Raw genomic sequence first — 1,128,192 nt, 5'->3', positions numbered from 1 at the left:
ACCCGATTTTAGACCAAATCAAAAAAAAGATGAATACATTTAATTTTGCTTCTAAGGGATGCACTATCAGGAAACCATTCAGTTATTGTGTGCTAAGCTTCCTTAAATGCTAAGGTAGGATGGTCTCATAATTATATCACTATACAGGTAACCAAGTTAAGAGAACAATAAAAGAAGCCAAAAAACTTTATAGTAGCATAAATGCTACTTAAAATATAAAAAGATGGCTTTGAATAAGATTCATAAGGTAAGGACTAGCCTGTCCACAATTTTTCACAACAGTGTTAACTTCCTGAACACATTAAATGTGCTTTATTGAAAACAGACTCACTAGCATTTTCCTAGTTATTCATAAGAAAGCATGCAAAACAGGCACCATGTTCAGAGTAATTAAAGAACAATCTCATTCTAGATTTTCAAGCAAAGACTTAAACATTATATATAGAAATATTCCACTTTAACTCAACCTCACTCATCATCCTTTCCAAATTGGTTCCAGGCTCTTAGGCCAGGCTTAAACTCAGCTTTGCCTTCAAAGAGCAACAAGCCATTATTAAGTTATTCTCCCATGTCTCCAGTCAATGTAGTCATTTCCTTCAACACATACTTCTTGAATGCCTATGTGCCGAGCTCCATTCTGGGCACTTCAGATACATCAAGTGGTCAAGCGGACCCCAAAAAAGGCTCTGCTTTCATAAAACTTACCCTCCAGTAGGAGAAGACAAGCAATAATAATATAATAACTAAATGCACTAGAAAGTGGAAATGGAAAAAAAAATAAAACAGGGTAAGTAAGCTTGGAAGAGGTGGGTGTATCCTAACTAGGATAAAATTTAAAATGTGTTGAATGGGGAGCCCCTCAGGTGACTTCTGAGCAAAGCCTTGCAGAGGATAAGAGAATTAGCCATGTACTATTTAGGGAAATCATGTTCCAAGTAGAGGTGTAGCACTACAGTTGAAGGAAGTCCAAAGAATGAACAAGATAGAGTATATATAGGTCAGAGGAGATAACAGAGGAGAATATGGAGATCAGGCCATTGTAAATAAAGGCTTTAGCTTTCTACTCTGGGTGAAATGGGGCATCACTGCAAAGTCTGGAGTAGAGATATGATACATTTAGAAGGATCATTTTGGCTGATACGCTGAACAGTTTGGAGGGAAGCAAGTTGGAAGCAGAAGATCAGGTGGGATGACCGCTCACACCAGAGTGGCTGCCATAGGAGGTGACGAGAAATGGTCAGATCTAGCATATATTTTGAAGGGAAAGCCAACGTGATTTTCTGACAAATGGAAATGTGGGATGTGTGAAAGAGAATTTTTAAATGCCTCCAAAGCTTCTGGCTGAGCAACTAGTAGAATAGATTTGCCGATAGTTGAGGCATCAAAAACTGTGGGTAAAGACTGTTTGGGAGAGAAAATAAGAGGTTTAAGTTTTAAAACATGAAATATGTCAAGTAAGCAATGGCTATAAAAGTAGGAGAAGGGTATGGGCTGGAGATATAAATTTGGGAGTTATTAGCATAAATACATGAGCTTTGTTATCACCAAAGTATGAGCATAATTAAAGAGAAGAGGACAAAGGTTGGAGCCCTGTTATGAGGTGGGAAAGAAGACCGTAAAGTATACTCAAGCATGACCAGTGAGGTGGGAGGAAAATGAAGAGCATGTGTTGTCCTAGAAGTCAATAAACAAAAATGTACTAAGGAGGCAGAAGGTCAACTGCACCAAACGCTAAGTTAAATAAGGTGAAAACTGAGAACTGGCCAATGGATTTGAATTATGGAGGTCAATTAGGAGATGACCCTAAGAGTAGTTTTGATGGGGAGATGTGGGCCTGATTGGAGTGAATTGGAAAGAATGGTAGGAGAATAGTAGACAGCAAGCATAGTTTTGCTGCAAAGAAGAGCAGATAAATGGAGCAGTAGCTAGAGAGAAAGTAAGATCAAGTTTTTGGGGTTTTTTTTTTAAGACAAAAAATTTTTTAAGAAAAAAATAATTTAAAAAAAAATTTTAAGGGCTTCCCTGGTGGCGCAGTGGTTGAGAATCCGCCTGCTGATGCAAGGCACACAGGTTCGTGCCCCCGTCCGGGAAGATCCCACATGCCACGGAGCGGCTGGGCCCGTGAGCCATGGCCGCTGAGCCTGCGTGTCCGGAGCCTGTGCTCCGCAACGGGAGAGGCCACAACAGTGAGAGGCCCGCGTACCACAAAAAAAAAAAAAAAAAAAATTAAGAAAAAAATAACAGCATGCTTGTATGACATGGGATAGATCCAGGAGAGAAGGAAAACTAACGATATAGAAACATGGAGAACTACTGGAGTGATGAATGTGCAGGGTCTGATTTTTGGACAGGAACATAAATGTTTCATCTAAAGTAAAGGAAAGCATATGGGTACACTGATAAGCAGGTAGATATAGTGTTGGGAGTCAGCCTAAGTGCCCTTCTAATGTCTTCAATTTATCAGTAAATTAGGAAGCAAAATCTTTGAGAATGAAGATGACGGAAGAAATACAGGATTTTAGAAGCAGGGGGAAAAAAAAGGTATCCTATGTTATCCAGGGCTGCCTGTCACTGCTCTAAAATGCAAGAACTTTCCAAAGCCTGTACATGATGGGGCCAGCCACTAATTGTTGCACTAATTGTTAATAATAATTTATATTTGCTAAGGATTTGCCATTTGCCAGGCAGAGTGCTTCAAATGCACTATCACATTTAATTCTCTTAATGGACCTGAACTAAGTACTACTGTCATCAATATTTACCAAAGAAAAAACAGAGCTAGCCTCAAGACATCCCAACCAGCAATGTCCAAGGCAGCCAAAAAATTAGCTCTCATTCATTCCAAAGATTTGCTGGAATTCCTATTTTGTGTCAGGTACTGTGCTACTGCTGAGGATACAATGTGATCCCCAAACTAGACAATATCCCCGCCTTCCTGAATCTTACAGTCTATTAGTGGAAAGGCATTAAATCAAATCACTGATACGTAAAGGTACAAGTGTGATAAGTGCAAGAGAGAGAGGTATATGGTGCTGAGACTATAACAAAGGGCAGCTGTCTTAATCTGGGTAGTGGGGTGAGGACAGGGTCAGGGGGAATATGGACAAGAAAGATTTCCCTGAGGAAGTGACTTTTCAACAGATGTAATGAATGTGTAAGAATTAACCTATCAATCTGCGGAGAAAGGTAGCCAGGGTTGAATAACAAGCACAGCAAAAATGTGCCAAACATTGTGCTCGCTACTTTGCAAACATTATCTTATTTAATCCTCTCAACAACTATATGAAATAAAAGGCTTTCACCCCCATTTTACATATGTACAAACTGAGGCACAGAAACGTCAAGTAACTTACCCAGGGTTATCAGGTAGTAAGTGGCTAAATGAGATGGGAACAGGATCTAGTTCCATAGCCTGGTGCTCCTAACCACTTTTCTGTTCTGCCTCTCAGAAACGTAGCATATACAAAGCATTTAGGTGACAGGGAGCTCAGGGAATCAGGCTGCTTGAGTTCTTACCCCACTTTCACTACTCAATGGCTGCATCAACTTGGACAACTTACCCAATGTCTTGTTTTGTCATCCGTAAAACAAGGACAATAACATCTACCTAAAGGGTTTTTTTTTTTAGAAGATTAAACCAACAAATGAGTAAAAAGCAACTAGGACAAAATCCAACACGTAACTGTATGAGGCAGCGCTGTCCAGCAGAAATATAATGCGAACAAGACATGTCGATTTTTAATTTTCTAGGTGCCACATTTTAAAAAAAAGTAAATACTGGCGAAACTCACTTTAACAATACGTTATTTAACCCAATACATCCAAAAGATGATCATTTCAACATGTAGTCATTATAAAGATTATTAATGAGGTTACTTTTTGGTGTAGTCTTCGGATTGCCAAATGGGGCTATATTGGCTGTCGTACTGGACAGCGCAGATCTAGTGTTTGTTATCCTCCGGAGGCCCAGGCAGCGGACCCGGCTTTCCGTATCTACGCAGAATCCTCGGGAGCGTTGAAGCGGCCCAACGGAATATTGAGACCGGCTCGGAACCTGGTTTATAAGAACTGAGTTCCGCCGAAGAAGCTGTTCCAGCTGAAAGCCTGGGCGGAGACCCAGGCCCCCAGTTTCCTTAGGCCCTGCTCTCCCCTCCCCAGTAGTCCTCTCCATGCCGCTCCCCAGCTTCCCTCTTCACACGCACTTCCATCCAGGTACCTTGCCCCTACCTCTCTCCTCACCCCTTCCCCTGCTGCTGCAGCTCGCCGCGCTCAGATTCTCGACGTTAACGCCACCGCACCGCAGACACCGGCCCATTCACTCAGCAAGCTCTCGGTTAAGCGCCAGGGCTTTTTGAATGTAGTTCCCGCGAGAACTCACATGTCTCGCGAGACTTTCCGCCCTGACGGCGCGTAAAGGCAAAAAAGGGAGGAAGGTCCGAGACTGCCACGCCCTACCTACAGCGACTGCGCAGGTGCAAGTAGAGCGCCTCGGGCTTGGCGCAGACGTGGTTCTGTGGCTCGTTAGTCTTATTCAGGGTTGGTCCTCTAGGTGTTTGTTTGTTTGTTTGTTTGTTTTCGTAACGACAGTAGCTTCTGGAGGGACTGTGTCGCTAGAAGACGAGGCGGTGGGGGAATTCCATAGTGTGCTGGCCTAACAGCGCGTTGGCCAATGTGCGTTCTGAAAGCTCTGCCCTGTGACCTCCAGGAATTTAAATCAGTGTGACAGTGCTGAAAAATGTTATAGACAGAATCACAGTTACGCTTATAGGACAGAATGACAGTTATTATAGTGGCCTTAAACACTTGAACCTTCACCACGCGCGAGTACAGTGCTAAATTTTACACGGATTATCTCATTTAAGCCCGCCAACAGCCTTATGAGGTAGGTATTATTGTCTTTTTCTGCAAAGGAAAACAAAGCCCCTAGAAGAAAGATATCTTGGCCAAGTGGTAGAACCAGAATTTGAACTAATGCAGTCTGCTGCTGAAGTCCAAGCTCTTGCGTGTGTCTTTAAATATGATTTTATATTTTGTAAACCTGATGCCTATTCATTATTCAAAATTTTAGGCGATAAGAAATAATAATAGCCAACATTTAGTGAGCACTTCTGAGTCCTAGCAACTGTCGTATGGATCATGTTGTGCTTTTGAGGCCATGTTTTCTTGCCTACTTGGAGATTTGGCCATAGGTGCTCTGTTTTTCACGTCAGTTTTTTCTTCCCTTTGAACAAATAAGCATGTTATAAGGACTTCCATCTCAAAAAATAACTCTAACCTCCCTTGACCTCAAATCAGCTACCACATCATTTATTTTCTTCCCTTGATAACAAAATTCCTGAAAAACAAAAAAAATTCAGGCTCATTATTTCATTTTCTTACTTTTTATTCTAACTTTTTTCCCCACTTCAGGTTTTGGTCCCATCACTCCAGTGAATGGCTCTTCTCAACGTCACCAGTGAGTTCTATCTTGCAAAATCCGTTATTCAGTCCTCATTTCTCTTAACAATTGATAGAGTTGATCGTCCTCCTTGAGTCTCCTTAGGTCTTGGTATGCCACACCCTCCCTGCTTTTCTCTTCTTAATTTCTTTTGCAGACTTCTATTTCTAACTGAGGTAGGCCATACTAAATAAAGGATTGTTCTGGCTTTGAAGACTGAAAACAATGATGTCTTCATGTTGTTCACAGTGTACCCTAGCAGGTGCATTTGGGGTCTGAATGAGTCAGATGTTCCTTCATTTGTCACCACTCCCATGTTCTTGAATAAATGAAATCTGATTTTCCCTTTCATTTGACAAAGATTCTTCAACTCAGGAGTCAGGAAGATACCCATTCTAGCTTAGGCCAATCATGACTGGCCGAAATTAGGTAACCTATAATGTATCTGAACTTCATTTTTCTCCTTTGTTACGTGAGAATGTAAACCTACATTTCACTGATGTTTCTTTCATATCTAATATTTTTAAAATATTTTAAACTTGTAGCTGAGTGACCACAGTGTGCTAGGCATAATGCAAAGAATTCAGAAGGTGGTAATTGCCACTTGACTCTGGAAGATGCTCACAGCATAGTAGGGGATTAAATAAAAGCAAATATAAATAACCACAGGGATGTGTATAAATGTCACATGAATGGTGTATACCCTACACTAAAGGAGATGTGTGATGGGAGAGGTCAGGTTTGTCATGGTGTTTCTTTAACGTTCCACAGTGCAGGAGGCACTTGAGCAGGGCCTTGAAGGTGACTGAGCTAAGCAAGGAGGAATGCATTCAAGGAGAGGAGACAGTATTAGTAAAATCATAGAAGCTACCCGTTTCAAAATTAAAGTCAGTCTTTAGGAACTGTCTGGATAGGGTGCTGCCTATACCACCACTGGACAGTAGATGTCACAAGTGAAATGAATTCTAGAGAGTCCCTGCTTTTTTTGGATAACTTGCTTAAGATTCACAGTTACAAATGCAGTTCCACATACTGAGATGAGGTCCACATACCATGTGCTAAATGCCAAGGGTCAGGAAAATAATGCATCTGTCATTTTCAGTTTATATAATAAGAGATTTGATTTTGCCTCCTCGTACAGAGTAGTGGATTCCTCAAGCATAGCAAAGGAACTTGGATGCTGGGAATACAGTTCCTAATATTATTGCTATAATATTACTTCTAATAATAATAATATTTCTAATTGTATAATTCATAATATTATAGCTGTTCAAAACTTGGATAGACTGCTGTAGTAAACTGGCCATCATTCCTTCACTATGACTGTTCTAGTGGAAAAGAGAGGACTGGTTATCAAAAATGGTGTAGAAGGGAGTGGTTGCATTGCACTGAAAGCTGTGTGTATTTTGACATGCACTTATTGAATGATTAAGGTTTTTTTGGTACCACAGGTGAATAGTCTCTGTCCTCAAGGAACTTAGAATTTAGTGGAAGGGGCATTTACCAAACAATAAACCGTTACTCAGAGTACGACTTAGACTTTCTTGTTCCTTCATAATATTAAGGAAAGCTCTAAGCTAGGGGCCAAAGAAGAACAAGCCCAGAACCCTGAGACACAGAGTTTGCAAATAAGAACTGGATTAATTTACAAAGTTCCATGATTCATAGGATGGACCAGGAGATGAAGTTTTGGAAGTTATACTCAAGGTTGTGGTAATTAAAACATGGAGATTGGCTGAGGTCAAGAAAGAGGCTTAGAGAGAGAGAAGAGAGGGCTGTGTGCAGGACTTTGGTCATTGTCCTAATCTTTGGAACAGGAGGAGAATAAGGATCCAACAAAATAAACAGAAGAGCCATTTGAGAAGAGATCAGGAAATTGAATTGTCACAGCTCCTTCTGTGATGATTTGATACCAAAATGAATAATTGTACCAGGTGGTGGGTTTGACAATTTAGTAGTAATAATGACCATGCCAGCCTAGTCTGCAGTCTCTCCTGGGTCGGCTATGTATAGCAGCAGCTTCAACTCTTCGTAAGCCCTACTGCTATATTCCTTTTCCCCCTGAATATGTGCAGTCCTCATTCAGAGCAAAGGTGCATTATCCCAATGTTGTGGACATTTATTGGTTAACTTTTCAGCATCAGTTCCCTCCTGCTTTTCCTTCCCAAAGCATTCTGATTATTCTTTGGGTAAGTCATTTTTCCCTCCATTTTCAGCCATGTGGATTGTTTAAAATTGATCCTACCCTTCAACTCTAGAGTCACTCTGATTGTAGTCATTGGTTCAGGGATGTGCATGTGACTAAATCCAAGTGGGTGAAATACAATGAGATACTCACTGGGACTGCTGGAAAAATGGATTTTGTTAACCCCTTCTGTACTTAGACTTTGCAGCCCAGAGCTGCCAGCTGCCATCTTAGGTCCATGAAGCTTAAGTCAGCTTGAAATAGAATCAAAAGCAGAGCTGATAAATAGGTAAAAAGAGTCTTGGCCATGCTATTTGGGCCCTACATCAAGCTCCTCTTGAAGCTAGAGATATCCCTGAACTGTTTAGTTTTTGCTCAAATATCAATAGCTTCAATTTGAGTTTTATGTTATTTGAAATGTAAATAATTTTAACCAATACACTCAATAATACTTATGTCTGAGCGTGAATGGACTAATTAACCTGTCAGCTTCCCATTCTGCATTTAGGAGTTTATGAGGCTAAAACTGAAAGTTGCTAACTTCCAGGGATAAAATCTAGTGATGGCTCCTCTGAGAAAAATGTCTTGGTTGAACCCAAGGGACGGTTTACCCTAAACGAAGGGGCCTAGTCTACAGTGGAGGAAAATAAGGATCCAAACAGCTTGTATGTAATCCCTTTCTTGGCACCACTTCACATTACCATTACATCCCCGTTAAGCTTACTTCTTCAGATGATTTTAGCACCTAAGCCAGTTAGAATTAAGATGCAGTGTTTATACCAGTTATGGTTTTTACTTGCCAAGAATAGTACCCACTCTAGTTAGTTCAATATATATATGTACATAAAAAATTCTAGAGTCCTGATTTTTGCAACTATTCACAAAACTGTAGTTACTACTTATGACTTCCTGTCTTCCAGTATCCACTACATATTCCTTTTATTTTATGACAGTACCTCAACTAGTTGGGGCCCTTTATCCAGTACTGTGACCCTGGATAAATCTACACTGCTGAATAAAACATATTCACTGGTTATGATATATATATATTACTCACTGTACTGTTGGCCCATATTTATTTGGTCTGACTCGAAGTGGGATGGCATAAAATTTAGAGTCCTGTTCTTTCTCTGCGAGCTTGGAACTGTCACACTGCTTTTCTATATGGAAAGAAGTGGTGACTGTCTCAGTGTTGTAATGCTTAGTTTAATGCATTCTATTCTTAGGAAAAACAACTTGGGAATGCACACAAAATACATGAATACCCCAGTTCAGTAATACTCGCCTATGAGCTACCTCTTGCCTATTGCCACTAGGTGACAGTCTTTGCAAATATTTTATCTGACATGACCGTCTTTCTGTTACAAACATTAAATTCTGTTGGTGGATATGGTTACCATTCTAGTTTCAGGCAGAAGATAAGCCAAATGCACGTATTTATTAGCACCTATACTCTCAGTCTTTTGAGATCATAGTTATTCCTCATCTGGATCATTCTTCTCCTCCTACTTAGTTTACTCCGTGCTATAGAGTGAATTGTGTCCCCTACAAATTCATATGTTGAAGTCCTAACCCTCAGTATGACTGTATTTGGAGATAGGGTCTTTAGGAGGTAATTATGATTAAATGAGGTCATAGGAGTGGGGCCCTAATCCCATAGAATTGGTGGCCTCTTATGAGGAGAGGAAGAGAAAGAGATGTCTCTTTCACTCTCTTTGTACCACAGAAAAAGGGCCATGTGAGAGAAGCATCTACAGGCCAAGAAGAGAGCCCTCACCAGGAAATGAGTGGGCCAGCACCTTGATCTTATACTTCCTAGCCTCCAGATCTGTGAAAAATAAATTCTCTGTTGTTTAAGTATTTCATTATTGCAACCCAAGCAGACTAATAAACACCATCTCATCCTTTTCACTAGAGAAGCCCTATGAGTAATAGTTAAGAATACAATACATGTTCTAGACTCAGCATCTGGGTTCAACTGCAGGCTCTGTTACTTCCTCTGGTTGCCTTTAACAAACTACTTAGCCTCTCTAAGCCTCAGTTTCCTGGAGTACAAAATGGGATAATCAAAGTATCTAATTCAGTAGTTTGTTGTATGGTTTAAGTGAGCTAATACTTTTTAAACCTTTAGCATAATGTCAGTAAATAGTAGCTGTTATTATTAAGAGCATTGTCTCAGCTCAAATGTGACTCCCTCTGGGACCCCTTTTCTGAATCCTTAGCCTAGGGCGTGTCCTCTGTGTACAGTCATATCAACTTGTGCTTATCCTTTGGAACAATTATAATAGTTTGTGGAAATTTGTGTAATTTATGTCTGCTTCCCTCACTAAAACTTAAGCTCTTTAGGATGGAAAAGGCCAATGTATGTTTTGCTCACTGTGGTTTCTCCCAGCAAGTGCTTGGGACATGCTAGATGCTAAAGTCAAGTTTGATGAATGAATGAAAAATGCAATTCATTGATTTAAATGGGGAATCTATAAACTCTCTTTGAAACATCAAAGTCAAGTAACTTGTAGAAAAAAATACTATTCTTAATCCTCAATGAAAAATGCTAAAAATTGATTAATCAGTTTACATGAAACAAATTACATGTCACAGAGACAGTACACTGAATAAATAGTTTAGGGTACTTGATACCCTCTGAGATTTTTATTGCTTCATTCACCTGTGATGATTTGTGTCCCTCATTTGAACCAATATTTCTTCATTCAGAATTTATGTATTGATATAATTTCTGTAATTCAAGCATTTTAAATTGTACTAGGGAACTTGGTATATAAAATAACCCTATTGGAGAGGCCTGCAAAGCAAAGACTCCTTGGCTAAAGTAAATGTTCACTTTTGTGTAAATACAGACTTCATGTAGTAAGTTCTCTTAAAGGAAGAGTCACCCTCGATGAGCTTAAAGTTTTAAAACTCATGTTTTCCTAATATTTTATTATGTCTTCGACAGGTTTATCTATTTCCTGCAAAACAAATCTGGCACATGTCATCCTATTAATTTTCCAAAAATAGAAAATATTAAAAAGAGTGGACATTTCCAGTAATCCTTAAAGTCCTTTGATTATGTAATAATCAGCTATGTAAGAACACTCAAAAGCACAGTAATAAGAAATGTTAGTTATGTGTATTTTAAAGATAATTTTATGTTTTCAAATTTCTCTCAAAATATGAGACATGAGAAAGTGTTTTGCAGGCTTTATATACCTTATGCAGACAGTAAAAGCTCCCTTTTTTCCTATCATGGTGATAAAACTTTAGGCAACTCTGATATTAGATGTGATCCTTTCTTTGTATTAATCATTGTTTTACCATTTACTTGCCTCTTGTTATCAGGCAGGATGCTCAGACTCTGGCTTCATCACAAGTGAACCCCATCTACTCCCCCATGATGCACTGCATGCTGGCAGTATTTGGCTACTTTTGATAAATTGGTTAGTCTTGTGAAATACTTCCTTAAGCTCGAGTTCTGGAACTCATCAGGTGTCCTCTCTGACAGTCATGTCTTCCCTTGGCTCTCAGATTACCCCACCAGCTGGGGTAAGGCCCATATCCTCCCACAAAGCATGCTTCTTTGGAATTCAGGTCTGTTGGCTTTTGGCGCTAAAAAGCAATGCTCTTGCACTTTCTGTCAGATCAGGGCTGAATAATCTCTTGGGGGTGAGTAACCTTTTAAATGTTGGAAGACTAACAGTTTCAGGGATCAGTGTGAGCTTAGCAATTTGTAAGAAAGATCAGAGGAGTACATGTCCCTTTTGACCATATTTGAATATAGCAAGACCCAGATTATTTTTTTTCCTTTTTGCAAATTAGTCTGGAGGTTGGCATCACACACTTCCCTCCATGCCAATCCATCAGTTTGTGCATAGAGCAAATCTTTATGTACAGAAGAAGTATGGCTTCTGAATCACACTGGCACTTAATCGTTATTATTTATATGACTGAAGCCAGGGAGTTACGAAAGGGTCTTGGGCGACTGTCCTCCTTCCACCTATAAAACTCCTGGCAAAGGGATTAATAGGCATCCTATAAACAGGCAGAGTTAAGCTCTTGAAAACAGCATACTCTTCGTAGGGTTTAACTCTCCCAGCCAACATGGGAAAAATAGGTCGAAAAAGTAACATCTAATTTATTCTTAAATATGGTTGGAAGGTTTGATTTCATTCCTACTCCCACAAAAGTAATTAGTACTGCTTCCATCCTAAGATATAGAGGTATATAAGTTTCAAAGAGTGGTCTCCAAACTTTGTTGTACATTAAAACAACTGAGAAGCTTTTATAACTCCTGATGCCTAGTCTGTACCCAACACTAATGGAATTGAAGTGCCTAGGAGTGGCTGTTGGGCATCAGTGGTTTTTAAAGATCCCCAGGGAGAATGCAATATGCAGTAAAGTTTGGGAACCTGGGTTAAAACAGTCACACTCCCTGCCATACTTCAGCTTTTCTCCATTGCCTCTTTAGCTCAATCGTTCTCAATCTGACTCTCATTAGAATCACGAGACATCTTAAAATATTCCACTCTGATCCATTTGGTCTAGGGCAGGGTGTAAACATGAGAAATGTTTAGCTGTTCCCCCAGTGACTAATGTACAGCCATGGTGGAGAATCACTGGGCTAGCTGATCATATAAAAAGGTAGGGTAAAGTGGGTCCTTTAGCCTTTTTCTTTCAGTTAAGAGATTTCTACGTTTTAAAATTCCTATTCACTAGCTTTGTTGAATGAATATTCTTCTTCAATTCACCAGGCTCTAAAGTCCAACCATTTTCCTGAATCCGTTGGTAGTAGATTACCCGATAAAATACAGGATAGACAGTTAAATTTTATTTCAGCTAAACAGTGAATAATTTTTTTGTACAAGTATGTTCATATGGTATTTGGGATGTATAATAAAAGAGATTTACTGTCTTCTGAAATTCTAATTTAACTGGTATCCTGTATTTTTATTTGCTACATCTAGCAGTGTTAATTGGTGGGAGAGCATGGCTAATTCTTGGAAAAATTAGCAGCTGAATTTGGGGAGAGTTCCATCATTTTAATCTTCAAGGCTTATGGCCTTTTAGCTCTTATCCCTTCTAGTTGCAGAAGTGGTAGATAAAAAGGCATGAGCAATTTGGGAATTAAAAACTATTTAAGATCCCCCACTGAGCCAGGAAGACCCACATTTCCCTTTTACTTAGAATGTCCTTGGGTGGTCAGCAGGGGAGGAGTATAGGAGAGGTGGGGGTGTTATTGTGCAAGAAGATAGAATATAGAAAGAGGTGAGGACCTGAATATTGAGTATATGCTTTGGTTGAAGGAACCTAGTTCACTCTCAAAAGGATTGCCATTTTGAGCCTTTTCTGTGACTTTCAAGTACTTCAGACTTGCTTTTTTTCTTTTTCTTTTTTTTTTTGCATCTTATTTCTTTTTAATCTACCTGAATATCAGATGCTTGCTGCTTTGGCTGGAGTTGAGATAGTTTCCTGGTGAAACTCTTCTCCTAGCTTACTGAGTCTGAACTGATGGAAAGTTCAGAAGTCCCTGGCAATCTTGCAAGAACCCCGTAATCTCAAGAGGCTTCCCAAGCAGTCTGGATGCCTTTCAGCGTCATCCTCTAGGACCGTTCACCACTAGCTGATTTCTGAAATTTCCTTCCTCCCCACCATCCCCAAATAGGCCTTGAACTGTAAATAAAAGTCATGGGTGTGTGTATTTCTTGGCCAATAGCAGACTCTGTACAAAGTGAGGAGTGAGATTTCATGAGAATTCCCAGAAAGCAGGTGTTATAATGACTTTACCAAATTTGAGCCTGACATTTTGATGAACAACTCTTGAGCACCCCTCATAATTTCCTCTGTGGAGGAGATAGGCCAACAAGTAATATGTCAAATCCTCCTTTGCGGGTCCAAGTTTACTAATGGAAGGAGGTGAAACAGGTGAAACACATTAACTTTTAACCTGTTAACAATGATTTTTTTCACTAAGCATTAGATGTTTAAAAGGGAAATGCTCGCTGGCAGAAAGGAGACAAAAGACAAAGGGTGATAGGAAGGGGCTGAAAGCTGGCCTGCATCATGGAAACATATTTGCAAGCCAGCTGGGCCCACTTTGCGCAGATGTTTTATAGGAATGAGAGGGAGGAGCAAGTGTTCTAACGTTAGACACATCAGCAAAGCAGTGGAATATTTCTTTGCATAATGCCCCTTTCTTGTGGTTGGAGGTAAGGGAGGGAGTGGGGTTCGGAGGCTTTGGGATAATTTTATTGTTCAAATTGAATTCAAGTAAATTGCATACATTGATCATAAGACTTTTTCCCAAGTTCATTTAAAAGGGATTAATTTACATTTTAGGATACTAACTCTGTTAAACTAAAAAGCTGAAAACCAAAGAGCTGTATGTCCAGTCATCATCAGCTATTTTATTCATACGTGAGAAAACACATAGCTGTTTGGAGGAAATACTTCCAAAATGGATCTCCTTGGGTTTAAATGTTGAGCATCTTTTAGGGCAATGCAGATGAAGCTCTCTCTTCCCCAGATGGTTGGCTTGGTCTTCCACTTTTTGCCTGAATGCTTCAGTAGCATGTCTATGCAGCATGCATTCCAGAATATGGAGGGAGTCAAGTTTTCTATACACGCTGGAGGTTTGCAAATTGGTGGCCCACAGTTGTACTGTTTGGCCCACATAGTTCAGGGGAAAAAAACCCAAAAAACAAAAAGCAACTTTGAGCCAAAATTAGAAACTTGGAAATTTACACACACACACACACACACACACACACACACACACACACACACATCTACATCTGGATTGCTAGCTTTTCTTGAAAAATCAGAAGATTTGGCTATGCTGTGCTCACATTCCTCCTGCCAACAATCTGGTGGATCTTTGTCTTTTTCTGGGCACACATTTTCCAATTCTCCACGGCCCCTGTCACTCTATCATTGGGTTTATTCATTCAGTGAAATGGGACAGATATAAGGAGACATTTATACTACCTATTTGTATGGTTCCTATATGCATTTGAGTTTGCCATCCATGATACGAGGCAAGACTAGATTATACCATTGCTCCAGTGTCCTCCAAGCTTATTCTGTGATTCTTCTCTTCTCTACAAATGGAGTTCTTAATATTGTTACAGATTAACCGATACTTTGCTTGAGGAAAGAACTGGACTGTACTGCAGTTTTTCTTTTTGTTTTTTAACATCTTTATTGGAGTATAATTGCTTTACAATGGTGTGTTAGATTCTGCTGTATAACGAAGTGATTTATCTATATGTATACATATATCCCCATATCCTGTCCTCTTAGGTCTCCCTCCCACCCTCCCTATCCTACCCCTCTAGGTGGTCACAAAGCACCGAGCTGATCTCCCTGTGCTATGCAGCTGCTTCCCACTAGCTATCTATTTTACATTTGGTAGTGTATGTATGTCAGTGACACTCACTTCTTCCCAGCTTATCCTTCCCTCTCCCTGTGTCCTCAAGTCCTTTCTCTACGTCTGTGTCTTTATTCCTGTCCTGCCCCTAGGTTCTTCAGAACCATTTTTTTTTTAGATTCCATATATATGTGTTAGCATACGGTATTTGTTTTTCTCTTTCTGACTTACTTCACTCTGCAGGACAGACTCTAGGTCCATCCACCTCACTACAAATAACTCACTTTCGTTTCTTTTAATGGCTAATATTCCATTGTATATATGTGCCACATCTTCTTTACTCATTCATCTGTTGATGGACACTTAGGTTGCTTCCATGTCCTGGCTATTGTAAATAGAGCTGCAATGAACATTGTGGTACATGACTTATTTTGAATTATGGTTTTCTCAGGGTTTATGCCCAGTAGTGGGATTGCTGGGTCATACGATAGTTCTATTTTTAGTTTTTTAAGAAACCTCCATACTGTTCTCCATAGTGGCTGTATCAATTTACATTCCCACCAACAGTGCAAGAGGGTTCCCTTTTCTCCACACTCTCTCCAGCATTTATTGTCTGTAGACGTTTTGATGATGACCATTCTGGCCGGTGTGAGGTGATCTCTCATTGTAGTTTTGATTTGCATTTCTCTAATGATTAGTGATGTTGAGCATCCTTTCATGTGTTTGTTGGCAATCTGTATATCTTCTCTGGAGAAAAGTCTATTTAGGTCTTCTGTCCATTTTTGGATTGGGTTGTTTGTTTTGTTGTTATTAAGCTGCATGAGCTGTTTGTATATTTTGGAGATTAATCCTTTGTCCATTGTTTCATTTGTAAATATTTTCTCCCATTCTGAGGGTTGTCTTTTCGTCTTGTTTATGGTTTCTGTGCAAGAGCTTTTATTTTTTAATAAATATTAAAATATTAAATAACTTATTTTAAAAATAAGTTTATTTTTGTTTTTATTTCCATTTCTCTAGGAGGTGGGTCAAAAAGGATCTTGCTGTGATTTATGTCAAAGAATGTTCTTCCTATGTTTTCCTCTAAGATTTTGATACTGTCTGGCCTTACATTTAGGTCTTTAATCCATTTTGAGTTTATTTTTGTGTACGGTGTTAGAGAGTGTTCTAATTTCATTCTTTTCCATGTAGCTGTCCAGTTTTCCTAGCACCACTTATTGAACAGGCTATCTTTTCTCCATTGTATATTCTTGCCTTCTTTATCAAAGATAAGGTGACCATATGTGCATGAGTTTATCTCTGGGCTTTCTCTCCTGTTCCATTGACCTATATTTCTGTTTTTTGTGCCAGTACCATACTGCCTTGATTACTGTAGCTTTGTAGTATAGTCTGAAGTCCGGGAGCCTGATTTCTCCAGCTCTGTTTTTCTTTCTCAGGATTGCTTTGGCTATTCAGGGTCTTTTGTGTTTCCATACAAATTGTGAAATTTTTTGTTCTAGTTCTGTGAAAACTGCCATTGGTAGTTTGATAGGGGTTGCATTGAATCTGTAGATTGCTTTGGGTAGTATAGTCATTTTCACAATGTTGATTCTTCCAATCCAAGAACATGGTATATCTCTCCATCTGTTTGTATCATCTTTAATTTCTTTCATTAGTGTATTATAGTTTTCTGCGTACGGGTCTTTTGTCTCCTAGGGTAGGTTTATTCCTAGGTATTTTATTCTTTTTGTTGCAGTGGTAAATCGGAGTGTTTCCTTAATTTCTCTTTCAAATTTTTCATCATTAGTGTATAGGAATGCAAGAGATTTCTGTGCATTAATTTTGTATCCTGCTACTTTACCAAATTCATTGATTAGCTCTAGTAGTTCTCTGGTAGCATCTTTAGGATTCTCTATGTATAGTATCATGTCATCTGCAAACAGTGACAACTTTACTTCTTCTTTTCCAATTTGGATTTCTTTTATTTCTTTTTCTTCTCTGATTGCTGTGGCTAAAACTTCCAAAACTATGTTGAATAATAGTGGTGAGAGTGGGCAACCTTGTCTTGTTCCTGATCTTAGTGGAAACGGTTTCAGTTTTTCACCATTGAGAATGATGTTGGCTGTGGGATTGTCATATATGGCCTTTATTATGTTGAAGTAAGTTGCCTCTGTGCCTGCTTTCTGGAGGGTTTTTATCATAAATGGATGTTGAATTTTGTTGAAATCTTTTTCTGCATCTATTCAGATGATCATATGTTTTTTATCCTTCAATTTGTTAGTATGGTGTATCACATTGATTGAGTTGCATATATTGAAGAATCCTTGCATTCCTGGGATAAACCCCACTTGATCATGGCTTATGATCCCTTTAATGTGCTGCTGGATTCTGTTTGCTAGTATTCTGTTGAGGAATTTCGCAACTATGTTCATCAGTGATATTGGCCTGTAGTTTTCTTTTTTGTGACATCTTTGTCTGGTTTTGGTGTCAGGGTGATGGTGGCCTTATAGAATGAGTTTGGGAGTGTTTTGTCTTCTGCTATATTTTGGAAGAGTTTGAGAGGGATAGGTGTTAGCTCTTCTCTAAATGTTTGATAGAATTCGCCTGTGAAGCCATCTGGTTCTGAGCTCTTGTTTGTAGGAAGGTTTTGAACGCAGTTTCAATTTCAATGCTTGTGATAGACTGTTTATATTTTCTATTTCTTCCTGGTTCAGTCTCGAAAGGTTGTGCTTTTCTAAGAATTTGTCCATTTCTTTCAGGTTGTTCATTTTATTGTAATATATTGCTTGTAGTAGTCTCTCATAATCCTTTGTATTTCTGCAGTGTCAGTTGTTACTTCTCCTTTTTCATTTCTAATTCTGTTGATTTGTGTCTTCACCCTTTTGTTCTTGATGAGTCAGGCTAATGGTATATCAATTTTGTTTATCTTCTCAAAGAACCAGCTTTTAGTTTTATTAATCTTTGCTATCATTTCCTTCATTTCTTTTTCATTTATTTCTGATCTCATCTTTATGATTTCTTTCCTTCTGCTAACTTTGGGGTTTTTTTGTTCTTCTTTCTCTAATTGCTTTAGATGTAAGTTTAGGTTGTTTATTTGAGATTTTTCTTGTTTGTTGAGGTAGGATTGTATTGCTATAAACTTCCCTCTTAGAACTGCTTTTGCTGCATCCCAGAGGTTTTGGGCTGTTGTGTTTTCATTGTCATTTGTTTCTAGGTATTTTTTGATTTCTTCAGTTATCTCTTGGCTATTTCATAGTGTATTGTTTAGCCTCCAAGTGTTTGTATTTTTTACAGTTTTTTTCCTGTAACTGAAATCTAGTCTTATAGTGCTGTGGTCAGAAATGATACTTGACACAATTTCAATTCTCTTAAATTTACCAAAGCTTGATTTGTGACCCAAGATGTGACCTATCCTGGAGAGTGTTCCATGAGCATTTGAAGAGAAAGTGTATTCTGCTGTTTTTGGATGATATGTCCTATAAATATCAATTAAATTCATCTTGTTTAATGTGTCATTTAAAGCTTGTGTTGTCTTACTTATTTTCATTTTGGTTGATCTTTCCATTGGTGAAAGTCAGGTGTTAAAGTCCCCTACTATGATTGTGTTACTGTCGATTTCCTCTTTTATGGCTGTTTGCATTTGCCTTATGTATTGAGTTGCTCCTGTGTTGAGTACATAAATATTTACAATTGTTATATCTTCTTCTTGGATTGACCCCTTGATCATTATGTACTGTCCTTCTTTGTCTCTTGTAATAGTCTTTGTTTTAAAGTCTCTTTTGTCTGATATGAGAATTGCTACTCCAGCTTTCTTTTGACTTCCATTTGCATGGAATATCTTTCTCCATCTCCTCACTTTCAGTCTCTAGGTCTGAGACTTTCAGTGTCTGAGTGTCTGACACTTTCAGTGTCTGAGACTTTCAGTCTCTCACTTTCAGTGTCCCTAGGTCTGAAGTGGGTCTCTTGTAGACAGCATATATATGGGTCTTTTTTTTGTAACCATTCAGCCAGTCTTTGTCTTCTGGTTGAAGCATTTAATCCATTTACATTTAAGGTAATTATCGATATGTATGTTCCTATTACCGTTTTCTTAATTGTTTTGGGTTTGTTATTGTAGGTCTTTTCTTTCTCTTGTGTTTCCTGCCTAGAGAAGTTCCTTTAGCATTTGTTGTAAAGCTGGCTTGGTGGTGCTGAATTATCTTAACTTTTGCTTGTCTGTAAAGGTTTTACTTTCTCCATCAAATCTGAATGAGATCCTTGCTGGGTAGAATCTTCTTGGTTGTAGGTTTTTCCCTTTCATCAATTTAAATATGTCCTGCCACTCCCTTCTGGCTTGCAGAGTTTCTGCTGAAAAATCAGCTGCTAATCTTATGGAGATTCCCTTGTATGTTATTTGTTGCTTTTCCCTTGCTGCTTTTAATATTTTTTCTTTGTATTTAATTTTTGATAGTTTGATTAATATGTGCCTTGGCGTGATTCTCCTTGGATTTATCATGTATGAGACTCTGTGCTTCCTGGACTTGATTGATTATTTCCTTTCCCATATTAGGGAAGTTTTCAACTATAATCCCTTCAAATATTTTCTCAGTCCCTTTCTTTTTCTCTTCTTCTTCTGGGACCCCTATAATTCAAATATTGGTGTGTTTAATGTTGTTGTAGAGGTCTCTGAGACTGTCCTCAATTCTTTTCATTCTTTTTTCTTTATTCTGCTCTGTGGTAGTTATTTCCACTATTTTACCTTACAGGTCACTTATCCGTTCTTCTGCCTCAGTTATTCTGGTATTGATTCCTTGTTGAGAATTTTTGATTTCATTTATTGTGTTGTTTGTCATTGTTTGTTTGCTCTTCAGTCCTTATAGGTCCTTGTTAAACGTTTCTTGTATTTTCTCCATTCTATTTCCAAGATTCTGGATCATCTTTACTATCATTACTCTGAATTCTTTTTCAGGTAGACTGCCTATTTCCTCTTCATTTGGTCTGGTGGGTTTTTACCTGCTCCTTCATCTGCTGCATATTTCTGTCTTCTCATTTTGCTTAACTTACTGTTTTGGGGGTCTCCTTTTTGCAGGCTGCATGTTCGTAGTTCCCATTGTTTTTGGTGTCTGCCCCCAGTGGCTAAGGTTTGTTCAGTGGGCTGTGTAGGCTTCCTGGTGGAGGGGACTGGTGCCTGTGTTCTGGTGCATGAGGCTCCATCTTGTCTTTCTGGTGGGCAGGACCTCATCTAGTGGTGTGTTTTGGGGTGTCTGTGAACTTATTATGATTTTAGGCAACCTCTGTGCCAATGGGTGGGCTTGTGTTCCTGTCTTGCTGGCTGTTTGGCATGGGGTGTCGAGCACTGGAGCTTGCTGGTCATTGAGTGGAGCTGAGTCTTAGCGTTGAGATGGAGATCTCTGGGGGCGCCTTGCCGTTTTATATTACATGGGACCAGGAGGTCTCTGGTGGACTAGTGTCCTGAACTTGGCTCTCCCACCTCAGAGGCTCAGGCCTGACATCTGGCCAGAGCACCAAGACCATGTCAGCCACACAGGTCTCACCAGACAGATTCCTGGAGTCTTCCTGTCTGAAGTGTTCAGAAGGGCTACTGAAGGAGGCTGGGGTGACAGGAAGCTGGGGCAGCTTCCTCTGCTCAGGTATTCCTCCAGCAAGGCTGCTGCCAGCCACCATGCCTTTCTACTCTGTTTCTCCAAATATGAGATTACCCAGCTGAGAGGAAAAAAGGCTGTACTATAGTTTTAAACGTCATTTCTGCCCTATATCAATTTAGTCTTCTTGGAGCGTGAATGAATTTGTGACTAACAGAATAACTCTTAAGTTGATTTTCTTCTTTGGCTGTGTTTTCACTGATGGAGAATTAAAGTGATCATCTGGATGAACTCATCTATGAATAGAAAACAGAAATTAGTAATTTGCGTATCAGAGGTGGTTGCTTGCACAGGTCAAATCTAGCAAAGAAATGCTCAACTGTTGATTCTAATCACCTAATTCAGAAAACTTTAACACAAGAAAGGACTTTAGGGATAAAGTTCAACCCCTTTATTTTACAGATAAAAAACTGAACTTAAGAGAGGTTAAGCAACCTATTCTTTTTTGTGGGGGAGGGTGAGCCTCTGTTTCTTCTCAAGAGTTTTGAATCACCCCTTCCCACTCCCCTCTACGCACTCCCTGGTGCATTTGAGACTAACATCTGATCCCTAGAGTGTGGGTGGTAGTGAAGAGAAGCACTCCTATTTGTCCTGTGCACCTCTTTCTTGCTTTTTCATTTAGCTAAGACCTAGCTGGAATTCTTGATGAGACAAATCTGCTATGAGCCTTTTTCTCAAAGAGCCCCTTTTGTGCACTAGGCTCTCACTGTCTTCTATTTAGGGAAGAAGAGTAAAGTGGTCCCTTATATCAACAATACAAAATCTCAGCTGGGTAATTACAGGAAATACTCAGAGTCTCCAAGTAGAGTTACCACAGGTTTGGCTTAAAGCAACCTATTCTTAATCACACTATATGCTGGCAGAGCTGAGACCCAAACCCATTTCTTTTGATTTTAATCAAGGCCAGTGTAATTTATATTATCCTTAATTGACTCTAGAATTATATAGATAGTTTCAGGTTTATTTGTCAATTTTCATTGTTGCTTACTGTTTACTGCAATAAGCATTATTTACAACAAAAATTATAAGAACATTGCCATAACTGTGTATATAACGATCAGAGTCATGTATGATGCAATGATAACTCATTTCACAGGTACTTATCTTAAAAATATGAAGATAACCTTTAATAATGAAAAATTTATAATTCATATTTTAATTAAAAGGCTTCCAAACAGCAGGAAATGCTACCAGTCATTGTCTTTGCATGACTTTAGATGGCTTCTCCCATTTCTTTTCTTCCTTATCTGTGTTCCAAATTTTCCATACTGAATCTGTATTACTTTTATAATTGTTAGAATTTTTAAACAGTTACATAAAAGTAACAAAAATAAATCCACTCTGATAAAGACATGAAGCATTTATGTGAAATTAAAATGTTCTCACACCTCATTCATTCCTATGAGTGGAATGTAAAGACCGTTTCCTGTGACTCAAATACGTACCCAAAGAGAAAGGATTTGACACTTTCCCACAGTGAAAGAAAAATGTCTGGTGGCTGTGATTGCAAGGGACATGTGCTGAGGACTGCAACCTAGGGCGCATTCCGGGCTGATTAACACTGACGTTGAAATTAAAAATCCAGCAGTTCCATCTCCTTCATTATGATCCCCTCACAGTATCTGACTAAGCGACTTAGGCCAGTCTTCTGGGATGGACTTTTATTTTCTCAGAAATTATGAAAGCTGAGAAGAATTTGAATTTTGATTTACCTTTGTCTAGTGTTAGGTAACTTAAAGGATAGCACCCGACCCCTCTCCCAAAGGCTACTGTAGCAGCTGCATGGTTACCAGGGGAAGAGTTTACTTGGAAGGAGAGAGAATATACTTCTTTACAAGTAATCTGTTTTTACTACTCCTGTTTCTGGGAAACCTGATACATACAATGCACTATGAGTATTGGAGGTCAAGTTCCGACTGTGTTTTCATTAAATATTTGACTGTGTTATGTGTTACTGTAATTGACTGAGTTTGCGACCTGGGTGATTAAGGAGCCTATCTGTAAGGAGCTTACCTCTCTGTCTCTCTTCTCTGCCATCCTCTCTATTTTGAAAATACTAAGTTTTAAAATATGGTTCACTCTACTTTCTCATCCCCTTAATCTCAGTATTTCGTTTTCTTAAGAAGGTGAAGCATCAGAGAACATTGCATAGCTCAGTGTCGATGAATCAGTTAATGCCCTCAGTCCTTTAATGTCCTTTCTGCAAAGCTGGGGTGCTTGGGGGAATACTGTTGACAAGTAGATCCAATGTTTTGTGTCTGTGAGTCAAGCACTATTTTACTTACTTTCCCTTCATTTTGGAAGGGACACAAGCCCATTTACAGAAAGATATTTTAGGAACCCAGAGAAACAATTTTAATTCTGAATCTCAATAAAATATTCCATAAACTTTTTGTATCAGCAGTTCACTCTTAGAGGGACCACTGTCTTTTTTAAATTTTGGTATGTTTCTAGATAAGTCATGACCTCTTTTAACTTCTAAATCATCATGAAAACATGTACACACACACACACACACACACACACACACACACACACACACACACACACACACACACACACACACCCTACCTCTCCTTAATCTGCATCTATATACTTTCCTGTTACAGCTGGGATGTGGCACTCCTGCTGCTGATGGAGTTGGAAGATCCCTTCAGGCAAGGCCCAGTGACATTTCACATGGCATAGGTATGAAATCCCCTCCCTCCTGTTTCCCCACTAATTATTTTGGTAAATTATACTTTCTCACTTCCTCAGAGCCGGGAGTAATAAACCATGGCTTCAGGCTGAGTAGCTGAGGCTCTGACACACAGACAGGGGAGTGCTTAAAAGTGACAAAGAGCACCTCAATTTAGAAGGAAGAGTAATTCAAAAATCCCAGGCTGCTCCCTGCACTTATCAGGTCATTCCTGGAAACAAACTTTCATAGTCAAAATCCCCCTCACTCATGAGTCTTTTTGCTTCTCACCCTGCGATGGTGCAGGTGTAAACTAAAGGACATTTACAGTTGAGGATGTTGGTGAGGAAAATTCCAAAGGGGAACTTTACCACAAGTTTTGGCTTCTTTTGAAAGTCTTTAAAAATAACTTTCAAATAGTCGTTGGTTTAAAATGCCAGTTATAGTTTAAAGCACTTAAGGTACATTATATTTCTTAGTAGAAGATATAGAAAACCCAGTGGGAAATAGGCTGTGCAATTTAGTCATATCCCTGACTGAGTATGGGGTGTTAATTGTTAATATAATGTGCAAATTTAGGAGGAAAAAACTTGGACAGGCAATGGACTGAAAGAACATGACTAGGGAAGCACCCAGCTCCAGAAGTCCCAGCCTGCCACCGTGGAATGGGTAAGTCCTGCCACTAGAGAAAGGCAAACCTTGATTCTAACCTCAGCTTTACTTCTTTGTTAGTGAGTGGTCTAAGAGTGGAGGCTTTGTGTGAAGAGGCTTTGTGTGTGTGGATGAAGGCTCCACACTTCATGGATCCATATTCTGCTTTCTCTGCTTATTCTGTGACATTGGGCAACCTCTTGGTGGTTCTCATCTCAGAATGGAGATAATAATATCACCTGGTGCATAGTGTTTGATGATTAAGGGGATATGATATGCAATGTGATTGGACAGGTGCTGCCATGTTGTATGCCTTTAATAAATATTAGCCATCATTGCTAAATGTGTCACCTTTGCAAAGGCCAGTCATGTGACTGGTCCCTATCTCAATGTCCCCGTATATGAGTGAAGAAGAGAATTATTATGAGGATTAATTGAGAGCATGTGTTTTGTTAATTTAATTTTAACCTTTTTATTTGAAAAATTTTAAACACACAAAAATAGAGACTACTGTGACTTCAGTTTCCAGTTGCAAATGTAAGGAGCTTAGAAGTCGCACTCTATCCTAACAACAAATAAAAAGCTGAACAAACTGAAAAATTAGCAACTCTTCTTGGATCTGTAAAAGAGGGTAAGCCATAGGAAAAACTGTTGCCTCCAAGATTGGAGAGACAGACAGGTGAATACATGGAGGCACGGCGTTTTGGAGCAGAGACTCACAAGCAGGTCTGTAACTGATGAATTGCTGGAGGCTCAGTGTGGACAAGTCTGAGAGTTAAAAATTCCCAGGGGACCCAGGAACGGGGGGCGGGGAACCAAAATATTTTGAGATTTATCACCAGGAGCTCAACCAGGTTCCCATAGTAAATATCAGCGAAAAATCCCCTCATGCTTCCAGCAGCAGGGGAGAGAGGAACCATTTTGAAATATGCCAGAGTACTGTTCTTCAACAAGGCCTGCCCTCAGGAGAAACTAGTTAACCAGAGCCTAACCAGCACCTAACCTGCTGGGGTATTATCAGAGCCTAACTAACCTGGAGATGAGAAACACTCAACTCCAGCCTACTCTAGCCACTTTGTCCCACCTAAGTGGGGAGAAAAAAATGCAGAAACATTTGTCAAGTTTACAGTGCAGAGATATAGGCTCACTAAAAGACTGAAACCTGATCACAGGACCATAGTGCATTTCCCCTCCCCTCGCACCTCACCACCATATTACAGAAGGCCTATTTACAGCAGTATCCTTTACCTGGTATATCATGTCTGGCTATCAGGAAAAAGTTACAAGGCATACTAAAAGTAAAAGAAACAAAAAAACACACCTAACAATTTGAAGAGACAGAGCAAGCATCAGAATCAGACATGGTAGGGATGTTGGAATTATCAGACTGGGAATTTAATACAACTATCATTAATATGCTAAGGGCTTTCATGGATAAAGTAGATGGCATGCAAGAACAGATGGCTAATGTGAGATGGAAATCCAAAGAAAGAAACAAAAAGAAATTTTAGACTAGTGTAAATACAGTGGACCGTTGAACAACATGGGTTTGAACTGTGAGGATTCACTTATACATGGAATCTTTTTAATAAATACATGCTATAGTACTACATGATCTGAGGTTGGTTGAATCCAAGGATGTGGAACTGTGGATATAGAAGGCCGACTGTAAAGTTTTACACAGATTTTCGACTGCACTAGGGGTGGGTGCCCCAAGCCCCGCATTGTTCACGCGTCAATTGTAACCCCACATGCCCATCATCAAATTAAAAAAAAAAATTTTATTTTATTTATTTATTTTTGGCTTTGTTGGGTCTTCGTTGCTGCACGTAGGCTTTCTCTAGTTGTGGCGAGCGGCGGGTACTCTTCGTTGTGGTGCGTGGGCTTCTCATTGCGGTGGCTTCTCTTGTTTCAGAGCACGGGCTCTAGGCATGCGAGCTTCAGTAGTTGTGGCTTGTGGGCTCTAGAGCGCAGGCTCAGTAGTTGTGGTGCACGGGCTTAGTTGCTCCACGACATGTGGGATCTTCCTGGACCAGGGATCAAACCTGTGTCCCCTGCATTGGCAGGCAGATTCTCATCCACTGCACCACTAGTGAACCCCCATTATCAAGTTTTAACAATGATTATTTTTTGTTTCAACTATTGCCCCATCAATTTTTTCTAAGACTTTTTGACAAATTACAGACATGATATTATTTTAACCGTAAGTTCTTCAGCATGCAGGTGCAGTAGATTGTTTGAAAGATGGGTGGGTGCAATAATTGTGTGTGCAACCTCTTTGTAAGGTGACATTGCGGCTCCTCCCATTAGGAGGTGGAGGCTGTTTCTGGTTTTGTGACATGCCTTGACTAATGAATGTGGCAAAATTGATGTTTTGTGGGATTCCAAACCCACACCTTGTAATTCCTAGATAAAAGAATTGTTCAGATGAGCCCAGTCCAAGTTGCTGACCTTATAAAATTTTAAGTAAATAACACTACTAAGTTTGGGGTGGTTTATTATGCAGCTATAGATACCTAACACAATGACATGTTTTTTAAATTGCCTAACACAGGTCTTCATACATAACAAACAGATTGATTTTACCATCCTGATCAGGAGACTGAACTTACAAGGCATGAAACATTTTATAACTCTGAGGAAGAGTGTCAGTGTGTTAGGGTCAGTGTGGAAATGGTATTTCATGATATTCATTTGAACTATGAGCCTTCTGTGGCTGAATTGGATATTCCAGCTTAAGATCCAAGGAATGTTGATCCTTGATCCAAGCTTTATTGGTTCATGGTCTCTTTTGAGAGTCTGATAGAACTTTTCCATAGGAAAAAAATGTGTGGGTACACAGCCCTCCCCTCTGCTACACACACACACACACACACACATACACACACACACACACACACACACACACCGCCCCCCCCCACACACAAGTAAAAGTTTGTTTACATCAGTCAATGTATGGATACAGTTGAGAAACTCTGACCTTGGGTGAGCAGATCCAGTCCCCGGGCTGCATAGTTAACTCTAACTGCCAAAGAATCTGTGTATGACTATTGGCCAGGTATTTGTTTCCATTGCTATTGCTGTTGCAGCTACTGATGAATGAAGAGGAACTGTTGGTATGGGTTTCAGGCTATATTTCAGGTTTAGAGTATGAAAACTTCTTGACCAGTGCTTGGTTTAAACAGATTTGTTTCAAAGCCTTTCAAAGCTTTAAGAACATTCTTCCTACTCCCAGCCCAGACCTTCCTTTAGCCTGAGCTCTGTCGGACAGAATGTTCTAGAACTTGACAGCTCCTCAGCAGCTGCCCTTTAGCATGCTGTTGGCACTGTACAATGTGCCGGATGCTTCCACATGACTTGGCTCTGTGTGTGTGTGTGTGTGTGTGTGTGTGTGTGTGTGTGTGTGTGTGTGTGTGTAAGAATCCCCTAGGGAGGGCTTTTAAAAGATTCAGCTATTCAGTCTTTATCTTTAGAGACTCTCATCATTAGTATGGAAATTGAACTCTAGAATCAAGTCTCTAAGCTCTCCAAATGATGCTGAGGCAAGTGGCCCTAGGAAAGGGTTTTGAAAAAGCTGCCCTAAGTGACTTATATTCCCTCTAAAGATGTACAACAGGAACACTTAGTAGAACACTTAGTAAAACAGTAGAGTTTCATCCTTTGTCTCTGGCAATTTGGGACAAATCAAAATATAATCAAAATTTTAAAAATAATCCAATAGAGGAACTTCTCTGGTGGTGCAGTGGATAAGACTCTGCGCTCCCGATGCAGGGGACCTGGGTTCGATCCCTGGTCAGGGAACTAGATCCCACATGTATTCTGCAACTAAGAGTTCGCATGCCGCAACTAAGAGTCTGCATGCCACAACTAAGGAGCCGGCGAGCCGCCACTAAGGAGCCCGTGAGCCACAGCTAAGGAGCCCGCCTGCTGCAACTAAGACCCAGCACAACCAAATAAGTAAATATTAAAAAAAAAAAATCCAGTAGATAATTTAATAACTCATTCTCATTCAAAATAATTTTCTTCCTGTTTTTGTTCCCCATCTTTTACTATGTCCCTTTTTATAGGTTTTTCTGAGATACACATCTCACAAAGGCTGAAAATTTCTTTTGACTAGATATTGCTTTCAAACTGAGAAAATTTTGGTAGCATTCATTGAGAATGTAAAAAGAAATGTTTGGAGAATTGTCAGACTCACTTTCTCCACTGGAGTCTTTTAATTTAAAGAGCATATAGGCCAACCAACACCTGCAACAAAAAATCAGTTAAGCCTTGAAGGATACAATCAAGTAATTCATTAAACAAACAAACAAAAGGAACATGAATGGTTAAAAATATTTATCAGTTTTAAACTTCTTTACTGATCAAAGAAATACGTATTTAAAGAGTAATGAGATTTTTCCCTGACCAGTTTGGCAAAAATTAATATTCGGTGTTGGAAATGGTATGGAAAAACAGGCAGTTTTGTGCACAGAAAACAGGCACTGCTACATGGCCTGGAACAAGTTTTCAGAAGGGCAGCTTGGTATCCAAATGTGGATACCATTTAGCCCAGCAGTTATATTTGATGGAATGTACCCTTAGAAAATTATTGGACATGTGTCCAAAGATGTATTTCAAGGATATTAATGGATGGGCCATTTATAAAATCAAATATTTTAAAACAATGTATCTACAAATTCAGGATGATGAAATTAGTTGACACATTTCCATACATTAAAAATAACTGACATTTACTGAGCACTTACTATTTGCCTAACACTGTGCTAAGTTCATTATAGGCATTAACTCATTTAATTTTCACAACAATCCTCTGTGTAGATAGTATTATTGTCTCATTTTAAAGATGAGGAAAGTGAGGCACAAAGAGGTCGAGTTACTTGCACGAGGTTATGCAGCTGGTAAATGGTAGAGTTGGGGGTGACACCCAGGCAGTCTGGCCTGAGTCTGTACTCTTAACCCCTGCATGTGGAAAGTAACACAACAAATATGTGGAAAGAAGACAAGGATATATTCAGTAGAGGAAAGTAGATTTCAGAAGAAGCTGGCATAGTAACAGAAAGAATGGAGTAAGGAAGGAAGAATATATGTAGAATGCTTAGAAAAATGTTTGAAAGGGCGTATACCAAATTTATTATATCAGGGGTCACTTTTAGGTGACTTTCACTTTCTCTTTTATAATGCCTTACAATCTGAGATTCTTGTTCAATTAGCTTGTATTTCTTTTACAGTTAGAAAAGGCAGTTTTAAAAAATTGACCAACTTTTAGCCATAATTTGTTTTGATAAATGTTGAGGCATTCCTGTTTGACTCAAATGGTATCGGTTTTCCCGGCTAATGTTTTCTACAAGCCAGTCCCTTCTAAATTTCAATTATTCAATAGTTTGATGTTCGTTCCATACCTATATTTTAGCGGAACCCTTGTTATTACTATCCTGGGAGCTGTAATTAAGGAGATATGTAGGGAAATGAAGGTGTTATATTGAAATAATTATAATAGACATGGGCACTTGGCTGTCCCAAAAGCCATTGAAGGGGTTTCCACCCTGCAGGCTGGAGATGCTGGATACTCACTTTTGCAGACACCTTTGCACCTAGATTTGGCCGTGTGACACATGAGACCAGTGGGGCTGGCTGCTGCATGAGCTTCTGTCAAAAGCTTTGTTTTCCTGGTAGAAAGATCCAACCTAACTGGCACTGCTCCCCTCTCTCCCGAGCTGTTCAGCCAGTTGTGAGGGTCTGTTTTTTGCAGTTGTAGCAGCCATTTTGTGAACTTGAGGATACCAGTGAGGGAAAGATCAAGAGAGAGTCTTACCCTAACAGATGGTGCTGGTGAACCAAACCCAGCGGAAGCCTACCTCCAGACTTCTTGCTTTGTGGGAAAAAGAACACCTTATTTGTTTAAGCCACTGTTAACTCTTGTTTTAGTTGCACCAAGCATATTCCCAAGGGACACAGTGCTCAGAATGCTCAGGTATTATTCTTTCTTGCATTTAAAAAATGTTTTCTATCTTACCTTGCATAAAAATATTTTTGAATCATTTTAGTGGAATCCTGAAAGATGAAAATTAGAACTAAAATTAGAACCTACTTAGAATTAGAGATCATCTGGTTAAATTTCTTCTTTTTACATAGAAAAAATTAATTTTTTAAATTGTTTTTAGAACTTTGCATGGTGACGCTTTCTGATGGCTGTTTCTGTTGACTGTTAAGTCATAAGTCATAAGGTATATGAAGTACAAGATGATAGACTATGACCATCCTACAGCATCTCAATAGATAAACTGCCTGACAAGAACTATGTCTGCTTTTTACCCTGAGCTTGGGAACTGCTGGCTGATGAATTCACAGAAGATATGAATGGAAGAATGCTTGCCTAGTGTGTTAGTAGCTGTTCTTCATCATAGGCACTTAAATAGTCATTTTGTTGGATGATTTTGGTCACTGATAGAGGCTGAGATGTGCAAGCCTATGGCAGCCAGCACAGCAATGAACTCATTATTTTTGTCAGAAAGGTCAGCACAGCCTCTGCTGGAACATCTTTTTGGGATTTCTGTATCACTCACAGCTAATGGGTCTGGACTTGCCACTTGTATTTCCAAAGTGGATTCCAGTCGTATAGTATCATTTTAGACTGAAGCTTAAAAAGGGAGAAGGTGGACACTGAGGTCATAATATAGAACCCTATCCACAAGATGTTTATTCTAATAACTGCATTTGAATGTGTACGAAGGAGATCTTTTCCTCCTGGCCAAGCCATAAAATGACCCTAAAAAATCAGAAGACCGAGCTATATCCTAAACACTTGTGACTCAGCTCTGAGCCCAAAAGTCACCTCCAGTGAAACATTCCCCGATCCCTCAATCTGAGGCAGACCCACAGCCTCTCTAAGGTATCTCACTCCATTTTAGTTTCTTCTAGGCACTTATCACCATCTGACCGTTATTTTGTTAATTTTGTTCCTTGTTCAGTGTCTCTCTCCCCTTTCTATTTTTTCCACATCTTTATTGGAGTATAATTGCTTTACAATGTTGTGTTAGTTTCTGCTGTACAACAGAGTGAATCAGCTATAGGTATGCATATATCCCCATATCCCCTCCCTCTTGCATCCCCCTCCCACCCTCCCTATCCCATCCCTCTAGGTCGTCACAAAGCATCGAGTTGATCTCCTTGTGCTATGCAGCAGCTTCCACTAGCCATCCATTTTACATTTGGTAGTGTACCAAATTTGGTACACTACACTGACCACTGACTACACTCTCACTTCGTCCCAGCTTCCCCTTCCGCCCTGTGTTCTCAAATCCGTTCTCTATGTCTGTGTCTTTATTCCTGCCCTGCCACTAGGTTCATCAGTACCACTTTTTAAATTTCCATATATATGCATTAGCATACAGTATTTGTTTTTCTTTTTCTGACTTACTTCACCTTGTATGACAGACTCTAGGTCCAACCACCTCACTGCAAATAACTCAATTTCGTTCCTTTTTATGGCTGAGTAATATTCCATTGTATATATGTGCCACATCTTCTTTATCCATTCATCTGTTGATAGACATTTAGGTTGCCCTCTCCCCTTTCTAACTAGCATGTTAGATTAGAGGCAGCAGGACCCACTGTGTCTTGTTCACCATGGCATACTCAGCAAAGATGCCAGGTTCCAGAGTAGGAGTTCGATAAATATTTGTGGAATGAATGATGCTCTCTCTAACTACTCTGGCTGCTTAGTCAAGTCAATAAATTGTATTTTAAGAGTGAGATGGAAGATGATTCTCTCTTTTCAATTTTGGTGATGGTATTGATTTATGTGTTAGCCAAGCACTTGTGCACCTCAGTCCAAAGAGTCAATGTAAATATGTGGAAAGAAATAATTGGAGCAATTAGAACTAGCGCATGCCTTAGTCACAATAAAATGCATATTTGTGTGTGTGTGTGCATGTATACACATATAGGTCAGGTTTATATAATTTGGTTTTGCCTGAGTGGCCAATGCTCTGGGTTAGTGAGGAAAAGATAAAATTTTTTTAATTGTGCCAGAATTATACAGATCTTTTCACATTTCACTACCTAATATCTTACACAGATATTTTCACAACCTTCAACTGATCCTGTGCTCTAGGCATACATACACATTGTTCTGAGACCCCAATATAAAAAGCATTGAAACCAGACCAGCACTAGCCTTGCTCAGAAAACCTGCAGGGAAACCTAGGCATCTGCAAGCACTACATAACAAGAGCAAGAGCTTGACACTGTGCCTAAGAAAGAAGAGCCTGTAGAGAGCCCTGAAGCGCCCCACCCACCCTCGGGATGGAAAGTGTGTGGGATGTGGTGTAGCAAGGGTATTATTCAACTCCGAAGAGCAGCTGAGCTGCCAGCAGACTGAGTTTTCAGAGTAAGATAAACGTTAATTGCAGATGTCAAGATCAGAGTTTGCTTTTTCTGCAAATTCCATGGGGTCTCTAAGCAACTTGATCTTTGAATTCCCAAGGTACTAAAATCCGCAGAGAAGAGATTATTATCTTAATGTCGCAAGAATCCCCACCTTGAGTGCTGCCAAGTAAAAATCTAGCTTAATGACACAGACTACAAGGAATATTTCTGGGTTTTTTTTTTTTAGAGGGCTGACATTTAAAACACAATTTAAGTTGATAATTGTAACTATAAACTCTTCCAGAATTCGATGAGTATACAAAGTGCCTTGCCTGAGCTTAGAGAAACAACTGTGATCACTAAAATCAGATTTTGATTTTAGAAAGCTTTTCCACATGCTACTTTTTCTAAAAATTAATTTATTTACTTTTGCTGTGTTGGGTCTTCGTTTCTGTGAGAGGGCCTTCTCCAGTTGTGGCAAGCAGGGCCTACTCTTCATCGCGGTGCGCGGGCCTCTCACTATCGCGGTCTCTCTTGTTGGGGAGCACAGGCTCCAGACGCACAGGCTCAGTAGTTGTGGCTCACGGGCCTAGTTGCTCCACGGCATGTGGGATCCTTCCAGACCAGGGCTCGAACCCGTGTCCCCTGCATTAGCAGGCAGATTCTCAACCACTGCACCACCAGGGAAGTCCCCACATGCTACTTTTAAAAAGTATTTGTCACTTTAAAAGTGTTTGTCATTTTAACAGAGAAGCACTTCCCCGAAGAGGAATTGGCTGCTGGAAGGCAAAAAGCCGAGTCCTCATATCTGATATTCATAAATGTGAAGTCACCTTCTGTTCTCTTCTTGCCCCAGTCCGTTAATAGTGATTGCAGAGGATCCTTGGGAAGAGAAACCAGATTAAATGAGCAGTGTCCAAGGTTTGGAATAAGTCAGGAACATCCAGGCAGTATCTGTTTGTTATGCTGCTGTTGTGGGTGTATAGAATCTCAGGTCACAGAAACACAGGTGTAGAAGAAATGTAACACTGCTTTTTTTTTTTTAAGCACTGACCCTCACCTCAGTGTTAAGCCCCCATTAAACTGAGCGACGTAAAACATAAAATTAGTCATTTGTATGTAAACTCAGTCTTTCCAGGTTTAAAATCAGTAAGTTAAGAGTTTCTTTCTCCATCCTTCTTCTTGGAGTGGCAGATAGCATTTGGCATCAGGGAGATGAGCCCACTGCTGCCGATTTACAGATCCCTCTGAAGCACTAGAAATGATGCAAAGCTTAGCTGCTCTGCTCTGCCTTAGGTAACATGGTTAGCTGTCTTAAGCCCTCTTTACCTTATTCCTCCAAGCAAGTCTACTACCTCCCAGGGATCCAGGTGGGAAGTGGGGTACAGGTTCCCTATGTTATCACATCTGAGCATTGTATCATTTTCCCTTTTGCAACAAACACCCCTTTGCTGAGAGCCCCTGATCAGCATCTCACTATTTTGCTCTGCTTTCTGATTCCATCTCTTTTCTCCCATCTCACCTCAACCTTCAGGAAAGTTGTAAGACTAATATGATGAATATCTGTGCACATTTTATCTAGACACATCAACGGTTACCTTTTTGTCTCATTTTGCTTTCTCTCTCTCTCTCTCTCTCTCTCTCTCTCTCCTCTCTCTTTCTCTCTCTCACACACACTTTTTCCCCCTGAATCAATGAAGCGTTAGTTGCCTGCATGGTGCCATTTAACCCTGAATTACCATGTATCTCCCAAGAACAGGCATTGTTCTACCTTATCACGTTTGGAAATTTGATATTGACACAATGCTTTTACTTATATTTCTAATACACATCTATATCTCAAAATTTCCAGTCATCACAGCAGTGTCTTTTATAGATGCTTTTCCCTCTCTAATTCAGGATCCAATTCAGGATCACTAACTGCATTTAGTCATCATGGATCTTTACTCTCCTTTGATTGAGAATATCAGCTCAGAGAATTGTTATCTCATTTGAGTACATGGAGAGAGAGGAGGTGAAAGTAGGGAGGGAAAATCTCACTTTGTTCTTTAGGCATAGACCTTGGTTTTGTTTTGTTTTTTAACATCTTTATTGGAGTATAATTGCTTTACAATCGTGTGTTAGTTTCTGCTTTATAACAAAGTGAATCAGCCATACATATACATATATCCCCATATCTCTTCCCTCTTGTGTCTCCCTCCCTCCCACCCTCCCTATAGACCTTGATTTTGAAAGTTCAAAAGCCAAGAGATCATTTCTTTTGTCACTATTTGCATTTTTGCTCATGGATGCCTATCCTGTGGGCAGCGAGTGCCAGCAAAGAAGGCTGGAGGGAGGATGATAAACCATGCTAGTTAATATTACACTTCACATTATTATCTTGCCTCAGCATTATGACAGAAAAATGGATTTTTGTCTCCCATTAAAGTGCATTTTTTCCTTGAGAATTTTTGATAGTCCCCCCAGTGTCATCTTGTTCTCCCATATGGAACTCAGTCTTAGAGGATGATGTTCTTCCCTCTCACCTCTCTCTCTCTCTCTCTTTCACTCTGTCTCCCCTGATTCCTTTCTACTGTTGTATTATTGCAGTTGATGCCACAGAGCAAATATTTAGGAGGGTCATTTTGGACACTGACTACATTTTGAAGGACAATCATGTGGATCAGGTATGAAATCAGTGATGTTGCAGATGAACATTTGCAGGACCCTGTAACAAAGTGAATTGTTTTCACACAGGCTTCCTGAATAGCTAAAAGCGTCAGTAGCAGCCTCAAGTTTAGTGTAGCAGGTTGACTGTCTTTGCATTCTGATTGTCTCTGAAACTGTCTTTTGGAGGATGAGCTCAGTTTATTCATTAGAGCTGATAACTCGTGAACTTTAAATCAGTTGCAGATTTTTAACATGACAACCTTGCTACTTCTGAGAGGCTGACATCATAAAGCCAACAACTTTATGACAGTGAACTCAGGGCCTTTTGTGCTGTTCTAGGCAGTATTTTATTTGACATCAGGGAGATGTTGTATAAATACTTCACTGATGGAAACGCAGAAGAGTAGTTATTCTTGTTCAAATAATAGCGTAAACAATTGAGCTCAGGTTCTGGGATTTACGCAACTAACCCTCAAAACATGCTTTGCTGCTGCTGGGATGTGCAGGAAAAAGAAAAAGAAAAGAACCTTTCTTTGAAAGATACGTCACAGACTGGGAAAAAAATTCACTATGCATCTACAATATATGATAAAGGAGTTGTACCAGAATATGTAAAGAACTCTTATACTTCAATAATAAGAAGGCAAACAGTCCAATTTAAAATGGGCAAAAGATGCAGACACTTTGGCTAATAAGCAGACAAAAAAAAGGTGCTCAATAACATCAGTCATTAGTGAAATGTAAACTATAATGAGATACCACTTCACAACCACTAGAATGAATAAAGTTAAAAAGACTGCTATACCAAGTGTTAACAAACCAAATGTCTATAAACATGCCAATACATTAGTATGTCTGTATAACGGGATACTACTCATAAAAACAGTAAAAAGTAATGAATTATACTGAGTGAAAAAGACAGGCAGAGAAGAGTGTACATATTGTACGATTCCTTTCATATAACACTTTTGAAAATGCAAAGTTACCTGTAGAGACAGAAAGCATAACAGTAGATTCCTGAAGATGGGGCTGTATGTGGGGTCATGGACTACACAGGGACATGAAGGAACTTTGGGGATGAGGCATGTGTTCAGTATCTTGATTGTGGTTATGGTTTCACAGGTGTATAGATATGTCAAAACTCATCAAATAGTACACATTAAATACATGCAGTTTATTGTATGTCACTTATACCTCAATAAAACTGATTTTTAGAAAAGAAAGCACAGATTGGGAGAAAATATTTGCAATATGTAAAACTAAAAAAGGACTAATATCCAAAATATTAAAAATAAAAAAGTTTTCACCAATCAATAAGGAAAAAAAAAAGGCAACCCAATAGGAAAATGGGCAAATATCTCTAATGGGATATATATATCTGACCACAGTAGCGCAAAAGTAATAAGGCAGGATGAAAGTAAATGGTTTTACAATGTTCTAACATCCTTGAGTTTCTTGGGATGTGGCAAAAGTACTCATTTATATTAGATTTAAATACAGTAAGAATGAAAATTGTAATTTTCAGGAAAACCACTGTAACATAAAAATATATGACTAACAAGATAATAGAAAAGGGAAATGTAATAAATACCTTTTTTTATGCTTCCCAGCCTAAAAGGTCTGAGTTTAAATCTTTCCTATCCCTCTATCCCTGGTTCACTGTTGAAAAAGGACCAATTTGTGGATTGTTCAGATTTCTTACTTTTTGGTTTTTCTTTTTTCTAGTTTGGGGTAAGAATTGTCTGTGTATGTGTATATAATATTTTGGTTTTTTATTTTTGCTGCTGCTGTTTACTACTATTGCTGTTTCTGTTGTTATTACTATGACCAATTATTTGCCCTGTGCTAGAGGGAAAATAATGAAGAAAAATTTAATCTGCTACTTACCCAAAGCCCATGTAAAATACTTAGCCGAGGAGTTTGAAACTCATAATTTAAATGCATGATGCATGTTTCCTGTAGTTTTATCTGTGCTGTCACAGTGTCCTTTTCAAGTAGATAACTGAGAGTTGCTCTATTTTGCTTTCAAATTTGTTACAGGGACAAAGATAGATTCCCATCCCACTTAGATGCTTTAGCTACTTAATGCAGGCTCCTGCCCTTTAGCCCCATGCTCATTAGTTTACCTAGTCCTTTTCCTTCTCAGTCAGACCTGGGGAATGCCAGAGAGTCAGGTGAGAGATTTAAGTTTGTAGACGTAAATCTACAGTATTTCCACAAAGTAAATTATTACTGTTTTATCAAGTTAATATTTATATATATTTATTCACATATTTGCTTTTGCTATTTATTACTTCCTGGATCTCTGGTGCTTCAATCTGGGATCATTTTCCTTCCACTTGAATAACTTACTTTATTATTTCTTTTATGGTGAGTCTGCTGCTGACAAATTCCCTCAATATTTGTTTATATGAAAATGTCTTTACTTTGCCTTCATTTTTTTTTTTTTTTTGGCGGTATGTGGACCTCTCACTACTGGGGCCCCTCCCGCTGCAGAGCACAGGCTCTGGACGCACAGGCCCAGCGGCCATGGCCCAGGGGCCCAGCCGCTCTGCGGCATGTGGGATCTTCCCGGACCGGGGGCACGAACCTGCGTCCCCTGCATCGGCAGGTGGACTCTCAACCACTGCGCCACCAGGGAAGCCCTGCCTTCATTTTTAAAGAATGTTTTTTGTTGGGCATTGAATTATAAATTAACAGTTATTTTCTTTCAGTGTTTTCCAGATATACTTCCATTGTCTTCTGACTTCCATCATTTCTATCGTCAGCATCATTTTTGTCTCCTTTGTTACTAATGCATCTTTTTTCTTTATCTACTTTTCTCTTCTTTTTATTTTGAAAAAATTCAAAACAATAGAAAATTTGAAAACATAATACAGTGAAACCTATATTTTACCAATAGAGACCAATTTTCCACATTTATTTTCTCTCTCTGCCCATATATTTAGAGAGAGAAAGATAAAACACACACAACACTCATACACACACATATGTATGTGTATGACTGTGTGTTAGATCTTTAGGAATATATTGCAGATGACTCCATTGTTGAAGTTTAGATTTGTAGGTTGGGTTTCCCGGAAAGCTGACTCTGAGGACTCTGAGACAGAATTTGTTATATGGGGTGCTTATTATAGGGTTCCCTTGTAATCAAGACCTGTGAAAGAGAGGGGAAAGAAGCAGGAGTAGGAAGAATGATGGCCTGAAACACACTATTTTGCCAATACTGGATGTGTAAATCAAAACTTTCTGAGGCTAGGGAAGGAGTCCCTAGCTTTAACTGTGGGGAAGGAGTCTTTATTTTCCAAGTGTCCCTTGCCTTACAGTTACAGAGTTGCTTAGGGAAGCAAAAATTATCATAGAATTAAAATATTCAGTGTAATATTCAGTAATGAGCTGACCATTTATAATATTTGTCTTCACTCAAAAATCTATTCCTCTTGGGACCTAATGAAACTTGAAAGCTTTTGAACAGCAAAGGAGACCATAAACAAGACGAAAAGATAACTCTCAGAATGGGAGAAAATATTTGCAAATGAATCAACACACAAAGGATTAATCTCCAAAATATACAAACAGCTCATGCAGCTCAATATCAGAAAAACGAACAACCCAATCCAAAAGTGGGCAGAAGACCTAAACAGACATTTCTCCAGAGAAGACATACAGATGGCCAAAAGGCACATGAAAAGATGCTCAACATCACTAACCATTAGAGAAATGCAAATCAAAGCTACAATGAGGTATCACCTCACACCGGTGAGAATGGGCATCATCAGAAAATCTAGAAACAATAAATGCTGGAGAGGGTGTGGAGAAAAGGGAACCCTCTTGCACTGTTGGTGGGAATGTAGATTGATACAGCCACTATGGAGAACAGTATGTAGGCTCCTTAAAAAACTAAAAATAGAATTACCATATGACCCAGCAATCCCACTACTGGGCATATACCCAGAGAAAACCATAATTCAGAAAGACTCATGCACCCCAATGTTCATTGCAGCGCTATTTACAATAGCCAGGTCATGGAAGCAACCTAAATGTCCATCGACAGATGAATGGATAAAGATATGGTACATATATGCAATGGAATATTACTCAGCCATAAAAAGGAATGAAATTGGGTCATTTGTAGAGATGTGGATGGACCTAGAGACTGTCATACAGATTGAAGTAAGTCAGAAAGAAAAACAATATTGTATATTAACACATATTTGTGGAATCTAGAAAAATGGTATAGATGAATCGGTTTTCAAGATAGAAATAGAGACACAGATGTAGAGAACAAACATATGGACACCAAGGGAGGAAAGGGGATTGGGATGAATTGGGAGATTGGGATTAACATATATACACTAATATGTATAAAATAGATAACTAATGAGAACCTGCTGTGTAGCACAAGGAACTCGACTTCACTTCGCTGTACAGTAGAAACTAACACAATATTGTAAAACAATTATACCCCAATAAAAAAAATTTTAAATTAAAAAAATCTATTCTTCTTAAAAGAAGAATCTGTGTACCCTAATCCATTTTACCAGCCGCTCTGTCAGTTTCTTTGGATTGAGAGATTCTAATGTTAGGCAGGAGTCCTAACATGGGTTTCCACTCAGGGTCTCATGAGTCTGAAATTACAGTGTTAGCTGAGGCCGTGATCTCATCTGAGGCTTGGAGTCTTCTTTCAAACTCACTCGCTGGCAGGATTATTTCTTGTAATTATAGGATTATAATCTGCATTTATATAATCCCTATAGGATAATTCCTACTTTCTTGCTCGTTGTCAGCAGGGACAGGTCTCAGCTCCTAGAGGGTACTCTCAGGTACTGCCCCCTCCTTAGGCAGTTCACAAGTGGCTGGTTGCTTCTTCAAGGCCAACAGGAGAATCTCACTCCAGTCTGCTATGACAGAGTCTCATATAACATAAATACAGGAGTGACTATCCCACCATAGTTACAGTCCCAGCAGCCAGGAATCTTAGGGTCTGTCTTAGAATTCTGTCTACTGCAGCAAGGTTTAATGACATTGATGAAAATGATGTTTGGAGAATTGCTTGATTCCCACATCACTGATAAATGAGTAGACCTGTTAACAAGTGAAAACAAAACAGACAAAAATGGTAGTATTTCAAAAGGGTATGATTTGGCTATCAGGGAATTAAGAGATGTCCTTGGAAAAAGTTGTTAAATACCCTAGATATTTTTATTAAAAAAAAAAAAAACAGCTCAGATAATCAGCCTTGAAATAAAGGGTATTATATTAGCTTCCTAAAATTTGTTAGAGAAATTTTGTGTCTCTAAACATAATGAGAAGGTGATTCATTCTTTGTCCTAATAATTAGAAGATACTTATAACTTAAATTTTGTAAGTTATAAAAATAAAAATGAAGGCAATTTCATTTTAAAATTTTAATTTTGTAAGGTAAATCCCTAATCACATTTATTCCTCACTATTTACTATGAAATATTGTTCCCCATTTTTAGTTGATTTACTTTTTGTGGCCTTTTTCTGGGCTCAACTTCCCTTGGATAATGAAGGCCTGCACTTGAAAAATACATCACGGTTGGGGAGATGATGAAGTTTGGTTTATGACCTTAAGGGTATTATGCTAAGTGAAATAAATCAGAAGGAGAAATACAAATACCATATAATTTCACTCATATGTGGAATCTAAAAAATACCATTGCCATCTAATGGTTAGGTGTCACTCAAAGATGCTATGCAGGGATTCCCTGGTGGCGCAGTGGTTGAGAGTCTGCCTGCCAATGCAGGGGACATGGGTTCGTGCCCCGGTCTGGGAAGATCCCACATGCCGCGGAGCGGCTGGGCCCGTGAGCCATGGCCGCTGAGCCTGCGCGTCCAGTGCTCCGCAGCAGGAGGGGCCACAGTAGTGAGAGGCCCACATACCGCAAAAAAACAAAAAGAAGAAGAAGATGCTATTCAGTTAAGAGGACTAAACTATCATTTTTAATATCTACAGATATTAGCTCAGCTAGTTAGACTGCCTTTGAAACTATTCATTGAGCCATGGTCTTAGTTTTGTCCAGGGATGATATTCAGGATTATTTACAAACAAGGAGGCATGGGTGCTGACCAGTCAGAATGAATGTCTTCCATAGATGAATGGTAGGGCCATACTGGGGCATTTCAAGCAAATAATCAAATACAACCCTGTTTTGGATATTTCATTTCACTCTGGGTCAGTTGTCATACTGCATTTCTAACCCAACTTACTTTATAAATGATTATGCTGATATCACACTAGCCAAAGGAAGAGGATGAATTCCTGTCAAACTATTTGAGAATGTAAAGCTTAGTACTCAAGCATTTAAAAAGACTCATGAAAACAACGTCTTTCTCTCCCCTCACAAACTTCTCTCTGTCTCTCTTTTTTATTTATTTTATTTTATTTTATATTTTTTGGTCAGGACAACATTCCCGAAGGGAAGAGTGAGTAGCTAGGAAGAGGTTGGGACTTTTGTTCAGTCTGCATTCTGGGAGACTGTACTTGGGATACATTAGACTTAAACTCCAGATGTTAAAAATCAATGGTTTAAAATCAATCAAGTTATTATTATTTTTTTCTTTAAAATGGGGGTGGAGAGAGAAAGAAGTCTATACTGTGTAGTCCAAGACACTGGCTTTGTATAGTACAGGCTGCTAAGAAGCAGGCACTTTGACTTTGAGGATGTTTTCAGTGTAATGTAAGACTAAGGCCAGGCCTAAGGATTATGCAAGTAATGGCCCTAAAAGTGAATGCCTCCTTCAGTTGTTTGCACTAGCCACCTACTTGTCTTATTCTAGTCCTGTCCTTGTGCTAGAGCAGTTCCCTTTTCCTTGGAAATTCAGATTGTTAAAACACTGCAAACATTCACTTGTTCAAAATCGTTTTCACTATTCTTGTTGCTCCTTTACTTATTTGTCTACTTATTATATTTTCAAAAGTATATATATTTAGAAGTACATAAGTATTACATAAATTTGTGTTTTTAAAACAACTCCTCAAGTGCAGAATTCAGAGGAAGAAAGTGAAGATCTCCTTTCAGGTCCTTTTTTTTTTTTACGTGCTTTAGAAATTCTATTTATTATTTTTAGTGATATACAATTTCAAAATATGATTAAACATTTACATGTCAGAGAATTCAAAATGACATTTCATTGCCTAGTAATATCTCAAGCACCATATTTCTCATAAACTTTAATATATATATAAAACATTTAATATATTTATATGTATACATTTATATAGTTGCTGGGGGAATCCTTTATTTTTACTTATTTTTTTAATTTTTATTGGAATGTAGTTACTTTACAATGTTGTGATAGTTTCTGCTGTACAGCAAAGTGGATCAACTATACGTATACACGTATCCCCTCCTTTTTTGGATTTCCTTCCCATTTAGGTCACCACAGAGCATTAAGTCGAGTTCCCTGTGCTATACAGTAGGTTCTCATTAGTTATCTATTTTATTCATAGTATCAATAGTGTATATATGTCAATCCATCCAATCTGATTCCTTCTCTAGAGATAATTGTTTTTATTGTCTGGTCCTTTCATGCTTTCTTCTATGCATTTATATACACACAGATATGCATTTGCCTATATACACTAAAAAAATTAATAGAATCATCCTTTACATATTGTTCTGTAACCTTTTTTTCATCTCACAGTGTACTTTGCAGAGTTTTCTATGGCAGGAGCTAAAGCTGGATTCTATTCTTTTTATTTTTTTGTCTATTATTTTTTATTATATAAATTTCAAGTGTACAATATTATAGCTCAACATACAGAGTGATCACCACACAAGTCTGGTTACCATCCATCACCATACAGTTGACCTCTTTCACCCTTTTCACCCACCCCCTATCCCTCTTCCCCTCTGGTAACCACTAATCTGTTCTCTGTATCTATGAGTTTGTTTTTATTTTATTTTGTTTGTTGCTTGGTTTTGTTGTTGAGATATTTTTTAGATTCCACATATGAGTGAAATTATATGGTATTTGTATTTCTCCTTCTGACTTATTTCAGTTAGCATGATACTCTTAAGGTTTATTCATCTTGTCACAGATGGCAGGGTTTTATTCATTTTATGGCTGAGTAGTATTCCACTACGTATGTATACTACATTTTCTTTATCCATTTATCCATTGATGGATACTTAGGTTGTTTCCATATTTTGGCTATTGTAAGTAATGCTGCAATGAACATAGGAGTGCATATATCTTTTAGACTTGGCATTTTTGTGTTCTTTGGGTAAATGCCCAGAAGTGGAATAGCTAGGTCATATGGTAGCGCTAGTCTTGATTTTTTGAGGAATCTCCATACTGTTTTCCATAGTGGCTGCACCAATTTACAGTCCCACTAACAGTGTTAGGAGGGTTCCCTTTTCTCCATATCCTTTGCAACATTTTTTATTCCTTATCTTTTCAATAATAGCCATTCTAACAGGTATAAGGTGATAGCACATTGAGGTTTTGATTTGCTTTTCCCTGATAGTTAGTGATGTTGGACATCTTTTCATGTGCCTGTTGGCCATCTGTATGTCTTCTTTGGAAAAATGTTTATTCAGATCCTCTGCCCATTTTTGAATTGTTGTTTTATTTTTCTGTTGCTGTTGTTGAGTTGTGTAAGTTTTTTCTATATTTGGGGTATTAACCCCTTATTGGATATGTGACATGCAAATATCTTCCTCCCATTCAATAGGTTACCTTTTCATTTTGATGATGGTTTCCTTTATTGTGCAGAAGCTTTTTAGTTTGTAGTAGTCCTGTTTGTTTATTTTTGCTTTTGTTTTCCTTGCCTATGGAGTTAGATCCACAAAAACATCACTAAGGCCAATGTCAGTGAGATTATCACTTTTTTTAAGGAATTTTATGGCTTTTGGTCTTACATTCAAGTCTTTAATCCATTTTGAGTTAATTTTTTGTATCGTGTGAAATTGTGCTCTAGTTTCATTCTTTCGTATGCGGCTGTCCAGTTTTCGTATCACCACTTATTGAAGAGGCTGTCCTTGCTCTCCATTGTATGTTTTTTGTTCCTTTGTCATAGATTAATTGTCCATATATGTGTGGGTTTATTTCTGGTCTCTCAATTTTGTTCCATTGATCTGTGTTTGTTTTTCTATCAGTACCATACTTTTTTGATTACTATAGCTTTGTAATGTAATTTGAAATCAGGGTATGTGATACCTCCAGCTTTGTTCTTTTCGATCCTATTATTTTTAAATGCTACATAATGACGTGTTCAAAATAAGAATCAGGCTAACATGAATTGAGTACGTGCTATGTGCCAGATAATGTTCTGGCTCTTTAAAGTGGTATCACACTTAATTCTTACAATAGCCCTACAAAGATGGAAATTTTCATCTTCTTTTTACCATTGGGGTTACTGAGTCACTGATAAGCTAAGCAATTTGGCCAACGTCACATAGCTGGTAAGCAGTGGAGCTAACCCAAGTACTCTGGTTCTGGAGACCATGTTCCAATCATTACACTTTGCTCCTAGTATAAATATATCATACTTTGATGAAAAATCAGAAAGTGAAATTAAGGAAACACTCCCATTTACCATTGCAACAAAAAGAATAAAATACCTAGGAATAAACCTACCTACGGAGACAAAAGACTTGTATGCAGAAAACTATAAGACACTGATGAAAGAAATTAAATATGATACAAATAGATGAAGAGATATACCATGTTCTTGGATTGGAAGAATCAACATTGTGAAAACGACTATACTACCCAAAGCAATCTACAGATTCAATGCAACCCGTATCAAACTACCAATGGCAGTTTCCACAGAACTAGAACAAAAAATTTCACAATTTGTATGGAAACACAAAAGACCCTGAATAGCCAAAGCAATCTTGAGAAAGAAAAACAGAGCTGGAGAAATCAGGCTCCCAGACTTCAGACTATACTACAAAGCTACAGTAATCAAGACAGTATGGTACTGGCACAAAAACAGAAAGATAGATCAATGGAACAGGATAGAAAGCCCAAAGATAAACCCACGTACATATGGTCACCTTATTTTTGATAAAGAAGGCAAGAATATACAATGGAGAAAAGACAGCCTCTTCAATAAGTGGTGCTGGGAAAACTGGACAGCTATAAGGAAAAGAATGAAATTAGAACACTACCTAACACCATACACAAAAATAAGCTCAAAATGGATTAAAGACCTAAATGTAAGGCCAGACACTAGCAAACTCTTAGAGGAAAACATAAGCAGAACACAGTATGACATAAATCACAGCAAGATCCTTTTTGACCCACCTCCTAGAGAAATGGAAATAAAAACAAAAATAAACAAATGGGACCTAATGAAACTTAAAAGCTCTTGCACAGCAAAGGAAACCATAAACAAAACGAAAAGACAACCCTCAGAATGGGAGAAAATCTTTTCAAATGAAGCAACGGACAAAGGATTAATCTCCAAAATTTACAAGCAGGTCATGCAGCTCAGTATCAAAAAAACAAACAACCCAATCCACAAATGGGCAGAAGACCTAGATAGAAATTTCTCCAAAGGAGATATACAGATTGCCAACAAACACATGAAAGAATGCTCAGCATCATTAATCATTAGAGAAATGCAAATCAAAACTACAATGAGATATCATCTCACACCAGTCAGGATGGCCATCATCAAAAAATCTACAAACAGTAAATGCTGGAGAGGGTGTGGAGAAAAGGGAACCCTCTTGCACTGTTTGTAGGAATGTAAATTGATACAGCCACTATGGATAACAGTATGCAGGGTCCTTAAAAAACTAAAAACAGAACTACCATACGACCCAGCAATCCCACTACTGGGCATATACCCTGAGAAAACCATAATTCAAAAAGAGTCATGTACCAGTTTTCATTGCAGCTCTATTTACAATAGCCAGGACACGGAAGCAACCTAAGTGTCCATCGACAGATGAATGGATAAAGAAGATGTGGCACATATATACAATGGAATATTAACAGCCATAAAAAGAAACGAAATTGAGTTATTTGTAGTGAGGTGGATGGACCTAGAGTCTGTTCTACAGAGTGAAGTAAGTCAGAAAGAGAAAAACAAATACCGTATGCTAACACATATATATGGAATCTAAATAAATAAATAAATAAATAAGGTTATGAAGGACCTAGGGGCAGAACGGGAATAAAGACGCAGACCTACTAGAGAATGGACTTGAGACACGGGGAGGGGGAAGGGTAAGCTGGGACAAAGTGAGAGAGTGGCATGGACATATATACACTACCAAATGTAAAACCTATAGCTAGTGGGAAGCAGCCGCATAGCACAGGGAGATCAGCTAGGTGCTTTGTGACCACCTAGAGGGGTGGGAATGGGAGGGTGGGAGGGAGGGAGTTGCAAGAGGGAAGAGATGTGGGGATATATGTATATGTATAGCTGATTCACTTTGTTATGCAGCAGAAACTAACACACCATTATAAAACAATTATACTCCAATAAAGATGTTTAAAAAAATTAAATAAATACATATATCATACTTTGTTATGATTAACATTGCCCTACTCATGGACATTTAGGATGCTCCAATATTAGATTATTACAAATGACATTGCATTCAAAAATCCCTGTTTAGATGTCATTGTGTGCCCGTGCAAATGTGTCTGTGGCATAGAGCTCTAAAATTATATACTCTCTGGGTCAAAAGCCATGCACATTATAAAGTATGATAGTTCAGGTAAGAGGAGACTACTGTATTTGGTTAATTATTGACCCTGATTGTGATCAAATTCAGAGTAAGTTATGACAGGTAAGTCTGCAGGATTTGAGAAATGTCTGAGCTCTCAAGCCCAGTTTATCCTTTTATACCATGATCTCATCCTTCGCTTCACAGACCCTCCAAAACTCCTCTGCTTATCTGTCTCAAGGAGAAGTTGCCTAGTCCTCATCTGCCTCAAATTCCAGTTTAGTTCATTTGCATTTGACTTGTCTCATAATGATGCAATCAGCATGCAGAGGAGGTCCAATTGCCTAGGGGACTGTAAGTGGAGATCAGAGTTCCATGTCATTGGGATCTCCTCAGGTCTTTTTTTGTTGTTTTGGACTCTAACAGTGCTCTTGGTTATGCATATTCTTCTGGTCACAAAAATATAAACATTTTCTCTGCCTTTTTAAATTTAAAGGTCTCATCAGCCTATATTCTTTTTTTTCTCTAAATTTTCTAATTCACCTTTTACTTTTCTTTACTAATCTTGTTATCTTTCTCACCTCCACTATTATAACAGATTCACTTTCTTTTTTTTTTTTTTTTTTTTTTTTGCGGTACACAGGCCTCTCACTGCTGTGGCCTCTCCCGTTGCGGAGCACAGGCTCCAGACACGCAGGCTCAGTGGCCATGACTCACGGGCCCAGCCGCTCCGCGGCATGTGGGATCTTCCCAGACCGGGGCACGAACCCACGTCCCCTGCATCGGCAGGCGGACTCTCAACCACTGCGCCACCGGGGAAGCCCAACACATTCACTTTCTGAACAATATTGAACACTCAACACAGATGTCATTTGTTCAAGGTCACATGTTTATGTTAAGTGTCTCATTTAGACGGGTGCCTTAACTGGGTCCAGAGAGCTGGAATTTCTAAGTAGTCAGGTATCTTTGCCTTGATTTACTGGAAATGCAAGCAAGGGTTCACTTCTGAGTACCCTTGAGCATAGAGTGAGCAGAGGATATGATACAGAGAGTATAGGATCATATTTAATGTGAACGCTTCTTTCTCTTGGGAACTACATGAGAGGTCCACACGCGGATGAGCAAAGAAGGACATTTTTATAAGTGCTCTACTCTGTGATTATTTTCAGAGAAGACAGTATCTGAGATTATAGGTTGTATTTTTTGGTAGAATTGTATGCTGCTTTCCTGACAAATACTCTTTCTGCTTATACCTCAACACAATCTGTGCTCTATTAGGATTTCAATAAATAGTAGATATTGCATTTTATTCCTTGTACCTCAGGTAAACTGATGGTAGAAAGTCTAAATATTGTGTTTAAGAGAATTCAGTTATAAGCCTCCCTTTTTTTTTAATGTACACTATACAACTCCCTCAGTCAGATACACACTTCTTTAAAAATTTTATTTCTCCATTGCCTGTTTATGTAATGACCTTTCTCATTCTCTATGAAGACAGACATTAATACAAAAGTCTTATCTCTGAGTTAAAGTCAATTCCTGAAAGATAACTCTGACCTCTTTCCAGATTCTTGTGAGACTCTCCCTTGAAATTCTTCCCCATCCATGTGATCTGGGGGACCAGGAGGGCAGGTCTTCCCCCATGAAGGGGGAGTCTGCTAGTGAGCTGTTTAGTAAAGTGAGCAGCAGTCAAACGTGAGCCTCGGTGGAGATGGAGCTAATGGAATTGAGGGGTCTCCTGAAAACAGTGCCTTCTGTTATCACCAGATCTGCCAAAGCAGAATAAGCCACAAAAGCATTTCGAGTTCTGGAGACTTTCCCAGATTTACTCCATCTCACGTGGTCTTTTTTTTTTGGTACGAGAATGCCCAAGGTTAAATAAACAAACACAGAGGCAGACTTGCTATGGACAATAAACTAGAGAGGGTAATTGAACATTTTTCCATTTATTGATTATTAGATTTGAGATGTACAATCTGTTTCCTATTAAAATCTAATGTTCTAGAAAACGTTTTTTGAAAAAAAACACTAGACAAAACACTAATAAATAAGTTTCTATCTTCATTGAATTATCTACCTTTTACTCTCTTGGCCAAGCAGCCACTGTTAGGCCAGATTAATTGAAAAATGTGAATTATGTACATCCCCTAGTTTCCTATTTAAGTTTCAGACTTGGTCCTTTTTCTCTGATAATTAAAACATTATCATTAAGAGGCTGGACTTGAAATTATTTCCATCTGATTGCTGAGAGCTCCCATTTTCCACAGGAATGAGAAAGTATCCTGATAAAAGGTAAAATCATGATTATCATCATCCTCTTTGTCATCATGACAGTGCATTCTCACTGAGGAAAAGACCATTTTGAGGTTGTAAGCATCTATGAATTTTCATAGCTCTGCCTTTCAGTTTCCATATATATATATTTTAAATGCATGGGAGTTTCCATAGGAGAGGTTAACTCTGCTTATCCTTTTGATGTGATAGGTAAGCTTTGTGGGAACAGATTTCTTTTATACTCCATAGTCATAAAAATATCATATCCCCATTTCTCTGTGGGATATGATTACATAGAAGGAAGCCACAACAAATCTCTTACCATATATTGACATTGTGAGCTATACTAATCATATTCATGACTCACTATTAGTATCCTGCTGCCACGTCAAGCTGAATCAAAGAGATGTCAGAATAATTCTAACTACAGCTACCACTGAGATTTCCTTTGAACTCACTGCTGCATATTTATGAGTAAATACATTGTTTTTGTTGGGTTACCTCTGGGAAATATTATTAAATAGGGAAGGAGCTTGTGTCGGCCAAATTCCTTCAAGCAGGAGAACATATTCAATGACTGTGAATTCTGAATTGGTAGTATTTTTCAGGCAAAAATCCATCTAAACAGAGATGAAAAGATTTCTATTCCTATTTTTATGATGGAGTTATTGAAAAAGGAGAAATTAAAGCATATATGGAGTTTCTGCTTTTCTTTCCTTTTTTTTTGATTGTCTATACTAGAATGAGATTGACTTCCCAAGCCACAAATAAAAGTCACCTTCAGCTTTCTGCAGCATGTCACTGAGAATGGAGCACCATTCTGATCTTGAGGCAGCTCAGTTGCTGCCCTGACATTTTGCTGATCCCAGGCTCCCTAAAGCAACTGCTGGCTGGGACTCCTCCTTGAGTAGCCTAATCCCCTGGGCCCACAACTGAAGAGCCTGCCCAGCTCTAAATATTGCCTCTGCCTGGAACCCTGTTCAGACAATCTTTACTGCCCTCCTGGATACCTGTAGATATTAATTCAACCTGGATCTAGGCTGAGTTTTCCATACCCTTTGGAGCCCCAAATATTGAACTTCTGGCCTTGGGAATCAGGTATAGAACTGCTCAATGTTTAATACCCCCAGTCCCAGTCCTTTTTGTTCCCAGTTTCCTTCTCGGCCCATCCATCAGCTCAGGCCTTTAGCAGATAGCACCAGAATTGTGACAGACATGTGCTCAGGAAAGGAAAATTGCAAACAAACTTGAATCTGTGGTCTCGACAACTAGGTAGGCAAATCTACTTCTAAAATCTATCAAAATAAATCTAAAGGTTTTAAGTTTCATTTTCTGTTTACAGTTTTATATATTTTATATATTATGCACCTTTCTATTTACATTGATAATTGAGAACCGATTAGATTTCCAGATGCATTATAGTATGTGATTAAGTTATAAGCCACTGGGTGTCACTCTTAAACTGTGCAAATGTGGCTGCAGAAGAGAGTTTTTCGATAGTGAATTGGATGTGGAGAGTTAGAGATCTCACCAGGGATAGAAACCATTTGAACTGTTTGCATAGGTACATTTACAATGTCAGTGAACTACGGCAGAGTTTGCCCTTAGGTTCCTGTATATTTTCTCTAGACTCATTTTTCAGTGGCAGTTAAACAAGACTAATTATTGGAGAAAATCCTCTCAGCACTAAAAGGACAAAAAGACGTTCATGTATCCATTCAATATGTACATTGATCACACACTAAAAGTAAGATATTGGGCTAATGAACTGTGGGATTACAAGAAAAAGTGAATTTGCATCATGCATACATTTAACTTATTGGAATGCAACTGAGATAAAAGAAAATGAAAGAAAATTCTTCCTGTTACTCCACTCAATGAATTTGTGCCTCAGATTAATTTTTCCTACTGCCTATCAACCTTAAGCCCAGGCTTTTACCTTCTGCTCTAAGACACTGGGGCTGGGACTATGCAAACTGCATTCTCCAGACTTCTTTGCTGGCTGGCTTCTGGTTAGGTTCTGCTGACTGGAGGCATTGGCAGGAGATTAGAAGTTCATAAGAAAGCAGGAGGAATATTCTTGTTTTCAGTTCTATTCAGCTTCCCTTCATTGGTAGCATTCATGTAGGACTGCAGCCTCCAGCTTATCTCAGCATATCTAGCATCAGTTCTACTGCGGCCCCTTCAGAGGTGCCAGTAGCAACTGTGCCATACTTCCTCTTTGAACTCCTATCAGAGGCCAAGTAGCAATCATGTGTTGTCCCCATCAGAGGTCCCAGCACCAGCTGAGCAGTGACATCTGGGGGGTCTGAGCATCTGCTCTGTGGAGACACTCCCTGCAAGCTCCCAGGTTCCGGTAACACCATTTCTGCTCTTTTATACCTCCAGCCCTAAGAGTGGTAGGTGCTTCGCAAACTACTAATACCAGGGTAACCTTAGCAACCTTTCCCGCTCTTTCTGCCTTCTGATCCTGTGTAACTGATCCCCTGTATTAAGTCATCTCTCTCTGAAACACCTAGCATGGCTTCTGTTTTCCTGATAGAGTCCAGACTACAGTGACCATGAGATGAGAGACATGAATGTTCTCTTTCTTCATTCAGTATCAGATTTTGTGTGCTTCTCATGGTTGAGAAATCTTGTAACACTGAATGAGAGTCTAGTGTTTATATTTCTCAAATAATATGGGTCCTAATTACAAGCCAACTGGTGGTCAACCAAAAAACAGTAGAATGTAAGGCTTCATGCAAATAAAGGATGTAGTGATACACTCCAAAACCAGAGGAAACTTGGCCATGTTGTACTTAATGAAAAATGATCTCCAAGTTGCCCTTTTCTAAGAGATTTCCAAGGATGGTTTGACTATATAGTATTTTTGCCTTTCATGTTGACTTTAAAACCGGAACCTCTCATAACACGTGTCTCCATAGTTGAGTAGGACAACTGTTCTTGCCTTAAGGAGAAGGAGCTTACAAACTAGTAGAAGAAATAGGCATGTAAAAACAGAGAAAACCATAATTCAAAAAGATACATGCACCCCAATGTTCATTGCAGCACTGTTTACAATAGCCAGGACATGGAAGCATGTCCAACAACAGAGGAATGGATAAAGAAGATGTGGTACATATATACAATGGAATATTACTCAGCCATAAAAAAGAACAAAATAATGCCATTTGCAGCAACATGGATGGACCTAGAGATTGTCATACTGAGTGAAGTCAGACAGAAAGACAAGTATCATATGATGTTGCTTATATGTGGAATCTAAAAAAAAGAGGGTACAAATGAACTTATCTACAAAACAGAAATAGAGTTACAGATGTAGAAAACAAACTTATGGTTACCAGGGGATAAAGCGGTGCGGGGGAAGGATAAATTGGGAGATTGGGATTGACATATACACACTACTGCATATAAAATAGATAACTAATAAGGACCTACTATATAGCACAGGGAACTCTACTTAATACTTTGTAATGGCCTATATGGCAAAAGAATCTTAAAAAGAGTGGATATATGTATATGGATAACTGAATCACTTTGCTATATACCTGAAACTAATATATTGTAAATCAACTATACTCCAATAAAAATTTAAAAAAGAGACAATACATGGCAATGTTTGATAGGAGCAACACAGAAGGACATACCCATTTGTCACCTGTTAGACTTCATGAAATAGGTTGGAAGAGTAGAGGGAGAACAGGGAACATGATGCACAGATTCTTCTAGAAATTTCATTCACTCCCTTGCTTAGAGCAAGAAATTATTATGGTTATTGTTATTACTATTTCAGTTTTAAAGACCTATTGGAAGAAGATGCTTACCCCGTCATGGAGTTTTGCTTAGTATATTACCTTTTCTTTTCCTGATATATTTCAGTGCTCTTTTATTTGATTTTTCTCAGTGACAGTGGAGAACATCTGACTCCTTATTCAAGGCCCCTCCGTTATACACTTTTTTAAGGTTTAATAGACCACTGTTAATTCTTTGTTTTATGCCATTAGAGTTTCTTTTTCAGTTTGTTTCTCTGATTTTTTTTTCCCTAGAAAACACATGATTATATTTTCTGGTTCCAATTTCTATTAGCCCCCATCGTTCATGTCTCACTTCTGGAGCTGATGAAATAATCATTGCCCTTTCAGCACAGAATACCAGGTTTAGAAAGACAAGAAAAGAAATCTTCCAGCTATAGTGCTGGGACCATCAGTCCACGGGAGCTTTTGAACCTCAATACGTTTCATCCTCTTACCAGGTCATTTATCTTTGAAAGTGGTGACATACTAGGGCGAGAGATGACCTAATGATGAGGGACATCTTCACAAGTTATCATTTGAAGAAGTGGTTTTTGAAGAATAAGGAGGAGATGTGGGAGGGGGATTAGCAGTGAACTCTTTTCTTCAACTACTAAATCTTTTGGGATTCAGCACTTTTTCAAAATATATTTGCCTAAAAGTCTTTAGGGATTCATTTAAAGGAGAGAAGCAAGAGGAAAAGAGAGGGGTTTGAAGCTGAAAAGAGAATATTTGTTGCTTTTTTTCCCTCACATTATGAGCTTATTTGAACAGTTTTTGTCCTGCCAAGTGACTTAGTTTGAGGGATTTTTCCCTAGCTTTGAATAATCATGGGAGTGTAGCACAAATTTTCCCTGAAAATGCCCCTCCTGTTTCTTTGAACTATATCAAAGCACACTCCATGCATAATTCTGTGCATTTATTTCCTCTTTTTATGGCAACTCATTCCAGATGAATGTGACAACCTGAGAGGTACTAATACAATGGAAGTAATAAACTTATTTAAAACGGGTTTTACTTTACCTTAAAACAAAATATCTGTGTAACTATAACTTCCTGAGTAGAATGTAAAGCTTTTTACAAACGAAGGCCCTAATGAGATACTGATATGTTTTGAATATTGGTCCATGAGATTGTTTGAAGAGCTTGGCAACCTTACGACATTACGTTATAGACAAACTTCTGCATGGAGTAATACAGTTCATATACACCTTAATGGGAACCTCCTGGCTCTGACTCACAGCAAGAAATGAAGCCAAACACTCCAGTCTGTAGTACTTGTTCAAGTTCCTGGATTTAAATCTGGAGTCATACTTACTTTGTATTTATTTTCTGAAGTGAACAATATCAGAGTGGCCAGGATTCCAGGTAAGAAATACTAATGGATAGTTAGGAGGCACTTACCTTTCAAAAAATTAATGTCAAATATTTTCAGAAGATTAAGACAGAATAGACTTTATTTTCAAACAGAAAAAACATAGGCAAGAGCCCACAGAGAGAAAGCGAGTGGAGGAATTTAGCTTTATCTAGAAGTCATCCAAACAGGATATTTGAAGAGGAATAAAGCTAAGTTCCAGATAGGAAAAAATAATTAATGGAGCTAAATCTTAGCCTGTATCTAAAAGAATTTCAAACTTGCAGTCAATTAAATAAAAATGTCAAACCAACTGTTATTATCATTTGTGTTAGACAACTGGTTGATTGACTCGTCATTTTGCTATCTTATGAAATGAAATTGGGAATAAGTATAATGTTAGTCATATCTGTGTAGCATGATTAAATTGCTTCAGGACAATCAAATTAATGTGTTTTACTGTCCCCACAACTGCTTATGTTAAAAGTAATTTGATTCACAGTGATGAAGCAAAATTCTGTTTTTGAGATGGGCCTCCATGGCTGGTTCAACTAAGGTTATTTTAGTTGTGAAAACACAGTCTCAGTCTCCATGAGCTAAGCAATACAGGTGGTTGGGGCAATTCTCCAAGTACTCTAATTCAGAGAAAACATTGGCTTTTCTGGAAATTACCTGGCTCATTTGACATGTATTTTGCTTGAACTAGTTCAATAATTTTTCCAAACATCTACTTTGCTTTTGCCAGAGAGAGACAACCCTGCAATGTCTGTAAACAAAATACAAGCTAGAGATGGAGGATTTTCTTTGCTATAGGGCTTAAATAGGGGTTTTCTGACCTGCAGTCTCATCTAAAATTAGGAAAAAGATTGTTGATCTAGGTCTATGTTGCACTGGAAGTGTGTGGAGTGAAATAACAGAGATCTGTAGATGTTCTAGGTTAGGAACCAGAATGCCACAACACTTAGCTTTACAATTAGACTTACAGATACAGGTTTCTTCACACCAATGTTTTTCAAAATATTTATTAATCATTCTTTCCAATAATCAGGATTCTGCTAACTGAGAAAAAGGTCAATATTATATAAAGAAAGAAATCTGTAAGATTATAGTAGGAAATTACAAACTTACATGCCAGGACAAGATGGCTAAGTTAAATGACTGAGCATGAGATGGTATGGAGTGGTGGGGACTGTGGCAAATTGGAGCATTCATACCCCATCTAAAGGTGGCATCCATTCCTCAGCTTCAGCCAGTGCATACAATGTGCAGTATGGTCCCAGTCTTGCCAGACCTTCCATTTTTCAACAAAAGTCAGAAACCTAGATCTTTATATGAAATTTCCCCACGTTTATATGTTGGCAACCTCTTGGAGTTTGTGGGGCCCAATTAATAACACCCCCTCCTCTTGAATTCACTGCCAGTTGAGAAATGACACAGGGTTAAGACAGCCAGAGATCAAGATGTCGACATTATTACTGATAAAGTTGATGGAAGAACAAGGCTAAAATCTGTAACCTGTATTTTCTAATTACCACTCTCCTCAGAAGAAAACTTGGGTATGCAGAACTGCCTTGTCATGGGAGAAAGGGTGAAAAAAAGAGGGATGATAGTGCTCTCAGATTGTTAATAGAGTAACTCTACCCAATTAAGAAATGAGGACCAATGACTGTCAGGCCAAACCTCCTACCCATCAGGGAGAGAGCTCAGAGACAACTAGAGTGGAAGTCCCCCCTGCTGCCACCGTCACACACACATGAAAATATAAGGTACAAGGCCAGGGAATGGAAGTTCCACCATGGTAACAATTCGTTCATTTTCGAAAATTCTGTGCAAGGCAAACACAACTAGACAGCCCACAGATACCCAATTTGCAACCTCTGGTTTGTACTTACTCTGTTTTTAAATTTGTCAGTTAGTTGCAAGTTTTAGGACTAAAATTTTGCAGTAATATTACTGTAGGCATAAATACTAAAAATAAAATTTTCTTCACTTTTATGGAAATTCGGCATATCAGAATACTTTTTGATGGTTCTATGCAATAATTTAGTATTTGTGTCTTCTTCCATAGACCAGATTTTTCCAAAAATGTGTGTCGGGAAATAGATTTCAGTTGATGTCCAGCCCTGTACTCTTTATTTATGTAACCCCACAAAGAAAGCCAGGATTCAAGGTTCACAGCCCCAGTTCTGACTTCACGTTTCTCTCCAACTTCCGCTTTAATTTCATATCTGCTAAGACTGTTACTTACCTTCCAATTTCTGTCCTTGACTCACCCTTCTATTTTAACATCTGAAGTCATTTTCCTGGTGACTGTTTTGACTTCCCCATGATTCTGGTTCCTCCTCCCCTACCCATTTCCAGCCATGCTCCCTCGAGGTGCTTTGAGTAAACACTCCACTAGTTCCAACACCAGAGATCCCCGACACTGTGTGGTTCTCCCATTAGGCTTGCTCCAGACCCTTCAACAGGAAATAGCATTCATAGTTTTTCCATTCTTGGTGGTTCTGGAAATGTTTATTAAATATATTTTGAAATGAGTGGACCATTGGCTGGGGCAACAATATTTGTCATAACAGGTTCGCTCTTGTTATAATGGTTTGGCATTGTAAATGGGTATCTTATTGAGCAGAGTAAGAAAACAAAGTCATCCTTGTTGGAAATATCTTAAGAAAAGATATTTCCTGATTGTGACCGAGTCTCAAGAAGTGTTTTTAAAATCTAGCCTCCATTTTTGTAAAATTCCTTTTTCTTAGAGTCATAACTGACTTTAAAAAGTCTTCAATTTCATTGTAGCGGTGGTCTGGGCATTTTGGATATGTAGACCTAACTTACTGCTTACGCTTTGGTGTGTTTTTGATTATTCAAGAGCTGCTTTTTTAGGCAAATGACACCCACATATCAAAAGATGACCCTTTCTTTGCATACTATTCCTGGAATTTCCTCATCTGGAGCTTTTTCCCACTAGTGTTCAAGGGAGGTCTAGAGGGTCAGAGTGCTTTGAAGGGGGTGCTAAACAGGATGCTGGAATCCATGCCTGGTGTTGTCCTTTTTTGTTCTAAGATGACCCTGTTGGATAGATTTACTATCTATGTGTGAGGGCATGGGGAAAAATCTTAGCTCTGGCGTCTCAGTCTGTTCAGCTATGGGCCTTGAACTTCTGCTCTGCCAGCACAACCCAGCAGGGAAGTTAATCTCCACCAAGGCAGTCAAATGGCCAGAAGACTTGGCCCTGCCAGCCATGAGCTATGCATGAGTCAGACTGGAAGCCATAGGTTCTAACTGGAGTGAACCCTAGGCATGCAGCATCACCAAATTGCGGTTACCAAATGACTTCCATTTATTAAGTACCTACCATGGTTTTGCAACTGCACTACATGTTTTTCATATATTCTCTCTTAATTTAATCCTTGACACATCCATGAGATAGGGACCCTCACAGATGAAGAAACTCAGGCTCAGTATGGTTAAAGACCATACACAAGGTCACACAGCTGGTTAGTAGCAGAGCTAGGATTGTAATCTGGGTATCTGATCCAGTGCCCGTCAAACACTGCCCATTGGTCTGAACCTACAATTTTGCTTTTACCTAGTCATTCTGTTCAGCATTCTAGTTCTCCATGTGGTGGGGAACCATGGCATTCACCTAGCTTTTAATAAACTCTCCCCAGGTAGATTTAGTGCTGCCATCTATGGGGTGTCCCTGAATATATCTTTACCCTGAACTCTTAGAGACTGTCTTAGTTTGCTAGGATTGTCATAACAAAATACCACAGAAGGGGTGGCTTAAACAACAGAAATTTATATTTCCCACAGTTCTGGAGGCTAGAAGGCCAAGATCAAGGTGTTGCAGGTTTGGTTTCTTCTGAGGCCTCTCTCCTTGGCTTGCAGATGGCTGTCTTCTTGCTGTGTTCTCTCACATGGTCCTTTTTCTCTGTGTGCGTGTCCTTGGTGTCTCTCTGTGTGTCCTAATCTCCTCTTCTAATTAGGACACTCATCAAATTGGATTCGAGCCCACGCTACCAGTTTCATTTTAACTTAATTACCATTTTAAAGGTCCTGTCTCCAAATGCAGGTACTTTCTGAAGTACTGGGCGTTAGGGCTTCAACACAGGAATTTGGAAGGTGACACAATTCAGCCCATAACAAGGATTGAGAGCCTGCTGTCCATGAACTGATTACTGAGGTCCTTAGTAGTATATCTGACTTCTCTTGGCTCTCACCCCTGGCCCTGCTGGAACACACAGCCACAGGAAGGGACCCCTTAGAATGTGAAGCTGACTAGAACTTGAAACCTTAGTTTTTGTACCCCATTGCCCCATATCCTGATTTCTGCCCCTTCCCCACTGGCCATTCCACAGAGAGAGAGAGAGAGAGAGAGAGAGAGAGAGAGAGAGAGAGATACCTCAAAACACCTGTTGCTGGGCCCATGACTGAAAAGACTGATGCTTAAGGCCATTCTCTTAACATGGAAATTGTTCTGTGGGCTCCAGTTATACTGCAGATTAAATATATATATATTATATATATCTTTATTTGAGGCTCTTCATATTTACCTTAAGGCCACTTTTTGACTTTACACCATAAAATGACCCTGATCTCTCAAGCAGATGCCTTTATAGGTGATGAGCATTGAAAGTATGTTTTGGGAGATCCTTGCAGTAGAATGTAGCAGTTATGCACACAAGCTCTGGGTTCAGATTGCCCAGGTTAGTATTTGAGCCCCATCTTACTACTAAGTGACCTTGGGCAGGTTTCTTGACCTCTTTGTGTCACATTTTCCATATGTAAAAGGGCAAAAATAATAACACCCACTTAATGGATTTGTTGTTAGAATTAAATGAGTTAAACATATAATGAAGTTGTAATAATGTCTGGCCTATAGTAGGTACTCAAACATTTTAGATCTAATTTTTATTACTAGTGTGTGGGTTTTTAGAATTATCTTTATCCTTTAGTGTTATTTTATCCTGGTTAATTTTTATGAAATGCACATATGTGTATCATTTATGGCATTTTTTAAGTCTACAAAAGATAAAAATTCAACCCAAACTGGCTTACACATGGAAAAGAATTTATTGGCTCTTGTAAATCAAGTAATTCAAAGACATACCAGCCTCAGATATGACTTGATCCAGGGCTCAAATGATGTCTCCAGAATTTACTTTTTCTCTGTACATTTCTCAGCTATGTTGCCTTAATGTTGTCTCCATTCTTGGTGGCTTCCGTCTCATGCTTGAAAAATGACTGTCATCAGCTCTTGGAACTGCATGCTTCAACACTGAAATCCAGTGAAAAAGAGTGAGCGTCTTTATCCTAGCATTTCCAAAAAACATTCTGGGGTCCACTCTGATGGGACTGTATCAGCCCGTGTGCTCATCTTTTTTTTTTTTTTTAATTTCTTTATTTTTGGTTGCGTTGGGTCTTTGTTGCTGTGCGGTATGTGGGCTTCTCACTGCGGTGGCTTCTCTTGTTGTGGAGCACGGGCTCTAGACGCTCGGCCTTAAGTAGTTGTGGCACACAGGCTTACTTGCTCCGCGGCATGTGGGATCTTCCCGGACCAGGGCTCGAACCCGTGTACCCTGCATTGTCAGGCGGATTCTTAACCACTGCACCACCAGGGAAGCCCCCATGTGCTCATCTTTGATTGGATTATTGGTACCATCAGGATGCAGGACTTTGGCCAGGTCTGGGTCATTCATCCCATTCTTGAGTTAAAGGTAGAGTCAACGCCACGAGAAGCACATGGATTGAAGGTGGGGAAATTAGGATATAGCTACCAGAAGAAAGATAAAAAGATGACAGACCGCAAAATAATAGATGTTCATAGCATGAATGCTTTTAAATAAATTTGGAGGACTTTGAGTGTAACTATGGGGACTCTAGTACAAATCACAATTCAGTTCAAACTCATTACATTGGATGACTAATTATGTCTAGCATTATATAAAAGACCACACTAATGCAATTGAGATAAAGGATCTCCTAAATGAGCCAAGTAGACATATGTTAACATACGCAATGCTGGGGTATGAAAAATTTTCACATTTTGGTTTCTAAGAATGGAGAAGAGCTCTTTGACTCCTCTTTTTCATGATAGCCACTTTCCTCCACCTGCAAAAAGGGGCCACTTTGGGTGGAGTCACTACGTGATTTAAAAATTCATCTCTTCTCCTTTGGGGTGGTATATTGGCCTGGTACTGCTACACTGCATGAAAGTCCAGACATCTCTCTTTGGATGCTTCTTTACCACTAGATCCTAAGAATTCCCAGTTCAGGCTTAGGCACTGAAAACTTTGCAAAGATAAGCACTCAAATTTGTCGGGCTTTGTTGAGACAGAATAATAGCCTTTCTACTTGCTTCTAGTCCATTTAAACCTGCCTCACATGGCTACAGGAGCTCTCTATGGATTTGAGCCCAGGGTGCTTGAATTCTGCTTTGGTGTTTGGGGGTCAAAGCCCCTGTATTTTGCCTCCTTTGTTTAGTATCTCCCTTGGAAACATTATAAAAGAAATAGTGGTGTACCTAAGGCAAGAATTCAAGTAGTGCTAGGGCCCCTGACTAAAATGCCATCATGATATCTTTACACCACCACTTAATTGCACCTAATTTTACATTGCAAACAAAACTTTTGATAACATTTAGATATAATATCATTGTCTCTAAACTCCAGAATTAAAGTTCCAAAGAATGAATAAAAGGGAAATCAAAGGCTCATTATATTGCTCACTCGCTTGAAGAATATAGATCAGTAGTCTGAGCTGGGCTGTCAAAACCCCTTGTTAAGAACAAAGGAATCTGGCTCAGAGAACCAAACTTGAGTAAAACATCTTAATGGAACCAACTGTTTACTAATATGATTTCCATGGGAGGAATCTGGCCCTAACTCAAATTTTTTTTTTTAATACAAACTAATCTACTAAGGGGATTTGTTTTCTTAACCCAAAGCCTGAAAATCATTTCTGTGAATTACACCACTGTATACAGGGTGACTGTTGTGCATTCCCCCTTGTTAGGAGAAAGAATGGAAAATATCAAATCTTGTCAAATGAAGCAAAGGAAAAAAATTAGTCTTTCATTTGTAGGAGAGAAAATAACACTCTAGAGATTCAAGTGCCTGCTTTGTATTACTACGCAGTCTCTAATTGAGCCCTCCTTCAAAAATCCAACTTCACAACTTATGTCTTAGAAGTTCCCCCTAATTTAAAGTACTCAGCAATTTAGCATCTGAGAATGTCCCCTTCTGAGCTGGAAGGACTAATGATCAAAAAGAAACATGTGAGATATAGAGATATTTAACTTCTCTCATGCGAGATCAGTGATTTAGAAGGGATTGATATGCCAGTTTTTCCTTATTTTAATGACCGTTCCCACATGTGGCCTCCCCGATTCCTGTAATAACACTTTGTTTATACAGATAATTTTCTCTCCAGCAGGAGCTCTTACATGCTTTAATAACCTTTTCTCATAAATCAACTCAGTACACTGTGAAGTTTGATGAGGTACAGGAGCTAGGAAGGGTTCTCTCAAGCCTGCCAACTGGGTCTCTGATTGCTCCACTGCCCCCTCCTGCATCTCCAAGTGGGCTGATATTGGTGTAGGGGACCTGGGGGCAGGGCTTGATTGGGCTGGAAGGTCACCCCATAGTAGCCCAGGAGTGAGTGCAAACTCTGTGAGAAACAAGAGTGTTTGAGAAGGTCCCATGCGAAGAAACCAAAATCTGAATTTTTATCCAGATGGAGTAAGGCTTGGGTCAGAGATTCTTGGGTTGGGCTTTGGTTATCTCTTAGGAATCCCGTACCTTTTATTGACCCAAGCCTCCATTTAGAAATGAAAAAATATCTCCACTGGATGATTCAGTTGAAGTAGATGGTATCCATTTGGTAGCATGAGACAGAAACAGCTCAAATTGGCATAGATACAAAAGAAAAAATAATGGATGATGTTATTGAGATTACCCAAAGAAGGGCTTCAGGAACAGTCTGATCCAGGTTATCAAATGATGTTAAGCAGCTCTTTCTTTTTCTAATCTCTTGGCTTTGGTTCCCACTAGACATTCTCAGCCAAGGTTTTTACACATAGTGAGAAAAATGGCATTTAGTAACCTCCTAATCTTATCTTAATAACTTAGGATCCAAAGGAAGAGAGAGAACTCCTTTCTCTTGGTATGTCTGTATCAAACTTCAAGGAGTATACTGACACTGGGATTGACAATCCCAACAGAAACACATGGAATGTGTATGTGGATGGATTTTCCTAAGGTGTCAGAGAAGGGAAATGCAAAAATCTGCTGGATTGACCTATCTCTGTCAGCTCTACACTTCTCTTTCCTGTAACCTGCCCGCCCGCCCCATACATATACACACATGCATGTACGCACACACAAACACACATACAGAATGTTGTTACAGGCTTGGCTAAAATATTCTGGAAGGATACTTCATATAGTAAAAATAAAAATACATAAATATGGCATAACCAACAAATTACAGTTCGTGAAGGTTTCATTGTAATACAACAAACAATTCCCAAATGCCGCCACTTACCATGTCTTTTTTATTTCACAACACTATTATTTTTTTCTAACATCTTTATTGGAGTATAATTGCTTTACATTGTTGTGTTAGTTGCTGCTGTATAACAAAGTGAATCAGCTATACGTATACATATATCCCCATATCCCCTCCCTCTTGCGTCTCCCTCCCACCCTCCCTATCCCAGCCCTCTAGGTGGTCACACAGCACTGACCTGATCTCCCTGTGCTATGCAACTGCTTCCGACTAGCTGTCTATTTTACATTTGGTAGTGTATGTATGTCAGTGACACTCACTTCTTCCCAGCTTATCCTTCCCTATCCCTGTGTCCTCAAGTCCATTCTCTATGTCTGTGTCTTTATTCCTGTCCTGCCCCTAGGTTCTTCAGAACCATTTTTATTTTTTAGATTCCATATATATGTGTTAGCATATGGTATTTGTTTTTCTCTTTCTGACTTACTTCACTCTGTAGGACAGACTCTGGGTCCATCCACCTCACTACAAATAAATCACTTTCGTTTCTTTTTATGGCTGAGTAATATTCCATTGTGTATATGTGCCACATCTTCTTTATCTATTCTGTCAATGAACACTTAGGTTGCTTCCATGTCCTGGCTATTGTAAATAGTGCTGGCAGGCAGATTCTGAACCACTGCACCACCAGGGAAGTCCCCAGAGATTATTTCTTAAGGGAGGCCCTCCTCAACCCCCATCAGTCTCTTCCCTGCTGACCTAGACTCCCACAGCCTTACGTAACTGCTCCTTCGTAGCACCATACGTGGTTTTAATTTCACACATATTTGTAAGTTCCCTTTCTATAACCCTCTGTTCTATTGAACCTTTCCCTCCTGCCTCATCATTTTATCTCTAGTGCCTACCAGTGCTTGGCATATCTTAGGGGCTCAGTAAGTGTCTGTTGAATAAATAATTGGAGACAGAGGACAAGGCTTAGGAGGGAAGATCAAGGCTTTGTTTTCTACATGTTGAGTAGAAGATGCCCTTAAGACATCAGAGTGGGGTTGTGTTTTGAGCAGTTGGTGTGAGGTTGGGATGCCTTTGGAGATGATCATGGCCAATATTTTAAACCATGGGAGTGAATAAATTTGTGAGGGAGGATGTGTTAGATTAGAAGGGAAGAGGGCCCACGACTAAGGAGCAGCCTCAACATGTGAGGGGAGGAGGTGAAACCAGCAAAAGAGACTGAAAAGCAGGGGTAGAGAGAAAAACTGGGAGAGTGTGCAGTCGACGAACCCAGGGAGGAGAGAGATCAAGGAAGAGGGGAGGCTCAACCATGCCATGTGCTGCTAGCAAAACAAGATTGAGGACAGGTCAGTGTCTCGTAGATTGAGCAACTTCGAGGTAATTGGTGACTTTAATCAGAGCAGTTTGGGGAGGGTGGCAGAGGGGGAGGCCAGGCCGGAGTAGGCTGAGAAGTAAAAAGTTAGTACCTCTGAGAAGAACATCCTGGGCAAGCTTTGTGGTTTTTAGACAGGACCTTGTTTGCTTAGAATAAATAAATTTACAGTTATCTCTGGGACATGGGATTTTGATTTTCTTCATTTTACTCCTGTTGCTCTACCTTCAGAATATTTTTAGAATGTGACCACTTCTCACCACCTCCCCTACTATCTCTCCGTCCTGAGCCACCATCAGCTCTGACATCGGTGACTGGAGAGCCTTCTAACTGACCTGCCTGTGTCTACCGTGGCCCCCACAGTCTGTTTTTCATACAGCAGTCACCGTGATCATGGGGAATGTGATCAGTCACGCCACTCCTCTCCTTAAAACCCTTCACTGGCTCCTATCGTGAAGAGCTAACAAAGACCGCAGAGCGTCCTACAAGGCCATTCAGGGTCTGACCACTGTGTCCTATCTGCTTACTGCTCTCCATCCACTGTGTATCTGACTTCCATTACTCTCTTCTCCGTTCTGTGCTGCAACCACAGTGGCCTCCTTCCTGTTCTTCTAACACACCAGACAAGCTCCTGCCCCAGGGTCTTTGCACTGGCCCTTTCCTCTCCTGGGCACTCTTCCACTAGATACCAACTTGGCTAACTCAAATCTCTGCTCAGATGTCATCTTCTCATTGAAGCTTATCTGGGCTTCTCTATTTAAAATTTTAACCTATGGGGATGAGGTTGGGGGGAAATGGGTGAAGGTGGTCATAGGATACAAACTTCCAGTTACAAGACAAATACATTCTGGAATGTAACGTACAGCATGGCAACTATGGTTAACAATACTGTATTGTATCTCTTTTCTTTTTAAATTTTATTTATTTATTTATTTGTTTATTTTTGGCTGTGTTGGGTCTTCGTTGCTGCACACGGGCTTTCTCTAGTTGCGGTGAGCGGGGGCTCCTCTTCGTTGCGGTGCGCAGGCTTCTCATTGTGGTGGCTTCTCCTGTTGCAGAGCACCGGCTCTAGGCACCCGGGCTTCAGTAGTTGCGGCACGTGGGCTCAGTAGTTGTGGCGTACGGGCTTAGTTGCTCCATGGCATGTTGGATCTTCCCAGACCAGGGCTCGAACCCGTGTCCCCTGCATTGGCAGGTGGATTCTTAACCACTGCGCCCCCAGGGAAGCCCTACCTCTCATGATTAACTCAATGTATTTACTCGATTTGGGATATAATTAGTGCAGTTGCTATTATCATTGATGAACTGGGGGGAGATGGGGTGGTTGTCGAAGTAGCCTGAACCGATTAGAGAGGAAGTCCCTGAGGAACAGGGAAGGAGGTGTCTAGCCATTGGAGGTCCATGGCCCATTAAGTAGCCTGAGATTCTGGGCTCTGTCCAAATAGGTGCAAAGATCATTTGTGATCTAGGCATGTTCTCTTCTTGGGCATGTGAACCAGAATTCCCTGAAAGATCCCCAGGTGGTACTCAGCGGGTCAGGATGTGGATTGAGGTGAGCTACACAGAGGGAACCGAGTAAGGTCCACCCTCCCACAGCCAGAGCCACCCACTGTCTTCTTCCAGTGCTGAGCCAAGCCACCTGGGTTTCCTCAGGCCACTGCCAACAGGTCTTCCTTGAGTATCTGGTGTCTAAACTGCAGAGTCCCCCACCAAACCCCAGTATTGGGAGCCTGCACCACAGACCCCACCACGGAGAAGGACACTCGTGCTGATTCCATTTCTAAAACATTTATTTTCAGGAAATGTTTGTGCTCGCATGCAAGGAAACTTTGTGGGGTATCTGTGGCTGCCAAAGTGACATCTGGCAGGATTAACTGGATCACCAGAGCCAAACAATGAGGACTGGGAAGGCAGCAATAACTGTGGGGCCTGGGCCCATGTGGGGGCAAGATTTTGAGAATGACCACTTAGGTGACAAAATGGGATTCCCACAAACCACAGCTCTGGTTAGTTTCTGGTCTGGAGCCAGATCCTCTCTCTGATGCAGATGTGGGAGGACGGAGAGGCAAGAGCTGCCCAGCTGCTCATCTGGGAACTCATCCTCCAAGGGACTCTGTCCCTCGTTCTCCTCCTGTACCAGGAGGCGGCAGTCAGCGGGCAGCACCTCTCACAGCACCCCCACGTACACCTGCTCGGACCACCTGCTCAGAGCTACTCTTTTGCCCAGCCCAGCATACCTGTTCCACCTGTCTGAAGACCCACCGCACGTTTCCTCAAAGCACACCCCAGAGCTCTTCCTCACTCCAGCCACGCCCCAACAACTCCTCTATCAGTACCGGGTATATGGACATGTCCTCCAGTCCCTGTGGGAACCTGTGTGGCTGCCAGCCAGCCAGCTGTTGGGCCTCAGACCTGTCCCCTGGTCCTGAGTCAGAACCAAAGCCCTATGTGTCCAGGGTCCACTGAACCGCAGCCCTGGTCAGATATGGAAAATGGAGACTTGGAGAGAGTAGGTGATTCACTCCTGCTCTTCATCCTTCAGAGGAAGGCCCCCAAAGCGCCTCGACTATTCACCAAAAGTCATCAAATTGTACTGTTAAGATCTATGCCTTTCACTGAATGCAATTTTTGCCTCCATTTAAAGAGAAGAAAAGCTTTTTAAGAACTGGGTTGACCCCCCTGCATGCACAGGCCCAACTGCAGGCAGAGAAGATGGTCAGCCCAGCCCAGACCTTGCTAAGAGTCTGCTCAGAGGCCGTGGGTCTGCTGGCACTGGATGGGCACAGATGCTGGGCAGATGAGCTCTGTGTGGTGTTTTAGACAAATATGATGACCTAGAGTAGGGCCAAACAGACAGGAGAGCCCAGGTAGCAGACCCTGGGAGAGGGGAGATACCAGTTGGACCAGCACACCTGAGGCTATGGTCAAGGCCATGAGGACCACAGTGTGGTGGGCACGGTGGCTGTGAAAGCCCCATTGCTGCCCAGCCAGCCCGAGACAAGCCACGGGGAAGCACTCACCGGCCAGCCCCATCATAATCTCCACCAATCCCGATGAACTTGCATCCAACGACTGCCCTGATGTGGTCGAAGTGATCTGAAGAATGGAAAGTCAGCAGTGTGGGGCTTCCAGGGCAGGGGTGGGGGTGATGACTGGCCTCTGTTGATTCCCCTTTTTTCAGCCTGTAGGTCAAACAGGCCAGTTCCTTCATGGCCTGGCACCGAGATACCAACTAGAGGGCCCTGAGGTCTGAAGTGATCCCAGCTGGCTCTAGACTGGACTTCAGATTTGGAGTGGACCCCAGAGCACCCTGTTTGGGCCATTTCCCACCCAAGATTCACCCTGCCTCCCAGTCTCCTTGAGAACCTGTGGGGGCTCCTTTCCTCGGGTGTGGAGGATGAGAGAGGAACAAGAGTACAACTGAAGAAGACCCCAGAGACCTAAGGAGCTGTCCAGTTCCTTGGCCAGAGGTAGGGGCAGTGCGCTTTAGGAGCCCCTGTAGAGGCACAGATGGGCAGCACCCGGGCTCTGTGTCTGACAGCCTCCCTGATACCCATCAGTATCACAGTTTTGATTCCGTGGCTCCAGTTCCACATGGCACCAAGGTGCTGTGTACCGTCCATTATTGGGTTTTGGGGAGCTGTACCTATTGCCAATAGGTGGGTCAAACCCCTGGGGCTCTTCTGAAGTCCTCCCCAAATTTGGACCCAGCTTCAGCTCCAAATCAGTTTTCAGAGAGCCCAGGGTGAGGCTCACCTGCCACAATAGACACGTTGGCTAACGGGTTGCACTGCAGCACCCGCACGGACAAGGACACCATCACGATGCCACCATTCTTCTTCTGCAGGGGCAGACTGGTGGACAGTCACCTTGGCCCCCAGCACAGCCACCTGCCTGTTCACTCTCTCGGCCCCTGTGAGGAAGGTGTTCAGCCCTGGCTTTGAGGTCAGAGTCGTCTCCTCTCTGGGTTTGTGTGAATGGAGGAGCCGCAGCCCTGGTCTGGGTGGTGTCTTGGCCCTGGGTTTCCGGGTTTGGAGGAGTATCTTACCGCCTAGACCCCCACCTAGGGTGCAAGAGTTCAGGGGCTGTGGATCGTGGTTTTGGGGGCAGAAGATATTTAACCTGGGGTTTGAGGAAATTGAGGGAGAAGAGGCTCAGGTTCAAGGGCTCCTGGTTTGAACCTCTTGCTTTAGGTTTGAGGGCCAGGGCAGTCTCACCAGAAGCTGCCGGATATCATCAGGAACATTCCAAGTGTTCTTGCACATACCCCGGGCAGCTGAGTTGGAGAAGATGACAGGTGCCTGTGACATTTCTAGGGCTCGCCATGCCACAGCATCCGAGACATGGGACAAGTCCACCATCATGCCCAGGCGGTTCATTTCTGCCACCACCTTCTGCAGGGACAGGATGGGGAGAGAGGGCATCAGGGCTGCATTCATCTTGTGTGCATTTATCTGTAGGGAACAGGCGGGGCTGTACATTCATGTGGGGCAGGGTATGGAACCCGGGTCCTTACCTCGCCAAAGCCGGTCAGCCGACTGACATTGCTGTAGAAGGGGTGGATACCCTTTGCTGAGCTCTGTGCCCTGCAGGATGGCCAGGAGGCAGTCTGACTGGTGGCCATGGCTTGGCTACAAGAGCCTAGAAAGAGGTTCTGTCAAACCATCTACACCTGCAACTGGTGCAAGAGGAGGGACCCAAACTGGGCTGTGCCTGGCAGTAGGAGGGCCCTTCTGGGGATTCAGTCTTGTTCTGCAAACCTCCATTCCCCTCCCCACCCCAGGTTCAGGGCCGGATCCCAGGGGTAAACTTGCTTTGGGCCCCAGCGTGATCTTGGGCAGATCCCCGCCTCACTGGGCCCTCACCATCTGCACTGTGCTCACCAGGGCGTGTTGCAGGTGTGGGTGAGTGTCACGTAGCTCACACCCAGCGCACAGAAGGTATGCAAGCTGGAGAGCCTATTGTCCAGTGAGTGGCCACCTCCACACCAATGAGGCAAGCCCACTTCCGGGTATTGTTGAGAGCTGGGGGCAGGTAGGTCAGATGATCATTTTCAAGGCAGGGGTAGCTTACTGAAGTCCCTAACACCTATCACCACCAGTCTGTTTACCTTTTTTTTTTTTTTGGCCGTGCCACGCAGCTTGAGGGCTCTTAGTTCCCCCACCGGGGATCAAACCCGAGTCCCCTGCAGTGGAAGCGTGGAGTCTTAACCTCTGGACTACCAGGGAAGTGCCCCATCTACCTTTAACTGAGGTCACAAGCTCTAGCTCAGAATAGGAGGCACACATGAGGTGGATGAGGTCAGTTTGCTCCAGGGTGAGGCGCACAGCATCCCGTTCGTGGGTCTGGCATGGGACGTAGGCTGACCAGAACTGAGGGAAGGCCAGGGCTTAGTTTGGGCTTTGGAACTCCTTGGGGCTCAGCTGGCACAGCACTCACTGTGCCCGGAAGTCACATGTAATGCGTTGCTTTCTCTGTGGTACTTGAATGCCCGTCATGCTGGCTCACTGTGACCCCTGTAGCCCCCAGCATCCATGGCATGGCACTTTCTAGGTCACTATGGTAACTTAATTCCAATGTGACTAACCTGTGGTCTCTGAGGCCCCCAAAGGGCCCCACATTCCCCAGCAGCCATGGTGGCACCTTGTGTGTCCCTTTGGTACCTGGGCACCCACGAGACCGTCTTTCAGCCTGTCCAAGCTGGTCTGGCCATGGCTAAAATTGTGCAGATTAACATCCTGTAGCCCATTGTGGTAAAACTGCCTCAGGACCAGGGGCATGTCCTTGTGACTGGAGGGAAGTCAAGGCAAATGGGTGGGCTCCTTAGGTCTTGAGATCAGGCAGGACACAATGCCTGGCCTGGGCCAGCCTGGGGGTCCCCACCTCACACTGTCACACAGACTATACTAGGAGCAGCTGCGGCCTGGGCTGAGGGGTTCCCACCAGGGAGGGGATGACAGAGAAGGGGAAGGGCATCTGTAGATGATGGAGAGGACATCCAGGGGTGGTGTGAGGGAGCCTCCCCACTAGCTCTGCATGCTCCGGACCTCCTCCCCTGCCCAGGGCCAGGCTAGGCCCCCACCGGCCCCCAGCAGCCCGCACATACTGCAGCCACCCGTCCACAAGTGGGAAGTCCCGCATCAGGGCCTGTGTGCGCTCCCGCGGACTTGGGGTGCTGGAGGTGCCTGGCGTGGTCTGCACGGGTTACCGGCCGCAGCAGCAGACCCAGTAGGAGCAGCAGACACAGCAGAGGCCGCTGGCTGAGTGCACGAGGACCTTCGAGGCCCCCAGGCCGCAAGCTGCACAGGGCCAGGCAGGCGGGCAGAGGCGGGTCTGAGAGGGGCGGGCGATGGGGTTCTGCCCGTCGACACAGACCACCCAGCGGCGCAGCCTCGCGAGGGGACGGGGTGAAGGAGGGGATACAGTGTCACAGGACCCTGTGACCCGTGTGCGGAGAGCCGCGATCCGCGAAGCCCAGCAGCCACAGGGCGGCACTGCCCTCCTGCGCCCTGCTCAGAGGCAGCTCCCGCGGGCTAAACTGGCCTCTGCTGAGAGCCCACTCGCCTCCCATCATGGGTTCCCTCCGCCCCCTCCCCTCTTCCCACTCCCACTGCTCCGAGGGGGCGCCCTAGGTTGCTCTCCCCACCTCTAACCTTCCTGTCCAAGCTGGGGTGCTTCTCTCAGAGGGCCACCTTCAGCCTGAGGCCTCCCGGGAGCACACCTCGTCCCCATCTGCCTGCAGCCAGCCCCGTCCACCCCGAGGGCTGCGTGCGAGTTGTCTCTGTGGCCACAAGTGCTCTGGGCTCCCGGTTTCCCGGTACTGGACCATGGGGGCTGGTGTGGGGGAAGAGATGGTTTCTGGAAATTTCGTGGGGGGGGTAACCTTGTGAGCTCTGGATTCAGGAAGAGGCCCTCTGCCCCCGACCTTCTCTCTCCACCTACTTGACACCCCAACCTGCATGACCATTCTCTGGGGACTTGAACCAGCACCTGGGAACTATCAGGAACCTCCCCCACTTCTGTCAGCCAGCCTCAGGAAAGAGCACCCTCAGGAGTTGCTACACCTCCCCAGGGCCTGAATAGAGGGACTTTTGGGATGTGAACTGAACAACCTTCTGGGGAGAGTCAGCAACCCTTTTACTCAACAGAGCAGGAACCCAGTCAGTAGGCTATTTGAGTGGAAGGAAATGAAGTCGTTTCCATGGCAGCAGAGCCCCCACCGCGGCAAACTTCCTCCCAGAGCTGCTGGCTGACCTTCTGGCCAGGATCCCTCCTACCTGAGCATGGAAGGCCTGGCCTTGTGGAGAAGTATAGGTTCTGAGGAAAGACCTGGCACCTGGGTTCTGCTGCTACGCTTGCCTTATCTCGTGGCCCTTGTGGCTCTAGCTTTCCCAGAAACCTCAAGGGCTAAGTGCCTGTGCTTGCTCAGAGGCCGCACGCCATTCCCCATTTCCAGCCTCAGGCCCTCCCCCAGCTGCCTCCTCTAGGGACCCCTCCCCCCAACACACACACACACACACACACACGCACACACACACACACACACGCACACACACACACACTGGGGATGTGCCTTCTCACAGAAGATGAGAAGCAACCACTGAGATGCTTTAGGGACTGTGCCCAAACTCCTTCATCCCCAGCCTCTCAAGTTTTTGCTCTGATCCCCCCGGGTGGCAGGAGTGCCTAGCACAGGAGTAGTGACCTAAGTCTGAGCACTGGCGACCCTAGAAATATGTTACAGAAAAAACATTTTATTGAGCAGTAAGGGACCCCACTGGGGACAGAAAGGGCTGGGAATAAAGGAGCATGTGAACCTCGGGGCAGGGTGCGTGCTGCTTGACTCTCCATCCTGTTCTTGCTTCAGGGAGCGGGTCTTCCTGGGTCTCTCTATCCTGCCTCCTGAGACGCCATGCAGGAGGCTCTTTGGGAAGCCACAGATTTCTGCTTACAGTTTCAAAAAGCCCAGCTCCCCCCTGGTTTGTGGTGGTGGCCGCTGACAATGGCTCAGGGCAGGAGCCCATGTGGTAGACTGCCAAGGCTTCTCTGCACCCTGTCTCTGCTCCTGCATCCTCCTCAGCTCGCAGAGTGCAGACTTGACTTTCTTCAGCTCACAAAGGGGCCCCTGAGGATTGAGCAGAGGAACGTCAGGTTTTCTTCCAGGCCAGCTTCAGCCCTGGGATGTTCAGGGCAGACTCATTTCAAACCTCAGTTTCTGAGGCTCCTTGCTTATGGCCATTTAGTGTGGAAGGAGGCTCCTGGCTGAGGAAGGCTCAGGCAGAATGACTCAGGTTCTAATCTGTGGCAGTGGGCAGTAGCGGGGCAGAGGTGGGGGGTCACTGCAGGAAGAGGCATTCGCTGCCTTAGGCAGTTAAACCATTGCCCTCTCTTCAGAATGGCTCACCTGCAAGATTCTGTGGGGTCCGCCTCCTGGCACCATGCTACAATCGCCAGATTTGGGGTCTGGAGCAACTGAGATCTTCGTCCAACTCTTCCGGAGCGTGCTTTCTCTTGGGAGCACATCTGGGGACTGACTTCTCTGCTTCCACCTTTGCTGGCGTGGCCAAAGGAACATCCCCGTAGACCCAGTAGCCACCAACCAGGCAGGATGTCTCCCCATGCTGGCCCAACTGCGTTTCTCCACACCCTCAGTTGAGGACATGGTAGTGACCAGGTGTAGGAGGAGAAACGGGAGCCACTGCTGCTGCAAAGAAAATCAGAACTGGTCAGTCACTTCTGCTGTGCACAGTCTCCTGCCAGAATTTCCCTCTCTCGTGTCTCTCCCAGTTTCTGGCTGAACACCTTTAATCTACTTGACATCCAAAACACAGCCTTGGCCCATCACCTCTATGAGTCCCTAGAGAAGGGACACTGGCTGCAAAAGCAATCCCTAGAGCCTATGGCTGCAGCAGATGAGGAAGTCTCTTCACCGTTTCCAAGGAAAACAGTAGAACCCGAAAGTAATTGCAATCATGATCCTCTCCACCTCTCCCTTCCACAACAGAGAAAACATTTCTTGCAGTCTGTCACTTCTGAGGCTTTAATGGAAGTGCCTTTCAAGGTTTGGAAAAGAATAATCTAATAGAAATTGGTTAAGAACCCCACCCACCTTGGCAACCCCTCTTGGGCCCCATTTATACTGCCTGTTTCAACCACACTGAACTCTAGCCCTCTGATACTTTTATCTAGATTAGAACAAGGCCAAATCCTGAGGCAGAGTGATCAGGAGACTCAGAACCGGGTTCCGGGTACCAAGTCTAGGCTCACATCCACCCAGCCTCCTGGGACACCATCTCCTCAGCCCTCCAGTCTCACTAGCACTTCATCACCCCCCTTGGTTCTTCCGGTCTTCCCATCAATGTGGCAACACCCTCTCCCCTAGTACTCAGCAGCTCAGTATGGGATGTGTCTGAGGGGACCGATATAGACTCCTACATGACAGCACAGAGGTGCCGGGGCTTGAAGGTGCGGTTCAAGAGTGGCCCTTTTCCTCAAACTGCTCCATTTACCATTTGCCAGCAAAAATGCACTTGCCTTTTGCCAAGAGGCCAATCAGGAAAAGGTCTGAATGGAAGCATCCTGTAGCCCAAAGGGGAAGGCTACATTTATAAAGATCAGAACCTTCCTGCACACTTGTCCAGGGATGACCTTTCACTTGTCCTCAGCAGTGAGCACTGTGGGTCCCTGAAGGTGTCCCAGGTCACTGCTATTACTTACAGCTGGGAAAGTGCTTAGGTGTGTGTGGTGGGCAAGCCCCACAGGAACATGTGGCAGCCAGGTGAGGTTGTGAGTACAGCGTGCCTTCTGTACCGATGCCTGGTCTCAAGTGTACCTGCTGCACTGCCCACCCAGGGAACAGAGGACAGGTTGGAGTAAATATAGAAGATCTGGTCAGACATTCTCTCTCAGACAACCAAAGAGATTGGTGTCTGGTGGAGAACTGGTAGGGAAGTTTCTCTGAGGGCAGCACGTTTGCATGGTTACCCTGCCATGGAAACTGTGAGAAGGCCTGTGAGGTCATCACTACCCAGTGAGGTCATATAAGGAACCTGTGACTTGAGGCGCAGCCTTCAGGAGGAGGGGCAGTTTTGTGGAGGAGAGCAGGGTGCAGGCAGAGGTACTCTGCCTGGCCCCTCACACCTGGGCCTCCCCACCCATGCCCTAGCCTAGTAGACACCCCATGTGGGGCGTGCCGGTGGGCTGGCACAGCCCCAGGGGCCACAGGAGGGCAAGAGAGACCCACATTCTGAGATTGGCTTGAGAGGCAAGATTAACGTAAGAGACAGCTAGGTTGTATGGCACTGACCCTAAGAGGCAGAGATTTGTGTGGACTGGGGAATCAGGGAAGGCTCCTTGGCAGTGGGCCTGAAGGACAAGTGAGATTTGGACCCATGGGGAAGAGAGGGAAGACATTCCAGTTTGGAAGAATAAAAGCAAAGACACTCTTCTCGACCTTGTCCTGCCCCAAATATAAATTCATAGCACCCTCACATTTTTACACCTGAGGACTTAAAAAAACCAAGAGGTTAAGGGGCCTACCCAGTGTTACACAGGTAGTGGAGGGTATTCTGCTCAATGGTTAGGTTCAGGTTGGGGCTCTGGATTTACAACTGATAGGAATGTGAGGACAAGCTCGTGCCATTTCAAACATTTCCAAGTGATACTGAGAGAGATGTTAAAGGTGCAAAATGAGGGTGCTGAATGACCTCACAAAGTGGGAATGGTGAGCCCATTTTAACATGAAATTCAAAACAAATTCATGACAAAAGGACATAATACAAAATGACAACATAATCATTACATTCCCCTCTCCCCTAGAAGTAAAAATCAGTATAATCCTCTCTCTCTCCACCATGAAAGGATGAGATAAAGGCTCAGCAGCAGCCTCCGTGAAAAACATGGTCAACACTGAAGAGGTGTTACTAAGACGATTTGGTCCGACTCAGAGAAGGAAAGAGACAACTCTGCCCTTAGCCTGATCAGGCCCACAGGAAGGAATCGCATTTGGGGCAGCCTTTGATAGTGTGGCAATGAGAGGGAACCTTCTTTAGGAGGGGACTCCCTGTTGCTGACCTTGAAAAGCAAAGATGAGACGTTCGTTTACTGGGGCTGTTGCAGAGGCGATGTGCCCAGGAGGTAGAGACCGCTTGCACTACTATTTTAGAGGTTGGGCCACCCTGGTTGAGAGCACCTTGTATTCCTAAACTGCTTGAATCAGCGGGTGCACGTTAGGACAGACGAAGTCAGGCCCCATTGGAGCAGACTGCCTTTGGGAGTTGTAGAAGGTAAACTGTGAAGGGGAATGCTCTGGAGGAGGTTTGTCATGGCAGGTGGGGCAGCACGAGACCATTCAGATTCTCCAAGGCTCCAGAGATTACTTGGCTGGGAGAATCCCTCTGATGTGGTGCAGGGACTCCTACCTTAACAGGACCTGGCTGGGCATCTGGGGGAGGCAGAATAAATGGTTTATTAAGTTAAGAGAGCGAGAGACTCACCTGGGGGGTTCCACAAAACCACTTAAAAAGACTTGTACGTGGATTCTTGAGCCAACCCTCAGAAAACGTATCTAGATCTGGAGTAGGGCTCAGGAAGCTGCACTTTTTTTTTTTTTTTTTGCAGTACGCGGGCCTCTCACTGTTGTGGCCTCTCCCATTGCGGAGCACAGGCTCCGGACGCACAGGCTCAGCGGCCATGGCTCACGGGCCCAGCTGCTCCGCGGCACGTGGGATCTTCCCGGACCGGGGCACGAACCCACATCCCCTGCATCGGCAGGCGGACCCTCAACCACTGCACCACCAGGGAAGCCCAGGAAGCTGCACTTTTAATAAGCTTCCTGGGCAGTCCCACCACAGTGGTCCATGGATAGAGTGACCAAATTATTGTGTGTTCTTGGTTGCTTTGGGGAGTCAAAGTGGGCAATATTAAAAACTGCAGCAGGCATACGTATAAACAGGGAATATTCAAGGCAAACAGAGGTGTATAGTTATTCTATGCATGAATCAGATTTGAGAAAAGCTAGCCTGGTGGTTAAAGAACACAACCCTTAGGACAGACAGACCAGATTCTGTCCTACTTACCTGTGTGATTTTGACCAAGTTCTTTTATCCTTCTGACTGTTTCTTCATATGGAAAAGAGCTATGACTGTACATTTAGCACAGTATTCTCTTTTGGCAAAGGTTGCTCTGGGTCCATTTGTGTTCTCTGCAGCTTAATCCTTTCCAGTGTGCAACCATTTTTAAGTTGTTTGGTGAAGTACTATATTTGACTTTCAACTGTTCATTACTTTGGGCAAAGCTTATATAATGCTGCAGAGACTAGAACCTATGCAGAGATAGTGAGAGGATGTTATAAGCTTATTCTGCCGGTTTATAAAAAAGTTTAACCTTTTCTCCTCTTCCTTCACCTGCCACCAAGAGATGAGAAAGAAGGCAGAGCCTGGAAATGCACACCAAGCAATACTTCTGTGTCAGTTTGTCTTTTATTCCTCTGCCAGTACTTCCCAGAGAGATTTCACCAAAAGTGCCTAAGCTTGCCATGGCCATTGTTGTGAAGAAAATTTCTCTATATTGCTAGTCACATTGCTAGTCACCCCCTTTTCCTTCTCCTGGGGGTTTAATGGATGTTTGGGGGCAGGAAATAAAATTTAAACTAAAACATCAATTGAAAGAGCCTTTGTCCCAAGTGTGGTAGTTTGGAGTGTGAATCTTCTCAGAATCTAGTGAATTCTGCCCCCGTGGAAACTGTATGGTGTTAGGGAGTGTTCTAATTTCATTCTTTTCCATGTAGCTGTTCAGTTTTCCCAGCATCACTTATTGAACAAGCTGTCTTTTCTCCATTATATATTCTTGCCTCCTTTATCAAAGATAAGGTAACCATCTTTTTCTTTTTTTTTAACATCTTTATTGGAGTATAGTTGCTTGACAATGGTGTGTTAGTTTCTGCTTTATAACAAGGTGAATCAGTTATACATATACATATGTCCCCATATCTCCTCCTTCTTGCATCTCCCTCCCACCCTCCCTATCCCACCTGTCTAGGTGGTCACAAAGCACTGACCTGATCTCCCTGTGCTATGCGGCTGCTTCCCACTAGCTATCTGTTTTACATTTGGTAGTGTATACATGTCCATGCCACTGTCTCACTTTGTCCCAGCTTACCCTTCCCACCCCCCGTATCCTCAAGTCCATTCTCTTGTAGGTCTGTGTCTTCATTCCCATCTTGCCCCTAGGTTCTTCATGACCACTTTTTTTTTTTTGATTCCATATATATGTGTTAGCGTACGGTATTTGTTTTTCTCTTTCTGACTTCGCTCTGTATGACAGACTCTAGGTCCATCCACCTCACTACAAATAACTCAATTTCGTTTCTTTTTATGGCTGAGTAATATTCCATTGTATATATGTGCCACATCTTCTTTATCCATTCATCTGTCGATGGACACTTAGGTTGCTTCCATGTCCTGGCTACTGTAAATAGAGCTGCAATGAACATTGTGATACATGACTCTTTTGAATGATGGTTTTCTCAGGGTATATGCCCAGTGGTGGGATTGCTGGGCCGTATGGTAGTTCTATTTTTAGTTTTTTAAGGAACCTGCATACTGTTCTCCATAGTGGCTGTTTCAATTTACATTCCCACCAAAAGTGCAACAGGTTCCCTTTTCTCCACACCCTCTGAGCATTTATTGTTTGTGGATTTTTTTATCATGGCCATTCTAAATGGTGTGAGATATCTCATTGTAGTTTTGATTTGCATTTCTCTAATGATTAATGATGTTGAGCATTCTTTCATGTGTTTGTTGGCAATCTGTATGTCTTCTTTGGCGAAATGTCTGTTTAGGTCTTATACCCATTTTTGGATTGGGTTGTTTGTTTTTTTTTATATTGAGCTGTATGAGCTGCTTGTAAATTTTGGAGATTAATCCTTTGTCAGTTGCTTCATTTGCAAATATATTCTCCCATTCTGAGGGCTGTCTTTTTGTCTTGTTTACGGTTTCCTTTGCTGTGCAAAAGCTTTTAAGTTTCATTAGGTCCCATTTATTTATTTATTTATTTTTGCGGTACGCGGGCCTCTCACTGTTCTGGCCTCTCCCGTTGCGGAGCACAGGCTCCGGATGCGCAGGCTTAGCAGCCATGGCTCACGGGCCCAGCTGCTCCGCGGCATGTGGGATCTTCCCGGACCGGGGCACAAACCCGTGTCCCCTGCATCGGCAGGCGGACTCTCAACCACTGCGCCACCAAGGAAGCCCCCATTTATTTATTTTTGTTTTATTTCCATTTGTCTAGGAGGTGGGTCAAAAAGGATCTTGCTGTGATTTATGTCATAGAGTGTTCTGCCTATGTTTTCTTCTAAGAGTTTGATAGTTTCTGGCCTTACATTTAGGTCTTTAATCCATTTTGAGTTTATTTTTGTGTATGGTGTTAGGGATTTTTCTAATTTCATTCTTTTACATGTAGATGTCCTGTTTTCCCAACACCACTTAGAAGAGAATGTCTTTTCTCCATTGTATATCCTTGCCTCCTTCTTCATAGACTAGTTGACCTAAGGTGCATGGGTTTATCTCTGGGCTTTCTATCCTGTTCCATTGATCTATATTTCTGTTTTTGTGCCAGTATCATACTGTCTTGATTACTGTAGCTTTGTACTATAGTCTGAAGTCCAGGAGCCTGATTCCTCCAGCTCCATTTTTCTTTCTCAAGATTGCTTTGACTATTCAGGGTCTTTTGTGTTTCCATACAAATTGTGAATTTTTTTTTCTAGTTCTATGAAAAATGCCATTGGTAGTTTGATAGGGATTGCACTGAATCTGTAGATTGCTTTGGGTAGTATAGTCATTTTTACAGTGTTGATTCTTCCAAACCAAGAACATGGTATATCTCTCCATCTATTTGTATCATCTTTAATTTCTTTCATCAGTGTGTTATAGTTTTCTGCATACAAGTCTTTTGTTTCCTTAGATAGGTTATTCCTAGATATTTTATTCTTTTTGTTGAAATGGTCAATGGGAGTGTTTTCTTAATTTCACTTTCAGATTTTTCATCATTAGTGTGTAGGAATGCAAGAGATTTCTGTGTATTAATTTTGTATCCTGCTACTTTACCAAATTCATTGCTTAGCTCTAGTAGTTTTCTAGTAGCATCTTTAGGATTCTCTATGTATAGTATCATGTCATCTGCAAACAGTGACATCTTTACTTCTTCTTTTCCAATTTGGATTCCTTTTATTTCTTTTTCTTCTCTGATTGCTATGGCTAAAACTTCCAAAATTATGTTGAATAATAGTGGTGAGAGTGGGCAACCTTGTATTGTCCCTGATCCTAGTGGAAATGGTTTCAGTTTTTCACCATTGAAGATGATGTTGGCTGTGGGTTTGCCATATATGGCCTTCATTATGTTGAGGAAAGTTCCCTCTATGCCCACTTTCTGGAGAGTTTTTATCATAAATGGGTGTTGAATTTTGTCAAAAGCTTTCTCTGCATCTATTGAGATGATCATGTGGTTTTTCTCTTTTAATTTGTTAATATGGTGTATCACATCGATTGATTTGCATATATTGAAGAATGCTTGCATTCCTGGGATACACCCCACTTGATCATGGTGTATGATCCTTTTAATGTGCTGTTGGATTCTGTTTGCTAGTACTTTGTTGAGGATTTTTGCATCTATGTTCATCAGTGATATTAGCCTGTAGATTTCTTTCTTTGTGACATCTTTGTCTGGTTTTAGTATCAGGGTGATGGCGGCCTCATAGAATGAATTTGGGAGTGATCCTCCCTCTGCTATATTTTGGAAGAGTTTGAGAAGGATAGGTGTTAGCTCTTCTCTAAATGTTTGATAGAATTCACCTGTGAAGCCATCTGGTCCTGGGCTTCTGTTTGTTGGAAGATTTTTAAGCACAGCTTCGATTTCAGTGCTTGTGATTGGTCTGTTCATATTTTCTATTTCTTCCTGGTTCCATCTCGGAAGGTTGTGCATTTCTAAGAATTTATCCATTTCTTCCAGCTTGTCCATTTTAGTGACATATAGTTGCTTGTAATAATCTCTCATGATCCTTTGTATTTCTGCAGTGTCTGTTGTTATGTGTCCTTTTTCATTTCTAATTCTATTGATTTGAGTCTTCTCCCTTTTTTCTTCATGAGTCTGGCTAATGGTGTATCAATTTTGTTTATCTTCTCAAAGAACCAGCTTTTAGTTTTATTGATCTTTGCTATCGTTTCCTTCATTTCTTTTTCATTTAATTCTGATCTGATCTTTATGAGTTCTTTCCTTCTGCTAACTCTGGGGTTTTTTATTTGTTTTTCTTTCTCTAATTGCTTTAGGTATAAGGTTAGGTTGCTTATTTGAGATGTTTCTTATTTCTTAAGGTAGGATTGTATTGCTATAAACTTCCCTCTTAGAACTGCTTTTGCTGTTTTGGTGTATAGTGTTTTGGGTCATAGTGTTTTCCTTGTCATTTGTTTCTAGGTATTTTTTGATTTCCTCTTTGATTTCTTCAGTGATCTCCTGGTTATTAAATAGTGTATTGTTTAGCCTCCATGTGTTTATATTTTTTACAGATTTTTTCCTGTAATTGATATCTAGTCTCATAGTGTTGTGGTCAGAAAAGATACTTGATACAATTTCAGTTTTCTTAAATTTACCAAGGCTTGATTTGTGATGCAAGACATGATCTATCCTGGAGAATGTTCCATGAGCACTTGAGAAGAATGTGTATTCTGTTGTTTTTGGATAGAATGTCCTATAAATATCAATTAAGTTCATCTTGTTTAATGTATCATTTAAAGCTTGTGTTTCCTTATTTATTTTCATTTTGGATGATCTGTCCATTGGTGAAAGTGGGGTGTTAAAGTCCCCTACTATGATTGTGTTACTGTCGATTTCCCCTTTTATTTCCCCTTGCCTTATGTATTAAGATTCTCCTATGTTGGGTGCATACATATTTACAATTGTTATATCTTCTTCTTGGATCGATCCCTTGATAATTATGTAGTGTCCTTCTTTGTCTCTTGCAATAGTGTTTGTTTTAAAGTCTATTTTGTCTGATATGAGAATTGCTACTGCAGCTTTCTTTTGATTTCCATTTGCATGGAATATCTTTTTCCATCCCCTCACTTTCAGTCTGTATGTGTCCCTAAGTCTGAAGTGGGTCTCTTGTAGACAGCATATATATGGGTCTTGTTTTTGTATCCATTCAGCCAGTCTTTGTCTTCTGGTTGAAGCATTTAATCCATTTACATTTAAGGTCATTATCAATATGTATGTTTCTATTACCATTTTCTTAATTGTTTTGGGTTTGTTATTGTAGGTCTTTTCCTTCTCTTGTGTTTCCTGCCTAGAGAAGTTCCTTTAGCATTTGTTGTAAAGCTGGTTTGGTGGTGCTGAATTCTCTTAGCTTTTGCTTGTCTGTAAATGTTTTAATTTCTCCATCAAATTTGAATGAGATCCATGCTGGGTAGAGTAATATTGGTTGTAGGTTTTTCTCCTTCATCACTTTAAATATGTCCTGCCACTCCCTTCTGGCTTGCAGAGTTTCTGCTGAACGATCAGTTGTTAACCTCACGGGGATTCCCTATGTGTTATTTGTTGTTTTTCCCTTGCTGCTTTTAATGTTTTTTCCTTCTATTTAATTTTTGATAGTTTGATTAATATGTGTCTTGGTGTGTTTCTCCTTGGATTTATGCTGTATGGGACTCTCTCTGCTTCCTGTACTTGATTAACTATTTCCTTTCCCATATTAGGGAAGTTTTCAACTATAATCTCTTCAAATATTTTCTCAGTCCCTTTCTTTTTCTCTTCTTCTTCTGGGACCCCTATTATTCGAATGTTGGTGCATTTAATGTTGTCCCAGAGGTCTCTGAGACTGTCCTCAATTCTTTTCATTCTTTTTTCTTTATTCTGCTCTGCGGTAGTTATTTCCTCTATTTTATCTTCCTGGTCGCTTATCCATTCTTCTGCCTCAGTTATTCTGCTATTGATTCCTTCTAGAGAATTTTTCATTTCATTTATTGTGTTGTTCATCATTGTTTGTTTGCTCTTTAGTTCTTCTATGTCCTTGTTAAACATTTCTTGTATTTTCTCCATTCTATTTCCAAGATTCTGGATCATCTTTACTATCATTACTCTGAATTCTTTTTCAGGTAGACTGCCTGTTTCCTCTTCATTTGTTTGGTCCGGTGGGTTTTTACCTTGCTCCTTCATCTGCTGCATGTTTCTCTGTCTTCTTAGTTTACTTAACTTACTTTGGGATCTCCTGTTCACTGGCTGCAGGTTCATAGTTCCCATTGTTTTTGGTGTCTGCCCCCAGTGGGTAAGGTTGTTTCCCTGGGTTGTGTAGGCTTCCTCATTGAGGGGACTGGTGCCTGTGTTCTGGTGGATGAGACTGGATCTTGTCTTTCTGGTGGCAGTACCACATCCGGTGGTGTGTTTTGGGGTGTCTGTGAACTTAGTATGATTTTAGGCAGCCTCTTTGCTAATGGGTCGTATTGTATTCCTGTCTTGCTAGTTGTTTGGCATGAGGTGTCCAGCACTGGAACTTGCTGGTCGTTAAGTGGAGCTAGGTGTTAGCATTGAGACAGAGATCTCTGGGAGAGCTCTCGCTGATTGTTATTATGTGGGGCCAGGAGGCCTCTGGTGGAGCAATGTCCTGAACTCGGCTCTCCCACCTCAGAGGCTCATGCCTGAAACCTGGCCAGAGCACCAAGACCCTGTCAGCCGTATGGCCAAGAACACTTCATCCATATCCCAGGTCTTTCCCATGGAATCCTCTCAGAATACCGCTGGACACACAGCCTGAGGCCTCGGACATCCTTGCCGGACGGGAGCTGGGCAATATCCTCCCCACAACACTATTTTATCTGACAAAAATATGTACTAGATGCTATTCTGAGTATTTTACAAATATTAACTAACTTAATCCTTATAAGAACCCTTTGAGGTGCGTACTATTGTTTGTCCAATTTTAGGGACTTCCAGATTAGTAAACTGAGGCACAGAGTGACTGAGGCATTTATACAAAGGTAGTAGGAGTCACAGGCAAGGTTTGTGTCCAGGTCAGTCTGGAAAAGGTTCCTTGGGAAAGAATCTATATATATTAAATGCACTATTGCCTGCTTATTAGCCTTTGTCCTATTGAAGCTACTCCGTTAATGTCTGCTATGTCCTTTTCTTGAACCAGAATTCAAGCAGGCACCTGTCTTATGCTTTCCATTGCTGACCCATCTCCTCACTTAGTACATATAGCAGAGTTGGCATTGCTCTTGCCCCAGACAGATCACAGATACACCATGCAAAGAATCTGACACATAGTGGACTTTCAATATGGGTTCGCTTCTTCCACCTTTTCTCTAGTTTTGTTTCAGCTAATATTTACTGGGCTATTTTCTTTCTTTTTTTTCATTTTCAGTTTTATTCTTGGAAAGTGACATCATTGTATCCCATTTGAGAGAGCTAACATCCTGAATTATGGGATGAGTCTGGAATAGTTTTGTATGCATGACCCATTGTATCGGTGACCACTTATTCAGACAGATAATCCAGCAATTGAAGTCTCATTCCAGCCCTGGAGTCCTACCAACCCCCAACCCTACCACAAAAGACTAAACCATACTGGGTTGAATATGATTCCCCCAAAATTGATATCTGCCTGGACTCTCAGAATGTGACCTTCTTTGAAAATAGGGTCTTTGCCAATGTAATTAGTTAAGATGAGTTCATACTGGATTAGAGGGGGCCCTCAATCCATGTCCTTATAAGAGAGCCTTGTGAGTATATAGACACATGGAGGAAAGACAGCCATGTGAAACCAGAGGAAGATATTGGAGCGATGCAGATATAACCAAACAAATATGCCAAGAATCACCAGCAGCTACCAGAAACTAGAAGAGACAAGGAAGGGTTCTTCTCCAGAGTGCCCACATGCTCAGCACCCCCCATTATCAACATCCCCCACCAGAGGAGTACATTTGTTATATTGATGAACCTACATTGACACATCATTATCACCCAAAGTCCATAGTTTACATTAGGGTTCACTCTCAGTGTTGTATATTCTGTGGGTTTGAACCATTGCATAATGACATGTATCCACCTTTATAGTATCATACAGAACACTTTCACTCTCCTAAACATCCTCTATACTCCATTTATTCATCCCTCCACCCTCTCTCCACCTCTTGCCACTGATATTTCACTGTCTTCATAGTTTTGCCTTTTCCAATATGTCATATAATTGGAATCATAGGGTATGCAGCCTTTTCAGATTGGCTTCTTTCACTTAGTAACATGCATTTAAGTTTCCTCCATGTCTTTTCATGGCTTGATAGCTCATTTCTTTTAGCCCTGAATAATATTACATTGTCTGAATGTACAACAGTTTATGTATCCGTTCACCAACTAAGGGACATCTTGGTTGCTTCCAAGTTTGGGCAATTACGAATAAATCTGCTATAAACATCTGTGTGCAAGTTTTCATGTGGACTTAAGTTTTCAACTTCTTTGGGCAAATACCAAGGAATGCCAAAGGTATTTTTTTTTAACATGAGGAGATATCCAGGGGCTGGCTGTTCCTGTTGGTTAATTCCATGGTTCAAGGCTACGGCATCTTAACTGGCGCACAGGCATTTTCTACCCACTTGGTGAACTGGTGATGTGAGCCATCATGGCCATGGGATGGCTGCAGCAATTCCAGAGGTCACATGAAGAGATGAGGATATGTAATGAGGAAAAGTAAGATGATTCCTCCTGCATACCTTTTATTAGGGAGTAAAACCTTCATAGAATCCCAACAGATTCCCCTTAGGTCTTACGGACCAGAATTAGGGTACACAAAAACGCTTTAGCTGGGAGAGTGGTTGAAAGTGAGCACCTAATATCCGTAGCCTCTCACAGCAAGAGTAGTCACTACCAGCTACCCTCACCTGACAAGCCTTCTCCAATCTGAGCCTCAGTTTCCTCATGTTTCCTCCCTGTTAAGTAGGGATAGTAACAAGTATTCCTGCAGGAGTTTTGCAACAACTAAATGAGGTAGGAGGTAAAAGATGCCCAGCATGATGTGAGGCACTTACTGCACATTCTGTAAAAGCAGACTTTCCCTCCTGTTACCTGGCTGCTTGTTCAAGGGGACTGCCTACTCTTGGTTGACTGAGATGTGTCTAAGTCAGAGCTCCAAACTCCTGCTCTAGCTCATGTATGATCCATTTACATGGCCCCTTTTGGGGAGCACTGTCACTTGTGGTATATTATTTAGTCACAAAACCTCTGTGAAGAAGCCATTTTCACCTTTTTCCAAATGCGGGAATTGAAGCACTGAGAAGGAAAGATTTGGGAATCCCTGGCTCCAAAGAGTTTATCAAGATGGCTTTTAAGTCCAGAGCTGTGGGAACCATTCCTCCTTTTAGAATGAATCTACATATCCACACAGATCTTGCCAGGAATAATGTAGACACCCATTCTGTGGTAACAAGGCTTCCTGCTCAAGTCTCATCCAGTGAATTTTTCTTGAAGGTTCCTGGAAGAAATGTTTCTGCAGACAGTTGCAAATGTATTCATCTGCAGCCTAAGAACATCATATTTCTATCTCTGCATTTTGATTTTGATATCTATTCCCCAGCCTTTTTCATCCACACAGAGGACCAGCTTTGAATCCCTTTTGCTTCTGCTTAATTCACTAGCACATTGGGAGCATGGAGGAGAAAATGACGCTGCTGGATCTGAGGCAATGAGTGATGCAGGATGTGTGCTGAGATACAGCCCAGAGCAGCCCCCAGGACAGGCTTCTCAGCTTGTTTCTAGGGCCATCTGGACATGTTTGTGCTATAGCCAGCCTAGTGGGGCGTTGGGAGAATTTCTCTTCTGAAGAACTAGGGATAGCAGCCTTCTCTTTTCCTTTATTTTACCCTGTGTGTGATGCATATATCCCTCTTGGAATGGGCTGTTCACATACTTCTTTACCGTAGTGTATCAGAATACAAAGAAGATTCATATTGGTTAAGTGAGAGGTAAATTACCAATTTGCCTTGGCTTCAAAGCATCCCTCTGAATGTTTCAGTTCTCTAAGGCACTAGTTTCCTCTCCCTCCCTTTCCCATGATAGTGTAGCCTTGCCTTTTGGGAAATATTGTCTTTTCCTCTTAACCATAGAGACTGTTGTAATGCAGTGTTTCTCAAACCTGAGTAAAGATACTAACATCTTGAAGAACTTTTTAGGTGCAGTCTCTCTGTGTGTGTTTGTGGGTGCGTGTGTATACACACACGTGTGATGAGTTAGAAGGTAGGTAACTATCTTCTCTAGGACAATGAGAATTTCTCATTTATTTGCAAAAAGCTAAAGTCCTTAGAGTGTGAGCAGAAGCATTCTCTTGCCATTTTTTTATGGAGCCCCCCCAAGTGCCTCTCTGCAGTTAGTGCCTAAAAGACTGCTACAATCTCTGGCTATGCTTGGAAGGGGACAGAGAGGGCTAGAGGTGGAGGGGCCCAAGTTTGTGAAAAGCTTCCCATGTCTACTCTGTGGAACTTGGAGCCCAGCCAGCTGCCTATAGCATCTGCAGGAAGTGTTATCAGGAAGGTAGCTATTGACAAGTGAAGATCAAACTGGTATTAAGGGTGGTAATTGGTATTCTCCTTGTACACAGCATGGTGGGGTTATCTGGTGAGCTGTCAGGCCCACCCCTTCATTTGATGAAAATGCAAACAATGTCACACAAGAAGTCAAATCAAGAAGGGCTCTCAAAGCATTTTGAGAAACAGTGGAGACAAAACTGCAAATAAAAACAAAGCATTTCCTTTTCAGATAACTTTATATGAAAACTGCTGGAAAAGCAGGAAACATCCTGACTAGGAATAAAGATTTTCCTCAGGACTGGGTCCTGGTCCCTACCCTGATACTCACCCAAAGATCATGGGCAGGTCACTTAACCTCACTTAACAGAGTTAACTTTTTTGGTGGAATTACAGGATTGACTACAGGGACATCTTGCTGTATGTGCTGGGGCAAGCTGGGACTGGGGAAGGGTGGGAACGAGCTTTGTAGTTTGTTTTGCAAGTTGGAAGATCTTTTCTACTCTAACACTTGATACGTTTGCACATGTATGTATCTCTGTGTTGCATTTTAACCACAGAGTAGTCACTCCAAAGAAGCAGCTGATTTTGGAATTCTGGGCTTATGTGGCTCACTTTAAAGAATCTGAAAAGAATTATTCTTCTTTACAAAATAATCATTTGTGGGGGAAGGTCAAACCTCAAATTTCTCTCAGTTCTTCTTCCAAGGAAGAGACCCTTCAAAGTTGAACATGAATTCAAATTTTCTATACTTCTAAATAGGTAATAAGTGCCAAAAATTTAATCTAATCATTTCTCAGACTCAACAAACATGGTTCTCTGCACAGGAGATAAACTTTGATGCTCAGTAGATGGAGATGGGGTGGGGTTGGGAAAGGGTGGTGATCAGGGCTCTGAAACCTATAAACTCTGCATTTCCCCTCAATCTGCCTCTGCCATCACCTCTCCCACCCGCTCCAACCTATGACAAATGACTGCAGAGACCTTACTATGAAATTATGATGACATCAACCCCATTGACTTCTAAGAGTTAGAAATTAGCGTTTAAAAAATGTTTAACCTAAATATGTGATACAATCACAAAAGCCATACTTTAGCCTAGAACTAATCCAAATTGCTTTGCTATTAATGACACAGGTAAAACCACTTTTTCCTGTCTTTTCCGACAGCAAATAATATGTTGCCTAGTTCAGAAATAGAGTGTATGAATAATCCCCAAGATCAAAAATACTTCACCCCCAGTATTTGCTGTTATGAGCAATGCTACTATGAACATTCTTGCATGTGTCTTCTGGTGCAAGTGTGCAAGAGAGAGGAATTGGCTTAAAGAGGAATTGCTGGGAAGTAGTACATGCATTTGTTCAACCTTATAAAATAGTGTCCAATTGTTTTCCAAAGTGCTTATAATAATTTACACTACTACTAACAGTTCAGGTTGCTCCAAATCCTCACTGATATTTGATATTATCAGACCAATCAGTCTTTGTCAAACACCCATCTACCTGTTGAAGCAATAATATGGTGAAAAAAGTCACAAAAGATGACATCAGGTATACATTTATATAAAGTTCATAAAAAAGACAACATTAAACAATGTATTGTTTAGGAACACATGCAGAAAATATTTTTTTATAGAGTGAATGATCAGTCTAAAACTCATAATGGGTACTTTAGGGAGTGGAGGGAAGGTGGGGGATAGGATTGGACTGGAGTACATGGGTTTTGGTAATGTTCTAGCTTTACTTTTACGGTTTGTAACTTACATATGTTTCACATATATTCTTTTGTGTATAATCACTATTTCATAATAATATAAAAATTGAAAAGACTTTCCCCCAAACTGGAGTTGGGACACCGGAAATGACTCAGAGGTTTAACAATGCAACTAAGAAAAGGTTCAGAGGCAGAAAATGAAGGAGCAGAGAAACAGCACTGAAAAGACATGTGAGACAACTCACATTGGACATAAGCACTTCTGAATTTGAGTCTTGACTCTGCCACATATTGAGAGTGTGGCTTTGGGAAAGTGATTTAACCACTCAGTATTCCTTTCTCCCTCTGTAAAATAGGGCTAATGAAGAACGTGCATTTCTTAAGTTGCTGGGAGGACCAAATAAGAGAAAGTGCAAGTGAAGCCCTTCCTCTAGAGCCGAAACCTTTTAATATTTTAGTATTTGTTTTCATAGAAACTCTTGTTGGAGCTTGGAGCTTTAGAGAAAAGGATGAGTAAATTTGCATTTGGAGCTTAAGCACATTTAGAAGGGAAGCATTTGAAATTCTTTTTCCCAGACACCCAAAAGCATTGAAATCCATCCAGATGGGTTGGAGTTGGTCTTTGCCAAGTTCCTGGGGCAGGAATGCATCATTATACCCTGAAATAAAAGCATTCTGGTGGTACATTGAGATGGCACCAATGGGCTGGTGGTCAGAAGGATCTGTGAGGTGACACACACATCTTGGTGTCAGGCCACAGTCCTAGAACACAGTTGGTGGGCATGAGTGTAAATAGGCCAGAATTAGACCACCACTATTACCTTGTGTCAGTGATTTGCAACAGCTACCATTGCAGCAAAGCAACCAGGAGACTCAGCCCCAGCCACATTTCTTCACACTGCTGGCATTCCCTTGAATGTTGACCTGGGCCCTGGGTTTGGTGTGCACAGCAGCAACAAGTAGGGCCTGGAGACATTCCCAACTCTGTGGCCCTTTTGAGGTACCTTTGTTCTACTTGCTTAATTTTTTAAAAAGGAACAAAGTATTATAAATGAATCAACCTTAACTTCTTTTTGCTTAACCATTCCAGCCCACTTTTTTCTTGTTCTTCCTACCCCTTAGAGGCAGCTAATATCTCAGTTTTAGGGGCATCTTCCTCCTGTATGTTTTGATACCTTTACCATACTTGATATATCTATGGACAATATATAGGTTGTGTTCTTTGTTTTTTAATCAACATAAATTGCATCATCTGTACATATTTTTCTGAAATTTCCTTTCACACATTTTATTTTTGAGATCTATCTATGTGGATGCATATAGAGCTAGATAATGCAGTACCATTGTGGCATAATAGGAATTCCACAATATAAATATCCCATAATACAACTATACAATGTTTTATTTGTCTGTTCTTCTACCAGTGGATATTTAGATTTTTTAAAATATTCACAATTATAAACAAGGCTGTAATGAACATCCTCTTAAAGGATATTCTTAGCATGTTTTACCAGCTAGACCTTCCTACTTTACAGGAGTACATGGGTCATTGTAGCATTAACATTAAAATCAAGGGCAACCAGCTGCTTCTGTGATCACACTGTGATTTGTTGGGGCCAGCTTGTTTTGTTTTGCAAAAGGCAATTGTTAAAATTTCATGAATTTTGTGAGGCAGTTGTTAAAAAACAGTCATTATAAAATTCTATAAATTTACAATAAAATAAAATTATGTTTTAAGATAATAAATACTCAAAACTCATCACTTCCTAATTATTTTAATACACCTTATGATTATCAATGCTCTTGAGATTATCTATGTATATTATTTCTTTGTGGTGGAAATACTATAAGGGTACGTGACTGTACATCTCTCAACTCTGCACTGTATTGTTAGCTTGAAATCAGCCACAGAAGGCGTATTTGCACTACAGAAATCAGCAATGCTACAAAATCAAAGCGTGATTTATTGTTTTGTTGACTATACAGGCCAAGAGTTGGCAAACTTTCTATACAGACCCAGATAGTAAATATTTTAGGCTTTGTTGCTTCTCTTCTTCCTCCCCCTTTTTCTCCTCCTCCTTTACTTCCTCTTTATTTTCTTCCTCTTCTTCCCCCTCCTCTCCCTCCTTCTCCTTCTTCCTTATGGCTCTTTAAAAATGGGGGGAAAAAAACAAAGAGTTAATGAGCTTTACAAAAATAGGAGCCCATGAGCTGTAGTTTGCTAATCCCTGGTCTAGTTGTAAGAAAGTGATAGGGAAAATGTTAATAATGCAGATTTAACTTAAGAGTGTATTGTGTATGTAGTTCTTTTTACATTGTGAATAGCAGAAGAAAATTGATGAAATAATCTTCCAGTGTTTGAAAACTATTCTCTGAGTTAACAAAAAAGTTACTCACATCCTTTACAGACAAATGAAGTTTTGACATATTTCTCATTATTTATTTCACTTTCATCTTACTCATTAATGTAAGTGAAAATATCAACCAACATTCATCAGGGACTACACCTGGAAATCTAGTTGTTAAAGATTCATCAACACCCACCACTGGATCACACCCATTAAATTATGAAGAAAAGAAGCACTCATTCATCTAATTCAGACAACTTATTACACTTAATTGCCTCTTCTCTCTTACACATGTACATACCCACCCTACTCATATAGTTGACACACTTCTTCTTTCTTATGTATTGCCTTCCAATTTTTCACTTAAAACTATTTAAATTACTAGTATTATTAATATTATTAATATTGTCATCACTACTTTACATTCTGACTCCCTACAAGTCTGTGAACTACTCAAGGGCAGGGACCCTGTTGCAGTTATTCTCTCTGTGCCTCAGTGTTCTCGTCTGAGAAATAAGCTTAGTAATAATAACTACCTCCTAGGGTTGCTATAAGGATTAAACAAGATAATATATGTGAAGCACTTCAAGTGGTGCTTGTCCGACCATAAACAGTTAATAACTTTTAGCTATGATAACCATTGTTCGTATTGGTGTTAGTTTTATCCTCATCATCCACAATACCATGGCAGCTTCAAATCCCAGAACAGCTCCTAGCCCATGGCAGGCACACTGCAAATGTGACATTCATGAATGTGACCTCTTTTTAGCAATAAAAAAACAATAAAATTATTTAATTTGCTTCTAATGTATCTAGGACAAGATGCTGGATGATGTGTAATATTACACATCTTAATATTAAGATGTGTAGAAGACATAAACATAATTCCCTTCTTTAAAGAGTTAACAATCTAATCGGGGAGACTGACCACCCTAAACAGTACAGGGAGGGCTTCCCTGGTGGCGCAGTGGTTGAGAGTCCGCCTGCCGATGCAGGGGACACGGGTTCGTGCCCCAGTTCGGGAAGATCCCACGTGCCGCGGAGCGGCTGGGCCCGTGAGCCATGGCTGCTGAGCCTGCGCGTCCGGAGCCTGTGCTCCACAACGGGAGAGGCCACAACAGTGAGAGGCCCGCGTACCATAAAAAAAACAAACAAAAACAGACAAACAAACAAAAAACAGTACAGGGAAAGTGCCAGTAGAATGGAACAGGCTCTGAGTGCCAGAGGAGTAAAAGGTCAGGGAATCCATTATTTTCTGCGATGATCAGGCAAGGCTTAGGGGTGAGGTGGGTCATGGGCTGAGCTGTTTCTGAGGGGCAGAATTTCCTTTTTATGGGCTACCTAATGCCACAAATTAATGTAGATCCTTAAAAAAGAATATCTCTGCCTCTTTTTTTTTTTTAAATCATTTTCTTCTTTCTATGAAATGTCCTCAGTCTCTCTGTCTCTAAAAAAGCATTTCACATCTGGAACAATAAAAGCAAACTTCTGTATGAACAGCTCTGTGCATCCTTGCAGACAATGGATGGTTTCCATACCCAAAAGCATTTGCAAATTCCTAACAACCAAAAACAGTATTCCCACATCCCATGAATTGCTGCGGCAAACCACTTTTGTGTTAAAATTCTCAGTATCTGACAGGGACATCTGCTGCGAGAGGGCCTGACCTCCATCTTTTTTTTTTTTTTTTAACATCTTTTTTGGAATATAATTGCTTTACAATGGTGTGTTAGTTTCTGTTGTATAATAAAGTGAATCAGCTATACGTATACATATATCCCTATATCCCCTCCCTCTTGCATCTCCCTCTCACCCTCCCTATTCCACCCCTCTAAGGTGCTGACCTCCATCTTGATGGGGCTCACCCATAAAGCCGTCCTATGGCGAGCCAGGCTCCCTCTGAAATGACCTCACCTGGCTCCACAGGTCTTCTCTCTCCATGTCTCTTGTGATGTTTCTGATTACTAGGTGCTATAGGGCTCTTATTACAAGCTTAGAAAGAGTTTGAAGAGGAAGCATGACACCAAGAGTGGTCTTGCAACATTTGTTAGCCTGCCAAAAAAGGCTACATGTTCTAACAGTTACGATTCTAGTACTGCAAAGGCGAGCTGGTCTCATGCAGTATCTTTCTTTCTCTTTTCCTATTGGGTTTTCTGACGGGGTAATTAAATTCACTCTTCTGCCCTCTGAGTTCTAAGCCTTTAGAGAAATAGATATCCAAGTTATATAGGGCTCAAAATATCCATATCATAATTGGCAAAGTTGTAAAAGAATGTGACTTGACAGTGTCTAGTGAGTGTTCTGTTTTTTACCCCCAAATCTTTACCTTGGGATGAACTTGGAGAAAGTGGATCTGACCAGCAGACACTCCTCCAGCCAGCCATGTGGATGGATATGGCCATCCTCACATCCTGCTGAGGTCAAAGGACTGAAAGGGAGGCACGGAGAATGGACCCAGGCGAACAGAGACTTCAAGTCATTACCCTGCCCAATAGCTACTGGCAGACACTCGATGCCAGAGTCTAATCACCTCATCAAGCAGCTAAATCACTCCTCCTCACAGGGGAGAACCAGAAAGAAGTAGAGAGGAGGGCAGAAGTCTCTCACTCTTCCCCACATCCAGTACTTCTGAGAAGGGAATATTCCTATCTGGGGGGCAAGATGTTGGGGAGAGGAAAAGATGGCTTTACTGTATGACACACGGAGAGGAACACCTCACTTACCAAATAAACTGCTGACCAATCACTGTGCAGCTCCATATAGTGGCAAATTGTCAGTGGCTTAGCAGAAAGCTCTCTCCTCTCCCCTCCCCTCCCCTCCCCTCCCCTCCTCTTCTCCCTCCCCTTTTTCTTTTCTTTTCTCTTTCCTTCCCGTGCTTTATCCATTTCCCCCTTTCATTTTTCCTTTCTATTTTTCTTTCAAGAAGTATTTATTGAGTGCTTAGTGTATGCTGGTGATAGAATGATGAACAAGACCAATATAACCCTTACTTTCAAGGAACTTACATTCCAGTGGGCAAGGCTGTTAAAAAAATAAGTACCTAAGCAAATAGTAATTATAAGTCATGGTAAATGATATGAAGGAATCAAATAAATATCTGAGATAGAGAATAATGGGAGGCACTTAGGCATTTATTAAATTGCTTATTAGGTCTCTGTGGGAAGGTCTCCTTGGAGACATGCATTTAAACTGAGTCCTGAGGGTAAGAAGTCAGATCTGAGAAGGGAGTGGAAAGCATGGGAGAAAAGGGTGGTGAAGACCTTTTCCTAGGCTACTTATAGGTTTGGTGTTTTGTGGAGGCCAGAGAAAGCAGCCTGCACCAAAGAGCTGGTCTGTTGGTTTCCTGTCTGTGGTTGGTAGTGGCTTCCTGGAGTGTTGTGTTGGAAAGGATTTTGAGGTTCTTAAGGGCTCAGTAGTAAAGAGGACCATGGAAAATTGGTTGTATCTATCATGGGAGTAGGAGGGGGCCCCAGGGCCATATTTATTCTTCCTATTATAGAGGGTTTTTCCAGTGGTCTAATGTCTAAGAGGTGAGCTGGGAAGACTATGGGATGATGTACTTCCCCATTACTTCCCCTAAAACCGACTTTTCCATTCCAAGCCTTTTGCAGCAAAAGGTTCAATAACTCATTCAGAAACCATGTAGCCAATGAGCTGCAGGGTTGAAGTTATCTGACCCCACCTTAATTTATCTTTTCAAAATTATTCTGTAGCTCTCCCATATGTCACTTGCAGCAGTTGAACAAACTCCTAGCGAGAAGAAAGACGAGGAGTGGACCCCCCACCATCCTGTTTTCCCATTTTAGAATTTTCTTGTGACCCTCCCATACAGAAAGTTAGATGGACTGTTTCTGTGAGGCTGGAGAGATACAGAGAATTGATTTGGAATTGTAGGAACTACTATATCTTAAATGGGATTTGCCTCATTCAATAAATACCCATAAAACCTCAACTCACATGGAATACATGCAAACCCACACACTCAACAAGCCATTTGAATTTGTGTTTCCCAGAGTGTGATATGCCTACCAATGGTAGGATGTGAGAAAATATTAGGTGGTGCAAGGACTTTTTAATCTTAATAATAGTTTTAATGTGTATTAGAAAAACATTGGCTTATTGTTTATATAAGAGATGAAATTACCTCTTACAATAAATCTATTTTGGTAAGCCAAGTTGATTTTTAAATATTAAGGGGGTAATTGTATAGATGGTATGTGAATATAGCCAAGGTCTTATGATGTTACGTACACAAGTAGGTGAAATTTGGGAAACACCGATTTAGAGTTTGTCATAGGTTCAGTTGTGTTCCCCTCAAATTCATATGTTGAAGTCTTAACACCTCATACCTCAGAGTGTAACCCTATTTGGAGATAGGGTCTTTTACTAAGTGTGGGTCCTAATCCAGTATGACTGATGTTTTTACAAAATGGAAACATTTGGACACAGAGACAGACATACATGGAGGGAAGACCGTGTGAAGAGACATAGAAGACAGCTATCTACTAACAAGGAGAGAGGCCTAAAACAGATCCTTCCCGCACAGCCCTCAGAAAGAACCAGCACTACCCAGATAACACCTTGATTTTGAACTTCTCTAGCCTCCAGATCTATGAGATAATAAATTTCTATTGTTTAGGGCATCCAGTTTATGGTACTTTGTTACAGTAGCCCTTGCAAAGTAACACAGAGTTTATTTTCATATGCTTGAAACTAATTTCCTCCTGGATAATTGTTGACATCTTAGAAATATAGGCTTCTAAAGAGTGGGAGCCTTTAAGTGCCTGTAATGCCCACTGGCAGATGCAGAAGATGGATTAATAAATTCTATTTTCACAGACTTTGTTAAGTGTGAGGAAAAGGCAAGATATTTATCAATATTCAAGTCATCTAGTGGAAATAGTACTGGTCTTAGAGTCCAAAGACCTAGACTCAAGTTCTTATTCTGCCACAGACTGAGGGACTTTGAACAAGTTCCTTCACTAGTGGGATCCTATGGTCCTCATTCAGTTTTTCCATTTTCTCACTTCAAGACTACATGTTTAGAAATTATACATCTCTAAGAGTTCCAAAATGTCAGTCATCTCCACAGCTGGAGAAAGGAAGAGTCAGGGCAGGGCTCATGGGACATGTGAAGCAGTTTGACTAGCTGTCTAGACAGACAACCTCAATGTTTAAACTTGACTGAACATCTGTTAATCATCTAAGATGCTCCTGATGCTACGCCAGGCTGCAGGTGGTCACCTGGGGCCTGACCACCAAAGACACTGTGATCGTGGCAACTGAGGGACTATAAGACTGTGAATTAGTGAATGGTAAAGAATCTATCTATAGTCTACCTAGAATCTAGATCCTAAATGATACTGGGAATTTGATTAGGGTACTAGCTCTGTTCTACCATGAATAAAACTCAATTTTCCTTCTAACTGGCAGGATTCCAGATCCAAAAACCCTCATCACCAACTGTTTAGTCTGGCTATAAGAAAGTGGTTAGGGCTTCCCTGGTGGCGCAGTGGTTGAGAGTCCGCCTGCCGATGCAGGGGACACGGGTTCGTGCCCCGGTCTGGGAAGATCCCACATGCCACGGAGTGGCTGGGCCCTGAGCCATGGCTGCTGAGCCTGCGCGTCCGGAGCCTGTGCTCTGCAACGGGAGAGGCCACAACAGTGAGAGGCCTGTGTACCACAAAAAAAAAAAGAAAAAAAGAAAGTGGTTAAATTTTCTTCTCAAAACGTAAGTTATCTAAATTGGAAAAAGCATCTTCTTTTAGTCTTAACTCCCAGTAGAGGCCCCTTCTCCAGCCACTCCCAACCAAGTAAGGGCACTTATTCTGACATTGAAGCTTCTCTCTTAGTATGTCGTCATTCTCTCTCCCTTGAATTTCGGAGAACTTGGAGTGAAAATAAGAAGGGAATTTGAAGATCAATCCAATGAAATGAAATTAATCAATCAAATCATATCAATCAAATAAAGGCAGTGTGTAGCATGCTGCCTTGTTGGCCCTGTCTTGGGGAACAAGACTCAGACCAAGACTTCAGCTGGGCTGGTTTAGGTTAGCTTCCACCTTCCTATACAGTGATGGTTCTTGAAGCAGCAGGGGAAAACTGAATCTTTAGATGGGAAATACATTGCTTATCCTCAGCAATGTTAGCTGGCTTCAAATGAGAGGGAAGGTGCTCTGGGGAGGATGAAGAGGGTACTAACGTTTCTTCCAGTCACTTCTCCAATACCACAATGTCAACAACAACAATAAATATTTTCTGAGACTGTGTTAGGCTTTGGGGATCTACCAATTAGCAGATGCAGCCATGGCCCCTGCCCTCTTGGAACCTACCATCTAGTGGGACAGGAGGGGAGCCTCATGTTTTCAGAGCACTAGATATGCTAGTACTTTACATGGATTATCTCATTAAATACTCCCCAACCCTCTTGTTGCTATTATGATATCTGTTCTGCTCGTCGGAAACCTGAGGGTGTAAACGGTTTAGCTTTGTCTACGGTCATGTGTCTTAGAGGTGGTGATGGTGGCATTTGATTTCAGGCACTCGGGTGGAAGACAGTCCACCTATCCGTCCTGCTCCCTCACTTCCAAATGCAGCCCCATAAACAAAGTTATAGATCTTACCTCCAGCCTGTTTACTTGTGCATTGGCGCCCTGGGAACCAGAATACGGCCCTGGCTGGGCTTTGGCTTACTCACCCATATCTCACTCTCCCCTTAGGCCCTGGAGTTCAGTTCGGCATTCTTATTTGTAACTGAGCTCTGTTTCTCCCAAAGCTTAATTGCAGAATGTTACTTCAGTTCTGCAATCCATTTTGCTTCCATCTCTCTTCTGACCCCTTCATTCCTTCATTCTCATAGTAACAAACATTTGATTTGGAGGTTATACCTGATCCTGGGGGCCGGTATTTCTTCCAGATTTTGGTTCTGTATTTGAGGTTTGGGGATGCCAATTATACTTTTTTTTTTTCCAACCAGTGACAAACAGATAGAAGGAACTTGAGGAAGATCAAATTCCAGGATCAGCTTATGAACTCCCAATTTGGGGCTGCTGGAACTCTGTACTGGAATATACAGGTTGATCTTGATGTTATAATGGAGCATCACACTCCTTCCTCTTCCCCATACCCCACGTTTAAACTCTAGGGTCTGCACAGCTGACGTTTAGCCAGCCAGTTACCTGGAGGGCTGTAGGTGGTAACTGGCGAGATAGAGCACTGAGGAGGGAGCTGCGTCTCTAGGTTTTCCCTTGGAGGCAGAGCCACAGCCTGACCAGACATGCTTTCTGCCTGAGAGGGAGCACGAAGTGCAGCTCAGCCCACTTGCTGGCAAGTGGGCTGCAGTGAGAGTGGGTGGAGCTTGTTTTCCACCTTTGTAGCAGAGTATCTCCATGCACTAGATCCAGTACATGACCTTCCCGGGAATTCACTGGACAGAGAGGTGGTGACCACATTAGTGGGTGGAGAGAAGAGCAGAATTGTTGGTGGGAGTCCCCCCTTTTCTGAAAGAATGAAGGTAAGAGGAATAAGCACTTCTTTCAGACATGTGATACATGATTTCTCCAGGTAGTAGACTACAGAATTCTTCTTTCTGGGTAGAAAAAAGAGCCAGAGAAACACTTAGTGCTGGAAGAGGCAAACTCTTTCATGTTGTAGATGAGAAAACTGAGAACCTCGGTGACTTGCCCAAGGGTACACATCTGCTCAGGACCTCTATTTAGGGAACCCAGAAGGCCTGACTCTCAGCCCAGTGCCCGTCTGTTCATTGTTCATTGATTCAGGCTGGAATTTCAAGGCTTCTCCCTGAGAATATCCACAAACCCGCAAACGGTTTTCAGCTCGCTCTCAATAGTGTCATATAATAGTTGAGGTCTCTTTGTTCAAGAGCTTTGATCAAGTGTCCTTAGGCAGTACATGGCTTATCCCATTCCAGATTCAATCGGCTTTATCTGTTGACTGTCACCCTCTTGCCAGCAGCGTCTGTTCTACACCAGGAACCTTGAGGGCAAGCTCAGAAAATCAGTCATTCTAGTAGGTGCCCTGTCACTCTAGATCAGATGGGACCAGGGAGAGATGTTTCATAAACCATCTTCCTTATCCTCACCCCCTTTGGGAATTTTTATTTGAATTTCTACTTATTACACAAATAATAATATGGGAACTATAAGGAGAAGATGGTTCTTTCATCCAGAGAGGAACATGGATGGAGCGCAGGCTTTGGAGTGAAAGAGGCCTGTATACAAATTCTAGCTCTGCCACTCTATCGACTTGACACTAAACAACTGACTTAATAACTCTTAACCACAGTTTCCCCATCTATAAGTGGAACTAATGAAAGCTTCCCGTGTGTGTGTGTGTGTGTGTGTGTGTGTATGTGTGTGTGTTTGTATTAAAAGAATAATGTATATAAGGTCCCACATATGTAAGTTTAATAAGTTTTAATTCTCTCCCACTCTCCTTCCTCAGTATAACCATTTTTAATTTGTTGTGCTTCTTTCAAGTTCTTGTCCAAATTCAGGTATACGTTCACATACTGTAGATGTACTTTTGCTTTATACATTTTTTAGCTACCATTATATCAACATCTGTCTTTCTCTGTTACTCTTAGTTTGGATCACATGAAAGTGCTGATATTCAACTATTTTGAGCTAGATAGAGCAATTTCATGTATCCCATGTAATACGGAGTTTTCAGAATCATCATTGTAATAGAATGAATGATATTCTATTGAGTTGATATGCCATGATTTATATAAGGACTCCCCATTGTTGACCATTTTTGTTTTTTCTTATTTTTTCCTATTAAAAAGTTTTATAATAAAAATCTTCATGTATATACATTATTTTCCTTTTTAGACTTATCTTCTTGGGATAAATTTACAGAGGTAGCTCCAGTTTTATTTTGAGGCCCAATGAACTGTATAAATTTTGCCCATATTTGTCACTTCTATGATCTGTTCCTTAGGTGTGGCTAGGATTGAAATGTGTTGGCAGAACCAACTCAGAAAACAATGAGAATTCTAGAAACCAGCACCTGGTATTTGTCAGGGCTGAGAAAGAGGGGCAAAGAACAATGATACAGCAGGAATTTTTCTCTGGAGGCCTGGTCAATCTCAGCAAGAAATGAAAAAAAAAAAAAATTCATTTTGAGCTGTCAAGGAAGTCAGAAAAAAAAATGCACAAAATGGAGAACCTTGGAAGCCACTTCAATGTCCATCAATAGGACAATAGGAGGACGAATAAGTAAAATGTAACATGGTTCTTTGATGAACTATCATCAGCAGTTAAAAATGAACTAAATCTGTGTATAGCTGTATGAAAAATTCTCAAAAAAGAGTTAATGAAGAAAAGCAAAGTATAGTACTGAATAGTATACCATTTATGTCAACTTTAAAATCATGCGTGACAGTGCTTTGCATTTTTATGGATACTAACATATGCATTTAAAATTATTAAAAACGGGTGGGGGAGCAGAGTCAGGATGGCAGTGTGGGAAGATGCGGAGTTCACGTCTCCCCACAACTAGGACGCCTGCCCAATGCTGGTGGGGGACCTCGACACCCGAGAAGTGGGAGGAACCCCCAAGCAACCGGGTAGGACATTGGGGGATTGAGGGGTGGGGAGAAGTGGAGGCCGGACAGGACCAGCGCCACTGAGGGGAGACTGGGAGCGGGGAGGGGTTCCCATGCCTGGAGGGACCCTTGGGGGCTTGGATCAAGGGAGATCATGCCTACCGTTTCCCTCACCCAGTCAGCCGGGGAAGCCTGCCTGGCTCTCCTGCCGGGTCCTACGCCCTCAGAGGCCCCCTCCAGCCTGCATAGGTCCTGGGGGTGTAGGAGGGAGGCCAGGGGAAAATAGGAGAGGCAGGCAGGAGGGGCTCTCCAGGACCGGAGGAGCAGGGGAGGAGCAGAGGGCATTTTCCCCGCCCACTCGGGCCCACAAAGCCTGCTGGGCTCCCAGGCCTGGTCCCCTGCCCTCTGAGACCAGAGGCATGCCTGGGCCCCTTCTGTTGAGTTGAGCCTAAGCCCCACCCCTCAACTCCCCAGGACCTTTTCCAGCCCTGTGGGTCCTAAGCATAGGCCCTGCCCACTGCCTAACCCCCACCCCTGCTTAAGCCCCACCCCCCATAGCCAAGGCCTTTTCCGCCTTTTTTTTTTTTTTTTTTACTACTGTGGTTCTGTTTTACCTTCCAGCTGTTGTTTCATCTATATTGTTATTTTTATATTCTTTCTAACGTACCTGTTAGTTTCCTAGTCTAATTTTATTTTTTACTCTTTGTTATTGTTCTGCTCCTTTTTTTCTTTTTTTTTCCTTTTTTTTCTTTTATGCCACCCCATGTGGCTTGCAGGATCTTGGTTCAAGAGCCAGGGGTCAGGCCAAAGCTCCTATAGTAGGAGCTCCGAGTCCAAACCACTGTATTAATAGAGAACCTCAGACCCCAGGGAATATTCAGTGGAGTGAGGTCTCCCGGAGGCCCTCATCTCAGCACCAAGACCAAGCTCTGCCCAAAAGCCTACAAAGTCCAGTGTTGGAAGCCTCTGGCCAAACAACCAGTAAGACAAAAACAATCCCACCCATCAAAAAAAAAAAAAAAAAAAAAAGCCAAAAAATATGTCACAGATGAAGAAGCAAGGTAAAAACCTACAAGACCAAATAAATGAAGAGTAAAGAGGCAGTCTACCTGAAAAAGAATTCAGAGTAATGATAGTAAAGATGATCCAGAATCTTGGAAGTAGAATGGAGGCACAGACTGAGGAAATACAAGAAATGTTTAACAAAGTTCTAGAAGAGCTAAAGAACAAACAAACAGAGATGAACAACACAATAACTGAAATGAAAAATACACTAGAAGGAATCAATAACAGAATAACTGAGGCAGAAAAACTGATAAGTGACCTGGAAGACAGAATGGTGGAAATAACTGCCAACAAGCAGAATAAAGAAAAAAGAATGAAAAGAATTGAGGACAGTCTCAGAGACCTCTGGGACAACACTAAATGCACCAACATTTGAATTATAGGGGTACCAGAAGACAGAGAGAAAAAGAAAGAGTCTGAGAAAATATTTGAAGAGATTATAGTTGAAAACTTCCTTAACATGGGAAAGGAAATAGTCACCCAAGTCCAGGAAGCACAGAGAGTCCCATAGGAGATAAACCCTGGGAGAAACACACCAAGACACATATTAATCAAACTAACAAAAATTAAATTCAAAGAAAAAATATTGAAAGCAGCAAGGGAAAAGCAAAAAATAACATACATAGGAATCCCCATAAGGTTATCAGCTGAGTTTTCAGCAGAAACTCTGCAGGCCAGCAAGGATCTCATTCAGATTCGATGGAGAAATCAAAAGCTTTTCAGACAAGCAAACGCTAAGAGAATTCAGCGCCACAAAAACAGCTTTACAACAAATGCTAAAGGAACTCTAGGCGGGAAACACAAGAGAAGAGAAAGACCCACAAAAACAAACCCAAAACAATTAAGAAAATGGTAGTAGGAACATACATATCGATAATAAACTTGAATGTAAATGGATTAAATGCCCCAACCAAAAGACACAGACTGGCTGAATGGATACAAAAACAAGACCCATATATATGCTGTCTAAAAGAGACCCACTTCAGACCTAGGGACACATACAGACTGAAAGTGAAGGGATGGAAAAAGATATTCCATGCAAGTGGAAATTTAAAAAGCTGGAAATCTCTGGTATTCCTATACACTAACAATGAAAAATCAGAAAGAGAAATTAAGGAAACAATCCCATTTACCACTGCAACAAAAAGAATAAAATACCTAGGAATGAACCTACCTAAGGAGGGGAAAAACTTGTAGTCAGAAAACTGTAAAACACTGATGAAAGAAATCAAAGATGACATAAACAGATGGAGAAATAGACCATGTTCTTGGATTGGAACAATCAGTATTGTGAAAATGACTGTACCGCCCAAAGCAATCTACAGATTCAGTGCAATCCCTATCAAACTACCAATGGCATTCTTCACAGAATTAGAACAAATAATTTCACAATTTATATGGAAACACAAAAGACCCCGAATAGCCAAAGCAATCTTGAGAAAGAAAAATGGAGCTGGAGGAATCAGGCTCCTGGAATTCAAACTATACTACAGAGCTACAGTAATCAAGACAGTATGGTACTGGCACAAAAACAGATATATAGATCAGTGGTACAGGATAGAAAGCCCAGAGATAAACCCATGCACATAGGGTCATCTAATTTACAACAAAGGAGGCAAGGATATACAGTGGAGAAAAGACAGCCTCTTCATTAAGTGGTGCTGGGAAAACTGGACAGCTACATGTAAAAGAATGAAATTAGGACACTCCCTAACACCATACAAAAAAATAAACTCCACATGGATTAAAGACCTAAATGTAAGACTAGACACTATAAAACTCTTAGAGGAAAACATAGGAAAAACACTCTGTGACATAAACCACAGCAAGATCTTTTTTGACCCACCTCCTAGAGTAATGAAAATAAAAACAAAAGTAAACAAATGGGACCTAATTAAACTTAAAAGCTCTTGCAAAGCAAAGGAAACCATATATAAGATGAAAAGACAACTCTCAGAATGGGAGAAAATATTTGCAAATGAAACAACGGACAAAGGATTAATCTCCAAAATATACAGACAGCTCATGGAGCTCAATATAAAAAAAAAAAAACAACCCAATTAAAAACAGGTGGAAGACCTAAATAAACATTTCACTGAAGAGGACATACAGTTGGCCAAGAGGCACATGAAACGATGCTCAACATCACTAATTATTAGAGAAATGCAAATCAAAACTACAATGAGGTATCACCTCACACCAGTCAGAATGGCCATCGTCAAAAAATGTATAAACAATAAATGCTGGAGAGAGTGTGGAGAAAAGGAAATCCTCTTGCATTGTTGGTGGGAATGTATATTGGTACAGCCACTATGGAGAAGAGTATGGAGATTCCTTAAAAAACTAAAAAGAGAACTTCCATATGACCCAGCAATCCCACTATTGGGCATATACCCTGAGAAAACCGTAATTCAAAAAGAAGCATGTACCACAATGTTCATTGCAGCCCTAGTTACAATAGCCAGAACATGGAAGCAACCTAAACGTCCACTGACAGATGAATGGATAAAGAAGATGTGGCACATATATACAATGGAATGTTACTCAGCCACAAAGAGAAACGAAATTGAGTTATTTGTAGTGAGGTGGATGGACCTAGAGTCTGTCATACAGAGTGAAGTAAGTCAGAAAGAGAAAAACAAATACCGTACGCTAACACACATATATGGAATCTAAAGAAAATGGTACTGATGAACCTAGTGCCAGGGCAGGAATAAATACGAAAACATAGAGAATGGACTTGAGGACAAGGGGGTGGGGAGGGGATGCTGGAGCAAAGTGAGAGTAACATTCACATATATACACTACCGAATGTAGAATAGATAGCTAGTAGGAAGCAGCAGCATAGCACAGGGAGATCAGCTCGGTGCTTTGCGACGACCTAGAGGCGTGGGATAGGGAGGGTGGGAGGGAAGCTCAAGAAGGAGGGGATATGGGGATATATGTATGCATATGACTGATTCAGTTTGTTGCACCACAGAAACTAACACAGCATTGTGAAGCAGTTATACGCCAATAAAGATGTATAAAAAATAAAATAATTAGAAATGAACTAGAAAGATGCACATTAAATATCATGACTTTGACTATGGAAAGTAGCAAAAGACACAATTTGAATTATACCTATAATTTTTTTTAATTAAAAAAAAAACAGAAGAAAATATAGGAAAAAGTTAACAATAGTGAATTCTGGGAAGGGGACACCTAAATGTTTGTTTCATTATTCTTGGTTCTTTTCTGTATTTGTTAAATTTCTCATATCATCACCATCATTATCATCAAAAACAAAAGTTGTAGATATGAGAAGTGGCAGTGTCAGGGGTGATGGACTGGGGGAAGGGCCACCCAAGTGAAAACCCTCAGCTCTTCAAGGTGGTCGTGAATCAGCAGATTAGTTCAGACTGTCTCCTTGCTACCCTTTGCTAAGTCAGTTTTCCTCAGCTAGGACAAGCTCTACCTTGTTGTTGGCTTTGTGACATTTCCAAGTGTTTGGTCACCTGGTATTTCCGGGAAAGGCTGAAACTTCAAGGCTGTCCTGTCAGTTTCGGCTAGAATGGCTCCAATGAAAGCTGAATCTCCAGAGAGGCCCTTCACTTGAGATTCTAGAAAATGTCTTGTGGAACAGTTACTTACTTAATTCCAGAGCAAGTGCTGATGATTTGGACACTGATTAGTTCTGGTCCAGTAAATAAACAGTTTTGGATTGTTTCTTTCTGATAAGTGGAGCAAGAAACTGCAAGGAAGAGAGGACTTATAAAGGACTAGATTTTTGATCTACAAATGAACATGCTTAAAGTCAGGTCAGGCATGTAGGGCATAATAGCCAGAGAACAGAATAATCCCAGGCGGAGCTGAGTGTGAAGCACAGAGGCTGAAATGAGGTCAACAGCTTATGCTGTCCTGTTACCTAACACAGTGGTGAATACTGTGGTATACCACCAGAGTCTGCCTTTAGGACCAAGCCAAGGAGTGTTGGCTCCTGACAGCTCACAGCTGCAGCCCTCCCCAGGAATTGCCAAAAACAGTTCCCTTGCTCAAAGTTATTACCCTTCCCCAGGTCCAGTACACATTCAAACAATGGTCTAAGTGAATGTACAAAGACCTGGCCCCTTTGCTTCAACTGGGATAATTTAAGCCATCCCAGTTCCAGAGCTCTCCATGAAATTGACTGAAGATTCTCTTACAGGTACAGCACAGTTCAAACTCTTACTTCTTCCTCTGCGCAATCCTCATCCTTCGCCTCTTGCTCCTCATACCCCAGAGGTGTTAATCCCAAGAGTAGTAACTTCCTGAGTACAAATCTCAGGGTCTCAAAACAAAAGCAAAACAACAACAATAAAAACCTCAGCATGGGGCTTCCCTGGTGGCGCAGTGGTTGAGAGTCCGCCTGCCGCTGCAGGGGACGCGGGTTCGTGCCCCGGTTCGGGAGGATCCCACATTCCGTGGAGCGGCTGGACCCGTGAGCCATGGCCTCTGAGCCTGCGCGTCCAGAGCCTGTGCTCCGCAACGGGAGAGGCCACGACAGTGAGAGGCCTGAGTACCGCAAAAAAAAAAAACAACAACAAAAAAAAAAACCTCAGCATCTCATGGTTTATTTTCCAGGGAACCTTATCTATAACCTACCGACCTTGAAATCTACCTTTTTTCTTATGCTTTACTTGTCTTCATTTGGGTAGTTTAATAAATTAGTCTTGTAAATTGACCTTTCTGATTCCTGTCATCCCTAGTAGTTAATCAACTACTGTGCTTGCAAGAAGAGTCAGATATAAATCCTGATGTGGAGGAACTTACTGTCCAGGTTGAAAACTAAGATCTCAATTAAAAAGTTAGCTAACCTCCCTCCAGTTGAAATAACAATATAAAATTCTAGCTGAAGGAATACTGCAGATTTACTTGCTTGGTGAATGGAACACATGTGTTCTGTGAGCACAAGAGAGAAAATGTGGTGGTTAAGGAAGTTAGTGAAGACACTGGAAAGTTAGCAAAAAATTTAACAGAATTAGAAAATTGACAAAGAACCAGAAAGTTCACAGATAAATTATACACAAATACAATAATTATTAGATGGTTAAGGAGAGAATGGAGGTAAATTTATATTGGAGTTTAGATTGATAGAAGCATGAAAGAAAGGCCTAGCTGGAAGAATTATGAGAAAAAGAAGGGGAAAAGTATACAGTTGACCCTTGAACAACTCTGGGCTTAGAGGCAGTGGCCCTCTCTGTGCAGTCAGAAATCTGCATATAACTTATAGTTGGCCTTCTGTATATGCAGTTCCTCTGTACCCACAGTTCTGCATTCTTGGATTCAACCAACCCTGGATTGTGTAGTACTGTTGAAAAAATCCAAATATTGAGTGGACCCACACAGTTCAGACTATACTGGGAGATGACTAGGCTGGAAGACACAACCAAACGCAATTTAGAGTCAGATTGTGAAGAGCGTTGAGTATCGGGCTAAGAAGCTTGGTTTTACCCTGAAAACAATGGGTTGGAGTTGAGGTTGAGGTGGACACTGAGGCTCAGGAAAAGGGTAGAGACAAGAAGGCGGTAGTGTTGAAAGCAAGTTGAGCTCGTGTAGATTGTGTAAGATCTGCTAGAAAGGAAAAACTCAGAGGCAGCCTGAGGCTTGTGCAGAGTTCTACCTTTAAGCTATAAGGCAGAGAATAAGGATGATGGCAATCCCACTTCCTGGACTGATCACTGAAAAATAATGCAGATGTTCAGTGCAGCTTTTGTCACAGTAGTTCCCACCTCTCTGATTTTGATGCTGTTCCGTTAGTAACCTCCTTCTCCATCTGCTCGTCCACATCCTGCTGTTCAGCATGGCCCAGGGTAAGTCATGCCTCCTCAGTGAAATCTTGTCTGGCCCCTTCAGTCCACAGTGACCTCTCATTTCTTTGAACTACTACCATCTTTCACACCAAACTATTTCATTATTTGTCCTAAGTTTAGCCTAAGTTAGCACTATCTTACAAGTTACTGTTGAAGCTTATAATAATTATATCTACACAAGTGCTAGGAACCAACTGTGTACCACTGTTAACTGATTTCCTGATTCTTAAGTAGTTGGTGGATTTCTCTTCTTCGCCATCATCCCTACAATGTTATTTTCATCTACCTTTTCCTCTTCTGATTAAAGACCAGTGTTTAGCACTATAATAGTGATAATTAAAATTCATTACTATATGCCAAACGCTATTCTAAGTGTTTTGCATTTATAACTCTCTAACCCTCACAGCAATCCTGAGAGGTAAGTCTTGTCAATATCCCCATTTTACAGATAGGGAAATTGAGGCACAAGAGGTTAAATAACTTGCTCAGATTTGCACAGCTACGGAGCAGGAGAGTCACAGAGTTCTAAACTAGGCAACCTGACTCTACCACCCACCCACTTAATCCGTACCATATTCAGTAAGGAACCCAAAGAAGGGGTTGGTCAATGTATGAGTGAATGAAGAGTGGATTGGGCAAATGATATACTCAGGTCTCGTAATACAGTCAGAGATTAGGTCCTTACGGAAGGTATTCTCTGAATATTTCCAAGGGAAGAAACTTTGCTACTGATCTCAGGTATTCCCACAGTGAATTTAATGTGTGTATAGGATGTTACTGACCTCTGAGGTTCTGCCCAATTCTTAAACATTAAGAGACTGTAAAACCCTCTTTCTAGGGCTTCCCTGGTGGCACAGTGGTTAAGAATCCGCCTGCCAATGCAGGGGACACGGGTTTGAGCCCTGGTCTGGGAAGATCCCACATGCCGCAGAGCAACTAAGCCCATGCACCACAACTACTGAGCCTGTGCTCTAGAGCCCGCAAGCCACAACTACTGAGCCCACGTGCCACAACTACTGAAGCCCGCGTGCCTAGAGCCCATGCTCCACAATAAGAGAAGCCATCACAATGAGAAGCCTGCACACTGCAACGACCAATGCAGCCAAAAGTAAATAAATAAATTAATTAATTAATTAATTAAAAAACCCTCTTTCACAAAGTGTATTAAGACTTTAGGAATTTCTACAAAGCATGTTTGATTTACTTAGAGGAATATTTAAAATAAAGGTGCTAAACAAGTCACAAACCCTTTTAAGTATAGTTCATCTTAATCTGTAGCTTCAAATGCTCATAAACCTCTCCAGATATCAGATAGACCTGCAGAGTTTGGGATTCCTCTGGGGTTCAGTTAACTGAAAAAGACCGAAGAAAATGCACAGCCTGGGGTATTTATCATCAACACTCATCATTGTTTCCCACTTTCCTCTTCCTTATCAGAAGTCAAAGGCGGCAGGAAAGATATGTGGCTATTGGGGTTATCACTTGTTGCCAAGTGAAAAAGCACAGCTGAGTTAGGTTTAGCATGATGGCCCCTCTGTTGAAATTCAGGATCTCTTATCTTTGCTTCCACTTCTCCTGTCTAGACACTTGACAATGATTTGCAGGAAATTGAGGCACTTACCCTAGTGAGAAATCAGGGCTAAAACATTTCTAAATATAATGTGTGTGTGTGTGTGTGTGTGTGTGTGTGTGTGTGTGTGATGAAAGTTAATGTTAATTCAAAAGGAAAACATCAGTGTTTTTTTCTGTCTCTGGGAATGGGATTAGCTGACCATTACTTAGGCAGAGCTATGTGACTTTACACATTTTAGTTTTCTGGGCTGGTAAGCTTGTCCTATTATGTAGGGCACAAAACACCAGCCTTTCTTCTCTGACACAAGGAAATTGGAGAATCTAAGATTCTTGTATTCAACATTTTCTTTTATTTGCTTTCTTTTTATTTTCTTTTTCTTATAAACATAGGATAATAATTTTATTCTCTCAACAGCTAGTATCAGAACTTTTTATGATGAAACACTGGCTGTTGTTGAGAAAATGCACTGATAAATTTACTTCAGAGTCTCAGGGCCTTGGTATTATCATCTAGCATCCAGGTTCTTCGAGGAGGAGAGAAAGATTTTGCTGCTAAATAGGGGAGAGGGAATTTGGGATTTGGCTTTCCTGGGGGCATCCAGAGTGGGTGAACCTTTATCGTGAATGCTGTTAGGGAAGCAAAAGAGAGCTGACTTCCAAAGTCATCAATTCTAGTAAAAAATGTGAGGGAGAATAAAAAGGGCTAAAGACAAGTTTTAAGATATTCTCTACAGAATAATTAAGGTAAACTACTTCCCACCTCACCCCTCATCTCTCCCATGAAATCTTCTAATTTCTTTGGGGGAAGAGGAGGTAAGTTGTATGTCCACATTGGTGACCAAAATGTTTTCATGGATTCAAGAGTCAGAGCTTAGGAGGAAAGATATTGTCTGGGTCACATTTTAGGGCTATTTAAATTATTAATTTTTACACAACACTCCCAATTGGCTGAAGAGTTGATCTGATTCAGTTAAGATAGCTAACCCAGTCAAAAGGCTATTACTCAACTACATTATCTTTCATTCAGCAATATATTTAGGAGGAAAGAATTAAGGAAGAGCCAGCCATTTGTAAGAAGCCAACCACATATGGTACGTTCCTTATAAGCTTTTATCTTCTACAGATTGGTAGGTGTGTTAGTTTGCTAGGGCTGCCATGACAAATACCATAGACTGAATGGCTTAAACAATAGAAATTTATTTTCTCACAGTTCTGTAGGCTAGTCCGATATCAAGGTGTCGGCAAGGGTGATTTCACTCTGAGGTTTCTCTCCTTGGCTTGTAGATGGATGCCTTCTCCCTCTTCTTCACAGAGTCTTTTCTCAATCAGTGCTTCTGTGTTCCAACCTCCTCTTCTTATAAGGAGACCAGCCCTGTTGGATTAGAGCCCACTCATATGGCCTCATTTTATCTTAATTACCTCTTTAAGGGCCTATCTCTAGATACAGTCACATTCTGAGGTACTGGGGGTTAGGGCTTGAACATATGAATTTTGAGGGCATACAGTTCAGCCAACAGTAAGGCCCCTGCAGTTTGTGGAAATTTCTACACACATGTAAACACATTTACCCACATACCCCCTATCTCTGAAGATGCACGTTTTTAGCAGCTACACAAAAACACACATGCATCTTAGTGAAATTTGAGGGAGTTCTGCCATTGCTGGAAGCATGGTGGTAGGGATATGCAGTAAATTCTACCTAATACAGAATTATGTTGCCCACCAGGAATGTTTCCTGCTCTGCAACACTCTTTACAATCACACTGGGGCTTCTTTCCCCACGTCTGTAAACTCCAAATGGTTTTACTTTAAGTCATGATGTAGTTGTGAAACTCAGACCTTGACTTTGTCTCCTGAAAGCCAATGCTTTTTAGTTTGTGAAAACTCAGATCCTGGCTTTCTTTAGCACTTCTACAATTGCTCAAGCAGAACACTTCTTCTAGTATTTACCAAGGAACAGGAGCTCTAAATATCTCCAGTGTGCCCACCTTTTCTGAGAAACCCATCAGCTTTGAATGTGTCTAAGGATGTTCCCTATCCAGCTGGGGATGAAGAAGTTAGCTATAGGGTCAGAGTCCAGCTTTCATTCGGGTGTCACCTCCCTTGGTGGCCATGTGTTTGAAGAAATGAGGGTGCCTCCACTCCAGAGGAGCTTTTGTGAGTCATGATTTGTATAAGATAATTGTGATAATTTCTATTCCTCTTGCCGGTGATTAGTTTGAGCATGGAACCTTGGAGAAAGTCTGCTCAGTGGCTTCTGGGAAGAAGAGTATATGGGAGACAGCACCCTTCTTTATTACTGGTTGTCATTTTGTCCACTTTGATATTTGGCATTGTTGCAGCTATCTTATGTCCATGAAGGGTCTTTATCTATCTCAATACACTGGTATCTTATCTTATAGAAGTGTTGAGATAATCAACCGAGTTGAAATGCTTGTAAAACATTTAGAACTGTCTAGAACATGATAGGCATTCAACAAGTATTATAAATGTGAGGAGCATATTATCAGCCATGCTGAAGATAGCAGAGTCCCTACTATGATGATATTGCTGAGATGCTGAACTACTCTAACCCTAACTCTGCTACCTACCACTGGGCGTCTTACTTAGTGAGATAGTCCATACACTCCTTATTGAGGATACTTCTGGTTGGGACTTAGATTACTTGCAACAAAAATCATCCTTACTGAATACAGATCAATACACTCTTCTGAGTGAAGGCATGGCACACATCACCAGAAGCTTCTGTTGTTTCCATTGCTACTAAATGTGCTTGGGAAATTAGTCATTTGTTAAAGGGTTAACTATGCTTCATAATCAAAGGCAATACTTTTCATCTTCCAAGTTATTCATGTCAGGTACTCAGGGATTTCAAAAACAATAGACCTTGTATTCCTTGGAGGCAGTAATATTGTAACAAAAAGGGCTTAGAATGTGTAGTTCAAATACTTGAGCTTGAAAGTAACTAATGTGCCACTTACTGGTTCTGTGACTCTGGGCGATTTGCTTAATATGTATGTGTTTGAGTTTTTTTTTATCTGTAGGGTGGAAATAAATAATCTTCATGTCATGGTTACAGAGAGCAGTGGATAAAATTACACATGCAGTAATAATACTGAAGTTTTCCTCTGTGCCACCATGCACTGTGTTAAAACATAGACATGTTTTCTCCCATTCAGGAATCTATGTAAAACTGTATTAAACAATTCATCAAAGCAGAGTGTCATTTTGCTCACAGATATTTAAACTACACTGAATGAAGATCTTGACACTAGGGCTCTTGAGCATTGGAGTGATACTAGTTATAGATGAGCATCTTCATAGGTTTTGCCATTTGTGACACATTTGAAAATGGACATTTGATTTTCAATAATGTGCTGAGAGAAATGATGAAAATTTCCTGTGACTTGACACAAAAACCTTAAAATGTTCTCTCTCATTTCACTTTACCAGAAAAGCACTTACTTGATTTCAGTGTCCTTGAGAATGTTCCCAACCCAAATGCTATGGATCAGAACAATTTGCATTGAATAGAGCCCTAAACGGCTAAAGGAATGCTTGCCAAACACAACTCATCTGGGAAAAATGTGTGTCAAGGCAGGCTCTCTGTCGGATACCCAAGTAACTGGTGTGTTCTGCATTCAGATGAAGTGAGTGAAGATGTTTTCATGATGTTGGTCATTATTCCTCAAGATACTTATAAAAAGAGTCCTGATTTCATGTTCTCTTTAGGCAGAGAACAGCATGCTTCTTTTATATGCTCATAATGATGTTTACTTTTTATGACTTAATTGCCAGAAATCCCAGAGTCAAATTTTGTGTTTAATAGCAGTAAGTAGCTTTGGGCAAGGGTTCTGGTCAAATTATATTCCCCTTCTCCACCATTATAAGGTTCTTGATCCAGTGTCTTTCTTAAAATAGTCAGCATATACTTTATAGTATGGTAGGTTCAAATCTTCTTCTGGAAGTAAATATCATCTGTTCATTGATTAGTCACACAACAATGCAACAGATATTTATGGGTGTTCATTACATACTAGGCACTGTGCTATTTGCAGAGAAATCAGAGGCAGATAAGTCCCTTTGCCTCTGTTCCCATGATTCTCATAACCCATTGGGAATGATAGATATTAAATAATTTTACCACTGATTTTTTTTTTTTTTCGTACGCGGGCCTCTCACTGTTGTGGCCTCTTCCGTTGTGGAGCACAGGCTCTGGACGCGCAGGCTCAGCAGCCATGGCTCACGGGCCCAGCCCCTCCGCGGCATGTGGGATCTTCCCGGACCGGGGCACGAACCCGTGTCCCCTGCATCGGCAGGCGGACTCTCAACCACTGCGCCACCAGGGAAGCCCTGTGATTTTTTTTTAATTACTAAAATGGAGAACAAATGGTCCTATGAGAACATGAAATGGAAAGTGCAGGAATACATGGTCCTCACATGCATATTCTGTGAAAAAGCTTCTTAACACTTCATGAATCTGAGTTGCAGATATCACAGGCTTTTTGGCTGATCTGTATAGATAGACTGAAGGAGATGCTTTAGACATGAAGAATTGGGTCTTTATTATTATTTGTCATTTAAAAAAATCCATCCATGTTTAGCTCATGATTATCATCAACAAATACAATCTTCAAAATCCCAAAGCCATAATATATACTCTAAAAGAATTTACTTGGCGTACATTTTCTCAGCATCTGGGTTCTGTTGTCATTATCACTTTTCCCTCTATCTCTGCTGATAACAGAGAGTGAACTGTAAGTTCCCAGAGGAGGGTTCTACGTCTTTCTGCATTGTTTTGCAACATCTAATGCACCCAGTATGCAAGCCTGTTTTAAATAGACATTTTGATTATTTTATTTTGAGATAATTTTTCTTGGCCACTACATCTTTGGAAATTTTGTGGGCAGAATTCACAGCCAAGTGTGTATATTGACAGATGCATATGGAAAGTGTCCAAGAATTTAGAACTGTAAAATATCAGAGTTGGAAGGACTGAAGACATTATCGAGGCCTACTCGTTTCCCTATTTGTAGATGGGGAAACTGTGACCAGACAGCAGAAGTGATATACTTAAGTGGTATATCTCTGAAGACACTTCTTATATATCTTATTCATGGTAGGTTCATCATCACTTGTGATAATTTTTACTCTAATTGCTAAACCGACAAAGGGGCAGCTGGGAGTTGGGAAATGGAATGAGGGGCAAAGGCATTCGAATAATATTAGGCTATCTAAGAAACTTACATTTGACTGCAATATTTAACTTCTTTTCAGAGTAGTTTCTTTCTTGTATCCACATGTAAACAAGCATGCAGTAGATTGAGTACAAATGTGAAAACTGGAGGTTTGTACCAGGAAATATGTATCTAGGAAAAGCCCAAGAAATCACTTTATTCATGTTTTGGTTTCATCTGGATACACATGGTTAGAGCACAATTTATGTGGAGAAAATAAAATGTGACATTGTTCATTTTGAGGAAGGATGTGCCCTCCAAATCCAAGGCAGTGAACTGATTATTTCTTTTTCAAACAAAACCTATTTAGTCCAACTGAGGAAACCGCTATGTCTCCCTACCCTTTCTAAAATTGCTGTTTAAATGTAACCTAATGGGAAATTTTATTGTCTTGTATGAAGAACTTCTGTGGCCTTTTTGCAAACAGGAAGTCAAGGTCATGAAGCATTTGCATCTTTCAGAACCTTCTCTAAAATAACTTAAGCTTCTGAAGCACAGTGGCTCTCTAAGATGTCCTTACAGGTAGTTTTGTTATTTTTTAATTGCAAGGAAAAAAATATAGGCCACCATGATATGAAATTTGCTCCAGGCTGTTTGTTTTGATAGATGCTTTAGAGCAGTGATTCTCAGTGCTGGCTGAGTATTCGAATAATGTGGGGAGCCTTAAAAATAATAGAAGTTTACAGGCATTCTGATTTATTTAGTCATGAGTAGGGTTAGAATTACAGTGCACGTCTTGTGCCCGTCTTAGCTTCTCTTAATCTCCTCCAACTGTCTGAAGGCTCTTGCCTCTCTGACCATGTTCCACTACTTTATCTTTGCTAGACCCTTGCTGAACACCCCTCTACCCCCACCACCTCCATCTCTTCAACTCCCACCTTCCCTGCCCTGGATGGAGCTCAAGGTAAAACCCCAACGGGCAAGAATCTCATGACCCACATGCTGAGCTCCAGCTATTCCAAGTCTTCTCTCTTTTTATGTAGATGTGGTTAAAATGCCACACCTCAGGGCATAGGATATGATTTCTTGAGAGTAGCCATGGGCTGGATGATGCAGGGGATGATGCAGGAGAGGCAGCTCACCATGAGGCAAATCTTGGCTAATGAGAAATCAGAAACAGGAGGGATCTGGGTCCCCCTCTTTCTCTCTTCTGTGGACTGCTCTGAGGTGTGGCTGCTCCTTACATATCTGGAGAAGTCCTGTTGAGTAATTGCTCTTTCTGGTCAGTACTTTTTGTGAAGTGTGGGCATCACAGGAATACTGCATAACATTACTTTGCATCTCTTTGCCCACTTTTCTTATCTCTTCACCTTCACTGTCCTGTGCTTGCCTCACCCAAATAAAGTGTCAGCATTTTAATCCTTGCCTCAGACTCTGCTTCCTACAGAGCCTGAGTTGAGACAAATTTGTTTTTTAATTCTCCAAGTAATTCTACCACATAGCCAGAACTGAAAAACACTTCCTCTGAGAAAGACCTGAACTCTCGTCTCTTTAAGAGATTATGTACAAAGGAATATAGTTTTTCTTAATGTTCCTTTTTATTAAATTTCAAAACAAGTGTAGAATAAAATTTAAAACTCTCTCTTTGTCATCCCTTTTTCTCACTATTCCCTATCCACTCACTTTCTCAGAGTCCCAGCACTAATAATGTAAACAGTTTGATGTGCTGCCTTGCAGAAGTGTATTTCATATATAGACATAGAGTTCCAAGGTTCTTTTAGTTTTTGCATGAACATGATTATCTATCCATATTGTAATCGTTTTTGTCATTTAACAGTATCTCTCAGAGATTGTCATAATACAAAAAGATTCTTTATTCTTTTGAGTTGTGGTATAGTATTTCTTTCTTTTTAATTTTTATTTTTTTATTTTTGACTGCGTTGGGTCTTTGTTGCTGTGCATGGGCTTTCTTTAGTTGCGGTGAGCGAGAGCTACTCTTCATCACAGTGCGCAAGCTTCTCATTGCAGTGGCTTCTCTTGTTGCAGAGCACGGGCTCTAGGTACACGGGCTTCAGTAGTTGTGGCTTGTGGGCTTCAGTAGTTGTGGCTCGCGGGCTCTAGAGCACAGGCTCAGTAGTTGTGGCGCACGGGCTTAGTTGCTCTGCGGCATGTGGGATCTTCCCGGACCAGGGCTCAAACCCGTGTCCCCTGCATTGACAGGCAGATTCTTAACCACTGAGCCACCAGAGAAGCCCATGGTATAGTATTTCATGATGTGGGTATATGGAATAATTTTCCCTTACCTTTACTAATAAGGATTAAGATTATCTGTAACTTTTTGACATTAAAAAATAATGCTGAATTGAGCATCCTTGAGTGTGTATCTTTGTGCACATGTGAATGTAATTCTCAAGAACAGATAACTAGAACTGGAATTGCTGGGTTGAAAAGCATAGTTACAGTAAATTTTGATAGATACTTCCAAAATGCCCTTTAAAAATTTTTACCAAGAGTACATGAGAATTACTGTTTTTTCATACTTTTGTCAACACTGGCTATTATCAGTTTTAAAAAAATTGTTAATTTAGGCAATTAATGATATCCCATGTTTGTATTAATTTATTAAACATCATGTTTTAATCTTTATTTTAAGCCTCTTTTGGCCATCCTTCCCCAGTTTGGAGATTTTTATTAAATTTTATTAGAACAGAATGTGAGTAAAGTGTGATTGCTGAGAAGTTGGACTGTTCTTTATAACAATAGTCTTCTAAGGCAGGTCGAATTACTTCACACTGTCTGTAACGCTGGGTCTTGGAACTTGGAGGGCTGAGCCATCCCAGCTTCCGGTCTGAGAGGAACCAGACCTGGGCACCAGACAAGATGATTGAAAAAGCTTCCTATTATTTGGGTTGCTGGAACAGGGCTTCACACCTGCCTGGCCTACTCTCCAAATCCCCTGTTAAGTTTAACTCCACCCAGCCAGTTTGAACAGCGGCAGAGTGAGCTGAGAACTTCCCCAAAGGCAGAAAAACATGCCGGGGAGTCTGCATCCAGAGAAGCTGTGCCAAGATTTCCCTGGCAAACAAGCTTTAGGCAAAGCTGAAGTTGGTTTACCGATGTGAAATAGCTTGGCTTCTCAGTATGATTGGACCATGGCTGTAGCATGGGTAGAAAATGTGTGGTGAAAATGAGGCTATGATCAGATGTGGGCTGCAGACCCCAAACTAGTCCTGTATCTTTACTTTTTGTATAGATAACCAATATTTTGGGGGAAATTTAGGGGGAAAAAGAGTCATGGTCCCTATTACTGAGATGCACCTATTGTGATAAAGAGGCATGCTCCTTGTTCTTAAAATCTCCCAAAGCTCCTGAGAAAATAGGTGTTGTTATGTCTAGTTGAAATTTATAATATGATTGACAAGATGAAACATCTTCACATAAAGTGACTCAAGAACACTTAAAAAAGCAATGTATAATGAATTTGGTATAAGTACTTTAGCACAGAAGGGAGCAATATAAGTAGTTAATTTGGACACAGTTTTAAGAGGCAATCTTTAGCATTTTGGAGCCTAGAAAGTTGGCTTCCTTCCATTCTGTCCACTTAATTTTCCATGCTTGCTTATCCCAGGTATCTACTTCACAGTGACAAGAGATGGAAAGTCAGCCAGTACCCCAGACTGGCTCTGCTTCCCAATCCGTTGTTTCAGAGAGAAGGACCAGGTCCTGTTCAGCATGATAGCTTTTAGCTTAGACTATTTATCTTCCCTGCCTCTGACAGATCCCCTTATCTGTGGGATTCAATTTAATTCAGCCTCTTTATTGAGAAGCTCTTTAGTGTCAAGGAGCTATATATGATGAATGCTACAGGGAGATTTAAATACTAGTTGATAGGAGCATGTAGGAGGGGCTATTCATTTTGTATATGTTGAGTTCATGCAACTTATGGGACATCTAGAAAAAGATAACCAGTAAGCCATTGGGTAGATAGATCTAGAAATTAAGAGAATGGACTGAGATGATGACGGTAAACTTGGGATTCAGCAACATGTGGTTTACTTGAAACTTTGGGATGAGATCCCCCAGAGAGAGAAGGATGAGGGTGAAGAACAATTGTATGGAAAATATCCAGTTTTAAAGAGAGAATAGCAGCAAAGCTAGTGAAAAACCGAGGAAGCACAACCTTATCAAAATGTTATAATCAAGGACTTCCATGTTTACTTAATGTAGAGTAAAAGTGACCAGATTCACCCTTCCACCTGAAAAAAACCCATCACCAACAACAAAACAGAAAAATATTGTAAAACAACAGTTTTCAAGATACTGGACATAAAGCAGAAAAAAAAACAGTGATGCACATGGGATAGGAATAAATGAGGTAAGCCCTAAAATTGCTCCAGCTACTGTTCTGAGAGAATTTCTAGGTTGCAGCACAGAGGCACCACTTCCAGTGCCTGGGACTCTGTGAGGTGAAGAGATGAAGTAGAGAGTCTTGGGAGACCAAGGTAGCTAGGCTTCACAGGAAAGAACACTGGAATGAGAGAACTGCACAGAAGGAGAACTTCAGAAATCTGCAGATGGTGCTCCTCAAGTATTCAGGTGAGTACTGATTAGTGCATGCATGTGAGAAGACTATCCAAAAACCAAGGAAAGAATCACCTGAAATTAATAAAGGAACACTCCCTAAGACATATATACGGGGCAAGGATTAATGCTTCTTCTTGCCAGCTAGAGTGGAAAAATCTTAATATCTTAATTGGATATCAGGAAGAATACTTGAAAGGGTTCTACTTTAGTAGCATGGTAAAATTAACCCTAGAGTAAATTCACCTAACAAAACTTAAAGCCAAGACCAAAAGGATCAAACTCTCTTCAAGTAACTTAACATGTCACAGAACAAAGCTCAAGAATATTTATAGGAATACAAAAATATCCAATGGCCAACAATGTAAGATACACAACATCTTATATTCAACCAAAATTACCAGCTAATCAGTTGAAACTGTTTCAGAAATAAAACAGATGATAACAATAGGAGACAAAGATATTAAAACACTGTTATAACTCTATTCCATATACTCACAAATCTAGAGGGAAGATTGAAAATATGAATTAGTCATGAAAGATGTAAAAACAGAGCCAACTCAAACGTTTAGAGATAAAAACTACAGTGTTTGAGATGAAAATACACTGAATGGGATTAATACCAGATTAGATATTGCAAAAGAAAATACTGGTGAACTTGACTACATAGAAATGATCCAAAATGAAACACAGCAAAGAATTAAAAATATATATGTATATATCAGTGAGTTATAGGAAAAATACAATCAGCCTAACATACATGTACTTTAAGTCCCTAAGAGAGGTGGAGAGAACATTTTATATATTTTTTTAATTAATTTATTTTATTTTTATTTTTTGGCTGCGTTGGGTCTTTGTTGCTGTGCGCAGGATTTCTCTAGTTGCGGTGAGTGGGGGGCTACTCTTCATTGCAGTGAGCGGGCTTCTCATTGTGGTGGCTTCTCTTGTTGTGGAGCACAGGCTCTAGGCACACGGGCTTCAGCAGTTATGGCTTGGGGGCTCTAGAGTGCAGGCTCAGTAGTTGTGGCACACAGGCTTAGTTGCTCCGCGGCATGTGGGATCTTCCTGGACCAGGGCTTGAACCCATGTCCTCTGCATTGGCAGGCAGATTCTTAACCACTGAACCACCAGGGAAGCCCCAACATTTTTTAAAAGAATTAAAATTTTTTCCAATTTTGATAAAAATTTTCCAATTTTGATAAAAACTACAAACCCACAGATCACAAACCTTAATTAACACCAAGCACAAAAAAGATTCAGAAAACTGCATTATGGCACTTCGTAATTAAATTGCTCAAAACTAATGATAAAATACCAAAAGTAGATAGAGAAACAAAAGCACATACATACAAAGAAACAAAGATATGGATGGCAGCAGATTTCTCATTAGAAGCAGTTTAAAAATGAAGGCAGTGGAACAACATCTCTAAGTACTGAGAGAACACCAAAAAAAAAAACTATAAAGACAGAATTGTATACCCAGTGAAAATATCTTTCAAACTAAAGATGAAATAAAGGCATTTTCATATATACAAAAACTGAGTGAACTCATCACCAGAACACTTGCACCACAAAAAAAGTTAAATTAATGTCAAAGGAAATCCTTTACACAGAATGAAAATGATTCTAGATGGAAATTTCTACACAAAGGCATGAAGAGCACCAGACATAGTAACTATATGGGTGCATGTATACAATTTTTCTTATTAAGTAAATGTTTCTAAAAGAAAGTTGATTGCTTAAACAATGATAATATTAATGTAGTCTGGGCTTTATTTCATAGGTATAGGTAAAATGTATGACAGAAATAGCAAGAAGCCTGAAAGGACAGAAATGAAGTATAGTATTATAAGGTCTTACACAAAAAGTGTTATAACATCACTTGAAGCTAGAGTTTAATAAGTTACACTGTATATTATAAACCTCAAGCAACCAATAAAATAAAAAAGAGTTATAGCTAATAAGCCAATAAAGAAGATAAAATGAAATCATAAAAATAATTAATGCAAAACAACACAGAAAAAGAGGTAAAGGAGAATGATGAGAAAAGGAGACAGACATAAAACAAGTAGCAAGCTGATAGACTTAAGCCTAACCAGATCAAAAATCACATTAAATGTAAATAGTCTAAACACCCCATTTAAAAGTCAGAGATTTTCAGGTTCAATAAAAAACAACTAGATGTTGTCTACAAAAAACACAGTTTAAATATAAAGACAAAAATAGATTAAAGGTTAAAGGTTGGGAAAGATATGCTAACTCTAATCAAAAGCTACTTGAGTGAGTATATTCATCTCAGACAAAGTAGCATTCAGAGAAAACAGTTTCACCAGAGATAAAAAGGTTATTTTATGGTGATAAAGGGCCCAATTTACTGAGAGGACATAAAAATCCTAAATAAATAAAGCCCCTAATAACAGAACTTTAAAATACATGAAGAAAAACTGATAGAACTACAAAGAGAAATAGAAAAAAAAAATTATGCCGAGAGAAATAACTCCATCTCAGTGATTGGTAGAACAAGCAGAGAGAAAGCCAAAGAGTATGTAGTAGACTTGGACAATCCTATTAACAAACTTGTCCTGACATTTGTAAAACACTCCTCCCAACAACAGTAAAATGCACATGCTTTTCAAGTGTACACAGAACATTTATCAAGATAGACCATTTTCTAAGCCATAAAACAAGTTTCAGTAAATTTAAAAGGATTAAAGTCATACAGAGTATGTTCTCTGACCACAGTGAAATTAAATTAGAAATCAATCATGGAAAGATGTATAGAAAATCCCCAAATATTTAGAAACTAAATAGTACTCTTCTAAAAAAACCTCTGAGACAAAGAAGAAATAAAAAGAGAAATTAGAAAGTATTTTGAACTGTATGAAAATGAAAACACACCATATCAGCATTTGTGGAATGTTGCTAGGGAGATACTTAGGAGAAATGCTATAGCAAGAGATGACTGTTGTAGAAAAGAAAAAAGGTCTCAAATCAATGCATTCATCTTCTTCCATAAGAAACTTGAAAAAGAAGAGCAAATTAAAACCAAACTCAGTATAGAAAGGAAATAATAAAGACTAAAGCAGAAATCAATGAGATATAAAACAAACAAACAAAGAGAAAATCAATGAAATAACACTGTTTCTTTGAGATGATTAAAATTGATCAAGTGTATCCAGACTGCTGAGGGAAAAAGAGAGAACACACACATTACCAAAATAAGGAACCACTGGGGTAATATCACTACAGATTCTACAGATATTAAAAGAATAATAAGGGAGATGTTATGAACAACTTTATGCCTATAAATTGAACAACTTAGATATATTGCATGAATTTTCTTGAAAGCTACAAGCTACCAAAGCTCATTCAAGAAGAAATAGATAAGCTGAATACCTTAAGTCTCTTTAAGAAATTGAATTTATAATTAAAAAATCTTTCCACAAAGAAACCATCAGACCCAGATGGTTTCACTGGTGAATTCCACCTAACATTTGAGGAGGAAATAATACCAATTCTACATAAACTCTTCAAGAAAAATGAAGAGGAGGAAATACTTTCCTACTTATTCTTCGGTGCCAGCATTACCCCGATCCCAAAGTAAGACATTATAAGAAAAGAAAGCTACTACTTGATAAATTTGACTTCATCAACATTAAAAAACGTCTGCTTTTTGAAAGATGCTGCTAGGAGAATGAAAAGACAAGGCACAAATTAGTAGAAAATATTTTCAAAGCATATGTTTGATGAACTACATGTATTCAGAATTTATAAAGAGCTCTCATAACTCAATTATAAGAAAACAATCAACCCAATCACAAAATGGGTAAAGATTTGAAATGACATCATCAAGGAAGGTACTCAATTTGCAAGTAAGCACATGAAAATATGCTCAATATTATTAGTAATTAAAGAAATGCAAATTAAACCCATAATTATATACCATTAAATACTTATTAGAAAGATGGAAATTAATAAGGGTGACTTTACTAAGTGCTGGTGAGGATGTGGAGGAACTGGAACTCTCACACACTCTTGTTAGATGTGTAAAATGTTACAGTCACTTCAGAAAAACGTGGGGTATGTTGTTAAAACATTAAACATGAACCTAGCATATTATCCAGTCACTCAATTCTTAGGTTTTTACCAAAGAGAAAAGGAAGTATATGTCCATTTAAAGTTTTGTACATGAATGTTCATAGCAGAGTTATTTGTAATAGCCCCAAACTGGAAATAAACCAAAAGTTAATCAACAGGTGAATGGATAAACAAATTGTGATATATACATGCAATGGAATACTACTTAGAAATAAATGGGAATAAACTGTTGATGCCAGCAACAATGTGGATATATTTCAGAATAATTATGCTGAGTAAAAGAAGCAAAACCAAATCTAAAGTAGTTTGTATGTTTCCATTTATATAATATTCCTGAAAATGCAAACTAATCTGTAATAATGGAAAGCAGATCAGTGGTTGCAGGGGGTGGGGGTGGGATCAGGAGGGCAAGAAGGCAGGATTGCAGTGGAACATGAAGAAATATTTGGGGGTGATAGATATACTTACTCTTTTGATTGAGGTGAGAGTTTCATGGGTGAAAACATCAGATTGTAAGTGTATACTTTATTAATTATGTTTAGTTTGTTGTACATCAATTAAACCTCAATAAAGCAGTTTTTTAAAAATCCTGTAATCATTTTCTTTATTGCCATAGATGAAATTCATGTCACAGCTGTAATATTGAATGAAGAAACCATTAAGGGGCATTACAATTCTACGTGCTTGTTGTCTCACCACTGCCACAAACCAAAATACCCAAGTCATCTTTACTGTAATGTCTGAAATATCTTCAAGGGGTAAGAATGCCAGTACACCAACCTAGATAAGGCATACAGTATCCAGGGATAATTTGTGATTCCCCATCAGATCTGCTACGTGGGGTGTGCCTCTTTTCTGTGTGTGGTGGAGGTAGCTTGAATATAAAATAGTGAGCAAGGTGGGGCACGGATTCCCAGCCTGCCTCCAGCCGGCTGCCACAAAAACCCGGAACAGCTGCGTGTGCTCCTGGAAAGTCCTCCTAGGGCAAAGCCAGGCAGCTGGGCATGCTCAGTAGCTGGGGGAGATTTGTGTGGAGAATTGAAAGCTTTGACTTAGACTCCCACCCCCTCCCGCTGACCCCCACGCCCCTTGCCCCTACCCTGCCCATAGTAGTTGCCAGGCATGTGCCCAGTGAGACGTGGAACATGACGCTCCGAACGATGTAGCAGCCAAGGAGGACAAGGGGATGAGGCACTGCCGCTGCACTGACAGCCAGCAACCAGAGCATTACAAAGCTTCGAGCTAACTGAAAGAAAGGGTGCTTACAACCCACTGAAGCAACCTTAGCTACTGGGGGCAGACACAAAAAACAAAGAATTATAAACCTGCAGCCTGCGGAAAGGAGATCCCAAACACAGTAAATTAAGCGAAATGAGAAGACAGAGAAATATACAGCACATGAAGGAGCAAGGTAGAAAGCCACCAGACCAAAAAAAAGAAGAGGAAACAGGCAGTCTACCTGCAAAAGAATTCAGAGTAATGATAGTAAAGATGATCCAAAATCTTGGAACTAGACTGGAGACAATACAAGAAAAGTTTAACAAGGACCTAGAAAAACGAAAGAGCAAACGAACCATGTTAACACCATCTATTGTGAACACCACAATAAATGAAATGAAAAATTCTCTAGAAGGAGTCAAGAGCAGAATAACTGAGGCAGAAAAACTGATAAGTGACCTGGAAGACAGAATGGTGGAAATAACTACTGCAGAGCAGAATAAACAAAAAAGAATGAAAAGAATTGAGGACAGCCTCAGAGACCTCTGGGACAACATTAAATGCACCAACATTCGAATTATAGGGGTCCCAGAAGAAGAAGAGAAACAGAAAGGGACTGAGAAAATATTTGAAGAGATTATAGTTGAAAACTTCCCTAATATGGGAAAGGAAATAGTCAATCAAGTCCAGGAAGCGTAAAGAGTCCCAGAAAGGATAAATCCAAGGAGACACATGCCAAGGCACATATTAATAAACTATCAAAATTTAAATACAAAGAAAAATACATTAAAAGCAGCAAGGGAAAAGCAACAAATAACATATAAGGTAATCCCCATAAGGTTAACAGCTGATCTTTCAGCAGAAACTCTGCAAGCCAGAAGGGAGTGGCAGGACATATTTAAAGTGGTGAAAGGGAAAAACCTAAACCAAGATTACTCTACCCAGCAAGGACCTCATTCACATTTGACGGAGAAATCAAAACCTTTACAGACAAGCAAAAGCTAAGAGAATTCAGCACCACCAAACCAGTTTTACAACAAACACTAAAGGAACTTCTCTAGGCAGGAAACACAAGAGAAGGAGAAGAGCTACAATAACAAACCCAAAACAATTAAGAAAATAGTAATAGGAAAATACATATCGATAACTATCTTAAATGTAAATGGATTAAATGCTCCCACCAAAAGACATAGACTGGCTGAATGAATACAAAAACAAGACCCATATATATACTGTCTACAAGAGACCCACTTCAGACCTAGGGACACATACAGACTGAAAGTGAGGGGATGGAAAAAGATATTCCATGAAAATGGAAATCAAAAGAAAGCTGGAGTAGCAATTCTCATATCAGACAAAATAGACTTTAAAATAAAGACTATTACAAGGGACAAAGAAGGACACTACATAATGATCAAGAGATGAATCCAAGAAGAAGATATAACAATTGTAAATATTTATGCACCCAACATAGGAGCACCTCAATACATAAGGCAAATGCTAACAGCCATAAAAGGGGAAATTGACAGTAAGACAATGATAGTAGGGGACTTTAACACCTGACTTTCACCAGTGGACAGATCATCCAAAATGAAAATAAATAAGGAAACACAAGCTTTAAATGATACATTAAACAAGATGGACTTCATTGATACTTATAGGACATTCCATCCCAAAACAACAGAATACACTTTTTTCTCATGTGCTCATGGAACATTTTCCAGGATAGATCATATCTTGGGTCACAAATCAAGCCTTGATAAATTTAAGAAAATTGAAATCATATCAAGTATCTTTTCCAACCACAACACTCTAAGACTAGATATCAATTACAGGAAAATATCTGTAAAAAATACAAACACAAGGATGTTAAACAATACACTACTAAATAACCAAGAGATCTCTGAAGAAATCAAAAATACCTAGAAACAAATGACAATGAAAACACAACAACCAAAAATCTATGGGATGCAGCAAAAGCAGTTCCAAGAGGGAAGTTTATAACAATACAATCCTACCTCAACAAACAAGAAAAATCTCAAATAAACAACGTAACCTTACACTTAAAGCAATTAGGGAAAGAAGAACAAAAAACCCCCAAAGTTAACAGGTGGAAAGAAATCATAAAGATCAGATCAGAATTAAATGAAAAAGAAATGAAGGAAACAGTAGCAAACACAATAAAACTAAAAGATGGTTTTTTGAGAAGATAAACAAAATTAATAAACCATTAGCCAGACTCATCAAGAAAAAAAGGGAGAAGATTCGAATCAGTAGAATTAGAAATGAAAAAGAAGTAACAACTGACACTGCAGAAATACAAAGGATCCTGAGAGATTACTACAAGCAACTATATGCCACTAAAATGGACAAGCTGGACGAAATGGACAAATTCTTAGAAAAGCACAACCTTCCGAGACTGAACCAGGAAAAAATAGAAAATATAAACAGACTAATCACAAGCACTGAAATAGAGACTGATTAAAAATCTTCCAACAAACAAAAGCTCAGGACCAGATGGCTTCACATGTGACTTCTATGAAACATTTAAAGAAGAGCTAACACCTATCCTTCTCAAACTCCTCCAAAATATAGCAGGAGGAACACTCCCAAACTCATTCTAGGAGGCCACCATCACCCTGATACCAAAACCAGACAAAGATGTCACAAAGAAAGAAAACTACAGGCCAATATCACTGATGAACATAGATGCAAAACTCCTCAACAGAATACTAGCAGACAGAATCCAACAGCACATTAAAGGGATCATGCACCATGATCAAGTTGGGTTTATCCCAGGAATGCAAGGATTCTTCAGTATACGCAAGTCAATCAATGTGATACACCATATTAACAAGGAGAAGGAGAAAAACCATATCATTATCTCAATAGCTGCAGAAAAAGCTTTCGACAAAATTCAACACCAATTTATGATAAAAACCCTCCAGAAAGTAGACATAGAGGGAACTTACCTCAACATAATAAAGGCCATATATGACAAACCCACAGCCAACATTGTTCTCAGTGGTGAAAAACTGAAACTATTTCCTCTAAGATCAGGAAAAAGACAAGGTTGTCTACTCTCACCACTATTATTCAACATAATTTTGGAAGTTTAACCACAGCAATCACAGAAGAAGAAGAAATAAAAGGAATCCAAATCGGAAAAGAAGAAGTAAAGCTGTCACTGTTAGCAGATGGCACGATACTATACATAGAGAATCCTAAAGATGCTACCAGAAAACTACTAGAGCTAATCAAGGAATTTGGTAAAGTTGCAGGATACAAAATTAATGCACAGAAATCTCTTGCATTCCTATACACTAATGATGAAACCTCTGAAAGGGAAATTAAGGAAACACTCCCATTTACAACTGCAACAAAAAGAATACAATACCTAGGAATAAACCTACCTAAGGAGACAAAAGACCTGTACTCAGAAAACTATAAGACACTGATGAAAGAAATTAAAGAATGCTACAAACAGATGGAGAAATATACCATGTTCTTGGATTGGAAGAATCAATATTGTGAAAATGACTGTACTACACAAAGCAATCTACAGATTCAGTGCAATCCCTATCAAACTACCAATGGCATTTTTTACAGAACTAGAACAAACAATCTTAAAATTAGTATGGAGATACCAAAGACCCCAAATAGCCAAAGCAGTCTTGAGGGAAAAAAACGCAGCTGGAGGAATCAGACTCCCTGACTTCAGACTGTACTATAGAGCTACAGTAATCAAGACAGTATGGTACTGGCACAGAAACAGAAATATAGATCAATGGAACAGGATAGAAAGCCCAGAGGGAAACCCACGTACATATGGTCACCTTATCTTTGATAAAGGAGACAAGAATATACAATGGAGAAAAGACAGCCTCTTCAATAAGTGGTGCTGGGAAAACTGGACAGGTACATGTAAAGGTATGAGATTAGATCACTCCCTAACACCATACACAAAAATAAACTCAAAATGGATTAAAGACCTAAATGTAAGGCCAGATACTAGCAAACTCTTAGAGGAAAACATAGGCAGAACACTCTATGACATAAATCACAGCAAGATCCTTTTTGACCCACCTCCTAGAGAAATGGAAATAAAAACAAAACTAAATAAATGGGACCTAATGAAATTTAGAAGCTCTTGCACAGCAAAGGACACCATAAACAAGACGAAAAGACAACCCTCAGAATGGGAGAAAATATTTGCAAATGAAGCAACTGACAAAAGATTAATCTCCAAAATTTACAAGCAGCTCATGCAGCTCAATATCAAAAAAAGAAGCAGCCCAATCCAAAAATGGGCAGAAGACCTAAATAGACATTTCTCCAAGGAAGATATACATGTTGCCAACAAACACATGAAAGGATGTTCACCATCACTAATCATTAGAGAAATGCACATCAAAACTACAATGAGGTATTACCTCACATCAGTCAGAATGGCCATCATCAAAAAATCTACAAACAATAAATGCTGGAGAGGGTGTGGAGAAAAGGGAACCCTCTTGCACTGTTGGTGGGAATGTAAATTGATACAGCCACTATGGAGAACAGTATGCAGGGTCCTTAAAACACTAAAAACAGAACTACCATATGACCCAGCAATCCCACTCCTGGGCATATACCCTGAGAAAACTATAATTCAAAAAGAGTCATGTACCACAATGTTCATTGCAGCACTATTTACTATAGCCAGGACATGGAAGCAACCTAAGTGTCCATCGACAGATGAGTGGATAAAGAAGATGTGGCACAGATATACAATGGAATATTACTCAGCCATAAAAAGAAATGAAATTGAGTTATTTGCAATGAGGTGGATGGACCTAGAGTCTGTTATACAGAGTGAAGTAAGTCAGAAAGAGAAAAACAAATACTGTCTGCTAACACATATATACAGAATCTAAAAAAAAGAAAAGGTTCTGAAGAACTTAGGGGCAGGACAGGAATAAAGATGCAGACGTAGAGAATGGACTTGAGGACATGGGGAGGGGGAAGGGTAAGCTGGGACAAAGTGAGAGAGTAGCATGGACATATATACACTACCAAATGTAAAATAGATAGCTAGTGGGAAGCAGCTGCATAGCACAGGGAGATCAGTTTGATGCTTTGTGACCACCTAGAGGGGTGGGATGCGGGGGTGGGAGGGAGATGCAAGAGTGGGGAGATATGGTGATACATGTATATGTATAGCTGATTCACTTTATTATAAAGCAGAAACTAACACACCATTGTAAACAATTATACTCCAGTTAAAATGTTTAAAAAGGTTCCCAGCTTTGCCATTAAGTAGCTGTGTGACTTCAGACAAATCACTTTCCCTCTCTGTTCGTTTATTCAGTTTTAAAATAAAGTTCTAGAGGGCTCTATCTAGCTCCAAGATTAGGTTTTTAACATGCCCTACCATCATACAGAGATTTCTTGATACTGTTTCCAACATGTGGAGGACTAATTTCATCAGTTATCTTTCTATAACATGGTTCAACATTTAGGTGGTTTAACTGCTTGCTATAGCCACCTCCTGGAGCATTGCAGTGTACATTAGCAAGGGCTCTGGGGTGTCCTGCAGAGAAAAAAATGAATTTAATTTTGTTTTTGCTCTGTTTTCCTATGTTTTGACCACAGAATGATATGTTTGACTGAACACCTGATAAATAGCTCATGATTTGGGGAGTGTTGATGTCACAGATTGTCTTCTAAAGAGCAAGAATTAATGGGGAGAGGATGCTCTTAGAGAAGTGCTGTACTAACCCTCTGAGACCCGGAAATGGAGAAGTTGGAAGTGCATGAGAGTGACCAAGGATATGGAAAGGAGCAGCTGGAGGGTGATGAAAATGAGTAGTCTAGGGCTTCCCTGGTGGCGCAGTGGTTGAGAGTCTGCCTGCCGATGCACGGGACACGGGTTCGTGCCCCAGTCCGGGAAGATCCCACATGCCGCGGAGTGGCTGGGCCCGTGAGCCATGGCCACTGAGCCTGTGCGTCCGGAGCCTGTGCTCCACAATGGGAGAGACCACAACAGTGAAAGGCCCGCGTACCGCAAAAAAAAAAAATGAGTAGTCATTTTGGAGTGGGCTAAAGAGGAAGGAGGGGCAAGTGACTTCCTTTGGAATGTATATTCTAAGACCCTCAGAGTTGCCTGCATACTCTCCCTACCTTCCCCAGCTCCTTGTGGAGCCACTGCAAAGTAGATTTCTGCACAGCCATCAGTCTGCGTATTCTGCTTGGCTTTGGATATCTCTAATTGGATTATTAGCAGTTGGGAGTCTTTCTATTGCCTTGGATTAGTATCTCCTATTGTGTACAGAGAAGGAGGTTTGATGGGGGAGTTTCCGTAGGTACAAAGTTCCTTCGAGGCTGGACCTCCCCGTTCAGGGCCCAGTTTTATGATATTTGAGAGAGTTCAGGTCATTGCGATCATTTTCACTAGCAAAGCTAGCTTTGTTGCTTTTTTCTGTACATAAATTTACAAATACTTCAAAAGATAAGACACTACATAAAAATTTGAAGAAAAAAGTAAAGAGAACTGACGTTTACTGCCTGTGATAACCACTGTCAATTTGATAACCACCTACAGTTTGTCATTTTATATATATATATATATATACACATATGCATCCACAATTGCATAAATGGGATCATAATTTTTTGTAGGCAGTGCCCTCAAAGATATCCACATCCTAATCCCCAGAACCTGTGAAGATGTTACATTACATGGCAAATGGAAATGAAAATAGCAGATAGAACTAAGGTGGTTGATCAGCTGACCTTAAAATAGGAAGATTATCTTGGATTATTTAAGTGGGCCCAACATAGTCACAAGGGTCCTTCAACATGGACAGTGGGGGCAGAAGAGTCAGTGTCAACGCGATGTGTTGTGAGAAGGACTCCACCAAGTCATTGCTGGCTTTGGAGATGGAGAAAGGGGCCACCAGCCATGGCCCCTAAAGACTGGAAAAGCATGTAAAACTAATACATGCTGTAAATACTGTTATTATGAAAGATACTTCTCCCAAGTTTCTCAACCCTCCTTTCCTTGTCTCTACATCCCCATCACACAAAACAGTTTTAATGACAGTATTAGATTGGCCAAAATGTTCATTGGTTTTTTTCTGTAAGATGGCTCTAGTAGCTCTTAGTTGTCTTTAATTCATTTGAAACAATTTTGTTAGATTGTATGTGACAGCTGTCATGTCAGTGTGCTTTTTAAAAAAAGACATCAAAATTGGTGAATTTTTGTATAGCCATTTTAATATTGAAGATTGAAGAAAAAAGCAAGATTTTCGCATATTATGCTTTATTATTTCACGAAAAGTTAAAATGCAACTGAAATGCAAAAAAAAGATTTGTGCAGTGTATGGAGAAGGTGCTGTGACTGATTGAACGTGTCAAAAGTGGTTAGCGAAGTTTCATGCTGGAGATTTCTCGCTGGACGATGCTCCATGGTTGCGTAGACCAGTTGAAGGTGATAGAGATCAAATTGAGACACTAATTGAGAATAACCAACATTATACCACGCGGGAGATAGCCGACATACTCAAAATATCCAAGTCAAGCGTTGAAAATCATTTGCACCAGCTTGGTTATGTTCATCACTTTGATGTTTGGGTTCCACATAAGTTAAGTAAATAAAATCTTCTTGACCATATTTCCGCATGCAATTCTCTACATAAACGTAATGAAAACATTCCGTTTTTAAAACAAATTTTAACGGGCGATGAAAAGTGGGTACTGTACAATAATATGGAATGGAAGAGTTCATGGGGCAAGTGAAATGAACCACCACCAATCACACCAAATAAAGGTCTTCATCCAAAGAAAGTGATGTGTATATGGTGGGATTGGAAGGGAGTCCTCTATTATGAGCTCCTCTGGAAAACCAAACGATTAATTCCAACAAATACTCCCAATTAGACCAACTGAAAGCAGCACTCGACGAAAAGCGTCCAGAATTAGTCAACAGAAAATGCATAATCTTCCATCAGGATAATGCAAGACTGTATGTTTCTTTGATGACCAGGCAAAAACTGTTACAGCGTGGCTGGGAAGTTCTGATTCATTCACCACATTCACCAGACATTGCACCTTCAGATTTCCATTTATTTAGGTCTTTACAAAATTCTCTTAATGGAAAAAATTTCAATTCCCTGGAAGACTTTAAAAGGCACCTGGAACAGTTCTTTGCTCAAAAAGTTTTGGGAAGATGGAATTATGAAGTTGCCTGAAAAAATAGCAGAAGGTAGTGGAACAAAAAGGTGAATACGTTGTTCAATAAAGTTCTTTGTGAAAATGAAAAATGCGTCTTTTATTTTTACTTAAAAACCGAAAGCACTTTTTGGCCCAGTACCTTTTCATGCACTTTCATGCTTATACAGTCACACACACACACACACACACTCACACAGATGATTTTGAAATTATTTTATAAAAATGGAAGCACAATTCCTATTTGCATCACACTTAAACTTTTCAGATTGTTTTTACAATTAAATATGGCTACAGGTGATAAAGTTGGGACCGGAGTCAGACTGCCTTACTAGGATTTTCTTGGTTGTCTGAATGGAGCCTACGGATAAAGCTGACATCGTAGAAAGTAGAAAGGAGAGATGCAGAGAGTCCAAGCTACTGGAGAGAGTGTTTGAGCCCTTGCATCAAGCATTGCTGTCTGTACTTGAGAGCCACTTCTGGACTTCTCAGCTTCATGGGTCAATACGTTCCCTTTATATTTAAGCCATTTTGAAGAGAATTTTTTTTTTGGTAACATAGCAACACATTGTCCTAACTGAGATATAAACTCTAAAAAGTCTGTTCCTCTTTAGCTACTATTACAAGGTTTGGGAGGCTAGATGGCTTATCAGCTCCTTCCCTTACCCTACCACCTTTCAAACCCTGCCTACTATTTTAGTCAAAAGACAGAAACCCAGTGAAACAGCCTGGCACATACCAAAAACAAAACAAAACAAAACAAATAAAAAGGGTTTATAAGCTCATGAAACCAGGAGGTAGAGAACCAGGAAACACCACAGAAGCTGCCCTCTCAGCTTAATTATCTTTCCATTTTCTCTGAGCAGCTCTCTTCAGTGGACTGGAACTGTGACTGCAGGCAGTGCTCAGCTCATGTCCTCAAAGTATTGCAAGCAAATAAGAAGGAGCACTTCTCAGTCGCAACTTTGGTTTGGAAAATCTAGGGCAAGAATTCTGATTGGCTGGCTTGGGTCATGTGCTCACCCCTTGGACTAATCTCTGTGCACAGGTGATGAGAAGCTACGATTGGCCCAGCCTGGTCACTGATCCACCTCCATGGCCACAGCACAGACATTTCCACAGGATTATCATGAGTGCATTATAGACAAAGTTGACAGTTGATAGAGGAGACTGAATCCAAGAAAAGTAAATCAGAGAGCTCTTGGATTTTCAGTCTTCCCCTGTTGGGTTTCTGAGGTTTCTTACTAAAATACCAGTGAAATTTAGGACAAAGTGAGGTCCTTATGATGTACCATTAAGTGAGGAAAAACGAGATACAGACAAGTAACATGAGATGCATGATTTGTCTCAGACATTTAACTTTTAATATAGGTTGAGGCCAGAGGCTAAGACTGAAGACTCTTCTTGCCCCATGGCATGCTCCCTGATAGGCTGGTAATTTTTAGAGGTTGCAGGCCCACCTCTGGGCATAAATGCCTTGCAGATGCTCATGTTCCTAGAGTTCTCCTGGGACGATGGTTCTGGCTGTTGTCTTTTCTGTCCCTTCCTGCTGGACGAGTCCTAGTCCTCCGCCTGGCATAAGACTGGATGGCATTTTGAGTCAAGCTGTCTCTTGGAAGCTGAAGCTGTTATGAGAGGCTGGGTAGGGAGGGTGGGACAACTGGCATTCAGCTGAGTGGGAAGATGAGGAACAGCTGCTCAAGAGAGTGTTTGCAAAGTATATGAAAGATAAAAGAAAAATCGTGAAAAGTGTGTGTGTATGTGTGTTTGTGTAACTGAGTGTGTCCGTATAACATTCAGTTTATTTATTTATTTAATTTAATTAATTTATTTATTTTTGGCTGCATTGGGTCTTCGTTGCCACACGCGGGCTCTCTCTAGTTGTGGCGAGTGGGGGCTACTCTTTGTTGTGGTGCGCAAGCTTCTCATTATGGTGGCTTCTCTTGCTGCGGAGCACTGGCTCTAGGCACGTGGGCTTCAGTAGTTGTGGCACGTGAACTCAGTAGTTGTGGCTCGCGGGCTGTAGAGCGCAGGCTCAGTAGTTGTAACACATGGGCTTAGTTGCTCCGCGACATGTAGGATCTTCCCGGACCACGGCTTGAACGCGTGTCCCCTGCATTGGCAGGCGGATTCTTAACTACTGCGCCACCAGGGAAGCCCCAGTTTATTTATTTAAAATGCTTTGTTCTTTAACAACCAGACTCTTCTGTCTTCTGAATGTTTCTAGAGCCCATGCTCTCTTCCTTGAGATCATCCTCCTATACAAGCCTAGAGAAGAGACTAAAGGCCTGGGAGCCCCAAACCTTCCACAGATGATGGGTGGCTTCTCTCTCTCTGAGGCCTCCATCATGCCATTTAAAACGTGTCAATGCTTACAGTACCTCTGTGTCCATGAAGTAGTCCTTGCCTCTTTCTCATTTATGCACCTTAGGTGGGTAATTTAAGCTGTTTTGTAGGTAGGTCCCAGTGACTTGCTCATTTCGGGTTTATTTCAGCTACCAGTCCTAGTGATGAAACAGACACTGCTTCTGAGCTCCTATTATGTGTGTAGACTGTGGAGTCAGACACCTTGACTTCAAATACTGGTCCTTCCAGCTGCTAACTTGGAGGTGTCTCTTAAATGCTTTGGGCTTCAGATTTCTCACCTGGAGAATGGAGCTAAAAAGTGGTACCCAATACCATAGAGATTTTCAGAGGAGTCGGTGTAGATAATAAATGGAAAGGGTGTAAAATGGCACCTAACATGCAGCAAACACTCAACAAATGTTAGCTATTGATACTAATCCTCATAACCTTCTTGAGAACGGTATATTATCTGCATTTTAGAAATGAGGAAACAGTTTCAGGGAACAAAATAATAACTGGCTCTGGATCACAGATATTCTGAGAAATGGAGCCAGAACTCATACTCTTCCCTTCAAATGGCAAAGCTACATCATGTTAAAGGGACGCCTCCTTACGAAGTTCATGAGTATTTGGTAAGGCAAATTCCTGCCTGTAAGACAGCAAATTATGTAATGCCTCAGAAGCTGTTTCCTCATCTGTGTGAAGTGAACAATACTATACTTGCATAACAGCTATTATGATGGTTAAATGAGATAATATAGTGGAAGTAGTAAATATTCATTTCTTTTTAGCCTCCTTTCTTTTAATTGGAAGCAGAACACAACAGGATGGAAAAGGTAGATTTCCTACCTAAGAACATGTTCTCAAATGATAAATTCTTTTTGGTTTATTTCATGTTGTAGATCGTCTGCATTCCCATCTCTTCATGATGTTGGAGAATCAGCAGCCGATGATTCAACTTTGTTTTTACCCAAACTGTCTCTTTCCTTGTTTGGAAGGACATGAGATGTGTGTGCAGCAGTAGATGGTATGGGTCAGTGACAAGCATTGGACAGGGATTCAGAACATTGGCACCCCAGCCCGGCTGTGCTGTCACCCACTGTATGTGACCTTGTCAATTGCTGAATGTTATTGGGATCCCATTTCCTCACTTTAAAATGTAGGCAATGATGTGTCATTTGATATCCTCACATGATTATTGTTAAGGACACATGAAAGATGAAGGAAAAAATAAAATCAAGATGAATAACATGCTTATAAAAACCCAGGGAGGGCTTCCCTGGTGGGACAGTGGTTGAGAGTCCGCCTGTCGATGCAGGGAACGCGGGTTCATGCCCCAGTCCGGGAGGATCCCACATGCCGCGGAGCGGCTGGGCCTGTGAGCCATGGCCGCTGAGCCTGCACGTCCGGAGCCTGTGCTCCTCAATGAGAGAGGCCACAACAGTGAGAGGCCCGCGTACCACAAAAAAAAAAAAAAAAAAAAAAACCCAGGGATTTTTACTGATGTCAGACCCAACTTGGTCGCTCTTCTTGGGTACTTCCCTGCTTGTTACTAGCAAGGCACAATGGAGGGCTGAACTTGGCATCTACATGCCACAGTTCAAAACTTAGCTCTAGGACCTTGGCAAGTCATATCTCTTTTCTGGACTTACATTTCCTTCTCTGTGAAACTGGAACAATTACCCCTGCCCTCCCTACCTAAAAATTTGTCATGAAAATCAGGTGAAATCATGGATGTGAAAGAGTCTTACCAACTGTGTGATGTCATGTAAACTACTGTCCAGTACCCAGAACAAGGAGTCATCCTATGCATTTATATGAACTAGAAAGCCTCTGGTTTTCCTTCTTACCCTGAGAACTTTACAGACCCTGTCCCATTCCCTGGTCTCTTAGTTTCTCCATCACTTCCATCCCCAGCTTCGAGATAGCACACCATTCCTCTAGCTTTGTTTGTCTTGAGTGAATGGCCAAAGGCAAGTTGACTGGTGACATTCAGACTGACCTGGTGACTGGTGGTCTCAGACTATTAGATGCTCAGCCAGGGACAGTCAGAGGTGAACAAAGCAAGGAAAGCTTGGGATAATGGCAGCCTGATTCCAAGACTGTGGGATAGGGAGTTCTGTCCAGAAATGATAGTCAAAATATTTAACAACCTGTAGGCAGGAAAATCGAGCCATGCCACCTTGGTAACGGAGCAGGTCCCAAGAGCCCCCTGCAGTATCAGGTGATACCCTTTGGTTGCTGGGTGGTGTGGAGGTCTTGGTCACAGGAAGTGTGATGGTGGAGCACGCAGGAGACTGGGAGCAATGGATATTAACCAAGCAGTTTGCAAGTCTTTCAGTATTTTCAGTGTAATATAGCTATTTCAGTGCTGCCTTAGCTGAGACTATAAGCTTCTTCCCCAGGTATAACAAGCATGAACCTTATATTTAGAATCTCTAAAGAGTTGGGTAATGTGTCTGGAGCTGCTTCCTCCTTTTCCTCCTCCTTCACTTTTCTCCCTCTCCCCTCCCTATTCATCTCCATCTCCTCCTCTACCTCTCTCCCTCCTCCCCTTCTTCATAGCTACTTTTAACACAATATGAAAGAAAAACCAAAGCATATGGAAAAAAGATGAATGCATTCCTGCACATTTGGAATCCTGGTCAGATTTTGGCCCTCTCCCTTCTCAGTCATTATATTAAACCAATTTAATTCTCTCTTTAGCCTTTAAAAAAAAAAAAAAAACCTGTTTATAATTCAGCCACAGGGTTAAGTAAACAATTGATTCAAACAGGAACAAGACCCCTCCTTTTCTCCCCCAGCCTTCCTCTTAGCGCAAGACTTGAAGGTTTTCTTTCTAGAAAGGGATTTGTAGCTGCCACAAAGAATAATGGGGGACCCAAAGAGATGATTAATTAGCTCTGGTGTCCAGACCAGGATGCAATAAAGAACATTCCTGGAAAAAATTCAAGCACTTTTACATGAAAAAAGTTGAATTTAAACTATTTTTGTAAAACAAGCTGTTTGTTGTTGTTGTTTTTCCCAAGACGAGAGTATCTGATTTGAGATTTAAAAGGCCACCTAAAGAAATTCCAGGGAGTGTGGCACCTGGACCAGTCTGTTTGAATCCCTGCTCTACCACTTACTAGCTGTGTGAACTTGGCAAATAACTTAATCCCTACTCCTCAGTTTTCTCATGTGAAAAATGTGAAAGAGGAAATAGTTCCTATGTCCAGGCTGGTGTGAAGGTTAAATGAGATCATTCATTAGCGTGCTTAGAGCATTGGATTAACATGTAGTAATTGCTCAATAAATATTTGTATTAGTCAAGGTTCTCCAGGGAAATAAAACAAAAAGGATGTGTGTGTGTGTGTGTGTGTGTGTGTGGTGAGAGAGAGATATTATGGAGGCTGAGAAGTCCCATGATCTGCCATCTGCAAGCTGGAGACCCAGAAAACCAGTGGTGTAATTCCAGTCTGTGTCTGAAGCCCTAAGAACCAGGAGAGCTGATGGTGTAAATCCCAGTCCAAGGACAGGAGAAGACTACCGTCCCAGCTATCACATGGTGTCACTTCCACTGCATTGTATTCATCAAACTAGCCATAAAGTCTTGCCCAATTTCAAGGGGAGGGAAAATAGATTCCACTTCTTAATAGGGAGTGACAAAGTTCTGGAAGAGCATGTGGGACCTGAGATATTGCTGTAGCCATTTTTTTCAAGTCATGACCGTCTATGGTTTATAAGCTCTTAAGTTCCCGGGATGGGAGAGACCATCACATACTTGCAACTTCTAGATTAACTGCTAATTGAAGTGGCTCTGGGGCCTCCTGAGTTGATACTCTGAGTGTGGCCCTGTCCTTTTAAGGTTTCTCCCAATTGTTTTTCTCTGGCAAGAAAGTTAAGACCTACAGCAGAGAATCCTTTCACATGCTCCCTGTCTTGCTTCAGGCTACAAACCTTCCACAATAAATTCTGCCCTTAAAAATTAAAAGATTCAACTAAGCACATCTTCTGCCTTTTTGATTAAAGTGTATTGATCCCCCCCACTCCCAACTTTTGGATCCCAAGGTCCTGCCAAGTTGATGACATGGAGCAACATGTTTCCTTAGGACTTCTTACAGGAAAGCAGATCAGACTGGGGACCTGAATTAATATCCCAAGTAAGAAAAGCAGCTGACCTTCGTGCAGGAGAGTCGCTTGTAAGGAACATTCATCTCTACCCATTTATGTGCTCAGGTCTCTACCCAGAGACATTCCACATAAATATTTTAACCTGGTGATGGTGATGACATGTTCTATTTTTCTCTGCCACAAGAGTAAAAGATCCTGTCGTAGGGGTCAGTTGATGTATTTTACTGTCTTTGGTACTCAAACTACTAAAGATTGGGAACTAAAATTATTTTGTAGTAGATTTGAATGAGATATTTCACTCTTTCTTTCCTGTTCTTAGATCAGCTTCCTCTAGTTTCACTCCATCTGCAGAGAAGTCAGGAAATTTTTTTTTTTTTTTAATTTTTATTTATTTATTTTTGGCTGTGCTGGGTCCTCGCTTCTGTGCGAGGGCTCTCTCCAGTTGCGGCGAGCGGGGGCCACTCTTCATCGCGGTGCGCGGGCCTCTCACCGTCGCGGCCTCTCTTGTTGCGGAGCACAGGCTCCAGACGCGCAGGCTCAGCAGTTGTGGCTCACGGGCCCAGCCGCTCCGCGGCATGCGGGATCCTCCCAGACCAGGGCTCGAACCCGTGTCCCCTGCATTGGCAGGCGGACTCTCAACCACTGCGCCACCAGGGAAGCCCAGGAAATTTTAATGTAGTCATGACTGTGGTGGTGGTGGCAGGTCATGGGGGCGAGTTGGGATGAAGAGGATACTTTCCTCTTCTCAGGGTTGTACATCTTGTCTAGAGTATTGGGTTGTGGCTTCCTGTCTTCAGTCCATTGTTATTGCCATTGATATGCTCACTGTCCAGGCTGAAGGACCAACAATTACTCAAGGGAAGCTCTTCCCAAGACAAGAGCAGGAGTATAAGGTTGAGTGGAAACCCAAGAGGTCTCTTAAGGCCTTAGATCAGAGATTTGCACTCTCCCTTTCACGGAATTCTTTTATTCAAGCAATTCTCATTTCCAAGCCCAGATTCAAGGGCAGGGAGGTATACTTTTCCCGCAGGGAGGCATGGCATGGGTGTGAATGTAGAAAGGGGTGAATAACAGAGGCCAACAATTCAGTCAATCACAGTTCCCCTTCCCTTCTTTTTTTTTCCCCTCCGTATAGTTCATTTGTTGAAGAAACCAAATAATTTGTCCTGTGGAATTTCCCACATTCTGGATTTTTCTGATTGCATACCCATAGTAGCATTTGACATATTTCTCTGTTCTTTGCATTTCCTTAAATTGGTAGTTAGATCTAGAGGCTTGATCTGATGTGACTTTTTACAAGGATCCTTTATAGGTAGTGATGTGTACTTTTATCAGGACGAACAAACATCCCTCTGTCTCTCTTTTTGTGTTGTTAGTGGCCACCATTGATCATTGCCTGGATTCATTATTTAGGTAGGGATTTGCCAAAGGATTTCTTTCTTTCTTTCTTCATTTATTACTGGGAATCCTTCTATAAAGAAAAACTTGCCTTCATCAACTGTTTGTCATCTGAGGTACAGGTCCTACAGGAAATCAGGCTAATTGCTTGATTCTTTCCTTTATTTACCAGTTTTCAGAGTATATTGTGTTTTCCCAGCAAGCTCCAAAGATGACATTGAGTATTGTCTTTAGTGTCTTACAAACTCATGGAATTTAATAAATTTGAAGCATTTAATTCCTTGGTATAGTATTATTCACCTCAAGCCTCATATTGCCCCATTTTAGCCAATAGAAGCCTCTTTGAGCTGATTCTTGACCTTCTGATTTGCTCTGACAGTGTCCTTGCTTCCAGGTGTGATAAGACTGTTGTTATTCTCTAGGTCCCCAAGTTACTCAGCTGCATTTGGGTGCTAAATTGAAGATAGGCATCAAACTGTTTGGAATAGTGCTTATGCTAATCTATTAAGAGGAGGGCAGAGGGATTGAATGAGGAAATGGGCATTTGATGGATAAGATTGTGTTTGTTGACTAGGCTCCAACAAAGAAAGTGGGAGGTCCATATTGAGAGTAGTTTTGGGATTTCAGGACTCTGACATTCCTGTTTACCCCTTTGTTGGTCTGATTCCCCACAGATCTATGACCCAGCATTCTCTAGGAGCCTTTGGCCGGGCCATTAAATTCATGTAACAGTAACTAATGAGCATAATGGATTCATCTCAGGACAAGGCTTTCTCTGGACAACAAAACATAGCCTTTGGGACCTGGGGCACAGCTTCATTTTGTAGCTGTCTGCCTGCTTGTTCAGATAACCATTTACAGATCAGCCCCTCAGTCTTAGGTTTTGAACAGCTGGTAGCAATTTTCCCGCACTAAATGACTGCTAATTATCCTATACACCACACTTAATTCATGCCTTGTTGGCTGAGTTGTGAGTTCACCTACTCGTTGTAATTACTGCTTATCCTCATCCTTTTCTACCACCCCCTTCTCTCTTATCCCACTTTGCATTTCCAACACCACAATACAGAGAGGTAGATCCAGCTGAACAGAAGTTTCATAGTACTAGCAAGTTTCAGTTGATCAGGAAATGAACTCTGGTTCTCTGCAACAGACAGAGAAAATGCTGAGAAATGAAAGCTCCAAGGAGGAATTGTCATCCCAGCATCATATTGAGCTAGAAAGCATCACAACCGGGAGGCTGACACCCTGAGATCTACTGGTAGTACTTTCACTGTCAGGCCATGTGCCTTTGATTATATCATTTAATTTAATATCTCAGTCTCAGTTTTTTTCACCTTTAGAATGGGGATAGTAGTTCTTTCCCTGGCCACCTCACAGGCTAAAGTGGAATATATATATTAGTGGTATTGACCTATTAAGTATTAAAGCTGACAATTTAGGTTTCATGAAGTATTACTGCATCCTCACAGTAAATGGTAAGAGGAAGAAACTCTTCCAGGCATGCGAATAATAATCTGTAATTTTAGAGACTTTTCCCACACATTATCCTACTGAGTCATCATAACGAATGTTGAGATGGTTTAGACAACTGGAATTATCCCCGTTATGGGTTGAATTGTGTCCCTCCAAGAGATATGTTGAAGTCCTAGCCCACAGCACCTCAGAGTGTGAGCTTCTTTGGAAATAGGGTTGTTGCAGATGTAATTAGTTAAGGTGAACTCATACTGTAGTGGGTGGATACTTAATCCAACGTGACTGTTGTCCTTATAAGAAGAGGAAAAAGAAGCACACAGGGAGAATGCCTTGTGCCAGCACAGTCAGAGACTGGAGTGATGCAGCTACAGGCCAAGGAGTACCAAGGGCTGACAGCCACCACCAGAAGCTAGGAAGAGGCAAGGAAGAATTTTCCCCTACAGACTTCAGATGGAACATGGACCTGCTATCGTCCTGATATTGGACTTCTATCCTCCAGAGTTGAGAGAGAATACATTTCTGTCATTTTGAGCCACCTAGTTTGTGATACTTTCTTATGGAAGCCTTAGGAAACTAATACCAGCCCCATATTTCTGACCAGTATGCTGAGATTCAAAAAAAATCTAAACAGCATATATTTGCCAAGTGCCTACTAAGCACCAGGTAGTCTTTTAGATCCTGGTTGTATAGCTCTAAACAAAACAAAGTTAAAATTATGCTCTAGGGTGCATAGCTTGTTAAAGACAAATACTGTGATGAGACCCAGTTTTCCAGGTTTCCAGATCAGCATTTCTGTTTTGGTTTATTTCAATTACATCCTCCCAAGTAAAGAGTGACTCTAATACTGGCAGTGCTTGTACTGCCCGTGAATGTGCTTGGATTTTTTTCCTATTCTCTAGGGAGCACAGGAGCTTACCTCTTTACTAGCAAACTTACATTATACTTCCTAAAGACACATTACATGTACTATTGTAATCCCCTCTAGCCCTGAGGATGCATACTCTTCTTTTTTTCCTTGGCCCTGAATTTGGAATAAAATAATCTGATGCAAGAATAGCTGCTTACGATAGAGTATTTCTGAAGAGAGGAGGGAAAGGGGAATTCCAGATTGCCACAACATTTCTAGTTGAGGAATTGAGTTTTTAAAATGCTGTGAAGGGTTGAGAGTCACTGGTTAAGGGACTTGTGCAGAAAAGTTGCTCCGGAGCACCTGAACTCATTCCTCCATATATAGGGAAAAACAGAAGAGGGTAGAGTGGACCTGACTATAGCCCTGCCATGGAAAGAAAAAATTCAGCTCCTCAGCTCCCTGGTGATGGGGCTGAGGGACTTGGTGCTTTCACCACTTAAGGAAAAGAAAAGGTGAAATAAGTGTGTACAGGAACCTTACTCCATACATAAAACCAACCATGGCGATAGCCTTGAAAGACTTATTTCAAGACCTCGTTTCCCTCCCACCTTGACATTTTAATGGGGTCGGCAGCTTGAGCTTCATTGTAATGGAAACCAGAAGACAATCTCCAAAAGTGAAAGGCTACAATGGAGGCTGGGCAGACTTTGTGTCTAAATGTATCAGCTCTGTCCTCAGCAAATGGCAATGTTGCCTGACAGGCAATTAGCGCTGTTCCTAATTGCTTCCATCAAACCTGGCTGTTTGAAATACCTAGAGCCCCATACTAAGCCATGCCACGCCTCGGCCAACACTGTTTTCTTGGCTTTGGTTAATGCTTTATTTGGCACGCTGGTTTCTGTCTGGCCATCAAGTTCATTCTGACCTGTTAAACTTTCTGAAGACCCTCTCTGATCAAAGCCAGGAGACAACTAGGTTCTGTCTTAAGTGGAAGGCTGGCAAAGCAGTGTATCTCCTGTTCAACTTGTCAGTTCAAGGGCAGAAGATGAAAGCTCTACTTAGGACGCTGCCCACAGATATACAGTCCATGGTAGACCTGCCTGACAGTGGCATTTTCTTGAACATGTAGAAATGAATATCTGTGTGGGGAGCTCTGAGCACCCATGAGAAAGGATGAATAGCTTTACATTTTAAAGTAAGTTCTGATAGCTTGCTATATAGGAAGCATAATTTTTTCTTACCCTAAAATGTTTCCAACGTGATTAAGTTAGAATTCTTGATATTTCCCTCCACCAGTATCCCCAGCTCAGTAAAGGCCACAACTACACAGAGAACTAGGAGTCATTTTTTGGGTTTTCCATGTTCCTCATTCCCCTATTACTTTTCTTCATCCCCTTTTCCTTTCTTCATCACACTCCTGGACATCTAGCTGGAGAAAACTGTAATTAAAAAAAAAAAAATATATATATATATATATATATATATATATAATATATATATGTGTGTGTGTATATATATATATACATATATACATATATATATGAATCACTTTGCTGTACACCTGAAGCTAACACAACTTTGTACATCAACTATACTTCAATAAAAAATAAAGAGTAGATTTTATTGTGTGTGAATATGCCACAATAAATCTGAATTTTTAAAATATGTCCAAAAAAATGTAAAAAATGCTCCAACCTTAGTGATTGTCTGTATTTGGCTGATGCAGACCTCTGGTCTTTGTGAACAGCTGTATCGCTAGGGAATTTGTTAAAAACAGTCAATGGCAATTGTTTAACATCACAGTTGCCTGTGGTGGCGATATCAGTTGAAGCTAACAAGGGACTGACAGCCAAAAATCTTTAAAGGAAAAATTGTGGAATGAGCTGTCCATAGGGGAATTTTAAAAGCTATGACGGGGACTTCCCTCGTGGCACAGTGGTTAAGAATCCGCCTGCCAATGCAGGGAACACGGGTTCAATCTCTGGTCCAGGAAGATCCCACATGCCATGGAGCAACTAAGCCCGTGTGCCACCACAGCTACTGAGCCTGTGCTCTAGAGCCCGCGAGCCACAATACTGAGCCCGTGTGCCACACTGCTAAAGGCCGCATGCCTAGAGCCTGTGCTCCGCAACAAGAGAAGCCACCGCAATGAGAAGCCTGTGCACCATAACTAAGAGTAGCCCCTGCTCACCACAACTAGAGAAAGCCTGCGCACAGCAATGAAATCCCAATGCAGCCAATAAATAAATAATAAATTTATTTAAAAAAAAAAAAAAAAGCTATGACATATTCCTGGGAATCTAGAAGGCCATGCATATGTGAAGGGCAGTACACATGCCCAGGAAAGACATGAGAAGACCCCAATCACACATCTATCTGACCCTGATGATCTGCACAATCAGTAAGTGAAGGCTAAGGCAGAGTTGTCAACTGCCTGTTGGAGTGTTGACAGAATGCCCCAACAAACACACAGAACCTCTGGTGAAGGCTGAGAGACATATTATTTCAAGGCATTTAAGGAAATCTCTGTCCAGTCATTAGTTGAACACTAAGCTAACCAAATAGAGACTTCAGCGGCCCCACACAACAAAGAATACAGACTTCACAGAATTAATTCTGAAATGTCACTAAGTGAACAGCAACAATGAGAAACTCTGGGAGGAGAGTAGTATCTGATTTCCAGAGTTGTTACATATCTTATTTTAAATGTTCAGTTTTCCAGAAAATTATAATATATGCAAAGAAACAGGAAAGTACAGCTCATATACAAGAAAAAAAGAAGTTAATACAGACTGTCCCTGAGGAATCTCAGACGTGGGGCTTACTGGATAAATACCTTAAAGCAGCTACTATAAAAAGTTCAAAGAAATAAAAGAAGCTGTGTAAAAAGTAAAGTATAAAAGTGATATTTCCAAAATAAAGAATATCCATATAGAGGTAGAAATTAATTTAAAAAATAAAAATTCTGGAGTTGAAAAATAAAATAAATGAATAATTCACTAGAGGAGCTCAAGAGCATATTTCAGCCAGCAAAACAAATAATCAGCAAACCTGAAGATACATCAATTGAGATTAACTATTTTGAGGAACAGAAAGGAAAAAGAATGAAGAAAAATGAACAGAGCCTCAGAATCTTGTAGGAAACATCAAACCTACCAAAATGGGAATCCTAGAAGGAGAGGAGAAAGAGAAAGGGGAAGGAAGAATATTTGAATAAACAATAGCCAAAATCTCAAATTTGGTGAAAACCATTAATCTACATATTCAAGATGCTCAACGAATCCAAGCAGGAAAACCTCAAAGAGATATACACCTAAATATATCGTAGTGAAACTGTTGAAAGACAAAGAGAAAATTTTGAAAGTAGCAAGAGAAAAACAACCAATCATGTTCTAGGGATCTTCAGTAATAATTAAAACTGATTTCTCTTCAGAATTTTGGAGGCCAGAAAGCAGTGAGACGACATATTCAAAGTGCCAGAACAAAGACCATCTACTAGGAATTCTATAACCAGAAAATTATCCTTCAGTAACAAAGGAGAAATTAAGTAATTCTCAGAAAAATAAAAACAGAGAATGTATTACTAGCAGACCTGCCCTACAAGAAATACTAAAAGAAGTCCTTCAGGCTGAAATAAAAGGACACTAGAGAGTAAACTGAATTCACAAGATTTAGAGAGCACCAGTAATGGTAACTACATAGTTACCATTTACATAGATAAATATTATATAAAAGAAAGTATAAATGTATTTTTGTTTGTAACTCTTTTTTTCTATTATCTGATTTTAAAAACTGCATAAAGCAATAATTATAAAACTATTGATGCACTTATAATGTGTAAACATGTAACTTGTATGGCAATAATAGCATGAAGAAGGGGGAAGGAATTTCATTTATTTGAGCGTTTTTTCACATACTATTGAAAATTAGTTGGTATTAATCTGAACTAAATTGTTTTAAGTTAAGATGCCAGGGCAGGGCTTCCCTGGTGGCGCAGTGGTTGAGAATCTGCCTGCCAATGCAGGGGACACGGGTTCGTGCCCTGGTCTGGGAAGATCCCACATGCCGCGGAGCAACTAGGCCCATGAGCCACTACTGAGCCAGCACGTCTGGAGCCTGTGCTCCGCAACGGGAGAGGCCGCGACAGTGAGAGGCCCACGCACCGCAACGAAGAGTGGCCCCTGCTCGCCACAACTAGAGAAAGCCCTTGCACAGAAACGAAGACCCAACACAGCCAAAAATAAATTAATTAATCAATCAGTTAATTAATTAATTAATTAAAAAAATAAGATGCCAGGGCAACCACTAAGACTAACTTAAAAAAAATAAGGATGAAATCGGCCGCCCGGTGAAGATGCCACTGGTCCTGTCAGAGGAGCAAAAGGAGCACCTGGCCTTCCTGCCTCAAGTGGACAGCACGGTGGTCTCTGAGTTTGGGCGAATTGTGGTGGAGTTCCCGAGGTGAGGCTCGAACCCCAAGATCTACAAAGGCGCTGCGAGAAAGCTCAGTGTGAGTAGTGACACTGTCCAACATGGTGTGGAAGTATTAATATACCTCCTCACTGAAAGTTCAAAGCTTATGATTTCTGAACTGGATTTCCAAGACTGTTTTTGTTCTGTGATTCTCTGAAGAATTGAACAAACTGTTACTTCAGCTTTTTCTGGACAACAGAAAGGAGATCAGAACTATCCTGAGTGAATCAGCACCAGACCTCCCCAGTTACCACAGCCCTTGAATGGCGACTAGATGTACAGCTTGCAAGCAGAAGCCTCAGGCAACAGATTAAACCAACAGTGACTATAAAGCTACACCTTAATAGAATGGAGGTCATAACACCCAAGTTCTGCAGACACACCCAGCCACACTGCTCCATTTGGTTCAGCAATTGGAGCAAGCCTTGAAGGAGATGAAAACAGACCACCGTAGGAGAGCTGTGCGCAATATCAAGGAGTCCCAGTTTTAAGGTTTTCTTCCCTTTGAATCGCTTGTGAATTGATGATATATAGCAGTTACTTTTCAAAATTCTTTTGATAGTGATAAATACATAGAGATTTCATAAAATTTCTTTTCCTATGTCAAGAAATTGAGGTCATGATCAAAGGCTAAGTAAAGTTCCTTTCCTGGTGCTAAATGTCTTCAGCTTCTTGACAATTAAGATGTATTTTGGGGATCCCCTGGTGACCCAGTGGTTAGGACTCAGCACTTTCACTGCGATGGCTGGGGTTCAGTCCCTGGTTGGGGAACCGAGATCCTGCAAGCCTCGCAGGCTGGCCAAAAAAAAAAAAGATGTATTTTCTATTTTAAATGTGTAAATAGGATTGAATCAACTGGAAGTGAATATGTACTGTTCAAATCCTCTGTATATATAAATGTCCTTTTTTAGATACTTCTTTTGACTACTTAACTTTATTATTTTCCTTCTTATTGACCTAAATTTGAAAATAAAATTCACAATGTAATACTATTACTATTCAGAATATGTCTAGACAGCTTATTGTTTTTGACCTTTAAAGGCACCACATGATGTTAATAGCCACAGAATAGTTGGAAGTGAATGTTAATTTTTTTAATGCTATATCGTTTAGGCAGTTCATGCATTTTTCCTTGCATGTGAATATAGTAAGTACTTACTATGTTGCTTAAGTTTAAGTTGCCATGGCTAATAAACTTAAATAGTACACAAATTTGTGTGAAAATATTGCATTTTATCAAGGACTGCTTTTTTTCCTGTTAACCAAAGCATCTGAGAGATACACAGTAGAAATTCCCTGGCGGTCCAGTGGTTAGGACGTGGCACTTTCACTGCCAGGGCCCAGGTTCAATCCCTGGTTGGGGAACTATGATCCCACAAGCTGCATGACACAGCTAAAAAAAAAAAAAGTGACACACTGTTATTTACATTTATAAACAATGGATGCAGACATAATGTAATAAATTCTTAATTATCTGGTTATAAATTATTATTTTAATAATTTTGTTTGAATAAAGTACAAAGAGGGCAAAGAGAGACCATTCCAAATGAATATCCCTTCTTCCTTATAAAGTTGAAAAAATATATATATATACAAATATATATTGTAGTTTCTCAAATGGCAGTTTGGGCTATTGATTTAAGATCTTTTTTAATATAAGGAGTTAACAGGTAAAATTTCTATCTGAGTACTGCTTTCACTTCATCCTGTAAATTTTGGGATGCTGTGTTTTCATTTTCATTAATCTCAAAGTCTTGTGTGTGTGTGTATGCGTGTGTGTGTGTGTGTGTGTGTGTGTGTGTGTGTGTGTGTGTGTGTATCTCAAGGGAATTAAAATGGTATACTAGCAAATATCTATTTTACACAAAAGAAGGAAATAACAGAGGACTAGAGGAACAAAAAAGATATAAAACATATAGAAAACAAATAGCAAAATGAACTAAACACTCTAATCAAGAGGCAGAGATTGGCAAATGGATTTTATAAAACATTGTCCAACTGTATTCTGTCTAAAAGAGACATATTTAGCTTCAAATACATAAATAGATTGAAAAAATGTTATAAAAAGAAATATCATGCAAAGAATAACCAAAGATAACTGGGGATGGGGATGGGGGGACGACTATCCTAAAATAGACTTTAAGACAAGAAGTGTCATAGAAACAGAGGAGATTTTGTAATGACAAAGGTGTCAATCCATGAGGAAAAAGACACAAAACTTACAAACTTATCACCTAACAACAGAGCTGAAAATACATGAAGCAAAAACTGACAGAAGTGCAAGGAGAAATAGACAATAATAATTGGAGACTTCAATACCCTACATTCAACAATAGCTAGAACAACCATATAGAAAATCAAAGGAAATAGAAGATTTGAATAACACTATAAGCCAACTAGACACTTAACATATTTATAGAACACTCAATAGCTGTAGAACAGACATTCTTCTCAAGCACACATGAAGCATCCTCTAGGATAAACCATACTTTAAGCCACAAAACAAGCCAAAAAAAATGTTAGAAGGATTTAAAACATACAAAGTATGTTCTCCCATGATAGATTGAAATTAAAAATTAATAACAGAAGGAAATTTGGAGAATTCACAAATATGTGGAAATTATACAACATGCTCTTAAAATAGACAATGGGTCAGAGAAGAAATCACAAGAGAAATAAGAAAAGACTTTGAGATTAATGAAAATGAAAACAGAGCATTCTAAAACTTATGGGATAAAGCAAAAGTAGTGCTTAGATAGAAATTTTACGTGTAACTTCTTCTATTAAAAAAGATCTTAGGGCTTCCTTGGTGGCGCAGTGGTTGAGAGTCCGCCTGCCGATGCAGGGAACACGAGTACGTGCCGCGGTCCGTGAAGATCCCACATGCCGCGGAGCGGCTGGACCCGTGAGCCATGGCCGCTGAGCCTGCGCGTCCAGAGCCTGTGCTCCGCAACGGCAGAGGCCACAACAGTGAGAGGCCTGCATACCGCAAAAAAAAAAAAAAAAAAAAAAAGATCTTAAATCAATAGCCTAAACTGCCACTTTGAGAAACTACAAAAATACAAAAAACTAAACCCAAAGCTAGCAGAAGGAAGAAAATAATTCAGATGAGTGTGGAAGGTAGTGAAAAAAATATTAGAAAACAATAGAAAAAAACTCCATGAAACCAAAAGTTGATTCTTTGAAAAATCAATAAAATTGACAAACTTTTAGCCAGACTGAACAAGAAAAAAAAAAAAGAAGAACTCAAATTACTCAACTCAGGAGAGAAAGAGAGGACATCACTACTGAACTTACAGAAATAAAAAGTATTATAAGGGAATAGTATGAACTATTGTATGCTAACAAAATAGATAACACAGAAAAAATGGACAAATTCCTAGAAAGACACAAACTACCAAAACTGACTCAAGAAGAAATAGACAATCGGAACAGACCTATAATAAGTAAATAGAATGAATTAGTAATAAAAAAAAAAAAAAAGCTCTCACAAAGAGAAACCCAGGCCCAGATGGCTTCACTATTGAAATCTACCAGATGTCTAAAAAAGAATACTAATCCTTTGCAAACTCTTAGAAAATAATAGAACAAGAGGGAACACTGCCTAATATATTCTATGAAACCAGTATTACTCTGATACCAAAACCAGACAAAGGCATCACAAGAAAACCACAGACCAATATTCCTTATGAATATAAATGCAAAAATCCTTAACAAAATACTAGCAAGCTGAATCTAGCAACATATTTAAAGGATTATACAACCATGACCAAGTGAGACTTGTCCCAAGAATGCAAATACAAAATTGAATCAACACAGTAAAGTCAATGTAATGCATCATATTAAGGGGATAAATAACAAAAAACATATGGTAATACTACTGATTCCAAAAAGCCATTGACAAAATACTATATACCCTTTTATGATAAAAATACCTAACAAAGTAGCAATCAAAGGTAATTCCTTCAACTTGATAAAGGACCTCTGTAAAATACACACTTCTAAATCATACCTAATAGTGAGAGACTTAAAACTTTACCCCTAAGGTAATACACAAGAGAAATATGCCACTCTTTCCACTTCTATTCAACACTGTTATAGGAATTCTAGCCAAGGCAATTAGGCAAAAAAAACCAAAACAAAACAAAAAAAACACACACACTATAGAACTAGTAAATGAGTTCAGCAAGGTTGTAGGTATGAGATCAGTATATGAAAATCAATTGTATTTCTATACACAAATGAACAATCCAAAATGAAATGTTTAAAATTCCATTTCCAATAGCATCAAAAGGAGTAAAATAGTTAAGAATAATCTTAACAAAAGACGTGCAAAACATGCATACTGAAAAGCACAAAACATTGTCGAAAGAAATGGAAGAAGACATAAATAAAAGGGAAATCATCCTATTTTCTTGGTTTGAAAGACTTAACGATGGCAGTACTCCCCAAATTAATCTTCAGATTCAACACTATTTCTATCAAAATTTCGGTTGGCCTCCTTTCAGAAATTGAAAAGCTGAGCCTAAAATTCTTGTGGAAGTATAAGAGAACCAGGATAACCAAAACTATCTTGAAAAGAAGAACGAAACTGGGAGACACACACTTCTCAATTTCAAAACTTACTACAAATCTATAGTAATCTAGACCATGTGGTACTGGCATAAGATTGACATATAGGTAATGGAACTGAATTGAGAATCGATAAATAAACTCTCACATTTATTGTCAACTGATTTTTGATAAGGGTGCCAAGACCATTCAGTGGGAAAAGAATAATCTTTTCAACAAATGGTGTTGGGGCAACTAGATAACTTTATGCAAAAGATGAAGTGGGACCTTTTTCTCACACAACATACAGAAATTAATTCAAGTGGATCATAGGCCTAAATGTAAGAGCTAAAACAATAAAACTCTTACAAGAAAATACAGGAGTAAATCTTTGTGACCTTAGGTTAGACAAAGCCTTACTAGATATAACACCAAAAGCACAAGGGACAAAAGAAAAAATAGGACTTCATCAAAATTAAAATCTTTTGTGCTTCAAAGGATACCATCAAGAAAGTGAAAAGACAACTTCCAGAATGAGGAGAAATATTTGCAAATTATATATCCAATAAAAGATTTGTATCTAGAAAATATAAAGAACTCTTCCAACTCAAAAATAAAAAGACAGATAACCCAATTAAAAATGGGCAAAAAGTTTGAATGGGCATTTTTTCAAAGGAGATGTAAAAATGTCCAAGAAGTACTTGGAAAGATGCTCAAATCATTAGTCATTATGAAAATGCAAATCAAAATCACGAGATACTCCTCTATTCCACTCAGATGGCTAAAAAAGACAAACAATGACAGGTGTTGGCAAGGACGTGGAGGTGAACCATATATTGCTGGTGGGATTGTAAAATTGTTTATTCATTTTGGAAAAATGGTCCAGCAATTTCTTGAAAAGTTAAGCATAGAGTTACCACAGGACTCAATAATTCCATTCTTAGTCATATGCCCAAGAGAAATGACAATAATGTCCACACAAAAACTTTTATATGAAGCGTTTATAGTAGCACTTTTCATAATAGACAAAAAGTGAAAACAACCCAAGTGTCCATCAACAGATGAATGGATAAATAAAAGTAGTATATCCATAGAATGCAGTATTATTCAGCCATAAAAAGAAACAAGGTACTGATACATGCTACAACATACATGAACACTGAAAACTTTATGCTAAGTGAAAGAAGCCAGACACAAAAGGCCACATATTATATGTTTTCATTTATGTGAAATATATAGAATAGGCAAATCCACAGAGAAGGTAGATCAGTAGTTGCCAGTGTCTGGGGGTAAGAGAGAATGGGGAGTGAGGTTTCTTTCTGAGGTAATGAAAATATTCTAAAATTAGATAGTGGTGATGGCTGCACAACTCCGTGAACACACTGAAAACTACTAAACAGTACACTTTAAAAAGGATGAATTTTATAGTACATGGATTATATCTCAATAAAGCTATTATTTTTTAAATGTAAATTGTGTAATTCAAATCTATTTTCTTTTTTTTTAAAATAAATTTATTTATTAATTTTATTTTTGGCTGCATTGGGTCTTTGCTGCTGTGCGCGGGCTTTCTCTAGTTGCAGCGAGCGGGGGCTACTCTTCGTCTCTGTGCGCGGGCTTCTCATTGCGGTGGCTTCTTTTGTTGCGGAGCATGGGCTGTGGGCGTGCGGGCTTCAGTAGTTCTGGCTCGTGGGCTGTGGAGCCCAGGCTCAGTAGTTGCGGCACACGGGCTCAGTTGCTCCACGGCATGTGGGATCTTCCCGGACCAGGGCTCGAACCCTGCACTGGCAGGCAGATTCTTAACCACTGTGCTACCAGGGAAGTCCCCAAATCTATTACCTAAGCTATTCAACACCTTCTTCTCATTCTTAAAGTCCAAAACTTGCCCATGGTCTACACTGTCCTGCCCATGCTTCTGAGCTGTCTTGTTCCACATGTCCCTCTCAGTGTGCTCCAGTCACCCTGACCTGCAATCTGTTATTTGAACACATCTAGCTCTTTTCTGTTGCAGAGTCCTGGCATTTGTTCTTTCTTCTGCCTGGAATGCCCTTCCCTGTTTTGCTCATGGCTTTCTCCACCTCATTCTTTCTCTATCTAAAAGTAATTGTTTCCCATTCTCTACTCTTTATCATATAATGTTGTTTATTTTCTTTATACACTTACAATCCCAAGTTGAGATTATCTTGTTTATCTATGTATTTATTTGTGTATTTGTTTATTGACACCTCAGGCACATCCCCCTAGCATTAGGATATAGCTTTTTCAGGGAGTACCTTTTCTGGCTTGTTCTTCACACATCTCTAATTTGGAGGGAAAAAATGTTTGTCCAGTAGTTGGTGCTCAGTATGTTTCTTGAACGAATGAATAAATTCTCAACTATAATGACAGGTCTGACTCCAAACTTCTTCTCACAAACAGTCCATTCGACACAAGGGCTCTCTAATAGGCAAACTTCAGAAATGGTTCCTGAGCAATCAGATGGGCAGTCATGCTTTTCTTCTTAGTGGGATCAGGGAACTCAGAGGTTCTGGCCTCTTGCCTTGATTAGGCATTTCATCCATTGAGCCCTACATTCAGATACTCTTTCAGACAGTACGAATACAAAGGTGTGGAGGCTGCCCTTGAGGAGCTCAGGTTCTAGGGAAGGGAACAGACCCAAACAATTGTAAAATAATGCAATAAATGCTACTAGAATGTCACAGAGTGCTAGGGAAATACAGAGTTGAAGGGGTTGATTTTGGGTTGTAGGAAGATAGTGTTAGGGGAAGACTTCACTGAAAAGGTTGAATTTGTGTTTGGCTCCACTGAGATAAGGGCTCTAGACTAGTGATTTTCAAATTGGGGATGGAGGTGGGATGGTAGGGAAGGTGATTTTGCCCCACAGGTCATATTTGGCAATATCTAGAGACGTTTTTATTGTCACAGCTGGAGGCAGGGAGAGATACTATTGGCATCTAGCAGGCAGAGACTAGGGATGCTGCTATACATCCTACAGTGCACAGGGCAGCACCAACAAAGAATTATCTTGCCCAAAATGACAGTAGTGCTGAGGGCAAGAAACCCTCATCATGACGATAGTTATCAATGGCTGCTAAAACTGTTAGGTGAGAGGCTGATAGGTAATTTTAGAATGGATGGATCAGGCTGACTACACTGATCATTCTTACCACAGAAAGAGAGAGGTAACCAGTCTTTCTATGTACCCCCTTGTAGTATATGAAATATTCTCACTGAAAGATCAAGTCTGAACCTGACCAAGCCTCTAGAGCAGCACTGGCTATGTGAACTATGTAAGCGACATATGTAATTCAAATTTTTCTAGTTGCCACATTAATAAATAAAAAGGAACAGGTAGAAATTAATTTAATAATATATTTTAGGGACTTCCCTGGTGGCGCAGTGGTTGAGAGTCCGCCTGCCGATGCAGGGGACATGGGTTCGTGCCCCGGTCTGGGAGGATCCCACATGCTGCGGGGCGACTGGGCCCATGAGCCATGGCCGCTGAGCCTGCGCGTCTGGAGCCTGTGCTACGCAGCAGGAGAGGCCACACCAGTGAGAGGCCCGCGTAACGCAAAATAATAATAATAATAATATATTTTATTCAGCCCCAATATAAACAAGGTGCTGTTATTTCAACATATAATCAATATAAAGATTATTAATGAAATATTTTACTCTTTTGTACTGTTTTTGGAATCTGGTGTGTATTTTACACTTACAGAACATCTCCATTCAGACTAACCACATTTCAGGTGCTCAACAGGCACGTGGTGAGTGGCTGCTGTTTTGGACACAGCAGCTGTAGAGTTAAACACCAATTTGTAGGACAACTGGAGAACAGAGGACTATGTTACGCACAGTCCAAGGATGCAACCACAAAAGGTCCAGAATACGGGAAATTCTTTAGGACAATGTTCTGGTTTCTTTCACTAAAAAAAGTTGCAAGAAAAAGGCAAGGGGAAGTTGGGTGGGGGGACGTGTTATTGATTTAAAATGACTTATGAAATATACCAATCAGATGGAGTATGTGGATCTTGTTTGGATCCTGATTTGAACAAAACAACTGTAAAAAAATATGTTTTGAACACTAGCCATTTTATGATATTTAAAGAATTATTAATTTTGGTAAGTGTGATACTAGTATTGTGATTATAGTATTGTGGTTGTAGTCAAAATCAGACTATTGTGATTATGGTCGAAACCAGACTTCTTTTAAAGGCACATACTGAAATATTTACAGATAAAATAAAACAATGTCTGTGACTTGCCTTACAGTAATCCACTGGGGAGGAAGCAATGGGTGTGAGCATAGAGGAAACAAGGTTGGCCGTGAGTTGATAATTCTTGAAAGTGGGTGATGGGTGCATGAGTGGTCACTATACTATTCTCTTTACTTATCTAAATATTTTTTTAAATAAAGATTTAAGTAATGATTTTTAAGATGAGCTTGGTTTTGGCAAATATTGCCTGTGGATACGTTGTGCTCTGCTGGGTCCACGCATGTGCCTCTGCCACTTGATAGGGCTTTCCAGAAGGGATGCCTGTCTTCTCCCAGACAGACAGGATGGCTGTCTTCTTCTACAGCCACCACCTATGGGTGGCACTTTCCAAGAGAGTTGGTGGTTGTGTTACTTATTCTCATTTAGGAATCCTATGTTTTTGAGAAATAAGGCATTCTGGAGATTTTGTATATTCTATCATTGGGATAAGAGCAGCAATTGAAAGTTGGCATACATGTTTATGTCAGGAACGAAAATAAAAGGTAGAAACAGAGAGAGAATGCTTATATCCGTAACCTTCTGAGACACCATGCCCCTGTTGGACACAGGAGTGGTTTTTTTCCCCTAAAAATTTTACCCATAGGGTATGATTTTAGGTGGTACAAATGTCAGAACTCTTAAACTTTAAAAATATAATTATTTTATATGTAATAAAATAAAAAATTAGCACATCAAACTGGTAATTTTATGAACGTCATCGATTGGGGCAGGAGGAAAAAGTATAAAACAGTAAGTCAGCTTAAACAAAAATATTAAGTAGAAAATAGTAAAGATGGGACACGGATATGGCATGAGCTCCAAAGATGACTCACAAATTGGTGAATTTTGGGAAATGCTGGAAATAGAGATTTTCTTCTCCTAAAAAAAAAAAAAGACATATGGAGAAACAAGCACATAAAACATCTCAGGCTGAGAGATCGTTTTAATCAAGTGAATTTCATTATGTGAGTGACATATTAATTAATATTACTCTGTCTTGTGCCAAGACATATTTTCCCATATCCTATGTCTCCTAGGGCACATATCTGGTGGGAAAATATAATGAGAGAAAGGATGGTGGCTTTTGTTTTAGGGACTACATGTGTTAGGTAAAAAATTCTGAGTCTGGGGGAGAGACCTGTACTATATGACAGACACTCAGTCAGTCCCTTTACTCTTCTTGCCTCATCACCATTCCCAGGCCTGGCATGTGGAAGGAGCTTGGCAAATATTTGTTGAATGAATACATGAATTAGATAAGCTGGGTTTTGGACTAGATCATCTCTGAGGGTCTCCTTCCAGCTATGAAGTACTATGATTTTCAGGATCCATCACAAAAAGCATTTATGTTTCCAACGGAGAGCTTTTCTCCACAAATCGGCCAAGATAGGATTTCCCAGGGCTTAACTGAAATGGTGGGTAAGCAAGCCGAGTGAAACAGATGCCTTTCAGGTGCCGACATATCGTCCTCTGAGTTTAACAACAAAGCAAAGAGCAATCATCATAATCAGTAAGGAGGTGGATGAGACAGTAACTAGGTCTTTTGCCAAATTGCCTTTGTGGATGTCAGAGCCAGCTTCTCTGAAAACAGCCCTTTATTTAAAACATTACTCCAAGCAGAGCTTGCCCCCCACGCCACCCCCTTTTCTCTTACTTGGGCTCTCCTATTTGTCACATATGTTTTCAGTTGCTCTCTTAACATCAGTTTGGGTAACCCTGATGCCAGGGAGATATGAGAGTCAGCCATTAGGTGTGTGAATGTCTGATGAAAGTAACATTAACACATCACCATTTGCCTTCGCAGGAGCTCGGGCCAAGAGCAAAAGTCCTCTTCATGTGTCAAATTATAGATAAACACAAGTTAGAAAAACATTTGTGATATAACTCCAAATAAACGCTGGTAACTGGCAGGGTGCTCCGTTTACAAATAGTTCCCGTCAACCAAACAGTAAGAGGATAAACTTGAATGCAATTGACTTCCCAAACATTTGAAAGCACTTTACTAGCAAGGCTCTGAGGCTGCAAGTATAAAACAGAATAATAATTAAGGCTTAAAATGCCATCCAGCCAACAGCTAAGCTGCACAGGGCTATGCCTTGGGATCTGGGGTTTATCATGATGACTCAGCGTCTGATTCCTTGGGCCCCATCCATCTTTTGAAGACTCTGAGTTGTCCACACCCCTGCTTTTGGTTTGGGTTGGCTTGTCCTCTTCAGGTCCCCAGTCTGAGACGCATGACCCTGGGAACTGACTGGAACAGTTGATACTTAAGAAGAAGGGGTGGTGCATTTCTTCCCTAGTAGGGAGCTTCAGGCCTTGATAAAGCAGCTGTGTCTTGCAGGGGCAAAGTCAACAGAGACACTTGCCTGTGTGTGAGGCTGTTTTGGTGATGGTGATAATGGTAGGAGGAGAAGTGGGGTATACCTCCTTCTGCTCATTGGCCACTATGAGCTTTCATCCATCCATCCATCCATCCACCTATCCACGAGTTAAGAAATATGCATTGAGTTCTTCTGACATGCCAAGAACTGTACCAGACACCGGAATACATTGGTAAGACAAACTTTGGTGCTGGTCTCTGATCTCTATGATACAGTAAAGCTCTGAAAAGGGAAGCCGGAGGTTTGAGTTCAGGTCTACATTGACACTCTGTTGTGTGCTGTCTCAGGAGCTTCCAATCCACCGCTTGATCAGGCAGTAAATGGATGAATCAGGCAGAGCCAGGACCATGTCACTCTGGAAATTTCATGCCCCACGCACAATGGATGGTGAGCCCCAGCTCTGGTGAAGTGTTGTTCTGCTGGAAGACAGCACAGTTTCTCAGATTTTCAAGACAAGCAGGAAATCCTGACCTTTAAGATGCAAAATCCCCCCATTTTAAATACTAGTGACTTGGTGTTATGAACCACTGGTCAGGGCAAAAATAAACAAAATCCAGTTTGCAGCCTCTTAGGGAGTGTCCTTCTCAGTTTGTTCATCAGTAAGAGAGAAGTCCTAAATCTGTGGAATCTGATGGTCTATGTGGTGACTTACAGGCTGCTGTTGGAGCAGGAGGGAGGCTGTCCTGGCAGGGCGCTGGTCCCCAACCAATTCCAGCCAGTGGAGTGCTGTTTCTACTGGCATTCCCAGATGTCATTTGAGTTTTCCTTGTCCCCTTAGATCCAGGTTAAATTGCCTAAAATCCACCAATTCCAAGGTACAAACCCTGCCCAAGCTTCGGTGAGTTCTTGGAAGCGGGGGCCTCCTCTATCTCCCAGGCTGCTGCATCACCCCCTTGAAATTGTACTGTGCCCAGTCATGGAACTTGACTCTTTCTTTGAATTCCATCAGAAGCTAACTCAATCGCCCAAAGTATTTATAGACTTTACAGAAGACATTTTTGGTTAGGGGTGTGGGTGGGGTTCAGGAAACAGAAAAAGTTTTATTTTGCAAAAAGGCAAATTAACTTCATGTGGAAGAGCAGACATTATTATTTTTAAGATGCCATTTCACCTATTCCCTGCCTGCTCATGTTTGCTAGTTGTAGGACCTGGGTAAATTACCTAGCCTTTCTGTGTTCAGTTTCTCATATGTAAAATGAGGACTATAGTAATATCTACTCACAAGATTAGTTTGAGGATGAAATGAGTTAATATAACTACAGTGATTACAACAGGGCCAAGTACAATCGATAGATAGATAGATACATAGATAGATACATAGATACATAGTTAGAGGGAGAGAAAAGGAAGAAAGGAAGGGAGGGAGGGAGGAAGGAAGGAAGGAGAAGGGAAGGGAAGGGAAGGAAGGAAGAAAGGGAAAGAAAATTAAGGTATTATTATTTTAATTTCTGGGTCCTCTCACTCCCTTCTCCATTCTTTTTGCTCCTCACTTACTGCTCCTCCTCCCATTCAGGAACAGAAACAAAAGCTTGCATATGACCCTCCTCTATCCTCAACCAGAATAGTTTGTCTTCTTCCTCCTCTGAGGTCCTGGCTCCTGCTGATGTTATATCCCAAGTACGTTTACCAAGGTGTTTTCCAAACAATAATAGTTTCTTCCCTAATAGAGATTAGGGTGTCAAATGTCAAGACAATATTTTTTCAACTTGTTATGTTTATATTTACACACAAAGGGTTCCATAGCTTAAAAATAAGTGTTAAAAATACTGGCCAGGTCTTCAGGGTGTTTTCAGCCTCTTAAATTCTGTGATTCTGGGGAAATAAAGTTTCTTGGCAGTGTGAGATGCCTTAGTCCATGTCTTCTAGTGATAGATCAGGGGAGAGTACATATTGGGACACCCAGCCTAGCCAGGTCTGCTCCAGGCACATTCCCAGGAGCTTGGAGATACCGTTGGCCCTTTTCTAAGGAATCAAGGGGACTGAAGTGCCAGAAGACTAGAACCTATAGCGCAATATTCAGATAACATGCTTTCCCCTCAGAGAAAATCATTTTATCCCATAGCTCTCAGAATATTTCTAGCCTCTTCACCCCACCCCATCTCAGGAAAATTCAGTCATACAGATGATATAGATGGAGGAGACCTTTCTCTCAATGAAGAGAAAGTATTATTATAGAGTTTCTCCATCTTACTTTATGTATTAGTGTTGGCTTATAGCTACACAAGAAATAAAAAATCCCCAAAGGTCATTATCTTCTCATCCTCCCATAAAGCCAGTAATCATATGTGTGTGTGTGTGTGTGTGTGTGTGTGTGTGTGTGTATGCTTTATAATTTTTAAAAAATAAATTTATTTATTTATTTATTTTTGGCTGCGTTGGGTCTTTGTTGCTGCATGCGGGCTTTCTCTAGTTGCAGCGAGCGGGGGCTACTCTTTGTTACGGTCACGGGCTTCTCATTGCGGTGGCTTCTCTTATTGTGGAGCATGGGCTCTAGGCGCGCAGGCTTCAGTTGTGGCACTCGGACTCTAGAGCCCAGGCTCAGTAGTTGTGGCGCACGAGTTTAGTTGCTCCGTGGCGTGCGGGATCTTCCTGGACCAGGGCTCCAACCCGTGTCCCCTGCATTGGCAGGCAGATTCTTAACCACTGCGCCACCAGGGAAGCCTCTGTATGCTTTATGATTTTTATGAACCGTATTTATATTAGTATATTCATAGAAAATAACACTAAAAATAAAAACCTCCAAATTCTATCTTGGTTTCAAATCTGCCCTATGAGTCCTTCTCTCCTTGCCACTCTTGCCTAGATAAGAGACTGGGAATCTGATTTTTAAGCTATTGGTTGCTGTCCTTGGCATTTGTCAGAGTGAGAAGTTGATTTTGGAAGCATTATAATAGAAATGGTAGGTTCAGGAAATAGATACTGACAACATTAGAGGAACAGGAAAGGCGTGTTCTACAATCCATTTCACACAGGTGTGTCATGGAAAGAACATAGCCGACTTGGCTTTGAGTTTCAACTCTGACACTCACTGGCTTTGTGATCTTGGTCAAATAAAATTAACCTGTCTGAGCCTAGATTCTTCATCTGTAATATGGAGTGATAGCATGGGGGCACTGAGCTACAGATGTGACTAGAAATGGCAACGTGGCCACATTTATACCCACAACATAGCAAGAACATCTAGAATACCAGTTATGGATGTAGACTGCTTAACCTACAATAAGTTTCGAATACGTTTTAAATCCCTTCATCTCTTTCCCATTTATTTGGGTGCCAGAGCCCATATATCTTGTTTAGAACTAATCATCTTTGCTTTGATGATTGAATTTTATTGAAGAGTTCATAGAGTTTAATAGTTGAAAGAGACTTTAAATGGTCAGGTGACCCAACTCTTCCAGTGGGATTAAAGAAGCTTGCAGATTCAATCAGTATAAAATAAACCATTTGAGGAAAAAAGAAAACTGACACATCTGACTCGAAAGGAGTTGATGTCTTCAGGCACCTGATCGGGGCTAATTATAACACTTGGGTAATACATTTTTGGCACGAGCTTCCTGGCAGTGAAGGCAAAGTGGAAACATGTTGGGTTATTTACTTTTGGTTTTGTGACAATGGAAAGCATACACATTTTTTCTGTGCAAACTTTTTCCTGGAACCAAACTTAGGCATTTATCACATGAATCATTGTATAAAGGACACTGTGGGACAGAATGGACAGTACATCCCTCCATGGGTTCTTACAGAATGTATAGTTTTTCATCTGAATGTTCTAATCTTGAACATTTATGAAGTAAACGTTGCATAGTAACTAGGAACCCCCTTTCCGATACACTGAGAGAGTCTGAAATAAACCAAAAAAGGAATCACTTATGCTGCCCTCCTCACCCCTAATCTCTGGAGAAAAATTTTGGAGGCAATTATATTTAGATATTATCTAAAGGCAATCATCATCATTATCATTTAACTACATTTTGTCAAGCACAAGTACATTTCATAAGTATAAGCAAGTTAATTAAGACTTAGTAAGATTAAATAACTCTTCCAAGCTCACACATATCATCCTGGTTTCTAACTACATTTGTTGATTGTGTTTCCTCGAAGCACTGGGTTGAGGAGGATTCTGAGGCCACATTGGATAGCAGTAGGAACAAGTGCCATGACCAGTTCATGATGTTTGTGTGTGCTAGGACAGTGAAACTCACCAGCCATGCATTTGCCATCATCGTGGGATTACATTTACCTGCTAGCAAAGCAAATTTCATGGCAGTAATTAGCAGATAAATGTGTTGCCTGTAATTCCTCTACACTTTTTAGTGGACACATCCCAGAATGACTATTTTTCATTACATACCACTTGGAACTTCAGGATTCCAAGCAGCTGATATATGCACGTAAGAGCAAAACCAACCAAGTGAAAATTCCAATCTCACCCACCCCGCTAAGGAAACCCAAGACTATAATGCAAATTAGAGTTTTTAATATGAATTAAATGTCTACATAAGTCAATTTACAAATACATTAACTGTTTTAAAAATCTTACTTGTAGCTAATGACTGGGTTTTGTTGTTGTTATATTTAACTAAGTAATATAATCGATTCAGAGTTACAAATTTTGAGGCTCTCTGTGTGGCACTTTGAATGATTCAGCAATTGCAGACTGTATGTAGTGAGTCTGTATCCTGAAGGGCTGTGGTCCCTCAAGATTAAACCTTTATTCCAAGGATGTATGAGACAATGGATCGCCTCAGTGGGCTGCTGCTGCTTTTGCCTGCCCAGCCTCTCTACATCTGGTAATAGAAGCATCTCTTCCTCCATCTCAGAGCATGAGGTTCTGGTAGAGCTGACTCCACCTCCTGCGGTAGGCATGTATCCGTGCTGGCACCACGTTCCCCAAACTAGTGATTGATGCAGATGCAGGTACATGTTACCAAGTCAGACCAATTAAGCCCTACTTAGGACTTTGACAGGAGCAAGAAGGTAAAGACGCTCACTGTCGTTGAGTTTCTAGGCTAGTAGAATAAACACCAATAGCTGTAGGTGGACATACTCCCTGAGAATTAATCTAGCCCCCAAGAAAGTACTAGTGGTGAATGGAGAAAGAGGGATTCAGAGCTTGTTCAGAGTTTGTTCACAGAGTTGTGCATCCATCACCACAGTCAATTTTAGAACATTTTTATTACCTAAAAAAGACATCCCGGGCTTCCCTGGTGGCGCAGTGGTTGAGGGTCCGCCTGCCGATGCAGGGGACGCGGGTTCGTGCCCCGGTCCGGGAAGATCCCACGTGCCGCGGAGCGGCTGGGCCCGTGAGCCATGGCCGCTGAGCCTGCGCGTCCGGAGCCTGTGCTCCGCGACGGGAGAGGCCACACAGGGAGAGGCCCGCGTACCGCAAAAAAAAAAAAAAAGAAAAAGACATCCCACTCCCCTTAGCCAGCATCCGGAACCCCTTCAGGTGCTTCCCCCACAGGCCTAGGCAGCCACTAGTATACTTTTTCTCTCTGTCCATATTTGCCTATTCTGGACATTTCGTATCAATGGAATCACACAGCATGTGGTCCTTAGTTCTCCTTTAGTTAACTTTCGTAACTCCCTCTACTTCTTGCAGCCCTTATTAGAATTAAAAAAATTAATGTGTGTAATCATTTGTTTAATGTCTGTCTCTCCATTAGACTGTACATTTCACCAAAGCGTGTACTTCATGTATTTTATTCACCCTTGTACCCTCAGTATCTACCTCAATGCCTGTGTGCCACAGAATAGACACAATAATATTTACTCAGTGAAAGAATGGATTGATGAATGGATGGTTGAGTGAATAAATTAGATACCTACCCTGCTGTCATCATCAAAATTCATTCAGAAATACTAGTCTACTTAACACAGTGAAAGAAGTTGATCTGGTTAACTTCAATACCAGTTCCCCATGTTGGGAAGAAAGAGAAACAAATACCTATTTAGCAAGAGAGAGTGTGGTTACACATGCAGATGTGTAATATTTGTAAATGAGAAGTGGATTGTTTATGTATAGGAGTGGAGAAGGGAGAGACTTGGTAAGCTGGAGCTAAGTTAAAGTAAACTATTTATTGCGCTAACTAAGCCACAGCATGGCCACTGCCAACTGGTCACAACTGCTGTTCCTTTTTATTTTCTTAAAGGCCTCAGTATCTGCAAGATACGCTCTGAGTAATAGGAATGAAAGTCCTAATGCTCAGAATTTGCTCATGGCATCCTTGACTGTTTAGGGCCTTATTCCATGAGTGTTTAGGTCTGGTTGTTTCCTGTCTGTGCCTGAACCACACAGGGAAAGAATGGGATGGGAGAGAAGTCAGACTCATGCCTTGTCACTTGGGCAAGCAGCTTGTGGAGTGGGAAACACACGTCCCCGCTTGGATGGCTTCTGTACTCTGGGACTTGGCAAAGCTGTTGCTGAAAACACTGAACAAAATAAACTACAGAAGATAGAAGGAATGCAGGAAAAGTCATGAAAAAACAAATTAGTGATTCAGAGAGATTACAGTCTAATGGCTACAAGATTTTCCTGGCTTTGATTTGGACTTTTTCAAGAAACCAGTGGCAGTAGAGGCTCCCTTGGTGGTTGGACGTGAGAGGGGATTTTCTAGAAATAATGAGTTTCTGTTTGCAGTGTTTGTTTTATTTTTAATAAAGCAAATATTGTTTTTATTCCCTTACTTCTCCACTGAAGAAATAAAATCTGTAAGTAATCCCAGCTTCTGGATTCCGACGGCATAAAGAATACACACAAACAGATTATTTCAGAGATGGGGCCTTTTTTTTTGTCATTCATGAGCATTTCAAAAATTACATAAGGGTTGGCTAATGCAAAATGTGGCATCAGCTAGTACAGAGAGATGTGTGTGTGTGTGTATTTATTTGCTTCCTCTCTCATGCCTAGCAAATGCTTGATTAGAAATGCAGTGAGATTAATTTATTGAATGAATGTCTCTATCTATGATGATCCACAAGATTATAATTGATTTTTTTAAAAAGATCCAAGTTTCAAACAACGAACTAACCAGGGCTACTTTGGATAAATTCTCACCAGTAGGATATTTAATAATATATTGTTTGGAGTATGTACTCCAAGAATTACTATACAAAGGTCAATGTCCAGCCCAACTTTGCCCAGCAAAGGGACATACACACACCTATCTAGTGTGATAAATAGAGGAGCCTTGCAGTGTTTCACTTCACCTGCCTGTCCCCCAACCAAATATCTCCCACTTGTTTAACTTTTGCTGTTAAATTCACCATTCATTCCTTATTTCTCTAGATAATTCAATACCTTCTAAATTCTTCTGATGGTAAAAATCACCTGGGATGCTTGTTAAAATCACAGATTCTAGGTCCCACCAAAGGAAACAGACTCTTAAGACGAATCTCTCTTTTTAATAAATGCCCTAGGTGATTCTATTTTTTTTTGAATTTTATTTATTTTTTTATACAGCAGGATCTTATTAGTTATCCATTTTATACATATTAGTGTATATATGTCAATCCCAATCTCCCAATTCATCACACCACCACCCCCCGCCACTTTCCCCCCTTGATGTCCACACGTTTGTTCTCTATATCGGTGTCTCAATTTCTGCCCTACAAACTGGTTCATCTATACCATTTTTCTAGGTTCCACCTATATGCATTACTGTACGATATTTGTTTTTCTCTTTCAGACTTACTTCACTCTGTATGACAGTCTCTAGATCCATCCACCTCTCTACAAATGACCCAATTTCATTCCTTTTATGACTGAGTAATATTCCATCATATATATGTGCCACATCTTCTTTATCCAGTCATCTGTCAATGGACATTTAGGTTGCTTCCATGACCTGGCTATTGTAAATAGGGCTGCAATGAACACTGGGGTACATGTGTCTTTTTAAATTATGGTTTTCTCAGGGTATATGCCCAGTAGTGGGATTGCTGGGTCATATGGTAATTCTATTCTTACGTTCTAAGGAACCCCCATACTGTTCTCCATAGTGGCTGTATCAATTTACATTCCCACCAACACTGCAAGAGGGTTCCCTTTTCTCCACACCCTCTCCAGCATTTGTTGTTTGTAGATTTTCTAATGATGCCCATTCTAACCGGTGTGAGGTGATACCTCATTGTAGTTTTGATTTGCATTCCTCTAATAATTAATGATGTTGAGCAGCTTTTCATGTGCTTCTTGGCCATTTGTATGTCTTTTTTGGAGAAATGTCTATTTAGGTCTTCTGCCCATTTTTGGATTGGGTTGTTTTTTTAATATTGAGCTTCATGAGCTGTTTATATATTTTGGAGATTAATCGTTTGTCCATTGATTTGTTTGCAAGTATTTTCTCCCATTCTGAGGGTTGTCTTTTCGTCTTGTTTGTAGTTCCCTTTGCTTTGCAAAAGCTTTTAAGTTTCATTAGGTCCCATTTGTTTATTTTTGTTTTTCTTTCCTTTACTCTAGGAGGTGGATCAAAAAAGATCTTGCTGTGATTTATGTCAAAGAGTGTTCTTCCTATGTTTTCCTCTAAGAGTTTTATAGTGTCCAGTCTTACATTTAGGTCTCTAATCCATTTTGAGTTTATTTTCGTGTACGGTGTTAGGGAGTGTTCTAATTTCATTGTTTTACATGTAGCTGTCCAGTTTTCCCAGCACAACTTATTGAAGAGACTGTCTTTTCTCCATTTTATATCCTTGCCTCCTTTGTCATAGATTAGTTGACCATAGGTGCATGGGTTTGTCTTTGGGCTTTCTATCCTGTTCCATTGATCTATATTTCTGTTTTAGTGCCAGTACCATACTGTCTTGATTACTGTAGCTTTCTAGTATAGTCTGAAGTCAGGCAGTCTGATTCCTCCAGCTGCGTTTTTTTTCCTCAAGACTGCTTTGGCTATTCGGGGTCTTTGGTGTCTGCATACAAATTTTCAGATTTTTTGTTCTAGTTCTGTAAAAAATGCCATTGGTAATTTGATAGGGATTGCATTGAATCTGTAGATTGTTTTAGGTGGTATAATCATTTTCACAATATTGATTCTTCCTTTCCAAGAACATGGTATATCTCTCCATCTGTTTGTATCATCTTTAATTTCTTTCATCAGTGTCTTATAGTTTTCTGCATACAGGTCTTTTGTCTCTGTAGGTAGGTTTATTCCTAGGTATTTTATTCTTTTTGTTGCAATGATAAATGGGAGTGCTTCCTTAATTTCTCTTTCAGATTTTTCATCATTAGTGTATAGGAATGAAACAGATTTCTGTGCCTTTATTTTGTATCCTGCTACTTTACCAAATTCATTGATTAGCTCTAGTAGTTTTCTGGTGGCATCTTTAGGATTCTCTATGTATAGTATCATGTCATCTGCAAACAGCGATAGTTTTACTTCTTTTTTTCCAATTTGTGTTCCTTTTATTTCTTTTTCTTCTCTGATTGTCATGGCTAGAACTTCCAAAATTATGTTGAATAACAGTGACGAGAGTGGACATCCTTGTCTTGTTCCTTATCTTAGAGGAAATGCTTTCAATTTTTCACCATTGAGAATGATGTTTGCTCTGGGTTTGTCATATATAGCCTTTATTATGTTGAGGTAGGTTCCCTCTATGCCCTCTTTCTGGAGAGTTTTTTCATAAATGGGCATTGAATTTCTCAAAATCTTTTTCTGCATCTATTGAGATGATCATATGGTTTTTCTTTCTTCAGTTGCTAATATAATGTATCATATTGAGTGATTTGTGTATATTGAAGAATCCTTGCATCCCTGGCATAAATCTCACTTGATCATGGTGTAGTGCTCACTTCAGCAGCACATATACTAAAATTGATCATGGTGTATGATCCTTTTAATGTGTTGTTGGATTCTGTTTGCTAGTATTTTGTTGAGGGTTTTTGCATCTATATTCATCAGTGATATAGGTCTGTAATTTTCTTTTTTTGTAGTATCTTTGTCTGGTTTTGGTATCAGGGTGATGGTGACCTCATAGAATGAGTTTGAGAGTGTTCCTTCCTCTGCAATTTATTGGAAGAGTTTGAGAAGGTTAGGTGTTAGCTCTTCTCTAAATGTTTGATAGAATTCACCTGTGAAGCCATCTGGTCCTGGACTTTTTCTGGTGGAAGATTTTTAATCCCAGTTTCAATTTCATTACTTGTGATTTGTCTGTTAGTATTTTCTATTTCTTCCTGGTTCAGTCTTGGAGGGTTATCCCTTTCTAAGAATTTGTCCATTTCTTCCAGGTTGTCCATTTTATTGGCATAGAGTTGCTTGTAGTAGTCTCTTAGGATGCTTTGCATTTCTGTGCTGTCTGTTGTAACTTCTCCTTTTTCATTTCTAATTTTATTGGTTTGAGTCCTCTCCTTCTTTTTCTTGATGAATCTGGCTAATGGTTTCTTGATTTTGTTTATCTTCTCAAAGAACCAGCTTTTAGGTTTACTGATATTTGCTGTTGTTTTCTTTGTTTCTATTTCATTTATTTCTGCTCTGATCTTTATGATTTCTTTCCTCCTACTAACTTCGGGTTTGTTTGTTCTTCTTTCTGTAGTTCCTTTAGGTGTAAGGTTAGATTGTTTATTTGAGATTCTTCTTGTTTCTTGAGGTAGGCTTGTATAGCTATAAACTTCACTCTTAGAACTGCCTTTGCTGCATCCCATAGGTTTTGGATCATTGTGATTTTGTTGTCATTTGTCTCTAATTTTTTGATTTCCTCTTTGATCTCTTGATTATTTAGTAACATATTTTTTAGCCTCCATGTCTTTTTGTTTTTTACATTTTTTCCCTGTAATTGATTTCTAATCTCATGGCGTTGTGGTCAGAAAAGATGCCTGATATGATTTCAATTTTCTTAAATTTACTGAGGCTTGATTTGTGACCCAAGATGTGATCTATCCTGGAGAATGTTCCTTGCACACTTGAGAAGAAAGTGTAATCTGCTGGTTTTGGATGAAATGTCCTATAAATGTCAGTTAAATCTATCTGGTCTATTGTGTCACTTAAAGCTTGTGTTTTCTTATTAATTTTCTGTTTGGATGATCTATCCATTGGTGTAAATGAGGTGTTACAAGTCCCCACTATTATTGTGTTACTGTCGATTTCCTCTTTTATAGTTGCTAGCAGTTGCCTTATGTATTGAGGTGCTCCTATGTTGGGTGCATATATATTTATAACTGTTATATCTTCTTCGTGGATTGATCCCTTAATCATTATGTAGTGTCCTTCCTTGTCTCTTGTAACATTCTTTATTTTAAAGTCTATTTTATCTGATATGAGTATTGCTGCTCCAGCTTTCTTTTGATTTCCATTTGCATGGAATATCTTTTTCCATCCCCTCCCTTTCAATCTATATGTGTCCCTAGCTCTGAAGTGTGTCTCTTCTAGACATTGCATATATGGGTCTTGTTTTTGTATCCATTCAGCGAGTCTGTGTCTTTTGGTTGAAGCATTTAATCCATTCACATTTAAGGTAATTATCAATATGTATATTCCTATTACCATTTTCTTAATTGTTATGGGTTTGTTTTTGTAGGTCCTTTTCTTCCCTTGTGTCTCCCACTTAGAGAAGTTCCTTTAGCATTTGTTGTAGAGTTTGGTTTGGTGCTGCTGAATTCTCTTAGCTTTTGCTTGTCTGTAAAGCTTTTGATTTCTCCGTCAAATCTGAATGATATCCTTGCTGGGTAGAGTAATCTTGGTTGTAGGTTCTTCCCTTTCATCACTTTAAATATGTCATGCCACTCCCTTCTGGCTTGTAGAGTTTCTGCTGAGAAATTAGCTGTTAACCTTATGGGAGTTCCCTTGTATGTTATTTGTCATTTTTCCCTTGTTGCTTTCAATAATTTTTCTTTGTCTTTAATTTTTGCCAATTTGATTACTATGTGTCTCAGCGTGTTTCTTCTTGGGTATATCCTGCCTGGGACTCTCTGCGCTTCCTAGACTTGGATGGCTATTTCCTTTCCCATGATAGGCAAGTTTTCTACTATAATCTCTTCAAATATTTTCTCGGGTCCTTTCTCTCTCTCATCTTCTTCTGGGACCCCTACAATGCAAATGTTGTTGCATTTAATGTTGTCCCAGAGGTCTCTTAGGCTGTCTTCATTTCTTTTCATTCTTTTTTCTTTATTCCGTTCCGCAGTAGTGAATTCCACCATTTTGTCTTCCAGGTCACTTATCCATTCTTCTGCCTCAGTTATTCTGCTACTTATTCCTTCTAGTGTATTTTTCATTTCAGTTATTGTATTGTTCATCTCTGTTTGTTTGTTCTTTAATTCTTCTAGGTGTTTGTTCTTTAATTCTTCTAGGTCTTTGTTAAATATTTCTTGCATCTTTTCGATCTTTGCCTCCATTCTTTTTCTGAGGTCCTGGATCATCTTCACTATCATTATTCTGAATTCTTTTTCTGGAAGGTTGCCTATCTCCACTTCATTTAGTTGTTTTTCTGGGGTTTTATCAAATTCCTTCATCTAGTACATAGCCCTCTGCATTTTCATCTTGTCTATCTTTCTGTGAATGTGGTTTTTGTTCCACAGGCTGCAAGATTGTAGTTCTTCTTGCTTCTGGTGTCTGCCCTCTCAGTATATTCTTAATATGTTATGCATGTAGGCAGTGTTGTTCCTCAGTACAAGTACTGCTGTTTGGAGTCATTGCAGGAAACTTCTTTAATCAATAAGTGTCTGCTAGTGTTTGAGGGTCTCCTGCAGAGGCAGGGGGTGGTTGTGACTCACCACAGGGACAAGGACACTGGCAGCAGAAGTTCTGGGAAGTACTCCTCGCCATGAGCCCTCCTGGAGTCCACCTTTAGCTCCACCAAAGAGCTGGGTAGGGTCCAGTTCTGCCCTAGGTGATTCCTGTGGTCAGAGAAATTTAGGAAAAATGGGGCTAATGATAATTTTTCAGTTTCACGTTATGATAATAAAGCACTTTCATGAAACCCTTTCATGAGATCCTCATCATGAGTGTGTGACAAAAATATTATTATTCCCACTTTACATAAAAGGAAACTGAGCCTCTAAAAGGTAAAGTAGACTGACTAAGGTCATTTGGGGCAAGACCTTGACTTCAGACCATATGGCTTTTAATCCAGGTCCTCCCCACCAAGACCAACTGCCTTCTAGGAGCTGGTAGTAATGATAATGGCATTGGTACCAAGACAGTCTTGTTTGAACAAAAAAAGGACAGAAGGGAATTATGTAGGGGTTCTGAGAGCACCCAAAGGGCCTTGAAGAAAGAGAAATTCTTTAATAGTTGAGGATGAGAGAAGAGAGTAGGTGAATAAAGTCATGGAAATATGAGTATCAGTCTATTGTTGATTAATGAGAAGCTATTGAAAATACCTAGAGCCTAAGGGTTTTGTAAAGTCTCTTCCATGGGACATGGTTCTGTAAGATACTCCATGGAAAGTGAAACAGGAGGGAGGGAGGTAGGGCACAACCTTTAAAAGAATGACATAGCCATAGGACCTGACATGAACTAATTAGAACGCAATAGGTCCAAGATGGTGGACGAGTCAACGTCCACTAGACCTTGAGCCTCAGTATACGCTCATTGTAACACATCAGAAAGCTAAATGACATACCCACAGGTGCCAAGACAGTTCCAAGGCCAACCATAAAGGTCAAAAAGTGGACAGTGGCCCAATTTCTGGAAATCCCCTCCCCTTCCCCAAAATAGCTGGAATACTCCTCCCACTCAGCCTATGAAATTACCCACTCCTATAAAAACTGACAACCCTATACCCCGGTGCCACTGTTGCCTTCTGAGATGGCCCACACTCTGTCTGTGGAATGTTTCTCTCTAAATAAATCCACTTCTTACCTTTCATTTTGTCTCTCAGTGAATTCTTTCTGTGATGAGACATTAAGAACCCGAGCTTCATTAAGTCCTGAGACCAGGTGTGTGATCTCAGTTAAAAGACCATGGGTTCAAGTCCCCATCTAGGTTTTGGCTCGGTTTGAGTCCCGGTGCGTGGGTTCAAGTCCCAGTCCAAGTTACATGGTTTCAAGAGGGGGTTCTTTACTCAAATAAATTTGGAAAATGTGGTGAACTTTACTCTGGTGAATAGATTCCCAAAGCATATCTGTATATTAAAGGCTCTGAGAAGTTCTGCTGCAAAGAAATTTAATTAAAACTTTAAACATGCAATAGCCAAACTTATTTGACCATGGAATTCTTCCCCCATTTTTCTATAAACATCTGTCTGAACACACTTTGGAAAATGCTGGCCTAGGACATAGATTTAGAGTTGAGACTGTATCAATGGGGGTGTTTAATACTGAAGTTACACCCAAATAATAGATTCTGTTTTTTTCTTTTTATTTCCTTTCTTTGTTTTTTTTTCTATTGTGTCTTTGTTTATTTGAGAGAGAGAGAGCGAGAGAAATAGACAGATACTACCCATAAAATAAGCAACTGAGTATTCCTTGCACTGAAGTTTGTTGATTCTGTCTTGTTACTAACACAAAGCAAGTGTGTGGCAAGAGAACCAAGTGGGAGCTGAGCAATCCCTGGAAGGTGGAAACCCGGTCTGCCTGGAGCCCCTGGCTCTTTGCAGGCATCTGGATTGGAGGCCCAGCTTGTCTTCTTTTCTGCCCTGACTAATCTGCCTTTCTGGGGATGAGACAGTCAAAAGATGTTGCCTCACTGACATGCTTCCTGCTCTTGTGTGTTTAACCAGGTTGATTCAGAGGGACTCTTCATTCCAGGGCCATCTTGGGCCCCACGACTGTCCAAAACAAGGTCCAGGTGGCCTCCAGTCAGAGAGAATAGCAGCAGAAGCATAACTAGGCAGGCTCACCAACCGCATCAGTCTTCCCAAGACGAACAGCACTCTGGCAAGAATGGGAGTGCTATCTGCTTATGGTTATGATTCTGTTTGTTGGGGCCTGACGGCACCCAGAGATGCCTCCTCAGCTTGAATGGGTAGTTGGGTGGAGATGGGTGTGGTATACAATAGTCCATATGGTTGGATGAGACTCAAAAAGAGGGTGTGGGGTTAGGGAGGAATGATCCTCCTTCTTGGTTCTTTTTTAACTTAGTCTTTGAGCAGGGAGATAACTTATTTCAGTTGCTGTGTTTAGCTGCTTCAGAGGGGATTGATTTCTCAATAGTGTGAATTTTGCTGTTATTGTTCAAATGGGCCCTGACCTTGACCAGTCCTAGGTCTGACACAGCAAAGTGGCAATTGGAGGAGGGTGGGTTGAAGAAGTTTTGTTTGGAAGGACAGTGTTTACAAGGAATTTGTATGCATTCTCAAAGAAAGGTTTATCACCATCTCAGTGTCTCCAGTGGTTTGCTGATGAACATTTAATGACCATCTCTCCAAAAATTATTAAGGTGTGCATATGTATGTGTATATACACACAAAAATTTGTTATACGTTTTACTGATATAAAGGATGTGTAACGTAAAACTTATAAATGATAATGTTATACAATATTCTTTATTATCAACTTCATATACCAGTTGATTCTCACAGGATTGTTTCATTGATTTTTATCAAACTGTCTTACCCGTAGCCAACCTATGGTTACAACTGACAAACAAGTGTAGCTCCAAATGAATATTTGTTGATATTTTTGTTTATTTTAACATGTAAGATGAAAGTGAAACAATGAAGATACATGTCTAGGGTTGCCAGATTTAACAAATAAAAATATGGAAGGCTCAGTTAAATTTGAATTTTAGATAAACAAATACAATTTTAGTATAAGTATGTTCTGAACAATATTTCAGATATACTTATGCTAAAAATATTCTTGTTGATTTGAAATTCAAATTTAACTGGACATCCTGTATTTTGTCTAGCATTGAAAAACTTCACTTGTTCTTCAGTGACATGAGTGATTTCTTTGCTGAATCACATACTAGGTTTTGAATACTAGAAGACTGTTTCCTCAATTTTTTGTGCTGTTCGCTATGTAACAGTTGTAAACATATCACAATTTCGTTTTATCATCATGAATGACATTTCTGCCATCATTTTCTTCAGTCTAGAAAATCAACAAAACAATAAACCGAGCCCTGATTTGTAGCATTTGCTAATTTGTGTATTGTCTAAACTCCCACCATAGCCAATTTCAATCTGCCAACTTGACATCACTGAATGAAAAATTGGGAAGAGATATACAGGAACACACAGTGTAGCATTTCCATGATACAGAAACAATAGTCACAAACAACCTCAAAAGCATAAGTAAGAGCACCATTTAGTAAAATAATTAGGAAGTGATGACTTTTGAGTGTGTATTACCTCTGTTTTTAATGTAATTTATGTAGTGGTAAGTTGATAAAAGCTTTGTTTAACCTGGCTCGTAAAAGTCCTGACAGTATAACAACTGGCTCTTGCAAGCTGGTAACACCACTTCCAGCACATTATTGAAACTGTCAGTATCATCCTACACCCAGCTTATTTTATTTATTTACAAAATCTGCTTGACTCCTAGAAGTGTTTGAGTTTGTGACCTTTGTTAAGTTTTTGGGGAGATTTGAAAGGAAAAAAATGATGCAGCCCTTCTCTAGGGAGCTGTAAGCTGCTCAAAAGGAGTATGAACATTTATTGAGCATCTTCTCTATTTGAGACACTGCTGTCTTCTACAGATTTAAAATTACAACTTTATAAGACCCTATGCTATATGAAAGCCAGAAAAGTAGAGGGGATGTGCACTCTAAACATAGAAATGTCACTGACATTGAAAGGCAGAAAATTAAGAGATGAAATCAAAATTCCTACCATGGTTGCAATATTGTTGATGATCTATACCCATAATTAAGGATTGGAAGGGATTGTGTGTAAATAATTGCTCCTTTAGGGCAGTGGTCTTAAGGGGTGATGCATTTTCTTCTATATTGTCCTTTGATGTTTTTGTGAAGATTTTCTGGAAGATAAGCACTAAAGTCTACAATTCAGACAACAAATGCATTAAATTCATCAAAGGGGCTTTCCTCTGTGCTGGGACAGCTTTTATGGCACACGTGGAGCATAAGCTAGGCCTTGAAGAATGGGAGAGATTTAGATAAGTAGGGAAAGCATTCCAGGCAGGGCAAATGGCATAAGTAAAGGGTTAGAGATAGGTATTTTGAAGGAACAATAAATAAAATAGTCTGGCTGGAGAAGGTTCGTTCGGATTTAAATGTATATGTGAAAACTGTATAAAACCGGGCCCTGCAAAGTCTACTCTTGGCATGGAATCAAATTCGAAGAACTAATAGTTGGAAAAATTGAAACTAATTTAAATCTTTACTACAGCTTCTTAAGAAAACACAAAAGCTGGAGGACTTCTGCCCGTCATCACTAATTTTCCCCTCTTCTTAAGTTCTCATCTCTTCTGGTAAATTATTCTCTACCTTCTTCAGCATTTCTCTACTCCACTGATTACTTCGATCTTCCCATTGAGTCTCAGGACAGGGTTGAGTGGCAACCAAAATTTTCCTTAGCAGTGGAGGAGGGGAATAGGCTATGTACTAATGCAAAGGTATTAACAATAATATGGGTACAAACCTATACATAACAATTGCATCAGTAAGTAATTTCTCTACACTTCTTCTTTCCAACTCTGCAATATTAAATTGTGTTCATTTCTTGATTTCTGTGTGTGTTCTCTCTTATGTTAGGTCTTTATGCTTGATTGTCTATCTTCATATAATATTTATTCCCTCTATCTTTTACCTACCCAATTTTTGTTAATCCTGAAAGATTCAGTTGAGAAGTGACTTTATCCAGAAGCCTTCCTTGAGCACACAAACTGGGTTAGTCGCATCTCCCCCCCATGAACCCACAGTACTGGGTACTTCCTCCTGTTTTAGCACTTACTACACTTACCTGTCTTGTCCCCACTGGACTGGGAAAAATTTGAAGACAAGCTCTAGATCTTATTTGGTGTGTGGTACATACATTTATATATGTGTATTTGTATATATATGTTTACATGTTTACATATGTATATGTTTTATATATGATTTTATATATAATATTATATTGAGAAATATATTTCTTATGTGTGTATATTCATACATATTTATTTAGTTATTGTTCTTTTATTTATTTTGGATAAATTAATCCATTTACTGACAACTTCTATGTGACAGGTACTGTATTAAGCAATTTGCAAACGTATCTCTTTTCCTGCTCTGACCAACCATATAAAGTAGGAGTTACCTTTAATTCTCAAATGAGAAATCTAGGACTCAAGGAGGTGTAATGGTTGCCCAAGGACATACCACCAGGAAATGGCAGCAACAAAATTTGAACCCAAGGCTGTGTGTATGACATAGGCCCATGTGTATGCCAAGGCATAAAAAAATCCATTAGGGAGTCTGCTTTCAGTGGGGTGAATGGAGAGGACGTGTCGCCAGACAGGAAGGTAGAGACCAGTTGGGATTGTCAGCCAGGCCCTTGGTTGGCCATAGGGAGAGGAGTCTGTGCCAGCTAACTGCTGCTGATTGAAATAAATAGTGAGAAGAGGAGAGTGGAGAACGGATACAAGCACACATTCGTCATCTGTAGTTAAGGGACTCTTGTTTATAGATTCCTTTGCTTCCTTATAAGACGTTTGATTATAAACAGCATTTCTTTTCAGTAATGATCTCCTGACCTCCTTCAAAGGACCATGAATGAGCCTGTGTGGTGGTCCTCCTAGGTGACAAGCACATGTTCTCTTTTGAAACTTACAACAGTCATATAAAGTTGTATGAGTTTCCTTTAGCTGCTGTAACAAAGTACCACAAATGTAGTGGTTTAAAAAAACACAAATTTATCTTTACGTCCGTAGGTCAGAAGTCCAACAGGGTCTCACGGGACTGAAATCAAGAGGTCGACAGGGAGGCACTCCTTTCTGGAGGCTCTAGGAGAGAATCTGCTGCATTGTCTTTTCTGCTTTCTAGTGACAGCCTACATTCCTCGGTTTATAAAGACCCTACTGCACCTTCAAAGCCAGCCATAGTGGTTCAAGTCCTCATGCTGCTATCTCTGGCATGCTTCCATTGCCACACTGTCTCAGACAACAGCCAAGAAAATTTCTCTGCTTTTAGGGATTCATATGATTAGATTGACCCTCCCCCTCCAACACCCCCCACCCCCACCGATAATGCAGGATAATCTCTTCCTCTCAAGGTCTTTAACTTAATCACATCTGCCAAGTCCCTTTTGTCACGTAAGGTAACATATTCACAGGTTCTGGGGACTGAAGCGTTGGACATATTTGGGGGTCATTAAAATGCTCACTACAGTATACACAAGTAACCCTATTCTACAGACGAGGAAACTAAGACTCAGAGAAGTGAAGTGACCTTCCCAAGTCCCACATCTAGTAAGTGACAGGTCTAGGATTTAGACTTGGGTCTCTTTGACTCAGAAGTGCTCATTCTTTCTGGGACAGCAAGCTGCCTTCTCAAACATTTTTGTGCAGGTCATAAAACTGGGCAGCAGTGTTGGATAGGTGGCAATTTGTAGAATGTAATGAATGGATGCCTTTCTAACTTGGAGCTGGGAAACATCCTTGAATTATGAGAAAATAGAGACCCCTTAATGATCAAAAGGGTACTGTTGCATTTTATCCCAGGTGTCTTTTTATATTTTCCCAACACAAGTTACACTGGGTATAATCACTACCACACATTAGATGGTGGGTTAGGGCACATGTATTAGTCTACTTGGGCTGCCATAACAAGATGCCACAGACTGGGTGGCATAAACATCAGACTTACTTTCTCGTATTTCTGGAGGCTTGATGTCTAAGATCAAGGTGTTGCCAGGACTGGTTTCTGGCGAGGCCTCTCTTCATGGCTTGTAGGTGGCTTCCTTCTTGCTATGTCCTCAAGTGGCCTTTCCTCTGTGTGTGGAGAGGGAGAGCATGCTCTAGTGTCTCTTCCTCTTCTTATAAGGACACCAGTCCTATTGGATTAGGGTTCCATCCTTATGACCTCATTTAACCTTATTACCTCTTTAATAGCCCTATTTTCAAATACAGTCACACTGGGGTTAGGGCTTCAACATATAAATTTGGGGGGAATGACACAATTCAGTCCATAATAGCACATAAGAGGCGCTCAGTAAATATTAGCTAAATGAATAATTGAATTAATTTATGAATGAATCCCTTTTGTTGAATAAATATTATATACCAGATTTTTACTAGAACTTCAACATGTGTTGTTCTTTTTTTTAATTATTGCCCACGTTTATTATTTATTTATTTTTAACATCTTTATTGGAGTATAATTGCTTTACAATGGTGTGTTAGTTTCTGCTGTATAACAAAGTGAATCAGCTATACATATACCTATATCCCCGTATCTCCTCCCTCTTGCGTCTCCCTCCCACCCTCCCTATCCCCCCCCCCCAGATGGTCACAAAGCACTGACCTGATCTCCCTGTGCTATGCAGCTGCTTCCCACTAGCTATCTATTTTACATTTGGTAGTGTGTATATGTCCATGCCACTCTCTCACTTTGTCCCAGCTTACCCTTCCCCCTCCCCATGTCCTCAAGTACATTCTCTACATCTGCATCTTTATTCCTGTCCTGCCCCTAGGTTCTTCAGAACCTTTTTTTTTAAATTCCATATTTATGTGTTAGCAGATGGTATTTGTTTTTCTCTTTCTGACTTACTTCACTCTGTATGACAGTCTCTAAGTCCATCCACCTCACTACAAATAACTCAATTTCATTTCTTTTTATGGCTGTTAATATTCCATTGTATATATGTGCCACATCTTCTTTATCCATTCATCTGTCATTGGACACGTAGGTTGCTTCCATGTCCTGGCTATTGTAAATAGAGCTGCAACGAACATTGTGATACATGACTCTTTTTGAATTATAGTTTTCTCAGGGTATATGCCCAGTAGTGGGATTGCTGGGTCGTATGGTAGTTCTGTTTTTAGTTTTTTAAGGACCCTGCATACTGTTCTCCATAGTGGCTGTATCAATTTACATTCCCACCAACAGTGCAAAAGGGTTCCCTTTTCTGCACACCCTCTCTAGTATTTATTGTTTGTAGATTTTTTGATGATGGCCATTCGGACCAGTGTGAGGTGATGCCTCACTGTAGTTGTGATTTGCATTTCTCTCATGACTAGTGATCTTGAGCATCCTTTCATGTGTTTGTTGGCAATCTGTATATCTTCTTTGTGTGTTGTTCTTTTAATCCTTAGAACAATTCTGTGGTATAAGTATTATTATCTCTACTTCTCTAGACCCTGGTATGTTGATCTGTAATCCAAGATAGTCTCTTAGTTTCCTTTCAACTTGAAGAGTCTGTGATCCTATTAATGGCCTGCTGTGGGCTGTTCAAGGCCCTTGTCTTCTGACACCTCAGACCAGAGGTCATTACTGTCAAGAGTCTTGGCTTCTATTAATCAAACTTGCAGGTTATTTCCCTTAATCCTGTGTGTAGATAAGCCTTCTGTGAGAGGTATAATAATAGTCCCTGAGTCAGCATTTTCATTGGTTTAGAGGTCAGTAGAAGGGCTGGGAATATTCCTCTGGATCACATTACCCAAAGAGCTTGTGATGGAGCAGGCCTGTTTGAGCAGAGAAGTGCACCATATGTGCCCCTACAGAGCACCAGCCCCCTCAAGTGCTTGCTCTGCATTGACTCCATCTATTATGTGCCAGATGCCAGACTATAGCGATTACCTTTAAGGTGTTTCTGTTCCAGCCAGGTAGACATACATGTAAATCAGCAAGTACATCCAGTATGCCAAATGCTATATTAAAGCGAAGGGCAAGGGCTATAAGAGTAAAAAAAAAAGGAGACATCTAAATGGTGGGAGAGTGGGAGGCTTCCTGGGGATGAGTATGCAATGATGAGAAATATTCAGTCCAGGAAAGAAAGTAGAGGAAGGAAGAAAGGGTGCTTGAATTATAGCTGTGCCATTCCTGTGCATGTACATTCATAACAAGAAAGAGGGCAATATGTATCAAGGTTCTTCAAAATGAATATAACTCTTGATCCAATAATTCCACTTCTAAGAATTTATCCTAAGGAAGTTACCAGACATGCACATAAAGATATATGTGCACAGATGTTCATTGCTGCATGATTTATAATAATAAAAGAATTAGAAATAACCTAAATGTTTATAGTGAATTGGATAAATGAATCCATAGGATGATATAATGTAGCCATTAAAAGCCATATTTAATGAGGGGAACGCGCTCAAACTGTATTAAGTGGGGAAAAAGTAGTTTAAAATATGATCCCAATATTGTTAGAATTGGATATAGAATAGTACAAAATGCATATTAGGTATATAAGTTCTGCATGAAGAAAAAGATTGGAATGAAATACATCAGAATGGTCACTGGATAGTAGAAATATTGATTAAAATTTTTTTCTTTTTGTTTGTATTCTTCCAAATTTCTATAGAAGCATTCATTATGTTTATAATTTTGGTGCCAATTTAACCCCTCAAAATGGCAAAGTGTTGTTTTTGCCACTCACACATCCTTTAGCACCCTGTCAGTGCTATATCCTCCTTGTGCTGGCGCCTGCATTTCTGTGTCTGTCTCTACCAGAGTCAGTGCACCTGTCTACAAGAGAACCAGGAGTGCAAGTTACATGATGGCATTTCAGTTTCAATGCTTCAAGTTTTCTTCTTCTGTGTCCTTTCTCACCCTCTTCCCTGTCCCTTTTCCGCAGCAGGGTCCCATTCTGCCTAAGTGCCCCTCCTGATCAAAGCCTACTCCTAGGGAATAAAATACGTACATTTATTGAGCACTACGTGCCAGGCACTGTTTTTCCCGTTTTACAGGGATTGACCTGATTAAACCCCACAACACTCTGTGAGGTAGATATTACTGTAACTTCCATTTACTGATGGGAACACTGAGGCCCTTCAAGGGAGGTTCAAGAACAGGCCAAGTTCACATCATTAGTAAGTGCTGCAACCTGGATTTGAGTGCAAGCAGTCTCTGTACACACGACAGACTCCCAAAGAAAAGCTGATACAGAACCAGGAGCAGAACCTTTCCCAGAAAGATGTGCATTTTAGCAGAAGACCACATTCTCAGCTGGCTTAGGACAATGCAATGGCACTGCGGTGGAGAAGTTAATGTTTAGGGGGTGTTGGGCCTCCCATTCCAGTGAGATTCTCAGGATCTTCTATAGACCTGTTGACATGTGGATCTTATGTTCCTGTTTCTTTGAAGTTTACTCTGGGCAAAAAGCCCTGGGAACAGTGAAGAATTAAGGGGGCTCCTGCGTGGAGAGGAGGGGGTGTGCCTGTAGAAAGGGCAAAGAGAGCTGTGTTCCATGATTCTGCAATTTCAGGAACCCCCTTTATTGTTTTAACTCATGTCAGGAGGGTAAAACAAAATCTGTAAATGGTTATATGCAGAAAAAAGTTAGCTTGCAAAAGGGCTTGGCCAGAGCTTTTAGCAGGTTGAGAACCCTGGATGGACAGGTTCCTGTGTGAACAGTTCTGAAGGGGTCCCTCAGTGAGCCAAACCCTTTCAACTTGGGTCAGCGTGGGCCGCAGAGGCAGAGGTGTGGGCCTGATGGTGAAGTTAGCTGTCTGACATGCATAAGCTGAGGTTTCAGGGAGCTCCAGCTCATTGGTATTCACCAGGTTGGCCCAGTCCAAGGTGACCTTTTGCGTTTGTGCCAGTGTGTTCCATCCGGCCCAAAGTGCTTGGTGGTTTATGCAGCCTTCCAAGGGAATTCTTTGGCCTGCCTGAAAAGGAAATCAATTGTTAGAGGCCCAGGCTTCCGGCCAGGAGATTTCTTTCAAGCTTTTATATAGGTAGACTAAAGACGAGCTAATAGCTGCAGTAATATTAATAACACCCAGTTCACTTTCACATGTATTCACCCAGGGGCCAAAAAGAAGCATTTTAAAGCCTACACTGAGGTGCTTGGCCTTTTGTCTTTGTCACAGGGACACATTGCTTTATCAATCATCTTGGTTTCCTCTCCATGTTTGCTCTGCACCTTGAGTCAGTAGGACAAGATGAGTATGACCCAGAAGCCTTGTCCTGTTCCTGACAGAAGGCATGAGTCATCCACTGTAGAACCCTCCACCCTGTTCCTGACAGAAGGCATGAGTCATCCACTGTAGTACCAAAAAACAGAGGCCACAAACCCATTCTAACAATTTTCAAAAGGGGAAACAAACGGATGATTCTAGTGAATACTTATGGATCTATCTTCCCACCTATGACTAGAAAAAAAGGCAGTCAGGTTGAGGAAAAAGGAGGGAGACCCAACCGTGTGAGACTGATGAATACAGCAGACTCCATTCACCAGCAGATCCAAATGACAGCTAAGAGTACCCACTTACCTTCGTCACTGACAACCAGTGGGGATGACCAACCATCAGCCAGATGGTCCCTAATAATCAAGTCATGATTGTGTGGGCTTAAGACTGTGCTCAGCCCCCAACCAACCACCCCATGCAGACAGCCCTCATTTAAGTTCTCATGCATCCTTGAGTGGCCTCTGCATTCCCAGAGGCCATGGATTGGCATGAGAGGGAAGCTCCTGCATTTCACCAAGGTGGAACTAGATATAACCAAACCTAGAATTCTTTTTTTTCCAGTTTTATTGAGAAATAATGGATATACATCACTGTATAAGTTTAAGGTATACAGCATGATGGTTTGGTTACATATGTTATGAAATCATTACAACAATAGGTTTAGTTAACATCCATCAGCTCATGTAGATACAATAGAAAAGAAAAAATTTCTCCTTGTGATGAGAACTCTTAGGATCTACTTTCTTTCTACAGCTTTCCTATATATGTCATGTAGTAATGTTAACTATAGTCACCATGTTGTACATTACATCCCTAGTACTTATTTATCTTATAACTGGAAGTTTCTCCCTTTTGACCACCTTCCTCCTTCCCCCAGCCCCCATTCCACCACTTACAAGTCTGATCTCTTTTTCTATAACTTTGGTGGGTTTTTTTAATTCGACATGTAAGTGAGATTATACAGTATTTGTCTTTCTCTGTCTGACTTATTTCACTTAGTATGATATCTTCAGGGTCCATCCATGTTGTCACAGATGTTAGGATTTCCTCACTTTTTATGGCTGAATAATATTCCATTGTATATGTATATACCACAACTTCTGTATCCATTCACCCATTGATGTATACCTAGGTTGTTTCCATGTCTTGGCTATTATAAATAATGCTGCTGTGAACATGGAGGTGCATATATCTTTCTAAGTTCGTGTTTTTGTTTCCTTTGGATATATTCCCCAAAGTAGAACTGTTGGATATTATGGTAGCTCTATTTTTAATTTTTTGTGGAACTTCCATACTGTTTTCCACAGTAGCTGCACCAATTTACAATCCCACCAACAGTGCAAAAATGTTCTCTTTTCTCCACATCCATGCCAGCATGTGTTATCTCTTATCTTTTTTATGATGGCCATTCTAACAGGCATGATATCTAACTGTAGTTTTAATTTGCATTTCCCTAATGTCTAGTGATGTTGAGCATCTTTTCATATACCCATTGGCCATTTGTATATCTTCTTTGGAGAAATCTCTATTCCAAATTTGGAATTCTTATTGAATTTGGGACAGAAAAGAAACTCACAGTCAGGTGTGTGTGTGTCCCTTCTGTTATCTTTCCTGTCTCAGTTACAAGGAGTAGTTGGAAGAGTTCCAAGCAGGGTATAGAAACCACAGATTGGGTGCTGACTTACAAGCAACCTTGGGGTAAGTTCTTCCAGCGCCCTCTCTGGGTATCAGCTGCTTCAAGTAAAAATATCAGGCCAAGTGATTTCTATCAGGTCTGAAGTTAAATCACCTGCTATCCCACTTCCTAGCATATGGCCTTGGGCAGACTGACCTTTGCCTCTTTGAAACTCAGTTCCTCATCTATACATTGGGGATTGAAATACTTCAGAGAATAAAATAACACATACATAAAACAGTCATTTTCAACATTGGTTATGTATTGGTATCATCTGGGGAGCTTTAAGAAACACTGAATGCCTTGGTCCCACCTCCAAAACTATAAGTTAACTGGTCTGCCGTGTTGTTTCCAGGTTATTCTAATGTGCAGCCAAAACTGAGAACACCTAATATAAAAGGGATAGCACTTTTTCTGGCCCCCAAATATGCATTCGATAAGTGGAAGTTCTTAAATAATGCCTTCCCAAGAAGGTTCCTCATGGTGGAAACTTCAGGCTAGGTGAAGAGATCTTTGGTTTTTTGTAGCAACTATTTTTTTTCAGGGCAAATATAGCCAAATTTGTCCATGGTAGAGGGGCTCAGATGTAATCTTATCTTTTCAAATCCTTTAAAAAATAAGCAACACTTTTTTTCAATGTGGAAAATTTGGAAACCACAGAAAATTATCAAGAATTCCGTCATTGGGGCTTCCCTGGTGGCGCAGTGGTTGGGGGTCCGCCTGCCGATGCAGAGGATGTGGGTTCGTGCCCCGGTCGGGGAGGATCCCACATGCCGCGGAGCGGCTGGGCCCGTGAGCCATGGCCACTGAGCCTGCGCGTCCGGAACCTGTGCTCCGCAACGGGAGGGGCCACAGCAGTGAGAGACCCGCGTACCAAAAAAAAAAAAAAAAAGAATTCCATCATTGAAGGCCAACAGCCATTAATGATAATGTTCCTTCTAGCTTTTTTTTTTCTGCATCATGCTTAAATTCAACAGTTAACTTAATCAACAGGTATTTGTTACTGTTTATTACATATCTGTGATGTACCAAGCATTGTTTTGGGTGCTACACTAGTTTATCACAGTGAACAAGACAAACTAGAATATAATTTTGCATTGTACTTTTCCCGTCTGACGTTTTATTTTGAGTGTATTTTCCCACCATTTAAAATATTCTTCGAAATCCGTGGTTTTTAGAGACAAGATCATAATCGATTTCATGTTCATACCATGATATGACTGCTGTTGGACATTTAGATTATTTCTTATAACTGTGCAGATCTTGAATATAAATTTTAAGATTTTGAAATGCAGAAATTTTAAAACATTATTCCTGCACCTCAGCTGGCTGTCTACTTCTATCTTCTGCTGAAGTAGGTGTAAAATTCAGCCACTTCTACAAAGCATGCTCTCCCCAGTATCCACATGGCTCCCTCCCTGTTGCCTTCAGATCTTCACTCAGGTTTCACCCTTGGAGTGAGGCCTCTCTCTGGCACTCCCTATCCATATCTCTGCTTTATTTAACTCCATAGCACTTGTGTCATACTGGATATCTTATTTTTTGAATTTTGATTATTACTGGTGCTTGTCTACTTGAACATCAACTCCACACGAGCAGAGATCGTTTTTCAGTTCTGTTTCCCAGGATTGGAGATTTGCTGCATACGTAGCATTTGTCACAGACCATCCCCAGCAGAGATGGGGTGGAGGGAACATATGCTGCTGGAGGTACTGGGAGAAGAAGGCCTGTGTGGCAGAAGCCTACAGAGCCATAGTGTCCAAGCTCAGAAGAAGGTAAGAGCAAACTCTTCTACATCTCACCACGCTTGTCCTGGGACATAGAATTAGAAGAAGCCATTCTCCAATGCCTTGCTTTGGGAAGCTGAGAGCTAAATTTTCTCTATCAGCATTGGGGCCTCTCTTCAGAGTGTTTGACCCTGAGATTGTCCACAGTGATTGATCCAGCTCAATATCCATGGTTATAAGTAACTCCCAAGAATTAAACAGACCTGGGCAGACACAAAGGCCTGGGCTCAAGATGTCAGCTCTTTGCAGGAAATGTTCACTATCGGCTAAATAAAGGCCTTTGTATTTTTAGCAGATGGGTCCCTGGGAAGGGTGCAAGATGCCTGTAGCCCAGGTGAAAGGATGACTTGTGTTTCCTGTGCCTGAGTCAAGCCTCCTCGGGGGACCCTCTGTTATTCATGCTCAGAATGGCAGACAGATCAATGAAATCCATTCTCAATCCCTAAGCCTTGTTAAGCTATAGCTGTGGCTCAACCTAGGACTGAGTCACTGAGTGAAATGGTCTAAGGACAGAAAAAGGGCAGGGAAGGTAACCAGTAGTTATGATGTGTCTGCCAGAGCCAGGATCTGATTTATTTGTTTATTATTTGTTTGTAAAATATAACTCAAGGTAAATAATATACTCACATGGTTTTAAAAAATCAAATAATGTAAAGGACTTAGAGTTGAAAGTCTCCCTTCCATGGCTATAAATCAGCACTCCAGTCTCCTAGCTTCCACCACCAAAAGGTAACCACTCTTACTAGTTTTTTGTGCATTCTTTTCAGAAATGTGTATGTGTGTGTGTGCATGTTTATACAAATGGCAGTGTACTATATCTGATTTTCTGCACCTTGCTTTTTTTCTTAATTTATATTAGCAAATGTTCCATGACAGATCAAATATATCTTAATTTTTAAGTGTTTCATCATAATCTATTATTTGACTGAACTATAATTCCTTTAACCAACTCCCTATTGGTGGAGTTTAGATGTTTTCAATTTCTACTATTACAGAAATTGCCATGGATTCTATATGTTAATAATCTTTTTTCCTGATTACTAAGAAATATTTGCTTATCTGTATAGAGAACTAAAGAAATAGAGAAAAACAAAGAATACAATAACATTCACCTAGAGATAGCCATCATTAATACTTCACTGTGCTTCCTTTGTCTTTCTTCTTTGTACCTTAATTTTATATTAAGTTGTACAGTACAATTTTTTATCCTTCACTTAACTTTTCCTTGATATGTGCCTGTTCCCATGTCATTAAACACTCTTCAAAAAGCAACATTTTAAAGCATTAGAGAATTAGCCATCATATGATACTTTGATTCATTTAACCATTACCCTGCTGTTGGATAATCTGGTTATTTGGTTTTTTGTTTATATATACAGTGAGTGCGTCAACATACACTTTTGTTCATAATCTTTGTCTAAGTTTCTACTTCCTAAGAGAAGGTTACATGAAGAAGAGAATGAACTTTCTTTTAGAGCCTTAACGCACATTTTCACAACTTGCTTTCTAGAGAATCTGTGCTGATTTACACTGCTACCAGGATGCCTGCAAGTGTCCATCTCACCTAACTCTTGCCAGTGTTGCGTGGTAGTTACTAGGGCTCCTAACAAATAGGTCCATTCTCCTCCTTCCAGGCATAACGTCAAATTGCACTTCCCTACTGCCTTAAAGTTAGAAGCGGCCGTGTGACTTGCTCTGGTCACTGACATGCAAATAGAATTGACATGTGTCACTTCCAGATGGATGCTTACAAGGCAGTGAGTGTGAAATCACTGGTTTTTCCCCCTGCCACTGCAACATTCTGATGGTGGAGGTACAAATATCTGCCTGGGTCTCTGAGAGACGAGATGCGGAGCAAAGCTCCCAGGCAGCCCTCACTGGATATAGCACATGAATGAGAAATAAACCTTTGTTTTTAAAGATGATTGTTTTTATAGGGTTCATCAGAAGAAATAAGCCTTAATGTCCTAAGACATCTGTTGTATGTAATGAATCATCTTGTCTCCTATACATCTAAACGGTACTAGTTAAGTACCATCCAAGAGAATTGAGAAAACTGTCACTCTGTCAGAGCAATCCCACCTACCCTTGTTGCTATAGAAATTGTTTCTGGCAACCTAGCTCTAAGCCAGTCATCGTGTGGTGTTATCTTGTACATAGGAATTGATTCAAGAATGGGCAAATGACTCAGTTTGGGCTCGTGAAATGTGCTAAGTTTGCTGGGTGCATCTGGAAAAGAGCATTCTTTTCTGACTGAGATACCAGAAGCTAACTCTTCTTTCTTCGAAATACTGTCATGTCTGGCTGTAAGTCCCAAGACTGCTGCAGCCTTCGCATGATAGGCCAGCATGTGGAGGAAGGCGGGACCCAGAGCCACAGATCTGCCCAGGCCTCACTTGATCACTGCCATACCTTTGGACTTGTTTGGTTACACTAGTGAGCTTTCAGTTACTTGCAGCTTAACATGTGCTAAGTGATATTTTTAAAAACATCGCTTTAGGTGTGGCTTCTCCCAGTCACCCCTTTTCCTACTTACCCACCCTCTTCCATCCAAGGTGGCAATAAGATCAGGGCAGCCTGCTTCCTGCCTCTCCCCTGCCTTCCTCTTCTCACTTGCTCCATCCTCTTTTGGCAAACCTCCTATTCCAGTGACCTGTATAGAAGAGGAATCTTAAGTAATAGTTTAGACTCACTGTGAATTTAGCTCTGCACACAGCCCAGCCCTTCCCTGGGGAAGCCAGTGTAGATGCCCTAGCCTGTTCCAGAAAATTGCTCTTTGGGTACTTGTTCTTGGTTTACCTGACAAGTCCAGAGTAGTGAGCATTTTCGAGTAGAATACAGAGAGCTCCACTGGAATATTTGCCACTAAAATGCAGAGATTGAGAAAGTGGGCTGATACATACTCAATGGGAAGAAGTAGAGGACAACCGTGTCTTCCTTCAGATATACTGACCCGTGCTCTGCTCTTTTCTACCCTTGCTTGGGCCTGGGAGACTGACCTCTGTGCACCGCACCACACAGGCCCTCTTGCCTTCTGGCTTCCAGATTGGTTTGGCCAATGGGAGGCAAGGAAACTGAAGAGAGGCTATGAGGTATGGGTATTCTTCTGTCCTTCCTCCCTTCCTCGCTGAAGTTCTGGCAAGGCTGGTATTCCTTTAGGACCATAGCTCCTACCAAGTGTCCTTCTTCCACAGGCTTTCAGTGGGATCTGGTAACTCTTTTTATTTCTTTGCTCCTGCAGGCCAGGGGTGGTAATGGCTCCCCGATATTGATATTTCTACTCTGGGTGCTTTGTCAGACCTTATGCATTTTTCCCTAAACCATGTCTATGCCTCTATAAATAGAATAATTAAACTTCTTCAGTTAAAACATTTGAATATGTATCTGTTTCCTGCCGTGACCCTGACAGTTATAATAATTGACATTTATTGTGCTCTTACTATGTACCAGACATGGGTGCTACACACCTTATCATTTATTGCTTAGTGTACCCTTTCCATGGTTTTATTCCTGTTCTACATATGGTGAAATTGAGACTAGAGGAGGTTAAGTAACCTGACTTTAAAAAGTAACCCTACAACACTGGCAGTAAATGGTGAAGCTGGTTTGAGACCGTGTCATTCTGACTCCAAGTTTCGTAGTTGATCTACTTCATTCCTCAATTCTCACTAATCCCATTGGATGTCAAGGGCAGGAGTCACACGCAGATGTCTTTCAGACGGAACCTGACAGATGACTTTAGTTTGATTTTTCCAGGTTTGAAAAACTGGAGAATTTCACAGAAATCTAGACTCCTGGCTTCTACTGACAAACCAGATCTGGAAGCAATGAAATTGCATTGTTGTGTGGAAATAATTGTCTGAAATCAAATATCAGCTTCTTCCTTTAGATAGTGTATGAGACCTCTGGTCTCCACAGTCCCCACCCCCTAGTGTCTTGCCACTAGATCACTCTGCTCATGTCTGTTACCCATCCAGCTTCTAGAGGAGTTGGGTTTGTGCACCCTGATCTGTAATCTCAATGTGGTATTATGCCTTAGCCAGACAAAGAATGCCTCACTAGAATGTAAGCTCCTCAAAGGCAGGGACTGTTGTCTTTTTTCTTAAATGTTTCTCTAGGACTTAGAACAATGTCTAGAGATTTCTAGACTTGCAATAAATATTTGTGAATGAATGAATGATGTCTTTGTGTGGCTCAGGTGTGGCTTGCTGGTGGCTTGCTGAAAATGTTGGGTGGATCTGCAATCCAGTAGGGGGTTCTCAGTAGCAACAATAGCCAAGAAAATTCCTCTGATTGAGAAATATATGCAGAATCATCTCATACTGAATCTTTTTCCTTGTCTAGTTTCACACTACACAGGTTCCAGCTCTCCCCCTTGCTGAACTTGGGCTTAGGGATAGATGCCCTAAATGTTGCAGACTCCACTTCTCTTACCTTCCATTTCCTACCCACTGGAACATTCTACCCCATTACCCTGAGACACCTGTGAGTATAAATAAGCCCATAAGGTGTCTGGATCAGAGACAATTTTCGATGTCTCTTAAGAGCTCTTTCTTCTCTCTTTCCTTAGTGATATTCTACGATCCAAGATACCTGCTTTACATTCAGCGCTCCAGATGTTTTGGGTGGGTTCTTGGCAAAGAAAGGGCATTTGGGCGTAGATGAAAGGTGTTAGGAATAACTGGGCTTGGAAATTATTGGGCTGCTGCATTAGTGGAGATAGGGTTTGTTGGATCCAGAGAAAGGGACGGAGGAGATCTTGGAGACTTTCTCCTCCTCTACTTGGATCCATGTGGAGCCTAGAAGAGGTGAATGTCATCCTCCTGGCTCTGCTGTGACTCCACCATGGGGAGGGGGAGTCAGACACATTGGAGCAGTGGATCCACTGAGTGGATCCTCAGTGTGACTTGCACAAAACATTTTCCTTGACCAGAAGTAGGGGTGCTCATTCCTCAGCAACTGCTGGTGGAAGTAAGTTTTGCTGTAATATAATGGAAACTTTCTGTCAATAATCCATAGCCTTGCTTGGGAGGAAGTGAGCCCCCAGTCACTGGAGGTTCTCAGAGCTGCATACTGATGAATGGAGTCAGAGTTTGCCAGGAGAATAACAGCTCTCCACAGGCACATGCTGCATATCTGTTTTCTCTTTTCATCCTGACCCTGTTTTATAGAGAAGCTGAGGCTCAGAGAGTTTCAATGACTTGCCTAAAGACATAGAAACTCTAAGTAGGGGAGTCAGAATTTGAACCCAGAACTCCAAAATTCCCTGCTCTTGGTGACAGTATTTGCTATAGAGAAGGTGGAAACGTCCTCTGGGAAGAGAAGCAGTGTGCTCAGGACAATGCTCAGGACAAAGGTGTGAAAGGATAGAACATTGAGGCAAGTGTGGAGATTCAGCTGGAGACCAGATTGCAAATGGCACCAGGGATACCTGTCATGGGGAGAGGGGCCAGCTTTTTATTTTTAGACAACATTTATTATATTTTTAGAAATGTGAGGAACAAATATATAAGCTGTTCTTGGGTATTGCAGTAAAGAAGCAGAAAGATTTTCAGATCTAGACAATGAATAAGGAGCTTGTGTTCACTTAACATTTTCACCACTTAATCTTTCAATCTTCCCTTGCTCGCTCACACTCTGCAGCCAGGACCAAAGAGGCCTTGGCTTCTCTTACCCAGAAACTGGAGCCACTTCTGTGGTGAGCCACAGCTCCCTGGAGCCTGGCCTCTGATGAGGGTTAGTGACGTCATCTTCGGCAGGCGTTTCAGATGGAGAATTCCCCGAGGACCTCACCATCAATGTGTCTCTTGCCCCAGTCTCCTTCCCAGCCAGGAAATATATCCATTCCCCGAATTTTATGTGCTGCTCTAATAGTTCAGCTTGCCACCAAGCTTGACATCCCTTCTTACTCTCATCTACCCCCTACCTCTCACCCCATTTCATCAAAGCCCAGCTCAAGTATGGTGAATTTCAGATCATTTCAGCAATAGAAATGCCCAAAGTTGGGACAGTCATTTTCCATTTGTCCTCTTTGGCTTCTTCAGTAATTGAGAAAGAGAGATGGGGGTTCCAGAGTAAACCCCCTCTACCCACCTCTTTTTAGGGATAGCAGATGCTCTTTTATATGTGTTAGATTTTGAGCTTCTGCATGTTAAGTATTTTCAAACTGGGACTGAAAGAGTTCAAAACCGACCTCCTTACAGAACATCTCCACAGAGGTGGTAGCAGTGCTTGGGAAACTGTCTGATTGTACCACATTTCTGCATCTTCATTTCCCCCCTGTTCTTCCTCTCCTGGGCAAAGCTGTATAAGACCCATCTGGCAGGGCGAACAGGAGCCGTAATGTGAGCTCACAGAAGGAGCATGAATAATGGTCACTTCTTGGCCCCACTTTCATTCCTGAAAAGGTGGATGGAGGCGAATTGTCATGCATATCATTATATCAGCATTTTATTTCCTCCCTGCTCCCAGCTACCCTTCCAGCTTTGATCTCTCTGCCTCGGGCACAAAGCTGGACAGGTGACTTTTGCGATGCAAATCAAGACCACCTGGCTCTCTGTCCAGGCTTTGACCTCCTACCTAAGGAGGAGGCTGGTAGGGAATGCCATCACCCTGGTCCCTGCTCACCTGCTGCTTCTCTGTAACCTTGGGCAAGGTGGAGTCTGTGGAAGGGCTTCTGTTTTCAGTGTGTAGAAAAGTAACATGACTCGTAGTGATAATCATTAAACTATCTGAATTACAATAATTTACACTAGACAGAGCATTAAAGGGGCTAGGGAGGAAAGGGCACCTTGTTGAGAAGATTTTATCTATTTACTTATTTTTACTCAAATATAGGGTTAGTAGCTGAGTTAAAGCAAGACCAAGGGCATTGAGAAATAATAGATTGTCCCACCTGTCTTATATTGGTGGCTTCTTTTATTGAATCTGATAAAAGCTATGCACCCTCCCTCATTCCCTAAATGTTTTTATTTCTGATGGCCCCTCTCATACTATCTGCCGTTGATGCTTAGCCATGAGTCTGAGATAGGGAAGAAGGACATGACATAGAGGAGGTGGGAGGTCTGGAACCATCTTTCCCTAAGGGAAGGGCAGTTTGATCAAGAAGGGAAGGTAAAAGTAATTCCCAACCTTTTCAGTCCTGGGGCGTGTGGGGAGAAACAGAGACTGAAGGAGGAGAGCAAAGGCAAGACATGCATGTTGCCATCTCTTGATGATCAAGAATTTGATGATTAATGTTTGGGTGGTGGGGATTCAATTCTATCCTACTTCACATTTCAGATTCTGTGAGTAGATCTATTTGCGTTTATTAACTTGAATAAATTTAGGTTAACAAACAAAAATTGCTACATTGTCTTTATATTTCTCATTATATTGAAGAGTTGTGAAAACCTTGTTAGCACAAGTATTTATCCATGGACTAGCTTCTGGAAGTCTCTGTACTAAACTCTCACTAGGCATCTATTTTAGTCTCTTTCCAGTTGGATTGTAGTTTGTTTGTTTGATTAGATTATAAGGAAAACAGATCTCAAGCTGCTTCAGATAAAAAAAAAAAAACAAATGTTATTTTGGAGGTAAATGTGGCTCTGCTGAGGACGAGAAATCTTCGACACCGAGGCAGCCCTGGGAGCCACTACCTCTATTGGAGACTGTACTTACAGTCGTCCATCTGTCTTTTCCCTATGGACCTTCTGGTTATCTATTGCTGTAGAGCAAACCACTCCAAAACTTAGTGGCTCAAAATGACAATTATCATTATATGTCATAGTTCTGTGAGTTGACCATACTCTCAATTCTCACCTGAGATATTTCATGTAGTTTCAGTCATATGACAACTGGAGCTAGAATGACCTAAATGCTCAACTGGGCTGGACTTCCAAAATGCCTCACTCACGTGGGTGGTGCTTGATGCTGGCTGCTGACACTAGCAGTTCAGCTGAGGCTGTGGACTAGAGTAACTATATGTGGCCTCCCCATGTGCCTGGAATTTCTTTTTTCATGGCATCTGGGTTTTCTAACAACATCTCAAGAGCCGGCATTCCAAGAGACCCAGGTGGAAGCTTCAAGGCTTTAAATGGCCTATCCTTAGAAACCACACTCTGTCACGTCTACCATATTTGGTTGCAGGGTCAGGCTAGATTCAAGGGAAGAAGAGTACAAAAGAGCATGAATACCAAGGTGACTGGTTGCCTGAGAGGGCCATATTTGGAGACCAGGTACCATAGGATCATTCATTTGCTTACCCAGAGTATGCTTCCTCATAACTTTAGTTTGCTTATGATCCATCCTGACTGCTGCTTCTAGCCTCTCTAGAGCTTTTTCCAAGACAACTATTTTAGTTCCTGTCCCCAGTCCTACTGGCTTAATCATCCAGTTCACAAATTTCGAATTCTTGGTGGAGCACTCTGTCTGGCCTATAGTTTTACTGGACAGCCTACGGATTGCTTGTTCAGCTCCTGTACTATCAGTTAAGGCCAGATTTGGGTGGATGCCAGTGGCACTAAACATAGCAACCCAGGCTTGCCTTCTCATTAGGGTTACGTGTGTGACAGTCACTCTAGAAGGCATGACTTGTACAAATTGTTTTTGCCTTGCCTTTTCCCATGGAATTTAATAATTAAGTAGTACCACTATAAAGGGACCAATAATCTGGAGAGGTCAGTTCCAGAGCCTTTGTCTTATGTCTGACATCCAGTTTGGAGCTCTTAAATTCTGCCACATAATTCTATTAGGACAGCCTATATGAATCCAAGGCATTTAACCTTGGCCTTTGTTGTCTGTGACTCAGAGAATACACCTGTGTCTTAGCACTTGAAAAGAACATGTGGCCCTCACTAATTCAATGGTTAGGTCATTAGATGAAAAAATCAATAAAGAAAGATTGGCCTTAAATGACACATTACTCCAATGGACTTAATAGATATATATAACATTCCATCCAAAAGCAGCAGAATACACATTCTTCTCAAGTGCACATAGAACATTCTCCAGGATAGATTATATGCTAAGTCACAAAACAAGTCTCAAAAAATTAAGAAGGTTGAAATCATATCAAGCAACTTTTCCAGCCACAATGATATGAAGCTAGAAAGAAAACTGGAAAAATAACAAATATGTGGAGATTAAACAACATGCTACTGGACAACCAATGGGTCAACAAAGAAATCAAGAGAAATTTTAAAATACCTTGAGACAAATGAAAATGGAAATACAACATACCAAAATTTATAAGATGCAGCAGAAGCAGTTTTAAGAGGGAAGTTTATAGACATACCGGCCTACTTCAAGAAACCAGAAAACTCAAATAAACAATCTAACTTTACACCTAAAGGAACTAGAAAAAGGAGAACAAATGAGATCCAAAGGTAGTTGAAGGAAGGAAATTATAAAGATCACAGTGGAAATAAATGAAATAGGACTAAAAGACAATAGATCAATGAAACTAATAGCTGGTTCTTTGAAAAGAGAAACAAAATTGATAAACCTTTAGCTAGACTCACTAAGAGAAAAAGAGAGGGCTCAAATAAAAAATGAATGAGGAGAAATTACAACTGATACCAATTAATAAACAGGATAATAAGAGATTACTATGAACAATTATATACCAACAAATTGGACAGCCTAGAAGAAATGGATACATTTCTAGAAACGTACAATCTTATAAGACTAAATCAGTGAAGAAATAGAAACTGAATAAATTGATCACTAGTAAGGAGATTGAATCAGTAATTTAAAAAACTCCCAACAAAGAAAAGTCCAGGACCAGATGGCTTCACTGGTGAATTCTACTAAACATTCGAAGATTTAATACCTGTCCTTCTCAAACCCTTCCAAATAATTGAAGAGGAGAGAACATTCCCAAACTCATTTTTGTGAGCCCAGCATTACCCTCATACCAAAACCAGACAAGGTCACCACACAAAAAGAAAATTATAGGTCAATATCCCTAATGAACATAGATGGAAAAATCCTCAACAAAATATTAGCAAACTGAATTCAACAATGCATTAAATGGATCATACACTATGATCAAGTGGGATTTACTCCAGTGATGGAAGGATGGTTCAATATCTGCAAATCAATCAACATGATACACCATGTTAACAAAATGAAGGCTATAAATTATATGATCATTTTAATAGATGCATGTCAATCATACTTCAATTTAAAAAAAAAGAAAAAGAGCATGTGGTCATGAATTCAGAACCCCTCATTTTAGAGATGAGGAAATGGAGACTTCAAAGTGTTTTGTTGATTAAAAACAAGTACATAAAGGCAGAGACAGACGAAACTCACTTCCCAAGACCCCAAATTCAGCACTCCCCACTGCGCCATGATGCTTCCCTGGGAGGAAAAGGCAACTCAAGAGGCCAGCAAAAGTGAACACACAGAACACAAAAGATAACAGGAGGGGCCATTTTGACACCACCAAGGTGTCAGTGCCATTCAGACAGAAAACACTGCTCACTTTCTCACACTTAGCAACTAGGTTTCTACTCCTTGGTTAGCTGCTGGCATTTTCAGGTTCAGCTGACTTTCACTCTAAACTGATACGCTGGTTCTGCTCAGCATGAATCTCTACCCATCCAAGTGACCAGCACTGGCTCAGAATCTCCCATTCCCACCCTTGCTTTTCAAAGGGAAAGGGTCAGCATCTTGGCACATCTCTTTAAAGCCATTTTCATATGGTTCTGTGGGGTCCCTGGGGAGCTTGATAATATTCTGGGCTCAGTGACTTCAGCCCATATAAACTCATGGAGTATTTACTTATATGGGATTTTTCAACCCCACTCTCCAATCTGGGCTGACAAATTAGGCAAAATGCCTTGAATTTATCCTGAGAAAAATGAAATGGATTCTGCAGAGTGGTATTGGTTAAAAAACAGTTCTCTATATGGAAAGTAGAAAAGTGCTGGAGAACCACCATCCTTGAAAGTTTTTAAGATAAAAACAACAGTTCTTACAGTTTAGAGACAAATTGGGTGACGGGAGGAGCAAGATTTCTCAGGGTTCTTTCCAGGTGCAGCTCTTAGGAAGTAGTATTTTTTTTAACACAATAAAGAAAAGGAAGATACTATATTTCCTAACCTGGGATTTTTTTTTTAGGTCCTTGAGGTAGAGCTGTGACATTAAAGTGAATCTGCTTCTGGGTCTACTTAGACAAAGCTGTGAATTCAACTAATCTACTCCATCGTTGCTTTAGGCACATTTTCACTCCCATTAAGGAAACTCTTCTCGCCCTTCAAGTGGAATACCATCCCTTTACTCTGTTATCAAAACCTGCTAAATGTCAAGCATAACCTAATGTATGTTGAGTGATGTTCATTGTCTAATATAGTAATTAACCTAAGAGAGGGACTTCTCTGGTATTTCCAAAATTATTATTACAGGTAGAAGGTCTTCTCTTCCACTTTATTTATACATTGACCCTGGACCTCTTTGCTTAGAATAGTATTGTGGAGATAGCACAGTCTTTGGAACCAGACAGACCCTGGGTGACCTTGACAGTTATTGCTTCTTGAGCCTCGGTTTTCTCCTTCACAAAACAATAGCTATTAGAGTGACCTCTGTGAAATTGTCATTTTAGTATCTCTACCTAATATCTCTCAGGGTTGTCATGAGTTTTAAATGAGATAGTGTGTGCAAAGTGTGCAGCACATGGCTGGTCGCATGTCAGATGCTCCTCCAGTGTTAGTTCATTCCTCTTGCTTATTTTGTCTATTTCAGTGCCATGACAATGGTATTACATTTTGTTTCTAAAAATGAGGAACAGGCCCCACCCATTTTCCAGGGGAAATCCTTGTATCTTTCACTTGTTTGTGGTTCTCATGTTGAAACATCACTCATCTAAGTAACAGAGAGCTACTGAGCTGATAGGGTTTCCTTATATCTAGAACTTTCTTATGGAAACTTCTGCTACCCACCCCCTCCCACCTTTTTAAAATGTATTTTTCCTCCAGACTATGCTCTGCCCCAGAAACAGGCTATTTCCGCTACGTATGTTCCAGAAATCCCTAGTAATGAACCATACAAATCTATTTGTCCTGCTGCTACTATAATTGCCTATATCTTATTATAACTTAATATGTAACAGATTTTTTGGGTGAGGCCAGAAGCAACTGAGCATTCATGAAAGTGCAGATGCTGAAGGTTGTTGAGGAGCCAGTGAACCCACTAACTGGATAAACGGAGGGTGGTGTGGGAATTTAATTAAACTGGCATTTGCTCTAGCTGCTGAAAATATTAATCAGAAAATGAATTACACACAAAAAAGTAAAGGCTGGGGGAGGGCGACATCATGAAAAATGCCATCGGTGCCATTCTTTCTGGCACTGATGAGAAAGTGATTCTTCTTTATCCACAAGGTGTGGGTCATCTGTCCAGTGAGCTCTGCCTACAGCTTGTTTGGGCAGAGATCACAAAGAAAGGCGCTTAGAAAGCTGTGAGTTGGGAGGAGGAGTGTGAGATTCTTGATTTGAGGACCAGATGCATCTCTTGGCAGTTCTTGATACAAACATAAAGATAAAATATGTGTCTGAAAAAAAAGAAAGAAGAAAAAAGCCAATTTTCCCCCTTCTTCTAAAGAAACACTCCCCCCAACAAGAGATGAGCTGAACATCTGTATCCATTCAAGCAATAATGCTTAAACAATTGTCAGATTTGAGAGGGGTGAATGAGGGTTCTGAACCAGGCATTTAAATACATTCCATAACCCAGGAGCCATAGGGAAGGCATTGCCCTCCCTAGGCTTGCAAACGAGAGTGGAGGAGGGCAAACACAGACGGGGGCTCTTGCGTTTGGTTTAAGAACTGCTCTCGTAGGTTTGTGTAACTGCTTTGAGTGGCCTGGACAGTTGTTCTCCTAGAGACCATTGCCCCATTGACAGTGGGGACAGCTGGGTCTTGCAGGAAACTCTGGGTTAATGGACTTAACTGAAGAGCCTGGAAGGCAGAGGAATCTCATTCTTTACTCAGGAGGTGAAAGGCCTCGGAGTTTTCTCCTCAGTCTTAGCCATTTGGGTTTTGGCTTCCAGAGAGCCTTTCTGGTCAATGGGATGCTTCAGTTCAAGGGTAACCTTGCTTCAAGACAACCTATTACATGAAAATGAGAACATACAGATGAGCAACATTCTTGCTATTTTGTCCTGGTTGCTTTTTAATTTTTTTTATCAGTTGTGAAAACTCTGATGACCAGTGCTCATCTGTGACATGTGTGCTGCCCCACACAAGCCACAGCTGAATGGGGCACACTTTCCGATAGCCTGTGATGTCCAGATCTTTGGCCCCCTCCCCTGATCTTTCCTTACCCATGTAGAAAGAAAGCAGAGCCAGGACCTAGGATGAGAGAAGCCGCTTTCCTTGGCTTCTTTCAGTTCACCCAGAATAGTCTCTGTTAGTTTCCTAGGGCTGCTGTAACAAAGTACCACAGAGTGGGTGGCTTAATAGAAAATTATTGTCTCACAGTTCTCGAGGCCAAAAGTCCAAAATTAAGCTGTTGACAGGACCATACTCCCTCTGAAGCCTTTGGGGAAAAACCCTTCCTTTCCTCTTCCTAGCTTCTGGTGGTTCCTGGCAATCCTTGGCATTCCTTGGCTTGCCTCCATCTTCACATGGCCATCTTCCCTCTGTGTTTTTCTCTGTGTCTCTCCTTTCTCCTATAAAGATACCAATCACTGGACTAGGGACCACCCTAATCCAGTATGACCTCATCTTAACTTGATTACATCTGCAAAACTATTTCCAGTTAAGGTTACATTCACAGGTACTGGGAGTTGAGACTTCAGCATATCTCTTTGGGGGACACAATTCAACCTACCACAGTCTTTATTGAAAGAAATGGTATTATTAGGTATATTGTTTCCATTTGCATTTATATACTTATATCAACCTGGATTTTAGACAACATCCATGACAGAAGCAAAAATTGAATGTTTGAGCTCTAATTTGTGTCCCGCTGGTGAATGTATATTCCTAACTTGACCACACTTGTACCAAAATAAATTACATGCAGAATAACACCATAAATTAAAATGTATCATACAATTTTTCAACATTTAAAAGAGTTTAAAATGTCTATTTAAAAATCAGTACACTACTGCCAACTGTTTCTTAATTCATTGTGAGATTGTAGCTTTCTTACATTTTGGTGTTCAAATGTACCTCCTATTATGAAGTAATGATGATGCTAAATTGTGTTTATTTTAAAGTTTTAAATCATATCCTAACTTGGCACACTAAAATGTTGACAATCCTGTCAATACCTAAATATTCTAGGCCATTCCAAAAGTATGGGCATCACTGTAATAGGAGATGCCTATTTTCATCCCTTGTGCCTAAAGGGTTTCCTTTATGAAAATAATCTCTTATATAGAGGCCACCACTAGTTCTATAAAATTGGGGGTTTTATTGTTATTGTTGTTGTCCATAAAATTTACTATTCATCTAGGGATGGGGTGGGAATTTGGAGATAAACCCAAGACTGACCACAGTGAATCAGAAATTGAAAATCTTTAAAATGTGGTTGACAATATATATGGAAAGTTAATTCTGGTTTACAAAACTTCTCACATTCCTGGCTTTTCAGAGGCCCGTCTCCTATATCAAACACAGTGTCATTTTCAAATTGTGGTGCTGATGCCTGAAAGCATGGCAGTGATTCAGTATCTGTCTGCAAAAACCCAAATGCTACAAGGTCCAGCTAAGTGATTGGAGCATCTCTCTCTATTGGTCATGAGTTTGGAAGGCCCAGCTTTGTCATAGTCTTAAGTGGTTCAACAAATTAGCAGGTCATACGTAAGATAGCACAGTGAATCATTAGTTTAAAACATGGATTTCTAGATATTTTTATGTGAGAAACTAGTTCAGACATACACATTTCAGAAGCAGGAATAGCTTCTCATAATGTGAAGGAGGCAAGCATTAGACCTGATAATTAGGCAAGATTGACTCTGGATATCGTCACTTAACCTTATCAAAGCTCTTCAGAGCTCTCAAGAGAAGTTGATTAATTATTGATAGTTATGATATGAGGAAATCCCACTGGATTATGGTTACTTAGTGACAGAAATAAAAGCTGAGGAATGACTTAATAAAGTCTGTCCTAGGATCTGTAGAGAGGAAATGGATTCCCATTGCCTTGGGGGGACAACTGGAAGAACTTCCTGTCAGGAACTTGGAGGAGGAGTTTTCAAGTGCGATTGTGATGTCATTTCCCCAGAGATCTTTTGGGTACAGATGAAGTGACACATGTCTGAGATAGGTAGACAAGTTCTCCCCTGAAGGGGCAGGGGAGTATCTCCAAGCTGTATCCTATTGTAATGGCAGGCTCAGAGTTCCTCTTTCTGTCTTCTTCCCTGGTCCCCATTATGTGTTTCTGTGAGTACAAGGAATGAGGACTTGTCTCTCTCACCAGGATTCTCTCTCTCAAGCTGTGTTCACAGACAGAGTAGGAACACTTATGTGTAGATATATCCTTCCTCGCCTGTACACAACCCAGGGTCACTTTTAACTTTGGTGAATGATCCTTTCTAGAATAGCTTATTCTTAAATGGAGTAGGCTTGTTTGGGGCATCCAAAACTGAGGAAAGGCCCTTGAATGGGGAAGGGAATTTCACTCCTCTCCTTTCACGATTCTGCTTAAGTCCAGAGGGGAAGAAACTATCTCTCTCCCAGTCTCCATATACATACTATATCCTTCCCAAGGCAGTGCTGCTAACTCAATTGGTTGAACAAAGAACATTCACTGGGCCAGCTACTAGTGGGTGAGTTACTGTATCGGGTCCCAGGCATGGTCTTCCTTCTGTTTCTGCCTCCTTATGCTACTCTCAGAGGGTTTTGCTCTTTTTAGGCAGGCTGGTCATCCCTGGCTACACATATTGTGGGATTGATACATTCAGGGTCTGCTCTGCTGACCTAGCCATATCTGTTAAAGGATGAAGTAGACTAAGCCACATTTTCCGGCATCATTTACCAGATTTGTCCCAAATCAAAGGAGAGAAAGGGAATGGAAAATGAGAAGGAGGTGGCTTGGGAGTACTTCCCTACACTCCACCCACAGCTCTGCAGTTAGCTCCTTTGTAAATAAATCATCCTCAGTGAGTGTGGCCCTGGGGCCCTAACTGATGGAATAACCCTTGTATAAAAGTCAGTGTTAGAAGAAGACTGATTTTTGTACATTATATTACTGATTACTTTTCAAAGGAGATCTGCCTTGAAATTTGACTTTTCTTGCATTAGAAGCTCCAGAATTCCTCACATTTCTCCCAGTCATCTCCTTGGATTATTGAATGATGGACACATTAGTTCCTTGAGTGGGAATGTTGGTATTCTAGAAAAGCTGTTCTTCAGTCTCCCCACTTAACTTTGGAAATAGATACAGCGGGCATAGAGGAATCAAGATTTCAACTGTATTGCCTATTGAGAATGGGCTTCCCCCTTTCTACCTAAAATTAGATTTATGTGTCCACTCACATGCAAGGAGGCCAAGCCCCGTGCAGGTGAGTTTACCTTCCCAGGACTTCGGGAGGAGCAGTGAATGCTCATGCTCTGTGGGCAGGTCCCAGAGAGTCAACCCAGCAGAGGCCTAGCCCTACAAGTTCCGTTCTGGTTTGAACAGAACAGTTCTGTTCTGTTCATCACACAAGTCAATCCATTACTTCCTCCTTGGCAACGTGTAGAGAGGGACCTAAAAGGAAGGGAAGCTGTTGTCTTTCAAATATTTTGGAAAAGGGAGAAGTTTCTATTTTATGGAAAAGGGGAAGATTTACAAAGAGGATTTCTTCTACACAGAAACAATCTTCTAGAATCAAAACCTTCATCTGGGTTGACTGTAGATTGGCAAGATTGGCAATTGTGTGACTTTTCTGGTGTTTTAAAATGAAAGCTTTCTCCCCAGTCCAGTCCGCGTATGGTGGGGGAGAGAAGGAGGGCATATCCTGCCCTGGGTTGCTGTCACATTCCTATTCCTTGGACATTTCTTGAATAAATTTAGTATTATTATCTCTCACTAAGAATGAGTGAATGAATGAAGTCCTCTTTAATTCAACAAACTTTATTGAGGCACAGGGTTATTAAGCAGCTTGTCCAAGGTAACACGGTAAATAGCAGAGCTGGGATTTGAACTCAAGCAGTTTGACTAATGGCCTGAGCTGCTGATTGATACAAACATACTATAATAGAGGTAAGCAAGGGTAACCCTGGTATGCAGAGGAAGCGTTCCCAACCAAGGCCATGGAGGTTCATGAGATTCTTTCAGGGGAGCTCAGGGGTCATAACCTGTTTCTACGGTCTTTGGAGTCAGCAGGAGAAGGTTACCATGGAGAGCAGAACTTTCCATTCATCTCAGTGCAAGGTCCTGGGAAGTTGGGGTCTTCTCTGAGACCCACTTGGCCTTGTCTTCACTCTCTTCCCTTCTGGAGATGGGCCCAGGGACAGAGCCAGAGGAACCAAGCTCCTCTACCTTCAAAACATCCCCAGAGGCTAAGTCAATGTCCCTCTGTTAGGAATCCATAAAGGGATCCTCTTTTTTTGTCAGCCTTTATCACAAAGAATGATTTCATAAGTGATTCTAGCCGCTTCCTGCCTAATGACAAACTTGCGGCCATCTCCCTGCTGCAGTCAAGTGTGGGCTTTGTCTGATTCGGTCAGCTCATACACTTGTAAGATCTCAGGCATGCAGAGCACTCTGAGAGTCTCCCGTTGTTCCAAGATGCTTTGGAAATGGGCTGGGAATCCTATGAGGAATTTCATTCAAATTACCCCATGGGCGGCAGAGTAAATGCTCTCAGTGCTGACACCCACAAAGTGACAGATGTGGTTAGCATCTTTGTAGCATCTCTGTTGGCTCCCAGCTCAGCTTCCTGGAATCCCTGCAGGCCAAGTCTGTTGATTATCTCCAGGACACACTTCTGTTCTCACACTTTCCCTTAACACTGAGGTGAAAAGAGTAAGATTCAAAGTCTGGGAGCGCAGGACTTGAGCCATCTTGTCTCTACTTATATTGACTGTGGGACCTTGTAAAACAACCCATAGGATTGGTGGCAGCGTCAGTCAATGAGCTAAGGCAGGCTTTCCTCAGTTTCCCCATATTGTTGGCTCCCATTAAGCAATAGCTACTATTATCACTCTTCTTGTTATGGTTATTAACAAGAAAGTGTGTATAAATATCCTAAATTGAAGAGACAGTTTTATTTTATGGAATTCACTGAAGTCTGCCTTCCCCACTCTCATTCCTTCGTGGCTGTAAGACAAGCATGTATGTTACCAGGCTACTGGGGGCCCAGGTAGAAATGGGTGTTTGTGGTGTCAGCTCTATATCCCCCCAATATATATATATTTTTTTATTCAGGAATTTAGTAAGTCATTTTCGGGACTATTTCTAGTTATTTTCAAAGGCTAAAGAAGATTCTTGTCTGCTTTGTAAAGCAGCTCATCTGCCACTGATCTGACCACTTGAGGTCTAGTTTTCTAGGATTGCATAATCCTATCTCTGTTCACTCTATTCACGCCCAGCGTGACTTTGCACACCTGTCTTTGGTTCATTTCTACAAGGAAGAATTGCTTCACAAGTACAGATCCCCATTTGAAGAGCCATTCGCACATCTCTCTTCTAATATCTTTGGTGTCCTATGAGAAGCAGAAAGACTCTTCAGGTTGGGTTACCTCTATTTTCAGCTAGAATGCCGACATCCTGAAGGACAGTGTAACCTCTTGGCCAAATGTGTGCTTCACTATCCAGGTTTTCTCAAACACCGGCAGTATGAATTCTCCAACCACAGGCCCTTATCTGTAAATGGGAATGATAATAATAATTTCTACTTTGTAAGATTTTTATAGGATTTAAATGAAGCAATTACAGTAAAGAGCTTGGTGCAGCACCTAACTCATAGTAAATCTCAGTAAATGGAATATGAGTATTAGGCTTAACAGCTGGAATTGGGATTAGAATTAGGATAAATATTATTAGTAGTACTCCATGTCTTTGCATATTCCATGCCTCTGTCTGATTGGCCCTTCCCCTGTCTTCTTTGTAGCTACTAAATCATTCTTCAAAATCCAGTTCAAATACCATCTCTTCTAGGATACCTCCCCTGGTCTCCCAAGTCGAATTTATCCATCCTCCTAGCATCTTTTAATCTTTCTCCATTGTAATACAGATCCCTCTAAATGGCATTCGTGTATTAATGTGGCTATCTCTCCTGCTAGACTGCTTCCTGAGAGTGGGCACTGATTCTGGGTCCCATCTGCACCAACTGTCAGGTCTGCAGAACCTGACAGAGCTGGCCCTTCTTAAATAATTTGAAAAGAACTGCAGAGGCTGTTTTAAGAGATGAGCAGACCCAGACATGCCCAGGGGTCTGATGACTAAAAGTAATTCAAGATGTAACCCTCCAACCCACCTGCATTGTGCAACTTCTAGACAGTGTTTCTTTTCGCAGGAGCTAGGCCAACTGTGCTCAGTTCGGGGCACATTGAGGAAGCTTCTGAAAATTACACCATGTCTTTGTCTGCCCAGAAAGACAGGAACTAGTGAGTGATTCTGGCTTGTCGTGCTGTCAGATGCAGTGAAGACACTGCGGCACGTGACAGGCAGTGTGGAAAGGAGGCATGTCACTTTTAAGTTGTTGGCATTGCTTTATTTATTTACTTTATAGGAAGGAGAGTTGAGTGCTTCATGTCAGTCCTGCTTCTCCCCTTTTATTCATGAAGGGCTCCTTTCTTCTTGGTATTTATTGCTATGAGTCACTTCTCTGTGCACCAGATGGAAGCTGCAGAAGCTTCTGGCTCCTGTGAAGAAACGTGATTTAGGGTGGGAGATCAGGCTGAGAGCGGGGAGGGGGAAGGAAGCTGGGCTGGGGACATGCAGATTTGTTTTCATTGCATTAAGCTCCCAGTCTCTTCCCTCTAGTCCCACAAGGTTTGATCAGTTCTCTAGAGATAGTTGCTCTCATGTGTTTTCCCTCTTGCTCTTTGAGCCCATCTGCACGTTTGTAGGAGAAACTTAATTCCTACGGGCTCATTCATTAAACTCATTAAGCTGTTTTTTAATGAGAACAATTTTATAACTGGGAATCCTTCAAAATTTACTCCTGACAGCTATGATTTCCTGTTTGTGAACTTGGGCACTCAGGTCTGAGATGGTTGTTCTTCAAGCCTCTTGTTCCAAAACTGTGACCTACCTTCATTCCAGAGAGGGCCAGAGAGGCTGTGTCTCCCGATTACCAGAGGCAGCACTGGCACCATATCTGTCCTTCTAGGTTAGGATGACCACATTCATCTAGGCCTGGAGGCTTTCAGAATCCCCAAAACCATGGTCTTTTGGAGTTAGTACAGGTTATGTCACTTCCATGAAGCTTGTTCCAGTAGTTGGGCTGGACATTATCTCTTCCTTGGTTTGATTCTCTTTCTACCTCCTTATGCCACTGTTTTTATTTTATTTTATTTGTATTACAGATATAACTGCTGTCCTTTACTATATGATGACTAACTTGTAGATAGTGCTTGACAGCCCAAGTTTTGGGGTCAAGGACACCAGGGATGTCTTGAGTTGATAGGCATCCCACCTTGGAAAGCTCAAAATCTCTGCACCTTGATTTCCTGTCTTCATTTAAAACCTCGTTTAAAACTGAGTATTTGTGAAGCAGCCAGAGAAAATGTATAAACCATAAATATACAGTTTAATGAATTTTTATAAAGTAGATGCCCCCAGGTCATACCAATCAGGGCACAATATAGAACTTTATCAGGACCTTAGAAGTCTTCTCTGTGCCCTTTTCTCATAAGAGTTTATTCCTCTCGCCTAAATATAGCTACAATTATATGGTGATGTAGCGATTAATCATATGATGAATTATATGATGATAACTTCTTTGCATTTCTTTAGATTTACCATGTAAATATCCTGGTTTGAATGTTGTTAAAATGGAAATCTGTAGTATGTATTCTTTTCTGCATGACCTCTTTTCCTCAATATTGGTTATACTTAGCTGTAATTCACTCATGTTTGTTATTGTCTAATATTCCATGGTGTGACTATACTACAGCTTATATAGCCAGTCTACTTGTGATGGACATTTGGATACCCAGTTTGGGGCCATGACTGCATTGCTGCTGTGAATCTTCTTATCCATGTCTTGTGGAGCATATATGCATGCATCACAGAACTGCTGGACCACAGGCATGCATTATCTTCAAATTTAGTGGATAATACAAAGTGTTTCCAAAGTGTTCCAATTTATATTTTCCATCACTTTCCATCTTCACCAACACTTGATATTGTCCATCTTTTTAGTTTTAGCCATTTGGCTAGGTGTGTGATAATATTTTATCTTGGTTTTAATTTGCCTTTTCTTGCTTATTGATAGGTTGTATACCTTTCCATATGTTTATGGACTATTTGGATTGTCTCTTTTGCAAAGGACCTGTTAGAGTCTCCTTTATTTTCCTTTTCTTTTTAACTTTTCTTTCCTTGCCTGTTTTTCTGCTGGGTTGCCTGTCTTATTTTTATCCATTTATGAGAATTTTTTGTATGTCCTGGATATGAGCCCCTTGTGAGTTATATGTTTTGCTAATATCTATTCACACTCTGTGTGGAAATACCTTTTCATTTGCTTAATGGTACATTTTGAGGAAATGAAGTTCTTAGTATTAATGTGGTCAAATTTATCAACCTAGTACTTTTTATGTCACATTTAAGAATTTTTATCTCAAACCAGTTATAAAGATAATCTCCTCTATTATAATCTAAAATATTATTGTTTGCTTTTTATATTTAGGTCTATAATCCACATAGAATTGATTTTTTTGTTGATGGTGTTGAGTCAAATTCATTTTTCCCTATATGCATACCTAATTATCCCAGCAATATTTATTGAAAAGCCATCCTTTCCCTACTTCTCTGCAATGACATTTTTATCATGAATCAAATGTCCATTTATTGTGTAGATCTGCTTCTGAGTCATCAGCCTATTTGTCTAACTTGGTACTATTAAACATTGCCTTAATTACTATAACTTTATAATAAATCTTAATATCCAGTCGAGCAAGTCTTTCCACCTGACTTTCCTTTTTTAATTTGTCTTTTCTATTCTTGTACATTTGTATTTCTATTTATATTTTTAAATCATATTGAAAAATTCCACAGAAGAGATTTTGGGAATTTTTTAAGGCAAAAATCAATCTGGAGAGAATTGAACACTTCTGTGATAATGAGTGTTCTAATTCATGATCAATATATCTCCATCTATTTTGTACTTAAAATTTTTTAAAAATTATATTTTGTAGTATTCTTTGAGGAGGTTTTGCAGATTTTGTGGGATTCATTCCTAGGAATTTGATTTTTTGACCCTATTATAAAATAGATAAAATTTGTTTTCCAACTGTCACTTGAATTTAGAAATGCAATTTATTTTTATATATCAACCTTGTTCATTTTACTTTGCTTAATCATTTCATTTAGATTATTCCTATGTTTACCATTTTAATTGTTCCTTGTTTCTTCCTGTACCTCATTTTTTTTCTGTCTGAGGAGCATTCTTTAGTATTTTTCTTAGTGCAGATCCACTGGCAGCAAATTCTATCAGTTTTTCTTGGTCTGAAAATGACTGCATTTAATATTCATTTTTTTCCAGTTTGTTTGAATCAGGACCCTAATAAAGTCTATACATGGTAATTACTTAATAAGATTTTAAATTATTGTAACCTGTAGTTTTCTCTCCATCTCTTCTTTTTTCTTACAACTTATTTTTTGAAGCTACCATCATTTGTCCATAAACTTAGTTTTGCTGATAGCATCTCTGGAGTGTCACTTAACATGTTCCTCTCTCCCTGTATTTTCACAAATTGGTAGTTAAGGGACTTATTAGTCATTAAATTGCAGGTTCAATTATTTGGCAAGATTATTCAGACATGGTATTGAGTCCTTTCATCAGGAGACACATAATATCTGTTTGCTTCTTTTTTTCTGATGACAAAAGTTATTGATCAACTCTAATCATATTAAGTCAATAACACATATTACCTCAGATAACTTATCTCGGTTGTCTGAAGCCTCTCATCTAGTACTTTCTTTGAAAAGTACTAATGAAAATAATATTCTTACATGTTCATGGTTTGTTTGTGTTTTTATCCTTGAAAGATAGTTTGACTGAATAAATAATCAACTTACAGTCCCCTCCATGGGAATTTTAAATATGTTACAGCATTGTCTTCTGGCATAAAGTATAGCTATTGCTAAGTCAGATGATGATAATAATTTTTTTCTTTGTAAGTAACTGGTAATTTTGTTTGGATATCCAAAGGAATTTTTCTATTTCTATAAAGTTCTATTGTTTTTCTAGAATATATTTGGTATTGGTTGTTCTGGTTTGATTTATTAAGCTAAGCAGTATGTCCTTTCAATATATACTTTGATGTCTTATTTTTTTCAGTTTCCACAAAGTTTTCTTGAATTATAGTTAAACATTTTCTTCCTATCGCTTTGATTTACTTTTTTTTAAAGAAATTCTGACTATACATTCATGGAATTTTGTCTATTTTCTCTCAAATAATGTTAGTCTTTTCATTTCAGTTTTATTTTTATTTTTTCTCCTTTTCACTTTCTAGTTTTCTTAAGGCATTATTTGTTTTATTTACTTTTGTGTTCCTTTTAGTTTAATCTTCATTTCTGAAATTAATTTGCCTTCCTTTTCTTTCTCATTCTTTCCTAAATTCCATCACTTCATTTCTGAGTTTTAAAATTTCTGTTGTATGCTGTTCTTTTATATCTTTGTTGATTTTCTTAAAATCTTCTAGCTTCATTTGATGTATTAGGTTACAATCTTTATCTGTGCACATGTCTTTCTGGTGTAATTTCAGCTCCTAGAGGGATGTTATTCTGCTCTTCATTTTCTTTTTTTCTCATCATAACTTCAAATGGGTAATGATCAAGGTTCTTTTTGGTTTCTTTTATTTACATGTGAAATTAGTGTTTTTGAACTTTTAGGAAGGAAGGTGAATAGTTTTTCTAGCTTTGCTCCTCCTTCCTTGTTTTGGTAAAGTGTTAAAAAAAAAATAGGGACTTGTATTTTATGAGACCTCCTGACTCTTTCCCCTTCTCCACATTTATCTGGCTTTCTTTTTCCCCCTACTGATTATGTCCTACTCAATTTAAATTCTGTTTCCAACCATTACACTCCATTTGTGGGTTTTCATGCAGGAAGGAAACTTGAGCTGGTTAGTTTTGAGAATTTGTAGGGTCCTGGCTGCTCTAGTCATTCAAATGTTACCACAGATCCTTTGCCCTCAATTATAAATTGTAATATGAAAAATTCCTCTCAATTTCAGCTCCCCAGTCTCACATTTTTTTAGAGAATAACCGTCGAGGATTTTGTGGTTCTCATTTTAGGACAATCAAATGCCCTGTTGTTTCCCTCTGCTCTTTCTCACATACTTGCTGACGTCACACTTGCCTAGTAGCTCTTCATCTGAATCATTTATGTTTGGGTAGGTGGGGATACTTTAATCTCTATTTTTGTTGCAGATATTGTTTTTGGTCTCTTAGTTTTTCAAACTTAGTTACTCTGTGTATTTTTTATGGGGTGAGTCAAGACTGTAAAACAACCATTTCCACCACAACAGCTATCTTCCCAGAATTCCTGTCTCAGTTATATTCTTGAAGAATATTTTTGTTGGATATAATTTCTATGATGACAATTGCTTTCTTAAAGCAAATAAAAGGCTGCCATTCCACTCTCTGCTGGCTTCCACTGTTGCTACTGAACGTCATCTGTCACTCTTATTATTACTCCTTTGAAGGTTATTTGTGTTTTCCTTTGGCTACTTTATAGAATGCTTCCTTTTTAAAATTTTCAATATGATGTGTTTAGGTGTGGATTTATTTTTATATTATGCTTGGAATTTTTTAGGTTATCCCAAATCTGTGGATCAGTATTTTCATCAATTTTGGACCATTCTCAGCCATTATCCCTTCTTTTCTATTTTTTCTTTTCTCCTTCCAATTCCTCTGGCTCTCCAGTTACAGGTATGTTAGACTTCCTTGTTATGTCCTCTGGGATCCTACTTACTCTACTCTGTGTTGTATATATTTTTCTCCCCATGATATTTTCTGAATAGTTTCTTCTGACCTCTCTTTCAGTTTACCTATCCTCTCTTCAACTCTGTTAATAAGCTATTGAATCCAACCAGCTAGTACCTTTATAAATTCTAGAATTTCTACTTATTTTCTAAATCTGCAAAGTTAGCTTTAATACTTTCCAGTTCTTTGCTGAAAATATTAAGTTCAACTTTTCTATTTATGAAAATAGTAAGCTAATTGTTTTCTCAATCTATGCTTAGAATTTCCACTATTTGGAGCACTTGTAGTCTAAGTTGTTTATAATGATTTTCTTTTATGTTGTCTTGTCTTCTCTTGTCCTGGTTACTGTTGACTGTGTGCTGGCTACTGTATGTGAAAATAAATTTGCAAAAATAATATGATGACTATCATGCTATTATCTTTCTCCAGAGAAGATTCTCATTTCCTTTTTGCAGGTGTCTGGGGTTGCTAGCAACATAGGATCATCTGAATCTAATTTTAGGGGTTGAAATTTTTCTGGGCCACCCAGATGAATTAAAACTATTCCGTGTGAATGTGATTTCATCATTATTTCTGGGGTCTAGTCCTTCCAGGTTCCAGTCCTTAGTGTAGCATGTTTTCTTAGGACCCCTAAGTTTGGCAAGCCAAATTGAATTTCAATTTTTGTCTGCCTAAACCTGTATAATGCTGTAAAAAGTGCTGCTTAGCTTTTCATCCACTTCAGCTGCATTAGTAAATGTCCTCTGGGCTAAAGGGGAACCAAACGCAGTCTCACTTTTCTGAATATCTGTTTTCTCTCAGATTTTTGCCTAGTAATTCCACTCTAACTTGATTGTTGTGTGATGCTTTTAGGGGAAGATGCTTTACATATTTCTTCTAGAATTTTAAAATTTGTCCTCATCAGGAAGATCAGTCTGAACTACCTAATCCACCATTACCCAAGACTTTATTGTTTCACCTATAGCGTCCATAAACACTGATCATATGGTATTGTTGTGAGACCCAAATGATATATGAATAAATTATTTAGCAAAATATATAAACTCTCAATTAAAATAGCTATTATTTTTATTATGTTATTGGTAAGGACTATGTCTTACTAATTGTTACAGCTGTATAGCAACTATTGAATCTCTCTGGCAGGAGGGGAAATAATCATATAATTCGCATGCCATTGAGAACTTCAAGGTATGTAAAGGAAAAGAAAATATTTTTCCAGTCAAGGCTTACCTCTGTGGCTAAGATAATCAGAAGAGGGTGGGCAGAAATCGTTAAAAGAATGATTAGAACCCATTCCTGCTTCTTAAATGGTTCAAGCAATTATCCATTGATTATGGAAAGGATATCGGTTAGTATTTTTTATCTTGTTTGTGGTTTATCTTCCGTATCTTGCTGGAAAATGAGCCCCATTGGCTTTTCTAGTCTTTATCCACTTAATACTCTTTAAGATTATGTGATCTGTAGGAGAGGCAACACAGTGCATTAATTTCTTAAAAGATGGAATGAACAAAAGTTCATGAAGTGGGCTTCCCTGGTGGCGCAGTGGTTGAGAGTCCACCTGCCGATGCAGGGGACATGGGTTCGTGCCCCGGTCCGGGAAGATCCCACATGCCGCGGAGCGGCTAGGCCCGTGAGCCATGGCCGCTGAGCCTGTGCGTCCGGAGCCTGTGCTGTGCAACGGGAGAGGCCACAACAGTGAGAGGCCCGCGTACCACAAAAAAAACAAAAAAAAAATTCATGAAGCCTGTGGGGTAATTTAATTTCCTCCTCTGATATCTTTTTGCTGAGAGTTCACTATTGGCAGAAGTGACTGTAAAGTTTACTGATACTTGAAATGAACTGATATCAATTTGAAGATTCAGTTTCCTGTCCTCTCATATCCCATGGCTCTAATGGCTTTTGTTTTCCTGTTCAAGAGAAATAAAGGGCACCAAGCTCCCTTCACTGCTCATCTTGCCCCACTCTATGTGAGGCCAAGGCATTCTGAAAGTAGCAGACCTGTGTTCCACTTTCAGATCCACTAATGAAAGCTGTGCAATGACTGTAATAAAATTGTTATTATAACCACTGACATGAATTGCTAAGCACTTTGCACGTTTTAACTCACTGTGATCCTCACAAGAACTCTAAGCATTAAATATTATTACTACACTCATGAAGAATGGATGCAAGGAGAGTTTAATGAATCATCCATAGTCATATATTGAATAAGTTCTCACTAACCTTTCTGACTTTGTATTTTTCACGTGTAATTAGCCTTGGTGGTTTGATTGGGTAAGGCAATTAATGTAACATGCCTGGCATATGGTAGGCACTCAATATTGTTAGTTGCTTATATAGGCAGACACATTTCCTAGAACTGTAGAATCCATTGAATTGTTTTTTCCTTGGATGGGTTATCTTGATCATTATTGTATCTCAGTACCTAACACAGTGCCAGGTACAGTATTGGCGCCCAATAAGTATTGTTAAAATGTAAGTATGCAAATCTTAGAGTTAAAAAAGGACTTTAGAAGTCACCTAATTCAACCTGACTCATTAAAGGAATCCTTTTTTAGGGAACCTCCAAAGAAGGAAGGCAACTAATTCACCATTTTAACCAGGCCATCCTCTCTATTGTTGAAAAGGTCTTATTCTTAGGAATCTTTTCCTTTATATTAAGGCAAATGATCTATAAATTTAGGGTATTAACTCTGATTCTGCCCTCTGGAAGTGCACGGAATACCTTTGTTTTTGTTTTTGTTTTATTTTGCTTGAGTCCTCCTTCAGATATTGCACTACAGCTCAGAGATCCACTTGGTACCTTCCATTTCAAGCCAGATAGGCCTAGTAACTTCCATCATTCCTCATATAAACCAGATGTCAATTCAGGACAGTCTGTCCTTTGAGATTTAAATAAAATTGGCTAGAGCCTCCCATCCCACATCCTGTGGGAAATCTGAGGCCCAACCCAAGGTTTCTGTGAATTCCTGGGGATTTATGTTCTTAAGGTGACCTCTGGCTTTGAGTTCTTAATTCCACAGCACTCTGTCTCATTTATGTTTCTTTGCCTTGGATTTCCTCAATTCTGTACCCGACCATGATCCTGACATGAATTCATCCTCTTGAACCCCTAAACTACATACATGTAGCATTTGGGTGCATGACAGAGTTTATTGATGGTGATAATAGAGGCAGTTTCCCCTGCCAAACATAATCAATTTGCAAATAAATATTTGACAATATATTTTTCAAATCTCTTATCCATTATGCCACCAGGAATTTATTATTTGCCCCCCTTTTCCTTGAACTGTGTCTTCTAGTATATTGCCGTTGCTCCCCTCTCTTCATTACTTTCCCCACTTCTGACTCTTTTTTTCTAACAATATTCAGATTCCTGCACATTACTTATACAGAGCTCTCTCCTTCCAAGTTATGCCCATAGGGTCTTATCTGCCACACCAAAAAATTTAACAAAAAATGTTTCTAAACAACAAAATTATCTTCCCAAAAGCGTCCCTGCTACATACTTATGACACAATTTCAACTCTTCTTCTGTCTCCTAGATATCCTCATTAAACGAGTTTTACTTGTTAATATCTCTCCTGGAATAGAGCTCCCCGATGGAACATGATGAGGTCTGAGAAAATAGCTTTAGTAATGTAAAAACTGTATCTGATAGAATTTCAGAATGGTGTCTAGTAGGGCCTGCATGTAATATAAATGCCAGACGTGAATAACATGGTGTCTGTTATTTCTTCTCCCTCAAGGTGTTTCAACCAGCTAAAGATTTAATTTACTTATGTTTGCACCAGTAGAATCCTTAGCCGTTACTCCAGCAAATGTTCTGCACCAGGGATGGGATGCAGACACCCTGGCACATGACTCCTATTCTGAATGATGAACGTGTTTTTTTTAATCTGCATGTACCTGGGGATAGTTCTATTAATGTCGCATGCGTACTTTTTAATCTACATTTGATTGCTTATGGAGGTCAGGATGTGACTTGGACTTTTTAAAGCATAAGAAAGCAATCAGAGTGATCCAGAGTGATAATAACAACTTGGGAAAGCCCCGATTTTGGTCCACCAGTCATTATTTCTGTAAACAGTTTAGGAGTTCCCTAGAATGCTAAGTTGAAGTTGCATTCATAATTGACGTCTTGAAGGGCAGAGGAACCTGGGATTCTTTCAGTTATAATAGTGTCTATTTCCTAAGTACTTACTTTGGGCCAGGTACTATGCTAAATGCATTGTATCTATTATCTCATTTCCTCCTCCCTAAAACCCTAGACTATAGGTAACTTTATTCTCCCCATTTTATTGATGAGGAAACTAAGGTATAGAGAGACAAAGCAGTGCGCTCAAGGAGGCACAGCTAAGGAGCAGGAGAGTGAGTTGCCAACTCAGTTTGGCTGGAAAGCCAGTGTCTATAACCACTACACTATCCTCCCACCTCTCCTACACAGAGAAGCTGGAGAAAAGAGACCAGCTGGAATATTCTTCTTTTTAATTTTTTTTTTTTTTTTTTACAGGGTGCCTCAATAGCCTCCTTTTCATTGTCTAACATACCATTATTGGCAAATCTAAACTAGGTGGATGGTCAATTTTTTTAAAAGGGATCCTAGAGAAATTGCTTCCTTTTCCTTTGTGGGAGCCAGAGCTGCACAAGAAGTAATGGGAGAGTTCACTAAATTTTAAAGAGGAGAGAGGCAATGGCTCAGATGGGGCATGAAGAGGTTACCAGGGAGATGCAGGGGGTGACAGCTATCAGAGATGAACTGGCGCAATCATGGTCTCTGTAGAAATGTCAGTCCCTTTCAGAGAGGATTATTTTGCATCAGAACTAAAGTGTCTCAGGAGATGAACCTCATTAAATAGAACCAATGGGTTGAAAGCATGTAATTAAACTAAACCATTTTTGTTCTTCTTAATGCCTTAAATACCTGTTTATGTGGAAGCCTGAACATCATATAGCTTCCTCAGGCAAAAGACAGTGGGAGCCATGGAGTTAGAGTAGTAAGAATTCTCTGGACGAAGGCTGAGCTTGCCTTCCAGAAATTTCTACTCCTACTTCACAGAAAACAGACACACACAGAGTCTAGAATATCAGAATCAGAGACACTTCTTAGGTCACCTACTTCATTGATTCACTTGATTGATTGATGGATTCATCCAACATTTATGAAGTGCCTACTGTGTATCAGGCACTAGGAACATGGGAGTGAACAAGGCATATTCCTGGCCTCAAGGAACCTACACTCTAGTAGGAAACACAGCAAGCTTCTTTTAGTGTTCTACAGGGATCCATTCTGGGTCCCTTTTCTTTCCTTTTGTTTCCACTGTATAGTCTCACCTAGGTGAGCTTGGCCATTCTCATAAATTCACACCATTTCTATGAAGGTGATTCTCAAACATACATCACCTGACCAGTTCTCTTTTTGGAGTTTCACACCGTTATACCTAACTATCTGTGCGTTTTCTCAACTTAAATGAAACATGAGTCTCAAAATTCATATGACCATAACCTAACTTTCAACTATCCTCCAAAATCCTCCTCCAGCCTCTCCCATCTTGGTAGTAAGTAGACCCATATTCCACCCAGAAGCCCATATCAGAAACCTGGGAGTCACAGAGAGCTCCCCATTCCTCTTACCTCCCATGTCCAATGAATCCATAAGCCAGCTCCCTGCTACTTTCAAAACTCATCTCAGACGATGTCTCTACACTCTTCTTCCACTTCCTTACTCTGAACATCCATCATCTTTCACAGAAACTACTACAGTAGCCTCCTAACTAATCCCCTTGCTTCCATCCTTATCTACCCCCAACCTATTCTTCACACAGCAGCCAGAGTGGTCTTGTTAAAGTATAAACGAGACTGTCCATATTCAGCATAAATTAGCATAATGGTCACAATAATTACAATGTTCTACCAAGCTTCTCAGTTGTAGTCACTGCCTTCCCCCAACCTCTTCCTAGAAATCTCATCTCCTACAGGTCTGGTTTGGCTTGATATTAGGTTGCAGTGGGGTAGAATATGCAAGCAATTCTGAACTCCTTATAATAATAGCTACCAAGTGCCCAGCCCTGTACTAAATGGTTTACTTAGAGAATTTATAATCCCAAACATACTCTCCTGCAAGAGAGACATTAATATACCCATTTTACGGATGAAGAGATCTAGATGCAACCTGGGCTCCAAGAAGTTTTAAAAGGTACCTCAAGCGATTCTAACTTGCAGTCAGGATTGAGAAACTGTCATAGTTTGGTTGGAAGGAGGCTACCTTGTTCAAGCTGAGATGATTCTCTTGGACTGTTTCTCCCTTCATAAGTCCACTGGCCAGGCCAGGTAACCTCAGCACCTGGTTGACTGGAGTCTGATGGGGAGGCCATGTTGCTCCCTGGATGGTGTTCTTGGACAAGAGAGTACTTTGAGAGGCGAACATGATAAAGAGGGTTTCTAGAGGCTGTTTGGTTACACAGGATCATGTGAATGACAGTTTCAGATCCCCTCCAAAAATTCATTTCATGCTGAGCAGCCTCTAAGGAAATGTAATCCACATCTCTCTTCCTGAAATCCTGAGGCAATTTCTTTTCGAGTAGGAGATGAATGGTTCCTGAAGGTCGAGTATCCATCCATCTCTAGGGGCTTCAGTGGCAGCAACTTTGCAAGCCTGCTTAAGTTCTTCAGGGCGTTTGGGGATAGGATGAGGTGTTAAAGATAGGGGTTGCCTGGGGGAAGGACATATTAATAAGTTCTCTGGCTTTCCTCTATGAGAAAAGGAAACCTTTCCTTTCCTCAACTGAGCTGCCCCTTGTGCAAATTTCAGATGATCCTTCAGAAGGTTAAACTGGCAGTTAAAACATACTACTTATAGTTGGGCTTCCCTGGTGGTGCAGTGGTTGAGAGTCGGCCTGCCGATGCAGGGGACACGGGTTCGTACCTCAGTCTGGGAAGATCTCACATGCCACGGAGTGGCTGGGCCCGTGAGCCATGGCCGCTGAGCCTGCGCGTCCGGAGCCTGTGCTCCGCAACGGGAGAGGCCACAACAGTGAGAGGCCCGTGTACCGCAAAAAAAAACATACTACTTTTCATTAAAAAAATAAGAATAGTAGTCATTGTTTACAGTCTGCTAGTCTTAGTCTGTAGTGTAAAGGTTACCTTGACAACGGGTACCTTCCTCCTCCTTAGCATCATCACATCATCACTGAGTACTGTTACCAGCATCAAAATAATTGTACTCCCAGTTTACTCTCTTCATAATGGTAGATTTATATGATTAGGAGCCTGAACTCTGGAGCTTGATTCTCTGGCTCCTGAGAGTCTGCCCCTTATTGATGGAATACTTCAGGCAAGTTACTTTGCCTCAATTTCTTTATTTATGAAATGGGCACCTTAATTCACCTCACTCTAATTTTTTTTAACATCTTTATTGGAGTATAATTGCTTTACAATGGTGTGTTAGTTGCTGCTGTATAACAAAGTGAGTCAGCTATACGTATACATATATCCCCATATCCCCTCCCTCTTGCATCTCCCTCCCACCCTCCCTATCCCACCCCTCTAGGTGGACACAAAGCACCGAGCTGATCTCCCCGTGGGATGCAGCTGCTTCCCACTAGCTATGTATTTTACATTTGGTAGTGTATATATGTCCATGCCACTCTCTCACTTCATCCCAGCTTCCCCTTCCCCTTCCCCGTGTCCTCAAGTCCATTCTCTACATCTCCGTCTTTATTCCTCTCCTGCCTCTAGGTTCATAATAACCATTTATTTTTTTGATTCCATATATACGTGTTAGCACATGGTATTTGTTTTTCTCTTTCTGACTTACTTCACTCTGTATGACAGACTCTAGGTCCATCCACCTCACTACAAATAACTCAATTTTGCTTCTTTTAATGGCTGAGTAGTATTCCATTGTATATATGTGCCACATCTTCTTTATCCATTCATCTGTCCATGGACACTTAGGTTGCTTCCAAGTCCAGGCTATTGTAAATAGAGCTGCAATGAACATTGTGGTACATGACTCTTTTTGAATTATGGTTTTCCCAGAGTATATGCACAATAGTGGGATTGCTGGGTTGTATGGTAGCTCTATATTTAGTCTTTTAAGGAACCTCCACACTGTTCTCCATAATGGCTGTATCAATTTACATTCCCACCAACAGTGCAAAAGGTTTCCCTTTTTTCCACACCCTCTTCAGCGTTTATCGTTTGTAGATTTTTTGATGATGGCCATCCTGACTGGTGTGAGATGATACCTCATTGTAGTTTTGATTTGCATTTCCCTAATGATTAATGATGCTGAGCATTCTTTCATATGTTTGTTGGCAATCTGTATACCTCCTTTGGAGAAATGTCTATTTAGGTCTTCTTCCCATTGTTGATTGGGTTGTTTGTTTGTTTGTTTGTTTTTTGATATTGCATCTCACTCTAATTTATTGGGATTTAAATAATAATATGTGTGAGGGGCTTCCCTGGTGGCGCAGTGGTTGAGAGTCCGCCTGCCGATGCAGGGGACGCGGGTTTATGCCCTGGTCCGGGAAGATCCTACATGCCGCGGAGCGGCTGGGCCCGTGAGCCATGGCCGCTGAGCCTGCGCGTCCGGAACCTGTGCTCCGCAACGGGAGAGGCCACAACAGTGAGAGGCCCGTGTATCGCAAAAAAAAAAAAAGAATATGTGTGAATTACATTAGTTCCCAACACTTAATAAATATTGTATATCTGTTTTAAAATATAAAATACAGCCCAAAACCAAGGAGATTAACTGCCAGCTTGTCGAACTCCCATGAAGAGAACAGGAGAATGTTCAGTCTTTGAGTTTGGTGGTATTTCCCATCTTATACACATCCTATTATGAGGTAGAGAGTAGAGAAGACTTCTCTGTGGTATTCTTTCCATCTTTCAGCTCATCGAGGCCTGGGGTACTAGCTATAGGGTCATGGGGCTCTCCATGTAGCAACCCCCAGTGTCAGCAGAGACACCTCACGTCCCTTCTTGGATGCTTCATCTCTTTGCTCTCACACTTTCTTAATCCTTTCAGATCCTTTCTTTTCACCATACTCCACTCCTTACCCCCCACCAAGGCACTACCTAATCATTTGCTCAGACCAGCACAATTTATCATTTATCCACCTCTCTTCCTTCCAACACTGCTTAAAGGTAGGAGGTTAGATCTTGAGAATGGTGGTAGGATGGCAAGAAGGTGCCCTCATTGTGGTTTGGCCACAGATTGAGTCTCTTAATGCTAATCAGACCTTTCGTTCTATCAATATTAAATCCTTAACTGCTGTATTTTATTATTTGGTATGGTGCTAAAAGTCCTTCTCTGTCATTTATTTTCTTGGCTTATTATGTGCCAGCTTCCATGGCAGTATATTTGTCTCACTACAAAATTGTAAGTAATCACTGCTATTTGTGGAGCACTAACTATACCATGTGCCGGACACTATCTATATTGACACTGTGTATACTAAGACCCCTCAAAAGTAGACAGGTGTTACTATTACAGTTTAGAGTCAAAGACATTAAGGATGGAGGGATTCCTTCCTCCATGTGATGCTGCTTTTCAAGACATTAAAAGGTGAGTCACTCCAAGAACCACAGGCACCAAAATGATTAAAGACTGCTTTAACCACATTTTTACCTTTATTCTTTGAAACATCACAGTGAAGCATTTATTATCTTTCCCATTTTGCAAATAGGGAAACCAAATTTCAGAGGATTTAAAGGGCATGCCCTAGGTAACACAGCTACTACAAAAGTAGGACCAAAAGCCAAGGTTCCTGACTTGAATCCCACATCCTGCCCACAGTACCAGTCATTGTCATTACTTGGTGGCTTTCCTTAGTACAAAATTGGAGTCTGGCCTGCAGTAGGTGATCATCATATATTTGTTGAATGGATGAATGAAAAAGTGAAGGCTGTCTTTAGTCCTTTCTGCATCTCTTTTCTGTGTACCCTCTAGATGGCTAATCTTGGTTGATACTAAGGAATTTCCTATCCTGAAGCCCCCAGGCAGTTTCCTGTTCCCCAAGTCCATAAAAACTTAGCCGTCTTTTATCCCATTATTTCTAGGTTATTAAGACCATAACTTATAAAACCAGTTAACATTTATTAAGTATGTACTATGCATTAAGTACTTAATTATCATATTAAATACTTATAGCAAAATTAAGGGTTTAGGATTATTATCTCCATTTACATATGAAAAAAACAAGACCTTAAAAATGACATAATTTACAGAACTAGAAAACGTGGGATCTGGTATTCTGTCCCAGATTTATCTGACTTCTAAAGTTGAAGGTCATACTTGCTGAACTCTCCTGCCTCCATGCAGTGCTGGCAATGACTGCCAAGAGTTTGTTTTTCTACCCAACCCTCCCAAGTGACACTGCATCTTAATAAGGTCTTTCAATGCTTCAGCCCAACAGTTCTCAAAGTGAAGTCCATGGGCCTCTGGGGTCCCTAAGAGCCTTTCAGCAGGTCTGCAAAGTCAAACTATGTTCATAATAATACTAAGATGTTATCTGCCATTGTCACGGAGTTAATATTTGCATTGATGGTGCAAAAGCAACTGTGGACGTAACTGCTGGCCCTTTAGAACAAATTGAGGCAGTGATGCCCAACTGTCATTGCCTTCTTCAACACCACACACTCACAGGAAAAACAAAAAGGCAGTTTTTTTAAGAATATTTATGATGGGGACTTCCCTGGTAGCATAGTGGTTAAGAATCCGCCTGACAATGAAGGGGACACAGGTTTGAGCCCTGGTCCAGGAAGATCCCACATGCCACGGAGCAACTAAGCCCATGCACCACAACTGCTGAGCCCACATGCCACAACTACTGAGCCCGCGCACCACAACTACTGAAGACTGTGCGCCTAGAGCCCATGCTCTGCAACAAGAGAAGCCACTGCAATGAGAAGCCTGCCCACCACAATGAAGAGTAGCCCCTGCTCGCTGCAACTAGAGAAAGCCCCTGCACAGCAACGAAGACCCAATGCAGCCAAAAATAAATAAATAAATTTTAGAAAAAAGAAAAAATAAAAAGAATATTTTGATGAAGCAGTATTATTACTTTTATTAAAATCTCAGCTGTTGAGTACACGTATTTTTAGTATTTCCTGTGACGAAATGGGAAGCACCCATAAAACACTTTTGCTGCGTACCAAATTCTCAAGTAAAGGCACTCCTGTGATTGTTTGAGCTGTGAACTGAACTAGCCACTTTTTCCATGGAACACCATTTTTTCTTGAAAAAATGACTGAGAGGCAAACTGGTTATTCAGACTTGAGTATTTGGCAGACATTTTCTCAAAACTGAGCAAAGTGAGTCTGTCACTTCAAGGAAAACGACTGACACTGCCCGACGTCAATGATAAAATTTGAGCTTTCATGTGAAAATTAGAATTCTGAAAAATTTTGATTTACCACCATGGGCTTGACAGGTTCCCAATACTTCAAGATTTTTCTGATAAGATCAGTGGAGATATTAATAGATGTGGGAATTCTTTTATATTGTCTAATGAAATGTATCAACGTTTGGAAGATCTGTATAACTCAGTGAATCCGTGTTTTCTAAGTGATTAATGTATGATATTACAAAACCATGCATGGGTAAAAGATGTAGTCAAAGTGCAGGACAGATCAGTGGATTTTAATGTAATAGAGTATGAAAGGTTCATTGATATGGAGTCAGGTTCTACACTGCAACTAACCTGTTTTGGTGTGGTAAAAAAGGAATCACTACAGTTATCTAAAAGGGCTGTTGAAATACTCCTCTCTTTCCCAATTACATACTGTGTGAGGTGGGATTTTCTTCATAACCTTCAACCCAAACAACATATCACAACAGATTGAAAGCAGAAGCAGATCTTAGAATACAGCTGCCTTCTATTAAGCCAGACATTAAAGAGATTTTCAAAAATGTAAAGCAGTGACATTCTTCTCACAAAATATTTTTGTTTTGGAAAATATTTTTTAAAGAAAAAAATTGCGTTGACACATAATAGTTTATTGTGTTTTTTCTAATGAATTAAGTTCATGAATTAATTAATTATTTTAAAATTTCTCAGTTAATTCCAATATGATAAATTTTGAAAGGTGTAAATCACATAAGCAAAAGTTCTTTGGGACCCTAACTTATTTTTAAGAGTGTAAATGGGACTTGAGACCAAAATGTTTGAGAACCTCTGCTTTAACTCAGGGGTGTTTCTGATAAACTAGTGGGGTAGAAATTGAGGAAGAGGACTTTCTATCTTCCCTCCAAAAACCGAGTGGATAATCTATGCATGTTCTTCTGAGAACATTTCGTCCCAGGGAACCCCCAGTCAAGACTTGGGTTACATACTCTCCCTATAATACCATTTCACAGCACCAGTTAAAACTGTGCTCAGACATAAGCTCAGTGTGGCATGCATTCAATTCAGATTTTTTCGTGGATCATGACCTTTAAACTATAGGAGTTGGCAAGGGAAGGGAATTTCTACAAAGTACCACTGGGAGGGTATCTTTCACCCCCAAAGTGAATCTTAGTCCGAGAACACTTCTTGGCTGGATCTGAGAGTCTGTATTCAATTAATCACCTCTTCAGACACTCGAGTGGACAGCCCTTGAGGCAGGAAGGGAGAGGCCTGGGAGGCAGAGCAGAATAAACATCTTAATCCAAATCAAGACTAAGGTCAGCTGTCCAGGCTGTTCTTGTGGCCACAGCTCCCAGGGCTGCTGCCCACGGCTGCCCCTACTTTATTCCGCTGCCCCCTTGAAGGTGCCTCCTTCCCTCTCCTTCCCACGCAAGCAGCCAGTCCAGTGCATGAATTTGTGGGTTGGACTCTAATTGCTAGCTATGCTTGGAAGCCCTCCTGTCTCTAATTCAGCCTTGACACAAATAGCTAGAAAGTTCACTTGCAAAGCCACAACTCCCACAGCAATGCACTGAGGGGTCCCCTTCCTGAGAGCAGACTTCTATTCCATTCAAATCAACAGCTACTTACCAGCACCTATTTAGTGTTTAGCACACCCCGTGAAGAATTAATCTGAAAAGCAAATTTGGTAGAATCATAAAGGCTTGGATTATCCAGGCATCTCAGTCTACGGGTCTACCCTCACACAGGGACCACCAGCCTCTCCTTGGACCACTTCATTAATGAAGAGCTGACTGCCTCTTGAAGCATTTGTGGAGAGCTTTCGTTGGTAGAAAATTCTTTGGACTTCTCTGAGAGAGGCAGCATAGCACAGTGGTTAGGGTTAGGGTTAGGTTCTAATCCCATCTCTGTCACTTATGATCTTGAGCAAGTTACTTTAATCTATCTATGCCTCAGTTTCCTTATCTGTAACAAGGCAGTAACAATAACCATTGCAAACCATTATTTTATGAAAATAAATTGTGCTTGTAAAATGTATTGCCCAGGTCCCAGCACAAAATAAGTGCTTATTAAGCCAGTTCCACCATGTAATCACCTTTGGTCTTTAGTAAATTCGGTATCTTCGGGTTCTCTTGTAACTGAAGTAATACCTACAACATAAAGTTGTGAGGATGCATCCCTGCTTAAGAACTTACTAGTTTTAGGACCTTGGGCAAGTTATTTGCATTTTTCTAAACTTGAATTTTTTTAATCTGTAAAATAGAGGTAGTAGTGCTTGCTACTTAAAGGGCTTTTGTGAGAAATAAAGTATATAAGATACATATTAGCTCTGTGCTAGGTAAATGGTACACTTCATTATCATTCACTTCCATTCATTTGCCTTCAGAGGTGTCTGCCTTTCAAGGTCTTTGGCTCACTTTTTGGATCTACACAAAGTCAAATCTTTCTTCCATTTATATTCTTCATTATAATGTCTCCCATAGGTTTTCTTTCCCCTAGTGTAAACAGACTTTCCCAGTATCTCCAAAGCATTTCTTGAATAAGGTTTTGAACACCTTTCAACATCCTTGGAATGCTTTCCAACTTGCCTTCCATTTGTCAAGTTTCTTTTCAAAATATGATGTTCAAATTTAAAAGTGCAACTCCACGTGCAAGTTGACCATCCCAAAACACTTTGAGACCATCATCCTCATTGTGTGTGATAAGTTCCTTTGAATGCAGCAAAAGATTAAGTGGTAGACTGGCCATATTGTTGATTCATACCAAGCTTGTAATCAACTTAAATCATGAAGTTGTTTTCACATTTGCTGCTGTTAAGCCATGTTTCTCCAATTCCATACTGATGAAATTTAATTTTTTGATTATAAATATAGGATTCTTTTCTTGATCTCTGGTAAAATTTGTCTTATTATTTTGACCCATTCCTTTTATCTATTTCCTTTTATCTATTTCAGTAAATTTCAATTTATATATCCAGCATATTAACTGCTTGTTACAGAAATTACAGATTTAATCAGAATGCCCTTTATTTAAGTTAATTAAATTGTTGAAGAGAATAGGTCAAACCAGAGCTCTGTGAGGTAAAAAACAGCCGACCCCCATCCAGGTAGATTTTGATCAACATTATGGAGGTCTGTCAATCAAATGGCTGTAAACACTCCACACTAATGCCATCTAGCTCATAGTTTTTTTGCCATTTCACATAGTCTGTGCCTTAAAAATGAGGAAATTAGAAGGTTATCTCACTCCCCATGCCATATAGGAGAAAGAGTATAGCAAAGAAGAGGGATCAAACCTTTGTCTTTAACACACTTGTTGGGTGTCTCGTAGAAAATCACTTAAACCTACTTTCGATTCTCTCACATGCAAAAAAGACAACACTGTGTTCCTCAGTGTTTACTGAGAGAATTAAGAATGGTGATAATTGGAATAAATTCTCTATAAAATGCAGATATTGTTGTATTTCACTAACTGGACTGGGACACAGATTGCCTTTTATTCTTATACATATTTAAAGATACTATAGAGATGAAGAAGAAAGGCTCAGAGAAGTAGCACCAAGATTCAAACTCGTATCTGCCTTGCTAGAAAATCCATCATCTTTCCACAATGCCATGGTACTTCATCGAGATAACATATGAAAAGTGCTTTGTATTATAAAACCCTGGGTTGATATGAATTGTTATTATGATTTAGTTTACCAGTTAGAAATTCTACTGGAAAAAAAATAGGTTCATTTGGCATAATTTGTCCTCAGGGAACTCAAATGGCTTCTAGGTGATTATAAATTCACCTTTTTATGTATACAGTACTCACAAATCACCCTTGAACTTTTCTTTTTGCTAGTTTCTTAAATTTTAGGGACAGTAGGTTCATAAATTCTAGAATCATCCTTTCTTTCTTAAAAAATGCAAAACATTTATCCTTCTCCAGGTTTCTGGCACTTCTCCCATTGAGAAACATGTCATATTTTTTGTGAGGCTTTTTTGCCTACAGAATGCTACATGAAACTGAAAGAAACTAGACAATAGGTAACATATTACACAAAATGTAGTCAGATATTAAAATGAATGACAGACAAAGAGAAATGTCCTACGTGGTCAAGAAGTGATTAGTGTGGGCTGCGGGTAATCAGCAAAAGCCCCCTGGTAAGGATGTAACCCTAAACTCCAAAAGACTGGTCCTTGACTTTGGAATTTTCCATAATCAAGCAAGGGGACATTCACTGTGCTCCTTGGAGATTCCAAGAGTCTGTTCTCACTCTCCTTTGCCTGCCTGGTCTTCTTCTGTCTGCACTGGTACCCAGCAGCAGTGTGGACTCTCAGAGCTGTCTGGTTCATGCCTGCTGGGCTTTGGTCCATGAACTGCAATGCACTGAGCTAAGAGAATCTATCCAAGGAGCCTGTGGGGACTCCTATGGTGACTGAGGTTCAGGGGCGTAGTCATTGCCCAGAATGTCTGAAGAATGGAGCTGCGACAAGCCAAGGCACTTTTGCCTAAAGACTTAATTACAGGTTTTCAATTTATTTATATTACGAATGTATACTGAACACTTCCTCTGTGCTGGAGATGAAAAGTCAAGCTAAACATGTACCCTGGGATGTTTCTCACAGAAGGTGAAAAGTCAACTTCTTAATTCAGTCTTGAGGAGCCACTAGCTATTAGGTGGATGAAAAAGGTGAAAGGACACCAGATAGTGGAAACAGCTGAGGGAAAGCAAGCAGAGACGCATGAAATAACTTGTCAAATTTGGGAAACTGCAAATGCTGCTGGATGACTAGACAATACATTGACTGTGAGGGAATGATGGGGACAAAGCTGGAGAAGTGGCCAGGAGCCAGATGGTGACAGACTTCGTTGCTGAGATAGGGAGTTTGAACTCTTTACCCCGAAAGCTACAGTGGCCTACTGAAGGAATTTAATCAGCAAAGGGAAATGATTATAACTGTGTTTTAGAAAGATGGCTCTTATGAGAGGTGTGGAAGATAAATGGGGAAAAAACCATCTGAAACCCAGAGAGCCCAGTTAGGAGGCTAAGGCAGTAATCAAGGTGAGAAGCGATGGACAGTGACTAAAGCAGTGCCCATTAGTGGGGACAAATGCAAATCATATTAAAGGAGGCTGAATTAGAGTCCTTGGTGACTAGATGAATGAGATGGAAAGAAAGGGATTTAGTACAGGGAAGAGTCTAGGGAAATTCACACATTTTTTATATGGTTCACTGCGTTCATTATGGTTCCTTTCATGGAGGTAGGGCAAGTTTGGGGGGTAAGATGATGAATTCAGTCTTTGACATGTTAAGATTTGGGATTTCTAAGGGGATATTTTAGTTGGTAGATTTATATGAGTCTGAAGTTCATTTGATGGAAGGGAGGAGAGGGAGATTCATCAATGTATAAAAATGGTGGTTTGAGGTCATGGGTAGACATGGGAGGAGGAGATACCAATAGCCAATATTTTGGAATATACACCCATACACTTCTCTAAGAACCCTCCTTCACCTGACCCACAGGTGGACATGTTTGTACCGTGTGAATCTGCCATACTGTCCTAATGGTCATAGCTAATTGGCCCAAACTGGACTAATCAGAAGATATCAGCCAAGAAATCTGACATTGAAACATCCTTGCACAGTAGCTCTGTAAATTGTTTGGCTGTAGAAATGTCAAGTCGAGGCCATCTGTGAAAAACCCACAATTAATATGATACTTAGTTGTGAAAGGATCAATGCTTTCCCTATAAGACTAAGAACAAGAGCAGAATGTCTGCTTTTGTCACTTCTATTCAAATTGTACTAGAAGTTCTAGCTAGCATGATTAGGCAAGAAAATTAAATAAAAGACATTTAAACTATAAAGGAAGAAATAAAACTATTTGCAGATGATATGATCTTCTGTATAGAATATCCTACAGGATTCCCTAAAAACCTATTAGAATAATAAACAAGTTCAGTAAGGGTGTAGGACGCATGATCAATATATAAAAATCAATTGTATTTCTGCACACGAGCAATGAACAATCTGAAAATGAAATCAAGAAAACAATTCCATTTATATTAGCATCAAAAAGAATAAAATACTTAAGAATTTAACCAAAAATATAAAACTTACAGTCTGAAAACTATACAACATTGATGAAAGAAATTAAAGACTCAGATAAATGGAAAGAGATACCACGTTCATGAGTCAAAAGGTTTAGTTAATAATTGTTGACAGCAATATGCCCCAAATTGAATGACACATTCAATGCAATCACTATTAAAATCCCAGTTTTCATCTTTTCAGAAATTGACAATCTGATTCTAAAACTCACGTGGAAGTGCAAGAGAATAAGAATAACCAGAACAATCTTGAAAAAGAACAATGTTAGTGGACTCACACTTTCCCATTTAAAAACTTAGTACAAAGCTACGTTAATCAGGCTTCCCTGGTGGCGCAGAGGTTGAGAGTCCGCCTGCCGATGCAGGGGACACGGGTTCGTGCCCTGGTCCGGGAAGATCCCACATGCCGCGGAGCAGCTGGGCCCATGAACCATGGCCACTGAGCCTGCGCTTCCGGAGCCTGTGATCTGCAACGGGAGAGGCCACAACAGTGAGAGGCCCGCATACCAACAACAACAACAAAAAAGGTACATTAATCAAGATATTGAGGTACCAGAATAAGGACAGAGATATAACTCAGTGGAATACAATTGAGAGTCACAAGATAAAGTCTCACATTTATGGTCAATTGATTTTCAGCGAGGGCTTTGGAATTTAGATGATAAAGAAAAATCTTTACCTCCTGATTCCACTATACAAAACTGACTGAAAGAATGGAGCGGCTTCTGTTTTTGTTTCTTTGGACAGGGAGGGTGGTGGGGAATGTGTGGGTAAGATGAAGCTGAAGGGGGCCAGCTGGACCCACTTAATTTTCACAGCTTTAATATAGCCCATTCTAGAAAAGACTTAAAGTCTTGCCCACATGTAAAACAGTCCATGAAAATTAGAACACACAGTAATAAGAGAAAGAGGAAAGAAGACACTAATTACAACTACAATAATGATGGCAATAGCCAACATTTATATAATATTTACTAAATGCTGGGCATATTTCTAAATGTTTTAAAATTTATTAATTCATTTAGTACGCAACATACACAAAAATCATAAGTATCATTATTATTCTCATTATACAGATGAGAAAACTGAAGTACCATGAGTTTATATAAACCTAAAATCAGAGAGTTAGAAGTGTTAAGACAGAGGTTCTTAATGCTGATTGCACTTAAGAATCATCTCAAGGGCTTGTAAAACATTCAGTGCTCAGCCCATACCTCAGACCAATTAAATCAGACTCTACAGTGGGTTTTTAAATTTCCCCCGGTGATTCCAATGTTCAGACAAGGATAAGAACCATTGTATTAGGGTGCAGTTTTTACTCAATGACCATGGTAAGAGGCCTGCTCACCTAATCATACAGCATCTTCTGAGTTTAAAGACAGTGATTTTCAGAAGGAAGTCTCCAGAAGCATCACATGAGAACTTAAAAGTGAAAATTCTCAGGCCCGGGTCCAGACCTTGGATCAGACAGAAACTCTTGGATGGGACCCAGCCATCTGTGTTTTAACCACTCTACAAGATAATTCTGATGCCTGCATGAGTTTGAGAACACTAATACAAAGATTAGGACATGTTTCTCTTCTTCCCTTGTACCATGGCTTAGGAGTCTGGAGGTCTGGATTTAGTGCAAAGCTTTGTAAATGTTTATCCACTGGCAAGTATTTGTGCCCATGAAATCTTCAGATTCTTCATTTGTTAAGTGAGGGGAAAGACAAGAAAATCTCTAAGGTGTCTTCTAGTGTTAAATCTCTGCATTTTCATAATCCTTTCCTAATTTTCAGAACTGATTCAAGTTCCGTGATGGAAGGAGATTTTCCTAAACCATAAACAAAGACATTCTAATTTCCACATATGAGAAGTCAATAAAGCAAAGTGATTAAAAGCATGGACTCCTGGTTGTATCTATGTTTGATTCCCATAAATTGATAGAGCCGCTCTGGAGAACAGTATGGATGACCCTTAAAAAATTAAAAACGGAACAACCATATGACCCAGCAATCCCACTACTGGGCATATACCCTGAGAAAAGCATATTTTTTAAAAACATCTTTATTGGAGTATAATTACTTTAAAATTATGTGTTAGTTTCTGCTTTATAACAAAGTGAATCAGCTATACATATATATATATATATACATATCTCGTCCCTCTAGCATCTCCCTCCCACCCTCCCTATCCCACCCTTCTAGGTGGTCACAAAGCACTGAGCTGATTTCCCTGTGCTAGGCAGCTCCTTCCTACTAGCTATCTATTTTATATTTGGTAGTATATATATGTCCATGACACTTTCTCACTTCATCCCAGCTTACGCTTCCCCCTCACCATGTCCTCAAGTCCATTCTCTACATCTGCGTCTTTATTCCTGTCCTGCCGCTAGGTTCTTCATAACTTTTTTTTTTCTGGATTCCATATACATGTGTTAGCATACGGTATTTGTTTTTCTCTTTCTGACTTACTTCACTCTATATGACAGACTCTAGGTCCATCCACCTCACGACAAATAACTCAATTTTGTTTCTTTTAATGGCTGAGTAATATTCCATTGTATATATGTGCCACATCTTCTTTCTCCATTCATCTGTCGATAGACACTTAGGTTGCTTCCATGTCCAGGCTATTGTAAATAGTGCTCCAAAGAACATTGTGGTACATGACTCTTTGAATTATGGTTTCCTCAGGGTATATGACCAGTAGTGGGATTGCTGGATCATACGGTAGTTCTGTTTTTAGTGTTTTTTTTTTATTTATGCATTTTACATCTTTATTGGAGTATAATTGCTTTACAATGGTGTGTTAGTTTCTGCTTTATAACAAAGTGAATCAGTTATACATATATATATGTTCCCATATCTCTTCCCTCTTGTGTCTCCCTCCCTCCCAGCCTCCCTATCCCACCCCTCCAGGTGGTCACAAAGCACCGAGCTGATCTCCCTGTGCTATGTGGCTGCTTCCCACTAGCTATCTACCTTACGTTTGGTAGTGTATATATGTCCATGCCTCTCTCTCACTTTGTCACATCTTACCCTTCCCCCTCCCCATATCCACAAGTCCATTCTCTAGTAGGTCTGTGTCTTTATTCCTATCTTACCCCTAGGTTCTTCATGACATTTTTTTTTCTTAAATTCCATATATATGTGTTAGCATACGGTATTTGTCTTTTTCCTTCTGACTTACTTCACTCTATATGACAGACTCTAAGTCTATCCACCTCATTACAAATAGCTCAATTTCGTTTCTTTTTATGGCTGAGTAATATTCCATTGTATATATGTGCCACATCTTCTTTATCCATTCATCCGATGATGGACACTTAGGTTGTTGCCATCTCCAGGCTATTGTAAATAGAGCTGCAATGAACATTTTGGTACATGACTCTTTTTGAATTATGGTTTTATCAGGGTATATGCTCAGTAGAGGGATTGCTGAGTCATATGGTAGTCCTATTTGTAGTTTTTTAAGGAACCTACATACTGTTCTCCATAGTGTCTGTACAAATTCACATTCCCACCAGCAGTGCAAGAGTGTACCCTTTTCTCCACACCCTCTCCAGCACTTATTGTTTCTAAATTTTTTGATGATGGCCATTCTGACTGGTGTGAGATGATATCTCATTGTAGTTTTGATTTGCATTTCTCTAATGATTAATGATGTTGAGCATTCTTTCATGTGTTTGTTGGCAGTCTGTATATCTTCTTTGGAGAAATGTCTATTTAGGTCTTCTGCCCATTTTTGGATTGGGTTGTTTGTTTTTTTGTTATTGAGCCGCATGAGCTGCTTATAAATTTTGGAGATTAATCCTTTGTCAGTTGCTTCATTTGCAAATATTTTTCCCATTCTGAGGGTTGTCTTTTGGTCTTGTTTATGGTTTCCTTTGCTGTGCAAAAGCTTTCAAGTTTCATTAGGTCCCTTTTGTTTTTATTTCCATTTCTCTAGGAGGTGGGTCAAAAAGGATCTTGCTGTGATTTATGTCATAGAGTGTTCTGCCTGTGTTTTCCTCTAAGAGTTTGATAGTTTCTGGCCTTACATTTAGGTTTTTAATCCATTTTGAGCTTATTTTTGTGTATGGTGTTAGGGAGTGATCTAATCTCATACTTTTGAATGTACCTGTCCAGTTTTCCCAGCACCACTTATTGAAGAGGCTGTCCTTTCTCCACTGTACATTCCTGCCTCCTTTATCAAAGATAAGGTGACCATATGTGCATGGGTTTTTCTTTGGGCTTTCTACCCTGTTTCATTGATCTATCTTTCTGTTTTTGTGCCAGTACCATGCTGTCTTGATTACTGTAGTTTTGTAATATAGTCTGAAGTGAGGGAGCCTGATTCCTCCAGCTCCGTTTTTGGTTCTCAAGATGGCTTTGGCTATTCAGGGTCTTTTGTGTTTCCATACAAATTGTGAAATTTTTTGTTCTAGTTCTGTGAAAAATGCCAGTGGTAGTTTGATAGGGATTGCATTGAATCTGTAGATTGCTTTGGGTAGTATAGTCATTTACACAATGTTGAGTCTTCCAATCCAAGAACATGGTATATCTCTCCATTTATTTGTACCATCTTTAATTTCTTTCATCAGTGTCTTATAATTTTCTGCATACAGGTCTTTTGTCTCCTTAGGTAGGTTTATTCCTAGATATTTTATTCTTTTTGTTGCAATGGTAAATAGGAGTGTTTTCTTTATTTCACTTTCAGATTTTTCATCATTAGTGTATAGGAATGCCAGAGATTTCTGTGCATTACTTTTGTATCCTGCTACTTTACCAAATTCATTGATTAGCTCTAGTAGTTTTCTGGTAGCATCTTTAGGATTCTCTATGTATAGTATCATGTCATCTGCAAACAGCGATAGTTTTACTTCTTCTTTTCCAATTTGGATTCCTTTTATTTCCTTTTCTTTTCTGATTGCTGTGGCTAAAACTTCCAAAACTATGTTGAATAAGATTGGTGAGAGTGGGCAACCTTGTCTTGTTCCAGATCTTAGTGGAAATGCTTTCAGTTTTTCACCATTGAGGACGATGTTGGCTGTGGGTTTGTCATAAGTGGCCTTTATTATGTTGAGGAAAGTTCCCTCTATGCCTACTTTCTGCAGGGTTTTTATCATAAATGGGTTTGGAATTTTGTTGAAAGCTTTCTCTGCATCTACTGAGATGGTCATATGGTTTTTCTCCTTCAATTTGTTAATATGGTTTATCACATTGATAGATTTGCGTATATTGAAGAATCCTTTCATTCCTGGAATAAACCCCACTTGATCATGGTGTATGATCATTTTCATGTGCTGTTGGATTCTGTTTGCTAGTATTTTGTTGCGGATTTTTGCATCTATGTTCAACAGTGATATTGGCCTATAGTTTTCTTTGTGACATCCTTGTCTGATTTTGGTATCAAGGTGATGGTGGCCTTGTAGAATGAGTTTGGGAGTGTTCCTCCCTCTGCTATATTTTGGAAGAGTTTGAGAAGGATAGGTGTTAGCTCTTCTCTAAATGTTTGATAGAATTCGCCTGTGAAGTCATCTGGTCCTGGGCTTTTGTTTGTTGGAAGATTTCTAATCACAGTTTCAATTTCAGTGCTTGTGATTGGTCTGTTCATATTTTCTGTTTCTTCCTGATTCAGTCTTGGCAGGTTGTGCATTTCTAAGAATTTGTCCATTTCTTCCAGGTTGTCCATTTTATTGGCATAGAGTTGCTTGTAGTAATGTCTCATGATCTTTTGTATTTCTGCAGTGTCAGTTGTTACTTCTCTTTTTTCATTTCTAATTCTATTGATTTGAATCTTCTCCCTTTTTTTCTTGATGAGTCTGGCTAATGGTTTATCAATTTTGTTTATCTTCTCAAAGAATTAGCTTTTAGTTTTATTGATCTTTGCTATCGTTTCCTTCATTACTTTTTCATTTATTTCTGATCTGATTTTTATGATTTCTTTCCTTCTGCTAACTTTGGGGTTTTTTTGTTCTTCTTTCTCTAGTTGCTTTAGGTGCAAGGTTAGGTTGTTTATTTGAGATGTTTCCTGTTTCTTAAGGTAGGATTGTATTGCTATAAACTTCCCTCTTAGAACTGCTTTTGCTGCATCCCATAGGTTTTGGGTCGTCATGTCTCCATTGTCATTTGTTTCTAGGTATTTTTTTAATTTCCTCTTTGATTTCTTCAGTGATCACTTCGTTATTAAGTAGTGTATTGTTTAGCCTCCTTGTGCTTGTATTTTTTATAGATCTTTTCCTGTAATTGATATCTAGTCTCATAGTGTTGTGGTTGGAAAAGATACTTGATAAAATTTCAATTTTCTTAAATTTACCAAGGCTTGATTTGTGATCCAAGATATGATCTATCCTGGAGAATGTTCCATGAGCACTTGAGAAAAATGTGTATTCTGTTGTTTTTGGATGGAATGTCCTATAAATATCAATTAAGTGCATCTTGTTTAATGTATCATTTAAAGCTTGTGTTTCCTTATTTATTTTCATTTTGGATGATCTGTCCATTGGTGAAAGTGGCGTGTTAAAGTCCACTATTATGAATGTGTTACTGTCGATTTCCCCTTTTATAGCTGTTAGTATTTGCCTTATGTATTGAGGTGCTCCTATGTTGGGAGCATAAATATTTACAATTGTTATATCTTCTTCTTGGATCAATCCCTTGATCATTATGTTGTGTCCTTTGTGTCTTCTAATAGTCTTTATTTTAAAGTCTATTTTGTCTGATATGAGAATTGCCACTCCAGCTTTCTTTTGGTTTCCATTTGCATGGAATATCTTTTTCCATCCCCTTACTTTCAGTCTGTATGTGTCTCTAGGTCTGAAGTGGGTCTCTTGTAGACAGCATATGTATGAGTCTTATTTTTGTATCCATTCAGCCAATCTGTGTCTTTTTGTGGGAGCATTTAGTCCATTTACATTTAAGGTAATTATTGATATGTATGTTCCTATTCCCATTTTCTTAATTGTTTTGGGTCCGTTATTGTAGGTCTTTTCCTTTTCTTGTTTTTCTTGCCAGAGAAGTTCCTTTAGCATTTGTTGTAAAGCTGGTTTGGTGGTGCTGAACTCTCTCAGGTTTTGCTTGTCTATAAAGGTTTTAATTTCTCCATCAAGTCTGAATGAGATCCTTGCTGGGTAGAGTAATCTTGGTTGTATGTTTTTCTCCTTCATCACTATAAATATGTCCTGCCAATCCCTTTTGGCTTGCAGAGTTTCTGCTGAAAGATCAGCTGTTAAACATATGGGGATTCCCTTGTGTGTTATTTGTTGTTTTTCCCTTGCTGCTTTTAATAACATATTAAAAGCATATTAAAATACATATTCTTTGTATTTAAATATTGATAATTTGATTAATATGTGTCTTGGTGTATTTCTCCTTGGATTTATGCTGTATGGGACTCTCTCTGCTTCCTGTACTTGATTAACTATTTCCTTTCCCATATTAGGGAAGTTTTCAACTATAATCTCTTCAAATATTTTCTCAGTCCCTTTCTTTTTCTCTTCTCCTTCTGGAACCCCTATAATTTGAATGTTGGTGCGTTTAATGTTGTCCCAGTGGTCTCTGAGACTGTCCTCAGTTCTTTTCATTCTTTTTTCTTTATTTTGCTCTGCAGTAGTTATTTGCACTATTTTATCTTCCATCTTCTGCCTCAGTTATTCTGCTATTGATCCCATCTAGAGTATTTTTAATTTCATTTATTGTGTTGTTCATTGTCGTTTGTTTCATCTTTAGTTCTTCTAGGTCCTTGTTAAATGTTTCTTGCATTTTGTCTATTCTATTTCCAAGATTTTGGATCATCTTTACTATCATTATTCTGAATTCTTTTTCAGGTAGACTGCCTATTTCCTCTTCATTTGTTAGATCTGGTGGGTTTTTATCTTGCTCCTTCATCTGCTGTGTGTTTTCTGTCTTCTCATTTTACTTATCTTACTGTGTTTGGGGTCTCCTTTTTGCAGGCTGCAGGTTCGTAGTTCCTGTTGTTTTTGGTGTCTGTCCCCAGTGGTTCAGTGGGTTGTGTAGGCTTCCTGGTGGAGGGGACTAGTGCCTGTGTTCTGGTGGATGAGGCTGGATCTTGTCTTTCTGGTGGGCAGGTCCACGTCTGGTGGTGTGTTTTGGGGTGTCTGTTGACTTATTATGATTTTAGGCAGCCTCTCTGCTAATGGGTGGGGTTGTTTTCCTGTTTTGCTAGTTGTTTGGCATAGGGTGTCCAGCACTGTAGCTCGCTGGTCATTGAGTGAAGCTGGGTGCTGGTTTTGAGATGGAGATCTCTGGGAAATTTTCGCCATTTGATATTATGGGGAGCTGGGAGGTCTCTTGTTGACCAGTGTCCTGAAGTTGGCTCTCCCACCTCAGAGGCACAGCACTGACTCCTGGCTGCAGCACCAAGAGCCTTTCATCCACACGGCTCAGAATAAAAGGGAGAAAAAGTAGAAAGAAAGAATTAGTAAAAGAAAGAAAGAAAGAAAGAAAGGAAAGAAAGAAAGAAAGAAAGAAAGAAAGAAAGAAAGAAAGAAAGAGAGAGAGAGAAAGAAAGAAAGAAAGAAAGGAAGGAAGGAAGGAAGGAAGGAAGGAAGGAAGGAGGGAGGGAGGGAGGAGGGAAGGAAGGAAAAAAGAAAGAAGATAAAATAAAATAAGATAAAATATAATAAAGTTATTAAAATAAAAAATAATTATTAAGAAAAAAAATTAAAACAAACAAACAAAAAAAACGGACAGATAGAACCCTAGGACAAATGGTGGTAGCAAAGCTATACAGAGAAAATCTCACACAGAAGCATACACATACAGACTCACAAAAAGAGGAAAAGGGAAAAAAATCATAAATCTTGCTCTCAAAGTCCACCTCCTCAATTTGGGATGATTCGTTGTCTATGCATGTATTCCACAGATGCAGGGTACATCAAGTTGATTGTGGAGCTTTAATCCGCTGCTTCTGAGGCTGCTGGGAGAGATTTCCCTTTCTCTTCTTTATTCTCACAGCTCCCAGGGGCTCAGCTTTGGATTTGGCCCTGCCTCTGCGTGTAGGTCACCGAAGGGCGTCTGTTCTTCGCTCAGACAGGACGGGGTTAAAGGAGCAGCTGCTTCAGGGACTCTGGCTCACTCAGGCCAGGGGGAGGGAGGGGCACGGAGTGCGGTGCGAGCCTGTGACAGCAGAGGCCGGCGTGACGTTGCACCAGCCTGAGGCGCGCCGTGCGTTCTCTCGGGTAAGTTGTCCCTGGATCACGGGACCCTGGCAGTGGCGGGCTGCACAGACTCCCCGGAAGGGGGTTGTGGAGAGTGACCGGTGCTTGCGCACAGGCTTCTTGGTGGCGGCAGCAGCATCCTTAGCGTCTCATGCCCGTCTCTGGGGTCCGTGCTTTTAGCCGTGGCTCGCACCAGTCTCTGGAGCTCCTTTAAGCAGTGCTCTTAATCCCCTCTCCTCGCGCACCAGGAAACAAAGAGGGAAGAAAAAGTCTCTTGCCTTTTCAGCAGGTCCAGACTTTTCCCCGGACTCCCTCCCGTCTAGCCGTGGTGCACTAACCCCCTGCAGGCTGTGTTCACGCCGCCAACCCTAGTCCTCTCCCTGCGCTCCGACCCAAGCCTGAACCTCAGCTCCCAGCCCGCCCGCCCCGGCAGGTGAGCAGACTAGCCTCTCCGGTTGGTGAGTGCCGGTCAGCACCGATCCTCTGTGCAGGAATCTCTCCGCTTTGCCCTCCGCACCCGTTGCTGTGCTCTCCTCCGCAGCTCCGAAGCTTTCCCCCTCCTCCACCTGCAGTCTCCGCCCGCGAAGGGGCTTCCTAGTGTGTGGAAGCCTTTCCTCCTTCACAGCTCCCTCCCACTGGTGCAGGTCCCGTCCCTATCCTTTTGTCTCTGTTTATTCTTTTTCTTTTGCCCTACCCAGGTACGTGGGGAGTTTCCTGCCTTTTGAGAGGTCTGAGGTCTTCTGCCAGCGTTCAGTAGGTGTTCTGTAGGAGTTGTTCCACGTGTAGATGTATTTCTGGTGTATGGGTGGGGAGGAAGGTGATCTCCGCATCTTACTCTTCCGCCATCATCCCCCACCAGGAATGTTTTTAGTGTTTTAAAGAACCTCCATACTGCTCTCCATAATGACTGTATCAATCTACATTCCCACCAGCAGTGCATGAGGGTTCCTTTTTCTCCACAACCTCTCCAGCATTTATTGTTTGTAGGTTTTTTGATGATGGCCATTGTGACTGGTGTGAGGTGATACCTCATTGTAGTTTTGATTTGCATTTCTCTAATGATTAGTGATGTTGAGCATCTTTTCATGTGTTTGTTGGCACTCTGTATATCTCCTTTGGAGAAATGTCTATTTAGATCTTTGGCTCATTTTTGGATTGAGGTGTGTGTTTTTTTTTGATTTTGAGCTGTATGAACTGCTTGTATATTTTGGAGATTAATCCTTTGTCAGTTCCTTCATTTTCAAATATTTTCTCCCATTCTGAGGGTTGTCTTTTCGTCTTGTTTATGTTTTCCTTTGCTGTGCAAAAGCTTTTAAGTTTCATTAGTTTCCATTTGTTTATGTTTGTTTTTATTTCCATTTCTCTAGGAGGTGGATCAAAAAGGATCTTGCTGTGATTTATGTCATAGAGTGTTCTGCCTATGTTTTCCTCTAAGAGATTTATAGTGTCTGGCCTTACATTTAGGTCTTTAATCCATTTTGAGTTTATTTTGCTGTATGGTGTTAGGGAGTGTTCTAAGTTCATTCTTTTCCATGTAGCTGTCCAGTTTTCCCAGCCTTTTATTGAAGAGGCTGTCTTTTCTCCATTGTATATTCTTGCCTCCTTTATCAAAAATAAGGTGACCATAGGTGTGTGGGTTTATCTCTGGACTTGCTATCCTGTTCCATTGATCTGATTTCTGTTTTTGTGCCAATACCATACTGTCTTGATTACTGTAGCTTTGTAGTATAGTCTGAAGTCAGGGAGCCTGATTCCTCCAGCTCTGTTTTTCTTTCTCAAGATTGCTTTGGCTCCTCGGGGTCTTTTGTGTTTCCATACAAATTGTGAAATTTTTTGTTCTAGTTCTGTGAAAACTGCCATTGGTAGTTTGATAGGGGTTGCATTTAATCTGTAGATTGCTTTGGGTAGTATAGTCATTTTCACAATGTTGAGTCTTCCAATCCAAGAATATGGTATGTCTCTCCATCTGTTAGTATCATCTTTAATTTCTTTCATCAGTGTCTTGTAGTTTTCTGAGTACAGGTCTTTTGTCTCCTTAGGTAGGTTTATTCCTAGGTATTTTATTCTTTTTGTTGCTGTGGTAAATGGGAGTGTTTCCTTAATTTCTCTTTCAGAGTTTTTGTCTTCATTGTATAGGAATGCAAGAGATTTCTGTGCATTAATTTTGTATCCTGCTACTTTACCAAATTCATTGATTAGCTCTAGTAGTTTTCTGGTAGCATCTTTAGGATTCTCTATGTATAGTATCATGTCATCTGCTAAGAGTGACAGTTTTACTTCTTCTTTTCCGATTTGGATTCCTTTTATTTCTATTTCATCTCTGACTGCTGGGGCTAAAATTTCCAAAGCTATGTTGAATAATAGTGGTGAGAGTGGACAACCTTGTCTTGTTCGTGATCTTAGGGGAAATGGTTTCAGCTTTTCACATTGAGAACGATGTTGGCTATGGGTTTGTCATATGTGGCCTTTATTATGTCGAGGTAAGTTCCCTCTATACCTACTTTCTGCAGGGTTTTTATCATAAATGGGTGTTGAATTTTGTTGAAAGCTTTTTCTGCATCTATTGAGATGATCATATGGATTTTCTCCTTCAATTTGTTAATATGGTGTATCACATTGATTGATTTGCATATATTGAACAATCCTTGCATTCTTAGGATAAACACCACTAGGTCATGGTGTATGATCCTTTTAATGTGCTGCTAGATTCTGTTTACTAGTATTTTGTTGAGGATTTTTGTCTCTATTTCATCCTTGATATTGGCCTGTAGTTTTCTTTCTTTGTGATATGTTCATCTGGTTTTGGTATCAGGGTGATGGTGGCCTGGTAGAATGAGTTTGGGAGTGTTCCTCCCTCTGCTATATTTTGGAAGAGTTTGAGGAGGATAGGTGTTAGCTCTTCTCTAAATGTTTGATAGAATTCACCTGTGAACCCATCTGGTCCTGGCCTTTTTTTGTTGGAAGATTTTTAATCACAGTCTCAATTTCAGTGCTTGTGATTGGTCTGTTTATATTTTCTATTTCTTCCTGTTTCAGGCTTGGCAGGTTGTGCATTTCTAAGAATTTGTCCATTTCTTCCAGCTTGTGCATTTTCTTGGCATATAGTGGCTTGTAGTAATCTCTAATGATCCTTTGTATTTCTACAGTGTCGGTTGCTACTTCTCCTTTTTCATTTCTAATTCTATTGATTTGAGTCTTCTCCCTTTTTTTCTTGATGAGTCTGGCTAATGGTTTATCAATTTTATCTTCTCAAAGAATTAGCTTTTAGTTTTATTGATCTTTGCTACTGTTTCCTTCGTTTCTTTTTCATTTAATTCTGATCTGATCTTTATGATTTCTTTCCTTCTGCTAACTCTGGGTTTTTTTTTTTTTTTTTTTTCTTTCTCTAATTGCTTTAGGTGTAAGGTTAGGTTGTTTATTTGAGATGTTTCTTGTTTCTTTTTCTTTTTTTTTTTTTTTGAGATGTTTCTTATTTCTTCAAGTAGGATTGTATTGCTATAAACTTCCCTCTTAGAACTGCTTTTGCTGCATCCCATAGGTTTTGGGCTGTCGTGTTTTCATTGTCATTTGTTTCTAGGTACTTTTTGATTTCCTCTTTGATTTCTTCAGTGATCTCTTGGTTATTTAGTAGTGTATTGTTTAGCCTCCTTGTGTTTGTATTTTTTACAGATTTTTTCCTGTAATTGGTATCTAGTCTTACAGCGTTGTGGTCAGAAAAGATACTTGATATGATTTCAATTTTCTTAAATTTACCAAGGCTTGATTTGTGACCCAAGATGTGATCTATCCTGGAAAATGTTCCATGAGCACTTGAGAAGAAAGTGTGTTCTGTTGTTTTTGGATGGAATATCCTCTAAATATCAATTAAGTCCATCTTGTTTAATGTATTATTTAAAGCTTATGTTTCCTTATTTTCATTTTGGATGATCTGTCCTTTGGTAAAGTGGGGTGTTAAAGTTCCCTACTAGGATTGTGTTACTGTCAATTTCCCCTTTTATGGCTGTTAGCATTTGCCTTATGTATTGAGGTGCTCCTATGTTGGATGCATAAATATTTACAATTGTTATATCTTCTTCTGGGATTGATCCCTTGATCATTATGTAGTGGCCTTCTTTTTCTCTTGTAATAGTCTTTATTTTAAAGTCTAATTTATCTGATATGAGAATTGCTACTCCAGCTTTTTTTGATTTCCATTTTCATGGAATATCTTTTTCCATCCCCTCACTTTCAGTCTGTATGTGTCCCTAGGTCTGAAGTAGGCCTTTGTAGACAGCATATATACAGGTCTTGTTTTTGTATCCATTCAGCCAGTCTATGTCTTTTCGTTGGAGCATATAATCCATTTACATTTAAGTTAGTTATCAATATGTATGTTCCTATTATCATTTTCTTAATTGTTTTGGGTTTGTTATTGTAGGTCTTTTCCTTCTCTTGTGTTTCCTGCCTATAGAAGTTCCCTTAGCATTTGTTGTACAGCTGGTTTGGTGATGCTGAATTCTCTTAGCTTTTGCTTGTCTGCAAAGGTTTTAATTTCTCCATCGAATCTGAATGAGATCCTTGCTGAGTAGAGGCATCTTGGTTGTATGTTTTTCCCTTTCATCACTTTAAATATGTCCTGCCACTCCCTTCTGGCTTGCAGAGTTTCCGCTGAAAAATCAGCTGTTAACCTTACGCGGATTCCCTTGTATGTTATTTGTTGTTTTTCCCTTGCTGCTTTTTTGTTTTGTTTTGTTTTTTGTTTTTTTTTGTGGTACGTAGGCCTCTCACTGTTGTAGCCTCTCCCGTTGTGGAGCACAGGCTCCGGATGTACAGGTTCAGTGGCCATGGCTCATGGGCCTAGCCGTTCCATGGCATGTTGGATCTTCCTGGACCAGGGCACAAACCCGTGTCCCCTGCATCGGCAGGTGGACTCTCAACCACTGCCCCACCAGGGAAGCCCTCCCTTGCTGCTTTTAATATTTTTTCTTTGTGTTTAATTTTTGATAGTTTGATTAATATGTGTCTTGGCATGTTTCTCCTTGGATTTATGCTGTGTGGGACTCTCTATGTTTCCTGGAGTTGATTAACTATTTCCTTTCCCATATTAGGGAAGTTTTCAACTATAATCTCTTCAAATATTTTCTCAGTCCCTTTCTGTTTCTCTTCTTCTTCTGGGACCCCTGTAATTCGAATGTTGGTGCATTTAATATTGTCCCAGAGGTCTCTGAGACTGTCCTCAATTCTTTTCATTCTTTTTTCTTTATTCTGCTCTGCGGTAGTTATTTCCACTATTTTATCTTCCAGGTCACTTATCTGTTCTTCTGCCTCAGTTATTCTGCTATTGATCCCTTCTAGAGAATATTTCATTTCATTTATTGTGTTCATCATTGTTGGCTTGCTCTTTAGTTCTTCTAGGTCCTTTTTAAACGTTCTTGTATTTTCTCCATTGTATTTCTAAGATTTTGGATATCTTTACTATCATTACTCTGAATTCTTTTTCAGGTAGACTGCCTGTTTCCTCTTCATTTGTTTGGTCTGTTGGGTTTTTACCTTGCTCCTTCATCTGCTGTATGTTTCTCTGTCTTCTCATTTTGCTTAACTTACTGTGTTTGGGGTCTCCTTTTCTCAGGCTGCAAGCTCGTGGTTCCCATTGTTTTTGGTGTCTGCCCCCAGTGGCTAAGGTTGATTCAGTGGGTTGTGTAGGCTCCTGGTGGCAGGAACTGGTGCCTGTATTTTGGTGAATGAGGCTGGATTTTGTCTTTCTGGTGGGTGGGACCACGTCCGGTGGTGTGTTTTGGGGTGTCTGTGACCTTATTATGATTTTAGGAAGACTCTCTGCTAATGTGCTAATGGGTTGGGTTGTGTTCCTGCCTTGCTAGTTGTTTGGCACATGGTGTCCAGCACTGTAGTTTGCTGGTCGTTGAGTGGAGCTGGGTCTTAGCGTTGAGATGGAGATCTCTGGGACACCTTTCGCCATTTGATATTCCAAGGAGCCAGGAGGTCTCTGGTGGATCAATGTCCTGAACTCAGCTCTCCCACCTCAGAGGCACAGGCCTGACACCCAGCCAGAGCACGAAGACCCTGTCAGCCACACGGCTCAGAAGGAAAGGGAGAAAAAATGAAAGAAAGACGGAGAAAAAATGAAATAAAACAGAAAAAAAGGAAAGAAAAGAAAAGAAAGTTATTAAAATAAAAAATTTTGGGGATTCCCTGGTGGCGCAGTGGTTGAGAGTCCGCCTGCCGATGCAGGGGACGTGGGTTCGTGCCCCAGTCCGGGAGGATCCCACGTGCCGCAGAGCGGCTGGGCCCGTGAGCCATGACTTCTGAGCCTGCGCGTCCGGAGCCTGTGCTCCGCAATGGGAGAGGCCACAGCAGTGAGAGGCCCGCATACCGTAAAAAATATAAATAAATAAAAATTAAAAAAAATTAAAGTTATTAAAAATTTAAAAGTATAAAAAGAAAGAAAGAAAGAAGAGCACACCCAAACCAAAAAACCAATCCACCAATGATAACAAGCGCTAAAAACTATACTGAAAAACAAAACGAGACAAAACAAAAATGGACAGACAGAACCCTAGGACAAATGGTAAAAGCAAAGCTCTACAGACAAAATCACACAAAGAAGCATACACATACACACTCACAAAAAGCGAAAAAGGAAAAAATATATATATATATAAAACAAAAGGAGGAGAGCAACCAAATCAATAAACAAATCTACCAATGATAAAAAAAAACTCTAATTACTAAACTAAGATAAACATAAAACCAGAAACAAATTAGATGCAGGAAGCAAACCCCAAGTCTCCAGTTGCTCTCAAAGTCCACCGCCTCAATTTTGGTATGATTCGTTGTCTATTCAGGTATTCCAGAGATTCAGGTACATCAAGTTGATTGTGGAGATTTAATCTGCTGCTCCTGAGGCTGCTGGGAGAGATTTCCCTTTCTCTTCTTTGTTGGCACAGCTCCCGGGGTTCAGCTTTGGATTTGGCCCTGCTTCTGCGTGTAGGCCGCCTGAGGGCATCTGTTCTTCGCTGAGACAGGACAGGATTAAAATAGCAGCTGATTAGGGGGCTCTGGCTCACTCAGGCTTGGGGGAGGGAGCGATATGGTATGTGGGGCGAGCCTGCAGTGGCAGAGGCCGACGTGAAGTTGCAACAGCTGGAGGCGCGCTGTTTGTTCTCCCAGGGAAGTTGTCCCTGGATCACAGGACCCTGTCAGAGGTGGGCTGCACAGGGTCTTGGGAGGGGAGGTGTGGATAGTGGCCTGTGCTTGTGCACAGGCTTCTTGGTGGCTGCAGCAGCAGCTTTAGCATTTCACGCCTGTCTCTGGTGTCCTCGCTGATAGCTGTGGCTTGCACCCATCTCGAGGTCATTTGGGCAGTGCTCTGAATCCCCTCTCCTTGCGCACCCCAAAACAATGGTCTCTTGCCTCTTAGGCAGTTCCAGACTTTTTCCCGGACTCCCTCCCAGCTAGCTGTGGCGCACTAGCCCCTTTAGGCTGTGTTCACACCGCCAACCCCAGTCCTCTCCCTGGGATCTAAGCTCTGAAGAAGCCCAAGCCTCAGCTCCCAGCCCCCACCTGCCCCAGCAGGTGAGCAGACAAGCCTCTCGGGCTGGTGATTGCCAGTCGGCACTGATCCTCTGTGTGGGAATCTCTCCGCTTTGCACTCCGCACTCCTGTTGCTGCACTCTCCTCTGTGGCTCTGAAGTTTCCCCCCTGCCACTCCCCGTCTCCACCAGTGAAGGGGCTTCCTAGTGTGTGGAAACTTTTCCTCCTTCACAGCTCCCTCCCACAGGTGCTGGTCCTGTCCCTATTCTTTTGTCTCTGTTTTTTTCTTTTTTCTTTTGCCCTACCCAGGCACGTGGGGAGTTTCTTGCCTTTGGGGAAGTCTGAGGTCTTCTGCCAGTGTTCAGTAGGTGTTCTGTAGGAGTTGTTCCACATGTAGATGTATTTCTGATGTATCTATGGGGAGGAAGGTGATCTCCACATCTTACTCCTCCACTATCTTGAAGGTCTCTCGAGAAAACCATAATTTAAAAAGAGACATGTACCACAATGTTCATTGCAGCACTATTTACAATAGCCAGGACATGGAAGCAACCTCAGTGTCCTTCGACAGATGAATGGATAAAAAAGATGTTGCACATATATATAATGGAATATTACTCAGCCATAAAAAGAAACGAAATTGAGTTATTTGTTGTGAGGTGGATGGACCTAGAGTCTGTCATACAGAGTGAAGTAAGGCAGAAAGAGAAAAACAGATACCATATGCTAACACATATATATGGAATCTAAAAAAAAAATGGTCTGATGAACCTAGGCACAGGACAGGAATAGAGATGCAGATGTAGAGAATGGACTTGAGGACACGGGGGAGGGGAGAAGGGTGAGCTGGGATGAAGTGAGGGAGTAGCATTGAGGTATATACACTACCAAATTTAAAATAGATAGCTAGTGGGAAGCAGCTGCATACCAAAGGGAGATCAGCTCAGTGCTTTGTGTCTACCTAGAGGGGTGAGATAGGGAGGGTGGGAGTGAGGTGCAAGAGGGAGGGTTTATGGGGATATACGTATACATATAGATGATTCACTTTGTTATACAGCAGAAACTAATACAACATTGTGAAGCAATTATATTCCAATAAAGATGTTAAAAAAAATTTAAAAAATAAGTTTGATTCCCACTTCTATCTCTTCCTATCTGATCTTAGAAAAGTATTTTTAATCTATGCGGGCCTCAGTCTTCATTATAAAATTGGACTTATATTCATACCTACTTGATTGGCTTATAGGGATGTTTAAAAAACATGCTTATAAAACAGAACATCAACTCAGGCATACAGTAAGCTCTCAAGAAATGAAAGCTCTAATAATAATTATTAGTAGTATTCTACACTGGATATTGCGTGAAATTTGAATTTCAATATTGCCCCCATTTCCAGGCACACCTCAAGGGCAGGTATGAAAAGAGAAAGCTTGGGAAAGTAGGAGAGAAAATGGCTATAGAGGACAAGGGGCTGTGAGTGAAGATCACATAACAAGAATGAAGTCCTAGCATCACTACCTCTTAAAGCTGGTAGAGACAGGGACCTTGACTTCTAGGTCAACCCTCCATCCCTGTGGAGGTGGGGAAAGGGGCCAGGTTGGGGCAGAGTCTTGGCCTTGGGGCAGCAATTTATTAAACATTAATGGATGGGGTCCTGTGAATGGTTGGGACTGGGGTTGGGCCCCCCAGAGGGCTTCAACTTTCAGACAGACTGTCTCTGTTGATTCAGAGGGGAAAGAAATGCCAGTGTAGGAGGGCAGATTTTGGATGGAGGAAGTCTGACTTCTCAGCCATCACAACCAAATGTTAGATGTCCTCTCAGCTCACCAGGATGGCTCCTGAAAGTAACATGTCTTGCGCACTGTCAAGTGTTTCACCCACTGGAAATTTATATGTCAGGTACCGACAAAATTCTTCACCTCTGCTACAAAATTCCTCATCCCTTTCCTGTGCCAAATACTAATTTTTAAAACACACATGAGATGAAGGCAAAGTAGAGAGGAGGATGCAGAATGGAATTAAGGTTGAGAAAGTAATACTTGCAGGGCTGCAGGGAGCCTGGAGTATTCTTGGCTACGAGAAGGCAGAATGGGGTGCTGGTACCTGAGGCCAGAGGCATGAGAAGGAATTGTCAGGTGTGGAAAGCAGATGTGGGAGAGTGTTGAGAACAGATTTTACTCTCTTAATTTCATGTATTGCTACCCCCTGGTCTGTGATCATCTGCTACTCTCTCAGAAGCAGAGGAGGATGGGAAGTGAAAGACATTACATCACAGGAGTAATACAATTCTGTAGTAGTTTTCTGGGGCTGCAGAAACAAAATTTGGAAGCCAGAAATCCAAAATCAAGGTGTTAGCAGGGTTGGTACCTTCCAAGGGCTGAGGGAGAATTGGTTCCGTGTCTTTCCTAGCTTCTGGCAGCCTCAGGCATTCCTTGGCTTGGAGAAGACGTTCCCCCTGTGTCTTTCCATCACTTCCTTCTGCACATGTCTGTCTCCATGTCCAAATATTCTGTTTTCATAAAGACTCAGCCATATTGGATTAGGGCCCACCGTAATGACCTCATCTTAACTTGATCCTCTGAAAGAGCCTATTTCCAAATAAGGTCACATCCACAGATATTGGAGGTTAGGACTTTATCTTTGCAGGGGACCACATTCCAATCCCAAACACAGTCCATGCTTTGCTCCCATCTCTGGTTAACATGGGACCTACAGAAAGTTTCCTTGGTCACTAGGCATCTCGAGCCTTCAGTTTTCTGTCTCTAATCAGGGCTGTGTGGCTTCTAGGCACTTTCCCTGCTGCCTTTCACCTGGGGAAGTGTAGGGGGTCCTATAGCTCACTGCCAGGCCCTCTTTCCAGCAGAGGAAAGCCTCAAAGTCCCTGGCAGAAAGAAGATGTGGATCTGGGAGGAACCTCGGGGATCACATAATCATTTTACAGAGGAGCGTACTGGGACCCAAGAAGTCATGGCAGAACCAGTTGCAGACTTAGTTTCTCATTTGAAGTCTGGCACTCTCCCCACACTACTTATGACCAACTCAGTATTGTATTAGGCATTATAAGAGAGTCAAAGGAAGTATAGTATTTCATAAAGTAAAAGATGTACATTATTTCACATTTTAAATCTTCAGAATAGAGATGCTGTTTTTAATTACTGGCATGTTTTCTCTTTTTTAGTGGAATGCAGTGGTGAACATACATCTTATTTGGGTGTCTTAAATTCAATAAAATATGGTTTAAGAAATGGCCCCATCCTTCCAGGTGTCTCTGCTCTAGCTGGGGAGATGATATTTTATTACTTGATGTTACAGTAAGCAGTACGAGACAGAATATAATTGAGAAGTTCACACTAACAGCCTTGGCTATAGAAAAAAAATTGAATTGACTGAAAATTCAAAACTCACCATTTCCCTACCACTCCTTTTCTAAACCCTTCCAATGGCTTTCTCTAGCTTTTAGGATAAAGGCAAAATTCCTTTCACGGGCCCCAAGGCTTAGCATGTCCTAAGTTTCCATCCTCACCTTTCACCACACTGCTTCACTCTCTCCCCAGTGGTCCTTTTATTCCATCATATTGCCAAGCCCTTTCCCAGCACTGGAATTGTCCCCATGCTGTTTCCTCTTCCTGGAGTGCCTTCCTTCCATTCTTCAACCAGGTAACTCTTACTCCCTCCTCTGATTTCCTTAAAGGGTCACTTCTTTGGAGAAACCTTCCCTAATTTCCTTATCAGGTCAAATTGGTTCCTTATATGCCCTCAAAGCAACAAGTATATTTCCCTGTAGCCCATGCCATAGACACAGAAATTTATACATTCGTTTCATCATTTGAGTAATACCAGTTTTCCCCACTAAACTTGAAGCTCCTCAAAGATGGATTCTTGTCTGTTTTTCTCATGATTGTATCCCAGGACCTAGCATAGATCCTGATACAAAGATGATGCTAATAAATATTTGTTGATGGATGAATGAATGAATGATGAATCTGTACGTGTTTATAGAAGATGTATTTAATGGTGACTGTATGACTTGACCTTCATCTTGAAAACTGGCGGGCAGTAAGCTTAGAGAATAGCACAGTCGTTGGGTCACACAAACATAAACTCCCAGTTCTACCTTCAATGGAATTATTGAGATCATTAAATTAAATAATATATAAAGCACTTGTTCAGTGTCTGTAATTGTAGATAACAATAAATCGTAGCCATTATTGTTGGTATTTATGCTTATCTCTAGTGGGCTGTTTGGGGTAAGGGTCATGCCTGATTCAGTATTTTTGTACATTCTCAATGCCTTCTACTTGCCATGTGTCCATAAATGTCCATTGACTGGATGCACTCATTAAAGTTAAAGAAATGTTTCTGAGGGCAAGTACAGGTATGATTGAGTTTGCTTGGTACCCAGATCCACATCTAAATGATAACTGTAAAAGTTGCCTTCACGTTTTTCAAGAAATTGTCTATGAACGGTAGGGAATTATTCAGAATGTTAGGGAACATTAATCTTCCTCTCAGAGCAAATGCAGCATCTGTGCAGCATCCCTTCCCTCATGCAGCAAACCTTCCCTCATGCAGCATCTGTGATTCAGCAGCATTTGCAGGTTTGTCACCAGTCCATGGCTTTAAGGGGGAATGGAATCCCTAAAACAAGTCATGGAGAGAGGGGCTCATCAATGCCACTGGCTTGCGAGTTTCCTCTGTTGTCCCCAGAGCTGTTTACAAATTCTTGGTTCCTAGCTACTTCATCTGGCTTTCATTTTCGGTTACAATTATCATAATATAGAAAGTTTGACACGTGTTTAAGAATCAATCTCTTTTCTTTCATTATGTCTAGATTTTGGTGAGTCTTTTAAATCTGTGAAAATCAGTATTTTTTTCAGCATAAAACATTTTAATCTATTTTTACCTTTGATCATTGCTTCTAGTTCCCTTCTATAACACTATTTGTTTATTGGGTATCTAGTCTGTTATTTCTAATTCTCCTATTATGTGTTTATAGCTTTGATCTTTTTTTTTTAATTAACTTTTTATTTTGAGCTCATCGTAGGTCCAGATACATTGTAGCCTCCTTGTAAGAAATAATACAGAGATATCCCATGTACTTTTATTTTTTGCGGTACGCGGGCCTCTCACTGCTGTGACCTCTCCCGTTGCGGAGCACAGGCTCCGGACGCACAGGCTCAGCGGCCGTGGCTCGCGGGCCCAGCCGCTTCGCGGCATGTGGGATCTTCCCAGACCGGGGCACGAACCCGTGTCCCCTGCATCGGCAGGCGGACTCTCAACCACTGCGCCACCAGGGAAGCCCCCCATGTATTTTTTATTCAGTTTTCTCCCACGGTAATATCTTGCAAAAATATCGTATAGTGTCATAAACAGGATATTGACATTTATACATCACCAGTCTTATTCAGATTTCCCCAGATTTACTTGTACTCATTTGTGTGTGTGTGTGTGTGTGTGTGTGTGCACTTAATTTTATGGTGATTTATTACATGTGTTGGTTTATTTTCCACCATCACAGTCAAAACACAAAATAGGTCCATCACAACAAAGATCCCTCATGTTGCCCTTCCTGCCCCACTTCTTTCTTTGTTCTTTTTCTCTGCATTAATTTTACATTTGTCTACCACATTACTGATTTGATTTTCTGTAATATTAATCCTGTCCTGTACTGCCTCCAGTATAAATGGTAATTCAACAGTCATACTTTGTTTCCTCAAAATCCATTTTAAAAAATCTTATCAGGGCTTCCCTGGTGGCACAGTGGTTGAGAGTCTGCCTGCCGATGCAGGGGACACGGGTTCGTGCCCCGGTCTGGGAAGATCCCACATGCTGCAAAGCGGCTGGGCCCGTGAGCCATGGCTGCTGAGCCTGCGCGTCCGGAGCCTATGCTCTGCAATGAGAGAGGCCGCAACAGTGAGAGGCCCGCGTACCGCAAAAAAAAAAAAAAAAAAAAAAAATCTTATCCATATCTCTTGCTTTGTTATTCTCTTTTCTCCTTGTAGCTGTTTTCACATGCACATAAAATTGTATAGGAGCCTAGAGAATCATCTAATCCAGGGAGGCAAATTCTTGGCCAATATGTTGACACACCTTCTCTCCAATGGCAGACAGTGCTGGTCAAATACTGCTAATGGCTTGCAGTACTCCAGGCAAAACCAATGAATCAATTGGATATGCCCTACGAAAACAAATCTGTTTGCCATTTTCCAATCCTTCATTTTACAGATAGAAAAACCAAGGACAAATAGAAGTCTGTATCAAATTGTACAGGTAGGTTAGTGGTAGAATTGGGAATAGATCCATGTCTAAAAACAATGAAAGGAAAACCAATGTCATTTGCATTCTCATAGTTCCAAGTCTTTTCTTGGTCTCAGGGGTGTTTTGCGTCTATGCTGGATGTTTGGTACTTTTAGAAGGAAAAGACCTTTTGGAAGGATCTGCTGATAAGCTATTTTTCAAAAGAGTTTTCTGCCTGAAGATTCTCCTGCCTAAAGTAGAGAGGAGAAGGAAGGACAGAGGGTCCCACCTCTCAAGCATTATTTATGTTATTTGAGACTCTTCCCTCCACATTTCTCTTCAGCTAGTCAAATCATGCTTTAAAAGCAAGTAGGATTCAGTCTGGCTGTATGTGACTGAAAATACAAAATAGCACTTTTAAGAATGGATAACGGAGGACAATTTTCAATCTCAAACACAAAGCACACTACTGTGTATTGTAGACCTCACTTCAGAAGAGAGGCAGTGTTACCTAGTAGTTAGGGCCATAGATGCTGGGTCTAGCTTCTGAAGCTTATATCCAGCACTTATTAGTTGGGTGACCTTGAGCAAGTTACTTAACCTATTTGTGCCTTAGCTTCTTCATCTGTAAAATGGGGTTTATAACATAAGTTCCTACTTTATAGCACTGTAGTAAAAATTAAATAAGTCAACATGTACAGAGTACTTGGAAGGGTTCCTGGCATATGGCAAGTGATATATAAGTGTATGCAATGGTCATTTCCACCATGTCCAGACATAATGTACATACTGATCTACTCAGTACATACTGAGGTAGATATTATTTTTCCCATGAAGGAAACAAAAACTCAGGAAGTTACATAACAAAAACAAATAAGTACTAATTTTGAATAGAGAAGGGAAGGCTAATATTTCCAGCCTGGGGACATCACGGAATGCTTCTTGTAAGAGCAGGCAGATGAATACAGATGGAGGGAAGGAAAGCATTAAAACATAAATAGATGGAAGAAAGAGCCAAACATACCATATCCTGGGTGTCAGATTTCCTGAAGGAAGATACCAAGTGCACAAGACCTAGACCAGCAATGCTATTCCATTCCTTACCCATTTATTGGGCATCAGTTAAATACAAACCATGATGTAATTATGATGAGAAACAATAAGACAATAAAAATATATAACCCGAGCCTCAAATGTGAATACCGTGAATCTGCCAGGAGAGAAGTGGGAGGTGGAGATTGGTCATCTTTGTGCCCTTTTATTGTATTATTTTCTAAAAAATTCCTGAGCCTTGAGCAGGTGAAATTTTCCAGAGATAATATTTTCAGGTCCATTCCTCTGTTGCTGAAAATGTCATCAGAGCTTGTCCTCTCAGTGATAGCTTCAGAATAGGGGTTGCAAACTCAAATTTCCAGAGGGGCCAAAAAGGTATAGTAAACCAACGAAGCGTTCTGAGCGTGAGTGCAGAGGCACCAGAATGTAAATGTTAGGGTGAGGACCATGGAAACCTGAGGAGCACACAGCCCGTATAAAGGGCACCCACTCTCCACTTGTAGTGGGTTATTGCAGATCTTTCAAATCACTGAGAGAATCCAGAAATCCAGAATTTACTGTGAAATCTCCTTATTTTTTAATATTTCATCAAATATTGTAAACAAAACTAGGTATGCCAAACAAAACATGTTTGAGTGTCATTTTTGGCTCTTGGCAACCAGCTGGATCTCAAGCAATGACAAACAGTGGGTGCCATTGTCTTTCCAGCTCTCTGAAAACACCCAAAGTTCCTGCTTCAAACCCCTGCCCCCCACATACCCCTGCTCTATCCCTTCACTTCCACTGGCTCCCAGACAACAAACTGGACAATTTGAACCAAGAGTCTCACTGCCAAGGTATTGCTGCTGAGGTTTTCAAGTTTCAAGTCCCTGGTTTGGAGTGAGTCATCTCAAATTCAATTAGTGGAGAGTTCCTCTGAGTTCTGCCACGATTGGCAGAGGGGGAAATGACTCAGACAGTGGAGCATGCAGTGCCTAATGGGTCCAGCATGTGAGGGCTTTTGAGATTGCTGGGTATGGCGCTCATGGTGCCCAAGGGGAGCACAGAGGAGGGCTAGAGGTTGCAACACGCGCTCAGCTAAATTCACTGCTGGCTCTTTTGGACTAAAATCAATTTGAGATGTGTGCATCTGACCTCAAACAAAGTAGGCCTGGCACCTTAAAGAGATGTGTTATTACAGGCTCTGGACTCCTTCCCCAGCCTGTTTTCTTCTGCTCCTCAAACTGTGCACTTTGCACTCTGGCATCGCCAAACTCTCTGCAGTGCCTTCAACCCCCTTTCTTGCTTCTGTGCCTTTGTTTCCCTGGAATGCCTTTTACCTTTATGTGCCTCTGGCACACTCCTAGTTGTGCCTTAAAACCCAAATCAGACATCATTTATTTGGGGAAATTACCACTAATCCTCCTCCTCTGGAGTTAACCTCTTGCTTTTTCTTTGTGCGTCTATAACTTGAACTTACTGGGGCTGGGGCACTTTTCATACTGTACGAAAATTATTGGCTTATCTACCTGTCTGCCTGATTAAGGAGATGCCCTTGAAGTCAGGAATTTATAATATTCCTTGTTATATTTCACAGTGCCTTGTACATGGACAGGCAGTCAGTAAGGGTTTACAGAACTGTATTGAATTGAAATATCACACATTTCTGAAGTGACCACAACATGACCTACCTCAATCCTACAGACCAGACCTAAAGCATCATTAACCCAGGCTCTGCCACCTGAGCCCTTCTGAGTTATCTGTGGGCATGAGTGGAGTGGTTAGGGCAGGAAAAGCAGGAACACACAGATAATCGAAAAGTCAATGATTTCATGCTAGCACTATCATTCCCTCAAATTCAGTAAACGTTCACTGAGTAAATACTCTGCCAGGCACTGTTCTAGGCACTTGGGATATAACAATCAGTAAGAGGAACTTGTTCCCTGCTATTCTAAAGCTTATATTGTATGTGGTAGGGGAGGAGAAATAAATTAGTAAATATAAACAAGAGAATACCAGATAATGTGAAGTACAGTGAAGAAAATCACACAGGATGATGTAACAGAGATGGATGAGGTGGGTGGGATTTCAGATAGAGTGGCAGGATTGGTCCTTCTAGGAAAAGAGTATTCACGCTGAGATCTAAATGATGAGGAGTCAACAACAATAAGATATGAGGAAGGAAACAGCACTCCCATGGAGGAAACAATGACTGGAAATGCTCAGAGCCAGCAAAGAACTTGGTGTGTTCCAGAAAGAAAGAAGTCCAGAGTGGCTGGAGAAGAAAGAGCAAGAAATAAAATGTAAGATGTAGTCAGGTGCCAGACCATTAAGGGCCTTGTAAGACCACTATAAGGAATCTGATTTTTGTTTTTAATGTGATGGGAAACCGATAGAGGAACTTATCCAACTTTCATGCTGTGACTTTCCTCCAGTTGAGATGGATTGTCCCATAGAAAAGGGGGAGAAATTATAGAATGGAGTAACTGAGGCTGAGATTGAGCACTAGTTGGCCCTTCATTTAAGGACCCAACTTCAGATGGAAAGACCTTTTATTAGTAGTATTGAGGTCAAGGCCTTGGTAGTACTATTAGGATCTCATAGACTCAATAAGGTGCAGTATTGTTGAAAATATTAAACAAACTCAATGAGAAATGTCCTTCCTGATGAATAAAGGAATTGTTGTGGGACTACATACCTCTTTTGCCTGTACAATCTAGTAGAACATTGCTTCTCAAATCTTAACATGCATGCAGAACACCTGTAGATCATGTTAAAATGCAGGTTCTGATTTGGTAGATTTGGGTTGCTGCATTTCCAATAATCTCCAAGGTAACATGGAAGCATCATGTAGTCAAGTCATGTAGCCTAAAGGCTACGTTTTGAGAAGCCAGAACTAAGGCCCCTTTGAGCAGGATGCAGCCAAGATCCCTCAGCTGCCTTCAGCTCACCTGTTCAGATTCAATCCCCTTGATTCCAGAGCTGGAGGGACCTCATATAAAGAGAAATAGAAGATAAAAGGGGACCAGGAACAATGTGACACCCTACCGAGGCTCATGGAACCCTGAATTAAGCAGATGGACCATGTCAATCAAAGTTCTATATATGTTAAGTGGTCACTCCAGACACCCCCCTGAGGCCACCAGAGCTGTTTGTTCCAGAATCTCTTGGAAGACAGAAGGCAATTTGATATCAAACCCGAGCCCTGAGCACCCAGGGCTGGCCAGTGGGGCAAGCTGACCCTGAGAGAATGGCAGTCCATTTCTGTCTCTTAGAAACACCAGGCTCCCCTAGCCTGCTTCTTTAAGGAAGGCTCTCTCTTTGCATTGCTTCAAAGTCTTGCACAGGATATTAGCTACTTCCTTCTCTGTAATTCATCCTTCCACTTTGCCATCTGGAATATTTCTCTTTTACAAGTGCCTAAATTGTTACAGTTTGAGGCAGTTGAATCCTAAATTTGCCATTTGGAATAATTTATTGTTTTTAATGCTTTCTTCCCAAAATTCAGATTCTGTGGTTTGAAACAGACTGCAGCCAGGATTTCTGCTTCCTAGTTGGACATCTGGTGGTCTGCCCTTTCCAGGTCTTTCTTCTCTGGGTTTATTTTTCAGCCTTCTGCGAGTCACTGTCAGAGAGCTTCTTCAGATCTCTATGTGCACCGCATTCCTTAGTTTTCCCCATCACATCACTGTCCTGAATGCCTTGGTAGGACCCCTTATGGTGGGAACTAAGACAGAGTTAGCGGGGACTACTAGGCTGTAATTTCATTTGCAACACAAAGGTCTTGCTGTCCCTAAAACATCTTCCTACTAATACCCCAAATTCTACCTTTAAAAATCCTTTGGATTACTGGTCACATCAACAATAGAGGTGGAAATAAGCACAGGTAAACAATGAAATAGGGGGCAAGGGACCTCTCAATTGTTTAGCATGTAGTGTGTGTCAAATCCTAAACGGAGAGAGTAGGTTATATCCTCCCTACTCTACAGATGAAGAAACCAAGACACAGAATATCTTTCTCAAGGTATCCTGAGTTATAGAGTAGTGTGGTCAAGACTTGAACAAGATCTGACTCAAAGCCCATGTGCTTGTCATTATTTGATACTATCAGGTTAGTACTGGAATGGTAGATGAGGAATAGGACACCAGATGGAGGATGAAAACCAGGTTCTGGGGGTATTCAAGGGTGGGATAATTGAGCACAATGAAGCCAGGAGGCAGAATGGGCACAGAATTTCCAGAACAGGGCACCACCTACTAGACAGAAGCTCTGTGTTAAATTCACCTTGGCATTAATGCAAGGTTTTATGAGCTTATTTATGGCAAGAGCCCACTTCCCATTTGGCTACCTTGAAGCTTGCAAGTAAAAGTGAATGGCAATAAACTGCTTTATGGAAATTCTGGGTAGGAGTGAGGCAAGATTAGTTCATCCCTGGAACCTCATCCATGATTCTCTTTGAAGAGGTGCTTTTAGGTAACAATACCCTTGTGGTTCTCAACCCGTGGGAGCTGTGGAATAGTTAGTCTACTTGGGTGCTATCCAAGACCAACTGAGTTGGGCTTCTAGCTGTGGGGCCCTGGCATCTATGCTCCCTGAAGCTATCCAGGTCTGATGAGCAGCCAGGGTTGAAACCACCGCCCCAGGATATATGAGCTAAATATTTTTCCTTGCCCTGAGAAGGAGGACAGAGATATGGATAAAACCCTGCCCAATTCTAGAGGGCAGAGGAGGTGGGAAAAGATTTCTGGTGCTGAAGTTTGGAAAACTGAATTTTTCTCATTTGGAAGGAGGAAAAGACAAGTTTTAGCTACTTCACAGTTTTGCCAAAGGCCCCAGAGATTCCCTTTATTCCATGTTTTGGTGAATCTAACTTCCGGTGTCTAACCTTCATGGAGTCAAGGTCAGGATTGACATTGGTAGTATCTGACACCCACTTTATTATTGTTTTTGATTTTTTTTAATTAATTTTTTTAGTTGGAGTATAGTTGATTTATAATGTTGTGTTAGTTTCTACTGTACCGCCAAGTACATCAGCCATACACATACATATACCCACTCTCTTCTAGACTCCATTCCCATATAGGTCATTACAGAGCACCAAATAGAGTTCCCTGTGCTATACAGTAGGTTCTTATTAGTTATCTTTTATATATAGTAGTGTTTGTATGTCAATCCCAATCTCTCAGTTTATCCCCCCATTCCCCTTTGTAACCATAAGTTTGTTTTCTACATCTGTGACTCAATTTCTGTTTTGTAAATAGGTTCACTTGTACCACTTTTTTAGATTCACGTATAAGTGATACCATATGATATTTGTCTTTGTCTGACTTACTTCACCCGGTATGACAACCTCTAAGTCCATCCATGTTACTGCAAATGGAATTATTTCATTCTTTTTTATGGCTGAGTAATATTCCAGTATATATATGTACCACCACTTCTTTATCCATTCCTCCATTGATGGACATTTAGGTTGCTTCCATGTCCTGGCTATTGTAAGTAGTGCTACAATGAACATTGGGGTGCATGTATCCTTTCAAACATGATTTTCTCCAGATACATGCCCAGGAGTGGGATTGCTGGCTCATATGGTAGATCTATTTTTAGTTTTTTAAGAAATCTCCATACTGTTCTCCATAGTGGCTCTATTTACATTCCCACCAACAGTATAGGAGGGCTCCCTTTTCTCCACACCCTCTCCAGCATTTATTGTTTGTAGATTTTTTGATGATGGCCATTCTAACTGGTGTGAGGTGATACCTCATTGTAGTTTTGATTTACATTTATCTAATAATTAGTGATGTTGAACATGTTTTCATGTGCTTCTTGGCCATCTGTATGTCTTCTTTGAGAAATGTCTATTAAGATCTTCAGCCCATTTTTTGATTGGGTTATTTGTTTTTTTTAATATTGAGCTGCATGAGCTGTTTGTATATTTTGGAGATTAATCCGTTGTTGGTCGTTTCGTTTGCAAATATTCTCTCCCATTCTATGGGTTTTCTTTTCGTTTTGTTGATGGTTTCCTTTGCTGTGCAAAAGCTTTTAAGTTTAATTAGGTCCCATTTGTTTACTTTTGTTTTTATTTCCATTACTCTAGGAGGTTGGTCAAAAAAGATCTTACTGCGCTTTATGTCAGAGATGTTCTGCCTATGTTTTCCTCCAAGCATTTTATAGTATCTGGTCTTACGTTTAGGTCTTTCATCCATTTTGAGTTTATTTTTGTGTATGGTGTTAGAGAATGTTCTGATTTCATTCTTTTACATGTAGCTGTCCAGTTTTCCCAGCACCAGTTATTGAAGAGACTGTCTTTTCTCCATTGTATATTCTTGTCCCCTTTGTCATAGATTAGGTGGCCATAGGTGCATGGGTTTATCTCTGGACTTTCTATCCTGTTCACTTGATTTATATTTCTGTTTTTGTGCCTGTGCCATACTGTTTTGATGACTGTAGCTTTGTAGTATAGTCTGAAATCAGGGAGCCTCATTCCTCCAGGTCCGTTTTTCTTTCTCAAGATTGCCTTGGCTATTCGGGTTCTTTTGTGTTTCTATACAAATTGTAAAAATTTGTGTTCTAATTCTGTGAAAAACGCTACTGGTAATTTGATAGGGATTGCATTGAGTCTGTAGATTACTTTGGGTAGTATAGTCATTTTCACAATATTGATTCTTCCAATCCAAGAACATGGTATATCTCTCCACCTGTTGGCATCATTTATGATTTCTTTCATCAGTATCTTATAGTTTTCTGAGTACAGGTCTTTTGCCTCCTTAGGTAGGTTTATTCCTAGGTATTTTATTCTTTTTGATGTGATGGTAAATGGGGTTGTTTCCTTAATTTCTCTTTCTGATCTTTTGTTGTTAGTGTATAGGAATGCAAGAGATTTCTGCTGACACCCACCTTAAAAGCTCAGCTTTAAAACTCACTGCACCACACAGGGTCTGCTATTTGTCTGAAGTACTGGCAACCAGGGAAAATGGTGCTTTCTTGATTTTAGACCCAGGGAATCTAAAAGATAGGGTGGTTATTTGTCCTTACCAAGGTGGCTTACTAGGTCATTGGGGAGCCAGAGCTAGGTTTCTGTCCTGCCAGAGCTGTCTTCTTTAACTGGAGCAGCATTTAAGATGCTTCTGGAATGTTATGAGAAATATAGTCATCCCTATATAAAATTAACAACAGGGGACGTTGAAGGGGGACAGTCTGTGTGCCCACCTCAATCTAGCCTCATAATGGCTGCCAGCAGATCCATAGGGCATCATGGTTACCGTTCCAACTTTTTAAGCAAGTATCTCTCATCCTGGAATTGCTGCATGACCGTAGGAAAATGAACTGTGTTCTACTGAATCAGAAATAAACTGTAAAAGATGATGGAAACTTCAGAGAAAGATGATCCCAGCTAGCATTTACCCTTTCCTGACTTGTCATGGGTCTATTTCTTGGGATTTATTACAACTCAGAAGAGAAGAAATGGACTAGACCTGCTATATCTAAATAAGCCCTTTGCCTAGGAGAAGGTATGGCCATGAGACAAAACATAAAAGCCCCACAGAGTTGAGCTAGGTTTTTAGAAAGACATTGGGCAGGAAATGAAAATATCTTTCCCATCTCACATGAGTATATCTAATTGGTAGGATATAATCCAAAAGTAGAACCCTAGCTGCAAAGAAGTCTGAGAAGTGTAGTTTTTGTTCCCAACCTTTCTAAATAGAAGGATATTAAAAGGAGGTTTAGAGAACCAAAGTATTGACCACAACAAGAATTTCCCAATTTTTATACCATAGAATAGCAAGATGTAGCTAGATTTTGGGTTTATTTTAAGAGATTTTGTTCTCAAATGAATTTGAATCACGTTGGCAAAACAAAGTTAAACATGATTCTTCCCTGCATTATATCTCAGAGTTGTTAATATCCAAACATGCACCCCAGTTCTTCATATTTTGAGGACCATGAATTGGGTAAACACTTATCTAAGTGCATTTTGCAGATGAAGAAACTGGGGTCCAGAGAGATTAAATAAGATGCCTAATGTTGAATAGCCAGCTATTAGCAAAGTCTGAACCCAGAATCCATGCCTCCTGAATAGTTGGGAGTGTTCTTTCTGCTAAGAGGGAATGAAAGGTGGGTAATGGAGGCAGGTAAGCAAGAAAGTAGAAAGATGAAACTGACAGGAAGGTGAGAAGGGCTAGAAATGCAGAGGAGGGCTATGCATCTATGTCTCCCCCAGTTATTGAGAGTAGAAAATACAAAAACACTCTGCATGTGTCTTGACCCAGAGACAAAATGAATTCATTAAAGAGCTTGAAACCCTGAACCCACATCTCAGTCCCTTTCCACATGTGCCTGGAATATGTTGGCTCTTTGGCCTCGAGGAAAAACTGGTTCTGTGGGACATGTCTTCTTTATAAATAGAACCAGAGTCCAGTGGTTTCTAAACAGTCAGGAGACAGTCTGTCTTCTGGTGTCAGCTATTTATTTGTATTTCCGTTTCATATAATGCATCTTCTCTGGTTCTAGGCTTTGCCCCATTAGACGGCTGCCCCACACATGTTGCACAGATTCCTCGGCCTCTTGATTCAAACCCCTGGGAATGGGGACAGTGGGCACTTTCCCCTCTGGTCCCTGCCAAGGTTGGCACTGTGGCGAGGATGTTTATGTTTGTTGAGGAGTTAGAAGGACTTTGGACTTTGATAATAATTCCTCCTTTCGATGGTGCATGTAGGGGCAAGAGGAAAAAGAAAAATACCTTTCTCAGCTGCTATGTCTCAGTGGCCACATCACTTTCTCTCAACCAACCTGCATACTTGTTCATTCTTTCTAACAAAATTTTTGATGTGTCCATTCTCTCTGGTTTAGGTCATTCTTGTCGCTCATCCAAAATGCAGAAAGAAAATAGTAATTCTGAAGTGACACCTTAGGCTACACATACCAAGCCTTTATGGAAAGCCTGCTGGGCAATCTGGTTGACATTATGGGTGTGGGTTCTCTGTGTCCACTCCTGCCTTTCTTTCTTTCACACACATTCTCTGCTTCAGGTAACAGACACAAATTGCAATCAGCAATCAGCAAGGCTGAAAAGGGCTTAAGGGTCCCCAGTAATATAGCATTTCCTTTTCTGATAGACTTATCTTGATTTTTACATGAACCATGTTGGAAATGGGGAACTCAGTACTTTTTGGAGCAACTCTTAATATAGATAGCTGTTTATCTCTATTAGTCAAGCCATGTTTGGTTGCAACTAATAGAAAAACCGACTCAAACTGGCTTAAACCCCACCTCATCACCCCCCAGAAAAGGTAATTTAATGATCACCCAAAGAACAGATAAGGAATAGACCCATTTATTATTATTGCTGGATCCAGGAGCTAAAACAATATCATCAGGACACAATTTCTCTCTCTCCACCTCTCAGTCCTTCTTCTACGCAGCTTCACCCTCTGGCAGATTTCTCTCAACCAAGATGCCCCCAGATTCCCCAGACTGACATCCTCACAGCTCCAGGTCAGCAGAGAGATTCTATCTTCCCACTGCTCAACCAAGTCCTAAGATGAGTCTCACTGGCCCAAGTTCAACCATGTCCACACTCCTGAACCATTCACTGGCCAGAACCTGTTCATTAACTAATTCCCAAAGCCTGGTTCATGGGTACGTTTCTGGAGCAAGGAATAAGATGCTATTACCAGAATGAAGGGCAATAGATGCTGATCAGGACAAAATACTCTCAGTTACGTTCTGTTTATTCATCTTCATTTATTCATTCATTCATTTTGCAGAGTCATATTGAGGACTTGTTGTGAGCTAGAAACTAGGGATAAAATCCTGGACAACTTCAAGTTGTCCTTTATGATGCAGCCCGGGAGTCATCAATCCTACGATGAATTCCTTCACTGCCACCCCCTCGGCAGAGTTAGGTATCCCTCCTGACGCTTCTGCTCTTCTCAGTAAATACCTTGACTATACCATACACAATTCAGGGCTATACTGATGTCTCCTCATCTTTCGCCCTAATTTTTTTTGAGCTCCTGTGGGACAGGTATTGTGTCTTACTTATCTTGGCCTCCCCAGATACCAATAGCAGGCACAGACAAAGCACTCAAAAGCCTTTGCTGAATAAATATATGAGGGATAGGTTATTTATTTATTTAGTGAATTAACACACGTGTTCCTAGTCCTTGGGGATTTTGCAAACTATCAGGGGGAAATAAATCCGTAAGTAACTAATTGGAATGCAATGTGATTCATGGGACAGCAGCCATATGAGCAAAGGACTGGGAAGCACGATGGAAGGTGATTTGTAACAGAATCATTGAAATTGAAATTATTGTTCCTCCTGTAGACGTTTTCCCAACAGGTCTTTTGCACGTCTAATCCCATCTTGGCGTCTGCTGCTTTCAGGACCAGGAGTAACACACTTGTGACCTTGAGACTGCGCACAGGCCACATGCAGCAGGGAGTCTTCTCCAACCCCAACAATTGGTGAGCACTTTCTTGCTTCAGGTGCAGAAGAGTTGACCAGTGAATCAAAGAAATATCCATTGGAGCAGGAGGGCTTGGATCTACCTAATGGAGCTGAGAAAGATCTACACAAGGAGCACCTCGTCTTTCTCAAAACCCCAAGGTCAAATAGAAGATGACCTGCTCCTCCCCATTTCCTGACTTATATTTCAGGCAGTTTCTTGTTTTGTTTTTGCTTTATTTTTACATTAAAGTAACTTCGAGGATTTATATTGATCTGATCTTACATGGAAATAAATGGGAGTAGAAAGAAAAGTTTTCCAGCGCAATTTCTCTGAGTTTCTGCCCCTTCACCTCCCATCAACACCCTCGTCAGACTGAGACATGGACATGTCAGGTGAGTAATTTGGGGCCTTTTAACACTACTAATCTTTACATGTCTGTTCGATATTTAGTAGGAATGGAAAAATAATAAAAATTAAATGCTTTTTTAATGTTGAAAATAAAGATTTATATTCCATGTACATATTGCATGTGATTTTCTGAACTAGACAGTTTCTTGAGAGGCATATTAAACCCTTTAAATGAAGACATGCTAATAAATCACCTCCGGGAAAGAGCACATGCAACATCGTGAATTTTTCAGTTTCAGAATTTCAACAGGCTGGGTTTTTACAGGGAACTGTCAGGGGGCCAGTCTCAAAGTTAGTGGTGAGGCCTCATATATACCATGTAAATTGCACACACTCGCCACAAAAATATCAACAGATAGGCTGGCAGCAGTACCCAGTATTTAATTGCAACCAAACTAATTTATGTCTCACCAGCTTTGTCAGCCATTATGTGTGGAGACCTGAGTTAACTAGCTCCCTACTGTAGTTCTATTGCAGTGACATTTCAGTGTCCCCTATTGATTGGTGCTCTGGACAGCTGCCTAGTGGCTCACCCATTAATCTGGCCTGTGTCATCCTCAGCCTGGGGTATGGAATGGACTCAGCCTGCAGTACCACATTATGTCTATGAAATGCCCTCCAGAGAGCTTGAGGGCCGTCTGGCCAGGGGAAGACCAGGGAGAGGGGAGTGTTGGGGAGGTAGATGAGCGATGCTGTGCTGGTCACGCGCAAGACGGTGAAGGACAGCTGTGGCGGGAAGGCACCATGTTTTCTCCCATCTGAGAGGAAAATCTTCAGAGCAGAGAAGGAAGGGAGGGGTAATGGTTTTCAACCAGGGGCAGCTTTGCCATTCCCCCAGCCCCACCCCCAGAACAGCTGGCAATGTCTAGAGACATTTTCGGTTGTCACAGCCTGGGAGGGGGTGTGGGTGCATGCTACTGGCATCTGGTGGGTGGAGGCCGGAGCTGCTGCTAAACATCCTATAATGCACAGAACAGACCCCACAGTGGAGAATTATCTAGTCCAAAATGTCAATAGTGCTGAAGTTGAGAAACCTCGTTAGAGCCAGGCTTAAATCTAGTCTTGGGCTAGGATAACGTATGGGTTGGTTTTTTTTTTTTCCTTTCTAGGATGAAGTCTTTCCGGCAAGGTCCCCATTATGTTCTCCTTCACCCTCGGTTTGCATCCTTCTCATCTGAGTCCAGCAGCTCCCGGAGTCTGTTCCACACCCTCATTCCATGTTGGTGGAGGACCTGCATGGCCATAATCTGGGAGGGAATGGAAGGCAGAGAGCTGTGATCCCAGACACTCCCCATCTTCCCTGGCTGGGTGTCTCACTTGTACACTGAGGCATTCACAGGTAGGGAAACCCCTACAGACTAAGAGGGAGGCTGGGTTCAAGAACTGGTGGGACCAGATTTTGGCAGAGGAGGGAAAGCATCCAGGAAAGGGGCTCCTCATTAACAGCTGCATGGGAGAGGGAATTCTTGTGGTATGCCTATGTTCCATTTGTCGAAATAGTGTTTCCATGAGGCCAGAGACCTTACCCTTTGTGCTGACTATCCATCAATGCCTAACAAACCACCCCTAAATTAAGTGGCCTCAAGCAATTTATTAGTATCTCTCGTAGTTCTTCAGTTGCCTGGGCTCATCTGGGTGGCTCTCACTTGGACTTTTCACACATGGTTATAGTCAGATGGTGGCTGGGGCTACAGTCATCTGAAGCCTTGACTGGCCTTGATGTCCAAGACAGCTCACTCACCTGGGTTGATTTATTTCTGGCTCTCTGCTTATAGCTCACCTGTGGCTGCACCTGGAGCGTGTACGCCTGGCCTCTCCACGTGGCTTGGACTTCTTAAAGCATGGCAGTGGGCTCCTTAGAGGGAGCATCTGAAGAGAAAGCTGCAAAGCCTATTGTGATACAGCTGCAGAAACTCCAGATTTCAGTTGGTTAAAGCAAATGCACTGAGGCCAGCCCAGATTCAAGGTGAGGGACATTGCGTGACTCCTCTTGATGTGAAGAGAGGTGTGTCTCTCTCTACACACAGAGAGAACAGGACTGAAGGTTGCTGTCTTTGACTGTTTACCACTCCCTACTCTTTGATGCCTTGAACTCTTATCTCCCAACCCCAATACTCCACACAAGAGAGCCTGGCAGAATGCTATGCCAAGTAGGTGAGAGGCAGTAGGGGGTAGTGGTTAGGACCCTAGATGCTTAGGAGTGGGGAGACCTGCGTTTGAATCTGGGCTCTTCCATTTACCAGCTGTGGATCTTGGGCAAGCGGTTTAATCTGTGTGAGGCTCGGTTGGCTCATTTATAAAAAATGATTTTATACACACACACACACACACACACACACACACACACACACACACACACACACACACACACACACACACACTTCCATGTGTGGCTGTGGGACTTCAGTGTTGCCCAGCATAGATTAAGAATTCAATCATTGTTCAGTCTTAGAAATAAAGGTGAAAAGAAGCCATGCTTTGCTTCTCCAGCACCACTTGTTTATTCTGACCCAGCCATCGAAGTGGGCTGAGCTCTGCAGCTCTACAGTGCCGCTGATGTTCAGGTCTCCCCAGCAAGAAGGCCATGGAGTCGAGAAACTACAGTCAGGAAGGTAGGTAAAGGTGGGAGTGTAAAGGTGGGAGTGGAAGGTAAAGGTAGGTAAGGTAAAGGTGGAAGTAAAGGTGGGAGGTAAAGGTAAAGGTGGGAGTGGGAGTGGGTATTGCCACAGTGACCCTTAGGGGCCTTAGAGAAGACAGGAATTTGTCCTGGAGAATAAAAGTGAAGGGTGAGGGTCCGATCCAGGCAGAGTGTGTTGACAGAGGCAGTGCGGTGGAGGGGCTGGGGGAAAACTCTGCCTCTGGCTCAGGTTCCTTCTATTTTCTGAGCCTCAGTTACCTCACAGCAATGGATGGGTGTGATCTGAAGACCGCAGAGTTCCTTCTAGTCTTGGCCAAGCCCTTCCATGTTAGGAATCTCTAAGTGTGTCCACTCCTCCCCATCAACTCGGTTACCACTCTGGCTTAGGCTACTGTTATTATTTATGGATGCCTCTTTGCAGGTCCTCCCACTCTTAACTTTTGCCCACTGGTCCTCTACAGAGCAATCAGAATAATCTGTTTTGTAACACAAATATGATCATGTCACTCACAGGCTAAAAGCCTGCAGGACTGGTTATTCTCCATTTTTCCCTCTCTTGCTTTTTTATACCTGGTTGTGAGGGGAGGCTGATCTCAATGGATTTCTTTGGCTTTCTGTCTTCTGTGGGCGTGCAGCCAGTGAAGGATCCAGCAGGAGACTGGAGGGCAAGAGGCAGGACCATTTGAAGTATGTCTTCCCACTGGAGTGCTACGGTTCTCTTGTTGTCTGTGACTTTCCATGACCACAGCTCCTGCAGGGCAGCTCTCCTTCCCTGCTCCAGCTCTCACTGTTTCCTCCCCTTGCCTCTTCAGGCCTAGAAGTGATCATGGCTTCTCCATGTTGCTTTGCTTGGCTGCCTCAGCATCCTTCCATGGTTCCTTTAACTCCACCCAAACCCATTTAAATAATTCCTTCTGTAAGTTATCCCCAACATTTCACTTAAGTGTGGCTCAAGAAAACCAGCAGTTTCCTCCTGAGGCCCCAATGGCTGTAGCTTCCAATGGCTTCCTATGAATCTCAGGATAGAGCCCAAGCTCCTCTTCACATGGCCCTCAAAGCCGTGCTAGATTTGAACCCCGTTCGCCTCTCAGCCCCACTGTGCTGTTTGTCTCCCTCTCTGCATCCAGTGCCCAGGCTTTAACTTGGTTCTTACAATGCTCATCCCACCTGTAGCCTTGGAATGTGCCTTTATGTCTTCTTGGAAACCTCGTCCTCATTCCCCCTCTTCCCTTGCAGAGTTAACTCCACTTTACCTTCAGCTCAAATGCTGCTTTCTTAGGAAAATTGCCATGAATCATTAGATTAGGCATTTTGTTAGTTCTTTAAATTTCCTTCATACCTGGGATCACAATTTATGCAATAATTTGATCAGCCTGTCTCCCCTACTAGACTATAAGAGGCAGGGGATCGAACTCATAGACACAGAAAGTAGAAAAGTGGTTGCCAGGGCTTGGTGGAGGAAATAGAGTTGGTAAACGGGTACAAACTTTTAGCTATAAGATAAATAAGACCTGCAGAGCTAATGTATAATGTGACAATAGTTGATAACACCATATTGTATCATTTGAAATTTGCTAAGAGAGTAGAACTGAATGTTCTCACACCCCCCTCCAAAAAGATGGGGGATAAATATGTGAGGTGATGGATGTGTTAATTTAATTAATTAATTAAATCCCCCCCATGGTGGGAATCCTTTCTCAAGGTATATGTATATCAAATCATCACATTGTAGATTTTAAATATCTTACAATTTTATTTGTTCATTATACCTCAGTAAAGCTAGGGGAGGGGGAAAGAGGCAGGGGAGCAGGCACCATGTCAATTTTGGTTCACCTGTATATACTCAGTATCTAGCGTGGTGCCCTAGTACATTGCAGATCCTCCATAAAGCATTTTTGAATCAATGCATATAATCCAAAATCCCAAATCTTATTGCTGGAGGTTAGGAAAAATGGGTTGGTATTTCCAAGGTCATTTTAAGAAATTAGAGGCTGTAATAAGGGTTTGAGTCACCAGATTTCATACAACTTAAATTGCCCCTCTGCACCTTCAATTCCTTTTGGGTATTTTTAGAAACCCTGTGCCCAAACAAGGAAAATTTATACCCACCCCCAACACCACCACATGTGTGGTATGCCACAGAGCAGGAAAACAATCAGAAATGCACTTGATGAAGGAGAAAGCAGCTGAACGTGAGTCCCTGGGCAACGCATCTTGGAGCGGCTAGCCCAACAGCTGTTTGCATTAAAAGTGATTGCTTTATATTTATGGCAGACAGGCAACAATAAGCAGTTTATCGCCTACAATCTAACACAAATGACTCGGGAAAATATTCCTAATAGATAGTTCAGCTGAGTGTCCCATGGTGTTAGGAAAGCCAGCAGGGAACACTCAGAATTGGCCTTCGTTGATCTGACAAATCTTCACTGGCTGCCTGCATGTTAAAGCATTTCTCCGCACAATGTTATATTCTTCCACTTAAGGAGATGCTGCAAAAGCCTCACCAGACTCCGAGCACAGACCCCACCAGATACACAGCCCCCAGAGTTCCCACTGGCTTCTTAGAAACAAAGCCCTCCTCCCTGGGCTGCCAGGGAGAATGAAGCGTGACCTTGTAAAATACCAGTTTCTGGCTTTTTTTCCCCTCTAATTGTGGGATGTTATCATGGCAGTAGAAAAATATCGTTTTCCACACTCTATTCTGGAAAACGATATCCATCTGTGGGAATGCTGAGCAGGCATGATTGCTGTGGCCAGGCATGGTATTAGACTGGCAGGCTGGGCAAGAGTTTGGTTTCTGTTAGGGGTCAGCTGCAAGAAAGGAAGTAGGTTCTAGGGGAATTCGTGTTCTCCGTGCCCTTTCCTCTGGCCCTGTTTCCAATGCCTGGGGCCTTCTTGCTGCTCAGTGATGCCCACTTGAGCCTGGAACACCATTTTAGGTTCCTTTGTTGTTCACATGTATCCCTAACCAGACTGCATGCTTCTCAAGATCAAGTCTGTGCCTCAGACCTCTTTTGTCTCTCCTGGACCTCATTAGGACAATTCTTTCTAGTAGAAAGCATCTACTTCCTGCTAGAAAGTAGTAGTTTCTTCAACTAGAAAGAACACCACCGCCCACCCGACCACAGGTAATGTCATGTGTTACTACTTTCACCAGTCCCCAACCCGTGTTAAATTGTTCTGACGTTTGCCCCCATCTCTCTTTCCCCTTAATAGTTAAGAACTTAAGGTCCACCATCAGGGAATTAGGGGCCAGCGTTCTGGCTCTCTCACAGTGGTGTGATCTTTGGGGAGTTATTTAACCCCTCGGAGCCTCAGTTTTCCTATCTGCAGAACATGGGTATCAATGACACCTACTTCGCAGGGATGTGGTAAAGACTGAGCATGATGTGTGTAAGTGCATTCGTGTTTGCACAGTGCCTGCATATAGTCAGCACTCAATCAATGTTAGCTTCTTGTAACATTTGAATGTTTGTGTCCCCTCAAAATTCGTATGTTGAAATCCTAATGCCCAATGTGTGGTATTAGGAGGTGGGGCCTTTATGAGGACCTTATCATGGATGGGATTAATGCTACTGTAAAAGAGGTTTCACAGAGTTCCCTTGCCCTATTCACCATGTGAGGACACAGCGAGAAAGTGACAGCTATGAACCAGGAAGAGGGCCCTGACCAGGACGTAACCATGCTGGTGCCTTGAACTTGGATGTCCAAGCCTCTAGAACTGTGAGAGAAAACTTCTGTTTATATGCTACCCAGTCTGTGGTACTTTGTTACAGCAGCAGAATGGACTTAGACCTTTTCTTCCTTCTCCCCCCTTCCTCCTTTTTCTTCTTTTTATGAGGGTGACCTCACCTTGGTTTACAAATACTCATAGAATGTAAAAAATGTAGATGCTTTCTACTAGAAAGGATAGTCCTGATGAGGTTTAAGAGAGACAGAGAGGTCTGAGACGTGGACCTAACCTTGAGGAACACGCAGTCCAGTTAATGATAAATGTGTCCAATTGAGGAACCAACAATAAAAGACAGTAAGCTCTAAGGTCAGGCTCCATGGGCTTGGGAAATCTTTTCTGAGAATCAGGGCCTTCAAGCTCTCAGAAAAGTTAGCAGGAAGAGGATAAGTATGCTGACTTGGAAAATGACTTGACATCAGTAAAGATCTTCAGGTAAGAAATAGAATAGCAAGTGCAAAGGACAACAAACAGACTATATGACTGAAGCATCCTGTATGTGTTTGGAGAGTAATGGAACATATGGCTAGAAGAAACCTTTGCTCCAGGAGCCATAGCCCCATGGGTGTTTTTACACATGAACTAGGGTCTATTCAAAGTCACAGGATAAACATATCTCCTCCTAGAGCTTCAACATACTTGAAAACTAAATTTCAAATGCATCATTTGTTCATTAAAATAAATCCAGATAAAATGTGGAGTAGACTGAAAAATTCACACCAAAACTTGTGATAAGGAATGAGAATTGCGTTTTAGTAGGCTGCTTAGAGCTGTGATGCAGACATTATGGAAAACCTTCCGTTAGAGCATTTGGTGGCCAAAGTTTGAGATTCACAATTAAACTAGAGAAGTGTTCCTGGTGATAGAAATTGCATGGGACCAAGAAGGTCAGAAGCAAAGAAAATGGTAAAATGTTAGATACCAAATCCCTTTTTCTAATTTTGTCTATAGAGAGAATGAGTTTTCAAGAGAAGGCAGCCCTTGCCTGGGGATGCACAGCTAAGGCTCTCCAGCGCTCTTTAAATAACAACCAAGAGACAGCTCATATGTGGGGTGGCTCTAATACAAATTGTTCCCCTGCTTGTGTGATGCTCTCTCAAAATTAAATGTTACACCTTGTGGTAGAAACCTTGTGCAACGGTTCTGATAGCTTATACGTTTTTCATGTCAGATAAAAAGCTTCCTATCCAGTGATCCTGACTCTTAGCACCATTTCTAGCCTGTGGAAGGCTTGTAGGAAGTCTTTCCCTGGCTGCTAGTGAGTTGTTGCCCAAATTATGATTTTCGTTAGGTCTCCAGCCTTTTAAGCTCTCACTCTGGTGGCATCAGGTGAAATGGCTCCAGGAGTCTAGGGTGACCAGTGTACCCTGCGTCCTACTGGCAGCCAGGAGTCCCACAGACACAGTCGGTGAGAAAAATCAATTCAGCTTCAGGAGCAGTGTCTACATGGGTCCCAGGGAACATGGAAATGTCACCTACTCATATGGTGTCCACGACACACTGCAGGAAGGCGGAAAAGTATGAACAAGACATGTTAGCATACAGACTCCAGAAATCTCAACCAAGTAAGGTTTTCTTAGGACTCTAAGGAAGGTTTCCAAGCCACAGACTGGAAGAAAACACTTACAATTCACAGAGCTGACAAAGGATTATATCCAGAAAATATAAAACTTCCTCATAAATCAATAGAGGAAAGACGAAATCACAGTAGAAAAATGAGTACTCATTGAAAAATGAGTACAGTAGAAAAATGAGTACCTGAAAAGCCAATAGTTGTGAAAAAAAGGTCAACCTCATGATAATCTTGTAACTGCAAATTAAAACTGCAATGAGATAACATTTTACATCTATCATATGGAAAAAAATTAAAAGATCTAGCAAAACCAAGTTTTGACTTAGATATTGAAAAGCCAACATCATGTTTTCTATCAAAATGCTTATGACTATAAATTGGCATAACCATTTAGGAGAGTAATTTATCAATACTTAATAGAGTTAAAGATATCCAAATCCTATGGCCCAATAATTCCATAACAGATATATAGCCCAAATACACTTCCATGAAAATGTACAAAGAATATTCATGCAGCAATAATTTATAAATAGGGAAGAATTGGAAACAACCTGAATTTTTTTCATAATAGAAAAATGGAAAACTGTTTGAGTTTTTGAGGTTTTGTTTAAAGTGGAATACTGCACAACAATTAAAATGAATGAACTTGACCTTTACGTTTACTGAGAAAAAACAAGTTGCAGTGAATAACCACGATATGATGCCATTACTATAAATTTTAAACCACAGGTCAATACTATAGACTATTTTTAGACACACAGTAAAAGGGAAGGATACAAGCCATCTTCAGAATACCAGTTACCTCTGGGGAAGAGAGTTGGGAAATGAGATTGGGAAGGGAACGAGAAAGGCTTTAACTGAATGTTCTGTGGCTCAGAGCAGTCAGAAATTTCCCTTGAGAGGTAAAATCCCCAAGCCTTTGCTTGGGTGAGTGTGAGTCTAAATTTACACTACTTTCATGATGTAAAAATCTCCAACTGAGAAACTGATGTTTAAAACAAGCAGTCTTGGACTGATGAATCCCCTGCAGCACTTGGCAGAAATGCTTTCATGACTTGGGGCACACATGACTGACTGCCACATTCATAAATCCCTACTGCTGATCAGCTCACAAACAACAATTACAAAATACACAAGAAAGTAGTCCATCATGAAGGAGAGTCAGCAGACACCACTAACTGGAGAATGAGGCTTCCAAAGACTGGATATTATAGAACATTCCTAAGGAAGCTAAATAATAAGAAGCTCCCATTCCCATTGAAGTGGGCCCTCACAACATCTACACAGTGCCATTTCAGACCAATGACTGACGGCCATCTCCCTTTCCCCCCTTTCTGAATGGATGTGTTCACTGAAATTATCCTGCTGGTATTCTACCACTGTGCTGGAAAAGGGGAAGATATTTATCCTTTTGGTTCACAGGCCTCAAGACAAAGAGGAACCATGTCTGGATCTGATGGGGTTTGAACTGGATGAAATGACCGAGTGGGCCTTTGAGTTGCTTCCCTTGGGGAAGGGGAGGGCTTGAATATGTTCTACAACTGGGAATAAGGGAGAAAAATAATATATGGTGATTAAAAAGCAGAAACATTAATGCTTACCAAATATTCATATGCTCCCTTACAATTTCCAGGCCACTTGCAGTTAGGCAGGACCAATGGACTATGTCTAGGCAATGGACTCTAAGTGGAAGTGACACGGGTCACACCTGGCCTGAAGCATGCAAGAAAAGGCATGAGATGTCCTGCTCTTTCTTTTCGTTCCTCGGTGACAGTGGCAGCCACATCTTGAGATAGTTTAGCCACTAGATGAAAACAGCTGGATTGCTAGATCACTGCTTGGAAGGCAGCTGCAGACTTTGCATGAGAGAAAAAAGCTTTATATGTTAAGCCAAAACTCATGTTGTGTGTGACTTTTATACACAAATAGACACACACAGCTCATTGAAAAGAAGATCTCATACAAAAATTAAAACTACACAGGGAAGCAATCCACTATGAGGGGAATGGCAGACATAACCCAGGAAGTATTGGCCCAAAAGTTTGAAATAATGGAACTATATGATAGAGCCAATATTAAAAAGTACATTTTGAATATTTGAAGAGCCATTTACAGAAATATAGGGTACCATTTGGGAAACTTTTTTAAACTATTTAAAAAGAAATGAGCAGGTCTTTTAAAAATGAGAAGCATTACTTTTCAAATTGAAAAATCAATAAAAGACACACACACCTCACACATATTTACTCATTTAATGACAAAGGTGAAACTGAAATGCAGTGGGAAGTGAAGTGTTTTTTTCAACAAATTGACTTTTATCAATTGGATGTCCATATGAGAAAACTGAATTTTGATTTATACCTCACATTATAGAAGAATTCCAGATGTATTATAAATATAAATATGAAAATATAGTTTCTAAATGAAAACATTGAAAAATATTTTTAGGCACAGATTTCTTAAATGGAATAACCATAAAATACTAGCAATAGAAGACAGTTGGACTATGTTAGAATTAAGAACTTATGTTTGTCAAAAGACACCACTATGAAAATGAAAAAGGCAAGCCATAGAGTGGGAAAACATATTTACAGTATATATATCTGACAAAGGATTGCTATCCATAATATCTGAAGAACTCTTACAGATTAGCAATAAAGACATGAACCCAATAGAAAGATAGGCAAAAGACACAAGTAAGCACTTCAGAAAAGAAGCTATCCAAAAGCCAGTTAGAACTGGAAAACGATGCTCAACATTATTAGCCATTAGGGAAATACAAATTGAAACTTAAGTGAAATACCAACACAATACCACCAAAATGAATAAAATGAAAAAACAATGTGGTGGCAATGATATCAAGCAACTAGAACTTTCCTCCACTGCTGTGGGAGTGTAAATTAATAGCCACTTTGGAAAACTTATATAGTAAAATAAAACTGGACATATGCATACCCTAAGTGGTAGGCAAAGTACGGCTCCCCAAAGACGTCCATGTCCTAATCTCAAGAACTTGTAAATATGTTATGTTACGGGGCAAAGAGGAATTAAATTTGTAGATGGAATTAAGGTTACAAATCACCTCACCTTAAAATAGGGAGATTATCTGGGTGCACCCAATGTAATCACAAGGGTCCTTAAGATTGGAAGAGGAAATCATAAGAGAGAACCAGATGAAAGAGTGAGAAGGATTTGGATCAAAGTTACTGGAGGAAGGCACTTGAGCCAAAGGAAGCAGGTGGCCTCTAGAAGCTAGAAAAGGCAAGGAAATGGATTATCTCCCAGAACCTCCAGAAAGAAAGGCAGCCCTGCCAATCTGTCAATGAGATTCATGTTGGATTTCTGATATACAGAACTGTAAGTTATTAAATTTCTATTGTCTTAAGCCACTAAGTTTGTGGCAGTTTGTCGCAACATCAAGAGAAAACTAATCTATCCTATGACTCAGCAATTCTACTCCTAGATATATACCCAATAGAAAGGCAGAGATATGCACAAGAATGTTCATACTGTCTTTTTCATATTGTCTCAAGCAGGAAACTACCCACATGTACATAAATAGATCACGTGTAATGTCTTAATACAATGGGATACTAAACCACAGTTGTTGTGGTTTTTTTGCCACACCACACGGCATGTGGGATCTTAGTTCCCTGACCAGGGATGGAAACCATGTCCCCTGCAGTGACAGCACAGAGTCTTAACCACTGGACCACCAGGGAAGTCCTAAACCACAATGATAAATGAATGCTGCACACAACAACATGATGGGTCTCAGAAACATAATGTTGAGTAAAAGAAGCCAAAAGATTTCAGATTGAAAATTCCATCTATAGTAAGTTCAAGATGAGTAAAACTAATCTACTATGGTGTTAGAATCAGAATTATGGTTGCCTTGGCAGGGAATCTGGTGACTGAGAAGCGATGCAAAGGGGGTCTGCGGGGTGCTGGCAATACTTAATTTCTTGATCTGGGTGGTGTTTTCACAGTGTGTTTGGTTTGTGAAAATTATTTGAGTTGACATTTATGATTTATGCATATTTGTATGTGTATGCTATATTACAATAAATCATTTAACTTTAGAAGGCAGTGGATTGGTTAAAAACCAGATCAGACACAACTGAGGTGAGAATTGAAAATTGGGAAGAAAACCTGAAGAAATTCTCCAGAATGCCACTAGAAGATAATAAGATGAAAAACATAAAAAAGAATGTGAGAATGAGAAGGGTCAAATTTATCTATAATAGATGCTACATAAAGAGAGAATATAGAGAATAGGAGATGAAACATTCAAAGAGATAATGCTGAAAAATTTCCAGACCTAATAAAAGATATGACTCCTCAGATTTAGAAAGCAGGATAAATAAAAATGAAAATAAATACATCTCGATATAGTGTAGTTAAGCTAAGAAATACTATTATCATAACAACAATAAAGGATAAAAGGCAGTGGAATAATAATTTCAAAGTGCTGAAGAAGAAACAGCAGTCAGCCTAGATTTTTCTTTTTTACTTAGGTGTATGAAGTATGGTTTACATCAGGCAAAATTCTCTTTTTACTCTATGGTTTTATGAGATTTGACAAATGTATACAGTCATGCAATCTCTACTATGGTCAAGATATAGAATGGTTCCATCACACAAAAAATTCCCTCATGCCCCATTGTGGTCAAGCCTGCTCCCACCCCAGTCCATGGCAACCACTGATCTGCTTTCTGTCCCTATAATTTTTATTTTCCAGAATATCATATAAATGGAATCATAGAGAATGTAGCCTTTTCAAACAGACTAACTTCGCTCAGTATAATGTATTTGAGATTCATCTAAGCTGTTGTATGTATCTATAGTTCATTTATTATTGCTAAGTAGTATTCCATTGAATAAATGCAATACAATTAATTTTCCTAACCACCAGTAGAAGGGCATTTGGGTTGTTTTCAGTGTTTGGCATTTATGAATAAAGTTGCTATAAACATCTGCATACAAAGTTTTGTGTAAACAGATCCTTTCATTTCTTTGAGGTAAATACCTAGGAATGGGACTGCTGGATCATATATGGCAAGTGTATATTTAACTGTATGAGGAAATTAATGGTTTTCTAAAGTGGCTGTACCATTTTGCATCAATACTAGCAACGTGTGAGAGTTCTAGTTGCTCCACACCCTCACCAGCACTTTGTAATATCCCTTTTTTTCCCTTCTAATCTGTGTGTAATGATATTTTGTTGCCATTTTAATTTGTATCCTTCCATGTGCTTATTTTCCATTGATATAATTCTTTGGTTAAATGTTTAAATCTTTGTCCTTTTAGTTGGGTTTTTGGTTTTCTATTTTAATTGTTTTAACTGTATTTTGAAGAACAGAAATTTTTATTTAGGTGAAACTAATTCATGATTTTCTTCTTTTATACATAATGTGCTTGGTGTCATACCTAAGAAATATTTGCCTAATCTGAGATCAAAAACTTTTTTCTTATGTTTTCTTCTAGGAGTGCATATCCTAAAGGTTTGCATTTAGGTCCATATGCATTTTGAATTCATTGTTGTCTCTGGTACAAGTTATGGGCTCAGGGTTTTGGGTTTTGATTTTTTTTATAGGTTATCCAAAATTATTCCGCTGCAGGGCGTTGAAAAGACCATCTTTCTGTATTGCATTGCCTTCACACCTTTGTTGAAACCAATTGACTAAATGTGTATGGATCTATTTCTGGACACTCTATTCTATACCATTGATCTGTGTGTCCATTTTTTCACCACATTGTCTTAAGTACTATAGCTTACTATTACTATAGTAATAATTATTATAGCTTATTACTAAGTTTTGAAATCAGGTAGTGTAAGTTCTCCAACTTTGTTGTTATTTTTTCAAAAATTTTTGACTATTTTAGTTTCTTTGCCTTTACATTTAAATTTTAGATGCAACTTGTCAATTTCTATGAGAATGTGGTTGAAATTATGTTAAGTCTATATGTCAGTTTTGGGAAGGATTGCTGTCTTTGAATATTGCGTCTATCAATGTATAACTCTAATGTATCCATTTATTTTAAGTCTTTTAAAATTGTTTTTGCAATATTTTGTTGTTTTAGCATACATATATTGCACAGATTTTGTTAGATGTATACTATTTATTTCATGCTTTTTGGTGATATTGTAAATTACACTATTGTTTAAAATTCCATTTTTTCATTGCTAGTATATAGAAAGATAATAGATTTTTAGATCCTTTATCCTGCAACATGTTACTGCTAGTAGATTTTTGGAGATTCTTTGAGATTTTGTATACAAAAATCATGTTATCTGTGAATATAGACAGTTTTATTTCTTCTTTTAATATGAAAGCTTTTTTTCTTGCTTTATTTCACTGGCTAGGACCTCTAATAGGATGTTAAATAGGAGTCATGAGAATGAATAGCCTCACTTGTTCTTGAGAAAGTGTTCATTCTTTTAGTAATAATACATTTTAAAAACTACAACTAACATCATATTTTTTGGCAAAAGACAAATATTAGCAGTATAAACCAGCATCTCAGCATCTATTGGGTGTACTATGTAAATGGCACTGCACTAAGCCCTTTGCCTGCATCACAGAATTTAATTTTTTTACAACAGCCTTATGTAACAGATACTACCAGTATCCTTTTTTTATGGATAAGGAAAATGAAACTCCCTTTCATTAAGTAACTTTCTCTAGGTCACACAGCTAGCAAATGGAAAGGCTGGGCCTCTGATCCAAGTCTGATTGATTCTGAGGCCACGCTATGAGGGGCTACCCTGCTTGCTTCCCTGAGTTCAAGGCTCTTCTCACTAAGGTTAAGCACAGTCTCATGGGTTTAAAATGTTTTCAGTCTCTCATTCTAGTCACCATAAGATATTTTATTGCTTACACCCACTCCATGGACAACCTTCTCACATACCTATGTTCAGAGATTAATGGACAATATTGGTGGAATAAGCTCTTTCCTGTGTACATGATATAGCTTCAAGGATCTACCTTCAAGAATCACAAAGCCTAAATCCAGAGTTAAAAATGTGAAGATACTTCCCCAAGGCACATTTGGGAAGAGAACAGAGGTTTCTAAGAGTCCTTTGAAATACAACATGTCTATTATTCTTTTTATAGATTTATTTCAATAAATGATTTCCTTCAAGCATATGAGTAACTTATATTAGCACAGGCTTAGTGGAAAAGCTTGGGTTTTGGAATCAGACAGACCCACTTCTATAACCTACCTTGTGAACTTAGGCAATTTGCTTATCAGTTCACTCATTCAATGACACTGTTTTGAACACCTCCTACATGTCAGGCTCTGTTCTTAGCCCTGGGTTACATAACTAATCAAAATAAAGGGCCCTCTCTTCAGGAAGCTCACATTCTAGCACAGGAGATAGTCAATAAATTATAAACATGAAAAACAAATGACTTATATGGTACAAAAATACATAAGTGCTCAGCAAAAAAGGAAAAATAGAGCAGGGTAAGGATGAGTCAGGAGAAGATGTTGGAGGCGGAGGTAGAGATTGCTGTATTAAGTAACATGGTCAGTGCAGGACTCATTGGTCAGTCAGATATGAGCATCAGCGTGTGTATCTGCTTCTCTCTCAGGCCCTCAATTATCTAACAATAAGCATCATGTGGTACTTTTTTCTTTGTATGCTGCCTAGAAAAGTATGAACTCAATTTGATATCTTAATTTTTTTAATCATAAGAAATTAGAACAAAAAATTACAAATAGAGAAAGGAAATAAATCATTCATCATTCTACCAGTTCTCCTTGGTGTTTTACTTTTTCATGCTGACTTTTATTCCAATCTCAGAATTAGATATCACATATACAGCCAATATTACATATTGTTTTTTTTCATTTAACATTATGTATTAAGCATTTTCCATAATGTTAATCTTCAAAGCCATCATTTCAATGGGTGCATATTTTTTCATGTGTCCATTCATGTAAATGAATGTATTATATTTTACACAATAATTTTAATTGGATGTTTAAATTGCTTTAAATATGTTATTAAAATTTACTGTTATGAATGTCTTTGGGTGTATTTGAGCATAATTGATGCATTCATAATAAAGCTATCTACCATTTAATGACTGATTACTGACTACCAGTTATGGAGCTCTGTGCTAATGATTTTTCATACATCTCATTTGATCTTAACGGCAGAAAAAGTAATTTTTATATTTATATACTTTAGCATATATAAAAGTTTTAAAATGATATAAAAACAACACTCTTGAGCTGACTCATCATCCTTGCTAGATCTTAATATATAGCCATATTTGTTTCAGAATTTTCTAAAGAAATAAAATATCACAGATGAGTTGAAGCTCCTTATCCCATTGCCTTCCCTTCTTCCCCAAAGGTGAGTAATATCCAGAAGTTAGTGTTTACATAGCTATTGATTTTCTAATTAATTTGTTCACATGAATTTGTCCATGAGGAACATATGACATTTGAGTTGCAGTACTGACTTTGCTTGTTTCAAGTTTTATGTAAATGACATAATACTTCATATATTTTTGAGCTTCATTTTCCACGTGTGTTTTAAAAGTATATTTATGTTGATATGTAATGATTTCATTGATTTAAATAGCTGCATATTTTCCACTGTATATATAATCACAATTTATTATCCACTATTTTGGTAGACACTTAGGGTTTCCCAATAATTTGCACTTCCAAGCAATGCTCTAATTAGCGTCTTTTCCCATGTATGCCCTTAGATTTAGAATTGCTGTGTTCTTTAGCATGTGTATCTAGATGTGAAATTAATTAGTCTAGAATGGTGTTTGGGAATCCGTATCGTTTAAAGGCTCCCCAGGGCTTTTGGTGTGTAGCTGGGGCTGAGAACTGCTGCTCTAGATTTTATCCTTTTCACGTACAGTTAAATTATCACCCGCCTCTTCACTTTATAAATGTTGAACTAGATGCGTAAAATCCTGATTACTGAGGGTGCTGCCTCGGTGTTCTAGGGCTGAGAGATCTCAAGAGCGGCTGTGGATATCTATGGATATGGTCTCTCAGAAGAGAGATCTCAAGGCAGACTGGTCACTAGATGACACCTTTGCAATTCATCTGCCACTTCTGTCTATGCTTTTACCTGCGGAAGGGAAGAATCAAAACACAAGACAAACAAGCTCAGCTAGGACTGGGAAGGCAAATGATTCTTAACTTACCTGTCAGTGGTAATCAGTTGCTGAAAGCTGCCTCAGCAGAACAATGGGAATGATTGTAAAGCCACCCAAGGCCACTGTGGTGAGACTGCTATGACTGATTAGTGATGTCTGCCATGGGTTGGCTGTAAGTAAGTGGTCAAACAGGTGAGGTGCCTAATTACCAACCTGGCACCAGGATTTGCCTATCAGCAGTCATCCAGGAAAAGCAGCTGTCTGGTGAGTAACCCTGTTGTAATTAAAGAGAAGATCTGAAGGTTGTCAGTGGCTTGATTAAGAGGAAAATTTTGCCAAGTATTTCCTTTTGAGGTCTCATTTCTTTCACTCTTTTCAAAAATTTGACCTAAATTAATCCCTGTGCCAGTATGTCCTGGCTGATAGGCCAGGTGAGCTCTTGAGCCTTGTCAGCCAGGGAAAGAATGTGGGGTTTGGAGTCAGACCTGTGCTGGAGCCCAGATGTGCCATTCATAGGCAATATGGCCAGCGCAGAGCCATTGAGATGCTCTGTGCCTCAATTCCTCATTGTAAAATGGGGACCATACCTGTGTCACTGAGAGATGTGAGGATTAGTTATAAGTATCTAGCACTGACCTGGGCCCAATTGCTAATTAATGGTAATGTTGCTACATTATTAGCATTATTATTATTGTTGTTATGATTATTATTAAAAAGCAAAATAATGATAATGGTGGTGCAGTCTGCAGACAGGTCTGGTTTAGAAAATTCAGCTCTAGGTAGGTTTAGAGAATATGTCCCCAATTGAAATACAAGACTAGAAATTGGTTTCCATAGGGTTGTCTACATCAGGACAGTGGAGGAGAAAGTTTGTGAAGGCAGTAGACACTAAGGGTGAGCAACGAGAATTACTGTTAGAGTTGTAATAGGAGGTAAACACAGGCTGAGTTCTGAGGCCAAGTGAAGGGGTTACCCCACTTCCACAAGAAACAAAGGGGAAGAAACCCAAAATGGATCCAGTTACTCTGAATGTAATTATGTCAGCTATGAAAATACATTTACAAGTCCCACTGCTCTATGTCAGAACCCTGATACCCCCTAGGCTCTGAGAAATAACTAGCACCATTTTTGAGAATTCTTCCCATTGCAAACTGAGAAAAGAGGACAGGGTGTGAATTCGAAAAGCAAATTTTTCTCATCAAGGTCTGGAGTCGGTAGTGTATGCTTGGAACCTGAAAAAATGGACTCTTTCTTCCTCTTTTATTAAATGTCATATACTTTAAGTATTGCACAAGTTATCAGTACATATGGAGCATGATAGTAGATGCTCGTCATGAATGTATTTCGCCTTTGTTTACCAGTGATATAAAATGGCAAATGATAATCAAAGGAATGGCTTAGAAATCAGGGCCAGAATAATATTTCCATGGAAAAGGATCATTTTTAAGGAAAAAAATAACAGTGGCCATAATTTTATAGATGAAGGAACTGAGGCTTAAGCGAAATTTGGGGGAGGGTGTCAGATTTATTGAGATATTTATAGATGATAAAATTTTACCTTTCTAAGAGTGTAGTATGATGAGTTTTGACAAATGTATATAGTTTTGTAACCAAAACCATAATTAAGATGTAGAACATTTCCAGCACTGCAAAAAGTTTCCTTGTGTCCTTTTGTAGTCAGTTATCTTCCCCCACAGCCAGTCCCTAGAAACCAATGATCGATCTGGTTTTGGATCTGCTCTCTGCCTTTTCATATAAAATGTCACATAAGTGTAATTATATGTAGAGTATGCAGGTTTGGTAACTTCTTTCACTAATAGAATGCTTCTAAAATTCATCCATTTTGTTGCCTGTATCGATGCTTTATTTTATTACTAAGTTGTATGTCATTCCATTAATATACCACAAACTGGTTATCCATTCAAGCAGTTGATAAACATCTGAGTTGCTTCTATTTTTTGATTGTTATAAATAAAGCTTCCATAAACATCTGTAAACAGGTTTTTGTGGACATAGGTTTTTACTTTTCTTGGTTAAAATACCAAGAGTGGGGTTTATGGGTCACGTAGTAAGTGAATGTGTAGCATTACTAGAAACTGCCAAAGACCTGACCATTGAACATTCCCATCACTAATGTGTACGAGGCCTCCAGGTGCCCCACATTCTCAATGGCACTTTTTAATTTTAGTCATTCTAATGAGTGTGTAGTGGTTTCTCACTATGATTTTAATTTGCAGTTTCCCTGATGACTAATGATGTTTAGTTTCTTTTCACGTGTTTATTGCCATCTATATGTCTTCTTTGGTAAAGTGTCTATTCAAGCTTTTACCTGTTTTTTTAATTAGTTTCCTTGTCTTAGTGAATTTTGAGAGTTTTTTTTTTTTTTATTCTGGACACAAAGCCATGATCAGATATATGTCACTTGTCTTTAATTTTCTTAACAATATCTTTCAAAGAACAGATGCTTTGAATTTTGATTTAGTTCAACTTATCAATTTGTTCTCTTATGGTCTGTGCTTTCTGTGACTTATCTGAGAAATCTTTGCCTAACTCAAGATGAAAAAGATTTTCTCCTACATCTTCTAGAAGTTTTTACACATGTAACACTGACATTTAGATACAGACCATTTCAAGTTAATTTTGTATATGGTGCAGAAAAAAGGTCAAGGTTATTTACTTATTTTAGCATATAAATGGCCAATTGTTCCAGCACCATTGCTGAAAAGATTATCTTTTATCCATTGACTTACCCTGGCACTTTGGTTGAAAATCAATAACCGTATATATGTGGGTCTGTTTCTGAACTCTTGATTCTATTCCCTTGATCTACTATGTCTCTCTTTTAGTCAATACCACACAAACTTGATTACTGTATCTTTATAGTAAGTCTTCAAACGGGTAATGCGAATCCTCCAACTTTGCTATTCTTATTCAAAATTACCTATTTTGGTGATTTTAGTTCCTTTGCTTTTCTATATAAATTTTAGAACTTCCCTGTCAATTTCTACCCCAAAAAATCATGCTGGGATTTTGATTGGGATTGCACTGAATGTATAAATCAATTGGAGGTGAATTGACATCTTAGTAGTTAATTTTCCAACCTATGGGCCCAGTTATATCTATCCATTTATAAGGCCCTCTTGGTTTCTTTCATCAACATTTTGTCATTGTGAGAATTTACATCTTTTGCCTCTAAGCATTTCATGTTTCTAATGATATTGTAAATGGTACCATTTTCGTTATTTCGATTTCCAGTTATTCTTTTCCAGTATCTAAGAAAACAATTGATTTTCATATATTGACCATATATCCTGCAACCATATTAAACATACTTATTGGTAGATTCTTTGGGATTGCCTATCTAGACAGTCATGTTGTCTATGAATAGAGGTTTATTTTTTCCTTTCAAGTCTCCATGCCTTTTTTACTTTTTCTCATATAATTAATTGGCTAGGACCTCCAGTGTGGTGTTGGAATGAGCAGTGAGATCAAATATCATTGCCTAGTTCATAATTTTAAGAGAAAGCATTTATTCTTTTATCATTCTTTCTATATATAAATATATTAGCTGTAAAGATTTTTGTAGATGTCCTTTATCAAGTTGAGGATGTTTCCTTTGTCCCCTAGTTTTTTGAGAATTTTTATCATGAATAGACGTGAAATTTTGTCCAATGCTTTTTCTGCATCTGTCAGATGATCATTTGCTTTTTCTTTTTTACTGTTACTTTAGTAAATGACATCGCTTAATCTTCAAGTGTTGAACTAACTTTCCATATTTGGGATAGACTCCTCTTGGTCATGATGTATTATCCTTTCTGTTTATTATGGAATTTCATTTTCTAATATTTTGTTAAAGCTTTTTGAGTTAATTTTTATGAGGGAAATTGGTATATAATTTTTATTTTTTTTATAATGTCTTTGGCTTTGGTACCGGGGTAATTCTGATCTCATTAATGGTTGGAAAGTGTTCTCGCCTTTTCTGTTTTCTGGAAGAGTTTGTGTAGAATTGGTCATACTTGCCAGTGAAATCATCTAAACTGGATTCTTTTTGTGGGAAAGTTTTTAAACTATGAATTTAATTTTTTAATAGATGTAGGGTTAGTTAGGTTATTTATTTCTTCTTGAGTGAGCTTTTGTAGTTTTTGTCTTCCAAGGAATTTGTCCATTCCATCTAAGTTATCAAAAGTTTGGCATAAAGTTTCCCATAATATTCTTTTATTATACTTTTCATGATAGCTGGCTTTATAGGGGTAAATTAAACAGGGTGTTCCCTATTTACTTCCGAATATTGATCATTTATGTCTTCTCTCTTTCTTTATTATTCTGGCTAGAATTTTTTAAAATTTATTTATCTTTTCAAAGAAGCAATATTGATTTCATTGCTTGTCTCTATTGCATTCTTGTTTCAGTTTTAGTGATTTCTATTCTTCAGTATTTCCTTCCTTCTGTTTACTTTGGATTTGAAATGCTCTTTTTTATCTAATTTATTAAGGTGGAAGCTTAGGTTATTGTTTTCAACCCTCCTTCTCTTCTAATATGTGTGTTTAATGCCAAAATATCCCCTCTGAGCACTGCTTTAGCTTCATTTCATAAATGTTTATATATATATATATATATATATATATTTTTTTTTGTGTGTGTGTGTGGTACGCGGGCCTCTCACTGTTGTGAGAGGAGGAGCACAGGCTCCGGACCCGCAGGCCCAGTGGCCATGGCTCACAGGCCCAGCCGCTCTGCGGCATGTGGGATCTTCCCAGACCGGGGCATGAACCCATGTCCTCTGCCTCAGCAGGCGGACTCTCAACCACTGCGCCACCAGGGAAGCCCTGTTTATATGTTTTGTTTTCATTTTCATTCAGTTAAAATATTTTCTAATTTCTCTTGTGATTTCTTCTTTGACATGATTTACTTAGAAGAGTGATGTTTAGTTCTCAAATTTTTTGATTTTTCACATATCCTTCTGTCTTTGATATTTAGTTTAATTCTATTGTGATCAAGAATATTTTTATGTCATTTGAATCCTTTTAAAATTATTGAACCTTGCTTTATGGTCCAGACTGTGATTTATCTTGGTGAATGTTCCAAGTTGAAAATAATATTCTGCTATTGTTGTGTGGAGAATTCTCTAAACGTCAATTAAGCTTATTTGGTTGCTAGTGTTTTTCATGACTCTAATACACATATCCTTAAGTGATTTCTTAGATAGGAGTCTGCTTGTTTTAGCACAACTGTGATAGGAGTGTTAATACTTACAACTATAGTTATGGATTGGTCTATTTCTTCTTTTAGTTCAACTAGTTTCCATTTTTATGTATTTTGAAACTCTGTTGTTAGGTGCATCCACATTTAGGATTGTTATGTCCTTTGATGAACTGACCCATTTTTCAAGATAAAACTTTGCCTCTGTATCCAGGGAAATAATGATTAGATTAAAATCTACTTTATCTGATATTAATATAGTCACTCTAACTTTCTTTGACCAGTATATTCATGCTGTATTCTTTTCAATTCTTTTAATTTTAACCTCTTTGTATTTAAAGTGGATTTCCTATAGACAGCGTCCAGTTGGGTCTTACATTTTTTAATCCAATCTGACAAATCTCTGGCTTTAATTGGATTGTTTAGACCATTTATATGTAATGTAATTACTGCTATATGGGATTAAATCTACCAACTTGCTATTTGTTCTCTATTTGTCCCATCTATTCTTTCTTTGCTTTTTTCCTATTTTCTTACCTTATTTTAGATGCAGTGGGAATTATTTTTTATGATTTCATTTTATTTCCCCTATTGGCTTTTAGCTCTATGTTTTTGTTTTACTTCTTGATGGTTTCCCTAGGGTTTAAAACATGTATTTTTAATTTATCTTAGTCTATCTTCAAATAATAAGATACCACTCTACCTATAACCTTTGAACAGTATACTTTTATTATCTTCCTCCTGTCCTTTGTGCTATTATTTTCATATACTTTATTTCTACATATGTTATAAACCCCTTGGTACATTGTTATTATTTTACTTTAAGCAATTTTCATTTTTAGCTGCTTTATTGAGGCATAATTTACATACAATAAAAATCACCCATTTTAAATCCAGTTTGAAGAGTTTCAATAAATTTACAGTCGTGTACCTATTACCACAATCCAGCCTTAGAACACTTCCATCACCTCAAAAATTCCCTGTTAGCCATCAATTCCCACTGCCCATCCCACCCCACCCCCAGCCTCAGGAAACCACTGGTCTGCTTTCTGTATCTATGGTTTTTGTTTTCCTTATATTTAATGTAAATGGAATCATACAATGTGTAGTCTTGTCTTTGTGTCTTGCTGCCTACACTTAACGTGTTTTTGAGTTTTGTATACATCATTGCATATATCAGGAGATTGTTTGAATTTATTTTAATTGATGAGTAGGATTCCATTGTATGGATATATTATTTTTAGTTTTTTATCCAATCATCAGTTGATAGACATATAGATGGTTTCAATTTTGGGTGGTTATGGATAATGCTGCTATACAGGTTTTTCTGTAGACACATGTTTTCCTTTTTCTTTGGTAGGCATTTAGGAGTAAAATTACTCGGTCATATGATAAGTATATGTTTAATGTTTAAGAAACTGCCAAACTGTTTTCCAAAGCAGTTGTAGCATTTTTACTCCTACTATCAATGAATTGGGATCCCAGTTCCTCCATATCCTCATCAATGCTTAGTAATTTCACTCCTTTTGATATTGGCCATTCTAGTGGCTGTATAGTGGTAGCTTGTGATTTTAATTTGCATTTCTTTATGACTAATGATGTTTAGCATCTTTCGATGTGTCTACTTGTTATTTGTATCTCTTTCTACATTTTGATGAAATGTGTCTTAAGGTCTTTTGCTTAGTTTTAATTTGGCTGTTTGTCTTTTAATTATAAAGTTGTAAGACTTAAAACAACCCTAGATGCAAGACCTTTTGCTGGATCTTACCTGCTGTTAATCCCTTCCAGTGCATTTTCATTTTAGATATTGTATTTTACAGTTCTACAAGTTCTATTTGACTCTTTCTATATCTTCTATTTTTCCCTACCTCCTAAATACACCAAGTATGTTTATAAGGGCTATTTTAACATCATTGTCTGTTAATTATATCATCTCTACCATGTCCGGGTCTGTTTCTATTGATTTTATTTTTTTCTCTTTTATAAATCATATTTTCAGGCTTCTTTGTGTTCCTGGTGACTTTTTATTTGATGGCGGTCTTTATGAAATTTACATTGTTGGGTGCTCATGTTGTATATGTTTCTTTAAGAGTATGGAACTTTGTTCTATCTCACAATTAAGTTATATGGCATCAGTTGAATCCTTTTGAGATTTGTTTTTAAGCTTTTCTTAGGTACACCCACTTTGTAGTGTCTTTGGCTCTACTACAAAGGCAATACTCTTCTGAGGTTTCTTCCCAATGACCTATGTACTATGAGGGACTTTCACTGTGGCTGGTGGAAACCCTTAATTTCCAGTCCTGTGTGAACTCTGGAAATTAGGGTCATTCTACTGCTCTCTGGTGGTTCTTTCCCCAGCCTCATGTAGTTTTCTTTCACAAACACTCAGTCAGAGACTCAGAGGAACCTCTCTGTAGGTTTTAGAATCTGGAACTCTCTTTTGTTCAGCTCCCACTTCTCAGGTATGCAGTCTCACAACTCTAGACTCATTGGCCTCTCCAATCTCTGTCTCTTCAACTTAGAATGCTGTGCTTCAGCCTGGAAATTATCTTTAGGCTGTCTGGACTTGAAGGAAAAATAAACAGGATTTGCTGATTGTTTGGATGTTGAATATAAAAGGAAGACAGAAGTGAAGGATGAATTTTGGCTTAAGTAACCAGAAGAATGGGGAGGTCAGTTTCAGTAGAACATTGGGAAGAAATTCTGAAAGGGGTGGATTGAAGAAAGAATGGCAAAAGAGGATTCCGACACAATGAAGATAGAAAGCTCTCTCAAGGAGTTTAGACAATCACATGCCATCTCTCAAGGGACTCCCAATCTAGTTGGGGAAGAATGGAGAAGTATAAAGAGATACTTACATTGGTGTAAGGTGTGCAATAATAGATTTCTACAGCCACAGGTCAAATGAAGAAATCTCTAATATAGTGAGGTGTTTAAAAAGGAAGTATGAAATGTTTCACAGAGGTGGTGATACTTGAGCTGCATGGTGAAGGACTAGGAAAATTTCCCCAGAGGGAGGAGGTGGGCAAGGGCATTGCAGAAAGAGGGAAGAGCATGGGATACTGTGACAGATGGCAAACACCTCAACACATTCAGGAAACATTAATTCTCCATGGCTCAGCCTAAGGTGGAAATGGGGATTTGTGAAGAAATGAAGCAAGAGTTTCATGAAGAAATGAAGCAAAACGTTAGCTGATAAAGACCCTTCTTTACCATGTATACATTTTAGACTTTATTCTGTAAATAAGGGAAATGCTTCTAAGCTCTGGAATGTGGCTGGAGGAGTTGAACAGGAAAGCCGATTAAAGGGCCTGGGTAAGAAGCTATCGAGGCTGAACAAAGCCAAGGAGATGGAGCATTGGTGGGTAGGATCTCACAAGGTTTTAAGTTGAGAAATCAAGAGGTCTTGGTGAGCTGATGGATGGAGTGGGTTAAGAGGTAGAAAAGGGAGGAGTTACAGATGGCATTTAGCTTTTTGGCCTGGCCATCTGAGGAGATGGTGATGCCATTAGCTAAACTTGGGAAAATAGAAATTTGTACAATAAAATATTTTACATGCCCTCCCCGGGACTGAATATTCACTCTGTGAGGTGGTGGTACCAAGGGTAGGTTAGAAGGGCTTTAATCTCCTACTCTGATGGTCCTTATCAAGTCTCCTCCCACCTACCAGCTGCATCGAAAAACTTGAAAGCTGTAGGAAAATATCATGCTGCCTATACAAGATAGCTTTAATACAATTCCCTTAACTAGTTTGCCTTTTATCAGCCCCCTATATACAAATACCTCTGGAACTGCAATAGATTCTATGTCAAGGCAAAAGTTTCGGCTTCTCTTCATATGATTTACAAATGATAGGGGTAATACCACTCATTGCTGTGCTTTGCACAGACGGGGGTCAATGCAATGGTGAGGGAGAAATAATTCTGACCTTCCCAGAACAGGTCTCCCTCATGCTCTAAGATCTAGCCATAGTGCCCTTCTTTACGTTCCTTTAACTGGTCAAGCCATATTGTAGGGCCTTTACACGTGCTGTTTTGTCTCTTGGAATATGATCTACCCCACTCCATACTTTATTATATCATAGCTTGATTCTTCTTTTCTTTTGAGTCTCCTTCCCTAACCACTTTTTGGAAACTTTGTTAGCCTCAATTGGTCTTTATCATATCACCCTATTAATTCCCTTCCCAACACCTTGTAATTTGTAATTATCTATTTCCTTGTTTAATGGATTGTTTTGCATCTGTTGCCCATACAAGACTTTATGAGAGTGGCGATCATGTTTACTTTGTCTTCACTCTAACATGTATAATATTACCTGTACCTAGAAAGAACTCCGTAAAGATATGTTAAGTGAATAAGAAATAAAGAGCAGATAATGAAGGTTACTATTAAAAAGCATTTCATCAATGAACCAATAGGAGAAAGTATTATTTTAGGATGGGAGGAATTCCCTGTTGTCTCTGAAATCATAACACACAGGTAGTAGCTTTCCCTAAGATTGGTCCTGTGTGATTGCACAAACATAATTGCCAAGATTGCACTGATGTATCAGCCTGGGTAATTAATGCTAATGGATATAATAAACAACCCCAAAATCTCAGGGGGGGCTTAGGTTTTTCTCATGTTACAGACTAGACTGTTTGACCACTGCCTTCTAGGTGATAATTCAGGCATTCCAGTGTCTTTTTGTGGCTCTACTACTCTCTCAGTGACACTTCGGGATCCTTCACTGGATCCCCTCTATCCAGCCAACATTCAAAGAGGGAAGTCTTGCCTGGTTATGTAAGAGATTTCAAAGACCAAGTCTGGAAGTGGTATGCGTCACTTCTGCACACACTCTGTTGGTCAGAATGAGGCACATGGCCCCCATGTAACTGCAAAGGAAGCTGGGAAATTAAGTTTTCCTGTGTGCCCAGGAAAAGAAACTGGATCTGTGAGCATGGAGCCAGCCTCTACTACAACAGGGGACTTCAACTGGTTACCATGAGGATTATAGAGTTAATGTATGCAAAATACTCAGAATAGTACCCAGCACATCAGGGACACCCGTTATTCCAGGGAAATTGCGAGAGGGGTTTCTCTGAGTTTGCACTAATTACTGCTTGCTAAACGAGGCTGATATTCTAAAAGTTTCTGTCAAAACCAACAGCTGGCTGGAGAGTTTTGTGAGCCCCAGTGCCCGAGAAGGCCAGCCAAAGATGCAGATACCACCACCAAGTCTGTGTGGCACATCCTCGTGCTTTGCTTAATTTGGTTCCCTGGGTGGGAGAAGTTTTATAAGCAGGTGTTCTGGTTAATTAGGTGATTAATACTCCTCAAATTAGAGAGCCATTTCCCCAGTGACAGTTCTTGTTTTGCTCAAATATGAGACAAATCTTCATTGTGTAGTTTGGAGAGGCACGTGACTGCATTCACCTGTCTGCCAGGCTTCTCAGGTCATCACTCTGGCTGACCCCACATCTGGCTACATCGCCATCTAGATGGACCAGTTTAGGGAAACAAAAGCGCCCCAGATCATCTGGCCTCCTCTCAGACCAGGGCAAAGTTGATCTGGTGGTACATTCATGGTTCCCTTCTGGGGATTTCAAACTGTATCATCTCTCAAGGTCAGAGTCATTGTCTCTACACAGAGCCCTCCAACTTCCATGGCAAGGTGATCAAGCCACCTCCAAGGGCAAATCAGGCATCAAAGCTCTTTCTCTCAAATTCGCTCTCAGATCAGTAGAAATCTGCCCCCAAACTCTCATATACCACATTCGCAAAGCCCTCTCCCTAAACCCATACACCATTCATTCTATTCCTGCCTCCTTGCCTTTGCTTCCCTCAATGCAAAGACCCTTTTCCCTCCCATTGATTTCATCAAATCTATGCATCCTTCAAAAGCCGAATGGTATTCCTCAGCCCTTCTAATTCAGCTTGAAGTGATTTCTTTCACTGTAGAATTTTCATAGCAATTACTATATGACCCACGTCAATTAGCATTTAATTATATGCCATGTCTTTTCTCTTCTTTCATGTATCCTAATTTTGTCTTCCTAATTGGATTGTTGGCAGCTGTGAGCTGTTTTCTCCTGGGCATATATGAAAGTCCCAATAAGTGGTTGTTTGATTGCTTCAGTTAAGCTAGATGCCACTCTTACACTTCGGGAAAATGGTTCAAATCTATTCCATTGTAGCGGCTGGAGCCACACAGCTGAAAATATGACCACTCACTCATGTTCCTCACATGTTCCAGCTTTATAATCACAGAGGGACTGGATCTCTTTCTCCAGTTCCAGTTAGAAAAATCCTAGGGAAGACTCTGATTTGCTCATTTAAGTCATGTGCTGAACCCCTAAAAAAATCAGTCTTGAGGGGAATAAGATTATATGAGAACAAGAAAGTTCTGAACCACAATCACAATGGTTGGAGTAAAGAGTGACAGTTGTCCACTACAGGTGTACCTGGATTTTGGAAGATTCTGTTTCTTCATCTTCTCCAAGATAGATTTTTTTTTTTTGCGGTATGCGGGCCTCTCACTGCCGTGGCCTCTCCCGTTCCGGAGCACCGGCTCCGGACGTGCAGGCTCAGCGGCCATGGCTCACGGGCCTAGCTGCTCTGCGGCATGTGGGATCTTCCCGGACCGGGACACGAACCCGTGTCCCCTGCATCGGCAGGCGGACTCTCAACCACTGCGCCACCAGGGAAGCCCCCAAAATAGATTATTTTTAAATTAGATCTTCATTCATCAAATCTTTATCTAGTCAGAGTGGATCCTGCTCCTTGGGGAGGCTCAATAGATTAACTGTCAGTAAACCTTTATTGTTCTTTCTTTCTCAGAGGAGAGAGAAAGAAGACTTTGCATTGAAAAACATGGTCTGATTGATGGTACCTTTCCCTTAAACCTGTTCTCCAGAAAGGACCTAAAATTCACATACATGCATTGTTCTCTCTCCCAGGAGCATTTAATAGGGATCACAGCCTTAATCTCAAATTGGAGTTTTCATCGTCTCTCCCTCCCCTCCCTTTTCAACTACTCCTCAGAGATCTGCTTTACTGGCTCAGTGAGTAGTGTGTTAGTTTCAGGGTCCCTGGTTGGAAATGGATGACACAACTCGAAGGAGTAACTGCAGAAAGTTTAATAAGGGGACTATTTAGAAAGATGAGGCAAAGGTTAAGGAATCAACAAGGGATGGGGACTGCCAGGTTTACCATAACAGGAAGCTGTTCTTACTCCTACCCCCAAAGAGGCAAGGGGATGGGACTAGGAGGTCTAGAGGACATGAATTATGACCTTCAGTCAAGGAAGGCAGCCACTGCCAGACTGAAGCCCTTGTGGAGGAAGCCCTGGCCTCCCTCCTCCAGCTCTCAGATATCCTGCTAGTTCCCCACATGACCAGACCCAAGGAAGTGCAGGTGATACAGTCCATTAAGGTCAGCCTCCTTGGGAATAGAACCGGGTGACAGTGGGCAGAGAGTGATCTGGGCAATCCATTAGAGAATGACCAGCATAAATGCTAAGTTTCAGTAGGGTAGGAGAAAAGATATCATAAAGAGAGAGTGTATATAGTTAGCAAAAAACCCTCCCAGAAATTCTGAAAGAATGTAACCTCTTTCTCCCCCAAAGATCAAGCAATGTTGATCAAAGTAAGTAAAACTACAACAAAAGACTATCACATATGCTAGCTGATTGGGAAGATCATTCATTCATGGATTTGTTCATTTATTCATTCATCAAATGTCAAAGATTTATTTGTACCTCTAGGCATCAAGCATGCAAAAATGGATTAGATGTCTCTGAATGTTTGAAAAATTTTATAATAAAATGTTGTAACAAATGGATTATATATGGTGACTGCCCTAGAGAATCTAATAGTGTGGCCCAGCAAGGTTTCCTAGAGAAATTGACAGCTAAACTGACTCTGGGGGAGCCAGATAGGAAAGAACAGGAAAGGATGTTACAGGAGGGATGTTGAGTGGGTGTGGGGAGAGTGGTGGGAGATGAGGTGGCAATGACAGAAATCTATTTCAAGGTTCAAGATTGCACTGTCAGATCTGCATTTTAGAAAGGTCCCTTGATCGTCAGAGCAAAAGATGGATTGTTAGAGCAAAACAAAGTTAGAGAATTAATGTGGGGACCAATGTGAACAACGGCCAGGTATGAAAACAGGATCTGAACAGTGGCAGGAGGGCCAAAGATGAAGAGGGGACATATTCAGAAGATAATCATGGGGAAGAATTAACAGGACTCAGGAACTGAATGGCTGTGGTATGAGGCAGAGGGAAGATGCTTCTGTGCTGTTTTGCCTCCCCTCACTTTTCTTAGCTAATAGCTCCCCGATTTTCCTCTGAGAGCACCACTCCTGCCTGCCCTGCTGAGTGTAGTTTGCAAAGAACCATCACCCATGGGTTCTTGTCTTTTCTGGCCAAGAGGGTGATCACGTGATGTAAGCAGGCCAAGCAGTCTTTTCCTCCTAGGTACCTGGAAGTCTTAGGCTTGGCACCTGGTTCCTGCCTTGGTTCTTGTCTTTCTTGAACCTCCCTCTTCATTTTTTCCCTTAAATTTTTATGCCACCCAAAAGCCTGCTTAAAAAGTCATATATATATTTTTTACTTCAATTAGTTAGTTATTGCTGCAACCAGAAAACCTCAAGCGATTACAGCGGCCATGTGAATGGTGGTGCCTTACACCGAGAGACAAAAAACAGGTAAAGTCTGAGGTGGCTTTTCCTGGGGGAATGGGTGGGTAGTTTGCTTCTGAGACGTCTATGGAAAAGTAAAGGGAACATTTTTCTTTAATTTGGAAAAAAATCCAAAAATCCCAGGAGACTTGTGTAGAACTCTGAAACTCATACCACAGAGTATAAAAGCCATCTCTGGAACTTAGACATAAAAAGTCCTACCCAATAGCCTGACCTCATAAGGACTTAGACTTCTCTAGGGAGAGTAATTCTTCCATGGGGAGGCTGACACATTCTGCAGATTCCTTGGAATCAGTGAAGGGCGGGCAGTGGATGGAGCTCCATTCTAGGCATGGGGAGCCCTGGGTTCTGGCTCTGGCTCTCTCATTGGTCAGCTGGGTGACTTTGCACCAGTGCCCTCCCCTCTCCGAGACTTAGTTTCCATGTTATTAAATACAAGCGTTGAATTTTATTGGGGGTTCTCCAAAAATTCCAGAAGAGTATTAAGTTTACACGTAAAAGGGCCCGTGATACTGGGAAACTGAATTAAACAAACTTTAAGCCACTTTCTTTATTTTAGGACTCTTAAATACACTTATCTGTGATGCAGTCACCAGGAGAGGTGAACGCGAACAGCATTTCTTACTCTATTTTTGCACAAGGAAGCTTTTCCCCCCCATGAAGAAACACGTGGAACTAGTCATCATCAGAAGACACTTGTAGAGATGCTGGATTAGGTGATGTCTAAGGTTGTTCCAGCCCAAATACTCCATGATTCTGGGCTTCCAGTGTCCTGTGCACCTCCTGTTTCTTCCATTTGCTCCTTCCTTGGGTTAATTGACTCTGGGTTCTGTTCTAAGGTGGCTCTCCCAGGGAAAAGCAAACTTGAATGCCTGTGAAGTCACTTAAAGATCTAGTCAGGTTCATGAATCCCCCTCCCAGCAGCTTAAATGGAAAATAACCCACATCACCCCAACACACACACACATACACACACATACACTGTGCTTACAGCCCAGACCCAGGCCCAGCCTGAAGGGATTGCAAAACATGCTCTAGTGTGCATTTGGGAAAACAAAGAAAACCCTACGCTTTTCTGCCCCAGACAGTCTGAGACGCTTGTGTGCCCTTGGGCCTTTGCCCAGTTCTCTCATCTGCCTCAGTCCTGGTACTAAATTGGTTCAAGGTTTGGAGGAAAGCTTCAGAGGCAAGGATGTTTAGAGTTCTTAAATGCTGAAGTCACCCCTAGACCCTCTATGACCACCAGAGGGCGATGACAACAGCATCTGTACTGAAAGCTGCTCCCAAGAATAACAGCAGTAAATTGCACCTAATGTGTTTATGAATAATGGAGGGGCTGAAGTGTGTGCGTGTGCGTGTGTGTACGTGCAGTTGGGAGCCTGCAGCTGAAACTTTGAAAATCTTCTAAGTACAATAAAATAAAATCTGCACCTCTACTATATATTCACAGAATGTGGTCCAAGCAGTTCAAAGTTCCTTTGAAGGAAAATGAAGTAGAAGGAATCAGAATAGCATTTATGTGAAAGAAAAGGGAAGAACTCTCAGGAGCGGAGTTGTTGTCAACGACACGGGGTATGTGAGTGTGTGTGTGAGCGTGCATGTGCACATGTGTTATATGTGATCGAGTGTGAATGTGTCTAAGAGTGAGTGTGTAAGCATGTTTGTGTACAAGTGGGTATATGTGATGGTGTGTGTGTGTGTGTACAGGGCTCATTCAGATTTTTCCAGTGTGAGCAGACCTCAAGGAAGTCTGGGCAATACTTCCTCCAGTTCCTGCCCTCTCCCTCCAAACAAACAAACAGAATCATTCCTACAAGTATTTATGGAGCCTCTAACACACGCCCCTCCCCACAGCATCTGGAAAAGCTCAGACCTGGCCAATTTTGAGCGGCCACTGGAAGAGGAAGGCATGGTGGTGGTGGGGGGGGACAGAAGGGATGCCTTGCATGCAAATGACTCTTTTGAAAAAAACACTTTCTCTTCTTTGATGCTCCGAACAGCCCAGTGAGGTGGGCCCAGACAGGGCTGTGGCCTCCTTGTTTTGAGGAAATCAAAGCCCAGTGGTGACACGATTGACCCAGAGTCACCTGGTCAGGAGGCAGAAGCTCACGGACTAGGAACACAGCATTGTCAATCCAGGGGTCCAAGGCCCTGCCATCCCTACTTTTACAGCACAGCAGGCATTGGGGTTGGGCAAAGAAGGACAGACCTACGGGTAGGGTTTACCAGCAGCGACCTGAACCACTCAGATGACCACTTTCTGTGACATTTGTGACCGCGGAGTGCAGTAATGTCAATAGAGTAGGTCCTTCGGGAAGAAGTGGATCTTGGCCAAGATGAGGTAGGATCTTTGTAGATGAGGTAGCTTGATGGGCTTCGATGGGCTGTGAAGTGAAACATGGGTGAATGAGAGGGCCGCGGCTTGGGGTCCCTCGTGGCTGTGACCAGGCAAGTCACTTCACTTCTCCGAACTTTGAGTTTTTATCTATAAGGTCGGGGTACTCAAATGCCCCCTTGCGGGACGGTGTTGGGACAGAAGGAAAGAATATTGAGTAGCATGCGCAGCTCAGGGACACCAGACTGATCAGTCCTTGGCTCCTCAGAGTGAGTAAGCCTCAATTCTGGGGCCCTGCTGGCCGAGCTCCCTCCTCCGTTGCCTCCTCCCTTCGAGCTCTCGGTTGCTCCAGCAAAGTTCCCAACTTAGTCGACATGACGCGCGGCGCAGCCAATGGGAGGCGGAGCTGGCGTTTTTGGGGGGCGGGAGGGGTGGGCCCCACGTCTCCGGTGTCTGCCCGGCTCAGTGAATGGAGAGAGCGAGCGCCGGCCAGCTCACCCGGTCGCCCCGTGCCTCAGCCGCCGCCACCGCCGCCGCGCTCCCGAGCCCAGCCCCAAGCCGAACCTCCCGGGGCGCCCGTGCCTCACTGCGCTCGCCCCAGGTCCCCAACCCGGCCCGCGCCCCGGGCCGCGGGCCAGCGGGGCCAGGGGGCGCTCGGCACCTGGGCACTCCGAGCGATGCGCAGCGGGGCAGCGCCGGCCCCGCCGATGGAGCTGCTGCTGCCGCCGCCGCCGCCCGGCGCGCCCCGCTCCGCCCGCGCCCCGTGCGCCTGAGCGCCGAGCTCGCTCCTCCTCCGCGCCAACTCAGCCGCTCGCTCCCCAGGCCGCCCGTGCTCCCAGCGCACCTCCGTGGGCTCCACGCGTCTTGCCCCGCCGAGGCAACCTCCTCCGGGCGCGGGCCCCTGCACACTATGGCCCCCGGGCGGACGGAGGAAGGCGCCGCGGTGCGCGCCCGCCTGGTGCTGGCCTTCGCGCTGGCGAGTGTTCTGAGCGGCCCCCCCGCTGCCGCCTGCCCCACCAAGTGTACCTGCTCAGCCGCCAGCGTGGACTGCCACGGGCTGGGCCTCCGGGCGGTTCCCCGGGGCATCCCCCGCAACGCCGAGCGCCTGTGAGTACCCCCGCCCCGCCCTGCCTCACCCGGGCCACCCACCTGGGTCCCACAGAGGGCCCCCCCCCCCGGCGCCAGATCCTTCCTTCTCCTTGGCCGCGCTAGTTGCATTCTCTGCCTTCACCCTCTTCTGCATCGGGTCCTTCACTCTCTGAGTTGGGGGTCTGTGGCTTTGGGCAGGTCTGGGGAGAGAGGTCTCGAGGACCCCAGTGATGAGCAAAGAGCAGTGTCTCTCCAGGGGTGAGAGTGCCAGACGCAGGGCCAGCTGACAGCTTCCAAGGAGAATGCTGGCAGGAGGCGAGGAGAGATGACACTGCAGACAGGGAGGTCGTAGGGTGAGGGTAAGGGGTCCGCGCTCATTAAAGAGGGGGCGAAGGAGAAAGCTGAAGGGTGATGGGGCGTCAGGGCACGGAGACAGGAGAGAGAGCCTGAGAAACTGTGACCGGCTTGGAGATCAGAATGGGCCAGCCGCTCTCTGGCTGCCCTTGCGAGGAAAGTTGAGAGTGTGTCTGAAGGTCTAACTTCTGAGGAACCGAACCAATTCAGAGTGGGTGCTTGCAAAACCCTCCCTGCCTGGAGCGCGGCCTCGGAGATGCCAAGTTGCAGCCCCGGTGAATTTTTTATGGCTCGGTTATAAATGCCTCCCCAAACGGGCCGGAGAATGGAAATGCTGACAGCCCTTTAAATGAGACCCAGCGCTATAATCTTACAAACCGCACTCAGCCTCGGATCCTGGGCTTGGCAGCAAGAGGAGAGGCGCTTGGAGAGTGGGGTGGATTGACCCTCGTTTTAACCCCAATTGTGCAACCAAATATTTACTTTTCATATGTCAACGTTTTGGAAACGTTTACCATTTTGATCCTCGGACCAATTTCAAAACTTGGACTCTGGGGTGGGCTCTTCCTAGCCTGCAGTTGGGGAGTGGGGAAGGAGGGAGAAATGGTAGAGGGGGTTGGAACTGGACTGGGAACACAGCCCAGAAGTGGGTGAGGGTTTGCTCTAGCTGGTAGATTTCTGCATGCCTTGCTCTCCCGCTGCCCCCTTCTGCACATGTCTTAGAGTAGGTGCATGGGTTTTCAAGATTCTGCCTTCTTGACTTTCGTCTGGAGGAGAGTGGGCCAGAGACTAAGATGTATTGTCCTAGAGTGTGTTATTCCTGTTAATCACCTCCTGTCACTCCTCTTCTCTTCCGCTTACTTTTTATGTGTCCCTGAGCGGAGACTCAGTAGAACTGCCTTTTTCCTGGAGCTTTCCTTTGGCTCAAGACATTTTTTTCAAGTGCAGTGATTATTCTGTGGGGTTGAACCAAACAGTCCTTGAGGGTTAGAGCTGAACCTTCATGAATATGTGTAGAAAACGAGGCTCGGAGATGTGAAATGACTTGCCTAAGGTCACACAGCAAGGGGATGGCAATAAAAGGGCAGAATCCAGGTTTCTACAGCTTAACTCAGACATCATAGTCTACCATGCCAGCGAAAATCTTGTTTTAGTGGTATTTTGGGAAACCTGTAACTTATAAGCTAAATTCCTCTCCCTCCTCAACACCAGGGCCAGCCACATGAGTTAGTGAAATAATAACTGTAGCTAATGTTTAATGAATGCTTTCTGTGCCTCAGTTTGTTTACATGTGTTATCTTACTGAATCTCTACAATGATCATTAGTTACAAAGGTAATGCTTATTATTCCACTTTACAGTTAAGCCTTTTTGTCATTTGTTCAAGGTCATGTAGTAGCTAGTTAAGTGTCTGAACTCGAGCACGTCTGGCTCCTAAGTCCATACCCCCTACCACGCTGCTGGACATCCTTGGAACAAGGTTCAGCTTGGGCCAAGATCTATAAGTAGACGGTCCTGGGAGGGTTCTCTGTGGGCTGGGGTCTTAAAATAGGCAGCAGTTGCTGCTGCTTCAGATACACCCTGCAAACATTTGACTTGCCTTGACATTAGCTCTCCTTTTGGGGTCTTGAGTCTACTTCTCTTTGATATTCAGAATCGTGTTGCATGTTTGAGACACCAAGGAGAGTGGGCCCCTCTCCTTCTAGCATGTAGGAGGTCTTCAAAAGCTGCAGGCACAGCATTGCAGCCAGCATGCCACCGTGCTACCTCTCCCAGGAGACCCAGGCAGCTGGGGGCTGCCCATCTGCTCTATAATTGAAGAGACCGGGTAGAGTCCTGGGCGTTCCCATGGGCCCCCTGCTGCCATGGCCACCGGCAGGCATTGGCGAAGTAGGAGGTGCTTTGGAATATCTGAGTCTCCTCTGCCTTTGTTCTGGTCACTGATGTCTTTTTGGTTGGGGTGCGTTGGGGTGATGCGGCTGGCTTCTCATTCTAGTCTCTTCCCTCCCCAGGAGAGGGGGCAGCCTGTACAAGCAGGCTGGGTCAGAGTTACTGCAGGGATTATGTGCGGCCTCCCAAGAGTCCCAATACTCCTTCATCACCCCACACCCTGTCTCAGTCAACTCACCTGTAACATTACAATTTTGCAAACTCTTGTGGGACGGTGGCATTTCTGAGCTATGCTAAGGATTTCTTTAGTGAGGAATTTTTCATTCATTCCTCCCTTCATTCATTCAACAAACATGACTTGAGCGTCCACTGCATTCCAGTAACTGTGTATAAAATCATGGCATATACAGAAGAAAACCAGCAATCCAACTTAAAGAATGTAAGCAAACGACGGAAGAAGGAACTTTCCTTCAGTGAGCCCTTAAACTTCTCAGGGCTCATTTTTTTCATGTGGCTAAGTTTTGTCAGCGCTGCCGTCAGATGCTCGGGACCTTCCTAAGATCCATTTTCTGATCTCAGATGTTTATGTTGTGTTTTATAACAAAGAGGAAACATTTTCTCCCTTCTCTGTTCCTGCTGTTCTGTCTCCCGAAGAGGCTTTTATGAAGAGGTGTGTGTGTGTGGGGAGGGAGGGTTTGTTGCTCTGGTAGTGTTGACTTGTGAGGCCTTGTCCACCCATGGCACGCCATTAAAGCAAACGTCCATGAGGATAATGGGATAATGTGGTCACCATTTGGACTTTGCTTCAGGCCTGGAATGGGGCCTGTTAAATTGTTCATAATTAAGCTGGTATCAGAGCTAGGGGTCTGTGTTCTAGCATATTCTCCATAATGTCAGCACATCACACAGAGAAACTCTCTGTTGTTTATAAACTACCGACATTTTTTTTTTCCCCCTCAATGGGGAGGTGACACCCACAAGAAAGCTAAATAAACGCAGAGGAGAATTCAGTGTAATTTATTATCCGTGGAGCAAAGAGAGAGGACAAGGGGAGAGGAAGTGAATGGTGGTGCCTGAAACAAAACATTTACCATGGAGCACAGAGTAAACAGATGTTGCGTTTACCCTTCGGAGTACAAAAGGAGCCCACAGATGTAATTCTTCTCCAACCACAATCTCGGCCTGGAAAAAGAGGAGACAGATGAAAATGAACTGTCACGCAGGGCCCCTTTGCCTCATCCTGCCTAAAGACAGGCAGAGGCCTACTTCTCACCCGCAGCGAGGTGGTGGCCTGAACAGTGGAGCGGGGCAAGAGTGGACATCTTTGGTTTTTCACTTGGCTCTGGAACATGCTGGAGACTGCTGTATTTAAATAAACATTTCCTGTTTGCGAAGGAATACGGGCTAAAGGCTGAAACGTGAGAATGTGGTAACTTAATTTTCTCCATCACTCCAGATGACGGCAAGCTTCGCCGGTGGTTGGGTCCAATAAAAACCAACACCGTGTCATAGGCTTTCCCTTACTTGACCACAGAGGTCCTGAGGTCAAGTGGGAGACTTTCCAAGATGCTCAACAGCCAAGCCCTGCATCCTGGTACTGCCAGCCCTCGGGGCTAGCTCAGCGGACCATGAGAGGATCATGGGGCCTCTCTTGACCAACCATGGGGACGTGGCCTTTCCGGGAAGCAGTGTTCTCCCGCCGAGCCTACTGGCCTGGACGTGAGCAGCTGAACATATCCGCCTCCAGTGTGCTGTGCAACACTGAACAGATTGCTCTACCTCTCTGGGCCTCATTTTCCTAAAAGTAGAATGCTAGTATAGTCTGTGGTTTTTTGGTGTATAGTCTGTAGTTCACTGGTGAACTGTCAGGGGCCTCTTCCCCATAGCATAGAACAGCGCCTGGCACATAGTACGTTTTCAACAAGTATGTGTTGAATAAATGAATGATGAATCTCAAAAGTACGAGTCTTTAGTTCTTACAAGTGAAAGCTGGGCAGTTATAGATCTGCATTTTTTATGTATGGCTAAGGGCCACTTATTAGTAACCTATTATATGAGTTATTAAGGGTTTCTAAAATTTGTCTTTCATGAACTAAAATGACTGCCTTACTAGAGTTACCAAGGACTCATAATGAGCGATCCACTCTGGAGTCTGGTTGCCAGACGTTGCTTAGCAACCTTGCAAAACTCCTACTGTGCACATGCCCGTGAAAAGAGCTGGAAATCCTGAACACCTAAACCATGCGACTTTCTAATCAGGAGCTCATCAGCATTATCCTGCACTCTCTGTGGTCTTTGATTGCTGCTCTGCTTGTATTAATCGAAGTATTTGTAGGTTCACTATTAAGTTTTGCTTTTGCCATGAGCTGAGCCATGTTTATTTGGGCATTTTTGCCACTTTGATTGTTATTTTGTTTCTCCCCAGTTCTGTTTGTTGTCGCTGAGTGCTTTCTCCCCTGGAAAGTGAGAACAGTGGGTCCGAGAGCGGTGGGATCTTTTGCACTGAGTGGGACGTGCAAGAAGGTTGCAGAGCCCCATGCCTTCTGGTTCAGGCCTGGGCTCTGGAGATAAGACAGCTCTGGTTTAAATTCTGGCTTTGTTACATCTTTGCTGTTGCACCTGGGGCGGGTCACTCCGCTCCTCTGGGCTGCTGTCTGTTGAATCCCTTTGTACCATATTTCCATGCCTATAATAGGGGGATGGTAATCCCTCTGGCCCTGCGGACATGCTGTGAATGTGGCCCGAGGCAGTCCACGTGATGCACTCAGCACAAGGCCCAGTACGTTGCTTTTCCACCTACCCTTCCTTACTTGTAAAGGGTGAAGAGTAGATGGTCCTCTGGGGGGCGATTACATGAAATAAGGCACAGGAAGTGCTCAACACAGTACCTGGCACGTAGGCCTCCACGAACTCTTAATGATAGTGACCACAGCTGTTACTTCCATTTCTTCACCTCGGGCCCCATCCAGCTGGAAGTTTGGAGATGGCCACTTGAAGTGTGCCTGTCGAGGCAAGTTCCTCGCCTGCACGTAGGCTCTGCCCAGTCTCCCTGTGCCTGGTTCCCTCCCTCTCCTCCCCGGCTAAGCCCAGGTTGGCCTCTGTTCCATAAAACGGGGATTACGGTTGAAGTGGTTTATATCTTTTCCATGGGCATGCTGCTTTGTGGTATATTTAAATAAGGAATGCATTTTATTTATTTATTTTGGGGGGTCAGATTTTCATGGGGAATTTTTGGCCCTGACTTTTTTTTTTTTCAATGCTCATTCCTTCCGTCTTTCCCTAAATACCTCCTTTTACTGACTTCCCGTGTCTGCCTCTGTTACTGCTTTTACTTGAAACAGCTGTATTTACTAGCATGCTCCACCCTCATTATGTAAGGTGGTCTTAACCCTTTTTAGAGCTGCTGGAAAAACAAAACAACAAAGACAAAAAAAGAACAAGGTATGGTTTTTCCTGAGAGGTTTTCTGAACCACCACTCATTCTGGATACAGTAGATCAGAGGGTGCCCGGCTGTGGTTTCTGGTGTTGCGTTTTCAAGGCTCTCCATTGTTCGTGATTCTCCAGCCTTAAATTTAAACCCATCTTACTCAGGTGGGAAGAGCTCATAATAAGAATCCTCTGCTTGGAGACCTAGATTGGTATCTTGCTAGTGCTGGTCTGCCAAAGGCTATGCTCTCCTTCCCACTCTCTGTGGTCTCCGTGGGTCTGTTGCTAGCACCACGTTTGATATAGCCGTTCCCTGGGAAACATTGTCACGAGTGTGTGTGATTAAAAATCCTCAATTTACCATTTAACTAGCTGGGTGACCTCAGTTTCCTCATTTATAAAATGGGAATAATCATAATACCCCTTCATAGGATGCTGTGAGTATTGAATATATAGACTACCTGAATCACAGTGCATCCTCCATAAATATTCCTATCATTTTGATTACCATAATTCTTGCTGAATGTAGTCTTCCTTCCATAGCATGCTCAACATAAAACCTGATTTGGAAAAATATGGATTTTCAAGATTGAAGGGGGTCCTCTTGTCCAAGTTCCAACCACGTACAGGTTGATCTTCCACCAGCACGACTTTGGAGAAAGTGGTCATTCTCCTTGGTTTGATTACATTTAGTGGTGAGGCACTCAGTTCTTTCTAGGGCAATTTATTCTATTTTTAAAAGCAGTTCTAAGAAGAAATTTTTCTTTGTTTGGGGGTTGAACTTATCTCCCATTACTTGTTATTACATAGAGCAAGCAGAATCCTTTTCCCAAATGATAGGATTTCAAACGTCTTACTGCTCTTGCATTTCTCACCACCCACTTACCCAAGTCTTCCCTTTTCTCCATAAACTTTTATAATCACCTCAACTATTCTGTGCGTGTTAGACTTTGAGACAGGCACTCTCCCCATTCCTAGTTATGTTCCTCTAAATAGATTCCAATTCTCTTTGCCTTTTATTAGTTGGGATGAGACCTTGCACTCTCTTGTTATCTTACCTTCTATCAGTGCATGCTAAAGGGACCTCTTCGCTTTGGACAGCCACCGCCCCTGCGTTGGCTCATTTTGACCCAGCTGTTCACTGCATCCCCAGTGTCTCCCCAACCCTCCCTGCCGTTGATCCTATTTTCCCCCCATCCCAGATTTGTGCACTTGACCCTTTGGCGTCTAAGTGCAACACTTTGCATTTATCCTAATTAAATTTTGGCAAATAGTTTCATTTCATCAGCTTTTCAGGAACATTTTTATTTTGATTTTCCGTTCTAGCATAATAAGCACTCCTCTCCTCATTTCCTCTGCAGTTTTAGTGAGCTTGCCCTACAGATCTTTATCCAGGTTGTCAGTGTAATCAACAAGAGTTCTCTCTGCTTTTTTCCAAGTCTTTCTGTGGTCTGGGGTGTGGATTGCAAAAAATACATTGTCCTGTTCTTTCCTGCTGGGGTGGATAAAAATGTTGAGGTCTTATTAGCCTGTAGCATCTTCTTTCCCTGGGGTTCTGTTCGTATTTTCTCTGGAATGATTTCCTATTAATGTTTAATTCCCCTGTTTGTTGCATTTTCTCGAAACTCTTGGTTTCTGGTAGCCTTTTCCTTCATGACGTTTGCTTCATCCTTGTTCTGTCAGGCTGGTGCCAGAAGCCCCATCAGCATGGGATGTGGGGGGTGTGTGTGTGTGTGTGTGTGTGTTGATGTGTATATGTGTGTTATTCTCTCCTGTAAAATATTTGAGCCTGAGAAATTGGGCCCTTCTTTCAGCAGCATGGCTCAGCTGAGAAGCCTGAGTTTCTCAAAGTGATTTCCTTTACCATCCGGGGCGCCCACTGGCACAGGGCTCATTTGCTTGAGTAGTGCTTGGAATGAATGTGATGGAGGATGAAGCAGAGAGGGCTGAGGCACTCCCGACATCTTTGTAAATAATAACAACAACAGTCACCACCACCATGACAGCTCCCATTTATGGAGCCCTTCTTTGCGCCTGGCGCTTTTCTCACCCTTTATATGCATGGCCTCAATCTTCGGACGATCATGTGAGACAGGAACTCATTGTGTCCCCATTTTACAGATAAGAAAACAAAGTCAGAGAGGTGAAGTAACTTCCTCAGGTGGGAGAAGTGGAGCCAGAGTTTATCCAGGCAGGCTGGTCTCTGCGCTCCAACCACTGGTCATGTCATTCCTCCTCCAGGTTGTCAGCCGCCCTTACCTGTCTTCTAAACCCAATTCTCAAAGAACAACCAGAAGAAAAAGAAAACAACAATGATATCCAGTCGAACCAGGGAGAACCTGTTTGATGTAAGGCATCCTGAGAGGGGTGCCAAGGCTATGTTCTGGACACCTGGCAAAGGAGCCATCCTGTCCAGCTTGGGGAAGTAGGTGACATTCGAATTGGAGCTTGAGGGTGAATAACGTTCCCATGGGTAGAAGTGGGAACGTGGTTTAGATTCGCAGAAGTTCACGGTTGCATGGAACCTAAGAGGGCCTGAGCCCCATTTAAAATGACAGGAGCTGCGCTTAAGGCAGTTTTATCTAACAGGGGAGTTTAGGGCTGAATCCAGTCTTAGGAAGAATATCACCATAGTTATGTGGCTAATTATTATGAATTTTTATTTTGGATTTGAGGGGATAAACTCTCCAGGAACAGTTCTGATGAGGCTTCTTGACCGATATATTCCCCCACGAGTATCTGCCTAGCTTTTGCCAGGGATCGCCTTCCTTTTCAGTTAGTTGTACTACTTGCCTTCTTTCCGCCATGATCTCTGGACTCCTGCCACCCTGAGGTCGGGTCCTGCTGGTGCAGGATGCGTATGAGATGCATCCTGGCTGGACTAAATGTGACCTCACTTTTCACGGTCTTATCACTACTTGTGTGGGCTCATACTTCTCTTCTCTTGTCCGAAATGCCAGTCTGAGTTCCTGACCCCTGATTCACTCTGCACTTTGGCAGCAGTGTGCGTTGTCATTCCTGAAAGTCTGCCAGCACATTTAACCACCCAGCTTGACTCCCTCTTGAGTTTTTCAGCCTCCCTGGTTACTGTCTGCTATCTAGCATACCCACTCTTTGCTCCCCTGCCCTCAATTAGTGTATACCCTGGCTCGGGTCTGTCTGCATAGTGTGTCCATGGTCCTCTTCTAATCTGAGGCTTATGGGCTTGACCATGGACTTGTGCATCTTGTGTATCTCTCCTGGAGCCTGAGCGGCTCCTGGCCCCTGCCTTGACCCTTCCAGATTGGCTTCTTGCCCGATCCTGCCCTCTGTGTAGCTCTCCATTGCCTAGTACTGAATTTGGACTTTGACCATCTAAGCTTCAATTCCTGAGATTGGATTTTCGTAGGATCTTCATTGGAGACTGGAGACTCCCAATCCACGGCTGTGTCCGGAAAACAGCTTCAGAGTTCATCTTCATGGCCATCTGAAGCCTTTTATGATGCCCAGGGTGGTGTGTAGAGGTCCTCTGGGGCTGGACTCTGTGAATGATGAATTACATACAACATGCTCTTAAACTCCCTGCAGCCCAAGCAGAGAATAGAGCAGATTCTTCTGTGATTGAAAAGCTCAGCAATGATGATTTCATTGGAGAGCTGTCCTGCTCAGAAATGTGTTACAAAAGTTTCTGGACCATCTAGCACTTTCCTGATATTCTTTTTCTCCTCTGCATCTCTGCCAAGCTCTAGAACATAGGTAGAAAGTGTTTTATACGTTGGGTTTCGAAGGGGTCTGAATGGGAAACCAGTGGAGAGTATGGTGTGATATAACCTTTAATGAGGAAAAAGACCTAGGTGGAATCCTGGGTTCCATCCATTTTCTTTAACTGCAGAAATTTATAGGAGTATCTTTCTGAGTCTTAATCATCTCATCTGTAACCTTTAGAATGGTGGGAATAACACTTCTCTCACAGATCTGATGCAAGGTTTAACTGAGATCAGATGTCTGCAAATGTCTCCTAAATCTAGTGCCGTGGGAATACCTTACTGATTCCACCCACAATATCTAAATCCTGCATCTGAAAGATGATCAGGGTTCATCTTAGAATCTTATATTTACAGGTGAGGAAACTCAGCAGACTCAAAGGCCTTGCTCAGGGTCACCCATGTTTTTGAACTTTCATTGAGGTTTTCCTTTTCATTTATCAAGATGCATCTTTTACAAATGCACACATAGCCTCACACTAATGTCGGCAATCCAAGTGGGTGGAGTTGAGAGGACTTTTTGCCTTAGTAATTAATAAGTGGCAGTTTCCAAGAATGTAGAACCAGGGGCTTCCCTGGTGGCGCAGTGGTTAAGAATCTGCCTGCCAGTGCAGGGGACACGGGTTCGAGCCCTGGTCCGGGAAGATCCCACGTGCCGCGGAGCAACTAAGCCCGCGAGCCACAACTACTGAGCCCGCGTGCCACACTACTGAAGCCCGCACGCCTAGAGCCCATGCTCCGCAACAAGAGAAGCCACCGCAGTGAGAAGCCCACACACCACAACGAAGAGTAGCCCCCGCTAGCTGCAACTAGAGAAAGCCCGCATGCAGCGACGAAGACCCAACGCAGCCAAAAGTAAAATACATTTATTAAAAAAAGAAAAAAAGAAAGTAGAACCAAATGAGGGGCTCTGTGAAGGATGCAGTCATTTAAAGGAGCTATTTGTTGAGTGCCTTCAATGATGACTAAGGCAAGTGAAACGTCCTCATCACTGGAACAGCTCAAAATGATGTGGAAATCAATCTGGGCTATCCTTTCCCACCAAGTGACTGACAAGGCGAAGGCCACCACGCTAGGTTCAGAGAGGACATTTATGGGGTGTTGCGGGAGATGAAGGATGGGACACCAAGCCCTCAGGAACCACTGATGAAAGCAAGCCCTACTCATCCCTTTTAGTGGGTATAAATATGTAGAAAACCTCACACATCATAAAAAAAAATAGTACAAGTAGAATAAAAAAAAAACTCATGGGGAAAATATTAATCTGAGAACAATTGTATCCGAGAAAGAATTTCAGTATGCCTCCGCAGCTGGCTGGCAAACAGCACAAGTTCTGCATTTTATTAGAGTCCTAACTCTGCGTAGAACACTGACCTTATTTGAGAAGCATTTCATAAACACTGACGCACAGCGCAGCAGTATTTGAGGCCATGAAGAGATACAGGGCCTCCTTTGGGAGGCCAGCTGCCCCTCCTGGGCCAGTCCAGCTGTAACCAGACCACTGGCCATTGTTTCCCTGTGGTGCTCACTCACTCATTCTTCTCTCTTAGGTTTAACAAAGCAGGTAGGAGATTTCCCAGGGGAAAATGAGGTGGGGGGGCTTTGGACGGAAATTGGCTGTTTGGGCAGGTTTGCCTAGGCGTGGGGAAGGTGATAGGGAAGACCTATCACTTTGAGGGGAGGGGTCTGAGAACTTTCATTTGGCCCAGTTTCTTTTTGGAGATCTCGTCTTGTGCCTGGAGATGTGTGCTGTGCATGGGTGTAGGAGGGTGGCTCCTGGGTGGCCTTCACCTGATCCTCCGGAAGGGAGGACCTGGGGCTTGCGGTAGCCCTAAGAAATGCATGCACTACATCTCCTCCTGCTAGAAGTTGGCACTTTTCTTTCCATCTGCTGCCAGCTTACAAGTCCTGAATTTCTGCCATGGAACTCGGTTCTGTCCCTCCCTCTCTCATTTCCTCCCCTAGCCAAGAGGGTTTCAGGCTTTTGAAGTATCTCTGGAGATCATCTGGTCTACCCACTCCCCACTGCTCTCAACCCACCTGGACAGAGACATGTCTTAGAGCTGTGATTGGTGGGGACCTCAGCTTTGTGGCGTGAGCTGCCCTCATGAGAAGTTTGTCCTGCTTTCATTTCATCCTTGATCACAGCATTTGGGCCTCGATAACAATCACTCAGAGCTGAAGGAGGCCTCTGCCAATCAGGGAAACTAGGGAGATGGAAGAGAGACCAAATCTAGTACAAACAATGAGGAATAATGTGGAACCAGAGGAAAGGCACCAAATGGGTGACTTGGGATTTCAGAGCCTATCCTGAGGGCTCCAGGCACCAAGGTAGCTTGGTTACGGTCTAGAAAGGGAAAATCCCTGATCAAAAAGACAGCTGGGAAACAGGACTAGAGCAGAAATCCAAAATGGGAAGGCCAGTCGCTTCATGAGAGTTTTTAACAACTCTAGTGCCGCCCCCCCCTTCTAATTACTTCATACCACAAGATGGTAACCAATCTGCTCTGTTTACTCTGTTTAGGCGTACCTTTTAATACTTTCTGAAACATTTCCCATAAGCTTCTTCCTGCCATGTGCCCTCTTCGTGTGTTCTAGAAATTTTGCAAAGACCTAAATCTCCTCTGGGTTCTTTCCCGACTGGAGCTGCATGCTGATTCGAGCCATATTCAGCCAGGAAGCTCTCTTTCCGTCTTTAAAACAAGAAACATCTCCTTCTGAGAAGACTGCACTACAGTTTTCTTTGTGTTGCTAACGAACAAAGAGGCCCCATTGCAAAACAGCATTTCATGAGCAGAGTGGGGCTGAGGGCACCTTTTGCCAAATGTGACTGTGTGTAGTTGTGTGGGCGTGTGGCGGGGAAAACAGCTTTGTCAAGAGGAGGGCCGAGGGAGGCAGCTCTGGGGAATTTTTAGCAACTGCAGCATGGTGTAGTAGAAAGAATGTTTGCCTGGGAATTTGGAGACCTGGCTGTACCTCTGACATACCGTGTGACCTTGGACAAGTCACTTGATCTCTCTGGGCCTCAGTTTCCTCGTCTTATAAGGGGATGAAGGGAGTAGACTGGACGATCTCCAAGGATCATGTTAGCCCTATGCATCTTTACTTCTAGGGGCTGGGATTTGGGCTTTAGACTGGAGCCAATATCCAACCAACCCAAGGGACTTTCTGGAGGCAGTAGAGAGGCCAGGACAGCTGCTTCAGGGAGTGGCTGGTCCTTGATTAAGGCTCAAATAATTAGCTCAGTTCCACAGTAAGCCTTCTGAAATTAAGAAAGAAAAAGATGTTTAGTTTCAAAAATAGCATGTTTCTTAAGACTGATTGGATTTGGGCTTTGTAGACTTTCTGCAAAGACAGAATTTCCCTTCCTCTATAGCAGAGCAGTTTACAGTATTGATGCTGGAATTAGTGTGATCTGGGCTTGAATGCCATCACTAGTTAAAGCAATCCTGGGCATGTTCTTTAACAATCACCTGCTTCCTTGGGCTGCTGGAGGATCAAATGAGGTGATACATGTCAAGCTTAGAGGACAGTGCCTGGCATTAAATATCCACTCAAAAAGTCATTATTCTGATTACCTATTACTGATTAACAAACCACCCCAGAACTTAGTGTTGTAGGGCAATGGCCATTTTATTATGCTCCATGATGCTTTGGGTCAGGGTTTAAGACACGGTTCAGTAGGGTGGCTTGTGTCTGCTCCGTGATGTATGAGGCATCATCTAGAGAATGGGAATGACTGGGGGAGACTTGAATGGGTGACTCCTAGAATCATCTGTAGGCTGTTCACTCATATGTCTGGCACCCAGGTGGTTTGACTCGAAGGCTGGGCTCCATTGGGGGTGTTGACCAGAGTGCCCACATGTGACGTCTCTATGTGGCTTGAGCTTCCTTGAAGCATGGCAGCCTTAGAGTGACCTAACATCTTACATGGAGGCTCAGAGCTCTAAGAATGGTTGTGTCAGTATACAACGCAGAAGTCGCCTGGCTTTTTATGAACTGGTCTTAGAAGGAACATAGTATTCCTTCTGCTGTATTCTATTGCTCTAAGCAACACAAGCTAGTCCAGGTTAACGTGTAGGAACCACTTCTCCAAGGAAGAAGTCCTAAAGAATTTGTGGCCATGTTTAAAAAACTCTACAGCCGTGTAATTATCATCGTTATTTTTTATACTGTGTAACTAATCTCCTAACTAGATCAAAAGCTTCTTGAGGGCAGGAGCTATGTTTCTCTATGGGCTTTGTACAATGCTTGTGAAAATCAAACTAAGTCAACACATTTAAAAAAATCAAATTGAATTAGATAGGCAGGAGGTTTGCTGGAAAGTCCCTGAGCTTTAAAGCCAGAGAGATTTGGATTTAAAAAAATCTGTATTCACAATGTGCCCTTTGGCAAGTTACTTGTCTTTCTAGACTCCGTTTCCTCATCTAAAAAAAAAACAGAGACAGTAATACCTATTTCAAGGATTGTTGTAAGAATTAGCAAAATGCCCAACACATAGTTGATGCTCATGAACATTGTGAGGCATCCTGGAGCCGCGGCAAGCACACAGATGCTCAAGCTGACAGATCTGGTTTCAGATCCCATCGCTTACTGTCATGTGTCAACAGACCAGTCCTTTCATTGTTTGGAGTCCTAGGAGCCTCGTCTATAAAATGGGTGTAGTATAATAGTAAGTACCTTTTAGGGTTATTGTGAGGTTAAGTAATGTGTCATCTAAAACTACTATAGCTCAGTCCCTGATTCTTAGTAGGGACTTAATACATAGTACCTGTATACTGAGTAACCACAGTTAACAATTATAGTTCTCTTGTTTGTATATTGATTCATCCATGAATTTATGCATTGAACAATTAAATATTTAATTGTAATTATATATTTAATTACACAGTAGCCTCATTTTTCAAGTCCCTGCATACTAGGGTCTGTAGATACCTAGATCTGGGAAGAAAGCCTCACAGGATAGAGAACTGGCCCTTTGTTAAGGAGCCAGCTTGGGAGAGTGCTCTGTTTGAACACATCTGCAATTGAACTGTAATGGCCCCTGTTCGCTTTTGACCCCAGAGCGCCCTCGGCCTCCTTGATTTCTTTTTTCCTTTGGGACTATCCTCTTCCTTACTACTGTGTAACTACAGGCAAACATGCTAACTCTTACCTGTGTCTGTTTTTGTTTTTGCTTTTTTTCAAAAGTGTTGTTTTCCTGGGTCAAAGTTGGCAAAGCTCTACCAGCCTTGTCTGTGTGGTGCCAGGCCAGGACACCAGGTCTCATTTTTCCAGGTAGTTTCTGGGACCTGAGCTCTGTTAAGAACTTCTCCTTTTCTTCCCTAAGATCTCCTAAAATCCTTTAAAAAAAAAAGTCTAGATAATCCGATAAAATAAATTGACCGTGTTCTTAGAAAAATGCACAAACTCACAATATTTTGCAAATGATTTTGAGGCCATTCATGGCCACTTTTCCGATGGCAACTTTCTTCTGAATGACCCTATCTGTTTCATTGATTTTGATTACAGAGGCTTCCGGGTTTTTGCTGAGTTCTACTTGAAGTTCATAGTGTACCTGTGAGACTGTCTTATGTCTTCTTGCTTACTTGCATAAGTCCCTCCATTCCCTCCATCATGGTAGACGTGTTGTGTTGTGGCTGCCCAGGATTCAGTCTTGCTTCCTAGAGGAATATTGTCTTTTGCACTCACAGGATACAGTCTGGTGGATTTGTAATCAGGGACCTTGCCTTCTCCTAGTCAAGGGATGAGCTCATGACCCAAGTCAGGTCTGTCTGGTGCTTCCTCCCTGGAACCGGAATCTGAACCAGAGGGACAAAGAGACTGGACATGATGGCTTGCCAGATCATCTAAGCACTTGTGCAGGGACGAGACGTGCCTGCTTTCCTTTTTCCCAGACCTGCTTTTAAGATTCCCATTGAATCCAGAAGACCCTGATCGCCTTCTAGTGAATTCCCGTTTGCTCAAGTTCACAAACTTACAACCAAATAACTCTAACTGAGAAAGCCACAGATAGCAAACTTCTGGGAGAAAGTGGCATAATGAGAAAGATTATGCCTGGCATTTGGAGAAAGGCAGACCCCAGTCTGAATCACAGTTTTACCATTCACCAGCTGGGTGCCCTTAGGCAGGTTCACTTTGCTCTTAGGATGTCAGCATCATTGTAAGATAATGATAATGAGTCCTGAAATCCTGATTCTCAAACTTGGTTGCATGTTGGAATCACCTGGGGAGATTTAAAAATTACTGATGCTTGGGTCCCATCCCCAGTGATTCTGATTTAATGATTTTGAGGTGCTTCCCAGATGTTGTGATTTTGTAAAGCTCCCAGGTATTTCTGATGTGCAGCAGTGTGTGAGAAAACTGATCTAAAGAAAAGTTCCCAATTATAGAGACTATTAAATAAGTTATATAAAACACTTAGCATTATGTAGGAATTGATAAAAGTCACTCTCCTTTCCCTTCCCCTCCTAAGGTGAACTAGAATTGCTTGCTTTTGCTTCTAGCAGTTTTCTTTGTTTGGAGCAGTCATAGCAATGCATGACAACCACGGTGTAATAAAACCCAGATTATTTTTACCATTTGAGGTGAAGGCCGATGGTAAATGTAGCTGGAATTATAGAATATACAAAAATCTGATTACTTTTACATTCATAAAATAGCTAGGGCGAGTTCAACAATGCTTTGTGAGAGCATTCTATGGAATAACTGCTTTAATGGGTAGACAGAATTGATTTATAATTACTATGACAACAGCAAAATGGAGTGATGTCTTCCCGAGGGACCTGGACCAGGACCCAAGAGGATTCTCTCCCAGGTCTGCCCTGCAACCTGCTGAGTGACCTTGCCTCAAGCAGCTTCTCTCTCAAGTTCTCTGTTTCCCCAGATCCTACTTTCCAATTGGTGCAGCTTCAGCAGTATCTTTTAAGGAAATATGTTGACGTGACAGTTGTTAAGACAATGATGAAAAAGTTCTATAGGAAGCAGAGTGAAAGCAGGGCTTTCGGACTCTTAGAGGAGATCATTATCTGTATATCTGCTTGTTCTCCCAACTGCCGTCCCTCTTTCCCTGTACCCTGTAGCCTTTCCTGTATCTTGCCATGCAGGAACCTGTCCACACTTCTGTCTTAATAAAGTCTTCTCTACAAAGGAGATGCAAAGGGAAACTTCCGTCTACGCAGGGTTTTTCTACCTCAGTACTATTGACATTTTCAGCGGGATGTTTTATTGTCGTTGTGGGCTGTCCTACTCATTTTACAATATTTAGCAGCATCCCTGACCCCTACTCACTAGATTCCAGTAGCACCCTTCCCTAGTCTGACAACCAAAAAAACGTCTCCAGACATCGCCAGATGTCCCCTGGGGGACAGAATCACCTCTGGTTGAGAACCACTGTCCTATCTAATCTCAACGAAGTGCGTTTCAATTAATACAGCAGCATCAATATGTATGCACAATGGTTAACCTCTGTAGTACCCTCAGGGATTTTCTCAGACGTCCATGAGCCTTATGTCCATTGTCACAGATGCGGGTTCTGAGTTACAGAGACGTTAACTGCAATAATAATAATAATAACCACGGCTACCATTTATCGAGTGTTTATTATGTATTATGTGCATAGCTAAGTGCTTGATACATTATTACATTGTCTCAATTAATACTTACATGGAGATAATTTGCAAACCAGTGGCCAGGGGGCCAAAACTACCCTCCAAAGTGTTGTGCTTGGCTCACATGGTATTGACTCACATATTGGTATTTTTCTGTTTTTTGCTTTTTTTAGTGTCAGTTTCTTGCCAACATTTTAAGATTCGTGAATTCATATAAAAATCCGTTTCTGGCTTCTTTTTTAAAAAAATTGGAAATTTTGGCAACAGGGGTTCAGCTTGGCTCTGTGGCAGTGGTTGACTAGTGTTTAGATGAGGCATGTCTCCATTGCACCGCAGTCCCCACCACTCCCTGTTGTGACTCCAACCCTGAGACTGTGTGTCAGCTGCCATTTGGCATCGTGTTATTTTTCTTTGGCTCAGCCCAACTTCCCTCATTGATATCAGCTTCCAGGCTCCTCTAGGCTGTCGCATTTGTGGCTCTTTCCTTACACTACACCACACTGTGTGGCATATATTACCGTTCTCATTTTAAAGGTGGGAAAACTGAGGCTCAACCAAAGGAAAGCTCTTGCCCAAATTCATACAACAAATAAGCGGAAAAGCTGAGAGCGGAATCTAAGCCTTCCTATCTCGCCAGCATTGCCCTGCCTGGAATCACAAAGTAGCCGCCGGTAGAATCTCCCTGCATCCTGGGATGCTCCAGCCGGATCTTCTGCATCTTGGGGTTTCCTTGGAGAACCAAATCGCAGTGTCCTTTTGATCACCAGGAAACCCACATGTCACTGGGACGGGAAGAGTGTCCTCTGAGTGTAGCTCTCAAGCTGCGTTTTTCCTGCGTCTGTGCCACTCTTTGGTCTGTGTCCAAAAGCGGCTCACACACTCCCACGTAGCTGTGGGACCAGCTGGTGTGTGTGCTTCTGCCTGAGACGAGGCTGCTTGCCTGTGGGGAGGATGTGATTGCTTTAGGAAATTAAGTGGGAGTGATTAATTAGGAAATGTACTGAGGACTCTGGAAAGAAATAGCAGAAAAGGAAAAAAAATTGGAACCCTAAATACAGAAAGCTTCTAGCCACGTGGCTAAGGAGACTGCATTCAGTGGAACTGAAAACATTTGATCGTGGTTTGTTTGTTTGTTTGTCTTTGCTGCCGTTGCTTTGATACACAAGGATGCTGGGAAGAACCATAACATCAGCTGACCCAACCTCTCCTTTCACCAAATGGCAAATGAAGGCTCAGAGAGACTACCAGGAGAAGCCGACAGCTTAGAAAGAACAGCAGGGCTTGGGACTCAGAAAGACCTGCGTTTGAATTGCTGATGCGTTCTTGCAGGATGTGTAAACCCGCACAAGTCTCTGTGAAATCAAGGTAGCATTGACTATTGCCAAGGGCTGTAGCAAGGCACCGGTGAACAAAAGCAGGCACGATGACTGCTAATCAGTACTGTGTGCCAGGCACCGTTCTCGCGCGTGGCCTGTGTTCTCTTACTTTTTTACAAGAGTCCTGTGGAGTTGGTACTATTATTAGCTCATGCTGTAGATGAAGAACAAAGACACTGAGAGGTTACATTATTTATTTGATGTCCCAAAGCTAGTAAGTGGCAGAGCCAAGTTTCCGGTGTAGTCCGAGTCAGGAATCCACGTTCTCAACCATTAAGCACTCTGCCTCTTATGCATATGATGTGATGTATAGATACCATTATATAACCAGTAAATAATATAGGACATTTATGTGTGATATAACGTATATAATAAATTAATTAAATTATGTGCTAAAGTAATTACTGTATAAATAATTAATACATAAAATGCATTCTGTTAGGTTGAACCCTATGGAATTGTCATTTTTGTTGGTAGGAAAGGTTGAAAGTAGTCGTCTCACAGAGTTCATCCTAATATGTGCCAAACCAGTCACAGAAATTTCTCCTTCTCTCACCTTCCTCAGCAGGTTCCTAACTCTGAACCTCAGTCTCCTCCTCCACAAAATGGGGCTAACCTCCCTCACAAGTGGTGCTGCTATACCGTGTCAGTCAGACAGTGTGTGTGGAAAGCATCTAGCATAGTGCTCAATAAGTAAGATCCATGGTTATTACCTGATTACAGCCGTGGCTCCCCGCACACCTGTAGGGTCCTGCTCTTTAGTACTCCTCCCACCCCCAGTGGCTTGGCTTTCAGCTTGAGGGTCTTCATATGCAATAAAACTTTCAGGTTATAGGTGAAGTATTGGGCCCAGGAGCTGTATTTTTATTCCACAGGACTTTGATATTTTCAGCATGCTTCAGTCAAATACAAAGCTTCCCGTCAGGCCAGGCCGAACGCTGTTGCCTTCCACGCACATAAGAATTAAGGGGCTGCCAGCATGAAATACCACCCTGCCCGGCCTCATAGCTCATTCCTTCCGTGTTGGCTCTCAGGTCCTCATGGGACAGCCCCCCTTGCTGTTCTTCCTGAATTTTCGGCTTGTCAGTCAACCTTCTCTTTGGAAACTCTACCCAACTCCAGTCCAATACAGTGAAAGTTCCTTCTGACCTCCTAAGGTTCTAGGTGTTTGCAGGGGAGCTGTGGTGATGGCCCTGCTCTCTCCCGAAACCCCTTGCCAAAATGAGCTTGGAGGGACTGGTGGCCCAAGCAGAGAAGAAACAAGGCTGAATTCCTCATCTTTAATCCTGGCAGTGCCTCTGGATGGGTATCAGCAGTCCTTCCAGTCAGTCTGGAAAATCATTAGGAGACTAAGTCTGTCCTCATCCTGGAGGGAGCCCCTTCTGTTTCCCCAGGGGTCTTGGGGATCAGAGGAAGTACCTGAGGGGATGGGGGTGTTTGGGTCTGTACACTGGTACTGGAGCTTCATAGTAATAATAAAAGCTGACTTTGATTGAGACCTCACGTTGCGTCACAGGCACTGTGCAAAGTGTTTCTTATTGTTTCATTTAATCCTTACAAGAATAGGATTAGATCTGAATTGAGGCACAGAGGATAGTTTGCCATGTTGACACATGTGCCAGTGGTAGAGCCCTAATTCAGGCCAGTCTGACCCATAGCTTTGATTTCTTAACCACCCCGCTCTATAGCTTAGAGTCTTCTTACTTTTGAGTTTCCACCAAGTGGGCTCCCCTGATTCTAAAGCAGCAGGTTTTACTGATTCCTAGACGTGGAAAACAATTGCAGAAAGATGGTGCCGATGGTCCCTGCATTAAAGCTCTGAGATACTTATGGTCTCAATTGCTGCCTGGGTCTCCTTTGTGGAGCTGGACTTCCTTGTGCCAGTTTCAAATTCCATCAAAGGAAGAGTTGTACAGGTTCAAGGGAGTAACACAGTACTATTACCAGGAGAGCCCATTCATTCATTCACTCATTCATTCAACAAAGCTGTGCTGAGTGCACCCATGTGCACCTGTGCTGTTCCGGTGAACAAACCATTTCTTATCTCGCCAGTTTTCTCTTGCAAAAAACGACCTACTATGATGGTTATAATCAAAACAATAAAACAAAAACCAAGAACTCAGAAATTAAGTATTGGCAAGGATGTGGAGAAATGAGAATGCAATGTAAAGTGGTGCACCCTCTGTGTAAAGCAGCATGGCGAGTCCTCAAAAAGTTAAGCACAGAGCTGCCGTATGATCTAGCAATCCCACTTACTTTGGAGGAAGTTTACACTCAAAAAGAAGTGAAAGCAGGGACTCAAACAGGTACTTGTATGTCAGTATTGCAGCATTATTCACAATAGCCAAAAGGTGGAAATACCCCAAGTGTCCATCAACAGATGAGATATGTACGTACAATGGAATGTTATTCAGCCTTAAAAAGGAATGGAGTTCTGATACATGCTACGACCAGGATGAGCCTTGAAAACATTGTGTTAAGCAAAATAAGTCAGACACGAAAGGACAAATATCATGTGATTCCACTTATGTGAAATGTCCGGAATAGGCAAATTTATAGAGACAGAAAGTAGATTAGAGGTTAGTAGAAGCTAGTGGGAGTGGAGAATAGGGAGTTAGTGCTTAATGGGTACAGAGTGTCTGTTTGGGTGGACGAAAAAGATTGGAAATAATGGTGATGATGGTTGTGCAACGTTGTAAATGTACTTAATGCCACTGAACTGTGTACTTAACAGTGGTTAAAATGGTAAATTTTATATATATTTTACTGCAATTTAATGAACATAATCTCATCACAAGAGAAAGAAAAAGTCTGCTTTGTAAAGGAGTAACATCTTGTAGAAATCCCTTTCTTATTCCCCTCAGCACCCGGGGCATTATGCCTCGCATAGGGCCTGGCATATAGTAGATGCATATTTCTTTTTTTGCTGAACCAAACTGGGAACAGACTAATTCCATTTGTAGTCGGAAATGGCAGTGAGGCTGTTGAGTGTAAATTTTACTGCCATGGCAACTGTGGAACACCAAGATGATACATATGAAAATTCAGTGGTATTTTTGGCGGGTGGGGTCAGCTGAAGGTAACATGGCCCGTTGCAGGTAAATGTAAGGTTTGAGGGAGCGTGAATTGTTAGTAATTGTTATAAAAATTCAGAATCCCAACCAGGCTGTGTCCTCTTTGTTCTGGTTGAGAGCATCCAGGCAGCTCTTTGGACCAAAGGGGATAAGAGGATGAAGTTGGTATTGGACTCCAGGAATCTTTGCTAGAAGCTCTCAAGGGACGACAGGAGGCCAACCATACTTCTCTCCATTCGTTCATGGCACAGTTTGAATCCTCAGGAAGAGCCTTTGTGGGTCTAAGGATCCCCTTGACTGTTGGCGGAGTCACAGCTGGTATCTGGGGGAAGAAGAAAGAAGGCCATAATTTGACATTTAAGGAAATAAACCTGGGAGGAGATAAAAGGGATTCGTCTTCCTGTGTTGTTTCATAGGCTGGAATGCTGCTTTTAGAAGGAAATGGTTTCTAAAAGCTGATGTGAATTGTGTGTTGTGGTCAGTTGTTCTCCCTTGTGTTCAGGCTTAGGTAACCATTTTTGGATTGGGAAGGAAAGTCTTTGCCTCCCCTCCCCTCTAACACCCCTCCCCCCCACCAACACACACAGGTACACAGACATACAGTATACAATCGTTATTAGCCAACAGGGAGCAGTCTTAGAATCCAAGAGCCTGATGTCCTGCAGGGTCCACCATATCCTGTCCTCAGCCTACCTACTTCCCTCTTCCAGACTCAGAGTTCTGAACCCTATCCCCTTCTGATGTGTTGTGTGACACAGTGGCACCATGAAAGAGCCTAGCCCTCTGGCACTGCCACTGGGCGAATCCCATTTGGCAAGGTCTTTAGGCAGCCTCTGGGGGAAATCTGGGGATGATTTCGTGGTAATACAAAGTCCATGGGGTTTGGAATTAGGGCTAAATTGAATCCAGGCTTTGATACTTGATGGTCGTATAACTTTGATAAGTCACTAAACTTCAGTTTCCTCATCTGCAAAATGGGCACAGTGATACTTACGACCCAGGGCTCATGTGTACAGCACCTGTACACGAGAAGCACCTGCACACCACCTGCAAGTAGGCAGCTGCCCACTCCTTGGCAGTTGTTGCTCTTATGAGGAGACCTACAGCCATGTTGTGTCATTTGGATCTTGCACTAGAGCGTACAGCTGCCGCTCTGCTTGACAAATCCCAGGCAGCCATAGTGTAGCAGAGGTCACGACAGCACCCAGCTGTGTGCCATGATACAAAGAGCTAACGTTTAGAGGTCACTCGCTGTATTTAAAGCACCAAGCTGCTTTATATGCTTTATCATGTTCCATTCTCACCCCAACTCTGTAATGTTGGTACTATTATTATACCCATTTTTAGAAGAGAAAACTGAGGTTTACTGAGGTTAAATGACTCACCCAAGACCACTCAACCGGTAAGTACTTGAACCCAGACATCTGACTCCAGAGCCCAAGTGCATAAGCAACACACAAGCTGCTGGGACACAAAAGCCTTCCTTGGGGTCACTTTGGAGGGTGAGCCAGGGAGATGCTGGTCTCAAGGTCTGCCATGTGTTCTGACCACTCAGTCTCAGAAGCCCTTGTCCTATCTTGAACATCTCCCCATTTGCCCATTGGATGGAGTCCCCGTTCTTTGTTGCTTTTCCAAGCTTGCCAAACTCAGTCCCCATCAATCATGCATTAATTAGTTCATTCTTTCATTTATTCCGTCAGCATTCCTTTTGCTGACCAGCTCCTTTGTATCATGACTGCTAGTGCTGGAGATCCTTTACTGAGTACTTACTAGGCCCCAGGCACCGTCCTGGTGACTTTCACACATTGTCCAATGTCATCTTCATACAACTCTATATGGTAGACCTTGTTACCACTTGCTGCCTATTAGTGCTTCACAGTTGATGAAACAAAGGCCCTAAGGAGGTTAAAGCGGTTGCTTAAGGATTATGTCAGAGCCAGGATTCAAATCCTTCAAGGCCCTCATCAACTCTAGACCCAAAAAGATGTCTTTCCTTTTCCTACTCCTATAGCATTAATTAGTCTTCCAGTTGAACAGGCATCAGAATCACCTGGAGGGCTTGTTAAAACACAGATTGACGGGCCTCGTCCCCAGAGCTTCTGATTCAGTAGGTTGGGATGAAGCCCAAGAATGTGCCTTTCTAACAAGTCCCCAGGTAATGCCGATGCCCCTAGCTGGGGGACCCCACTTTGGGAACCACTGCTCTAGTCCAGATTCTTTCAGGACAGGGATCCTGTCTTTGTTTTTCCTCTAGCATTACACAGTGCCTGGCACAGAGTTGCTGCTTGGTATGTATTTGTTATTTTGAATTGTTCAATCGCACTTTCATTTTTCCTTTTATACCATGTTGTGTTTTTATTTCTAAATGTGCAAATTCTTAGGCTTTGCCATTTAGGATTTAAACGCCCAGGGATCAGGAATTTCACCTTATACTTTTTAGCACCTTTCGCAGAACCTTGCACACACCGGGTGTTTGGTAAATAAATGTTGGCTGGTTGGTTGGTAATTCAGAGACCAACCTCATTAAGACCCAAATAGCAAGCCAATTGAACTCTGGGAGTATACCACTTGAAACAATCTCTAGGTCCCTAGAAGAGGGCCTAGTATATTGTTGGTGCTTAGTAATGTTTGTTGAATGAATATCACCAGTCTCTGTGGCTTTGTGGCCAATAGCCTGAGGGTCTGCCTGCTACCTTGAGCTCAGTTCCAGCTTGGGAGCTCAGCCTCAAAGCATAGGTTGGTGGATGGAATTTTCCAGGGCTTTCAGTTCACCTACAGCAATGATTCTTAACCCTAGCTGCACGCTGGAATCTGGGGTGCTTTAAAATAACATGTATGCCTGATACCTACCCCTAGAAATTCTGATTTCATTGCTCTGAAGCGTGGCCTGGGAAGCAAGACTTGTAACGCTCCCCCAGGTGATTCTAATATGCAGCCAACGTTGGGAACCCTGACCTAGAGCACTCGGCTGCATGGTTTTCTCTGGGTCATTACAGAGGGCTATGCATGTACCTGCTTGTGGGTGCACATGTAGAGAAGGGTGAGGCCGGACATTCCTTATTGAGTGGTGCACCGTGGGCATCTCTGACTCTAGGATGAGGGTGCAGGGATTGGAAATCAAGCCTTGGGTAAAAGCTTGGCCAGGCCAGGAGGGTCCTTGAGGGCATCGAGCATGCCTGCTTCCCTTTCCTGGGGCCGCCTTTGGCTGACTGCTGGTCGCCATGTTCCTTGGCCAAGGGGGCTCTGTTTCAAGGCTGAGGGCAGGAGGTGGTGGGCTGAATGCAGGTGGTGTGGCTATTGGAAGGCCCTTTTGTTCCCTCGGTTCAGAAGGGGCCGTCCTCCCAGGGGCTGAGGTGGGGGGCTTAGCGTTTGGCATCGTGCGCTTCGGTGCTGAGTTTATTCTTGGGTTTCTTGGTGGAAATGCACACGGCTACTTGAGCCCCACGCGCTGGCTGAGAGCAATGGGAAAGGTCACGCCTGGGCCCCCACCCCAGCAGGTTGCTTGACTCAGCACAATCCTGGTGTAATTAGGCATGACAAGAAGGAAAAGGGGAAAGGGCTGGTGCTTGTTGGCGTGCACTCAGCCCGGGTCCCCAGGGACCAGGGGATTCAGAGGACCAGCTGTTCTCAATCTTATTGGAGCCAGGGTTTGGCTCACCTACAGCCATCTCCATCAGTTTGTCCCTGAGCCGCTGGGGTACGCTTCGGTAGCCCGGCAGGATCAAGTCTCCTGGAATGATGGTTGGGTGAGTAATTCTCATTCCCTCCGCTTCCTTTCTCCCTCCTCACGTGGTCTCAGAAGCTGTGTGTAGGAGACGCCGTCACATCACTACGTTCAAATCACCCGCTGTTGTTTGAGAGGTAGTCTTGAGTCACGCAGTGCGCTGGGCGCCGGGGCTTTCACACTAGGTAGGAAAGCGTTTAGTCATTGCGGAGTCTGGAAGCAAATCCAATGACCTCCTTGGGCCAGGGAGATTATATAAATGGGTAAGTTGGGCTGCCTGTGAAGCCACAGGGAGTGATGGGGGCCAATAGGGGCCGTAAGTGAACTGGGGAACTCATGCCCAGCCAAAAGGCATTTTAAATTTTTATTTTTATTTATTTTTATTTTTTAACATCTTTATTGGACTATAATTGCTTTACAGTGGTGTGTTAGTTTCTGCTTCATAACAAAGTGAATCAGCTATACATATATCCCCATATCTCTTCCCTCTTGTGTCTCCCTCCCTCCCACCCTCCCTATGCCACCCCTCTAGGTGGTCAGAAAGCACCAAGCTGATCTCCCTGTGCTATGCGGCTGCTTCCCACTAGCTATCTATTTTACATTTGGTAGTGTATATATGTCCATGCCACTCTCTCACTTCATCCCAGCTTACCCTTCCCCCTCCCCATGTCCTCAAGTCCATTCTCTACGTCTGCATCAAAAGGTCGTTTTTGTTTTTTTTTGCGGTACGCGGGCCTCTCACTGTTGTGGCCTCTCCCGCTGTGGAGCACAGGCTCCGGATGCGCAGGCTCAGCGGCCATGGCTCACGGGCCCTGCCGCTCCACTCCGCGGCATGTGGGATCTTCCCAGACCGGGGCACGAACCCGCGTCCCCTGCATCGGCAGGCGGACTCTCAACCACTGCGCCACCAGGGAAGCCCCAAAAGGGCGTTTTTAAAAAACTCTCACTGCCAAGCAAGCAGAACAGGGTCTGTACAGTGGGACTTAGTGGTGGGCAGCCAGTGTCACACCTTCTTCTAGCCACTTAAGGTGTGAGCACTCAGCTAAAGGGCCACAGGCTCCCTCATGTCTGTGTGAGGGTCTGGAAACCCAAAGCCCAGGATGGACTCAGGAGTCTGGAGATGTTCTCTTCTGGAGCTGGCTTCATCTGCAGAGGCTGCTTAAGGAGCCCATGCTGACTGAGCATCTGGGGAAGCCTGCAGAATGCAACTGGCCAAGTCGGGAACTGACCTGGGCCAGTGGGTTAGTGTGGAGGCTTCTGAAGAGGCTGCAAATGGGACCAGGGAAGAAACTGCGGTGACTCTGCCCTCCAAGTATGACTGGAAGGCTCATCTGTCCCTTTAGGAACAGGAGGAGGCAGGCACAGAGTGGGGCCCTGATTGCTCTTGTCTGTGCGTCCTCCAGCTTAGACAGAGAATGTTGACTTGGGGAGCTTGGTGGGCTTCTGCCCTGCTCCCACCCAGTTTCCTTCTGGTTTCCCTCTGTGCTCACCTGCCTGCTTTCACCAGCACTGTGCTCATTTGCCCACCACCAGGCTCAGACCCAGATCCCCCAGGGGGTGGCCCTGGAAGCTTTGCCTGTGGTCTCAGCTTCCCGACCTCTACCCCATGTGCCATAAAATCTATGGAAAGGTTGCTGTAGATCGAAAGGCCTGTATCAGGCTCAGAGATCTTTCTTACAAGAGACTGACGAAGAAACACAGACTTGAGCTCATGGAATTAGAGTGACAAATCCTTTTCTCCGGGGTCTGAAGCCTTCCATAGCTTCCAAGCCTTTCTCGCTTCTTATGTAGTGCTGTTTTTAGCTTCCTTATCCAGATATATGGGACTCTCCCATTGTTTTCTTCTTACTTGTCCATCCATGTGCTTGTGTTTTCCACGGAGAGTGGGTTGCAGTCAGACGGTTCCAGCAAAGTCCTTTGCCTCCTTCTTAGAATAGTTTACCCCCTTGAAGCACCTCACGTACCGACACCATGGCCCCAAGCCACGTCACAGTGAACAAACCACAGACTGAAATTGCAGCCATTCAGGAGAGAGGAGTCTTTAATTTGGGCTTAAAATAGCCCATAGCCCGAGAGTTTGAGGGATCAGAAGCAAGGTGTTATAGCAGGAATGGGTGTTGGGGACCCGCCCCAGGATGACCGAGCAGGGGCTGTGGGCTGGGAGAAAGACAGGCATAGAGGTTGAGAGTCTGGGCTGGAGGCCCCTGCAGCTCATTTGACATTGTCGTCTTGGGTGTCTTTCGTAATGGAAGAGTGAATGATGTGGCAGTAAAAATACATGGGACCTGCCTCCTCCGTCTGGAATGGAGTATTTGCTCCCCCTCTTTCTCACAACTCTGTGCGGCCATCGTTATCATATTAGCTATAATCAGGGCAACCATGTTGCTGAACTCTTGGGTCGCTGTGCACATTATATGTTCCAGGGGTGCCATTCTAACTGTATGGTCTTGAACAACTCCCCCTGGCGTTGTGTAAGACACGGAACTGGTAATAATAAGAGCAAAGAGATATTGAGCACCTCTGGGCTAGACATTGTTCTAGCCTCTTGACATGAATAAACTTGCTTAATTCTCGACCCAACCCAAGGAGGAGGACACTGTGATTAGCTCCACTCTACAGACAAGGAAGTGGAGGCACAGACAGTTTAAGTTACTTCTCCAGAGCCGTGTTGCTAGGTCAGTGTACCAAGTGCAGCGTAAGTGTCAGTATGATCCCAGTGCCCACACTGAACGATTATGCATCACCTTCCATGCTAATATTTTGTGGTTTTTATTCTTGTTATTGTGATTACTGTCTATCTGAGTTCGGGCTGCTATAACAAAATACCACAGACTGGGTGCCTTAAACAGCATTGATTTCTCGTAGTTGTGGAGGCTAGAAATCCAAAGCCAAAGAGATCAAAGCCACTGTGGTGAGGGCTCTCTTCCTGGCTTGCAGATGGACACCTTCTCTCTATGTCCTCCCATAGTGGAGAGGGTGCTCTGGTGTCTCTTCCTTTTCTTCTTTTTTTTTTTTTTTGGCTGTGTAGGGTCTTCGTTGCTGTGCCCAGGCTTTCTCTAGTTGTGGCGAGGGGGGACTACTCTTCATAGCGGTGCGCGGGTTTTCATTGCAGTGGCTTCTCTTGTTGCGGAGCACAGACTCTAGGTGCACGGGCTTCAGTAGTTGTGGCTCACGGGCTTAGTTGTCCCGTGGCACGTGGGATCTTCCCAGCCAAGGGATCGAACCCACATCCCCTGCATTGGCAGGCGGTTTCTTAACCACTGTGCCACCAGGTGAGTCCCTCTTCCTCTTCTTCGAAGGGCACTAATCCCATCATGGGGCTCCACCTGTGTGACCTCATCTAAACCTATTTACCTCCCAAATGCCCCACCTGCAAATACCATCACACTGGGGGCTAGGGCTTCAACGTATGAAATTTTTTTTGAGGGGCACAAACATTCAGTCATAACACTGCCATTTCCTTGTTTTCGACCCTACTGGACTATACAAGTTCCTAGATCAGAGGTCAGCAAACATTTTCTGTAAAAGACCACATAGTAAATATTTAGGCTCTGGGGACCATACGGTCCCAGCTGCAACTATACTCAACTGTCCGTATAGTGCGAGAACAGCCATAGACCATCTATAAACAGATGAGCAGGCTGTGTTCCAGGAAAACTATATTTATGGGTTCTGAAATTTGAATTTCATATAATTTTTATGTCATGAAATATTATTCTTCTTTTGATTTTTTTCAACTATTTAAAAATATAAAAGCCATTCTTAGCTCATGGGCCATAACAAAAACAGGTTGAAGGCTCCATTTGGCCTGTGGGACATCTGTCCTAGAGGGCAGGGACGTGGAGGGTTACAGATTGATTATAGCCTGTGCCTCCCCAGGATCTCACTCAGTCCTGACTCTGTCTCCGTCTGCAAATAATGACTGAATGAATGACTCCATGGTAAGCTCTCCCAGGTACGCTCGATGACTCAGGGATACCGCTGATTTTCAGAGCATGAGTAAAAAGTTTCTGAAAGCAAGGGGTGGAAATGCAGTCATTGTCACAATGTCCAAGAAGAGGGCAGGAGCCTCCCTTCACGGATGTTTGTAGGAGAGTGAAGAGAGAATTTTTTTTCTACATAAAGTGGAGGGATTTATTCTTCGCAAAGAGACCTAAAGAGCATGATTTGTAATAGGAAACAGATTTTCCCCGAAGATAAATGGAATGTCCCCACCTCCCAAACTGAGAAGAGGATTGTTTCCTCTTTACAAAGGAAACAAATTGGATTCTCAAAGGAATAATCAGAGAAGTTTTTTAAATTGTCATAATAATAAGCAAGATATGGTTTCACGAATGATGAAAGGGAGGTTTGCCTTCCTTGGGCCTGGATGTGCAGGACTGGTTGGAGGATCAGATCGGCCCTTCTCAATCCCTGCCTAATTCCTGCCCCTTGGCATTTTATCAGCACCAGGTGGGGGTGAGTGGCTCCTGCCCGCATGGGCGTTGGTGGGCCCATCCGGGGCCCAGTGTCTCACTGTAAAGACATTCCCTTCCTTTCCAGCTCCTCTTCAGCATGCTACTAAAGTAGGTCCTCTCTCCACAGTCAGGCTTCCAACGGCTGCAGTTCATTCTGGCTCATGGGAGAGGGCATGACGGATGGGAGACTCCCCCGAGCAAAGGCACGGTGCTTGGAACGAGCCTGGTGGGTGAGGGGGACCTGCCTGGATGGATTGGCTATTTGGGCTACACTTCCAGGCAGCCAGCTACAGGGCTGAGGCCTCTCATCTTGGTGGAGGTGGAGAACCTTGATGGATTGAGGGACCACGTGCCACGTATCTGGATGAAAGTCAAATCAGCTTTGTGTTTGGCCAAATGCTGCTGGGAATGGATGCCGAGAGTTGGTATACATCTAAGATTGGCTGGGAGAGGGGGGAAACTGCATCCATTTGATCTGAAAGCCTTAACTCCTCAGTTCTTTGCTGGGTTCTGGAGTCGTGGACAGGACTCCCACCCAGCCCTTGCTCTCTAGTTGCTTGTAATAAAATAGACAGATTCCGTTCCTTCAATTCCCTGAGAGATACAGGAACAAGGAGCACGGAGCCCCAGCAATCCAGCTCTGTCCTCCAGTCTTGTTAGCCTGTAGATAATACTTAGAAGACATTAACTGAGGGCAAGTTACTTAGCCTCTCAGGACCTGTTGCCTGTGAAATGGGGTTAATGATAGTATCTGCCTCATAGGATTGCTGTGAGGACTCAAAGGAGATGAGTAGTGCTTGATACATGGTAAGATCTCAGTGCATGGTAAAACTGTGTTATTGTTGTTGTTGTTATTATTTCCTAGCAAGAATAATTTCCTACATTTGTACAGCTCTTTTTTAATTTATAAAGTCCTCTCTCTTACAGTACCTCATTTAATTGTCTCAAAAGCCCTCTGAGGCTCAGCGAGTGCTATTAACCCATTTTGCAGATGAGAAGAGTGGCTTACCCAAACTACCCAATTTGGAACTACATTATGGAACCAGGTTGTGAGCCCCAGTGCTGCAGCTTCTGGTCTGGTTGTCATCAGTGACTATGTGTCATTCCGCCTTCTCGCAGGGGCCTGGGGCCGTGTCAGCCCTGTGGGTGGTGCCCAGGTGTGCAACAAGTGTTCTCTGCTCTTAAGGAGCTGAGAGTCTAGTTGAAATTTGAAGAGCCCCGTCTAGGAAGTAGAGAGTCCACATACAAGTGGAAGCCACTTTTGCTGTCTCCAGCAAGAGAGATTAGGCCAGAAATCCACTAGCCAGGAGTCTTATACAGCACCATCAGATGACACCCAGAATGTTCTTGTGCTGAACCTGCAAAGACCTGTCTCTGATTTCCTACGTGTCACTCAGCAAATTCCCTCCATGTGTGAAATGAGCAACGGAGCCAACTCTCTGGTTTATCACGTTAGGTCCAGGTTGCATCACAATCCCCCTCACCCCCGCCACCACTCCAGCTTCACAACAGAACTTAACATTATTCTATGATTACTTCGCGTCATCCTCCCCAAATGTGCATCAAATTAAAGAGTTATTAGGGCATGGCAGGACATGTTTATGGGGAAGAGTTTCCTTTAAAGTCACAGCTCGGCCTGAACTCACTTTATTAATGTTTATACAAAGTATGTAGTCTGTTCCAATGCAATCCGTGTTTATATTCGTGGAGCAATCATTGCATTCCTTGGGCTGCTCCTTCCTGTTTTCTTAAAGCGATTACTGAACCTATGTTAAAAGTGAATCGTGTGTGTATTCTGTAGCTGGTCAGGCTTGGAGACGTGCATCGTTCAGAGAATGACACTTAACCACGACGCGTCGTGCAAATAACATAGACTTTGGTCAGTGGCCCAAGTGGACTAGAAGGGGGGGGCTCCTTCAGAACAACAACATGGTGGGCAACCAGGCCCCCTCGTGAGCACTTCCTTTGTCTCCCGCCTCTGTCATGGGTATTTTGTGGCTCTAGCGAGTACGAACCTTATGTTGATTTGCTCAGGATAGTCCCAGCTTTTTCCTGTTTTCTTGATATTATTGTTAATGGCATCCCCTTTGATTCACAAAAGCATTCAAGTTTGTATGATAAACGATATGGTCACTCTGGCTCTAACTGGTGTCCACATTCACCGCTATACATGAAATATGGACATCCGCTTTGGATCTCAAGATGCTTTAGGGAAGGATGATGTGTCTGGGTAGACTAGGAAAATCAGGGGAAGACCAGGTGCCTCTTCTAGGTTAGTTAAGCACCAAGGTCCCACCCGCCCTTTCTACATCTTACTTGTGCTCACGTTTTGCGTGAATAATAATCATCAAATTGGTGGTAATGGCTACTTATTGAGTACTTACTGTGTCACCAGCCCTGTGGTAGAATTGCTTTATCATCTCATTGAATCCCCACAACATCCTAGGAGCGGGGTACTACTGGTATTATATCCATTTTACAGATGAGGCAACAGAAGCTTAGGGGTGGGTTAAGTGGCTTGCCTGAAATCGCACTGCTCTCTGGTAAGATTTGAGCTGAGACTGTTTGATTCCAGGGCCTGCTTTCTTAAGCATTAGGCTGTGGAGCAGGGATCTCAAACTCACATGCCGGTAGGGAACAGGCAGGTGATGTAGGTGAGGGAAGGAGATGAATGGGACTGATGAATACCAGAGCAAAATGGGCTGTTGCCTCTTAGCTCCAGTTTCCAGTGGCCATGAAGGCCCAGGGTTGTCACATCACCTGATTTGGGGGAGATAAACCAGAATTGCAGATTTGTATGTGAAGTGCTCCCAAATTGGCAGTTGAGTTACAAATGTTAAAGTCATGCTGAGGACCAGACTAAACAACTCTGTGGGCCAGAATTGGCCCGTGGGCTATCCATTTGCAACTTCTACTCTACTGTCTCCAGCAAAAAGCTGGATATGCCCCAGGTGTGCCTCTTCCTGCTGGAGGATGAAGCTGAACAGAGCAAGACAGGGGTCTCCTGCTTCAAGGAGAGGAAGGCTGGAGCCTCCTTCCCACAGACCCTCACTTCCACCACATCCTCCACTGCATACGAGCATCCAGGCTGCCCCTCTGTCTGGCCCGTTCTCCTCCCTGCAGGTAGCTGTCTGCACGGCGCTTGGCTGCAAACTTTTGCAGGTGTAAAATTATATATGCAAGAGTGTTGCCAAGCCAGACATTTAGCCCAGGGAGGCTTAGTTCCCAAACAACTGAGGTAGTGTGAAGCTAGTTTTTTAAATCGAATTCAGTCCTTTCTCTCCCGACTGCCTGTCTGTGTTTTTAAACTTGTATGTGGTTATGATGAGAATGAAGTATAAAAGTCGCAGAATAATTGAATGATACCTCCTGTTGTGCTAGTCGGGAGAGGTAAGGCAGGAGGTAAGGGCTCTGTGATGGCTGATCCGCGGGGACACACTGCTGTCTGTGACCTGGTGGGATGGTAATTTGACAGTTCTTGAACACATGCTGTTTTCTCTCTTCCATCGGGGAAGATGCATGGATGACATTAGGTCCCTTGGGGCTGGGAGAGGGAGCAAAGAAAGAAAGACACCCATTAGGACAGGGCAGTCTGAGCAGCTCCTAAGAACTGTCCTTGGACTCATCAAGGAATGTTTTCCTTTGGCCAGATTTCCAGGGTCTTGAATGGCTTTAGTTCTGCTGGTCACTTTAGCTATGGGGAGAGTCTTATTTCAACTGGACCACTTTTTTCAGTGTTTCTTTTTTTCCAGAGGGAAAAGGGGGTATATTAGTAATACAGATTTACTGTGGAAAACATTGACAATACTAATGAGCAAAATGTGAAAACTCTTCACCCCAGGATCCAAAGAAAACTAGTGTACATTTCTCTGAGCGTCTCCAAGGGGCCTCATTTCACTCGAGGTGTCTGGGGCGGAAGGGGGCGGAGTAGAGTCTGTGGTCTCGGCTCTCACGGAGCTTTGTGTTCCTTTGGGAGAGGAGGCAAACACACAGGAAAGAGGCAGCAACATACGAGGTGGAAGGAAATGTGACGAAAGACCAGAATGAATTGTGCAGAGACTAAATGATGCAGAAGTTCAGGGCAGGGACAGATCAGCGTAGGATGGAGAGGCTGGGAGCCCTGCAGAGAGCAGGAGTGGCAGGCTTCACCAAGCCTGGAATGAGGGTGTATCGGTTTCCTGGAGCTGCTGTAACAAAATGCCACAGACTGGGTGGCTTCAAACGACAGAAATATATTCTGTCACAGTCGTGCAGGCGAAAGTCTGAGATTGAGGAATTGGTAGGGCTGTGCTCGCTCTGAAGTCTGTAGGCAGAGTCCTTCCTTGCCTTTTCCCAGCTCTGGGTGGTGGCTGGCAATCCTTGGTGGTCCTTGGCTTGTAGCTACATCACTCCAGTCTCTGCCTCTGTCATCACATGTCTTCTTTGTGTGTCTCTGTCTCTTCATCTTCTAAGGACTCCAGTCATATTGGACTAGGGCCCACCCTAATGGCCTCTTATAACCTGATCACGTCAGCAAAGACCCTATTTCCAAATAAAATCATTCACAAGTACCGGGAGTTAGGACTTCAACGTTATCTTTTGGGGGAACACAGTTCAACCCATAACAGAACAGTTGGATTTGGATGAGGGGAGAATGTTGAGCGCTTTCAAGGCCAGCAAATAGCAGGGACGTAGGTGTTGATGGAGTGCCTAGTACCGTTCCTGATCTGATGAGTGCTCAGTAAATGTCTATGGAGTGAAAGAAGTAAGAATTAACAAACTTATGGTTGCCAGGGGTGAAAGCGGGGCGGGGCGGGGGGGGATGTGGGAGGGGGAGGGATAAATTGGGAAATTGAAATTGACCTATACATACCACTATATATAGGATAGATAACTAATAAGGACCTACTATATAGCACAGGGAACTCAATACTCTGTAATGGCCTATATGGTGAAAGAATCTAAAAAAGAGTGGATATATGTATATGTATAACTGATTCATTTTGCCGTACAGCAGAAACTAACACAACATTGTAAATCAACTATACTCCAATAAAAGTTAAAAAACAAAAATAAAAACAAAGGGAAAGAATTAAACGAGGCAGGCTGAAAACAGCAATGAGACCCACCAGCTGCTATGCTCTTGCACTGGGAGAGAAGCTGGCATTTTGGGGAGATTAATCTGGTTGTAGGGAGCAGGTTTGATGTTAGGGAAAGGGGCCTGAGGGTTGTTAAGTCATTTCGCTGCTTGACGCCCCCCCCCCCCCACGGTTCTGATTGCTGAAGACCTGAAGCCTGCCCCGTGACTGCTGCCCAGTCTGGGTGCCACCTGCCTCTATGTCCCATTTGGGGCCATTCCAATCCAGTCACCTGGACCTCCTTTCTATTGCTTAGGCCCTTGAAGTGCTTTCTCTATTCAGAAAGTCTTTGTGTTTCTGTTCCTCCACTTGGAAATTTCTGCCTTCAGCCCGTCCCCTCATCTGGCTCCTCCTTTTTGTTTGAGTCTTGGACCAAATCTCTCCCCCTAACAGAGGCCCCTCCTGGCCACCTTTGCTAGCGCTCCTGCTTCTTCCCACCCCCATCTTTCTTCTCGTCACCTCACCCTGGCATGATTTCCTGGTTATTTCCTTGTAGCCTGTAGTTCCGCCATCTATTTGTGGTTGCCTGTGTCCCACTGTATTAGTTTTTGCTGACTGTTCAACAGTCTTACCACAAACTTGGCAGCTTTAAACAACTCCCATTTATTACCCCACAGTTAGCCGGGGGCCTCTGCTTCAGGGTCTCACAAAGCTGCAATTCAGCTGTTGCTTGGGGCTGTCGTCTCATCTGAAGGCTCAGCTGGGGATGGACCCACTTCCAGACTCTTGAGGTTGTTGGCAGAAGTCAGCCCCTGGCAGCCCGTCGGAACTGTGGGCTTCAGGCTCTGGCGGGTTGTCGTTAGGTTCTCCTAGGCTGTTGTGGAGGCTGCCCTCAGTCCCTTGCCTGCCTGGCCTCCCTCACATGCTGCTCACTTCATCACAGGTGTCAAGGGAAAGGGTCCCCTAGCAAGGCAGGCACTCCAGTCATATGTAATGTAACCACAGCAGTGACCTCCTGTCCCCTTTGCGGTATTACGTCGGCAGGAAGCAAGCCATCAGGCCCTGCCCACGCTCAAGGAGAGGGGATTACACAAAGGTGCTGACACCAGGGAGCAGGGATCCGGAGGCTGCCCTAGAAGTTGTCTGCCACACTCTCCAAGAGAATAAAAGTGACAGCAGGGGCCATGGCGGGAATCACAGAGTTCCTGAAAGGACTCTTTCGGGGGTTGTGCAATACCCTAGCCATGAGCACAGTGCCAGGCTCAGAGTAGGTGTTTAATAAAGGCATGCTGTAGGAAGAAAGGAAGGATGCAAGGGAAGGAGAGAGAGAGGGGGAGGAAGGAAGTAACCAAGGAAGGAGGGAAAGAAGGAATGTCCCACTTTCCCCTGCAACATGCCAAAAGTAACAGCTAAACAAATCTGCTCGTGGTTATCCTGAGGCAATGCCTCTGGGTTTTTATACATGCTGTTTCTTTTATTGAAATCCTCTTTTCTCCCTCCCACATATTCCCATGCCAACCAACCTGGCTATGGCCAAGTCATTCTTGAGGTCTCAATTAAAATGTTACCTTTTCAGAGAAGCCTCTCCTGACCCTGAAAACCGGATAACTCAGTACTCCTTCCTCTATACTCTCCCATAAGCTTTTTCTTTGTTTAATCGGAGTATAATTGCTTTACAATGTTGTGTTAGTCTCTACTGTACAACGAAGTGAATCAGCTGTACGTATACATATATCCCCTCCCTCTTGGGCCTCCTTCCCATCATCCCCCCCCATCCCACCCATCTAGGTCATCACAGAGCACCCGAGCTGAGCTCCCTGTGCTATATCACAGGTTCCCACTAGCTATCTGTTTTATACATGGGTAGTGTATTTATGCCAAACCTAATCTCCCAATGCATCCCACCCTCCCCTATCCGCCCTGTGTTTGTCTGGCACAGTCTAGAGCAGGAGTCTGCACACTGTAGCCTCCAGGCCAAATCCAACCTTCATCCTGTTTTATAAATAAAGTTTTATTGGAGCATGGCCACACCCATTAGATTGTGTATCGTCTGTGGCCGCTTTCATGCTAGGAAGCAAAGTCAAATGTTGCAATAGAAAATATGGCCAGCAGAATCTAACTTATTTATTATCTGGCCCTTTAAAGAAAATGTTTGTGAGCCCCTAGTGTAGGATGCTTACCACAGTCTGTGGTATTTGACCCTTTGTTTATTTCTTCCCCACTAAACTCTTGAGTTCCTTAAGGACACAGACGATGCCAGTTTACCCTTGGTTCCCAGCATTTAGTCCAGGACCTGAAACTTAATGGTCAAGATATGTTTGTTGAATGAATGAATGAGTGAATGGTAAATCTGTCAGAAATAGAGAACAGGTAGAAAAACTCAAATTAGGGTTATTTGAGGAGGGTCGATTTACAAGGGGCTATTTCAGAGGTGTGGGTGTGGCTCAGGGAACCAGGGCTCAATCGCGTCAGGACTAGAGGCGATGGAGCTACCGTCGCCTAAACCAGAAGAGAGGAGAGGAGGCCAAGTGTTCTGGGGCAGGAAGCCGTCAGTCATGAGGAGGAGCTGTGACCTTGGGTGGCGACACTGGCTAACCTGGGTGACCTCTCAGGGTGGCAACCGGGAGAGTGAGTGCCTTTCCTCCCTCTTCTCCCTTCCTCCCAGCTCCTGCCCAGCTCAAAGACAACAGGGCCCAGGAGCCAGCCTTGCAATGTGGTCCATTCAGGTCAGCCTCCCAGCGTGGAGAGAGGTGAATAACTGCAACTGAGGCCACAGCTCCCTTGCCAGCTTCTTCTGGTTTGGTTGGAACCTCTTCTTTGCTGGTGATAGACAAGGGGTTAGGCTAGGCAAGAGACATCTTAATTCGGGCCCCTCCTGCCCTTTCCCGAGCGGGATTCCCCAAATCGGGCGACGCGATCTTCATGTGAGCGCTTCACACCCTCTGAAGGCTTGTTCAGGGGCTTGCCGCCCGGCCCCTCCTCAGACCCGCCACTTCTCTGTGACCCCTGCGCGGCCCCTGCTGTCACCCCTCCCCCTCACTTCCTTCCCATCCGCTCCAGGGGGTCTTCTCCCTGAGTTCCTGCTGTGACGTCTCTCTCAGATCTCTGACTGCCCACTCCCCACCGACTGTAGACCACATCTCTCAACATTTGATTTTGCATGTTCTTACATCGTTCTCTAAGTATCTCGTAAATCTTAGTCCGTCTCCTCAGCTAGACTGCAAGCTCTCTGACAGCAAGAACCAAGCCATAATTTTTCAGCCCACTTGGCCTGGGACCCCAGATATGAGAACTGGAGATCTCAAAATGGTCAGGACTTTACGGGTCGTGAATCCAGCCTCCTGCCTGTCGCAAGGGCCCCCTAGGCATCATGCTCAACATGAGTCAACGACTAATCTCCACTTGTATACCCCTGCTTTAGGGACTACTGTGTTGTAGGGCAGCCCTTACAAGTTCACCGTATGTTGAGACCTTATCTTCTTTCCTGAAACCCAGAAGGCGGCGCTCTGTATACACTGGTCATACAGAGGGCAGGTGGTCTTAAAGTCTGATCTGAACTGATGGTGTATTCTCTAACTCTATGTTTCACCATCACAGATAAACATCTTTTGTGAAGCCAGTGCTAATCTATCCTCTGCATCCTCTCCCTACCAGTTGTTGGCTGTGGGTGAAAATTAACCACTCCCAGTGCTGTTTAGAAAGCACTTCCTCACATACTTTACCTCTTGAGCCTCATAGCAATCCCGTGGATCTGGTATTTTGGGTCATACTTTATAAAAGTTTCATCAACAATACCAACAACTGGGGCTCTATAAAGTTAAGTGACTTTCTCAAAGTCCCATAGCTAAGAAGTGAGAAAGTGGAGACTCAGATCCACATCTTCTGAGTTTATAGTTGAAGCTCTTTTCTCCAAGCCCATGCTGCCTCACTGCGGGTTGTTTTTTGCTCCTTGCCCTTCCTGAATGTGCCACGGCAAAAAAAATTTTTGCAAGGATGCCAGATAATGAATCAAAAGAAGGATGAATATACACATGCCAAGATAAGGACAGTGGTCCGCCCTGGAACATTTTTGTTTCATTTTTTCCAGTGTTGTTCTGAATTGCACTTCCTCCCCACCCCACCAAAGGTGTCAAACAGATGTGGAAATACCGCAGAGCTCCAAGTCACAGCACTGGTGTATGATTCACTGATTGTGATGGGGAAAAATAATGCAGGAGTTTACCATGGTGATGCCTGTTTATGAAAGCGAGGTGGTAGATGATGAGGAACATGGTAGAAACCAGACATGGGCAAAAACAGCAAGAAAGCACTTTCCCCTGGAGTTTGCAGAGGGGCTCAGCGCTTGTACGGGTCCAGATCTCACAGGGGAGATGGGATAAAAAATGCACCAACTTGGCTGGAGTGGGGAGCAGCAAAGCCACTAGGAGTATCCCTTCACTTTCTTTAAGACATATGATGGTAAATTCTATTCTGTTCTGTTCTATTTATTTATTCATTCACTTTTCTGGCAGTCATTGGTTACCCTGATATAGTAGAATATGCGTAGACCCTAGCTAGAGATGGGCAGCATGATGTGATGGTTAAAAAGATGGCCTCTGCATTCAAAGAGCTTGGGTTCAAATCCCAACCTTGCCACTTACTGCTTGTATGACCTCGTGGCAATTTGACTTACCGATAAAATCTTCTAAGCTAGGATGCTTCCTCATGTGAAAAATGGGATAATTAAGGTACCTACTACATATGATTGCTGACTGGATTAGAGAGGATAAACATAAAGTTTTTGGTACAGTGCCTGGTGCATAGTTTGGGCCCAGCAAATATCTTTTTAAGGCTGATCTTCAGTATTTTTTTATCTGTTGAAGGAAGGTAGTAATACTTACCTTTCAGAACTATTGCAAAGAGAAGGAAAAGAAAAAGGTTAGAAAGCTCCTGACTCAAAGATACTGCATTCATCACTGTAGAGTGCTATAACAGATAGTCCCCAAATTTCAGTGACTTAAGGGTTATTTCTAGAACATGTCTGAGTCTAATATGGGTAAATGGGGGGACAGGGGAAGAAGATCTCAGTTGCATGCAGTCATTCAAGGAGTCAGGCTCTTTCTATCTGCCATGTAGGATTGGGCAGGAAGTTTTATGGAACAGGCCTGAAGGTGGCATATATTACTTGTGCTCATGTAATAATGATGAAACTCAGTCACATGGTTGCACCTCCCTGCAAGGGAAGCTGGGAAATGTGGTCTATCTCTGTGCACTGGACAGAAGGAAAATGGTGCGGTGGACAACTTGCCAGTCTCTGCCCCAGTGTTCAATGCATGGCAACCACATTTGTGAACACTAATATTATACCATGGTGATTCCCATGGCATCCTAAGCCCCACTTAGAGGGATGGGCAACCCTAATTATGCAGTCTCTTCTTCTCAGAGCCTGAGAGAAGGGCCGGTTCTCATCTCATCCCTACAGTGACATGTGCCCCTCTGAGCCATCGTTGGCCATAATGACAGGACTGAGGGTCTCCAGAGTGGCAGGCAAGCCTCAGAAAGGACATGCCATTGAGAGTCATATGAATGGAGTTCTATTGTTCATGGTAAATTAACTCTTCAGACATTAAATATTTCTCTTCCATTCTCTTCCATCTCTCTATTGTTGCAAAACGAATCACTCCAAAACTTAATGGCTTAAAGATATGCACTCGCTTTAGTATTGCCTCTCATGGTTTCTGTGGGCAGGAATTCAAGAGTGTGGTTCAGCTGGGCGATCTGGCTCAGAATTTCTCGTAAGTCACAGTCAGATGGTAGCTGGGGCTGGAATCTCAAAGGCGTCTGCACTCATACGCCTGACCTCTAGGCTGTGAAGACTCAAACAGCCAGGGCTGGACCAGATGGGGCTCCTCAGGTGCCTCTCTCTCTCTCTCTCTGGTCCCCTCACATGATCTTACCATTGGGGATTTCAGGTCTTCTGACCTCACGTGGCAGCTCAGGGCTCCAATGCAAGTGCTCTGAGAAGCAGCCAGGCGGTCACTTTTTGCCTCTTCTAATCTAGCCTCAGAAGTTCTGCAGCATCGCTTCTGCCAGAATCCTCTTTGTCCAAGCAGTCACAAAGGCCTGCTCAGGCTCAGCGGAAAGAGGCAGAGACTCCACCTCTTGAGGACAGGTGTGTCAAAGGAACTGTTTGTAGACATATTTTATTGATGAAACGGCCCCACTTCCCCACCCTACCCCCGATCTAGATGCTGTAATGGCTTCCCCATCTAACATCACCCCAGATGGGATCATTCGTGCCTGCAGATGGTTCAGAGCTCATACTGAGCTAAAGTAGACTGATTTCTTCAAAGGACAGAGCTGAAGGCTGAGAAATCTGGCTAAGGAGCCTGGCCTGGGATGACCGGGCTGGGGAAGGGACGGCACATGAGGTGGTGCAACCTCTTCTCAGTGTCAGTTTCCTTAGTTCCCATTTTCAGCCAAGCGGGTTGGCAATCCAGGCTCTGTCCTCACCAAACCAAGGTCTGCAAGCAGGAGAGGGTTATGTAAAGCATGGAAGCTCAGAGAACTTAAGTCAGTGACTCAGATTCACACAGCTAGGAGTGGGGAGCGGGACAGATTTGAACCCTGACCTGTGTCACCCAAAACCCACATGCTCCCTGGCCTCCCTGGCAGTGTGCGCGTTGGGCAGGGGTGGTGGTGGGGTTTGGGGCAGACAGACAACAGAGCTCTCTCCCTACCCTCTCTCTGTAGCCAGATACCAGGGAAGTAGGTGTCCTAGACACACTGCACAGGAGAGGCAGCAGAAGGGGACCACTCTTGGTGCTGTCACTCAACTAATTATAGTAACGGTAGCTGCCACGATTATTTAACGAGTGCCTGATAAGCACTGTGTATGCGTCGTCATCTCATTTAACCCTCGTAAAAACTCTTGAGGTCAGGATTGTCGCCGTCAGTTAGAGGGTGTTGGAGAAACTGAGCCTTGGAGATGAAGCGAACTGCCCATCAGTCACTCAGGAAGTGGCAGGGCAGGCATTCAAACTCATGGCTGCTTCCCTCTGAAGCTCAGCCTCCCAAACACTGACTCTGAGCCTGAGACAACCCCACAGTCCCCACCCGAACCCATGCCTCCAAGTCCTCGGCATTTCAGCGGCACACTTTGTGCCCCTTCATAAATAAATATTAATTGAAAATATCAGTGCCGCAGCCGCTGACGCAAGCTGCCGAGTTACCACGCTGTGCCCTGGTGATTAAACCCTTGGTTGCATTGTCATATTCTCAGTTGTCACGGTCCCCAGACATCCATCCCAGTTGAGATGGGGGTTAAGAAGGAACTCGGGGTGATGATGAGCACACACAGATTCCTGTCTGTGTGCTGGTGTCCACTCCTTGCGTGAACAGCTTTCATTATTTCCCCGTGTGACTCTTGCTCTCCTTTACCAGCCCTCAGCTTAGTCTGAGAAGTCTAAATGCTGCCTCTCTCCAGCACAAGCTGGTTAAGAAACAACTTTGGTAAGGTAGATAGCTAGTGGGAAGCCGCCGCATAGCACAGGGAGATCAGCTCGGTGCTTTGTGACCACCTAGAGGGGTGGGATAGGGAGGGTGGGGGGGAGGGAGACGCAGGAGGGAAGAGAAATGGGAACATATTTATATATATAACTGATTCACTTTGTTATAAAGCAGAAACTAACACACCATTGTAAAGCAATTATACTCCAATAAAGATGTTAAAAAAAAAAAAGAAACAACTTTGATTGTTACTGTATTTTTTAACATTTTTTGGGAGTTTGGGATTTACATATTCACACTACTGGATTTATTTATTTATTTATTTTAACAGGACCTACTGTATAGCACAAGGAACTCTGCTCAATATTCTGTAATAATCTAAATGATTGTTACTTTAGATACAGGAAAACTGGATGATGAAGGGAGGTGGTTCCCCAGGGAGGGGGCTCCAGGACTCACTTGATTTTTATTTCAGTATGACTTTTTGAAATCAGGAGAGTAATCCCTCCTCCAATTTGATTTTTCTTTATACAGAGTGCTAGAATCTGAAAATTGTTTCCCTTTTCATTTTATGCAACTTGAGAACTCACAGGTCTTTCTGAGGCATAATAACAGGATGGCAACTTGAGGACCTGAGTAGGAGAACCAAAGAAGTAGTGAACGTATGGATGGGATCCATCATTGGGAAAATGGCCTTCTAGTACCTAAATGTTCTGGCAGGAAGCAAAGCTAAACTCCAACTTGGCCAAAACCTTGAAAAGTTTCTGATCAAGGAGACATGGTAAATAGGAATTAATTGTTCAGCCTCCGTTATTAAAAACTGTAACATGTTATTCATGGTCCTTTTTTAAAAAGATTTTTTTTTGTATCCCGTCTTCATAGATAGCTTTAGTGAACACAGTATTTATACGATTGTTCACAAGTTCTTTCTTGACTTTGGTTTTCTCTAATTCTGGTTTTCTACCATCCAAGGTGCCTCCTTCTCCTGGACACCAACGCCACCATAATGCTTTGAGCTCTTCCATGGCAAATTCTTCTCTTTAGGGCCATTTTCGGGAGCTTCAGCCTACAAATTGGGGCAGGATTAATCCATGAAGCTGTCTTTTACCTGTTGTATGAGATTACTCTTGTCAGGCACATGTTCTACTATGTTGGGCTATGGAGTTAAATGAGACATGGTTTTTGCCCTCAGAGAGTTTGCAGATTAGCTGGAAAATAGAGAAGTACCTAGGTGGGTACCAAAGTCGGTCAAGATTCCTTTGGTTTCAGGTGGTAGAAAATTCAACTCAAACTGATTTCGGACAAAATATAAGGGAGATGGGATAGATTGGCTCACATAATCTCAAAATACAGAGGTTTCTGGCATCAGGCATGGGTGGATCCAGCTACTCATAGCATAGCACCAGAACCAGTCTCTTTTCATCTCCTGACTCTGGAAATTCTCTCTTCATGGTAGCTAGATAGCTTCTGGCAACTCCAGTGGAGCGAAAGCTGTTGGGAATTTGAGTCATGTATGTACTCCTGAAACAATTACTGTGGTCACAGGGAGTGAAGATGCTTATAAGCCTGGCCTAGATCAGGTGCCCATCTCCAGAGTTGGGGAGAGGAGTCAGCCCCACTTGTATGATATGATCCAAGAGCTGGGGGAGGGGGGCTTCCAAAGAAAAATTTGTTATCTGAAGAAGGGGCAAGAGAAGCCAGGCAGCTAAACATACCAGGGCTCTACTATGTACATAATGGCTAGCTTATTCCATACAATGTCCTTGGGGTTGGTTGGACATGCTCTAGGGAATATCATTAATCATGGGAATTGCCTTGTCCTTAACAAGCAACGTCCATCCAGCTTAAGCCAGTCTGGGTTAAATAGACCATAAGTGTAACCTGCAAAAATCTGACCCACATTTGTTCTCCATTGCAGTGACCTGGACAGAAATAACATCACCAGGATCACCAAGACCGATTTCGCTGGACTCAAGAACCTCCGAGTCTTGTAAGTAACGCGTGGCTCTCCAATGCATTTTCACTCTCAGCTCTTCAGCCTTGTGAAAATGTCCCACTGCCCTGACATCACACCCCCAAGCACTGGACAACAAGAATTCGCCCTTCTGCAGCAGAAAGCCCTTCATTAGTACATCCAGGTTTCCTTCCCCAGCTGTCTCATTCTGTGTCTCCATGCTGTAGGCTGGGCTAGACCAATGGAAGAAGTCAGTTCCAGTGACAGGGAACACAGAAGGTTATACACAAATAAATCAACATGCCCAGCTTCTAGGATGACAGCAGGGTCAGGTTGGCTAACCATGCTTCCCTTCCATAGAGATGATAATTTCTCCCTCAGCCTGTGAATTAAAAGAGCAATCAAGACAAAAGTTATTTATCTTGTTGCTTAATGGAGAGGAGGGGAGGAAGGAGGGAGAGAGTCAGACAGGGTCAGAGCTCTTGCTGAACGCTTGCAGCTGTGCAGACAGGTAGCAAAATTAGAGAGGGGAATTGGTGCAGCAGGGGAGCAAGAAATATCAGGTTTCATTGCTAAATATTGAACACTTTCATCCATCCCTAAATCTGAGTGATAAGAAGCTGCCCAAATTCTTGTGCACTGACGAGTCTCAGACATTCAGAGGTACAAGAGAGGAAGAATTGGACCCTCTTTCCTTCTTTACTCAGAAGGTGATTTTGACCCATACATGTGACTCCAGACCTGGAGTGCAGCCTGGGCAATCGGGCCCCTGCCTTGGTGTTTGTCGTGTCCTGGAATCTTGGCTGGCAGCTTTTTGCTAGAAGTAGCAGCTAAAGTCTTGGTATCTAAAGCCACCTCCTTCTTTTTACTCATAGCCCGTTATAATACAGTGAGTTGTATTTTGGGGACTGGAAATATTAGGTTCTGGTCCTGACTCAGAATTAACTGCCCATGTGACCTCGTACCCTATTGTACTCCTTTGGGCCTTACTTTTCTCATCTGTAAAATAGGGAATGAGTAGTATATTAGTTTTCTAGGGCTACTGTAACTTTGTACCACAGACTGGGGGGCTTACACAACAGAAATTTATCGTTTCAGTTTCCAAAGTCCAAAATCAAGGTGTTGGCAGGGTTGGTTCCTTTTGAGGACTCTGAGGGGAGGATGTGGTCCAGGCCTCTCTTCTAGCTTCTGGTGGCCTCAGGGATTTCTTGGCTTTACGATAGCTGTCTCTGGGTCTCTCTGCATTGTCTTCCTTCTACACATGTCTGTCTCTGTGTCCAAATTTTCCCTTTTTATAAGGACACCAGTCCTATTAGATTAGGATCCATTCTAATGGCCTCATTTAAACTTGATTACTTAGTAAAGACCCTGTCTCCAAATAAAGTCACTTTTTGTTATATTTGGAGTTAGGGCTTCAATATATGAATTTTGGGGGGCATGCAGTTTGACCCATAACAAGTATTTAGAAGTCCTTCTAACCCTAATAGTTACATATATAATGCTTTATGATTTTGACACTTTCACGCACAATGTGTTTATTCTCACTGAAACCTGTGGAACATTACTTGTGTCTCATTGTTTTCCTGATTGAGAAGTAGATGGTCATGATGATGATAACTGATGTATATATGGTACCTTCCACAGACCAAGCTCTGTTACATAGTTATTAACCCTTATCTGCCCAGAGGAAACAGGCACAGATGGGTTAAGTGGTCCCAACTCCACATAGCAGGGAACTGAAGGAGGAGGACTCAGAAGCCAGAATGTGTGCTTTCTAACCTCCATGCAGTGCCTCTGTTCATTTGTGTTATAGGAAGTTTAGAAAACCAGGAAGGTGATAGTCTAGGAATTTGGTAAGTGCAGCGTGATGTGCAAGTGGCTGAGCGGAGTTTCCCTGAGCAACAGGGTGTGGCACTGCTAGGATCTGAGGGCTGGGCCTCCAGCTAGCAGATGCTCTCCCCTCGATGTGGTCTCTGGTCTTTGGCCAGTGCACCCCCCCTCCCCCCATCCCTGGAGGGAAGACCCTACCCTCTGCCAAGTCTTTCTTTTGCCCCAAGCAGTCATGTGTCTGTCAAATGACTGGCAGCTCCGACAAGTGTGTGGGGATCAGATGGAGCTTGGGATACAGGCGGGGGATTTTCATTAAAGAGATATAGGCAGTAAACTCCTGATTCCAGGTCACTTACCAACTTAAAGAACAAACACTTAACTTCTCTATTTTTTTTCCATTTTTTTCCCCCAGAATCTGTGAGAAATGTCCTTTCATACAAGTCAGAAATTTCAGCTAATGCTTCATTTTTCTAACAAAGTCAAAAACAACCCTTTGATTTTCTTACCATTACATCAGAAAGACTAGTAAAAATTCCAATTTCCATATCTGCTGTCTGCAAATAGAAAGTTTAAAATAATCACAAAAGATCATATTAATATCCTCTGGATGGTCTACAACATTCCTTTGACTACAGTTTATCTTTTCAGTTAATTGGTACATTCTTCTTATTTTGATAAGCAGTGCTGAAACCCTCCCCCTCCCCTCACTTCATAGACTCTATTAATATACTGTGTTTCATTATCTTCCTTAGCAACTCAAAGACAATCCCATTCAAGTGGCCCTTTATTAGTGTGAAAGAATCTGCTACGTGGGGTAGCTGAAATGCTTTCTAACTGACACCAATAAAGTATCCGGACGTTTAAACTGTATTTTCCCTCGGTCTGTTCTTTTTAGCTGAGTAACCTAGACAACTATCTTTTTGAAAAGCTTTCATCACACCTCGGCGTATTCCCTGTATCTGTTTCTTATTTACAATTTATAGTGAAACCAGAAAAGACCCGGTCGTCTTGAATAATTGGAGCCTGCCACCCATTTCCATGCAGAACTGTTAATACGGTGCAGGTGAATGGGCGAAAGCAAATAAAATGGAGATTGGGGAACTTTGGCTTCATCCAGAGGTTTTCCCCAAATAAAGTACATTCAGGGGGAAGATATAAGAATTGCTTATAACAATTCTTTCTTCCAAGGGGCAGGAATAGGAAAAGGTCTCTTCTGGTGGTATCAATTATATTCCCTTTCTTAGTAGTCTGTTGCGAGAACTCTTGCAAGTATGCCCACAATGTGGGAACCAGCTTTATCCCAAATGGGGTTAATTAAAGAGTTAAACTCCACCCCAGCCATCATCACATGGGGGTGATTTCCGATTCTGATCCAGTGTTAAAAGTAAAAAAATAACAATGCCGAAAGAACTGAAAATGAGCACGGTCTGTATCCCTCTAACTCAGAACAGATTCAAGCCATAGTCAGCCCTTCTGGGTGTCCAGCCCCTCCTGGATCCCCGGGTCTCCTGCATCTGCTCAGTAAAATGAGAGTGATAGCAATGGTTTTAGCACAAACTCCTGAATTGCATCGCAGCCTAGAAGTCTGGATGGGAAGTTCACAGCTCATTCATTCAGTGATCCATTTATTCATCAAGTGTTGGTTATTTCTTGAGCCTTTAAAGACCGGGTACTAGGCTGGATTCTGATCGGTCTAGGAAGTACATCAAGAAGAGACCCTAGCTACCTTACCAGTCAGGATCCCAGCAGGACAAATGAGGAGAGCTAAATAAAGATTTATTTGCAAAGGTGTGGGTGAGATTAAGAGAAACCAGGAAGAGTTAGTTGGCACAGTTCCCTGAGGCTAGCAACAACCGTTGGTCGCTAGTCCCCTCTGAGCCTCAAGGACCAGCGGGAGGGAGTGGTTACCTGAGCCCAGCAAAGGAAGGACTGCCTGTTAGCACCTGGGGTCTTAGGTAGAGGAATGCAGTCCACCTGCAGTGACTTGGTAGGGAAGGAGGGAGCTGGGAATAAACCCCCACCTCACTCCCTCTTCTCCCACCCTCTCATCTCCTGCTGGTTGGTTGAACCCAATAGGAAACCAGCGTCAAGGAAGCTTCCTGACGAAGCCGGTAAAAGTTAGCCTCCCAGGGCTTGAGCAAAGAGGAGGAGGGGCAGGTATCAACCATCCCTTCTATTCCCCTTTCTGAAAGAAGCTGGTAGTGTTAGATTAATTAGGACAGAACTAAGAGATTCCTCATGGGAGTTTGGAGTTAGACTCCTTCAGAAACCCTGAGGGAATGTGACACTAAGCCACCCTATAGTGTTGCCCCTTGTAACAATTGGGAAGTAATGACAGCAAGCTCTATGATGGATTGATTGATAGTAAAAACCCAGCTGAACAAACCCCCAGTCACAAATACTGAACTGGTTCCCTGTTTAGCAAGATGTGCTAGTGTGAGTCTACTAGCATTCCAAGGCCCTCCTTGCCATATGGCGGGATGGAAAAGGAAGAAAAGGGAAGGAAAAGAACGTTTATTAAGCCTCTGATTGTACTCCAGATCCTGGGCTAGATAATTTATATACTTTATTCCACTTTTATTCTTACAAGGACTTATGAAATGTTTTATTTGTGCTATTTTACAGATGAGGAAACTGAGTCTCTGAGAGGTTGGCTAGATAGTTCAAAAGCACGCCATCAGCTAGTAAGAAATCAGAAAAGGGATTCTCAACCAAATTTGATAAGCACACCAGATCGGGAGTTAGGTCCACCCTCACTAGCTGTGTGACTTCATACAAATAATTTCTCCTTGGGCAAGTCTCTTAACCTCTGTTCCTGGGAGCCCATGTATGTTAAGTGAGGAGCCTATATGAGACCAGCCTACAGGGGGCAGAAGGAACATAAATGTGTGAATCAGAGTGGATGAGGACTCTGGCCTCATCCAAAGTTGTTGACATTTGGAAATATGAGAGCTGATTTTGGAGTTTCTTCTGTGGGGTGTGTATGTGTGTGTAATATCCCGATTTTTTTAAATGTTTGCAACAAATTCACAAAATTATAAAATATATCGTTGAGCCCATACAAAATATCCCCATCGCTCTGATAGTCGGAAACTTCATGTGTCTGGACTAGCCTTTCCCTTGATGTAAAATCAGTATGTGCTGTGGTCCAACGTCCTCTTTAGTGTTTTCTTCATTCACTAAGTCTATGAAGTGGCTGCTGTGCTGGGCACCTGTGTTAGGGCTGGGACTGTGATGATGAACAGAAGACCTTACCCTCTTGGTCCTTAGGCACAGCGAGGAAGATGGACTTGAAAATAAACACAAGGGCCTGAGTGTTAAGCCCAAGAAGTGCAGTGGGTTATGAACTATCTCAGAGGTGGAGGGCTGGCGTGCAAGGAGTTATTCTGAAGTGAAGTCCAAGCTTCCTCAAGGCTACTCTTCCTTCCTTCTGCTTTTCCGTCAGGTGCCTCAGGGCGCCCGTCCTCCTGCCTGATCCAGAGGAACCCACACAGCCCTTCTAAACTCCACCTACCAAAGAAACGTCCTTCAATCACAACTGCATCCCGGCTAAGTCCCATTCAGCCACCAGGGTCAGCCCTGGATGGAAACTATGCAGCCTCACTTCTTCTCTTTCCTACTGTTCAGCTAATCCATTTGAAGCTGCCATTTTTTTTTTCAAACTTAGGGAAACAAATGTTTCATTGTCTGCTCAATTCTTAGGATATGCCACATGCATGAATCAAACTTTTAATCATCTGCTTGGAGGACTTTGGAGGTCAGCAGAGCCTGTGGCTGGGAGGACTTAGCTTTTGTGACCATCACCTTCATGTTGGGAGCAGCCAGGCTCTGGGCTTGTGACGTTTCCGGCACAGGCAGGCACCCAACAATAGCTTCACCTTTCTACGAGGTGACCCAGAGACAGAGTGAGCAGAGAAGGCCCTTTTCAATGAAGTATTTTTGAATCCTTGGAGGAGGGAGCTCCGAGGGAAGAGATGCTGAATATATGTGTGGTTTTTATAAGAAGCAGCTTTTACCTCTTCTTTTTCTGTGCAACATCCTGCAGTGCTTGGGAGGGTATTTGCTGAGAACATTCTTAAAATAGAGGCTTGGAAACCAATCTGTCAGGTAGAAGTATGCAGGCGGTGAAACCCTGGTTACCGTGACACCAAGCTGGGATGTGAATTATCTTGTCCCCCCAGACTGATCCTGGCTGAGGGGGCCCATCCGAGGGTCGAGGGAGGGGCTGAGTGACCATGCCTGCATGGCCTGCAGCCTAGTACGAGGATCCTTGAGGCCCGCTTGTCCTTGACCATTGCTGCCTTTGTGGTTCCAGGCATCTGGAAGACAACCAGGTCAGCGTCATCGAGAGAGGCGCCTTCCAGGATCTGAAGCAGCTGGAGCGATTGTAAGTACAGCACAACCTCCTTTCTTGAAAAGCCTTGTTTGTTTGTAAATTGGCTTCGTTGTGGCCTTGCTAAGAAAAAAAAGGGCTCCAGTGTTTAATAAAATGTTTGCTATTATATTTAAAGCACATTAGATGCCTGCTAAAGAGACACTGAAACCCATTTAAACTTTTTTTCTTTAAAAGATGCTAGAATTGGCATCTGGGGCTTGTTTTTCTGCTTCCCAGCCTTGAGCTCTGTCTTGGTAGCTGTACGTGGGGCTTGTTCCTGCCCAAGCCTCAGCCTTCCCTTCTGTGGGGGAAGAAGGACCTCAGTTAGCTATCCCTGTCATGGAAACTAGCATCAGAAACTCCCTACTCCTATACATGGGTAGCAGGCTCCCTCCTCAGGCCTTCTCCTCGGGGCCCCCTCTGCCCCATTCTCGTGGGAGAGGAAGGACAGGCGGGTAGGCGAGGCCTTCGGTGTGCCTGCATCTTCTCTGAGTGAGCATCAGCCTGTGTCAGGAAGCCCACATATTTTCATGAGAGAGTGCATTGCCAGTGGTTTGAAAATAGGCCACTGTTCTGACTCTGACAGAGGGAGAGAGCAAAAGGGGTGGGGATGGGAGATGGATGGAGCCTCCATTCGTTTTGTTGATTAATGCTTTTGCAGAAAACTCTCGGGTCACTGTGATGAGGGAGGCTGCTCAGATAGTTAAGTGGGCAGCTTCCCCTTTGCTCGGTTAATCACATCTGGCAGCTCATAACATCTGGATATTTGCTTTCTGCCCTTTGAGAGGGGATTGTCCCCAAGAGCACTTAGTCATGCTGGTGGGCGGCTCTTTCCAGGCTTCTTTCTGTATCCTGGTTGACCTGATATTTCAGCCTCCTTCTCCTGCATTCGGGCGACGGGCCTGCAACAGCTCTCTGCTCCTCCAGCTTAAGGATCTTCCCATCTTTACCTGTCCTGTTTCCAAATCTCATCTACAGAGATAGGCCTGGGTAAAGTATAGGACTCTCCACCAACTTATGAGCTTTGTAATGTGCCATCTTTTCCCTTGGAGTCATTCCATCTGGGGCAACCTGAGGGAATATTACCCAGCAAAAGCCTTTACTCCCCGCTCTGTGTTGTGAACTGTCTCATTCATTGCTCTCCTTCTGGGTCAAAGGTCAGCATATGTTCTTTTGTTGGTTTGAAAATATGATTTTAGTTTCTTATAAGGGAAAATAGAGATAAAAATAATGAATGTTGCCTCTATCTATACTTTTAAGTTTCTTAAAATGTTAACTCTTCTCCTTATTTAGACCCAGGGGAAAAAAAAATAAAAGTACTTGTTGAACCTGCTTCCTTTGTATGAAATACTCAACATTTACGTGGAAGAATAAATACAAAATCCTTTGTGAGAAGGACACTTCTTGCTTTAGTCTTCTGATTAGAAGTATAAATAAATTTCCAATTCATTAATTTCATGGTTGTTGGGAAAGAGCTAATTGAGTACCTTGGACATGCTGGGAACTATGCCAGTATATTATATGCTATCTGTTATTTTATCCCCGCAAAATTCCTGTGAGGTGTGATTACCCTCATTTTGCAGATGAAGAAACAGAGGCTGAGGGAGATGAAGCCAAAGAATTGTCAGTGGGGGGAGCCAAGATTCAAAGCCACATCTGTCTGACATCAAAGCCCACGTCCTTTCATATTTCTCTGCTGCAAGCATTCGATGAAGTGTGATCTTTAGCAATGGCCCTGCAAATAGCCTCTCACATACCCATTGAACTCCAGGGAATATCCGTGGAATAGTCTAGCAAAAGGGGCTTTTCTTTGGGTTGGTCAACATGGCTGAAATACCTTGCACATCTGAGGGACTGAGAGGATTACAGTCGTAGAGTAAACCTGGCTGTTTCTCTGCTTTGGTGTATTAAGAGGGTAATGCTAGCTGCTGTACTAGATAAACCCTCAAATCTCATAGCTTAACAGGGTGGAAGTTTACTTCTTATTCATATAAAACCCAATAAGAGCATTCCTGGTTTCTGGGCCTCTCTGCTCCAAGGGGAGACTTCGGGACATGTGCTCCTCCCGTTCCCTGGCTCCGCCATCTTTAAATCGTGGCTTCCAAGGTACCAGTGTTTGTCGGCATCAAGCTAGTGGAAGGAAAAACAGCAGGAAGGATTGTACATGGGAGGTTTTCATGGGAAAAGACCTGGAAGGACTACATGTTACTTCTACTGTTACATACCTTGGGCTGGAACTGAGTCATGTGGCCACAGTAAACTGCAGGGGAGGCTAGGAAACTAGTCGAGCTATATGCCTTGGAAGTAGAGGAAACAGGCTTAGTGAACAGCTAGCCAGTTTCTGACTTATATTGCGAGTGAGCTGAGAAGCACTTGGTCAGGAAGAAGAATGGAAGTATAGGTAGCTGGATTAGTATGTACAGCTGGACAGGCTCTCTCATTTAAGGCCTTTCAGTGTCGGTGTGTGTGATGTGATCCTGACTAGTGTTTATCTGGTTTTGGTTATCCAGTCTGCCCGCAGACCGAGGACTATAGAGTGGGAAATTACAATGTATTTGCTATTAACAACGGAAGAGGTAGAGGGCTCATTGTGCCATCACCCCTGGCTCTCACTACTGGCTTACTTTACCTGTGTCTCTATATTTGGTAGTAAATTAATCTTTACTGATCATACTCTGAAAGAGGCTGGAAATTGTATCATTTCTGTAATGTTTATTTTCATTTGGAATGGTCATTACGGGTGTAATCTCTTGAGGCTTACAGGGAAAAGGCAGAGAATCCTGTCCTTCAGGTCTCTACTCAGGAATTCTCTATTCCTCCGTGAAAGGACCTCTGCTCCAGGCTGAGTTAGGTGCCTCTTTCCTCATGACAACACATTATGGGCCATATCATAGCACTTATACCATATTTTAATTCCCTGTTTGCCTCATTGTCTCTCCGCAGAACTATGAGTATTTGGAGATGAGGAATTATGTTCCATTTAACTGTTAATCTCTAAGCCTTGCACAAAGCGTGATAGTAAGTACTTGTAGAATATTTATCAAATACTTAGGTTTTTGTTCTATACCAGTGGTTCTGAACTGGGACCAGTTTTCCCCGCCAGAGGACCCTTGGCAATGTCTGGAGACATTTTCGGTTGTCAAAACTGTAGGATGTTAATAGCATGTATTGAGTAGAAGTCAGGAATGTGGCTAAACATCCTACAATGTACAGAATAGCTCCCACAACAAAGAATTACCCAGTCCAAAATGTCAGTAGTGCTGAGGTTGAGAAACTCTGCTCTTTCCCTGTTATGTGTCAGATGCCATCTTAGTCATGACACAGGCCATCTCATTTAATCCATATAACATTATGAGGTTAGAATTATCATGTCCCTGATGTGACAAAATATAAATTTCAAAGCATGGCCTAAATATGCCAATTTAGCTCGAGCTCGCTTCTGATTTCCAGGAAGTGAACAGGATAGAGGAACAAGATAAATAAAACCAGCAGGAAACAAGTGAATCCTGTAGCTGAGACATTCTGCAAGATAACTGCCCTGGTCTCTTTAAAAAGTCAGTGTTACGAAGGAGGTGGGACTTGACTGTTCTATATTGAAGGAAGCTTAGGATAGAAACAGTAGCACAAAACTTGGAAAGGTCAATGGAGTTTGTGTTTGAAGATCTTTGAATTATGCAGAAAGTGATAATAGTGCTAATGTTTATTGCCTTATTAAATCAAAGATTCATTTTGTAATCTGTAAGATAGCTTTTGAAAAGAATAGTTAAAAATATATATAACCTACTAGAGGGAGAAATGACATAGAATGATACCCAAAAATGTGATTAATTCAAATAAGGGAACATAGAACAAAATGAGACAAAGAAAACAAATAGTAAGATGATGTATTTAAATAAAAATATATCATAATTATTTTGTATGCAAATGATTAATACTTTAATTAAAAGACAGATTTCCAGGGTGGATTAAAAAATAAAGAATAATTATATGATTCTTTCAAAAGATGAACATTAAGCATAAGGAGAGAGAAAAGCTGAAAGTAAAAGGATAGAAAATGATACCATGAACTCACTAACCAATAGAAGGTTGGTGTGGCTGTATTAACACAGATAAAAGACTTCAAAACAAGAAACATTAATGGAGATAAAGAGGGATATTTCATAATGATAAAGGAGTAAATATACCAGGAAGGTACAGCAAATCTATGTTTGTATGTACTATTATGTATAGTATGTATGTATGTATTATGTATAGTGTGCATGTATGTGTTATGTATAGTATATATTAAAAACATATTCTGAAAATACAGAAAACAAATATTGAACAGAACTAATGGACAAATTCATACTCGTTTAAGATATGGTTCTTGTAGTTGATGAACAAGCAGACAAAATTTTTAGTAACAATATAGAATATTTTAATGACAATGTTTGCAAACCTGACCTAAGTGAAACAAGGAGAGCAATGCAACCAACAAGTGTAGAACAAACATTCTTTTCAAGTGCATACAGAACTTTTATCAAATACTGATCTAGAAATCAGGTCTCAACAAATATCAAAGAATTACGGTCATAAGGAGTATTTTCTCTGACCACAGTAGAAATACAGAAATCAACAAAAAGCAGTAAGTGGAAATTTTCAAAATATTTGGAAATTGAATGATATTCTTCTAAATAACCTTTGAATCAAAGAACATTTCACCGTTGAAATTGGAAGATATATTTTTCAGAATGTTAATAAACACACAATATATCACAAAGTGTGGATTGCAGTCAAAGCCATGCCCACAGGAAAATGTATAGCCTTTAAGCATGTTATTTGATTTGTGTAGAGTATATATTTAAAATGAAGTAAGGCTAAAATCTTTATTAAAATACCCATCATAAGAAGCTAGAGAAAGAATAACAAAGTAGAAGAGAGAAAATCAATAATACCAGAAGTATGTGAAATAGAAAAACTCTAAAAAACCAAACTTTCATTCTTGAAAAAATTATAAAAGCCAGCAGGACTTATTAGTAAACAAAAAAGAAAGAGACTAAATTACTGACATAAAGGATAAAATGGGGGACATAACTATGGATTTTACAAAGATTAAAATGATAGTAAGAGCAGATTTTGAAGAACTTTATTTTAATGATTTTAGAGATTAAGTGAAATTAAAAACTGAAACACGAAGGAGTAGAAAGTAGTAGAGTCCTAAATCTAATTAAACCTTTAATTAAAATATTTCACTAAGAACTTTCTAAGCTCAGATGGCTTCGCCAGTAAATTGCACCGAACTTTTAAGAAATAAATAGTATCAATTTATCATAAACTCATTCTATTAAAAATATGACTTTTGTCATTTGGATAGCATAACCTTTAAAGCAAAACCCAATAAGGCATTTCAAGAGAAAATATCAACCAACATATTTCATGAATATTTATATGAATTTCCTAATAAAATATTAGCAAAATGAATTTGGCAGTACCTGAAAAGGATATATTACAACCAAGTTTGGCTTATTCCAGGAAGGCAGGGTTGGTTAAATATTTGAAAATCCCCCCTCTCAAATAAAAACATGCTGAACAACTAGGATAGCAAAACCAAAGACACACAGCATCTACAATAAAGCTAGTTGACAGAGTATCCCAGTAAACTCCTGCCTCCCGAGTGTACGTGGATGGGGGTGAAAGGGGCACAGCTGATGGTTATAAGACTGTTGCATTGTCTCATCTATGTGGAAGAAAGCAGAGGGAAGTCCTTCAGAACAGGAGATTGATAAAATTACCAACACGTACTCACTGGAAAACACTGGTCAAACTGAGAAAAGCTGCCAAATCAGAAGGGAGTTTGATTAGATCCAGTTCATGGTGAGAACAAAAGAATCATGATGTGATAATGACTGATAGTACTTGGAGTATTCTGGGTCCTATAAATTCTTCAAACTACCACAAACAAGGCTGTTTTCCAAAGAAAGGCCTAACGTTGATAAGAAAATTGGGGGACTAGTCAATCAGAACAGGTACAGTAGTAGAAATGAAAAGAAACCTCCTCAATGAAAGTGCTAGAAATCACCAGAAGAGGCAGATCTTAGAAAATACAAGGCCATGTTTTTCATTAGTTTAACCACAACAACAAACAACCCCAAGAATGAGCTCTCTAGACGCTTAAAGCTAAAAAAGCTATCACTTCCCACCCCTACCTCATAAGACTAAAGGAAATTTCTTTCATTTAAGAAATAAACAACCGGGACTTCCCTGGTGGCGCAGTGGTTAAGAAACCGCCTGCCAATGCAGGGGACGCTGGTTCGAGCCCTGGTCCAGGAAGATCCCACATGCCGCGGAGCAGCAAAGCCCCTGTGCCACAACTACTGAAGCCCGCGCACCTAGAGCCCGTGCTCCGCAACAAGAGAAGCCAACGCAATGAGAAACGTGCGCACCGCACAGTAGCCCCTGCTCGCTGCAACTAGAGAAAGCCCATGCGCAGCCACGAGGACACAATACAGCCAAAAATAAATACAATAAATAAATTTATAAAAAAAAAGAAAAGAAATAAGCAACCAAGAGGATTATGATTGAAGCTCATACAAAAAATTTTTATAAGAAAAATGAAGAATAAGAAACATAATAATCTCCATAGAAACAATGAAAACATGTAAGAAAGAGGTACCCACAAAACCGATGAAAACTATAATGATGGTTCAAAACTAGCTACACAAATTTAAGACTTTATAAACTCTAAAAGAACAACATAAATCTGAATTTTAAAAACTCAGAAATTAGATGATTAGAGAAGAGTAGGATTTGAAAGGAAGGGCAGAGAACTCAAGAAACAATTTAGAAATAAAAGAATTCATTTCAAGGTAAGTACTGCCAAGATTGAAGAAGAGCAAACTTGGAAGAATTACACTATCCAATTTCAAGACTTACTATAAAGCTACAGTAATCAAGATAGCATGGTACTTGTGAAATATTAGACATACAAACTTATGAAACAGAATACATAGCCTAGAAATAGACCCATTCGAAAATAGTCAGCTGATTTTTGACAACGGAGCAAAGACAACTCAATGGAGAAAGAATAGTGTTTTCAACAAATGGTGCTGGGACAATTGGATGTTTATATACAGAACACTGAACCCACACAAGCCTTACATCTTATGCAACATTTAAATCAAAATGGATCATAGACCTAAATGTAAAATGTAAAACTGTGAAACGTCTAGAAGAAGACATAAGAGAAAAAATCTACATGACTTGGGTTTGAGGATGAGTTTTTTTGATACAAAAAGCATGATCCATGTTAAAAAAAAAAGTAGATCAGTTGAACTTTTTTTTTTTTTGAACTGTTTTAAAATTAAAAACTTCTGCTCTGCAAAGGGCACTGTTAGGAAAATGAAGAGACAAGTCACAGACTGGGAGAAAATTTTTGCAAAGCATATATCTGGTAAAGCACTTGTATACAGAATATACAAAGAACTTTCAAAACACAGCATTCAGAAAACAAACATTCCTACCCACAAAAAAAGAAAGAAATGAGCAAAAGATTTGAAGAGGCACAACACCAAAGATGATATACAGTTGGCAAATAAGCATATAAGGACATCCTGAACATCATTTTTCATTAGGGTAATGCAAATTAGACAACAATAAGGTACCACTGCATATCTACTAGAATGGCTACAGTACTAAAAACTGACAATACTAATTGCTGCTCAGGAGGTAGAGTAACTGGAACTCTCATTTATTACTGATGGTAATGCAAAATGGTACAGCCACTTTGGAGGACAGTTTAGCAGTTTCTTACAAAGCTAAACATAATTGTATCTTATAATCCAGATCAGTGGTTGCTAGGGGTTTAGCGAAGAGAAGGGGATGTAGGGTCAAATAGGTGAAGCATGGGAGAGGGGGTCGCTGAGAATGGTGAAACTATACTGTGTGATATTGAAATGGTGATGCACAACATATGCCTTGATCAAACCCATAAAATTTGACAGTGCAATGAGTGAACCTTAATGCATGCAAATTAAAAATATCATTTAGGAAATTGGAGGATCCCACAATGGAATGCACACTGTGATGAATGTGTGAATCAACCTTACTGAAGGTGATGGGGAAAAAGGTGCTGACCAAAGTGGACTTGAAATGACTGGAGTCTGTGAGACTAAAGTCAAAAGGAATAGCACACAAGAACTGGACTCTGGTTGACAGAGTTGTTTCCCACAGAGGTATGGGTTAACAATTCTGAAATCACTACACATGTATATTGGAATTCAACAGTGGAAAGACAAGCGATATCGTTACAGACTAGCAATGGGGAAAGCTATCATGACCCATGTGGTAATGGATTAGAGTTAGAGACACCAGTATGAACAAATGTTTAACCTAATATAGATACTTTCACTTAATACAGGTGGACATATACATAGAAATATTTATTGATATGTGAATATACATAGGTTTTTATACAAGCAAATATTTCTTTGCTCTGTTAGCGAGAGGGCCTAGAAGCAACCCAGATTTTGGCTTCCAATCAGTTCTCCAATAAAAAGTAACTAAGGTGTCTTGGAAAAATGGGTTGATTCTAGGATGAGGGCATGAGATAAATTGTGCCAGAAAGGAAGTGCTCAAAACAACAACACGACAATTATGGGGAAATGGCAAAAGGACATGGGAGCCAACTGAAAGAGCTCCTAATGGCCAAAGCTGAAAGAATTTGAGCAACAAAATAAATGAGTATCAGATTACAACCAAAGTATAAAATAAATATCCATGAGTTCATACTAATATAAATAAATGATTGAATAAATAAATAAATAAATGGGGAGAGGAGAAATCACCCATCCAGAAGAATTCTAAGGAATATATGTAGATTTTCTGCCCTCAGGAAGGTAGAGCGTAACTCTTCACTCCTTATGTATGGGCTTTGCATAGTGACTGCCTTCAAAAGAGTATGAGAAAGGGAGGGTGGGGAATAGTAACTTTATCGTGGAGAAATATGACACACACTCCCTCAGCCAGGTGATCAAGGTCTATATCGAAAGTGGTAAGTCATGTCAAAAGTATGTATCTTGGATATGATGTAATGAACATAGCAGTTCCCATCTGTGATCTTCATCTCAAAAACCCATCACCCCAGTCTAATGGGAAAAACATCAGACAAATCTCAAGCAAGGGCTGTTTCTAAAAAACATGTGACTAGTCCTCAATACTATCAAGGTCATCAAAAGCGAGACAAGTCAGAAACGGTCACGGCCAAAAAGAGCATAAGGAGACGTGACGACTAAATGTAATGAGGCATCCTGGATGGAATCCTAAAACAGAAAAAAAGTCACAGGTAAAAATTAAGGGACTCTTAATAAAGTATTAACTTTCATTAATAACAGTGTATCAGTATTAGTTCATTATGGCAAATGTACTATATTAATGTAAGATGTCAAGAATAGGGGAAATTGGGCGTGAGGTATATGAGATCACTCTGTACTATCTTCCCAACTTTTATGTAAATCTAAATAATAGAAAACATTAGTTTTTAAAAAGTGGACTGTGCCAAACTCTGCTTGAATTACAGATTCATGAGCAAAATAAATGCTATTGGTTTACACCAAAAACGCATTCATGCATACTCACCTAGATGGAACTCAAGAGCAGATAAATGTAATGGATAATGCTTTAAGAGAAATGGATTATAGAGATGTGGATGGTCCTAGAGACTGTCATACAGCGTGAACTAAGTCAGAAAGAGAAAAACAAATATCATATATTAATGCATATTTGTGGAATCTAGAAAACTGGTACAGAGGAACTGGTTTGCAAGGCAGAAATAGAGACACAGATGTAGAGGACAAATGTATGGACACCAAGGGGGGAAAGCGGGGGGTTGGGGGTGGGATGAACTGGGATACTGGGATTGGCATATATACATATATACGCTAATATGTATAAGATAGATAACTAATGAGAACCGGTTGTATAGCACAGGGAACTCCACTTCGCTGTACAGTAGAAACTAACACAATGTTGTAAAACAACTGTACCCCAATTAAAGAAAAAGAGAGAAATGGAAAATGGAAAGGAGTATTTTTAGTATTTTTTAAAATCAGTAAGAAACTAATAGCGAGATAAAAAGGATTTAAGAGAAAGTGGTAGATATGGAAGTCAGTCAAAGAAGTTCTAATACACTTATAATATGAATCTCTGAGGAAGAAAACTAAAGCAGTGGAACAAAACAAATAGTAATGAAAATCTTTTGAAATAAAAGATGATTTGAAGGTACATATTGAAAGGGTAACTGAACGTCTGGAAAAATAGACCAGGTTCAAAACTAAATATTCTAATAAAAGCATTTTGTATTTGAAAGAGAAAAAACATCCTTAAGCATTCAATGGATTAGACACTTACAATGGAAAAGAAAATCAGATTGCTAGCATATTTTTGACACCAAAGCTAGAATACAATTGAATAATTTTTTAAGGAAATAAACTGTGAAGCAGAGATTTTATAAAATGTGAACCAGAGCCCTACATATATTCAAAAGTAATGACTACAGAAAACCTATTATGAGCATTCAGAAACTCAGACATCATGGTTTTCATGGATCCCTTCTTAAGGAATCTCCCAGAGAACACATTTCATACAACTGGAGAGGTATTGGCATTAAGGACAGATATGATCTGCACTTCCCAAACACCTGGAAGTTAGGTGGAGTCTTGTGACTGAATCTTGGACTTCCATGGAATGAGACTGGGAGTGCTGTGTTCTCCATGGTCCTCCATCCTTGCTCTCTTCTCCTATGGTGGCTAAATGGACAGGACTCTAAGAACTTAAAGGATGTAGAGACACAAAGTGAAAGGATTCTAAGCCCCTGCTGACATGCATGTGGCTCTGACATGAACAAGAAATAAATTTCTATTATTTCAAAAATAACAATGTATTTCATCCCATTAACAGAATAGATGCGAAAAGTCATTTCATCTCCATAGATGTAGAAAAAAATATCTAATGAAATTCAACACTAATTCATGATTTTAAAGTATTTAAAATGCTAAGAATAAAATGGAACTTTTTGTTTTTTGTGGTACGCGGGCCTCTCACTGCTGTGGCCTCTCCCGTTGCGGAGCACAGGCTCCGGACGCGCAGGCTCAGCGGCCATGGCTCACGGGCCCAGCTGCTCCGTGGCATGTGGGATCTTCCCGGACCGGGGCACGAACCCGTGTCCCCTGCATCAGCAGGTGGACTCTCAACCACTGTGCCACCAGGGAAGCCCAAAATGGAACTTTTTTACAAAAAAACCTAAATCAAATAACATTGTTAATGGTGAAATATTTAAAACATTCCTCTTGAGAGACACCTGTCATCATGACTCCCATTCAACATTGTATTGGAAATCCTGGTCCTGGCCATGATTTAAAAAAAAAAAGAAGAAGAAGAAGAAAGAAGGATGGAAGAAAATAGAAAGAACAGGTATAAGGATTAGAATAGAAGAAATATCAATGTCATTACTTGCAGATGACATGATTAAATACATGGAAAATGCAAAATAATCTACAGATGAACTCTTAGGATTCCTAAGTGAATTCTTCAGGCTACTGGACACAGTGTACCAAAAAAATCAGTGTAACTTCTGTATACTAACAACAAATGATTAGGAAATTTAAAAAAATGATGTGTGTTAACAGCATCGAAAAACATCGACTGCCCAGGAATAAATCTAATGAAAGATGTGCGAGGCTTTAACACAGAAAACAACAAACATTACTGGAAAAATGAAAGTTGACTCAAATATATAGAGCAATACATTATGTTCATGGATTGGAAAACTCAATATCTCAGGGATGTCAGTTCTCTCCCAATTGATATGCAGATTCAGGGCAGTCCTAATGCTACCAGGTTGTTGTGGAAATTGTGAAAATGATTCTGAAGTTTGTATGGAAATGCAGTTGGCCAAGAAGAGCCAAGACAGATTGAAGACCCAGGTAACAGAAGGACACTTCATTTGTAACAAAGATGGCACTGTAAAGCAGCTTGAAATGGGTGATCTGTCTAATAAATTGTGATAGAATAATTGGATATGGAAAATGAATTATCTTGCCCCTGGCTCATACCATTCACAAAATCAGTTACAGATGAATTGTAGATTTACACATGAAAGATGAAGTAATAACACTTCTAGAATATAACAGGATATCTTCATGGCTTTGCAGTAGTTGGTATTTCTTAATCAGGATACAGAAGGCATTAACTTTACAGGAAAAAAAATAGGTAACTTGGACTACATTAAAATAAATAACTTTTGTTCATCAAAATACATCACTGAGTGAAAAAGCATGCCAGAGTGGTCAAAGATATTGGCAGTGCATGTAACTGACAAAGAACTTATATTGAGAATATGTAAAGAACTTCTGCAAATCAATAAGAAAAAGGCACCCAGTAGAAAAATGGTTAAGAGTTTCCAACAGGTACTTCAAAAAAAAGAGGATGTCCAAATGGCCAGTGGTCATATGAAAAGATGCTCAGTGTGTCATCAGTCTTCAGAGAAACATAAAATAAAACCACAATGACATACATCACACACTCATCTGAAAAGCATAAGAAAACTTACACGTGTTTATGATGATGTGAAACAAACTACATTCATCATATACTGCTGTGGGACTCATTGATACAGTTACTCCAGAAAACTCTTCAGCAGTGTCAACTAGAGCAGAGCATACACATACCCCATGACCCAGCAATCCCACTCCTGGATTTACATCCCACAAAAGACATAAACAACAATGTCCATAGAAGCACTATTTGTAATAGCCCCAAACTGGAAACGAACCAAATGCTCACCAACATGAGAAAAAAATCAACTGTGGTATATTCACACCATGGAGAATGGAAACAACACATAAAAACTACTGCTACGTGTGACACCGTGAGAAATCTCAGAAGCAGAATGAGCAACAAAAGCAGGACATAAAAGAGTAGAAATTACTTGATTCCATTTATATAATCTTCAATACAGGCAAAAGCAATCTATGGTATTAAACGTCAGGATAGTATTTATCTTTGGAGGATTGTAAACGGAAGGGGACTTAGGTTTCTGAGGTGTATCATCCTCTGTTTCTAGATCTGGGTAGAGGTTTTGTGGATCTGTTCATTGGGTGAAAATGCTTCAAGCCATACAATTTTGATTTGTACATTTTTTTGTATATGCGTTACACTAAAAAAAATATTTATTTTAAAAAGAGATTTTAGAGACGGATGTGTGAGAACCAACTTCACTACATGGCTCTTAATTGAAGCCTGGTTTGAAGAAATGAATGTATAAAATAAATTCTGGGGAGAAATGGAGAAATCTGAAAGTAGACTGGGCATCAGATGTTGTTAGGGAATTATTAATTTTGCTAAGTATGATAATGGTACTCTAGTTAAAGAAGAGAATCTCCTTAATTTTGGGGAGGGATGCATGCTGAAGTATTTAGGAATCCAGTGTCCTGATGTTGATAATTTACTTTAAAATGGTTCAGTAAAGAAAGCAAACAAACAAAACCAAATAGAGCAAAATGAAAACAATTGTTGAACTTAAATGGTGCTCATGTGAACGTTCAAAATACATTTTTCCTTTTCTGTATTTTTGAACGTTTTATTGATAAAGAAAATTTTTAATGCATTTTAAAAAATGATCATAACCTTTTCACAGAGGAAAAAAAACTGAAGCTCAGAAAGTTAAAGTAACTTGCCATGCTGAGATTTGAATCCAGGACTATTCTGAATTTAGGAGTTAGGAAAAGAAACTATGACCGTCACAAACTGGAAGGAGATTGAGATATTGTATTATTCAATTTCCTCATTTTGCAGACAAGAAAACAGGCTAGAGAACAATTTGACTTCCATGAAATGTTAATGTAGCATGCAGTGTTTGAAGTGTTGAGCTGCCTTGTCATTAGCTTGGTTTTTCCAAAGAGCAGAACACAATGGTGTCCTTAGCTCTAACCTAGAGTTCACATTTACTATTTAATTAGATATGAAGTAAATAATTAGATTATATGGATATATTTAAATGCATATGTATAGCAAATATGTGTGTGTGTGTGTGTGTGTGTGTGTGTGTGTATTTAAATTACTGCAAGGGTTATTTTGTTCCTGGTAGATAGAGCCTTGCTTGTCCCACCATCACTAACATGTGTTATGTCCCTTAAGCTTATCATTTACAGGCCATATACCCTCCAACAGCCCATGAATGTGGCTTTTTCTTCATTTGGCCTCATTTATATCAACATCAAAGCCTGAGCATTGTTATTAACTCAGAATTATGGACAGGGTTTTCTTTGTGAGATTTATCGCCTACGGTGTCAACACTTAATTTACTCTAAGTCCTTGAAAAAAAACACCCCAGTGTCTGTAAGGGTATAAGCTGCCAACACCAGAAAGACCACTGTTGACAGATTTTTGATTGGTTTACGTTATTATTCCTTATGCAAAACAAAACAAAACAAAAAACTCTTCTGTCTTGGAATATTGTCTCCATTGGTTCCTTAAGAATTACAAGGAAGACTGAAGGGAAGCTATAAAACTAAGGAAGTTTTATAGGGGACTTCCCTGGTGGCGCAGCGGTTAAGAATCCGTCTGCCAATGCAGGGGACACGGGTTCGAGCCCTGGTCCGGGAAGATCCCACATGCCGCGGAGCAACTAAGCCGGTGCACCACAGCTACTAAGCCTGAGCTCTAGAGCCCGTGCTCTGCAACAAGAGAAGCCACTGCAATGAGAAGCCCACATAACAACGAAGAGTAGCCCCAGCTTGCAGCAACTAGAGAAAGCCCACACGCAGCCAAAACTAAAATTAATTAATTGATTAATTTTTTAAAATTACTTAAAAAAAAAAACTAAATTAAGGAAGTATTCGGGGGAAAAAAGGCTGGAGAAGATTTTCACGGCCATCAGAAGGCCCAGGCAGGACTGTCAGCCTGCAGTTGTCAGCCAGTTCTGCTTGATTCCCTCCACCAAGCTCACTTTTCTCTGGTTGCATTAAAAGGTCTAAGGCAGAAGAGGTTGTTGGAAGGCTTAGGCCTAAACACTTCAAACTGCCATATAGTGGAAGATGGGGCTAGCTCCGTGGAGAACAAAACTCAGGAATATAGGGTTGGTGGTGGCGGAAATGTAAGGAGCTACATAGGAAGAAAGTATAGCAGAGCAGTAAGGAAGCTGAACTCTGGCCTGCTGGCTCACATTTATACACTGTTTGACACTGGACAAATTAATGAACCTCTTTGAGCCTCAGATGCCTCATTTATAAGACATCTGTGTATTTGCCTCATAGGGCTGTTGAAGAAAACTAAGTAGCACGCACGCAAAGAATTTAGGATAGTATCGGGTTTGTCATAAGTGCTCATAAGCATTTCACTTCAGTCTCTTAAGCAGGACTGGAAAAAAACGACCGTTTATGTGGTCCTGGGGAATCTCTAAGACAGAGATTTTCGTACTTCCTTTCAGCAATTTCTTCCCCCACCCACCCCACTGCAGCCCACCCACCTCTAGAGGGGGCCTGCCCTCAAGGAGCTTACAGTCCACTAGCAAGGCAAGTGTGTAAACTTGTATCTTTTCAACATGGCGAATACTGAAGTTTCAAGAGTACAGAGGAAGTGACTGCCTCTGCTGGGGAGCTCAGGGAAAGCTTTACCAAGGAGGCATCATTTGAACCGAGTCTTGAAGATCAAATAAGAGTATAAATCATGACCACCAGTTTAGCAAAGAATGATGCATCTGGGGTCATTCAGGATGGGTTATCTGCTCTCAGCATTTTCCACAGGCCTTTTGATCTGCTAATTTAGTTAGAGTGAATCTGTGGTGGACGCTTAACCTAATGATTACAAGATGAAGAGCATGGACCCTAGAGTTAGGATAGACCTGGATTTGAATCTGTAACCATCTTCTCATTTCACTTACCAGCTATGAGTCCTTGGGAAAGTTTCTTAATAGCTCCGAGTACCATCTGTTAAATAGAGAGAATCATTGTTGAGTAGAGTTGCCTTTTAAACAAAGGCTTGTTTCTGAAGTTGGCGTGAAAGATAAAAATGGAAAATACTCAAAATTATTGACAGTTATCTCTCTCATAAACAAGACACGTAGGGACCATTTTGTACCGAGAAGTACCATTGACCTCTGGAATCCCCACCAACGAAAATGCTGGACATGAGTAGCCCATGAGGACTGAGAAGTTGTGGGGAGAGCAGGTTCACATCTCTCATCCAAGGTCATCTGGAGGCACAGGTTCATTGAGAAGAATGGCTGGTAGGACCCTCTGCCTCGTATATTTTTCACCTTATTCTTCTTTAATTTTTGCTGAGTGCCTGCACTTTGGTTCACTCACAGGTTAAATGCATACATGGCGTGACTCAATTAACCCACTTCACCAGAGTGTCATCAGATTATCTATGTGAAGTGTTTCACACAGCGATTGGCACAGTTATCACAGTATCTTCAGCCATCTCCTGGTCCGTCCTTCTCCTCCTTCTCTTTGTCATCATCATAAGCCAAGAGTGACCAATTAGGAAAGAGAGCAATTTCTTTGACCAAGTGAACGAAATGACTGCATTTTCACTCATTGGCTCTTTTCCATCCTGAGATCATACGCCCCAAGCCAAAAACACGCCAAATCTCCTTCCTGTCCTTGTTCTGTCATCAAAAGTTGTTGAAGCGTGTTTTTTCATCTGAAAAACGAGCTTAATAGTATTTTCTGTCTGATAGGAGTGAGGGCTTGTCAGAAAGTATGTATCTGCTAAAGCACTCTAAAAAGGCAAACGGTCAAAACAATGCAAATTATCATCTTTTTTTCTATAATACTGTCCTTGTGGGGGTACGGCCACATCACCAGTCTAGAATTGTGCCCAGTTCTTCCCCTGAATGCCTTGAAAATCAAAAGAACCAGTACTTTAGTTTCATTTGTTGTATTCTCTTTCTTTACATCCATATTGTTTGGCTAGAATTTTTTTAAAAATCTGAAGGATCAATTTTCTCATTTTGAAATGTAACAAGGAGAATTGCTCTAAGCCTGGGAATATGTTAGCCAAGTTTTGAATCTCAAAATGCTAATGTCTCCCTCTGTCTTCCTCTCTTTGTGTGTGTGTGTGTGTGTGTGTGTGTGTGTGTGTGTGTGTGTGTGTGTGGCTTTTCCAAGATGTGGAGATTTTGAATAAAAATGGTAATTGACCTTTAACGAGAGAGCTGAGAGAATGGCTTCTGTATATTATATGGCTGTGAGCTGGATTTTAAATGTTTGATTAAGTTATTAGAATGTTTTTGCTTTGGCATAGTGTACTATAAATTTACAATTGCTGGCCAAGCAGTTAGTCAGTGGAGAAGAATAAATTGTTTTGAGAGGTACTTCAAAACCTGGATTTTATTCTCTTGGAAAGACAGGGTTTTAAATAAATCATGTAACACAAGTGAGAACTTCCATAATTAAGGTTCTAACCAGGAAGATCCTAAGAGCTTTCGAGCGGTAACATGAAGAATGACATTCCAGGATGCTTTCCTTTTCTTTTCTTTTTAAATTTATGTTTTGAGTGTGCTAGTTTACTTTGAGTGGCCCAAAGACCAAACAGCACACAACAGGCACACATTAAATATAGGTTGTTAAAGAATCTATCTATGAGATGTGAGTGCTGTAGGGAGATTGACACCGTAAACAAATATATTTAAAAAAAAAAAAATTGTCCCAGAACACCTTTGCTTTACAGTGTGCTTCAAATGGTTAGAGGTCCCTGTCGGCTGCACCCACGTCATTACTTAGAGAGTTTCTGTTTGGCAGTCCTTACTCCCTGTCACCCAGTAGTTTCACTCCCTGACAGCTTTTTTGTTTTCAGAGCATGTTCTCCTGGTCCTGTCATTTAGGAAATCTCTCTTAAATGGCCACTCCCCTCTCTTGGGGGCTCTCCCTGCCTCTCAGCCTCAGACCCTCTCCCCGAGATTCTTCCAGCTGTTTCCTCAAAGCCCCACCGCCTCCTCTCAGCACGGCTAGGCTCTTCTCCCAGGAGCACCTAAATAAATAAAATGTGATTAAATGTATGGGATTGGTTCTTGTACTGCTGTATTTATTTGATCTATGTACACACCAGAGAACTTTCTACTGTACAGTGTACAAATATACCATTTATACTTGATTAAGTAGGGCAATTGTGGTCGTTTCTGGGAAAGTATACCATCAGATTCTTCATTGGGAACCTGGGCATGTACTATGACATTGTTTCTATGGGATCAAATGAGACAACTGTTGGGAATGCAGCCCTTTGTAGAAGATTGTAGAGTGCTACCCAAGTTGTATTGCTAAAATGACAATTTTCGATTTTTGTTGGAGATTAGTGATTAGGAGCACAGGCTGTGTCCTCAGGCTACCTCGCTGGGAATCGCGGGGTGCTCCACTGGCCAGCTGTGCAGCCTTATGCAAGTGCCCGAATCTCTCATCTGTAAAAGAGGGTAACAGAGTTACCTACCTGCGTTATTGAGAGGATTAAACGAAATAATGCATGTCTTGTGTCTAGCAAAGCATCTGACACAAAACAAAGTAAGTGCTTAATACATATGAACTGTTAATTACATCATCATCATTATGATCAGACTGAAGTGACATAATTTAGTTATAGAATCCTTTTAAGAATGGAAGCAAGTGTAAACACGAGGATGGATGGTTTCAGCTCTTCCCTCATTCGCGAGTGCTCATGTATGTACATGCGTCCCATGTGTGCTGATGCCCATCCAGAGACAGCCACCCCCATCCCCTATGCCCGACACTCCAACTCCCCGGGGGTCTCCATGCCTCCCATTTACCTGTGATCTTGTAGACCTGCTATTGCCCGGGTCCCACCCTTTCCTAAGCTGGTCCTCGCTTCCTACAGGGTGGAGACTGTAGTGACAGGACTAAGGATGCAGAGCCCAGGGATGTGAGGAGTTCAGATAAAGTCCCTGCCACTCCTCCAGTCTTAGTATCCAGCTCATGTTAAAATGCCCCTTCCGGCCTCCACTTTGTATGATACCAGAGAGAATTTAGGCTTGGATCTTAGCAAAACATGAAGATGAATCTTGCTCGAAGCTTTGAGTATCCCAAGACCCCCCATTACCACCTCTTCTATAGGTTGTGACAAGGTGAGAAAAGGGACTGAGGAGAATGACTGGGCCTTAACCTCGCCTGCAGAATAATGAATAGTACTGATGTTTATTAAACACCTACTCAGGCAGGCACAGCGCTTGGGGCTTTACAGATACTGTCTGCATCTTCTGAGCTAGCCTGCAGGGCAGGGGTTATTATCAGCATTTTACAGGTGAGGACACAGAATCTCAAAGAAGGTCAATCACTTGCCTTCCGTCCCACAGAGCAGGGACTGGTGCATATCTAGGTGGCTGATTGTTCCCCCTCGCCCACAGCCCACCATTCAGCTTCTCTCTCTAGTCCTCCCCCCATCCCCCAAGAGCTCTGGGGTTTGCCTAGCTCTGTACCTCTGGAGCTCCCGTGGCCCAGCTAAAAGTGGTTAGCAGGTGCGGGTGGGGCTTCCACATGCACATCGCTGTACCGGGGGTGGCAGGGACTGGAAGGGGGGATGCAGAGCAATGAGGGACATGGACGGGGGCTGCCTCTAACTGTGGTTTCTCTCTTCTCCCCTTGTCTCCATCCCCACTGCCACTGAACTCACCCATGCCATCAGCATCTCTTGCTTGAAGGACCACAGACCTCTGGTCTTACCTGTCTATCTCCACTCAGGCCCCAAGGAAAGTGTTCACAGTGGATCAAGCTCAAGTGAGCTTCTCAAATACAGACCATGCTTAAAATCCTTCCTTGGCTTCCTTTGACTCTTAAAATCAACTTCGGTTCCCCATCGCGACCCTCAGGGCTGTGGGGTCTGGCCCCCCTCCCCCACTCCCCTCCTCACCTAGTAATCACCTTTCAGCTCCCAGCAACAAGGTCACTTACTCGGGGAAACCTTCTGTGCCCCTCCAGGTTGTTAAATTCCTCTCCTACACATTCTTACAGGGTTCTGACCCTTTGCTCATGTCTGTCCGTATTTATAATTTTGTTAGTGATGCTGGGTTGGTGTTGTCTCCCTCATTAGACTATTCATCCCCGAGATGGAAAGCGCGTGTTCGCACTCAGCTCAGCATCGCTGGCACCTGACATCGTGCCTGGGCAGAGACTGTGCTGGGTAACATTGGTCGTGTGAGTGAGCGGTGTGACTTCTGTGCTTTGGAAACCCGGGTAGGATGTTGATAGAGGTGTGGCCAGACTGAGGCTCCTGTGGTTACCCCAGCCATTTCCCTTCCACCTCCAGCTGGAGAAGCTCTGCTGGGCTCTCCTCCAACCCCCCCCACCAATGGGAATGACAGACATCTAGAACTTGCTTTATTTACCTGTTACAGTCTTTCCCATGTGAGTGCGTACACTTATCCCAGTGAGGAGCCCACTTGTGAAGCACCTCTTGTAGAGCTGCCGTCACCTCTCCCCTGGCAGTGATGGAAACCCCAGCACGTAGTAGGTATTCTGGGAACATTTGCTGAGTGCTCAGCAGCATGTTACTTTGAACATTCATTCTTCTTAGCAGCAATTTTTAAAATTGAGATTCGATTTATGTGAAATAAAATATATGCATTCTGAGTGTGATATTGTTAGAGTTAATTGTGCATTTCATTTTAAAAAATAGAGCCATGTGAAGTAACTATAGTATGTCGGTAAGCTGGACAATTTCCTATCGTAGTAATTTTTTATATACTATCTAATTTCTGTAGTGATATCCCATTATGCGTCTTGCATTCATACATTTCCTTAATTTTTTTTTTTTTTTTTTTGGCCGTGCCGTGCAGCACGCAGGATCTTAGTTCCCGGGCCAGGGATTGAACCCGTGCCCCCTACAGTGGAAGCGCAGAGTCCTAACCACTGGACAGCCAGGGAATCCCCGTACATTTCCCTATGTAATGTTTACTGTAACCCTACGGAGTAATTATTATTATCCTCCCATCTTACCAGGGAGAAAACTGGGGTCCAGAGAGATTAAGTGATTTAACCAAAGTCTCAGTGCTATGAGCAGTAGAGGCAAGATTAGAAAGCAGCTCTCATTGGCTCCAAAGTGGATATCTTGCCACTGTCTGCTCCTGTGCATCTTCTTGAATCCTTAGTAACAGCAAGATGCCCACTTGTTCTGTGTACCTGATAAACAGGCTCTGGAGGTAGCGCCAAAGGTGGAGGACCCATCTCTTAGCCTTCCCTGTTCTCCGCAGCCTCCCCCTTCCCTCCTAAATATCCCTGCAGATGGCCTGGGAGACACATACGCAGGCATTGCTACAGAAATGAATCTCTGAGTCAGCCCTGGAAAAAAAGAAATCTCTTTGTTGGTTTTATTTTTCTTGGTTGATTTATTTGACAAGGACCCGTTCTGTACATCATTTTGGAATTTCAGAATCTTTTTTTATCTCCAAAGGTCTCTCTCAAAAAGCTGAAGAAGAAATAAAAGAGAGGCTATGTATGCTACTCCCTGTGCAATGCTTTCTAAACCCTGAACTCTGCCTTTTTACTTTAGTTTCTGACCCTGAGATCACACAAGTTGCAGAATAGAGGTTGAGCAGAGCTAAATCCCATCAGGTAGGAGTACGATTTGCACTAATCCCTAAAGACACGTCTTCATCAGGCTGTTTGACTTGGCAGGACACCTACGTTGCTAAACCCCGCAGAGGAAGAGCACGGGAATTATTCACTCTCCAATGGGGCTTCTCTGCTGCGATTAGGTGTCACAACCAGCCAGTGAAAGGAAATGTTCCCAGCTGTGGCTGGCTGCAGATTCAATTACTGTTGGGTTCTTTACCTGGAGGTCCAAGAGGCCCACTCCGAGGCCTTCAGCAGAGACTCCAGGCCAGGATTCCTGGGGTCACCGTGTCGGCAGCAAGTGCATTTACCAGAAGCATCCCTCATCCTGGCACATGGCATGTTAGATGCAGTCAAAACAGGCACCAGGCTTCCCTGGGAACTTTCTCCACTTTAACATGTGTTTCAGCTGTGGGAAAAGCACAGGCGGAAAAAAAAAAAACCTCAGGCTGAATTTACAGTTGCCTTTAATAACCCATGCAACTAAATTTATTGGGTCACCATGCCCCTTTGAACTGTGGTATGGAATTTTCCATGCGAAGTCCTGTTTCTCCGGTGAGAAGGAGACCTTCCCATGCAGGTTTGTTGGTGTCTTTGCAGAGTGAACACCCACGCCTTGGCCGTTTTGGTTAAGAACCAGCTTTGATTAAGAGTAGGCTGGGGGATTTCACCATGGCCCTTGATGCTTATAGATGGCTGAAGCACTGACATCCACCCATGTGGATTGCCATGCATATACCAGCTCTACATGAGGGGCCTGAATCTGCAGACATTCTTCCTCCTAAAGACACTTGAAGCAAAGCTCTGCCTCATTGTTTACAAGCTCCACTTTCCTGAGTGCTTTCTCGTTTTGCTAAGAATAACTTATGGCATAACTTTGTCAGTTTCCTTAGACCCTTCTCATTGCACCAAGAAGTTCAGGGCTGAGATGTTTTCTTCAGTAGCTTCCAGGTCTCAGGGCCTAGGACTCAGGGAAATAATTTGATTCTGGAATATTTTCTTTTTCAACACAATCCTGATAAGTTTGGTTAAGTGGCACCTGAGATCAATTCAAATCAGCAAATTGATATTGAGCGCTTATTGTGTGCAGGAGTCCTTGCTAGGAATGGTGGGAAATAAGAGTTCAAGACACAGTGGAGTCTCTTGATTTCTGAGTGATTATTTTCCTTCCAAGAGTGCCAAGGTGTGACAGTCATAACATTTTAATTTTCATGGATTTTTTGTGATGTATATTAGATAAATAGCTCTTCGAATGCATGGCCTTATGGGTATTTTTGCTTAGAATGAGAACGAAGCAGGCAGTTAAGTAAAATTAAAAAGGTGAGTTAACTTACAGAAATATATTAATTAAATTATGATAGAGATCATACCTAGAAATGATAACAAGGTGGTATGTGGATGATTAGAATCTCAAAAGCCAGTATCCTAGATGGACTTAAACACACATCCCTAAGGAGGCAAGTCAGTTTATTGTTCAGGGAGGTAAGCCAAGGGCCTTTGAGTGTTTGACAATACCTGGTCATTAGCTTGCGCGGCTCACTGCACAGCTGAGCCATGATGGACTTTTTTTTTTTTTTTTGCGGTACGCAGGCCTCTGCCTGTTGTGGCCTCTCCCGCTGCGGAGCACAGGCTCCCGACGCGCAGGCTCAGCGGCCATGGCTCACGGGCCCAGCCGCTCCGCGGCACGTGGGATCTTCCCGGACTGGGGCACGAACCCGTGTCCCCTGCGTCGACAGGCGGACTCTCAACCACTGCGCCACCAGGGAAGCCCCATGATGGACTTTTAATGAAACAGCTCTCACACACGTCCTTGTGCACTTCCCACTGTCCATACAACGGTAACATTGAGATGGAGACCACTCCCTGCAACCTTGACAAATCTGGATGTGGAGGAGTTTGGGTGGGAAAAAATAAGCTCCCTGTTAGACTTTGCACATCCCACTCTGCATTGGCGTTGAGACGGGGATGGATGCTGGGGGCCTGGCAAAAGGCAGACGCAGCACCGAGAGCTGATGGCTAGTTGTCAGAGGAGGGAGGGACAGAGGGAAAAGGATGTCTTGAGGCATGGGGGCTGTTGTTCTGATGGGCTACTGACAGCCCATCCCCTGCCATAGAAGCAGCAAAGAAACCCAACCCACGTGCCCTCTGAGGAGCTCTAAAAAAAAACCCGTTCAGATGTGTAAGACTGTTGAATGCAGGGAATAGACTAACATCGTCTTGGCATCTCTGCAGTGACTAATGTGTGGGCTCCCTGGTTTTTTTTTTTTTTTTTTTTTCTTTTTTTTTGCGGTACGCGGGCCTCTCACTGCTGTGGCCTCTCCCACTGTGGAGCACAGTCTCCGGACGCGCAGGCTCAGCGGCCATGGCTCACTGGCCCAGCCACTCCGCGGCATGTGGATCCTCCCGGACCGGGGCACGAAACCCGTGTCCCCTGCATCGGCAGGGGGACTGTCAACCACTGCACCACCAGGGAAGCCTGGCTCCCTGATTTTGTTCTGAACTAAGTGGTCTTTATGTTGCAGTTCTGGCAGCACTGAACAGTGATACACTGCGTCCACGATTCCTCCATGTTAATGACAGCCTATTGAATGGGAAGAAGTAGTGCGTAAACAAAGCAGCCGAGCCGGAGGGGAAGCACTTGTGTTCTGAGCCACGTGTGCTCAGAGTCAGTCATGCGATTTTCTTCAGTCGTAGAGAGCCGGGATCATGAACCCTGATAGTACGTAGGTTCACTTTACACTTGCAGTTCCAAAGAGCTCCCGTTTGATTGCACAAGGAAATCACAGAAGCATCTTTGCCTGATAGAGAAAGTGAGTTCTCGTGTCCTGATCCCTTGCAGTGACTGGGGTGGAGCTGCCTGGGTTTGGGATATCAGGAGTTGGCGCAAGACATCACGCTCTAAGGAAAAGCCTGAGGGCATTTCTTGGGCAAAGTCCTTTGTCCCAGGAAGCCAGATCTGTTGATTAATAGAAAGACTGGGAGCAGGAAGTAGAGGCCTGGTGCAGGGTCAGATGCCAGAGGGGCTGGTATAGAAGGAAGCAGTTGTGGGTGACGGGATTGAGTTGGATGTACAGGGTGAGCGCTCTTCCTCATTGTTGACACTGCTTTGTGCTTTGGGGGAAAAGCTTGGTCTGAAGAACCAGTTTAGAGAGTGAGCATGTGCCATGACCATATTTCTCTCACCAAACCCATGTTTTATTGTTATAATTGACTATTGTTGAAATTGAAAGTGGCAGGGACTACATAGTCATGGTACAAAGTTATCAAGGATTAAAAGTCAGTAAAACGTGTGTCGCTGCTTTACCTGATTCCTGGTTCCCCTTCCCAAATGTAGCCATTGTCTTGTTTCTTTTATACGCTTCCAGACATTATCCTTATACAAATTTATAAAAGTGTGTGTGTGTGTGTGTGTGAAAGAGAGAGAAAGAGAGAGATCTCATACACCAGTCAGGGCTTTATCCATAGAGGGAGGAGATAATTCTTTATTTGGTATGGTTGAAGGAAGCCAAAACATCATCCCCAAGCCTGCCATAGATCCAAGATCATTTTTTAACCATTTGAAAGTTATTCTTTAGATTAAAAAAAAATTATTAAGATTATTTTTAGTGCAGTTCTAGGTTCAAAGCAAAATTGAGGGGAAGGTATAGAGCTTTTCCCATATGCTCTCTGCCCCCGTGTATGTGTAGCCTCCCCCATTATCAACATCCCTATAGAGCCGTGTGGGCTCCCAAGGACAGGGCCGGGGCTGAAAGAGAAAGCCATGAGGCAACTGGAACCAAGGGCTAGAGTGATGCCAAGTCTGAGGAGGGGAGCCAGAAGACTACGGGAGCCCTAGGGTCCAGGACAGGAGCCTGGGCTCATTCTGATTGGCTGCCTGGTATGCGAGCGAGCAGACGGTGGTCCAAGAGGCAGGCACAGAGCAGAGATCACAGCCTCCGTGTTTGCGTCTGCGTCTGTCTCAGTGCTCACAGAGATAGCGGGTCTCTGCAACTAGAGACTTCTTGACAACTTGAGGTCTTAAGAGGCTAGAGAGCAACAGAGGAAGAGCCACTCAGTGAACGCTCACCTATAATTGTGTACCTTTGTGACAAATGCCTGTCTTTGTGCTGCTTCTGTGATCAGCTGCTTCTGTGATTCCACATTTGAATCTCCTTGTTGCAGTAGAAGTGTCCCAGAAAGTGTCACCACTTGCTTGTAGCTGAGGCTGAGTAAGGTGAAAAGCCCTCCCCCAGGCGGGGTCTGGACTCCATCCCTCCCAAGGTGGGGCAGCCCCTTGATGCATGCCTGAGGCAGCCTACCCTTGCCTCCTCCGGGCAGTACAGGTAGCTCCCGGCCATGCAGGATGGACAGACAGCAGGAGAGCAAAGGCTGCTCAGTTAAGGCACAGATGAGGTGAGAGGCCCATTCTGCACCCCAGCTGGAATCCTAGTTCTGCCATTTACTAATGGTGTGTTAAGTTATATAACAAGTAACTGAAGTTTTCCAAGCCTCAGTTTTTTGGTTTTTAAATTTTTTTCTGAAGTATAGTTGATTTACAATGTTGTGTCAATCTCTGCTGTACAGCAAAGTGACTCATTTATACACATATATACATTATTTTTTTAAATATTTTATTCCATTATGGTTTATCCCAGGAGATAGGATATAGTTCCCTGTGTTATACAGAAGGACCTTGTTGTTTATCCATTCCACATGGAATAGTTTACATCTATCAACCTGAGCCTCAGTTTTATCACCTGTAAAATGAGATTAATAATGGTCTGTACCTTATAGGGTTATCCAGGTTTTAATTAGTGAAACCTATAAAGCTTTTAGCACGCTGCTGGTAAACACTCCAGAAAGGTTAGGTAGTGTTGCTCTGTTCTTCTGGAACCTTATATTCTGTCTCTGTTGTCAGCTTGCGGTCTGGGCCGGACTGGGTCAGTCCAACCTATAAGGTCTTTCTGTTCCTTCTGGCCCTAAACCCCTGTTGGGCAGGGCCTGAGGTTGACCTGATTCCTATCTGCCTGTGTCCTGGGGGGGGGGGGGGGAATGTGTCCTACAGTGGCCCTAGTGTGTTTGCTGATCTAATCAGGAGAGGAATTCAGGGCCCATTCCTATGTTTATGTTGGCTCTGGGCCTAGTCTTGTCTATCTTGACGTTCAAGAAGATGGGCCTGGTCTGGTTCGAGTGTTCTGCAGGGTGGAGCCTCCCCAGCACTTGAAGTGATAAATAAATGCATCTGGGGAGGGTGGCTGGGTTACTGGTAGGTTCCTGTTAGCTTTACCAATTCAGTCCTTGGAGAACATCTTGTTATCTAAAGAGTGGCCAACTGCACCATCATTCTGCCTTCTGTCTAGGGCACTGAGGTTTTTTTTTTTTCATATTTATTTATTTATGTATTTATTTGGTTGTGTCGGGTCTTAGTTGTGGCAGGCAGGCTCCTTATTTGCAGCTCTCTGACTTAATAGTTGTGGCACATGGGCTCCTTAGTTGTGGCAGGTGAGCTCCTTAGTTGTGCCTTGCTGTCTCCTTAATTGCGGCACGTGGGCTCCTTAGTTGTGGCAGGCGGGCTCCTTAGTTGTGACTCACTGGCTCCTTAGTTGCGGTATGCGAACTCTTAGTAGCGGCATGCATGTGGGATCTAGTTCCTGGATCAGGGCTTGAACCCAGGCCCCCTGCATCGGGAGCGTGGAGTCTTAACCACTGCGCCACCAGGGAAATCCCTAGGGCACTGAGTTTTTAATGACTGCTGCTGTCATTAATTGGGCACTTACCAGTTATAAGCTCTGTGCTAACCACTTCCATATGCATATTCTTGGGTCAGCCTCAGAACCACTCGATGAGTCAACTTGATTGTTTTCCCTTTGCCTAGATGAGGACATGGAGGCTTGGGGATGTTAAATCACTTTCCTTAAGGTCACAGATCTAGTAAGTGCAGAACCAGAACTAAGGCCGTCTGCCTGCAGAGCTCTAAGCGTGCAGACATTAATGTTCTCACGAGTCACTGGAGATGTGGCTGACAGGCAGAGGCGGGTTTCACAGATCTGGGGCCTGGCCTGAGATGCTGCATTTCTCACAAGCTCCCAGGTGATGCTGATGCTGCTTTGAGTGACATGGCATCAAACCAGGAATCCACACAGCTTGATGTGTTGTCTTGTTTGTTTTGCTGGGCCTAAGGGTTGACCTCATGCACCGTTGCCTGGCAGCCGTTAGCTCACCACTCATGGCAAAGGCGGTGTCATGTGGGGCTCTCAGCCAGTGAGGGCTAAGCCCTGTGAGGCTTTGCGGGATGTACTTGATGAGGCGGTTGTCCCGCTCTTAGAAGTTAAGCAGGATAGCTCCTCTCCCTTCTGTCTTAAATCCATCCTACTTGACTGAGAGAGAGGGCCCCTCTGCACCCCTGGATGTGTCTGTTTTCCTAGTCTCTGCTGGGTTCCTGGGTCTGGGGTCCAAGGGAAGTCACCTGACCTTTATTTTGAACCCAAACCTCTTTCTCTTCCTGTGCTCCTCATCTCTGATCATGGTCTCATTTAGCCTTTCATTCTCCCCAGGATAAATCCTTTCAGGAGTCTTTGATTCCTTCCTTAGCCCCAGCTTTCCTCTGGTTGTCATGTCCCAAATTGATTCAACCTGCGTAATACTGCTGACATCTGTGCCCTCCAAAACTGAGGGAAAGGGACAAGGCCCTGGTCACCTCTTCATAACATAAGCCATTATTTATTTGATAGCTTATATGTGGAAGTAAATTATTTTTTGGACCGTGCCCTGTGGCTTGTGTGATCTTAGTTCCCTGACCAGGGATTGATCCCACGCCCTCAGCAGTGAAAGTGCAGAGTCCTAACCACTGGACCGCCAGGGCATCCCTGATAGCCGATAAGTGAATTACCTACTTCATTAAGCTCTTAACACTATCCAGTGAAGGTGCTATTATTATTGCTGTTAGTGTGATGATGTGTACAAGCATTAAAAGACTCACTCCAGGTCACCCAGAAAGTAAGTTTGGCCCTAGGACTGAACTCAGAGAGTCTAACTTAACACTGTCACTCCTAACCCCTTTGCAATACTGCAGTACTGCGACGCTCTCCTTTTTCTCCATCTCCGCTACAGCAAGAGGCATCACTGTCAAACACGTTTGATCATTTATTCATTCGACAGCTACCTGTTAGGCCTCTAGTGTGTTCCAGCACTATGTGAAGTGCTGGTGATACAGTGGAGAGTGAGATAGCCACATTCCCTACTTGTATGGAGGGTCATGTCAGTAATCACACAATTGCTCCTTGTTAGCTGCGTGACTTTTATCAGGTTATTTAACCCATATGGCTCATTTGAACCTCAGTTTTCACAGCTATAAATAGGGATCATTATTGTACCTACCCCAAAGGGATGCTGCAAATATCAGATGGGGTCATGTATGCAGCACTTAGCCCTGGCAGATAGTAGATGGAAAATAATCTTACCTGAAATTGCATGTGAATTAAATCCAGGTTCCTCAGCATGCCATTCCAAGACCTTCATTCCAGACACCCATGAATCATTGCTCTTCCTCAGGCATGACACGCTTTTGCTGATTCCATGACCCTATTCGAATGCTATTTTCTTTTGCTGTTTATAACACCCTACCTCTTCTCCACTGTCAAACTCCTACCCACTCTTCAAAGCCCAACACAAAAGTTGCCCCTTCCACTAAGCCTTCACCAGTCTCACCTGTACGAACAGCTTTCTGTTCCACAGTACCCTTGTCCTCTGCACTCCCACGTAGCACTGAATCATGCTGCCTTGTGTTCTAGTTTAGAAGCTTGTCTCCTTTGCTCAGTCATAAGGTTCCTCACTCGTTCAGCAAACACTTCATGAGTGCTCACTCTCTGATAGGCACTGTGCTCCCCATGCGATGTGCGAGGGAGGTAATAGCTGTCGTGGGGCCTGCTTTCACAGAGCATTCCGTCTAGCACAGCACTGTCCAACAGAACGTTCTGCAGTCACGGCGATGTTCCGTCTCTGCAGTGTCCAGCATGGTAGCCATTAGCCACTGTTACCGTATGTTAATGCTACTGAGCGCTTAAAATGTCACTAATGTAGCTGAGCGACTGAATTTTTTTTTTAATTGAAGTATAGCTGGTTTACAGTGTTGTGTTAGTTTCAGGTGTGCAGCACAGTGATTCAGTTTTATATATATATGTGTGTGTGCATATATATATGACTATATATGTAAATATTCTTTTTCAGAATATTTGTATACTTTTTCATATTCTTTTCCCTTATGGGTTATTATACAATACTGAGTATAGTCCCTATGCTGTACAGTAGGTCCTTGTTGGTCCTCTATTTTATACATAGTAGTGTGTATCTGTTAATCTCAAACTCCTAAGGTAACCTAATTTATCCCTCCCCTCCTTTACCCTTTGGTAACCATAAGTTTGTTTTCTGTGTCTGTGGGTCTGTTTCTGTTTTATAAACAAGTTCACTTGTATCTTTTTAAAAAATTCCTGAATTTTAAATTTTGCTTAATTTTAATTAATTCTAATGTAAATACCCACATGTGTCTGGTGGACACTGCATTAGACAGTGCAGGTAGTAGAAGAGAGCTGTTAATCAAAATCACCAAAAAATCAATGGACAGCTGCAGCTGTAATAAGTGCTGGCTAGGAGTACACAGTTGCATAAAGGCGTAGTGGGGGGATCTGACCTAACCTGGAGGTGCTCGTGGTCAGCGAAGGCTTTCCTGACATAGTCATGATTGAGCAAACTCTGAAGCTACTCAGAAGAGTGTAGGCAGCGTTAAGATGAGCAAGCTGCATGTGCAAATGGTCTGTGGTAGAAAAGAGCATGGCCTACGGGAAGATCTCTGAGAGTCCAAGAGCAAACACCATTCTTCCCTCTTCCTTGAAATCTCCAAAGCACTTAGCACTACGTTCTGCACTGAATTAAACTTCGGGTTTGGATGTGTGATGCCAAGGCCTCAGTTCCTATGCAACCTCACCCATTTCTTCCTCAGAAATGCGCCAGCTGGGACTTCCCTGGTGGCACAGTGGTTAAGAGTCCGCCTGCCAATGCAGGGGGCGCGGGTTCGATCCCTGGTCCGGGAAGACCCCATATGCCATGGAGCAGCTGGGCCCTTGTGCTATAACCACTGAGCCTGCGCTCCAGAGCCCGCATGCCACAACTACTGAAGGCCGTGCGCCTAGAACCCATGCTCCGCAACAAAGAGAAGCCACCGCAATGAGAAGCCCGCGCACCACAATGAAGAGTAGCCCCCGAGTAGCCCCCGCTCGCCACAACTAGAGAAAGCCCGTGCGCAGCAACGAAGGCCCAATGCAGCCATAAATGAATGAATGAATGAATAAATAAATTTTAAAAAATGCAAATTAAAAAAAAAAAAGAAATGCTCCAGCTGGAGAGCCAGGAAACAGGGCTCCCATTCCATCTCTGCTCTGGAGGTTCCAGTCAGTAAGGGCCCTTGTCTTTTTGTCCCAAGGAACCTTCTTTACCATATATATGGCTGGTAACCTCCCATTTCTCAGTATTGTAGGAAATACTCTTGTTGTAATTTGGAAGAGATGTGGCTGTAGGTATAGGGACTGGAATCCCAGTAGAATCTGTGTATCATGTCATTTGTTCTTTCATTCAACAAACACTTGTGAGTACCTACTGAAAGCAGATACTCTGCTAGGTGTCGAGGATGCAGTAAAGAACAAAAGAGATAATGCCCCTGACCTCACAGAGCTTATATTGTGGTGGGGACCCCCAGGTACCCCAGGCTGTAGCAGCCAGGGCCACCAGCTCTTCATGGAACCTGCAGTGTTTGAGGCAATGTGTCACGTTCTCCTGGGTCACTGCACAACTCAAACACAATCCCCAAACCCAGTCATCCTACACTGCGGTCCCAAATGCCTCCGCCATGGGATTGAGCCCTAAGATTGCCAAGCACTTTGGCTGTGGACTACTGGGAATTTCATGTAATTTGTTATATATTGTCCCCAGGAACTCTGCCCTGCATCCAAGTGGGGAGTGTGTGAAATCCTCGGGCATCATCTTTTAAGAAGAAGAAACGAATAACTCCTTGTTTACATCCCAGCTTTCGGTCCTTATTCACGCTCTTGGCTCATGAAAGAGCTTAAACAAAGTTTAGTTCCCCAAGGCTGGGGGAAGGGTGGAAAGTCTAATTTTTTTTTAACCTACTTGAGGTCTTGTCCAAACGAGTTGTCACCAAAAAATGAAAGCCAGATGTTTTTTTAGTGAGAAATAAATATGTGGCCAAGCTGCAGATTGAACCTGAGGTCTCCCTGGATGGTTTCCACGTGTGTTGGTAGCTGGACTCCCAGGTATCAGCAGCTCACATTCTTTCTCTTGTCTCAGCCGAGGTGCAGCACGCACAGATGGCTAACGAGCAATTAACATCTGAGCTGCGCATCCCGCCACGGAGATGCCCATCGCCTCATAAGTCAGATTCAAACCAGAGCTGTGAGCTGCCGGGGGGCTACTGAGTTCAGGGTGAAAGGCAGAGAGACCCATGTCTGGAAAAGGGAAGAAAAGACAAATTCAGACTCAAAGTGCTCCTTCCTCCAGCTTCTCCACGAGGGATCTGCTTTTGTTGGGCGCCCTTAAATCCTCACGGGGAACATACTTCAGATAACCATCGAGGAATTACAGATGAAACCAGGGCCAGCCACGGAGCAAAGAGCGGCCCTTTGGGATTTAACTTTACATCGTGTTCTTCCCCAAGTCTGATTCAATGGTGAGCTTTTCAGCCGAAGAAAGTGTTTTCGGTAATTGGCTGAATCTCCGTAGGAAGACCACCGAGCTGGCTACTGCTTCTATCAGAGCACTGCTCATCACTTGGATTTTTCTCACACTTTTCAAGTTCTAGATACAATCAGTTGTGCATTGGCCTTTGAAACATGTCATGCTGGTATTAGAACTTCCTTGGAGGGCAGAAAAAAGGTGAGAAAGGGAAAAAGTGATAGAATGGAGCTCAAAGGGTCAGTGGGGCCCAGAGCAGAGATAAACCCTTAGGAAATAGGGAAGCAGCATCAGACTGTAGACTGTGGGCAAGGGAATTAGAGGGTCAGGCAGGCAGGTGATCAGAATTAGGGATGTCCAACCCCAGGCTGGGTGCATGGCACATGGGCAGAGCCAGCCAAAGAGATACATGGATTCAGGTGAACCACAAACACTCAGGCCAACCAAGGGGCTAGATTACAGGCACAGAGCGAGGGTCTCTAGGGAGAGAGGGTTCTGCCAAAGGCAAGACAGGGCCCCATCTTTGAGGAACCTCTCTGAGGTTTCCTCCTATGTAAATTGAAGGTAATAGTTCATAGCTTATAGGGTTATTTTGAGGATAAAATAGATTAATCATTATAAAGTGTTTAAATGACTGGCACTCAATACATTTGGTTATTATTTCCAGGCAAGTGTTTAGACATGAGGGAACCAGAAAAGACAGTCCTAAAACATGAGTATAAACATGAGTATATTGCAGGAAAGAAGTTTTTCAAACTAGGTTAGCTTGTCCTTTGAAATGTACTATTTATTCATTCACTTTCTTTTTTTTTTCTTAGTTATTTAAAAAAAAATTTTAACATCTTTATTGGAGTATAATTGCTTTACAATGGTGTGTTAGTTTCTGCTTTATAACAAAGTGAATCAGTTATACATATACATATGTTCCCATATCTCTTCCCGCTTGCGTCTCCCTCCCTCCCACCCTCCCTATCCCACCCCTCTAGGTGGTCACAAACCACCGAGCTCACTTTCATTCAATCGTTCCTTCTTCAGTCATGAAATATTTGAGCCCCTCTGATGTGTAAGGCACCGTTCTAGGCCCAGGGATACAGTGACAACGTAGAGTAGGGGTTGGCAAACTGTGGCCCCATGGGCCAAATCTGGCTCAATGCCTGTTTTTGTAAATAAAGTTTTATTGGAACACAGCCATGCCTATTCATTTGTGTATTGTTTATGGCTGCTTTCATGCTATAGCGGTAGAATTGAGTAGCTGTGACAGGCAGCATAGAGTCTGCAAAGCCCAAAGTAATTATCATCTGGCTCTTTATAGAAAACATTTGCTGAGCCTGATCTAGGGAGACCTTTCAGCGGGTCCTCAACTCTGTTGAAAGAAGCAAGTCAATTTCAATATAATAAAATAATTTCAGGGGATCATGTATGTAGAAAAGAGGATCAGACAGGCTTCTTAGAAGACATGCCCTCTCAGCTGAGACCTGAAGGCTGAATAGGAGTTAATGAAGTAGAGGAGAAGGGAAAATTGTTCCAGATAGAGGGAACGACATTAGCAAAGGCTCAGAGGTAAGAGAGAGCAGGGTATGTCCAGGAGCCGAACGAAATTCATCATGACTGGAGGGACAAAGGACAGGTGACATAGAGCTTCACAGGTAGGAGGAAGTTTTGATGATTTTCTGAAGGCAGTAGAGAGCTATTAAAGAATTTTCTTCAGGGAAAGAACATAATTAGACTTGTATTATAGGGAGATCAGTCCACCTGGAATATGGAGGCTGGATTAAAGAGCTGAGTGGAGGGTGAGGATCAAGACTGGGGTCAAGAAAGGCCAGTGGGGGGGCTTCCCTGGTGGCGCAGTGGTTGAGAGTCTGCCTGCTGATGCAGGGGACACGGGTTTGTGCCCCAGTCCGGGAAGATCCCACATGCCGCGGAGCGGCTGGGCCCGTGAGCCATGGCTGCTGAGCCTGCGCGTCTGGAGCCTGTGCTCCGCAACGGGAGAGGCCACAACAGTGAGAGGCCCGTGTACTGAAAAAAAAAAAAAAAAAAAAAAGGCCAGTGGGGAGCCCATTTCAGTAATGCAGGGGTGAGCATGGTAGCCTGAACTGTGGAGTAGCAGTGGAGTTAGGAGAAGAGAACAGTTTGCAGACGTATTGAAGAGGCAGTGCTAGCAGCACAATAGCAATTGATTGCACATGGCGAGTGTCAAGTGAAAAGGAGGAAAGCATGGAGGAGAGTCACTCCCTGAGAAGGGGACCACATGGGCAAGAGCAGGTTTGGGGTGGGGGGAGATGACAGTGTCCATGTTGGACATGCCTGTGGGATGCCCATGGGGGGATAAGTTTCACAATTCCGTTTCTACTGTTCCCTTTTTCGGCCCAAGATTGATTTTATAGCAGACCCTATTCGTCCCCATCTGTACGCACCTGATGGTCAGCACACCCCAGGGGTGCCACACACAGCCACACCCCTGTGCCTCCCTCTCCTTCCCCAGGTGACACACTTCTACTGCCCCGGTGCCAGGAAATTAACACTCGCCAGCAGCAACCCCCAACTACTAACCGAATCGGTCTGTGAACACCCAACTCCCTCGCTTTCCTCCCGGGATGATTCTGAGGGTGTGTTTTGCACTGTCCCCCACAGCTGCCCCACAGGACTGAGCTCCAGATGCCCCCGAATGTGGCCTCCTAAATAAACCTCTCATAGTGGAACCCTTATTTCAAGGTCTGCTTCCGGGGGAAGCCAACTAAGACAACTAGGAGACGTTTATTTAACCAAACGTTATTGGACGCCTTTTGTATACCAGGCATTGCGATGAGCCAGAGGCCCTCAGGCCCTGCGTCTCGCCCTCTCTCTTCCGCCTCCTTCTCACCATGGAAACCTTCAACCCGTTTCACCTCCATTCTAGCCTACACATCAACTCCAGAGTCACCGTCAGGACACAGTTCTCATCACAGCCCTTTCCAGCTTAAAAACCCACAATGGCTTTTCTCATGACCAAAAAGCAAGCTTCAAGCTCCCTAAATGGCCCTTGCGGAGCCCTTGACCAAGCCAGAGCAGCACTCCCAGCAGACTTGGCTGTGATTCCTCCTCTTCCCTGTGTATACTGGGACCCAGCCTTCCCAGAGCACTGGGGTGGGCATACGCCGGGGTGAAGAGCATGGGCTTTGGAGCCAGAAGCCTGGCTCTGCTAGCCAGTGTCAATACCAGTGTGACCTTGGGCGGGTTATTTCACCACCCTGTGCCTTAGTTACCGCGTCTGTGAATGGCATAGCAGTGCCTACTCTACAGAGCCACTGTGAGGATTAGATGACATAATGCATATAAAGCACAGAGAACAGTGGCTGGGCACGCCGTCAGGGCTAGAATTATTGGCAGTTTGGTAGAGCACACAGCAGCTGCCTGTGTCGTGCCTTGCTTGGATGATATCCCCCGTTTGGTCCATTTAAGAAACCCCTTCCAGACCCCACTCAAGTATTAACTTCTCAGTGCAGTTTTCCCTTACCAGCAACTCACACCCAGCCTAAGAAGTAATTGCCTTCCATTTTTCAGTTCCATGGTATTTTACATCTATTTTTTGTACTAACACTGTATTATGGTTAACTGAGCATGTATATGTGTGTGTGTGTGTGTGTGTGTGTGTTGAGTCTTTTCAGAGCAGCCCATGCCATTCATTCCACTGCTTTAAGGGAAGAGCCGAAGATGTTAGCCACTGGATATCTGAAGGAAGTGTTTTCTAGGAAGAGGAAAGCAAGAAAAGGCTCAAGGGAGGGTGTACCCTAACGTGGCCCAGGTGTAGCAGGGAGGCCACGTGGCTGGAGCAGAGTGAGCACGTGGGAGAGTGGAAGGAGGTCGAGACTGAGGGGTCAAGTGGGGGGAGGTGGACAGAGCATGTGTGGATGGTGGCCCATTACAAGGACATTCACTTTTGCTCTGAGTGATATGGGAGCCGTTGGAGGGTTTGAGCAAAGGAATGCCTTGATTAATGAGGGTTTTGGAAGGATCGCTCTAGCTGCTAGTGGAGAAGAGCGTGTCAGGGAGCAGGGGTAGAACCAGGAGACCGGTTGGGAGACTACTGCAAATCTGAATGCACTTCCTCCTCTGTATTTGTCAGTTTTCCCTTCTGTCCTAACAACCCACGCATCTCAGTGGCTTGCCAAAAATAAACATTTATTTTCCTCACTGATGGGTCATGGTTTGGCCGGCTTTGGCTGATTGCAGCTGAGCTGAGCTGAGCTCAGCAGGGCTTGGATGCGGGCTGTAGATGGGGTTCAGGGTCTTTCCTGTGACTTCTCCTTCTCCTTGGCTTGGTGGCTCCCAGAGGCACATTTTTCTCATGGCAGATGGAAGAAGAGATGAGGTCCAGCCAGGTCACAGAAGCACATTTAAAGCCTCTGCTCACATCACACCCACCAACCTTCTGTTGGCCAAATCAATGTACACGGCCAAGCCCGACATCAGGGGGGGCAAGGAAGTATACGCTGCCCACTTGAATGGGAGATCCTGCGAAGACACATGGCCAGAGCCTGGGATGGATGATTCTATAGTGCAGCAGGAGAGAAGAAATTAGAAACAGTAAACCAATTTACCACATCCTCTCTATTGCAATTACCCTCATCCAGTGTCGCCAAGTGTTGCCCGTCATCTTTCTATTTCTTTCATCCATTCCTAACTCTGGTCCCCTTCGACTCACATACTGCCTCACACAATGGTCTCCTTCATAGAATCTCCCCTGATCAACTCTTGTTTCTCCCCGACAACGCATCCTGCGTGCCTCCGCCTGAGTTTTCCTCCTACAATGTTTCTTTCTTCACACTGATCCTGCTTGAGAAACTTCAGTGACCAGCCGTTTAGCAACACAGGGTTCCTCAAGTGCCAGTAATTTCTGTACCCTCTTCATGGTGTTGGTCAATCTGTGGAACACCTGTATTTTTTTTTTAAGATTTTTTTTTTTAATGTGGACCATTTTAAAAGTCTTTATTGAATTTGTTACAATCTTGCTTCTGTTGTATGGTTTGGTTTTTTGGCGGCAAGGCATTTGGGATGTTAGCACCCCAGCCAGGGATCAAACCTGCACCCCCTGCATTGGAAGGTGAAGTCTTAACCACCAGACCACCAGGGACGTCTCCACCTGTATTATTATTATTTAATATTTTCTTTCATTTAACTTTAAGTCAACTTACGTTTTTTTTTTCTTAGCCTCGTGTTAAATCATAGTGACCACGAGAAAACTACATTTTTCTAAAAATATAAAAATACATTGTGATTAAAATAAACCTGCTTGTGCATTTACCCTCTGAAGTCACTAGAAGTATGATGATTGCTTTCAGGGACCCACTTGCCTCCTACACAACTTCATCCCACCTGTCTAACCTTCACTCTCATCTTTGCATATTTCTGTTGCTGGAGTCATCATGGTCTCTTCCTTGTCTGTGCACCTGTCACCGAAGAGTGTTAACCCTTAGCCTTGGTCAGACTGCTCTCGGAGCCTGGAAGACCCTACTTCTTTCTCTCTGCCTGTCTATCCTTCAAGATTCGTGCCTCTTCAATGAACCCCCTTCCCCCCTAGTTAGCTGGCTCTCACTTCCTGCTTTGCTTACAGTCTAGGCCCATCACCCAGAGTCTCAGCTCAGGCTTTTCTCATCGTTTCACGTGTACCGATCTCACCAGCTTGGCTCACAAGTGCCCCAAGCCTCGCATGGCTTGTGCCTTCCCAGTCTCTTTCCATCCAGCCCTCAGGGATTCTTCATCCTTCACTCTGCATATTGAAACAGGTGCTGTTTCCGTGGTGCCCCATCGCAGTCTTTGACTGTTTCCTCTCGGCTCTTTCTCTTTCATCCCCTGGTTCATTCCTCCTTCTCTTTTGAGATGCTAATCAAATATTGCCTCCTCTGTGAAGCCACAAAGTCTCCTCCCACAACTCACTGTATGTCCTTCTCTCTCAGCGTATGTCACATGTGCCCGTGGTCACCAGTGTACTTATCTTCCTTCCCCACTAGACTGACTGTAAGCTCCCTAAGGAGTGGATCTGTGTCCCAGAGCATGACATAGAATAGGCACTTAGTAAACGTTGAATTTCACAATCAATTTAAATTTGAATTAAAGTGACTTGAACTTTGCTGTTTCAACGGGACTAGGCATTCTTTGAAGGCAGAGATCTTGTCTTCTCTCTTTTTCCTCCCCCATGTTTCTTGCCCCAGGTAGGCAAACAGTAGGTGCTTATTAAGTCTGCAGCAAGATGAGTTTTGTAGGAAACACAGGAGGTGGCTATGGTTGACAATGAAAATTGGTGCCAATTAAGATAGCTTAGCAATTCTAAGCTCTTTTAGGCCTAAGCTGATTTTGAACACCAAATGCATCATGATTTTGATAACTGAAGGCAAATGGGGCCGTGTTGGAGCCCTTTGCCTTTGCTCATGATTGAAAGGAAAGATGCAATTCATGTTAGGTACCTAGTCCTGTCTATTCTATATCAGCTCTGCATCTGGAGATGGTGTTAAATTCTTTTCAGGATGGAACTGGTATTGTGTGTGTGTGCGCATGTGTGCGTGTGTGTGTGTGTGTAAAACAGAGAAGAAGAGAGATAGCAGTCCACATGCCAACACACCTGGAATCTATTTGTGAGGATCACTGGTTCAGTCCACAGCTTGGACCATTCATTTATTTCTCACTAAGTGAACATCTGGGATTCAGTTTGAGACACCATCAAGTTTGGATGGGATCTCAAAGCCGCGGTTGGGATGAGGGACTGCTCGCCCGAGGTGGGAGTGAGAGAGGTGAGCAGGGGCTCTTAAACTATTCTGCAGACTTCAGTTCAAATGCAATAGCCAGAGGGTTGAGAAACCCTTCCCAGGCTGGAAAAGCATTAAAAAAAAAGCGAGGATGGGGTGGGGGGAGGATAACCAAAGGAGATTCAGTCAGATCAAAGCAATAATGCAATCTGAAAAGTGTCCCCTTTCTCCTTTTACCCTGTTCCCTCTCCACCCCATAGTGCTAAAAATGTCCAGGTATCTTCCTTTACTAGGAAAAAAAAAAGAAGAAGAAAAAAAAATTGGACCTTGACCAGAAAGGAAATGCTATGAGAAAGTAAAATTCTAATTAGTTATAGATGAGAATTGGTCACAGATAATTACTCGACATTCCTTGGCTCATGCCTGGGAGGGCTTAAAAGATCTTTTTTTTTGTTGCTAGATATGTAGACATGTATCTAGATAACTAGATAAACACAGAGAGAAGCTCACCGTCATTAACAGATCTTGCAGAGCGCAAGTGTTTAGAACAGAAATGAAAGGGAAATTTGTCATTCACAAGCCAGGAATGTTTGACTCGTTCACTGTCAGGGCTCTTTTTTCTGTTTTTCTTTCCTTTTTTCTTTTTTTTTACTTCGAACTTTCTCAAAACCAAAGTTCAGTGGGTTCAAACAGGATCATTTTAAACAGTACCCTTCCAGAAAATTTGTGCTGAGTTGCACCTGCCCTTGGTGACATCTACCGACCAGAGTATTTCTCCTTCAGTTTGCATCTGTCATTTTCCTACCAGTGGGTTGAAGAGGTTGGAGACCCAGATGAAGGGCCTAGAATAACCCAGAGAGAACATGGAGAATCTGTGGCGAGTTGTGCTCATGCCATCCTATTTAGAACCAGCTTTGCTGCATTGGTTTGAGGATTTTTAGGGGAAATCCCATAGCTACCTAAAGTATTTTTCTCTTAATTCCTAGTAGAAATGACTCAACGTTAACTCAAGGCTGCTCAAGGCATGCTTAATGTCTTGGAGGAGCATGTTTTTAGAGAACAACACTAACTTCTAAGGAATTCTCAATCCCCCTTCCCTACCCAACACAGCTCTCCCATATTTATTCCCAGGCAGCACAGACAAGAGAGAGTTAGCCTTTGGGGGCCTTCTGCCTTTTGTTTCAACACCTTTGTTTTACTAATATAGAAACCTCACTCTGATGCCCCACCTGGCGTAGGGCCCCTTACCCTTACTCTGGCTTCACTTGGTTCTGAAACTACCCCTGCTTGCCCCTCACCCCACTGTACAGTTCAGATGGCGTAGGCCTCCGGCTCCGTATTCTCAGGACCCTCTTTCAAGCACTGTGGCAAAAGTGTTTAATTTATGCTATTGTGATTGCAACCCTCCTGTTACCTGGTTGCAACACTCTGGAAGGTCTCTAACAGGCTACTCAGGTTTTAATAACCAGAAGTGAAGTAGCCAGTACGGGGGTTTGCGGCAGTTGCGTAGCAACTTTATAGTCCTTTAAGTTTTCCACCAGTTTGACCATCTTCGTCTCCTTTGCTCCTCTAATTCCGTGAAGTAGGTATCACTCACTCATTCGTTCATCCATTCAACCAACCAACTAAACAACTAGCAAATATTTATTGAGCACCTCTTAGTTGCTAGAAACTATTCTAAGCTCTGAGTTGCAGTGAAAAAAAGAGACAAAGACCCTCTTCTCAGGATACTTCATCTTAGAATGGATATTCTAATCGAGATCATTATCCCATTTTCACATGAAGAAACCAAGAAAAAGAGAGAGGTTAAACCCTAAAGGACACACAGCTTATTTAGAGCTGGATTTAGAATCTAAGTATCCTAACCAGCTTCCAGAATAAGAATAGAATAAGGATCTTAGGACTCATCTCATCCAACCAACTGATTCTGTTGATACAGAAAACCAAGCCACAGAGAGGGGCTGTGGTTCACACAGTCACACAGCTTTGGGGGGCAGAGCTAGGACCATAGCCCAGCTTCCCAAGTCCCAGCCCCGGGGCCCTGTCCATGAGTGCATGGACCCTACAGTGGCCTAAGATTCACTGGATCTGCCATCTTGTCACTGTCACTCTGTCTTAGTCCATTCAGGCTGCTATAACAAAGCACCACAGACCGGGTAGCTTATTAGCAAGAGAGATTTGTTTCTTACGGTTCTGGAGGCTGGAAGTCTGAGATCGTGGTCATGCTCTGGTTCTTCCGGGTTGCAGATGGCCAACGTCTTGCTGTGTCCTCACATGGTAGAAGGGGCAAGGGATCTCTCTGGAGCCTCTTTTATAAATGCACTAATCCCATTCATGAAGCCTCTGCCCTCATATCCTAATCAGCTCTCCAAGGCCCCACCTCTTAATGCCATCATCTTGGGGGTTAGGATCTCAGCATGTGAATTTGGGCGAGAGGAGGACACCAACATTGAGACCATAGTGACCTCCCTTACTTCCTTAACCAACAGATCTCCTGACTCATTTTCCTAAATACTATAAGCACATTCCCTCAACTGCCTTACCCAGTCTTGCCTTTCACAGACTTTTAGTACCAGACCTGCCATACACTGTCCCCTAACCTCCACCTTCCCTGTTCTTGCCACAGATGACCTGTCTTTGGCCCTGTCAAAGGCCACTGCCATCACTTGTGCACTGGAATCTCCTCCGTCACCTATTCAGGAGCCTCACTCTAAAAATTTTCCCCTCATCCCCTGCATCATTGATTTACCAGATCAGTCTCATCAGCATAGGAGCATGTTGCAATTTGCCCCATCCTAAAAAATAAAAACAAAACCTTTCTTCACCCCATTTCCCCTGCTAACTCTCAACCCATTTTCTGTTCCCCTTTATAGCGAAATCCCTCCAAATTATTATTTTCCCTTGACTTTTGTCCACCCACTCTTTCTTGGACCACTCCAGTTAATAGTTGATGCCTAACTCTCTATCAAGCTGTTCTTTCTAAGTCACCATGTTACTCAGTTCAGTGTTGTCCTCATCTTTCTCTGCCTCGTGGCTGCATTTGACCAACCAGTCCCTCCCTCCCCTTCTCCCTCCTTGGAACCCCATTTTCACTTGGCTTCCACAATTCCACCTTCTCTTGCTTCTCCTCCTACCACACTCCACCATTTCCTCCTCCCTCTGGTCTCTAATGGATGGTGCAGCCCAGGACTCAGTCCTAAATCCTCTTCCCTTCTTTTCTTCGTTTCTCATGGTGGCTGTGGTTCCTGTATTTAAATACCATCTACATCTCCATTTTGGTCTTATCCCTGAAGCCCAGATTTGCATATCCAGTTGTCTATTGGGTATCTCCACATGGATATTTATGGGCATATCAAATTTAACATGACCAACCTGGCCCCTCGCCAAACGTGCTCTGCCCACAGTAGTCTTCCTCCAGCTCAGGTAACAACAGATCCACACTTTCAGATGCACACGCCAAAACCTCAGCATCATCCTTCATTCTCCTCTCTCAAGCTTTACCTCCAATGCATCAGCAAATCCTGTCTACTCCACCTTCAAAATATTTTCATCTTCACACCTCTGCAGCTACCACCTTGGTAGCAGGGTAAAGAGAGTTCCCAGAGAAGGAAGGAACATGTGCAGAAACCCTGAGGCAGGGGAAGATGCAGCACTGGAGTATCTCTGAAGGGATAAAGGCATGATTCTTGAGTCTGGGGAGTCGCCTGCCCTATTGGCCCCGTTATGAAATAGGGTTGAAGCGATCGCTATGGGGATCTGAATTTTGGCCACTGCCAGACCGTCTGGCTGTCTGGAATGGATCTGGCCAGCTCTAAGGGATATACGTGATTCTGTTAATTGCATCTGCGTTACGTCTGCAATGTATGTTGTGTGTGTGTTCATATGCGTGCGTTAAGTATGCATTTTTTCCCACTCCAGACATCTTTTCCTGGACTCTGAGCCATCAGTGTACTAATGTCGTTCCATGTCCAATCTGCTGGGGGATCCCCAGAAACCCCTGCTCATGACTTTAGGCCTAGATGAAGCAGTCTTTTTGTTCACAGACCTTTGGGGTTCTTTGCGTTGTTCTAGGCAAACATGGGCTTTATGGGTTGGTCACCATGGAACAAGATGACCCTCCGAGCCCTTGGCTCCTTCTCTGCAGAGCCAGGACTCCTGCCCTTCTTCCCTCCACCCTCTTTTCTCCTCCTGAAATCAGGGTCTTCTGGAGACAGGGGTATTTTTGGGCACATGGCAGCAGCTGGGACAGGGGTCAAAGGCAAGGCAGGCTCAGGCCACCGACGTGCTCTGCTTTATCCCTAACAACCGTGTAATTGGAGGAAAATTGGCCCAATGTGAGGTGCTGAAAAGTTCAAAAAGGGTTGTTTCAGGGTCTTTGTGCCTGTTTTCTTTTCATGCTGGAGTGTTGAGTTGGAGCCCAGCAAGATGCTGGACAAGCCCCAGAGCTCTCTAGAACTGGACAGTTATCTCGGGACAGAGTCACCTACCGGGGCAGGCAGGGGCTGAGGATGCCCTTGGGGAACATCTGAATAAACAGACCTTTTAGGTCTGAGAGGAGAAGGATAAATGCTCTTAAGAGATGGCTCAGGATTCCTGCCCCCTGGCCTGGGGGCAGTGATTTCCTGGGACCCTCAGAGCCTTCTTCAGAAACCAGAGGGGCAGGATCATTAAACAGGCTTTGAACAGTAAGGCCAAGGAAGCACAGGGTCAGTTTCCTAGTCTGCTTTGACTCAGTTTCTCCAACTATAAAATGAATAAATACTTTATTACTGGCCTCCCTCCTAGGATTGTTGGGAGGCCTCCTGGTCAACCAAGCACCAAAGGGTTAAGGAAGCAGAATGGTGAAGCGGTTCAAAGTTCAGGTTTCAGTGTCAAAGAGACTTCTGTCCAAACCTTATTTATCAGCTGCGTGACTTTAGACAGGTTTCATAACCTCTCTGAGCCTCAGTTTCCTTGTGTAACATAATGACATTAGCAATGTTGCTTTAAGGATGAGATGAGATAATGGATATAAAGCACCTCCCACAGCAGTTAGCCCACTGTAAGTGCCTTGCTTTGATAGAAAAAAAGGAAGGAAGGAAGAACAACAAGATCAAAGAGATCATTATTATTGCTTTGATTCTAAAGCGAGTTGGTTATTATGATAGTTCTCGCCAAATATTCAGGTGTCCCTGTAGATTTCCCAGCTTCCTTTGCAGTTAGGTTTGGCCATGTGACTAGTTCTGGCCAGTAGACTGAGAGTAGATATGATATGAGTCATTGTGAGGTCAAGGAAATTAAGAGCCGGTGTGGCTCCTCCCTCCCTCTCATCCCCAACACACTGACCTTGGGGGCCACATGTCCTCTACGGCAGCGCTCCCCAACCTTGTTGGCACCAGGGACCGGTTTCGTGGAAGACAGTTTTTCCACGGACGTTGGGGAGGGGGAGGATGGTTCGGGCGCTAATGCGAACGATGGGGAGCAAAAGGGAACAGCAGATGAAGCTTCGCTGGCTCACCTGCTGCTCACCTCCTGCTCTGCAGCCCGGTTCCTAACAGGCTGTGGACCGGTACTGGTCCACGGCCCGGGGGTTGGGGACCCCTGCTCTATGGCATCTTAGAGATAGAGCCAAGCCTTTATGTGAGTGTGGAGTCTGTGTCCACTGTGTTAACCCAGTGAGATATCGGAGTTCCTTTGTTACTGCTAATAGCCTTGCTGACCGATACAGTCATCTATGAAGGAGAAATACATCTCCCCTGTTCCTGACCTCCTGGGGCATCTAGGGATGATGATAATGATAATAACAGTGGCTGTAACAGCTACCATTTATCAAGCCTTTGAGAAATACTGCAAAGCCCATCGCAGATGTTAAACTATTCAGGTATCTCACGAGGTTCATGTTTTGCTATTACATAATAATTGTGTTCCTAAAGTAAACTTTATTTTTTTAAAGGGTTCTCTTAAAAATTTCAATGAGGAAAAGATACTGCTTAGGGCAAGAGTTTTAGACTATGACAACAAAGTTATTTCTCTTACAGCAATGTCAAAAGTAAAGGGTTTTAATTGCTATTAGGACATTCTGAAGTTACAAACTACAAATAACAGATTTTCAAAACTGACATAAGCCAACCTAAAGGTCATTGAGCAAATGCTGAATTCCATGGAAGACAAGATTCAGGTCAGCTTGCTTCCAGACCATCAAAATAAATTGTGGCTTCGTCCAGAAGTGCTAATAAAAAGGAAGCCCCATTAGATCTCAATAAAGCTGCTACTCTCCCCGACCCCTGCAAAAAAACAAAAAAAACAAAAAAAACCCCTAAAAATACATTATAAAAAAAGAAAAAGGAAATCCCAATGGCAAAGAACAGACAGTCACCCATTAAAGTGGCCCATGGGTGTTGAAGCTGGAGGCCAATAGGCTTTCCTCTGATCCACGCAGGGATCCTTTCTGATAATGACAGTGGTGTAGACCAACAAGGAGCACGAATTGAGTTCCTTGCTGAACTGATCAGGTTACATCCAATTTGCATTACGAAAATTTGCATAGCAGGAAAAAGCCTGAATCTGATTTGTCCGGCAGATGAGGAAAGCAAGAAAATATGAGGCCATCAGTGGCTACAGTGAGCAACTACGGAAACAACCCCTATTCAAGGTTCTCTGCTTTTTTGACTCTGCTCAACTCAGAGTTCCCCTGATGTATAGTGACATCTGCACATCCTCATGAATGAGGGTGCCACCTCTGAGCTGGGATTCGAGGCCTCTGAGTTCGGTTCTGTCCTTCTCTTGGGGTCTGCCAGGACGTCTTGGGCCTGTCCATCCCTCCACTTGGGGAAGGCCTGGAGCTTCCGCTCTGAATAGCAAAGCCGCTTTGGTCCTTGTTGGTGTTTCTGAAAATACCAGTAGACCTGGAAGGTGTCCAGGCTGCCTAGGAAAGTGCCTGGAGAAGGGGATTCACTTGATTTCATTACTAAAGCAAACAGTCCTGGTGACCTTTGGGAATTAGCATATTTTGACTTCCTCCCTCCCTCAGGCCTTCGCTGGGCAGCTGAACATTCCACACCTCCCTGAGAAAGGGGAAGCACTTTGAGTGGGTGCTGGGGCCTGTTGCTGACTAAGCATGCCTCCTTCCGGCCTGGAGGCCTCTCACCCGTCCTGCACCGACTGAGGGGACGAACTGGCCCCGTCCTTTCTTGCCTTGCTTCCCAGTAGGTCAGTAGTGAGGCAGGTGGGTCTGGAAGCCGAGTCTTCAAGAAGATTCTGGAGATTGTAGACAGATTCAAGCAACTGGGCCCTCTGGGAGTTCTGTTCATCTGCAAACAGGATGGCTCCCCTCACCCAGGGGAGGAAGGCTATTGCTTTTTCAGGCTCCCCTCATTGGTCATTCCCACTTTATGATTTACTCATGAAATTCAACAGGCCCTTACTGAAGGCCCTCTTGCATGCCTGGGGCTGTGTCAGCTCACAATGGGTCACTGAGTAGATATTAGACCTATTTCCCACTCTCAAGGACCTTCAGAACTTAACAGAAAGACGAGACCCACTTGTGAGGTAATAAATCACAACAGTCTGTAATGAGGGCTAAATTAAATACCAGCATTATCCATGGTAGTTAAGAGCCCAGGTTTGGCATTAGGTGTCTGGGTTCAAATCCCACCACCATCATTTTGGTTGAGTTTGACTTTGGGCAAGTGCCTTAACCTTCTTAGGCCTCTGTTTCCTTATTATAGGTTGACCAAGGGTACTAGCCTCAAGCACTTCTGTGGGGAATTACATGAGCTGGCACATGTGAAGCGCCTTGTACAGTGCCTGACTCATGGTCTTAGGGTTATTACCAGCTACTGCTACTAGTTGTCAAAATATATTTGAGGGACCCCAGTACTGTAGAAATCCTGAATCTAAACACACCCCCTTCTGCATAATGGTCCTCTCGTCTTTATTTCTTTCAGCACTGATTGGTCCTTTTGACTGATCAGTTACCCAAGCTGGAGCCCCTGGGGCCTTCATAGGCATTTAACCACAAAACCCTGTTGATTAGACCTCACCTCTGTGTCCTCCACTCCAATATGACTCTTACCCTTAACTGGGTCCTCACACAGCCACACTGATTACTCAGGAGCCCTCTTAACTACTAGCCTTGCTTTTGATTTCACCCTCTTCCGAACAAGCCTTACTGCTACTCAAGAGAACTTGTTAAAATCCAAAACAGATGATCATTTCCTTCTCAGACTCTTTCTGCGGCTCCCTCTGACTCTCAATAAACAGCCAAGCCCAAATCCTTGATCATGACCCGCCAGGGCCCTCATTAATATGACCCCTGCCTACCTCTAGAGCTTCATCGCTTGTGATTCTCAAGTCACCTCCAAGTCCCAGCAATGCAGCCCTGTACCCCAAATTCTCCTCCGTCTCCTGGTCCTCCATGACCATGCACATACACCTCTCGAAGTCTAGAACCCTTTGTCCCTATCTCCCGAAGAGTCAAAATTATGCTTAAAAAAACAAAAACAAAACCCCTCCAAACCACTTTCTTTGGGAAGCCTTCCTTTCCCAGGTCTGGGTTAGCTGCCCCTCCTCTGTGCTCCCACAGTAGCTTTGCTTACAAGATCACGCTGCAGATTTTTGTTTTCGTGTCTGTCTCCTTTGCTAGCCTCTGACCTTCCTCGTCTACATCTTATTCATGCAGGTGCAGGAAGGGACTGTATCTTATTCATCTTTGGATGTTCATATTGAAAAATGACTAGGAAGATGGATGGATGGATGGATAAATGGACAGATGGGTAGATGGATGGATAGGTGAATGGTTGGATAGAATAGTGGATGGATGGATGGGTGGACGGACAGACGGACGGATGGACAGACAGATGGGTAGAGGGTGGATTTATGAATGGATAATGGATAGATAAATGAAGGAATTCAGTAAAGTGGCGAAAACCTCTAGTTAGGTCTCGCGGCCATCAGTGGTACTGCAGAGACAAGGCTCTCTTTCTTGTAGCTTCACAGTTCAGGCCGAAAAGCAGAATGACCTTGCAACTAGCAGCCAGTGGGGTTTTTTTGGACCTGGATTCTCCCCATTGTTCCAGCAGGAAGGCTGAGAAGGAGTGTTGATCCTAGAGGGAGAGAGGACACCCAGGTGGGCTTTATCCCATCACGGACCCAACCTATAGCCTTTCTGCCGACCTCCTCAGGTCTGCCCTCATACGGGTCCCATTCAGTCCTTTTCTTCATCCAGGCATCATGGATTTATTCCCAGCTTGAACTATGGCAGATTTCCGCCTCTGATTCCAGGGTGACAGAGCAGCAGATGGCACGAGTACGGAGGATGCCTTGACCAATAGCCGCTGTGTGCGGCCCAGCGCTTACCCGTTCCTCTCAGGAGAACAGCACGTTTCACTCTGTTCGTTTTCCTGTTCAGGAGCTGCTCTTAGAGCAGCCACGGGAGAAGTTCACCTTACGCAGCTTGGAGCCTTTCTTAGCTCTTCGAGGAAGACCTTTCAGGCCAACTTGGTTCACTAAATGAATCCTGGAATGGAATGAACTAGAAATGAAATGTCGTGTCGAGCTCCTCTTGATACAGAGACCCAGCATGCGGCCCGCCCAAGCCGAAGTGGAAAGACCTGAGGCTTTTGGGAGAAGAGCCCAGCTCAGCCACCCTGGAATCCTCATTCAGGGTTTATGAAGCAGCAGGCAGCACACAACTGACTAAATATGGTTGTGTTTTTATTTTTGTCCAGCCACAAATACCGACAAAGAACTGAAAACGATTCCTTCCCTTCCTGGAGCCTCGGAGCCAAGCTGGTTTTATTTTTAGCTTCAACTCTGGTTTTGAGCTTTTAGGACACTCAATACCCTCCCCACTGCGGGCAGCAGTGGGCCGATTTCAGGACTTTTGCCTAAACTGGAGCGTTGGTTGTCTGAGTGTAACTCTCACCAGGCTTTGTGCAGCTGTGGCAATAGAGGGTGGTTCCAGACAGACCCACCTGGAGACCCACTTCTACTCTTGGGGACTCCAAGAGCATCCTTTTCAGGGAGGGTAATGTACTCAGGGTGGATGGTTGCCTGGGCTGGGGCAGCGGAGGTGGCAACCCTGGATGAAAGGAAGCAGAGGCAAAAAGAAGACTAGGGAGGGGAGAAAAGAAGGGGAAGGCAGCTGTCACAGACTGAAAGCCTTCGAGGAACACAGTGGTTCAGAACCAGGCTCTGGAGGCAGCTCCCCTGGGTCTACATCCTGCCTCGGCCACATCCTGTCACAGTGGCCTTGCAGAACGGGCTCAACCGCTCCAGGCTTTGCTGTCTTTATCTGTGAGGTGCGGGTAATTATGACACCAGCCTCTGAGCTGCGCTGCCTGAGATCCTACCCCTCTAGCACGTGGCGTAGTGCCTGACATGCATTTGTGCCGCAACTCGTTTCAGTTATTATTGCCATGCTCTCATTGCAGTGCTAGACACTTATGCATACAGTGTGTCATTAAAACTTACTGTAACTCACTGAGTAGGGTTATTAGGCAGATGGAAAACAGAGGCTCAAGGAGCTGGGTAACTTCCCCGAGGTCCCATGGCGAGAGCATGATAGAGCCAGACCTGAACCCAGCGTGACCAACCCCAAAGTCATAGCACCACGCCTTCTCTGGGACCAGTGCTTCCCCGTGTTAGAAAGGGGCTTATCACTGGCTCTATGAGAACTGCTCTAGACAAGGAGCTAGACTCCCCCTCCTCTCCTCTGGGCTCCCCCCTTTCTTCCCACTTTGGTGACAGGAACACACAAAGAGCAGATACTGGGAGTGATCAAAAGAGCACTGGTCAAATCCATAGAGACAGAAAATAGAATGGTGGCTGCCAGGGACGAGGGGAGGGGCCCTGGGGTGGTGTTGTTTAATGGGTACAGCGTTTCAGATTTGCAGGATGAAAAAGCTCTGGACATCTGCTGCACAGCAGTGAGAATATACTTAACACTACAGAACTGGACGCTTAAAAATGGTGAAGATGGTCAATTTTATGTTAGGGCTTTCGTTCTAACCACAATTAAACAAACGAAAACAAAACAAAACAAAAAAGAGCACAGGGAGTCAGGTCGCCGTTTCGGTGGGGCAGGGCATTTGAGCTTATCTTGTCCAACTTGCCAGCCTTTTCTCAGGCTTCCTTCCAGTCAGGAGTGTCACCAACAGCTCCGCTGGTCCACCCCTGCCCCGCACCACGTGGACCCCGTCAGGGCTGAGCTGCACACTTCTGACTTGAGGTGGTGAATGCTCCTCTCACATGCTCTGCCCTTTCAAACTTCCTTCTAGTCCCCTATCCCTCTGAAGTTTTTGTCCTTCAACCTGGAACGAAAAGGGGAAAATAGCAATACCGCCGACCCCCAGCGGATCACGTCTGCATGATGTCGTGGACGAAGTGCGGGCTTTGGGGACAGAAGCTGGGAAGCAGCTCACCTTTTCTTCTCTTCAGTTCGCTTAGCTCTAAGATGGGATAATACGTTTTTTCCACGTAGCCAAATGTGCACAGTTTAAGCGGAGAAGTTCAGCCGGGCTGTAAACTGCTCTTTTGCACAGGGAGATTCTGAAGAGTGAGATTCTGAGGATTCTGGGGACAGGAGATTCGGGGACACTGGTTTGGGCTTCCCTGATTAGGCTGCGTAAAGATGCTTGGACAGAGAGGCCTGGGAATGAGCACGGGGCAGGCTTTCCCTCTTGGCCTCACGCTCCCGGGAGAGCAGGCTTCGTGGAGACCACAGTGACTTACGGTCCCTCGGAAACTCAGATGGCCTTCTTTTCTGTGGGCATCGGCATGGACCGTTCTCAGGAGAGAGTCTGGCTCTGCTGCCACCACCCAACGTGGGACACCCCTCCTGGACTGAGTTTGCCTCCGGGTCTACACACCTAGACCGTGATCCCTGACCCAGGGCCGACTTTGCCATCTAAGCACAGCGGGGACAGTACCCAGGGCTGACAGTACTTTTTAGGGACCTATGAAAATGGTTTAATTTCTTTTAAAATTAGAGGAAAGGAATGAGTGTTCAGGTCAAAGTAAATGTTATATAATATTAATATATTTGTTTTTATACCAACACAGTTATAAAATACAATATTTAATTTTTTTAAATAGGGGAAGGGGCCCACAAAGGCAAAAATGCCCAGGGTCCATGGCAGTCATAACGCAGCCCAGCTCTGGTCTGAAAAGCCAGGCTGGCAGGGACTACATCTGGCCCTTTAACCCCTGGTGATCTGCCCCACCCTCTTCTCTGTTCCTATAACGACTGCTATCTGTCCCACCTGTCCTCACCACTTAGGATCTGGAATATTCTCTCTGGTATTTTGTTTATTTTTAGAGACCCATTTCACATGCCCATTCCATCACCTGGCAATAGCTAGCTACCGCAGGCACATGTTGAGAAAAGTTCAAAAGCCTGTCTGAGGTTCGTGGGAAAGAATGTCCTGATCAGTTAGTGATGCCTCTCCGAGGCTCGTGAAGGGGGCTGTGGCAGCAAGCGTGTTGTGTTCCTGCTTCCGACTGACCTTTGCCTTTTTATCGCCAACTTGACTCCCAGCTCCGCGCGTTAAGAGTGTGCCTTACACGTGCTGAGCATCCCACGTTGAAAGATCTAGAAGCCTCTTAATACCTGTTGATCGATTGGCCGAAGGGGTGTCTGTAAATACTCTTGATCCCGTTTCATGTCCCCTTGACATCTTTTCATTCTTTTTTCCCCCTTCAGGCGCCTGAACAAGAATAAACTCCAGGTCCTCCCGGAACTGCTTTTCCAGAGCAACCCGAAGCTCACCAGACTGTGAGTAGAATGGAGTTGTGTTCCCCACCTGGTGTCTTGCCCGGCTTTGCTGACGCCGAGGATGCGGTTGCCTTAGCGTGGGGAGCCCTGAGCCGTGTGGACCTTGGCAGTGAGTCCGCGCACGTGGGCGCTTGGAGCCAGGCTTCAGCGTGCTGGGTCCTCACACTCCCCTCCAGCCCGCCTTTCTTGCGTCCGTCCTTCCCAGATCATCCGCTTAAGTGGCCGGTGAGGGCTGTGGACCTGTGGTAGTGCATCTCTCCTTTGCAAGGAGAAACTCTTCCTTTTAACTTGGGTCTGAATTAACCTCAGGGAAATGCCCTGAGGGTAGGCTTGGAGGTGAATTGGTTCACACAAGACTGCCAGTGGTCTCGGAGGAGGGCAGTGGTTTGGGTTAAGCATTTCAACCTCACCTCCTTGCTGGCTAGAAGGATACCTGCCCTTTGCCTGCTTCCAACTGCTGCCAGTCCGGGAACCCTGGGTCTGGAGATCTGTGATTTTGTGGGAAAAGAAAGAAACACTTTGAATTTTGCTTTATCTTCAGAATGGTCCAGGGTATGATGGGGGGTGGGGGGAGACTTGCAGATTCTCTGTGTATTTATTCAGCGTGAGAGTTTGGATACTGAAGAGCTGGAGATGCACGTCGCGATGGAGATTGTGATTCGTAGATTGGGGTTATTAGGCAAGTGCTAATTACTGACAGTGAACAACTCCATGACTTCGAACCTGAAAGTCCTACCGGCAGTAACTAGTGTATGTTATGGGGTGAATTGGTTGCCCAAGGCTTGACTTTCTGGCTGGAGCAACAAGTGTCCGACTGCTTAGCAGTCAGGCAGTGAGATGTACGGCCTGGCTGGGAGGACTCTGACCTTACTGGGGAGGCTGCAAAGTGGTAGCCACCCTTCTCGTTTCCAACGGCCGTGTTTAATACCTCCGTATGCAGTCCGCCGATGCATGGAGATAAATTGGGAAATACGAAACGCATGTTTGCATGTGCACTTAAGAATGAGTTCTGAATTAGGAATCTGTATCTCTCTCTGTACACACACACAGAGACTATATACATAAATGTGCTTTCAAGGACACTTGGCTGCAACAAGAACGGGCTGGGGTTGGCTGGGGTGTCAAGGGTACCGCGGCCTTGCTTGCCTTCTCTGGGGGACACCTGTACTTCGTCACGGTCTCCTCTTGCTGGCCTTCCCTTTCTCTTGCCCAGTCCACCCGGCTGACTGTGCTAAATGAGGGAAAGAGCATGCCTCCCTTTCCACTCTTCGGCTCTGAATCCACCTTGATGGACGTGAGGGTGCATGAGGTGCTGTTGCTGGCCCGAATGAGCAACAGCAACTGGGCAGACGGGGAAACCACTCTGGTTTTTAACTTCCTCTTCCCTTTACAGTTCTTTCCTTAAATGCTCACCTAATAGCCATCTCTCCACCCAGCACTACCTTGTGCTTTTCAACCTGCTTTTAACTAAATAACGCAGACTGTATGCTGTTCTTCTGGAATCTCAGCGTCACTTTCGAGGCAAGTAAAAGGTGCTTGTGGGACTGGGGCTGCTGGGCAGCTTTGAGCGGGTAGGTCTGAGAGTTCCAGTTGCTGCAGGAGGTCAGGGGGGCTGATTCTTGCTCCCCATGGCCATCAGGTGAGGCCCATTTCAGGCGGGGCTGGTCTCGATCCAGGCAGAGGAGGAGTTTCAGGCCGTGTTAACAGGCCTCTGCCATGCTGGGGACCAGGCCCAGGCAGGTAGCACAGGGGCATGGGAAAGTCCAGTGTCCTAAAGGCCACTTTCTAACTGAAGGAGGTCAGGAGAGCCACTTTCCCTTCTGTGCCTAAATGTCTTCATCAGTAAATGGGAGATGCCTCATCTTCGCTTCTACCCACCTCACCAAGGAGCTGTACGTGTATCCGATGAGATTATGGTGGGCATGCGTTTTCTAGGGTTTAAAGTGCTGTGTGAGTGCAATTACCAAGATAGCTATTGTTACTCCTACAATTCCCATCTTCACCACTTGTTTCGAATCTCCTTTCCCTGGGAGACATGAAGAAACCAGGAGCTGCCGTGGGCCCTGAGATCTGTTACACGGAGCTTTGTCCTCAGGCCAGAGAGCTGCAGCTGGGAAGGCAGGGAGGACGTTTGGCTCATTTTGGTTTCTGTCCCTCTCCAGGTCCCCGTCCAGGCCCAGTGTGACACATAGGCACTCGGGAATGGGTGGATGAATAAATGAATGATACAGGCCTCAGGGTATGAACCATGTTCTGAGGGAACTTTGAATCTTTCATCCACCATTCCTTCATTCACTCATTCGTTTGTTTGTTCATTCGTTCATTCAATAAACTTTTCCCAGGTGCTTGTTCCAGCCTGGCCTCTGTGCTGGGTGTTAAACTGCAGATATGAAGTTTGCCCAGTTCTCTGTGTGCCCCGTCACGACACATTCTGAACGGCCGCCAAAGAGCTGAGAGCTAAAGACATATTTCTGTTCATTGAAGCAGCTCTATTAACCCAGGTTTGGGCTATAATCAGCAATCCCTTTTTCTCCCTGGGCTTGATCTTTGATTTTTCTTAATGACCCTATTGTGTCTTTGTCTCATTTTGTCAGCCACTCCAGGGCCTTTTTGGAAGTAAGCAGGGTGCAAATTAGAAATCAATAAATGTGCAATCATGAGTGTGTATACATATGCCACTGGCTCCGTTTTAAAAGAGCACTGCATCTCAATAGATGCAGTGAGCCGTTTTCCAGGGAATGCTAAATGGGGCTGCTGGGTGGCCGTCTCCTCCATAGTCGGCCGTGTGGTTTAAACAGCAATTCTGACGCACCTTTTCTTATTAGATCTATAGACAAAGACTGCTTAATATTCAATGATTATCTGAAAAATACCTTTTGGAAAGGCTATGGTCGTATAATAAGACATGTAGTGATGGGAAAGGGAAACAATATTTATTGAGAACCTATTATATATATATATGATTATAATATTATCACTAACTAGTAAGTGGCAGAAATGTGACAAATTAGTTTAACTCAGAGGGAAAATATGTTAGTTAATGTGCATGGGAAGGCCAGTGGTAGTTATGGTTGGCTTTAGGAACAGCTGGATCCAGGAGCATGGCGGTGTCATCGGGACTTCATCTCACTCCCCGCAGCCCTAGGAAGAGAGCACAGGATGGCAGGCAAAAGCAGAAGACTCTGAGGGCAGTAACCTAGCAACCAGGGTGGAGAGGGTGTCCTCGACAACAGTCCTGCAGGAAAGAACTGAGGGTCAGTTGCTTACCTTGGTCGCACGTCCAGCTCTGAGCAGATGCTGTTGCTGGTGAGATGGTGTCCTCTGATTGACCAAGTTTGGGCCATGCGTCCATCACAGTTGTTTGCAGATGAGGGTGTGCGGGGCCTGGGAATGGGTTTCCCAAAAGGAAGAGTAATTCTGTTATCAGAGGACAGGGGAAGACATACTAGGCTTGAACACGGCAGACATCTACAAGTTTATTGAGCATCTAGTCTGTTCAGTTCCCTGTGCTTTCATTGAGTGGTTTGGATCCTTACAATAACACTTCAAGATAATAACAATAGCAAACACGTTGAGTGTTGGGTGCTCTTCTGAGCACTTAACATAGAACTTGTTGGATACTCCTAATGATGCTATGCGGTAGGAACTATGAGTACCATTCTGTGGATGTGAAACTGAGGCTCAAAGAGGTCAAAGAACTTGCCCAGCATCATACAGTTGCTCAGTGACAGAACCAGGAATCGAATGTGGGTAATCTGACTCCGAAGCCTGTGCTTTTGTTCTACTACAGTTAACTCCCTGCCTCAATACTCCCATTTTACAGATGAAGAAACTAAGGCCCAGAGTTTAAATTACTTGTCCGTACCCGTATTTCTAAGCAGCAGCACGGGGCACTCTGCCTCAATACTCAGATTTAGCCTTCACACCAACCCTGCAAAGAGAATCATTATTAAATCTACTTCTACCTCCACTCGCCGCCACTAGAGAAAGCCCTTGCGCAGCAGCGAAGACCCAACGCAGCCAAAAATAAATAAATAAAATAAGTAAATTTATTTTTTTTTAAAAAATCTACTTCTAAAGCTTAGAAGTGTTATCTGACTTACCCATGGCTGTATAACCAGAATACAACGGAATGGGGAAAGAAATGCATGTGTGTTGCTGCAAAGTACCTCTGTTTTCTGCCATGCCACGCTGCTGTGCTTACTATTGTGGAGAGCTGAAGTCATGCTAAAAAGGATTGGCGATGGACCTGTCATACATCCAAGTGCTCTGTCAGCCCTTGGCTGGTTACCCTGCCCCACCCCCCCTTAGACGCAGCACCATCTGATTCATTGGTGCATGTGTATAGTAGTCATGTATCTATCCTCTTACTCTGTCCTTTAGCGCACAGAGCACGAGCTGTAGAATCCTAGAGCTCAGAAGTGCCCTGAGGCTTAGGTAATACCACTGTGGTCTGTAAAACACCCAGCAAGGTCTCTATCCTGCTTTGGGCACTCAGTAAATATTAGCTCACTCCTGTCCTGATGTATATTATAAGATTTTCAAGGATCAGGCCCGGACTTTTGCTCTTTCCAGGTTTCCTATCACTCGTGACTGAGCACAGTAGATGGCAGTAAAGTGAAAAGGGTGAGGGGCTGCCAGTTACTTGCTGTGAGACCATGGGCAAATTACTTAACCTCTCTGGGTCTCAGGCTCTTCCTCAGTAAAGTAGACAATAATAGAACCTACTTCTCCAGGTTGTTGTGAGGTAAATGGAAATAGCCCAGGGACAACCTTTAGCATTGACTATAGCCCATAGTAAAGTGCTCAGTGAAAGATGGCTATGGTTAACTTTTGCTGGCTGACTGATAGGAATGGTGCATATGCTGGGGCTCTGGCATCTCTGGTGTAAACATTTCAGCACCTCTCAAAGAGTTCAGTCTCCCAAATAAATGAGGGTTGAGGGAGGACTGCACCGGGAGTGGGAAGACCCTGATCCTCCTACTGGCTCTGCCACCCACAAGCTATGTGACCTTAGGCATGTTACTTCATCTCTCTGGGCCTCATCTAGAGAGGCTGAGATGAAGCGTGGTCTGCTACGTGGTCTGTAAGTTATTAATTTCTCCTTTTTGGCCTCTCCTTCAAGCTTTCTCTTTTACCCACACGTGGGGGAAGGAGGGAAGGATTTCTGGTGATTTGGAAGTTAAGTGGTTAATGTTGTCAGAAATTCCTTAGAAGAAGCAAAAGACAAGATGAAAACAGTAATTAAAAGCTGTCTGCCTTGCACCAGATTAGGGAGCTTTGAAGGGGATGAGAGGCACACAGTGGTTCACAACTGCTGTTTTTAAAAACTTGACTTTGCCGTGTGAGGATGAGCAGACCACTGGGGTCCTTCTGCTCCACATCTCCTGGATTCATGTCCGAAGAGTCCGTTACATATTTGGCAGTGGTTTAAAGCCTGTTGCTGAAGAAGCAGTTGTGCTAGCAGCAGGACGGACGCCCCCAATTATTCTTCACACAGTCCCTCGAGGTATGTGGCAGATTTAAAACATGCCACTGGGGTTAAACCGCTGTCGCTCACTTGGGTCAGTGGAGTTGCAGGAGACTTGGGAAGTTAATCCCCAGGCAGCTGAAAACAACATGAAATGTGACCAGCCAACTTAGCCCCAAGTCGCTGGGGCTGCTGTCCTGGTGGGGCCGCTTCCCTCCCAAAGAGTTGTGAGACCTCAGTTTCCAAGGAACTTACTTGCAATGAGTGGGCCATCCCCAGAACTCTCATTTCTGCTACCTTGGACCTCTCCTTCATATTTAGCATTTTCTGCCCTTATCACCAGCCATGTGCCTCCATGCCCTGTGTCCCCAAACAAGCCAGAAGCTGCATTCAGCAAGGTGATCTAATGTTTCTTTGAAGTAACCCAATATTAGAGCAAAGAGCAGGGGCTTTGGAACTGTCCAGACCTGGGTTTGGATCCTACCGTCTGGTGACTGACGCTGGGCAAGTGACTCAGCTTTCTCAGTCTCTGGTTGGTTAGCAGTGCAATAGGGATAATCATCATAGTTCCTGTCATAGTTTGCTAGGGCTGTGATAAAGAAGTACCTCAGAGGCCACAACAGTGAGAGGCCCGCGTACCGCAAAAAAAAAAAAAGTACCTCAGACCGGATGGCTTAAACAACAGAAATTTGTTTCCTCCCAGTCTGTGGCCCAGAAGTTTCAGACCAAGGTTCTGGCAGGTTTGATTTCCTGAGGGCTGTCTCCTTGTCTTGCAGATTGATGGTCTTCTTGCTGCCCCTTAACATGGTTGTCCCTCTGTTCACGCTCACCTCTAGTGTCCCGTCCTCTTCTCATAAGGACACCAGTCATGTTGGCTTAGGCCCCACCCTAATGGCCACATTTAACTTAGTCACCTCTTTAAAGACCCAATCTCCAAATACAGTTACATTCTGAAGGATGGGGGCAAGGGCTTCGTAATGTGTACGAATGAACACATTAGCATATGATAGTTCCCAAGTGTGCATTGCATATTTACCGTGGGTCAAGTGCTCTGCGAACTGCTTTTAGATAGATTCTCTTCCTCAGTCTCAGGCTTGGGAGGTTAGATACTACATTAGCCCCATTTTACAGATAAACACACCGAGTCCTGGAGATTTAGACAGCTTGCCCAAGGTCATAGAGCCAGTCACCGACAGAGCTAAACTTTAAACCCAGGCTTGCCTGACTACAGAGCCCACATCCTTACCACAATTTCCATACTTATGAGAAGTCAGTAACTAAAGGGCCAGCACCCCCTCGTAGAAGCTCAGTTAGTGCTCTAGTTCCTTTATCTCTTTGAAGCCCTAAATGAGACCAGATCTGTTGAATGACTGGAACCCTGTACCTCTAGGTCGTACCTTCTGCTACTCGGAGTTCCTTTTGTAGCCAGCTCCGTCTTCCAATTCTGCACTAACCTTTAACACATAACTACCTGCAATATGTGTCTCCATAAAACTCTGTACTGATGTGAAACGATGCTCTAAAAGTGAAAAGTCAGTGAAGAAAACAAAAACCATACTATTCAGTTTTCCAGCAGAGTTATCCGATGTGGTGAAATGATCATAGGGCGATGGGAAAACCAATCCAGCGGGACAATAGGGGCTTCAGAGACTGCCTGCCTGCTTGCCTACCTGGAGCTGGATCTCAGAGACCTGTCGCCGCCTCTGGTGTGGGCTGGCACAGCCTTCAGAGGCCAGGGGACGGATGGTGAGACCAGCCTCACTATCGCAGGCGTGGGGACGCTTTTTCCGGGGGCATGGCTGCCTAAAGCTCATGGAAAAAGTCCCTGCAAACTGGAGCTCCATTTCCTCCTCCAACACTTCCCCAATCACCGAGCACTGTGGTTAGGCCAGCCTTCCGTTTGCTTTATGGCAGGCTTCGTCACCTGCATGCTTCGTCATGTGCTTGAAGACGGGTTTAGCTTTAATCTGTGTGTGGACAGATAATGGATTACAGTGGGTGCCCTGTCACTCTTGGGATTTCTGTTTTGTGTGAGTTGCACTCTGTAGTACCTGAAGCTGGAGCGAAGAAAGAAGGCAGGCAGGGAAGGTTTCTGTTCTTCTCTCCTCCACTGAGCCTTTATCCAGCTGAGCACAGAAGCCTGTTGCCTTATTCACAGAGTTGATTATAAGGCTAATACTTTGAATTGCCTTATGGACTCATACTATAGAATTTCAGAACTAGGAATAAAGGTTATCTGGGCCAGTGTTTTTCAACCTTTACTGTGCATCTGAACACCTGGGAATCTGGTTAAAATGTGGACTCTGGTTCTGCAGGTCTGGGGTGGGACCTAAGAGTCTGCATTTCTACAGGACCACACTTCACAGAGCGAGGATCCAGACTACAGTGGTTCTCAGACTTAGCATATAGAGAAACTAATCCCTCGAGGTTCTAATTAAAATGCTGATTCCCAGACTATGTCCCGAAGGACTCTAGTTTCATTAGATCTGGAATGGATGTAGGGATTTGTCTCTGTAAGTAGGCACCCTAAGTGATTTGGGTGTATGTCACCCATGGGGCATATTGTGGGAAACACTGATCTAGTACAACCCCTGTTATTTTATAGATTTGGGATCAGAGGAGGAACCAAACATTTCATGAGCACCTACTGTGTGCTGCACACCTTATGCATTTGCCATCTTCTTTGGTCCTCCTTCAAGGTAGGTATGTTTATGCCCACTACACAGAAGATGGAACTGAGGGTTGAGGAGTTTTAACTAACTCACCAGGAATAAACCCAGGTCTTTCTGACCCCCAATTCTGTATATTTTTCTGCTTTTTAATGTGCTGCTTGTGCTGAAATACATCTTGAAAAAGAAGGTTGGGCAGACGGGAGAATAAGAGAAAAAATCATGGACCTCTATAGCTTTCAAGGTTCAGTATTTGTACTTTTATGCTCATATGAGTGTATATGAACATATGCTCATATCTGAGATCTAGGATATCAAGACTTGAAACGTTAAAAGAGAAAAATTTATAGACTTAAATGCATGTTTGCAAGTGGACTTTTCTAAGTTCCCTACAATTTAGCAAAGGTAGAGTGAGGTTTTACGTCTTCAAATTCTTTAGCCCTTCGGGCCAGCAGCAGAATTTTCTAAAGTGATCAGGCAATACTTGTACTTGAGAACATTCTGCCAGCTTGGAAAGTTTTTCTTTTTTATTTTTTTAAGAAAGAAAAAACCAAGCTGTGACTTTACAATGCTTTGGAATTACAGAATATGCTTGTAATTTTTACAATTCTGCACAGACTTCTTTGCCACATCTGGTTGATATTACTGGCAGGGATATATGGGGGAATAAACCATGGGCTGGAATGTGAAACATCCCACAAAATGAGTTTCTTATAGGTTGCTGTATAAAACATTTTGAGTCTCCCTCTCTTTGGACGGGTGGCTTAAGTGATTTCATGGATTTAGTATTTTCTTTGGTTTGAAGGTAAGGGTTTTTGCTGGTCTACTTGGTGGGGATTCCAGGATGGTTTTCTGAGGATGTATGGAAAGGGTTAACGTTTGAGAGTCAGGCCATGGATCAGGGTGGAAAAAGCCACGCTTTGCAGGAAGTCAGACCAACGTTTGGCGAAAAACACTGGACACTAGTAATGATGGTGAAGCCCGGGTGCCAACTGAATTGCTACAGAAAAAGGAAAAATGTAGGGAGAAAGGGTTATCTGTGTAAGGGCTTCAGGAGACCTCCTGAATCTGAGCTCAGCTGGTTCATGAAACAGCTGACGGCAAGAAGAACTCAAGTTCTTGCAAAGCCAAAAGCCTTGGTACATCTGTGCATTCTCTGTCCTGGATATGAAAACCGTGAGTTGGGAAAATAGAAAAATAAAACAAACACCCAGGCTGTTACCTGGCATGTGGTCAATTCCCTACCGGGGACATTCTTGCCCAATTCCCAGGTGGAGAACTGTGTGACCAGGGGCAATTCAAGCATCCGTTGAACACCTACTGCGTGAGTGTGTCACTGCCATATGCTGGTTATTGGGATGCTGAGTCCAGAACACAGACGTGTCTAATCTCAGCCCAGAGGGTGTGGGTGTGGGCTTCTCGCCACCTGGCTCCTTCTCACACTTCCTTGTCCGGGACCCACCTGCAGAGTTGGAACCTTTCTGCAGAAGAGCATGTGCTGCTCTCAGCAGCCTGTGGCATGCGGTGGAGTTGGCCAGCCTCGGCCGGGCTGTGCGGACATCACCAAGGGTGCTCGAAGAGAGACCGTGCTGTCCGTTGGCAACAAAGCCCTTTGCTGAAGATGAGAACCAGAGACCAGCCTTCACCCACACCCTGGGGATCCTCATTCTCCTTATCTGGAGTTAGAAACTGTCAGGGGAATTGAAAATGTCAGGGAAATGCCACATTGCATATAGAAAACTATCAGCCTTTTGAGGTGGGCAGACCCCAAACACACATTCTTCAATTGCCTGAATGATGCTACTGTACCCGCATCTCATAATCTTGAAATATTTGTTCTTGAATCACATTCAGCATCAACAGAAACCTTTCTAAAGGGCCTAGTCATCTCTCATTTTCAGCTAACATTTGGGAATCTCTCCAGGGGACAGAGCATTTTAATTTGATGTCCTAAATTCTAGCATAATTTCAAATCACACACGTACACAAAAGTCTGTAACTTTGGCTCTCTTCTGGCTGTCCTGTGTCAGTATCCTGGATTTTGAGCATTAATTTCCATTTGTAAGGTTTGCAGTCCATTTACAAAGTCCTGGAGACTGAAGCTTGTAATGAACGTGTTGACACAGTATTAACAACAGCAAAACTATGATAACACAGTACTGTCCAAACCAAATAGAAATGGAGACGTTTAAGTAAATTTCACGCTCCTTGCCTGAATGTGGTGTGCTGGGCCTGAGCTTTTGATTCATGGTTTAGAAGAATATTTTAATGTTTTATTCATGATGTTCCTTTCTTCCCATCATTCCTCCTCTAATTCTCCTCACCCTGCTTATGGTGATGTAGCCTGCTTGGAAGTCTGGACTTGTCTTGATTGGTGCTGCCTGTTGTGTAGCCAAAAATCCTCCCCGTGGTTGGCTAAGTGGAGTATTCAGCTACGGAACTGATAGTTTGGCCTCTCATTGGCATGTCTAGGGCTCTGGACTCAAATTTCTCATCAATGAGTCAGCTTTTGATTGAAATATACACAGAGTCATGCCAACTTTTCTCCCAGTGAAAAGCATCTTGACTTTGGGAGGTCAGAATGCTCTGTCTAGGGGAGAAAACTGCATTTCTAAGAGGGTGAAAGGGTAGCCGAGGACTGATCCCCTCCATGTCAATTTCATTGAATTTGGGATTTAGGAAACTCTAAGCCATAGATCAAGATGCTCAGAGAGACCTAACTTTAATGATTTTTAAAAAATGAAAATCAGCGGTAGCAATATAGAAAGAAAGCCTGAATCATCAACGTTATTAATATCACGGCCCCAATCATCTCCTTCCTGTGTCTCCACGTCTCTTCCTCTATTCCCCCTTTTATTTCAAAAGCACATGCACATACACGTAACATACCGCACACAAACACATAAAGCCTTCTCTCTATATGAGAATCCCAGACAGATAAATGAAGATCCCTTCCAGGCTGTGGAATGAAAGCACAGATATAATTTCACTTTAGTGCAAGATACTGACTTTTAAATTAGCTCAAATTATTGAGCAACACTGTGAGGAGATATCAGAGGTCAGAAAAGTGGCAGCGGTGGTGGAACAGGAGACACTTTGTCTCCTTGGCTCATATAATTGGTGTTTTTGGTGCACAGAGATGGTAGTGGCAGTTCTGTGTCAGTGACAGGAAATTATTAGTGTAAATGTTTTCTGGTCTCAAGAGAGAGCTCCTCTTTTCCCTGGAAGAGATGTGCATGGGTCAGGCTTCTACCCAAGACCTGAAGAGACTTTCATTCCATTTTACAACACAAAGCAGAGCTTGGTCGGCTACCAGCTCCCAAGGGCTCAGCCACTGAACAAAATTATCTTAGGAAATAATTGTTATGGTTTCCACTGCTAATGGCGCTCTCTGCAGATCCTCTTGCCCTGTGCAAGGCACTTCCTTTGCTTAAGTGAGAGTGAAGGATGGGAGATCATTAGGACTAATGAGGCCGGAAAAGCAGTAGCAGGGAAAGACCAGTTGCCCAGGGAGTACCCTACTGCCAGTTTTTCCCCACGTGGAGAGTCACTGATAGGAGTGGTGAGGCGACTGTACAGAGTTTGTCACCGGGCATTATCAGTTGTCTACCACCTGCTGCCATCACCCTGGTACACGCCACCATCCTTTCTCCATGAGATGACTTCAAGGACCTCCCCACTAAATCTTCCTGCTTCTGCTCATGTTCGTTCATTATCCATCATCCATCCAGCAGCCGCCATGATTGTTTTAAGACAAATCAGATCTCCTCATTCTCCCAGTTAAACCTCCCAGTGACTTCCCACGGTCCTAAGAATAAACCCAAGCGCCCACGTTATACAGTCTGGCCCCACCATTCTTCCCAGTGCCATCCTAGGCCACGCTTCCCACATTCACCACGCCGCAGCCTCCTGGGCCTTCTTCCTGTTGCTCCAACACTCCCGTCCCCTTCTCGACTCATGGCTTTGGCCTTGCTGGTCCTTCTGCCCGGTACACGCTGACCCCAGCTGTTGGCATGGCCAGGTCCTTCCTGAAATTCAGGTCCTGGCTCGAACATCACTCCCTTAGAGAGCCTTTCCTGATCACCTTACCTACAGTAACATCCCTTCCTTTCTCAGTCACTGTCTATAACGTGACCCAGCTTTATTTTCTTCATAGCACTTATCACTACCCGAAATTCTTTTGCTCATTTATTTGTTTACTCTCTGCTCACGCATCCCCCAGGAGATTTTAAGCTTCCTGAGAGCGAGGATTTTGTCTGTCTTGTTGACTCGATAATTGTCTACTGCTGTATCTAGCACACAGTGGGTACTTGGTAAGTACTCTATAAAAGAGTAAATGAGAGAAGGAACTTGGTCTCTCCACAATCCGCTTTGTACTCTCAATATATGGTCAAAGGCAGCTTCTGCTTTAAACCAGCACTCTCTCCTCATTGCCCTGAAAAAGCCCCAAATGATATTTAATAGGATGTGTGCTCATATAGGCACACACAGTCATACACACATGCACGCACACTCCACAAGCACACACACAAGAGTGAAGATAAAACTAACACATTGGACTTCTTCCCGCAGTTTCTAGCCTCTAGTTATTTCACTCTTTGCAAGACAAATTACTTGGGTTTAAAAAGTAGAAGGACCCTGCCCTGGGGTCCTGAGAGGGCCTTCGTGGGATGAGCCCATCCACACACAGGTGGGCCACGCAGCATGGAGGTGAGCTGACTTCAAGGGCTACCGGGGTGGGAGTTCAAACTTCCACCAAAGAGAGAGAAACAGCCCATGCTGGGGTCCTCCACTAGCAGATGTGAGCCAGTGTCCGAGACCGAGTTAGGGAGGCAATGTTATTTTTTGACACTTTTTTCAAAGACCCGGGAATAATATTCTGTGATACAATGAAATGAAAAGATAAACTGCGTTTGCTTCATCTCCAGGCCTCATTGATTGTTTTAATTCTAATGGGCATTGAAAGGAGTTGTCTAGCTATTGGAAGGCTCAGCTCAGTGAAGGCTTTCCAAAAAAGAGACCTGTGGGGACTCAAACAAAACCAAATCTTAGTCTGGAAAAAAAAAGAATAGATTACACTAATTTATTGACCTAAACCTCCAAATTATTTTTTTTTCTTGATCTGAGATCTAAACCAGAGGTTGTTTGAAAGACATCTGGTGAATTAGTCCAAACCTGAAGTCAACCATGTCTTCTAAAATAATTGAACCAGAGCCACACTGGAACATCAAAATATTAACGTTTCCAAACCGACTGTCTCTGGGTCTCTGGCTGGCGTAGCTATAGCACCAACCTACTGTTTGTTCCTCTCCTCCCCCTCCCAGCCCTCTGCCCCTACCTGTCACTTCTCCTTTCTGCAAACCTGGCATCAATCAGCAATGTGTGATCGCTGCTGCTGCCCTGGGAATGCAGGCCTTCGAGACTCGCTTTACTGCTGCTGTGATCAGGAGAGATGCTACTGTTCAGAGTGACTTGATCCACTCACCACCTTTAATTCCATGTCATGAGGAAAAGCGGAGGGGTCTTTTCATTAGATGAGTGGGAGAAAGGGAAGATAGGATGGAGAGAAAGGAAGAAACCCTAGAATAAGGAAGAGAGGGAGGGAGAAAAAAGAATAACAATCACCAAAAAGTAACCATGGAACAGAGATGGTAAAGATACAGCGAAGGAAAGAAAGAAAATAAGAATCTTTGGGGGAAAATGTATCTCAGGTTTATTTTCATCTTTTCCTGGTTCCTTCTAAGGCAGCTGGAAGAATTTCTGATCACCCATGTGCCTCTCCATTCTGTACCAAGCTCTGTGTCAACTCTCGTCTCTACAGCAACCCCTCAGGAGGCAAGAACATCGTCTTCATAGAATCCCAGAGCTGGACGGCACTTTCAGAATTTCTAGAACTATGCCTTTCTTTCACAGTTGGAGAAATAGAGGCACAGAGCTGCAGGGAACTCACAAACCCCAGCCCTAGGATTCCTCGTCTGGTGCTGGGGGCCCAGCCCAAAGCTACGTTCTTACCTTTGCCATGATTTCTCAGGAAGTGGCAAAGAAGAAAAACCATGGAAGAAGGATCACTGGCTTACAAGGGATTAAGGATTGGTGTTTCCAGGGGTCAGGCTGCCTGGGGTAGCAGTTTCTCTTTTAAGAAAAAGGATATTCTGGGCTTCCCTGGTGGCGCAGTGGTTGAGAGTCCGCCTGCCGATGCAGGGGACACGGGTTCGTGCCCCGGTCCGGGAGGATCCCACATGCCGCGGAGCAGCTGGGCCCGTGAGCCATGGGCGCTGAGCCTGCGCGTCCGGAGCCTGTGCTCCGCAACGGGAGAGGCCACAACAGTGAGAGGCCCGTGTACCGCAAAAAAAAAAAAAAAGAAAAAGAAAAAGGATATTCTTTTGAAAGAGGTGATATTGGTGATGGATTTGCTCATCCAAGTAAGGATGAGCAGTTCTTACCTGTGAAAGTGTTGTTGCGAGTTCCATGTGGTTATTGTCACGACATACTTGAGGAAGGGGATTGAAGGGACCAACCTCACCTGAGAGCCTTTCCTCGAAAAGAATCAACAAAACAGGCAACCGAAAGGAAGGCGTAGAGGCCGACCCCTACGGTTTCCATCCTGCTGTTGGAGGAATGGCGGTACCATCAAAGGGAAGCGAAGAGGAAGTCTTCTTGGAGTGTGGTGATGGGGACTGCTTCCCAGAGCTGGCAGCCCTCCCAGGGACAGCCAGCCTGGTGCATCTGAATTTCCACCTACTAGGAATTTCAGAAGTTAAAAGGCCAGAGTCAACTTGGTATCAACTTCAGCAACATTTTTTTTTCCCGTTCCAGGTAGTTAGTTACCTCTCTGAGGACACATCTTTATAAAGAGCCTGTTCATTTGAGAAAAAAGACCCCAGCCTGTTACTTATAACCCAGCAGCCACTGAGGAGCTGACCAGGTTTTCCTAGTGGGCAGGGGCACCGCACCCTGCTTACCTGTCATATATAACCATTTACCTGCAGCTAATTAGCCAGACTTCAGCACAGAGTCCCCAGTTGCTATGCTAATGATGGCAGCCCTCGCCTCCCAAGAAGCGCTGATTTCCCAGCTCCGCATGAGGGGCTTCAATAATCTCTCTTTCCAGTGATATAATTTGATTCCTTCGTAGGAGGCTGCTCTGGTCCTAGCTCACTTAGCACTTAATCTCTTGCTAGATACTCTCATTACTTAATCTTTTCAGGCCCCAGACCAGCCCGGGCCTCTTATTTATCTATCTGGGGTCCTGTTTACTTCCCTGTTGTAAATTACTTCTGGTTCCTGGCAGTCTGATCTCTGCAGTGATAGACTAATAGCTCGGAGCTACCGCATTTGCCTTGTGTGATGAGGCAAATAATATGCTTAACTTATGGGAGAGAAGTCCCCCCCTGTTTATTTCAAGGGGGGAAATATCACTCAGGGGAAAGGGCCAAATCATTTACCTAATGGCTGCTGGTGTAATTACGGACAGGATTATGTGAGACAAATTGCCATGCCCATAAATCTAAACCTCCAGTGTCTCAAAGGCAGAGAGGGAATTCGGGCAGCTGGCATGGGCTCTGACTCTCTGACAGGTGGGTTTCTGAGAGGGTGCTGGCAGAAGGAGGATGTCGGCATGCTGGTTTGCTTGGCGAGGAAGATGCTGTTCTCCAGCCCCAAACTCTAAACAGCTAAGGCCAGGGTGGGCAAACCACAGCCTGCAGGCCCATCCAGCCCACTGCCACCTGCTATTGTAAATAAAGTTTTATTGGAACATAGCCACAGCCACTCATTTTCATACTGTCTGTGGCCCTATGTGTGCTACAGTTCTAGGCCCTATGTGGGCCTAGTTCTTGGCAGAGACTGGCCCCCCAAAGCCAAAAATATTTATAGTGTGGCCTTTACAGAAAAAGTTTGCCAATCCTTGCTTTGCCAGAAGAACCTTCAGACAAATATTTTATATGGAGATGGAGAGATTAATTTGGATCACTCCCCTTAGCTTTCTTTTTTCAGACAATTCAATCCCATTTCAAGGAAATTGGATGGCAACTAGGATAGCCATCACTCGCTCTGCAGTGCTTCCGCCTCTATTCATGTGGTTTCTCTCAACAATTGTGTGGCTTAGGTAGGGATTATGAACCCATTTGACAGAAGAGAAAACTGAGACTCTGAAAAGTGAAGTGTTTTGCCCAAGGTCATTCAGTAAGGAATTTGCAGAACTGGGATTCAGACCTTGCCTGTCTAGCTCCAAATTCTGTCTTCTTTCAGCTAAGCCTCACTGCCTCTCAACAAAAAAGAAGGATGAAGGTACTGGCAGTGGGGGAGGATTTATCTCAGCCTTGCCTCTCTCTGCAGAAGGGCTGTTGAAAGGGAACATGTGAGCAGCCCAGTCACAAGACACACCAAAGCTCAAGGAGAAGTGAGGGGGTCTTGTTTTCTTCCATCCACACTCACTGTGGGGTGGCTGGTGGAGCAGAACCAAGAGTGCTTTATCATGAAACATAACAATTGTTTGTCAGGCAGCAAGGGAAAACCAAAGAGAAGAAGACCTGGGTGAGAAAAAGCTTATTTCATGGCCTGCGTTGCCTGTGCAATGCTGACTGCCAGAGAGAGAGCACGGTCCATATGTCCTCCTCCTGGGGGAAGTGGACGCCACCAGCTCTGCTGCAGCCAGGGTAGAAGGAGAGCCTTGGCTCTTGTACCCTCTGGGAGAAGTTCTTTCGGCTTTGGGGCAGCCTGGAGCCAGACCCAGATGCCCTGAGCTTCTGCAGTGGGTGTGGGAAAAGTGGTTTTGTCCACAGGCCTGCAGACATTACCAGTGTGCCTGGTGCAGCTGTAGAAATCTCAGGTTGAAAACAGGAGCAAAAGTACCTCTTGCAAAATAGCGTTTGGCCTCTGAACCTAAAACGGCAAGAGGGTATAGTGGAAATAATAGTAAATAACACAGCCATGTCACAGCAGCTACCATTTATTAAGTGTTTACAAAGCATCAGGCATTGTTCTAAACCCTATCATCTTCATGATGTCATTTAATCTTCATAATCATCTGGTGAGGTGGGTCTAACTAGTCCCTTTTATTGAAGAGGAAATGGAGCTCAGCGATGATAAATAATTTGCTCAAGCTAATGTGTCAGTGGTGGAGCTGAGAACCCAATCTGCCTGACCGTGTACTAGGGGTGGGAGGTCGGGGAACCACAGGCGTGGTCAAATGATCATAGACCAGCTCTGCCAGGTGGGCACAGAATTTTTCTTTTCTGAGCCTCAGTGTCCAAAGTTTGAATGGATGTGACAGCCAGGGTTGTGAAGACAATCACGGGTGATGGTGTATTTTTAGCGTAAAGCTATCGTCTGACTCATAGTAAGAGCTCAGTGGGCCCCTCCCCATTTTCTCCTCTCTTTCCATGGCAATAAGACACAAACCCAAGCTTTTCTATCACTACCATCATTGTCTATGATGTCCTGCTGGGCTCTGCAGGGAGTGGGATACACAGACCCAACCTCTCCCTTTGAGGCATTTTCTGTCTAAGATGGGTATATATTATATTTATCCATGCATCAGTGGATGTACAGTAATGGACCATGCAGCCGGGGAGAGAGGACATCCCACCAAATGGGAATGGAGCAAAAGGCATTTGCATCACATGCATGCCCAGGGAAGTTGCATTTTAGAGGAAAACTTTTTTGCAATTCATTCATCTTTGCTGAGCTTCTACTCTGGAGGATAGAAAGCAGAGAGAGATTTGGAAATATGCAGGTGGAACAGGTGAGGGCCAGCTGTCACTTCTCTTTTGATCAAGCTGTAAAAGTTCTTGGTTCAGTCTCCTCCTCTCCTGGAGTTGGCATGGACTGTGATGTACTGATGAGTTGGCCTTCTGTAGAAGAATTTGAAACACAGAAAATTAATGTTGTACCATGTTCTGGGCAAGTTCTTTCTCCAGCATCTTTATTTTTTTCCTCCCAACCCTGTGAGGTGGGTATTAGTCATCTCCATTTGCATTGAGGGAAAGGGTTTTAAGAACTTATGGTCTCAGAGTTAAGAGGAGATGGAATCAAGATCAGAACCCACTTCTTTCCAATTCTGGAGCTCATTATACACTACACATCAAATGATCTGTCGTCATACTGTGAGGAGGAGATACTCTCTTTCCTTCTTCCTAATGACATCCCAACTGTCTCCAAAGACTTCTAGAAATGATTCCAGGGACTGTGTGTGGCTTCTTGGGGTCTGACCACTTCCACCCTAGAGGAACCTGGCTTTTTAGGACTCTCAAGATTACCACTCACAGAAATCTGAAGCAAAGTAGAATAAGGAAAAACAAACAAGTGTCAATGATGAGAACGCAAAGCCACGATGTAGGGCTGGTGTTAAAGGTCACCAGGACCCTGACCCGAAGCCCACTTGGTGTCTGCCACTCTCCAAGTGTCATCTCACATCTCTCTGCCTGGTAGCTTCGTCCCTCATGTCCCCTTGTGATGCCCTGGCAGACTGGCACCATATCCTTACAGCTTTGTGACCAGAGAGCAAAGAGTCTTCCCTGGTGTTCATCCCAGAAGATTCTCAGGGCAGGACTCCCATTAGGCCTAGCTAGAGATGTGTGCCCTTCCCTGGACCAGTCATCGTGGCCAGAGGCTAGGGCCTATGATTTGCTCAGTCTGGGCCACATACTGGAAAAGAGCTGGGTGGGTTCTAGGCATCCAGAGACTAGAGCCAAGATGCCTCAGCCAGGAGGAGCTCTGATTATGAGGCAGGCCGAAGATCGCAGCCAGCCTTCTGTCCAGAATGGTAGGCTGCTTCAAGACAACAGTCATGCCTAGAATGCCTTGCAGTTTCATTCCCGGGTCCTCCCTAACATAGGGAAAACGCCTCTGCAGCTATTCCCAGAAAGATCCAAGGGAGCTAAAAAAAAAAAAAAAAAAAAAAAAAAAAGATTGAGGAGACATCAAGGCTACTGTAGGATGAGTGAGCATGTGAATTCATAGGCTGAGAAAATAATGTGGAAAAGGGATGCAAAGTCAGGACAGCCATGCCTTTGTTTCCAGATCTAAGAGGCAGCATCCTTGAAGCTTGGCAGGACTTCAGGAGAACAAAGGAGACTTTATGGAATTCTGGATTTCACCTCTGCCTCCCTCTCTGGCTCTTACTCCTGCCATGTCTTTGTTCACTCCTTTCAATCCTGCTGTAGCTAGCCTTTAGCAGTTCAGAAATTCACCATGATTTGTTTTCTCTGCATCTTTATGCCTTCTTATTCATACCTGGAAGGCATTTCTCACATCCTATTGTCTAACTAAATTTCACTTTTTAAAACTCAGCTCTCATCTCTCCTCCTCCAGGGAGCCCTCCCTGATGATGCTAGTCTTATTTATTAGAAAGACTGCCTCTGGGTCCTGCCACTTGAGCATCAACCATGCCAACTCTGAGGCTGATATTTTGTCTGCCTTTCCCACCAGACTATGAGCTACTTGTGAGTGGGGAATTATATTTCTATTTTTTTATTAGCAGGGTTTAGTACAGTGCTAAACTATTTTGTTAATGGAAAAACTGAATAAATGGTGTCTTAACTCAGGCTGCTGTAACAAAATCCAATAGATCAGTGGCTTAAATGATAGACATTTATTCCTCACAGTTCTGGAAGCTGGGAAGCATGAGATCAAGGTGTCAGCATGGTTGGGTTCTGGTGAGAACTCTTCCTGGCTTGCAGAAGGCCATCTTCATGAGGTGTCCTTACATGGGAAGAGAGATCGAGAGAGAAATCGAGGGAGAACAGGAGAGAGGGAGAGATGGAGAGAGAGAGAGAGTGCTTTCTGTTCTCTTCTTAGGAGGGCACTAATTGCACTAAACCCAACTCGGGGACCACCCGCCATGACCTCATCTAAACCTAATTACCTCCCAAAGGCACCACCTCCAACCAGATACCATTACATTGGAGATTAGGACTTCAACATATGAATTTTGAGGGGGACACAGACATTAAGTCCATAACAAATGGGAAGTAGGGCCAGAGAGCAGCTATTGATTTTATGGAACTCATACCTCAGAGGTATTTGAGGTAGAGGATCTGAACATCAGCTTCAAATGTAGACGTACACTTCCCAAATGTGTGCCATCTTAATATATGTTCAGAAAAAAGTATCCTCATCATATATGTCTGGGAAACATGGTGCTAAAGGAAATATGGAAAGATTTTTGATTGTAGGACCGCTCAGAACCTTTACAATGTTAATATGCATTGGAAATGTCCAAGAGGTGAAAATTAGTACACAGGTAGCTCCCAAAATGTTTTTTGACTGTGGGATCTGTGTTCATGGCACGGTTGGTGGGACTTGGGTTTTATAGGACTGGTGTTGAGAAAATGTGAGGTTAGAACTTTGTAAAAATTAGGTTAATTCATAGGTGAAAGGGCTATAAAAGGACTCTGAAAGAACTATCTGAGAGTAATTCAGTGTTTCCCCTGGGAACCTTTTAATCAAAATGGATCAAAGATTGGTCAGTCCAGGTTCATGATTCTGAAGCCCCATTTGATTGTAATCTCAACTTGGCCCTCGAGAGCCTTCTTATCATTGGTCCTGATACAGTGGCAGGGTCCCTCCCTGGGCACTTCCTCCCGCTGAGGTCAAGAAGCATTTCAGAGGCTTTCCGAACATCCCACCTCTTTCTCAAAGCTTTCCCTGATCTGCTAAAGGAAAGGTGGCATTTTCCCTCCATGCCTACCCTGTCTGCACTCGCTGGTCCTCTCCCCCTCTCTCCTCACCCACCACCCTCAGCGCTTCTCCTTTGACTCTATGTGGGGGTGATTCCTTTGGCCCCAAGAGCAGAGAATAGCTGCAGGCCACTTAGGCATTCTGGGTGGGTTGTTGGGATCCAGATCCCTGCCTGAACCCGACATCCCCACCCAACCCCGCCCCTTTCCCTCCAGGGGTGGGTGGATTCTTCCCAGCTGAGTCTGATGAGATGGATGCCTACAGATATTCAGCAGCTTCTCCAGAGCAATGAATATTCATGCCTTTGCTTGGTGGGCTGCATTCCAGCCTGGGGACAGGGACCTTTCTCCATTCTGCCTCTCTGTTCCTCGGGACTGTGGTCCTACCCTTGTACCTCCTGTGAGGACCCCATCACAGGAGGGGGTACAGGATCAGGACCCCATCATCATCTGAGGACCCTCTTAGAAAATCTCTTTTCTGAGGCTTCAGATCAAGGGAGCGCTACACCAGCCTCAGGGCTGCTGCCACCCCTGGCATCTTGGTGTTGGGCACACTCATGCTTTCCCCTGCCCTTACACCCACACGCTTGTCTGACCCCTTCCTACCTCCCCGCTTTTGCTCACGCCCATTTCCCCTGCCTGGGATGCCCTGCCTTCTCTTCCAAGGCTTTTCCAAATCTAGAGACAGTGGCTTAAGAGTGAGTTCTAAGTTAGAAGATGATTGCGAACGTTAAAAGAAGCAATCTTCTATAAAGCATTTAGCACACGGCCTGATGTCCAGTAAACGTCAGTTGCTTGTATCTAGTCCTCAAGCCTCAAATCCTCCCCATTCAGTGAAGACTTTGTGGCAGCCTCACCCTACATCAGTCCCCCCAGTTCCTCAGCACGAGCATCAGAACCACATGGAGGAGACGTTTAGTGATATTTTTGGCATTGTGCTGTGGACTGCTCTGCATCTCTGGTGTTATTAAACAGGACACTTTCTCTGTTTCTGCCCCTTTCTCTCAACCGCATGGTTGGTGATCATGTCTGCTGGGGTATGTGGCACAGAGTAGCTGGTTGATTTACTCGTTTGTTTAATCGAGCCACCTGATTGGCTAAAAAGAAAAAAACTCAAGGATTTGGAAAAATCACCCTCATTCTTCCCTTGCAACCACTCTTTCATTTAAAGGGACTGCAAAATGGCGCTCCCACAGGTAGACTCCTGCCCACAGATGTATCGTGTTTGGCCTGCATAATTTGAAAAAAAAATGAGTTGCCTATATTTAAAAATTGGGAGATTTCATATTAAGTATCCAGATGACTTATTCCTGCCCCCAGAGTGGGAGCTCTGGCAGCTGCACTGGGCCCCGATTCCCATATAGTAAGTCTTCAGAGCCGAGTTTGGGTACCCTTTTCAAGGAGCACGCTTTCTCCAATGTGTGAAAATTCCCATCATTCTCACTGCCCCATGTTGGCCCTGCTCATTTATTTTCATAACCTTTGCAGTCTTATATTTGGGGACCAGACCTTCTTCATTGCCCAGCAGCAGTCACAGAAGAGGTGACTGAGGCCTACAAGGCCAGGGCCACCGATTGGTCAGTGATGGTGGAGACCATCGAGGGGGGCTGGCCATCAGGCTGCTTCTTCACGGCCCTGGATGGAGAGTGGGCCCCCAGCAGGGCTCCTTTTTCCTTTGTTGGGTTTGGAAATTGTTGAAGACTCTACTGGACCTTTCTTTGATGGTTTCCACGTCCCTTTCGCCCCTGAGAAGTGGGCAGATGATCTCCTTCCATAGAATAGGATGCCCAGCGAAGTGGAGGTCCTCAGATGCTCTTCTTGGGGGTGGGGAGACATCTTGAGCCTTTCAAACGCAGGTGTCCTTGTAGTCTGTGGACTTTCACAGCACGTCTGCCACCTCCGGTCCACAAGGCCAAATCCTGTCATGTGGGTGCAGTCAGGGAGCACAGAGAGAATTCCAGCTCGGCACCCCTCCAGGAAGCCCTTGGCCTGCGTGTACGTTCCCTCTCTGAGGAAGGGCACGCCTGAGCTGCCTGCCCCACATCACAGGCTTCCTTCCACCCAGGAGGAGGGCTGGACTCAGTCTCCATGAGGCCTCCAGCGTCACACGGTCAGGATAGGCCTTGAAGCTCCTCTGCCTGGTGGGGCTTTGCAAATAGGGGGTTTAGAGAAACGGGTAGGTCTGTTTTTAATCGAAACAGTTACTTCACTTCATCCCAGCATCCCTTGGTCAGGGCCCTGTTTTTGTGGTGACACGGCTTCTCTCTCAAGTTTTAGGCGCCTCTGTCTCCGCATCTTAGTGCTGCTGTTGCTAGCAAGTATTTGGGGAGTGCTAATGACCGCCTGAACCGGCCAGCAGTTCTCTGACAGGGAGCAATTTGTGGTATAGGGAGACTTCCATTGCCAGGGATGCCCTCTCTAATTTTCTGCATCGTGAAACCTTCTTCCATTCTCTCTCAGTTGACATCTCTAGGTTCCCCGCGCTCAGGACCTTCTCATGGAAAGGTTTGGGAGAAGCCAGCTAATTTATTTTCCCGAGTTATGTCATTGAAAACTGACTCCGTTATTTCTTCCAGAAAAATGCGTGTTTTCATATGCTTCATGTGTAGACATACCATAAAATGATATATTAATCTGGAAGGGCCCTTGGAGATCTCCTAGTTTAGCCATGGCAAATTGATTACATCTTCAATGCCAACCGTGATTAGATAAATGGTGCCCAGGGTAATATGTTGAAAAGGATTCTGAGGCCCATCCAAGCCCAGGAAGGCGCCCTGGGAGATATTATGCTCCGTTGGCATGGACCCAGGACAGCGACCGGCAGGACATTTCCTAGATACAGCCACCCCCGATGAAGTTCACGCTCCCCACTTTACAGACGAGGAAACTGTGCCCAGAAACCAGAGGCAGCTAGGGTTCTGCTAGCCCTTACAACAGTCCTGAGTTGGAAAAGGAGCCCCCTTCTGAGCTGACAGTGTTCCAGAGTCACGGGATTTGGGATGAATCTTAAGCGAATGACTTGTAAGAGGGTCCCCCAATGCCATGGTGGAGCAGGGGCGGCGTAGAGCTGCACGGCCCCCTGACCCTCTGTCCCAGCAAGGTCTCTGGCCAGTGGCCGCATCCCAGGGTCCAGGGAGCTTCTATGCAATTTGCCTCCCGTTTCTATTTCCCATTATTCCTCCTGAGGATGAAGACAGGTCAGACACTGGCCATCGGCTGTTAGGAGCATCCGTATAGGTGCTTCCATCCTTATAGGCTGGAAGGGGAGTCCGTATAACTGAGTGGTTTGAGACTCAAAGCCAGACAGACCTGGGTTTGAATCCTGACTTTGCCACGTTGGGCTCCTTGCCCAAGTTCCTTTCTTTGTCAGAGATTTCACTTTTGTTTTCTTTCGTTTGGAAGTAATGATACTAACACCTACTTCGTAGAGCTGTGGTAAAAATTAAATGAGATGATGCCTGTAAAGCTTCCAGCACAGTGCACAGCATTTAATTAACACTGTCTCAGCAAATGTTTGCTATTTTTACCATCTGCCTCCGTGGAGCACATTTTCCCCTGTCAAAAGTCTCCAAGGCAGAGAATTTACCAGATTATCGAGCAGTCCCGGGGCTCTGAGACTCTGCAGTCTTAGAACAATAGAAAACAAGATGGTCGCATATTTATACTTTTCTAAAAAGTTATTTTTCACCTAATTAAAAATGATTTGGGTGAACAATTTTGGAAATAAGTACTAAGTCGCAGTTTCGTAAGACACGTAGTCTCCTCTCTGGATACTGTTTTCATTACTGTGAGGTTGTAGAAGGGGGCTGATCCGTGCTCAGAATGAGTGGCCCAGGAGGATGTGAGGGATTTGGGTTCTGTTGACCTACGGGATAGAAGTGCTTGAAAAGATGACGAGGGGCTCCCACGGGATATTCCCTCATTACTGCCCGTCTTCGTTGCCAGAAACCTCAACAGAACATTAAAGTTCAGATCCTCACTGTGGAGAGGTTAGGAAGTTCTCAGGTAGTGTTCCAAGAGGGCTGTGTGCTCTCCCCCCCAACCCAGGCCAGAGCACTTTCCAGAGTCCAGCCAACCTCTGCCCCTCCCCCCATCACTCATCTCTCCTTAGTGCTGCCCAAGGGTTGGTGAGGTCCCAGATGCTAGGCCGCAGGTGGGATGAGAAGGACCAGTGCCAGAAGCTGGCCTGCCTGGATTTGAATCCTCTGCTACTGACCTCAGGCAGATTATTTAACCTCTTAGGGTCTCCACTCTGTCACCTGTGAAATGGGCGTGCTGACAGTACCTAGTTCACAGGATTGCTGTGGGCATGAAATGATTTAATGCACGTAAGTGTGTAGAACAGAACCTGGAACCAAGTAAGCGTTCCCTGCGTGTTGGCCTGTATCATTGTTCTTAACACCAGGGGGTGGGGGGAGAGGGAGGTAGGAAAGTCCCTTTGGAGAATACTGCAGATTCTCTAAGTGATTTGGAGACATACACAGACTCTTCTGGATAGGAAGTGTCATTTTTCTCATTTCTACCATTCCTGAGTTTCTCTCACCTGAACTCTCAGTGCTGGTTGTGAAATAAAGCAGAAACCGGAAAAGATGAGACCTGTAGCATTAGAGAAGGCGATACTGGGCTGGGGGTCAGAGGGTGGCATGGAAATAACATTTATGGAGAACCGACCGTGTTTCCAGCCCTTGGTTAAGTGTTTCCCACCAGGAGGGGTGAACTGACTTGACCAAGATCCCACAGCTACGTTGTAATAAGGTCTCACTAGGGTTCAGACTGAGCTGCGTGTGGCTCTAGGACCCAGGCTAGTTCTGCCACCTTATATCCCTGCCCTGTTGCTCAAGAAGATCTCCACGGTCCTGCCAGCAATAATACTGCTATCGTGTACCTTGATGTGTCCACTGCTAAATGAAGCATCGGAGCATGAATACGCCGAGCGAATCATTTACCAGGCAGCAGTTTTCTCATTAAGAACATGTGTCAGCAAATGAGTCTGTATCTCAGCATGAACAAGTCTTTTGGGGGAGTCATTGGTCTCCATGGAAAAGCAAGCTAGACACAAAAGCAGTGACCCCAGAAGAGGAGGAGAAGGAGGAGGAAGAGGATAAAAAATGGTAGTGTTAGTGCAGACGCAAAGCTTAGATCAAAAGGTGAAAGAATATAGAGCGTGGTTTCTGGAGTCCAAACCTGGCTTTGATCTTTACTGTGTGACCTTGGGCAAATTACTTAACCTCCCTGTGCCTCAGTCTCTTTATCTGTGAGACAGGCATGATGACGCTAATACTATCTACCTCAAGAAAACAAACTTATGGCTACCAAAGGGGAGAGGGGAAGAGATAAATTAGGGGTACGGGATTAACAAATACATACTACTATATATAAAATAGATAAACAACAAGGTCCTACTGTATAGCACTGTATTCAATACCCTGTAATAATCTATAATAGAAAAGAATCTGAAAAATAATATATATATATATTTATATATATTCTATATAAATATATATATATTTCATTAGGTTGACAAATGTCCATTGAACACCCACTCTGAGCTAGACACTCAGACTCTATTCTGTTCCAGGTAGCTGGGAATGAAACAGAGCAAAATGTGAGCCCTCAGTGGGCTCGTATTCTAGTGAGGGATGCACGAGATAAACAAGTTTAACAAATAAAGCGACTGGTCCATTGGATAATGATACATGCTAAGGAGAACAATTACACAGCAAAGACGCTTGCGGGTGGCAAGGTGAATGTTAGATAAGGTGGCCAGAGGAGCCCTTGCTGGGAAGGTGACATTCGAGTAGTGACTGGAAGAAGGTGAGAGAGAGCCATGTGGATGTCTGGGGGAAGAGCCCCGGTGATTGAGTGAATGAATGAGTGAATGGATGGCATTGTGTGGATGAAATGTAATCTTAACATGCGTGAAGCACTTAGAGTAGTGCCTCACGCGTAGTATGTGCTCAATAAATGTTAGCTATTTTTATATTTAGCAGATGAAGCAATGAAGCTGCTGCCACACCCCCTATTTGTGGCTTTCAGAAACGTCGTTTTCAAGATGTGCAGAAAGGAAGGCCACAGAACTTCCTCTGATCTGTTGGCAGACCCTGTGCAATAGGACCTCTCTGGACTCAAACTAAGACTCATCACACATACGTGAATCATAATAATGTTCCCTTATACGTGTAGCCCTTTGGAGGTTTTTCATGCTTTTACATATTTTGCATTACTTATTCCTTCCAACAGCCCTTTGGGTAGGTAAGGCAGGTGCTCCCAGCTGCCCGTCTAGCTTAGAAAGGGCAAAGGGATCTAGCGTTTCTTGAGCAGTTACTATGTGCCAGGTGTTCTGCAATTGCTTTGCATTTGCATGTCGCCTCCCTCCATCGTCCCTCAGGCCCAGGAGGACGTTAGTTGTCACTACTGTTAGAGGTGGGAAAACCACGGTGCAGCTGGGTCTGTGACTGGCCCTGAGAGGCACAACGGCAAGTGCCCTGTGGGGCTGACCCCTGGGTGTCCTGTGGTGCAACATCGTTGCGGCTTGCCTGGCCCCCACCTTGGTCCGCGTGTGAGGGCTTGGGGGTGCCAGTTCTGGGTGGCCAACCGTGCATGAGAAACCAGGCGACAGGGTCTGTGGTCGGCTTGCAGTTAAGCGAAGTAGAAAGCAACCCAGTGAGACAGGCACAGATCTGCTAATCCTGATCGTAGGAATGCCAGGGATAAAAGCGGCCCTGGGCTCAGAGAACAATAGCTCCACATACCAGCAGGAAAGGGCACGGTCACTGCCCCCAACCCAAACAACTGTTCTTGATCCAGCAGAGCCAGGGCCTGGAGGGTCTGGCTGGGTACAGCCCAGGAAAAGGCTGACTCACAAGAGATGAGAGCACAGCCCAGAGAAAAAGGGAAAATGCAGAAGCCAAGTTTGCCCCCAGTGGCATATACTTTGGGGTGAGTAATGTAACAGACAATCAGTCCCTTCACCATCCCACCCAGAGTGGAAGCACACCCTGAAGCCACAGAGGTCGTTTGTACTAAAACAATCAAGCAGAAGGGAACCACAGACTCTGCTGCTTCTTTGGGAAAAGATTCTGCGGTGCTGAGCCCCCACCCCCAGCTTCTAGAGTGGGACCTTTGGAAGCAAAGCTTTCTCCAAGGGTAGTCAATGAGCGGGAAATATTTCCGATCCATTTTCCCTCCCATTGACTTGTGTTTACTGGTCTTGGTGGGGAGTCTGAGGGTGGTACTTAGAGGGCCTTCAAGGGAAATTCTAAAACAATACACTAAACTTTCAAAAAAGTGGTCATGTTGAGATGTCTTGGGTTGCCTTACCCTGGCTTTGAAAAGGAGCAGCTAAAACATCTTGATTTGCTAAAATCCTCCCGGAACATAAATCACTGGGCTGAGGGTTGGAGGGCGTTGGGTGCTGTCCGAGCTCATCCTGAGATGGGCCCGGTGCCCATCTCCCATGGTCTTCCGGTTACGCTCTGCTCTCCGCCCCCGAACTGCTCTCACTGGGCCCACAAGCCCAGGCCCCAAAGGAACTACCTGGGCACAAGTCTGAGGAGTTTGCCTCGGTGAGTTTGATAGGGAAACTAGCCTGCAAGTCACAAGATTGGGAGGGGATGGGAGTGAACGTGCCACCCATCCTTCTGTGGTCCAGGAGATTGTTCCTGGACACCTTTAGTATTTCCATGTATGCCCCAGGCAGAGGTAAAATGAAGCTTCCAGACTTTTTGCCGTTGCTTTGAGCTAATAGCCCACGCTGCCTGTCTAATCACTTTTATGAAGGTTTAGGCCTCCAGAAGAGCGAGGAAATGGAGAAGAATGGGAATTTCAATTTGTTTCAGTGACTTTTCTCAGCATGTAAGTTATGTTTTAGATGTTCCTCTGGAGAATGTTCAGATTAAAAGGAGCAGCCATAGGGATATCCGCAGACCTCTTCCTAAACCCCTGGTGATTAAACAAGGCCTGGCTCGGAAAGCCTGTGTCTGGGGCCGTGATACTCTGGGATCTTGAGTACAATTTGGATTTCCTGTGTTTGAGTCTGCACACTCAAGGTGAAAGTCATGCAAGTAAGAGTGATTTGACCTACGGACTCTCGGCCTGGTGTGCCTTTTAATTTCCCTTTTTAATAATCAATGACACCATTTCTTTCTTTTCCCTTGTGTTCATCTGTGAGATTTTCACCCTGCTTGAAATCAAGCTCAACTCCCCATTCTCTGTAAGTCTTCCTCCCTCAGGGCCATCCCCCCCCCACCAACCTTACCTTTCTGTCATGATTTGGCAATGACGCCCGTATCATCTGGTGACAGATCTTAACGACTCCAGCCATTTAGTAACTGAGCCCTGTACTATGTGCCAGGCACCATACAAGACGGTTGCCTTAATTTCATTTCATCCTTAGAGCAGCCCCATGAGGAGGGGAGGGAAGCCGGACACAGCAGAGTCACGTGACTTCATTGAAGTCCCAGCTCGTGAGAATGGAGGCCAGGGGTTGCACCCAGCTCTGTCTGACTGCCCGCAACCTCTGCATGCTGATGCTTTTGACTCCTAGTGTGGTCCATGCTATTGGCTAACTTCATGCACGTGTTTATCTGAGCTTGATAATTAGGGAAGTATCTACAGGCAAGAAGCTCACATTTCGTTTTGTCCTCATGGCATCTAGCACAACACTTTGCACAGAGAAGACCTGTGTTTTCGTGTGTTGTTTAAGAGGTGTGTACAGCTTGTGTTCACTTTGTACCAATTACCAGGTGACGGAAAACAAGGGAGACCCTGCTCCTGCTGTGAGGGGAACGTGGTGATAGTGCATCTTAACCTTTTGGTATCATGCCCTCCCGGAGGACTGGTTGGAATATATTTGGACCCACCCTTAGAGATCCTGAGTCAGGAGGAGATCTGGGTGGGACCCGATAATTTGCTTTTCTACCAAACTCCTAGGTGGTCTGGGACCTTGCTTCTAAGGACCACTGTCATAACAAGAAGTACAACGCAAGTTCAAGTCTCAGCTCTGCCACTTACTGTCTGACCACAGGCAAGTTTCTACAACTCTGTGACATCCAATGGAGTTTTCTCTAAAGAGAGGATAATAACCTCATCAAGCTGTTATGAAAATGAATATCACATATACGCGTAGTATTTCTTTACTAAAAGCAGATATGACTCTTCCTATCCTTTACAAATGTGAATTCATTTGATACCCATGACAAGCCTAGGAGGTGGCCCTCATTTTCTTCATTGTCCAGAGAGGTGACTGAGGCCCAAAGACTTGCCCAAGGTCCCCTAGCTACTAAGTCTACTAAGTCTGAGGAGCTGAGCTACAACCCCGCCAGCCTGGCTGCAGAATCCATGCACTCAGTGCTACGCAGTGTACGGTACCCGCCCTGTGGTTGGCAGACATTCCTTCCCGTTCCCAGGTAGGCTAAGACTGAGCCCTCCAAAAGGGCAGAGAGACTGGTTTTCTAGTTTGTAGGCATATTAACCAGAAATGACAAAGAAAAGACAACTGTTTCGTGACCACAGCTTGAAAATCACACACTTGACCTCCCTTCTTGATATCAGTTTGGTCACTCGGGAGTGGCTGTTTCTCTTTAAACTTCCCTGGCACCGAGGTTTATCATTGCTCAAGGGCGGGGGGCAGGGGGTGCTTGAAAGAAGGCTTGTGGGCTGAAGGAGTGTAGGAGGTGGGTTTCGGGTCAGTAATAAAAGCGGAGAGAGGTTTGCAGCTCCCCCCGCTGAGGGCCTCAGGAGTCTGGCCAGTGGGTGGGTGCAGAGGCGCGGCCTAAGGAAGGGGCAGTGATGGACAGGGTGGGAGGGGAGCAAATAGTTTCAGCCTGGCTGGGTAACTGAAGCCGAGAGGGCAAGGAGTGGGAGAATTCCAGCTATGTCATGGGAAATGGCTATGGCCAGGGCTCTGATTAGCAGCCGACCACAAATCCCCTGGGACCCAGCCAGGGGTCAGGAGACTGGGGCACTGCTGGGATGCCAAATGGTTGCTGTATTTTATTGTCAAAGAAGAAGGAGGCGATTTTGACTGTTATCCCTGGATGTGAGTGCTGGCACTACCAGGAGCCGAGAGCTGGGTGGGGACGTGGGAGTGAGAGGGAAGCTAGAAAAATCCACTTTTCATTCCAGGGAACATAGAGGAAAGACCAAGCCGTGCTGCTGGGGCCTGGCATGATCTCAAAGCTTTTTTGGCCACCATCTCTGAAGCATTTCTGCCCTTTCTTCTCCTCTCTGCAAGGTGAGACATCAAAGTCTCCATTGCCGTGTTAGAGACATAAAAGGGAAAAACTGAGCAGAATCCTCAAAGTGTAGATGGGATGGAACAGTGGGGCTTCTGGGAGAACTGACCACCAGTGAACCCCTGTAGTCTGCTTGTTTGACATCTCAGGCTTGGAGCTGAGCAATGAGATATGGAAAAATCCACTTTCAGAGTAAATGAACTCAGTGCCATATTGGGGACCCCTGGAGGAATAGGTTTGTGTCACTTGATTCATTCCCCTGACTTATCTCAAGGCCTGGCACCATTAAGCCCTTAAAAATGTTTGTTGAATGAATGAGGGCTGATTGATTAATAGATTGATTATGTCCAAGAGGATAATGGATTCAAAAAGAATCTCAGTCAACATTTCAGAAATGCCTGATGAATACAAGCTTTCTCTGAGCTCATCATCGTTTTGTGTGATTATGGAAGGAAGCCTTTCAGCGAAGCCTCTTTTGGGGGGAGGAGGTTTCACAGTACACTCTTGAAGTTAACAGCCCAAGCCCTAGAGTTAGACTAAACAAGTTTGCACTGGGCAGATGAGATGTGTGACCTTGGGCAAGTCGCTTAACTTCTCTAAGCAGTAGTTTCCTCAGCATTATAAAATAAGGAAAAGAGTAAGTAGTACCTTCCTCCTCAGTTCATTAGAATAATCTTTGTGAAGGGCTTGGCACAGTGTTAGACCCATAGTAGCTCTCAGTAAGTATAACTCTTCGGTATTGGTGAGGATTATGTTCAACTGCAAGGAATAAAAAACCATGCAGTAACAGGGTTTAAACAGAGTAGAGATTTCTTTTTCTCTGAACTAAGAATCCATGGAGGGGAAGTCCAGAGTTGGAGCAGCAGCTCTGCTCTAACAAGTATTCAGAGAGCCAGTTGCTGTAGCTTTTTCTTCCATTATCCCTGTGTTGTGGCCTTTCCCTAATAGTCTTAAGTTGGTGTGGCAGCCATAGCATACATTTTCCAAGAAGCAGAATGGAGGAAAACCCGAGAAGGCAAAGGGACATGTGCCAGCTGCCTTTTAAGGAAAGTAGCCACATAACAATTTTTCACACATCACATTAGCATATAGTTGGATCATGCTTCTTAAAAAAAAATCCATAAATCTCTGTCTTTTAATTGGTATATTTAGACCATTTACATTTAGTGTAATTATTGGTATGTTAAGTCTGCCATTTTATGTTCTGTTTTCTGTTTGTTCTGGGTTTTGTTTCTGTTTTCTTTTTCCCTGAGTCTTCCTGTGGGTTACACAGTCATTTTAAAAGAATTCCATTTTGATTCATTTATGAGTGTTTTTCAAATGTCTCTCCAATGGCATTTTTGGTAGTTACTCTAGGTATTATGTTATATGTACTTCCCACATTCTTATCACTGGTTTTGACAATTTACCAGTTCGAGTGAAGTATAGAAACCTTACCTCCATTTATGTCCCTTTACTCTCCACAATTTAAAATATAATTGTCTTAAATATTTCCTCTCTGTACATTAAGAACCACACCAGGCAGTATTATAATTTTTGCTTCAACCACAAACATAATTTAGAAAACTTAAGAGGAGAAGGAAATAAATTTACTCATATTTTTACCTTCCCCGTTATTCTTTCTCTTTTCTGATGTTGATTTCTATTTAGAGAATTTCTTTTAGCTGTTTTTTAGGCTACTGGTGACAAATTCTCTTTGTTGTCTCTCATCTGAGAATGTTTTGATTTTCCCTTCATTCTGAAGGATGCTTTTGCTGTAGAGAATTTGGGGTCAAAAGTGCTTTTTCTTTCAGCCCTTGAAAAAATTTATTCCATTTCCTTTTGAACTTCATGGTTTCTCATGAGAAATCTGCTGTCATTTGAATTGTTTTTCCCTATAGGTAAGGTGGTGTTTCTTGCTCACTGCTTTCAAGGTTTTTTTTTTGTTTGTTCATTTTGTTTTGTTTTTAGTTTTCAGAAGTTTGTGATGTGCAGGTTTCTTTGGGTTTATCCTGTTTGAGTCTGCTCACCTTCTTGAATCTGTGGGTTTATGTCTTTTTCCGAATTTGGGATGTTTTCAGCTGTTATTTCCTCAAGTACAGCCTGTTGTTTTTTCTTCTTTGGGGTCTCCCAATGACATAAATGTTAGATCTCTGAGGCACTGTCCATTTCTTTTCAGTGTATTTTCTCTCTGTTGTTCAGATTAAGTAATTTCTACTGGCTTATCCTGAAGCTTACTTAGTCTTTCCTCTATTCATTCCATTCTGCTGTGGAGCCCACCCATTGAGTTTTTAAATTTTGATTATTGTGTTTTTCAGTTCTGAAATTTCCACTAGGTTCCTCTTTCATCTTCAGTCTCTTTGCTGAGACTTTCTAGGTTTGCATTTGTACCAAGCATATTCTTTATTGCTCATGGAGGCATTTTTATGATGGCTGCTTGAAAAATCAGTGAAACATCAGTGTTGGCACCTTTTGATTGTCATTTCAAATTTAAGTTGTGGCTTTCCTTGTTCATGGTACAATGGGTAGTTTTTCTATTGAAACTGAACATTTGAGGTATTATATAATGGAACTCTGGATCTTATTTAAGTCTTCTGTTTTATCTGGCTCCTGACCCTGCTGTGACAGTGGAAGGGGGTAACATTGCCTTGTTACTGCCAGAGGGGGTGGAAGTCCTGATTCGTTATTGATACCTGGGGGAGAGGGTTCCTTGTATGGCTGGGTGAAAGTGGGAATTCCACTCCCCCAGCCCTCTGTTGATACCACCTGGCTGGGAGAGCAAGAGTAATTTGTTACTGCTCCCCACATGGCTTCCCCAACACCATAGCGGGGGGGGGGGGGTAAAGTTGGCCTCATTATCTCTGGGCAGTGGTGAAAGTACAGACCTTCCCTAGGACTTCCCTGACACCACCCCAGTGGTTAGCATTAGGAAGAGCCATCTTGTTACCTGTCATCAGGTGAGTCTAGAAGACCAGGCCTCCCACGTGATCTCCACTGACATCGTGGGGAGGGATTTCATTACCATTCAGCAGAGATAACTTGGCCTTCTCTGATACTACCTCAGCAAGGGGTTGGGGTGCCTTGTCAGGCTGATGTGGGCAGAAGTCTAGGTTCCGCACTCAGCCAGTGCTGGTGGAGATGAAGCCACAGAAGTGGCTAGAGTAGAGCACTTATTGTCTAGAAGTTTTCTGCTTGCTAGGCTGCCTCTTTTCTACTCCTTTGACTAGGGTAGCAGGCTTTTTTGGTCTGTGCCCATTGATATCTTGGGGTTGCTGGCTTTACCAGTACCAGGTCTGGGATAGGGGAGGCAAAAAGAAAACCCAAGGAACTCACCGTCATGTCATTCCTTGGGTTCCAGATTCCTAGCCAGACTGCCTGGCTTCTGAGATTTGTTTCGTCTTATGTTGAGGGCTTTAAATTGAACTCAGTGGGAGAAATAAGGAAAACTATCTACTCCACCTTCCCAGAAATGGAAGTCCACTAAGATGGCTTTTTAAGCGTCTCATCAGGGACCTCAATGGTTCTGACAACACAGATCTGAGCCAGTTGACCTGAGCCATGGTTTGTTCATTTATAAATCCACCCCTGAATCCCCTAGTGATCATTCTTAAAGATTTTGCCTGGTGCCCATTAGAAAAGTGATGGAAGATGCTTTCCACTGAACTCATAATGGAAAGCTGCCCTCAAGGAGAGGAAACAGCCCAGGGCAGAACAGAGAAGGGGTACGGTTGGGCCTTCCCACCTCCACAGCCTGGGGATGCCCCTCTTCCTGCTGATCCCAGGACCAGGCTGCTGGGGCAGGAAGACTGTTGACAGGCTGAGCAGGACACTTGTCAGAGAAGCCTTTGGGGGTGGGAATCAATCAGGGTGTCCTCAGTTCAGGTCTTAAGGGCCATTAAATGAGATGTCGCCTGGTCTGTGTGTGTGTGCATAACTACATGTGTGCTTTATGGCTGTCTGCAGGACAGCTGTCTTAGAGGAAACCATGTTTTCAAAGTGTTCCCTTTACCGTCATGTTGATTACTCACTCTTTGCGAGGAGAGAATGAGCTGGGATGAGAGTCATTGTTTCTCTCTTTAGCAGTCAGAAGAATGAACTGGGCAGCTTATAATAATAACCCTGCCATTTCCCAGAGTGTTTCCTGAAGTTTCTATAGGCTAGTAAATTAAAAAATGCTGTGGCCGAAAACATTTGAGAAATTCTAGGTTAAAATAAGTGAAATACATTTCTTTCTTGTGGGACTTCTAAGAACGTTTAATGTGCTGACGTGCATTGTAAAATCTGCAGTGTTTCCCACATTTACCCGGTCATGAATCCATTTTATGATGGAGCATTGCTGGAGACTAGTGTCCTGGAGAGACATCTTATAGGAAGTGCTGCTTTAGACAAGGTTCAGCATTTCACAACTTTGAAGAGAAAATGGTCCTTCTAACCAAGGTGCACAAGCAAACTCTCTCCCTATCTGTGCCCACCTCTGTGCCTTCAAAAAAGGCAGCCCCAACTTGCATCTGTCACTTGAGGAGTTGAGGAGTGATATCTTAGTCAGATCCATGTCCCCTGTAAAACCTTATTTAAAAGAAAGGAAAAGTCCCAAGACTCTGCCTTAGGTTTCTTCCAAAGAGTCAAGTCCCCCAGGTTACACAGCCGTGCAGGCTCATTCCTCTGCTGTGCAGACCAAGGTTTATATCCTCTTCTTACCTTCTCTCAGTTGTAGCCTTGTATCCACATTAGAATTCAGATCTCTGCTCATTTAGGGACCATTTGCTCCTGTGATTCGATTTTACCTAGGACAAAAGGTTTATACTTTTAGCAGCTTGTGGGGAATTGGGGTTTTCAATAAATTATTTCAGATCCAAATTGTTCGTGATGTGGCATCATGTAAACGTGACTTGAGCCAGGAGTACGGCTCTGATGCTATCAGTTGCAGACGCCGAGGTGTTGACAGTGCTTGGAACAGTCTCGCTTTGTCTGAGTAGGAATGCAACCTCCGAAAGCTGACCGCGTTGATAGGGAAGACTCGAGCACATTGTCCTTTTGTCGAGGCAAATATGTGGATGTGCTTTGTAAACTGGTCCTTATCTGACTCACAGACGCAGGGCTGATCAGCTCAAACACCAGCCGCTGACACTAGGCTACTAAAAACTGCAGCTGCTTGTTTTAGTTACTTTAACCAGGTCTTGGTGAAGCTGGTACGTCAAATGTTTTTAGTTTCTCAACCTGTTTGATTCTTAGAGCTGATCCTCTGTTAAGGTTCCTAAGTAAAGCATTCTTTTTGCCATGAGATATGGCCCAAAGATGGCTTGGTGTGGGATTGCTTTGAAGGTTAATTTGGAAAAGCCTTGATGAGCTTACATGTTCAAAAGGAACGTTCCCACAAATCACGCTCATTTTCTCTAATCCTCATTCTCAGTTTGCTCCAGATTTCAAGATAAATTTTAGAATTCCTGAATGTCAACACGACATAATTAACACAATAGCTACCGTTTTTTCTTTTTAAATAAATTTATTTATTTTATTTATTTTTGGCTCTGTTGGGTCTTCGTTGCTGCACGCGGGCTTTCTCTAGTTGCGGCGAGCAGGGGCTACTCTTCGTTGCAGTGCGCGGGCTTCTCATTTTGGTGGCTTTTCTTGTTGTGGAGCACAGGCTCTAGGCGTGCGGGCTTCAGTAGTTGTGGCACGTGGGCTCAGTAGTTGTGGCTCGCGGGCTCTAGCGCGCAGGCCTAGTAGTTGTGGCGCACGGGCTTAGTTGCTCCGCAGCATGTGGGATCTTCCCAGACCAGGGCTCGAACCTGTGTCTCCTGCATTGGCAGGTGGATTCTTAACCACTGTGCCACCAGGGAAGCCTGCTACTGTTTATTTTGTACTTAAAAGTTACCAAGCACCATGCTATCCTTTATAATCACTATCAGATTTAACTCCCTTGACAACTCTATAAGGCTATCTTGACTTTACAATGAGGAAAGTAAGGCACAGGGTGACTGAGGAACATGTTCAAGGTTGCCCAGCCAGCGATGCTCTGGGGCTGGGATCTGAAGCCAGCAGTCTAACCCTGGAGCCTGTGCATTCTCTCTCACCTGGACATGACCTCATTCCCAGCAGTGAGATGAGACAGGCAGGCAGCGGCTGGACCTAGCACGCTAGGACTCTGCAGAAGGGGCAGAGTTGGGCTCAGCTGAGCTGGAGGTGATGGCAGGAGGCAGACCCTAGGAAGTGGAGAGTATGGCCGTGTATGTAACGTAGGTAATGCCAAAGAGCTGTCAGCATGGGGAGGTAATTAGGAGTGATGGGAGCAGAACTCAGTGATGGAGAATCAGGAGTCAGTGTTCCCCAGAGATCTGGAAAGGCTGGCAGCATCAGGGGCCCTTGTCAAGGTTTCAGCTGGGTGGGTAGAGTTTAGAGGTAACACCCACAAGTGAAGAGACTCTGGTACCACATAGTTCACCTTGATACGCTCAGGCCAAAGGAAAACATCTGGAACCAATGACCAGAAGCAGAGTCCAAAGGCAAAAGTTGAGCTAAAAGGCCAGGTTTAGAGCCAGAGTCAATGCTGTGTTGATGATGGGGCGTCCCAAACTGTGAGGCAGAGATCCCAAGATCCTCTCTGCCCACGTGATAATTAACTCCTGGTATTGATTCAGGACCAGCCCCCAGGCAGAGTGCAAGCAGGCTGTGCCCGACACACAGCCTGTCCTGGAGCCAAAGAGAAAACCCAGGCTTGGGCGTTTCCAAAAAAATAAAAAAAACCGCCAAGTATCTGAATGTTGTCTGACAGTCTGTTAGTGGAGATAGGAAAACAGCAGGGGTGTTGCAATACCACCTAGCCACTCACTCAAATAAAACACTGTCACTGCCACAGTTTACAGGATACAGTATCTGTTGAGAGAATGGGCCTTCTACAAAGGGACCTGTAAATTGCCCAATATAACTTCCATTGCTTTGTGAAGTCTGGAAGCTGGATGTAAGGCTTTTGGACTTCAGGGGTGGTTCAGGGAGAGAAAAATCCTTGTTTGTCCATTTGCCAAAGACTGGAAACTTGCTGTGAGTCACAGTGGGGTCAGGGAGTCCTTCTGCTCTCTTCTGGGCCCAAGTGGAGCAAGGGGTGGGCCATGGACTTGAATTGAAGCAACTTGTCAGTCTTCAGCTGTGAGTTCAGGAACCCGGCCCACATGAGGAAAAATGATGTGTTATCCACACACACGCCATAGGAGATGTGAACTGGATTAAAATCAGAGCAGGGAAGGCTGTGGGACCTCAGAGCCTTCTGAAGGTATTTTTAGAATGCTTTTAACCTGAAAAAGGGAAAGTGCTACCTTTATGGAGACCATGAGCTGCGAGTGGCTCATAGCTAAAGCAGGCTAATACCTCATTGGGGGAAGCACCCTAGCTGCTCCCTGGGGTTGGAGGGAGGAGTCCCTGTTGTTAAGCTCTGGGAATATGACATGCAGGGGATGGCTCTAAACACAGCAACCCCCCACCCATTTAGCCTGGGACTGGGACACCGACAGTGTCAGGGTAGGAGATCATTATTCCCTGTGTTTGCGAATGTGGTTTACAAAACACGTGGACAGAGTTGATGTCACTGGCAGCACTGGATCCACTGGTCAAGCCTATTGCCCCCCTAGTCTTCTGATGAGGATCTCGAGGTTCATGTCCTATGTCCTCACAGCTCGGCAGGAGACCCTCAGCCCCTACACTCAGCACATGAGGCCAAAAAATGATGTCTAGTCAAAATGACCCTGAAAAAGAACACAAATCACCCCCAACCCCAAGAGCTGTGTCCACCCAGTTTACCCTCCAAGGTTGGAAGAGATCAGTTTCTTGAGTGGAGTGCCAGCTGAAGTAGTTGACTTGTGTTTTGAGGACATGTTTTATGAAAAAGGAGAGTTTCTTAGTTCTCAGCCTGCTGAGATGCCCACACGGGAGCGTGGAGGAGCTGAGACACCTGAGGGAGCGGCAGGTTTGAGTCTCCCCTTCCACGCTCCCGCCTCCAGGGGCATTGCCTTCTGAGCGGTGGGACAGGCAGCTGTTTCAGCTGTTGACTTCCCCTCTCTTCTTCTTTGTAACAAATGCACGTACTTGAATTTGCCCAATTGACATGAACATGCGCTGGAAATGTGCTATAAGTTACAGAGCAGGCATTCCAGCCAAGGCCCCTGACTTCAAACCTGGGCCTTTTTATACTTCCATCCCAGGGCCTCCCACAGTCCGATGTTACTGTTGTGTGCTGACCTTTCAGTAACGATGATGGTGATGATGACAATGGCAACGACAAGTATTGAGATCTCACCTTGCGCCAAGTGTTGTATATGTTTTTATCTTCTTTGCTCTTCCAGCAACACCCTGAGAGAGGCTCTGATTATCCCCATTTTATAGAAAGGAGAACTGAGGCACAGAAAGATTGAACAGGGTCACTAAGCTTGAAAGCACCAGGGGTGGGTTTTGAACCCAGACCTGGGCAGCTCCCAAGTCCATACCCTTAACCACCTTGCTCTGCGGCCTCTTTCTCATCTTTTCCCTGACTACAGAGCCACGTGCCCACAAGCCCTTCAGAGGTAGAAGGATCAGATGTGAGTACCTTACCCTGGGCTCTCTGCTTTGCTCTTAATTGGGACCTGCAAGAAGTTAGTAGCAAATGACCTTGTCATCTGACTAAATAAAGTTCCCAAGAAGTATGACACTGATGCCAAGTGAAATCCTGGCCAGCCCCGCTTCTGCCCGTGCTAACAACATTCCTCAGATACAGCACGCTCTATACTCCGTAGAGGAAGCTCATTTGCGTCCTGACAGGAGGGTTGTCCCAGCATTCATTTTCCTCCCACCAAAGCTGTTACTCCAGACTGACTTTTCAAGCGAGGTAGCTCTTTGGAGTGAGTGCTGCACCTTCAGTGGAATTGGGCCGTTAGATCCGGGCCCCATAGTGCAGTGGAGGGAGCTCAGGGAAGTCTCAGAAATGAGGGCAGGAGGTTTGATCCCAATAAAGGCCGAAGCAGAGCCATGCGCAGCGGAGGGAACACACTCCCAGGCAGGGAAGGCTGCAAATTGTGCATTTAATGAAATGGCCACCTACTGTGCCGAGAGAGATGGCCATGGGCAGGCCAGGAGCCTCTGGCTCAGTGGGAAGCAGCAGGGGGCGCGGATTGCTGATTCCGTTGAAAGCATTGATCCCAGTGTCTCTTACACTTAGCTTTTCTCCCTCATGCCCTGCCTTATTCCTGGCCTGCCACCTGCCTCCCGTGTCCCACGTTCTGTTGCTGGGGTTTCTTCTACTGCTGGGCCCCTCACATCCCGAAGTCCAGCTGCAAAATGCTTACGGTTCCTCTCTCTTGGGGGAAATAAAGGTTTGAGTTTTGCTTTCTCCAAACTGCTGGGGACTCAATTTCAGTAGATGTTTCCAGCATCTCTGGCATGAGTTCAAATTGCTGATTCCCAAAGCCACGTGCAAAGGGAGTTCTTCAAGAATGACATAATTTACAGAGTGATATCTGGAAGCTGCTCTACATCCCTATGTCCTTTGGAGATGGGTAGATAGGACCACTCTTATTCAGATGGGAGCTCTTGTTCAAGGTCTTGTTCAGGGTCACATTTCTTTAGTAATGCCCAAGAACAGAAGCCAGGTTATCTGATTCCCAGGCCAGACCTCTCACCTTCTATATCCTGGTACCTCCTTAAGACAAAGAGGTGACAGTGTACTCCACCCAAAATCCTTACATCCCTATGTGATGTGACATAGGTGTGTGTAGGTGAGAAAAAGTAAGTGTGTGTATGAGAGAGAATGAGGGTGTGTGCGTGTGTGTGTGTGTGTACATGTATGTGTGTTCATCGAGTGGATGGGAAATTGTTCCTTGATCCCAGCCTGGAACAGAGACCATTTTTCTTTCCTTATTTAGACCACTGTTTAGACCCAAGTGTCATCTGCTAGTCCCTGAGACCCTGCACAGCCTCACAGCTTTATCTTACTTTATATTTAACCTCATTAGCCATTTGCAGGCTTGCCTGGGCCAGATCGTAAGGGCAGGCACACAAGGCAAGGGGCCTTGATGTTTATCTCAGCTCTGGAGTGTCTGGTGTAGTGAGTAACTTCGAGAGCTTGAATATAACAGGATATGAGGGGAAAAATCAGAAGAGCCCATACTAATTTGCAGAAGACTTTGAAAAACAGAAACCAATTATTTGTTTATTTGTTGCTTGTATAAGGAATATTTGCAATACCTAACTGCAAATCAAAATGTAATGGAGAAGAGCCTGGTTTTGGTGTCTAAGTGCTAGGGTTGGAATTCCACTCACTGGCTGCGTGATTCTGGGTAAGTTTCTTTCTCTCTCAGAGCCTCAATTTTGTCATCTGTAAAACAGGAATGTAAAACAAGGATGAAATGAGATAACTCAGTTAAAGTACTTGGCACTGTCCCTGGCATACAGAGAAGTCAACTAAAGTAGGCGGTCCTGTCCAGCATGCCGTGGCCGTCCAGTGCCTGGTGGTAATCTGTGCCTACAGCTCAGATTCCTATTGAAGTGGGGTCATCTGACCTTGATCATTCCTGACTCAGGAGGAAAGAATCTGTTGGAATTTAATTGTTAAAGGAGTACCCCAAGACCTTCCTAGTTTGGTACACCATTGCATAACCAGATTTTTAAGATCATCTTACGTTATTTGTGCCCCTGGTCTTTCAAGTTGTGCAATATCAGACAATTTGCCCCACTTCACTTTCATGGGCACAAACAAAAATAGTTAAATTGTAGCCCCTTTCAGGTCCCAGTTTCTTGGATTCCCTGGGCTTGTGCTGATAGCCACTAGAGGGTGCACCAGAGGTCTCTGGAGTTTGGGTCTTCTACTGATCAACTGAAAAGCCAAAAGTCAATCGTTGTAGAACCCTCATTAGGGAAAAGCCAGACTGCAGTGCAGATGACGGGAACAGAATTTTGGAGCTGGAATTAATAAAGGAGTCTTACCACATGATGAAAAAAATATCCCGTGTTGTGTTCCTTTGTGAGGTTAGGCTATCTTTTTCTAACGAGAACGTTTACAATGATTTTACCCCCAAACAATCATTGAATACAAAACGCCCTTCTCTACGCAATCAAATAAAATCTGTTAGTATCATTTCCTCTTAATTTGTCATGCAATTAGCGTGTGATTGGGATTTCCCAGGCTATGTTTCTTCTGTTTTAGGGGGCTAGGTGGCTGGTGGTTGTGAACTTCAGAGTCAGAGAGATCTGGCTTCAAATCCCAGCTTCCTCCACCTACCAGCTGTTTTAGCTCTTGGCAGATCATGTAACCTCTCTGACCCTCAGTTTTCTCCTCTGTAAAATGGGAATGCTGATATTCCTTTAAAGGACTTCTGTGAATAGCAGATATGCAGTGAGTACAGTGTCTGGGATTATAGTAGCTTTTCAATAAATGGCAGATATTATGATTATTTTGACTTTTTTCAATGCCACTGTTAGTCACAAACGTCATTGATCTGCCTTGGAGAGCAACTGAGGACTTCCAGGATGTAATGAAACGTGTCAGTTCCACTCCATCGCGATTTAAACTTGATCCATCCTGTTTCCTTGTTAAGCGTTTATTAGACTATTTAAGAAATAAGTATTTTATATAGGATGCCTGTGCCAAGTCACAATTAGTGACGATTTGTATACAGTGCATAACAGAGGTCGGGAACTGTTTATGCAAGATGACAGCAGCCACCCAACAACATGCAAGGAAAATATTATGCCTTCTCGGCCATTCCTAACAATTCAAGTCAAGGTGTTGCATTTAATTACTCTCTAGAAGGTTTAAACTCAGACTTATTAAGACCATTATTTTGTGAAGGCAAACAAACAGCTCTGCCAGCGGCAGGCAGCAAACATGTTTATTCCAAATAGTTAATTAAATTGTGTCCGTTCCTGCCCTGGAGCTTTCAAGCTATTCTCTTTTTCTACCCATGTGGACGTTTTGTCATCGTTCATTTTTATTTCCTCTCCGGCCTTTTAAAAAGAGGAGCCGAGCAACAGCCCAAGCATGTGTGTAGCTGGAACGTTTTGCAGAGTTAAATTGGTTAAATACGGGCCCGGCGCTGGCTGCTGGGGCCGCCTCCATTTTTCAAAACCCACTGGGGTTTTCCAGCAACATCAAAACGTACCTGAATGACCCTGACCCTGAACGTGAGCAGCAGTAGTGGACCAGAGCCTGGAAGGCTCTAGAAGTCCCTGGACCTTGGAGCTGCGTGGAAGGAGCAATGGAGACCAGACAGTGGGTGCAGGGAGATCTGATGGTTGGCTTCCAAAGCTGCGGACCCACATCTCTTCTTGTTTCACTGTGACCTGCAGAAATAGACGGGGATGTATCAGCTTAGGATCTTTCTCCAGAAGTACAGGGGCTTCCTTTTGGCTTCAGGAATGCAGGGTGCCAGCCCTGTGGGGGGCAGGGAGGACATGGAGGGAGGCAGAGGGAAAGGCGCACAGCTCTGCTTGCCCGGGCTGCAGCGGGTGGTGAGTCAGTGTCAGGAAGACTTCAGTGCATAGACACCCAAGGCCCAGGGACACTACATGTGGCGCAGACTGGACTAGACACCATCCGTGAAGAAGCAGGCTCCACGTCTCTCCATACTCCCACCCTGGCACCCCCAAAGGCACCAGGCTAGAGAGTGCAAAGGTTAGAAAGAAAGTTGCAGAGGGCAGGTTCTCTCAAACTTGTCTGTCCACACATAGATACATGCTTGCAAGTCATGCTTGGACACGAGCATCAGACATGGTTCCATCCCTAGGGAGCTATCATCCAGTGTGACAGATAATGCCAGTGGCCATGGACTGAGCACTGACTCTGAGCCAGGCACTAGGTTCAGTGGTTCCCCTGTGTTAACTGCAAACAGCTCTCTGAGGTAGGCACAGTCATTATCCCCATTTTCCAGACAAGGAAACTAAGGCACAAAGAAGCTAAGCAGCTTGCCCGAGTTCCCACAGCTAGTAAGTGGCAGCTCAGGGGTTCTGCTGCCCAAAAAGATAATGTTCTAGTATCATGCATTAAAAAAAATAAGTAAATAAAATACGTATATATATTTATGTGTATCAATACATATATTTATATCTCCGTTCCAGCTTGGCAAATATATGTGAAATTTGAAAAAACTCAGGACTGTAGCTGTTTCGAGGAGGAAGAAGTTTCCATGAGCTGGGTCTTTGGCAAATGTGTCGTAAGACGGGGGGTGCACTACTTGGGTTTGGAAGAACTTACAAATGTGGAGACGAGCAGAAAGGCATCCCTCTCGGAGGAAGTTGTGCAGGTGTCTGGGGAGACAGGAGGAGCTGGGGTGATCCGAGATGGGTGGCAGAGGAGGGTGTGTGAAGGGCAGGAGTATGGCTGGGGCCAACTGGCTCGTGGAGGGCCTTGAACGTCAAGCCACTGTCACCAAACCAGCACGAGGGGAAATGAAGTGATTAAAGCGCTGCGGTGGGTGGAATCCTGATGGGCGCCGGGCTCCCTCAGGGCCATAGATCCCCTTGTCCTAAAGATGGAAGCTGCCGTTAGTTAGCAGGCTTATGGGCCAACCACTGTGTCACTGTTATTTTACAGTGCCACCAGCCTGTGCTGGAGAGGGAATGCGTTTTGCGGTTGGGAGCAAACGCCTGGGTTTGTGTTCTGGTTGCGGCATTTAGCTGTGTGCCTTTGGAAGAGCGACTCAGTCTCTCTGTGCCTAAGTCTTTTCTGTGCCGTAGAATGGAGGCACGGTACATTCTGGTGCAGCTGTTGTAAGAATCAAAGTGCCTGGCATGCAGGAGGTCCTCAGTTAAGTGTTAGCTGTTACTGTTTCTGTTTTTATCATTCTCACCTTCAGCTTTGAGACCCGAGCATTATTCCACAGCCCAGAGGACGCCAGGGGCAGGCCATCTAAGAGTATGCAGGTTTATCCCTGTCTCTTTGCTTCTCAGCTGTCTAATCAAGGGCATTAATTCTGCTAAAGGGTGACGGGAAGCCCAACCAATGTGACCTGGCCGCTTGGCTATGAAGCACTTTGGCTAATAAAAGTGCTAATAACGCACATGTGCTTCCTTTTACATGGAGAGACGCCCCGAGCGGAGGTCCTCAGGCTCTGCCTGCAGCTGTGGGCTTCTCCAGCAACTGCACATTCCTACCTTAGGAGCAGTATGGCAGGGGAGAGGCCGGCATGCAGTGCCGTGGTGTTCCTGGGAAGGCCACTTATCCTCAGCGGACCTTAGTGGGCATTGAGCAATGATAAAATTTATTTCCTCCCGCGCGCAGGAGACAGGAAGCTCCAAATTGGACTCTAATTAACTCTGAAGGAACAATGGGTTTCTCCAGAGCCTGGCAGTTCCAGTCGGGTCTAGGGAGGTGTCACACAGCCTTGGAAAATAATTACGACCGTAATGATGTTGCCTCCGAAGTCGGGCTCCTGACCATACACCTCGAACAAAGTGTGTGTTTCTCCTTCTTCATAAGGTTCGCTGCCCTTAATTGCTACCCTGCTTCATTAAGGGGCAATTAATTTGGTGACTGGGTTTTAAAAGGCGGTAATTATAAGTCGAGGACAAAAGCCGTGGTTAAACATAATCAGCTGGATGTGAAAGGTGCTCCCTGGCAGATTCAGGAGGAGAGAGGGAAGGAGCTTGTGTTCCAGGCAGGCGACATTTTCTTTCTTGGTTTTCTCTTTTCCCAGTTCACAACTGCCTCTGCTCTTACGGGGTCGGGTGTGTGATGAGCCTGTCTTTTTCTGCCCAGGTTACAAGACGTGGCATCTCATGGGTCTTTGCTTTTGAGGTCTTGGCCAGTGGACCTTCTGCCATTGAAGTCAGCCAGAAGGCCCGGGCCGAGCTCAGTTGGCAGGGGCCCTTGGGTGATGGGCGTGGCTTCCCAAAGAGACCAGACCCCACCCCTTAGGATTTTACATGTTAGGACACTTTTAATTCCAGTGTCATCCTGGACACACGTTCATTCATTCACTCATCTTCCATCAAACGTTTGTGAGAGCATTCTAGACACTGCGCTAGACTCTTGGGATGCAATGGTGAGCACAGGCACGTCCCATGCCTTTGGGAGTTTATAGTCAGATGGGCCAGCTGGATGATAGTGAAACAAAAACCCAAATACATCTTGAGAAGCACTGAAACATGCCATGCAAGAAAAGGGGGCTATGGGACCATAAACTGGGGGCATGAAAGTGGTCAGGGAAGAGGACCCCAAGAAAAGGACTTTGACCTGAGATGAGAAGGAGAGGAACCCAGGTTAGCAGCCCATGTGGGAGGGAGGGAGTATCTTGGTCCCAGGAGGAGCAGGTACAAGGGCTCTGAGCCAAGGGCAAAGGAGACACCTTCAAAGAACAGAAAATAGAGAATTCCCTGGCTGTCCAGTGGTTAGGATTCTGTGCTTTCACTGCCGAGGGCCCGGGTTCAATCCCTGGTTGGGGAACTAAGACCCTAACAGCCGTGCAATGCAGCCCCCCCCCAAAAAAAAGAAAATACAGTCAGTGGACTAGAACACAGAGGTGCATGTCACACGTAACAGACAGAGGCTGCCCAGGATGGACCTCAGTGTTCCCATACAAAAAACCCCCAAAACACAACAAAAGCCCTTAGCAAGCTGTAAACTCTCAGTAAATAGTAACAATAACAACATTATTAGTACTGAATGGCTCAGTACAATGTCTGACAGCTAGTAGGTGCTCTGTAAATGATGTCGTTACTAAGAGTAGTATTGATAAGGATGCTTTAGGGTAAAGAGGCACAGACACAACTTACGCAAAAATGAGGATTTACTGGCTTTTAGGACGCATCCCCTTTTCCTCTCTGTATCTTTCTGCATCTCAGCTTCATTCTCTCTGTGACAAATGGGCTATCTTCTTATCTTTTTCTTCTTTTCCCAAGACTTTATTATTTTAGAGCAGTTTTAGGTTTACAGCAAAATTGAAAGGAAGCCGCAAAGATTTCCCATATACCCCTTCCCCTACACACGCATAGCTCCCCCCAGGATCAGCATTCCCCACCGGAGTCGGGCATTTGTTAAAAGCGATGAAACTACATTGACACATCACAATCACTCAAAGCCCCTAGTTTAGATTACACCACTCTGGGTGGTGCATATTCTATGGGTTTGGACAAACATACAGTGACATGCGTCTATCATTGTAGTATCATACAGGGTATTTTCACTGTAGGTGGGCTTTCTTCGTATAGCAGAAAGATGGTCTCGAGAAGCTCCAAAGACCTGGAAAGGGATGATCAACCTGGAAAGGGATGTCCTCTCCCAGCTCCAATTTGCACGGCTCCCAAAGTGGACTCTCATTGACTCTGCTTGCACACATGCCCATCCTATGGACTAACGACAGCAGCCCAGAATCTGACCTGGGGTGATTGGCAGCCCCCCACTGTATGGTTGAGGGCTGGGAGTCGGGATGTTGGAGCAGGTTCTCCCAGAGCGGGTGGGGTAGTTTAGCAGAGACAACCCCTTATTAGGGCCCATGCCCAGCGTGTAGCACAGGCTCAAGTCCGGGGTGCTCTTCATCAGCCTTACCAGTGGCGTCGAGGATTAGCGCTTTGTCATTTGACTCAGGACCTAGACATTTCACGAGTCCCGGTTTACACTCAGTCTTGGAGCTAATGAACTGCTTTGCCATTTCTCTCTGTCTCTGGGCTGAATCCAGTGGGCAGTGACCCAACGCCCAAGTGATTTGTGCGCCTGAAGGAGGAGAGGAGAGACTGATTATGGATCAGCAATTACTCTGCCCATGCCTGGCAGGGCCTCATCTTTATTTATAGCTGGCTGAGCCTCCCAGAGCCTAGTTTTTGCCCTTGAGTGACTAGTACACTGCAGTTTTAGTTCATAAAACACTGTTTGTTTATAATCCTTAACAGATTCTGTTTTATTAAAAGAGAAGTCTCCATCCAGAGTATAAATAAAGTTAACTGGTTAAGTTTTAGTTTACATTCACAGTGAATATGCAATGGATGGGCACACACCACAGAATTATGCACACTCATGACCTGACTTTATTAAAAACATGGCTAAAGGTCTCTGTGGTCTGGACAAAACTTTTCCAAGGGAAAGAGGGTTGGGGTGGAGGAGTTTAAGATTTTTAAATCAGCTTTGTGGTGGTGGATTGTTTTTTTTCTCTAGTTTCTTTTTGTTTTTATTTGTTTATTTGACATTATAGCAGGTATAATGTCTTTGGGTACAGTTCTATGATTGAGGGGATGGAATTGGGGTAGACCTAAGTCTATTTCTGTTTGAGAGAATGTGTGTGTGTGTGTGTGTGTGTGAGAGAGAGAGAGAGAGAGAGACAGAGACAGAGACAGAGAGAGAAAGAGGGAGAGACAGAGAGAGACAGAAAGAGACAGACAGACAGACAATGTGCAACTCAAGGGAATAGTGAAGGCTTCTTGGAGGAGGTGGCACTGAGCTGAGTCTTTAAGGAGGGGTCAGATTCTGAGCAATTCAAGAGCAAACAGGAAGGAAAAAACATGAGTCAAATTCATGGCGAAGGGGAAAAATTGGGGTTGCAAGAGGATCAGTTTGCAGAAGGCATGAAAATGACACAGGGAGATTAGATAGATTCAAGGACTGGATGCCTCTGGAGGATGGTGGCCTGGTGCAAAGGGTTTTATACTTGACTTCGAAGGCAGTGGGGAACCACTGAGTTTTTGACTCAGGGAGGAGCATGGTTCATCTTACCTTTTATATGATTCTTCCAGCTAGTCCCACCCCTCAGAAATGATCTCTCCTCTTTTAACCAGCATCTTCCCTGAACCCTGGAAGAACAGCCCCCATCTCTCTCCTGATTTCCCTGACCCCTCACCCTTCTTCCCTTTCTTCTGGTCTTTGTGGTTGCTGCAGTTCCAGGTGGAGGTGGTCTCTGTGTGAAGGCTTGCTCTTGGAAGGAAGGAAGGGGGAACTTCAGGGCCTCTGTGGAATGAATGGGCTCTGACTTTCTTACCAAAGACCTTCTAGTGCTTCAGGCGTTTCTAAGTAAACTTTGATGCCTAGTGGATGGAACAGTTCTTCGGGGTCTTCCTATAGCAGCCTTGAGAAGGGGAAGAGAAGTCCAGGAGTGAAAGCAGAGTTTTTCAAGGCAGTAAAACTCCAGGAGATGCCAGGGATATCCTGCCTGCAGCCTTCTTCCCTGCCTCCCTCCGTCCCTCCCTCCCTCCCTCCCTTTCTTCCTTTCTTCCAATGAATGTATTTATTAAGCTCCTATTATGTACTTGGCATTTTGCATGGAGTGGCCCATTTTCTTCTTGGAGAGATCCAGAAGGGTTTCTTGGGGAAAAAAAAAAGATCACAGCCTGAAGCATCGTCACTATCCTTATACATATAGAAAGGTATGGCAATGACGGGCATGTTTGTTGAGACTCCCCCTCTGCCCATGGCCAACGACACAAACAGGTCACAAAACACTGTCTCATAGAGCCTGGAAGATGCTTCAGAATCATTCTTGACACAGTGCTCCAGGCAGCAACTTCCAGTGAGTAAGAGTGGGCTCCTAGGTCAGCTCGGTGTTCTGTGACCACCTAGAGGAGTGGGATAGGGAGGGTGGGAGGGAGGCTCAAGAGGGAGGAGACATGGGGATATATGTATCCATACAGCTGATTCACTTTGTTATACAGCAGGAACTAACACACCATTGCAAAGCAATTATGCTCCAATAAAGATGGTAAAGAAAAAGAGTGGGCTCCTAGGATTGTTCCTGCATGTCTGACGTCCTTAGTAAATACCAGCTGGGCATGCCCAACTTTCTTCACATGTGATTGTCTGGCATGCCCAGAGGCGCCTGCACACTCCACCCCATCTGCTTCCCCCTCCCCTCATCTCTCCACCCGCCCAGCCCCTCCTATGCTCACTCAAAGGTGAGAAGACACACTGGCCACCACTGGAAACTGGCAGTGGTGTTCGGCGGTGGTGGGGCAGCAGGGGTTACATGAGTTACATGCTGCAGGAGTTGGAAGCCTGGGTCCTATTCCAGGCTTGTCATTTGCTGGCTGGGACCTCGGGCAGACCTACCTGCCTGGGTCTTGGTCTTCTCATCATTGAAACAAGAGTTTGGGTGAAGTCGTATCCCTTCTGGCTCTGGCATTTTGGGATCCAACTCGTGAAATATTTCCCTTTTAAATCTAAGAAACGAAGTTGCAGTCTGACCTTTAATGGTGGAGGAAATAACAAGGGATGGAGGTAAAACAGGTTTCTGGATTTTGTTACTGTATGTGTATCAATATAAGTAGGAGCTCTGTGATCCGTAACCAGGCAGAACTCCATGCGGGGTCTCCACGTAGACCTTCACTGTCACATCTCTCAAGCTCCTCGTTTCCTGATCCCTGCTCCTGGCCTAATCTGCACATCCCTGAAGCCTGCAGGAGGAGGTGATGGCAGTCCCCAGAGGGAGCCCCTTCTGAACAGACTGTAGCTCCATCTCCAGCCTGCCCGTGCCACCTTCCCATCAACGTGGGGGACTGCTCTCAGCATCTCCTGGTCTCTTACCCCCAGCCGGCCCTGGCTCAAGGGCCCTGTGGGGAGGTGGCAGTGGGCCAGCTGCCTCCTCCCTGCTGAGGCATGCTCGCTGCACTCACAGTGTTTGAGCTGTGGTTAATAGATCAATATTTGCTCGGGAGGGTATTTGGCACAGAGCAGGTCCCCTGGCACCGAGCAGGACGCCGGCAGATAGACGGCCTCTCTCGCAGCATTCTTCCTTGTTTGGGCAGGGATGGTGGGCGGGCGGGCCTGGCCGCTGACAAGAGGCAGAGAGAAGGAGCCCCGCTTTTCCCATGAGCGCTTCAGTCTCACAACTTGGCCCCGTAGGACGTTGTCAGTGCCTCACATTGTTCCCGTCACTCCCTGTTTCCCGACATATCTCACTCACCTCCCCCTCTGCTAGAATTCTGGTCCTTTCTTTCCACCATTTCTTTCCACCACTGGACTGGAAGCCCCTGGGGCTCAGGCTGTGCTCAGAGGAGTAGAGCTTAGAAGCTGAGAGTGTAGGCCCGGAATCAGGCCGCCTGGGCTGAATCCTGCGCTTGCTGGTGAGGCACACACCTGGGCGAGCTCCGCACCTCTCACGGTCTCAGATATCCCTCTGGGAAGTGAAGAGAAGGAGGATGGACGAGCTGTAAGGGTTAGCAAAGCAGTTAGCAAAACACCTTGTGCATAGTGAGTGTTCAAAAAAGTGGGACCTTGTTAATCATTGTTTTTCAGTCAATATCTGGTGACTCCTGGATCCTTCTGCCTGCCCTCAGCTTCTTGAGGACAGGGATTGAACCTTCTGTTTCTTCTGTGGTTCTTCTATCTCTCTTCTAACAGTGCCATGCTGGGTACACAGGAAAGGTCCTACAACTTTGGGGTTGTAATCGAAGTGCTCTACGTCAAAGGCAGGGGCATCCAGGGAGTAACCACAAACACCAGGCAGAAAACTTGTGCCTGGACAGGGCTATCCAGTGAAAAACGAGAGGGGAACCCTTCTGTCTGTGATCTCTCTGGGAGGCGGATTTAAAGAAGACTCAGGCCTGATGTCTGGGGCACGTATTCCCTCCAGGAAGGGCTAGGACAGTGGGGGCGAGATGTAGGCAGCAGTTCTCAACTGTATCAGTGGAACGACGAGAATTTTGCTGCTTATCATGCGACTGACGCTTCCAAACGGTTACTTTGAAAAGTAGAACCGGGACTTCCCTGGTGGCGCAGTGGTTAAGAATCCGCCTGCCAATGCAGGGGACACAGGTTTGATTCGTGGTCCGGGAAGATCCCACATGCCGCGGAGCAACTAAGCCCGTGCGCCACAACGGAGCCTGCGCTCTAGAGCCCGCGAGCCACAACTACTGAGCCTGCACCTCACAGCAACTGAAGCCCACATGCCTAGAGCCCGCACACCACAACGAAGAGTAGCCCCTGCTCACCACAACTAGAGAAAGCCCGCACGCAGCAATGAAGACCTAACGCAGCCAAAAATAAATAAATAGATTTAAAAAAAATTAGAACAATTTCCCCCATAACTATGTTACTTTAGGCCATTTCCATTTTGAAGCACTTTAGGGACTGTGTAATAGCTGGGGTACCCGGCATGTGGCATACCCCTGGGTGTGTCTGTGCGAGTGTGTCGTGCACAAGGGCATTAGATAGGAAATGTGGTGCCGCAGCGAGGGGAAGAGGCCAGTCCTGCAGTTCACGGGACAAGACTGAGTCACGGGGTCAGGGGTCAGGACAGCACAGCCACAATATGGGAACTTATTATGTGCCAGGCTCTGGCCTAAGCATTTTATGTGCGTGATCTCATTTAATCTTTGCAGCAATTTGGTAAGGCAGGTGTCTTGGGTCACGCCCAGAGGAGCAAATCCTGAGCTAGGGATTCTTCTGCAAGTGATTTGATGAGGATGTGCTCAAAGAGAGAACTTTAAGTGAGGGAAGCAGGATGGGACGGGGAGCAAGCCAAGCAAAGCTGTGGCTGTAGGAAGCCTCCTGCCTCAGCCTGATCCCACGGGCAGTGCTGGCATGTGAATGGCACCTGAGGCCTCCTCTCGCTTGGGGCAAGGCGGCTTTCTTCTCATGTCAGTCATGAGCTGTAGCTCACTCCTCCCAGAGAGGGTGGGACATAACTTCCCCTGCATTTCTAGGAGAGCCACTCCCATATTCCAAGGACAGCTTTGAGCTGATAGCAGCCAAGCCTTACAGCCACTGGGGGACAGGAAAGGGAAACTGGGTGGGGCCCCAACAGCATTTGCTACTGTAGGTATAATTAATAGGCCCATTTTCCAGATGAGGAAACTGAGGCCTAGAGTATTTATGTAATTGGCCCCCAGCTGTGTGGAGGCAGGAATTAAACCCAGGCGTCTATCTCCAGAGTCTGTGGTCTTGCATGACTTAAACTGTCTACCCTGATAACTCATGTGTCCCAATCAAGGGCCAGGTAGGAACCAGTAAACCGGACAGAGGTGAGACACGGGCTCAGGAGGCCTGCAAAGAAGGTTAGAGGTCATGAGAGGAGCCCAAGGGGCAACACCAGACTTTAGGCCCCTGTAGTGTGACCAACTCATCCTGCTTTGCCTAAGACTCTCCCAGTTTGGGCACTGAAAGTCCCACATCCTGGGAAACCCCTCAGTCCCAGGCAAATCGGGACAGCTGGTCAGCGTAGCCTCCTGGATGGGAACAAGGTAAGGATGTGAGGGACTTTATTTATGGTGCCGTGGGGTGCCAGTGAGGCAGTTTAAAGTCAATCAGAGCTGTCATTCCCCAGGGCTCCTGATGTCACAGCTTCAGCTAGGGGCTGATTAGGGCACGGGGGTGAGGGGGTGAGGGGGAGCAAGCCAGGCAAAGGAGGGTATCCCGGCCAGGAGCTGAGCAGAGAGGGTGGTCTGAGATCCAGGGTGGGCTAATGAGAGGAGAGACTTGGCTGGATCGGAGAAGGGGACGGGAGTAAGTTACCAGTCCCCTGAGGCCTCCTCGGGGAGCTTGCCAGAAATAGATACCCCTCTCCTGTCTCCTGCTTTGAAGCAGGCTGTTTTGTGGTGTGTGTGTGTGTGTGTGTGTGTGTGTGTGAGAGAGAGAGAGAGTGTGTGCGTGAGAGAGAGAGGGCAAGCGAGTGCAAGGGAGAAAGAGGAAAGGAGGATGCACATTTGAATTAATCCAATGAGTAAGTGTCGTCCTGTTAAGTTCCTATCCGTCCGTGGGGCCGGGTGAGGTGAAGTAGGCTCTTGTACTTTTGAAAGGCCCAATCGTCTGAGTCTGAGTTATCTGCAGACTTGACACGAGAAGCTCTCCTCGGGAAGCCAGGAGCCACGAAACTCATGAATAATCATGGCCTTTGATGAAGCTTTCTGGGTAACGGGCAAATGGGTGGTTGGGATCTGAGGTGCAACAGCCTAAAAGCAAAAGCGAGTCCTGGGTCCCCAGGATTGAGTGTCAGGCTGTAATGTCTCAACTCTCATATGTATGTATGTAATCCCTGTAATATAGGTATATAAACACATATGTAGGTACGTATATAGGCACACATATATGCATGTGTATATAAACATATACATGCATGCATGGGCGTATACACATGCTCACACCCACACACCTCCTTCTAACCAGAAAAATACCCTGGCCCATTCTCCAGATGGGGAACTGCAGCTGAAGCCCAGACTCGGGGGTAAGGCTTATTTTTAGGAGTTGAAATGAGAGGCCAAGCGTCGCCAAGTTTAACCTCCAAAATGGTCAAATTAGCAACCCACCCCCACCCACAGCATTGTTGACACATGGTCCAGTCGCACCCATGGTTGGACTGCCGCTTTCTGCCACCTCAGGAGTAAAGGTGGTCATGTGATCGTCCAGGGCCATAGGACAGTTAGAGCAAAGTTCTAGCCACCACTCCTCCAGTCTGGCCAGAGCAGAGGAGCAGAGGGTAGACGCGGCTCGGTGGTATGGGTTCTGGAGGGGATGCTGGGAAAAGCAGCAAGTCCCCTGCAAGAGGTGATGCCCACTGACCCCTTTTGTTTAGAAGTGTTTCAGTTCACCACTGCTCTTTCCATCTCCTATTTCATGCTGTTTTCTCTAACGTTTCCTATCAGGATAAACTCCTGAGCAGTCTGCCACATTAGGGAAATGCTCTGGGGAAAGGATTCCCCTCCCCAGGACTGGGTTCTGACTGTGATGTCCGGCTCAGCTCCTCCCCAAGTGGTAGGAAAATGGAGAATCAACTTTATTTCTAGTTCTCCTTGTCTGGCCTTCTGGACAATTTCCTTCTGTTCAGGAGACTTTCCTGAGAGGAGCAGGGGTGAGAAAGGAGTTTGTTTTTTCCTGCTGGGGACACGGAAGACTGCACTGGTGAGGTAGTCAAAGGCAGGACTGACCGGGCCATGCTTTCCCATGGACCAAGGCCGTTGCCTCAAGTCTCTTCACAGTCACTGGCAGCAAAGAGAGCTTCTATCCCATTTAGAAAGACCCTCCCAGCCCACCTGAGGTGGTGAAGGGGGAGTGGGAGGGAGGATCCTAGGAGGCCAAGGCTGGGAGCCAGCGTAGGGATCTCAGAGCTCCTTTAGTCCAACCCTTTCCCAGCCTCCAGTGTTTTGAAGACGCTGGTATTTCTTGTCTGTGCCCCACAGGAAGAGCTGTGTATACCCTGTACCATGACCCAGTAAACAAATGCATGTAAACACATAAATATGGAAAGAAGTGTGCCGTGAAACCGAACTTACCCTTCTGGAATCACTGGTGGTGAGGGCAAGTATTGTTTCTATGTTGCTGGTGGTTCCTAAGCTATTTCTCGTTTTGAAAGTATCCGTGCTAACAGTAGTTGACAGTTGGTCTCATGCTGCCAGGAATAGATAACCACGCACAGGTTGAAAGAACACTGATGTAGCCCACACCCTCATTTTGCAGAGGAGAAGACAGGCACAGTGGAAGGGACATGACTTACCCAGGATCACACATCATCCGGATAGATTTATTTAACAGCTGCTACCTGCGGTGAACTGCCCGAGGCACTCGTGGTATTGTGGAGAGCAAAACTGATGTGATCTCTGCCCTCCAGATTCTTAGAGCCTCATGGGGGAGGTAGACATGAAGCAAAAACACAGGCTAGCGTATAAAATTATAGTACAAAATGGGATCAGTGCTAGGGGGGAAGCAAGCCAAGAGCTCTAGGGGAGACCAGCTGGAGGAGCGGGGAGGGCCAGGGTCTACTTTTTACAGGGTGGACAGAAGAGGTCTCCCTGAAGATGCAAAATTTAAGAGAATTAGGCAATTCTGGAGGGATGGGAGAGGGGAAGGGCGGGAGATGGCAGAGTGGAGGAGGTGCGTTTTGAGCGAAGAGAGAGGCAAGTATGAGAGCTTGGGTCAAAGAAGAATTGAACTTGAACTGAAAGAAAGCCAGTGTAGCTGGAACACAGTGCCGGGGAGAGAGACGCCCGAGATGTTCACAAAGAGACACAGGAGCTCACTCCTAAAGGCGGACTTTATTCTAAGTGGGAGCCATTGAAAGACCTTAAAGCAGGTATGTGACGTGATCAGATGTATGGCTTTCAAATATCCCCTCGGCTACTATGTGGAGAAGAGATTGGAGGGGGCAAGTGTGGAAGAGACAGATGAGTGGGTTTTTGTCTACAGAGTCTCCACAGGGGAGCCAAAGGCTCTGCTTTTGCAGTAGCCCAGAGCTTTGCACACTTAGAAAGACTGCATCATTAATGAAACACTTGCATCTTAGGAAATGATAAAACAGGCTGCTACATGTAAAAATTAAGTAACTCAATTTGTTTTAACAGCTTGTGCTCTAGTACAGCAATGTGTTTGGCATATACACGGGACTCCATCTGAACGGTAATTATGCCACGGTAATTATTTTACTGCATTGTGTACATCTGACATTTAATTACGGGAAAGTGTGTGAGGGTAGATTTTCTTCCTCCCTCTGCCTGCCTGACAGGTAGTTTTGTTTCCCGTACCTCTTTTCCACCTACATTGTCTTTATGCCAACTTGTCATCTGCGACGAAATCGTGTTTCCATGACAGCTTAGCTCAGCCATGTTGCCAGCAACTTGCAGACAATCACCAAAATAAACAGTTGACACAGATGTCATTCTCACACTCCCGTTCTGCCTCTCCCTCCCCCTCGATCTAGGTCCTACTCTAGAGATTGTATGGGGTTTTTTTCCTCTCACTTTGAGAAAGGAAAGTGATCCCTGTCAGCCTTGAGCATCCTTTGATATGTTGGCACGTCTCTTGGTGGCTTCTCTGGTGACCTCTGTCCTTCTCCTTGGAGACGGCTGGCAAGCTGACTCCCTTGGTCCCGTGTATAGATGACGCAGCTCAGCAGCTGTGGGTGGTAGACAAACAGGCTCCAACTTTACCTTCACGGGAAGGTGGCAAAAGTGGGCTCACCACTCAAGATTGCAAGGCTGTGGACCAAGGCTGCGGTGTGTTCTTTGGAGGGTGCCATTGACAAGGTCATCAGAGCCGGGTCAGGCCGAGTGTCTGGCCAAGGCTGCAGAGATGGGCCTGAGGGCTGGGGGCTGGGGAAGGGCAGAAATGCAAAATCTCTGCTGGGGTAAGGGGAGGAAAAGGAAGACGAGAGGCACATGAGCACCTCCTGCTGGTCTGTCATCTTGGCTGGTGTGTCTGTAATGGCCTCTCCATGAACAGGAGAGGGCTGTCTGTGTCGCTCTGCCGGAGGGACATAGTTGAAAAGAGAAAAGTTGTGAGGGCAGGACAAGAAAGAAAGGAATGGCTTGAAAATGAAAGCAAGCAGAACACCAAAAGGGATTTTAAAAAAATGTGCCTTTTGACAAGACTCTGTATCTCAGCATATAGCAAAGGCACATGGAAACACACACAACAACGCTGCTACCTGCTACGGGTATAAAGTTAATGCCCCGGGGGATAAGAGATCACGGGGGCCCTCCCAAGGCTAGAGCAGGAACCATTCCTCCCTCGGTGTGCATTATATTTCCTTGTATACCTGGGATCAGTCAAGAAATTTGGTGCACCTTAGGGAAATAAAGGTTAGACCTAAAGACCCTTGGCTTGGTACAGAATGTACTCTCTCAGGAGAACTGGTCGCCGCTCAGTGCAAGCAGTCTTTGGTTTGGATCCTTCCAGCTTACCTTTTGCTATTTCGGACCCAGAGCTGCAAACCCTCTGGCCAGGAATTTGCATAAGTCAGCACTCCCTGGGAGTGCTAGGCGAGCTTCTGTTAGCTCACAAGATGATTATTGGTGGCACATGGACCAATATATATTTTTTTACTTTAATAGCTATGTATTCATTTTAGTGTGCATTAGAATACGTAGAAGCAGCACATCAAACCAATGTTTTAATGGATATAATAAAGTTTCTTGTATACATACAGGTTTGGCATGCCTTCTTTTTTCCGCTCTCCCAGGCTTTTTTACTCACTTTACGTATGTGCTTAAAACTTTCTCCTTTTAGGCACCCCATCCTCAGGAACCCCATCCTGTCTTTAACCCTCTTTGTCCTACTTCTTTATTTCTGGTCCTCCCCTGCTTCCTCTTCCTTCTCCGTTATCTCCCACAGGCATTCCTGGGCACGTGGGGAACATCAATCAGGAACGTGTTCAGCTGTGGTGACAGAAAAGTCCTGCAGTGGCTTAAAGAAATGGGGGCTTTTGAGTTCTGAAGGAGGCAGAATAGAGCTGATGCCGCTGTTCTGGATGATGCCAAAGTCCCAGGCTCCTTCCCTCGTCCTGGGCCTCTATCCTTCCATCTACACAGAAGTGATGCCCTCCTTCCCTCTAGACTGTGTTCTGTATTTAGGAAGTGAAACCCTTTGACTCACATCACATTGGCCAGAACTGTTTCCCGTGGGTGTACCTGGCTGTGAGGGGAGTGGAGAGACAGCATGTTTTACCTTTGTGGCCTCAACAGCAGAGGAAGGCAAGGGAGGACTGGAATATGGATGGTTCGGGGGTAGCTAAGCCAGAACTAGCCAAGGGGGAGGACGGTAAGAAGTGTAGACAGTGATCTCTGTCGTCGTGTTCTCCGAGGTGAGAAAGTAGGTATTAAAAGGGAACCGTATCATTTTATGTAAGTTGATGTATTACTAAACTTGTAGAATTGAAAAAGAATTTAGAGATCATTTGGGCCTGTTCCATATTTTAACAGATGAAGAAACTAAGTCTGAGATGAAGGGGATTCTTCAAGGCTGAGCCGAAAAAAAACCCTTCTCAGCAGACCCTACTAGTCCAGTGGTTCACCTTTGGAGTAAGCATCAGAATCACTAGCAGGGCTTGTTAGAATGCCAATTGCTGGGCCCCATCCCCAGAGATCAGGATTCAGTAGGTCTGAGGGAGGGTCTGAGAATTTGCATTTTTACCACGTTTCCAGGTGATGTGGATGCTGCTGGTCCAGGAACCCCACTTTGAGAAGCACTCTGCCAACCAATTGCACGCATGCAATTTGCAACCAGTAGTCCCATGACAGACTTTCCTAAATTATGCTATTTTAATCTGTGCTTCCTTGTGCGTTCTTTAGCAACCAAATAGCGTAGTCGCGGACAATGAATGTGACTAACGGGCCAGCTAACCTCAATCTTGGAATTGTCAGGGGTCACGTTTTTGGAGAGGCAGTCTCTTTGCTCCTATGACTTGGCCGTGCCTCAAAAAGGATGAACAGGGGCTCGTCCTCAGTCATTCTGCCCTTTCCCTGAGACGACCACTGCCACACACTTAGTGAACCTTTCTGGTCTGTGTTTCTCCATTTTTTTCACCATGTAAATCAGTAGTATCTATGAACTGAACACGGCAACCTTTTGTATATTTTCAAACGTTTTACGGAAGTAGTATCGTACCATATATATTGTTCTGTAACTTACATTGTTTTGTTCAACGATATGTTGAACTCTAGTCCTGGTGATACATCTCAATCTAGTTTATTTTAACTGCTTCATGGTGTTCTGTTTTCATATAACATAATGCGTTTGTCTTTCCCCTGTGTTTCAAGTTATTTTCCATAGGATGAATAGGCTTTGATCTTGCTATAAATACCAATAGTATATTGAGGTGGGATGCCATTTTGAATTCTTTTCATACATTCACTCATGTAACACATATTTGTCAGGTAGCTACTTTGTGCTAGGCACTGTTTAGGCACCAGGGGTTTAGCAGGGAATCAACTCGCTCCCTCCCTCATGATGCTTACTTCCAGTGACACTTGATGCAAGTGTCTCAGACAGGTGCTGTTATTCACATTTTACAGATGAGGAAACTGAAATTCTCTGAATTTAAGTGACTCATCCTGGTTCCCATTGAAAAGAGCAGGGAGTTTTGAATCAAATCATCTCATTCCAGTTCCAAAACGCTAATTTCGCTGGAATTTCTGGTGAGTCTAATATCAGTGAGACTAATAACAGTTACCATTCCTCATCTTAATCTTCTTTGGAGGCCCTGATTCTTTTAAAAATAAAGTTTTAAATTTTTGAATAATTTTAGATTTACAAAAAAGTTTCAAAGATAGTACAGAGAATATCTATACACCCCTAATCCAGTTTCCCTCATTATTAACATATTACTATGGAATGCTTGTCAAAACTAAGAAACTGACGTTTGTCTGTTACTGTTAATCAAACTCCAGACTTTATTTGGACGTCACCAGTTTTCCCATTAATGTCCTGCCTGTTCTAAGATCCTATCCAGGGCACCACATTGCATTAAGTCATCATCTCAGTTTCCTCTGATACAACAGCTTCTCAGTCTTTCCTTGTTTTTCATGACCTCGACCATCAGTGTACTGAGGCCTTGATTTAGCGTAGTTTATCACAAATGTCCAAATGAGGCAGTGTCGAGAATTTAGAGAGCCGTAACCAACTCACCTGAGAGGGTTTGGGGCATCCCGGCCGTGGAGGAAAGTTGCCATTTCAGCACATCAGAAAGGGACATCTTTTTGACACTACTGCCTGGGTGCTGTCCCGGTGCAGGGACACCAGGAAACAGTGGAGTGACACACCGTCTTGAGGCTGGAAGGGCCAGATGCTTGCTGAGTGTGGCAGCTGATAGATTTTGGTGACCAAGCAGCTTGCTGAGGAATTATAACCTCCTACCCCGCAATGTCCAATTCCAATTCCAATTCCAAGTGTCTTGTGACCACAATGTGATGCTGTTCCACTTCCCTCAGTGCTGCCTTTTCCTGTGAATATCTGTGTCTCTCAGTTGTCAGTCCTTACTGCTGATGACTCCAAATGAAAGCCCTTCTTCAGTGACAAAGGGATGAGAGTGAGCTTCCTGTGCCTGGGTTCTGTGATGCAGTCACAAGAGAGAATTTAATAATTACATTTGCCACACCTACTGTCCGTGTTGGCTAGCAACATGGAGGTATCAGGGAACTCTTTGAAGCAATATCCAAATTATTGGTTTAAAGTTATTAGGCTGCAGGATGGAAGAGCCCAGACAGGGTCAATTCTTAGAGCCAGATGCTTTCTTAGAAGGTCAATGTTCGGGATACTTTGTGTTTTAAAATTAAATCTTGTTTTATATATTTATTTAAAATTTATTTTAAAATATATTTAAAGTATATATACATAAAATTATGTTTACTTTCATCCCCCATTATAAAATAAATGATAAATGTTCACTGTAAAAATTGTAGAAAAAAAATTGTAGAAATTTTTCAGAAAATAGCACCTAAAAATCATTTATTCATCCTCCACTTCCCAAAGACAATTATTGTTGATATTTTAACTGTCTCCTACATATTTATGCTTTTTGCCTCAGAACATGTTATATACTTTTTAATATTTTTATACAATGCCATCATAAGCATTCCACCTGTTTCTTTTATGTAACTAGCAAATAAATACCTAATAATTTCTTATCTAAGTAATCTTTATTTCACGTAACCATTCTATGATACGTTTGGTTAATTTTCACGCTGAGAGAAGTATTTTTTAAAGTAGGGCTTTCCTCCCCTTATATATTAGATTATTTCTATAAAATAGAATCCTGAAAGTGGAGTTATTCAGTTATTATAAACATTTTTTAAGTTTTTGATACATTTTGGGGTAGGAGGGACCCCATCTTATTAGAGCTCTATAGAAACCAAGTAATAATGCTATATGTCCTAACTTTGTCCTGTGTCACTGCTTGCTCTCTGGACTTAAACTTCGACTTAGCCAGGACAACTCAAGTCCTGACGCATTCATTCATTCATTCATCATTCATTGATTCATTCGCTCACTGATATGAGTCTAGATGTCAGGCATTCTACCAGGTGCTGAGGATAAGATGCTAAACAAAACTAGAGCTCCTGTTCTCATGTCCAGAACAGCATCTGGCTCAAGAAGACCCTGATTTGGCTGAGAAAAAAGTTAGGTAGACCCTTTTTGAAAGCATCTCTTTCAGTAGAGGCTTGATGGTTTAATGCTGATTCTTTACTTCCGGTTTTGTTTTTCTAACTAAGCTCGTCTGATTCTAGAGAAAGATGGCCTCTCCACATCCGATTTGAGAGACATTTGATTTGAGCCCAGGAGACAAAACTATAGCATTTTCTCTGTGCATGGGCAAACCATCTTGGTTAGAAGGCTGATGTTCATAGGCCTTGCTGCTACTGGCTTCTTTTTAATAACTGAAATGCACTTTTAAGACTTGTGACAACAATGGAAAGTGCATTCTGGAGGGTTTCTCCAATGATTTTAAGGGCGGTGCCTGTTTTACTGTTCTCTGCATTGGAAGGTAGAGCCCCTGATTTTATGCCTCTACCCTTCTGATCCTCTTCATTGGTCATCTTAACCTCATACACAGGGTTTTCGTTTGGCTTTTTCCGTTTTTTTTTTTTTTTGATGATGACTGGGTGTAAGAGGTACCAACTTAAAATGGCCTCCCAGTAGGATTGGAGGAACAAATGTCCGTCTCTTAGCAGCCTGTGACTGAGGCCAACAGGAATAACTCACAGCTAGCTCGGATGATGAAGGCACAGTCAGTTGTCTGGGGAACGTTTTGTCTAAATCACTTGAATCATTGAAGCCAGTACAGACTTTTCATTGTAATTATGTGGATCATGAAGTCCTGTGCCTCTCAGTGGATCTCAGTAAAGTGACTGATGGATCACGGGGTCGTGTGGTTAAGTTGAGGAGAAAAATCTGGGCAAGGAAGGGCAAGGCTTGAGGCAGTCGCCATCTGTGGCCGACCTCCAGCAAATGCTGTGTCCTTCTGTCACCTGAAGACTCTGTCTCATCAGGGCCTGCCTCCCCAGCCTCGTTAGAGGAAAGCTGCAGACACACTGGCAGGTTCCTGCATCTCCAGCTTTGCCCCTTGTCCCCTGGTGCCTTGAGTGGTTGATATCGCTGTGTCAAGAGAGCAGAGCCTGTGTCTGTGAGCAGAGCTGCCGTGGAGAGCTTGTGCTCCACATAAACCATGATGTCATTTGTGAGGGTCAGCCCGGCTCAGGCTCTGTTCCTCATGATATCACCGTTCAAATCCCTTGGCTCTGAGTCTCAGTTGTTTCTCTTACGTTAACTTTTTGTTGTTGTTAATTGGTAATAAGAGAGGAAAGAGGCCCTGAAGATTATTGAATACTTTACCTTTAGCAATATCATGGTGTTTCCTGGATGAGGTCTTGCATCTCTCTCCCTCCCTCCCTCTCCACCTTCCTCTTCCTGTCTCCTTCCCCCACTCTCCTGCCTGACTCTCTCTCTTTTATCTATATACATTTGCCTTTTAATTTTTCAGAGTACCTGTCACTTCAGAACCTAAATAGGATGTCCAAGGTGAATGATTTTTAAAATAAAAATGTATCACAGGATCTTCCATGAGAAGATATTCCTATAAGGTGTTTTGAGGTCAAACGGTGTGCATTGGAGCGCTGGAATCTAGCATGGCCTCTGGTACCAGTCTCCCCCTGGTGAATGTAGTGTCTCCCGGTGTAATTTCTCTCTGTGGGTCCCCATGCAAACATGTGGTCATGAGATGAGCTCAAAGGCAAGCTCACCGAAATGAAGTCCCCGAGGAGTCTGGGGACTCTGGGCCCGCAGCTGATGTGCTCTTCCAACAGCCAGGCTAGAAGCCTATTTCATCTCTTAGCAAACTGGTTTCATCTCTACCTGAGGAAAGATAAAGAACTTTGCTCAAGAAATGTGAGCCTCTCTTCCCAGGCCTTGTTCCTCTCAAGCTGATGGACAGGTATGGAAGGAATGCGTTTGTTGGCAGGAATTCGATGGTGCCCGGGGAACAAATGGAAGTCACGTTCTTACCCGTCCTCTCTCTGCTTTGGGGGAAAAAACCATGGTGGAGGGGGCCACTCTGCAGAGAGAGGGGTGCAGAACAAGCTATCTCAGTTTCTACAAGCTGCTGCTTGTCAATGGATTCCAACAATGGCATCTGACTCGGTGAGCACAGAAGCCAGGAAAATGGTGGAGGCAAAGCGACCAGTGGGAGGCAAGGGAAACCTTCACTACAAGTCAGCAGCAAGCTTGCCCTGGATATATTCTCCCGAAGAAGGGCATTTCCCAGCCCACGCTGTTAGTCAGACACAGCTCCATCCTAATTGTGATGCTTGGTGTTCCCTTTGCTTCTGTTTCTAGCCAGAAGGCTTTTCAGGGCAAGCAGGTGGCTAAGACAGGAATTAAGAGAACTAGTTAATCTGAAGTTCTGACCACAGGACCGGCCAAATGCATTACAGTTCAAGAGAATGCCGCATTGCTGTTGCAAGTGATACCGGGAATATATCTTATCTCACTTGCAAAGATGGGCAGAATATAACAGGCAAAACCCAAAAGGCCATAAACAGTATGCAGAGTGCATTTCCATGTTGGTATTCTTTAGATATATGCATTTGAAAAAGGAGAGTGGAAAGGAATACACCAAAGATTTAAATAGTCGTCATTTCTCAGGGTATTGCTACTGGTAATTATTTTTCTTTTGAGGTTTTCCAAACTTTTTTCTTTCCTCTGATGATTCACAATCACTCTAGTTCTAGCAGTTTCTACCTATGTTCATATTCCATATCTACAACTATACTTTTCTCTAGGGTTGCTCTGTACAGTGGGATAGATTGTGCATTGCACCAGCGCTGGTTTAGAAGGGGTGAGTGGTGTCTGAAATCCGTCTCTTGAACAACTTGCAAAACCATCCCTGGGCTGTGCTTTCCCAAAGGAAAGGGAGCCTTTTTCTATAATTTATCTGCCCAGAAGAGGTGTCCTTTTTGAGTTCGTACAGTGACGGATTTTCTTGTAGCAGCTCTGCTTCTCTCTCTCTCTCTCTCTCTCTCTCTCTGTGTGTGTGTGTGTGTGTGTGTGTGTGTGTGTGTGTGTATGCTTGTGTGCATTGTTAATCATTTTAGCCATCTCATATAACTACCATATTGTATGATAAAAGGGAATTCTTTCCCAGTCTAATTGTAGCAGGATTCTTCATACTCAGGTTCAGATTTTAAAAATGGCTTTCTGTAAGAGTAGGTGTTCAGGGGTTATTCAGAAGGACCAGTTTCTTTGGGCCTTGCTACTATCCTCCTATGTGCTTAAATTCATATTTCCTGGGATGAGAATGGGTTGGGTGGGAGAAGAGCAAGAATATTTGACTTTGAAATGTCAGTAATAGACACTGACCACTGAAAGACCCAAGTAACCCTCGGATGCCCATAGGTTGCAGGTAGCCCTCGTTGTTCTAGGAGGTGGTGATGGTGTCACCAGTGACCTAAGATAAAGGGACACCATGACCATGTGGCTATGCTCTAGGGTGGAAGATGGTCAAATTCTTTCATCCTCCTTTCAGTCTACATCTCTTTGTATGGTATGGTCTCACCTTTGTTACATACAGTAGCGTGATATATCCAATAGGCATGAAATATTGGAACCAAATAGCTCCCAGAGTTCTTTCCTCGAGTCAGAGGAAAGCTGGAATGATCCAGGAGGACGCTGGGTACCAGAGCCCAAGGCTTTGATAATGCACATGCAGAAAGGCAGGCATGTTCCCAAAATAGCTTCCCTGGCCCCGGAGACTGGGGCAGCCTTGTTTTAATTTCAGGATTGGAATAATGACAGTTTTATGAACCACCAAACAGTCCTTCCAAGTTCCCCTCCCGAGAGCGTGGTCTGAGACCTTGCCTTGTGTAGTCTAAGTGTGTAATGACATCTGATTGCGCTCCCACGGGTGCTCTGACCGCCTTTACTTTGGGTTCTAGTTCAGACACCCTCCTATCTGGAAACACCTAAACATAGGCCCTAGTGAGGCGGAATTGAGAAGCAGCATTATCTGCAGGGCAGTCTGGGGCCAAGCTGGTCAGCTCCCCACTCTCAGCTCTGTGAAAAGCAGCAAGAAGTCGCCTCAGCATGTTGGGGGATGGTAAAAGGAATTAACACTTGGGAAGCAAAGGGAGTGTCCCAGGACGGCTTATGTCCCAGGGCGGCTCTGAGAAGTCAGTAGAATTGGAGTATCAGGTGGTGACTTAGGGGAGAGGGAAAAGCACTGAACTAGGAATCTGTGCAGCTCCTCGATAACCACGGGTACCTCATTGGCCTTGATATTACCAGCCCGTCACTAGGGGCCCTTCCTGCTGTAAAACCCCAGGGTTTGTGAACAGAACCACCAGCTAAGGATGCCTGAGAGAAAAATCACTCACGAGGAAAAGCCTTCCGACCAGAAAGAAGTGTTGATTGTTTTTCCCTCTCTGTCTCTCTTTGCAGAATAAATGTCTCTAATATTTACAGACAGTGGGGTTTTTTTAAATGTTAATGATGAGGTTAATAATAATAATGATGAGAATAATCTCCAAAGGTAAATACAGAGCAGCAAGGAACATTGAGATGAGTGATCCCACGAACACTGGCGAACTATGAACGCCAAGCTCTTTCAGTTCTGAAGGTTGGACACGGACAGGATGGGACAGCCTTAGTGTCAGTCGGCAGTTGGGGTAGCCAGGCCATCGGGGGTCGTGGGAGAGTCAGGTTCGAGGCACAGACACAACAGACACATGTCTGCAAGGGTGGGGGGTTGGGGGGGTATTTTTTTGCATTACTGCTGTCGATGAGTCTAAAGTTATGTAGAGTATGCCACTCTAGAACTTGGACTTAATCTGGGTCTCTCGAACAAAATCAAGTAGAGATTAAGTCAGTTTCAGCTGTCCTCAGAAAGGTGTAGGTTTTGGAGTGCCTGAAGTTAATTCTGAGCCATTGTGGTTAAGAGATGTGGCTCTGGTGAAGAGTCTTTGAGAACACGCCTTTAGAGTTTGACAGATCTGGATTGCAGTCCTGGCTCTACCATTTAGTAGCTGTAAATTTGGGCAAGTTAATACCTCTCTAACTTCAGCTTCCTTGTTGCAATATGGGGGGGAGATAACAGTATGTTGCATGTAGCGAAGAGTTATGAGAGGTAAGAGATCTCATGGTAAATTCCCAAGAAATGGAACATAGAATTATGAGAGAAGATCCTGTATCAATCCTGAGACCAAAACACTAGGATCAAACCCAGCAGCACTAAAACAGGGAGAAGGGGACTGATGCTGGGTTATGAGTGGTAGGTCAGAGGCAGGTCAACCAAGACCGTGGTAGAAAAACACCAGTGGGAAGCTAAACACAGATAGATGCAGCTATGGGGGTGGGCACAGAGCAGGTATGTGTGCAAGGTAGGAAAAGTCTTGGATCACGTGTATGAGTTTCTTACTGCTGCTGTAGCAAATTATTATAACTGTGGTGGCATAAAGCAACACAGATTTATCCTCTGATGGTTCTGGAGGACAGTAGTCTGAAATGGATTTCACTGGGCCAAATGAAGACATTGTAGGGCCATGCTCCTTCTGGAGGCTCTAGGGGAGAACCCATTTCCTTGCCTTTTCCATGTTCTAGAGGCTGCCTGCAACCCTAGGCTCATAGCCCCTTCCTCCATCTTCAAAGCAGCAGCATAGTACTTAAATCTCACTCTCTGTTTCTATCGTCACATTGCCTTCTCTCTCCTCCAGGGTCAGGGGTGGAACCCTGGTGAGTGGCACTAGATAGAAATCACTTCCCTCCCACAGGATTTCTCCAAAGCACGTGTTCCCAGAGCAACTATATGAAGAAGATGGACAAGGCTAGAAAATTAGGTCCCTGTTGTTTCTCCATCTTATGTCTTAACGCCATTATCCCCAAGCTGAGCACTCTTGACTTTATATCTGTGATCAGTTATGCTTCTTGAAAGATCAAATTAAGTCTAATTTTAAATGGGAAGAAAGGTAAGACGCTCTTTACCTTCCTACTTAAGAAGATATCCTTCTTGGTTCTGTTCTGTTCCTGCACATAGAGTAGGGTTTTAAATAGCCACATCCAGGGCTGGATTTGGAAGCTGAGAAGTGGTGCAAATATGAAGAGTTTTATGATGAAAATGGATTTTATTGGCCTCCCATCAGTTAGCTGATTTTTTTTCTTTCTTTAAATAGTATGACAAACAAATGTTCTGATAAGGTTGTCTTTGGTGTGGTTTCATGAATTTACATAATTAAGAGCCATTTTTACTTGGCAATGCTGCAAGAAAACCATCCATCAGATGAACAAGAAAATTACTTAATTAGCAACTCAGGTGAGTGCCCACTCTTGAGAAAGTGGATGTTAAGATCGGAAGGAAGACAGGAGACCCGCACAGGCAGCACACCCTGGGTGTCAGCCAAAGACAAATCCCCCCATCCCTTTCCTGCTGCCCCTGCATGAGTATTGCCGACTGTACACCTGAAGTGGGATGTGAATGGGCTCTGACTGCTGCTGCTGCCCACCTGTTGGAGGGAACATCAATGTCAAGGAAAAATGATTGTGTCTTTGGTTCCCTCCAGTTCTCATGAAATAAACATCACCTGGCAACTCCTTCGAGATTGATTAGTCACTATTTCATTCCCATGGGTCCTCCCAGCCGGGTTAATAATTATTCTAAACAATGGCAGCATTAATCAGCATGATAACAGTTTCTAGTCATTAACAACATAACCAGATTTGATGCCAATTGCAGGTCCCTTTATCAAACCATCATGAAGACTGGAAAAACATTCTATGGTGGATGCTGTTTCCTAAGAGAGCCACATGTGCTCACAGGGAAAATGTTCCTGTGTGAGATTCAGTCTGGATAGTTTCCAAGGGTCATCTGCAAGGCAAGACAAGGGTGAACAAGGCTGAGGTGGTGGAATTCAAGACCTTTGCTCTGAGTCCGCCAGTGTCTTTGACATCCATATATATTGGCTTTGACGCTTTTAATAACTACACAGGCATTCCAAGTACCATGGTTTTGGATCTGGACAGACTTGGGTTCATATATGAGCTTCAGTACTAACGGGTCACGGGAGCTTGGGAAATTTTAACAGAGGAGTAAATACAATAATCTATGTAGAATAGTTTAACATGGTGCCTGGTACCTAGTAAACGATCATAAATGATAGTTTAAAACCTGAGGCCACTGAAATTGCTTTTAAAAATTCATAAATCCCCAGTCTGTTTTCTGGGACTTTAGCACCGTGGAGTATATTCTGAGAGGCAGAAACAAACCAAAAAATGTCATAAATGCTGTCAGGTGAAAAGGTGGCTAGTGTTCCCTACTCTCAGAGTGAGTCACTATCAGAATAGCAGGTTTGCACATAAACAGGTTTCTTCAGGTGCCAAATGACACACCTACCCCTTTTAGCAACTGTTAAGTTTCATATCCTAGTGATGACCAAGGTCCTAAGGCCCCCAGACCTATATATCATTCAGATTCCTGGGTCATCTCTTCTCTAGAGATCCAGAGCAGACCACGTGGGAGACCATATCTTATACCTTTAACTTAAAGCATAGATGGAACCCTGCTCCTTGACCCTTTTCTGCTGGGTTGACAGCCTGATTTGGCCTGGTTAGGATTTCAAGAAGTGCAGGACAAAACCGCTAATTGCAAATGTTCTTTCTGCTTCTTGATCTCACCCGGTCTCTCAAAGGCTATTTCAAAGGTTCAAGGAACCCTCAAAGACTGAAGGGGAGCATTCAAGCCAGAGGCCACTCGAGACACTGTCACAGGAGAGGCAAACTCAAAAACCCATGCGTGGACTGAGTGCCATCTGTCAAACGCTCATCCCCCAGCCCACAAATGTCTTCCTTTAAGACTTTACTGAATGTATCACACAAACTAGTACAAATTATTTGGGAAATGAACTCTCTGTTATACATATACATTGGAAAGGTACACATTTCAAAAATATTAAAGTGGAAAGCATACACTGTAGAATCAAAGACCTACATCATCATTCTGGGCCCATATCAGAGCATCTTTTCCTTGTTATGCCAACTCATACTTAGAAAACACGCTGGAATGTTTTCAAGGGCCAAGAAAGAGAGGCCAGAGTTTTCAAATCTGTGTTAGATCTATTTCTGAATTCACTGGCAATATTCAGAGCTCACCTTGCATAGGAGAATGAGAGAATTCTCTTGAGAATAGAGATCTTTGGGTGCCATGGAATAGCATTCATCAGACATCTCCAGGGAATGGGAACCCTTACCTTGGCTGTGAGTTGGGTAAAAGTTTTTAAACAAACAGAATTCTGGCTCACACCGCCCATCAGTGCCTAGAAGGCCTCCGTTCCTCCTTCCCACATCAAATTCGAGGTGAAGTTCGGGTTGGCAGCAGCTTGGCTCTGCCATCATGTCTAAATTTTACTACTTCTGGCCCGAATTTGCTTTTCCTGGCAGACTTGAGCCAAGTCCCAGGGAAACATATCCATGGCTTTCAAAATGATGGGCAAAATAGGGCTGGCAAGACATGTGGGGGTAGAGGAGGGAGGGGTGTGGGAGAGAAAAGCGAGAGTAATTGCTGTGAATAGCCCAGTGATGGGGATCTATATCCAGGAAGTAATTTCATGAGATCTCTGCTCTCCCGCTTCCGGTTTGGCTCTCCCAGCACTGGGCACCGAGCCGCATTTTTATAGACTGTAAGTCCATTGTGAAGTTCTGTATCCAGGCAGTCTGTGGTGTTTATCTTTATTGGTGACCCAGGACCATGCAGGCACACACACGTTTGGCGGTGCCTTCCCCTTCCGCGCTGTCCCTGCTTCATCCAGCACGACGGTCCCTCCCAGCCTTTCACGGAAGCCACGCCCCTCCGGGACCCAGGGCAGCTTCTGATTGGCTGAGTGTCTCTGGCTGAGGGTCCCCCAACCCATCCCGGATGTTGTGGGCATGAAGGAAGCCTTGAGGGTGCATCCCTCCCTGAAGGGTTATGTACATCTAAAAGGCTGCGAGGACTTTGAGGCCAGCCCAGGGAAACCTCAACCAATCAGCGACCCCTTGCTTTTTTATTAGATTCCCTATAAACGGCTAGGCCATGATTGCCATGGGAATGGGAGAACAGGAGGCCGTTTCATGCTTGAGGACTTTTCTCCAGCGCTGGTGCCAAGCAGTTGGAGCCTCTGCTCATAATCTAGGCTTGATTAGCCTGGCTCTCCCTCCAACTTCAACCTTTTGTTGAGGGGGAGAAATATTTGTGGCCAAAAGAAATGTAATTAACACAGAGAGTACGTACATGAACTGTCCTCTCATCAGTGATGATAATAGGCCCAGTTACCTGTATTTTTCCAGTCAGCCATCATGTTCTGTCAGCGTGGCCTTTATAATTCCTCCTGAATTCCGTTATCACGTCTCAGACTTCTAGCCTTTCCCTCCTCACATCCATCCTGAACGACACAACGGCGTTGTTCATCCTGAAGCGATATCTTGGCACCTGGCCCCTACACGTTCAATCGCTCCCTATTTCCCCAGAGTAAAGTCCTAACTTTGTATCTGACATCCAGATCCCTACACAGCCTGGTCTCAAGTCTCAACCCATCTTATGGCTGCATGTCCCACGCTAATTCTGTGGAAACCAGACCGGAGAGCTCTTGGCCCCTGAGGCATATCCCTGCTCAGAATGACATCCCTTGACTGTACTGCCCTGCAATGATGCTCTGTTCAAATCCTCATCCGTCACAGAGCATCCCTGATAGCCCCAACCCCAGGTTTGTCTGTCTGTCTGTCTGTCTCTCTACTCCTGTAGCACTTGCAGTCTGGGAGCTTATTTCTCACCACTTTATAGGACACCTGCCCTAAGTGTGGAGACTGCTCTCTGCAGAGCCCACTGTGCCTGCTGTGCCGGGTGGACCTTGTCCAAAGTGGAGGTGGGCACTGGACCGAGTCAGGAGGGTTAAGGCTTGAGTCCCACCATAGTGTGCAACCCTGGGCAAGTTCCTTTTTCTCTCTGGTCCAGTTTCCTCATTTGCAAAGTGGGAAGTGACAACTTATTTGACAGAAATAGCTGTAATGATTAACTTCGATATTCTGGGTTAGGCACTTGGCATGGTGCTGCATGCGCTATTCTTCTTCTTCTTCTCATAATCATTAAATCAGCATGTATTGATGAACAGAGTTCTGGGTGAAATCCAGGGCCTTTCTGTGGGAGTGAACATTTGGTTCAGTCTGTGTGTGGAACCCCTGGTCTGCTTCTGTAAACCTGAGTAAGTCTCAGTCTCCTCCTGTGTAAATAGGGGAGATCAGGAGTATTCACCTCCCAGGGTTGTAAGAATTAAGTATGATGGTGGGTGTAAAATGCCTGCCCTTCAGAAAGGCTCGGTAAATGAGAAACCCCTGGGATTCAGAGGATCAGCGTGGGGAAAAGGTCAGGAATTCTGGCCCTTGTCATGCCTCAGGCTTGCCTTGTTGGGCCTCAGTTTCCCCGGTCCCCACCTTGAGTCTAGTTGGGGTGGGAGAGAGAAGCTTCCTTTGGACTCGGACTTTACGTAAGTCTGTTCTTCTGCCCCACCCCTACCCTTTGTCCATTCAGTCCAGACCAGGGCTGGGAAAGCTTTGGGATTTGGAGACAGTTTTGTGTTTCTAACTTAGGAAATTGGGGCCCGTCAAGTGGCTGAGGTGGATGCATCGCCTGTTTGGCCCCAGGCAGCTCCTCAGACCCAGCAAATGCCTCCCCACGAGCACCCCTAGAAATACACACCCTGGGCTGTGCAATCCAACACACACAGATTAGCACCCCTCCTCCCCAGCCCTGCCCCCTCCATTTCATCAGCTTGATCCTAGGGTGGATAATGTTTCTCTAACTGCCTAATTGGGAGAATTTAGCTGGAAAATTCCCATCACGTTCTCTTTTAAAGGGTGCCAGCAGCTGGAGGCTGCTAGCTGTCATGTCAGTGGGTAATCCCAGCTTTGCCGCCGTGGATCCAGGGAGCACCCTTCTTTCTTCAGCCTACTTACCGGCTGGCTGGAACAGACCACTGGCTTTCAGAGAAAAGAACATCAGAGAGCAGGACAGAGGTGGCCAAGGACACTGCTGCAAGCACTGATGTGTTTCCCTTCTTTCCCGCATGCCCCATTGGGAATGACCTGCAATGAATTAGAACATCCACCTGGGCACCTTGGCCTCGCGGCGCAGTGGTTAGCTCCATGGATTTCCACCATGACAAGCATGAGTTTAGACTGGGTCTGGGGGTTGTCTGGGAAAAGGAAAATGTAATTGCCAAGCCTTAGTCCTAAGTTTGAAAGAGAGACAGTGCAGAGCAGTGTTTTGGAGTGTGGACCCTGGGGCCAGACTCCTTGCTTAGGTTCAAATCTAGGCTCTGCCACTTGCTGGGCATGTTACCAAATCTCCGGATTTTTCATCTGTAAAACATGGATGATAATACCAGCACCTGCCTCTGCTCCACCCATGGAGGGACCCAGGCTGGTGGTGGCTCTGCCATCTTTCACACGTGGCATCCAGGATCTTCCTGCAAGGTGGATGTCTGCCCCACAGAAAGGGAGATAGATGCGTGAAGGGTTGGGTGAGGGAGGTTTTGATGGGCCAGGCTTAGAAGGGGGATGTCACATTCCATGCTCTAGAATGCAGTCCTGTGGTCCCTAAGCAGGCTGGGGTAGGTAGTTAGCTGGTGCTTAAGAGCTTAAGATGATGATGCACTGCCACCCAGCCTCTGCCACGCAGAGAAACCTTCTTAGTAACAGCAGGTATTTATTGAGTACTTGCCAGGTGTCAGGTGCTGATCTAAGTGCTTTGCATGTATTAACTTAATGACTCAAAATGACATGATGATGCTAAGTGTATATTATGTATCAGTGAGAGTCTTGGGAGGAACCCAGTGGAACCCTCAAAGGGACAATTAAAGAGAGTTGAAGGCTATCTGCATACTCATATTCATTGTAGCATTTTCCACAATAGCCAAAAGGTAGAAAGCCACCCAAATGTCTATCAACAGATGCATGGATACCAAAATGTGGTATATACATACAATAGAGTATTACTCATCCTTTAAAAGGAAGGAAATTGTGACACATGCTACAACATAGATTAACCTTAAGGATAATTACTCTAAATGAACCAGTCACAAAAAGACAAATACTGTATGATTCCACTTACATGAGGTACCTTGAGTAGAAAATTCAGAGACAGAAAGTAGAGGGGTGGTTGCCAGGGACTGGAGGACAGGGGGAATACTTGTTTAATGGGTGTAGAGTTTCAGTTTTACAAGATGAAAGAGTTCTAGAGATGGGTGGTGGTGATAGTTGCACAACAGTGCGACCATATTTAAGGCCACTAATCTGTACACTTAAAAATGGTTAAAATGGGGGGCTTCCCTGGTGGCGCAGTGGTTGAGAGTCCGCCTGCCGATGCAGGGGACACGGGTTCGTGCCCCGGTCCGGGAAGATCCCACGTGCCGCGGAGTGGCTGGGCCCGTGAGCCGTGGCCGCTGGGCCTGCGCGTCCGGAGCCTGTGCTCTGCAACAGGAGAGGCCGCAACAGTGAGAGGCCCGCGTACCGCAAAAAAAAAAAAAAAAAAAAAAGGTTTAAATGGTAAATTTTATGTTATGTGTATTTGACCACAATTAAAAATAATTTTAAAAGAGGGTTTAAGGAAAGGGATATTTACAAAGATTTAGGGTTATAAATGCCAATGAGCGATGAGGTTCAGCACAGAAGAAGTAGCAACCACAGGAAGCTAAGCCACCCACAGGCCTGAGGGGCGAGTGGAAGCAGCGGTGACCAGTACAAGGTGAGAGCAGTAGCCATGGGGAAAGGGCCGCCCAACAGGAGCTGTGGCTTTGGGTATGGGAACTCAGCACTGCCAAACCACAGCCCAGCAGATGGGAGCCAGGGGATAAGTACCCTGACCTCTGTCCTGCTGCCCATGATTCCTTCGGCCACACCAGCTGGAATCGGAGGGCAAGGGAAGCTGATGATGTCCTCCATTGAGTTAGCCTCCCCAGGGCTCAGAGAAAGGCAGAGGGGTGGGTGGGGCGACCAGAAAAGATTCGGCACAGCTACCATTGTTCCCATTCTACAGATGAGAACACTGAGGTAAAGTAGCTCCCACAAGTAGTGAATGCAAAGCAGGCTTTGAACCCCAGAGTCTCCTGAGAGAGAGGACAGAAACTAAAATGTGATGAAGGTCAACGATGTGCCCGGCCCTGTGCTTTCTCTTCCTCAAATGAGTGAGGAAACAGAGACTCAGAGAACTTAATTCAGTAACTAGCCCAAGGTCAGGCAGCTAATAAGGAGCAAATCCAGGATTTCAGACTCCAAAGCCGAGCTCTCTCCACCAACGGCAGGGACCTTCAGCTAGGCAGTCACTCACTGTCACCACCATTATCGCCGGCATCAGGACGCGGTCACTGAGCAAGGGCTGCATTGTGCCTTGTGTCTGGACAAAGGGAGCTACTGTGCACAGACCCCGTGCCTCTCCCACCCGCACTGAGCCTTCAGGCCAAGGCACCAACTTTATAACAAACCACACTAAGCGCGGATACAAAACGCCCCCCGCCCCCCGGCAGCAGAGCCCAGGGTGCTAGAGCTGAAAGGGACGTTCGGAACCAGCTGTCGACCCCCGCATTTTGCCTGGGCCAGAAGGACCCACTAGTCCAGTGTGAATTCAGCTCAACGGTTCAGCATTCGCGGAGCACCTCGCTGGTGTCCAGTCTGAACTAGACACGGGAGAGACCCAAGACGCAGACTTGGTATGTCACACGCCATCCCCTTCTTTTCGTCTGCACCACCATCACCTAGACCCAGCGTCCAAAACATGACCGGGCCTGCTGCCTGTTTTAGGAAATCAAGTGTTACACAGTCAGGCCCATTTGCTTACCTGCTGCCTGCGGGCTGCTTTCACATTATAACAGCTAGGTTGAGTAGTTTCTATAGGAACAGTCGGGCCCTAAAGACCAAAATGTTTACTACCTGGCCCTTTGCAGAAAAAGCATGCCGACTCCTGACCTAAAGCAAGGGTCTTAGTTTGCTGGGGCTGCCCTAAACAAACTCCCACAAATTGGGTGGCTTAAAATAACAGAAATCTATTGTTTCACAGCTGGAGGCCAGAAATCCAAGATGACAGGGTCTCAGGGCTGGTTCCTTCTGAGGGTTGGGAGGGAGAGCTCTTCCCAGCCTCGCCCCTAGCTTCTGGTAGCCTCACGCATTCCTTGGCTTGTAGACGGTGTTCTCCCTGTGTCTTCATGTCGTCTTCCCTCTGCGTGTGCCTTTACGTTCACATCTTCTCTTTTGGGCAGTCATACTGGATTTGGGCCCATCCTCATACCTCATCTTAACTTGATGGTCTGCAAAGATCCCGTTTCCAAGTAAGGTCCCATCTGCAGGTATTGGGTTAGGATTTGGATGGTGGGGCACACAGTTCAGCCCATAACACCAAGCAACATGATTTCTCACCTGGACTATACAATAGCTTCCTACATGGTTTCCTCACAGCCATTTTTGCGCGGTACCCCACCCCATCCTCAAACCCCTATCCTACACCGACTGTCCACATCTCACATGAATCGTTTCAGTTTACATGAGATTATGTCACTGTTGTGTTTGAAACCCTCCGATGCACACCCAGTGGGTCAAGCTTGAATTCTAACAGTGTGCAGTGTGCTGCGGGGTCTGCCCCGGGGACCTTACTGCTTCCTCGTACCCCGTGTGCCTTCGCCCTGTCTCTGCTGCAGCCTCTCTGGTCTTCCTTCAGTTGTTCAAACTTGCTGAGCATCCTTCCTCTACAGGACCTTTATCTAAACTGTCCCTCTGCCTAAGCCGTTCTTCATCTCACCTCTGCCTGTGTTTGACTCTTACTTGTCCTTCGTAGAGCCTCCTAAGCATACCTTTCTCAGGAATCCTTCCCTGACCTCATTCACTAGGTCACATCACCCATTATTGGCTTTACAGCACCATCCTGGTGCTTATCCAAAACCTTACTGCTCTGGGAGAGTGTGTGATTCTGGGATTGATGTCTCTCTGTCATTAGATCAGATACTCCGTGAGATAAGAACATGATCCCTTTGCTGCTGCTGTTGTTTGCCTCTGTATCCTGGCAGCTAGCTCACTGCCTGGCCCCCTGTGAGCTCTGCCAGAGGTAAGGAGAAGCGAGGAAAGAAAATGGAAAGACAGACAGGGCCTCTCCCCTTGAGGAGCTCAGTGAGTGAAATGAATGTGCAAATATAAAAAACAATATAGTGCCAAGCGTGTTATTATGGAGCAAACATCCTTGCTTTGTAGCAGCACAGATGAGAGACTCCTAAGGTGAGAGCAGAGTGAGAATCGGGAAGGCTTCCTGGAGGAAGTGGTGCAGAAACTTACTCAGATGAGAGTCCCTTAGTCCCACCTTTCCAGATAGAAAATCAGCGTAATTAAGTCCTGGTAGCTGTATTACTTTTCTATTCTTGTGTAGCAAATTACTACACACTTACTGATTCAAAACAGCCCTTGCTGTCTCACAGTTTATGGGGTCAGCAGTCTGGGCAGAGCTCGGCTGGGGCCTCTGCTCAGCATCTCACAGGGCTGCAGTCAAGCTGTTGGTTGGACTGCATTTTCATCTGGAGGCCTGACTGGGCAAGAGTCCACTTCCAAGCTCTTGCCGATTGTTGGCAAAATTCATTTTTTTTGTGACTGTGTGACTGAAGGTCCTGCTTTTTGCTGGCTGTTGGCTAGAGGCCACCCCCGTGTCCTAGAGGCCTCTGGCGGTTTCTCCCGTGGGGCCCTCCTCAACGTGCGTGGCTTCATCACACCAACGAGGAGAACCTCTCTCCAGTCCACTGAGATGGAGTCTTGTGTCACTGAATGCCTGAATGTCAGGGTGGGGTCTTGGATCCAGGTCGCCTGACCTGGAGGCCACCCTTCTCTTCCAGAGCACTTTCCTGTCCGGATGAAAAGCCCCTGTCCTTGCCTTCCATCTGGAGAACTTTTGACCTTTCACTTATTCCACAGGTGTTCATTGAGTGCCTGCTCGGTGCCGAACCTTGTACGGGATGCCCTGGGATGAAAACACCCTTGAGCTTACAGTCTAGTGGGGGAGACAGGTGTGGACTGAACACACATAAGCGGAGATGGCATGCGATTCCGTCTGTAATAAATGCTAAAAGTGAGCAGAATGCGGTGATGGGAGAGCCCATGGGGGCAGCATCTGAGCTGGTGGGCGAGGTCAGGGAAGGCACCCCTGCTTCGAGGTTTCTTGAGCTGAAATTAGGAGGACGAAGAAGTTAGTGAAGCCATGGCATGAGAAGCAGCAGTTAGAGCAGTAATCCAGGCAGAGGGTGTAACAGTGGGCAAAGGCCCTGACGCGGGAGAAAGTTTGGAGGAACTCACGAGGCGAGCTGGGTTGGAGAGCAGAGAGCCAGGTGGTTGTTTGTGCTCAGTCTGAAGTCAGACAGCCGGACCCAAACAGAGAGCGTGCAAAGGCCCCGAGCCCTCCTCATTCCCAGGCTCTCTGTGATCCCCACACGCCAGGCCTCGCATTCATCATTCCGGAGAGCCCCGCCATGCCTGTTCCCTGGGGCTCTCACCCCTTGGGAGAGGTTATCTCCATGCAGAGACCCAGCCAATCCTCTTACCACATTCGAGGCACACAGCTTAGAAAAATAACATTTTTTCCAAGCCTTCAGAAGTGTCAAACCCCCATCTACTTGGAATGAGAGACCAGCGTCTCAGCTCTGAGCACCCTGGAAGTATGCAGGCCACAGCTCTTAGGAAATTAAAGTCAACAAGTGTATGTGGGTTTGTAAAGGGGGAGAGGGAAGCTTGATTTTCTACCCTGTGTGCCCCCCGCTCCCGCCCCAATGTCTTTGGGTTTGGAAGTAAAATCTTGGGCTGGGGGTGGTGGGCTGTGACTGCAGGGTTGATCTCTGAAAGAAGAGAACGGGAGACAGTCTCCCTCACCTTCTCCACTAGCCGCGAGGAGCATTTGGGCCGTCGTCAGGAGGCAAGGGCTGTGTGCCCTGCTTAGCACTCCTTAAGAGCAAACTAAGGCCCGGCTGAGGTGGCTGCAAGGACGCCCAGCGGGGACTACTTCCTGCACAGGGTGGGCAGCCCTGGATGAGGAGGCCCTCAGGTGCTGCCTTCTCTGATACTCTTGGCAGCACCACACCCACTCCTACAGCTCACCTCGAGATGCTCGTGACCTTGGAAGGCCCAGAGAAGCTGGGTTTGGCTAAAGGTTCTGGAGACTGCTTTGTGCAGGGCACTACCGTCTCCCCAGCTCTCTCTTTGGAGGGTTTTATCTGCAAAAGGTGAAGGACTTCTGCTTCTTTTGAAGTTCTGCACAGGGGTGGGTATATTTTGACCTATAGGTGTTTTGACACCAGGTCATTTTGACATGACCTAGAAATCAGGCCATCAGATTGTCAGCACATGTCATGATGCCTTAGCTGCTGCAGAAAGGTAGGGAGGGGGTGACAGGACACGTGCAGGAGCATCGGGGTTGGGGGAAGCTCAGGACTGAGATGAAGAATGAGGTCAGAGATAGTAAAGAATCAGGGATAAGATGCTGGTTGCACTCAATCCTGGCAATATGTAAAACAGTGTTTTGCATGTTAATACAACAATTGTGACATTGCAGTGACTGCCAAGATGGTCATGTCAGAAAGACCCACTTTGCATTGGTGATGCTGAGGAAGGGTCCATTTGACAGAAATCTTCATGGAGTTCCCCCACCCCTCCTCCCCTTTCACACCCTTGGCCTAGACCCTCAGCATCCCATCACTCGTGATATTGCAGCAGTCCCAGCACTGGTCATTCTGTGGTCTGCCCTTCATGTTGTAGCTGGAGGGATTTTTTTCTGAAACACATCTGTTTAAAAGAGGATCCTTGGGGAAGGGTAAGCTGGGACCAAGTGAGAGAGTGGCATGGACATATATACACTACCAAATGTAAAATAGATAGCTAGTGGGAAGCAGCCGCATAGCACAGGGAGATCAGCTCGGTGCTTTGTGACCACCTAGAGGGGTGGGATAGGGAGGGTGTGAGGGAGGGAGACGCAAGAGGGAGGGGATATATGTATACGTATAGCTGATTCACTTTGTTATAAAGCAGAAACTAACTAACACACCGTCGTGCGTGGAGCAATTATACTCCAATAAAGACGTTTAAAGTACATACATAAATAAAAATAAATAAAAGAGCATCCTTGGCTTCTGCATCCTGTTACAAACCCAAGGCCGCTGACCCTCATTTTGGAATCCTGTTCTTTCTACTTCCCTCTGCTCTGGAGCATGCTGGGAGATCCAAGAATAGCCTTTGAGGGCATTTTCTGGTGGATGGGTTTTATCTTCACAGCTTGAGCCCCCGGAGGCTGCCTTCTACCTCTAGGAGGTGTCCCCAAACCTCAGTAACAGCGTGCCTTTGTGGGAGGTCAGGAGAACACAGTTGAGTACGGTCCTCTTGCATTACTTTGCCTGAAAATGGCTTTTCCATGAGGACCAAGATGGGGCAAGAAGTTGCTCCTTGGGTATTTCCTTGGTTTAAAAGGAAAAAGAAAAACCTTCTCAATCTGTGTGATCATGTACATATACGTGCATTAGAATCGTTAATGTTTCTTTGGAGAGAGGTTAAATTTATGTGCAGTTTAACCAAACGATGTGTCTCCAGAGGGGAGAAAACCACCCCCCACCCCCATTAAATAGTATTTGTAATGCATGGAAAAAGAAAAGGAAAGAAAAGAAACCTTGAACTCCACGAGCGTGAGAAAACAAAGGGGAAATCGAAATTGTGGATCTGCCAGAAACCTGCCACTCAAAGAGCCCACAGATCACAGGGAAACAAAGAGAAATGGAAAGATTCGGTATTAAAAATCCATTCTTCCCTGAAACTGTGCCAGCACCTATAAAACAATTACATGTGATCATACTTGAGGCTTTTCTGAGACACTAATTCTTCTCTTGACATTAAAGTCTTGTGCACGTTGCTTTCAAAATGTTGCACCCGGTCAAGAAGGGCACACGTCGGAAGCGCAGACGCAGAGTACTGGGCTGACCTCTGTGATTTTCTTCCCTTTCTCCCCTGGGAGTTTTCCTTGGCGCTGCTGATTTTTGACCACCGCACGGAGGTGGGCTGTCCTTGTCGGGCTCCCAGATGGCTCCTGGTTGCCAGGAGACCAGGCAAAGGGGGAAGCGGATGGTTCCCTGAAGTGCTGCCAAAATACGAGAAAAACTCACCGGGGCTCCTGACCAGGAGGAGGTGATACTTATCCGAGCCGTGGCCCGGGGCGGAATGAATGTGCGCATTCAGCGACTGCTGCGAAAGCGGCCCACGGGTCCGTGCATCCGTGTGAAGTTGCGTTCAGTGGGCCTTCGATTTAAGGTTAAATAGGGCCCTTGTGACATTGGGTGGTTAGTTTTAAAGCCTTTTCATTTTGACAGGTGAAAACCTCATCAGAATTACCCTAGGCGAGATGTCAGGAAAAATATACAAGAGGAAATTGGACCATGTGATGGAGCCGAGCGTGTGCTGCCTCTTCCCGGGCGTTTCTGCACAGGCTTATTTACTCCTCGTGCATCTGCTCTTGGGGCATTTCCCCCTCATTGGGGCTTAACTGCAAAATGCACGAAAGGCAGGTGATTTCACGGCTCTTGGCTCCTTGCTGGTACCGCTTCCTGGGTACTTTTCTCGGCCAGGGGACCCGCTTTGGGATCAAATGTGGGGTTATTTCCAAAGGGAGCTTCGAGGGGTGGAGCCCAGGGAAGGAGAGGCAAGAAGAAAAATAGGTAAATTAAGTGAAAAGCATGTTGTGGGCCAATTTAATCAGGGCTAATATATCAGGCCCCGTATTGTTTTTGGAACTGGATTCGGGAGTAATAGGATCCATGACAAGTTGTAGCCAGCCCTGCTAACGAGTGACTGTGGCAGTTCACAGACCAATCTTGGGGAAGCCCAACACAGAGCACCAAGTGGCAGGTCCACTCTGGTGGGAGGGGCGGGACGCACGGCTGGCTTACTGTGTCCTATGTCCCGCTGCCCTTCCTGCCGTGAGAGACAGAGGCTGGGAGCAGAGGCTTCTGGGTGGTGTGGCCCGCCCCATGCCTGTGCAGGCCTGCCCCTGCCAGGAGGGGCGGACATGGGTGGGAGTGGGCTGCCAGGTCATGCTTGCAGAGAGCTCCCGTAGTGCAGGCTGGAAGTGATTCCATCCAAGCCTAGAAAAGGGGCCGACCCTCTCATCTCCCAGTCACAGCACGGGGGCTCCGGGGAAGGGGCTTTGAGGTGTGTAATTTAATCCCTGCATTTTTTCAAATGGAAGAGGACTGGCCCAGAATGGGATAGGGGGTCTCACTCTCCACATATGCTCCTGGCCCTGGCCCAGGGGACACCTCAGGATACTGGCAGCCACTTGCTTTCAGAACTTGCCAAGCAGAGTTGACCTTCCCTTGTGCTGGGGATCACAGGGTTGCATGTCCTCAGGTTGGTTTTCCTCATAGTCTCTGCAGATCACCTGAGTCGGGGCTACAATTCCAGGGCCATTGCTGGGAGGAAGGGGCCACACCTCCACCTCCAATAGAACAGGTTTAGTTTGTTTTACATAAGGTGCTGGGAAAAAATTCTACTCCTTGAGTTCAAATGCAGCCTTCTCTGTTTAGGAGCTGTGTGACTTTAAATATATTATCCAACCTTCTATTTGCCCCCCAGTTTCCACCTCTGTGAAAGGGCAAGAAGAATAATAGTATTTATTTCTAATAAATTAGATTTACAGGATTGCTACGGAGACAATGAGTTAATGTATACAAAAGCACTGTGAATAGGACCTGGACATAATAATCACACAGAAATATTACCGCTACTATTTATTTACCATGGTCATTATCATGTTAGAGTGGTGGAGGAGATGCAGTTTGAAGAAAAAGGGGGTTTTTCTGAGGGATAAAGTACGTTTGATAGTCACTGATTTGGAACAGAAGTGACCTGTTATGGTTAATTTTATTTATCAACTTGACTGGGCTATGAGGTACTCAGATGTTTGGTCAGACGTTACTCTGGGTGTTTCTGTGAGGGTGTAATTTAGGATGAGAATAACATTTAAATCAGTAGACTGAGTGACTCATGTGATGAGCCTCATCCAATCAATTGAAGGCTTGAATGGGACAAAAAGGCTGACCCTACCCCGGGTAAGAGAGAATTTTCTTTCCTGATGCCCTTCTAACTGGGACATTGGCTCTTCCTGAGTCTGTAGTGGTCTACTGGCCTTTAAGTGGGACATCAGCTCTGCAAATTTTAGACTTGCCAGCCTCCATATAATAAATCTCTCTTTATATATATGTATGTATGTTATATATGTTTAATTCACACACACACACACACACACACACACACACAATTGGTTCTATTTCTCTGGAGAATCCAATGTATGACCTACGGGCCAAATTTGGCTCTCAGCAGTGTGTGTTCATCTGTGAAGCCATGTGTGTATGTATGTATGATTGTCTACGTGTTTCCATGTTAAAAATAACCCAAATATCCAGGTTCTTTGAAAAATAAGCAGTAGTTTAAAATCGGCTGGAGGTGATTTAAACTGTCCCCATCAGACAGACAGGGCACGTGATCCCTCGTTCTCACCTCCCACCCCGACACACATAGTCCCTTTTATATCCAGCTCCACATAGTCCATGGAGAAAATTTTTGAGGGATACGGGGAGAGTTGGCTGCCCTTCAGAATACAGGATTCATGGGGAGTAGCATGTGCAAAGGCCCTGAGGTAAGGGAAGCAGAATGGATTTAGAGAACACTTTGCCATAGCTGGAGCATATGATGACACTCAGGTGGAGGCCAGAGAGGTAAGGAGAGGCAGGATCATCAGGATCAATTTTCTTGAAAATGATTCAAGACCCTCGAGGGGTTTTTTAGCAAAGAAATGACAGAAGTATTTCCATTTTAGGAGGATCACTCAGCTGTATTGTGGAGAATGAAAGGTGTAGGCAAGGTGACCAGGGAGTCTCCGTGGCAGAGGTCTGGAAGTCTAAGATTTCCATTCTAGTAGTTAAAGCTTGGATTCCTACCATACTGTGTACGTATGGGATAAGAATTCAATCTCTTATCACACTTCAGTGTGAATGAGTTCAGGGACCTTCCCCAAGAGCAAGTTTCTGTGACACTAGGACACTGAAAACAAGGTCCACCTGCCTCACGATTTTGCCCAGGTCCTATCCTGTGAAGAGGGACCATTGAAGAGCTCAGTAACATTTACCGATTTTGGGTGGAACATTTATTGGCTCTTTTTCTGGACTAAACATCATACAGCGAACCCAAGGTCTCGTTGCCCCCTGATGCTCATGTTCGTAGCTTTCTTCTTGGAAGGTGAAAACTAGTTTTCCTTTGCTCCCTAAGACTGTTAAAATGAAAACAGTAATTTCAGACATCCATGGGACTTGGGATGAGACTGAATGCTGGATACTAACTTTTCCTTTGTCAAAACAAACAGAAATCAGAACCAGTTAGCCAGGATGAGACGCTAAGAGAAGGGCTTTCATTGTCAACTTTCACTCTGGCTCCCATGCTGGGCTATTTGTTTTGAAAACAGGAGGACATTTGGAGAGGCAGCAACTAGCATTTTCTTGCCTGCCGGCTTTGTTGATAAATGGAATTTCCTTGTATCAGCTTGTCGTCTGTCAGTGACCATGGAGAACGCTGATGAGTCAGCCTAATTCTAAACCTGGAGGCATCCCTGGCCCATTGGTGAGAACGGAGGCGCCTGGAATTAGCCACAGGAGCAGTGTCCGCTCCAGCCTTTCCCTCCACCACGGGCTCAGGAATGGAAGCTCTGAATCAGATGGTCACGATGCAGGTTATAGATCGCGATTTTGGTGTCTTTGTTTCCCTGTTCTCCCCACCCTCAGTGTCTGAAGGAATGACCCAGCATCTAAAGGGACCTCACACGTCATTTGTTGAGCTAACAGTATTCTCCTCTGCCCACGAGAGATCATGGCCTCACCTTCCTGACTCTCTTACACTGTGGAGCACCTTACCTGCTCTCCTGTACAAAGCACTTTCTTCCCACTCTTTGTGCCCACAGCAACCCTGTGAAGTGGAATCATATCAAACAGAGGCAGCAGATCTGTGACACCTTCACCGGGCTGTGGGGAGAAGGCCCCGAGCTTTCGTGCTGCTAGGAGGAGCAGACATCCGAGATCTGACCTCAGAGCCCTGTGCTCTGGCCTTCTCCTGCCTGCCCAGGTGTGAGACCCTCCCACCCCCTGGAATGTGGCTGTGCTGGAGATGTAATCAGCAGAATTCCTCTGACTTCTCAAGAAATGCCCCTCTGGGAGGGAGAAATACAAACAGTTTAGGAAAATGTGACTCCTGCTTCTTGGGCCTGAACAATTGCCCCACTGTAGTGACCCCATGCAGCAAAGTAAAAGTCTAGGATTTCCAATGACATCTTTGTCAGGAGCCATCCACACGTAACTCATATCGTGTGGTGCATTTGTAGGTGGGTATGTCAACTTCATCCACTTTCGCTGCTGTGCTCGTTTTCTGAGCTGATCCGTGTCTACCAGGTTGTATGCCATGTCTCCCCTTCTGCAGTGATCAGAGCTGTAACTCTCTAGAACTAGAGCCATGTGATGTGTGGGAAAATAGTTGGTGAATCCACTGAGAGACGGAGTCCCCCCTGCCTACCAGCATTTATTCAGATCTCGTTTACTGTCATAAAAATAGTCTCTGCTGAGTCTCTGGGTTTAGGGGAAAGAAAACTCCTGCATCTGCTACGAATGGATTCACACTCAGGCCAAAAATGTGCCGAAGATTGTGCTTGCTCATTGATTGCATTGTAGGGTGTGTGTGCGTGCCCATGGGCACATGGACATGGTTTGGGCAGGGGGTGCCCCTGTGAAAGAAGATGAAGTTCTTTTTGTAGAAGGAAAGATACTTGGTCACTTGGCTCCTTGGGAAGGGAAGTTCTTCTGGAGTAAATTGTGACTCAATAATGAACCCCAAGTCGTGAAACACCAAGGGTGAGAAGAAAACAGCTCTCCAAAAGAAATAAAACCAAGCTGGGCCCAGTGATAACCATCACGAAGGTATGGGCAGCCGGCCCAGACTGAGTTTTCCTTTGCTCTGGGCATCCCTCTGACAGGTTTTCCCCAAACTGAGAGTAAGCATTTGTCAAGTATATTAAATTTTTTTTAAAAGGAAGAAAACATTTTGCATGGCTCCCGGTTCAGGCCCCTTGGGAGTTTCCCACTTATGTTTTTAACAGCTCAGTCCTTGGCAGGGCTGGCTTTCCAGTTGGCATGAAACAGAGTGGAAAATGCACTTGATCCTCCGAGTTGTGCCTGGGGATCTGGGTTTAGAGCTAACAAAGGGCAGATGAAATAAGGAGGAGCAGCGTTGGGGGACCTTGGGGGGCTCCAGAGCAAGCTGTAAAACCCTAGGGGCAACTGGCAGCATGCCTGTTAATGCCACCTCCCCTGACCACTTCCCCTGAGAACCCCTGATGGCCAGCCTGCCCAGGACTGCTAAGATCACATCCTCCCAAAACCAGTCTGCTTGTAGAATCAACATCTCCCTGGTCGTCTGCCCCTGATAGTCTTAATAGGTCCCCAAACTGTCCCTAAGCGATGAAAGCATATTGGGTAAATAGTGTTAAAAGGGCACATGCATTTAACAAGGCAATTCTATTTTCCCTTCTCTCACCCTTCCTTCCTTCCTTCCTTCCTTCCTTCCTTCCTTCCTTCCTTCCTTCCTTCCTCCCTTCCTTCCTCCCTCCCTCCCTCCCTCCCTCCCTCCCTTCCTCCCTTCCTTCCTCGTTTTCTGCCTCCTCCCTTCCCTCCCTTCCTTTTTCTCCCTTCTCCCCTCCCCTCGCTCCCTCCCTTCCATCCTCCTACCCACCCATCTATTTATCCAGCCATCCTCCTTTCATCTTAGTGGGTGAAGCACAAGCCAGCTTTATTGCCACTCCTCAAACTTACTGGACCAAGTAGGGAAGGTAAGTGAGGATCTCCATTCAAAGAAAAAAGTTAAAGAGTTGCAGAGTATCAGCCCTGTAGGCAGGGTGTGATGCACACTGCTGGGAAGGCATTGGATAGATGCTCAGCCACACTGGGTCCTAACATAAGGAATCTTAGCCTGAGGCTCATGGATGGGCACTCAGGAGCTCTCTGAAATGACCTGAAGTTGGAGGCCAAAAGAATGTACACATTCCTAGGAAAATGGTCTACCAAAACCATCAGATTCTTAGTTGTCAGAACCACCTGGGACTTAAATTACCAATTAGCTGTTTTGAATTGTCCTCCCTCTACATCTTCTCCCTTTAAGAGTAGGAAGATATAGTGGTTTAGTAGTAAAAACATGAGCTCTGGAGTCATGCCATTTGAATAGGAAGGCCAGCTCTAACCATTACCAGCTTTGTGACCTTAAAGAGTTAGTAGTTAATATTACTGAGCTTGGATTAAATGAGATAATCCAGGCAAAGCATGCAGCAATGGGCATAGCACATCTAAGAGGCTCAATTAATGTTAGTAACTGTTGGCGCGTTGGTGTGATAGCCTAGAAATACCCCTAAAATACCACCAATGTTATGTGCTCTAAACCAAAGGACTGTTTTTGGCTGTTTTTGTAAATAAAGTTTTATTAGGACATGGCCACAGCTATTCATTTATGTATTGTCTGTGACCTCTTTCAAACCACAAGTGCAGAGTTGAGTATTGTGACAAGGACCGTATGGCTTGCAAAGCCTAAAATATGTACTTCCTGGCCCTTTACAAAAAAGCAGTTGCCACCCACTGCTCTAAACAATTAGAAAACAATAAATAATATATAATCTACCCTGGAGAAACACACAAGTGCTCAAGGAGGCATAGACAAAGATGTTTATAACATCATCATTTCACTCTCAAATAGCTGGAAACAATCCAAATGTCAATCAGAAGAGGAATGCTGTACTCACACTATGGCAGATAAAAAGAATGCGTTCTGTCTGTATTGAGTAATGTGGAAAAATCTCCAGTAGGGATTGTTGAGTGAAAAAAAGCAAAGATGTTACCATTTGTGTAAAACATGCAAAATGTATTTGTATGTGTTCTACCAGTTCATATATAAATATACAAATGCATGGAAATGACTCTGGAAAAATATGCAACATGCAGATAATAGTACTTGCTTTTGAGGAGGAATAGAGCTTGCAGGTTTTTGTCAATAGAGACTTCAGGCCTATCTGTAATGCTTCCACATTATGGCCAGGAGAATTCATTCATGTGTTTCTTGTTTAATTAAGATTGATTGAAAGTGCATTGTATATAAACTGTAAGACACATGGGCAGAACATTGAGGGATGGGTGTGATTCCAGTAGGTGGAATGATGGGGGAAGAACATGATGCCAGGCAGAGGGACCACAAGAGCAAAACAGTGGGGGCTGGAAAGGCACCGCTGTCACTGGGCAGTGGCAACAGTGACTGATGTGGCCTCATGAAAGTCAGGAGAAGGTGAGGGTGACGGAAGGGAAACAGACAATTAGCACACGGTGGGGGGAATGCCATTTATCACAGTGGAGGTCATAAAGGGGAATTACAGTGTTACACCTGATGCCACAGTGGGCCCCTCCCGAGAGAGGGAGCAGGTGGGAAGGTCATGCCTACTTACAAGGAGGCTGGACAGAGCCCTGGGATCCATCTGGCCTGTCAGACTAGGAGGTGGCATTTGCTCTTCTCAGTTCCTCCTCCCCCCTTTTAATGTTTTAATTTCTTCAGACTATGTTCTAGCAGGAGGGGACCAGAGAATGTGTTCTATTTCCCAGGGCTTCATAAAACTGACTGGGCAATTGGCTTTGGTTGTTAACATTAGGATTTTAAAAAAATGCCTGTTCTGAAACAGTTGCAAAAATGTGCACGTGCCAGTCAGATGTGGTTTGGGGCCAGATGACTCTGCATTCATAGTGTTAACATTAGGAAATCCACGCAGCTGGAGAAGAATTTAAATGAGCTTCCTAGGATGAGCAGTAGTTACACAATAGACAAGAAGAAACTGAGTAGGTGGCCAGATTTGTGGCTCTTGTTTAAGACAAGGGTGTGCCCTGGCTAGGAGTGCTGGGCGGAAACAGGAAGTAGGGCAGGGAAATAAAGTTTCAAAGCCACAGAGATTCTTAGACTTCATCTCTGGGATTAGGGAAGCAGTCATTCCTTGCTGGCTGCCTCCACCTTGTGGTGGTCCCTGTGGTGGTCCCTGTGGTGTTAGATGGAACCAGTGGGTGTTCCCCAGACAAGGGTCAGTGAGCAAGCTGCTTTTGTAAAGAATCAGATCGTCAATATTTTAGGATTTTAGGATGTGTGGTCTATGTCACAGTTCTGCCGTTGTGACCACAAAGCAGTCACAGATGGTACATAGATGAATGAGGATGGTTGTATTCTAATAAAGCTTTATTTATAAAGACAGCATCAAGCTAGATTTGGCCCATGAGCCACAGTTTGCCAACCTCTGTTCTAAAGCAAAGATTCTACACCTTGGGGTGTCGACACTGTTCTTCCCCCAGATTTGCAGTATGCTGGGAGCTGGTTGCGGACAGCAGCTTTGAATTCTGGCCCAAAGCCTTTATTACCTCTGTGACTGGAAAAATGGCGTTACCTCTTGAGACTTAGTGTCCTCATCTGTAAAAATAGGAATAATGCCCACCTCATTGGGCTCTTTTGAATATTGTTAGATTAATGAATGGAGGAAGGTTAGCATCGTAGTTAAGAAGATAGAATGCAGATTTCCTGGACTCCAGTCATGGCTCCAGCATTTATTAGCTGTGTAATCTTGGGCCAGGTGCTTTATATTTATTTCTGTTCTTCAGTTTCATCATCTGTAAAATGGGATTCATAAGGATACCCACTTCATAGTATGTTAGGACTGTGATGTGAGTTGACAGATAGGAGGAGCTTAGCGTAGTTCTGGGAAAATAGTACTACTGGTAGTAAGTGCTAGTTATTGCTTCTATTATAAGCACTTTGTTTTAAATAGTAATAGATTTTCACCTACCTTAAAAATTAATAAATGGGGCTTCCCTGGTGGCGCAGTGGTTGAGAGTCCGCCTGCCGATGCAGGGGACACAGGTTCGTGCCCCGGTCCGGGAAGATCCCACATGCCGCAGAGCGGCTGGGCCCGTGAGCCATGGCCGCTGAGCCTGCGCGTCCGGAGCCTGTGCTCCGCAACGGGAGAGGCCACAACAGTGAGAGGCCGGCGTACCGCAAAATAAATAAATAAAAGTAAAAAAGTTAATAAATGAAAGCTAATTTAAGGCTATCCTCAGGATAAGGTCCCCCTTATTCACTTGCACTGCAGTTTTCTTTTATTATTTTTTTTGAGAGGATGAGAAACAAATGAAGCATCAGCTTTTAATCAGCTGCTTGTCTTATATCTGGCACAGCCCATGGGGAAGCAACTAAATTCTACTAATAATATGTTAATTGTAAAAGAATAAAAATTTTAAAAACATGAGTTACTCTATTGTAAGGCTTTAATTCTCATAAACTGGGGAAGTAGGGAGGGTGGGAGGCGAGTGTCTCCAGTGAAATCTGAGAATGTTTAACTGAATGAGCCACTGAACCCACACAGCACAATCTAGCCCTGGGCCAGTCAGCCTCTGCCCCTCACCCCATCCAGCCTGAGCCGTAGGTTCAAGTGGACAGGTGACTCGAGTTTACCCAGGATTTTGCTGGACCTTCTGGGAAAATAAGTCTTTTTTTTTTTTTTTTTTTTTTTTTTTTTTTTAATCTACTGGCCTTGCAAAGCTGGTAGGATACAAGCCTGGAAGAGCCAGAGACCATTACATGAGCAGAGCCTGCCCAAGAATGAGGCCAGGAAAGAGGAAAGCAAGAGAGACATTCTTGACATTACTTACCTCACCAGATCCAGCTGTACCTGGGTCCTCTTCACCCCCATACTTCACAGTTATAAATAAATCCCCATTGTTCTTAAACCAGTTTCTGTTACTTGTACCTCAAAGAGGCCTGACAAATATATCTAACCTATTATGCCGTGACAGAAAAAAAAAAAAATTGAAAATCATTTTCTAGGACTCTGTTCTGGATAAAACAGGGCACACTTTTCTCACTTCCTCCAACCACTTAGAAATAAACCACTAGGACTTCCCTGGTGGCTCAATGGTTAAGGATCCACCTGCCAATGCAGGGGACAGAGGTTTGAGCCCTCATCCAGGAAGATCCCACATGCCGCAGAGCAACTAAACCCTGTGTGCCACAACTACTGAGCCTGTGCTCTAGAGCCCGTGAGCCACAACAACTGAGCCTGTGTGCCACAACTACTGAGCCCGTGTGCCACAACTACTGAACCTGTGTGCCTAGAGCCCCTGCTCCACACAAAGAGGAGCCACCACAATGAGAAGCCCACATACCACAACAAAGAGTAGCCCCCGCTCACCACAACTAGAGAAAGCCCGCACGCAGCAATGAAGACCCAACGCAGCCAAAAGTAAAATAAATTTATTTAATTAATTAATTAAAAAAAAAAAGAAGCCAGTAGACACTCTGAATCAGGCCAGGTTAATAGTACTAAGGAACAGAAGTCCACACTGGCTAAAGTAAACAGCAGATTGATTTAGAGAAAATAAATCAGGTGAATCTCAGCATTGCAAGAGGTCTGAAGAACTGGGGCTCAGGACGGGGCTGGGAGCAAGAGAAACTGGTACACCAGCACCACAAAGGGCCGGATGGAGAAAAAGCTACTGCCACTGCAACACTGGATGCTGTCCTGGATGCAGACAGCCTTGTCCTGGCATTGCTGCCCCAAAAATGGAGTGTGCTACCTCCCCTGCAAGAATTCTATGTGCTGACTGACACTGCTTCTTCATTAAAAGTTCGGAGTCAGGACTTCCCTGGTGGCGCGGTAGTTGAGAGTCCACCTGCCGATGCAGGGAACACGGGTTCGTGCCCCGGTCTGGGAAGATCCCACATGCCGCGGAGCGGCTGGGCCCGTGAGCCGTGGCCGCTGAGCCTGCGCGTCCGGAGCCTGTGCTCCGCAATGGGAGAGGCCACGGCAGTGAAGGGCCCGCGTACCGCAAAAAAAAAAAAAAAAAAGTTTGGAGTCAGAAATCCCAGGCAGGTGCATCTGATTGGCTCAGCCTACGTCACATGCCTGTATCCAGCTGCAAAGGAGGCTGGGAAAGTGATCTGGCCATTTTGACTTCTTGGGTGGAAGGCGGACTGCACCTCCCCCTGAGACTTTGGGCAGCAGAAAACAATGGAATGGAATGGAGTAGAGTGAAATGGAGTAGAGTAGAAGTAAATGAAACAAAATGGCACATGTCCACTACGGTCCATCTTCCCTTTCCTAGAAATGCAGCCACCCTGCATGGGCACCTGCTCATCATCCTTGGCCCTTAGCAACTGCCACAGCTTACCTCCTGTCCTTTGTGGGTCAACCAGAACCCATGACCTAAGCAACTCTGCCTACCTCTGAGGCACTTCCCTGGCCCACTCGGTGATTTCCCTGGGACACATCACCTCCCTGGGCAGAAAGTCCTTCATCTGTCTCAGGCTACATGTGAGCACACTCTAAAGCCACCCACAGCACTGAGTGACGACTAATTATCAGGCCAGTCCAGCCTCACCACAAGGCTTTGCACATGTCTGCACTGCACCGTGGGCAGAAGGCGAGTTGGGCAGGGAGCAGTGCCAATGAAGCCACAGGTCCCATCAAGCCTGCCCCCCTTGTCCTTTCCCTGTTTGTCTCCCTGGATACTAATCCCGTCCCTCTTGATGACCGCACAGCGAGGCAGCTTGCTCCAGTGATTGTCAAGGTAACTTATCCCCTCATTAATTAACTACTCAGAAAAATGCTGTACGACACTGTGCTGTTTGGCTTCCAGCTTGTCAACACAGGGGACTCTGGGGAAACTTTGCCCTGGCCCAGGGCTGTGAGCTGGATGACTCAGAGAAAAGCTGCGTGGAAGAGGAACGTTCTTCCCCCATGGCTCACCATCACGCTCAGGGACCATGGGTTGGATAGGTAGGAAGAGTGAGACCACAGCTGCCATTGGGAGTCTGTTTCCTGCCACCTGAAGCAGCGAGTATTCCTTGCAGGGCCTTGGGAGGTGGGGGCTGGATTACAGGGTAGAGAGACCTGCAGTGTAGAGTCTGGCGAAGTTGCTAGCAATATTAGAATGAGCCAGACCTCTTGGTTTGGGCAGTAGTGTCCTACATAAGAGATCAAAGATCTGATGTGGCTTAAACCTGAACTGAATTCAATAATATGTACTTGGCATCCATCATATTCCTGTCACTATGCGGAGAACTGGAGAAATAACCACTCAAGACATAGTCCTGTCCTAAAGGCGGTCAGTCTAGTAGGACAGATAAGACAGTGGAATAGGCCACTTCAGTGCAAAGGGGCAGTGGGCCATGGGGGTAAGCAGGGGATGCCGTTTTGGGAACACAATCAAGGGGTACTGTGTTAGTTTCCTGTAGCTGCTATAAGAAATAAAATGTAGCTTAAAACAGTAGAACTGTATTCTCTCATAGTCCTGGAGGCCTGAAGTCTGAAATCAAGGTGTTGGTAGGACTGCACTCCCTCTGGAGGCTCCAGGAGAGAATTTGTTCCATGTCTCTCCAGCTTCTCGTGGCTACCTGCATTCCTTGGCTTGCGGCTGATTCATTTCCATCTCTGCCCCCATCTTGTCTTCACATCACCTTGTCTTCTGTGTGTCTGTCTTCTTCTACCACTCTTACAAGGATACCTATGATGGCTTTTAGGGTCCGTCTAGAACATCCAGGATAAGCTCCTCCTCTTAAGATCCTTAACTTAATCACATCTTTTGAAACATAAGGTAAGGTTGTCATATAAGGTAATATTCAGAGGTTCTGGGGATTCGGAAATGAATATATTGGGGGGGCATTTTTTCAGCTGACCAAGCCCCCCTAATCCAGCCTAGGATGGGGGCAAGAAAGAGTTCCTAGAGGAATTAAGGACCACTGATCTTAGGCCTGTTTGCTTTTGGACCCATTTCCCTCCCTGCTCTGCTCTGTGTCTCAGGGGGACCAAGCCCTGAAGGCTGTGGTTCCCATACTTCTGTGTCAACTGGCCTCCAGTTGAATCCTACCAAGGAGAGTCATTCATGGGAGATGTGCGAGGAGCAGACTGGGAGGGAGAATCAGGGTAATTTCTTCTTCTTTTCCTTCTTTTTTGTGTAACAGCCTCTCTGGTAGTGTCTGTGTATCCTTGGTGGTTGCATCTCCTACCAGTTGGGTCCATGAGCTCTGGTAACATCACCTGCTCCCTTTGTACCTCCAGCCTAGGCTTGAGAACAGCTTCCACTGTTGCTATGGGATAGCTCAGCATCCACTGTTGGGCTCTCAGCTCCTCTATCACCTGCACAACCAAGTGCCCTGCATTAAATTCCCTCTGTAGGAAGTACTTAAAGTGTTTTCAGTTTTCTTGGTAGGCCCCTGACCGATGCCAAGTCCAAGCTGAGATTTGAAGGATGACTACTCTAGGATGAGGACCTTTGTGCCAAGAGCTACAGTGGTGAGCCAGCTGGCCAGATACTGCCTCTTTGAAACCCTCAGTTGAATGGAAAAGATAGACACTAATCAACTCACCATCCAAATCGTGAATACGAACAACAGTCAATGTATGAAGTGGAAGTAAGAGAGCTTTAGAAAAATACAGTGATGGGACATGCAGTCCAGGCTGGAGGGTTATGAGGGCTCCCTGCGGAGTGACGTTTGAGCTGAGATCTGGAGTTAGGAGGTGACCCAGCTGAGACATTCCAGAGAGCGGGAGAGGCATATGCACAAGTCCTGATGCAGCAGGGAGCTCTCAGGGGTCTGAAAGAAGATCGGTGTGACTAGAGCACCAGCAGCCCAAGTAAAAGTCTTCACCAGGAGGGCAGAAAGGAAAGACAGAAGGTGGATCGTACAGGGCCTTGTGGGATTTGGGTTCGGGAAAAGGAGTTCATGGTCTTGTGTCCTTGGGGCAGAAGGGAATATAGTCTGGGCTGGCAGCTACCTGAGGTAGGTCTTAGCTGAGCCGGAGGTCAGGGACACATGCCACCCCACTCCCCGAATCCAGCTGTGGGGTTTGAGCAGCCATATTTCTTCCCAAGTAACGAGGTAGCACATCTGGAGACAGAGGCCATGGGAAACAACCTCAGGATTCAGACGCCGGGAAGAAGTCTTTAGAACTTTCCAGCTACAGAGGGGCCTGTCAGCTCCCCAGAAGCCCTTGAACTCAGTGATGGACAGCCAGAGTGAAGGATGGAGAGGATTCTGGCTGTGCCTAGGAAGGAATCCTAAGGTTCCTTAGCACTTGCACACGGGCCAGGAGTCCGGGGCTGGCCGCCTGAGAATCCTAGGCACGTTTCCTTAAAACACAGTTTCCTTGGCCCTACCTCTGGGGATTTAGTTTCAGGATTTCTGAGGAAGGGCCTGGCGTCTACAGTATTCAAAGCTCCCTGGAGATTTTTATGCACAGCCAGGTTTAGCAGCCAGTGCTCACACTCTGATCCTTACAGGGACCCCTTGTGTGTGGTGCGATTCTCTCTCCCTCCACACTCCTCACTCCCGGGCTGCTTGCAGATTCCTGCTTCAGAAATGCTGGCTTGACGCTGTGATTCTCTTGGGGTTGGCTGTTCCAGTGCCCGTTGCTCTTGGTGTTGTTATTGTTGCTGTGGTGACAGCAAAGGACAGCTATTTTAAGGAAAAACATTGACAGGGAAATAGGGGGCAACGTTGATCTCAGCATTTTGCAAATTCCCTGCTGGACCCTTTGTAACACACGTTGTGTCTTTGGAAACTTCTGAAGCGCTTTGTAGCTCCTGGCTAAGATGAAAACAACTTAGGAGGAAGGACAGGCTTCTCTCACTCATCAGTACCAGAAAGCCACCCCTCACGCACACACACACACACACACGCGCGCGCACACACACACACACACACACACACACACACTATAGGAGATTTGGTCGCTTAGTTCCCACCTTATCTAAAGCTATTGTCCTTTGTTAGAGAAGCTGGGGAGTATCTGCCTTGAGAACAGCAGTGGACACCATCTGCAGATGTAGAGAGGCATGGATGTTGGCATCTAGGGACACTCCTGCCCTCTTGCTTTTGTTGTCCCACCTTCTTGGAAGCCAGGGATGCCCCCCACCCCTCCTTGTAAGTGGCCTGGAAAGCCAGGATGGATGGTAGGAGAATAAAAAGAACGCGGGAGGAACTGGGGAGATGCAAACACACTTTTAGAACTTGAATCGTGATTCTGGATTCTTGAATTCCGATCCTAGCTCTTTGCCCTCCTGCAACATTTCTGCTTTGTTTATGTGTAAAATGGGGTAGCTGACCTGTGTAACCTCTAAGCTCTTTGAAATAAAAAGTGTTTGTGCTCCTTGGCCTTGGTCATTCTCTCAGGAGAATAAAAATCAATTATATAGGATTCTTGTGCTTCTGAAGGACATCTCCTGGCTAAGAGTGGAAATATGGTGGGCTTTAGAGGAGGGTTGGAGTTTTTGCTGAGGTAACTGACTATACCTCAAATCAAGGCCTCTGAGAAGTGATTTCGGGGGCACCCATGGAATTCAGGTTGGCGCTGCTGAATCCCCGGGCTTCGGGCTGGTGCTCTGTGGCTGGGTCAGCTGGAGATCAAAGATGCCAACACTGGACCAGCTTTGAAAGAAGAGGGGCAAGATGGTGCTGCTTGGCAGTACCCTTGTCATTTCTGCCTGTGGCTTAAACGTGCTCTCTATCCAGCCGAGAAAATCACAGAAGAAATTTTTATGAACTCACAGACCTTTCATTATTCCAGAAACCAGGGAGAGGATGGATCATCATTAAGGCTGGGGTAAGCATTGCATCCCACTGGCTGGTCTCTTTAACACTGTGATCAGTCTCGCTGAGCTGGGCAGCCAGTGTTTGGTTTGGGTGTTGACACCAGACAGTGGTGATTCACAGCAGTAACCTCCTCCTCGTTTCCGTTTCATTAATTTTCATTAAGGCTTAAACAGCCATGCATGTGGCCTGGATTTGGGGAATTTCGGTGTATCTGGAAAATTAAAAGTCCTTTAAGTTTTGCAGGTTATCTCTGAGAAAGACAGGAGAGAAAAACTCTTTCCCCCTCTGACCCCCACTCTTTTACTGCTGTGTTAGTTGAAGCGATTTCAGTGGGATTAATTGACTGTCGGAATGATTTGCATTTTATTGCCCAGATCTGCTCATTGGGTCAGAAGATGTCATAAAAGCAGAAGCCCAAGGTTGTTGACAACCTCAGAGACAGCAGGCTGCTCCACAAGGAAATTGGACCGGCCGTTCTCATTCTTTATAACTCGGTGGTGTAATAAGCCGCATATGTTTCCAGCTGACCTGCTCTGGCTCCAAGAGTAAGGTTTTGTGTTTTTCCAGGACCCAGGGAAGCAAGTAAGCCTGAGAAGAAGGAGGGGTGCTGAATTTAAGAAAGCAAGCAACCTGGGGTCTAGATAAGTTTGGACTTGGATGGCAACCCAGTAAGAATTTTCTCTGAAGCCTGGGTAGAAATCTAATCTATGTATCAGTGCTGTTGAACTTGTAAAAAGTTTATAGCTGTAAGTCCTTGTTGTCTATAGAGGGGATTAGATGCTCCTGCTGGGAAAAGCAGGTAACAGGAATGGGTGAATTTGGTCAGGTGGCCAGTGGAGGGAACTGGGCCACTCTGGCCCATAGGGAGCCTCTGTGTGAATTAGGAAAAGGGGCCCCTTCCTCCCCACGGAAGCCAACTGGGCCGGCTTTGATTCCAGACACGCAGCCCACCCATCCAAATGCAGTGACCCGCCCACCTGAAAGGGGCTCGCTCAAGGCAACGTTTGTCATGCAAGAGTGTGGACACAGCTTGCTAACACCTTCTGATTTTTGTTTTTAAAGGAAACTGGAAATCGAATTTTTGTGTGTGAAATACCCTGATTTAAAAATGTAAGCCAGGGACTTCCCTGGAGGTCTAGTGGTTAAGACTTTGCCCTCCGATGCAGGGGATGTGGGTTTGATGCAGGGGATGTGGGTTTGATCCCTGGTCGGGGAGCTAAGATCCCACATGCCTCCTGGCCAAAACACCAAAACATAAAGCAGAAGCAACACTGTAACAGATTCAATAAAGACTTTAAAAATGGTCCATATCAAAAAAAAAAATCTTAAAAAAATAAAAATGTAAGCCACATTTTTTGCTTCTCCTACATAGTGTTAGAGTGAAGCAACAAGGCATAGGTGAGGGATGGATTGGGCTCCAAGTTTGCGGACTCTGATATTATATTGTAGATGAGTTACTCATATACCACCTCTGCTCCTACACACACACACGCACACACACACACACACACGAAACAAAACACTTGAGGCTCTCGAATTCTTTTCTTTTGATTCTTATACCAAAATGGGCACACTTTTGAAAAGAACAAATGCCAGGCCTGAGCACGTTGAGACTGGTAATGGAGAGACTGTTCTCCAAGAGAAGAGAGTAAAATCCCAAGGAGATGCAGGGCCCGGAAGAGATGGGGTTCATTCATTGAGTCAAGCAGAGTTAACAAGAGGGACGGTTCTGCTCCAGGTGGGTATTTTCTGTAGCCTATAATGAGTTTCCCCTCTTTAATTGCCAGGCAGACTAGAAGGATTCCAGGTCTCCCCCTGGGCCCTTAAAAATTGGGAAGGGGAAGGAGGAATTCCTGGCGGGTGGCTGGCACACCAGCTCCCCGGTGGACAGAGCTCTGAGCAATACTGTGTGCTTCCCAGAGGCCTGCGAGGGCAGACTCCAGCCCTGACAGTGTTTGGTCCTCCCCGCTGAGCCCAGATTGAGTACATAGGGATGGCTAATTAAACTCTGAACTGACAAACAGGCTGGAGAGGCTCCCCTTTGAAGAGCAGATCACAGGGACAATTTCCTGTTTGCCAGTTTGCAACCCCAGATCTCATCAGTTTGGGATTGTGTTGAGTTTAACTAAGGCATGTTGATGGCATTTAACACTTTTGCTGAAAGGTCTAATCATGGATTGGTGGTGATCTCTTTTCGCCCCTGCATTTCATCTTCAGGTGTGTGTGCCTTGGAGGAGGTGGTGGTGTTAGATCCGTCAAGCTTTCAGGGCCCAGTAAACCCAGAGACTCTTTTCATATGAATCTGTTCTCTTAAAGGAACAGATATGTGTCCTTCTGCCCATAAATGGATATTCACACGTGTGTCCAGATTACCATACGCATTTGATAGGTAAATGTAAGTACACATAATATAAATGGAGGTAGAATCTATGGTTTGGGGCATTTGTGTGTTCCGTTCCCCCTCTGAGGTGACTAATTGGTTCCCAAATAGCATCGAAAGACAGTGCATGCAAGGGAATCAAATTCCAATTTTGGATAAGTTATGTCACATATGGTAGTCATTCAGTAAAGATCAGATTATCTGATTATGCAATCACTTCATGTTCTTTGGAGCTGTAAGAGAAATGGATGAGTTCAAACTGTGGATTTGCCCTGCATTGAACTGCTGGGAGCACATTTATCAACGACCTGTGAATGGTGTTACTGAAGCAAGGAAGGAGCAGGGATAAGCTTAGCCAGAAGGAGTCGGAACCTGCATACAGTTGCTGATGAAGTTACCAGACTGAGGCAAATGAGAACCAGTGGGTCTTACAGAAAAAAAGTGTTAAGGAACATCATTTCTATCATTTCTTCACTTTCTTCCAGGGTTCCAGGATATTCTGAATCGATGAAATGGCAAATTGTAGTGCAGACTCTTAGCCCTGGTGCAGTCATTTCTCCATTCTTCACATGACTTTGTCACACACACACACACACACACACACACACACTTTGCTAAAACCCTGGGCACTGGGGTCAGAAAAGCAGGATACAGACCATCAACAGACATATCCAACCTTGAGTACACAGTGTGATAGAGGAGGCTTGCATGTTGTTTTTTTTTTAATAAGTTGTCTTGTTCTCTTTTGGAAATAGGTGAGGCATACAGTATTTTTAAAATGTCATCATTATCCTAACACGATCTTTAGCCAAAAATTCAAACTACAAGTTCTGGAGCATAATATACAAGTCCTGTATCTTCAGTGTCTGTGCGCTTCCTTGAGAGGATAGGGGAAAATAGGAAAAAAGCTAGAAAAGATTGAGAGTTTTCAACTAAACCACAGAAAGCAGTGGTTGGTTTAGTGTGGATTTCAACTCACGGACCGGTTCGCTGGAAAGACCACAGGCTGTAGAGTTCCGGCAAAGGACACTTACTGTGTTACTTTGTGCAAATCCTGATGCCTCTCTGAGCGATACCTTCCTCATCTGCAAAATGTGTTAAGAATAAGGACCTTACAGAGGGTTGCTTACATTAAAAGAGAAATCGAATATACGTTACCTTGTATAATACTCACTAAATGTGTCACGGTGTGGGGAGCTCTGGAGTCAGATTGACCTGGGCTCTAATGTTGGCTCTACGACTCTCCAGCTGTGTGGCCTTGGGCAAATCACTTGGCCCCTCTGAGCTTCTGTTTTCTCAGTTGAAAATCTGTGCTGAGTACATGTGTTACTGTGAGGAGTGAGACAGTGTCCATAAAAGAGCCCAGTGCGGGGTCCGGCCTAGAATGAATTTTTGGTAAATTTGGAGTGTTCTTAGCTGCTGTGAATAGAATTCCTTCCCATGTCCACCACTGCTGCCCCTCCACTAGCTGTGTACTGAGTGGAAGAGCTTCTAGTGGTTTCTGGGACCTTCCCAGAGCAGACCTCTCAGTTCTGCATCCCCCTCTCCTCAGAGGCCCTGATAGGAGAGAGTTCTGAAGCCTCCAGTCGCTCCAAAACATGCCATAAAAGCCCCAGGAGGAAAGAGCCCATTAGCACCTGCACGTTTGGGGACCCGTGTCAGCAAAATGGCCGGGAGCTTCCTGCCGAAACCCAAGGGCATGGCAGGTTTACTGAGGCCCTTCATTAAGATGAATTATGAATCCGTGGGTCTCTCTGGCTCAATTTGGCCCAGGCTGGGAGGCGGAGGCCCAGCAGGCCCCCTACCTGCACAGCATAAAACCCTTTTCCTCTCCTCCCCTCCCAGACTCCTTCCCACCCTGCCCGTGCACCCCCTGCCCTTGTTTAATGAAAGAGAAAGGCATCGACCCCTCCAGGGAGTCCCCTGAGCTAGAGGCAGAGTTCAACCTGAGAAAATTATTTTCTTATAAGTGGCAGGCACCTGGCTGACCAGGCCTGGCCCGGGCCCTCGGTGACTTGTGCGGACCCCTCTCCCGTCCTCCACCACTTCTCCAGGCCATTTCCAAGTCCACACAGCCAGGAGGGAGGGGAGCAGGGCGGGGCAGGGCAGCACAGCCACAGAGCTAGCTGTGCATTCGTTCCTATCCTAAGCCACAGGTCAGAGGTTATCCTGTCAGCTCCTCCAGGGTGCCTGGCTTTTTATGTTTTTGTTTTCTTTTTTTCTTTAAAGCCACGAAATATGATAAATCGTTGTTCAGAGAAGACAAGCGCAAATGCTCTCTAGAGCAGTGTTTCTTAAACGTTCATGGGCTTGCGCATCACCCAGCAACCTGGGCGTAGCAGGGAAAGCTGAAAGCACCACGGTGACATTTGGGGACAGCCAGCTGGGGACTCTGAGTGCTCGTCTGCAGCATGATGGATGGTGGTTAGACACTACAAAGGTCTCCTTGCCTAACTGCGGAGTTGGCTGTATGGTAGAATGGTAGAGTGGCCCATGGGTTGGGGAAGGGGGAGGTTTATGAAAAACAGCCTCCCCAGAGGTGTTTTACCAAAATAAAGAGGAAACTAACATTTACTGAGTGCCTACCATGGGCTTTAGAGCTTTCGCCGGGGAGTGATAACAGATGTGCCTGTACAGGTCCGGGAACCAGACAGCCTGGGGTCAAATCCTAGCTCCATCACCTACCAATGGGATCTTGGGCAAGTTGTGTCCTGTCTCCCAGCGCCAGGCTCCTTGCCTTTACCATGGGCATGATGATAGTACCTACCTCACAGAATTATTTCATTGTGGGTTAAATGAGATACTATATGCAAAAGCACTTAGCACAGTGTTTGGCATATAAATGCTCAACAAATATTTGGTTCTCTCATCTCCCTCATCCTCAATATCATCAACATTTTCTCACGGGCCCGGAAGCTGGGCATCCCGTCTCTGACCCTGTTGTCTCCACCCGGTCAGTGGGAGTCTTCCTTTCTGTTGAAAGAATTGAAATTCTCTCTGCCAGAGACCCGGGATGAGAAGTAAAGCTTCTTTGTTTAGCAAGAGGCTGTGAAATCTGAAAACAAAACAGCTGAAAGGAGGCAGGTGCATAATGACACGCCTCACCCTTTCATTCTCTCATTTACACAACCACCTGGGCAAACCCTGGCCTGAAAGCCTTGGGCCCCTTGAAGTATGTTCGCTCCCAGAAGGAAAAAGAAGGAATTCATCAGTGAGTCATTGCCTTGGGATACAGTGGGATGAGGGCCAAGCATCTGCTTTCCTGTCTCTCTCCCCACCTCTGTCTCTCTTGCTCTCTCGCTCTATCTTTTTTTTTTCTTTCCTATTTAAGGAGTTAAAGGTGAAGGCTGATTCTGGGAAGCTATGATTTTTCTCATATCCCCCAGAATTCTGTGCATTAGAAAACTTGAAATCTGGGGTCAAAAAGAAGGACTCTGGGTTTGAACTGTGACACTGAGGAGGCTGATTAATTTTTTCCAATCCTCAGTTTCTTTATCTTTTGAAAACAATGATAATGGGAGTATCTACTAGACCGTAAGTGACTTGAGGTCAGGGACTGTGTCCTTTTTTAAACTTATTTCACTCTGAGTGTCTAGTGTGATATTTGCCACCTGTTAGTGTTCAGTAAGTATTTGAATGAATGCAAACCACTTGCCTACTGAGTTGTTGTAATTGTTTATTGAGATACGGTGTGTGAAAGCCATTAGCTCAGTTATGTCCATTGTATGTTTATTTTTTCTTTTCTCATTTTAGACGTGCTCCTTAGAGAAAGAGGAAGGATAAAGAAAGGAAAGTGATGGGAAGGGGATGCTGGAGAATAACTATAGAAGGAAAGGGAGAGATGGTGGATAGGAAGAGCTCTGGATTTGCAGGAGGCCGGCCTTGTCTTACACCCTAGGTCTGAGATTTCCACTTGGCCGTATGCTCTGAGTCTAGGTTCCTTGTCTGTAAGATGGGAATGAAAACATTCATTTACTGGTGGTATGTCTCCAAGGAGACATACATTCACGAAGGCAGGCAGCTCCCAGAGTTCCTGGCGTGCCTTGGGTACAAAATGGCATGAAATCTGAAGGTGGAGAGGAAAAGAGGAGTAAAGAAACTAGAAAGAAGCAGAACATAAAGCAGGGGAAGCAAAAGGAGAGAAAAGGAGGAGTTTGGAGTTTCTGTCTCAAAATCCAGTCCTTTCCTGCTGTGTCTGGCCAGTAAGGGTTGGACTTGGGCCTGAGAAGTCATTGCACTTGGACATCACTTTAATGCTAAACCTTCTCTTTCGTAACCTGATATGACTCAAGTGAAGCAGTGCGTGGTTGGGATCCAGAGAGAGTGATGTATGCATGGGATGCATTCCCTGGGGGCGAAGCACAGTGAACGTGGGACCCCAGACCATGTCCCTAGAAAGTAAAATGATGTTTCCCAGATACTGCAACTTACAGGCAGCTGTCTTGATCCTGTGCGGGTTGGAGGCTGCCGTTGTCAGTTGGCCTAGCCATCCAGGCAGCACGTTGGCCGTGTGTCCAGAGACACAGTGTGAAAAAAGCATTCCTGGGAAGTGTTGGTATTTTAAAAAATAATATTTAATATTTTTAGAATGCCATTTTCATTTCTAGTAATTAAGGAAGTTGTGGGCATTCATTCTGAAAATTTGGGAAAACGTAGAAGAGAATACCGTTAAGCCCAGCAGGAGATAATCCACCCTTGACTTTTTGATATATACCTGCACATGCCTTTCTTTTTGGTGAGGGTGGTGTAAAATTGGAGTATTTTTTTTATTATTTTCTAAGTACTTAGATAGTTTTCCCAAGACCCATCAGTTCAATTTATTTCATTGACTGTATATCAGATCCTGTACTCAGTGAAGTGAACTAGATTCTATTTCTGATTAGCTTTTCTCAAGTCCCTGAAATTAAAAAGAATATTCTTGGGAAGTGTTAATGCTATATTCTACAATCTATTCTTGAATATCCAAAGACTGGAATTTCCAAGGGTTGAGTTCTACTATGTCCCTTCTCCTAGGCTCACAAGACAAATTTCTTCTGCCTTCTCTCCCCTCTTAGAGTAGTATGAAAGCAGGAAAAACCTGATTTTTGACTGTTTCTTTCCGGGATGTGTTCTATGAAAAGAGGTTTTAGCAAGCTGGAGAGAGAAGTGGGGAGAGAGGGTAAATGAGGAAGAAAAGGAGGTAGGAAAGAGAGAGAGAGATGGTAAAGACAGTGGAAGCAGGAGGGCAGAGAAATGAGGGGGGCTCATGGCAGTGCTTTTCTGCTGTGTGGGACCTGCAGTATTGTTCATTTGCTAATATTCATTGAATGCCCACCAAAGGCCAGCCCTGGGTAATAATCACAGCCCCCTGAGCAAACCCTGGCCATAATATATGGTCTTTTTGATCTCTCTTAAGTCTGAAAAGGACCCTCAATCCTCTTGGCCTTTGAATAGCACTCTTCATTTACTAATGGAGAAACTCAATTTATCTTCCATCCTGTAATCCCCTTGCAACTCCCTACAGCCAGGGTCAGACCAACCTAGCACCAAGGCCAGCACCGGGCCTGTCCTCTCCTGAATGAGACCTCCCCTGAGGGTCCTGCCCTTGTTGGTGGGCCTCTTGCAGGGAACTCTCTCCCAGGGCAAACTGGGACTCAGCTTTTTTAAGGAGCCTTCCTGGGGTACCTCTTACCACACGGCAGGTGCACAAAGAGCGGGTGGAGCTATCACCCCACCCCAAGATCCTGATACCTTTCCCCTTACTCCTCTGGTGGTATTTGTTGAATTAAAGCCCCCAGAGACAGATTAGATAGATAGATCAATTGATCTATCTATAGAGAGGAAGGGAGGGAAGGATGCATCTTGTAGTAGCAGACTGATTGACTCATCCATTCATTCAAGAAATGTTTATTGAAAAGACAAGATAAATCTGTGAGTGATGGAAGCATTAATTAACTAGATGGGGGGAATCTTTTTACAATGTATATGTGCATCAAATCACGACAATTACACCTTAAATATCTGACAGCTTTGTCTATACCTCGATAAAGTTGACAAAATAAAGTAATTCATTTAGAAAAAATATAGTTATGGAATACCTACTCCAGTTATGCGTGTTGGCCCTGAGAACACTCAGGTAAACCAAACAGACAATTCCTTGGTCCCACTGAGGCTTCGGAGACTACGACCATACAGACAGACTGAAAGTAAAACAGAAACGTCAAGTTCTAATAAGTAGTATGCGGAGAATAAACTTGGAGGAGGTGGTTAAGGTGAAAGGAAGGTGGTGACATTCAAACTAAGTTCTAATTTGGTGCTTCTCACATTTTCACCCGGACAGGATCCCCTGGGGAATCTTCTTAAAAATGCAGATTCCAATTCAGAAGGGCTGAGTGGGGCTGAGACTCTGCATTTCTGACAGCCCCCCAGGGGATACTGACATCATGCTTTCATGTGAGCTGGACCACACTTTGAGTAGCCTGGTTCTAAATGCCAATGAGGGAAGAACCTGCCCCACCTAGGAGGGTGCTTTAGACCTTCTTGTAGAATGGGAGCACTCCAGGCAGGGAAATAGCCAGTGGAAAAGCAGGCAAGCACCTGGCTTGGCCTGTTAGGAGCATCAAAAGCAGACGGGCATGGCTGGAGAAAGTACTAGAAAGTACTAGATGAGATCCAAGAGAGAGGCAGGAGAGAGCAGATCATGTAGGGCTTTGCATGAAAGGCAGTGGGAACTGAAAAGAATACTGTCATTAATAGTTTTTCCCTTGATTGTTCTGTCTGTACACAGGAAACCAAGTCTTTACTGTGCTTCTGTCTAGAATGTTTCTGGGCATGAACCAAGCTCAGTCAACCTATCACAAATTGTTGGGGGAGTCTGTGAAGAAAGCTTTCATAGAGCCCACCCTAGCATAGCTAGAATTTAGGCAAACACTTTCCTCACTCTGGAGTTGTAGAAGGGAGAAATTCTTAACAAAATGCCTTCAACCCCCAAAATTTGAGGACTCGGCTTTTATGATTTCCCAGGATTTAGACACATATACCAGCAGCACCAAAAGCAGACCAACAGAGAAAGTGCCAGGCCCTCCCTCACCCCCGATGCAGAAGACTTTACTTCCCAAGTATGCACTTATTGTAGTTGGTTCAAGAAAAATAAATATAAAACTCTGGCATCAACAGATTCCCTCCTTCCTCCCTTTCCTGCCGGACTCGCAATTACTTTAGACTTTTTCTTGGGAGGAGAAAAGACGACTAAAATGTCAGACCCAACCATCATCCCAAAGTTGAATGGTCCAAAATTAGAACAGAGAGGAGACCATCCATCACTCCCAGGTGACGAATCCTGACCCGGCCATAAGCGGAGCCTCTCTGTGATGTATCGTGTTTATATCTGACTCTCGGGCTCGACAGGTGGCCTTCGGCGGTGAGTTTCCTGCGTTATAAACCTACTCCACGTGTGAGAACAGCTCAATCTGCAGAGCTCACAGCCTAATTAATCCAATCACGGGATGGTGATTAAGAGGTCAACAGTGACAAGTCCAGAGAGCACCCTCTGTCCTCCAGGAACGAGCTTGTCCCAGGGCTCCAAACCCCACAGGTGGCTCTGGATTCAGGCAGCTCTGGGAGCCTGACCTACTTTGGAGCTTTGCCCCGTTGTTCATAGCAAGGCTGACCAAGGCAAACGACCACAGTTTGGTCCCTGTAGTAGAAGTTTCAGCCTCACTGCAGAGAACACGTCATGGTATAGATTCTCCCCCTTTAAGAAGACTCACCCCAGGTCCAAACACAAAGGAGCCAGAGTTAGGAGCCCCAAGCATGAGGACTTGAATTCTGGATTCCATACTGAAGCCTGCTCCTTGGGAGGTGGTCAAAGGAAAGGGTGATTCTCGAGACCTTTGTGACTTACCTCTCTGACCTTCTGCTTCTTCCACTCTAAAATTGGACTGCTGATCGTATACTTACTTCACAGGCTGTGTTTTAGAAGTAAATGAGCTATGATATGAAAAACTTCGGGACAGTGTCTGGAATGTGGAAATACAAATATTATGGAAATATTATGACTGTTTGTATCATTCTTGGTTTCAAGCTACAAAATCAGACTTAGCTGATTTGAGCAGAAGAGGAGTGCATTAAAAATGATATTAGGGGGCTTCCCTGGTGGCACAGTGGTTGAGAGTCCGCCTGCTGATGCAGGGGACACGGGTTCGTGCCCCGGTCCGGGGAGATCCCACATGCCGCGGAGCGGCTGGGCCCGTGAGCCATGGCCGCTGAGCCTGCGCGTCCGGAGCCTGTGCTCCGCAACGGGAGAGGCCACAACAGTGAGAGGCCCGCGTACCGCAAAAAAAAAAAAAAATAATAATAATAATAATATTGGGTGCTCTACAGACTTGCTCAGAGAGATGGAAAATGAGACTTGGAGACCACCTACCCAGGAATAACACCCCAAATCCCCCTGGAGACTTGCCCTTGAGGGCGACACTGCTGCCCCCACCGAGCTCCAGAAATGGCATTGTGCACACCACCGCCCGCTCCAGCCACCACTGCCCCACAACCCCGTCTTGCTCAGCCTCTGCAAAGGATTCCTCCAAATCCCCACTTCTTTGAGGAACCCACTCCTCATTCACCTGTGGATCTGCTCTGATTGGTAGAGTCCCAGTGGCCTGTAGCTGTCATTCCTGCAAGGGCATCTAGGAAGCAAGCGTCTGGCATTGTCTGGTTTTACTGTAGCAACAGGCTTGGCCTCCCACCAAGGCTCAAAATTCAGAGAATTCCCCACATATTGGAAGAAGGATGGGGTATGTGTAGGGTTGGGCTTGTGCATGGTGGTGACTGTCATGTGTACAATCCCCACCCCCCTTTTAGTGGGCTGGTGCTTCTGGAAGTACAGGAGAATCAGGGGATTGAGTTCTTCCCACCCGCAAGGAGAAACAAAGTGACGGACGGGAGGGAACAGCGCAAGGAAAGGAGTATTAAAATAAAAGCCTAACAATGGGATATGAAATGTCAGATCTGAAGGATAACTTCCCAGTGCTTTCCATGCTCCCTACACTGCATGAGCATTTACCAGTAAATATTAAATGAATGCACTGTGACTACCAGATGAGTCCTCTGGCCACCTGAAGTCACAGGCGTGCTCGAGGTAGGCTGGGGTCTGCTGTGGAAGCTGGCAACGTTTTAGCAAGTGATGGGTGCCCTTTACTGGAACTAACGTCAAGGCTGCTGTGAGTGCAGCGAGTGCAGGGCTGCTCAGCAAGGGGAAGGGAGTTGGAGGCTGAGCAGGGCCAGAGGCTGCAGAAAGAATGTCCAGATGTTTAGACCAGGGCTGGGCATAAGGTTGCCCAGGGGACTAGTCTGGCCAGTGACCCAGCTGTGTAGATGATCTGGTGTGAGTTCTCTCTTCCCTGGGTAGGCCCCCGCTGCTCTGGACTGACCTCTGCCCAGCTGGAATCTAGAAACATCCTTAACTCTCTCCGTGGGTGGCTATGTCAGGATGATAAAGCCTCTTCAGACAGGCTAGACCCAGCATAGTGGCTCCATTTGATCCGTCTGAGACTCCTTAGCCTTGAATAATAAGTCACATCTTCATTTGTACTCACCTTTCATCACAGTCCGTTTGGAGCTGGAGAGACCTGGTATGAATAATGGAAGAGATGATATTGTACAGAGACATACTTGCCTTAAGTCATTTGCTCTTCTCAAGGGCCAGCAGATATTTACCAACCTCGTTTGATAGATGAGGGAGGCATGTGGGGTTCAGGAAGCTTCTGTGACTTCTCCAAGGTCACACAGCAGCAAGAAGAGGGCTGATCTCAGGTCTCCTGTCTCCCGGTGCAGGACCAGTGCAATCGTCTCTCTCCTTGTCTGGAGAAACGTCAGTGTAGGAGGAGGGAGGGTGCAGTGCTTGACAGCCCTGGGGCTGGACTTAGCCTGCCTAGGTTGCTGTAAGGGTTAAGGGGGATGATGCACGTAAAACACGTAGCACAGGGTTAGTCAAATGACAGCTCTCAGTCATATTCTTATTTTTCTTGTTTATCATTATTCTCTGGCGCATATCTGGACCCATCACCACACCTCCAGCATTGCCAAAAGTCCCCTCTGTCTTGATACAGTACTTTCATGTGGGGGCCATCTTCCTCTCCCCCTCACTGGTTTCTGGAATCTGGGGGTAGCAGTTCTCATACCTGTTAATAAAGAACTCTTTGGGGATCAAAACTGAGCTATTGTTCTAGTCCCAACTCAAGCCAACTCAGGCCCAAGAAACATCAAAGGGAGCTTCTGTTACCTTCTAGTGTTTCCCCATGACATTCCGAGAGCCTTGCACCTGTCACCCCCCCCCTCCGCCCCTAACCATCACGACCCCTTCCCTCTCCTCCGCCTGCCCTGTCCCACCCTCCCAACCGCTCACACAAGGAATTGAGAAGGCAAGGCTGGCTGTTTCCTGAACAAGAGGCCAAGTCAGTCATGGTGGTAACTCAAGAACACAAGGCCTTCGTGTTGGCAAGAGACAGGGTGGGCAGAGTTTCAATTCCAGTCACAATCCTGGATCCTACCCCCAGCAATGACTCCCCATCAAAGGGCTACCACAGAAGCTCCCCCAATGTGCAGGCTTGTATTGTTGGGGGAAAGTGGAGAACACAGAATGTTCTAAAGGGATGCAGCTTCATGAGGGGGCCTTCAAGCTAGAGAAAACTTCCAGAGTGGGAAAAGTCCTTTTCAAATGCCCTTTCCTGGTATGGTCCTTGTCACTCTGTGTGTCCCCCACTGCAGCAGTCAGTGTTTTATGGACTCCCTTTCCCTTGAAGCCTCTTTCTCCTTCCTTATTTTACACAAAATAAGAGTTGAATTAAACTCTGGGTTTCTCCTGCTGCTACTTAGATTGTGCAGAAATGATTTCATCTGTTGCTTCTGCTTATAAAGAAGAAGGAAGACAAGCACATTCCCTGGTTTTGTGTCAACTACATGGGCCCCCATCAGGGACTAAAACTAACCCAGCACCTTCTGTGTGATTCAGCGTAACAAAGACTATTGGATCGTGGTGGCAACACATCAAGAACTCCCCATGAGCCACCACCGGTGATGAGCACACTCTCAAGGCCCTTTTTGTATTAGCCTCATAATTACCTTCCCTGTAAGGTGATTTCCCTTCCAAGTTGCATTTTACAGATGGGGAAACTGAGCCTTAAGGAGATGAAGGAGCTTGTGCAAGGAATCCTGAAGACAGGATTCAAACCCAGCAGGCTGGCTTCTGAGCCCAAGTACCCAACTGCTACACATGCTTCTTTTTACAGAAGAGAGTTGATGATGATGAAGGTGGCTCAGCAGTGTGGGATTCTAGAAGGTTTGTAAGGTCAGTGAGAAAGTTAGGGCATCAGGCTTTTTTTGCAGGAAAAGGTAGAGAGAAAGTCTGGGCACATGCTGGTAGACATAGCACGATGGCATTCAGGTGATGGGTTTGGGAACTCAAGTGATGAATCTGGCCTTTGCATCTTTAAATACCTTAGAAGGTCAGATTAGCACAGAAACCCTGAGGCTGAACCGAACACTTGGTCCTCCCAGTTGGCAAACATTAGCTGGTTGAAATACTTCCTGATGGAAGTACTGATAACACACTGACAAAAGTTCAGGCTTGTTTCTAAAGGTCATCTCAATCGGTGGAGCAATTAGTTCAGGCTTGCCTTTTGCTTTTCCCTGGTGAGAGTTTTAGCCGAAACCTCAAATTTTCATCCTCTTTGCAACATATGGTCAGTGACAGGAGGCAACCTGAGATTAGACTCGATACAGAATGTGCGGCGATCAAAAATTTCTCTTCCTCTGGGCCAGCAGCGGGGTTAGGCATTCATACGGGGGCTGAGGGGGCATAGCGGCAGGCAGCAGGCTCTTCAAGGGCAATCTCTTCGACCCATTACATGGATCACTCCCCTTCGATGCTCCCTGAGCCCCAGGAACATCCACTTACCTCCCAGACACACCATCTGAACATACCACAAGCCCCCAAATATTACCCTGTTGAAGCTCCCTAAAGCCCCCTCTCCCGTCTGGATCACCTTCAGCCAGAACCCTGGGAACCTGAACCAACCTTTCCTCTCACTCAGCAGCTGATAGGATTGTCTGCCTCTGTACGATCTCTTCTCTTTTCCCTTCCTTTTCCGTTCCCACTGCCGCTGCCCTCATGCACATCCCATAACCTTTGGCCTGGCCTGTCTGCATCCCACTTTCCTGTGCCTCCTCCATACCTGGGTGGAATGACCTTTCTAGAATGCCCACGTGACCTTGACTGACTCTCGCTCAAAATCTTTCAGAATTCCTATGCTCTCAGAATACAGCCCATGCTCTTCCGTGGACTGGACTGGTCCCTGCCAGTTTCTCTATCCTCATGTGTCACACATCCTCCACAGTCCTTTTTTTTTTTTTTTTTTTCATTTCACTCTGTCTGTATGGCTCCCCACACCTCCGCTGCCCCCTCTTTTTCCTCTGACCAAACCCCAAATGGGCCATGTTCTTGTACACATTTGCATGTTATATTGCCTCTACCTGTAATAATCTCGCTACACGTAGAGTATGCTAAGCCCGCAGGGGAAGTTAGACGTCTTTCTCCCAGGCTTTCAAGCCTTCTGGGACCATTCCTACAAGTCTGCGTTCCTCAGGGGCCACGAGCACGAGCCCTGTTTCTCTGGTGAATTGCAGAGGACTTGGTACGTGGTAAAAGCTGAAAGCCGTCAGCACAAATGGAGACTGAATGGGCCTTTGATGCCACTGCTCAATCCTTCTGACTCTGGTCCTAAAGCGACTCATTGCAAATCTCCTGCCTGTGCCCACTGGGGCCTTCCATGGCAGTTCCTCTTCACACCCCTCCCCTGCCAGCCACGTGTCCCTCCTCTGCCCCTCCTTACATGGGGGCATCTGGAAGATAGTCCTGGCCGTGATGGCCAGTCTCTGACTCTGAGGATTTCCATGCCTCTTTTTTTTTAATTTTATTTTATATTGGAGTATAGTTGATTTACAGTGTTGTGTCAGTTTCAGGTGTACGGCAGAGTGATTCAGTTATACATATCTCCACTCTTTTTCAGATGCTTTTCTCATAGAGATTATTACAGAGTATTGAGTAGTTCCCTGTGCTATATACAGTAGGTCCTTGTTGTCCATGCCTCTCGATATGTGCCTCTTCTGTCCATCGGGTATGGTAGTTGTGGTGAGGATTATGGAGACAATTTGCATAAAGCAGGTAGCCCATATCTCACCCGTCAGCCAAGGGTAGCTGCCACTCCTGTTATTTCCCATCGTGCCTTCTACTCCATGGCAGCAGAGTTTCTGCCTATCCACTTATTTCTCCTGCATGTCGTAGAGCCTAAAAACAAACCCAGCAAACTTATTAATCGAAATTGAACTGCCCCTGAGCTGCTGCTATTTCAGAAGGTAGTCTTTTCCTATGAGATCATACGAAAAGGATTCTGCACTCTTCTTTTGAGGCGTTTCTAATTTAGATGTTTAATAGGAGTTTCCCCGTAATAATAAATAGAGTAAAAGCACTATGGCGAAGCTGCTCCAGCTGGGTGGGCCGTGTGTGCATTCTGCACACGTGCACACGCCCAGGTGTGCTCTGCCATCAAAAGTCTCCTCACTTGCCTGTCTCATCCAACATGTAAGTATTTGGACCTCGTTGCTTTAGGCCTTTGAAGAGTGGCTGCCGCTGAACAAGGGGCGTCATAAGATGCATTAGACACCCAGGAGCATCATGTGGGCAAGACCTGTGAAACTTGCCAGGATACTGCCTCTCTAAGGTTATTGTTGGGGACATTGTGTTTTGGACATTCACCGAAGAAATTCCTTTCAGCCTTTGGTTGCCAGGAAGGACTCTATTTCTGTAGAATGTTTGCTATGTCTTAAACTTTAGTATCTCTCTTTGCTTTGGCCACTAGGAAGCTCAGAGTATAACTTCCATTTAGCTCACCTTAAACAAGTCCCTCTGGCGATCAGTATCATCTTCTGACTTTACCCCAGGTTTCATCTTAGTGGCCTACCTTATTTTTCTTTTACTTTAGTCTCTTTACCTCGGCACCAACTCAATGCCTGACCCATAGTAAAGAATTTTTAACCCCAGTCTTATTCCCAAACTCTATTACCAACAGACTCTCCTTTCTCCTCCTTTATTCTCTCTCTTCTTAAAACATAGCGAGAGTTCCTTTAAAGCAGAATTTATTGTACTTTTATAGCTGGACAGGGAATAGTCCTTACCAGCTCTGCTGGTGGAAAATTTCCAAGCTGCACAGTTCACTAGTTTATATTACCTAACAGAGAGATAAATAAGCCATGATTCTTCTTAAGGACTGGCTTTTAATTAGATTTTTAATGGATCCTCTTTTACTTTCCCAGGCATAAGTACTGCTGTATTAGTTCATTATTGTGATGAAAAGCAGCTAATAATAATCATAACTAAATAATTTTCCTCAAGTGTTCCAGCCCAGTTCGATGCCCTGCGTGTTAGCGGTACTGTAGCTGGCCTCAGCCTCTCTCTTTTTCTCTGCAGTGCGCAACAGAACTGCTGTTTTGTGTTGGAGGCCGGGAAGCCTGCAGACATAGGAAAGCGCTGAGGACAGAGGGCGCTGTCTCTCAGAGCTCCTGCCTTTGGGCTGCATGGAGAGCTGCTCGCAGCGCCCTCCACAGCATTCCCCTGATGAGAGAGGCTTCTGGCAGCTAACCCAATTCACCCAATTGGAATGTTTCCCTGGGTATGTTTCAGTCTCTAGCTGGGATGTAGGTTGGGAAGCCCAACTAGCTGGAGGTGTGTGAGCTTGCAAATGGCGGACTCAAAGACTCATCCATATGGGCCGCTGGGCGGAGGATTAAAATGTCCAGCATCCTCCCTCTCTGCGCCAGCTCTCTCTCCTTAGAGGTGCAGAAGAGAATGAATTGTCCCTGTGTAGGATGTAGGGAGCCCCATTGCCTATGTGGAATAATTAGTCTTCACTCTTCACCCTTTTAAAAAAATATGTATTTTATAAACAAAGATGTGGTAACTGTGGACATTTTTGAAAATGCCTCAGAGGAACAGAATAACAGCCATCATTTGTTTTACTATTAATATTGAGTGTTTGTTCTTCTTGTCTTTTTCTAGACATATATTTATCTCTACTTTCTTTTTTTCAAAAATGGCATCATGTTGTTGCCTTAGCAATATATCATGAACATTTTCCCATGTCATTAAACCATCTTCTACCAAATCATTTTTTAAGGTCCACAAAGTATGTCATTACATAGATGTGCCGTAATTTATTAATCTATGCCAATTGTTGGACGTTTGAATTCTTTTCAAGGCTTATATTATTAAAAGCAACACTGCAATTAATATCCCACTTTTAGAAATATATTTGATTACTTCCTTGGGCAAAAGTTTTAGATGCTGGTCAAAGGGAGTGGAGAATTTTAATGCTTTTGCTAATGTTCTCCAACACTGGGAATTATCATTTTTAAAAAATATTTTCTAAAAATCTTCATTATTAATTAATTTATTTGGCTGCGTCGGGTCTTAGGTGTGGCACGTGAGCGCTTCGTTGAGGCGCGTAGGCTTCTTTCCAGTTGTGGCGTGCGGATTTTCTCCTCTCTGGTTGTGGTGTGCGGGCTCCAGAGCGTGTGAGCTCTGTAGTTTGCAGCACGAGGGCTTCGTTGCCCCGCGGCATGGGGAATCCGAGTTCCTCGACCAGGGATCTAACCCACATCCCCTGCATCGGAAGGTGGATTCTTTACCACTGGACCACCCCCTGGTGGGAATTATCAGTCCCGGGAATTATCATTTTTAGGATTAGTATTCTTTTCTAAGTTTCAAGGCACAGGGAAAGGTAGTTGATTTAATTTGAGCTTTTTTTTTCTGTACAAGTCAGGTTGAATGTTTTTTCATGCATGTGTTGGTCATTTGAGTTTATTTTGTGAATTACCTCTTCTTGTCCTTTGTGCATTTTGTGTTGTGATGTTAATATTGGTGTGATTATCTTTTGAGCGGCTCAGAGTGTCCTACATTACCAGAAAAAGTCACTGACTGGCTGTCTTGCTGCATGCTAAAGGGGAAGATAGCATCAACTCTGGGTTTGGAATTGGGGAAAGTATAATGGTACCCCTGCATCCAAGTCTAGCAAAGTACACGTAACAAATTCCAGACTACCCAAAGATATTTAAAAATGTATTGCCAGTTCTGGTGTTATCTGCGTCATTCTAGTTAGACCGTGTTTTAGTCCTGGCTCTGCCATTTACTAGCTTTGTGAACTTAGGCAAGGTTGCCTCACCTCTCTGAACCTTAGTCTCCTCATCTGTCAAATGGGATAATGACCCCCATCTCACAGGGCTTTCTCTAGGAGAAAATGCGATAAAGGTTATAAAACACAGTGCTTGGCACAAAGATGGTGCCAATGAGAGATGCCATTATTATCACTTAAGAGACTGTGCAGTGTCCAATTTTCTGCTGCAACATGTCACTTTTGAGTAGCCCTGATGTAACCCTTGGGACCTCCCTCAACCTCTCTCCATCACTCTTTGCTGAGGGGATGAGCGAGGAGGGGTGCATGCTATGTTAGAAAGTCTTCCAGCTCCCATGGGCTGAGCACTCTTGGGGATTTGCAGATATCCCACATCCATCCTGGCCCACAGTGCCGTGGGAATAGAAGTGCTCCCAGGACCCAGGGACACCTTGGGGAGGATGACTTGGCCTCCACGTGCCCCAGCAATGAGTGAGATGCCTGATGTGGTCAGGTCAAAGGTCAAGACAAAGGTCAAGTCAAAAAGAGGATCGCTTTGGTGGTCAGGCTTCTCTGCTTCATTCCCAAGGGACACAGGCTTAGAACTTCTGGGGACACCAGTCATTAGCTAAACTCTACAGGCACTTCAGAGGGGCCACCCAAGTGGAGGGAAAAACCGAAGACCCCAGCATGAACCTTGGATCCCGCTCTGTTTGATGGCTTTTGCATTATCCATTTGGGACAGAGTAGGGAAAATTTCTTCTGTCGTTTTTGATTCCAGTATCCTGTATGACACACCATAAAGAGTAACTGCTATAAAGGTGGGTGCTGAATGTTGTCTGGTAATCGGAGAGATGATGTGACTGCCTTTGAAGCTAGTTTGAGAGAGACATTAATCTTACTTCTTATGAACACATGAGACTCTCTTAAGGATCCTCTTGGAGCACTTTGGGTAGGATCTACAGGTCCAGCTTTGAACATTTCCATCAGTATTACATACGACTCTCTAACCATGTGAATTTGACTCCTCTGGGCTTCCATTTCTTCAAGAACAATAGCAATAATTTTCACGCCTTCCTCAAAGGGAAACTTTCGAGCATAAAATTAAATAGTAGAAGTGAAAGCTCAAAGCTCATACGGTCAAGGTGAGCAATTTAGGCTGGGTTTTAGTTTCAAAACTACCAGAGAAAAGCCCTCTGGAGCCTTTATTCTCCGTCTTTAAAATGAAGAGGTTGAACTGGGTCTCTTACAGCTGTAACATTCTGGGAGTCTATATCAAATGTCCAAAAGGATTCATCACCAGCACATCCCTAGAATATAAACAGGGTATTTAGGACTGAGTCACTGTTGAAGGAAATCCAGCTTGACAGGACAGAAGATGTGCAGAGAGGGGAGAGATTGCCCTTTCTCGTAGCTGCAGTCGGGCACAGGCAGCAGTTAACACTCAGCATACAGGCGGCGTTGCATAAGAGTACATTAAATTTGGCAGCAAAAGACCTGGGTTCAAATCTTGTTTTGTCATTTTCTAGCTCTGTAATTGAAAATGGCCTATTTCACTTCTCTAGCCTCAGGTTCCATCTGTTTTTTGTTTTTTTGTTTTTTTGTGTGTGGTATGCGGCTTCTCACGGTTGTGGCCTCTCCCGTTGCGGAGCACAGACTCCGGACGCGCAGGCTCAGCGGCCATGGCTCATGGGCCCAGCCGCTCCGCGGCATGTGGGATCTCCCCGGACCGGGGCACGAACCCGTGTCCCCTGCATCGGCAGGCAGACTCTCAACCACTGCGCCACCAGGGAAGCCCCCATCTGTTTTAAAAAAAAAAAAAAAGGATAATACATCCTCTGGCTCTTGTGAGTGGCAAATAAGATCATGTGTCTAAAAATACTTGCATGTTATAGGGCCTCACACACAGCAGGCATTCACTGATGTGACCACCATTGCTATTATTGGACTAAGACAGAGAAGGCAAATTCCTGTTTCAGCCACGCAAGGCATCGAGGCACGCTGAGCCAAGAAGCGTTGGAGCAAAGGCAAAGGTTGTTTGTTCTGTCCCCTGTCTCCCCTTCCCACCTCAGTTAGGGTCCTTCCGGGAAGTCACAGGTGAATCATAAGAGTTAAGTTTGCCTTTTCATAATCCAAGATTGTGCATCTAGGTATCTGTTTAAAGAAGAACGACGGAATCCATTTTTCCGGCACCAGGCAGAATGGAAAGGTGTTCATTTGTAATGGGCCGGTTTCGTGCCTTAAACCTTTCCCTTATGAAAATAATTTACCCTGCTAATTACACCACAGTAACCAACTGCTCCCAGTACAGATTAAAGGACGATTTTTTCAAATCATTTCATAAATTAAAAGCAGTCCTCCCCGATACATGATTTCATGGATAAATACTGCATTTGTGTTGTCAGAATGTATGTTGAGAAGAAATGGAGGAAATGTATCCTTAAAGAAATATTTTGCAGCAGTTGTTAACACCTTTCTCTCCTTCTGCTCGCTGCTTCTAGTACCATAATATAAATGTGCAAGCTGTTAGCGTGAGATGAACATTCCGAGCTTCAGGGGCCACCTGCCTGCGTGGCTGACTTGTTATTTAAATTCCCTTTGCATTTCACAGATTTAAATACTGCCAGGGCCCTGATTTATGGTGTCCGCATCACACACATAAAACGTTCACTCGGATTGCCCTCTTTTTCACGCAGGGGAGGAAGTCAATTGTGGCTGCAGGTGGGGTAGATTGGGGAACTAGTCGTCACCAGCAGGGTGTAAAGACCAAGAGAGAGCATCCAGAAACCAATGGGAATGTGGCAGTGTTTGGGAGCCTCTGTTCTGACAAGTCTGTCCCTACTCCTTTCGTCAGCCACAAAAGAATTAAGAGAACGTGGGAGGATTGAAGGAGCAGAGACATTTAGGAGAAGAAAAGCTGAGGGGTATCATCTGTTCCGGTAGAAGGGAAATCTGCAACCCCCTCTTTCCAGAGATGGAGCTAATGGGATGCAGAGGAACAGTCCCCTAAGAGGAGATTGAATAAAGTGACCTTGGAGATTACAGAACTGACCGTCGAGGTCCCACATCTGGCTCCATGGCAAGTCGTGGCCCTTCGTGTACAGCTGGAGCTGGGGCTTGGTTGGCATTTAGGATTCCAAACTTCCCCCCTCCGGGTCTGTGCAGCTGCCAATGTGATAATTTGCCCAAGTGTCATATTTAAGCTTGGCAGACAGTCCAACAGGTGCATTTTAAAACAGTTCAGACAAGTAAAGTTTCCATTTCAAAATGTAAGCAACATCTTAGCAAAGGCTTGATTTTGAAGAGGTTCTCTCTCTCTCTCTCTCTCTCTCTGTCTCTCTCTGTCTCTCTCTCTCTCTCACTCATAGTTAAAAATCTTTCTCCTCCCTGGCTATGTTGAGAACTTCTCCACATGGGTAAGGCAGGGAGGGAACATTAATGGGAAGATGAAGATAACAAGAACCTTATTATGCTTAACCATGTGCCAGGGGATTCACAGGTAACAAAACCTCACTGACAGGGTCTCTGCTCTCATGGGATTTACTTTGTCTTGGGGAAAGACAGACCGTAAGAGCCAAACACAAGAGTAAGTGAAATAATTTCAAAACATGTAAAATAATATTTTAAAAAAACAATAGGATGATACACTAGTGACTGGTAACAGGGGCAAGAAGAAGGTGCTTGGCAAGTTCAAGGGACAGAAAGGAGGCGAGTGTGGCCAGAGCACAGTGAGTGGAAGAGCGGGGTGGAAGCAGATAAAACCAGAGACAGAGGCAGAGGCCAGATAGTTTATGGCCAAGATGGGGACTCGAAGATGGTAAATTTTGTCTGTACCGTGAAGGAAGGGAAAGGATTAAACAGATACCAAAGTCTATTCCTAGACATCTGTATAGACTCAGTGGGCAATAATAGGGTTCCAAAAGTATTACTGAGCACTGAGTAAATGGGTGGGTTTCTCTTTCAGCAATAAAGGTTCTACCTAGAAGGATGACTGGTGAACATCTATCAAATGAACTGTCTGGGGTGACCTAGATTCGAGCTTCCCCATAGTACAGGGGTAGGCTCAGTCTCTCCAGACACCTTTCTGACCCCAGAGAGTGGAGGATGTGGGTGGGGAATGATTCTGTCATCATGACACTGGTCTTCAGCTGGAGGGGAGGGGAATTGTTTCTCAGAACAGAAGTCATGACCTTAGATGAATGATGTTCCAGCATTTTCCCAGGAAGAGCTGGTAGCATCTCGTTGATGCTTGCTTTAAAGTCTTTCTAATCCAAGCGCTCATGGCTCCTTGTGCTACATCGTTAAATATGACAGAAACACAGCCAGCCTTGTCCTTCTCGGCTCGGGGCTGGGGCTCAGGTGAGCTCTGTAATATGGTGAAATGGAAACAGGACGGGGCATCGAATGCTGTATAGGAGCGTCTTGTCCATCAGACCTCACCTTGCGTGCTTAACAGGATGCTGTCTGCAGTCAGGACGACGGGTGGGCAGTAGGGAGCCAAGTGGAGGGAGGTGGGCTTCTAAGAGGAGTGGCATTTATAGTTTTCAGTGAGGGAGGGGAGAATTATGCAGAAGAAATATACAACTGAGGGTCAAGCAGACTCAGGTTCAGTCCAGTGCGTGTCATCCATCAACCTCCAGTCGCGTGCACAGCATATGGGAACCATCACTTCAGCGCTTTTCTCTCCCAACCCCCAAATTGGACCAGACTGCTGAGAGAACTCCCCCAAACGCCACCGAGGGCACACACACCTCTGCACCCTTGTAAAGGGGCATTCTCCTCCCTGGGCTGAGTTGAAGATCCCTCTGAGTCGTCCAGGAAGGAAACACGAATGGGAAAATGGCAAGAGTGGCTTCTGTTTATTGAATGTTTATCCAAAACGCCACGCCAGTGAATGACTTCACGGGATACTCACAGTCTCCCAATGAGGTGGCTTCTGTTACCATCCCCAGTTTGCAAGTGAGGAGACTGGGGTGTAGAGAGGTGGTGAGGTTGCACAGGACACAGTGGCGGAGGGGACTTGGGACCACAATCCCCAACCCCGCAGTCCTTGGGGCACCACTGCGGTTCCCGCTTAGGGCTAACGGGCGGTTCCTCATAAACAGTCAGGGGGAGGGTCTGTGATTTTCCCAGCGGCACTCGGACAGCCCTGGATTTTCTAATCCAGGCCCCAGGTTGTGGTCGGTGCCTCACAAAACCTGATGAGCACTGTCTCATCCTGTTGTCCAAGGTTCTTCTCTGCCTGCAGCTGTGCATCTGGACAACCTCAGGCTGGAACCTTGCAGGTGAGCTGGAGAGGAAGCTGCATCGTTTGGTGCAGTAGAGAGCAGGAGACCAGAGCATAAGACTGCAGAGTCCTGATCCAGACTCCTAGCTTGTGATGCTCACGCTACAGTTGCACCCAAGGTGGTGGTGACATAAGGCAACACACAGAACTAGAGAAGCCACGTCCCTGTGAGGCTGGGCACGTCCTCCGAGGGACAGAAGCCAGCCAAATGCGAGTCTGTCTTCCGTCAACGGGGCAGCTGTTCCTCAGCTTCCACTTGTTGGGCCCTGTGGTAATGTGGAGCTCAGATACTCAGGTCTTTTCATTTTTTTAAGTCAAGGCAGAAATTTAGATTTTTAAAGGTAGAATCTCCCATCTTTAAAATGTTGGCACCTAATTTTTAAGAAGTGTTTTTAATGTTGTGCTGGGCGTACTAAGTACGTCTGTGAGCTGAAGGAAGCCCAGGGGCCACTAGTTTGAGACTTCCACAGTACAGTAATGGATCAGAGCAAGGGCTTTGGGACAGCCAGCACTGGGTTCAAATCCCTGCTCTTCTGCTTCCTGACAGTGCAGTTTACTAAATGACTTGACATCCTGATATAATGGAGAGCCTAATGCCACCTTGCAGATTTGCTACAGTGGTAAATAAGTAATGCTTTTGAAACGCCTGGTAAGGGGCCTGGCAGGCAATAAATGCTTTAAAAATGTTGCGATTATTATCTCTGTAGTCTAGAGCTGAAGAAATTGCAGCTTTCTGTCTGCCAGGAGAATTCTGACAGTGACTTCCTTACCAAGAAGGTCAAAGGATGCCATGAGCTTGAGATCTATTCCTTCAGCACCCGCTCCAGGACAAAAGCAAGTGTTCTTGGAGCCCGTGCTTTAAAATAAACCCTCTTGTTCAGGTTTATCCTCAGTTCTCTTGGCAAACTCTTCAGCACCTGTGTTCCTCACTTTGCAACATCCTCACTATGTTTGGTCCTGTGCAGTGGTGGCTTCCTGGTGTGGAATATTCTGGAAGCTCTTCTTGTCCACCCTCTGGAGCAGCAGAGAATCCTTTCCGTGGGGAGATGCACTTTCCAAACCTGAGGCCGTCTTAGCTTCGCTCTGGTGTCAGCCTACTGTCTGAATCTCAGAACAGGAGTGAGAGAGAGTGGACGGCACCCTCGTCAAGGGGAGGTCTAGCCAGAGTAGGAAGCGGAACAGAATTAGAAATCAATGCAATCCAGAGAAAACCGAATTGCCCCACAGTCTATCCCAGCACAGTGAAGGGTTCAGACAGAAGCACACACCAGCACCCAGAAGGAAGGCCCCACGATCTTAAAACAATTTCTCAAAACTGACAGCACAGGAATCCACTCATAACACACAACAGAAGTTCCCTGAACTCTCTCCAAACCTCAGGTGTCAGGCAGCTGCTCCCCGCACCCCACCTTGCCCCAATTATTCTTCCAAATGTAGCTTGAGCTGCTCCTGCCTCTTTGACCTGCTCTCTTACCTCTCAGGTTTAGTTTTCTTCCTCTTTGTCTTTCCCATGCAAATCAGGCTCACCTTCCCCGCTGCCCCTGGTCTGTGCCTCTCCCCAGAACTCCAGGCAGCAAAAGCAAGCAGGCAACAAAGACTCTACGTTGGAATGCCAGTGGAGAGAAAGGCTGTGAATACATAGGCATCTGTATTTTGCTCCATCACTTTAATCTAGAGGGTGTCACAGGCTCTGGAGCCCTTTTGACAGGCAGATTATTTGAGAAGCAGGCTAAGGAGTAGACCTGGCATGTGAGAACAGGGCAGTCACGACGACATCTGCTGTAGCGCTCATCTCATTTGACCCTGAAGGAAATTCCATTCTTTGTACCTTACGGAATAGGGCTGATCTTTTCATTCACTACACAGTAGGGCAACAACCAGGGTAACATTATTTTCTGTAGTCAATCTCGTCTTGATCTCAAGCCCCCATTCTGCTGAAAGAGGAGGGGAAATTTCCCCAACCTTTCCCATGAAAAGGAAAACCACCTCTTTTTGCTAACGTAGTCTCTTTTGGGCACAGAGAGAAACTTACATACCTCTCATGGCAGGGGTGGAGGGAGGATCCTTAAGTCCGTGTGCTGGCGCCATCCCTCCTGGTCATCTGACAGCCACCACTGATGTCTAGGGCTGATGAAACATGTGGTGTCTTCTGTCAGCACGGCGGGGCGTCCTGGTGACCACACCCCACCCTCTGAACCTGGGCTTCACCTACCTTCTGCAGTTTCTTTGTGTCTCCAACATGTTTTCCTTCCAGCCCCTGGCTTACTCCTCCCTCTGCTTCTGCTAAGGGATTCTATCACCTCCACATGATAACCTCATGATGGACCCACCAGACTCCTACTCTTCACCACCTTCCACATCCCCCACCAGGGGCTCATGGGCACTTTTCACACTCTGGTTGTCCACCCTCAGGGTTCTATTTCTCAGTTCTCTCTGCCTAAGCCCACCATACCACCATTTTCAGGCTTCCCGAGCTGCCTCATCCTCATGCCAGGGCACTTGGCAAGGCGATCTCCTCCCAGGAAAGGGAAGAGAGAGAAAAGGGCCCCCTGTACTCACCCTCTTCACAGTCTATCTGGGGTTACACTCCTTGACCTATCCTTCCAGACCTCAGCTCAGGGTTATGGGGTAATGACATCTTTTCCCACCACATCCCCAAGTCTTATCCCCTCTGAGTTTCTCCCATATTGTCCAAGAGAGCATTCTTTTCCTTTCCTGATTGAAGGGAACTCACCACTATGCCATATCTTCCTTGTCACCTTCCCCAGGTCACAAGTGGTAGCTTCCCTTTTTATTCCTGGAATACCAAACCTCAATATGGCCTTAATGGTATATAGGATGTAGTGAGAGGATCTTACCAAAAAGAGGGAAATGTATCAGGAGATATTTTTAAATATTAACATTATTAATAATATTAATACCATTTCGCTTACAACATTCTTGCTCTTATTATGGGGACAGTTAAGGTAGATAGCATTTTTCTGTTTTACAGCTAAGAAAACTGAGGCTCAGAGAGGTGGAGAGACCCCTCAAGGTCACACAGCTTGTGGGTGTTTTGACTCTGGGTTGAGCGCTCCTTCTGCGGCGGCGTCCTGCCTCACCTGCTAGGGTACCCTTCCCCTCGTCGGGCCCGTGAAGTCAGCCACAGGGTACCCTCAGCTCTGCCAATCTGCTCCCCTGTCCCTTAGAGTGATTATAAAGTGGAAACCATGAAATCAACAGCTGCAAGAACGGCAGGAATTCTGCCTCAAATAGACACAAATCCTGGAAGCTGGCCGTTAATGCTGAAGTCACTGTGAGCTTCATTTAATCTTTTTTTTTCTTTTTTTTAAGATTGCCTGCTATGAATATCTGGGAGGTGGCCAACGATCCGTTGTAAGCACTAAATAATTTGTGAGTCAGACCTCTCTATTGATGGCAATGCGGTGTCGAACTCACTCAACAGCCCACTTTGAAAAGACAAATCAGTCACCCCTGGGCCTCTCCAAAGGTGTTTCGGGAAGGCAGCACATGGATATGTAACTGTGTATAAACATATGTATTTAATGGAGTGCAGAAGAAACAAAAACTGGCTTAATAATCGAGGAATCTTTTGGCCTCTACCCTTCTCCTTGCTGGGAAACCTGCCCAGCCCAGAATCCACAGGCCCCTGAATCCAGGAGGCTCCCCCTCTTCAAACACCGGGCTTAGGAGAAAGCAAGGCCCCTGCTTTCATAGCAAAGGCTCCAGGACCTACTCAGGCCCCTTTCTGTGCAATACTCTTACCCTAGGAGAAAAGATGGGACACTACCACTCCATTGCCTCCTGCAGGCCCCCTTCAGCTCCCACCTGGACTTCTGTGAAAGCTGCCTAACCAGCCTCCTGGACTCCACACTGCCCTCTACATCCATATGCAAGGAGAAGCCAAAGCGGTCTTCTGAGAACCGAGGTCAGATCATGTCCTGCCTCTGCTCAAGCCCACCTCCACTCGTGGCCCATTGTATCTCCAGTAAAATCCCCATCTCATACCATTGTCCACAAAGCCCTACAGTTTTGACCACTACCTACTTCTCTGACTTTTCCTTCCCATACTTTGGCCCAGTGTTGTTTCTAAGCTGCAGCCTCTTCTGGCCTTCTTGCTCTTACTAGAACAGGTCATGCTCTCCCTGCCTCTGGGCCTTTGCTCAACCTCTGCGTGAATGTCCAGCTTTTGACTTAGCACATCATTCAAGTCTAATCTCAAATGTCACCTCGTCCGAAACAGATGGTATTACCCTGTTTTATTTCTTTTAGCATATATCCCTATCTGAAGTGTACTTATTTATTCAATTATTATCCATCTCCCTACAATGAAAGATTCCAGAAAGCAAGGACTTCATCTCTCTTGTGCATCCCTAGTACTTAGTGTTACTTGTCCTATGGTTGGTCTCCCATGAAACTTGACTGACAGGACCGATTCCTCCTCCCCCCACCAACCTGATGGTTTCCTTTACCAGTTGAGAAACGACCATGTTGAAATTTACCAGAGATTCATTCATTTTTTAAAATTCATTTGTTCAACGGACATGCAGTAACTCCCAACTGTTTGCCAGCCTATATGCCAGGCATTGGGGCCACAAGGCGGGCTCTGACCTCAAAGAACTCAGGAGCTAGAAAACCCCATGATACTTGTTCACCATGATAAGAAATATAACAAAGGTGTGTGTCACGTACTCAGAAAATGGACCCCTAGGTTAGGGGCTTCAAAGAAGGGATTTCAAAAGGAGATAAACCTTGAGCTGTAACTTGAAGGATGTATAGGGGTTAGGCAAACAAGGGGTTGCAGTATTCTAAACAGAGAAAAAGCAAATATCAAGAGGCCCAGGGGAGCCTCGCAGACATCCCTCCATATGGAATAAAGGATTCCCACAAAGGAGAAGAAGGAACTAGAGTGACGATAAGGGCTAGATTACGAAGGACCTTTATAATATTAAGGAGTTCGGACTTTAAACAACTATAAACTTTTAAGAAGATCACATTGGCCCCAGTGAAGAGGATGTGTCAGAGGAAGAAAATACTGGTCTTAAAAGACCCTATGGGCCTGGACTAAGGGAGTGTCATCGTTTCCTAAGGCTACTGTAACCAATTACCACAGACTGGGTGGCTTAAAACAGAAATTGACCCTCTTACAGGTCTGGAGGACAGAAATCCAAAATCAAGGTGTGGGAAGGTCGAGGAGCCTTCCTTGCGTCTTCCCAGTTCTGGTGGCCCCGGTGTTCCCGGCTTGTGGCAGCACCACTTCAATCTCTGCCTCTGTCTTTACATCGGCATCTTCTCCTTGTGTGTTCCTGTCCTCTTATGCTGGTTTCCTTCTCTTATGAGAACATCGGTCATGTTGGACTAAGGCCCACACTAATACTTCATCTTGATTATACCTGCAAAGACCCCACTTTGAAATATGGACACATTTACAGGCCCTGGGTTATCTTAGTGCTTTCAGGCTGCTATAACAAAATACCATAAACCGGGTGGCTTATGAACAACAGAAATTTATTCCTCACAGTTCTGGAGGCTGGGAAGTCCACGATGAAAGTGCTAGCAGATTCAGCATCTGGTGAGAACCCTCTTCCAGTTTGCAGACTGCTGACTTCTCCTTGTATCCTCACATGGCAGAAAGAGGGCTGCAGAGCTCTGTGGGGTCCCTTTCTAAGAGCACTAATCCATTCATGAGGGCTCTACCCTCTTGGCCTATGTACCTCCCAAAGGCCTCAACTCCTAATACCATCACATTTGGCATTAGGTTCCAACATATGAATTTTAGGGGGACACAGATATTCAATCCATAGCACAGGGGTTTTGATTTCAATATATCTTTGGGGAGCACGTAATTCAACCCATAATAGAGAGTGAATAGAAACAAGGGGAATAATTCCAGAGTTAAATGAAAGTGGATTCAGTAAGTCTTAGAAGTTAACCAGATGTGCAAATTGGAAGGAGAGGGGGTAATCTAGAGAGCGTCCCATGTTTTGGGTTTATGCAATCAGTGGAGGGTGGAGCCATTCATTAAAATATAGCATATATTATACACAATTCCTTTTCTTCATCTTCAAATATGTAGCCTATCATCCAAAGCCATCTCAGTAGCCTAAGGAACTCCCCTAGAGAGAAAGAAATGACCAGGAAGGCAACTGTGTGAGTAAAGCAAGAGGGAGTATTACCTTGCTCAAAATTCAGACCAGAAGCCAAAATGGAAATCAAGTTACTAAATTCAGTTGACTTCTTGAAAACTAGAGCCACAGACACAACCTGAGTTTTCCTTGTGGAGGAAGAGGAAGGAAACCTGTTTTCCCAGCCAAATCTGTTGACCCTTCATTCATTCGGGAGCCAGGTTGAAATCAATAGTGTCTTGTTTGGTTGGAAAAAACTTAGAAAAGGGAGGCCAACTCTAGCCACAGAGCTTATTTTAGAAGATCATTCACATGCACAGGAAACAGCAGACTCTACAGGTAGAGCACCCTCTGCGTCGGCCCCAAGAATCCAGGACCTTGTTCTGACGTGGTCCATCCGGCGCCTGTGGCCAAGCGTCTTTGATGTGCAGACCAAACACGACCCACTTTCCCATGGGCATCGGTGCCTTTCAGCATGTTTACCTGGAGGCCATGGCTCTCTGCAACATCCGCTTATGCTTTGAAACAGAGTGGGGCGGAGGTGGGTGGAGGATCCCCGTGAAAAGGCCGATTGAATTTGTAAGCACCAGACAGAGGTGATGATACACTATTTCAGCAGTGGTCTGGGAGGAAGCTTGGGTTATGCAGAATGAAATCTACCTTCCTTCTTCTCAGATCCCACTTCAACCTTGGAAGACCTCAACCATGTGATAGCTTATTGGGGCTGAGACATTGCCAGGTCAAGGCCAAAGAGAATGTAACCTACCACATTTTGCAGATCGTTGACAGATGGGCTTACATGGCCCTCACCCTCCGTGTTCTTTTGGATGTGTTCCCTCCCTTAGTTCTTCTGACAGTTGGGAAGTCTTGTATGGCTTTGCTGGCCTTGACAGACTCTCGCCTAAGGCTGGGAAACCACCTCTACTCCTAACCTGACCCGGCTAATTGACCCTGAGGAAGTAAATTATGTAGAGAGAAGAGCCATCTATGACTCTTGCCACATATATCTCTGAAGTATAGGAGACACAAAGAGTGACCACAGTCTTCACATAAATCCGTTATGGCCTCTTGACCTCTGAGCAATAATAAATAGTATGTTCGCAGGCTGTCCTGAAGAAATGAACACGTTTTTGTGAGAACATCTGGCATTCATTGACTCAGGAAAAGGAAGAAAAAAAACTCACAAGCCCTAGGACAGAATTTCATTTTCTTTTCATGTTGCCATGTGGGTGAAGGAGCCCCTCTCTGTCAAGCAAGTGTGTGCGCGTGCGTGCGTGCGTGTGTGTGTGTGTGTGTGTGTGTGTGTGTGTGTTTAGGGGGAGCGAGCGGGTGCTAGTGGTGGTATGTGAACTCCCTTTCAAGTTTTAAAGGAGGCATAAAAATGCACGTGCATTTCTGTGAAGAAGTTCTCTGGTCGGGGGGCATCTTTTTGAAGGGGGCTGGGGATGTCCGGTTACTGTAACGTGCTGTCAGTATGTCTTCTTTCCTTCTGCTTCTGTGAAGTTTTCTCTGTGCTGCCCTCTGGGAAGACCTGGCTCACAGATTATGGATTCTGTAGGTCGCTTAGGGGACACCAGGGTGTGCAAGCTTGACAAGGACAAGAGCCCAGGGGACTGCTGTGTATGCTCACTCTCTCTCTCCTTCTCTCCCCTTCTCCCTCCCCATACCTCCACCCCACTTCTCTAGAACAGCCTGGCTCATAAGCTCAAAACTAAGAGACCGCTCCTTGGAGTGCTGTGCAAGTTCACTGCCGAACGGTGGGTGGATTTTCCTCTTTCCCACAGGATGAGCCTATGCCTTTCCTCCCACTACACAAAAGTGGGCCTCTCTTTGTTCAGTGAGTTTAAATCAGAATAGGTCTTAGGTAGCCAGAGTAGCTTAAAATGTTAGCAAAAAAGTGGGATCCCTTTTCACTTTTAAAGGGGACTCCAATTCTACCCTTTATGACTGCTTAATTATCCTGGGCTCCTGAACAGCTGTCTCTTGATTCCAGTTAACCTGACTGACATCTCCTCTGGAAGGTAGAAGCTAATCAGCTACAGGATCCCACACTGAGAATTCATTTCCTTCTTGGAGTCACTCCTGGGCAGGAGGAAACTTAAATAGAGAACTGAGATTCAGCACCCACGGTTCTGATTTACACTTTTATATACAGCCCCACAGTGTCTTGTAGAGGGGGAGAAAGGCTAGAAAAAAACATTTTAATGGTAATTTATTTTTAAATCAAACTAAAGGTAATTCTGTTGGCTTGCAGTTTTCTTCCTTTCTATTTTTCATGAATCTAAATTGATCCCTTGAATGTTTGATTTCCTTTTCCTTTCCTGTTCTAAAGGACCCACAAAGTCTCTTCTTGATTAGTTCTGACAAGTTCAAAAGTTGACATGAACTTTCTGGTACAGCCAACTTTGAATTTTCCATATTTTTTCCCCAATGAGTTGGATGCAGATTTTGATGGCTTTCTTGTGGTATTTTCAGATTTTTTTTTAAAAAGTCAGTAAGAGAGATGTTATGTCAGATAGAAAACCAGGCTCCATAAAGATAGCAGAGGGCTGGAATGATGCTGACCCTAAAAATGAAACATAAAAGAAATAAAACCAACAAATTCATTCAACACATATTTCTGTCTGTTATGTGTCAGATACATGGAAACTGCTAGAAGGGGTGGATGTGATCTGTCTGTGATACCTGCGGCACCCCCTTCTCTCCATGCGTATTCCTCCCGCTGAGAAAGGAAATCTAAGTATTACAGTTGACAGCAAGCTCAATATGAACACCGTTATGTAGTTGAAAAAAAAGTGCTATTATAGGCTGCTCAGTATCCAGTTCAAAGGGGGCAGTGGTTAGGCAGATCCTAACATTAATTGGCATTTTATTTGACTATAAATTTCATTAGGGCAGAGACAGTGTTGGTCTGGCTGATCACATTCTGATAGCCTAGCACAGACCTTGGCATGTCACAGATACTGAATGGATATCTGTTGAATGAATGAACTATCTGGGCACAGACCCAATGATTTCAAAGAAACATGGGCCAGCTTTGTGCTTGGAAAGCTGGTCGCAGACAGTAATTATTGGAAAGATGGGTGGATGGATGGATGGATAGATGGATGGATAGATGCACTGGATAAAGGGAGATAAGAGGAAATGAGATGAGATTTTGTTTTGGACCAACATAGAATAACTGATAATGAGCAAATAAGGCGTTCACTTTCAGGAAAGAGCTTTGGGTATTTGTATGTAAGGAGATATAACTAAGTGTTGAATAATTCTCCTTTAGTTAGGTTTGGACAATAAGTGAGAAGAATGGTGAAGGAGCCCTTGACATCAGGCAGTATGGTCTAGCAAATCCAGGGTCTGCTGATGTGTTTATTCCACTAAAGACAGCAAAGGGCTGCCTGGAGAAAATGCTCTTCCACTCACACACCTCTTCTTTTATCTCTTCTGGAGCCATGTCATTTACAGAAAGGAGGAATGGGGAGAAAAGGAGACAGCCAAGAAGGAATAAAGGGCTCAGCTATGCCAAGAAACCAGTGTCCACTCCTGACGTTGCAAGGCTGCCACCTCCCTGGTCAAGATCAAATGCTCATGGCAGCATTTCTTGACCAAAATGGAGCCAAAGACAACAAATAAAAACAGTACCACAAACCTACCCTGGGACCTACTGAAACACTTTTACTTTGTTTCTCTTTCACCCACTTCTGAATGTAGGTTTTCATCTAACAGATTGAAGTGTGTTGCCTATCATTTGTCAACCCCAAATGCCAGTTTCTATTTCTTAATGTCACTTCTTCTTACCACTACAATAAATCTCTGGACAATGAAGGACTTCCCAGCTTCCCTGCAGGGAGTCTGGAGCCCTAGACTGGACTTCCTGGGGGGAAATGAGTACTTCTGATACTTCCTTTCATGACCATTTGAAAGATTACAATCTCTCTACACTTCGGATTATCCTCTTTGCTTCTCCACTTCTGTTGCTAGTTGGTTTTTCTTGCTTACATAGCTTTTTTGAGGGGTAGAGGAGGCGTTAATAGCATAGGAGACCAAAAGTCGAACAAAGCAATACCTTTGTAAATACAGTAATGCAATAAATAAGTATATTGATCCCTGCTGACCTGCTCTGGTCATCTTAGGGCCTGAGAATCCCTAAGAGCTCTTATTTTTGGAGGAGTCCTACACTCCCACCATAGCAAACATAGTTAATTATACATATATCACACATTAAATAGCATAAATTTGCAGAACGATTGAAGTACTTTTTATAATTTTGCTTCTTATCATTTTGGTTTTATACTTTTTTATATATGGGGGCTAGTACATTTTCCAACTCCAAACATTTCTGTATACTCTGAGAAAGCAGGGTGTTCATATACCCTGAATATATATAGGTTTTGACTAACATAGGAAATGGCTCCTCTTGCCATAGCAATTCCAGTGGCCCCCTTGCTGTCCGTTGGCTTTCACAGGAACGTTGCCTGACTATCCTCTCTGTTCGGTCAAGCTGGATTTTCATTATCCATTCATCTGTTTATGGACACTTAGGTATATATATTCAATGGAATACTATTCAGCCATAAAAAAGAATGAAATTTTGCCATCTACGGCAGCATGGATGGACTTGGAGGGCATTACGCTAAGTGAAATAAGTCAGACAGAGGAAGACAAACGCTGTATGATATCACTTATATGTGGAATCTAAAAAATATAACAAACTAGTGAATACAACAAAAAAGAAGCAGACTCACAGATACAGAGAACAACTAAGTGGTTAGCAGTGGGGAGAGGGAAGGGGGTGCTGGGTAGTATAGGGGTAGGGGAGTAAGAGGTATGAACTATTAGGTATAAAATAAGCTACAAGGATAACATTGTACAACACAGGGAATAGAGCCAATATTTTATAATGATTATAAATGAAGTGTAACCTTTAAACATTTTGAATCACTGTATTGTACACCTGTAACTTAGATAATATTGTACAGCAACTGTACTTCAATTTTAAAACAGCTGGATTTTCAGTCAGCCACTAAAGGTCAGGCACTCTGCTTGTCAGGGTGTCTCTCGGTTTCCAAGGGCCCCAGGCTCTGGCCTCTTCTTTGCTCAGTCGAATCTGACATTCCACATTTCAAGAGCAGTATCTTAACTAAGCGGGGCATTTTTCTAAGCAGCTGAGCCACTGGGACAAGGGACCTGGGTTCCCTTTTCCAGACTGTGATTCCTTGCAGAAGAATCTCATGCCACCTGCAGAGGTGAGATAGAAGTGATAACTATAACCACTTAATTATTATTATCTGAAGCAAAAATATTGCGGGGGGAGCTTCCCTGGTGGCACAGTGGTTAAGAATCCACCTGCCAATGCAGGGGACACGGGTTCGAGCCCTGGTCCAAGAGGATCCCACATGCTGTGGAGCAACTAAGCCGTGTGCCACAACTACTGAGCCTTCATTCTAGAGCCTGCGAGCCACAACTACTGAAGCCCACACGCCTAGAGCCCGTGCTCCGCAACAAGAGAAGCCACCGCAATGAGAAGCCTGCGCACCGCAACAAAGAGTGGACCCCGCTAGCTGCAACTAGAGAAAGCCCACGCGCAGCAACGAAGACCCAACGCAGCCAAAAATAAATAAAATAAAAATAAATTTTAAAAAATATCGTGGAATTTAATGTGTATTACTATACTGGAACTCGGATCTTACCTTGCTTTTTATACTCAAAGCTGAAAAGTACAAACAATGTTGAATCCTTGGCAGCAACACTGGAAGAAGCCTGTAGGCAAACTAAATAACTCTTGCTGTGAATGACCATATCTGAGGCGATGCTTTAATTCTGATAAGTATGGTTTAAGAAAATCTGTCTCCTTTTTTAATTGTCACACCTCGCCTCTCACCCCAACCAGACCACCAGCTTCACCAGGGCAGAGATTGTCTTATAGTTTGAGGAGCTGTATTCAGTAAAAATCACTAAGGACCATAAGAAATAATCATTAAAAATCAATCGTTCAATGCGTACCAAATCCCTGGTTCTGTTATCAGAATGTTTTATACCTTATCCTACTGGTCAAACAGTTAGGCAAGTCTTTGTCGAAGAGCTGATGATTCCCTGCTTAAGAAGGAGGAAACGGGGAGATTGGGATGGACATTTATACACTAATATGTATAAAATAGATAACTAATGAGAACCTGCTGTATAGCACAGGGAACTTCACTGTACAGTGAACACAGCACATTGTAAAACAACTATACCCCATTAAAAAAAATTTTTTTTAAAAAGGAGGAAACTGAGGCTTTGAGAGGTTAAGTCCGAGACCACCATGGACAGAGTGTGAATATTCACACATTTGTCTGCTGCAAAGTCTGTGTGTTGAGGGGCGTTCAAAGAAGCTGAATGAGTTTGGGGGACAGTATGTGGATCTTGAAAGAAGCGATGGAGCAGAATTTGACCTTTTCTTCCCTTTCGTTTCCTTCTTTCCTTTCTTCCTGCCTCGTCCTTTCTTCTTCCACAAACATTTACTAGACACTGTGCTAAGTAGACTGTAACCTGATCCCGCTCTCAAGTCACTCATCACCTGGAAGAGGGTATGAGAACGCAGTGCATCCTTGTGGCACAGTGGGCTGAGGACCGTTGTAGAGCTATGTCCTGGTTTGCCATGGCACAGGGACAAGAGCAGCCAGAGAAGTGAGTGCAGCAAGTATCCTAACGCAAAAAGAGACAGCCTTTTGTGTGAGGGCCCAGAAACCTGAAAGCACATGGCATATTCAGAGGGTGACAAAGTAATCAGGGGAGTTTGGTCAGACCGAATGGATTGAAGGAATCATCGTGGAAAATGGTGGTCATGAGGCTAAATGGAAAGGTGATGAGATCCATGCCCAGAAGACCTTTGGGGCTGTTGAGGGCAAAGACTCCCATAAAGATGGGCAGAAGGGCCTATGTTAAGATAGAAGTTAGCAGAGATGGGGGATGGGTTGGATTTAAAAGACATTTCAGATGTAAGATCCACAGGGCTCGGGGACAGATTTGAAAAGGGAGAGAGTGGGAATGGGGGTGTTGTTTACCAGAATGAGGATAAAGAGGTGGCTGGAGGAGGTAGTTGTGAGTCAGTTTGGGACGTGTTGAGTTTTGAGATGCCTACAGGACACATCCAAGTGGAGAGAGAGATTTTTTTCAGCCATGCGTTGTTGTGGTTCCCCACCCCCTGCTCCCAGTCTACAGATATAACTTGAATCCTCCTTAAAGAAGTGAAGTTGCCAGTAAAAATAATGTCGGAATTAGTGTGTCTTGACTGTGGCCGGAGTAAACCCCCTGTGGCAAAGCCCAGAATATAGAAAGCAAATGGTGTTTTTGGCAGGCTGGGACAGGCACCCAGCTGCTAAGTAGGGGGTTTAGCCTGGAGATGGGGCCGGGAGCAGAGGAGTGCTGGGGGAGGATGGAGAAAAAGGGGGCAGGAGAATTATCTCTGAGAAGCAATCACTTTTGTTTTTAATTTTACACACATGGGGCTCATAATACTTGCAAGAACAGGGCTTAGCAATGGAGAAAGATGGAGAGATAAGCATGAGCCTCCCTTCACGAGAGGCTGGGGGGCACTGTTGCTTTCTGCCGAACAGATTCCGGTGCTCAAAAGAATGTACTTTGGGTGAAGGGCAAGGAGAAAGTGATTCCCAAACCTTCCATGGCTTTCTTCGTGCTTTCCTAAACGTGCTTGCAGTCCACCTTTAAACTCTGATCTGCCTGAGAATACCCATGAGATTGTAGAGCTGGAGGAGTGTCAAATATGCAGAATATTGTTGCTCTCTCTTGTGCCTTATTTTTTACTTACTTACCTACTCACTTTGAAAGCAATGTCAAAGCGAACCCGTACCCTCTGCAGCATATCTGATTCTGGGAGCCTCACCTCCCTTCTTGTATTAATTTAGGAATGTTTCATTTCTGCAAAAGTGGTGCTGTGATCTTTGCTTTTCTATGCATGCCTTTCATCTGGCGCTCACAATGTGCTGTACAGATGTTCCCCTGCCAGACCCTGGTACCCCCTAATTTGCTTTGAGATCCCCAGCAAGTTACAGTCCCTCTCGGCAATACCACCCCTTTACCTGCAGCTAAGCAACACAAACCAGATACCTTTACCTGCAGCTAAGCAACACAAGCAAGATACAAGGCAGGGTCTCCTTCCACACACTGCCTTCTACTTCTTTGCCCATCAAACCCTTCTCATACTCTGCCTTCTCTGTTCAGTCTGTATAACTCCCACTCATCAATTCATTTCCATTGGTTGATTCAGTATGTCTATATTGACTGAATACACTGAAGACTGTACTTGTATCACCAGGAATACAGCAGTGAGCAAAGTACAGTCACTAGACATACAGATGGCCAAGAGGCACATGAAAAGCTGCTCAGCATCACTAATTATCAGAGAAATGCAAATCAGAACTACAGTGAGGTATCACCTCACACCAGTTAGAATGGGCATCATCAGAAAATCTACAAACAGCAAATGCTGGAGAGGGTGTGGAGAAAAGGGAACCCTCTTGCACTGTTGGTGGGAATGTAAAGTGATACAGCCACTATGGAGAACAGTATGGAGGTTCCTTAAAAAACTAAAAATAGAACTACCATAGGACCCAGCAATCCCACTACTGGGCATATACCCACAGAAAACCGTAATTCAGAAAGACACATGCACCCCTATCCCAATGTTCATTGCAGCACTGTTTACAATAGCCAGGTCACAAAAGCAACCTAAATGTCCATCGACAGAGGAATGGATAAAGATGTGGTACATATATACAATGGAATATTACTCAGCCATAAAAAGGAACGAAATTGGGTCATTTGTAGAGACGTGGATGGATCCAGAGACTGTCATACAGAGTGAAATAAGTCAGAAAGAGAAAAACAAATATCATATATTAACGCATATATGTGGAATCTAGAAAAATAGTACAGATGAACCGGTTTGCAAGGCAGAAATAGAGACACAGATGTAGAGAACAAACATATGGACAAGGGGGAAAAGTGGCGGGTGGCAGGTGGTGGTGGTGGTGTGCTGAATTGGGAGATTGGCATTGACATATACACACTAATATGTATAAAATAGATAACTAATAAGAACCTGCTGTATAAAAAATAAATAAAATTCATAAAAAACGCAGTCAGTCCCTGCCTCTAGGACCTCACGATACAATCGGGGAGATGGCAGAAAAGTGAGCATGAACTTACGGTCTGCTATGGTAGATGCCAAGATGGGGATACGCGCTAGGTGCCATGGTAACACAGAATATGGGCCCCTAACTCACTCTGGTGAGGCAGTGTGCTTCTTATAGGAAGTAAGAGTGAGTTTGCTATGGTTTAGATCCTGAATCAACTATTTAAAAACTGTATTACTTTGGGCAAGTCACTTAACACCTCTGTGACTTTAAAACGTGATACTGAATTAAGAATCTAGTCAAGTAGCTAGCATGGAATAAATGCTCAAAGAGCACATATTCATTCATTCACTCCTTCATTCAGTAAACACCTATCAATTACCACCGTGTGACAGGCAGTGTTCTCGGAGGGGTGTGGAGGTATGCTCGGGTCTTAGGACCTCAGCAATTCTAGGAAGTACATGACTTCATCTCAGCCCTTTTTCTTCTGCACGGACTACATTTGGGGAGAGTCTTAGAAGTCGTATTAATAGTTCTCTTTTGCTGCCTGTTGGAACAGCAACCAAGTGGATTTCCCACTGGCGAGGGAAAGCCCGGGCAGTGAGAAAGTAGCGCTGTAGCTGCGCCCCACTTGGGCTTTGCAGGTGATCATCTCACCAGCCACTCCAGGCTGCCTCCCATTGGCCCAGCTCGACAGGAGTCACCCTCTCCCACCACCAGTTCCCTCCCCACCCCCGTCTCAAACTTAGGTCCACTCAGCACGGATGAGGCACATAGGAACTCACTGTTATCCTCTGTTGCTGTCAGAAATAGTCTAAAAACCAAATTGGGTGCCTTAAATTTTTACAGGCGTCCACTGCTGCTGAATACTTGAAATTCTTAGAAGTAAAATGCACTGCTCCCAGGAGCTTTTCCTCAGGGAGAACCTGGCCATCTCATTCACTTGTCCAGCCGCAGCTGTTTCACACAGAGTGAAGAGGATACTGTAAACTGCTGACCCAGCTAAACGTTAGCATGACCCAGCGTCTCTGGGGCCACCTTGCCTCAAAGCAACTCTGCATTGTGGTGGAGTCCTCCCCATGCCGTGATGGACAGGGGCTGCTTCTCCGGAGAAGATAAGCTTGCACTGTAGGGAGCTAAGGAAGTTATGCTTGCTGTTGTGGTTGATGCTCCCGAAATGCAGCAATAAGTAGCCTCCTTCCAGAACACAGAGCTAGACTCTTCAGCCCCACTGAAATGAAAAACTGTACAGCACCACTGTTTTGAGCCATTCTCTTTCCAACAGATGCCTTTCCCTTTCTTTCTCTCCTTCTTTCCTCCTTTCTTTCTCTCCCTCTTTCTTTCTTTCCCTTTCTTTCCTTCTTTCTTTCTTTCTTTTTGTCTTTCTTTCTTTCTTTCTTTCTTTCTTTCTCTCTCTCTCTCTTTCTTCCTTTCTTTCTCTCTCTTTCTTTAGATTCAAATAATGTAATATTCATCATCTTAAAGTATACAATTCAGTTGTAGGTATATTCACTATGTTGTCAGCCATCACAAGGATTTAATTCCAGGGCATGTCCATCATCCCCAAAAGAAGTCCACCACCCATTAGCAATCTCTTCCGCTATTCCCCTCCCCACAGCCCTGGTAACCACTGATTTATTTTTTGTCCCTATGGATTTGCCTTTTCTGGGCATTTTATATAAATGGAATCATGCAGTCGTTGACCTTTTACATCTGACTTCTGTCACCTAACATGTTTCAAGGTTCATTCATGCTGTAGCATTTAACAGTACCACATTCCTTTTCTATGGCTGAATAATATTCCACTGTATGGATCCTACCACATTTTGTTTATCCATTCATCAGTTGATGGGCGTTTGGTCGTTTCTACCTTTTGGCTACTGTGAATAAGGCTGCTGTGAACATTCGTGTATAAGATATTGTGTGGATGTATGTTTTCAGTTGTCATGGGTATATACCTAGGAGTGGGAGTACTAGGTCATATGGTAATTCTGTGTTTAACTTTCTGAGGAACTGCCAAAGTGTTTTCCACAGTAGCCGTGCCATTTATACCCATACCAATAAGGTGTGACGGTTCCAGTTTCTCCACATCCTTGCGAACGCTTGTTATGGAGATATATATTTATATGGAGATATATATATCTCCACTCTAGTGTCTACTGGGTGTGAAATGGTACCATTTCTTATGTGTATTAATTTGATCACGCTAGGCTTTTTCCACTTCTCTCTGCCCATTGCTCCTATCAGCATAGTTTCCTCCTAGGTAGGATTGAGAATTCTTCCTAAAACTCTGAAAGAAAGATGATGGGCAGTTTTTAGTATCTTGTGTGTCTCACAGTTATAGCATTCTTACTGTTAACCTGGCCTGAATCTGCCTATCCCAATCTTGAGCTCCCAATTCATGTGCCTTCCAAAGATCAAGATCCCTCTTACTCCTGTTCTTTGCTAGTTATAAGGCCTGAATTTCACTAAGCCAGAGATAGCTACTCCCTCTTGAAAACCAGCCGCCCTTCCAGCCCAGGCGGCTGGAGGGAAGAGGGAAGGAGCTCCTGGCTTTCATACGCAGTCTCTTGCTTCTCTTTATTTCTAAACCAAGAGGCTAATGAAACATACAATGAACTTTGGTTTGGAAGAAATTAAAAACAAGGCATAGTCACTTCCAGGCTTACTATTCAAGAACTTGTGGTCCCTTGAAAATAGCTGACGTAAAGTATCTTCGAAAGAGATTCGACATGCATGTTATCAAACTATATTAAACCAACTTAAGGGAACAAAATATTTTCATCTATTTTAGTGGTGTATTGGAATTACGACCTATAAATAGTTCTTCTTCTTTTTTTTTTCTTTTTTTGCGGCACGCGGGCCTCTCACTGTTGTGGCCTTTCCCGTTGCGGAGCACAGGCTCCGGACGCGCAGGCTCAGCGGCCATGGCTCACGGGCCCAGCTGCTCCGCGGCATGTGGGATCTTCCCGGACCGGGGCATGAACCTGTGTCCCCTGCATTGGCAGGCGGACTCTCTACCACTGCGCCACCAGGGAAGCCCAATAGTTCTTCTTGTTAAAGTAAGTCCTGAAGGGTCTCCAGCAAAGATTGAAATTACCAACTCATGGGGTGTACTTGTGGGTAATCTGTGCATATTTTGTAGTTCAGACTTTTCCAGCAAATTTAAACTGTCACGTGTCTCAACCAGACCAAATTAATGAGGCTTTAGAGTCTGACCATTGAGTCTGGCTCTGAAGAAGACTGGAACAGTGGAGTGCAAAGCAAAACAGACTTTGGTTTGAACTCCACCTCTGCTCTGGCTATAGGACCTCTGGCAAGTCATTTTTCTCTAGTATAAAATGAGGTTCTGATATGTAGGTTACAGGGCTGTTTTGAGAAGTAAATGAGATTACTTACGTAAAATGTCAGCACAGGGACAGTCACAGAAATAGCAGGCATTCAGTAAAGGGAAGCCATTAGCAGTAGTAGTACAATAGACATATCTTTCTTTACATAATAGGCATGTCCAGAAATGGTGCAAGTAAACACCATTTTTTTGTTGTTTTGTGGACAATGAAAAATACTAACTAGATTAGGGAACCGATTCTTAAGGAACCCCATGGTGAGTCCTCTTTTGTAAATGGATGAATCACTTCTAGTTTTATCTGGTTTATATACATTTTATTTTTGGATAGTAGGATTTCTGCAAATGGGACACAATCCACAATCTACCTGTCCACAATCTTAAGTCCCCATCTCCTGCCTCTGCTTGAAAAATGTTACCGTTTCTCAGGTTGGCAAACGCTGGTGTGGCAAACAAACAACACCTTCTCTTGATGTGACTGGACTGTGTGTGCAAGCCTGGGGTCCCTGGACTGAAGCAGGTACTGGTTCCTGGGAGAAAAAGATTAGTGAAAAAAAGATTTCACTAATCTTGTTTTCCATCAGTGCTTTCAAGGGAAATCTCACAAAAACCTTTACTTTAAAATGAAAACAAAAGTGCTCCAACCATAACAAGGATCTCAATTATAACCCTGGGAGAGCAGATGGGCACTGGATTTGATAGAGGGAACCTTTTTAGCACATCTGTCTTTGATAACTTCTAATGCAGAGAGTGGGGCCTTTGAAATTAATCGGTCACTCCAGTGTTTTTAATAATGCAACCGAGAACTTTTTGTTATGTAGAAAAGTCCGTACTGGTGCTGACTTTGAGGACTGAATTAGTTTTTCATGAGTTCATAGTGCTTCAGGCTACCATTCCAGCCTCTCCTAGTTTCTGAGGGTTTTTTAATGCGTAGGGTGATTTGTTTTAAGCGTCTCCATATGAAGGTATTTGAGGAGCTGTATTTTCTCCTTGGTTATTGTCTGGAAGAGTGATTCCGGAGAGTTTGCAAAGTATTCAGTAGGCCCTTTGAGCTGGCCTGTCCCACTTTGCTACTGAGTATTCTTCCTTTAGCTTCCATTTTCCTTGCTATGCCCTATGTACCAACAATATACACATAGTCACTGAACCAAGAAGGCAGGTAGGAGAAGCAAGCTTCCCTCTTGGAGAGAAGTGCCTTCTTTAGCTCTGCAAGCTTTGAATGAGGAATGAGATCCATAGCTTATTTTTTTCCTCTTCATTTCGGGCAGGGGTCTTGGGGCTCTCGACTGGCCTACTTGCGTTCCTAAGGGGATCTACCTTCATAAGTCTGCTTGCTGGAAGTGAGGGTCTTGTCTGATAGAAGTAGAAAGTACTGACTTCACTGTTAGCCTGTCTTAGAAAGCAAACTCAGCCTCCTTGTTTTCTGAAGCATCTCCCAAATAACTCTAATCCACAGATTGCCCTCATCCTCTGAACTCCTAGGGCAGCTCTACAGTCTGCGACATTGGGTATAGCGTTTAATCACCCCTAGCCATTCGTCGAGTAACATATATTCACAGCAAAAAAAACACAAGGTACCTCTTAGCGTGCCTTTTCGTTTGTTTGTTGTTTTACGCCGCACCAGGCAGCACGTGATATCTTAGTTTCCTCGACCAGGGATTGAACGTGTGCCCCCTGCAGTGGAAGCACAGAGTCTTAACCACTGGACCGCCAGGGAAGTCGTAACCTGCCTTTCTTTCCCAACATTTTTTGAATATGTTATATTTCACCAGATTGTAAGTGCAAGAGTTGAAGAGTGTCTGACATTTACTCTTATAGGGAGGGAGGGAGGGAGGGAGGGAGGAAGGGCCGGTATTGTTCTGTAGTTTAGAAGACGTTGTCTAAGTGCTGAGGCCACTGCAGATGGAATGGATAAGAAGAAAAGCTCTGAAAAATCTTCTCTACTTGTCCTCCTTAGTCTGATAGATGCCACGCCTGTATGTTCCCACGGAATCTGGTACTTGGCTCCGTCCAGCACTGTTCACACTCAGTTGTGTCCACTTGTGTGCATGTCTATCACCCCCCCTCTACGGTGTTCCCTGAGAACAAGGAACTTGTTCTGTATCTTGTTTACAGATCTATGCCCAGTGCTTTGCACACAACCTATACACAGCTCAGCGAATGTCGAATGAATGATTGAGTGAAAGAGCTATGTAAATGAGTTGGGGCTTCTTCTCAAAAGAAATGATACTGAGAAATAATATGTGCATATCCAAGATATTCAGAATTGATTTAGAGAATGATGCTGTACTTGTGTAATTCAATTTGGGCATAATGCAACCAGGAATCATGGGAAGCGTGACAAATACAAAATACTGGTCCAGTAAAGAAATTCTGGGCAGCTGAATGTTTTGTAACCTTCTTTGCGTTGTATCGACGGTACACCTATTAATCACCACGTCCATCAGTTTATCAGCCTCACATTAAGGCATCGATCATCTTTTGTACTTTGAGGGTAGCTAGTCAACAAGAGTCTGATGCCTGTTGGTGGGGATTCTTCAGGTCACAATGTATGCACAAGACTTCTTTTTTCTCTTTATTAAGGGATAATTGATTGAGGTCAGAAGTTTCAAAGAGTCCTGGGAGATTTTTAACCCAGTGCCATCATGCAAAGCTTACTACATCAATAAGACAGTTCCATGGGAGATGAAGGAGTAATTGAGATGCCTCACCAGCTGGAACCCAGATGAAGATACATTTGGAAGCTTAATCACAATCATGTTCTACACTAAATATTCATCCGTCTGTCTCCCAAAGAGGACAGGAAATTAAGTTGTCAAGGGCAGCGGGGATGAGGTTTAGCTGAAAGAAGAAACCCACACCTCAGCCTTAATCTCTAAATATGCAAGGCTGTCTCTTAGGTGGGTGAAGCAAAAGCATCTGCTTTCCAGTTTTATTTCCTGAGAAAGATCTGAGCTGTTTATACACAATTTATCAGCTCTACAGTTACCAAAGTGGACAGTTAAGATAGCTCAGTCTCCTCACTGTGGGATAAATACAGATGAGCCATGCCATCTCAATAGAAAAATGCTTTATTGAGCCAATATAGAAAAGTATGAAAGTTGTGTAAACATGCAGGAAGGAGCAGGGGAATTCCTAAACACAGCTGATGGCCTGTGATTGTATACGCCTTGATGTGCTGTGTCCTGAAAATTGAACTATACCCTGGATATAGTCAGTAAGCATTACGTTACATGTTGTGGGTTTTCTTTCTTTTTTCTTTTTAAATTTCCAGGTTAAACTTTTTATGGTGCCTTCAAGGCATCTAAATTTCATTTCAAAGGGTGGTTTGAAAAATGTATGTTGCTGCCATAAATTAGATGATAGTTTCCTTTCAATTTCTGGCCCAACAGTGTGAATCAAACATTGGCTTTTTTAAAAAGGGACAGTGTGGGACTTCCCTGGTGGCACAGTGGTTGAGAGTCCGCCTGCCGATGCAGGGGACACGGGTTTGTGTCCCGGTCTGGGAAGATCCCATATGCCGCGAAGTGGCTGGGCCCGTGAGCCATGGCCGCTGAGCCTGTGCGTCTGGAGCCTGTGCTCTGCAACGGGAGAGACCACAACAGAGGCCCATGTACCGCAAAAAAAAAAAAAAAAAAAAAGGGGACAGTGTGAAGTTGTGTCTTTATCATGTGAGGAGGCTGCATTAGACAGGGTGTCTTTGCCTGCAAGTAACAGAACAATCCCCACTGGAATTAGTTTTATAAGGGAATGTGGTGGCTCACGTGATAAGTCTTTAGGTGGGGATACCCCAGATGCAGGATGTTGGGGCTCGTACCCTGCTTCTCTGTGGTTCTCCTGGCGCTCTGCCTTCCTCGGAGGGTTGACACCACCCTCTAATTGGCTCATAGGTGGCTGTCGGATGTCTCAGCTTTCATATCTTGGTGCTTCAGTCTCCAGCAGAAGAAGGATCTAGGCCTTTCTCTTGGGAAGAAGTAAATTTCCTAGAAGCTCAACAGTAGACTCGCTCTCACTTGAAACCTGCTTACACCAGCCCATAGATGCTAATTTTAAAGTCCTCTTTGCTCGGAGGTGGTGGTAGGAACACATCCATCCTCTTGGTACCCTCTGTGATATGACCAAGACATAGATACCCATGACATCACTGCATTCACATGGTGCAGTAGAAAGAACACAGACTGTGGAGTCAGACAGTCCTGCCTTTGAATCCCATCTTCGTCCCAAAAGAGCTGTGTGACCTTGGATCACTTACCCTCGGTGAGCTTTACTGCCCCTTGGGTGAAATATAAGTATGCAGCATCCACAGAGACCTTAGGAGAATGAAAGCATGGAGCACAGACACAGGGTAGGCATTGCTCAGTCATAATTCTCTTTCCGTGCGTGCCTTTTCGTCAAGGGGGTCTTCCACTTATGCTTTCCTTTTCCTAGGTATAGGTCTCCATTTTGTAATTCTATCTTCTAGGACATGTATGGTATAAAGGATAATTTAATTGAATGTATTTGCATATGGCTATATTTGGCATGATCGTACCATATATATGTATGTAGATAATATATGTATGTATGTTATATATACATATACGTCTATATTTAATCAACAGTTACATATTGAGGAGATATATCCTAGGTTCCACCTTGTTCCAGGCATTCCAGTGTTCTGGTTTAGTGCTACTCAAAGTTTGGTCCACAGATGGCTACCAATTGGCAAACTGGGTTGCTGGTCTGGGACAGGATGAGTACAGAAGTGAAGCATAAGCATTGACACGTTTACGGTAATTTGACACTGCTGAGAACTCCATGCCCGTGCTTATTTTTCTAATACTTCGTTTTTATTGTATTCTGCAAAAGTTTTGGTGTGTGATAGATTGCAAAAACAAAAAACAGGGGCTTCCCTGGTGGTGCAGTGGTTGAGAGTCCGCCTGCCGATGCAGGGGACACAGGTTCGTGCTCCGGTCCGGGAACATCCCACATGCCGCGGAGCGGCTGGGCCCGTGAGCCATGGCCGCTGAGCCTGCGCATCCGGAGCCTGTGCTCCGCAACGGGAGAGGCCACAACAGTGAGAGGCCCGCGTACCGCAAAAAAACAAAACAAAACAAAACAAAACAAAACCAAATAAACAAAAAACTAGCCCTTCACAGAATCATTGAAGAAGCTTGCTAGAACAGACACATACTGAGCTACTTTTTGCCTTCCGGGTGCTAAGGTTTATTTGAAGTAAGAAGAGACGATTACACAAAGTTGTTAAACAAGAGTGCAAACACAATAGTGAAAAATAATGTCATAAGGCAGTCATAAATGACCCAGTGCCATATTAGTGGCTGGGATAACTCGTGCCACCGAAGTCCGCAAGAGGACGAGGTCACGGTACGGCAGCGGTGGGAAAACTCTTCCCTGAGCAGGTGGATTTGTTGTGACTTCCTCTGCATCCCGGGCCTCCCGTCAGGGTCTGCTCTGTCCCTTCTCACTCTGCGGCCTGACGGGTTAACCTCCCAGTGAGCGAGGGCCTGCCAGTGAAGCCGGACGGAGTTATGTGTCAGGCTGCAGCGCGCACGCACTAAATATCCTGCTCCATTATCCTTGACGGGGCTTTGATGTGAGCGTAAAACACGTCAGATTACACGGGACGTCATGTCACGTGTCAAATCAGTGTTAGGGCTCCGTCCTGACACTTTAATTAGTACGGGCAGAGGGAAAGGGTGTATTATTTTTCTGTTTCAAGGCAAAGACCCTAACACCCACTGAGAACTGTTTGGTTATGCCCAAGCCTGCATGCGGCCTTCTCTCCTTTCACAAACACAGCCGGTACCCCCAGGATGACAGCCATAATGTCAGCTCATGAAAAGAGCCGTAGCTGGGAGGTATAAACCTCACTAGGTTCTTGTTCACCGGGAACAAGGTGTGTGAGGGAGCTGCACCCCCCGGGTGGCCTCATCTTCAGCGACATAAATGCTCATCAGTTATTGACTTTGCAGTTTTCTGAGTCTTAAAACGTGACTACTGATGCTTTTATGCATCTCGTAGGAGTATTAGTTGTTGAAATGAGATCACGCCTGTGGCACTGCTTAGATGCTGCGAATGATGCTGAAGGGGTAGGCGGGCTAGAGGGGAGGGGGAGGAGATGCTATTAGAGACCTTGGCTATTAGGAACCGTTGGCCAATTAGCAGCAACTTACCGCACAGCTGGAAACACCTCAAAACGCCTTGCTTTGCTTGTGCCACCACAAGTAGTGTAACTGTCAGGGTGCAGGGATATATTCCAACCAGAAAAGCACCTAGACACGACCTAGCCCTTCACCATTTGTGAACACGGCCCTGACTAATGAGAAACCCGCACTTTGCTCTCTGCTCCCAGAAGAAGGTCGCCCGACTTACTACTGAGTGAAATCTCTGCACGTCAGTAAGCCACATTCATTTTGACATCTAGACTCCTGTGTAATTAAGACCTCAGGTCTGGCGCTTGGTTTATCAGTGCGTGTCAATTCTCATTTACATAAGACTTCGGTTTTTCCCACATCTCTGCACAGACGCCGCCAAAAAAAAAAAATACTATTAACAACGAAAGCGCTGTGAGGATAGAGTTACACAGCCCATCGTGTCTCTAATCCCCGCTTAACATTTCCCTTAAAAAGAACATTGCCCTATTCGGGAGTTAAACGCTGTGCCTTTAGATGTTCATTATAGAGGGAAAGGGGAAGTAGCTTTTCCATTGCTTTATTTTGAGCCTGAGGAACATCCGATTTCATGCCCCTTATTCAACGGTGAAGCAGACTCTGCTACATCATGGAAGGGAGCTTTCTTCATCTCTCTTTTGGAAAACAACAGGTTCTTCTCACCTCCCTGTGGTTGTATGCTAAAAACCGAGGCTGGACTCAAAGACCCTGTAGGTGTGCTAATCTAGTCTCGTTTATTCGGACTGAAGGCTGTTGGGTGTAACCGGATCCTACAAAAGAGCAAAGTGACTTCTGGGGCTGCTGGAAGCCATCCTCCCCCACCCCCTCCGGAGCTTTCTCCCGGGCAAGGAGCGGTGGGGACCCAATACTTTGGATGTCTCTTTTTCTTCCAACATTAATGGCTACAAGGCAGAAGCATTTGTTTTTGCAACTCAGACGAGAAAAGCCATGTCCAAGAGAAGTTAGGGGACTTTCACAAGACCACACATGTAGCTGGTTATATGACCCGAGAAATAATGCAGTCTCTACAGATCTTCATTTTCACATCGAAAAAATGTGCTCATCTGTAAAGTTAGGGTTGGGGAAAGAAGTCTAATAAAAAGGCACAGAGAAAAGAGATCCTGGAGTTTATATAAGCACTAAAGTATGTGCTTTAAGTAGGAAGCCAAGAAAGGATGGAAACTGGGGGTTGCTTTCAAGGAGCCTCCCATTCCAGCTCTACCACTTACTACGTGTGACCTTGGGCAAGTTACTACACCTCTCTGGACCTCGGATGCCTCATCTCAGAAATAGATCATTACAGTGCTCCCTTTACGGTGTTGCTATGAAGGTTAAAAGAAATAATTCTTATAAAGCACTTAGAAGAGTACCTGACATAAATTTAGCCCTCAATTAATGTTGCCTTTGTATTATTAGTAATAACACCACTGCTATTATTATTTATCCAGATGGCTATCCCCTTCTGAATAAGACTGACTCCACTACTGCCAAGTTCTCCCCGTATGGTCTCTCCTCAATGTCTATCCAATCCTAGGAGGCCTAGGCAGTCCTGGAAAGCATCCAAGAATCTAGGTCAATGTTTCTCAACCTGGGTTCATGTAACAGTCATCCTGGGGAACTCTGAGGCTTGAATCCCATACCTGGAGATGTTGACTTAATTAATCTGTAGTCCGGCTGGGCATCAAAATTTTTTAAAGTTCTCCATGTGATTTTAATGTTAAGAACCACTAGGCTAGTGGAAGACCTCGTTAATTTTGATATTGAAAAAGCTTTCTGAAATATGAATGGTATAAACTGTTGTTTCCTAAGTACAGCATTTACTGGAGGTATTCCATGAGATCCTGTTAGACAGTTTAGGTTAGTTATATGTTAACAGCCCTACAACTCTTTTAGTGCATATTAGGAAAAAGTATAACTAGCATTATCAACCCTGTGACTTCACAGGTAATGTTCTTTAGGTTAACATTTCTTTTAAACACAAAGTAGAGAGGAATGTATATCAATTCAAATTAAATATCAAGTTAATATTTACACATTGATGGTAAAAATGTGACTTTGCTATGTAAATGACTGAAGTATGGGAAATGTATGAAACAAATGTTATTATAATTCTGAGTCAATGTGATACTTCGAAAGAACAAAATTATTTTACTCAGTAATTGTACAATTTTCAGCATTTGAAAAAATAGATTTATGAAATACGGTGAAACTTCTAACTAATCTAAGAACAGAAAATCCTTAATTTCTAGTAATTTACTTTCAGGACACAGTCCAAGATAAAAATGCTATTCCGTATTTACTAAGAACTAGAATTATAATGACGTCGTATATATTGACATGGTTAATGACAACGACATCCTGCGTTTTAACACTTTGCCGTTTACAAAGCACTTGCACTTACATTACTTAATTGGATTTCTTAATAACTTGCTGAGGTTGGATTATTAGCCCCTTGTCACAGATGGGGAAAATGAGGCCCCGAGGGAGTGGTTAAATGGCCTGTCCCACGTTCCACAGCTAAGTCGTGGTGCTGCAGGATTGGAATCTCATCATCTCCACCCAGGGTAGAACTTTTACTTTTTAAAGTACTGTTACTCTTCTAAGTCTAGTCAGTCCATGCTGCCTGCTCTCTCTTCCACATTAAATGATAAAATCCCTCAAGGGTACCTCTGACTGTGTGACGGTGGATTTCCTTTCTGATAACTTGCTCTGCACTCAAGAGCATTCCGTGTTACTTCCAGGACCAGAAATCAGGCCAGTTTGGTCACATATAAAGGAAAAGCACTTTATATAATAATCTCCTCCCAGGTCTCTTCACTTCTACTCTTGACCAACCCCAATTTTTTTTCTTCTCCGGGCAGTAGCCAAAATCATCCGTGAAAACATGTTGACCCATCATGACGCTCCGTACTTAAATCCCTGCAATGGCTGATACTTTGTTTTGCATCAATTCCGAACCCCACTCCCCCGGCCCCCGTCTCCCATCTCCTTCCGCTCTGGTCCTGCTCACGGGGTGCCAGCCAGCCTCGTCTCCTCGTGATTCCTCAAACAGGCCACATGCTGTCCCTTCATGTCTAGACGACCGTGTTCCACACCACAGCAACGTCCTCCCTCTCCCTCTCTACTCTGCCGAAAACCTAGCTTCAGCGTTATCTCAAGGAGTGGAATTTCTTATCTCCTAATGGGATGAGATCCCCTCGCCCCTCTCTCCTGCAGCAGACAGATCTTTCCTTCACAGCTCTTATTATGACTTGGAATTATTTATTGGTGTGAAGCTACATGAGGGCAGAGGTGGGATCATCCCATATTCTTCTACTATTCTAGTCTCAGCATAGAAGTTATTGCATAGTAGCTGCTCGATAAATATTGTTGAATTAACAGGCAGAATATGAAAAGACACAGGGGTAGCTTACCCTCCCTGAGGACAGGGTGAGTTTTTACTGCCTACACTGAGAGCAAGACAGGAGTATGAAGTGCTTGCAAGAGCTTCAAGGCTGATCAGGACCACCTGCCACTGTATGCTCCTGAAGCTACTGTCTACACCTGACAACTACTATACTGGATACTCTAGGCAGGAAATGAGAAACTGCCAGTGGCTTCCACGCTACTGTTTAAGGGAGCAAACATTGTAAGTTAAACTGCGAGTACAGTACCCAAAGCCCTGCTGGTCCCACCTCTCCATAGTTCCCCCAGAAGTTCCTGAGGCAGCGTATAGGAATGCTAGGGCTCTCAGGAACACAATTTTAAAACTACACATCTAGTAGATAAATACAGCACCAGAAATTGGGAGTCAGTATTCTGTTCCCAAGGATGCCACTTTCTACTTCTGAGCCAGTAAGTTGCTTTTACTGGCCGAACTTCATTTTCCTTTCCATTAAAATAGGTGTAATAGTCCTCATCCTACTTAATTCATTGGACAGTTTTGTAGACAGAATAAGATAAAATGGCAGCATTTTGAATAGGTAGAAACACTCTATGTTATTATTTGAGCCCAAGTTACACAGATATGATATCTTCTCCTTAAGAGCTTTTAAATGAAGGAAGATGCCCTGATTTTCATAGATAGAAAGACATTCCAAAGACAAACAGAGTGAAAGAACAAATGCATTATTCATTAGCTTTATGGATTTAGGTGGGTGGTCAGAAAGAGACAGTGTTCTATAGCAGGAAGATCGTCTACAGATCAGGAGACCTGCGTTTGAACCTACCTTGTCATCCAGTTACTAGCTGTGGGAGTTCGATAGGTCACGTAACCCTTGGAAACCTCAGTGCCCCCCCCATCTGTAAATTGCAGGGAGTGGGCGTGGGTGGGGAAGTGGAGAATGATAGTGACATTATGGTAGTTTGGAGGATCCAATGAAACAGCCACTAAGAAAGGCCTTTGGAAACTGCCAAGTGCCTTAGCAAAGGCATTAATATTATCCAGGCACTTGCCTGATTTAGCCAAGGGGCAGTCAAGGAGTTGTCAGGGAGGGCTGCCCAAAATAGCAAGGAGCTATCAAGGCTGACTTGAGTAATGGAGGGGACAGGGCAGGTCCAGGAGAGGGCTTACTTCCAAGGGGCTGGCAGGACCCATCCACCACGGTGGGTTGTTCCCCCCTTTCCAGGAGCTGAAGTGGCTTCAAAAAGCTCTGGATTACAAGGCTTAGGACACTGTCCAGGTGGGCAGAATGTGTTAAAAGGATCCCAAGTACACTCAAGGGTGCTTGTTTTTGATTAGAAGATAAGGATTAACTGGATTAATGGAGGCTCATGGCTGGAGAATGTGCAGACGCTAATTGCCCCTAAATTACAGTGGATTCCATTGGAATTGTGTATTTTCCTCCAAAAGCCTAACAACTGCCCCTCCTTCCCTGCCTCCCTCCCTCCCTCCCATACAATGTTAAATGAACGTGTCATTGTAACTGAGATGAAAGGCCTTGAAATTGATTTTCCACTCTCCTCCAAAATCTCTTGTTTGCAAAACACAAGAGAAACTAGGTTACTAAGCTAGTTCCAATTTATCTCATACAAAGAAAAAAAATAAAGTATTCCAGGGACTCAGATTTCTGGAAGGCTTTTGCAAGCCCGTTTTCCTTGCTCGGTTTGTCTATCTGACGACTGAAACTAGTGGTTCTCAAAGTTGAATGTGCTTCAGAATCGCTGGAGACCCTGTGCAAACACATCCCTGGGTCCCACCCTGCGTCTCTGATTCACTAGGTCTAAGGACAGTTCCCCAAGCTTGCATTTCTGACAAGCTTCCAGTAACACTGATGGTGGTGGGGCTTCTGAGACACACTTTGAGAACCACAGAACTAGAGAAATATTAAAGTATTTTAAAGAATCTGGTCAAAGAAAAGAGAACAATGCAAATCTCAAAGTGCTAGGGCTGAGTCTCCTTGGAAGAGGAGGTGCAATCACTCAGAAGTGAAAAATTATTTATTTCCTACACCAAATATGCATATATTCTCTTGGATTTTATAAAGCTTATGGGTGGATGATGGATGAACGTGCTTCGCACAGGAAATGAAAAAGAGTTAGGCACTGGGGCAGGCTCCTTCTGGTGGCCCTGACCCACTCCTTCTTCTGTCTGCTTTGCACATCTTCCTCTTCTGGTGATAACTAGTCAAGTCGTCTTTTGGCAACTCCACAGACATCACACCACCAGACCCCTGACGGCTCCCTCTGCCTTGAGGCCACCAGTATGTATCCCAATCCTATTCCACGTTTATGTACAGATCACTCCTTTTGTGCAAGGCTGGATAAGACCTGGGCTACTTCTGCTCATGTTTCCAGAATTTTGCAAAGCACTGCACAGTGAGTCCTCAGATATGGAATTTTAGCCCTGGCCTTGCGTCTGGATTAGCACGTGACCATGGAGAAATCACTTTAAACCCCCTCAGTAGGATTTTATTCATCAGTTAAAGGAGGGGGTTAGTCTAGTGAGATGAGTGGCTCTTCCTCTTTAGGGAAGAGCCCCTGGCATGTATGACCCCGAGTTAAGAATGGATCCTCTTCTAGGTGATATTTCAAGTTCCTTTAGCTCTGAGGTCCCAGGATTGTACAATATTTTTTTCTAAGTCCCAAGAACCAAACGTTGGGGAAAAGGCCCATGGTGTCTTCTAGGCTTTTATGCATCAGAGGTGGTCCCCAAACTTAGAATTTAAAGGAGATGTGGTGTCCAGACTCAGGAGAGCAAGCCACTTCTGTCCTTTGTGTCTGTCGGAAAAATGAAGGCTTTCTTATCGTTTCTAGCAAGAGGCGGCCTACTTTCAAGGCAAGGGGAAGTAGCCCATCTCAGCTTGGGCAGGTCAGTAATGTGACGAGATAAAGGGCAGTTTCTTAATGAAAACCACTCTGCCTCCCGCCAGCAAAGGAGTTTTCTTAGTGCATTTCAAGTCCGCTAACACCTCTTCCCAGATCAATGGCTTTTCATAAATGCACCAGGAGATCTTTGAACCGCTAATGCTTCAGGGGCTGTTTAGGTTTGGAGTCAAACTGTTTAATATAACTCTCCTCCAAGTCTGGCTCTATTGAAAGGTCTCAGGAAACAAGGCGGAGGGATGTATAAAAAGCAGAACCGACATGGCCAACTGACATCCCCCCCACCTCGGCCTCTTGTTTATACAAGCAAATTGGACCAGGCTGATTACTTTCGGAGGGGAAAGGAGGAATGAAATGACATATGGGTCACGGGGGAGAGTTGAGTGAAAAGGAATCAGATTCAAGGTACCTTTTGATTGGAGTGGCACAAATCATTTGCTTAAGAGGGGAGGACGCCATTGATTGGTTTCATCAACAGATTCAGCGCTATAAGAAAAACTGCACCGTGCCAGGAAGGGTGGGCCAGACTTGCCACGTTCCTGGGAAAATGTGCGCCGTTTAATTGAAACACTTGTTTAAACGCTAAAAGCTAAAAGAAGGATGTTTTTCAGAAGGCAGATGACTGGGCCCATCTGAAAGATGTTATAGCAAAGGGCAGTGTTTCTTCTACCCAAAGCTGCTCCCACAGTAGCTTTCCCATGGAGCTCTTGGTACAAATGATAATGAAGTCATAATGATAATCGGCCTTCCCTGAATGGCCCTCCTGCAGGTACGGTCTTATGTCTTTACTTCGTCTAAACCTCACAGCTGCCCTCTGAAGTGGAGCCTCTACTATTATTAACCCCACTTTCGGGTGGGATCATTGGACCTCAAGGCAGATCAGCAACTTGACCCATGTCACATCCACTCGGATGGGGACCTTCTAACCACCAAACTATGTCTGTCTCCCGAGTGAATATGATCCACCGTCATCTAATGTTGAATTCACTCATCCACAGCGGATGGACTCTGGTGGCCCCTGATACTTGCTTGTCTACAGAGATGCAGCAAACATTCCTGCACTTACAACTTGGTGCTTCTTTCAGTCCCCTTCTTGGCCCTGCTTCTTGAAAACTTCACACTTGCTTGGATTACAGTTCTAGAAATGGCAAAGCGTATAATGTCTGTTTCAGGATGCCTCCGAGACTTACAGGATTCAGTTTTTAATATAAAAATTAGGCTGCACATGGCTCTTAGAATAGAAGGAAGTCACAAGTGCCCATTCCTGGATCTGTCCATCAGGATATTCTAGACTCCTCCCCTGTGGGCACTCTCTCCCTGCAATCACCACAACATGGTTCTTGGAGCCATTTCTGTAAATGTTCCATCTATGAAATTGCTGTGGACAGCCAATAAACCTGGGGTCAAAGGTTAGTGAATGCCAACAAGAGCACGGGGAGAGGAGGCAGGCTGGGGATTTGGAAGTTGGGGGCATGAGCCACTCCCCTTTAAAGTTCATGGGCTCGAGTGTATCCTGGGGAATCACAGGTGGCTGTAGCTATGCTGGGACCAGTAGGGTGTAAAGGTGGAACTGGGGGAAAGTTAGGGGTGGTAGTGAATTAATACAAAGTGCAGGCCCCAGGAGCCCTATTTATTATTTTTCATCAGTCAAATGAAGGCAATTTTTAGATTTAGATTTTTTTTTGATGAGCTGTCACCATGGTGATGGAATTGGAAATTCTTTTTCTGACAACATTGCTGTTAAACCATTTGTTGAATTATTTGCGTACCATGACTCTGCGAGGCCCCGAGAGCTGTGCGCTTCCCTCTCTATGAAGAAGAGAGTTGATCTCACCGTCTCTTGGATTCTTTTACCGTAGAGAGGTAGGTCCAGGTTTCCTGTATCCCTGGTCTCTACCCAGTATGGAACTAGGCTCCTGGATTCCCCACAATCCCTCCCGCAAAAGGAACTCATAAGAAAACAAGACCAAGAAAGAAGAAAGAAGAGTGAAGAATGTACCATCTGTTCCAAGGATATGGTTTTGAGTCTATCTGCTTCCTGTCTAGACCCACCTGGTTTGGTCTCTTGCCCATCACATCTACAGAATCCACCCCAGGGCAGAGATGTTGGAGGAGACATGCAGTAAGTGTGACCTTCTGGAATGAGCCGGGGACTCAGGAGTCCAAGTCGCTGCTTCCATAACTGGGCTGGAGCCAGACCGGGGCACGAACCCGTGTCCCCCGCATTGGCAGGCGGACTCTCAACCACTGCGCCACCAGGGAAGCCCCTGGAGCCAATTCTTAATTCACCCCTTTCCTTCCTTGAGTGATCATTTAAGATTCCAGATGGATTCAAGTTAATTTTTTAAGAATTCCCTCTGTTAACTCTCCACCTGATTCCAGAACCGTATTCAGAGAAGTCCCTTCTAAATCTCCTCCTCCGATTGTAGCTCAGCAGAAGAGACTGGATTGCATTCTGAAACTTCCAACGCTTTGCCCTGACTCACACTTCCCTTCACATCTGTTCTTTAAAAGAGTACCAGCATCAGTAATGAAGAACAGAACAGTGTCCTGATGAGAAGTAATTAAATTTCACAAATTGTGTTCTGATTTGGTGAGATTTGGCAGTGTTTGGAGACGTCAGGAATCCCCGTGTGGTCCTCTAATCCTGTGGCCAGGTGAAGATGCCGTACACTTAGGTAGGAGCTGCTTGAGGCTGAAACCTGTGCTTTGGGTTTAGGTCTTTTCTTTGTCTCTGTTTTGTCTCTTTTCCCCCATTACTCTGCCACTCTTTAAAGACAAGCAGGGGGTGGTTTATTCTGGGCTGTTACCAGTTTGCTTCCGGAGGATGTGGTGCATGTGACAGCTTGGGCAAGGCACGGAGCCCAGGCTGTTTGTGTCACACTCCGATCCCACCGACAGACACTGCTGCTCGCCTCCCCGTCCAAATCTGATGACACGTATGTTCGCCCAAGTGTGTGCTGTTGCTCTGGAAACTGAAGCAGCAACATGATCTAGAGTAGGATCATGGCCTACTCAGCCTGAAAAGTCTCACAGCCGTTCTGGCAACTTCCGGCAGGAAAAGTGCATCTGCTCCCCCTGCCCAGTGAGGGGTTTTGGACTGATAGCTTTCTCTCCCCAGTGGAAAAGTTTGCCTCTTGAAATTAGAGCATGCGTGTCTGTCCACATCTCACACTGGGGGCAGTGTAGTTAATTGGAAGAGTGCTCAAATTCTGGAATCTCAGCCGAATCCCAGCCCTGATGCTTACTAGACAAGGCACACAGACAGCAGTCTATAAATACAGGCTGTTATCACATCCCCCTTGAATGCCCCTCCACTTCCTCGGGGTGGACTGGCCATCCCGGCGTCTCCCGGTTCTGCTTTCACACCCAGTGTCTTGCTCAGAGCTTACCAGCTGGGTGACTGTTAATGTTACCATCTTTCTGGCCCTCCTGTTGGGTATTCTTAAAAGGAGAGTTCTTATGCCTACCTCAGAGCTGGGTTTTGAGGATAAATAAAATAGCATGCCTGAGGTCCACAGCTCAAGACATACCCAACGTGACCTGCTGGCAGAATCAAATCCCCCAACTTCAGGATATAAATGTTTCCACGGGGAGAGAAAACAGTTTTTTCCCTTTCCCTGGATTCAGCCTTTCACCCCTTTCTGAAGATGCACCTGCCCGTATGATACCTGCTCCCATCTTGTCTGAAGAGATGGGTAAAGCACAGGTAGAAAACCCAACTTCTGGCCCCGTCTATTCTCATACACACCCAGCCAAACATTATAAGCGCTGTGGGCGCCTTTCAGGCAAGGCCTTCAGTGTGATGGGGGGAGCCCAAGGGTTCAGGGTAAAGGAGGAGGGAAGGTGAGGATTACTGAAGACAGTAGTGAGAGCTGGTAGGTGGAGGTGGGGAGAACAGAGGACAGACGGTAGAAATAGGAGAGAAATGAGAAGGGTCGGAGGACGGGGCCGGGGGGAGAGATAGATAGATAGAGAGAGAGAGAGAAAGAGAGAGAGATCTCCCAGTGAGCTTAGACTAGGCTCTAAGTTTTGGGGGAAAGTTTATTGTAGCCTCTTCTCAATGCCAACCCCCTGGAACTCAGAGGTCTAGAGCTGTCCCTAAAGCAGATGATAAGGACCTTTGGAAATCTTTAGTCTTATAAACATTCTTCTTTAAATGAAAATTCCATGCCCCCCATTTTTAAAATAGGGTCCTAAAAGAACACAACCCATTTTTTTTTTAAACAAAGAACAAACCATCTTTCACAGTAACGGAGGAAACGGAACCCCAGGCACATCCATGGGGAGGTGCTCACTGTCTGGACACCAGCACAAGGGCCCCACAGAAGCGCTCACACCCGGTCCTGGCTCTCAGGGCCTCCTTCAGCGTGTTTGCATGATACACAGCTCTCTGCATCTGGACGTTTGTGCAAGTCCTCACCAAAAGAGGGGCATCCAGAGTGGTAAAAATGTGGCAATCAATAACTTGATTAAGCAATTATTCAGGAACATGCAGAGGGAGAGCGTGCATGGATAGCGGAAGTTAGAACTTCAATTTCCTTAGGCGCCTTCGTACATGCAGAGAACGTCATTTTAGAGTGGGTGTCACTACAAGTGCAGACAAAACAGCGCTTTTACCGAGAAGATGACACGCTTTTGCTTACTACGTGTTCACCATTTGCTCATTTCCTTGCGGAGCATAGCAGGGCTTTAAGCTTGGATGGGGTGTGTCCTCTCTTGGTGTGTTTCTGTGTTTAAGCTTAGAGCACACACTCTGTTGTTTACTTGGTATCGTGGCTCTCGCTTCCTTCAGGAGCGGTGTCTGGACACACGCTGGAGAATTCTGTCATCTCTACACCCAGCATTTCATCTAAAACAGTGAGGGGCCTGAAACCACTTCCTGCATCTGCCTGTTACTCCAAATCCCATTATATCCAATAGGATGCTTTCAGGTACAGGAAACAGAGATCACTGACTCACTAATTTCTCAACCTTGCATTGTTTCCCGGGGCACAAAAGGCAAATGTAAATGCATAGTAGGTATAAACTCAGTCTGCAAACATCAGTATATATACCAGTTTCTCTCTCATGTTCATGTCCCATTTTCCACAGAAACTAAATCTCAGGTACTCTGGGTCCCTCTGCCCCCTTGCCCAGGGCTGTGTCCAAGTTCCAGGGTGTTTAATTGGTGCCCAGCACAAGAGAGGAGGTGATGGGCGTCTAGTTCGTGGAACTGAAGTCTCTCCACCTTGCATCCAATGAGACAACCCCTTCCCACTCCACTTCCTTCTTCCCTGTAATTCTCCAGGACACAGGGATTTATTCTACTTCCCTGCTACTCAGAGGCTCTGGGAAACTCTTGAAGGATGTCTTTCAAGTGAGGCTGCTTATGCCACCATGAATCTATTACTCATCTAGGGCTCCTGCATAGGACAGACCCAAGGGAATTCTGAGAGGCCTTGCCACCCCCCATGGCTCCAGCTGGTAGAGGGGTGGGTGTCTGCTCAGACCTCAGCTTCTGTCATCCCCTTCAACCCACCCATTTCCAGTCCTGGTACTTGGCATAGAGAGGACAGGAAAGGGGTCTCTCACCAGGTGCTTGTCTGTGTCTCGACTCCCTTCAGCATCCTTTTACTATTTTCCCCAGCTGCAGAAATGTTTGGAAAATGGAGGTTACTAATTCTGAGTAACCAAGTATACCCTGAGTACACATAGGGTTTAGATCGGCACTGTCCAAAAGAACTTTCTGTGATGGTACAAACGTTCATTTTGGAAGCCACAGCTACATGTGACTGATGTGACCAATGAAATGAATATTGAATTTAATTGACTTAAATTCAGGTAGCCATCAATGACTAGTGGTCACCGTGCTGGACAGCACAGGTCTAGATTCTTCAAACTTATGAAAGAATTCATGTCTTTGTTCTCTGTGTTGTGCCGGGATCTTTCATCCCTAAGGCAAGGGTGGAATAAGTCCTGTCTACTTCTGTACAAGAAGTTATTCACGTCTTGGAGGGTGCAGCGTGGAATACATCAGTTATCACTTCAAAACACTATCCCACCATCAACAAATAAAAAGTTGTGTTATACTAATTGAAGCAGTGGGCAGTCTAGAATCTGCCCATTGCCCATCCCTTAAACATTGCAGAAGACAGTAAGGGTCCTCTGAAGGGTAACAGGGGTTCTTGCAACTTGCTTCGGAAACCACTGAGCTAGTTATATCGAAAATCCAGTCTGGTCTGACATTCTAAGATGTAGACATATACATGAGGGAGTCATGGCTTGGAAGGGGTGGTGACTTGCCTGAAGCTACACAGCTACACCTCTCCTGTTACAGGAAAGGTCTGAGAGCTGGGTCTGCCGCACCTTATTCAAAACTCTTTTTCCTACACTTCATATCTTTCTATAGGATGCTGACCTTGAGGCCAGACTGTTCCATCTCCCCTGGAAATAACTATTTCCTGGAGAGAGGGGCACATCTCCTCTGGCACTGTCTATGGTAGGGCATCTACCAGTCATCCATGGGGAGGACCAGCTAGCTCATCATGCTGGCGTCGTAGGATGGGAGTAGACACCTTGGACAAAACTGGTTCCCATAGCCACTCCCCTCTCTGCCTCTCCTCCATCCTTCTCTTTCTCTTGTACACAAGGAGCAGTCCTACACTTCCCACCCATGCTTTTGGAGAAGCTGAGGGCATTCTGAATAAGGAAAGCACCTCACTCCCTAACTCTCTCCAACTTTTAGCCTAGGGAAGGAGGCTCTGAGTTTAAGTTAGACTGGACTGCTGCCACAGATGAATTTAATATAATGCATAATGACTCAAACTGATTGAGGTTTATTTCTCTGTCATATATAGCTCAAAATGGCTTTTTCTGTTGAGCGAGTGGCTTGCCTCCAGGTGATGACTAAGAGACCCAAACTCCCTCCTGAGGCTTTGCCACATTTAGCAGGAGGCATCCCAGGTTCAAGTCTAGGTTTGTCTGCAGCATGGAGGATCAGTTTCAGGAGACATTAGAGGCCAGGCCTGGCTCAGAGTTTCCTCTCACATCTCCTTACCAGAACTCAGTCCCATGACCATGCCTAGCTGCAAGGGAGGCTGGGAAATGTAGTCAAGATATGTGTCCAGGAAGACAAGGAAAGGTGTTGAACAGCTGCCACTTTTCTCAACCAGCATTTGGCAAACTTTTTCTACAAAAGTAAATATTTCAGGCTTTACAGGCCATACTGTCTCTGTTGGAAATATTCACCTCTGCCATTGCAATATACAAGTAGCCGTAAACAATATGTAAACAAAATGGCATGACTGTGTTCCAATAAAACTTTATTATAAAACCAGGCAGTGGGCCAGCCAACCTCTGTTCTAGACCAGGGAAAACACTTGTTCCCAAGTAAAACACAGAACGGGAACCTCTTAAACTATTTTCAAAGAACTGGAAAAAAGCATGTGTGTTTTCTCTGAGTGCTGGAGACAGCAAAAGAAAATGGATTAAGGCGATATAAAAGGAATGGGATGACTTATTTAATCTTTTTATAAAAGAGAAATGTTTTCAGCTGTGCTTTGAAGGAAAGGAGTGATAGCTATGAAGAGGAAGTTTCTTAAGAATGTAGATTTCAGGACTCCACCCTCAGTATCTTTGGGGTGGGTCCAAGGAATCTGCATTGTCAACATGCTTCCCCAGCTGGTTTTAAGCAAGTGGTTGGTGATCACAATTTGCTAAATACCGCTAAGCCATTTGTTTTTCTGACTCTCATGCATATAACCAGCTATGAGCCTTCAGAGTACGTAGAAAATAAGATGCAAGGTATACACGAATCCACTGATCTAGGTAAGCCCAAGTTTTCTTTTTCCTTCAAGGAAGTTATCAGAATGAAAGATAATGGGAGTGATCTGATAGGTCTTTCTACATTTTTTTAAGTGTGTTAACTTGGGACTCTTTTTAGTAATGAATTGTGTTGGGCACAATTGGGTAAGGAGCAAGGAGCAGAGAGTCAAGCCTTCCAACCAGACCATGACTGACTGGCAGGCCATATGGCTTCCTCTGGGCATCCCATCACTTGCTTCCCTCCTCTGAAAAATGGTAGCCCCCGGATCTGGGAGGGGATGGTGTTTGTGCTGGGGAGAGAGATTCGCAGTTGTGGGGAATGAAGTGACACAGCTGGACAATGCTGGTTCCTAATGCCCTGTCATTTCTCTTGCCCTCCCCACGAGGTAGCTCAAAATTCTGTGCATCCGTTATCCCTGTCACAGCTTCCCCTCCTGTCACCCAGCAGCCCAGAGTGTGCAGAGGCAAATTGACTTGGGAGAGTCAGGCACGGCTAGGTGTCAAGGCTGGGTGCTACTGGGCACCCCAAGAGGGAGAGGTAAAGATGCACCTTGAGAGAGTCACCTTGCAAGTGCCCAGGGCAGGGAGTCCCATATGCCAGCCCGCATGTTCATGTTCCAAAGTAGAAGTAGAAGGAAAAAGAAACCTGGCTTCCAGCCCCCTGCTTTCCCCCAGAATTAGCCTATTGCCTACCGTCTGAATGGGTGAGGATGTTTCCTGTTCCCTTAGTGAGAGGACTGCAAAGCATTGAAGAGTGAAGAGCAAGTCAATACATGTGTTTCTGCAGTTCACCACCCAACTCAGAGATAAGAGGGGGAAAAAGATAAATTACTCTAAGATTTCTTTCTCTAGGAGAGGATGGCAGTCCTATACTCAGATCTGCTATCTGGGCATCGGGATTTGCCCTGAAATTTCTCCCGATCTCTCCTAGATAAGGCCTGGCAGCCCCCTCTCAGCTGTCTGTCAGCAGACAAGAGTGGCCGAAGCCGAACCCTGTGCCTCAGCTCAGCAGCTTGGCAGTGCCCGGGGCTCAGGGTGGTGCTCTAGCAGAAGAGCAACTCACTTCCCTGGAGAAGGCAGCTTTGTTTTTATTTTAGTACACCCCATTTTCCTTTTCCTTTGATCCTCAATGGCTCCAGATTACTCCTCTGACTTCTCCTCACAGAAGCAAGTAAACAGAAATAAAACTTTGGAGCTGCTTAAAGGTACTAAGCCATTCCTTAGGTTCTTCTCTTCTTTTCTTTTTCTTATAGACAGAGTTCCTTTAGGACTTCCTCATAGGCTCGATTATCCATGCCAATATGCCACCCTTCCTAGAGTTCCTGCTGCAGCGCACACCTTTGAGGTCAACCACTTCTACAGGAATTTGGCCCCGTGGATGTACAGAGGCTCTTGGGAAGCACTCAGCTGACTGCAGAAGGTGTGCAATGTGGCCTGTCCTTTCCAGCCCTGCTGCAAACTCTACCATGAGTGTTATGTATATTCCCCAAGCTGCCAAGGTGGTTGCTTTCCTTTCCTTAAAAGCTTCCTTTGGTGAGAGCCTCCAGCGTTCCCAGGTCTGTGCCTTTCGAGCCTTACTCCATGCCATTGAACTTCTTGGCTTTTCCACCTTTTCTGTGTTGGGGACCCCCTGTGCCTGATGTGAGCTGAATCATTAGGAAAGAGCAGAAAGGAATGTACCAGAAGAGTTCAGAATGGGGGCTGGGCAAGGAGGAATCACAGACGATGCAGGAAGCGGCCTGATCCACCACAAAGTAAAGACCGTAGGCATCTCTAACTCTAATTAAGACCTGACTGTATACGCCACAAATATGCACAGCCTTTCCAGGGCAGATTTGAAGTGCAGATCCACGGGGATGTTTAAAGGTAGATTGCAGGACAAGCCACACAGAAGGTGCCATGTTCACTGGAACATATAACGCAGTTGCCATTGAGCAAAACTGAGTTTAGCAGTGATCGTTTACGTCGCAAGGGACAGCAAGAGTATGGTGACAGACGGAGCTGGTTCGACCTCGGACAGGTCACTGATGCTGTCAAGGCGTATTTGGGGAAAGGATGCTAATATCAATAAATAACGTTTACGGAGCATTTACTAAGTTCCTAACATTGCATTAAGTGCTTTATGTAACTTTTAATGGAAAAATCACACCAATTCTGTGAGGTGTATACTGTTATTTGTACCATTTCACAGATGAAAAACTTGAGGTACAGAGAAGGATAGAATCTGAGTGACTATTAACATGCTCTTAACGCTGTGCTAACATCCATCTCCCGTTTTATGAGGACTGAATAAGATGTGTTTGAGGAGCTTATTAGCACAATTCGTAGCAGACAGTACTCAGTAAATGATAATCACATGCATTATATATGTTTCAATAAATGGATTCGTCCCAAATGAGGTAATTTCTCAATTTATAGAAATAGATGTGCTTAATGAAGAATAATATTAATTACGTTTGGCTAAACTCCCACATTACCGTGCCCACTACTAGGAAAACTTTCTGGATCCATGACATTCACTCCTCCTATAATCAGTATGACACCTTAGTTGCTGGCATTTCACCCATTAGCTCCGTCTTGATTTCTGCAGCAGACATGTTGCATCTCTGTGTGCACTTGTTTCTGTATTAGATCAAACTTCTTGGCGCAGTGACTGTATGTATTGCGCTGCACCCCCAGGACTCAATCAGGAGGCCCTTCCTTGCTGACTAGCTGGTTTTTCTTATTCATTGCTCAGTGGGAGACTTGGGGATTTGTTTTAGAGCCTCAGAACTCAATAGTTGAATCACAGTCTTGGGATATCAGCTACTCCAAACCTTGTCAATACAATTGCCGATGTGCTGGCTTCCGTGGTTGGCTGTCTGGGGGCCGCTGGCCTTTGTGAGGCAGATGAAAGGGACTCGGCCAAGACAGAAGAAAGAAGGAAAGCGGAAGACGAGATGGGAAAGGCAAAGGAAAGAGAAAGAAAAAAGTGTAGAAAGAGTAATGTGTGTCATCGAAGTGTGGAATTTTTTTTAATTTTTATTTTATATTGGAGCATAGTTGATTGACAATGTTATGTTAGTTTCAGGTGTACAGCGAAGTGATTCAGTTATACATATACATGTATCTATTCTTTTTCAAGTTCTTTTCCCATTTAGGTTATTATTGAATATTGAGCGGAGTTCCCAGTGCTATACAATAGGTCCTTGTTGGTTATCTAGAAGTATAGAATTTTTATTTTTTTAATGATTTTTTTTGGCTGTGCCACACGGCATGCGGGATCTTAGTTCCCCACCCAGGGATCGAACCCACGCCTCCTGCGTTAGGGAGCACGGAGTCTTAACCACTGGACCGCCAAGGAAGTCCCTAGAAGTGTAGAATTTTTAAACTGGAAGATTCTTAGAGAGTATCTATCCAGTATCTTAATTTCATCAATATCCTTGGAAAGTTCCAGAGACGTTTTTGTAACAGAGTTACACAGCTAGGGATTATGTATCATTTTTGGACAATCACAGCAATAACTTTGCTTCTGCCTGTCTATGAGTGGGGCAGTATGCATATTACCAAACTCTGGCTTTTGGAACCCCATTGCTAACTGGCTCCTAGAACTCAGAAATCCAGAGTCCCTTCACAGAGGTCCATACACACACCTGTAGGAGCTCTCCTGCTGATTCAGGGTCACGAGAAGCATGCCCTGAACCTGCCCTTGCAGGAGCATTCTGTCCTGAACATAAGCACAGCTACCTTGGAGCGGGTGGGCAGCAACAGTTACCATGACAAGGGTATGGGGCTGGGGGTGGGTAGAGCTGCTCGTGTTTTGCTCTTTCATAACATAGAGAAAATCCACGCTGGGCCAAATAAAGCAACTTGTCGAGGGTGTTGCTTTGTTTTCATTCTTACTGGCTTGCAGTTTATTTTTGGACGGATGTGTAGCCCTCATCAACGGCCAGGTTTTGCTTTTGGCCCTCCTGTAAGTTTTGTTCTGCCGTTGCAGCCTCTGGGGTTGCTTGTTAATCCTCCAGCAAACACAGCTACCCCTTCTCTGTCCAACTTATCTTCCTCCCCTGTAGCCCTGTGTATGGAGATCACTGTTTCCCAGCCCAGAGGAGCAAAGGCCAGCAGTTGTGTCCATGGGAGGGAAGCTAGCTGGACTTAAGTCTAGGCCTGTCCTTTTTTATCTGTCTTACGCTTCAGCTGGAGGACAGCCCTCACTTTTCCTTTTCTCTCTCCTCTCCCCCCTCTCACCATCCTCTCTCCCCGTCTCGGGAGAGGTTTCTTGGCTTGCATCAGATTTATACTGACTTTCCACTCCATGTTCTTAGGTATCCGCACCACTGTCAATTTTGTTTCAGAAAATTCACTAGATATAGCGAGAGAGAGAAAATACGTATAACGTATAGTGGCGGGTGATACTTCAGATAAGATGATCTTGAATTGCTCAGTCCTTGTGTATGATGTCATAAAGAGTGTGGTCAGTCTAAGAGTGTGTCATAAAGCTTTGGGACATCAAGAGGAAAAGAACGTAACTGTCCTTCCTTCCTTCACAGAGCATTCTCTATATATACCCCAAGCCCCATTGGCAGGCAGGCGTTTTTGTGTGGCGTTTGATAAATCTTTTACTCTTTTCCTTCATTTACTCAATGCAAAAACCAGCACATGCTGGGCTTATAGCATGAACAAGACAGACTGAGTTTCTCTTCTGGTGGAGCTGACAGTCTAGGGGCAGCAAGCAAAAGCAAATAAGCAAATAGAGAAATGAGATGCTTTTCTCATTTCATCAAGAGGCATGAGAAAATAGGAAAGGAAAATGTGCAGGAGAGATGAGAGGTGTGTGACTGTATTTGGAGGTTTGGAAGGCAATTCAGGCAGAGACCTGAATAAGCAGGAGCCAGCCTTCTTCAAAAAATATTTGTCCACCAAGGAGCTGCCTCTGGCCCCGGCTGCCCTGGGCTGCCTATTTAGCCCGGGCTTAATTCCAAGTGAGTCTTCACCTCAGAACGGGTGGAGGTGAGAGGTCAAGCAGCTGCTGAAAGTGGAGTAACCCAATCTTGGGGACGAGTCAGCCCTTAATAAGCGTCCAGGTAGTCCTTTGAAAGATGAAACCTGTGGCCAGGTCTCCCAGAGCCAGGAGATCAAGTTTCAGTTTTAATCACGAAACCAAAGAGATGCCCTTGCCTGTATCCCGTCTTGCTAAATTTCAGCCTCTCCAGGAAGAGGGTTTCCTGTCTCAGCTCCTGGGGGCCTCGGTGTGCTTACGTCTTGCAGATACCGGCTGCCCCGATGATGCTGAATGAGGAAGCTGAGTTGGATGGGCTTATGAAATGGCAGGATGGAAACAGAGGCCCTAGATGTTGTGTGTGAGCGGGTGATGAAAATCATGCGAGTGGTGAGGACCCGTTGCCGGGACTGTGAGAGTTCAGATTTGTGGGCTGCAGCTCAGATTATGACATCACAGAAGGATGAGACCACTTTGGAGTCCAGAAGCATGAATATCTTTTTCCCTCTGCTTAGTTCCCATGCACCTGGCAAAACTTCTGTTCAACACAAGTCGAAGCAATGTGACGGGAAGATAAGACGGTGCCCATGAAATACCCCTGTTCCGAGCTCCCATTTTTGTCACTTGCTGTGTGCTAGACACTGGGTTGTGCAGTTGACGTGCATCATTGGGTCTAACCCTCTTAACATGTTATACAGCAAGTCATAGTACTATTCCCATTTTCTGGATGCAGAGAGTGAGACTCAAAGAGGTTAAGGACCATGCCCAAGGTCATCCAGAGAGTAGGCAATGGCCAGGATGTATCCCGGGTCTGACTTGCGTCCGTACTCTTCACAATGTAGCTTCACGGCCTCTTTGTACAGGCGCCAGACCTGCCGGAGTAGGAAAATGGGAAGAGGTGACCTGTGTTCCTAAAGGCATTTTCTGAAGTGATTTCTAAAGATGTTTGATATGGGCAACTTTCCAGAATTAGCTCAATCGCTAGCCGTTTAATGGATGAATAAGTGGGATCGGGGGTGGAGGTGGGAAGCGGGGAGAGGGAGAGACATGGGTGGAGAATGATTTCCAAGACTGAGTCTTTTCTTTATTTGACTCTAGTAAATTTTAACAAGGCCCCTAATGAAATCTCAGTGCTTAGCAGAGCCTCCACGTTTACAAGTCACTGGCCCGAAGTGGAGGAAGGGAACTTGAGACCCTGGCGCTGAGTTCAGTCCTGAGCCAGGCTGGTGAGAAGGAGCTCTGTGTAGGACACACCTGCCCAGATATAGCAACAGAGTCCTGACATGGACACATCACTGGCCGCAGCTCCTTAGACGACATAACCCCGGGTCAGGGGCTGCCAGTCAATGAGACCCTTGAAAGAAATACTCAGATGCAGTTATCACAGGTCTGCTGAGCTTTGCATCATTTTGCTTTGGAAACATTACAAAACAGACGTTTGTAAGGAGTGTTTTGGTGATCATCAAAATCCTTTTCTCATTTCCCAGTCTAGAAGATGCCCTTTCTCACACAGCAAAAATGGCTTCCATGCATAATGAAGAGTTACTGTTGTTTGCATTAACTATTTAGTGGGGATGATAAATAATATTTATAACATATCAAAGTACAAAGAATAAAAGATGACAATAAAACTGGTTCCTATCTTCCAACACTTTAAAAAAATAAAAAGAAAGAAAGAAAAACTTTCCCCTGTCCTTGAAGTCCCCTCTGTAGAGTGAAAAATGAAATGTTTATCAAAGTGGGTGGTGAAGGCTTCCCCAGAATCCTATTCTTTATTTCCTACAACACACTAACTTAAAAAAAAAGCACCAGCTTGTGAAACGGCAAAAACAGCTGCAGTCCATTTGCTGATAACAGCACCAGGTAACTTTTCAAGTCTGGTTGTATTTTTTCCCTTCCCTTTGGCCTGCTGTCCATAAGTGAAGATTTTAGGATGTGTAAAAACCTGAGCTCTGACAGAGGGGTCCCTCCCCCCGGCAGTGGCTGTCTTGAGTGTGCTGGACAGTGCATACCTCAGCCTCATCTCCTCTGGGGTCTCCAAGGCATCCCCCAAAGTCTGGTCCCGTTCTTTGCATAGCTCTCTTCTCCCCTATATCACCATCCTCGCTGAGCGGCAGTGGAGTCAGGCTATCTTTTTGGTAGGTGGGTGTCCCCTGGTCTGGGAGATAAGAACCAAAGGGTTAACAGATGGACCTATCATGAGTCTCATCATCCTGGAACCCATAGACAGTGGAGACTTGACCGTGGTCACCTTACCTAGTAAAGTCACTTCCTAGTTCTGGTTCTTTTGCCAGCCAGAGAGGGGTCATCTGGAACCAGGCACCCCTGAAACTCCAGGCTTCGCGAAAGCTTGTGAGAGGCATCTGGGAACTGAATTCAGTGGTGTCATCTCTGCAGTGCCAGAGCTGGGGCCAGGCTGGGAATCTGTGCTGGCTCTGGAGCAGAGAAGCCTGGGAGCTGGGGCAGGATTTACTTACAGCTTTAGTCCACACGGACTTAGCATCTTCAGCAGGCTCAGCTTCCCTAAGACCCGCATTCCTCATCTCTCCAGGTTACTGGGAGAATCAAACGACACAGTAATTATGAAGGAGCTTCATAAACTGTAGAGCACCCCAAAAGTAAAAGGTATTGTATTCAAACAGGAGTGATTCTCAGTCCGCAAACTCAGTTCTGCAAACCCTGGTATGAATTTTCATCCACATCGTTTTTGTCACCTTAGTTGCAACGTCAAACCCAAGCTAGGGTTGCCAGGATTAGCAAATAAAAATATAGGACCCCCCAGTACAGGGCATCCCATACGGTGTCTGGCAAGCTTACCACTATCCCTCCAGGCCACCAGGAAACCATGGTAGGAATTGTTTGGGATCCACCCTCTCTTCTAGGGACTTGTGCAGCATCAAAGTAAGGCAGAAACCAAGCAAGTTACCTTTGGGATGCGTCTTACTCCCTCCTTAGGGCTAGCAGCTCTCTGTGGTCACATGGACAGCATGAGTTTTTTTTTTTTTTTTTTTTTTTACAAGATCACCTTTGGTCCTGTGTTAACCTAGACATACCACACAGCCATTGCTTGTTGGGGTCTTCCTAGGCAGGAATCCTGAGTCTAAGTCCTCTTTGCCTGGGCAACCAACAATCCTAACCTCAGTGTCAGTGTCTGTCTCCTCTTTCTCTCCTCTCTTTCACTCTCACTCTCACTCTCACCCTCACCCTACATTGCCCCCAGCCCGGGGATATTTCTTTCTGTTCTGGGTGAAAGCCCCTCTCGACCTTGGCTTTCTCCAGTTCGCATTGCTTCTTCCTCCAAATCCTCTTTTGCCTTCTCCTCTGTAAACCCTACTGGATCAACCCTGAGCCTCAGCTTTTGGAATATCGAAGTCAGGGAGTCTTGCAGTCAACCTCTCCTTTCTCTCTGGAAGGTACCGTTTCTAAGGGAATGAAGAGAAGGCTGATTGGCTACTTGCTTGAGGGGAGAAGAGAGGAAAGGAGATAACTGATGAAAAATTAAATACAAATTAATTATTCAGAATATGTTGCAGCCATAATTAAAATGATGTGCATTTAACACGTATTTAATGACACCCTATAGCATGGCATTTCTTTGCTGGTCTTTTCCTGCCCTACATTTAGCGTTTGGGGAAGGATAGGCACCATGCTTTTTCATGTCTGCTATCTGACCTGAAGTAAGTGCTCAGTGAATGTTTGTTGAACTTGTTTTGGTGGCTTATAGCTGCTTAGTGTGATCTGGTGTGTGGCATCAGCTGCAGGGCTATCCCCATCTGGATCCTAGGCACCTTTCTGGAAAGTTGGCTGCCCTGTGGGTTACTGTTGGCTTGTTCTTCATTGGCATGGGCTGAGTGGGCTGGAGGAGCCAGGCGCAGAAAAGTGACATGGAAAGGAGCTGATGGGTACCCAGAATGCACCTCTTTGGCAAGGAGAGAGGTGTTTGCAAACAGACTCCCTGTGTGACACTTGGCATCATTTCCAACTAATGATATCTTTTCGAGAGCTTGCAGAGTTTGTCAGCTGACTTAACCAAGTTATGATCACCCAGAGACACAGCTACATGGGGTCTGGAAAGTGAATTAGCAGGCTGAGGGGCTCCGGAGCTAATGGGAAGTACATGCCGTGGAATGCAAGTTTCAGGGGGAGGAAGATAGTGTTCTGTTTTGACACCTTTGGAGGATCTTTCGCACTTGCTTTGTGTTCCAAGGCAATCCCTCTCTCTCCTCATTTACCTTTCCTGGTTTCTTCGAAAAAGAGCAGTAAAGTTTGTATTGAAATGTTACCTGGGGTGCAGAAAGGTCGAGCTGCCTTTGCTCAAATCCTGGCTCAACCAGTATTGTGCACGCAAACAGGTTAGCTCATCTCGGAACTTCAGCTTCCTCGTTAGTGAAAAGCAAATGATAACAGCACGTATGTAAGTTCACCGCGACGTGGTGCAAGGGTCACGGGATAACACGCGTGGACGTGCTAGCTGCAGCACCTGGTGTGTGGTAAGGGTGTGGTGAAAGTTTGCTGTTATTGTGTTTGGAGTCATCCATCTGTGAGGCAAAGGAAGGGCAGGAAGATTTCCCAATTTAAAAGGGGATGATGAGACCTAAAGAGACCAAGTGGCTGGTCCAGACCTACAAGGGAAGTCAGTAGCTGAGCTGGGAGCCCTTCCTCAGTGAAGGGGTGGACCTGGCCGGGACCACTAGCTCAGTGGATTTCTCTGGCTCCTTCCAAATGCCAGCTCTGGCTGTTATGACAGCCTCTTCCCAAGCCTCCGTGTTCCTCTGACCAGAGAAACCAGGCCCCGTTCCCTATGTGCTCTTCCTTCTCTGGGTTCCTTCCAGTCTCACAGCGCCACAGCACAGATTATGTGCTGACCCTACGATGAGTCACCCCATTTGCCTTGTTTTATAGGAGTCTAGAGATCCCGTTCTCCACAGGACCCAGAGTTTTTTCTAACTCACATCCTGCCGGGGGTGATTTCTTTCCATCACAAGGAATTGATGTTGTTTTCGCTTTTTAATCTCTATCTTTCCTTATATCGGCTTTACCCAGGAGAAGGATAAAGTTATCATCACTTCACCAAGAGCCATCTAGAGCTGGGAGTGTACGCCCAACATCGTAGTGGGATGACTGCTCTCTACCCTCTAATCCCGAGGGAAAGTGGTCAGTTCTCCCGGAATGGGGCCCCATAAAGCCCAGCACGAGAACCTCAGGCTAGCTGTACTGCAAGGAAGTCACCCTGTTTGGGTCCCATTAAGGCAACAGGGAGAAAAGGAAGGTGAGGAGGGAAGATTAATGTCCAAACTAACACCCAAGGATGACTTCCTTGGCTCTGAGTGTTCCAGCAAGAGAATCCGTGGGGAACCCAAGAGCTCTAAAAGCAAAATGTGTGTGTGTGTGTATGTGTGCACGCGCATGCACACATACACACACACTTGTGTACAACTTAACTGCGTTGGGAAGAGGCCATCTTCAGCTCCGATAAATCTTGGAAAGAAAAACTATTGAAAGGAGGTTTCTGCTTTGAGAAAGTCAGGATGAAATTGTAGCAGAGCAAGTCGGTACATATTCAGTGGGGCAGACAGGCTGCAGTGTATGTAGGCAGCCACACAGACTGTGTACCCCAAAATACACACTTTTAAGTGCACACACACATGCACAGGTAAAATGTAAATAAATACATTTACCCGCCTATCCAGAAACTCCGAGAGCCTCTCTACCTAATCTCATTTTTAAAGCCTATTGTTTTGGGATCAAAGAACATGTAGAATGAGGTTGGGGCCACAGGGGTAACTTAATGCCCTTCCCCTTCATCCTTATGATCGTTGGGGGGGGATCCCCCGAAATTGCCAGTGAGTTTGCCTCCTCACCCTCTGCCAGGGAGTGACAGCTGAGAAGGCCAAGGACGTGGGCTTTATCTTCTTCTCAAAGGGTGCTTGGGTGGGAGGCACTTGGAGTCCCTGGTAGAGCAATCTCTCATTCGGGGAAGTTTGGTCAGGAAAAATACAAGTGGAGTTGAAGAGCTAGGATTGCTCTCATTGGGTTTTCAAATCCTATGTCTAATAGTAAACCCCAGGCTATCATCAGCTCTTTGTGCTCAGAGAGGTGGAAGTGCATGCGTGCGTGTGTGTGTGCGTGCGTGCGTGTGCGTGTGTGTGAGAAACAGGGAGGGAGAGAGAGGTTGGCGGAGGACAGGGAGTCTTTAAATTTTAACTGGTCTGCAATGAAAGATTTAACTGTTTAAAAAACAAAACCCTCTTAGTTCCAGACCACGACTTATGTGCTAGCGTGGGAGGCTGGGGGCTAGTGAAGAGAGGGTCGTGAGGCAGATTCCTAATGGATCCTGTGGTGAAGCGTGCTGTAAGGGGTAGGGGAACCAGCCCCATGGACGGTCGAATACAATGCAGATCTACTAAACTCTCTAGCTGTTGGCCCACCTCTTAGGTGGGGAAGGTAATCTTTGCTCTCCTTATTTTTTAATCAGATTTCTACAGATTGCTCATTTTTATACAACTTTTAAACGTTACTTTCCATTTACAGTTACTACAAAATATTGGCTGTGTTCCCCGTGTTGTACAGTACATCCTTGAGCCTGTCTTACACCCAGTAGTTTGTACCTCCCACTCCCCCACCCCTATGTTGCCCCCCGCCACACACACTGGTGACCACTAGTTTCTTCTCTATATCTATGAGTCTTTTGCTTTCCTTATTTTTATGATTATCCTGTAAATGAAATAGATGATTGGAGCATGCAGAGTGGACGGTTATGCTGTAAGGCCCTGACGTACAGTGACACGGCAGATGCCTGGGGAATCAGACGTTGCCATTGGGAAGGATGATTGTTTTCTCGCCTGTCTTCTCCCTCCACTTAGAGGATGGCCCTAATCTCATGATCTGGGCCTGCTTTGTTCACCATGACATTCCCGGGGCCTAGCACAGTACCTGGTATTGAGTAGATGTCAGCAAATACCTGTTGAATTTCCTATGGGCATTTTGGGGAAAGTTGCTATGGCCCTGGACGCTTCTGTGTCCTGACATTTGGTCGCAAAACTAGCCTTTAGTGATAACTCAGGCTGCCTTTGAGGCATTCTGCACTGTGTTTGCTGAGGCTGTGTTACAGCCAAGTGGATGGGGGGGGGGGACTATACTTTCCAGGACGAGGACTGTGTCTATCCTGCTATCCTGCATCTACCACGCTAGGAAAATATCTGGAACATGGTAGGTACAATATTTGTTGAATGAGTAAACGAATGAAAGAATGTTACAGCTGTGTGTTTTCCCATATCCTGATTGTCCAGCTGAAGAATGAAACTGGGAATGTACTTGCCGGTACTATCACAAGTGCCATTTGCAAAGCCATTCTAAATGACGTTGGGTTGAGTTGAACTTAATGTCTTTGTTCTCTTTCAACCCTGGCCCAGGTCATCAGGGAAGATATTGGTGATGTCGGTGATGATGATGATGCTTACCGTAAGTTGAGAGCTACTGTGTACCGGAAACTCTCCTATCCATTTTACATGCATCATCTCATTGAAGCCTCATAGCCATTATATAATGAGGTTACTCGATTTCTCTGGCTTTCACAGAAACTGAAGCCCAGAGGGGTTAACCCACATATCCAAAGCCACACAGTTAGGAAGGCATGGAGTCGTATTTTAATTCAGGCCCGTTGTCAGACTCCAAAGCCCCTTCTCTTACCTTCATGTCATGCTGAGCAGTATCAGACCCAGCGTTGGAGGGAGGCCCAGAGGGGTCAGTAAAAGCAGCCAGAGAAAAACAAATTGTAGAGTCTATTATGGTTGATCTTAAAAGCCTTGTGTGACCTTGTATGTTCTCCAGAGGACATTCCGAAAGCCAGTGATTTACCATGGCTCCCCGGCTAGGGAAGATCTCCAGGCAGCCAGTTCCCCAGACCTGTGCCTCAGGGCTCCAAACCGAACCCAGTAGGGACCCCAAAGCCACAGCCCCATCAACTTTTACTTCTCCTAGATGAACAGAAGATCAGCCCCTCCGATTCTGTGTTTTTGTTCCAGGCGGGTCATGGGCTTCTAGCCAAAAATCCTTTCAATTAATGGACTAGGGAGAAGCACCCATGAAGCAAATTAGAACCAGATAAGAAGAGCAGGGCCCTCGTGCTCAGAGCAGAGGAAGGGAATGATTCTTAGATTATGCTGTTGATTTACCAATGTTTTCCTAACGTGAGAATCAGTCAGCAGGGGCCTGGGTTTTTTATGAGGGAGGAACCTCTTCCAGACAGCTCGCTCCCCAGCAGTCCCGATAAATCCCGGCAGCCCCACTTCCAGGGCGAGCGTTACCCTCTCCAGAGTCACGGTGTCAAAGCCTGTTTAGCTGTTCCTTACTTATCGGCCGCAACCTCAACATTAGTTCATGCTTGGAATATGAAGCCATTTCATATTTAGTCTTGTTTTATCTGGCAAGGAGCCTTCCAGAAAAACAGGAGTCCCCTGCTGGTGCTGTTGGGCTCTTATATCTTTATAGTCTCTCGAATTGATTTGACAGAGCAGTCACAGGCCATGGGTGAGACCAAGCGCTTCTCTCAGCAACAGGCTGGGGGACCCAGCGGGACTGCACATCCCACCGCCCTGGAGCTGGTCCAGCCGTGTCCGTGTTACCCCGAGGGGGTGTGTGCAGGCCCTCGCCCGCTCTGACCCATGCAGACGGGCGCCCCAGAAAGAGTTTCCTTGTGGCAGTTGTCTGCTGGGAGCCTCAGACGAGAGCAAGGGGGTCTGGCGAGCTGTTAGCAATGGCTTTCGCCACAAAACGTTCTAGAAGCTGAGGGGTCGGACACCCCCAGAAGGTGTTGCAGGCTCTTGGAAGGACTTCTCCAAAGCCGCAGTGAGCTTTGGGAAGATTTGCCAGGTAACCTGGCCTGCTGGGAAGCTAAGGTTCACATTCTACCAGCCCCAGATAAGTTGAGAGGGTTTTAACCCAAGGGGACAGTGACAACTTGAAATGATATACAGAATCGTGTGTGTGCAAACGTACGCTCAGTTTTCTGGGAAGCGGGTCTGTAGGTTTTCGTAGCTAAGCAAAGGGGCCTGTGACCTCAGTAAGCTTAAGAACCCATGCCCCACTGGTGGTTTGAGGTGATTTTAAGTACAGCTCACACAAACTTTTTATTTTACTAACCATGTACTGGTTTTCATGTGGGTTAAAAAAAAAATATATATATATATATATATATATATAAACTAATATATCAAGTTTATGATTCACAGATATTACAGCTCAAGGTGAGGCTAAAACAGATTATGTAGGTAAACATAAGGGTCAAGTGGATAAGGATAAAAGAAGTAAATAAATAGTAGTACAAGTTCTCTGCTTCTGTGGCAGAATTCACGGATGTGAATAGGGAACTATTTGTATCAAGGAAGAAAAACATGGGAGAATCCAGCCCTCCTTACCTCTTGTCCCAACAATTGAGCTGTTTCTAAATTAGATCCCCTGATTCTAGTCTCTTCCACCAGTCACCTGCACACCATTGTCTTTCTAATACCCACTCGCATCATGAGACTCTCCTTCTCTAGAACACATGATGGCTCCCTATGGCCACCACGTTTTCTCCAAACTCCTCTAACTGGGTTTTCAAGCCCAGCCATCTAGCTGATGTTACCCTCACTATTTCCTACTTTGGAAACTCTTCTCCTGCCAGACCATGCTTTTCACCGTGCCCCCCCCCAGCTCCCACATTCCATGTTCATTTCTGCCTCGTTGCTTTTGCTGGTATAATTACTTCCACATCCTGTGCTGCTTATTCCTCTCTGGAGCCCCTAGCCCTACAAGTCTGTTGTTGGCAGTTCCCACCGGTGTCTCCCTTCTCTGGACTATTGCTGCCTTGCAAGTCTGCCTGTCGGAAAAAAAGGGGACTTCGGGTTAATTACCACTTCATTTGGCACCAGTAAGCCTGGACACAGAGAGGACCTGGAACCGGGGGTCTAAACCTTCCCTCTGGCTTGTTGAAGTTGTTGACGAAAGAGGATAAGTTTGGGATTAATCATTGAAAAACAAGCGAGATAAACTCGTGGTTTCCAGAGATAGTAACTCCTTGGTCCTCCTCCCAGCTTGGGTTATCAAAACCAAGAATTGTTCATTTTTCACAGTTTATGAGGTTTATCTTTGGCCTGTCAGGAGATGCTGACAGAGAAATGAAATTGGTCTGCTTCTAGTCTATTTCACTTTCTCATTCCCACTCTCATAGCAAGTTGAAATGCTCCACTGTAAACACTTGAGGAGAAAAAAAAAAAAAAATGGAGATATAAGCAGCAAATTGCACTGCCTCTTGTAGTTATTTCGCGTTTTTATCTTAACATTTTATTGTTAAGGCCAAATTTGAAAGAGGTGGTGGGGGACACGCTCCCTTTATTTCAAGCAGAAGGTGAATTTTTAATGACTTAGTAGGGGAGGGTGACTGAAAATTAATAAAGAGGGCTAGTTTGAGAGCTTCTTATTTTCTCAGGATTAGGCAGAGAAGATGCAGGGTTGAAAAATTAATGACGGAGAGGCACTAGATGTGAGGAACTGTGAAGTTTTGACTGAGATGTTTTCATTTCATTCCCATCATTCATTCATTAAAACATAGCAAAGCATTTAAAGTGAAATGAGTTGGAGAAACACAAATACTACGTGATAGCACTTATATCTAGAAGCTAAAAAATTATACAAATGAATCTATATACAAACAGACTCACAGACAGAAAAGAAACTTGTGGTTACCAAGGGGAGAGGGGGCCTGCAAATTAAAAGTATGAGATTAACAGATACAAACTACTGTACATAAAATAGATAAGCAACAGGATTTACTGTGTACCATGAGGAATTATATTCAATATCTTGTAATAACTTATGATGGAATATAATCTGCAAAAAAAACACACCTGAGTCACTATGCTGTACACCTGAAAATAACACAATATTGTAAATCAACTACACTTCAATAAAAAAAATAGCAAAGCATTTAGAAAAAGGTGAGTAGTTTGAGATGTGAGAAGTATGACGTACTTGCAGAAAAGCATTTTTTTCAGAAGAATGGGATTATTTTTATGCCTCTGACATGTCACAGCTTTGCTAATAAGTAAGATGACAAAGGAACAGATTTCTTAGAGGGACCTTGCTCAGTCAGTACAGAATTCACTAAAAAAAAGCTTCCTGAAACAAATGACAGATTAGCGGGAAAAGTTATTTAAGAAAAGCTGTAGTACTAAAACTTAAAAGTAGTTGCTCAGGAAAAAAAGAAAAGAAAAAAAAGTAGTTGCTCAGGATTGTTATTATTGAACAGTCAGTCAATGAATATTCATCAGAGGCTTACAGTATGCAGGAGGTTGTTATAACCGGCAGGCGTGTATCTTTCTTTCTGTGGCTCTCTTTGTATTAAGATAATTTTTGGCCATTCTTTACTGCGGTTCGACTCTATATTGTATGAATCATCTCATGCTGCGACTTCTAATACCATCACATTTCTGTTATTAGTTCTTACCTAAAGGTTTTTTGTTATGGTTCTTGTTTTTAAGTTGTTGAATATTGTCTGTGATCCCTTTATTGTTTTTCTCTTGGTACAATTCTGAATTGTAGACTTAAGCATTAATGCAGTTGAAAGAACTTTCCGGCTCTGGAAAAGGTCATGTTAGTAACTTACAATTTTTTGTGTTCTTAAATAATTTTTTTAAAGCAAGTCGCAAGCACGTTTCAGAATTTCCAGCCTTGCCCCAGCCGGCCCATGGAGTGGTGGTGTAGCACCGTGGCAAGAGGCCGGGGCCCTGCATGCAGAGCACCTGGACTTGACTTTGGGGTCCTCCACTTACTGGCTATGTCACCTTTGGCTTCTGCCTGAGCATCTTGTGCCTCAGTTTCCTCATACGTAGAACTGATGTGAATAATATTACATGTACACTATAGCGGTGCTGTAGGAGTTGATGGGTTAATGCATTGATAATGCAATAATTCATTGTATTAGTAACAGTCAGTGGGTTAATACATGCCTGGCCCATTCTTCACTCTCTCCCTGTATGTTTGACTGTTGCTGTTCCTACCTGCTAGGAAGCATTCAGCGTTACCATTATTTTCCCATGTAGCAGTCTGGAAATATCGTATCACTTCTTAATAATGATCACAGCATTTATTGAGCACCAATTTTTGCAAATGATGGGGAATGCTTTAGCCCCCCCCCCCCACTCCTATTTCCATAGAGGGGCGGGAGCATACAGGTCCCGAGAAGAAACATCATGAAGGACTTCAGGCTGTCTGCACACCCCTTCACTCACTTCTCCCTACTCCGGGCCTCAGGCTACAAGGTCTCTGAGCTCAAGAGCAGCAGTGAGCCCTGCAGGTCCCCTTTTATATAAATCTCCCAGCTCACAAGTGGGCATCAGCTCCGTGCCTGCCCCTGGGGTTCGTGGGGACTGTCCCTTGTGTACCCTCTGTTCACACCCCTGGGTTTGACAGCATGAGGCAGTGATTCAGATTAAACATGCCTCCTCCATGTACTCCACCCTCCTGCCACCCCCTGCCGGAGGCATCCTCCAGAGTTCTGGGAGACGACACTTAGGAAGTCCAAGGGTTGGGGGCAGCCACACCCCTGAGTCACGTCCTTTATTAAAGGAGCTTTAGCAGCCATAAGGCCAACATTCTGAGCTCCATCCGCTTGATTACATTGGTCTGGAACGTGGGAGGGATGCGGTTGTGATTAGTTTCCAGGAAGCACCCCTAAACTGCCCACACCAGGCTCTGCATAGGTGTGTTGTTTCCCTTGATCTGATGACCCTATGAGATAGGGATTATTATTCCTGTATATCAGGTCAGAGAACCAGGCTAAGAGAGATGAAACCAGCAACATGAGATGAACAGCCTGCTGAACGAAGACCTGGGATTCAAACCCAGGTTTGTCGGACTCCAGAGCTTACGGTCTTGAGCCCCTCACCAGAGGTTCTCAGACTTGGAAGTTCACCCAGCACCCCCCAGGTGACTCACTGAAACACACCGCCTCCCAGAGTTTCTGATTCAGTGGATCTCAGGTGGGGTCCAAAAATTTGCATTTCTAACAAGTTCCCAGGTCCAGGGACCTCGCTGTGCTCTGTGCTCAGTCTCTTAACCGTCCACTGGCATTTCTTAGTTCCGAGCTTCAGAGTTCACTAGTACGTGAAGTGGTATAAAATTTTGGTGCAAAACATTAGAACTAGGAAAGTAAGCTGATTTGAATTATTAACTAAGGTATCTGTGATCTTGCATAGAAGACAGATCATTTTGAAGGCCTTTTGGAGGTTGTTGTACTTTCTAAAGCTAAAATGAATCAAGGAAAGGATGAAGGGATGTGTCACTTTAAAGCATGACAGAGCGTTTTATTCTTAAAATACATTTTCTGGTGACATTTTATTCTAGAGACAATTTGGATGACTTTGCTTCTTGGAACTCTGTGAAACTGGAACCATCCCTTGTCCCAAGTGATTCGTAGAATTTATCACTGACAGCTTCCACCTGGTTTTGAATATGAACGAGACAGAGAGAGAGGGAGAGAAGACAGAGAATGAATGGACATGAAGAAATTGGTTCCAAATTCAGGAAAGGGTGATTAGATGAAGGATAGCGCCCCTGGTCTTTATAGACACCAAAAATAAGGCCAAACAGGGGCTATAGGTGGGTGGGAATGCCATGAACAAATTCAGGTGTGCCAAAATACCATTCCCATGAACCTGATTTTGACCCCTAAGTCCCCATCTTAACATGCTGGTTGGAAACTCCACGTCACTCACTCCCTGGATCTTCTTCCTTTCCCTCAGCATCCCTCCCAGCAGAGTTAGGAGTTTGAAAGGGGCCCAAAAACACACGGTGGCAGCACTGCCCCCCCACCCCCACCCTGTTGCCCTGGCCCACTGAGGTCCCTTGGAATGCAGCAGCTCAGCTTTCCTGAGCTTTGCTGGGAAGGGGAATTTTTGGCAAGGCCTCTAGACAGGCCACACAGCTGTGACTCCTGGGGTCTTTCCCCTCCCTGAGGCACAGTAGGGAGCAAGGCCCCTCCCAAATCTTTGGGCCCCAGGCATAGCTTCCCCTCTTGAACGGTGTTCCCTTCCCCAACCCTCCGAGCCCTCCAGAGGCGCCGAGCACAGCTTTTCCCAGATCTCGATGTGAACTCTCAGGGGACCAGCTCCCAGGCCCTGTGTCCTAGAGAGTGCAGGTGTCACTCTTAGGGAAGACGCTGGCAGGTGTCAAATCCCTAGTGTATGGGGCAGAAAGCTGAGTTCCACTGGGATAGAAAGAGGGAATGCCAGGAGACTGAGGGATCTTCGGTCGGTGAGACAGTTAATCCCTCCCTCCCACTGGGATTTCTTGAGGGGGCTCTAACCTTGCCCCACAGCTGTGAAGATGACCTGCTCATCCAGCAGAACTGTATGTAGCAGTCACCTGCTGGTCCTGGAATGGCTAAAAGGATCCTAACCTTGACCAGACCATGGGCCAGATCCTGCTGTACCTTGGCTCATCCCCAGCTCAGCCCGCCCCCCTCATGAGGCAGGTCCAAGTTTCACTGCCTTCCGCATCCCGGTGGATGCCATAAAAACACGGGTGGCTGGGGCCCCTCTCTATCGGGAGCGCTACTTCCTGTCACCTCTGCCTGAGGACTGGATGGACTGGCTGGATGCCAAATCACTGCCCAGCCCAGAGTGACATGACCACGTAAGAAGGACCATTGAAAAATGGGCTACTCTAACCTGCGTCAGGTTAACCCCCTCCTACAAGCCAAGAGCTGAGGGTCAAAGTGGACAGAGTTCCTCATGAGTTTCTGCATTCACCATTTTTAAGAAGTCAAACAGTGGCACCGTGAAGGGGTTTGACCTTGTTACCAAAGCCCCCAAATACCAGTATGTCTAAGCAAGCCCAGGGCCATTGGAAGGCACTGATGATTTCTCTTGCATAAGTTTGAAGTACCTAGGGAAGAAGATTTCATTGGTGTTCATTAAAAATGAAAACTCCAATCCAACCTCTTCCCATCCCCCATCCACTTAAAATGGAACCATTTGATGTCACCCCGGTCTGAAATGGGAAGGGATATTTGTAGCTCAGATGACCCGTGTTGACTTCAGCCCAGGGTAAATCGTGTGTGTCTGGGGAGGAGGGGTGTGGGAGGGGCATTCTGCTTGCAGACCCGATGTCTCTGTGTTTATTTCTCCACCGGAAAAGCAAAGGTCTCCCTGGAACGGAAGAGCTGCCCCAGAACAGAAGTCTATTCCCTCCTTCTCCTTTCCCAGCTGCCCAGCCACACTGAGCTGCTGCGAGCTCTGTGTGGTCCTGCTCTGTGCCTCGTGCTGTACTGAGTGCCTTTATGTACAGTAATGATCTTGGCAGTCACCAGTCGAGTGTATGGGGCAGGCAGGGTAGTGAGGGCGCTTTTGGTTGGTCAAGAGGAGCCAGAAAGGATATCCTTGTTGGAGGAATTGGATTCAATAGAATTCTTTCTCTGAGAAATGAACCGTAGTTCTCCAGCTCTGCATGAGAACAGAGGCCCAGATAGCCAATGTGTTTTGGTCTTGCCATCTGGAAGCTGGTCTGTGTGCAGAGTTGGCAGGTGCCAGCTTGATGCTGGTTTGCCAGGTAAGCAATTATGCCACAAAGAGGGACAGGAGGTGGTGAGGAACAAGAGAAGCCACCACTGAAGACCACAGGTTCCCAGTCCATTGGAACTGTTTCCATCCAACTAATGAGAATCATTTATTTTGCAAATGTGTCAAGTGTGTCCTCTTGGGGGCAGAGCCTTCTTGACACTGATAATTCTCAATTTTCTGACAGTAGATTAACCAGGGTTTTTTTTTCCTTCCTTATCCCCTAGTACTATTCAAATCATTGCCTTTCGTCACTTAATCATTGTGTACCCAGAGAAGACAGACTGAGTTTCGTGTTAGTTTGTACAAACCATGACTAAGGTATCACAATTAGGAATGGGAGATGTAATTAATTGATAGGAGAATAAGTGACTTTTGGAGTCTTTGTTCTGTTGGGTTATCCAAGTGGCTAATTTTCCCTGTCCTGTCTGCACCGCCCCCCTTTTTAGCCCAGCCCTAAAGAGCTCCTTTGGGAACCCTTTTCTGCTGTGTGTGCTGGAAAGCTCTGAGTGCTCTTACCATGTCAGTTTGCTTGGTTGCACTGTGAATATCCCAAGGTGTAGCGTGCCTGCTGCAGTTGAGGGGCGTGCATAAAAGATGGGGCTCTAGGGCTTCCCTGGTGGCGCAGCGGTTGAGAGTCCGCCTGCCGATGCAGGGGACACGGGTTTGTGCCCTGGTCTGGGAGGATCCCACGTGCCGCGGAGCGGCTGGGCCCGTGAGCCATGGCCGCTGAGCCTGTGCGTCCGGAGCCTGTGCTCCACAACGGGAGAGGCCACAAAAGTGAGAGGCCCGTGTACCGCAAAAAAAAAAAAAGATGGAGCTCTTAGGTAACATTCATTTGAGTCGTGCCTCTCTCCCCTACCAATTATATGATCTTGGGCAGGACACCAGTTCCTCTGTGCCTCAGTTCCCTTGTGTAAAAATGGGGCAAATAATAGCTCCTAAGTTCCTAGGTTTGTTATAAGCATTAAATAAGATGTGCGAAGTAGGAAGCCTGACACATGAAGAAGCTTAATGGCATTAAATATTATTATTGTGTTTGTCACTATTTTGACCAGGGGATGGAGGGGCTATTAATTTTGGAGGCGAGGTGGGATTTGTACGGATGTATACATAAATAATCTGGTTGGGAATGGGAGGAGACTGAGACAGACAGATAACTGAATCCTGGGATGGTGCCTTTCCACCTTATAGGGTACAAGCAAGTTCCACATATGAAAGTGTGGAAAGTAAAGGTGGGAGACGATGTAAAAGTTAGAGCTCTTTTTCTGTAGGGATCTGGAAGATGCCTTTTGATTTGTTGTATGCCCCAGAAAGTCCTGAAGAGGGTTTTAACCAGCATCACGTCTCTCCCAGCACCCAGGGTTCCATGTGCCCCGTTTGTTCCTCAGCGTCATGAATCTTACAGGTCGTGGGGTTCTGGAGCCTTCCCACTGCAGCGCCTCTGGGACAAGGGTGTCTGCAGTCAGTCTGGTAAAGTGCTTTTCTGCTCCTTCACCTCTTCCCAAAGCCACACAGTAGCCCGTGAGGGGCAGAGTCAGAAGGAGAACCCCAGCCTCTGATTTCTCCTCCACATCCCCCAGGTGCCCTTCAATCCTAGCTGATTCTAAAAACCCTCCATCAGCTGCTGCTAGAAACTTGCATTCTATAAATTTCATTTTGCTTTCGTTTTTTTTATATCTATTATAACACGACGTCAAGAGGAATCCGAGGGCTTTGCCAGAATGGGAAGAGGGAGGACAATTTGATCATGTTCTTAACGTGGCTTTGGAGTTGGTGCAGCATGGAAGACAGGCACTGCCCAGGAGCGAGGTGGTGGCTTTCCGTGCCAGGCATCACTTTTTCTTGTTTTTATTTTCTGACTATCCTCATTTAGTCAGGATTTTTTTTTTTTTTCCTGGTTACTTAGAAAGTATGTGAGAAAACAAAAACCTTTTGTCATCAGTCATAGTGAGGAGGTGGAAAAGTACGTAGTCACCGAAAATGGGAAGTACTTCTATGATGAAAAGCACATACGGAGCGGGTTATGAGGGCATCTCAAGAGGATGGAGAGGAGATCGCCCGCCTGGGGGATTCTGTTCCCTGACCTGTCACCTCGTGCTGCGCCGTTCTCCGCATCTCTATGGTGGCTTCCTGTCGGCACTGCCTGCTTCAGAAGGGTTGCGGGAGGCGTCTCTGATTTTTCGGCTTTTGCAAGGGTAGGATCCTCACCCGTGGGCGCCATGCGTAAATGCAGACTAACGCATCCAGCCCTTCCCCCACCCCAGGAGCCCGGACCAGAGCACGGAGCCCCGAGTCCTGCTCGGTCCCATCTGCCTATCGGCAGCTCCCTGAGGACCTGGCTGTTCTGCACTGGGCAGACGTCTCAGGTTTCCTCACTCCCGTAGGAGATGGAGAGGAAATGTGTATTTTCACTCAGAGAAGGAAGATGAATCTCTAAATGTCAGACCTGAGGCTCAGAGTGAGCACAGAAGGACTGTTTTCATCAGGGGCCCAACAGACCCGCGTGGGTTTCCCGGCCCCCAAACAACCGTCTACTGAAGCCCCAGCGGCTGACCCTCCATGAGAGGCTCAGGGGGAGATCCTGCACCTTGTCACCCTTTCCAGTCAAGAGAACTCTTTGAAGCTCACGCCGAGCTCTGGTGGTCATTGTTCTGCCTGTCGAGAGCCTTAGCTAATACCCACTGGCATTTTCTAGTACAAGGAGGGCACTGTATCAAACCCCAAGAAATGGAAATGCTAATGACACTGGGCTCTGAAACTGCAGTTCTTCTATGTTCAGTAATCCCGGGAGGCAGGCAGCCACTAGAAAAGAGCCTCCAAGGAGTATTCAGTCATAGAGGGCAGTGTTTCTCAAACTGCAACCCTCGGAACCCTGAGGTTCCATGAACTACGTCAGGGACTGAGGCAGGGGTCAGGGGTCCGGAGGAAAAGGGCAGGGGAACGGGAAGCCCAGTGGCCAAGGCTCCAGGCCTTCTGCCTCCATTCCGGAACTTCTGTTTTCATCTGTTCTTTATGCTGTGGTTCTGCGTACTGCTTCATTGACAGAAGGTTCCACTGCTTTTTAAAAAAGAGCTTGAAGACCACTGACTGCTTTAGAGGTTCTAGCCACAGGATTCAAGCTATAATTATATCCACAGGAAAAAATAAATAAAAACCCATTTACAAATCCAGCTTAATTAGCCCTTGCAAAAAGTGAAAGCAAACCTTCAGCAGAATTCTACAGGATTCTGAGCCAGCAGAATTCTTTTTTCCCTTTTGGATGTAGTTGAGGGTCCTCGCATCTGTCGTCGAGCCCCCCCCCCCCGCTCCTAACTCATAAGGTCACCTCGCACTGTGTGGGACTAACTCCCATGGAGTCTGGCTGGAAAGGGAGCAAACTCAAAAAATCTTTGCTAGACCCTCCTAAAGTGCCTGAAGAAAACGCAGGGGGTCATTCACTTTTCTGCGAGGGGCAATTTCTCAACCACTGAATGGTGGCCCAGCAGAGGGAGGCAGGAAGGGGGCAAGTCCAGAGACAAAAGCCATGGCTTTGGGCCAAAAGGTAAAATGCATGTTTCCAGGAAAATTAGAGAAATTTGCCCGAGGCAGGTCCTACTTGCACACTGAATTCTTATATGGGCCCTTTTATATTGCTGTTTGCTTTGCTTTTAAATAAAAAAGGAGTGTCTGCCAGCCAGGGGCCTCTCAGGCCCTGAAAGGGACGCATAACAGCATGGTCCCCACCCCTGCTCCCAGGCTCCTGGGTCAAAAGTAGCTGGGAATTGCAAAGGCGGAGTCAAGAGGGAAGGATAGGGGTAGAGGCAGCAGGAGTCTGGACTGGGTTTGTACGGGGAGGGACAGGCAGGGCTGGCCTCTCTGAGAAAGGGGCTTTCTCCTCTCAGGTTTCCAGGACAGGCTCTTGTAAACATCTGCCTGCTTCAGAGACTAAGAGGATCTTCGTAGAGTTCCAGGCAAAATCAGGAGAGGAGGGCAAGCCTTTTCCTGGTTTGCTGGACAGACCACCATGGCACAGTGTATCCCGCGACCTGGCTGCAGGTTTGCTGCTGGACCAAAAAGCCAAGGTGGACGGCCGTGGTTTATGGCAGCCATGACCCAGCCTTGGCGCCTGGGGCTGCCGTGTCCGTCCTGAGCCTGGGGCTGCAGGCCCTCTGTTCCCTTCACTGCCAGGCAGGTAGGGGGGGCCCGGCCATGCATGTGCTGCTGAGAGCAGGATTCCAGGATTCTTCAGGTCCTAGCCCTACCGCTTTTTCCTTTTGTACCCTCTGAGCCTCAGTTTCTTCAGCTCTAAAATGGGGATCCGAATAGCACCTGCTTTATAAGTCTTTCGGAAGGATGAGAGGAGACTCAGCTCAGTCCTTGGCACATAGTAGCCACTCACATAAATATCCACCATCATTAGTTCACTCATTTGGGAAGCGAGCACGTTAATCTAGTGTTTAGTAAAGGCACATGGTTTGCAGTAAAAAAGATACGGGTTCCAGTCTCAGCTGTGCCAGTTGCTGGCTGTGTGATTTTTGATAGATTCCTTGACCTCTCTGAGCTTCACTGTCCCCATTTGCAGAATAAAGATGATAATGCCCATCTCACAAGGCAACGGTGGCAAATGAAAGATGATAATGCACATAAGTGCTTAGCACAGGGCTTGGCATTTATTAGCAAATAGTCAATAAATGAGGCACTTATTAGTGCCAACCGTCACATCTAGCATTCTCCAAGGAGAACTTAAGGGTTTGTTTTCCTGAAGCCTCTTCAGAGTGTGTTCTCCAGACTGAACCAGTGGTCAGCTGACAGACAAAAGCAGTGATCCACCCGAGAGGGACCCTGTCCCCGGGTCCCCTAGACTCCCCTTTCGGAGCCATGCTTGTCAGGCTTTTGGCTGGGACAAGGACATCATTGTTTTCAACTTGTTGAGTCTCATCAAATGTAATAAAGATAACGTTCTTAAGGCTGCCAGGTGATGGTGGAAGGTACGGGGAGATAGAAGACTAGATAGAAAAGGGAAAGGGAAGAGACAGGATTTCACAGGATCTGTATCATTTAAGACAAAATGAAACAAAAATGTCTGACGTAAAAACAAAGGCTTTCCTTGACCGTTTTGGAGCTGGGACTGGAGTTTCTCGCCCTGTCCCACCCTCCCTGGTCCCCTCTTTCTCTCTCCTTTGTTGACTGGTGGTGGGGCGGACAAGAGAGGAGATTGTGGAAGAAGATGTGCTCAGGACCGAGATGCCCACAAGGCCACAGCTGCCAGGGCAGAAGACAGACATCCTGCCGGCCCATCTCTGCTCGCTGGGACTGTGGTCAGTTCCCTGGTCCAGCCCGTCTCCTCCACATCTTCAGGGGAAGGTGCTTAGGGACCCACGGCTAGGTCTGCTTAGGGGAGCTCAGGACAGTATTCTGAAGCCGCATACAGAGGGGGAGAAGCGGCCTTGGGATTTTGAGGGAACGGGTCTGGACCTTCTTGTCTCCTCAGTTGTGTGCCAGCTACATATGTATTCACAGAACTGTCAGAGATAAAAGGGACCTCAGAGGGCCTTGACCCTGACCCCATCGCTTCCGGAAAAAGGAAATCGTATCCCAGGCAGGCGAATAACTTGTTCAGGGTCCCTCTGCTGGTGTCTGGCGTCCCTGGGATGAAGCTCCGATCACCCAGCTGGTGATCTGTTCCTTCACCTGTTCTCTCCAGTCCTCCTGTTTTAGTGGAGCACTGGAGGTAGTGAGGACCCCTTCCTTTTCCAGGTCTTTTACCCGATGGCTTTGCATTAGGTTGTATCTGCCTCTTCCATTCCTGCGGGGGTTGGTTACAGCTCAGACTTCCCTAGCTCTTTTAGGGTTCAGCTAGCTCACCGTAGAACTTTCGGAATTATATTCGATGCAGAGAGGTTAGCTGTGACTTGTCCTCCCAGCCTTCCCCTGGTTGGGCTCTCCCTTTTATTGACCCTGGGGAGGGAGGCAAGTGTGGCAAATCCCGCAGGAGATTTGCCAGAAGACTCTCTACTGTGTTCTTAGCAGATTCCTTTCAAGTGGCTAAATCTGAGTTTGCAGTTCATCTTCTATTTTGTAGGAGAATTGCTTGGGTTTGTTCCTTCCTCACGTAGAGGCTTTCATTTCCTGCAAACTTTGTTTTGGAAAACCAATGTCTGAAAAGTTTTGTTACTAATAAGAATTTTATTTTGTGAGAATCATTTCTTGAAGATATACGTGTACTTACCGTATTCAGTCATGAATGGCTTTGCCTGCTCTCGGCTTTGTAAAAGAGGCATTCTTTCTATCCTGTTTTGCAAAGATTTCCTGCGTTCAGCTTAGCTTTCTAATAAAAAAACTTGAGTTCGCTGGTGTGTCTCTGAGGCAAATCAGTTTAGTGCTGGGGCCGAGGCGGTAGAGATGTAAACGTGTGATAACGTGGAGAGTGGGAGTTTGCCTCAGCAGGATTTGTTAATGAAAATCCAGAAAATTTGGCTTTCTGAAGTGAACAAGGAGGGCAAACGGCTGGCACGGCTGAGATGGGCCATGCCAAATAGACTCCAGGAGAAAGTTGGTGCGTTCTTTTCTCTGGAGGCGAAATCCAGAAAGGCATTCGCGACTCAATTCTTGCCCTGCTGGCCCCCGGGTGGGAATCTCCTAGTTAATCCTCCTCCAGCCTACCAAAGCGAGGTCTGTGAGGGCTGCCATCCAGGTTAAGTTTAAAACCCTCCCCTTCCCATCATACAGAACATATGTGTGTTGAGGAACACATTAATTACACCCTTAAGCATCTGGGGTGAAGTTTGCTTTGAGTTAGAGCTTCTAGTCTCCCTGGGTGCGTCCTGCCCTAGGTTACTATTTTCCAGAAGTTATTCTGAGTGGCCAGGAAGCCAGACACCCCCTCCTTCTGTATCCTGTGGCTCCGAGTAGACGGGAAGCCCATGGAAAGAGCTGTGGATGAGACCCAAGGTTCTGGATCGATCATTCCGTGCCAGGCAAATCATGGGACCTGGGCAAGCCCATTCCATCCTCTCCATCCTCCCCCTTCCTTAGGAAACCGAACGTTGTCTGTGATCCCTTCCAAATACACAATTACAGAATCTAGGGCTTTGGCAACTTGTATACCCATGTCATTAAGAGAAAAAGGAAAACCGGGTCGTGGAGTTAGAGGAGCTATGTGGCAGAGAGATGCCCTGGAGTGACCAACCGTCCCACTTTGCCTGGGACTGAAACACCTCCCAGGACACGGGATTTTCTGTTTTAAAACCAGGAAAGTTCTGGACAAAACAGTGACCGTAGGTGCACTTACGGTGCCCTACATCAACCTCCCTGACACCGTAAAATAGACGTGGGATAGGGGAAGCCCAGCCTAGAGGGTATTTCTAAGACCAGCGGGCTTTCTGATGGAGTCTGCGGAGGGAACGAGGGGGTAGGTGCCAACCTCGTTCCCTAAAAGGTAACACCCTCAAGTTTGGTTGATATGTTTGTTTGCTGTGCCACTTCGGACTGCTGTGCACCGATATTAAACTCACAGAAAATTTAAGCAGGAGCTTGTGAGGATTTTCAGTCCACTCTTGACCCCTCCATCACCAAAAAGGAAAAAGAAAAGTCGTCTCTATTCCGTAAGAAATCATTTCGTCCTCTCCCAGTATTCTGAGAATAGAAGCTTCCTCTATAATGGATAGGCTGCCACCTTGTGGCCAAAAGAGGGAATGTGGGAGACTGCAGGTAACCACAGAGAAGGAAATGCCTCTGGATTCAGATCAGTTCAGCTCCTACCCGTTAAAAGGTAGCAAACTAAACGCTGTGCAGCTAAGACTATAATTAGATTAACATGGGGAGAACTTGCTGATTCCACGTGATAGACGAAGATGCTTAGCACTTTGCAGGCAGTATCTCCTAACCTGTTCCCAGCAACCCTGACAGGTTGGTACTGTTATCATTTACAGATGAGGACACTGAGACTGAGAGGTTGTCACTTTTTTAAGGTGACAAAACAGAAAGCTAGAGTTTGAAACCAGGATAGCTTGGCCCTAAAGCTCATGGCCTTGACCACTTGTCTGTACTGGAGGTAAGATGAACATAAAATGGGTCATCCTGAATATATGGGAGAAACTCACTTGATGGACATAAAGAATGAATACAAGTCACAGGATGGCTCTGATGTCAAATACAGTGGAATCCAGGGTAGAGGGGAAGACAGAACTAGAGTTTTCAGGAATAAAGATTAAGGAGAAAGACATGATATGAAGCACTCTGTGAAAAGGTAGGAATCAAGGACTTCCCTGGTGGCGCAGTGGGAAAGACTCTGCGCTCCCAATTCGGGGGGGTCCGGGTTCGATCCCTGGTCAGGGAACTAGATCCCACAAGCATACCACAGCTAAGAGTTCACATGCCTCAACTAAGGAGCCTGCCTGCTGCAGCTAAGATCCAGCGCAATCAAATAAATAAATAAATTTTAAAAAAAGAAAGGTTTCAGATAAACAGAACAAGCTACAGCTTAGTGACCGTGAAATGATGTGCTGACAGAGTCCATGCTCAATAAACATTATTCAGTAGCTTCTATTAACAATGTTTACTATTGTTAGTTAGACCTAAGCTAAGGGTCTTATATATCTCACTAATTTGCAAAAGCCCCATGAGATCTGTATTATTATGACCCTCACTTTATAGGTGAGGAAACTGAGCCTTAGAGAGGTTGTTACTTAGCCAGAGTCGTGTGGATAATAAGTGAGAGTCAGGTTCTTCTGACTCAAAGCTTGTGCTAAATCACGACACGTTTGCTGGTGGAAGCAAACAGAACTGGCGTGGACGTGGAGGGCAATGCTCACGCATGTCTGGAAGAGTCAAGGTCACACAAGCGATAAAGGAGGGTTTGTGCAGGGGAGAGATGGGTGAGGGTGCTGGGACCTGAGACAGAGGGCTGAATGCCAAAGCTCTGGATGGTGAATATGTTGAAAGCCCTCTCCCTCCAGCTACCAATGTGGGCCGAGAGCTGCCTTTGTACTACAGGGGGAGAGGAGGACCACGTAGCTGGAGAGAAAAGGACCCCACCATCCAAGTATTGATGACCCCTTATCCACACCCCCCAGGAAATGCAGCAAGATGACTCCTTCATGGATCTGTTGACCTTGGGCAAGTTCATTCACCTCTCCTGATCTCAGCCGCCTCCTCTATTGTGTGAGCATCACCACTGCTGCTGTACCTCATGGGATTTACCTAAATAGCATCTCGCACTGTAGGAGGGGAAGTGGTGGGAATAAAATGTAAGAAGAGATGTCAACGACCTGAGCTCTATGATGTATTCTGATTTCCTAAACTGAACGTAGATGCTTCATGGGGAAAACTCGGTGTCAGCATCTTGTACAAAGAGCATGAAAGGAGTGATTTCTTCCTGAGGTTGGACAGCTCATTTTTAAAAACTTTACTGAATTGGTTAGGTGTCTTTCAGTTACAAAGTTTTAGGAAAAACCCATCCAAGTTTATAAAAAAAAAAAAAAAAAAAAGATGATTGCCTCATGGATCTGAAAAGCCCAGGAGTAGGACACCCTACAAGATGGTTTGATTGGGGGTTCAGATAAGCTACCACACTGTTTCTCTCTCTCTCTCTCTTTTTCTGTCTTTCTCTCTCTTGGTCACTTTCCCTTTGCCCTAATTTTCTCTGCATTGCACACAGGCACTCCCATCGCTGTGGCAAGATGGCCACCACAGCTCAGGACCTCACATCCCTCAGGTTCAACTTGAGCAGAGAATAATACCTGCCTTTGCCTTTGTTCCAGCATTCCTGCCAACACACCCCCTCCCATTGGTTCCAGCTGGGTCAGGGGATGGAGAAATGAGCAGCTCTGATTGGCTCAGCCCATGGCCACGCTCTGCCCACCCAAGCACAGGAACTAAAATGTGAGGAAGACTGGCTCTGCCAACAAGAAGGAGGACCGTTGAAATGAAAACAGGAAAAGAAATGCCGGGGAGATAAACCATCCATCAACAGATACCCCGCCACCACTGTCTTGCCCTTCAGTTTGGGATACAGACTCCCCCTACAGAACCCAAACTGCTACTTTGTTCTTCTAAGGACAGCAAAGCGGAGATTGCTTAAGGCTAATCTCTTTCTACTTCCTAAGACCTTGCAGAATCCAGGGGGAAAAATGGGCAGTATAACCTTGGAGCCCAGAATGGCCTATTCCTGGCCCAGCTCAGATGGCAGCTCTCCGGAGCTGTGACTCCGGAGCTGGTTGTCGAGAGAGTGCGAGTGAATTCAGGCTGCAGTTGAGCTCCTGGCCCAGGAATTGAACTCCTCCTGCAGGGTGCGGGGCCCCGGGGGCTGCAGGTGCAATACTGGAAATCCCTGGTCTTAAGGACATCTCATCTAGAAGGGAAGGCACTTGAGGGTCAAGTCACTGTCATTCTATGAAACCTAAACCTGAAAGTTTTAGATGAGTCCTTTATGGTTTCTTGCTGCTTTCGTCTTAGCATATCTCTTCTGTGTGCGACGTTTCTGGATCATTATTTCTTTTTTTTATTATTTGTTTATTTTTGGCTGCGTTGGGTCTTCGTTGCTGCACGTGGGCTTTCTCTAGTTGCGGCAAGCGGGGGCTACTCTTCGTTGCTGTGCGCTGGCTTCTCACTGCAGTGGCTTCTCTTGTTGCGGAGCACGGGCTCTAGGCACACGGGCTTCAGTAGTTGTGGCACGTGGGCTAAGTAGTTGTGGCTCGTGGGCTCTAGAGCTCAGGCTCAGGAGTTGTGGCACACGGGCTTAGTTGCTCCGCGGCATGTGGGATCTTCCCAGACCAGGGCTTGAACCCTTGTCCCCTGCATTGGCAGGCAGATTCTTAACCACTGTGCCACCAGGGAAGTCCCTGGTTCATTATTTCTTAAAGTTTATTATTAAAATCATCTAGGTGCTTGAAAGTGCAGAACTGGTCCTATTGGAGACCTCGCGGTTCAGAATGGGGGTGGGGGTCAGGGGAACAGCAAACTTCCTGTTTGACAAGCCCCCTCCCTGGGTGGCTAAGTCTACAGAGGTTTGAGATGTTCTTCTGTTCCATACATATTTCCCCTGTAACTCACATCTTATCAACACTTAACTGAAAATCAGCATCATCTTCCAGTTGCTTTCCTTGGAATTCTAGAAGTGGTCCATGAAGGAATAGGAAACATTATAAATGGAGCCCCTCCTCTTGGAAAAGCAGGGCAAGCAGGAGGTTTGCAGAGTTACCCTGACATTTTCCCAGCAAGAGGTCATGTGGCCCCGTGCAGTCACACCTGGCTGTTTCCCAGGGACTGCAAAGAGTGTTCTCCCGTTGCTGGCCTTTTACAAACAGCGGGGCCGCCCTAACTTCATGATGATCAGAGGCCATCGTGGTTAAAAGAAAAAGCCAGCTGAGAGAGGGAATTGACAGGAAGCACACCAGGTGACTTGATTGAATTTGGGCAATTCAGATGGGGTAGCTGGCTCTCATTTAGGAAATTTAGATTGAATAACCAGTTCCGTTGTTAAAGACGGCGATGAAATTTGAAGAGTTCTGCATCAGACCCTGACAACCGAGCCAGTCCCGGCGCTGGGTTCTTGCCCCACTTGTGTTCACCAGCATTTTAGAGTCACTTGGTATTTGTCTGTTTCTCTCCTACCTTGGGATTGCTATTATTATTTTTAATTTTTTGGTACTCAGGTTCAAAGTCAAGTGAAATACTGATTTGTCCCAAGTGCATTTTCTAATGTTTTGCCCTCCTTTTATCCATTATTTTTCCTATCAATTTCTCTTTTTTTCTTTTCCTTTTCCTTTCTTCCTTGGTCTCCTTTTAATATGGCAGTAAGCTCCTAAAATAGTTTTGATCCAAGACTCAAATTTGGGTATTTTGGTTCTTTTGAGAAAGGAAAAATTTTCTTTCTCCGTCCATATGATGCACCTCAAAACACCTTTTGGAAATAGCTTAGACCCTCAAACAATTAAATGGTTATCGCAGCTAATATTTACTGTGTGCCAAGCACTGTTCTAAGTACTTTGTAATTTAATTTTTTACAGTAACTCTAGGAGTCATGTCCCCCATTTCACAGATGAGGAAACTGAGGCATAGAGAAGCTACGGGATTTCCCTCAGGGCCCACAGCTGAGAGGTGGTGGAGCAGGGAATAGCCTTCAGGCCTCTGCCTTTCCCCACCGTCCTGTGCCACCTCCTCAAAAGAAAGTTAGCCTCAGAGAAATAAGGCAACATCAAAGCCCCGCTCAGGATCTGCAATATTTCTGATGAAGAAGATATTTGCTCCCATCCTAGGGGAAGGGATTGCAGGGCTTAGGCAGAGAAAACCTTAGCACTAGCCTACTGTTGATTTATGTGAAAAGATAAATTGGCACCAGACAGGGAAATCCCTGGCTTTAGGTAATCTTGAGGCGTTTACCGGGGGGATAAGGCTTGTAAGATCCCTACAAAGCAAGGGGCATTTTATAGGCCAGGGAGTGATGTTTTGATCGCTGAGTTTTCTGGGGCCGGTAGATATCAGGAAGTCTGACTTAGCCTTTTGACGTTGAAATCCATCTCAAATGCGGATGGAAATGTCGCATGAGACGGGGTCATCAATTCACCCAGGTCTCCAGGACAGCAGGATGACCAGTTCTCGCCTTGCAGTTTGGATTATCCTGTGGCTTTGATAGCATGGCTAAAAATGCATGACGATTCTTTCTCGGAGGAAGCTGAGCAAGGAAGTCAAAGCTACAGGCAATATCTTATCCTCCCCTCCCCCATGTTTATATAAATTTTCTTGTAGCAGAGGTTGTTTCAAATAAAAATTTAATATTGCTGAGCACAATTATGCAAACCAGAAAGTTTGAGTGAAATTGCAAAAAGGCAGGGTGCAGCGGGGGTAATGACTGTGTTTGAGAAAAGGATATGAGTAACCCTGAGTCCCTCAGCACAAAATAAGGAGATCACGCTCCAGAATTCTTTCAGCCCATTGACCTTCCCATCGGCTTCGTCCAAAGAGATTCTTAGAAGGCCCTGATGATCCTTCCAAGTGCCACCCAGCTGGAGTTCTACTTGAAGATGAAGCTCTACCCCAAATGCCAGCTCTATTCAACTCCTGATTATGTCTATTAATAAAAAGAGCTAAGAGGACTGAGCCCATGCCTCCCTGGTGCTTCTCAAACTATCTGTGGAGCTGGACTGTTTTCTTTTAAAAAGAAAATCTCCAATCTATAGACTGATGTATTTGTAAAATATAATAAAAATGACTTACTAGAAAAATGAAATGAAAAAGACATAGAAAATAGAGGCCCAAACGTGTCATTATGCAACAGGCATAGAATGACGTTTGAAAAGAGTATAATCAGAATACACATAATAAGAAAAAGGAAAAATAATTACAACACTGTGCACGTTGGTCATGGAAAGGGTGTGTATAGGTGATTAGCATCACGTACTAGAATGTGGCAATGCCAAATCGTTCTAAGAGTTTCTAGGTAACTGACTCTTAGCTTCTGTGTTTTTGTCTTCAGAGACCAGTAATCAAAAGTTCATGGACTGGCAGTGATCCCCTGAAAGTTTATGGGACTCCAGTCTTGGCTCCAACCTTCAGTGCCCTTCAATATCCAGGGTCCTAGAAGCTCCTTGAGAAACCAGATGCCTTTGATACAGCAATCCAGGGCTCTAGGAATAATGCGGCTGACAGTGATTCAAACCATTTATCAGAGGAAAGCGAGAGCAGATGATGATGTATCTTTAGAATTCAGGCATGGAGTTATGGATCAAAGAAGAAATTAAGACTTATGGTCATTATAGTAAAGGGCGGGAGGGGGAGGGGCAGCAGTGCCTGGGGTGCCGGGTAACCCGTTCATCTTGATCTGTAATAATTAAAGTCAGGGAGCGTTGGCTGGGAACTGGACCAGATGATTAGGCCTGCTCTCGGCTGCTGGCCCTGCCACCTGCGGCTTTACTTTAGTTTCGTTTCGTTTTTTGTTTTGTTTGATGGGCATGAGGGAGCGTATGGAACGGCCACTGGCACTGCTGTTCTTGAGGAGGGAATAATCCTCCCACCTCCTTTCCTGATGCCCCCAAGCCTCATCACAGTTCTTTGTCTTTTCCACCCTGTCTCTGTTCAGATCTGAACCCCACCTCCCTCGGATCTCCCCACTTACCAAGATCTGACCTGTTGCATAGTCACATCTCCCACAATGTGCCCAGTACACATTGAGGAATCAACCAATGTGATTCAAACTACATACATATCGATAAACAAAAGCAACCTTGCTCATGTATAATATCATCATCACACACCGAACAAAATCGTATACTGAGACGGCTTCTAAAAATAGTGCCCTGCACACGATTGTTGAAAATGGTTTTTAATGCTTTTTTTCTTATTTAAAAAACAATATGTTTGGGAGTAAAGTGCAAATTAGCAAAAAGAAGAAATCCTTCTAAGTCAGTGCTTGTCTGGAACTCAATCGTTCTTTTCCATAGCGTCGAAGTATTGCATTGTGTGGCTATACGAAAATGGATATATCCGTTACTTTATTAATGGACATGGGATCATACGTTCATTTTTTTCACTTGACATTATAAACATTACCATGTCATTAAATAGTCTTCTAGCCTAGTGATTCAATGACGACATCATGTTCTCTTGTATGGATATAATACTTTATTTAACCAATACCCTGTTTTTCTCCCCAATTTCTGCTGTTATCAATAGTGTTGCTGAACATCCTTGTAAATATATCTTGTCTGCCTTCATGATTATTTTCTTAGGTGAAGTCCATAGCTTGGTAAGCTCTGGATCAAGGGGCATGGAAAATTCTGGGGCCTTCCTGAAGCCTTGTCATATTGGCCAAGTCAATATGAAGAGACAAGACCTTGGACTGTGGAGAAAGATAGGCCTTGGTCCTCACTTGCACTCTGCTGGGTGACCTTTGTTAAGGACTGACACTCTCTGAGCTTCATTCGCCTCCATATGGCAGAGGGAGGAAAGCAAAAGCGTTGACTTCACAGGACTGTCTTGAAGCTCAGCTAAAATCATGGGTTTCAAGCCCTGAGCACAGTTCCTAGGAAGCAGCCGTCCCCTTGGACAGATGACGTCTGAGCGAGCACGTGTTTTTAACTCTGTCTGCCACCTCCATCAGCTGTCACACAAGTCGCAAACCCGGGCATGGCTCCATAGTACAATTTATGCCGTGGAGACAACGTGTCGGGGATGGAATTTCAAAGGCACACAGCGCTGGTCTTAGCTCTTCTGCAATGCGAACAGAATCCCCTGTGAACAAAATGGTTACTAGATAGAGTTTGGGTTCTTCTGAGCGTTGCGTCCCATCCTCTAGAAGTTCGGGGACTCAAGAGTTGTGTGTTTTTGCTTCCTTGATGAACAAGATGACAATGTCAAGCTCTGACACCCAGGAGCCGAGGGAAGTTCCTTTCTGCCCAGTTCCCTCTCTTCCAGGGTTCTGTGTGAAGCATGCTCCCAGCAAAAGGACATGCGCCTCCCCAACAGGTTTCAATCTGTTCGGTTGAAACCTACAAAGGTTAAAATTGGCCAGGCTCCCCGGGGGAGGTGAGAGGTATGCGGTTGGCTTTGTTTGGGAACCTAAGTCCCCCATCTGCCCTTGCTTTGCAGCAGGCTCCTTTGTATGTTTGGATTTTCCAGAAGGGGTAAATCACACAAACAGAGCACCTCGGGAATCCTTCAGGGAGTCCAGCTCTGCCCCCGCCCCACTCGTGTGAAACACATGCCCCATTCTCCGGGCTGTGGAGGGCACTGCACACACCAGCCTTGTCTGAAGAGCTTTCTCTGGAAAACTCATTCTTGGAGAGAACTTTCTTTGTGCGGTAGTTCAGCCTTTTAGACTAAACAGACGATGAGAAAATAGGGAAGCCTAGAAAAAAAAAAAAAGAGTTCCTTTTGGTACATAGAGGCGGGAAGACGTTGCTTTGGGTTTGAGATCCTGCACCTCTCTGATTCATCTTCTCCAGGTCCACAGTGGCTCCCAAGCCAAGAAAGATAGTGAGAAACAGACCCTCGTTTTCACTGTGTCCTGTTTTCTCTTTGTTTTCTCATCGCTTGGAGGGTGCTGTGAGCCTGTCTGGCCTCCAAGTGCACATCTTGCGCTCTCCGGGCCCCAAAACAGGCCTGCGGTATTTGGCCTGCAAGCAGCATTCATTTAAAATCAAAGCTTTGAAGGTTGGTCTGGTTTGAGAACAATCCGGGAGCATGGGATTCCTTGGCATGTGGGCCCCTGGGGGCTGCGTGGAGAGAGGTGAGCCTGGTTTCCCCGGACGAGCCCAGCGCGATGTTGAAGAATAGTCTCCTGGTTGATGGGCCTGGCTCGGAAACCAAAGCCAGGACAACCTCCCCCATCCTCCATCCCTGTCCTTCCTCCGGCTGGGCTGGTCTGTGGCGCACACACCCTGTTTTTATTAGGAGGTGCATTTTGCTACCAGCCCCTTCCGCCCAGCACCACCCCCACCCCACCCCACCCCCTGGAGATGAGTCCCAGTTCCATTAATGTGCTGATGGAGCTCGGGGCAGATGACAGCACCCGCCCAAGGTTGAGCTTCCAACCGAGGAGGGAGGGAGTCTTGGACCAGCAATTTCGGGAGACAGTTAAAAGATTAGATAGTAAATTTACTTAACAGAGACTAATCACCTGGGACTGGGTTTCATATCCTGTTTTGAAATAATGTATTTTCTTTTGTGCTCTGGTCTGAATCTGTCATCCCTCCTCTAATAATGAGAGGCAGTGGATTTTTAATCTTTGACCCTCTTCCATATAATCTAATCATGGTGGTTTTCTGATCCTCTTCTCCTTATTTGGTGAAGTTCGGGAAAGAGAAAGAACTCATTTCTCTAGCATGGCTGGCCATGCTCTGGTTCTCGTGAGCGGCTGGGCTGACCGGCAAAATCAGACCCTGCCCGCTGCAGGTCCTGTGCTCTTCAAATGGGGGAGGGAGGGAGGAAGAAGAAAAGACAAGGGAAGGAAGGCCAAAGGCTCTCGTGTCTGAATCAGATGAATGAAGGTTGGCAATTGGGACAGTTGGGAACTACAATAAAACAGTCGTGACATCTGTTTCATACCAAGGCCACCTCGAGAGCTGTGAGCCACAAACTGGGAGCAGCCTTAGGTGCTGGGTGTAATCAAGTTAGGAAAGAGACCCAGGTAATCCTCCGATTGTCTGCCAATGGAAACTTCTCTGCATTCAGCATGCTCCCTTTCCCTTTCAAGCTGGGAGGTCTTGGGGTGTCTCTCCTTCCTCTCTGGGTTTGACTCATAGGCGGTGCTTGACCCCAGGCAACCCGCACTGAGGTCTTCCCTTCAGGTGGGGTTGCCGGGTGGGGTGGGAGTGTCTCTCCAGCCCCCCCTAACTTTGGGAGTCGCCCCAACAGGAATCCCGAAGGCTGGAAAGTTGGGTTCAGTTTGAACGAGAGAGTGAACAGAGGAATGCTTTCATCTCCCATCTGCCCATCCTTCCCTGTCTGTGAGATTGTTGCTTAATTGTGCAAGAGGCATAGACAAGATCTGCAGCGTCTTCCTGTTCCCATCTCTCAGGGCTCAGTGACCCTCCAGGTAAAGCCAAGTCCTTTGGCCGCTTAGCCAGAGTTCTCTGGTTGAAAGCAACAACATATAAGCAACTCTAGTTAATTCAAAGGGGATTTTGGAAAGCACATGGGGTGGGACGTCGCGAATCAGAGAGAAGGTTGAAAAACAGGGCTTACAAAGACAGGCACTGGTCATCTTCAGAGGGTCCTGAGAGCAGCGATCGCTCAGCAGTTGTACCCAGGCACCACTGCTAATGAAAGGAGGTCAACTACATTCAGTGTTTTGGTCCCTTTGCCTACATATAATTCAAATGCCATGGAAGGAGAATCTCACTGGCTCAGCTTGGGACGTTCATTTGGCCGTGAAACAGTAGGGCGTCTCGATTAACTGTCCTACCAGATTGTATGCAGGGAAAGGCGATTCCTCCGCAGGTAATAGGTCGGTGTGCTTTTATCCAAAGAGGAAGGTGATGGTAGGCAGCCCAAAGCCAACAGATTTCAGCCTAACAGTCACAGTTCTCTGCCTCTCTAGGACCTGACCTTGCTAGGTGGGTCTTGCTATGACAGCGCACAGGCTTTTGCAACAGACTGGCGATTGCCTCCTTCCCTTCACGGTACCACCATCACCACACCCACACCCACCCACACCCATCCTCCTGTCAGTATCAGAACAGACAGACTCCTAAAACTCGACCTCTGGAGTCGAAGTTACTTTACTTCCTTGGCATTTCCAAGGTTCCACTCTTGTCTTCATTAACTTCCCTCCTGGGCCTCTTTGTGCCCCATTCAGATCCCTGCCACCACTCAAGATCCCTGTCCCACACCCTCCCCCAAATTCACAGCTGAGATAAATAATTCATAGGCAAAATAAACACTCAGCCCCATCCCCAGATCTGCGTAATCACCTCCCTGGTGCGCGTTGGCTTTGCCCTCCTGGGAAATGTGAGAAGGGAAACATGTCCTTTTAGCCTGTGAATAGTGCTTTATTATTTTGATGCATGAATGCAGAAGGAATAAGAGACAAAATAAAGTGAATAATACAATGCGCTGTAGATAATTCATCACTTAAATCAATAGGAACTGCAGGTCACTGAGCTGGAACTGGTGTTAACTGTGATCCAAACATGGAATTAATAATTGAAACTACACTGATCTGTCTTCCCGGAATGGGAAGACAGACAACCCCAGGGATGATACATACAGCACAGGAGGAATGAGGCGATGGAGATAGACATGATTCATTTAATTCCTCCAGCTGTCACATACAGTAAATAAGAAAATCTGCTTTCTATCTGGAATCAGCCTCATTTGGGAGCAACGTTAGCTGAACTATATCCTCAGCTGCATGTTTATTTTTTCTATTTATTGCAGGCATTTTATTTTTTCTATTTATTGCAGGAATTTCAAATGATGGGTTAGCGTGGAATGCCGCATTTTCTGAGGCTGAAAAGGCTCATGTCTAGGCAGTGATAGGCCCAGCATATGGGACCCCATTCATTACCTCCTCTGCACCCACCTGGGAATTCTGGGTCCTTAATTTCCCAGGAAGTCTGGTTCTGCAGCCACATGGGGGACAATAGAATCAGTGACCTGCAGCTACAGAAGAGTCAAGAAGTCTGAGCAAGTTACATATTCTCTCTGAGCCTCAGTTTCCCTCCCTATAAAAGGAGACAATGATAGCACCTGCCTCGTGACGCACTGAGGACCGAATGAGATGTGAATGAAGGGTGCTTAGAACCATAGCTGGCACCTGGTACCCACAATGTTTGACATTGTTCTCGGTGGTGGTCATGGGGTTACGAAGCCAGGGTAAGGCTGAAGTTGGTGGTTCACAGAGAGAGATTTATTGCTATTAAAATAAAAATCAACCCTAGATGTTTTGGCTCTTGCAGAAGTAGGATCAATTGTAGAAGTTCATCTCTGTCCTGTTGCCTTCTTCTTGTGGGAATGGGAATGAATGTGTCCACCCATAGGTCTGGACACATTGCAAAAGTAGGACCTCCCCTTGGAGGTGGGGATCCAGCTGAGTTAAACCATCCTGAATAATGAAATGGGAGCAGGCGGGGAAGAACAGGTTTCTAGAGGACTCTTTCGAGAGAGGGAAACAAAAGAGAGGATCCAGGGAAGAACGCACGAATGGAGCCTTGCAGAAAGGTGGCTGAATTTTTTAAGAACAGAAATGCTTCAAATTCAGAACACCTATTTTTAAAGAGCCGCCTCTCCTCTTCTCTCCACTTGATTCCAGAGCCCAACAGGCTCTTTAAGTGGAACTATTTTGGAGAGAAATACAATACAGTACATGGAATGCAAGCATTTGGTTCTAAAGTCAGCAGTGCAATCACATGTACCCGTAAAAATCTCTTAAATCACTCATAAATCTCCAGAACGTGGTCCCTTCAAAACTCAAAAGCCAAAAAGGGAACTTACTTTTTAAAAGTCTGTTTTCTTTTGGGATCCAGCCTTCCCTGGGGTGGTTGAGGCCAAGATCTAGTCTGAACTGGAAAGACGATGGGGTCAGCAAAGGATTTTTCTCTTTTCGTCAAGCCATATAGTTCTGTTTCATAAGGCAGATGTGCTTACTGATGTGACTTTAGTAAATAATATCAAGAATGGAGAAAGCAGTGAACTAAGGAGCAAAAGACCTCAGATTGGGTCTAGCTCCACTACAAACTAGTTGTATGACCTTGAACTTGACCTCTTGACCACTTGACCTCTCTGGATAGTAATTTTCCAAACTTTAGAACAAACTCAGTGAAAATATTTAGATAGGTAAGTAGGTGAATAGATTCCAGCTTTTACAAAAATGTGTATTTCAAGTGTTCCAAACTAGAGGAGAATGAGATACTTGTATAATTACGGTTTCACCATTATCTGTACTTTTCATGAAAGCCCTGTGAACTAGAAATCTCACCTTTCCTCTTTGATATTATTGAATTGGATTACAAACAGCCAGAATTTATATACAAAGTGTTGAATATATCCCATTTTAGAATTGAAATCAGCTAATATTTGTGATGTCCTCCTTGTGAACCAAGAAAAATCCTTCTTGTTCTAGATGCCATGTATGTTGGAGATACAGAAGGTAAAGCAGAGGCAAGTCTTGGTTGACTATTTGGTACCCTAGGGAGACAACTTTGGCGGCATGGTACCATCTTACAGAACTCGGAGGCCTTACTATTTAGGACTTTTAAAATTTACACTTTTAGGGAATTTACTTCTCAGAGGCTGAATTTACTCAAATAGACCATGAGGCTGTTGGACTAAATTTGTGGTCTTCACACATGTTGATGAGGTTCTCTCCACATGCCCCAGAGGCCCTTTCGGAGTGGGGAAGGGAGAAAGGAGGTGAGGAAATTCCTAGCTGGCAAGACTCCAGGTTCCCCTGGGCCCCTGCTTGCAAGAATATAGCTCTACTTTTATCTGATTTTTATATTAAGGGTTTCATGTCAGATTTCATTTAAATAAAGGGTCCATGGTAAGAAAAAAAAGAAAGAAAAGAGACAGATGATCTTTAAAGTCTGAGGTCTGCCATGTCTAAGGTTTTGTGATGTTTATAGAGAAACAGACAAAAATCTGAGTTTATGAGTCCTGGGCAGATGAGTCCTAAGCAGAACACCCAGCCCTCTGCTAGTTTCCAAGAAGGAGTGTAGGTTCCTTTCCATCATCCAACTCACCTAAGGGCCAAGAAACCAATATATAGTTGATTCTCATTCCTCACGATAGTTATAGACTACAAAGTCACCTCGAACACTGATTTAGTGAATACTGAATCGTTTGCCCCTAGGGGAAGTATGTACACACACACACACACACACACACACACACATACACACATACACACACACACACACACACACACACACACACACACACACACCCCTCACACAAATCATCATCTTAATTCCTAGAAACAATTCATCCTGGTAGATTCTGTTTTCTCTGTTTTATGAAAGGAAAAACAAGGTTCAGAAGTATTAAGTGGATTGCCTGAGGCCAGCCCACTAAACAGATGCCAAGGTTGGGAAAAACCCCGTACTAGCCTGAGAGCAGATCCTCTTGCACTGCACAGCTCTGCCCCCAGACTCTCCACCTCCGGCCACATTGTGAGACCTGAGACAAGAAGGCAGAGAATGGCCTTGTTTGACCTTACCTGGGCGTGTGTACATTGGGCAACTCAGAATTTTTGCCTGTCTGCACATGTCCATAAATGACCTTGAAAGCATGGCGAGGATTGATTTTGTGGTTGCAAAGAAATTTTCACAAGTAGGAGAATTTGCAAAGATGGAATCTGCAAATAATGAAGATCAGCTATCCATGTGATGTCAGCCATTTGCATTCTAGTCAAAACTAGGTAAATTATTCATTTTAGTATTCTGTTGTTCATGTGCACAGGACATTTTATGTATCCATTTGCCTTTCGTGGTAATCTATTAGTCATGTGATCTGGGTGGGACCCCTCTGAACAAGTTAGAATTTTCCCATTTTTACTAATGAAAAACTAAAGTGGAAGATGAATGCGTTGTAAGAAGAAAATGTAATTATACGTAACGGTTCCCTCCTCCTCTGCCCGCTTACGTTTCTCTGCTCCACCGTTCCCTGCTGCCTCCCCTGAATCCTACTCTCCAAAGGAAAGTCCTGTTTTTACCAACCTAGTTCCTATTTTTCTTGTGATGTGAAATCTGGAGAATGAGTAGAGAGACAGGACCTGAGAGGCAGTAACATGGCAGGATTGACTGAGGGATGGGGTGTGTCGCAAGTAAGAGTATGCAGAGCATCCCCAAGGGATGTACATAACACATGGAGATCAGGAGAAAGGGTGTATGAAAGGTCTTCCTCCAGATAAGTATAATTTTAGAGATTCAAATAGATGTTAGAATTCCCATTTAACCATGTGCGGTTGCCCAACTACTTCTTTACATATAACTCTATGTAGAAACTGGGCCACTAGGACCATAGTTTTATCAGGGTTATGGGACAAACCTAGAGTCTGTATCTATTGATGCATACATTTATTTTTGTAGTCTTTGTAGCAATATTTTTCTATACTGGAGTCATTAGAGAGCAGGTAGGTGGCTTTGGATGCAAAGTACAAAGGCAAATATTTCTGGAAGAATGAATATAAAATTGTGGGCAGGGGAGTGGTGTCTTAGTGTCACAGGGCGTGTAACCCTTTGGAAGAAAAATGTTTCAGGATCCGTCTATGTCTTTCATGTTTGGTTCTCCTAAGAAGAGAAACAAACCTGGTTGATATCTAGGAGTTTCTCTTTCCTCTTATGTTATTTAGATTCTATAAGCCTCGAGTTCCTCATCTATAAAGTAGGGATAAAAACATACCTATCTCAAGCCAGTCCTATGAGGATTCAATGAGATAAGCTTAGCGTAGTTCCTAACACCAACTAACAACACAATATATATTTTTGTTATGATAATGGTTATTAACATCCTAACAGTGAGAAAAGTTAATCAAAGAGAAGTTTTCAAAAGATATTTCTAAAGAGAAATGAAAACACATGTCCACACAAAGCCTTGTACACAAATATTTATAGCAGCATTATCCGTAATAGCCCAGAAGTGGAAACACTCCAAATGCTCGTAAAGGACAAATGGATAAACAAAGTATGGTATATCCATATAATGAAATATTATTCATCCATAAAATGTAATGAAGTACTGATACACGCTACCACATGGATGAATCTTGAAAACATTATGCTAAGTGAGGGAAGCCAGTCATTAAATATTATGTGTTACAAAATTCAATTCATATGAAAATCCAGAATGGGGAAATCTATAGAGAAAAAAAAAGTAGACTAGTGGCTGTTTAGGGTGGGGGGGAGGACAGAGATGGGGGCATGGGGTGATAGCTAAAGCATATGGGGTTTATTTTTGAGGTGATAAAAACTGTATAAATTGACTATACTGACGGTTGCACATATTCGTAAATATATTAAAAACTATTGAATTGTATGTTTTAAATGGATGAATTGTAAGGTATTTGAATTATGTACCAATAATGCCATTTAACAGCATTAGAAAACTGTAGTTATATTCATGACAGGCACAGAAACAGGACAGAAGGAACCTGTCTGTGTCCCTTCATTCCTTCGGGCTCTGCAGGGACAATATCCAGAATGTATGTTCTGCTGAAGCTTAGCATCCTTAAGTTGGAAAGAATTTCAAAGGTCATCTAAGGAATATACGCCCCAGTCACTGCCAGCATTTCGGCTCAGCTAGACACTTCTTAATCTCTGCTTTTACCAGGAAATTACACCTAGAGAGGAGAAGAGAACTTAAAAACCCATGTGGGGAATATTTGTGGTACGGCTTGGGGGGAAGGAAGGACTTGAGAAAGAATGCATTTGACCCCGTGGATGGGAGGAGAGAGCAGAGTGACAACAGCTGCCCTGAAGTGTGGGTGAGATGTTGCATGCCGCTCACACCCAGCGCACAAGCAAAAGTAGGCAGACACAGGTATGAGTCTAGACCAGACAGCGAAGGGAAGTGAGAGAAAGGGAACCAGCAGTCAGGAAACCTTCATCGTGAGTACATACCACACTGGGTGCTTCACAAAGGTCCTCTCGCTTAGTCTCTATGACATTTCTAAAGGTAGGTGTTATTATACCACTTTTACAAATAAGGAAACTGCAGCTCAGAGAGGTGATGTTCCTTTCCAGAAGGCACTTAATTAACAAGTAGGGAAACTGAGATCCAAGAGTAAGACCTTCACCAACATTGCCCTAAAGCAGTCCTGGGAAAAGGGCCCGCCATAATCCACCCAGTTGCTCCAGTCAAAAACCTAGGAGTCATTCTTCACGCTCTGATTTCTCCCCCCACTTTCCCCTCAACCGGTCCATCCAGCAAGGCAGGTTGGGTCAAGGTCCTCACCTGGACCCTCAAGGTCATGCATGCCCTGGCTCCTTCCCTGCCCAGTTCATCCTAGACCATTCTCTGCCCCTTCTCCCAATCCACTGGGAGAACAACTGTGCTTTCCTCTGCCAGGAATGCCCTTTTAGGTCTTCTCACCTTCTCGTACTTTGGGATCCTTCTCGTACTTCAGGTCTCAGCTCAGGAGTCACCACCTCTTCAGAGAGACTTCCTGGCAGCCCGTCTAATATGGCCTTCTCCAAATACTTTCTTCCCCATCACCATGATTATTTCCTATGTAACACTTGTCTTAATCTGCAGTTTATTTATATGTAGTCATATTTGTTTGCTCTGTCCCTAACTATAAGTCCAGGAGGGCAGCGATTCAATTCTCTCATTCCCTGAGATAGTCCTGGAACCCAGGACAGTGTCTTGCCCTTGGAAGATGTTCAGGAGAGGGACCATGGAAGGGAAGGTGGAAGGGGGCTGTCTGGGGGTACCCCACAGGGCAAAGAAGAGCTTCAGAACGACATTTCTAGGGAGCGGAGGGCTCTGGGATGCCCTGGTTTTCTGCTCACTTGCTGTGAGCATCTGAACACCTTTCCCATGCCTTCATTTCTACAGATATTTACTGAACACTTTTTATTAAAAATAAAATCCACTTCTCAGTGATTGCAAACAGATATCCCGGGTAGCGGGAAATGTGGATGCTGAAGTTGAAATTTGACCATGAGATGCAATTTTAAAGTCTATGGTCCTAGGTTAGGGGTGGGAAGGGGCAGGATTGTCAAAGAAAAGAAAAAACTCCCATCTATTTTAGTTTCCATTAGCTACAGCCAGGTAGGCAGGGGAATGGAGGAAATGACTCTCTGGTCCCTGCAGTGCAATGCAACCACCTGGCCAGCTTGTCCTCACGGGCTAGACACGCCCAATCTTACTGGCGTCTAAGGCAGACGTAGAGCGTGAGGACCCTGTGTCCAAGGCAACTGCTCTGTGATCGCAGGTGATTCACACATGGCAGTAATGACGATGCCGATGATCAGAGCAAGGGTCACCATAGAGTGAATAGGCCAGTTCTGATCGAGCGCCTTTCCTTGCTTTATCTCAGTCAGTCCCCACAGGATTTCCGTACAAACATAATCTGCACGAGAACAGGAAACTTGCCTTTCTAATCATTGACTCACTCAGCATTTAGAGTAGTGTCTGGCCTGTAGAAGATGTTTAGTAACTCTTGGGTGAATGAATAAAGGAGGTGGGTCCTGTAATGATCCACCCGCCTACAAGCCCATTTAATGTAAGGGGCTTGCTTGGCGTGATTCACCAGCACAGATGGGATGCCCGGAAAATGCCTGGCACAAAATAAGTGCTCAAGAGATATTTGCTGAATAAACGGCTCCCCATTTTGCAGATGAGGAAACTGAGTCCTGGAGAGGTGATGTAACCTTCCCAGGGTCACATAGCCAGGAAGGGATGACAATCGGCTTTAATGATTATTCAGAAGAAAAAAGGGTACTGCTGGTTTAGGGGTGGGAGTAAAAAACTGCATAGAAAATAACAGGTGAGGGTGCGAGAGTTTGAGATAACCCACAAAAAATGCTTTAAGTTGCTATAACTTACTTGCTGTAAGCAGTGTAATTTGTAGATGGAAGTCAGCTTAGCACTGTACTCTGCAAAGATTCTGCTTCTGGGTTTTCTTACACAATTCCGTTCAGAAGAGTTTGGTTTTGTTTGGGGTATTTTTTTTTTTTTTGGTCTTATTTTTCAGCGGAAGGATGGTGAGGAAGAAATAGGGTGTTAACTAATCTTCCGTCGTGGTGAGAAATGTTGTTTCGAGGACCCCAAAGGGAACCTGAGCTAAGCACTCCTTTCCTCATCCCCAGGAGCTGGGGCTGCTACGGGGAAGGAAAGCAAGCTCGTGGAAACTGCACCTGTCACAGACACATTCAGGGAGACTCCTTCCCGTTTATCAAGCTGTCAACTGCTAACGTGTCAGAAAACCTTCTAGATGTGTTTGAGTCTATCAGCCAGATGGAGCAGGGCAGCCCCATCGGCTGCTTTTCTTTAGGATAGCTGGATGGCTGTACTCGGGACGACCTGAGAGAAGGAGAGGCTTCTCTCCCGGCTGCTGTTTCCCTGAACGGGAGGAAAACAAAACAAACCGACAAAGCCCTCTGCTGGGGGTGATGGAGAAGCCAACTCACCAGCCTACGGCCGGCCATGGATTGCACGGGTTAGCTGTGTCTATTTTTGTCCAGTTAAACGCTGGTGCCTGGGCAGTCAGTGGCTCAAGGTATAACACATCAACCGAGGAGAAATTTAAAGCCAAAACCCTCTGTATAATTTATTCATCACAACCTAAAGCTGACTTCCTGCTTGTCTGTATTCAGGTTGAGCTCATTTAACTGCTTCCACTGCGTCTGTTTAAAGAGAAAACAGAAGAATCAGCTCAGGGGAGTAAGATAAACGAAAACAGAAAACTGCAACAACAGTTCTTTCACTTTATTCTGCAAATGTCTTTGTTTTCTCAACTGGTTGAGAAGAAAATGGCTCTGCATCCCAATGATTAATGATGATGGTGATGAATGTGATGATGATGATGATGATAATTTCAGGTTTAATGTCTCTTGAAAAGAAAATGTGCTCTGGATTTTTTTCCGAATCAAAGTTCTCTAGACCAGGAAAGCAAAACCCCAATTACAGATTCCAGCTGGGTTATCTTTGGCTTCTAAAAACATCAGAGCACAGTAGACATTGTTGTCATCATTTTATAGATGAAGATCAGAGAGGTAGAGTGACTCGTCCAAGGTCACACAGCTAGAAAGTCAGAGCTGAGACAAATCTAAGGCCGGCTGAGTCATAGCCTCTAAATTTCCTGAGTTTCATGTAGGAGATCATGGTCAGTAGGGCAAAGGCCTACAGAGGTTTGTAGCCAAGACACTATGAAGTAGGAGATCGACGTGGTAAACACAGAAGTTACTCTAACTTCAGGAGAGTAGTTTGGGTTGACAAGTAAGGTGGGAGCTGCATGGCTATAGATGTCGAGGTTTATGTCCTATGTCCCCAATGAGATTTTATGCTCCTTGAAGACAAGTTCTTCAAAAGAGTATACAGTTAGGTCTGCAGAAAATTTTCCTTTGTAGTGCACCCAGCAGAGCCAAGCACAAAGATATCTTCCAAAGTTTCCAAGGATGCTGTTGACAATGCTGGCAGTGAAGGCTGGTGTCTGCCAGGGTGATGACAGGGATGGGAGCCTGCTGCTGTCCAAGCGTGGAGACTGGAGCTCCCAGCCCAGCCATATTTGGAAAGAGACAAGTTTGAAATTCCAGGATAACAGGGAGAGGCAAAGAAGAAGATTTACAGGTTGTGTAGGGAGACACAAGAAGAGTAACGGCGGGGCAAGGGCATAGGGGTGAAACAGAGTGGGAAAGCTTGCTGATAACGATGGTGACGAACCTTCGCCTCAGCTCTGCTGACCTGGGCAAGCAGAGGAGGAGATAGGCTGTGAGAGAAGGAATGCCATATTTAACAGGCGGGGAGAGATAAATAATTCTTTATCTTTACGTTCAGAGAGGAGGGTGGCGAGGAATCTTCAAAACCCACTCTCTTTCCAAGGCTCAGGGAGTGCCGTGAGGAAGGAATTTGAACACCTGCCAGAGCAGGTGAGCAAGGCTTGGGAAGAGAATCCAGCGCCAGCACGGAGATGCTAGCAGGAGGTGCGAGAGTGAGGAGAGCGCAGCCCTCATATTTTCCACCAGCTTGGCCATGGGAGGGAGCAAAGTGGGAAACCAGTGCGTTAGCCTTCCTGCCGAGGAAGACTGACCACATCAAATAGCACAGCAGTAGAGCTCTGAGAAAGACGGGTGCAAGTAAGGTCGTGAAAAACCCCTCAAAGATTTGAGATTGGGAATGCCAGAGGAATGCGAGGATTTTTTGTAGTTATTACACAAGTGTTATATATTCACCGTAGAAAAATTGCAGAGAGCCAAAAAATAAAAATAATTTACACATAATCACTATGAACATTTGGGTGCAATTTCCCCCCAGACCTTCTTCTCCCTCACACACACATACCACATTTATATTTATAGCATTAAATTACACTCTGCATACTCTTTGGAAACCCCCCTTTTCACTTAAAAATGTGTGCAAAGCATTTGCCTACATTTATGAATAACACCCTCCTTTTAAGTGGCCGTTGGTCTTCCACTGTAGTGATGGGCCCGGACATCCAGCTCCTACAGTTGGGGAGTTTAGGTGGTTTCCAGCTTTTCCCATCATCAAAAGTGCTCCAGTGAACAGCCCTGTACATGTAATTTTTTGTACCTTTGTCCGATGATTTCCTTACAAGCAGACTTGCTAAATAAAAGGTTATGCATACATTAAGAGCTGTGGAGATATATTGCCAAATTGCCCAAGTGAAAGGCATTACCCGTTTATATGCCTTCCAGAAGTGAACATGAGCATCTGTCTCTCCCCATCCTCATGTTCACAGAGTATCATCATTAAGAAAAGAAGATGACGCTGTTAAAATTTGAGTCTTGAAAGAACACCATGACCTAACTCCTCCTGGAACCCCCCATGGCACTCTTCAGGCAGAACAGGTTTAGTCACTGGGGACATTTGGAGCCCCTGGAGGTGGATTTGGGGAAATCAAAGGACATGTAAACAAATGCATTGAATGTCTGGGCAGTGGCAGTGACTGAGAGGTTCTCTCCTTGTCAGTCTTAATATCAAGAGCTAGCTTCTGTGATCGGAACTGACACTTTAAAGAAGAGTGCACACGGGTAACAGGCTCATGGCGATACAGGCAGAGGAAGCATCATGCCGACTTCTCTCTGCCCCCTTCCTGCCTCCTACTTCCTAATGATGCCAAGCAAGGTCCCCGAGTGTTGTCTTTCTCTTCTAAAAATCACCCTGGCTTTAAAATAAAGAAATCCACCGAACACCTCAGTCTCTTCCAGGCAAAAAAATGAACTTCATCTGGGTCCCATTTGAGAAGAGCAGGCATATAAAAGTCTGACAGCAATGGTGCAGAGAAGATGGAGAGCTCACCTGGGGAGACTTACAAGTGTTTCGCATTCAAAGCACGTGTCTCTAATGCTAATCAGATAACCGTAGCGTTTAGTTCTTACATCTGGCACAAAACTCTTGCTTTTATGTTTCCTATTTGTTCCCAGAAGGTAATAAAATTCACAGTTGTATCTCATAATCAATATAACATCTCTTCAGGCATTTCTGCACATTACGAGCACCTAGGCTCAGGCCTGCTTCTGATAAGGGAACCACATGCTCTTGCTTATTTGTCCGAGTTGAGATCCTAGGTTCTGAGACCTCGCCACTGGGTGACTTAGAAGGCAGATCTTGTTTCCCCAGCTAAACTGGGTAAGGGCAGACAGAGTGAGAGAGCCGGGGCGAGCTCACCGTCGGGAAGGTAGACACATTACAGGACCCTCCAGTTGGGATGATTTGAGCTATTTACCTAGAAATGAGAAGTGCTACCTCGGAATCAAGTGGAAGATTTGTCCTCGGAAAGACAGTGAACTGTTAGGTGGCATGGCTGATAAGTGACAGAGGAGAATCCCGTCTGTGCTCAGAGTAGCCGTGTCATATCCATTTGCAACACTGGTGCGTCAAAGTGTTCTTGGCGTGAAGCTCATTTGGGGTCACCAACAAGGGATCCGTAGGGACCACGCTTGAATAGGCAGAACGCATCCTATTTTCCTGAACTAACTTGGTATCGGTCAAAATGCAATGCAAGTCACAATTATATATTTTGGGACTGTCTAGATATAAAACTTAGTGTTTTATATCTCAAGTTCCTGTGCAGGAGTCAAAAGAGAAACGCCCCATCTGTCTTTGCTTCTTAGCTATTACGGTCTCAGACTTCATCTTCCTGCCTCAGCTTTACTTAAAGTGGTATCATATCTTCCTTGTTAAAGTGGAGCCTATTTTCACACCTAATTACTGTGTTACTTATCTCCTAACTGTTAGGAGAATGAGCTTATGTCTTAATTTTGTTCTTACCGCTTTATCTCTAATAGATATCTAGCATCTTAAGACCTTTCCCTTTCACAAAACTCTAAATGAAGGAAATCACCATTTCTCTTCTTTGAGAGCGATCCATTCAGGATCAGTTGTGCTGAAAACAAAAGGTGAGGCACCTGGACTGGGGTGGGATAAGCAGGATGCCCAGGGCACGCCATTTAAGGAGGCGACCATTCTGGGGGACGTGTACGTGTAGGGTCGGCCCCTGGGAGTGAGCAGTCTCATTGAATAGGGTTCTGGTCCCTTCACCAGCCTCACCCTAGTCCTGGCTGTGGGCCCAGTTATGATCTTCAGGCTTTTTTTGGACCCATCAATGATACCTAGCTTTTAGAGGCTTCTCCACTAGGAACTTATTAAGAGACGTGTACTTTGTGGTGTGTGGGTGATGAAGAGCAGACGTGTCTTACGGTACAGAGGTCCCTCTTTGCTGATCCCCAGGTGGCTCAGCTCCTAACAACACAGATTGACTGCTATTTCTTCAGTGTCCATCCTAGTTGATGTTACATCTTTGCCTCCATTATATTTGGGCCAAAAGATATGAAACGAATACTACTAGGTGACCAGAACTCTCAAAGTTTGACTGTGTTGAACTGAATGATTTTACATTTTTTCAGCTTTTGCTTTATTTATAAACAGTGGAGTTCACTCAATTCACCTGGCTTTTTACTTTTTGTTCGGCTTGAAAAATGAAATGAGTTCATTTTGGGCACGATGCATTCAGCAGTCTCCTAACATCCCGTCATAGCTACACAAAACTGTGCTCCAGGCTTTCGGGAAGTGCATGTAAATGTCTGCCTCTCTTTTATCTTTCATGGTAGTAATTTATCAAGGAAACTTATTTCCAGCAGTCTAGGTATTAAACTCTCCCTTACATAAACCCGCATTGGATATCTCTGATCAAATTACAGTACTCGAAGTATTCCATCCCTGAGCCCAGTGAAATTGTTCCTAATATTTTCCCATGACTGGGTGACTTTAAAACTCTTGGTTGTGCTTACAAAAGTGTTTTCCCAAATGCTTTATTAAGTTAAGATTTACACAAATGCTCACTTTTTATCAGCAGAAAGTCTTTGCGCACTTGGAGAAAAACCAAGCTAATGAATTTTTTTTCCCTTTTCTCCAGCCCCTTGCATTTCTCTCCATTCGGGTTGCCCACCTCCAGCTTGCTACTGTAACGAGGGACAATGCTCAGTGGCCTCATAAATCAGAATTGTTAATATTTATGGCTTTGTTGGTCTTTAAAAATCCAGTTTGAGGGGTTTTTCCCCTCTCTCTCTCTTAAAACTTTACCTTTTCTTTTTTAAGGACACTATGTTATGGAATGAAAGTTATCTTCTCCTGGTTTTCAACTCCAAACTAAGTACGAGGCAAGCCTTAAACAAAGCAGAAACAAGATTCTGAGGTTTAAAGATGCAGGTCATCTCTTGTCACTGACTCAGCAAATCTCAGCCTAACGTTTGCAAGGGTCTTTCAACAAATACTTATCCAGTGCCAAATACGGGCCAAACTCTGGGGTAGCAACAGGGGATGCACTGTTGAAAAAGACAAGGTTTTTTTAGTCTCTGCCCTCATGGAGTTTGCTGTCTAATACAGAGGTCACTAAACTTTTCCTGTAATGGGCCAGAGAGTAAACATTTTAGGCTTGGAAAGCCGTATGGTCTTTTTCTTCTTTTCTTTTGAGGTCAAGTTGATTTACAATGTTGTGCTAGTTTCAGGTGTACAGCACAGTGATTCAGTTATACATATATCTATTCTTTTTCAGATTCTTTTCCCATATAGATTATTACAGATTATTGACTAGAGTTCCCTGTGCTATCAATAGGTCCTTGTTGATTATCTATTTTATATATAGCAGTGTGTATCTGTTAATCCCAGCCTCCTAATTTATCCCTCCCCCCCCCTTCCCCTTTGGTGACCATAAGTTTGTTTCCTAAGCCGGTGAGTCTGTTTCTGTTTTGTAAATAAGTCCATTTGCTGTGTCACATGGTCTTTGGCACAGCAACTCAACTCTGCCCTCTGCCATGTGTGGCAGAAGCTGCCTTGGGCAGTCTATGAAGTGAGCGTGAGTGACCGTATCCCAATATAATTTTTTTAAAATATTTGTTTGTTTGTTTATTTATTTATTTGGTTGCTCTGGGTCTAGTTGTGGCAGGCGGGCTCCTTAGTTGCAGCTCCAGGGCTCCTTAGTTGCGGCATGCGAACTCTTAAGTTGCGGCATGTGGGATCTAGTTCCCTGACCAGGCATCAAACCCGGGCCCTGTGCATTGGGAGCATGGAATCTTATCCACTGCGCCACCAGGGAAGTCCCCCAGTATAATTTTCTTTACAAAAACAGGCAGTGGATCGGATTGGGCCCACAGGCCATAGTTTGCCTACCCCTAGCCGGATGAAAGAAAGAAGTGAAAACAAGCAAGAACTAAATATAATAATTACCCTATGTGATCATTGCCGTAGAAGAAGCAGGGTGCTGAGATAGAAGTGATGGGGGCTTCCTTTGGACGGGGCAGTCTGGGGGGGAAGGTGGCTTGGTAGAGGTGTCATTTAAGCTGGGTCCTGAGAGAGGTGAGAGATCAGCAATGTGAGGTAGAGGATTTGAGGCAGTGAGAACTGCAGTTCAGAGGAGGGAAAGTGCTTGGTGGGTCTGAAGAGTGAAAGGCCATTGGGGCACCTTTCATCCCTCCCAGCTGTCTTCGTGCCTGAAGTAGGGTATCCTGTGAAACATGGGGCATCTGTTGGTGCACCCCAGAATCTGGCCATGAAAGCAGCGGCTCAGGCTGCCCTGGGGGCCTCCCTGGGTCTCCCAGTGTGTGGATAATGGCCCCTCCTCTAGGCACCCAGGGAAGATGGGGGCAGAGGGGCTCACGTTTTCTTTTTCTTTCTTTCCCTTCTACTTCTTAAGGGAGGACCTTTCACCAGTACATGGAAAACAGAAAGCTTGCTTGGAATGTGTCAGGCTAAGCAAAAACACATGGTCTGGATATATTCTCCTAAAATAGAGCAAGAGAAAGGCGGGAAATAGAGCAGCCTCCCATAAATCATCATTTGTCCAGGGAAAAGGTTTCTGACAGATATGCAAGGGACTGGTGTGTGTGTGTGTGTGTGTGTGTGTGTGTGTGTGTGTGTTGTTTGATTTCCAAGGCAGAATTTCATCATCTGGTCCTATCCGAAGAGCAGAACGCATGTGCTTTCTACATCTGGAAGCCACGTCTCCAGCATGGCCAGCCACTAGAGAGATGCCCCTAACCCCGAAGGGTATTGAAATTCCCCGCAGGTACTGAAACTGGCCAGAAATCCCTGGTCGGGGCAGAAGTTGAGCAGGTGGACAACTAGGGATTCTAGAGCATCAGAATCCATAGCTCTGCCCAGGAAGAATGCTAGTCACCACAGTCCTGGGCACTGGAGGTTGCAGCAAAATCACAGGCTGTTGTGGCCTCATCATACCTTCCTGACCCCACCCACTCACCCCATCCCTGCTCCATGCAATACCCAGAGCCATCTTCTCTCTCCACCTCTCTATCTCTCTCTCCATCTTTCTCTCTCTCATATGCGCGTGCGCGCACACACACACACACACACACACACACACACACACTCATACATACATACCCACATACGTATACCTTAAATGGTACCCTATGGCTCTTAAGATAAAGGGCCAACACAGTACAAAATATCCCTATGGTTAGGCCTTTGACTTTTCTCCAAGAATCATCTTGCATTTTTCTCCAGCATCACTGAACTAGTTATCAATGCTACCATCCCATCCTGCTTCCTTCTGCTACAGAACCTTTGTCCTTTGTCCGTGCTGTTCCCTGTGCATGGAGAGCTCTATTTCCACATACCTCTTCACTTTGTTTTCAGCTCAAACACCTGGCTTCCTAGTTAAACTCATTTTCTCTTCTCTAAATCCCTACAACACCCTTTGTTTCTCTTTCAAAGCACTTATTACTCCTATAGTTTTATATTGCCTTGTATTATTTGATTACTGTTGATTAATCTTTGATTAATCTTGGTCCTCACTCCACCCCTGCTGCCTCATCTGTCCTGGGGCAGGAAACAGGGCCGGGTCTGTATATAGCTTTTGTACTGAGTCTATTTTTGTTTTGTTCTGTTTGTTCATCTTTGTACTGAAACAGTGTCTAGTACGTGGTTGAAACTAAATACAGTACTTTTTTAAGTGAATGAGTGACTCTGGGGGCTATTTCCTCTTGCAGTGGACACCTGAGTAATCTTTCCCCTCTGCCAGGTCTTTTATGCAATCAAAGATACATTGGTCCCTGACGGGGTATTTTAACAGTGAAAGGAGAAGGGGGTGGGGTGGGGGAAGGTGATGACAATTCTTTCTGGGGTGAAGATTTTCTGAGGAAAAGCTGTAATAGATTAGCCATTGAGTCCCCCTTATACAAGTGAGAAACTAAAGGTTTTCAAGGTCAAAGGCTCATTAGATTACCATCCATCTTTACAGCCCAAATTGTGAGTTCTTAGTACAGATTTTTACCATAAGCCACACTGCCTGCCCTCCATCTCAGTCCAGCATCTTTCCTGAGTACAGTGCCCTTTTTTTTCTTAAAGCAAGGTTAACTTCCGGAAACTAATAAGGCTCCAGCACCTTTTCCCCTTCCCGCTTGGATTCCTCCTCTCCAGTGTCATTGTTCACCCCCAACCAGGTCCAGTGCCCCTTTCCACTCCAGGGGTACCCAGCATCCTCTAGAGGATTTTCCTTTGCCCACCTTTCCTGACCTAATATCATTGTAGAAACTTACCTGTCCTATATTCACGATACATTGATTGGTAATTTCTCTGACTCCACTGTCAAACCATCGAGTTGTGTTCATGCCTTTTTCTGCAGTTCAGCTCAGTAAACACTGATATTAAAACGCGGAGCTCCCGGAACTGCTCAGCGGTGGGAACCTGGGATGCTGTTACAAACCGATGTGGGAGCTTTCTACCAACTTGTGTTAGTTCAGCCCTGTCCTCAGCAGGAAAAACCCCCCACTAGATTTCACCTTTAACACAGGGATTTCTCCCAGCCGTGCATATGTGAAAGGCTGCCTCTGCTCATCAAAACTGAATTAACTTGATTTCTCCGTCACTTTCCATCTATACATGGACTGAAAGTTAACTCCTGAGCAGGGAATTGATCCTGTCCAAGTGGACAGTAAGTCATTCAGCTTCATTGCACTTCAGACTTGCCACCATGTGGACAGCGTGAAATTCCCTGGGCTCTCTCCCTGGCTCAGCCATGCCATTTGGAGCTAACTCTTCCTACCTGACCTGCGACCGTGGAATATGTCCCAGGTTCCTGGGCCTTGACTTCCCCCTTTGTAAAATGATTCTGACTCAACGCTTTTGCCTTTTGTGTGCTTCTGAGCACCTACATGTTCTTTCATTTAATTGAGGAGAGGAGGGCATTAATTCATGCCCTCTAATTCAACTCACTGTCCAGGACCTGGGAAGCACGGCTAAAATGAGCCAGGTGTCAGACAGTCGGGGGTGTTAGGGAGCACGGTGAATTGGAGAGCAGGTACCCAACAAGGGGGACAGCAGGATCTAGTGAGCAATGAGACTGTCTCTCTGACATCCATCCTGCTCTCCCCGCCCTGGGTAGCAGCCATGTGCTTAGGATGGGACCCACCCCAAGACACATGCTATGCCCCTGACTGGTATAAACTAATCAGAAGAATCCTGTACACCTTGCTATCATAATGTTTCAGGTCATCCAGGTTTAAGCCAACCCACGGAACGGTATTCCCAAAGCCCAGGTGGCCCAATCAGCCCAAAGCTCAGGGGTCTTTGCTGGAAAATGTGAGACACACGAAGCCTGCTTCCCTCTCTTTCTGTTCTACGGAATGCAGTTGCAAAGTCTAGAGCCGTCACTACCATTTTGCCCCCATGAGGGAAGCTAGCCTCATGAGGAAGCTAATATCTTAGAAGGAAGAAAGGAGAAGCAGAAAGAAACAGGGTCCTTGATGACCTTGTTAGGCTCTAAGTTTAACCAACCTTACTCTCTAATCTCCCTCTGGCTTTTCAGGTACTTGGCTTGGGTTTTCCTTTTCTTCTATTATAACAAGATTCTTACGCAATTCAGCCCTATCCAGTATTTACCATGTGGGAATGCAGGCCCACACTTTTCAGATTTTCCTTTTTATCCCTAAGAAAATCTGGACATTTGGGGGTTTAGCTTACATTTTATTATTAAAGTACCATTTGGACCAAACAAAACATCTCTTTGAGCTCCCAGTTGCTGTCTCCCAGTGCTCTAGGGGTCTGACTTTATTAGTATTCTCTGGTTCCATGACTACAAATCCTTGCTAAACGCTCAGGTATTTTCCTTCCAGTAGTCATAACCTGGCTTTGTATTGTTGGCTCTCTCTTAAAATCTTAGCATTATCTGGGACGCTGAAGAAACAGCCACCACTTCCTGACATTGAGCTAGTGAGTGTCTGAATGACTCAAGGGCTTTGAAGCCTCACAAAGTTCACGCAGGATGGGAAATTAGAAAAAAAAAAAAAAAATCTAAGGGTATCATACCTACCTTCTCATTGCTGTCCTCTTTATCACCACCTCCAACGGGCTGTAGAGAGAACACCTACTCCCAGATCCCCAAGACCACTGCTGCATCTCCTGGCTCTCTTCTGGACTCTGTTTCTTCCATTGAATCATAGACCATTAAAATTGAGAGGTACTTTGCTGATCCTTTGCTCAAGCCTCCTCATTTTACAGATGGTCCAAGACAGGGGAGAAACTTACTAATTTAGTAAACGTGCCAAGCTTAAAATCCACAACTTCTGATACTCACTCCGTTTTATTTTATTTACCTTGTACTGTGTGGTGATTATTTTCTCCCAAACCAAACCATCCAAGCCTAAGAAGGTATCTCTGACCAGGACTGGTTTAAGTTTGGACTCACGTGACACACAGTCACAGATTGTTCTGTAGTCAGATAGTCCTGAATTTGAATCCCAGCTCTGCCATTTAAATCTGCATGATCTGGGACAATTTACTTAAGCTCCCTGAGCCTCAGTTTTCCCCGAGGAAGGATGATGTTGTACCTCCCTTTTTGTTACGACAATTAAAGAAACCAATCATGTAAAACATTTCGCACAATATCTGGCAAATAAGTGGGCATTTAACAAATGCATTGAACCTTTTTCTTTTCAGAATTCTAGGGAGGAGGTGTTGCTTTTTCACTCTCACCTGCTGGATTTTATTCACACATCTATTTGTGTCTGCATTATAAAGCAGAGGTTCACTGAGCATTACTACATGCCATGTACTTGCTGGGCACGACACGTGCAGTGGTGAATAAGTAAGACACGACTCCTGCTCTCCTAGAGTTTCTAATCCAGCAGGGAAGACACTCATTTTTTTTTTTTTTTTGAAGTATAGTTGATTTACAATGCCTTGTTAGTTTCCAGTGTACAGCACAGTGATTCAGTTAAACATATATATGAAAATACATATGTATGTATTCTTTTTCAGATTCTTTTCCCTTATAGGTTATTACAAAATATTGAATAGAGTTCCCTGTGCTATACAGTAGGTCCTTGTTTACCTATTTTATATATAGTGGTGTGTATCTGCTAATCCCAAACTCCTAATTTATCCCTCACCCCCCCCTTCCCCCTTTGGTAAAGTTTGTTTTCTATGTCTGTAGGTCTATTTCTGTTTTGTAAAGAAGTTCATTTTATCTTTTTCTCAAGATTCCACATATAAGCAATATCATACGATGATATTTGTCTTGCTCTAGGAAGGTACACATTTAAACAAGAGCATAGAAAATACGCAACAGAGTTCCTGACTCTGTCTAGAGCCACCGGCCATGTTAGGGGAACAGTATAATACGTGGCTAAAATGAAGAGCTTGGGAATCTGATTGCCTGGGATTGAGTCCTGGCTCTGCCTTCTACCCATGTGTCACTGTAGGCAAGTTATTTAACCTCTCTGTGGCTTAGTTCCCTCATCTCTAAAATGAGGATAAGAATAGTTCCTGTCTCATAGGACTGTTGCAAGGGTTCAAGCGTATATCACAGCGCAAGGCACAGGCAGAGCGCTCAGTAAACGTTCTTTGTTGTTATCATCTGGAGTGACATGCTTCCCACTAAGGCCAGATGTCTTCATTTTGCTGGGGACCACAGCCGGGGTCCCTCATGTCTGAGCTGAACACAGGAGAAGCAGCTCCAGGCTGAGCCCCAGGCACAGGGCAGACAGCTGAGACCTGGGAGCTGCAGAAGAACTAAGCAGCCATGTCCTCAAGGCTCTGAATCCCTCTGCCCACATCACTAGGACGGCTTCCTGGTCCCTACACCTCAGGATTCGTTCCGGGGAGATCACCTGCTCCGGACGGCCAGGACGGGGCCTCTCCCGGGGCCTCGGTCATAATTGAAACAAACGTAATTGTTTGTTTTTTCTTCCACTTACAGACACTTTATCCCACAGAGTCACAGATGATGTAGAATAGTGGCCTCTCCAGGGTGGTTTTCACGTGTGGGGGCACTTGCTTACATGGCTTTGGCCTGCAGTCATACTAACACAGAGCCTCTTTCCCCTGAGGAGCTCCACCTGGCTTTGAACGCCTGTCAGAAGCTGGGATGTTATTCTTAAGAGAGACTTTAGCTTCTCCAGGATGTAGGCCGATGCCTTCATTTACGGATGGTGAAACTGAGGTCCAGGGTCAGATATAACCTGCGTGAGATCAAAAGCAAGCTAGTGCGAGAGCCAGGATTAGAACTTAGGCCTCCAGATTCTCAGACAGGTACTATTTCTACTTTGCCATCGGGCCAGGAAGGCTTCATGCCCGTGCACGTGGTGTGGCCGCCTGCAGAGCGTGTGTTACCCCAGAGCAGCAGATCGCTGCCCCTGGTATTTCGCTGGCATGGAAATAACCCACATGTTCGTTGGCTGGTCCCTCTTGCTTCTTGAGCAACTTAAGATCAGACTCAGCAGGAGTCACATACCTAAGCCTGAAATCTTACCCACGAACGGAGACATTCCCACAGGATTTATTGGAAGGAGTAAAAGGGCAGGAAAGAAGCTTTCATCACATGTTACAAAACAAAATTTAAACAGACTCATCATTAGCGAGTTCTTCCTTGCTGGCGCTCTGTTTGGTCTCATCTCCCTCCCTCATCTCGACACACAGCCTCTATAATCCCCACTCTTACGCTGAATCCTTCAGCAGTGGCCCAACACAGTTTGGGAACTTGGTCCAATGGTGATGTTTCCCAAGCTTGTCCCTTGCACGCTCACCTGGCCACGTGGATGGTACTGGAGTGTGTCTGCCAGGGTACAGTCCACGGGTTTTGAGCTCATGTTCAAATGCATCTCCTATCTCTCTGGGCCTACAACAGCCTGACCCCCCAGAAGGGGCTGAATAAACTGCTTCAACCTGAACTAGTAAACAGGCTTGAGGCTGTGGGCAGGGAGGGGAGGGGAAAGGCAGGAGAGCAGGAAGCAGTTTAGTCCTAACCATTAGTATTCACGACTTAGAGAAAGCAGCCACCCGGGGTCCCTCCTGCAGGAGCCTCCAGGGAGCAGTGCTGTCTAACCTGCAAAAATAGAAAAATAATTTTCTTTTCAAAAACACCACACTACCCAATTGATTTGCTAATGGGTTCTGGCAGCCTTTGTATTAGTCTGAGAAGCCATTCAGACCACCACTGACAATGTCAAACTTATAAATTGCTCTTGTTAAAACCTGCACATCAAAATTAAATAGGAAACACCTGGTGAGCTGGGCACCCCCCCCCCCACCGTGGGGAAGGACAGGAGTGTCACTAGGTGGCCGGAGAAGCGTGGCCCGGGAACAGGCCTTCCCCCAGAACACCCAGAGATATTCTGAAGTCTTTGGAGGCAGAGAAGGAGGGTGGGAGCAGAAACCGGGAGGACTTCAGGTCAGATCTGACACATAGGTGCATGTGCTTTTTTTTTTTTCCGATGTTTTAAGCATAATCTTTAATATTCATTTCTCATCTGTTTGCATGTGCTTTTTTTTTAAGTTGTTGCCATTAGAAATCCAGAGTCTTTGTTTTGCTTGAAAATCAGAAGATATGGCCACCCTGGCCCATATTCTTTCCTGGCAACGATCAGCTAGAAGAGCTGCCCCCTGTAAGCAGGCCCTAACTCTCCATCTTACCAAACAATGGCTTTGCACATGGCCACGTCACTCTTCTTCCTGACCTGCCTGGCCCCCGCTGGTACGTGGGTTTGAACTCCCTGAGTTCTTAGGCTTTGGAGACATGGAACCTTGGCTTCAAATGACCTTGGAAAGGTCGTGTCCTGCCTGCAAACCCTGCTTTTGTCATCTGTAAGTTGAAGGTGACATACCCTGATAGTAGTATGTCAATTAACTGATAGAATCATTATCTCTGGGAACCTACTTTGCAGAGTGTTAATAACCAACTTAAACTGTGAGACAGACATCTTGAAGGCATTAGAACGGAATATCCTTCCTTTCGTCTCAAGGAGCTTCCTACCAGTTTTGCTCCCCAAACCCCAAACAAAACTAAGCCACTGTTTCTTTTTTATATAAATTTATTTACTTTTGGCTGCGTTGGGTCTTCGTTGCTGCGCGCGGGCTTTCTCTAGTTGCAGCGAGCAAGGGCTACTCTTCGTTGCAGTGCACGGGCTTCTCATTGCGGAGGCTTCTCTTGTTGCGGAACACGGGCTCTAGGCACATGGCGGGTGAGCAGTTAGGGCCCAGAGGGTTGAATACCCTGCTCGAGCTTAACTCCTTTGGAGAAGCAATCGGCAGAGCTTTCTACCACCCTCCTGCCTCCTTTCTTCCTTGCTATGCTCGATCATCTAGAATAAGACCATTTTCAGCAAATTGTTGGGCTCTGGAGTGACACCTGTTTCCCTGGAGCAGAAATGACACCTTTGAAGTAAAATTTTCTCAGCTCCCAGCTCCACAGGCAGAGCCTATGTGGGGGCCCATTATGGCCGCATTTTAGAAGCCGTCAACTCGGATGCTTAAATATAGCGTTTCTTTGGTTCTCAGCCGGCGGCAGCAGAGAAAACATTTTGAAGGACAAATAAATATTTATGTAGGAGGGCTCTTTGTGCACAGTGAATGTTTGATTCTGTTGCCCCAATTCCCCGGGCTGAGCGTCAATTAGGGGACCCAGAAGAGAATGTGGGAGTGAGTGTGCGCACAGCACCTTCGTCCCTTCCGTGGGGTTATATCAAGCCTCTGCTATGTGCAGGCGCTGGGCCCTGCGTCGCTGACAACAGGCTGTGCTTGCGTGTACCCGGAGACCTGCTTAGTGCTTTGCACTAATTATCTCATTTAACTACCGCAGCTCTTCACGTTGCAGAGGAGATCAGGCCGAGTTTGTTTCTGACCGGCCGTGTGTAGACGTGGGCCGAGAAAACAGAGAATATTCTCACTTCGTTTTCCCCCTCTTCCCCACTAAACTGTAGGCTCCTCGAGGAGTAGCTGGGGTGATAATAATCGCTGAGATGCTGCTGGGCCCTTCCTAGGGGGCAGCCCCTCTGCTAGTTCTTTGAATCCTCACAATGACCCTCATGACCTGGGTATAAATAATTCCTCAGAAATGCAAGCTTTATGAACAAATGAATGAAAGCTGTACGCATCTGCTCACAGCCATGGCAGTGGGAAGAGAAACATCCATTTGGGTTAGACCTAAATCTCTACGCAGAAGATGTCAGAGCAAAGAAATCCTCCAAATGGATGAGCTTCTTAGGAAGGAAATCGTGTTTTCTGTGGGATTTGCCTCCCCATTCACTTTGCTGGCTCTCACTTTTTTTCTTCTTATTATTATCCTTTTTCTTGTCTCTTCTTCCTTCTCTGTAGTATTTCCTTCATCCCTTTGGTATCATTTTTTTTCTACCCTTTTAGCCGTGTTTTCTTCCTCCCTCTCTCCCTCCTCTTTCTCCCCTTCCTTCTCCTTCTCATCTTCCTCTTGCTGCCCACAGAGTGGGCCCTCAGGCCTTCAAGATTGTTTGCGGGAACTTCGCCTTCTCGGGGGTGACGGAGCCGGAGCTGGAGCGGGGCCGAGGGGGTGGGGGGAGGAATGCAGCAACGCGGGGGAAGTAATACCAAATGTGACGTTGGTGCCAACAATCAGCCTGGAATGTAAACGCGTGCTGAACTCCAGTAATAAAGCTCTTACAGCTGGAGGGCTGGGAATGCCAGGAGGAGGGGGACTGAGGCCTTGCCTCTTAACCAGACTTGGGTCAGAATCTGGTCTTTGCATCTATTTATGCCTCCAACATCCTGTCTTGCTTTTTCAAATAAAAATATTACAAAATACTTTATTTATTTATATTTTATATTCTTTTCTTGTATTTATATTTATTTTATAAATAAAATATTATGGGAAGCCCCAGGATTCATGGCCTCATTTATAACCCACAGAACTTGGGAATTTGGGGGGAATATTTCTCATTAAATCTATTTCCCAAGTCTTTGGAGCTGCCTCCTACTTCCCCAGGAAACAACAGGAAATTCAAGATAGGTTTGAGCAGTGGGGCGAGGTGGAGCTCGCGGTATTGAGTCTGGAAGACAGGGTCGAGGAGGGCAGTGAAGAGAGACCTTCCAGCCGGGTTTGTCGGGCTTGCCGTGTATTTCCCACGTCTGGAACAGCCTTGTGCGTCTATGAACTTAAGTCGTGGGTCTCTTTACTCTTGGCTCTGCGTCTCGCTTTGGTGGAAGTCTCACTTCATGAGATGGTTTTGTAGGGGTAGACAGAGTGACAGATCAGGCCAAACCAGGGGTCAGCCCACTGGTCAGCAGGACCCCCTTATCATAAAGAGGGCTCGCTTCTCTAAGGAGTAAGCCGAGAGCTCATTTCTTGGACTTTCCCATCGAATGGTACAGCTCCTTCCCATTGCCTGAAATGATATTTTTCTTAATAAGCATTGTTCACATCTAGGAATCACTGCTTCCTTTAACCAGTGTTGACAGTAAGTCACTCTGCCTTAAATACTATGCCAAGTATGTGTAAGTCTTTCACAAGAACTTTTGCACTTTGACCATTGCAAACAGAGTGGTGCTATTCTCTCGCTGAATGTTGGCAGTAAGAAAACCCTCACTCCCCTTTCCCACACCAACAGCTGCCCTACCCTGGGGCTAATTTTTCTCCTGGTGTCTGCCATCTTCCTAGATGAAGGGATAGAACCTGACTTTTGTCATATTTCCCCTTGCTGCCACCCATAATTTAGATGTGCCCTAGTCTAAACCTCTGGGATGTGGTGTAACTAATTGAAATTAGAAAAAAAATAAAATAAACAGGCTTGGTGTTTTTATATTTATATATTGAGTCATGAAGGGTAAGAATCAACGTCCGAATTCAGCTCTGTGGGCTGAGCAGTGAGAGTCAAATGCATCATTTAATATTGGGTGATTTCACCTACCATTCTGGTCAATGCATGCCCCGGTGAACCTGAGACAGAAAACACGAATCAGCTCCTCTCTCCCACTCCACATCCATATATGGTAGGGTTTTTTTGTTTTTTTTGCGCGGTACGTGTGCCTCTCACTGTTGTGGCCTCTCTCACTGCGGAGCACAGGCTCCGGACGCGCAGGCCCAGCGGCCATGGCTCACGGGCCCAGCCACTCCGCGGCATGTGGGATCTTCCCGGACCGGAGCACGAACCCGTTTCCCCTGCATCGCAGGCGGACTCCCAACCGCTGCGCCACCAGGGAAGCCCTATACGGTAGTTTTGAGACAGATATTTTTTGTAAAATAGGTCCTTCCCTCTATTATATTGTATAATGGAGGGTGACAAACTCTGGTCTGGGGAATTGGCCCAAGGACCAAGTCTGTCCTACTGCCTGTTGTTGTTAATAAAGTTTTATTAAGACACAGCCATGCTCATTTATTTGTATGTCTGTGGCTGCTTTCTTGCTACAACAGCAGAATCAGGTAGTTGTGACAGCGTTTGTATGACCCACTAAACCTAAAATATTGACCATCTGGGCCTTTAAGAAAAAGTTTTCCTGTCCTGCTTTATATATTAACATGTATATATTACTATACAGAACTGTATACTCAAAGCCATCCAATGCAGTGTTTTATGGGTGATTTAAGGAATTTTCAAGGGCAATTTTAACTAGCTGTAAATTTGCTTTACACGCTGACTTCTGTACCTAAGTCTAGCAAAGATTCCCCTCCACTTTGGCACTTTGCTTTTGCTTTTTTTTTTTCTTTTACCCAGTCTGGTCAGCTGTTTTTGGCCTCATGTGTATATAGTCATAGCACATGCTTTTGGAGGATTCTCAAAGGAAGACTTCTCCGGAGGATGTGCTGGCTATACAAGAACATCCCTGTGATGTTGTTCCAGGGGCTGGAGTTTCACGGAGCCACATGTGGGTGACATACTACAGATATGAGCCTTCATCGGTGACCCCATTGCTTTATATTTCCCATGGTGTGGTTCCTCTTGGAATGTCTGTTGAGATGCTGAATGGTCCCCATGACTGCCTGGACTTTCTGCGGCCTCTGCTCTGTGGATACATTATTGGGAGGGAAGCATAGCTTACCCAAACCCAGTCAGGTTTGTTCCAGGTTAAAAGCAGAGCTGCAGAGCCTCGGAAGTCCTGCAGGTGAGGAGAATCTCACAGGTTAGCCCATCCAGGGGCTCCCAATACTGATCACCACACGCTTATGAAAAATACAGATGCTCAGGTGCTGCCCCAGGAAGTTCTGATCCTGGAGATGTGGGGTGGGGTGTAGGCGTCTGAAGAACAACCAGATGTGGGAACTGCTGATCTACTCCACACCCCTCCCTTGAGAGCTCAGGAAGATGGATTTGAAACTGACCCAGTGGATGACCAGCTAGGAATTCTGTGGCCCTTGATGATCTGTCCTCACCAACAGTTTCCAAACCTATGTTAGCAGAGCCCTGGGATTTTCACACAATGCCTTTGAGGAGAGAACGACAACCAGGGGGTGGTCCAAACAGCTGAGCTCTGGCCTTGTCCGTGTTCAATCACACTCGTCCCTTTTGTTTGTTGTATGTGTTAGGCTCAGGCTAGATTTTGTTTCTAGATCAAGAACAGGCAAGAAAAAATACCTGCTGATGGAAAAAGGAAGCTCTTATCCCTGGACCTTGCAGCAAATCAAGCCACTGAAACTTTCCTGCCAGATTCTCCTTTTCTTAAAAATCTCCAGAGAGGGGGACTCCGCCACCTAAACCTGCGAAGTGTCACCCAGTCTTCACGATCATTTCTCTCAGGAGCTGAGAGAAAGCTGTTACCTGCAGCCGTGTGTCCTTCTGCAGCTCCCACGGGCTCTGGCTCTGAACTCTATATGCACCTAAATCCTGCCTGCTCCAAACTGAGCTCCTTCCCTCTCTGATTCTCCCCACTGCACCCAGAAAACGACAGCTCACCTCAGCTGCTCCAACGCCTTATGTAGTCATGACTACAAGTCAAATAGTGCTTGAGCACCTGTGCCCAGCACTGTGTAAGGCCCTAGACAAGGCAGGCGTGATGCTCAGGTGGACCGTCCAGTCAGGCGAGAGGAAGCAGGCAGCTGGGCCCTTGTGCTTTCCCTCCTGCCTTTCTCCCAGGATGATGCAAGCTGCCTCTCAGGCTCCTTCCCCACTGCCCAGGCCTGGGGGCTTCACCCTGTCCCTGGCCCTGGATGTGGGGCACATACTTGGAGAAGGATTTCACCAAACCCGACAAAGTATACAGAGGAACTGACCCCAGTGGTAACACCAGTAGCACTGAAGCTTCACTCAGCCTGGACAGGTGTGGCAGGGATGCAGGGCACAAAGGACCAGGGCTCATCATCCCCGTCTGGGTTCCCTTTTCTGCTGCCTCTTTGAGCCTCAGTCTTGCACAGCATCTCTGCCCTGCCACCTCCTGGCCAAAGCAGGTAGCAAGCAGGTGACTGTGAGTAAAGACCCAGCACCCAGGCTGCAGGTGGCAGCTCTTCCCACAGCTCCTGAGGGATCCAGGGTGCATCCTGAGTGCACTCTGCAGAGACAACACCCACAGACCGTGGACCATTATGGGCTGACACCAGCCCAAACACTCCCCACGAAAGTGGCCCTGGCAGAGGCAAGGATCTGTTTTCTCTGTTGTTGCATTTCTCTTTTAACCTTTCCATTTGTATCGCCCCTGCTGTCTGTTTAGATGTATAAATGCTTGCATATTTCTCTGTGTGTGTGTGTGTGTGTGTGTGTGTGTGTGTGTGTTGGATCTCATTCTCTATGTGTAGTGACTGTTCCTTGCTTCCATAGACAACCTTTACTCTTCTTAGTGCAGATCAAGCCAAAGGGAACAGCACAATGAATATGAATGATAAAATGATAGAGGCATCATAGTAATAATGAGACATCCAGCACATTTGCCATTAGCTTGTGAAAACTTTTCTTTGACGGAAGGACTGAGCTCATTTTTAGTTCCAGACACTTCTCTGTCCTCAGGTGATGCTGATAAAAAGACTTCCTGGATGGAGATGTGTTTGAGGGGTGGGGGGAGCTGATATGCATCCGACTAGGTCAAGTTAAAGACGCCTTCTCTAAACGCTGCAGTCGTTGAGCAAAGGCTGGGGATGAGGTGGGAATGAGAGGGTGAGAGCCAGGCTGAGGGGAGGGCATGTAGTCGTTGTAGAAGGACCCCAGGCAATCTGCAGGGGGGGTTGCTGACCCACAGGCCCCAAGATGCCCGGCCCCTGATGAGTCAGGGTCTGTGTGCTTGTAAGTCAGCCCAAAACCTGTGGAAGAAGCTGGGGCCAGGTAGTCCCTGCCATCACCCAGCGTCTCCCCTGGATGTCACTGTTGTGCTGTGTGAACAATGCTGGGGAGCACTTATGGGACCATGAAAAACCCTACCTGGAAGTGGCTGCCTCTTGGGGGAGGCCTGGTAGGAAAAGGCAGGACCAGACCTATGTGCAGGTACTGGGGGGATGCTGAGTGTCCCCAAGCCAGCAATGCTGCCCCACGATAGCGGCTGTGGTGACACCAAGGCCCTCCTGTCCCGCCAGCCCTGGGGCAGGACTGATTCTCTAGTGCAAAGAGGCTGGGGTAGCTAAGAGAACTGGGCTCAGCAGAGCCCCCCCTTCCTCCTGGCTCTCAGGCCATCAGGCAGAGCTTGCAAGTCAGAAGTGGTGGGACAGGGTTCCAGGCCAGCGTGTGTGGTGGTGAAACCCAAACTCCAGCCTCCCTCTCAACAGCCGGGTGAATCTGGGGAAGTTGTCTCACATCTCAGAGCCTCTGTTTCATCACCTACCTTACATGGGACTCCTTACAGCTCTGTAATAATTAAATGAACAGAGTGTACATAAAACTTAATATATCTAGTGCAGCTATTATTACAACAAGAAATTTAGAAAGAGTGTGCACAGGACCTTCCAAGGCCGTAGCCCAGGAGGAAAAGCATGTCTCTAATCCGATCATGAAAATAAATACTAGTGCAGAGATTAGAACGAATCAAGAGTGATTTGGCCCAGACCTAACAGAACCAATGCCCTCTGTTTTCTTCACTTGGTTTGAGCTTCCTAAGTCCCCAGCTGCTGCTTTACCGAGCCACATGTGTATGTGTTTCGATCCCTGTGTTGAGAGGAAGCACCCGAGTTTAGCCCTAAAGCAATCAGAGGATTTTTTTTGTTGTTTCCTATCTCAGTGTTGATAGATTTGGAATAACTGAAAGCAGACCTAGAACATGTTAAAAGGAAAGCGTGTGGACTGGGCTCCAAGCAGGGAGAGGAGAGGCACAGACCCTCGGATGGAGGCCAGAATTTGTCAGCCTCTCCCTTGCCCTAATAGTGAATACCGATCAGGAAGCCTTTGATCTCCTTTTGGTCTCCCTCCCTGGAATGAGATTTCACAATTGTGGATTATTAAGACGACTCCCTGATATGAGTCAGTGTGGTGTGGCTCCTGAGCCGTGTGAGCTAGTTTCACCACAGTCTCGTTCCCTTTACGTGAGTGCCGGTTTTACCAGGTTTCCGTTCACTTTGCACAAGTTAAGCATCAGTGTTGCAGATCCGCTGAGCTGGAGAGAGATACCACCTTGGGGGCCTCTTCTTCCTCCTTCCTCCTCCTTTCCTCTCGCATCACAGGTCCTTCCCAGTTAGGGATATGACGCTCATCTCTGTTTCATCAGCATCCTTTAGATGATGGGAGGTACAGACCCTTCTAAGTATTGAAATAGGCTTATTGAAGTGGGACCGACACTCTCAGCTCAGGGGAACTTTGGGATACACAGGAGAGGCCCATTTGATATTAAAGAGTCATCAAGTCCCCACACTAAATAGCTTGGGGAGGCCAAGCCTAGACTTGCTAATGACTTTGACCCACAGACGTTCAAGGAAGAAACTGGAAAGGCACCCTTTTAGTGTGATTGTGCATTTGAATTTTCTGTTTTCAGGGAACACTTTGGCATCTTAATTCCATAATCGCCGACTCAACCCGCACTTCCTCTTTCAGAGTGTTTTGGGACGAGTGCCCCCAAAGAGGCTCTGTGTCTTTATGTCTAAGGGCACTGGGGAGAACAGAGGCGAGGCTGGTGTGCATCGATGGGGGGAAAGGTAAAGAGGAAAATGAGGCGGGACGCAGTGCCCGAGCAGATGCAAAATTGTTCAAAACCATTTTCTCAACTGGGTTAATTGTTCTTCCCCGTGGCGCAGAGACACCTACGCCTTTCAAAGTCTGCGTTTCTTTATTGCAAGGAGTAGCCTATTAAGAGAGACAGATTGTCTACCCAGAGCAGCTGACTCTCCACCACTCTTCCCTTTCCCTCCATCCCAGTTTCCTCCTGCGAACCCCCAGGACAGAGCTCATCTGACGCTCTCCCCTCAGCATTAGCTTTTATCACTGGGAAAATGGTTGTCAGTGCTAGGAGGAGGGGCTGGGCACACTCAAACCAGCTCTGCTTGAAGAGTAGGAATAATTACAAAATCTCAGGCTGTTATCCAATTACGTTGACACGTGGCCATTCTAGGGAGTTCTAACTGGATTAAGTTCATTATAAAAAGATTAGTCCGAGGATGGGGACTGTGCATAACAAAGTGAACCTTCAGAATGTGCACTGCTGGGCCACCAAGGACTTTGGGGGTAAAACTGAGTGAATGGCTTTGTTTATTGAATTACTGCTTAGGGATTCGCCAAGGAGTTTTGTTCAGATAGAGTTTGTGGCTTAAAGCCACTGTCAGCGGTTTCCTGTTTGTTTTCCTTTTTTCAGCACTGTTCTTTAGTGCCATTGTAGTCATTGTCAAAACACTAATCCAGGATGTTTGTCGCTAATGTTCTGTGTGAGCATGGAGGTGAGATTATTGATCAGAGTGGAGCTGAGACTCACAGAGCTCATATATTATTCATAAACTCTGTGTATATGTACACATATAGAGAGAGTGTGTGCCCATATAATACCTTGCATTTGCATAATGTTTCATAGCTCTGCAGAGCACTTCCACATTTGTCATTTGGCCCACACAGCAGCGCTTTGGGATAAATTGGCATTATTATAATGACTTTACAGATAATGAAACTGAGACTCAAAGAGGTTAATCTGTGTCACCCAGCTAGATGGTCCCAGAACTGAGGTTACCACTCACAGTTGCTATTCCTAGCCTAACATTCTACAAACACATGTGAACTCAGTTTATATATGTATTTTAAGCACAAAGTATGTGTTCAGCTCATGGCAGTTGAATATTTGGATTAACCAAGTTGGTTGAGAGCAGTTTTCTTCCTCTATTGGCCATGAGAATTAGATGTCAGTTTTGAACAACTAATTTAGTTACTGAGTACTTTCTTCTTCTTCCTGAGCTCAGGAAAATTTTGCACACAGAACACATCATGGAACTCTTCTTTGGGGGTTACCCCAAACCCTTCTTCTGGTGTATTCACTAGAGTCTCGCCTCTTTTAGGACAGACTGGAATAAGTACCCGAGTCCCTTCTGAAGTTCCTGGAATTAGAGACATGGATATTAACGTCAGTGGAAATACGTAAATTACCAATTGATCTCTTATAATTTGACATAATGACGGTTTTTTGGGCCTCAAACTCCTCTGGGTGAACTGGTAAGGATTAAAACTCTAAGTAGGTAAATCTGAGTTCCTGATGTCTGTTAGGGTCCGCAGTGCTTCCACTTTCTCCTCCTAAGCCCATTGCAGACATTGCTAATGGACCATCACACACTTCTCTCCTTAGCCTGGGCTTGGACTTCCAACACATCTCAAAACTGACCTCCAAGCAGCCACCACCGAGAGTCAAGCATTGGCTAGCAAGATGGCATCTCTTTATCCTTCTGATCCGAGACTCTGGTGACCCTGCAAAACTCCACAGGCTTTGAGAGGCACAGCCAGACCAACCAGTCGGTCCCTTTATGTCTGATAACATCTTATGGCCTCATTTGGTGATCAGCAATTCAAGACACCCACGGAAGGTCAAGGAGAATGTGGAATGATCAAAAAAGCTTTAGATTTAGGAAGGGACTATATTCATAGCATAGTTACAGTAAAGATGAGGGAAGAATCCAACTTTCCAAAAAAGAAAGGTCTGTGCATAAGCAGAAATCTAGATTGCTGCAGACCAATGATTCTATATACCCCCACTTCCCCCAAGAAAGAAATACAGACACAACATGCTATACAAATGTTTATTCCCTAAAGCACATCTAGCTTACAGACCAAGGTTAAAAACAAGCAAATAAACAAAACCAATATAAACTGTTGAAGTATAGTCAGGATTCTCATTTGCAAGTAGTAGAACCCAAATTAAAAATGACATTAAAAAAAGAAAAAGAAAGAAAGAAAGAAAAGGAAACTTTTTGGCACAAAACACTAAAAATTCAAGGGCTTCAGGCAAGGCTGGACCTAGCAGTTCAATAATGTCATTGGGACTTTCTCTACATGGTGGCTCCCAGTATTTCTATACTTATCACTTCAGCATGGAGTTTGGCAGAAAAAAAAAAGAGCTTCTTTTTCCCTCCAATAGATCCTGTAAAAGTTCTGAAACTTACTCTGGCATGGTCATGTACCCATCCTTGAACCAATCACTGCTTCTGGGGGATGCACTATTCACATTGGCCACCCTGAGTCATGTGGTCTCCCTGGAGACTAGCCCTGCCCCACTCCCCCTTCCACACATCAACTACTTACATTGAAAAGGATGCAGATATGGTGGATTGGAGGGGAAGTTGATCACCTCTCAAACAACTGCTTGCTATATACCAGACCCAGTGCTAGATACTAAAAGAAGACATTACAGATAGGTTTAAAACTTAACAATTTGCAGATTCTTTCTATATAAATAAACCTGTTAGACCCTGACAAACATCACAAGGTAAATATTTTTAGTCTTACCATTGTACAGATGAGGACAGTTATGTTCAGAGGAGTTCTGTAACATACTTGGGTAGACCTGGCCCTTGACCTTCAATTTACCCAGCCGCAAATTCTGTGCCCTATGATCCCTGAGTCTGGATAGGTGAAAATATTACCATGAAAAATTGGAATTCTTCACTCATTTACCTGAAAGAGGCAAGTCAGAAACTGGATTTCCATTTCTCCACTTTGGGACAAACTTTGAACCCCAAAGTTATGATAAGGAGAGCTGTATCCCCAACTGGGCATCAGTACTCAGGTACAATGTTAGAAACAATACCTGCTGTAGTTTATTGAGCACTTACTACGTGCCAGGCACCATGTAAGCACTTTACAAAGAATATCCCATTTAATACTAGAAACAGCCATGTGGAATAGCACTTCTCATTCCTGTTAGGCAGCTGAGAAAAGCAAGTCTCAGAAGGATGAAATGACCTAACATAGGTAGTACGTGGAGCCAGAGTTTGAACCCAGCTCTCATGCGACTCTGCTATTCTTCCTACCTAGAGATGAATGGGCCTGATGTCTTCAATTTCAGTCACTGACTGAAATCATTAGAAAACAGGGTAGAGATGGGAGATGAGAAAAGCATCTATCCCCAACTTTGTGAGAGGCCAGCAAAAGTGGAAGGAAATTAGATTGTAGACAAATTCCTGGTGATTCAAAAGGCTTCAAACCAAAATAATGAGAAACAAATAAGCAGGCAAACTACAGGCTAAAACAAGAATATCATCTTTCAAAGATTTGCAAAAGTTAAGATTGACTAGGTTTTAACTGTCCAAGCCCTGTGGGCTAGTTTGCTGTCATAGGAGAGTCTTGGGTTTCACTTGTTCCCGTAACTCACTCAGGAATGACAACAGTCCTTGGGGGATCCTGAGTGGTTCCATCTGGAGACGGGGCAGACCAGCCAGAGCTTCACTGAAACACAGGGCCCACGTTCCTTTTCCCAGCCCCATCTTTTGCCACGTCTGCTTGCTGCAAACCCACATTTTCACATCGTTTATACTTTTCAAGGAACACGTCTCACAGCAACACTTGGCAGCTTTCAATTTATTAGGCTTATTAGCAAATAAAACTGTCCTGAAAAGCCCAGATTTGATAGCTGGAAGATTCATTTCAGGACTGATTTAATGCAACCTGACTAGTAGTTTATTTCCCATCTCCAGGTTGGGACTAAATCACCCTCGTACTGTTGATACCCTTAGTAGGATGGTTGGTGTTTGCAAAATAGGCCAGGCTGTAAAAGAATCTGAAGCCTCTAGTTGCTTCCATTTTTTTTTTTTAAACAGAGATGATAAAAAGTACTTTATAACTTTATGTGTCTAGGAGAGTCTGGGTTCTTTTTCTTTTTTTTTTCTCCTTCTTTGCTATCAGTGATGTCGTTTGAATATAAATAGCGGTAAATACATTCAAGGATGTGGTTCTTCTTAACGGTTGATTTGCAGCATTGGGAAATCACCTATGTTCTCTGGAATCACCACTCTGCATGAAGGACTGGTGACGTCTGACATTCAAGATGACAAACCTATGGAAGCACCATCCAGAAGCATTCTATCATTTAAGTCTTCTTGTTCTTAAGCCCTGGGCAGCCATCATACTTTTTCAAGACAAAGACTTGAACAGAACAAGCCTGTTATTACCAAACCAGCCAGTGGCACTCACCAAGGGTTATTAGCCTCCGTTAGCCCGCATCTCATTTGACAGTCGTGCTTTATTGCCTGACAGTCTAACTCAGCTTTTATCCTATCCTTCCCCCACTGCATTACCATCTGCTGAGAATGCGGCCCCAGAGTTAGTCCAATCCAGTTTAAATCCCCTCTCTGCCACCGACTCCTTGGGTAACCACGGCTATTTAACTTAACCCCAAATCTTGAGTGTGCTCATTTGCAAAACAGGGATAAACATAGGATAATACAGTTAAGTAACGCATGAAAACACCGCTAACAGAGTGCCGGGTACAAGGAAAGTGCTTAATAAATGGCAAGTGTTATTATTATGATTAATATAGGGACAGTAATAATGACAGCATAAAACGTGGTCTTAAATGTTACTTTTGGTTTTGTATACCAGAGTGCCTTGCATAAGTGTAGATACTGGCATATGCCATTTTATTGCACTTTGAAGATACTGCATTTTTTACAAATTGAAGATTTGTGGTAACCCTGCATTGAGCAAGTCTGTGGGCGCCATTTTTCCAACAACGTTTGCTCACTCTGTGTCTCTGTGTCACATTTTGGTAATTCTCGAGATGTGTCAAACCCTCCACCGGCAAAAAGATTATGATGCCCTGAGGGCCCAGGTGGTGGTTAGCATTTTTCAGTAATAAGGTTTTTTTTTTTTTTTTTTGCGGTACGCGGGCCTCTCACTGTTGTGGCCTCTCCCGTTGCGGAGCACAGGCTCCGGACGCGCAGGCTCAGCGGCCATGGCTCAGGGACCCAGCCGCTCCGCGGCATGTGGGATCTTCCCGGACCGGGGCACGAACCCGTGTCCCCTGCATCGGCAGACGGACTCTCAACCACCGCGCCACCAGGGAAGCCCCCCTGTTATCTATTTTAATGTAGCAATTTGGGGGACAGATGATGCTGACTTCCCATGGTGTAATGTGCCCAAGCACAGTGTGTCACCTGAAGCCTGCAGCCGGCTTGTTGCCCACGTGCCTCTACCTGCCCTGCTGCTCATTTGTCTGCCTTGGGTTCTCCTTTATTTCCTGTCCTTTGCCTCCCTCCCCCCAGGTGCCCGATATCCCCAGGGATAAAGCAGAATAAAGAGAGGAGATTAAAAATCAAATCTTAGTGTCTAAATGCCCTGAAGAGGGGTTCTTATAAATTACAATACTCATATATCGAGGTTTATTCCAGAACACGACAATATCAGTATTCGCAGCAGTACAATCATGCCGCCATGCATGTGTCACTTACGAGGTACCAGCCGACCTGCTGAGCACTTTATATGCATCTCTCACCATTTCCTGTTAAATGCCCCTTTCTCTCATACACTAATGTATTACAATCCAACATTCTCTATAACAGTTAGGTGCTAAAATCCATTCTTGCTGACAGTTAAATGCCGACAGAAAAATGTAGATGCTTTTTTGCCTAGCATTAGGCAGGATACACCTCATGTACTCTCATCATGGATAGAACCGCAGCAAATTGTATGAATTCAGAAGTTCACCCTTCCTGCAAGTAGTTTGCTCCAACATGCCAGAACAAGGACTTTGTTGCCATACTCTGAGGAGGAAAATGTGGTAACTAAACAGACCTACAGTGTCTCTGACGTGGCTGGAACCCCCTAGGATTATGTCCTTGTGGTATACTTATGTTCTGGAAGTCAGAATGACCACCTAAGGTGTTTCTCATCAGGAGACTTAGTGTGAATCTGATGGTTCGCTTCAGGAAAAAACACTGATGATTATAACTGCTATCATTTATTAGAGTCTTATATACCTGCCACTGGGTTGGACATCAAAGTTTATTCTTTTCTTAAAATTTATTTTACTGAAGTAGAGTTGATTTACAATGTTGTGTTAATTTCTGCTGTACAGCAGTGACTCAGTTGTACATATATATATTCTTTTTCATATTCTTTTCCATTATGGTTTATTACAGGGTACTGAATATAGTTCCCTGTGCTATACAGTAGGAACTTGTTGTATATCCATTCCATATGTAATAGTTTCCATCTGCTAATCCCAAACTCCCAGTCCTTCCCTCTCCCGCTCTGCCTCCCCCTTGGCAACCACAGGTCTGTTCTCTATGTCTGTGAGTCTGCTTTTGTTTCGTAGATAACTTCATTTCTATCATATTTTAGATTCCACATGTAAGCGATATCATATGGTATTTGTCTTTTTCTGATTGACTTATTTCACGTAGTATGGTAATCTTTCTGACTGACTTATTTCACTTAGTATGGTAATCTCTAGATCCATCCGTGTTGCTGCAAATGGCATTATTTCATTCTTTTTTATGGCTGAGTAGTACTCCATTTTATATATATATATGGCTATGAACATAGGGATGCATGTATCTTTTTGAATTATAGTTTTGCCCAGAAATATTCGCAGTGGACACCAAAGTTTATTCTAATACTTTAATTTTTAAAAAAAGTAGCTGTTAATATTCCTATTATTCGAAAAAGAAAACACGAGGTATCCACTCACCCATGGTCGTACAGCTAGTGAGTCATCCTAGAGCAGTAGCCTGGGATCCTCATCCGTGTCTGTATCTTCCTCCCCAATTCCAGTTGCCTCCAGTGTCCCGGGCTCAGAGAAAGCCAGGACCTCCCATCCAGCCACACAAGGTTGATGGCACATCAACCTTGGATACCACATCCCCCTTACCCCGACCCCATATCTCATCAGTCTAGTTGAGTATCTCTACAACATATGATCGATCCACTTCATCTTTTCATACTGCTACCATCCAAGGCCAGGCTGCCACCTCCTTTTGCCTGGACTGCTGCCTCCTAAATATCTCCTGCTGCACTCTTGTCCCTGTCTAACTCATCCTCCATGGAATTGGTGTCTTTATTCCGAAATGCACCTCTGATCCCCTCGCTCTCCTGCTTAAAACACTGTAATGGTTTCCCCCGTTCTCTTAGGGCAGAAGTGAAAGTCCTTCCACGTGGCCTGCTTGATTTCACCCCAGCGTCATCAACACACTCATCCCCACAGCCCCTGTGCTCCAGGCTCACTAGCCTTCTCCCTGTCCCACCAATATGTGGACTCCTTCCTACCCCATAGCCCCATGGGAGTTTCTCCCCTGACTCCACCTGGTTGAGTCCTACTCATTCTTTAGATCCCAACTCAGATGTCCCTTCCTCCAGGAAGCCTTCTCTGACTGTGCCCTTGCTCCCATATACACCTCTGTGTGCAATAAGCTCACTTCCACAGCACTAAATCCAGTTATAATTACAGAGCTACTTGTGTAGTTTTTTCACCTCCAGGTACCTCCACCAAACTGGAAGCTCCAGGAGAGCAGGATTACATTGAAATCTTCACCACTGTAGCCCCAGTTCCTAGCATGTAGGTGCTCAATAAATATGTGTTGATTGACTAAATGGCAGAATGATTTCAAAGCCCACTCCCTTTACTGAACACCACGCTGCACCCATTGAGGATCCTAGCCTGGGAGCAGGGCATTATAGGTAGTCCTGGGACAAGGAAAGCTGTGTGTTTGTTATTCCAGTATGATCTAAGCTGCTCAAAGGGTTAACTTCTTCCCTTCTGGTGAACATTCATTCTTCCTGGGTGGACGCTATGGCTTGGGAGTTCTTTGCAAAGACCACTTGCTTTGAGTGGGAAGGCTGTGGTCCAGGAGGAGCGTGTGAATGAGCTGGCCCCATCTTTGGTCTTGGTCTGATGGTTGTTGATTTCCCATCTACAAGTAACGGGATCCAAGTACCTTGGTGCCAGCGGGCAGCTTTCTTTAGAATCTCCTTTTTCCAGTTAACTAATTTCCCATCCATGTAGTCCTCCCTAGGCTAAGCATGCCTAATTGTGTAGGGGAAACTAATTGTAACTATGGGATTCCAGACCCTTTATTTGCTAGGCCAGGTTCGTTTCATTGTTTGAAATTTGCTTTCAGTCTGATGTGTTTTATTAGTTGCCAGACAAATACAAACAGATTTGCTTCTTTAATGTTTGCCATCTTGGAAAGAATATTCTTTAAACAAAAATCAGACATAAATACAAAGGATGCTTCTCAAAGAAACCACACCACAGGGTCTGTGAGCACTGTGATGGGATTTCTCTGAATCTCTCCAGGGCCCTAGGAGCTCAGAACAAAATGTCATGATTTGTGCTGAAGCTCTTTCCCTACTCCTCAGCATAATCCTACATCCCTGTGTGTTTATGAAAACACCATGAAAGCCGAAACACACTCAGACTTCCCTTTCAACCGGAGTTAGCTTCATGGGTGGACCCACCAGGCTTTGTCATTTAGAAAGATCATTTCATCAGTACGGCACTGGGACAAAAAGAATGGCTGATCAACAAATACTTCTTCAGCTGCTGTGGGAGAATTAAAACAAAGGAGTGAACAGGCACACCAAAACAACAGAGTAGAGGCTGCACCGCTGACTTTGAGGAAGAGGCTGTCTTGTGGTGGAGATAAGAGGGAATCCAGAGCTAACCAGGATAAGAGCAGATCACCCCTGCAGGCTTCCTGGAGCGGGGTTGGCCAGAGAGGCCCTGCAGGCACAGCGTGGCTTCTTCCATTTCTGGACCCGGCAGGAGATGGCCTGCATCTGAATGCCGACTTCACCGTATTTTAACAGGTCACCTCGGACAAGTTAGCTATCCTCTCTGAGTCTCAACTTCTCATCTGCAAAATGGGGGCAAGATTGATCTTCACAAAGTCATTTTTCTCTTCTGTTGTTTGGCTTTTAAAGATATATGAGATAATGTAATGTATTTGGCATAGCTCATGGCCCACAATAAGGGCTTTAGGATAATTAGCCATTATTTATTGCTGTTGTTTTCGTTCCCAAAATAGGCCCTCTTGCCTCCAGATCTTTGCGCAGGCTCTCTGCCCTCCTAAACCACACTGGCCTCATCTCAAAGGCTGACTTTGCTCTTCTCTCAGGACTGAACTTGAACGTCAGTGCTAGCGGGAAGCCTCCCCCTTGTCCTGGGTGCTCCCGCAGCCTCCTGCTTCCCCATGACTGTGACGTGGGATCAGCCCATCTCTCCCACCAGCCTGACATCTCCTGAAGGCGCACATTGTCACACTGACCTCTGTTTCCCCCCACAATAGGTTCAATAATTATTAGTTGAATGAATGAGTGCATGAATGAGCTATTTCTCCCCTGTAGTTTTACTCCGTGCAGAGAAAATGTGAATCGGGAGTAGATCATTTAAAGGCGGGCTGTTTAAGCAGAATCCCAGCCAGCAGGAAGGGGAAGCAGGCTTGGGTGGCTCAGAATCGTCAGTCTGCTCTCTCTCCTGTCTCTCCCTTCAAGCAGGAGCTTCCAATAGGTTAATTATTTCTCCGGGGAGCTCTCGCAGGTGATGAGCACTGTGCCATCTGCCAGGTGGCCTTGCCCACGTTGGCAAGTGGATCTCTTTAGAGGATGACAGAGCTGAAGTCCCGGTGAGCTTCTGGGAGGCACATCGAGCCCCTCCCCACCCAGGAGTCCTGCGGTTCCCAGCTTTGTCAGAACTCTAAAGCCACTGCTGCCTGAGAGAGCAGAATGCAAACTGCCCGTCAGAAAGGGAGGGGATGAGGCAAGCCACACAGCGCAGCACTGTGCTCAATAAACATTGGTTGAATAATAAATGAAGGACGAATTCCTCCTTGCCTCTCTCCCCCCTGCACATGCCATTCAGCCCATCCTGGCCCAGTGCATCCTCTAGAAACATCTCTATCATGTCACTCTTCTGTTGACAGCTGTTGCTTCCCTCCCATTGCTTACTCAGTATAATCCCAGCTCTCCCATCGGTCCTTTTCTGACCTCCAGGGCCTGGCCGCAGATTATCCTTGTCATTTTCTCTCTGACACTTTACCCACACGGGTGCTTTGGAGCCAGAGGCCCTGGACCCAAGTCCTAGCTCCAGAACTCACTAATGATGCTCTCTAGGGGCAGGGGCACAGCTCTTCAAAGCCTCAATATCCTCATCCCTAAAAAGGCAATCGTGCTTCTTGCCTCCTCGGGTAATTGCAAGAATTAGCAGAGATGCTGCTCAGAAACACTTAGCAGACTGGAAAGTCCTTTGTAATGTGCTAGTGATGATCAGATACCTTCCACTTCAGCCCAGTTGCTCTATTTGACACACCTGCCCATCTTTGCCTTGAGTCTTTGCTGAAGCTGCTGTCTCTCCTATCTGTGAGGTTCTCTTTATCCACTGACAGTAAATGTTGTCACCTCTATAAGCTGGCAGTTCTCCCACTTTGCCTGGTATGCTTGGTGGCGTTATTCATGTGGAAGGCTCTGTTGTAGTGTCAGCTTCCGAAGACAAGGATAACAACTTATAATAACAGCTGCTAGTGATTGAGCTCTTGCTGTGGACCAGACTCCCACATAAGGCTATGCATGTTGCACAGTGTTCAACTCTAGGGGGCGCTACCCAGATCGTAGTCTATGCTGCTGAATGAAGTCTTTACACAGGTAGGGCTGGTGTAGCCGTGCGTGACCTCGCTGAATTCTCACAGTGGCCCTAGGAGGCAGGCTGCCCCATTTTATAGATATAGAAACAGACCCAGAAGGTACAAATTGGCCCAAGTCACACAGCTAGATATGGAGGAGCTGGGATCTGACCGCAGTGCTCTTTCTCGCCAAGTTTGTTGGTGACTCAGCATGCTGCCTCATGGGGTGTCCCTGGGCAGGTCCTTGCCCACGTCATGCATGTTGGTTGATTAACAGATGAGTATACACTAGGGCTTTGCTATCTGCAAGGAATTTTGCCAACCAAAAAAAGAAAAAAAAAAAGCAGCAGGAACTACTGCTGTTTCTGTCTCCTTATAGGTCGGGGCCCAGGAGGAGAGACACCTACAGAGAAGAAACTCATGCATATGTGTCTTTTTCTCCTCGTCCCCTTTCTCTCCTTCTTATCTGGTCCAGAAGAATAACTTGCAAATTTATAATGTCTTCTACCAAAAAGAAAAGTATCAGGAATGGGGTAGGGAGTTGGGATTGGAGGTTCGATTGGGAGAAATTGTTCCAAAGGGTCCTGGCCACCTCCCCGCCGGGGAACTCCTGGCATATGGCAGCCAGGCTCCTCTGCAGCAGGCAGCCTCCCCTCTCTTCACCAGCCTGTGATCCTCAGCGATAACATGTGGTCTTGATTCCATCATATTTGAAATCACCACCATCCCACCAGGATCATTGCACTGGCTACAGGCCTGGCAGATGGGCAGGGTTCACTCCCCTGCAGGTCGGTGGCTCAGAGTAGAAGTGTCAAGGAACATTTTAAAGTCTGGCTCCAGTGCTTGGGTACATGGTGAAAACATCTCCAGGAAGCTATTAAAGCAGGTGATGGGAGGGGAACCTTCAGGAGTCATCTCAGACCAGCGTGTCCTGGGCAGTTCTCCCTGTGCAGAAGTGTGTGCTAACAGACACCTGTGACACAAACTTGCCGACCACAAATCTTCATTCTGCTTTAGTCGCCTGCACTCACTCAGCACAATGTCAGGGCAGAACTACTGAAGCCAGGAGGCTGGGCCTGTGGCTGTGAGATCCCTGACCATCCAGTGCCACCCACCATACCCAGCCTAGGACACATCCCTTATTATATGCTCTCAGACACACCGTGCCTTTCCTTCTCAGAGAGAACTTTTATCGGAACTCTGAACTCATGACTTGACATTTCTGTGGAGGGGCAGATGGGGGAAAGGTCTCTCTTCCATTTCAATCTTAGGCTCAGGGATGCCAGGGACCATGTCTTTATTTTCCTCACCTCTGCATCCTCAGATCCTAACACAGTGCCTGGCACATAATAGATGTACAATAATATTTGCAGGATGGATGGATGGATGCATGGATAAATGAGTCAGTCAGTCAATCAATTAATCATGTGTTATTTCAAATCCCCCATCTGATTTTTTTTTCTCTGAAAAGGAAATTATCGGGTAAGAGGCAGTCTAAACTCCATACATAACATAAGAAAAGGCAAAATAAAATTAAATGTGGTCTTTCTCTTTTGGGGGAAGCTTTTCGACTGCTGCTGTGACTTGCCCTGGGGAGTGTGATCTATGTTTGTGTTTCTTTCCTGCCAAATCATGGGCACCGCCAATGAGACAATTAGTGAGGGCCTCCCAGGCTTTCCCTGCCAGGGGCATGGAGGTCTTTGGGCCCAGGGTGGCTGTCAGCCGTCAGGGCAGGAGACGGTATTTGCAGGGGCGAGCAGCAGCATTGTTGGCCCATGAGATTCCAGGAGGCTTTGCAGGCTCCTTGCGGATTTGCAGCATTTATCCTCTGAAATAAGATGTTATATCTTCCATGGACCCAAAAGCCCACAAGTTATTGCCCAGGAGGCACATTGCTCATGGTGTGTGGCACGGTGAAACAGGACAAGGGACAGCGCTAGGCAGATCAGGCCTCCAGGGGACTCCTGGTTTGAGAGTTTCCCGAACTGGAACTCAGCTTCCCATGTGAACTGAGCTGCAGGTGTCAGCTGATGATGCTCCCCAGGGGTCTGCTTCTAGACCTGAGGGGGAAGAGGGCGGTGCCCCCAAACTTCCTTGTTAATCACAGCAACAGCAGTTACAGGGCTGAGGGTTGTACTTATTGAGAAGTGACAGGGCGCCTATTGGAAACCAGCTTGCCTGGCCCCGGAGCCCCAAACAATAACGCGTTCAGCCTCCACAAGTGTCTGCCCATTTTATTGTTTGGTGAAATGTACACCTATTTCCCTGGCAGGGCTGTGTAGGGAAAATTAAAAAGGGTTTGGTCTCTTCCACACTGATGGCCCTTCATGCAGTGGATGGCTCTCCCCACATCTCAGCCACCTTTTCTTTAGGCAAAGATGCAGCCATGGGTTCTCAAAGCTGAGAGGGGGCTCTTAAATTCCCAGTCCCTGCCCCTGCAGGTGCTGGTTCATCTGGGGGATGCCCAGGAATCTGTACATCACTTCTCCCCAGCGATGCAGGTGGGCCACTTGCCCCACCTGTGTAACACTGACTAGGACCTCATTTCTGTCTTATGAGACTGACTGGTGCTGCAGGTCCCTGGCCTTACCATGTCTCCTCCACACCTGCCTTCCTAAGTGTAGACACTGAGCAAAGGCAGGTGTGGTCCCCAGGGAGGAATAAACCCACGGATTAAAGCCTGGCTGTGAGGAGGCAGCCTTCTCCCCTGCCATGGAGGCCAGCCTCGGCCACTTCCCAGTGGTCCATATTCTACAGCAGCTTCTTTCCATGCCCAAGAGGCAGAGTGAACTACTGGACAGTCTCCGCAGCTATTTCCCCTCCCCATAGGAGCCAGGCTTTGTCTCTTCATGCACAAATGGACTTATCAGATAGACTTCAGATAAATAACCTGCCACTCAATAGAGATAGCTATCCCTCCAGGGTAACTGGGGAAAGTTTTCATCCCGGGAAGCCTCACTTCCAGTAGTACAGAATCTCCCCTCTCTCAGCTCTTCTCTGACCCTCATTCTTCCTGGTTCCAGAGCGTGCCTGGCTTTGACCCTTCTTCTGCCACTGTTCAGTTGCCAACAGAGCTTTGGATAGGTTGGTTAACCCCTCTAGGCCTCAGTTTCCTCACCTGTACAATGAAGGTCATGATAGCACCTACTCATAGGACTGTCATGGTGATTAAATGATTTCAGTCACATAACATGTTTAACACAGCATTTGGCACAAGGTAAGCCCTCCATAAATGTTAGCTCTTCCCCTGATAACAACCACGACAATAGTAGCCGTGCTTAATATTATTATTACAGGACATTGGGTGGGGTGGGGAAGCACATGCTGGTATAACCTTGAGTGAGTGACCTAATCTCTATTAGCCTTGGGTTCCACATCTATGAAATGGGCACAATAAGAGCACCTAACTCACAGGATCTTTGTTAGCTTTGAATAAGTTCTTAGAACAGTGCCTGGAAATAGTAAACACTCACCAGGTATTAGCTATTATATTATCATTATTACTATCCAGTACTTTTAATGAATAATTTATTATTATTTATTATTGGGTCCAGGCCAATGACATATAACCTACTGGAAAAAGTCTTATCCTAAGAGTCACAGATGTGTGCCATTGACCAGCCCAGAGACTTTGGGCAGAGGTACTCAGATGAACTCAGCCTGGGTTCCTCTCTCCGCCCGTAAAATATTACCCATTTCCCAGCTTCCATCGAGAGATATTATGAAGAGAAAATGGGAAAATAGGTGTGAAAATGCTTTGGCTCTAAAAGTTCTATTGTAAGTGAAGTAGCACCTAAAATATTACTTAGATTCACTCCTGACTGTTTAAATGTTAAAAAAAAAAATAAAGAAGACGAAGAAATCCTCCAAAGGAGAATGTAGAATGTCAGACAGAAGAGATCTTTAAATTATGTTTGGCATTTCCTCCTCTAGAAAGACTTGAGCATGTACAAGGCGCAATAAATGTCCCCGTGGGCCAGGTTTCTACTCAGGGGAAAGAAAGGTGGACAGAGGTGATAGACACAGCAGCCTCTGGTGCCTGCTTGCCCGGGCTTGGCCCAAATCTAGTCTTTTCCAGAGATCCTGGAGGGACAGCAGAGTGGCATGGAATCAAGGTGCTCATTCTTTAAACCAGTGTTTTCCAAAGAATGATAGTCAGCATTATTGAAGGGTACATGAAAAAAAAGTCTTAATTTATTATTACGCATTTAATTTAATGTGTAATAGAGAAAATACATAGCACAGTAAACTCTTGATTTTACTGGTCTGTTTTTCCTCTTTAAATAATTTTTTAAATGTGAGCCAGCTTAAAGGGAAGTGTAAGTAAATATGACAGAAATCTTCAAGGTGAAAAAAATGACAAAAGTTTGGAAAATGCCACATTAAACAAACCTTTACGGAGCACCTGCTACTTGCCAAGCATTCTGCTGGGAATGTCGTGATTAATAATGTATGATTCCCTGGCTTGAAGCTCTCCATCAGGTATGAGAAATAGCCCATCCACGCTAATGGTAACACGATGTGATAGGTGATAAGTTAGCAGTTGAAGAAAGTTCAGAGCAAACCAGATAAAGGGGGGATCCATTCTGCTGGGATGACTAGGACAGGCATCGGAGAGGAATGACGCTTGACCAGGGACTGATGGTGATGCCTCCAGCACCCAGTTAGTAGTAGGCACTCAACACTGCAGTGAACAATGTCCCTAATGTCACTGAGCTGTCATTATTGTAGGCAAGAGAGGCAGACTCCTAATGGTCAAGGAGGTACGTGATGCCATTGCAAGTTCTGACAAGCACCCTGAAGGGAAGAAGCTACAGAATGAGGATGGGGGCCCTTCTGTGTGGAGCAATCAGAGAAGGTCTCTCTGAAGAGTGAAGCTGAAACATACTGGTAAGAAGCCACCAGCCATGAGAGTGGTGGCACAAGAGCGTTCCAAGCAGAGGGAAGGGTGTGCACTAAGGCTCTGAGGCAGGAAAGAACTGGGTGTTCTAGGAACTGAAAGAAGGCCTATGTGACTGTAGAACAGGGTGCAAGCGGGCAAGTGGTCCACGGGCAAAATAGCAAAGGGCCTTGATTCTAAACTCAGAATTAAGAGTTGACTTTGACTGTAAACTCAGGGAGAAGCCACGAGAGTAAGTAAGGGGTTGTCTGGCAAACATTTGGACACTCCAGGTCCAGGGAACAGTTTGAGCAAAGGCCCAGAGATATGGAAGGGTGTGATGAGCTTCTGGAATGGCCAATATAGTTCATCGCAGCAAGATGCAGGGGGTGAAGCTAGAACAGCAGGTTGGAACCCATTGGTCTGAGGCATTGAATGCCGTACCAGGTGCCTTGGACTTCGTATCTTTTTTTGTTAATTGTGGTACAAGACACATAAGATAAAATTGACCATCTTAACCATTTTTAAGTGTACAGTTCAATAGTGTTTAATATATCTTCAGAACTCTTCATCTTACAAACTGAAACTCTATGTCCATTAGATAATAGCTCTCCCTATGCCTCCACCACGCCCAAACCCTAGCAACCACCACTCTGCTTTCTGTCTCTGTGAGTTTGACTACCCTAATGCCTCACGTCAGTGTAATCGTACAGTGTTTGTCCTTTTGTATCTGGCTTATTTCACTTAGTATTGGGCTGGCCAAGAAGTTCGTTCGGGCTTTTGGTAAGGTGTTACGGGAAAACCCGAACGAACTTTTTGGCCAACCCAATATAATGTCCTCAAGGTTCATCCATGTTGTAGCATGTGTCAGAACGTCCTTCCTTTTTTTTTTTTTTTTTAATACATTTATTTATTTTATTTATCTCATTTTGGGCTGCGTTTGGTCTTTGTTGCTGTGCGCGGGCTTTTCTCTAGCTTCGGTTCGCGGGGGCTACTTTTTTTTTTTTAAAGAAACTGCTTTTTATTTATTTACTTATTTATTTAGTTAGTTAGTTATTTTTGGCTGTGTTGGGTCTTTGTTTCTGTGTGAGGGCTTTCTCTAGTTGCGGCAAACGGGGGCCACTCTTCATCGCGGTGTGCGAGCCTTTCACTGTCGCAGCCTCTCTTGTTGCGGGGCACAGGCTCCAGACGCGCAGGCTCAGTAGTTGTGGCTCACGGGCCTAGTTGCTCCGCGGCATGTGAGATCTTCCCAGACCAGGGCTCGAACCCGTATCCCCTGCATTGGCAGGCAGATTCTCAACCACTGCACCACCAGGGAAGCCCCTGGGGCTACTCTTCATTGTGGTGTGCGGGCTTCTCACCACAGTGGCTTCTCTTGTTATGGAGCAAGGGCTCCAGGTGCACAGGCTTCGGTAGTTGCAGCGTGCGGGCTCAGTAGTTGTGGCTCACGGGCTCTAGAGTGCAGGCCTGGTAGTTGTGGCACACGGGCTTAGTTGCTCCACGGCATGTGGGATCTTCCCGGACCAGGGATCGAACCCATGTGCCCTGCATTGGCAGGCAGATTCTTAACCACTGCACCACCTGGGAAGCCCGTCCTTCCTTCTTAAAGATGAATAATAGTCCATTGTATGTACATATCACATTTTGTTTATCCATCTATCTGCTGACAGGCTCGGGTTCCCTTTACCCCTGGGCTATCGGGAATAATACTGCTATGAACATGGGTGTACCAATACCTCTTCACGATCCTGATTTCAATTCTTTTGGGGATATACCCAATTCAATTCTTTTGGCTCTTATGGTAATTCTCCCCCCCTTTTTGCTTTGGAGTATAATTGCTTTACAATGGTGTATTAGTTTCTGCTTTATAACAAAGTGAATCAGCTATACGTATACATATATCCCCATATCTCCTCCCTCCTGCGTCTCCCTCCCACCCTCCCTATCCCACCCTTCTAGGTGGTCACAAAGCACCGAGCTGATCTCCCTGTGCTATGCGGCTGCTTCCCACTAGCTATCTGTTTTACATTTGGTAGTGTATATATGTCCATGCCACTCTCTCACTTCGTCCCAGTTTACCCTTCCCCCTCCCTGTGTCCTCAAGTCCATTCTCTACGTCTGCGTCTTTATTCCTGTCTTGCCTCTAGGTTCTTCATAACCTTTTTTTTAAAATTCCATATATATGTGTTAGCATACAGTACTTGTTTTTCTCTTTCAGACTTCCTTCACTCTGTATGACAGACTCTAGGTCCATCCACCTCGCTACATATAACTCAGTTTTGTTCCTTTTTATGGCTGAGTAATATTCCATTGTATATATGTGCTGCATCTTCTTTATCCATTCATCTGTTGATGGACACTTAGGCTGCTTCCATGCCCTGGCTATTGTAAATAGAGCTGCAGTGAACGTTGTGGTCCATGACTCTTGTTGAATGATGGTTTTCTCAGGGTCTATGCCCGGGAGTGGGATTGCTGGGTCGTATGGTAGGTAATTCCCTTTTTAACTTTTGAAGGCACCACCATCTTGTTTTCCACGGCAGCTACACCATTTTATATTCCCACCAACAGTGCACAAGGGTTTCAATTTCTCCATATCCTCACCAACACTTATTATTAGGAAATAATCAATTTTTTAGTAGTAGCCATCCTAGAGTGTATAATGGGATCTCTCATTGTGGTTTTGAGTTTCATTTCCCTAATGATTAGTGATGTTGAGCATCTTTTCATGTGCCTATTAGCCATCTATATATCTTTTCTGGAGTAAAGTCTATTCATGTCCATTGCTCAGTTTTTTGTGGTTTTTTTGGCTGCATTTGGTCTTTGTTGCTGCGCATGGGCTTTCTCTAGTTGTGGTGAGCGGGGGCTATTCTTTGTTGCGGTGCACGGACTTCTCATTGCGGTGGCTTCTTTTGTTGCAGAGCACGGGCTCTAGGTGTGCAGGCTTCAGTAGTTGCAGCACACAGGCTCAGTAGTAGCGGCGCATGGGCTCTGGGGCGCATGGGCGCCAGTAGTTGTGGCGCGTGGGCTCGGTAGCTGTGGCACACAGGTTTAGTTGTTCCGCGGCATGTGGGATCTTCCCAGACCAGAGATTGAACCCGTGTCCCCTACAATGGTAGGCAGATTCTTAACCACTGCGCCACCAGGGAAGTCCCCATTGCTTATTTTTTAATTGGGTTGTTTTGTTGTTGTTGCTGAATGGACTTTATCTTTTAAGCAATGACAAGCTAAAAGGTTATTCAGCAGGGTATTATATGAGTTAGATCTAGATAATAGAAATACAGGTCTGGTAGCAAGAAAGACGAATCAAAGGGTAGAAACTTGAAGCTGGGTTCCCAGGGAGCTGGCTTTGTGATGATCCAGTTGAGATATGGCACGAGCTGAAACCAAGGCAGTGGTGATGACTAACTGCATAGCTAATTACATCTACTCACTCCTAGAAAACTGCAGTCCCCCAAACCAGAGACCTATGTTCCCTCCTAGAGAAATGAGCTTCTTCTGAGGACCTCATATCCACCCTTCTCTTCCACTTGGGCAGATGGAGTTAGACTTCTGGCTCTTTGGGAACTATAGCTTGTAGTTTTATGATGATCCTGGATTCTGAGTCACTGCTCCTGGAGAAAAACACTGTTGCCATTGAGCGCATTAGGGGATGAAACATATCCTGTGCAAATCACTTTCTGAATGGTGAGTTGCTGGAAAAGCTGGTAGAGATTCCAGATTCTACCCATTCTGGTTCACGGACTAACCCTTGTCAGCTGACTTTGAATCCGTTTCCCAGCAGCTAGCTGAGCTCTAAAATGTGTCATTTTGGCAGTAAGGGGACCAAGACCTCACTTGGTTACTGCCTTTGAATATAACAAATGACATTTTCTTTCCCTCTATTAGAAAAAGTAATGGAGCTTAGAGTTGGCAAACCTGGACTTGACTTTGGGACTGAACACATCACCCTTGGACCCTTGGTTTCTGCTTCTATAGAATCAGGGAAGCAGCCCCACCTTTTTTTCTCTGACTGTAGACAGAGACTACAGTCCGCCTTACTCAACATCCACCCCAGCACCTTCCCTGTGTACGTCCCTATCCTGCAGAGATGGGAAAGCTAAAAATGACCATTCCCAGACTCTCCCGCAGCTGGGGCTCTAGGGGTGATGTAATATCTTCCATCTAATGTGCTTGTACATGACTGGAATCCAGAATGGAGTTAGGTGGGAAGAGAGGAGGCCTGCCAGGGATCTGCCTTGCTGGTGTGGCTCTGGCAGGTAGGGCATGGCTGTGGAGCCAGCACCTCTGGATGTAGTTTCCAAATCCCCACATGGCAGCTAAGAGGGTCTGATTCTGGAAGCAGCAATAGGGGCAGTTGTGTCCTGGTTCCACAGCTTGTGCATAGAAGTAGCTCTCTTGGCTGGTCAGTTCTGCAGTATTATTGCTGCAATCGACTCCCAAGGCACACCCTGGATACGTCTCCTCCAGCACACCCAACAAGTTTGTAAGCATCTAATCCCATTTGCCACAAAATTGATAGTTGCTTACAAAAGTGTTGGTCTTCCTGCTTAAACTCTCTAGAAGTGCCTCCTATCACCTGCAGCCAGTCCCAGACTAGTTTACAGGTTTAGGAGGACAACACAAAATAACAAGCAAATGTTCCTAGCGCCATTCCTGGCTCCTAGAAAATGCTCAGTAAAAACTGGTTGACCCTGAATCTGAAATTCAGGCTGATCTTCACCTTGGTGGAGGAGGCCACTGCTTTCCTCTATGATAGAATCTCAGGGATGCAAGGAAGGGATTTTCTACCTTTTTCCCTCTACTCTGCTGAGTCCTCCCACCTGCTCATTGACCTCTGGAAGGTTTTGAAAAAGGGAAAAGACTTTCTCACTTAGAAGTTAGGCTCAAAATTAAATGTTCCTGCATTCATCATACTGGCTTGAGTTGAAATGAGGTGCAGTGGTTGATTTGGGCTCCTCTCCTAAAAGGAGGGTTTAAAGAGGAAGGATTGATAGAGGTGGAAGGTACGGGACTCCAGTCCACAGGAGGGAGAGAAGCAGGACACAGGAAAAGGAAGCCAGACGAAGACCGGAGCTGGAAGTGCCCTCAATGTAAAAGGCCTGTCTCCCAGAAACACGTGGAATCAGGATGCTCCACGGGCCATGCCAGTACGTTACCACGGAGCTCCATCCTGTGGCCCTGTGAGCAGCTGGAAGTTGGCCAGAATGACTGAAGTACCAAGAGCAAAGGGATCAGTGGTACAAAGAGAGACTGGAGAAGTAGGTGGGCGTTAGATTGTGCAGGGCCTCATGGACCACGTTAAGGACTCTAGTCTAATCCAGTGGTTGGCAGACTTTTTCTGTAAAGGGCCGGAGTGTCTCTGTTATAGCTACTCCACTCTGATACTGTGGCATAAAAGCAGCCAAGGACAATGCATAAATGAACGAGCATGGCTGTACGCCAGTAAACTTTATTTAGGCAGCAGGATGGATTCGGCCCACGGGCCATAGCTTGCTGATGCTGGGCCTAGTCTGAGTATGCTGAGAAGCCTTAAAAGATATTTAGGAAGGGGGTTACCTAATTATATTCGTGTTTATAAAAGAGCCTTTTGACTTCCAGGTGGAGAGTTGATTGGAGAGAGCAGAGGGATCTGAGCAGCCCAGGAAGAGGGGATGGTGGCTTAGGCCAGTGGAGACAGAGAAGTGGATTGCGCAGATGTTGGGAAGTAAAAATAATAGAACTTGGGGCTTCCCTGGTGGCGCAGTGGTTGAGAGTCCGCCTGCCGATGCGGGGGACGCGGGTTCGTGCCCCGGTCCGGGAAGATCCCACGTGCCGCGGAGCGGCTGGGCCCATGAGCCATGGCCGCTGAGCCTGCGCGTACAGAGCCTGTGCTCTGCAACGGGAGAGGCCACAACAGTGAGAGGCCCGCGTACCGCAAAAAAAAAAAAAAAAAAAAAAAAGAACTTAGTGATTAGATGGATATACAAATGAACTTACTCACAAAACATAAACAGACGTAGAAAACAGACTTATGGTTACCAAAGGACACAGTGGGGAAGGGGAGGGATAAACTAGGAGTTTGGGACTATCAGATACACACTACTGTATATAAAATGTATAAACCACAAGGACCTACTGTACAGCACAGGGAACTATATTCAATGTCCTGTAATAACCTATAATAGGAAAGAATCTGAAAAAGAATAGATATAATATATATGTATAACTGAATCACTTTGCTGTATACCTGAAACTAACATAGCATTGTAATCAACTACACTTCAATTTAAAAAAAATAATTAAGGAGAGGGAAACATCAAGACTGAAACCCAGCTACCATATGACCCAGCAATCCCACTCCTGGGCATATACCCAAAGAAAACCATAATTCAAAGAGACACATGCACCCCAGTGTTCATTGCAGCACTATTTACAATAGCCAGGTCATGGAAGCAACCTAAATGTCCGTCGATAGAAGAATGGATAAAGAAGATCTAGTACATATATACAATGGAATATTACTCAGTCATAAAAAGGAAAAAAATTGGGTCATTTGTAGAGACGTGGATGGACCTAGAGACTGTCATACAGAGTGAAGTAAGTCAGAAAGAGAAAAACAAATATCGTATATTAATGCATATATGTGTTATCTAGAAAAATGGTACAGCTGAACCAGTTTGCAAGGCAGATATAGAGACACAGATGTAGAGAACAAATGTATAGACACCCAAGGGGGAAGAGCGGGGGTTCGGGGGTGGGATGAACTGGGAGATTGGGATCGACATATATACACTAATATGTATAAAATGGATGACTAATAAGAACCTGCTGTATAGCACAGGGAACTCCACTGTACAGTAGAAACTAACACAACATTGTAAAACAACTATACCCCAATTTAAAAAAAAAGAATAATAAAAAATAAAAGAATAAAAAAAAAAAGACTGATACCCAGGTCTCTGGCTTACAGAATGTTCTGGGGGTCATTTTGCTCACCCTTCTTTTTCTCTTCCATCTAATGATGTGTTAAAGCAAACCATTTCTTCAAAACATTCTCAGTATAGGCATCTCTCTTCTGTTCATGGATTCACTCTCACTGTCCCAGTCGTGAAGACTCCAGGCTGGAATCATCCTTGATTTTTTTTTTTCCTATGAGTCCTGCTCTCATCTCATTAAGTACCTGATCTGTCAACTCAGCTACTCAATGCCTTTTAAATACAAATATCCTCGCTTTCCACATCTGCTTCATTCCTAGTTCAAATAGAGAGACTTTTGATACATGTTCAAGTGGTAAGGGTATCTTAAAATGTTTATCTGAATCAATTCAGTTCCTGAGTTAGGATAGCAATAGTTCCCTTATCAAACAGCATCCTCCGTTTCTTATTCATTCTCAGTGGCCCCTCCAGTCCAGCCCAGTCTCAGGCCCAGACTCCTTACCAGCATCCCCTGTAATCAGTTTATGTATCACTGCCTGATCAACCTTCATGAAGCACTTCTTTAGTGAGGCTGCCTAAAAACCTCTGATGGGTGCCCACTGCCTCCACACTAAAGCTCATGGCCTTAACCTGGCCTTCCAACATCTGCAGTTACAGCCCAGCCCCTCTCTGTGACCGTGGTCTCTCTGTCTTCCCCTTCAGGACCCCTTGATCTTGGTTAATCCCTTCGTCCTCCTCAAATGCACCGTGCACACTCCCACCTCTGCACACTTTTTTTCCAGTTTTATTGACGTACAGTTGATTTACAATGTTGTGTTAGTTTCTGCAGTACAGCAGAGTGATTCAGTTATACATATGTATTGTTTTTAATATTCTTTTCCATTATGGTTTATCACAGAATATTGAATATAGTTCACCATGCTATACAGTAGGACCTTGTTGTTTATCCATCCTGTATAGAATAGTTTGCATCAGCTAACCCCAAACTCCCAGTCCTTCCCTCCCTCACCCCTCCTCCCGCTTGGCAACCACAAGTCTGTTCTCTATGTCTTTGAGTCTTTTCTGTTTATGTCGTATTTTAGATTCCACATATAAGTGATTTCATATGATATTTGTCTTTCTCTGTCTGACTTACTTCACTTCGTATGTTAATCTCTAGGCCCATTCATGTTGCTGCAAATGGCATTATTTCATTCTTTTCTATGGTTGAGTAATATTCCATTGTATATATGTACCACATCTTTATCCATTCATCTGTCGATGGACATTTAGGTTGTTTCCATGTCTTGGCCATTGTAAATAGTGCTGCTATGAACATAGAAGTGCATGTATCTTTTCAAATTGTAGTTTTGTCTGGGTATATGCCCAGGAGTGGGATCCCTGGATCAAATGGCAACTCTATTTTAAGCTTTTTGAGGAACCTCCATACTGTTCTTGATAGTGGCCACACCAGTTTACATTCCCACCAACAGTGTAGGAGGGCTCCCTTTTCTCCACCCCTCTCCAGCATTTGTTATTTGTAGACTTTTAATCATGACCATTCTGACCGGTATGAGGTAATACCTCATTGTAGTTTTGATTTGCATTTCTCTAATAATTAGCAATGATGAGCATCTTTTCATGTACCTATTGGCCATCTGTCTGTCTTCTTTGGAGAAATGTGTATTTAGGTCTTCTCTGCAGATTTTTATTCATGTCGGTTCCCACCCTCCTCCTACTGTGTTCTATATTGGATTGATCTTGTTTGCAAATAGGAAGACCTCAGTTTGAAACCTTGCACTTGACTTAGTAACACTGCAGAGTGGGGCCAGTTACTTAACTTCTCAAAGTCTCAGTTTGCTCATCTGTATAATGGGGTTCATTTCATTAACCTTGCAGGGTTAGTATGAGTATTAAAAGAGAAAACTCACATCATGCATTTAGAAAGTGGCAAGTGTTCAGTTAATATTGCCTCCCATCCCCCACACTCCCCAAGAGTGGTTTAAATAATTTAGCAAGCATTTATGAATAAAGCTTCAAATAGTGTCTGGCACATAGTAGGTGCTCGGTAAAAGTTGGCTATTTTTTTCTTATTTAATTTGAGGAAGTATTAGGCAGAAATTATAAACAAACAGTTCTCCTTCTGCTTGTCATTTCATTATTAGGATAATCAGATTTGGGAACAGAAGATCAAGAAGGCCACGTGGGTGGGGCAGGTAGGCAGCTTGAAGCTGGGACAGGACTGGAGGAGATGCAGCCAGAGGCAGGAGGAAAGCACTCATGTGTGCATTTCCCAAAATCAACTTCACTGGATTTTTAATTTTGCTAATGGTTAGTCTTTATGTGAGATGTCATGCTGAAATAACTCTTTTAATAAAGGGGAACTAATGCACTCATTCTCTTCCCTCCCTTCCTCTACATCAGCAAGGACTTGGCGCAGTGGTGTGTATCACCCTTTTATTTTAATTAGGCATATAGCCGTGAGAGGCTTGTAAAAATGTTGCCAACAGAGAGATGCTTTAACGGATGTGAACTTGAGGTTGGCTTGTCCCATCTGTCTTTACTCCATCAAATGGCCCTCTTCGTCTTGCACGTGAGGTGAATGGATGAGCCCCAGTGTGTGTGACTCTGAGTGAAGGCATTAAGGGCAGTTTGGAACATGAAGAGTTGGGACTGTGAGAGTTTTCCAGAAGATTACAGAGAAGAACAAGAAAAAGAAAAGCTGTTTTTCTTTGCAAGATCAAGTGCAGAGAAAAATACCCTCTTAGATAGAGGTTCCCTATCGTTTTTCCTTTCACAAGTCAGGTGACAGATGATGTCCAGATACACAGATTATGAGAAATAAAAATGTAGCATTTTAAATCAGAGACCTGGGTTTCAAACTCAAGCAATCTGACTCTAGAGCTTCTGCATTCAGCCATTATGCTAAGTAACCCCCCACCCCCGCCACTGAAGGAGCGTAACAATGCGTCATGATGGTGAGATTGCAGTTATTCCAAAGTCTATGAATGAATGAATGAGAGATGTGTGTGGGTATTTATGCAATGGCTTATATCTAATGTATCAGTGAGCACAACATGAAAGACTTAGTGGGTGGTGTTGGTGATTCTTGTTTTGTTCTTGTTCTTTCAGTGATAGGGAGAGAGTCAGTTTAAATAAGCCAAAAAAGGAGAGAGATAGGGACAGAAACAGACAGAGAAACTGACTTAGACAAAACAGGATTTAAAGAGAAGGGACTTCACCGACCCTCAGAGAAGTAAACTTGAACTAGAAGATGGAGCGGGAAGGCAGCAGTTTTGGAATCATTGCGGAAGCTCCCTGAATGCCAATACGTTCACTCGATTCACAAGGGTTGGAAAGAGGCATGAAAACTGAATAAGGCAGTTGGTGAGATGTGGCCCCACGGCGGGCATCTGTATTCTCTCCGTGCAGCCCTGATGGTCTCACTGGTGAATAATTCATTCTGAGATTATCCTCCCTGCCTCTGGTTAAGTTGTTGCTCTTGTTCTACGAAGATTTGGCCCCGTGCATGAAGCTGTTGTGAACCTGTAAGACTGAGGCATCCTGAAGAGGGGAAGTTAGCACCCCAGTGAAGTTCATAGATTCAGGGTCTCGACAGACCCTGGGGGAAGGCGGGATGGAGGGCTGGCATGAAGGGGCCAGGGGCTCCAACTGGCTGAAATCTTTGACTTCCAAATATAAACCAAATTAATCAAATAAGTGTGCGTATTTTCTCCCGAAGGCAGGGCTGACCTCCTTATTCTGTAGGTTTTTATTGTCCTCTTCTAGAATTCTGCCCAAAAGGAACCAGATCGCCAAAAGTCCTTTATCGTCCAGAAGCAAGGTCAGTGTTACAGAGAGTTTGCTGTTTGGGACACTCGAGGTACTAGAGATCCCTGCTGGAAAAAAATGACAGTCACTTCCATGTAGTAGAAGCCAAAACCCCATTTGATTTTAACCCCTCAGAATTACTTACTCTGTGCTGATCATTGACATTGACTGTCCTCAAAGCAAGGTCTTTCAATAAAAGAAAGCATATTGAATCATATCAAATTGAGTGTAAGTCACCAAAATGCGGCACGGAAGAAGGTTTTCGCTTGTATGTTCCCATTGTTTATCAGTGAGGAAGTAACCTTAAATAATAAATATGCAGAATCCAAAATATAATCTATTATTATTATTATTACTATTATTAGGGTTGACAAATTAAAGCACCTGGTGGTATTTAATCTGGAAAAGTCTAAAGTGTGACTCAATTTATCTTTATTAGATAAGGGGCTTTTTTGTTTTTAATTATAAAAATAACAATGTTCTTTGTTTTTTAAAAAAAATCACATTTTTTTTAAAGCAGAGGGTCTTTTTTTTTAATTGTTGTTTTATTTTATTTTATTTATTTATTTTTTTGGCCACACCTCACGGCATGTGGGATGTTAGTTCCCTGACCAGGGATGGAACCCGTGCCCCGTGAAGTGGAAGTGCAGATTCCCAACCACTGGACCGCCAGGAAAGTCAAAATCACATATTACCTAATCTTACAATATAAAAGTCCCTATCCTCTCCTGACTTCCTCTTTACAGAGGTAACCATTATTAAAAGCTTGGGTGTCTTTCCAGAATGTTTCCATGCATGATCAAATGGAATCAGTCTGCATATGGTTTTGAAGTTTGCTATCTCATCTAACAATATGTCATGGCTATGTTTCCATGTCAGGACATGACTCTTTTTTGACAAACTGCATGGTGTTCTATTGTCTGGATGCACTATAATTTAGTTTAACACTAGCGAGGTAAGCACTGATAGAGATTTAAATTGTTTCTGGTATTGATAAGGTAATGCTGCAGTAAACATCCTTGTGCATATATCTTTGCACATTACTCTAAGTTATCTATAGGATAAACCTCTAGGAGTAGAATGGCTGGGCAAAGGGTATAAGCATTTTCTATTTGGGTAGGTACGGCTAAGTGGTCCTAGGGAGGGTGTTTTGATTTCTGTTTTGAGAAGGGTGTTGATATGTCTGCAGAACATTTTTAAGAAAAAGTGAATTGGCACACATTAAAGCCAGATGTCTTTGAGCTGGACAAAAAGTCGAGCTTTGTCATCCGTGTGTAACCTTGAATGCAGCACTGAGGTTGTGACGTCTCCTTTTCTAAAGAGCTTTAGGAAGAACCATCCCTGGTCCAGGCCCAGATGTGCACTGCACATTGATGCTTAGGGAGGCTGTAGCCACATGTTCATCCCCGGATCCAAACCGCTGAGAGCTGCATTCTTCCACCCGATCATAATTAATGGCAAGTGCAAGGAAGTGGTTGGAAACATAAATCGGGTTCACAGACCTTTTATAAAATATCTTCTAAAAACTCTCACCTTAGTGCAGCCGTTGACAACATGGCTGAGGCCTTCAGTGACAACTGATATACGAACTTCCTTTACCAAAGTATTACTAGCCCTAGGGAGCCTTTAAATTTCACTTTCTTTTTCTTTTGCCCAAGTCAGGACATCAGGCAGAAATGCATATATATGTAAGATGAATGTAGTGCACAGGTGAGGTTTCCCCTGCTATGAGTCTTTCCACACCTTGAATCTGGGACTCTCAATCCGTTCTTAAATGCGGCTTCGTTTTTCTTCCCTGTCATTACCTGATTTCATCGAAAATCTCACCATGTGGTTCTCTTTTCCCTTAATTCATTAGATTTGGCATTGCTGTTTATTATATCAATGTGACATCTGTCTAATATAACATCTTTGAAGCACCAGGATATTTAAAAAAAGAGAGAGAGGATTTAACTCTTCAGGACTAACTGGAGACTGTTTAAAATAATAGAGGTGACTTTAGCCCTTCGTAGATCGTCCTCCAGATAGAAATATATTTGTAACCAAAATGATAGTCCATATTCCCTCATTCCTCAGCACAGATGAATGGAAAGAGACTTGGGGGAAGCCTCAGCTATTTATTCACAGATTGTTTAAAGTCAGGGTTAGTCTGTCTTGGGAGAGATTGTATTAGCTTGATAAAGCTAACTCTTTCAGCCTGGGGAATAAAAGAATTACACAATAGTCCTGCAAAGGTTTCCTTGGCTTCTCCAAAGAGGAGTTAGATTTGAATACACCAAAACCTTCCATAGTGGAGGGTATGCTTCCAGAGATAAGATGGACATAAAAGCAATGCCGAGCTTTTCTTTTTTGCTGGGAAACAGGAGACATTACAACAGACTTCAGGATTTACAGAGAGGGCTGGCAGGGAGCCACAGGGGCATGGTAGAAGGGCTATGGCCATCTTTCTTCAATTCCGACAGAATCTTATAAAAAACTGTCATTCCTGTCTGCAGCAAGATGTGCCTTGTTTAGAGTTCGGGCTGGGATTCTTCAGCATGAAGTATCAATACAAAACAAATATAGGACTTTGACTGCGATTTAAGTCAGGAGACCAGTTCTTTCCTCTCCTGTAGTGCCACATGCAGATTCAGAAGTAGGCGAGGAAACAAGCTGATGTATACAGCCAAGGCACAACATCCCACAGAGCTGAGCAGGAGGGATTGGGAGCTGCTAAAACCTGGCTCGTAAGCCTCGTGGTGTGATAACACTAGGACTTAGCTAGGGATTACTGTTGACTCTGGCCCTGGAACCTAAGCTCACTATACTATTAGATAACACTTAGATAAGGTGTTGATGTCAGATTCTCCTAGAGTCTCTCAGGCCCTCTACTTAATGATTATTAGGCAGTGATGCACGTGGTTGTCTGTTCCTAGTTACTCATCATCCCACCGGAGGGATAGAAAAACTCCTGTTTAGCGATCCCTTCATTTATTTCCATCTCCTTTGTACCTCTGAAGCCGAACATATTAGTCATGTTGTATGACGAGGATTGCAAGAGTATTCCCAGCTGTTCAGAAGAAGGGGAGAAATGACAGGCAGAGAAGCCGCTATCAATAATATAAAGCACCACGGGTGAGATGGGCGGCATTTTGGTGTTGTCAGCAATCTAGCCAGACCCCAGTGAGTCTCCTGTATGAGGCTTCCCCAGTGGAGCTGAGAGAAAAGTTGCCTGGAGAAAGAGAGGGGCGGTGGGGTGTGGGGGGACGGAAAGGAAAAAAAACTCCATAAGACTGAGAAATACATTATTTCTAAAACTGGCAATCCTTTGTGATGAGTTAAGTGGAAGCGAGGTATGATCTAAATCAATAGAATTGATAATGTTTTCATCTTGAAAGGTTAACTGTATTTTTCACACTCGCCTATCTCCCAAGCAACTTGGCTTTTAAGAAAAAAGAAAAAAATCCTCTGGGCAAGGAGCCTCAGATACACTTAATTTAGGGCTGGTATTTATGACTGGTCATTGACCTTGAGATTCCATTAGCGCTAATGAAGGACGGGGCTAGATGCGTCCTGCCTGGAGTCCGGTAAGTGACATGCTGGGTGCCTGGAGGGCCCCTCTCCTCTGGCTCCAGCTCCGCTGGGTCCTGACTTCCCTGGGTCCTGCTGCCTGAGCCACAGCTCTGTGGAGCAGGGCTCGGCAGACAGCCTCCCCTGGCTGTAGGTTCTCCTAGGTTTTCCCTGCAGAGGAGAGGAGAAAAGCCCTGTTCAAGTGAGAGTTCCTTGCTTGCTGTATATGCTTCTTCTTTCCCAGAACAGTGGAATTCAAAGGCAGAGATGCAACTGGCCTCCTAAAATTTCTCATCTGGAAGAGACCGTAAAGGTCACTTAAATTGAGACTCGCCTGTATACCCACCACCTAGCTTTAACAGATATTTTGCTATCTGTGAGTGGCCATTATGGTCTTGCCCATGTATTTTAAGTAAATTGTAGACATCATGAGACTTTACACCGAAATATTTCAGTATACCTCGCTAAAAAGTAAAAATATGTTCTTATAAAGTTACAGCACCGTTATCACACCTAAGAAAGTGAATAATTCCTTAATATCATTCGATATCTAGTCCAAATTACATCTCCCAATTACCCCCAAAATATTTTTCAACAATTGGTTTGTTCAAACTACAGACCAAGCACAGTTCATGCATCACATTTAGTTGTTATGCCTCTTTCAGTCTAGATAGAACTGTGCTGTTCTCTGCCGTAGCCCCCGGCCACATGTGGCCAACGAGCATTTGAAATGTGGCTGGTCCGAATGCAGATGCACTGTCAGTGTGAAATACACACCGGATTTCGAAGACAGTACCAGAAAAAGAATGTAAAATATCTCATTAACAATTTTATGTTGATTATATGTAGAAAATGTAGTATTTTGGATATGATTGGGCATAATAAAATTTATAATTAAATATGTTTAATGTTTCTTTTTACTTTTTAATGCAGCTACTAGAAAATTTAAAATTACATTTGTGGCTCGCATTTGGGGCTCATATATTTCCACTGGATGGTGCTGGTCTAAAACATTACTCTCTGCTTTTAATCTGGAAGCTTCCCCTTTTTTTTTTCCTTATGCCAGTGACTTGTGGAAGAAACCAGATCCTGAAGCATGCCCCACTTTCTGGATTTTTCTGATGACTCCCGCAGGCTGTAGATTAACATATTCCTCTGTCCCCCATATTTCTAGCCACTGGTTAATTGGGCTTGCTTAGATTCAGGTTTAAATTTTTTGACAAGAATATGAGTGACATTGTGTCTCAGGATGCACTTAACATTGTTTAACTATTCTCAGGCTGAGACTGATCCATGGGTTTAGATGGTTACAGTCTGATCCGTCTTTTGTAAAGTTGTTTTTCTACCCTTATCACCAGCAATCATCTGTGACTAATTGGCACCCTGAGTCTACTTATAACTTAATGATTTTAGCATTCATTGACGACTGTTGCCTGGATCAGTTACTTAATTGGAGGTTGCAAAATGACTTTTATCTACCATTCTATTTATATCTATTAGTTAGAATTCATATGTAAAGAAAAGCTCAGAAACCTGGACCATTTGGTTACCCTGAGATACAGTTCCTACCCTGAGATATCTCCTACAGAGATACTTGTACCTACAGTCATGTTCCTACAGTTCCTACAGACAACCTGGACCATTTGGTCACCCTGAGATACAGTTCCTACAGACAAGTTCCTACAGTTCCTAGAGACAAATGTTTGATTCTTTCTCTTTAACTACCAGTTTTCAGAATAGAATTGTATAGTGGTGACAAGTGAATTTTCCTCTTTTTTTTTTAACTTTCTCTTTTTGAGTATATTTGTGAACTCATGGATTTTTAATATTAAATATCAAATATAATTTTTAAGTTTTTAAATCAGTTTCTAGCATTAAGAAATCTAGAAAAAGAAATCTAGAAATGTTGCACAAAATCTGTTATTTTGGGATTCCCGTGGGACACTGGGGGCTATAGCGACAGTGGGTCACACGTTCATCCCCCGAGTCCTCTGGTGTGGAGTTTGGTTCAGTCTTTAGACGGGCATGTGCTCCCTGTCTGGTGACCATCTACACCAGCCACCGAGTTAAGTTCTCTGCCTCATCCCCGTTTTTTGAGGTTGTGACCCCAAGCCTACCTTATATCATAAGTAAGGACATTAAAGTACAGAGAGGAGAAGGGACCGGCTGAGGGTGAAAAAGCAAAGTGAGGGGGAGAGTTGGGGCCTGAAGCCACGTTTCCTGCCTCCCAGGAGGACCGTCATGCTCATCCTCGGCTGCCAAGAGGCTCTTCCCAGAAAGACTAAGTAACAGGACAGCAGCTAGTGGAAGGTGCACATTCAGTACGTGCTCTGCATTCTCTACGTGCAGATGACAGCTTAATACTGCTGCCATTGGATCTCTGACCATGATTAAATTTTTCCCAAACCCTGGGCGGATTATGATGCTGCCCATGGCAATAGCTCTAGTTCAGGGCTCTCCTTGGGGACTATGACCTACAGAGTCAATGTGAACTACTCAAAATAAATAGGATTAGTGCAGCCTCTTTGGAGGCCCCCTTGGGCAATATTTATCAAAATTTTAAGTGTGTCGATCCTTTTAGACCCAGCAATTGCACTGCAAGGAATTTTTCTAACAGATATATTCACAAAATATTTCAAAATATATATGTCTTGAAGTTCACTCTCCCCACAGAACACTGGAACCAATAGTCAACAGGGGACCGGTTAATAGTTCATAGCACATCCATCTATAAAGGAATTAGTATATGGTCATTTAAAAGTTAGCTAAGGCTGCGTGTGCAAATATGGGAAAGGTACACTTAAGTTTAAAAGGTACCGTTAAGTTAAAAAAAGAAAAACGTAGAACAGTGTGTATGTTATTTTCTCAATTGTACCTGTTTTAAATAATATGGATAAATGCCACTATGTATATAAAATTTTTCAAGAAGGATACACAAGAAAATATTTTTTAGAGGAAGAGACTAGAGGTCAGAGCGAGGGGGGAAAGATACTGGTTTTACTTATTTTATCTTTATTTTTTTAAATCATGGACATGCATTAATTTGTTAAATACTAAGTTTATAAGCAAATTTGAGTGTTCAAATAAAGCAGTTGGGTTAGGGGAAAGCTAATGGTGCAGGTTTAAAAATCTGGTCTTTTGGTCACTGAACAAATGGGCAGTAGTGCTTCTCAGATCAACGGCAACCAACTGCATCCCTGTGTGTATGTCCCAAGCTCTGGAGGTGCTTGCTGGGCATTGAGCAGGGTACAGTGGGGTGGGGACACGCAAGTGGTAAGGAGCTTGCTCCCTCTAGGGAGAAAAGGCCAGTAGACCTCACATGACTCCAATAGTAGCAGCCAGTCTGGAATTAAATGCTGATCTTGGCTTCCAGGCTCTGGGTGCTTCAGAATACAGAAGAGAATCTCCTATCCGAAGACAGGCAGGGGTGCAATCTCTAAGCCAAATCAAGTGTAATAGATGCATAGATGCACATTTGTGAAATGTGTAAAATCTATTGTAGAGACGTCGTGAGGATTAAAGGGTATAATGTACATTCAGTGGTGAGTCTGTTCATAATACACACCCAGACTTTCCTGGCTCTGGGGTATGTATGGGAAGAGAGAGAGAAATCACAAGAGAGGAAGGGTAGAGGCAGAACATGGTAAAGAGAGCTGACTTCAAAGTCAGATGGTCTGGCTCCAATACTTCACTCTCCTGCTTCCTAGCTGTGTGACACAAGACTTCCCTGACCTCTTGGATCCTTGGTTATCTTGTCTGTTAAATAGGGAGAAGGTGAAAAAACTGGTGCATACTAAGGGCTTGATAAATGGTAATGATTGTTGTGTGAATGAAAGTCAACTCAAAGAGCTGGTCCAGCCCAGCCAGCATCGTGCAGTCTGGCAGTTTTAAAACGTTGTTATATCGAATCCTCTCAAAGACTCTCTAAGTGAGACGAGAATTAAGACGCAGTAAGAAAAAGGTTTTTCTAAAAAGTGATGCATCTCAAACTTGAACCTGAATTTGCTATATACTCTAAACGGCCGACCTTCCCCACTATAATCCTGACATCAAATACACCACCTAATGTAAACCTCCTTTATTCTGAAATCAGGGGCTGGAATTAGTTAGAAAGGTAGCCTGACAATGGTTAAATGATGGCCACTTCTTATTGCTGTTGATAGAATGCATGTATATGTTTTCATTATGCTAACAAGAGTTACGTGTGGTGAGACTGTTTTACAAAACAATTCCTAAGCCATGCATTTAATGTAGATTTTGCAAAACCCCATTTTTAATCAGAGACTCTTCATTAAAAGCATACTCATTGGGAGCTAATGATAAGTGAGAGAAAATAAGTTTAAATCCACAATGCGGCTGTTCTCCCCCGTGCACTAGTTATACCAGCATTTGGAGATTGTAAAGAAAAGGGTGAAACTAATAGGATATAGCTACAGCTCAGATACTCCATAAATTATTCAAAAGTATGCACTGCAGTCTAACATACATATATCTGTTGCAGACATAATAATTATTCTTCACAAGTGTTTTTAATAATCATTTGGTCTTTAATTAACGTGCATTATTTGTCTTGGGAAGTCGGGCTGATTTGAGAGACAGGGCCAGAGAGAAGAGGCAGGCTTTCGTCAAACCAGTGGAGAAGTTGCTTGGTTTTAAAGACACTTTTTCTGCCTTTGCTCTTTTACCCGGTGCAGAATATCAGGCTGCACGCTCCATTTCCCAGAGTCTAGGAGTTTCATTGGTGTTTTCTTTACAAAATAGGGGTGAGGTCTATGACTTCTCCTGGTCTCATAGGTAGGGCCCCAGGTGCCCTTCTGAAGCATACAAAGCATAAACTGTTTTGAAAGAGGTTCTATTCTCAGAGGTCATTTTGATCAAGTATAAAGACGCACTTGTTATCACCATCTAACTTTGCAAGTGTCGTGTGATGGTTTAATCCATCCATTATGCATGGCCAGACATGCATGTATGTGTGTAAATGTGTCACCGTATGAATGTGCATAGGTGATTATATAAACGTGTGTATGTGTATCTATGGGTAAAATATTTCTTTAAACAACTGGAGTAAGCTAATGTAATGGAACTTCTGCTCATTTCGCTCTTTTAGTCTAGAGGCTGATTTTTCTATGATGGCAGGGGGTAAGTTACAGTGAACCTTTAGTATCATTACCGTGTAAGTAAATAGACTTCCTCTGCATAAGGGGAGAAAAAATTATTTTAAGAAGCTTGTTTTCAGCCCAGATGGTTTGGTTCTGCACAAAATCATTTGATTATGTGCTTCTCTCAGCTTTGAAATCATGTACCTATCTGTCCATGTTTAGCAAGAAAGGGAACGCTGCACATTTGTGACAGATTAAGTTAATGGGTTTAAAGCAGATCGTGCAAAGGGGGAAGGCAGGGCTTCTTTGGGGAAAGGCTGGAAAGTACAACCGAGTCTAGGTGGACAGATCCAGAGTCTCGACCCAGGGGACCACGAGCATCAGTCCCTTAGAATGTGCTCAAACCCAGACCAGAAACCCGGTTTTAATGCCAGGAGGAGCTGAGTTAGGGCAATCGCCACAGTGAAGGAAAAAGCAGAAGGCATGGTTTTGTTCTTTGTGTCTCTTAACTGTTTAGAGCGCCTAAATAAATCTTCAGGCCGTATTCTCAAAACTCTAGGCCAGGGATTACAGCACAAATGCCTTCAAGTAAAGTAATTGAGTGAAACGGGCAGGTGTAATAAAATTAGTTCTCTACGATCAGAAGAACAACAACGCAAGCCCGATGACAAATGGCAGTGGACACAGGGACCTCAAGGTTAGGAGGCAACGGGGACTTCCGTGGACGATTGCTGAACTCGAAATAAAAATTGCCTGCCCCTTCCACAGAGGACAGCTGCCGCTGGGCTTTGTGCAGTGGGAGAGAGGGCCTAAATGGGCGGCTATTCGGAGTTTTCAAGAGTAGCCCCAAATCCAGATGTTTATATAAATCTCCCAATTGTAAAATGGTGGCTGAGATTTTTTTTTTTAGAGGACATGCAAGCCAAATTATACACTAGTTTGCAAGAGCTGCTGTAGGCAGAGGGAGAATCCACAAGAAGTAAAACTGTGCCCTAAACATTGGTCTTCTGTGGGAGGACAGCCTCCAGGAGTGACCCTTGCTATCTTAGGTGCTCTCTATTCACATAAGCCCACAGGCATGTGTGACCAGAGGACAGAAGTCTGTGTGTATGACACGAGTTTGCGTAGAAAAGCCCTTGAGTGTATTGCGAGAAAAGGCAAGAAGACAGGGTGGGTACCCTGATGTGGTTTCCATGTCACCTTCGTATCTGTAAGGGAGGTTGAAAGTCAAGGTAGGGGTTAGGTAGGTGTTACTAGCATTGCTGGGGAGCCTCTTACACAGAAATGACTGCCATTCCTCCATAGGTCTTACATGGGAAGCCTTTTTATTTTGAAATAGAGGTTGAGAACATTTATCATTCTTAATACATGCTCTAGGGTAATCATGGTTAGAAAAACTGCAGTGAACTTTATTATCTGGTCTGCTTTTTTATACTATTTCAGGAGAAGGATCTGTAATGAGCCATGTTTGTTGGTCTTCAGAATTGCATGTTTTTAGTGCATGTCCTTGCTGCGTTTCCTTGCACAGTTTGTTACCCTGATTACAGGTGTCCTAAAATCCCTTGTCATATGAGGAAGACGTCCCTAGAGCCGCCTTAGGAACGATCCATCCACAGCGCTCTGCCCCCTCTCACTTCAGCAGTGCGGTCGTGGGAGGTCTGGGAACTGGTGGCACTGTTCATTCAGGCTCTTCGGCATCTCTTGTCCTCCTGCACCACTTATGCTTCTTGACATCAGGCTTCGTTCCCACGGAGTGACATCAGCTCTGCTGGAAACCTGCCCTCCGTCTCTGCAGACCAAGCCGTGGACCGCATGTTCTTCGGGCAGATTTGAGGAGAGATCGGGCAAGGGTGTGAGAAGGTCAGGAGGACCGAGGGGACTGGTCCACCACTGATGGGATGATTGACATGGTCGCTGTCCCTTCCAGAATCTTGGCAAGGAGTATAATGTGGCCACTTAAAAAGATGAGTATACAAAAGGCAGTAGCACGGGAAAATGCTAAATATCATGTGGAATTACATTTTAATCTATTTGAAGATAGGCAGTATAGTTACATGGCTCAAAATTCAAATGATACAGATGATGACAAGTCTCCCTCTGTCTCCCACTCGGCGCGTGCATAGCCCCCCAGGTTGTGATGTGATGTTAAGTGAAAAAAGAAGAGTATAAAGCTAAGCCTCTCCTCCATCTCTCTCTCGATATGTATATTTATTTATATATTCATTTACATATATATGTATATAAACATAGACACAGACACACACACAGATGGATCCAGAGAAGACACACTGAAAGAAATAAGCAGAATGTTTACAGTGGTTATTGCAAGTACAAGGATTAGAGGTAATTGCTTCTACCTTCCTATATTTTCTAAAAAGTCTTTATTCTATGTATATTGCTCTTAGAAAATAATACATAAATTTCCTTATTTTTTTTAAAGTATAATACCATCATTAAAGTCACTGGAGCAAAAGTGGCCATGACCAATCATCAAAGAGAAGAAAAGTCACTCATTTTCTCACAGCCCCCAACTCAGGGTTGATGATACTTCATCTGCTGGCATGCTACCTTCCTGGCCTTTGCATTTACGTGATCATTCTTTAATACAGTTGAATAACTTGCCTTTTGATTAACAAAGTATTCAAGATGTCTTTTCTATTCCCTATATAATAAAAAAAGGAAAGGAAAAGTTTGAAAAGTAACTTTCAAAAGAGGAATGTTGCATCTGTGTGCATACAGGTGTTGAAGAAAATAAGAAAGAAAGGTCTTCCAACTGGGAGGCTGGAGATAAATTTACATGCTGATAAACCAGCCACACAGGTGAGGAGAAAGGACAGCAGGCAGTTATGCTCCCATGATCTGCCTTTTAGTGTGAGGTACTAGGGCCAAGGCCACCCTGCCTAGCTGACCTGCAGCTGTGCTTCTGCACGGACACAGAAGCTTGGTGGAGCAAAGGGCCTGGCATCAGCCACTTGGAGGACAGAGACTAAACTACCTGGTGAGGAAGGGCAGTAAAAAGGAACTCTTGAAAGTGTAATCGCTCCCTTCAATTTTAACTTTCAAGTAGACACATATAACCTATGAATACGTTGTTATAAAAATCATTTAAAATACAGAAATATCAAGAGTTATAAAGTATATATGTTGGGCCATATATTCTTCTATTCCTCTATTTTTTTTTTTTTTTTTTTTTTGTGGTACGCGGTCCTCTCACTGTTGTGGCCTCTCCCGTTGCGGAGCACAGGCTCCGGACGCGCAGGCTCAGCGGCCATGGCTCACGGGCCCAGCCGCTCCGCAGCATGTGGGATCTTCCCGGACCGGGGCACGAACCCGTGTCCCCTGCATCGGCAGGCGGACTCTCAACCACTGCGCCACCAGGGAGACCCCTCCTGTGTTTTTATTGAAAAAAAGAATGTGGACAATTCCCCCTTTACCCTCTTCCCAATCCCACTCCTCACTGTAGAGATAACCTCTGTTAATGATTTGGGATCTAGACAAAACTTTCCTGATGCACTTTTATCCAGATTCATAACCACGTACAAACACATAATGAATGCGTGCTTTTTAAAATTTCAATTAAACTTAAACCATCAGGTTTTTTTATCCCCTGGGCTCTAAATCTCACTTATTCTAAGCTCTTTACCAGAGCAATAATGTTCCCCACATATGAATCACCAAATGCTAAATGTGCTCTTCTCAGCAAATGCAATTCATTTGAGAATAACTCCCAATAAATTGCCTGTGATGTTTCTTTATTGCTGGAGACAATGGGCAACACCAAGGCAACGAAGGGTTGTACCAACCGGTCATTAGTTTTAATGTGGTCTGGCCGTTTTAATCCTTTCTGTATTTTTAAGTGTAACGGAATGGTATGGTGTGTTAAGATTTTTTTCCCATTCTTTCCTTTATTGAACTTTAAAATATAGGGGTGGGGCTTCACTGGTGGCACAGTGGTTGAGAGTCCACCTGCCAATGCAAGGGACATGGGTTCGAGCCCTGGTCTGGGAAGGTCCCACGTGCTGCGGAGCAGTTAAGCCCATTGTGCCACAACTACTGAGCCTGTGCTCTAGAGCCTGCGAGCCACAACTACTGAGCCTGCGCACCTAGAGCCCGTGCTCTGCAACAAGAGAAGCCACCGCAACGTGAAACCCATACACCACAATGAAGAGTAACCCCTGCTCGCCACAACTAGAGGGAGCCTGTGTGCAGCAGCGAAGACCCAACGCAGCCAAAAATAAATAAATTTATTTTTAAAATAAATTAAATATAGGGGTAAGGTGGGGAGAGGAATGTGATCTTTTCCTTATGAGAAAACACACTATTTCTGCTTTCTGAGGGATGTGGAGCAGAAATTAGGACTTACTGATAATTTGAGTTCTGTGCTTGCTGTTTCTAGCACTCTAGCTAAGTCCTTATAGGACTCTTGTATTTCTTTTTCTTCTTCTTTTTTTTTTTTTTTTTTTTTTTTGGCCCAGCTGCTCGGCTTGCAGGATCTTAGTTCCCCAGCCAGGGATTGAACCTGGACCACGGCAGTGAAAGCGCTGAGTCCTAACCAATGGACCGCCAGGGACCCCAGGACACTTGTATTTCTTTAGCTCTCTCCCCCTCTTAATGCTTTGCTCAGTGCCTCAACCAAGGACTTACCCAGAAACCAATCTCCATGCCCACATTTATGCTACATGACATGGGACATCAGGCAGAATGTTGTAGAAAGAGACTACCTCTTCAACTTCTTTTGTACCCCCAGCACCTCATTAATGCCAAAGCTTTAGCGTTACCCCAATAAATGAAATACAGTGAAATAAAATACTATTTCAATAATTGACAGAATAATACAATACACAATGATTGACAATATTAAACCAGGAAGCTATATCTTCTTTCCAAGGTCAAAAAGTCTAGACATGATCTCTGTGCGCACGGGTACCTACCTGAGTGTGTCCTTCTTTCTAACTGGGTGATATCGGAGAGGGGTGGGGGGAAGATGGGCAGGATGGGTGTGACAAACCAGGCTCCTCCGAGGAAAGGTTGTGGTTTGGCAAGGGCAGGAGAAGGTTCTGGAGTCAGGACAGACACATGCAATCTCAGTTCCTCTTTGCTCCCTTTGGGCAAGTTGCCTAGTGTTTGAACTGTGATGATCTTATATGTAAAATCAGAACAACCGTACCTGCCTCATCATCGTTTTCAAAGTTGGAGTGAGCGCATAGTAGGTGTTCATCAATTGTTTATTTCTCTAAGTATGAGTGCAAACTTAAGCCCTGACTCCTAGTATTACATGGTGCCCAATAGATGCATTCCTGTCAATGAGCAGGCTCTAGAAGTCCCTATTTTTTTAAAGGAGGTTGTCAGATTATAACCCTAAGGAACCCCAGAATTATCTAGAACTTCTGTGCCTGCCCAGGGCACGCTTGTGCTGCCAAAACTATGACACAGAGGAACTGCCCTTCCCCAGGGACCAGTGGCATGGTCCCTTTTGTTATGGGTTCCTCTAATTATGCACACGTGTCTGTCAGAATGTATTATCTCCATTGTAATTCACCCTCCTGCCATTATGCCTGCCCCCAAAACTGGAATTAGCATTTTGTGCAGTGATGTCTGGGAGTTATTTTCTGTGTTCTGATAGGAAAGAGAAATTGAAACCTTTGCAAAAATGCTTAGAAGAGTACTAGTACCGTGTTAAGTGCTAGTTAAGTACGTGCAAGGTATTATTATCGTTGTTATTATAATTATTATTTCTAAAGTAAAGTTTTCTGGTCTAGCCCCCGCAGAGGAGGTAGAAGTCAGAACTTAAAATTCTGTAACTTTCTCTCTGAGGGGAGCTCTGATTCACAGCTGTAAATACACAGAGACTGATGATCAGGAATGGAGAATTCAGCTCTTTGGGGTTTTTTTCTCACTGGTCACCTTCTCCCTAGTCTTCTACCCCGTGCAAACTGAGCAGGAAACGCCATGAGGGAAATGAAGTGTGGTTTTTCTTCTATAGAATGTGTGGTCCCCAAGTTAGTTACTAGGAGGCACGTTCGGAAGAAGTAAAACGGAGTCTTCACTGAGGATAGTTCCCCCTGATCTGAACATTTCTAAGCTTCTGGAAATGGAGCGAGAGGCAGTAGAACATTAAAGGTAGGTGTTTCGGGGTCCTCTCTGCTGAGTGCCTCCTACAAGGCATTGACCCTTGGGACACTGTTTCCTCCTGAGTAAATTGAGGGGGTTGGTTGTATTCAAAATGTGTCAAAGTGCCCTGGGTTATTGGGGGTACAGCCACACTGGGCTCCCATGTCAACCCACCACTTCAGTCAGAGAAGCTCCAGTGAGATCTATTTTGTACATCGGGGTACTGTCGACTGAAAAAAAATGCACAATGTGAGAGTTGCGAGTTAAGTTTTATTTGGGGCAAAATGAGGACTGTAGCCTGGGAGACAGCATTTCGGATAGCTCTGAGAAACTGCCCTGAAGAGGTGGGGGGAGAAGGTCAGTATACATGTGATTCTGGTGAAGGGGGAGTACATCCAATCAAGCGCATTTTTTTAAATGTTTGTTTATTTGGCTGCACCGAGTCTCCGTTGCAGCACGCGGGGTCTTTAGTTGGGCCATGTAGGCTCTTAGTTGCGGCATGTGGGATCTAGTTTCCTGACCAGGGATCGAACCCGGGCCCCCTGCATTGGGAACACAGAGTCTTAACCGCTGGACCATCAGGGAAGTCCCAAGTGCATATATTTTGCAGAAGGTTTCTGCTAGTCTCCTGAAGGTTACTGCTAGTCACGAGGAGCAGACGTCACCGTGAAGGATCTTAGTGCTTTTCTAGATATGAGGAGATACAAGAATTGGGCTCATAAAGTCGGCTCCTGAAAATATCTAACTATCTGAAGACCTGTTCTGCCAGTTTTTCCCAGAGCGTCTCATCTCTGCTCTCCACCCTGAATTCCTTTCAGGGAGTGTTGAAAGTCAGCAGCTGCAGCAGCTCATGATTTAATCCTTGTAGAGGTAGATGGCAAGTGCCAATTTGTAGGTACTATGGAGACACCCCTTCAACAAAACAATTCTGCATTTAAATAATAATTTAAAACCCACTGAACTAGATGCTGGGAGGAAGCACCATGACTGATGTGTATGGAGAATAGGAAAGGATAGCTAGTGTAGAGTTGGGGTCAGGGGTGAGGACAGAGAGGTGAGGAGAGGTGGGTGGGGACCTTGAGTAGGGCCAGTAGGAGGACAGTGTGCTCCAGCCATGCATGCACAGCAGTGCGGCCAGGCCTGAATGCACTTTAACTCTTGAGTCATTCATTCCATGCCCCCAAGTGCACTCTTTTTGCCTGGGCAGCTAGAACAAAGAGCGAGGGATTCAGGGGTTCTGCCCTGGCTTTCTGTGACATTGGGATTATGGTCCTCTGACCTGGAGAATGGGACCTAGCTCCCGCTGGTAATGAAACACTGAGGTGTGGATAGGTTTATAACTCATCCCCAAAATACCAAAACAAGTAAAGCTCTGACCGGGAAAACATACTGAAGCAAGAGCTCGGGGTTTCCAGGGGTGCCCGTTTCACACCCGCAGGGAGCCCGGCTGCTTCTGAGTTCTTTGTACATTCTTCTCCTGCCCCACTTCGTGTGCATGGAGACTCAGGGCTTAGTCCTCACTGTGGAGAATGGAATGGGGAAGAAGCGTATGGTGAGAGAGTGACAGCCTGTGACTTTTCAAATGAAAATTTATCAGCATAAGGAAGGCCTATTCCTGTTGGTCTGCTTGTTTCGTTGTGAGGTTCTCATCAACATTCAATGAACTGTCCTCTCCCCTGATTAAAAGCCTTCAGTGGCTCTCCTTGTCCTTGGATCATGTCCAAACCAGATCCCATCTGCCCTCCCCTCCTGTTTCCCAACCAGCCCCACCTCAGCCACTACCCTCTCCCTGCCCCATGGGAGCCATGCTCGCCTTGGTCTGCTCCTCAAATTACGCACGCCCTGTGCTTACCATCTCAGCATCCTCCCCACACGTTCTCTTTCCCAGCATGCTCTACACCAGTGGGTCTCAAACTCCCATGGGTATTAGCATCATCTGGAGGGCTGGGGTTTTGTTTTTCTTTTTTTTTTTTTTAACTTGGCTGCATCAGGTCTTAGTTGTGGCACACGGGATCTTCCTTGCGGCATGCGGGATCTTTTATTAATAGTTGTGGCATGCGGGCTCTTAGTTGCAGTATGCGGGATCTAGTTCCCCGACTAGGGATTGAACCCGGACCCCCTGCATTGAGAGCATGGAGTCTTAACCACTGGACCACCGGGGAAGTCCCAGAAGGGCTTTAAAACACAGGTAGCTGAAATGCAATGCCTTGGCTTTGTTTAAATCTTGACTACAAACAATAAGGACTGTTAATTTTGTTAGGTGTAATAATTGCTAGATGGTTAAATTAAAAGTTCTTATTGGTTAGAATTGCATACTGAAATATATTTATATGTATATAAATAAAATGACATGATGTCTGAGATTTGCTTTTAAAATACTCCAGGAAAAAAAAAAACAAAACAACGTGTGGGGGAAGGAGAGGGGCAGGGATAGATGAAACAAGATTAGCGAAATATTGATCATTGTTTAAGTTGATGTTTATTATACTATTCTCTCTACTTTCATGTGTGTTTTTAAATTTCCACTAAAATTAAAAAACAAAACAAAACAATTATTTCCCTGGGGAGAAAACTCCACGGGTGGCTGTTCCCCACCCACTGAGGTTCTAACTTCGAACGTCTGGGATTGCATCCAAGAATCTGCATTTCTAACAAGTTCCCAGATGATATTGGCCCAGAGACTGTACTTTGGGAACCATTACACCGAACTCCAACCACAAACACTCTTCCCCTGCATTATTCCTCCTCATCCTTCGTGTCTCCATTTGAGCTTCATTCCTCCGGCTGTCTCGTATGGGTTGAGCTCTCTTATTATACATGTTCCTATCATACAAGCATCTTGTATTTCTTCATAGTGTCTAAATTATAAATGCTCATCTGAACAATTATTTGCTTATATTTTTCTTCCCTATAAGTCTATAAGCTGCATGAAGAGAGCTAGTTCACCCCCTCTTCCCCTGTGCCTAGCACCGTGTCCAGCATATAGTAAGTGCTCAATAAATGTTTATTGGATGGGCGGATGGATCCAGAAAGACTATCCATTTTAAATGCAAGCAGAGCATCAGGAAAGCAGTTCACGTGTCACAGAGAGAGCAGAGGAGGAGGGCACCTGCGCAGGTAGCTGGATCAGCCAGGGTGCTCCCTGGTAACCAGGCAAATGACAGCTACTGCACCCAGACCTCCCTCCTGTCCTGCCCTATTGATATTAAACAGAAACAACCCACAAGGAGGACAGGGGCCTTGTCCACAGAGTCAGGGTCCTGTGTTCTTGCCCCAAACTGTGTGACTTTGGGCAAATCCTTTCTCGTTGGGGGCCCCAGTTTTGCCGTCTGTAAACCAAGAAGATTGGATCCTTGGGCTCCAAAATTTGTTAAGAATCTTAGGTTCTGAGCAAAGATGCTTTATTCGGAATAGAATCCAATAACGGCCCGGTATTTGGTTCTTTCCCCTAATCTCAGCCAGATCATGTCAGCGAAGCGAATCAGAATGGGAGGACCGACCTGGTTCTTGCTTCCCTCTGGAGCCTCTGTTTGGTGTCATTCTTCCCCAGAAATTTGGAGGGGCTTGGCTGGGAGGCCACAGACACAGTCCTCAAAGGCCAGAGCCTCAGGGGGATCATCGAGCACAAAGCCCAAGGGGAGCCCACCTCCTGCCTCTGGTCACCCTGCTTTAGGGCAGCGTTCAACCCATGGCCTGGCTGAGATCTCAGGACCGGAGTATTTAACCAAGACTTGAAGTGCTCTTGTGCATTTCAGACGAGTGCCCCCAAATCATGTACATTCTTTTTCTTTCATTTTCTTTTTTGCATTCGCAGTGTTAGATAATAACCTTGAACCGACATGGCAATCCTTGCAGCTTCGCTCATTCTGTCTGTTATTGGGAGGAATCCGTGACAGGAGTGCAAACTGGCCCAACCATTTCTTCTTCCTTTTTTGCGTTTGTTTGTACGTATCTAGAAGGTCTTCTCTCGGTTTTCTATCCTTAGGGAAATAGGTCATGGTTAGAAATAAATGAAGAAATGACTTAGAAAAGCTCAGAGAGAAAAAGAGTGTAAGGAGAAAGGAGGGAGAATCTCTACATTCTTTGCCACATAAGTTAAAGAGAATAGGCTTTTACATAAGAGATTAAGAATACTTTTACCTGAGTGTTTTGATGTTATAGTAATAGCCTTCTCACGTCATAAGGCCTTTTAACCTTATTCCCTGTTTGGGGTTTTGTTCGTCAGGGCAGAGAGTGTGTTTTCTGTTCTGTGGGTGCAGCCAGGGATTATAGATTATAGATTATTAGGGTTATAGGTTATAGATTATAGATTATAGGTTATAGATTATTAAAAAGCAGTCTCCAAAGGCCCGGAAGAAAGTGAGGGGCGTTCGCAGGTTCAGTGATGAGGCTTAGAAAAGTTGATAAAATGGATTAGAATTGAAGGATAAAAAAGACTTCCCAAAACCCAATCCATTCTAAGGTCCATTACTTTATATATATTCTCCAAAATTACATGAATAAAGAGGAAAGAAAGGAGGGAAGGAAAAAACTGGCTTCGGTTCAGAATGTCAATTATGTCTTTTTTAAATCCCCTTTTTACAATGTATTTGACATTTTGAACAGTAGCCAAAAAAGCTATTATAACTATAAAACATACTCACTGGTATAAATCTCGTTCAGCGATTTAATTAAGGTATTGACATGCCTAATTGATACATGTAGGCCAAGACCATTTTCATATCTCATTTCCATATGCTTTCTGCTTTAAGAGAAGTAAGGAGCTGGATCTTAAAAAAAATGAAAAGACTCCCTCCATAAAAATGCTGTAGATTCATCCGTGCCTGACATCCCAGGGGACCACTTCCTGCCACTTTCCTTGATTCAGAGCCAGCTCCTCCTCTAAGTGGCGCTGCTCGGAAGGAAGGTGATGTATACCCAGCTCGAATGCCTGTGAGGCCCTCTTATGATCAATAGGAGAATATTTATATTAATAAAGCACCAAGTTAATTAAATAAAATGGTCCTCTGGGTAAACTTAAGATACTAGAGGATGGGCAGGGATCGATATATTCTGCCATTTGAACATTAAGTATGTGCCTTGAAATTTTATGGAGCTTTTAAAAACTCTCTTTGTAATGTAAAAAGTTTGAAACCTCTACAAGTTTTCTCTGCCAAAGCCCTGTGTCTGGCTTCCAGAGCTGAGGGAGACAGGAAGCACTGGACCCGCTAGAGATGGGAGCTTAGGAGAAGCCCTGGCAGCCCCTCCCCTGGTCTGGGTAGCTCCCCTCCTTGGGGGAGGGGGGTTTGTCCCAGAGGACAAGGCTGGGATGGGAGATGGAGCCGTGAACTCAGGGAAGGGTCCAGACAGGGAGGATGACACCTCCTTGCCCTGGAGCAGCCTCCCACATTGGATGCGAGAGAGGCCTCGGACCCCCTCCTGTTCTTGGTCTCCTGGTTGTGGGAAAGCCCAAACCCTGGGGTCTTTCGGAGAGGAGGCTGTCTTCCGGCCTCACAAACCCCTGCTGGCCTCCGCCGGATCCTTTTCCTCTTGCTTTTCTCGTCTCTTGTTCTCGAAGCCCGTCTCCTTTATGTGTGTGCGAACATGCCTCCATCCTGTTTCTCTTTATCTCATACCCATGCAGCTCTCTTTCTCTGTGTGTCTCTGCCTTTCACGGTCTCTTCTGTGCAGTGACTATCTCTGTGCATGTGGGTTTCTCTCTGGCTTTCTTTTTTCTTTTGTTCTCTAGTTTTATTCTATCTCACGGTGTCAGTCTCTTTCTCCCTGCCTCCCTCTTGGTTTTTGTCTCTCTGCCTGCCAGTCTTTCTCTCTCTCTCTCCATGTCCCTCTCTCTTCCCTGTGTCTCTCTCTCGTATCTTATCTATCTATCCATCCATCCATCCATCTATCTATCCATCTCTATCCCTCTCTGCTTGCGTTCTCCTGCCCACCAACCATTGACTTCAAAGGAGATCTCTCATTCGTGGAGGTAGAACCCATGCTAGCCTCCACACCAGCATAACAGAGGCTGACTCTCTTGTTCCACCCCCTTGGTCCTTGAGCAACCGCCTTCACTCTGAGATAGGAAAACGGTCTTGCCTCGAGCAGCCGGCTCCATCTGCACAGGTGACCTTCATTTCCTAAGAGGTGACGTCATACTTGCTGTCTCAAGTCGTCCTCTCCCAGGGACCGTGTCTTCTCACTTACTTAGCTTTGACCTGCAGCACCTAACTCCCTGGGTACCTCGTGATCACCGTATTAATGGTGACCCTTCGTTGAAATGTAAGCCCCAGGACAGTTTTCACAGGGTGGTGAAGAGTCTCTTCTCAGGAGACTAACCACAGCTGGGAATCTGCTTTAGTAGCAAAGTCAACTGGCCTTCCCACCTTGACTGATCTCAGCCTTTGCTCTGAAGGCTGTTTCCTGCATGGCTCTGGACCCCTTGGAAGCTCACGCAAGTCCCCAGCTTCCTTTGGAAGATGGAGGACTACTTTGGCTTGTTCTGAGTCTGTGCAGAGGCAGCTGGTTCAACAGTCTGCTCACAGCCCAGAACTGTGTTGCGTTGAGGCCACTTCCCAGTCTGAGCCCTGCCTGGGCTGTGATCTTAGCCTCTCCTCCCTGCTGTACCACCAGATACCTTCTGGCTCTCCTTCTTCTTCCTCTTGATGGAAATCTCCTGCCCACTTCTCCTCTGCACAGCAGTGACTGCACAGCCAACCATGTCCAGCCAGCTTCCTAGGGGGGTTACAGAGAGCTGTGAGGCTTTCACCTATGTTCCTCTCTCTGCCGCCCCACCCTCTCCATCCTCGGGAGAGCCTGGGAGATTCCAAGAGATTGAGTCTCCCTGCAGGACCTTTGAAACACGGCTTTGAGTGGAACACAATTATTGCTTCCTTTGATATTAAGCTTGACCTTGAGTTGCTGTCTTACAGTTCCTGTGTAATATTTTATGGGACAAAGGAGGCAGGGATTTTCTTGTCTTCAACTCAGAGTGTTTGCAGACTCGAACAGATGCAAGCAGTACTCATAATAATTAATATTTATTAAGTGCTTACGATGAGCCGTGGCAACCAGCAAAGAGCTCTGAACTCATTAGGCATTTTATAATAATCCCCTGACACTTCACTGTCCCCAGTTTACAGATGAGGAGACTGAGGCTCAGACAGGGTAATTACTCATGCAGAGTCACACAGCTAGCAAGAGGCAAAGCTGGAGTTTACACCAAGGTCTTCCAGGCTCCTGAGCCATGTTTTTGATACTGTGCCTCACTGCCTCCTGGGACCTTGACCATATGCAGGACTTCTGGGCTCAGGTATGAAAGGAGAGGAGTTGAGTTGCCAGGAAGAGTGTGGCTCAGGCTGCAATCAATGCACAGTCTCAGAGCGGCCAGGGAGGTGTTTCCCCTTTTTTCCCTCTCCCTCCCCCACCTCTTACCGTGGAGGTCCTGTCCTCTTTGCCTGGGACGGGGGAGTTTATTGTATCTGGCATGAGACTAGTGGCGGCAGTCTCACGTTCGTCACTAATTAATGTCATCTTTGCGGTTTGCTGAGTTCTCCCAGCGCTCACATCCCTTGTCTGGTGCCTTTCAAGCTAAATGGCCAGAAGCAGGTCTGGGATTAAATGTTAGTGTTAACTTCAAACTTGGTGTAAATCTATTGAACTGCATCTATTTTTACATAAATAAGCCAGAGAACAGCATCTATTCTCCTTTCGTCAATACCAGGACAGCCACAGGTGTGAGTTATTAGCAATAACTGTAATTGCTTTGAGTGGAATAGTAAATAGCCCAAGGGTCATGATGAGAAATGTCCTTCTATAGTATTAACATAGACTAATGCCTTAAGCTGCTATATACTTCATCCAACACTGGGATTCCAGAAGCTGGCTTTGCAACTCACAGCACTGAGCTCTTGCTGAATTGCTTTCCTGCTTTGGTAGAAGATAATCTTGAGCCTTTCTGAAACCACATTGATTTTATTGGCAGATGGCCCCTGGGATAGCATCTCACCTTCACCGTAGAGATTTCACTTGTTTGATGGGGTTCTGAAAAGTTACAAGAAAGAACAGGCATATACAAGCCACATTTCCTTGAGCTGCTGCCCTGCATTCCAAATTCCAGCCTCTGGACGGCTGCAGCCCAAGGCAGAGCCTGCTCCTCTGCCCCTGCCGCCTCCCAGGTCTTCAAGAAAACAGGATAGATCGCAGAAGAGTAACCCCAGTGCTGTATCCCCTTAAGTGTGGGAGGGAGGAGTTGTTCAGTCCACAAAACATTAGTCTTAGTGCCAGGCACGCACACGGCATCCAGAGGAATGTTCAAAGAACTCTTTCCTCATCATCAAGTTGAACATTTAAGGTTACAAGGGGTGGACATTGGAAAGTGGCTTCAACTGCTCCCTAACTACAGTCACGGCTTGTTCTGGGCTGCTTCTCTCCTTCCCACCTCCGCTTCCTCCTCTCCCACCCCACCCCCGACTTGACTTCTGCTAATCCTCGGCGGGTGAGGAGACTGATCACAGAGCAGATTATCGCAAAGATCATCAAAACTTCCTCACAGCCAGTCATCCCCCTTTTTTTACATCTTTATTGGAGTATAATTGCTTTACAATGGTGTGTTAGTTTCTGCTTTATAACAAAGTGAATCAGTTATACATATACATATGTTCCCATACCTCTTCGCTCTTGCGTCTCCCTCCCTCCCACCCTCCCTATCCCACCCCTCCAGGCGGTCACAAAGCACCGAGCTGATCTCCCTGTGCTATGCGGCTGCTTCCCACTAGCTATCTACCTTAGGTTTGGTAGTGTATATATGTCCATGCCACTCTCTCGCTTTGTCACAGCTTACCCTTCCCCCTCCCCACATCCTCAAGTCCATTCTCTAGTAGGTCTGTGTCTTTATTCCTGTCTTACCTCTAGGTTCTCCATGACATTTTTTTTCCCTTAAATTCCATATATATGCGTTAGCATACGGTATTTGTCTTTCTCTTTCTGACTTACTTCACTCTGTATGACAGACTCTAGGTCTATCCACCTCATTACAAATAGCTCAATTTCGTTTCTTTTATGGCTGAGTAATATTCCATTGTATATACGTGCCACATCTTCTTTATCCATTCATCCGATGATGGACACTTAGGTTGTTTCCATCTCCGGACTATTGTAAATAGAACTGCAATGAACGTTTTGGTACATGACTCTTCTTGAATTTTGGTTTTCTCAGGGTATATGCCCAGTAGTGGGATTGCTGGGTCATATGGTAGTTCTATTTGTAGTTTTTTAAAGGAACCTCCATACTGTTCTCCATAGTGTCTGTACCAATTCACATTCCCACCAGCAGTGCAGGAGTGTTCCCTTTTCTCCACACCCTCTCCAGCATTTATTGTTTCTAGATTTTTTGATGATGGCCATTCTGACTGGTGTGAGATGATATCTCATTGTAGTTTTGATTTGCATTTCTCTAATGATTAATGATGTTGAGCATTCTTTCATGTGTTTGTTGGCAGTCTGTATATCTTCTTTGGAGAAACGTCTATTTAGGTCTTCTGCCCATTTTTGGATTGGGTTGTTTGTTTTTTTGTTATTGAGCTGCATGAGCTGCTTATAAATTTTGGAGATTAATCCTTTGTCAGTTGCTTCATTTGCAAATATTTTCTCCCATTCTGAGGGTTGTCTTTTGGTCTTGTTTATGGTTTCCTTTGCTGTGCAAAAGCTTTGAAGTTTCATTAGGTCCCATGTGTTTCTTTTTCTTTTTATTTCCATTTCTGTAGGAGGTGGGTCAAAAAGGATCTTGCTGTGATTTATGTCATAGAGTGTCCTGCCTATGTTTTCCACTAAGAGTTTGATAGTTTCTGGCCTTACATTTAGGTCTTTAATCCATTTTGAGCTTATTTTTGTGTATGGTGTTAGGGAGTGATCTAATCTCATACTTTTACATGTACCTGTCCAGTTTTCCCAGCACCACTTATTGAAGAGGCTGTCCTTTCTCCACTGTACATTCCTGCCTCCTTTATCAAAGATGCGGTGACCATATGAGCATGGGTTTATCGCTGGGCTTTCTATCCTGTTCCATTGATCTGTCTTTCTGTTTTTGTGCCAGTACCATACTGTCTTGATTACTGTAGCTTTGTAGTATAGTCTGAAGTCAGGGAGCCTGATCCTCCAGCTCCATTTTTCGTTCTCAAGATTGCTTTGGCTATTCGGGGTCTTTTGTGTTTCCATACAAATTGTGAAATGTTTTGTTCTAGTTCTGTGAAAAATGCCAGTGGTAGTTTGATAGGGATTGCATTGAATCTGTAGATTGCTTTGGGTAGTAGAGTCATTTTCACAATGTTGATTCTTCCCATCCAAGAACATGGTATATCTCTCCATCCCCTTTTGACATCTCCTGCAGCTTGAGGCTCAAAGTGTCTCCTTCGGCAGCCAGAGTTTCATTATCTTATATTATCCTAGTCTCCACGAGTGCCAGAAATCAGAAGCGGGGAGATGAAACATTGTCAGACACACAGCCCCTTTCTGGGTCGGATCCACTTTCCAAATCTGTTGCAACCTCTCAGGCCAGGTTTAACCTCTGTCCCCCGAAACCTAATTATTCATCGGCTTAGCCTGCCTTCCCAGTATAATTGCTCATTCCCATGCTTTAGCTCAGCTCACTAAATGCTTCTCAGTTGGAGAATTTATCTGTGGCTCCTTAGAATGCAAGCCTATTCTAGTGGCGTTACTTCACACGCATGATACTCCCATCAGGCAGGTGGAGGTGGAAAGGTACGACAAGAGGCCAGAGCCCTTTCTAATCTAAATGGACAAACTGGACTTGGAAAAAAAATCCTCATAGCTTGAGATTTATTCTCTGTCATCCTTGAACCAGGCAACGGCAGGAAATCATTTCAACTATTTCTTTTATCCATTCAACAAGTATTTTTTAAGCTATGCGTCAGGCCTGTGCTTAGCAAAAGTCCCTGACCACATGAAGCTGATAATTTAGTGGGGGAGGGAGGGGACAGTGGGGAAGACCATGTGACCTGACCAGCTCCACCTCTGGTCAGCGTGTAGGTCAGCAGCAACAAGCAGTCTTTCCAGATCCAAACTCACTTTACCTGTGCGCAGGCCCGTCATTTGCCTTGGTAAAGGCAAGTTAAACAGTGCCCTGGGACGGAGTTAAAAAGACCACCCTGGAGGCTGATGTGCCGTCTCACTGGAGCTTTCTTTTTCTGGCAAAGTTTAGAAGACGTGGAAAGGGGATTGCGTCCATTACAGATGCACTCCCTCCTTTCTGATGCCAACAGAAATGGGCCCAAGCGGTAACCGAAAATATACATTTGGAATCCACAAGAGAAACACGTGTAGAAAGCACGCTAGCTACCCTCTTCATTTTTGCTGATTATTGCACAAGCAGATCTTCACCTATGGGATACTGTGCCTCAGAACTTTCGCTGTCAGGACAACGTCTGGGAGGCAAATGAGGGTACTCAGGTCAGCAATTAATCACAAAGCAGGCCAAGTGCACACGCTTCGTTTCAGAACAATTCCATAAATGCTCCCCCCACCCCCTCACTCGCAAGGTTTCATCTCCTAATTGCAAAAGGCTTTGGGGCATGGGAATGTCTTTGTGAATAAGAGCGGACTCAATTTGGGCCATCTCTCTAAAGAAGACAAGAACGCTTCTCCAATTAATCAGCAAATGCTTGGCTCCAGCGTTCGGCCAAAGGATCGATTTACATAAAGCTACTTCTCAAGATGAATTTGCCTCTCCCTCGACTCCTTCTGCATGCCCCTTGTCCAGCCAGCATTAGACATGCTACTGGATTTCAGATTGACAGTGTCAGCTACGACAATCAAATTAGGGATGAAAGCCTCAGAGGGTTGCCAAGAGAGAGGGACGGAGGGGAAGGAGGGGGTGGGAACAGTATGTCAGCCAGGGAGGAGGATGGATTGCACAGAAATGGGCTCCCTTTCCCAAACTCCATTGGCCAGACACACAGCTTCAAACAAAGGAAAATAAAACACCAATCTCCATCTTTTTGAACCGAGTGGACCACTCCTCCCATCCCAACCAATATTGACAAATCAGAACAAAACATCTCATTGTGCGGGGAGGGGGGGAGTTGGCAGGGGTCTGTCTCAGGTACTTGATTAGATCCTTAAGATCAGATGATTTTCAGCACCAGATTTCTGCACATGACGTAAGGATACCTGAATCACAGTTTTACTCCCTGAAGGGTACGTTGGTGATGAACGCACAGACTCAAGTCAGATGCCAGTAGTTGGAATCCTGGTGATGTTTTCTGGACCATTTAGTGGCACAGGGAAGTCAGGACCAGAATAGAAGGCACAATTGGGCTGATAATTAGAACTCCCCAATCCCGTCTAATGTAACTCATTTGTCACTAAATTGTGATAATCCCAGAGATTAGTATACCGTTGAGAGGCTAAGCCTCTGTACCACTGGCTGGAGATGATCAGTCAATTATATATAATGCTATTTCATGAACACAAAGAGCCTTAGTTGGAGCTGCATATGATAATCAAATGCAAAAAGCTTCTATTTGGACTGGAAGTATTGGTTATATCCTGTCAGCCCTAGAAGGGTGATGGTTTGGAAAGGCTCAGATTAATTCCTATGGCTAGAAGGAGATTCTTTCCTCCCAAGAGGGATGGCTGAATGACTGGAATATTTCAATTCGTGACTTGCTTCCCCGAATCTAGAAGTTTCTATCTTGACTGGATCCCTTCCACATTTCCTATTGGTAACCCAAACCCGCCCGCTGTGCCCCCACCACCAAGCAGAACTCCACTGGGCTCCTTTAGATTGGCTCCAACATCTAAAACTCTTTCTCTCTCTCGGCAATGAGTGGACACATAGCTACAGCCTCCAGCTCCTAGCCTTACCCTAGAGCTGCACTGTCTAATACAATAGGCATCAGCCGCATGTGGTCATGGAGCACTTAGAGGATGGCTGGCTCGAATTGAGATGTACATAAAACACACACCAGATTCCGAAGACTTGGTATGAAAAAAGAATTGTGAAGTATCTCACTAATATATTTTCATATTGATTTCATATTGAAATGATTATATCTTGGGTATGTCAGGTTAAGTTAAATACTTTATTATAATATTCATCTCAACTGCTTCTTTTTATTGTTTTTTTTGTTTTGTTTTGTTTTGTTTTGTTTTGCCGGACGCGGGCCTCTCACTGCTGTGGCCTCTCCCGTTGCGGAGCACAGGCTCCGGATGTTCAGGCTCAGCGGCCATGGCTCACGGGCCCAGCCACTCCGCGGCACGTGGGATCTTCCCAGACTGGGGTACGAACCCGCATTCCCTGCATCGGCAGGCAGACTCTCAACCACTGCGCCACCAGGGAAGCCCTTTATTGTTTTTAATGCTGCTGAGAGAAACATTTTAATTGCATCGGTAGCTCATATGATACTTCCATGGGACAGCACTGTTCTAGAATTAGTGGGTCTTCCCTGGAGGGGTGCTGGCCTCCACACCCTTCAGCCCTTGAAGTGCTTTGTTGGCCAGCACAGAGGGTTATTTGGTTTTGACTTAGGGGAAATTAATTTAAATGGGCCCTGCATTCCCCTAGCTCACCTCCTCACTATTATTATTGTCCACATTCAGCCTGCTTTACTCATTTGCTTTAACCTGCGAAACCCTAATTCATTTGAGTCTGTGGTCTCTGGAACGACTGCCCAGAAAGGGTGCCCACACTCGTAACTACTCAGAGAGTAAACCAATAACCCTCACTCCATTTTCAGCCTTTTGGAGCAGCTCGTAGCCCTCCGCCCCTCAGAGGATCCTTAAGTTCCACTGTGCTTGGACACCAGGTCTTCATCTGCAGTCACGGCTCTAGATCTGCCGCTCAGCCTGGCTGCATTGTTCGGCTCACTACCTGCCCTCCCTCCCGTGATTTCTCCCCTAGATCGCAGCCCTCCTAGAAAACTGTAGGAAATCGCTTGTCTGTGAGGCCCCACCAGGAATGTCCTCATCTCAGTCAGGCATAGTCTCACCTGCGCGTTTGGGAGGGACAGAGTGCTTGGTTTGCCTCTGTCGTATCTCTGAGATCCCAGGGAGGGGTGTAACCACCCGTGAACTCTTAGTTCTTCCTAGGTCAGCCTCCAAACTGGGCCCCTGAGTGGCTTTCTAAAATATAGATTAGATGTTGTCACTCTGCCCGTCTCGGCCTCCCCCTGTAAGGAGACCCTATCCATATATCATCTATCTATCTATCTATCTATCTATCTATCTATCTGTCTATCTATCTATCTGCCTACCTACCTACCTATCCATCCATCCATCCATCCATCCATCCATCCACCTACCTATCCAACCATCTATTTATCTATCTATCTCTCTATCTACCTACCTACGTACCTATGTATCCCATGGGCATTTCGCCTGACACCAGCAGGTTCACACCTGAGACACAGGAGGCCTTTGCATCTTGGACCCAAGCAGACTAGATACGTAAAGAAGTAAGATGCTATGTTTGTTAACCTCATGCTAATGAAATGAAGATAGTGATGTGCATTTATATCCTGCGTTCAAATATAGAAAGCACTTGCTTGTCCATTATCTATAATGCTTATCCTAATATCACAGAAGTACAAGTTGAGGCTTAGAGAATTGTATTAATGCTCGTAAAGACACGCGGCTAGAACATGAACTTAACACCTAATCACATACACTAATCATTCTACCCGTGTTCTCACACTTGCCCAAAGTGTCCAGAACTCATTCCCAAGGTTTCTGATTCAGTAAGTCTGGGATGGGTCCTAGGAATTGGCATTAAAATTTTCTTATTATGGAATGGGCTTCCCTGGTGGCACAGTGGTTGAGAGTCCGCCTGCCGATGCAGGGGACGCGGGTTCGTGCCCCAGTCCGGGAGGATCCCACATGCCGCAGAGTGGCTAGGCCTGTGAGCCATGGCCGCTGAGCCTGCGCGTCCGGAGCCTGTGCTCCACAACGGGAGAGGCCACAACAGTGAGAGGCCCACATACCACACACACACAAAAAAAAAATTTTATTATGGAAAATTTCACTCTTGTGTAAAAGTCAAGCACAGATTATAAATGTACCCCCTTTATACCCATCACTCAGCTCTAATAAGTATCAACTCATGGCCAATCTTGTTTCATCTATACTTCTACCCAGTTCTCCCTCTTCTATATTATTTTGAAGCAAAACCCAGACATCATCATTTCATCCTTAATTATTTCAGTATGTATCTCTCAAAGATAAAGACATAAATGAAAAGAACAATAATAACGTAGCAAATATATCAAAACACAATACCATGATCATATCTAAAGTATTTTAAAAACCAGGGATCTGTATTTTTTTCAAAGCATCATCAGTAAATTCTGATCAGGTAGATGGTGTGTCCCACTGTGAGAACAGCTGCCCCGTGCCATGCCAACTCTTAATAACATTTTCAAACTGTCCCGATTTTTATCAAACTGTCCACTTTAAAAGACAAATCCATGGACTTCCCTGGTGGCACAGTGGGTAAGAATCCACCTGCCAATGCAGGGGACACGGGTTCGAGCCCTGGCCCAGGAAGATCCCACATGCCACGGAGCAACTAAGCCCGTGTGCCACAACTACTGAAGCCTGTGCGCCATAACTACTGAAGGCTGCACGCCTAGAGCCCGTGCTCCGCAACAAGAGAAGCCACCGCAGTGAGAAGCCCGCGCACCGCAACGAAGAGTGAGTCCCGCTCACTACAACTAGAGAAAACCCACACGCAGCAACGAAGACCCAATGCTGCCATAGATAGATAGATAGATAGATAGGTAGATAGATGGATAGATAAAATCCAAAATACTTGATGAAACAAATCTGCATCTCTGCAAGTCCCAGTGATTCGGATTGGCATCTTTCCCTTTCCCTGCTCCTAAAAACCAAAAAAGATTTTGGACCTCGAGTAAAACAAAAGTGTGAATTATTTTCCTTGGTGGTTAGGAACAGTCTTGCAGTGTGAATTAAATACAGGCTTCCTTCTTGTTGAAAAGGAAAAAAGAGTGAAACTGCAGCTCTTATTTTTTGAGGTGTCTAGATGTTTATGTTCATATAAAGGAGTCTGTTTATTTGTATCTGGGGTCAATGAGATGCAAGTTCCAGGAGTACAGAAACTTGGTTCTGTTCATTTCTGTGTCTCAGTAGTGTAGCACGTAGTAGGTGCTCAATTCATTTTTTTGTTGAGTGAAGTAAGAATCTGAACTGGCATTTAATCCACCAATATTAGACACCTGAACGCTCTGACTAGGACTTTTCTAATGAGCTTATCAAAGAAGGCACAGTGGAAGGAGCTCTTATTGAAATGTTTCATTCAGTAACTTTTCACATCAAGGGAGCAGGCAGTGTCAACTCTTGCCGCCGTGAAATATTAGAAACCCAGCCGGAGCAGTGGGAAATCATTGTTTTCGTCCCCCATTGATACTTTGAGTCTCTGGGTCTCTGAGATAGGTGGCATTTCTTGCAGGAAATGATTCAGGTAGTCCACTGTAACCTCCCCCAGACAGAGGATGCTATTAACTGGACACTCAGCTGGAGGTACCAGGGCTTCCTAGCTGGGACATATGTTTGGGGCTCATTTGGTTTTGACAGTGACCCAACTGCAAACATATAATCTTGCTTTCGCCTGCACAAGAGATTCACCTTTTAAGATAAATCCTCCCCGAAGCCCACATTATAAAACCCCCAGGGAATAATTTTTCCTGCATATCTGTCCCTCCTGCTGTATCAAATAAGGTAAGCAAAACAATATCTTTCTCTTTGGATCCTAGAGCAGAGTGATGTGTCATGGTTACCATATTTGAGGAGTTGGGGGTAGGGGATCAAGGTTCAGCTTTGTATAGGATGGTAGCATTGAGAGTCCAAGAAATTTTAGATTCATAGTTTATCCATCAGAAATGAAATGAGTTTGGATTGATACCTACTGCACCAATGGGCGGTTTCTTCCTACTAGGCTTTCCATTACTAGGAAAGTAATTTTAATACATACTCAGGCCAAAGAGAATCAGAATCGCAATTCACTGCCCTGATCCCAAATCCAATAAAGGATTCTAAATATAAATGCTTTTAGGTCATCCCCTCTTTTAGTTTGGCTAATCAAGAGTTGATGGATTTTTTCTTTTTAATGTTACTAAAAAGGCATTTGATTCGTCTTAGTGCAAAGGGTTTGGGGAGGTAGATAAAGAAGGTACCAGATTGGGTTGCTCCAGTTTCCTTTGCTCAGTTGCTTCCCACCCCCTACCATGCATGGCCTCTTGATCCTTGATCCTGGATATGTCATCTTTCAGGGGTGATTTCTTTTAATCTTCTGAGATGAAAGATTTTTTTTAAAAAATCTTTCCTGATTTAGGAAAACTGACCTTGAAGCCTTCTTATGAAATGCTTTGGTTTGGATCCCTTGGGTTCCCTTTGCTGACATTGGCCCCCATCTCCTGATTCTTTGGACTTTGCTGCTGAAAGTCGTGGCTGGGAACTTCTTCGGCAACCTGTCCTTGAGTTGCTAGTGTCACTTCATCCAGCCTTATGGAGAACAGGCAGAGCCAGGGAATTTGCATTTCTCCTGGGTGGTCTAACCAAGGACTGTCTGATGCTGGGCTACAAAGACCCAGATCCCTTGGTTAGAGACAGGAGCTCCCAGGGTTTGGGGCTGAGACCAGCACTTTACCTCATTGTCCTTTATTTCCTTCTCCATCCTATTTCCTCCATCCCTTTCTTGCCTCTCCCAGGAGTACTTTGTGAATCCATCACTTGGCCAAGCGTCTGCATCTGAGCGAGCCCAACCTAAGACAGAACTTTACCCCTGAATCAACCTCTCCTGTTTTATCCAAAAGAATCTAGAGTCAGATATGGATACTCGTATCTAGATGACAGATGAGGGGAAGTTTAACCTCCCTCAGACTTTATGGAAAGAATATTAGCAATGTTTATGTGTTCTATGCTTTGCAGAGTTGTAGGCATATGTCCTGAGGATAGTGAAAAGGGACATTTTCAGCGACGCAAATCCAGGGCTAAATGGAGGGAAAGTCCAAGAAATACATGCAGCCTTTCACTGAATGCCTCCAGGGTTCCAGGTTCTGTGCAAAGGATACACATACCAATTCATTTCATCCTCAGTATTAATCTGCAAGAGATCAGTAAAATGAATAGCCTCACTGTAAAGATGGGGAACCTGAGTCATAGAGCCTTTCAGTAGTTTGTGTGATCGTACAGCTAATAAGTGGCTCTATCCACTTCCCACACAAGAATTCCCCAATTCTTGAGGAGCTTCCAAGTCCCATTCTGTACCTTCGGAATAATTCGACATGGACCTCTAGGAGCCATAAACTTCCATTTAACACAGACAGGACTTTCTGGTAGCATGAAAGTGACCGAGACAAACGCATTGTCCCCACCAGAGCAAAAAGGAGAGCATTTACCTGTTTCTTGCCTTGCCTGGTAAACATGGGGAGGTAGGGGTGGGGTGAAGGTGGGGACTGTCATTCACTGTTGCTCTGAGAACAAAGCATGTCTGACATTGCAGGGAGAGCCCCGGGAAGCATTTCAAAAGCTCCACTGGAACTAGACAACCTTTCAATTCATTTATCAAAGCGTCTGCAGTCCCTGTTTCAAGGTAGATGAAGCAATAATAAATTTGCGAAGAAAGTTAATCTGTGTCCAAAGCATTTTAGTAAATTAAAAAGGGGGGGGATGTTGGCTGGAAGGGGGATATATTGGTTCTTGCCAACTCCTATTTGACTTACTGTCTCCTTAATAAGTCCTCTCTGGTCTGGTGTTTTTGGATGGAATGATCAGCCAGTTAATCATTTTCCAGAAGCAGGAAAATGCACTTTAGCTAATGCAGTTCGCCTTTCTTTCAGAATCCTAATTATTTAAAAAGGCATCCCAGTCGGGAACCCCACTTCCCAACCAAGAAAGCCTTTCCCACCAGCCATCTTCCTTTATTTCCCCAGAAAATCCCAGCTCACCATTCTTTCTCTCACCCTACTCCAACCTCATCCCGTTCATCTAAGGTTAAAAAAAAGAAAAAGCAAGTTCCCTTTCAAACCTGGTCACTTTTGAGCCTTTTCCCGCAGGAACAGGGAGGCACTAAACCCCCAACAAGCAATTGGCCGGAACTAAGCTCGTGGGCACTATGGATAGATTTTGTTATTTTTATTTAAGTGTCAGCCGAAAATGGTGGCTCTTGTCTCTCTCAAGGATAGTACTTAACAATAGCTCCATGCTCTGGCATCACGCTGAGATAAACACACTATTAGGAACCCCCACAAAGGCCCCGAGATAATTGTGAAGGGACAGTTACCGAAAATGAAGCGCCCAGCCCTGAACCCTCCTCCACGCCCCATCAGTAACACCATTAAAGCTGTCAGTTTGTCAGCCCACTGGAGGTATTTATGAAATCAATGTATAGTCCTGCGGATGGATGGCCGCGGTATTGTTAGCCAGAGAAGAGAGGCTCAATGGAAAATAAAATTAATAAAATTTACAAGCAGATTGTCCTGGGTAGCAGATAAATTCCCTACAATCTACTGTTTCGCTCAATTGCGGCAGGAGGAAAGCCATGGCAGGGAGACGGAAAGAGCTGTACTTTCAACGAGGCTCCTGAAAGTAGGAGCAACCCTGGGTATAGTTACAGCGAGAAAATAGTGAACGGAAACCCGAGTGGCCGTCCCATCCAAGGGCAGGATTTTGTCTGTGTGGCCGCTTCCGTGGGAAATTGCTCGGCAACTCCATCAGATTTTTTTGCTTAAATACAGCTGTCCTTTCTTCATCCCGCTGTACTTGCAAACCAGAACCCTCATACAATTGCTATTCTTTCAGTATACCGGGGTGCCTTAACCTCAAAGGGTTAATGCATAATTGGGATATGTACCCCTTCATCTGGCTTCCAAGCGTTTTTAGAGCTGATCGTTCTAAACGTCTCTCCTGTATCCTCCACCTGCCCCTGATTTTGATCATTAGCCGTTTGCCAGAAGTGTGGCCTGAGCTGTTTCCCAGAGCGGCCACAACTAGCATACGAGCCTCGGAGGCTAGCGGGCAGGGGCTTGCTGTCCTGGAGACCAGCCTTCACTTGGCAGAAAAGACCGGGCCCATTGTGGCTGCCGGAGCCTTGGGTATAGCCCAGATGCCTGGTGGAAATTGCATTAGTCAGATGACAGGACCTGGGCCCCTTTCTCTTGGAGGCTGATGGAGAGCAGAGGAGTGGCCTTGGTGACACTGCCTGACCTCTACTGTCATCGTGGGCTTTGTTCAGCGCCCCGACTCCAGGCTGGAGCCCTGCTCATTGAATCAGGCCCAGCCGGGGGAGCCTGCAGTGGGGCTCCCTGTGCATTTGAATTTACTTATATCAGTCACAGGCAGAGGAAACTGGATTTGAGATGGGGAGCACCCTGTTATTCAGCCCCAGGATTTCTCTCTGTATTTATCTCTGCACCCTACCCCAACTCTGAGCCTTGCCTGGGTATCTAACAGCGGCCCCAGACAATCCCCACGTGTCTTGAGTTTTAGCCCGCCACTCAGAGTTGCCGGCTCAGCTCAGCCGATGAGAGCAGAAAAGTGGGCTCCTCTCTTCTGCTTCCTGTGTTTCCTCCTGCTTCCCGGCAAAATGATGATTTAGAGGGCCCAGGTTTTAGTGGAGGATGGTCGTCTGACCCCTCTTTCCAAATATATTTGGAGTCATCTATAGCTTTCGATTAGGTGCCCCTGGAAAATCAGTGTGGGAGTGTCCATCCGTCTCTAGGACAACACGGCAATTTAAGACGCGTTTACCCTGTGACCCAGCACATTCTCCTTATAGGACTTTTATACCAAGGTAGTAGCTGTACAAGTGTCCTCAAAATGTGTGGGCAGGAAAATTCATCCTGGTGTTTCCTTAAATGGCAAGTAAATAAATACCTAGCGCCGTGGGATCATATAGCCATCTATAGAATTGGATGAAACACAGCCATTAAAAATGTTGGCATAGGGGCTTCCCTGGTGGCGCAGTGGTTGAGAGTCCGCCTGCCGACACAGGGGACACGGGTTCGTGCCCCTGTCCGGGAAGATCCCACATGCCGCGGAGCGGCTGGGCCCGTGAGCCACGGCCGCTGAGCCTGCGCGTCCGGAGCCTGTGCTCCGCAACGGGAGAGGCCACAACAGTGAGAGGCCCGTGTACCTCAAAAAAAAAAAAAAAATGTTGGCATACATGTACTGTTAATGACAGGAACAGATGTTCTCAATATAGTATGCGAAAAAAGAGGTTAAAACAGACTACATACTATGAGATCAGATTGGTAACATTTATATATATATTACTCCTAATTGGTAACAGTGGTTGTGTCTGGGTAGGTAATTTTTTACCTTAATATCTGAAGGTTTTTGTGTTCTTTTCAAAATAATGGAGAGATATATATATATATATATATATATATATATATATATATATATATATATATATATGATTGATACACATATATATGCTTGATTACTTACTAAGACCCCAAGCAAGCTTGGGGTATGAATGAAAACAAGTGCATGTGTTTGGTCCAGCAAAAAATAAAACTGGAAAACAAAATGAAAAAAAAAAAATGCATGGGTCTTAGGAAAGGATATTGAGGCTTTGGGGATTCTTAAAGGGGACCCTGGTACAAGACTTGGGTTTGAGCCAGCTTCAGGACCTGACACTTTGTCCCTTCCCCTCCCTACTCAGAGCAACATGTTAGCATTGCTAAATGCTACATGAGGTGCAGTGGGACCCCCATTTTGGGTGGGTTTGTGGAAATGCAATTTGAATTCATCATGCCTGTCACTAGCACGATCCAGGTGGCCCCCAGGGGTCTCTCTGGGGCTCTCGAAAAGCAGAGAGGGTCATCCCCCATCGGAAAGTCAGGATGGCCAGGCTCCATTCCAATCTCAGATGAGAAAGGCAGAGAGAGTCCCTGAGAAGATGGGAGATTGAGTGGTGTTGACCCTGCGGTGGGGGAGGGATGCTGTGCGGAGGCGGAGGAAGGGGTCATCTCTGGGAGGTGGCAGAACAAGAGAATGGGGTGTAGTGTGTGTGCAACAAATAACCCAGCACTTGGCTCGTGGCCTGGAGGTGTGAGACCACCCACAGAGCCCGCCCTGGAGACGAGCCGCTGGCCTGGTAACCATTTCAGCAAGGCCATCGCTAGAAGAACAATGTGAAGGCTTGTAAGCAGCCTGGGGCCTGAGACTAAACAGTCCCCCAAACACTCCTGACCGCAGAGGCAGCCTCCAGAGGGGTTTTGTTATCATAATGAGATGCAGATAAAGCCGGGCCTGGGTCCTTCATGCCTGTACCTCTTCTCTTCTTGTTTAGAGATCTGAGCGAAAACCAGATCCTGGGGATCCCGAGGAAGGCGTTCCGAGGCATCGCAGACGTGAAGAACCTGTAAGTGATGTTTTTGTTGCTTCGCTGCAGAAGTGGTTCTCCGGCCAGAGCAGGGGAGAGGGGCACGGGACAGGGAGGGGGTATCCCCGTGACTTGTGCCCTCCGTCCAGGCGCCTTTGAGACAGATTGAGGGGTGTGCTTAAGTGGTTTCCAGGGAGCACACGTCGAACACCACGGCAGCTCCAGGGAGTCTTATCCTTCTCTGGAGATTTGTCCCCAGCTATGAACACAGAGTCCCAGACCTGAGTCACAGCCTGGCCGCACTCTGTGGGCCTGGGGCTCAACTCAGCTTCTCCCAAGGTCATCACCTTCTATAAAATAGGGATGATAGCCTGGTGGGGTATCGATGCCAACGAGAAAATGTTTTTTACGCTTAGTGCCTCGTACATAGTAAGTGTTCTGTAAATGGGAGACAAAGATGGTAAAGATCTCGCTGTTAGGATCTTATGAGGGAGAGTCAGGACTTGTGTCCCAGGATCATGGGGAGACATAGCCAGATCTACTGCACTAGGTGCTTGGGGTTTTTCTTAATTTTTATTTGGAAATAATTATTGATTCACAGGAAGTTTCAAAAATAGTAGACTAGTCTGTGTTCACTTTTAACCCAGTTTTCTCCCAGTGGTAACACCCTGTATAACTCTCATATAATATTAAGCCAGAAAATTGACATGAGTGCAATCCACAGACCTTATTCTTCAGATGTCCCAGTTTTACACACGCTCATTTGTGTCTGTGTGCACACATGTGCGCATGTGCAATTCTGTGTCATTTTATCACGTGCAGATTCCGTTGCCCATTACTGCAAGTGATGCAGAACTGTTCCATCACCTCGCTTTTGAACTTGCCAAATAACCTTTGTTGTTTCCTACCTGGCCCCCTGCTGTCTGCTGCTTATCAGGACTCCCGGGCCCTTCCCTTCACGAGGAGTGTGCCTCCTGAATTTTCTGTCCACACCACTGTGCCCATGTGTTTGGAGAGGGGTACAGGGAAGGCATTTCTGCCCACTGACCTCCTCCACAGGCTTGCATCCAACTTGAGAAGTCTTGAAGGAGATTTTTTTTAAAACTGCTTTAGCTCTTAGTTCTCCCTGTAAGTACTGCAGGGATCTTGGCGTGCCGGGAAGCTGATGTTGGCTTCCTGATACAAGCTATGTGCCTCCCCTTTGCTGAGAACTGAGCAGAAAGCTTTAGGCGTTTGACATGCAAAGCACACCAGAGGGCAGAGGCATCTGGGGTGCAGGGAGCAGGGAACAGAGAGCACTTTGCAAGGGGCTCCAGACAGCAGGCTACCCATTGCTTCATCTGGAAGCATTTGCCCACAAGCAGGAGCGGGCCGGGAGGAGCAGACAAAGCTGCAGAAAGTGTGACTCGAGATGGTGCCCATAAAGCAAAACTAAGAGGTTGTGTTGATTAGCATCCCAGAAAAGCAAGACGAGAGGGGAACTTACAGATCCAATAAAACCCCACAGATCAGCAGTGAGAAAACTGAGGACCAGAGAAGGGCAGTGACTAACTTAAAGTCACCCAGCTTCTTGATGGTTTACATACATAAAGTGGTATATCTAGCCTATCTCCTGGCTCTAATTTTAAATGGGCCAGTTAATAAGAAAACATACTGTGGTGATAGATAAGCAGGGCTGTGTAATTACCAGCTACATTTTTGATTCTCAAGAAAGTGATTCAGTGTCACAGTGGTCCTCAATAGTTGCTGGGGTTTGGGGGGGTCATTGTTGTTGTTTTCCTGTACTGTCTCTAACTTCACAAAGGCCTCAGGAGCTAAAAGTATTAAGAGTCCGCAAATTCAAGAACTACGGACAGGCCCTCCTTCTCCACCTGGATGTGTGTCCTAAACAGCAAGGATCTAGTGGGACAGGGGAGGAGAGTAAACTCACTGCTTAAAGGATGAATTAACCAACAAAACGAAAGGGGTTGGTTACTTCCTACTTCTAATCAGTTCAGTCTCCATACTCTGGGGGGCCAGAACTTCTAAGACCCAGATGTGTAATTCTCAGGTGACTTACGGTATAACTGGGGACAAGAAACGTGCATACGAGAGGAAGTTTAATAATTTAACGGTCCACAGCAAAATGGTCCAATGAGTGGCCAGGCATTATGAAGGACTGTCAGAGCTCAGAGAAGAACAGTAGCTTTAGGCAGTGTCGCCCAAAGGGTGGCCATCTGATTAATCTGTGTCTGGTTCCCCGCTGTTCTGCGTACTGAGTCTGTGACCTCGGGTACAGTACTTGACACTTCTGAGCCTAGATTTCTTCCAGAGGGAGAGGAGGATAAGAATTGTACCTAACCTCTTAGCGGTCTTGTGAAGGTGAATGAAATGATGTGTGTGAATAACTCAGTACTATGCTTGGCATGTGGAAAGTGCTTAGAAAGTTCTAGCTACTATTACTGCTGTCTTCCTTTGTTGTTGTTATAATTGTAAAGACTTTCACGGAGCCCGGAATGATGATTGGAATTTGCCGAATGAACAGGCAAATAGCGTGTGCAGAGTGCGGAGGCAAACCTACACAAGGTGTGTTTTAAGGGACCTACGCCGAGCCGTCTCATGGGAGTGGAGGGATTATGACGCAGAGTAATAGGTGATCAGGTCAGAAAGAGAAGTGGGGACCAGGTGGTGGCGAGCCTCGCCTGCAAGGAGTATGGACTTTAGATGTAGGTACTGAGGAGATGGCTAGCTTCCGATCTGGGAAAGGTCATGATGAAACCATTGATTCTGGAAGAGGAGCCTAGGACAGGAGAAGGTGGAAGAAGGAGGGGGCCGGTGGGAGATGAGGCTGTGGTCCAACGTGAGGGATCAGGGCTCGCAGTCAGGAATGAAAGGAGGAGCCCCCAGTAAGACGCCAGTGGAGACCGAGGCAAGGGAAGTGGCAATCCACGAGTTACTAGAGGCCAGGGAAAGGAAGGGGAAAATGATGAGCTCCATATTTGGAGGACACCAAGAATGATCGCACATTCCCATAGTCATTCATCCATGCAGCCCTCAAAATGTTTTTCAAGCTCCTACTACGTGCCAGTTCTGGGGGTAAATGCGGGAAGTAAGATACGTATCTGTGAGCTCTGCCTTCTTGGAGCTCCCACTCCACGGAGGTTGAAAGATCAGGGGAAGAACCAGGCTGGAAGATGATGAGTTGAGTGTAAAGCAGTGTCCCGTCTTCCACAGGCAGTGTGGACGGAGCGTCTTCTATGTGTTGGTGAACTTGACATCCTGTCCTGTTTCTACTGGTTATGGGACTTTGGTCTGTGACCGCAGCTACATCTCTGGTTTGACTAAGAGGGAGTGAAATTAAATAATCCTGTGGCCTTAAGAGAAAATGAAGTGTGGGTAATTGGACGTATAGGACCCAAGCTGAGGAGCAAGTTCGAGAAGGGAGGCATCTGGGTAAAGGTTGATGACTGAAGTTGTGCATTGAAATATGCGTCAGTACCTGTAAAATACGAGACGCTTTGCAGAAATTAAATTTGTATAAAACCTGTTAAGGAAACACCCTCCTCCGACCAGACCTCAATTACCCACTTGTAGAGATTGTCTCTTTTGTGAGTGATGAGTAGTGAATTTTAAACCTCAGGAATGTACATCCCTGTCATCGATCTGTTTATAAACGAACTGCCAGCCCTCGAACCTTCTCCATCACCTTGTGTGAGCTCAGGGAATATAACACTCTTCTACTTGTTACTTAAGTAAAATAAAATAGGAGAAGATGATAAATTATTGGAATGTCAGGCTTGAAATACCAACTGGGCCTATTCGTGATACCATATGCTTCACTAAGAGGAGAAAAGCAAGGATTGGCTATTTCTTGTTTATAATTTTGTAGTTTTGATATGGATTTTCTTTGCTTGTCCCGACAGTCCCCCTCAAGAAGGAAGAGACTGTGTTACCCCCATTTTCCAGATGACAAAATTTGGGGTTTTTTTGTTTGGTTGGTTTTTTACTTTTTTTTTTTTTTGGCGGTACACCGGCCTCTCACTGTTGTGGCCTCTCCCGTTGCGGAGCACAGGCTCCGGATGCGCAGGCTCAGCGGCCATGGCTCACGGGCCCAGCCGCTTCACGGCATGTGGGATCTTCCCGGACTGGGGCACGAACCCGTGTCCCCTGCATCGGCAGGTGGACTCTCAACCACTGCACCACCAGGGAAGCCCCAAAATTGAGTTTTGATCAGTGTGTATAATTTAGTAAAAGTCAGCAGACACCATTGGGCCTAGGCCTCCGCACTTAGCCTGCCCTTTGTAACCCACCCAACCGTCTTCTGGACTCAATCCATAGACATTGCTGTCTACCCAGAGCACTCCCTACTCAGCCGTGCTAGCAACAGGAAAAAGGAAAGAGTAACCAAGGAGGCTGCTGGCAGTTGGAGGCCTGATTCACAGAGGCAAGTAGGCAAGCATACAGCTGTTGTCACAGGCAAGAGAAAGGACCCAGGGGGGTGTTTGAACCTTGTAATACTGGTGCTGGAGGGATTTGGCGCCCTGCCCCTACCCAGGCAGCGGAAGGAAGCCCCTAATTGCTTCCTGCTTCTCCAGAGAAAAGAGAAAGTAATTAGCTGGGGATACCACTCTCTGCAATTACTAAAAGCTGGTTTTATGGGCTGATCCCACTCTGCTGCCTGTCTAGGAGGGGGAAAGGTGCTATATTTAAAGGGAGATGAGATGGATAGATTGAGCTGGAGAAAGAGGCACTCAGGTAGACTGACCAGTAGACCAACACTTGACATGCCAGTATTCCCTGCCTACCGTATGCAAATGCCGTGCTAGGGATTGGGGAAGACACAGTGAGAAAAAGAAGGGGAGAGAGAGAAAAGAGAGAGGGAGAGAGAGACAATTGTAAGACATAGAGATAGGGGGGAAATGAATTGGACAAAAAGAGAGATGACAAGCCACAATCCCACAAAGCATAATAAGAAAAAGACAGAACCAGTATAGATTGTTTTTTAAAAAAATGCCCCCTTGCTCTATCTTTCTCAGCAGTTATGTTTTCCTCTGTTTTTCAGTTTCTATTTGCGAGGACTCTGTAGGACATGCATTCCAGAAGGGAAAATCAATAACCCCTGTCTCTGCCAGCTAGCAAAATTTGGAACTGACGGTTTCAAAACAAAGCTGGGCAGGCGGCCTTTGTGTTTCCTAGTTAGTCTGAGTTGCTGCACTGCCCTCCCGCCGGCCCCCAGGAGCAGGCGGTAACCTTGTGTGTGTTTGGGCGGGGAGGGGGGAGGGACAGGAAGTGCCCACTGGTTGGTGGCATCTCTGTCTGCTAATCTCAGCAGCCGTTCACTCCATCACTGCACCTGCAACAGAGTTCACGCTCCTGGTCGTGCCCTGCAAGACTCTACACGATCTGGGTCTCCTCTCACTCACCTTGTGCTTCCCATGCTCCAGTCCATCCTTGAACACCCCAAGCTCCTTCCTGCCTCCGGGCCTTTGCACTTGCTCCTCCCTTTGCGTGGGATGCTAAGCCCTCGGACCTCCACACAGTTGGCTCCTTCAGATCGTTCAGGTCTCATCTCAAACATCACCTCCTCAGAGTGGCCTTCCTTGACCCATCTAAAGCAGTTCCTCAGCCCCCACTGCCCTTCCTCTCTATCCCACTACCCAGTTATATTTATTCAGAGCACTTATCACCCTATGAAATGATCTCGTTCATCTGTTTGTCACCCTGTCTCTGGATGTCACACAGAGTGAACATGTGTACACAGGGACCCTGTCTTTCTCAATCACTGTGGAATCCCCAGTGCCCAAATGGCTCATGGCAGAAAATAAGGTAGACTAAGAACAAATCCAGTGAATGTATTTGTTCTTTCATTCCTCAAGCATTTGTGCTTGGCCTATTACATATGAGAAAATCACGCATTATTGTTAAAATGCTTAATATGAAAATGATATTATAAAAAGAATACGACACCATCCTTGTACTTGGAGAACTCACAGTGTGGTGAGGGGGCAGACTAGTAAATCAGTGGTGGCAGGACAGGGGCCAGGATTCCATTGGAGGTAAGGACAAAGATGTGGGAAAGCCCAGAGAGACAGGCCTGATTCTGGCTTCACTCAGGAAGTGACATGAGTTGGACCTTGAAGGATGAGTAGGAGTTCACCCAGGGGAAGGGCATTCCAGGCAGAAGGAACAGCATATGAAAAATCACCAACCTATGCAAAGGGACAGAGGTATGTGAAAGAGTTGAGGCTTGTCAGAGATTCGTGGCTGGAGCACAGCGCGCAAGAGGAACAGTGAAGAGAGTTGAGGTTAGTGAGACAGGAGGTGGAAGATGTGGGAATGACGGTCAGGGAGGACCTTGAATACCTGATCCATATGGCAATGGCAAGGGGGATCCAACGAAAAGGTTTTAGTAGGGGAGCAGTGTGATCAGATTTTCATTGCAGAAAGACAGCTCCAGCATCAGTGGGGAGGGTGAATCGCTGAGAAGCAGAGACTGGAGTCAGGGTGGCCAGCAAGGAGACTTGTGCAGTTGGTGAAAGCTTATAGTCCTGAATCAAGCAGGCAAAGCGGACCTAAAGAGGCAGCGGCAAACTACAGAAACCCACGGGAGAAAGCCAGCAGGTCCTGGCAGCAGACCGGATGGGTGAACTGAGTGCTTATTCACCAGGGCTTAGCGGGGCGGAGCCAGAGGACCGGAGTTGTGCCTGCCTCTCCTGATGGAACCGATGTTGCGTCTTGGAAGGGGGATTTGGGAAAATCTGCTCTCAGGAGGCCAGCGGATGCCAACGCGTCACCTTTCCGAGGTGCAGAAGGTTTTCTACCCTCTCCTTCTTTGCATTCCTGACTGCGTGTTTCGGGTTCTGAGGTGCTACTGGAGGCAGTTGGACGTCACCCCAGTTTGCTAAGTGCTACCCAAATAAGCTGTGTAAAGAAAGGGATCACAGCAGCCTGCCTGACTGCCTGCCCCTTCCCCCCCTCCCTTCTTCCCCACTTCCTCCCTCCTCCCTCCCTTCCCCGCCCCTCCCTTCCTCCCCTCCTTCCTTCTTTCTTTCCACTCTCCCATTTTTCCATTCTTCCTTCCACAAACCATCATTGAGCCCTTACCCTCGCCAGGCCCAGAGCAAGTCCTGCAAAAAAAAAAAGATGAATAAGCACAGTCCCTGCTTCTCGTCACAGAGGGAGGCCAACAGATACACAAAGAGTGTATATAACATGATAAATACTCCCCTAGAGCACTCTTCTCTCTCTGGCCCCCTGGCCACCAATGTAAGTGCTCGATAAATACCAGTTGATTTATTAAAGTAAATCCTCTGAAATGAGAACAATAATAAAAGAAATGGGTAAATTAGACTCCATCAGTCTGAAAAAAGATATGATACAGTGTTGTCCAAAGGCAGGATGATGGTGGTGGTAATTGCCCTTTCCCAGAAGTTGCGCCTAGAATTGGAAGCTGTATAGGCAACACGTAGAATTCCTTCCAGGCCAGGATTACACTGTTTTATAGATTGTGTTAGAGGTCCTCTGTTGGGCTTTGGATATTTCTCATAACACCCCACCCTAAGTTCTAACTGCCTTCTTTCTGAGTCATCTTTCCCCTCCAACAGCCTGCGAGCTATGCAGAGGGAGAAGGTGAGTCTGCCTTCCTCACTGTTTTATTCGGAAGAGTTAGTTTTATGCCTGGTTCATAGTAGGTGCTCAATAAACAATGAGTAAGTGGGTGACTTTCAGAACAAAGAGGCTCCAGCATTTAGAGGACGGCTAAAACCCTGAGTTAAAGAGCATGATGACATCTCAGAGCAAAGAAGAATAAAAGCAAAGCTGCAAAAACCAGCCCAGAGAAGCCTTCCTGTTTTTTCAGGATAATGGAGACCATTATTCTGGCTCCAGCACTAAAATTTGTTATCTGGGACATTTTTATTTGTCGGCAAAATTCTTTTTTTAACTCATCACAGATATTTAACCCCTCTGAGCACTAAATGCACAGCAAACAAGGGGTTTACAACAAGCATGTAAACTAGAATCACATCTTTCCTGTGTCCTGGCAAGAAGGCACAGTGATTCTGGGCCCCTCTGAGTTAAGTTTAGCGGTCCTATGAGACATACACTGTTTTTGTTTTTGTTTTATAAATTTATTTATTTATTTTTGGCCGTGTTGGGTCTTCATTGCTGCACACAGGCTCTCTCTAGTTGTGGCGAGCAGAGGCTACTCTTCATTGCGGTGCACAGGCTTCTCATTGCGGTGGCTTCTCTTGTTGCGGAGCACAGGCTCTAGACGTGCAGGCTTCAGTAGTTGCAGCACGCAGGCTCAGTAGTTGTGGCTCACGGGCTCTAGAGAGCAGGCTCGGTAGTTGTGGTGCATGGGCTTAGTGGCTCCATGGCATGTGGGATCTTCCCAGACCAGGGCTCGAACCCACGTCCCCTGCATTGGCAGGCGGATTCTTAACCACTGCGCCACCAGGGAAGTCCCGAGACATGCACTGTTGACCTGAGCTTCTGCCTGGAGATTTGTAGATCCAAAGAGAAATGAAAGGGTCTTAGGAAGAGGGGAGATGATTGTTACAGTAGAGATCATACTTTGAGACTCTAGTAGCTATTGCTGTTCTGATTCTCTGTGTCATCGGAGTCAATGTAATACAGTGGTTAAAAGTATGAGTTTTGGAGTCAGACTTGATACTTCCTTTTAATTCCAGATTTGCTGCTATGACTCATGTGACTTTCAGAAGTGACTTACCTGTCTGAGCCTCAGTCTCCCAATCTATATAATGGAAAAAGTACTAGTGAGAAGTAAAATAGGGAGACTGTGTGTCCTGCATATGTGCATAGTACTACTTTACGGTTTGCCCAAAGCCTTCATTGGTATTATCTTGTTTAACTCATGCAACAGCCCGCCAGATCATTAGGGAAAAGTTTATTAGCCTCTAGGTATAGATGGGGAAGTTGAGGCTCAGAGAAATTCAGGACCTCTCTCAAGGCAACAGAGCTAGTCAGTGGCAAGGCTAGGACAAGTCTGGAGTCTCGGTTAGTGCTTTTCTGCGTGGTTAGCTAGGAAAAGCTCTGAGGTTTGACAAGCACAGAGTGCTGGCTCGTAGGAAACGGCAGGTACAGATCAGTGGAGAGCACTGGAAGAGGGTTTGTGGTTTCCAGCACCAGCCAAGTTCCCAGGCAGAAGCACGCTGCGATGGTCATCATTGGGACAGTATTTCTGCGAAGACCATCGAAATTGTCTGAAAGTGTGAGTTCTTTTTTCTTTTTTTAATTAATAGACTTTCATTTTGAAGAGCAGTTTTATTAGGTTTATGCAAGAATTGAGTGGAAAGTGCAGAGCTGCCGTGTACCTCCTGTCCACACGCCCCCACACACAGTTTCTCCTATCATTAACACCTTGCCTTGGTACGGTACCTTAGTTGCAATTGCTGAACCAATATCGATGCATTTTAACTAAGATCCGTAGTTTACCTGAGGGCTCACTCTGTGGGTCTGGACAAATGTATAATGACTGGTATCCTCCATGGTAGTAACATACAGAAGAGTTCACTGCCCTAAAAACTCCTGTGTTCCACCCCTTCATCCCTCCCTCTCTTCTGTTAAGCCCTGAAGTATGAGCTTTCAAATGTACAGGTAAACCGCTTCATCTTTCCCAGCCCTTCACAATAGCCTACTCAACAGTGTGAGTCTTCTTTTTCTTCTTTGAGAGAGGGTAAGGGACACCCTGCAAGTTTAAGTGCTATAGAGCGAATCAGCAAGAAAGCCAGGACCAGGAAAGTCTCATAGCCTGAGGAAAAAGTATAGCAATTTCTTCTCCTTCAGAGAAGAGCTATGAGTCAAAGAACCTACCCAAGGCCTGGGGTTATGTATAAACTGAATTAACTCTGAGGATGTTTAGATGATGGTTAAGTATTCAGGTTCCTCAGTCAGGCTTCCTGGAGTCCACAAACCCTGACTTTTACCACCTATGTGATCTTAAGCAATTACATAACTCTTTCTTAGCCTCAGTTTCCCCATACGTTAAGTGGAAATAATATTACTCCCATCATGGTGTTGTTATGAAGATTACAAGTAACTTATTATTGCTGCCTTTATTCCATCTCTGAGAGTTAATTTGCCTCAGATTATCGTATCTAATGGACTAAATCTTCCCTTCCTGGACAAATACATACCCCAAAACACAACTTATATTTATGATGTTCTGCTCCAAAGTAACCCCGACTCTGAACATTGTAACTTCATCACACCTTCTCTTCTTTCATCCAGTGGGGCTGCCCTGTTCTGGTTTATGGCTTGTAATAGGCCAGGGACAAAACAGTTCAGATGAAAGGAAGGTGTACCTTCCTCACCCTGTTCCCTCCCCCAGTCCGCATCGAGACTCAGAAAGTACCGAAGAGCCCAGGAATTCTGCGTTTGGTCACAGCTCTACTATTAACTGCTGCCTATTTGAGATAGGCTGATTGACCCCCCAAAGACGTGCACATCCTATTCTCCGGAATATGTGACCATGCATACTACATGGCAAAAAGGACTTTGCAGATGTGATTAAATTAAGGATCTTGAGATGGATAGATTATCCTGGATTATTCCAGTTCACCCAGTGTAATCAGAAGGGTCTTTACAAGAAAGAAGACGTGCGCTGGCAGCAGAGGGAGAAAAGACCAGGTGATGCAGGGAATGAGGACCCACCTATCCTGGAGGATGCAAGGAAACAGATTCTCCCCCAGAGCCCCCGGAAGCAACGCAGCCCTGCTTATGCCTCAACATTAGCCCCGTGAAACTGATCTAGAACTTCTGACCTCCAGAATGCTAAGAAAATACATTCGTGTTGTTTGTTGTAGACCACTAAATTGGGGGTAATTTGTTCTGGCAGCAATAGGAAACCCATACTAACAGTGCCCTCAGGCTGTCACTTAACCTCTTGATCTCAGTTTCCCAGTCTGTTAAAATAAGTCATTGACACATTATGATCAGTGGGTTTCAATGTGCATACTGAGAAACTCTAGTACTTCAAGAGCCCACAAATAAAAAGTAGCCTTTCAATAATGATAATGTTTTAAATTGTCTCTTTTAGACGTTAAGGTTCAACATGAGATTTTGTGTAATAAAGAGTATTATGTTCAAAGAAAAAAGTCTTAAAAAAATCACTGGAACTAGATAGACAATCGTTCAGGTTGATTCATATTCTTTAATGGGATGATTCTTTGAGACCCCCTTACACCAGAGAGGAGCGAAGCTTTGTCACTGAGACAAAACTCAGCAGCAGAATCAAGAAGCCAGGGCCTGGTGAGGGACCACAGAAAAGAGGGATCAGAATGACACCAGATCTTGGTGCCTGGAATTTGGATATCAGGTTGAGGTCTGGGCTAGGCTCACCTTCAGAGAAAGAAAAAGAGGGAGTTGGATGTTGACTGAGAGAGATTTTCTGGAATGAGGCTGAGGGCCTCTGGGATCTTTCCGACATCCTTGGGACTGGTTAGGGATCTCTGCAGCAGACCTGAGTTCAACCAGCTTTCCTGTACCATCTTGGCTTTCTGCTTCCTGCACCAGATCTACTGCTTTGCATCTCAAGGAAATGGCTGGTTTGGGAAAGGGAGTTCTTACAGACTCAGGGGGGTGGACTTGGTCAGCCACAGTGCTCAAAAATTATTTGCTGGGCAATAAGTGGTGCTGGGAAAACTGGACAGCTACATGTAAAAGAATGAAATTAGAACACTCCCTAACACCATACACAAAAATAAACTCAAAATGGATTAAAGACCTAAATGTAAGACCAGACACTATAAAACTCTTAGAGGAAAACATAGGAAGAACACCCTCTTTGACATAAATCACAGCAAGATCCTTTTTGACCCACCTCCTAGAGAAATGGAAATAAAAACAAAAATAAAGAAATAGACCTAATGAAACTTAAAACTTTTTGCACAGCAAATGAAACCATAAACAAGACAAAAAGACAACCCTCAGAATGGGAGGAAATATTTGCAAATGAAGAAACTGACAAAGGATTAATCTCCAAAATATACAAGCAGCTCATGCAGCTTAATATCAAAAAAACAAACAACCCAATCCAAAAATGGGCAGACGATCTAAATAGACATTTCTCCAAAGAAGACATACAAATGGCCAAGAAGGACATGAAAAGCTGCTCAACATCACTAATTATTAGAGAAATGCACATCAAAACTACAATGAGGTGTCACCTCACAGCGGTCATAATGGCCATCATCAAAAAATCTACAAACAATAAATTCTGGAGAGGGTGTGGAGAAAAGGAAACCCTCCTATACTGTCGATGGGAATGTAAACTGGTACACCACTAGGGAGAACAGTATGGAGGTTCCTTAAAAAACTAAAAATAGGGCTTCTCCGGTGGCGCAGTGGTTAAGAATCCACCTTCCAATGCAGGAGACACAGGTTCCAGCCCTGGTCTGGGAAGATCCCACATGCCACAGAGCAACTAAGCCCGTGCACCTGCACTCTAGAGCCCGCAAGCCACAACTACTGAGCCCGTGTGCCACAACTACTGAAGCTCACGCGCCTAGAGCCCATGCTCCGCAACAAGAGATGCCACCATAATGAGAAGACTGCGCACCTCAACGAAGAGTAGCCCCCACTCACCGCAACTGGAGAAAGCCCGTGCGCAGTAATGGTGACCCAACACAGCCAAAAAAAAAAAAAAAAACTAAACTAAAAATAGAACTACCATACGACCCGGCAATCCCAGAGCATATAACCAGAGAAAACCATGATTCACAAAGAGTCATGTACCACAATGTTCATCGCAGCACTATTTACAATAGCCAGGACATGGAAGCAACCTAAGTGTCCATCGACGGATGAATGGATAACGAAGATGTGGCATATATACGCAATGGAATATTATTCAGCCATAAAAAGAAATGAAATTGAGTTATTTGTAGTGAGGTGAACGGACCTAGAGTCTGTCATACAGAGTGAAGTAAGTCATAAAGAGAAAAACAAATACCGTATGCTAACACATATATATGGAATGTAAAAAGAAAAAACCTAGGGGCAGGACAGGAATAAAGACGCAGACATGGAGAATGGACTTGAGGACACGGGAAGGGGGAAGGGTAGGCTGGGACGGAGTGAGAAAGTAGCATTGACATACAAACACTACCAAATGTAAAATAGATAGCTAGTGGGAAGCAGCTGCATCGCACAGGGAGATCAGCTCAGTGCTTTGTGACCACCTAGAGGGGTGGGGTAGGGAGGGTGGGAGGGAGATGCAAGAGGGAGGGGATATGGAGATATATGTATACGTATAGCTGATTCACTTTGTTATACAGCAGAAACTAACACACCATTGTAAAGCAATTATACTCCAATAAAGATGTTTAAAAAAAATTATTTGCTGGGTAAATAGAGAAGCCCGTTTGTGCAGGGTGCAGGATGGGGGTGTTCAGAGCCTGAAATAGCCTGGACACTGCTGGTGGTGGGTGTGGTCCTTTGTAGGAGCTGGTGTTTCAGAGCACCCTGTTGTCCTGAAACTGACAAATCCATATGCACGGCACCTGCCATGCCTGAGTAAAGCACTTGGTTGTCTGCCACAAGCGTTCAGCTCTGTAAATGGACAGTGTGTTACAATGTGTCCATTTAAAACGACAGCTATTATTTGCCATTGTTAACACCCTCCTTTAAAGCTCTTTCTATAACCAGTCCCCAGGCACAATGTACAAACCTAAATTACTTCTAAATGCCGATGATCAGTTCTCAGGTACTGGGTCTGCCAGGAAAACTACCTAGCCAAACAAATAAGTACCCAGTGAATAAGGCTTGGTTTACATGGTGCATAGTCCAGGAGCTGTTCTGAAATTGTATAGCTAATTAGCATTTGATTATGGAAGTGTACACTTCTTTTTTTGCTCTTAGAGGCAATACCATTTCTTGGGCACAGGGATGGAGTATTTGTTCTGAGATCCCTCTAGAGCCAATATTACCCGAAACACTATCTACCCCCCAACCTCCACCCCCAGAATAAACTGAGATTCTCTAGAGAAAGGAGTAGTAGTAGCCTCACACACTCATTCTTCTTGGCAGGTAATAAGTTCTTGTAGAGCCCTGACCATGTATCAGTCACTGTCATTCATTTCTACCTATTATGTCATTTCATCCTCATCACAACCTTATGATTACTGTGACCCGTTTACAGATGATAAACCTGAGGTACAGAGACGTGCTTTCCCCACAGTGACATGCTAATAATAAGTGGCCGAGCTGGGATTTGAACCCAGAGAGTTTAAATCTAGAACCTGTAACCCCTATACAATACTGCCTACGCTTAGAAAAGCATTTCATGAAAATCAAAAACCGTGGACCAAATCCCACTTCCAGATAGGTTTTATTTCCTCTTTGTACATTTTGCTTGAAAAATCTGGATTTCCAGCTTCTCTGGAAAAATCCTACAATGCTCAGTCCTGCCTGGCAACGACAGACTGGAGCTGAATTGCAGCTTCCCTCTTAGATAGGGCGTGTGCCCATTTTTCTGAAAGAAGCAAGAAATTTAGATTTCTATGGGAAATCATCTGATTTTGAAATGTTGGAATCTAACGCAAAATCTTTTTACACGCTGGGCGTCCCCACTGTTCAGGGCAGATCACACCATCTGTGGGTCAGATTCAACCACAAGCTGAAGGTGCCTCCCCCTCCCTGGGTGAGCCTGCCACAGGATAGGAAGTGAGCAAAAGGTTCCGGTAGTTCGTCCCGAAGCCCCACGTTTCAATAACCTGATCGTTGCTAATGGGTCGGCAGGTCGTAGTGCCGTAATTTCTTAAACCAGTTAAAATCCATCTGTCTCCAAGAGCCCTGAAAGAGTGACTCTAGTGGTGACAATTAAGACGGCTGGAGAGGGACAAATTGGGGGGCATAAAGTCCTAAAACCGTATCATGTGGATCGTGGCTAACTGCGCTAAGCAGACTGCTGACTCTAACTTGAACTTCCCCTTCAACCACATCCCATAGTGTTTTGAGGCCAAATACTCTGCCAGGACGTGGGTTTGCTGCATCAGGGTATGGCCCTGACCCATTCCTGAAGTGGATGCCTTTGCTCTGCTTCTTTCAAAGTCACATCCCAGCGGTCATCTTCACTGAAGCATCCCATAGGCTCCACATCCCCTCGGACTGGCACATTCTTTAGCTTGAATCGCGGTTATTTATTTAGATAGACGGTTTACTCAATTCACGCACATCTATCTCTGTGCCCCCGACGTCGCCCGCACTATCTCAACCCTGTCATTGATCGCCAGTTCTTGGAGACGTGACCAGAGCTCACAAATCCTATAGTCCCCTTCCTTCCTTTATCCCTGACCCACCCTAGAATGTCTCTCCTTTTGTTTTTTTTAAGTAATAATTGTAAAATAATAATTACACGGTTTCATTATAGCCATGTTCCATGTTTCCAGATGTGGTTTGAAAACCACCTGCTTCTAAATCTCCTGGACCTTATTAAGAATGCAGATTCCTGAGCCCTGTTAATGACTGAATGAATCATAATTTTGGGTCAAGACCCAGGAATCTAAATCTTTAATCCACTCTTCAGCTGATTCTATAATGTTTGAGAGCCACTGACATGCTGAATAAGGATTTAGCACCAAAGTGAGAGAAATCTGGGTTTGGGTCCCAGCCCTCCCTGCTGGTCTTGAGTAAGTGGCCGACTTCTCAAGCTTGTTTTTTGTTTTGTTTTGTTTTCCATGGAGACTAAAGGTAGTACCTAAATCAGACAGTGTTTATAAAGCAGTTAGCACTGACACAGAGCAAGCACTTTAAATGTTGATTATTATTATTTCATTTAATTGTTATAACAACCCAACAGGGTTGGTGAGATTATCCCTCTTTTCAAGATGAAGAAATGTACACCCAGCAAGGTTAGGTAGTTTGCCGAGATCACACAGCAGAGCTGAAATCTGAACCTATGTTAATCTGACTCAAACTGTTAACTATTCTTAAAACAATAGTGGGAAATCCATCCAGAATTAAAATGAGGGTTAAAAGCCTGGAGGATTAAAGGTTGGGTGGGGGGAACCTACCCACACACGATGCTAGGCAGGTGTCTGTTGTGATGTTGGACTTTCCCTTTGTGCCTTTGGGGATGAGAGAGGCGGCGGTTGTGACTAGCATTGACTCCCTTTATGCCTAACACCCCAGCCTTTGTCGCTCTTAATTTGTCAACCCCTTGGAAGGCTGTCAGTGGAGGAGGTCCCCTGTCCTAAGGGTGCATTGGAGGGTGAGTTGCAGAACGTGGGAGGGCCTCCTCTGGAGCAAAGCCAGAGAACAAAGCCTCCCTTTCAGTTCCTTTGAGGCTTTTGTTTCCCCAAATAGTGGAGGGTGGAGGATCTCTGGTTTTCTTTGGAGCATTTTTGGGTCTCTCCCTGTGAGTGCCCTACCAGCTGTGGATGAGTCTGGCCCAGCTCTCCGTTTCTGCTGACTACACTGTACTGTGAAACACGACCGCGGCAGGGCAGTGAGAGGGTTGCCATCTGCCTGAGGCCAGTTTAGTCCACGCGCAGTGTAGGGAGAAAGAGAAAGGCACCTAAAACAAGAGACGTCAAAATTCATAGTGCTTCCTCAAACTTGGTTACTCTACCAGGATGATTTTCTACCTAAGGCTGCGGTGGGCGGGATGGTGAAGCTGACCACTGTTTCTGTTTGAGATGAGAAATTAAAGAATCTAGCCAATATGTCATCAAGACTTTTTAAAATCAAATTACCGAGCCATATATGTCCCCATTTAATGAAAAAAATAAAATGGGAGGTACATTTAAAAGTGTGATTATAGTTTTATATACGTATATATTTGCACGGGAAATAAAGTCCAAAGCACATAAACCAAGATGCTATTTTATCAAGATATAACCTACCTACCATAAAATGCACCCGTTTTAGGCGACCATCAAAAAGAACACAAATAGCAAATGTTGGCGAGGATGTGGAGAAAAGGGAACCCTTGTACGCTGGTGGAGGAAATTGTAAATTGGTGCAGCCATTGTGGAAAACAGTATGGGGGTTTCCCAAAAAGCTAAAAATAGAACTACCATATGACCCAGCAATGCCACTCCTGGGTATATATCAAAAAAAAAAAACAAAAACACTAATTAGAAAAGATATATGCACCCCAGTGTTCATAGCAGCATTATTTACAGTTGCCAAGGTATGAACAACCTAAGTTTCCATCAACAGATGAATGGATAAAGAAGATGTGGTATATATATATACAACGGAATACTACTTAGCCATAAAAAATGAAAATGTGCCGTTTGCAGCAACGTGGATAGACTTGGAGGGCATTATGCTAAGTGAAATAACTCAAAGAAAGACAAATACTGTATGATATCACTTATATGTGAAATCTAAAAAATACAACAAACTAGTAAATATAACAAAAAAGAAGCAGACTCACAGATAGGGAACAAGCTAGTGGTTACCAGTGGGGAGATCAGGGGGAGGGGGCAATACAGAGGTGGAAGAGCGGAAAGTACAAAGTATTGGATGTAAAATAGGCTCAAGGATGTATTATGCAACACGAGGAATATAGCCAATCTTTTGTAATAACTGTAAATGGAAAGTAACCTTTAAAATGTGTATAAAAAATTTTAATATGTAGATCGACTATGCTTCAATTTAAAAAAGTACTAACAAAAAATGCACCCATTTTGACTCTACAATTCAGTGCAGTTTTACAAGTATATCATAGTGTCATCACCACTCAGAATGTGCTTTATATCTCTGTAGAGTCAATCCCCTCTCCCCAACCTCAACCCTCAGCAACCACCAATCAGCTTTCTGTCACTCTGTATAGTTTTCTCTCTACAACTAGTTCATATAAATGGACTCATACAGTATGTTGTGTATCCAGCTTCTTTCACTCGGCATATTTTGAAATTCATCTTATGTATTGTCTATCAGTTTTGATTGCTGTGTAATACTCCACTGTATGGATATATGATAGTACGTTTATCCATTCTGCTGTTGATGGCACTTGAATTGTTTCCAAGTTTTGGTTATTGTGAATAAAGCTGCATGAACCTTCACTTATGTTTTCATTTATCTTGAGTAAATACCTGAGTGGTTTTATTTTCTTAACTTTGCCTGTTTTTTAATATTTCTACAATGAACATACATTACTTAAAAACATCAACAACAAATACCAGAGTAGGAAAAAACCTGCTATGTCCCATTGTTATAGAAAGCTCACGTAAAGTAGGAAAGAAAGCCTTAATATATTTTCGCCACAGCCGTCTTGATGCCAGGACCATGCATCCAACTTCTTCCCATGAAATTTAGGTGTGATTAGAGAGATTTCTTTTCTTGAGTGCTTGCTGGGAGTTCATAAGACACTGAATTGGCAAAGGTGTGGGGCAGTATTTTACACTAACGGTGAGAGTGTCACTTGGTATAACCCTCTTAACTAGCAGTCTGGCAGCAGCTATTAAAATAAAAAAACACACATACTCCTCAATCCATCCATTTAACTTTTATGAATTTATTTTAAAAGGTAAACTTCTACAAGTCTCCAAAACTGTATATGTCAGCATCATTTGTAGAAAAAATGTCTTGGGAGCCACCTAAAAGCCCATCAGTAGGACACTAGTTAAGTGAATCATAGTATGTCATTCACTGGACTATTACAGTTAAGAGCAATGAGACTGATTTTTTTTTAATTTACTTAATTATTCCTTTATTAATTGGCCAAAACTTTTAGTGCTTACTGAAGGGCCAGACCAAATGATGGGAGCTGTCACATGAGAGAATCACAGTTTGTATTTGTTGCACAAAATATCTTAATTTTTAATATTTAAACAGCTTAATTGTCTAATCAGCTGGGATACTTCCAGCTGAAGGGAATTGAAAGCCGAGTTCAAATTGGCTTAAACAACAATGGCATTTATTGGTTCACACATCTGGAAGTCCAGAGGTAGGGCAAGCTTCAGGGCTGATTTAACCTAATGTTTCCAGTGCTCTTTCTTTGTGATTCTCTGGACCAACACTCTTCAGTGGGGCTTTCTGCAATAATAGAAATGTTCTGTATTAGCACAAAATAATGGGAGCCACTAGCCACATATGGCTATCGAGTACTTAAAAAGTGCTGCTGTAATTTAGGAAATGAATTTTTAATCTTTTTATCGAAGTATAGTTTATTTACAATGTTTCAGGTATACAGCAAAGTGATTCAGTTTTATGTGTGTATGTGTGTGTATATACGTGTGTGTGTATATACACACACACACAAAATACACACACACACACACACACACACATATATATTCTTTTTCAGATTCTTTTCCATTATTGGTTATTACAAGATATGGAACTGCAAAATCCTAACAGAGACTGCACACTTAGACATTAGTTCACTCTAGTTCATCTGTGTTACTAATAAAGTCCAGTATAGTAACAGAAAAAAAAAAGATACTGAATATAGTTCCCTATGCTATAAGTAAGTCCTGGTTGTTTATCTGTTTTATATATAGTAGTGTGTATCTGTTAATCTCAAATTCCTAATTTATCCCTCCCCTTTGGTGACCATAGGTTTGTTTTTCTATGTCTGTGAGTCTGTTTCTGTTTTGTAAATAAGTTCATTTATGTCATTTTTTTAAGATTCTACATATAAGTGATATCATATGGTATTTGTCTTTGTCTGACTTACTTCACTTAGTATGATAATCTCTAGGTCCACCTGTGTTGCTGCAAATGGCATTCTTTCCTTCTTTTTTATGGCTCAGTAATATTCCACTGCGGATAGATAGATAGATATAGCTATAGATATATACATATACCACATCTTTATCCATTCAGCTCTTGGAGACTGATCTTTATAGATGATACAGAACAGGATCCAGAGCTGATAAATGAGAACCCAAAAGGCAGGAAGGTCAGTGCAGTTCTTCACCATTTGTGCTTTTAAGACAGTATGCTTGTATTTGTTCTCATAGGCTTTTAGATATGTGAAATATCTGTGGACAAATTTATAGAAAATTCTAAAAGTAGTTGCTGCTGGAGAAGCAAAGTGCAGAACTGGAGGGACGGGGCAGGAGAGGGTGTTGTTTTTCACTTGGGACTCTGAGGCTCTCTGAACTTTCCTTTACCCTGTGCACATGTTACATATTTGAAATTTCTCTGTGAGTTAAAGAAATCCACCTGATCTCAGCCCAAAGAAGGGGAGCACTCCCGTTTCACTTGATTCTCTGGGACGAGATACCAGAGAGTGCTTTTCCAAGCAAGAACTCACAAGACTCTAGAGCCGGCCAAGCCCCAGGCTGCCTGTCTCTGTCACCCCTGACCCTCCTCAACTGGAAACTGTGATGATTACCATTTGCATAAGTGCAACCACATTGACCTGTGGTCCTGGCTGCCAGATTTGAATAAGGGGAATTATTTGTATTCCACGGGCATCTCTGATTGTGGCCTTGACCAACTCTGAGATATCTTTCAACAACGAATCACCAGCAGCCAACCCCATGACCTTTGGAAAATGAATTTGTCTGCCGTTGGGCTGGCCTCAGTTCTCTTGCCCGAGTAAAATGTCAATTAGATCACCGGCTGAATATCGCTTTTGTCTACTTAAGCACATTAAGCTCACAAACCTGCAAATGTTTGCTTGAGTCTTTCTAAAATAAGACTCCACACCCCAATTCACAGTGTGCTCTGTGTGGTCACTGAAAGCAACCAATGCATCGATTCATTGGGAAGATACAAATATTGAGTCATTTTTCAGTTGTCAAGCAAATCAGACTTTGTGGTGCTGTGAACAGACTGCATTTAATTTGGGTTTAGGAATACTTTGGGTCTCATACCATGGGTGTTTCGTGCGTGGCATTCTTTTCCTTCATTCCCAGCGCACATTGTTACCCAAGCCAGACAATGAAGGAGCTAAAACCCAGCTTTCTCTTCAATGAACTTTAGGAGTTATAGACAAGGCAGAAATGAATGCAGAGGAGGGTGTGGCTGGGTGCTGGTGATTCAGCCCAGAATAATAGAGTAAGAGGACCCCACCAGGCAGTAAAACCCCAATTAACTGTAATCAGTTTCTGGAGTTTTCTGCACTCAAAACTGAAGACATTTCACAGGGGTTCAAACAAAAGGGGTTTTCCAAAGATTCCCTTAAGCAGAATCTCCTTGCCCCCATTCCCTTTAACCTGGCTTTACTGCCCATGCCTTATTTTAAATATCCCAAGGGATTCCTTTCGTCCTGTGTCAGCCTTACTCAGCTACAGGGAAAACACGTAGACCACAGAGCCAAGATTCTAAACTTGAACTCTGCTTTAGCAATGGTCCTGTGTTGTTTTCCCTCAAAAGAGAAGGTCCATCTCTCCTAGTTACATCTCCTGTACCCCGTGAAGTGATGCTCTCTCTGCAGCTCCAGCTGCTACTGTTTAAAAAAAAAAAGGCCCATCTTTGCCCTGTACACAAAAACCCCAAGGATCCCAAGCTACGGCTTCCTGTTTTGAATTTTGAGGGGCTTTCTTATTGTGTGTCCCAGAGGTTGAATGGTTTGAATCAAACCTTCCCGGAGCCTCTTTACATGTCTTGGGCCATTTTAAAGTGAGATCTGGCATTCAGCTTTCTTTGGGGTCCATTATGAAACTGCTTCCCGGATCCGCACCTGTCTGGCAATTAAGATGGTCCTTGTGCAGTTTGGGGAACCTGCTGTCAACCAGCATAATCGAGTCGTGGATGTGCACATCTTCTCTGCTGGATTGTTCATCGCAGGAGACGAGGCATCTCGGTAGACTATCAATCCAAGACCGTTTTCTGGAATCAGCTCCTTAATGCAATTAGATTTCCTGAAATGAATTCCTTTCTTTGCCCATTTTACTACTGAGACAAGTGAGAGCTGTGCTTTTATACTAAGTGGTTTGGCCAGCATTGCCGTTCCTATACTGCAGCCTGCCTCGCTGCCTGTTGAGCAGAGGACTTAGAATTCAGGTCACTCTACTTAGAGTCATAGACTTAATCAAGCTAGAGAGGACTTGGAGAAAATACAGTCCACACTTCTCTTTTTAAAAATGTGGTGATTGAACTTGTCCAGGATCGTTCAGACAGTGGGCAGGAGTTGTGACCTAAACCTGGGTCCCTTTGTCCTACGTCCAGGGCTTAATTTATAAAGGTGACTGAGCGATAACACAGGGAGGTGAATGCCATTAAAAGAAAAGTTCATCATTCCTCAGAGTTCTCCTAGAAATGTGAGGCACACCATGCCCTGCGGGGCCACCAAGGGAAGCACCAGGGTCAGGAGACAGAAGCAAGAGGGAAGGAAGGCGTAGACCACAGCCCGTATTGCGGTTTCCTTGGGAAGGCAGGGCTCGGGAAACAGCTTGGGACTGGCCAGTCTGGATAATTCCAATGGGCCTTGGGGGACAGAGGCTGTTTGTAGTGGTCTGGTACCTGGCCCTGGGGTGATGTAGGGAGGGAAAATATTTGCTCTGTGTGTGAGAGTTCCATAAAGGAAGTGCTTGGGGGTAGGGACTCAGGATTGGTTTGTTTGTATAAGAAAGATGGGCTCACTGATAAATTGCTTACTATCTTAAGGAATTAACTAGCTCTAGGAGTGGCAGTCTCTCCCTAGTCAGCAAGATCCCCTAAGATGTCAAGCCATCAAGAAATGAGGAAAATAAAAAAACGTGAATATACCCCTAAATCGCTGGGATTCCTCAATTCCTACTTACTACCTTCCCCAACCATCTCCTCACCATACTTGAAGCCCCAAACGGATTGAAAGAATCAAGCATCTCTGAATTCTAGTGGCATTTCAGAGTTGGCAATACAATATAATCATCACTTACTGTCTTATTTTTTTCACTGGCATATCGTACGTCACTGTTCCTGCTGCAAATACTGTGACCTGAGGTGTTCTTGATCAAGTCCTGAGTATACTGCCAAATGCTATCTTAAGATTTTAAGTAACTCTTCCTCTCTCTAATCCTCACTTTTCTCTTCTGTTAAAAATGATGGACTTGGACCTGATGATATCTGAGATTGCTCCCAATACTGAGATTCTATGACTCTACAGTTATAATCACCCAGACGGCTGGAATCTCCTTCAGCAGCACTGAAGGCCACAATAGGGGATATTGCTCATGATCTGAAAGTAAACAGTGATGCTCTAAAGTTAGGTGGATGGATAGGTAGGTAGGTACATAATGTTTCCCAAGATACCTCAGTGTTACCGTTTACAATCAGGGCTCAGAAAGAAAGTCCAAGGATGATAGCTCATTAGGACTGGAAGACTGGACATCCCACCCCCTTTCTCCCCCACCTCATCCCGTCCCCACTCCTGAATGAAACAAAAAGGTCATCTTCTCCCACACACACACACACACACACACACACACACACACACACACACCGCTAGATTCTTTTCTAAAATACGTGGGATGCATAAAATAGCAAATGCCGTCAGATCTCAAGTTGTGCAAACACAGAGACAGCATTTTCAGTCTCATTGAAGAGCAGTTGTCAGAAATATGCCATTCATTCAGAGTCTCTAAGTGCTCTGCCAAGCTTTAACTTGATTAAAATTGAAAACCACATCACTTGAACACCAAACACGAAATCAAAATCTCCTTACTCAGTGCTCTTACATTCTGAAGCCTGGGCTTACGGATTATCCTCCGTTAATTTATGCCATCTTTGTGCTATACATTAATTTTGAATATATTTGTGGAAAATGTCCTGTAGCTTGCATTTATGGTTGTCAAAGGGGCTTTTATCTTGAAAAAAATGGTACTGGTTTTAATTACGATTCTAAATAGCTTCATAACCATCGTGAACCCTGGATTTACATCATCTTTATGACAGCCACACAATTCTCGCTTTATTGATTTTGTCATTTGCTTCATTACAGTTAATGCAAACCTTTTGTACAGACACAGTTCTAGTACTGCACTCTTCTTGGAGGGGTTTGTATAGAACATCACGACCGAAACAGACACCGTCCCTCCACCCCGTTTCCCCTGCGGTGCTGACCGAAGGAAAAATCAGGACAGGAAATAGTTTCAAAGTGGCTATCCATCACAGACAAAGGAAATGTTAGCTCTGACTATCCAACCCTTTCCTCTGATCGGATGGGTTCAACTTTTCCGTTTTCAAATCCTGAGAGATGGCTTCGCTCATTGTGGCAGGATCACTGGGTTTATCCCACCCCAAGCGTCATTTGCCGTCTGTTTACAGAAGGCTGGTTCATGGCAGCGGTCACCCCATTCCACAATTCCCACGTGAATCCTGAACCCCCTGCGTCCAGTCTGGCCGGGGGCAAAGGAACCAAAGTGTACTGGGATGCAAATGTGCTGTGTCCTCTGCTGAGGATGTGGGTGTCCAGGAAAGGATGTGAAGAACCTAGGATGGGAAATTGAAACCTTGGGTGGTGAATTCAAAAAGGAATTTCCTAAGGAAAAAAACGAATTAGAGAACTTGAGGACACAAGGACATAAGAAGACACAAGCTCATGCATTTGTACCTGTCGGGCTCAGGCCTCCGAAGACCAGCAACAGCTGAGGAGGCTAAGAGAGCTCTGGGTGCCCAATGAGTGAGGGAGGCTGCTTTGGGGACTTTGTGCACAGAGGCCAGCACACTCCATAGCTGAAGTTTGAATGGCTGAGAAAAATAGGACTTTGATGTGGAAATATGCATTTCCCGCCTCAGGTCCAACTTCCAACGGTTGTGAGGGAACTGACATTTAGCTGGGATGTAAAAATAGGGTGAACTTGCCAGAAAAAGCAGTGCCAGTCCCAAGATCATTTCTGGGGCTGAGGATTCCCATTTTTTACATACTTTAGTGGCAAATCTTGGGAAAATCCTGGAAGACTGATTCTCTGCCCTGGCACCCCCCAGCAGCTTCTTGGTAAATCACTCAACTTGAGGGTATCACCCGGGATGGCTTTCTCCCCTCTGCCTTCAGAGGCTGTGTTCCCCATTTTTTCAGACCCCCATTAGATGTGGAATATCCATTTTTTACAGTGGTATTGCTTTCGGATACCACTGTAAAAAGTATTCAGTGCTTTTCAAAAGTCACCTCTGATATGTAGAGCTGATTCACTTTGTTGTAACGCAGAAACTAACACACCATCGTAAAGCAATTATACTCCAATAAAGATGTTAACAAAAAAAAATGTCAACTCTGTGACTAATGGGAGGGAAGACTGTTTCTGAGACATGCTGTTTCTGACCAGGAAAAGAGGACATTTCAAGGAGATGAGGTAGAAGGAGCTGCAACAGCCTAACCCCTTATTTCTAACCCCAGAAGCATCCAGAAACTTGAGAGAGCTGGACTTGTCCTATCGACCACATGCTCCATGAATCTCCACCCCACAGGCACTGGTGAGGACACCTGAGCTTGGTGGGTTCCCATGGAGCAGTTTGGCAGAGGGGTAATGCCACATTTCATTCATACTTGTGTTTTTCTCCAACCTACTGTTCAGACCTCCAGTGCATGGATGTTTCCTGTCTTAACTGTTCCAGACAAGAGGAAACTCATATTTACATTCTCAACGTACTGCACTAAAATAAAATCTCACTCCTTGGATAGTACCTTGTAACAACAAAATGAGGAAATCTTCATATGAGGATTCAGGGGCTGGATTAATATTTTGCAGCCCTGAAAGTCTGCTCAGGAGAGATGCATAGAAATCATCTATTTCACCCCTTTGTCTGACCGATAGGGAAATTTTAGCCCATGGAAGTTAGACCATGACCCAGCAAGGTCAAAGATCCTTGTCATCTGCTTCCTGAGCAAACTGTTTTTATTTTCCCCACTAAACCACAGAATCTTAGATAAAACTCTACTACTGGCAAATGAGAAAAAGAGAATCTCTGTTTTTCTTTTTCCCCTAGTGTAGTGTTTCTTATCCTCAGTTCTTATTTCTTTTTCTGGAATCAGGAGGGAAATTAGAAACCTCCTTCAGGCTGGATATGGCCAGCTTTAATAGCAGTAGCCACAACAGAAAGCCAGAAACAATAGCTCCAGACGTGGAAGCTTATTGGTTAAACTGGCCCTCACCTAAGTACCCAGGTGGGAACCATCTCAGAGGGGCCTCTCTGGCTTCCAGCCCTTTCTCTCCTTTCTTTTTCTGGCCTCTTCTTTCTGATCCAACTTTTTTGGATTTATTCAGCTCAGTGAGACCATTGTGGATGCCCCAGAGTCCTGTGGGAATTTGGAGCCAAGTGGTCAGGGAAATGACTCGCCATTTTCACCTGGCCTCCATCCTCATCTCCTCCCCTGAAACCTTGCCTGGGGGCTCCCATAGCCCACCCATACCAGAGGCCCGGGCAGGGAAGGATTTCTGGTCAGAGATGCTTCTCTTGCTGCCATGAGGGTAAGCCAAGGCCTCCTTTCCAGCCTTCTCAGAGAGGGAAGCCAAAGAAGCAATCTGAGGACAGGCAAAAAGAAAATGAGGAACTCAGCTGCTGAAAAGCAAACACAATCTACTGAGTTATCTGTGCTGGGTACCAATGAAGAGGAGAGAGCAGTGGTGTAGAAAATACAAAATAGTGGCTAATCCCCCAACGTTTTATATTTGCCTTAGGAATCGAGCAGATGATTTTGTCCCCTTCCATCAAGTTTACCATCCTCATTCTTTTGCTTCAACCAATTTTATTTTTTCCAAAGTGTAAAGTGACTGGTAGTGTCCCCAAAGCCAGCTAGGAGAAAGAGTTTTAAAATTTGCTGTAAATAATTCCCCCGTCCCCCTTGTTTCTCTCCATCATTCTCATTGCTCTTCAAATACCGAGACATTTTTTTCCACACCAGACCGAACTGGGTTTATTGTCTGATTGTGCCTAGTATGAGATCTGCCCTAGGTTTCCCTGCCTTTCTCTGTGATGTTGTCACAGGAAAATTACTCTCACGATGTGATGCTCTCATAAAGCTCCTCTTTTTAAATTTTTTTAAGGTAAAATTCACATAACGTAGAACTCACCGTTTTTAAGTATGCAATTCAGCGGCATTTAGTACATTCACAGTGTTGTTCAACCATCATTCTGATCTAAAACATTTTCATCCCCCCAAAAGGAAACCCTATACCCATTAAGCAGCCACTCCCCATTCTCCCCCTCACCCCAGTCCCCAACTACTGTTAATGTGTTTTCTGTTTCTATAGGTTACCTGTTCTGGATATGTCACCTAAATGGAATCATACAATATGTGCCCTTTCTTGTCTGGCCCTTTTACTTAGCATGATGTTTTCAAGGTTCATCCATGTTGTAGCATGTATCAGGATTTTGTTCCTTTTTTATGACTGAATAATACTCCGTTGTATGGATATACCACATTTTGTTTATCCGTTCATTCACTGGCTGACGTTTGGGTTGTTTCTGCCTTTGGCTATTGTGAATAGTGCTGTGAACATGTGTGTACAAGTTTTTGTTTGAACGCCTGTTTTCAGTTCTTTTAAGTATATCCTTAGGGAGTGGAATTGCTGGGTCATCGGGTAATTCTGTGTTTAACTTTTTGAGAAACCATCAAACTGTCATTCAGAGTGGCTGCACCATTTTACATTCCCTCCAGCCATGTAGGAGGGTCCCAATTTCTCCGCGTCCTTGCCAGCACTTGCTCTCCATCTTTTTGAGCATAGCCATCCTAGTGGGTGGAAAGCAGTACCTCACTGTGACCCCCTAGGGTTTTGCACCAAGCACTTCCTATGCACCAGGTGCTGTGAGGCAGGAGCAGTCGTGAGCAAGACAGATCCTGCCCCTGCTCTCCTGTTGCCAATGAGTGCAGACATCCATTATTCATTGCAAGTCACAGCAAAGGAAAAGAAGCTGGCCTTTTCCTAGAGTATTTCAGTTCTGTGCATTAGCTGAATTGAATATAGTTATCAGCACTGCCCATGTTGCTGAGTTTTGATGCCCCTTTTTTCAGCAGTTAATTACAGGAAGACCTTGATATCCCCTTACACTGAGCTTACAAGACACATTTTAATTGCCTTCTGCTTCCACAAAGATACCTTTGAGTGACACCTCGCTAATGGCCACTGACCCCGTACATCTGAGTACATGACCTGGTGAGGGCTACCCAGTTGTTCAGGACCCACGGCTTGTACACCTTTAGAAGAAAAGCCTATGTGACACTAGGGAAGGCCAGGCCCAGGAAAGACTGATTAAAATCTGTGCAATTTGCCACTTGCCTGGAGCAGAGAGAGCCATTTCCCTGGATGTGCCTCACCCCTGCTCAAGAAGCACTAAGCTGTCCCAGCCTGGTCAGGAGACAGCCCATCGGTCCCAAAAGGTGACCTGGAATTGTAGCATCTCTTTAGGGTATAGATCCCTTCCCATTATCCCCAGAAACTGGAGCTAAAATCAGCCTGGTTTCTCCAACGATCCTAAAAGTCAAGTGGCCTAGGGCTCCCAGGGAATCTAATTCAGAGACACACAGGGGAGGTGAAGGGACCCTATTGACTGCAGTGCCCTCACCTCCCATCTTCTGGGTCAGGATGCTTGCAGGCCAATGACAGCAACTGGGTCCCCGTGACATATGCCAAGACCAAACCTTGACTTTTCTCACCAGCCTCTTTCTATCCGAATATGAATGAGTTAAGTCCACACAGTCACTTTATAGGCTCCCCATCCTTGCACTTTGAAAGTCGGGGAGAAGTGGGATAGCATGGAGGGTGAGACCTAAGTTTCCCGGATCAGGAAGACAGGTGTGAACCTGACTCTCCGATCTATTAGCTGAGTTGCCTTGAAAATACTACATAACCTCTCTGAACCGTGGTTTCCTCCTGTGTTTACAGCTAGTCCTACTGCTGTGAAATAAGTGCTTTAATGGAAGGATGACCAAAGGGTCAGGAGGTTTTGGAGAGAGTGGTTCATTTTGCCTGAGTTTGCAGAGGAAGGTTTCATAGAGGATGTGGCCTCTGAGGAGGGCCTTGATGGAGGGGAAGGGATTCCCCAAACGGAGGAGGGGGAAAGGACCAGCAAAAGTGAGTACGTGGTACTCTCCCCTGGTGCATAGCGAGGGTGAACAATGCCATGCTAAGGAGTCTGGGCCATTTACAGAGAAACGGCATCACCTGCAGTCATTATGGGTGTAGACAGATCTGGGTCCAAAGCCGAGCTTAGAGATGAACTCTTGATGCCTCGCTTGCCTTTTCTGTAAAATAGGGGTGGTGTTATTGTGAGACCCAACTGAGAAAAGATATTGAAGATGCTCAGCTCAATACTTAATGCCTACGAAACGTGAGTAGGTACTGCGTGTTGTGATTATTGTGGTTGTGTTGTTGTAACAGTTACAGCGTAAGGCCGCAAGGTTTGTGTACAGATTAAGCCATGTTAACATGAAGAAATCGTACACCATAGATGACGGTGTGGCATTTGATCAGTTTAGGTGCTCAGTACATTACTTGATTGGTTATTAACTGCAAATGGCCACGAAGAAATGGGGTTAAATTTTGTAATTACCCTTCTTAGTGGTTCACGCCTACGGGAGTTATAAATATGGGCCTGTATGGATATCATTGTCCTGGTAAGAGAAAAATTTGTATTGTCTTCCGTACAGGGTTTTGATGGCTTCTTGTCTTTCAATCTCTTATCAGCTGGAGAAGTGCAAAAAGCACGTGAGTCTGAACTGCTGCCCTCGGTCCAGAAAGAATATATTGAATATCTCAATAATAGATTCTTTGGTCTGGGATGCAGGAAGAAGGGATAAAAGGATAAGCTCAAATCACAGCAGGATCTGAGTAAGATGAGCAAGAACTTTCTCTTAAAAATCTCATAAGAAATTGACCTCAGGCCCCATAACTTGAGAGCTGAAAGAGCCCTTTGAGATTAGGAAGACGAATTCTTATATTTAATATTCTTTATTTCAAAGCAAAGAAAATTAAGCAAGGCCACAAATACATTTTCAGAGCGCATACATTTCATAACTTTCATACCCAAAACTTCTTTTCAGGCTAAATGTTCTTATCTCCATTGTACAGACAAAGAAACTGAGACTTGGGGGCATGGATGGTGCATAGTCTGTTCAGGCTGCAGTAGCAAAATACCATAAACTGGGTGGCTTACAAACAGCAGAAGTGTGTTTCTCACAGTTCTGGAGGCTAGGACATCCAAGATCAAGGTGCCGGCAGATTCTGTGTGTGCTGAGGGCCTGCTTCCTAAACAGCTGTCTTTTTGCTATGATGGAAGGGGCAAGGGAGCCCTTTTTTTTTTTTTTTTGCGGTACACGGGCCTCTCACTGTTGTGACCTCCTCTCCCGTTGCGGAGCACAGGCTCCAGACACGCAGGCTCAGCGGCCATGGCTCACGGGCCCAGCCGCTCCGCGGCACGTGGGATCTTCCCGGACCGGGGCACAAACCCGCGTCCCCTGCATCGGCAGGCAGACTCTCAACCACTGTGCCACCAAGGAAGCCCGGGAGCCCGTTTTTTAGGGCCTCTTTTATAAGGCCATTAATCCCATTCATGAGGGCTTTGCCTTCATGACCTACTCACTTTGGGGGATAGGCTTCAACATCTGAATTTGGGGAAGATACAGACATTCAGTCTATAGTATTCTTCCCCTGATCCCCTCCAAATTCATGTCCTTCTCACGTGCTAAATACATTCATTACATACCAATAGACCCACACTCGGTCCAGCCTCAACTTAAAAGTCTCAAGTCCAAAGTCTCATCTAAATATCACCTAAATCAGATATGGGTGGGACTCGAGCTATGATTCATTCTGAAACAAAAGCTGTGAACCTATGAAATCAAATATATATGTGCTTCCAAAACACAGTGGTGGGACAGGTATAGGCCACATAGATGGTCCCATTCCAAAAGAAAGAAATAGGACAGAAGAAAGGAGTAGCAAGTCCCAAGCAAGCCCAGAACCGTAAGACTCCAGAATAATCTTCTTTGACCCCATGTTCTGCCCTCCAGGCCCACTGGGGCAGATGTGAATCATATCAATCACATGGCCAGAAATTTACAGGAGCCCTCGTCTTCCATTTTATAAAAAATGGGTAGCAGGGCTTCCCTGGTGGCGCAGTGGTTGAGAGTCCGTCTGCCGATGCAGGGGACGCGGGTTCGTGCCCCGGTCCGGGAAGATCCCACATGCCGCGGAGCGGCTGGGCCCGTGAGCCATGGCCGCTGAGCCTGCGCGTCCGGAGCCTGCGCTCCACAACAGGAGAGGCCACAACAGTGAGAGGCCCGCGTACCGCAAAAAAAAAAAAATGGGTAGCACATGTTGAGAATTGGAAATGTGACTAAATTCAAGGAAATCTTAAAGTTCTACATGAGAGATCCATGGGATCTTTTTTAAAGGGAAACAAAGAACTTTCAAGGTCTTAGGAGGCCGTCCCTGCCCTCCTGTGATGCAGGCTCACTGTGTGGGGGACACCCTGGACTTCAGACCAGAGTAGTACTGCTTACCATCCCATATTTGAATGAAAACCAGTGTCCCACCTGGGCTCCGATGCCTGCAGCCACTTCAGTATCGGAAGAAATACTCTTCTGCTGTGCTTATGGGTCATATTCTCACAGCTGGAATAATTTACCCCTAGAGTCCAAAGGAAAAATTTCCAAAATGCCCATGAGGGTGAAAAAATGTTAAAACTCACTACAGTTTGTGCTGGTTGATTTAAAAAGAAGTAAAACACAGAGCTATGGGAGATAACTTTCAGGCTTGTTAACAAAAGCACATTTCATCCTTCCAGCTTCTCACTCCCTCTCCCCTCTGCCAGAGAGGAACCCCAGATGGTTATCACTCAGGAGTGTAACTAGGGAAACCACAAACCGACCCCCCCATCGCTATGGAGACAGCCTTTTATTTGTTTAGCCTCTGAGTATTCATGACATCAGCAAGGATGCCTCTTACAAAGAAATTTTAATTGCCAATGAGGAAGGTTAAGAATCACATTGGAACATTTCAGCCACTTTGAAGGCCCCCACCAGTCCAGTTGCAGGTGTGTTTGTAAAGCGACAGCCCATTTTACAGTAGCTGCGGTGAGGAGCTTTTTGGAGATGATATAACTGAAAGCCACGTTTGTGAATCAACAGACATTTTAAGGCGTAGGGACATAGGTGAAGGGATGATGTGCTGAGAATACATGTTTCCAACAGAGTTATACACTAAGGTGCAAAACCTTCAGGTTTACCTGGGACGGAAGAGTTTCCCAGGATTGGTCTCAGAAGTTTCAGTGCTAAAATGGGGGAAGTTCTGGGCCAACCTTGGCAAGTTGGCCATCCTAGCTATAAAGTCCTTTGGTCCTCATATCAGGTTGACACAAGAAAGGCTGGATCTGAGGCATGTCTCAAAACATGAGAGCACATTTTGCAAACAATAACCAAACTTCCTCGGTCCCCCTTGGTCTAAAAGTTGCTGAGAAAAGAAATTCTCTCCTTGTGAATATGGGATATCTTCGTTTGATTTGCTTTTTGTTTGCTTGGTTTTTGTTGTTGTTGTTTTATCTAGAAAAGCCAGAAATTTGTTTCTGAAACTTGTCCAGAATAAATGAGAGCTCAGCTTCTTCCCAACAACTGTCCTTCCTGCTGAATTAATTTGCAGGGATTTCTAACACCCCGCTACACACACACATTTTTCTGCACAAATTCATTTGCCAAATCCCTGACAAACCGGAAACTATGTAAACACAGAAGTGGAGTTATTGATATTTCCCAGTGATGTGTAAAACACGCCTTTATTCTCCAAGGTCTGGCGTGCCGCTTTGGTGCTAATCCATCATCTGTGTTTGCATTATTGCAGAGCTGGCTTTCAGGAGCATCTACTGGAGTGGGTGCAGTTATTCTCCCGCTGAGAAGTTGCATATGTCAAACAGCAGTATGATATATACTAAATAAAAGGTATTATGCTGGCCATGTGGCGAAGTATGCATAACGATGCTTAGTAAAACAGATCCATGCTTCAATTTTTCACTAAGTTCTAGGCAGGTGTTCTGATCAGAGACCTTAGTTAACCTAGGACTCTGTCCTCTGCAAAGTAGATTTGGTTGGTTGAAGTTTGGGAATGCTAACCATCACTTAATTATCTAAATATCTCTGTAAGTATAACTGATGGAGGCATGTTAAATTTCAGAGGTCAATATCACTTTCTTTACCTATCTTGTAATACGCGTTTTCATTTACATGCATACAATAGGTAGATAGTACGTGTAATTATTATGTAGAAAAAATAGGCATAAAGTTCTCAGTTCTATAGACAAGAATCTTTGTGGATACATAAATAATTCATGGATCAATAAACATATCTATATGCAGTTATTCTTAGGTCTGGTGGGCAAGTGTACAAAATGTGCAAAATAATAGATTCAGCTCTTTTTGCTCATTTGAGATGTTGTTTTAATGTGGAATTACAGTAGCTCCTTAATGATGAGAGATAGTGACAATTCATTAGCAGACTGTGGCTTGGATCAAGTGTTTGATTTGCGTACAAAGTGTGACCAGTACTCAATTATATGAAGTGTATGCATTTCTTTTGAACACGATTTTTTTCCTTTTGCCAGTTAAAATAACCTTGAGCTTTATTTTGTTTCTTCTGAAGAGCCCAGCCAGCAGAAGACAACTGCTTCTATAATTTGTTCTTCAATAATGATTTTTTTAGAATGTTAAACTGTCATATAAAGCAACCTTCAGAAACACTACTGGATTTCTTGTTTTCTCCTTAAAGGACAGTTGGCTAACAGGAAGAAACGGAATAGCAGGCCAAGGCTACTTCATGTTTTGTCTTCTGGCTTGTTTTAAGAAAGCAGGTTCTTTTTTTCCCAGGTTGGTTTTGTTTTGTTTTGTTTTTTTCATAGTTGCAACATTCTATTTCTCCTCGGTGTAGAAAAAGAAATACACTTCGAATATGTTTATGTTGGAACATATCTATTTCATTAAAAACAAATTCAAATTAGTTTAGTTTTTAGAATTCTCTTATACCTTTTAAGATAACTGAGATATAAAACCACAGGTGGTAACCTTCCAAATATTTTCAAAGGATTTCTCACACTTCATTCTATACCCTGGTACCTAATCAGTGTGAACATCTAATAATACTCAGTTGCTCTTATAGGTTCATTAACTGTTGTATTCCAAGACCATAGACTTGCTTTGAATTTCTAGTAAGGCTTCCCTTGTGAATTTCATGCAGCAGCCCTTCCACTTGTTTTGCGCATTTCATGTAGATCCTTTTGCTGGGAAATTAGCAAACTGCTTAACTCCAAAGGGTGCTGAACTTTAGCTACTTCTCCCATTTAGCATCAGGAGGACTGCAGCTAGAGTCGCTGCAGTCCTATAGCAAAACACTGCAGCTGAATTTTGGGCCCAGGGTGACAGTGCCCTGAGGCTAGGTTTACCGATTCATGGGCTGAGATTCTTGGGACCCACAGAACATCAGGATGAGAAGTGAACATCTGGGTAGGTGTACCCTGGTATGTAGACCTTGCATCTAGATAGCTAGTTGGAAATTCTTCTTTTCTTCCAGCTCTCCAAAGCCTATTTCTGGAGCTTTCTATTTTCGAGGTATTCCTCACGGAGTCTCAAATGCATCACTGAAATCATGAAATTTTCCTTCTTCTCTTGTTGTTGTGCAGTGGTCGTTGGGAGATAGATAGATGCCTCTTGATACTGTAATCAGGCTTTTTTTAAACCCCTTTTTAAGGATTTAGATGTGCTTCTTTTCATCTTTGAACTGCAGAAATATTTCTATCCTGCTTCAATGATGAAATTTGAAATTGTGATGGAAAGAGATGAATTGTGATAACATTATGCTTACAAATGGGAATTCTTACAAAAGCACTATCTCCCTGTCTGCTGTTTGTGGAGATTATTTTAAGTCCTCACTCACGCTGACTTTGCTTTCTGACTTGTTTATATTCTCAGAGTATAAAAATACAGTAGTCAGAAAGCTCCTCTCGGGGAGTCTGCATTTAGTTCTTGTTGGAGGATTCCTTTCTAAATGGACTCTGGTATCCTTTTAGCACTCGCATTGTTTGCCGAAATCTGAGCTGCCCAGGGAAATTAGAGCAGTTAATTTAATATCATGAACGTTTGGGGGCTTCTCGCCTTATTCACAGGCAGGAGAGTGTAAATCACATTGAGTATTCTGTATAAAGTAAGAGGACAATGCAAGTCGCCTCCAAAACATAAACAGCCAACCTTTCCTCCATCCACTGCCTTCCTGCTCTCCACCTTTACTCTGCGCCCATGGAAATCTCCCTTTCTTCCAAGCGACCTTCCCAAATGCTGGCTGGCAGAGATCTGTGTGGCAGAAAGGCGGTCCCCCGCCATGTGCTCGTGAAGGGAATGCTCCGTCATTATTGTTAGTGCTGGGGCCATAGGGCCACAGCCAGAACAGTGTTGCTCGTGGCTTAGAGCTTTCTTCCATATATTTTGAGCCCAGCCCTGTCACACTTGCACTAGAAGGACTCATTCTGCAGCCATACGTGACCAGCTGTGGAGTCCCTGGCACTAGGCAAGGCATGGGGGTAGGTTATTTCGTGTGGCAAGAAGAAAAGATTAAAGCAAAAAAAAAAAAAAGAAGAAGAAGAAGAAAAGATTCAGTAGCAGTACAAAACACACTTCTTATTGCCAAGGAAAAATAGAAAGAGAGCTCCCAGGCACTTTCAGATGGCTGAGTTCTTAGTGCTCCCGTTTCCGAAGTTCCTTTTGCACCTGCCTCCTGAGTAACAGTGTATGGAGGAGGCAATGGGCTTTTTTGATTTGTTTTTAAGAGGTTCTTTGCATGAGTCTCTTCAAAGGCACAATATCGACCTTTGACTTGAGAGCTTAGAGCAGAGTCGGCAGCCTCCATCCACCCCCAGAAGCAAACTGCTAAGTCAAATGCTTTGGCCTTAGCTCTGGAAGGTTCTCCATGTGCCTATTTCACTTCTCTCCCAACACCCACAAAAAGATGCTGGGTTTGCTTTTATTTCGCCTCCCCTCTCCCGTGCTTCAGGACTAACTTGTGTTGTGTCTGAGATGTAATTATGAAAGAAAACGAAAACTTGTTGGATCCAAGTGTGTATTTACTTTGTTTTAGGGACCTAGATTATTTGCAGGACATATCAGAATTGATTGCAGACAATTAATGAGCATTTCATGAACGCTCTGATGCTCAGTGCCATGGAGATGTAATAGCTGGGAAGTGAAGTAACTCGGGTTTTCGTTTCCTGACAGGACCCTCGCAGGCCTTTACCCTGTAGATTTCTGTAAGATTTCTGTAAATCTACCCTGTAGATTTCTGTAAGATGCATCTTGGGAAGGACTCTGACCACCAAGGCAGGGATACTGTTTATCTGTGGCTCGAATGAAAGGAGACAATCTTGGTTATAATAAATGTCTTCTAGAAAAGCACACTTCAGCATAAATATTTTAAAATTTGATACATTTCATGTGTTCCAAAATACTCTATAAAATACACCCACAGAGATGCTTATATTAAAGCTTGGTTTTCCCCATTATTCATGAAGAACTAGGTGTCGACTTGTGCCACCCCGTGAAACTATTTAAACATCACATAATTGATAATGTACTGGAGATCTCTGCTTTTAGCCTTAGAATGAGCAGCGTCCTCTCAGAGACTCTGTCTCCACTGCTCTGTATCCTGAGTGGCAGGACCCTGATGGGAGACTGACTAGTGGATTTTTTTTTTTTTTTTTTTTTTTTTTTTTGCGGTACGCGGGCCTCTCACTGTTGTGGCCTCCCCCATTGCGGACCACAGGCTCCGGATGCGCAGGCCCAGCGGCCATGGCTCACAGGCCCAGCCGCTCCACGGCATGTGGGATCCCCCTGGACCGGGGCACGAACCCGTGTCCCCCTGCATCGGCAGGCGGACTCTCAAGCACTGCGCCACCAGGGAAGCCCAGACTAGTGGATTTTTTTAAATCTTTTGCACATCTCCTTCCCCCCCACCCTTTTTAATTTCTTTCTACCACTTCATGTTTTCTCTTCTTTCTATGAGCTTCTTCTCCCCTGCAAGTTACATACTTTTCATGTAAAAGTGTACATTTAGAGTATCCTGTTTGGTTTCTGGTGCATTCATAAAAGGAATAGAAAACGCTTCCCAAATCCGGCAAATAAATAATATTCTAATAGCCAGGACCTCTCTAAAATGTCTGCATGAAAGCAGGTGCACCACAAACTACCATCTCTACGCACTACCCCAGACTTCCCGACTGGATGATTTAGGTACTTTTCTACTTAGGCGGATGGTACCATTTTTGCCGAATTCAGCATGTTCAATGAACAATTTCTTGGACCCAAAAGCCAGCTCCACTGCATTTCTGCTTGGTAAGGTTTGGTGGCCTTGGCGTGGAGCAAGGGTTGTTAATTCATTGGCACTTAAACGCTGATAAATCTAGAAGTTGGGCAGTGGTAGCAGGCTGCCTTAACAGAACCTTTGCGGGGAATCAGTGGCCCCAACGCTTACAGGAGCTCTACAGAAAGGCCACTCAGTAAACTCTCGTTAAGGGAAGAATTCAGGGTAGCAGGAACTACTCTGAGATGCGGTGTGATTTGGCGTCAGCAAGGACTTTGAACGCTAGATGTAGAATTTGTCAACCTACGGAGTGCTTCTGCTTCTTGAGATACCCATTTCCTGTTAATTCTATAATCCTAAACACCTAGTGTGTTGTATCGGGAGCGTCTTTTGAGATGGTTCCGTTCCACATGAGACCGCGGCAGAGCCCGTCTGCTGTGATGTTCTCCATCACTCTGATTCTACGTGTTTCATTCCTGCGTATTTATGCAATCCTGCATCTATATATTTTTTCAGTGATAATAGGATTTTAATTGTAATTCCACCTTCCTTCGGCAGAATATAAAATGCTCCAAGAGGGCTACCAGAGGCAGCTTTGATATATCTTCTGCAGAGAGTTGTCTTGGAATAGATTAGCACAAGTTTCAAGTGAAAATTCCAGCATCAGGAGAACCGTGCACTTGAGAGGGGCTGATTTTATCTGAGACAAAAGAAAGAAAAAGGAACCTAGGAGGGAGTTTTTCAACACAGTCACACTTCTTTCTTTTTTGTTTTTTTTTCTTTTTTTTAATCGGAGTATAATCGCTTTACAATATTTTTTTCCAGTCACACTTTTCTCCTGGCCCCCAGCATAAATTATATTTTGTGTGTGTTCTGCACACAAAATATAAGACAGCCTGGTGATAATAACCATTTTCTATATAACATCTTTTTTTAAAATTAAATTTTATATATATATATATAATAGATGATATTTAAGTTGGGGTGTGGTCATGGTAAATCTTCTGACTTACACGTCAGGCATTTGAGATAGTGGAATCTATTTGTTATCCTTCAACTAGAATAACCTCAGTCCCCAGCTGGAATATATATGAGTCAAGGCATCTCCTTAAAAGACATGATTTCTGTGCTCAGAAGATGGAAAGGGACATAAGAAAAAAAAGTCCTGAAATAGGTGCATTTAATTCTCCCCAATTTAAATTTAAGTGGTATATCTTTAAGGCAATAAGGATAGTCCTTTTTTCCCGCATCCAGAACGCTTCCATCAATGAATTTCTTTAATGTCGATGATGCTTGGTGCAGTTTGACGGAATCTGTATTTAGTCAGAAAAGACTTCAATAGAATGACCTACCAGATGGGCCCCATAACAAAGCACAGAGACATCAAACCACCACAGACATTTGGTGCTTAGAATAATAAAAAGACTATAAAATTAGATTAGTTGAGTCTAATTTGGAATTGGTATATTCCCCATGCACCCTCGCTGCTCTTGGGCAGATAAAGCCTTGAGATTTAGCACTGTGTCAGAGCAGAAGACCGCAACTTCCAGTAAAAGGGAGACAGGGAGAGGGAGCGAGGGAAAAAAAAGCATTCTGGGAGGTCACGGAGGGCAGAGCAGTGACCTCCAATGATTTACAGGCCTTTAGCTTAATGAAATTGTTTCAGTGACATGACGGTAAGAGCTCGTAATGGATTGGATGCCCTAATGTAATGAAATTACTCCCTTCTGCCTAAAAAAAAAAATGCGCAATTAATATTTACTGAGACCTGACAGCCTTTGGTGCGCTCGTCTGTGTAGTTCCCTCAGACAGTCAGAGAGGAGAGACAGCAGCGTGGCAGACAGGCTGGCTCTGCACGAGCTCCTGGCGGGGACGAGCAGAGCCGGCGAGGGTGGAGGGACAGGCGCTCGGGGGACCAGGGACACCCGGCCCAGACTGCCCAGCTCCTCAGCACGGCCCCCACTCAGCCTTCATGCTCTTCCCTTGCTTTTCCACAGGCAACTAGACAACAACCGCATCAGCTGCATTGAAGATGGAGCCTTCCGAGCGCTGCGTGATTTAGAGATCCTGTGAGTTGATTTTGCGATCGCTGCCTTGTGTGCGTGTGCGTGCGTGTGTGTGTGTCCGAGTGAGGAGGAGAGAAGGGGGAGTGTGTGTGCCTGGGGGGTCCGTGTGGATGCATTTCTGTGTCTTCTGCTGCAGTGCTATTAAAATTGCGAACCGGGAGATCCCTCTGGCTCACCTTGGCCAAAGTGTTTGCAGGCAGCAAAGTGGGATTTCTCTCCTCCCACAAACTGGGGTTACTGCTAATTAAGTCTCAGTTGAGTCCTTTCTCCCCCGATGCTCCCGCGGTATTTGTTGCTGGGTGAAACAGATGGGCTGGAGTAGACCCCCAGCGCCTGCCAGAGCAATCAGGGAGCGTCTGAGTGTGGGCTTACTTATGGAGAGGCAGGTTACAGGTCTGGGAAATGAGAAAGGGGTAGCACCAGGGGGTCGGCTGGAATTACCCAGAATCAGAAAGCGACTTTAACGCAGGACCAGGGGGAATGCCAAACAGCCTGGTAAAGTCCAGTCATTGCTGTTGCACTTGAGATCACATCTCAGGATTAAATCCAAACTTTAAGCAGTAACCTTAAAGTGACAAGGGCTGGGGGGGGGAGATGAGAGGAGGTGCACCCCTCCCCAGAAGACCACCCTGCATACCTTGTCTAGGAAAAATGTGTAGCCGCCCTTCTGTGTTCTGGATTTTCAGATGGGTCCAGCTAAGGACACCTGATTTCCAAGGGGGAAAGTCGGCTAGGAGGCATCCTGGGGTCAAACTCAAATTGAATTGTGTGAGAAAACATTTTGATTGTCCTCCCGCATGCCCCAACTACACTTCCAGCTGTCCCTGATTTGGGAAAACCTGGAGAGGAAGGCAATACAGCCTAGCAGAACTTGCTTCGGGAGACGTGCGGTTCGGTCCTGACTCAGCCCCTCGGTTAGCTGTGTGACCTTGGGCAAGTCCCTTCTGTGCTTGGACCCTCAGCTTCTCATTTGAAAAATGAAGGGGACGGTTGCTTTATCTTGGGGGTGACTTCCCCTCTCCAAGTTCTGTAACTGCTTGCTTCTAAAAATAACTCTGATGCTACAGTTCTAGCCAGAATGATAAGCATAGGATGTGTTGACCATCCCCCTGAAAATTAAATAAATAAGTAAATAAATAAATTACGTAGTCACCAGGTTACATATCTCTGACTTCCAGAAGAATGAATAAATGTCAAACAAATGAAAGAACAAGTACGTTAACATGTCCCTTCGTCCATAAGGGAAGGAAGGTCCTCCTTCCACCATCCTTTTCACCTGGCCCCGCAGACAGTAGCCATGGGTTGGAGACATCCTCTTCACGTTGTGTGAGGGGAAGGTAATTCCAAGAGGAATCACGGGAAATCAGAGAGGATGCTGATGCTGCAAGCTGCTGGAAATTGGATGAAAACCGAGAATTCCCGGTACAGAAAACGCAGGACCCACAGCCAGAGAGGTCGGGTTGTCATTCCTAAGATTGATGGTCTCTCCTCACCCAAACTCTGACCCCGGAACCGGCACCAAATGTGTGTCTGCTAGGGAGAGGATGCCAGCCCAAATTTAGTAACCCAGGACTCCTCTTAGCAAGAGGCTGGAGCTGAGAAGGGTAGGCTCGATTTTCCCTGCCTGCAAAAAAAGCCTCTGTAGAGAGGGCTGCTAGGAGCATATCACCTTCTTCTCGAGAAGGATGAGAAAATTCCCTGGGAAGAGACCAGGAAATGGAAGTCACCAGCTGCCACAAAACAGCTGTGACCACCTGACAGCCCACATGTTAGTTCTCTCAACTCAGAGTGGTGTCATCTTGCCTCACCAGGAAGGCTGTCTTCAGGGAGAGAGAAGGGCTGTACAGTCAGACACGCCTGGGTGTGGAATCCCGAATGTGGTGGCACTTTGGCCAAGCTACTCCACCTCTCTGTTTCTTTAACTTTAAGAGGAGATGCCCTATATACTGCATAGGAGGGGATCTCTAAATGATGTCCTCTCCACCTCCCTAACTTTCTCCCCACCATGCCCTCATCTCCATCATACTCCTGTCCAGGACAGAATTGGATTGCCCCTCTCTACTCTGATAGTTGCTATCAAAATATATATTTATATTTTATGCAGATACACCAGGTCTCTCAAACTTGAAGCTTAAAAACCCAGGATGGAAAAAAAAAGTTCTCTTTCCCCATCGTTATAAAGACCCCCCAGGATCTGATTAGTTTATCTTCTCAATTCCAAACAAAACTAGATCAATAGCTTTTTTTGTTTTTTTGTTTTTTTGTTTTTTTGGGTTTTTTTTAGCGGTACACGGGTCTCTCACTGCTGTGGCCTCTCCCGTTGCGGAGCACAGGCTCCGGACGCGCAGGCTCAGCGGCCATGGCTCACGGGCCCAACCGCTCCGCAGCACATGGGATCTTCCTGGACCGGGGCACGAACCCGTGTCCCCTGCATCAGCAGGCAGACTCTCAACCACTGCGCCACCAGGGAAGCCCAATAGCTTTGTTTTAAAGATACTCTCATTTGGCTTCACATGGCTAAGCACTTAAGATTAATCATAATCAAGTATTCCATGGGTTTTTAATTTCTAGCAGAGGCACACAGCTTTGGAACCATCCGTCTTCATGGTGAGCCATTCTGAAATCGGCTGGAGCTGACATCTCCATTTAAAGAACCTCCCCGCCCTAACCCCAGACCTTCCAAATCTCATCTACACATTGACATTGTATAATACTTCTCTGTAATCACAACTTAGACACCATAAAGAAACTTGACAATGAAATAATAAATAGAAACTAAGTGAGGGCATCATACATTAACTTAATAAATTCTTCAGAGAGAGAGAGACAGAGACAGGGGGCAGGAGGGAATTCAAAAAACTCTGTCCGCACAAAGGTCATCTCTAAGTATCTCAAGCTTTTAAAGTCTGCAAGTCAAGAAGACAAAATATAGTATTTCGGGTGTGTTTTCTCTCTGTCACTAGGCAGCATGAAGTGCAAAATAAGGAAAGACTCCTGATTACCTCATGGAAAGCTCTCTCAAAATTAACTTAAGTTTAGGGACAAAAACTACTAGTGAAAATATTTCACATGGGATCACCCTGTTATTCCATCCTTTCTGTGGATGGAAATGCTATAAAACCTCTTTCTATCCAGTCTGAGGTTGGTTGCACTGAACCTAGGGGGTGGGTCTGGGCGGGAACCCCTAGCAGTAGGAACTGTGCAACATTAGGAAAGACTGTGAAATCTGCCCACCTCAACCTCATTTTTGACTCATGCCCAATGGCAGATGTCCAGCACAGAGTATGGTAGACAAAGGAAGAGAGCCACCACCCTCCCCTTTTCAGGTAGCCAGAAAAGGGAGTGAGAAGGAAAGCAGAGTACGGGCGAAGCAAGTGATAATAGTGGCGTTTGTTGTGCAGTTACTAGTACCCAACACCAAAAGCAGTACTTTTACATCGTTATCTCTTTGCATCCTGACAACCCCTCCGTGAAACTGTTAGTGTCACCCTCCTTTTACAGAGAGATACCCATTTCAGAGAAGCCAAGTAACTGCTTAACTAGCCAGCCGCAGAACCTGTGTAATTAACTCTTTTACCAAGCTGCCTTTCTGATCTGTGTTGCTAAGGCTCTCGTGGTGTTGGCTGCCCTGAAGCATGGCCAACGTGTGCCGCAGGGTGGTGTGAACTGGCCCCAAGAGCTGGTCTAGGCAAGCTATCAGTGACTCGTGGTCCTGCCGAGGAGAATGCCAGAGCCCCCCGCAGCTTGTAAAATTGTCATTCCCTTTACCCAGGGATGGCTCCCCACAAAGTTGAAGGTAAATCAGACTCACAGGGGAAAGAAAATCATCCTGCTTTTTCACTGACTTACATTCTAGTCCCAACGATGACTTATTCTCACTTCTGGACGTCACCAATTGATTTTGGTACTCCACGGCGCTCCGTTCTCTAGACCTCCCTATAATACAGCTCCAACTTTCTGTGTGGAGCTTAAGGTTCTTAACTGAGGGACCTTGCTTTCTGTGAGTCAGACGCCCTTCTGTTACACAAATCATGGACCATTCATTTCTGCTTGATCTGTACACTTGGCGGTTCGCGTACTAGGTTTTCTCTGAGCAAGGCGTGTTTAAACCACGGTCGAATATGCCAAGACTGCGTTTCCCTGGCTGGTCAGGAATCATTTGTGGAGGGACTCTGAGCCCTGGGTTTCTAGCCCCCGTCAGCTAGGTAGAGGACAGCCAGACGTGTCACCAGTTTTACCAGGCTCCTCTCTCCCCGACATGCCATCTTGGGTCGGAAAAATGTTTAATGGGAAAAAAATTAAGAGTATGGACAAATGAAACAAAAATGAGACAACCTAGTTAATAAATTATTTAATTTTGTTTCAACAGTATTGCAGGAGAAGGGAAGAGATTCTCAGACATTGTCTCCTGACTACTTGTAGCAAATCAGAAGTTCAGTAGGTATGCTGCCAAAAATGCCAGGCTAAAGATGTCAGGAACACATCCTGAAAGCACTTTCTGTGAGTGGTCTGCCCTTGATAAATCACTAGTACTGGCCAAATTTCACATAGATGTGACAGGTCTGCAGATAACACACGAATGCTGTTTTGAAAGCCTCACTCCCATTTATGTCACTTAACCAATTTTGGAAGTTCAGTGATATCATCATAGGCTGGTTCTGGAAGGACCTTAGCTGTCTCCAGGATGACCTCTTATTGTTGAGATAAGACACAGAGAGGTTGAGAGCAGGGTCGGGACTAGAGTGGGGCCCGCCTCCTAACATTGTGTACCCAGGGCACCCCACTTCCCTCACCCAAGTCCTAGCCCTGTCTAGGAGACAAGACAATGGCAACAGCAAGTTAGCGGTAGCAAAGGACTAGAACCTGGGTCTCCGGACCCCTGATCCCATGTTCTTTGCCCACAGTGGGCACCTGCAGGCAGTTAGGCTGTTTAGAAGAAATCCCCTGGTAAGACTGGGGCTCCTAAGCACAGTTGTCCTTTCAAACCTCATCATTAAATGTTTTATATTATTTAGCAGGTTGGGGGAGGGCAAACTTTAGTCCATGACAGAATCAAAGAAAGATTCTGCTTTCAGCTCCCTCGAAACCAGAGGTTGCAAACTAGATCACAGACTACATTGTGGCCACAGATGAGGGATTTTTAATCCCGTGGAGTGTTTTTTACCATTATTATATTTTTTTGCAGTACGCGGGCCTCTCACTGTTGTGGCCTCTCCCGTTGCGGAGCACAGGCTCCAGACGCGCAGGCTCAGCGGCCATGGCTCACGGGCCCAGCCGCTCCGCGGCATGTGGGATCTTCCCGGACCGGGGCACGAACCCATGTCCCTTGCATCGGCAGGCGGACTGTCACCCACTGCGCCACCAGGGAAGCCCTACCATTTTAAATTAGCATTTCATATTGCAAATTGATGCTATTTTTTTGTAAAAGTCCAGAATTCCAGCTTTGGATTTTGGTGAACCGGAAACACTGGCAACCCTGAGCTGCATTTCTTCATTGCAACGGTCAGCTGTGACTGAAAAGCACATACCCTCCGTAGATGGGGTATGTAGACTCCACTTTCCCACTGACCTTCCCCCATTTCAGTTACCTGCCAACCCACGCAGCCCCTGCTTTAATCCAGCCAAGAAGCAAGGCTGCACTGTGTGCCACCCTAGTGCCAGATACCAGGGACAGTAAAGCTTTAAATGAGCAGGTCCTCTGGCAGATCAAACTCTAAAGGCGAGAGCTTACCAGAATTGTTGAATAGACAACACAGACGGAGCTAAGTAATGGGGAGTCAAAGACTCCCAGACTGGACAGGGGTACCTCAGAAGCCATCAGGTGCCCATGAGACATGATGTCTCATGTCTCATCTTCTGGGAAGTTCTTCTCAGGAGTTGAGCTTGCCTCCAAATTCCCTTTGATTCCAAAAAAATTATAATTGGGTTTATTCACATGATGAGAAGCAAGAGACAAATACCTCCCCCCCTGTTTCTTGCTCCCTAGACCCCAGCATCAGCCTGGGTAATGAGCTCCCTTTCAGTCCACGTTTAGAGAAAAGAGAGTTGAGTCAAAACGGTGATGTGAATTAACCAGACTTGTAGCATAGTTCTACTTGAACCACCGCTGGGCAAATATGACATGGCCTGACCCTGAGCCCTACTTGTAGATACAGAAAGTGAATGTAAAAGAAAGTCCTTTTTTGATATAAGAAGGCAGTGAAAAGAAATTGACACCAGTCCTGATACCCAGATCAGGGTGTGCTCACTCTCCTAGCACAGGGTGGTTGTCCCAGCTGCAGGGTGCTGGATACTAGGTGTTGGGACATTTATAGACATGGTTGGTCCAGTTCAGAAAACCCAGCGCTTAATGCAAGTAGTGGCGTGTCCTCCACTTCAAATGACCTTCCTCTGGGTATGGAACCAGATGCTCTGATTAACAGATAATAATAATGTGTTGATATATAATGCAATGGTATCATACCAATTAGTAGTATAGTTATTATAAATATTATAATTATTGTCATAGCCTCCAAGTTTTAGCATCTTCTATCTTCCAGGCCCTGTGATAAGAAATCAGAATGCAGCATTTTACATAACCCCGTTCTACACCCTTGCAAGGTAGATCCTGGTAATTTCCTCATTTTACCAGTGAGGAAACTGAAGCTTAGAGAAGTTGAATAACTTGCCCAGGGTTACACGGATAAGGACAAGAATGGGATTGCTCTTCCAGTATCAAATCCCCTGCACGTAACTGCTCTGCTACCAAAATAAATTAAAATTAAAAAGTACATCCTAGGGGCTTCCCTGGTGGCGCAGTGGTTGAGAGTCTGCCTACCGATGCAGGGGACATGGGTTCGTGCCCTGGTCCGGGAAGATCCCACATGCCGCGGAGCGGCTGGGCCCGTGAGCCATGGCCGCTCAGCCTGCGCGTCTGGAGCTTGTGCTCCGCAACGGGAGAGGCCACAACAGTGAGAGGCCCGCGAACCACAAGAAAAAAAAAAGTACATCCTAGAGAAACAATTATATGCCTTAGTGAGATTATTCACTGTAGTAAATGCCCAGAATAATTCAGGAACCACAGACTTTCTTTTTGAAAAGTTGCCCCCTAGGGTGCTCAGATCTAAACCTATGACGTCAGCTTAATCAGCATCACATCCCGTTCCATGATACTGCCCCAGACATGGCAGGAGGCAAAGGCTGAGCTGCTGGAGTTACAGTCCTCCCTTAGCACTGGTTGCCAAACCAGCTCCACCAAACTGAATGGTTTGGGGTTCATTTCCTTGAAAAAGAGAAACATTCTTACCAATTCTTAGGCCAGTTTTGGGGATTAAAGGAGATACCTCAGTCGTATGTCTAACAGATGCCGCATCAGGACGCTCATAAAAATCAAAGTCAGAGAATACTCCTGTACTGTTCACTGCCTTGCAGAAACCTGGCACATAGTAGGTGGTCAGTTAAAGTTCATGGAACCAAATTGAGTTGAAATTACCAGTCGGCTCTCTGCATCCTCTGGTGCCGTATCCAGCGGATCCCAGATCCCCGCGGATCAGTCCGCTGTTGGTTAAATCCGGGATGCAGCACCCGTGGATGCAGAGGGTCCGTTGTAATTAACTGAATTTGAAGCTTACCCCACCCCAGTCTCTAGATTCTCTGTTTTGACGTGACCCTGAACAGAACTAAGGTTGTGGTTGTCCCAGAATTGTTTTAGATGTTGGACAATGTAGTATTTTACTGAAACATTTCTCACATGACCTTTGGTTTTTTATCCCTTTAGCTAAGTGGTGATTTTTTTTCTTTTTCTTTTTAATAATGAACAAAATTATAGCCACAATGAAATTTGGTGTTTTCTAACAGAGACAAGATTCATTTTCATTTATTTACAAAATGTTTCACCTGGGTTTCTCTGGGAGATGCAAACATTTTATTTGTTTCAACAGCCTTCCGAATCAGGGTGTTTAATCCTGACATAGCTTTGAATATAGAACTGTCATTGCTTAATGAAAGTCTTAAAATATCTCCAGAATATAATTTTTTGGGTACTGTGCTGCAAATTGTGATTTGTTGAGGCAATTAGGATTAAATTTGTACTTTGTGGAAAACATAGTTAACTTCCATTCAACCCTCAAAGTACTAGGAAGGGAACTGGGTTTCCCATAAATGCACACCCCTCCTTCATAGTCACCCAGACTGGGAGCTGGATCATAGTCAAGCTCTTAAAATGACAAACTTGGTTTTGAGAACATCAGCTTAAGGAAAAAGTGAACATTTCCTTTGAAATGTAAAATAATCTTTTCCATTTAAATAAGCAGCCCTCGGGCTTCCCTGGTGGCGCAGTGGTTGAGAGTCCGCCTGCCGATGCAGGGGGCGCAGGTTCGTGCCCCGGTCCGGGAAGATCCCACGTGCCGCGGAGTGGCTGGGCCCGTGAGCCATGGCCGCTGAGCGTCCGGAGCCTGTACTCCGCAGCAGGAGAGGCCACAACAGTGAGAGGCCCGCGTACTGCAGAAAAAAAAAGCAGCCCTTTAATAGTCCAAGAAACTAGAATCTGGGGGGTTCTAGTGGTTTCCATTTTATTTCATTTTCCTGTTCACTAAAGGCTAGTTTACTTTCTGAATTGAAAATGTATTGCTCTTCATTCCTGAATTGAGAGGATATGGTGAAGATCATTGAATCGTTCTTCACCAACAGAGGGTCTTGAATCAGTAAGACTCCCGCTGTCAGCATCTCCTATGAGCAGTACTTAGGTGGAATCAGGTAACAGTCTTGCTGTCCCCAAGGGCTGTAGACTACAGCCACTAGGTCTCCGGGCTGAAATTCTGGCCTGACAGACTAGGTTTGGGGGCAGCCTTTTGGTTTGCTTTGTCCCACCTAAAACAAAATGGAAAAATACCTTGGCATCTTTGAAAAAAATATCCTAGAGGGTTTTCTCTCAGGAGCATGTGGCTGGTGAGGAAATGCCTCAGAGCTGCCAAACGCATTCAGGGGTCAGTTCACTCCCAAAACAGAGCTTCTGTGCTGATTTGAAAAGGCGCTCCTGTGCCGATGGTCAGACACTACCCTTTCTCCATGCCCCAGCTGCCAACAGTGGCTTTGGTGACCAGTGTTTGAGCACCTTTTGTATCCTGCCCCTTATCAGCTCTTGAATGCCCTTCAAACCTGCCTATGACTGATGCTGCCACTTCCACCCAGGGTGTGGAATATTGGCTGGTGTGGCTTACCTATGGCCAAGAGTCCATTACTCTACAGAACTGGGTCCTGAAAGCCAAGATCCTAGGAAATTGATCCCTCCTGTCACTTGGCTTTATGGAGGGGAGGAGAGCATGGAGAAGACATAGAGACACAGAGCTGGGGAGAATCAGAGCATCGTTTTTACCTTTCCCTGAGCTTTCACTTCCTATCTTTGAAGGTGCACACGAGTAAGGGATGTTGAGGAGGAGGGATGAAGGGAATAATGGTTCTATTTCTCCAAGGCCATATTTGGACTCACTGTAGAAAAGCTGTAGAGAGCCCATTCTCTTTTGAGGACCCCGGCTATCAACTCTATTTTATCCATTGATTGAATGAAACCTGCCAATGTGAGGTTTCTTTCTGTTTTTTAATGTTTTGGTCTTTCCAGTGTTTAAAAAAATTAGAATTCATTCCCAACACTTAACTCCTGGGTAATTTTATAGGAAAGTATGTGATTTCAACTTCCCTTGAATATTTAGAAGCTGTGGAAACCCTGGGTTGACATGTGGCTTTGACGCCCCGGAGCAGCATTGTCCACTAAAGCAGCGGTCCCCAACCTTTTTGGCACCAGGGATCGGTTTCGTGGAAGACAATTTTTCCACGCAAGGGAGTAGGGGGTGGGCAGGGGATGGTTCAGGCCGTAATGCGAGCAATGGGGAGCAATGGGGAGCAGTAGATGAGGCTTCCCTCGCTTGTCTGTCGCCACTCACCTCCTGCTGTGCGGCCCGGTTTCTAACGGGCTGAGGCCGGGTACTGTTCCGCGGCCCGGGGGTTGGGAACCCCTGCACTAAAGGGCACTCTGTGATGAAGGAAACGTTTCATATCTGAGCTGTCCAGTATGATAGCCACTAGCCACGTGTGACTCTAGAGCACGTGAAAGGTGGCTAGTGCAACTAAGAAACTAAATGTTTAGCTTTGTTTAATTTTACTTGATATGAATTTAAATTGCCACACGTAGCTTGTGGCTGCCTTATCGGATAGTGCAGGTTTAGAGCTGAGGGGCAAGGACCGCATTTGGACAGGGCATGCCCTCTGCAAATTTCCATAGCTGCCACCAGGCCAGCTCTCCTGCCTGCCCCGCTCCAAACCCCTGGAGCCATTTCACATCCATTAATAAGCACAATGTTTAAACGGTATATTTTCTGAAGCTAGGTACTTTGAAATACCTGCCACTCCCCTCACCCCCCCCCACTCTGCCCTTTCTCTCTCTTAATTTAAACATCTGGATCTTATACCCCCAAAAGACCTATTTTCACTGAAGCCCAGGAGCAGGCTTATTAAAACCGTCTCCCGTCAAAGCAAAACCCTCTCTGAGTGAATTAGTTTCTGGATCCCAATTATTCACTTCTCTCAGCTCTGCAAATGACTTCCACAAAGTCAACCAGGTAGGAAAATCACTCCCATTGTCTAGACCCATCGCTTCTGCATACATAAACGGAAGATGCGGCAGGCAGTTAGGGATACAAGCCCGTTAACCCCGCAGAAGCTGAGCCTGGTGTCTGCATAAAGAGAGAAAGAAAGAGCCGACCCCGTGCAACTATTTTCAGATGCTTCACAGCGGGGGCTGGTTGCAGCTTTCAGAGTTTGGTCAGATGTCCTGTCTTTATGCAGACCTGGATAGATCTGGGCATCCACAATCCCTTCCACCACCTTCTGGAAAACTATTCCCATTTCCAGAAATGCCATTTTAGAGCCAACATCAGCCCAAGTGAAATTGGAGAGTGGAACTGCAGGCTCCGGGGGAAGACCCTGGAGGTCAACTGGTCCCACCACTTCATTTGAAGAGAAAGAAACTCCCCAGAAAGGTTAAGTGACTTGCCCACAGCTATAGGAAAATTTCACGGAAGAACTAGGCCAGAAAATGGGTCTGTTGACTGTTACCTAATGCTGTATATTGCCATCTAAGCTTTCCCTATATCAGCAGGCAGGAAACAAAAATTAGTGGGGCCAGCCTTTATGTCCTATCCATCTCACCATCCCTTAATCTCCAGCGTTTTACCAGAGGGAACATTTTACCTTCAACACGGGGAACACACCCTCCCTTTCTAGAGCCTTCCAGTCCTGCAGCCACTGCTTGGGGGATACCGGTACCCCAGTCAGAGGGCAGTCTGGGAAGAGATCAAATTCTGCATCATTGATCCCAGCTAGCAGGGGTGACCCAAGGCCCTATGAGTAAGCACCAAGGACCCCATCTTTGAGCCTTAAATAGCCCGAAGTGTAAACTATACCCAGTTCCCTGAGAGAGTCCTTCCCTTACAAACATCAGCAGGTAAAAACAAGTTCCTTCTGACATCTCAGCCCAAGAGCAGAGCCTCCTTCCAGCACGCTGTACAGTTTTTTCTGCTAACAGCTCTGAAGTGGCTAAGTTCCAAACCGTCCACGAGAAATAACTTATGTGTTTAGCCACAGAGCTGATGAGTAGCAAACAGAAACCAGACAAGAGTGCACAGGCCTGGTGGAACACAGTTTTACCCTATAAACAGACACTTCTTCAGGGCTCTTTGTCCCCGAGTAATGATGGTTGGGGGGGAAGCATTGAATATCAATTTTCAACCGTTTAAAGGTAGTCGGTTTGAATAGTAGGTTCCTGGAGCGTGCCTTAGCCAGAGCCTGCCCTTCAGGAGATGCAGTATGGGAAGAAGGCTTTAACCACACAGCACCACAATGCCATTAAAATACTTTGATGGGGCTTCCCTGGTGGCGCAGTGGTTGAGAGTCCGCCTGCGGACGCAGGGGACACGGGTTCGTGCCCCGGTTTGGGAAGATCCCACATGCCGTGGAGCGGCTAGGTCCGTGAGCCATGGCCGCTGAGCCTGTGCGTCCGGAGCCTGTGCTCCACAACGGGAGAGGCCACAAGAGTGAGAGGCCCGCATACCACAAAAAAAAAAAAAAAAATACTTTGATGATTTATTTATTTATATAGCCCATGTGTGCTATATAGATGTTAAATATCTGTATTTGATTCAGATTGTTAAAGTAATCCGTTTGGTTGAGAGACTGAAAACTGGCTTCTGCAAGCCAAATCCAGCCCCTGGGTATGTTTCCTTTGTGACTTTAGCTCCTTCAGGCGATTTAATCACCAATATGGAGGAACAAGGAGATTTCACATAAAAATTCTAGATGTCTGGCTTTCTCTTTAACAAGAGGAGAAAACTGGTGGCACTGCACCGATACTCCAGCGTAGCAGCAGACCTTTGAAATGAGAAGCGATGGTCCCGAGTAGTAGAGTTGTGTTTACACACAGTTCCGTTCCTCAGCTATCAAGCCTCGCTCCTGTAGGCAATTGACTTTGTACTCCCAGATCAGCCCAGAAGGCTGTTTAGAGTGGAAATTTATTTTTTATCGAAAGATGCCAAAAGCATGACCCTTTGCATTTGGAAACTCACCCATTCCTTCAGTAAATATTTATTGAGTCATCCTTTGTGCCAAACACAGAGCTAGGTCCTGCCTACACAGCGGGGGATAAAACAGACGTGCTGTCTTCCGCCTCTTAGTGTACACGTTCATGGGTATTTAAGAACTTTCCCCTTCTTCCTCTCTTCCTGGCTCAAAGGAAGCTGAGGTGGAATTGTCTGTTTCTGTCTCTCTCAATTACAAACTCACCTATCCAGTCATGTAAGTTGGAGGTCATTCTTTCACCCCCAGCAGACATCTTGCACACTGGAAAGTGCCTGGTTTCTAAATAATATAGTAGACAAGATTGATTGTCCAGGCTCCCAGTTTACAGATGATGAAATAGAATTAGAAGACTGAGGCCATCTCATTCATGTTGTCGTTTGAGGTACATTTTACAATTCATTTGGTCATTGGGAGGCAGTTGAATCATACTGCATCGCCGCTAGGCAGTATCTGTGATGATCTCAGTAAACGAGTAAGGCGTTCTTCAGAATCCAGGAACCAAAAACACTGGAGCATCACGAGTACTTACACCGCAGGCATCTAACTGAGCAATGGTGGGATTTGAAGATTCATCTTTCTCTTTTGCCCTTCCACTTTTTACATTTATTTTGCAGGCATCTTTTTTTTTTTTTTTTTTTTTTAACACTGAGGCTCCGCTGGGTGGATGGAGACGAGTTTCTGCCTGTCATAATATGAATGTATAATGAAGGCAGAACCAAAGACAAGCCCTGTTGTTAAGGAATCCATATCATCAGAGGCCCCAACTGGCAGCTGATTGTTTTTATTTATTTCTGTAGGTTTTACATGACACCTGGAGACCATTTAAAATGTTACTTGGCGGTGAGAGCTCTGTGTTTAAAAATAACGCTCACCCAGTGCCAGATCACTTTAGAGTCGGGTACAAATATTGAGACAAAAACCCCAGCTGTTATTGCTTTGGCTGCTAATTTGAGGTGTCAAATGAGAGCCCGACTGCTATACGTCAGTGAATAAGGCCCCTTGTGAGGTCATTATGTTTTCTAACAGTTGAGAGTAATGGACTAATCAGTGCAGCATCAGTTGTTTTCATTATATGCCCACACAATGGTTATGAGCTTTAATTTAAACGGTCCTCAGGGAGATGAGGGAAATCAGTATTAGGCAGCACCCATGATAGTCCAGGAGAGGAGGTACCGTAAGGGAGATGGCTTCCCACCCTCCTCTCTCTTCTCTCTCCCTCCATCGTTCATTCCTCCTGCCACATCTGCCCTCAGAGACTCATTGTCTGCTCCAAACAGGCAAAAGATGAGCTTTTCTCAAGGAGCAGATCTGGACTCTTGGTTCTTAATGGTGTTCTGAAAAATCCCAGTCGGCCAATCCAACAGTCAGGGCGGCTTTTGGCAACACTTAGACTCATCGGCCAAGCCTGGACCTTGGAAGGCGTTGAGCCACGATTGCCCTCTCTTCTCTGTAGCCTCTACTACCGTCCTCCTGTCCGTGCTGAGCTTTCTCTGTTCCTGGGACCAGAGGAGGGTCGAGTGATGCTGTTGCTTTGAGCAGCCTTGACAGCGAGGCAAACACCTGTGTCCCTGGCACATCGAGGCCAGGCAGGTCTGAGTCTACCACTAACACGTATGATTCACCTCCACCTCTGGACGGCAGGGAAGTTGGATGGCCGATGTCTGCCGAAGGCAGTCCTGTAAGAGGCAGCTTTGTGTAATGATAAAAAATATAGGATCTGGTGTGACACTTTCCTGGATTCAAATATTGGCTCCACAACTCTACTGTTATGTGATCGGGGCAGAGTTCATTGATCTTTCCAGGGTCCAAAGTGGAAATGACAAGAGTATCTCAGGATTGTTGGAAGAATTAAATGAGATAATGCATGCAATTAGCAAAAACATGATCAATAGCATCAGTATTGTTGTTGTTATTATCATGGGCATCTTTATTGGAAGTTCTTGGCAAGCTCACCTCAAAGTAGTATCCTTTACTAGTCCACCTCATTGGAGGAAAGCAGAGAGCTCATGGGAGAACCTATAACATCAGTTTAGGTTTCTCGAAGGACACATTATGGTACATTATTCTTCCTGATTTCTGGAATTTCCCAGAGCTTCCAGCCAAATCAGAACAGTGCATAGCTGGGTGAGAAAGTCAAGTTCAGCTTTGATAGGAGGAAACAGTCAGGGAACTTCATCCAAAAATGACTGAGTCAGTGCAGTTGGGGAGAGACCCCGGGCTGGGAGAGAGGCTTGGGGATGCCTCTCTCGACCTCGGTAGGCCCAGTGGCATTCAGTGTGTGCTCTCCCAGGGCCAAGTCCACAGAGATGCCACCTACACACAGCCTAATGGGCCGAGTCCCTTTGAGGTCTACATGCTACCAGAACCCCTCTGTACTTTCATGCCCCCGTGGCAGCCATTTAGGTATTTCCCACAGGGTCCAGCCACAGTGTTTGCACTCATCTGCTCTTTAGGAAATGATTCTGCCTACTTTGGTTGTGCCTGGCCCTGTGAATTCAATGTAGGCCTTGTGGGAGGTAGTTCTATCTCCTGAGTTTAGAGTGCTGGCCACTGGGCTCCCACATGTGTAAGTACAAGTCAGGGAATTGATCTCTAGACTCACTTTAAAAAGACATCCTGTTGCCATGGCCATGACTGCAGATGACCCACCAAGAGTCTCCTTCCTGGTGACCCTTAAAGAGGGAACCACCTTATTTATCTAGACTTAAGAAGAAGTCAACCTGCCTTGAGACAGGAGATGAATGGGCCAAGCTACCAAGACGGTCTCTCTGACCCAAGGAGTCTGGATCCCCACCTGTGCAGAGGGGAAGAAGAGGGGTTCCAAGAGCATCCCTGGGAAGCTTGGCACTCTGGGAGACTGCAGTGGCACTCACTGTGGATGCCTGGTTTTGCAATTATGTGATGCATGCTCACAGATAATATTGCTGCATTAGAGCCAATTACATAGTGTTATGGACACACAACACGCAGATTACACCCAGAGCCAGGAAAGCACAGCCTGACAAAGCAATGGCCTAATCGAAGGAGACGGAGGGAAATGTCAGCCTTATTAAGGTTGCCAGTGTGGCGTGGCTGCGGCTGGACTTAGCTCCTCCAGATCAAAGATGGTTATCTTGAGTGATGCAAGGGAGAGCCACACTTCAGCCCTCAGCAGAGATCATCGGGGAGCCAGGGGCAGAAATCAAGTCGGACCTCTCGAAGAGTGATCACAGCCGCCTCCATTGAGGACTGCGTACTACTTACGAACTTGGGCCTCTCCCTAAACAGGAAGAGACGCAACTCCCTTCTGCTCTCCGCACAAGAGGCCTTCGGTCTCCGGGGCAGCCATATGCTGCCCTCCACATTCAGGTCAAGGCTCGGTCCTTAGCCTTTTCCCTAGTTCAGTGGTTCTCTAACTTGAGCTTGCATAAGAATCCTCTCATTCAGTGAAACACACAAAGCTGGGCCTACACCAGAGTTGCTGATTCAGTAGGTTGGCCTGATGCATACACTGAAAATATGCATCTTTAACGAGTCCACAGGTGATGTTGCATATCTAGGGACCACAACTGGAGAACCACTGTCCAAGTTCATTCCCTGCCCATCCCAAGCTGGGTTCTCCTGCCCTGTCTCTTGAACAGGGCCTTCTGCTAGGCTCTCATTCCCTCACATCATTACAGGTTCCAGGAGCAGTGGGACCCAGCTTTCCAGGTGGGAGCATGGAATGGGAATAAGAAGTGTGGATTCTAGGGTGAGATTGCCTGGTTTTAAATCACAGCCCTACCACTTGCCATTGGGGTTTTCCTGCCGATGTTTTACAGTCTTTAAGTTTTGAAAGTCGTTGACCTAATCCCCTCTCCTTACCAAGCAGTTATGTGACTCGCCCAGCATATCACAGCTAATCATTGGCAAAGACAGGACCGGAACTGCCCAGTTCTAGAGCAGCCAGTGGGCAGCAAACATGGTTTATAAAAAGCCAGTTAGTAAATATTTTAGGCTTTCAGGCCATATGGTCTCTGTTGCAACTACTCAGCTGCTGTAATGTGAAAGCAGCCATAGACAGTACATAAACAAATTAGTAAAACTGTATTTACAAAAACAGGCTGCATTGGATGGGCTTTAGCCTTTAGGCAGTAGTTTGCCAACCCCTGGAACAGACGGGTATGTGTACCACTGCTTCATACATACATTGCGACTAGGAGCCCTTGTCTTGCCTGGATGCCCCAGTATTTAGCTAAGGAACACAGGGAAACACAAACTTTGCCCGGGTACCAGTGTTCAATTACGTGCACTATAGGAGCAATAGTAAGTGATCCCCTAGTGCCCTGGAAAAAAAGTTTAATGCCCCCTTTCTAGTGCTCACAAGGAAGAGAGAGTGGGATCCACTGGTAGAAGTAGCATTGTCCACACAGATGATTTTAATATGGAAAACAGTCCCTTTTCATTAGACATTAATGCTCCAATTATGACAAAACAGAAAAGAGACTAGACAGGATACAGGTTAGTCTCAATAGAAATATAGTATATATAATGGGGTAAGTAGGGGCTTTATAAGAGAGAAATGGGAGGTAGATGGACTGTCTTTTAAATGCCATGGGGTATCCTTCTCAAACTCTTGCAAAAAATTGCATAGGGGCTTCCCTGGTGGCGCAGTGGTTGAGAGTCCGCCTGCTGACGCAGGGGACACGGGTTCGTGCCCCGGTCCGGGAAGATCCCACATGCCGCGGAGTGGCTGGGCCCGTGAGCCATGGCCGCTGAGCCTGCGCGTCCGGAGCCTGTGCTCCACAGCGGGAGAGGCCACAACAGGGAGAGGCCCGCGTACCATAAAAAAAAAAAAAAAAAAAATGCAGAGGAAGGAACACTCCCAAACTCATTCTACAAGGCCACCATCACCCTGATACCAAAAGCAGATAAAGATACTACAAAAAAAGAAAATTACAGACCAGTATCACTGATGAATATAGATGCAAAAATCCTCAACAAAATACAAGTAAACAGAATCCAACAACACATTAAAAGGATCATACACCATGATCAAGTGGGATTTGTCACAGGGATGCAAAGATTCTTCAATATATGCAAATCAATCAATGTGATATAGCACATTAACAAATTGAAGAAGAAAAAAACATATGATCATCTCAATAGATGTGGAAAAAGCTTTTGACAAAATTCAACACCCATTTATGATAAAAAAACTCTCCAGGAGGTGGGCATTGAGGGAACCTACCTCAACATAATAAAGGCCATATAGGAAAAACCCACAACAAACATCATTCTCAATGGTGAAAAACTGAAAGCATTTCCTCTAAGATCAGGAAGAAGACAAGGATGTCCACTCTCGCCACTATTATTCAACATAGTTTTGGAAGTCCTAGCCACATCAATCAGAGAAGAAAAAGAAATTAAAGGAATCTAAATTGGAAAAGAAGAAGTAAAACTGTCACTTTTTGCAGATGACATGATACTATACATAGAGAATCCCAAAGATGCCACCAGAAAACTACTAGAGCTAATCAATGAATTTGGTAAAGCTGCAGGATATAAAACTAATGCACAGAAATCTCTTGCATTCCTATACACTAACAACAATTAAGGAAACAGTCCCATTCACTGTTGCAACAAAAAGAATAAAATACCTAGGAATAAACCTACCTAAGGAGGCAAAAGACCTGTATGCAGAAAACTATAAGACACTGATGAAAGAAATCAAAGACGATACAAACAGATGGAGAGATATACCGTGTTCTTGGATTGGGATAATCAATATTGTGAAAATGACTATACTACCCAAAGCAATCTACAGATTCAGGACAATCACTATCAAATTACCAATGGCATTTTTTATAGAACTAGAACAAAAAATCTTAAAATTTGTATGGAGGCACAAAAGACCCCAAATAGCCAAAGCAATCTTGAGAAAGAAAAAAGGAGCTGGAGAAATCAGACTCCCTGACTTGAGACTACACTACAAAGCTACAGTAATCAAGACAATATGGTACTGGCACAAAAACAGGAATACAGATCAATGGAACAGGATAGAAAGCTCAGAGATAAACCCACACACCTATGGTCAACTAATCTATGACAAAGGAGGCAAGGGTATACAATGCAGGAAAGACAGTCTCTTCAATAAGTGGTGCTGGGAAAACTGGACAGCTACATGTTAAAGAATGAAATTAGAACACTTCCTACCACCATACAAAAATAAACTCAAAATGGATTAAAGACCTAAATGTAAGACTGGACACTATAAAACTCTTAGAGGAAAACATAGGAAGAACACTCTTTGACATAAATCACAGCACGATCTTTTTTGACCGACCTCCTAGAGTAGTGAAAATAAAAATAAACAGATGGGACCTAATGAAACTTAAAAGCTTTTGCACAGCAAAGGAAACTATAAGCAAGGGGAAAAGACAACCCTCAGAATGGGAGAAAATATTTGCAAACGAATCAATGGACAAAGGACTAATCTCCAAAGTATATAAACAGCTCATGCAGCTCAATATTAAAAAAACAAACAACACAATCCAAAAATGGGCAGAAGACCTAAATAGACATTTCTCCAAAGAAGACATACAGATGGGCAAGACGCACATGAAAAGCTGCTCAACACCACTAATTATTAGAGAAATGCAAATCAAAACTACAATGAGGTACCACATCACACCAGTTAGAATGGCCATCATCAAAAAATCTACAAACAGTAAATGCTGGAGAGGGTGTGGAGAAAAGGGAACCCTCTTGCACTGTTGGTGGGAATGTAAGTTGATACAGCCACTATGGAGAACAGTATGGAGGTTCCTTAAAAAACTACAAATAGAATTACCATATGACCTAGCAATCCCACTCCTGGGCATATACCCAGAGAAAACCATAATTCAAGAAGAGTCATGTACCACAATATTCACTGCAGCACTGTTTACAATAGCCAGGACATGGAAGCAACCTAAGTGTCCATCGACAGACAAAGGGATAAAGAAGATGTGATACATATACACAATGGAATACTACTCAGCCATAGAAAGGAGTGAAATTGGGTCATTTGCAGAGACGGGGACGGACCTAGAGCCTGTCATACAGAGTGAAGTAAGTCAGAAAGGGAAAAACAAATATCGTATATTAACGCATATATGTGGAATCTAGAAAATGGTACAGATGAACCAGTTTGCAAGGCAGAAATAGTGACACAGATGTAGAGAATGAATATATGGACACCAAGGGGGGAAAGCAGGGGGTTGGGGGTGGGATGAGTTGGGAGATTAGGGTTGACATATATTCACTAATATGTATAAAATAGATAACTAATAAGAACCTGCTGTACAGCACAGGGAACTCCACTTCACTTTGCTGTACAGTAGAAACTAGCACAACATGGTAAAACAACTATACCCCAATTTAAAAAATAACTAACTAAATAAATAAATCTGATGGGGGGAAATTGCATTATTTCTAGTTCATACTGAAATGCCCGTTCAGTAGCTTGTCATGGTACAAAGAGGGGAGGCCAGGACAGTCTTGAAGTTTCATAGAATTAATGTGACCCTGAACTTGAGCTTGAAACCTGATGGAAAATGCTGAATTAAGAGCACTTACTTGAAGAAAAGCTTCCAACTGGGGCAACGTGGGGTAAAGCATATCTTCTCAATAGGAACAGGGCAGTGAGATTAAAGCTAGATTCTAGAACTAGCAAAACTCTTCCAGGAAATGGAAGTAATAAGTAAGGTGAGGTTGATGAGGTCACCATAGGTTAGGCTTGGGCAGTCATCTAATGGGGGTGGAGGTGGGTCATTGTCAGACCAAACCATTTATTTTTTCTGTTGATTAATTTTCAAGGAAGTTTCTAGAACAAGAGGCAATGGGAGGCTTGCTCAGTTATTTCCGGCTTTGGGTCCCTGAGTGGAAATGACAGAGAATATCTTTGCTGGAGTAACAAACTTGCCCTGAAAACAGGAGGTAGTGATAAAGTTGGGAGAAACTGTGAAAAGAAAGAGTAGTGAGTCCTGAATACTCTAGGAGCTCGTTGCTACCCTGGGTAGGTCTCTTATGTCTTATAGCCTCAAATTTCTCATCTGTAAGATGGGGATAATAATTTCAACCTCAGAGTGCTTCAAGTACCAAATAAGATGAATGTGAAAGTATACTGTAAATCATAAAAGACCAAGCAAACACAAGCTAAGATAATAATAGCTAATAATTACCGATCACTGCCTATGAGCCAGGCAGTGTGCTAACAAGTGTGCTTTCCATGCCCTGTTTCAAGGGCATGATGGTCAGCTGGATAATGTCCCCCCAAAGATGTTCATGTCCTCATCCCAAGAACTTATGAATCGTACCTTATGTGGCAAAAGGAACTTGACATATATGACTAAGAATCCTGAGATGGGGAGGTTATCCTGGATTATCCAGTCAGGCTCTAAGTGTCATCACACAGGTCCTCTTAAGAGGGAGGCAGGACATCAGAGTGAACAGTAGGAGATGTGACAACAGAAGCAAGAGGTCGGAGTGATACAAGGAAGGGGCCATGAGCCAGGGAATATGGTAGCCTCTACAAGCCGCAAAAGACAAGGAAATGAATTCTCCTCTTGAGGCCGCTAGAAGAAACACAGTCCCGTGAACCCATTTTAGACTTCTGACCTCCAGACTGTATGAGAATAAGTTTACGTTGCTTTAAACCACAGAAGGTGTGGTAATCTGTTACAGCAGCCTTAGACAACTAAGGCAGGTGTCATTTCTGGAGTCCAGCTTGTGTGGATTTAAGTCCTGGGACCACCACTTGCTTCATCCATGACATGGAGGTGATAGAAAGGTGCCTGCCTCATCGGGTGGTTATAGAAATGAGATGACAAGTAGGACCCTCAGCCCAGTGCCTGCCTGGCATAAAATAAGCTCGCGGTTAATGTTGGCAATTATTAGTACCATCTCGTTTAATCACCAGGAAAGCTCTGTGAGATCAATGCTGCTCTCTGCCCCGTGTTACAGAGGAGGAAGCCTAATAAGATTATGAAAACTTACTCATGGTTGCACGGGCCGTAAGTGGCAGAGGCAGGATCTAAACCGGGTCGTTGCCTTTGAGGCCATGCTCACCCACTCTGCTCTTCTGCATCAGGGTCATGACAGTGACATCTCCATCAGATGCCGGCTGCTTAGGCTGGGACACAAGAACCAGATAGAGCAGAGTGCTCCCTGCATGGGCAAAAGCCACCAAGACTGGAAATCGAATAAATCTGTGTCTATTAGGGAAAAAGAAACTGTAGCTGCCATGGAGATCAGCATCTAAGAGGTTAGCAACCCTCTGACGTCCCTGGGCCGGGCAGCCCCACACGGCAAATCATGAAGGTCTGAATACTGTGTTTAGTCACTTTGGTTCGGGAATAATTGCTATTATCGTAAATGTTTTATAGCCCTCATTACGGCTTACGTTTAAATATCAGTGTAGTCATACATTAATAAGTCACCGCTGCCGGACGACTGCCGGATGCAGTTAGAATCCAAGCCCGGCATATAACTGCACTGTATATTCAGCTGAATTAGGGCTGGCTGTGAACTCAGCCTGATGTTGAGTTGCTGGGTATGTTTGGAAGGAAGCCTCTTTTCTGCAAAGGCTTCTTGCTCTTTGCTTTTGAGAGATAAGGGGGACACTCAGATTTTTGTTTAGTAGTGAGTCAACGACCCTAACTAGGTATCCCCCAGGTGTGGAGCCTAGAACTCTGGGATGGATAGAAGCAGAAATGAAGGCATTGTTTCTGCCCTGGAGGCATTCCTAATCCGCTGGAGAGGGGGTGGGATGGCGAACATAGCCCTCGCTCCTCGGAAACTCCCTACCAAGGCAGGAGAGCCCGGACCGATGGGAAGGACAGATTCTTCCGCCCTGTCTGATGACATGCTCTGAACACTTCCTGGGTGGATGGAGATAGGATGGATTCACACACACACACACGCACACACACACACACACACACACATACACACTCATAGAAAAGATAAGCCACGTGAAACAAAATAGCTACGTAGGTTCAACTTCATAAAATGTCAAGTGTCTGAATCGGTGTATTAGTAAAGTTCCAGAGTGGGCAGAAGCAGGCAGTGTAAATTCGGTTCCTTCCTCTTTATCATACTCTATGCCTCAAATAATGCCAGACGCAAGGTAGGTGCAGAGGAAATACGGGGCGGAGGAAGGAAAAATTATTAGGTTCTGTGCCTGTGTAAATAGATTTCCTCCTGGCCTTTTTGGCCAAAGGCCTTGAAGAATAGCATGGGGTGAGGGGTATGTGGTCCCTGGAATCCTGCTGCGACTAGTGTCCCCAGGGGAGAAAGCATCTGTGCAGGGCCCCTTGGGTGGGGTGGGGTGTGTACGGGGGCCCCTGTGTGCCAGACACACCTCTGTTTATATTCCCTTGGGGGTTGGGGTTGTGTCAGGGGAACAGGAATGACCAGGACAGGACTAGATTCTCTCCACCAACATCAGTTAAACGGTAGCCTCAATGACTGAGCACATACTGTCTGCTCAGCCTTTTACCAGCCTGGGAGGTAGGTACCATTGCCTGCCTCCTTCTGCCGATGAAGAAGCTGTGGTTAAGAGATGTTGATCATTGGCCCGAGACCACACAACTAGGGTATATAAGACTCCATCTGAACCATGTATGGACCAGGCCTTGGGACTGTAGTAATGCATAAGATAGAAAATGTTAGAGGGCGTTTTAAGAGGAAGATAACGTGTTTACCGAGAGCCAGGGGCAAAAGAAGTCTGTTTTAACCAGTGAAGGCTTCCAAAGAAAGACTCCTTCCTGGGCCAGTGGGACCCCGTGGGAGGGTAAGAGGAGGGGATGGGTGAGAAGAGGGTATCTGATGTGGCCTTGGGGGAGCACAGGAGCAAGTGGCCGTCACGAAGGAGCGTACCATGGGCTCTATCCCACTCCTGCTCTTTGGGATGCAAAGTGAGGCAGGTGTGGGTCAGAGAGCTGAGAACTAGGTCCAGTCTTGCCGCGAACGGTTGCCTCTGTCTGCATAGTCACTGAAATAACCGACCCAGACAGGCCCTTCGGCTACATAACATTTCCACCTCTGCACATGGTTTCCTTGGCTGCCATGCTTTCCCTGGGCTCCCATGATAGGTCCTTCTAGAAGGGTAAGCCCAGGGCCGTACTTACCTACAGCCTGATTTCATTCTGGTCCATTTATGGGGCTCATATCCGTCTCTTCCCTTTTCCCTGTACAAAGATACCAGTCAGTGTCAATGCTGCACTGGAGGAGCCCCCATCCATGGTCATCGGGAGGCACAAGCAAGCAGAGACTGAATCCTGGTGCTCACAGAGCTCACAGACTCACTTCAGACAAGATGTGCTTAAAGAGCCAGAAGATGGCTGGAAAATACTCACAAAATAACCTATCCACATAGCATCCTGCATGAGGCAGTATGTATAATGGGCAGAGCAAGGAGTTTGGAGCAAGCGAGTACTGGGTTCAAATCCCATGTCCACAGCTTAATAGCTGTGAGTCCTTGGAAAAGTAGGTTTACTTCTCTGAAGCTCAGCTTCCTCATCTATAACACAAGAATAAAGCCTCCCCTGTAGGGTTGTGTGCAACTAAGCAAGATGTTTTGTATCTGTTTCCTTCTCTCTAAAATGAGGACAAGAATATGTAACTGGTGTTGTAGTTGTGGGAATCAGCGACGTTGTAACAAAGCACTCAGAACACAGTAGGATTTCAGGAGGCAAGCTTATGGCTCCAAGTAGGTAAGTGAGTACTGAGAGGGCAGCAGAGGAAAGGAGGAATCCACTTGGAAAAGGAATCAGGGATTCTCTTATCATCTGGAGACTTGTCTCCGGCTACTGCACCAACTGACCCATGGCTGTTGATTGATGGTCCCTCTTGCAGTCACATCCATCCCTTCCCCACCTTCCATAAGCATCCTGGTACCTGCCACACTGCTGCCCTGTTGACCTGTTTCTCCTCTCTCTCCGCAGCACTCTCAATAACAACAACATTAGCCGCATCCTGGTCACCAGCTTCAACCACATGCCGAAGATTCGAACCTTGTGAGTAAAGGTCCCCTGCTTCCTCCCCCACCTGCTCCCCACCTTATGCAGCTTCAGAGCATCACTCTCAGCTGCTTGTAAAACCTCACCCTTGGTTCCTACATCCACACACCTCCTCCCTCTGCTACTGACTAAGGTGTGTTGGTGAGCGAGGGCAGACTTGGGGAAGGGTCACAGAGCCATCCATGGTTCTGAACCACCATCCTGCTTCAGGCCAACTCAATTCTCTTCACCCCGGGAATCTTCCTGGACTGGGGAAATCTTCTTTGTGTTTTCCACCTGGATGGAAAAGTTTATGAGTGTTACATCGTCACAGAACTTTTAGAACAGGGATGTGATGATTCATCATTTGTTTAGTTCATGTCCTGTACCACTGGCAGTTCTATCCTGCTGCCAAAGGCTACAGTTGCTTTCCGCTCTGGGAACGGTAGAGGAGGGGGAGTCTTAGCTACCCCTTCACCCCAGCCTCCCACCCGCCACACACCACACTTCGCTGCTCCCTGGATGATATTCTGGTGTCAGAATGCAGTAACTCCATTCTTTATCTTTAATGTGTTGGGTGGGCTCAAGCCTTCCAGAATGTGTACTCAGAAAGCAAATCTCCCCATGGCGCCCCATACCGAGAGCAGGTCTAGTGCCTTTGTTACCTGGGAAGTTCTCCTCTCTCAGCCAGAAATCCTTTTTCAGTTCCTCTGCAAATGTACTCTGCTGGCCTTTCCAAAGAGGTTCATACTTGATGTTTTTCTTGTGTTGGTGGAGCCCCAATGGAGTTTATATCACAGCAGTAGGGGAGAGTCAGCCCCCAAGAGTAAAGTGCCTGGCACATAGTAGACAATAAATGGTATTTAGAGTTATATTATTATTATCATCATCGTACTATTTATCCAGAAATCTGGATTAAAAATACCAAGCAACTGAGCAACATTGCATCCAAGCAGATGTGAAAATCCTTAGAGCAGTGGTTCCCAAAGTGGGGGTCCCTAGACCAGTAGTGTCAGCATCACCTGGAACTTGTTGAAAAGCAAAATTGCAGGTCCCACCTCAGACCCATGGAATCAGAATCTCTGGGGTGGACCCAGCCATCTGTTTCTAACAAGCCCTCCAGGAGATCTCAATACTTATAAGGTTTGAGACCCCTGCATTAGTGAGAAGGTGACCTTATCTCAGGTGAGAATGAAGCAAAGGTCAATGAAGCAATGGATGAGGAGATGATACAGAGAACCCTTAGAAGGACACAGAGCTGGAAGTCAGACAGACCTGAGGTTAAATACGAGCTCCGCCACGTACTCTGGGCAAGTTGCTTCATCTCTCTGTTCTTCATAGATAGTGAATTCATAAGCGCTTGCCTCAAAGTTATGGTGGGAGTGACATGTACTAACAGGTAAAGTGCCTGGTCATGGTGTCCACACAGCAAATACTAGTTATTATATAGAAGGAGGACCCAAGCTCAGCTTCCATCATTGTGCCCATTTCTTCCTCTGGTTCCTCCTGGGGTAGCAGAATTCAGCCGAGAAAATCTATCTTCTTCCTTTCCTTTTAAAAGAGGGTGGTGGGACTTCCCAGGCAGTCCAGGGGTTAAAACTCCACACTCCCAATGCAGGGGGCACGGGTTCGATCCCAGGTCGGGGAACTAAGATCCCACATCCTACATGCTGCATAGTGCGGCCTAGGTAGACAGATAGATAGATGGATTGATGAAAGGGAATGGTGCAGGAGAAATCACTGGGTCCTCAGGGTGCTGGGCCCGCATCTCCCCAGGCGAGTGGGTTGAATAGAAGAAGTACGGCTCTCACCTGCGCAACCGGTAGTCCAGCTCCTGTGGGCTGCTGCTTTGTGATTTCTACCTCCCCTCCTGTTATTTTCAGTTGAAAAGCATCAATAAGAGAGCAGGGAGGGGTCCACGGGAGGCAGGGAAGGTGATGAGGTCTGGACCTTTGTTGGGTTGTTGTAAGGGTGGGGGAAGAGGGTAGGAGAGTTTTTTCTCCTTGTTTCTGCTGTCATCCTTCCCTGTGGTCCTGAACACTCATCTGACGAGTTCAGATCAATCCATCAATCTCGTCTGTTCTCTTTGCTCCCTGCCTGCTGCCGTCTTCTCTTTAGTTTAATTTCAGAGATGGCTCTGTAGAGAACTCCCCAGAGACTTGAGCTGACTAATCCCCCTTCACTGTAATTAAAGTGCGGTGGTGAGGGGGGAGCGCTGGTGGTGGAGAAAGGGGGGAAGAGGAGAGAGGAAGGAAGTCGTAAATGGGATTTCTAAAGGAAAGCTTTTATATTGAATTCAGAAAGCCACATTTTATAGAAAATGAACGCTGACCCTCTCTAAAAGGATTTGCTGGAAATTTAATTTAGCATCTGTGGCTAAAAGGCACCTTTTACAAATTGGCATTTGTATTCATTCACCTTATCTTCTGTAAAAGTGGTTTCGCCAACATGAAATATGGTGTTTCTGTCTGCAAAGACCACAGAACAACGGACAGGAACCACCCAGCCGCCTTGATGCTTTGGTGGCTAAGAAATGACAGCCTTGTACAGGCAGGGCCATGGGTTGGGAAGAGCCTGAGGTCTGGAGCTAGTCTCCTCACAGTGAGAATAATAAGAGCAAACATTTCTTCGGTAGTTTACGGGGTCCTAGGCCTTGTGCTTAGCATCTTCCGTGAATCATTTCAATCCTCACAACGGCCCAAGCAAGGAGGCACCATTAATATCCCCGTTTGATAGATGGTAACACTGAGGCCCAGGATTAGATTGCTGCCCAAGGTCAAAGTCGAAAAGCACAGAGCCTATGTCAGGTTCTGGCACTATGACATCAGAACCTGAGCTTGTTCCGTTCAGTAGGAACAAAAGCAGAAGAGCATCAGGTGAGCTGAGGAAGGGGAGACCGGAGCTTCCACATGGCTGAAAGGCCACTGGAGGCCACCCTCCCTGTGTCATTGCCATCACAAAAGTTATTGAAAGTAATTAAGATAATGTCTCTTCTCACTCAAGAAAACTAGAAATACTCCTGGCAGTGTCTGGGCTCAAGTTTCAAGATCATCAAGATCCTTTTTCTTTTGACATTCGTATTTGGGATGACATTGCTCAATTTGATCTACGGAACATGATGTAAAAGGCAGCTTGAAAGACTCTGCCCAGCTCGACTCTCCAGCCTTTCTGCTGCGTAAAATTCCAAGAGGGGGAGATCTGAGCCTGTCCACTGTCCTGGGCTTTTGACAAGAGCCTTCACATGGATTCAAAAGCAGTTTGGGTCACCTCTTTTCGATGGTCGTACTTACAAGAGGAGAAATTCCTACAGAAGTGGACAAAGGGATAAGGGCCATCTGTAGCAAGGTTAAAAAAGGAGGTAGCTTGGGCTTCCCTGGTGGCGCAGTGGTTGAGAGTCCGCCTGCCAATGCAGGGGACACGGGTTCCTGCCCCGGTCCGGGAGGATCCCACATGCCGCGGAGCGACTGGGCCCGTGAGCCGTGGCCGCTGAGCCTGCGTGTCCGGAGCCTGTGCTCCGCAAAGGAAAAAAAAAAAAAGGAGGTAGCTTGGGGTTGGCCAGTGGGGATTAAGGAACAACCAACATAATATAAACTTCCAAAAGGGAAACTGCTGACATTTTGATTATCCCAGAAATTAATCAGCTCAGTAAGGATCTGACTTACCTAAACCTCATTTTTGTTGTTCCATTGGTCTCTTACCTCTGATTGGAACTGATGGGAATTTGTTTGCATTGATCCGCCTTGTTTCCTTAGCTTCCATGCCTCAGTGCCAGAGAGGGCAACTGCCTTTCCTAATAAAAGCCAAGCTCATTAAAAGGCACACAAAAAATTCTGGCACCTCGACCTGGGCATGCCACTGCAGCCTACCTCTGCTCTGCCTTGTCACTAAGAACTGACCCACTGTCACTTTTTTCTTAGACAGCCTTAATACCTGGTGGTGTATTCCTGGCCGCGCAATCATCTCTCTCTCCCTCTTTCTCCCTCTCTCTCTCTCTCTCTCTCAGCAGCTCACTGATGGGTCAGGAGACAGATCATTTTCCCTCATGCAGCAATTTCCCAAAATGTCCCGATGCAGAAAAGGAATTCCCTCCTCCCCTTCATACTCTTTGGGAAAGAGTAACCAGCTCCAAGTCCAACACCAGGCCCCCCTCCATCCTTGGCACAAAGTGGTCATCTTTGTTGAATACACAGAGGTCTTGCCTTCCTTCTTAGAAATGAGGTCCTTCCCTCCAGGTTAGGATTTTGCCTTCCCTGCCCCTGCCCACCTGTCGTACCTCTTCCTGGAGTGCCAGACTAAGAGGGAGCCAGGCTTGTTTCCACAGCATCGGGGCCTGAGCTTTGATGTTCAGAGGCGAGCATTGCTTGGGGCCCATTATAGGCTCAGTATCTTGGTCCTGGGGGTATATGTAGTTGTCTTTGACTTTTAAGTATTGGCTCTGAAATACAAAAAGAAAATTATAACATCCAAATTAATCATGTTTCAACAAAATCGTAAAAAATCTTTTCAAATATTTTTCAGCGGAAAAAAATGACATTCTAGGTGGGATATGGGTTCGTTTAGTCAGTCTGATGTTATGGGATCTGGGACCCCCACCCTGAGTCTGCCAAGGTCCCTGGTGGCCCTGGCCTGCCCGAGGTTTGCACCCGTGCAGGACCAGGGAGACTCTGCTGGCAGGCAGCGCAGATGAGCTACACTTGGCCAATGTTTAGCAATGTTGACCTTACGCTAAGTGGAGTGTGGTCAAGAGCCCTTCAGCTGTCTCCATTTCAGACATGGATGTAGGCTGAGCCACTGCTTCGGTCTGCTACTCAGTATTAACTGGCATGACACAGAGTACTTGAAAGTCCCAAGATATTGCTGGCTGATGAGCAGATGCAGGATGGGGCAGTTGAAATTTGCATCAGAAAGCCAAGTGTATGATAAGCTGTCGTGACTAAAACTCACCTACCGCCACTGCTAATGATCTAAGTTTGTAGGGACTGTGGAAGTTGGAAACCCCTGATGCAGAAACTTTGGGGAAGAACCTTTAGGATCCTCTGGGTATCCTTAGGTTGCCCTCCAGACAGTGGAAAGGAAATTCAACTTAAGCAGATGAGGCTCCCCTCAGACGTGGAACCTGAAGATTCCTCTCAGGAATCTTATTCACTCCAGGGTGAGAAGCTGAGCTGGAACCACAGCTACTAGAGGGAGAAAGCCCAGGAGTCCTGAAGATGGATCAAAAGCCTTTTCAGAGGCACCGAACCAGTCAGAATAGCAAATACACCAGGTGGACTTGAACTTGGGAAGGCTATGAAGGGCACTCTGGAGAAAGTGCTGTGGATTACAAGAGTCTGTAAACACCTTATTTAAATAGGAGGGTGAAGAGAAGGTGCATCCTTCAGAAAGTACCCTTCTCTCTGTTCCCTGCTTACGCTAGCTAGTACACACAGCGGTATTGGTTTTAGGCTCACCAGCATGACACACAGGGGGTCCATTAAAGGGACCCTTAGAGAGAAAACGAAGGAAGAAGAGAAAAGACAACAGCAGATCTCTGCCACAGTTCACCACAGACTGGAGCGTGGAGATTAAGAAGCTGTTGTAAAGCATCTGTAACCAGGGCTAGCTAAAGTACGGAAAGCTACACCTGAGTCACGCTTTTGGAAGTTTGACCTGAATCAGGATCATCGCTGTAATAATGTCACCCTCCCTCTGCTATGTGTTGAGCCTTTCCTGAGTGGGAAAGAAAAGGGTGGAATTACTATTAAAAAATGGGAATTGCTCAGAAGCCTGGAGGCCTCCCTTGGATGTGGCCGGCACGAGAAGATGACTGTCATTTGTGGCTGGGCAATCACAGGGTTGAGGCTCCTGTGGTGATTCCGTGGTGCAGAGGACAGTGCTCCCCTGGGCTCCCAAGGACTGTCACACTGGGCAAAGGGCACGGAGGTTCAGCCCACTCTATTCAGACAGTGGCACCCTCCCCACTTCCTGCTGTGACGGCATCTTCCCTCTGTCCCTCCCTCTCCCAGGCGCCTCCACTCCAACCACCTGTACTGCGACTGTCACCTGGCCTGGCTCTCAGATTGGCTGCGACAGCGGCGGACCATCGGCCAGTTCACTCTCTGCATGGCTCCTGTGCACCTGAGGGGCTTCAACGTGGCGGACGTGCAGAAGAAGGAGTACGTGTGCCCAGGTAAGGTGACCCCACCACTCCCCTCCCCTCCTGTCCTGTGACTCGCCCACCTGTGAGCTCTCCTTAACATCACCTGGGCCTTGAACACACACCCCAGAGCTCGGTGTGGAGCCTCGCAGGTTGCCCCAGCATTCACCAGTCACTTAAAGAACTCTAAGGTGCCTCCGTGTGTTCCAGAAAAGAGGCTCTTGCCATCTGATAAAGGAAAATGCTCAAGGAGCTCATGAATCACTTCCTGTTAAGCCTCAGAGTCCATTAGGTACTTTAGCATTGGCCAAACCCGTTCCTATCGCCCATTTGCTCCTAGAAATTGAGAGTCAGGCTAATAGAGGCTGTGAGGTCAGCCTGCTTGGCTGGAAATCTTAGCTCTGTCCCTTAATGGTGTGTGACTTTGGTAAGTTACTGCATGTCTGCAAAATAGAAAAAATCGTAGTCCATAACTCCAGGGATGGGTGGGAGGATTCAATGAAATAATGCATATAAAGCACTTAGCATAATACACAGCACTTGGTAAGAGCTAATGAGTGGAGCTTAATTATTATAGTTTAGTGGGCCCACAAAATGCTGAGCAAACACGAGAGTTTGATCTGTGGGTAATCGAACTGTAATAGAAGTACAGGTGCCCATGTAGTGCTGAAAACAGAGCTGTGCTTGCACATGACTGAAGGCAGCTCATCTCTCCAGGATGGGAGGTGGCTGAGTGACCTCAGAAAAGTTTCCCAGAGGATGTCGCCTTTGCCTTGGGTCCTAAATGTTGTTTGCTTGTTTGTTTTTACTTTTCATTGACATTGCCCAATCCCATCCATTCTTCCCTTTTCTGGTGGCAAGGAAGTAAGCTGATCTCTTGATTTCCTCAAAAAAAAAAAAAAAGAGTATTCAGTTGAGGAGTTCCCCGAAGATGCATTCCTGAGATCCAGGAACTCAGTCCTGGAATTGGGAACCAGTGGCTTCTAAAGGCTGCTCTGCTGCTTTCTCCTGTCATGTTCCAACTTTATCAAGTCATTTAATACCCAAAAACATTTTAACATGTCTCAGAGCAGTACCTCAACAATTTGCTATAGACGCCCACTTAGAAATCACTTTCCATCAAACACATAATAAAACCGTTTATCACACAGACACCCAACTCAAATATAGTGACTGTAATTACAGTAATTATTAGGAAAAGGGTACAATATCGGCATAAGTGCCAGTGAAAGAAATAATTATAGAGTGCAGGAGTCATCCAAAAGCTATTGAGAAAAACTAATTAGGGAGGAGGTTAAAACACATTATTATGGGTGGGTACAAAGTTTAAAGCTGCACACCGACACGAATGCCAACACGAAGGTGCTTCGTCACGAAAGCACCTTCCCATCAAGGGAGTGCCGAGACATTGCTTACCCAGCAGCAGTCAGGACTCAAAACCCAGGGCCGGGAGGCTGATCCTCCTGGGTCCTGGAAATGTTACTGCCCCAGGTCTCCCTCCTCTGAAAAAGCTGGATCTCACAGGTGGGTTAATAGTTACACAGGTGACTATGACCTTTATCATATCCCCTGTTTATAGCTATCAAAGCCCATTGCTAGTGATGGACTGTAACTTCTTCATACGAGGCCAGGTGTCTTTTAAGGACACGAGAATTTAATCCACAGACTGCAGACATGAATATGCTGTTAATCTCCACCCTCTCACTAATAGTATGAATTTAGGGGAGTGACGTATTAGGGCCCCTATGCGTGGGGGAATTTTTTAGATGCTTTTCCCAGGCTCTCAAGGCTTCAAAATAGGATGCTGTGCAGGGCAACGTTCTGAAAAGTCAGTCAGATACAACGGCAGGGAGAACTGGTGAATTGAACATCTGTAACGAATGAACAACCGCCCTCATTAGTGGGGTTCAGGAGGAGCACCCTCTCCCAAAAGTACTACGTCTTTCATGATTTGTTCAAGGTAGGTGGTGAGGCTGTGATAAAAGGATGCCAGAGGAAGCAGCGGGGAGCAAGACAGCCTGTGCACGCACAGGAGGTCAAAGAGATGGGCTATTTTCATGTACCGACCAACCCCCCTACCGTGAGATGCAGCCCACTTCTGAGGGTGCAGGGCCTGCCCCACGGCAGAGCCCAGCGAGGCATCTGAATGAGGCGGTTTGGGACAGACCTGATGGCCCTTGTTTAAAGGTGCAAAACCACTAGGCTCCCTGCTCATCCAAGCTATTCCTCCCATAACCCGCAGGAGGAGGACTTCAGTCAGGAAAGGAGGAGCATGGACATCTCTTAGAAAATAGAAGTCGTCTGCTCAGGGGAAAGAAAGGCATGGGGCAGCAATTAAACCATCCCTATGCGTATCCATCACCAGTGGCCCCTGTTGAGGCAGCCTTAGAAAAACCTCCCTGCGCCCCTACACGGTATCGAAAAATTCACCCAACGCATGACTCCAGAGACAGGAAAGAGCTTTATCTCTCTCAGCCTGTGCGGGCCCTGCCTGCCCAAGTCCCTGATATCTGCCTTTGAATCAAATCTGGCTGTCTGGAGCCCAGCCTCTTCTCCCCAGAAGTCCGGCCTACTGGTTCCTTATCACCGCAGCTAACCCAGAAGTTTGCTGGCGGCGCACTCTGGCAAAATTCATCCCCTCTGTCAACGGTCCCCTTCAATCGAGGGCATTTGTTTTCCTCTCCTGGGGAGACAGCTGGGCATTTTTCACAAGGGTGGGAGACTCTTATTTTATTTATTATTAACAGTTTTCTATGATATGCAACAGGACTGCTTGGTTTCCTTTAGCTCTTGCTGAAAGGATTTCTCTGTTAATTTTCCTTGTTTTAAGGGGAAGTTAGGGCCCTAGGACTAGAAGGGTCCCTCAGTGGACTTTATGAGTTCATACAGCAGATTGGAGAAAAGGTTCTGCTTTGGCCATGATTAGGCTCACGTGAGTTGCAAGTTGAATTTTTTTTCCATCCTTAGCTAAAGGGCTTATTTTGGAGTTTAAACTCTAGGATTTGTCTTCCATGTGTCAATTTTCTGATCCCTTAATCTGAGAAAGTTTCTACCAGTTACAATTTGTAACTCAAGGGTAGTAGCTAAATATTTGGCCTCTTGAGTCAATTATCTCTTTCCTCTGAATATCTTTGAACCCATTAGTTGGTCCACCCATTTCACATGTATCTGTCCTTTGCCTTTGAATGTGAGATATATTTTCATGAAGATTAATCTTGTCTTCTAGTAATAAGGGGCCATGTCTCACATTTTTTTCCGGTGCCCCAATACCTAGAATAGTGCTGGATCCTAAGAGCCTCTCAACAAACTCTTCCTCAATTATTATTAAAAATGAAATAGGTGTATCTCCTTGGAAACAAGAAACTTTCCCCTTCTACTTCTTTTTTTTTTTTTTAATTTGAGACTAGTTACTAGGTATAAAGTTAATTAAGGTGAGCCATGACTAGCCACCCATTTCCTTAGGAGGTTTTAATTAAAACACCATAATTGGACATTGAAGGAATGAGATTATTAGGTTTATTTAGGCATTCTCCAAATTATCATGCCTGTGGTATTTAAATCACGTTCATTTATATTCTCATCATAATTGCTCAAGTCCCATTGTCACTGCAGTCTGTTGTTGGCTTTTGAAAGACCAGAGGCCAACAGGGAGGCTTAATTTGAATACTGGAATTAATTTATTTCCACGCACTCACGAGGCCAGTTGATTTTCCAACTCTCCACACTCTACTGGGTGAAGTCCTCTTTAAAGACAGAAAGAAACAACGGCTCTAATGCAAGAGTGTCCAGCCATCTCCAGGGTAGCTGACACAATACGTGTCTCACCCCTGAGCCTCCTTTCCTGCTTCCTGAGCTTCCAAGGCTTTGATGGTTTTCCACTTCATGGCAATAGAGAGGCATGGTGGGTGTCTTTCTGGCAGAGGAGATGGTAGAAGAGCCCTTCTATTATGGGAATAATAATAATGGATCTACGACAGGGGTTTTATGGGATCAAGTGAGGGGATATATACAAAGCACGCAATGCAGTGCATAGGAAACATCCTATAAACGTTAGCTACTATTATGAGAATCATGGTCATTATTAGATTGGCCACAACTGTGTCCACGGGCAGGTACACTCCTCTCTCAGGGCTTCTGCTTCCCCCACCATCTCCATGGCCCTCTCTGGGTCTGGAGCTCGGTGACCTCTGCCCCACTCATCTGGGCAGACAAGTTAGAGCCTTTGGCTTTCAGGGTGATGATCGTTCCCATTTGCCAATGAGTAGAAGAACAGAGATGGGGTCAGAGCTGGGCAGTCATCATATCCCCGGTCACCTCTCCATCTTTCTTCTTTCTCAGACCCGGAGGGAGAATTGTGCAGTCAGCAGAGGGAGGATAATTGGTACAATGTCCATGCCGGTGACCACAGGCACTTGCCCTGTGAGAGGTCTAGCTGGGAACACGTTCCTGCCCTCTCGCTCGTTGACAGCCCCCTGGGCTGGGAAGCAGCTCCCTTGATGACCAGTAAGAGCGGGAAGGGCCAGCACCTCCGTTCCCCCCAAGCTCTGCTCTGCCCTCCCTCCAGACATCAGGCCACAGTCCAGGGAATCTTAGGAGACATCTGAAGGGAGGCCGGGCATCTCAGCTACCTCCTTATTAGGCACAGAGGTGGCTTTGGCTCCAGATTGAAATTCCAGAGCTGCAGTGATTAAGGAAAGGTGAGATGGGCCCCCAGAAGAGAGACAGGTACTCAGCCCACATCCCCATCTCCCTGCTCTGATCAGGACATCCCTCCACCCCAGGGCAGTAGCATTTTAGCACTGGGAATGGAAGAGTTCTGAGAGCAGAGAACCTGGGCACTTATTTTATTTATTTATTTATTTTTTTGTGGTACGTGGGCCTCTCACTGTTGTGGCCTCTCCCCGTTGCGGAGCACAGGCTCCAGACGCACAGGCTCAGCGGCCATGGCTCACGGGCCCAGCCGCTTCATGGCATGTGGGATCTTCCCGGACCGGGGCACGAACCCGTGTCCCCTGCATCAGCAGGCGGACTCTCAACCACTGCACCACCAGGGAAGCCCCTGGGCACTTATTTTAAAATGAAGAAAGGAAGAACAAGCCCACATGCACTCCTAAGTTTATAAGAGAACGTCTTAGAAAGTACATGAGAGGGGGTCTGCTTGCTGGTTCATCAATGCGCTTGCTGTGCCAGGGAGAAGAGGCAGTGGTACCAGCCGGCAGGCTCCCTCGAGGACCATGAGGATTCCTAGCCCCCCTGAGAACGCATTATACAACAGGGACACACACGTGCATGCAGGTAGGCACACACCTAGAGAGACCCTTTCCATCAAGGAGACGTAGAGACTCCTTCTACCCCCATATAAAAACCTGCTCGCGTTCCTCTCTTCTTCCTAGCTCGTAGTCATAGAATTTTCTGGGTAGAAAGGTAGGTGTTTCCTCGCTTTGTCCCCCTTGGAAATCTGCTGTCTCCTGCGTCACTCTCTTTAGCCTCAATGTGTGTGGACAGGAAAGGCTGGGAGGGATGGATTTGCTGACAGAGGTCGACAGAGGACCTAGGACGCCTGACCTGTGCAGGTGAGCTAGGCTCAGAGAGGGCCTCAGGGGACTGGACAGATGGCCTTTGCTGTGATAGAAAGACCTGAGCTTCAGTCACGAGAGTCCTGTCCACCCATTTCCACTCCGTTTCCCCACTCTGAGGCTGATGCTATGGACTAGTGCCCAGGGCACTCAGAACTCAGGGCGCCTCCCCTCAAGGTCCTTCCAGAAGAATCGTTCACCTCCGTAGCTTGGTGGCATTCAGTCCCCATGTCTCTAAGGCTTCTGGGGCAATTTCATTCATGTATTCATCCTCTCACTCACCCAAGGTGTGTTTATTGAGTGTTTTGTGCCAGGCCCTCTTTTAGGCACTGAGGATATAATAGTGAATAAGACAGAAAAGGTCACTGACCTTGTAGAACTTATATGCTAGTCTCACTCTGTCCAGAGACAGAAAGCAAAGGGGAAGGACTCCCACCACACAGGACTCAGAGACCCAGAGGGAAATAGGCTTGGTTCCTCCAGCATTGATTAAGGGGGAATGTTGCCAGGGAAAGCAAACTCGTCTTTCAACCCCGGCTTAAACCTGAAGTGTTTTGTTTCAACCAGAGAGTAGCATCCTTGCCACGTGTGAATACCTAGCTGGGGAGCTGCCAGCCCGGGATGCTGACAGAGACTATAATTACCGTTGTTTCTCTCTGCGTGATAAAAGGTGTCGTTAGTGACCTGGTTAAGGAAGCTTTTCAAATCCTATTTGGCCTTGACAACATCCTTTGCAATGTAGCACACCCTTTCTTCCAAATCAGAGCCACCCTGTGAAAGACACAGCTCGTTCCCAGAGGGACTCAAGGCTGCAGCCTGGGTCTGGTTGAAACAGAATTCATTTCAGCACAGAAGTCAGAAGGGGTACCTTTGAAGAAACTCCACTTCAGAACTTTCTGTGGCCCATGTGAGCCCTAAAACATAATGCCTTTCTTCCGCTCTTTTCTGACACACCCCATTAAGTAATATTTTGACAGATCAAAAGAGGGATGGCCTTCTGATGCCCTGTGCCTCAGTGGATGGAAAGACAAGTGCTCAGGCTCAGGGCTGATGGAGCCCCGATGCTTCCCATCCAGGAAGGTGCGGGATGTGGCGTGTCTCCCTGGCTGGTCAGGCACCGGAGCCCCTTGATATTCAGGGCCAGGCATGGCAGTTTTCTTTGGGGAGCACCATCTACACTTCAAAAGCCCTGACGCCTGCAGTCCTGGCGCTCCCAGCCTCCTTGGGAGGATGCAGGTGAGGGGACGCGAGCCCTGCCCACTGTAGATCCTCTTTGCCACCTGCAAAGAGATGCAGCAGAGGAGGGAAAGCTTTTAGGTGTCTTCTGATCCTTCTGTTTCCACTTTTCTGAAGAACAGCAGTCGATCTCTAGACCCAGAAAGGACTTCAGAAGTCACGCAGTCCAAACTTCACCAAGATGGCAGCAGTAAAACTCGGGGGCGGGGGTACTGTGACTTGCCTGAGGTCTTGTAGACAATTCATGGCAGAGCCAGACCCATTATTAATAATAACAACAACAGGACTTCCCTGGTGGTCCAGTGGTTAAGGCTCCACGCTTCCACCACAGGGGGCGAGGGTTCGATCCCTGGTCTGGGAAGTTCTGTGTTCCGCATGGTGCAGCCCAAAAATAATGATAATAATAATAACAACAAAAACAATAACAAATAACACGACTAAGCGCTAACTCTTTGCCAATGCCCCTTCTAAATATTGATATTTTACATGCATTAATTTCCTTTGCCTTAGCAATAAAGCCATGCTATGAAGTAAGTATTGTCGTTTTCCCCATTTTACAGGTAGGGAAAACTGAGGCATGGGGACATAAGGATGATAAGATAGAACCAGGGTTCAAATTGAGCCAGTGGGACTCCAGAGCCCACACTCTTGGCCACAACAGTCTCATTCCTGATCTGAGGTTTTTACAGGCTGGCTCTCTGGGGTTGTCATTTTCTCAGAAATGTAAAGACTTGCCCAGTTTGGAACAAAGCCAGCACCACCTCTCTCTCAGAGAATGTCCCACTTGGGGATTTTAATGTAAGTTGTCATCTCTCTGGCATTTTCCATGGTCTCTGTTAGATCCACTAGTGTGACACTGGAGAGTTTGAAGTCCTTGTACCCTAGACAAGAATATTTGCTCGAATGTTCCACTCAAGAGGATGTTTTTAAATTGTGTGTGTGTGTGTGTGTGAAAGCGAGGCCAAGGGAAGTAAGAATCTTTGGCCACTGGGTTGCACTTTCTGGCAAAGTAAATGTTCCAAATTAAGCCATAGGCATCGATTTGAGTCTTGCAGAAGGACCACCCCCAAGTATAGGGACTGTTGAACGTGGAGAGGGGAGCCTCTGCTGTAAGGCTCACTCACTGTCCAAACGGGGACTTGCCCCAGGCCCGGTCAGTCCTCTGATTCTACCACTGTAGCTAGACTCGCTCTGGCTTCCCAGCCTCAGCCTCTCCAGGGGCCAAACCAAAATCATCTTTGCCTACAGATATTTTCCATGCTTCACACTTAATCTCTCTCCAAGAGTCCCCAGCCAGACGGTCCATGTCTGAGCAGTGAGGATGTTTGCAGAGTTAGTCTGAGTTTGGTCTCAGCCCATGGCCCTTTGCTCAGGGAGGTGGATCTGGAAAGACACTGAAATCATCCCTGCTAGCTGGATCCCCAGGAATGGGATAAGGTCCTGAGAAGGCCATTGGGTTGAGTTTACCTTTTGGACCACAGTGTCCACAGTTGAAAGACTAACCACAGGTTTGCGATTCTTACCTTACTTTGAAGAAACAGTCATAGCTGTTATACAGTGTCTTTAAAATGTTTGAATTTACTTCTGTTAGCAATTTGGTGTGACCACCAGAGAAAGTGATTAAGATTCTTATGACTCTTTGAATCTTGAGTTAGTTTGCTAATATGTTTATCTTCATTCAGCTTTCTAAATAAGCTCCTTCCTTGCCATTTTCTTGGGTTTTTTACCACTTTGTGATAAATTCATATGGGTTCTCACCTCAAACAAAACTAAGACTCCGGGCTTCCCTGGTGGCACAGTGGTTGAGAGTCCACCTGCCGATGCAGGGGACACGGGTTCGTGCCCCGGTCCGGGAAGATCCCACATGCCACGGAGCGGCTGGGCCCGTGAGCCATGGCCGCCGAGCCTGCGCGTCTGGAGCCTGGGCTCCACAACGGGAGAGGCCACAGCAGTGAGAGGCCTGCGTACCGCAAAAAAACAAAAACAAACAAACAAACAAAAAAAACCTAAGATTCCAAAATATGTAGTAACTTATTCACTTTTTTTCTAATGAGATAACTTTTATTTGCATGTTCTTTGGACATAAAAGCTGTTTGAAAAGGCCTTGGATGTCGCTGTTGACGGCTCTGTTGACACTTGGGCAACATCAGTGCCCCAAGTGAGGAAATTCTGTCACCTTTTCTCTTCCCACTTGGTTTTGATAGTGATTTCCAGCCACTTGAGAGAGAAATGAAGGTGTGTCTACATGTGGTATCCAAGCCCCAGATAAAAGCCCCAAACCCTGGAATGTCATTCAGACATTGGACTCCCTGAAAAAGTAGTCCCAGTGTATGCTCTTTGCATACCAGTGGCATATTTTCATGTGTGATTGATTCTGAGAGCAACTCTGTCTCTGAAAGACTAAGGATGAGGGGATGACAGAGCGAGTGGAACAATCTAGAAATGGTCAGGTCAAGGGTAGACTCTCTCCTCTTGGCTGAATGTTTAGCCAGCGGCAGCTGTGTCTCCCAGCTGAGGGCCGATGTTCGCTGGTGATGATTTTTCAGGTAGCTGATCAGGTAACGCTGCCTCCTTGGGAAGCTGGTTGAGAGACACAGAGGCCCAGGCGGCTGCTGACACTGACATGAATTGACCCTTGTGTTCTGGTCCCACAGGCCCGCACTCAGAGCCTCCATCCTGCAATGCCAACTCCATCTCCTGCCCTTCAGCCTGCACTTGCAGTAATAACATCGTGGACTGTCGAGGGAAGGGCTTGATGGAGATCCCCGCCAACTTGCCAGAGGGCATCGTTGAAATGTAAGTGCCTGTCTGCCGCCCTCTGTCCCTGGCGAGTGCACCTCTTGGTCTCATCCAGTCCCCCACAGGCTGGCGGCATGCTGGGCTGTTAGAGCTGACTGTTGAAAGCACTCAGCAATCTCTTTGCTCTCTTTCCAGGCTTTCCCAGGTATGATAGCTCAGGGGTCAAGAGCGTAGATTCTAGAGCACAGTCAGCAAATGACAGCCCGTGGGCCAAGTATGTCCACCACCTATTTTTGTAAATAAAGTTTTATTGGAACACAGCCACACCCATTCATTTATGTATTGCCTATGGCTGTTCTTGTAGGGCATTACTGAATAGTTGTGACCAAGGAACTTACAGCCCACCAAGCCTAATATATCTTCTGTCTGGCCCTTTGCAGTAAAGGTTGGCCAGTCCCTGCCCTAGAGTCACCCCGGGATTATATCCTGGCTCTACCATGTACTAGCTGTTTGTGATTATGGGCAAAACAATTGCTCTCCCTCGTCTCTAGTATTCTCATTTATAGTAATGTGATAATTATAGTATTACTGAACGGGTCATTGTGAAAACTAAATGAAATACCACATGTAAAGCACTTAATATAGCCCTTGACAGAAGGGCAAGCCTTCTATAAAATGGTGGTGGAGGAGGAAAGTATACAAATAATGAACTGATTTCACAGCTACTGTTACTGAGCAAGAGACTGAGCTCTTAATCATTTCAAATCAGATTATTGTCGTCTAAGTTAGACCTTTAGGTAATGAGACAAGATTGTGTGTGTCTATGTGTGTGCACAGGTATCCAAAACTCCAGTAAAATTTGTTTGTCCCCGTAACTTAATCTTGTCCACTCTTCTCTCATATGTTAGAAAATGGCCAGTGTCTCATTCTGGATTGAGTAGAGGGTCAGTGAACACTGACCTGAAGGTCACTCTTTACATGACAATAACTGTTTTCATTTCTACCTTCATCTTTAGATGGCTTTATTAAACACATGATTAGATGGAACCCCCCCAACTAGAAACATCATTAGATAAAATCTCTCCAAATAAAAGATATTGTATACATTTCCCTCACCTCTCTGCTGCATCATCTCCTCTCCCTACTCTCCCTCCCCCTCCCCCTCCTCTCCTTCCTCCTCCTCCCTTTTCCCCTCCCCCCTTCCTCTTTCTCCTCTTATGCAAGCCCTTCTGTTCCCAATGCATTCCAATAGATGACCCATTGACCCTTTCATTCATTCATGCACTCATTCAACAAACATCTATTGTGAGCCCACTGTGGTCCAATCATTGTTCTGTGCTTAGGGAGCAGCAGTGAACAAAATAGACCAAATTTCTGCCTTTATGGTGCTTGCATTCTAGTTGAGGGAACAGTGCAACAAACAATAAACAGAAGTGAATTAGATATTATGTTAGAAGATGGTAGGTTGGGTGGAGAAAAATAAAGAAGTGAGTGAGAGAAAAAGCAAGTGGATATCTGGAGGAGAGTATTGCAAATAGAGGGGACAGCATGCACAAAGGCCCTGAGGTAGGACTGTGCCTGGTATACCAGAAGGCCAGTGTGGCTGGAGTGGAGGAAACACAAGGAAGAGTGTCAGACAATGAGGTCAGAGGGGTAATGAGGGGCCAGATCATTTTAATGACTTTGGTTTCACCCTGATTGAGATGAGAAGAAACATACAACTTACAACAGGGGAGCCTTTGTTTCTTCTTTCTTCAGTTGCTTTGTCAGCTTTTCTCTGATTCCCTTTCAAACGTTCTTCCCCAGCCCCAGTGGACACAACCCATGCCTCCACACCCTTCCTGCAGGCAGCAGCTAGTCAGCCACGTGTGTTCTTTTGGCCCTGAAATCCACACCTTCTGTACCTTCCTCCACCTTCACTCAGCCGTCAGTCTTCTTTTAGCAAAAACCAACAGTGAATTCCCTTTGTGCTTTACTGTGACTCGCCTTCACTCCTTGTGGTCCCTTGCTCTAGCCTTGGAGAGCCCTTCCTTCCTGGGACTTCACTTAGACCTCACACCTGTCCCGCCCATCCCCACCCCCTGCCCTTTGTCCCCCATTTCACCCTACACCTGTCCCTCCTCTCTGCCTTTTCTGTACCGTTCCCCCATCTCTTTTCTCCCTCCCTTGATCCACCCCCCCTTCTTTCCCTCTCTGCACCCACAGTCTTCCCACCTTCCTCCCCAGCCCAGTCTCTTTCTCTACCCATTTAACCCTGCGCTCCTCACTACAAGAGCCATTCCCTCTATCCATGCCAGGGTAGGACTCTGGGCCTCCCAACAAGGGTGTCAAGACAGAATTCCTGCCAACATTCATCTCATTTCAGATTCCCATAGCACCTTGCTTTGTTTCTCTGCCCCGCCTTGTTCCTTTCCCCTTCCATCTGCCAGTTTTTATCTTTTCTCTTTGGCAACCACAGACCTTCCGCTGACCAGGTCTCAGACCACAGCCGTCCCCACGCCTGCCCTGATTCAGGAGCTCGGGCCTGCCCACCTGCCTCTCCCACTCTACATCCCTATACCTCCAGCCTGGGCCTCACGGGCACACAGCTCAGGTGTCTGGGGGAGAGAAATTACAGACGTCCCCACTGGAGATGCGACCCATGGAGGCCAGACCATACCTGGGCCATTGAGCTCACACCTGGACATTGAATTTTAAAAGGAACGTTGACAAGCTAGACTAGTTATTTCTGAAAGGCTGTCTGATTATTACTGAGTTTTTCCTTAAATGAGGTCAAGTAAGAATAACAAGAACAGGGCTTCCCTGGTTGCGCAGGGGTTGAGAGTTCGCCTGCCGATGCAGGGGACACGGGTTCGTGCCCTGGTCCGGGAGGATCCCACATGCCGCGGAGCGGCTGGGCCCGTGAGCCATGGCCACTGAGCCTGCGCGTCCGGAGCCTGTGCTCGGCAACAGGCGAGGCCACAGCAGTGAGAGGCCCGTGTACCGCAAAAAAAAAAAAAAAAAAAAAAAAAAGAATAACAAGAACAATGTGATCTTTTTGCATTGAGCAAAAATATTCCATTTCAAGAAGTGTCCTTTATTTTAAATTTCTAGACTTCCTTACTCTGTTATCATTGTTGTTAAAAATACTCTTCATTTTATAAAATGATGGCCACTGAAGGATGAGTATGTGTGTGTGATATAAATATGTGTTTAATCATATGTGTCATTATTATTATATAATTATAAATATAAGTCTATATATAAGTGTTATGTATAACAGACATACAGAGATTGCCTTAATTGACAAAATAAGAGGTCTGTAACCACCTAGCCTATGAAATCTAGAAGTCTGGGAATGGCCAACCTAGCTAGAGTACTTCTAAAAATAAGCAGCCGCAAACAGCAAGCACGGTCTTAAGAGTGTAGACCGTGAATCCAGGCAGACCCACATTTTAGCTCTGCCCTGCCTTTCCGCCATTGGCAAATAACGTTTCTGAGTCTTGGTTTACTCAACTGAAAAATTCAGAGGCTAGTGGTACCGTCTTAATGGTTTGTGTGAAAGTGAAATGAATATATGCTATCAGATGCTTAGTATTGGGTCTGGCCCATAGGATATACTATGTTAGCAGCGATTGGTATTGTTTTACTACAACTGCAGCTACTACTACCACCACTTTTATATTAGGCATGGTGAGAAAGGTTGGAAACCACATCACGGGAGCTGAAGCTACCTGCAGAAGATCCCTCCATAAAGCTCCGTCAGTTCTTTGAAGATTATGGTTGAGAGAACAGGTTCAAGAATTAGGCTAGACACTTGCATTGTGAATTGAGCGTGGCAATAGCTCATCTTCATGCAAATGTATGCAGACATGCAAATAAGGCTGCCCCTGTTGACCCGGCACACACGACCCACCAGACAGATTGCCTAGAACTTCTCTTGCTGTGTTTGTCTCATTCTCCTCTGTGATAAAATAAAGCTGAGGCATTAAAGCAGATGAGGCAAGATTCTCTGGTTAGATACTGGGAGAGGTGACATGTAAGAGAGACCTTTGCAGAGGAAACCTGTTTGTTCCCTAAGGCAACGAAGCTCGTGCCTGGGGATCTGTGTGTTGGCCTAAAAGTCTTTTTTTTTTTTTTCGGTATGTGGGCCTCTCACTGTTGTGGCCTCTCCCGTTGCGGAGCACAGGCTCCGGACGCGCAGGCTCAGCGGCCATGGCTCACGGGCCCAGCCGCTCCGCGGCATGTGGGATCTTCCCGGACCGGGGCACGAACCCGTGTCCCCTGCATCGGCTGGCGAACCCTTAACCACTGCGCCACCAGGGAAGCCCCTAAAAGTCTTTTGAGCCGTTAAAATTCATCCTCTTATCAATGAGAGAAGACCAGCAGGTGGGGGAGGTTGAAAGATGAGAAAGAGGGAGCAGAGAGTAGAAACTGTAGCGTGCACCCCAAGATGCACAGGAAGTGTCTGATTTATCATCCCAAAGACATCTGAACATGACTTCTCTTTTTACCATCAAGAATTCCACCTCATGTCCATAGCCACCTATATAACCCAGATTTCTCCTTCTCTTTAGCGTCGCTCGGCACCACATCTGGTTCTCTGTTCCCTATATGTGCAATCCTTAGCTGGTAGTGATGCTCTTGAACCTTGGGAGGGGTTCTGCACTCCCCAACATTCAGGGGAAGGAAGGTCTATCTCTCATGCAAAGCAATCTGGCAGACTCTTTTAGATTTTTTTCAAAGCCAAAGCAGCTCAGAGAAGTGTGCACTGGTCTCCCTGAATAGCAGAGCCAATTCCTCTAAAAACAGCTTTCTTCCAGAGAACCCACAGTGAGACAGTTCACTGCAGATTTTCCTCAAAACTGAGCTCCCACCAACAGCACTGTTCTTGCTGCTCCGTGTCGTTTCTCTGAACCCGCTCCAGCCTCCAGCAGGGATAGATTCTGGGAAGAGCCAGAGACCCACACGTTCTTCTGTTCTGTGGTCTTCGTTCCGCCCTCCTGGCCTCAGGGCTCGAGAGGGGCCATCTGTACCTAGAACCTCATCTTCATCTCTGTCCCATCTTCTTCCATTTTTGCTCTGTACCTCCACTTAGTATCATCCCGGGTCTCATGCCCTTGGCTATAACAGGTAAATTTAGTTGCCAGAGAAAGATTGTGGATGGACTTACACGTCAAATCATAAATCAAAAGCATGTAGGGGAAAAGGTAGCCCCATTTTCCACCTAGCCTCACCTCAACCCCACTGTTTATCTGGGGTGGGGAGATAAACAATGGTTTATCTGCTAAACAAAGCAAATATGCCCCCATGATACTGGTCACCAGGGACATTTTTAAAAAGAGAGAAAAGTTTAAAAACAAAGCAGCCAGCAGAGCAAAAGGGCTGGAGGGCTCTGGAAATCATCAACATCCGGGATTCTTTTCCTTTTCTAAAAAAATTGAAGTATAGTTATTTACTAGGTTGTGCCAGTCTCTGCTGTACAGCAAAGTGACTCAGTTTTACACATATATACATTCTTTTTTTTATATTCTTTTCCTTTATGGTTTATCCCAGGATATTGAACACAGTTCCCTGTGCTATACAGTAGGACCTTGTTGTTTATCCATTCTAAATGTAATAGTTTGCATTTACCGACCCCAAATTCCCAGTCCATCCCTCTCCCTCCCCCACCTCTCCCTTGGCAACCACAAGTCCGTTCTGTATGTCTGTGAGTCTGTTTCTGTCCTGTAGATAAGTTCATTTGTGTCATATTTTAGATTCCACATGTAAGTGATATCATATGGTATTTGTCTTTTTCTTTCTGACTTATTTCACTTAGTGTGATCATCTCTAGCTGCAGCCACATTGCTGCAAATGGCATTATTTTGTTCTTTTTTATGGCTGAGTAATATTCCATTGTATATACATACCACATCTTCTTCTGAGGACACGAGGTTTCTGGGGGGCTGCCATGTGGAAGGAGGGGGAATGGGGTGGGTTGGGGGCAGGTGGGATAAAGGTGAAGCTGATCAGGCAGCAGAATAATTAAGAACAGAGCCTTGTGGTAGATAGTCCTGGGTTTGGATCCCGGTTCTGCCTCTTTGGGTACCTTTCTTAACATCTCATGTTTCACTTAGTTCCCATCTTTGCAAAATGGGGCTCATCGTCCCTACTCAAGATTCTCCATGAAGATTAAATAATATAACCTAATTGCATAGAAAGTTAGCACAACGTTTGAAGGCTCCTAAGTGGAATCTAAAAGGAAAAAGCTTGTGCACATGTTACATATGTGACATGATAGAATGCTTTAGTCTCAAGTTCTCATTTTTTTCTAAGTTGACGACAAAGATTTGTCTGCTGGAGGCATCTGAGAATACGCATATAATAAGAAGAGCAAATCTGGCTCTGTGTCTGCACCTCGGTTTTCTGTAGGCAATGCCAGGTGCTCTGCAAAGCTGGTTAGGAATGACTCATGTCACATATGCCCACATGCCTCATCTCTGTTGTTATTATATTAGTGATACTACTTGCTTTGTAGTATTGCTGAAGGAATAAAATGAGCCAGTGTGTGAAGAGCACGGTGTCTGATATATAGAAAGCCCTCAATAAATGGTAGATGTCCACCATTATTGCAACCGATATTCGAATCCAGCTCCAGAAACTCTTTATCAGGTGACTTGCTGCCATGGCCCTGCACTAGCTATGCCCCTGCCAGTCCCTCTGGCATCACGTTGACTTATGTATTGCTAGAAATATATTGTGTTCAGTCGCGTGTTTGCGAATGACAGATCATTAAGGAAGCACTGAGGAACTAGGGCAAATCAATACAGAACGCAAATGACTGAAGCCCCCATCAGATGTTCGCATTGCTTCTACCAGCGCCGGAAGACGCTCAGATGTTTGGTTTGTATGTTTGTTTTTATGCTAGTTCTATTAAATCAGTTTGCAGCCGGAAGAATGTTTGCCAAAGAAAGACACATGTGCCGGTTAAGAGAGACCAAAGACAGCCGCTGGCTTCAGACACATCCCTAAATGTGACAGTTTTTGCTGACGCTAAAGCTGCTTTTTGTCCTTCACTCTGAATTTTTGTCCCTGGGAGTACGGATCTTTGCATGCTTGTTCCAAGCCATGTAAACCCCACCAGAGGCTGCTGCTGTGTAGAGCCTGTGTGTGTGCCCACACACGTGCGTGTGCACACACACCCCAGACTTCCATCCTTGACCGAGGGGCAGTTTTCCTGAGGATAAGTGGGCAATGACTAAAGGAATAGAGGTGCCTCAGCAGCGAACGGTGTTCAGCAAAGCTCAGTGACCGAGAGTGCAGGCTTTCCAATGGGATGAACTTGAGTTTGAGTCCCGGCTGTAGCTCTTCCTGGCTTTGTGAATATGGACAAGTGACTTAACGTCTCTGAGCCTCGGTGTTCTCATGTTTAAAGTGGGAGTAGTGATAACAAACAGGGTCTGCCTCAGAGAGGTGTCAATACTAAGTTAGATGTACGGTGCAGAGCTCTTAGTCTGATGCCTGACTTACAAGTCCAAGCTGATACCTAGTAGGTCTTACTGTCATCGTCCTCACCCTTGCCTTAACTTTACATCTGAAGTACACCGACAAGCTCTAATGCCCCCTGGGGCAAGGCTCACCCACATCATGTCCTGGCCTTGGCACCCTGTAAGGGTGTTGCATGTCCAGCGGGTACCCACAGCAGCATAACAGGCAGAGAGACTGCAGAAATAAAGACCATCCCCAGAGTGTGCAAGGGTAGAGCGTACAGGATACGCAGCAACGTCCCTGCCAGGGTTAACAGGCTGAGATGGGAGTTCTTTGTTCAAAGCCACACCTTTGCAGTCTATTTGCATATTTTATACATATATTGTTATATGTGTGTGTGTGTGTGTATATATATATATACACACACGTGCATCTATATTCCATCTTCCCTCAACTCCCACAGCCTTTTCACAACATACCTACTTCTGCAGAGACTGCATGATGTCTCAGAAGGAGTACTGGGGTCTTCACCCCTTAAACTTTTCTGGGACTTTGGGAAAGCTATGTTAGTATATGGACTTCACTTTCTCTGTTTTCAAAAAATAGAGAAGGCAGTGCATCCAATGGACGGAAAGAGAAAGATGCCAGTTCCGCCACCTATTAGCTCTGGCACTTCGGATAGGCTCTTTGATCCATGTAGGTTTTATTTTCCTCGTCCACAAAGTAGGGCCAACACAGCTTGCCTCAGAAGGATTCACAGAGTGTAAGGATTCACAGAGATAATAGACCTAAACCAACTCGATTCCATAAAGGACAACGCTTCTTGTTATGTTAGCAATAAAATCTGGTTCTGTGATGGACCGTCTTGGGCTGGTCTCTATCACCAGATGATTAAACTCCTTGGGGATGGGTATCACATCCTACTCACTGTTTCGTCCTTCCCTTAGCTCTTGCACCCATTGCTAAAGTGGACGTTATTCATTATGAACTGCACGGTCAGCCAGCTGACCTGACTAGCTTGGGCTCTTGGCCTGCAGCCGGGAGCAGTGCAGAAACTGAGGGGATGGCCGTCGTTACAGACAGTGGCTCTCTCCAGAGGCATCCTCCAGCCGCAATCCCCCTGCCAAGATGGCAGGTGAACCCCAGGATTCCTGGAGAGCATCTGCCACCCGACTGGCAGCCCCAGAGGTTCACAGAGCTGCTGCCTTGGCTGAGAAATCCCTGAACTCTGCTCAGCTGGGAAATGAGAATGTCCTTGGAACTTCTCAGTCAAGGCAGCCTGCCCGGGTCTGCTGCCTCTGTGGGTGGCTATATCCAGGAGCCCGCAGCCTCTGCGACCTCGTGGCATGCTTTTTTGGCTCACCACAGGCCAACCAGGCCGCTGTCCAGCCAGCCTATGCCCACGTGCTCGACAGAGCACACTCCCCGGCCCCTCCGGCCCCAAAGAGGCTCTCTTAATAGACCGTGGCAGCCTCATTTGTAGACTCGATTCATCCGGCAGCCAAGAATGATCTGTCCTGATGCTCCCTCTCTCCTCGCACCCAGCCTTCCTCTTTCTCCACCCCCCTCACCCCCTTCCTTTGGCCTGGAGAGTGATTTGTCTGTGTTATGGGTAGGCCTGACAAACCATTCCACGTTAGCAGCTGAGATGTTGTTTGAAATGGGAAAATTGCTGGCAGACTGCTCCATTAGTGGTTCCAGTAACAAATACTCTCTTTCCCCCAATGAAGATGAGATTGCAGAGGCACAAATTAATACAACTGTCTCCCCTCTTCTGCAGCGGGGATTACTCTTCAAGATGAATGGGTTCATCCCAGCCAGAAGTGTGCATCCTCCAAATGGAGCCTCCAAGCGAGCCAGTTCCTCCCATGTCTGCCTTGTGCTCCCCCAGCCCTCCCCTTGCGCGCGCGCGCACGCACACACACACACACACACACACACACACACACACACACACACCATACACACACACACACACACACCATACACACACACACACACACACACACACACACACACACACTTTTTTATGTCTTCCCAGCAGAGGGTTTGGGGATCATTCATGCCAAATGAGGAGGTGATGAAAAGATCCACACCTCGGAGAGACGCGAGATGTGGACCAGGCCACCATTCATCACCTCTAATAGCGGGCCCCGCCTTCCGCTCATGCCTGTTTCCCACCACACCTGTTCTTGGCGGCGGGAAGTCATTTGATAGATGAAAGAATGAAGGATGAAAAGGCTTGCTCACTCCCCATGCTCCTTCTCTTCCAAGGAAGCTCTGGGCCCTGGGCCTGCAGCATCTCTTGTTCTTTCTGGAGTAATAGGAGAGAGAGCAATTCAGCAAAGTCCGTAAGGCCATAAAGCTACAGACTGTAGCAACAACCCAGGGGAGTGATCCATTCGGGGCCCCTGGGGCCCTCAGGATATCAGGGAGCCAGTGTGATGAATGTCAGGCTGGGAGCCTAGAGACTTGAAGGCTATTTCTTCATCATATTAGAACAGCCAATTGAAAAACCCAGAAACAAATACTGAATCATTAGGTTGTACACCTGAAACTAAAGTTATATGTCAATTATACCTCCATTAAAAAAAAGAAAAGCCCAGAAGTGCAGTCTCTGCCTGTACTGCACCCCAGCAGCAGGATGGTGGAGGTTTTCACTGAATGGTGACATGCTTCCAGAACAGGTAGGCATTGCTATCTGTCCATCTGTCTTTACTCTTCCTTCTCTTTATCCCTTTGACTTTTTCAGCCTTCTGGTTACTTCCTATAGCATTTTCTGAAGATGACAGCTGCCTCCCAAAGACAACGTATCGTAAACGAGAACCAAATATACTCAAGGAGAAGACATCTTTTCTAGCTTTCTCCCAGGGGTATCAGACCCTGAGCTGACTGCCCCACACACCAGAACCCCAGTCTCTGGCTTTCGGACGGTGTTTACCAAGTCTCCCTCATCTAAGAATGTATGCCACATGATGGGAGAGACCATCCTGTCCTCAAGGCCCCCGGCAACCATTTGTTGATGGGTGGATGGTTAATCGACTCTTTTCTGCTCTGTTTCTCAGACGCCTGGAACAGAACTCCATCAAATCCATCCCTGCTGGAGCCTTCACCCAATACAAGAAACTGAAGCGAATGTAAGTCTCCCCTGGAGAGAAATGGGCCCAAATGTTTTCAGTTCGGGGGGTACTGTGTGTAGTGGGCAGGCTGCCCAGATGAGAGGCTGCATCACAGCCCTCAGGAGAGTGCAGTGTCAGACCTGGAATGGCTCCCAAGACGGGGAGGTAAGACCAGGGTGCTGCATTCAGATGGGGCGGTGTATGGGTTTAGGCACCTCAGATCTAAGGGCGACTCCAACTAGAGTGAAGTAAAATTATCTGGGTGGGAGGTGGGGCTGTGTCAGCCTAAAACAATCCCATCTCACCATTTGATTGTCCCCTGGTTTGGGGGATGCGGACCTCAAGCAGGAGCTTCAGTAGAGATGTGGCCGTTTCCCTATATCATCCTACAGCACCGTCACCAGCATCCCTACCACCGTGCACGCATTCATCTAACAAATTCTTAGCCAGTGTCCATCAGGAACAAAGAACTGTGCTGGGATCTGTGGGTAGAGGGAGAACTAAAACGAAGTCTCCTCTGGTGGAGCTTGCGTATTTGAGTGGGAGGGCACAGAAATAAAACCCAGTAAATGTCAGAAACTGACCAGTACTAGAAAGTAAAACAAAAGAAGGGAAGGGGCTAGAGATTGATGGAGGGGTGGTCTCTAGATGGGTTGACCCATGAAGGCCTCCGCGTGCAAGCGACCTGAGTGAAGGAAAGGAGTGAGTCTAGAGGAGTTCTCAGGAGCATATGCATGGATGGTTTGCAGACTAGAGAGGAGGAACAGAGTGAATGAAGAGAAAGTGGTGGGGATTGTGCTGGAGACGTAGATAAGGGCCAGCTCCCGTGGGTTCTTTAGACCATGGTAAGGACTTTCTAATCTTTCTAAGTGAGATAAGAAGCCTTGGAACCTCCCTTGCCCATATGATGATCCCCAGCATGGCCATTACCACCATATCCAATAGCACGCCATCACTGCCGCTTATCAGTACCTGCTGACACCAACCCTGCAGTGTACCTTCCCTACTCCATTGACAGCATCTGAGCCTCACGGCCCTCGTCCCTGCCATCGTGGTAACGTCATCAGCACCACCCCTCCCCATCACGTGACCACCCTGAGCACGGATCTGTGAGTCACTCAGAGCGGGGTGCTCTGAAGGGAGGCTAGTAGGATTCAGAAACAACCCAGCCATTGCCATCACAGATATTAAGAGCCTAGGAGGGAGGCTCCTGTCCCTTTTCCAGGCTAAGAAGTCATTTATTATAGCCCAGTAATCACGATGCTGCTTTCATTGCGCCTGCCTACTCCCTCTGGCCCCCCACACAGAGAAAAGAGAGAGGGCAGGTAGAAATATGCATGGACTTGGGTTTTGTTCCCTTGCACCGCGGGCTGATTCATCGGTTTCCCTTGAGTAGGAGGGCCTGCATTAAAGAGGTTAAGTGTCTGCTTGCTCCTTTTATGTTAAAAATAAACATCCCTGCGAAACAGTGGCATTGGTACGCTTTACCCTCAGATCCTAGGAAGGCAACTTCCCATCTCCCTGGAAAGCCACACCAAACAAGATTTTCTCCTGGTACAGTTCCAGAAGTAGAAACCAACATGATGCGCCAGCTCTAAGCACATACTCCTTCCCTCCCTTTGGCAGCCTTCCTGCTGGAGGAGCTGTATAAATAGAGGCCTTAATATTTAAACCTTGGGCCATTAATCTCCTGGCCTCCCTGCTTCTCCAGCTCACTCTCCACATGCACCCCCCCAATTCATTTTTAAAGCCCAGCTTGATTATGCAGCCAGATAGTAATTTCAGTGAAAAATGACAAGTTCAGTCACTGCCCCAACCTATATCTCTTACATGATTTAAGTGACTGCTCTAATTTTTTGTGAAGTCCAGGTAATTTAGAGTGTGACTCTGTTTTACTGTCCTTTCTCCATCCCATTGGAGTTGCCACGATCTGTGCATTCAAAATTCATAAGATCTTCTCCGTCACGACCTGGGAAGTAAATTTCATTTTTGATCACTTCTGATGCTATTGATATTTACTATGATGCCCTTTCCCCGCCCCCACCCCCCAACCAAGGGGATGGCGGTAGGGAAGACAGACCACTTAAATTTTTTTCTGACTAACAGAACTTCAGAAACCCAGACTGAAGTGCAAGGGCTTTGGAGAAGTAGGGTCCCTGGTGAAAACGGAATTTAAAACCCTAAGGGTGAACTCCTCCTAGGTATACGTGACCAGTTTATCTCTAATATCTCACAGAAAAAAGTTTTCCCTCAGCTGTGAGTGAACCTCATCCTCTTCTTATCTCCAATGACAAAAAGAAAAAAAAAATTTTCCTTGATTGAATGGCTTGATTGAATGTTGAATGGCTTTGTCCCCGAAGAGGATGAATTTCTAGCGGCCAGCTTAGTGTAAAAAACGTACTTCCAGGTGAAAACTAGTACCAAGATACAGGCGCCACCTGCAGGGAGAGTAGCAGACGTTACAGAGGATGCCCCAGTCTTACAGGGTTGGTTAACCGAGAGCGCTGACACTTGAAGGCCAAACCTTCAAAGGTGTTGAGTTCTTTCCCTCCCACGTTCTAAGGTAGAGCAATATTCCACGAGTTCCACCAGTTCCTAGTGTCTCACGCTTATAATCCCCGCTTGACCCTCGTCGGCACTGGAATTTACCACCTTTCTTCTGAACTGTATGCAAAGGCCGCTTCTTCTCCGCCGTCCAGTTTATCAAGACCCAGGGGACTGGGGTAGGCTTGAGACAGACCAGATTCTGAAATACTGGTCTAAAGTAAGACTCAGAAACCACCTGCTTGGGAATCATCTGGAAACTTGTTACGTATGCAGATTTCTAACCCCAGTTCTCCAGAGGGCCAAATCAGACCCTCTGTGGGTGCATTTTAATAAACACCCTAGTGAGGTTTGAGAACCACTGTTCATCGAGGGCGACCCAAACACCAGAAGTCAGCTCTGGGACCACCTGAGCGTGGAGATGGGTGGGCACTGAAGCCTTCCCCGGTCTACCTTCCTGTCCAGGGCCACCACCTTCTGCACCCATCACGGTGAAATGGAAGGGAGACTGCAGATGCCAGCTCTGTACCCACATCGCTGTGTCCAGTCACTTGTGGCTACAGGTCCTTTACCTGTGGCTGCTGTTCCCTTCCTGCAGAATGAAGAACTAAGATGAAGTGACCACCAGGGTCAGTTCCCAGCTAAACTATCACTTCTCCGGTCTCCATTCCCCAGCATCTCCAAATCACGAGACATCTCACCTTGTCCTTAGAGACGGGTGCATGCAGGAGTCTAGCTCTGAACTAGACATGAATTTGCCCTGACAAGGCTAAAGCAGAGGGCTTCCCCACTGGTCACAAAACCTCCTCTGACACGGCAGAGGGCCAAGGACCTTGAAGGGACATCACATTAAAAATGTCAGGAAAAAAAAAAAAACACCAAAGAAATAAACCAATGAGGCTTTCTCACTAGTCTGATCCGAGCACCGACCCTGCACGCTTGCCTGAAATGCCTTGCTAGGCAGCCAGGCTGGGGGCTAGCAAGATTAGGATAATCCGGAGCACTTGCTTGTTAAGACCCTTATACAAAAGCAGAGCTCTGAAGAAAAGGCCAGTGTAAGCTGACTAGTTTGCGAGCACAATCTGTGAATTTGTTAGAGGCGATCTCGCCTGCTAAAGGGATAAGCTCGACAGCCGTGCCTAAGCAACCTTAACCTGTGGAGTATCTTTCAACTCGCAGGTCTTGGAAACAAGGAGGGAAGGGAGCAGAGGACTAGGCAAAGGTTGTTGGGCGGCCCTTTTGAAGGATAGTAGAAGGAGGAGAGAAACAGGCAGAAGGACTGAGCTTAAGAGGCTGTGGGGCTGGGGCGTCTGGCCTCGCTGGAGGTAATTGCTAAGGAATCTGCTTAGATGTTCTTGCTTCTCGATATTCCCTTCCCTCCTCCTTGTTGATCCTCCGAGACCCCAGCTCTCCCTCTTCTCCACAAAAGCAAAGACCCATTGATTTATTTTGGTAAAGAAAAGGAACCAGAGAGGTTCATTGTAGCTGGAAATTGGAGCATCTCCCCTTCCGGGGACAGGAGCCCCAAGGCTGTCCCTGAGCTAATAACTCCTAAAGAGAAGTCTCCCTCTTCCGGAAAGTGTTGTTAGTGAGACAGGTGCTCAGAAGACCCTGGGGTGCTGCAGAGTGAGCAGCCTCTGGGTCAGGGAGATTCTTCTGCGCCAACGAGGCCAGGTTAGCTGCCTTCTAACACACAGCATCCTTCTCGCTCACACTATCCCAAAGCCCTGATCATCATCGCCCTGGGCTTGTTCCCGTCTCACGAGGACCGCCAGCGACAAGCCCACATCTCAAAGCCATCCCATGAGAATCTCATGATGTCTTTACATCACCCGGCCTGGAAGATGCACTGAACCAGACAGAGACTTAAGTCACTGCTCAAAACCTCCATTCAGGTCAGGAAGGAAAAGCCACTGGGGAGGTGAAATGACTCAGGACTTCTGGGGACAAAAATAAGCATTTGCCAAGGCGTGAGGCAAGAAAGTGAGGCTTCCGGGAACCTTGGGCTGTGTTTGACCAAGGCCAGCTTTTGCTTTGTTTATGCTATAATTGCTCGGTTGTGAGACCTACGATGAGGCCCTAACCTAACTGGCTTCCATTTCCCACCTGCAAAGTGAAGGCTCGCGTGTGCATGGCCCTATGTCAAAGTCAAGGTGCCACGACTGAGCATTCTTTGAAAGCCAAGGAGAGTGGTACAAATACAGAGCATTTTATCATGCGGCAGTTGAACTGAATGATCCTTAAGCCCCTGCTCGCACACTCTGAATAAATAAATTGATTAAGTGCTGAATTCATCCTCACCACTTCGCATACCTGAAATGCTTGGTCCACACTTTAGGAACGGCCATAGCACACCTTGAGCTATGTTCTCAGAGTCTCTGGTTAATTTTTCAGAGACATCAGCAAGAATCAGATCTCGGACATCGCTCCAGACGCCTTCCAGGGTCTGAAATCACTCACATCTCTGTAAGTGGGGAGCAAAGCGCGTAGGGTGTGGGTGGGAGCATGGGCGAGGGGGGCGTCCATATTTTTCAGGGGGTGTTTATCAAGGTTTTATGTTCCCTTACACACTTGTGTCAACCTGGTAAAAGAAACAAATATTTCTTCAGGGGAAATTGATCTTGGGGAATATTTCTACAAGCCCAAATGCATTCTTTTTATTGATTAAGTGCCCAGCAGCCTTCCTGGTTATTGGCTTCTAATTCAAATGCATCTTCTCCTCTAACCGCACTCCCATCCCACATGCCTAGGCAGTGCTGTCCGGGGAGGTGGAGGGAGAGAGTCGTAATGTATGATTATTACCATGTGCCCATTTTACCCGTGCGTGTGACCTTGTCAAGGAAGGAGCTCATTTTCTTCCTCTGATTTGAAGCCTTTTTCTCCAGACCAACCTCACGGCTATTGTCCTGAGAAAGCATTAACCCCATCCTATAAGCCTTTCTTTTCTTTGACTTTCAAACCCTAAAGCAGCCTAGTGGATGGAACCAAAGCTGTGCCCACCAGGGGCTCAGAGACCCTCAGGGGCAGCGAAGTACAGAGCTTTGTCCTGATTTCTGCCAGTGACTCGCCCTGTGGCACAGGGACTGTCCCTTGAGTCTTCTGTGCACATTCCCTCACAGGCAAAATGGGGACGATGACACCTTTCCTGCCTGACACACATTCATGATTACAGTCCCAACAATCATTGGCAGTACTTACTGAGCACCTACTCTGTACCTGGTACTATTCTAGGAGGCTTGCAAGTTTTACCCTCACCATGACCTAAAATATAGGCTCTATCCTCTCCTGTCTTTAATGGTTGGAGAAATTGGGTGATCTAAGCTCCACACAGACAGAGGTTTTTATTTCTTTTGATCCTGGCTGAATCTCTGGCACCTCAAACAGTACCTGGCACGTAGTTATCGTGCCCAAAAAAATGTGTTGGATAACTTATTTTTGAGTAACTTATCCAAAGTCCGCGGTAACAAGCGAGAGAGGCAGGATTTAGACCCAAGCAGTCTGACTCCAGAACCGTGCTCTTGGTCCCCATGCTATGCTGCCCTCCTGAGATAACATAAAAAGTATAAGATACAGCAAAGGTATCATCAGTTGATATTTTTTGTATTATTTGGTGACCTGCCCACCCGGGCAAGAGTGAGGATGCTCAGAGGCAAGCTGTCCATGCTTTGTCTCTCTGTGCAACCGGTTTGTTTAATGGATAAGTGGGCAGGTAACAAGACACACATTCTTCCCCCAGCTGGCCCTATCCCACTGGGAAGGGGCTGAAGACAGGGAAGTCTCTTGATTCAGTTGTTGCCTGCTGCTGGCGGAGTCAAGTAGTTTCATTTATCAGGTAGAACATCTGGCTGGGATATCAAAGACAGGATTGTGTGTGAGATTAGTGTCTGCTTATTGCGCTGAAGATCACAGAGGAGAAGGGAGAGTGGCCATCTGCCACCGCGGTCCTATCCCCACCCTCCTGTTCCCCTTGTCTGCTGTCTCTCTGCTGGGATCTGGGAACAGTCTGAGGACAGTGAGACGCTTCCTGTCTTGCAGGAAAAGAAATTCAAAATCTGGTTGCCAAACAGGACATTGGCATGCCACTAGCCAATTCTGAAATATATCAGGGCATTGTTTAAGTGAAGCGCCTCTCACCCCCAATGCATGCATTTAGCCATTCAGTAGATGCCTCCTGTGTACTGAGTAGCCTTATAGGCACTGAGAATGTGGCAGTGAACTGGACAGACAAGACCCTTGACATCATGGAGCTTTGAATACCAACACACCCAATCCAAAGTCAGGAATGGCCAACGGAAAGGGCAGGAAAGCCTTTACCCCAGACCTCTTCATTCTTTTTTTTTAAATTTATTTATTTTTGGCTGCACTGGGTCTTCGCTGCTGCGCGCGGGCTTTCTCTAGTTGCGGTGAGCGGGGGCTACTCTTTGTTGTAGTGCGCGGGCTTCTCATTGCGGTGGCTTCTCTTGTTGCGGAGCATGGGCTCTAGGCACACGGGCTCCAGTAGTTGTGTCACGTAGGCTCAGTAGTTGTGGCTCGCGGGCTCTAGAGCACAGGCTCAGTAGTTGTGGCGCACGGGCTTAGTTGCTCCGCGGCATGTGGGATCTTCCCGGACCAGGGCTCGAACCCGTGTCCCCTGCAGTGGCAGGCGGATTCTTAACCACTGCACCACCAGGAGAGCCCAGAGCTGTTCATTCTTTCAACAGATATTTATTGTGTTAGATCCTATTCAGATTTCGACTCTAGGGACCCAACCATGAGCAAGCCACATGATGTCACCACATACAGAACCTATACTCAAGGGGGCCAGTGCGGGCGGCACAGAAAATGTTTAAAATAAATAAATGTATAAGTAATATAACATGACGTAATGAAAAGGGATGAAGAAATAAAAATAGAGTGACAGGTGGTAGAAAATGTTGACTAAGATATTCAAGAGAAGCTTCCCAAGGACGAGGTGTTTGAGCCCAGATCTGAAAGGTGGGAAGGAAAGTCAAGGAGAGATCTGGGGATAAAGCCAGACAGGTCTACACCCAGGTGCCCCAAGGTGGACCCACAGCCCACGTCAGCCTGCCGGAGAGTAGTTTTGACCCACTGAAGCTTAGAGACGCCCCATACGGACACATGATTTGAGGAACCCCTCCCCCCCCGCCAGCCCCGTTGTCCCTCCGGCTTCTGCTACGCTGCAGGTTCTAACATCAGCGAACAGACAGTGACACGACTGCATTTGGCACAGTGAGCAGTGGGACATTAATAATATGAATTACAAATGCAAGCCTGAGCCATTGTGCTGACTTTTATTTAGCCGTTAGTTTGTTGAAACATTCATGAAACACACCCGCAGGCTGAGCGGGAGGCTCACTCTTCGCTCCTGGTGGCGTCTGGAAGATGGGGAGTTGGGTTTATCGCTCCCATTGACCGTTTCCTCATCCTAATATTTGGCCTCCTCGATGACACATCACAGCCTGAATTTGCAATCTGAGTGGGGATCGAATCCTGCGTTCATTCAAGGCACTCCAGAGCTCGAGAGGGAATTTTTTTTTTTTAATTCTTCTTAGCTAAGTTCCCTCCATCTCGGAGGAGGCTGGACCCAAGAGACAGCAAAGTCTGTGCCATGGATGAGAGCAGAGAGAGGCCAGCAGTGTCTTCGGGGGAGGCAGACCCAGTACACTTCTTCCCTAAGCCTCACAGATCACCAGAGACCAGCCCTTGAATAGGACACCCAGTGTGAGGGACTCTGTAGGCTGGAAGAGAGAAGGGTAAAAGAATTCTGAGTTCCTTAGCTCCTAGAGCTCAGAGGATAGGAAAAAAGGCTGTAATGTAGAAGCTGCTGGTACCGCGATAACAATTCCTTGCTCCCTAGTTTTTCCTAAGAGCCAGTCCTTGACTCAGCAGTCCCTGAGCCATCTGGTTAGGACGCCAGATACCCAAAGCCCTGTCTAGATGGATGATAAAGGACTCAGCTCAGGAATTCCTAGGATGCAACAGGATATTAAAAGGAAACGTTCTATATAGGCTGGGCTCAGCCTGATCAATACCCATTGAAGACAAGAAAACACAGGGCCGGCCAGCTTCCCACACATCTTATTTACTGCTGGGGTGTGAGTCATATTAGCAGCTCTGGGAGACACCACAAAGCGATTGCGTCTTCCTATTGTGGGTGATTTATTGAGCTGGGCTGCCCAGGGGTAGAACAGGCTGGAGCCCATTTCTCCTCGCCTCCCGGACAGCCTGCCCCTGCAGCCCCCCCAGTGGCACTAGCCCACTGTCTCACTGGGAAGGAGAAGGTGAGGCAGGCTGGGGAAGCCAGTGCTCTGAGATGCCCCCCAGAGCGGGCCAAGCTGGTGGCCTCCTCCTTGAAGGAGTTCCAGTGGCCTCTCATCCGCAGTGACCGCTGTCCTCTCTGCTCTTTTCCAGGGTGCTCTATGGGAACAAGATCACCGAGATTGCCAAGGGATTGTTTGACGGGCTGGTGTCCCTACAGCTGCTGTGAGTAGGAACTTTGTCACTAATCGTGTCTCTGGAACTATTTGCAGGCTCTTTCCTGCAAACTTTGAGCCGTGCTCCGTAGAGTTCTTCTTTTGACTTTATGCCCATTAAAGGAAAAAAAAAACATTTTTTTTTGAGCTGTCCACCCCGTACCTCCATCACCTCTTCTTGGCGGAAGGAGAGCCAGGGAGTTGGCAGAGGAAGCCTAAGGTCCATGTAAACGAGCTATAGATGGTACAGCTCGGGAGCCTGGCCCAGGTATGAGTCACTAACCTCAGGCTTGAGGGGCTAGAAATTAAGCCAGAGGTGAATCCTACGAAGGGAAGCATGGGGCAGGGGTGTGCTGGGAACTTAGGGAACTAAAATATTCATACACCGTATTCCAATACGAAAGCTGAAACAGAGCTGCCGGTAGAGATGAGACCTTGAAGAAGGGTAGGGGTGGGGCAGTGAAATAATTAGAGAAGGAGCATGATCGATCACCGCTGTGACTCTGTCTGGGTAAGATGTGGCTGAGATGGGAAGCGTTTATTTAATTTAAAGGAAGATCTGTTGCCTCAAATTTTAAGCTCTGGGATTATTTATTTGCATTTGTTTCATTGCGGTCATTTGAGCTTAAATGTTTGAAGAAGATAAATGAACTCTGATGTGGAGAGGCCAGGAAAGGAATTCAGCTCATCCTGTATTTTAAGATTTTATGACTGGGGGAGAATTATCTCTGGTTTGTGATCAGGTAGCCATAGTATCTACACGCATGTACTATGGGTGTGGGGAGTGTGTGTGTGTGTGTGTGTACGTGTGCGCGCGTGCACGTCCATGTCTGCTCAGGGACCATCACGATTCCTGTTGGTATTAGGAATTGATCTTGAGTATCCTGTGAGCAATGGAAGATACCAAGTTTCAGAGAGGGAGATGACTTGTCCTCAGTCACACAGCAAAATAGGTGTGGAAGCTGGAGTAGAGCTTATGTGGTCCTGTGGCTCGGAAGCCTCCCGGACCTCTGAATAGCACAAGATGTATGTTCCCAGCGGCGTGCATCTGAGTACAGGTGAACGTGTGTGCGTACGCGTGCACGTTTGTATGCGTGCCATTGTAAAACCACCTCTAAGTCACAGGCGGGAAGGAAGGGGCCTGGGGCCTCCCTGCTCCCGTGGGCCGTTACGTGAAGCTCCATTATGAGCTTGCGCACCGTGTAGTCAAGTTGTGGCTCTGATGGGTGGGCGGCCAGGAGCAATGGTGAATAGAAGAAGGTTGGCAACGCATCTCACATGGTGACATCCAAAGAAAAAGGAAGTGAGACGTTTCCTTTCGCCTTTTCTTCTCACATTCACTCCCTCCCCTTCCCATGTCCTGTTAAGACTCAGCCCTGGACAGAGTCTCCTAAGACAATATAAGAATGTGAATCATGTCCAGATGAGACGCCCAGCTGGTTTCCAGGCAGCACATCCATCGCAGCGATAGTCAGGTTTGTTTCAATGAAGCCGAAAGCAAGAGGAAGAAAATTCTGTTCTTTTTCTCTGCATCCCACCCATCCAGCCCTTCACACCTCTGTCTCCGTGTCTGTCTCACTCTCCGTGTCTCTGTGTACCTACCTACTAGTGTTCAAAGGTTGCAGCCCTTGGTGGGCCTTTGTTAGAATAACATGCCAGGGCTCTGCAAGGAGCTGGGGGGTTCACAGATGGTATTCTTTGCTTGTAGCAAAGAAACTGTAAGTTATAACTGCCACTATAAGGCCAGTTAACTGTAGCTATTAATCCCTTCCAAAAAGAGTAACAATAGCATGGCCTAGAGTTAGATTTGGAGGTGGTGCGTTTCACTGGGCTGGAGTGAATATCCTTTTACAGGCTGTGTTTTGACCGCAGAAAGCTCTATGCCCTTGCATGCATTAAGGAGAAATGTAGCATGCGTCAAAGTGCCTAGCACAGTGCAGGGCATGTAGCAAAGATTCCATAAATGCATGTTTTGAGAGTCCGCCTGCCGATGCAGGGGACGCGGGTTCGTGCCCCGGTCCGGGAAGATCCCACATGCCGCGAAGCGGCTGGGTCCGTGAGCCATGGCCGCTGAGCCTGCGCGTCCGGAGCCTGTGGTCCACAACGGGAGAGGCTACAACAGTGAGAGGCCCGCATACTGCAAAAAATACATAAATAAATAAAATAAAAATAAAAAAAGGAAATGTATCCCAGCTCCAAGCTGACAGCAGTCGTGAGATGACTGGAGTTAACAGGACTTTGCATGGACGGGGAAGGCAACTCTGGTTGAGTATCACCATTTTGAGCAGAGGGAGTTGAGTAGCTGGGAGTAAAGACAAAGCATCCCCCCTTCTCCCGAGACTGAGAAGTTGACACAACTCAGGCCACCTCACTTTCCAGAAAGAACCAGCAACTGTAGCCGTCATTGGGCTTTGACCTGCTGTTGAGCAGTTAGAAAGCAGGTCCTGATTAGATCTAATTTAACGTTCAGCCTGCGGTAGATTGGATTTCTCCTTGTTAGACTGGAGACACTCCGATAAGAAGGCTCTGATTAGAATACCCTGCTAGTCTGGGAAATTTCCTGTCCTTTGACTCGAAGACTTTTTGCAAGAGGTTTGTGTTTTTTTCTTCTCTCTCCATCTCTCAAGTTATGGGCGCATCACAAAGCCAAGCTGTCTCTGCCACCCAGAATGATCTTGGATGTTTCCTTTCTGGCCCTTGTCACGATGCTACCAGGAGTAAAGCAGGTGCATTGTAGTTGGTTGTCCTGACTGCCCATCTCCCCTTTCCCTGTTTCTCTAAACTTTTCAGCTCTTCCACCACACTTGCCCAGCCTGTTCTGTACCCAGCCCTCCTGGGTCATTCTCTTGCCCTGTTTATTTGGGCAGATGGCCAATGCTGATAGGAGAATGTCTCAGCCTTCAGAGTTTCTCAGAGGCTGCAGCAAATGGGTCTCCATGGACAAGCTTCAGCAGTCCTGGGAAGGACCCCCAAACCCCTATCCTCTTGGTGTCAGCCTCACAAGAGTCACCTCCTTTAGTTGGACTTCCAAAATCTTCAGGGCTTCCAGGACAGCCTGTCACCCAGCTGGTATGGAAACCTGTCCCACGCACACTGGGACAAATCCTACTGCTCTTTTGCTGATAAGTTTCTGTGATAAGTTGTCTCAGTGTAGTTAGAAGGTTAGGAAGCTCTTTCTTATACTAAACCTCAGTCATGGCTTCTGGGAAACTCAGAAAAGGCTATTCTCATATTCTTCAAGTGTTTGAAAATAGCTAGTATGTCTCCCTGTAATTAATCCTAAACAGGTTCAGTTCCTGCAGACTTTCGTTGTATAAACACACATTTGTTATCAGTAACAACCCTTATGATCTTCGGGGGCTGCAAGGGAGGCTGTCAGTTTCCTTCCTTAAAACAGGCTACTGGAACACGAGTCAGGTGCCCAGTAGGGCAAGAAGTGTGTTTAGAGACTCCCTCCTAAACTGCAGAGAACTGAAATTTCCCACACAGAGACATCTCAGAATCCAAGGTTAGGACCAGACATGCCACTGGGCATGGACGCCCAACTCTGATCACCTGAGAAGTGACCTATCCTCTTCTCCCAGGCTCCGTCCACACCCTTCCTCACCAGAGAAAGAGTGAAAGCTTAGCTGTTCGCCGTTGCCCTGCCCACCCTGGCTCCTGGGTTTCTAGGATGTGAGTGGAGATGATGATCCTGAGTGTGCAGCCAGCCAGAGTGCCCCCAGATATGTCACCTTGCAGCGCAGGGGTCAGTCCTCCCTAAGGCAAGGAAAGCAAGCAGTCAGCGTGTCTCCGGAGCCATCACTTTCCCCTCTGATGGGCAGCAGTAAGCTGCGTCGTTACAGCTCCCCCGGGGGATCGGCACATGCAGTTAGTACTCATTGATTGCACGGCATATGCACGGAAGAGGGATTCAAGTGGGGCAGGCAGTCATTTGAGGTGGAAGCTTTTGTGTAAATGCTGGCTCCGGTCGATGTTAAACCTGCTCCGGGAGGTCTTAACCAAACCAGACTGTCTTAGGGCTGGAATAAGTTAAGACAGCCTAGCACCTGTTGTTTGATTTTCTTGGAAGGCAGACAAGACCACTGGAGCATCTTGGAGTTTTCCAAGCAACATGCCAGTTACAGGGCAGTGAGCAAAACTCCGCTCCCTATAGCTCACTTTCCCTTATCGGCTGTTTTGCAAGTACAACTACTGCTGCTGATGACAACAGCTACCATTTATTGAATACTTAATATGTTCCAGAACCTGTGCTAAGCAATTTCATATACACCATCTCATCTAACCTTTACAACCATACTAAGAGAAAGGTATTGTTCAGAGGCCCATTTTATAGATGTAGAAACTGAGCAACTGACGGGTTAAGTCACTTGGCCATTGTCTCTCAGCATGTAAGTGATGGAACCCAAGCAGTCTGAATCTGGAGTCCACACCAGAGATATCTGCTTCTGACCCAGTCATGGACCAATCTGCAGAGCTAGTTTTGTGATACACGAAACAAGAATTCCTCGCTGGCTCAAGCCAAGGAGGGAGTACTGTGGAACTGCTGCTTTATCAGCTCCTCTTGTTAAGCTTCAGTCTAAATCACAGACCCGTGTCTCCCATGGAACTTCCTCTGGTTGACTGTCCTCACCCCACTAAATTTCGAGCTGAGCCCTGTAAAAGGGCAATCAAAAAGCCGCTTGTTCTTGGCTTCCCCGGTGGCGCAGTGGTTGAGAGTCCGCCTGCCGATGCAGGGGACACGGGTTCGTGCCCCGGTCCGGGAAGATCCCACATGCCGCGGAGCGGCTGGGCCCGTGAGCCATGGCCGCTGAGCCTGCGCATCCGGAGCCTGTGCTCCGCAACGGGAGAGGCCACAGCAGTGAGAGGCCCGCGTACCGCAAAAAAAAAAAAAAAAAAAAAGAAGCTGCTTGTTCTTAAAGACTGGGTTGAGGTGAGATGATGAGAATTCTCCCCAGCAGTAGAAGCAGACTTCCTTTGTGATGCATTTTTGAGGGAGGAATTCTTCCCTCTCTTGTGTACCTGGAACTTCCTAAGGAAAGCTCTTGAGGGGACTTAAATTCTGGAATCATTCCATGCTTTGGTCATTGAGTGAATGGTTTATCCCTCTTAAAGGACTGATTAGTAACCAGGTAGCAGTCAGATAGGCAAGTTCTACCCTAGTAGCTGTTGGGGAGGGAAGGGGCAAGCCAGGTGACACTAGGTGAGGCCCTTGATCTCCTGAGAGCAGGTGATGGCCCCTTCATCCGGTCTCTCAGAAGTTCAGCTTCCCTCTGATTACCTTAGGAGGTCCCCGTTGCTTGCACCCTCTTCCTCGTGCCCTCCTATATCTGTGGATTCAAAGGAGGTCCTATTTTTCAGACAGGCCACCCTGTTGCTGCACTTCAGTTTGAGTCACCATGACAACCCACAGCCCATGACCAGCAGTGCAGTCATTATCAGGAGAGAAGAAGACGTCATCATTGCCCCCAGGGACTTGGAGGGCTCCTCTTGTTTCTTTGTGTGAGTGTTTAGCATGGCGTGGCCCACAGCACCCATTCACAGGCTCAGAGAAGATTCTGGGCGGGGTCAGAAGTCCTTGACCTCGTGGCACCAGATGTCACCAGGTTCTTCCCCATGTCCAGCCTCGGGAGGTTGCCAAAGGTCAAAATAAATCCCCCGTATTTCATATGGGAAAGATAATAGCATGTTTGTTCTAAGGCAAGAGAGTGGTCCTTATTACAACTAGTAGATAAAGAATTTCAGGGTGGCAGAGGGTTAATTCTAAAGAATTTTTTTAAAAGAGAAAGACACAATAATGAGAGGGGTTCACTCTAAATCCTGCAGCTTAATCAGAGGTCCAGAATGGCTCCCCTAATTGGCATCCTCACTAATAGTTAATGCCAGTGCTTAATAGTGGGAAATACTTGCAGGGATACACAGAGGACTTTTTTTGATAACGGAGAGCCTTTGTAACCCATTCCTGAAAAATGATTCCCCTGCAGGAGGAGCCAGAGAAAGGGTTATGCCATGGGGTTGTTGGTATATCTTTCCCTTCCTTTGGATGCATCTGAGTGTTTACGAAACAGAAACTGACCCGCCCTCCCCCACCCCACCCCCCGCCAGTGTCACTTTAAGAAAAGGAGGCTCCATGAAGTCCCCGCCTGGCGGGGAGCCTGGGCCCATCTTCCTATCCCGTGGTCTTTCCCGGAAGGGCTTCAGGTATTCTGCAGGAAGGGGTGCTGCGCTCTTTCTTGACACGTTTTCTGAGAAGACCTTGTACTCCAGGTTTGGAATATGCTTTTGGCTTTTGCAGACAAACACCGTATAAGTAGGAGGAGTAGCCTTAAACCGCTGTCTTCCGCAGACACGTGGGCAGATGTGGAGAATATAAATATCACCCAAATGAGAGCTCGGGGCCACTGAATCAATATGTGAACCACTGGCGTTACCTAGGTGATTTTGATGCAATTTATCATGAAGCCTGATTCCAGATGTTTGTGTTTTCCAAACCTTGCGGCAAAGGCTGTGAGCTCAGGGGAATCTTCTTGGAGGAGGAGATGTGGGCAAGGTCAGTAGCTACAAATGGGGCCTCAGTGGTCCTCTGCCTCTGTAGCCAGAGACGGGAGCCAATAAAGAGTAAGAACAGCTGCTACAAAGTGAACCCCAACCATGTGGCCTCTTTAGGGAGACTGGGTGTGGGGGTCCTTTTCACAGGTCAGGGTGGACCTCACTTCCCTCCTGTGGCCCATCTGCCCCTATTACCTGGACCCTGAGTGAATGAGGCTACAAGCTGCTACGAGCGATGAGAGCACCTGGGACTTTCCTGGCCGGGCCAGGCCCGGTCCCCCAGCAGGACTGGAATCAGAAGAGCCCTCCTTAGCCCAGACTGAGGACTTGTGCTATTCATTCTCCCTCCCCCCGCCTCCCGCTCCAGCTCTGAGGCTCCCAATGGCTTCTGTTTCCTGCCTTGCTTTTTCTGAAGGCCACAGCTCCTGGAGAGGATTATCTCTCCGCCGCATCGTTAGGTTGGTTACTCAATGGGCTGAGTGCTAATACCTCTTGACATGGAACATATGTGGAAGCTGAAAGGGCCCGGTGAAGGGGAGGGCGGAAAGAGTGCCTCGTAGAGCTAACACTTAGACGTAAGTTTAGAAGGTGATGTATGTGTACTCGCACTCTCCGTAATTTCCTCTGGCGGGAGCGTGGCTCTTTGCTTTCGTCTTATTGTAGAATCATCACTAAGTTAATGGGAGTGGCTACAAAAACATACTTCTACCTCCTTCCACAAGCTTCAGGCGCTTCCCACAGTCCCTTCACAGGCATGGGAGTGGGAGCAAAGGCTTTTTTTTTTTTTTTTTTTTTGCGGTACGCGGGCCTCTCACTGTTGTGGCCTCTCCCGTTGTGGAGCACAGGCTCCGGACACGCAGGCTCAGCGGCCATGGCTCACGGACCCAGCCGCTCCGCGGCATGTGCTATCTTCCCAGACCGGGGCACGAACCTGTGTCCCCTACATCGGCAGGCGGACTCTCAACCACTGCGCCACCAGGGAAGACTGGAGCAAAGGCTTTTAAAATAAGATAGCATGGATCCAAATCTCAACCTACCACTTACTAGTTGTGCAACTTTGGTCAAAAGTACTCAAGCTTTTTGAGTCCCAGGGGTCTCATCATCTGTCAGATGGAGATTCCATAAGTTAATATTTGTAAGGAGCTGCGCGAGTGCCTGGCCACACATAGTGCTTATTACCTGTTAGGTCATGTGGTCCCAGCTGTTCAACCTGGCCTGATCATCTCAGCCCCACCCCCGCCCAACTACCATCTCTCTTTTGTTTGTATGACCTCCACGTTTCCTTTGGGAGGTGGGTCTGGGAGCGGGTGGCCCCGCAAGACAGTTGGATCTGCTTCTGGGGAAATATTGATGCACACGGTACAGCCCCAACCCCTCCCCCCTCGCTGGATCCAATAACGGCTCAAGCCGAGATCTAGTTGGGGGCATCAAAATTCGGAGTTTGAGCACCAGGCAGCCTCCTGAATGAGGCGAGCTGGAGCAGCCCATCTTGCATAAGGGATGCTGTTGTCTCTGCTTCGTCGCTGTCCCCTGGTCTGCCTTGAGTGAGAATTCAGGGTGAGGGGAGCACAGAGCCAAACATACCAGCTCCTAAATCAGCCGTTAGTCAACGATGCGTGAAGGTTGAGAGCCTGCTTTGCACAGGTGCAGGCCACTCAGCGAGGAGCCTGCCATTGTGCCAATGGCAGCTTAGTGAGCACTTCAAAGAGCAATCCCGTCGCAGCACCTTGGTGCCGGGTTCTCCCTAAGAGTCAGCAGGACGCCTGATGCCTCTATACAACCAAGAGGCAAAGGTCCACCTGAAGTGTGCCCAGGTGCATTCCGAAGCTAGCAAAAACAGCCACTCCCCAGAAACAGGCAACACCTTCCACCAGGCACAGGAAGGAGAAGATGGATTTTCCATGGTGAATGAGAGAGGAGCTTTGGAGTCGGACAGGCTGGAAGTTAACTGGGCAGCCTTGGTTAAATCCATCACCACTCTGACCCTCAGTTTCCTCATCAGCAAAATGAGGACAATCATAGTGGTGCTGTGAGGGTGAAAGAAAACACTACATGGAAAGTGCTTTGGAAAACCTTTGGCACGGGGCTGCACACAGAGCTGTGGTCTCTGGAGATGACGCTGCATTAGTATTAATTCACACAGCAGTTACACCACTGCTTCTCAAAGGGGAATGAACTGGGACAGATCAAGCAGCCTTGATGGAGAAAGAGGCAGAATCAATCCCTCCAGTGAAAGAGGGAGAAGGCCTATGTTCAGAACTTCTCACAGAATTGCTGAACCCCATTTCAGATAGTTGTTTACTCTCTGTTTGCTCCATCATAGGGTGGTTTTTCTTTATTTTTATTTTTTAGGGTGTTTTTTAATTAATTTTTATTGGACTATGGTTGCTTTACAATGTTGTGTTAGCCTCCACTGCACAACAAAATGAATCAGCCATACACATACAGATAGCCCCTCCCTTTTGGACTTCCCTCCCGTTTAGGTTACCACAGTGCGTTAGGTAGAGTTCCCTGTGCTGTACAGTATGTTCCCATCGGTTGTCTATTTTATACATAGTAACAATAATGTATATGTGTCAGTCCCAGTCTCCCAGTTCCTCCCACTCCACCCCTTTCCCCCTTGGTATCCATACATTTGTTCTCTACCTCTGTGTCTCTATTTCTGCTTTGCAAATAAGATCGTCTATACCATTTTTCTAGATTCCACATATATGCGTTATTATACACTATTTGCTTTTCTCTTTCTGACTTACTTCACTCTGTATGACACTCTCTAGGTCCATCCACGTCTCTACAAATGATTAGGATGTTGTTTGTTTGTTTAATTCCCCTGCAACTCTTGTCCATGTACCAGAGAGCTCAGAGATCCTTTCATGGAAGCCAGACCCAGTTGAGTAGCTGCCAACCTTCCTCCCAAAGGATAGAGGACAGAAAGACAGGCTGTTAGATGTCGCCTGTGCTGGAGATCAGTGAGGCTGTCCTCGGCATCTAAATCTGGATAAGCAGCTTAATTTTATCTCTCCCTGCACCGATGCATCTTGCCTTAGGGAGCCAAGCATCCTGGGAGAGAATAAGTGATGGGGAGACTCTGCCCTTTTGTGTTTCCTTTTGCTCCTGCATATGTGCTATCTTTGCCTCAAAATTGTGCCAGCCTGGGTTGCTTTGATGCCCTACATCTTTGCGATAACATCTCATGCTGAGAGATCTAAGAGCAATAGGGAACAAGAAAGTGGGCAGAAAAAGAAGCCTCGATAGTTCTGATGGGTGAGGAGGGTTGCCAGAGTGGCCTGCAGTTTCGATACCCTTTCAAGGCAGATCAGAGTTGCACTCCTCTCTCCCCATAGCCGTCCGCCTTATCTAGTGTCTGGCATTCCCCAGAACCACGTACAGCAATTGGGCTCATGAATCTACACTAGAGTCTCAAATCTAAATGCCTCCTCAGGCAAGGTCAGTAGAATAAACTTGTGAAGGGCATCAATAGGGAATAGTGAGGACTGTGGCAAACAGAGCATATGTCTTATCTAAAGGGGGCAGCCACCCCATGGCTGCCTCCAGTGGGCCCAGTGTTACTAGAGCTTCTGATTTTTTTCAAGAGAAAATAGAAATATGATGTGTGTGAGTGAGAGAGAGAAATGTCCCAATTTTTTTTATTGAAGTATAGTTGATTTACAATGTTGTTAGCTTCTGATGTACAGCAAAGTGATTCAGTTATACACATATATGTGTATATATTCTTTTTCAATTCTTTTCCATTATGTATAGTAGTTTGTATCTGCTAATCCCAAACCCCTAATTTATCTCTCCCCACCCCACTTTCCCCTTTGGTAACCATAGTTTGTTTTCTATGTCTGTGAGTCTGTTTCTGCCTTGTAAATAAGTTCATTTGTATCATATTTTAGACTCCACATGTAAGTGATACCATATAGTTATCTTTGTCTGTCTGACTTACTTCACTTAGTATGATAATCTCTAGGTCCATCCATATTGCTGCAAATGGCATTATTTCATTCTTTTTATAACTGAGTAATATTACATTTTATATATATATATTTATAGCTGAGTAATATTACATTTTATATATATATACATTTTATATATTTTTATATAAATATATATACATTTTATATATTTTTATATAAATATATATACTTTATATATATACACATTTTATAATATATTACTCAGCTTTTTATAGCTGAGTAATATCACATTTTATATATATATATGTGTATGTGTATGTGTGTGTGTATATATATATATATGAACATACCACATCTTCTTCATCCATTCATCTGTCGATGGACACTTAGGTTGCTTCCGTGTCTTAGCTGTTGTAAATAGTGCTGCTATGAATACTGGGGTGCATGTATCTTTTCGGATTAGCGTTTTCTCCAGATATACGCCCAGGAGTGGATCATATGGTGACTCTTTTTTTAGGTTTTTAAGGAGCCTCCATACTGTTCTCCATAGTGGCTGCACCAATGTTACATTCCCACCAACAGTGTAGGAGGGCTCCCTTTTCTCCACACCCTCTCCAGCATTTGTTATTTGTAGACTTTTTAATGATGGCCATTCTGACTGATGTGAGGTGATACCTCATTATAGTTTTTTCCCAGTTTTTAACACGCTGGGAGGGCTGAATGAACAGAGTTGCATGTGGGATGTTGCAAGATGCTGCAGGGAGGATTCTATCCTCAGGTCATGAGATTGGCATTTCTGACCTGGTCTCTTTACTGATAATTCGGTATTTCCTAGCAAGATGATGCCCTCAAAAGGCCCTGAACATCAAGCTTTGGAACAAATCATCTACCGCATACTTTATCTTTCTTTTTAAACAAGGGAACCAAAAAATGTGTGTGTGTGAAGGGTTCATTCCTGACCTGTGGCGACTTAGCCCTGTTGGATCCTCTCGCTATTCTCCATGTTTCTCTGTTCCATAGCAACCTCCTTGAAATACCCCCCAAAGAGAGTGATTTTGACTAAAATTTAATATACAAAGCACAGTAAATTCTTGGGGGAAATTGCTACAGAGGGGATAGACAGATGGGTGGGGTAGATGAGGTATTCAAAAAGAAGCAACTAAACCCTCCAGAGACCTAGAGTACCATAACTGCATCCAGCATGCGCCTTGGAAACGTGTAACCTGGAACAAGCCCACCAATCTCTCAGCCTCAGTTTCCTCAACTGTAACGTGCAAGGCTGGCTCTGCCCATCTGCCCAGGTTACTGTGAGAATAAAAGGCTGTCAGGAAAGCACGCTGGAAAACAGGAAATGTATTCTAGCAACGTGAGTTTTTTTTGCCACTGGGAGGCAGGAGGACATCTGTGTGAACCCTTGGGACCCTGACCGTTATTAGCCAGATTAAACGTCAGTTCTTCTTCCTCTTGTCACTGCCACAGCTGCCTGCCTCACAGGACGGGCCTGCAGCAAGGGAGTGGGGGCATGGGTCATTGAGCTCCCATGGCAGCCCCTCCGTTACCAGCTCCAATCCCCTGGACCCTGGCATCAAGAGCCTCCAGAGGCAAGCCAGCCATGATGCATCCCATGGGTCCCTCCCCGTGAGGGAAGCTCTGAGCCAGCGTTGAAAAGAGAAATTTTAAAAATCCCAGCTTTTTGCGGGTTAGTTTATTAACCCCCTCACTTGCTTTCAGGAGTGGGTGAGCAATGATTTTACATGAGGTTCAAGGGCACAGCTAGTCAGTCTAGGATCATAAAGGACATTTGTAGGACCCAAAGTGCTTGCCTTGCCAGCCTCATTCTGGAAAACACTTCCATCACCTAGGATGGACCAGCATTTCACCAGAAACTCAGCTTCCTTTTATGCTTTTTTTTTTTCTTTTTTTGGTTTTGGTTGGCCGGGGCGGGTCTGAAGAACTAAAACCATAGCAGAACGGGGTTCCTCGTGGATAGGAAGGCTGACCCTGGGGGATAGGTGTCACCTTAGAGGAGAGTGACCCCCTGGATTTGCACATGGAGTTGAGTGTATTTCTTAATAAATGCTTGTGCTAAGCACTAGGAATAAAGGGAGGAATAAAATAATGTCATTTGTACCATCATAGAACTTACCGTCTTGGGTGGGAGGCAAATGATAAACAAGAAAACAAACAAGTATCCTCTAACCATGAATTGAGAGAAATGCTACGAAGGAAATAAATAGGGGGCTATGAGAGACAATAGCAGGGGTCGTACTGGAGATGAGGGGGTCAGGGCAGGCCTCTCTGAGGAGCTGACGTTTGGGCTCAGATACAGAGGAGGAGAAGGAATCACGTTATGAAAGGGATAAAGAGCGTGTTCAGAACATGCGTGGTGTATTTGCGGAATCACGCGGGACTCCATCCATGTGTGTGTTTGTGTTTCTGTGTGTGTGTGAGAGAGAGAAAGGATGTGTATGTGTGTGTGTGTTTATGTGTGAGAGAGAGAGAAAGGATGTGTATGTGTGTGCACACATGCCTACCCACGGCTGTATTTTTTCTGGGACGATGACCTATAACTTTCATCAGTTTTCCAACGGGATCAGTGATCCAAAAGAACTCTAAGGAATTTTCTGAATCAAAATTACCCTTAGTCAATCAGCTAAAGCATCCAAATAATTGTGCCAAATGATTTTTTTTTTTTTTGAGTCCTGGAAGCTCTGCATGCTAAAGCAGAAAGTGGAGCACACAGGGTGGCATTTCGGGTCTCCCTCCGAGAGCACGGGTGCAGGGCAAGTCTCCAAGTGATCGGCGTGCGACACAGCATCCGTGGTGACCGGGTGCAGGAGTGCCCGGATGTGTCCGGAGGTTCGGTGGTCACAGGCATGCAAGTCCCTCTCTTTCTCTGCTGAGGGCCGGAGCCCCTGCTGTAAGGAGAGCACTGCGGGTCATCGCGAGGATTAGTGAGTCACCAGCCTCTCTCCTGCCCGCAGGCTCCTCAATGCCAACAAGATCAACTGCCTGCGGGTGAACACGTTTCAGGACCTGCAGAACCTCAACCTGCTCTCCCTGTACGACAACAAGCTTCAGACCATCAGCAAGGGGCTCTTTGCCCCTCTGCAGGCCATCCAGACGCTGTGAGTATGCCCCCTCGAGTGCCAGCGCGTGCCCAGGCGGCCGGCAACCCCAAACACGTAGTCGCAGAGAACATTCAAAATGAAGGCAGAGTGAGCACGTCCAGGAGGAATCCTGGAGCCCGCAGCGAGAACGGGATATTAATAATAGCACTAGCTTGGGACCTCCCTGGCGGTCCAGTGGTTAAGGATCTGCGCTTTTAATGCAGGGGGCGTGGGTTTGATCCCTGGTCTGGGAACTACCATTTCCACATGCTGCATGGCTTGCCCAAGAAAAAACAATTTTTAAAAAAATCATAATAGGGCTAGCTCACCTGTACTAATCACTCACACCGTGCTCCGCGCCCCACTGGGTGATTTCCCTGTATCCAAACAGTTACGCCTCACAACAGCCCTAGGAGGTGGGTGCTTTTGTGATCCCCCATTTCTATGTGAGGAAACCAGAGGCACGGAGAAGTTCAGTAACTTATTCAAGGTTGCACAGCTAGGAAGAAGCAGGATTTGAAGCCAGGCCGAGCGGCTGCTCACCTGCTCTTTTATTCTGAGCAGGCTCCATCTCTGCTGCTATCCCGTTCCTGCCCAGCAACACCCACAACACCAAGCCTCTGGTCCAGGCACACTGTACCAGAACACGGGAGTATTTCAACACCCTCGTTAGGGAACAGTTCCTCACTCCCAAGCACTGCAGACGTTCTTAAGTTCATAAGTAGTAGTGGACGTTCATAAGTAGTTCCGTTAGAGAGATGACACCTGAGTGCAGATCTCAGCCCGTGTTTTGGATGGCTCCACCCCTCAGCTTAGACCCTAGCTCCAGCCCCGGGCCTGACCATGAGCCCGGGGGCTTCTGGAGCCCTCCTGAGTCATCTGGCACTTACTGCCCCTGTAGCCAGAGACGGGAGCCAGTAAAGGGTAAGAGCAGCTGCTACACATTGAACCCCGACCACGTGCTGGGCGCTGAGTGTGGTGCTTTGGCCAGTTTTCTCACTGAGCCGGGGGAAGCCAGGCCCATGGTGTTGTTGCCCTTGTGATGCTGAGGATGGTAAGAACAAAACCCGCTACTATAAATGGAACACCCACCCTGTGCCCGACACCATGCCAGCTGCTTTATGCACCGGGTGTTCCTGAGCTTGGAGAAATAAAATTCAGTCTGCTCTCAGCATAAACCCCAAGCCTGCAACTTTCATTGCCCTTCAAAACTGGCGTGGGTGAGACTGGAGACGATCAGGGGTGGGTCCTGACCCAGGTGGGGAGAGTAAGGAAGGCTGATTCCCCAGGCGGGATGCCGGCTGCCCCCGTGACTGTCTTTTGCAGACAGCAGACCTCAGGCCCCCTCTCCAGGTCTTGTCTGAGAGCACCTCCCCCCGAGGCCTCCTGGGGCGATGAAGGAGGGAGCCTGGCACCAGAGCCTAGCACCAGGCAGGGGGGTGGCGGAACGTGGCACCAGGGGTCCCATCTGATTAACTCCCGTCCCTCTCGCAGCCACTTAGCCCAAAACCCATTTGTGTGCGACTGCCACTTGAAGTGGCTGGCCGACTACCTCCAGGACAACCCCATCGAGACCAGCGGGGCCCGCTGCAGCAGCCCGCGCCGGCTGGCCAACAAGCGCATCGGCCAGATCAAGAGCAAGAAGTTCCGCTGCTCAGGTAATCAGCTTATGGGGCAGGGCCCCACCTTCCGACTCCGAGTGCAGCAGCCCCGGAGAGGCCAGTAATCCAATCTGGAGGACAGCGCGCGCTGTAACGGCTCCTGGGGATCATCTTTGCAAATTAAATTGGGGAAATTCAGTTAGCCCTGCAGAAAACCAATTAGCTTATGGATTTAAAATAAAACACGCACACACAATAAAAGCATTGTGGGGAGGAAGGCGGGTGATTTGGGGAGAGACAGAACCCAGGCAGCAGCACAGCTCCCGAGCTAGGTGGAAATGAGGGGATGAGGCAGCCTGGACACATGCTATCTTGAGAGGCCGTGATTGATATTTATTTTGTATCGTTAGTTTCCAAATCACGCTCCCCAAGTGGCAGATAGAGAAATAAATATACCCCAGGCCAGGCTGCAGGAAGCATGGAGCCTTGGGGGCCTCCTCTCCCCCTCTGTGGCCACCTTCGGTACAGCCCTTGGACCACAGTGTATTCTAGGTTTCACAGACGTTTTTCCTCTCTCCTCCACCCCAGATGGGTGCCTTCTGATCATGGAGAGAACAGCAAAGAGTGTTGCTCAGAAAGAAAGCAAAGCCTTGCTCTCTAGTTCCCAAGCTCTCTCCAGAAACCTTCCTCCCTACCGCACCCAGAAATGAAATGGGGAGGGGCCTTGGTGAATGGCGGGGGAATTCTCAGCTCATCTTGGAAAGAGAACTTGCTCTCCATGACGCGAGAACTGGATGAACAGGCAGTTAAAAATGACTATCGTTTGTGTCGTTTGCTACTGGAAAAAAATCACCAAGCTGCTTTGTGCTCCCAATGGTGAGACGTTGATAGTATGATGTAGTGAGATGGGGTGACGCCAACCCTCACAATCAGTGTGTCAGCAGGAACTGTTCTTCTCTCCCTGCCCGGAGCATCTTGTGTAGGGGGGTTTTCCTGGGGAGAAGGCTAGTGTCGGCCCTAGTCGCCGGGAGAAGACCGGCAGGCAGACCTCCGCTTCTTTCACGTTGTTCTTGACCTCAAAGTCAGATTCTTCAGTCCATGCCTCCAGAATGATCAGCCTGAGCTGTTTTATTTTTTTCACCGGAAGCAAATACCTTGAGAGGGCTTGGAGGGACCCCGGGGACTTTGCAGCAGTCTGAGACATTGATCTCAATTTGCCTTCCCCAGAATAACAATGTCAGTTACGAGAGCAGCTCCTTGCCGCCGATGAGCACTGTGCTCAGGGCTTCTAGTTTGACTCGGTTTTTCCAATAGTCCTGTGAGACGAGCAGGAGAGGTCCCCTTGCTGCAGCAGAGGGAGCTGAGGGCTCAGGGGTGAGGGGGCACCCCATGGTCACAGCAAGCAAACGGTAAAGGCAGGCTCGGACCCCAGGTCTGGCTCACTCCTCAACACCACGCGGCATGTAGGAGAGAAAGGCCATTGGGGAAGGAGGTCCAGCTGCTTGGATGACTTCCTTCCCCAGCCTCATGGCCCCGCCCCCAACCTCAGGCCCTGAACTCTTTCCTTAAGTTACCTCTTGGGGCCGCAGCATCTCAGGGAGGAAAATGCTCTCCCAGCCCAGAGCTGTGCCCTGAGGCACAACCGTCTTGTCCCTGGGGCCCTTTCCTCATGACTTACACCTCTTGTTCCTTCTGCCTCCTCTCTTCCTACCCATGTCTGGCTGGGGCTGAGTTAATTACCTCTAACAGCAGTTGTGCCCAAGAAGAGGGGTGATAAGAGGCCGAGGAGGGCAGGGTGCCGTCTGCCAACCCTGATCCCTCAGTCTGGAGGCTGGTGGTGGGGTGGTCCCATCATGATCTCTAGATCCCGACTGATGCCAAGGCCCTGGGGCATAGGGTGGGGATGGAATCAGCCCAGGGATCAGCCATTGCCTCGGAATGACGGTAGGCTGGGTTTGGGGATGGGGTACCGACAGAAGTAAGTAGGAGAAAGAGGAAAACAGCCAGTAGACCTAGAAACAGTAGAGCTTAGCTCTAGCTCTAGATCTGCCACTACCTACCTATCTTTGCACTGGAGGAACCCTGGCTTCTTTTCCTATGTGGGGTAGGAATGATTTTCCTGACATTTTAAAAAGACACAAATAAGGAAAAGGGACAGGGTTTCTTGACTGACCCTCTCTAAAAAAATTTTTATACATCAATACTAAACAGAAAGGTTATTCCTATAAAGGTAGAGAAAGTTAGAGCTGTGATGATCCTAACATATAACATTCTATATGCTCTTATTTTATGTAGCTACAGACAAGAGAGGTCAAGAGAGCTAGCTACTGGTGCACTCCAAAGGCCTTGGCTTTGAGAGGCACTGGGGCCCAGACCTGCTTAGCATTGAGGGTTGCAGAAGCCCTATCTCTATAGCTCTGTGTTTCCAGGAAGCTCAAGAAGAAAGAAGGAGGGGCAGGTGACACGTACTGGATTTGACAGATAATAAGTCTGCTTTTTACTTTCCCCTAAAAGCACTCCCATTGCAAAGACAGCTGATGTAATTAGGAGCCAATTTGAGGGCTGCTCTTGCAACGCATAGAGCTCCTCCTTAGGCTGGGCATCTGGCTTCCCAGCTGCACTGTGTCTGCCTCTATCAGCTGTATCCGCTGCCCTGGGCAGCAAGATCGGGTTAGAGGTGAATGCTGCCGGCTGGGGTAATCTGACCATCAGATTAAGGCCTCCTCAGAAGGCACCATCTGGCTGCCTGAGACCCCAAGCCCGTCCTCGGGGGAGCCCTCGGCGGTTGCAAAATGCTGTCTGCCTTCCGTCATGCCTCCCCCACTGTGTGTGTGGAGATCCAGTTGGCAAGAAGAAACGAGTGGCGAAGAGTACAGAGCGGTGTAACCCCTGTCCTCATCTGTACAAAGATGGCAAAGAGTAAGACACCTCTCAGGGAATCACAAAACTTTAGAGCCCCCAGAGATTACCCAGTCCATGCTAGAGAGGAAGAAAATGAGGTTCACACAGCAGGAAGTCTTATCTAAGATTATAGAGTGGTATTTTCAGGACAAGATGTGTAACCCAGGACTTCTGATATACTGAGAAGTTTCTTGATAACTTTCTCCTGGCCCCCTCCATTTCTTTCTGTTGAAGGAAACCAAACAGAAGGAGGGGAATTTTAAAGCTTGGGGACAGGGGCATGAAAGGGCTGGATTTTCCCTGCACTGGTGCTGAGGACCTGATCCAACTTGAATACGAAATCCCCAAACCAGAGTGTTCGCAGAGCCCTGCCTGTCCGGAGGCGCTCAAATCAGAGTGGAGTCTAAATTATAGTGGCCAGCTCTAGCTGGTCGGATGGGAGGGCTTAGCAAGAGGTGGAGCCAGATCCGGAGCTGTGGAGTGACTTGGACTAACCAGTCAGTCGTCACAGATAACCTATACACGTCGATATGCTATCACCACCTTGCCCCAAAAACACACTGTGGAGGAACGGTGACCCCGTCGCTCCTGTCAGAGGGCAGGGCAGTGAGGGTCCCAGTCTGGTCTCTTCAAGATGCCCTGACTCTGGTCTCTTCAAGATGCACACATCTCTTCATGGCTTGGGTGGAAATTCATAAAAACGGCCGCTGACCTTTTGCAGATAAGGGTGTAAAGGCTGGGCACCCTCCCTGGACCCATGGCATCAAGAACAACCGGTTGTTGGTCTCCCCAGCCCGCTCCATGATTTACAGTCATGGCGGAAGTCAGGAAGGACCCTAGAATCCGGTATCTTCCACTTTCTTTGCTTTTCTTAGTTTGAAAGAACCTCCTTGTCATGATCATTGTGACTGTGGGTTTCTCAGTCCCAAACCCAGGGCCCTGGGGCTTCCCCAGCTTTCTCCCTGCTAGGAACATGGATTTTCTCTCAATGTCACAGCCCTTCTCTACTATACCTTGATTGATCTGTGAGGAACATCTGTCAGCCAGGGGTTTCTGGGGGCCTTGAAGGATACTGAGGAGACATCAGAGGGACTTTTTCTAAAGAAGAGCATTGCAGCTTTGCTAGACCCCTAGGAACCATGACCTGTCTCTTTACTGAAGGCGCCGGGGGAACAGCCTGTCCTGGAACCACTCTGCTATGGGATGGGCCCTAGGCAGCAGAGAATGCAGAAGATGCTTCTGCTAAGTTGGACGTCTTGGCACATCTAACGGTGTGATTGAATGGGGTTCAGAGGCTCAGTTCAGGCCTGCGAAACGATCCCAGACATTTGTGGTCATAATTCCCCTTGGGAAGGATCTGTTCTACCCTGATACTCCTGAGTAGGGATGTCCAGTGGCCTCCCACTCGTTCTTCTCCCTTCCTCCTGTGTCTCCCCGGGGGCGGGGTGTGAAGGGCGGTAGGGCTCCCGTCTCCGGACGTGTTCCTGTGGAACCCCGCTCTCGGTACTAATCACGCTCAGTGGGGGCCTGCTCCGGCTTCCGCTTCTCCACGCTGCTTCCTCTGAGCGCTCCTGTCCTCTCTCTGACGCTGCTTCCTGACCTTGACTCTGACCGGTCGCCGCGGGGCTTTCCTTTGTGCTTGATCTAACCATGTGGTGGAACGATGGAAACGGAACATGGTTCTGTCAAGCACCGCGGAAAGCACCGCGCTCTCCTGCAGCATGGCCCGCCACCGCTGGACACCTCTTCTCTGCCCTGGAGCACCGCAGCCCACCACCCGCCAGGCCCGCCTCTCTCGGTCCAGCCTCATGAAGGGTGGGGGGTGGGAGTCTCGAAGGATTCACAGAGCACCTCCAACTCCAGGTAGCAGATCTGGGCTGAAATAGGGATGGGGCAGCATACGGGGGACAAGCTGAGATCTGCGTCCACGTCTCTATCCCAGATGGAGTTGCCATCCCCCAAATCTAGTCTGGATGCCAGCCAAGTGGTAAAGTAGCTAGGTCTAGCTCAGACACCACTGTTTTTCTTCTTGAAGAGAGCACGTATGCCCAAGGCGTATGCCCTTTGTTTCATGGAAGAGTCCCAGCCCAAGGTCATTTTCCCACGTGGCAGTTAACGCAAAGCTCACACTGCTGGTACCCACCCTCCACCTACCGTCTTTATTGGAAGCATTAGGACTTAATGTGAGCATGAGAATGATGAAACTGCCATGAGTCTGAGACACTGGATGTAACCTGAGGCTCCTTCTGGAACTGACCCCCTCTCCTCACAAGTACTTTGGTCCCCGTGCAGCCTAAAGTCCAAGCTGTCTCCTTGACCTTCCAAGCACAGCTAACATGAGGCGAAAGTGCTGGGCTCCTCAGCGGTGCTAGCTCCGTGCCATGTGGGGTCTGTGCGGAAGCCCACTGCCTCTGATAATAAAGAGAGGGGTGTCTCGGCACCTCCCGTGCTGCTTATTTCTTGATAAATCCTAGACCCAGTGTCACCGGAAGATTGTGCTGTTGGTTCATGCCGTGGAATGTGTGTGCTGTCCCATGTGAGAGAGGGCCCTGGCTTGAGCCAGGAGCCGGGCTCTGGGCTTCCATGGCGATGTGTGACTCTCACTGTCTCCTCTCTCTCGGGTTACCCCTCAGAGCCAGGGCCCCAGCCATTGCTGAGGAATGGAAAGTCCTGTTTACCTCTCTGAATTCTTTTCTCACGTGCTTACTATAGACCGGGTGCTGAGCTAGTTTACATCATTACCTTGTTTAATTTTCACAACAACCCTATAAGTCCCATTCTGCAGATGAGAACATTGAGGCTCAGAGAGGCCAGCTAACTTGCCCAGGGTCACTGGACTCCAGCATGGCTGCCCTTTACGACTGTACTCCTCAGCTTTCCCAGCTGCGGACAGGCCCCTGGCCTTGAGTTATGAAATCAGAAAGACCTTGACTTGACTCGATAGGGAGTTGAAAAAAATAACACTCGCTTTCAAACTTCCTTCTGTTAATAGGAAAAGACTTGAGCAAGCATCCCTGTTTACATGGCTCCTCCCCTCCAGCATGAATATACCAAGACCCATTTGGTACAGAACAAGTCCTCGGGCCTAGAGAAATTTTCTTTCCCTCTGAACAGAGAGGGCGTTCTGAGTTCCTCGGCACTGCCGCCACCGTGCCAGGGCCAGGCCTTCGGGAGCGGGTCCACAGGGTGCCCTTCCACGGGTGCCTCCCTGGTCCTCCGGCAGCTGGCTGTGACCAGGCAGTGACCGGCTGCAGGCCATGGCCATTTCCCTCTGCTTCCAGGCAGATAGCTGCATTCATGTTAGACTCTGACAGGGAGAACTTACTAGGACAGCTGCCTGCCCAACCAGTCTCCAAACTCCTGGTAAACAATTGGTGTTTTCCAGCCAACTGGTGTCTGGTCACCTGGCCTTTGCCGACGAGTGGATAACTGTGAACCTAGCAATGTTCTCTTGATTCCATTCATGACCTATAACCTTTGCTTGTCCTTTCAAGCTGAAGAGCCCCGGCAGGCCTCCTACTCCCCCCGCAGTTCCTCTTTCTGCTCCTTTCCTCCTTCTTTCATCCCGCCCACCTTAGGGGTATTGGAGGTAGAAGAGGAGAACTCTGGACACGTGCGTTGGCAGGTCCTTGGTGCTCTGATAACCGTGCCTCTGTGACTTCCATTAAACAAACTGGTTGCCCAGAGGATGATGCAAAATGCAGACTGCTAGTGACAGCAGCCATCCTGGGCCTAGCGCTGGCCTCTGCAGCCAAGTCCATCCAAAGGATGGGAGCTTTGACTCCCCACCTGCCCCAAGCCCCTGACCATCCAAACATTACATACATCCTCTCCTGGGAAGCGGCGGCAGGGCAGGGATTCATAATAAAACCGCATTGCTGTGGACTTCCACTCCCCTGGTCTATTGAAGTTTCTCTGTGCTCACGTCCCAAGTGTCGTCGTTCTGAGCTGCCCACCAAGGAGGAGGAGGGTACGGGGGCAGGAGCAGGGGAGATGCCAGGTGACATCAGCTCTCCCAAGACCCATTTCAGCCGGCGTCTAGTTTTATGGCCCTTGTTCAAATCCTCCGAGATCTCTCCTGTCTGAACTCCCCTAAAGAGAAGCAGCAACGGCCTATTTCAGTTACTTCTCTCCTACTAAGTATTTCTGGCAGTGACAAATATGCATTGAGATTGAAATTGAATTTTAAAGCTCTGGAAAAGTTAAACATACTTTGGGGTAGTTATGAGCATTAGGCATAACAAATGGCTCCGAGAAACCCTGAGTAGTTTGGGTAATGAAATATGAAGTGATGGAGCCTGGCATCTCAGGCTGGCTCCGACTGGGGAACGCACTCTTTCAGTGTTGTACGTACGCCGTATTAACATTTCTGGCCCCACTCATATAAAATACCAAACTCCGACCCCCTCGTTATTACAAACCAGGGCAATAACCAAAACAGCAGGGGGAAAAATGTTGGAAAGAACACATTAGTCCATCGAATCTAATTGCAAAATCATTTCATTAAAATGGGTCAGCGGCTCCATTGCACAGGTCGGCCAGTTATAATCTAAGTATACTACAGAGAGCGATTCCTGCTAACTACAGACGCTCTCACCTTGATTGAAACGAAATCGCATTTCATCGGCAGCTGTCCCCAGCCGCAGCCCAGCCGGTGCACGTCTTCAGGCTCATCGTGTTAGCGAGCAAACTGTGCTCCCTCATGTCTTTCTGGCTTTGATCACTCAGGGTTCCTCCGCTTTGCAAGGATCCCATCCTAGACGCCTCCTCAAAGGAAAAATACGTGCATATGTACGAAAAGCCCCTTCACACCGTCACCGTGGGGAACCGCGGTGGGGAATGAGAGAGGGTTGTTATCTAGCAGGGTTTGCGCGATGAAATTCATCCAGGACTCAGCACGCTGATGCGTCGGCGGTGGGGGGCCAGAAACAGCCCAGGTCAGAGTCATTCAGTGGGACGGATGCTGACAAGCCAAGGGCAAGGAATTTGCATAACGCACTGGACCAGGGAGCCGCCCAGAACACCTGGGATACCTGCTTGGATTTTGCTCACACAAGCCTGCGGGTGGAAAGTGAGATGGAGGAGGGGAATGGGGAAGGAGCAAAGGGGGAAAGAGACAGGTCCAGGCCTTGACCTTCTGTTTTAGGTGGATGATGTCACTTCAGAATCAGAGACCCACCGAGTCCATCCCCAATCAGGCATTACCACGGGGAGAAAACGTGAGGAGTGAGAAACCAAGAGGGCAGTGGAGACATCTGCTTCCTGTCTCCCTGCAGCCCACTGAGGGAAAATGCCATTCAGTTCACCTCCACCAACTTGACTTTATGATCATTCCTAGGTCTGGGATTAAGGTTTTGTCCAAAAGCACATCTGCAGTAAAGCAAAGTATTAGTCACATGGGCCCTGGCAGCAGCCTGCCTGGGTTCGTTTCTCTACCACGTCCTGAGTGACCTGCAGGCCTCAGTTTCCTCATCGATAACATGGAGTCATAATAGCCTCAGAGTGTTGTGAAGGTTTAATGGGCTCACCCATTTGAAGTTCAAAGAACAGTGCCCTGCTTGTGATCCACGCTCAGTATACATCAGCTATCGTCACTCACTACGCCGATGTTTTAACGGCTTCTGACATGCCAAGTGTTCCACCAGGTGCCCCAAAAAATTGAATCACAAACATCTGTACAACTCTTGACCCTTTTCCAGAGGCTCTCCACCACCTTGATCTTCCTCAAATCTTCACAGCCCCTGTGAGATAGGGGCAATGTATGTGATTCCCGTTTTACACGTGGAGAGATTGAGGCTAGTAAGTGGCAAAGCCTGGGCAAATCCACGCCTTCTATTGCTAAAACCTCTGTACTGCAGATGCCCCGTTCTGCTCCTAATACACATAAGATGGCCAAGGTCCACCTCAACTAGCCAGGCAAACAAATGACCTTCACGTTCTCTGCAACACTGCAGAAATACGCATGTATGGAACAATTTATGTGCTAAGGACACCCCATTTATGCACTGGACAGATGTGAGCCGAGCTCTCGTGCCCGGCATTGTGCCGAGGAACCGCTGAGGGTGAAAATAAAAGAGACCCGACCCCCATCAACTACCTCGTGTCTGATAGGAGAACCAGAGCTTCTCTTTTATTTCGGGCAAGGTTTGTGGTCTCACAGAGGTTCGCCCAGGTGCCAGGGGATCATTTCTGATCATTAAAGCAGCTCCTCGGGGCATCTCTCAGGACGGCGCATCATTGGCCCTGTTACCATCACTGTGTACGTAACCTCCAGAAAAATTCGATTTCAAACATTAATCTTAGCTCCATCTCCCTTTAGCTCATTGGAACTGGCTTTTCACTGTAGTTAAACAGAGCTTCCTCTCAAAGGCAGCAGGTACATCTAACCCTCGCAAGAGTTGTACTTGTCTTTACAGTGTTTTACATTTGCATTCATCACCAGTATTTTTTTAAAAGAAGTATCAGGCGACCCTGAGCCAAAATCCCAAATGTTAAGGCAGTGGGCTTCAATTCCCCAGGACCCCAACCCTCCTGATTGCTTCCCAATCATGAAACCGGGTGTCAAGGGTATTGATGGCCATGTGCTGGGCCCCCTTTATCGTTTCATTACCTGCTTTGTCCCTGAAGACAACTCAGTGTATGACCCTCTTCCCTGACCTCATTCCCACCCCTGGCATAGCTCCCATCAAAACCCCATCAAAATCTCTTCATTTGGATTTTCATGAATATTCAGAGGGCCCATGGATCATGGACATCATGGACTAAGTACCCCCCGTAAATCGTAGACCAAATTCTGTACAGGGACCTCAAAAAGGTCCATGACCCACAGAAACTTAAGAGCCCACGGAGCTTGTGGCATTAGATGGAAAGTGATGAATGACAAAGACCAAAGGGAGAGCAAGCAGACTGGAGGCTGGGGTGCGGGGAAGGCAGAGCAAGGTGGCCAAAAAATGAGGGCAATGCTGCCTCTGTCACTGGGCCATCCCCCCGCCCCGTGTCTCCCCATCTCCAGTGCCCACAACCTCGCCCCATGCCGGACCGGCTGCCACTGACGCCCCCTCTTTGGCGCCCCCCAGGCTCGGAGGATTACCGCAGCAGGTTCAGCAGCGAGTGCTTCATGGACCTCGTGTGCCCGGACAGGTGCCGCTGCGAGGGCACCATCGTGGACTGCTCCAACCAGAAGCTGGCCCGTGTCCCAAGCCACCTCCCCGAATACGTCACCGACCTGTGAGTGCTGCCCAGGCGGGAGCCCCTGCACGTCCCCACGCCCAGTCTCCCTCAGCCAGCCAGGGTGGGTGTGGGCTCCTAGAGGTGGCCCCCTCCCAGCTCAGTCACCTGGGTGTTCCTTGGTGTCCCGTGCGTCCCAGGACGAGGGCAGACTCCCCCAGGCATCCGCGGGGGACAGCTTGCTCACAAATACAGACAGCTCATTCATTCTATTGATACAAAGATTTTCCAAACACCCGCTGCGAGCCAGGCACTGTGCCAGGCCCACCCTTTTCCATGATGAACTAAGCAGACCACCCCTTGTAGCCCTTAGGAAGCTTACAACATAACCGGAAAGATGGATAGCACATAAATGACTGTCCTAAAGTGAAAAAACAGCTAGAACGATCAGGTATATCGGAGCCTCTGGTTATCCATGCTAATAGAGAGGCATGTTGGTTTATCCAGAAGTGGCAGAGCTCAGAGTTACAGCATGGGGTGGGGGGCGGGGTGACGGATCTGGGCCTGACTCCTGTTGTCTCCAGTTTTCCTGAGGCTGGGCAAGTTGCTTCTCAGATCTGAGCATCAGATTCTGAGCTATAGAATAGAGGTGTTAATACCTACCTCCTACGGGGGTTACAAAGATTAGGTAAGAGGATGCGAGCACAGACTTTATCTTGAATCCTGGCATGGACTAAGCCCTGCATAAATGACGGTGGTCTTTATTTTTTATTATTATTATTATTATTATTATCTTTGACTCTCTCCTGCTCTCCCTGAGCTTACATGAATATTGGGCGTGGAGTCCCTGAGCTGCCCTTAGCAGAAGGATGTGGTCAGGAAAGACCTGAGTGGCTTGGAGAGTTGGAAGAACCTGGGGAAACCTCCCTGGGGGTTTAAGTGGTCATTGGTACCCCTACAAAATGAAGGCAAATCATTGGCACTTGACTGTTAAGTGCTGAGCGTTCAAAAAGTTGAATCCGCCTTCGGCAGAGGGTCTTCCTCTCCTTTCTGGCCCCTTCTCACACCCCTCCTCTTGCTGCTGGGCCCCCCATGCTGATGGGGTACACGGAGGGTTTCTATGGTGCTATTGACCTGGACTGAATGAGGTCCAGGTGGCAATTCAGCTGAAGCCATGGGGGAATGGGGGACCAATGGAGGAGGTGCCCCATCCACAGCTCACCCACCGCCTCATCTGCTTGCTTCCCATGTAGCCGACTGAACGACAATGAGATATCTGTTCTAGAGGCCACTGGTATCTTCAAGAAGTTGCCCAACCTGCGGAAAATGTAAGTCAGTCTCAGGAATTTGGCAGACCGGAGCAGAACACCAGGGCACGGGCGGCTCCCTCTCCCTCCACTGCAGCCCCTCCCAGTCTCCTCCTGACCCCGCTATGGGCACGTCCTGGGAAGCAAGACACTAAGGCGGGACCATGCAGAGGCAGAGCACGCATTTTGCACCATCCCTGACCCTCACCCCATCCTTGCTCACCCCCATCCTCCACCCCACACCCAAAGTCTACCCCAGTGGGTGGTCGGAGGGACTCAGGTGAGGACCAGCAATGGGACATGGGGATCTAGGGTGCACATCACATCACTTAGTAATTTTTATGAGGTAACAGTCAGAAGGTCTGTTTTTAGATGGACCCTAAAGGCCTCCACATGGTTGAGACACACTGGAGCGGAGACACCACAGCTGCCTCACCTCCTTCATCTGTAAGCACGCTGGTGCACAGCTGGCCTTGCTTCCCCCTCCCCTTCCCTTCCCAGGTGTGCCAGCAGAGGTACCAGCATGGACAGGGGGCTCTTTGCCATCTAATTCCCTTCTCCTTGACCCTGCTCCCCACTCCCACCCCATCCTCCACATGTCCCAGCCCCAGAGTTTGAGTCTGCCTCTGGAACAAAGGAAAACGGTCAAGCCTCATTATTCATAGACCCTGTATTTGCTGATTCGCTTACTCACTAACATTTATGTGTAATCTCAGAATCAGTACGCACAGTGCTTTCATGGTCATTCATATACATAGACAGGGCAGCCAAAAATTTGAGTCCTCCTACATGCATGTCCCCAGCTGAAATCAAACAAGGCCACGTTCTGATTTCTTGTTTCAGCTCCCAGACTGTAAACAAGTGTCCAATCCACAATATATTTAGTGCCACATTTCTTTTTTTGCATGTTTGTGCTTTGTGGGTGATTTCACTGTTTAAAATGGCCCCATAGCATAGCACTGGAGGGCTGTCTAGTGATCCTAAGCACAGGAAGGCTGTGATGTGCCTTACGGAGAAAACACGTGTTACAGAAGCTTTGTTCAGGCAAGAGTTACAGTGCTGTTGGCTGTGAGTGCAATGTAAATAAATCAACAATATATATTCAGTAAGATGTCTTTAAACAGAAACATGCATCAAACAAGGTTAGGTATTGATCGGTTAATGAAAATGGTGACCAGAGGCTCCCCTAGGAGCAGTGGTTCAGCATTCACTAATTCATCTTGCCCAGTGACTTTGTAGAGCTTAACCACGATGAATAATGAGAATTAATTGTAACCCTTATTTTATTTTGCTCTCCACTCTTCCACCCATCAGTCCCTTGCAGGCAAGAAGGAGAGAGACCTTCCCCTGCCCTGGGCAGCATCTGGATCGCATCAGTGCCATTCCCTCCCTGCCCACAGTTGCCACCTTGGCCACGGCCTCAGGGACAACTCTGTAACTGAGAGCAGTGGAGAGCACTGTACCTGAGGGGGCAGCAGAGGGAGGACACACGTGGGTCCTGGTGAGGTTCATGGCTGTCCGAGTGGTCAAGCCCACCTCTAGCTTCAGGAACCCAGCACAGACATCACCCATCACCTGCCTTTTAAATTCAACCCCCGAAAATGCTTACTTTCTTTAACCTCAAAACAAATTTACATGCACATGGAGATAAGGCATGTAAACAGGATCATGGAAGTCTTTGCTTCCATGAAGAAATATGCGCCCTCCCATTTTAGGTGAAACTCAAGCACTCTGAGTCTTTCATCTTCCTAGTTTTGACAGGGACCTGAGTATGAAGAACTGTTTCTGTACACCAACAAAAACAACAGCACAAATGCAATGATGAGTCGCGGCCAACTCCCAGCCTCAGCATCCAAGCCACAAAAGGGAGTGGTGCGGACTGTGGCAAAATGTAGGCCGAGTCCTCATGAAAAGGGGCAGATGTCACTAAGTTCCTCCCAGCATCTGCCATGGTGGAAGGAAGGTCAGAGCTGCCAAATATTCCCTTCACGGGAGCAGCTGGAAATCCAGGTATGGCGGAAGAACAGGCAGGCCGGCATTTGTTCTGAGTTCAGCTCTGCCCCACGCCTGCTGTGTGACCCTCGGAATGCCCTTAGGCTTTCTGGGCCTTTCATAATAGAAACAAGTCCACCTTCCTTGTAAGGTGTGATGAGGACCAGAAGTAAGTATAAGAGATAAGGGGAAAGACATGGCCTCTGTCCATGGGACTGCAGTGAGAAGGTGCTGGAAGACAGAAAGAGGACATCTGGGTCAAGTGACCCAGAGCAGATGGCTAGACATTGAAAACAGGAGTTACAAACTCAAATGCCTTCAGGACCCACTGTGGAAAGGGAATGGGTGCAAGGCAGCGATAATAATAATGGCGACAAACAGTTACTAAACACTTTACTCTGTGCGCCAGACTCTGCTGATATTCAGGCAACTACCCCTCACCAAGAAAAACAAAACAGCTTTGAGATTGCTTCATCTTACAAATGAGGAAGCTGAAACACAGGAAGTAACCTGCGCAAGTTTAAAAGTCAAGCCAGGAGTGGTGACAGTGCAGAGTAGCTGGGGAGCGCACGCACCACCTGAAGGCAGTAAGCGCACGTGTGTGCACGTGTGTGTGCCTAAATCCAGGTACACATGGTGCCAGCCAACCAAGCACGTGTCCCAATAGGGCAGACTTTTTAAGTAAACAGTCCTTATTTGCCAGGACCCGTCACCACCCCTACACTCCCATGAGGTGATGGGTCAGCGGGAATTCTGCCCATCAGGGTGGTTAAGGCCAGCAGTGCCTGTGACCGAGGCTGCTCAGCTTCCTCAGGGACTGTGGAGCCAGGGCCCTAAGGTTACAGTCTGGACGGCAGCACCCCGACAGGGCACGGAGGCAGAGGGGAGTGGACACACGGCCAGGAGTTTGGACTCTGCGGTGCCTTTCCAGACTGTTCTGAACCTCTGTGCCCCTTCCTGTCATGTGGGAATAATGCGATTTCATAAGTATCACTAAGGGATGCAAAAAGAGGTGTGAGCTGTTCCCCACAAAGGTTATTAGGACTGTGGTAACTCAAGGTAGCTTTTCAAGTGACCTCCCACTCAGAGTGGGGTCACGGCCTCTCTCGGGCCAGCTTTCAGATCACTTCTTACACTGAAGGAGCATCTCAAGCAGAAGCTGAAACCTAGCACCCCTCTAGCCAAAATCAAATCCCAAGGGTGGGTTTGGTGGTTGTGGTTGTGTTTTTTTGCTTTTGTTTTTTACCATCTTTATTGGAGTATAATTGCTTTACAATGGTGTGTTAGTTTCTGCTGTATAACAAAGTGAATCAGCTGTACCTATACATATATCCCATATCCCCTCCTTCTTGCATCTTCCTCCCACCCTCCCTATCCCACCCCTCTAGGTGGTCACAGAGCACCGAGCTGATCTCCCTGTGCTGTGCGGCTGCTTCCCACCAGCTATCTATTTTACATTTGGTAGTGTATATATGTCCATGCCACTCTCTCACTTCGTCCCAGCTTACCCTTCCCCCTGCCCGTGTCCTCAAGTCCATTCTCTACGTCTGCGTCTTTATTCATGTTCTGCCCCTAGGTTCTTCAGAACCTTTTTTTTTTTTAGATTCCGTATATATGTGTTAGCAGATTGTATTTGTTTTTCTCTTTCTGACTTACTTCACTCTGTATGACAGATTCTAGGTCCATGATGGTTGTGTTTTTAATAAGAAGTAGTTGCCCTCTTTTAAAAATCAGGAGTTTCCACGGAAAAATAAATGTGGATTTCTAGCACCTTTGGGAAGATCAGAGGATCTGTCAAAACTGAGCCCATGTTCCCAAACGGCTCCAGTCGAGTTGAGCTGAGGAGCGGCTGCCCCCTAGCTGGGCCACGTGCTCTCCTGATCACTGCCGTCCCCACTGGGCTTGCTTCCAATTTTAGGTCACCTGCCTGGACCCTGTGGATGTTTGAGCTTGTAACCCCAGCTCGAAGTAGAATTTCCACCTCAGGGGGCCGGAGAGGTCCATAAGGGAGGTAGACAGGACCTCCCCGACCTGACAGGGTGCCAGTGTGCTGCTCAATCATGACCCAGTATCCTCGGCTTCCAGAAAACTCCGCTTAGCTCTCTCCCAACTGTATTTCCATTGAGGACTGGACTTTTAAACAGGATTACAGATGCTTCTCTGTTGCCAGAGTTTCTGTATGGGCTGTCCTACAAACCTGAAGAGACAGAGACCTAGAAGAAGTCCAGGCTTGCCTCTTCAGACCCAGGCTTTCCAGAGATGAATCCCCCAGCCTCCAGGGGCCTTGGTGTTTCTTGGGAACAATAAGAACAGTTTCTGAAAGATACACCCAGCAGTTTGCCGAGGCGGCGTGGCCAAGCTCTGGGTTTGTCCTGCCGTGGACCACTCTGAGCCAGCCCTGGCCTAGGGTGGGCGTGTCTGAGGCTGGGTCCTTTCAGATGTGAGATTCCCATCCTCACTGGAATCAAAGCCGTGATGAAGCAGTAATCCTTCAGGTGGGTCTGCAGAGACAAAAATGGAGAGAGGCTCAGTGCCCTTAGTTTTGCGTTTGGAGGTTTCCTGGGATCTGGGGGCATCTGCAGGAAGATACTGCTCTGAGAATAAGACGGAGCTCTTACAAAACCCTGAGGCACTGGTTTTGTGTCTGGAGCGCTGGCCCCAAGCTGCTGTCTCTCTGTCCTCCGACCCAAGCTGCCTGCAGTTTTGTGTGGTGCTTTGATGGATGGAGAGAGATCAGCAGCCTGGTTTTCTGGAAAATTCTATCCCCTTTTTTCACTCTCCTTATGTTTTCCATTCTCCCAGCCCGAGGAAATCCAGTTCGCAAACCTTACAGTAATGTGATGTTAATTCTGCTCGTTTAAAGAAAAAGATGTCAGGAAATGGGAACCTCCCACTTCTTATAGCTGCTGTAACTCATCTTCATTGCCCACCCCATGTACTTCAGTTCCCCAAGAAGCCTAACTCTTTTGAGCTGGAGGAGAAGCTCCAGCATTTGGATGAGTTATAGCTGCTGGGAAAGTCTCTCTCCTCCCATGTCGAACTTGGGGGTAATTTGCAGTCTCCCCTGTGTATCGCCTTCATTTCCGAGTTATCGTGGACCAGGGCTACCAGGATTTATAAGATGACCGGCTGAGTTGCAAGAGAGTCAGGCAGGGAGCAGAAATCCAGTTTGAGAATCTCCCAGCTCTGTCAGATCTCAGGGGAGGGATTCTGAGGGGTATTTGCACCTGTTTTCTCAGCAGGATGGAGGAGGGAGGTGAGGAAGGCCATGACCAGGAGCACAGAGAGAGCAGACAATGCGAGGCTGGGAACTGTTTCCTCCACACCTGCCCACAGGTGTGGGCATTGCCACCCCCGCACACCCAGTCCCTATTTGGGAAGAGGGCAGGCAGGCAACCTGTATCGAGCCCTTGGGTGCCCAGTTGAACTTTACTTGCTCTGAACCATCCCTATAGGAGGCTTCTCCCCCAGGGGAGCGTGAGTCAGGCCAGAGCTGCACAAGGAGGGCACTTGAGAGAAGCAGTAGTACCAGGGACTCATGGAGCACTATGTCCCTTTCAGTGCTCTGTGACCAGGGGCAGTGGCCTCCCCTCCCTGGGCCTCAGTATGTCCAGCAGTACAATGGGCCAGCTGGTCCATCTCTCCTGAGCCCTCAGTTCTAACAAGCTCAGGGTGCTCAGCCAGTTAGCAGCTGTGTCTCCACCTACGGGTCTCCTGTTCACAGAACAAGGCCCCCCAGGATGTTTGCTGGGGAAGCTGCATTCTTCCCTCAGCTTCTGTAACTCCATCACTTTCTGCTCCAGCCAGCCAGCTGGGGCTACCTTTCAGGCCTGAACATCTGGGTGGTCTGTGGAGACCCCCGGCCGCTAGCAGCACCTACAGTTCTGCAGGACGTGCTTGCTGCTCAGTTATCCCATCCAGCCTGCCGCGTGGTGGCTGGGGGTCGGAGGGAAGAGCCCGCTCTCAGAGCTCGAGGGCAGTATTGGAAATGGCAGCACCGAGACTTGAAAGGACCGAGCCCACTTAGGAAAACACCACGTTCCAAATCCTGAATTCTGCAGAGCAGTAATAGAAGGGATGGGCATCCACATCGTCAAAGGAACATTCACTTGGGAAAAGTGGTTCACTGGAGGCTTTTCTATGTGCCCAAAAGCATGGTCTCCAATCCCAGTGCTATCGGCTGTGTGACTGTGGGTAGGTTACTGAGTCTCTCTGAACCTCAGTCATCTCATCCGTAAAACAGGACAATGATAAAAATAATGCCCGTCTGATGGGCATTGTTTGGAGGATCTGATGTGATTCTGTTGGTCAAACCCCTCACGTGGTGCCTAGTACATAATAAGTGCACAAACTGTAGTAACTAGAAAGGGTCCATTTATATCAGGGATCTCAGATGGTGAAAGCGTCGAAGGTTCTACAAATGCCTCACCCCGTAGGGAGCAGGCATGTTTTGTATTTTCCTCCAGCTCTCCTCTTGAGAATCACTACTTAGTGAGGGTATCCGTGGAGTTTATATCAGGGATCTCAGATGGTGAAAGCGTCGAAGGTTCTACAAATGCCTCACCCCGTAGGGAGCAGGCATGTTTTGTATTTTCCTCCAGCTCTCCTCTTGAGAATCACTACTCAGTGAGGGTATCCGTGGAAGAGAGAAAATAAGTTTGAGAACCATTCGAAACCTGCCAGTCCCCGGGGCATTGAAAAGACAATTGTACTGAAAGACTTCAAATGCTACACAGTCTGTTTCACACAGGTAGTCCACCCATCCACACCCCGTGGGGGTGCTGGGCTCCCTGCTTCCTGAGGCACAGGTGCTGAAGACCAAACATCGGGAAGCCCAAGGTAGAGCCTCCACCAGCCAGTCCTCGGGCCAGGGGGCACTTTAGAGTCCCCAGCTGGCTGCAGGGCCCGCCACTCCCTCCCTGCGTCCTGACCTGTTCTGTCCCCTCCTTCCAGAAACTTGAGTAACAACAGGATCAAGGAGGTGAGAGAGGGTGCCTTCGACGGAGCGGCCAGCCTGCAGGAGCTGATGCTGACAGGGAACCAGCTGGAAACGGTGCATGGGCGCGTGTTCCGTGGCCTCAGCGGCCTCAAGACCTTGTGAGTTCCCAGGGCCTGGGCCAAGGCCAGAGGGGGGGAGATGGGAGAGCAGGGGCATCAGAGGGGCTGTGAGGGCTGGCGAGCAGCAGACTAGGCTCGGGCGCTGTCCTGGCCTGCTGAATCCTGGAGCCGGAGAGACATTAGACATTTCCAAGCCCTGGATGGGAAAGAACGTAGCATGCTAAGCTCCCCCCAACACACACACACACACACACACACACACACACACACACACAGACACTAAAAGACACTAGCCCTAGTGTATACACAGGTGTAGATTTATACCAGAAACAGGCACACACTCACACATGTACACAAACATAGGCATTACACGTGTCCATGAAAATGGCATATAGACACACATGGAACATGTGGATATACACAAACAAGCATGTGCGTATAAGCACACACACACAAGCTGATGTCCACAGCCACATCTTGATTCTTCCCTCTCCTCCCCAAAATATACATATATACACTAACCACCATACGACATACATATGTACACGTACACACGCATGACACCTGCTTCTACTGCAAATACAGCGTCTGCAGCCCAGAATGTGCATACACGTTTACAGGTGGCCCCAGTGGGGACCCAGGCCCAGCCATCACAGGACAAACCTCAGCAGTGTGACTGGTCTGAGCTTGGATTAGGCAGAAGCATCCCACCGCACACACACACGCACACACACCAGTGTGGCACAGTCATAGGAGGGAAAGGATGACACCTGTGCTTGCTCACCCCACCCCTCTCCCTGCAGGATGCTGAGGAGTAACCTGATCAGCTGTGTGAGCAATGACACCTTTGCTGGCCTGAGTTCAGTGAGGCTGCTGTCCCTCTACGACAATCGGATCACCACCATCACCCCTGGAGCCTTCACCACGCTCGTCTCCCTGTCCACCATGTAAGTCCCCCTGGACCGCACTCATTCAGGGCTCCTCTCCTGCAGACCTCTCCTCTCACAACACCCTACTATATTTGGCCCAAGGTCATCTATCCATCTGTCAACTTAAACACTTGGCAGCCTCCCTCCATGTGCCAGGCACCATTTGCTACTGAGGAGTCACAGACGTGGACCCTCCTTCCTGAAGCTCACAGCATAGCGAGTTGCCACAGAAAGGAGGTCCACAGTGATGTGAGAGCCTAACATAGGCTTTGTCGAGGAACACTGGAGCTATGCTCTGGAAGGTGAGTGGGAGTTGGCTTGTTTGCGAAAGCAGGAAGTGTATTTCTTTCGGCGGGAAGAGCACGTGCAAAGGCCCCGTGCTAGGTTGAAGCAGAGCAGATATGCAGGACTGAGCAAAGTCCAATGTGGTCATAGTACAGAGTGGGCAAGGCTGGAGTGGAGACCAGGGCCAGGCTACAGGACTGCTGTGGGCCATTTTGGTCTTTATCCAAAACACATCAGGAAGCCACAGAAGGTTTTAAGCAGGCCAGTGACACAACGTGACGGGGGTTTTAAATTGATGTCACTGACTGCCTAAACGTGTATCGGAACCAGTTAGAATCTAGCTTTCTGGACGAATCTCTCTGCCCACAATATTCACTGTATTGGTAAGGGAGGCGGTTTAGAATAATGGTGAAAGCTTTGGGCTCTAGAGCGAGATTTTCTGGGTCCATATCCTGGCTTTACCTCCTGTTAGCTGTGTGCCTTGGAAGAGTTACTTCATCTCTCTGTGCTTTAATTGTCCCTTCTCATAATCCACCTCGTAGGATTGTCATGAGGACTGAATTTGTTAATATTGGTAAAATGCACAGCAGGGGCCTGAGATATAAAAAGTACTCGGCACATGTTAGCTTTTACGGTTTCTCACAGTATTTCTATGGGGCTCTGTTACCCTTAGTTGGTGGTTCATTTTTCCTTCCCTTCCCTTCTCCAAAGACCCTTGGGAAGACAGAAGAGAAAGGCCATTGCTGCATCTCCTGTTGCTGCCCGTGGTCATGCTCCCATACAGCCACCCCACTAGCGATAAAAGCCAAAGTTACAGAACGTCCTAAAGGCCCCACGTCTAGCCCCTCAGAACCTCCTTGCATTCCAGCCCCACTGACCTCACTGTTCTGCGCACGCCCCAGGCCCACTTCCACCTTAGAACTTTGCACTGGCTGTTCCCACTACCTGGAAAGCCCTCCCCCTGGCTCCCTCCCCTCCTATTATTTGCTCAAATGTCAGTTGCCTCAGCCCCATTCCACCCCTCTGCTATCACCCCCAGTTCTTCCAGCCTTGCTCTTCTAATTTTTTCCATAGCACTGACCATTTCCTAACATACTGTACTTTTTGTTGTTAATTACATATTGTCTGCCTCCCATCAGCTGGAGCATACGTTCCAGAAGGATGAAGTACGGGGATATATGACTGTTTTGTTCACGCCTCTATCCTCAGTGCCTACACCTGAGCCTGGCACTAAGCCCGTTATATAATGGTTGAATAAGTGGATGAGTTGAATGAATGAGTGACATGAAGATAGAGGACAGTGGGTTAGAACTAGCATGGGTGGGTTGGTTGATCTCAGCCCACTTCTCACCCCTCCTGGATGCCTCTGCACTGGGAATCCAAAGACACGAACGATGCCAAGAGGGCTAGTGTCACAAAGCATGAAGGGAACCAGCTCCGAAAGGGGAAGGAACTTGCCCACCTTCTCACAGCTACTGAGTGTCAGAGCCAGAATCAACCCCAGGAAGGACTGACTCCCGAGACCTTAATTGCCATGTCAAACCGCAGCCCCTCAAGGGCTCTCCAGCCCTCTTCTGTAACCTCCCTAAGTTTTAAATTCCTCATTTGTGAGATGAGAATACTGTCCCCTCCTTCCTAGGGTTGCTGTGACAAGTCTGAATGAGAAAATGGATTTATAAAGCGCTCAGCCTAGTTCCTGTCCTCTAGAAAACCCTCAGAAAGTGATAGCTGCCCTCATCCCTCCACCTGTCCCATCACTGCATCTGACAGATTCGTATAAAGTGCCTATGCCGATGTCCTGCTAGCTCCTGGAGACACAGAGCAGGACAGACAGACCTGGTCCCTCCCCTCCGGGAATTGAGAGTCCAAGGAGGGAGGGGTTCCCAGCTCGGATGGATACTGTGGAGGAAATGAAGGGGAATGACGGGGGAGAACGGGACAGGGCAGAACTTTTCATTTCCCTTGAGATGAGGGGCTTCTTTGAGGAGGGGTCATTTAAGCTGAGGGCTGAAGGAAGAGGAGGGGCCACCCAGGCACACCGTAGAGAAATTCATCCCCGGCGGGAGGAGCAGCACACGTGAAGGCTCTAAGTGTAAGAAAATCTCTGGGGAGGAATTGAGGCAGTTCACACAGCTGGAGCTCATCAAACAAAGGCGAGACGGATGGCGACTGTATCCATCCGCGGAGGTCTGGAATGAGACCCTTGCAAAGACTGCCTCCGCGTTTTAGGAGAGAGTCTGCCTTCCTTTTCCCAGACCTTCTACCTCCTTCGTCCTTTCTCCTTCCCCTGAACCGGAAGCAGACCTGCCTGGAGAGCCAGGCCCTAGGCTTGCAGACCTGGATCCCAGGACCGGCTCCCACGGGACAAGGGTAGAGGCTAACCATTCAGAGAGGGCCCTTCTCTCCTCCCAGAAACCTCCTGTCCAACCCCTTCAACTGCAACTGCCACCTGGCCTGGCTCGGCAAGTGGTTGAGGAAGAGGCGAATCGTAAGTGGGAACCCCCGGTGCCAGAAGCCCTTCTTCCTCAAGGAGATTCCCATCCAGGACGTGGCCATCCAGGACTTCACCTGTGAAGGTAAGAAGGCTGGGGGCGGGGCAGGGGAGCAACACCTGGGAAGACAAGGACGCTACAAGAGAAAAGAGGTGCAGGCAGGCGGTAACTGCAGGTCAGGACCCCCCGAGATCTGATTCTCCTCTGCCCTCAGCATGCAGCCCAAGCTCTGGAGGGCTCTGCAGGCCTGCTTCTAGCCCACATGACTCTGTCGTGCAAATTAAGAACAGGTGCCTCTTTCTACAGACATTTGACCTCCATCAGTCAGAAATCTGTCGTAATATACTGCTTTTGTTAAAACGAGGTACTTTACAGCCATCTGTGAAGACACTGTTGTACCAAATATCTTAATCTTCCGTATCCACAGTGAGGTTGGCGCCCATTAGATGGTGGGGCACCCTTGTGCAGTACGCTACCTACACAACTGTACATGGGAGCCCTGGGCCGAAGTTTTCCTGCCTGCATCATCATGAGGCTGAGAGTATGTGCTCATGAGAAACAGACTTCAGGATGAGCTTCTGGGAAATTCCCGTCACTGACTAGGCAGTACGAATACCTGAAGATTCAAGGCTTTGAGTGTCAGGATTCCAGAGGACATTATTTGTTTGCATAAATTCAAGCCAGCACAATTTTTACTTGGTCAACTTTAGGTTATCTAGAGACGGATGAACTGGTTTGTAGATTAACTGAGGTTAAGGTATAATGGGGGCTTGGGGACACATTGACCACGCCAGAGGGATTGTATAGTGGGAGGTGTGGAGAGAGGGAGGAGAAGGAGGGGAGTAGATAGGGCCCTGCCCCTACCCTGACCGCTCCTTCAGTCAGTTTGGCTTATCCAGATCTGGTTAACAGTAACCTCTTCCATATCTAACACCTGGTTAATCAAGTTTTTAGCATCTTTGTTTTATGTTAAATGTGGTAGAAGATGGGCAGCCCTATTCCCCAACCCAGGTGCATCTTCTTTCCCTTCCAACCACGGATAAGACCAGCAAGCTCCTCATTCCCACTTCTGGCTCGAAGCGGAGGGCTTCCCTTTCCTGCAGGCAGCTGGGTCGGGGAATGGGCCTTGCAGCCCTGCGCCATACTCACTCCCCGGCTCTCCACAGGCAACGATGAGAGCAGCTGTCAGCTGGGGCCGCGCTGCCCCGAGCAGTGCACCTGCATGGAGACGGTGGTGCGATGCAGCAACAAGGGGCTCCGCACCCTCCCCAAAGGCATCCCCAAGGACGTGACGGAGCTGTAAGTACCCCCCACCACCACCGACACCCCGTAATCCCGCCACTACGGGCATCCGTCACACTTCACCCCTGCAAGCAAGACAGCCTGGGGATGCCCTACCTGAATGGGTCCCAGCAAGGTGGTGTCAGAGCCTCAGCAGGGGGCAGGCAGCAGCTTGCACGGGGACAGGAAGCTCCCCTCCCCAAGCCTCTGCCTGGCAGGTGACGAGTATCTAGAGTACAAGTGGGAGGGCCGTTGTCTCGTTTTCTCTATCACCCCCAGTCCCCTGCTCTGCGCCGTGCCTTCTAGATTCCCACATAGTCCCTCAGTCTGACACCAGAAACAGCACAGGATAATCGTCAAAACATGGGCCCACAGGCACTATGGCTTAGCAAGCGCTTCTACAAATAGGATCCTGTTCTACCTTAAAAACACCCATTTTACAGATGAGACCTTAGTTCTGGGTTCTGCTCACTCTTCACCCAGGAGCCTTCTTATTCCATAGCCCAAGCTCCTGACACTAACTCCTCAGGGGTTCCTCCTGCCCCAGAAGCTCCCAGTTAAATGAAAGAGAGGCCCTTCTCTTCCTGAAGGGCTCTTACTCTTGTGGATAAAACGTTATTTCTGCCCCCGGGGAAGCTCAAAGAGTCCCACAGGCAGGGCGGCCTCTCGAGAATGTCCCAGGAGCTGCGCAGCTGCGGCCGGGTAAGCGCCACGCACTGGCACAGGCATGCGAGCCACGTTCAGTCTCCCGTTCATTCACTCAACACATATTTGTTGGGTGCCGCTTGCGTCAGGCACTCTGCTAACACTGGAGAGACAGCGGTACACAAAACAGGCATGACCCCTCCACGCGTGGGCTCACGGTTTCGTGGGGGAGGTTGACATTCACTCAGTCATCTCAGAGGCACATGTGACATGACAGCCGTGAAAAGCACTACAAAGAAGAGGAATCAAGGTTGCTATGACATCCGAAAGTAGGGAGATTTGACTTCGATGTGAAGATTGGAGAAAGCTGCTCTGGGGAGGGTGGCGGGGGTGGAGCTGGAATCTAAAGGGCAAGGAGCGGATGATGGGAAGGGAGGGAGGCTGCCCGAGCTGAGGCCCTGTGCTGGGAGGGGGCAGAGCCAGGAGGGGGGCTGGCGGAAACCCAGAGGGCCCGGCCGGGGCACGCCACCGCCCACCTCTCACTCTGGCCCTCTCTGCCCGGACCCCAGGCACACCCCCTCCTCTGGGCCAGCTTAGCACACGCCCTCTGGCTCTGCCAGTGCTTCATGGGGTGGAAGCTGACCACGCTCTGGTCTAGAATGGCTGAGAGGTTCCTGGGTATGTGTTACAGCTCCCGGCGTCTCCTGACACTCAGCGAGGCTGTAACAAGGGCTGCCAACCCAAGTGAAAGAAGGAAAAGTCGGGATAGTCACTAAAAAGTCTGTCAGCCCTGGGTTTGGGCTGGGGCCGTGCCCTCAGAGATGTGCACGAGCAGCAGTGTGATGAGCTCCACGCCCTTTCCCGGCTGGGCTGGGCTTGGGGTGGGGACTGCAGGAAATGACCCAGGTACATGCCTCATTCCTGGGCTAAATGAGTGCCAAGTGTCACGTGTCAAAGAGAAGACAATGCCATGAAAACAGGCCCTCGGACGCTTTTCCCCAAAGCTCACGAAACACAGATTGAAATGACAAAGATAATTGGCCGTAATTATAAGGTAAACTTCAGGGCTTTGGGAGGAGACCTGATTTCCTGCTTTGGAAATGATGGTGCTTCCCTGTGCCAGACGTGGGTTCCAGAGCTCGCCAAAGAGGGCAGCCCTCACCCCTGTTCCCAAACCACCTCCTGGAGGGGAGAGGGAGTATCTGGGGAGGGCAGAGGGAGGCAAGAAAAGAGACGCCAGAGAAAGTGAAAGCTGGCAGGCCCAGAAAACTGGGGCTTGGAGGTCGTTTGTTCAGGGACACTGGCTGAGTCCAGATTCAGTGTTTCCAGCACTGGCTTTCCAGCTCCCTTGGCTTCATTAGTTATCTCGGGCAGAGCTGCCAACTTACAAAACAAAATTAAGTTTAATTCGCTGAGAAGGGGTGGGGAGATGTGTGTGTGCATGTGTGTGTATGTATGAGTGTATCTGTGCATGTAAACAGATGAAATGCAGGCTCAGAGAGGTTAAGTATATACATATGTATATATATATTCAAACTGTATTGAATAATTCAAAGGTATTAGAGCCAGGCACCACTCCAAGGCTTTCCACAGAAAGTCCCATCTAATCTTCATAATCACTTCAAGGTGGTGATTATTAGCAACCTCATTTTACAGATGAGGAAACAGAAGCTCAGAGAGGGTAATTAATTTGCCCAAGGTCACACAGCTATTAGCTAGTGGAACCTGAATATGAGGCTCAGCTGCCTGACTCCAGAGTTGCCCGTGCATCACCCCAGGCCCCCAGTCGGACTCCTGGCTTGGAGTTGGGGCTCCTGGAAGGTGGCTGCTCTCCGCCTCCTTCACCATTCAGTAGGTCGAAGAATTCTTTGTGCGGCCCTCGTCAGCACCACAAAGCTCGAAACAGAAATGGGGAACAATCCATTCAACGCTCCGTGTGGATTTGCACGTGAGGCAGCTGTGTCCTCGTGTGCTTGCGCTGGGGCTGAAACAGAGCATTTAAATGCAGATCAACACAAAGGTTGACCTGCTGGAAATGCTCTAGTAGTTCTAAGGCTGGCAGGGCAAGAGCGCAGTCTTCTGAAAGGGTCCCTCCGGGGCCTGGGCTGCAGGCTAGAGGCAACGTTGGAGTTCAGAGTGTTCATGAAGGGCTTCCTACAAAGAGCGCTATCTCACTCAGCCGCGTCTGCATTTCTGAAGTGAAACCTTTTGATCCCGCATCTTCTGAGCCTCGATGCCAGGTCGCCAGGGACATTCTGCACTTAAAACAGCTCCCTCGCAGCTCCCACTTGGCTCCGCAGTGCCAAATGCAACAGCATCTGGAGAGTTCTGGGGTCTTCATCACACAGACGATGTTTCTTGAGCATCTACTGTTGCCCGCTAGTGTACAAGGATGCTCTAGTGAGCAAAACAGACATGGTTCTGCCCCATCATCACAAATTCACATAAAGGATGTCCCCAGTGGGTGCGGGGGATGGTATCAGGGAAGCGATGCTCAAGCAGAGGCCTGAGCATCTATGTGAGGTAACTAGACAGGGAGGGAGAAGAGGAACCAGCGGGGGCAAAGACCTGCCCCCGTACCAAGCGGAACATGGGGCGTTCGAGGAGGGGTAAGGTCACTGGAGGTGGAACCAGAGGTCAAGGCAGAGTTTGCTGTAAGGTGAACCAGAGAGGCAGGCAGGGACTGCAAGGGTTAATTTCGTGTGTCAACTCCACCACGCTGTGGTGCCCAGTGGTTTGGGCAAACGTGAGCTAGATGTTGCCGTGAAGTTACTTTGTAGATGCATCAACATCTACAGTCAGTTGGCTTTTGAAGGAAAGGAGATCGCCCTTTCTAATGTGGAGGTGGGCCTCATAAAATCCGTTGAAGACCTTAAGAACAAAAAGCTGAGGTTTCCTGGAAAAGAGGGAATTCTGCCTCCTGACTGTAACATAAAAGTCCTGCTTGAATTTCAAGTCTGCCTGCCTGACCTTCCTTAGAATAAATTCTCTCTCCCCCTCCCCTCCCCCTCCCCTCCTCTTCCCCTCCTTCTCCCCTCCCCCTCCCCCTGTGTATGTATTAATATATGTGTATATGTAATATATTCGTATTTCCCCTTGGTCTGTTTCTCTGGAGAATCCTGACTGGTACAGGACAGACCACAGAAGGCTTTGCAGGATTTGAGCATGAGTTGGGTAGCCCTTCTCCAACAAGCAGTGGAAGACAGGGAAGGATTTTAAGCAGGGAGAGAGGCCGATATAATCAGCATAGTCCTAACCAGAGCCAGGCTAGAGCCCAGGGAAGGATTTTAAGCAGGGAGAGAGGCCGATATAATCAGCATAGTCCTAACCAGAGCCAGGCTAGAGCCCAGGGCGCCTGGCATGGTAGGCTCCAGAATCATCTGTGTCATGTTGCCCATCCTCCAGGGTCCTGAACCTCCCTGTGTCAGATGAGGATGCTGTCAGCATCCCTGAATCCCAGTGGTCATTTGTGCATTTATTCAACTGTTTTGCAAGTGCATGCATTTGTGGAGCACGGCCTGCCCTGCAGATGGAGCTGGGCCAGGCCAAGGGCACTCCTTGACACCACTGCAGGTTTTTGTCTTTTTAATACAAGGTCCTGTGAACAGCCTTTCACCACATTCATTCATTCATTCAACAAATATTTGAGGCCCTACCATGAGCTGAGCACACTGTGCTCCGGGATACAGCAGGAAACAAAACTGGCAAAACACCCAGCTTCGTGCAGCTTACATTGTAGTGAGGGCTGACTTCTCGGGCTCTGGAGTCCAACAGATGTGCGTTTAGATCCCAGCTCCTGAGCTCCCTGTTTATACCTCTCTGCGCCTCAGTGTTCTTGCCAACAAAATGGACAAATATACCCAGCAAAATACACCCCCCAATGCCAGCGGATTAAAGGAGATAACAGACCAGAGTCTTTCTCCCAAAGCACTGGCATGTACACCTCAGCTAATGCCGGTGAATTTTGTCTTGGTTTTGTTATTGTCCTTGTCATTGTGCTGTCTGTGAGATTGAGTAACATACCTCAAGCCACACAGCAAGCCCAAGCCATAGGCCCACCCTCCGATGTACTTGCCACAGGGTCTTCTAAAAAGACCCCAGCAAGGAGACTTGGGGTTTCGCTGTTTTGTTCTGGGTTTCAGCTTAGATGCCTCAAGTTTGCTAAGTAACTGTAGCAAACAAACGAGAGAGAGTCAGACAATGAGAAGCGGAAGAGGGTGAGAGAGCGCTGCCAGGCTGAGGCCAGACTCCTTCAGGCTGCTCCCTCCTCTGGGGTTAATTAGTCTCCCTCTAGCAGAGATGCTCTCTGGACCAGCGCCTCCCCAGCAGCCCTGCTCATTCATCCAGCTTCTGCCTCCCAGCTTCCCTCCATGCCACTCATCCACAAAGCACTTCCTGCAGGTGACCAGGTGGCGGCCCAGCACGGCTTGTCTCCCCTCCTTCAGCCTGCATAGACCTCGGAATCCCACCATGCCTGCAGCCTCCCTGCCCAGCGGAGAGAGCTGGAAGCCTCCCCTCAGATGCCTTCCCCTCCACCCGCCATCACCTGATGAGGGGCAGGGCCAGTGTCCACACAAAATGTAAATGTCCTGCAGGTGATGCTGGGCGAGAGGCGTTCAGGAAGCTCTCCACAACGCCGGCCCCTGCACCTGTCTGCAGTCATGGCCTCTCCTTGCACTTTGTTTTTTAGGGAGTCTGGGGGGGGGTTAAAATTGAGTTATAATTAGCATATAATATTGTGTTTGTTTCAGGTACATAGCGATTGAATGTTTTTATACATTATGAAATCACCCCAATAAGACCAGTTACCATCCATCATCATATACACCATATACATGATGTGACACATCATATATGATATGGTGTATGATATGTGTATACATCATATGCATCATATACATATAGTCAATAGACTGTATTCCTTATGCTGTACATCTCCTCCCCGTGACTTATTTATTTTATAGCTGGAAATGGGTATCTCCTAATCCCCTTCACCTATTTCATCCGTCCCCTGGCCCCCTCCTCTCTGGCAACCACCAGTTCTCTGTATCTGGGAGTCTGTTTCTGTTTTATTTTGGTTTTTAGATTCCACATTTAAGTGAAATCATACAGTATTTGGCTTTCTCTGTCTGACTTATTTTACTTACGTAATACCTTCTAGGTCCATCCATGTTGCTGCAAATGGCAGAATTTCATTCTTTTTGTGGTTGAGTTCCATTGTATATATACCACATCTTCCTTACCCATTCATCTACTGATGGACACTTAGGTTGCTTCTGTGGCTTGGCTGTTTTAAAGAAGACTTCTGTGAACATTGGGGTACATGTATCTCTTTTTTATAAATTTATTTATTTTGGCCTGTGTTGGGTCTTCGTTGCTGTGCGCAGGCTTTCTCTAGTTGCGGCGAGCGGGGGCTACTCTTCTTTGTGGTGCGTGGGCTTCTCATTGCGGTGGCTCCTCTTGTTGCGGAGCACGGGCTCTAGGCGCATGGGCTTCAGTAGTTGTGGCATGTGGGCTCAGTAGCTGTGGCTCGCGGGCCCTAGAGCGCAGGCTCAGTAGTTGTGGCGCACGGGCTTAGTTCCTCCACGGCATGTGGGATCTTCCTGGACCAGGGCTCGAACCTGTGTCCCCTGCATTAGCAGGCGGATTCTTAACCACTGCGCTACCAGGGAAGCTGGGGGTGGACATGTATCTTTTCAAATTAGTGTGTTCGTTTTCTTTAGATAAATTCCCAGAAGTGGAATTACTGGATGTATGGTAGTTCAATTTTTCGTTTTTTGAGGAAACTTCATACTGTTTTCCATAGTGACTGCACCATTTTACATTGCAGCAGTGCACGAGGGCTACCTTTTCTCCACATCCTTGCAGACACTTGTTGTTTCTTGCCTTTCTGACAATAGCCATTCTGACAGGTGAATGAACTGACCACAGTGTGATCTGCCCCACCTCCCGCTGTCCTCTCTTCACCCACCAGACTTTGGCCTCCCCAGCCTTTCCTTCAAGTTCAGGGCCCTCCCCAGGCTGCAGTCTCCTATGCTGCATCTCCTCCTTGGCTGCATCTTTCTGCAGGAAGCTTTGGGCATTGTCTGTCACTACACCTTGTTCCTTTCCTTCAAAGCACACATTGCAATTTGTAAGTTACATTACTTTATGTGTGTGTGCCTTCTCTCTCCCTCCCTCTCTCTCTCTCCTTCCCTTCTCCCTCCTTCCTTCCCACACACACATTAGATTTTTAAATGCCAGAAAATAGGCACCACCCCTATCTTATTCACCAGTATATACGGTACCTGGCACATTGCAGTTGCCCAATAAATATTTCTGCCTGAATAAATGACTACATCAGTGAATAGATTTCTCGTAGCTCCTCTGCCTGAGGGCATAATCTAAACGCGTGTGCGCGGCTGAATTTTAAGTCAGGTGATCAAGCTCCCTGAAGGCAGAAATGGGGTCTGGTTCATCTTTGTATCTCCCCCAGCATCTAGCATAGTTCTTAGAGCAATACGTATACAACAAAGATTGAGGACCAAAGGGACATTAATCCAACATGCCACGGCAACCAGAGGCCGTGTGGGGTCCTGCCCAATGTTCTGTGCCACGAGGATCCCTCAGGGCCAGCCAAGGGAATAAAGTCACTTGGCCTTAATTTAAGGTAATGCCCAATGCCTTACCTTTAAGGTAAGATAAGGACAAGTTGTCCCTAAAGCTGAGCCCGGTTTGGTCGTTGTGACACACTTACCCATATTGTATTTTAACCCATTTCATCCCATTCGGTCATTTTGTGCTGGGTCTGCTGGATGCCAGGCAGTGTGCTAGCACCTCATTACTCAAAATGTGGCCTGTAGACCATGAATGAGCTCCACCATCTCCCAAGAGCCTATCAAGGATGCAGACCCTCCAATCTGATGGCAGACCTGCTGGATCACAATCTGCTTTTTAGCAAGATCCCAGGTGATTCATATGTACATTACAGTTTAAGAAGCCCTGAGCTAGAAAAAGGTAGACCTAGGGTCTGCCTTCGTGGAGGCTGAGGCAGGCACGGCACCAACGAACAGCAGTAGCTGGATGTTGACTGTTACGGGAGAGGAAGCTATGCGAGCTTTATATCAAGGGAGAGTCACCCAGGAGATGAGAGCAGACCTTATAAGCCATCTTAAAGATTTTGCTATTTTGTCCTAAGAGCAACAGGCAGCCTAGGGAAAGGGGTCTACAGCAAGGGTGGGGATAAATGAATCAGCCCGTGTCCCCTCTTTAGGGTAGTCATAACGTTTGTAATTCATCATCAAAACACGACTTCCTTCTCTATCTTCAGCCACACTCAGGTGTCTGATGAGCAGGTTGGCACAGAAGCCCACAGTCCAGGCAGGTCTAGGCTCAGCCTTTGCCCATTCAGGAGGGGTCTCCTTCTGCTGGTGCGGCCTCATTCTGAACCCCGTCCCATTCTGCATGTGGTCTTCCTGCTGGGGAATGTAGCACAGGGCTCCAGGAACATGCCCTGTCTCCTCAGTTTCCAGATGCATATCAGAGATACTCAACACGGAATTAGGGTTCTTAATGGCTCAGCTCTCCACACACCCCGGTAGCTAAATAGAGGCCATTTGGAACTGTGATAAAACTGCAGTCAGAGAGACCTGGGTTCAAGTCCTAACTGAACCACTTGCTGTGTGACCTTGGGCAAGCGTTTTAACATCTCTGAACTTCTGTTTTCTCAACTGTGAATCCCTGCCGTGTAAGGGTATTGTGCAGGCCAGATATAAAGTGGGTGCTTTATTCAAGAAATAATTTATTGAACACCTACTGTGTGCCACTCTGTACACAGTCTTAGGGGGCTCCAACCCTGGGCAATTTTAGGCAAGAGCCCTGCCATCATGGAGCTTAGCAGCCCAGTGGGGAAAAGTGTCATTAATTGAACAATCACACAAATAAGTATTAGATGACAAATGTAGTATATGCTTTGAAGTGGGGGGAAAAAGAGCCATGAGAGAGCAAAACAGGGACCCAGTCCAGCCTGGGAAGTCGGGAGACGCATCTTGAGGTAATGGCAGTGTGCGCATTGTCTCTTTGCCCGACGTGACTCTGCACCTCTCTTTCAGGTACCTGGAAGGAAACCACTTAACAGCCGTGCCCAAGGAGCTGCCCACCCTCCGCCACCTGACACTCATGTAAGGAGCCCAGCGTTGGTGGGATATTTCATTTTCTGTCGTTAGGGAGCGCAGGAAACTGATGCAGAGGGTGGGTAGGGCGGCGCTGCAGGCTTTGGGGCATTCCTGCACTTTTCCCCCTGCGTGGAGCGGCAAGAGGCAGCTGGGAAGGATGGGCTGGCTGGATGTGCCAGGTCTTACCCAGTGAGGACTTCATGCAGAAGTACCCACATCCTGGCCTCATTGGTCACCTGTGGCACCTTCCTCCTTGGCTTGGAGCCTCTGACCTTCTGGTCTCCAATTAAATTCCCGAGATCCCTCAGTTTCTTGCAAGCTGTGGCTGTACTTAGGTTTGCCAGAAGCATAAATTTGGCATTTCTTCTTCCTCCTCCTTTAGTTACTCAGAAAATGTTCTGAGCAGCTGGTTCCAAATGAGGTTCTTTCAGGTGGGAGCCGCTCCCGGCTCCAAGTCGGCCAAAACCCAGGAAAACCTCTGAACGAGGAGCAGGGCTGCTGGGCATGGGCGGGGCCCAGGAAGCTGGGGAGTCCTTGAGCTTTGTCCCTCACTGCCTTGCCAAGAGGGCACCCAGGATCCTTGGGCAAGTGCTGTTGAAAGGTGCCCTATCTGCGTAGGGGGCAGGGAGCCCCGGAGCAATGGCCCTCAGCCTCAGCTGATTATATATCACAGTAGTTTGGGGTTTCTTTTAAATACTGATGCTCAAGCCTGCCTTACACCAATTAAATCGGAATATCTGGGCATGAAACCTAGGCCTCAGAGAACTAAAGCTCCCCAGATGATGCTAATGTACAGCTGATGCTGAAAACCACTGCCCTGGATATTTATCCTCGGGGAGAAGCTGGAGCTTGCAGTTGGCAAAGGACCACACTCCCACCAACCTCATTCCCCCAAGAGAGAATCTGATAAGATGGAATAAATGAATGCTGGAAGAGAGGGACGGTGGAGGGGCTATGAGGAGAAGAATTGATCAGGGGGGAAAAGCACTACAACAAGGAGAAATTGTTACCTTATGTGTTATGTTTTGCTGGTAGAATCAAATCGATGGATAGACACCACTGAATGTTTGAATAGCTGAATAAATAGATGAATGAATGAACGACAATTGGTGGAATGACTGATTGAATAAATCTTCAGTAAAAAAATGAACATTTGGGGCTTCCCTGGTGGCGCAGTGGTTGAGAATCTGCCTGCCAATGCAGGGGACACGGGTTCGAGCCCTGGTCTGGGAAGATCCCACATGCCACGGAGCAACTAGGCCCGTGAGCCACAACTACTGAGCCTGTGCGTCTGGAGCCTGTGCTCCACAACAAGAGAAGCTGCGATAGTGAGAGGCCCACGCACCGCGATGAAGAGTGGCCCCCGCTTGCCACAACTAGAGAAAGTCCTCGCACAGAAACGAAGACCCAACACAGCCAAAAATAAAAATAAATTAAAAAAAAAAAATGAACATTTGGACTAATGGGTGGATAGGTGAATAGATGGATGGGTGGATAGATGGATGGATGGACAGCTGGGCCAACAGATGGACAGATGGGTGGCAGATGGACGGATGGATGGATGGATGATAGATGGGTGGATGGACAGATAGATGGATGGGCTGATGGACATATGGGGAGGATGAGTGGATGGGTGGATGGATGGGCAGATGGATGGATGGGAAGGTGGGTGGAGGGGGTGGATGGATGGATGGGAAGGTGGGGGGGGTGGATAAATGGATGGATGGGCAGATAGGCAGATAGGTGTATGGACAGACAGACCAGTGGATGGATGGATGAGTGGGTAGACAAATGAATGGGCAGATGGGTGGATGGACAGATGCATGGATGGACAGATGGACAGATGGGTGGATGGATAGATGGATGGATGGATGGATGGTTGGATGGATGGATGGATGGATGGATGGGAAGATAAGTGGATGGACAAATGGATGGGTAGATGGACAGATGGACAGATGGGCAGATGAATGGGCAAACGGACAGATGGATAGATGAACGGGCAGATGGGTGGACGGACATATGGACAGGTGGATGGATGGATGGATGAATGGATGCATGGATGGGTGGGCAGACGGGCAGACGGATGGGTGGATGGATGGATAGCAGGCATGCATGCATGTGTGAAAGTTGGGAATGACCCCCTCTGGATGCAACTAACAGTACAATGTGACCCTTCTGCTTACTTTTCCTAGTGACCTGAGCAACAACAGCATTGGCACGCTGACCAACTACACCTTCAGTAACATGTCCCACCTCTCCACCCTGTGAGTACAGTGAGCTGCTGGGATTAACATGGGCCTGATACTAAGGGCATCCTTCCTCTGGCCCCTCCGGCTTCCATGCTCCGCTCTAGCGATCCTCAGGGCTGTGGCTGACCCAGCACAGGGCAGACCTTAATCATCAGAAGGAAAACAGTAGGTCAGAACTCCACTGTCTGGGCAGTTAGAGAGGAGTTGGCACCTAATTACTTCTGAAAAAGTTCCTCTTTGGAATACCTTCTGTGATTTGTGAATTTTCTCTCCCAGTGAGGGTTTCCCTACACAATTATATTTTGCTCAGACCCCTTTATTTCCCATTAGCTCTGTATACTGTGGGCACTCACCATCTGACAATGGACGGAGGTGATGGCAAAGCTGGTTAGGGAGCCAGCCTGCTAAGGAACATATGAGGAAACTGGGAAATGAAGCCAGTGAGCTTCCTGGAGTGATGGGGAATGTTTCTCTTTCCCTTATCCCTAGGATGCTTTTTGTCAGTCTATTAAAATTGGGAGGGTAAAGAAACCGTTTGCTTTGACTGGTCCAGTGTGGACAATGCATGTATCAGCAGCTAAGAATAGGAAGAACCAACAGAGCCTGTGTGTCCTCTTCCACAGGATCCTGAGCTACAACCGGCTGCGATGCATCCCCATCCACTCCTTCAATGGGCTGCGGTCCCTCCGAGTGCTGTGAGTACCCCAGTGCGCTGATTTCTACTTATGCTTCGCTGGGTAACAGCAGGCAGGACTGAGCACTCCTGTTGCCTGCTCTTCCTTGCTCAAAGCCCATTCTACCCGCCATGCGTCCCTCCCCTAACCCAACACTCTTAACTTGCTCAGTGGGGCGGAGAGAGCTCATACTTAAGAGTCAGTCACTCCCTGCTCCAGCTCACTTCCTCTGTGGAACCTGGCACACATCACTAACTCCTCTGAGTTCCCACTTCTTTATGTGCAAAATGGGACCCATAGCACATCCCTTGCAAGGATTAGGATCTGCAATTCTGTGCAATTCTATTCTGCACCCTAGCAGAGCACACCGTGCAGCACTTGGCCGCTCTTCTGATGATCATTACATCACAAGTGGTCCCTCTGGCTTCAGAAGGGCAATGTTAACACTGTGAACCTCTGCAAGGAAACCAGGCTCATGCGACGGAGAGCCCAAGCTGGAAGCCAGCGGCCAGGGCCAGGGCACACACATAACCATCCGTTCACAACCGAGTCGACTCATAAAACATCCTTAAAGTTTTAATAAGTTGCCAACATTTAAATATCAGGAGGTTTCTCATATAAATCCCGATTTCTACACTCTCTTGGAAAATGGAGAGACCTGGCCTCCCAGGGCTCCCCTCTGCATTCCTGCAGGGCTGAGCCGTCCTGCCCCTTTGAACAGAGTTCTGCAGTCTGCAGCCTCCACGTCACCCACCCATCTCTTGTCACCTTATGATACCTGCCTGGCCCTGGCCTACACAAGGGGAGTGAACAGCCAACTGAGGCAGATGAGCTCTGAGCAAAGGCAAGATAGCCACGGAGTCCCCTGCTTTCCAGGCATGGCTCTGCCCCTCCCTAACTGTGTGTCTTCTCATCATGAAATCAGATAACGATGGTAGTGGCCTCACAGGGTCTTATGAGGATTAAATGAGATACTGCACGTAAAGCACTTAGCACAGCTCTGGCCCATGGTAGACACTTTATATTCATTTGCTGTGACTGTTCTCACATGAGCACTTGCAAGAGCAGGAATGGTACCTCACTGCCACCCCAACCCCGGGCCCACTGTCACCTGATATCTCTGCCTGCCCATCTTGCACCTATTTTGTTGGCAAGGGAGGATCCTTGGAATGATATTCCCATGAGAACAGAGATGCCAGACACTCTGCCCCCAAACCTATCAACTTCTTTCCCTTCTGGCCCATTATGACTATAATAGTGAAAACCATATTTTATGGGGCTTTTCACGGTCATTGCCTCATAATGCTGTGTGGTTGAGAGGGTTATGTCCATTTTAAAGATGGGAAAACTGAGACCCAGATTGGTGAAGTCGCTGGCCCAAGATTCAGCAGTCAGGAGCTTGCAGAATCCAGCCTCCTGACTCAGAGCCCTGGGATCCTTCCCAGGACCCAGTTACGGTCGGCAAACAGCACCCAATGAGCAGGTCCATTTCGGAGCCTCCAGGCTGATGTGATTTATTGAGGCCCACAAAACACCAGTGTCAGCGACAGCTCCCGCCACATGTCATCTGTGCTGTTATTAAAAATCAATTCTGTGGGGGGCAAAGAAGTACCCGTGCTGACAGTGTGCAATCTGTTACTGTCACTTATTTTATTATCTATCTTCTCTGGGGAGCTCGAGAATGGAAACATCAGCAGAACCCATTTCCCTGTTTCGAGTTGAACACCACGGGAGATGGGCTCATCTCATTGGCTGGGACTGGACCTGCTGCCCCCCCCCCGCGCCATCCCCCCTCAATCCCAATCTATTGTCCCCCATCCCAGTCTTCCAGTTCTGGGCATAGCTTGGCTGCCAGGGGGTGTGACCTGCCATTTCAATGGGATCCGTGTGCCTATGTTCATAATTAGAGTAGTTCTGGTTGGGACAGCTCAACATGTGGAAGGGAGAAAGAGAACGTTTGCCTGTCCATCTGTCTGTCTACCAGGGTGGTGGGGTGCACATCACCCCCCTGTCCAGGATTTCCTCCTTCCTCAGCACCTCGTTGGTGTCACTCCAGAACTAGTGCTGTCATTAGTTCACCAGGAGTCCACATAAAACATCCAACACACTTGTGCTTGCTGCTTGAATTCAGAGTGAGTAGGCTTTTCGCACCATCATTTTAGAATCATGGGCTCTTGTAGATAAAAGAGGATCTTAGAGGCCCTCATTCCAACTGTCTACCTCAGTGGGGAGCAACCATTTTCTGCATAAGGGCCAAGGCAGGAAAAATTAAAGTGTTTATGGGCTGCGTTTCTTTTATGGTATTTGTATCCTTTCTCCCAGTAATTGCACATCTAGGAATTTTTACGAAAGGGTATCCAAAACGAGAGAAAGGTTCTCTGCATTAAGAGCTTGGTTGCGCTGTTATTTTTAACCTAAATTTTAAATACTACCCAGAAGGCCACAGTGGGGAAATATTTAAGTAAAGCGTGATGCAACCAGTCGATGAAGTGCAATTATTGAAAGAGGAAAACTAATAGCAGAGTGGGAACCTGTTTACCACATTGCATTATGTGGAAAAATAAACCTAATTTGTATATTGTTACAATTATAACTGTATATATGTACAATTGTAACATATATACAAATTAGGTTTATTTTTCCACATAACACTATGTGGTAAACAGGTTTCCACACTGCTATCTAGTAACTGTAACCATATCAATTATAACATTGATAACCATGAAGAAGGACTGTAAGGGAACATGGGCACATAAATGAAAAGAAACATTGGTAGCTAATGGCTAATATCAAATCATTTCTGTCATAAATGAAGACAGAGTTAAAGATGAATGAAGGCAGTAACATATTTATAATTTGGGCGGTTGGGAAGCAAAACAGGATTTTGGAAATCAGAAATGGCAGTACCTGTAACGGCATGTGGTCATTCGTATATTCTTTTCTCATTTCTAATGGGTTTCACTAATTTGATTAGAATTTCAGAAATAACCGGAGACCCAGGGATGCTGGCAGTTTGGGGTGAGGAAGGAGGATAAGAGCAAGGTTCAGCCACAGACGAAGGCCAAAAAGTGTTCTGGAAAGCAGCAAGAAAGACCTGACATTTAGGAAGGAGAGAGAGAAGGAGGGGAGAGAGAGAGAGAGAGAGAGAGAGAGAGAGAGAGAGAGAGAGAGAGAGAGAGAGAGAGAGAGAGAGAGAGAGAGAGGGAGGGAGAGAGAGAGAGGGAGGGAGAGAGAGGGAGAGAGGGAGAGAGGGAGAGAGGGAGAGAGGGAGAGAGGGAGAGAGGGAGAGAGGGAGGGAGAGAGGGAGAGAGGGAGAGAGAGAGAGAGAGAGAGAGAGAGAGAGAGAGTGAGAGTGAGAGTGAGAGTGTTGGTGGATATGAATACATTTCAGAGACAGGATATTGGTCAAGGAGCTTTGAGAACAAAACTTTGTGTGAAAATGTGCTTCTCCTACCTCACTCCTAATCTAAAAATAGCCAGAAGAGAACATCCTCCTGGACGTTCTAGTCCTTTTTCGGAGATCTGTGTGTTCCCTGATCTTTGCGCCGAGCCACATGCCTGGTGTGCGTGTGGTCCCAACTGTCACCCCCCGGCCCCAGCTGCAGGAGGGCCACCTGGAATCAGTTAGCGCCAGGACTGTGTCAGTGTGTGCTTGTGAGGGAGCGAGCGGGATTATCATTCATCATCCGTATTTTTTTAGCTCCTGTTCCCTGAAATAAGACTGTGCTTGCTGTGTATGCACATGCGGCTATGCACCACTGCTCAGCAGGTTGCATGGACCCTCCCTACAGCATCTCTGCAAAGGGCTCCATTTGCCCTTTTGCTGGATTACCTTCAGAGACTAAGAGCTCGCTCGCTTCCCAGACAGCCCCATTCCATTTTTGACCAGCTGTTGAACATCAGGCGACTCTGGTGAGCCAAAACGTGACTCCTTGTGGTCCCGGTTTGGCCCTTTTGTGCCACCAAAAAAAAAAAAAAAGTTTAATTATGAATTTTAGAAGTGGGGAGTGAGTCTCAGAAACCCTGTCCAAACCATTCATTTATAAGACAAGGAAGTAGACTCAGAAAGGTTTACCGACTTGCTCAACATCGTTCACTTCTTCATCCTTTCCTGAATGCCCACCGTGAGCTAAATGCTATGCTAAATACCGCAGCGGGTGGGGCACAAATAGTGAATGTAGCACAGTTCCCGCTTTCAGAGAGCACACGGTCTAGAACGAGAAATAGACAACTACAGTACAGGGTGATGCCTGTGAAAGGGCCATAGGAATACGAGTGAGAGGCATGGAGGCCAGTACTGGCCATCAAAAAGACTTTGAGAGAGAGTTATCACTGCTGACGTTTGTTAAACCTTGACTATGCACTGCACACTGGGCTAACTGCTTTAGTTACATTGTCATATTCACTCTTCCCATCAATTCTATGAAGACTATACCACCATTATCCCCATTTCCCAGATGAGGAAACAGAGGCTTGGCAAAATGGAGTAGCTTTCCCAAAGTGACACAACGAGGAGAGAGTGAAGTTGGGATTTGAACCCAAGACTGTTTCCTCTCAGAATCACTGCACTTAACTTCTGCTCCCAAGGCTGAGTCTGGGATGCCAGAGGGAGTTACCCAAATACGGGTGGGAGTGAAGAACATTCTAGGCAGGGAAAATATAAATGCACTGGACAGAAGCCTGGAAGTCAGGAAGGGCATGTGCATGGGGGTGGGGGGGTGGGATGTACAGGAAGCTCCAGGTGTGGCTGGAATGTGGCTTCTGGGTGTGAGAACAGGAGGAGATGCTGCCGACTAGTCATAAGGTGGGAGTGGAACCAAGGCTGGAACCCACGTCTCCTGGCTTCTAGCCCAGTGTTCTACCACCTTCCATCCTGCTCCGTCGTAGGTTATCATCTATTTTTATTGCCTCTCATTTCAGACTTTTCTTGAAGACTGGGTGGGGGGGACACGGCCTTTTAAAAAATGGAGTGTGTTTTTCCTTGCCCAGAGAGGCCTGGGATGAGAATTAATGAGTGGGGTGGCATGAAAGACATGGGCCGAAAGGTGATGGACACAGGGCAGCTCTGGCAAAGTTCAGTGTGTCTCCTGGAATCCTCCACGGGGCTCCTTTGGGATGATAGGCTGCATACCTTCACGCTTCTACTCTAAGCAGGTAACGCCTTGAGAGGAATGGCCCCAAATATGTCCAAGAACACAGAGGGGAAGGAGTCACGACGATGCTTGCGATAATCGTGGCTGACCCGAGTGAGGGCTTACGTGTGCTGGCCCTGCACTGCGTCCTGCACCAGCTGAACCACTTGCATTGTATCTTTAAATCCTAGCTTAGGAAGCAGTATATTAGATCCCTTCCTGACTAAAGGAAAAGAAAATCAGTTCAAACCACCTTAGGCAGAAAAAGAGAATTTATCGATGCAGGTAACTGAAAAATGCAGTCGTAGGTATCAGATTCTATGGCTGGATGCAGGTACTCCAGTGGTCCTGTCAGAAATGCATCTCTTTCTGCCTCTCAAAATGAAACTGTCTCTGTCCTAGTAGTTCCAAGGAAAGCCCCAGAAATATCTCTCAGTGGCCTACTTAGGTCACATACTCAACCTCAAACCAATCACTGTGACTCCGATTGGGCAGACCTGGTCCATAGCTCTGCCCATGAGGCCAGACCACTTGGACTCAGAAGTGGGGAGGGGTGATTCCCTAATGAAAGAGGGAGGAACTGTTACAGAAAAGAGGAGAATGATGTTGATCAACCCATACCCCCCAAAATGTATCTACTATAAGTAGATACTAAGAATTCCTCTATTTTAGAGATGAGAAAACTGAGGCACAGAAATAATGTCAGTTGTTTCAGGTCACACAGACAGTGATTATTAGAATAGGGATTCGAACCCAGGCTGTCTGACTCCAGACCTTAAACCCCAGGTCACCTGGGAGTGGCCTGTGTTGCTCAGAAGAGAATTCACCCACCCCATCCCACATTTAGGATGAGGATAGTTCCCGTCATCTATCATACAAACTGTGAGCACCTAGAGATTCGGAGACCCAGATTCAGGCAACCCAGAACGGCCAGGGAGTGGTTATGCCCTCCAGTTGCTCTCATGATGTCCTCATCTGCATCCTGAAATTCCCTAGTCTGCCTTAACGCCTCCTAAGAGTCAGGAGGGAAAAAAGAGTCCCGGATGCTTGAAGATGAGTCATTCCCAGTTCAGAGGTGCTTGCCTGCACCAGCTCCCTGTGAGGTGTAAGGGAGAACGAGAGGGCAAGGGGGAGTGCTTAGTGCTTCCTGGGAGGGCACATTTGTGCCACTCCCCTGGCATCCTTTAGGAGGTGGTTGGACATGCAAGAGTCCTTCCTTGGGGGCCAAACCAGGAGCCAGAACGTGCAGTGTAGGCAGATTTCTTTAGCGTTGTCCCAGTAAATTACAGCCCCATCACTCTGCAGTTTATAGAGACCTCAGCGGATCAGCTCATAATAAATGGGAGTGCGACTTGCAGGGGTCACAGTACCAAAGCTGCCTTTGGGTCATTTGGTGTTTTTAAATTAGGGCTTTGTGCCTCTCCCGGGGCCCGAGCCGCCTTCGGAAATGCTTAACAGCGGGGCTGGGTGCGTTCGCCAAACAGCAAGCAGCCGTGAAGTCATCCAAGTTAATAGCAGACGGGAGCCGGTGTGATTCATAAATAACCACATGGATTAGAGACTAAATGGTACTGATAAAAGTGTGAGGAAGAGCTTCTAGCCCCTTCTTACTCAGGGAGGTGAGAAGCTTCCACGAACACTCTTTAGGGGACTGGGTACCCTCATCCTGCTGTCCTGGCTGTCTAAGCTTCAAGGAAAGCTTTCACACTGCCATTCAGGGAGACCAGGGATCTGGGGTGGGGGGGCGCTGGCGCGTGGGTGTTAGAAATGCAGAACCTCAGGCCCCACCCCAGACCCACTGAATCAGACTCTCTGGGAATGGGCCTCAGAATCCGCATGTGTATTAGCCCTGATGCTCAGTCAGCTTGAGAGGCCCTGCTCATTACTAAGTGTAATTAAGCTCACATCTATATTTCAGCCGAAGACCCAGGGCAAGCTAACATCAGTTAAAAGGGAAACAGAAGAGCAGATTCATAAGTTACTATCCTGTTTACACTTTCACAGTCAACGTTAATCACCCCCTTTGTTTAACTAGGGCTCCCTTCACAGCCCAGGGGACAGTACCCAGCAGCCACTAAGGAAACCCTTGAGTTTCTACGAATGTCACTCCTTGCATCTCACGGGCCAGCCCCAAAGTGAGTCAGCAGTTTGGGGATTTTTTTGTATGCAGTGGATGACTAATCCTTCCATGGAGGGTATAACCCACGAATTGTGGATTTGCTCATGTTGTTACTTGAGCAGCGGAGCCGTGTTCCTTCCATTTTTTTTCAAAAACCTGTTCTCCAGGCACTTATTGAAAGCTCAGTGTGTGCCACCGCCCTGCAAGTGAGCATAGCTCCCAGCTATTACACCGCAGGGTGGAGAGAGGCATGATTAAAGCCAAGCAGGTTGCCTGGCCCCTCGGACACACTGTCGGAGAATGCACTCAGGTGCACACAAGAACAACACCCACGTATGTGTGTGGGTAATGCCACACCCTTTCCCATAAAGATGAGTGTCTGGCTCCGGGGAGTCTCCCCAGGAGCTGAGTGCCCCCTTCTCTTTGTCTTCTGGGATTGATAGCATTTCTCAATCTCCCTAAAATCTCTCTAGGTGAATATGAAGGGAACCAGTTTCTCGATCTGTACCAGGCATTGTTCAAGACCTTTTACAAATACTGATAAGGTTAACCATTTAGTACTTAGAAAATGCCAGGCTCTACGTGGACTAGTGTACCCACAACCGAAGGTACCTTCTGTGGCAAATCTTTTTACCTTCTTTCATTCCCATTTTATGATAAGAAACCAAGGCACAGAGAGGGTAAGTAACTTTCCCCATAGTCACACAGCTGGTAGGTGACAGAGTCAGGGTTTGAATGCAAGCAGCCCAGCTCCAGAACTTCTGGTCTCAACCATAGTTCTTCACATTATCTCTGAAACCCCAGTGCCTTCACTAGATTGCTCTCTGTCTCCATGTTTCAGGTGCAAAAATGGAGGCCAGGAAAAGGAAAGTAACTCACCCAACGTTCCGCAGCTGAAAGGGACTGATTTCTGATTCCATCCCAAGTCCGTCTGATTCATCTTTGTCTTTCCCTAACCCTCTACTCCCAACATCCCTGCTGCTGACCTGGGCACGGAAACATCAGTGCACGTGACATGAAGGAGACATCCCCTCCTGCTGCTGGCAGTGGGGCTCTGCGTGCTCAGAGGCATGGCTGGGCCAGCCTGGGACGCCAAGAGAGTGTACTGAGTTCAGAGCTGTTACTGGGGGTTAACTTTTTGACCTGTGCTTCTGCTTCAGAACCCTCCATGGCAACGACATCTCTAGCGTTCCCGAAGGCTCCTTCAATGACCTGACCTCTCTTTCCCATCTGTAAGTAGCCCTGTTTCTCCCCCATGTGCATCTCCTCAAAACAGAAAAGATTATAATGCCAGAGATACTATCAGTGCCACCACCTCAGTATGGTTTTTTCCATAGGAATAGTGTGTGTTTTATTTACAAAAATGTACCCACATTGTGCACATTGTGTGTTCTCTGCTTCGGATGCCTTCAAAGACATAATCAATTATGTAAACAATGTAAATATTTAATAAGAACGAACATAAAACTCTTACTGTGTGCTCAACACTTTAGATGAATTATCTCATATTTCTTACAGCAGGAAGGCGTTTTTATCTCCTTATTAGACATGAAACTGAAGTTAAGAAAGGCTGAAGAACTGGTCCAAGGGTTGCACAGCTAGTAGGTGGCAGAGACCTGGTTCAAATCCAGCTTTGCCTTGATGCCAAAGCACATCTTCTTTCTACACTCGGCATCAGGTAGTCCCCTCCCATTTTACACAGGGGAGACTGAGGCCCATACATATTAGGTATTACATACCTCTGCCGGTGAAAATGCTTGAGTGTGTATACCTGCTGTCTGTATATTTAATTATTTTTGTATTGTGCACATATATAACACTGATATATTACGTATGCATATCATAAAACATTCAAAAAATAGAAATGTTAAAGGCTATGGTTAAAAGTCAGCAGAAGTTTTCGTATTTTCTTCCTCAGACAGCACTTTAGAGGTGTCTGCACTGGATGATACCATTTCCCTCCCCTGCACTTGTAAGCTGAGTGGTACATGGGAGGAGAACTTTCCTTCTACTCTCTTAGGCTCTGTGGCCGGCCCGACATAAGCCAGATTAACAGGAGAAAAGCATACAAATGTATTTAATATTTTTATGTGTATGTGGGAGTCTTCAAAAGGAGAATGAAAACCCAAAGAAGCCATTGGGCCCCAAAGCTTATATACCATTTTTACACAAAGAATGATGAAGCGTGGGGCTCTGACACGACAGAGGAGCTTGGACTGGGGGCGGTAAATCATGGGACCGGGACTAGGAAATCACGCAGAAACTGATGGAAGATCAGCGTTATTTTAGTAGGTTTGTTTGTACAGATCCATTTTGGTATCAACTCCCTTCTCTTCCTGGCCCGGGGAGGGTACCTTTCTCATAGGAAATATGACCTGCTTTTAGCTAGAAACAGCATCTGCTGTTTCTCAAGTGCCTTCACCTCAAAATAGTCAATAGACAGAGCGGCATATTTGGGGGTGGCATGTTCTGAGCTCCTTCAGTGGTCTGAAGCTGCTTCCTAGGTTGCCGGGTATCAAAACCTTCTCTGCAGAGTACATCCTCCAGTGCAACCTTTAGTGGGGCAAGAGAGCCAGAAAATCAATGGCCAGAGGTCCAGGGAGCCTCCTGGAGGGGCTGAGATTGGGGGTGAGTTGAGGATGGAATCTTACCAGGGTAGGTGAGGGCAAAGCCTGAGGGATGGGAGGGGCTTGGGTGGGGTTAAAACATCTGCAGGGATTGGAGGTACAGTCTGGAGTTACTGACTTCACCCCAGTGAAGTCTCTGCTGGTCCTCCTGTCAGACACCCCCAATCTAGCCAAAGTCTGAAAATTCTGCTTTTCCAGAGGACCAAGACCACGGGGCCTATGGGCCAAGCTGGGCGGGGGAGCCTGACTTCCTGCTCTGCCTCGTAGGGCACTGGGAACCAACCCACTCCACTGCGACTGCAGCCTGCGTTGGCTGTCGGAGTGGGTGAAGGCCGGGTACAAGGAGCCTGGCATCGCCCGCTGCAGTAGCCCCGAGCCCATGGCTGACCGACTCCTACTCACCACACCCACCCACCGCTTCCAGTGCAAAGGTAGGTGCTGACTCACCCCTCCGCCCCTCCCTGCCCCCTGCAGTGTCTGCTGTATCCCCAGCAGCCTGTCAGAGCTATAGGCATCTCCACAGGTGTGACTTCTAAAACCGTCGCCCTGTTCTTGCATTGGCCACACAAAGACTCAGATGCTGAAACTGATGTGGACCCGCATCTAAGGGTCCACTTGTCATTCGCTCCCCTAAGTCCCTCTGCTGCCATTTCTACATATTCCTCGTTGACCTCTTACTCTACATATTTTTGCATAGTTGAGAAAATCTTTAACCTGCATTTTTTTTTTTTTTTTGGCGGCACGCGGGCCTCTCCCTGTTGTGGCCTCTCCCGTTGAGGAGCACAGGCTCCGGACGCGCAGGCTCAGCGGCCACGGCTCACGGGCCCAGCCGCTCCGCGGCACGTGGGATCTTCCCGGACCGGGGCACGAACCCGTGTCCCCTGCATCGGCAGGCAGACTCTCAACCACTGCGCCACCAGGGAAGCCCTAACCTGCATTTTCTACCCAGCAATCTTAGAGCATAAGCATTTTCCCGTTTTACTACAGCACATTTTGGGCACATGAGATTTTGATTTGACTGCATGATTATGATAACAAACTACTACTGGGTTCTTATTATGTGGCAGGCATTATGTTAAGCACTTTTTCATGTATTATTTAATTCTCACTTTCCGTGGAGTCGTTTATTGAATTCCCCAGCACCTCTGTGGGGTCTACTTTAGTAGTAGACTTCCTTTTAAAAAGGAGAAAACCGAGGCTTACTGAGGTTAGATGACTTCTCAGGATCACACAGTTAAGAGAATTCCAGGTCTTTCTGATTCCAGAGTGCATGGTCTCAACCACCAAGCTGTAACACTCCATCGTAACTTCTTTAACCAGTTCCTGGTTTTGAACTTTCAGAGTATTTCCTTTTTTTTTTTTCTGACCACAGCTGCATAAATGTCTTTCTCTGTTTAACATTATGTCCTTAAATAAGATTCAGAGAACGGAAAGTACGGAGCCAAAGTATATGGTCATTACTAAGGTTTTCACACTTAACGCCAAATTGATTTCCAGAAAGGGTTGTAACCAATTTTCACTCCCAGTAGCATCGTTTGAGTGCATTTTTCATCAGACCCTTGCATTATTTTATCTCATTTTGTAATCATTGCTAATTCAATAGGTAAAATATTATATCCCCTCATGTTTTGTTTTTGATTATTGGGGGAACTATTTTTTTTCCCAAAAATTTACTTTCCGTTTGTACTACACATTGGCCTGTTAATGTCCTTTGCTCATCTCCTAAGGCCTCAGTGTTTATTCTGATTTACAGATACACTTTACCTCTAAAACTTCACTGTGTCCCTGGAACACATAGCCTCCCTGGAACAGACGATGTCTCTGTTCTTCGGTGAAGCCAGAGTTGAGCCAGCTGGCATTGGTTCTCAATCAGCCCATTCTGTTCACCCCACCCACAAATGGTCAGACTCACCCTGCGGTCAGTCTCAAGCCAATCTCCAAACTGATGACTGTTATCCTGGGATCATTTAAAGTCCTGACATGAAATAGGGCCTGATTATCCAGGGCTTTGTCAACACTGGCTGCAGCGGTAGCACAGCCCCTGTTACAAAGCTCTGTGTAGGGACGTGGCCTCCCTCCCTCCAGCCCTGATGGCCGAGGAGAGCAGGACACAGTTGAAACTGTAATCCCTCATCAGCATCGTTGCTGTGTCTTCCGGGCCCATTTCTTACTTCTTCCTGCCGACTCAAGGGTTCTACAAGGAGAACTTCCTATGTGGTGTGTGCCTTTGGCCCGGGCACTGTGCCCTCCTTAGCCCTGCACAGACTATGAGGAGGGGTGTTTGGGGAAGGAAAAATGAGAGGTCCAAATGGAGCCTGGGCCCAGAGCTCCCCGAACGTAAAGAGATACACAAGGGGTTTCTAATTATGGTGCATTGTTTGCAGATTAGCACCAGAATCAGCTCAGGCTAATTACCGTAATTGATTTGACTGAGAAGTGCTTCTGAATGATGTCCCGCTGTGATTTTTTTCCTCTCTGGATGACGGCTGAATTAATGGGACTCTAGCTGAACTGGATGTGCTGGCTGCGGAGGGCCAGCTGCCCTCTGGACAGAGATGGGAGGGGCCAGAGCAGAGGAGGAGGGAGGTGTGACAGTGAGCCTACCTGGGGACCTGCCACCAACACTCTGGTTTTGCTGTCCAGGGCCAGTGGACATCAACATTGTGGCCAAGTGCAATGCCTGCCTTTCCAGCCCATGCAAGAACAACGGGACATGTACCCAGGATCCCGTGGAGCAGTACCGCTGCGCCTGCCCCTACGGCTACAAGGTATGACAGGAGGCTCCGCCCCCTACCATCCACGGTCCAGGGAGGGGCACTGTTCACTGCTGACTCTCCCTTCCCCAAGGACAGTGGATAAGTCCACTTCACAGGTCACTCCAAAACAGCATTTGCCAGCAACTCTCCCGTTCTCCCCAGCACTGCTGGGGGCTGCCCAGTTGTATCCCATTCACACCCGTCATAGAGGACCCCATGTAGTCTCGACAGTGATGCAGTGAGATAAGGAGGAAATGTAATATTTGTATTTTCTTCCTTGAACATGGGGAAATTAAGTCTCCGAGAGTTAAAGTACCTCCAAGTAGAGGCATCCCTTGAACCCACCACACTGACCTCCCTCCGGGGTGATTCCCAGGTCCTCCCCCCACCTCCCTTCCCTGTCCTCAGGACAGCCAGCCCTGGAAGCACTGGTTCCAGCTTGAGGAGGGTACAGGGATGGAGGATTAAAAGGCCAGCCTTCACAGTTGACAGGCTCAGATCAGCCAACAAGGGCTGGGATGGAGATCCCAGTTCTCCTGTCCTCCCCAGAAATCCAGGCTAATTCCAGAATAACCCTTCCCTCCTTTCTTCTCACCCAGCAGCATCTAGAACATTATCCTGCCTCCATATTAATGTCTATAAAGTGTGGACGATGTGCCAAGCACTCTGCTTGGCATTTTAGTCATCTTTTCCCCTGTGAGGAAGGACTTATTGATTCCCATTTTACAGATGTGGAAACTGAGCCTCAGACTGTTGAAAGGGCTTGACTTACTGGCCCAAGCTTGTAAGCAGTAGGGTTGGGTTAAGACCCAGGGCTACATGATTCCAAAGCCCCCCCCCCCGACTTTCGCCTGGAGGTTTCCTGAGTAGCTGAACCCCTCACTGCACCTCACTGGGGTCAGCAAAGCTGTGACTGGGTCCTCTTCCCCAGCACCCTCCTGGCTTCCCAGATTCCAGCCATCCCAGGGCACCCATCTGAAGGCACTAGGCACATCGAGAATTTCAAGACAGTCCCCAGCCTGTCTGATGCACCCACCTGGTAAAGCTGAGCAGGAGGGAGCTGGCATCCCCGGGTGTCCTGTCCCCAGGGGGATTTATGTGTATAGTGACAAGCTTGAGGGGCAGACTGCCTCTGGGGAACGGGGCTCCCTGGTGGCTTTCTCAGCTGTAGCTGTGCTTCCAGTAGACAGTGTCAGAGTGCCACCTATGGGCCTGAGCCTAAGAGAGCCAAAGGCTTCCTATGAGGCCAGTCGGACAGCCTCCCTGCCCCGGGCAGCCAACCCCAGGCCTCATACCCACAGGAGTCCCAGACCCACGCCCCTGCACACACACGTACGTACACACACACACACATGTACACACACACATACATATTGTAGGGGAAGACTAGAAATTAAGCAAACATGCTCAAACGCCTGGATCCTCAAACTCCCTTGTATTAATTCAGTGGAGAAAACTCAGGCTGTGGATTTACACAGAGCAGCATGTGTGGATCCTGGCTTCGTCATTCCCTAGCTGGGTGGTGATGGCCAGTGGCTGCACCTCAGGCCTCCCCTCTGCACGCTGGGACCTGCCACACAGCCTTGCTGTGAGAATCAAGTGTACAGAAACGCATGCAGCGCACCTAGGACAGTACCTGACATTCAGTAAGTCCTCAGCAGCTGTCATACGGATGCATTTTAACTGTACCGTGTATGCCGGTCCCTAATACCAGGGTGTGCAGTGGGTCATCAGGAACAGGTGTCATGTTGCTGGTTTCCTGTAAAGGAAGCTAGAAGCCCCGGCCACAACCTTTACAAACACACTCACTCACACACACACACACACACACACGTACACACGCACGCACGTGCACACACGTGAACTACTTAGCAACAACCAAAGACCTGAAAAAGTCTTTTAATTACCCCCATTCAGCTCTATCCCAGAGCCCCACGATCGCATGGTCATGCTCTGAATAGCTCTTAACTGTGGAGCCACCATTACCTGCCAGGTGCCTCATACGAGTGTGATTTCTAATCATTCCTTAACTCCGTGGGGTAGGCATCGTTATTCCCATTTTACAGATGATGAAAGGTCTCAGAACTAGTAATTTCCTCAAGGCACGTAGCAGTAGCCGGACTAGCATGTGCACTCAGACCAGCCTAACTGCAGAGCCCGTGTTTTGAGAGGGGCAGGATAAGTGCCCAGCATAGCATCGCGGTTCCCAGCGCTGGCTTTGGACTGGATGTCGGGTTCAGCCGTGCCTGTTCCACTTACTGCTGTGCGATCGTGGGTGCAGCACCTCACTTTCCAAGTCTGCCTTCCCTCTCTGTAAGAATGCGGGTAATGACAACCATACCAGCCTTGCAGGGGTGTTACGCACATTATACGCGATATAAAACTTAGCGTGAGGCCTGGAACAGAAAATGTGCTCCATAAACGACAGTGAGAACGAGCCTCGCAGTTTCCATCGACACGTGGTCTTTCTGAAAGGGATCCCACGTTGCTGTGGTTTAGGATACAACCAGACCCCAACCCGAACTGCATTCTCCGTGTCCCCTCCGAGAAACCTCTGACGGGCCCTTTACTGGTGACGGGGCTCGAAGAGGAAGCAGACAGACGCGGGCCTGCCTTCAGATGGCTGGAGACAGGGCCTGAGGCTCGGCGTGGAGAAAGTGAGAAGGCGGCACTACTCGGCAGAGCCCGGTCCGCTCCTCGCAGGCACTGGCGGCGGCAGCAGAGCAGGGAAGAGGATTTTCTCAGGCAGATGGCGAGCAGGTGGTGTGGCAGTGGAAGGACTCCCGCGATCAGCCCCGCCTGGCACGGCGCCCACGCCGAGCCCACAGCCCAGAAACAAACGCAGCAGATGCCTCCCTGCCGCCACCAGACCCCCCAGGTCCTCCCGAGGACCGCCGGCCAAGGCTTGGGCGCAGCACTGATCCACGGGTCCCAGGGGAGAAGCTGGACGCAGAGGATCAGTGCTCCCTGGGACGCTGGGTCTTGACATCCACAGTCCCTGTCTCAGCCTCCCTGCACAGTGCCTTTGCCCTCGCCATTCCTTCTGCCCGACACGCTCTTCCCCACCTACACACGCTCAGACATCCCCTTCAGGGGGGCCTGCTCCAAAGGAATCCCACTCCACCCAAAACTCTGTCTCACAGGAGATCTCAATCTGGCCTCACATCAGGATCACCTGCAGAACTTGAGAGTAAATGCCAACACCTGGGCCCACAGACCAATCAACGATGACTCTGGGGGGCTGTCAGTTTACAGGGCCAAGGTCTGTGGGCCACACTTCAGCCGTAGTCCAGCCTACAAGTTGTGGATTACCGTTAAGCCTCAGTGAGGCTAGTAATAATATCATCTACTATGTGCTAAATGTGTTATGTAATATTAAGCACTTCCTTATTGAAAGGTCTAGTTTAATTCTGGTAGGAGCTCTATGAGGTAGGCTTGTAGAAGTTAAAAGACTTATTATACAAGATCAAGGTCAGGCAACCAGGAAGAGGTGAAGCTGGAATATGAAACCAGGTCTTCCTGGCTCCAGAGCCCCTGCTCTCGGCCTACAGGGAAGGATGGCGAAAAGCGGGTGAAGTCTGAGAAGTAGTGAAGCTGGGGCCCAGACTCCTGAGTTCAGCATTCCTCCCCTCCTCACTGTGGACTGACCAAAGGCAAGGGCTCCCTCGGGCTTTCTCTGGGTCACACAGCAGGCTTGTCCCAGGGAGGGCCTCCATCTCCCTGACCTCATCCCAAAGGACGCTGGGAACCCACAGGGGTCTCTTCGTCATGGCAGCCACAGAAAGCCTCCCTAACCACACGCTTCTCTCTCTCCTGCTCCTCAGGGAAAAGACTGCACGATGCCCATCAACACCTGCCTCCAGAACCCCTGTCTGCACGGAGGCACCTGCCACCTGAGCGAGAGCCACAGTGATGGGTTCAGGTAACAGCTCACCCTTGGGCCCTCCCTCCTCTCAGTCTTCATGGTCAGGCTCTTGGGGAAGGCTGAGGGAGCACAGCTATGCGCCTCCCGTGTGTGCCCACACTCTGCCCAGCCCTTTATGTGAATGACTCCAAGGCTCTTCACTCCCTATAAGGCAGCTACTACTATCCCTCTTGTATAGATAAGGAAGTCGAGGCATCAAAGGGATAAATCGTTTGTCCGCAGTTACACAGTAAGTGTTGGTACAGGAATCTGAATTCAGGTAGTCCGTCTCCAGAGCCAGGAGAAGGGAAGCCACAGTTGGCTTCCCTCCAAGGGAAGCCACAGTTGCTGGCTAAAGTCAGAGTAGGATGGGATAATGGCTCAAAGACCTGCCAGCCTGGTAATTCCACCACTCTTTTCTGTGTTATAAAAAGCAATAATAATAGGTGACATCGATTACACGCTCATTATGTGCCGGGCAGTGACTCTAAGCCTCATTTAAATCCTCATGAGGACCCTATCCGGTACAAGTAGGTACTATCCCCATTTAACAGATGAGGAAACTGAGGCACAGAATTGATTGGCTCTAGGTCCCATATCCTGACACTCATTCCTGAGTCTCCAAGCCTCACCTCTTTCCTCCCTGGCATTAAGAGCTCAGGAAGAAAAGGGGTGGAAGGCACTTAAGGTTCTTCTCACTCCTGTCCTTGGGGCGGGCCTTCTGCCGCTCTGGCAAACCTCAGGCCCCTCCCTGCTTCCCACCCTCCCAGCTGTGTGCACATGTCCAGTTTCCCGGGCCCTATCCTGGCAAAGCAGACCAGGGGCAATTGGCCCGTGTGGCACCCCCAGTGAGCCAGCGGGTCAGGCGGTAAAGGGGGGGCATCTGGTGGCAAGCTGTGTGCGGAGGTCTTAGCGCTCAGGTTGCAAACAAAAGCCCTCTGACCAGGGTTGCTGCGTGTTCTGCGAAAGACATCAGGTTCTGGGCTCTGGGTTCTCCCCAAGGAACCCAGCCACCCACGTGTCCATCTGCCAAGCCAGCCCCATCAGAATCAACTCTTAAAATGTGAAATGCTAGGCAGAGTTGGTTTTCCTGCCTGGAGCAGGCCAAACAACACACTCTCACCCACTGAGAGCCCCGGGGGGTGGGGGGAGAAACTACCCAGAAATCTCACGGTGGTGGCCACCTGGCCTCAGCCAGGAATCACGCCTCCAGGACTGAAAGCCTGGCTCTGCCCCCGCCCCCTGTGCCCCCTCACCGCCACCCCCAGCCCAGGGACCCGCCTCGGCAAGGGACAGGAGCGCCCCCTGCAGGCGACTGTGTTGCTCCCCTCTCTGCAGGTGAGCGGAAGGACCCATCTCCACCCTCCGTTGTTGAGGATTTCAAAGGAACTGGAAATATTTTTAGGACTTAATTTTCAAGGAAAATGGCCCAGACCCACAGGATTAGGAAAATGGGGTGGAGGGTGCAGGCAATGTGGCCCATACCCCTGGGATGGTATAGCTTGTGTGGGATCCTCAAGCAGCAGGAAAGCACTGCCCCCCAGGGCAGCACCTGGCAGGCTGGCAAAGGGAGAGCCACCTGTTCGGACGGAGGCTTTGCTCCCTTGTCCCTCCTCTGTTTCCTAGAGCTGCCATAACAAAGTACTGCAGGCTGGGGGGCTTGGAACCAAAGAATGGATTCTCTCACAGCTCTGGAAGTCAGAAGCCCAGACTGAAGGTGTCAGCAGGGCCGTGCTCCCTCTGAAACCGGCAAGGGAGGATTCTTCCTCGCCCCTTCCTGGCTTCTGATGGCTGCTGGCAGTTTCTGGCATTGCTTGGCCTGCAGCTGCACATGGCCTTCTCCCTGTGTCTGTCTCCACATGGCCGTCTTCTTATAAGGACACCAGTCATATAGGATTAGGGGCCCACCCCACTCCGGTGAATGTGGTCTTCAGTTAACTAATGACAGCTGCAGTGACTCTGTTTCCCAATTAGGTCACATTCTCAAGTACTGGGTGGCGGGGGGGGGGGTTAAGATTTCAACATATCTTTTCGAGGGGACACAATTCAATCCATGACACCTCTTACTGGTCAGAATTCTGGAAGCATCACCTACCTCTTCATACAGATGCTTCTCCAGTCTTGACACATTGTCCCTCGTCTCAAAAGAGAGCTGTCCCTACAGCTCACACATTGCTCTTGAGATATCCTTGATAGCTCCACCACCACCCCCTCCACCACCCCTACCTCCCGTAAGGTTTCCAGTGAGGACAGAAAAAAACTTTATCCTCTTTCCTCTGTCCAGTCCATGAGCAACCCCAGCTCTCCTGACCAGTCACTCTCACCCCACGTTTATGCAGTCCTAAAGCTCCGGGGAGAGTCAGAGTAACTCATTTGAGGAAAATAGGCAACACTGTGGTTTAAGATCTTTGGAAAACGACCCACTGTCTGGCTCTGAAGAAATGACCTTTTTCATGAATGGCCAGGGTCCCTAAGAGAAACAAAAAGGACTTAGAGTCATTTTGCTCCAGCTCCAGAGCTCAGGCCCGAGGACCCTTCCCCCAGCCTTTTGTAGAAAATGTGACCCAGTTTTCAGGTCACAGAGGGAAGGAGGTTATTTAGGACTCTAGGACCACAAAAATCCACTTCCTATTAGTTTAGTTTCGCTGTTTAGCTAAACGCCCAAGTCAGAGCAGTCTCTGATACGGAGAGAGGCCTGGAATTCCAGGTCTGAGGCTGGAACACACGTTCGTGGATGGGGGTGTATGTCCCTGGTCCCTGACGAGGGGGAATGGGCCACAGAAAGAGTGAGATTCCCTGCAGCGCTTCTTTAATCAAACGCTCGGCTCCCACCTGCATCCTCCCAGCGCCCGCCCCCCCCCCGCCCCGCCCCTTGTCAGCTGCCCAGAACCGACTTCATCAGTGCTGACTTACTTTGCATGTCTAATCCTGGGGAAGTGGCCAAGGTCGGGCAGAGGACGGGGGGGGGTTGAGGTTTTTATCCAAGAGGTTTAACACTCCAGAGACAGGTTAAGGAAATGCATCATACTCATCTATGGTGCTTTAAGCCAGGCTCACCAGAAAGTGTTGGCAGCAGAGGGGCCCTCCCACCCTTCCCTCAGCCCCCAGAAGCTGGAGGGGGCTCAGAAGTAGCAGGAATACCTGACAGGGAGAAATGGCATCCCTGAGAATAAGGTTAAGGGGGTGGGTAGTTTTGCCTAGAACTAAATCTAGCTAACATGTCCTGAACATTTTCGCTGTGCTGTGTACCCTTCTAAGCGTTTTACTTGTATAATCTCATTTAATGCCTGCAGCCACCCTGCAGGGGGTAGATAATAGCACCAGTCAACAGATAAGGAAACTGAGACGCAGAATTTAACTTCCAAGAAACCTGGTCGCAGAGCCTGATCTGTTTCCTGCTCCAGATACAAAGGCTGCCCTTGAGTAGAAAATCACCAAAAGGGCAGGGTTCGTTTTGCTCTTTCTCTCCTTGTCTACAAAAGAGACTACCCAGAGGCTGCTTAGGAGACAGCTGGAGGAATTTAAGCTCTACCCAGGAAACTACATCCAGCTGGGGGAGCGGTGAAGGAGGCACAGCCAATGGGAATTGCCCCCTGGCGAGGTAGCCATCCAGGGCCGGGGAGATGGAATACTGCCCGGAGACAGGGGACTAGATGAAATGCCCTCTTAGGCTCCTAAGGGTCTTCCTGCTCAGGACCCCAAGACCTCCTGGGTCCACCGTGCTGTCCCGGACCTCCATCCAGAGGAGAAACCTGACTGATTCTATTTTCCACCTTCCCCTCTGCCGCTGCAACCCACCCCTCTCCCTGACCCGCGGCTCCCCTCTTCGCACCCACACATCCCCAAAGCTGCTCCTGCCCCCTGGGCTTCGAGGGGCAGCGGTGTGAGATCAACCCAGACGACTGCGAGGACAGCGACTGTGAGAACAACGCCACCTGTGTGGACGGGATCAACACCTATGTGTGTGTGTGCCCACCAGAGTACACAGGTGAGCCCCGACGCCCGAGCGCGGGTTGCCGTTGCAGGCTGTGGCTTGTCGTGCGTTCGAAGAGCACCACCTTCTTAGCTTCTTCCAAAGACTCCACCTCCTGTCCCCCTCTGGACAAAGTCTTGAACCCCCACCACCTGGTACTGTGTTATGAGGGGCTTCCCAGAGGCCCTCTCTCTTCTAGCTTGTCTACCCTCTGCCACCCCCCACCCCACCCCCTGCAAATCACTAGCTCCTCCCCACTTTGAACAGTTCCCCAGGGCCCTTTCAGCTGTCTGTTCATTTGGTTCATGTTCATCCCCTCCTTCGGGAACCCTGGAGCCCTGGTGGTGTCTGAAGCCAGCACAGAGGCACTTACATTGTGGTCACGCTCCGTTCGGGTCTGAACTGACGGTGGGCAGATGGGCACGGGTGGAGGGAGCTGAGGAAACACGTATTAAGGCGGTTTCCCGCCTGCGTCTGCCGTGGACCGGGGTGCAGTTCTGGCTTGTTGTACTTTGTTCCTGAGAATGGGACGTAGTGGTTTTGTCTGTGCCAGAAAACGTCAAAAAGTGTCCCCCACAGAGACCGCACCTCTCTGGGTGTCTCCAGCAGGTGAGGGGAGGCTTAGAAGGCACACGGTGCTCTCTGTGGTCTTGAGAGACTGGGGCAAAACGAGGACGGGGTGGGAGTCAGCTTATCCTCACCGCAACAGAGAACAGACGCCGCGGCTATGCCTGTCATGCTTTTTCTCCCCGGCCGTCCTCAGGACCGTCCTCTGCCCTGTCCCCTGGGAGCCGCGGCCCAGGCTGCCTTCTCCTGCCCACGCCTGTCCTCTGAATGAACCTCCCTGGCTGGAAGTTTGTTTCTTCTAGATCCCTCTCCACCTGGCTTGCCGGGGGTGGAATGTAAGGAAGCGCAAAACTCAGAGATGCATCTGCCAGGGGCCTCTCCCCTGCTGTCCTATCTTACCTCCCACATTCCCAAAACACACTTTCAGGTGGCGTCAGTATTTCAGGGCTTATATCCTTGGGTATTTATGGCCTGTTCGGCATTTTCTGACACTGTGAATTTCAAAGGGGATGTATCCAGAGACCAGAACTTCACATTCTTTCCATATTTTCTTCTCTGAGAAAATCCAAGGGGCTTATTACTTATCTGTAACAGGTGGACTGAGCTAAGCGCTGTCCCCTCCTCCAGGAAGCCTCTGGGTTTCCACTGAGTTTTCCCGTCATCGCGCTGACAGCTCTGTGTTGTAATTAATTGCCTGCTTATTTGTAGATACACCCCCCGCACTAGCCATGGGGGGGGAGAGGGGACAGGGCCAGGTCACGGCTGTGTCCCCAGCACAGTGCTGCCACACGGGAGGTGCTCCACACATGGGTGTGGAAGGAAAAATAAATAAGCATAGCCCAAGGTCAGGGGTGATTTCAGCTGCCGCCGCCCCTATGGTGGTGCAGTGACCGTGCCCTGGTGAGGTCCTGCAGTCTTCCCATGGTCACTGCCAGGGAAACCGAGGCTGAGGCACAGGAGAAAGGAGATGCCAAAAGAGCACATGCAGGGCCCCTGATACCCGTGACCTCCTGGCCAGGGGCTGGATGAACCTGACTTCTAGCCAGGGCATCCCCCCGGCACCCTCCCTGATGCCTGGGTTCTCTCTACCCGCCCCACCAGGTGAGCTGTGCGATGAGGTGATCGACCACTGCGTGCCCGGGATGAACCTCTGTCAGCACGAGGCAAAGTGCGTCTCCCTGGACAGAGGATTCAGGTGAGGCTCGTTCATGCCCAGCACCGGGTCCCAAGGACCCGGCTCCAGCGGTCTGGGTTTGAGGCAGAGACTCTGGGGCTCCCTCCACATTTTTTTTCCTCTCTCTCTCTTTCTGCCTGTTACTTGTTTGTTACCGTGTGCTTGTCTGTATCTCTGACCAGTCATGGTCTAATCCTCTTAGTCTCTCTCTGTCTCTCTTTCTGAGCCTCTGTGTCTGTCCTCTCTGTTCCCTCTCCCTCTCCCTCAGGCCCCAGATCCTCACTGTACTGAAGGCAGTGGGTAGCGCAGGAGGTTTTCAATTCCCTCCCTCCAAGGCCCTTGCCGTGGACCTAGGGGAGGAAAAGTTGACACAAAACAAAGGTTAAGAAAAGAAGCAATTCCTAGGGTCCTAGATCCTGGCTCTAAGTGCTGCTGGGGGTCTGAGGAGGGGGCGGGGGAGAACTTTCTGGAGCAGAGAGGGAAGCCCCCCCCAACCCTAGGAGGTGGGATGTGAAGTGACCACCAAAGAATGGGTGGAATTGGGATGCGCTGCAAGAAGGAGGGAGCCCCGCAGGTGGGAGAAGAGTCTAGAGTAGGTGAGGGTGAGAGGAGGCCATAAGCACCTCTTCTTGTGTTTTCCTTTTCTATCTGGATATCCCAAGCCTAGAACTTACCACCAGGGGAAACGCAAGAGGCGTGTAGGGCCTCTGGCTTCAGAGGGAGCAAAGGAGGCTGCGGTCCTTTGGTGCGTGCACCCTCCTTCAAGTCTGCCTCACCTGCTCCCATCCCCTCGGAGGTGTGCCAGGTGGGCTTTCACATAATCAAGTTCCCTGAGCTTGAGTAAGAGCGAGGGATGCCTGCCCCCCACCCTGCTTTTCCCACTCCAGGATTTGAATTCAGATCAGGGCTGCTCTTCAACTGAAGGAAGAGCAAAGGGGTAGGAAGAGATGCTTAAAACACAAACTTGAACCCAAAGCTGAGCCGGCTGGACTGACAGGAAAAGTGCTTTGCCTGTACCTAAGAAGGGGCGGTGATGGCGACTGGGCATCTGAGCCGTGAAGAGTGGGGAGAATATCTGTAGATGGAAAGGAGATCAGTGGCATTCCAGGCTGAGTGGACGGCAAGCTCAGAGGAAGCTGGCTTGGACGAGCATAGCGAGCTTGGAGACTGGTCAGAAGTGGTCCAGGGTACAGGTCTGGGAATGGGGTGCTAGAGACTTAGGACCAGAGATCACGATTCTCTACTACTTGTCCCTGGAAACTCTCTCTACTGTAACCAAGACCCCTTGAGTTCAAGGACAATATAGAATATAGAAACCAGTCTCGCTTTCAGAATCTTGAGATAATATTGATATATTTATGCACAGTGTCTCTTAGAATCTTGAAGAGGTCTACAGGCCAACTCAATAATGTTGATTCTTTTTTTTCTTTTTGAGATGCATTTAAATGAAAAGTCTCTTCTCCCAGTGCAGCATTTTATAATGTTATCGCCCTCCCCTGCCATCACCATAACAACTCACATCCCAAGGCAGGGAACAGGGGCATTAACAAAAGAGATGTGCAGTCAGTGCAACCTTTGCCCAAGTTTGAAGATGTTTATCCTTGGAGATTTCCTTGTATGCTGTTCTAATGAGGCCTCAACTCAACAGAACAGATAGTACTCTATCAGTATCTGTGACATGAACACTGAAGTAATAATATACTGAAGCCCTGAAAATAATAATGAACACTGCCCATACACACTGAAAATAATAACAGAAACAAAGATGGCAGTGGCTGGCATGCACTGAACGCTCCCTCTGTGTCAGGCACTGTGCATTATTATCTCGCTTAACACTCAGCAATCTTAGTATGTAGAAACTGTTACCCACCTCTTGTGTGGGGCTGAGGCTCAGTGAGGTGGAGCCAGCAGCCGGCACACGTGCACAGAAAGGGATGCGAGTCAATCCAGGCCTGACTGATTCCTCGGCTAAATCCAGAGGCTACTGAAGTCACTTGGTAACTCGTCGTCCAGAATCAGTAGGTCGAATGCATATCAAAATTGCATAACCCTTATGCTTTAGAAAAAAGGTAAAGGCAACACATTTGAGGACAACAGGGAACGCAGGTTATACCACGAGATGCTTGTCTTTGGCCGATGAAGAAGTGTTGTAGAGATCCTTGCTATTGGAGGTGAGGTCCATGAACCAGCAGTATCAGCATCCCATGGGAGCTTGTTGGGAATACTAATCCCCAGGCCCCACCCGGACTCCCTGAATCAGAAGCTGCACTTTAACAAGACCCCTGGGTGTTTCGTTTAGGAAGCGCAGGTGTGGAGAGGGCTGTAGCACTGGGAGAAAAGAAGGATGTAAACACATGTTCCTCCAGACTTCCACTGCTTCATCTGCGAGGGAGCATGGCTTCCCTAATTCCTCATAAAGACCTGCTCAGTTGCCTCGAATTCCATGCTTATCAGGCTGGGTTTTGCCCTGTAAGTAGTGAGCAGCTATTATTGCCTTGGAGAAGCTCATACAGCTTGAGTTGCTCTGCAGGTACTTCTTAGAATTCAGGAGACACAAACACAGATGCCTGCTGGGGCCAGGTTTAACCCTAGCAGAGGCCTGGCTTGTGATATATTGAGCATGTGCCCCCAAAAGGCATCCCCGAGCTGTTCCTTTAAAAGACTAGGAAGGGGGGCTTCCCTGGTGGCGCAGTGGTTGGGGGTCCGCCTGCAGATGCGGGGGACGCGGGTTCGTGCCCCAGTCCGGGGCGATCCCACATGCCGCGGAGCAGCTGGGGCTGTGGGCCATGGCCGCTGAGCCTGTGCGCCCGGAGCCTGTGCTCCGCAGCGAGAGAGGCCACGGCGGTGAGAGGCCCGCGTACCGCAAGGAAAAAAAAAAAAAAAGACTAGGAAGGAATGGGGGCTAAGACGTGAAAGTTTGCACTTTCTGGTGCAGCAATAGGTCACATATATCAAATTTACCCATCAAATAAGTAAAGGTAAATAGGTCAGGTCTTAGCAGATTTCACAGCTTTTGGACGCAGGTCCAGTAAATCCTCAGATTCTAGAACTCGCCCCCTCCAGGGACACCCCACCCCCTGAGTGTCTTACCTTGCCATGCTGAGTCCACGGCATGCACCATGTTCTGGCAGCCCCAGCACTGCCAGGATCTGCTTGTGATTCCAGCCCACTTCCAGCCATCCTAAAGGGGGTGGAGTGAGGAGAGGGCGGAGGGACGACTATCCCTTTGTCCTGATGCTTCCCGTCAGGCTCCCGTGTCACATAAGTATTCCGAGGTCTCACTTCCCTCCCCGCCTGGCCACCCGTACCACACCATCCCCTGCCCATACCACCTTCCTCCTCTGACTGGGATAGGCTGTGGTTATTATTTACACTCCACCCAGCAGAATTCAGCCAGTGAGCCCAGAGAGGGGTGCAGGCTCCAGGCCTTGCCGGAGGTAGAGGAGCCAGGAAGCGTTTGTGTTCACACGTGTCTGTGTGCTGAAGCCGCTGTGAGTAAGGTGGTACCTTTGGTCTCTTCCTTGCTGGGACTTCGGCACACTGTCACCCCAGACAGAGGAGCCCAGAGATGTGTGTCTCAGGCCCATGTTTAGGGAGACCCGCCGCAGCCGTCTCTGGCCGGGCTGAAACCTGGGCTAGCAGGGACGTGATGGAGCTGCTGACACCATGCTCCTCAGGGAGGGGCGGGTCAGCCTGCAGGGCCTGGGTTGGGTCAGTAGCTCCCATCCTCTCCCCTGGAGACCAGGAGGCATTTATCAAGGGCAAAGGGATTCACCTTCTTATATCAGCCCGAATCCCTGGGAAAAAATGAACAAACAATAGAATAGAATCAAAGGGAGTGTCCTTATCAGCTCGTTCTACGTATCACACTGACAGTTTACTCAGTGTGGATCTAGTGGCCTGCACAGAGTGTATCACTTAATTTTTAAAGCCACCATAAGAGGTGAAGTTATTGATCATCAGTCACATTGAAAAGTGAAGAAACTGAAACACAGAGAGGCAGTGCATGGCAGATACACCGAGAACAGGGTCTGACACACGTTAACTGTAAACGAAGTATCACTGACACACGTGAGTGTTCCATGGCGGGGGGCCTCGGGGAAGTCAGGTCAGCTCTCCTGGAGCCCTGGTTTCCTCTGGTATTGGAGGGGGACCGACCCTCCTTCACAGGGTGCTGGGAGGCCTTAGCAAGGCGCTCTGTGAAAGGTGCTCAGCTCAGTGCCTGGCACAAAGGCAGGCTAAGCTGAATATTGGTTCTGTGTAGACAGTGGTAGAGCCAAGCCAAAGCCTGTGTGACCGCAGCCCTGCCCTCCTCAGCCGGCTCCTGACAAGATGCCCCACGTGAAGCAGGCAGACATCGCACTGCAGTGACCAGAGGCTGTGGACAGCCCATGAGACCTATGGCAGGCCAGGCTTTGGGGAGCCCGCAAGAGCTGCGGGGACTTGGCTACGTGGGTAGATAGAGGAGAGGTTGCCTAGACTGGCCGTAGAACAGCCTCGCTCCACTGTGTTCCAGGTGCGAATGTCTCCCTGGCTACAGCGGGAAGCTCTGCGAGGTGAACAGTGATGACTGCGCAACCCACAGGTGCCGCCATGGGGCCCAGTGCGTGGATGCGGTCAACGGCTACACGTGCATCTGCCCCCAGGGCTTCAGGTATGGTCAAGGGGCCGGATGGCAGGGGGGCAGGGGGCAGTGGGCTGGGGGCTGGTGGGCCCAGGCAGCCAGGGTGGAGACCCAGACAGCCCTAGCCCTAGGTCTCTGTGGTGCCTTTATTCCCCCAAACCTTCTTCAGCCCTTCCAAGTGCCAGAGCAGACCTTGTTCACCCCATTCTGTAGATGGAAAAAAAGAGGTACCCTTGGCAACCATGTGGAAGTCGGACTTAGGGTCCGGCTCATATTATGTCAAACTTCGGCGTGATTCCATCTAATGAAAGATGCTACCGTTCTGGAGCCCAGCTTGCAGGGTGTGGGTAGCCACATGGCCACACTGGCAGGAGTCTTCTTTCTAGGCTGGAGAACAAAAACAGTATGGTGCCCTAATGGCAGGAAAATGGAGGTGAATGGGAGGGTTTGGGGGTCAGTCATTGGAATCAGTGAAGCCAGGAGAGAAAGGGGAGACTGGAGGCCCTGGCCAGGGGGTCAGATGTCTGTGGGGTACGTGGAAGGGGTATGAGGGTGCCAGCTCTCGCTCCCACACTGATTGGAAGGGAAGGGCCCAGGGGAGCCTGGAGGGGAGGCAGGGACCACGTAAGGGGGGTCAGACTGTGGGACAGTCCTGTATACATGTCAGTACTCAGGGCGGTATAGATCTGACTGTGCAGCCGAGCCCTGGTCGTAGACTCAGAACGTGAGCCTGGAAGGAACCATGAGTTCTCAAGGCAGTTGGTTCCAAAGCCTGATTGAGACCATCTGCATGCCAGGCTTGTGAAAATATAAGTTCCAGAGCCCCACCCCAGAGTTCCGAAATTAGAATCTGGGGTGGGGAGAAGGAGTTGGAAACCCACACTTTCAAACAAAAAAAATTTTAATTGTGGTAAAATGCACATAACACAAAATTTACCGTCTTAAGCATTTTTAAATGTACAGTAAGTACGTTCTTATCGTCGTGCAAACGTCACCACCATCCATCTCCAGAACACTTTTTTTTTTTTTTGGCTGTGTTGGGTCTTTGTTGTTGCACGCGGGCTTTCTCTAGTTGCTGCGAGTGGGGGCTACTCTGTTTTTTTTTTAACATCCTTATTGGAGTATAATTGCTTTACAATGGTGTGCTAGTTTCTGCTGTATAACAAAGTGAATCAGCTCTACGTATACATATATCCCCATATCTCCTCCCTCTTGCGTCTCCCTTCCTCCCACCCTCCCTATCCCACTCCTCTAGGTGGTCACAAAACACCGAGCTGATCTCCCTGTGCTATGCAGCTGCTTCCCACTAGCTATCTGTTTTACATTTGGTAGTGTATATATGTCCATGCCACTCTCACTTTGTCCCAGCTTACCCTTCCCCACCCACGTCCTCAAGTCCATTCTCTATGTCTGCATCTTTATTCCTGTCCTGCCTCTAGGTTCATCAGTACCTTTTTTTTTTTTTTTAGATTCCATATATGTGTGTTAGCATATGGTATTGGTTTTTCTCTTTCTGACTTTACTTCACTCCGTATGACAGACTCTAGGTCCATCCACCTCACTACAAATAACTCAATTTCATTTCTTTTTATGGCTGAGTAATATTCCATTGTATATATGTGCCACATCTTCTTCATCCATTCGTCTGTCGATGGACACTTAGACTGCTTCCATATCCTGGCTATTGTAAGTAGTGCTGCAATGAACATTATGGTACATGACTTGTTTTGAACTACGGTTTTCTCAGGGTATATGCCCAGTAGTGGGATTGCTGTGTCATATCGTAGTTCTATTTTTAGTTTTTTAAGGAACCTCCTCCATACTGTTCTCCATAGTGGCTGTATCAATTTACATTCCCAACAACAATGCAAGAAGGTTCCCTTTTCTCCACACCCTCTCCAGCATTTATCGTTTGTAGATTTTTTGATGATGGCCATTCTGACGGGTGTGAGGTGATACCTCATTGTAGTTTTGATTTGCATTTCTCTAATGATTAGTGATGTTGAGCATCCTTTCATGTGGTTGTTGCCAATCTGTATATCTTCTTTGGAGAAATGTCTATTTAGGTCTTTTGCCCATTTTTGGATTGGGCTGTTTGTTTTTTGATATTAAGCTGCATGAGCTGCTTGTATATTTTGCAGATTAATCCTTTGTCAGTTGCTTCATTTGCAAATATTTTCTCCCATTCTGAGGGTTGTCTTTTCATCTTGTTTATGTCTTCCTTTGCTGTGCAAAAGTTTTAAGTTTCATTAGGTCCCATTTGCTTATTTTTGTTTTTATTTCCATTTCTCTAGGACGTGGGTCAAAAAGGACCTTGCTATGACTCATGTCATAGAGTGTTCTGCCTATGTTTTCCTCTGAGGGTTTATATTACAGTGTCTGCCCTTACATTTAGGTCTTTAATCCATTTTGAGTTAATTTTTTATTCGGTGTTAGGGAGTGTTCTAATTTCATTCTTTTAGATGTAGCTGTCCAGTTTTCCCAGCACTACTTATTGAAGAGACTGTCTTTTCTCCATTGTATATTCTTGCCTCCTTTATCAAAGACAAGGTGACCATATGTGCGTGGGTTTACCTCTGGGCTTTCTATCCCATTCCATTGATCTGTATTTCTTTTTTTGTGCCAGTACCATATTATCTTGATTACCGTAGCTTTGTAGTATAGTCTGAAGTCTGGGAACCTGAGTCCTCCAGCTCTGTTTTTCTTTCTCAAGATTGCTTTGGCTATTCAGGGTCTTTTGTGTTTCCATACAAATTGTGAAATTTTTTGTTCTAGTTCTGTGAAAAATGCCAGTGGTAGTTTGATAGGGATTGCATTGAATCTGTAGATTGCTTTGGGTAGTAGAATCATTTTCACAATGTTGATTCTTCCAATCCAGGAACATGGTATATCTCTCCATCTGTTTGTGTCATCTTTAATTTCTTTCATCAATATCTTATAGTTTTTTGCATACAGGTCTTTTGTCTCCTTAGATAGGTTTATTCCTAGGTATTTTATTCTTTTTGTTGGAATGGTAAATGAGAGTGTTTCCTTAATTTCTCTTTCAGATTTTTCACCATTAGTTTATAGAAATGCAAGAGATTTCTGTGCATTAATTTTGTATCCTGTTACTTTACCAAATTCATCGATTAGCTCTAGTAGTTTTCTGGTAGCATCTTTAGGATTCTCTATGTAGAGTATCATGTCATCTGCAAACAGTGACAGTTTTACTTCTTTTCTGATTTGGATTCCTTTTATTTCTCTTTCTTCTCTGATTGCTGTGGCTAAAACTCCCAAAACTATGTTGACTAATAGTGGTGAGAGTGGGCAACCTTGTCTTCTTCCTGATCTTAGTGGAAATGCTTTCAGTTTTTCACCACTGAGGACAATGTTGGCTGTGGGTTTGTCATATATGGCCTTTATTATGTTGAGGAAAGTTTCCTCTATGCCTACTTTCTGCAGGGTTTTTATCATAAATGGGTGTTGAATTTTGTCGAAAGCTTTCTCTGCATCTATTGAGATGATCATATGGTTTTTCTCCTTCAATTTGTTAATATGATGTATCACGTTGATTGATCTGTGTATATTGAAGAATCCTTGCATTCCTGGGATAAACACCACTTGATCATAATGTATGATCCTTTTAATGTGCTGTTGGATTCTGTTTGCTAGTATTTTGTTGAGGATTTTTGCATCTATGTTCATCAGTGATATTGGCCTATAGTTTTCTTTCTTTGTGACATCTTTTTTTGTAGTATCTTTGTCTGGTTTTGGTATTGGGGTGATGGTGGCCTTGTAGAATGAGTTTGGGAGTGTTCCTCCCTCTGCTATAGTTTGGAAGAGTTTGAGAAGGATAGGTGTTAGCTCTTCTCTAAATGTTTGATAGAATTCTCCTGTGAAGCCATCTGGTCCTGGGCTTTTGTTTGCTGGCAGATTTTTAATCACAGTTTCAATTTCAGTGCTTGTGATTGGTCTGTTTATATTTTCTATTTCTTCCTGGTTCAGTTTTGGAAGGTTATGCTTTTCTAAGAATTTGTCCATTTCTTCCAGGTTTTCCACTTTATTGGCACATAGTTGCTGGTAGTAATCTCTCATATTTCTGCATTGTCAGTTGTTACTTCTCCTTTTTCATTCCTAATTCTATTGATTTGAGTCTTCTCCCTTTTTTTCTAGATGAGCCTGGCTAATGGTTTATTGATTTTGTTTATCTTCTCAAAGAACCAGCTTTTAGTTTTATTGATCTTTACTATTGTTTCCTTCATTTCTTTTTCATTTATTTCTTTTTTTAAATAAATTTATTTTATTTATTTATTTTTGGCTGCATTGGGTCGTTGTGGTGCTCAGGCTTCTCACTGCAGTGGCTTCTCTTATTGCAGAGCACAGGCTTTAGGCATGCATACTTCAGTAGTTGTGGCACACAGGCTCAGTAGTTGTGGCTTACGGGCTCTAGAGTGCAGACTCAGTAGCTGTGGCACACAGGCTTAGTTGCTCTGCGGCATGTGGGATCTTCCTGGACCAGGGATCAAACCCATGTCCCCTGTATTGGCAGGCGAATTTTCAACCTCTGCACCACCAGGGAAGCCCTTTTTCATTTATTTCTGATCTGATCTTTATGATTTCTTTCCTTCTGCTAACTCTGGTGGGGGGGGTTTGTTCTTCTTTCTCTAATTGCTTTAGGTTTAAGTTTAGGTTGTTTTGAGATTTTTCTTGTTTCTTGAGGTAGGCTTGTATTGCTATAAACTTCCTTCTTAGAACTGCTTTTACTGCATCCCATAGGTTTTGGGTTGTCGTGTTTTCGTTGTCATTTGTTTCTAGGTATTTTTTGATTTCCTCTTTGATTTCTTCAGTGATCTCTTAGTTAGTTAGTAGCATATTGTTTAGCCTCTATGTGTTTGCATTTTTTTACGGTTTTTTCCTGTAATTGATATCTAGTCTCATAGCGTAGTGGTCGGAAAAGATACCTGATACAATTTCAATTTTCTTAAATTTACTAAGGCTTGATTTGTGACCCAAGATATGATCATCCTGGAGAATGTTCCACGAGCACTTGAGAAGAAAGTGTATTCTGTTTTTTTGGATGGAATGTCCTATAAATATCAATTAAGTCCATCTTGTCTAATGTGTCATTTAAAGCTTGTGTTTCCTTATTTATTTTCATGTTGGATGATCTGTCTATTGGTGAAAGTGGGGTGTTAAAGTCCACTACTATGATTGTGTTACTGTCGATTTCCCCTTTTATGGGTGTTAGCATTTGCCTTACGTATTGAAGTGCTCCTATGTTGGGTGTGTATTTACAATTGTTATATCTTCTTCTTGGATTGATCCCTTGATCATTATGTACTGTCCTTCTTTGTCTCTCTTTGTTTTTGTTTTAAAGTCTCTTTTGTCTGAATGAGAGAATTGCTACTCCAGCGTTCTTTTGATTTCCATTTGCATGGAATATCTTTTTCCATCCCCTCACTTTCAGTCTGTATGTGTTCCTAGATCTGAAGTGGGTCTCTTGTAAATAGCATATATACAGGTCTTATTCTTCTATCCATTCAGCCAGTCTGTGTCTTTTGGTTGGAGCATTTAATCCATTTACATTTAAGGTAATTATCGATATGTATATTCCTATTACCATTTTCTTAATTGTCTTGTGTTTGTTTTTGTAGGTCTTTTCCTTCTCTTGTGTTTCCTGCCTAGAGAAGTTCCTTTAGCATTTGTTGTAAAGCTGGTTTGGTGGTGCTGAATTCTCTTAATGGGGGCTACTCTTCATTGCGGTGCATGGGCTTCTCATTGTGGTGGCTTCTCTTGTTGCAGAGCACGGGCTCTAGGCATGCAGACTCCAGTAGTTGCAGCACACGGGCTGAGTAGTTGCAGCGTGTGGGCTCTAGGGCACATGGGCTCAGTAGTTGTGGCTTGCGGGCTCTAGAGCGCAGGCTCAGTAGTTGTGGTGCACGGGCTTAGTTGCTACACGGCGTGTGGGATCTTCCTGGACCAGGTATTGAACCCATGTCCCCTGCATTGGCAGGCAGATTATTATCCACTGCGCCACAAGGGAAGTCCTCCGGAACTCTTTTTATCTAGCAAACTGAAACTCTGTATCCAATTAAACATTTTCCTGTTCCCCCTCCCCTGGCCTCAGCAGCCACCATTCTTTTTTAATTTATTGGCTGCACCACGTGGCATCTTAGTTCCCTGGCCAGGGATTGAACCCACACCCCCTGCATTGGAAGCATGGAGTCTTAACCCCTGGACCACCAGCTAAGTCCCCCGGCAGCCACTATTCTACTTTCTGTTTCCATGAGTTTAACCACTCTGGGTACTTCATGTGAGTGGAATCAGACAGCATTTGTCTTTTGCCCTCTGCTTCTTTGACTTAGTATAATCTCCTCAAGGTCCATCCGTACCGTAGCATGTGTCTGAATGCCCTTTTCAAGACTGAGTGTTATTCCCTTGTGTGTATGTACCCCGTTTTGCTTATCCACTGATCCATGGCTGGATGAGAATCTGCACTTTCAACAAATTCATCGCAGGCAATTCTGATGATGCTGATATTGAGAACCTGTGCTCTAGTCTGACCCCATTATTTTAAAAATGGGAGGGCTTCCCTGGTGGCGCAGTAGTTGGGGGTCCACCTGCCGATGCAGGGGACGCGGGTTCGTGCCCCGGTCTGGGAGGATCCCACTTGCCGCGGAGCAGCTGGGCCCGTGAGCCATGGCCACTGGGCCTGCACGTCCGGAGCCTATGCTCTGTGACGGGAGGGGCCGCGACGGTGAGGGGACTGCATACCGAAAAGAAAAAAAGAAAAAGGGAAATCTGGGGCTTAGAGAAGGATCAGGCCTTGCCCCAGTTACTAGCAGGGCTGGAACTAGTCTCAGTTCCCTCTCATGCCACAGTCTCTGCTAGTGGCTCTTTGGCCTAAATAACTTGATGTCTCCTCTCACCATTCCCCATCTTCCCTCCCCCCATCCTCCTCTCCTCCCCCCCAGCGGGCTCTACTGCGAGCACCCCCCGCCCATGGTCCTGCTACAGACAAGCCCCTGCGACCAGTACGAGTGCCAGAACGGGGCCCAGTGCATCGTGGTGCAGCAGGAGCCCACCTGCCGCTGCCCCCCGGGCTTTGCCGGCCCAAGGTGCGAGAAGCTCATCACCGTCAACTTCGTGGGCAAGGACTCCTACGTGGAACTGGCCTCCGCCAAGGTCCGGCCCCAGGCCAACATCTCCCTGCAGGTGCGCCCCACCCACCCAGCCCTTGGAAGGACCCTAACATGCCCCCAAGCTCTGATTGTCCCGAGAACAGCTGAGATGCCCCAGATGGCAGCAGTCCTGCCCCCTTCCCTACACATCGTAAGGGACAACACTCAGCTTGGGGAGACTGGGACCAGCTCTGTCCAGAGGGTTCTATAGACAGCTCACTGCAAAGAGCAGCCCCCACTCCAGCCTCATTCATTCTTTTCTCTAGGAAATATTCATTCAACTATTACATGCCAGACACTGTGCACTGGGGATTCAGTGGTGGACAAGACAGGCAAAGCCCCTTGCCCAGGGCGGGATGACAACCCTGGGTGTTGTGGGAGCATGTGGGTGGGGCAGTGATACCAGCCTGCTGGGAAGAATCAGGGAAGGCTCCCCAGAGGCAATGAGAACTAAGCTGAGATCTGAAGGATGAGTAGGAGCTTGCCTGGAGAAGGGCGGAAGGGTGAGGGGCTGATGGTGCAGGATGAAGGGGGGTGGTGCATTCCAGCCTCAGAGATCAGCGTGTGCAAAGGCCCAGAGGCACAAGGGAGCAGGGCATTTTTCAGGGAACAGGAAACCGTTCAGTATGAACCAATTCTTTTCCAACTCACTTCTGTCGAGTTCCTTACCTATGGACCTGACTAGTTCTTCCAGGCTACATTTCTGGGTGACCTCAATGCTGTTGGGGGGCAGAGGGAGAAGGGAAGGGGTATGATAAAGAGCAGGCCCCTGCCTGTAGGCTCGGTGGGCAGGGGGGACCCCAGAGACACAGCTAGAGGGCGCAGGCCAGTTAGTGGCTCTGCCACATAGCATTAGCTAAGGCCCTTTCTTCCTTCTGGTTATGGCCACACTAGCCCAGGTATAAGCTTATGGAGAAAATATTCAACAAAGATCCACTGGGCATCCACCCTGCCAGGTACCATTCGAGGCACTGGGGCTGCAGAGATGTGTGAACGTTCACACGGCCTCACCTCGTGGGGCCTACAGTCCAGCGGGCAGGCCTCTGAGATGGGGGTTGACCCCAGGTGCACACAAGAAAGAAGCTCTGGTTGCCATCACTGCCCTCGCCCCTGGTCCCCTCGTCGCCGTCCTGCCTTCGTCCCTCAGTCCCAGACACCCAGGGACGCAAGGGTTACATCCCAATACCCAGTGCAGCACCGAGTGCCCCGGACAGCCCAGTGTCCTATCAGACCCCCTGCTCCCCATCAGCTTCATGGGCAAGGGCTCCTACGGGGACCTGGGCTCCGCCAGGGTCTGGCCCCAGGCCAACATCAGCTGCTCCTGGGCTAGGCAGCGGGGGCCAAGAGGCTGGTCACAGAGCCCCACCCCTGGTGCCCTGTGCCTGGCAAACAGACGCCCTCTGGGCAGCAGCTTTGAGACCAGTGCTTCTCAGCCTGGCAACACTTTAGAACCTCCTGGGGCACTTCGTATCTTTGCCTGCGTCTGGCCTCTGGAGATCTGTATGCAAGTGGTTTGAGGTGAAGCCCAGACGCTGTGTTTTTAAAAAATTCCCTAGGTGACACTTAACACACTGCCTGGTTCATAGTAAACACAGAATTAAGTAGTAATTGGTAGTATTTTGTTTATAATTGTTATTATACTTTATACAGAGAGACCAAGGCCCCAAGAGGCTAGATCAGAGCTCAGGGCTCCAGGCATTTTTATATATGTATATATATATATATACACACACACACATACACGTACATAAAAACATAGCAGCACATAAAGGGGACTCCATAAATATTTGTTGAATTGCTCAATCAGCATTTGCTGGAGCATTAAGTATAGGACTTCCTTATGGAAATGAACAGACTAGATGAAGGAGGAAGTACGGACATGAATTCAGATCCAGGGCTCATTCAGAAGAGGCTGCCTGGAAGAGGGCTCTGTGAGGCGGGGACGGGAGAGGTGGGGACTCAGGGCAGCCCTGACCCTCATGACTCCCTCCAGGTGGCCACGGACAAGGACAACGGCATCCTTCTCTACAAGGGAGACAATGACCCCCTGGCACTGGAGCTGTACCAGGGCCACGTGAGGCTCGTCTACGACAGCCTGAGCTCCCCGCCGACCACGGTGTACAGGTGAGGACCAAAGTCCCGCTCCCATTGCACAAGCCCCCCTCGCATTTCGCGCCTGCTTCCAGCACTAGGAGAAGATGCCAGGACGGCTTTGATGCCGCCTCTCCCTGCCCACCCCCCCACTTTCCGCTGGCACAGAGTGGCGGGTGGGAGCGAGAGAGGTGGTCTCGGAGGAAGAGGCAGGAGTGGAAGGGCGGAAGGCAGACCCCATGGGGAGATGACACCTCATTACCATAAGGTAGATGGCCAGCTGGCTACTGGGCCGGAGCCTGTGCTCCAGTGGGGACGAGGCTGCTTTACGAGATGCCCTTTTCAAAACGTCATCCTAATCTTGCATTAGTTTAAGAAAGAAAACAGGGGGAGATGAGCATGGAACTCAAGGGGAAGACATTCCAGAGCACGGAGGGAGCAGGACTCCTCAAGTGACTTTCAGACTGTTCTAAAGGACAGTTTTTCCTAAACTGCAGTCTTTCCAACCATCACCCTGATTTTTACATTATCAGTATGTCAGCTGGGCTGTTACCTAACACGCTACCTTACGTCGGCTTTAAATCTGTTCACTTTTTAAATTTAGCTTCAGCTTGAGTAATAGCATCTGTGAAATCACAGCTCTGCTAGTTCAACATGTTAGAATTTTCTCCTACTTCTCAGTAAAATGAATTCTAGACTATTAACATTTAAAAATTATTTTAGTTATAAATATTTTTATAATACTTATAAAAGCAGCTCCTCAAGTGAGAAATGTTTGTCTGTGTTACACTGAAAATCACATAGAACCTCCCGTGGAAGGAGAGCCTTTACTTGGGGAAAACATAGGGTGTGAGAGAGACCCACACCCAGAGGCCAGCCCTTCCCCTCTGGAAGCGAGAGCACATTTGATCAGGGTGAGTGAAGGGCAGCATTTTTTCCCAGTAACTAAATCCCTTCTTCAATCAGAACTTTACATGGAACTCCATCATATTAAACGCACAGAAGCAAAGCTGCCCTGCTGGGCTTGGGCGGGGGGGGGGGGGGGGGAGCAAAGTTTCCTCCTTCACACAAACTCTCACGAAGGCCCCCAATACACCTCCAACAAACCCAGTTGAAAACCATTGGTGCAAACCAGTGGTTCTCGAGGTGAAGCCCCAGAGCAGCGGCGGCAACAGCAGCCAGGAACTTGTTAGAAAAATGCACGTCTTCAGATGTGCTCTGAAGCTCTGGGGTCGGGCCCAGCCACCGGTTTTAAGGGGCCTCTAGGTGAGGCTGAGAAGTGCTAGCTAACCCAGGAAGGCTTCCTGGAGAAGGAGCCATTTGCAAGGGGTCTTGAAGAATTTGTGTGATCAGGGAGAGCAGTGGGCCGGCAGGCTGGGAGAACAGCAGCGACAAGCCTGAGGGACGATGAAAAGGCAGCGACCAGAGAAGAAGGTTTCACGACAGAGGGTGGCTGGAGGGAAGACCAGCCAGGTTAGGACAGCAGGTACCATGGATGTCCCGGGAGCCTCGGAGTTCCCTGGAGTCAGGGCCTCCTAACATATCTGTTCCTGGGGCTGCTGGTCATGGGTGAAGTGCAGAGGAGAGAGAGCCGGGGGCAGGGCCAGGGCAGCCCTCCATAAAGCCTGGGGCGTCAGACACATCTGGGCTTGGCCAAGTTACTCCACCTCTTGCCTCCGTGTTCTCCCCGGTGTGCTGTGCATGACAGCACCACGTCCCTCCAGGGGTGTTCCTGGGGGCTGAGGGTTGAGAAAGCACTTGGCAAGTTGAGCCTGTACGTGGGCAGGTGAAGGACAGAAGGTGACAGCCAGACTCTGGAGCAGCTGGGCTCTGTCCAGAGCTTGGGGACCTTCCCTGCCCTTCCCACACCGATGTTAGCTGTTGGTCTGGTAGAGAGGTGTGTTGTTGGTAGGAATGTTGGAACGCTCTGCTGTTGTCTTAATCAGGATGGGAAGAATGAATCAGGAACCCAGAGAATTGCCATCTCCAGCCCTTGTCAGGGAGTCAGGTGAGAGTTAGCAGGTGGCCCTGGGGAGACCCCCGGCCCCTTCTCTTACCCATGGGAGGAACCAAGTAAAGGATGTTCCTGCCAGGATCCTCATGCCAAGCCTGGGGACAGATATTTAGTGCTCTTCAGCCCCAAATCCTAAAGGGCCCAAGTCTCTAAGAGTCTCATATTAAAAATGGTTTTGCGGGAACTTCCCTGGTGGGCCAGTGGTTAAGATTCCGAACTTCTGATGCAGGGGGCGGGTTTGATCCCTGATCGGGGAACTAAGATACCACGTGCCATGCAGCGCAGCCAAAAAAAAAAAATGGTTTTGCATCCAAATACTTTTCTCTGGGCAGCCCTGCTTTTGCCCCAACACTGCACGCTTTCACTCACCTCAGAAACGTCTCTCAGGCATTGTTACTGGATCAGGGCCAGGTGCTTACTGCTCAAAAATCAGTACTCGAGAGAGAGGCAAATGTTGGTAGAAAGGAAAGTTGCTTTTAATCAGAATTCTGGCAATCTGGGGAGATGGTGGACTCAGTGTCCCCCAAAAACCACATCTGAAGATTCACTTGGCCGTGAAAGTTTTCAAAGGGAAAGACGGAAGCAGTCTCAGTTAATCATTGAGACGGGGGGGGGGGGGGCACAGTCATCACCATCTCCGACTATGTGCAGACTTGTCGACTTCTTTTGATTTTTCTTTAGATGCTATCTTGCTTACACAGTTTGTGAGATGACTGGAGGGGGAAGCTAGGGAAGAGATCTGGTCATCTGTTAATTACTTACTCATTTCTACTTCTGTGATCTATGGAAAGAACCAACAGATTAGGCAGAGTATTATGCGATCAAAAGATCTGAAAGGTGTGCTAGGGCTGGAGATGAGTAGAGCATGGGGGTGCAAGTTTAAGGTTAGCGACAAGACAAAGGGGGCCTCCTGCGAGAGTTCTTTCCTGCCAGGAGCTGCTTACAACACCTCGTGTGGGTCCTGGGCTGGGTGTAGGAGCCGCAGCGTTCAGGAAAACACAATCCAGGGAGAAAGGCAGACATGTAAATAAGCACCTGTTGCCTGAGCAGGATAAAATAGGTCTCACAGGAGACGCCAGTGCATGCTGTGGGCACAGTGAAGCAGCAGCAGATGGCTGGTTCTGCTTAGAGGACCAGGAAAGGCTCCCTGGGGGAAGAGGTGATGTTTGAGCTGAGATGTGAGCTATGGCTCATGAGCATTTCCGCAGGCTCTGGGGAAGGGGAGACTCCATCGGTATACAAGGAAGCCATGCTGGGGTTAACAGAGGGCACAGGCCCAGCTGACAAGCAGCTGATGGGACCAGGAGGCCATCCCAGCCTCAAAATGAGATCTCCTCCTCAGTCAGTAGCGAGCTCTGGCCTCCAAAGCCTCAGAGCCAGGGAGGCAAACCAAGGCTGGTCTGCGGTCTGCCCACCGCGGCCCCCAGCAGGGACGTACAGGCCTGGAGCAGCTGGGTTCCGTGCCCTCCTTCCTGGGGGTGCCCAGTGGGAGTCACAGGTGGTGAGGTTCTCTTCCAGGCCCGAGGGAAATACACAAAAACCCACCCAAGCCCTACCTGCCCCAGAATGGGGACAGACTGCACTGTTCCTAACTTCCAAGATTTGTCTGAGGAGCAAACTCCCCTGCCTTCAAGGCCCAAGGGGCTGAGTGAGCTGACAGACTTGGGGGAAATGAGGCCCAATAGAGAGTGGTGGGGACTGTGGTAGCTTGGAGGGTATGGCTCTAGCAGATGCAGCTGTGTGGGATGCAGCTTCTTCTCAAAAGAAGCTAGAAATTCAGGGTTTCTATGTAAAATGCTTCAGGGTTTAAATGTTGGCCATTGTAAAACACCCCAGGAGACCTCTCTTTGGCAAGCAGTGCATGCTCCCTTTGTCTTAATTACCACAAACCCATCCATTGCCAGGTCTTTTTCTCATCCGCAAGCCCCGGACATGCGTCATCACTCCTGTTTTAGAGATGAGAAACTTGATGCTCAGATGCATCCTTGGCACAAGAGGCCAGGAAGTGGCAGAGCTGCGATTTAGATCCAGGCCAGGCTCCCAGCAGAACCCGCTCTCCCACATGCTGGGGCATGCAAGGCGGGGCCTAGAGAGGGAGTATGGCCCTGCTCCGATGGTCCAGGAGTCCGGGGTTGCTGCGGTGCCGGCTGACGTCTCAGGCTGCTGCCTGACCGGAATCCTGGGAACTCTTTGTGAGGCTCTGTCGCCACCTAGTGGTCACACCTCAGCATCCAGGTGAGCACGCCTAGTGCATCGAGGAATGACCATTCGTCCCAGGGTGGTGTGGGGTCCTATGCCTTGGGAGCTTGGATTTGAGTCCTGCTTCTACCAGCCCCACTTTAAGACTTCAGACTAGACCCGGTCTCTGAGGCTTAGGTCTCATTTCTAAAATGGAGAAAAAAATGGTACATCCCACCTGGGGGTTGTTAGGGTTAAATGAGAGAATGCAAGTACCCAGCCTAGTTCAGCTTTCAACACATGTCTCCTCCCCCGGCCCCCAACAATTGTAATTAAAAGCAGAAGAGAACTCTATGGGCCACCCTTGGCCACCGTATGTTCTCATGCCAGTCCCAGACAGGGGCCGCCCAGCCTGGCCCTGGCACCGCCAAAGCTTCCCACCTCCCACTCGATGCTGGTTCATGGAGCTTAGAGGATAAGAACAAAGACTGTCAGAGCCCCTCTCTCCCCTGAAGTCCCTGAGTATCCTTCCAGGAGACTAATTCCTGGGCCTTGGATCCACAGTAGAATCATCTCTTTTAGAGTTCAGAGCAGGTTGGTTTTGAGTTTGTTTTCCTTTTCCCAATTTTTTTCTCTTTTGTAGCAGCAAAGCCATTTTTCCCATCCATACTTCAAAGGCCAAGATTTTAAATAAATAAATAAATAAAAGTAGAAATGGAACCATTGTGATCTGCAATGGTTCCAAACCAAACCTCCAGGGACCCCATTTGAAAACCACCAGCTTTAGGCATTATTTCCAGGAGACCCTGGTTAGGATACGCCAGGAAGAAGGTGACCTATTAACCCACAAGCACCTACTGGCACAGACAAGGTTATGGTAAGTTTCCATTTGGAATCAATCCTTAATTTTTTTAATTGAGATATAGTTGATGCGTAACATATTGGTTTCAGGTGTACAACAATTCGATATTTGTGTATATGGTGAAATGATCACCACAGTAAGTCTAGTTAACATCCATCAGCATATATAGTTATAATTTTTTTTCTTGTGATGAGAACTTATAAGATCTACCATCTTAGCAACTTTCAAATATAGAATATTATTAACTGTAGTCACCATGCTGTATATAACACCCCCAGGACTTATTTGTCTTATAGCTGGAAGTTTGTACCTTTTGACCCACTTCACCCGTTTCGCCTACCCCCCACCCCTGGCAACAACCAGTCTCTCCTCTGAATCTACAAGCTCAGGTTTTTTCATTTTGTTTTACAATAGATTCCACATACAAGTTAGGTCATATAGTATTTGCTTTTCTCTCTCTGACTTATTTACTTAGCATAATGCCCTCAAGGTCCATTCATGTTGTCACAAATGGTAAGATTTGCTTCTTTTTTATGGCTGGGTAGTATTCCATTGTACATACATATATACCACATTTTCTTTATCCATTCTTCCACTGATGGACACTTAGATTGCTTCCATGTCTTGGCTATTGTAAGTAATGTTACAATGGACGTGGAGGTGCAGATATTTAGTGAGCGTTTTTGTTTCCTTCAGATAAATACCCAGAAGTGGAACTGCTGGATCATATGGTAGTTTTAAGTTTCTGAGGAACCTTTATACTGTTTTCCATAGTGGCTGCACCAACTTACATTCCCTCTAATAGTGCACAAGAGTTCCCTTTTCTCCACATCTTCATGAACACTTGTTATCTCTTCTCCTTTTGATAGTAGCCATTCTAACAGGTGTGAGGTGACGTCTCATTGTGGTTGTGATGTACACTTCCCTGACACTTAGTGAGCACCTTTTCGTGTACCTGTTGGACGTCTCTATGAATTCTTTGGGAAAATGTTTATTCAAATCTTCTGCCCATTTTTTAATCAGTTTGTTTGAGTTTTTGCTGTTGAGATGTATGAGTTCTTTATATATTTTGGATATTAATCCCTTATCAGATATATGATTTGCAGATACCTTCTCCCATTTACTAGGTTGCCTTTTCATTTTGTTGATGATTTCCTTTGCTGCCCAGAAGGTTTTCAGTGGGGTGTAGTCCCACTTATTTTGTTTCTTGTGCTTTTTGGTGTCAAATCCAAAAAATCATCACCAAGACAATGTCAAGGAGCGTACCACCTATGTTTTCTTCTAGGAGTTTTATGGCTTCAGGTCTTATGTTCAAGTCCTTAATCCATTTTCAGTTAATTTTTGTAGATGGTGTAAGATAGTGGTACCGTTTCGTACTTTTGTATGTGGCTGCCCACTTTTCTCAGCACCATTTGTTGAAGAGACTGTCCTTTCTGCTTTTTATATTCTTGGGTACTTTGTTGGAAGTTAATTGACCACATATGCATGAGTTTATTTCTGGACTCTCTATTCAGTTCCATTGATCTATGTGTCGGTTTTTATGCCAGTATCACACTATTTTGATTACTATAGTTTTGTAATATATATAGTTTAAAATCAGGGAAAGTGATTCCTCCAGCTTTTTCTTTCTCAAGATTGCTTTGGCTATTCAGAGTCTTTTATGGTTTCATACAAATTTTAGGATTGTTCTATTCCTGTGAAAAATGCCACTGCACTTTCGATAGAGATTGCACTTAATTTGTAGACTGCTTTGGGTAGTATGAACATTTTAACACTACTGATTCTTCCAGTCCATGAGCACTGAACATCTTTCCATTTATTTTTGTCTCCTTCACTTTCTTTCATCAATGTCTTAACCGTTTTAATTGTACAGGTTTTATACCTCCTCAGTTAATTTTTTATAGGTATTTTATTCTTTTTGATGTGATTGTAAATGGGATTGTTTTCTTAATTTCTCTTTCTGATAGTTCACTATTAGTGTATAGAAATGCAACTGATTTTTTTTTGCTTTTTTTAATTGAAGTATTGTTGATTTACAGTGTTGTGTTAGTTTCCGGTGTACAGCAAAGTGATTCAGTTATGTGTGTGTCTGTGTATATATATATATATATATTCTTTTTCAGATTCTTTTCCCAGATAAGTTATTATAAAATATTAAGTATCGTTCCATGTGCTATACAATAGATCCTTGTTGTTTATCTATTTTATATATAGTAGTGTGTATATATTACTCCCAAATTCCTAACTTATCCCTCCCCTGCACCTTTCCCCTTTGGTAACCATAAGTTTGTTTTGTATGCCTGTGAGTCTGTTTCTGTTTTGTAAATAAGTTCATTTATGTCATTTTTTTTAGATTCCACATATAAATGATAGCATATGATATTTTTCTTTCCCCGTCTGACGTACTTCACTTACAGTGATAATTTCTAGGTCCATCCATGTTGCTGCAATTGGGATTATTTCGTTCTTTTTTATGGCTGAGTAGTATTCCATTGTATATATGTACCACATCTTTATCCATTCATCTACTGATGGACATTTAGCTTGCTTCCATGTCTTGGCTATTGTGAATAGCACTGCAATGAACACTAGGGCTGCAGTGAACATGTATCTTTTTGAGTTATGGTTTTCTCTGGATATATACCCAGGAGTGGGATTGCAGGATCATACGGCAGTCCTATTTTTAGTTTTTGAAGGAACCTCCAAACTGTTCTCCATAGTGGCTGTACCAAGTTACATACCCACCAACAGTATAGAAGGGTTCCCTTTTCTCCACACCCTCTCCAGCATTTATTATTTGTGAACTTTTCGATGATGGCCATTGTGACTGGTGTGAGGTGATACTTCATCATAGTTTTGATTTGCACTTCTCTAATAATTAGCAACGTTGAGAATCTTTTCATGTGCCTTTTGGCCATCTGTATGTCTTCTTTGGAGAAATGTCTATTTAGATCTTCTGCCCATTTTTTGGTTGGGTTATTTGTATTTTTGATATTGAACTGTATGAGCTGTTTGTGTATTTTTGAGATTAATCCCTTGTCAGTTCCATCATATGCAAATATTTTCTCCCATTCTGTGGGTTTTCTTTTTATTTTGTTTATGGTTTCCTTTGCTGTGCAAAAGCTTTTAAGTTTAATTAAGTCACTTTTTTTGTTGTTGTTTTTATTTCCGTTACTCTAGAAGGTGGGTCAAAAAAATCTTGCTGTGGTTTATGTCAAAGTGTATTCTTCCTATGTTTTCCTCTAAGAGTTTTATAGTGTCTGGTCTTACATTTAGGTCTTTAATCCATTTTGAGTTTATTTTTGCGTATGATGTTAGGGAGTGTTCTAGTTTCATTCTTTTACGTGTAGCTGTCCAGTTTTCCCAGCACCACTTACAGAAGAGGCTGTCTTTTCTCCATTGTATGTTCTTGCCTCCTTTGTCATAAATTAGGTGACCATATGTATGTGGGTTTATCTCTGGGCATTCTATCCTGTACCATTGATCTATATTTCTGATTTTGTGCCAGTACCACACTGTCTTGATTACTGTAGCTTTGTGGTATAGTTTGAAGTCGGGGAGCCTGATTCCTCCAACTCTGTTTTTCTTTCTCAAGATTGCTTTGGCTATTTGGGGTCTGTTGTGTTTCCATACGAATTGTAAAATTTTTTGTTCTAATTCTGTGAAGAGTGCCATTGGTAGTTTGATAGGGATTGCATTGAATCTGTAGATTGCTTTGGGTAGTATAGTCATTTTCACAGTACTCCTTCTTCCAATCCAAGAACATGGTATATTTCTCCATCTGTTTATGTCATCTTTGATTTCTTTCATCAGTATTTTATAATTTTCTGAGTACAAGTCTTTCACCTCCTTAGGCAGGTTTATTCTTAGGTATTTTATCCTTTTTGTTGCAATGGTATATTGGAGTGTTTCCTTAATTTCTCTTTCTGATTTTTCGTTGTTGGTGTATAGGAATGCCAGAGATTTCTGTGCATTAATTTTGTATCCTGCAACCTTACCAAATTCATTGATTAGTTCTAGTAGTTTTCTGGTGGCATCTTTAGGATTCTCTATGTATTGTATCATGTCATCTGCAAACAGTGAGAGTTTTACTTCTTTTCCAATTGTATTCCTTTTATTTCTTTTTCTTCTCTGATTGCCATGGCTAGGACTTCCAAAACTATGTTGAATAAGAGTGGTGAGAGTGGACATCCTTGTCTGGTTCCTGATCTTAGAGGAAAATGCTTTCAGTTTTTCACCATTGAGTATGATGCTTGCTGTGGGTTTGTCATATATGAACTTTATTATGTTGAGTAGGTTCTATGCCCACTTTCTGGAGGGGTTTTTTTTTTTAATCATAAATGGGTGTTGAATCTTGTCAAAAGCTTTTTCAGCATCTATCGAGATGATCATATGGTTTTTCTTCTTCAATTTGTTAATATTGTGTATTACATTGATTGATTTGCATATATTGAAGAATCCTTGCATCCCTGGGATAAATCCCACTTGATTGTGGTGTATGATCCTTTTAATGTGTTGTTGGATTCTGTTTGCTAGTATTTTGTTAAGGATTTTTGCATCTCTGTTCATTAGTGATATTGGTCTACAATTTTCTCTTTTGGTGATATCTTTTTCTGGCTTTGGTATCACGGTGATGGTGGCTTCATAGAATGAATTTGGGAGTGTTTCACCTTCTGCAATTTTTTGGAAGAGTTTGAGAAGGATCGGTGTTAGCTCTTCTCTAAATGTTTGATAGAATTTGCCTGTGAAGCCATCTGGCCCGAGACATTTGTTTGTTGGAGGATTTTTAATTATGGTTTCAATTTCATTACTTGTGATAGGTCTGTTTATATTTTCTAATTCTTCCTGGTTCTGTCTTGGAAAATTGTACCTTTCCAAGAATTTGTCCATTTCTTTGTGGTTGTCCATTATGTTGGCATATAGTTGTTTGTAGTCTCTTATAATCCTTTGTATTTCTGCAGTGTCAGTTGTGATTTCTCCTTTTTCATATCTAGTTTTATTGATTTGCATCCTCTCCCTTTTTTTCTTGATGAGTCTGGCTAAGGGTTTATCAATTTTCTTTATCTTCTCATACAACCAGCTTTTAGTTTTATTGATCTTTCCTATTGTTTTCTTTGTTTCTATTTCATTTATTTCTGCTGTGGTCCTTATGATTTCTTTCCTTCTACTCACTCTGGGTTTTCTTTGTTCTTCTTTCTCTAGTTGTTTTAAGTGTAGGCTTAGATTGTTTGAGATGTTTCTTGTTTCTTGAGGTGAGATTGAATTGCTATAAACTTCCCTCTTAGAACTGCTTTTGCTGAGTGCCATAGGTTTTGGGTCGTCATGTTTTCATTGTCATTTGTTTCTATGTATTTTTTTATTCCTTCTTTGATTTCTTCAGTGATCTCTTGGTTATTTAGTAGGGCACTGTTTAGCCTCCATGTATTTGTGTTTTCCACAGTTTTGTTCCTGTAATTGATTTCCAATCTCATAGCATTGTGGTCAGAAAAGATGCTTGAAACAATTTCAATTTTCTTAAATTTTTCAAGGCTTGATTTGTGACCCAAGATGTGATCTATCCTGGAGAATGTTCTGTGTGCACTTGAGAAGAAAGTGTATTCTGCCACTTTTGGGTGGAATGTTCTATAAATATCAATTAAATCTATGTGGTCTGTTGTGTCACTTAAAACTTGTGTTTCCTTATTAATTTTCTGTCTGGATGATCTGTCCATTGGTGTGAGGTGTTAATGTCCCCCACTATAATTGTGTTTCTGTTGATTTCCCCTTTTATAGCTCTTAGCATTTGCCTTATATATTGAGGTGCTCCTATGTTGGGTGCATAAACACTTGTTATTTCTTCTTGGATTGATCCTTTGATCATTGTGTAGCATCCTTCATTATCTCTTATAAGAGTCTTTATTTTAAAGTCTATTTTATCTGATACAAGTATTGCTACTCCAGGTTTCTTTTGATTTCCATTTGCATGGAATATCTTTTTCCATCCCTTCACTTTCAATCTGTATGTGTCCCTAGGTCTGAAGTGGGTCTCTTGTAGACAGCATATACATGGGTCTTGTTTTTGTATCCATTCAGCCAGTCTGTGTCTTTAGGTTAGGGCATTTAATCCATTCACATTCAAGGTTATTGATATGTATGTTACTAATACCATTTTCTTAATTGTTTGGGGTTTGTTTTTGTGGGTCTTTTTCTTCTCTTGTGTTTCCTGCCTAGAGGAGTTTCTTTAGCATTTGTTGTAAAGCTGGTTTGGTGGTGAATTCTTTTAGCTTTTGCTTGTCTGAAAAGCTTTTGATTTTTTCATCAAATCTGAATGCGATCCTGGCTGGGTAGCGTAATCTTGGTTGTAGGTTTTTCTCTTTCATCACTTTAAGTATATCCTGCCACTGCCTTCTGGCCTGCAGAGTTTCTGCTGAAAAATCAGCTGATAACCTTATGGAGATTCCTTTGTATGTTATTCCTTGTTTTTCCCTTGCTGCTTTTAATATTTTTTCTTTGAATTTAATTTTTGTTTGTTTGATTAATGTGTCTTGGTGTGTTTTTCCTAGGGTTTATCCTGTATGGGACTCTCTGTGCTTCTTGGACTTAGGTGACTATTTCCTTTCCCATGTTAGAGAAGTTTTCCACTATAATCTCTTCAAATATTTTCTCAGTCCCTTTCTTTTTCTCTTCTTCTTCCGGGACCCCTATAATTCGAACGTTGGTGCATTTAGTGTTGTCCCAGAGGTCTCTGAGATTGTCTTCAATTCTTTTCATTCTTTTTTCTTTATTCTGCTCCTTGTCAGTTATTTCCCCCATTCTGTCCTCCAGCTCACTTATTAATTCTGCTGCCTGTGTTTCCTTATTGATTTTCTGGCTGGATCATCTGTCCATTGGTGTAAGAGGGGTAATGCAACTGATTTTTATATATTAATTTTGTGTCTAGCAACTTTACTGAATTTGTTAGTTCCAACAGTTTTTTAGTGGAAAGTTTAGGTTTTTCTATATATAACATCATGTCATCTGCAAATAGTGACAGTTCTACTTCTTACTTTCCAATGTGTATGCCTTTTTTTTTTTTCTTTCCTAATTGCTCAGGCTGGGACTTCCAATACTTTGTTGAATATAAATGGCAAGAGTGGGCATCCTTGTCTTGTTTCTGATTTTGAAAGAAAAGCTTTCAGTTTTCACCACTGAATATAATGCTAGCTGTGGGCTTGTTATATATGGCCTTTATTTGGTTGAGTTTGTTCTATACCTATATTGTTAAGAGTTTTCATCATAAATGGATGTTGAATTTTGTCAAATGCTTTTTCTGCATTTATTGAGGTGATCACATGATTTTGATCCTATTTTGTTAATTTGGTGTATCACACTGATTGAATTTGTGATTTTGAGCCACTCTTGCATCCCTGGAATACACCCCACTTAATCATGGTATATAACCTTTTTAATGTATTATTGAATTAGGTTTGCTAATATTTTATTAAGAATTTTTGCATCTATGTTCATCAGAGACATTGGTCTGTAATTTTCTTGTGGCATTCTTGTCTGGTTTTAGTATCAAGATGATGCTGACCTTGTAAAATGAGTTTGGAAGTGTTCCTTCCTATTTTTTGTAAGAGTTTGAGAAGGATTGTTATTAAGCCTTCTTTAAATGTTTCGTAGAATTCACCAGTGAACCCATCCAGTCCTAGGCTTCTGTTTGTTGGGAGGCTTCTGACAGCTGATTCCATACCCTTAGAGGCATACTTCATTTTACTGCACTTTGCTATATTGTGCTTCACAGATACTGTATTATTTACAAACTGAAGGTTTGTGGCAACTCTGTGTCAAGTCTGTTGGTGCCATTTTTCCAACAGCATTTGCTCACTTCATGTCTGTGTGTCATGTTTTGATAATTCTCATAATATTTCAACCTTTTACAGTATTTATTATGGTGATCTGTGATCAGTGATCTTTGATGTTATTGCAGAAAGAGTATGCCTCCCTGAAGGCTCAGGTGACAGTCAGCATTTTTCTAGCAATAATGTATTTTTAATTTAAGGTATGTAAATTGTTTTTTAGACAAAATGCTATTGCACCCTTAATAGAGTACACTGTAGTAGTATAAACATAACTTTTATGTGCACTGGGAAACCAGAAAATTCATGTGACTCGCTTCATCAGGTGGTCTGGAACTGAACCCACAGTATCTTATGTTGTTTGAAATTATTTCCAAATAAAAAACAAAACAAAATGCGAGGAATACTAGTCAAGTTCACAGCCCAGTGCAGGCTGTGGAAGGCACTCAGCAAATCCTCTGTCTCTCCCATTTCTCTCCTGCCCAGCGTGGAGACCGTGAATGACGGGCAGTTTCACAGTGTGGAGCTGGTGATGCTAAACCAGACCCTGAACCTGGTGGTGGACAAAGGAGCCCCCAAAAGCCTGGGGAAGCTCCAGAAGCAGCCAACAGTGGGCATCAACAGCCCCCTCTACCTTGGAGGTAAAGCCCCATCCCCTCCCACCCCAAACACCTCCACCTCCCACCTGCCCCCTGTGCTCAGGCACCCACCCCCAGGCCAACTGGTGAGGCTCGCTGCTCTCAGCACCCACTGCCAAAGCTAATCAACGAAGGCTTCCTGGAGGAAGTGACAACCAAGCTGCTCCCTAAAATGTGAATAGTTAGCCAGATCATGGGGAGGAGAAGAGGACAGGAAAGAGAGCAGGGTTCCTTCTGAGAAACTACACGTTTTTTAGGGAGGATGGGGGAAGGTGAAGATGGAATGGGGAGGAAGGAGATGGATACAGGGGCCAGCCCCTTCAGATACAGGGGCTTCTCTCTGCTCTGCCACCCCCTTAGATGCTGTGAGTCTCAGCTGATGTGTGTAGACGAGTATGTTTGCCATTAAGGTCATTCAAAGGCCAAAGAGAGAAGGAGCCACCAGTCTGGCAGAGCATGGGCCTGAAACCCAGCCTTGGGCCAGTAGTTCTCAAAGGGTTATGTGCCAAAGAAAAAAAAAGGCATCAGAGCAGCTTATTCAACATGGAGGTTCCCAAGACTTCTCCCAAGGAGTCCACCTCCGAGGGCTGGAATTCGGGCAAGCAGGGTGGGCAGGGGGGTATCTTCAGGTCGCTGTCCTGGTGTCCCTCCCGCAGGCATCCCCACCTCCACGGGCCTCTCGGCCTTGCGCCAGGGCGTGGACCGGCCGCTGGGCGGCTTCCACGGCTGCATCCACGAGGTGCGCATCAACAACGAGCTGCAGGACTTCAAGGCCCTCCCGCCGCAGGCCCTGGGCGTCTCGCCGGGCTGCAAGTCCTGCAGCGTGTGCAGGCACGGCCTGTGCCGTGCCGTGGAGAAGGACAGCGTGGTGTGCGAGTGCCACCCAGGCTGGACCGGCCTGCTGTGCGACCAGGAGGCCCGCGACCCCTGCCTCGGCCACAGGTCGGTGTCCCTCCCCCTCTGCCCCACCCGGGAAGTGGGCACTGATGGAAGCTGGAGGGACTGCAGTCAGACTGTAGACAGGGGCTGCTTAGAAGGTCAGGGGCTTAACACGACCAAACAGCAGGTCTTGTTCAGAGGAGACATCAGTGTGCCAGAGCCTAGCTGAAAAACACTTGTCAAGTCGAAAGGGGCACCCGTGTGCATGCACCTTGGCAAGTGGGTGCATTTCGGCCCGACTCGACTCCCCACTCAGTGGTACCCTACGAGGGCACCAGGGGTGTATAACCACACACAGCCGAATCATTTCATGGCTCTGGCATTCATTATGCATCAAAATATTTACTGAGGGCCTACTATGTGTCAGGCCTTGTGCTAAAAATAGGAGACCCAGCATCCTCAGTGTTCAGAAGTCTGAATCGGCCAGAGATGACACCAGAGCCCTGTCTAGTAATTCGCTCGGCCGAACAAGCTGGGACATGATATTGTGGATCAGGCGTGAAGGATGCTATAAAGGGGTTGAGTTTCCTGGGTAGCTCTGGAGTGTGTGTGACTATGAGTGTGTGTGTGTGTGTGTATGCGTTGGACTCTGTAACGAATATGTCTACAATGAACCCTGCCTCTGAATGTCATCCCAGTACAGAGAATGCTGCAGCACAATTAAGAATCCAGGCTGTGGCATCAGTTTCTCCATCTATGAGATGTGGATAAGACTATCTACTGCACAGGACAGCAGAGGATGTGGATAAGACTATCTACTGCACAGGACAGCAGAGGAGAGGGGATTGTAGAAAATAAGACTGATGCTAGGCGTAAAGCACTTACCCCAATGCCTGGCACAGAGCAAGTGGTAGCTGGTGGTAGAGACAGTAGTAATCATGTTATCAATTAAGATGGCAGAAGACTGCGTGGGTTCTGACGTCTGTGGGTACAACAGCCAGCCTCATCAGGCTCACAGCTGTCAGTGTCATTGGGCGATGCTCACAGCCTCCAGCTGACTGGTGCTCAGCCACTGGGCCGGTGGACGGTGGACCATGGGGTGGAGAAGGCCTAAGGTCCCACAGCTCCGGGCTGGGGTGGACAAAGGAAGCCTCCAGCTGCACTGACTGCCTGGTTCCCCTCTCCTCCTCGCCTCTGCCCCCAGCTGCAGCCAGGGGAGATGCGTGGCCACTGGGACCTCATATGTGTGCAAGTGCGCCGAGGGCTACAGAGGGGCCTTGTGTGACCACAAGAATGACTCAGCCAACGCCTGCTCAGCCTTCAAGTGTCACCACGGGCAATGCCACGTCTCAGATCAAGGGGAGCCCTACTGCCTGTGCCAGCCCGGCTTTAGTGGGGAACACTGCGAACAAGGTGGGTCCACTGTGCGCATCGGTGGGAGGCGGGGGAGAAACGACGGTGCCCGGGAAGGATGCGGGGGTCAGACTTGGACTCCACATTCAGATGACCTAAGTTCCAGTTCTGGCTGAGCCACTTAGAGGCTGCATGACCTTCATTAAGTTACTTTCTGAGCCTCAAATTCCGTCATGTTGAATATGGGGGGCAACACCATAACTTCCTGTGTCAGTTATCCATTGCTGTATAACAAATTAGCCCCAACACATAGCAGTTCAAAACCACACTAAACATGCTCCATCCCACACGGTTCCCGTGGGTCAAGCATTCAGAAACGGCTTAGCTGGATAGTTCCAGCTGGGGTCTCTGGAGGTTGCAAACCGCCAGGACTGTGTGAGCAGTCTGGGTTGTTCTTTCTCTCCTCTCCCCTCCCCTCCTTTTCTAATTGCCGGCCCTAGAGCTGCCAGAGTGGCCCTCTGACCAGCACCACTGACTCACCTGAGAGCTTATTAGAAATACAGACGCTCAGTCCCAGTCCAGACCTTCTGAATCAGAACCTGCTTTAACAAGAGCCCTGGATGGTTCTTAATCACATTAACATTTCAGACGTTGCTCTGCAGTCTCCTCCCAAACCTCATGCCATTATTGGGTCAACAAAAGACAGTTCCTTGGTCTGATCCCATTTCAAAAACATCAAATCACTTACCTTTCTTAGTGACCCCTTTAGTGTATTAATTTGGAGGTAAGTGCAAAAAAGGAAAACTGAAATTAAATTATATTCCAGCTGAAATGGTTCTGTCTCCCTTGGAGGTTTTTCTCCTGCATGGAAACTGAGAAGTCTTCGTCTTCCTTCCTGCCACCAGAATCCTGGGCAGGCCACCTCCTGTCACTAGAGGACTCTTTCACATCTTATACCTTGTTGAAATACCATTCTTAACCAATTTGGTAAATAATGTATTCTGAAATAATTTCAGATCTTGAAATAATTTCAGATCTAACAGAAAAATTGCCAGAATATAAACAGCGTTCCCATTCCCTTCAGCTGGACAGCCCAACTGTTAACATGCTGCCGAGTGTGCGTTCTCCCTGCCCCGCACATCACACACACCTATTATCATTAGGCTTCTTTTGATCCTGTTAACAGTCACGTAATTTTAAAAACCTATATCAAGCTTAACAGAATTCACATCACATCACATTAACCACCTAAAACTTTAAACTGCGTAAAGCCCTTTTGCATTCACAATCCCTGTGATGCTCATAACAGCCCCTGAAAAAGCAGGAAGAACCAGGACCTGTGTCACCATTTTCCGGACAAGGAAACTGAGGCTCAGGGATCCAAGGCTGTGTGGCCGAGGATCCTAGTCCTGAATCCATTACTCTCTCTCTCAGTGCCTTGCTCCAGATGCTTTCCCAATGTGCTGAGGACAGTAATGGGGTCAAGGTGAAGAGCTGGGTCAGGGACCGGAGGATTAAGCAGATCCAGGGGTCCCCTCCCCTCATTTCTACAACTTGTGGAAAAGCTCGCACGCGTGTGCACACACACACGGCGCCCCCAGACTCTTTGGCTCACTGACTACTGTTCCTCTTTCAGACCTCAACTCCAGCATCACTTCCCAGAGACAATCCCTGGCCCCTGGGCTAGTCAGGCTCCTTTGCCATGTCTTTTGTAGAAACACATCCCGTTTCTTCGTAGCATGCACCTCAGTTTATCATTACAAATGTATTTATTTAAATGACACTGTAATTAGTGTCTAGACTCTACACCAGCAGAGACAGGCTACTGAGAGTGGTGGGGACTGGAGATCTCCTGCCCCGTGTAAAGCCCACGGCTTCAGCCCATCATTGCCACGCAGGGATGCAGACTCAGCTTTGCCAGAGCCCCTGGTTTTCAAAGAAACCAGATATCCCAATGTTCAGATGCAATCTCCTGGCATTGTGGTTTTTTTCTTTTTTTTAATGTTGGCATTTAATTTGGTTTCTAAGTGTCTGTGGCACAAGCAACACAGGTCTGGGATGGGATTTAGCCCTCAGTCCCCCAATCTGCCACATCTAGTTTGATCTTTAAGTTCCTTGAAGGAAGGGACCGAGCCTGCTCTTGTCACCCTGCTATCCTCGGGGCTTAGTTTTAAACCTATTATCGAGGTTGGCACGGAAAGGCACTTAGTATTTGTGGAAGAGTGAGATGGGTTATGGGAGGGTGGGCAGGGAGATGGATGGATGAGTGAATGAGTAAGTACGCATGGGCTTCGGCCCACGAGTGTCTCAGAGCAGCCTACCCCGGACAGCCATCTCCAGCCCCAATGCCCTGCCCTTACCTCTTCCACCCTCTGCAGAGACTCCATGCCTGGGGGGGGTAGTCCGAGAGGTGATCCGCCGCCAGAAAGGTTATGCCTCGTGTGCCACAGCCTCCAAGGTGCCCTTAATGGAATGTCATGGGGGCTGCGGTCCCCAGTGCTGCCAGCCCACCCGCAGCAAGCGGCGGAAATACGTGTTCCAGTGCACAGACGGCTCCTCGTTCGTGGAAGAGGTGGAGAGACACTTAGAGTGCGGCTGCCGCCCATGTTCCTAAGGCCCCCCGCAGCCCTTCCGCCTCCCGGACTCCAGCCGGGTGGGTGGGGACGGCCACGTGGGACACCCCCACGAGATTCGCAGTGAAGCAGTAGAAGCTGGAAAGGAAGCAAAAGAAGAGAATATTAAGTATATTGTAAAATAAACAAAAAATAGAACTTATTTTTATTATGGAAAGTGACTATTTTCATCTCTTATTATATAAATATATCACACCATCTGAGTATATGTACCATATAGTGAGTTATTTTTACCGACCTTTTTGTTCTGTGTTGTGTATTTGTCGTGTTTTTATAAACAGCTGTTAAAAGTTTTAAGAAAAAAGGCTAATAAAAATGTTTTAAAACGAAAGGATGAGCATAAAGAAGTGATAGCCTGTCCGAGAAGGAAGGAGGAGGTTTATACGTCTAGGAAACACTGTCGTCATTAGGTCGGCAGAAACCAGAACCTGCTTACTGAGCTCAGGAAACAGAACGAGAAGAGGAAAAGAGCGAAGGAAAAGGTTTTTCTTTGTTTCTTCCGATTTTTAATGACTTTTCCTTCCCTACAAGCACCCAGCTTTTCAGTCCTGGTTGCCGAGGCCCAGGATGCCCAGTTCTTCCAGGAAAAGCCGCTGAGCACTGGCCTCTGACTCTCCCTGGGACCCAAAGCATCGGCCGCCGCCCATGTGCTCCAGGCCCCTGCAGGGTCTGAGCCCACTGCAGACCCCCTCCCCATCCTGGCTGCCCTTGATTCCATTACAGGACTGTCTGAACTCCGCCACAGGCTTCATCTGAGCCTGTTTTGCCAAATCTGAAAACAGCTGCCCTTCTCCTGCCCCTCCCCAGGAAGACAGTCCCCCTGCTGCTCCTCCAGGAACGCAGGGGTCACCAATCTCCTCAAGCCCCAGCACTGGCCCTTCCACTGGAAGTTCTGAACCACTCTCCTCCCTCAGCCAACCTCGTACTGGGAGGCGACACTAGGAGAGCAGGCAGCCCGGCTCACTGGCAAGTTCTGGGAGGCTCCTGCCATGGGGTACCTAGGCCTCTGACACCTGAACCTCCAGGCCTCTGTCATGATGACGAAGACCCCTTGCCCGTCTGTACCACTTTTCCGTGCATATCCACACTGCACCTTATTCTCTCCATGCGACCCCTGCCCCCGGCAAAAGGAAGCACTATAACCCCATTTCATAGATAAGGAAACTGAGGCCTCGCTCCAGCCCTGTACCTCTCCTTACGCCACACCTCTGATAAGTGAACGAACCAAGCCTGGAGCCTAGACTCAAAACCCTAGATTCCTTCTCCAGAACAGCATAAACCCAGGAGATGCGGGCAGTCTAAGTTCATCAGAGAACCCCTACCAGAAAAGGAAATGGTTTTTCCTGCTATTTTTCCTGCTCTCATTCTGCCTTGTTCTACCTCCTTGGTATCCAGAATGATTCTAGACTGGGGGACTTACGTATCGGGGGTGTGAGCCAGGGCAGCCTGTCTAGCCCAGACTCCACTCCAGGAACTGCCAGCCCTCCTGAAGGGGACTTGCCCCTGCCTCTTCCCCACCCTCGTCTGCCCCTTTCCACCCCAGTCAGGCTAGGGCAGATGGTCCAGGGGCTCAGCAGCTCACACCGACCCCCGTCTCGCACCCATTGCTCCCTCCCCCAGGAGCCTCCCCTGCAGAAGAGTCAGGGAGGAGAGTGTAGGGCCCAGTGGACCATCCAGCTCTGAGCATCCCCAGAGGAGCCCAGTGGTTCTCTGAGGACTGATGGCGAGCCAAAGGCTCAAAGAATCAAGAAGGGAGAAAGAAAAGACGGAGGAACAAAAGGCAAGTGGCAGATAGGAAGGCAAGGAGGGAGGGAGGGAGGGAAGGAAGGAAGGAGGGAGAAGAGAGAGAGAAGGGAGGGAGGGAGGAAGGAAGGAAGGAAGGAAGGAAGGAGGAGAGAGAAGGAAGGGAGGAGAGAGAGAGAAGGAAGGGAGGGAGGGAGGAAGGAAGGAGGGAGGAGAGAGAGAGAAGGAAGGGAGGGAGGAAGGAAGGAGGGAGGGATGGAGGGAGGAGAGAGAGAAGGGAGGGAGGAAGGAAGGGAGGGAGGAAGGGAGGGAGGAAGGAAGGAAGGAAGGAAGGAGGGAGGGAGGGATGGAGGGAGAAGAGAGAGAAGGAAGGAAGGGAGGGAGGAAGGAAGGAAGGAAGGAGGGAGGGAGGGAGGGATGGAGGGAGAAGAGAGAGAAGGAAGGGAGGGAGGAAGGAAGGAAGGGGGAAGGAGAAAGAAACAACAAAAAGAGAGGGATGAAGAGAGGGAGGGATAAGATAGAGGAATTTACTGTAAAATATATATATTATATGTACTATACATCATGTTCCAGGTACTTACTGTACCTTATGATGACTGTTTCAAATATTAATGGCTGATTGACTTAGTACTTACATTATACATTAGGTACCATTCTAATTTATATATATTAATATATAATATATATTCACTTAATTCTCAAAACAACCCTGTAGTAAAGACATTGCTAACCCATTTTACAGTTCAGTAAATTGAGGCATGGAGAAGTTAACGTGCACAAGAGCAGATGCCTAATAAATTACAGAGCCGGGATCTGAGCCCACCCTGTCTAACTCCAGGACTTGCTCCTCATGGGAAGGAAAAAGGTCCCACCTCTAAGGATCCTACAGTCTGAGGCAGAAACAATCATGGAAATAGACAATTGTTTTATTATATGGAAGTAGCTGTCCAGAGTAAGGAATTTCCTATCTTGGGTCTTCAAAGATGAATAGGACTTTGCCTGGGCACAGGAAAGGGAGTTGAACTTTCCATGAATGCCCTATTAAAAAGCAAGGGAATACGAAAAGACCTGGCATGTTTGGGGAGCAGTCAGAGGTCTGGGGTGGCAGGAGTGTGGCTGCACACTGGGGAGCAGGGATAAATGGGGTAGACATGAAGCAGGGGTTCAACCACAGAGAGCCGTGTGTGGCAGGCTGGACCACAGGGCCCCAGCAGGGGTTTTTGAGCGGGGGAATAGCAGAACAAGCTCTGAAGAGAACGGGTGGCAAAGCAGAGAAAGGCCTGGAAGAACAGATAGGGCTTTGCCACCCAAAATAGCCTTGGGGCTTCCCTGGTTGCTGACTTCAGTTTGTTGGGGCTAGACAATGCTGATTTCCGGATGGGTCACAAAGTATTTGTGGTAGCTCAGAAGCTCACCCCTGGAAGGGGTGTCCTGGGATCTGCCCAATACCCCTCCCATCCCCCAGGCCCTGCCAGCCCTCCTCACATAGGCAGGTGGTCCTGAGCCTTCTTCTACCACCAGCACTCCTAGCTAGCTCTCCCCACCCAGCACAAAGCCCGCTCAGCCTGCCATCTTGAGAGCCCCACGCAGGGTCCCTGACTTTCTGGGAGGACTCACCAAGCTGACAGCTTTCCCTCTGCCTCCCCAAAGAATCTGAGGCCTTTCTCTGCTAGTCACCCCTGGGCCCAACCCCGAATCCAGCCACAGTCAGCCAAGACAGCCAAAGGGCAGGGTTCTTTCTCTCAGTGTGGCTTGGGGGTGATTTTCAGCTTTCCCCTCAATTTTGGTAGCCCTGAATTTATGAAATGCCAAACTCAGAACCATTAAGAAAATCCTCCCCAAAATGAAGTTTCTCTAACAACTGGAGATGAAAACTCTCTTGAGCAGCCAAATTCTAGAAACAGAAAGTCCCACGGGACAGAAAGAGTTCCGCTGGTTAACTCGCACACATGATGGTTCAACGCCTGTGCGTGAGGATGTGCACGTGTGCAGAAGAAGGGGCTCAGGCTGCGTTCCCCTCCTGAGCAGGGTTCAGGGAAAGGGGAAGGGAGTGTCCCTCTTGACTCAACCAAGGGACCCCAAAATGGTTAGTGAGATAATGTATTTAAAAGCTCTTTGTAAAGTGTAAACTAAAAACCTTCAATGTAAGACGTTATTGTTATTATTACTATTGTTGTTGTTATTATTGACATGCCAAAAGGCCCTCTGTACAAGATGGCTTTGCCTTTTCAACTTCATAGAAAAGAACCTGAGTCTGACACTTCAGAAAGGTGACAGAGAGGAGAACAACGAGGAAGGAGGCAAGGAAAGGGAGGGAGGTCTCCTAGGGCCAGGGAAAGAGGAGAAAATCCCCCAGGATGACCCTCAGGAACCCAGGAGTGGCCAGGATGGGGAATGAGCTAACCTTGCCCTTCACCGGATACAAAGCTATCAGCAGGCTGAGCCCTCAGGCCACGCAGTGCCTTTGCTGGGAGCAGAAGCCCCCAGTGTAAAAGGACCTGCCCCCAAAGGCCCACAGGCTCCCAGATATCAGAGTGGGAGGGACCCAAGGGGGTCCCTGGTGGCTGGGAACACCGAGAATCAGAGCAATGGCGTGTCCAGACCAGAGACCAAGGTCATCCAGGAAATGAACACCAGGGGCAGGAAGAGACCCAGGTGCCTTCCTGCGACTCCACAGGGGGCATCCAGGCAGAGTGAAGCCTGAGACAGGCCCTCCAATCCCTTCTTGGTGGCCAGGAAAGTATCCTTCACCTTCCCCCACCGCCGTCTCCCGGTGCACCCAGATGGCTGGGAAGCTGGGGCACTATCTGGTTTGGTGACACTTATCCACGTTTCCCAGTCTAGGTTAGATAGTGCCAAAGGAAACACTTGAGGAAAGTTGATGAGAGATGCCAGCTAGCAAGGCCAGCAAAGCCAGAATGGGGCATTTGGCAAAGCTTCTTTCTCTAACTCAACAAATTTCTAAGAGGGAAGATTTTAAGATGTTTTTTAAAACAATGTAATAGCGCCACTTCCCCAGTATGGGATAAATAATGTGTTTCGGTTTTTTTTTTTCCAACAGACTGTCATATGCTGATATCAATTAAAATAAATGGATGAGTCACAGGAGAGCTATCAGATGCTCTTGTGAATACCATAACCTCGGTGCTGCTCTGTGGTGTGTGCTTTATTTTTACTCCTGACCTTCACACTCCCTGGAGCAAAGGTTACTGCATTCCTGGGGTTTGGGCAAGTCTGGTGTGGAGTAAGTGAAAAAAATCGGTTTCTTGCACCATGAAGTGGGAAAAATGGATCCAGAGTTCCCCAGAGACATGGGAGAGAAGCTCCAACACATGGCTTAAGGTCTGCAGGGCACGTGTTATGTATGGTCACAGACAGGGGGCCAAGGGTCACAGAGCGGGGAGCCACTCCAACACAGAGCACACTTATTAAGATGTGAAGGAAGACTCCTCCTGGGAACTCCAATGCCTAATTAAACCCCCTCCTTTTGTCACTTCTTTCACAAGCATTTACTGAAGATCTACTACGTGCCAGGTTTTGGTCTAGGCACCGAGGGCTACGAAGATGACCCAGACAAAGTCTTTGTTCTCCTGGAGCTTAATTTTTAACTGAGTGTCAATCAGCAAACAATCAAAGAAAACATCAGATAATATAAAAAAGTAGAGATGACCTGACACATTAGCTGGTGGCTACTTTACACAGTGAAGTCGAGGAAGGCCTCTCTGAAGAATTTAGACACGGGGTGGGGTGAAGAAGAAACAGAATCAGGAAGCCTGACCCTGCGGCACTCAGTAGCTATCTGCTCTCACCCGGGTGGCATCCGAGGGAGGTGGGTAGCCCAAGCTTTTTAGGAGGCCAGAGGTGATGCCAAGAGCAAGACAGCACTACGAGAGGACTAGTGAGTGAGGGGAGGCGGGCGGAGCTCACCCCTCAGCTTCCCAGCCCTGGGGCATCCTTGGGAGCCCATGGCCATTCTGAATGAGCAATGCCAAGGGTTCAAAGGCCACTACCGGCTAGCTGAAGGTCACCTTCACTTCCCTGGCAGATGACAGTTTATCTCCCCTGTGAAGAATCCCACTGGAAGCAAGACACTGGTAGGCAGCAGATGCATTAAGTGTTGGAAAAGGACCCAGGCCTGTACTTCTTCCCCTGGTATTTCCTGAGCAAGACAGGGCCACACAGGCTGGGTGCCCTGAGCCCCCATCAAGATGCCCTTGACATTGGCTTCCTACGTTTCAGTGTAAAAAAAAAACTGAAATGGGCAGTAGGGGGCTGGGGGGTGGTTAGGTTTTGGGCAGCCCGTGCTATGTCATACAGCCTGGGTGTCCCTGGCCAGGAGCCCACAGCCTCCATCTTCCATGCTTAGACCAAGGAGCCCCTCCTCCCGGGTTTGGGACCTCTGGGTCTATCGATCTCTCTCAAGTTCCCTTTTGTGTCAGTCCACTGCAGAGCTTCTCAACTGGGAGAGACTCTGCCCCCACCCCTACCCCAGGAGACGTTTGGCGACGCCTGGAGACATTTTTGTATGACCAGGGCAGAGGGTGCTACTGGCATCTAGTGGATGGAGGCCGGGGCTACTGCTCAACATCCTGCAGTGTACAAAGCAGCCTCCACCGCAGAGAATTATCCTGCCCAACGTACAGTCATCCTAAGACTGGGAAACCCTGGCTTGGATTAATCGGATCCTTCATTGAACAGTCAGCTGGAATCATGTTCAAAGGAAGACGGATGTAGGGGTACTAAATGGGCAGAAACAGTGGCCCGCTCAAGGGAGGATGGTCCCTTTGTGGGAACACATGGCAGGCTGATGGTCTCAACCAGTATTTAGAACACCATTACTGATGGCAAACTGGGACTGAGACACTTGCAGCAATGGGGTGCCACTGTCACTGTCCTTACTATGTAGTCATTGCAAAAGGATTCAGAGCCATGCATTATGAACTTAATATGCTTAGGTGACACACACACAAAACAGTGGGGCAGGGGACATTCATCTTTGGATCTCTATTGGCAGAGAAATAAAGAACGGATTAGTAAAAAGGTTATGCTTCTATCTCCTGGAACTCTCCCCTTCAGCTAGGCCCCGGCAAAAGGAGCATGGAAGGTTATCAAATCGAGACATGAGCACTGAGGATGTGTCTGTGGTCTGTCAAAGGTGAGTGAAGAAAGTATGAGTCGAAGTCACAAGCAGCCCAGCTTCACGATATGATGAGGGTGCTGGAACAACTCTCATAATGATGCCATGATAACCTGGTCGGCAGCATAACCCTGGAAAGCGCTGCAGGGACAGGAACGCTCCAGACCAGGACTCTGTAAATAGATTCTGTAAACGTCCCTGTTTGCCAGCTCCTGCAGGAGGTAGGGGGTGAGGCAAGCCTTGAGGCTTGACAGCAGGGAGGATAGAAGTGGGCAGGCCTCCCTCTCCAGCTCCACCTGCCCTGGAGATCACCACATCCTCTCCTCCAGCATGGTTGCTTGACTTTGGCAACCTCACCAGGAACTTCAATTTCCCCATCTAGAGAACAGGATGACAATACCTGACACAGTCAAGGCTCTGGAGATTACAAATGGCAAAAAGCAATTCAACTAAAGCCACAAAGTATATTGTCTCAAGTCATTGGAAAAGCTGAGATAGTTCTTACTGCATGAGGCAGGGGTGTTTGCTCCCTAGAGATCATACAGTGTCAGAAGGGCTTGGGGTCTCCTGTGCACACCTGTCTTTCTTCTGCATCGGCTGCATTCTCAGGAAGAGAGAGATGAGGAGATAGCAAAGTGACTCCCAGCCACAGCAGACTGAAAGGAGTACATACTACTAATTTCAAGCCCAGGAGAAAAAAAGAGCTTCTCTTTTCCAATAATTCCAAGAGACATCCCAGAAGAGTCACTGGCTCTTACTGGCCTGACCTGAGGCAAATGCCCATCACTGAACCAAACATTATAGTCAAGAGAATAAGATGGGTTGATTGGCCAAGCCAGTACCACATGACCACCTCTGGAGCCAGAAACAGGTAGGAGAGACTGCGAACAGGAGGTTTCTCCAAAGAAAAAGGAGAATAGGTGCTGGGTGGGCAAAATGACAGATGATAAATACAACAGACAGTTATTTAGAAAAGTTGACAAGTTCCAATTCAAGATGGCAACATACGAGGATCCTGAACTCACCCTCCTCCCATAGACACACCAAATCTACAGCTACATACAGAACGATTTCCTCTGAAAGAAACCCAAAAAGTAACTAAGAGAAAAGAACACACACAAAAACACACTGAAGGGACTTCCCTGGTGGCACAGTTGTTAAGAATCCGCCTGCCAATGCAGGACACAGGTTCGAGCCCTGGTCCTGGAAGATCGTACATGTCGCAGAGCAACTAAGCTCATGCGCCACAACTACTGAGCCTGTGCTCTAGAGCCCACAAGCCATAACTACTGAGCCTGCAAGCCACAACTACTGAGCACAAATACCACAACTACTGAAGCCCGCGTGCCTAGAGCCCGTGCTCTGCAACGAAAGAAGCCACCACAATGAGAAGCCCACACACCACAACGAAGAGTAGCCCCCACTCGCCACAACTAGAGAAAGCCCGAGTGCAGCAACGAAGAGCAAATGCAGCCAAAAATAAATAAATACATACATACATAAACAAATAATTTTTTAAAAAACACACTGAAATGAATCAGAGAGGTTAAAAGACAATCTCGCCATAAATCCCACCCCCCCCATGTGGTGACCCACGATCAGGAGGGAGCTTACAACCCTGAGCTTCTCCGTGAAGAGCAAAGGGTTTGAACCCCACATCTGGCATCCCAACTTTTAAGACCTGCACCTGACATACAAGCCCCCAAAATATCTTTGTGTCCACAAGACCAACAAGGCTATGGTAAACTGAGAAAGTTCACAGTACAGAGGCAGCAGAGTGAAAAGTACCCAGTCTTTCTGTGAAAGAGGCCTATTTGCTTATTTTAAAAAAACAGCTTCAGCCTGAGGGGCAGGCATCTACATTAACATACCTCTAGGGGCCTACTGGAATACTCTCCAAAAACAGAGCCATATTTGCACTCTCCCTCTGCCTCACTCGGGGTTGCTGGCGTCTCCTAGAAAGGAACTTGTGCGCTCAGCTGGCACCCTGATTTTTGCCACTGCCATCCAGGGAACACCCCTTTATCACCTGGCTCTGGAGGCCAGCAGGGCTTTCGTTTGTGGGTCCCACAGGACTGAAATGAACAGAGAAAGAGTTCTTAACCAGCTATAACCTAGGCCAAAGCACAAGGCAACAGACTGAGGTACCCATGTCGTTCTGGGAAAAGTTCCTATGAGTTTCTCTTCATAGATGTAGACTGAGGGGCAGGCTTCTGATTGAACACACATTTAAGGACCAACTGGAATCCTCTCCAGAAGTCTTGGAGGACAGGTGCTATCTTTGTGCTCTCCCTCTGCTGTCCTCCCAGCAACTCCCAGAAAGGAGCTTGTACACACAGCTGGTGCACCAGTTTACATCTGGTGCTCTGGTTGTGGGGGCTGCTGCCCAGGGGAAATCCCTTAATTTCTTTTTTTTTTTTTTTGATTTAACATTTGTATTGGAGTATAATTGCTTTACAGTGTTGTGTTAGTTTCTGCTGTATAACAAAGTGAATCAGCTATACGTATACATATATCACCATATCCCCTTCCTCTTGCGTCTCCCTCCCACCCTCCCTATCCCACCCCTCTAGGTGGTCGCAAAGCACAGAGCTGATCTCCCTTTGCTATGCAGCTGCTTCCCACCAGCTATCTATTTTACATTTGGAAGTGTATGTATGTCAATGCTACTCTCTCACTTCATACCAGTTTACCCTTCCCCCTCCCCATGTCCTCAAGTCCATTCTCTACATCTGCATCTTTATTCCTGTCCTGCCCCTAGGTTCATCAGAACCTTTTTTTTTTTTTTTCTAAGATTCCACATATATGTGTTAGCATACGGTATTTGTTTTTCTCTTTCTGACCTGGTTCTGGTGGCCAGCGGGGCTTACATTCATGGGTCCTACAGGAATATCACAAAAAGAAAAAGTTCTTTTCTGGTTACCCTAACCCCAGGACACAGCACAGAGATAGCAGACTGAAACACACCTCCAGCCTTTCTGAGAAAGAGGCCTATTAGCTTATCTTCATAGCCATAAACTGAGAGGCAGTCTTCTACTTCAACAGGCATCAAGGGGCTGACTACAACCCTCTCCAAAGACCCAGGAGACCTGGCAGGTACCATCTTCACACTCTCCCTATGCTCCACCTCAGATCATTGGTGTCTCCAATAAAGGAGTTAGCATACTCCTGGTACCCCAGCTTTTGTGGCTGCCACCAAGAGAAAACATCCCTTGATAGCCCAGCTCAACTGGCAAGCCGGGCTTGTGTGCATGGGTTCAACATTATGGTAGCAAACTAAGATGCAGTTCTTAACTGGCTGTCACCCCAGGGCTCAGTGCACAGGGAGCAGACAGAAATGTCAATCTTCCTGTCTTTCCCTGAAAGAGGTATATTAGCATACTTTAAAAGCTGCTGCCTGAGGGTCTGGCTTCCAATCAGCCTGAATCCAGGTGCTAACTACAATCCTCCCCTTTGTGACACTGACACTGAACAACTGGAAGCCACAAAAAAATACCTAGTTCTCTCTTGCAGGGTTGTTGTAGGGATTAGATGAGATTATGTAAGCAAAGCACCTGTCACAAACTGGGCGTTAAATGATCGTAGTCTACTGTATGTTAGATGTATAGCTAATACCACCTTTAGTTTTATTTATGCTTTAATTGATCCTCAGTGTGAAAAAGAATTGCCGTGTAGATTATCAGCAGCTTATACACCGTGAATCAACTGGGTCAACTAGATCTTCACGGCAATGAGCCTTAGAACTAGAAAATCAGGAATCCACAGACTGAGACTGGTCTATAGACATGCTTTGTTTGACTTGAGACAACATTTAAAATTTGGAGAAACCACATTAAAAAAAAAAAAAAAAGCAGTCAGAGATTGGCCAAGATGGCAGAATACAAAGACCCTGAGCTCACCTCCTCTCACAAGCACACCGAAATCACAACTATTTGCAGAACCTAACAGAAGAGAACTTCTACAACTAAAGACATAAAGAAGGAACCACAATGAGACAGGTAGGAGGGGCAGACTCACAGTATAATCAAGTCCCATACCCACTGGTGGGTGACCCATAAACTGGAGAATAATTATATTGCACAGCCTGTCCTACAGGAGTGAGTTTTAAGACCCATGTTGGGCTCCCCAGCCTGGGGGTCCTGCACTAGGAAGACAAACTAAGAGAGCATTTGGCTTTGAAAGACAGCAGGGCTCCAGGAGTCCCAAAAGGACTGGGGGGAACAGAGACTTCACTCTTAAGAGGCGCACACAAAATCTCACACGCATGGGACCCAGGGCAAAAGCAATAATTTGATAGGAGCCTGGACCAGACCTACCTGCCGCTCTTGGAGAATCTCCCAGAGAGGCAGGGAGTGGCTGTGGCTCAGTCTGGGGACATAGACACTGGTGGCAGCCATACTTGGGAGCTCCTTCTACCTCATGGACACTGGTGTGTGTGGGCAACATTATAGAGTCCTCCCCTTAGCTCATTAACACCAAACCTGGCCCCACCCAACAGTCTGTAGGTGCCAGTGCTGGGACAACTCAAGCCAAACAACTAACTGTATCCCCAACCAACAGCAACAGGCTACCTAAAGGCTTCCTGAATCCATAGTCACCTCTAGACATGGCCCTACCCACTAGAGGACCAAGACCCAGCTCTACCCACCAGTGGCCAGGCCCCAGACCTGCCCTACAAGAAGTCTGCACTAGCCTCTAGACCAGCCTCACTCACCAGGGGCAGACACCAGACACAAGAAAACCACAACCCCACAGCCTGCAGATCCAGCCTGTCCATATCAGGCCAGACCCTGCCCTGGGACCAGCTGGTCCTCAGCCCTGCCCACTGGCAGGTCAACACAAGGTTTGGGACACCCCAGACCCCAGACCCAACTGTGTCAGGACACCCCCCACCCAACAGTGATCTGATACAAGTTCTGGGATCCCTGAGCCCTGAAGTCAGACTCCAGGACACAGCTCTGCCTGCCAATAGTTCAGCACTAACCCCAGGATGGGGCTTCACCCACCAGTGAGTGGGAAACAGCCCTGGAGTCTTCTGGACCTTGACTCCACCCACCAGGTAGCCAGCACTAGCCCCTGGGCCCCTGGGGTTCTGCAGTCAGCCACCTTGTGATCAGACACTGCTAACCAGCAGCCAGCAGCCTCTACACAAGGCAGGACCTGGCATCCGACCAGGCTGGGGCCAACCAAGCCTAAGAGACCACACACATAGTCAGCCCACCACAACAGAAGGACCCACAAAGACCTCATGGGGGAACCCTTATAGCACATAACTTTGGTGATGAGAGGGGAATGCACTGCTGGGATGCATAGAATATCTCCTACAAAAGACCACTTCTACAAGGTCAGAAAACATAACTAAGATACAAGATACATAAAAATACAGATAGCAACTTAGAAAAAATGAGGTGGCAGAGTAACATGTTCCAGATGATAGAACAGTATAAAACCCCAGAAGAAGAATAAAGTGAAATAGAGATAGGTAATCTACCCCAGAAAGAGTTCAGGGTAATGATCATAAAGATGATAAAAGAGATCAGGAGAAGAATGGAGGCACATAGCAAGAAGTCAGAAGTTTTTAACAAAGATTTAGAAAATATAAAGAACAACCAAACAGAGATGAAGACTACAATAACTGAAATGAAAGATATGCTAGAAGGAAGCAACAGTAGACTAAATGATACAAAGGAACGATCAGTGAGCTGGAAGACAGAGTAGTGGAAATCATTACCAGTGAACAGAAAAAAACAAAAACAAATGAGGACAGTTTAAAAGACCTCTGGGACAACATCAAGCAAACTAGTATGTGCATTATAGGGGTCCCAGAAGAAGAAGAGAGAGAAAGGGGCAGAAAAAATATTTGAAGACATAATAGCTGAAAAATTCCCTAACCTGGGAAAGGAAAGTATCACCCAAGTCCAGGAAGCACAGAGAGTCCCATACAGGATTAACACAAAGATACATTGTAATTCGAATGACAAAAATTAAAGGTAAAGAGAAAATATTAAAAGCATCAAGGGAACGGAGAAATAACATACAAGAGAACTCCCATAAAGGTATCAGCTGATTTTTTTCCCTGCAGACCAAAAGGGAATGGTACGATATGTTTAAAGTGATGAAAGGGAAACACAACCAAGAATACTCTACCCAGCAAGGCTCTCATTCAGATTTGATGGAGAGCTCAAAAGCTTTACACACAAGCAAAAGCTAAAAGAGTTCAGCGCCATCAAACCAGCTTTACAACAAATGTTAAAGAAACTTCTCTACGTGAAAAATAATAGGCCGTAACTAGAAACAAGAAAATTATGAAATAAAAAAGCTCACCAGTAAAGGTAAACATACAGTAAAGGTTGGAAAACATCCACACACAAAGCTAGTAGAAAGGTTAAAAGACAAAAGTAGTAAAATCATCTATATCCACAATGAGCAGTTAAGGGATACACAAAACAATTAGATGCAAAATATAATATAAAAACAGTAATCATGAAGGCAGGAGAGTACAAATACAGGATTTTTAAAGTGCATTTGAAATTAAGAGATCAGTAACTTAAAACAATTACATATATATATATATATATATATATATATACATTGCTATATAAAAACCTCACGGTAACCACAAACCAAAAATCTATAATATCTAAACACACACACACACACACAGAAATCCAAATATAACACTAAAGATAGTTATCAAACCACAAAAGAGAACAAAAAGAAAAAAGGGAAAAAAATACTACAAAAACAACCACCAAACAATTCACAAAATGGCAATAAGAACATACATATCAATAATTACCTTAAATATAAATAGACTAAATGCTCCAATCAAAAGACAGAGTGGCTGAATGGATACAAAATAAGACCCAAATATATCCTGCCTATAAGAGACTCACTTAAGATCTAAAGACACACACAGACTAAAAGTGAGGGGGACAGAAAAAGGTATTCCATGCAAATGGAAATCAAAAGAAATCCAGAGTAGCAATACTTATATCAGACAACACAATAAAGACTGTTACAAGATGGTACCTCCCTGGTGGTCCAGTGGTTAAGACTCAATGCTTCCAATGCAGTGGGCATGGGTTCGATCCCTGGTTGGAGAACTAAGATCCCACATGCCACACGGTGCAACCAAAATAAAATCAAAATCAAAAAAAAAAAAGGAAGAAAGTTGGAGTAGCAATACTTATATCACACAAAATACGCTTCACAATAAAGACTGTTACAAGAGACAAAAAAGGACACTACATAATGATCAAGGGATCAATCCAAGACTATATAACAATTGTAAACATGCACCAACATAGGAGCACCTAAATACATAAGGCAAATGTTAACAGACATAAAAGGAGAAATTGACAATAACACAATAATAGTAGGGAACTTTAACACCGCATTTACCATCAATGGACACATCATCTGGACAGAAAACCAATAAGGAAACAATTAACTTGAAAGACACATTAGACTCAGATGAAATTAATTAATATATACAGAGCATTTCATCCAAAAGCAGCAGAATACAGTCTTTTCAAGTGCACATGGAACATTCTTCAGGGTAGACAACATGCAAGGCCACAAAAGAAGCCTCAGTAAATTTAAGAAAACTGAAATCATATTAAGCATCTTTTCCAACCACAATACTATGAGACTAGAAATCAACAATAAGAAAAACAACTGCAAGAAACACAAACATGTGGAGGTTAAACACTATGCTACCAAACAACCAATAAATCACTGAAGAAATCAACGAGGAAATTTAAAAATACCTAGAAAAAGTGAAAATAAAAACAGGATGATCCAAAATCATCCTGGGGGATGCAACAAAAGCAGTTCAAAGAGGGAAGTTTATAGCGATACAAGTTTACCTCAGGAAACAAGGAAAATCTCAAATAAAAAATCTAATCTTACATCTAAAGCAACTAGAAAAAGAAGAACAAACACAGCCCAAAGCTAGTAGAAAAAAAGAAATAAATATCAGACCAGAGGTAGATTAAGTAGAGGCTAAAAAACATTAGAAAATATCAATGAAGCTAAAAGCTGGTTTTTTGAAAAAATAAACAAAGTTTTTAAATCTTTAGCCAGACTCATCAAGAAAAAAAGGGAGAGGGCCCAAATCAATAAAATCAGAAATGAAAAAGGAGAAGTTACAACCAACACCACAGAAATACAAAGCATCGTAAGTGACTACTACAAACAACTATATGACAATAAAATGGACAACCTAGAAGAAATACAGAAATTCTTAAAAAAGTACAATCTCCCAAGACTGAACCAGGAAGAAACAGAAAATATGAACAGACCAATTACCAATAATAAAATTGAATTAGTAATTTCAAAGTTCAAAACAAATAGAAGTCCAGGACCAGACAGCTTCACAGGAGAATTCTACCAAGCACTTAAAAAAGATTAACACCTAACCTTTTCAAACTATTCCAAAATATTGCAGAGGCAGGAATACTTCCAAACTCATTCTATGAGGCCAGCATCATTCTAATACCAAAAGCAGACAAAGATATCACCAAAAAAGAAAATTACAGGCCAGTTTCACTGATGAACATAGATGCAAAAATCCTCAACAAAATACTAACAAACAGAATCCAACAATACATTAAAAGGATCATACAGCTTGATCAAGTGGGATTCATCTCAGGGTTGCAAGGATTTTTCAGTATCTACAAATCAATCAATGTGATATACCACATTAACAAATTGAAGAATAAAAACCACATGATCAGCCCAATAGATGCAGAAAAAGCTTTTGACAAAATTCAACATCGATTTATGATAAAAAACTCTCCAGAAGGTGGGTATAGAGGTAACATACCTCAGCATAATAAAGGCCATATGCAAAAAACCCACAGCTAACATAATACTCTATGGTGAAAAGCTGAAAGCATTTCCTCTAAGATCAGGAACAAAGCAAGGATGTCCACTATCGCCACTTTTATTCAACATAGTATTGGAAGTCTAGCCACAGCAATCAGACAAGAAAAAGAAATAAAAGGAATCCAAATTGGAAAGGAGGAAGTAAAACTGTCACTGTTTGTAGATAATATGATGCTATACATAGAAAATCCTAAAGACACTACCAGAAAAATACTAGAGCTCATCAATGAATTTGGTAAAGTGAGAGGACACAAAATTAATATACAGAAATCACTTGCATTTCTATACACTAACAACGAACTAGAAGAAAGAGAAATTAAGGATACAATCCCATTTACTATCATGACAAAAAGAAAAAATTACCTAGGAATAAACCTACCTAAGGACGTAAAAGACCTCTACTCAGAAAACTGTAGGACAATAATGAAAGAAACTGCAGACAACACAGATAGAAAGATATACTGTGTTCTTGGATTGAAAGAATAAATACTGTTAAAATTACCATACTACCCAAGGCAATCTACAGATTCAATGCAATCCCTATCAAAATACCTGTGGCATTTTTTACAGAACTAGAACAAATAATTTTAAAATTTGTATGGAAACACAAAGGACCCCAAATGGCCAAAACAATCTTGAGAAAAAAGAACAGAGCTAGGGAAATCACACTCCCTAACTTCAGATTATACTCCAAAGCTACAGTCATCAAAACAGTATGGTACTGGCACAAAAACAGATACATAGATCAATGCAACAGAATACAGAACTCAGAAATAAACCCACGTACTTATGGTCAATTAATCTATGACAAAGGAGGCAAGAATACATAACAGAGAAAAGACAGTCTCTTCAGTAAGTAGTGCTGGGAAAACTGGACAGCTACATGTAAAAGAATGAAAGTAGGGCTTCCTTGGTGGCTCAGTGGTTGAGAGTCCGCCTGCCAATACAGGGGACACAGGTTCGTGCCCTGGTCCGGGAAGATCCCACATGCCGCAGAGCGGCTGGCCCCATAAGCCATGGCCGCTGAGCCTGTGCGTCCGGAGCCTGTGCTCTGCAGCGGGAGAGGCCACAGCAGTGAGAGGCCCACGTACCGCAAAAAAAAAAAAAGTAAGAATGAAAGTAGAACATACTGTAACACCATATACAAAAAAAAAAAAACCCTCAAAATGGATTAAAGACCTAAATATAAGACCTAATACTATGTAACTCCTAAAGGAAAACAAAGGCAGAACACTGCTTTACATAAATCATAGTAATATTTTTTTGGATCTGTCTCCTAAAGCAAAGGAAATAAAAGCATAAACAAATAAATGGGACCTAATTAAAACTTTAAAGCTTTTGCATAGAATAGGAGACTATCAACAAAATGAAGAACAACTTGCTGAATGGGAGAAAATATTTGCAAATAATATGACTAATAAGGGGTTAATATACAACATGTGTAAACAGCTCATACAACTCAAAATTTAAAAAATAAACACTGAAAAAAACAACTGATTAAAAAATAGGCAGAAGAACTGAATGGACATTTTTCCAAAGAGGAAACAAAGGTGGCCAACAGGCACAAGAAAAGATGTACAACATCACTTATCATCAGGGAAATGATAATCAAAACCACAATGGGGGGGTTCCCCGGTGGTGCAGTGGTTAAGAATCCGCCTGCCAATGCAGGGGACACCGGTTCGAGTCCTGGCCTGGGAAGATACCACATGCGTGGAGCAACTAAGCCCATGCGCCACAACTACTGAGCCTGTGCTCTAGAGCCCACGAGCCACAACTACTGAAGCCTGTGTACCTAGAGCCCATGCTCCTCAAAAAGAGAAGCCACCACAATGAGAAGCCCATGCACCGCAATGAAGAGTAGCCCCCGCCCACTGCAACTAGAGAAAGCCTGTGCACAGCAACGAAGACCCAATGCAGCCAAAAATAAAATAAATTTATTTTTTAAAAAAACCACAATGGGATATCACCTCACACCTGTTAGAATGGCTATAATCAAAAAGAACACAAATAACAAATATTGGTGAGGATGTGGAGAAAAGAGAACCCTCCTACACTGTTGGTGGCAATGTAAATTGGTGCAGCCATTATGGAAAACAGTATGGAAGTTTCTCAAAAACCTAAAAATAAAACGACCATATGATCCAGCAATTCCATTTCTGGTATATATCCAAACAAAAAAATTTTTTAAAACCCACTAATTCAAAAAGATACACGTACCCCAATGTTCAGAGCAGCATTGCTTACAATTGCCAAGATATGGAAGCAACTAACTGTCCAGCAACAGATGAATGGATAAAGATGATGTGGTATACACACACACACACACACACACACACACACACAAAATGGAATACTACATACTACTCAGCCACAAAAAAAGAAGGAAATGTTGCTATTTGCAATAACACAGATGGACTTGGAAGGTATTACACTAAATGAAATAAGCCAGACAGAGAAAGACAAATACGGTATGATATCACTTTGTGGAATCTAAAAATAAACAAACTATTTAATATAACAAAAAATAAGCAGACTCACAGTTATAGAGAACAAACTAGTGGTTACCAGTGGGGAGAGGAAAGGGGGGAGGGGCAACACAGGGTTAGGGGATTAAGAGGTACAAACTATTATGTATAAAATATTCTGCAAGGATATACTGTACAACATGGGGAACATAGCCCATATTTATAATAGCTATAAATGGAGTATAACCTTTAAAACTGTGAATCACTATATTATATACCTGTAAATTATATAATATTGTATATCAACTATACTTCAAATTTTTTTTAAAAGTGGTAAGGCTGCTTGGACAATCACAATGGTTTGAGGGACAACCAAGAGCTAGGCCAAGATTGAACAATAAGGTTCATCTCCTAAATGAGGTCACTACTTCAAGACAGGGAGAGGTGACTTTTTTATCTAATACTAGAAACAAACGTAGAGGTCAAGGAAAATGAAGAAACAGAGGAATATGTTCCAAATGAAAGAACAAGCTAATATCTCAGAAAAGACCTTAATGAAATGTAGATAAGTGATTTACCTGATGAAAGAGTTCAAAATAATGGTTATAAAGATGTTCACTCAGGGACTTCCCCGGTGGTCCAGTGGCTAAGACTCCGCGCTTCCACTGTAGGGCCGGTGCGGGGGGTTGGGGGGAGGGAAGGGTTTGATCCCTGGTTGGGGAACTAATATTCGGCATGCTGTGCAGTGAAGAAGAAAAAAATAACATGTTCATTCAGCTCAAAATAAAAATGTATGAACAAAGTGAACATTTCAACAAAGATAGAAAATATAAGAAAGTACCAAAGAGAAATCACAGAGTTGAAGAATACAACAACTGCACTGAAAAATACAACAGAGGGATTCAAAAGCACACTAGATGAAGTGGAAGAAAGGATCAGTGAACTCAAACACAGGGCAGTGAAACTCACACAATCAGGGTAGCAAAAAGAAACCAGAATAAAAAAAGACTGAAGACAGTAAAAGCAATTATGGGACAACATCAACTGAACCAACATTCACTTTATAGGGGTTCTAGAAAGAGAAGAGAAAGGCGCAGAAAACTTACTTGAAGAAATAATGGCTGAAAACTTCCTTAACCTGGGGATGGCAACAGAAATCCAGATCCGAGAAGCCCACAGAGTTCCAAAAAGAGGAACACAAAAACATCCACACCAAGACAATTGTAAGTAAAGCGCCAGAAGCTAAAGACAAAGAGAGGGACTGCCCTGGTAGCAGAGTGGTTAAGAATCCACCTGCCAATGCAGGGGACACAGGTTCGATCCCTGGTCCAGGAAGATCCCACAGGCCATGGAGCAACTAAGCCCCTGCACCACAACTACTGAGCCTGTGCACCACAACTACTGAGTCCACACACCACAAGCCCACATGCTCTAGGGCCCGCGTGTCACAACTACTGAGCCCTCATGCTGCAACTACTGAAGACCACGTGCCTAGAGCCCGTGCTCCACAACAAGAGAAGCCACTGCAGTGAGAAGCCCACTCACCACAAAGAAGAGTAGCCCCCACTCATCCCAACTAGAGAAAGCCCGTGCACAGCAATGAAGACCCAACGCAGCCAAAAAAAGAAACAACAAAAAAAAGACAAGGAGAAAATCTTAAAAGAGAAAAACAACTTGTTACATACAAGGGCACACATTGTATGTAACAACTTGTTTTTACAAGTTGTTAACAGTTTTTTTGCACCAGAAATGTTGCATGCCAGAAGGGAGTGGCACAATATATTCGAAGTGCTGAAAGAAAGAAACTGCCAACAAAGAACATCCACCTAGCAAACTTGTCCTTCAGAGTTGAAGAAGAGATAAAGTTTTCCAGACAAGCAAAAGCTGAAGGAGTTCATCACCAGTAGACCAGCTTTACAAGAAATGTTAAAGGGACTTAAGTGGAAACTTACAGGTGCTCATTAGCAACAGCAAAACATATGAAAGCATAAATCTCACTGGTAAATATAAAGTAAAAGTCAGAATAACCTAATGTTGTAAAGGTGGCGAGTTAATCACTTCTAAAGCTAACATGAAGGTTAAAAGACAAAATAATAAAAATAGCCATAACTACAATAATTTGTTAATGGATATACAAGATAAAAAGATACAGATTGTGACATTAAAAGCAAAACCTGAGGGGACAGTTAGAATGTACAGCTTTAGAATATATTTGAGCTTAAGTTGTTATCAACTTTAAATGGATTGTTATAGATATAAGTTGTTTTATGTAAGCCTCATGGTAATCACAAAGCAAAAACCTATGGTAGACACACAAAAGATAAAGAACTGTAAGCATAACACTACAGAAAATCATCAGTTAACAAAGGAAGACAGCAAGAATGGACCAAATGAACTACAAAAGAGCCAGAAAACAATTAACAAAATAGTAATAAGAACATATATATCAATAATTATTTTAAATGTATATGGACTCAATTCTCTGATCAAATACAGTGGCTGAATGGATTTTTTTTTTTTTAAAGACAAATCTATATCCTGCCTACAGGAAACTCACTTCAGATGTGAGGACACACAAAAACTAAAAATGCAGGGGTGAAAAAACATATTCCAAGCAAATGAAAATCAAAAGAAACCTGGAGGGCTTCCCTGGTGGCGCAGTGGTTGAGAGTCCGCCTGCCGATGCAGGGGACACGGGTTCGTGCCCCGGTCCGGGAAGATCCCACATGCCGCGGAGCGGCTGGGCCCGTGTGCCACGGCCGATGAGCTTGCACGTCCAGAGCCTGTGCTCCGCAACGAAAGAGGCCACAACAGTGAGAGGCCCATGTACCGCAAAAAGAAAAAAAGAAAAAAGAAACCTGGGGTAGCTACACTTATATCACACGAATTAGACTTTAAGACAATGACTGTAATAAGATACAAAGAAGGTCATTATATAATGATAAAGGGGTATACCCAACAAAAAGATAACATTTGTAAATATTTCTGCACCCAACATAGGAGCAACTAAATACATAAAGTCAATATTCACAGACCTAAAGGGAGAAATAGACAGCAATACAATAATAGTAGGAGACTTTAATACCTGCCTTCTTCGATAGATAGATCATCCAAAGAGAAAATCAAAAAGAAAACACTGACCTTAAATGACATGTTAACCAGATGAACTTAACAGACATATATAGAACATTCCAACCAAAAGCAACAAAAGCACATTCTACTCAAGTGTACATGAAACATTCTCCAGGATAGATCATAGATTAGGCCACAAAACAAGTTTTAATATATTTAAGAAGGCTAAAATCATATCAAGCATTTTGTCCAACCACAACGGTATGAAACTAGAAATCAATTACAAGAAGAAAACTGGAAAATTCACAAATATATGGATATTAAACAATATGCTACTGAACAACCAAGGAGTGAAAGAAGAAATCAAAAGAGAAATCAAAAAATACCTTGAAACAAATAAAATTGGAAATACAACATACCGAAACTTATGGGATGCAGCAAAAGCAGTTCTAAGAGGGAAGTTCAGAGCAATAAATGCCTACATTAAGAAACAAGAAATATCTCAAATAAACAACCTAACTTAACTCAAGGAACAAGAAAAATAAGAATAAATTAAGCCCAAAGTTATTGGAAGGAAGGAAATAAAGATCAGAGTGGAAATAAATGAAATAGAGACTAAAAAGACAATATAAAGGATGAAACTAACAGCTGGTTTTTTGAAAAAAATAAACAAGATAGACAAACCTTTAGTTAGAGTCACCAAGAAAAAAAGAGGACTCAAAATCAGAAATGAACAAGGATATATTACAACTGATAACACAGAAATGCAAAGGATAATAAGAAAAGTCTATCAACAATTATATGCCAAATCAGACAACTCAGAAGAAATGGATAAATTCCTAGACACATACAACCTATCAAGACTGAATCATGAGGAAACAGAAAATCTGAACAGACCAAGTAATAGTAAGGAGATTGAATCAGTAATCAAAAACCTCCCAACAAACAAAAGTCCAGGACCAGATGGTCTCACTAGTGAATTCTACCAAACAGTTAAAGAATTAATACCAATCCTTCTCTAATTCTTTCAAAAAATAGAAGAGAATGGAACACTTACAAACTCATTTTACCAGGCCAGCATTACCCTGACGCTGTAGTGTAGTCACTGTAGTCAAGAACACTACAAGAAAATAAAAAGCCAATAACTCTGATGAACATGGATGCACAGATCCTCAACAAAATATAAGCAAAACAAACTCATCAGTACATTAGAAGGATCATACAGGAGAATGTCATCACCAAGACGGTGACCTAAGTTGTTCTTGACTTTGCTCCCCATCACATGAAGAACTAACAGCTCTTCATGGACAAGACTCCACTGTGAAAATCCTAGAATGTGGCAGGTGAGGCAGAAGCATCCCCCTGCACCACAGACACCAAGACAGACTGCTTTAGAGGAGTCAGAGAAGCAATTACACACTGACCACGCTTGCCCTTCCCCCAGGCCACCACTGAACCACACTGAGAGATCTCCCCTGAGCCTACAGTTCCTCCAGTGGGAAAAGGGAACTCAGGGTGGAAATCCAGCTGTCCCAGCATTGTAAGCCACTTCTTGGGAACCCCACTTTGGTCTCACACCACAGGAATTGCAGGGGAATTGGCAGGGCTTGACCACTGGGAATCTGTTTATGATGGAGAAGGGGGAGAGAGTTTCAACAACCAACATCCAGATCTTGCCAGACCCAGTTCCTGCCTACAAAGCCCCAACAGTAGTCCTAACCAGCACCTGTGCTATCTGTAGAACCAGGACCGGGGTGCAGTCTGACTGGGGGATTGATCAGGGCACACAGTTCTGCCTTACTTGGGACCCCAAACGAAGAACTTTGCCTGCACTGACACTTTGTCTGCTGACACCTCAGCCCCCATAGGCAGGGGAGCTGAGTCACAGCCCCAGCCACTGCTGAGTATAGCTCCCAGCCTGCCCAACCAAAAAGCTTTGCCAGAACACCTGGAATCTGTGCAGTCCAGCAATGCTCAAGGCAGAGCTGATTGCCCTACTGGCAGAGCAAAGCCAGTAGCACTGTCAGGCTAGGGAACTTGGGGTGCGTAGCAGAATGAATCAAGAAAAAAAAGTCTTGCTGGGCTTGGAGCCAACTGCCCTGTCTGGGCCAGGTAGGAAGGTAATTCATAGCCCCACTCAGTGCTGAGTATAGCTCCCAGCCCCTCCCAACCACAAAGCCTAATCATAAGCCCGTAAGCTACATAGCCTGTAAACATGGGAGCATAGAGTACAGCCATCAGAGCTGATCTTCTGCAGAGCCAGGGCCAAGGTGGAGGGTTTCCTGCTCCACTCAGGCAGGAGAGCTAATTCATAGCCCCACCCACTGCTCAGTGTAGTTCCTGATCTCTCGTGACCACAAAGCCTGATCTGGAAATCCCGGGAGGCTACTGGGAGATGGCTCTCCAGTCCTGCCCATGAAGGGGAGCCAACTCACAGCAGTGTTCACAGCTGAGTGAAGTTTCCAGCCCCGCCTGACCAGAAAGCCTGGTCAGAACACCTGGAAAGCTGTGCAGTCCTGCAACACTCAGAGAGTCCAAGAGGCAGAGCTAACAGTCTTCAAAGCAAAGGCAATGGCCCTGTTAGTCCAGAGAACTTGGGGCACTGATCAAAATGAGCCAAGACCACAAACAGCCTTTCCAGCCTTCGAGCTGATTCTCCCACAGCACCTGGGCAGGGAAACTAATTTTAGCCCTACCTCTTGCTTACTACAGGCGTCAGCCCACCCAAACAGGGAACCTAACCAGAGCAGACAAGAAGCTACATAGCCTATCCAATAGCCCTGCTTAAGTGGCTTGAACAGAGAGCCTGTGCATTTCCCCATCTATAGAGGAAAAGTAGTAGCACTGCCTGACCAGAGAATCCAGTACACAGTCTTGCCTGGTTCGGGTTCCCAGGTGACAAGCTATGCAGCGTCTGGGGCCCATCCTACTTCCCCGCAAAAGCAGAGAAGCTAATTCATAGCCCCACCTACTTCCGAGCATATTACCCAGTCCTGACCATCTGGTAAGCCTGACCAGAGAACCCAGGCAACCACAGAGTCCATCCTAAACCCTTGCTTAGGCAGGGGATCAAGCCAGCAGACTCATCCAACTCCTCCCAGCCAGCAGTACCCTGCACCCCAGCCTCAGAACTCGGACAGTGGCCTTGCCTCAAAACAAACACTGGTAGAAAGTCCCACCTACCCAAGGATGTTACCAGTAGACATGTCCAGAAACCCAAAGTGAGGTGACTGGTGAAGAACTGTCTCTGCCAAATGAACCTGTAAAGTCTGGAAGAGGAAACTGTTTACTCGAATATGCAGATACCAATGTAATCATGAAACACATGGTAAACATGACACCACCAAAGGAAATTTAAAAAGCTCCAATAAATGACCCTAAAGAAATGGGTGATGTATGAGTTGTCAGACAAAGAATTCAGAATACTCCTCTTAAAGAAGTTTAGACATGAAGTAAACTACAAGAATAGACAACTAGGGACTTACTGGGTGGCGCAGAGGTTAAGAATCCCCCTGCCAATGCAGGGAACATGGGTTCGAGCCCTGATCTGGGAAGATCCCACATGCCGCGGAGCAGCTAAGCCTTGTGCCACAACTACTGAGCCTGCGCTCTAGAGCCCGCAAGCCACAACTACTGAGCCTGTGTGCCACAACTACTGAAGCTCGTGCACCTAGAGCCTGTGCTCCTCAACAAGAGAAGCCACTCAAATGAGAAGCCTGCGCACCACAACAAAGAGTAGCCCCCACTCACCGCAACTAGAGAAAGTCCGAGCACAGCAATAAAGACTCAACGCAGCCAATAATACAGAAATATAAATTAATTAATAAATTAATTTTTAAAAAAGAAGATCGGAATCACACCAAGTATCTTCTCTGACCACAACAGTATGAAACTAGAAATCAGTAAGAGAAAGCAAACTGGAAATTCCACAAATACATGAAAATTAAATAATGCTCTCCTGAACAATCAATGTATCAAAGAAGAAATTAAAGGGGAAACTAAAAAGTTATCTTGAGATAAATAAAAATAAAAACAAAATATACCCAAACTTATGACATACAGCAAAAGCAGTTCTAAAGAGAGAATTTCATAGTAGTAAATGCCTACCTTAGAAACAAGAAAGATCTCAAATAACTTAATTCTATGCACTGAGAAACTAGAAAAAGAAATGAACATGAAGTTAGCAGAAGGAAATCATAAATAATAAATAAGGAAATAATAAGATTAGAGCAGAAATAAATCAAATAGACAACAGGAAAATAATAAAAAAGATTAACAAAACTAAGAGGTGGTTCTTTAAAATGATAAAACTGAAAATCCTTTAACTAGACTAACCAAGAAGAAAAACGATCCACATCATTAAAATTTAAAATAAAAAAAGAGACATTATAACTGATAACACAGAAATACAAAGGATCATAAGAGGCTCCTCTGAACAACTAAATGCCAATAAATTGAACTACCTAGAAAAAAATAGAAAAGTTCTTAAAGCACACAATCTACCAGGACTGAATCATAAAGAAATAGAAAATCTGGGGATTCCCTGATGGTCCAGTGGTTAGGACTTCATGCTTCCACTGCCGAGAGCTCAGGTTCAATCCCTGGTTGGGGAACTAAGATCCCACAAGCCACAAAAAAAAAAAAAAAAAAAAAAAAAAGCAAAACATGAAATAGAAAAATCTGAACAGACCAATTACTAGTAAGGATACTTAATTAGTAATCAAAAATTCACTGGTGAATTTTACTAAACATTTCAAGAAGAATGAAGGCCAATTATGTTCAAAGTCTTTAAAAAATACAATCGAAGAGGATGGCACACTCACAAACTTATTTTATGAGGCAAATATTACCCTGATACCAAGGCCAGAAAATGACACTACCAGAATAGAAAACAACAGACCAATATTCCTGATGAATATAGATATTAAAATTCTCCACAGGGAATAATAGCAATTATCTTGTAATAACTTTTACTGGAATGTAATCTATAAAAATACTGAATCACTATGCTGTACACCTGAAACTAATATTGTAATTCAACTATATGTCAATATCAATTAATTAATTAATTAAATATTCTCAATAAAATACTAGTAAACCAAATTCAGCAGCACATTGAAAGAATTATTTGGGAATTCCCTGACAGTTTAGTGGTTAGGACTCCATGCTTTCACTACCAAGGGCCCAGGTTCAATCCCTGGTTGGGGAACTAAGGTCCCAAAAGCTGTGTGGCACGGCAAAAAATAAATAAACAAATAAAAGAATTATTCACAATGATCAGGTGGAATTTATCCCTCGGCAACAAAAAATGGTTTAACATATACAAAGCAATCACTGTGATACATCACAATAAAATGAAACATAAGAATCATACGATGATCTCACTAACACAGAAACAGCATTTGACAAAATTCAGTATCTGTTTATAACAAATTAAGAATTGAAGGAATGTACCACAACAGAATAAAGGCCACACAGGACAAGCCCACAGCTAATATCATGGTGGAAAATTAAAACCTTTTCCTCTAAGATCAGGAACAAAAGAAGGGGGCCCACACTGACCACTTCTTTTCAGCATAGTACAGGAAATTCTAGCCAGAGCAATTAAGTAAGAAATAAATGAAACGTAACAGAATTGGAAAGGCAGAAGTAAAATTGTCTCTATTTGCAGATAACATTATTTTATATACAGAAAATCCTAAAGACTCAAACAAAAAACTGTTGAATCTAATCGATAAATTCAAAGTTGAAAATTAACACACAAAATCAGTAGGATTTCCATAAACTAAAAAAAATTATCTGAATAAGAACTAAAAAAGGATCACATTTACAATAGCAACAGTAAAAAATATGGTACGAACTTAACAAAGGAGGTAAAATATCTATTCTGAAAACTATAAGACATGATGAAAGAAACTGAAGACAAAACAAGTAAGTGGAAAAGTATCCTGTGTTCAAGGACTGGAAGAATTAATTTTGTTAAAATGTTCATACTACTAACAGCCATCCAAAGACTCAATGCAATCTCTATCAACATTCCAACGGCGATTTTTTTTTTTACAGAAATAGAAAAAAAATCCTAAAATTACAAAAGACCCCAAATAGCCAAAGAAAACCTGAGAAAGAAGAACAAAGCATGAGGCATCACATTTCCCGATTTTAAACTACACTATAAAGCTATAGTAATCAAAACAGTACAGTACTGGCTTTAAAACACACACATAGACCAATGGAACAGAATTGAGAGCCCAGAAATAAACCCATGCATATACAGTTAACTAATATTTCAGAAGGAAACCATAAATTCTCAATGGAGAAAAGACAGTCTCTTCAAAACATGGTGCTAGGAAAACTGGATATTCACATATAAAAAAACGAAACTAGACACCTATCCTACAACACTTATAAAAATTACCTCTAAACGGATTAGAGACTTAAATGTAAGCTCTGAAACAACAAAACGACTAGAAGAAAACATAGGAAAAAAATTCCTTGATGTGGATCTGGGCGATAATTGTTTGGATATGACAGCTAAAGCACAAGCAACAAAAACAAACAAGTGAGATTACATCAAATTTTAAAGTCTCTGCACAGCAAAGGGAATGATTCACAAACTGAAAAACAACATATGGAATGTGAAAAAATACATGCAAACTGGATATATTGATAAGGGGTTAAAATACAAAAATATAAATAATTCACACAACTCAATAGCTCCAACTCAAATAATCCAATTTTTTTAAATGGGCAAAACTGAAAAGACATTTTTCCAAATAAGATATATGACTGGTTAACAGATATATAAGGATATGTTCAACATCACTACGAAAATACAAATCAAAACTGGAATGAGGGCTTCCCTGGAGGTGCAGTGGTTGAGAGTCCGCCTGCCGATGCAGGGGACACAGGTTCGTGCCCTGGTCCGGGAAGATCTCACATGCCGCGGAGTGGCTGGGCCCATGAGCCATGGGCGCCTGAGCCTGCGCATCCGGAGCCTGTGCTCCACAATGGGAGAGGCCACAACAGTGAGACGGCCGTAGACCGCAAAAAAAAAAAAAAAGCCACCTATTAGGATGGCTAATATCTATAAGACAAGAGATAGCAAACGCTCTCATGGATGTGGAGAAAAGGGATTCATTGTGCACTATTGGTACAGAGCCACTACTGAAAACACTATGGAGCTTTCTCAAAAACAAAACTAAAACAACAATATGATACAGCAATTCCACCTCTGGAAATATATCTAAAGGGAAAAACACCACTATGTCAAAGACACATCTGCACGCCCATGTTCACTGCAGCACTATTAATAATACTCAAGACAGGGAAACAACCAAAGTGTACACAGACGGAAGAATGGATGAAGACACTATGGCATACATACATGTGTCTAAAATGGCATATTACTCAGCCCTAAAAAGAAGGAAATCCTGGGGTTTCACTGGTAGTGCAGTGGTTAAGAATCCGCCTACAAATACGAGAGACACAGGTTCAAGCTCTCATCCGGGAAGATCCCACATACCGCGAAGCAACTAAGCCCGTGCACCACAACTACTGAGCCTGCGCTCTAGAGTCCGTGAGCCTCAACTACTGAGGCCCACACGCCTAGAGCCCAAGCTCCACAACAAAGAGAAGCCACTGCAATTAGAAGCCTGCGCACCACAACGAAGAGTAGCCCCCACTCGCCGCAACTAGAAGAAACCAGCGCGCAGCAACAAAGACCGAACTCAGCCAAAATTTTAATTAATTAATTAATAAAAGGGGTAAATCCTGGCATTCGAAACAACATGGATGAAATTTGAGGGCATTATGCTAAGTGAAGTAATTCAGACAAAGTCAAATACAGCATGAGCTCACCATACATGGAATCTTAATACAAAAACAAACTAAAAACCCAACACAAATCTCATAGAAAAGATATTAGATTTGTAGTTACTAGAGGCAGGGGTTTGGAAGCAGGGAGAAATGGAGTAATGCGGTCAAAAGGTACAAGCGTCCCGTTACAGGATAAATAAGTACTGGAAATGCAATGTACAACTTGATGCCTATAGTTAACACTGTTGTATGGTACTTGTGAAAGCTGTAAAGAGAGTAAGTCCTAAGGGTTCTCATCACAAGGAAAAAGTTTTTTCAATTTTTGTTTTTTTGTTTCTATATGAGATGATAGATGTTAACTAAACTTACTGTAATAATCCGTACACAAGACGTGTAAGTCAAATCGTTATGCTGTACACCTTAACTTATACAATGCTATATGTCAATTATATCTCAAAAAAGGGATCATACATCATGATGAAGTTATAATTATTTCAGGGATGCAAGGATGGTTCAACATCCAAACATCAGTCAATGTGATACTTCACAGAAACACAATGAATGATAAAAATCATATGATCGGGGCTTCCCTGGTGGCACAGTGGTTGAGAGTCTGCCTGCCAACGCAGGGGACACGGGTTCGAGCCCTGGTCTGGGAACACCCCACATGCCGCGGAGCAACTAGGCCCGTGAGCCACAATGACTGAGCCTGCGCGTCTGGAGCCTGAGCTCCACAACAAGAGAGGCCGCGATAGTGAGAGGCCCGCGCACTGCGATGAAGAGTGGCCCCCGCTTGCCGCAACTAGAGAAAGCCCTCGCACAGAAACGAAGACCCAACGAGCCATAAATAAATAAATAAACAAACAAACAAACAAATAAATCATATGATCATCTCAATAGATGCAGAAAGGGCATGTGACAAAGCTTAACCTTTTTTTTTTTGCCACGCCATGTGGCTTGCGGGATCTTAGTTCCCTGACCAGGGACTGAACCCCGGCCCACGGCAGTGATAGTGCCAAGTCCTAACCACCGGACTGCCAGGGAATTCCTGACAAAATTTAACTTTCATTTTTATTAAAACTCTCAATAAAGTGGGTATAGAGGGAACATAACAACCTAATAAAGGCCATATACAACAAACCCACAGTTAACATCACACTCAATTTTGAAAAGATAAAAGCTTTTCCTCCAAGGTCAGGAATAAGACAAAGATGCCCTGTCTCGGCATTTTTACCCAACACAGTATCGGAAGTCTTAGCCAGAGCAACAGACAAGAAATTGAAGTAAAAGCCATCCAAACTGGGAAGGAAAAATTAAAAACTGAACTGTCACTATTTCAGATGGCATTTTATATACAGAAAACCCTAAAGACTCTACCACACAAAAAAAGCTGTTAGAACTAATCAATGAATTAGTAAAATCACAGGATACAAAGTTAACATACAAAAATCAGAAACCCAACAGAAAGTTGTGTTTCTATACAATAATGAACTATCAGCAAGAGAAACTAAGGAAATGATCTCTTTTATAATTTTATCAAAAATAAAATAAAATACCTAGGAATAAATTTAACCAAGGAAGTGAAAGACATACACACTGAAAACTATGAGACAGGGATGAAAGAAATTGAAGATATACATAAATGGAAAGATATTCAGTCCTCATGGATTGTAAGAGTTAATACTGTTAAAATATCCATAATATCCAAGGCAATGTACTGATTCAATGCAATCCCTATCACAATGCTAATGGCATTTTTCAAGGAACCAGAAGAAGAAACAATCCCAAAATCTGTAGGGAATCACAAAAGACCCCAAATAGCTAAAGCAATCCTAAGAAAGAAGAACAAAGCTGGACGTATCATATTTTATTTCAAACTGCATTACAAATCTATAGTAATCAAAACTATGGTATTGGCATAAAAACAGACACATAGATCAGTGAAACAGAATTGAGAGCCCAGAGAGAAACCCACACATACACGGTCAAGTAATTGACAACAAAGGAGTCAGGGATACACAATGGGGAAAGGACAATCTCTTCGACAAGTGAGTTGAAAAAACTAGACAAACTACATGCAAAAGAATGAAACTGGATCATTATCTTACACCATACACAAAACTTAACTCAAAGTGAATTAAAGACTTGAACATTAAGACCTGAAACCATAAAACTAGAAGAAAACATAGCGGGTAAGCTCCTTGACATCAATCTTGGTGATGATTTTTTTTTTTTTTTGGGGGGGATATGGCACGAAAAGCAAAGGCAGCAAAAGCAAAAATAAACAACTGGGACTATATCAAATTAAAAAGCCTCATCACAGGAACTTCCCTGGTGGTGCAGTGGTTAAGAATCTTCCTGCCAATGCAGGGGACACGATTTCGAGCCCTGTCCAGGAAGATCTTACAGGCCACGAAGCAACTAAGCCCACGCACCACAACTACTAGAGCCCATGCTCTAGAGCCCATGAGCCACAACTACTGAAGCCCACGTGCCCCAACTACTGAGCTCACGCGCCCTAGAGCCCATACTCTGCAACAAGAGAAGCCACCGCAATGGGAAGTCCATGCACTTCAATGAAGAGTAGCCTCCGCTCGCCGCAACTTCAGGAAGGCCACACGCAGCCACACAGACCCAATGCAGCGAAAAATAAATAAAACTTTATAAATAAATAAATAAAGAGCCTCATCACAGCAAAGGAAACCATCAACAAAATGAAAACGCAAACTACTGAATGTGAAAAAAATATCTGCAAATCATTTATCTCGTAAGGGATTAATAACTAAAATATATAAATAACTCGTACAATTCAATGGCAAAAACACAAACACTGATTTAAAAATGGGCAGAACACTATGGAGAACGGTATAGAGATTCCTTAAAAAACTAAAAATAGAGTTACCATATGATCCAGCAATCCCCATCCTGGGCATATGTCGAGAAAAGACAAAAACTCTAATTCGAAAAGATACGTGCACCCCAATGTTCATAGCAGCACTATATACAACAGCCAAGACGTAGAAGCAACCTAAATGCCCATTAACAGACAAATGAATAAAGATGTGGTATATGGGCTTCCCTGGTGGCGCAGTGGTTAGGGGTCCACCTGCCGATGCGGGGGACGCGGGTTCGTGTCCCGGTCCGGGAGGATCCCACGTGCCGCGGAGAGGCTGGGCCCGTGAGCCATTGCCGCTGAGCCTGCGTGTCCAGAGCCTGTGCTCCGCGGCGGGAGAGGCCAGAGCAGTGAGAGGCCCACGAACCGCAAAAAAAAAAGAAAAAAAAGATGCAGTATATATATATACAATGGAATAATACTCAGTCATAAAAAGAATGAAATAATGCCATTTGCAGCAACATGGATGGACCTAGAGATTATCACATTAAGTGAAGAAAGTCAGAGAAAGACAAATACCCTATGATATCACTTATATGTGGTGATAAAAATAAGTGAAAAACACATGATACAAATGAACTTACAGTGCTTCCCTGGTGACACAGTGGTTATGAATCCGCCTGCCAATGCAGGGGACACGGGTTCAAGCTCTCATCCGGGAATATCCCACATGCCGCGGAGCAACCAAGCCCGTGCGCCACAACTACTGAGCCTGCACTCTAGAGTCCGTGAGCCTCAACTACTGAGGCCCGCACGCCTAGAGCCCGTGCTCCACAACAAAGAGAAGCCACTGCAATGAGAAGCCTGCGCACCACAACGAAGAGTAGCCCCCACTCGCCGCAACTAGAGAAAGCCAGCGCGCAGCAACAAACACCCAACTCAGCCAAAAATTAATTAATTAATTAATTAATTAATTAATAAAAGGAGGAAATCCTGGCATTCGCAACAACATGGATGAAATTTGAGGGCATTATGCTAAGTGAAGTAATTCAGACAAAGTCAAATACAGTATGAGCTCACCATACATGGAATCTTAATACAAAAACAAACTAAAAACCCAACTCAAATCTCATAGAAAAGATATTAGATTCGTAGTTACTAGAGGCAGGGGTTTGGAAGCAGGGAGAAATGGAGTAATGCGGTCAAAAGGTACAAGCGTCCCGTTACAGGATAAATAAGTACTGGAAATGCAATGTACAACTTGATGCCTATAGTTAACACTGTTGTATGGTACTTGTGAAAGCTGTAAAGAGAGTAAGTCCTAAGGGTTCTCATCACAAGGAAAAAGTTTTTTCAATTTTTGTTTTTTTGTTTCTATATGAGATGATAGATGTTAACTAAACTTACTGTAATAATCCGTACACAAGACGTGTAAGTCAAATCGTTATGCTGTACACCTTAACTTATACAATGCTATATGTCAATTATATCTCAAAAAAGGGATCATACATCATGATGAAGTTATAATTATTTCAGGGATGCAAGGATGGTTCAACATCCAAACATCAGTCAATGTGATACTTCACAGAAACACAATGAATGATAAAAATCATATGATCGGGGCTTCCCTGGTGGCACAGTGGTTGAGAGTCTGCCTGCCAACGCAGGGGACACGGGTTCGAGCCCTGGTCTGGGAACACCCCACATGCCGCGGAGCAACTAGGCCCGTGAGCCACAATGACTGAGCCTGCGCGTCTGGAGCCTGAGCTCCACAACAAGAGAGGCCGCGATAGTGAGAGGCCCGCGCACTGCGATGAAGAGTGGCCCCCGCTTGCCGCAACTAGAGAAAGCCCTCGCACAGAAACGAAGACCCAACGAGCCATAAATAAATAAATAAACAAACAAACAAACAAATAAATCATATGATCATCTCAATAGATGCAGAAAGGGCATGTGACAAAGCTTAACCTTTTTTTTTTTGCCACGCCATGTGGCTTGCGGGATCTTAGTTCCCTGACCAGGGACTGAACCCCGGCCCACGGCAGTGATAGTGCCAAGTCCTAACCACCGGACTGCCAGGGAATTCCTGACAAAATTTAACTTTCATTTTTATTAAAACTCTCAATAAAGTGGGTATAGAGGGAACATAACAACCTAATAAAGGCCATATACAACAAACCCACAGTTAACATCACACTCAATTTTGAAAAGATAAAAGCTTTTCCTCCAAGGTCAGGAATAAGACAAAGATGCCCTGTCTCGGCATTTTTACCCAACACAGTATCGGAAGTCTTAGCCAGAGCAACAGACAAGAAATTGAAGTAAAAGCCATCCAAACTGGGAAGGAAAAATTAAAAACTGAACTGTCACTATTTCAGATGGCATTTTATATACAGAAAACCCTAAAGACTCTACCGCACAAAAAAAGCTGTTAGAACTAATCAATGAATTAGTAAAATCACAGGATACAAAGTTAACATACAAAAATCAGAAACCCAACAGAAAGTTGTGTTTCTATACAATAATGAACTATCAGCAAGAGAAACTAAGGAAATGATCTCTTTTATAATTTTATCAAAAATAAAATAAAATACCTAGGAATAAATTTAACCAAGGAAGTGAAAGACATACACACTGAAAACTATGAGACAGGGATGAAAGAAATTGAAGATATACATAAATGGAAAGATATTCAGTCCTCATGGATTGTAAGAGTTAATACTGTTAAAATATCCATAATACCCAAGGCAATGTACTGATTCAATGCAATCCCTATCACAATGCTAATGGCATTTTTCAAGGAACCAGAAGAAGAAACAATCCCAAAATCTGTAGGGAATCACAAAAGACCCCAAATAGCTAAAGCAATCCTAAGAAAGAAGAACAAAGCTGGACGTATCATATTTTATTTCAAACTGTATTACAAATCTATAGTAATCAAAACTATGGTATTGGCATAAAAACAGACACATAGATCAGTGAAACAGAATTGAGAGCCCAGAGAGAAACCCACACATACACGGTCAAGTAATTGACAACAAAGGAGTCAGGGATACACAATGGGGAAAGGACAATCTCTTCGACAAGTGAGTTGAAAAAACTAGACAAACTACATGCAAAAGAATGAAACTGGATCATTATCTTACACCATACACAAAACTTAACTCAAAGTGAATTAAAGACTTGAACATTAAGACCTGAAACCATAAAACTAGAAGAAAACATAGCGGGTAAGCTCCTTGACATCAATCTTGGTGATGATTTTTTTTTTTTTGGGGGGGGATATGGCACGAAAAGCAAAGGCAACAAAAGCAAAAATAAACAACTGGGACTATATCAAATTAAAAAGCCTCATCACAGGAACTTCCCTGGTGGTGCAGTGGTTAAGAATCTTCCTGCCAATGCAGGGGACACGATTTCGAGCCCTGTCCAGGAAGATCTTACAGGCCACGAAGCAACTAAGCCCACGCGCCACAACTACTAGAGCCCATGCTCTAGAGCCCATGAGCCACAACTACTGAAGCCCACGTGCCCCAACTACTGAGCTCACGCGCCCTAGAGCCCATACTCTGCAACAAGAGAAGCCACCGCAATGGGAAGTCCATGCACTTCAATGAAGAGTAGCCTCCGCTCGCCGCAACTTCAGGAAGGCCACACGCAGCCACACAGACCCAATGCAGCGAAAAATAAATAAAACTTTATAAATAAATAAATAAAGAGCCTCATCACAGCAAAGGAAACCATCAACAAAATGAAAACGCAAACTACTGAATGTGAAAAAAATATCTGCAAATCATTTATCTCGTAAGGGATTAATAACTAAAATATATAAATAACTCGTACAATTCAATGGCAAAAACACAAACACTGATTTAAAAATGGGCAGAACACTATGGAGAACGGTATAGAGATTCCTTAAAAAACTAAAAATAGAGTTACCATATGATCCAGCAATCCCCATCCTGGGCATATGTCGAGAAAAGACAAAAACTCTAATTCGAAAAGATACGTGCACCCCAATGTTCATAGCAGCACTATATACAACAGCCAAGACGTAGAAGCAACCTAAACGCCCATTAACAGACAAATGAATAAAGATGTGGTATATGGGCTTCCCTGGTGGCGCAGTGGTTAGGGGTCCGCCTGCCGATGCGGGGGACGCGGGTTCGTGTCCCGGTCCGGGAGGATCCCACGTGCCGCGGAGAGGCTGGGCCCGTGAGCCATTGCCGCTGAGCCTGCGTGTCCAGAGCCTGTGCTCCGCGGCGGGAGAGGCCAGAGCAGTGAGAGGCCCACGAACCGCAAAAAAAAAAAGAAAAAAAAGATGCAGTATATATATATACAATGGAATAATACTCAGTCATAAAAAGAATGAAATAATGCCATTTGCAGCAACATGGATGGACCTAGAGATTATCATATTAAGTGAAGAAAGTCAGAGAAAGACAAATACCCTATGATATCACTTATATGTGGTGATAAAAATAAGTGAAAAACACATGATACAAATGAACTTACAGTGCTTCCCTGGTGACACAGTGGTTATGAATCCGCCTGCCAATGCAGGGGACACGGGTTCAAGCTCTCATCCGGGAATATCCCACATGCCGCGGAGCAACCAAGCCCGTGCGCCACAACTACTGAGCCTGCGCTCTACAGTCCGTGAGCCTCAACTACTGAGGCCCGCACGCCTAGAGCCCGTGCTCCACAACAAAGAGAAGCCACTGCAATGAGAAGCCTGCGCACCACAACGAAGAGTAGCCCCCACTCGCCGCAACTAGAGAAAGCCAGCGCGCAGCAACAAACACCCAACTCAGCCAAAAATTAATTAATTAATTAATTAATTAATTAATAAAAGGAGGAAATCCTGGCATTCGCAACAACATGGATGAAATTTGAGGGCATTATGCTAAGTGAAGTAATTCAGACAAAGTCAAATACAGTATGAGCTCACCATACATGGAATCTTAATACAAAAACAAACTAAAAACCCAACTCAAATCTCATAGAAAAGATATTAGATTCGTAGTTACTAGAGGCAGGGGTTTGGAAGCAGGGAGAAATGGAGTAATGCGGTCAAAAGGTACAAGCGTCCCGTTACAGGATAAATAAGTACTGGAAATGCAATGTACAACTTGATGCCTATAGTTAACACTGTTGTATGGTACTTGTGAAAGCTGTAAAGAGAGTAAGTCCTAAGGGTTCTCATCACAAGGAAAAAGTTTTTTCAATTTTTGTTTTTTTGTTTCTATATGAGATGATAGATGTTAACTAAACTTACTGTAATAATCCGTACACAAGACGTGTAAGTCAAATCGTTATGCTGTACACCTTAACTTATATAATGCTATATGTCAATTATATCTCAAAAAAGGGATCATACATCATGATGAAGTTATAATTATTTCAGGGATGCAAGGATGGTTCAACATCCAAACATCAGTCAATGTGATACTTCACAGAAACACAATGAATGATAAAAATCATACGATCGGGGCTTCCCTGGTGGCACAGTGGTTGAGAGTCTGCCTGCCAACGCAGGGGACACGGGTTCGAGCCCTGGTCTGGGAACACCCCACATGCCGCGGAGCAACTAGGCCCGTGAGCCACAATGACTGAGCCTGCGCGTCTGGAGCCTGAGCTCCACAACAAGAGAGGCCGCGATAGTGAGAGGCCCGCGCACTGCGATGAAGAGTGGCCCCCGCTTGCCGCAACTAGAGAAAGCCCTCGCACAGAAACGAAGACCCAACGAGCCATAAATAAATAAATAAACAAACAAACAAACAAATAAATCATATGATCATCTCAATAGATGCAGAAAGGGCATGTGACAAAGCTTAACCTTTTTTTTTTTGCCACGCCATGTGGCTTGCGGGATCTTAGTTCCCTGACCAGGGACTGAACCCCGGCCCACGGCAGTGATAGTGCCAAGTCCTAACCACCGGACTGCCAGGGAATTCCTGACAAAATTTAACTTTCATTTTTATTAAAACTCTCAATAAAGTGGGTATAGAGGGAACATAACAACCTAATAAAGGCCATATACAACAAACCCACAGTTAACATCACACTCAATTTTGAAAAGATAAAAGCTTTTCCTCCAAGGTCAGGAATAAGACAAAGATGCCCTGTCTCGGCATTTTTACCCAACACAGTATCGGAAGTCTTAGCCAGAGCAACAGACAAGAAATTGAAGTAAAAGCCATCCAAACTGGGAAGGAAAAATTAAAAACTGAACTGTCACTATTTCAGATGGCATTTTATATACAGAAAACCCTAAAGACTCTACCGCACAAAAAAAGCTGTTAGAACTAATCAATGAATTAGTAAAATCACAGGATACAAAGTTAACATACAAAAATCAGAAACCCAACAGAAAGTTGTGTTTCTATACAATAATGAACTATCAGCAAGAGAAACTAAGGAAATGATCTCTTTTATAATTTTATCAAAAATAAAATAAAATACCTAGGAATAAATTTAACCAAGGAAGTGAAAGACATACACACTGAAAACTATGAGACAGGGATGAAAGAAATTGAAGATATACATAAATGGAAAGATATTCAGTCCTCATGGATTGTAAGAGTTAATACTGTTAAAATATCCATAATACCCAAGGCAATGTACTGATTCAATGCAATCCCTATCACAATGCTAATGGCATTTTTCAAGGAACCAGAAGAAGAAACAATCCCAAAATCTGTAGGGAATCACAAAAGACCCCAAATAGCTAAAGCAATCCTAAGAAAGAAGAACAAAGCTGGACGTATCATATTTTATTTCAAACTGTATTACAAATCTATAGTAATCAAAACTATGGTATTGGCATAAAAACAGACACATAGATCAGTGAAACAGAATTGAGAGCCCAGAGAGAAACCCACACATACACGGTCAAGTAATTGACAACAAAGGAGTCAGGGATACACAATGGGGAAAGGACAATCTCTTCGACAAGTGAGTTGAAAAAACTAGACAAACTACATGCAAAAGAATGAAACTGGATCATTATCTTACACCATACACAAAACTTAACTCAAAGTGAATTAAAGACTTGAACATTAAGACCTGAAACCATAAAACTAGAAGAAAACATAGCGGGTAAGCTCCTTGACATCAATCTTGGTGATGATTTTTTTTTTTTTGGGGGGGGGATATGGCACGAAAAGCAAAGGCAACAAAAGCAAAAATAAACAACTGGGACTATATCAAATTAAAAAGCCTCATCACAGGAACTTCCCTGGTGGTGCAGTGGTTAAGAATCTTCCTGCCAATGCAGGGGACACGATTTCGAGCCCTGTCCAGGAAGATCTTACAGGCCACGAAGCAACTAAGCCCACGCGCCACAACTACTAGAGCCCATGCTCTAGAGCCCATGAGCCACAACTACTGAAGCCCACGTGCCCCAACTACTGAGCTCACGCGCCCTAGAGCCCATACTCTGCAACAAGAGAAGCCACCGCAATGGGAAGTCCATGCACTTCAATGAAGAGTAGCCTCCGCTCGCCGCAACTTCAGGAAGGCCACACGCAGCCACACAGACCCAATGCAGCGAAAAATAAATAAAACTTTATAAATAAATAAATAAAGAGCCTCATCACAGCAAAGGAAACCATCAACAAAATGAAAACGCAAACTACTGAATGTGAAAAAAATATCTGCAAATCATTTATCTCGTAAGGGATTAATAACTAAAATATATAAATAACCCGTACAATTCAATGGCAAAAACACAAACACTGATTTAAAAATGGGCAGAACACTATGGAGAACGGTATAGAGATTCCTTAAAAAACTAAAAATAGAGTTACCATATGATCCAGCAATCCCCATCCTGGGCATATGTCGAGAAAAGACAAAAACTCTAATTCGAAAAGATACGTGCACCCCAATGTTCATAGCAGCACTATATACAACAGCCAAGACGTAGAAGCAACCTAAACGCCCATTAACAGACAAATGAATAAAGATGTGGTATATGGGCTTCCCTGGTGGCGCAGTGGTTAGGGGTCCGCCTGCCGATGCGGGGGACGCGGGTTCGTGTCCCGGTCCGGGAGGATCCCACGTGCCGCGGAGAGGCTGGGCCCGTGAGCCATTGCCGCTGAGCCTGCGTGTCCAGAGCCTGTGCTCCGCGGCGGGAGAGGCCAGAGCAGTGAGAGGCCCACGAACCGCAAAAAAAAAAAGAAAAAAAAGATGCAGTATATATATATACAATGGAATAATACTCAGTCATAAAAAGAATGAAATAATGCCATTTGCAGCAACATGGATGGACCTAGAGATTATCATATTAAGTGAACAAAGTCAGAGAAAGACAAATACCCTATGATATCACTTATATGTGGTGATAAAAATAAGTGAAAAACACATGATACAAATGAACTTACAGTGCTTCCCTGGTGACACAGTGGTTATGAATCCGCCTGCCAATGCAGGGGACACGGGTTCAAGCTCTCATCCGGGAATATCCCACATGCCGCGGAGCAACCAAGCCCGTGCGCCACAACTACTGAGCCTGCGCTCTAGAGTCCGTGAGCCTCAACTACTGAGGCCCGCACGCCTAGAGCCCGTGCTCCACAACAAAGAGAAGCCACTGCAATGAGAAGCCTGCGCACCACAACGAAGAGTAGCCCCCACTCGCCGCAACTAGAGAAAGCCAGCGCGCAGCAACAAACACCCAACTCAGCCAAAAATTAATTAATTAATTAATTAATTAATTAATAAAAGGAGGAAATCCTGGCATTCGCAACAACATGGATGAAATTTGAGGGCATTATGCTAAGTGAAGTAATTCAGACAAAGTCAAATACAGTATGAGCTCACCATACATGGAATCTTAATACAAAAACAAACTAAAAACCCAACTCAAATCTCATAGAAAAGATATTAGATTCGTAGTTACTAGAGGCAGGGGTTTGGAAGCAGGGAGAAATGGAGTAATGCGGTCAAAAGGTACAAGCGTCCCGTTACAGGATAAATAAGTACTGGAAATGCAATGTACAACTTGATGCCTATAGTTAACACTGTTGTATGGTACTTGTGAAAGCTGTAAAGAGAGTAAGTCCTAAGGGTTCTCATCACAAGGAAAAAGTTTTTTCAATTTTTGTTTTTTTGTTTCTATATGAGATGATAGATGTTAACTAAACTTACTGTAATAATCCGTACACAAGACGTGTAAGTCAAATCGTTATGCTGTACACCTTAACTTATACAATGCTATATGTCAATTATATCTCAAAAAAGGGATCATACATCATGATGAAGTTATAATTATTTCAGGGATGCAAGGATGGTTCAACATCCAAACATCAGTCAATGTGATACTTCACAGAAACACAATGAATGATAAAAATCATACGATCGGGGCTTCCCTGGTGGCACAGTGGTTGAGAGTCTGCCTGCCAACGCAGGGGACACGGGTTCGAGCCCTGGTCTGGGAACACCCCACATGCCGCGGAGCAACTAGGCCCGTGAGCCACAATGACTGAGCCTGCGCGTCTGGAGCCTGAGCTCCACAACAAGAGAGGCCGCGATAGTGAGAGGCCCGCGCACTGCGATGAAGAGTGGCCCCCGCTTGCCGCAACTAGAGAAAGCCCTCGCACAGAAACGAAGACCCAACGAGCCATAAATAAATAAATAAACAAACAAACAAACAAATAAATCATATGATCATCTCAATAGATGCAGAAAGGGCATGTGACAAAGCTTAACCTTTTTTTTTTTGCCACGCCATGTGGCTTGCGGGATCTTAGTTCCCTGACCAGGGACTGAACCCCGGCCCACGGCAGTGATAGTGCCAAGTCCTAACCACCGGACTGCCAGGGAATTCCTGACAAAATTTAACTTTCATTTTTATTAAAACTCTCAATAAAGTGGGTATAGAGGGAACATAACAACCTAATAAAGGCCATATACAACAAACCCACAGTTAACATCACACTCAATTTTGAAAAGATAAAAGCTTTTCCTCCAAGGTCAGGAATAAGACAAAGATGCCCTGTCTCGGCATTTTTACCCAACACAGTATCGGAAGTCTTAGCCAGAGCAACAGACAAGAAATTGAAGTAAAAGCCATCCAAACTGGGAAGGAAAAATTAAAAACTGAACTGTCACTATTTCAGATGGCATTTTATATACAGAAAACCCTAAAGACTCTACCACACAAAAAAAGCTGTTAGAACTAATCAATGAATTAGTAAAATCACAGGATACAAAGTTAACATACAAAAATCAGAAACCCAACAGAAAGTTGTGTTTCTATACAATAATGAACTATCAGCAAGAGAAACTAAGGAAATGATCTCTTTTATAATTTTATCAAAAATAAAATAAAATACCTAGGAATAAATTTAACCAAGGAAGTGAAAGACATACACACTGAAAACTATGAGACAGGGATGAAAGAAATTGAAGATATACATAAATGGAAAGATTTCAGTCCTCATGGATTGTAAGAGTTAATACTGTTAAAATATCCATAATACCCAAGGCAATGTACTGATTCAATGCAATCCCTATCACAATGCTAATGGCATTTTTCAAGGAACCAGAAGAAGAAACAATCCCAAAATCTGTAGGGAATCACAAAAGACCCCAAATAGCTAAAGCAATCCTAAGAAAGAAGAACAAAGCTGGACGTATCATATTTTATTTCAAACTGCATTACAAATCTATAGTAATCAAAACTATGGTATTGGCATAAAAACAGACACATAGATCAGTGAAACAGAATTGAGAGCCCAGAGAGAAACCCACACATACACGGTCAAGTAATTGACAACAAAGGAGTCAGGGATACACAATGGGGAAAGGACAATCTCTTCGACAAGTGAGTTGAAAAAACTAGACAAACTACATGCAAAAGAATGAAACTGGATCATTATCTTACACCATACACAAAACTTAACTCAAAGTGAATTAAAGACTTGAACATTAAGACCTGAAACCATAAAACTAGAAGAAAACATAGCGGGTAAGCTCCTTGACATCAATCTTGGTGATGATTTTTTTTTTTTTTGGGGGGGGATATGGCACGAAAAGCAAAGGCAACAAAAGCAAAAATAAACAACTGGGACTATATCAAATTAAAAAGCCTCATCACAGGAACTTCCCTGGTGGTGCAGTGGTTAAGAATCTTCCTGCCAATGCAGGGGACACGATTTCGAGCCCTGTCCAGGAAGATCTTACAGGCCACGAAGCAACTAAGCCCACGCGCCACAACTACTAGAGCCCATGCTCTAGAGCCCATGAGCCACAACTACTGAAGCCCACGTGCCCCAACTACTGAGCTCACGCGCCCTAGAGCCCATACTCTGCAACAAGAGAAGCCACCGCAATGGGAAGTCCATGCACTTCAATGAAGAGTAGCCTCCGCTCGCCGCAACTTCAGGAAGGCCACACGCAGCCACACAGACCCAATGCAGCGAAAAATAAATAAAACTTTATAAATAAATAAATAAAGAGCCTCATCACAGCAAAGGAAACCATCAACAAAATGAAAACGCAAACTACTGAATGTGAAAAAAATATCTGCAAATCATTTATCTCGTAAGGGATTAATAACTAAAATATATAAATAACTCGTACAATTCAATGGCAAAAACACAAACACTGATTTAAAAATGGGCAGAACACTATGGAGAACGGTATAGAGATTCCTTAAAAAACTAAAAATAGAGTTACCATATGATCCAGCAATCCCCATCCTGGGCATATGTCGAGAAAAGACAAAAACTCTAATTCGAAAAGATACGTGCACCCCAATGTTCATAGCAGCACTATATACAACAGCCAAGACGTAGAAGCAACCTAAACGCCCATTAACAGACAAATGAATAAAGATGTGGTATATGGGCTTCCCTGGTGGCGCAGTGGTTAGGGGTCCGCCTGCCGATGCGGGGGACGCGGGTTCGTGTCCCGGTCCGGGAGGATCCCACGTGCCGCGGAGAGGCTGGGCCCGTGAGCCATTGCCGCTGAGCCTGCGTGTCCAGAGCCTGTGCTCCGCGGCGGGAGAGGCCAGAGCAGTGAGAGGCCCACGAACCGCAAAAAAAAAAAGAAAAAAAAGATGCAGTATATATATATACAATGGAATAATACTCAGTCATAAAAAGAATGAAATAATGCCATTTGCAGCAACATGGATGGACCTAGAGATTATCATATTAAGTGAAGAAAGTCAGAGAAAGACAAATACCCTATGATATCACTTATATGTGGTGATAAAAATAAGTGAAAAACACATGATACAAATGAACTTACAGTGCTTCCCTGGTGACACAGTGGTTATGAATCCGCCTGCCAATGCAGGGGACACGGGTTCAAGCTCTCATCCGGGAATATCCCACATGCCGCGGAGCAACCAAGCCCGTGCGCCACAACTACTGAGCCTGCGCTCTAGAGTCCGTGAGCCTCAACTACTGAGGCCCGCACGCCTAGAGCCCGTGCTCCACAACAAAGAGAAGCCACTGCAATGAGAAGCCTGCGCACCACAACGAAGAGTAGCCCCCACTCGCCGCAACTAGAGAAAGCCAGCGCGCAGCAACAAACACCCAACTCAGCCAAAAATTAATTAATTAATTAATTAATTAATTAATAAAAGGAGGAAATCCTGGCATTCGCAACAACATGGATGAAATTTGAGGGCATTATGCTAAGTGAAGTAATTCAGACAAAGTCAAATACAGTATGAGCTCACCATACATGGAATCTTAATACAAAAACAAACTAAAAACCCAACTCAAATCTCATAGAAAAGATATTAGATTCGTAGTTACTAGAGGCAGGGGTTTGGAAGCAGGGAGAAATGGAGTAATGCGGTCAAAAGGTACAAGCGTCCCGTTACAGGATAAATAAGTACTGGAAATGCAATGTACAACTTGATGCCTATAGTTAACACTGTTGTATGGTACTTGTGAAAGCTGTAAAGAGAGTAAGTCCTAAGGGTTCTCATCACAAGGAAAAAGTTTTTTCAATTTTTGTTTTTTTGTTTCTATATGAGATGATAGATGTTAACTAAACTTACTGTAATAATCCGTACACAAGACGTGTAAGTCAAATCGTTATGCTGTACACCTTAACTTATACAATGCTATATGTCAATTATATCTCAAAAAAGGGATCATACATCATGATGAAGTTATAATTATTTCAGGGATGCAAGGATGGTTCAACATCCAAACATCAGTCAATGTGATACTTCACAGAAACACAATGAATGATAAAAATCATATGATCGGGGCTTCCCTGGTGGCACAGTGGTTGAGAGTCTGCCTGCCAACGCAGGGGACACGGGTTCGAGCCCTGGTCTGGGAACACCCCACATGCCGCGGAGCAACTAGGCCCGTGAGCCACAATGACTGAGCCTGCGCGTCTGGAGCCTGAGCTCCACAACAAGAGAGGCCGCGATAGTGAGAGGCCCGCGCACTGCGATGAAGAGTGGCCCCCGCTTGCCGCAACTAGAGAAAGCCCTCGCACAGAAACGAAGACCCAACGAGCCATAAATAAATAAATAAACAAACAAACAAACAAATAAATCATATGATCATCTCAATAGATGCAGAAAGGGCATGTGACAAAGCTTAACCTTTTTTTTTTTGCCACGCCATGTGGCTTGCGGGATCTTAGTTCCCTGACCAGGGACTGAACCCCGGCCCACGGCAGTGATAGTGCCAAGTCCTAACCACCGGACTGCCAGGGAATTCCTGACAAAATTTAACTTTCATTTTTATTAAAACTCTCAATAAAGTGGGTATAGAGGGAACATAACAACCTAATAAAGGCCATATACAACAAACCCACAGTTAACATCACACTCAATTTTGAAAAGATAAAAGCTTTTCCTCCAAGGTCAGGAATAAGACAAAGATGCCCTGTCTCGGCATTTTTACCCAACACAGTATCGGAAGTCTTAGCCAGAGCAACAGACAAGAAATTGAAGTAAAAGCCATCCAAACTGGGAAGGAAAAATTAAAAACTGAACTGTCACTATTTCAGATGGCATTTTATATACAGAAAACCCTAAAGACTCTACCACACAAAAAAAGCTGTTAGAACTAATCAATGAATTAGTAAAATCACAGGATACAAAGTTAACATACAAAAATCAGAAACCCAACAGAAAGTTGTGTTTCTATACAATAATGAACTATCAGCAAGAGAAACTAAGGAAATGATCTCTTTTATAATTTTATCAAAAATAAAATAAAATACCTAGGAATAAATTTAACCAAGGAAGTGAAAGACATACACACTGAAAACTATGAGACAGGGATGAAAGAAATTGAAGATATACATAAATGGAAAGATTTCAGTCCTCATGGATTGTAAGAGTTAATACTGTTAAAATATCCATAATACCCAAGGCAATGTACTGATTCAATGCAATCCCTATCACAATGCTAATGGCATTTTTCAAGGAACCAGAAGAAGAAACAATCCCAAAATCTGTAGGGAATCACAAAAGACCCCAAATAGCTAAAGCAATCCTAAGAAAGAAGAACAAAGCTGGACGTATCATATTTTATTTCAAACTGCATTACAAATCTATAGTAATCAAAACTATGGTATTGGCATAAAAACAGACACATAGATCAGTGAAACAGAATTGAGAGCCCAGAGAGAAACCCACACATACACGGTCAAGTAATTGACAACAAAGGAGTCAGGGATACACAATGGGGAAAGGACAATCTCTTCGACAAGTGAGTTGAAAAAACTAGACAAACTACATGCAAAAGAATGAAACTGGATCATTATCTTACACCATACACAAAACTTAACTCAAAGTGAATTAAAGACTTGAACATTAAGACCTGAAACCATAAAACTAGAAGAAAACATAGCGGGTAAGCTCCTTGACATCAATCTTGGTGATGATTTTTTTTTTTTTTTGGGGGGGATATGGCACGAAAAGCAAAGGCAACAAAAGCAAAAATAAACAACTGGGACTATATCAAATTAAAAAGCCTCATCACAGGAACTTCCCTGGTGGTGCAGTGGTTAAGAATCTTCCTGCCAATGCAGGGGACACGATTTCGAGCCCTGTCCAGGAAGATCTTACAGGCCACGAAGCAACTAAGCCCACGCGCCACAACTACTAGAGCCCATGCTCTAGAGCCCATGAGCCACAACTACTGAAGCCCACGTGCCCCAACTACTGAGCTCACGCGCCCTAGAGCCCATACTCTGCAACAAGAGAAGCCACCGCAATGGGAAGTCCATGCACTTCAATGAAGAGTAGCCTCCGCTCGCCGCAACTTCAGGAAGGCCACACGCAGCCACACAGACCCAATGCAGCGAAAAATAAATAAAACTTTATAAATAAATAAATAAAGAGCCTCATCACAGCAAAGGAAACCATCAACAAAATGAAAACGCAAACTACTGAATGTGAAAAAAATATCTGCAAATCATTTATCTCGTAAGGGATTAATAACTAAAATATATAAATAACTCGTACAATTCAATGGCAAAAACACAAACACTGATTTAAAAATGGGCAGAACACTATGGAGAACGGTATAGAGATTCCTTAAAAAACTAAAAATAGAGTTACCATATGATCCAGCAATCCCCATCCTGGGCATATGTCGAGAAAAGACAAAAACTCTAATTCGAAAAGATACGTGCACCCCAATGTTCATAGCAGCACTATATACAACAGCCAAGACGTAGAAGCAACCTAAACGCCCATTAACAGACAAATGAATAAAGATGTGGTATATGGGCTTCCCTGGTGGCGCAGTGGTTAGGGGTCCGCCTGCCGATGCGGGGGACGCGGGTTCGTGTCCCGGTCCGGGAGGATCCCACGTGCCGCGGAGAGGCTGGGCCCGTGAGCCATTGCCGCTGAGCCTGCGTGTCCAGAGCCTGTGCTCCGCGGCGGGAGAGGCCAGAGCAGTGAGAGGCCCACGAACCGCAAAAAAAAAAAGAAAAAAAAGATGCAGTATATATATATACAATGGAATGATACTCAGTCATAAAAAGAATGAAATAATGCCATTTGCAGCAACATGGATGGACCTAGAGATTATCATATTAAGTGAAGAAAGTCAGAGAAAGACAAATACCCTATGATATCACTTATATGTGGTGATAAAAATAAGTGAAAAACACATGATACAAATGAACTTACAGTGCTTCCCTGGTGACACAGTGGTTATGAATCCGCCTGCCAATGCAGGGGACACGGGTTCAAGCTCTCATCCGGGAATATCCCACATGCCGCGGAGCAACCAAGCCCGTGCGCCACAACTACTGAGCCTGCGCTCTAGAGTCCGTGAGCCTCAACTACTGAGGCCCGCACGCCTAGAGCCCGTGCTCCACAACAAAGAGAAGCCACTGCAATGAGAAGCCTGCGCACCACAACGAAGAGTAGCCCCCACTCGCCGCAACTAGAGAAAGCCAGCGCGCAGCAACAAACACCCAACTCAGCCAAAAATTAATTAATTAATTAATTAATTAATTAATAAAAGGAGGAAATCCTGGCATTCGCAACAACATGGATGAAATTTGAGGGCATTATGCTAAGTGAAGTAATTCAGACAAAGTCAAATACAGTATGAGCTCACCATACATGGAATCTTAATACAAAAACAAACTAAAAACCCAACTCAAATCTCATAGAAAAGATATTAGATTCGTAGTTACTAGAGGCAGGGGTTTGGAAGCAGGGAGAAATGGAGTAATGCGGTCAAAAGGTACAAGCGTCCCGTTACAGGATAAATAAGTACTGGAAATGCAATGTACAACTTGATGCCTATAGTTAACACTGTTGTATGGTACTTGTGAAAGCTGTAAAGAGAGTAAGTCCTAAGGGTTCTCATCACAAGGAAAAAGTTTTTTCAATTTTTGTTTTTTTGTTTCTATATGAGATGATAGATGTTAACTAAACTTACTGTAATAATCCGTACACAAGACGTGTAAGTCAAATCGTTATGCTGTACACCTTAACTTATACAATGCTATATGTCAATTATATCTCAAAAAAGGGATCATACATCATGATGAAGTTATAATTATTTCAGGGATGCAAGGATGGTTCAACATCCAAACATCAGTCAATGTGATACTTCACAGAAACACAATGAATGATAAAAATCATATGATCGGGGCTTCCCTGGTGGCACAGTGGTTGAGAGTCTGCCTGCCAACGCAGGGGACACGGGTTCGAGCCCTGGTCTGGGAACACCCCACATGCCGCGGAGCAACTAGGCCCGTGAGCCACAATGACTGAGCCTGCGCGTCTGGAGCCTGAGCTCCACAACAAGAGAGGCCGCGATAGTGAGAGGCCCGCGCACTGCGATGAAGAGTGGCCCCCGCTTGCCGCAACTAGAGAAAGCCCTCGCACAGAAACGAAGACCCAACGAGCCATAAATAAATAAATAAACAAACAAACAAACAAATAAATCATATGATCATCTCAATAGATGCAGAAAGGGCATGTGACAAAGCTTAACCTTTTTTTTTTTGCCACGCCATGTGGCTTGCGGGATCTTAGTTCCCTGACCAGGGACTGAACCCCGGCCCACGGCAGTGATAGTGCCAAGTCCTAACCACCGGACTGCCAGGGAATTCCTGACAAAATTTAACTTTCATTTTTATTAAAACTCTCAATAAAGTGGGTATAGAGGGAACATAACAACCTAATAAAGGCCATATACAACAAACCCACAGTTAACATCACACTCAATTTTGAAAAGATAAAAGCTTTTCCTCCAAGGTCAGGAATAAGACAAAGATGCCCTGTCTCGGCATTTTTACCCAACACAGTATCGGAAGTCTTAGCCAGAGCAACAGACAAGAAATTGAAGTAAAAGCCATCCAAACTGGGAAGGAAAAATTAAAAACTGAACTGTCACTATTTCAGATGGCATTTTATATACAGAAAACCCTAAAGACTCTACCACACAAAAAAAGCTGTTAGAACTAATCAATGAATTAGTAAAATCACAGGATACAAAGTTAACATACAAAAATCAGAAACCCAACAGAAAGTTGTGTTTCTATACAATAATGAACTATCAGCAAGAGAAACTAAGGAAATGATCTCTTTTATAATTTTATCAAAAATAAAATAAAATACCTAGGAATAAATTTAACCAAGGAAGTGAAAGACATACACACTGAAAACTATGAGACAGGGATGAAAGAAATTGAAGATATACATAAATGGAAAGATTTCAGTCCTCATGGATTGTAAGAGTTAATACTGTTAAAATATCCATAATACCCAAGGCAATGTACTGATTCAATGCAATCCCTATCACAATGCTAATGGCATTTTTCAAGGAACCAGAAGAAGAAACAATCCCAAAATCTGTAGGGAATCACAAAAGACCCCAAATAGCTAAAGCAATCCTAAGAAAGAAGAACAAAGCTGGACGTATCATATTTTATTTCAAACTGCATTACAAATCTATAGTAATCAAAACTATGGTATTGGCATAAAAACAGACACATAGATCAGTGAAACAGAATTGAGAGCCCAGAGAGAAACCCACACATACACGGTCAAGTAATTGACAACAAAGGAGTCAGGGATACACAATGGGGAAAGGACAATCTCTTCGACAAGTGAGTTGAAAAAACTAGACAAACTACATGCAAAAGAATGAAACTGGATCATTATCTTACACCATACACAAAACTTAACTCAAAGTGAATTAAAGACTTGAACATTAAGACCTGAAACCATAAAACTAGAAGAAAACATAGCGGGTAAGCTCCTTGACATCAATCTTGGTGATGATTTTTTTTTTTTTTTGGGGGGGATATGGCACGAAAAGCAAAGGCAACAAAAGCAAAAATAAACAACTGGGACTATATCAAATTAAAAAGCCTCATCACAGGAACTTCCCTGGTGGTGCAGTGGTTAAGAATCTTCCTGCCAATGCAGGGGACACGATTTCGAGCCCTGTCCAGGAAGATCTTACAGGCCACGAAGCAACTAAGCCCACGCGCCACAACTACTAGAGCCCATGCTCTAGAGCCCATGAGCCACAACTACTGAAGCCCACGTGCCCCAACTACTGAGCTCACGCGCCCTAGAGCCCATACTCTGCAACAAGAGAAGCCACCGCAATGGGAAGTCCATGCACTTCAATGAAGAGTAGCCTCCGCTCGCCGCAACTTCAGGAAGGCCACACGCAGCCACACAGACCCAATGCAGCGAAAAATAAATAAAACTTTATAAATAAATAAATAAAGAGCCTCATCACAGCAAAGGAAACCATCAACAAAATGAAAACGCAAACTACTGAATGTGAAAAAAATATCTGCAAATCATTTATCTCGTAAGGGATTAATAACTAAAATATATAAATAACTCGTACAATTCAATGGCAAAAACACAAACACTGATTTAAAAATGGGCAGAACACTATGGAGAACGGTATAGAGATTCCTTAAAAAACTAAAAATAGAGTTACCATATGATCCAGCAATCCCCATCCTGGGCATATGTCGAGAAAAGACAAAAACTCTAATTCGAAAAGATACGTGCACCCCAATGTTCATAGCAGCACTATATACAACAGCCAAGACGTAGAAGCAACCTAAACGCCCATTAACAGACAAATGAATAAAGATGTGGTATATGGGCTTCCCTGGTGGCGCAGTGGTTAGGGGTCCGCCTGCCGATGCGGGGGACGCGGGTTCGTGTCCCGGTCCGGGAGGATCCCACGTGCCGCGGAGAGGCTGGGCCCGTGAGCCATTGCCGCTGAGCCTGCGTGTCCAGAGCCTGTGCTCCGCGGCGGGAGAGGCCAGAGCAGTGAGAGGCCCACGAACCGCAAAAAAAAAAAGAAAAAAAAGATGCAGTATATATATATACAATGGAATAATACTCAGTCATAAAAAGAATGAAATAATGCCATTTGCAGCAACATGGATGGACCTAGAGATTATCATATTAAGTGAAGAAAGTCAGAGAAAGACAAATACCCTATGATATCACTTATATGTGGTGATAAAAATAAGTGAAAAACACATGATACAAATGAACTTACAGTGCTTCCCTGGTGACACAGTGGTTATGAATCCGCCTGCCAATGCAGGGGACACGGGTTCAAGCTCTCATCCGGGAATATCCCACATGCCGCGGAGCAACCAAGCCCGTGCGCCACAACTACTGAGCCTGCGCTCTACAGTCCGTGAGCCTCAACTACTGAGGCCCGCACGCCTAGAGCCCGTGCTCCACAACAAAGAGAAGCCACTGCAATGAGAAGCCTGCGCACCACAACGAAGAGTAGCCCCCACTCGCCGCAACTAGAGAAAGCCAGCGCGCAGCAACAAACACCCAACTCAGCCAAAAATTAATTAATTAATTAATTAATTAATTAATAAAAGGAGGAAATCCTGGCATTCGCAACAACATGGATGAAATTTGAGGGCATTATGCTAAGTGAAGTAATTCAGACAAAGTCAAATACAGTATGAGCTCACCATACATGGAATCTTAATACAAAAACAAACTAAAAACCCAACTCAAATCTCATAGAAAAGATATTAGATTCGTAGTTACTAGAGGCAGGGGTTTGGAAGCAGGGAGAAATGGAGTAATGCGGTCAAAAGGTACAAGCGTCCCGTTACAGGATAAATAAGTACTGGAAATGCAATGTACAACTTGATGCCTATAGTTAACACTGTTGTATGGTACTTGTGAAAGCTGTAAAGAGAGTAAGTCCTAAGGGTTCTCATCACAAGGAAAAAGTTTTTTCAATTTTTGTTTTTTTGTTTCTATATGAGATGATAGATGTTAACTAAACTTACTGTAATAATCCGTACACAAGACGTGTAAGTCAAATCGTTATGCTGTACACCTTAACTTATACAATGCTATATGTCAATTATATCTCAAAAAAGGGATCATACATCATGATGAAGTTATAATTATTTCAGGGATGCAAGGATGGTTCAACATCCAAACATCAGTCAATGTGATACTTCACAGAAACACAATGAATGATAAAAATCATATGATCGGGGCTTCCCTGGTGGCACAGTGGTTGAGAGTCTGCCTGCCAACGCAGGGGACACGGGTTCGAGCCCTGGTCTGGGAACACCCCACATGCCGCGGAGCAACTAGGCCCGTGAGCCACAATGACTGAGCCTGCGCGTCTGGAGCCTGAGCTCCACAACAAGAGAGGCCGCGATAGTGAGAGGCCCGCGCACTGCGATGAAGAGTGGCCCCCGCTTGCCGCAACTAGAGAAAGCCCTCGCACAGAAACGAAGACCCAACGAGCCATAAATAAATAAATAAACAAACAAACAAACAAATAAATCATATGATCATCTCAATAGATGCAGAAAGGGCATGTGACAAAGCTTAACCTTTTTTTTTTTGCCACGCCATGTGGCTTGCGGGATCTTAGTTCCCTGACCAGGGACTGAACCCCGGCCCACGGCAGTGATAGTGCCAAGTCCTAACCACCGGACTGCCAGGGAATTCCTGACAAAATTTAACTTTCATTTTTATTAAAACTCTCAATAAAGTGGGTATAGAGGGAACATAACAACCTAATAAAGGCCATATACAACAAACCCACAGTTAACATCACACTCAATTTTGAAAAGATAAAAGCTTTTCCTCCAAGGTCAGGAATAAGACAAAGATGCCCTGTCTCGGCATTTTTACCCAACACAGTATCGGAAGTCTTAGCCAGAGCAACAGACAAGAAATTGAAGTAAAAGCCATCCAAACTGGGAAGGAAAAATTAAAAACTGAACTGTCACTATTTCAGATGGCATTTTTTATACAGAAAACCCTAAAGACTCTACCACACAAAAAAAGCTGTTAGAACTAATCAATGAATTAGTAAAATCACAGGATACAAAGTTAACATACAAAAATCAGAAACCCAACAGAAAGTTGTGTTTCTATACAATAATGAACTATCAGCAAGAGAAACTAAGGAAATGATCTCTTTTATAATTTTATCAAAAATAAAATAAAATACCTAGGAATAAATTTAACCAAGGAAGTGAAAGACATACACACTGAAAACTATGAGACAGGGATGAAAGAAATTGAAGATATACATAAATGGAAAGATATTCAGTCCTCATGGATTGTAAGAGTTAATACTGTTAAAATATCCATAATACCCAAGGCAATGTACTGATTCAATGCAATCCCTATCACAATGCTAATGGCATTTTTCAAGGAACCAGAAGAAGAAACAATCCCAAAATCTGTAGGGAATCACAAAAGACCCCAAATAGCTAAAGCAATCCTAAGAAAGAAGAACAAAGCTGGACGTATCATATTTTATTTCAAACTGTATTACAAATCTATAGTAATCAAAACTATGGTATTGGCATAAAAACAGACACATAGATCAGTGAAACAGAATTGAGAGCCCAGAGAGAAACCCACACATACACGGTCAAGTAATTGACAACAAAGGAGTCAGGGATACACAATGGGGAAAGGACAATCTCTTCGACAAGTGAGTTGAAAAAACTAGACAAACTACATCCAAAAGAATGAAACTGGATCATTATCTTACACCATACACAAAACTTAACTCAAAGTGAATTAAAGACTTGAACATTAAGACCTGAAACCATAAAACTAGAAGAAAACATAGCGGGTAAGCTCCTTGACATCAATCTTGGTGATGATTTTTTTTTTTTTGGGGGGGGATATGGCACGAAAAGCAAAGGCAACAAAAGCAAAAATAAACAACTGGGACTATATCAAATTAAAAAGCCTCATCACAGGAACTTCCCTGGTGGTGCAGTGGTTAAGAATCTTCCTGCCAATGCAGGGGACACGATTTCGAGCCCTGTCCAGGAAGATCTTACAGGCCACGAAGCAACTAAGCCCACGCGCCACAACTACTAGAGCCCATGCTCTAGAGCCCATGAGCCACAACTACTGAAGCCCACGTGCCCCAACTACTGAGCTCACGCGCCCTAGAGCCCATACTCTGCAACAAGAGAAGCCACCGCAATGGGAAGTCCATGCACTTCAATGAAGAGTAGCCTCCGCTCGCCGCAACTTCAGGAAGGCCACACGCAGCCACACAGACCCAATGCAGCGAAAAATAAATAAAACTTTATAAATAAATAAATAAAGAGCCTCATCACAGCAAAGGAAACCATCAACAAAATGAAAACGCAAACTACTGAATGTGAAAAAAATATCTGCAAATCATTTATCTCGTAAGGGATTAATAACTAAAATATATAAATAACTCGTACAATTCAATGGCAAAAACACAAACACTGATTTAAAAATGGGCAGAACACTATGGAGAACGGTATAGAGATTCCTTAAAAAACTAAAAATAGAGTTACCATATGATCCAGCAATCCCCATCCTGGGCATATGTCGAGAAAAGACAAAAACTCTAATTCGAAAAGATACGTGCACCCCAATGTTCATAGCAGCACTATATACAACAGCCAAGACGTAGAAGCAACCTAAACGCCCATTAACAGACAAATGAATAAAGATGTGGTATATGGGCTTCCCTGGTGGCGCAGTGGTTAGGGGTCCGCCTGCCGATGCGGGGGACGCGGGTTCGTGTCCCGGTCCGGGAGGATCCCACGTGCCGCGGAGAGGCTGGGCCCGTGAGCCATTGCCGCTGAGCCTGCGTGTCCAGAGCCTGTGCTCCGCGGCGGGAGAGGCCAGAGCAGTGAGAGGCCCACGAACCGCAAAAAAAAAAAGAAAAAAAAGATGCAGTATATATATATACAATGGAATAATACTCAGTCATAAAAAGAATGAAATAATGCCATTTGCAGCAACATGGATGGACCTAGAGATTATCATATTAAGTGAAGAAAGTCAGAGAAAGACAAATACCCTATGATATCACTTATATGTGGTGATAAAAATAAGTGAAAAACACATGATACAAATGAACTTACAGTGCTTCCCTGGTGACACAGTGGTTATGAATCCGCCTGCCAATGCAGGGGACACGGGTTCAAGCTCTCATCCGGGAATATCCCACATGCCGCGGAGCAACCAAGCCCGTGCGCCACAACTACTGAGCCTGCGCTCTAGAGTCCGTGAGCCTCAACTACTGAGGCCCGCACGCCTAGAGCCCGTGCTCCACAACAAAGAGAAGCCACTGCAATGAGAAGCCTGCGCACCACAACGAAGAGTAGCCCCCACTCGCCGCAACTAGAGAAAGCCAGCGCGCAGCAACAAACACCCAACTCAGCCAAAAATTAATTAATTAATTAATTAATTAATTAATAAAAGGAGGAAATCCTGGCATTCGCAACAACATGGATGAAATTTGAGGGCATTATGCTAAGTGAAGTAATTCAGACAAAGTCAAATACAGTATGAGCTCACCATACATGGAATCTTAATACAAAAACAAACTAAAAACCCAACTCAAATCTCATAGAAAAGATATTAGATTCGTAGTTACTAGAGGCAGGGGTTTGGAAGCAGGGAGAAATGGAGTAATGCGGTCAAAAGGTACAAGCGTCCCGTTACAGGATAAATAAGTACTGGAAATGCAATGTACAACTTGATGCCTATAGTTAACACTGTTGTATGGTACTTGTGAAAGCTGTAAAGAGAGTAAGTCCTAAGGGTTCTCATCACAAGGAAAAAGTTTTTTCAATTTTTGTTTTTTTGTTTCTATATGAGATGATAGATGTTAACTAAACTTACTGTAATAATCCGTACACAAGACGTGTAAGTCAAATCGTTATGCTGTACACCTTAACTTATACAATGCTATATGTCAATTATATCTCAAAAAAGGGATCATACATCATGATGAAGTTATAATTATTTCAGGGATGCAAGGATGGTTCAACATCCAAACATCAGTCAATGTGATACTTCACAGAAACACAATGAATGATAAAAATCATATGATCGGGGCTTCCCTGGTGGCACAGTGGTTGAGAGTCTGCCTGCCAACGCAGGGGACACGGGTTCGAGCCCTGGTCTGGGAACACCCCACATGCCGCGGAGCAACTAGGCCCGTGAGCCACAATGACTGAGCCTGCGCGTCTGGAGCCTGAGCTCCACAACAAGAGAGGCCGCGATAGTGAGAGGCCCGCGCACTGCGATGAAGAGTGGCCCCCGCTTGCCGCAACTAGAGAAAGCCCTCGCACAGAAACGAAGACCCAACGAGCCATAAATAAATAAATAAACAAACAAACAAACAAATAAATCATATGATCATCTCAATAGATGCAGAAAGGGCATGTGACAAAGCTTAACCTTTTTTTTTTTGCCACGCCATGTGGCTTGCGGGATCTTAGTTCCCTGACCAGGGACTGAACCCCGGCCCACGGCAGTGATAGTGCCAAGTCCTAACCACCGGACTGCCAGGGAATTCCTGACAAAATTTAACTTTCATTTTTATTAAAACTCTCAATAAAGTGGGTATAGAGGGAACATAACAACCTAATAAAGGCCATATACAACAAACCCACAGTTAACATCACACTCAATTTTGAAAAGATAAAAGCTTTTCCTCCAAGGTCAGGAATAAGACAAAGATGCCCTGTCTCGGCATTTTTACCCAACACAGTATCGGAAGTCTTAGCCAGAGCAACAGACAAGAAATTGAAGTAAAAGCCATCCAAACTGGGAAGGAAAAATTAAAAACTGAACTGTCACTATTTCAGATGGCATTTTATATACAGAAAACCCTAAAGACTCTACCACACAAAAAAAGCTGTTAGAACTAATCAATGAATTAGTAAAATCACAGGATACAAAGTTAACATACAAAAATCAGAAACCCAACAGAAAGTTGTGTTTCTATACAATAATGAACTATCAGCAAGAGAAACTAAGGAAATGATCTCTTTTATAATTTTATCAAAAATAAAATAAAATACCTAGGAATAAATTTAACCAAGGAAGTGAAAGACATACACACTGAAAACTATGAGACAGGGATGAAAGAAATTGAAGATATACATAAATGGAAAGATATTCAGTCCTCATGGATTGTAAGAGTTAATACTGTTAAAATATCCATAATACCCAAGGCAATGTACTGATTCAATGCAATCCCTATCACAATGCTAATGGCATTTTTCAAGGAACCAGAAGAAGAAACAATCCCAAAATCTGTAGGGAATCACAAAAGACCCCAAATAGCTAAAGCAATCCTAAGAAAGAAGAACAAAGCTGGACGTATCATATTTTATTTCAAACTGTATTACAAATCTATAGTAATCAAAACTATGGTATTGGCATAAAAACAGACACATAGATCAGTGAAACAGAATTGAGAGCCCAGAGAGAAACCCACACATACACGGTCAAGTAATTGACAACAAAGGAGTCAGGGATACACAATGGGGAAAGGACAATCTCTTCGACAAGTGAGTTGAAAAAACTAGACAAACTACATGCAAAAGAATGAAACTGGATCATTATCTTACACCATACACAAAACTTAACTCAAAGTGAATTAAAGACTTGAACATTAAGACCTGAAACCATAAAACTAGAAGAAAACATAGCGGGTAAGCTCCTTGACATCAATCTTGGTGATGATTTTTTTTTTTTTTTGGGGGGGATATGGCACGAAAAGCAAAGGCAACAAAAGCAAAAATAAACAACTGGGACTATATCAAATTAAAAAGCCTCATCACAGGAACTTCCCTGGTGGTGCAGTGGTTAAGAATCTTCCTGCCAATGCAGGGGACACGATTTCGAGCCCTGTCCAGGAAGATCTTACAGGCCACGAAGCAACTAAGCCCACGCGCCACAACTACTAGAGCCCATGCTCTAGAGCCCATGAGCCACAACTACTGAAGCCCACGTGCCCCAACTACTGAGCTCACGCGCCCTAGAGCCCATACTCTGCAACAAGAGAAGCCACCGCAATGGGAAGTCCATGCACTTCAATGAAGAGTAGCCTCCGCTCGCCGCAACTTCAGGAAGGCCACACGCAGCCACACAGACCCAATGCAGCGAAAAATAAATAAAACTTTATAAATAAATAAATAAAGAGCCTCATCACAGCAAAGGAAACCATCAACAAAATGAAAACGCAAACTACTGAATGTGAAAAAAATATCTGCAAATCATTTATCTCGTAAGGGATTAATAACTAAAATATATAAATAACTCGTACAATTCAATGGCAAAAACACAAACACTGATTTAAAAATGGGCAGAACACTATGGAGAACGGTATAGAGATTCCTTAAAAAACTAAAAATAGAGTTACCATATGATCCAGCAATCCCCATCCTGGGCATATGTCGAGAAAAGACAAAAACTCTAATTCGAAAAGATACGTGCACCCCAATGTTCATAGCAGCACTATATACAACAGCCAAGACGTAGAAGCAACCTAAACGCCCATTAACAGACAAATGAATAAAGATGTGGTATATGGGCTTCCCTGGTGGCGCAGTGGTTAGGGGTCCGCCTGCCGATGCGGGGGACGCGGGTTCGTGTCCCGGTCCGGGAGGATCCCACGTGCCGCGGAGAGGCTGGGCCCGTGAGCCATTGCCGCTGAGCCTGCGTGTCCAGAGCCTGTGCTCCGCGGCGGGAGAGGCCAGAGCAGTGAGAGGCCCACGAACCGCAAAAAAAAAAAGAAAAAAAAGATGCAGTATATATATATACAATGGAATAATACTCAGTCATAAAAAGAATGAAATAATGCCATTTGCAGCAACATGGATGGACCTAGAGATTATCATATTAAGTGAAGAAAGTCAGAGAAAGACAAATACCCTATGATATCACTTATATGTGGTGATAAAAATAAGTGAAAAACACATGATACAAATGAACTTACAGTGCTTCCCTGGTGACACAGTGGTTATGAATCCGCCTGCCAATGCAGGGGACACGGGTTCAAGCTCTCATCCGGGAATATCCCACATGCCGCGGAGCAACCAAGCCCGTGCGCCACAACTACTGAGCCTGCGCTCTACAGTCCGTGAGCCTCAACTACTGAGGCCCGCACGCCTAGAGCCCGTGCTCCACAACAAAGAGAAGCCACTGCAATGAGAAGCCTGCGCACCACAACGAAGAGTAGCCCCCACTCGCCGCAACTAGAGAAAGCCAGCGCGCAGCAACAAACACCCAACTCAGCCAAAAATTAATTAATTAATTAATTAATTAATTAATAAAAGGAGGAAATCCTGGCATTCGCAACAACATGGATGAAATTTGAGGGCATTATGCTAAGTGAAGTAATTCAGACAAAGTCAAATACAGTATGAGCTCACCATACATGGAATCTTAATACAAAAACAAACTAAAAACCCAACTCAAATCTCATAGAAAAGATATTAGATTCGTAGTTACTAGAGGCAGGGGTTTGGAAGCAGGGAGAAATGGAGTAATGCGGTCAAAAGGTACAAGCGTCCCGTTACAGGATAAATAAGTACTGGAAATGCAATGTACAACTTGATGCCTATAGTTAACACTGTTGTATGGTACTTGTGAAAGCTGTAAAGAGAGTAAGTCCTAAGGGTTCTCATCACAAGGAAAAAGTTTTTTCAATTTTTGTTTTTTTGTTTCTATATGAGATGATAGATGTTAACTAAACTTACTGTAATAATCCGTACACAAGACATGTAAGTCAAATCGTTATGCTGTACACCTTAACTTATATAATGCTATATGTCAATTATATCTCAAAAAAGGGATCATACATCATGATGAAGTTATAATTATTTCAGGGATGCAAGGATGGTTCAACATCCAAACATCAGTCAATGTGATACTTCACAGAAACACAATGAATGATAAAAATCATACGATCGGGGCTTCCCTGGTGGCACAGTGGTTGAGAGTCTGCCTGCCAACGCAGGGGACACGGGTTCGAGCCCTGGTCTGGGAACACCCCACATGCCGCGGAGCAACTAGGCCCGTGAGCCACAATGACTGAGCCTGCGCGTCTGGAGCCTGAGCTCCACAACAAGAGAGGCCGCGATAGTGAGAGGCCCGCGCACTGCGATGAAGAGTGGCCCCCGCTTGCCGCAACTAGAGAAAGCCCTCGCACAGAAACGAAGACCCAACGAGCCATAAATAAATAAATAAACAAACAAACAAACAAATAAATCATATGATCATCTCAATAGATGCAGAAAGGGCATGTGACAAAGCTTAACCTTTTTTTTTTTGCCACGCCATGTGGCTTGCGGGATCTTAGTTCCCTGACCAGGGACTGAACCCCGGCCCACGGCAGTGATAGTGCCAAGTCCTAACCACCGGACTGCCAGGGAATTCCTGACAAAATTTAACTTTCATTTTTATTAAAACTCTCAATAAAGTGGGTATAGAGGGAACATAACAACCTAATAAAGGCCATATACAACAAACCCACAGTTAACATCACACTCAATTTTGAAAAGATAAAAGCTTTTCCTCCAAGGTCAGGAATAAGACAAAGATGCCCTGTCTCGGCATTTTTACCCAACACAGTATCGGAAGTCTTAGCCAGAGCAACAGACAAGAAATTGAAGTAAAAGCCATCCAAACTGGGAAGGAAAAATTAAAAACTGAACTGTCACTATTTCAGATGGCATTTTATATACAGAAAACCCTAAAGACTCTACCGCACAAAAAAAGCTGTTAGAACTAATCAATGAATTAGTAAAATCACAGGATACAAAGTTAACATACAAAAATCAGAAACCCAACAGAAAGTTGTGTTTCTATACAATAATGAACTATCAGCAAGAGAAACTAAGGAAATGATCTCTTTTATAATTTTATCAAAAATAAAATAAAATACCTAGGAATAAATTTAACCAAGGAAGTGAAAGACATACACACTGAAAACTATGAGACAGGGATGAAAGAAATTGAAGATATACATAAATGGAAAGATATTCAGTCCTCATGGATTGTAAGAGTTAATACTGTTAAAATATCCATAATACCCAAGGCAATGTACTGATTCAATGCAATCCCTATCACAATGCTAATGGCATTTTTCAAGGAACCAGAAGAAGAAACAATCCCAAAATCTGTAGGGAATCACAAAAGACCCCAAATAGCTAAAGCAATCCTAAGAAAGAAGAACAAAGCTGGACGTATCATATTTTATTTCAAACTGTATTACAAATCTATAGTAATCAAAACTATGGTATTGGCATAAAAACAGACACATAGATCAGTGAAACAGAATTGAGAGCCCAGAGAGAAACCCACACATACACGGTCAAGTAATTGACAACAAAGGAGTCAGGGATACACAATGGGGAAAGGACAATCTCTTCGACAAGTGAGTTGAAAAAACTAGACAAACTACATGCAAAAGAATGAAACTGGATCATTATCTTACACCATACACAAAACTTAACTCAAAGTGAATTAAAGACTTGAACATTAAGACCTGAAACCATAAAACTAGAAGAAAACATAGCGGGTAAGCTCCTTGACATCAATCTTGGTGATGATTTTTTTTTTTTTTTTGGGGGGGATATGGCACGAAAAGCAAAGGCAACAAAAGCAAAAATAAACAACTGGGACTATATCAAATTAAAAAGCCTCATCACAGGAACTTCCCTGGTGGTGCAGTGGTTAAGAATCTTCCTGCCAATGCAGGGGACACGATTTCGAGCCCTGTCCAGGAAGATCTTACAGGCCACGAAGCAACTAAGCCCACGCGCCACAACTACTAGAGCCCATGCTCTAGAGCCCATGAGCCACAACTACTGAAGCCCACGTGCCCCAACTACTGAGCTCACGCGCCCTAGAGCCCATACTCTGCAACAAGAGAAGCCACCGCAATGGGAAGTCCATGCACTTCAATGAAGAGTAGCCTCCGCTCGCCGCAACTTCAGGAAGGCCACACGCAGCCACACAGACCCAATGCAGCGAAAAATAAATAAAACTTTATAAATAAATAAATAAAGAGCCTCATCACAGCAAAGGAAACCATCAACAAAATGAAAACGCAAACTACTGAATGTGAAAAAAATATCTGCAAATCATTTATCTCGTAAGGGATTAATAACTAAAATATATAAATAACCCGTACAATTCAATGGCAAAAACACAAACACTGATTTAAAAATGGGCAGAACACTATGGAGAACGGTATAGAGATTCCTTAAAAAACTAAAAATAGAGTTACCATATGATCCAGCAATCCCCATCCTGGGCATATGTCGAGAAAAGACAAAAACTCTAATTCGAAAAGATACGTGCACCCCAATGTTCATAGCAGCACTATATACAACAGCCAAGACGTAGAAGCAACCTAAACGCCCATTAACAGACAAATGAATAAAGATGTGGTATATGGGCTTCCCTGGTGGCGCAGTGGTTAGGGGTCCGCCTGCCGATGCGGGGGACGCGGGTTCGTGTCCCGGTCCGGGAGGATCCCACGTGCCGCGGAGAGGCTGGGCCCGTGAGCCATTGCCGCTGAGCCTGCGTGTCCAGAGCCTGTGCTCCGCGGCGGGAGAGGCCAGAGCAGTGAGAGGCCCACGAACCGCAAAAAAAAAAAGAAAAAAAAGATGCAGTATATATATATACAATGGAATAATACTCAGTCATAAAAAGAATGAAATAATGCCATTTGCAGCAACATGGATGGACCTAGAGATTATCATATTAAGTGAAGAAAGTCAGAGAAAGACAAATACCCTATGATATCACTTATATGTGGTGATAAAAATAAGTGAAAAACACATGATACAAATGAACTTACAGTGCTTCCCTGGTGACACAGTGGTTATGAATCCGCCTGCCAATGCAGGGGACACGGGTTCAAGCTCTCATCCGGGAATATCCCACATGCCGCGGAGCAACCAAGCCCGTGCGCCACAACTACTGAGCCTGCGCTCTAGAGTCCGTGAGCCTCAACTACTGAGGCCCGCACGCCTAGAGCCCGTGCTCCACAACAAAGAGAAGCCACTGCAATGAGAAGCCTGCGCACCACAACGAAGAGTAGCCCCCACTCGCCGCAACTAGAGAAAGCCAGCGCGCAGCAACAAACACCCAACTCAGCCAAAAATTAATTAATTAATTAATTAATTAATTAATAAAAGGAGGAAATCCTGGCATTCGCAACAACATGGATGAAATTTGAGGGCATTATGCTAAGTGAAGTAATTCAGACAAAGTCAAATACAGTATGAGCTCACCATACATGGAATCTTAATACAAAAACAAACTAAAAACCCAACTCAAATCTCATAGAAAAGATATTAGATTCGTAGTTACTAGAGGCAGGGGTTTGGAAGCAGGGAGAAATGGAGTAATGCGGTCAAAAGGTACAAGCGTCCCGTTACAGGATAAATAAGTACTGGAAATGCAATGTACAACTTGATGCCTATAGTTAACACTGTTGTATGGTACTTGTGAAAGCTGTAAAGAGAGTAAGTCCTAAGGGTTCTCATCACAAGGAAAAAGTTTTTTCAATTTTTGTTTTTTTGTTTCTATATGAGATGATAGATGTTAACTAAACTTACTGTAATAATCCGTACACAAGACGTGTAAGTCAAATCGTTATGCTGTACACCTTAACTTATACAATGCTATATGTCAATTATATCTCAAAAAAGGGATCATACATCATGATGAAGTTATAATTATTTCAGGGATGCAAGGATGGTTCAACATCCAAACATCAGTCAATGTGATACTTCACAGAAACACAATGAATGATAAAAATCATATGATCGGGGCTTCCCTGGTGGCACAGTGGTTGAGAGTCTGCCTGCCAACGCAGGGGACACGGGTTCGAGCCCTGGTCTGGGAACACCCCACATGCCGCGGAGCAACTAGGCCCGTGAGCCACAATGACTGAGCCTGCGCGTCTGGAGCCTGAGCTCCACAACAAGAGAGGCCGCGATAGTGAGAGGCCCGCGCACTGCGATGAAGAGTGGCCCCCGCTTGCCGCAACTAGAGAAAGCCCTCGCACAGAAACGAAGACCCAACGAGCCATAAATAAATAAATAAACAAACAAACAAACAAATAAATCATATGATCATCTCAATAGATGCAGAAAGGGCATGTGACAAAGCTTAACCTTTTTTTTTTTGCCACGCCATGTGGCTTGCGGGATCTTAGTTCCCTGACCAGGGACTGAACCCCGGCCCACGGCAGTGATAGTGCCAAGTCCTAACCACCGGACTGCCAGGGAATTCCTGACAAAATTTAACTTTCATTTTTATTAAAACTCTCAATAAAGTGGGTATAGAGGGAACATAACAACCTAATAAAGGCCATATACAACAAACCCACAGTTAACATCACACTCAATTTTGAAAAGATAAAAGCTTTTCCTCCAAGGTCAGGAATAAGACAAAGATGCCCTGTCTCGGCATTTTTACCCAACACAGTATCGGAAGTCTTAGCCAGAGCAACAGACAAGAAATTGAAGTAAAAGCCATCCAAACTGGGAAGGAAAAATTAAAAACTGAACTGTCACTATTTCAGATGGCATTTTATATACAGAAAACCCTAAAGACTCTACCACACAAAAAAAGCTGTTAGAACTAATCAATGAATTAGTAAAATCACAGGATACAAAGTTAACATACAAAAATCAGAAACCCAACAGAAAGTTGTGTTTCTATACAATAATGAACTATCAGCAAGAGAAACTAAGGAAATGATCTCTTTTATAATTTTATCAAAAATAAAATAAAATACCTAGGAATAAATTTAACCAAGGAAGTGAAAGACATACACACTGAAAACTATGAGACAGGGATGAAAGAAATTGAAGATATACATAAATGGAAAGATATTCAGTCCTCATGGATTGTAAGAGTTAATACTGTTAAAATATCCATAATACCCAAGGCAATGTACTGATTCAATGCAATCCCTATCACAATGCTAATGGCATTTTTCAAGGAACCAGAAGAAGAAACAATCCCAAAATCTGTAGGGAATCACAAAAGACCCCAAATAGCTAAAGCAATCCTAAGAAAGAAGAACAAAGCTGGACGTATCATATTTTATTTCAAACTGTATTACAAATCTATAGTAATCAAAACTATGGTATTGGCATAAAAACAGACACATAGATCAGTGAAACAGAATTGAGAGCCCAGAGAGAAACCCACACATACACGGTCAAGTAATTGACAACAAAGGAGTCAGGGATACACAATGGGGAAAGGACAATCTCTTCGACAAGTGAGTTGAAAAAACTAGACAAACTACATGCAAAAGAATGAAACTGGATCATTATCTTACACCATACACAAAACTTAACTCAAAGTGAATTAAAGACTTGAACATTAAGACCTGAAACCATAAAACTAGAAGAAAACATAGCGGGTAAGCTCCTTGACATCAATCTTGGTGATGATTTTTTTTTTTTTTGGGGGGGGATATGGCACGAAAAGCAAAGGCAACAAAAGCAAAAATAAACAACTGGGACTATATCAAATTAAAAAGCCTCATCACAGGAACTTCCCTGGTGGTGCAGTGGTTAAGAATCTTCCTGCCAATGCAGGGGACACGATTTCGAGCCCTGTCCAGGAAGATCTTACAGGCCACGAAGCAACTAAGCCCACGCGCCACAACTACTAGAGCCCATGCTCTAGAGCCCATGAGCCACAACTACTGAAGCCCACGTGCCCCAACTACTGAGCTCACGCGCCCTAGAGCCCATACTCTGCAACAAGAGAAGCCACCGCAATGGGAAGTCCATGCACTTCAATGAAGAGTAGCCTCCGCTCGCCGCAACTTCAGGAAGGCCACACGCAGCCACACAGACCCAATGCAGCGAAAAATAAATAAAACTTTATAAATAAATAAATAAAGAGCCTCATCACAGCAAAGGAAACCATCAACAAAATGAAAACGCAAACTACTGAATGTGAAAAAAATATCTGCAAATCATTTATCTCGTAAGGGATTAATAACTAAAATATATAAATAACTCGTACAATTCAATGGCAAAAACACAAACACTGATTTAAAAATGGGCAGAACACTATGGAGAACGGTATAGAGATTCCTTAAAAAACTAAAAATAGAGTTACCATATGATCCAGCAATCCCCATCCTGGGCATATGTCGAGAAAAGACAAAAACTCTAATTCGAAAAGATACGTGCACCCCAATGTTCATAGCAGCACTATATACAACAGCCAAGACGTAGAAGCAACCTAAACGCCCATTAACAGACAAATGAATAAAGATGTGGTATATGGGCTTCCCTGGTGGCGCAGTGGTTAGGGGTCCGCCTGCCGATGCGGGGGACGCGGGTTCGTGTCCCGGTCCGGGAGGATCCCACGTGCCGCGGAGAGGCTGGGCCCGTGAGCCATTGCCGCTGAGCCTGCGTGTCCAGAGCCTGTGCTCCGCGGCGGGAGAGGCCAGAGCAGTGAGAGGCCCACGAACCGCAAAAAAAAAAAGAAAAAAAAGATGCAGTATATATATATACAATGGAATAATACTCAGTCATAAAAAGAATGAAATAATGCCATTTGCAGCAACATGGATGGACCTAGAGATTATCATATTAAGTGAAGAAAGTCAGAGAAAGACAAATACCCTATGATATCACTTATATGTGGTGATAAAAATAAGTGAAAAACACATGATACAAATGAACTTACAGTGCTTCCCTGGTGACACAGTGGTTATGAATCCGCCTGCCAATGCAGGGGACACGGGTTCAAGCTCTCATCCGGGAATATCCCACATGCCGCGGAGCAACCAAGCCCGTGCGCCACAACTACTGAGCCTGCGCTCTAGAGTCCGTGAGCCTCAACTACTGAGGCCCGCACGCCTAGAGCCCGTGCTCCACAACAAAGAGAAGCCACTGCAATGAGAAGCCTGCGCACCACAACGAAGAGTAGCCCCCACTCGCCGCAACTAGAGAAAGCCAGCGCGCAGCAACAAACACCCAACTCAGCCAAAAATTAATTAATTAATTAATTAATTAATTAATAAAAGGAGGAAATCCTGGCATTCGCAACAACATGGATGAAATTTGAGGGCATTATGCTAAGTGAAGTAATTCAGACAAAGTCAAATACAGTATGAGCTCACCATACATGGAATCTTAATACAAAAACAAACTAAAAACCCAACTCAAATCTCATAGAAAAGATATTAGATTCGTAGTTACTAGAGGCAGGGGTTTGGAAGCAGGGAGAAATGGAGTAATGCGGTCAAAAGGTACAAGCGTCCCGTTACAGGATAAATAAGTACTGGAAATGCAATGTACAACTTGATGCCTATAGTTAACACTGTTGTATGGTACTTGTGAAAGCTGTAAAGAGAGTAAGTCCTAAGGGTTCTCATCACAAGGAAAAAGTTTTTTCAATTTTTGTTTTTTTGTTTCTATATGAGATGATAGATGTTAACTAAACTTACTGTAATAATCCGTACACAAGACGTGTAAGTCAAATCGTTATGCTGTACACCTTAACTTATACAATGCTATATGTCAATTATATCTCAAAAAAGGGATCATACATCATGATGAAGTTATAATTATTTCAGGGATGCAAGGATGGTTCAACATCCAAACATCAGTCAATGTGATACTTCACAGAAACACAATGAATGATAAAAATCATATGATCGGGGCTTCCCTGGTGGCACAGTGGTTGAGAGTCTGCCTGCCAACGCAGGGGACACGGGTTCGAGCCCTGGTCTGGGAACACCCCACATGCCGCGGAGCAACTAGGCCCGTGAGCCACAATGACTGAGCCTGCGCGTCTGGAGCCTGAGCTCCACAACAAGAGAGGCCGCGATAGTGAGAGGCCCGCGCACTGCGATGAAGAGTGGCCCCCGCTTGCCGCAACTAGAGAAAGCCCTCGCACAGAAACGAAGACCCAACGAGCCATAAATAAATAAATAAACAAACAAACAAACAAATAAATCATATGATCATCTCAATAGATGCAGAAAGGGCATGTGACAAAGCTTAACCTTTTTTTTTTTGCCACGCCATGTGGCTTGCGGGATCTTAGTTCCCTGACCAGGGACTGAACCCCGGCCCACGGCAGTGATAGTGCCAAGTCCTAACCACCGGACTGCCAGGGAATTCCTGACAAAATTTAACTTTCATTTTTATTAAAACTCTCAATAAAGTGGGTATAGAGGGAACATAACAACCTAATAAAGGCCATATACAACAAACCCACAGTTAACATCACACTCAATTTTGAAAAGATAAAAGCTTTTCCTCCAAGGTCAGGAATAAGACAAAGATGCCCTGTCTCGGCATTTTTACCCAACACAGTATCGGAAGTCTTAGCCAGAGCAACAGACAAGAAATTGAAGTAAAAGCCATCCAAACTGGGAAGGAAAAATTAAAAACTGAACTGTCACTATTTCAGATGGCATTTTTTATACAGAAAACCCTAAAGACTCTACCACACAAAAAAAGCTGTTAGAACTAATCAATGAATTAGTAAAATCACAGGATACAAAGTTAACATACAAAAATCAGAAACCCAACAGAAAGTTGTGTTTCTATACAATAATGAACTATCAGCAAGAGAAACTAAGGAAATGATCTCTTTTATAATTTTATCAAAAATAAAATAAAATACCTAGGAATAAATTTAACCAAGGAAGTGAAAGACATACACACTGAAAACTATGAGACAGGGATGAAAGAAATTGAAGATATACATAAATGGAAAGATATTCAGTCCTCATGGATTGTAAGAGTTAATACTGTTAAAATATCCATAATACCCAAGGCAATGTACTGATTCAATGCAATCCCTATCACAATGCTAATGGCATTTTTCAAGGAACCAGAAGAAGAAACAATCCCAAAATCTGTAGGGAATCACAAAAGACCCCAAATAGCTAAAGCAATCCTAAGAAAGAAGAACAAAGCTGGACGTATCATATTTTATTTCAAACTGTATTACAAATCTATAGTAATCAAAACTATGGTATTGGCATAAAAACAGACACATAGATCAGTGAAACAGAATTGAGAGCCCAGAGAGAAACCCACACATACACGGTCAAGTAATTGACAACAAAGGAGTCAGGGATACACAATGGGGAAAGGACAATCTCTTCGACAAGTGAGTTGAAAAAACTAGACAAACTACATCCAAAAGAATGAAACTGGATCATTATCTTACACCATACACAAAACTTAACTCAAAGTGAATTAAAGACTTGAACATTAAGACCTGAAACCATAAAACTAGAAGAAAACATAGCGGGTAAGCTCCTTGACATCAATCTTGGTGATGATTTTTTTTTTTTTGGGGGGGGATATGGCACGAAAAGCAAAGGCAACAAAAGCAAAAATAAACAACTGGGACTATATCAAATTAAAAAGCCTCATCACAGGAACTTCCCTGGTGGTGCAGTGGTTAAGAATCTTCCTGCCAATGCAGGGGACACGATTTCGAGCCCTGTCCAGGAAGATCTTACAGGCCACGAAGCAACTAAGCCCACGCGCCACAACTACTAGAGCCCATGCTCTAGAGCCCATGAGCCACAACTACTGAAGCCCACGTGCCCCAACTACTGAGCTCACGCGCCCTAGAGCCCATACTCTGCAACAAGAGAAGCCACCGCAATGGGAAGTCCATGCACTTCAATGAAGAGTAGCCTCCGCTCGCCGCAACTTCAGGAAGGCCACACGCAGCCACACAGACCCAATGCAGCGAAAAATAAATAAAACTTTATAAATAAATAAATAAAGAGCCTCATCACAGCAAAGGAAACCATCAACAAAATGAAAACGCAAACTACTGAATGTGAAAAAAATATCTGCAAATCATTTATCTCGTAAGGGATTAATAACTAAAATATATAAATAACTCGTACAATTCAATGGCAAAAACACAAACACTGATTTAAAAATGGGCAGAACACTATGGAGAACGGTATAGAGATTCCTTAAAAAACTAAAAATAGAGTTACCATATGATCCAGCAATCCCCATCCTGGGCATATGTCGAGAAAAGACAAAAACTCTAATTCGAAAAGATACGTGCACCCCAATGTTCATAGCAGCACTATATACAACAGCCAAGACGTAGAAGCAACCTAAACGCCCATTAACAGACAAATGAATAAAGATGTGGTATATGGGCTTCCCTGGTGGCGCAGTGGTTAGGGGTCCACCTGCCGATGCGGGGGACGCGGGTTCGTGTCCCGGTCCGGGAGGATCCCACGTGCCGCGGAGAGGCTGGGCCCGTGAGCCATTGCCGCTGAGCCTGCGTGTCCAGAGCCTGTGCTCCGCGGCGGGAGAGGCCAGAGCAGTGAGAGGCCCACGAACCGCAAAAAAAAAAAGAAAAAAAAGATGCAGTATATATATATACAATGGAATAATACTCAGTCATAAAAAGAATGAAATAATGCCATTTGCAGCAACATGGATGGACCTAGAGATTATCATATTAAGTGAAGAAAGTCAGAGAAAGACAAATACCCTATGATATCACTTATATGTGGTGATAAAAATAAGTGAAAAACACATGATACAAATGAACTTACAGTGCTTCCCTGGTGACACAGTGGTTATGAATCCGCCTGCCAATGCAGGGGACACGGGTTCAAGCTCTCATCCGGGAATATCCCACATGCCGCGGAGCAACCAAGCCCATGCGCCACAACTACTGAGCCTGCGCTCTAGAGTCCGTGAGCCTCAACTACTGAGGCCCGCACGCCTAGAGCCCGTGCTCCACAACAAAGAGAAGCCACTGCAATGAGAAGCCTGCGCACCACAACGAAGAGTAGCCCCCACTCGCCGCAACTAGAGAAAGCCAGCGCGCAGCAACAAACACCCAACTCAGCCAAAAATTAATTAATTAATTAATTAATTAATTAATAAAAGGAGGAAATCCTGGCATTCGCAACAACATGGATGAAATTTGAGGGCATTATGCTAAGTGAAGTAATTCAGACAAAGTCAAATACAGTATGAGCTCACCATACATGGAATCTTAATACAAAAACAAACTAAAAACCCAACTCAAATCTCATAGAAAAGATATTAGATTCGTAGTTACTAGAGGCAGGGGTTTGGAAGCAGGGAGAAATGGAGTAATGCGGTCAAAAGGTACAAGCGTCCCGTTACAGGATAAATAAGTACTGGAAATGCAATGTACAACTTGATGCCTATAGTTAACACTGTTGTATGGTACTTGTGAAAGCTGTAAAGAGAGTAAGTCCTAAGGGTTCTCATCACAAGGAAAAAGTTTTTTCAATTTTTGTTTTTTTGTTTCTATATGAGATGATAGATGTTAACTAAACTTACTGTAATAATCCGTACACAAGACGTGTAAGTCAAATCGTTATGCTGTACACCTTAACTTATACAATGCTATATGTCAATTATATCTCAAAAAAGGGATCATACATCATGATGAAGTTATAATTATTTCAGGGATGCAAGGATGGTTCAACATCCAAACATCAGTCAATGTGATACTTCACAGAAACACAATGAATGATAAAAATCATATGATCGGGGCTTCCCTGGTGGCACAGTGGTTGAGAGTCTGCCTGCCAACGCAGGGGACACGGGTTCGAGCCCTGGTCTGGGAACACCCCACATGCCGCGGAGCAACTAGGCCCGTGAGCCACAATGACTGAGCCTGCGCGTCTGGAGCCTGAGCTCCACAACAAGAGAGGCCGCGATAGTGAGAGGCCCGCGCACTGCGATGAAGAGTGGCCCCCGCTTGCCGCAACTAGAGAAAGCCCTCGCACAGAAACGAAGACCCAACGAGCCATAAATAAATAAATAAACAAACAAACAAACAAATAAATCATATGATCATCTCAATAGATGCAGAAAGGGCATGTGACAAAGCTTAACCTTTTTTTTTTTGCCACGCCATGTGGCTTGCGGGATCTTAGTTCCCTGACCAGGGACTGAACCCCGGCCCACGGCAGTGATAGTGCCAAGTCCTAACCACCGGACTGCCAGGGAATTCCTGACAAAATTTAACTTTCATTTTTATTAAAACTCTCAATAAAGTGGGTATAGAGGGAACATAACAACCTAATAAAGGCCATATACAACAAACCCACAGTTAACATCACACTCAATTTTGAAAAGATAAAAGCTTTTCCTCCAAGGTCAGGAATAAGACAAAGATGCCCTGTCTCGGCATTTTTACCCAACACAGTATCGGAAGTCTTAGCCAGAGCAACAGACAAGAAATTGAAGTAAAAGCCATCCAAACTGGGAAGGAAAAATTAAAAACTGAACTGTCACTATTTCAGATGGCATTTTTTATACAGAAAACCCTAAAGACTCTACCACACAAAAAAAGCTGTTAGAACTAATCAATGAATTAGTAAAATCACAGGATACAAAGTTAACATACAAAAATCAGAAACCCAACAGAAAGTTGTGTTTCTATACAATAATGAACTATCAGCAAGAGAAACTAAGGAAATGATCTCTTTTATAATTTTATCAAAAATAAAATAAAATACCTAGGAATAAATTTAACCAAGGAAGTGAAAGACATACACACTGAAAACTATGAGACAGGGATGAAAGAAATTGAAGATATACATAAATGGAAAGATATTCAGTCCTCATGGATTGTAAGAGTTAATACTGTTAAAATATCCATAATACCCAAGGCAATGTACTGATTCAATGCAATCCCTATCACAATGCTAATGGCATTTTTCAAGGAACCAGAAGAAGAAACAATCCCAAAATCTGTAGGGAATCACAAAAGACCCCAAATAGCTAAAGCAATCCTAAGAAAGAAGAACAAAGCTGGACGTATCATATTTTATTTCAAACTGTATTACAAATCTATAGTAATCAAAACTATGGTATTGGCATAAAAACAGACACATAGATCAGTGAAACAGAATTGAGAGCCCAGAGAGAAACCCACACATACACGGTCAAGTAATTGACAACAAAGGAGTCAGGGATACACAATGGGGAAAGGACAATCTCTTCGACAAGTGAGTTGAAAAAACTAGACAAACTACATCCAAAAGAATGAAACTGGATCATTATCTTACACCATACACAAAACTTAACTCAAAGTGAATTAAAGACTTGAACATTAAGACCTGAAACCATAAAACTAGAAGAAAACATAGCGGGTAAGCTCCTTGACATCAATCTTGGTGATGATTTTTTTTTTTTTGGGGGGGGATATGGCACGAAAAGCAAAGGCAACAAAAGCAAAAATAAACAACTGGGACTATATCAAATTAAAAAGCCTCATCACAGGAACTTCCCTGGTGGTGCAGTGGTTAAGAATCTTCCTGCCAATGCAGGGGACACGATTTCGAGCCCTGTCCAGGAAGATCTTACAGGCCACGAAGCAACTAAGCCCACGCGCCACAACTACTAGAGCCCATGCTCTAGAGCCCATGAGCCACAACTACTGAAGCCCACGTGCCCCAACTACTGAGCTCACGCGCCCTAGAGCCCATACTCTGCAACAAGAGAAGCCACCGCAATGGGAAGTCCATGCACTTCAATGAAGAGTAGCCTCCGCTCGCCGCAACTTCAGGAAGGCCACACGCAGCCACACAGACCCAATGCAGCGAAAAATAAATAAAACTTTATAAATAAATAAATAAAGAGCCTCATCACAGCAAAGGAAACCATCAACAAAATGAAAACGCAAACTACTGAATGTGAAAAAAATATCTGCAAATCATTTATCTCGTAAGGGATTAATAACTAAAATATATAAATAACTCGTACAATTCAATGGCAAAAACACAAACACTGATTTAAAAATGGGCAGAACACTATGGAGAACGGTATAGAGATTCCTTAAAAAACTAAAAATAGAGTTACCATATGATCCAGCAATCCCCATCCTGGGCATATGTCGAGAAAAGACAAAAACTCTAATTCGAAAAGATACGTGCACCCCAATGTTCATAGCAGCACTATATACAACAGCCAAGACGTAGAAGCAACCTAAACGCCCATTAACAGACAAATGAATAAAGATGTGGTATATGGGCTTCCCTGGTGGCGCAGTGGTTAGGGGTCCACCTGCCGATGCGGGGGACGCGGGTTCGTGTCCCGGTCCGGGAGGATCCCACGTGCCGCGGAGAGGCTGGGCCCGTGAGCCATTGCCGCTGAGCCTGCGTGTCCAGAGCCTGTGCTCCGCGGCGGGAGAGGCCAGAGCAGTGAGAGGCCCACGAACCGCAAAAAAAAAAAGAAAAAAAAGATGCAGTATATATATATACAATGGAATAATACTCAGTCATAAAAAGAATGAAATAATGCCATTTGCAGCAACATGGATGGACCTAGAGATTATCATATTAAGTGAAGAAAGTCAGAGAAAGACAAATACCCTATGATATCACTTATATGTGGTGATAAAAATAAGTGAAAAACACATGATACAAATGAACTTACAGTGCTTCCCTGGTGACACAGTGGTTATGAATCCGCCTGCCAATGCAGGGGACACGGGTTCAAGCTCTCATCCGGGAATATCCCACATGCCGCGGAGCAACCAAGCCCGTGCGCCACAACTACTGAGCCTGCGCTCTACAGTCCGTGAGCCTCAACTACTGAGGCCCGCACGCCTAGAGCCCGTGCTCCACAACAAAGAGAAGCCACTGCAATGAGAAGCCTGCGCACCACAACGAAGAGTAGCCCCCACTCGCCGCAACTAGAGAAAGCCAGCGCGCAGCAACAAACACCCAACTCAGCCAAAAATTAATTAATTAATTAATTAATTAATTAATAAAAGGAGGAAATCCTGGCATTCGCAACAACATGGATGAAATTTGAGGGCATTATGCTAAGTGAAGTAATTCAGACAAAGTCAAATACAGTATGAGCTCACCATACATGGAATCTTAATACAAAAACAAACTAAAAACCCAACTCAAATCTCATAGAAAAGATATTAGATTCGTAGTTACTAGAGGCAGGGGTTTGGAAGCAGGGAGAAATGGAGTAATGCGGTCAAAAGGTACAAGCGTCCCGTTACAGGATAAATAAGTACTGGAAATGCAATGTACAACTTGATGCCTATAGTTAACACTGTTGTATGGTACTTGTGAAAGCTGTAAAGAGAGTAAGTCCTAAGGGTTCTCATCACAAGGAAAAAGTTTTTTCAATTTTTGTTTTTTTGTTTCTATATGAGATGATAGATGTTAACTAAACTTACTGTAATAATCCGTACACAAGACGTGTAAGTCAAATCGTTATGCTGTACACCTTAACTTATACAATGCTATATGTCAATTATATCTCAAAAAAGGGATCATACATCATGATGAAGTTATAATTATTTCAGGGATGCAAGGATGGTTCAACATCCAAACATCAGTCAATGTGATACTTCACAGAAACACAATGAATGATAAAAATCATATGATCGGGGCTTCCCTGGTGGCACAGTGGTTGAGAGTCTGCCTGCCAACGCAGGGGACACGGGTTCGAGCCCTGGTCTGGGAACACCCCACATGCCGCGGAGCAACTAGGCCCGTGAGCCACAATGACTGAGCCTGCGCGTCTGGAGCCTGAGCTCCACAACAAGAGAGGCCGCGATAGTGAGAGGCCCGCGCACTGCGATGAAGAGTGGCCCCCGCTTGCCGCAACTAGAGAAAGCTCTCGCACAGAAACGAAGACCCAACGAGCCATAAATAAATAAATAAACAAACAAACAAACAAATAAATCATATGATCATCTCAATAGATGCAGAAAGGGCATGTGACAAAGCTTAACCTTTTTTTTTTTGCCACGCCATGTGGCTTGCGGGATCTTAGTTCCCTGACCAGGGACTGAACCCCGGCCCACGGCAGTGATAGTGCCAAGTCCTAACCACCGGACTGCCAGGGAATTCCTGACAAAATTTAACTTTCATTTTTATTAAAACTCTCAATAAAGTGGGTATAGAGGGAACATAACAACCTAATAAAGGCCATATACAACAAACCCACAGTTAACATCACACTCAATTTTGAAAAGATAAAAGCTTTTCCTCCAAGGTCAGGAATAAGACAAAGATGCCCTGTCTCGGCATTTTTACCCAACACAGTATCGGAAGTCTTAGCCAGAGCAACAGACAAGAAATTGAAGTAAAAGCCATCCAAACTGGGAAGGAAAAATTAAAAACTGAACTGTCACTATTTCAGATGGCATTTTATATACAGAAAACCCTAAAGACTCTACCACACAAAAAAAGCTGTTAGAACTAATCAATGAATTAGTAAAATCACAGGATACAAAGTTAACATACAAAAATCAGAAACCCAACAGAAAGTTGTGTTTCTATACAATAATGAACTATCAGCAAGAGAAACTAAGGAAATGATCTCTTTTATAATTTTATCAAAAATAAAATAAAATACCTAGGAATAAATTTAACCAAGGAAGTGAAAGACATACACACTGAAAACTATGAGACAGGGATGAAAGAAATTGAAGATATACATAAATGGAAAGATATTCAGTCCTCATGGATTGTAAGAGTTAATACTGTTAAAATATCCATAATACCCAAGGCAATGTACTGATTCAATGCAATCCCTATCACAATGCTAATGGCATTTTTCAAGGAACCAGAAGAAGAAACAATCCCAAAATCTGTAGGGAATCACAAAAGACCCCAAATAGCTAAAGCAATCCTAAGAAAGAAGAACAAAGCTGGACGTATCATATTTTATTTCAAACTGTATTACAAATCTATAGTAATCAAAACTATGGTATTTTATGTTTTATGGCATAAAAACAGACACATAGATCAGTGAAACAGAATTGAGAGCCCAGAGAGAAACCCACACATACACGGTCAAGTAATTGACAACAAAGGAGTCAGGTATACACGATGGGGAAAGGACAATCTCTTCGACAAGTGAGTTGAAAAAACTAGACAAACTACATGCAAAAGAATGAAACTGGATCATTATCTTACACCATACACAAAACTTAACTCAAAGTGAATTAAAGACTTGAACATTAAGACCTGAAACCATAAAACTAGAAGAAAACATAGCGGGTAAGCTCCTTGACATCAATCTTGGTGATGATTTTTTTTTTTTTTTTTTTTGGGATATGGCACGAAAAGCAAAGGCAACAAAAGCAAAAATAAACAACTGGGACTATATCAAATTAAAAAGCCTCATCACAGGAACTTCCCTGGTGGTGCAGTGGTCAAGAATCTTCCTGCCAATGCAGGGGACACGGTTTCGAGCCCTGTCCAGGAAGATCCCACATGCCACGAAGCAACTAAGCCCACGCGCCACAACTACTAGAGCCTATGCTCTAGAGCCCATGAGCCACAACTACTGAAGCCCACGTGCCAGAACTACTGAAGCCCACGTGCCACAACTACTGAGCTCACGCGCCCTAGAGCCCATACTCTGCAACAAGAGAAGCCACCGCAATGGGAAGTCCATGCACTTCAATGAAGAGTAGCCTCCGCTCGCCGCAACTTCAGGAAGCCCACATGCACCCCACAGACCCAACACAGTGAAAAATAAATAAAATTTTATAAATAAATAAATAAAAAGCCTCATCACAGCAAAGGAAACCATCAACAAAATGAAAAGGCAACCTACTGAATGTGAAAAAAATATCTGCAAATCATTTATCTCGTAAGGGATTAATAACTAAAATATATAAATAACTCGTACAATTCAATGGCAAAAACACAAACACTGATTTAAAAATGGGCAGAACACTATGGAGAACGGTATAGAGATTCCTTAAAAAACTAAAAACAGAGTTACCATATGATCCAGCAATCCCAATCCTGGGCATATATCGAGAAAAGACGAAAACTCTAATTCGAAAAGATACGTGCACCCCAATGTTCATAGCAGCACTATATACAACAGCCAAGACGTAGAAGCAACCTAAATGCCCATCAACAGACAAATGAATAAAGATGTGGTATATGGGCTTCCCTGGTGGCGCAGTGGTTGGGGGTCCGCCTGCCGATGCGGGGGACGCGGGGTCGCATCCCGGTCCGGGAGGATCCCACGTGCCGCGGAGCGGCTGGGCCCGTGAGCCATGGCCGCTGAGCCTGTGTGTCCGGAGGCTGTGCTCCGCGGCGGGAGAGGCCAGAGCAGTGAGAGGCCCACGAACCGCAAAAAAAAAAGAAAAAAAAGATGTGGTGTATATATATATGTGTATATATATATATATATATATATATATATATATATATATATATATATATATACACAATGGAATGATACTCAGTCATAAAAAGAATGAAATAATGCCATTTGCAGCAACATGGATGGACCTAGAGATTATCATATTAAGTGAAGTAAGTCAGAGAAAGACAAATACCCTATGATATCACTTATATGTGGTGATAAAAATAAGTGAAAAACAAATGATACAAATGAACATACAGGGCTTCCCTGGTGGCACAGTGGTTAAGAATCTGCCTGCCAATGCAGGGGATACGGGTTCGAGCTCTCATCCGGGAAGATCCCACATGACGCAGAGCAACTAAGCCCATGTGCCACAACTACTACGCCTGCGCTCTAGAGCCCGCGAGCCACAACTACTTAGCCCGCGAGCCACAACTTCTGAGCCCGCATGCCACAACTACTGAAGCCCGCGCACCTAGAGCCTATGCTCCCCAATAAGAGAAGCCACGACAATGAAAAGCCCACACAACACAACAAAGAGTTGTTGCTCGCCACAACTAGAGAAAGCCCACATTAAGCAGCAAAGACCCAATGAAGCCAAAAATAAAATAAATTTATTAAAAAAAAATGAACTTGCATACAAAACAGAAATACATCCACAGACATAGAAAACAAGCTTATGGTTACCAAAGGGCAAATGGTGGGAGGGATAAATTAGGAGTTTGGGATTAACATAAACACACCATCATATATAAACAATGAGGACCTAGTGTATACCACAGGGAACTATACTCATTAGTTTGTAATAACCTATAAGGGGAAAGAATCTGAAAAATATATATATACATATATATATAACTGAATCACTTTGTTCTACACCAGAAACTAACACATTATAAACCAACTATACTTCAAAATAAAAAAATTGAGGAAGATTTGGAGTTACATAACCAAACCTGGCTCCTTACTGCACACCGTGAAGCTTTCCTGCTTTCGTGCACTTGCCTTTCACTTGAACTGTTTCCCTTTTCCTCTTACCAAGTCTAAATTAAATCATGTCCTTATTTGAAGGCCCAATTCATAAGCCAGTTCCTCTTTGAACTCTCCCTTAGTTGCCTCAGTAAAAAGTGAGGTTTCAAAACGAAAAGACAACCTACAGACTAGGAGAAAATATTTGCAAATGATGCAATCAACAAGTGCTTAATTTCCAAAATACACAAACAGCTCATAAAAATCAATATCAAAAAAACAAACAACCCAATCAAAAAATGGATACAAGACCTAAACAGACATTGCTCCAAAGAAGATACACAGATGGCCAATAGGCACATGAAAAGATGCTCAACATTGCTAATTATTAGAGAAATGCAAATCAAAACCACAGTGAGGTATCACCTCACATGGTCAAGATGTGTGGCCATCATCAAATAGTCTACAAATAATAAATGCTGAAGAGGTGTGGAGAAAAGGGAGCCCTCCTACACTGTTGGTAGGAATGTAAATTGGTGCAGCTACTATGGAGAACAGTATGGAGGTTCCTTAAAAAACTAAAAATAGAGCTACCATATGATCCAGCAATCCCACTCCTGGGCATATCTGGAAGAGACGAAAACTCTAATCCAAAAAGATACACACACTCCAATGTTCATTGCAGTACTATTTACAATAGCCAAGACATAGAAGCAACCTAAGTGTCCGTGGACAGATAAATGAATAAAGAAGATGTGGTATATAAACACAATGGAATACTCAGCCATAAAAAAGAATGAAATAATGCCATTACAGCAACATGGATGGACCTAGAGATTATCATACTAAGTGAAGTAAGTCAGACAGCGAAAGACAAATATATATCACTTACATGTGGAAACTAAAATAACTATTCGGCTTCCCTGGTGGCACAGTGGTTGAGAATCCGCCTGCCAATGCAGGGGACATGGGTTCAAGCCCTGGTCCAGGGAGATTCCACATGCCACAGAGCAACTAAGCCCGTGCACCACAGCTACTGAGCCTGCACTCTAGAGCCCACAAGCTACAGCTACTGAGCCTGCGAGCCACAACTACTGAGTCCACATGCTGCAACTACTGAAGCCTGCACGCCTAGAGCCCGTGCTCCACAACAAGAGAAGCCACCGCAATGAGAAGCCTGTGCACCACAACCAAGAGTAGGCCCTGCTTGCCGCAACTAGAGAAAGCCTGCGCACAGCAATGAAGTCCCAACACAGCCAAAGATAAATAAATAAAATAAATTTAAAAATTTAAAAATTTAAATAAATAAATAAATAACGATACAAGTGAACTTATTTTAAAAACAGAAACAGACTCACAGACATAGAAAACAATCTTACGGTCACCAAAGTGAAAAGGGGCAGAGGGATAAATTAGGAGTTTGGGATTAACATAAACACACTACTATATATAAAATAGATCAACAAGGACCTAGTGCATAGCACAGGGAACTGTATTCAATATCTTATAACAACCTAGAGTTGAAAAAGAATCTGAAAAAGAATACATATATGTATAACTGAATCACTTTGCTATGCATCTGAAACATTATAAATCAGCCACACTTCAATAAAGAATTTTTTTAATTAAAAATAAAACTACACAGGGATGAAACATATAGCATGGGGAATACAGTCAATTATATTATAATAGCTTTGTATAGTAACATATAGTAACTAGACACATCATGATGGTCATCTTGGGGGTTTTTTTGTTTTTGATTTTTTAGAGGTTTAGAGACTTTTTTAAAAAATTAATTAATTATTTTTTGGCCACGTTGGGTCTTCGTTGCTAAGCGTGGGCTTTCTCTAGTTGCAGCGAGTGGGGGGCCACTCTTCATTGCAGTGCACGGGCTTCTCATTGCGGTGGCTTCTCTTGTTGTGGCGCATGGGCTTCAGTAGTTGTGGCAGCTGGGCTCAGTAGTTGTGGCACACAGTTTTAGTTGCTCTGCAATATGTGGGATCTTCCCAGACCAGGGCTCGAACCCGTGTCCCCTGCATTGGCAGGCAGATTCTTAACCACCGCACCACCAGGGAAGTCCCACAATGGTCATTTTGTAATGTACAGGAATATTGAATCACTGTGTTATACACCGGGAACTAACATAGTGTCATAGGTCAGTTATACAATCAATACTTCAATTTTTTTTAATGGAAACACTGGGAAGAAATGCATCAAAATGCTAACGGTGGTTATCTCTGAGGGATTGTAACTGTTATTTTTCTCTTTTGCGTTTATGTATTTCTAGTTGTCTTCAGTGAACATGTAGTACTTTTAAAATTAAAAAGAAAACAAACAAACAAAAAAACAACTATATGATCCAACAATTCTACTTCTGGGTACTGGAAGGAAACAGAAATACTACATCAAAAAGATATATGCACCCCCACGTTCACTGCAGCATTATGTATAATAGCCAAGACATGGATGCAACCTTAAGTAGCTTTTTTTTTTTTTTTCCGGCCGTTCAGCGAGGCTTGAGGGATCTTAGTTCAGGGACTGAACCAGGCCCTGGCAATGAAAGCATGGAGTCCTAACCACTGGACCACCAAGGAATTCTCCCTAAGTATCCACTGATGGAAGAAAGGATAAAGAAAATGTGGTGTATACATACAATGAAATATTACTTAGCTATAAAAAAGAAATCTTACCATTTTCAATGACAAAGATAGAACTTGAGGGCATTACGCTACGTCAGAAAGAGAGAGACAAAAACAGTATGACCTCTTATATGTGGAAACTTTAAAAAAAAAAAAAACACTAAATTAATAGATCCAGAGAACAAATTGGTGGTTGCCAGAGGCAGAGTGGTGTGGCCAAAATGAGTGAAGGGAGTCAAAAGGCACAAACTCCCAGTTATGAAATAATTAAGTCCCAAGGATATAATATACAGAATGGTGACTATAGGACTGTATTATATTCCTGAAATTGAAATTAATAATACTGTCTTCTGTATTTGAAAGCTAGTCAGAGAGTAAATCTTAAATGTAGTCCTAGGGGCTTCCCTGGTGGCACAGTGGTTGAGAGTCCACCTGCCGATGCAGGGGACATGGGTTCGTGCCCCGGTCCGGGAAGATCCCACATGCCGCGGAGCGGCTGGGCCGGTGAGCCATGGCCGCTGAGCCTGCGTGTCCGGAGCCTGTGCTCCGCGGCGGGAGAGGCCAGAGCAGTGAGAGGCCCACGAACCGCAAAAAAAAAGAAAAAAAAAATGTAGTCCTCACAAGAAAAATGTGTAACTATGTGTGGTGACGGGCTGTTAACTTGACTTATTGTGGTGATCACTTCACAATATCTACAAATATTAAACCATAACCTTGTACGCCTGAAACTTGTTATATGTCAATTATATCTCAGTTTTAAAATAGGACACAATATGGATATGATAAGGCTAAGAATCCACTTTGTGGAGTCCAGCACACCAAGTAAATATAGGTGATAAATGCAGATGCCAATATTTGGCAGCTAAAAAAAATAACACCAAGTTTTTGTGTTTCTTTGGTTTTGTTTTTAAAGCGAATGGTGTTTTTTTTTAATTTATTTATTTTATTTTTGGCTGCACTGGGTCTTCAGCCAGTGCAGCCAAATGCAAATCAAAACTACAATGAGGTCTCACCTCACACCAGTTAGAATGGGCATCATCAGAAAATGTACAGACAACAAATGCTGGAGAAGGTATGGAGAAAAGGGAACCCTCTTGCACTGCTAGTGGGAATGTAAATTGATACAGCCACTAGGGAGAACAGTATGGAGGTTCTTTAAAAAACTACAAATAGAACTACCATATGACCCAGCAATCCCACTACTGGGCAAATACCCTGAGAAAACCATCATTCAAAAAGATACATGCACCCCAGTGTTCACTGCAGCACTATTTACAATAGCCAAGACATGGAAGCAACCTAAATGCCCGTCGACAGACAAATGGATAAAGAAGATGTGGCACATATATACAATGGAATATTACTCAGCCATAAAAAGGAACGAAATTGAGTCATTTGTAGAGACGTGGTTACATCTAGAGACTGTCATACAGAGTGAAGTAAGTCAGAAAGGGAAAAACAAATATCGTATATTAACGCATATATGTGGAACCTAGAAAATGGTACAGATGAACTGGTTTTGCAGAGCAGAAATTGAGACACAGAAGTAGAGAAAAAACGTATGGACACCAAGGGGGGAAAGCAGTGGGGGGCAGTGATGAATTGAGAGATCGGGACTGACATGTATACACTGATGTGTATAAAATAGATGACTAATAAGAACCTGCTGTATACAAAATAAATAAAATAAAACTCAAAACTTAAAAAAAAAAGTGTTTGGAGAAGTGGAAGATTTCCTAGTCACAGGTGAGAAGGTGAATTCACAAAACGAGGTGAAAAAACTGAACTTCATTGGGCACGTACTCTTTAACACACATCTATACACAACCAAAGCAATGCTGCCAGAAGCTTCTCTTCTCCCCATTTAACCAATGAGTGAGAAAGACTTGAATCCCACAGATAGGAAATGGCAGCGGGGTAATTTGAACCAGGTTAAACTAAGAACAACAGGCCCATGTCCTTTCCATGATCGCACCATGATTTGCACAAGCCCTTGGCAAGTCTCTTGTTGGACGCCTTCCCACATACAGGGTTGTCTTGTGCAAGATACCAGGGCTCCTGGGATTAAGGAAAGCTGATGAGCAAATTCATTGGAAGACTGAAACCAGACCTTTTGTAAGCACTAGAATAAAGCTGATGCAACTATTCAGGGAAATAATGGGAACAGTTTTTTTTTTTACAGAGTGGCTGCTGTGTGCCAGAGGTTTTGCACATTTATCCCCAACCGTCTCCAAAATTCTGCAAGTAGGGATTATTATCTCCATATTATAGATGAAGCACCTGAATCTTAGAGAAGTGATGTCATTACTCGGGGTTCCACAGCTAGTAAACTGCAGAGCTAGGATTCAAACCCAGGTCTGCTAAATCTAAAATTATACATTGTTCCACCCCACTATACTACCCTACCTGCGGCCTCAAAATCAATCTCCATTTTCCAAGGGTAGAAGGAGGGACTGCAACAGGTGTTGTAAAGATAGGAGAAGGTGGTGAGTCCATGGAAGCTGATGCCTGAGTCTCATGGGCAGACCTCAGGCAGGATCACGAAGGTGTAGCTTGTAAGGCTGGTCGTTCCCCAAGGGGCCTTTAGCCCATGCCCGTGATGATCATCTTCCATCATATACATCCTCCATGGACTCAGAACTTTTCAGTTGACGGGGGCCACTGAAATATTATCACCAATATCCTCTATCTGCTCCCACGCCAGAGAGAAAAGCACATGAACTGGGGCCCTAGGGCTGTCACTGACTTGCTAGGTCAATTGGGTAAATATGTCATCTCTCTGAGCATCTGCACCAAAAAACAAAAAGGAATGGGCTGATAAAATCCACTTGCAACAGAGAAAACTTACCTTAAAAGGTTAAAAGGGGGCTTCCCTCATGGCGCAGTGGTTGGGAGTCCGCCTGCCGATGCAGGGGATATGGGTTCGTGCCTGGTCTGGGAGGATCCCACATGCCGCCGAGAGGCTGGGCCCATAAGCCATGGCTGCTGAGCCTGTGCATCCGGAGGCTGTGCTCCGCAACAGGAGGGGCCGCAGTGGTGAGAGGCCTGTGTACCGCAAAAAAAAAAAAAAAAAAGTTAAAATGTCCTGCATTAACCCAATTTCCAATGGGGGCAGTGGGGGAGAGGGCAGGTACTTTCCCCACATGCCACCAAACAGTTCTCAGACACCAGTTGGGTGTTCTACAATTTCACTCAGTCCTGACACTATCTACCCAGAGATAGCATCAGATTCCACAGGATAAAGGCTCAGTCCTTCAGGACTGCTCCCCAGTCAATTCCAGAAGCCAACTGCAAGTTCAGGTTGTTACATGTACTTCTGATTTGGAGGTTATAACCCCACCTTGGGTTCAAGTAATTTGCTAGAGTGGCTCACAGAACTCAGGATACAGTTTACTTGCTAGAGTATCAGTTTATTACGAAAAGATAAAACTCAGGAACAGCCAGAAGGAACAGATGCCTAGGACAAGCTACGGGGAAAGGGGGAGGAGCTTCCATGCTCTCCGAGCTCAACAACCAGAAATCTCTCTGAACCTAGTCTTCTTGGGTTTCGTTACAGAAGTTTGACTGTTAAGTCATTGGCCATTGGCAACTGAACTCAATTTCCCGCCCATCCCGCCCATCCCTCCCCAGGTCAGGGGGTGGAACTGAAAGCTCCAACCCTCTATCACGTGTTTGGCTCCACGGGCAACCAGCTCCCATCCTTAGGTGCTTTCCAGAAGCCACGTCATTACACAACAAAATACATCGTTATGGCACTTATCACAGGAAATTCCAAGGTTTTTAGGAGCACTGTGCCAGAAAAAGGGAGGAAGACCAAATATATATATAGTTGTTTTTTTTTTTTTTAACAAATTTCTTTTTATTTTTGGCTGTGTTGGGTCTTCGTTGCTGCCCGCGGGCTTTCTCTAGTTGCAGGGAGCGGGGGCTACTCTTCGTTGTGGTGCACGGGCTCTAGAGCACAGGCTCAGTAGCTGTGGCGCACGGGCTTAGTTGCTCCGTGGCATGTGGGATCTTCCTGGACCAGGGATCGAACCTGTGTCCCCTGCATTGGCAGGCAGATTCTTAACCACCGCACCACCAGGGAAGTCCCCAAATATATATTTATTACAAATCACAACATCGCACTTGGCAAGAACTTACCATGAAAAATACACTATATGAGTACACTTTGTTAAAACTATAAACTTCATGAAGATATGGATGAATCCCAGAGACACTATCTAATCTGTAGTAGGTTCCTGGGGTCGTTATAACAAAGTACCATAAACTGGTTTAAAACAACAGAAATCTATTCTCACACCATTCAGGAGGCCAGAAGCACAAAATCAACGTGTCAGGAAAACTGATTCCTACTGGAGGCCCAAGAAAGAAACTCCCTGCCTCTCTCCTAGCTTCTGGTGTTTGCTGGCAATCCTTGGTGCTCCGTAGCTTGTAGATGTATCACTCCAATCTCTGCCTACCTCATCTTCACATGACCTTCTTCCCTGTGTGTCTATGTGTCCTTTTCTGTCTAAGGGCACTCTCCTTGGATTTAGGGTCCACCTTTATCCAGTAGGATTTCATCTCAATTGTTAAACAAAAAATGTTGCCCCCCCCCTTTCTAGTTCTACAAGGATTAAGTTGCAACCCACCGCAGTTGCCCACCAACAGTTGCCCACTGACAGTGAGCTGTGAGGGGAATTCAGGATGGAGGAAAACAGGAAGCATTCTGTGCTTTGGATATGCAGGCCCTAGATAGTTAAGATGCATATGTAAGGAAAATATTTCAATGACCCCAGATTCTTGCATCTTCCCAAACACAGAAGAGCACTAAAATCATTAATTTGAGATGTCTGTTCTTTGTGATGAGCATTAATCTTTTTACTACAAGTTTTTCCCAATAAATAATTCATATATATCTTGGTTCTTCCCTTATCTCTTTGGAGCAGTTCCTCAGAGCTATCTGAGAGGCTAATCTCCTGGGCTACAGTCCTCAGTAAGGTCCGAATAAAACTGAAACTCTCTTACATTGTGCATTTTTCTTGGTAATGCACAATCTTTACCTTAATTACACCTGCAAAGACCCCAATTCCAAATAAGGTCACGTTCTGAGGTTCTGGGTGGATCCGAACTTTGGGGAGGCACTGTTCACCCCACTACATAATCTAATGTCTTCAAGTACAGCTGAGGAAGCTGAGGCTTTACAAAGGGAAATGCCTTGCCCAAGGTCATACAGTTTTGCATATAAACGATATTAGAAGGACAGACGCGGGCACTGTGTGACTTTCAGAGACCATACAGTGGTGGACAGACCTTCACGGATCAAGACAAATAAGCCCATCCTGCATGAAGACAACCCAGAGAGAGTCTGCCCAAAGCATGTTCTGCAATTCCAACCCATATTCTCCTTCCCAGGGAACGTAAGAAGGTGGGCATTTTGCTCCACAAAAAAATCACTGAAGCCCGAGAGAGAAACCAGAGAGCCAGCAGTGCGTCACTTGCCAGTTCTTTAACCAAACACACAGAGAGTTAGAAGCCACCACCTCTGATGTCCTCCCCCTACAACTTCCTTCACTTACAGTTTCAAAATCCTGGCGGTATATTAATCAGAGAAGTACCAGACCCAGTCCACAAGTTTATGACTACGTTTCTACTGCGTCTGCGCGGCGTCCTTGGGTCTCCTGGCCAGGTGTAGCCACTTGGAATTAAGGGGCAACTTGATCCAGGAGCTGTTTCCCCATGCTTTTCTGCTTGATTTTCACTATGACTTTGTGAAAATCCAACCACACCACTGTCTCCATCGGGCTGCATTCTTTTCAAAACTCAACCCTCCTTCATGGGCACAGAGCATCTGTTTCAAGTCAGAAGGCAGGGCAAGGCTGTCTCCCCACATGACACGGCTCAGAAGCCCCAGCCGTGGTACTTGAAACCCAGTGGCCTGAGATAATTGGCCTCCAAACCAAATTCAGCTGCTGAGACCTGATCAGAAACTGCTGGGTTTCTTTTTCCCTAAACTGATCTAATTCCCACCCACAAGCCCTCTGACCTTCCTTCCTTTCTTGGAAATGCCTGGAGGACTGCTTGGGTGGGCACCAAAGCCTCCGGGAGAAGAGATAGGACTGAAAGGTGCAAAGGGGATGAGGAAAAAAGCCAGACACAAAAGGTCACATATTGTATAAGTCCATTTATATAAAGTGTGCAGAACTGGTACATCCATAGAGACAGAAAACAGCTTGGTGGTTGCCAAGGTCTTGGGGGAAGAGGGTTGAGGGGCGGCTACTTAATAGTTAACGAGTTCCTTTTGACGCTGATGATGGGTGCACAACAGTGTGAATGCACTAAAGGAAGCTGAAGTGTATACTTCAAACTAGTTAATTTTATGTTGTGTGAATTTCACCTCAATTTCTAAAAAATTCTAAAAGGGAAGGAAAAAAGAGGGGGAAGGGGATGAGGAAGGAAGCCCTGCCGCTGAAGTGGGCTTTCACAAAAGCCAGCCTCAAGGACAGCAGGGACTCAGTCTAAGTTAACCCCTCCCTTTCCAGAGGGAAGCCTTAGGCTGCACGCCTGTGGCATTTTCCCAAGGAGCTTCAGCTGAGAAATTGCACATCTGCACCACCTGGTTGTCCCCTAAAGCTAGAAAGTTCTCCTCTCTAATGGTCAGCTCAATCATGGGTTCTTTTCTCTGATAATGTTTTTAAAGAGAGAGGGCCTACCTATTTCAGGGGCTTCAAATGAAATAAAGTGGAATTAAGCGCAGTGGGGAAAAAAAATTTTAATTTAGGATTCTCCGCTTACTTATTCAGAAGTGCTAAAAACGTGCATCGCCTTTTCTAAGTTGAACTGAATCTCTGTTTTGAGCCCCCATCCTGCTGCAAAGCAAAAACTTAATCTCATTCAGTTCAGCCTCTGCCACTTTGTCCAGGATCACACCTAAATTCTATATGAATGTGAATTCTATGCGAAGGTGTCTGCCCCTTGCTGTCCTCGTGTATTCCCGTGAGCTGCTGAGATGTCCCGATATTCATCTGGACCTCTGGACGTGTCTTGTCTACTTTTGCCTCATCTATCCAGTAGGTCTTCTCTAGGTCTGCAGGTTCTCTATGCCACCTCTCTGCTCCCCACGGATGTCTGGGAACCCTTGGTGGCCCCGATGCCATGCTGGGACCATCAGAAATGAGGGGGAGCTAAGGCTGTTCACCCACTTGCTTGCTACCCTTAGACACGTGGAAAAGTCATTCTCATGCGCTCCCACTGTTTCTACTCTACTCCTTTCATGCCATGTTACGGCACAGGCTATCTCTGGGAACGTGCCCAGGTTCTGCCGACAAAGTAGACACAGGTCTCCTCTACTCTGGGATTCGCCAAACCTATATGCAGTCTCTAAAGTGGGATTCAAATCCACACCTGATTTGAAAACACAAGTACTTCTTCCTAAACAACACTACCTCGTTGCATTTAAATGGGCACCTTAGAAAGACATCAGTGTTTTGACCACAGTTTGGGTGAGGAGACTTTCAGGTAGAAAAACTGAGATATTCCTACAGAAGAGCCTCAAGAGCATTGTTAATGGGGTGCAGAAACAGAAACCTACGAGCAGAAGGGTGTCAGTGTGCCCCACGCACTCTGCACTCCCACCCCTCACTTCTCCAGGGTTCCCTATAGGAAACCCCTGAGAAGAAATTAACTTGGAAAAGTCAAAAAAAACCCCACAGGAGTCCATACAAAAATGAATATCTGAAAATTCCAGGCAATGGACAAACCTTGAAAACATATCCTAAGTGAAGAGAAACCAAACACAAAAAGCCACATATTGTATGATTCCATTTATACGAAATGTCCAGAACAGGCAAATCCAGAAAGTAGACTGATGGTTGGCAGGGGTTGGGAGGAAGGGGGAATGGGGAGTGACTAAATATTTAATGGGTATGGGGTTTCCTTTGAGGGTGATGAAAATGTTCTGGAATTAGACAGTGATGATGGTTGTACAACATCATGAATGTACTAGAAGTTACTGAATTATACAATTTAAAATGGGAATTTTCTATTATATGAATTTTACCTCAATATAAAAAAAATATTTCAGGGACTTCCCAGGTGGCGCAGTGGTTAAGAATCCGCCTGCCAATGCAGGGGACACGGGTTTGAGCCCTGGTCCGGGAAGATCCCACATGCTGCAAAGCAACTAAGCCCGTGCGGCACAACTACTGAGCCTGCACTCTACAGCCCGCGAGCCACAACTACTGAGCCCGCATGCTGCAACTACTGAAGCCCACGTGCCTAGAGCCCGTGCTCTGCAACAAGAGAAGCCACCGCAATGAGAAGCCCACGCAGTGCAACAAAGAGTAGCCCCCGCTCGCCACAGCTAGAGAAAGCCCAAGCACAGCAATGAAGACCCAATGCAGCCAAAAATGAATAAATAAATGAATAAATAAATAAAATTTAAAATTACTTGAAAAAAAATTAAGCCAGGGGACTTCCCTGGTGGTCCAGTGGTTAAGACTCTGTGCTTCCACTGCAGGGGGCATGGGTTGATCCCTGGTCAGGGAACTAAGATCCCACGTGCCACATGGTGCAGCCAGAAAACAAAAAATTAAGCCAAACATAAACCCCCAAACTGAAAAATACAACATTTGAAATTAAAAGTTCACTAGATATGATAACAGCATACTGGATATTCTGAAAGTATAAGTGAAAGTGAGGGCAGGTCAACAGAAATTATCCAAACTGAACCACAGCAGAAAAAAATTTTTTTAACATGAACAGAGCATTGATGGGAAAAATTAAGTAGTCTGACATTGGTGTTATTGGAGTCTCCGAAGAAGAGGGCAGAGAAAATTGGTCAGAAAGCAAATATCTGAAGAAATAATGGCTGAAATTTTTGCAAATTCGATAGGAAAAAATTTCAATCTACAATTCAAGAAACTCAGAACACCCCAAACATGATAAATATCAATACAAAGAAAACCATGCCTGGGCACATCATAATCAAATTACTGATGAGTAAAGATAAGGAGAAAATCTTTAAAATATCCAGAAAATAAAAGACACAACTCATACAGAGGAACAAATATAATCACAGCTTACTACTCATTGGAAACAATGGAGGCCAGAAAACAACATCATGACATCTTTAAAATGCTTCAAGAAAAGTAAAGGGGCCGCTCCTGCAACATCTGTGAAAAACCTACCCATACATGAATATTATTTTCTTCAAGCATCTGCTCTCAACAGAGGAAAAGTTCAATGTTTTACCATTGATACAAAGGTAGCCCTGAGCTTTTAGTCGAAGTCCCAGCTCTACAAATATACATTAGCTGAGTGCTGTTTATCTCTTTGAACCCAAGTTCTCATCTGTAACTGGGGATGATAATAGTACCTTCACCTCGAAGGGCTGCTGGGAAAACTAAATGAGGTTGTAAATGTAAAGCACTTAGCACAGTACCTAGTAAGTAATGGGCTAGCGACCACAGGGTGAGCGGGAGATGCAGAAGACTCAGACAATGTGGTCCACGTCCCCCAGAGCTCTTTCCAACCAGCTAGGCAACCAAGGTCTATGGCAAGGATACAGGATGTGCTGAGGGATCAAAGGCGCGATTCCAAGCACATCTTTGAGACCAGGTGGATGGAGCCACATCTGAGTTACCTGAACTGAGAGTGTAGGAAAGGTAGCTCCCTGGATTAAAACTAGAGGCTGTTACTAAAGAAGTGGGGGTAGTGGAGGAGGGAAGGCAAAGAACAAATGTTCACCATGCAAACTAAAGGGGGAGCACAGTTTTTTCCTCAAGGAGCTCATGTATAAGGAAATAGTTTGGTAGGAGACAGAATACAAGGCACTAAGCATTATGATAGAGGGATGGGCAGGTTATAAAGGGGCAAAAAGTGACAGGAGAAAGGGGTGATCAGAGGAGATTTCCTAGAAAAAATAAAATTTGAAATGAATATTCAAGAACAAGTAGGAGTCCCCAAACAAAAAAGGAAAAGATCTTTCAGGCAAGTGAAGAGAAGAGACTGGAAGAATGGGTGGGAGAAGAGGCAGGAGAGACAGAAAGAAGCAGATCATACGCTGCTTTGTAAGTCATGCTAAGGAATATGACTTTTTCCTCTAATGAGTAGCTTTCAATGTGTTTTCCTTACTAAGAGCCACGATAATAAAATCATTTCACATGGCAACCTGGACCATACGTACATACATATAGACGTCATATGTATAGATGTGGCCATATGTACATATGAATCTCAAATGTAACTACCTTGGAAAAACGTTTGGCAGTTTAAACAGGCATCATACATCCACCCTGTGACCCAGAAATTTTACTCCTGGTAGTATGGCCAAAAGGAATGAGTGGATATGCCCACAAAAAGACATACCCGGGAATATGCACAGGAGCTCTGCTCCTAATAGCCAAACACTGGAAACAGCCTAACTGTCCATCAACAGGAGAATTGTATGATTAAATTGCAGTATATTCATACAATGGAATACGATGATGAAAATGGACACACTACAGCGACATGTGACTTCATGAATGTGTCTCAGACATAATATTGAGCTAAAGAAGCCAAACCCCAAAACAGTATATATTCTTTGATGTCATTTAGTTCAAAAATAGGCAGAACTAATTGAAGCAGGGGGAGCAGAGGTGGGTGTGGGGTGTCATAACTACTCCAGTTATGACAGGGAAGGGGCAGGAAGGAGCTTTCTCAGGTGCTAGACATGTTTTATATCTAAATCTGGGTTAGTGGCTAAATGAGAATATGAATATATGAAAATTCATCAAACTGCACACTTAAGACCCTGCACTTACCTTGAATAAATGTTATACCTCAATGCAAAGTTGTTAAAAATGATGCCACACTATCCTAAATACATGTCAAACGTGGAGCTCAAATTCCCATTTAGAATATGCACTTGCGTTTATAACAATCTGAAGTAAACCATACTGAAATAAACAATTGTCTCACAAAATAATCCATGTGATTGAGGCTGACATTTAGTCTATTCAATTTTTTTTTTTAAATGTTGGCTGACTATAACTCACTACACTGATTACATGGCCCACTAAAGGTCGTAATCCATTATTTGAAAATCTCAGTGCTAGACAAAGGGATCCACTGAGGGTTTTAAGAGGAGTGACCTGAACAGGCTAGGGTTTCAGAAAGCTCCCTCTGTGGCAACGTGGAAGATGGATTCAATGAAACTGGATCTGGGAGATCAGGTGAGGAGGCCATTAGGTTTGGGGAGGGTCCCTAGAAGAGGGTCTTGAGCCAGGTCTCTTTCTTTCAGATTGTGGGTTTTTATCTATGCTCTGCATTGATCTGACCCTGCATCACACCTGGCCCCTGGTGCCTGACACGGAGTCCATCGCACCCATCCTACAGGTGGATGGCATTCCCTATTGGGAGTGGCTGGCTGAGAGGAAGCATGCCCATCCTTTCCACCATCGTTGCAGTGTTACAAGGACATGGGGCTGAAGCCTTCCCTCCCTCTCTTCCCAACAAGCAGTGGTTGCTCCATAATGTGATTAGAGACAGGGGTCTAGGTCAAAGCTGACAAGGAAAGAAAGCAGTTTGTATGTCCCTGTCCTTTCCCAGACATCAAACAAGCCACTTCATGTGTGTTACTTCAGTTCATTCCTACAACAGCCCTTTAGAACAGGTATGATCATCTCCAAGGATGAAGAAAAGTGAGGCTCGGAGTGGGGAAGTGACACTACACATCCACGGCCCTGAAGCTGTTATGTGATAAAGCCAGGCTTAGAATCCAAATCTGCTGATAGAAGGTCCAAACTATTAGGCTAATGTGAGCACGTCCCATCTTGATTTGAAATGCTGGCCTGATTCATGACATGTGCTAATGCCCATGGGCTCTGTGAAATCTTCCAGGGAGGGTGGAGAAACCTTGACTAAGCAGTCTGCCCTCTGGGTGCACTGGGATTTCATGCTCTTTGTTTGAACTATGGTAACTTATGACTTTTCTCACTTCTTTTTTTTTTTTTTTTTTTTTAGTTAACTTATTAATTTATTTATTTTTGGCTGCGTTGGGTCTTCGTTGCTGGGTCTTCGTTGCTGTGCGTGGGCTTTCTCTAGTTGCGGCATCCGGGTGCTACATTTTATTGTGGTGCATGGGCTTCTCATTGCAGTAGCTTCTCTTGTTCCGGAGCTCAGGCTCTAGGTGCACAGGCTTCAGTAGTTGTGGCACACGGGTTCAGGAGTTGTGGCTTTCAGGCTCAGTAGTTGTGGTGCACGGGATTAGTTGCTCTGCGGCATGTGGGATCTTCCCGGACCAGGGATCGAACCCGTGTCCCCTGCATTGGCAGGCAGATTCTTAACCAGGGCGCCACCAGGGAAGTCCCTTTTTCTCACTTCTTTAATCTTTGTTTCAGCTCTGCCAGGGGTTCTGACTGTCGCAGACCTCACAGCTCCAGGACCCAGCACTGGGCAACTTTGGCAATTGGTCCATGACCTCATCTCTCTAGCCAGGGATAACAGGCTAGGGAACTGGTGATGGAGGGCAGGTGTTCTGGAGGCTCCAGGAGAGTAGAGGTCAGGAAGGGCCATGTCCCTGGATACCAGGTCCAGCTGGCCTAACAACCAACCCTATATTTCTACACAAGTGTCACAAGATGAGGAGAAGCTGCTGAAATGCCTTGTCTCTGAGGCACTGTGTTTCCTTTTAGTCACTGCCAGAGACTTCTGGGGGCAGAAGAGGATTCTAGTGGGAAGTCTGGAGGCCATGCCCAGCTGGAACTCTCAGAAGGAGAAACTGAGGCTGATGAGTACCTCCCAGCAGCTCTCATCGTGGTGCCCACTGAGGAGGAACTTCCAGATCACACACAAGCACGTGTACCCGCATGAACACACACACTCACACGTGTCAGCCAACCCAATCCCTGCTGTCTCCGTCCTGTGCCCTGAGAGGCCTATCCTTTGGGCTTCCTTGCCAGCTGGCTTGGCGCGTGCCCATGGGGCGGGCTCTAGCCAACCCCTTGCCTCTAGTTTTAGGAAGGAAGAGGCATCTGTTCCAGATTGACCCCTGAACTCTGGGAGACACTTGTCACATTCTCAGTGGTTCTCAGGGAGCGCCCTCACTTCATTCAAGGTGTGTGTGGGCAGGGGGAGAAGATACACAGCACCTCTCAAAGAAATTCCTACTCTTGGTCACTCTCCCTCCACAATCTACCTGCCTCTTTTATATTCTTAAAGTAGCAAAGGAAAAAAAAAAAAAAAGTAGCAAAGGGACCAGGTTTTTTGATCCCCATTTAGCATGTCCTGCACAGCTGGTCTATCACCTCCCTTAGATATTAAGGGCGCTGTTGGGCTGCACCCCACAGGCCTGCAAGGCCTGCACTTGCCCAGCTTCAAGACTGAAGAAAGCCCTGGAGTCAGCAACAGAATCATCAATGGTTTAATGGATGAGGGAGCTTACACGTCTGAAGCAAGGTCCTGGAGCAACACCCCAACCCGTGTAGTGGACGGTGAGCAGGACATGGTGGTAATCTTCTCTGGGGGAGGTGGGGGGAGGAGAGTTTACCAGATAGAGGGGGATTGACATCTGGTAGGCTCCTCAGTTACCAGGGAAACCAGCAGAGGGGCACGCCCCTCCCTGCCCCTTTGATAAGAACAATCACCAGCTGGGGTCTGGGGCAAGTACATAGGAAGGTCAGTCATGTGCGTAGGGTGTAGGTGAAGCAGGCACTGGTCAGGCACGGGATGTACAGAGAGCAAGAGAGGAGCCATCCTGAGTGGCCCGACCATACAGGCTCTTAACACATTTTGTTCTCAGCTCTTGGGGCACTTCCGAGCAAGAGAACCTGAGTGTTAGAAAATCAACGATGCCTGGGAGTGTGCGGTGAGGGGCAAGATAGAGGCAAGAGATTAAGAGATACTAACTACTGTGTAGAAAAGAAATAAACTACAAGGATATATTGTACAGCACAGGGAATACAACCAATATTGTATAACAACTTTAAATAGAGTATAATCTATAAAAATTTTGAGTCACTACGCTGTACACCTGAAATCAATATACTATTGTAAATCAACTACACACGATGCTGAAAGCTTAGCTTCTCTGTACACGGGTACTGAAACCGAGTGAGGCCTGGGCACAGAGGCCTCCTTTTGTCCCCCATTTCTTGTGGGCAAGACTCCAGCCTCCATGACCTTCCCTGAGTTCCAAAGGAATACAAAGAGGCCGAGCTTTCAGTAACAGTGCCGAATCAAATCTCGGAGGCAGAGTTCTGGGTGAAGTAGAAAAGGATAGCTTTATTGCTTTGCCAGGCAAAAGGGGACACAGTGGGCTCCGGCCCTCAAAAACTATGTGTCCCAGCCCGGGAGGATTTGATGAGGAATTGATGGTTCAAAGGTGGGGTCTCTGACAAGATTAGGGTGTGTGCAGGGCCTGGGTGGTCACATCTCCTAATCTTGATGAGCTTCTCCGGTCCCTTTAATCTCGCCTCAGGTGCTTTCTGGCTGCTCCTCCCTTGATTAGCAACTGTTTGAATCTGCCCTTTGGAACTCAGGGAAGGTCATGGAGGCTGGAGTCTTGCCTACAAGAAATGGGAGACAAAAGGGCCTCCCTGCCCGGGAGCCCTACAGGGCCCCGCTCAGTTTCATACCTCAATAAAAAGAAAAAATACATAGAAAAACAAATTAATTTTTAAAAATGCCATAACCCTCCTCCTTCCCTCCTTCTTCCTTCCTCTCTTTTTTGTGCATCTGCATATAGTGGATAAATTCCAATCCTATATATATAGGTGTGCGCGCGCGTGCACACACACACACACACACACCCTTCCCATACACACACAAATACAACAAGTAGCTGAAAACAGAGTCTAAGAGACCTAGGTGGTGGAGGTGTTATCTCCACAAGTATCATCTGGGCCCCAAATACCACACGTCAATGACCCCTGTGCCTGGGTCTCCCCAAAGGTCATCAGTAGATCTGAGCTTGTGTCATTGAGTCCTGGCATCATCTGAGCCAATCATCAGGCCAAAATAGATGTTTCTGACATCCTTTCCTGTCGGCAATGCACTGCTCGCAGTTCACAAAGCCCCTCTATACCCCTCACTATCTCACTCTTGCACAGAGCTCTGTGAGAAGAGAATATTATCTGTCTCTGGTAAAGATGAAGATGCTCATTTCAAGCCTATTGAAGTTCTGAAACAGGAGGGAAGGGGGCAGAGCACAACCTTTAAAAGAATGACATACGAGTTGAGAATACAACATAACTGGTTAGAACCAACTTGGTCCAAGATGGCGGAAGATTTGACTTCCAGTAGACCTTGAGCCTCATTATATGCTCATTGTAATACATTAGCATAAGCTAAATGACGCACCCACAGGCATCATGACAGTTCCCAGGTCAACCATATAAGGCCGAAAAGTGGGCAGTGGCTCTGTTCCTGGAAATCCCCACCCCTTCCCTAAAATAGTTGAAATAATCCTCCCACTCTTGCCTGTGAAATTACCCAGCCCATAAAAACTAACCATCATATATTTCAGAGCCTCTGGCCTTCTGAGATGACCCACACTCTGTCTGTGGAGTGTGTTTCTGGACTGCATTCTGTCTATGGAATGTGTCTCTCTCTAAATAAATCCACTCTTTACCTATCACTTTGCCTCTCACTGAATTCCTTCTACACGGAGATATAAAGAACCTGAGCTTCATTAAGTCCTGAGAGCAGGTGTGCAATTTCAATGAACAGACAGTGGGTTTGGGGGCTTCCCTGGTGGCGCAGTGGTTAAGAATCCGCCTGCCAATGCAAGGGACACAGGTTAGAGCCCTGGCCCGGGAAGATCCCACATGCATGGGGCAGCTAAGCCCGTGCGCCACAACTACTGAGCCTGAGCTCTAGAGCCTGCGCGCCACAACTGCTGAAGCCCGCGTGCCTAGAGCCTGTGCTCCGCAACAAGACAAGCCACCCAATGAGAATCCCACACACCGCAACAAAGAGTAGCCCCCTCTCGCCGAAACTAGAGAAAGCCCGCGCAGAGCAACGAAGACCTAACACAGCCAAAAATAAGAAAAGTTTTAAAAAGACAGTGGGTTCAAGTGCCAATCTGGGCTTTGGCTGGGTTCGAGTCCCGGCCCATGGGTTCAAGTCCTAATCTAAGTTGTGCAGTTTCAGTTCTTTTCTTTGTTTGTTTTTTTGTATTTATTTATTTATTATTTATTTTTGGCTGCGTTGGGTCTTCATTGCTGTGCATGGGCTACCTCTAGTTGCGGTGAGCAGGGGCTACTCTTCGTTGTGGTGCACGGGCTTCTCATTGCAGTGGCTTCTCTTGTTGCAGAGCTCGGGTTCTAGGCGCGTGGGCTTCAGTAGTTGTGGCACACGGGTTTCAGTAGTTGTGCCTCGTGGGCTCTAGAGCGCAGGCTCAATAGTTGTGGCACATGGGCTTAGCTGCTCCGTGGCATGTGGGATCTTCCTGGACCAGGGCTCGAACCCGTGTCCCCTGCATTGGCAGGCGGATTCTTAACCCCTGTGCCACCAGGGAAGCCCGTAGTTTCAGTTCTTAATGAACCAAACTAAATACAGTGGAAGAAACCCTGTTTACTTTCCTTCCCCCTCCCCATTTTCCCCCACTGCAAACTTAACTACACCGATACCTCTCCTCCCCTCCTGCAACACTGGGAAAACATCTAAGGCCCGCCTGGGCTCTGGACCCCATCCTTCTGCTTCTCAGGGGAAGTCCCATTTACCATTTATTCCCTCCCTCCTCAAGTAGCTTCAATCTCTCTCTCTCTCTTTCTCTCTTCTGGACCTTCCTAGTCACCTAAGATTCATTTCTAGCATGGTAGAAAGTTAGGCTTATAGAAGAAGATTAGAAAGAGGAAATGGATGAAGGAGAAGAGAAAAGGAAGGAAGGGGAGAAAAAGATGGGAGAGATGGAACTGCCTATTTGCCCGCGAGCAACAAACGCACTTGCAAGTCTTCCGACTTGACACTTCCACCCACTATTGCCTTATTGCTTTCCTCTTCTTCACAGCCAAACATTTTGGGGGAAAGGTCTCTATATGTCTCTACTTCTTCACCTCCTGTTTATTTCTCAACCAGCTGCAATGTGGCTTCTGTCCCTTCCTCTCCACTAAAACTGATTTAAATTCACCAGGGAGCATCAAGGTGCAAAATCCAAGACTGAAAAGAAAAAAAAGGTTTCTCCCGAGCACGTGGTCTGAGGATGACACTTCCTCCCACGTTCCCTGAGACTCTCCTTTCCCCTGTCCTCTGTGGCCCTACCTTTTCCTGACGTGTACCCTCCCTCTCCATCTCCTTTGCTTTTTTCCCCATTAACCCTTAAATGCCAGGGCTACTTCCTAAGTCTCCTTCATTCCTTGCGCTCTTCACTCCCACGGGGAGATGACATTCAAATCCACAATTCCAACCACCAGTATCAGCTCCCCACTGATGACTACCCAAACCACATCATAACAACAACAGTAATAAATATTTATTAACAGATAACAAGCAGCAGGTACCATCATCAGTTGTAGCTCATGGATAAGCAAACTTAAGTAACGAGGCTGAGGTCACACGGTTATTAAGAGGCAGCTTTTCAGGTCCACTCATGACCACTTCTGGTTTCCAGCAAGATGAGAAACTGACAAGGGCTGCTAGCTCTCTCTCTCCAAATCAACCCTGAAGAACACATGAAGGTGAAAGGGGGGTTGATGAATCTGACAGCAGCCTAGGAAATAAGATGACAGTCAAGTGCCAACCAGGTGACAGATTCCGAAGGGGATCCTAGAGCCACTCCTTTCATGTGTTTCCAAGGGGCTGGGGGTGGAATTGCCTGCCAGTCAGTGCTTTGGGGCAGAACAGCAGCAGTAGGGCACTGGCTCGGCTGGGGAACAGAGAACAGCAGGTGCACACAGATGGCCTGGCTCTGGGCACTCCTCCTTGCCCCACAGCCTGAGGCCCCCAGGCCTCCGGGGCCTAAGGATTGATCATTTAACCCCCGTGACACCACCCCGTTACCCCAACATCAACCAATCAGAGAATTGTGCACGAGCTGATCACATACCCCGCGACCCCCTTCCCCCACCTGGTTTTTAAAAATGCTTTGCTGAAACCCTTCGGGGAGTTCAGGGTTTTTTTGGGCGTGAGCCACCGTCTCCTCGACTGGGCCCGCAATAAAACTTTCTCTGCTCCGAACTCCAACGTTTCTGTACTGTTTGGCCTCACTGTGCGTCAGGCGCGCAAACTTGCATCTGATGACAGTTCGTTCCAGGTTGTCATTCCACAGCACTCACCCTGAAGTGGACACCTCCACACACACTCACACTCTCAGCACTTGGCAGAACACAAGCCATGGCCAGGCCTTCCAGCCCTCCCTCTGGACGAGGTGATGAGCCCCCCCAGGAGGTTAGTGCATGTGAGCTCTCACGGTAAAATAACTGATGGGAAGCACCATAAAAGAAAGTCAAAAGGGCATTCAGTGAATATCAGATAAAGCACAATAAACAATATCAAATACGCACAACAAGTATCTTCAAACACATAGAAGAGGATCAGAGTTCATAAAACAATTCAAGAACAAACACGTCTATTGAAAAACCATAGGAACAGTAAGCAACACTGGGTTGAAAAATAGTTTGAAAAAATATAATGGTGAAAAAAATGAACTTCGATAGATTGATTGAAGAGCGGAATGAATAAAGCTGAAGAATGAATTAGCAAGACTGGAAATTCTAGTCTAGACAATCACCCACAGGATAACTGGGAAGAGACTAAAGAAGTATAAAATGAAAAAATAATTTTTTTAATAAAAAAGAAGTAAGGGATATGCAGGAAAGAAGTAGAATTGTCAGCAAATCCCAGAAGAGGAAAAAAATAAACATGGGTAAGAAAATATCTGAAGAAACAATAACCAGTTTTTTTTTTCCTAAGATTAGAAAGAAATGAAAGACTTTAAAAGATCTTAACAGAGTAACAGATAGGTATGAATAAACCCACTTATAGTGACATTACAATGATAGTTCAGAACATCAAAAGCAAAGAGAAAATGTAAATGCTTCCAAAGAGGAAGAACAGATCGCCTCTTAAAATCAGACAATGGAACTTTGAAAAACATTTATTCAAGTAATATATATATTAGTAAAATGATACATAAAATGATAATTATTAAAATTATATATATGTATATAGTATAGCACACCAATTAAAACACACGGCTTGATTTTCACAATGTGAACATATCTGTGTAACTAACCCCCGTATCAAAAAAGATAATGTTACCCACCACCCAACAAGTCTTCTTGGCCCTTACCAGTCACCATTTGCCCCCTAAAGACACCCCTATCCTTACGGCTAACTATCCTTAGTTTTTGCTTTTTTTGAATTTTATATAAATAGACACACACTGTATATACTCATTTGTAACTGGCTTCTTTTGTTCGACATTATGTTTGTAGGATTCACCATGTGGTTGCACCCATGTAGCAATTGTTCATCTATTCTCACTGATGCAAAGCAGAGTTTCTCAATCTCAGCACTATTGACCTGTGTGGGCCAGGTAATTCTTTGATATGGGGAGGCTGTCTTATGCACTGCAGGATGTTTAGCAACATCCCCGGTCTCTACCGCCTAGATACCAGTAGCAATCCTCTCTTCCTGCCCCAACAAGTTGTGATAACCAAAAAATACTTCCAGACATTGCCAAATATCTCCAGGGAGGTAACATCGTCTTCTCTTAGCACTGCTGTATAGTGCTGTATAGCACTACTCTGTATGAGCATATCAAAGTTTATTTATCTCTTCTACTGTTGAAGGACATTTAGGTTGTTTCCAATTTGGGGCCTCAAAGAATAATAATATTACGAAGGGAAACAACATTTTCAACAGTTTTAAAGGAAAAGAACATCAAACCCAGAATTTTCATCTATATAAAAAGTCTCAGTTTTATCACTCAAAGATCGCCTTTGAAAATATTTTATAGGTAATATTCCAGCAAGACGAGAAACAAATCCATAGGAAAGCTGTACAGCATATGTGAAATAAAGGTGAGTAAACAGCACAGCAAAGATACCGTCATCTAAAACAGGACAAACAACTTCCACTTCTGGGTAGGATGTAGGTTGAAACAGGCCAACACTGTCACTAACAGCAACTATTAAGACCAGACAAATTACAAAAAAATCACATTCTAAAGGTGTCAAAGGCCTGTGGCACTAATGAGGAAAGGATGGGCTAAAAATCTCAGGGAGGGCAGACTAGTTTAGAAGAGACCTGTCAGATAGGCAGCTGGTATATTCCCCTGGGAGCATTTGCCAAATCTGGCCATGGGTTGAGGACTAGGGACTTGGCCCAGGCAAACAGCCACTGTGAGGGGAAAGGGCAACCATCAAAGCATTCTGCTATTGCTTAGGGCTGGAATGACAAAATCAGAACAAGGAGCCTCAGACACATCTGTTTTTCCTGAGTACGTATTTGCTGACTCCAAAGGCTAGGGGTGCAGCAGGAGGATAAATGAGCTCGGCTAAAAGCTTTTGAAGGTCAAATAAAATCTGAGGCATATGCTAGGTCATAAAACAAGTCTGAATAAAGGTGACAGGATTGAAATCATACAAAGTGTGTTTTTCAACCACAATGGAATTAAATTAGAAATCAGTAACAAAGAAATCTGAAAACTCCTCAAAAAAAAAAAGGAATTCCCTGGCAGTCCAGTGGTTAGGAATGCCGGGGACCCAGGTTCGATCCCTGGTCAGGGAACAAAAAGATCCCTCAAGCCGTGCAGTGCAGTCAAAAAAAAAGAAAGAAAATTCCTCAAATATCTCGAAATTAAACAACATATCTCCAAATAACCCATGGGTCAAAGAAGAAATCACAAGAGAATTAGAAAACATCTTGAACTGACATAACAGATCAAAATTCCTGGGATGTAGCTAAAATGCTTAGTCAGAAATGCACACCTTTAAATACCTATATCAGAAAAGAAGAAAGACCTCAACTTTCTACTTAACTTTCTAGACTAACTTTCTATCTTAATATACTAGAAAGAGATGAAAAACACAATAGAAAAATGTATCAAAGATCTCTTTGCAAAAGAGGATAACCAAACGTCTGAGAAAGATATGAAAGGCCCTCAGCTGTTCTAGTCATTAGAATATGCAAATGAAATCCACCATGTGATACAAACCCATCAGAACCAGAATGGCTAAAATAAAAAGGATGGAAAAATAACATGTATGGGTGATAAAGTGGAGCAATTAGAACTCTCTTACATTGGGGATGGGGTGTAAACTAGCATGCCTACTCTGGAGATCTGTTTAGCCTTATTGACCAAAGCTGACATACTAAACAGGAATGCTTACCTATGCTCACCAAAAGCCATGCACTAGAATGGTTACGACAGCTCGCTTCAAAATCGCAAACAAAACAAGAAACCGTAAATTTACCCAAATGCTCATCAAAACTAAAATCAATAAATAAAATGCAGTATGCCATATCATGAAATACTATACAAGATACTACATGACAATGACCAAAACTACAGTGACATACAACCACACAAATGAATCTACAAAAAGGCTGAGCATAAGAAGATAGATACAACAGAAACAAAAACACATACTGCATGACTCTGCATATAAAGTACAAAAATTGTCAAGATGTATATATTCTTTTTTTTTTTCTTTTTTTTGCGGTATGCGGGCCTCTCACTGTTGTGGCCTCTCCTGTTGCGGAGCACAGGCTCCGGACGCACAGGCTCAGCAGCCATGGCTCACGGACCCAGCCACTCTGCGGCATGTGGGATCTTCCCGGACCGGGGCACGAACCCGTGTCCCCTGCATTGGCAGGCGGACTCTCAAGCACTGCGCCACCAGGGAAGCCCCATATACATTCTTTTAGCAGTCAGAATTGTGGTTTCCCTTAGTGAGGGTATAGGTAGTGACTGGAAATAGGAATAAGGGAAGTTTCTTGAGTGTTAGTTATGTTCTGGTTTTTATTGTGCTAGTTACACTAGTGTATGTATTTTCTGAAAATCCATTAAGCTATACCCTTATTATATGTTTGTGTTTCTATATGCATATAATACTTCAATTAAAGTTTTCAAAAAATCATGTAGCAAGTGACTGAGACAGGATTCACACACAGCTAGTCAGACTTAAGAGACTGAATCCTAAATCTTAAATTTAGAATCAGGGTTACATCATTCTCTGCAATAGTTGAGGGGGGAAAAATTAAGTATTCAGAGAAACAGAACAATAAGATGTATATATATATATATATAGGGGGAGAGAGAGAGAGAGAGTGTTTTTTGTTTTTTTAGAAATTGGCTCATGCAATTCTGGGCGCTGGCAAGTTGGAACTCTGCAGGGCAGGCCCGCAGGCTGCAGACTCAGGAAGGAGCTGAGTTGCAGCTGAAGTCTGAAGGCCTCTTGAGGCAGAATTCCCTCTTCTTCAAGGGACCACTGTCTTTTTTCTCTGAAGGCCTTCAACCGACTGGATGAGGTCCACCCACATTACGTGGTGTAATCTGCTTTACTCAAAGCCGACTGATTTAAATGTTAGTCTCATGTTTTTGAAAAAGCCTTCACAGGGGCTTCCTTGGTGGCGCAGTGGTTAAGAATCCGCCTGCCAATGCAGGGGACACAGGTTCGAACCCTGGTCTGGGAAGATCCCACATGTCGTGGAGCAGCTAAGCCCATGTGTCACAACTACTGAGCCCGCGCGCCTAGAGCCCCGGCGCCAAAAGAAGCCACCGCAATGAGAAGCCCGTGCACCACGATGAAGAGTAGCCCCTGCTCGCTGCAACTAGAGAACGCCCACAAGCAGCAATGAAGACCCAACACAGCCCCCAAAAAAAAAAATGTTAAAAAAAGAAAATACCAGTCTTCCCTGGTGGCACAGTGGTTGAGAGTCCACCTGCTGATGCAGGGGACACGGGTTCATGCCCCAGTCCAGGAAGATCCCACATGCCGTGGAGCGGCTGGGCCCGTGAGCCATGGCTGCTGAGCCTGCGCATCCGGAGCCTGTGCTCCGCAACGGGAGAGGCCACAACAGTGAGAGGCCCGCGTACCGCAAAAAAAAAAAAAAAAAAAAAAAAAAAAAAAAAAAGGAAGAAAATACCAAGTGTTGACAAGGCTATGAGAAAACACCAACCAACCCTCTTGCACTGCTGATGGGAGAGAAAGCCAGAACGGCTAAACTGGAGAGCAATCTGGCAGAACTTCCATCCTTCGTCAGTTCTAAGATACACATTTTGTGTGTGCCATGAACTGAGGGGTGATGTCCTGCAGATAAGCCTATGTCCATGCATCCAATTCCCCCTCGAGCTTAAATTCATCACGATCTTACTGAAGTCATCGTCTTGCCCTACCCCCTACTCTGTTTCTTCTAGTGAACTCCCTACCAGGTTTACGGTATCACCATCTATTCAGTCACCTAAGAAGGTAACTTGAAAGTCAACTTGTACTCTTCCCACACTCCCTCCCTGTCACGCCTCAGTGGGTTACCAGAGACAACACTATTAACATTTTTTTCTAAGTGACTTTAACTTTTTTTTCCTCAACCTTGAGATCTTACTATTATAGATATAATTTTGTGTCTAGGTTATTAACCAGAGGAAACAAGCATTTCTCCAATCATTAAAAATAAATCTTATAAGCAATATGAAAGATTGCTTCAAAATTCCTCCCTTTAGAGGAGAATTTAATTTTAGCTGCTAGGTAAACACCTTTTTATACCAGTGTAAGGGATTCAGGGGACAAGAGAATGATATAGATGAGATGAGATTGGCCATGTGTTGATAATTCCTGAAGCTAAAGGATGGATTCATGGGAATTTATTAACACTACTCCTTCTACCTTTGTATTTGTTTGAAATTTTCCATAATAAAAAAGTTAAAGAAAAAAAGTGTAAGGGATTCAATATTTCTCAGAGAAGGCCTCTCAGGGCATTTCCTCGGAGTGCTGACCCTTGGGAAGGTCATGTGATGTAAGGGGTTCTGCTTACCATCTGGGGCCCTGTACTCAGACTTCGATTCTAATACCAGGGTGCCTCTTACCAGTCACGACTTAGGAAGTTTCCTTTCTGAAATTCAACTTTCTTTCCCTCCCTCATAGGGTTATTAAGAGGGTTAAAAAGAGCCAGAGCCCTACAAAACAAGAAGCAATCCCATTTATACAAAACACTAGAAAATGCAAACCACTCTAAAGTGACAGCCATCAGTGGTTGCCTGGAGAGGGTAGAGGCAGGGAGGGGTAAGATAACGGGATTACCAAGGGGCATAAAGAAACTTTGGGGGCTGATAGACATGCTGTCTATCTTATGGTGATGGTTTCAGGTGCAAATACTTACATTAAAATTTTTCTAATTGTACACTAAAAAAAAGGATTAAAAGAAATATGTGTCAAGCACTTAGCACCACACCTAGGGAAGAGTAAGCACTCCATGAATACTAGCCTCCATCATCATCCTCCCTTTCATCATCAAGGTAATTAAGCATTAAGAGAAGCAGACACTCCTAAAGACTGGTTATATCTCCTGATGTTAAAATGGCATCTCAGAGCTTGTGGTCTTGGCTTATTTGATCCTGCATATTTCTGTTCCAATTAATCCTTAACTGCTTCTTGAAATGCAGGAGCATTTTGCCTTCAAAAGTGAGCATTTAATTAATGCTCTCACACATTCTGCGTCCTACCTTCTTATCCTTGAGAAACTTAAAAAATCTAGGACTTCCCTGGTGGCGCAGTGGTTAAGAATCCGCCTGCCAATGCAGGGGACACGGGTTCGATCCCAGGTCCGGGAAGATCCCACATGCCACAGAGCAACTAAGCCCGAGGGCCACAACTACTGAGCCTGCACTCTAGAGCCCGCAAGCCACAACTACTGAGCCCGCGTGCCACAACTACTGAAGCCCGCACACCTAGAGCCCGTGCTCTGCAACAAGAGAAGCCACCCAATGGGAAGCCCACGCACCGCAGCGAAGAGTAGCCCCACTCACCACAACTAGAGAGAGCCCATGCGCAGCAGCGAAGACCCAACACAGCCAAAAATAAATAAATAAATAAATAAAAATATAAATAAAAATCTAATCGCCAACTTTGGCCTCAAGTCACATGTGAGAAAATAACAGTGTGGGCTAAATACTATGTTGTAAAATGAGAAGAAGAAAGAGAACTGTATTAGCTGAGTACCAACTGTGAGCCATAACCTGGGCTACATGCTTTTTTCACTGAAATTCTGCATTGTAGGCACATTTCTCCTTCCTGGCAGATGAGGAAACCTTGGCTCAGGAAGGGGAAGTGAGTTGCCCACAGTCACACAGCCAGGAAGTGACAGAGTCAGAAATGGAAGTGAATTCTCTCAGAGTTCAAAGCCCTGGCTTCTTCTACTCTATCATGCTGCCCCCAGAACACCCACTGCCCAGAAAAATTCAGATAATGCTCCACTGTCAATAATAGTATTTACTAAGCCGTCACTAGATGCCCGGTGCTAAATCTGTTCCCTGTATTATCTCATTTAATCCTCATATCAACCCTATGATGTGGATACAGGTGCCATCCCCATTTAACAGAAGAGGAAACTGAGGCTCAGAGAAGTCAAGCCCCAAGCTCAAGGTCACGCTGCTGTGAAGTGTCATGGTTGTGAAACAGGAGGTAAGGGGGCAGGGCACAACTTTAAAAGAATGACACAGCCATAGGACATGACAAAAACTGGTGAAAACTAACTAGATCCAAGATGGAGGAAGATTTGACTTCCAGGGGACCTTGAGCCTCATTATATGCTTATTGTAACATATTAGCATAAGCTAAGTGACACAACCACCAGTGCCATGACAGTTTTGAGGCCGACCATCAGAGATCAAAAAGTGGGCGGTGGCCCAATTCCTGGAAATCTCTGTCCTTTCCCCAAAATAACTGGAATAACCTTCCCCCTCATTAGCCTAAGAAATGACCCAGCCCATAAAAACCAACCATGCCATGTTTCGGTGCCTCTCGCCTTCTGAGATGGCCCACACTCCATCTGTGGAGTGTGTTTCTCTCTAAATAAATCCACTTCTTACCTATCACTTTGTCCCTCACTGAATTCTTTCTGTGATGAGACATTAAGAACCCGAGCTTCATTAAGTCCCGAGACCAGGTGTGTGATCTCAGTTAAAAGACCATGGGTTCAAGTCCCACTCTGGGTTTTGGCTCGGTTTGAGTCCCAGTGCATGGGTTCAAGTCCCTATCTGAGTTACATGGTTTCAGTTGGGATCCTAACCCAGGTCTGCCCTATTCCAAAGAGCAGGCACTCAACCTCACCCTCCTCCTTCCTGTCATCCCTGCCTCTCGCATCCACTGGAAACATCCGGTTGAAAAAAAGAAAATCTGGGGCTTCCCTGGTGGCGCAGTGGTTGAGAGTCCGCCTGCCGATGCAGTGGACACGAGTTCGTGCGCTGGTCTGGGAAGATCCCACATACCACGGAGCGGCTGGGCCCGTGAGCCATGGCCGCTAAGCCTGCGCGTCCGGAGCCTGTGCTCCACAACGGGAGAGGCCACAACAGTGAGAGGCCCGCGTACCACAAAAAAAAAAAGAAAAAAAAAGAAAATCTGTTCCTATATCCCAAGTTCTTCAGGTTTCATATCGATTCTTTCACTCAGTCCATAATTAGTGAACCTGTAGTGAACATTCCAGTAATCAAGGGAGACAAGGACGAAGGCCTGTGCAACACAATCCCTGTGGTGTCCATCATTATCCAACTACAGGATCCCAGAAGGCAAACCTGGCTGCACAGCCGCATTTTCTAGGCCTCCTCATTGTCCCCATGCCAATGACACACATTACAATGAATTAAAATGTCTTCAAGCCTGAAATCATTTTCCAGAGAAACTGGGCCAAAGGCCAGACCTCTTCTTTGAGCTTCTCTCCCCTAAGCTTAGGATCTGCTTTCCCTCTGAGACACGTTTCTGAGAAGGAAGGCGGAATAACACAGTCTGTGCTCCCTGCTAGGAGAGGAGGGCTATGACTGACTGGTACGGGGATTTAACAGGCATGTTGCCTTGCCTCAAGGTGGGGAGAGCTCTGTGATCCCATGTGTGCTGCAGAGCACCTCAGGGAGATCCGGCTGAAGTAGATGCCCACTGGGACCACATTCTTGCTGGGCTTTTCACCAGCCTTGTCTGGCTTCCTCATTCCCTTTCATTTTCACTCCCTCAAAAAACTGCTTGAATGGACTTCCCTGGTGGTGCAGTGGTTAAGAATCCGCCTGCCAATACAGGGGACACGGGTTCCAGCCCTGGCCCGGGAAGATCCCACATGCCACAGAGCAACTAAGCCCATGCGCCACAACTACTGAGTCTGCATGCCACAACTACTGAAGCCCGCGTGCCTAGAGCCTGTGCTCCACAACAAGGGAAGCCACTACAATGAGAAGCCCATGGACCGCAACAAACAGTAGCCCCTGCTCGCCGCAACTAGAGAAAGCCTGTGCGCGGCAACGAAGACCCAGCACAGCCAAAAACAAACAAATAAATTTACTAAAAGAAAAAAAATTGCTTGAACAATGAACATGCCATCTCAGCTTCTGCTTCTAGTGAAACCAATCCAAAACAGTTGGTACCAGAAGTGGTCCTAGGAAACAAACTGCATGCCGCTTTCATGCGATTGCTGATTTTCACCTTCGGTGAACAGGATGAAGTAAAGTTGGAGGGGGTGAGATGATACAGTGTCTCTAGCATCTGAGGTCTGGGGGAAGTGGTCACCAAACAGACCTCTGAATCAGGTGGCTCTTGCTCAGCACTGTTGATTTGTTAAAGAGAGAAAATGACAGGCTCACTGATAACAATTTCAGGGGGCCTGCGTGGCAGCATTTAAAGAGACTCGCATCTCCTGCAGCTGGAAGGCACACAGAGCAGGTGCAGGAATGAATTGTAAGAGTGGCAGAACTTTAGAGAAGGCCAGTTCTCGGATAGGTGCATCCCTTTACACCAACGACAAAGCCCCAGAAGGGAGAAAGAGGATCCTGATTCTTGGGAGGGGCTATCTGAAGGGATAAACCCAGATACTCCTGAACCCTCTGGGCCTGCAGACGAGTCCTGTTCCCTTGCTGGAAGACAGAGCCCCACTGCCGCCTTACCTTGCTGGAAAATGAAGCAGGTGCTTTACAAAGCAACACGTGCCCTCCTAGGGATTTGCCCCACCTCCTTTCCTGGCCACCAGACTGATAACCAGGGAATAACCTTAGCATGGACCAACTGAGGAAAGGAGGGGAGGAAAGAAAGGGATTACATATCAGACCTGGCCAACATACACAAGCCCAAACTGGCCTGTGGAAGATTCCGAGGGTGATAGATGAAGGTGGGGGGGATGAGATATAAACTGGGGAAGTAGAGTTCGTTGATATGGAGGGATCCTCTCCAGTGATATAGGATTTAACACTCTGGCAAGGGCCCCAGAGGATGGTTCCAATATGCTGATGGGACAGTACTTGAAAGATTCGAAAAAGGAATGATCCAAACTGAACAATGTAGAGATGCCAGAACTGCCACTGCAAACTGGAGGGAAGGACAGAAAGGCTCAGAGGAGTGGGCATACTAGAACGTGCCTACTGTATATGACAGGAAAACCCACAAGCTGCCCGTGTTCCTTGGGAAGGCCTGGAGAACTCTCCATTTAGCACGGAGATAAGAAAAGTGTTGGTGGGGGAGCAATGGTATCACGAGCAGCTCAATAGTGGCTGTTACAGAACTGGCTCCACAGAACTTGGAGAATAAAATTCCAGAGTAGCAAAGACCAATGGAAGCACTCAAGCCTAAGAAACAAGATGGTGCAATTACCATAAAGGGCAACAAGGTCAGAATAGCAGCCAGGGGACTTGACCTGCAGGGACCCAGGCAGATGGCTCATCAAACATAGAAATCATGGGGACAAATTAGGACAGCCAGCTAGGTTTTGCTTAATATACCCAATCAAAAGACATCAAGAATGGATGAGCAAAAGAATGAGGTCAGAGATATTCATGGGCATAGGACCGAGGCAGCAACACTGGGTCCAGTGCTCAGAAGGGCCCTGTGCTTGGGGTTTAACGCTCTGTGCTTGCCGTCTTGAAATTCTTTTTTTTTTCTTTGGCCACACCGCACAGCTTGCAGTATCTTAGTTCCCCAACAAGAGATAAAACCCACGCCCTCAGCAGTGAAAGCGCGGAGTCCTAACCACTGGACAACCAGGGAATTCCCACCAGCTTGAAATTCTTAATTGCACTTGCCAGCTTGAAATTCTTCATTTTTCTTTGAATCTGCTTTGTAAAGGAAGTCCTATGTACGTTAAGACAAGAGAGATACACAGGGACTTGGAGGCTTGGCTCAGAGGCAGTGCCATCTCCCACTGCCTCCTCACCTCCTTTACGCCCTGACACCCCACATTCTGCGCAGCCTCTCCCTCCCTGACCCCTCCAGTGACTGCTGCAGCCCTCCACTCCTGGCAGCGGCCTGAGAGCAGGCACAGGGAAAGGTAGGGACAGGCACACAGGCTTCCCGGGGCAGGGCTTGGTGGCAGCCGTCCCTGCCCTTGGCACACTCAGCTGGCACTGGGCAAGAACAAGCCTCTCACCTACTCCCGATGCAGGTACCTAGACATCCCAGCACGGAGGTTGGTGAACCCTTAGGATTTCCTTCCCCTGAGCGTTGGAGCAGGTGGCCTGTGAGAAGGGAAGATTCCCGGCACAACTTCCCCAGCCAGGACACGGCACGTCAGGTGCTCAGCGCATCCCTATGCCTCATGCACCCTCCTTCCAGCCTTCCTGAGTCTGGCTTGTGTTCGTCTCTTCTGACTAACTGGAGGCTCCTTCTGGGGATGAGCCATAAAAAAACAAATTGTGTCATTCTGGTGATTCCACATCCAAGTTAAACACTCTGATATTTGCATTTAAATTGGCATTGCACAAGATAAAGAGGAATGGTGAAATTTATTAAATTTAAACTTTACATTTTCCTTGACTTAGAACTACATTAAATACCAGATTTAAAAAAAAAAACACGGCAGGTTAAGAGAGAGATTGTGGAAGAAAGGAAAAGGTTTTTGTTTGTTTGTTAAAGAACCAATTTTATTTATTATATTTAGTTTTTGGTTGCGTTGGGTCTTCGTTGCTGCACACGAGCTTTCTGTAGTTGTGGTGAGCGGGGGCTACTCTTCATCGTGGTGTGCGGGTTTCTCACTGCGGTGGCTTCTCTTGTTGCGGAGCACAGGCCCTAGGCACGTGGGCTTCAGTAGTTGTGGCACCCAGGCTCAGTAGTTGTGGCACACGGGCTTAGTTGCTCCGCGGCATGTGGGATCTTCCCGGACCAGGGATTGAACCCGTGTCCCCTGCCCTGGCAGACAGATTCTCAACCACTGTGCCACCAGGGAAGTCCCAGGAAAAGGTTTTATAAGTCAGTATCTTCATCAGCACTTTTCCCTTTTTGTTTTGAACGAAGGGCCCCCCATTTTCATTTTGCTCTGGATCCCACAAATTACATAGCTGGCCCTGCTCACTCTCCTTTTCCTGAGAGCACTGACTCCAGTAAATCACTTGAACAATGCCCCTATTCCTGTCCCAGACTTGGCTTCTAGCACCCTGACATAAGACACATGCAACTTATCCAGGAAAGAAAAAACTAGAATTCTCCACCCTCCCAAAAAAAACCCACAGAAGCAGCAAGAGACAAGGCGTTCATTGTGTCCTGTGGCCAGAGCAGAATCCAGTCTCTGCAACTGTCACACCTTCTCCTCCTCGCATCTCACCCTGAGCTCCTCTCTGAAATGGCGTCAGCAGGGTGATTGCTGAGGTTCTCTGATAATAACAGCTACCGTTTACTGAGCACGATCCATGTGTCAGACAGGTGCTTCCCACGCCTTATGGTCAATCCACAGGTCAACCCCAAGCAGCAGGTAACAGGATCCCCATGTTACAGACAGGACATAGCCTCGTGGGGTGAAGCCCAAGGTCACTCATCCAGCAAGTGACAGACCCAGGGTTAGGCTCCAGGGCCTTTGCTTTTCATCACCAGGCTACCCAGCTTCTGCTGCCCCGGTGCTAGCACTGGAGCCAGAGGAGTGCAAAAGACATGGTCCTTACAAGGGCACACCTTTTTTTCTCCTTAAAATTTTCTTTTATTGTCTTCTTCTGCTTACAAAACATAGGATTATTATTAAAATAAAGACAGAATACAAACACTGCAAGTTCCTATTTACACGTATTCCAGGCTGAACGATATTTCCAAACATTCTGCATTCAATCAGAAACTCCCAAAACAGAGATGGAACTCAAATTCAGTCCAAATCTGTTCCCCACCCCCCCAAACCCGCTTAACATTACTGGCAGGGTCAGTCCAGCCTCCTGGAATCACACAGCTCTAGTGACAAGGCTCTCTTTTTTTTTTTTTTTTTTTTTTTGCGGTACGCGGGCCTCTCACTGTTGTGGCCTCTCCCGTTGTGGAGCACAGGCTCCAGACGCGCAGGCTCAGCGGCCACGGCTCACGGGCCCAGTCACTCCGCGGCATGCGGGATCTTCCCGGACCGGGGCACGAACCCGTGTGCCCTGCATCGGCAGGCGGACTCTCAACCACTGCGCCACCAGGGAAGCCCCAAGGCTCTCATTTCTATACTAGGAATTTACAACTATATTTCTCCAGCAAATTGGAAATCATGTCCTCACCATCTGTTCCTCCATAACCACCTCTCTTTGGTCTAGTTCTGCCCTGAGAACACACCTAACCAGATGAGATAAGACAAGCAGCCCAGAGACAGCCCCTCCAGATGGGGACGAACACTGCTGGTCTCCCTAAGAGCTTCTGCTAGGGCATGGCTTCCAGACCCCCTCACATCCTGGGTGCCTCTTCCACTCACTCCAGCCCAACAAAGTCAGATCCATGACTCAGGACTCTCTTGATTCCAAGTGTCAAAAACCCAAGTCAACCTGATTTAAGAAAAAAAAAAAAATGGGGCTTCCTTGGTGGCGCAGTGGTTAAGAATCCGCCTGCCAATGCAGCGGACACGGGTTTGAGCCCTGGTCCGGGAAGATCCCACATGCCGCGGAGCAACTAAGCCCATGTACCACAACTACTGAGCCTGTACTCTAGAGCCCACGAGCCACAACTACTGAACCCGCGTGCCTAGAGCCCATGCTCCGCAACAAGAGAAGCCACTGCAATGAGAAGCACGCGCACCGCAACGAAGACCCAAGACAGCCAATTAAAAAAAAAAAAAAAAGGAGACACTGGATTTATTGGCTCAAGTACCTGAAAATCCAAGCCTGACAGGGAGGAACTCAAACGACATTATGAGCATGGGGGTCTCCCATCACATTGGCTCCACTCTGCAGTAAGCTCTCTCTAGAGGGTTGAGGCAGGAGCAGGCTTACATCCCCAGAGCTTACCATCCCTGGGGGAAAAGAAGGCCAATAAACGCATCAAAATTGAGACCTGCTGGCCCAGATTTGGATCATATTGTCATCCTTGAACCAACCATTGTGGTCAGAGGAATGAGACATGTTGATTGCCAGGCCTGCCTACACACCTACCTGGACCTGGAAGAGGGACTGAGGCCAGGAGAAGGTTAGTTTCTCAAAGGAAAAAAAGTCAAGTTATTTTTATAAGAAATGAGAATAGATGTTGGGCAGGCAAAACCCACACATGCCTTCCAAACACTCACAGCCAAAAGCATGGTACTATGCAGTCCCATGTGGTCTGACAAGCCCAATGACGGTGAGATTCTAAGTCTTTTTGTCCTATCCAAAGGAGGAAGATGGTTTCTGGGATTCCAATGAGAGATGGGTATGACTCGGGTTCAAGTTCAAACTTTTCCTTTTTATCTCTTCTTACTTCTTCCTTCCCCAACCCACTGACACTGACCGAGACTCCATCCTGTTGAAACCATAGGCAAAGAGAAAGGAGACACATGGTATGCCAAGGGACCTGATTCCGTTGACCTCCCAGAACCTTGGAGAACTGCTAGTCCCAAAGACCCTCCTTTCAGGGGAAAAGGAATTGGGGACTAATAGAATTATTTCAAGGTGCTCAGGGAAACTGATGGAGAAGGATCTGTTTCCAACCAATCAGTTTACACCACTCACTTTATATAATACAGATGCTTCTGTACAGGTTAGTAACCTTTAAAAAAAATCAAGTTAGTGTTTAAATGCACTGTGAAAAAGATACTATAATAAAAACTAGCTACCATTTATTAAGTATCCTCTATTTGCAGGAATATTTTAAAACTCTAGGAAGTACATATTATCCCCATTTTACAGATAAGAAAACTGAGTCTCAGAACCTACCCAAGCTTCCAAGGGCAATAAGTGACCGAGCAAGGGTTTGAACCCAGGTCTGTCTGCCTCCAAAGTCCCCATTGTGTTTTCAATCACACACTCTAAAGGAAAGGAATCCCATGGCAATGCTTTTTATAACATTCTTGATAATACCTCAGAATATCAATCTCATATATGCAAGTTTTTATATCCAAATTTGTTTACAGTGAAGTGCACCTGTGGGTTATTCTGATGGTTACTGGGAATAATCGGTATTGAATTCTTTCCAACACTGAGGTTACAGCCAAACACGACTTTGTTCATCCCCTTGAACATGCTCTGTGCTCCACTGAGCCTTCCACGTACAGTTTAACACGTGGTCAAGAGCATCAGCTATGGTGTCAGATTGCAAAACCCGGCTCCAACCAGCTGAATTGACCCTGAAAAAGTAGCTCATCCATTGAGGACCTCAGTTGTCCCTTCCATAAAATCAACGCAACAATAGGACCTATGTCATGGGATTTTTATGATGATCAAACAAAATCATCTAAGCAAAACTCTTAGCACCATACCTGGTACATAGTAAGTATTCCATAAATGTTCCTACCAGACTGTAAGCAACTTGAAGGCAGGAGTGTGTGTGTGCTTTTCTTGACCACTGCAACCCTAGAACCTAGTTCAAGACCTTGCACATTATAGACACTCAATAAACATTTGTTGAGTGAATACCTTATTAAAGCTAGCTCACTTAATCCTGAACAAATCTATGAAGTAGGGACAGACAAGAAACACAATTCTTTTAAATGTAAAATCATTTAGGTAGTGCTAAGTTCTAGGAAGAAAAACAAAGAGAAGGACAGAAAGTGACAGGGAAAAGGGGGGAAGATATGTCATAGAGAGCCAAGAGCTAAATCAAGGTAGGGACAAAGCCAATGGAGGAGTGTTATGGACTAAATGTTTGCATCCCCCCAAAATCCAGATTGAAGCCCTAACCCCTAGTGTGGCTGTATTTGGAAATAAGGCCACTAGGGAAGCAACGAAGGTGAAATGAGATCATAAGGATGGGGCTCTGATCCAATAGGATTAGTGTCCTTGTAAGAAGAAACACCAGAGAGCTTGCTCTCCCTGCCCCTCTGTACACACGCTTGGAGGAAAGCCCACGTGAGCACACAGTGAGATGGAGGCCACCTACAAGCCCAGAGAAGAGGCCTCAGAATGAAACCTACCTTGTCAGCAGCTTAACTTGGACTTCTCAGTCTCCAGACTTGTGAGACATAACTTTCTGTTTAAGCTACCCAGACTGTGGTATTTTATGACGGCTCGAGCTAAAATAGAGCATGTTCTAGGAAAAGGGAACATCAAATGCAAAGGCCCTGAAGGAAAACAACAAGGTCCTACAGTATAGCACAGGGAACTATATTCAATATCCTGAGATAAACCATAATGGAAAAGAATATAAAAAAGAATATATAGGCACTTCCCTGGTGGTCCAGTGGCTAATACTCCATGCTGCCAATGTGAGCGGTGGGGGGTGGGGCTCGGGTTCAATCCCCGGTCAGGGAACTAGATCCCACATGCCTCAGTGAAGAGCCTGCATGCCACAACTAAAGATCCTGCATGCCGCAACTAAGACTGGGCGCAGCCAAATAAATAAATAAATATTTTAAAAAAGAATGTATATATGTGTATAACTGAGTTAGCCTGCTGTACAACAGAAATTAATACATTATAAATCCACTGTATTCAATAAAAAAAGAAATTTAAAAATAAACAAACAACAAAGACCTACTGTATAGCACAGAAACCTATACTCAATATTTTGTAATAACCTACATGGGAAAAGAATCATATATATATTCATATTTATTATATATATATGCTTTGCTGTATATGGCCTTTATTATGTTGAGGCAGGCTCCCTCTATGCCCACTTTCTGGAGAGTTTTTATCATAAATGGGTGGTAAATTTTGTCAAAAGCTTTTTCTGCATCTATTGAGATGATCATGTTTTTTTTTTCTTCAATTTGTTAATATGGTGTATCACATTGATTGATTTGCGTATATTGAAGAATCCTTGCATCCCTGGGATAAATCCCACTTGATCATGGTGTATGATCCTTTTAATGTGCTGTTGGATTCTGTTTGCTGGTATTTGGTTGAGGATTTTTGTATCTATATTCATCAGTGATATCGGTCTGTAATTTTCTTTTTTTGTAGTATCTTTGTCTGGTTTTGGTATCAGGGTGATGGCGGCCTCATTGAATGAGTCTGGGAGTGTTCCTTCCTCTGCAGTTTTTTGGAAGAGTTTGAGAAGGATGAGTGTTAGCTCTGCTCTAAATGTTTAATAGAATTCACCTGTGGAGCCATCTGGGCCTGGACTTTTGTTTGTTGGAAGATTTTTTTTTTTTTTTTTTTTTGTGGTATGCAGGCCTCTCACTGTTGTGGCCTCTTCCCGTTGCGGAGCACAGGCTCCAGACGCGCAGGCTCAGTGGCCATGGCTCACGGGCCCAGCCGCTCCACAGCATGTGGGATCTTCCCGGACCAAGGCACGAACCCGTGTCCCCTGCATCGGCAGGTGGACTCTCAACCACTGCACCACCAGGGAAGCCCTGTTGGAAGATTTTTAAACACAGTTTCAATTTCATTAATTGTGATTGGTCTGTTCATATTTTCTATTTCTTCCTGGTTCAGCCTTGGAAGCTTATACCTTTCTAAGAATTTGTCCATTTCTTCCAGGTTGTCCATTTTATTGGCATAGAGTTGCTTGTAGTAGTCTCTTAGGATGCTTTGTATTTCTGCAGTGTCTGTTGTAACTTTTCCTTTTTCATTTCTAATTCTATTGATTTGAGTCCTCTCCCTCTTTTTCTTGATGAGTCTGGCTAATGGTTTATCAATTTTGTTGATCTTCTCAAAGAACCAGCTTTTAGTTTTATTGATCTTTGCTACTGTTTTCTTTGTTTCTATTTCATTTATTTCTGCTCTGATCTTTATGATTTCTTTCCTTCTACTAACTTTGGGTTTTGTTTGTTCTTCTTTCTCTAGTTCCTTTAGGTGTAAGGTTAGATTGTTTGAGATTTTTGTTTCTCGAGGTAGGCTTGTATTGCTATAAACTTCCCTCTTAGAACTCTTTTTGCTGCATCCCATAGGTTTTGGATCATCGTGTTTTCATTGTCATTTGTCTCTAGGTATTTTTTGATTTCCTCTTTGAGTTCTTCAGTGATCTCTTGGTTATTTAATAACGTATTGTTTAGCTTCCATTTGTTTGTGTTTTTTACGTTTTTTTCCCTGTAGTTGATTTCTAATCTCATAGCGTTGTGGTCAGAAAAGATGCCTAATATGAGTTCAATTTTCTTAAATTTACTGAGGCTTGATTTGTGACCCAAGATGTGATCTATCCTGGAGAATGTTCCATGTGCACTTGAGAAGAAAGTGTAATCTGCTGTTTTTGGATGGAATGTCCTATAAATATCAATTAAATTTATCTGTTCTATTCTGTCGTTTAAAGCTTGTGTTTCCTTATTAATTTTTTCTTTGGATGGTCTGTCCATTGGTGTAAGTGAGGTGTTAAAGTCCCCCACTGTTATTGTGTTACTGTCAATTTCCTCTCTTATAGCTGTTAGCAGTTGCCTTATGTATTGAGGTGCTCCTATGTTGGGTGCATATATATTTATAATTGTTATATCTTCTTCTTGGATTGATCCCTTGATCATTATGTAGTGTCCTTCCTTCTCTCTTGTAACAGTCTTTATTTTAAAGTCTATTTTATCTATATGAGTATTGCTACTCCAGCTTTCTTTTGATTTCCATTTGCATGGAATATCTTTTTCCATCCCCTCACTTTCAGTCTGTATGTGTCCCTAGGTCTGAAGTGGGTCTCTTGTAGACAGTATATATATGGGTCTTATTTTTGTATTCATTCAGCGAGCCTGTGTCTTTTGGTTGGAGCATTTAATCCATTCACATTTAAGGTAATTATTGATATGTATGTTTCTATTACCATTTTCTTAATTGTTATGGGTTTGTTTTTGTAGGTCCTTTTCTTCTCTTGTGTTTCCCATTTAGAGAAGTTCCTTTAGCATTTGTTGTAGAGCTGGTTTGGTGGTGCTGAATCCTCTTAGCTTTTGCTTGTCTGTAAAGCTTTTGATTTCTCCATCGAATCTGAATGAGATCCTTGCCAGGTAGAGTAATCTTGGTTGTAGGTTCTTCCCTTTCATCACTTTAAATATATCATGCCACTCCCTTCTGGCTTGTAGAGTTTCTGCTGAGAAATCAGCTGTTAACCTTATGGGAGTTCCCTTGTATGTTATTTGTCGTTTTTCCCTTGCTGCTTTCAATAATTTTTCTTTGTCTTTAATTTTTGTCAATTTGATTATTATGTGTCTAGGCATGTTTCTCCTCGGGTTTATCCTGCCTGGGACTCTGTGCGCTTCCTGGACTTGGGTGGCTCTTGCCTTTCCCATGTTAGGGAAGTTTTCGACTATAATCTCTTCAAATATTTTCTCTGGTCCTTTCTCTCTCTCTTCTCCTTTTGGGACCCCTATAATGCGAATGTTGTGGTGTTTAATATTGTCCCAGAGGTCTCTTAACCTGTCTTCATTTCTTTTCATTCTTTTTTCTTTATTCTGTTCCATGGCAGTGAATTCCACCATTCTGTCTTCCAGGTCACTTATCCGTTTCTCTGCCTCAGTTATTCTGCTATTGATTCCTTTTAGTGTATTTTTCATTTCAGTTATTGTATTGTTTACCTCTGTTTGTTCTTTAATTCTTCTAGGTCTTTGTTAAACATTTCTTGCATCTTCTTGATCTTTGCCTCCATTCTTTTTCAGAGGTCCTGGATCATCTTCACTATCATTATTCTGAATTCTTTTTCTGGAAGGCTGCCTATCTCCACTTCATTCAGTTGTTTCTCTGGGGTTTTATCTTGTTCCTTCATCTAGTACAAAGTCCTCTGCCTTTTCATTTTGTCTGTCTTTCTGTGAATGTGGTTTTCCCTCCACAGGCTGCAGAATTGTAGTTCTTCTTGCTTCTGCTGTCTGCTCTCTCGTGGATGAGGTTATCTAAAAGGCTTGTGCAAGCTTCCTGATGGGAGGGACTAGTGGTGGGTAGAGCTGGGTGTTGCTCTGGTGGGCAGAGCTCAGTAAAACTTTAATCTGCTTGTCTGCTGATGGGTGGGCTGGGTTCCCTCCCTGTTGGTTGTTTGGCCTGAGGTGACCCAGCACTGGAGACTACCCCTCTTTGGTGGGGCTAATGGCAGACTCTGGGAGGGCTCATGCCAAGGAGTACTTCCCAGAACTTCTGCTGCCAGTGTCCTTGTCCCCACGATGAGCCACAGCCACACCCCACCTCTGCAGGAGACCCTCCAACACTAGCAGGTAGGTCTGGACAGTCTCCTACGGGGTCGCTGCTCCTTACCCAGGGTCCCTACATACACACTACTTTGTGTGTGCCCTCCAAGAGTGGAGTCTCTTTTTGCTCCAGTCCTGTCGAAGTCCTGCAATCAAATCCCTCTCATCTTCAAAGTCTGATTCTCTAGGAATTCCTCCTCCCATTGCCGGACCCCCAGGTTGGGAAGCCTGACGAGTCTCAGAACCTTTACTCCAGTGGGTGGACTTCTGTGGTATAAACGTTCTCCAGTTTGTGAGTCACCCACCCAGCAGTTATGGGATTTAATTTGATTGTGACTGCACCCCTCCTACCGTCTCACTGTGGCTTCTCCTTTGTCTTTGGATGTGGGGTATCTTTTTTGGTGAGTTCCAGTGTCTTCCTGTCAATGATTGTTCAGCAGTTCCTTGTGTTTCCAGTGCTCTCGCAAGAGGGAGTGAGCACACGTCCTACTCCGCCATCTTGAACCAATCTCTCACTTTGCTGTATACCTGAAACTAATACAACGTTGTAAATCAACTATATTCTATATTTCAATTAAAAACAAAAAAAAGGCCTTGTAGGAGCTTGGTAGTCAAAGAACAGCAGAAGGCGGGTAAATGAGCAAGAGAGAAAGTAGTAAGACAGGACTTCCCTGGTAGCACAGTGGTTAAGAATCTGCCTGCCAATGCAGGGGACACAGGTTCGATCCCTGGTCTGGGAAGATCCCACATGCCGCAGGGCAATTAAGCCCACGCACCACAGCTACTGAGCCTGTGCGCTACAGCCTGAGAGCCACAACTACTGAGCCCACGCACCGCAACTACTGAAGCTTGCGCGCTCTAGGGCCTGCATGCTGCAATTACTGAGCCCACATGCTGCAACTACTGAAGTCCGCGCACCTAGAGCCCATGCTCCGCGACAGGAGAAGCCACCGCAATGAGAATCTCACACACCGCAACGAAGAGTAGCCCCTGCTCACCACAAGTAGAGAAAGCTCGCGTGCAGCAATGAAGACCCAATGCAGCCAAAAACAAAAAAGTAGTAAGACAGAGGATCAGAGAGCCAGGCCCGTCCTGCCCCACAGGCTCTGATAGCAGAGGGCCAGGAGAAAGCCACTACCCCAGATGAAATCATTATCATCATCACCATAATATTTAACAAGGACAACTCATTCTTTCTCAAACTTATATAAAGTATAAACAAAGGACTTTTTGGAAAACTAAGGTACTTTTATAGTTCTATGGATAAATCATATTCTTGCCATGCAAATTCAGTTTCTACACTAATCAGACTTCTATGCCCATGACCCACTGTGATACTGCAGAGCAACTGGTGGAAACGGAATCCCTTCCGCACCCTCAGACAATGCCAATGCCAATGCCAAATGTGTTCCAACTATGACCCACCAAAGCCATGACCCTCAACCCAAGCTGGGACCCACATGAAAGGTACTAGGGAAAGGTTCCCATTTCTCTCCACTATCAGATCTGGTCAAGACTGTTGTTCTTCACAGCAGGGTGGATCAGCAGACATAGTTAATGCTGAAATCACTGGAGGTAATTAAACAGGCAGGACTGGGAGGAAGGGAGGACGGGGCTATGCAGATTTTCCTTTCTTCAGTGTCAACATTACAAAATTGGCATTGGTACCTACTTCCTCCTGATGCCATTTAGTTTTGGAGGCAAAAACCCAGGGGAAAGGAGTCAGATGGATTGGGAAGTCAGATGCAGAGGTCAACGTTGGGGTCTGTAGTTTTATGCAAAAATGTCTGCTTTTTATCTAAAGTGAGGATTTGCAACTGGGATCGATTTTGCCCACCCCTACCCGCCTGGGGCCCTTTTGGCAACATGTGGAAACATTGTCCTCGGGCTATGTCATTCTTTCAAAGGTTGTGGACTGCCTCCTTCCCTCCTGTTTCAGAATCAAGTCAAAATGGAAGTTTATGGTGAGAATGCAAAGGTATTATGGAAACAAAGCCCAGACAGAACATATGGGCTTAGAAAGCCACCAGGAATCAGAGTGCCCAGTGCTCTCTGTCATCTCTACCTCTGTTTTCTCTCCCAAAACATGACTTTCTTCTCAACCGTCTTGCATATAGTCTAGTAGTATACTACGCTCAGCCCCACTTTGACTCTAAAAGTCCCCATGTCTCTCGGCTTGGCTGCCCTTAGTTAACTGGCTTCCTCTGTCAATACCCCAGTGATAATTCCCAGAGGAGGGATTAGATGGGTGTAGCCTGGGCCATTCTTCAAGATGACTCTGGCTGCAGCCAGACGACTGCAACTTCGTGAGAGACTCTGACAGAGAACTGGCTAAATGAGCCTTGTCAAGCCTGAGGACCATGAGCAAAAGGGGACCCTTGTGGGGGGGGGGGCGGGAAATGAAACAGGAGGGAGGGAGGCAGAGCACAAGCTTTGAAAGAAAGACATAGCCCAAGGATATGATATAAACTGATTAGAACCAAATGGGTGCAAGATGGTGGACAAGTCGACTTCCACTAGACCTTGAGCTTCAGTATACGCTCACATCAGCAAGCTAAATGACACACCCACAGGCGCCATGACAGTTCCAAGATCAACCATAAGGATCAAAAAGTGGGCGGTGGCCCAATTCCTGGAAATCCCCACCCCTTCCTGAAATAGCTGGAATGCTCCTCCCACTCATTAGCCTATGAAATTACCCACCACTATAAAAACTGACAACCCCCATACCCTGCTGCCTTTCTCACCTTCTGAGGTGGCCCACACTCTGTCTGTGGCGTGTGTTTCTCCCAAGGCCGCTCTCGCCTTCTGAGGTGGCCCATACTCTGTCTGTGGAGTATGTTTCTCTCTAAATAAATCCATTTCTTACCTATCACTTTGTCTCTCACTAAATTCTTTCTACAATGAGACATCAAGAACCTGAGCTTCGGGCTTCCCTGGTGGTGCAGCGGTTGAGAGTCCGCCTGCCGATACAGGGGACACAGGTTCGTGCCCCGGTCCAGGAAGATCCCACATGCCGCGGAGCGGCTGGGGCCGTGAGCCATGGCCGCTGAGCCTGCGCGTCCGGAGCCTGTGCTCCACAACGGGAGAGGCCACAACAGTGAGAGGCCTGCGTACCGCAAAAAAAAACCAAAAAAACCCCTGAGCTTCATTAAGCCCTGAAACCAGGTGTGTGATCTCAGTTGGAAGACTGTGGGTTTTGGCCAGGTTCAAGTCTCGGCTGTGTGGGTTCAGGTCCCAATCTGAGGTGCACGGTTTCAGAAAGTTTGGTGACACTGTTGTCTGCTGTAATGCCAAAAAGTAGGAAACATACCTCATAAACATGATGATCTGACCAACCTGCCTCTAGTAAAATACAAAGAAGAGAGAGAAGCTAAAAAAAGGAACTTTTTTGGTTTTCAAGCAGAACGCAGAGGTTATGTAAAAGCCAGTGTTTTCTGGGTTTGAAAATAAAACTACTTCTCACTCCCAGCTTCTCCAGAGGGCAAACTATTCTCAAATTAAAATGGCTTTCCAGCAAAGGATGAGCATTGCATCTTTTGTTAAGAGCTCAGAGAGGCTTAAGGTACTTCATCAACCATTCCAAACAGACAAAATCCTTCTAAAGAGCTTAAGGGTGTGCCTTCCTATCTCCATAAACAACAGGATTTCTGAGATTCTTAAGGGCGCTGTCCCACAGTGGTTTGAAAAGGCATCCAAGGTAGAAAAGGACTTACAGGAGCCAAAAAGATTTGTGTCATGGTTTTTTTCCCCATGCAAGGAACTCCAGTAAAAATCATAAAAATCCTCAAAGTTTTTTTAGAATCAGTTTGAACAAAAAGAGAAGGAGATACATAACACTCTGATACAGAGCTCTGAGTTCTGTAGGAACTAAGGCCCCCCACCCAGATGGAGGATGCTAACTGCATGCTAAGACCCCAGGCTGCTCAGAACCTAAGGAATGATAATATTGACCTTTCCTGACGCTCACGACTTCAGTCAACTCAAGCTCTGTCAACCTTTGCCCCAATTCTAGGCTGAATTCTCTGCTCCAGCCCCTTCATGAATATGTATATACCCTTAGCTTAAAACTTCCCCAGTTTTGTTTGGGGGAAGATCCCAGGTGTTCTCTTTGCTTACTGCAAGTAATAAATCCTTCCTTCTCCCACTCTTTGACTTGGTTATGTCATTTGGCTTCCACATCCACCAAGAGGTAAACCCAGTTTGCGGGTAACAGGCAGAGCTGCAGAGAAACATTGACTAGAACTGGACCCTAATCAAGGAACCCACAATACATTTACTGCAGCATTCAGATGCCTAGCCCACAGATGGATGTTAGGTATGGAAGACAGATAAGTTATCTTTTTACTTCACAGATACTCAGATCAAGACTCATTCTTGGGCTTCCCAGGTCGGTGGTGCAGTGGTTAAGAATACGCCTGCCAATGCAGGGGACACGGGTTTGAGCCCTGGTCTGGGAAGATCCCACATGCCACAGAGCAACAAAGTCCATGAGCCACAACTACTGAGCCTGCATGCCACAACTACTGAAGCCTGTGCACCTAGAGCCCATGCTCCGCAACAAGAGGAGCCACTGCAATGAGAAGCCCGTGCACCGCAACGAAGAGTAGCACCTGCTCGCCACAACTAGAGAAAGCCCGCGCGCAGCAGCGAAGACCCAATGCAGCCAAAAATAAATAAATTAATTAATTAATTTTTTTTAATTCATAAAAAAAAAAAGACTCATTCTTGAAGAGCTGTAACTAAGAAACCACACTCAAGGCACCTCCAGTCATACCTGGAAATGATACCAAAGATGAGATCCTGGACTTCAAGCCTGAACCTGATGGCATGAGAAGTTTGGGAGCGTCTCGCGATGGAACAAGTTCATTTTGCTGAAAGAGGAAAAGAAATAATTTGTGGTCAGAAGCAGACTGTGGCAGTTTTTAAATATGGCCTCCAAATTCTTTGACGTTCATGGAATGTCTCCTTCCCCTCAATCTTGGCTTGATCCATAGAAAATAGCAGAAGTGGCCCTTTGCCCATTTCTGGCCCAGGCCTTTAGAAATGAGCAGCTTCTACTTCCTTCCGTTTCCTTTTGGATCCCACCTATCACACTTTGAGGGAGTCCAGGCCACAGCGAGAGGCCAAGTGTATGTGTTCCAGCAGACAGTCCCAGGGAGATCCCAGTCAGCCTCAGGGGCCAGACCTGAGGGTAAGAAACGCTTTAAGATGACTCCAGCCCTGGCTGATATCCGACCACAACCAGATGACAGACAGTGAGAGAGACACAACTAGGAGAGCCCAGTCAGGTCCCAGAACCATGTGAGGTAATAATTAAATGAATGTTTTGAAGCCACTAAGCTTTGGAGTGATTTGTTACACAGCAATCGATAACCAGAACAAATACTTTCAGTAGTTTATATAATCTCAAATTGTTGGAATGTGTGACAATGAGCATAAATAACTTTAAAAATTATAAGGAGTCACTAAAATAAAAAAATAAATTAAAATTTACTATTAAAATGACACAAGGCTTTGGAATCAGCAAGAACTACATTCAAATCCTGGTAGGCATCCGATGAGTTGTATGACATTAGATAAGCTACCTAGCCTCTCTGATTCCCAGTTCCTTTCTCATTAAAATAGAGTTAGTTAAGAACACCTATCATATAAGGTTGTTGTGAGGTTTAAAATCAGAGAATAAACGTAAATCCCTTAGCCCAGTGCCTGGTAGTTGCTCAATAAACAGCTCTCATCATTGTTGCCAACATGATGGCTAGCAAGATCTCTGGTGATGAACAGCCCGCCTCTCATGTAAGAGCACTAAGAGCTCTTTTAAGCAGGCTGACCAAGTGCCAGTTTGCCTTGTGCAACATTGGCTGGATGACTGTGGAAATACGCATTCCAAATAGGGCTTAGGCATTTGTTTGGTTCCAGATGGAAATCCCTCTAGTACAGTTGCTGTTGGAAATAGGCTCACCTAGACTTGAGCATCAGTGAGTATGAAGTGAGAGGTGAGAGGAGAACAAGGTAAAGGAGATAGACTTCTATACCATGGACAAGACCAGCGCTGTACACAAGCAGTCAGTTTCTGAAGAGTGGATGGAGGATCTAGTTTGATTTCATGTTAGCTAGTCAATTCAGCTAGTTGAATGTTAATTAAAAACTGACTTTCACAAAGACCTAAAGTTCATGCCACAGAACAGCCAAAGCAAGAGGCGGTGAGGCTCATGACATAAGGAAGCTTGCGATCCAGTTAAGGATGTTAATTCGGTCATTCTTACACTTCTTAACTCATTCCACTACCAGAATGTCTTCCCCTAGCTGGTCTCTTTTTTTTTTTTTTTTTGCGGCACGCGGGCCTCTCACTGTTGTGGCCTCTCCCATTGCAGAGCACAGGCTCCAGACGCGCAGGCTCAGCGGCCATGACTCACGGGCCCAGCCACTCCACAGCATGTGGGATCTTCCTGGCCCAGGGCACGAACCCACGTCCCCTGCATCGGCAGGCGGACTCCCAACCACTGCGCCAATGGGGAAGCCCTGGTCTCTTTGCCTCTAGTCCCACCTAACTGCTATCTTTACCACAACCCAAGTAAACTTTATAAAATGTGCTTCTAATCCTGACACTCTCAGGCTTTTAAATCTTTGGTGGGTCCCTGTTGTTCTTTGAACAAAGTCCAAACTCTTTAACATGGTTCAGAAAAAAAACTCTGTCTGGTTTAAAACCCTCCAATGGTATCACATTGCTTCTAGAATGGAATCCAAACTCTTCCCTGTGCCCTACTAAGCCTTGCATGAACTGGATCCTCTCTGACCTCACCTCTCCCCATGCTCTACCTCCCCTCCCTCATTCCACTCCAGGCACGCTGGCCATCTTCTTGTTTCCCCCAGCATGCCTCAGAGCCTTTGCACTTGCTCTCGCCTCTGCTTAGAGTACTCTTTCTTGAGTTCTTCGCACAGCTGATTCCTTCTTAAACCTCCCTAACCATCCAATCTGTTACACACACATCAAAGAGTCAGTTGACTTTCTTAACAGCACTTATCATAAGCTGTAATTATCTCACTTCTTTATCTGTAGGCCCCATGAAAGCAGGAATCCTATCAGCCAGGGTCACTGCAATATCCTCAACTCACAGAACAGTGCCTAGTATACAGTGTGTGCTCAAACTTTGTTTTGAATGAATGACTCTCCATTTTGCAGACTTGGAATCCAAAGCTCAGACAGCTCAGGAGACTCGCTTAAGCAGCAGAGCTGAGTCTGACTGATTTTGAAGTCCATGCTCTAGACCAGTGCTGCTCAAAGCAGCTGGTCAGAGAACTATCTGTTACCGGTCCAAGCCTAAGGCAGTGACGGACTGCACCAAAACAGGGAAGAATACAATGCTACTTTCATGGAGCATATCTTGCTATGAAAAAAATAGCGGCTGAACTGCAAACAGTGTGCCTAGTGATGTCGTTGATGTATTACATTCTGTGGCAAGCTCCCTATCGAATGGGGAGCTAATCACAAACAGCTGGTGTCGGCACTCACCTGTGCCCCACGCTTAGATTAGCATTAGTCTGGCGACCACACCGTACTCCTTACTCTTCTTCATGCCTTAGCCAATGACTTCCTATGAAGCACCTGCTTTATTCCTGGCTCCTTCTTCCTCTCTTCTGTGGGCTGGTGCACAGGAAGTGTCTGATAATTTGTATTGCAGATGAAGAGAATATTGAGAAGGTTTTTTGCTTTTTTTTTTTAATGTAGTTTTTCAAAGCCAGCAAACAAACCTATTTTTTTTTTATTATTCCCCAGTTTTGGAATTTTCATGAGGCTCCAAGCTCCAGAAAGCTATTCTTGCTGGCTAGTTGGCTAAGCTCTCAGTCAGAGTCCTGATTTCCAAAGCAGAACTGTGCAAACTATTTTTATTATACACACTGGCCTCACAGCCTAAGGCAGTGACAGCCTGAAAAATCCTGTGATGCCGGGGCCTGTCCTTATGTGCTCTTAATCTCTAATTATACTGGTGCAGAGCTCCCTAACCAGAATCTGCCCCCATTCTCCATCACCATGGGCTTTCTATCAGTGCTTTCACTTCTAACCTCACCAAATAGCCCCCCAAACACATACACGCACACGCACACACACACACACACACACACACACACACAAATACCCCATGCCAAGATAGCATGCTAGTAAGAAAGACTTGCTCAGTCATTCAAATATTCAATGAGAGCTTTCTCTGTGTCAGGAACTGTGCTAAGAGTTAAGGATTAAAAAACACAGTCCTTGTCCTCTGGGATCTTTCTGAGCTGAGTCAGGAAGTCAGACGAAATATGACGCAAACAGTGTCACGATGAATGCTATGAACAAAAGTCCTAAAGTTTTCTAAGATGTCAAACAGGCACCCTAATCTAGTCTGCTTGCATACGGTAGTGAGAGCAGAAGAGACATTTAAATGGCAGCTTGAATATCAGCGTGAATGCTTTGTCTCTGCAGGAGTCACCACCAGAGCTGTCATGGCCAGCGACTGTATCAAGCACTTTAGATGCAGGAAGTCATTTCGTCTTCACAAAGGCTGAAGGCATGGGAGCCATTTTTATCCTCATTTTACAGATGAGGAAACCAAGACACAGAGAGGAAAAAGTACCACTCCAAAGCTTCACAATCAATCAGAGATCAGGACCTAGTTCTGCTGGATTGTGATGTCTAGCTTTTAACCATTGCACTCTGCTCTAATATGGTCAAAGCCTTTATAAATAAATACACTTGCGTAGGCGTCCCAGGGCCAGGAAGAGGTCCGTCTATAATTAGAGCTGTCCCTGATTAAACATGGTGTTAGGAAATACACAATGGTTCCCGGGTGCTACGCTCTTCAGTGTTATGCCCATAAAGTACGATTCACTCCTACTAAATTGCCTTTGTTGTCAGTAATTATTGGTTCTGGAAGTTTCTAGAAGGATGAGTTTCCAGGTTGCATCTGAAGGACTTGAACCCAAACTCATCCAATTTAATCATTTGTGAGCCAACTTCCTGGATCAGACCCCATACTAGACTTGCGGATATCAAGCAGAATAAGTCACAACCCTAGCCCTCAAAGAGTTCATCTGGTATTGAGGGAGACAGGTGAGTAAATGGACCGCTATGTTATAATGCAATGAGTGGTAAACATAGAAGCATGTACAGGGACCAGAAGTAGCATAGAGGAAAGGAAGTCTTTCCAGAGGAGGGGGTTTCTGGGTTGGGTTTTAAAGTATAAATAGGCTTTCAATGGGAACTCAAGAGAGAGGTTTACACATGCATAAGAGGTAACAGCAATGGGCAGTAGCATGTACTCAGTTTACTATAAGCAGTTTTGTCTTATCAGAGCATATAATGAAGGGTGCAGAGAGGCAAGAGATACAGCTAAAGAGGTTCCCAGCATCCAATCACGATGGGTCTTATGTCCTAGGATGGGATTTTATCCTGAAGACAATACTGCGGGAGAGGCATGGTTCTAAGCCCTGGAAATGATACAGTCTGGTTTGCTTTTGAGAAAACTCACTCTGGCATCGGTAAGGAGGCCAGATGGGATAAAGTCAGCCAAGAGGCAGGAAGGACCTTTAAGAGTATAAATGTCAGATGCAGAGGCTGGTGCTCAGACGAGAGCAGTGAGGTTAGACAGGAAGGAGTAGATGCGAGGATAACAACAAGAGGACCGGGTGACTGGCTGGATGTGGACTGTGAGGGGGCGAGAGGAGGCCAGGATGACGCCCAACTTTCTGTGCTGGGCGAGTGGGTGGGTGCTGGTACCATGAGCTGAGGCAGGGCCTTTAGGAAAGTGAGCGGGCAAGAGAAGAGGGGGTGGGAGGACGACGAGCTCCTATCTGGACTAGCTGAGGTTACTGAGCCAGGGGGTGGGGATCAGCGGGCAGGGCAGAGCTCCAGAGAGAGGCTCTTCTCTGTTCCCACAGGGAAATACCTGACAGGACTCATTCCTGGGCAGGGCAGGAGTATGTGACACCCAAGCTGTGGGTGCCTCTAAGATGCAAACCGTCAACTACTGAAACCAGCTGACTGCTATAACAAAGCATGCGTTGTGTCCCGCATCTGAGGAGAGGATGGCCCTAGAGCAGGGGTCCCCAACCCCTGGGCCAAGGACCAGTACAGGTCCGAGGCCTGTTAGGAACCGGAGGTGAGCGGCGGCTGAGTGAGCAAAGCTTCATCTGCCGCCTGGACCATCCCCCTCCCCGCCCCAAACCGTGGAAAAACTGTCTTCCACGAAACCGGTCCCTGGTGCCAAAAAGGTTGAGGAGCGCTGCCCTAGAGGATCAGTAAGACCAAGGCAGAACCCTTGATGTCCCGCTTATTTATTCCCCATGCTCCCCTTCTTTGTAAGTGACACTACCGTACACCCTAGAGCTCAAGCCCAAACCCTACAACTTACCCTTCAAGCCTCCCTTTCCCTCCCCTCATCCACTTCATCTAATTCATCTTCAACCACCACTCTATCTCTCAAACACCCCGTCACTCGTGATCCCTCATCCTGCGTTGTTGTCTTCATAAGCATTTATGCTATCTACATATACTATCTAGTTTATACTACTGAATATAACACTCTATGTCGGTCTACTTGCTTGCTGACTATGTCCTCATTGGAATATAAGCTCCAAGAGGATGGGGGCTTTGTCCTGTTCTTCATCATATCCCTCATCCCTACAACAGTGCCTGGCGCACTGTAGGAGCTCCATAAGCGCTTCTTAAATGACGGTCCGCATCTGAGCACTTCTCTCTCGCTCTCTCTGCTGCCACCACACGGATTCAAACCCTCACACAGTTCCCGGAGTGCTTCCAGCACACACTTGGCAACTGACGGCCTGTGGGCCAGGACGGAGGGGGAGGAGCCCGAGGTGACGAGCCTTTACAAGTCCTGGTACCTCTCCAATCCACCCATTTTTCACGAAGCAGCCGGAGTAGCCCTCTAAGATCAGAGATCATCTCACTCCCCTGCTTAAAATCTTCCAGTGGTCCTCAAGGCCCAGCATGCCCACCTCTGCAACTCCACCTCCGATCACTTTACCCCTTGCTCTCTACTCCCCGTGCTCTGCTTCTGTCCCTCCACCCAACTGACCTTCAGTACCAGCCACACCTCTGTCCTCCCCAGCAACCTGCAGGGATCTCCGCTCATACACCGCCTCCTCAGAGAAGCCTTCTCTGACCATCCAAGCTGAAGTGCAGCCCTCCTCCTCTCCTGCAATCCCAGGCACCCTCCAGCATGTCCACCTGGTTACTGCCTTCACATCACTTATCACAGCCTGTTCTCGTTTACTGAATTGTTGACTTGATTATTGTTTCTCTCTTTCTTACCTCTCTCTCCCCCGGCATGTATTCCAGTGTCCAGAACAGAGTCAAGGCTCAATTATTATTTGTTGGACAGAACTGTGTTTCCACTAGCGTGATGGTGATGATGATGGTAATGATGATGTCGATGACGCTCATACTAATGACGCTCCCCACGATGAGACGCTGGTTTGATTCTGTGGATTCAAGGACTGACTGGAGCATGTTCTTGACCATCTAATTAGAGACAGAACCCATTGTTACCAGCTTGGTCTGGGCTTTGAAGCTAGAATGTGTGTGTGTTTGTGTTTGTGTGTGTGTGTTTTCTTCATACCAGGAGACCTCACAGTCATCATTAGGTACAATCTACCACCTGTCTCCAGGGAGACCCACTCAGTAAAAGCAAAATGAGCAGGTGTCAGGTCTCCTCTGTCACTCTGCAAGATGGGGCGGATTAACTGTGTTTGGTAGACAATAAATATTGAGACAGGAAGTGCTCAGATCAAGAACTTCTCTTGGACCCTTTAGATGTTCTTTGCAGCTCCTGCACTCACTCTGCCGGAAGGATTCTGAGGACATGCTAGGGAAGAGAGAAAATGCAGTTAACCAGACAGCGCTGGAGGGAGGGATTAGGGCTGATAGCCAACAGGGGCTGCAGAAGAAAGATTCTGGCCAGAAACTGAAGCATGATGACCTGTCAGTTTCAGTAACACTGGGGAAAACTTGAACTCATCTCCTACTGCTCCTAAAAAAGAGGCATATGTTAATGAACCTCAATTCAGAGATGGAAGAAATCTCAAACAATTGTTTCATTTTACAGATGTGTAACTTGAACCCAGAGTGGAGAAAGGACTTTCCCAGGGTCATACAGAAATTCCATAACTGATCTAAGGCTAGGATTCTCACTATTTGAAGGTCAGTGTTTTTCTCACACACGACAACACAGGTGCAAGCCTAACACTGAAGCTAAATTAAACTAAGTTATCCATGTATGGCCACAGAAACTAGCAAAAGCCTGTGTCCAAAACTTACCCAAGGGAATTCTCTGGTGTGGCGGGGCAGTGGTTAGGACTCCACGCTTTCACTGCTATGGGCCCAGGTTCAATCCCTGGTCAGGGAACTAAGATCCCACAAGCCGTGCCCCGCGGCCAAAAAAACAAAAACAAAATACTTACCCAAATTCCTATGGCTCGGGCTTCCCTGGTGGCGCAGTGGTTGAGAGTCCGCCTGCCGATGCAGGGGACAAGGGTTCGTGCCCCAGTTCGGGAAGATCCCACATGCCGCGAAGTGGCTGGGCCCGTGAGTCATGGCCGCTAAGCCTGCGCGTCCGGAGCCTGTGCTCTGCAACGGGAGAGGCCACAACAGTGAGAGGCCTGCATACCGCAAAAAAAAAAAAAAAAAAAAAATTTCTATGGCTCTCATTTCCAGCTCACTTTCCTCTTGGTTCATGGCCAGCCTATTACAAGGCACAGGTATCACTTCCCCTTTGACTTCCAAGCAGGTGCTACCAAATGAGGCAGGAATATCTGTTGGTAGACAACAGGGTTGCACACGAGACTTAAGCAGCAGGTGAATCATATGAGATAGTGAACACTCTTTGAAGCCATGTCAATCAGAAGTCATGACTCTCACTCCAAAAAAATGTGGGAAAACAGGACCATTCAAGAATATCGAGTGTTCTGTGTGGGATGGAATGACTTGGGGAAAATAAGAGGAAAAGAAGGTCAATTTAGAACCCACTCAGGGTTCTAAGTTATCAGGTCACATATCTGGGAGCTCAGAAGAATGTTTCTATAAAAAATATAAATAAAAATATATTTCTAAATAACAAATGTGGAAACTGAGATCAAAATAACAAAAGATAAGGAACCACAAAGCACCAATCAGACCTCAGGTCCAATCCTAAATAATACCTTGGACAAACAGTCTAGATACTTAATCTTTCTACCTTATCTTTACAGTAAGGATAACAATGGCAATAAAAACATAGTCATCACTTACTGATCGCTATCTCTACGACAGGCAACGAGGTAAGCACTTTATATGCCTTCTTTCAACTCAATCTTCATCTCAATCCCAGGAGATGTAGGCATCATCATTCCCAATGAGAATCAGAGAGATGAAGTAATTTGCCCAAATTTATAACCAAATCGCAGAACCAAGATGTGAATTCAAGTTTAAGCTCTTAATCATTATATTTCAATCATTATATTTCAAGCTAGCTCTTTGTTCATGTTCCCTAAATGATCGTTTGTGTCCCTTCCGGTTCTTATTCACAATCCTTGTCATATCCTCCACAAAGAAGGTGCAATAAGGCTCAATCCTCCATTGCCAACTCTCAAACCATCTATTGCCAAAGTCACTAAATTCCTGGTCAGCTAATTGGGGGAGGGGAGGCCAGGAGAAGAGCTCCCTGTGCTGTCCCTTCCCATTCCAGCTAGAGAACTCAGAATCTAGCAGGCACAGGGAAAGGAGGGAGAACTGTAGCACCTAATTTTCTTTTCTGGGGGTCAACTTCCCCTTTGGAAGGAGGGAGCTGGGCTACAGGGCCCCTGAGGGGACCAAGGAACTGCGGCAAAGGGCATGTGTTCCCAAGTGACTTAACTTCTCAGTTCCTGTCCCATCTTCAAAAGGAGTGATAGATAATAATTGCACGAACTTCACAAAGTTACTTAATTAAATCAAATAATTCCCCAAAAGAGCTCAGCAGAGTGCCTATTATTACCTATTATTGCTATTGCCATTACTATCATCATCATTCCAACTCCTGCATTCGCGGTGTCTCTATTAAGCAAGGGGATTCCTTCGTGAATGACTTTAATTTACAAATGCATTCACTGGTCTGTCTAAAGAGCGGCTCTAGAGCCCTGTATTTACCGCTTTCCCTGGCACACTGACCAGGTTTTCTGCCTCCAAAGGAAGTCTGCGACTTGCAGAACTGCCATGATAGTACCAGCAAAGACTTCCCTTCCCTTTCTCCCTCGGCGGCGGCGCGGGGCTTCAGCTCTAGGGTTCGGGAGCCCGCCCACATCAGCCACCATTGGTAGCCCCGTCGCTGGCGTGATTAAGGCCCCGCCCCCTTCTCTCTGAGACCACTCTGAGGCCATCTCCGAAAGCGGAGGGGCCTCGGAGGAGGGTCCGCGATGCATCCTGGGTTTTGTAGTCCATCTGTAAGGCTGCAGCCTGAGAGCTGGGCCTTGCGACCCGGGGAACTACAATCCCCAGCAGCCGGGCGGAGAGCGAAGAGAGGGGGCCCTCGCGTCACGTGGGCGCTGGGCCTGGGCGGGCTGCTTCTCAGTGCGGCGGCGGCGGCTCGGGGGACTGGGGCCTTTTGTTTGGAGCGGCGGCGGGGGGCCCCGGAGCGGCGAGGCCGGCGGCCTTCCCCTGCTCGCTCGGTCCCGGCCGCCCCTCGCGGGGGTTGGGGGGGCCGCCCCCTGGGCCGGGGCCTAATCTCAGGCGCCCCCGCCCCGCCCTTGGCCCGCCCCGCCCGGCCCGAGGGGAGGAACCGGCCGGGCCTCCCCGCGCGGCCCAGCTACCTCCGGAGTCTCCGCCGCAACCCTCTGCGCGCCGTACCCGAGGCTGCCTCTCGCCCCTCAGGCCGACGCCATGAAGATCAAGGATGCCAAGAAACCCTGTAAGATGGGGGCTTGGGCTCGTCGGGTTGGGAGAGCAAGTTGGGCCACGTCGGGAAGCCCCTTGTGGTGGCCTGCTTCGAAGCCGGTCGCTCCCAGCCGTCGCCCAGCACGGGATGGGGGCGGAGGGACCTTTGCAGCACCCAGTTCGAGGCTCCCTCCCATCCCCCTACGGTCGGTTGACGAACGCTTGCCGCCCCCTAGCCTTTCCTCCTCGAAAGCTGGGAGGTGCAAGGGGGAATTTTTGTTCTGGGGTCTGGCAGGCAAGACCAGAGTTACCAGCTTCCTCTGAAATCAAGTTGAAAATGGGTTGTCACAGATGTCAAGTTGCGCGGGGACATTTACCACTTTTTTTTTTTTAATTTTTTTAAACTGATTTCTGAGCTTTCTGCTTGTGTCCTTGAAATCCCGGTGGGTTCCTGGGATTTGTCTCTGTTGTTATAATTAGAGCTTTTAAACACGGCGTGTAACCTACCGGTGGGTAAGTGCCGTGACTTGTTTAGAATAACAACTAGTTCATGTTTGTTTTTTTAAAAACAGAGATAAAAAGATCAAAGTCATCCGTATTCCCGCCACTCAGAGCTAACCACTATTAATCTTTTGGTGACTACCCGTAGAGATTTTTCTACGACTATATATAACCTATACTTATAAAAAAAAAAAACTTTCCATACTGAAAGAGAGTAGATCAACTTTTATTTGCTTCCTTTTATTTTTAGCCTTTTTAAAACCTTTTACTCCTGTGAATAGCTTATTTAATCACTCAGCCGTTGTGATTGTCATACTTGAAGTTCATTCTTCCAGAGCGACTAGGAATGCGGGATGCATGCTTCTGTCTTAGAATTGTATTGGTGTTTTGCCATTTTGCAGTGTTGTGTGATCCTCCCAACAGTTCTAGGAAATTTCTTGCTATAGAACGGGAGCACTGATACTGTCTTTTCCCGCCCGTCCGTCCGGTCTTGAAAACCTCCACGGAGAGGCAACATACCAAAGCACTCCAGAAACGGTTAATTGTTATTTAAATGTGAGATAATTTGGTTCTCATTTTACTGCTGAGGAAAACTGAACTTACTGAGCCCCAGAGTAACTTTTACAAGGCTGCATCTTGTACAACTTGTACACCTTGTACACCTTTTACAACTCTGCTAACTGAGGTTCAGGGCCCTAAGTCACCTGACTCATAGTCCTGTGTTCTTTCTTTTGCACCTGTAGGGCGTAGTCTAAATACTTAGAGAAGCACAAACCTTTCTTATCTGGTAGTTTTATCTGCCAGTTAAAACATTTTTTTAAACAATGATTTAAAAAAAAAAACACAATAGCTAAAGAGTTCTCGTTCAGGAGTCTATGAAATACTGATGTGAAGTCTTAAAATGAGAGAGTAATATAGAAATACTACTATTTTACTGTACATTTGCTGAATTAAATGAATCTTGAACAGATGCAGTAATGTAGAACAGTTGGACATCTTCCCTCAACACATAGGTTTTCTCTGCTTGTGTTAGAATTTCCATTTAGTAAAATGAGTTTAACTATGACAAGCTCATATTCTGACCCTTATGTTATTATTTTATTTTTGCCTTGACAGCGATTTGATTACTTAGATTTGGGCAAACTTATAATCAGGTGTGAATACCATCTCTGGCAAAGGTGTTTCATATCTAGTAAAGATGATAATTAAGAGTTTATAAAATAAACTTTAGGTTGAGAAGTAAAAGAACATCTATCTTTTAGAAGTAATTTGTTTATTAATATATTGTGGTACACTGTGAGACCATTAATGTTAAAAGAGTTATGCTGAAAAACCAGTCAGTTAATATGATTTAGAAGTCTGAAATAACATTTCCAGTTTCCTATATGTAAAAGATGACTTTACTGTCTACTCAGCTCTTTACAGTAAAAATAAAGAACATCTTGTTCTTTTGCATGTGGGAAAGAATTTCAACTATGAACTGTCATGGAAATATATATATATATCTGGAAAGTATTATTTCTGATGTTTCAAACCACTCAGTTTAGCTAAAGACACACTTGTTTTTGAGTTCTTGCATAGGGTTTCTTTTTTTTATAATCATAAATTTAGTGAGCACTTTGTATGTAAGCACTATCTTTTACATGCATTGCGTCATTTAATCCTTAGAGCAGCACTAGTAACTAAAAACTGTATCTCATACTAGTTAAACAAGTGACTTTGGCTTCACACATTTTCTTACAGTTACTCACCCAAGTGTTAGAAAACATTGCTTTTTGATACATCACTAGTATATACCAGCCTGTAAACCAAATGCCTGTATTTAACCAGAAAATAAGAAAAGGAATTGGTTTCACCCTCTAAATTGTATAACTAAAAGATGAGCATTTGAAATTATGTGTTAATTCAACTCCAGGAGAAGAATGAAGTCAAACAATCTAATGAAAAATTTTTTTCTAGAACCCAAACAGTGGCAATGTTTGCATTACCTTTACTTGTGTTTTTCACGCTACTTAAATAATAGTAAAAATCTAAGCAGTGGTGTTCCTCTGTACCTCAACTGACGTGATTTTTTAAGGTAAGGGTCAGCCTCTGTTTTGCTTACCTGTAGAGCATGTAACATGATTAATAGAGTGGTAATAAAAGATTTTTTTAATATACATATATATATTTATTCATTTGGTGCAGTGTAGGTTTGGGTGTCTGCTTTGCTAACCCAAGCAGTAAGGTATGTGAAGTTTTTGTCAAGACCAGAGAGAGGTATGTAGCATATGTGTGCCGTTTGCTTCTCTATAACTGTTTGTAAATTGAGTCATTACTTAAGAATGATTGCTTCCAGTGGATAGTAAGGTGCAGTTGGAGGTGATAGTTTCTAATATTCTCTTAGATGTAACTAATTTACCAAAGGGGGGAAAAGTCTTCTGAAGCTCTTCTGAGGAATTATAATACTGAAGGTGTGAGTATGGTTTATTTTCTTAGTCTGTTTTAAAACAACATTTTTATTCGGAATGATTATTGGGAAGAGTGAACTGTCTTTTATTCGGGAACTTGAACAGTATCTGGAATTGACCATTGCACGTGCTCATTTTAGAATTCTGTTCCTTAAAATAATCCACCAATGCTTCTGAACATTTTCAGCATTTGGTTTCTCTTTCTGCTCCAGAACAATTAAATTCTAGTTTGGCATAGGATCCCTTTGGGCTAAAATCTGCATGGGGCCAATAGCAATTAAATAGCTCCTTAAAGCTTCTCCGCTGCCTCTTACCAACACTTAACAAGACACCAAACTTTTATAATGCAGTTTGTTAGAAATTAGCAGTCTGCCCTTGTGGCTAAAGAGGTGATCAGGCATGTGGGTTTCTCCTTTTGCATACCTAATCTACCTGGTAGGAAAGATAATTTCTTGGTAGCACTCTGCTTATGCTGGTTCTGGATATTTTTGTTACTTATGGGGAACTAATGGCAGTTCTCTTAGGCTCGGGTGAGAAATAGAATAGGAGCTACTATTTTTTTGGAAGGCCACGTAAACATCATGAGAGATTCTAGGAAACGCTCAAAAGTCTGTAGAAGGTAATGTTTATTTGCCATCATCAAAGTACTTATTTATATTTATGGAAGGTATGTTTTGTTCTTTAAATGTATTTTTGGTTCATTTTTTTCACCTCGACAGTGGAGAGTTTTATTCTCGAGAGAATGAGAAATGTTTAGGCTGTATGCAAGAAGTAGGATGCTTACGCACTGGTGACCTACTTTTAACCTGTCCCTTGGCCAGAAGCAGCAAAGCTATAGATTTAGATATTTGCCTGATTTCTTTGGAAAGTGGTATTTTTCTTACCTCATGGAAGTATTAGTGGGCCTCTGGTTGTCCTTAATAACTTTGTACTTTCATCACAAATCAATAAAGTTTGAGTTTTGTGCCCCCTCCCCTTCTCATTTTAGTTAGTGACAAAATAACAAGCATAAGTATTTGCTTTAATGCACTGGAAATTAGATCACTTGCTACATCAAAGGAGTGGATCGTAATTAAGAATACGTGTCTTCTGTGTTCTTGTTGCCTCCCCCATACTTTTTGAATGGTGATTATTTCTCTGGCATAAGGAAATGAATTCCAGAACTCTGCTGAGTTGAAAGGATCTCTATGCAAAAGAAGGGACCTATAATGTTCTAGTTTGGATATTAAGGTAACCAAGACGTTCATGGTCTGCAATATAGCATCTCCAGTTACTCTTCCTTTAAGAGCAGATACCCCTAAGAGAACAGACATAGACGTATCTAACAGGCTGGATGTGAGGTGAGTCTTGAATGGCCTCTCCTTTATTTTAAAAGTGTGTTACTGGGAATTCCCTTGCAGCCCCCGCTTTCACTCCCAGGGCGCAGGGCGCTAGTTCAGGGAACTAAGATCCCACAAGCCATGGGGCGTGGCCAAAAAATATATATATCAATAAAAGTGTTTTACTTATTTAAGATGGCCTCCATTGCTAGCTGCCCAACAAAATTGAGAAAATTTAGTTTCTTCAGCATCTTAGTTGTTTATACAAATCTATAGGTGACAAAAGCATTGTGCCTGTATAGAGAAATGTACCGAATCTTTTCTCGTTGAATCGTATGTTTCCGGTTTCTAATGGTACACACATATCAAATAAGTAAAATATCAATATATAAGAAACAAAGGGAACTAAATTTCCTTGACAACTTATACATAATAAACTGTTAAATACATGTTGTTAGGCATTTTGTAATCTATGTATCTTAAGTATTATTTTTGAGTCTCTATCATAATGATTAAGATCCCAGAGAATAGAAACAGACCTTAAGGAAACTAAGATTTGAGAGGTTAATGGCTTTTCCTATGTCATATAGCCCAGTTAGTGAGAGAGCACCAAGTCCCAAACCCAGATGATGCTACCTCCCCAAATGTGCCTGTTTCCAAGTAGATTTACTTTCAGCGTCATCAACAGCTAATTTTATTAACCAGATGCACTAAAGAAGCCTAGTAAGTTTAATGAGCAAAGAAAAAAAGTTCTTTTTAAGGAGGTACTTTTCCCTTGGGTTACTTGAAGTGATTATAGGCCAATTTTATTACATTAAAATCGTAGAAACATTTTCAAGCCGTAGGTGATGACCTATTATTAAAACCAAATTGGTCCAAATTTTTCCTAATCTCCTGGGGCACATGATAACTATGTAATAAATGAAAAGGAATGCCTACCAGACCAGGAATTAAAAGGCCCTGGTCCAGCCGCAGGCATGCTGAGTTATGGGTTTTGAGAAAATACACAGAATAACATTTTGAAGGGAAAAGGGTGAGTTGCACATAGATTTGTCTTACCTCAAAAGTATTATTGACTGAATGCATGATTCAGGGTAAATGAAGCTTGTGGCTAATTAACTAGGTCCTAATTTGCATTTCTAAAATCAGGATATATATTTTTATTTATTTTTTATCCATAGCTTTCCCATGGTTTGGCATGGACATCGGGGGAACTCTGGTAAAGCTCTCATATTTTGAACCTATCGATATCACAGCAGAGGAAGAACAAGAAGAAGTTGAGAGCTTAAAAAGTATCCGGAAATATCTGACTTCTAACGTAGCCTATGGATCCACTGGTATTCGGGATGTACACCTTGAACTGAAAGATTTAACGCTTTTTGGCCGGAGAGGGAACTTGCACTTTATCAGATTTCCAACCCAGGACCTGCCTACTTTTATCCAAATGGGAAGAGATAAAAACTTCTCAACATTACACACGGTGCTATGTGCTACAGGAGGTGGTGCTTACAAGTTTGAAAAAGATTTTCGCACAGTAGGTATTTCGCTCACAGGCAAAAATCGGTACCCATTCTCTTCAGTTTTTAAAGTATGAGGCTCGTTTTCTGTCTGATACGTTCCTTAGACTAGTTCCCCCTGCTGATACAGGGGAAGTATGTATTCATGACTTACTTTTGATTGGAGCATTTAAACACCTTTATACAATGAGTAAAAACTAGCCAGAGTTGGGCCTGTCGTACATAATATGGAGTAAAACCTGCTAAGTTTAGGAACTGCTACAAAGCTACAGTAAAAGCAGACTTCAGTGAATTTGGCAGTGTGCAAAGCCAGATATAAATGGGACTTGAAATATTTTCACTATTATTATCCTGTGTTTGCTTGTTTTTTTGAGTATTATCCAGTCATCTCTCCTAAGGCCACCATCTTCCCAAACCCTAACTGAAACCTGTATCTTTTGATTAATAGACACCTGAATGAAAGTCCCTATTAGCCCTTTTTTCTTGGATTTTATACCATTGACCCTACCATGTTTCTGTCTTGAAGGGGGTCATTTGGATATGGCAGGCGGATTATGTAAGCGTCGATTTCTGTGCTAGTAGGGGTTTGCCAAGTGTCCAGTCCTTCCCATTAGAATAAAGATTTAAAAGTTTAGGGCTTCCCTGGTGGCGCAGTGGTTGGGAGTCCGCCTGCTGATGCAGGGGACCCGGGTTCGTGCCCCGGTCCGGGGCGATCCCACATGCCGCAGAGCGGCTAGGCCCGTGAGCCATGGCCGCTGAGCCTGCGCGTCCGGAGCCTGTGCTCCGCAACAGGAGAGGCCACAACAGTGAGAGGCCTGCAAACCGCAAAAAAAAAAAAAAAAAAAGTTTATACTTGGATTTACTGAAATTTGTTTTTCTTGAAAATATGCATGTGGACCATTTCGTTTCTCAGATTCACATAAGAAAATCTAGAACATAAGCGATCACTTATATGGCTCACGGAAGTGAATACCTTGTAATTTGGGGTAGTTTTTATTAAAAATTTTTATGATGAGTGATACTGATTTGTATTCAGTTTATTGAGTAATCTGACCATAAATTCGAATCCAGTTTTTTTGGATGCGTGATATTTAGTGTTTGCCAAAAGCAGTGTCCTTGAAGCCAGCTCTCACCTGGCCATTGTTTGGAGACCCTGGTATTCAAATTACGGAGTTCTCAGTTTTTTTTAAGAAGTATTGATATTTTCTAGTGACGAAGTTTTATAATATTTGTTTTTGTTGGAGCTCAATCATTTATTAAGCTAATATTTGAACACTTAGTTTGTGTTAGGTATTGTGCTAGGCACTGAGAAGTCAGCTAGGAATAAGACACAGACTTAGCTCTCAAAGAGTGCAGTATCCTAGACCACACATTTAAGTGAACTATAAGTTCAGTGCATTATAATTAAGAAGTACAATGCATTATAATTAATACTATTGCTATGAAAAGAGATGCCATGGGAACACAAGGGGGAGTGATACCTAATAAGTCCTTAGAGAATTGAAAAGCTTATCTAAGCTGAGATCTTTTATAGTAAATATTTTATAATATACTCTTTACTAACCTGAAATGAATTTAATAATTTTATATTAGTACCCAAACTATAATATAAAGACAGGAAGTTAAGGTATTTATATATCAGTAGGTAGATTCTCTGGTATGATCACACAAGAGGGCATAATGAAGTAGTCAGATTTAGATGCTTGTATGTACATAGATTGAACTTAATTTCTAAAGCCACAAATGCTAAGATTGATAAGGTATGTTTTATTGGAGAATCAAATACCATAAGTGGTATTGCTGTTGTGACATAACTTTCGAAGATGCTAAACAACACAAGGTAAAGTTCCAAACAGTAAAAAGTACACTTCCTCACTTTATGTGGTGGTTGCGTTCCTAGCAAATTTAGTATGTATTAAAACCACGTAAAGAATACCTTGTGTCGGGCTTCCCTGGTGGCGCAGTGGTTGAGAGTCCGCCTGCCGATGCAGGGGACACGGGTTCGTGCCCCGGTCCGGGAAGATCCCACATGTCACAGAGCGGCTGGGCCCGTGAGCCATGGCCACTGAGCCTGCACGTCCCAAGCCTGTGCTCTGCAATGGGAGAGGCCACAACAGGGAGAGGCCCGCATACCGCAAAAAAAAAAAAAAAAAAAAAATACCTTGTGTCTATACACATATAGATAAAATACTTCCTGTTTACATAGGCTCAGATAATTATAAATGAATTTTCCTACTGCTGCCTACAGAAATGTCTGTTGTAATGTTCAAAGGTAATACAGGGAAGGGTTAACTCTTTTTTTTTCACAACTGCCCCACCCATTGCAGATGTCTGGCACCCCAAGTCCCTGCCCAGTAAATGTTAGTTTGATTCTCTCCTCCTCCCCATCTTTGTGAAAACTAAAAAGTCCACACAGATTTCCAAAACACCTCTAGAAGTAATACCACCACCACTGAGAACCACAGGACTAAATGAAGTCCCTAAGAGATTTTGACACAAAAGAAAACAAGTGAAAACGTGTGGGTTGTAAATGATTTTGAAGTTTTGTAAAGTACATGGAAATTATATGGTATAGTCGAGTCAAGTATTTTGAATGCGTTCCTTTGTTCACTTTATAAAACTCGCTTTGGTGTTTTTTTTACAGATTGGAAACCTCCACCTGCACAAACTGGATGAACTTGACTGCCTTGTAAAGGGCTTGCTGTATATAGATTCTGTCAGTTTCAATGGACAAGCAGAGTGCTATTATTTTGCTAATGCCTCAGAACCTGAGAGATGCCAAAAGATGCCTTTCAACCTGGATGATCCCTATCCACTTCTGGTAGTAAACATTGGTTCGGGAGTCAGTATTTTAGCAGTCCATTCCAAAGACAACTATAAACGAGTAACTGGGACAAGGTAGTAACCTTTTTGTTCTTAAGGCAGCATGCATATTGTTTTCTACACAGAAATTGTGAAATCTAATGTGTATTGTGCAACAGCTAAAAATGTAGATGTGTAAGTATAAGTTAAAGTGTTGCAGATAATACTTTTTTATAAGGCATGTGTGTAGACTCAAACTAAAATCATTAAATGTTTATATTTGGTTAGCATCATTTGGCATCAAAATTTCCATAATGAAAAGAGTGAATTTTTAGCTGGAATGATTCCAATAACATTTTAATTTTCCAAAGCATTTTTCTCATTTTTATATAGATATATTTAAGCCTAAAGCTTGAAACATTCTTATTTGATTCACATTTAAGTGGAGTATTTGGCAACATTTTAATTAATTCATATAGGATGAATTTAACATGAACTCTTTTCTTTAATACCTGGAATATGAATGTGAAATGAGATTTAAAATTTTTCCTTATGATTCCAATATGTCCTTTATCACCTTTTAAGGAAGCTGGAGGCTCCTGTTTACTTAATTGAGGAAGAAAGATTTTAGGATGCTTTAAATTAGATTGATTTGTGAAAAAAACGCTGGCCATGCTCTGCAGCATATGGGATCTTAGTTCCCAAACCAGGGATCAAACCTGTGCTCCCTGTGTTGGGAGCACAGACTCTTAACCATTGGACTGCCAGGGAAGTCCTGAAAAAAACTCATTTTAATTTTAATGTAATACTCCTATTTTAATAATACTTAAATTTAATTAGTATTTTATTTCTGTGGTGGCTGAAAAGTCTACCTCCGTTGAAACTCTCTATGCCAAAGAATTACAGGGAAGTACTGCCTACTTCAATCAATTCAAAAAGACAAATTCAGTCTATTAACTAAATTCCAACAGTGATTCAGGAATATAACCTTTTAGAAATTTAGGTGAGACTAGGGAGCAAAGGTTTTGATTTTAGGGGCTAGAGTGGCATAATTTCATTTTGTGAGCATATCCAAAAGAATAATAGAACCAAGTTAACTTCTGTCTTTAACATGATGACCAGCCTGACATAAATGTCCTCACTGTATTCATATCGGAGTCATGTAAATGTTAATGTATCACGTTGGGTTGATTTCAGCCTTATCAGGCTAAGTAAATAGGCCTTTCACAAAATTATTTCCTGGAAACCATTTAGAATTACAATTTTTCTCCTTTTAATTTGTACAGTATTAACTTTTAGCACTCCTTTTTCATGCACACAAAAACATTTATTTTTAGCAATTACAAAGTGTAAGGTATCAGGTGAAGATACTAGAAGATATAAAAGGTCTTCTGTGTTGTTTACACGACGACATTTTTTTCCTTTGGTTTATTCTTTGATCTGACAAATTTGGTTTTGCTATGTGTTTTTCTTAGGTTTAGCAATATCTATCCATGTGTTCATTGAATAAATGAGTGCTCCATCCTTTTACTTTGGAGAAAGAATACAGTGTGTAAATGCAACTTACCAAGTTTCTTTATTTTCTTTAGCCTTGGAGGGGGTACCTTTCTTGGTTTATGTAGTTTATTGACTGGCTGTGAAAGTTTTGAAGAGGCTCTTGAAATGGCATCCAAAGGTGACAGCACCCAAGCTGACAAGCTGGTCCGTGATATTTACGGAGGAGATTATGAAAGATTTGGTCTGCCTGGTTGGGCTGTAGCATCTAGGTAAGTTTAACATTTACATTGTAATTAAAGTTGCTTATTTAGGTTTTTGGTTTTTTGGTTTTTTTTCCTTGCGGTACGTGGGCCTCTCACTGTTGTGGCCTCTCCTGTTGTGGAGCACAGGCTCCGGACGCGCAGGCTCAGCGGCCATGGCTCACGGGCCTAGCCGCTCTGCGGCATGTGGGATGTTCCCGGACTGGGGCACGAACCCGTGTCCCCTGCATCGGCAGGCGGACTCTCAACCACTGCGCCACCAGGGAAGCCCGCGTATTTAGTTTTTAGAAAGCAGTGTATCAGGAAGTTGTAAGGGGCTTCCTCTTACCCAGTTTAGTTCTAAGTTTTGAACATTGATGTCATTTTAAAATTAAATATACATCAAGAAGTCTCCCCTGAATGCACTATAGGAAACTGTTTTTATTAGTTCTTGAGTATCCTTCCAGTGTTTCTCTATACAAATACAAATAAATATCCTTATCCTCCCCTTACAGAAGGTAACTTTTAGAAGGTAACATTTATATACCATTATATAGTATGCCGTATACAGTCGGGTCTCCTTATCCATGGTTCCTCATCTACAGAGTCAACCATCCTCGGATCGAAAATATTTGGAAAAATAATTCCAGAAAGTTGCAAAAAGCAAAACTTGAATTTGCTGCACACAGGCAACTATTTACATAGTATTTACATTGTATTAAGTGTTATTAAGTAATCTGGAGATGCTTTAAAGTATATACCTAGGTTATATGCAAATACTACATCATTTTATACAAGGGACCTGAGCATCTAGAGATTTTGGTGTCCAAGGAAGGTCCTGGAACCAATCCCCCATGGATAAGAGGGAGGACTGTATAGTCTACAACAGCAGTATATCCTAGTCTGTTTGCCTGCCCCCCCCCTTTTTCCCCTCTTCCTTCCCTCATCCTTTCCCTCCCTACCCTCTGTCTTCCTCTTTTTCCTTCCTTTCCTCCCTCTCTCCCTCCTTCCTTTCTCCCCCCACCTTTTTTTTTATTAACAGCTTCATGGTATTTCATTGTATGAATGTATCATAGTTTGATAGATGTTTGGGTGTTCCCAGTATTTTCCTACGTGCAGTTCATTGGGTCAGTAAGTAACCTTGTACATGTATACCTTATTTTATACATGTGTAGATTTATCTGTAGGCTGTATTCTCAAAATGTATGAAATGTTGTTTGTTATCAGCAGATTTGATTTTGTTTTTCATTTCTCTGCAGTTTTGGGAATATGATTTATAAGGAGAAGCGAGAATCTGTTAGTAAAGAAGATCTAGCAAGAGCTACATTAGTTACTATCACCAATAACATTGGTTCTGTGGCACGAATGTGTGCTGTTAATGAGGTAAAAAAAATTGTTTAATTATATGAAAAATGTGAGTTGGAGTTTTATGTACGTGTAGCAGGCTTCTTCGTATTCCTTAAGGAGGCCTCATAGGATCGAGATCTCTTAATCCATTAAATCCCAAGATTCATTAATATATATGTTACCTATCCAATTGTGATACTACCTTTAAAGAAAGTAGCAGATAATTCAAACCGGAAATAGGACAAAGAGATAATTTACATTTCATATTTATCCAGAAACCTTTTCAGAAATATACAACCTAAATATCTTTAAGTTGTGAAACAAAAATTCTATCTAAACAATAAGACGTTTTGAGGTAACTTACTATTGAAAGTGGGTGGGTACTTTTTTCCTGCTAGTGTTACCTTTGATTAGTGAAGTACTTGGAAGTTTTCTTACTGCCCTCGGCTTCTTTACAGTGCTGCCTTGTTGCATATGGATCAAGCAGCATTGTACAGGGCTATGAAGGCACTGAGACCGTTCTTCACATGAAATTTGAATGATGTATACTTACAAAAAGCATGTACTGCTAGATTTACCTCATAATTGGGTTATTTTTATTTGAAGAAGACTGTATATACAGTTTTGCCTTTGTGTAATAGAGGTATTTGCCCATTTAATTTTTATAAATATCAAATACTTTATAAATGTGTTGGGAATTTTACTTTTTAAAGGAATTCTTCATTTGTTCACTCATTCGTTTATTCATTGAGTAAATATTTAGAGTACCATGTGCCAGGTATTGTTCTGAGCACTTGAGATAAATTAGTGAAGAAAACAAAGATCCCTGACTTTGTGGAGCTTACAGCCATTCTAGTGTTGTAGTAAACAAGTAAATTATTCCGTATTAGGTGATAAATGCTATTTTTAAAAAGGAGAAAATTAAACAAGATAAAGAGAATTGAGAGTAGACCAGAGAGTGGCAGAGGACAAATTACTGAGTAACTGGGTGTAGTTAAAGGAAGGCTTTGTTGAAAATGTAACTCTTAGGCAAAGATTTGATGGAGGTGAGAGAATCATGGGTGCAGATATTTGGGGAAAGGGAGGCTCCAGAAGAGAGAACAACTGTGCAAAGACTCGAATTAATCCTCTGAATTACTCTAAATTCAAAATTAGAATACTGTCTTTTAAGTTTCTTAATAACAGTGTAGTAAGTTAGTTGAGGGAGCCACTAGCAGGCATTTTAACCTAGGTTTGGGAAATATATCACTTTGAGGGGGCAGACAGTAATCTGGGATCTTTTTTGTTACCCCTGTAGGTCCAGATTTTCACTGGCCAATTGACTTAACAGTAATTAAGGCCATAATTTACGCTATTCAAACTCAGTGTGCAAAAATGTACACTCAGAAGTACTTACATTGTTGTGAGAGTAGAAATAGGTTTTTTGGAGATTCAAAACAAATATTAGTTCCTCCATCTGGAAGCCCTAGGGGTTGGGTGGGCATGCCAGTATCCCAGTCAGTTTTGCTCTCCAGTGCTATAGGTAAAGTCCACGGTTTCTGTGTCATTACTGAGCATAAACTGCAAAATGCTGACCAAGTTTACAGCTTGTTTTTAATCCTAAACACGTTTAAAATACTTTTCCTTGGTTTGTCTCCTTTTATCTCGTCAGTGACATTTCTCCAAATTACTTTCTTTGCTAAATGTATTACTTATTGGCCATTTTCAAAAATAAGTCTATCTATAATCATTAAACTAGGGTCTTTCCAGAACTTTTCTTTTTAAATTAGACGTTATTTTTTAGGGCAGTTGTAGGTTCACAGCAAAATTGAGTGGAAGGTACAGAGTTCACTGACCCCCTAGACGCACAGCCTCCCCTACTGTCAATATCCAGCACCAGTTTGGTACATTTGTTAAAATCGATGAGCCTATATTGACACATCATCACTCAGAGTCCATAGTTTACATTTGGGGTCACTCTTAGTGTACATTCTATGGGTTTTGACAAGTGTAGTGACATGTCCTAAACTAATTTTTAAATATTCAGGATTATGAAGGCATATACCAGGAATGCAGTAGGCACTAAAAAAAGGTAGTAGTTGTTTATATTTGTAAGTAGAGATCTTATAAACTGTATTGTATTGTAAAATCTACTTGATAATTCTTTTTTCAAGTCATTTTCTTTGTTCTTTTCTTTTAGAAAATAAACAGAGTTGTCTTTGTTGGAAACTTTTTACGTGTCAATACTCTCTCGATGAAACTTTTGGCATATGCACTGGATTATTGGTCAAAAGGTCAACTGAAAGCATTGTTTCTAGAGCATGAGGTATGATATGAAAATAAAGTTTTGTGAATTTTAATAGCATGCTTTTAAATGCAGTTTCATATATTGTTCCTTGCCGGGTACTTTATAAGTGAAGTATAAAACTGCGATTTACGTAAATAGTACATTGATTCCCTCACTTCAGTTTGAGTTAGGGGGTGGGCATTTTTGTAACCTGGCAGACATCCCATTAAGATGAGAATCTCACAGTTCTGAAAAAGAGAGAGCAGTATCAGGTCTGTGAGCTCATTAAATACTGGGGCTGCTTGTGTACTTAGTGGGTTTGTTTTGTTAAATTGTTTTCTTTTGTTTGTTTGTTTTGTTTTTTATTGTTGTTTTTTGGCCGTGCCTCACGTGGGATATTAGTAGTAGCTCCCCAACCAGGGGTTGAACCCGGGCCCTTGTCAGTGAGAGCACAGAGTCCTAACCACTGGACCGCCAGGGAATTCCCTCTTTCTTTTTTTGTCCTCCCCTGAGAGGACAAATGTTAAATATGAACAGTAAAAATATATATGATTTAGCAATGAAAATCTCCTTAATCCTCCCACCACAGCCTCACCCCCACCTCCAGTGGTAACCACTGTTAACATTTCGGAGTTTATTCTTTGAGATTTTTTTTTCCTATTCGATCACAATATCCAGTTAAATTCTGATTGGAGCAAGTATCAGTTCACAAAATGTTTTGGATTAAGTAAACTTACCTTGAATTATTTGTGGTCAAGTGAATATTTTATTAAGCATTTTAATAATACAGATTCTGAGTATTTGTTCTGCTCTTACGAGCTTCCATGTGTCATTGTCACTGCTCTCGCTGTAGAGGTCAGAATGTGTACTCTTGTGCAGCTCCACCTGGCGTGTCCTCTGCTGTGGGAATGGCAGGCAGAGCCAAAGGAATTTTCTTCAGGAAAGGGGAGGGGAGCCAGAATTGCAACAATAGTCCTAGAAGCTTTAGAGTCTAACAGCCACTCTTTATAAAAAAATATGTATTTCAAAGGTATATATATTATAATTAACTAGAAAATGCTTAGCTTCAATTATAATACAAAAACATATACATATATATGTATTGGGTTGGCCAGAAAGTTTGTTCAGGTTTTTCTGCAACATCTTAAGGAAAAACCTGAACAAACTTATTGGTCAACCCCAAATTTGTACTATATGAAGAATATATACTACCAGAAAACTTAGATTGTTTCAAGTAGACTGTTGATTGAAATATTGAGCAATTAAACATGGAATTCAATTACAAAAAAAAAGTTGTATATATTGAGAATACAGTTTAAAAAAATTTTTTTTTACAATAACTGATGACACAAATTGGTAGCTTTCTGAATCAATGTTCTTAAATAGATTATACACAAGTATGTGTTCTTAATAGTGGTTAATATTACATGTTCATTTAGAAGCTGCACTACATTAATAATTGCTTTTAAATTATGCAGGGATATTTTGGAGCAGTTGGTGCACTTCTTGGGCTGCCAAATTTCAGCTAAAGCATCGGGTTTCTCTCTGTTAATGTCACTCAAGAGGAACTGAAAACTGGAGGTGTTATTACTGCATTATTTGTCACTGGGAACCAAAGGATGAAAGAGTAGCACTATTCCTGTTGATTTTTAAGTATCAGAATATGGTAAGCTGCTATATGTTGCCATATTAAAAAGAGAGCTCCAGTAATGTGAAGTATTTCTAAGTGAAATGCTTTCCCTTCTGTATATAGCCAGTGTTAAATCCTTAAATGCAATACAGCCTCTGATTAATGAGCTTCCTCTGAAAAAGATTTTCTATTTATTTTATGTAGCCAACATTGCAGTACTGTATGTTCAAACATGAATCTTAAAGTCTCAGAAATGTTTATCTCATGAAAAGAATTGATTCTGAATATTTGTTACAAGTCTGTTCTATGTGTGTTTTGGTTACTAGTAAGTGGACAGTAACATATCCTGTATCGAAACTTACTGAAATGGCAATCAAAGATGATCATTTTTATATGATTTTAGAAATGTTAAAGCAATATTAATTATTCATTACTGTTGTTTTCCAAACATATCTTCTCCCAAAAATCATGTTTATGTGCTCTTTCCCCAGAAGTATAACCTTTTTCAAATGCCATAATTTAATTGAAATACTGTTGTTAAACATTAGCCTGAACTTTAAAATGAATCCTAGAAAATGCACATAATTGGTGATACTGCATTTTTTGTATTTTGAGTTTATCAGATAGTACATTTTAAAATGTTGTTTAATTGGAGGCTTAATTACTTATTTGAAAGTCCGTTCAGTGAGGTCCCAGGACTATTTGAATGGAGTATGGTTTATGTGTGTTGGTAGGGTTCTGTGCTCTTCTCTCTATACCACATTTATCTTAGGCCCAAAGTTAGCCATTTCTGTTTAATTAGGTCTGAACCATCAAAGCTAAAGACTGTCTTCTACTGTGAACAGCAGCAAAATCATTTGTTCTAAACAGATGTTATGGAAATTTAAAAGATGAGTTGTTTTGAAACTGGGAATCTGAGGCAGTATTGCAGAATTATAAAAGGATCAGTGTTTCGTACATTCTGGTAATAAAAGCATTATAGTCCCAAAATTTGTAAATCCTTTTGCCTTGGAATTTATTCTGTATTTTGAAGTCATTTTTTATAATGTTATAAATTTTTTCAGACTTTCATTTTGGTAGTAACATTTTGGAGGTCCAATAGTTCAGCAAAGTTTTTTGAGACTGTCACTTATGGTTTAGGAAGTTGAAAGACGGGGAAAATCGGGAAAAACTGTTCACCTCCTTAAATTACAGTAAATCTGGATGTACTTTGAAGAGCTTAAAACTTTTATATTACAGGAAGAGGTATTATGCTGTCTTTTCACACGACAGTTTTGCTCCGTAGAGAACAATTTTCAATTGAATCTCAAGAGGTGGTGCTTGATAAAGATATTTCTCCCTGTAGTTATGTTCAGAGGGAAAAGCATGTGAAGGTAATTTTTAGAATGTAGAATATTTAGAACTTTGAATTCATGTCAGTCAGTGGTCATTTTGAAAACCTACAGTGTTTAAACATTTTCTTACTAAATGTTTCCATTTTCGTGACTAGATATTTCAGCCAAAAGCTATATTTTTAATTTATTTTAGAATTGCATGATTGGGCATCTGTACAAGAAGGTTTTGCTTTTAAATGATAACTTCAAATTTTATACCTGTGGCAAACTGTACGTTAGCAGTTACAGGTTTGGGGCTGTCGTCAAGAAGGAAATGGAATGGTAAAAGTATATACAAGTTAATTTGATCAATACTTTGGTTAATTTGGGACTATGATTCATACTTTTTGTCTTTTGAAACTGAAGTTACCTGCTAAAATGCATATAAAGTGACCAACTATTTCACCACTGTGAGAAAAGCTCTTGGCTTTTCTCTTGTACAATCTAGAATTACTGGAGTAATTCTAATAAGTATTTCTAATAAGAACACAGAATTGGGATGAAGGCTGCCAAGATTCTAGTTTTTTATTATGATCCCAGGAAAATGCTTGAATAAGCATAGAGTGGTAAATAGGTTTGGTTCTAATCCCAATCAGCTTCAGAGCTCTTATGTTCTTGAACAGTGCTGTCTAATAGAAATAAACGTGAGCAACATGTAATTTTGCGTTTTCTAGCAGACATATTTAAAAAGTAAACAGGTGAAATTCATTTAAATTATATATTTCTATTTAACCCAGTGTAGCTGTGTGATCATTTCAACATGTAATCATTATAAAAAGTTATTTAGGGTTTTTTTGGGGTTGGGGGATTGTTGCTACCTAGTCTTCAAAATCAGTATGTATTTTACACTTACAGCACAACTCAATTTGGACTAATCACATTTCAGGTTCTCAGTAGCCACGTTTGGGTAGTGGTTACTGTATTAGTGTAGTTTCTAGAATTAGCTCTTAAAAATGAACACTGTCATGTATTCATTAAAACTTAAATTTGAATCTGGACTTTTTAAAGAATGTTAGAGAGGGAACACGTGAGAACCTTATTTTTTAAATACGTAAAGAGGGATAAGAAATACCTCATTTGGCCTAGTTTATTTTATTCAGACAAACTGTAGTTCTGACCATTCCAAAAAACATCTTACATTGCATCCTGCCATCTCATTGTAGTAGGTATCGTTTTTCTAATGATACTAATAAAGTTGCCCAAGACACATCCTGAGCATCCTCATCAGTCTTCAGAATGTATATTTCCTTCGCTGCAGTAAATTTGATGATTCCAAAGACTTAACCCCACACACACACCTTGTCTAATTGAACTTTGAGAAGCCAATTCTAAAGGACTAAAAAGAAACCTTTTTAATTCTTCATTGAGTTCTGTACACACAAGGAGAATCTTGTTTATAACTTGGTGGATTTAATTTTCATTTTTAAAAATAACATTTTCAAATGCAAGGATCACTATCAGTTTGCTTGGGCGGTTGGTAAAGAACACAAGGTCTAGAACGTTCCACCACCACTACCACCATCCGTACCCCCAGAAGACTGCCTTTTAACCAGAGAGACTTTGAGAACTAATGGCCTTCAGTTCTACACCCCAACTTCTCCAAAGACAAAGTACTAGTAGACTTCCTTGCCTGTTGACAAGGGCGTTCCTTGCTCAGCTACTCTAGTTGAAATAGGTGGACTCTTAGTTTAGGTAAAGTTAGCGCTATTGCCAGTAATATATGTGGCGTCTTGACAGTCCTTCTAGAGGTTCAGATTGTTCGCCGAATATTAGACTGTGAAGATTCCTGAGTTTTTTACCTTTGCGTGCAGATGTGATTGTTGTATTCTCAGTACCAGTTCCTGAAAGTCCACTTCTGTAAGAAAAATGAGGCAGCTCAAAGGGAAAAAGGTTTTCCTCTATGTCCAGCGGTACTCTTGCCTTCTAAGAGCAGTCCATCTTGCCTTGAATCAAGGCATCTTGCCTTGATTTCTAAGGTCGCATTTTTGGGTGGAAAGCTTAGCAAGGCAGTAGTTTCCAAATGTCCTTTATAACCACTCTGCTTGTTATATGCAAAATGTTTCATATTTTAATATTTTGTTTTTTCTCTATCGAGCACTTTATGCTTTTTAGTCTGTTGCATTTGAGAATGTAGTTTAGAAACTTTTTCTCTTCTAAAGCCATGTAAAAACTGGATGATCACCGGAAAAATGAGTATGTGTTATTTTGCATTTAACTTACTGTTTTGTGGTATGTATAAACAAAATATTAGAAACATACTGCATTTTTGTAACAATACTCTTTGACTTTATTTAACATGATTTGCCATGAAATATCAATGATCTATTTTCCCAATAAGCTTGTTTATTTTAGGGTGTTTTACTCTAATAGAGAAGGAATTCAGCCAACTTGGTTTCTGTCATCAGATAATCTCAGAAAGTAATGTTCTTTATCTATATTACTGCCTGTTTTCAATATTTGAGACCGTAGCTTTATATTTGTACTGAGCCTAGTAACTGATGAGCAAAGACCCCAAAAAGTGAGTAATTATTTTTCTTCCTTTGAGGTATTTTAATAGCCTATTGAAAACAGGGGTTCCATGAAAAGCAGACTGTCCCAAAAGACAGTTAGTTGCTCCATTCATGGCATCATTTGAAGTGACAGAAACAATTTGTTCAGATACGTGGCATCATGTTTTAGAGTTCATTTTATTTGTGTTGATATATGTTGAGAGGTACTAGTTTTTGGATTCTCACCATAGAATGGTATTAGTTATTCTCTCATAATGTTTTGTTATTACCTGTAATGGCCAAGTAGTAGATATACCTTAAAGTAATATCAAGGGGGTGTGTGTGTGTGCGTGCGTGCGTGCGCGTGCTTTAATCTGTAAAGCTATCTGAAATTTTTATTGTGCTATAACTTCAAAATTATATGGGCATTATAACTTTTCCATTGTACAAAAAGAAACATACCACTAAATTTATGGATGTTTGAATGTTAGATATATTTGGGATTTTTTTAATAGCCCTTTTCTTTAAGCTGTTTCTTATTTCTGATCATTGTGAGTTGGGATAGATGTGGGATAAACCCCTCCTAGAATTATTGCCTTTGTCAAACACAATTCATAGTGGGATTTATAAAACACAATTTTAATTATCTCTAAGTGAGTTGAAATATCATGAATTGTAGTCATTTACATCAAGTATGATAAAGACCTAAAGTACCTTTATCCTTAGGATTGCCTGAGAATAATCAGATTGTACATGTGTCTGATATTTCCAGCTTAATAAATGTAGCAGTGAGTTGATGTTGGGACTTCAGGTACTACAGTTGGTACTGAATGATGTGTTTGAGAGGAAATCAGTTTTCTTTTTCCTTAAGAAAAAAACCAGAATCTTTACATTCTGGCTCTTTGTGTAGTCAAAAGACTATTTCTCTTTTTAGATTTTCAGTCTTTTTGCTGTAGCGGCCAGTAATTTTGTGTTTAAAAGAACGAATGAGGAATGTATTTTTCAAAGGAGTGAATAAAGTTAAAATCCAAGGTTTTGAATTGTATAAATGTGCAACTAAATTTCAAGTCTAAGATAGTGCTGATTTTTTTTTCTATTTCTCAACATCTTTCATACATTGCAGTACCTACAGTTCCAGTAGCTTTCAAAGAAAACATTTCAGTTTTGTATAATTTGTAAAATATACATAAATAATGCAGATAGTTTGAGATTATTTTAGCTTTATGTTGTGTCTCTGAATCATACGGATCTCATACCTGGCACAGTTGATAGTTGTCACGAGTATTAAGCCATTTTGAAATCTGCCACTTTTTTTCTGAGGTGCCCTTTTTAGTTTACATTTAGAAACAAAAGATAACTTTATAGACCTAACATTAATATTCTGGTCTCCTTGTCCTAAATACGGTTAATGGAACATGGATGTAAGTCAGGTTAAGGTGGTTTTATCATTTTTTTAATACATTGTGTGCTTTGACTTTTTATTTGAACTACAGTGAAGCTTTGACTTCTTAACTGAAATTGAGTGGCATTTGTCTTAATTCTGCCCAGTTACAGATCAAATCATACCTAGAAAATGTTTGTGTTAATTTTACTTAATACAAGCCATTTCCGTTTAAGTTGCCTTATTCTATCTATTGCATTGTTCTTGCCAAGTCTGAGCTCTGTCATGTTGGAATTATTCTAACACTGAATCTGTGATGTAAAAATGTATGATGTGCTACAAATTTTATTCATAATAAACTAAGTTATAGCCTATTATAACCTATAAAACATTTCTTGTAAATTGTCTAATTTATTTTTCATTTATGTACAGTTTCTTATGTAAATTTTTAAAATACTTGTTGTGGTCTGTTCTATAAACATTCCTGTTCTCTTTTCCTTAAGGCTTATTGGCATGAAAGAAACTTGGGTTTTGCTTGTTTGTATTATATGGCCACTGAGCCAACTTCAGTACTCTCTACCTTTTCTGTAGTTTTAACTTTTTCTAGTTTTGTTCATATTCTAAATAAATGTTAAAATCATGATTTTTATTTCCTACTTTGCAAATAAATTCTGTTAAGTTGTTTACTGTGTTATCTTTTTATTGTTTATATATTGTATTCCCACATTTCCACTTCAAATAAATACAAGGTTTTAATGAAATCAACTATAGTAGAATGTGTAAACTGAGAGAAAGGACATCGTAAAGTCTTGCTCACCTCTGTATTCCCAGTACTTGGCACAGAGAAGGCATTCAGTAAAAAATACTTAGTGAGTGAATTAACTGTAGAGGAAGTGTCTTTATCTATCTAGTCTCCCTTTATAAGATGTAATTGAAGTTTTTCCCCACTTTCCTCTCCCCAGCCTTAGAAAGCACAAATGTAAGTTTAGCAGAGGTGCATTGCAAACCTTCCTGAAATTTAAGCCTTACGTTTATTAACATGTGAAAAGCTTTGCTTTTCCTTGAACCGAGGCCATGGTGTCCTATGCCAGAAATGGATGTTGACAGCAGAGTGGCCCTTAGATGCGCTCCCAGCAGAGGTGCCAGAACGTGTGGTACTTTCTTACCACAGTTTGTTAAGGGTTATGTCACACACGCTTTTCTCTAAACCAAAACTTCATTTCTTTGCTTTTAATAGACAATGTCTGTTAGCGTTGTCCTAAAAGCTTCGATGGTGTTCCGTAATATGTGAGGAATTAAGTTGGAAAATTGACTTCTGAGTTTTCAAACTGATTGTCTAGACTCCAGGCATATAAGAATGGTTGAAAACATGAAGATGACCAGGTAACTTGTGAAGGTACATACCCTTTGTTTTAAAAAAATTTTTTCAGTAGGATGAAAAAAGTGGGAGACAGTGACTAAGGGAAAAATTACGAGTTTGGTGTGGAAATATTAGATTTGAGCTATACTTTAGCTCTCCAAGTGCATTGCAAGCGATTGGAAATAAGCTACTGAAGAGCAAAAGTACAGTTGACCCTTGAGCTACACGGGTTGAACTGTGCGGGTCCACATACATGCAGATTTTTTTCTGTAGTAAGTACTGCAGTACTACATGATCTGAGATTGGTTGAATCCGCAGGTGCAGAGGAACCGAACCGGATACAGAGGGCCAACTCTTAAGTTATATGTGGATTTTCAACTGTGCGAAGGGTCAGGCCCCCCAAACTCCCCAGGTTGTTCAAGGGTCAACCGTAATTGAAGGCTACATGCGTAGTTTAAGTGCTTCATTCAAAATAAATGTATAGTTAGCTAGTGGGAAGCAGCCGCTTAGCACAGGGAGATCAGCTCGGGGCTTTGTGACCACCTAGAGGGGTGGGAGGGAGGTGGGAGGGAGACGTAACGGGGAGGGGATATGGGGATATGTGTATACGTATGGCTGAGTCACTTTGTTGTACAACAGAAACTAACACAGTGTTGTGAAGCAATTATACTCCAACAAATATCTATTTAAAAAAATAATAATAAAAATAAATTTATTCTAGGAGGGAAAGAAAAGGGCTTATTTGACTTCTATACACAGAGCTGGTGTATACATTTTGAAAGGAAGACGTCTCTTTTCTATTGACATGTTCCTCAGTGGAGTGTATTGTGTATTGAACAAACATTGTTAATGTTTCTGCACCTGAAGTCTTATCTCCTCCTATGCAAAAAGCTTTATAAACTATTTTAAGGTATTCCTATGCTTCTGATTTTGAGAGTTTTTAAGTTTTGTTTTTGTTTCTGTTTTCTAAAATAAACTTGGAAAACCTGACTCCTCATCTCTGGGATTGCATCTCCTTCTTTACATAAAAAATTGGTATTTAATGTTGCTTTTCCCAGAGGTGAGCAATACACCAGTACACTTGCTTACATTTAGGTAAGTAAGTGCACATCTCCAGCCAGGGCTATAAAAGTGACCTTTACAGTTTCTATAAACAGTAACAAAAATTATCAAAACCATGAAGGCATGTTCTTTTGGACTGAAGAGCCCACTTCGCTCATTTTTCTCTAGCTAGAGTTTGGAGTCTGCTACCCCCAATTTCTTTGGTGGGGGAAAATCCAACTTTTATCATATATTAAACATGCCATTCAGGAAAAAGTTAAGTGAATATGTGTTATGTGTTATGTAGGTTTTTGTTTTTGTTTTTGTTTGGTTTTAGGTATCATATTTTAACAATTTGAATAAAGAATCCTGATACCTTGTGTTTTCAGATTTCCTAGAACACCTCTTCCGGTTTTCAGGACATATGTTTAATGCCTCAAAAAAAAGATTTCAGTGAATTTGTAACTGCTACTACTGATTTTTGTTTACTTTTGGTTTTGGACCTCTTTATTTTTTGTAATCAACTTTATTGAGGTATGATTTTAAGAACAATAATATTTAATGGTATATTTAAGTAAATATGTTTATACACCCAGGTAACCACCCTTCCAAGATATTTCCATCATTCCAAAAAGTTCCCTTGGCCTCCACCCTAGGCTGTCCCTTCCCAGCCCCATCCCGTGTCAACCAATGCTTTCTGTCACTACATTCAATTTATTTTTTCTACAGTTTTCATTGTATAAGTGGGCTCATACAGTAGATACCCTTTTTTTCACTTCCCAGTCCTCCATCCCTCCCAGCTTTAAGGCTTTCTAGAGCTACTACAGGCATACCTCAGAGATATTTCGGGCTTGTTCCAGGCCACTGCAATAAAGCGAGTTACGTGAGTTTTTTTGTTTTCCCAGTGCATGTAAGAGTTAGGTTTATACCATACTGTAGTCTATTAAGTGTGCAATATCATTATGTCAAAAAATGTACATACCTTCACTTTAAAATATTGCTGAAAAATGCTAACCATCATGATCTGAGCTTTCAGGGAGTCGTAATCTCTTGCTGGTGGAAGGTCTTGCCTCCATGTTGATGGCTGCTGACTGATCAGCGTGGTGGTTCCTCAAGGCTGGGGTGGCTGTGGAAATTTCTTAAAATGAGACGACAATGAAATTTACTCCATTAGTTGAGTCATCCTTTCACAGTGATTTCTCTGTGGCGTCAGTGCTGTTCGGTAGCACTTTACCCACAGTGGAACTTCTTTTGAAATTGGAGTCAGTCCTCTCAAACCATGCCAGTGTTTTATCAACTAAGTTTAAGTAATATATTAAATGCTTTGTTACTTCAATAATCTTCACCAGGTGTAGATTCCATCTCAAGAAACCACTCTCTCCTCATCCATAAGAAGCAACTCCCCATCCGTTAACATTTTATCATGAGATTGCAGCAATTCAGTCACATCTTCAGGCTCCACTTCTAATTCTAGTTCTCTTGCTATTTTCCATCACATCTGCAGTTACTTCCTTCACTGCAGTCCTGAGCCCCTCAAAGTCATCCCTAAAGATGGGAATCAACTTCTTCCAAACTCCTGTTGATGTTGATATTTTGACCTCTTCCCAGGAATCACAAATGTTCCTAATGGCATCTAGAATGGTGGACACAATAGCCACTCACACTTCTGTCAACATATCCTATTCGTTCTCCTGACTCTGATTATGAAATTTATAGTTCAAGCAATTCTAGACACTTAAGAAAACTAAATTACTAACATTCTGTTTTTTCCTGGGTTCCTTTCCATAATACTGCTTTTGTCTGACATTTTCCCAGTGCTGTGAATAAAGGAAGGCTATCTTGAATCTTAAACATATAATAAAGCTGGAAAAAAATTTTAATTAAAAAAAAAAAGAAACCTCTTAGTCTAAGAGCAAGCTTCAGATGAGAGATGTCCTAGGATCTTTCACACACCAAGAGCCAAGTTTGGGCATCGAGAATCCAAGAAAGTAGACTAAGTTTGCCAATTAAAGGAGATTGTCTGGTTTAAAAGGAAAACAACACCTATATGCTTTTTGTAATAGATGTTAAAGTAAAAGGACCTGGACAGTTTGAAATCAGAAGGATTAAAAAAGGTCAGGCAAACACTAACCAAAAGAAAACTTATGTAGCTATATTAAGACAAGCAAAATAAACTTGAAAACAAAAGTCATCATTAGGAATGGGGTCATTATGTAATCATAAAGCGAACCAAGAAGACATCACAGTTTAAAATATATATGCAAGCAATGAAATAGCTAAATAAATAGAAAATAAATCTACAAGTGATGAAACTTTAAGGCATGAAATTGTCATCACAGTGAGAGATTTCAACACCTCACTCAAGTAGTGATAGTTCAAGCAAACAGAAAATCAGCAAAATAGGTTTGAACACCATGGTTAAGCTTGACCCAATGGACATACATTGAATTCTGCATCCAGCAATGAGAGGGTGCCCATTATTCTCAAGCACACATGGAGTATGTACAAAAATTGATCATGTACAAGATCATAGAATAAGTCAATAAATTTCAAAAAATAAGGCCACATTCTCAAAGCATAACAATTAAGTTACATGACAATGACGTAAAAATCTATTTGCTGGGCTTCCCTGGTGGTCCAGTGGTTAAGACTCAGCGCTGCCAATGCAGGGGGTGCGGGTTCGACCCCTGATCAGGGAGCTAAGGTCCCACAAGCCGCGTGGCGTGGCCAAAAAAAGGAAAAAAAATTCTTTGCTAATGGCTCGGGAGGCAGTGTAGAGTAGTGATTAAACGCGAGTATTCTGGAGCATGGTTTCAAATTCTGCTCTTAGTCACTAGGCATATGATCTCAGGCAAATTTGTTTCCTTCCTTCCTTCCTCCCTCCCTTCCTCCCTCCCTTCCTTCCCCGCTTGGCAGGTAGGATCTTAGTTCCCCAACCAGGGATCGAATCTGTGCCCCCTGCAGTGTAAGTACAGATCCCTAATCACTGGACTGCAAGGGAAGTCCCTGAGGAAAATTTCTCACCCCACATGTGATGGTGATCTTGTGTTCATCATTCATGTTGTTCAGCAGAGATCTTTATTCCACCTTTCCAACACAGCAGGATTGTACTTCCAGGCTCCCTCGTGGTTGAAAAGGTTCATATGACTGGTTCTGGCCAACTAGTGAGTGAGTTGTGGTTGGAACTACCATGTCATGGCTAGAGCACTTCATCACCTGAGACTTCCCGGAGCCATCTTTTCCCTCTTGACAGCCAGCAGCATTCAAGATGGTGGCTACTCTGTTAGCCTGGATCCCTAAATGACTAAAATTAACAGAGGCCCCTCTCCTTCAACCACCCACAAAATAATGAAGGTAGTATAGTGTGAGGAAGAAAACAAACTTCATTTAGGCACAGACCTTGGGAGTTTGTTACCACCGCCTAACCCGTCTGATATACCCATCCCAACTGATATAGACGTTGGTACCAGCAATGGATGCCGCTGAAGAATAGAAACCTAAATAATGAGGCCCTGGATTAGGGACTGGCAGCAGGTGGCAAAAAAACTGCTATCAGAGGATGGAAGGATTCATGTTATGGAGAAGTGCAACTTCAGTCACCTGACAACTTGGAAGGTAGGTCATGTGCCAATGGATGTGTGGCCTTAGGAGAAGTAGCAAAGTGGTGTTAGCAGCATGTACTGGAGGCAGTTTCCATTTGACAATTTATATACGAAACACATGGGGGGCTTCCCTGGTGGCCCAGGGAATGTCCGCCTGCCAATGCAGGGGACACAGGCTCCAGCCCTGGCCCGGGAAGATCCTACATGCTGCGGAGCAACTAAGCCCGTGCACCACAACTACTGAGCCTGCGCTCTAGAGCCCACGAGCCACAAATACTGAAGCCCGGGTGCCTAGAGCCCGTGCTCTACAGCAAAGAGTAGCCCCCGCTCGCCGCCAAGTAGAGAAAGCCCGCATGCAGCAACGAAGACCCAACGCAGCCAATAAATAAACTTTAAAAAAGAGAAAAAAAAGCTCTCTAAAAAAACAATCATGTGTGACTGATTTCTCAGGCCTGACCACAGGCGATTAGGAAGGCTTCAGACGGCACAGCTGGTGGGACTAGGAGAAGCTGCCCTCCGCACCAGACCTGGGGCACAGCCGGCGCACTTTGGTTTGTGAAGGGGCTTGCAGTCAAGGACTCAGGGCCCTCGGCAGGTAAATTTACATTCCTACCCATCACCTTCATTCCACAGGTTTGTTTTGTGTGTGTGTGTGTGTGTGTGTGTGTGTGTGTGTGTGTGTGTGTGTGTGTGTTTGGCTGTGTGCAGCATGCAGGATCTTAGTTCCCCAACCAGGGAAACCCGTGCCCCCGGCAGGGGAAGCACGGAGTCTTACCACTGGACCACCAGGGAAGTCCTCCATAGGTTTTGATCTGAGGACCTCTGCCTCCTTGTGGGGGAGGGGAGAACCTTGAAGACTTTTCCACCCCCAGCCTTCCCCATTCGTCCCCTCGCCAGCAGCCTCAGGGTCCGTAAAATGTTGGAGCCTTTTTTTCAAGGGTGCCTTCAGCAGTAAGACATCCCCTAGGAGCTCTGATCCCCCGACCCTCGGCTGGGGCGCCTTTCCATGTGAGAATATGGAACAGGGGAGTTGGCGCTTTCTCCAGTTTTAGCCTTTTGCTTATTCCATCACAGTAAATGATTAAAGACTGAACTCTCATTTTCGGCTCCTTCAATCTTGAGCTCCTCCCACACCTGGCAGCTCAGCTCTCTCTCCCAGCTCAGCTGAGCTCCTTACAAACAAGATCTGTGGGCAGCACTCAATCAGGGACCAAAGAGGCAGGAATACCAGTAACTTTGTCTTCAGTCACAGACTTCAACCCTCCTTCTCTTAGGAATCTCAGGGGGCATCCTGGGCTGTCCCAGAGACCCTGCAGAAAAGCTCAGCTGTCATCTTCCAGTTATTCAAAGTACTGTCCTAAATCTGCCTTTCCCAATCAACAGCAAGAGTGGTATGGGGTTTTAAATAGTGGTGTCAGCCCTGGATGCATATTAGAATCACCTGGGGGACTTACCAAACACACCAATGCCAGGCCTTCCCCCTAGAGCGTCTGGTTTTAATTTCACCGATTTAGAGAATGAATACGTAGAGTTCTGCTCCAGGACACCCCAGATCTTCCATTCTCCAGCTCCATCACACCTTGGGTGATTCCTGTCACTTTCCTGAGCCTCAATTTCCTCATCTGTGATATCAGGGAGGATAACACTTGCCTCCCAGGGGGTGTTATGGGAATTAAGTGAAACAAGGTGTCTGGAGGCACCTGGAACATACTACGTGCACGGTAAATGTTGTCTCCCTCAGAACGTGAATCAAGAGGAATTTCCTGTGAGCCCAAGAGCCAGGAAGACTACTTGGAAGAGTTAGACTGGCCTCCTTAAGGAGGAACACTGAGATTTGGTTGAGTGGACGGGCCAAGGGGCCACTCTCAGGCCACTCTCAGACCACTCTCAGCCAGGGCCCCTGCCCTGGGCCCCGCACCTACAGGGCTGCGCTCTGGCCTTCCTCTGCCTGCACCTTGCCCCATGGGGCAAGGAGTCCATATGGGCCGAGGGCCACGCCCCCACAAGCCCACCCCACAACCTTCTAGATCCTGCACTGGGCACCGAGCGCCCAGCCTGAACAGCCCAAGTCCGCTTCCATCAATCTTCCCCAGGCCAGTCCTCCCAAGAAGGGACCACGCTCCCAGTTTACAACTCCAGTCCCAAGGGGCTTAAAGGAGGCTGTTTGAAGAGCAGGGGGTCGGATCTTGGATTTTAGGGCTGGGAGTCTACAGACATGCGTGTGAGCCCCTTCAGGAGGTGGGGCAGAACCAGGGGTGGGAAGAGAAAGGGGCAGGGCGCTGGCCAGGGGTCTAACGTGCGCTCTCGCTCCGAGGCCACACAGACATTTCCGGCAGCTCTGACGCCGGTGTGCATTTTACAGCAAATGTTAACCTGAACATTTACGTTTCAGTATCTTCAGCTATGTTTGTTCCCGTTATTAATTTAAAAACAACACTTTTTGCAATCAAATAAATGCTTATCTCTGTGCCTGGGACATCATAAGTGCTTGACAAATACGAGTGTTGCAGAGTCCAAACATACTCACTGCGGCTCCGATGTGGTTAAAGCATCTTGCTTGGTAGCAGGACTGCAGCCGGGAGGGAAACTGCCAGTTGAAAAGAAGTTGGTTTCTTCCAGTTTAAAACAGTCCCTTTTGTTTTCTTTTCCCTCCCCGTTCTTCCTCCCCTTATCCCAAGGGGCATCGGGGTGGAGGAGGCTGAGGGACATCACGGTGAGGGTGAGGGTAGGCAGTAGGTGGGGTCTGTGTGTTCTTCCCACTGGTTCCTGCTGACTCTCTTTGAGTCAGGGTCCATCTCACCTTGTCTTTGAGCATCAGCCTCCAGCCTCACTGCACCTGCTGGGCTGGGCTCAACCGTGGCTCATGTCAGGCTGCTGATTCTCTGAAACTCAGCAGCAAATTCCACCCAGCTGAACCAATTCCCAGGTTGAACCAATCCTCTTAGAAGCTCAACTAAGTTCCCTCCCCATCACTCCTCACCCCACCCACCACCCGCTCCAACCCAAGGCGTCTATGTTAACTGTTAATTCTCGGGTATTCTACACTGACAATAAGAGGAAAGTTGGGAGAAAGGGATAACACTCAGAGCTTTGTGCAGGAACTTCAGTTGCACGTTGCTTTCCCCAGTCACTTTCCAAAAGCCAGCAAGATGGGCATTTTAGCTGAAAGTTCCCATCCAGCCCTAGTGTTTTGGGCTGAATTGTATTCCCCCAAATCAAAATGTTGAAGCTCTAACTCTCAAATATGACTGTATTTGGAGGTAGGGCCTTTAAGGAGGTAATTAAGGTTCCGGGAGGTCATAAGGGTGGGGCTGTAATTTGAGAGGGCTGGAGTGCCTCTAAGAAGAGGAAGAGACCAGCATCTCTCTCTCCTCCCCTCTCTCTCTGTCTCTCTCTCCTTGTGCACGCAGAGAAAAGGCCATGTGTGGACCCAGGGAGAAGGCAGCCATTGACAAGCCAAGGAGAGAGGCTTCACCAGAAACCAGCCCTGCTGGTACCTTGACCCTGGACTTCCAGGCTCCAGGACTGTGAGAAGGTAAATGTCTATTGCCTAAGGCATGCAGACTGGTATTTTGTTAGGGTAGCCGCCGCAGTCTAAGATGCCTAGGGACCCCAATTTGATGCCTCTGGGAACCCAAGCAGGTCAGGTGCCCGGTGTCACTGCTACGTATGTCCTGAACCTCACTGCCCACTGGAATTACAGTCCCATACTTCCCCCGCCCCCATCCTCCAAAACCAGGTTTCAGCTTCCCTCCTATATTCCCTTAGTCCTTATTCCTATGCTTCTCCTGGGACTTACCATGTTGTTCCATTGGCCCAGGAACCCGTCTGCAGCTCAGAGACATTCTTCAGGAGGTTTTTTTCATGCCATGTCTCCATTGACGTTCCCACTTCAAGCAGCTTCAAACGTGGACTATAAATTTTCTCTGTGTGTATGTGGGAGTGCTCACAGCAAGGAAAGATGCCAAGTTTCCCCTGCCATGTCGCAGATCTGGAGGGACAGACACCTTGTAAGGAGGCTCCAAGAGCTCCTTATTGAGACTGAGCTGCCTCTGAGGAAGGACTGGACCCTTTAAGATTCCAGAAGGAATCATCCTGTTTCCTAGGAGTCCATTCCCAGCCTCAGGGTTTCATCCCAGCGATGAATCAATTAGCCTAGGACTGGAGAGAGGGCTTTTCAAAGTAAGGGAGCCAGCACAGACCTCAGTGGAAAGGCCATAGATTTTGGAGTCAGACTCCTGTGGGTTTGGTTTCTGGCTGTGAGACTTACTGGGGGATCTTAAGCAAGTCATGTCATCTCTCCGAACTGCAGTTTCCTCCTCTGTTATATAGGAATAATGATCCTCGCTTTGCAGGGTTTTAATGAAGATCTCACTTTGTTTGTGGAAATGCCTGGTTCGGGATTTTGCAGACATTTACTCCATTCACCCTCTTCTTCCTGAGTCAGTCTGGCCAGCAAATCTGAACCGTAGTTCTCCCCCTGCATTGTATGGAATAGCTTTTGTGTGTGCATTGTGGGAAGGGGAGGGGAGGCTGCCCTTTAGAAATCTGATTTATCTTCTTACTGTATGAAGGAAGTATGCCCTCAGAAAACACAAACTAACCATAACCTCTATCCAAGCACATCTTCAGGAAGGTAGACCCACTCTCCAAATGACGGATTAGGGAGCAATCATTCCTGGATGCAATGTCGATGACGTTGGCAATTGGCAATGGGGATTTCCTGAGTGGATGAGTGAATGAATAAATGAAAGGCCTTTTTGAGTCTTGGTTTTGGAACATTGCCAGCCCTCCTGGGATTGTTCTCTCTCCTGCTCCCTTTGGACTGCTTTTGAGAGCCAGAATTGAATGGACTGGGATTCAGGGCCTGCAGGAAATGCCCTTCAGAGACACACTTTCTGGGAGTCATTTTCCTGGTTATTTCTGAGACACTTGGTGATGCCACTTTGGGTGTGTTATGCCTTGTGGTGGGAATACTTTTTTTTTTTTTTTTTTCGGTACGCAGGCCTCTCACTGTTGCCTCCTCTCCCGTTGCGGAGCACAGGCTCTGGACGCTCAGGCTCAGCGGCCATGGCTCACGGGCCCAGCCGCTCCGCGGCATGTGGGATCTTCCCGGACCGGGGCATGAACCCGTGTCCCCTGCATCGACAGGCGGACTCTCAACCACTGCGCCACCAGGGAAGCCCTGGGAATACTTTTTGAGGTGGACTCACATCCTCCCTGCCTTGTTTTGTTATTTTGAAATCTAAGAAAAGGGTGGTACAGGGAGGCAGAGAAAGGACACAGAGAAGCCAGAGGGCCCTGCTCTGTGTGTGTGTCCTTGTGTTAGGACTTGTGGTCTGTTTAGCGTGGGCCATGTCAGGGAGAGGTAAGATCCCATTAGTGTACAGGAAATGGCAATGAATTTAGAGGCGCAAAGACTGGCAGTTAAGTTCTTCCTCCCTACTGGCTGTGCAACCAGTTTACCTTCAGAAGCTCTGTGGCTTCCCCTGTAAAAGGGTAATGGTAACAAAGCCATCTTGGGGCTGGTGTGCTGATTACACATACTAGGGAATGCAAAAGGGCTTCCTTGAAGAGTAAAGTACTAAATATATATTATGGTTAGGACTCTGGCTTGGAGTCAGACACATTGGGTGTGTTAGACTATACTACTGTCCGTCAATATCCAATGCTACTCCCTGGAGTCAGGCTTGGTCACATGACATGGTCAGTGTGTAAGAAGTGTCCCCTCAGTTCCAAAGGGGATTTTATAAGCTCATTATTTTCCCAGCTCTCTTCCCCTGCCCCTGTGACGAGTGAAGAGGGGCCCTGAAGAGTCAGGACCCTCAGTGATTGGAGTAAGCACAGTCCCCAGGCTGATCCTTGATAGACCCCTATCACCTGTTATCTTGGCTATTTTAGAGTTTGGGGGATTTGGAGATTTGGGGATAACTGGGTCTGGCCTCACTGATACACCTGGGTACTGTTTCTTTATGCCATTTAATAGAAAAGCGGTGCACAAAGAAAACACACATATAGTAACACTGAACATAGCACAGTCTTAAACATTATCTCAGGGACAGCCCGAGCTGGGTTGCTACTTGTTGGCGCTCTTGGGAAGGGGCCGATAGACCCCGACGACCACAGCGTGGTCCCTCTCATAGGGCTCCAGGGTCAGCTGCTCTTGAGGCTTCAAATTCTCCTGCTGCAACTTCCTCACCTCAGAAGCAAACACCGCCTCAGCAGAGGCGGTGGAGTCGATGCAATTGGCCTTGATGGAAATGAGGAAGTGGCCCCCGTTGCGCAGGAAGGTGTGGGCATTCAGAGCCACGATGCGGGACTGGTCTGGCTGGGCCACGTCGGCAAAGATCACGTCCACCATCCCGATGAGCATGCGGTACTTGAGGGGGTGCCGGGCGTCTTCGAGGACTGGGATGATGTTGGTTCTCTTCTTGGCCACGTTGACCAGATCGCGGCCGGCGCGGTGGGAGAACTCGACCGCGTAGACTAGGCCATCAGGGCCGATGATGTCGGAGACGTGGGAGACGGTGGTCCCCGAGGCGGCACCCAGGTAGAGCACTTTGGACTTGGGCTTGATGTGAATCTGGTCGACCCCGCCCAGTATGGCCGCGGCCAGCTTGGAGCGGAAGGGGTTCCACGTGCGGTACTCCTGTTTCACGCCGCCCTCGGTCACCGTGACCCGCCGCTCGCCGTACACCGACTGGCCGGGCACCATATTCAGTGTGACCAGAGCGTCCTCCGCCCCGCGGTAGATAAAGACCCCCTCATGCCGGTGGGGTTCCACGGATACCGTGGTGACGCCCTTCCTGCGGCGGTTCTTGCTCTTGGCCACGCCACGCCGCTGCCCGCCGCCTCCGCGGTCCCTGCCGTCTCCACCACCGCGCCCCCTGCCCCTGCCGCCTCCGAAGCCGCGCGTCCGCGCTCCGAAGCCGCCCTTGCCCCCCTGGCCGCCGCCATCGCCTCCCGGTCCTTTGCCCCCGCCTCCTCCTTTGCCCCCGCCTCCTCCGCCTCCTCGCCCCCCGCCCCAGCAGCCACCTCCGCGGCCGCCAGACACCCCACCGCGCGCGCTCACCGCCGACTTCATGGCGCGCCCCGGGCGCCGGTGGGGGGGGGGCAGGGTGGGGGCTGGCGGCGGTTGTCAGGGGTTACCGGTGGCTCGGAGTGGTTGTCAGGGACCACCGGTACCTGGGGGCGGTTGTCAGAGTCGCCGGTGGCTGAGAGATGTTGTCGGGGTCGCTGGTGGCTCCGGGGCGGTGGTCCTGACTCTGGACGAAGGTTAGCGGCAGCGGTTGCCTGCCGGGTTAGCCGCGGTGGGCGGCACAGGCGAGGTGGGCGGCGGTGGGGACCACCTCTACTGCAGTTCCCGCATCCCGGGAGCCGCCCTTTGACGCAGCGACGGGCGTGATTGCATCACACCCGCTATAGCGACCCTGCAGCTCCGGAAGCCCCCGCTTCCCAGCAGGCGCGCAGACGCAGCCTTCTCCCTTCCCTCTTCCCCATGTTCTGCTTTCTCAGGGACCCCTGGCAGTTCTTCTTGGCAGGAGAGGGAGAGACAAACATCGCTTTCAGTACTTGCTGCGCCACTCGCTTGCTGTGTGGTCTCAGAAAGCTTACCTGACCTTCTCCGAGGGTCTTGTCTGAACTTGGACAAGTTTCTTTACCTGTGTCTCATTATTCCATCTGAAAACAGAACATACCACAAAGGTTTGTTTTAAAGCACCACATACACTTGCCCAGCCATGGTACATGCTAAGTGCTCTGTAAGCATTAGCTTTTTTCTTTATGTTTTTTACTTACTTAATTGATTGATGAATTGATTAATTTTGGCTTGCAGGATCTCAGTTTCCCCGCCAGGGATTGAACCCAGGTCACGCCTTTGAAAGTGCCGAATTCTAACCACTAGACCACCAGGGAACTCCCTGTTTAGTTTTTTAATGTATTTCTTTTGGTCAATCTTTAATTGAAATGTATTGCTGATAGATCTTTTGCCACCTGAAAGTGTCTCTGGCCCTCTTTTACAAGGTTGGTGGAAATGCACCTTGGTACAGATATTCTATCAAACCCTTAAACAACGTACCTATACTTCCACTTAGTTATTCCACTTTGAAATTTTTATCCTAAAGGGATGATCCCAGCCAGAAATAATGGTAATTAGAAGAATGAAGGTAGTGATGGTAGTAGTGGTGATGATCATCATTGTCGGAAGTGTTGGCAGAGGTGAGGTGAAGTAGCCTAATCTAAGAGCTACTTAGAAGATAGAATCCACAAGACTTTCTGCGAGGTTGGACATAGGAAATCAAAAAGAGGAAAATTCCAAGCCAGGGGTTTCCAAAGGATAGTGATTCCCCTGATGTGGTTAATAGCCTGTAACCTTCAGCCCTGGTTGCTCTCTATTTAGCTCTGCTCTTTTCCATCAACTGTGCTAAATCCTAGAACCTGTTCTGGGAATATGGGGCAGCAAGAAAATATTGAATCTTCAGTTTGAATGGGGACACATACACCAGAGCACTAAATCCTATAACACACATCAGCAAGAGCCAAAATCTCATGTTTGTCATTGAATTCTAGTCTACATTTCAAAAACCTGCTCTTTCAATATGCAGCGTCTTCCTGAGCATAAAAAAAGAATCACTGGACTTCCCTGGTGGCGCAGTGGTTAAGAATCCACCTGTCACTGCAGGGGACATGGGTTCGATCCCTGGTCTGGGAAGATCCCACATTGCCATGAAACAACAAAGCCTGTGCGCCACAACTACTGAGCCTGCGCTGTAGAGCCCGTGAGCCACAACTACTGAGCCTGGGTGCCACAACTACTGAAGCCCACACACCTAGAGCCCATGCTCTGCAGCAAGAGAAGCCACTGCAATGAGAAGCAGGCGCACCACAGTGAAGAGTAGCCCCCACTCACCGCAACTAGAGAAAACCCATGCACAGCAATGAAGACCCAACGCAGACAAAAATAAATAAATAAAATAAAATAAATTTATTTAAAAAAAAATTATTAGGTAGCACCATGGACAGCAAAACAGGTGTCAACGCAGAGGCTTGCTCCTTCTGTCAGAACCACGGACAGCAACACCAATGGGGGCCGGTTAAGCTACTGGCGCTTGCTTTGGGCTCAACCAGGAGCAACGCAAGATGGTGTAGGTAGGTGGTGTAAGCAATCGGTGGACCTCCCTATTAGTGGGACTAAGTGCCTGGTCCAGAGAGGGACAAAATGTAACTGAATATTAGGGCAAATGTCAGGCAGAGTCCACACAGCAAAGCTTTCATTCCATCCTGGACCAGGAGTCTTTCTGTCTCAAATTCATGGACAGCAACACCAGGTCTGGTTTTCCCTTCTGGCCAAAATGCCTCCTTAATGTGTGCCAGAGCCTATGTGTTGGAACGTGGACAAGGGGTCAGAGAGTGCGCGTATGGTTCCTGAGGTGTATGGTCCACATAAAACGCTCTCCTTAGAGGTTTCTACTCTCATTACAAGGGGTGCTTCTCCAGATTGATGAGCTATGCTTGGTGCCTTGGTTTGGATTGCCCCCAAATCGGACCCTGTAATGGTTAATTTTGTGTGTCAACTAGACTGGACCACGGGATGCCCAGATATTTGGTTAAATGTTATCCTGAGTATTTTGTGAGGGTATTTTGGGGTAAAATTAACGTATAAACTAGTAGACTGAGTAAAGCAGATTGTCCTCTATAATGTGGGTGGGCCTCATCCATTCAGCTGAAGTCCTGAATATAACAAAACGTTGACTTTCCCCTGAGTAATAGAGAATTCTCCTGCCCGACAGCCATTGCACTGGCGTATTGACTCTTCCTGGGTCTGTAGCAGCCTGCCTGCTTTTGTCCTTGAACTGCAACATTTGCTCTGCAGATTTTAGACTTGCTAGCCTCCATAATCATGTGAGCCATTTCCTTATAATCTTTGTGTATAGATACATAGATATAGATGTGGATGCAGATATAGGTATATAGCTATAGACGTGCAGTTATACATATGGATATAGAGAAATAGATTGATCTATCTATCCTACTGGTTCTATTTCTCAGGAGAAACCTGACTAATACAGACCCTGATACAGGGACTTGGGTCCAGGTGATCCCAGGAAGCACATGTGGGTGTGGGGAAAATGAGACAGGGGAGGTAGAAAGGCTAAGAAACAGTGCATTAATGAGCAGATTAGCACAGTGCATGATTAGGGCTCAATTGTTCTTTTTATAATTTATTTGGTTGCACAGGGTGTTACTTGCAGCAGGCGGGCTCCTTAGTTGCGGCACATGGGCTCCTTAGTTGTGGCGTGCAGGCTCCTTAGTTGTGGCATGCAAACTCTTAGTTGCGGCATGCATGTGGGATCTTGTTCCCTGATCAGGGATCGAACCTGGGGCCCCCTGCACTGGGAGCACGGAGTCTTATCCACTGTGCCACCAGGGAAGTCCCAGGGCTTAATTGTTCTGATTACTCTCTGAGAAACTGTGTAGAGGGCATCTCAGAATTGTTCCACTGCAGGCTGGGAGGCTGGAGCAGTAATCCAGCATTCTCCCTTCCCCAACCATCAGGAATTGTTTCTGGAACTTTTTTTTTCTTCAAATGTTTATTTATTTATTTTTGGCTGTGTTGGGTCTTTGTTGCTGCATGTGAGCTTTCTCTAGTTGTAGCGAGCGGAGGCTACTCTTCGTTGCAGTGCACGGGCTTCTCACTGCGTTGGCTTCTCTTGTTGCAGAGCATGGCCTCTAGGTGCGCGGGCTTCAGTAGCCGTGGCACGTGGGCTCAGCAGTTGTGGCTCATGGGCTTAGTTCCTTTTCCTGGACCAGGGATTGAACCCGTGTCCCCTGCTTTGGCAGGTGGATTCTTAACCACTGCGCCACCAGGGAAACCCTGTTTCTGGAACATTAACTGTCTTATCCTTTGAGTTGCTCCTGTGTGTGGCTCAGCAAATTCCCCTGATGCTTCAGACAGCTCTCAGGCAGAGAAGCAGGCACTTGGAATGGGGAGCTGCAATCACGCTGGAAGCTCTTTACCACAGCTGCAGGTGAACTCAGAGGTGAGTCTAGGGGATATTAGATAGGGCATCAATAGTGCCTGCTTTAGTTGGCCACTACATCTCAAATACAGCCCGAACTTTGTTGTGCAAACAGAACTTGGAAAAAGTACATGACTCATAAGGCTTATTACATCAGGTAATAAAGTCATACTATAAATATACTAATACTACCTGTATTACAGGTAGTATTTAACTGTATTTAACTTCGCAGTACAAAACTCTCATCAATAAGCATTAATATTTTTCCCTCTGGTGCACAGTATCATGGAGGTCTGAAGTTACATTTGAATACCTTATTCCTTTTTTGATTTTATTCAGGTTACTAAAGCCCAGTCCTCCACAATGAACCCTCTCCACTATGCCACCAGGCTACTGAAGGAGATCAGAATCCAACAGCAAGAGATCCGCCAGACTTTACCTTAAATAGTTTAGATAATCCTGTTTGCCACTCTACGTATAAGTCTTAGAGGGCACACCTACTGACACATTTTGACCTTTTTCTTATCACTTTCTGTTATGTTGTCGTTAATTCTCCTTCACCATGATACCAGTATCTCTGAGGCCCTTGTTCACAGCCTCTGTTTTAAGTGGACAACTGTGGCCTTTCCAGTGCACTTGCTGCTCATTTCAGAACTGATCCTCTCAAGCAATTCATGCCTTCCCCTGTGATTCCATTAAATGGAATCCATTGGGAGGGATGGCTGGTGATTACAAATTCTAAACATAATGAGCAATACCTTCATGAATTTAGAATTGTTCTGCAGGAGTAACTACTGTAAACTAGCAGTAGGAGTGTGCCACCTTGCTGGGGGGTGCCTACTTCCCCAGGTTTTGGTGGCCCGCCCTACACACTAGATTTCATACCAGGGCTGGAAGCAGCCTCCACCACGCTCTAGCAGTGACAGTTTCTCCAGATATCTTCCCACCCCTGCCCCTAGTGGCCCATCACTTTCTTCACATTACTGATGTCCTCTGCAATAATCTGCTAAGGCTTCCAACAACCCTCTCCGTCCAGGTCCGCAAGCCAAAGGCAGCTTTCTCAGGCTTTTTCCCACGGCCTCATTGCTGTTGACAGCTTTGGAATCAGTACAAACCAAGTTTGCACATCTTGTTTCTGATCAGAGGCAACCTTTCCCAGCACGACGTTTGATGACTCCCACAGAGACCTTTTCTGTCTCCCGCCTTTGATTCCTACCTTGCATAGCCATTTGCTACCGGCTCTCTGTTGGGATGCTCTAGCCTGGGAGCACCCATCACCAACTAGACTTTCAGTCCAGTGGAACATGTTCCCCCTCTCCTGTGCATGACCCCAGAATGCAACCAAGGCAGGGACTCATGCCAAATATTGGCATCATAAAGAGATTGAGGTGTCAAAAAAAACCTCTGCCACTCAAATTTTCATCTGGGGTCACTTACAACATTAAAATCTGTCTCATTTTCAAAGATTCTTTAGCAGTGTGTCTCATCTGCTCAAGAAGTTTCTTAAAGGGATAAGTTGGCATTGTGATCCAGACACTTCTGTCTGACAGCCAATAAGAACAACTATGGTCACTTCAACTTTTGCTTACAATTGACTTATTATTCCATAATGTATGCCCTCCCATGATGTTCATAATTATATCTGTGACTGGGCTTTAGTAGTGACATGGAGTACATCAGTCCTACCCATAGACTTCACAAGATATATGAAACTTTTCTCTGTTACTCTCATATACCGTTCCAGAAAATTGCCTAAGGAGTGACTAGTCATGATTTAGGTAAAACCAGCTGGAAGGCTGTGCAACCTCATCCCCAGTCTAATTAGCATTTAAACGTTCACTCCTGAAGAGGTTTCCCCAACCTGTTTTCTATAAGCCGTGGTCTACTTCCAAAGGTGACTCCAGGGATTTGCCTCTCTACCCCTAGTGACAGCCACAGTTGTATTTGGTCAAGATGGACTGGGCTATGATGCAGTAACATATTACAACCCTCAAATCTCAATGGATTAATACAACTACGTTTCCCACTTGCTTACATTTAATGTCCATTGAAGATCTGTAGGAGGTTCGCTCCACATAGACACTGCACGGCTCACACACCAACATCTTGTGGCTGTAACATGAGAAACAAGAGGGCTCCCATTGTTGCCATGCGGGAAGAAAGGGCATGGAGAACTCACTTTCCTTTTTCTCTGTTGTGGCCTAGGGTTTGACACAGTCATTTCTACTCACAACCCATTGGCCGGGACTAGTCACATGCCCTGTCTAACTGAAAGGCAGCTGGGAAATGTGGGTGGGATCATCGGTGAACAGTAAATGTTTTTGTCACAGGTATCTACTGCATAATGTCTGTCTGGCACACCTGGATCAGTATACCTACATAAACATCACAGATAAAATTTACTGTTCAGTGTGCATATATTTCAATTTATTCCTCAAGACAAAATAGAATACCTTTTTACTAACACATGACTAAAGCCCAGAGTAATAATCCGTTCTCAATCACATGTCTAATATGGCACGTTAAGTAAAAAAGAGAACTGTCTCTCCTTTTCTAATATCTGGGCCTTGGAGAATAGTTCAAGTCCCTTAATTGGGATTCCATTGACATTTGCCCACTACCTCACTGGGTGTGGTACTTCTTCTTGGGGGTGGCTCAGACTCTCACTCCATTTTACCCTGTAGAATTACTGACTGACACTTAGTAAATCCTCAAAAAGCTTAGATGGCTGCAGGGGTCTTCCAGAGAAACAGAAATTTATTTCTTACAGTTCTGGAGGATGGAAGTTCAAGATCAGGATGCTAGCATGATCGATGGTCGGTTTCTGGTGATAGCTGTCCCTTTCTGGCTTGTACATGGCCACCTTCTCACTGTGACCTCACCTGGTAGGGAGAGAAAGTAACGTCTCTGGCATCTCTCTCTCTCTTTTTTAAAATTTATTTTATTGAAGTATAGTTAATTTACAATGTTGTGTTAATTTCTGCTATACAGCAAAGTGATTCAGTTATACACATATATATATTCTTTTCCACTATGGTTTATCAGAGGATATTGAATATAGTTCCCTGTGCTATATAGTAGAACCTTGTTGTTTATCCATTCTATATGTAATAGTTGCATCTGCTAACCTCAAACTCCCAATCCTTCTCTTTCCCCTCCCCGCTCCCCCTTGGCAACCACAAGTTTGTTCTCTATGTCTGTGAATCTGTTTCTGTTTCATAGTTAGGTTCATTTGTGTCATATTTTAGATTCCACATATAAGTGATATCATATGGTATTTGTCATCCTTTTTCTGACTTCCTTCACTTAGTATGATAATCTCTGGGTCCATCCATGTTGCTGTAAATGGCAGTATTTCATTCTTCTTTATGGCTGAATAGTATTCCATTGTATATATGTACCACATCTTCTTTATCCATTCATCTGCTGGTGGACATTTAGGTTGTTTCCATGTCTTGGTTATTGTAAATAGTGTCCCAGTGAACATTGGGATACATGTATCTTTTTGAATTATAATTTTGTCCAGATAGATGCCTAGGAGTGGGATTGCTGGATCATATGGCAACCAGGAGTTCCTTTTTTTTTTTTTTTTTTGCGGTACGTGGGCCTCTCACTGTTGTGGCCTCTCCCATTGTGGAGCACAGGCTCCGGACGTGCAGGCTCAGTGGCCATGGCTCATGGGCCCAGCCACTCTACGGCATGTGGGATCTTCCTGGACCAGGGTACAAACCTGCGTCCCCTGCCTCGGCAGGTGGACTCTCAACCACTGTGCCACCAGGGAAGCCCAGGAGTTCCTTTTTAATGGCTGAATAATACTCCATTCTGTGTGTGTGCATGTGTGTGTGTGTGCGTGTGCGTGTGCATGCATGTGCGCATGCACTTGTCTGTATAACTTCTTTATCCATTCATCCATTGATGAACACTTAGTTCCCATGTCTTTGCTAATGTAAATAATGCTCTAATGAATGTGGATGTGCAGATATCTCTTCAAGACATTACCAAACCAAACTTGGGTCTATTTGCCTGCAGCAAAGCCAATCTACTGACACGGGGTTTTGGTGAAGAAAAGTACAACATTTATTGCAGGGTAACAAGCAAGGAGAACAAGCAGCTAATGCTTGGAAAACCTGAACTCCCTGATGGCTTTTAGGAAATGGCTTTTTCTTTCTTTCTTTCTTCCTTCCTTCCTTTCTTCCTTTCTCTTTCTTTCCCTTTCTTTCTTTCTCTCTCTCTCTTCCTTTCTTTCCCATATCACACAGCATGTGGGATCTTAGATCCCTGACCAGGGATCAAACTCGTGCCCCCTGCAATGGAAGCACGGAGTCTTAACCATTGAACTGCCAGGGAAGTCCCTAGGGAAGGGTTTTAAAAGACAAAGTGAGGGAAAGTGTTGTGGAGTATGTGATCAGCTCACACACAATTTTCTTATTGGTGGGTGGTGAGGCAACCAGATGAGGTCACAGAGGTCAGCATTATCAATCTTCACACTCCAGCTCATCTGGGGGCTACATGCTAGTGGTCAGCATGCAGTCAACTTCTTCCATCTTGTGGGGGTTTTAATATCTGAAAAACAACTCAAAGATTTGGATCAGGATATTATCTATAGCCTCTGAGGAGGAATTAAAGGTCATTGACTTTGTTTTATGGTTAAACTATTATTATTTTGTCTTGCTTGATTGCTTTCCTTTGTTTCTGTATTTCTGATTATATTTGCTCTTTGGAAGGCCTAGGAGGCTAAAGTTTTTTTTAAAATAAGAGATGGAGGACACAGGTTGGGTGTCTTTCCCCAGGAAGACCCGGTAGGGTCCTGCTCAGTTTCAAAGATAGTGATTTCATTTTCTTCAGGTATATATCTAAAAGTAGAACTGTTGGATCATATAGTTGTTCTATTTTTAATTTTTTGAGGAATTGCCATACTGTTTTCCATAGTGGCTTCACCAATTTACATTCCCATCAACAGTGAGCAAGAGTCCCCTATTTTCCACATATTCACCAGCACTTAGCTCTTGTCTTTTCTGGTAATAGCTATTCTAACAAGTGTGAGGTGATATCTCATTTTAGTTTTGAAATGCATTTTCCTGATGATTAGTCATGCTGTGCACCTTTTCAGGTACCTGTTGGCCATGTGAATATCTTTTGGAAAAATGTCTATTCATCTATTCCGACCCTTTGCCCATTTAAAAAAAATTTATTTATTTATTTGGTTGCACTGGGTCTTAGTTGTGGCAGGCATGCTCCTTAGTTGCAGCTCCCAGGCTCCTTAGTTGTGGCTATCTGGCTCCTTGGTTGTGGCACATGAGCTCCTTAGTTGTGGCATTCGAACTCTTAGTTGCAGCATGCATGTGGGATCTAGTTCCATGACCAGGGATTGAACCCAGGCCCCCTGCATTGGGAGTGCAGAGTCTTAACCACTGCACCACCACGGAAGTCCCTGCCCTTTTTTTGTTTTTTTCCTGCCCATTTTTTAATTGGATTATTTGGGTGGGAATTTTTTTTTTTTTTTTTGGCTGTTGAGTTGTATGAGTTCCCTATATATTTTGGATATCAACCCCCTATCAGATATGTAGTTTACAAATATTTTCTGCCATTACATAGGTTGCCTTTTCATATCATTGATTGCTTCTTGACTATACACAAAATTTTCAGTTTGATATAGTCTCACTTGTTTATTTTCACTTTTGTTGCTTGTGCTTTTGGTGTCATATCTAAAAAAATAATTATTGCCAAGCTCAGTGTCAAGCAGATTTTCCCCTATGTTTTCTTCTAGGAGTTTTATGGTTTCTGATCTTACATTTAAGTCTTTAATCCACTTTGAGTTAATTTTTGTAAGTCACGTAAGATAGGGGTCCAATTTCATTCTTTTGCATGTGAATATCCAGCTTTCCCAGCACTGTTTATTGAGAGACTATCTTTTCCCTATTGAGTATACTTGTCTCCTTTAGGTCAAAGATAAAAAATAATCTTAACTGTTAAAACATTGGTCTGTATGCAATGCTCCTGTCTCTTCATAGTACCTTAATTGAACTCACTCAGTTCCCTTGGTCACAATATGAAATTGCTTTAGCCAAAAATATTCAAGTTTGCTAAGTATACTATTTAAAAACACAGTGCCTTTAATATTTCCTTTATACTTCCTAGTAAGGCTGAGCCCTCTTCACTGAAGTACCTCTTTTTCTTCAATGACTCAGAGACTCAGAAATATGTAAGGGTTCTCAGCTTGCAGTTTCCTGCACATCTTGGTGTGCTACTCAGAGCTCTGTGCCCTGCAAAGAAAGAGCAGCTGGCATCCCTCTCAGTCCGCCAGGTGCAGGGCCATGGGAACAGGAGATCTTAAAGCCATGGGGATCGGTGATGCACCTGGTATGGGTACAAAGGCTGGCCTGAAATCCGGGTGGGCTAGAAGGAAAAGGCAGGAATCTGAAAAGTACTAGAGGAAGAGAGAGAAAGTACACAAGGAAAAACATGTACTTCAAGGCAAACAGACATGAGTCCCAGTCCTGGCTCTGAATTGTTATCTCTTCTGAATAGCTATGTCTTCATTGGAATAATCAGGTTGTTGGAAGGATTATAGAGTCTTACAGTAGGTGCTCAGTAATGAGTAGTTCTTATCAAAGTTATTATGCCAGAGCAGGTGCAGAGGGGCTTATGATGTTGGCAGAGTGCCTTTGCTGCTAGATATTGGCACATCTTTATTAAACTATACTTGCAACCCCTTAAAAAGCCATTAGGTATTAACTAAGCAAGAACATAGGGAGAAAGAATTTCCTTCTTCTCCACCTAATCCCTACTCTTATTTCGGTCTCCTAGATTGGCACCTCAGCCTTCCTATGATTTTTTGCCGTCAGCCAGGCAAACCCAGTGACAGGCACCTGAACATCAGGCCAAAAGAGTTGATGTTTGGAAAGAATAATTTTTCCAGAAAGGAGGATAAAGGGTAAAGATGCAGTTTCACCAGCTCTTGCTGATTCAGCCCCTGATCTTAGAGTTCTTCACAAAAGAAACTGAGTTGTTTATTATCAGGCATTATGCATTATTTTTCTGAAGTCGGTTTCTAAAATATTCCTAAAGGAAGAAAACTTCCTTCTATATTCCTGGTACTGAGCTGATGGTTTCATTTCCTATAATCCTCACAGTAATCCTAGGAAATGGGTATTTTTAGTTCCGTTGAACAGATGGGGAAGCTAATGATTGGAGAGAGGGCGTAACTTTTCTAAGCCAAGTTAAACAGCTTGTAAGTGGTAATTAACATTTGTTAAGTGTCTACCCAGAGCCATCTCAATGATTATTATAATCAGTAGTAGTAATAGCACTGGCAGTGACAACCGCTTTTGAACCCTGTATATATTAACTGTATATATATTATAGTTATTAGTTTATATATATATATATTTGTGTCTAGTTGGGGAGGCTAAATAAGAACATATATATATTCTCATTTATATATTACTTATAATACAAATGTAAATGAGAATATGATAAATTCAGTCCAGATACTCATCCTCACAGCTGGCAGGCAAGGTTAAGGCAAAGAGGGTCAATAACTCTTCCAGAGCCAAACAGCAGGGAAGTAAGTGGTTCAGCCAGGAAAAACCTGGCCCATATTCTGTGAATTCCTTCAGAACCAGGACATATACTTCTCTGTGTTTTAACACAGAGTTAGGGTGCAGTGATTTCAGACTGATTAATTTTCTCAGTACTAAGCTAGTGTTGCCAAACCTGTCAAACTCAATATCCAATATTGACGAGGATTTAGGACATGGAGTTTTCATGCATTGCTGCTGGGACTGTGACGTGCTTCCCTCCCTATCAAGCCATTTGTTAATTGTGCTGAAGTCTTTACCAGGCATGTACCTTCTGACTCCACAATTCCACCTCTTGGTGTTTACTAGAAGGAGAATGATCATGGATCTGTGCCAAGATTTATACCCAGGAGTCTTCACTGCAGTATCACCTGAAAAAGCATAAGTTAAGAAATAAGCTCTGTGTTCAACAATACAAGATTGATTTAAATTGTAGTATATCCATAAAATGGAATATAATTTGCTACTAAACCTGATGTTTTTTTTAACTGTTTCTAATATTCTCCAATTATCTTTTATTTTTTAAAATTTTATTTATTTTACTATTTATTTGTTTGCTATGGGTCTTAGTTGCAGCAGGTGCGCTCCTTAGTCACAGCTCGTGGGCTCCTTAGTTGCGGCTCGCCGGCTCCTTAGTTGTGGCATGCGAACTCTTAGTTGCGGCATGCATGTGGGATCTAGTTCCCTGACTAGGGATCGAACCCAGGCCCCCTGAATTGGGAGCACGGGGTCTTAACCACTGTGCCACCAGGGGAGTCCTAAAACTGATGTTTTGAAAGAATATGCAAAGCCATGGACCAATGTCCATATTAACTGAAAAAAAAATCTAGTTAAAATATGACCCTTTCCCATTATGTATGTACACACATGCGTGTGTTTGTACACAAAAGGAACAAAACACTGCAGTATTTATAAATGGGCATTTGGATTACTTGTAACTTTTGTTTTATTTTTCTTCTTAATTCAGTTTCTGAAGTTAGTTCTGTGGTGGGAGTTCCCTGGCAGTCCAGTGGTTAAGACTCTATGCTTTCACTGCAGGAGGCACAGGTTCGGTCCTTGGTTAGAGAACTAGGATCCTGCAAGCCATGTCATGTGGCCAAATAAGTAAATAAATAAAAATAAAGTCAGTTCTGTGGCAAGGGGGAAAAACATTATTTTTAAAAAGAATAACTGTAATATTGCCTCTGAATCTAATTTTGATTAAAACCATTTGGATATCCATAGGAATGAAGGGAGTGTGAGGAGGATAATAACAGAAAATTAATTTACATTACAGCTTCAGAAAAATAGGTTCCATTTTTTTTCTCTGATACACTGTCTAGGGGAGAGGCCTAGTCAGGAAACACCAAATAGGGTTCAAATAGGATGCAATACTGAGCCTCTGTTTTTCCAATTAAAAGCCAACTAACTATTTATTTGGGAAAAAAAAAAAGACACTCTCGAAAGTTGGAAATTTCTTGAATGGTTGACTCCAACTCTCTACTGAGTTTGCCCTTAATATTTGGCAAATACTCTATTCAAAACAAACGAAGGCGATTATGCTGGTCTAGGGATTCAAGGAGGTCAAGGTGAGCAAAGAGCCCTCATACAGTTCCTCAAAAAAAAAAGACTATTTTTTAGAGCAGTTTTAGGTTCACAACAAATTTGAGCAGGAAGTACAGAGTTCCCATATACCCTGAGCCCCCCACCCACAGGCTCCCCCAGTATAGATGTCCCACACCAGTGTTACATTGTTCCCATGATGAACTTTCGTTGACACGTCATCATCACCCAAAGTCCATAGTTTCTATCTGGTCTCACTCTTGGTGTTATACCCTCTATGGGTTTTGACAAACACAATTTATTTCTATTACGGGACTAAATTTATTAAAGTTAGTTTCATAATTACAGCTAGAGCTCACTGGGAAAGGTAGAAATAATGTTGAAAGGGCCAGTTGGGAAGGAAAGGACCAGTGGATCAGTGCCTCCCTTCAAAGGGTAGCAATCCTAACCAAACAAGGGTCTCCTAGAGGGTGGTCTAGGACAAGCCCCTCTGTACCCAGTCGGCAAAGGGCACTCACACAGAATTTCTGGACTCCTGTCTCAGTCAGACACCAACACAAGAGACTTGGCCTGACACTCCTTGTAGCATGGTAGCCTCTCAGTCCACTGAGGTCCCTGTTGCCCATCTAACCTCTATGTTCAGTGAAGAATTCCCTGGGGTGGGGTCTGCCCTTCCCCTTCCCTTGCAGAATACAGGGAGAAATGCTGGATGGCCTTTTTAATACCCCAAACCTCCCTCCCTTGACAAACTAGAAGCAACTCAAATTTTCTGATAATTATAAAAATGTTTGTCTATGGTAAACTTTGGCTCCCAACTAGGTTAGCTGTATGAAATTTGTCCCATATATCCCCCTTCAAGCCTCTAGTTTCCGTGGATGCATCTGTCCCATTTCATACCACCACACTGGAGGCTCTTAGCTCCTTTCTTTTATAGTTTTTTTTTTCTTTTATAGTTTTTATTTTATTTTATTATTTATTTATTTAGCTGCGTTGGGTCTTCGTTGCTGCGCGTGGGCTTTCTTTATTTGCAGCGAGTGGGGGCTACTCTTTGTTGCAATGCATAGGCTCTCATTGCAGTGGCTTCTCGTTGCAGAGCACAGGCTCTAGGCACATAGGCTTCAGTAGTTGTGGCATGCAGGCTCAGTAGTTGTGGCTCACGGGCTCTAGAGCACAGGCTCAGTAGTTGTGGTGCATGGGCTTAGTTGCTCTGCAGCATGTGGGATCTTCCAGGACCAGGGATCGAACTTGTGTCCCCTGCATTGGTAGGTGGAGTCTTAACCAGTGCGCCACCAGGGAAGTCCTGCTCCTTTCTAAAGTGAAAAATTCTTCTTATTCTGACCTATTCTGAAGAAAAGTAGGTTGGGGAGTACTTCAACTGCACCCTAGACTTCATGATTAGAGCCTGAGACATTTTTTTGTGTGTGGTATGCAGGCCTCTCACTATTGTGGCCCCTCCCGCTGTGGAGCACAGGCTCCGGACGCGCAGGCCCAGCGGCCATGGCCCATGGGCCCAGCCGCTCCGCGGCACGTGGGATCCTCCCGGACCAGGGCACGAACCCGTGCCCCCTGCATCGGCAGGCGGACTCTCAACCACTGCACCACCAGGGAAGCCCCCTGAGACCTTTTAAAGTAACGCAACTCACTAACTTTATTCATATCTAATCTGTTTCTTAAAAACATTCCTATAATGAGTGAGCCTGAATACTGTGAGATATAATTGAGGCTTCTCACCCTGGGGCTTCCTGGTACCTTTACCCATGCCATGCCCCCCTTTTACCCCCATTTTAGCTGGGGGCTCCTTGATGTCTGAGGTACTGTGTTATCCTGGGCCTAGAAGGAAGCCTGGTAGGGAGTAGGTGATCTGTTGATGTTGGTTGGCTATGCTTGAGTGGACTCAGCCAAAGCAGAGAAATGAGGCAAAATCACTTCCCTTAAACTGTCTTTCACTAAGGAGGGGGCTACAATTTGCAAGTTCATCTGCAGCAGCTCTGAGCTGTCCTGGTGTAGAAGAGCATTCAGAAATAAGGAACCCAAGGCTTGGTAAGCATGGGCCCTTTGTCCAAGGCACACAGCAGAGCTGGAAACAGACCAGTTTCTTGGCTCCTGGTAACTTCTCTGGCCTCTTTAGAGGTGTGTCACTCTACCCAGGCTCAGCTGGATTGTGAACCCTCAGGTGCAAGCCCGGAAGTCTCACAGGACTCTGAGTAAGAGCTTGCTGCCCACAAAGCACATGGACAGACAAGACTAGGTGTGGTAGGTGAAAAATGTTCCTAAAAAATACCAGATCCTAATTCCTCAAACCTGTAAATGTTACCTTATATGGGAAAAGAGTCTCTGCATATGCACTTAAGGATCTTGATATGAGGAGATTATCCTGAATTATTTGGGTGGACCCTGAAGGCAATCATATGTAACTTTATAGGCAGAAGGGGATATCACAGAAGAGAAAGTGATGTGATCACAGGGGCAGAAATTGGAATGATGTGGCCAAGTCAAGTAATGTTGTCAGCCATTGGAAGCTGGAAGAGGCAATAATACCTTGATTTTGTCCCAGTGATACTGATTTTGGACTTCTGGCCTCCAGAATTGTGAAAGAATAAATTTCTATTATTTCAAGCCACCAAGTTAGTGGAAATTTGTTATAACAGCAGTAGCAAACTAACACTAAACAACATAAAAGGAATGATTGCCACACAGAGCAGAAACTATGAGCTGGTCACCCAGCAGCATTTCCATTCCCCCACCCCCTTTTTTATTTTTGGCCACACTGTGCAGCTTGTGGGATCTTTGTTCAAGCCGAGTCCCAGCCACTGGACCACCACCCCCCCAATTCCCTTTTTTAAAGTCGTGTAGGAACTTCCCTGGTGGTGCAATGGTTAAGAATCTGCCTGCCACTGCAGGGGACACGGGTTCGATCCCTGCTCCAGGAAGGGATCCCACATGCCGTGGAGCACATGCCGTGGAGCAACTAAGCCCGTGCACCACAACTACTGAGCCTGTGCTCTAGAGCCCGTGAGCCATAACTACTGAAGCCCGTGTGCCTAGAGCCCATGTTCCGCAACAAAGAGAAGCCACCACAATGAGAAGCCCACGCACCACAACGAAGAGTAGTTCCCACTCGCTGCAACTAGAGAAAGCCCGCACACAGTGACAAAGACCCAATGCAGCCAAAAACAAAAACAAAAATAAATAAAAATAAAATAAATAAAATACAGTAGTGTATGTGTTTGGGAAATTTAGGGCTGCACGGGCTCATTGGAGATAATACAGTATTTAAAGACATTACAGAGGCTTCCCTGGTGGCACAGTGGTTGAGAATCCGCCTGCCAACGCACAGGACATGTGTTCGAGCCCTGGTCCGGGAAGATCCCACATGCCGTGGACAAATTAAGCCCATGTGCCACAACTGTTGAGCCTGCACTCTAGAGCCCGTGAGTCACAACTACTGAGCCTGCACACCACAACTACTGAAGCCTGTGAGACTAGAGCCCGTGCTCCACAACAAGAGAAGCCACCGCAATGAGAAGCCCGCACACCACAATGAAGAATAGCCCCTGCTTGCTGCAGCTACAGAAAGCCCGCACAGCAATGAAGACCCAATACACCCAAAAATAAAATAAAATAAATAAATTTATAAAAATAAATAAATAAAAGCTCTAAAAAAAAAAGACATTATAGGATGAGAGAAAATCAAGTCACCAGCAAGATAACAGTTTGTTCTCCCTATTCATGGATTCCATATTTGTGAGTTTATCAGCTTGCTAACATTTATTTGTAACCCCCAAATTGATACTCGTAGAGTGTTTGCAATCATTCATGGCTATGCACAGAGCAGTGAAAAATTTGAGTCACCCAATGAACACGTTACCAGCTTAGGTTGAACAAGGTGCTGTTCTGCCATCTTGTTTCAGTTCACATACTGTAAAAAAATGGTCCTTTTCGCGGCCTATTTAGTGACACTTTTGTGCTTTTTGTTGGTGATCTTGCTGTTTAAAATTGTCCAAGAAGGCTATGATGTGCCTTTGAAAGAAAATAAGTGTGTTACATAAGCTTTGTTCAGGCATGAGTTATAGTGCTGTCGTCTGTGAGTTTTCACGTTAATCAATCAACAATACATATTAAATAAAATTTTTAAATTTGATTTAAAAATTTATTGAAATATAGTTGATTTACAATTGTTAGTTTCTGGTGTAAAGTGATTCAGTTATATATATATAAAAATATATATGTTCTTTTTTTTTACACTCTCTTCCATTATAGATTGTTACAAGATATTGAGTAGCGTTCTCTGTGCTATACTGTAGGTTCTTGTTGGTTATCTATTTTATATACAGTAGTGTGTATATTTTAATCCCAAACTCCTAAGTTTTCCTTCCCCCCTCCTTCCCTTTGGTAACCATAAGTTTGTTTTCTGTACCTGTGAGTCTATTTCTGTTTTGTAAATAAGCTCATTTGTATCCTTTTTTTAGATTCCACATATAAGTAATATCATATGATATTTGTCTTTCTCTGTCTGGCTTACTTCACTTAGTATGATAATCTCTAGGTCCATTCATGTTGCTCCAAATGGCATTATTTCACTCTTTTTTTTATGGCTGAGTAATACTGCATTGTATATATATTTGCCATATCTTCTCTATCTATTCATCTGTTGATGGACACTTAGGCTGTTTCCATGTCTTGACTCTTGTAAATAGTGCTGCTATTTAATTAATTGATTAATATGATGTATTACTTGGATTTATTTTCAAATGTTGAACCATCCTTACATTCCTGGGTAAGTCTCATTTGCTCATGATGAACTATTTTTTCTTGGTTCCTCCTAGTTTCTAGGTCCTTTTTACAGTAATCTGCATTTCTGCCAATAGCCTTTCTTAATTCCTTCAGTATTTTCATTATCTCCTTTTTGTCTATTAGACTGAAGAGGTCTGTTTCATTGTTTGTTGTTTCAGGGGAATTCTCTTGATCTTTTTATTGGCAATGGTTCCTCTGCTTCTTCATTTTACTTATATTTCTCTTGCTCTGAGTTTAGGAAAAACAGTTATCTACTGTGGTCCTGGAGGGCTATACTAATGTGGGAGCGTCCCTTTGTAGCCTACGTGGGTTTAACATTTGTGGCGCAGGGGCTGTTTTTAGTATGGATGGCTGCCACCACTTTCCTCAGTGTATGCTGGCCATTATCCCCTTGATAGAAGGTGTGACTGGTGGTGTGGTGGCCAGAGCCTGCACTGGATGTTGAGTGGGGCCTCCTCTTTGCTCTTTGTCACTGCCCTGTCAGGGGCAGGGTCTGCTACCTAGATGTTGGAGTAGACGTCCCCAGATCTGTTTCTGAGCTGCATTACTGAGCTGTGGTGTGAGGTAGGTGGGACTGGAGCACTCCCACTGGGAGGGGAGCCACTGAGTATTCCTCTGCTGGAGCTGTTCACTGGTGAGTGTGCTCTGATGTGTCACCTTTCACCCATTGTCCGGGATCACAAAGTACACTGGTTTGGCACTGCCCTTGGCCCTGCGTCAACCATGGGTATGCCGGCCATCCACCCAGGTGTCTCAAGGACACCAGCACAGAGCCACTGAAGTCAGGTCCCAGGACAGCACAAGTCCCACACCTGGACCTGCTGTGGGAGCTATAGAGGTAGCTTAGACCCTGGCACGGCCCAGTCCCTGCGTGCATGCACCCACAAAGCCCACAGCTATTAAGGCCAGACCCGTCCCAGCCGTGGGAGCACCCGCTGTCTGTTCGGATGTCCCACAGGCACTGAATTTTCAGCCCTGCTTCCTAAGTTGTGTGGCCCCTGGGGCTCAGCTGTGCTTTTGGCCCTACCTCTGAATGCGGGCAAACTGCTGGTGTCTGCTCCCGAGGCTGCGGTTGGCCTCGGAGCCTGTCTAGGTGGCATCTGGGGCCTGCAAGACTGCCCAGGTGGGAGCTGGCCGAGGTGGGGTGGCTGGGGCGTGCTCTCCCGGAGCCTGCGTGGGCAGGGGCTAGCACATGGAGAAAGAGGCTGTAACGGCAGCACCCCCTCCCCGGTTCGTGCACCACTTAACAACGGTGCTTCGTTTCTATGGTGGGCCTGGCTTCTAGCCCTGGTTGTGGCCGTACCACACTCCAGCTCCTTCAGTCTGTCTCCGAGCAGCCAACACCAGTCCTCTCCCCAGGTTTGTCCTCTAAACCCCATGTTTCAGCACCCAGACCCCACCTGTACCAGCGGATGTGCGTTAGGCTGAGGGTACAGGGCGGTGGCTCAGACCGTCTGTGTAGTCTCTCTGTTCTGCCTGCCACAAACCAGTTGCCGTGCCCTCCTCTGAGCCTCTGAAGCTCCTTTTCTGTCCCAGCTGATCTCCCCGCAGGTGAGGGGCTTCCCAGGGTGTGGGAATCTTTCCTTTCTTCAGCTCCCTCCCAGCGGTGCAGGTCCTGTCCCTTTTTTTCCTCCCTTTCATCCTACCCAGTTATGTGGAGATATTTCTCATCCTTTCAGGTGTTTTAGGACTTCTGCTTGTGTTCAGTAGGTGTTCTATAAGAATTGTTCCATTTGTAGATGTATTTTTGGGAGGAGGGGAGTTCCACATCCTACTGCTCCGCCATCTTGATTGGAGCCTCTCATTTGCTCATGATGTATTAATTGTTTTAATATTGTTAAATTTGATTTGCTAGTACTTTTGATGTTTTCATCTATATACATATGGAATGTTGATCTATGCTTTTCTTATCTTGTGATGTCTTTGGTTTTGGTATCAGGGTAATAATGGCCTCACAGAATGAGTTAGGCAGTGATTCCTTTCTTTTTTGGAAGACTTTGAGAAGAATTGATATTAATTCTCCTTTAAAGGTTTGGTAGAATTCACCAGAGAAGCCATCTGGTCCTGGAGTTTTCCTTATTGGAATTTTTTTGGTATAACTGATTCAATCTCTTTACTTGTTTGAGGCCTATTCAGATTTTCTATTTCTTCTTCAATCAGCTTTGGTAGTTTGTGTGTTTCTAAGAATTTTTAAAATTTCATCTAAGTTGTCTAAATTTTTTGGCATGCAACTGTACATAGTCGTCTCTTACATTTTATTCTGTAAGGTTAGTAGTAATATCCCCACTTTCATTCCTGATTTTAGTAATTTGAGCTCTCGTCAGTCTAGCTATAGACGTTTCGTTTGTCAAATTTATTGATCTTTTCAAAGAGCCAAATTTTGGTTTGATTTTCTCCATTGTTTTCCTATTCTCTATTTCATACATCTCCACTCTAGTCTTTTATTATTTTCTTCCTTCTGCCTTCAAAATGTTAACTAATTAGGGAAATGCAAAGCACAACTGAGACACCACCTCACACCCAACAGGATGGCTACTATCAAAAAGAGTGTTGACGAGGATGGAGAAATTGTAACCCTTGTGCACTGCTGCTGGGAATGTAAAATGGTACAGCTTCCGTGGGAAACGCGGCAGTTCCTTGAACAATTAAAAATAATTACCATTTGATCCAGCTATTCTGCCCCTGAGCATATACGCAAAAGAACTGAAAGCAGGGTCCTGAAGAAAACTTGAACACTCATGATCATTAGCAGCATTATTCATAATAGCTAAAACATGGACGCAACCCGAGTGCCCATCAACAGACAAACGGACCAGGAAAATATGGTATATACATACCATAGATATTATTCAACTTAAAAAGGAATAGGTATTTCTAAACATTTCCCTTGTAATTTCTTTTACCTTATATTTTTAAGTTATTTTCTTAGTGATTGCCCTGGGGATAATAAGTAACATCTAAATTTAGTTTGTAACAACCTAGTTTAGACAACTTTAGTTTGTAACAACTTCATATCAACAGTGTACAAAATCTTTGTTCCTATATAGCTCCATCCCCCACTTCCTATGTTTTCTGTAGTTGTCAATCCTACTAAGAGGTGTCCCCAACCCCTGGGCTGTGGACCAAGGAGAAGACTGGCACTTAATTATTGCATTTTCTTTTGCTTTTTATTTGAGTGTGTGTTTGTGTGTGTGTGTGTTTATATTACTCAGTGACTTCTGCTCCGTAACTTTTCTCAGAGGTATCTTTAAAGTGCTTCTTTGGGGGAATTTTCTCATTTATAGGAAGTTTTAGTCCTAGTTTCTGATTGCTTCAGTTGAAACTGTCTACAAACACAATGGGAAATTGGGGCTTCATACCGTCCACCTCTACCCCAAATGTTGAGAATTAAAAAGAACCAACCTGGTAAAATCCTGGAGACCAAAAGCATGCTAGACAGGGTGGGTGTCAGTGGGGAGCAGCAGCCCCAGGACGCCTCCCTCCTCCCTTGGTGGTTGAATCAGAGGGATGCAGACAGGCTGAGTGTGGTCCGAAGTAAAGGGTTTAAACTCTTTCATTCCTTAGCGGTTCTCTCAGTGACAAAGACAACTGATGAAGGCGAAATAACTGAACGTTAGGAACCGGGCCACACGGCAGGAGGTGAGCAGCTGGCAAGCGAGCAAAGCTTCACCTATTGCTCCCCATCGCTTGCATTACCGCCTGAACCATTACCCCCCCCCCCCCGTCTGTGGAAAAATTGTTGCTGAAATTGGGGACTGCTGCTATTGAGGATCCCTTGCATGTGATTTGAGTAGCTTCTCTCTTGCTTTCAAGATTTCCAATTTGTCTGTCTTTCAACAGTTTACATATTTCAAAAAGGATCTCTGAGTTTATCCCATTTGGAGTTTATTAAGCTTCTTTCTATATGTAGATTAACGTTTTTTTGTTTTTTTTTTAAGATTAACGTTTTTCATCAAATCTGAGAAATTTTTAGCTATTATTTCTTCAAATATTTTACGCTTCTTTCTCTCCTCTCATCTGGGACTCCCATTATACATATGTTGGTACTTTTGATGGTGTCCTGTAGGTCATCTGTTAGGCTCTGTTCATTTTTTAAAAATTTCATTCTAAGCATTAATATAATTCTTTCTCAGACTGTATAATTTCAATTTGGCCTATCTATTAAGTTCTTTCATCTATCTGCTCAAATCTGCTGTTGGGCCCCTCTAGCAAATCTTTCATTTCAGTTATACTTTTCAACTCCAGAACTTCTACTTGGCTTCTTTTTAATAATTTGTCTTCTCATTGCTATTCGCTTTAGTTAGATATTTATTCTCAATTTATCCTTTATTCTGTGGACATGGGCTCTGTGCATACCAGTCGTAAATGGTAGTTATTGTCATAACTCATTAAGATCATACCTAAGGCTCCTTTGAGCTTGGAGACCCTTGGAAACAGCATGGTGCAATACCATTCATGTTTATTAAGCATTTGTTTTTTCAGAATAAATGGTAATGAAGGTTGTGTTCTTGGGGACTATAGTAGGGCTCAATAAATGGGATTCCTTATTTAATTAAAATTAGTGAAAGTATTTTTCTTTTCAGAAGCCTAGTTGTGAGAGATAAAGAACCACATGTTCTGTAGATAGCTGACAAATTTCTTTTACTTGTTTTTGTATCCACATGATTGATGATTGTGAAAAAGCAAACAATGCTAATGGCCACTTTGGTAAAAACACACAGTGTTCAAACCTAAGGAGGATTACATTCTTTGGACAGGCTTTATTCCCAGGATATCAAACCCCTTGGCCATGACAGCAGCTACTGCTTCACATAGCAGCATACGCCACATGTTCACCTTCAATACTTCTCCTGAGAACATAGAAAAAGACAGTAAATTTTCTTTTTACAAATCACTATTAAAGAATCTATGTTACTTCTGGATTTTACTGAGAAGTGAATAGCCCAACCCATAGATGTTTTGGGGCTTTAATTAGAATCACCTTTACCTTAAACTATAAGGGGAAACAATCTAAGAAATATAAGTGTTCTGTTCAAGAAATCTGTTTTCAACTGATGATAAAAGAGATACAAGGCCTGCATTGATTAGATTGTATTTTATCTTTCTTTTTAGAGTTCTTTCCTAGGCCTCATGGTCTGAATTAACTATAAACTTTAACACCATAATGGTGAGATTTTTTTCCTAATGAAGTTTTAGTTCTCAGGCATGACTCTCAGAAATGCCTACTTGCCATGTAACACATTAATTCAGTCTACTTCATTAACTCTTTAACAGGGTAGAGCAAAAAGCCTACAAAAGGTATCATTTTTTTCCCCCAAGGGTAGTTTTCGTTATCAAGAACCACAAAGATTCATTCTGGGACCCTCAGTCACACTGCTTTTGTTGGAAATATCCTATTCCTAGTGGCCTTCTAATTGTTTTTCTTTAGAGTCTTATGGTTCCATCCCATGTGCCTGAGGGTGGGGAAACTAGTCAGTTTGGGAATGGGAAGAATTCCGTTTATGCTTTTATTAGAGCCAGCTCAATTTTGTCTTGTGTATATGATATGGATTAATGTGTAACTGGGGGAAAAATGGGGGGAAGGAGGTGGTTTCCATAAATAAAATAAATTGAAAACCACCTACATCCAACTCAAATAAATGCCTTGTTGGTGCCCAATCCCCAAAATGACTATTGGATGAACCACTCACCAGTTTGTCGATCTTTCTCCACACAATAGCAGCTATCATAGAATTCTGTGAAAGTGGTTGCCAGCTCATAGATATAATCACAGAGAGTGTGGAGAAATAAGTCATCTAAAATCTTCTGCAGAACCTCAGGGAACCTCAAAATGCACCGGCCTAGTTTCCATTCCTTCTCATGGTCCAAAATGATCTTGGTCTCTCGAGCAGCTTTCTGGAGCATTTCTTCATCAATACTGGCCAGACGCGCAATTGACCTGAAAAAATCAGGTAACAGCCATCATTCCCCTTTGTTAAGTACATTCTTTTCCATTGAAACATGTAGTAAGAAGTGACTGATATAAACTAGAAATGATCATCATTTGATTCAAAATAAAACAATGTTGTACCCACAATTACCTGATTCTAGTGAAGGCATACAACAAGTAAGCCGCTGTATTTCCTCTGTCATCCAGCATTTTGTCAAAGGAGAAGATATAGTCATTCAACCGGTTATGGGAAAGATCAGCATATTTGATACAGCCATAAGCAACAGATGTCTGAGCAGCCTTCAATTCCTCTGTGGTTAAGACCTTTTGGAAAAAGAAAAAAATACTTCATAATCCTGTCTCACAGACAAAAGATGGGCGTAAGGAGCATCTAATGGTGCTTTTTAATCAGTAAACTTTAATAAATATCAACACTGAGGTAGGAAAACATGGACCAATCTACAAAGAAGAGAACAATGAAAATACAATTCATCAGCTCTGCATAACGAAGAATGTTTCCATGAGAAACTTGATTTGTAAATTATGAAGTGTCCGCTTGAATACGTTACTCAGTAAGTGAGAAACGGAAAGCACCAATTATTAGTTTATATCCGCTTCATTCCATCAAAGATTCTGAGGTAGCTTACAGGAAACAAGTACAGTAAAATAAAAACAAAAATTAGGGTCAGGTAATTAACTGGAATTAAAATAGGGTGTCAAGAACTGGAGATCTAATATTGTTTTGCTAAATTTGGTCATACATTCTGAAGCATTATTAGGTCACAAGTAAGTAAGTAAGGATTTCTGTTCTGGACATGATGCAGTAGCTTGAAGTAGACTAACCCTTCCAGCAAAATCAACTACTTAAAAGCTGAATAAGTTATATGAAACAACCGTTTGAAGTCACCAGAGAGCATCAACACAAGGACACCATTAAGACAACCAGCTGGCATGCTATCTGTCGGCCAGAAAACCTAACTAGGTTGAATGATATCATCTAGAACCGTTATAATTTTTCATCCACAATGTCAGATGAAATGACTAAAAACCAAGAGGTGAGGTAGGGGGAGGGAGAAACAAGACAACAGAAACAACAAAAACAAGTCAACAGCAACTTTAAAGTCTGGAATTGTTTAAAGAATACTTATTAGCTACAAAGAAGAAAAATAGTAACGTTACAGTGGAGAAACTGATAGTATCACCTTAACAAAGTGATCAAAATTAATATTAACAATCATGAGAAATATCAACATCATGTGCCTCCTGAAATAAAAAAGTGAGAAGAACTCCTATCTTCCCAAGACTGCATAACTGGAATTTAATCATGAGGAAATACCAGATAAATCCAGCTGAGGGACATTCCACAAAAAACCTGACCCTTCGTAAGTGTCAAGATCATGAAAGTCAAAGAAAGAGCAAGGAACTGCCCAGATTAAAAAAGAATAAGGAGACATGAAAACTAAATGCAACATGTGATCTTGGACTAGAAAAAGGACGTCTGTAAGACAAATGGCAAAACTTGACTAAGGTCCGCAGATTAGTGAATTGTATTGCAGCAATGTTAATTTCCTGATTTTGATAATCATACTACGGCTGTAAGATGTTAATGTTTGGGGAAGCTAATATGGGAATTCTTTGTACTATTTTACAATTTTTGTTATGTCTGAAATTATTTCAAAATGAAAAGCTAAAAGAAAAATTTCAAAATGAAAAGCTAAAAAGAAAACTATGATTAAGGTATTCAAATAATGAGACAAAACTGTATGAAAAGCAAAATTTCAATAGACACTTGGAATACAGAACAGCAAAATATCTGAAGTAGATAAATATTCAAAATAAAGCACGGAGAGAAGAAAAGTGAAAAAAAAAGTGAAAGACACTTTGGGAGACCGTCAAAAGTTCTAATATAATATATGTACTTAGAATTCCAGAATAGAATGGGGCAAAGATGCAAGATTTGAAGAAATATGGCTGAGAATTTTCCTAAACTGATGAGGAACCCAACCCACAGGAAGCTCAGCAACTCCCAAGCAAGGTAAGTACAAAGGAAAGAAGGAAACTCCCTAACTCCCTCTCCAAACCAAACCTAGGCAATAAAAAAAACTGCAGGGAGGAATAAAGTTCACAGGAAAGGGTAAATATGTGGATAAATATAAATGAATAGATGGTCTAAAACAAACACTGTACAAAAGACTTGAACAGACCCTTCACAAAAGACACCCAGATGGCCAATAAGCAACAGTCAACATAAATTACTCATCAGAGAAATGCAAATTTTAACCATAGTGAGATGCTAATACACATTCACCAGAAAAGCTAAAATAAAAGACTCACAAAAAGTTATAGTGGAAGATATGGGGCAACTGGAACAATCACATACTAGTGGTGAGAGTGTACAATGGTTACAACTCTGTCCTTGGCACAATTTTTAATAAAGTTAAGCATAAGCCCACCCTACAACCCATCAATGTCATTCCTAGATATACATCCAAGAGAAAAAGTGCATGTACCCATAGAGTGGCTTGAACAGCAATGCTGAAATTAATTTATTTGTAATAGTCAACAAACAGAAACAACCCTAATGTCCATCAACAGAAGAAACATAATACTATTAGCTAGGGACTTCCCTGGTGGCACAGTGGTTAAGAATCCACCCACAAATGCAGGGGACACGGGTTCAAGCCCTGGTCTGGGAAGATCCCACATGCCGCGGAGCAACTAAACTCGTGCACCACAACCACTGAGCCTGTGCTCTAGGGCCTGTGAGCCACAACTACTGAGCCCGTGTGCCACAACTACTGAAGCCTGTGCGCCTAGAGCCCATGCTCCACAACAAGAGAAGCCACTGCACACCTCAACAAAGAGTAGCTCACGCTCGCCACAACTAGAGGAAGCCCGAGAGCAGCAATGAAGACCCAATGCAGTCATAAATACATACATACTATTATCTAGCAATAAAAAGAAATGAACTACTGATACACCTGGAAAACAGAACACACGTTATGATTTCATTAAAGTCCTCAAACAAAAGTGATCTATGGTGACAAGAAACTTTCTGGGGTGATGGAAATATAACTTGATTGGTTGGTGTTATCATGTCTATACATATGTGTGTGTAAAAATTCGTCAAGCTTTACATTTTACTGTATGCAAATCAAGATACTAGCTGAAATGGCCAAATAAATAAAAGAGTCAAAGCAGTTTTTGTTATCATGCAGACTAAACAAATTGATTAGGTGACTAAATTTTCCATTTTTCATCTGATTGTGCCACTTGTGCCTAGGCCAGAACTAAAAGGCAAAACCATTCTGGAGATACCAACTGGGTATACCTGACAACCACCTACTGGAAATAGAGAAAAAAGTATTTTACATTTCATTTTGCTAACAGTGGAAAGGGAACAGATGGGAAGAATGTAGCCTTACAGCCTGCCTTCATGCTCTCTGGATTATCAGTGATCTACCCAAACCAAACAAGACAGTGTGTCCTCAAAGAACCTTTTTTTTGTTTGGCTCTTTGATGTCTACATTTCTTCCTATTCTGTGTCTCTTTCTGTCATTTTACTCTTCTGTTTATAGTAATTATGTTCATTCCAAAATACCACTTGACTTGCAGGAGAGTAAAAGACCTAAGACTCTTTGAATCTCAATCCTTGACCTCTGTTATTCCCATCTTAAATTTTTTTTGATGCTTTTTTTCCATTTTGATGCAGTTCCTCCAAATTCCACACAGATCCAACCTCAGTCCTTTCTAAGGGTGCTATGAAAGCCCATCATGTTTCCTACTCTGATGGCTCGTCAGTGGCCGAGAGTGGTAGGTGTTTACTGCTATGATCATTCTACAAATGCTCCCAGACAAAGGAGCTCAGCAGACGTACACTCTAATGTAGGCTCTTCACTCAGACCGTCTCAATCTTCAATATTCTCCCATCACTGGTTCAAAGCAGTGACAGGTGAACTGCCAATAAGAAGCAGATATTCTATGCCACATTAACAAAGGCGAAAAAGGCCATGGCCTTTTGTAATAGCCAAGAACTGTATTTTCACAATAAATACTCAACAATTCAAGAAACAAACTGTGCAATAAAATCTGAGTACTATAAGCCTGTCAAAAGTGGACTGACTCCTTATAATCCTTCCCAGTTCTCTCAATAAAGACAAAAATAAAAAACCACACCACCATGCATGCTACACAATACACAAATAAGTCTTTGGATTACCTTGTCTCTTTCTTTTTCCTTCAATTTGTCCATGGAGCGTTTTAGTCCTTCTTCCAGAAGGTCTATGAGGCGCACCGTTTCACCTGATCGTGTTTTAAACTTCTTCCTAATAAAATTTAAATGTCCCAGTTAAACAGATTTTGAAGCAGACCTTCCAACTTAGAAATCTTTGAAAATTAAGGTTTGACACTGCCTTATTCAGCTGACAACCAGGGAGGATGCCAAAAGAAAGTAGATACAATCAAGTGTCTTTCATCTATTAACCCTCAACTCCAAGCATTCTATGCTTTAGACCCCTAATAGCATTCTCTACATGTTCACCTTTAATACATTCGTTAAAACGGAAAAAAAGAAGACATCTGTTAATTTGTTCATTTTTCTGAACACAAAGTTTGGCTCAGTTGTTTTACCTTCTTAGAAAATTATTAATTAACTACACTTTTGCTTCTAGAACTGCTTGGGAAATAAGCAAATTCTTAACTGGAATCTTACTTGCATTTCTCTGAATAGTAATTCCACCTGTCCAGTGGTAACCAACCCTAGAAGCATATCGGAATCAGCCTGAGAACTTTAGAACTGGATGCCAGGGCCCCATTCATACTCACTGAAATCAGAATCTCTGTGGATGGGGCAAAAGTACTGATAAGCACTGCCCTGAGTAACTGCACTATTAAAAAGCATTTCATGAGGGGCTTCCCTGGTGGTGCAGTGGTTGAGAGTCCGCCTGCCGATGCAGAGGACACGGGTTCGTGCCCCGGTCCGGGAGGATCCCACATACCGCAGAGCGGCTGGGCCCGTGAGCCATGGCCTCTGAGCCTGCGTGTCTGGAGCCTGTGCTCCGCAACGGGAGAGGCCCGCATATCGCAAAAAAAAAAAAAAAAGCATTTCATGAAAATTGGATTTTACCTATTAAAAAGAAGTTTGCAAGACATCCAAGTCTATGATGTCTGTCTTTTTCTTCCTGTTTTTTTTAAGTTAAAAAAATCCTTCAATCCCAATAATGGTACAAAGGAAGCATGTTTTTCTATCTAACACAAAGTCTGCCAAAGTAATTGTGATACTTCCTGTTAAAGTTATATGTTCAGAGCTGCCTTAAAAAGGATCATCTTGCCCTTCATTATAGAATTAAAACTCCTTTATTATTCCAAAAATACATTAAATACTTCCATAGCTTTCCTTATACCATCCCCTCCCCTCCTTGAGTGTTCCAACAACTTCCAGACCTTCTGTGTGATGAAATGATATCCATCATAAAGCCTAGCCAAAATGTAAGAAAGCCTTCCTTAATGTCTCCACTTTGCAATAACTGGTCTTTCCCATTATTCCCTACCTGCGCCTGCCTTGAATTTTTGCTTTTTGTGTTGGTCTACTCCTCTGACCAGTGGTTCTAATAAGAGGGATGCATACCTGACTACCAAAAGAGCTTTCAAAAACAGATGCCTAATACTCACTGTAGACCTAATAAGTCAGTAACTCTCCTGGTAGGGCCTGGCATGTATATTTTAACAGGCTCCACAGGGAACTGCTCTGCTTTAGATGACAGGCTTCTTCTTCAGGAAGGAGGCCATGTTTTATGTTATCTTCATGTACACACTGTGGAGCACCCAGCCAATGAGGTGCTCAATAAACAGGAAGATGATCAAATAAAATGATAAGTTATTTATTGTAAAAAGCCTTAAAACAGAAAAATTCACTAAAAAATAGATGGCAGAATCTGAGCATTTTAATGTCACTATTTAAAATACGGTAGGCTGCTACTGGCTAACTATCACTGATATTATATTTCTTTTTTATGGGTAGGACACCATAATTACATGATATCGAATGCAGAAATATAAAACAACAACCAAAAAAAGAAGTAAAAAATTCCTTAGCCATTACATGATAAATTAAATGCCAATATATAAATATTGGTGATAAATATCAGACATAAAAGGTAAATGTGTTAATTTTCTCCTAACTGTAGGAATAATCATCTAAATGTTAGTCAAAAAAACCAATAGGGGCTTCCCTCGTGGCGCAGTGGTTGAGAGTCCGCCTGCCGATGCAGGGGATGTGGGTTCGTGCCCCGGTCCGGGAAGATCCCACATGCCACGGAGCGGCCATGGCTCACGGTAAGGACCCAGTGTCTTCTAATTAACAAAAAAGCGCAGCTATACAGAAGAGTCATATGTTACAATTAAATGTCTGATCTAAGGTATTTGGTCTCCATATAATCTTGTATCTAAAATAAATACCCTGACACCCCTAGCCTGCCTTTTACATGCTTAAATTAGGGCTTTTGTACACTGGCTTGTTAAGCATCTTGAGCTAGCTTATGCAGTTTTTAGAAACATCACCCACTTTTACGTGATGGTAGTATTTAGGTCATGTCACCAAATCTAAAATGATAATGGTGATTAGTTAAGTGATCCTAAGACAATATTAAATGTAAGATGTTAAAAATTTCTCTGAATTCTCCCTAAAAGGTTACATTCTCTGGCAGTGATAAGACATAGGTACAAAACATCTCAGCTGCATACACCACTACAGCATATGTAGACTATGGTATCAAATGAAATATAGCCTCTTTCAAAGAAATCTGGGGGTCAGGTGTGTCATTTCCACCTTCAGATTTTCCAGACTTACTTGTCTTCCCCCAGTACCACACCAAATCCAGCATGAGACACTCGAGTTACTGCAGGGTCATACCAACCAATCATTTGAGCACCACCAAATATTGTCTGGAAGTGTAAAGACTACAAAGAAATAGAAAGAGAAAGTTACTTGCTAAACTTTCTAATTAAAAAAATGACTGAAAGCTCTTCTGCTTAGGAATAAAAATTTGTAAAATTCAAATCACTCACACATCTTGTAAGGCAAGTAAAGTTGTAAAAGCTCTTCTTTATTCCTTATACATGAGAAAAGGAACACCCTTTCAGTTTACAGAGACAAGCGGGAAAGCTGAGAGGTGTACAAGTTTGGCCAAATCCAAACCCTGTTCTTTTCCTTATATTACATTACTTTTCTGAATTTTTGTAGGGAAATTTATAGGGTCTTATAGAGCCAAATGCCTCACCAACTGGACAATCTAAACATATACAAATCTTCAAACTCACTTACTTGTCCACTGTCTACCACATAGATGATCATATCTGCTTTTTCCTCAAACAGTCTTTGTTTAATAGCAGCCAGGTCAGATGTATCATAGGTATAACCTCCATCTGATTTTACTATGGTTAATGGTATGGAACATCCTGGAACAAACACAATCTTTCTGCCATCATCCACTTGCACAAATCCTAGAAAAAAAAAAAAACTTTATTAATAATGTTAAAAGAATCTTAAAGGACTATAAATGCTTAGCCATTATAGGATATTTATTAGAGAGCTCAAAAAAAAAATCACAGGATTTTTTCCCTCAATGTGACCTAGTATGAGCCTTGGAAAATGGCTATTGTCAAGGTTGTCTGGGCACCCAGGGTGTGTTCAGGGCACAGGTGAGATATCCTGGCAGTTTTCTGGACTAACACTACACTCTTCATAGAGCATCCCACTGGAGCCCAAACTCTTCATAGAGCATCCCACTGGAGCCCACCTGCTCAGCAGACACAGAACACGGAAATCTGTGCTTTGTTTTCAAGCTGGAGTCATAGCCTTCCTTTGGGAGGAGGATGCAATTTTTATCGTTACCTCTTAAAATGTATTCATTCATTTACAGTTTTAAAGTTAAAACTGCAATAGAGTTCAGGAAACAAACATGGCAGGATTTAGCATTTAGAATGGTTAGTGAAAAGTAAAAATAAAATCATGTTCATACACTCATAATGAAAAAGACAAAATTCTTGGATGCAAGAAAGGACAGGAGAGTACATGACGGTAAAAACAGCAATCTTTGAGTGCATGCTACTATGTGCTAAATACTATATTAAGCCTTAAATTCAACCTTCACAATAACTCTCTGCAGTAAATATTGTTATTACTGTTTTTTTTTTACACTTTAGGAAACTGATGCTTGGTAAGGTGAAGGCACTATAAAATGCTGGTTAAAAACAAACTCTGGGGCTTCCCTGGTGGCGCAGTGGTTGAGAGTCCGCCTGCCGATACAGGGGACACGGGTTCGTGCCCCAGTCTGGGAGGATCCCACATGCCGCGGAGCAGCTGGGCCCGTGAGCCATGGCCGCTGAGCCTGCGCGTCCGGAGCCTGTGCTCCGCAACGGGAGAGGCCACAACAGTGAGAGGCCCGCATACCGGAAAAAACAAAACAAAACAAAAAACAAACTCTGAAGCCAGACTGCCCAGGTTTGAATCTCAGACTTATTACTTATTAGCTATGTAACTCTGGGAAGTTACTAACTTCTCTGTGCTTTTCTCATTATTAAAATTTCATTATCGTAAGTGTACAAATAAAATATGCTAGAGAGGGTAGAGAAAAGGGAACCTTCTTACACTGCTGGTGGGAATGTAAATTGGTGCAGCCACTATGGAAAACAGTATGGAGGTTCCCCAATAACCTAAAACTAGAGTTGCCATATGATCCAGCAATCTCACTCCTGGGCATATATCTGGACAAAACTATAATTCGAAAAGATGCACGCACCCCTATCTTCACAGCAGCACTATTTGTAATAGCTAAGACATGGAAACAACCTAAATGTCCATCAACAGATGAACGGAGGGAGAAGATGTGGTACGTATACACAATGGAATATTACTCACCCATAAGAAAGAATGAAATAATGCCATTTGCAGCAACATGGATGGACCTAGAGATTATCATACTAAGTGAAGTAAGTCAGACAGAGAAAGACAAATACCATATGATATCACTTATATGTGGAATCTAAAATATGACACAAATGAACCTATCTACAGGACAGAAACAGACTCACAGAGAACAGACTTGTGGTTGCCAAGGTGGGGGGAGGGAGGGAGTGGGAGTGTGGGGTTAGCAGATACAAACTATTACATATAGAATGGGTAAACAAGGTCCTACTGCACAGCACAGGGAACTATAGTCAGCATCCTGTGATAAACCATAATGGAAAAGAATACGAAAAATATGTATTTACACATACATACACACACACACATATATATATATATATAACTGGATCACTTTGCTGTACAGCAGAAATTAACACAACATTGTAAATCAACTATATCTCAATTAAAAAATTTTTTTAAAATTCATTATCTTAAAAGTATGGTCCCTAGGCTCCAGAACGTGACTAACAAATACCATTTGTCATTCAAGGAACCAAGTTTCCTTGCAGATATCAGATTGGTTGAATCCAGATCTAAGGCAAATGGTCGAAAAACATAAAAGATATTAAACCTTACAATAATGCTAAAAACAATCCAGTTGTCACATCTGGAAGATATTAAGAAATTAATTTATTATTCTGAAAATTGATAAAGAAAGAAAAATAAAGGACCAAGAATTTATACTGTTTGTCTTCTATGAATTGTACCTCAGGATAATCAAAATGATTATGTGACAAAGTTCTGCACATGAGAATTCCAGGTAACAAAGGAATGACAGAATGCCACCGTTTTCCAATCTCTAATGAAATAATGGAACAAAGTCATGACAATCAACAGCTGCTAAAACCTCTAGGGGAAAGTCTAATGGGGAAATTAAAGGATAGATCAGGCTGACAACACCTAAACCCACTAATTCATCTTAACATCATAGTAAGAGAGCCAACCAAAAATTGGCATTCTTGCAAATTAAACAAGACAAAACAAAAAAGGGAAGAAAATAAAAACACAAACCAGAATTTAATCAAACCTCTAGAAAATACAGATAGAGGAATTGTTACATAACATTATATGGGAATCTCTGTAAGACAAACAGCCTAGTTTCTTCAAATAAATGAGAAAAAAGGATGGGGCTAATGGAGAGAAACCCATGACCTACAGAATTTATAGCAAACAAATGTGCAGACACTGAAAAAAAATACTCATGATTAAAAAAGATTATGAATCAACTTGGGAAATTTGAACTCCTGACTCACTATTTAATATTAAGGAATTATTAACTGTCATGGAATAATAATGGTATTGTGGTTTCGGGGTGGGATGAAGGGCCTGTTGTTTCAGAGACAAACCAAAGCAGTTATACATGAAATTATATGATATAAGCAGTGTATATAGGAAGGTACTGACATAGTAAGATCGGCCTGCATTCATAATTAAGTTGGGTAACAAGTGCATGGAGTTGGGGATTACTAGAATATTCCCTCCGCTTTTGCCTATGTTTGAAAATTTGTATAATAAAGTTAAAAAAAAAAACAACTCACCTCTATCTTCAAACTCCTTCACAATATCATTCATCATATCTTGATAGAAGGATTCTCCCCTCTCTATTAAAGAGATGTCCAACGCCTCATAGATTTTATTAAACTCTAGGGAAAAAGTTACCAAATAAAGAAAATGTATAATTTAAACAAATAGGAAACATGCATCTTACCTTAAAAGAAATTATTTAATTGAAGCATTTGGAAGGAAATTAATTACATGAAAATGTATGAAACAGAGCATTACATATATACTGCCACTTTGAAAATTTGGAAAGAATATAGCAAGATACATATCAAAATTATTAATAGTGGGGAGGAATACAGATAATGTATTTCCTTTTTTCCTGTCTACATTTATTTTGTTCCTGCAAGGAACAAATACCTACTGTAATTTTAAAAAAATTTACTCTTAGGGGGCTTCCCTGGTGGCGCAGTGGTTGACAGTCCGCCTGCCGATGCAGGGGACACGGGTTCGTGCCCCGGTCCGGGAAGATCCCACATGCCGCGGAGCGGCTGGGCCCGTGAGCCATGGCTGCTGAGCCTGTGCGTCCGGAGCCTGTGCTCCGCAACGGGAGAGGCCACAACAGTGAGAGGCCCACGTAACGCAAAAAAAAATAAATAAAAAATAAAAAAAATAAAAAATTTACTCTTAGAAAATGTAAATGAGAAGAAAAAAAGAAAAGCCTTTCCTATTTGGAGTTCAACTGTTTACTGAATTTTCTTATATAGTTTTTTTCTAATTTGTATCATTTATCTGTTTCTCTAGCCACGCATTAGTGACACAAGATAACCTACAGTAGCACAACACATTTTACTGCCTAGTGTGGCAAAACAGCCCTCAGCCTTTTCCAAAGATCTACTGGCTATTCTTGTTCATTTATTCCTCAAAGTGACCTTTCAGATTATGTTAAAATTGTCTTAAAACCACAAATGAATGTGGAGAACTAGGGGATTCTGCATGACACTCTGTCCAAACATTCTATTCCATCCTTTTGTGTATTTCCCTTCATTTTAGCCCTACGCATTCCTGGATAGACTTATTCCTAACTATTTTTATAGCTTTGGATGCTACTGTGAATAGCATCTTTTTCTCTTCTACTTTCTTTCCTAACTAATTTTTCCTGACTTCTGAGGAAGTTAAATTTTGCACCTGCCTGTCTTTATAAACTTTCTTTGCAGTTTCAACTTCAGAAAATACTTAAGAAAAATAATTTGCTAGTCCTTGAAAATTTAACATGTCATTCAAGGTCAATTTTGAATACTCAAGAAACTGTATGCAATAGTATCTGTTAGATGAATGAACAAAGCCCAGAAACTCACCTTGGCGGGAGACATCACAGATAAGCTTCCAAGCTTTTATGATGTCTGGATTTTTACTCTGGAGCAAAACAACACACTGGTATGCTCTCTTCTTAAATTCCTCCTCGGTATCAAATCTCTTCTTGGATTCCTGTGTTTAAAAAAAAAAAAAAAAGGTAAGGTTTGTAAAGAGTGACCCCCATATTTCTAGATAAAAAATTTGTACATTTCTCAAAAAGACCTAGACAAACCCCACAAATAGACCAGAGTGAGGAAGTAAAAATTTAGAACACCAGAACAAGTGCTCTATCTCAACAAAGAGTATTGTTACAAATGAATGCGCCAATAAAACCCTATTATTGCCTCTGAAATAATTTTTCTTAAAAATATAAAATTCTTGGGCTTCCCTGGTGGTGCAGTGGTTGAGAGTCCGCCTGCCGATGCAGGTGACACGGGTTCGTGCCCCGGTCAGGGAAGATCCCACATGCCGCGGAGCGGCTGGGCCCGTGAGCCATGGCTGCTGAGCCTGCGCGTCCGGAGCCTGTGCTCCGCAATGGGAGAGGCCACAGCACTGAGAGGCCTGCGTACCGCAAAATAAATAAATAAAAATATAAAATTCTCACCACAGTGCTACCTCTACTTTTCCAATTCACACCAATGCTAGGTTCCAGGAGAGTAATAATGAATAGCTAACAGATGAGGAGGAATTTTCTGGGCTCTATTTTCCATTCTGGATGAGCAATTTTTTTTGTAATTAAAAATAAAATTGCTTTCATTGTTTTTATATCTATTTTGAAAGCAACACATGCTTACTAAAAAAATATATATATATATTGTTAATCCCATCCCAAACTCACCAGCAATAACATTTTGATGGAAATTCTAGACATTTCTTTATAATTACAGATCTATGTGTTTAAAAAAAACTGGAAATATATGGCTTTTCTTTTACCTTGGTTTTAAAATTTAGCAATGTATTAAAAAATTTTATTGCATTAATAGATTTGCCTCATTATATTCAGTGCACAGAATCCCAAGAGACTGTAAGTTATTTCACCCACCAGTAAACAATTTATTTTCAATTTTTTCATTAGAAAATACATACCAAAATACAAAAATAACTTCAAAAAACCCAGTAACAACCAACCAAAAGACCCACAAATGTTTACTTTTTAATGCAGTAATCCTATTCTTGGGATACTGTCTATCATAAGGAAACAATTTTAAAAAGGAAAAAGACCTACAGTATGAAGTTTGAGCTCCCCCCAAATGGGGGAAGAAAATCCAACAATAGGGAGTGAAATAAACTTTGGTCCACAAATCCAAAATAATGTGCTGTTATAAAGTAACATGAAAGAGTTTGATAAAATGTTTAACAGGCAGAATATAAAAATGATATTATAACCACAAATGATATAATACATGTTTGAATGTTTGTATACGGATAAGTAAAGGAGTCACACTAACTGATTTAAAATTATGGTTTATGGTAAATTGTCTTTAAAAAACTGTTTATATATACTTAACAACGCTTTCAAAATATATAAAATGAAGATGAAAACTACAGCATCAGAAATTTTTAAATATTAAAATGTATTTTGACTAACAAACTCCTAAATTCACTTAAGAATGGGTAATGTAGTAGAATTAAATTTTTAACATACACCAATAAAAAAAGCAAGCATGATGTGTTAAGGAACAGAGTTTAGCAACTGTTATAGTAGCTTCAAATACCATTTTAAACTCCCTAAGGAAAACAAATAATTGTGATAAATGATAAACACACAAATAATAGAACAATAAATGAAATCAAACCTTATAAAAAGCCTGAAGATCCCCAATGGGAGGTGAAACTGTTAGGTAATCCGGAAATCTGTCTTGCAGGTGAGCAATGAGCATGCCAAACTGGGTTCCCCAATCTCCTACATGGTTTAATCTAATACCAAAAACAGAACATAAAATCACTTTAAAATGATAAACATGGTTAAATTAGAGGAATTATATTCCATTAGGAACCACTAACATTAAGTGCCAGTACATCACATTTAGTAATATATTTTTATGGAGGTGTTTCCTCAACTGGTCTGAGAGGCAAAGACCAGGTCTGTTATGTTTAGCATCGCATACCCAGGAATGGAGGCTGCAAACAGCAGGCCTCTAGGATTTGCTGAATGAATTTCCTATCAGTGGACTGTGATCTGTTTATTGTGTAGTTAACTGGGACAATGGCAGCTGGGCCAATGTTGGTCATTACCACAATTTTATGAAAATTTAACTTTTCAACTAATTATCTTAGTGTAATTAGTGGTTCCCAAATGTCAATGGACAAAATTTTTCAAAATATGTCAATCCAACCACTTCTCATTCCTCACGGCTTTCATCTAATCTCAAACCACCAGATCATCTCTTAACTGGATTATTAAAACAGCCTTCTAATTCATTACTATAGTTCTCCCTTAGTTGCCTAGCTTCTTCACAGGAACCAGAGTAATCTCTAATTAGATTACATGCCCTACTAACTTAAGACTTTCCAATAACTTCTCACTGCACTTAATAAAATCCCAATTTCCTACCATGGCCTACAAGGCCCAGCACCATCTGTTTCTTGCTTACCTCTCCCACTAGACTATATACCCCTAGTATACACGAGGCAATCAAGAAATATTTGTGGAACAAATGGGGGAGCTTTTTCCTTGGTTCCGCCTCCTACCCCAAGTCTTAAAAGCTGTTAGTCCAGAGGAGGGGCCAAGGACATAATTTAAAAGCCTAATGGGTGATTATGAAGCAGAACCACACTGATGAATCACTGATTTAGTCAAAGATTCTTTCTCAAGTGACATTTTCCCTTGTCTATAGAAATCTCCAAAGAAAGCCAAGAGTACATACCGCAGCACGTTATATCCTGCAAACTCAAAGAGGCGGCACATGCTCTCTCCTATGATCGTCGACCTGAGATGGCCTACATGCATCTCTTTAGCTATGTTGGGAGAGGAAAAGTCAACTACAACCTAGGATAAATAATAAAGATTTTTTTTAAAGGGGTATAAACATTTTATTCTGCTAACACATTCATTAATAACATTTAATAATAAACTTAAGACTTAAACAGTAGCTTGCATTGTAATTCAATTGTGTTAGGTTGTCTGATGAAACCTGTCCATTATTAACTGAAAAATAATCAAATTTGTTTAAACAAATTCTATTCTCTAATCTATTCTCTATTTCAGAGATAACTCATAAATATCGGTTGGCTACCTCAAATGCTTTATGGAATGAAAGGAAAAATCACATAGCAATCAAGACCCAGGGGAAAAGTTACTTCACAGCTGTGTTCATAATCTCAAAATATTAATGATTAAATCTCAGTAGAAGTAAAAGCCATTCCTAGTTATAACTAACACAATTCTAATGTATTATTATATCAATCAAAAATTGTACATATACCTTTTTGTTTTCTCCAATGGCAGGTAGTTTAACACCATTCACCAAGAGGTTGGTCAACTGTTGTGATACAAAGCCCTTTCTTAAGTGGACATTAATAAAACCTAAAGAACAATAGAGAAGAGAAAAAAAATCAGACAGCCTCCAAACTTGAGGATTGCTCACCCCCAAAGCCTTTCTCAATTTCACTTATGCTGGTTCCAGAGCCTTAGTCTGGTTCTGGCAAAACTTTTCAGGCTTCCAACACCACTTGGGGCCTTGGCTTGAGCACTCCTGTAAGTTCCCTGTTTCAGCATCTATTTCAAACTTTCACCACTCTCCTGAAAGCTTCTTACTTCAGGGCCCCTTCACTCTCAGCAAATGATTTATTTACCTCTTAACAGAAAAGAGGTGATTCTTTCGTACAGAATACCTGCCATGGTCTATCTCCTTTTTGCTGATGAAGAACTAAGCCAGAGGGAGAAAAAGTTAACTCATCCAAGACCAGTGTGGCTAAGTCTAGTTTAAAACTACAGTTTCCTAACTCTCAATCTAAGGTGCTTTCATCATCTTGTTCAGTATACAAGTTATAACCCTATGTTTATATTTAAAATGGTTTTCTTGGGAATTCCCTGGCGGGCCAGTGGTTGAGACTCCGCACTTTCAATTCTGTGGGCCCGGGTTCAATCCCTCGGTCGGGAAACTATTGGTAAAAATCCTACAAGCTGCGTGGCACAGCTAAAAAAAGTTTTCTTATTTCTAAAGGACTCAGCAATCAATACAACTACTTAAGAAAGATAACATTATGACATACCAGGACCAGCAATTTCAACTTTTTCAATATATTCATTGTCTGGGAGGTGTTTGATAATGTTTCCAGCAATTTCCCTTGGATTAACTTTCTGCTCCTTGGTTTTGAGCATCTATAAAACATAAATGATTCATTACACAACAGGTTTCAGCAAGGTAGTAGGAAATGCACAACTGACAAAGCATCAGATGCATTTGACATAAGACCCATCAAAAGGCAGAAAAGCAGAGACCAAAACCTTGTAAAGGGATTGATTAAAGCATCAGACATCAAAGTGCCAGAAGGAATAAAAAAGTGCCAAAACCACAGGACCTCCATTTGAAAATGAGTTGCCAAAACTAGCTAGAACTTTTTAATGAAGACTTCTAAAGTCTTTAGTTATAATGCCCGTTTCCAGGATATTCACATTCCTAATTTGCAAATATTCAGAGTTGAGTAATAAACAGCACCCTTATAAACTTAACCCCAGCGTAGACACATAAAAATTATCTAGAAAAAAATCTGGTCTCTTTAGATGAAGCCTTTCTATTCAGCAATGAAAAGAAAGAAAAAGTCCCAAACCAGGGGCAATAAACTACTAACACATTAGACAATGTAGCTCTTAAAAACAGGGAACTCCTCTGCCTGAATATGAAATACACAAGCCCACCTCAAAGACACATCTCCACCAAATATTTGATGGGAATGCTGGTTCCAGACAGCTAACTTTTAATCCCTCAACAATAACACAAAGCCATCCTGGACACAAAAGGAGGGAAGTGCCAAAACAATACCAACTATTACCCTTAAACATTGAGAAAATATATATATATATATATATATATATAATATATATATAATTTAAATATTCAAATTAGTGGTTTTTAAAAATTAAAAACATACATATTCCCTTTCTTCAAGATTTTCCAGAACCGTGGAAAATGTTTTCACTGAGGATACAATTTGATATTATTTATGCAAATGGTAATAATTATAATGCTTAAGAAAATCAAGTCATCAAGAATGCTTTATAATAATATAATCACCTGAGAGATACCCATAGCACTATTACACTGATAGTCCCCAAACTTGGGCTGTTGACTTGGTGTCACTATCAGTGGAGGATTTTCCAAATCTGGATAGGCAGCCTTAATGGCACAACCAAAGACCTCTTGTAGGCAACTATTGATGTTAAGCATATTTTTAGTTGGTTTGCTCCTTTCTGCTTGAAGACTCTGTAAGAAAAGAATGAAAATGTCAATAAATTCTAAATTATCATACAAAATTTTCCCAAATATTTTGCGAAACCTTGAAATGTCTTCAGAAGAACTGAAAGGTAATATACACTGATAGTGTAATGCTCTCATACCTAGGATATGCTGAGAAACATTAATAGGACAAGTCTATCCCATAGCATCTAAGACATACATGTAAAAACGTCCTGAGTACTTTCTTTCTACAGTTATTTATTTATTTATTTATTTTGCGGTACGCGGGCCTCTCACTGTTGTGGCCTCTCCCGTCGCGGAGCACAGGCTCCGGACGCGGAGGCTCAGCGGCCATGGCTCACGGGCCCAGCCGCTACGCGGCACGTGGGATCTTCCCGGACCGGGGCACGAACCCGCGCCCCCTGCATCGGCAGGCGGACTCTCAACCACTGCGCCACCAGGGAAGCCCTCTACAGTTATTTTATCAGAACAGAAATTAGCAATAGAGAGTAAGGGGCTGATTGGATTTTCTCAGCTTCCTTAAAGCACAGAGAAAATAATACAAAATAAACCCTAAATAACTTCTTATCAAATGCTGGAACTGAAAGCTCTATGAACAAAAGAAATAAAAAAATATATTCTCTCCATTAAAATGTTGACCCCTTCAAGGCATGAAATGAAACAGATAAAAAATACTGCTGGGTAATATTAATATATCAGAATAACAGGTTGTTTTGTCTTACTGCTATTCCCATGTTGGACTACTACTACCTCCTATTTCTCACTTTCTCTGAAGTGGAATATATTCACATAAGATGTGTAGAATTAATTAATTACCTCTATTATTGCACTTTTCATACCTTCTCCAAATTATCTGTCTGTATCACCAGACTTCTGATTGCAAAGAAAGTGTCCTATTTATGGCTCTATCCCTGGCACCTAGCATTCTACCTGCCATGTAGCAGGTCAAGATGACTGGTGACTGAACACATACGCTCATAATGGAATACAAATGAAAATGCTGCTACAAAGTAATCACAACTTTACATCAGTCAAAATGCCAATGATGTGCAATATGAATGACAACAACAATGAAAACTATTATTCGAGTAGTACTGAACTGAGTACTACTGAGTAACTTGAGTCTCAAGAACTGAGTCAAGTGCTTTATTTATTTATGTGCATTATTTTACTTCATCTACATAACAAAAATTCGGTTTGTGACTACTATCATCACTTCCTTGTGGGCTAGAGATTAAGTAACTGGCCAAAGATAACAAAGGCAAGTGGCAAAGTCAGGATTCATGGTCAGTACTGCTGGAATGGAGCATTTCAGGTTCTATGCTTCCTCATCACCCTCTCTACCATATGGAAGAAATTATATTCTTTAAACTCACTAAAATACTGATTTAAAATTTTAGTTAGTCAATAATTGACTCCCCTGTGATGCCACACTCAAAAAAGGGGAAGATATGCTTATCACAATCTAAAGGTTTCCAATAACAAATACTGGGTTGGCTAAAAAGTTCATTCGGGTTTCTAACATCTTAATGGAAAAACCCGAACAAACTTTTTGGCCGACACAATACTAAAGTTTTTAGATATGATCCTAAGACCCAAAACCAATTGTAGATAAATCTCAATCTATTTTTAAAGGCTGGGAATATCAGTATATATGTATGGATGTGTGTATGTTTTTGTGTGTATATATGTAAACACATGTATATGAATCCATTGTACTTGATTTCTGCACCATGCAATTAAGTATTTGACTATAATTAAATACTTTTCCCCAACCTGTTTCGTATGTGCAAGTCTTTTCTCCCCCAAAATGGTAAGTTCCATGAGGTTAAGAAATATTACATACGGTACAAACACCTTTGCTATAACTCACTATAAGCATTCTGAAACACCTCACATTATGCAAAAAAAAAAACAACAAAACCTCCTAAAACCACAGAGCTTATGAGAAAATTAGCATCAGAAGCAGATTACTCAAAATCTCTGATTTTGTAATAGGAGTACCATCACATAGCAATCTTAACATTGTCACTGGTGAAAAACGTACCCATAATTCTAATAAGTACTAAGTAAATATAAGACTTAATCTTGGGCGGGGGGAAGACAGCTCAGTAGGAGGGGGTATACGGAAGAGTTGAGGCTGTTGAGTTAATGAAAACAAGGGCAAAAATGTCTCTGAGACAACCATCCAACACGTGTTTCTAACTCAGAGCATGTGGCCAAAGTGAGCCAGAGGAAGAGGGTAGGGAGAATGGGCATCCCGCACTATTTATTCTTCTGTGGCTTGCTGTTCTCTGTTGGGTACTTTGTATTCAGTGCTGTTACTCAGTAGGGCAAAGTATCTACGAAAGAACCAATATGCCTTCCACATTACACTGACGGAATTCTCCTATTTACAATTAGAGCTAGTTCCCATTATGAAAATGTGTATTAGAATACATTGTACTTCCTTTTGTATCTCTTCCCTCCTAGACTCTAGCACATATTAGGCATTTAACAATACCTCTGAATTGAAATAAATATAATAGGGAAATGAGTAGAAGTAAGTGCAGAATGAATGAGGTAATCAGAAAGGTGAGATATTTTGGGGGCAATTCCATGGAAAAGGAATTTTGTGATTTTAGAAGACTCAAAGCTATTTTAAGCGGAAGAGATCACAGTAGGTAATAAAAAAGACTTCACGGGAGTGGGGCAGGCAGAGTCTAAGATGAATAAATGGGGTAAGCTTTGGAAAAAAGGTATAATGCCAATGCAGCCTGGCTGAAAGTAGTACACACACAGGAGAACAATTATGGGAGTGAGGTCATCCTCTAGGATGTGTCATCAGCAGACCTGAAAGGCAGGCCAAGAAATTAAAACCCCAACTGAAGCAAGCTCACTATGTTGACAAAACTTATAAACACCGTTAGATCATGAAGTCATTAAATAACCAGTACAACACAAGCTTCCTGGAAAAAAATATTCTGAAATTTTAAGTGGAAAAAAATATATATATGACATTGTAAAATACGAAAGTAAAACTGTACAATAACCAACTTAAAGCAGAGAAGGGCTGTGGGTGTATTTAAAAATATTTCCATTTGATAGAAGCAATTATGTAAAATTAAGCTGGCCAAACACTTAGTATGATGAAACATTTCAAAGGGCCCTAGAAGGACAAGAGCAATTGCTCCATTATCTGCACCAAAAACTGAGTCCTAACTTGTCTCATGCAGGGAGAAAGGACATGGTTTCTTCACTCCTTTTTCCAAATTCCTCAGGGCATGCTTTCAGAATCTTCGATAACAAGGATTTTAAAAAAAGACACAATAATTTAAATTGTAGAATGAAACTAGAACCTAGAGTACTCACCTTTTGAAGGATATTCAGCCGATACTTTAATTTTAAATTTTCTTCCCGCAACTGTTCCAAATTTGAAGAAGCTTCTGAACAGCTGCAGTTTTTCAACCGATCAATTTCAGCAGTCAGAAACGTAATCTCTTTCTCCTAGGAAAGAAAAGCCACTTTGTTCGGTCCGTCACAACTGATGATTCCCACGACGTGATAAATTGAACCACAGGCTTACTTCCTCCTTTCCCCTCCTCTCCACCTGGGTGTGGCAGAGGTGATGGGAATGAAGGAGTTTCCTTAGGATAAGCTGTGAGTTTTCTTCCTTGAGGTTTTTGATGACATTAGGATATTATCCTTGATAAGAAAAAACGAAGCACGTGTGTTGGCGGGGAGAAACAGGAGTGTTAAGCATGCAAGGGGATAAGCTTCAGATCGCTTGTTTCTTTTTTGGCTCAAGTGCCACCCCTTCCGCCTTTTCTGAGACACAAGGATTTTCCCATTTTTTCCTCTCTTTGTTTCCAGGGTCGTAGGTCCTAGCCTAGATGTTCTCCTCCAACTAAAGACATGTCCAGTCAAAAGAAAATCAAGCTTCCAACCTAACTGCATTACTAAGGGAGACACGCCCTCACTTTAACTGTCAGATTGTCTACCTGGACATAACTACAGCCGAAAACATTGCCATAAATGAGCATACGTTATGTTACAGGCACTGAGCTAACACTTTTCAGAAATTATCTCTATTATTCTTATCACAACCCAGCGAGAGGGTACTTACAGCCCCACACGGACAAAGACCATGCGAGGAGAGCGGTAAAGAACGTGCCAATCTACCTGACCAACTTGTACTGTTGTGAGGGATTTAGCATAAAGCAGTTCCCGTGATGGGATGACACTGCGTAACCTACATTCCCATCACCCCTCCCACCTCTCCCTACCTGAGCCTAGAGGGTAAGGGAACTGTCACTTTTTGACAAAGTATGACAGTTCTTCCCCCCACGAATACTGAGGGCAAGAGAGCAAACTCCTGCTTGATAATGAACGACTGCACGGGCTTTTCAGGATTCCTCTTGCTCAGCAGCACGGCGAGAACGGTGGCTGAGCTGCAAACAGGACCCAGGGCCCCTCTGCCTGGTCCCGCGCTTCCACCGAGAGCGCGCGCGTGCTCGGGAAAAGACGAGCACTGCTCGAGGCTGTACTCAACACGCCAGGCTCCAGCACCCCACCCCCCGGACACGCTGGCTTGGGGAAGTCAGAGAGAGGGGGACCCTCCACCTCGCTGAACGTCACCGTCACCCGGGCCTGGAAACCACGGGTTCTTCCTCTCCCACCTCTGGGAGAGCGTTTCTGGGAGGGCATTAGCTTCCGAGGCAGCGCAGGCCGGTCCCCACCTCGCTGCCGTCGCCTTATCGCTGCCCGGGCAGGAGCCGGGCCCCGGCGCCTCCCTTCCAAACCTTCCCACCGGACCCACGCGGTCCCACCTGCTGCAGCAGCCGCGCGGAGCAATGAGCAACCAAACCGTCCATCCTCTCGTCAGCGGCTTACACACCAAGCCGCCGGAAGCGGAAGCGGCAAGCCCCGCCGGAAGCGGAACCCCTCTCCCTCTGCTCTTCCCGGCCCCGCCCAGCCGTCTCGTGGGTGTCGCCTCTGCTGCCCCCTGGTGAAATCCAGGAGACACTGCGGGGAGAACCCGCGGGAATTTTCTGCCAGGATTGGGGGCGGGGGCTGCAGCCTTTAGATTCTGATGTTGGGACGAGGGCAAAGGATTTGAGGGGAATCGGACCAGAGCTGCTCTGTGCTCGACTGACTTGGACAGAGGCACTTACCTAAAGCCTTTGTCTCTCAAGGGCTTCATTTAACCCCTCCGTGAAATGGGTACAGAACTAACAAAAGCCATTAATTTATTCAACAGAATTTATTATGTCCATTAATATGCCAGCACACTGCCAGGCGCTGGAACACAGCTGGAAGCAAGTCCGACAAGGTCCTCACTTTCATGGAAGTTACATTTTGGAGGGAATAGATATACCAGACAAGAAAGTAAATAACAGTTAAGAATCCGCCTACCGGGCTTCCCTGGCAGCGCAGTGGTTGAGAGTCCGCCTGCCGATGCATGGGACACGGGTTCGTGCCCCGGTCTGGGAAGATCCCACATGCAGTGGAGCGACTTGGCCCGTGAGCCATGGCCGCTGAGCCTGCACGTCTGGAGCCTGTGTTCCTCAACGGGAGAGGCCACAACAGTGAGAGGCCCGCGTAACGCAAAAAAAAGAAAAAAAAAAAAGAATTCTCCTACCAATGGAGGGCACACAGGTTCGAGCCCTGGGCTGGGAAGATCCCACATGCCACGGAGCAACTGAGCTCGTACGCCACAACTACTGAGCCTGCACTCTAGAGCCCAAGAGCCACAACTACTGAGCCCGCGCACCTAGAGCCTGTGCTCTGCAACAAGAGAAGTCACTGCAGTGAGAAGCCTGGGCATTGCAACGAAGAGTGGCCCCTGCGCACTGCAACTAGAGAAAGCCCGTGTGCAGCAACAAAGACCCAACTCAGCCATAAATAAATAATTTTTTTTTAAAAAAGAAAGTAAATAACAATCTTGAGGGTTTTTTTTTTTTTGAATTTTTGGCTGTGTTGGGTCTTCATTGCAGTGCTCGGGTTTCTCATCGTCCTGGCTTCTCTTGTGGAGCACGGGCTCTAGGCACACGGCCTCAGTAGTTGTGGCTTGTGGGCTCTAGAGCGCAGGCTCAGTAGTTGTGGCTCACGGGCTTAGTTGCTCCCCGGGCATGTGGGATCTTCCCAGCCCAGGGCTCGAACCCGTGTCCTCTGCATTGGCAGGTGGATTCTTAACCACTGCGCCACCAGGGAAACCCCTCAATGAGTTTTAATTGCCAGGAAGGTAATGTGGTAGAGTCACTTGGGTCAGGGAAGGTCTCTCTGAGCAGGTAACATTTGAACTAAAATTTTAAACAGCTAATCTGGGATGTAAGTTCTGAGAACACAGGGATGTCAACTGTCTTGTTCACTCTTCCCTGGATCCCCAGTGCTTCAAACAGTGGTCTCTAAATTGTTTTGCTCTGTGGCCCATGAATGAATTTTTAAAATTCTTACTATAGTCTACAGGCTTTTTAAAGTTGACATCTGAAAGCTCTTGCAACAAATTGAAATAGTGGTAATGAACTATTTTCTGGCATCTTGTTTCTTTTGTAAGTGCTGTTAATGTATTTTCATCAAAACCATGGAGCAGCGAATTTAGCTCATCTAATTTATGGAAAATGTTTACCATATTGATTAATTGGCAAAGCCAGTTCTCTTTGTCAAGTCAAATACTTCATATCATTTTTACCTATTTTTTTTATTTTTGAAGTTTACTTTTATTTTTAAGCCAAACACAAGTGTTAATATATGTCCCTGTGACACGTTTTTACTTCTCTAAGAGAGAAAGATGGATGGAGGGAAGGATGAGTTGGTGAATGGACAAATCAATGGACAGATAGATGTCCACCTTTGGGCCTTTGAAACAAAGCAGGAAAATGGGTCATCTTTTTAGTAAGTTTCCTTTGCTTGGTGCTAAAGGGGTTACCCTCAGGGGAAATTCTTGAAGTTGCAGAGAAGCAAAATCTGCCACCTCAAAATGTGTCTCTTTGGTGTGAGGATTATTTTAGGCTGATTATTTTTATGAAACAGAAGACTCAGGAAGTCTTTCTTTTTACCTCGCCCTTAGTGACCTAAAGAATTTAGATAAAGGGCCTGTTCCTGGAATAGAGCCATCACCAGCGATATCTGCAAAGAATGTGGGCTAGGTGTACTGGGGGGAAACTTGGCAGGGTCTAGAGATCAGAGTCCACTCTTATCTCCGTTTATTTACCCAACACTTGCTTTTCCATCTCTAAGTGTATTGCCTTCCTCCCCTTGGAAGTCCCAAACCACTACCCCCAATGCCCTCTTTTGTCTTTAGATGAAGATGGTATTTAAGGTGGTGGCTTGGGCCATTTTGGGAGTTCCTCATTTCTCCTGAGTTTTTCCCATGTATACATATTACTAAAATTTTCTGTGATTTCTCATGCTAACCTGTCTCATGTCAATTTAATTCTTAGACCAGGCAGCCTGAAAAACCTAGAGGGTAGGGGAAAATCTCTTCCTCCCTGACAAAGTATGCCTTGTTCAGTTCCTGTTAGTTTACACCCAGGGCAGTGGGAGGGCTGTTATGCCTTTCTCTGTGGAAAGCGAGATATAAAAAGAGAACTGGATAACTGAATTTGCGCGCAAAGAAATTTTAGGAAAGAGTATACAAAAATTCACAATCTGTAAATGGATTCTTCTCTTGTATCCAGGCCCTAAGCCCCCTTAGAATGTCTTCCTACACCCTGAGGTGCATATCACCCAGTTTGTTACAGGACATTGGTAAAAAGCTGTTTCTTAACGTAACGAATAGGAGGGTTGTGAGTGAAAAATGTTGCCTGCTGTATCAGCAAACAAAGCATGTTGCAGCCATCGAGCCATCACATTACAGCCCCCCAGCCGGTGAACCCCAGGGGAACTTAGGATGGAGACAAACGGGCTGCCCACTGCCAAGCCCTAAACCGCTGCAGCAACCCCCAGCTGTGCACCCTGAGGGGATTCAGGATGGAAAAAAAGCAGGATACTTGCCCTAGATCGTTAAGGTGCATATCAAAGGAATGATTTCAATGAGCCCAGACTCTTGCATCTTCCCATATATAGAAAAGTACTAACTTCATTAACTTGAGATACCTAGTTTTCTGTAACAGTGATCTTTTGATGTTCTGACTACCTGGTTTTTGTTACAAAAACTCCTATATACCCTGGCTCCCCCCTTACCTCTTGGGAGCAGTCCCTCAGAGCTAACTGAGAGGCTGTATCCCAGGTGTAAGTCCTCAGGGTTTTTGGTGTTTTTTTTTCCTTTTTAATTTTTTCCTCCTGTTTCAGTTTCAAATAATTCAAAGAATTATAGGAGTAGAGGCTTTAAATAAGCTACAATTAGCAAAGCATTTAAAATTTTTTTTAAATTTTTTTATAAGCAGGTTGTTATCTATTTTATACATATTAGTGTATACATGTCAATCCCAATCTCCCAATTCATCAGCCCCCTCCCTGCTTTCCCTCCTTGGTGTCCATACGTTTGTTCTCTACGTCTGTGTCTCTATTTCTGCCTCGCAAACTGGTTAATCTGTACCATTTTTCTAGATTCCATATATATGCGTTAATGTACAAAATTTGTTTTTCTCCTTCTGAAAGTCCTCAGTTTTGTCTGCCAAAAAACCCCATAATTCTCAGCTTTTAGTTTTAGGTTGTGCTTTTTTTTTTTCTTCAGTCAACAGAGTTCTAGGCAGAGAGGATAGCAAATGCAAGTGGTCTGAGACAGGAGCTAAGTTTACTTGAAAGCAGAAAGGAGGGGAATTGGGTGTGAGCTGAGATGGAAAGATTGGCAAAAGCAAAGCATATAAGAATTTGTAAGTGAAGGCAGGGGGGTTTAATTTTATTCTAAGCACAGTACGAACCATTGGATGGCCTAGCAGAGAAGTCTAATTCTTGTTTTTCAAAAGGAAGGTGTTACGGGCCAAATTGTATTCTCCCTCAATGCATATGTCAAAGTTCTAACCCCTAGTACCTCAGAATGTGGCTGTATTTGGAGGTAGGGTCTTTAAAGATGGAATTAATTTAAAATGATGTCATGAGAGTGAGGCCTAATCCAATATGTTTGGTGTCCTTAAGAGATAGGACACACACACACACACACACACACACACACACACACACACACGGAAGACCATGTGAAGACATGGTGAGAAAACTGCCGTCTACAAACCAAGGTGAAAGGCTGCAGAAATAACCAACCTTGCCTGCCAACACTTTGATTTCAGACTTCTAGCCTCCAGGACTCTGAGAAAATAAATTTCTGTTGGCTAAGCCTCACCCACAACCCGGCCCCGGTTTGGCAGATTGTTACGGCATCACTAGCAAACTAATACGGGAGGCTTTGGAAGTGGTCCAGGTGAGGGATAATGAACCAAAGTGGTAACAGGAAAAAAAAAATGGACAGATTCATGACGTATTTTGGAGGTAGAACTGACAGAACTTGCTCTTGGACTAGGAATCCAAAAATGAAGATACAGGGTATGAGAAATAATGAGCTAAGTCTGGCCAGAAAGAAGTGAAGAAGGTTATGGGGAAGGAAAAGATGACTGGATCTTTGAATTTTGCTTCCAGTAACAAAAGTTTAATGACCCAGGACCAAACATACTTCCTGTTTCCATAGGAAATAATGTTTACTTCAACCATCGTATTGTAAATGCTGTTAATAGTTCTTAATTTTTCAAATCAACTCATAACAGGAAGCTTGATGATCATTACAGAGGAGAATGTAAATGTGATACTCTGTTTCAAACTACATAAAAAATAATGATGTAACTAACAAAAATTAGGAGGTGTTGCTGAGGAGAAAGGGAAAGTATGTGGCACAATCTCCTCATCTTTATGGCAGGGAGGGGACAGATCTTGCCTGCAGACAATGAACAAGGAAAAAAGGTCAATTATTTAACTGAAAACCACCAGATTAACAATTATTAACTGTAGATTCCAGAGCATGGGGGTGTGTCTTATTTTATATCTTACGTCTTTCTGTAGCATTTGAGGCGTTTTTTTTAACCATGTGTATTAATTACATAGTAACTGAAAACAAATTCTAAAGTGAAAAAAATTGCGCACCAAGTTCCCATACTGAGGCTCTAGGTGAGGGCAGGCCCCCTTTCTTTTTTTTTGCGGTACGCGGGCCTCTCACTGTGTGGCCTCTCCCACTGCGGAGCACAGGTGCCGGACGCGCAGGCTCAGCGGCCATGGCTCACGGGCCCAGCCGCTCCGCGGCATGTGGGATCTTCCCGGACCGGGGCACGAACCCGTGTCCCATGCATCGGCAGGCGGACTCTCAACCACTGCGCCACCAGGGAAGCCCAGGCCCCCTTTCTTATCCTCCTGCTCACAATGAGAACTGCCTCAAGCACAGAGTGACTTCTGGGCAGAGGGGGATGGGACCAACACAAAGTCCTGACCTAACAGGAGAAGGGTCCTCCCCAAGCTGAAAACCTCTCCTTGTCCCCTCCCTGCTGTCAGAAAGATGGTGGGGAGGCCACCCAGGGTCCTAGGGTCCCTGGCCCTCATCATTCCCACTTGTCCAGCACCTGGTTCCAGTGTCACACCAGCCTTAGTCTTTATATGAAGGCATTTTACTGTTTGTAAATGCAAGAGATTGGCAACAACATAAATATCCATCAGTTAATTCATGGTACCTTCATTTAGTGGAATCTATATGGTTATTAAAAAGAATGAAATAGAATAGCTCAAGATGGTGCAGTAGGAAGACGTGTGCTCAGCCCTTCTTACGAGAACACTGGGATCACAACTAACTGCTGAACAACCATTGACAGAAAAACGCTGGAACCACCAAAAAAGATACCCTACATCCAAAGACAAAGGAGAAGCCACAACAAGATGGTAGGAGGGGTGCAACTGCAATAAAATCAAATCCCATACCCGCCGGGTGGCCAAACCACAAACTGGAAAACAATTATACCACAGAAACTCTCCCACGGGAGAAAAAGTTCTGAGCCCCATGTCAGGCTTCCCAGCCTGGAGGTCTGGCAATGGGAGGAGGAGTCCTCAGTGAAGCTGGCTTTGAAAAGCAGTGGGATTTGATTGCAGGAATTCCACAGGACCTGGGGAAATAGAAACTCCACTCTTGGAGGGCACACACAAAGTCTTGTGTCCACCAGGACCCAGGGGAAAAAAGCAGTGACCCCATAAGAGGCTGGACCAGGCATACCTGCTAGTATTGGAGGGTCTCCTGCAGAGGCAGGGGGTGGCTGTGGCTCACTGTGGGGACAAAGACACTGGCGGCAGCAGCAGTTCTTGGAAGTACTTATTGGCCTGAGCCCTCCCAGAAGCTATTAGCCCCACCAAACAACCTCTAGGCTCCAGTGCTGGGTTGCCTCAGACCAAACAACCAAGAGTGAGGGAACACAGCCCCACCCATCAGTAGACAAGTGGATTAAAGTTTTACTGAGCACAGCCCTGTCCATCAGAGGGAAAAGACTCTACCCACCACCAATCCCTCCCATCAGGAAGCTTGCAAAGTCTCTTAGATAGCCTCATCCACTAGAGGGCAGACAGCAGAAGCAAGAAGAACTATAATCCTACAGCCTGCGGACCGAAAACCACAATCACAGCAAGTTCGATGAAATGAAAGAGTAAAGGATTATGTTGCATCCTCCAGATGAAGGAACAGGATAAAATCCCAGAAAAACAACTAAGTGAAGTGGAACTACGCAATCTTTCAGAAAAAGAATTCAGAATAATGATAGTAAAGATGATCCAGGATCTCAGAAAAAGAATGGAGGCAAGGATCTAGAAGATGCAAAAAATGTTTAACCAAGACCTAGAAGAACTAAAGAACAAATAAACAGAGATGAACAATACAATAACTGAAATGAAAAATGCACTAGAAGGAATCAATATCAGAATAAATGAGGCAGAAGAATGGATAAGTGAGCTAGAAGGTGGAATGGTGCAAATCACTTCTGTAGAACAGAATAAAGAAAAAAGAATGAAAAGAAACAAAGACAGTCTAAGAGACCTCTGGGACAGCATTAAATGCACCAACGTTCACATTATAGGGATCCCAAAAGGAGAAGAGAGAGAGAAAAGCTGAAAAGGTCCCTAACATGGGAAAGGAAACAGTCATCCAAGAACAGGAAATGTAGAGAGTCCCAGGCAGGATAAACCCAAGGAGGAACATGCCGAGACACATTACTATGTGTCAAATTGACACATAGTATTGACAAAAATGAAAGACAAAGAAAAAATATTAAAAGCAACATGGGAAAAATGACAAATAACATACAAGGGAACTCCCGTAAGGTTATCAGCTGATTTCTCAGCAGAAACTCTGCAGACCAGAAGGGAGTGGCATGATACATTTAAAGTGATGAAAGGGAAGAGCATAACCAAGAATACTCTACCCAGCAAGGCTCTCATTCAGATTTGATGAAGAAATCAAAAGCTTTACAGATAAGCAAAAGCTAAGAGAATTCTGCACCACCAGACCAGCTTTGCAACAAATGCTAAAGGAACTCCTCTAGGCAGGAAAGAGACCAGCAACTTAAAATGACCTGGTACATATATAGTCTGCTATATCAAGACCTCATGGGAACAGCAAACACAAAAACTACAATAGATACACAAACAAAAAAGAAAAAGTAACCCAAACACAATACTAGAGTGATCAAAAAACAAAAGAAGAGAACAAAAGAGGAAGGGAAGAAAAAAGACTTACAAAGTCAACCCAAAACAATTCAGAAAATGGCAATAGGAACATACATATCAATAATTATCTTAAATGTAAATGGATTAAATGCTCCAACCAAAAGACTAGACTGGCTGAATGGATACAAAAACAAGACCCATATATATGCTGTCTACAAGAGACCCCCTTAGGATCTAGGGACACATACAGACTGAAATTCAGGGGATGGAAGAAGGTATTCCATGCAAATGGAAATCAAAAGAAAGCTGGAGTAGCAATACTCATATCAGACAAAACAGACTTTAAAATAAAGACTGTTATAAGAGACAAAGAAGGACACTACATAATGATCAAGGGATCAATCCAAGAAGAAGATATAACAATTGCAAATATATATTTACCCAACAGAGGAGCATCTCAATATATAAGGCAAATACTAACAGCCACAAAGGGAGAAATTGACAGTAACACAATAATAGTGGGGGACTTTAACACCCCACTTTCATCAATGGACGGATCATCCAGAGAGAAAATCAATAAGGAAACACAGGTCTTAGATGACATATTAGACCAGATGGACTTAACTGATATTCATAAAGCATTCCATCCAAAAGCAGCAGAATACACATTCTTCTCAAGTGTGCATGGAATATTCTCCAGGACTGACCACATGCTGGGCCACAAAGCAAGCCTTGGTAAATTTAAGAAAACTGAAATCATATCAAGCGTCTTTTCCAACCACAACACTATGAGATTAGAAATCAACTACAAGAAAAAAACTGCAAAAAACACAAACACGTGGAGACTAAACACTATGCTACTAAACAACCAATGGATCACTGAAGAAATCAAAGAGGAAATTAAAAAATACCAAGGGACAAATGAAAATGAAAGCACAATGATCCAAAACCTATGGGATGCAGCAAAAGCAGTTCTAAGAGGGAAGTTAATAGCAATACAAGCTTACCTCAGGAAATACGAAAAATCTCAAACAACCTAACCTTACACCTAAGGCAACTAGAGAAAGAAGAACAAACATATCCTGAAGTTAGTAGAAGGAAAGAAATCATAAAGATCAGAGCAGAAATAAATGAAATAGAGACTAAGAAAATGATAGCAAAGATCAATGAAAATAAAACTGGTTCTTTGCAAAGACAAATGAAATTGATAAACCTTTAGCCAGACTCATCAAGAAAAAAAGGGAGAGCACTCAAATCAATAAAATTAGAAATGAAAAGGAAGAGGTTACAACTGACACCACAGAAATACAAAGGATCATAAGACACTACTACAAGTGACTGTATGCCAGTAAAATGGACAACTTGGAAGAAACAGACAAATTCTTAGAAAGGTACAATCTCCCAAGACTGAACCAGGAAGAAATAGAAAACATGAACAGACCAATCACAAGCACTGAAACTGAAACTGTGATTAAAAAACTCCCAACAAACAGAAATCCAAAACCAGATGGCTTCACAGGCGAATTCTATCAAACATTTAGAGAGGAGCTAACACCTATACTTCTGAAACTGTTCCAAAAAATTGCAGAGGAAGGAAAGCTCCCAAACTCATCCTGTGAGGCCACCATCTCTCTGATACCAAAATCAGACAAAGATACCACAAAAGAAGAAAATTACAGGCCAATATCACTGATGAACACAGACGCAAAAACCCTCAACTAAATGCTAGCTATCTGAATCCAACAATACATTAAAAGGATCATACACCATGATCAAGTGGGATTTATCCCAGGGATGCAAGGATTTTTCAATATCTGCAAATCAATCAGTGTGATACACCACATCAACAAATTGAAGACTAAAAATCATATTATCATCTCAATAGATGCAGAAAAAGCCTTTGACAAAATTCAGCACCTATTTATGTTAAAAACTCTCCAGAAAGAGGGAATAGAGGGAACATACCTCAACATAATAAAGGCCATATACAACAAACCTACAGCTAACATCATACTCAATGGTGAAAAGCTGAAAGCATTTCCTCTAAGATCAGGAATAAGACAAGGATGTCCACCCTTGCCACTTTCATTCAACATAGTTTTGGAAGTCCTAGCTATGGCAATCAGAGAAGAAAAAGAAATAAAAGGAACCCAGGGCTTCCCTGGTGGCACAGTGGTTAAGAGTCCGCGTGCTGATGCAGGGGACATGGGTTCGTGCCCCGGTCCGGGAGGATCCCACATGCCGTGGAGTGGCTAGGCCCGTGAGCCATGGCTGCTGAGCCTGCGTGTCCAGAGCCTATGCTCTGCAACGGGAGAGGCCACAACAGTGAGAGGCCCACGTATCGCCAAAAAAAAAAAAAAAAAAAAAAAAAAAAAGGGAACCCAAAATGGAAAAGAAGAAGTTAAATTGTCATTGTTTGCAGATGACATGATACTATATATAGAAAATCCTAAAGATGCTACCAGAAAACTACTAGAGCTCATCAATGAATTCGGTAAAGTTGCAGGTTACAAAATTAATACACAGAAATCTGTTGCATTTCTATACACTAACAATGAAAGATCAGAAAGAGAAATTCAAGAAACAATCCCATTTACCACTGCATCCAAAAGAATAAAATACCTAGGAATAAACCTACATAAGGAGACAAAAGACCTGTACTCTGAAAACTATAAGACGCTGATGAAAGAAATCTAAGACAACAAAACAGATGGAAAGACATACCACGTTCTTGGATTAGAAGAATTAATATTGTCAAAATGACTATACTACCCAAGGCGATCTACAGATTCAATGCAATCCCTATCAAATTACCAATGGCATTTTTCACAGAACTGGAACAAAAAAATCTTAGACTTTGTATGGAGACATGAAAGACCCCAAAGAGCCAAAGCAATCTTGAGAAAGAAAAACAGAGCTGGAGGAATCAGGCTCCCTGACTTTAGACTATACTACAAAGCTATAGTCATCAGAACAGTATGGTACTGGTCAAAAATAGAAATATACATCAATGGAACAGGATAGAAAGCCCAGAAATAAACTCATGCACCCATGGTCAATTAATCTACAACAGGGACTTCCCTGGTGGTACAGTCATTAAGAATCCGCCTGCCAATGCAGGGGACATGGGTTCGAGCCCTGGTACGGGAGGATCCCACATGCTGCGGAGCAACTAAGCCTGTGTGCCACAACTACTGAGCCTGCGCTCTAGAGCCTGCAAGCCACAGCTATGGAGCCCGAGTGCCACAAGTACTGAAGCCTGCGTGACTAAAGCCTGTGCTCCACAATAAAGAGAAGCCACCTCAGTGAGAAGCCTGTGCACTGCAACGAAGAGTGGTCCCCGCTCGCCATAACTAGAGAAAGCCTGCCCACAGCTACAAAGACCCAATGCAGCCAAAAAATAAAAATAAATAAAATTAAATTGAAATTAAAAAAAATTAATCTACAACAAAGGAGGCAAGACTATAAAATGAGGGAAAGACAGTCCCTTCAATAAATGGTGCTGGGAAAACTGGACGGCTACATGTAAAAAAATGAAATTAGAACATTCTTTAACACCATACACAAAAATAAGCTCAAAATGGATTAAAGACCTAAATGTGAGACTGGACAATGTAAAACTCTTAGAGGAAAACATAGGCAAAATACTGACATATATTGCAGCAATATCTTTTTCAATCTATCTCCCAGAGTAATGGAAATAAAAACAAAAATAAACAAATGGGACCTAATTAAACTCAAAAGCTTTTGCACAACAAAGGAAACCATAAGCAAAATGAAAGACAACCCACAGACTGGGAGAAAATATTTGCAAATGATGTGACTGACAAGGGATTAGTCTCCAAAATTTACAAACAGCATATGTGGCTTAATATCATGAAAACAAACAATCCAATGAAAAAATGGGTAGAAGACCTAAATAGACATTTCTCTAAAGAAGACATACAGATGGCCAAAAGCACAAGAAAAGATGTTAAGCATTGCTAATTATTAGAGAAACGCAAATCAAAACTACAATGAGATATCACCTCACACTAATCAAAATGGCTATCATCAAAAAAATCCAAAAACAATAAATGCTGGTGAGGCTGTGGAGAGAAGGGTACCCTCCCACACTTTTGGTGGTAATGTAAATTGGTATACCACTATGGAGAGCAGTATGGAGGTTCCTTTAAAAACTAAAAATAGAACTACTATATGACCCAGCAATCCCACTACTGGGCATATACCCTGAGAAAACCATAATTCAAAAGGACACATGTACCCCAATGTTCACTGCAGCACTGTTTACAATAGCCAAGACATGGAAGCAACCTAAGTGTCCATTGACACAGGAATGGATAAAGAAGATGTGGTACATATATATATACAATGGAATATTACTCAGCCATTAAAAAGAATGAAATAATGCCATTTACAGCGACATGGATGGACCTAGAGATTGTCATACTGAGTGAAGTAAGTCAGACAGAGAAAGAGAAATATCGTATGATATCACTTATATGTGGAATCTAAAAAGAAATGATATGGGACTTCCCTGGTGGCACAGTGGTTAAGAATCCACCTGTCAATGCAGGGGACACAGGTTCCATCCCTGGCCTGGGAAGATCTCACATGCTGCGGAGCAACTAAGCCTGTGCACCACAACTACTTACCCTGCGTTCTAGAGCACGCGAGCCACAACTACTGAGCCCACGTGCCACAACTGCTGAAGCCTGGGCGCCTAGAGCCCGTGCTCCACAGCAAGAGAAGCCACCGCAGTAAGAATCCCATGCACCGCAACGAAGAGTAGCCCCCGCTTGCCACAACTAGAGAAAAGCCCGCGCACAGCAACGAAGACCCAACACAGCCAAAAAAATATATAAATAAATAAATTCTAAAAGAAATGATACAAATGAACTCATTTACAAAACAGAAACAGACTCACAGACTTAGAGAATGAAATTATGGTTACCAGGGGGGACGTGTCAGGGGAAGGGATAGTTAGGGAGTTTGTGATTGACATGTACACACTGCTATATTTAAAATGGATAATCAACAAGGACCTACTGTATAGCACTATTATGTAACAACCTGAATGGGAAAAGAGTTTGAAAAAGAATAGATACATGTAAATGTATAATTGAATCACTTTGCTGTAAACTGAAACTATCACAACATTGTTAATCAACTATACTCCAACACAAAATAAAGTTTTAAAAAAACTGAAAAAAAAAAGAATGAAATAGCTTACAGATACCTAGAACCATTCTAGATATATTAACTCAATTATTTCTAAATGTGCTTCTATCATCACTACTTTCGCCATTTCTTTGTGCCACTATGTTGATTATGTGATTTTTTTTTTCCCCCACCCCATGGGGCTTGTAGGATCTTAGTTCCCCAACCAGGGATGGAACCCGGGCCCTCGGCAGTGAAAGCACAGAGTCCTAACCACTGGACAGCCAGGGAATTCCCGATCTTTTTCTTTAAATTGATTCACTTTTTTAACTTAAGTATTTGCTAATCCTCACCCTAAGAAGTAGTAGCTGTGAATTCATGGGTTTAATGGCCAAGTTAAAATAAACATATGATTATAATTATACAAAGTTCACCTAGGTACCCTCTAGCATCTTCTCCTACATTTCACTTTGGGAAACACTGCATGAAATCATTGGTTATCAAGACAGCCTGGCAAAAGGATGGAAAACCACTGGAAACCCCCCCCCCAAAACCCCCGCAAACAAAAAAGGAAAACCACTGGAAATTACCCAGGTTTGTGTTTTTACTTAGCAGGACTGGAATCAGAACTTTGGACTTACACTAATTCATTCACTGAACAATTGTTTGAGGGTCTGCTATCTCTCAGGGACTGCTTTGGCCCTGGGGCCAAAATGGTGCACAAGACATGCATGATGCCTGCCTCTGTGTGTCCAATATCCTCATGATCAGAGATCCAAAACCAAAATATCAAATACGAAAATGCAAGTGGTAAAAACTTCTATAAAATTAAGCTTAGGTCATTTTGTTACTTCTGATTAGCTTCATGTATATTTATGGTTGGTTGTAAATATATGACTTACCATGTTCTCCTAAATAAATGTACTCAGTCCCAAATGCCCTGGGAGAAGCCTTATTAGTGGTGCAGGACAAACGTCTACGTTTAGTTATTCCCAGGAGCATCGAGAATATAACAAGAATATACTTTCTACTAGAATATAACAACTTCCTTACCTTTCATTAACAACTTAATTCTTTTCAGTGCCTGTAATGTATATCTCCCGGAGTCTTCACGCCACTTAAAGAAGCCAGCAAACATGCTGAGAAGAAATGACTGAGAGGCACTTCTACAGCTTCACGGGGAGCTTTGAAAATGCATTTTTAAAACGCAGGCAGTAATTTACCTACAGATACTCTCATATACATGTGAAAGGATGGATGGAAAAGACAGCAATTAGACGCTGTAAAAGCAAGAAACTGGCAACAATACAAATGTCCCTCCATTAATTTGTGGTATATCCACGCAGTGGAATACTACACGGTTGTTAAAAAAAAGAATGAAATAGCTTACAGATATCTTATTGAGAAAAGGGAAGGTGCAGGACAGTCTGTCTAGCATGCACTTTCAGGTGGAAAAAAAAAAGGATACGCATATAAGATTGTTTATGCATTGCCTATCTCTGGAAAGACATGGGAGAAACTGGTAATACAGGATGTCTTTAGCAAGGTAAGTAGCTGCTGGTAGGGACAAAAGTGTGAAGAAGACTTGTCACTGTAGTGAGATGTCTTAAGAGCACACTATGGGTTTAATCCCACTCTTCCCTGGGTCACTTTCCTCAACTGTAAAATAGCAATGATCATGATACTATCTACCTCATAGGGCTGTTGTGAGGATAAATGAGTTAACAATAAGTAAAGCTTTAGAACAGTGCCGAGGCCTATAGTAGTGGAAGGATTTGCTACCATGGCTCTTGAGTGCCCTTTGGACTTTGTGCAGTAGGTAAGTATTAGCCATTAAAATAATAAAACCAATTGCTAGAAGAGAGGACTCTAACTGTTCCTCCAAAGGACGTAAACACTGTGTGTGTGTTTATATCTCTGTGTGCATGCACATGTGCAGTAGGAATCCCCATCACTTCTGCTTCTTTATGTTGTAGGGTGACGTGTGGGTGTGTTTAGGGGTGTGCCGAGCCTGATTGGAAAGACACCTGCATCCTGACACCCCCCATAGCAGTCTTCAGTACTCCTGTCCCACCCAGAACCTACCTTACTTCCTTGGAATGACAAAGGAGACGAGATTAAACACAGCTCTGGGGCAGACTTTTCATCTCATTCATTCATTCCGCAGGTATTTATTAAGGACCCACTCTGCATCAGATCCAACAGAAAGCAAGGCAAGCAAGGTCCCTGCTTTTAAGATCTTATGTCCTAGAGGGAAGAGACAGGCAGGGGGGATGTAACAAGATCACTGCAGAGAGGAACAGTGCTCTGAAGCAAACAAAGCAGGTCACTGTGTCACAGAATGACGTGTGGGAGGGTAAGTGGATGGGGTGGCCCAGGGTCAGGGTGGAGAGGCTCTCCAAGGGGGTGAGGATTGAACTGAGATCTGAATAGGGATGAAGAGAGGGCCGTATAGTGGGGGGATGAAGACACGGTGGAAGAGTGTACCAGGCAGAAGGAACCAGAGGTGCAAAGGCCCTGTGGTGGGGATGGAGAGAAGAAAGGTCAGTGTGGCTGGAATCTGATCAGCAGAGGGACAGTTCACTGGACAGATCTTGCTGGTTAGCTTTCTTGGGAGGCAGGAGGCACAAAGGCTGCCAGTGTGCATACTGCAAAATATTTATAGTCAAAAGGCCAACTACCGGCTTTATGAACAGGACAGTCAGACCCACTGAGGTTTACTGAGTGTCTTTTCCCCGACCAGTCTCCTAATCACCCCTCCGTTCTCCATACCCCCATACAAAGAAACCACAGGATTCCATGACTTCATTCTTCAAAACCAAATGTGCCAAGTCCCTTCGAGTAGGACCTCATGTGACGTGGTAACCCCAGGAAACAGAGAGTGGAGCTGAAAGACAATAGAAAATTTGAAGTCCAAAGATAGGGTCTGAATCCTAGCTCTGGCCATTTATGATCCGAGTGATGTTGAGCGAGTCATCTCACATTTCTGAGCTTTTGTTTCCTGAAGATTCTGGAGAAGACACAAGCACAATTACAAATGGAAGATCCCTTATGTATTCCTCGATTTCTTGCCAGGCAAAAGCAACAGGATGTATTGGTGTTTGGCCAGTGAACTGCTTTTAGAGAGAATTCAATGCCACGGCTGACAGAGGGCCTTCTGCCTTCCCCAGAGGTGGCCTGCTTCTTCTCCCAAATGCTCCATCGGCTGAAGCAACACCGAGACACACTTCTCCGGCTGCAGCCTTTCCCACACTCAAGGAGGGCATTTAGAGCTCTGCTTCTTAGCACTTGCTGCTCTGGGGGTGGGAGGGGCTGACCCTTGTCGGGAAAGCTGAACACGGATGAAGGTGTGACTGAGCGAAAAATGTCCCATTGCAGGACCTTCAAGTTCTTCCTGAGTTCTCTTCACTTGGTTCACCAACAGACTACGAATAGAGCGAGGATGCAGCTGACCTCTGGTCCTGGTGGATTCAGACCCCAAAACACACCTTCTTTCTCCACTTCTTTTATCTGCTCTTCTCCTTAGGGTTGGGTCCCAGAAGCTGAAACCACGGTCACGATGGCTTTGGGAAGCGAAAATCTAGTCTCCAACCTTCAGGTGGAAAATGCAGGGGAAAAGTTCTGATTGGCCCAGCTGGGGCCCCAGGCCTAGCCTTAGTCTAATCGCGGTGGCCAGTGGGATAGGTCATCTGCCCCATTGCTGCGGCCAGAGCCCTGAACTGAAGGGCAGGGTCAGCAGCTGTCTCAATGCTCTAAGCTGTGCAGGCATTAAGGGCCACAGGAACAGCACAAGACGCAACCCTTGTGCTCTTGGACCCATTACAATTGAGTCAGGGACAACGTTGATACTCATTTAAAGAAACGTCCAAGCCAACCCTCAGCACATGCGATGGATTTCCACGGAAGGTGAGAGAGTGCATCCGACACTCGTGTGTTCAGAGAGGTGAAGCCCCGGGTTGGTGAGGAAATGGACTGGATAGTTAGAGGGAGGCCTGGCTGTCCAAAGACCTGGAAGCCACGTGGGGAATAACGGTGGATTCTACACCACTCCAGGTTCCTTCTACGTAAGGAATAATACACGAGGAACAGCCATGTAAGGAATGCAGTGAGGAGTTGGGGAAAGCCCTCGAAGCCTAGAAGGGGGCTCTACTCCCTCCTTACCCCTCCCCCAATGGTCCCGAGTGGCCTGGAGAGGGTCATGTCTATTAGTGTCCCCCGCCTGACTCTCCGGTAGGATGTAAGGCGATACCACTTTGCCTCTGCCTGGTCTTCACTCATATGAAACCAGCTGGTCCCTCAAACTGCAGTATGCGTAAGACTTACAGCGGGAACTGCGGATAAAAGCTGGTCTCTGAGCCATCCTGGTCTGGGGAAGGGTCCAGGAGTCTGTATTTCTAACAAGCTGCCCCAAGTGATTCCGACGTGGCTGGCAGCGCAACATATTCTAGACGGTTGGCCCAAAAGTTCGTTCAGGTTTT

At 44.1% G+C, this 1,128,192-nt stretch overlaps 5 protein-coding genes and 1 pseudogene across 7 annotated transcripts; 3 read left to right on the top strand and 3 right to left on the bottom strand.

Moving 5' to 3' along the window:
- Nucleotides 1-65,791: 65,791 nt before the first annotated feature.
- On the bottom strand, nucleotides 65,792-70,231 carry LOC309820076 (dipeptidase 2-like; the record flags this gene model as incomplete). Its single annotated transcript, XM_082650578.1, is given in 12 exon segments — nucleotides 65,792-66,043; nucleotides 66,150-66,185; nucleotides 66,189-66,285; nucleotides 66,933-67,008; nucleotides 67,669-67,753; nucleotides 68,130-68,306; nucleotides 68,429-68,498; nucleotides 68,796-68,895; nucleotides 68,898-68,936; nucleotides 69,155-69,284; nucleotides 69,576-69,702; nucleotides 70,028-70,231. Coding segments are annotated over 12 exon segments (1,215 nt in total). The 5' UTR covers nucleotides 70,054-70,231.
- A 76,153-nt stretch (nucleotides 70,232-146,384) lies between these two features.
- On the top strand, nucleotides 146,385-146,994 carry LOC309819904 (COMM domain-containing protein 2-like; annotated as a pseudogene). Its single transcript has one exon. The product of its transcript is annotated as a COMM domain-containing protein 2-like (transcript).
- A 149,628-nt stretch (nucleotides 146,995-296,622) lies between these two features.
- Nucleotides 296,623-895,345, top strand: SLIT3 (slit guidance ligand 3). Its single transcript, XM_082650871.1, has 36 exons — nucleotides 296,623-296,834; nucleotides 340,934-341,005; nucleotides 347,115-347,186; nucleotides 398,885-398,956; nucleotides 691,165-691,236; nucleotides 730,349-730,420; nucleotides 754,972-755,043; nucleotides 761,031-761,194; nucleotides 770,628-770,769; nucleotides 781,227-781,298; nucleotides 786,219-786,290; nucleotides 790,236-790,307; nucleotides 803,751-803,894; nucleotides 805,371-805,534; nucleotides 815,455-815,605; nucleotides 816,799-816,873; nucleotides 823,798-823,941; nucleotides 824,706-824,849; nucleotides 827,529-827,692; nucleotides 828,775-828,907; nucleotides 837,625-837,693; nucleotides 839,880-839,951; nucleotides 840,560-840,631; nucleotides 849,022-849,093; nucleotides 850,756-850,919; nucleotides 853,132-853,256; nucleotides 857,069-857,166; nucleotides 860,997-861,136; nucleotides 862,790-862,883; nucleotides 867,379-867,516; nucleotides 874,440-874,680; nucleotides 876,640-876,770; nucleotides 890,095-890,249; nucleotides 890,903-891,188; nucleotides 892,330-892,538; nucleotides 894,857-895,345. Exons 1-36 carry the CDS (start codon nucleotides 296,638-296,640, stop codon nucleotides 895,090-895,092), a joined length of 4,572 nt encoding a protein of 1,523 aa, XP_082506997.1. The 5' UTR covers nucleotides 296,623-296,637; the 3' UTR covers nucleotides 895,093-895,345.
- Nucleotides 895,346-1,030,964: 135,619 nt separating this feature from the next.
- PANK3 (pantothenate kinase 3) lies at nucleotides 1,030,965-1,052,533 on the top strand. 2 transcript variants are annotated; one of them, XM_082650019.1, is made up of 7 exons: nucleotides 1,030,965-1,031,070; nucleotides 1,036,488-1,036,840; nucleotides 1,039,468-1,039,721; nucleotides 1,041,215-1,041,391; nucleotides 1,042,621-1,042,744; nucleotides 1,044,888-1,045,013; nucleotides 1,046,453-1,052,533. In XM_082650019.1, the coding sequence occupies exons 1-7, from the start codon at nucleotides 1,031,043-1,031,045 to the stop codon at nucleotides 1,046,501-1,046,503; spliced, it is 1,113 nt and encodes a 370-aa protein (XP_082506145.1). In that variant the 5' UTR covers nucleotides 1,030,965-1,031,042; the 3' UTR covers nucleotides 1,046,504-1,052,533. The 2 variants fall into 2 exon arrangements, with proteins under 2 accessions (XP_082506145.1, XP_082506146.1); XM_082650020.1 differs by lacking the exon at nucleotides 1,030,965-1,031,070 and adding an exon at nucleotides 1,035,223-1,035,327.
- Nucleotides 1,052,534-1,063,926: 11,393 nt separating this feature from the next.
- FBLL1 (fibrillarin like 1) lies at nucleotides 1,063,927-1,064,934 on the bottom strand (the record flags this gene model as incomplete). The annotated part of the gene is made up of 1 exon (XM_082651281.1): nucleotides 1,063,927-1,064,934. The coding sequence occupies one exon, from the start codon at nucleotides 1,064,932-1,064,934 to the stop codon at nucleotides 1,063,927-1,063,929; it is 1,008 nt and encodes a 335-aa protein (XP_082507407.1).
- A 22,355-nt stretch (nucleotides 1,064,935-1,087,289) lies between these two features.
- On the bottom strand, nucleotides 1,087,290-1,110,850 carry RARS1 (arginyl-tRNA synthetase 1). The gene is made up of 15 exons (XM_082650924.1): nucleotides 1,110,763-1,110,850; nucleotides 1,109,306-1,109,440; nucleotides 1,105,772-1,105,960; nucleotides 1,104,750-1,104,858; nucleotides 1,103,960-1,104,060; nucleotides 1,103,402-1,103,523; nucleotides 1,102,331-1,102,451; nucleotides 1,100,537-1,100,666; nucleotides 1,099,217-1,099,321; nucleotides 1,096,035-1,096,213; nucleotides 1,095,561-1,095,670; nucleotides 1,092,933-1,093,038; nucleotides 1,088,865-1,089,037; nucleotides 1,088,475-1,088,722; nucleotides 1,087,290-1,087,634 (listed from the first exon to the last, which is right to left on the bottom strand). The coding sequence occupies exons 1-15, from the start codon at nucleotides 1,110,805-1,110,807 to the stop codon at nucleotides 1,087,525-1,087,527; spliced, it is 1,983 nt and encodes a 660-aa protein (XP_082507050.1). The 5' UTR covers nucleotides 1,110,808-1,110,850; the 3' UTR covers nucleotides 1,087,290-1,087,524.
- Between the last annotated feature and the right edge of the window lie 17,342 nt (nucleotides 1,110,851-1,128,192).

The sequence above is a fragment of the Grampus griseus genome (genome assembly GCF_964374135.1).
Source record: "Grampus griseus genome assembly, chromosome: 3".
NCBI classification, from domain to species: Eukaryota; Metazoa; Chordata; class Mammalia; order Artiodactyla; family Delphinidae; genus Grampus; species Grampus griseus.
The sequence above is the reverse complement of the archived record's forward strand: the minus strand, read 5'-3'. Positions and strand labels throughout refer to the sequence as shown.

What these genes read in the sequence shown, in the direction of transcription:
- SLIT3 (XM_082650871.1), top strand. Translation starts at nt 296,638, where the DNA reads ATGGCCCCCGGGCGGACGGAGGAAGGCGCCGCGGTGCGCGCCCGCCTG. An exon ending in AACCCGAAGCTCACCAGACT is followed by an intron (nt 398,957 to 691,164) that starts GTGAGTAGAATG and finishes CTTCTTGTTTAG; the next exon opens with AGATCTGAGCGAAAACCAGA. An exon ending in CTCGTCTCCCTGTCCACCAT is followed by an intron (nt 824,850 to 827,528) that starts GTAAGTCCCCCT and finishes CTCTCCTCCCAG; the next exon opens with AAACCTCCTGTCCAACCCCT.
- PANK3 (XM_082650019.1), top strand. Translation starts at nt 1,031,043, where the DNA reads ATGAAGATCAAGGATGCCAAGAAACCCT. An exon ending in CAAGGATGCCAAGAAACCCT is followed by an intron (nt 1,031,071 to 1,036,487) that starts GTAAGATGGGGG and finishes TTTTATCCATAG; the next exon opens with CTTTCCCATGGTTTGGCATG. An exon ending in GAATGTGTGCTGTTAATGAG is followed by an intron (nt 1,042,745 to 1,044,887) that starts GTAAAAAAAATT and finishes CTTTTCTTTTAG; the next exon opens with AAAATAAACAGAGTTGTCTT.
- RARS1 (XM_082650924.1), bottom strand. Translation starts at nt 1,110,807, where the DNA reads ATGGACGGTTTGGTTGCTCATTGCTCCGCGCGGCTGCTGCAGCAG. An exon ending in ATCTTCAGGCTTTTTATAAG is followed by an intron (nt 1,100,667 to 1,102,330) that starts GTTTGATTTCAT and finishes TTTTAAACACAG; the next exon opens with GAATCCAAGAAGAGATTTGA. An exon ending in GGAGAAAGATCGACAAACTG is followed by an intron (nt 1,087,635 to 1,088,474) that starts GTGAGTGGTTCA and finishes CTATGTTCTCAG; the next exon opens with GAGAAGTATTGAAGGTGAAC.